Here is a 1,153,433-nt window from a genome sequence, read left to right on the forward strand (position 1 = left end):
TCTTTTTCATTGCTGAAGGCTGTGTAGTTCTCTATTTTTTTATTGCCCTTTTTCATTCCGAGTTATATCTATGAATTTGGAAGGTTTTATTAATCCTATTAAGAGACAGAGAATTTTATCTCATTTAGCTTCCTACAACCCAGATTTGGTTATTTTGCAAGAAACACACCATACAGAGATGGAGCTTTTAAACTTAAACGTAATTGGGTTGGTACAGTCTTCGAACTCGATTACAATGTCGTTCAGAAGGCCTCCGAATCAGATTTGGCTCTCCCAAATCCGATTTGTAGCCCTTGTTTCCGATCGAACCGTACACAGGTCCGAACTACCAAGTACGATGCGAAGATCACGTATGCGTTGACAGAATCGTTTCCGTGCCCGAACCTATCGGTACGACTCCTTCGTAGCCAAATCGTGCCGCACAATGGAGCCGAATTGTGACCGAGTGAGTACAATGCACGATTTGGACAGCCGCTTTGCCTCTGACTGAAACAGCACTCCGAAGTGTACTCTGGGGGGTCCGTAGCAGGCCGCCCTTCACCCAGGTCCCTCTGAATCTAGCACGGGGGTATGCCCATGAGACCCCCCGATCCAGGCATGCAGTGTGTGGCAGGCACCATGGGGTGACCACTACAGGGTGTACGCTTTTCCCCATCCACCCCTTTTCTGCTATGGGAGCCTGTGTACGTGTCTGTACACAGGCTCACATAGAGTTCAATGGGAGTCCAAGCAAATCGATTGCGTAAGCAAACAGCTGCATCGTACTCACGTTGGACTCCCAGAGCACGTTTCGCTCAGAAAGCCCTCCGGATCAGAGTCGTACAGAGGGCTTTCCCGGCAAGATCATAATCGGACCCTAAGTCTCTTCTATGTCCATCGAGAAAAATGGGGTAATTATCTTATGCCATAAAAAGTAGGTGGTTGTTGTTTAAATTACTTATTGATGACATTTTCTCTAACTGTTTTTAATGTTTATGGCCTGACTCAACCTGACTAATCATTCTGGCTTAATATTACAAAAAAATGCATTCAATATTAAGATTAATATTTTATTTTGGGTGGTGATTGCAATCAGATTGTTGATCTATTTCTAGATCGGAAATCCAGTGTTCGCTTTGTTTACTATAAGTCGGACAAACAATTTCATACCACAGTATCACAAACTCACCTTGTTGTTGCTTGGCGCCTATGTAACCCATTAACAACTGAATTTTCGTTTTCTTTCTCCTCCCCATGTATCCTTACCCGATTGGATGATATTTTTCTTTCTAAGTCTTTGTCTCATAACCTTATTTCATCTTCACTTGAACCTATTGATATTTCTGATCAAGCCCCAGTTGTCACAGATTTCTAAATTCTCCCTCCACACCCCAAGTCAAATAGGTGGCGTTTTAATAACTCTATTTTGCAGGACCCTCTTTTTTCTTCTTCATTTACTTCTTTTGGTAATGAATTCATTTATTATATCTAAAACCAGATACTACTTCCCAATTATTGTGGGATATCTTTAAATCTGCTACCCGTGGCTTTATTATTGACTATGTCTCTAAAAAAAAGAAACATTTTCTCCATCAACACAAATTTCTCTTATCTAACATCTAATGCTTGGAACACCAATTTTATACTACCTCTTCTGACACTACTTTGCAAGAGCTTGTTAGTGCCAAACTTGATTTTAATCTCTCCACCAGCCAATGGACCATAGTTCCTGACGCTACCAGACATTGTAGTGATCCTGAGCGGGCCAATTACAACTTCAATCTATGGATCCAAAGCTCCCTGGATTTAATACGTCCTAAAAAACCTATCCACAAAAAAACAGCCCGTGGTTTTCCCCTAAACTAAGGGAGCTAAACCTGCAGAAGATTAGAAAGGAGGTGGAGACAGAACTTTGCAGAAGAGAGGAAAACTGATCATAGAGAGGCAATTAGGCGTTATAAAACAGAAATTAAAATTGCCCAATCCATCTTTTATGAGGAAAGGATCAGTGCAGCTACTGACTCACCTAAAGAGATTTTTTGCATTGCCAAATCTCTCACCACTATGCCGCGAAAACCCCCTAACATGGAGGGAGCACCTAACCGCTGTAACAACTAGTCAGAATATTTCCATCAAAAAATTCAATTGATATATTTGCCTTTCCCTTCCTCACAGACTGAGTCTACAGCTCTCAGTACCAGAAGTTTGCACCCTAAACTACAGTACTCTCTAAGAGAGTTTCCTCTGTTAGAAGCCGACTCCCTGGATTCATATATCTCCAGGGTAACCTCGGGCTCCCCCTCTAATCCAGCTCCCCCTCAGCATCTCTTGCTAGTCATTAATGCCATTCGCCCAGTAATTTTGGACATTTTAAACTCCCCCATCACATCCGGCATGGTACCCCTGGCCTGGAAGTGTGCTCAGGTTAGAGCCCTTGTGAAAAAACCCAATTTAGTTCACTCCAATACGGCCAATTATCAACTATCTCTCTCCTTCCCTGGCTGAGCAAGCTGATTGAGAGACACAAATACCACGCTTGTGCAGTACTTGGAATCCATCAATCTGCTCCATGTCTCTCAAACAGGATTCCGCCCTCAGCTCGGGACAGAGACGGCCCTTCTAGAAGTAACAGAGGAGGGAAGGAGACTTCTGGACCAGGGCGGCTCAGCAGCAATTCGACACTATTGATCATAACATCCTCCTTGAGCGACTAAAAAATCTTAGAGTGACAGATATGGCACTTACCTGGTTCCAGTTCTTTCTAATTGACCGGTTCTATCAAGTCTCCGATCGAACTGCCACATCAAACCGGTGGCCTCTTAGCTCTGAGGTTCCTCAGGGTTCTTCTTTGATCCCCACGCTTTTTAACACCTATATGGCTCCCTTGCCAGAGATAGTCCACCCATTCGGCATAAAGATCATCACCTACGTAGATGACACTCAACTGGTTGTGGCAGTAAACTACCCAGAGGGGTCATCTTGCTCTCTAGGTTCCTGCCTAGAGGCGGTAGACGAATGGATGGAATTTTCTCACCTCAAGCTAAACGGGGACAAGACTGAATTGATGCTTTTGGGCAAACCTCCATCACCTTCTTCGGCTTTCATATGGCCGACCTGTCTCGGCCCTACTCCAGTTCCAAAGCAGCACATCAAGAGCTTGGGCATGTGGCTCGACAGATCCCTCTGTTTCAATCACCAAGCCACTAAGCTCTCTGCTGCTTGTTTTGGCCTGATGAGAAAGCTATGAAAGATCCTTCTTCTGCTCACTTTCCAGGCGAGAAAGATTACAGTGAAACCCCTCATACTGTCCCGCCTGGACTATGGGAATGCGCTGTAAGTGGGCGCCCCCCAGTCCACAATTCAAAAACTACAAGTGATCCAGAATTGTGTGGCTTATCAACTTCTTCAGATTCCTCGGAGACAATCAGCAAAACCGGCATTAAAGAATCTTCACTGGCTCCCAATCCGGGCGAGGATACAGTTCAAGGCCATGTGCCTGGCTCACAGAGCCATTTAGAAATCTGGTCCAGCCATCATTAAAGTCCCTGGTCTCCCCATACCAACCCCCTAGGAATCTTTGTTCTAGCTCTGCTTTTCTTGCCACTCCAAAGAAAGTACGAAGATCTAGATGGGGTGGACGCTCATCCCTGAACGCTTCAAACCTATGGAACTCTCTCCCTCCCCCACTCTTTGGGGGGAATTAAACTTACTGGCCTTCCGTAAGCTTCTCAAAACCCATCTTTTCAACACAACGCATTAACATGGCCTGTCTATCTGCTTGCCTGTCCATAAGCGCTAGGAGGCATCAGGGTAGCTATGCGCTATCGAAATTTTATTTCATTCATTAATTTCATTCATTCATAAGCCTTTTCCTGACAATGCATCTTCTATATTATTACGTAATAGTGCTCCCTATTATGGTGGTAGTATTAAGGCTAATTGACTAATTATTTTAAGTCTCGGAAGGAGCTTGTCCTCAGCAACTCTATCTAGTTGTCAGATGGGACCCTCCTTTTTGAAGATTGGGAGATTTCGGATAAATTTACGAAATGTTATCAACGGTTATATACCCCGGAATCTCCTGCCTCTCCTTCTCTTATCGATACCTACCTTAGGGATATTCCCTCTCCTTTTCAGGATACTCTTAATTTTGCATCTCTTGAATCTGATTTATTGCTTATGGAACTCTCTAAAGTTAAATATTTTCTTAAAAAAGGCAAAACTCCAGTACCGGATGGTTTTACGGTGTAATTTTTCTTACATTTTTCAAGTTTATTACTAACTAATCGTTTACAATTTTTTTTATGAGACGAGTAGGGCGAGGGGCACTTTTCAGGAGACCATAATATGTCTAATCCCTAAAGAAGGTTGTGATCCTGTTTATTGTAAGAATTATCACCCCATTCCTTTGGTGAATGTGGATTATAAAATCTTTGCTAAAGCGCCAGCTTTACGACTGGATCCTATATTATCTCATCTCATTGTTTTCACTGTGCCCTGAGGTCGGGTCCCGGCGCACAGTCATGCCTAGGAGCTCAGGCGTTTTTGATCTTCTTGCAATAGACCATCCTGACACATGCAGGCTCCCTTGGTCAAGATGGGCAACATGTTAGGAGCTCCGGCCGGGAGCTCCCTGGCTAGGGATTACCTTCCTGGCTCAAATCCCTGGAGTTCTACCCCTTCCTTGAACCTTTAGACTCACCTGAGGTTATATGGACGGCAGCACTTCAACTCTCCAATTACCTCTATTTTGGTTTGTTATCTTCTGATGGACTGTGAATTTTGCTGACCTCAGAGCCCAAACAATCATGGCCGCTGCCCGGTGGAGCTGTTTTATCAGCTATACAGGAGATTAGGCTCTGGCTCACGCCCTCGGCCATCACCTACCCAGCCAGACATTGGACATGGTTTCCCTTGTCACTCCGCTGTTTCTCCTTTCCTCCCCCGCCCTCCGACGAATCCATCCCCTGAATTACTTTCCCCCTTACTGGTCTGCCCGACCCGATCTGCATTCCCTACCCCTTTGTACCTTCCCCCCTTTCCCTTCTTTGAATCTCTGGACGTGGTCTTGGTTATGCTATGCGCTAGTAACTCATGTTATTATGTAACACTGTTTGTTTTCCCTATGTTATACTTGGCTCCTGTAACTGTTGTAATTTTGTAACTTGTAACTCGCTGATTCTCATGTAAAGCGATCTGATACCTCCAGGTCTAGCCAGCGCTATCAAAAAATCTGCAAATAAATAAATAAATTAAATTGGTAAAGAACAATGTGGATTTGTTGAAATTGACTAACTTCAGCTAACTCTCGGTTATTCTTTAATGTCTTAAATAAAGCTCCTTATTTTTCTTACTCTTTGGCTGCGTTCTTCATTGATGTGGAAAAGCATTTGACAGAGTTGACTGGTCCTTTTTGCTTAAAGCTCTTACCTGGCATGACTTTGAACACTCTTTTATCTCCCTTATTTCTTTACTCTATATAGCCCCTCATACTTGAGTTTCAGTTAATGGGCATACTTCCCAGTATTTCCCACTACAACAGTGGGTTCTTCAGGGCTGCTCTTCATCACCTCTCCTATTTATTCTAGCCCTTGAACCCTTTTTATCCCGTATCCGTAAAAAGTGATATACCCCAGAATCTCCTGCCTCTTCTTCTCTTATCGATACCTACCATAGGGATATTCCCTCTCCTTTTCATTTTAGTCTTAATTTTTCATCTCTTGAATCTGATTTATTGCTTATGGAACCCTCTAAAGCTTTACATTTTCTTAAAAAAGGCAAAACTCCAGGACCGGATGGTTTTACAGTGGAATTTTACTTACATTTTTCAAGTTTATTACTTCCTAAACTTTTACAACTTTTTCTTTTTTCATGAGACGGGTAGGACGGGGGGCACGTTTCAGGAAGCCATAATATGTCTAATCCTAAAGAAGGTTGTGATCCTGTTTATTGTATGAATTATCACCCCATTTCTTTGGTAAATGTGAATTCGCAAATCTTTGCTAAAGCACTAGCTTTACAACTGGATCCTTTTTTATCTCATCTCATTGGTAACGAACAATGTAGATTTGTTAAAGGTAGATTAACTTCAGATAATTCTCGGTTATTCTTTAATGTCTTAAATAAAGCTCCTTATTTTGCTTATTCTTTGGCTGCTGTCTCCGTTGAGGCAGGAAAAGCATTCGACAGAGTTGACTGGTCCTATTTGCTTAAAGATTTTAACTGGCATGACTTTGGGCACTCTTTTATCACCCTTATTTCTCTACTCTATACAGCCCTCATGCTTGAGTTTTCGTTAATGGGCATACTTTCAAGTACTTTCCACTAAAACAGGGTACTCTATATAGGCCCTCATGCTTGAGTTTCAGTTAATGGGCATACTTCTGAGTATTTCCCACTACAACAGGGGGTTCGTCAGGGCTACCCTTTATCACCTCCCTTATCTATTCTAGCCCATGAATCCTTTTTATCTGGTATCCATAATAATAAACTTATCTCTGGCTTTCAGTAAGGTGTTTGACATTTTTTTTTTCAAGCACATCATGATAATTTTTTTTGTGTCAAATTTCTTTATTGCAATTTTCTTGACATACTTTACAACTGAAAATAGTTACATCCCACGTACCACTCCATACAGTGAGCAAGACATTCCCCGGTCCGGGGTTAATGAATCAATGCTAGTGTCCACTGAAGCGTCCATCAAACCTTCATCATCAACGTTGGTAATGTGATAACTTGTAAACAAACTCCCACCCCATACTTAAACCTCCCCTCCCAACGGGTCCACCCATCCCAAGGCCTAGTGAACAAACATTCAGGTCGGGGTATCCTCCCGCCTTTCCCGTTGTCTGGGGTCTCTGTTCCATTCGGACTATCTCCCGTGGCCATCGTCTGTGTAGAGCTTGGGGTGACCCCGTCTATCTCCTGGACCATAACCCCCATGCCTGTAACATCTCTGGGAGTTTAGCGTCCCTCCTAGTACTACGTATGTGCCTCTCCTCCGCCAGTGCCCATTCCTTCAGATCCGCTTTCCAGCGTGCTGGTAGTGGCCCCTGCTGTGTCAACCAGTGGATTGCTATTCGTCGTCTGGCCGTCACCAGTCTTAATACTAGGAATGTTCTACTGGTTTTGCATTTAGGGCCTAGGGGGATCAGTCCCAGGATACAGGTGCGTACCTCCAGAGCCACCCTCCAACCTGTGATCCTGTGCAGATCCTCTAGGGTTGTTACCCAAAATCCCTAGATCGTCGGACATGACCATACCATATGTGTGAAATCTGCCGGGTCATAGTGGCATCAGGGACAACATGAGGCCCTCGAACTGTCAATGGTGCGTAAGCGTTTGGGAGATAGCATCGTCATGGGGATTATATTGTATTGGATCTGCTTAAATCTATTAGAGACTGCCACCTTTCGGACTCCCTCATGAATCTTCTCCCAGTACCATGGCGTTATCTCCTGTTGGCTCACTTCCTGCCATCTACCCTCCACCCTAAGAGGTGCACGTTTCCTGTCTTCCCTAAGAGCCCTATACAGATGCGTGACCAGCTTCCGCCCGCCCGCCATGGTAATGAACGTGACCAGGATATGTGTGTGCTCTGGGTCGTCCGGGAACATAGGCCATAGCTGCCGTGCCGTTGTAGGTGTTCGACATTTAAAGCTATCCACCTTTGCTGATGATATTCTACTCTTTATTTTCAACCCAGATGTGTCTATACCCCCTTTATTGCAGGAAATGTCTGACTTCTCGTTAGTATCAGGATACAAAACCATTTCAAGTAAAACTGAAATCCTTCCCATTATCAAATATTGTGTAAAGCAATCATTTGACTCCACTGGTTTTCCCTGAAACAGCTCTAGAATTAAATATTTAGGAATTTGGTTTACTAATTCTATTTCAAATACAATTACAGTCAATATGAGGAAAAGATTCCATAGAGTTGAAAAACTTATTTCTCTTGGAATCCTTTCTTTCTCTCATGTTGGGGACGTCATGACTATTATGTGATGTGATGTGATGTGATGTGAAAGGCGTTTATAAAGCGCAACATACACTATACAGTTTCTTGGCGCTGAGGTAAGAGGACAGAAGGCATCTACCTGGGCAGTGAGAGGGAGAAGAAGGCAGAGACAGGGGTGAAGACGAAAAGGAGTGAGAGGGACCGGGAGAGAGGAGGAAATGTTGATTCTAGTTGTACGCAGAGCGGAATAAGTGAGTTTTGAGGAGGGATCTGAAGTGGGTGTAGGGCGAGGTCGACCTTATGTCCAAGGGGAGGGCGTTCCAGAGAGATGGAGCTAGAAACAAGAATCTTAGGCCGCCCCATTTCTTACGCTTGACTCTGGGGACTTTGAGAAGAGATGATTATTCCCATTAGGTTATATATTTTGTCTATGATTCCGCTTCATATTCCATTCATTTACTCTAAAAACATAGACTCGCTTCTTTCCAAATTTCTCTGGAATAATAAAAAATCTCGACGCTCCCTACCGCATTTTAGGAAGTCTAAATCCAATGGCAGGGTGAACTTTCCTGACTTTCGACTTTACTACAAAGCTTTTTGTTTGCAACAGTATTTTAAATGGTTTCTTTCCGATTCTTACCCCCTTTTACCATTATGGTGTAATATTGAGCACTCCTTTTTTACGCCATTTTCTTAAAAGAAGTTCTTGCTTTTTTCTCAAAGACGGCGGTTATCTCTCTCCTGCTCTTTAAACATACCTGTTCTTTGCTGCAACCCCTCTCTCACCCAAAGGTTCTTTCATGAGATGATTTTCTCCAATCTCCCTTATGGTACAATCGTTTTATCAGTATCTAATAGACCTCTTTATTGTGAGGCGTTCAAAAGGCCTCCAAATCGGATTTCGCTTTCCCGGATCCGATATGTAGCCCTTGTTTCCGACCGGATTGTACACAGGTCCGAACGACCAAGTCAATGCGATGATCGGGTACACGTCGACTGAATCCTTTCCGGGAGCTGAACCTGTCCGTACGACTCATTTGTAACTGAATGGTGCAGCGCAATAGAGGCGAATTCCGACCAGGAGAGTATGATGCACATTTCCGACAACCGATTCGCCTCGATCTCAGCGAGACGAAATGGCAGTCGGAAGCGTACTCCGGGACCCTCCAAATCTATCACAGGCGTTTGCCCATGGGTCCCCCCGATCTAGCCATGCACAGTGTGGCGGACACCATGGTGTGCCCGCCACAGGGTGTACCCTTTGCCCCATTTCCCCCTTTTCTGCTATCGGAGCCTGTGAACGCATCTGTAGACATATCCCATAGAGTTCAATGGGAGTCCGATCAAACCGAGTCTGTAAGCATACGGTTGCATTGTGCTCGCTCAGTCGGACTGCCAGAGCACTTTTGCTCAGAAAGCCCTCTGGACCAGAGTTGTACAGAGGGCTGTCCTAGCGAGAACGTAATCAGGCCCTAAGGGGTATAATTTGGGTTCAAGATTTATTTGATGGTGTGACTGCTTGTTCTTTCCCTCAATTTCAGGTTACTTTTCTTTGCACTCGTTCCTTATTTTTTTTAAATATCTTTTTATTTATAAACAAAAACAATAACACAAGCATCAGGTGACAATATACTTTGATACATAAAGAATATATCCATTACCAACCGACACATTACTCATTTCTGATTTTCGAAGTATCTACGGAGATTCCCCATTGGGTGGGGCACAAATATCTCCTCTATAACTATTCCATGCACCCTAGATCTTCCCCCACTTTTTGGGACGACCCCTAGCCACATACACAGATCTTTCTCTAAACATGTTCCAGTCAAGATCCTCCATCCATTTCCCTATTTGAGGCGCCTGAATAGCACCCCATAATTGCGATATGTTACGCTTCGCGATCATGCATGCCAGAGTCACCCATAGTTTCCCATGTGTGGTGAGGTCAGAGGGCTCCCAGACATTAAGAAGACAACGTCTAGCCTCTATATGCACCTCCACTCCGAACACCTCCCGCAACTTCTCATGGATCTGGACCCAGTATTGCTGTATTTCCAGACAGTGCCACAATACGTGTAGAAATGTTCCTGTCCTCTCCGACATCTTTCATCTTCGGCCAGACCCATTTGCACCAATCTTGGACCTGTTACATAGGATCTGTGTAGGATTTTCAACTGCACCAGTCGCAACCTCATGGGAATAGCCACTATCTTGGGGGACGACACAGCCTCTCTCCAGTCTTCGTCATCAATGACCAGACCATCCGCGCACCACTGTTCTCTCAGCACCACCAACGGATCCTCCATATAATTAATTCATTTTCTGTAGATCAGTGATTTGGTTTTGGTAGGGAGGTGCCCATCTAATATTCGGTCCTCCAGCAGGGAGGCCTCAGGCGGCTCAGTACCCCGGGGGATGCTAGTCAATAAAGCATGTCTCACTTGGAGATATCTACATTTTTCGCTTTCACTTAGCTGGTAACTTTGCTGCATCGCCTCGAATGACAGGATCCTGTCTTCCCCCCACACATCTTTAACCCGCGAGATCCCAATGAGATTCCACCGGTCAAAGCCCTTCAATCTCCACAGGTTCCCCAGAGCCTCAGTGTCCCCCAGTCGCAGCATCCCTTGATTCCATCCCCCCTCTTACAGAAGAATCTTTCCTCTCTCTTCTGTCTTTGGTTAAGTCTGGTTCCCCTCTTGACCCTTGTCCAGCACACACACTATTCGACCTGTGTATTGCCCCCCCTCACCCTTCTTAATAGCTCACTTTCACAGGGCATCGCCATTCCACCTCTTAAATCGGCTATCATCCTGCCCATCCTAAAAAAACCTGGCGCTGACCCCTCAGTACTCATCAACTATCGCCCCATTTCCCTCCTGCCCTTTTTAGCAAAGGTACTGGAGCGCCATGTGACCAGATCGCTCAGCACCTTCGTGGAGGAGAATAGGGTATTAGCCCCCCGTCAGACCGGGTTCCGCCCCGGACACTCCACAGAGTCCGTTGTGCTATCGGTCCTTGACAACCTCAAAGAGGGTAAGGACACTAACCATCCCCAGGCCTTGGTCCTCCTCGATCTCTCCGCTGCCTTTGACACGGTTGATCATGCCATCTTACTTTCCCATGTCAGAGCGGCGGGAATCGGAGGATCGGCCTTGGTCTGGCTGTCCTCCTTCTTGAGAGACCGCACCCAGGCAGTGCACCTGGGTGATTTTTCGGCGGACTTCTGTGCGGTTCGATGCGGGGTTCCCCAGGGCTCCTCCCTTTCCCCTCTGCTATTTAATTTGTATATTGCCCCCCTTATTTTTGCCCTCCAACAGCTGGAGGTCTCCGTGTACAATTATGCGGATGACCTCCAGCTTATTTTTTCTTTATCCTCTTCCCCCGAGTCCATGTCCAATTTCCAGTCTGTTATGATTTTCATCTGGGACTGTATGAACTACAACCACCTGAAGTTAAACCCCGACAAAACGGAGTTGGTGCTGATATGTGGTTGCTCCAGTCCCTGGTCTTCTCTTTTCTGGCCCCCCTCCTTAGGTTCCCCCCGACTCCATCTTGTTCTGTAAAAACTCTTGTTTTCAAATTGGACGATCAACTTTCCCTCCATTCCCAAGTCAGCTCTGTGGTGTCTTCGTCTTTTCTCTCTCTCCGTACTATCCACAAAGTCTCCCAGTTTTTCTCTCTCTCTGCCCTCAAACTCATAGTCCTGGCAATGGTTATCTCCCGCCTGGATTACGGCAATGCCCTGTATTGCGGCTTGCCCGCTTACAGCGTACGTCGCCTCCAGCTGGTCCAGAACCAGGCGGCCCGCCTGGTATTCAACTTGCCTAAATCACACCACGTCACCCCCCTCCTCACGTCCCTACACTGGCTCCCCATCCGACAACGAGCTCAGTTTAAGCTGGGCTGCATCATCTTCAACGCCAGGTCCGGCTCAGCCCCGGCTTTTATCACGTCTGAAATTCAACCATATGTCCCTGCCAGGGAGCTACGCTCATCCGCCCAACAACTGCTCGTTGTTCCTCGTTTTAAACGAAAAAAATGGGGAGGTTCCAAAATTTCTACACTCGCCCCTGCATTTTGGAACTCCCTCCCAGCTCACCTTAGATCTTGCCCCCAGTACACACTTTTCCGTAAGTCACTAAAAACCTTTCTCTTCACACAAGCCTTCTCCCCATAAATTCCTTCTTCTGTTCCTGTCCTTCTGCCCCTCAGGGTCTTAGTACTGTACAGTGCCATGAAACCGCTTGGTGTACGTGCGCTTAAGAAATATTTTTAAACTCAAACTCAAACCCTCAGAGTTCCACAGGGGAGTGGCCAATGTAATCTTCCCAGTCCACTTGAGATGTCTATTAGCTGTGTGCCATATCCCGACCGCGTGTGCCGCCGGTCCAATAAGAGGATTCCTACCCGGGCTCTCATATAGTCTCGTCCGGGTATCTGGCCCCTGTCCATTGCATATCCGGGGTCAAGGGGTGAACCATACATCGCCTGGTTAATTGACGCAAGCTGGGAGGCCCAGTAATATTTACGGACATCAGGCAGACCAATTCCCCCGTCATACCAGGGCAATGTAAGTTTGGAAAATGCAATACATGGCCTTCCCTCCCAAAGAAGCCGCCGCTGAAGCAACTCTCTCCCTAAAGTATGAAGGAGGAACCGGGTCCATACTATTTTGAAGTGCATACAAAAATCTGGGAATTGCCATCATTTTGAACAATGTGGCACGTCCCAGCAGCGAAAGTGGGAACTCCTTCACTTGTCCACATCCCGGCGAAGCCGGGCTAGTGGGGGTCCCAAATTATGGTCGTATCTCAATAAAGGGTCCAAGGTGATATATATCCCCACATATCTGAAGCCCGCAGCCTCCATCTGCCCTCGTTCCTTTTGGTATAAGTACTCAATTCTTATGTAAGCTGTTCTGGATGTTTTTTATTCACTTCCGGCAGCTGTTACTACCCCCATCGATGATTCTCTTCTCAAGATACTTACTCTCTTCCCAAAAGCTACTTTGATTTATTAATGTCTGTCAGCCCCAAATCTGAACGTGTTAAAATTAAGTTGGTACTTGCTTGGGAAGCTGATTTGGGGGTGTTTGGAGAATTGTTTTCTGAGAAAAGATCTGGACTTGATCATTAAAGATCTCTAGGTCTGCATCCACTACTCAAACCTTGTTCTTTTTATACCACAGAATATGTTACACACTGGTTTCTATTGCCACTTTTTCTCACACAAATAACTTGTTGTGTTGGTGTTGCAGCCATCCTTTTGCAGATTTGTTACATGTTCTTTTTATTTGCCCACCTATTGCCTCTTTTTGGAAAATGGTTTGGTCCCATATTTCGCTCATTTTCAATTTACAATGTCCCTTGTCCAATGTATTACTTTTTTTCAGTAGTTTATCAGATACTTTGGGAATAACTCTTCATGCAAACAGAGATTTATTTTGGTTACCATTAACTTCTTTTTAGAATAAGGTTGGAAAACTGCAGCAATTTGCTCTGGAAATGTTAAACCCCATTGAACTGCAATTTCTCTGCTCTCTTTTCCATTAGTTCTTGCCATTATATTTATCTAGTAGGTATTTCAACAATTTAAGTTACTATATAGTATTGTGTAATGCTATTTGACCCTCAGTTGGATGATGTATAATTTATTTTATTTTCTCTTCCTTTCCTTCCCATAATTTTTGTTAAAAATTGTAAACAGCTTTCTCCTCTACTGCATTGTTATTATTCTCATCAATATGTATTTCATATGTAATGATTATCTTTTACGTTTGGCATTCTTTGTTGCTAATAAAGCTTATTAAATTCAAAAAATTTATTTAATATTAGTGCTTACAAATAAATAAATTCATTCATTTGTGCTGTGAGGCAGGATTTGAGGAGAGCAGAGATGCTGGTAAAACACACCTGACTATGGGAAACGGACTGTGACACATAGGAGTCTGTAAAAGAGTACTCAAGCAAAGTTGACCTTCTCTGCAGCCCTGCCAGGTGGCACGCAACGCGACTTTTCCCCTCCGCATCCCTTTTTACTAATCCGAAGCCTCCCACTACTGCTATGATGTCCAAAAAAAAGACAAATCTAAATTCTTCACTCTTCTAGCCCTCCATTTTCCTTTTCATTAAAAATAATAGACTAACATGTTCACTTGTCAAATTTCATATCTCACTATACTAATTCACCACTAATCCTTTGTAGTCCTTTATAGGTTCCGAGTAGTGTGCTTCAACACCTCATAAGGGGTAGCAAGCACTATATAAAGGCAACCCTTTTTCCCTCTTCTATCCATATGCTATCCCTCTCAATCGAAATAACTAACTAATATCCACCGCTCAAATTACTCTCATATTTCACCATACTAATTCACCACGAATCCTTTAAGGGTTCTGTAGTAGCGTGCTACTTGCAGAAAAAGCGCTTTGACGCCTCGTCAGGGGTTGTAAGCGCTATATAAATGCAATTACAATACAATACACCAAAAAATTCATGAGTCAGTTGTTAAAGCTCCTGGACCCCATACTGGACGCTAACGAGGCTGGATAACAAAAGCAGCCAGCACTTTAAGTTAGTTGCTGGCAGTGACTGACCATTGACCATGTGAGCTGGGCTTGGAGGGGCAATGAGAACTCTGAAGTTGTTCTTTTTTTAATAGTAACAGACAAAAGGCCAGCTTATAGTTACAGCCCCCAAGTTCAGGAGGACAGCACTGCACCCCAATGTGGTAGATACGGTGACACCTTGCCTTTTGTTGTTTTCGCGCACCCCCACCCTCAACCTTCCACTGTAGTAGTCGCTACCTCTTTGTAGTGGAGTATTTTGTTTTCCAGGGTGAGTCCCATCTCAAGTAGTTCACTAAATTCAACACTGTAACTGTACCAACTGAAGGCGAGAGATATGTGTTCTATTTTTTCACAGACACGGTACACACACACATGCTGTTACTCTCCAAGGTTCCACTGATACATTTGTACTGCTATTCCAAAGATGCACTGTTACTCTCTATGCTTCCAATGACACAACAAACACAGATGCACTGTTACTCTCCATGCTTCCACTGACGCAGTACACACACAGCACTGTTTCTCTCAATGCTTCTACTGACGCAGTACACACACAGCTGCACTGTTACTCTCCATGCTTTCACTGAAAGTACACACAGACACAGAGTAACTCTCCATGCTTCTACTGATGCAATACACACACAGTACTGTTACTCTCCATGCTTCTACTGACGCAGTACACACACAGCTGCACTGTTACTCTCCATGCTTTCACTGGAAGTACACACAGACACAGAGTTACTCTCCACGCTTCCACAGACGCAGTACACACATAGCACTGTTACTCTCCATGCTTCCACTGATGCAGTACACACACAGCTCTGTTACTCTCCATGGTTCCACTGACGCAGTACACACACAGCTGCACTGTTACTCTACATGCTTTCACTGACACAATACACAGACACAGAGTTACTCTGCATGCTTCCACTGGCGCAGTAAACACACAGCACTGTTACTCTCCATGCTTTCACTGACACAATACACAGATACAGAGTTACTCTCCACGCTTCCACTGACGCAGTACACACACAGCACTTTTACTCTACATGCTTTCACTGACACAATACACAGACACAGAGTTACTCTCCACGCTTCCACTGACGCAGTACACACACAGCTCTGTTACTCTCCATGCTTCCACTGACGCCGTACACACACAGCACTTTTACTCTACATGCTTTCACTGACACAATACACAGACACAGAGTTACTCTCCACGCTTCCACTGACGCAGTACACACACAGCACTGTTACTCTCCATGCTTCCACTGACGCAGTACACACACAGCACTTTTACCCTACATGCTTTCACTGACACAATACACAGACACAGAGTTACTCTCCACGCTTCCACTGACGCAGTACACACACAGCACTGTTACTCTCCATGCTTCCACTGACGCAGTACACACACAGCACGTTTACTCTACATGCTTTCACTGACACAATACACAGACGCAGAGTTACTCTCCACGCTTCCACTGACGCAGTACACACACAGCTCTGTTACTCTCCATGCTTCCACTGACGCCGTACACACACAGCACTTTTACTCTACATGCTTTCACTGACACAATACACAGACACAGAGTTACTCTCCACGCTTCCACTGACGCAGTACACACACAGCTCTGTTACTCTCCATGCTTCCACTGACGCAGTACACACACAGCACTGTTACTCTCCGTGCTTCCAATGACGCAGTACACACACAGCACTGTTGCTCGCCATGCTTCCACTGACACAGTACACACACAGCACTGTTACTCTCCAAGCTTCCACTGACACAATACACAGGTGTACTGTTATTCCCCAGACACACTGTTACTCTTCATGCTTCCACTGACACCGTATACACACAGCACTTTTACTCTACATGCTTTCGGTGGATCCCCACCGAGACCAGGAAGACGGTCACCCAGGCCCTCGTCACCAGCCGACTGGACTACGGCAACGCCCTCTACGCCGGAACCACCGCCAAGCTCCAGTAGAGACTCCAGCGGATCCAGAACGCCTCAGTCAGACTCATCCTCGACATCCCCCGACGCAGCCACATCTCCGGACATCTGAGAGACCTGCACTGGCTCCCCGTCAACAAGAGAATCACCTTCCGTCTCCTCACCCACGCACACAAAGCCCTACACGACCAAGGCCCGAGCTACCTCAACAACCGCCTCAACTTCTACGCTCCCAAACGCCACCTCCGATCGACCAACCACGCCCTCGCCGCCGTCCCCCGCATCCGAAGAGCGACAAAAGGAGGAAGGTCCTTCTCCTACCTGGCCGCCAACACCTGGAACACCCTCCCGACTGACCTTCGCCTGACCCAAGACCACCTCTCCTTCAGGAAGAAACTCAAGACCTGGCTGTTCGAACAGTAGCGGCACCCCACCCCCCCCCAAGCGCCTTGAGACCCTCCGGGTGAGTAGTGCGCTCTATAAATGCCTTGATTGATTGATTGATTGAGTATACACACATCACTGTTACTCTCCAAGCTTCCACTGACACAGTATACAGGTGTACTGTTATTCCCCAGACACACTGTTACTATTCATGCTTCCACTGACACAGTACACACACAGATGAATTGTTACTCTCCATGTTTCAACTGATGCAGTACGCAGGTGTACTCTTATTCCCCAGACGCACTGTTACTCTCTATGCTTCCACTGACACTGCACACACAGATACACTGTTACTCTATATGACTCCACTGATAGCACAAGTTTCCACTGACAAAGTACACACAGCTGCACTGTTACTCTCCATGTTTTCAATGACAGTACACACAGACACAGTTACTCTCTATGATTCCACTGACGAAGTACACACACAGCACTGTTACTCTCCAAGCTTCCACTGACACAGTACATAGGTGTACTGGTATTGCCCAGCTGCACTGCTACTCTCCATGCTTCCACTGATACAGTACACACACACATATATTGTTACTCTCTATGCTTCCACTGACGCAGTACACACACAGCTGCACTGTTACTCTCCATGCTTTCACTGGAAGTACACACAGACACAGAGTTACTCTCCATGCTTCCACAGACGCAGTACACACATAGCACTGTTACTCTCCATGCTTCCACTGATGCAGTACACACACAGCTCTGTTACTCTCCATGGTTCCACTGACGCAGTACACACACAGCTGCACTGTTACTCTACATGCTTTCACTGACACAATACACAGACAGAATTACTCTCCATGCTTCCACTGAAGCAGTACACACACAGCACTGTTGCTCTCCATGCTTCCACTGACAGAGTACTCACACACAGCACTGTTACTCTCCATGCTTCCACTGACGCAGTACACACACAGCACTGTTACTCTCCATGCTTCCACTGACGCAGTACACACAGCACTTTTACTCTACATGCTTTCACTGGCACAATACACAGACACAGAGTTATTCTCCATGCTTCCACTGACGCAGTACACACACAGCTCTGTTACTCTCCATGCTTCCACTGACGCCGTACACACACAGCACTTTTACTCTACATGCTTTCACTGACACAATACACAGACACAGAGTTACTCTCCACGCTTCCACTGACGCAGTACACACACAGCACTGTTACTCTCCATGCTTCCAATGACGCAGTACACACACAGCACTGTTGCTCGCCATGCTTCCACTGACACAGTACACACACAGCACTGTTACTCTCCAAGCTTCCACTGACACAATACACAGGTGTACTGTTATTCCCCAGACACACTGTTACTCTTCATGCTTCCACTGACACAGTATACACACATCACTGTTACTCTCCAAGCTTCCACTGACACAGTATACAGGTGTACTGTTATTCCCCAAACACACTGTTACTATTCATGCTTCCACTGACACAGTACACACACAGATGAATTGTTACTCCCCATGTTTCAACTGATGCAGTACGCAGGTGTACTCTTATTCCCCAGACGCACTGTTACTCTCTATGCTTCCACTGACACTGCACACACAGATACACTGTTACTCTCTATGACTCCACTGATAGCACACGTTTCCACTGACAAAGTGCACACAGCTGCACTGTTACTCTCCATGTTTTCAATGACAGTACACACAGACACAGTTACTCTCTATGATTCCACTGACGAAGTACACACACAGCACTGTTACTCTCCAAGCTTCCACTGACACAGTACATAGGTGTACTGGTATTGCCCAGCTGCACTGCTACTCTCCATGCTTCCACTGATACAGTACACACACACATATATTGTTACTCTCTATGCTTCCACTGATAGTACACACAGACATGATTTACTCCCTGTGCTCTCTTGCCCACCACCAGGGGCCGAATTGTGGGGCTTTCTTTTTTCCTGTTCCTGGGCTTCAGCTATTTCTTGTTCCTCTCTTGACTCCTTGTTTCCTGAGCTGTACCTAATTACCTGTTCCTGAACCAGCACTGCCAGCAGTGCTACGTTGACTCCTAAAGCCTTAGAAATTCCCTATTCCTGTACTAGCACTGCCTGCAGGGCTACCTAGACTCCTGAGCTTTAGCTCAATTCTAGTTCCTGAGCCTTAGCATTCCTTGTTCCTGAACTACAGCTGGTCCCCTTGTTCCTCAACTAGCACTGCCTGCAGTGCTATCTTGGCTTTTGAGCTTTTGCTAAATTCTTGTCTTGCTTCAGCACTGCCTTCTATCCTACTTTGTTTTCTTGTTTCCTGAACCTTCACTTTTCTAGTATACCCTATTAGCCTCCCCTTCTGTATATCCTTTTCCAGTCCCTGCCTTTCTTCCTATTTCCGTGGTTCCAGTTCCTAGTTTGCGGTCTTTCTATTCTGCTGTCTTGCTTCTTTTACCTTGTATGTTTGTTACCTGCTTTCTGCCAAGTGTGCCCTGTGATTTCCTTCCTTTCCTGTTAAGCACTTTTCTTTGCTAGCTCATTGTCTATTGTGCTTGTATTTAGTTCTACCCCCTCGCTGTTACTGCCTTGCGTGTTCCTGTTTGATCACCAGGATCCGTTGGCACAGCTGACCACCTAGGTGGTGTTTCTTGTTCACTGTGAATATTGTCTATGAGTTGCCTTTATAACATCACCATTGGTATAAGCTCCACAGACCCTGCCTTTGCATGAATATCCTATATGTGGGTATTTGCAGTCAGTATCTGTAACAGCAATTCTGGGAAAGAAACGTACGGAGCTTCACTCTTACTGTGTGGAGCTCCTGAGTGCTTTACCCCACACTCCTCTTTATTGTTAATGTTGTATTATATATATGTCTTGCACGTCCATCCTGGGTGTAGTTAGTCTGAATGGTAAATTGCTTTGTGAGTGCCCTAACTTACTGAGTCGTAGCCATCTTGCTCGCTTGTACTGGCTTCCCCTTTGGATCCCTTTCTCTCCTCTGACTTCCTTTGTGATCCTGGGCAGAGCTGTACTCCTCTCTGTGTACATTTTCTACCCCGTTTCCAGTCCTTGCCCAAGTCCCTGACTGCGTTCCTGACATAGTCCCGGACTGTCCCTGACAGAATGACCAACCCACATTTTCAGGGTGACTTGTGAGGTTTTCTTTGCATTCAGTTAGCTACCATTTTTCTGTTACGTTTGTGTGTGAAAATATTGATGGTGTTTTGAAGGGTTTAAGAAAAAACACACTAGTGCAACATTTAGGTTTATGCAGGGCAGTTCACCAGTGCCCAACAATGAGAGGCATTTAGTGTCCACTTTAGAATTTGAGGATGTTAACCCTAGTCCTGAAACTATGAATCCTCTTATGAGAAATGGACATTTACGTTCTGAATATTTTACTCATTGGCTCTCAAACACATATTTGCCAGATCCTGATCTAGTCTTCTGTTCTGATCCAGATTCAATGTCTGTGTCCAAATTGTGAACGGAAAATAATACCTTACTAAGTTTGCTGAACAAGACTTCTGTTTCTACCATGTCTGCTGTAAGTGGTTGTAAAATACAATGTTCAACCACACAACCAAAGAAAGAGCAGATGCATTTCATAACCTCTGTTTTCCATTCAGATAATGTTACCCAGTCTTGTGGTCCAGTAAGGATCACAGTCCCGGATACTAAAGGGACCTTGTTGGACACCACATTCAAAGTAGACAATCAGTTTAACAAAAGAGAGAAAAGACCTACTAGAACACAGGTGGCTAATAGCCAGTTTGAACAAAATCCAAGATTTAGTTCTGTTGCTTGTGGTTAAGTTTCAAAGTCTACCCCTGTCCTTGTAGAAAAAGATCTACAATCTTCACAGGATATGTTTGAATCGAAGAATTTGGAATTACAACAAGAGAATAAAATGTTTCAGGCTCTGTTAAAAAGCTATAGCCCAGAGATCAAGTGGGATTCTAAAACCCTGGTATGAGACTACATTTCAGCTTCTATGTTAGCCTCCTTAGAAATAGAGAATGAAACCCTGCACTCTCTTTTGCGTTCCCCTCAGAGCTGGTCTAGCAATTTTGTAAATACTACTGTGGCTGATCACTCAGATTAGCCATAGCACCATGTCTCATAGTGCGGTTAAGGAAAGTATTTGTTTGAATTCTAAATTTCCCAACTCCTCTGTTTTGTCTTCTAGTGCTAAATTACATCTAGGTACTACATCTGAGATGTATCCCTCCAGTTTTGAGGAACCCCAAATTCCAGGCAAGACACAAAACATCTCTTTGCTTTCTTTTCCAGTTAGTGAGGTCAGTTCTATCTCGGAGATAATCCATAGACATACAGACTAAACTCAAACCATTGACCCAAATATTCCCTGATGTGACAATGTCCTGTGACTCAGACCATGCTCTTGATTTAACTGCTGCAACTGAAGTCAATCTCCTTGCTGAGAAGAAACAAAATCCTGACCCCTTCTTTGCTGTTTTATCTTCAAGCACACCACATATTCAAAAGTCAGGAAATTATAGTACTGTATGCTTTGATGCACTTGTACCACCTTCTAATGCAGAAGAAAATGAAAAAACTTCCAAAGACCAAGTGGTATCTTACCCGTGTCCTCTGAATAAGACATGAGAGCTACCAAATGGTAAAGGGAGTCTGGTCATCGGAGACTCTAAGATAAGCAGTACTCTTAGCCATCCCAAGGAAAGTGCTTCAGTGTGTTTCAATGAGCCAAGGAACTGTGAAGATTTCACTACTGACAACAGGGAATCTATTGTTCATGGGCTATCGCCATTCCAAGAATTTAAAGTCTGTCATCCTTGTGCCTCTCAGCCATCATCTTGCCTGCTGCTTTCAGAGTTTCCAGAGTCCTCATCTGGCCTGCTGCTTTTAGAGTGTCCAAAGTCATCATCTGGCCTGCTGCTTTCAGAGTCCTCTGCCGGCCTGCTGCCTCCTGAGCCCAAGCGTGCAGCCTTTCTGCCATCTGAGCCCGAGCCTGCAGCCTGTCTGCCGTCTGAGCACGAGCCTGCAGCCTGCCTGCCATTAGTACCGGAGCCTCCAGACTGCCTGCATTCAGAGCACAAGCCCTCAGCTCACCTGCTTACTAAATCAGAGTCTCCAGCCTGCCTGCCTTCCAATCCAGAGCTTCCAGCCTGCCTGCCTTCCAATCCAGAACTTCCAGGCTGCCTGCCTTCCGATCTAGAGCTTCCAGGGGGCCTGCCTTCCGATCCAGAGCTTCCAGGCTGCCTGCCTTCCGAACCAGAGCTTCCAGGCTGCCTGCCTTCCGAACCGGAGCTTCCAGGCTGCCTGCCTTCTGAACCGGGGATACCAGGCTGCCTGCCTTCAGCACCGGAGCTTCCAGGATCTCTGCCTTCTGGCCTTGAGCCTTTATCTTGCCTACTTTTTGACCCTGTGCTTCCAGTTTGCCAGCCATCAGAGGTCTCAGTACGTACACATTCAGAGACTGAATCTCCAGCATCAGAGCCAAAAGCCTCAATATATAGACCTCCAGGGCCTAGGTCTCCTGCACACCTGCTTCCAAAGTCTCCTGCATGTGAGTCTTCTGTATGTTTACCTCCAATGCCGAAATTCAGGTCTGCTTCCTGTCACCTCCTTTGCCTTCAGCCAGTTTGCTCTTGACCTCTGTGCCTCCTGCCAATCAGTTATCTGCTTTTGACCCTAGAGTCAATCATTTTCAGAGTGGTACTTTAGCCTGCCATTATCTATACTTCAAAAACCTTTGATTCAAGTTTCTAAGCTCCCTTTACTGGATTTGAACTCTTCAGGTCCTGCCTCCAACACTACTGTTGATTTACAGCGTATTATTCTACCCTCCAGAACATCACGTTTTTCCTGCAGTCCTCTGGTATCTTGCACTACATCTCTGATGGAAATTGACTTATTTCATAGCAGCAAAGGCTTTAAATCGAGTCCCAGATTCCGGGAGCCGGTCGTTTGAGGGGATGTACTGTCACAATTTACTCCCTGTGCTCTCTTGCCCACCACCAGGGGGGCGAATTGTTGGACTTTCCAGTATTCTAATATTCTTCCAGACACTCCCCTGTATGCATATCCTGACTTCCAGGCATTTGGACATCATTTTGGAACTGACATCCATTCCCAATCAATGCCGGGTTTTGTGGAAGCCAGTCTGCTCATGCTGGAAACTCCATTACCTATAATCCCCTGCTCACTGCTTTGTCTCCACCCAGGCAGGCAAAGGATGGGTGGAGGAATTCAGCTCACCTGTTGCTGGCTGCTGCTAGCCTGCTCACACCTGATGCGCATGAGTACTGAGAGCTCTTTTAAGCCCCAGCTCCCTTCAGCCCAGTGTTGGTCATTGTAGCTGTTTACCGGTGAGACTGATTCTTGTTTCCAGTGCTCCTTGAGCTTTTGCTATTCTTGTTTCCAGTCTTCCTTGAGCTTTAGTCATGCCTTGTTCCTGACCTACTGCTGTTTTCCTTGTTCCTGAATTAGCACTGCCTGCAGTGCTACCTTGACCCCTGAGCCTCAGTATTCCTTGTTTCTGAGCTGCAGCAGTTTCCCTTCTCCTGAATTAGCACTGTTTGCAGTGCTACATTGTTTCCTGAGTTCCTGAGCTATAGTTATTCCTTGTACCTGAATTAGCCCTGCCTGCAGTGCTCGTTTCCTGAGTTCCTGAGCTATAGTTATTTTTTGTTCCTGTTCCTGGGCTTCAGCTATTTCTTGTTCCTGAATTGCATTGCTTGCAGGGCTCTCTTGACTCCTCGTTTCCTGAGCTGTAGCTAAGCCTACCTTCAATGCTACTTTGTTTTCTTGGTTCCTGAACCTTCACTATTCTAGTATACCCTTGTGGCCTCCCCTTCTGTATATCCTTTTCCAGTCCCTACCTTTCTTCCTATTTCCTTGGTTCCAGCTCCTAGTTTGCTGTCTTTCTATTCTGCTGTCTTGCTTCTGTTGCCTTGTATGTTTGCTACCTGCTTTCTGCCAAGTGTGCCCTGTGATTTCATTCCTTTCCTGTTAAGCACTTTTCTTTGCTAGCTCCTTGACAATTGTACTTGTATTTAGTTCTACCCCCTCGCTGTTACTGCCTTGCGTGTTCCTGTTTGATCGCCATGATCCGTGGGCACAGCTGACTACCTAGGTGGTGTTTCTTGTTCACTGTGAGTATTGTCTTTGAGTTGAATTTATAACCACCATAGGTATAAGCTCCACAGACCCTGCCTTTGCATGCATATCCTATGTGTGGGTATTTGCAGTCAGTATCTGTAACAGCAATTGTGGGTGAGAAACGTACTGAGCTTCAGTCTTACCGTGTAGAGTGCTTTACCCCACACTCCCCTTTATTGTTAATGTTGTATTATATATATATGTCCTGCACGTCTGTCATGAGTGTAGTTAGCTTGAATGCTATATTGCATTGTGAGTGCCCTTCCTTTCTGAGTCTTAGCAATCTTTTTCACTTGTACAGGCTTCCCCTTTGGATCCATTTTCATCCTCTGACTTCCTGTGTGATCCTGAGCAGCCCTGTACTCCTCTCTGTGTACGTTTTCTACCCTGTTCCTAGTCCTTGCCCAAGTCCCTGACGGTGATCCTGACATAGTCCCGGAAAGTCCCTGACATTGTCGAAGGTGATACCAAGAAATTTTACTGAGTTGGAAAGAGAGAGCGGACAGTTGAGGGCATTAAGGTCAGAGATCCATGTTTGGATGGGAAAGAGGGTTGTTTTTTGGAGAGAAGAGAATGGTTTCAGTGTTTTTAGGGTTGAGTTTGAGATGATTGGAGTGGAACCAAGACTGGATTTTTGCCAGGATGTTGTTAAGGTGCAGAACATCAGAGTGGGATCGAATCTTATAGTAAAGTTGTGTGTCGTCAGCATAGAGGTGGTAGTTGATTCCAGCTTGTTTTAGAATGAGGTTAAGGGGTGCCATAAAAAGGTTAAAGAGAGAGGGAGAGAGAATAGAACCCTGGGGGACACCAAGGAAGACAGTTGTGGGGTTTGAGAGGCAGTTGTAGATTTTGAATTTGTTGTGTTCTGTGTTGGAGGTAGAGGAGAACCATTTGAGGACAGGACCATTGAGGCAAAAGTGAACTTTGAGCGTGTTAAGTAAGGAAGTGTGGTTAACAGTATCAAATGCTGCAGAGAGATTGAGGAGAATACGTAGGCAGGGTTCACCATTATCTAGGGAGTGGTGGATGTCGTCAACAATATTTAGCATGGCGGTTTCTGTACTGCAGCCTTTTCGAAGGCCGGATTTTATGGAGTCCAGTAGGTTAAAGGTGTCAATGTGTTTGTCCAGTTGAAGCAGTGGCCAAAACAAAAACTTTACGAAGGGGTCCTAAGGGGAGCAATGATTAAAGACCGAACAGTACCCTACCCCCTAAGTCTAGCTAGCAAAAAACACACAAGGGGTACTAAGGGTCTAGGAGGCTGGCAAAGAAAGGGTCTACTTGTTAGACAGCATAATTGCTACCACTATGATGTGTATAGACAAAAGTGTGAGGAGAGAGAAAATGAAACTAGAAAAGCCCCATCAGCCCACCCGTTGGCGGAGCTTCATCATTTGGGATTGAATTGCTCACTGGTATCAACCAGAATCCTCACTGGGCAATTATGAGGAAGAGCTGGCATCCAAATTTACCAGTGTGTGCCGCCACAGGAAGAAGGTCAAGAGCTGTGGGAAAAGAAAAAGTTGCAGTGCAAAACGAATGTGGTGCAAGAATTGTGAGGTATAAAATAGCCTATGAGGATGCCAAAAGAACGGTTTTTATTGATGAGGCCACCCAAATGGCAAGATTAAAACGCAGAGTGAGGGTAGTATTTAACAAATACTACTACCAAGTGGTCTAATCGCTGGTCAACATGTTTCAGCCAACAAATGGCTTTCTTCAGTACCTATGGATGGAACACTACTGCAACGGTGAAAAAAACTGTGCTCAAAAGAACCAGAAAAAACACACAAATAGATACAACCATGTGTACCAGGAAGACCTACCCAATGGTTAGCATCTGATTGGTAGAAGGTGTGGTCTTGTTTGGATATTGCAGTTGAAGCAGTGCACATTTTTCAAGGGCTTTGGAAAGCAGGGGGAGGTTGGAGATCGGACGGAGATTATTAAGGTCATTGGGGTAAGCGTTGGGATTTTTAATAATGGGAGTGATTTGTCCGAGTTGGAGGGAGGCAGGGACACATCCCGTGGTAAAGGAGGAGTTGATGATAGTGGTCAAATAAGGTGCAATGATGTGCTTAAGCTACTGGACAAGGTTAGAAGGGAGAGAGTCTTTGGTGTGTGAGAACGGTTTGAGTTTAGAGCTGATGTTAGAGACTTCAAGCTCTGTTGCAGGTTGGAAATTGTGCCAGGTGTTATTTTTAAGCTGTGAGTTTGAAAGGCTGTTATCCGGAGGGGTAGTGGCAAGAATGTGGGAGGAGGAATGAGGGGGGAGAGTTAGTAGAGAAGGAGGTTTAGAAGTAGAGTCGGCGGAAAATAGGGGATAAGGAGGGATCTGAGATACAAAGAAGGATTGGACTATTTCGGCTATTTTCTCTGAGAAGAAGTTAGCAATTTCTTCGCATCTATCAGTAGAGGCCGTCACTTTTGGATGTTTGGTTTCGAACTATGTTGAACAGCTCTCTGGGTCTATTTTTGGCACGATTGAGTTGTGTGCGGAAGAAGGAGGCCTTTTCAGTGAAAATTTCTTTCTTGTAAGTAGCTCTAGCGGAATTGATGAGGGCAAGGTGGGCGGGAGAAGGGTGTTGTCTCCATGTTCTTTTAGTGAGTCTAAGTGCACGTCTTTTGTTGTTGAGATTAGAATTGAACCATGATTTGGATGGAATGTTTCTTAGAGTTTTTAGTTTGGACGGGGTAATTTGGTATAAGATGTCAATGACAGTTTTGTTAAAATTCTCAGTGAGTTTGTTAGCATTTTGGGAGAGAGAGGTGAGAATAAGTTGTGCTTGGAGTTTAGACTCCAGTTCACCAGAGGGGATAAAATTAAGATTTCTGGTCCATTTTGTGGATTTGATGTTGTTGGTGGGGGTGGAGCTGTAGTGGCAATTGAGAACAGAATGAGATGATGGTCAGACCAGTCGGTGTTGATGTTGGAAAGGGAAGCCAAGTCATTGTTGGCAATGATGGCGTCAAGAGTGCCCCCTTTGATGGGAGTTGGAGAATGGCAGAGTTGTTTGAGGTAACTGATCTCTAGGAGATTAGTGAGGAGGTTGACTGTGGGCTCATCGATCTCATTCCAGTGGAGATTGAAAACTCCTTGGAAGAGATTTTTTGAGTTAGAGAGTGAGGGTTGAGTATGAAGTTCAGATAATTCCTAAACGAAGGTCAGAGGATCACCAGGAGGGTGGTAGATATTGTGTAGTCGAATCCGGGGAGAACCTTGAAACTTAAGTTTGGCTTCAAGGTATTCAAAGTTAGGGGGGGCGCTAGCGCGTAATGGCCGCTCTGGTGTAGAGCTCCTGCCCGACCGGGGACAACCTCCAACATAACCCCCGTCCTGACTACACAAAACCGGCTCAGAATACCCTCGCTCCCTTCCAGGGGTCCTTCTCCGCACTCGGTGAAAATCCCGGAGCTGTACCACTAACGGCGAGCCGGAAATGCGGGCTTGAAGCTGCCGCGAGACTGGGCTAAGGAGGGGACTGCGCCACTCAGCGGCTGCTGAGCACTACTGGAGGCCGGTGCTGCGGGGCCTACCGGGCCGCTCCAGGTAACGGGCCCGGCTCCCTCGTGCACCGCCTCGTTCCTACCATGCCACCTCACCGCTGTGTCTGCTGCCGCTTCCCCAGGGCCCTGGTGACCAGTGGACAGTGCCGAGGTGCCGCCGGGGGCCCCCCTACTCCCCTTCCTGCCGCCATTAGCTGCAATAATTCTAACTGGTGACCCGGGGCTATGCGATGACCTGAGGGGCCCCCCGCCTTCCAGATATCACCGCGTTGGCAACTCCTGAGTGGGGCGTAGGAAGTGGTGATGACAGAGTGCAGATAGACGCCCGTAACGCTAAAGGCGCGCACGCTGTGAACTTGGGACCTGCGTCCACCATTTTGGAGAACTCTGAGGATCTAGGCCTGGGGGCTCCTGGAAACCTGACCGGAAGCTGCATTATCCTTGTGTCTGCTGGGCCGCGCTCCACCACATCTACTAAGTTGCACATTTGAACCGACCTGACTGCACTGCCCCGGTGGGAAGCAACCTGCTGGTCCCTACTTCTCCTCCGCCTTCCACATGCCAACCGCCATTTTGCGGCACCTAGCGGAGCGAACACTGCACGCCTGGCCCTACTGCTGATCTAGCAGCCTTCCCGAAGTGCGTCAATCCACGCTTACATCTGAGGACCCCATTCGCCTACCCGGGGCCTGACAGAAGGAGGTAAGAAGAACTGCTGCCCACATTGCCTCTGCTCCCTGTGGCTTTTGTGGCCAAAGGCCCTTCCACGCGCACCGCCATTTCATATCCTCCGGTCCTGCGGATGGTGAGTCCGCTCGCCCGTTTGGGCCGCTCATGCACGGACCATCAGTGACTCTGGAGACAGTCCCTCGAGGTGCTTATGCCAAGTGGCACTGTTAACCCGGACGACACGCTTGCCATTACCTCGCCCAGGGCACACTAGCGCTGGATTTGCGTAGCCGAGTGGGAGACCGTGAGCTGACCTTTAGGAACCCTGACCTACAACGTCCTGGCTCGGCCCGAGCTGCCAGGATGGGGAAGACTGAACCCAGGCAATCGAAGCTGCCTTTCGAGGGCCGCAGGACACCGGGTGCCAGCTCCAAGACTCCGGTCGAAGCAGACCCCCCAGAGACACAGGACGACAGCTGGAAAACCCTTCTGGTCACCATGCAACAAAGCCTGACCTCAATAGACACCAAAATTGACTCCATGAATCTCAGGCTGGACAATGTGGTGGCCAAGTTAGATGGGCACGAAGAACGCCTCAAAGAAGCCGAACATAGAATTTCAGGCCTCGAGGATGGCGCAACCACTACTCGGCAGCAAGTGACAGAGATGGAAAACTCTTGAAGGTAATTGCGGACAAAAATGAGGAGTTGGAAGCGCGCTCCAGGCGGAACAACGTGCGCCTACTTGGCCTAGCAGAATCCACAAACACTGGCCGCCTAGAAGATTACATGGAACGTATGCTGAGTGACATTTTTGGCCGTGAATCTTATTCGGCGCACTTAGTTATTGAACGTGCACATCGGTCACTAGCGCCGAAACCTCCTCCAGGAGCGACACCACGTCCGATTATCATGAAATTTCTTAACTACCGAGACCGGGATACTTTGCTACGCCTCGCACGAGAGAAGGGGGAAGTTCGCTTTGAGAACACCACGCTATCCTTCTACCCGGATTTCACGCAAGCGGTGCAGGAGGCTCGGCGCAAATTCCTGGCAGTGAAGAAGCAGCTCCAGTCCCGCAGTATCCAATATGCAATGCTTTACCCATCGCGGCCGCCAGCACATCTTCCAAACGCCTCATCAAGCTGAGGAATACCTGAAACATGACAGGAGATCGGTGTCGCGTGAGGCGCCTGCCAGACACAGGTCCCGCTCTCATTCGCCCATGTCGGAACCCTCTTGAGGAGTCACCTTCAAGATGAACTTATCCAGCGCCGTGATTCCCTCTCCTGGAGCCACGACGAAATCCTGCTGATTGGTGATGTATTACAATACCGTAGATCAAAGAATTTCTATTGTCCCCGGACTGCTCCTCTCCACCCCGTTGTTTCCACCCCTGTGACCCAGGTGGTGGTAGATGGGTGAAATAGGGAGATGGAGTGTTATGGGCGGGAGCCTCTAGCGGCCCCCCTTCTAAGGGCATTCCCCGTTGAGACTCAATGACTTTCTTTTGTTGGGACTGTTACTGCTGGGAGCAGCTTCCCAGTGGATGGTTTGAGGGGGGAGGGATGGTTTTTTTCTGGCGAGTTGGGGTAGCCAGTGTGGGAGAGGAGGGAGGGGGAGGGCACATTTGTCCTAAGTCTGGAGTACCACTATTCCATCAATTGCACATGCTGTGTATTGCTAATACTGCAGTTGTTCCACTTATGTACACTTTCCCGTTGCCTGCGCCGCCAATTCATACTATACCCTTTTCCCGGCCACCATGACCCGCACTGATCAAGCACAGAGTATTAGGTTAATATCCTGGAATATAAGAGGCCTGAACGATCCCAGAAAGCGTAGACAGATACTAGGATACCTTGATAGACAGGGCGTTAATGTTGCCCTTTTGCAAGAAACGCACCTTTCCCCCGGCCAAGCCCCTACCTTCGCAACTAGGTGGGCCTCCAGTCGCACCTTCTCGAGGTATTCTAACTACGCTAGGGGAGTCACGATTTTGGTTAAAAAAGGAGTGGCCTTTATACCCGCAGGATGCGACACTGATAATGAGGGCAGATTCTGTCTAGTATGGGGACATCTATGCTCGCACGATGTACTGTTAGCTAACTTCTATGGCCCCAACGTAGACCAACCATCCACCCTGATGGCGTTATGGAGTAAGATACACACATTAGGCATCACACGTCATTCTGGGCGGGGATTTTAACACTGCTATGCAGCCCTCTGCCGATCGGTCCCGCCCGCTCCCCGCACACTATACTAACATGCAGCGCGCCTTGTGTGAGGTCGCGGCGGATAACAACCTAATAGATGCGTGGCGACACCTCCACCCTACATTACGAGAAGGCACACATTACTCTTCCCTAAACTCTACCTGGGCAAGGCTAGACTATGTGCTTATTTCTACTGGGTTAGCTCCCTGGCTGGCCTGAGCGGTGCATCTTGCTTGCACCTTCTCGGACCACTCTCCGGTCCTTGTAGAGCTCCAAATACCCCTGGATGTTTCCCCCTACCTGTCGTGGCGTCTCAATCCTGCCCACCTTCGAGATGCGGCCTTTAAGGCCGAACTCGAACAAGATATTCGCGACTTTTTCGAGCGCAACATCTCCTCTGTCGATAGCGTGACCACTGTCTGGGAAGCCTTTAAGGTTACCGTCAGGGGATGGTGCATCGCGAGGGGAGGCGGAGTGTTGAAATCTCTGTGCACTGAACTGCATAAACTGAAAGTTGAGCTTAAGGAGCTTGAGAGGTCCAGAGCTCGTAGCCCGGTTGACCCTGACTCTCTCCTACGTTTGCATAGCAATATTTCTGAATACTCACAGGTGGCGAATAGGGAGGGAAAGTCCTTAGGGCGTCCACACATGGCTCGTATATACGGAGAGGGAGACAGACCTGGGAGGGCTCTGGCGAATGCTGTTAAACCCCCCCGATTTACGAATTACGTCACAGAAATACAAGAAGAGAGTGTCATGCACGCTCCGTCTTTGTCTCGGACGTGTCCTGGAGTCACTATGCTATGCACCCAGCCTCCCCCCTGTCACCCTCCGGGAGCCAGGAAGAAACACTGACACCCAAAAAGTAACTAGGGGGAAAACAGGGGAACAAAACAAGGGTAGGAAGGGGAAGAATAAAATCTCCACACTTGTCTGTCAATCACAGGATGGTATATCTTCTGGGACTGGTGCTGTAGAAAAATACAATAACATAGAGTGAACACAATCCCCTCCCTGTATTGTTCCAAATGTAAGAATTGTAATGTATTGTCCCTTTACCTTCTAGACAGTGGAGAGTGATGATAAGGTAAATTAAAGCAGAAAACTCTGGGACTTTATTCTCAGTCTTGATATGGTTATCCAAATGTACCATCAATCTGAACACAAGAGAACGCTATTAGTAAAGCTCACAAACACTGAAACAAAGGAATCTCTTTTGTCTAAAACACTCACCACTGGTTCTATTTCAGAATACCGTACAGAAATTCCAAGTAAGCTCACCACGACAGGCCGAGCAAATCAAAAATGAACACCACTCAGTGTCCAGCAATGCAAAATATGGCATCAACACCAGACAAGCTATATACTTCTACAGCTTGCAAAACCGCTAAACAAACAAAGCGGATCACCGCCAAATAATACTAAATTAAGTTATCGCACCAACTAAGAAGCAAGCCGCTTCTTAGTACTTACGGTACCACAAACGAGAGTCAATAACAAGGGAAGACCAAATCTCCTTCCGCAATGAAACGCTAGCTCCTCGGACGCCAACACCAACCCGGAACGAAACAGGATACAGCTGGCTAAACGCGAAGCAGTTCCGGAATGTTTAGGGCGGGTTTAAATTACGCATCGTATTGCGTTTGCTCATGCGTGAACACTGCGCATGCTCCGAATCCATGTAGACACAATTGCCAACCATTGCCAACCACGGCCTTCCAACAGACGGCAAACATACGAATTTGGATTTAAAGGCTGTAAAGTATTTTACGTTCTTCCGCGTATGCGACAGGCATGACAGAGAGTGGTGACATACACAGGAACCTCCCAGATATCATCCGCATTTTCCGAGATCACTACCATACACTGTACACATCACGCAGGGGGGAACCTATTGACCTCCCCACATATTTTGAAGACGTCGCGCTGGCGTGGCTAGGTGAGGGACAGCAGAAGTTTTTAGATGCTCCATTGGAGCTCGAGGAGATAACAGACGCCATCATGAGTATGCGCTCTGGCAAAGCCCCGGGCTCCGATGGCCTTCCCATCGATTTTTATAAACTCTACGCCCCCATCTTGGCCCCCATCCTGAAACAGGTATACTACGCCGCCCTGGAGGAGGGCAGCCTGCCCCGCACCATGAGGGAGGCGCTTATTACTTCTCTACTTAAACCCGGCAAGTCCCCTTCACACTGCGACTCCTACCGACCCCTTTCCCTCATAAACAATTATACTAAAATACTAGCCAAATTATTAGCCACAAGACTTAATCTCCTCATGGAACGCCTAGTTCTTCCTGACCAAGCTGGGTTTGTGCCCAATCGGGCTACTTCCCACAATCTCCACACACTTCACGCCGTGATCCAAGATCTCAACCCCAAATGTGATGCTTTGGCGGTCTTTCTTGATGCCACCAAGGCATTTGATTCCCTAGAATGGGACTACTTGCTAGGCACACTACAATATATGGGGCTGCCGTTCAGTTTCCTAGACTGGGTGAAACTATTCTATCATCAGCCCACAGCTACGGTACTCCTCAATAGGTCCAGGTCCGTTCCGTTTCATGTCCAACGTGGGATCCGACAAGGCTGCCCACTATCCCCCATCCTCTTTACCTTGGCAATTGAGCCCTTGGCTGCAATACTTAGGCAAAAACACAACCACCGCTCCCTCATTTATAGCTCCCGGCCTCTTCTGGTGTCACTCTATGCTGACGACATCACGTTGTACATTGAAAAACCCTGCGAGAATTTAAACCCGATACTTCGCGAAATTACTAAATTTGGAGGGGTTACTGGAATCCAGATTAATTGGGCCAAATCTGCTATCTTCCCACTCACAGATAATACGCAAACTTTCCAACTCGACTACCCATTGATGTGGGAACAGGAGGAGGTGAAATACCTGGGGTTCATATACATAGGGACAAGGAAGCAATGATGCGTGCCAACTATGGCACCACAATGGACAAGATTACAGACAACATCTCGAAATGGCTACATCTTCCTCTTTCCATGGCGGGCCGCATTGCGCTAATCAAAATGAACATACTACCCAAGCTGCTATACCTATTTGTAAACATCCCGTACAACCCTGGCGCCGTTTTTTTCCGCACCCTCAATTCCCAGCTTTCGTGTCTTATTTGGGGAGGGAAACAAGCCAGACTCAGCCTTGCCACTCTTATGCTCCCCTTCCACCTAGGTGGATTTGAAGTACCAAATTTTGAAAGGTATTACGACTGCGCGCAAGCTCACTTCGCAGTTTATTGGTATCATCCTCCACCATATATGGCTCACCTGGCCGTAGAGGAAGGATATTTGAGCCCTATTGTCCCCCACTGGATATATTCATACCCATGTCAGTCAGAGGAGTCGTGTCCCTTCCACTGTGGACTGCACGGTACAGGCCTGGGACCGCCTTCTCACTGTACTCGGCAATCCACTTGCCTACTCGCCCAACCTTACCTTGCTTAATGACCCAAGGCTACAAGTCACATGTGAAGTGATCTGTCACGTCATGCTCCGTAAATTTAAAATAAGCTGCTGGGGGGACCTTTATGTACAGAGCACATTCCGCACGGCGGAACAGTTTTTCGGGGAGGTGGCCCCTTCAGCTATGGATACCTTTCTATTCACTAGACTGAGGCAAAATGTACGAGCTTTAACTTCCTCTTTCCCCGCTGAACCTGATATGCTTGCTCCACTTCATGCTTTGGTACAACCTGAAGCCCCTCGACACGTCATATCCATGCTTTACAAACACGTGTTGAATGCGCCCAGAGTTGCCCCTGCTAGAGCTAGATTGGAATGGGATGGAGACCTAGACTCACCCCTCACGGACGAACAATGGGAAACCAGCTGCACTCAAACGCAGGCGATTACCAGCAACAATAGACTACGACTACTTCATTATAAATTTCTTTACAGGCTCTATCACACACCTGCCAAATTACACAGGTTTCATTTAAGAGATAATGACTGTTGTCTTCGATGCGGCGCCGCTGGAGCCGATTTCATGCATTAAGCGTGGTTTTGCCCCCAAATTGCTAGGTACTGGGATCAGGTATTTGTGGGACTCACGAGCATGCTAGGTGTGACAGTCACCCCCTGCCCACTTATGGCACTGTTGGGACTAACGCAATCTGTAGTCACCGTACACAAAAAAAATTCTAGCCATGGGCCTGCTGCTTGCTATGCGCTTAATTGCGTGCCGCTGGGGCAGAGGCCGCGCCCCCAAATTTAAATGTTGGATTCACTCCCTGTCCACATGGCAAGAGAGGTTACAAGACTATGCTGAGCTCCTCCCCCTCACCTCACAGCCGAAAGACATATGGGCGCCACTCACGGCATATCTTCTCAGGTTGAGTGCAGAAGATGAAGAAAGTCAAGCTGGGGAGGCTCTACCCACTGCAACGCTACACACTACAACATCTGAGTGAACCCTCATCCGCACACACTCCACGACCGCTCACCTGCTATTAGTGTTATATATGTATTTGTTGTTTACCATGTCTGCATACGGGACTGGGCCTACTTAAGATTTCTGTGCCAAGGTCAGGGCCTAACTGTTATGTCTCCTTACTAGCAACTGGGAGGGTGGGTTACAGGAAATGGACGACATCCTCATATCGATCTGTGTACATTTGCTATGCATATAGACTGCTTCCGGACTATTATGGACATTTGCTTCCTACGAATTAATCCATGTTATGTGAAGGGGGGGAGGCAGGGGTTAGGGTAACTGTTGATTATCCCTTCAATTTTAGTTTAATGTCTAACACGACACAGCATGGGAAGATGGTTTCAATTTGCTTTCTAATGCTCAATGTCATTATTCGAAGTTCTTGCATTGATGTACCATGCTTTATGAATCAATAAAGGTTTTTGAAACTTCAAAAAAAAAAAAAAAGGTATTCAAAGTTAGAGCGGTCAGAGATATTGACAAGGGAGAGTTGAAGTACGTTTTTAAAGATTATCGCTAATCCACCCCCTATTCCTTCAGTTCTATCTTTCTGATGCTAGAGTAACCGGGGGGAGAAAGTAAGCCAAGGCTGGACGTTGAGAGGTCATTAAGCCAGGTTTCCGTGAGGAAGGAGATGTCAATGGCTTTGCTAAGGATAGTTTCAGATATTTCAATCGCATGTCGTACGGCCAAACAGTTCACAAGCATGCAGGAGAGGGGTTTAGGGTTGTCTTTGGAGGAAGGGCATGAGTGGATTGTGGTAAGTTGGGGAGGGGAACTGGGGGAGATGGGAGAGGAGGGGATTCTGCTAGTCCCAAAAATAACGTGAATGTTGGAGTGAGGGGGGAGGAACATTAATCGAGGAATTTGGAAGGTAGGAATTGCAGAAGTCAAGGAGGTTGGATGAGGAGAGATGTCTCAAAGCACGAAGGGGCCTATGGGTATGGCAGCTGAGGGGTGTAGTGCTCTACGGTTTAGCGTTAGAGATGCGTTGTGAGCCAGAACCGAGGGAGTTAGAACGATTGAAAAGGGACCTGGAATAGAGGGAGTTGAAATCTTCTCTCAGTCGTGTGAGTTTAGTTGTCAGGGTTGAGAGATTGAGCTCTCTGTTCAACACTGTCTGGGTTAAAAGAATAGGGGGGAGTGAGGTACAGAAGGAGGTGGGGTATAGGATGTGTTCAGTGTTGATCGGGGGAGAAAATCTGGGGTGGAGAGAGGCCGGGAGGGGGGATAAGAGGAGTGCTTAAGCTGTTGGACGAAGGGAGGGCCGATGAGAAGGATGAGACATTCCTGGAGTCAGGAGATGTGGTTTGAGATGATAAGAGGGCGTGAGGGGAGTGGGGATAGACAACGGCGGGTTTAAGGGGTGGAATGCAGTTCTGAGAGGGTGAAATTGGACCGGGCCAGGTGGGGACCATTAGGGGGTTCCAGGAGGGGAGGCATGGCAGTAGGAGTGTGGACCTTAGATAATACACTCTCCTATTCAGCCCATGTCAACACTACTGTGTCATCTTCTTTCTTTAAACTGAAAGCTATAAAAAAGATTCTTCCTTTTCTTCCCCCCAACTCTGGTAAAACACTGATCACCTCATTTGTTATGTCCTCAGTGGACTATTGTAACTTTTAATGAATGCCCAAAAGAAGGTCATTAAAAGGTTACAATCTATACAAAACGCCGCGGCCAGACTACTTTCCGGCACCTCCAAATTTAAATCCATTGCCAACACTATAAAAAACTATCACTGGCTTACAGTCAACAACAGGATAAAATTCAAAGCACTCTGTATAGCCTACAAAGCCGCGCACAAACAAGGCCCGCGCTTTCTCATTGATCCATTCACGTTTCATGTCCCCAAACGTTCACTTCGCTCCATGAACAACTTCACCATGACAGTCCCTCGCACCAGAACAGTTGCATGGGGAGATCGCAGTTTCCACATTGCAACCGCTAAACTTTGGAATTCTCTTGATCTAGAGACCAGGTCAGCTCCTACTCTCATCATTTTCAGAAGAAAAATTAAAACATGGCTCTTTGATCAATAAATCAATCCCTTTCCTTTCTTTCTGCCTCATCCACAGCGCCGAGACGCCCTTGGGCAATTGTTCACGCTCAACAAATTCCATAAATAAATAAATAAATAGCGTTAGGGGTTGGAGGGAGTCGGTCATTGTAGAGCGAGTGAGTTTGGGATAAGGAGTGTGTAGTTGTGAATCTGGGAGTGGTCACAGGAGAGAGTAAGTAATTGGATGACGAGATTTGAGAGACAGCATTAGCAGTAGACAGGTCTAGGGTCGGGAGGGTCTGAGTCGGGGAGAGTGTGAGAGCAAAAGGGGGTCGGGAGGTTGGGTAGGTGGGGGGTTAGGAGAAGGTTTGGATAGAAGGAAGGACAGAGTATTGAAATGGTGCTCAAAGATGGAGAGGTGGTATTCAGAGGATTGTATGAGGATATTACCAGTTTTAAATATTGGGATGTCAATTTCGCCAAGAAAAGCTGGGGAAGGGGTTGTAGAGTTTAAATCCATGAGGAATTTTGCTAGATTTAGATACTGGGAGGTGGCGAAGGAAGATGATTTTCCATTTGAAGTAGAAGATGTAGTTTGTTTTTATAGGGTAGGATAGGCTAATGTAGTTATCGACAATTAGTGTTTCAGGATGCCGAATCAGTAATTTATGTTTAAAATTTTTCTTGCCGTTTTTGGAGAGATTAAGAGAGTAAATGTACAGAAATTTATATAGCCCAAATCCCCAAGCGGTTTCTAAGCATCCCGCCGCGAGGGGCTGTTGTGGAGATTAAGCAAGCTATTGCCCAGAGTCGCAGAGTGTGAACCCGTGAATCGAGTAGGCACCAGAGCGAGAATTGTCAAGTCCATGGACATTTTAGGACTCAAGACCCCGCCGAGCCGGGAATTGAACCCTGGTCCCGGGCTGACCTCTGCTTCCAGGTCTGCCTCCTCTAACCAGTGAGCCACACTTCTCCACAAAGGGTAAAGAATTGTCCATGAGTTGGGGTCATGTCTTGGGGAGTGAGGGTGTGGTTGAGGAGGGACATAATAGGTCACTGAATTGAGGAGAGGGATGGAGAGCGAGAGAGAGAGAGGGGGAGGGATGAAAAGAGAGAAGTAAAGCGAGTGGAGAATCAGGGGGAGAGACTGTGAGAGAGGGAGGTCGGTGATAGGGGGGGTGCTATAAAGAGCTAACGCAAAGGATCGAGAAGCAATTGGAGAAAAAAAGTGAGAGAGGGAGGTTAGTAAAACACTGAAGGAAAATGGCAAATTAGAGCATACACAGGAGGATAGGTTACAATGAGAAAAAGTTACAGAAATAGTAAAACCAAGACATGCTTAAACACTGGTAGTTGCGGGGTGATAAACAGTTGATGGATCATGAGGATCCAAGTAAAAAGATGAACGTGATCAAGTAGAAGATAAAGAGGAGAATAAGAGAAAAATCAGAAATTCCAATACAGGTGAGGTTCGAAAGTGAGCTAGAGCAATATGGAAATGGATAAAAAGAACAGCATAAGAGCATAGAGAGCTAAAGCGAAGGGGAGGGAAGCACTTGCAGGGAAAAAGGTGAGAGAGGAATGTTAATAATAGACCAAAAGAAAGATTGCCAATTAGAGCAGACATAAGAGGATAGGATATGATGAGAGCCAATTAAACAAGTTGTAGAATTGTAAGACCCAGACAAGTTTACATTGAGCAATGTGCTAGAACACTTAAGTATCCGTGGAGGTAGAACATTAGTGTGAACATGGGTCATTACACAAACTTAATGTCTGATTCTAGAGGAAACACATTCAAAGTATGAGACAGAGGGTACCATCTAAACACCAAAACATTCAGATTATTGCGAGGAGATCACGAAGGGGCAGAAATTAAAGGCAGGTAAAAAATATAAGTTCAACTGAGGACACTCTAGAGAATCAGGTGCTGAGGCTTAAGAGTAGGCACCATGAGGATGCGGTCAGTGGGGCAGCAGGTGACTTTGGCAGTCGATTCAGTTCAGAATGTCTGTGGCTGCTCAGGAGGAGAGACAAGAGGGGTCAAGAAAGGCTAAGAGAGGTCTCACAGCACTGGAGCAGCAACGTTCAGCAGGGGCCCAAAATGTTAGACATAAGCGTTCAGTGGCGGCCTTACTGGGGGCCCAGGAATGGACGCAAATAAAAGAGTGTAAAAAATCAAAGCACTAGTGGGTTCCCTGGGTAGGCAGGTCGGGAGGGCGTGTGGACAAGTGCATCAGTGAAGACACTGAACAGCTATGTCTCGTCTTGAGTCAGTATGGCATGTATGAAAAAAAAATTACGTTTTTAATTTTGTAAATTGTACCGGAGATGCGACTCACACAGGGATGAACAAAATCCTCCACAGCGAAGACGTAGCGGCTAGTATGGTGGGAGGCAGGGCTTTAGGTGGGATGAAAAAAAAAGCATTGGAAATGTAAGATGTCTCGCATTTGGTTGAGTTCGAGCTATTGGTGTTGTGAATTTCAATGCCTTTTACCTGTGCGTTATGGAGCGTATATATCTGGTGTGTAGTGGAATTATGGGGGTTGGATTGGAATTGTTAGTTGTGACACTGTGTGGCGTGGAATTGTGTTGTGTGGAGTGAATTTGTGTAGGGGAACTATGTGGCATGGTGTGCAGTGGAAATATGTGAATAATAGTTATGTGGTATTGCGTGTTCTGGAATTAGGTGCAGTGGGTTTTTTATGTTGTGGAGTGGTATGTAGTGGAGTTTAATTATGTGGTGTGCTGTTTAATTTTGTGGCATGATGTGGAATTTTGTGGTGTGTACTGGATTTATGTGGTGTGTTGTGAAATTGTGTTGTTGAGTTGAATGATATGGTTTTGTGTGGAATTATGTGGTCTGGATTGGAAATGTGTGTAGTTGACTTGTGTGGCGTGGAACTGTGTGGATAGCTTGGCCTTTTTGGTGACAAAACAAAAAACAAATAGGTATGAGCTAAGCACCAGATCTGTGTTTTTATTTATTTTTTAAAAAGACAAGGGCATCAAATATTTAACTCCTTCCCCACCAATGATATAATCGGGTCGCATCGGTATAGTAGTTCTTTTAGTACTCCTCGCTCTAGCCAACTCCTGCATTTTCCAAGTGCCCACTGTCACCATATGATAATAGCAGAGTTGCTTTTAATAAAATGGGGGTATTTTTATTTCTATAGACCAACTCAAATAGATGGACGCACTCCAGAATAGGTAAAAAATGGTGAGTAAATGTTCGATTAAAAAAGGTAAGTGGGTAAATCCTCCTGAGTATGATGATAACGTAGAAAAAGCGCAGACCTCTTAGAATGAGGGGCGTGCCTTGCAGGCTGAACACAAAAGACACACGTTAGATAGTGCTATCCAGAAGTTAAAACTGCGTGGTCGTGTGGACCAGAGCATCAGCTTACCCATACTGAGTAGGTGCAAGCGTGGACGGCCGTTCTCCACAGACGCAAGTGTAGACCGGTGGTTACGTGTGTGTTGTTTAAAAGCTCGAGAAAGCGGAAATGAAAGTACTTGCGGTCTACTGTAGTAAAAGGAGTAGAACACAGACTGCTAGTATTTTCAAGTGCTGATGTGAACCAAATAAATATAGTTTAAGAAAGTATATAAAAATATACGAATAGCGCGAGCTTTGAAAACAATTGATAACTGGTGGAGAGACTAAATTACAATCTATAACTTTACTGCATGGAAATTATGTAAACATGGCACGTGACTACATGTTTAAAAACATTAAACAAATAGAAAAAATCAACATGACATATGGGAGGATAAGTACCACTCAATCCATGGATAATAATAGAGAACTTAGGCAAAAAACTCTGTCGTTTTCAAAAAATCCCATGAGGAAATCAATTACTCAAAACATAAGTTCAAAACTCAATCACTGTAAGAAGTTAAAGGAAGCAATTAAAATCCATGCGTTCATAAGTTCATAAATGAACCAAGTACTCAAGACAGAAATTTAAAACTCAATCAGTCCAAAAAGTTAAAGGAAGCAACTGAAATTCTACGTTCATTTAACCCTTTGGGGTAAACAGAATCCAAGAAGTTGATCTAATAAGTTTCCCTTTGCAGAAGAAATTGAGTATCATCACGTCCCTTTTGTATAGGGACTTGTTCTAAAATCAGACATTGAAATTCACTGATATTGTGGTGCATAGTGTGAAAATGTGCAGCGACCGTAGAGTTCAAATTTCTTGTGCGCATGTTACTTTTATATTCATTTAAACGGGGGGCGCTAGAGGGCGCACAGCAAGATGGCCACACCCTAGTGAGGCTCTGCCCGGCCGAGCAACCAATCGTTAATTATTCGCCTCATATTTGCTACATCTAGGTCCCTTTTGTTCCTGTTGGAAGTCGTGCACTCCTTGTGCATGGTTTCACGAAGGTGTGCGCCATCAAGACTTGCTGGGTGAGCGACTTGCGGCCTGACTTAATCGGACGACCTGCGGGAGAAAATGGCGGCTGCAGCGCGGCTCCGCATGTAAGTATTGCCAGCCGAGAACTAAAGTACAGCAAGGGAATCCCAGCCCACCTCGCCACTGAAACAGTGATTCAGGACTTTGCTCCTGCCTAGCAGCTGATCGGCGGCCGAATGGAGCACGTTCGGCGATGTGTCTGCTGTGCCTCGTCTGCCGCTGCTGAGCCTTGACGGTCTGTCAGCGGCACATCAGGCTGAACCTGATCTACCTGTGGCCCCGGCTTGGACATCGTCTGCACTTGCGGCGCCCGTCAGCGCCGGCCGCGGTGAGTGGGTGGTAGCTCGGCTCAGGCTGCAGCTGCGGAGGCGGGTGTTGGCCTGGGAGGGGGTTGCGGCCTGCGAGCTGTGGCGGGCTGCTGGTTGGTGCGCGGTGGGTAAATTGTGAGGGCGGATCAGCGGGGGAGGCCTGAGGAGATCCGACGAGCTGCAGTGGGATTTTGCATTGGAGAGGGGATTCCTACACCACTGGGTGCAATTTGATAGTGGCTCTACTATCATCTGCTGAGATAGGGCCTAAATTGGACGTGCCTTCATGGAACTGTACACTGGCAATTGCGTTGTATAAAGTGCCTATGGGGATTCCATTATTGTGAGCTGTATTGGAAGCAAGGACCGCCTTTGGTGTGCTGCGGCCGGGGACAACCTGGCATTGCTGCTGTGGGGCCTGTCAGAGGCCCTGGAATCTGTATAAGGGTGCCTGAGGGTCTGACCTGAGTTGCTGTTAGCTGCAGGCCCCTTAGGACTTTATTGTACCCCCCCAACAGTATACACGCACTGTGATCACCCGTGGGCGACAACGCAGGTGGTGGGACCTGGTTATAATCATGGGAAGCACGGATAAGACACAGCTGCGTCTTACATTTGAGGCGCGCAAGTCTTCAAAAGGCGCGCAGAAGGCGCGTCGGATTCAGAGGCTGATGCCCCACATGATCAACATCCCACTCTGGAATTCACACTACTGGCAATGCAGAGGAGTCTTCAGTCAATCGAAGGCACAATGGAAGCGGTAACTCATCGTCTTGACCACATGTCATCTCAGCTGGAGAAACAAAATGCTTGTATGGGGAAAGTGGAGTGAAGGGTTTCCACAACGGAGGATGGCCTAAATGATGCCATTTAATATGGAAAAGGTGCTCTACCTCATCCAAGCTAAAAATGAGCATTTAGAAGCGCGGTCAAGGCGCAATAATGTTCGCCCTACCGGATTGCCAGAATCCACAAATGTGGGCAGGACGGAGACCTTCATAGAAAATCTCATTAAAGATATTTTTGGGACGGAACAACTCTCCGATATGTTAATTGTAGAGCGTGCCCACAGGTCGCTTGCAGCCAAACCTGTCCCGGGAGCCCCACCTCGCCCTATTATAGCGCGCCTCCTGAACTATAGGGATCAAGACGCTATTCTGAGGATGGCAAGAGTTAAAGGCAACATAGTGAATCAGGGCAACTCGCTGGCTTTTTTTCCTGATTATACGGTGGCGGTACAAGCTGCCCGGCGAGAATTTGGGGCTGTGAAAACATTTCTACAGTCGGAAGGAGTTCCATGTGCAATGCTGTATCCTGCCAGACGGAGACTTGGTCCTGATGGAGACTGTAAGATCTTCTCAAATCCAAAAGCTGCTCTTGAACATGCTAAACGATTAAAATGGAGGAGACGAGAAAACAGCGTTGCACCAGATGACGAGGAACAGTGAAGTGCTAAGGATATTTGTGGACGTCGGAACTCCAGCGCGATAGTTTGTTTTACTTCTGTTTGCCTCAAGGGGATTATTCATGGGTCTGATTGCCTCGTGTGTTCTACCTGACATGCTGACCTTCACATTGACTCATCGCCCTGGAATAGTGACTGTATTGTAAAATATGTGACCAGTTGTGTTGTGTCTGCTGTGGTTAACCCTGTTAGGCCAGCTGGCTGAAATAGGTTGCTTTATATTATGGTCCTACCTGTATTCTAAAGTGGCGAGGTGTGGCGGGGTTGTTTGAGGCCCTAGGGGGTACTGACGGACGGTATGATATGAGATATGTGCTACCTAGTGTTATCCTGGCATAGTTTATTCACTTGCTCAGCCACCTCCTATCTCAAGGGAGGCTAGTAGCACTCTGCGCCCCCGGCTTGGGTGTACTCCGACTGACTGTGGTTTTTTTTCCAATCTTGTTGGAGGGTGAAGGATGTTTCTTCGGCTGGCTTTGGCGAGTTGGGGAAGCTGAAGTGGGTGGGGGGATGTGGGGATTGCTTTGTGTGTGCTGGGTAATGGTATGGCTTTGGCATGGTTGGGGTGCTGAAGTGGGTGGGGGGATGGGGAAATGCAAGTTGGGGTTTGTGAAATGTTTTTGGTTCTCTTCCAGCCATGAACTCAGACCGTATGGATTTCGTCACTGCATGTTAACTGATGATATGAGACCTACTGCCATGTTTCTGCTTTTATCTTTACTTAGCCATGTGTAATGCTCTAAAGTTTGTTACCTGGAATATACGTGGTCTTAACACTCCTCAAAAAATTAGGTTGTTGTTTGCGAGCCTGGAGCGAATGGGGGTGTATGTGGCCATGCTGCAGGAGACCCATTTGACGATAGAATCGGCCAAAAATATAGGTGTGCGCTGGGCGAGCGTGAGGGTATCTTCATCATATTCGTCCTACGCTAGAGGAGTGCTGATTTTGGTGAAAAAGGGGGTCCCCTTCACGGTGCTACGTACAGAGACGGATGATTGTGGAAGAATAGCGATCGTACATGGTCGATTGGGAGGTGAGAGTGTGCTACTTGTGAATGTCTATGGGCCTGATATTGATGACCCTTCATTTTTTTCAGAAGTGTGGCGCAGAATATCGTCGTTTCCATCTGAGGCAATTGTGTGGTGTGGGGATTTTAATCTGTGGTTGGATGCCAATATGGATAGACACGGAGCTGCAGAGGTTAGGCCCAAACGGGCAACTGACACGCTATTAGGACTTTTAGACGCAGGTCATTTGCATGATATATGGCGTCTTCGCCATCCTGCGGCTCGGGAAAGCACGTTTGCATTGGCGGCGCCCGGTTCTTGGTCCCGAATTGACCTTTGGCTGGTATCGGAGGTGGTTTGTAATTGGACAATGGGGGTGTCGCATGCTTCCCGCTCCTTGTCGGATCATTCTCAAGTGCTACTGGAGATGCGGATTCCAAAGTGCCGTTTGCCAGCTTTTGCCTGGAGGCTGCAGCCTTCGGAGCTTAAGGATCCTGTCTTTAAGCAGACCATAGCGACAGCGATCAGGAATTATTTTCTGGAGAACGAGGGTATTGTAGAGAGCTCTGGAGTCCTTCGGGAGGCCTTTAAGGTCACCATCCGCGGGGCCTGCATTGGCGCTCAATCGGAGGTCTTAAAAGGACATTCGGCGTAGAATTAGGAGGCTTGCTGCGGACATCTCGCAATTGGAACGTGCTTTCCACTTGGACCCCTCAGTGTCTGCGCTGGCGGAAATGCGTGATCTGGTCTCCGAACACAATGAAGCGGTTTATCAGGAGCTGATACATTGCTCGAGGCGCAAAGTAGCTCGATACTACGGCAAGGGTGGGAGACCCAGCCGATCTCTTGCCCAAAAAATTGCGGAACCGCGCCGTCAGGAGGCTATCACTGAACTGCTAGATAATAGTGGTGAGCCCCGGCACTCAGCTGAGGATCTTTGTGATATTGTGCTAAAGTTTTATACTGATCTCTATGCAGCTAGGGAGTCTCCTCCCGATAAGGAGAAGCATGACTACCTTGACAATGTGGCGCTGGGTTGGTTGTCCAATGGGCATCAGGAGTATTTGGTGCAGTCTTTTGCTGAAGAAGATGTGAGAGATGCCATCATGTCTCTACCTACCTTCAAAGCGGCTAGGCCGGATGGCCTACCGAGTGAGTTTTATAAAGCGTATGCGGCAGCGTTGGCCCCACGACTATTGGCAGTTTACGCTGAGGCGTATGAGACCAGAGTACTGCCGCCCTCTCTCCGGGAGGCCCTTCTCGTCACCTTACTTAAACCTGATAAACCCCCTAATCAATGCGGGTCGTACCGACCACTATCAATAATTAATTAGGAATATGCTACTTACCAGTATGCATCTGTTCTTGGCATAGAGGGCTGCAGAGTGGTACATGATGAATAGATCGCCATCTGGTGTTGGGATCGGATGATTGCACTTGTTTTTCTCTTGGAGAGTCTTTTGTAGGTTGGTGACTCCTCCTTTGGTTGCTAGTGCGCATGGGCATCGGCTCCATCCTTAGATTGTTTTGCCATAGTAGGGTTAGATGGAGTAGTATGATAGAATACAGATAGAAATGCCCATGTAAGTGTATCTAAATAAGATATTGTTGAAACAGACACAGGTTTCCGGGGAGGCTGGGAGGGCATGTACCACTCTGCAGCCCTCTATGCCAAGAACAGATGCATACTGGTAAGTAGCATATTCCGTTCGAGGCATATGGGCTGCAGATGGTACATTATGAATAGACTATACAGCAGTTCTCTCCCTAGCGGTGGTCGCCCGTGTCTGTTACAGCAGTCTGAAATAACGTTTTTAATACAGCTTGTCCCACTCTAGCTTGTTGTGTTGTGTGCACATCTACACAATAGTGCTTTGTGAAGGTATGCGGTGTAACCCAGGTAGCTGCTTTGCATAGGTCATCTAGTGGAATGTTTCCCAAGAATGCCATAGATGCTCCTAGTTTACGTGTAGAGTGAGCTCTAGGAGGAACAGTTAATGTCCTCTTTGCTTTTAAGTAGCATATTTGTATACATTTTACAATCCATCTGGCAATGCCTGCTTTAGAGATGGGAGTGCCCTTATGTGTAGGAGAAAACACAACAAATAGCTGTTTTGTCTTTCTGAAAGTTTGTGTTCTTTCTATATAGTACAATATTGCCCTTCTGACATCCAATGTATGTAGGGCTCTTTCTGCTACCGTCTGTGGTTTTGGAAAGAAGACCGGTAGTTCCACTGACTGATTGATGTGGAATGCTGAAAATACTTTAGGCAAGAATTTTGGGTTTGTTCTAAGAACCACTTTGTTTTGGTGTACCGGCATGAATGGTTCTTGAATTGTAAACGCTTGCAATTCACTTACTCTTCTGAGTGAAGTGATGGCTATGAGGAAGGCCACCTTCCATGTGATGAATTGTATTTCACACCTATGCATAGGTTCAAAGGGTGGTCCCATTAGTCTGGTAAGTACTATGTTGAGATTCCAGACTGGGGAAGGTGGCAGTCTTGGTGGAATGACTCTTCTGAGTCCTTCCATGAAAGCTTTAATTGCTGGTACTTTAAACAGGGAAAGATGTTGTCTGTTTTGTAGATACGCCGCTATAGCTGCGAGATAAACTCTTATAGAGGTATATGCTAAGTTACATTGCTGCAAGTGTAGTAAATAGCAAATAATCTGTTTAGTGGATGCGTCCAGAGGGTTGATGTGATTACTGTTACAGTATACAGCAAACCTTTTCCATTTTGCTGCATAGCATGCTCTGGTGGTAGGACGTCTTGCTTGTTTCATAATTTCCATGCATTCTGGAGGTAAATCTAAATATCCAAACTCTATGACCTCAGGAGCCAGATCGCTAGGTTCAATTGTTTGGGATCTGGGTGCATTATTTCTACATGGTTCTGTGTAAGGTGCATGGGTAGTAATCTTAGCTTTTGATGTGGCACCTGTGATAGTTGCAGTAGCGTGGTGAACCACGGCTGTCTTGCCCACGTGGGTGCTACTAGTATCATTGTCATTGAGTGCTGTTGCAGTTTCCGAACCACTAATGGAATTAGTGGGAGAGGGGGAAAAGCGTAAGCAAATTTGTTGGACCAATTTATCCATAGAGCATTGCCCTGGGACCGGTGGTGTGGGTACCTGGATGCGAAGCTTTGGCATTTTGCGTTCTGATGATTGGCAAACAGATCTATCTCTGGTTGCCCCCATCTTTGGAAGAATGGGTGCAGTATCTGGTCGTGCAGTTCCCATTCGTGTACTTGTTCTGACTCTCTGCTTAGGATGTCTGCTATCTGATTTTGAACTCCTGGTAGGTGTTCCGCTAACAGATAGATCTTTTGAGGAATGGCCCATCTCCAAATGTCCTGTGCTAGTTTGGATAGTTGGAGAGAGTGTGTCCCCCCTGTTTTTGAATATAATACATTGCAGTCATGTTGTCTGTTCTGATCAGGACTGCCTTGTTGGTTATGTGCATTTGGAAAGCTTTTAATGCTAGAAATACTGCGAGTAGTTCCAAGTAGTTGATGTGCAGTTTCTTTTGCTGCACACTCCATTTCCCCTGCACTGTGTATTTGTCCATATGCGCTCCCCATCCGGAGAGCGATGCGTCTGCTGTCAGTATCAGTTGTGGAATCGGTTCTAGGAACGACCATCCCTTGGAAATGTTTGTTGTGTTCCACCACTTCAGAGAGCGATGCGTACGGTCGTCTACCAACACCAGATCTGTAATCTGACCTTGAGCCTGATTCCACTGTGTCGCTAGACACTCCTGTAGTGGACGCATCTGTAGTCTGGCATGTGGTATTAGTAGTATGCAGGAGGACATCATGCCTAACAGTTGCATAAACACTCGTGCTGGTAGTGAGTGTTGTGGTTGAAATCTTTGTATCAACGTGACCATTGTTTGTATCCTGATTGGATTGGGGTATGCTTTGGCTCTTTCTGTGTCTATAGTAGCCCCCAAGTATTGTTGAATCTTGTTTGGTTGTAGGTGGGATTTTTTGTAGTTCACTGTAAACCCTAGGTGGTGCAGTAATTGAATGGTCTTCTGTGTGTTTTGAAGGCATTCTTCTTGTGACTTGGCCTTTATTTACCAATCGTCCAAGTAAGGGAAGACATGTATTTGTTGTCTTCTTAGGTGTGCTGCAACCACTGCTAGGCATTTTGTGAACACCCTTGGTGCCGTTGTGACCCCAAACGGAAGGACCTTGAACTGATAATGTTGTCCTTCCACTACAAACCTTAGGTATTTCCTGTGGGCTTTGTGAATTGGGATGTGAAAGTAAGCGTCTTTTAAATCCAGTGTAGAAAGAAAGTCCCCTTTCTTCAGTAAAGGAAGTACTTGTTGGAGCGTGATCATGTGGAAATGTTCCGAATTTATGTATGCATTGAGAGGTCTGAGGTCTAAGATTGGTCTTAGAGACCCGTCTTTTTTGGGGATTAGGAAGTATAGAGACTATACTCCTGTCCTTAGTTGATGTTTTGGAACCTTCTCTATGGCATGCTTTTGTAGCAGTGATAGTACTTCTTCCTTTAACAATGTCAGATGGTCTTGACTCATTGGACGCTGTTTGGGGGGATGTTTGGTGGGGTGTCTGTGAGTTCTAGGCAATAACCATGTTGGATAATTTGTCTCACCCACTTGTCTGATGTGATGTTTTCCCAGACAGGTAGGAACTGTGCTAGACGTCCCCCGACCGGTGTTATGTGGTCTGGGGGGAGTTGTATTAAGTCACTGTTTTGGGGTTGGGGAGTTGCGGTTGTTATTATTTCCGCGATCTCTACCCTTGTTGTTGTTACCTCTGTAACTGCCTCTTGAATTACCTCTGGGTGATGTTGGTGTAAAAGAGGTGGATTGTTGACTTGTTCCTGTACTTTTTGAGCCCCCTCTATAGGTGGATCTACGAAAGGAACCACTTTGTGTTGGCTGTTGTAATGCTCCCATTGACTTAGCCGTTTCTGTGTCCTTTTTCATCTTTTCTAAAGTCTCATCTGTGCCTGAGCCGAAAAGTGTCTTCTGATCAAAAGGTTGGTTCAATAAAGATGTTTGTACTTCCTGTTTGAACCCTGAGACTCTAAGCCATGCATGCCTTCTTATCATGATACTGGTGTTGATGGATCTTGCTGCAGTGTCTGCTGCGTCCAGGGCGCATTTAATGGAAGTGTTAGTTATTATCTTTCCTTCCTGTATAAGCTGATCTGCCCTTTTCTGATGTTCTTTAGGGAGATGTGTGATGAGTTTTTCTAACTCATCATAATGCGCCCTATCATAGCGTGCAAGTAGCGCTTGAGTATTGGCTATGCGCCAGCTGTTTGCCGCTTGTGATGCTACCCTTTTTCCTGATGCATCTATTAATTTTGACTCTTTATCAGGTGGAGGGGCTTCTCCCGTAGATAATGAGTTTGCCCTTTTGCGAGCGTTGGAAACCACAATCGAGTCCAGAGGTACCTGTCCCTTGATAAATATTGGGTCCTTTGGAGCTGCCTTATATTTTTTATCAATTCTTGGGTTTAACACCCTAGCCCTCACTGGGTCTTTAAATATGTCTGTTGTGTGACTGAGAAGACCCTTCAGCATAGGTAGAGTACCTGATGTTCTTTGTGCAGTAGGTAGTGTCTCTAATAGGAAGTCCTCTACTTGAGGTTCTGTATGTAGGTCTACTTTATGATATTTTGCTGCTCTATTAATGAGCTGTACAAAACCTGTGTTATCATCAGGTGGTGAAGGTTTTGAGGGATATAATTGTGGGTCGTTGTCCTCATCTGACCCTGCATCATAATTCTCCCATGGGTCTTCCTCAACTGGGATAGATTCATCATCCCCATGAGGTTCCCCCTCCTCTGTGTCACTGTCTACATCTGTGTGAGGTGTAGATGGTCTTGGTGTAGGAGGTAGAGGAATAGTTGGCATAGTGTGAGGAATAGGAGAAGAGGGTGTGACTCTAGGTCTAGGAGAAGTAGGAGGAGTTGTATTTGTCCCCATTGTTCTCTTCTTAGAAGGAAGAGGTTTGTCCTCTAGCTGTTCATTCTTCCTCTTCTTCGTCACCACTTTGCTAGTTTGTGGATCGATAAACAAAATCTTTTGTTTCGGATCTGTTTGTTGCTCCTGTGTCGGTACCGAAGTTTTTGGTTCCGAAAGGTGCTTTTGCTTCCGATCGTAAATGTTCGGTGTCTTAGGCACCGAGGATTTGCTCGAGTCCGATTTTTTCAGTGCCGAGTGAGTCTTCGACGTCGAAGAATGTTTCGGTTTCGACATGGAATGTTTCGATCCCGAGCTTTCCTTTGCATGAAGCTTCGGTGTCGAAGTCGATGTCGACCGTTTCTCGGATCCGACATCGTGGGAGACCGAGGGTTTCGGTTTCAGTTTCGTTGCCGGGCCCGAAGGCGGGGCGTCGGAAACTTTTTTCTGCGGTTTGACCGGGCTCGAAGGCGGGGTTGTTACCGCACGGGGTCGGTTTTTTGGTAAGGGGACGTCGTCACTCATGGTTTGTTGAACGTCGAATTCTTCGACCTCCGACTCGTCCCCTTCCGACCCCGACTGTTCTTCATGATCCTCTTCTTCTTCGAGGTTCTGGTCTTCGAACAGCTCCGGGATCGCCTCCGACTGCATTCTGGAAACCTCGTGTCTTCGAGCTCGACGGTTTCTAATCGTCGACTTAGAAGAGAATGCTGCGCAGGCTTCGCAGTCCCTGGATTCGTGTTCAGGCGACAGGCAGAGGTTGCACACCTCGTGTAGGTCCTTGTGTGGGAACTTAGCACCACACGTTGGACATTTCTTAAATGGAGTCCTTTCCATGGACTCCGGGCTTGACCACGTCGAGAAAGGCCTCCTGTTCGTCGACGTAGACCAAAGTTTTTCTTTGATGTTAGAATCGAAACGCGTCGGAATGGAAATGAAATCGCGTTCGATAACAATACCGTCGAATTGGAAAGGGAATACGCGCCGAAAGTCCACTTCTTTCCGAAGTCGATCTGGAGCGCTTCAATCCTCATCCGAACCCGATGGCGGAAAAAAACAATCTAAGGATGGAGCCGATGCCCATGCGCACTAGCAACCAAAGGAGGAGTCACCAACCTACAAAAGACTCTCCAAGAGAAAAACAAGTGTAATTATCCGAGCCCAACACCAGATGGCGATCTATTCATAATGTACCATCTGCAGCCCATATGCCTCGAACATATAGATACACGACTCCAGCATTTGATTACCCTGTTGGTCCTCCCGGACCAGTCAGGCTTTGAGACGGAACGTTCCATGATGCACAATTTACGAACATTGTTTTCCACACTGCACTACTTCGAGCCTGACTTCCAAGCGGTAGCTGTGCTGCTAGACGCAACAAAAGCTTTAGATTCTGTCCATTGGTCCTACATGTTTACTGTACTGAGTAGGATGGGATTCCCCCCCTTTTTTACACAGTGGCTACAGGTATTATACAATGGCCCGGTTGCTAGGGTGCGTGTGAATGGCATGGTGTCGTCTCTATTCCCAATTGGGCGTGGCACCCGGCAAGGTTGCCCCCTGTACCCCATTATTTTTTCAGCAGGGTTGGAGCCGCTGGCATGTAAAATGCGCCAGAAGCATTCTGCTGCCGCGTTGAGATTTCAGCAGCGCCCTCTGATCGTCTCCTTATATGCGGACAATATGCTGCTTTTCGTCCGCGAGCCATCAGTGTTTCTGTCTCCACTGCTCAGGGAATATGTCCAGTTTGAGAGATTCTCGGGACTCGATATTAACTGGTCCAAATCGATGGTTTTTCCACTCACGAAATACACTAAGGAGGTTGATCTTGACTTCCCGCTGTCCTGGACTTCTGATCCCGTGAAGTACTTGGGAGTGTGGGTGCATCGGGATCCCGCAGTGGTACTTAGTGAGAACTAAGGGCGTATAGCTACCCGCATAACTGAGCAGTCTGAGTGGTGGTCTCACATTACCCTCTCTTTGGCAGATAGAATAGCGATCATAAAAATGGTCTTTTTGCCTAAGCTGTTATACTATTTTGTCAGCATACCCATTCGCCTGAACATGGTTTTGTTTTGCACCTTACAATCAGCTTTTCTGACATTTGTGTGGGGAGGGAAACAGTCTTGATGCCGCTGGGACCTCATGGTGCAGTCGTTTGATAGAAGGGGATTTGAAGCTCCAGATTTAAGATTATATTATTTATGTGCGCAGGCTCATTTCGCGCATTACTGGCACTACCCGAAGCGCTTTCAGCCACATGTGGCTATAGAGGCAGATGCAGTGCTGCCTGTCCGGCTGCAGGCGATGGTCCTGTTGGGCGGTTCGGGTGGACCGCGACTTGAGATAAACCCTCCATTATGCATGTCTTGGGCCTGGCGTGCGCTGGCGGCCAGTGCTCATCTGCTCTACTTGTATGCTCCATCACTGCCTCTGGCGTCTCACCCCGAGATAACAGCGGCCCGGGAACCTACTGCCTTAAAGCTGCTGGCAACTGCAGGCATTACTAGGGTGGGCGATTTATATAAAGAAGGCAGCTTTAAGACGCTGCGCGAGGCGCAGGGTGGTGTGGAGCGTGGGTTCATGTTTAATTTCATGTATGTCCGAGTACGCCAGGCTGTTCGGGCAGTGTATCCTGACTATCCGGCGGAGCCGACTGTGCTTCATGCACTACAGGCCTTATTATCAGGCGAAGACCACAAGGGATTAATAACAAAGTTATATAATTCATCGCTGCAGGAACGTGATCAGGAAGAATGCTCCTCATGTCTGCGCTGGCAGGCCGCGATAGGCCATCCCATTACTCCGGAGATCTGGACGGTGTGCTGCCAAATTACAGGCCGGCTCACGGCCAACTGTAACCTTAGAATTATTCACTTCAAGTACCTGCATCAGGTCTATTATTCTCACATGCAGCTTTATAAATATGGTCTGCAAGAATCGGCGAAATGCGTGAGGTGTGGGGCTGCAGATGCAGATTTTTACCATGTTGCCTGGGTGTGCAATGGTGTGTTTGCGTATTGGACTTCGGTGACTCACATCCTGTCAGATATGGTGTTGGAACCGGTGAGTTGTACGCCTGAATTGTGCCTGCTGGGATATGTAAAACAGCTGAAACCATTGTGGCGATTACCACTTTATTTGCAAAACGAGCAGTGGCGCAGCACTGGGGATGTAGGTCAGTGCCCACTATCAAACGGTGGCTCCGGGACCTAGTTTACTGTAAGGATCAGTTGAAGGTGTACAAGGATGAGCTGCCTGAGTCCTCCCGCCCTAAGGATTTTTGGGCACCTGTTACGTCCTATTTGCTGTGCAACCCTGATGTACTTTGAATGTCACAAGTCAAGATATGGGTTCTTTTCTCTATCATCCTTGGATTGCCCCTGTATAGGGCAGTGTTCTGTAACTGGTTTCCACCTGGCAGGCGGACATTAAGACACTTTCATTTGGGGCCTGCCTTTCTTTTATTGTTCAGTTCCTTGGCATACAGACCATGTGCAGTTATGTTTTCGAGCAGAAGTGGCTCTCTTACGGATAATGGCTGGGAGAGGGTTGGGGGGGTGGGACGGCTTGTTGGGTTTCTTTGAGATTGTGCGTACAAATTATGCAATGTATTGTCTGGATGTCTACCGTACATGTCCTGTTTAAAAACAATAGATTTAAAAATAAATATTCATTTAAACGTATTCTGATTTTTCGCTCCTTCTTGCCAACGTAAGCTAAGCCACACAGGCATTTAAGCATGTAGATAATGTTCTGGCTGTTACAAGTAGCAGTTCCTCTGCTGGGATGCCTCATGGTGTTACCTTTGATTATAGAGTCACAGCTTCCCGCAATTTAAACAAGGTACAGTTCCTTTAAAGTTTTGTTCTTCCGAACACTAAGGTCTGTTTAATATCTGTTTCAGATTACTTGTTCATAGGTAGGCAAATCTAGGCGGCTAGTCAAATATTTCTTTGAAGTCTTTCTGTACTTAGCCAGTATTTTAGTTTTTTTTTTTATTTGATAACTACAAGTGGAAAATTTGGATACAAATACACTTCTGTTGTCATCCTTTTTCTGATAAGTGCTTTTCAATAACAAGCATTGGCATAGCCAATAGGTCTCACCTTTTGGACCTTATAAGTGTTTCGCCATGCAACAGTTGCTGTTGTTGCACCAAGGATATTGTGCTGGATAACTAAACACTTATAAGGACCCAAAGGCAAGACCTATTGGCTATGCCAATGCTTGTTCAACTTGTCCCTCTCTGTGATTTCCACTATTGCCGCTCAGCCGTTCATGCTACCCAATTTTAAAAGCAGCTACTAAATGTCTCAGCCAGACTAGCGCATGCGCTGGATCAGGCTGAGACCTAAAAATGTTCTGTGTCTTATTCTCTGCTTTGGTAATGGCTGTTTGTAATATAGAATCTGGCTAACTTCGATCCTTGAATATTTTGTTGCACACCTTCATGCTCTCCTTGTATGAATCCTTATTGGATGATATTCTTTTTAATCAAAGTAACTGAGAATAAGGAAGATTTTTCTAAGGAAGGCTGCTGACAACTATGAAAATGTAAAAGATTATTCCAGGCAGTCGCTTTGGTGTAAACCCTGGTCATTAATTGTCCATTGCAGTTGGTGATGCAAGTATCTAAAAAAGTGATTTGTTCTGTGCTGATTATTGGCGTAAATTCTACACGTCCATCAAACTAATTAAGAGTCTCAATAGCTCCTACCAGGTCAGCTTGTGGTCCTCTCTATAATGCAAATATATCATCAATATATCTCTTGTATATGATGAGATGTTTTAGCCACACTTCTTGGTTCAAAATGTGATCGAGTTTGAATCTGTGCATGAACAAGTTGCCGTACGTTGGCGCAGCACAATTGCCCATAGATGTTCCAGAACATTGAATGTAAAAGTCATTTTGCCATCTGAACTATGGAATAACTTAAAATGTAATAATTCCATTTGGAACATTTTCAGTTGTTTATTTTTCTCACAGTTGACAAGAAATTATTCGACTGCATGGATACCTAGGTTATGTGGAATAGAGGTACACAAAGAATTAAATCAATTGTACATAGAATGGTATCCATTGTAACTTGTAACTAAGACGAATTGAAAAATGCCCGAAAAGCATTGGGCACAAGCGAACATCAACTACATTATTGAATGTGAATTATCGTTATGAATTAATAACGAATGACAACTTTGAAGAATACATAATCTCAATAAAGTTCATTGAGAAAAGTAAGACGCCCCTCATGCTTAGAGGTCAGCACTTTTTGGGGTATTTTTATTTCTGCATAGCTGCGTGAAAGCGTAGGAAGATGATTGAGTGAAAGGATGGATGGATGGATGGATGAGGGAGAGGTGAGGTGCAGCAGCCAGAGCGACTGACTCTGGGGCACGGGGCTCACAGTTCAGTGGCCGGCGGCAGTTCAGCTCAACACCCTGTGGCTCTGGGCAATAACTCACCTAATCTCCCCAACAGCCTCTAGCGCCTTGAGACCCCTGGGGGGTGATTAGGTCAAACTTTACAAATACCGGATACGGATACAGTGAAATGCTGGATGGGTGGGTGAATGAAGGGTGCTATGTCACTTAATTCATTGTTATAATTATATGTTCTTAACTGAGACACAGAGAAATGTTGAAGTGTTTTTATTTTAAAGTCTTTATCATATGCTTCATGACATTTGTTGCTTTTTTTACATGGCTCGGTTAGTGCTTTGGCTCCTAATGCCAAGCCGGAACCCTGGCTTGGCACTCCCCCAGGTTGTACGCTTTCCATCCTCCCACCAGAAATGTCATATCTCCCACGGCCTTGAATGTATAAGAAACTTACCCTTCACTGCTTTATTATTGGTGAGAGCTATGGATACGGGATATGGTTAAAGGAAGTGTTAGGGTTAAGATTGGCTGTGTAATAAGCAGATTCAGTGATAGGCCCTCCCGAGCGAAAGGTCTAAAGTTTGCTTGGATGCGTGACAAGGAACTGTGCATACTGATAGCAGCTTACCACATCTCATGTTCGGACTATGTGAGGTGCAAATGGCCTCTATTTGGATGAACAGATGCTAGCATGAGCATCATAAAATCTCTGTGTCCCCAGCACCATGTACTGTACAGCTGCCAGGTGAACAAGGTATCTTCCAGTCATAATCCCTTCATGGAAACTGGATTTAGAATAGTCATTTTTACCCTTACACTTTCCAACACTTACCCTACTATTGCACTCACTGGAGTTAGAATAGTAATTATTACCCCTATACTATCCAACACTTACCTTAAATGCAATGTAATGGTATGCATTGTAATGGTATGCGTTGTAAAGGTATAATGCGATGTAATGGAATGCGTTGTAAAGGTAGTTTCTGAAAATGCGATGTAATGGCATGCTATGTAAAAGACTGCGTTGTAAAGGATGTTGCGATGTAAAAACTGTGTTGTAAAGGCATGCATTGTAAATGTATGCGTTGTAACGTCATACATTCGAACAGACACAGAAAGGAGGGACCGACACGGAAAAACACCAATAACAAGCCTGCATTTCTGAATGCCACAAATAAAAACCAATGGCTATCGGTGGGTGTGCCAAATGCCCCTGGAAGACATGCAACAGGTCTGACACACAGCACAAGTGCAGTTGAGACTCGACCTAACTAGGGGATCTCTCAGAGGAGTGTGGCCGATGTAATTAAGGGCGTGGCTTAAAATCATGCAAGCTAAACGTTTCTGCTTAGCTTAGTGTGCCGCCCGACTGGAATTCTGCTGTTTCTGTCATTGAATGCAGGTATATAATACAACAAGTTACATTACACCTACAACAATCACGGCTCCTGGATTTGCCAATGGCTGTTAGTTGTGTAAGATAAATAAGCAACAACTATGGCTTCATTGTATAGATTATTAAAAATGCTTCAGCTGTGAAATGATGGGGCTGTGAAAGAACTATACAAGTGTCTTTGAAGTTACCCAAACGGCTGTGAAGGGTGGTACTGCTGCAGAGTTAAGATTATTTTTTCAACCGGAGGGGAAAAATGGAGAGCCCGGTAGGGACCCATCTCAGCACTTGCTTTTTAGAACTGTTGGTGCTGAGCACCGACACGACCCAGCCCACTTAAAGCCCTGGTGGCGGGTAGGAGGTAGGGGTGCGTGAAAACAACAAAAGGCAAGGTGCCACCAGATTTACCACATGGGGCTCCAGTGTCGTCCTCCTGAACCTGAGGGCTGTAACTATTAGCCCAGCTTCTTGTCTGTTACTATTCATTTAAGACAAACAACACTAGAGATCTCACAACCCCTCCGCGGTCCAGTTCACAGTGGCAATGTGACAATTCATTTAGTCTGGGCAGCCTGTAGCAGAATGGCTGTCACAGCCAGCAACCACTTTAAAGAGCGGGCTGCTTTTGTTATGCTGCCTCTTTATCACCAGGTATGGGGTCCAGAAGCTGTAATGAGTGACTAATGCATGTAGTGTAATGATGCAGCCACCAGCACTGAAATGAGTTAGTCTAACACCTGTTGCCTGATACTTGGCAAGACTGGGTGGGGAAGCCAACTTTCCCCCCTCATCCTAAATGACAACTTCATTTCGCTGGTTACCCTAGCTTACTTGCCATCCCACACTAATGCTTCCGCTTTACTATATTTCAAAGTTTTATTCCATGGGATTAAGGGTTTGAAGTACCTGAAATAGATATAGAAGTCTCGGTAAGACATTCATCTTTACAGCCAGGATAGTTGCAGAGATTTCCAGTTGGTTAAGGTTTGATTGGATTCCTTTTTCCAGAGAGAGACACTTGGCAAAAATGATTCGGACAACAAAGCAGTGGAATTGGTACTCGTATAGTGTACACCCTTCCCTGCACATCTGAAGGCAACATATATATATTTTGTTTTTTTTAGATGGTTTGTAGTTTATTTTAAAAGAGTGAATGGGGTGATCGGACGTGAGCAGCACATAGCTTTAACTCTGCAATACCACAGTCTTTCGTCGCATCGATAGTCGTAGGTTCAGGACTGCTACCACAGGTGCAGTGCTGGAGATGGCCCTTGATTCAGACTATCGGACACTTCACTCGACCTCAGGAGCAATGCATGGCGGCGAACGATGGAACCGCAAGTTGTTCCTCCTTTCTGCACCATACGCGTGACTCGTCTTGCATGGTCCTGTGTAGAGTGTTGCCCTCCACAGACGGTCGTCCCATGCTGCAGAGAAGGCATTGTTAAGATCAAGAGGTTAAAAAAAGTCTTTTCCTGTGGTCACTTTCAGAGAATCTGTTCTGAGCTGGAAGCTGAAATGTCCAAAAACCTCCAAGCAGCATAAGGATTGAGTTCATCTTGATCTCTGCACAATGCCCAAACATACAGCATACGCAGCACCTTATCCGGATCCCCTTCCACCACTTCCCCTTTCTGATTCCTAATCACCATCACGACCTGGGCCTGGAAGGTGATGATCAGCACAGGGCCCTGCTCCATCATCTTCCCCATCGCCAAATCAATGTTGTCGATATCAAGAATCTTGGAATGGAACTGCAAGGCCATTGCTTTGGCTTGTTGGATTGGATGAGCAAGTTGACTATATGTTGCTTCGTAACACCAGCCTTTGAGGATCTCTGTCTCACCTCGGATCATTGCCTCCAGAATTTTTGGAATGATATCCCTCTCACATTGCTTTAGAAAAGTGTCCTTGTAAAAATTTGGATCCACTTTCAGAATTTCAGTCAAAACCTCTGACATTTCTGTCTTGGAAAATAAACCACCTATCAAGTCAGAGACTTTATCTGTAACAGTCCTCGATGCCCGGACAAGTGCATTATCACTTTCATCGTACTTCATTTTAATTTCAAAGAATCTGTTAAAAACCACGTTGTTGTCCTTGAAATCTTTCCACTGCTGGTACCACTTGGAGTCTTTGTGAAGCACAACTCCCATTGCATCCTCATTTGCTTCAAATATTTTGTCTTCTCTTCCTCCATCCCCGGAGTAGTCAGTTCTTTTCCTCAGTCTTGTAGGGGGACAATACGCTCCTGCCTGTCCAAGGACGCTTTCATCAATCTCCTTTTTTACAGTTTCTACACCCTGGGAGATGACCTTAAAGGCAGCTGTTTTTCCTAGTTTTTCGCCTCCTTTGGTCACAGTCTCTGCTGAATGCTTAGCTGTTTTGGCCGCTTCTTCAACCCCTTCTTTAAATTTCCTCCCGATGTCGCTCTTACTTACTTCATCCAAACTCTCTTTCACTGTATCTGTTATTTTTTTTTTTTTAAAAGACCTTTATTGTAAGCATCGCCAACCGTCAGCATAAAGAGACATTGCAGTTCAACTGTACAGTGCACAAAACTTTGTGGAAGCCCAGTGGGCAGGTCTGCAGAACATTATACACAGCCTGTGTGCCGGCATCCCGGAGGCCCGGCGGCGCAAGGTGATGGAACAAATCAATATACGACAGTCTTATCGTGCACTGTAAGGCCTCAGCTGAGCATCGAAACAGTCGGCCTTCACACATTGCAAATTGTGTAGAGCGGTCTTGCAACAACCAGGAAAGGGCAGGAAAAGGTGGGAAAGAGAAAACAAAAAAAAAGGAAACTACCCCTGAACAACCCCAGTGCCCTCCCCGTTTGCTATTGAGTACTGTGATGGAGTCTCTGTAACGCTTCCTATGTAAGTGAGTCACGTATGCACTAAGAGTGTGCTGCACCCACCCCCCGCCTGAACCGTCTAGTAATTCGTGTCGCACCCGACCCACCCTCCCCGTGAACCGTCTACACCCTCCCTGGTTCCACGTCCCCTGAGAAAAGCTTTAAAGCCCCTCCTACGGTAAGTGCCCCAGTTCCATAGCATTCTCTAACTCCACAGCCTGCAGTTCTTCTACCTCCGACGTGTCAGTGTCGTCCCCCTCCCCCTTTAGTAGGTGATCCTTGTATAGGTCCCAGAAGGACTTCGGCCTGCTCTTGGGCGGCAGCAGCTCGCTGTACAATTCCGTCTGAGTGCAGCAGTATTGGAGATCCCTGAGCCATCTCGCCTTAGTGGGGAGTGGTCCGCGCATCCAGCACGTTGCCACCACCCTTCTAGCCAACAGAAGCGCTACATCCACTAACCTACGCAACGAAGGGGCCAGCGGCTTGGAGAAGCCCAGCAGTGCGAGCGAAGGGGATCTCAGCAGTGGCTCCCCCAAAATCCTTTCCAGCTCCGCAAAGACCTCCTCCCAAAAGGAGCTCACCCCCGGGCACAACCACGCCAAATGAAAGAAATCAGCAATTCGGGCCCGACAGCGCTCACACTCCGAGGAGCCACGTAGGCCATAGCGGTGGAGACGCTCAGGGGTGTAATATACTCTCTGCAGAAATTTAAAGTGCACCAAGCGATGCCTGCCGTTGAGAGAAACTTTACGGGTGTTGGCGCAACAGTAGCGCCACATGGCGTCATCGATGGGAGCTTGGAGATCCGATTCCCACGCCACTCTAGGGGCAGAAGTGGGTAACGTCTGATACGATGGTCCGAGCTTGTTGACCATAGAGACCAATTTTGCAGGAGTTTTAGTTTTGATTATGTATGTCAATTCAGGGACCTCCTCAGGTTCCTGTAGCGTGGGGCCCAGTATTTCTCTGCAGGCTGACCGGATCCTGTGGTACTGGAACCTCTGTAGCAGCGAGGGAGCTGGGGTGATAGGGGGGAGTTGTTCCCAGGTTTTCAGTGTACCGTCCAAGAACAAGTCCTCCATAGTTTGTACGCCGAGGGCTTTTAGGGCCTCTATCACCCCCTTCTCAGTGAGCGGGTCTAGCCACAGGGCCCAGGCCACCGGCATCTGTGGGGAGTACAGCAAGTCACATCCCCGTTCTCTCAGCAGTGCGTGCCATGCATGGTTGGTTGCCTTGAGCGAGTCCATCTGTCCGATCGCCCGGTCCGACGGAAGACAGACCGTGGCCGGCAGGGGAAGTGGGTCAGCGAACAGCCGCTCTAGGAGGAGATGTGGAGTACAGGCATCTCCATGGATCCATGAATGTAAGTGTATCGCCTGTGCCACTCGGTAGTAGCGCTCTAAGTCCGGCGCTCCCAGTCCCCCCAGTTCGCATGGGAGTATCAAGGTCGCCCATTTGACACGAGGTTGCTTTCCGCCCCAGGCGAGCCTGACTAGGACCTGAGTTAATCGCTTAAAGAATATTCTAGACAGAACCACCGGAATGTTAACGAAAAGGAAGAGGAACCGAGGAAGCACTATCATTTTCATGAGGGCAATTCTGCCCAACAAGGAGAGGGGGAGTCTGATCCAGGCATCCACGTCGTCCACCAATTTGTTAAATGCGACCCCGTAGTTGTCTCGGATCAGGATCTCAGGATCCGTGTGCAGACCGATGCCCAGGTATCGCACCGAGTCGTCCGTCCACTGTAGGGGATACTCCATCTCAAACGGCCTCGTGACTGGGGTCAGGGGGAAAGCAATGGACTTGTCCCAGTTCACCCTGAGTCCAGACAGTGCTCCAAATCGTACCACTTCCCTGAGTATCGCCGACAAATTGGTTTCTGGGTCCCGAACATACAGTAAGGTGTCGTCTGCATATGTTGAGATGCCAATCTTATAGGTGGGGAAACTGACACCTTCCAGGCTGTGGTATTCTCGCATGGCACATGCTAGCGGTTCCGCGACCAGCGCATACAGCAGGGGGGACAAGGGGCATCCCTGTCGGGTACCTCTACCAATGTGTATCGGGTCCGAGACCCTGTCACCCAGGCGCAGACGGGCCGAAGGGTGGTAGTAAAGTGCCCCTACTCTCTGCAAAAACGGCTCTCCCAATCCTAATTTTCGCAATACCCTGATCATAAACGGCCATTCGACGGAGTCGAACGCCTTTTCCATATCCAGGAAAATCGCCAACGCGGGGTTCTCCTGCTTAACATGCTGTATCGTTCCCAGTACTGTGCGGATGTTATAAGTCAGGTTCCGGCTCGGCACGAAGCCCGATTGCTCCGGTGCCACCAGGTCCGGGACTAGTAGAGCTAGCCTGTTGGCCAGCACCTTTGCATATAGCTTCGCGTCCACGTTCAGCAAGCTGAGTGGTCGGTACGATCCGCAGAGATCCGGAGGCTTCCCCGGTTTCGGGACCGTAACCAGCAAGGCTTCCCGCATAGAGGGCGGCATTTCTCCATCCTCGCAAATGGTATCAAAGAGGGCGATCAGATGTGGGAGCAATAGATCTTTAAATGCCTTGTAAAAGCCCACCGTAAGACCGTCAGAGCCTGGGGCGCTCCCCGACCGCATGCCTCCCAGTGCATCCAGAATCTCGTCTTCGTGGAAGGGGGCCATTAGAAATTCCCTATCTGAGTTCTTAAGGAACGGCATTGAGATATAGTCTAAGTATTCGTCAATTTCGGCTTCCGCACCCCCCGCCTTGGAATGGTAGAGTTCCGTGTAATAGCGTCGGAACGTCTCCAGTATCCGGTCTTCCTCAACCACCCTGTCGCCCTCTGGGGTCTGCAGTTCTTCTATCACCAAGGGTCTCCGGGAGCCCTTGACCATACGGGCCAGCAGAGCCCCCGGCCTCTCCCCCTCCCCATAAGCTCGGGCTGTGGCGTACTTTCCCATGTAGAGGACTTCTCTGTCCGCGAGCGCGTTGTAATCCGCCAGCAAGGGCGTGAGCGCTTGTCCCGCATCGCCTCCAGAGTCCGCTAGCCGTTCCCTCTCCAGGGCCGCCATCTTGTTTTCCAGGTCGGAGAGGTCCCTCCTAATGGAGCGCAGGACGCTGGAGTGTTTGGACATGGCCATACCTCTGATGAACACTTTGAAGGCCTCCCAAACAGTGAAGAAGCTATCTACCGAGTTAATATTGGTGGCGAAGTAGCTTTCTATATCTTCCGCCAACTCCCCTCGGAAGGCGTCGTCTAGGAGCGCGTAGGGCGGGAAACGCCAAGTGTAAGGCGGGATCCCCTTCCTATCGGTGGAGAGACTGATCAGGACCGGGGAATGATCCGATAGCGTGCGCGGGAGAACTGTACACGAGCTGATGCCGCCAAGCACTGAGGAGGAAGCAAGCCAGTAGTCTATCCTAGTGTGTATGTTGTGATATGCTGAGTAATGCGTGAATCCGCCCTGCATGGGGTGTTTTTCCCGCCAGACATCCACTAGGTCCAGTTTTGTCATTTCCGCTCTCATATAGACAGCCGACGCCACAGGCCTTCGTGCGGGGCCCGCGGAACGATCCCTGTCAGGGTCAAATACAAAGTTGAAGTCCCCCCCCCCATAGCATTTTGGTGTGTGTGTGTGTCCTACAAGTGGCCGACAGGGCTGCATAAAACTCCGGACTATCATGGTTAGGGCCATAAACGTTTACCAATAGCAGGTCCAACCCCCTCCCCGCACACCTAGCCACTACATATCTACCCTCAGTGTCCACATATATCGGGGTCAGTTTCAATCTCGAGGAGGGGTTGACCCAAGTAATCACGCCACGGGCGTGAGTGGTAAAACCAGCCGCCACTATATTTCCTGCCAACCCTCTAGCCTGCAACATCTTACTATGGACAGGCAGGTGTGTTTCTTGCAGCAGGGCCACATCCACATGGTGTCTGTGGAGATAGCTCATAACCTTCCTCAGTTTTCGATGGTCGTTCAGCCCTCGCACATTCCAGGTCAGCAGGGTTAGCGTGCGTCTGGCCCGCGGGTGCTCAGACATTACAGCAGCAGACATCGCAAATCACAGTGCGCCCTAGTGACGCCATCGGCAGGTGGCATGCCCTTAAACAGGGCTTCAGTGTCCAAGGCTAACAGACAGGCAGCCCACTCACGTGCACTCACTCCAAGCCAGATTCTCATAGCAAACCACGGACCCCCCAACTTCCAAACAGTAACAAACCCCCCAACCCGAGTACCTCCACCCTCCCCCCTGTCCCCTCCCCACCCACAGCTGACCACCCCCAACCCGGCCAGTCTGAGCCCCCCACAAATCCCCGTCAACTCAAGAATCCCAAAGTAGCGGGCAATACAAGTCCCAACTCCCTGGGGAGTGTCTCAACCAAAAGCACAGGGGCAAAGCGAGCCAAGACTGCATAGAACCGCTAACGGTTTCAAAGTTTGTCTCCAGTTCCGCACCTTCGCCTAGCCCCAAAGTGTTTCAATGCCTTACACTTAGTTCACCCAAGTCCCCCCTGCCCCCCAACCCGTCTCTGATTACAGTACGTTGAACGCCTCACCGGCATCTGTAGTCTGTCCCAGCAACAACCAGGCAGCACGAACCACTGCGTGGATACTCCTCCCGTCTCCTAGCAAGTATCTCAAAATGAGTTCAATTCTCAACACACAGTATGGAGACTCACAGTTTACTCATGGCAGCATGTCCGGTGATGTCGCTCGCAGAGAGTTTCAATAAGTACTGGGTGCACCGCTTCACTCCTGTTCCTCCAAGGTCGACGCTTCCCCCGAATCTTCTCCGTGCTGCTGTCGGTGTTCTTTGCGTTCTTTGGCCCACATTTTCAGCGACTTCTGTAGTTCCTTAGGGTCCGTGAAGAAGTACGATTTCCCGCCAGTGTTAATCCTCAGTTTGGCCGGGTATAGCATCGCATAGTCAAGTCCCAGCTCGCGGAGCTGCTTCTTATGCGGAATGAACTGACGGCGCTCCTCCTGCACTTTGGCCGTGAAGTCCGGGTACAGCGATATGTTCATGCCTTCCATCTGGAGCTGTCCTTTTTCCCTAGCCAGCCGCAGGGCCGTGTCCTTGTCCCTGTAGTTCAGGAGCTTTGCTATGATGGGTCGGGGAGGCAAGCCAGGTTGAGGTTGAGGGCCCAAAGTGCGATGCGCTCTCTCCACAATGAACATTGGGGAGAAGGCCTCCTCCCCAAGCAGCACTTTCAGCAAGTCTTCTACGTAAAGCTCCATCTTGCCAGTCCGGGTCGATTCCGCCACTCCCGTTATGCGAATGTTCGATCTGCGGGAGCGTGCTTCTAAGTCCTCAGCCTTGTCACGGATCACTTGGAGCAGTCTGCCGAATTGCCGACGGTCTTTGTCCCACTCGGTCTGTGCCTCCTCTGCCTCCGTGAGGCGCCGTTCCGCCATGTCTAGGGGCTCCGCGTGCTTGTCCACTCGTTCCGCCATGCGGTCCATGCGGTACGACAAAGCGTCTATCTTGGAGCCCACTGCCTCAATGCTGTTCTGGATGCCCTTCTCCATCGCCGCTAGCAGGTCCCGAAGGTCTGCAGGTGCCGTTGACGCCGCTGCGCCTTTCGGGGAAGCCTCCGGCGCCGGAGGCTCCGACCCCTTCGGCTTCCGACGGTCAAACGAAAGTTTGGCCTGCGTTGTATCGTGTTTCCCCATGATGTTCCCCCAGTACAGGGGGGGGGTTCTGACTCTGAGAGACCTCCTCGTCGGTGTCTAGGCAGGGCCGCAAGGGTAGTGCTAGGTAGGCCAAAAATGGCGGCTATGGCGCGGGTGCAGCCTCCGGTGTACTTCTTGCGCCGGCCCCGCCGTCCGCAAAGGTCTGTGCTAGCCCCTACGGGCGTGCCAACGGCAGTGTCCTTGCAGCGGTAATGCCGCAGTGTGTGGGCTCCCAGGTGAGCCGGGGTGAACACACGGTCGGCGCGGCTTCCAAGCCCTCGTGTTTCGTCCGCTACTGAGCTCGTCTCGCTCCGTCGAGGCGCTGCTGAGAGGGTGTGGCGGTACGTTAGCTCTGGGGTGGTGCAGAATGTCTGTGAGGGCCTCTCGCGTGTCCGATTGTCGGCGCTTCGAGCCCAGCACCGCTCTCCCCGTCTCCACCGGTGCCCAAGGCCGCACGTCAGATGACGTCGTGCGGCCCGCTCCGCAGGGCAGGTCGCGGCTTCAGGCCTGGTCCGCACTCTCTCCTTCGCTGATCTTGTTCGGATCGTTTCCCGCAGCTATCAGTCGCTCTGGTCCACTCAATCGGGTCGGGGGGAACCAGGGATCACCAGGTACCGAACACAGCTATATCGGCATGCTTTAGGATAGTGTATCAGGATATTTTAGGGGCTTAGGCGAGGAGCCGAGAGCTCACACGTCCGCCATCGACGCCGGCTAGCTCCGCCCCCCACTGTATCTGTTATTTCGCCAAACTTCTTCCTAAATACTTCGGATGTCTTCACTGTTTCAGACTCAATATTTTTATATTTTTGCCTTGCTTGCTGCAGTGCATCGGATTCTTCCAACTTTTTGGCTTCTTCTCTGAATTTCTTTATACTTTCTTTCATGTCTTTATTTTTTGCTAGCTCCTGTTGGATGTTTTCAAGGAGTCCTGATAAGAAACCTTTCCTGCCATCAGAAGCATAGTACCTAACCTGGTGTAATTCTACTGGCGGCCTACATATTCGATAAACACGGTTGATGCTAACATTGGATACAGCATATCTGGCAGCAAAAAGGCGGATATTATTCGCCAGGCATTTCCGGTAGCACTGGCACACGGCCGCCGCCATCTTGGTAATCTTATACTCCCCCCTCTTCTATGGGGGAGTATAAGATTTAAGAGCTTGAATTTTTCTTTAGCAATTTCGAACTTGAAATCCACAGACCAAATCTTTTGATGCTTGTTGCTGCATCCTCTTCATTTGTATATTTCGTCTTCAGTTCTACATCAATAGTCCATTCTGCATCACCAGGCGGACACAAGGAGGTAGGGAGTGAGGGGGGGGTTCAAATTTCTAGCAATATCTCTTTTGGCTACAGGTAGCCAATGCCTTCTAGTAATATTAGGTGTCTGGTGGGGGCCCAACCCTCCATGAGTCCCAAGAGGGCCACCCTTGGGTCCAGTACCACAGGGGTCTATATGAAGCATGCAGTTGTGTATGGAGTTCCAATGGGTGGTTATGATGGGGCATGCCCAAATAGCATGAAAGAAGGACTCATCTGGTCCCTGCATCGCAGTCAGTTCATTGATGCTAAGTGCCCCATCTTCCACAACTTATCTGGACTGGAGTATACACAGTAGAAATAGTTAAACTGTATGAGCCTGAGGTCAGAGGGGATAGTTCACATTCTTGAGACCATTTTGGCTTCATGCCAGTCATCATCATCAAACTCCCCTACTTTTTCCTCCCAATTCACGCACTGTTTTTGAAGGGGGTCAGGAAACTGAGCAGGAGGGATCTCTAAACGTGGGAAACACACTTTTGTCCAAACCGCCCCATTGTTAGCTTGGCCTCTAGCCGGTTGTAATCCGTAACTCCCCCAAGGGTCTTCCCGTGGCTTCAAAAGAATGACGTACTTGCAAATATTTGAAAAACTGGGACTTGTGGAGCCCATACTCCACCCAGAGTTATCGAAGGACATGATGTGATCACCATCCCATAGGTCACCCAATGTCGATATCCTAATCAGATCACACCCACGAAAGCCTGTCAATTGGGAAACCTGATTTTGCCACATCCCTGTCCACAAGGGGGAATGAGCCGTAGGTTTCCCCAAACATTTAATATGGGATGAAGCTGCCCTCCAGGACAGCAGTGAGAGTCCTGGAGGTCTACAGGAGAGAGGCTGGAGGGTGACTACTGTAGAGCAAAGTATGTATGCCCAAGTGTTCTAGTATGACACCTCCAGGGGCCAGGAGAAGTCTTGGTGTTTGTCAAAGAGCCAGTATCCCAGCAGCACCATCAGTGCCACCCAGTAATATATGCAAATACCCAGCACACCAAGGCCACCTTCATACACTGGTGCATATTTGCCCACCCAAAAGAATCTTGTAGACTTAGTCTGGAGCTCTGGGAAGAATGAGGGATTAAGTATATATGGATGGTTTCATAAAATATAGAGAAAGGGGGAGAACCAGCATCTTCTAGAGGCAACCAAGTCAAGAAGGTTAGGAGGGAGAGGGGTCAAAGCGTCTAGATCACGACTTACTTGCTTCATAAGGCTGCGGGTGATACTGATGCCCAGATTTGGAACAGACCCTGTGGGCCCTGTAGTCTATTGTCTGGTATGGTTGATGGGAGCACACCAGTTAGATGTATATAGTGAGATTTCTCTCAGTTGTCCTGCACACTTGATTTGTCTCTGTACATGTCAAACGTGTGGATTAAGCTGGCCAAGGTCATCTGGGAGATTGGAAGTAAAGGTAGCATATCATCCATCTACAGTACCACTCTATCCTCCTGATTGGCCTCCCAGTGAAAACCCTGTAACTGAGCGTCCATTCTGATCCACGCTGCCAATGCCTCTATTACTACGGTGCAGAGGAAAGGCAGAAGGGGCATCCCTGACGCGTCCTATGTAGAATGGGAAAAAGGGACGAAAATGTCGCCTACCCTCGCACATGGCGAGGGTTAGGGATTTGGGACCGAGATTCATTCAGCAAAGTATTTGGGAGAAAAAGATCCAATGGACTATGTCAAATGCCTTTCTATTGTTGACTAAAAGAAAAGCAGGCGGACCCTGTGATCCAGCTGATAAAGTGCATCCTGAAGTCGGCATAAAACCACTTTGGTTTTCATGTACCAGTGATATGATAAACCTGGCGAGTCTAGAGGCCAATATTTTGGCCATGAGCTTAGAGTCTATGTTAAAGAGTGAAAAGGCTTATAGGAGGTGCAGAGTTTAGGGGATTTACCTAGCCTATGTATAGTAGTGACTGTAGCAATCCTGAGATTGGGTGGCAGGAAGCCAGTGTTGTTCACCTCTTCAAAGTGGCTCAGCAGGTCTGGTGCAAGGAGGGAAGTGAACCGTTTACAAAAGTCAATGGGGAAACAATGTGGTCCTGTGGTTTTGTCTGGGGGGAAGCAGTGAGACCCGCCTCAAGTTCCTCTAGGGCCATAGCAGCGTTTAATTCGGTGTGCTGTGCATCTAAGAGCAGGTGTACGAGTAAGTCCTCTGCTATTGGGTGGGATAAGTCCAGCGGAGGAGGGGATTTGCACCTATAGATGGTGCAATAACAATCTGCAAAAGTCTCTGCAACCTCAGAGGCTTTTATAAGTCAGCCATCCCTCTGGTGTCTGGATCCCCAGGATTATTTGTGTCCACTCTTGTCTCTCAGATAGCCAATAAATCAATTTCCCTTCTTTGTTACTTTGCTCATACAGGTGAATAAGGAGTTACAGATTCCAGCAAAGTGATCTCTCTCCCTTTCTTGCCCATGTACAACTGCAAACGGTCTACCATCAACCACTGTTTTAAAGGCTTTCCATCGGCTCACCACGGATTCCACTGAATGCTGATTTAAGCCAATGTAGTCTCCTATGGCTGCACAGAGGAAGTTGACTAATGATTCCTCCCTGATCCACCAGGCATTGAGTTGCCGGAGACCATTCGTCCTGACGTGGCAGCTCCCAGCTGCACCTCTACTGGTGCATGGTATGAGAGGCCATGTGGTAGGAAACAGGTAGCCGAAACCATGGGCAGGGAGTCTGCTGGCATAAAGAAGTAGTCGAGTCTGGAGTGGCCTTTGTGCAATGGGGAGCACTCAGTGAATATTGTCTCATGAATGTGCCCTCCTATCCATACATTCTCGAGCCCCAGGGAAGCCGCCCATCAGCTGAGAGCCAAGGATTTTGTGGGTGAGCACATACCAGTCTTGCAAATCTAGTTGGGCATTTGGAATGTCAGTACAGCCACCCTCAGGCCCTTCTGGTGAAGCTGGAATGGGAGACGTGTTTGCTGAGGAAGGGACAGTTCATACTCACTAAGAAGAATGGTGGGCGCTAGCTGTTTTATATACCCAAGCACTGCCCCCTCTCTTAATCCTGTCTGACATTCTAGATCAACATTTTGAGTTGCAGACACATATTGGAGGGTGGTGGAAAGAATTTGGTTGCTGGTGTTGGGGAAAAAGTAGTAGTGTGTGCCTTGGGGATGAGATAGCTGAATCCTACCCACACATGAAGGCAGCACTTGTGAAACTCTTTGGGTTGCCCCCTGAAGAGTATAGGCAGAAGCATAGGACAGGACAGAAGGGGACAGCACAGATATGGGTTGACTTTGTTGAGACTGCAGTTAAGGTACTAGATTAAAGGCAGAAAAGTAAAGACATTTGAAGGGCTCTATAACTGAATTGTTAAGAGGCACATTTTAAAACTAGCATCTGATGGACTCTAAGCTGTCTACTGAAAGTGGTACAAAAGGGGGTGGTGATGGACGGAGCATCTGAATCAATCAAGACACTCACACCCAGTCAAAAGATCTGGGTTTAATCCATCACCGTTCCTCAGCCCACTCTGCCACCCCAGTTCAGACATGGCCATATGCAAATCAGTCTGACCCTGTGCCTCATGGGAACAGTCCAGCCCTCAGAAGCTTGTTTCCGGTCCAAGACATGGCTTGGCAGTTCGGGCTGGACTGTTCCCATGAGGCACAGGGTCAGACTGATTTGCATATAGCCATGTCTGAACTGGGGTGGCAGAGTGGGCTAAAGAACGGTGATGGATTAAACCCAGATCTTTTGACTGGGTGTGAGTGTTTGATTGATTCAGATGCTCCGTCCCTCACCACCCCCTTTTGTACCGCTTTTGGCCGCCATAAGTGTGGCAGGGTATGCTCAGACGTGAGTCCCTTGCTCACTTTGCCACTGGATTCAAGCAAGCCAGGCTGAAGACGGCTGGAATGCCAGAAACCGGTCCTCGGAAGCTTGTTTCCGGTCCAGGGAAGACATGGCTTGGCAGTTCGGGCTGGACTGTTCCCATGAGGCACAGGGTCAGACTGATTTGCATATAGCCATGTCTGAACTGGGGTGGCAGAGTGGGCTAAAGAACGGTGATGGATTAAACCCAGATCTTTTGACTGGGTGTGAGTGTTTGATTGATTCAGATGCTCCATAACCACCCCCTTTTGTACCGCTTTTGGCCGCCTTAAGTGTGGCAGGGTATGCTCAGACGTAAGTCCCTTGCTCACTTTGCCACTGGATTTAGGCAAGCCGGGCTGAAGACGGCTGGAATGCCAGAAACCGGTCCTCGGAAGCTTCTTCCGGTCCAGGGAAGACATGGCTTGGCAGTTCGGGCTGGACTGTTCCCATGAGGCACAGGGTCAGACTGATTTGCATATAGCCATGTCTGAACTGGGGTGGCAGAGTGGGCTAAAGAACGGTGATGGATTAAACCCAGATCTTTTGACTGGGTGTGAGTGTTTGATTGATTCAGATGCTCCATAACCACCCCCTTTTGTACCGCTTTTGGCCGCCTTAAGTGTGGCAGGGTATGCTCAGACGTAAGTCCCTTGCTCACTTTGCCACTGGATTTAGGCAAGCCGGGCTGAAGACGGCTGGAATGCCAGAAACCGGTCCTCGGAAGCTTCTTCCGGTCCAGGGAAGACATGGCTTGGCAGTTCGGGCTGGACTGTTCCCATGAGGCACAGGGTCAGACTGATTTGCATATAGCCATGTCTGAACTGGGGTGGCAGAGTGGGCTAAAGAACGGTGATGGATTAAACCCAGATCTTTTGACTGGGTGTGAGTGTTTGATTGATTCAGATGCTCCGTCCCTCACCACCCCCTTTTGTACCGCTTTTGGCCGCCATAAGTGTGGCAGGGTATGCTCAGACGTGAGTCCCTTGCTCACTTTGCCACTGGATTCAAGCAAGCCAGGCTGAAGACGGCTGGAATGCCAGAAACCGGTCCTCGGAAGCTTGTTTCCGGTCCAGGGAAGACATGGCTTGGCAGTTCGGGCTGGACTGTTCCCATGAGGCACAGGGTCAGACTGATTTGCATATAGCCATGTCTGAACTGGGGTGGCAGAGTGGGCTAAAGAACGGTGATGGATTAAACCCAGATCTTTTGACTGGGTGTGAGTGTTTGATTGATTCAGATGCTCCATAACCACCCCCTTTTGTACCGCTTTTGGCCGCCTTAAGTGTGGCAGGGTATGCTCAGACGTAAGTCCCTTGCTCACTTTGCCACTGGATTTAGGCAAGCCGGGCTGAAGACGGCTGGAATGCCAGAAACCGGTCCTCGGAAGCTTCTTCCGGTCCAGGGAAGACATGGCTTGGCAGTTCGGGCTGGACTGTTCCCATGAGGCACAGGGTCAGACTGATTTGCATATAGCCATGTCTGAACTGGGGTGGCAGAGTGGGCTAAAGAACGGTGATGGATTAAACCCAGATCTTTTGACTGGGTGTGAGTGTTTGATTGATTCAGATGCTCCGTCCCTCACCACCCCCTTTTGTACCGCTTTTGGCCGCCATAAGTGTGGCAGGGTATGCTCAGATGTGAGTCCCTTGCTCACTTTGCCACTGGATTCAAGCAAGCCGGGCTGAAGACGGCTGGAATGCCAGAAACCGGTCCTCGGAAGCTTGTTTCCGGTCCAGGGAAGACATGGCTTGGCAGTTCGGGCTGGACTGTTCCCATGAGGCACAGGGTCAGACTGATTTGCATATAGCCATGTCTGAACTGGGGTGGCAGAGTGGGCTAAAGAACGGTGATGGATTAAACCCAGATCTTTTGACTGGGTGTGAGCGTTTGATTGATTCAGATGCTCCGTCCATCACCACCCCCTTTTGTACCGCTTTTGGCCGCCATAAGTGTGGCAGGGTATGCTCAGATGTGAGTCCCTTGCTCACTTTGCCACTGGATTCAAGCAAGCCGGGCTGAAGACGGCTGGAATGCCAGAAACCGGTCCTCGGAAGCTTGTTTCCGGTCCAGGGAAGACATGGCTTGGCAGTTCGGGCTGGACTGTTCCCATGAGACACAGGGTCAGACTGATTTGCATATAGCCATGTCTGAACTGGGGTGGCAGAGTGGGCTAAAGAACCGTGATGGATTAAACCCAGATTTTTTGACTGGGTGTGAGTGTTTGATTGATTCAGATGCTCCGTCCCTCACCACCCCCTTTTGTACCACTTTTGGCCGCCATAAGTGTGGCAGGGTATGCTCAGACGTGAGTCCCTTGCTCACTTTGCCACTGGATTCAAGCAAGCCGGGCTTAAGACGGCTGGAATGCCAGAAACCGGTCCTCGGAAGCTTGTTTCCGGTCCAGGGAAGACATGGCTTGGCAGTTCGGGCTGGACTGTTCCCATGAGGCACAGGGTCAGACTGATTTGCATATAGCCATGTCTGAACTGGGGTGGCAGAGTGGGCTAAAGAACGGTGATGGATTAAACCCAGATCTTTTGACTGGGTGTGAGTGTTTGATTGATTCAGATGCTCCATCACCACCCGCTTTTGGCCGCCATAAGTGTGGCAGGGTATGCTCAGACGTGAGTCTCTTGCTCACTTTGCCACTGGATTCAAGCAAGCCGGGCTGAAGACGGCTGGAATGCCAGAAACCGGTCCTCGGAAGCTTGTTTCCGGTCCAGGGAAGACATGGCTTGGCAGTTCGGGCTGGACTGTTCCCATGAGGCACAGGGTCAGACTGATTTGCATATAGTCATGTCTGAACTGGGGTGGCAGAGTGGGCTAAAGAACAGTGATGGATTAAACCCAGATCTTTTGACTGGGTGTGAGTATTTGATTGATTCAGATGCTCCGTCCATCACCACCCCCTTTTGTACCGTCTACTGAAAGTGGGCAACAACTGGACAAGTAGTTGATGAGCGGGTCTGGTTGGTACGTACCAGGTTCCCTAAAAAGACCCCTGGGTATGACCAGAAAAAAAAGTGGGCAGGACCCTCTTAAGTGGAAAGAGGGCGGGGGGGACTAAAGTTAAAAGAGTACCCAAAAGATGCCAAAGGGGGAGCCCAGATCCACATCCCATTCCAACGGGAGGGGTTACCTGGAAAAGAAGTTAGAACCCTCCAAGGCTGGGGTGTGTTTTGACGGCAATTTGCCAGGACACAAGAGGGGAGTTGCAGTGTGCACTGGTGACCAGTCCAGAGCGTTGGCTAGAGTAGGAATTGGATGGAAAGTTAGCCCTAGAGATCCCAGCGGGTACACCGAGACTGCCTTAGTGTCCATGGGTGTGGGGAGAACATTGAACCTTTAGCCCCTGGCCTCCCAGTATGGAGAAATACCAACAGTAGCCTAAAATCAATGGAGTGGAGGTGAAGGCTATAAGGAATACAGGTGCCAGTGTTACAATGGTCATGGTCAAACTGGTTTCCCTAGACCAGATCCTTCCAGAAGAGGTGCACGAGATTGTCAACGCAGATAATGTGACAAAGTTCCATCCCATGGCATATACCCGGATTGGTCGGGTGATGCCCCAGATGGGGTGAGTCGGATGCTGCCTTTATCCATATGGTCTGGTCCTGCTCAAAGTTGCAGCCTTACTGAACTGATGTCTTGGCTAAGCTACAGGAGGCGACTGGGTGGGTGATATTGCGGGTGATCGGTATGGTGTTGCTCGGTTTGTTGCCCGACCTAAAAACAAGAATCTCAGCAGGAAATGTGTTCTTCAGGGGCAGGTGTTGGCTAAAAGCCAGATAGCTATCTTGTGGCTGAACCACAGACCGCCTCGAGTGGCGCAATGGGTGCGAGACGTGAATGAGTGGGTGACGGCTGAGGTGATTCGAATGCAGCATACCAGGCAAGATGAAAAGCTAGAGGATGATTTATAGGCATGGAGAGCAATTCTAAAGGATATGCAGAGTGAGGGGACGCATACTGTGTCCCAGACTGAGGACACCAAGACTGAACAGGCAGGGAGTAGAACAAATGGCGATTGTGAGAAGCAGGAGGATACTCGCGCTAGAAGTACTAAACAGCATACTGGTGCGGACAAGAGGAAGGGAGAATGTTTTAAAATAAAAGGATACACAACCAGACATGGAAGGGGGTATGTTTAGTTAAGAGAGGGGAGGAGGCGAGTTTGGTTTATTCATTACAGGATTGCCTTTGTGCATTTTAGAGACATATACCAAAGAACGGTGTCTCATGAGAGCAGGAATTGGAAGGGGGCAATTAAAATCGGGGTTTATAATTCCCGATGACTAGCATAATGTATCTGTGCAGCCTGTACTTGCCCTACTCTTCTGCGTGTTCATGGATATCTGATGTTCCTAAATGTAAAATTATGTTAATGTTAAACTTGTTATTTTTGTCTCAAATGGCAATAAAAGATATATTTTAAAAAAAAGTCCCATCCCATGGCTGTGGAAGACTTTGAGTGGGGAGGGGTTAATGGCCCAAAGATTGTAGCTGTGTCCCCTGTCCCAGTTGAATGTCTGCTGGGCAATGATCTGAAAACTTCTGCTTGGGCAGAAGTGGAAAGGAGAACCCATGCAGCAATGATGGGGCTACCTGACTGGGTGTGTGTTACTAAGGCCTTAAGGGAGAGCCAAGGGATCCTGACGCCTCAAACAATAGACCAGGTCCCTAAAGCCAAGAGGAGGAGCAGGAAGGCTGCCCCCTCAGCTTCCAAAGATCCAATGGTCCAGAAGGAGCCCAACCCTCAGGAGGTGCCTGAAGAAGGAACTGTTCCTGTTATCTTGCCAAACCTGGCATAACTCTAAGGAGCAGGGGATCCTGCCAAAGAGGACCTGAGAAATAGACATAGAACCTGACCTACCCTAAAAGACCTGTGACTGTTAAGTGTCACACAGGAACAAGGGAATGCCAGCGGTACCCTTAAAATGTACGGAGAGGGGGGACTCCTTTTCAGCGAGACAAGGGACTCCAAATGAGGGGCATCCAGAAGATTGGTGGTCCCCCAGCAGTACAGATAGTTCCTAATTAACCTGGCCCACCATCTCCTCCTAGCTGGACACCCGGAGCAGAGGAAGACCTAGGAGAGGCTGGTTAACTATTTCAACTGAAACCAGATATCTAAGAAGGTCAAGGAGTTCTGTTGCCTTTATGTCTTACCTGCCAAGCCAGTAGCAAGGCGGGGCAACCAGAGACTCCCCTGATACCCCTACCTGTGGTGGGCATTCCCCTTTAGAGGGTGGGGATTGACATTGTTGATCCTCTAGATCCCCCCAACAGCTACAGGAAATAGGTTGATCTTGTGGGTAGAACCATGCCACTAGGTATCCTGAGGGCTTAAGACAACCACTGCTCCAGCAGCGCTTTATTTGTTTGAGAGTGGGGGCATTGACCCTCCACCCCTGTTGCCCCCACAGTCATTGCAAAAGTAAAAGGGACAAATAAAAATGCCAAATTACTATTTACTGTGGCCACTGCATGCTTTAAATGTCTGTTTGCCCATGTCTGGGTATGGCAGGGCGTGTACAATCCTGCTGATTGGCAGTCAGCAGCTAAAGCCTAGTGCACATGTCTGGTTGGACAGATCTGTTATGTGGCCAACTAGACATGCATACTTTAGGCTTCTGAACTGCACTTTTGAGGAGCCAGGGGGAAATGCAGCACAGCTGTCCCATGAGGCAGTATGGTGGTGAAGAGAGCGGTATGTGTCTTCTCCACTGCCCAGAGTGTGCTTTGAGGCCCTGGCGACCTGTGGGGAGTAGCTGTTTTTTGCATTATTTTTTACATTATTTAATTACCTTTATTTTTAACTCTCTGCCCCACCACTTTTTCAAAGCTCCAGAGGCTACAGCACTGCTCCTGCAGCAGCCAGACACCGCCCTGATATCTTTACAAGGGTTGGGTTCCCTAAGGAGTGTGGTTTGACATATAAGTTCACCACCCCCTACCATCACCAAGGAAATGGTTTAGTTGTGAGATTCAACAAAACCATAAATGAAATGATCATAGATTAGCCTGAAAAACTCGGGAAAATATGGGCTGTCCTTCTCCCATACCTGTTGTTCACCTACAGAGAGGTTCCCCAAATAGGAGTAGACTTTGGTCTCTTTGAGCTACTCTTTGGACACCCCGTAAGGAGCCACTTAGCTTGGTGAGAGAGGGTTGGGAGAGACCCCTTAAAGAGACCAAGCAGGATATAGTGGGATACGTGCTTGACCTTCGTTCCAGGATGACTGAGTACACGAAGAAGGTGAACGTAAATTTGGTAGCCAGCCAGGAGCGTGTGAACCACTGCTATGACCAAAAAGTCCATTTTGGGTGAATACCAGCCAGGACAGTTTGTGTGGGTCTTGGAGGCTGTGGGACCCAGACCACTACAGCACAAGTGGACTGGATCATACCCAATTCTGGAAAAGAAGGGGGAGGTCGCCTACTTGGCAGAGTTGGGTACCCCAGGAACCTTCATAGGGTCATCCATGTGAACAGGCTCAAGTTGCACTATTACAGGATAGACATCACCATGCTGATGGTGACAGATGGGGAGAGGAAAAGGAGAGTGAACCTCAGCCACACCTTGTGTCCTAGAAGGTGGTGTGAAAGGAGTAGTCCTCTCCTCTACACTGACAGATCAGCAGTGAAGGGACTGCTATCAACTGTTAAAGCAGTTTGCTGGGCTATTTTCTCTGAACCAAGGTCTGACAACATGGTCTAGCCATGATGTGGACACCGGTGACGCTTTCCTGTCGATAGCAAAACCTACAGGTTGTCTGACTAGTTCAAGACCATCAGTAATCCATGGGCCTGCTCAGTGTTACTGGTGCCCAAGCCCAATCACAAAGGAGAGAAGCCTGAGATGAAGTTCTGTGTGGACTACTGGGGAAACAAAGACAGATGTTGTGACAGGGGGAGCAGGACAGACCTAAAACGTATCGGTCTATGACCCCAGGACCTATGTACAGTACCATCTCCTCTCTTTCCATGCAGCAAATCGAGAACTGGAGGCATTCAGATCCAGCAGTGATTTTGTCCGACCAGGAAGGAGAAGGGGAACACTGCTTCTTTAACTGGGCCGAGCTTGAGCAAAGCCCCGCCCCGCCCCCAGATGTGACGCGGGCGACGGGGTAAATCCCGGAAGGGATGATACACCGATGTGTTGTACACCCGGAGGAAGTGAAGGCGTGAGCGGAGGTGAAGGAGCAGAGGACAGCGTGGAGAGGAAGATGTTCGGAGAAGAGTCGACAGCGGAGGAGACCTGCCGAGCAGAGAAGCCAGGAGGCCAACGTCAAGGCGCATCGCCCAGGTACATTCTCGTATCGTAGACTGGGCAGGTAGAAAGGGTTTTAAACCACCCTAAGACCTCACTCGATTGACCCCAACATTCCCTTTTCCCTCGCACCATCGGCACTACGTGAAAGCAATTATTTTGGCTAAAGTTTGTGCACTTGTGTGAGACCTCACCCCCTTTTCCCTGACACTGTATAATATAGAGCACCAGACTGAAGCAAGTATATTTTTCTTTTTATGGTGGTAAAGACGTCCGGACCGGCACCTACATCCCCCAGAAGCACCCTGGAGAGAAGAAAAAGTGGACTGGAACTTTGGAAGGAGTGACTTTACCCCACAAAGAAAGAGTGTGAAACCCCTTTCCCATATTACCGAAGTGTAGTGCGCCGAAGGCGTTTGCTCAAACCAATAAAACCTGCATTACCTTCCCTTAGTGTTCCCGTGAGTCATTACAACCCGCCACAGATGTCCACCCCTTACCAAAGCTGATGAGCTCATTGATAGGTTAGGGCTGCTAAAAGTTGGGTAACTTTGACCTAACTTCAGGTTATTGGCAGACCGTCCTCACCCCAGGAGTCCAGGAGAGGCCGTTTTTTTCTGCACCTGAAGGCAACCTTCAATTCAAAATTATGGCTTTTGGGCTTAAAAGTGCACCTAACACTTTAGTGAGGTTGGTTAACTGAGTAATTTCAGGTCTGGAAAGTTTCAGTGCAGCCTTTCTTGAGGATATAGCCATATTTAGTTCTACCTGGGTTTATCACCTGGGCCACCTCAATACAGTGCTTCAGGCCCTGCAGCAAGCAGGCTTGACCATCAAGGTAAGCAAGTTCCAGCTAGGGCAGGGTTCTGTTGTGTACTTGGCCCACCAAGTTGGTAGAGACCAAGTGCAACCTTTACAACCCAAGGTCCAGACAATTCTGGCCTGAGAAGCTCCTTTGACACAGACCCAAATCAGAGCCTTTCTTGGTCTGACTGAACACTACAGGAGATGTGTGAAGGGTTATAGTACCATAATTGCACCACTAACGGAAATTACCTCCAAGAAACAACCCAGAAAGGTAATCTGGGCTGAGCAGTGCCAAAAGGCCTGTGATACCCCCAAGGATGCTCTGTGTTCAGCACCTGTCCTGAAGGCACCTGACATCAGTAAGAAATTCATTGTTCAGACAGATGCCTTGAACATGGGGTGGGGCAGTGTTGTCACAAGTTAATGATTTGGGCCAGAATCTGCCATTGCCTTTATTAGCTTTTGACTCCTCCCTAGAGAACAGCGTAGGAGTGCCATTTAGAGGGAATCTTTTGCTGTGGTTTGGTCCCTGAAGAAGCTGAGACCCTCCCTGCTTGGGACTCACTTCAGAGTACAAGCTGACCACAGGCCTATCAGAGGGCTTATGTAGATGAGAGGAGAGAACATTGAGTAGTTGTGGTGGTCCATTTCTCTATAGGGTAATGACTTTACAGTGGAATGCAGATCTGGGACTGCCCATCCATGCATAATGCAGATGGCCTTTCCGGGCTCTTCCAATTAGATGATGAGAACTACCAGGATAAAGGTTAGTTGCTTGTCACCTTTCACCTGGAGGAGGACCATGTAAAAAAGTTTTGGACTGATGCTGCTGGTGTTTCGAACCTCAGAGTGCACCGAGACCTGCTAAACAGACCTCAGTGCCAGTTCCCTGACCCTAATACATGCATGTCGAATTGGCTTATACCCAATTGGCCTAAGCTGCCTTACCTATAGGTCCCTGGTATATGGTAACCAGCGTGCCCAGGGCATGTACGTTAACGGGTCACCCAGGAATTGCAGCATTGGCTATGCCACCCTAGGTGTGACACAGGTAAAACGAATCTCCCCGTCTGCCATTGCAGACAGGAAGACCATAGCCCAACTATGCCATTTAAAACAACATCAAAGCCATGTCCCCGCTACAATATGGGTAAGTCACCCCATGGCAGGCCTACCAAGCCCTAAGACAGAGTACAACATATTTCACAGACAGAACATGTATTTCACATGTTCTGACAGTATTTGACTGTGAAAAGTCTTGATCACTCAAATAGCAAGACATCTGGATTGGGCTAGGGAACTCTGGATGCCGAGAGAGGGGTTCTGTCATTTAGGAAGTGGGCCGGATGGTGCATCTTGGGGGGAAGTGGTCATCAGAAGGCAGGGGACTTCATTGCCCATCGTCTACCACCCGCATCCTACTCTGAGAGCATTTTCTAATCATAAATAGGGCACCCCTGGAACCTAGAAATCAGACCTTGACTGGACTGGAAGAAGGACCGAAGAAGGACTGCCCTGCTGCCTTATGTTCCTGGCAATGAGCGGCTGCACCGACGCTGACTGTACCTGCTGGCTAGCAAAATAACTGTGCCTGCTGTACACTGCACATGGAAACGTCATTTTCAGAGCCCAGCTGAAGCAAAAGACTCAAAGGGTCTGTTGGCTGACCTCTTGTTTGTAGCACAGGGCCACAACAGCTGAAAACGTCTGCTAAAGGCGATTTCTAGCCCTGATCACCGGATCACCACTCCTCGTCACCGTGCAGCACCTGGGACCAGCATCCGACACTCAGAAGCCGCACCAGAGTCTGCTAGAGAGTCATCAGAGTGCAGCTTGGTCACCAATAAGGCAAGCTACAGCCCACCGTGACACTAGCCGACTGGTAGCCCAGTGGCGACTGGACTTCTGTCAAGTTCAAGAGGACCTCCAGGGATGTCAAACCCTGTAGCTTCACCAGGCCTGTGGACTGAGGAATAGCTGCTGGAAGATCCCCGTCCACCATGCCACATCCACAGCATCTTCAGCATCGTGCATGCCTTGCATCAGGACCACTTCCATAGGAATCCACTGCCAAAGGGATAAAGTGCCTGGAACTGTCTGGAGACTGCTTCTTCATTGGAGGTAACCATTTCTGAGGGCCTTGCCGGTCCCTCTGATTGGCTACCTGCCGGAGTTGGTCACCCAAAGTAACTCTAACTGAGCCCAATACCACTAGCCCAAACATTTTAGTGAAAAAGTAAAGTGCCCAATTCATTGAATTTACCAATGCTTGTTAACGGCTGAGAGAAATGCTGTGATTTGCAATACCATGTAAATTCTATACCTCCGGAACCCTCTGGTGGATATTTTTCATTTTGGTGTTAAAAAATCTATAAAAATTTGCTTTATTTTGATAAATTGGTGTACGATTTCTTGAGTGTCTCAGTTGCTTCTTCAATTGTTTTGTTGCTGTTTAAATGCTTTACCTTTGTTCTTTTGTGTTCACCTTGCTGCTCGGAGCCACAGCTATCCAGGGTTGAGAAAAGGGTTTAACAAATCAAACCTACTGGTCCTAAAGGGATTGGTAAGTGTATTACAGTGTAAGGTCGCACAACCGCACCATATAATGCACTCCATTTCCTCACATGGTTCTAGAAGTGGGTAAAGCTGTTATGAGCACGAAGCTGACCAGGAGACAAGGGGAAGGAACTGGGATGCTGCAGGAGTGAGACTCTACAGAGATTAGAACAAAGACAACACCTCACAATGCTAGACAATACTGGAACAAGCAGTGGAAGTGGGGGAAATGGAAGGTACACAAGAGGGAAGGAAAACAACAAATGTGAGGAAGACAAAAATAGGTGAGTGAAAAGCTGATGCAGCACACATTTCCAGACAAAGCCTGATAGTCTAAATGGGTCTAAGTAGTGCTGTATCTAGCTTCACCTGAAAGTGACTAAGCAGGAACCGAGTAAATATTGTTATACTTATGTCTGCGGTCTAGAGTGTCCCCCTGCTTAATTTCTAGCACCTCCAGCCTCTTGCACCTGCCATTTCTGATGAATTCTGACACCTTCCTTAGTGATTCCCCCTATTATTGTATACCTTTGGTAAAAGCTTCTGAAACAGTCTATTTACCTCCTTCGTTTTTTATCAGGTTTCCCTGGGGGCAGTATATTTTGAGATGTCTGAGCTATTTTCCCTAGTATTCAATTATAAGGCATAAACCTCTTTTGTTGCTATTGACATAGGGCTTGATTTAATTGTTGACGGGCGGCTCGTTGATCTGCCGCGCAGACAGGGAATCACTCCATCCCCCTGGTGGAGGGACCAGCAGCCAGATTTATAAATGACTGCCAAGGTGGTGGTAATTTCCAAAGCATTGCCAGGCACCGCTGTCACAGTGGTTCGTGTGAATGCATATTGCTATTTGGAGCAGGGCTCCATCAGCACGACGGAACCCTGCACCAAACAGGTTTCTTTTTTGTTCCCCCCCCCAAAAAAAACAAGATTTTCTTTTTGAAAATAAAAAATAAAATCTCCTATGGGGAGGGGCCATTATTTATTTTTTACTGTCCGTTACCACCAGGGTTTGCCTGGTGGTAACAAACAGTTAAAAATCAGCTTAATGTTCGCCTATCCTGTTTGGGCGATCATCCACCCACCCTTACTCCGTCAGGCCATCAGAAAAGTTTAGGTATGGTCTGCCTGCATCAAAATCATGGGGCGGACCACTATGTTGGTGGTGAGGAAACTTTGTCGCTGTTGCGATGAAGTTCACTTCCGGCCAACATATAACATATAAATTAGGCCCTTATTACTTTTGTTGCAGACTCAGTAATGTTTTTTTGCTTTGCCAAATCAGTGTCAGCAGCCTCTTTAATCTATACATGTTCCTCCCCTCTGCAGCTTGGACCTTAGGCCTTTAAGAATTTTGGCTCTAATTTCTTTCCTTGCTGGTCCTGGCATTTAGTGCTATCAGTATGCCCATAATGATTGCCTTTTGTGCATCTTATTTCGTACCTTGTGCAGTCGGATCTGATATGTGAATGTGTGGAAAGTACTGTATTTGTGTGTGTTAAGTTCTTAAACATTTTTGGTGTCTCTACTCAAATATCATTTAACCTCCACCTAGCCCTTCTATTCCCTGAACCTCAGACCAACCATTCTACCAATATACGAGAGTGATCCAAAACAAACAAGTCCCCTATCCTGCCTATCACTCCCCAGCATATCTTTGTCCTTGATGATATTGTCTATTTTTGTACAGGCTCTGTGTGCGGCTGAAAACTATTAATATTCTCCCTCACTCCATGAATGTGCATCCATACTCTCTGAAGCCCAGGATTCCCATTAAACTCTTACATCATTTTGCTGGCCGCCTTGTAAATTTGGCCATCTGGGTTGGAGCAATCCAAATCCCCATTACATGTTAAATTAAGATCGACACTATTACTACTCCTTTTAGTAAAAGCCTTAGCATTTGTATGACCTGCATGATGAAAACATCTTGACCCACTTTGGGTGCGTAAATATTGACAAGTGTTATAGTTGTTCCCTGCTGATCTAGTGGGATTGATGCATATTTTCCTGCCTTGTTCTTTTTTTGGGTGAGTGAGCTGCACAGGCACCTGAGTACAATTGCTACCCAAGCCATTTATTAACAGCTGATGTGTGGACTTGGGTCAGGCAAAATCTTGATTTCAGTCTCTTCTGGTCTTTCTCTATCACGAACATATCCTGCAGGAAGACCCAACCTGGTTTTATGTCCCTCAGGTGATTCCACAATTTCTAACTTTTGTTTGGGGAGTTGACGCCACTCGCGTTCATGGATAAAAACTTAAGCTTTTTCTATGCTGTGTGTGTGTGTGTGAAGTCATTTAGTTTAGATCTCTAATGTCCATTCAATGTCATTTCGTTTTGCAAAGATGTCAACCCAAAATATAACACCTTAGGGTATAGTGTGATTCAAATGGGTCCCCATGAAAAACGAAATTCCGGTTCTTGGTACCCACAGAAGTAGACAATTCCATGGACATAAAGTGTTAGTTTTCTCCTATGAAGTTATTATCTTAACATACTGGGCTCCTATGTGCAGTAGTCATTTACCTATTCGTCTTCCTTTTAAGATCTTGCCTATCTTACTTTCTGATCCATTGCCCAGAAGACCAAAACCTCTGTGTTGCCTTGATTGGGCCACTGTCATTTTAATTGTTCTGTATTTTGTAGTAATTGAACAATCAGTCAGGAGATATGATCTCCAGTGCATTGTGGCATTGTTAACCTTCTTCTGAGAGTGTTTCCTTTGCTTTGAGTTGTAATCATCTTCTTTCCTATGGTCACTCATGTTTTTATTGTGCTCAGTTTCTGAGGTGTTATGCTTTGTTCCGGTATGTTGAGAGTCATTTTGCTTCTTAAACAATTTCACAATTGTTTCTTTATCCTTCTGTGTGAGATCCATTTCCACAGGAAACATCCTTCTATATCAGCAACACTCCCACACTTCCTTAGGGTACTCTACATTTGACTGTTTCTTTGGCTTTCAGCCATACATTTGCTCACCTGTATTTTCCCCTTCATCAGTTCCTCCTGTTAAAGCATAACCAAAAGATCTCGATAGAATTCAGGAATCTGCTTGTACACATACGCTCTGATAAGGCCACATATAAACCATTTGCAGTCCGAAGACGAAGTTCTAGTCCAGGGCTCAAGGTGGCAGATAAAAGTGTGGCTGTCGACAGACTATCAGTCAACTCCATTGTCACAACCAAGGTTTTCCCCCAAGTTTGTGGGCCAATTTCACAGCACTAGACCTAAAACTACTACGTGCCTGGAGAATACATTCTTTGTTCCATGTCTTCAGGATCAAAAAGGATGTCTCTTTTACTCCAGTTACAATTCCACCTACTCTACAAATCTTGGATCCCCAGCTTCAATATTTGGTATCCTGAGAAGGATAATATGGATCTGATCATTCATTAGAGCATGCATTGTATGTCCAAGCCTCAAGACTAGTAAGAAGATTCCATAAGAAGTTCCCGGGTAAGCCCAAACCTAAGAGAAGGACGGCTTTGAAGGGGAGGGTACTGTGAGATCTCAGAGGGAAACACTTCAGAAATGCCCCAGAAAGCTTCACATGCGAAGTAGATGGAAAATTGGTCAATAGAAACTACAGCCATGCAGGATAGAGGCTTCCAGGTTGTTACAGAGGCAGTTCCAGAATAGATAGAGTCTTAAAATGACTATTTGAACTGAGAGCGGGTGTCTGGCATCAGCACCTGTTATGACTCTTTTGTTTTCTCATACGTTCGCACCAGTTTTTGAATAACATTTGTTGTTTTTCCTTCTTGGTTTCTTTGGTTCCTTTATGTTTCTTTTGCTCATTGACCATCCTCTGGTGTTTCCTCCCATGTTATCTAAAGATTTTTTTGCACCTTTGTTTATGTGCCTGTGGTCTTGTTTGGGAAATGCTCATCCTGTCTGGCCCTGTGGAGTTCGTTTATCTTCGGTTCTTCACCAAGTTTGCCAGTTTGCCTGGGCAAGTCACAGTGAGACTCAGCAGGTCATCAAGTAAGATTGTATATCTCGCATCTGTGATGTTATATCTATTTCTTTGTAATCCTATATGGCTTTTCACTCTGGGCCATATGTACGAAGCAATATACAGGTTGTAAACGGCCCATTAGGCCCTTTGCAACTGGTAAAATGCCTCTTGCCATGTACCAACCCTATTTTGTGACCCCGTAACCAACACACAAAATCGGGTTTGAGATTCGGTGTTAAGAAGGGGCATGTTTAGGGCGTACCTTCCTAATACCGAATTACACTGGTATGTATGAATGTTTTGCGCCCGGGAATGTGGTCAGAAAACATTCACAGTTACCACCAACTTCCTAGTCGGTGGTAACCCATTCATAAATGGGAACGGGTCCCCAAGCGACCCCTTCCCCTTTGTGAATGTGGGCGCCAACATTCTTTAAGAGCTGACAGTGGTCCAACGGACCACTGCCTACTCTTCAAAAATAAAAAGGGCAGCTTTTAATTTTTATTTTTGAAATGTATCCTTTATGGAAAACGGGCTGCATTACAAAAAGATATTGCTTAAAAAAAAGCAATCACAGACATGGTGGTCTACTGACCCCACCAGTCCACTATCCCTGTGATTGTAGCCATTCCCACTGGGTCGCAAATTGGGACCTGCCTCATGATTATTGATGAGGCAGGTGCATTTATGACCCACTGCGAATCGCTAGCATTGTCAAACACACAGTTGTACATCACAGTTTGCGATTTCCTAATAGCGAATCGCAAACATTCGCTATTAGGAAATTGAAAACATGCAATTTCGTACATCTGGCCCTCTGTGTTTTAATGGATGATTGGATCTTGTTTATGTGTGTCAGTACTGCCTTTAGTCCTAAGAGTTAAGTCCAGGTCTTTTACCGTCCAACGTGCTGTTGAGAGGATTCTCTATCTTTTGCTCATCCCCACACATAATTCCGTGGTCTTCATTGTCCTTACTGGAGCAGCTATACAGAAGTTGGGTCAACCTATGAGTGGGAAAGGTGGGATTGGCCTCACTGTCAGTATCCGAGTCTACAAAGGTCGTGACAAGTAGCACAAGAAGGCAATGGGCCGCCTGATCCCTGATGTGAAGAGTGTCTGATGTTCCAGTGCTATATTAGGTTTGTAATCTGGATCAGAAGGACTTCAGCAATGTATTTTCTAATATATGGGAGAGTGCTTGCAGTGACCCTATGACTTAAAGGTTGGAAACTGGGTAGTGGTGGTGAAGTATTGAGGAAGTTGGTTTATTTCTTCAGTAGGGGTGTCATCTGACATCATTTTAGAGAGGAAACTTCTCAAAGTGACTAAATGACCATCCTGTGGAACAGGGAGGTATTGTATGAATGGTTTGTACTCAAGCTTTTAAGAGGGTGTGCAGTTAGGGTCTTCACCATAGAATGATTGTGTGGTGGAGATTGCGATTTGTAGATGGGACTCAGTTAAGTTTTTTAAATGAAGAAAAATATGGGTGTTTGTTTATCTAGTGATCGGACATGATAAGTGTGGTTTCTGTTTGAGTTCTTTGTGATTGTTTAGTGTCTTTTTTATTGATGATAGCAATGGTTGTAGAAATAATTGTCAATTTTGGAAATGTTGGTTCTCTTCGGGGGTTGGCAGAAATTGTATTGGATCTTTTGCAGATTTGTTAATATGACTTTTGAAAGACAGATTCGGCGAACAGGACAAGATGTCTTCGGATTTTTCTGTGGTGTTGTAAAGCGTGCAGTCTTGGGTTGGCATGTTTTCTTCAGTTTTTGTTTTATTCTTTTGCTGATGTTGATATCTCTGGTATATCACAGGATGCATTGACTCTCTTTAATGGATGCATGTCATAGAGGAGACATTCAGAGTGGTCTTCTAAAGGTGCTCCATTAGGTCTTCTGCAGGTTGAGGAATACTACAAGTTGGTATTAACCCCTTCCCTGCTGCTGTCGGCCGTTGGCCGTCGCGAGCACTACCTCGCTGGTGCTGCGAACGTCCAACGGCCGACACGGCCCCGCCCATTCCGCGGAACCGCCGCACTGCCGCGAAATCGCGGCCGTGGCTAAGGGGTTACAAATGTCTAGTGGATAGAAATAATGGATGATGCGTACAAGTGTTTTCAGTCTTCAACAAGTTCAGTTTGGGGGTGTAGTATGGCCTAAGGCCTGCTTTGCACTCATGTTATGTTAGCATGGCTTATTAGAAGTTTAAACTACATTTCACCTTTTGGCGCTTTTGCACACAACACTGCAAATAGCTGTTTTTGTAAGTTAGCCTTTGTGAAGGTATACACATGAGAAAAAGTTTGTTTTCGACATCTCTAGACTTACATCGTGTCCCTAGTCTGCACAGTGAGTGCTGAAGCCGTCAAGGTTATCAAAACATGGGGCATGGCCAAGCAGCATGGCCGACAGGACGAGAGCTCCTTCGGCTCCCTGCCGGCCGCCGCTTAAATCCTGATTTGTGATCCTTCCAGCCCACCTCAGAGTGCTGAATTGAGCTCCCGCGATCCCCGACGGTGCTGTACTCCTCCGGTCCCGCCTTCGAAGCTGTGGGCGACCGGATTACCAGCGAGCTCGACCCGACCGGACTGACGCTGGGCCTGCTTGAAATCGAGGCCGGGGACTGCGGCCTGCCCCAACCATCGGCTGTTCCGGACACGGGGGGACCCATTGCCATCGGCCCCCCCCGCAGTTACCAAGGCGCCGGAGTGGCGTTGTGACTATCGAGGAACGGGGCGCTCTGGTGGGGCGAACTTACTGTCCGGCCGCGGGCCCGCAGTGGAGGCGGCGGCCGCGGCAAATTGAGGCCGGGGATTGGGCCTAGTCACGGCGGTGACGCAGGCTGGCCGGAGGACCCCATTGCCATCGGGGAACTTTACGGCGGCGGAGGCAATAGAAAGAGCCTGGATTGCCGCACCGGCCGGTTCGAGAGGCACGGTGAAGAACTGCCGGTGCCGGTGGCTGTGACAGGCTGTGTCCTATCAGGGAGCCTGGAGCGGAAGAGTCCGCCGCCTCCGGAGCTGTCTGCCGTGGCCGGAGTGTCGTCCTGTATGGTGCCTCCTGCTGTCTGGGACCCGGCCCTTGTATTCGAATTGTGCCCCGGCCCTGAGGTGAGGGGGCGGCCTGTCCACTTCGGGACAGGGCCGCGCGAGCTTGGAGCTGGGGACTGGGCCTGCCCATTGAGCCTGACGGAAGAAAGGTTTTCAGGGCACTTGCCGCCATCAGGAGTTCCCCCCCTTACATGGGAGAAGTACAGGTGGACAGTGGATCGTAGGAGGCCTGATTCCCGACTGCCCGGAGGAGGGGCTACCTGTGACCGGACTGGGAGCGGCATACTGGGCCCCTGAAACAAGTCTCTCCTGGTGCTGGGGGACCCACGTCTATGGGAGTTATCCGCTAAAACTGGGGCATAAGTTTTGAGGTACAGCGTCGAGACGCCCGGTGTCCCGGAGGACGCACCCTTGGGGAGAATGCCCTACAGCTGATGGAGGTGGGTGTCTACTGTTTTGCCCATGCATAGCACCACTGGAAACTGGAACCGGCGCTTGGGCCTAACCTCTCCCTATGGTACATCGGATCCTGAGACGCACCCCCACAGTCCCCTCCTGACCCGGTCTGCATGAGTGAGGGACAGCTCGGAAAGGTGGGCGTGGCCCCGCGGGCCGGCTTCTACAGGACGATTTCTCTGGGGATAAGCAAGCCAGAGCTACACATGTGACGTCCCTGGTCAGTGGGGGGCCCAGAAGTGGATATAGTGGGCCTGGTGCCCGGACCGTATGAGACATCTGACTGTACTGCTGTGCCGACGGGCTAGCGGATAGGGGACGTTTGGGAGGCCCTCCGCCGCAATTCATGATGCGCAAGGATAGAACACCTCGGTCGGTGCACCCCAACACCATTACACAGTATACTACGCAGAGGCTCCCTTCTCAGAGACTCACTCGCCAGTCAGGAAAGGAGGAGGGGGGTCCGGCGCCCGAGGAGCCATCGCCCAACTTTTGGCCACGACGAAGGCCCGGAGCGGAGGACGGAAGACGCAGAAGGGAGAGCTCGCCGCAGTAACATCCGTGTGCTGGGTATCCCGGAACGAGCGGAGGCGGGCCACAGGGACCGCTTCCTTGAGCACTGGATTCCTACGATATTGTTCCCTGAGGGTCTGTCGGATGTATTTGTGATAGAGAGAGCACACAGAGCATTGGTCCCACCCCCGAGGTCCGGCGTCCCTCCTCGGACCCTCATCGCCAAAATCCTGAACTACCGTGACAGGGACTGCATCCTACGAGCGGCGAGGGAATCCAAGGACCTTTCTGGCAGTCAAACAAAAGCTCAGGGAGATGCACCTGCAGTATATGCTACTCTATCCAGCGAAGCTCAAGGTTATCTCCCAAGGGAAGGCCCACTTCTTCGAAGCTCCTGCGGATGTGTGGGAGTGGCTCGAGATTCGGGGAGATGATCTCCCTCCTGGAGAACGGGCTGCGGCTCGGAGCACATGGGGGACCAGACCACGGCTGCGGCGCAGCCAGAGACGGCGTCGAGGATCCCGTGAGGATGAGAGTGTAGCGAGCAACCGCGTTACGGTGGGAGAAGATGGCTCCCTACACATGGATTTACCGGCAGCGTCTCAACCTACTTCTCCTGGGGCGATACTGGTACCGACACATTGCTGCCCTCTGCGGAGGAGGTTTCCCCGACCAGTGCAACGTCCCGGAGACGGCTGGAGCGCAGGGGTGGGAGCCAGATAGACTATCGCGAGGAGGGGCCATGGCATTCGATAATTTGCTCAACTCTGGACAAATTGCTAGACACTGTCTAGAAAGTAAGAGGGTTGTGATGGGTGGGGGGGCTCTGCCTAATGCTGGGGTTCGGGGGTAGGGGACGGGGGGATGTGCTAATGAGCATCTCCTTTATTGTTAATACTGAGGTGGAGGTTGTTTTTGGGTCCTGGAGGGCGGCCTGGGGGGGGGGGGGTCGGGTTGGGGGGGGTAGTTGTCTTCCAAGGTTTCTTTTGCATTTCTGAGTTAGTTTTGTGAGGAAGGTTATGGGGAAGCTGTGTACGTCCTGGCTAGTATATTGCTCGTGGGAGGGGGTGGGGTTGCAGGGGGAATGTTATTGGGGAAAGTTGTAGGCATCGCATGTATGACACGTTGGGCACAGGATTGGAGGGATGCTGAGACTGCTGTGTGGGGAGGTGGCGGCACTCATGGTGGACAATGGGATACAAGTTAGTCAGCTGGAATGTGAGGGGGCTTGGTACCTGCACGAAAAGAAACAGAGTACTGTCTTGGCTTCGTAGACACAGGGTTTCGATTGCATGCCTGCAAGAGACTAATCTCACTGAGGAGGGGGCGCAGAAACTAGCTAAGAAATGGCGGGGCCAGGTGTTCCATTCCTCTTATTCCTCATATGCCAGAGGGGTCCTGATCTGGGTGGCGCCTGGTGTCCCTTGCAGAGGAACAGCATACCTTCCAGAAATTCCCCAATTTGATTTTGGTATGATGTCTGTAAGGCGTCCGTAATTAGGGTACCCTAAATTACAGATGCCTTACAGACATCATACTAAAATAACGGATGGTCCGTGAAATTTACGGACGGTTGGTCACCCTACCCGCAGGGAGTGGCATCTGAACAGTGCAACACTACAGTTCCAAGACACGTGCAGTGAAACACTGGTCACGCGGCACTTGCTTCCCGCAGCCATCATTCCCATTAAGAGTAAGCATTTGAACACAATATGCATCATCTAGTCAGGAAATATACATATGCCAAGATAAAAACACAGACAACAACACTTTAACCAACAGTGCAAACAGTAGGTTCCAGATGGGCTGTCATACAAGGTGCGGGCAGGGGTCGGCGACCAAAGGGAGGGCCCTCCTTCCAAACTGTGACTATATTTCTCTGAGTTGGTGCTTCATTTTAAGATAGTACAGCTCGGAAATAGTTTGTAAGTTTTGTTTCTTTCTGTTTCTGAGCTCTGCTATTTGAAGTTAAAGTACTAACTCAGAGAAATATTGGGGGGCCTTATTTACTCACTATATGGCGTATAAAACAGGCACTTGGCTCCAGCAAAGTCCATCACAATATGGCCCTAGAAGGTCTTCAGCATAGAGTTATTTCTTTCTTCTTCAGTTGGAATATGCTGCGGATGGTCCAGATGCAAGTGACCTGGACTATTGCTTGTGCTTGTGCTGGTGTTAGAGTTTATAAACTAGAGTTACTCTTGAGAACAAAAATTCAATTTTCTTGCAATTTCTTCTGAAGAACTACAGGACGGCTCGTGTGGCCTTGGTGACCACCTTGTACAAACCAAAGCACTAAAAGTCTATTTTGTCATAACTACGTGTATCAGTCTACAAGCAACCATGAGCACAATCTATATGCATCTCCTAACCACAATGTCCTCTCAGGTTATTTGATCATAGATGCACGGCAGAAACAGAGGGATTACCTAAAATCCACAAGAATCAGTCATTAGCTGATTTTACAAGCACTGCCTGAAATACAGTTTTTTTGTGGCAACTTGCCCAGTGGATGCATTCTGTAAAATTCAACAATGAACCTTTAGTTGCAGAACTCACTGTTGTGTATCGATCTTGGCCATAGGAGAGGACAGCATTCACACTTACCCTGACATTTTCGAAGCGGGACACAGATTTGTGGTTCTTGAGATGTTTGTAGAACAGAGGGACCAGCAGCTGTGATATCTCTGGGCGCATCCGGTGCTACCAAGAAAAAGAGTGATGTTTTATTATAATTTGGGAGTTTGCTCCCTATTCTAAAGAAAGAATAGGATCTTTTACTATTACTTCCTTCATCGCGTTCCCATACGTCCTTTGCAAACAGAGTGAACAAATATCTGATCAAGAAAATCATCATAACAAATCAGGTAAGTAGCACAAATATACACTGGGGTCTCCAGGGGAGAGCAAACCATATACCAAATACATGGAATGCTAATTGCAAAGGAGAATGGGACTTCAACCAAAGGACTTAGAAGTTCAAGTTCGGGCATTTATATCGCGCACTACAAACCCAGAGGGTCTCAAGGCGCTTGGGAAGGGGTTCATTATTTGTCGAATAGCCAGGTTTTAAGTTCTTTTCTGAAGGAGGGGTGGTTTTGAGTAAGGCGGAGGCGTGTGGGGAGTGAGTTCCAGGTCTTGGCTGCCAGGAAGGAGAAGGATCTTTCTCCCATGGTGGATTTTCGGATGCGCGGGACTGCGGCAAGGGCTTGATTGGACGATCTTAGTTGGCGGGTGGGTTTGTAGAAGGACAGTCGAGTGTTGAGGCATTCGGGTTCCAGATTGTAGAGGGCCTTGTGTGCGTGGGTGAGAAGACGGAATGTAATTCTTTTGTTGATGGGAAGTCAGTGGAGGTCTTTTAGGTGTCCGGTGATGTGATCTTGGCGAGGGATGTCCAATATGAGTCGCGCTGATGCGTTTTGGATGCGTTGGAGTTTTTTCTGTAATTTTGCTGTGATTCCGGCGTATAGTGTGTTACCATAATCCAGTCGACTTGTGACCAGTGCGTGGGTGACAGTCTTTCTTGTCTCGAGGGGGATCCAGCGGAAGATCTTTTTGAGAATGCGAAGTAGGTTGAAGCAGGAGGATGAGACTGCGTTGACTTGTCTGGACATCGAGAAAGAGGAGTCTAGGATGAAGCCAAGGTTACGTGCATGGTCTGTGGGTATGGGTGCTGTGCCCAGAGCAGAAGACCACCAAGAGTCGTCCCAGGCAGAGGGAGAAGATCCTAGGATGAGCACCTCCGTTTTGTCTGAGTTGAGTTTTAAGCGGCTATGTTTCATCCATTCGGCTACTTCTTTCATGCCTTTGTGCAGATTGGTTTTGGCGATGTTGGGGTCTTTGGTGAGGGAAAGGATTAATTGGGTGTCGTCGGCGTAGGAGATGAGGTTGAGGTTGTGTTGGCACGCGATGGATGCGAGTGGGCTCATGTAAATGTTGAAGAGGGTGGGACTGAGTGATGATCCTTGTGGAACTCCACAGATGACGTCGGTGGCCTCTGATTTGAATGGGGGAAGTCGGACTCTCTGAGTTCTCCCAGCTTGGAACGAGATGATCCAGTCCTAGGCTTTTCCTTGTATGCCGATGTTGCTGAGGCGTTGTATGAGGGTGCTGTGGCAGACTGTGTCGAAAGCGGCTGAGAGGTCGAGTAGAATGAGGGCCACTGTTTCTCCGTTGTCCAGAAGTGTTCGGATGTCATCTGTTGCTGCAATGAGGGCGGTTTCGGTGCTGTGTTTGGCTCGAAATCCGGACTGAGAGGGGTCGAGGGAGTTGTTGGATTCAAGGAAGGCGGCGAGTTGGCTATTGACGGCTTTCTCAATGACTTTGGCTGGGAATGGGAGGAGGGATATGGGTCGGTAGTTTTTGAGTCCAGAGGGGTCTGCTGTGGGTTTCTTCAAAAGGGCGCTGAGTTCGGCATGTTTCCAGCTTTCTGGGAAGGTGGCAGAGTTGAACGAGCAGTTGATGACATCACGGAGATGGGGTGCGATGATGGAGTCGGTTTTGTTGAAGATGTGGTGGGGGCAGGGGTCGGTTGGCGAGCCAGAGTGGATTGAGTTCATTAGGCGGATGGTATCTTCAGTGGTGACTGGGTTCCAGGCGCTAAGGATGATAGTTGGCGGAGTAGGATCTGAGGGGGGTGGGGAGGGTTGATCGTTGGGAGTATTCTCGAAGCTGTTGTGGATGTCGGCGATTTTGTTGTAGAAGAAGGAGGATAACGCATCGCAGAGGTCTTGGGAGGGAGTGATGTTGTTAGATGCTGCGGTGGGGTTGGTGAATTCTTATACGATGTTGAAGAGTTCCTTGCTGTTGTGGTTGTTGTTGTCGAGGCGATCCTTGAATGCTGATTTCTTGGTGGCTCGAATCAGTTGGTGGTGTTTGCGGGTGGCTGCCTTGAGGGTGGCCATGTTGTCAGTGTTTGGGTTTTTTCTCCATGTTTTCTCCAGGGTGCGGCATAGCTTCTTGGATTGTTTTAGGTCATCATTGAACCAGGGAGCCTTTTTGCTGGTTGATTTGATCTGGTGCTTTTTCAGGGGTGCTAATTCGTCAGCACTGTGGGTGATCCATTGCTTGAGATTGGTGGCCGCTTGGTTTGGGTCCAGTGAGAGGGTGGGAGGGTTTTGGTTGAGTGAAGTGAGGAGTTGGTCTGAGGTGATTTTGTTCCAGTTTCTCCGAGAAATAGGTTGTGGGCGGTTGTGGGTCAGGGTGGTTTTGTAGCTGAAGTGAACACAGCTGTGGTCTGTCCAGTGGAGAGCTGTGGTGCGGTCGAAGGAGATGTGCTTGCTGGAGGTGAAGATAGGGTCGAGCGTGTGTCCGTCTATATGGGTGGGGGTATCAACAAGTTGTTGAGTCCGAGGTTGGCCAGGTTGTCCAGAAGTGTGGAGGTGTTGCTGTCGTGTTTGTTTTCAAGGTGGTAGTTGAGGTCTCCCAGTAGGATGTAGTTCTCGGAGGCGAGGCCATGTGGACTGATGAAGTCAGTGATGTCTTCGCTGAATTGTGTACGGGTTCCTGGAGGGGTTCAAGGAGGCTGTGTGCAGAATGGAAACACAGCCGGGTGTTCAATAGAAGTCAATAGAGAAGTTGTGGTTGCAGTTTTAAAGGAAAAGGACCCTTCCCAGCGGGCCCCAAAGAAACTCTTTGGAGGACGGAAGGTTGGAGAGCTACTCCACTCATGGATGCCCCAGGAACCAGGCCACCTGCAACAGGGAAAACAGGTGCATAAGGGGTGAAGTGATGTTGGAACCACCAGTAGACGACAATGGGAGACTCTGGAAGAAATGCCTCTGGAGAAGTCTGTGAGGAAGTCCTGTGGAATCCAAGGGTGATTCCTGAAGAGGTGAACTTGCATGTAGAGGGGACAATCTAAATCACTCGGAGTGGACCAGGAGGCAATGAAGCACAATGTCCACCTTTGTCAGGAGGTTTAGAAGAGTTCATGAGGACATTGTTGCTGCAGCTGTGGGAAACCAGGGTTGCTGTGGAAGACCAGAAGCTGTACACGAGCTGTCCCACGTCGGATGTCAGTGTCAAGGTGGTCGGTGTCATGGAGGGAGCACCAACAAGCCTGGGTAGCCCCAAGTGGTGTGGGAAAAGAAAAGATGGAATGGTTGGAATCCAAGGGACTCACCACATGTAGGAGAGTCAAAGCAGGTCCTAAGTAAGCAGAGGAGCCCACCAACGTAGAATACCCTAGAGAGGACCCACAGGCTGAAGGCACAGGAGTGGCAAGAGGAGTGGCAAGAGGACCTCAGGTAGCTTACCAAAGATGGAGGTCCATGATGTAGGGAATGCAGGAAGGACACTGTTCTTCAAGGGATGAGATTTTGGAGGCTGGAGCTTTTTGTAGCCCGAAGATCTCTGGAGTGCAAAGCCAACAAGCCTTTGCAAGGACAGGTCAACATGCTGCATAGGAGTTTGGCCCCTGCGGCTCCGACCCGCGATACAGTACGCCAAATTGCAGGGAAGACATGCCAGGCCTCTTGGAAGCCACAGACCCACCACCTATGTTGCTGAGCCTAAAGAGGTCCGTAGGACGACAGGAGCAGCAGACCGGTCAACTTGGAAGCGGTGCCTGCAGATGCAGGGGAGTGACTCTTTCACTCCAAGGGAGGTTACTTCAGATGTCCTTGATGCCCACAGGTACCTAAAGATCCTGAGTGAAGCACAGACAAAGAAGAAGCAGAATACTTGCAGAACAGCAGGAGCCGCAGGAGTCTTTCTTGATGCAGTCTTGGTTCCAGAGGAAGTCCAGCGAAGTCAAAGTGTCCAGACGGTCGAAGAGTGTCTTAGTTTCAGAGATGAGTCTTGTACGACAATGAATCTGAAGACCCACCCACAGGAAACCCTTAAACACCCAAGGAAAGTGTTGGAACAACTCAGTGATGAGGAGGGGCTGGACAGAGGGGAGGATACTCCCCTGTCCAGTTTTGCACCAGAGCGGGAACCAAAGGTACCTGAACTGGCTCAAACCGGTATATGCAAGGAGGGCACCAAATGTGGCCTTCAATGCAGTCTGGTGGCACTGGAAAGTGCCCACACCCCAGCCCAAAACACTAAGTGCTGTCTGGAAAGGGGGTCACATCCTTGCTGTGACAGGCAACCTGTTGTTCTATAATCCCCTGCTCGAGGGCAGCTCAGCAGCAGGAGGGCAGAACAGTGTCTGTGGATGGCAGCAGCGCTAGCTTGCTGTCAGACACTGAAAGGCTGTCACCAGGAGTACAGGGGGCTCCTCTAAGAAGCCCCCCTGTACATCGGATCATGCCTCCAACACTGGAATTGGTGTTGGGGTATGATTCCAACATGTTAGATACTAAACACGCTCAGGTTCGATGCAGCCATTATACATCTCGTAATGAGTGATGTCCACTATATGTCTTAAAACGGCTGACCGCACTTACAAAATCCTGAGAATCAACTCTGTGGTTTTAAAAAATATGTATATCTTTTTATTAACAACCAACAATGCAAAACATCAGGTGACATTAACCATTTTCATAATTACCATGATTACAATTCCATATCATTCAAGATAGTAAGCACAATATATAGATAGTGGATCAAGGGGATTCATGCACCTCCACTCCTTACACACGCAAAGGGGGCGTACAGGTGTCTCCACGGTATTGATTCCAGTCCCCCCAGACATTACCCCACTTCTCAGGACAACCCCGTGTCACGTACACCGACCTCTCCCGAAACATTCACCAGTCCAAATCTTCCACCCATTTCCGGATCCGGGGCGGTTGGCTGGCTCCAGACAGTTAAGCAATATTACGCTTTGTTAACATACACGCCAACGTAACCCATTGTCCCCTGTGCGTTTTAAAATCTGTGGGCTCCCAAACGTTTAAAAGACATCTGCGGGCTTCCGGTCGCAACTCCACCCCCAGGACTTCCCGCAGCGCATCATGGATTCTCATCCAGTACTCCTGCACCACCGTGAAATGCCACATTATATGCATGAAAGTTCCGATCTCCCCACACCCTCTCTGATATTCATCGCTCTCCGCTCGACCCATATGAACCAAGTGAGGCCCAGTGACATACGTCCTGTGAAGAATCTTTAATTGCACTAATCTAAGCCTCATCTGTACCGCCACCACCCACGGCAAGGTAACCACCTCGCGCCAGACTTCATCATCCATCTCAACCCCATCTGCAGTCCAGTGGGCCCTGACGAGTACTAGAGGGTCCTGCATGCAATTTATAAGCTTTTTGATATATTAATGAGATAGTCTTCTCCGAAAGATGGCCGTCCAGCACTCGGACTTCAAGTGGGGAGGCCTCAGGAGGCGTTGTGTCTCTAGGAATATGCGTGAGTAGTGCATGCCTAACCTGTAGGTAGCAATATTGCTCATTGTCATGAAGATGATACTGTTCCTTAAGAGAACTAAAAGCGTGTACTGTGCCTTTCCCCCAAATATCTTTGATCTGTGTGATCCCAATGATATCCTATTTGTCAAATCCCCTGGACTTCCACAAACTCCCCAGGTTCTTTGAGTTCCACAATCGGGTGGTTAGAGTAAGCTTCCCCTCCCACTTGAGATGCCTATTTGTCGCATGCCACACTTGCACAGCGTGCACCGTTGGTCCCACAAGGGGGAACCGGCGGGGTCTGACGTAGAGTGCCCTAGTGAAATCACCAACCGGCACCTGCCAACGGTTCATGGCATAACCGGGATCCCCGGGGGGCCCATATATAGTATGGTTCACCGCTGCTAATTGGGAAGCCCGGTAGTATGTCCGCAGGTCCTGCAATCCTATCCCCCCGTCATACCAGGGGTGAGTGAGTTTAGAAAATGCCATACGGGGTGCACCGTCCCAGAGAAGCTGCCTCTGAAGTCCTTCTATTTCCCTGCGTCCATTGCGTTCTGGAGTGTATTTAGGAATCGGGGAAGGGCCATCATCTTAAACAGTACTGCTCTTCCCAGGAGCGAAAGTGGAAGCGCCTTCCAACTCACCACATCTCCTCTAAACCGAGCCAGGGGAGGGCCCAGGTTATTAGCATATCTTAATTTCGGGTCTAGTGTGACATAATTACCGATATACCAAAATCCTGTTGGCTCGATTTATATCAGGCAAGTCTCCGGCATGACCGGTGGGTCACCTCTGGGAACGAAAAGCACTGATATTGACCAGTTTTTGGCAAAACTGGAGTACCTCCCGAATATGGCAAGCACATCAAGAAAACTCATCAGGGATCCACTTGGGTTGGTGAGGTAAAGCAGGATGTCGTCAGCGTACAGTGCAATTTTGTCCTCCCATTCCAACGTCCATCGTAGACCTCGAATAGATCTATCCCACCTAACCCACGCCGCCTAGGACTCCAGGGGACAAGGGACAACCCTGTCTTGTGCCTCTAACAAGGTGAAAATCGTCCGACTTCTGATTATTTACCACCATCCTAGACAGGGGATTTGCGTTTAGAAAGTGTACCCAATCAATAAACTCCGGTCCAAAACTAATTTTCCCCAGAACTGCGAACAGGTAGGGCCCCTCAACCCTATCGAAAGCCATGGTGGCGTCCAATGACACCAGTACTGCTGGCTCCTGGATCCTTGGCGTCTTACCCAGTATCCTGTGGAACCTGCGTAAATTAAGGGCTGTATTCCGCCGCGGCATGAAGCTAGACTGATCCTGGTGTATCAACGTGGTGACGACTTTAACTAACCTCGTCGCTAGCAGCTTCGCCAACACCTTAGTCTCAGCGTTCAACAACAAAATAGGTCTGTAGGATGAACAGAGCATCTTGGGCTTCCCCGCTTTGTGGATGACAACTATGTTGGGCGCACGCTGGTCATAAGGGAGCTGACCCTTCTCCCTACTCTCCTCAAACATGGATCGAACAAACGGAGCCAGTTTATTGGCACTCAGTTTGTATAGCTCGATGGGAATTCCGTTCGAGCCCGTGGCTTTCCCGGAATGCACACCTCTCATAGCCAGCGCCACCTTGTCATTTGTAAACGGAGAGTCCAAGTATTCCCGATAGTCGTCCGACAGCGTGGGCATCATAATGTCTTTAATCATTTCACTGTTTTCTGCCTCAGAGTATACCCCAGCCGAGGTATACACCCCACAATTTTATTTCGAGAATTCGTCCACTACAGCTTGTGGGTCTGTGACAGTACTGGGGGTTTCTCCCTGCAATTCTGGCAACAGCCTCGAGGCCCATTCCCCCTTTTCAAGCCACGCTATCAATTTACCGGCTTTATCCCCGTGCTCGTACACCCTGCTTTGAGTCTCCTCGTTCCGCGCCCTAGCCTTATCTCTAGCTAGGCCTCTATATTCATCCTGCCTCAATTTTAGCCGATGTACTCCCTCAGGGTTGCTGCCCTGGACACCTCCTCCTCCAACCTCTTCACTTCTACCTCAGCCCTCTCTATGTCTGCCTGTCTTTGCCTTTTTTTACCCGCTACCATGGATAAAACCTCCCCCCCCCGAGTCCACCGTAGCTACGTTTTCTTGGAAGTATCTCTCCGTGATTTTAACTATCTCCTTCTTGGTGGCGGAGTCCTTCAAGTGCCATGCGCTGATAGGGGCTACTCTGCCTACGTCCATTCGTCCCACCTCCAGCTGAAGCCAAATTGGGGAGTGATTGCAGATTCCTCTCCCCAGGTGTCGCACTTCCCGAACCATAGCGGCCTGTGCCGCTGGTACCAGCACATAATCTATTCTGGAGAGGCTGTGGTGAGCTGCAGATATGTGTGTGTATTGTACCCCATATAGATTAAGCATCTTCCACCCATTCACCAACCCCGTTGTTTCTAAAAATTTGGGAAGCCACCTCTGCGCCGACCGCAGGGCTCGGGCCGGTTGTCTGTCCACCTCTCCGTCCACCACTGCGTTAACGTCTCCCCCTATTACTAGGAGGCCCAGCGGCAACGTCAGGAAGAATGCGCCCAGATCCCTGAAGGTGTCGGATTGGAGGCCGGGCGGGAAATACACAGAGATGCAAGTAACCGTTTCCCTTCCCACTGCCCCAACACCCCCGCTGGTCAGCCCAAGTAGCTTGAATATGCAGGGGGAAATCATTTTTCACCAATACACCAACCCCCCTAGACCCCGTAGTGAATCCAGCGTGTGCAGCCAATTTATAACCCCCTTTATGTAGGGCCATGCAACGGTTGCCAACAAGATGAGTCTCTTGTAGCAGCACCACTTCTGGGGAATTTAATCAATTGGCTAACCATTCCTCTCTTAATTTAATCACCGAGGATGTTCACATTCCAGCTAATCACATTTATCCCCGATCCTCGTCTAACATTCAACATCATACTGGTTTGGAATCCACATTGTCATAACATTGTCTCCTGGTGTGAAAAAAGGAAATAAAAAGGAACCACATTGTGCTAACAATTCTGCAAAGAATAAACCCTCAATACAAGGAAACCCTGTCTAATCCGACTCCCACCCCCCTGCACCCCTGCATTTGACTGACGCCCATCCCCAACTAGCAGTGTGCCTATCGCCCTGTAACTAATCTACAAACTATCTAAAGGTAGTAACGGGGAGGAGAACCAAATCTCCCCCCTCCAACCCCAAAACCACAATCCCGGAACTCGGGGCAGTCCACAGCTATCTTACAGTCAAAACAGGATACAGGTAATAAACTAGCTGCGGATCAGCCTCACCAACTAACAATTCCAACGGCCCCCATCACCCCTGCTCCTGCTGTTCCTCTCCTCCACCTCGGTCCTGCCCTTCCTGCTCATTCGAGTGTCTGCTGTCAACCCAGTCCAATGCCTCCTCAGGGTTATCGAAAAACCAGGCCTTCCCTTCAATTTCCACACGTAGACGAGCTGGGTACATCATGGAGTTTTCAAGTCCCTTGTCCCTAAGTTTCTTCTTCACCAGAAGAAAACGTTGCCGTTATTTCTGCACCATCTGGGTGAAGTCTGGGAAAAATGAAAGCGTGGCGTTTTTATATCGCAGTGGGGCCCCCCCTCGAGCCGCCTGCAGGATCACATCCCTGTCGCGAAAATTCGGTACTCTCGCAATCATCGGGCGAGGGGGAGCCCCAGGCCTGGGCCTCCCCCGGCACTCGTGAAAAGGTTGCTAAGCCCTTTAGGCTTGAGATAGTTGAGGATAATATCTTCCACGAACACGTCTGGTGCCGGAACCTCTGCTCTGAGGGGCACCCCAAAGATGCGTATATTGTTGCGGTCTGTCAGATCTCTGGAAGCCTTAAGATCAAGCACCTCCTGTTGCAACAAAGCCACAGCGTCGATTAAGCTAGCATTCTTGATATCAAGCGATTTAACTTTTTCGCTTGCTTTTGTAAGATCTGCTTGTATCAGGTTGACCTTGATCGTGACGGTGTCAAGTTTATTGTCCAACGCTTCCATTTTGGAACCCAAGGATGATTGGACACCGTTTATAGCAGCCATGACGTCAGTGAGTGTGGGTTCCGCAGGAGAGCCCAAAGTAGTTCTTCCGGCCGATGGGGTCCGACGCGAGTCTGTAGGAGAGACTTTCGGCATCGTGCAACGATCCAGTTTGTTAGACTGAACACTTCTCGGCCCCCTAGAGGATCGGGGCAAGGCCTTTTCTGCATCTGGTTTAGTCGCCATCGGGGCGCAAATCACCCTCTGTGAGAAGTTAGCCTGGCATACGATGTCCACTAGTTCTAGTGGGCACCTTGCACCAGTCTAATCGACCCTTATTGATGGTGGTTGTACAGTCACCCTTATAGAAAGCTATCCTAGTGGTAGCGTGAACCAGCAGTCATCAGGCTAAGACTTCAGTAGGTGAGTTAAGCAAGTTGTTTTACCATTTATAATCCCTTGAGTACCAAATGAAAGGACACCACATAAGGTATATATCAAATATATATGTATTTAATCTAAACACAACCCCTCTGCACTCTTTATGAGGTCAGAGGTAAAAATACAATACAAGCCACTGAGTTAATATACTATAAGTTGCACAGTATACGTTATGCCCTAGGGGCCTCACAAACCATATTCTAAAATAGTGGTATAAGAATCACGAGAGAATTAGAAAGCAGGCCTGGGGCCTGTGGAATCGCTGGGACTACTCTAAACAACCAAAGGTTAGGAAGTAGGAGGCCCACGGGAGACGCGTGAAGTGTCTAAACACAGACGCGGGTTACCATTGACTTTCTATGGGAAACGTAAAAGTTACAAATATAAAGTTTAAGGACACTTCCGGATGGACTACGATGGAACCCTTTTAAACTAGGACACTTCGAGAGTCAAGACCCACGGGAGCACCGGAGTACTCGTATTACCTCACCCAGGGAAGCCAGGTGCATAGGTGTCTTTTCGTGTCAGGTTTCGTCATCGTTTTCAATGGATAGCTGCAAAGAAGTGCTGCAGGCGACCAGAGGAAAAGTGTCCGGGTGGATCCAAGGGTGGATCGAAGATCTGAAGAACCTGAAAGCAGAAGGGACAGAGTCTGGGTCACCAGCCAGTGACCAGAATGGAACCAGGAAGGAACCAGGCGATGTCGGGTGATTTCAGGTCAAGAAGTGAAGTTTGTCTCTTAAGCCACGAGGACCAGGAGGCATCAACGATGACCAGGAGCTGGATTCGAGTTGTCCCACGACGGATCTAGTTGACTGCAGTGTCGGTATCCGGATTGGACCCAACAAGCCTTGGTACCCGCAACCCACTCAGGATGTCGAGATTGGCTCTTTATAGATCTTTTTGGATTTCTACCAAGCAAGTTAGACAGTGATTTTTTCACACTGTCATTTCACTATTTTTTAATCTGACGTCCAGGCAAACACTAATTAAGGTCTTTGTTTGCTTTGATAGCCATTTTAATACACTTCACTTTATTTAATTTTTTGCACTGCACATATCAGCCTCACCTTCTGTACTAACAACTGCGGTGACTGTACCTTGGTCCAGTGATGCGTCGCTAAAATACAACTGGGCGATCGCACACAGACCTAGGTTCGGAAGTCCTACATGATGAGGCTCCGCCATCAGGTGGGCTGATAGGACTTAATCAGCAACAGTTGATAGTCTTTTTTTGATTCACTTTTTGTGCAACTACACCAGTGTTAATTGATGTATCTCAGCACCACTTGACCTACAGGCTTTGTTGTTATTCGAGATTGGCTCTGTTGCAGACCAGCAAAGTCTGTGGCACTTCTCCTTTGCAGGAAAGCTGGAGCAAGCCTGGAGCAACCAGGAAAGCAAGTTAGATTCAAAATGGCGTCTTCAGGGGGCTCACCAGCCAACGGGCAAGGAACCAGGAAGAAGCGTTGAGCTGAAATGCAAGTGCGGGCCCCACGGGACACTCGTGGAGTGTGGAGGCTTGAGCTTCGGTGCAAATGGTGCTCTGGTCTGGGGCTTCAAGCACCCCAATGCACAACTTTAAGATACCTCGAAAAAAGGAGTGCAGCTTGCAAAATGCAGGATGTCCAGGAGTTCCGGTCCCACGTCTCTCGTGTCCGCCACGGGTCTCAGCTTTGCTGTGGTTGTGGGTCGGGGTCAGAGATGTCTTTAAGTCCTTATCCTGTGTCGCAGATTCCCCAGGATCCGGCGGGAGCCTCGAAAATGAATACCGGCAAAGTTGCTATTGGTGCCTGTTTGAACAGGGTGGTCACTCCTTGACCACAAGGGAGATGTCTTCCGTCTTCCAGTCGAAATGGAATGTCGAAGGTCCAGGATATGTCTTGAAAAGATTCGTCCAGGGTTATCTGAAGTCCTAGGAACTGGGTTGCTATACTGATACTACGTTTAGGGGTTGGACTATCTTTAAGGTCCCTCCTATGGGTGGACCTGAGAAGGGGGTGGTTACACCCGTTTCCCTTTGTCCAGTTATGCGCCAGGGCTGGGGCAGAGTGCCCCAGCAACTGGTTTGAACCAGGCTATGCATGGAGCACCTTGTGTGGCCCAGGCAGTGCCTGGAAAGCATTCACTGAATGCAGTCCTCCCTGCCCCTACACAAAAGCCTGCCTGGGGAGGTGCTGGCACCTCCTTGGACAGGAAACCTATTGTCCAGGCCTCCCCTGACGGAGTTTCGTCCAGCAACAGGAGGTCAGACTCGTGTCTGTGGCAGCATCATCCATTTTGTGATGCTGAGGCTCTGTTTAACTTTAACCGGGTAAACCAGTAACTACATGTCTTCTCCCTCTAGAAGGGTGGAATGCTACCCCCGCCGCCAGGACTGAAGGGGGGGGGGGGTAGTATTCAAAAGTGTTTGACACCTTACACGACATGTTTTGATAAAGCCAAACCAAAGCTAGCATTAACCGCGAGGATTATAATGCACTTAAGAGTATATGGTATGGCTATATCATAGAACAGCTATAAGGAGATGGTTCCAAAAGCTGCAGGGGGGCTTAGCTCATGCTAGGGCACCCTCTCACATAGAACCACGCACTCTGCATCCAGGATTGTTAAGGCCTGCCATAGGAGTGGCTTATAGGTGTATGTGTGTCTATATGTATATATAGATATAGGTATACTATATCTAAGTAAGGGGTGATTACACCACCTTACCCAGGCTGTGTGAACAGACCTGTGGTGTGAATTTGGAAGGCAAACCAGGGGTGGCATAATACATGCTGCAGCCCCTGGTGGCCCTAAGGTGCACCCATGCCCTGGGTACCTATGGCACACTAGTCAGTGGCTCACAAGGGTGACCCAGTAACCAATATGGCCTTAGAACAAGATGAGAGGGAACGAGCTGTTACCTGACAGTGGTTGAAAATACAGTGGCACGTTAACGTTTCTGGGAAAGTGGACCTATTTCATTGGGGTTTGGCACAAGCTGGTGGGTACTATTCGTGGAGGGTTATCAAAGGCACAAGGAAAGTGAATAGGGCAGATAGTAAATAATTTGAATGAAGCTTGTTTAGTTACCAGGTTGCGTATAATCACGTAATTAGAGGGATAACGGTGCTTATGTGGTAAAGTCATAATCAGCAAAAGGGGTTAGGAGTAAAAAAGTTGCTTGTAAATATCACGTTTTGGATACACAATCTAAATGTTAAATGTTGTTTTTATTTTTAGTGAAACCCCTGACGAAGGGCAAAAAAATATGCCCGAAATGCATTGGGAAGAACTTTTTTCACTTAGGATGATTTGCATATTAATTCTTGCTTCAGAAAAAGGCCTGGATTGGCATATCTGACGTATTAGATGTTAAAAATATGCTTTGTCCCTCATGTGACATGATGAACTGACACGAGTAAAATTGAAAAAGAAGTTGAAACATAAGGAATAAACCAATATGAAACAAAGATAAAATGTGTGGAATCTTCTGTAAGAAGTCATTGATTCAGCTGTGCGTCCGGCATTGGAGTGAAACTTCACTCCAAAGTTGTTTGAATATCTATTGAAGTAGCTAATTTTTATACAAAATAGATACTGCATTTGAAGATGCAGATACAGCGTGAAGATAAATGATCAAATCAGTTGTGACAGTAGATGGGATACCATTCGGGAAGGAGTCTAAAATTGAATTGCTTAAAGATTGATATTTAACAAAATCAGCATTAGGTAACTTGAATTTTGATTGTAAAATGTCAAAGGGAATAAAGGCATTATCACAAAATAAATCTTTAAGATAAAATATGCCTGCTTTAGGTTTAAGTATTTTATTGAAGAAGTACAGAGACATAGCAGTGTAAAGCAAGAAAAAGGTCGGGCAATAATAGACAGTTCCAAGAGAGCAAATTAACTGCTGATACAGTCTTCAGAACTCACCGCCACCTTCGTGGTCCAATAGTCTAAATCAAGCGAGAGCCGCTACAGGTGGCATCTTCAAGCATTGCAGTCGAACGTCGACCAGGAAGCAAATACCAAGCTCTCTGTACTTCACTAAGAACGTAACAAACTTCCCCAACAACCCCCCCGACCTGCCCCGTCCCCCCTCCCCCCAACTCTCAGTCCGGTGCCGCGCAAGAAGGGTTCACAGACACTCACAAGCCTTCTCTCTTCGTGTACCCAACCCACTGGCCTATCCCTCTACCTCCCTCCTGTCTATTCAGGTAATCGGTGGTGTAAGCCTAAGGAGTCTCAGATACCTGGGGCACGTAAGCTCCCTGAATTCAGTAGCTAATAAAGTATGGAATGGTTGCCACAGCTCAGTGAATTGGTCGACCTCCCCAGCTAGTGTAAGTGAGATTTTCTCCATACCCAGTACATGCCACAGCCTGTGCAACCAGCCCGTGATCGAGGGAACAGTGGAGGTGCGCCAGTGCACTAGAATGTTCTGCACGGCAGAGCCCAAGGCAATGGCTATGTGTCTCCCTCTCCGGGATTTCAACGGAAACATTAAGGCATTAGGTAGGCCCAGTAAGGTATAGGCCGGGAAACGAGGTAATTCTATGCCAAAACATTTATCAATTTCATCGAGCACCTCCTTCCAATAGTCCTGTAGCAGTGGGCAGTCCCATAAGATATGTGTTAAAGTCCCAATGTGCCCACAAGCGCGCCAGCATGTAGTGTCTATGAGCCTGTTCATTTCGTGCAAGCGTTCAGGAGTGCGGTACCAGTATGTCGAAACCTTTGTGAAGGTTTCCGTGAGCCCCACATGATATGCAGAATGTCGCGCTCTGTATGAGATCTGCTCCCATTCTTTGTGGCTTAGTGTTCTCCCAAGTTCCCTGTTCCATCTCTCCCTACCAGGGTTATAGATGTGTGTGGACGGAGGCTGTAGCATTTTGTATAGATCCGATATGAGTTTCGCGTCCGAAGTGCGCGTCGCCACCCAACGCTCAAAGGGGAGCAGGTTCCTATCTGCCGCATCCCGTACCTGAGGGTGCAGTGCCCAGTGTCTAACCTGCCAATATCGCATCCTATCCGCCTCGACCAGCTGGTAACTCTCCTTAAGGGCCTCAAAGGGGAGGACCCCACCCTCCCCGTACATATGAAAAAGCGCCCTGCAGCCTTTCTCTCGCCAATGCGCAAAAGCACCCGGTTCCATCCCTGGCGTGAAGTCTGGATTGTCCACAACAGGGGTGAACGGGGAGGGGAACGAGGTTAGCTCGAACCGTTCGCAGGTAGCGTCCCACACCCTCAGCGGGACCCTAGTAACATATGAGGCGTAAAGGTTCGGGGGTCTGTGTTGTCTACGCAGGAATGGTATCTCCTGCAGTGGACGGCCCGCCACCGCCTGATCTTGGAAGAGCCAGTGCTTGTCCGACTCCCATCTGCTCCACTCCACCAGGTACCTCAGCTGTGACGCTTGGAAGTACTTGTGAAGGTCAGGGACACCCAGTCCACCCGCCTCCGGCGCCAGGGTCGTCAGTGTTCTCTTCATCCGAGGCACCCGGCCCTGCCAGACAAATTGGGATAGAGCTGTCTGCATCATCCGCGTCCAACCTTTAGGGGGCTGTAGCGGAAGTGCTCGGAAGAGATATAGGATCTGTGGTAGCACAGTCATCTTCAGCGCTGCTATCCTGCCTAGCCACGATATCGTCCCCTTGTTCCATCTCCCCAGTTCCTCTTTCACTTTCTTGCCTAACGCCTCATAATTAGCCGCCACCGTCGCCGACAGTGTGGGGGCCAGTAGGATACCCAGATAAGGCACATGGTCCCGTGACCACCTCAGTGGGTAACGCCTCTGCAAATCAAGTCTCGTCCCGGGTGTCAGGGAGATATCCAATGCCGTGGATTTCCCCATATTCATCCTGAACCCGGCTGTTGTCGCAAAAGCCCTGAGCTCCTCCATACACGCGGGCAAAGCCCTCCGTGGATCCTCTAGCGCAAAAATGACATCGTCTGCGTACAAGCTTACTGTGTGGGTATAACCCCCCATCCGCACTCCTGTAGCATCTGCATTTTGTCGCACTCTCTGGGCAAAGGGCTCCATGTAGAGGGCAAAAAGTAAAGGGGACAGCGGGCACCCCTGTCTCGTGCCGCGTTCGATATTGAAACGCCTCGAGCCACAGCCGTTGACTCGCACTGCCGCCGACGGGAACTTATAACAATTAAAGACCATGCACCTAAATTTCTCCCCTATGCCCATTCGAGCCATCACCCGTTCTAGATACGGCCAATGCACCCGGTCAAACGCTTTCTCGGCGTCGACCGAAAGGAGCATCCTTTCCCCCGGGATCCGGGAGGCCTTTTCCAGTACGTGCACCAACCGTTTGGTATTGTCTACCGTTTGCCTGCCGGGTATAAAGCCGGACTGGTCCGCTTCAACCAGTCCGGGGAGATATTGCGCCAATCTCGCAGCCAAGATCCCTGTGTAGATCTTCAGGTCCACGTTTAAGAGGGAGATCGGTCTGTACGAGCCACACTGAGCCCTGTCCTTCCCCGGTTTGGGTATGACCGATACCGTGGCATGCAGAAGATCCGACGGGATAGCGCCGGGACAGCTAAAGGAGTTAAACAGTTTGGTCAATATCGGAGCTAGGGCGGCGCAAAACGTCTTATAGAAGAGGGTGGTGTAACCATCCGGTCCCGGAGCCTTCCCGAGTTTCAGCCTAGCGATCGCCGAGATAACCTCCTCTATCCTAATCTCTCGGTCCAGGTAGTCAGTCTGAATTTGAGCTAGGGACGGAAGAGTCACCGAGTCTAGGTAGTCATCCGGGTCCCCAGTCGCCGCCCCGTCCTCCGTGTAGAGCTTGGAGTAGAACTGCCGGAAAGCCTCAGCTATATCGGCGTCTTCTGTGACTGTGCGTCCATCAGGCACCGCAAGTTCTTTGACTCGACGGCATTGGTGTGCAACTCTAAGCTTAGCTGCCAATAACCGGCCACAGCGATCCCCCCCTGTGTAAAAAGCATGTTTCAGGCGGAGAGCCGCGTACTCAGCCCTGTCCAGATCCAGAGACGACAGGAGCTTCCTCGCCGCTTTCAGCTGTTTCCAAATTCTGGGAGCCCCCGTGCGCCGATGCACCTGTTCCAGTTCCCTGACCTTGTGTGTGAGTTCTTCCCGTTTAATTTTCCTTTCCTTATTTTCGGCTGCCGATATTGATATAAATTCCCCCCGTAGGACCGACTTAAGAGCCCCCCATTGGGTCGCCAGGGTGGTGTCGGAGTTAGCGTTATGCAACTGAAACTCAGTCACAGCCTCAGTGACACGCTGCACCACAGGTTTTTTGTGTAAAAGGGCGTCCCGCAGGCGCCAGACTCCGCGTTGAACAGGGATCGATGGGGGCAGAAAGGTACCCGAGACCGGAGCGTGGTCCGATAGGGAGAGGACCCCGACCTCCGAGGCAGTGGCCATGTCCCGAACCGGGCCTGAGACCAGCAAGTAATCTAGCCGTGCATACGTTTTGTGCGCGTGTGAGAAGTATGAGTAGTCCCTATCTGTGGGGTGAAGCCCTCTCCAAAGGTCGTGCAGGTCGAGTTCAGCCAAATGTGTTTTCATAGTGTTCGAGAGTTCCCCAGTCTGTGGAAAGCGCTGTGCTGATCTGTCTAGTGAGGAATCTAATACCATATTGAGGTCCCCCCCCAGAATGAGATGTCGATCGGGGGATGCTGTGACATCTATCAGCGCGGTGTGGAGGAAGTGTTCCTGACGCTCGTTTGGGCAGTAAACCGACCCCACCGTGAAATGCAGGAGCCCCAGCTTGAACCTGTACACCAGCAGTCTCCCCTTTTGCTCAGCTAATTTGTGCAGCGCCTCACCCCTAAAGGATTTAGATACCAATATAGCAACTCCCGCCGTTTTAGTGGAGTGGGAAGAAAAGAACTGAGTGGGGAAGGCACGGGACCGCATTCTATGGCAATCACCCACCAACAGGTGCGTTTCCTGTAACAGACAGATGTCCGCCTGCGAGGCTTCTAACAGGGAGAGAACTGCCCTTCTCTTCGTGGGGTTGTTTAGGCCTTTCACATTCAAAGTCACCACTTTCAAGCCTGCCATACCAGATCAATGTAACCGTCCCGCACTAGGCAGGCGAAGGCGGCCAGTGCCAATCCCGTCTGTGAATCGGCCCGTAAGGTCCGGTTCAGCTGAACATACATAACCAAGACACCGGACTGAGTCGCCCCGAACTCCCCCCTCCCGGATCCCAAGGCCCCCGAACACCAACTCCCCGACCCCCGCATCCCCTTCCCCCTTACCCCAACTTGGACCTTCCAACCCATCCCTCACAACCGTCTGTAGTCCTCCCCCCCTCCCCAGACAATCCAAAAACTTTTGAAAAAATTGTCCCAGACAGGCCCAAACGGACCAGTCCGTGGAATGTTACCTTAGTGGACGTCCAGCCACACGTGGTCAAACCTTCGCTCCCTCCCTTCCCCTCAAGCCAGCAGTTGAAACATTGCTATGATGAATTCCCCCCGGAGCACAGTTAGGCGGTTAGTGCAACCTCCCCTGGACCTTCAAGTGCCGTAGATGCCGTCCGAACAGCGGCTTCTTGACCCGTTCTGATTGTTGGAGACCCCGGCCTCCGCGACGCCTCCGCCGTCCCTCTTCGTCGCCTAGCTCGTTGCCAGCCGCCGTCTATTGTGCGTTGCCGTCTCGGCGTTTGGGAGTCCTCTTCCTCCGCGGTAATGCCCAGTATTTCGCAGGTGTCCTGCAGGTTTCGCAAGTGGTGTGTCTCACCCTGCCACTTGAAGATAATACGAAAGGGATGTCCCCAGGAGTAGGGTGTTTCGTGTAGTTTGAGGAAGTCCGTCACAATCTTAAACGATTTGCGCCTCTGAAGCGTGAGCGTGGACAGGTCCTGGTACAGCGCCACTGGGTGATCTCGGAAAGTGAGAGAGCGTGCCTTACGGGCCTCCGCCATAATCCTCTCCTTCAGTGGGTAGTCTGGGAGGAACGCTAAGATGTCCGGAGGGGGGCCATTATTCCTTCTGGCTGGTCCCACTCTGTGCGCTCTGTCGATCCGAATGAGGAAATCATCCCCTTCTCCCAAGACCATGCGGAAGAGTTCCTGCAGGTACCTAACTATGTCCGGATTTTCCTCTGATGATGGTACACCCCGGACCCTGATGTTGTTCCTTCGTGATCTATTCTCTAAATCCTCGTTGTGCAGTTGGAGGTCCAAGTGCTGTTCCCGGAGAGTTAGCACTTCCTGCTGCAGGTGAGTGATCTCTTCATCTTGTCTGTGCGTGGCGCTCTCCACAGTGTCCACTCTCTCGCCTAAGCCTTCCACTTCCCTACGGACTTCCCGAACTTCTCCTGCCACTTCCTGCTTCAGGGCCTGAAAGTCTTCCCTCAACGTGCCAAAGAGAGATTCCAAGAAGGATCTGGTGACCGGAGGCTCCGCTGCCACACCAGACTGCGAAGACCCAGCCGCTCCAGGTGAAGAAGAGTTCTTGTCCCCTTTGTTCTGCTGCCTGTTGAGCATCTCTGGAAGCGTGCGATCATTGCGTTTCCCCCCTCTTTGGGCAGCCATGATGCAGGCCCCCCACCAGTCCGTGCGGTGGTCTGTGCCTTTCCTCACGCCAACTCCCGAGCTCCCAGCAGTCTTCCTTCAGTCCAGAGCGAGCGAGCGTAGAACTGCGTCCACCCCAGAGACCACGGCGGGCCGGGTCAGTAGCTGCACCGTAGGTTAGCGCGGGGGAGGCTACGCTCACTGTCCCCAGGGAGCACCGGGAGTAGCGTCGCCGGAGTATACACTGGCGCCGGGGCCCCAATGCCTGCAGGAGCGTCCAGGTAGTACCCGGGGCCAGGCGACCCCTCGTGCTCCGAGCTGTCTCTTTTACAGCACCCTGGTAGCGACTACAAGTCCGCCTTGGTCAGACACTGATCGTGGCTTCCATCAACATGGGGCGCCCCCCAGTTCCTCGACGTCTCTCCCCAGGCAGATGTCCCCCCGATGGTATCGTACCGCAAGACGTGCAGCCTGAACGCTGTGGGCCTCGCAGGCGCCCTACGTGCACTTAGGCCGGGGCTGGAGAGTCAAGAGCGTCACAGGCCTGGAGGGCGTCCTCGTCCCGTCGGCTCTAATCAGCACCAGGCGAGGTGGCAGTCTTGCTGGAGGTCGCGCCCGGCCTCCCACGCAGCCCGGGAAGGCCTGAAAGCCGGGCACTTGCGTAGCACTCCCCCAAGTCAAGCCCGTACCTCGGGGTGAGGGGACTCCCGGATCCCAGCCTGCGGGCCCTTCGATGCAGGCACCGCACTTGTGTCGCAGTTGGGGGTTCCCGTCTGACAGCGGGGAGCGATCTCTGCAGGCAGCGTACTCACTGCGCGGTCTTTTGGTCTTCCGCGGGTCCGGGTGGAGATTCTCCGTCTCGGGCCGCCGCCATCTTGGAGCCCAGAGGGGGGCGGACTCGCCCCGGACACTGCACTGTCCTGCACCGCTCCGCTCTGCGTAGCAGCTCACTGTTGGTGGGGGGGGGGGGCCCCCCGCGTCCTCCAGGCGGCCGGTCCCTTGCCACCCCGTCGACCCGAGGTTCGCCGCCTCATCAGGGTTGGAGCGCTGTGTCCGCCTCGGCTTGCGCCGCTCCACGATTCAGCCCCCGGAACTCGGTGAGTCCCCGCTTTGCTGGGTGCTGGCAGCGGTGGTCAAGCGGGCGCCGTCTCCCTCACCAGCCCAGCTGTGCAGTGTGGCTCCGGGGGGGAGATTCAGCCTAAATCAGGGCTTGGGACCTCGAACGGGGTCGGGAGCTCCGGCAGACCCGTCCTTCTACCCCGCCATCTTGGCCACGCCCCCAATATGCCTGCTTTAATCCACAACATTCCAGAAATTCACATTTCTATTCAATATAATAACAGAACCATGCCATAGAGATAAATCCGTTGTAGAACTTAAGGGAGAAGCCAAATTTAAATCTAAATCCTTAAATATTAATCTTGAGGATTTGATTATAGATGAATGGTGCATAATTGTAGATTTATGAGACATTGTAAGCAAGGTGGGTAATGGAAAAGGATAAACAAGTGATTTTTCTATATAAAACCAAATAGGAGGTTTAACTACAATAAGGAACGTTGTTTCAATATGAATGCTTTATGATAAAGAAAAAAGTCAGGAAGGCCAAATCCTGCATGGCATTTAGGTATTTTTAATTTTTTGTAACAAATTCGAGGTGACTTATTGTTCCAGAGAAATTTGGATAGCATTTTATCAACATCTTTATAGAATTTTAGTGGAAATTGAGTGGGGATCATAGCAAGTGAGTAAACATTTTTAGGAGCAATATTCATTTTAATAGATTCCATTCTCCCCCACCAAGTGAGATGAAGGGAAGACCATCTAGAGGTTTTATTTTTAACATAATCAAAAATAAAAGTACTATTTAATGTTAATGTTGATGGTAAGGAGGACGAAAATAAAATACCGAGATATTTCAATTTATTTTTTTGCCAAATATCTGCCACAGGTAGCATATTAGGGGTACAAAAAATATTTAAAGGGAAAAATTCTGTTTTATTAACATTAAGTTTGTATCCCGAGACTGCGAAATATTTGGTAATAATGTCTAATAAGGACAGGATAGAGGAAATTAGATTACTGATAAATAAAAACACGTCATCCGCATAAGCTAAAGATTTAATAGTAACATCTTTAATCGTAATAGCTTGAATATCCTCACAATTCCGTATATAATTAAGAAAAGGTTCAATTCCCAACAGAAATAAAAGTGGTGAGAGGGGACAGCCTTGCCGTGTTCCTCTAAAAAGGGAAAATTGAGTAGATATTTGGCCATTGATAAATAAACGAGCAGTTTATAAGGCAGAAATCATTTGAATAAAAGAGGGACCAAAATTAAATGATATTAAAGTTCGAAATAAAAATTGCCAATGAATTTTATCAAAGGCTTTTTCAGCGTCTAAAGCCATAACTTCAGCGGGAACAAGAAGTGTAGGACTCTGCTCAATAACATGTAATAAGGTTCTTGTATTGTTAGCAGAATATCTATTTTTCATAAATCCTGATTGATCTGGGTGGACAATAGAGTGAAGCACAGGGGCTAATCTAGAGGCAAGAATTTTAGTATATAATTTACAGTCTTGATTTATTACAGATATAGGACGATAATTTGAAACTAGGGTAGGATCTTTATCAGGCTTGGGAAGTACAATAATTAAAGCATCAGCAAAAGAGCCTGAAATGGTCCCACAAGAGCCAAAATATGAAAAAAGTTTAAATAAATAAGGCAAAAGATGAGGTTGGAATTCTTTATAAAATTCAGCTGGAATACTATCAGGGCCTGGAGACTTATTTTTTTGAAGAGATTTTATGGCTTTCAGAATTTCATCAGTAGTAATGGGCAAATCTAATACAAGTCTATCTGATTGAGAAATTTGGGGTAAATCACAAGTATTTAAAAAAGCGTCAATTAATGAATTGTCATGAAGATCTGGTTTGTTATATAAGTTTGAATAAAAATCCAGAAATTCTTTAACACTATCATTATGGGACAGCACAATCTTGCCTTGAGGACCATGAATAGAGGTAATCTGTGTTTTATCTCTTTTAATGCGCAAATAATTCGCTAGGAGTTTGCCAGACCTGTTGGCATTGAAACGAAATCTAGCATTTGATTTAGCGAGTTGGACACCAGCTCTTTTACTGTGGATAGAATCAAATTCATAACGAAATTTTTGCAGTTTAACTTTGTATTGAGGACTATTGGATGTAATAAATAACCGTTCGAATTTTGCTATTTGTTTCTCTAGGTGTTTGATATTAGCGTTGAATTACTTATTCTCATGAGCCATAATAGAGATTGTAGCACCTCTAATGTAAGTTTAAATGCGTCCCATCTATTGATCACAGAAGTAGAATTTTCCGGATTAAACAAAAAATAATCTTGAATGGCTTGTAATAATTTAGGCTTATTACGCTCATTAAGAGCAATACCAGTATTCATACGCCATCTGGTTTGCTTTGTAAAAGTGGACAAAATATTTAAAACAAAAGAAATTAAAGCATGGTCAGATATATCAATATTACCAATGACTGGAGTAGTTGCAGATTGAATAAGAGACGGGGAAAGTAAAAAATAATCAATTCTAGAATGGGAATTATGGGGATTGGAAAAGAAGGTACAACATTTATCGGTAGAAAAGTGTAAATGCCAAATGTCAGCCAATTTGGTGGTTTGAATGAAGGATTTAAAAGCATGAAACACCTTGGGAGGACGAAATTTAGTACTAGACAACCTATCTAATAATTGGTCTGCAAAAATATTAAAATCACCCCCAACAATCATCGGAACTTTACCCAACTTTAAAACTTCAGTAGTGATATTAGACCAAAAAGTAGGACCATTAGCCGTAGGACCATAAACATTAAGCAAAAATAAAGTAGAGTCATGAATTTTAATTTTAGCTATTATATATCTACCCTCCGAATCTGAAATTTTATTTAAAACTTGACAATGTAATTTTTTCGCAAAGAAAATAGCAACCCTATTTTTCTTTCCATTAGCAGAAGACACAATAGGGTCAACCTACTTTTTTTTCATATAATGTAATATTTTATCATCAATATGAGTCTCCTGAACAAAACAAATGTCTGCATTACATCTCCCTAAATAATCCAAAATTTTTGTACGCTTAACTGGATGTCGCAAACCTTTCACATTAAGAGAAATAACTTTAATATTGTGAACAGTAGCCATTATGAGGAAGAAAGCAAAGAAGAAAGGCACTAGAACAAGAAGAGGCGAAAAAAAGCATAGTTGAGAAATAGATGACAAATAGTAACTCTATGTTTGAGAAAAGGATAGGAAGAAAAGAAAACAGGGAGAAAAGGACAAACAAGATACATAAATAGGAATATAGAAACGAACACACGTTCTACAAACATGGCCATAACCGTTGAAGCCCAGAAACATAGAAATTATTCATAGATGTGTCAGAAAATTTCTGACTGGAAAGAGTCAGGTATTAGGGTCATGAGTATCCATTGAAAGTGGAACTTGTTGGTCAAGAAAGTGTCGCTGTTCTTCCGGGCGTTGAAAGGATTTGGAAAAGTTATCTTTCCATATGCGCATTGTAGATGGATCAAAAAGTCCATATTTGAAACCAAGGCTTCTTAACTGTGGATGACGGGTAGCAAAATCCTTGTGTATAGCAACAGTTTCCTTGGCAAAGTCTTTGTGAATAAAAATGTTGTTGCCATTAACCATTAGTGAGGGAATGTCTCTTGTAGCTTTTCTTATCAATAAAAGATGGTGATCATGCAGTACTTTAAATATCATTTGCCTAGGTTTAGTATGGCGAGGGTTACGATGAGAAGGGATTCTATGGGCTTCATCCACTTCAAATTTTTCTGAGAACTTGATATTCAAAAGACCAGGAAGTAAATATTCCAAATATTAATCGACAATTAGAACCCTCAACTTCTTCAGACAAATTAAAAATGCGAAGGTTGTACTGTCTATTTTGATTTTCCATATCCAAAAGTTGCGCATGCATAGGAAGTATTTTTGCCACTAATGATGTAAAAGCTTCCACTTTGTTTTTATTATCCTGTATTTTGATGGAATTATCAGAAATTTTCATAGACAGAGAAGCCATATCTTTACGCACACTTTTAACTTCTGAGGCAATAGTGTCAGTATTAACACGTAATGCTTGAATTTCTTCTAAAATTAATGAAAGAGAAGGTTCAGAGGACTCCACCACCTTAGATTTAACTGGAGGAGGAGAAACTTGATGTCTCCTTTTATTGTTGCCTGGATTTTTATTTTCCATTTTGAGGTGAAAAAATCCACAAATAGGTGTAAATAACACACAAATGTGTAAAAAGAAAGTTATTAAGTGAAGAGAGCAAAGAAAACTCTTCAAAATCACTGGTACAGCACCTATGTAGGACTGTGAGCGTGGCTAGGCCCAAGCCAGGCCCTTTCCTTAGAAGCACTCCTCCCCCTGAGCACACAGAGCAGGCAGTACCTTCGTGAGAGGCTGGGAGCAGGAACCAGGAGGTAAGAAACAAGGCTTCTGTCGCGCAGAACAGATGAAAATAGTAGAATAGGAAGAAATCCTCTTCAATAGCTAAGCGACCTCATTTGCGTGTAGATGCTGACTGGAAAATCGTTGATTTAATAAAAAAACGGTCCAACGATGTCACGGAGCTCAAGCGGCGGCGGCCATGTTGTTTGACGCGCTCGCGCGTCTCCCTAAAATGGCCTTTCTAGTGGCATAACATGTGCCCGAAGAATCAGTGAGCTCCAGGCTTTGTCATCTAAGCAAATGTACTTCAACATCTCACCTGACAAGCTGGTCCTTCCGAAGGTGGTCACTCCCTTTCATTTAGGCCTTTCTCGTCACCCTGCTTACCTTTTTTTCTCCAGCGCATCGTTCCAAGAAATAGAAATGACTTCATCGACTGGACCCAAAAAGAGTGTTACCATTCAACCTTGACGGCACAATGATGGACGACCAACTCTCCGTGGGGTATGTTGGAGCCAAGAAGGAGAAGGCCGTGCGAAAGTGGACCATCTCCTGATTGATCCTGCTCTGCATTAAAATATGCTACGCATTGGCCAAGAAGCAACCCTCAAAGGGTTTTCCAACAGAGCAAAGGCCGCGACCAATGTGTTAGCACACAAAGTCCCGGTCCTGGACATCTGCTAGGCAGCAACGTGGGCCTATCTGCACCCGTTCAAAAAACACTACTGCCTGGACATTCAAGTCCGTCGGGATAGACAACCTTGCCCTTTAGGTCATACAGGACTTTATGGTGTGAAATTATTTTGCAGACCAACCTCAGAGGAGGTATTGCTTGGGTATTGATTTTAAGGTAAGGAATCTGCAGCTAGAAGTCTCTATCAGATGAACAAGTTACTTACCTTCGGTAATGCCTTATCTGGTAGGGACTGTCTAGCTGCGCATTCCTTTCTGGCATACCCATCCTTCCTGCTCTGCAAATGGATTTCTTGGTACAGGATTGTTTGCTTTTCAGGGTCCTTCATTTTCACAACAGTGGTCAGTGTTCTTTGTGGCTTTTCGCTCCTGGCATGGAAAGTCACAAAAAGTAACTGACATTGCGTTGGAGTGACACCTATATAAGCACCGAACATGTAATTTCTGGTGCGGATGATGCCGCTGAAGCCACATGGAGCTGAACGATGCCCCCTACCAGGCCGATGGGTACTGCTCACGAAAGATTTCCAGATCCAGTCTGACACCTGGAGATATTCATAAGATAAGGAATCTGTAGCTAGATGGAGTCTCTACCAAATAAGGCATTACTGAAGTTAAGTAACTTGTTTATTAAGCACTGCTAGGATCTATGCTCTAATACCAGACCCTACTCAGTTTCAGCAATGTTTCACAAAGTAAATAACCCTTCCCTGCATGATACATATTAAAAAACCTTCAACATTCACACTGTTTTGAACTCTGGCGCCTCTGTGCTACGAAATAAACACTAGTTGGCTTGTATTTGGAAGCACTCTCAATCCACATCTCCCAAGAAAGCCTCATGCTTTTATCAAAATCCCATAACTTTTTTTTATATCCTATTCACCACTACTATGATCTAGGACCACGGCCTGCTGGTGCACATGTTTTGCACATATTACAAACAGACTCCCAGCAGGCCTGACTGCGCAGGACGTTGTACAATAGCACAATTCCTTATTCCTGCTCTATTTTCGCTACCTACCCTTTGGATCGCTAAAAAGCTTCAATAAATCAATGCCACAGCTACAGACTCAGATGCTAACATCCCCTGCTATCCAATTAGGATATATCTGGAAAGTAACTTGTGTGGAAACAAACCATACATTTCCATATCGCTTGCCTAAGCTGTTCTGTGTATCTAAGCTGAAGTCTATTCATGCTACGCAAAGCTTGGGTACATGTCAATCCTTGACTAGGTCTGTAGCAACAATACTGAAACACCTTCCCTACACCATCTCTATAGCTCTGCTCTGACACGCCCTTATAGTTCACGGTATAGCTGCCCTATGGAACAGTAAGTGAGACGTTCACATCCAGAGCACACATGCACAGACAGGCCATTGTGTGTTTCATATGTTTAGCATTTACTACTGTTGCCATTGTTCTAGGTCCCAGAAGACCCAAAAGAAAAATGTGGTTTGTACTGAGGTTCTAAAGGTGGGGGCTTTGCCATTTCTAAAACCGAGATCACAGCCCAAACCCTTGGCAGACCTTCAAGTTTAAATTTGCCTTGACAATCAATTTACTTTGAGGAAGCATATACACAAATGCTGAGGTGTTTCACACTCTTTGCATTGCTATAGTTTTAAGTCAGCAAGGCTCCACTTGACAAAGACCTTCCAGCTTGCATCACGCCTCTGCAGACAGCGGTCTCACCAGTACAAAAAATAAAACCTGTAACCCGTTCCACAGGTGATGACTGAGCTTCTAACTTGTGTTGACAAGTACCTCATTGTCTCTAAAGAAGAAGCAACTAACAATACATTTTCACATCCCAGTTTAAGGCTCTGGCTCCTGCAGCACCACTCCTTCATAATAGGTTTACCAGAGCTTTGCTAAGACATATCCTCAAAGGAACTGTTATGCAGACATAATTGGTCATATAAATGTAAATCAACATCTTAAGGAAATGCATAATAATCTGATCATAACTTAAGTAAGATATTCTTTTTGAACTCCCATGTACAATGGATATGTTTATATGGAGGACCAGAAACAATCATAATCTAGTATGTATCTGCAATGGAATAAAACTTGTGATGAATATGAATTTCCTTGTTATCCTGCACCATATACAGCAAGGAACATGGGCTTTGGACAGTGGTGTCCAACATAATTGTTTATTGTTTATTTCTCGCTTCAGTTGCCTGCTTGGACACTTCTTACCATTGTACCTGAGACTGAGATCCAAAATATTTTGTCTGATGACCTCCTGAATATTGACGTGTTGATTATATTAAATATGGTTTAGTCTAAGATGGCCTGGGGGGATTTGCTAAGTGTTACACTCTGCTCCTATTAAAAGTTTGTTATATTCATATTTTGTATTTTGTATTTTGTAAAACGTGCTCCAAGATCCTGGGCATGGGAGGGGCAATTCATTGCTTATAGTTATCAATGGAGACTGCTTAAAGTCATAAAATATGTCAAACCCAGACAGTGAACATTGATTTGGATACTAAGAACCTGGTTTACTAAACTACTTCCGCTTGTATGTTTGACTTACATGTAAAAATCCTTCCTAATATGAGAATTCCATGTCAGTCTCACGACCAGAGTAACAATACTGAGCAAATTTGTTGTACCTCTACCACGCACCACCAGGCCTTAATACTCAGATTTAGAATTTAAAGATTCAGTCTTGTCCTTTAGGATCTTGCAAAAGATGATAAATCCGCAACAAGATAGAGTATCCATCTACAGGTTGTTCTTGTGTAAATTTGCTTTAGGAGCAGATTTCCATATTGCAAATCATTTTCCCTCTTTGGAGCTTTCCATCCACCCACCAAGCTCCACTGAGCCAGTCTTACACTTTTGAATCTTTCTACTTGAATGGATCAATTTGAATTATGTATTGATGTCCCATATCTCCTCAGAGATGCCTTATGCTTGCCCATGCAATGTATTATGGGATGTCTGTAACCCAGTCTGTAAAGTAAATTTGTCAGAGGGCCTATGATTAGGGTATTGAATGTCCTGCCATGACATCAGAGGTTCCCTGAATCTCTGAATCCTCTGAAACTTTAATGGGGTCCTTAAGCCACAATCAGGAAACCCAGCCTGGTGTTCCTACTGTTTTTGTATTCTCTATATATGTATTTGCTAATAGTTTACTTGTGGTATAAACACATTTTTACATTTAAAATGGGCAGCTACTACCGGGTGTAACCTGGTGGTAAACGCCAGTGCTTAAACAGGAGCCAGTGCTACTAGTTCTGGACTTCTAATAGGAGCAAGTGAACACAATATATAGCTAAATCTATGTCAGTTTAACATAAGGGTCTAAATGATCCTGTTACAAGCTATGTATACCCGTTTTGGGGTTCTGGAGCTGTCATAACTGGGATGAAGTTGACTCTATTACGAAAATGTCTGCCGCAATGAAGAACCTCTTCAGTTTTCTAAGAGAATCTCTACAATTAATAATGGTCACGGACTAGTACTCTGGAAGATCATTTGTGATTTTTAAACACATCAAGGAACATAAAAGAAGTTCTCACAGGATTGGAGAGATGATGATCAGGGGTCACAACAATTACAAGGTAAAGAGATCCATGGTAGGTACCTGGTAGACCAGCTGCACGTACGGCATGTCGTTGTTAATCATTCGCTCGAACAAGGAGATACCAAGGTTGTACTTCTTGTCCAAAGTGTAGTCCGCAGGTTTTGGTCTCAGCTAAAAAATAAAAATCACAATATTCAATTTTAAACAGCTATATGTCCTAAGTCAGTATTGAAGCAGGAACATTCTATCCAGTGTACCAGGAGTATACTGGTTCTATTCAGATGCAATTTATTTTACCTTTTTAGTAACAACTGCTGAGTTCAGTGGTAGACAAAGTACCCAGGAGTGATGTGTATCATTAACCCTACAAAATATATGGAGTATATTGCCTGTTTCAACTAAAGAAAGCTATTTTTATTCACAATGTAAGTGAGCTGATATCTTAACTGCAGCCTATGGTAAACTCCAGCAGGGCCGAACTGGTCATTCCGGGCATGGGCAATCTCCCGGTAGGGTGGATGGGGTGGGGGCCGGTTTCGTGACAGGGGGCCGGTTCTGTTGTTGGGGGCCGACTTGTACAGTCACGGTCGGTCCAAATCGGCCCCAACAGCAGAATACAGTGCTTACAGCAGCACATTAAGCACAATCAAGCTGCCTGGCTGTCTGAGAGGCCTGGTGTGAGCTGCGTTGCCGCGCCGATTTCAAATAAATTATTTCATGTTGCTCAGGCGGCAGCCAGGCCGCCGCCACCCGGCCCAGTGGCCAGGGTCGGATTGGGAAGGCGGGCAGTGGCCGATGGGCTGGCGCCTAAGTGTCACCTGTGGGCCGTTTTTATTAAGCCGTGTGTCACCTGACCCACAGAGCCTTGCAATCTTTGGCAGCCCCCCAGCCAGGACGCTGTATTGTAATGCAGGCTGACTATCAGGGCAGGGACTTGTGTCACTAGACCTCTGTTTAGCCCCTGGGGGCTGCACACACCCAAAAGCAGTGCTCCTTCTCCCCTGCTGGGCTGTCAAACAGAGGTGGGGAAGGAAGAGTAAAACAGCCTTGCAGGGGGTTCATTGTCAGGTGATAACGGCCGATGGCCCATCTTCACTTCACCCCCCATTACCCCCCCCCCCCCCCCAACCCCTCCCACCACCTCCAAGCTTTGTTCTGTGTTTCTTTCCACCTCTGCCAGGCCATCGCCTTGAGCCTATAGTGGGCTGGGGAGGATGTGAGTGTGAAGCAGCCTGAGGCCTGCCTCCCTGGGGTCAGTTGTTCTTCTGGCTGTTTTTTCAACTCACCCCCTTGGGTTCCACCCAGCCCAAAATCACTGTCTTTCCCCTGGCCCCTCCCCCACTGGGCCATCACATAACATTGAAGCCTTGGTGGATGCTGAGGGAGAGAGTATTCAGGGGCTTTGCTGTGGGCCAGGTGTTGTCATCTCAGCCCCAGTGTCTTTCTGTGCTTAGTGTTAGGTGGTGTGTGTGTGTGTGTGTGTGTGTGGAGGGGATGAGGGGGTTGAGAAGGTGTTTGCATGATAATCAAAGACAAACCTTTATGTAGAATAAAAACCTTCTTTTTTTTAACATGGCTTTTCTGCTTTTGTTAAATTGACGATCCGTCACAGATCATGAAGGCAGCATTCTTAGAAATCAATATAAAGTGCATTTGCCTTGCGTTACATGTTTAAAATACATACTGATTAGGGTGAAAAATACCGGATTTGGGGGATTTTTTGTCATTTTTGTACAGGCCAGGATTTTAAAACTCAATTCAGAGCAGGTGTTGTGGCTCTCGGACCATTATATTTCACCTTGCCCACCTGGCCAAAACTCAGTGCTCCTAGTTTTTACCCATTCTACTGGCTCTTTACGCTATACAATGTTAAAATGACCAAACATTTCCATAAACATATGCCCAATGAGACTAATAAATTGGTGTTTAATGAAAAGGCACGTTACGGGAATGTGGGCCACTTTTTGGGGAGTTCCCGGGCCGAATTGTGATCCCAATCCGACCCTGCCAGTGGCCCTACTCATTAATGTATTACACTTACACACTACGTCACCACCTGACCTCACCCCCTGTCACCTGCCCATGATGATGTTTTGTTGTTGAAGACGCGCGCTGCTCTCATACGTCACCTCCTCCGGGGCGCCGCGGTATTTTTTTAGGGTGGGGGTCTGCAGTGATGCTCATGCGCATTGAGAAGTGCGCGTGAGTCTGCCTCCCGCAGTGCAGGTGAGTGTATTTGTTTGTTTGCAGTAGTCAGCGGCAAGATCTGATTTATGGGTGGTGGGCTGCACAGCACTACTATGCTAAATAGACATTTGTGGGCTGCACAGCACTACTATGCTAAAAAGACATTTGTAGCAGTTGGGTGTGAAAGACGAAACTAGGAAAAACACAGCAATCAGCGGAAATTGAAATGAAATCATCAGGATGGATTTTTTGACATGTTTATTGACATCGCCTCTCTGTTCAAAATGTAAGCATGTGTTCCTCTTCTTTTTCACTACGTGTCACACAGGATACATACACCAATTGTGCCCATATTAGACTTCAAGGTGCGCTCATCTGTTTCTCCCCATGGATGAAAGAAAGAATTCATTGTAGATGTATAAAGCACAAAGAGACGGGCGTCCTCGAGCTAGGGAGCATAGGACAGAAGGAGAAAGTACAACCCATTTAGCAGCTAAAAGACATGTTCTGAGGACTTTGTGAAATTAAGTGTGGTTTGTCCGAGTTCTCAATAATAATGGAAGCATGTTCAGTGACAGCGTGCACCTTTACTTTCCTGAATATAAAAGTGCCAGTGTGCAAACGCCTATTTCCCTCTGTAATACGTGTCAGTTTGCCCCTATACATAGAACAAGCATTGGAAATGCAATAGGTCTCGCACCATTAGAGTTAGTGCTTTTAGAATTGTTTATGGGTTTTTTTGGTAAATGTTTAGCATTTTTGTTTCCTGTAGCCAATGCTAAAGAATTACAAATAAAAAAAGCCATAAACATTTCTAAAAGCTCTAACTGAAATGGTCTGAGACCTATTGCACTGTGTGAGGGTGAGGTGTTGAGGGTGAGTGAGGGTGAGCGTGAGGGTGGGTGAGGGTGAGTGAGGGTGAGGTGTTGAGGGTGAGTGAGGGTGAGTGAGGGTGAGGTGTTGAGGGTGAGTGAGAGTGAGGGTGAGTGAGAGTGAGGGTGAGTGAGAGTGAGGGTGAGTGAGAGTGAGGGTGAGTGAGGGTGAGGGTGAGTGAGGGTGAGGGTGAGTGAGGGTGAGGGTGAGGCGTTGAGGGTGAGGTGTTGAGGGTGAGTGAGGGTGAGGGCGAGTGAGGTGTTGAGGGTGAGTGAGGGTGAGGGTGAGTTAGGGTGAGGTGTTGAGGGTGAGTGAGGGTGAGGGGGAGTAGTTGAGGCTGAGTGAGGGTGAGTGAGAGTGAGGGTGAGTGAGGTGTTGAGGGTGAAAGTTTGAGGGTGAGGATGTTTTTTTTTAAATTGCGAAACTAATTGCTTTGTTATTTACAATGCCAATAGTTTTATGTTTCGTAAATCTGACACATATTGTAACCCAAAATGTGTTGTAGCACTGAGTGGTGTGAGGGTGAGTGGTGTGAGGGTGAAGGGTGTGAGGGTGAGGGGTGTGAGGGTGAGGGGTGTGAGGGTGAGGGGTGTGAGTGTGAGGGGGGAGAGGGGGGTGAGGGGTGTCAGGGTGAGGGTGAGGTTGAGGGTGAGGGTGAGGGGGGTGAGGGTGAGGGGGAGGGGTGTGAGGGTGAGGGGGGTGAGGGGTGTGAGGGTGAGGGGTGTGAGGGTGAGGGGGGTGCGGGTGAGGGGGGGGGAGGGTGAGGGTGAGGGGGGTTAGTATGAGGGAGTTGAGGGTGAGGGGGGTGAGGGTGAGGGGAGGGAGGGTGAGGGAGGGTGAGGGGGTGAGGGAGTGTAAGGGAGAGTGAGGGTGAGGCTGAGCGGGTGTGAGAGGGTCAGTGAGGGTGTGTGTGAGAGGGTGAGTGAGGGGGTGTGTGAGGTGGTGTGTGAGAGCGTGAGTGAGGGGGTGTGTGAGGGGTGTTGTTGTTACTGTCTTAGCAAGTATGCTAAAACTTTGTGGGAATTAGCCATTTATTTCAATGAGCCAATTGGACAAAACCCGTGAAAACAATTATTTGCAAAATAGGACGCTGGCCGGCGTTTAAAATATTATGTCTATGATAACTCAGAATCAATTGGGAACCTTACCCACGTACAATCTAGTACCCAATCCGGCTTTCTGTAGTCTGTCAATTTGTCTCTGACAGCAAACAGCGCCTCCATTTTTTTTGTCACATGAGGGTCATAAAACAATAGTTCCCTTCATCTTTAACTATACGTCCGGAGATGCTTAGAGAATACATAGCTACAGCGTTTTTTGACTTTTCTGTTATATAGAGATCTCGCGAGAACAACGATGCAGACTCTGCATGTTCTTTCACTTCGAAAAGTGATATAACGGAGTCCAGCTGGCATACGCTCCTGGTGATTGGCCAATAGGACTCCTATGCAAAATGAACACTTCACTACAAAGATGCAAATGAGCGCCAACACCCACGGCGCCCCGCCCACTGTGAAAAGTGTCACATTTACATTGTGCATCCTGCTCAGCAGTGAGTCGAACATAGTGTTACAGTCTATGGTAGCACCATGTCCTCCAGGTAAGCCGCTTATTATTTAGCAGTCTTCAAAAGTTGTATGGATAGTTGTATGAGAGATTTCGTTTTATCGAGCTTGAACATTGTTGCCCGCACAGTTAATGCGTGCACCCGCGGCTACTGTGTAAACAGATGCTACGCTGAGGGGCACGCGCTTTGTGAGCGCTGTCGTGCGTGGGTAGATTCAGTGCAGCAGGCGAGGTTTCCCCTGATTAAACCTTATGGGGTGGTCGGGGGGTTCTTGCAGGGCGGAGTATTAGGTCAGCCCTCTTCTCTCGCTCCTAACTTCTAGTAGAGGTGCCCCAGCGTAAATTAGCAGCTCCCCTCGCCAAGCGTAACATGGGCATAATTTTCATCTATGCCCAATATGCAATGATGCCAAAAAAAGTCTCAGTAATTATCAGCGCAATGACAAAAAAAACGAAACGGAGGGAAGAGAGGGGAGGGGGGAGGAGAAATGCGACACGGCGGGTAGGGGAGGGGGCGGAGCGGGTTAAATTAAACAAAGAAGACGGACGGAGGAGAGTGGAGGGGGGATGAGAAATGCGAACGAGACGGAGGGAAGAGAGGGGAGGGGGGAGGAGAAATGCGACACGGCGGGAAGGGGAGGGGGCGGAGCGGGTTAAATTAAACAAAGAAGACGGACGGAGGAGAGGGGAGGGGGGATGAGAAATGCGACACGGCGGGAAGGGGAGGGGGCGGAGCGGGTAAAACAAGACGGACGTGCACGCGCTTTTAAGCTCAATGCGCATGCGCATTGAGCTTAAAAGTCACGGGCACTGCAAGGAATCGCCACGATTCCTTGCAGTGGATAAAGAGTGGATAAGCCCCCATAGTCTCGCTTGCTCGATGCGCATGCGCATCGACAGGCGAGACCTAAAAAACGTGCACTTTCCTTTCTCACTTGACGGGCTGCGTGCGAGGTTGAAATCCTGGGGTTCTCTCTTTAGTATAAGACAGCTTGCACTGTCTCGTTTCTCCCTGTAGCACATGACCGGTTGCAAACTCAAGTTTTGCCCTATAACACTTCATAGCCTGCACTTTGCAACTGTTGTCTAGTATAGGCGCAAGCTTTCATTGCTCTGCTGTTAACTACAACGGGTGATGCTGGTCTTTACTCGCTGTCACTGACTTGCGCCACCGCCTTGTTGTAATGCATGTCAGCTCGCACTCTCACTGTTGCTCCCTACACGAGGTACTTGCTTGCAGTCTTTATTTTGCTTTCTATAGTATTCCGTGTTGCTCCTATGAGTGCCGGCTTGCACTCTCCTTGCTGCTGGAAGAATTTTCCGAGTATGGCTGCTGCTGACCATTAACTGCACCAAACAAAGGTTCACAGAGGTCGGAAAAAACAAATACTACTGAAAATTCAAGTGTAACACATATGTCAAACCTGTTAAGAGGGAGAGGGAAAGCAGACAAATATCCTCAATGTGCCATAGATGATCCAGATGTTATGCACGCGTTTGCCCTATGTCAGGACTTGGTGGAGTTCTGAGAAGCAGTTTTAAAAAATGTCAAGAACACTCTAGAGTCAGCGGATGATACCATCCTGTTGTTAGATTTGTTTGGGGTCAGAGGAGTCAATGGCAAGGGAACATAAAGTTATGGTGTTTGCAGGTGTGGTGATTGCAAGACTGGGCATGGTTAAACACAGTTTGGATATGGATGGACCCCTTAACTAATAGGCAATAGTGATACGGTCCTTGGACAACTTCAAAGTGGAAGCTGCTATATCGAATGGATCAGATAATAGGCATAACTTGACTAGTAAATGGCAACCTTTAAAGAATGAGTGCTCTATATTAAGGGGTACATAAGCAATCAGACGATGCCCAGTCTCCTTGGTGGTGGGGTCTCCAGACAATGATTGCCTTAATCTTGGTAGTTGGAGTTGCTACCTAAGTCTTGGCCTTGAGAGTCTGTATCTTTCCACCATCTACTTGGTAACAAGGATGCACCGCAGAGGTCTGTCGAATCTGACAGTCATTTGCTTTCACAGAGAGATTTACTTTGTTTGGTGCAGGCAACAAGGTGTACCACGTGCTCTAACCAAGTGTAACTGCACACAGGCCAATGTCTATATACGTGACATACTCGCTGATGTCGAAGCCATGCTAAACAAAGACCAACACCTTGCTTTGATTGGTGCTCCGAGTATGAGCAGTCTCTAACTCATGAATGTGCTTGTGAGCTCTGAGGAAAGGTCCACATCCGTTTTCATGAACATATTGAGTCTTCTGTGAACCACTCAGAAGCCAAGGTCTCTAGACTCCTGCTTTGACACAGCTCCACCGGGCTTTGCCAGAGGCTCTGCAAGCGTGATTCACACCTAAATTCAGCATCTGATGACTTGAATCTTGATACACTTCCAGCATCTTGTCTAGCATCCTACATGTCTTCGACTAGACCAACTAGGTGTACATTGTGTCTATGGCATGCTGGACCACTGTGTAAGACCACGTGTCAAAGATAATGTCTTGGAGAGGCACCCTAATTAGGAATTGCACTCTGTCAGATGCTTTGTTGTCAGTTTGGAGAAAATAAGAACCTCTTTTAGCGCGCCCTTTTACTACGCCTCTTGCAACCTGTCAAGGAAATGTTAATTCTCTTCTTTTTTCTCATCCGAGTTGATAAGGAGAGCTGCTTCCACTTGTGGTATGGTTTGAGCATGTTGACATAGAAGTATAGAATTCAATCCTAAGTGACACCTTAATCAATAAAAATAATTCACTTTAAGGAGCTTTTTCAGAGAATCTAGGGACATATCCACATGCATTGCTTGATTAACTCCACTATAAACATTTCCTGAACATCTGTACCTAGTGGTTTTCTGTTCATACCATTATTTTATTAGCCTCTGGCTGGCCCAGAGATTGTTCTGAGCTTTGTGCATGAGTGTGGTATTCTTTTTGTGAACCCCTTCACAATCAACCCCATCACCTGTGGAAGATACACGAATGCTCTCCCAACCCTCCTTGAAAAAGATTTGGGGGCCACCTGAGAAGGCAGCCAAAAAGTAACTCACAAGAGGCTGAAGCCATTACTATTCTGTGGCACTGGTAGGGTGTGAAAAGCAGCTGCGCAAGAGTCTCTTATACCTCCTCTTTAATAGACCTTCAAAAGCACACATCAGACTCTTGTGCATTTTGATGAACCACTCAACCAATCCTTTGGTGTGGTACACTTTTTACGCTGAACCTTTGCACAATTGTTTAAAGTAAAGTGTGTTTTTAAATGTCTTTATGCTATTTTCTATGAAGAATAAATTGGTTATATTTAAATGTATGTTCCATGCTCGACATTTCATTTGTTAGTGTTATCTGTAGGAATGTCTATGATTTATGACTGGGTATCCTGGTGCTCTATAAGGTAATAATTTACTATGCTTTAAAAGTTAATACAATCTAATATGTAATGAAAAATGTGTTGAAAATGCTTTGTTTTGGCCTTTCTGTCTCCCAAATTTTCTTTGGGGGGGAGAAGTTTAACTCCCCCAAACTCTCCTTAGTAGTGGTTGCTCACTGCGCTTGCTCGCTCACACCATGTGGGGACTGGTCTCACTTTTACTTTGTTCTTTCTGATTCACTACTTGTGTCTATTTTTGATGCTCTCTGAAAGAATGTCTATAGGTACATATGACTGGGTGGGTAACCTGATGTTCTTTAAGGTCATCATCTACTATTTACTGTGCTTTGAAAGTTGATACAATTTGAATATGTAATGAAAAATGTGCTGTAAAATTCCCCATTTTGGTCTGTTATTTACCAACATTTTCTGGGGGGGGGAGAACCCCCTAGTAGCGGTCGGACTCGCTCGCTGTCCTCGCTTGCTAAGCGCCGGACCGTGGCTGGTCTGGCAAAATTTGCCAGGGCTGCTTTCAGTTCCCAGTCTGGCCCTGAACTCCAGTGCTCTTGGGCCACATCTGGGTAGATCTCCTAATCTACAAGGGGAAATATAATTAAAACTCCTTTTGGAGAAAAGGGAGAGGACAGGTGTCTTTTACTCCCTTTTACTACAAGTTATGCTTGTCAGGGGGAGCATTGATATAGATATGGATCCCCAGCCTAGGGCCTAACAACAGGAGACATACACAGTTTTTGGTATTTTACATTAAAAGGTTATGTATCATGCACTATTCATACATAAATGTTATGCATTAGAATTATTCTAATAAATACAGTAATCTCAGCAGGGTTAATATAAAATAAGGTGAATATTAGAAATCCGTACTTTGTCTATTAGATTAGTCTACTCCCTACCTAGTATGTACATATATGTACATATATGTTATCAGTCTCAAAGCTATTGTATTGGCTGAATGATGCTTAGAATTTTCTATCTTTTTATATGCCAAGCCATGTAGTATACTCATATACCTCAGAATGCCACTGGGCTTGCAGTTGTTGCACTTTACGTGACAACTTATGAATCAGTTCTCATGTCTGTCCCACCCAAAACCTCTGTACACTTAATGCCTCCCCCTCCTCCAATGTTTTCCTATGGCTAAGAGAGGGGAAAGTCCTGTAGAGCTTTTCTTATCATCGCTCAAGAACACTAGCAAGGTCTCTATCAAGCATATGAAAGTCAGGCAAATGTTGCATTTCTATGTCCTTCCAACCCAGATTAGTGTGAGGCTGGTTGGCCTTGCAGTTCTAATTATTCAACATAGTCATGCAGCTAGGCCTGGGCGGAGTTCTAAGTGACATAAAACTCTGCAAAGTTTCTGCAATCGGTGGAGTGCAACATGAACTGCCATTCGCGCTGATCATCCTGACGATTGGGTACAAATTCTACAGGATGAGTCTGGTGGAGGCGTTCTGGACTGTCTGTAGTTTTGTTTTGAGTTTCTGGGTGGAGCCAGCATAGAGTGTGTTGCCGTAGTTATGTTATGTAGTTATGCCGTAGTTATGTCTGCTGCTGACGAGAGCAAAGGTGACTGTTTTCCTGGACTTGGCAGGAATCCACTTGAAGATCTTACAAAGAAAGCAGAGTATGTGGAAGCAGGAAGATAAAACTGTGATGATTTGGTGATTTATTTAGAGTGAAGTGTCCGGGATGATGCAGAGGTTTTGTGCATAGTTCGTGAGTGTGAGGGGAATTCTAAGCACTGCGGGTCACCAAGAGTCGTCCCAGGCGGAGGGGGAGGAGCCCAGGATGAGGACTTCAGTCTTGTCAGAGTTACGCTTGAGGCAGCTGCCCTTCATGCAGGTGGCAACTGCCTTCATCCTGTTGTGGAAGTTGCTCTTGGGGGCTGTGGATCGTCTGTGAGGGAGAGAATCAGCTGGATGTCGTCGGTAAAGGGAACGGCTTCTTACGATGGCTGCAAGGGGGCCATTTAGATATTGAAGAGTGTGGGGCTCAGAGAGGATCCCTGAGGCACTCCGCAGCTGATCTCTGTGGGTTCTGAGTTGAATGGTGGAAGTCTGACCCTGCGTTCTGCTGCCAAAGAAGGAGCACATCGCTATAGGAGCGGGTTCTTTCGCTGTCCGCTGCTGGACCAAGGATTGACTGCAGTGCTGTGTCCTCCACAAGATAGACAATGTGGTGGCAGTCCGATATATAAATTACCTCGGAGGGACTCACTCCAAGAACCGTGCGGATAGGGAGGGCAAAGTTTGGGATTACTGCCTGCAGAATCAAGTCTCCGTAACGGCAGAACATCTCCTGGGGGTTGCCAGCCAGGTAGCCATTTGGCCCTCACATGACCTCAGAGACGTGAGCCTCTGGTGTCTACATCTGTCGAATTTTCCAAGCCCCATACGAACGGTGATACTTCAGTTGGCGTTCATATCTGGAGGCAGCGGCCACGGACACGTTTCTCCAAAATTGGCAACAAGAACAGGGATACGCCTTCCCTGCATTTGTGATGATCATGAGCCTCTCAGCCCAAGTCCAGCATCAAGTGGCGGACATCATCTTAGTGACTCAGACATGGAGATCTCAAGTCTGGTATCCAGTTCGTCTGGAACCTTCTTGGGATTCTCCAATCTCTCTACCCCTGTTCTCCTCAGAAATCCAGAGGAGAAACCCCGCCCTCTGGTGCTAGAGGGGTCTCTATCTCTTATGGCATGGAGGTTTTCAGATAATGCTGGAAAGTCCAAGGCCCTTGGAGACAGGCTGCATCCTTCCTCTCCAAGGCATGGACAGACAGCACGGTCAAGCGTTATCGATTGGCATGGACTAGATAGATGAACTGGTGTCATACACTATGTCTGGATCCCGTGGGGGTGGAGATTTCTACATCCTGAACTTCTTTACTTCCTTGGCTTCGGAGAGCCAAGCCTATAGAATGATCAATACTTTTAGATCAGCGATCTCAGCCAGCCATTCACAGGTGGGTGATCACCCAGTCGGTGAGCACCCGTTGATGTGCAAGCTCTTGAGAGGCAGTTGCCTTTCTCTTCCTCCAGAACCCATATACTCTGTTCTGTGGGATATTAACAAAGTTCTCAACTTATTTATGTCTTGGTCATCAAAAAGATGCATATCAGAAAAAAATGTGGACTAAATTAGCCATTCTCCTCTGCCTAATCTCTTGCCGACCTGTCTCAGAGTATTTAACCGGAAGGGGTCACCTTCCATATTTAAAACCGGAGCAATGTAAGGTAAATGCTACTTACCAGTATGAATCTGTTTTTGGCATGTAGAGCTGCAGAGTCTCTCACTGAGCATTAGATCGCCACCTGGTGTTGGGCTCGGATGATTGCATGTTGTTGTCGTCTTGGAAGAAGTCTTTGTAGTCACGAGATAGGTGACTCCTCCCTTGGACGATAGTGTGCATGGGCATCGACTCCATCCTTACTTAGATTGTTTTTCGCCATGATGGAGTTAATAGAAATAGAAAAAAAGGGATGTCCATGTGTGTATATCTAATTAAGATAGAACTGGAACAGATACAGGTCCCGGGGAGCCGGGTGGGCGTGTGAGACTCTGCAGCTCTACATGCCAAGAAAAGATGCATACTGGTAAGTAGCATTTACCGTTCGAGGCATGAGCTGCAGATCTCACACTGAGCATTGATTATACAGCAGTGTTTCCCCTAGCGGTGGTCACCTGTATCTGTTGCAATACTTTGAAAGAGACTTTTGAGGACAGCTTGGCCTACTGCAGCTTGCTGCTTTGCTTGCACATCAACACAATAGTGTTTAATGAAGGTGTGTATTGTAGACCATGTTACTGCTTTGCATATGTCTTCTAGAGGAATGTTCCCTAAGAAGGCCATAGAGGCTCCTAGTTTGCTTATGGAGTGCGCTCCAGGAGGAATTGTTAATGTACGTTTTGCTTTTTTATAGCATATTTGTATGCATTTTACAATCCACCTAGCAATTCCAGCTTTCGAGATGGGGTTGCCTTTATGTGGTGGTGAGAAAGCTACAAACAATTGTTTTGTTTTTCGAAAGGTTTTAGTCCTATCAATGTAATAGAGAAGGGCTCTTTTTACGTCTAGGGTGTGTAGAACTCTTTCTGCTACAGAGTCTGGGTTTGGAAAAAACACTGTCAACTCTACTGATTAGTTTAGATGAATTGGAGTAATGACTTTAGGAAGGAATTTTGGATTTGTTCCTAGGACCACTTTGTTACAGTGTAGTTGTAAAAATGGTTCTTGTATAGTGAAAACCTGAATTTCACTTACTCTCCCGAGAGAGGTAATAGAAATAAGGAAAGCTGTTTTCCATGTGAGGAATTGCAGTTCACATTTGTGTAAAGGTTCAAAAAGGTGTCCCATGAGCCTGGTAAGAACAATGTTTAGGTTCCACACTGGAGAGGGTGGTAACCTAGGAGGAATGATTCTTTTCAATCCCTCCATAAATGCTTTAATTGCAAGTACTCTAAATAATGACAGATGTTGTCTATTTTGTAGGTACGCAGCAATGGCTGCAAGATGAAGCCTTATAAATGAATATGCTAGATTACATCTTTGTAAGTGCAGAAGGTAGCAGGTAATAATCTGGATAGAAGCATCCAGTGGATCAATTTGATTATTGTTGCAGTAAATAGCAAATCTCTTCCATTTTGCTGCATAGCAAGCTCTAGTAATAGGTCTTCTGGCTTCCTTAATGATATTCATTGATTCTGGTGGTAGGTAAAGGTAACCAAACTCTAAGACTTCAGGAGCCAGATCGCTAGATTCAGTTGATTTGGATCTGGATGTCTGATGTCTCTATGGTTCTGCGTTAGCATGGATGGTGTCAGACACAGTTTTTGATGTGGAACTATTGAGAGTTCTAGCAGCGTTGTGAACCACGGTTGTTATGCCCACGTGGGAGCTACTAGGATCATCTTGAGAGACTGTTGTCTTAACTTGCGTATTACTAGTGGTATTAGTGGGAGTGGCGGAAAAGCATAAACAAATTTGCCTGACCAGTTCATCCATATCACATTGCCTTTGAACAACGGGTGTGGAAACCTGGCGGCGAAGTTTGGGCATTTTGCGTTTTCGTGTGTGGCGAACAGATAGATGTCTGGATGACCCCACTTGTGAAAGAATGGAAGAAGAACTTGCTGATGTAGTTCCCATTTTTGAATCTGTTGTTTCTGCCGACTTAACAGATCTGCTATCTGATTGTGAAGGTGTTCTGCTAGCAGATATATTTTTTTGTGGAATGGCCTATCTTCAAATGTTCTGTGCAAGCTGGGCCAGTTGCAGAGAGTGTGTCCCCCCCTGTTTCTGAATGTATTACATGGCTGTCATGTTGTCCGTCCGAATCAGGACAGTTTTGTTCTGTACATGTACTTGGAAGGACTTGAGTGCTAGGAATATTGCTAGCAGCTCTAGGTGATTGATGTGGAGCCGTTTTTGTTGAGTGGTCCATTTCCCTTGAGTTGTATGATGTAGGAGATGGGCTCCCCATCCTGTTAGGGATGCATCTGTTGTAAGTATTATTTGTGGAACAGGCTCGAGGAACTGTCGCCCTCTGGACACGTTTTTGGTGTTCCACCACTGCAGAGAGCGATGTGTGCGGCTGTCTACCAACACCAGGTCTGTAAGTTGTCCTTGAGCCTGGTTCCACTGATGTGCTAGACATTCTTGCAATGGGCGCATTTACAGTCTTGCATATGGAACAATAAAAATGCATGATGCCATCATGCCTATTAGTTGCATGATCACTCTGGCTGGGAGAGAGTGTTGTGTTTGAAACTTTGTGACTAAGGCTTGAATGCTCTGTATCCTGGCTGGACTGGGATACGCTGCAGCTGTAGCTGTGTTTTTTGTAGCTCCTAGGTATTGATGTACATGAGAGGGCTGAAGATGTGACTTGGTGTAGTCGATTGTGAACCCCAAGTTGTGCAATGTTTGAATCGTTTGTAATGTGTGTTGGGCACACTGATTGAACGACTTGGCTTTTAAAAGCCAATCGTCTAGGTATGGGAAGACATGGATGTGTTGTCTTCTGAGATGTGCTGCCACTACTGCTAGGTACTTTGTAAACACTCTTGGTGCAGTTGTGACTCCGAATGGAAGGACTTTGAACTGAGAGTCTTGTCCTTCTAGTACAATCCTTTAATCTTCCTGTGAGAAGGATGTATGGGAATGTAGAAATAGGCGTCCTTGAGATCTAGTGTAGTAAAGAAATCGTCTTGTTGCAAGCAATGGGAGCACTTGTTGTAAAGTGATCATATGAAAATGATCTGAGTGTATATATATAGATTAAGGGGCCTGAGGTTGAGAATTGGTCTTAGTGTCCCGTCCTTCTTGGGTATTAGGAAATACAGCGAGTAAACCCCTGTTCCTTGATGTTGTAAGGGAACGATTTCTATTGCGTTTTTTAGAACCAATGATAGAACCTCTTCTTTGAGCAGCGTTAGATGTTCTGTGGACATTGGATGCTGTCTGGGTGGTATATGTGGATGGGTAGCTGTAAGTTCTAGGCAGTAGCCATACTGGATAATCTTACCCACTTGTCTGTTGTGATGGAATTCCAGACAGGTAAGAACTGTGTTAGTCTGCCCCCTACAGGAGAGGAATGCTGTTGGGGAAGCAGATGGAAGCCACTGTTTTGTGTTGGGTGAGGTTTGATTATTGTTATTTCCTCAACCTCTTCCCTTGTTGTTGTTGTCTCTATAGCCTCCTCTAAAATATCCTCTATTGGAGGATGTTTGTGTATTGGTTTTAAAGGAAGCTGAATTGTCTGCTCCAGCTTGTTTGGAGCCTCCTCTGTAAAAGGAGCGACGAAAGGAGCCTCGTGCTTGGATGGACTGCAGAGCTCCCATAGATTTGGCTGTATAAGTTTCTTTCTTCATTTTTTCAAGTGCTGTGTCTACCTCTGGACCAAACAATTGTTGTTGGTTGAATGGCTGATTTAAGATGGTTGTTTGCACTTCCTGCTTAAATCCTGAAATGCGTAGCCATGCATGTCGTCTAAGTAGGACACTAGTGTTTATTGCTCTAGATGCTACATCTAGTGCGCACTTGATTGAGGTATTTGAGATTAGCTTACCCTCTTGTATAAGGTCATTTGCCTTTGCTTTATATTAGTCAGGTAGATGTTGTAAAAGTGTTTCCAACTGATCATAATGAGCCCTGTCATATCTTGCAAGGAAGGCTTGTGTGTTAGCTATGCGCCATGTATTGTTAGCTTGGGCAGCTATTCTCTTGCCTGAAGCATCTATTATTTTTGATTCCTTATCAGGAGGTGGTGCTTCACCTGATGTTTGGGAGTTTGCCCGTTTTCTGGCGTTTGAAACGACTAGGGAATCTAAGGGTAGCTGTCCCTTAATGTAGGCAGGATCCCCAGGAGCAGGTCTGTACTTTTTGTCTATTCTCGGATTTATGATCCTAGCTCGTACAGGATCTTTAAACACTTCTGTGACATGCTTAATGACCCCTTTAATCATAGGTAGTATTTGAACTGACTTTTGGGAGTGTTCAAAAGTATCTAGCAAAAAATCTTCTTCTGCCTCATGTGAGTGCATTGTGACATTATGATAGATGGCAGCCCTATTGAGTAAGTGTCCAAAACCAATATTATCTTCTGGAGGAGATGGTTTGGATGGATATGTGGGTAAGGAATATCTGGTACATCCTGTGGGTTTGGGTACTCCCAGTCTGGTGTATCACTTGGGTAGGGAAAAGGCTCATCTGGGTCTCCCCTTCCCCATGGTTATACTCATCATCATTCTGAGGTGGTATATGTGGAGGTGAAGAATGAGGAGGAGAATTTTGAGGTGAAAGGTTTGAAGGAAGAGGAGGTAAAGGAGAAGGTGCAGGAGAAGAAGGGTGCATAGGAGATGTGGCAGAATCCTACTTCTTGACAGGCACTGGAGGTGTAGGTGCTGTATCTAACTTCCTCTTTCTGTGTGGCATAGTAGAAATATGTCCTGATTGGGGATCAATGAAGATCCTTTTTTGCAAAGGATCAGGTTCAAAAAGCTCCTCTTCTTGAGGAACCGCTTTCGGCGTCGATTTTTTTCGGTTCCTGGCATGGTTGTAGCTTGTCTTTAGTCTTAGGAGCTGGTATAGAGTCCTTTGGCGTAGGTTTCGGCACCGAAGATATTGTCTTTGGAGTCGAGGCCTGTTTCGTGGGCTTGGAAGCATCGGAAGCAGGCTTTGTAGGTTTCGGCAACGAAGATTTCAGGCTGGAAGCTGTTCGGTTGGCTTGGAAGCGTCGGAAACAGGCTTCATTGTTTTTGGAGACGTCTTGTCTTTAGGAGTCAACGGTTTCTGAGTGTGTTTCCGAACCAGGACTTCTTTCGGTTTCGGTGCCGAGGGAGCTGGTGGTATCGGCACGTGCGGTTTGCTCGGTATGGAGCTACCGGAAGGCTTTAATATTTTCTTCGGAGCCGGGCTCGATGGCGGGGCTTTCGAAGCAGTGTTTCGTTGCGACTTGGCCCCGAAGGCGGAGTTTTGACCTTTGCCTTCAATTTAGGTGTTGGGGCTGGGGTAGGGGCAGTAGTACTCACGCGTTGACCTGAAGGTATGGAGTCCTTGGAGTTGTCTGCCTCAGATACGATTTGGAGATCATCGGAATCTTCCTCTGGGACGCATGTACCTTCGTCGATGATATCCACCAGTTAAGGAGCCGATCTATGCATATCGTGTCGACGGGCCCTCCGATCTCGAATGGCCTTTTTGGATCGAAAGGATGCACAAGCTGTACAGCTCGACTCGTCGTGTTCTGGCGATAAGCACAGGTTACACACCTCGTGATGGTCACTGTGTGAAAATGTTGCTCCACACTCGGGGCATCTCTTGAACGGCGTCCTTTTCATGAGTTGTAGGCCTCACGGCGTGGATAGGCCCAACGGCCCGCGTCAACGACCGGAATCGATCTGATGAAGTCGATTCGATAGTTATTGATGTCGAAAGTTGTTTGGTAAAGTAGCGGAAAAAAACAATCTAAGGATGGGGTCGATGCCATCGACCATCGTCCAAGGGAGGAGTCACCTATCTCGTGACTACAAAGACTTCTTCCAAGACGACAACAACATGCAATCATCCGAGCCCAACACCAGGTGGCGATCTAATGCTCAGTGTGAGATCTGCAGCTCATATGCCTCGAAACCTCTCGTTTGGATAACTATCCTTCTTTTTTAGATTGCCCAAACATATGGAGAATGGAATCTGCTCATAGCAGTACGCAAACTATTCTGAGCGGTCTCTTCTCCTACAATTGCAGATGAATTTGGTGGGCCATACAGGAAGCTGTCAGTGACATCAAAATGTTTGGGGCACACTTTTCCACAAGAGTGATGGCTTCCAAGGTGTTCTCCCCCGGGGATCACCTGGAGGATTTTCTCAATTCCGCGGAATGGGCATCTGACTCCACCTTTAAAAGGATTGACTTTAAATCAGTCCCCACCATTGCTTCGCTGGTTGTGGATAAGCTTTAAGCCAGTGAAATCCTCAACTCCGGTCCTGCCATAGAATAAAAAATGTCCTAGCTATCATAACAGAAAGTTTAAATTCTATTAAGAGACAATGATTAACCCACCCGCATGGCTTCCCCCCTTGAGTGGGATATGCTTTTGCTAGGGTGTTTATGGAATTTCTTTTCACTCGCATGCTTATTTGGTTGTTACTAATTGAGAATATCTTGTGCACGCACCTTGATTTGTGTTATATATGTTTTCCTATTTCAAGCGTCATACACAATTTTTCAATTTGATCCTAGGATTCGAAGGGTCAAAAAAGGATTAAGGCTGTGCTGGTCTCACACAAAGCTGTCTCCCCCCGCCCTGTAGTGTGTCTGTAGCCCAGTCAGGAAAAGCCACGAACCTGTGCACTACAAAGACTTTTCTTTGAAGTTTACCTACTTCAAAGGTAGACACTGATATAAATACTGGACACCATGATTTCAGAACACTTCTGGACTAAGAGGACATTCTTCCAGGAAGAAGAGCTGGATGATGTAGGAGAAGAATGACACTCTGGCTATTGTTTTGTGTGCTGGCCTGCTGCTGTTGTCCTGGGAGTAAAAGGACTGGACTTTGCTTTGTACATCCTGCTTTCCAAGGTTCTCCAAGGGCTTGTGTATGCTTGTCTCCTGTTAAGAAGTCTCAGGGCCAACAAAGACTCCATTTGCAGGCCCTGAACTCCTCTGCTAGGAGTTCTGACCGACCAAGTGGTGCCAATTCCAGTTCTGGGCCCGTGGAGGTAGTTTTGCTACTAAGAACTAAGAAAATCCATGCATCGACTCTCGGCAACTGTTTTTCAGATGCAGTACCGCCATGGGGTTGAAAAATGAATGCATCGCCGCTGTGCGGCTGAAGAATCGACCTAGTGCCTGCCATGCGGCTGAAAGATCACAGCACCCAGAGTACCGGTAACCCCATCAACGACGTCTGTGTCACACGCTCGGACTCGGGCGCAGGCCCTGCTGTGCGGCTTAAGATATTGATGCATCACATGCTGCATGACTGGAAAATCAACCCAGCACGTCGGAATTTTTGGACGCATTGTCCCTGTGCACCAGGCTTTTCATCAATGTGCCCCAGCAGTAAGGAACCGAGGCTGTGTGTCTGGGTATCGACACATCACCTCCCCTGACAGTGAGGAACCAACGCAACACCTCCCCTGGCAGTAAAAAACTGACACATCACATCCCTTGGCTATAAGGAATTGACACATTATCTCCCTGGGGAGTAAAGGAAGGATGCATCACTTTGTCTTTCTGTCGCCTCACTTCCCCTGCACCAGTTTTCATTTTTGATTTTGATGCATCCAAGGCATTTGTTTTAAAAGTGATGCATCCATAGTTTCATATGGACTGAACTATTTTGAAGTGATATCTTTACTTGTGTATGCTGCATTTATTTCGTTTTAGTCTTGTTTTTTTCAAATAAATATTGGTTATTTTTCTAAACAGGTGTTGTGTCCATTTGTATTGCTTTCACTGTGTTACTGTGTGTGTATGTACAAATGCTTTACACATTGCCTCTGAGAAAAGCCTGACTGCTTGCACCAAGCTACCAAGGGGGTGAGAAGGGGTTATCTTATCTGTTTAATCCCCTTACCCTGACTAGAGTGAGGGTCCCTACTTGGACAGGGTGCATACCACTGCCAACTAGAGACCCCATTTTTGACAGTAGTCCTCACCTCTGTGTCCTTAATAGAATTAAAGCTTTCTGTTATAGGAAATTTGTCATTCCTGTTATAAGCTGCACTGTAATTAAAAGATTTGTGGTAACTCTGTGGATCAGGAGGTTGCCCTCGGACACTTCGGCTTCTGAATAATGTATTAGGTGTGACTATAATGGCACTGGTGCATGGTGATGAATAGTCTTCACCTTGTACGTACCTGCTTGTGGTCTCCGATCATGATAAGGTGCTCGCAGGATGTGTTCAGGGTGGTCAGGACATGAGCCTCCAGCACTTCTGCTGCCTCCTCGACCACCACAATCTTTGGCTTGATCTTCTGGAGAAGACTCCTGTACTTGGCCGCGCCTGCAAGGACATAAGGCATGATTGTTATCGTTAAAGCGCTATTGCTGAGTGTGGAGCTTCTAGTCCAAATGAGGCTTGCACAGATGAGGCCCTCCAGTAAAACGGGACCCCAGCCACTTGATCCCATGTAATTCCGCCTGAATAATATGTCAGTTTGCATAGCCAAACTGGCTTAAGTGTAGCCATCACTGCTGCCTCATGATGGTCCTGTCCCCTGGCCCTCATTTACCATGAGGTGTGTGCATCTCGCCGAGAAGCACCTCGCTTCCCACCGAGCTCAAAGTGGCATGTGTTCACATTAGTAGACTCTACCCTAGGTTGGGAGATCCATCCAAAACACAGCTCCTGTTCTGTATCTGTTTTGTATTTTCTTTACCAAGCCTGGGTAGGAAATAGACGTTCACAAACAATTTGGTGGTATAATTGTCCCTGTGCCAGTTTGGCTGCAGGTGTAGCAGACCTGTTTCCTTCTATATCAATGTTTGTAGGAGGGCTGTACACCTGCACCCCTGTGTCTACTGCTATAGTGTTGTCCATGTGAGGTCCATACGCCTGCCTGTCTAGATATCTTTACACCAGGTCTGCTGATATGCCCTTGTCTGTATGAGGCCTTTGTGCAAGCAAATCAGCATTGCAATCCGTCCTGTCCACTGTTGTGCCACGTCAGTGTGATTCTGTATAGAGGGAATGAGAATGCTTGTGTGGACAGCAGTGTGTGTACTTCTTCCCTAAGCAGTGAAGCACCGGATCCACCAGCTGTGACTACTGTTTTGTTTTATGCACCCCCCTAGTTGACTAGAGGTTGTGCACCCACTGCCTGACCTCAGCAGTGCTGCACTTGCGGCCCGAGGTAGTGCGCCCTCTGCCTGACCTAAACAGTGCAGAGCTTGATACCCGAGTGAGTGCGCCTGCTGCCTGACCTCAGCAGTGCCAAGCTTGCTGCCCGCTGCCTGATCTAAGCAGACCTGAATGGCTGCCTGAGTGAGTGCATCCTCTGCCTGATCTAGCAGTGCCTAGCTTGAAGCCTGCTTGAAGCCATATAAGCCTGAGAAATGACACAGATTATTGGAATTTACCCATTGAGAACAATGAAAATCAGAAAAGGGATCCTGCTGCATTCTCATGATAATTGCACCTGTGTCCCATGGTACATGTTTCCTTCCCCCAGCATAACACAGAATTAGTACAGGCTACTAGATACACTTTAAGAAGTATTGTTAATTCTAATCTCAGATCACACTCTATCACCCTGGCAGTTTCTTATCTATGTCAAGTCACGTCTGGCGAACATACTAACCTCGAATTATCCGTCATTAGTTGTCTTAATTGAGGTCTCTGTCATATATGAAATTCTCTGGCCCGGGATTATCAATGTTTTTACTATCCTTGTCTGGTGGACCAGAAGATAGTGTTATTGGGGTCTTGGTTCTTCTCTGAACTGCTGAATAGATGACTGAATATGGTTTAGTATAACCAGTGAAACTACCTGGAGCTGAATCTAGAGCCTTGTATTCTTTCTCCAAATGCGGTATCACCCCTGGAACTGTAGCAAGTGTTTTCATTAATTTTTAACCTTCAGACATAATCTAAAATTGGTATGGATTTAACAGACTTTCGAGGATACTCTTTAAAGTCATGAAGAAAACGAAATGCGTTACTTACCTGTAACAGCAGTTATCCAGTATTGGTGTCTTTCATAGATTCACATGCCTGAATCATTCCCCGTCGTCGAGACGGGAGCCTCCGGTAAATAAAAAAGTAATGTCCATAGACATACATAGAGAGAAAGGGTCCAAGGGTCTCCCCTTAGTAGCCTTTCCTTGTCTTTATGTAAAAAGGACCAAACTCTCACAGTCAGCCAATCAGCTCCGACCTCCCTCTAGAACCTTCCTGGGAGGAGCCTCAGTCCCTCAGATTTTCGTACGCACCCAGCTAGGTTGGCGTAATATAGTCCGAGAGGGAAGTGAGTCCTTCCAGGGGAGGCGGAAGGGTTGCATGTGAATCTATGAAAGACACCAATACTGGATAACTGCTGTTACAGGTAAGTAACGCATTTCTTATCCAGTATTAGGGGTGTCTTTCATAGATTCACATGCCTGAATCAGAATAGCTAGCAATCATAGTAGCACATTTGTAAAACAGAGTTGCTCTGCCGTCATGGTAGATAATGCATATAATATCATACAATAAAGAGACAGCATAGACAGAATATCATCAGAGCAATAATGTGCATACCTGGAAGGCGGGATGTAGGAAGGCTCACCTTACTGAAAGAGATGGCGAAGCACCGCCTGGCCCACTGCCGCATCCTTCTGGAGTTCGATATCCAGGCAGTAGTGTCTGGAGAAAGTATGCGGTGACTTCCAAGTCGCCGCTCTGCAGATGTCCAGGATCGGCACTCCAGCGAACAGTGCTGCTGACGTGGACATCGCTCTGGTTGAGTGAGCCAGAACACGGTCATTCAAAGGCCGGCCGGCCTTGTCGTGGCAGAATGAAATCGCCGAGGAGATCCATCTGGAGATGCTTTGCTTCGTGAGGGGCAGGCCCATTCGTGGTCTGCTGTATGCCACGAACAGCTGTGAGGATTTCCTGAGAGCCTTAGTCTTGTCCAGGTAGAACTTTATGCACCTCATAAGGTCCAAAGAATGCAGTGACCTTTCCGCTGCTGTGGAAGGGTTGGCAAAGAAGGACCTAAGGACTATTGGTTCGTTGAGGTGAAAGTCCGAAGGTACTTTTGGAATGAACTTAGGGTTTGGTCGCAGTATCACCCTGTCATGTCTGAATTGCATATATGGTTCCTGAATGGACAAGGCTTGCAGCTCGCTAACCCTTCTGGCCGAAGTTAGAGCGAGCAAGAGCGCTGTTTTCCATGAGATGTGTTTAAGAGATGCCCGGTGAATGGGCTCAAACGGGTGACGCATGAGCTGGTTGAGTACCAGGTTAAGCTGCCATGTGGGAGGTACTTTCCGAGGCCTCGGAAAGGATCTGTATAGCCCTTTGAGGAATTGCTTGACTAGCCGACTAGACCACAGAGAAGGTCCTGTGACAGTTCTGGTGAACCTCGAGATTGCTGCCAGGTGAACCTTGATGGACGCATGCGCCAGCCCCGACTGGGCCAAATGCAGGAGGTATGGTAATATCTGTTCAGGTGTGATGGCGAGGGGCCGTAGGCCCTGGTCTGAACACCAAATGCAGAACCTCTTCCATTTGAGACAGTAGGTCTTGTTCGTACTGTCAGCCCGTGCCTTGGCTAGTACATCCCTGCAGTCTTGTGGGATATTCAGGCCACCGAACTCTCTGTGCTCAGGAGCCAGGCTGATAATTTGAGCGATTGGAGGTTCGGGTGCTGCACTTGCCCGCTGGACATCGTCAGAAGGGCCGGGTGTTGGTTCAGGCGAATTGGTGATCTGATGGAGAGTCGAAGCAGATCCGAGAACCAGTGTTGCCTCGGCCAGAACGGGGCAATCAGGATCAGGGTACATGGTTCCACCTTCATTTTCCTGAGGAGCCTTGGGATCATCGGGAATGGAGGAAAAGCGTATGCAAAGGCGCTGTACCATCCGATGGAAAATGCATTTCCTAGTGATCCTTGTTGGGGATGCCAACTTGCGTAGCTTGGGCATTTGGCGTTCCTCTTGGTGGCAAAGAGGTCGATGTTTGGGACTCCCCAAAGAGAAAAGATGTGAGTGAGGGCGCTGTCTGATAGTTCCCACTCGTGGGAGAGGGACTTTTGCCTGCTCAAGGCGTCCGCGATGGTATTGTCCTTTCCCGGGACATATTCCGCTTTGAGTTGGATTTCGTGCAGCACTAGCCAGTTCCAGATCCTTTGCGATTCGCGTGAGAGAGAGAGCGAACGCGTTCCCCCTTGTTTGTTTAGATAGTGCATCGTCGTGGTGTTGTCTGTCCTGACGAGCACAGGGGATTTCTGGATGCGGGGCAAGAAGGCTTGGAGAGCCAGATACACGGCTCTTAGCTCCAAGAGGTTTATATGGAGCGATTGTTCTTGAGAGTCCCATTTGCCGCTGATCTGTAGGTCCTGGAGCACCGCGCCCCATCCCTCTAGGGAGGCGTCTGTTGTTATCACCAGCGGTGATGCTGGAAGGAGAAACGGTAAGCCCACAGTTAGATTCCGGCGACGTGTCCACCATTGCAGAGCTTTGGAAATTTTCGGTGTGATCCGAATGATGTCTTCGAAGGAGCCGGTGCTTTGAGTCCATTGGCTCGCGAGTGCCTCCTGCAAGGGCCGCATTCTGAGCCTGCAGTGCGGGATGAGGAGTATGCAGGAAGACATCATCCCCAGGAGGGAGGTGTAAGTCCGAACTTTCAGGTGCGTTGTCGTTGCCACAGCCGTGGCTAGAGATAAGATCTTGTCCGTCCTCTCTTTCGAGGGGAAGGCTCTTGTGCACTCTGTGTCCAACGTGGCCCCTAGGAAGGTAATCTTCGTTGCGGGGACCATGCAGGATTTTTTGAGATTGAGCGTCAATCCCAGATTTTGAAAGAGATTGGTGCAGGCGTTGGAGGATGTGATTGCGTCTCCAGGTGAGGGTGCTTTCACCAGCCAGTCGTCTAGGTAGGGGAAGACCTGGTGGCCCAGTTGACGCAGGAAGGCTGCCACTGGCGCAAGGCATTTCGTGAAAATGCGCGGCGCGGACTTGAGGCCGAACGGCAGGACTTTGAACTGAAATTGACGGCCCGCCACCTCGAATCTTAGGAATTTCCGGTGATTTCTGAGGATGGGGATGTGGTAGTATGCATCCTGGAGATCCAGTGATACCATGAAATCTCCTTTCTCTAGAATGCCTAGGATTTCTTGAATCGTCACCATCCTGAACGATTGGCTCCGCAGGAAGGTGTTGAGTGCCCGGAGATCCAGGATGGGCCTCCACTTGTTTTCTTTTTGTTGTACAAGAAAGAAGTGGGAGTAAAATCCTTTCCCCTTTGAGGATGCCGGAACCTTTTCGATTGCTCCTTTTTGTAGCATTGTCGAAAGCTCCTTCAGAAGCAGGCGTGGGTGTTTGTGTGTCCGTCTGCGTGGAGGGGTATTGGGAGGGATGGAGGTGAATTCGAGAGAGTGGCCGAATCGAATAATTTGAAGAACCCACCGGTCCGTGGTGATGTACTGCCAATTGTTGAGGAAATGGGTCAGCTTTCCTCCAATTTGAAAGGATGGAGAGGGTGTTTGGACTGGCTGGAGTAGTCGTCACTGGCGGCCGCCAGCGCCCCTCTTGGTATTTTTACCTCTGTAGGTTGATCTTCCAAATGATGACTGTCGGCCTTGCTGTTGTTTGTTTTGGTACTGGCCTTTGTGATTGTATGAGAACGAGGACCTGTTCTGATATGAGCCTCGATGGGAGGATTGACCTCTGGGCCTGCTGCCCCGAAAGGACTGGTTTCTAGACTGCAGAGTGCCCAGTGCCCTTGCCGTGTCTGTGTCCTTCTTAATGGCCTGCAGAGCCTCGTCGATTTTTTCTCCAAACAGGTGCTGGCCGTCGAAGGGCATGTCCAGAACCTTTGCTTGGACTTCCTGTCGGAATGAAGTCGCTCTTAGCCATCCTTGGCGTCTCAGTACAGCAGCTCCCGCGAGTTGACGGAAGCCTGTCATGGCTGCGTCTGAGGAAATATAATTTTTGATCGAGTAGTGTTCCCCAGCGAGTACCCCACCGTCTCCATGTACTAGCTTGCAGTGCATGTGATTTCCCTCCTGTGCCAGTTATGAAGACGCAAATACATTTGCGTCCATCTTTAACATGTCCTCTTTCAGATCCGCCATGAACGGATTGTATATTCAGTTCCTATATATGCTGTGCCACCGTCTTTTTGTGGTACACTTTACACGTTTTTCAGCTCTGGCGAAAGTAGGCCCTGATTCTGCCATCGAGCCTTTTTCCTGCTTCCCGACTCTGAGGGCCTCAACCCAGGCTGCCCCTGTACCAGTGACCCCTGTCTCACTCCCTGCGCGGCTCCAGCCCAGCCTTCTGCCTGCCAAGACTGTATTCAACCTTCGAATTATCTGCTCCACTCCTCGAAAATACATTCCTGTCTCGTAGCTCAAGTAAACATCCTCCCAGCTGCAGGAGCATTGGGCCCGGTCTTTCTGTCTCCGTGCAAGTAATTCATAGACTCTGTTGCCATGGTAGGCCCATGCCCCCTCACCCCGCATGCCAACACGTAGACGCATATACACGCAGACAGTATAGAGTAGTCTCCGCTCGAGAGACCTTTTCCCTTCCAGATACTACAGTTCCTTAAACATATGATATCAGATACGATTTGGGATTAGGTTGATCTGACATCCCAGACTTATGTCTACACTTGTAGTGCTAAGTGTCAAGTCCCCTTCGCCCTCCAGTTACACGTCAGATTCACGTCAAGCTGCTGCGCGCGCATCTCTGCTATGAATTTCTGCTGACATTGCAAGATTCTCCTATGTACCCACCCATTTGTGACCTCATGATAAATGACGTCTCTAGTACACGCCTTCATGCACGCCTATTGTAACGCCTTTTTATGACGTATTCATGTTTTATCTCCTTTTTTCCAGCTGTTACGCCTACTGCCTATTCGTTTAATATAATGCATTGACTATATATATGTACTTCTGTAAATAATATGTTGTCTGTCTGCCCCTTCCCGAACCTGTGTGGTGACGGAATGGTATGCCACCTTGGCTCGAGCCAATAACCCTATTCCTTTAACAGGAATAAAACCCTTTTGAGTTAACCTCAATATCCCGGATTTTGCCTCTTATTTTTCTGAGTTATTCTTATTGATTATTGATTATAAATTATGCATAGGTAATTGATTTTACCACAGTTCTGGCGCCCGAATAGGGACCCCTCCCCCACCCCACGCGCCGGAGGTGCGTTGCAGGCCTGGCCCCCTGCCACAGCCGGACGGACAACTACGCGTACCCGCAGGATTTCCTGTATCTCCCTCAGGCCAACGGAGGTGACTGAGGCTGCGATCGACACCCAGACGAGGCGGTGAGGAGTGCGGAGGATCCCGACCTGAGCCTAGCTGAGAGAGCAAGATCCGAGGTATACCGAGGCCCACCAGTTTCCGAAGTTCCGAAGTATCTACGTCGCGAGTCGAGTCCGAATCCAGTCCGAGCCCAGTCCAGTCCAGGGTTTCCGAGGCCTTCTGTTTCCGTGCTTCCTGGTGAGTACCGTTGCTAGGGACGCATCCTGACGTGCGCATTAGTTTGTGCCGGTCAAGACAGGTTCGGGTACACGAGCCTGGTCTGCACTGTCTAGCAGTGTATCTATACTGTTTAGCAGTATATCTAGTCTGCATCTGTAAAAGGTGTATCTGTGCCGTTTAGCGGTACACCCTGATTCACGTGGTTGGTAGGTTTTTAATTGTAATTAATTAATGTGGTTCGTTCTTGAAGTGTTTTAATGTGTCATTCAAATGTCGTGGTGTGAGTGAATGTTCGACCTTCATTATTGTGCTTATATGTGTTTTTTTGTGTAGTGTGTTCATGTTCATATCTGAGTAGGAACCAAGTAGCCAGATTTTAGAATGCCGTTGTTCTCTAAACTAAGACAAATAAAAACCCGTAAAGGAGTTCTAGAAGAAGCTGTTCCCATACCACCTAGGGATACTCCAGGGTACTTTATGTACCATAAGCACGGCCTAGATGCCGTTTTGTTTCTCGACTTATGGGTGGATTACACTAAAGAACTGTCAGAGAATCAGAGATGGCCCGCTGCTGGGACATGGGATGCAGATTGCATCATGAGAGTAGAAGAAGCATTATGGAAAAAGAAAGCTAGACAGTCACAGAAGGATGCCATCGAGTTATGGCGTAAAGAATCACATAGGCGTACAGAAAAAGCACACAGACTAGAAGAAAAGAGTAAGGAGGAGTCTGACAAGACCCGAGAAAACGCATTAGTTGAGGAAGGTGTCAGGGTAAAATTAGAACAGGTAGACAGACAGCGAAACACACTTATGAATGGCATGTTCCCCATCTTGTCAAAAGGCCTGCCTAAGGCCTCTCCAGAAGTACCGAAGGACCTACCACCCCCATTGCTCCCGACTAAAACACACCAGAAAACAGCAAAGGACGTTTTCCTTTCTTCCTACTTAGACGACGTAGCTCCCACATATGTTAATACCGTATTGCCACCAGTGCCTGCGCCTAACGGTCAGAATCCTTTTGCTCTTCCTCCCCGACAAGCTACTCCTCCCCGGATTCCTCCTCCTGATCTTCCAGCTTTCCCTCCACCTCCTACTTCCCTTGATACGAACCCGATTAACCCTTTCGGAGCCGGTGCCTCAGGAGACGCGTCCGGAGGAGCGACAGGTTTCCAGACTCCGCCACAACCCCATCGTCTGAGCTTTAGAGAAATAGCGCAACAGCGTACACCTAGAACAGATATTACAATTCTTGGAGATCGCCTTGCAGACTGCAGATATGATCCTGTACCTGGCAAAAAGAATGACGAGAGAATGTTGCTCGCATCAGTACGTTTACGGCGAGTCACGAACTTCCTAATGACACTACCTGGAATGACAGATCACTTAGATCGAATATATAAGTTTGTTCAGACAGGAGTAGGGCCTGAAAGTATTAAGGAGGCCATGGCCTATCAGAAAGTGGATACTAAAGGCAAGTTATTGCGGTTTCTTATAAACTGCTTAATTAGAGAAGTGGACAGGCCGGGTATAAACCCGGAAGATGTGAAAGCACTCCACAAATGGGGTCAGCATATAGCAGATGGACAGCATGATAGAGACGCCTGTATAGAAAATATGTACCGAAGAATCAGAACTTCGATAACCAAGATGCATGAGAAAAGACAGCCCGCACCGGCAGTAGATTCCGACAAACATGAATCCACGGAGGAGGAGGAGCCAGAGGAGGAAGCCGAGACTCCAGAACACACACAGTTGCCAGCTAGAGAAATGATAGCTTATGTAGGTAAAGGAAGACCATTTAATAATTCGATGCGCCCAGTGCGCCCAGAAAGTAAAAGGTTATATCAGGAAGCCATGTGTAATCCTAGAACACCCGAACACTTATTCCAAGCCACTGACAGAATACTTCAAGAGCGAATGGGGTACCATGTACTCGATTCTATGGATGAACAAGAATTAGCCAGGTCAGCCGTGCAATGGGCTGACAGCTCTGAGAAATATGGTGATGATGCGTTAGCACATACGTTTCTGAACCTGACACCGAGTGAACAGCGTTTAGCTGGTATGTACATGATACAACATCTGCTCTTATTGTATAAAAGCCAACGTTCTGATCCAGGTCCTCTGCCTGACATACTAATAGAACTGGTCACGAACAGATGGAAAGGTCTAAGTACTGATCTAATTAAAGTAATTCTAGAACACCGCCACAAGTATAGTACATTCTTATGTCCGCAGATCAATTCAGCACCCGTTATGGAACGAAAAACCATGTATTATATGGATAGACAGAATCCGTTGCGAGAAGTGCACCCCGTACAGAACGCAGACAGCACGCTTAGACGTGTATTCGTGTATACACCGGTGACTAAGATTGAATTGTTGGAAATGAAGAAACTAGTACCCAGTCATGATAAAGATCCCGCAGGGTTTCATCGCGAAATAAAGGATATGTTATTAATGGGCGATTACACTTATCCCGACCTTATGAAAATACTGAAAGTACTACTACCTCCAGGTATATACGAGAAACTCAAGGAGAAAGAGTGGGAGGTGGGAGACGCAAAGATTGATTGGGCTGCATTACAACAAGAAGAAGATACCCGAGTGCCAGGCCTAGGGCTTGGAGACAAAGTTAAAGTGTTACCAGGTTTATTAGTACAAGTGTTGCCACGTCTATTGAGTACGAAAAAGGAAGATTGGGGTGCTATTTCAGCATGCAAACAGAAACCTGATGAAGACACTAGTGATTTTTATACACGATTTGAGAAATGTTTTGGTATAAATAGCGGTCTGAAAGCAAGTAGCGAGTCATATCCACATCTTTTTGTAACGAAATTAGTCGAGAATTCCTTGCCCCAGGTTAAGAATAGAGTACTGAAAGTAGAAAGTACTTGGCAAGCTAATACTCCTTCGCAAATGTTACAAATGTTACAGTACCACCAGAATAGACTTAGAGAAGAACAAGAACATGAACAAAGACGTATGAAAGACACAAAAATGAAAATGTTAGTTGCTCAGTCGGTTCCTGCCGACGGTCAGAAAAAAGGTGCGACCCATCCCAGTAATTCAACAGTTCCTGTAAAGGGTGTATGTAATTATTGCAAACAGCCAGGTCATTATATAAACGATTGTGCAGTTCTGAAACACAATATCGCCACGGGTAAGACTAAAGAGAGACCGCGTCCTCCTAGACAAGATCAGACTTCACAACAAGTACCCCAGAATATACAACATATTACACCCATGCCAGCATCTACACAGACCGTAGCGATACCCCAACAACAGCCCATTACCGCAACACAAAACACTACTCAACAGATGTATCAGTATGCGCAGAACGATTACCCTGATTACCAGCGATACACATGAAACAGCCTGGAGAGGGAATTCCGCTTGCCTCTTATTGAAGTTCCTGTAGATCAAAATGGTCCCTATGTACATAGTCAAGTATTAGGGAAAGACAGAAAGTTTCTCATTGATACAGGGGCAAGCAGAACGACGATAAGCCACGACGAAGTACTAGGGGCACCCCTCTCAGGCTCACAGAACGTGTCCCTTGGATTTTCAGGAAAACCCATTATTAATGAAGTATCACAGCCCCTCCCTCTGGCAGTAGGTCCTCTGACACGGACTACAGATTTATTGCTCACGAAATCATGTCCAGAAAACCTGTTAGGAATAAAAACATTGAAGGCTCTAGGAGCTATTATATGCTGTTCTCCGGAGGGAGTACGATTGTTTCTGCGAGATTTCAAAGGCCATTATGTATTGAGAGATATGGATCCCCGGCTACAGAATGTCCCTGCACACTTGTGGGCGCAGGGCCCCACTGATGTAGGTTGCATGCACATTACCCCATATCGAGTCACACTCAAGGCAGGAGTGGTATTACCACGAATTCGACAATACAAGTTACCCCCAGATGCTGTAGTGGCTTTACTGAGAATCATTGACGAGCTCATTGCACAAGGAGTGGTTGTGGAAACTGACTCTAATGTGTGTAATTCTCCTATCATTCCTGTTCTTAAACGTACTGACCCAAATGCTCCACCTGTTTATCGATTGGTTATTGATCTGCGCGAATTGAATAAATGTATTGTACCACAGTACCCTGTGGTCCCGGATATCTCTTCATTATTGACAGCTATTGATTCCGAAGCAGCGTTCTTCACTGTAATTGACCTCAAGAACGCTTTCTTCAGTGTCCCTATTGACCCGGAAAGCCAATATTTGTTCGGATTCAGTTTAAATGGACGATCTTTCAAATTTGCCCGTGCACCTCAAGGATTCACAGAAAGCTCCAGCATCTATAGTCAAGCATTGAAAAAACAACTCGACAGTATCCACATGCCAGTTCACACTGCCCTGCTTCAGTATGTCGATGATCTGCTGATCACCGCGCGAAGCGAACCTGAATGTGAAAATGCATCACTGATTGTTTTGAACTTCCTGGCCGACAAGGGACACAAAGTGTCTCCTTCGAAGCTACAATTCTGTGTTCAGCAAGTTGTGTACCTGGGTCACTTGCTGTCCAAAGTGGGGAGGCAGCTCACACCTGATCGCATTCAGTTAATTGTAAACATGTCACCACCCAGAACACAAAAGGAAGTGCGGGCATTCATAGGCCTAACTTCATACTGCAGACAATGGATTCCCCAATATGCATTTCTAGCGAAACCACTCATTCAGTTAACGACACAGGAAGCAGCGACTTCGACTGTCCTCCCTTGGACTCAGGAACATACACAAGCTTTTGAAGACTTGAAGAAAGCCTTATGTCAAGCACCTGTTTTAGCAACACCATGTTACAGTAAGCCTTTTACACTTTTTGTCACAGAACGTGAGGGTACTGCTTTGTCAGTCCTCACTCAGGAACAAGCAGGTTCACACAAGCCTTGTGCTTATTTTTCTAGCACATTAGACCCAGTAGCCCAGGCCCTTCCGGCGTGTTTGAAATCAGTTGCAGCAACAGCTTTAGCAATCAGACAGAGTGATTCTATTGTGTTAGGACATCCATTGACAGTACAGGTTCCACATGCTGTAGAAGTCCTTTTAAATCGAACTCAAACCCAACACCTGACCATAGCAAGATTGACAGGCTACGAACTGACATTGTTTCAACCACACATCGAAATCAGACGCTGCAGCACATTAAATCCTGCCACGTTATTGCCAGTAAATGGAGTAGACCCATTGGCACATGATTGCATTGAAGTTATTACTGTCACAACAAAACCCAGACAAGACTTGACAGATGTTCCGTTACCAGATCCAGACCTGACACTTTATGTGGATGGTTCATGTATGAGAATAAGGACAGGTGAATTAGTGGCAGCCTATGCGGTCACGACAGACACAGAAGTCATCGAAACCAATTGTATTGACACTTTGTCAGCCCAAGCAGCAGAGCTTATTGCTCTGACACAAGCATGTATTCAAGCCAGAAATAAGAGAGTCAATATATATACTGATTCACGTTATGCATTCGGAGTCGTACACGACTTTGGAGTCCTTTGGCGAGAGAGAGGTTACTTAACTTCTCACGGGGCCAACATCCAACACGGTCCCCTCATTCAAGCCCTGTTAGATGCAATACATCTACCCACTGCAATATCTATCATGAAATGTAAGGCACATACAAAGGTTACTGATATCATCTCCCAGGGTAACGACCTGGCAGACCGAACAGCAAAGCAAACTGCTCAGAACCGGACTCATGTAACTGATCAGATACAATTAGTAGTACCATCGCACTGCATGACAGTCAGGGATCCCGCACATGATGTGATCGACATACAGTCACATGCAACGCCAGATGAAATTAAGGAATGGACTACACTAGGAGGGATCCAAACAGATCAGGGATGGATGACGAAGGGAAAATCTACATGGTTTCTCCCCGACTCTATGGTACAAGTCATCATTAACACGATACATAGTCCCGCACACCTAGGAGAGAAGGCAATGCTAGACAGTATTCAACACATATGGTCCAATAGAAACTTACGGGCAGCAGCCAAACAGAAAGTGCGTACTTGCATGATCTGTGGTCAGTTCAATCCAGGTAAAAGTATCCCCGTAGAGCAAGGTGGATTTCAGCCTCCCGATCACCCTTTTGAAGTACTCCAGATGGATTATATCCAGATGGAACGCTGTCGAGGTTTCAAGTATGTCCTCGTAGTCGTATGTGCTCTTTCCCGATGGATAGAGGCATACCCAGTTCCCGATTACACTGCTCCGACCACTGCCAAGCAGCTGGTTCGTGAATACTTCCCACGGTATGGTTTGCCCCGCATCGTGTACTCAGATAATGGCCAGCCATTCTCATCCAAGCTCATGGAACACATTACACTCCTGTTAGGCTATCAGTGGAAGTTCCATTGTGTTCGGCATCCCGAGGCAGCAGGCCTCGTGGAGCGTCATAATCAGACTTTAAAAATCCGACTTTCCAAGATCTGTAGAGAGAAAGGTGTGGATTGGATAGTTGCCTTGCCGGTCGCCCTCTTCTATATGAGGATGGTGGTCCATTCCCGTTCTGGGCTATCCCCGTACGAAGTGGTCTTTGGTAGGCCACCGAATATGTGGGGGACGCCTATACCACGAAAAATAACTGATGTTGATTGTCTTATGCTGACAGATTACCTTGCCTCCTTGATGTCTGCACTACAATCTTGTCGTTCACAGGTAGCTGCAGCGTTTCCCGACAACACCGAGGTGAAGCCCCATGAGGTGGTTCCTGGTGATTACGTTTTCGTCCGCAACTTTGATCGGAAGAGCCCACTGGAGCCCCGCTGGCAGACCCCGAAGTTGGTTCTGCTCACGACGAGGACAGCTGTTAAAATAGAGGGCAGGAAGGGATGGCTGCATTCCAGCCACGTTAAAAAGTTTTACGGACTTCCTTCGGACTTGGTCTCTAAGCCCTGCCCTCCTCCACAAACTGACTCAAAACTCCCTTTGGTTGAGAAATCCGCTTCTGAGGAATACAGAACTAAATTACGATCTAGCAAGTCAGACAGTTTAATTGTTTAAGTCCTCCCCTAGGTGAATCGGTTAAATTAGTTTCTGACATGTATCCCCTAGATCGAGATAGAGAGAGAGATAGACAAAGACAACATAAAAAGAATGCATATTGTAAATCACTTCGTAGTCGCTGTATAGTGACACTACTTATTATGTTTTTTTTAAGTTTGCTGGTTATTACTGCTAGTGTTCTGTTACACATATATTATCCTATATTCAAGCGTGCACAATCTGCTTATAATGTTACTGCTGAACATTCTTTTAGTGAATTACCTCCTCACGAGCTATCTTACAGACTTGCGCTGCGCAATAACACTTTCATTAGTATGTTACATCACTCCCATCAGACTACCAATGCTACAAACTGTTGGATATGTGGTCGACTCCCTCCTTACCAAGAAAACAAGGGTGTTTTACCCCTTTTTCCGTACCCGTTTACTCACAATGGCACATGTGGAGCGTGGTTTAAAATGCTCAATTCCCTAGTTTCTGATGCTGCTATTTTCGAAGGTAACTGGGTTTGGGGAAACCTGAACTTAGTTTTGCTTAATGTATGCTACCCTGACAAGGAGGGACTCCCCGTAGATACTGGAACTGATCTAGAAAATGAAGTATATGGATTAGGTAATTACACAGTTACATTCATGATTTTATCTGTCGAATCTGAAGCTGCTCCTGTTCTGCCTGCTATGGCAGTATTGCCAGTTACTGGTGAACTATGTGTTCGCAAGAATGGTTCTGTACACGTAGGTCATAGTAAATGTACTACTGTAGTCGATTTCAGTGATCATGGTAGATCCACGTTTAGGGCTTTACGTCATTCCTATTTTGTTTGTGGCCATACTGCATATGTCCGTTTGCCTCTAGATTGGGATGGTACCTGTTACATTGCATTCCTTCTGCCGCCTGTTTTTCTAGCCCCTCCTGACTACCATAGAAACACCAATCTGATTAAGCATAGATATCAAAGAGATCTCCCACTTGTCGATTATACTGAAACCACATGGGAACAATATACAGATTTTAACAAAGGTTTTTTCCCCTACCTAGGTACTGTTTCCAATAGTAAACTAATTCGTAGATTAACCAGAACCCTCGAAGCAGTGGTGCTTGAGACCACTTCAGCCCTAGGTAACTTAACGGAGGAGCAGTCCGCTATGCGGGTTGTTGTTCTTCAAAATCGTCTCGTTATTGACGTCATCTTGGCAGATAGGGGTGGAGCTTGTAAGGTCATCGGGTCAAGCTGCTGTGTTTTCATCCCAAATAACGCGCCAACCGTGTACAAAGCTATTACACGTCTCCATAAAATTGCAAGTTTAATACATCAGACTCCAGGCACCTGGACTTGGTCCGGTTGGTTCTGGACAACGTTATCAGCCTGGGGGTGGAAGATCCTATCCCTCCTAGGTATTGGCCTTCTCATAGTACTCAGTTGTTGCCTGTGTCTCCAATGTGGACCGGCGATTTGCGGCCTGTGTGCTACTTCATGCGTTCCACATCCAAGTTCCCATTCAAAACGCAAAAAGAAAGAAGAGCAAATGATGTTAAGTGAACAAGTTGATCAATTGATGAGAATTTATGTATCATGAAGGGTCCGTGGGGAACAAGGAGGGAATGAGGAAATATAATTTTTGATCGAGTAGTGTTCCCCAGCGAGTACCCCACCGTCTCCATGTACTAGCTTGCAGTGCATGTGATTTCCCTCCTGTGCCAGTTATGAAGACGCAAATACATTTGCGTCCATCTTTAACATGTCCTCTTTCAGATCCGCCATGAACGGATTGTATATTCAGTTCCTATATATGCTGTGCCACCGTCTTTTTGTGGTACACTTTACACGTTTTTCAGCTCTGGCGAAAGTAGGCCCTGATTCTGCCATCGAGCCTTTTTCCTGCTTCCCGACTCTGAGGGCCTCAACCCAGGCTGCCCCTGTACCAGTGACCCCTGTCTCACTCCCTGCGCGGCTCCAGCCCAGCCTTCTGCCTGCCAAGACTGTATTCAACCTTCGAATTATCTGCTCCACTCCTCGAAAATACATTCCTGTCTCGTAGCTCAAGTAAACATCCTCCCAGCTGCAGGAGCATTGGGCCCGGTCTTTCTGTCTCCGTGCAAGTAATTCATAGACTCTGTTGCCATGGTAGGCCCATGCCCCCTCACCCCGCATGCCAACACGTAGACGCATATACACGCAGACAGTATAGAGTAGTCTCCGCTCGAGAGACCTTTTCCCTTCCAGATACTACAGTTCCTTAAACATATGATATCAGATACGATTTGGGATTAGGTTGATCTGACATCCCAGACTTATGTCTACACTTGTAGTGCTAAGTGTCAAGTCCCCTTCGCCCTCCAGTTACACGTCAGATTCACGTCAAGCTGCTGCGCGCGCATCTCTGCTATGAATTTCTGCTGACATTGCAAGATTCTCCTATGTACCCACCCATTTGTGACCTCATGATAAATGACGTCTCTAGTACACGCCTTCATGCACGCCTATTGTAACGCCTTTTTATGACGTATTCATGTTTTATCTCCTTTTTTCCAGCTGTTACGCCTACTGCCTATTCGTTTAATATAATGCATTGACTATATATATGTACTTCTGTAAATAATATGTTGTCTGTCTGCCCCTTCCCGAACCTGTGTGGTGACGGAATGGTATGCCACCTTGGCTCGAGCCAATAACCCTATTCCTTTAACAGGAATAAAACCCTTTTGAGTTAACCTCAATATCCCGGATTTTGCCTCTTATTTTTCTGAGTTATTCTTATTGATTATTGATTATAAATTATGCATAGGTAATTGATTTTACCACACGTCGATAGCACAGTCTATGAGTTCCGCTGCAGAAGATTGACCTTCCACGAGGAGCGCTTTCACCTCACCCTGGACTTCGTCAGGTAGTTCCTTCACGTAAGGGGCAATGTCCTCCCACAGCTGGCGATTGTAACGCCCCAACAAGGCAATGGAGTTGGCCACCTTGATGGACATGGCCGATGTGGATGTGAAACGTTTTCCAATCGTGTCAAGTTTCCTGCCCTCCTTGTCCGGGGGAGCGGACAGTGGTGAGGAAGGGTTGCGGGAGTGTTTCTGGGCCGCCTGCGTCACTACCGAGTCCGGTTTGGGGTGACCATTGAGGCAAGCCGCCGCAGTGAGTGGCGCTCTGTATTTCTTATCTAGGCGTGGGACCACCACCGGCACAGAAGCAGGAGTTAGCATTAACTTCTTTCCTTGTTCCCACAAAAATTCTATGATTGGAACAGCTTTTGCGGATTTTTGAGTCTGTTCCTTAAAGTCGTGCAGGAAACTGTTCCACCACCATGTGGAATCTCTTCGCTGCTCTCTCCACAAGCTTGTGGAAGCCGGCAATGTCCACCGGGGGGGAGTCCGCTTGACGTGGTTGTGGTGAAGCTGGGGATGATGCTATATATTCATCCTCTTCATCCTGGTCGGAGTGGTCCGAGTGTACCTCCTGGACCTCCCCTTCCTCCAGTTCTTCCTCCTCCTCCTCATCGTCCGAAGAGACCACCACCTGAGGCTGGATGTCATGGTGGGTTTGATGGTGAAGCTGAGTTTGTTTTGGTGCGGACACCTGTACTTGGACTGAAGGTGTCTGATTCCCCTTGTCCTCTGGCGCGGGACTCTTAGGCGCTTGACCGCCTCTGTCCGCCTCCGGAAAGCGCTGCTTGTAGTCTTGCACAAGGAATCGTAAGTCATCAACCAGGGCCGCCGGTAAGCATATCATGGGGGTGACTTCTGTGCGGACACTGGTATGGACGGAGTGTTCCTGATAGGTGAAGTCTTCCTGTTCCTCATCAGTGCTTTGGCATTTTATGTGAAGGTCTGAGACCGAAGTTGCGGGATCCAGATGGTCATCCTCTTCGGATTCTTCGCTTTGGAAAATTTCTTGAGGTGGTTGCTTTTCCACCTTGCTTGGAGATGTCGTTTCCGGGGTAATTTGTGGTTTGTATGGTTTGCCAGACTGCATGGCAGAGCCTGTCGTCGTCGAGGGGACCGTTGACGGTGGCAGCATCAGGGTTGGTGCCTCTACCAGTTTCGATTTTTTTCATGGCTCCTGCAGTGTTCCCTTCGACGACGAGTCGTCCGTCGACGGTGTCGTCGTCGAGTCCGTCGTCGACGGAGTCTTCGGTGTCGTCGTCGAGCCCTTCGTCGACGGGGTCTTCGTCGACGGGGTCGTCGACGACGGGCCTTTCGTCGACGGAGTCGTCGATGAGGTCTTCGTCGACGGTGGAGTTGACGATGGGATCTTGGTCGTCGACGACTGCGAAGTCGTCGTCGACGACTTCGCCGACGGTGCCTTCGTAGACGATGTCCTCGTCGACGAGTCTCTCGTCGACACTCTCGTCGTTGACGGTTTCGACGACGATGGGCTCGTCGCTGACGACGGTGTCGTCGACGGTGTAGTCTTCGTTGTCGACATGGTTTTTGTCGTCGACGACGATTTTAGGAGAATAATCGAAGAAACAGGTCTACCTGAAGATGAGGAGGACGTAGTCATCGTCGTTGACGCTGAGGGCGTTGACGCTGATGTGGTAGACACTGTGGTTGTGACTGAGGTAGTCCTCTGGGCTTGTCTAGAGGACGGAGCAGGCTTTTTAAAGGTTTTATCCTCCTTAGCAGACACTGAAGATGACGCAGATCTCGCCTCTGAAGACTTTTTGTGGGTCTTCGTAGGAGGAGTGTCTGAGGGGCCCGGGGAAGCATCCCTAGGCCTCTTTTTTGAGACAGCAGAGGTCCTGGAAACACTGCTCACAGAGGAGTCCAGATTGTCTCTGTCCTTAAGCCTGTCCAACCAAATCAGAAGGCGACCTTCCCTGTCTCTCACGGTCTTTTTTGGAAAAGACCTACAGATTTTGCATTTGTCCGAATTATGGTCCGGGTAAAGGCAATACAAGCACAGGTCGTGCTGATCATCCACATGTATTCTTTTCTTGCTACAGGAAGAGCAGGCCCTGAACAGGGCTTTCTTCTTCGAGTCAGACATGGAAGAAGCAGTAGAAAAACACACTTACTGTCAGGACAGTGTGGTGAAGAAGTCCTTGAAGAGTTTTGAGGGTTCAGATAACACTTTCAAAGAAAGTTTGATGAATTTAGGGTAATCCTGAGGCGAGCTCAGGCTGGAGACTCCCTAGCACAACGTGTGGTAGAAAATCTGAGGGACTGAGGCTCCTCCCAGGAAGGTTCTAGAGGGAGGTCGGAGCTGATTGGCTGACTGTGAGAGTTTGGTCCGTTTTACATAAGGACAAGGAAAGGCTACTAAGGGGAGACCCTTGGACCCTTTCTCTCTATGTATGTCTATGGACATTACTTTTTTATTTACCGGAGGCTCCCGCCTCGACGACGGGGAATGATTCAGGCATGTGAATCTATGAAAGACACCCCTAATACTGGATAACTGGTTGGTCTACAGACTTCATTGGTAGTTTGAATTTCTTGACATCTATTTCTATTAACAAATTACATTTAGAGATATTACCTGCAGAGTCCTGTAAATTCGGCTCACCATCAAGTCCACATGGGACAGTGAATTCCCATCCATTATCATCTTGATCGCCATCGTATTGTGGAAGATCACCCTCCTCCATATCCCAATATACAGAATTATTGGTGTCAACATCATCCAGGTCCTCACTAGGGGCAGGTCTGGAATATGGTTCCTTTGGCAGTGGCGGAAGAGTAAGTGCTGACGGTTGCTGAGAAGGCATAACAGGTTTAGGGGTATGTGGAGGAGGTGGCAGAATGGGTGCAGCAGGTAACACCATCTGAGGATTACTAGCCCGATGCCGAGGTAAAAACGTATTAAAGTATCCATCATCTGATGCAACATAGGTAAAAACTGGACATCAGGTTCCCTATAATACCATGGTGATTTCTACCCCATACCAGTTTGAAAGGCTTAGGACTTATAATCTTGTTGATAATCATATTTGTTGCAGGATTCATTATCCTTCATTTCTTCTCCAAAATCTGGAACATATCTTATATTTAATTGTGTTATGCTGTAAGCTGCCAGCAAGGCATAATTACTAGCTTCCTTTTATTTTGGTTCAACTGGAATATTTGGGCTGGAGGTAAACTTGACACCTTCAATGGTGAAAAAACATCTCTTTTCAAGTTTGCTGTTGTTGCGGTCTACGCTGATTTTGCTGTAGATGGTGTTGGCAATGGTATGAGGAGTGAGGGAATGAGGCAGAAACGCGGCTCCTTTTAGACTAAGTCTGAACAGAACATATCCAGTTCTTGGGAGGAATTGAGATAACCTATGCCCGTTCAAGGATAGTTTTAATACCCTAAGAGAGATGCAACAAAACATTATGAAGTAGTTCGATAGGACGAAAGAAAGACACCCCAAGAGCAGGAGCTCCTATGATAGGGGAGAGGAAAGTTTGCAGAGACAAAGTGCTACGCAACGCAGATCCCATGCAGGATCGTCTTCCACAGCAAGTGGGGATAAGGTGTAACTAATCGCTTCTTGAAACCCCAACAAGAGAAGTCCTGAAGAAGGTGCCACAGTATCAATTGTACCGTACCGAAACGCGTTGAAGCATGTTTTCTGATAAAAAGAATCCAATCAGGGCCTGGTAAACTTTAGATGGATATCCAACAACACCACTAATGTTTACATAAGTTAAAGTGTTTTAGGCCTGCGGATCTAGTAACATCAAGTGGCAGAGACATTCGGGAGCCACAACGATAGGAGGGGTTTTTTGTTATGATATATTGCTTTGTCTTATGTCTATTAACTGCTGAAATGTTATATACATGTCTTTATTAGTTGTGTGTAATTTTTAATTGTGTCTGAACAATATTGGTTTCAATTGCTTATGCTCGTTTTCAAGGAATATTCCTTGGATTTTAAATTGTTTTGTATTAATTTGTTGTGTAATTTATTGCTTAGATATTGGTTTTAATAAAATTAGACTGTGAACGATTTTATTTCTTTGTGGAAATCCTTATATTTTCCCCAATAGATAGTGGACTATAGATCCTTCTCCCTAATAAGACAGGGGGAGGTGAATAAATTGACTCCAGGGATTCCCCTTTTGACTTAATGGTATGAATATCGTCAACAGCGTAGTCGACAGTATGAATGTCATCAACAGTGTAGTCGACAGTATGCATGTCGTTGACGGAGCTGTCAATGGTGTGTGCATCGATGGCACGGTCAGTTTTGTTGGTTTTGTCATTGACACTCTCAACGTCGATGATGTTCTCTTTGAATATCGTTTTTTTTAAAGGTTTCTTCTTTTCTACTGGCTGATCCTCTTTATAGTGCTTTGAGGTATGCTTATCTTGCATGTTACTTGAGGAGGTGTCTGTAAGCAATGCACCAAATAAATAATTCTTAGGAAACTGTAAAAGTCTCCTCTTGTACGCTACATCCGGAAGTGCTAGGAGGGGCACTCTTAACGCAATCTTCCCCTGAAGAGAGTGCATCTCCTTTAGAAGGAGGGAAATTCTCTTTATCCATAAGGAATGACGTCAACCTCCTTTGTCTGTCTTTAAGAGTCTTAGTTGTAAAAGTCTTGCAAATATCACATTTGGGTGCTTTATGATTTGGGTAAAGGCAATCAATACATTGAGAATTTGGGTCATTAGTGTAAATCTTCTTGTTTCCACAAGATGAACAAAGTTTGAAAAGCGATACCTTATCTCTGTTAGCCACAGTGACCGTTGGTGACAGTTGGCTGTGAGATTTAAGATCTCACTGGCCCAGAAAATATAGAAGCATCCTAAAAAATAACTCACAGTACATCAGTGCTGAAGATAGGGTTAGTCCAAATCCAGGGCAGAACAAAGTAGTAACAATTTCAGATTCACTGAAGGCTTAGAGCAGAGCTCTGCCAAAGGACTGCCCCACACGTGCTGTAGAAGGTTTCTTCTTGGGGGAGTAAGAGAGCGTAAGCTTCTACCTCGTTGGCTGGAGTTTGGGTTCCTTCAAATGAGGTGGATATGCTACTAAATAGTTAATGTTGTTTTAGGCCTATAGCCGTTTTTATTATTACTGAGTTTATATAAAGCCTGTAGCTACCCCTGATCACTTCCCAGGCCTATGGCCATTTTTAATACTGTATACTGCTGTTTTAATGTACCAGGGATTCGCAACCTGATGACAGGGAATGATTAATATAAGCAGTCGTAGGCTTACAGCAGGGCCGGCCTTAGGTATGTGCAAGCTGTGCACCTGCACAGGCCCACCAAACTCCAGGGGCCACCACGCCAATAAATATCCTTAATATAATAATCCTTTGAGGATGGATACATATTTGCGTGGTGGCCCCTGGCAGGGATTTGGCGGCCTCCGGCTCTGTTCCACTTCCAAACACCCTTACCCCCCCCCCCCCCCCCCCCCCTCTTCACTGGACTCCTCGCTCCGCCCTGCTCGGACCCCCTCTTCCGGGGCCCCCTACCTACGCTCCCTGCCCAGGGCCGCCATGAGCCTTGAGCCGCCCCTGCTTACAGACCAACATCGTAATAGGCCAATAAATGTATATTAGCATTTGGCAACAACAACAAAAAAGCAAACTACACATTACTTTTTTACTGTGCTACACAACTGGCGTTCATGATGTTTTATGTTTGTATTTATGTTTGACTATTTAAATGTGTTTCTTTTATCCTTTCCATGCTGACAGTAGCTTCCATACAATACATAACTGCAAAAGATTGAGGGATGAAACAGATGAAGCCCAGCTTTAAAAGTTGGACGTTACCAGGGGGCAATCATTTTGGGTCATGCTAATATTGCAAAAAAGACCTGCATTTAAGTGCACTCTCTACAAACTTCAGTTTGTTTCTGCCAGTGCCAGTGATCCACCAAAGAAAACAGACGTGGTAGTAGAATGTGAGTAAGTTAAACTCCGTTGTGGAGGTATGATGAATGCATACCACTCCCTGGACCCTTCCTATTATAAGCATATTTTGACATGGATGGTGTAAGCATCATTAAAACTCACTGAAACTGGCAGGTATGGTTAGTACCGTTATTAACATAACACAAACAAGGTTAAAAAAGAATGGAAAGAAGTATGGACTTGGTGGGCTTTTAAGACCATAACGAGCAAATTTCTACGCGTTTAAAAAAAACTTTATTTATGTCTCAACTCTTATGAAATAAAAACCTGCATAAAAGCGGTCTCCAATTTTCTCACTCCACTCCGCTTGTGAATCACTTGTCTGCAGTAAGAAAATGGCATGTATACTTAAATATTATTATTCGTTCGGGTGCACCCCCCTTTAGTTATTGATGGCTAATGACAGATGTTTCAAGACAGAGCTGAACATTCACTATCCACACCTGTGTCCTCAAGCTAGCCATCCTCAATGTTGCTTAATGACTCCTTGATTTTAATATAATAACATTTGGGAAAAATAGGTGGACGAAGGCTGTAAGACAGGAAATATTTTGAAATTTATAATGCACAAATATTTTTGTATGCACATGGGCAATTATAACCTCCAAAGAGTTGCCACTTGGACAATTCATTTTTTTCAGCCTCTCCCATTCCCTTTTTAGGTTTTGTCTGTGCTTGAGAAATCTATTGTTTTTAGGTTTGGCTTGCGATGTGCTTGAGAAACCTATTGTATTCAAATAATCTTAAAAGGCGCAACATCCTGCCCACTTGCTTTTCATTGGTTCCTTTGCTTGTTCCTTACTTTTCCTCCATTTCTATTGGCTGTGACAATGTTTCCTGAATTTACCAGTGCTTGTTCCTTGACTGCTTCTGTTATCGGTTTCCCGTCACAAAAGTACTGTTTCCTTCCGCTGTTGGGGCACTCTTTTGAATGCACACTTTTCCTTAAAGCCCTTTTACTTTTCCTAGCCGCATTCATTTGTCTCGTATTTTATCGAAACGTTTTTGGCACGCATTTCAATTGTGCTTGTAAACCCAGGCCGAGACTCGAATACGGCTCCACAGCTCCAAGGTCGGCAGTTCAGGCTGTTACACCACCTCCTCTGTCTTGGGGCTTTACTCTATTTTGTTTCTTTTAATCGGTAGCACAGCAAACAAGAGCATGTTTTTGTAGACCATTCTCCCCTCATTGCGACCACCAACACGCTAGCCTGTTCTCTAACCGCCATCCCCTGCCCTGGTCATTACTTTCACCTGCCAACCCTTCCCGGTCATTGCTTTTTCATCAGGCAAGTTTGCTGCTACCGGGGCCGCGCTCGAATACTAATGTAACAGTGTGAAGAATTGCACTGGCTTTGATCATCAGGCATTGATGCGAGGGAAAAAACTGAATAAATCTTTGCCATTGTTTGCTACAAATTACAACCAAAAAAAAGTATTAAGAATCACATAGGCGAAACCTAATGCATTTACCAATGCTTGTTCCTCTCTTGCTCTCTGTAATTGTCTGATGCAGGAAAATAATTGCTGATCCCAAAAATGAGTGCCAGTGCCCCCACCTCCAACCACCAGCTCAAATTAAGCACTGGGAAAGAGGCTATGGTAAATGACAGGCCCTTTGAAATGACATTTTCTGAACTCAGTGTAGAATGTGTGCCTTTTTGGACATTCCTGCTCACTCACCTGTTGTGGTCATGCCAATGACCAGTGCGTTTTCCAGGATGAGTTTGTTTTCTTGCACGGCCAGACGCATCATGTTCGCTGTACCTTTGGTATACGCCTCAATCTTAAGACTCAGCTGCTCCTTCAGCTTGCTCTTGTACTCTCCAAGCCACTTCCTGCAGAGGGAGAAACCATGAAGCCACTGCGTAAAATCATTGACTTTTTACATTCAGCTTTAATTTCAGTTTATCTATTGATTCTTAGTAAATAAAAACTCAAAACACTTAGGGCCTCATTCAAAATCTACATTTAGCAGTACATTAGGTAGTACTATAGTACTATAGTAGTATTACTCACGTACTACAAAATGCAGTTTACTGAATGACATGCAGTGCAGGAGCGGCCCGTGCAGGTAAGAGCGGTGGGACTGGGTTGGGGTGGAGTATACAGATGATGACGAGGTAAAACAAGCATTTACAATGCAATGGTTTCGCCTTTGGAAAAGTTAGAGCTATTGGCATTGTAAATGACAAAATTTGTATTTATGTGTTGGTTTTGAAAACAGATAAATAAATGGCATTGTCATTTACATTGCCATTAGCTTAATCTCTTGCAAATCCGAAACCTATTGTACCCTACGGACAACAGCAGACAGCAATTACTACCACACACACACACCCAGAGCCACACACACACACACCCAGAGCCAGCCACACACACCCAGAGCCAGCCACACACACACACACCCACACACCCAGAGCCACACACACACACACACAGAGCCACACACACACCCAGAGCCACACCCAGAGCCACACATACCCAGAGCCACACACACACCCAGAGCCATACACACACACACCAGAGCCACACACACCCACCCAGAGCCACACACACACACAGAGCCATACACACACACCCAGAGCCACACACACACACACCCAGAGCCACACACACCCACCCAGAGCCACACACACACCCACCCAGAGCCACACACACACTCAGGAGAGCAAGCACAGCGAGGGGGCAGAGAAGCAAGCACAGCGAGGGGGCAGGGAACTAAAAGTAAAATACTAAAAATACACTTTTGAGAGTCTCTGCGGTCTGCGAATCCCTTTGAGGCTCGATGACTTTTCCACGCACAGCAGCTGAAGCAGCCAAGATTTCCTGGGTAGTAAATGCAATGGCAGAAGCTGGATGGAGAAACTTGCTGACTATTGTCATCCCATCTAGAGGGAGTGCATTGAGTCGTTTGACCGCAACAAGGTGTCCAGTATTCCACATGCACTCTTCAGTATTCCAGACTGGCAGGAGTTCGTACTCAAGGCCTACAGTGAAACAGCACACATCCCCTGTTTGCCTAATGCACAGGAATGAAGACATCGAGCCCTTAGCTGCAGGGGCTGGTGTACTTTCCATTTCCCACACCAACATAGTTGGACAAAACCTGATATGGGAGATGTTAAGCAGCATTTTCTTGGATTTGTTGGAGGTCATCGTGATACAGGGAAAGAATCATATGCACCCAGAGGCTTGCCTTTGCTTTCAAAACACTAGGTCCTGGCCATCCACAAGAACATGCATGCAATCCAATCCGGGGGGAGGAGGGGTACCCCGACAGCCACTAGGGAGGTACCTAAGCACCACAACAAACTAAAATACGACTGTTTCCCTAGACGGTATACAAAAGCACTCTTGTTGCCAGTAAACAAGGTCGCACCATCACCTGGGCACATGGGTCAGCCCTACACGCCACACACAACACAAGCAGTAAAATTATCAACGCATTTTCAGAAGACAGTCTGTAGCATTAACAATTCAAGAACGAAACAATTGGGCGTACTGACTGATGCGGGCAGAACACCGCATGTAGCAGGTTAACCTACGTGTGATGGAAAAAAAAAACGAGAAGTCAACGAGGGGCGCACTGCGCAGACAGGGGCAATGAGGCCGGGGCAGAAAGGTGGACAAGGAGTATGAGTGTGGTGGTTCAGTTGGTATTCAAGTGGGCACGCAGGACGGGGAGTGGGCGGGTTTGCGGGAAAGGTGTGGCGAGCTACGCATTTGTCTGCGGGGTGCGAGTGTTGGGGGCGCTGTTTGGAGGGAGGGAGGGCTCGGGAGGGGACAAGGGTGATTGGGTGCAGGACATGCATCTATGCAAAATGGACGGAATTACGAAGAGATATTACAGGCAGATCACAGCATGTCGTGTGGATGGCACTAGAGGGTGAATAAGGACTAAAGGCATAATGCGGGAATTAAGCATGGATTGTGGATTACTGAACTTGTTGGCCATGAAGGGCGCCCAGCAGAGTGCAAGAGATAAGATAAGGTTCACGTTGCTGAGACTAGAACAATAATGAGCTTGGATGCAAGAACGTGAGCAGGCGCTGTCTCGAAGAAATTCTACTTGGGTTTGGGCTCTGGGGGATGGCAGGGTGCAAAAGCTGAAAAGGGGTGGGAGACAGAAAGGGCGCCAAAGGGAGGGGGAGTTGGGTCACCAACGCAGGCAGTCAAGTAAGACACGGCATAGGGGGTAGTGACAAGGAAGAAGGGGAGTGGGAAGGTACTGGGGGCGATGGGGCACCAACACGAGCAGCAAGGAAATAACAGCGGGGGGATGAGGGGTGCTAGGATAAGGAAAAGGGGGCCGTCTTAGTAAAGGAAGGGGGTAAGATAAGGAGGCAGGTAGGGCCGCCTAGGGGGCGGGCTGGCGAATTGGGTCAGTATGGTGTGGGTGGGGGCTGCTTCACCAGGTATGCCAGGGAGTTGTGGAAGCCTCCTCCCCCCTCCCTCCGCCCTGTAAGTGAAATATGGAGGCAAGGGTCAACACAGCAGGGCCAAAGCTCCACGCATCTACGGAGTCAACAATATATACAGGGAGAAGGATGGGACTGTGGGAAGGGAGGGGGGGGGCTGATGTCCAAAGGGGGATGGGGGGCAGGCAGAGCTAGGAGAGGATGCCTATTCAGGTCTCAAAATGGGACGTTGGGCGGGATGGGTCAAGGCTGCCAGGGTACTACTTAGAACGTAACGAAGGGCAGTGAGCGAGGGGGGAGGGGTGTTTAAGCGGGGAGCGGCAAACGCGGTTCGGAGGCTACTGTGTACAAGAGCAGTGGTTGAATGAAGGGACGGGGCGTGATGGGGGGGGGTGTCATGCATGTGCCTTTCATCCTTCTGGGGCCGATGGAACGGGAGTTACTGCCCCGGGCGCTGGGGGGGGACATCGCGGGGGTCGGGTGCTGTGGAGGCACAGACAAGGGTCCTCGGGGAGGCACGGGTGGGATCGTGGCCGGGCGATCCTAATTATTTACTTAGTGATTTAGGTGTTTATCTAGCGAGGACCTTACCCGAAGGCATCAGAGTGCTTGGCAGTGGGAACAATAATGAGGCATGAGGAGAAAATGACAAGTGAACACATTGCAAAAGGAGGCGTGGAGTTACGGGAGGCAATAGTGGATATAGTGAGTGAGCGGAATACAGGAGGTAGCAAAGGGTGCAATATAGGAAGAAGAGTGACAGGGATACAAGAGAATAGGAAGTGCAAGGAGAGGTAGGATACGGCAACAGAAGGCAGACACTGAAGAACAGGAAGAAACGTACATAGTCAATGTGGCACTTGTGCAGGTATTACAAACTAACACGAGGTGCGAGGTAGCGAAGAGCAAGACAAAAAGTGACTCGTGCCGGTTGCAAAGGACAACGGGAGGGGTGGGGGGGCGGGAAAGGAACGGACAACGGGAGGGGTGGGGGGGCGGGAAAGGAACGGACAACGGGAGGGGTGGGGGGGCAGGCGGGAAAGGAATGGACAACGGGAGGGGTGGGGGGCGGGAAAGGAACGGACAACGGGAGGGGGGGGCGGGCGGGAAAGGAACGGACAACGGGAGGGGTGGGGGGGCGGGAAAGGAACGGACAACGGGAGGGGTGGGGGGGCGGGAAGGGAACCACTCACCTGGACTTCCTAACTATTTAGAACAAGCCTGGCCAACGACAAATCCTCCTGTTGTCGTTTTTTCCCCTCTCGGAACGCAGATGAGCTCCAGACGGCAACAAGTCAGGTCCCGGGCCGGCAGCCAATCACAGCGCGGCCCGGGACAAAGGGGCGGGCCTTAAAAAAACACCGCGAAACGCCCCCGAATCGCGTTTTCTGGAGAAAGCGCGATTGACAGCCTCTGTCTCCCAATGGCTAGCCTCCATTTATGGAGCTAGCCAATGAGAGACAGAGGCGGGTCATCAAGCCGATATTGAACTCAAGAGGTTTTTTAGCGCTTGCGCACTACGTGCGCAAACCGCAGGCAAAACCTAAAAAAGAGAAGCACCTACATTGCGCTCGCCACATCGAGCGCAAGGTAAGTGTTATTTTTCCCCTTGTCGTTGTCTGTGGACTTCCCCTCTACTCCGCCTCACTGCCTCACCGTTCTTACCTGCACGCGCCGCTTCTGATGCAGACTTCTGCTAACAACACTCCTAATGGTTCCACGTAGGTATACATTGCGGTGGTAGACGTGAGAAGGACCAATGGGAGTGGCTGGAAAATGCAGACTACTTACTCCTAATTGGACGGGCTGAGGAAGCGTAACCAGGGGTTTAGGGAGGGACACAAAAGTACGACCCCAGTTGCCATTCATAAACTACACAAAAAAGTAGTAAATGTACTCCGGCTCAACCACTGGAGTACGTCTAGCGCCAAACATGTCCACTCACTGGTACGGCGACTCACTCCCATAGACACTATTGCTGTCAGGGACTTAATATAGCACCCCATAGGGAACTTTGTTTTTAGAAATAAATAATTAACCTATTTTTTAATAATTAAATTACTTTAAAAAAATTATCTTCAATTAATACAAAATATAACTCAATTAAATTAAAAAAATATTAATTACATAACAAACTTTTTGTGTGTTTTAGTTTATATAAGTATATTTATGCACTGAATCAATATATTTTAAATATGTTATCATTTAACAGGAGGCACGTGGTGATGTGCATCACCAGAGCAAATGATGGTGTGCAGCTGGGGACATAGGGTGATGTGCATCAGCAGAGCACGGAATGATGAGCACCAAGGCGCACATGGTAATGTGCATCGTGGGACCCCAGAGTCCTCTGCAGCAGTAAAACACAAGGGTGTGTGGACCAGGGAACTATTAGTGCTGCACCTCAGTTGAGTAGTGAGTGGTGAGATCCAGAGAAGTACTTAGTGAGTAACGTCATGGGTGATGTGCCTCACAATAGCCTCACAAGAGCACTTCTTGTGCATGATTTGAGCCTTGGGTCGTGCACACCAGGGGAACACTGGGTTCCATGCATGAAGTGAGGACGGAGGGCTGTACAGTTCAAAGGTACCAGATGTTGTGCATTAGGGGTATAGAGAGATGTGCATACACATTGCAGGCACATGATAATATGCAACAGCAGACACACATAACTGTGCAGTAGGGTGGCACACACCGTTTGATGTCAAAAAGGATTCAAGTTGTCAGAAGTTGAGCAGTTTATGTAGTACTGATTTCTTTTTAGAGTTTAGTGGTTTGAATAATTTCTTCCATAATAAATGCTGGACCAAAGGTCGCATAATGTAAAGAAAATTAATAATATGGATAGATAAACAACACAAGGCAGATATTTTGGAAGGCAACAAAGTTCTTCACATGCATTTGAGTGATTCTTTAGTGGTCGGAAAGCTATTAGTCAGTAGATATTATATTTGAAGCTGCCTGTTGTGAGACACAGATAGAAACTTGCAGATCACATATGTGTAGAAATCGCAGCGGCATGTGTGACACCCTAAGCCGGTCATGTTTTTTGGGCCAGTTATGTTTTGCAGATTTGTAGAGGGCACTATCGCCCGGGAGGTTATCATGGTGAGAATCAGGTGTTAGCCTAGCCAAACCTAAGGCCTAGTGGGACTATTTGAAAAGCCAGCTTCTTGAGAAACTCAAGCAGTAAGGAGGAGGCTCTAATGAAATGTGGTAGGTCATTCTACGGTTTAGGATCCATGAAGAAGGCTCAGCTGCCGGATCAGGTTTTCTGTATACGTGGGATTTATGCGGGTAAACATCTAGCCAAGCAGAGGAGTCTGGCATATCTGATTGTTGATGTATGCCAGGCCTGTGTTATGTAGTGCCTTGAAAGTGCGGGTGAAGAGTTTGAATTGTGCTCATTTGTGTATGGGGAGCCACTGGAGCTGCTTCAAGTGTGGTGTGATGTGAATGTGGCAGAGGAGGTTGAGAGTGATTATGGGAGCTGATTTCTGTATTATATGCAGCCGTCTGGTGGTTTTTTTGATCCTGGCATACAGGGTGCTCCGGTAGTCTAGCTTGCTTGTGATGAGGGCATGCATGACAGTTTTACAGGTGTTGATTCTGAGCCATTTGACAATTTTCCTCAGCATCTCCAGGGTATAGAAGCATGAATCGGTGACGGTATTGACTTGGGTGGTCATGCTGAGTTTGCTGTCAATGACGATACCAAGTTTCTCGCATGGGTGGTGGTAGGGGGTGCCAGTCCTAGCTCATGTTAGCCACCTGGTGGAGTCCTACAGTGAAGTCCTCTTCCCGAAGATCACAATTTGAGTCTTGTCGTTGTTCATCTTTAGGCAGTTGGTCTTCATCCAGTGGGCGATTTCAGTCATGCAGGCACTGAACTTAATCCGGGTTCTGGGTGTCTTTTCTGTGAGGGAGAGAATGAGTTGTGTGTCGACTGCGTCGGAGAGGACGTTGATATCGTGAGAGTGGATGATGTTGACTAGAGGGAACATGTATGCCTTGAAGAGCGTCAGGCTAAGGAAGGATGCTTGAGGAACTCCGCAGATGAGATCGTGGGCATCCAGGTGTACAGTGCCAGACTCACTTGCTGGATCCTTTGGGTCAGGAAAGAGAAGATCCAATGAAGTGTGGGACCATGGATTCCAATATTGTGCAGGCGTTTGATGATGATGGGGTTAGAGAGTGTGTCAATTTCTCCAGAGAGGTCCAAGAGGAGGTCCAAGAAGAGAAGGATAAGGGTTGCCATGTCTCCTCTGTCCAGAGTCACGAGGACGTCATCAGTGGCAGTGATGAAGACAGTTTCTGTACTGTGATTGGGTCTGAAGCCAGACAGACTGGTGTCAAGGATTTGGTGGTTGTTGCAGTACTCGGGGAGGTGTCAGTTGATGATTCCCTCTAAGACCCGGAAATGGTAGCAGGGAGATTGAGCTGCAGTTGGCGAGCATTGAAATGTTCGTGGAGGGTTCCTTTAGCAATGACAGCACAGTAGTGTGTTTCTAAGGGTCTCAGGAGGTCACAAAAGAGGTGCCGGCATTCAGGATGGATGTGTGAGAATGGTGCTGATGGATTACAGTCTTCTGGAGAAAGTGTGATGGGCCCAGGAGCATTTGGCATGCTGGGATTTCTTAAGCCTATAAGAGTGATGACATCTGCCAAAGATAGTGATGATTCCCATGAGGTCCACCACTTTGTTAACATTGTAAGTGTTTCCTGGACCTACCCCAACTCACCGACAGGCAAAGCAAAGACCTAAAGCGCAACATCTCACTAGCGGAAATTAGGCAGGCAATACGAACCCTCCCTAGGAACAAGGTCCCCGGAACTTACGGCCTCCCGGCCGAATTCTATACCACGTTCATTGATCTACTAGCCCCACGTTTACACGCCGTCTATTTGGAAGCTTTCCGGTCAGCCTCCCTGCCACAATCATCCATGCAAGCGTTGATCACATCACTCTTAAAACCAGGCAAAGACGGGCTGCAGCTGGTCGACTACAGGCCCCTGTCCCTCCTTAATACTGATTCAAAGATCCTGAGCAAAGTGCTGGCGACGAGACTAGTGCAATACATACCACAGTTGATCCACCCAGACCAATGTGGTTTTGTACCGGGCCGGAACACGGCCATGAATCTTAGACGCTTAGCCCAGCTGATGCTAGGAAACCTGGTGGGCGCGGGCTCAGAGGGCTGCATATCACTAGACCTGAAGCAGGCGTTTGACTCCCTTAGATGGGACTACATGTTTGCCACACTTTTGAAATTCGGGGTGCCGCCCGAATTCGTTGCCTGGGTCAGACTACTGTACACTCTCCCTACAGCGAGAGTACGCACTTCCAGGCAACGTTTCAGGACCCATAGCTATAGCGAGGGGCACCCGGCAGGGCTGCCCACTCTCCCCTCTCCTATTTATCCTCGCCCTCGAACCATTGCTCTGTAGACTTAGGACAGTGGCCCTCCGCTGTGGTATTCAGAGGCATGGGACGGCGCATATTGTGTCCGCTTATGCTGATGACATCATACTATATCTTCGGGATCTGAGGGGCGATCTGGGCCCTATACCCCAAATATTTGAGGACTTCAGGGCGATCTCAGGCCTTACCATAAGCGAACCCAAGTCTTATGGATTCACCTTCAGGAACACAGGCTCATCCACTCCCCTACCCTTCGCCCCACACGAATTCCAGATAGCGGGAACCGCCTTCCGATATCTTGGGATGCACATCTACAGGGAAGCTGACATGATGATTGACGGCAACCTTGGGAGGACCATGAGAGCACCGAAATCACAAATTCAATTCTGGGGACGCTGCCCCTCTCTGTTGCTGGCAGAGTGGCCATTTCTAAGATGGTAATGCTCCCTCGCCTCGTTTACCACTTCACCAACCTCCCATTCCTGATCCCAGCAGCGACATTTAAACATCTCGACACACTACTCACAGAACTTGTATGGGGACACGGGCGCAGACGAATAGGCCTCGCTAAACTACAGCTCCCCTCAGGCTCTGGTGGTATGGGCCTACCGGACTTTAGGGCATACAACTATGCGTGCCAGCTACAATGGCTGGCCTACTGGGTGGCAGGCCGCAACCTACACGAGATCGACATGTCAGAGAGGGAGCATGAAAGAGGGGACATACACACGTTGCTTCTACCCCGATCGGATCTGCCAAGGGATGCCCAACCGCTCCTCCGGCTGGCGGTGGCATATTGGCGGAAGGCATTGAAATACACTTCCCCCACGACATCTTATGCCCCCACGATCCCGCTATTGGGTATCCCGTTGGGTTTGGGAACACTCACGACGAACAAGCTAATGTCGTGGCGGGACGCAGGTGTGTCGCATGTGGGCACCTGTTCGCAGAGGGGCGCTTACTGTCCTTTGAAGACTTTAAGGCTGCGCATGGCGTTCCTAGGGGCTCATTCCTTTTGCATACAGGCCTTCGTCACTATGTGGCACACATGTGGGCACCTGAAGGACAAGAGCCAGCTATAAACCCCCTGATAACGATGCACTACCTCATGGGCACGGGTGGCCATCTGACCAAATTGCTCACCGCTAGTATAAAAACGGGGAGGGCGATCCCTCTATCACCACTCAGGACAACATGGGAAGGAGAGGTTGGTAGGCCACTGAGGGACAAAGAATGGGAACGCATTCTCCAGTTTCCCAAGAAGGTAGCTAGAAACCCCAAATTTAAGTTTATTCAGCTGATGCTACTACACAGAGCCTACCTGACCCCACGTCGCATACACATGATGTTCCCCGACGCGAGTGGTAACTGCCCCCGATGCGACACTAACGACGCATCGCTAATACATATGCTATGGCAATGTCCCAAGTTGGGTTATTACTGGACCACCATCGCTGACTCGCTTGAGAGAGCTGGCACCCTGTCCCAATCACTCACCCTAGAATATACACTATTGGGACTGGGACCGTCAACACGCACGAGAACCGTAGCAACACGTTTCACAGACTTGGCCCTATTACTAGCGAAGCGGGCAATCACGATGAGGTGGAAGTCCCCCAAACCACCTGACCCGGATTTATGGAAAGCAGAGGTAATACGGTGGGGCAAGGCAGAAGGAGAAGCGCTGCAGCGAGAGGAACGCAGAGGTCTCAGGAAAACTCTGATTTCCCTGGACTGGTTCACCGTAATGGGAACCTTCGAGGCTGGGGATGAAGGAGATGATGGGGATGATGGGGGTACAGATGACTCATTACATGCAGGATGAATGTGTCCAGCCCTTCTAGACATTCCAAGTATCATCAAGGTATAAGGTGCACTGTGCTGAGGTACGGAGAATCCCGTACCATTGACAATTTTACCCCAGCCTGCCTGTGTGTATGGGCAAAACTGCACTCTACGGAGTAACGAGTGACCCAGATGTAAATATCACATTTATACGCATATTGGAAGAGTGTCGGGAGGGGGTCTAGAGGGCGGGGGAGGGTGCAGAAATGTTAGGGGATTGTTAAGTTACCATGGTTCCGGACGAAAACAAAAAATGAATGATACTAAGTACATATAGATACTGAGCAAGCATATACATGTGACATTCTGATTACTACTGCGCCCGAATATGTATGTAACTGCTCCAATTGCTATGCTAATAAACAGATTTTCAAAAAAAAAACATTGTTAGTGTTTGTTTCTTGTGCAGTGATGAACAACTCAACATTACTAACAATCACCCAGCTAGGGCAGAGAGATACAAAAATGTTACTTGGAGGTCATTTTGTTCTTCACAGATGTGACATCAGGTACAAGAGCTTTCCTAAATAACGTCACTTCTGTGGAATATAGTGTTACTGTCTCCCCACCAGTGCCTCAAATTTAAATATAAAGCTGCAGGTACTCACTGTCGGAGAGGACCTGAGTAGTACTCTGCTGTAAAAAAGTACTGCACTCTTACTGATGTGCAGGTATGCACCCTTTCAAATACAAGAAATGCAAGTACTGAGTCCCTGAATGTGCCTGCCCATTTAAAGCCCTGCTTCCCATACACAGGAAAATCAAATGAAAAAATATCTCAAGGAGAGGATTTCAAGGAAGCACCAGAGGGCCACTGGTCCAAACACAAGAGAGACGCAGGAGACGGTGTAAATTACCTGTACAGTCTCCATCGATCGTTCAGTGGTAATGACCAGAGGTTACGAATTAGGGGAACCTCATCCTGGCTCATTATGTCCTCTTCCTGCAGTCTGGAACGAATGCTGGCATTGTATTCACTAAAATGGAGAGGAAAGGCAGTATAGATGACAAATATATCACAATTTAGCAGGATTATGTTTATTGTAGCCTGTCATTCACACCAAAAATCACAAATATTTCAACCAGGTCAGCTGTGTCGAGTGCTCTACTCCACTCATTGTGTGAAGGGGAGCCCTCATCACATCAGATACATCATGTAATATCACATGCTTATGCAGGTTCTTTTATTAGGTTAAGTTCACTGAAGAAACATGTTACTTGCAGGGCTTAATTTGTAAAAGAAATAAGTGCAAGGGCTCAAAGTTCTGATCAGAAGCCTGCGTCGGCGCTACTATATGTGGGAGTGCTTAATATCGGGTTGTGTATATATATATATATATATATATATATATATATATATATATGAAACAACAGAATTCCAGTAAGTTCAATAGAATCCAGACGAGCCCGTAATCCTTTTTAGATGTTTATTTCACTGAAAAAAACATAGGTTTCAGGCCTTATATAGTTAGGAATTAGCTTTTAAAAAACCTTTGAAATTCACTCAAAAAACTATAAGTTTTAGGGGTGTTCTAGTTAGCTGGACATTTCACTCATACAAAACCATTGAAATTGCTCCTATATAGTTAGTTGTATATTTCGCGCACCCGCAATCCACTGCTGATGATGTCACATATTACATCATTCATGACATGGTCAGTGACATCACTGATGACATCTCAAATGACATCAATGATGACATCACTGATGACATCATCCAGTGAATGTGGTTTGCTTTGTTATTTAAATATGCATTATATATATAGCAATTTGCATTGAAGTATGAGTGGATATATAAAAATAAATATTTGGATGGAGGACTTTAACAATGTATAGTGTCTCACTAAATATAGTGGATAGTGACTAAACTGTATGAATATCTGTATCACTTTGTCAGTTGTTGTGTAAACTGGTTCTCCAGTTGGTTACTAGCTTCGTGAAAGTCTATATTAGTTATTGATTATTTAATTGAGTATTTGTATGGGAGAGTGAATGTGTGTGTGGTTCGGTGGAGGGTGTGTGACTGCCCAAAGATGTGTGAATAGTTGATTCAGTAGATATATGAAGTTAAAACAACAAGTTCTATTAGTTGTTTGGGTGAGTGAATATTTTTATGGGTATGGTGATGAGCAAATATATTTCTCAATGTTACATGTCCAACAAATTAGAAAAATAAAAGGCAGTGTATGTTTCAGATGTTGTATATAAATAAGTATACATAAGACTCAATGATTGTGTGAGTGACTGTATGGATAACTGTATACTTGTAATAATGATTTTATAATATACTAAATATGACTTACTATCTAAATGAATAGATGAAGTGGTGTTTGTAGAAGTGTGTAGCTAAGTAAGTATGTGAGTTTGATCCATGGTTTGCATAAGTGAGTAGGATAACTTCATATGTGAATAGGTAGTGTGCTGGTGTGTAATGTCGATATAGGTGTATAAGTATTTTTGATAGTGTTCTATTGTTCATTGATAGCATGTATGAGTGAATCTACAGGTAAGTGATTAGATGTGTGTATACATCTAGGAATCAATGAGTGGGTTTTTAAATACTTGTATTGCTGTGTCAATGGATTCAAATATGATACTCTGTATTCTACAAAGAGTGATGAAAGATTTTACTAGTGTATGAAAAGGTGTATGTGATTGTCACATGGATGATGTTATCAGTGATGTCATCATTGATGTCATTTGAGATGTCATCGGTGATGTCACTGACCATGTCATGAATGATGTAATATGTGACATCATCAGCAGTGGATTGCGGGTGCGCGAAATATAGTTAGTACAACTAACTATATAGGAGCAATTTCATTGGTTTTGTATGAGTGAAATGTCCAGCTAACTATAACACCCCTAAAACTTATAGTTTTTTTAGTGAATTTCAAAGGTTTTTTAAAAGCTAATTCCTAACTATATAAGGCCTGAAACCTATGGTTTTTTTCAGTGAATTTGCAAGGTTTTTTAAATGCTAATTCCTAACTGTATAAGGCCTGAAACCTATGGTTTTTTCAGTGAATTTGCAAGGTTTTTTAAATGCTAATTCCTAACTATATAGGGCCTGAAACCTATGGTTTTTTAATTGAATTTACAAGGTTTTTTAAATGCTAATTCCTAACTATATAAGGCCTGAAACCTATGGTTTTTTCATTGAATTTCACGGTTTTTTAAATGACAATTTTTAAATGTATTAATATGTTTTTTATACTGATTATACTGATTTACTAAATTTTTGCAGGCAGGTGTTCTTAGGGCACGCCCCCTTTTTACAACACTCTGCAGCGCAACCCCTGGTGTGTTTGCAGAGGAGAAACTAATTCCCCTTGCATACTGGGAGTCCTGGGGGGCAACTAGCCCACCAGGAGCCTCCATTATAAGCCAGGGGGCTGCATTGCAGAGAGGTGTAATGAGGCCACACCCTTTTTTACACCTCTCTGCAGCGCAACCCCTGGCGTGTTTGCAGAGTAGAAACTAATTCCCCTTGCATACTGGGGGTCCCTGGGGGCCAACTAGCCTACCAGGAGCCTCCAGTATGCGCCAAGGGGGTGCGTTGCTTTACCCCTGGGGCGGCGGTCCCCGGGGAAGTGTGTGGGGGGGATTGTGGACCCCCACACTTCTTTTTCACTATGCCTCTGCGATTTGGTCCCCCCGGGGGGTAATTTTTTTTTAAAACAGACCAGGTTTTTTAAATAAAAAATGTGGTCCTTTTTTGTCCTTGTGGGACCACCTGGGCAGGCCTAGGGGGTCAGGGTGTATCTACCCTGCCCCCTTTTTGTGTTCTTCACGTTTGTTTTTCTGCTTTCTTGTGCCTCGGTCTATCGAGCACAAGATGGATGCCAACACTTCCTGGTTAGAAGTGTTGACAGCCAATGAGCATGCAGCTTTCTCGCGAAGGCATGCTGATTGGCTGCCACTGTCTGTCAACACTAGCACAAGATGGATGCCAACACTTCCTGGTTAGAAGTGTTTACAGCCAATGAGCATGCAGCTTTCTCTGGAAGGCATGCTGATTGGCTGCCACTGTCTGTCAACACTCCATACCAGGAAGTGTTGGCAGCCATCTTGTGCCTCTGTAGAATCAAGGCACAAGAAAGCAGTGAAACAAAGGTGCAAAACACGCAAAGGGAGCAGGGTAGAAGCACCCTGACCCACTAGGCCTGCTCAGGGGGTCCCACAAGGACCCCCCAGGCCCCAAAATATATATATTTTTAAATCGCGGGGTACGCGTACCGTACGCGTACGTACGCGCACGGTGCGCGTACCCCGCAATTTAAAAAAAAATTGTGGGACCCCCTGAGCAGGCCTAGGGGGTCAGGGTGCTTCTACCCTGCCCCCTTTTTGAGTTCTACACGTTTGTTTTTCTGCTTTCCTGTGCCTCAGTCTACCGAGGCACAAGATGGCTGCCAACACTTTTTGGTTTGGAGTGTTGACAGACAGTTGACAGCCAATTAGCATTCAGCTCGTGCTCGGAAAGGTACAGAGTACAGTAAGCTTACAGTAATCTTACAGTAAGCTGCTATAGATATATAAATTTTTTCTCTTTTGATTTTCTCAGGAACTACTGGAGGGATTTAAACCATTTAAACAAAAGGCCCTACTGCGTACCAGTCCCTAACATTTTGCCAAGTTTGGTGTAATTCCATTCAGCAGTTTGGGCTGTAGCCGTGACTAAACGTCCTATGGAAATTAACATGGGGAAAACACGTTTTGGGACCCCCCTTTTTTCTCAGCCCCCACTTGACGAATCCCCCCGCACTTTCAGGGAAGCAGCTGAGCGGAGCGGGCCATCTTCTTTGAGAAATTCGCGGAGATTCATCAACTGGCGCCAAAGTTATTCCCAATATAATGTTGCGGATTTCCTATGGAAACTAGGTTCTAACTATATATACCTACTGGCGACTGCCAGTAGGTAATATATATAAATATATAATTGATATCTACAATATTGATTCCCTGAATATTACATAAATATGTGCAATATAATGCCAAATAAGAACATAGAGCCCATGTGTAATAATATAATTACCATGGTTTTCTAATACAAATATTTAATTACTAGTCATAAGTATATTGAATCTCGGGATAAATCCCCTTGTATAGCTGCCATCTTAGTGACATGTACCCAAACGTGCTCATGAAAATAAGTGCATTAGTGCAAAGTGTTTTTTAAGAAAAAATTAGACTAAAATAATTCTGGACTGGTTCCTCTGGATCAGAATGAGCCCAGACTTGATCCCAGAGGGACTGACCTCACTGCTGGTTCTCCTGTTAACAGTAAACTACACATTAATTTCATGAAGGCAAGATATATTGGATTAAAAATGGAAGAAGTTGGAAAAATAGAGCAAGTACTTATTGGAACTCCCTGAATAATAGCAAAAGAGCAAAATATACAGTACAGTACTATCATGTGCAAAATGGTAAGCCAAGTTCACAAGTATTGATGCATATAAAACAATAAATAACTATCAAAAGTTAAAAACCGCTTAAAATTTGTATAGTACAACAATACAACATAACAGAGCAGCAAAGTTCTAAATTTGAAGGCCTGAATGTAAACATGTATACATATCCTCTGTCAGATTTAAACCATTAGGTTGCTTGGTATCAAGCTGAAGAATGTATTTAGTTTCAAGCTTCCTCAGCTGGGCCTCTCTATTGCCACCCCTTCTGCTGGCACAGATAGAATCAATAACATAGTACTGTAACTGATTAATATTGCTCTGGTGGAATTCCTTAAAGTGTCTGGCTACGGGATACGTATTGTCCTTGTTTGTGATAGCCCTAAGATTCTGTAATATTCATTTATGTTTAGTACTCCTGATATAACGTAGGGCACATGGGCATTCCAGGATGTAGATGGCAAATTCTGTTTTGCAAGTAAGGACCTTGCTAATTATATGGTCCTTGTTGCCAAATCCATCCCTGAAAGTCTTTTTATTGATGCCATGCGCACAGGCCTTACAAGTTTTGCACTTGAAGAACCCTTTGTTGGTCTGCCACCAGGATGTTTTATCAAGCACTTCAGGACTCGTATCCACCAATTAATCTTTCATTGAGGACGCACGACTGTAGGTGATGGATGCCCTATTTGGAAGTAAACTTCCAATTGTGGCATCCTTTAGTACTGTTGGACAATTTCTGTTTATGATTTTACGCAGATCCCTGTGTTGATTACAAAAGCCTAAGATAATTCTAAAGGGCTCTATTGGTACAGTAGTGGTGATTCTTGTTTCTGATTCTGGGTCAATTACCTCCTCTACGGTACAGTATTTGCTTAGCAACTGTGAACGTGTGGTCAGCATTGATTTCTGTATAGCCATCCTTATAGTTTTCTTGGAATAGCCCCTTTCTAAAAATCTGACCATACTGGATTCTTGTGCCCAATGTAACTCCTGATCATTGCTACATAGTCGTCTTAACCGGATCATTTCCCCATAGGGTATGCTTGTAATTAAATGAGCCGGATGTGCACTGCCCGCATGTAGCGTGGTATTACCCGCAGTGCTTTTTCTATAAAGTCGTGTTTCAAGGCTATTTACATTCACAAATACTTCTGTGTCTAAAAAAGCTATTTTTTGCTGACTCAAAGTTGCTGTAAAATTCAGATTACACGAATTTACATTGATTTTTGCCACAAATTCTAGTGCATCCACCTTACTGCCACTCCAGACCACAAACAGGTCATCAATATACCTGTACCATGTTGTCACATTCCTATCCATGATGTCTTTATGCTCGACCAGGAGGACCAGTTCCTCCCAAGCTCCCATGTGTAAACATGCGTAGCTTGGGGAGAAACTGGCCCCCATGGCTACTCCCTGGAGTTGTCTATACAATAAGTTGTTATACATAAATATGTTGTGATGTAGACAATACTCCAGCATAGCTATCAACATCTCATTATGTTTGTCGAAAAGATTTTCTCTGCGTGATAAATAGTATTTGACTGCAGCAACACCATCTGGATGTTTGATGCTAGTATATAGCGATGAAACATCAAGCGCCATTAACTAATCGCCCTCCTGCCATACTACCTTACGCAGTTTTGATAAGAAGTCCCCCGTGTCTTGGATGTAAGAATCAAGTGTTTTTACAAAGCCTTGTAAAAAATAGTCAATATAAACTGAGGTATTTTCCATCAGGCCACCCCTGGCTGAAATGATGGGTCTGCCAGGGGGGTTATCACAATCTTTATGTATTTTGGGAATGTGATACAACTTCGGAATCACTGGAAAATCATTCCGTAAAAATTTAAATTCCGCCTCAGATAGCAGTTTCTTGTTTCTCCATCCCAGTAATCTCTGATGGTATTCTATTTGCATGGCTTTGGTGGTAGTTGCATTAATCCGCTCATAGTGCTCCCGGTTATTTAGTTGGGCATACGCTTCCTTGTCATATGCAGATTTGGTTTGGAACACAATGTTACCCCCCTTGTCACTTGGGCGCACAATGATATTTTTGTTGCTGCTTAGTTTGTTAATCAGCGCTTCATATTCCATAGTTCTTTTATCGTACTTGAATTTTTTCATACAAATTTTATTGTGTAGGATCTTAATTTCATTAGTTACATTCTCATGGAAAATATCCATATTATCCCGTGGCATAATGGGGATGAATGTGGAGGATGGTCTGAAGGAAGTAATTGGACTTGTCAAGTTGGTAGTTCTAGTTTCACCACTACTTGTTGGAGTCCTCATATCCATTCCCTCATTGTTCCACAAATCCTCAATTTCTTGTGTCAGAGATTCAACCCTTATGTCAGTATTGCTTGTCAAGGGTGTATCGATGGAAACATTATTAGTGGCTTTCAGTAGATGGAACTTTTTTAATTTTAATTTTCGTACAGCTTTATAGATATCAGTTCTGGTTGCTGCATAGTTCATATTTGTATTTGGTGCATACCAAAGACCAAGTTTCAATATATTCTCTTCATCTTGTGTCAGAGGTACGGTGATTAAATTGACAATGGTGAGTTGGGTGTTACTGCCAGCATTCATTTCTTGGTCCACTGACCTCTGCCCCTTCTCACATTTTGTCCTCCGTTGCCTTGCCCTGTACCTCTTCCTCCCAGTGTAGTTCCTGTGTTTTCTTTGTAATTCCGCTGTACACGCGGTCTTAAAGACGACATGCGGTCCTGGCACATAAAACTGATTTCTTCCCCCGGGGACGGAATTCTTTGAACATTGGTTGCTGCTGCTCCTCGCATTTCCGATTCAGATTCGCTTCCAGGTCCGGAACTTACATCAGATATCGTTGAGTCAGCCTGATTAGCATTTTTCTTTTTATTTCTCCATCCACTTGTTGCTTTTGATTGCCTTCCCCCAGCGGCTCCCCGCCAGGTATCATATTTTTGGGAGAACTTGAAAATCTGTCCAAGTTCGTAATCTTGCCTATCATGTTGAAACTTGTATGTTTTACGGTCAATGATTTTTTCTTCCTCTTTTTTCAGTCTTGCCTTCATTTCATTAGTAAGTTTAAGCTTTTCCTCAACAGAGCCCATGGTTTCTAGTTCCTCATATATAGTTGCAATGTCAGTTAACAACTGTGCACGGTCTATGTCAGCATATTTTATGAGGATTAAAACAAGTCGCCTGGAAGCCTCTAGGTTCCTTTCCGCCTACTCCCTCATCAATTCAGGGTTAGGGCTCTCGTAACTCGGCGCTGTAAGGATCCTTAGACCACGAGGAATTCTGTTGACGTCAATATATTTTTGAAGTGACGTCGACTCCCACCATTTGCTCTGTTCCGCTCGTGATTTCTTTTCCAAGATCTTAAATTTCTCTTGCAGTGTACTGCTTTTAGGACCACCAGCAGTGTCCAATCTGTCACGGATGTTGTTAGGTACCGGGAGGCTGTCGGAAAACATTGTGCTCGCCCGCGCCTCCCTTTCTTTCACGTTGTCGGCAGACATATTTAAATTAAGCACTAAGTAAATTGTTGCAAGAGTCCCGTATTCGATTGTAGCCAATTGTGTTGGCAGAGATACTTTTGCGCATCAATTGTACTCCCTTCCCTTGATTTACCTGGTGTGTCACGGGGTCCCGAAATTCGTCCCCTGTTTCTCGGCGTTTTCACTCCGGTACAGCCGTCACGGAGTTAGTTTGCCTTCGCTCGTCCAAACACTGCCAGGTCAAGAGGGTCAAACGCTGCTCTTCCTTCCGGAAGCACTGAAATCCAAGCACACCTGGAGGCGGTTTCACCAATAGCGCTGACCTTGTTGTAGTTCTTCTTTTTCGAGAGGGTCCCGTGTACAGCCGAGCGAAACCAATCGGCTGAAAATATGAAGAACTCCGTTCCCCACACGCTGATACTTCCCCAGACGTGGGGCAAGAACAGACACGGACCCCCAAGTTATAAGATGCAGATTTATTCAGGTGCTGTCGCCATAACGTTTCTGCTCATTCGAGCCTTGATCACATGACACGTGATAATAGTGCAAGTTTACTTTTAAAGTGCTAGTGCCACATACAAGTTACGTCACATGGGATGGATATAGAAAACAGACTAGCCAATAATTGATACATCATCGTATTAAAAACATTGTAGAGAACGACGATTAAATAATGGCTTGTTGAGGGGATAAAAATATATGTTAAAGTCCATTAAAACATACATTGATATCTACAATATTGATTCCCTGAATATTACATAAATATGTGCAATATAATGCCAAATAAGAACATAGAGCCCATGTGTAATAATATAATTATCATCATTTTCCAATACAAATATTTAATTACTAGTCATAAGTATAGTGAATATAATGTGTGTGTGTATATATATATATATATATATATATATATATATGTATATATATATATATATATATATATATATATATATATATATATATATATATATATATATATATATATATATATATATATATATATATATATATATGTATATATATTACCTACTGGCGGTTGCCAGTAGGTAGCTATAGTTAGGACCTTGTTTCTATTCAAAATGCGTTTTTTGTTTTCCCAATAACTTTGACGCCGTTTGACGAATCTTCATAACATTTGCAAAACTAGTAGCCCGCTCCGGTCAGCTCCTGTCTTGAAAGTTTTGGGGTGATTCGTCAAGAGGGGGCAGAGAAAAAAGGGGGTCCCAAAATGCATTTTCCCCATGTTAATTTCCACAGGAACTTTTAGACAAAGCTATAGCCTGAACTGCTGAACGGAATTAGACCAAATTTGGCAAAAAGGTAGGTTTTGGTTCAGAAAGAGCCCTTTTTTAAATGGTGTAAATCCGTTCAGTAGTTCCAGAGAAATTTAAAAAAGAAACATTTTCGATATCTGAGCACCGAGGAGAAGTCGCAAACCCTCCAGAGCACGAGCTTCATTCTAATTGGCTGCCAATACTCCAAACCAGGAAGTGTTAGCAGCCATCTTGTGACTCTGTAAAACCGAGTCGTAAGAAAGAAGCGAAAAAGAGGTTGAAAAACGAGACAAGGGAGCAGGGTAGAAAGACCCTGACCCCCTAGGCCTGCTCAGGGGGTCCTACAAAAACCCCCAGGACCAAAAAAGAATAAAAAAAATTAAAACAAATTGGTCGAATTCTCCCTGGGGTCGCAAATCTGGCTGAGAAAATTGTAAAAAACGAAGCACGGGCTTCCGCGCTTCGTAATTCTTAAGCCCCCGGATAGGCCAGGTCACGGGGGCCTTGTCAAATTGTATAGCGAGGTCCCCCGGAGCCCCGGGGACCGCCTCCTCCCTGGGGCTTTTTTCATTCTTTGCGGGGGCATGCAGCCCCCCACACGTCCTGGGTGTAGTGTAGTTCCTATATTCCCATTAGGCTCTGGGCATTGAAATAATATACACTATAGATTCGACATAGGACTGAGGTCAGTATGTCTCTTTCGAGTATACTAAACTTAATTGTGTGTGCTAGCTAACTCAGAGGCCACTAGAAACTTTCTCGAGTAAACAAGAAGGAATTAGTTTCTGACAACCTCATAAACATGACAACTTTGTTTCCCTTAGAGTCGAAACATATCTTCAGCTTCGTGGAAACAATAGATAACTATTTCACTCAATTGTGCATGCTTCGTTTTTACAGAGTTTGCACAGAAATAGAGAGACAGGTGTCTCAATTAAAGGGTTTATTGAACAGTCTTCTTTCTCACGCAAGAGAGGAGAACTTCTACAATCGTTAGACAGAATGCAAAGTATAATGCGTACATCGTAAACAGTAATATAAAATAATACTGTAATAGCATTGTCTGTTACTATGACATGTAAAAATACATACATAAATAACACAACCTAAAATACTCAATTGGTGCTTCTAAAATATGCCTCCCCCAGTGTACCTAACCTGGGTCTAGTACGAGGGAAGAAGTAGGTGCTGTCTTTGGCAATTCTTGACAAAAACTAAACCTATGCTAAAGGTTTCTCTAGGTTCTAAATAGCTCCATACCTGAGGATTGAGAGAGGTTGGTATCTCTTTCACGGACTCGATTTCCCAACAACCCGCAAGGGGAGTCAGAAACACTGGAGCTGGATTCTCGGCAGGAGGATGACAGCTTCTGGTCAGTGCGTCAGCTGGAGAGTTGGCTTCCTTCGGTACTTGCTATAGCGAGCTGCGTCGTGCAAGTAGGTAGTCAAACTGCACCGAACCACACTGTGCTTTGCCATAGCAAGTGAAGGTATATTTATACCTTGAAGGTGTTTAGGAATGCTAGCTTTGATGTAAAGAGCGCCATATGAACGTCGTGAATGAACCCCTAAGGAATAGGTGTTCATGCATAATAAATGAGTTCTTGGAGAAATCAATATCCAAGCAAGGGGATATCACTAACGGCTTAAAAGTCTGGGTTTCCTAGAAATCGTTGTGACGTAGATGAACGGATGGAAGCAGCCATGCCTGTATTTGGGCAGCATCGACTATGCCTAAATAAGGACTGGATTTCTATGCCTATATATGGGCAATGTGAATTGTACCTATATAAGGGCATGAATCAGGAAATGTATTCAGAATCTAAAATTGAACAAAACAACACTCCACTTTCTTATGTACGCCGATACTAAATTCTAAACATGTTGAAACATATCTAAAACATATCTACACATGAAGTGTTAAATCCCACCCAAACATATAAAAAATGCATTGGTACCGGTTGTACACAAAAATAAGCATAGGTGCTGTACGCATTTAAAGCAATGTTTCATTCGAAGCATAGTCGTTGACATTTGAATGCTAACTGAATGAATCACCAACATATACATTTATGAAATGGCTTGTAAATACAGAAGAAAAAGGTGCCGAAACCAATTCATGTCAGATTATAAAACAGTTTGTATGTGGACAAGGTCAAATATTGTCACTGGAAGTACTCAAAGAAATCTTGTTCTCTATGAATAGGTCTACTATAATCAGATTACTTGTGCCAAAAAAATGAAAAAATACAAATTTGGAGAAAAAAAATTAATTATAGGAAAAAGAGTTCCAGAGATAGTACCTTGTTTGAAAAATGAAGGTCAAATTCAAAGTCTCTCGGAACACTGTACAAAAATCAAGTCTATTTTAGGGCTTGGAGAAAACATGAAATCTTCTAAGTCTGTTGAGAAAAAATCGTCTACCATCGTAGGTGAAAGTTCGATTACCTTGTTTAGAGGATTAACCGCACATAGATGTGAAGCATCGCCGTCAGCAGTGGTCGCATTAGCAATGTTCGTAATGGGTGGTACCTGCACGCCTGTTTCCTCTCGTACCTTAGCAGTTGCATTTTGCGTCTGTGAGATCTCAATGAATTTCATCATCAGAATTGGTAGATGCTGGAGACAAAACAGAGCATGGGCAGTTACCGTTTCAAGCAAAGTATCAACATTGGCATCACTGATGGGAGTGGGAGCCATGTGTCCAACAAGCATTCTTCTCCGCATAGCAGGCAGCGTAAAACAGGTAAGGTGCAATCTTGCCAAATTGGTCTGAATGACAGAAACCATGTGGTATTTAATTCTCGTAGACAAGGTAGTCCCAAAATGTGGACGATGCGCTCACGACCCTTCATCGCCAGTAGAGTTGTCTCTATGGAGAACTGGGTGTCGCTGGTGAATTGGCTTGCCATATCGCAGTAGTAGGAGCAAAAATAGTATACCTGCAACGATTCCCAAAAGCAGGGACTGTCCGCCAACCACAGAGTGCATGAAGTTTGGAAATATTCCTAGGACTGCTTCAAAAGGTGCTAACTGTCCAGAAAATATGGTCTTAAATACATGTATAATACCGCTCGTATCAGACATGTTTAAGTTTCGACTTAACATTTCTGAGAAATGTATAGGGTAGACTGTAGTTAATAGGGCATGTATCTGGGCAGAAGTCCTTGCGACTTGTAGATCATAGGCTACTTTGGCCGAGGTCAGTGGCACAGTTGTTTTTAAAACAAATGGCTTTCATTCTGCTTAAAGTATCAATTAGTATAGTAGAGATGTTCAGTGAAGGCCATGAAGGCGACTCCCTGTCTGTCTTAGTTTTAGGAAACAATACTTGCATAGAGCAAGTGACCCTGGCTGACACAGTTAATAGATATGGTATGCCTGGCAACATGCCACAGCAGCCGTGATCCTTCAACATGAGGTAACTCCCATTCAAGAGCTGTCCAAAAATTGGATCAATTACTACAGCTGGTGAACCTTGCAAGTGGCAGGATAAATTGTTCGAGGAACCATCACAGGCCCTGTGTAAGTTTATACCCTGACAAAGGAGAGAACCGTTTAGTGCGTTTTCAGTTTTTTCCGCTAATAAACACTTCACGTCGCCCACTCCAACATCTATGTGTGTACAGTAATTCCCAGGATGTCTTGATGTATTCTTTGCCCAACCTTTCATATGTGCCTGCTGGTATATGTTTTAGGCAATACTGAAAATGGAAAATAGTAACAGGCAGAGTGATTGTTCCATGTATTATCCATTCAATAGCTGGTTTTTCTGCTACTGTAAGTGGCAATCTTTCCAGTTTTTTAATCCTCAGCACAGTATTGTCTGCTCCCCTTTGTGCAAATTTCATCTGTTTATCAGTGAGATTGAATTCTGAAAAGAGTGACGTGGTATTGATTAAACGCCAAGTCACATAGCCTGAACGAAGGGTTTGCAACGTCCAGCCTAATAGCATGATAGAACGTAGTTGCGACTGACCATGTTGCAGCATAACCAAATCCTGTTCCATGATGTCTATGGCAGAAGACACTAAGCTGTCCAATGAATATATCTTGGATGACAGAGTCTTTAACCCATTGTCAACCACAGAGAGAATTTTCTCTAAATTAATACGATCAATTTCTCGCATTCTTTCTGCAGTCTCTGCTTGTGTAATCTTCCATGCTTCTTTATAAGCAGCATAGATACCGGCATATATAAAACATTTATGGGGCGGTTTTCTTGGTCCTAGCAAGAATTCCCTAAGATCAGTGCCATCTTTAAATAAAGATAAGTGTTGTTTTACATCCTTAAGTGTAGATCTGTGTAGCCAATCAAGGCACAGCTTCCCTACACTGTATGTTCTTACTATTCCAGGATGCTGTCTTTGAACATGTCCTGGGTCTGGCCTATTGAATGTGAAACCCTGTGTTTTGTTCAGGAATCTATCTTGACAGTTGTTTGTGTTTGTGGGCCAGATCAACCATTTATTCCAATCTGTATCTGTTCTGTTGTGAAGCAAAATAGTATCTACGTCGACCTCCCCCTTTGAAGTGGTATTACTTTCAGGTGTAGGTCTGGACGGATTGTTCAGGTCTTTTATCTTGGCTAACCCAAGACAAGACGTCTGTTGGACAGTGTCATTCAAAAACATAATTAGCTCAAGGGTGCCTGCAGACCTTTTCATTATGTATCCTAACTTCTGGGCAAAAATCCTAACAAACGTATTTAATGCCGCAGCACGGGTGGGTTTTCCCTTATCCTGGGGTTCTTCCATTATCGTGCCCATTTTTAAAAAGGGGAGCCGTGGGGACCCCGCCTGCTACAGGCCAATCTCCCTGTTAGATTCTTCCGTCAAGATCATGGGAAGAGTTATTCTTCAGAAACTGGGAGATTGGCTGAAGGGCGGTGGGGGGTACTCTCGAACCTCCAGTACGGCTTCAGGGAGCATAGGGGCACCATGGACCAATGCCTCAATCTATACTTCCTGATCAACAAGTACACGGTGGCAAAAGAAGGCTTCCTATATCTTGGGTTCATGGATTTATCATCAGCCTTCGATATGGTGAATCGTTCCAAATTATGGTGCAGCTGTCAGGGTTACACAGGGCGGCAGGTGCACGGGCCAATTTAGTTCGAGACGGGGAGTCAGACAAGGCTGCATCCTGGCTCCCCTTCTTTTTACGATCTACATAAATGGCCTGGAGAAATCTCTGGCAGGGGTCGGTGCGGACATTCCAAGTGCAGGAGGAACGGGTATCCCGGTCCTCCTGTACGCGGATGACGCCGTACTTATTGCCAGGACAGGTCTGGGTTTACAGAGGCTGCTGGACAGCTTTGGAACATTTATGGATTCCCTTGACCTTAAAGTTAACAGCAAAAAATCTCATGTTATGATTGCAGGGGCTCGTAGGAAGATCAGGAACGGTAAAACTTTTAACTGCCTGGGTCCGGAAGTTTCTAGGGTCCCAGTTTTTACCTACTTGGGGGTCCTATTCGATGAGAAAGGCAATTGGGGTCCCCAGCAGAAGCATAAAAGCAACATAGTGGCTAGATCCACAACAGCGCTTCTTAATTTTGCCAAAAGGTTGGGAGCCAAACCTTTGGAATCCATGCTCAAAATTTATAAGGCTAAGTGTTGTGCGATTGCCTCCTATGGGGCGTCGATATGGGGATATGGTCACGTGGGCAAAATCCAATTGGTTGAAAACAAGTTTCTTAGATCTCTGCTGGCGGTACCTCAGTCGTCGTCGACCATGGCGGTACACTGTGAACTAGGTGTGGGTTACATCTCAGACAACCTTAAAGCAGCCCCGTTGATTTGCTGGGCAAAGACATGGCTTAATGAGGACATCACTCTTAATCATCTCATCCTTAAAGATTGTCTGGCCCTCGACAAGGCATACAGCATCCCATGGCTGGCATACGTTAGAGCGGCGTGTGTCAGGCTGGGACGCCCTGAATTGTTTACCGCCCCAGAGGGAATTAAGAAAGAGGATCTGGGATGGATCAAACATAATTTCCGGATCATGGCAGAGGCAGACAGGGAGGAGGCGGAACTCAAAAAACTAGGAGTAAGAAGCATTTATGCTCTCCAGACCTCGCCTTACATAGAACCCTACCTTAAGGTTGTCACAAAGCCGTACCATCGCTTCTTGCTGATAAGGTTCAGATTTAACCTAATTCACCTTGTTTTGGGTGATTACCAACAATGGGGCAAACCATCTGACTCTCCACCATGTTCTTGCGATAACTTCTCGACACAAGACACTCTTCACTTAATTATGTTTTGTGATAAATTTTCGGAGGCACAAAACAAATTCTTGTTGCCCATATTACGAGAAGCGGGTTTCCTACAGGTGAGGCCTGCATTACTATATTTGCAATTATTGAACAGTGGGCGGGTCATCTTCAGCGTAACAAGTTTTCTGGTGGCTGCAGCAAGAGTAAAGAATAAAAGAACACTACTTATGAACTGAATCCCTTCCCCAGAATCTTGGAACTGATATTATTATAAATTTTAACTGTATTTTAATAGTAGTTTTAAGCACATTTGGAGATATCTTGTATTAATTGTTTTCCCATGAATCATGTATTATACATTGTGTATATAATTGAATGTTTGTACATATATGCTTGTCTTTCTAATTGTATATATATTTTTATTCTGTATGTATGTATTGTTGCTTCTTTTATGATTTTAATTATTCGAAATAAAGAGTTTTGACTGACTGACTGAGCTCAGGGATGATACAAACTCTAAACATAGCTTCTATCCTCTGCACCTGCCAATCTTTTGTGCCCCAGACAGTTTTCGTCTCAATGTTGTCTTTCCAAAAGTCGAAACCTAGTTTAGACAGTTGGGCATAAAAGGCTGCAGAATAAATCTGTTTGGTATTTGTCAACATACTTTTCATACCCGTTTTGTTTACATTTTTAAAGTAAAACGATTCTGGATTGGATACATTGAACCCTGAAAAGTATGGAAATTTCATTGCAAACGTTTTTGAGCTACCCTTTGGTGGCGTAGGACAATGTCCCCATTGGTTATAGATGAAACAAAGTCACTTAATGAAATCTTGAATAAGTGTGGAATCTTCAACACCTCTGACGGGCCAAAAATGTCATAATCCGTTTTGTCCCAAGCTATACCACCAGGTATACGAACTGCTGTGATATTCACTGATGACAAGTCTCTTTGTTCACAATGGGATGATTTGTGTGGCTTGAGTAGTACGTTGATGTTCTTACTTGCTGTGTCCATTTTGACATATCTTCCATTCATCAGCAATCCCAGAGTTATTACCAGAGTCAACCAAAGTAGAAGAAAAAGTACACCCAACACAATCCAAAGTTCAATCCATGGTGAAACCAGATAAGTCTTTTCCAGGTGATGAAAAAGGTCTAGTGCTTGTTCTTTCAAAGTTCTTTTCGCTGGCGTTGTTTAAGGTTCACTGGGATCCTCAAAAAACGTATCAAATTTAATGAAATAGCCAGAGGCAGTTCTGTCAATTGTAGGGATTGCATCAGGATTCGTCGAAATCGCTGGAACCACTCGATCACTTGTTACTTCATTGAAGACAGGTGCTACTTTGTTGTAGACAGGTGTTTATTGACAAACTGTTATTTGGGTCTCAAGAGGTACGAGCTCCATAGCTTTGTTGCTTAGTCCTTCATTTCACTTCAGATTCTTCAAAGGTGATGAGTCTCTCAGTTTGAACCTCTTGAATAGTAGCTAGAACAGGGCGTCTTCTACATTGGCAGAGTCCACTTGGCCTACCATTATTATGGGCCAAATAATGTGGTTTGACCAGGTCGATAGACACGAACCTGATCTCCTTTTTACCAGCAAGGGGCGGCAGTAATACTGTTCTTGATCCGTGGATTTCTAGGACAGGTACTGGTTGTCTGTAAGAAGGCCTAAATTCCTTCTTGTCCGCGATCTTTTCTCTGACTAGATCACCAAGCTTTGGGATCCAGGCAGGCCTTGCTGGGACGGTCGGTTTTTCCTCAGTGGTGGTTGGTTTCAGGATAACGTTGCTTTGTTTCGTTCTTATTTCTTTTAAGTGTGGTAAAACAGCCAAACGATCTTTGATATCAAAATCTTTTTGGTTCACCACTGATGTCTGACAATCGAGGTCCGCAACCAGCATTCTTGTCCCAAAAAGGACCTCATATGGAGTGATACCCCCAAGAGAACTTCTTGGCAAGTTGTTAAAACCGCGTTGGACAATTATTAGATGTTTGACCCACCCATCACCCGAACCTAACACTCTAGCTGTTATAGATTGCTTTATGTCCTGTTTTTTTCTCTCCACTACCGAATTTCCCTCAGGATGGAATGGACTAGAGTACCGCAATGCAACACCCAAATTGGCCATGGCCTCCTTGTAAGCTAGAGAGCTAAACGCAGGACCCTGGTCAAAATGTAGCGTGCTGACTGCGTATGTGCCGATAAAGACTCGCAAATCTTTATAACAGTTCGAGTGACAGCCGAGCGCTGAGGCCACATCCAAATGAACCTTGAACACAAATCCACTGCAACCATGATATATTTATAGTTACCATCCCTTTGTAAGGGACCGCAGTGGTCCAGGTAAACGCAAGCTAATGGTTTATCTGAAATGAACAGGGGCGTCTGCGCATGACGTTTCACAGTAGAGACTTTCATCTGTTGGCATATTTCACATTCCAAAACATAGTTTCTGGTTTGTTTCCGCATGCGTGGCCACCAGTATCTCTGTTTTAGTAATGATACTGTGGCGGAAACACCTGCATGAGCAGAGGCAAGCCCTTCATGTACTGCCAAGATTAGTCCTGATCTTGTTCCATGTTTGGAATTACTCTCTCCCCCACTCCAGGGATTCGAGCAAATGGAACATTGTTTGCATCAGTTATATAGAAGTATTTGAGTCGAAACGCGTTAGGTAATGTTTTACCACTGTCTTTGCTAAAAGCATTGACGGCCATCATTATTTCACTGTCTATTTTTATTTTTGAACGAGAAATTGCAGCTACGGAAGCCGTTTTCACAGCTGCCTTGGCTGCTTCATTAGCCAACCAATTCCAACGCCATCACGTTGATGACTCAGCGTGTGTATCACATGAGTGTTTTGTAGTCCTTGTCGTAACTGAACTACTTGTTCCCAATGCGTTTTATGCTTGATTGTGCCACCTTTTGCATCTTTGTAACCGTTTGGAAGCTAGTTTTGCAAATATTCATTGTAAGATTGAACACAATAATACGAATCGCACACTATGAGTGGGGAATTCGCGGTCCGTATTCTCAAGTGCCATCTTGAATTCTTGTAGTTCAGCTCGCTGAGCTGTACAATCTCCTAGAGATTGCGTTTTAGTGACCATTGGTCGGAATTTACCGTCGCACCATCAACCTTTAGCGATCGCGCACGCCGCACTATAGGCTTGTTTACGCCTCGTAGCGGGTTGTGCTGATCCGTCAGTATAAATTATACATTTATACTGTTCTAAAGGCAGAATTTCAGTAGGGAGAGGACAATCTTGTTCGTATTGTAGAAATGCTTGTCGTTTCAAATAAGGGTCAAACACATATTCAACATCAGTTGCAGCCAGAGAATTAACCCATTGCATCCATCTTGGATGTAAAGCTTTAGCATTTGGAATGCTCGCTTTCGTCACTGCATCTATGGCAGGTACAAATGTTACGACCATAAAGCGCTTTCCCTGTGCGAGAGCTCTTTCTTTTGCTACAGATTTTTTAAATTTTAATTTGTACCCTTCAGAGGCAAAGCTAAGTATGATGGTGTTCACCCTGTTCAAGTGCCTATCCAAGTCATCGTCTGTCAGATAGATGTCGTCTACATATGATAATGCTTCATCATCATAGGTTTGTAGTAACTCTGTTACCCTTGCTGAGAATAACCCAGGACTATTCTTGAATCTCTGAGGGAGACAACAGAAGAGACGCTGTGTCCCCATTATTGAGAAAGCAGTCAAATACTTACTTTCTGGTACAATGTTTTGACAAAAGAACCCATTCGAAATATCTAATGTGGTTTTATATTTTTTAAGCACAATGTTATTCATTAATGCTGAACTGTGTGCATTTTGCACTGCAAATGTTTTGCAACAAGAGTTTAGATGTCTGTAATCCAATACAAGACAATAAGTATTGTCTGGTTTGGAGACAGGAAACAAAGGCTTGTTCATTGATGAGGTGCATGTTTCAATCACCCCCTGGTATTCAAATTGATCTAGGATCTCCCTGACCTGTTTTTTAGCTTTTTTCTTAACTGGGTACTGCCTTTGTGCAGTTGGTTGATTTTTCAATAGGATTTTATGGTGAGGTGAGTCCTCATCCCATCCTACATGGTTTCTATATAATGCAGGAGCTTGGGCAACTTCCCATTTCCTGGCATAAGTATATTTTAAATGAATTGGAATATGGTTAGAGAAGGCTGGCATAATGATGTCTTCGCCATGTGGGCACTCCCTGACAAATTCTGGGAGCCAGTCTTTTTCAGCTAGAAAAATGTCATAACCCTTAGAGAGTCCCTCCCGAAAGAGTGCTCTTATTTTTCTTGGTATGTCTCCCTCCAACCGGAGTGTTATTTCATATCACCTATGTGGAGAACTAACCCTGGTATTTGCAGTTTCAACTTGAATGAATTCATTCAAGTCCACTGTCTCCAGAAGATCCTTCAGGTTCTGGCGAGCTATTGTGACTTCTGCTGTGCTGTCCAACAGTGTTTGAGCCCATTCTCCTTTGTTGAGTTGTGTCCTCAAGATCCTCGGCATGTCTGATTTTCAGACCTGCTACCTTCTTTTTTTTTTAAATTGGTTTTCTTGATAAAGTGCATGACAGACAGATAGACAGCAATTACATACAGTATTCGCAAGCAACATTTTACACAGCATCTGGAACAGAGGTTGGAAAAGCATATATATTAAACAGTTACTTCTCTGTCTCTACTTCTCTGCATTTCCAATTCCACCATAGGTGATACACATACCTCCCCCCTATAGAAATTCCACCTCAACCATTTCCTGTCCCACTTCTTCGGGCAGCCCCTAGCTATAAAAACATCTTTCTCCGCACCCATACATCTATCGAATTCTTTCAGCCATACCGCCTCTGCAGGCGGTGCCACTCCACCCTACCCCCTCACTATCTCCCTCTTGACTAGCGTGTAGCCTAGCGTCGCCATTTGTTGTTCAGTTTCAGTTAGGTCTGTATCTTCCCATACATTAAGCAAACCCAAGCGGGCGTCAGGCTTAGTGTCTTCCCCAATGCAGATTGCACATGAGCTGTGGCCCTGTCCCATAGATCCCGCACGAGCGGCCATTCCCACACCATATGATAAAAGGTAGCCGGCTACCGACAACCCTTCAGACACAGGTCATCCTGCCTAGACCCGATTTTTGCTAGTGTTATTCCCGACAAATAGGAGTGGTGTAGGATACGAAGCTGTATTAATCTGAATCTGAGCGTAATAGCCGCCTCTCTGGGTGACATAAGCGCCTGTCGCCAATCCTCCTCATCAATCGGTCCAAGGTCTCCCTCCCAGGGCTCCTTAAGCTTTCCGAAGGTATTAGGCAAATTATTACTAAGTTTTTTATAGGTCAAGGAGATCGTCTTGGCCTGCAACAGCCCATCCAACAAGCAATCCTCAAGGGGTGACGATTCCGGTATGTCCTCGCAGCTAAGGAAAGCCGCCTGCAAAGCATGCCTAATTTGCAGATACCTAAAAACATCTTCCGGGGCCAAGTGGTAGGCCTTTTGCAGCTCCTCAAATTTGAGAATAGCTCTTCTTTTAACCAGGTCCTTGACTGTCGAGATACCAAATACATCCCACCTATCGAACCCCGGGTGATAGCAAAGCATGCAGAGTTTCTGTGAATACCACAGTGGCATTGCCTTGGTGAGCACCCCCAACCCAGACGTGAGTTGGCTAACCGCCAGATCTGCACCGTATTTAAAGTGGGGCCAATATACTGTTGCTTCTTAGTGCGGGAATACAGGGCCCCCAGATATCCCGAGGGATCCATCTGATACCTATCCAGGGCACATGCCGGGTCATCCGGCGGGGCGTACCTCCATCTATTTACAGCCACCAATTGAGAAGCCCAATAATACAACCTTCCGTCGGGCAATCAATGCCCCCATCATACCATCCTTTCATCAGTTTCTGAAGCGCAATCCCTAGGTCTTTATCATCCCAGAGCAGTGTACATATCTCCCCTTCCACTGCTACAAAATATGTATCAGGAATTCGGTGCGGGCAGTTTTGGAAATTGTACAGAAATCGTGGGAGAGCCAACATTTTAAAAAGAGCAGCGGAGCCCACCAACGACAAATGCAGCGACCTCCATTGTTTGACATCTGTGCACAGTCTGGCCAACAGGGGGGCCAAATTGCGGCTATAAAAGAGAGCCTGATCTGGTGTGATAAAGACTCCCAGGTACTTAAATCCATCCGTTGAGACCACTAGCATACAGTCTTTAGAGGGACGGGGGTCTGCCCATGCAGCACATACAGCACGGACTTACTCCAATTAATTGCGTACCCCGAGTACTTCCCGAAGTTCGTGAAGATATTAAGAACTGTGTGGTTTGATTTATATGGAGAGGCAAGATATAGCAATATGTCATTGGCATAAAGAGATATTCTATCTTCACACTACGGCGACCATCTAAAACCCCGCACCATCACGTCACGACGAATCCAGGCCGCCAGGAGCTCCAGCATGAGGGAAAACAGCAGTGGGAACAGCGGGCCCCCCTGTCTGGTGCCTCTCCTTAGCGTGAACTTTTGGGACTTGTAGTTGTTGACTCTGACCTGCCCCTGGATATCAGTATACAGCAGCCTCACCCACCGTATAAATTTAGGGCCCAACCCAGCTCTCACAAGGACTTCAAAAAGATACAGCCATTCGATCGAATTGAATGCCATGGATGCATCGATTGACAATATAACTGCACCCTCCTCCAGAAAATCCTGACGTGCCATCACATTATGGAGCCGGCGGATGTTAAGGGCTGTGTTTCTCCCAGGCATGAAGTCAGACTGGTCCGGGTGCACCAAAGAGGAAATCACCGTTCCCAGCCGCGTGGCAAGGACTTTTGCCAAGATCTTTGCCTCAACGTTTATCAATGAAATCGGCCTGTAGGAGCGACATTCGTCCACCGGCTGTCCGGCCTTATGGATAACAACCATACTGGCTAGACATTTGTCGGGCGGCAGAACTCCCTTCTCCCAGCTTTCCTGATACATTGTCCGCAAGTGTGGGACCACCTGAGAGGCCACAGCCTTAAGGAACTCCACAGAGCTACCGTTCGGTCCCATCGCCTTCCCAGACTTTATTTGGCCAATAGCCTTTTGGATTTCCTCATTCGATTGATCTGCATCTTATATATTCCTGTCCATCTCCGAAAGAGTCGGTACATCCCTATCCGCCAGCAGCTGCCACGAGTCTTCTGCTGTATATTTCGTGGAGGGAGAATACACCTTCTCGAAGTGATCTGCAAACGCCTCTGCTATATCGCCTGGACAATGCAGGACCTCCCCACTGGGTAATGTTATTCGGGGCACCCACCGTGCTCCCTGTTCCCTCCTCTCCAGCCACGCTAGTGTCTTTCCTGCCCTGTCTCCAAGCTCATATAGCCTGTGTTGGGTAGCTGCTTGTTTGGCCAACATGTCTTCACTTGCTTTGTGCTTGTACTCCTCCTGCTTTAATTTCAGACTATGCAGTGAATCCTCTAAGGGATTTAACGCATGAGCCACCTCGAGCCCTCGGAGGGCTTCCTCCAGCTGTACCAAGATCTCATCCCTTTTAGCAATATATTTCACTTTCAACGACAAGGCATGCCCTTTCAGGACCACTTTATAAGCTTCCCACAGCGTTTGCGCCGATCCCACCGACCCTAGATTTTCTGTCAGGAAATACCCAGTTTGCACACAGAGCTCCTCCTTGATATCTGGAATTCTCAACAGATGACAATAGTACAATGCTGCTGCCTTTTCCTATGAGTGAACTCCACTCCCACTGGGGAATGATCCGAAATACCGTGGGGGTACGTCCGGGGATGCCTGAAATTACCCACTGAGGCTGTGTATGTTAAAAAGTAGTCTATTCGTGAGAGACTGCCATGCACGCTGGAAAAATATGTACATTTGGAGTCCACTGTCTGGAGCTCCCGTCGCACATCCGAGAGGCCCAGTGCCGCGGTAAATTCCGCCATGAGCTCATTTGGCCTGGCCCCTTGCCTCTGCGGGTATCTATCAACCGTGTCGTCCATTGTCATATTATAATCCCCGCCCAGTATAATAATAATAATAATAATAATAATAATAATGGAATTTTATAAAGCGCCTGTTTACGCTCAGGTGGCGTGTCCCCGCGCTAAGACAGACAAAGAAACTCCTACAAGCAGGCCGCAAACTCAGCTCAGTTTACCGTGTATACAGGTGTGTTTTTAGTTTCTTCCTGAACCCAGATTCAGATGGTTCTAGGTGAAGGTCCAGGGGTAGGGAGTTCCAGCATTTCACCACCAAGTAGCGAAAAGATCGACCTCCCATGCGAGCCTTTCTTGTCCTGGGGACCTTTAAAAGGCCACCATGCGAAGACCGCAGAGCGCGCATAGGCTCGTACCTAGTTACCAAACTTTGAAGTGGTGTTGGTGCCTTCCCATTCAGGATTCGGTGGCAGGTACATAGGGCCTTAAACTCGACCCTGCTCTTCACTGGAAGCCAGTGAAGAGTCTGAAGGGCTACTTTAGAGGCCGATATTTTAGGAAACTTCAGAATGAGGCGAGCAGCCGCATTCTGCAATACCTGGAGTCGATTTATTGCCTTACTGGTTGCTCCCAGGTACAATACGTTGCCGTAGTCCAGGCGCGATGTGACGAGCGCATGCACCAGCGTCATACGGGCAGATGTAGGAAGGAGATCTAGAACCTTACGCAAACTTTTTAGGACGCTGAAGCAAACACCCACCACCCAGCCTATCTGAGGACCAAAGGACAGATCAGCATCAAACCAGACTCCGAGGTTCCTAGCCTCCTGACAGGGAGTAGGAGCCTCGCCTAAGCACGAGGGCCACCACGCCGATGACCACACAGACGGGTTCCCCCCCACCACGAGCACCTCGGTCTTATTGCCATTTAATTTGAGGCAATTGGTGGACATCCAGGTTGCTAACTCCTGTATCAATGTACCGTCAGGAAGTTTGGTCAACACCCGGCCCAGATCTATTTAGGCATCTCTACCCAGCGCTGGTGGCAGGTAAACAGAAACTACATTCAGGGCCCTACCCTCCCACTGGGCCTCAGCTACCTCAAACTGCCCTCCCCCGGATCCACCCACGTGTTACATACAATTAATGGTGTGCTTTTTCTAACCATGATATACGTGCCCGTAGATCCGGTGTTATAGTTAGCATGCACCAGGAGCCGGTATCCCCATCTATTAAGGGCCTTACTTTTATTGCCTACTAAGTGGGTTTCCTGCAATAGGACAAGATCTGGGGACTGTCTCTTCAGTACTGCTGGACGACACCTCTCTTTATTTTATCACCTAAGCCATTAACATTCCAGGAAAGGACAGGAAGCACTGATTCCCATTCAGCCCCCATCCCCCAGTACGGTGATACTCATAACCCAATAGGTCAGTAATACATCGATCACTTCTTTACGCAACCCGCAAATAGGAGCAGCACTGTCACACCTGAGTCTGTCGCATTAAAAAAGAAAACAAAACATAGCAAAACAATACAGTTATTCTGGAACTCGTCTCCGAAGCACATACTTAACAGTCTATTCAATTCGTAGCATAGGAGTTCACCACAACTTTGAAAGCAGCAAGAAACTGCAGAACACCCACCCACCACTGGCCCCCATTTCCACCCCCCTCCCTGCCTCCCTGCCTGTGGATCTAGAACTACCCACCCCCAAACTTGGCAGAGTGCCTCTTACCTCCCCTGAAATGCTGAAAATGCAGAGGGAACCGACCCCCCCTCCCGCAGATAAACATTACAGTTATCTTATTTCATAGCCATCCTTTATTAACAGCAACTAAGCCCATGTCATATCACGTCAATATACCCAACAAATAATACCATATCATAAATCACCAAATATAGAAACTGTCTTGTATCAGTGAGTCCTTGACCACCCCCCCCGCCCGTGCCCCTCTACTTGCATATTCCTCTAATTCCAGGCTCTTCAGTCCCACCCCCAGGGCTATCAGTCCTTCTCCTCTAGCCGACTATTCCCCGTAGCAGAACCAATGCTCGCCGCCTCCATCCGGACTCCTCTCTGCAGGCCAGATCTACTAGGGGCGGTCCCTCCTTTGGCCTCCCACCGTGCTCCAGCCCTCCATCCATTCCCAGACTGCACCTGGTGAGTCAAAGAACCATGACTTTCCATCCGACTCCACTCAGTCGTGCCAGGAAGAACATCTCTTCTTTCACCTCCTGATTTCTCAGTTCCTTCTTCACCGCGTGGAAGCTTCTTTGTTGCGCCTGAATCTTGGCCGTGAAATCCAAGAAGAACGCCACCTCATAGTTATCTATCTTCAAGGGAGCGCTGGACCGTGCAGTCTGTAGTATTATGTCCCTATCTCGGTAGTTAAACACCCTGACAATCAGGGGTCTTGGAGGTGCGCCCGGTTTTGGTCTACCACCTGGTACCCTGTGAACTTTTTCTATAGAAAAGAAGCTGGACAAAGTCTTGAGATTTAGGTGTTTCGTGATTAGCTCCTCCACATACAGGTCCACGGCCGGCCCCTCCGTTCTTTCTGGAACCCCTAAAATTAGAATGTTATTACGGCGGGCTCGACCTTCATAGTCCTCTAGCTGTTGCGACATTCTTGCCTGCTTCTGTTGCATGTCGAGCATTTGTCTCTGGAGTTCTGATGTGTCTGTCTGCAGGGCACTCGTCACTATCTTAAGTTCCTTAACTTTCTCATCCATTTTCTTAAAGTCTGCTCTGAGTAATGAGACCTCAACAGTGACCGAGTCCACTGAAGTACGCACCCCACCTATCGCAGTCATAACATCATGAAGAGTTGGCCCTGCACCGGTGGTCCTGGTGCAGGGACCACCGCCGCCCCATCTCTCTCTGATCGCAGTGATTCGCCTTTTTCATCCATATTAGACCATGCGAACTTCGCCAATTGTTTCTGGGCGTTAGCCTTGGGACCCTTCCCTCCTGTCGCCATGACTATGGAGCCCAGAATCTTCGGTCAAAAGCAGGGGGCAGCCTAGTGGATACAATTGCAATACTGGAGGTACCTGGTGGGCTAGTTGGCCTCCAGGGACCCTCAGGATTCAAGGGAACTTAATCCCCCAACTTAAAATGCGCCATGGGGCGCATTTGCACACTTGTCAAATCAGGCCCTCAGGATTCAAGGGAACTTAATCCACCAATTTAAAATGCGCCATTGGGCGCATTTGCACACTTGTCACATCAGGCCCGCCCCTGCCACCCCCTCCTTCATCACTGTGCAAACACGTATCATGGTGCGTTTTAAGTTGGGGGATTAAGTCCCCTTGAAATCCTGAGGGTCCCTAGGAACCAACAAGCCCACCAGATACCTCCAGTAAGCACCACAGAGTTGTGCTGCAGAGAAGTGTAAAAAGGGGTGTGGCCTCAGACCACCTCTCTGCAATGCAGCTCTGTGGCACTTACTGGAGGTACCTGGTGGGTTAGTTGACCCCCAAAGACCTTCAGGATTCAAGGGGACTTAATTCCCCAACTTAAAATGCACCACGGGGCGCGTTTGCACAAGGGGACTTAATAGGGATGCTATAGTTAGAAATTAGCATTTAAATACCCTTAGAAATTCACTGAAAAAAACCATAGGTTTTAGGGACGTTTTAGTTAGAAATTAGAATGTAAAAAACCTTTGAAATTTATAGAAAAAAACATAGGTTTCAGGGACGTTATATTTAGAAATTAGCATTTAATAAACCTTTGAAATTCACTGAAAAAACCATAGGTTTCAGGCACATTATAGTTAGAAATTAGCCTTTAAAAAACCTTAGAAATTCACAGAAAAAACCATAGGTTTCTGGGACGTTATAGTTAGTTGGACATTTTATTAGTACAAAACCAGAGAATAACTCGCACCCCCGCAATGCACTGCTGATGACATCACATATTACATCATTCATGACATAGTCAGTGACATCACTGATGACATCACTGATGACATCTCAAATGACATCACTGATGCCATCACTGATGACATCACCCAATGACTGTGTGTTTCTGTAAAGTTTAAATATGTTGAATATATATACACCAAGGTGTATTGCAGAATGAGTGGGTGTATGAGTGTATGGAATGTGGATTTAGTAGATGTGTGACTGACCGTGTAAGTGAGTGATTAAATGTATCTTACTGAATGCATGGGTTAGTGACTAAACTGTGTGAATATCTGTATCAGTCTGTCTGTTGGTGTGTAAGCAGCTGCATGGGTTGGTCAGTAGCTACATGAGTGTCTACATGGGTTATTGGTTGGTCGCCTGGGCATTTGTATGGGTGCCTGAGTGTGTGTGTGAGTGGGTGGAAGGTGTGTGACTCTGTGCATAGAGTTGTGAGTGGTTGATTCACTGGGTGTATAGGTTCAAAACAGCTGTATTGGTGGGTGAGTGTGAGTATGGGTGTATTGGTGAGTGAATGGTTGTCTCAGTGGTACATGTCCAAGTAACTACATATGTAAAAGGAAGTCTGTGTGAGAGTTGGAGTATATAAATGACTGTACGTGGGAGTCAGTGATTGTGAGTGTGGCTGTATGGATGAGTGTGTACTTGTATCTGTGATTGTAGAAGAGAGTAAGTATGCATTAGTATCTGTATGAATAAGTGATGTGGTGTTTGTATAACTGTATAGGTGAGTAAATGGAAGTGTGATTGATTCTTTGCATGACTGACTAGGTGTGTGAGTAGCTCCATGGATGAGTGGCGGTGTGTGAGTATCTGTATAGGTGTATTAGTGCATATGATAGTGTTGTATTGATGGGTGACTGCAAGTATGAGTGATTGTATGGGTGAATGAGTGGATGTCTGTGTAGACCTAGGAATCAGTGAGTACGTATGTAGTAACTGGTATTGGTGTGTCTATGGTTTCAAAAATGGTAGTCTGTATTTTAGAGTGGGTGTATCAAAGGTTATATTAGGGTGTGAGGAGGTGCATCAGATTTTCACATGGAGGATGCCATTGGTGATGTCATCTGAGATGTCATCAGTGATGTCACTAATCATGTCATGAATGATGTAATATGTGACGTCATCAGCACTTATACACCCACTCAATCTTCAATATGCCTTTCCCTGTACATATTAAACATATTTAAGCTTTACAGGAACACACAGTCAGTGGATGATGGCATCAGTGATGTCATCAGTGATGTCATTTGAGATGTCATCAGTGATGTCACTGACCACGTCATGAGAGATGTAATATGTGACATCATCAGCAGTGCATTGCGGGGGTGCGAGTTATAGTTAGCTGAACTAACTATAACGGCAGTTTCTCTGATTTTGTACGAGTGAAATGTCCAACTAACTATAACCTTCCTAAAACCTATGGTTTTTTCAGTGAAAATATATCTATACTACTATTATGAAGAGAGAACAGAAAGCTTTTGGCAAGGTAAACTCGGGAACCACAGCGCCAATCCACACACCCAATACATTGTTGGAATCCTCAGGGTGTGTAGATGGACATAGGCGACATAAAATAAAAATAACACGTAAATTAAAAAATTAAAATTTAAAAACAAAGTAGTCCCCTAAAACTAGCGCCGGCCGCGACGAAGCGCTGACCGCGACCTAGACGTGTGTGATGACGACAGGCGGGGAGGAGCGGTGACAAGCGGCGAGGAGTGGCTGTGAAGTCCGGAGCGCAGGGAGCAGCGGCGGCTCAGGTAAGGCAAAGGCGAGGGGGTCTGGGCAATGTCAGTGCGGGCGGGGCCCCGTCGGGGGCCCGGGCGGGAGTGCACAGAAGCTTAAAAGCGGGAGGCAGGAGGCGGTCTGAGCATTGTCGGGGTGGGCGGGGGTCCGGCGGGAGTGTACAGAAGGGCGGGGCGGGCTGCTAGTGTGTATATATATATATATATATATATATATGTATATATATATATATATATATATATATATATATATATATGTATGTATGTATATATATATATATATATATATATATATATATATATATATATTTCCAAACAAAGCATCCTGCATTCGAAAACGCACTCCAGAATCCATTCTGGAGTGCGTTTTCGAATGCAGGATGCTTTGTTTGGAAAGATTTATTGCGGCTGTCCAGCCGTGAAAACGCAACACCCGGTACTTCAAAGGGGCCACGCAGACACAGAACTGCTCGAAGTCTGCGCGTGGAAGAATGGATTGGCATAAATTGACTGACATTATCCTTCGCAAGCCCACTGGAGGGCAGATAAAAATGAATAATATTGAACTGCAAACTGTGCTAAAACCAGCTGAAATACAACCAAGGAGGCACTGCGTACTACACACCCCACAATGCACGATAATTGTGAATTACCAGCCGAGCCACCTGAGAGTAATGAAAATAAAGTTTACCTTTAAAAAAAAAAAGGGGCGCGTCCTCACTTGTATTGCTGCGCAGTTACAGAAAAGCCTGTGAACAAGAAGATGTAACTTTGAAACGCGTAAGGCTGTTTAACTTAATGGAGAAGGAATGCTAGCTGCCCTTTCACTATCCATTCTGGAGTGCGTTTTCGAATGCAGGATGCTTTGTTTGAAATATATATGTATGCATGTGTATATATATATATATATTATATATATATATAAATATATATTTATGTTCACTGAAAAAAACATAAGTTTCAGGGACGTTATAGTTAGTTGGACATTTCACTCGTACAAAACTATAGAAATTCGCCCATTATAGTTAGTTCAGCTAACTATATCCCGAGCCCCAGCAATGCACTGCTGATGACATCACATATTACAACACTCATGACATGGTCAGTGACATCACTGATGACATCATCCAGTGACTGTATGTTTCTGTAAAGCTTAAATATGTTTAATATATATAGGGAAAGGCGTATTGAAGAATGAGTGGGTGTATAAGTGTCTGAATGGATGATTTAGTAGGTCTGTGACTGACTCTATAAGTGAGTGATTAAATGTATCTTACTGAATGCATGGGTTAGTGATTAAACTGTATGAATGTCTGTATCCGTCTGTCTGTTGGTGTGTAAACGGCTGCATGGGTTTGCAAATAGCTACATGAGTGTCTATATGGGTTATTGTTTGGGTGTCTGAGTAACTGTATGGGTGCCTGAGTGTTTGTGGGTGGGGTGTGTGTGACTCTGCATAGATGTGTGAGTGGGTGATTCACTGGCTGCATGGTTTCAAGAGTGCATATGTGATGGACTGTATGGGTGGGTGAGATAGTGAGTGAATGTATATTTCAGTGGTACATGTGTGAGTAACAATATATGTGAAAGACAGTATTTATGTGTGTTAAAGTATATAAATGGCTATAAGTGAGAGTGTGTCTGTATGGATGAGTGTGTGCTTGTATCAGTGATTGTATAAAAGTGTAAGAATGTGCTAGTATTTTTATGAGTAATGGAGCTGGTGTGTGTATAACTGTATAGGTGAGTAAGTGGCAATGTGATTAATTATTTGCATGACTCACTAGGTGTGTGAGTACCTCTATGGATGAGTGGCGGTGTGTGAGTGTCTATATAGGTGTATGAGTGCATATGATAGTCCTGTACTGAGTGACCATAAGTATGAGTAACTGTACGGGTGAGTGAGTGGATGAGTGTGTAAACCTAAGAATCAGTGAGGTGGTATGTAATTATTGGTGTTGGAGTGTCTATGGTTTTGAGAATGGCAGTTTGTAATTTAGAGTGGGTGTATCAAAGGTTATATTAGGGTGTGAGAAGATGCATCAAATTATCACATGTATGATGTCATCAGTGATGTCATTTGAGATGTCATGAGTGATGTAATATGAGACGTCATCAGCAGTGCATTGCGGGGGCGCGAGATATAGTTATCTGAACTTACTAATATGGGGGATTTTCTATGGTTTTGTACGAGCGAAATGTCCAACTAACTAGAACGTCCCTGAAACCTATGGTTTTTTCAGTGAATTTCGAAGGTTGTGTAATTGCCAATTTCTAACTATAACGTTCCTGAAACCTATGGTTTTTTCAGTGAATTTCTAAACTTTTTTAAATGGTAGTTTCTAACTATGCCTACAGAGGCAGGACATGTGAAGAAAAAAGAAAAAATGCACAGAAAGAAGCAAAATAAATGCAGGGAGAAGAAACAGAAGTCCACAAAGACGAAGAAAAGTGCAGGAAGAAGCAAGAAATGTGCAGAAAGAACCAACAGAGGAGCAGAAAGAGGTCTTGTTGCAAAGTCATCCTGTGCCCACAACTTTTTCAGACGGGTACAGGTGGTAACTAACTCTGACTATCCAGACCTAGAGACAGGCAATGCTAAACCACACTTGGAATACAGTAAAAACACCTACATACACTAGGGAACTCTATGCGTTGGGGTACCCCTGTGATTAGCATGACCTCCTCTGTATGGCCCCAGTACATAATAGGGCAGGGAGATTAAAACTACCTCTAACTCAGAGGTGCAGAAATATGCTCCTTTATCTAGTAGTCGCGTTTGCAGAGAAAGGGTGCTGGGCGTCCAACCAACGTTCAGGAATTCCTCTGCGTAGGACTTACAGGAGGTACCAGGAGGGATTCTTGGCCCCCAAACTCCCTCCGGACTAAATTGGACTTCATCCCGTAGTCTGCCACGAGGCACGTTTGTAGAGTTGTAGAGAAAGGGGGCCATGGGCTCCGAAGACGTCTTAGCAATCCCACTGTGTGGGACTTACTGGAGGTAACAAGAGGGGTAGTTGGCCCCCAAGGACATCCTTGAGGGCCAACTTCCCAAACTATTACCTCCAGTCAGTCCCACAAAGCTGCACTTGTAATTACTCGTACCAGGCCACACCCACTTTGCCCATCACTCTACACACGCGCTCCCTGGCACGCTCTTGGATGGGGATGGAAGTCCCCTTCACTGCTGGGGGTCCTTTAGGGGCCAACTAGCCTACCTTTTACCTCCAGTAAGCCCCAGGCAGTGGGATTGGTGTGAGGCAGACAAAGGCCAAGCCACCTTTCTCCACCACTCTGCAAACGCAGAGCACACGTCACCTCAGGCTCTGCCCCCTCCGTTCACCACTGTGCAAACACGCCCTGTGGCGCGTTTTAAGTTGGGGGATTAAGTCCCCTTGAATCTTGATGGTCCATGGGGTCCAACTAGCCCACCAGGTACCTCCAGTAAGCTACATTGCAGAGAGGTGTAAAAAGGGATGTGGCCTGAGCCACCTCTCTGCAACGCAGCGCAGTGGCGCTTACTGGAGGTACCTGGTGGGCTTGTGACCCAAGGGACCATCAGGATTGAAGAGGAATTAATTCCCCAATTTACAACGCGCCACAGGGCGTGTTTGCGCACGTCACCTTCCTTCACCACTGTTCAAACGCATCCCGTGGCGCGTTTTAAGCTGAGATATTAAGTACCCTTTTACACCTCTCTGCAACGCAGCTCTGTGGGGCTTACTGGTGGTACCTGGTGGGCTAATTTGACCCCAGGGACCCTCAGGGTTCAAGGTCACTTAATCCCCCCAACTGAAAATGTGCCACAGGGTGTGTTTGCAAACATGATACCTCAGGCCCGCCCCCTCCCTTCACCACTGTGCAAACGTGTCCTGTGGCGCATTTTAAATTGGGGGATTATGTACCCTTGAATCCTGAGGGTCCCTGGGTCCAACTAGCCCACCAGGTACCTCAAGTATGGGCCAGGGAGCTCCGTTGCAGAGAAGTGTTCAGAGGCCACGCCTCTTGTTACACCTCTCTGCAACGCAGCTCTGAGGCGCTTACTGGAGGTACCGTGTGGGCTAGTTGGACCCCAGTAAACCTCAGGATTCAAGGGGACTTAATCCCCCAACTTAAAACACGCCACAGGGCGTGTTTGCACATATGTCACCTCAGGCCCGCCCCCTCCCTTCACCACTGTGTAAACGCGTCCCGTGGCGCGTTTTAAGCTGAGAGATTAAGTACCCTTGAATCCTGAGGGTCCCTGGGTCCAACTAGCCCACCAGATACCTCCAGTATACGCCAGGGAGCTGCGTTGCAGAGAGGCGTTCATAGGTTACGTCCCTTTTTACACCTCTCTGCAACGCAGCTCTGTGGGGCTTACTGGTGGTACCTGGTGAGCTAATTGGACCCCAGGGACCCACAGGGTTCAAGGTGACTTAATCCCCCCAACTTAAAATGTGCCACAGGGTGTGTTTGCACACATGATACCTCAGGCCCGCCCCCCTTCCTTCACCACTGTGCAAACGTGTCCTGTGGCGCATTTTAAATTGGGGGATTATGTACCCTTGAATCCTGAGGGTCCCTGGGTCCAACTAGCCCACCAGGCGCCTCCAGTATGCGCCAGGGAGCTGCGTTGCAGAGAGGTGTTCAGAGGCCACGCACCTTGTTACACCTCTCTGCAACGCAGCTCTGTGGCGCTTACTGGAGGTACCGGGTGGGCTAGTGGACCCCAGTAAACCTCAGGATTCAAGGGGACTTAATCCCCCAACTTAAAACACGCCACAGGGCGTGTTTGCACATATGTCACCTCAGGCCCCGCACCCTCCCTTCACCACTGTGCAAACACGCCCGTGGCACGTTTTAAGCTGGGGGATTAAGTCCCCTTGAATCCTGAGGGTTCCTGGGGTCTAACTAGCCCACCAGGTACCTCCAGTAAGCGCCACAGAGCTGCGTTGGAGAGAGGTGCATCAAGGGGTGTGGTCTCTGAACAACTCTCTGCAAGGCAGCTCCCTGACGCATACTGGGGGTACCTGGTGGGCTAGTTGGCCCCCAGGGACCCTCAGTATCCATGGGAAATTAATTCCCCAACTTACAACGCGCCAGGGGGCACGTTTGCTGAGTGCTGCAGGGAGGGGGCGGGCATAGCCAAGATTTGGCTAATTTTATTTTATTTGTAGGTCTCGTAGAGAGACCTATTGCAGTCAAACCAGAAAGCTGAGAATTTGTAGAAGTGCACGTGCTCGTGAACGCGCTTCTATCGCCCTACCTTGCTCTTCAAAGGCTCCCCTTACCATTTGCTCCTGCTTCCCCGCCCACTGCTTCACACTTCACAGCCGCCAGGCCGTGACTCGCATTTTTTTTCTCTGTGCCCTCACCTCTCCAGCCCCTCCCTGCTCGCCGTGCTCCTTGCTTCCAGCCCAGGCCAAACTCATGCCTTCAAAACGTGACAGCATTGTACAGCCCGGCCGCCTTTTGGTCTCCTGGTTAACCTTCTCACTCCCTCTTTCTCCCACGCCACCTCCCTCTCTGTGTCTGCCTCCCACTCTCCACTGCCGTTGTCTGTCCTCGTCCCTTCTTCTCCCTCCATCTTTATCTTTTCTTTCTCTGTCCCTCTGCTCTGCTTTTGAAGTCTGCTTTCTTCGTTTCACATTCTGAATCGTTTCACATTCTGAATCGTTTCACATTCTGAATCTCCCCCTTTCATCTTCGTTTCGCCCCTCGTTTATTTACATTTAAACATCAGCTGTTGTGTGTTTGAACTTGCTGGTGTGGCCCCTTTATCTCCCCTTTTCGGCTCTTGCCGATCCTCTGGGGCATATCTTTTAGCCATCTGTTGCTTCCCCAGCGTGGTGCCGCCAGCAGCTTCACTTCAGGCATCCACTCCCCCCGCCCCCTACTTCACACTTCTCACGGCCGCCAGGCCATGTTTCGCATTTCTCCTCCCCCCTCCCCACTATCATTCTGCTATGCAGATCGTTTCTGTTGCGTACCTCCTGCAGCTTCTTTATTACGAATACTTTTAGAGGGCCTGTGTGCTTGCTTTTGTAGGCAGGGGGACTGTGTCACCATGAAGAATAGAAAAGTAAGGTCCCCGACCTGGACATATCAAACAGGCCCGGGCTGGAAAGGTGAGTTTTCTGTTAAAGCAGCAGCTGGAACCCTCTTCACACAGGCTGCCAGTGATGCTTATCACAAACGTAGATTGTTTTCATTGCACTCTCCCTGCCCTCCTCCGGTGCCCACGTGCTGGTTTTTCCACCCCATCCCCCTCCCACTTGTTGGTGCGCCCTCATACAACCCTTTGTCTGTTGTTGCTTCCTCGTGCTCAACAGCCGTTCCTTCCCCCTCCCCCGCTGTCCGTTCTGTTCCCTCCCTCCCTCCTCCATGACCCTGGATGGCACCTAATACAGTTTCATCGAGCTTAGGGAGAAATGTGTTATTCTTTTCAGCCGCTCTCCACAGAGATTAGTTGTGCGAGTTTCTCTTTCAATTAAGTTCAGAAGTGTGTTACAATTTCTGGAGAATATTTGAAATAAACGACTGATATGAAATAGTTTGAGTGCCCCACCCCGGCCATTTCATACGCACCCATTTTTTACACAAGCTTATGCTGCAGAAGACTGGTTCGAGCAGAAAATGCTTTGCGCAAACTATGACAGTCACAGCTTTAAATAGGCAGGTAAGGACCCTGTGCAGTTCTGAAATCCTTGCTTTTAAGTGGTGATTTGTCCTGGCGTTTGTTGTTCTGCCCCCCTTCCATGGACACTGGGCCTATTACATGTCATATTACTATTCTGGCACTATTTCTTTTCGTTTGCATCAGCTCGCGCACAGCTGATGGCTTAAGTGTAAAAACACACCCAGCATTTCTTTGTTTCCGTCTTGGGCTTTTATCTCAACACATTTTTGGAGCAGTTAAAGACTGAGATTAGATGTCAGACGTGTTCCGAGGTCACCAATTCCATGCACCAAATCCCTCCCACTTGTTTAACTTATGGGCTGGTTCTGCATTGTACGTAATCTCCCCGTGCGGTCCACGAGACCCCCCCCCCCACCCCCTCCTGTGCATCTCTGCTTGTTATTTTCAGTGCTGCCATTGTTCTAGAATCGTTCCACCTCCCACACAGACAGAATTATTTCTACTTCTAATTATATTTGAAAATGCATTTTGCCCAAGGCAGTATATAGTTGCCCTTTTTTTTATTTAATTAGTTTTATAAAGAGCTTGGTGTTTACTTGTAGCACGTTTCGTTAAAGCTTTTGCTTGTTTCCCCTGCAGTAACATATGCAACCCCCTTAACTGCTCAAGGGTCAACAACAGCATGCTCCCTGCAGTTAGCCTCTCATTGTCTCACTTTTCCGTCTCCATGCTGTATTCTTTCAGTCTCTCTGGCAAACTTCCTCTCTTCTCCCATGACCTGCTTACTGGTAGTGCTTTTTCTTCCATTAGCCTATCCTTCTCAGGGAATTTATCCACCCAAGCATTTTTTCGTTGCGTTCTGATACTCGTTTTATTGCTGTTCGTTCCCATTATTAATGGCGGAGACTACCATTACCAGAATGCACAGGAAGAGCCTTGCTGTATGTGCCACTCGCCCAGGCAAAGGGAAGCTTGTAAACATTTGGGACAGATAGTCTTGGTGTGCTCGGAAAAACTGATTTTTGTTGGTTAGTTTACGGTATCTTGATGTCTACCTGCTTCTTGACGAAACAGCTACTTTAACTTGTTTTTTTTTGTAGGCATGGGGAGGGCTGACATCAAGTGTCAAACTGGGTTCCCTAGTTCCAAAGTCAGCTGCTCAGGGTCTTACGCCACACCCTCTCTCCAAATATTGCAGGGCATAGATATCAGTGTGTTCTGCTGGTAGATGAGTAATAATTTTTTTTTCTCGTTTGTTTTCCTGTAGTCACCTCGAGAGGGGGTAGTGCCTGGGGCTGTAGAAGTTTATGAACTGAGTAGCTCACGCTGACACCATGTGTGACCTTGGGCTAAGTTGCAAGCCAGTTTACCCATCACACATTTTTGGAAGAATATCACCAGGTGTCTCTAGTTGGGAGACTGCATCACCCCAAAGGTGGTTTCATGCCATTGAAAGACTGCTGGAAAAATAAAGCCATGTCTGGAGAATACCACTACACATCAGTATCTTACCAACGCAGTCACCACGCAATCTCTTCTCTCTTATGATGTCTGCCCTGCCACCATGTACTTCGGACCCTCACCCTCACAACTCCTCACCCTCACACCCTCTCACCTTCACACACCCTGACACACCCTCACTCACGCTCACACCCTCATCCACCCTCCCACCCCCTCACTCACCCTCACCCCCTCACCCCCTCACCCTCACAACCATCTCACCCTCACTCACCCTCACACCCTCACACCCCCTCACCCTCACACACACCCTCACACCCTCTCACCCTCACACACCCTCACACCCTCACCCACCGTCACCCACCCTCAATCACCCTCACACCCTCATCCTCACAACCCTCTCACTCATCCTCTCACCCTCACTCACTCTCACCCCCTTTCACCCCCACACACCCTCACCCTCACACCCCTTCACCCTCACCCTCACAACCCTCTCACCCTCATCCTCACACACCTCTCACACCCCCTCACTCACCCTCACCCCCTCATCCTCATACCCTCACCCCCCTCACCCTCAACACCCTCTCACCATCACTCACCCTCTCACCCTCACTCACCCTCACCCCCTCACACCCCCACTCACCCTCACCCTCCCTCACCCTCACCCCCTCACCCACCTCCTCACCCTCACACCCCCTCACTCTCAATCCCCCTCATCCTCACCCTCACACCCCCTCACCCTCACACCCCCTCACATACCCTCACCCTCACTCTCACTCACCCTCACACCCCGCACCCTCTCACCCTCACACCCCCTCACTCACCCTCACACCCCTCACTCTCACACACCCTAACCCTCAGCCCCTCCCCCTCACACACCCTCACTCCCACTCACCCCCTCATCCTCACACATCCTCTCACCCCCTCACCCTCACCCACCCTCACCCACCCTCACTCACACACCCTCACTCACACACCCTCACCCTCACACACCCTCATCCTCACACACCCTCACCCTCACACACCCTCATCCTTACACCCCCTCACCCTCATACCCCCTCACCCTCACACCCTCACCCACCGTCACCCACCCTCACTCACCCTCACACCCTCACCCCCTCACCCTCACAACCCTCTCACCCTCACTCATCCTCTCACCCTCACTCACCCTCACCCCCTTACACCCCCACACACCCTCACCCCCTTCACCCTCACACCCTCTTCCTCACACACCTCCTCACCCTCACACCCCCTCACTCACCCTCACACCCTCATCCTCATACCCTCACCCCCTCACCCTCAACACCCTCTCACCATCACTCACCCTCTCACCCTCACTCACCCTCACCCCCTCACACCCCCACACACCCTCACCCACCCTCACCCCCCTCACCCTCACAACCATCTCACCCTCACTCACCCTCACCCCCTCACATCCCCACACACCCTCACACCCCCACACCCCCTCACCCTCACCCACCTCACCCTCACACACCTCCTCACCCTCACACCCCCTCACTCTCACTCACCCTCAGACCCCCTCATCCTCACCCTCACACCCCCTCACCCTAACACCCCCTCACACCCCCTCACCCTCACTCTCACACACCCTCACTCACCCTCACACCCCGCACCCTCTCACCCTCACTCACCCCCACACCACCTCACCCTCACACACCCTCACCCCCTGACCCTCACACACATCCTCACACACCCTCATCATCACACCCCCTCACACCCCCTCACCCTCACCGACCCTCACCCTCACCCTCACACACCCTCACACACCCTCACCCTCACACACCCTCACCCTTACACCCCGTCACCCTCACACACCCTCACTCACCCTCACACACACTCACACACCCTCACGAGCATATCATAACAAAACATAGCATAGCATAACAAAACACAGCATAGCATAGCATAACAAAAGAAAAGAAAAGCATAGGATAGCAAAACATAGCATAGCATAACAAAACAAAGCATAGGCTAGCAAAACAAAACATAGCATAACAAAACAAAACCTAGCATAGCAAAACACAACAAAGCATAGCATAGCATAACAAAAAACAACAAAACATAGCATAACAAAACAAAGCATAGCATAACATAACAAAGCATAGCAAAACAAAATATAGCATAGTATAACAAAACATAGCATAGCATAACAAAACACAACAAAACATAGCAGAACAAAACATAGCATAGCATAACAAAACATAGCATAAAAAAAAGCAAAACACAACAAAACATAGCATAGCATAACAAAACACAACAAAACAGCATAGCATAACAAAACAAAGCATAGGATAGCAAAACTAAGCATAGCATAACAAAACAAAGCATAGGATAACAAAACAAAACATAGCATAGCATAACAAAACATAGCATTACATAACAAAACATAGCATAACAAAACACAACAACACATAGCATAACAAAACATAGCAAAGCACAACAAAGCATAGCATAGCTTAACAAAAAACAACAAAACATATAATAGCATAGCAAAACATAGCATACCAAACACAACAAAACATAGCATAGGAAAACAAAGCATAGCATAGAAAAAGACAACAAAACATAGCATAGCATAACAAAACATAGCATAGCATAACAAAGCATAGCATAGCAAAACATAGCATAGCATAACAAAACATAGCATAGCATAACAAAACACAGCATAGCATAGCATAACAATTCAAAGCATGGGATTGCAAAACATAGCATAGCATAACAAAACATAGCATAGCATAACAAAACACAGCATAGCATAGCATAACAATTCAAAGCATAGGATAGCAAAACATAGCATAGGATAACAAAACAAAACATAGGATAGCAAAACAAAACATAGCATAGCATACAGCATCACTCCGCACCACCACAGCATCACTCAGGGGCATCACAACATCACTATGCGCTACCACAGCATCACTGAACGCCACAGCATCACTCGTTCGCCATCACAACATCACTCAGTGCCACCACAGCATCAATCTGTGCAACCATTTAACAACACCTGGTTCAAATGTGTTTTCTCAATGTTTCAAGCTTTATTACAAATTTAACAAAAAGATGTTAATATTTCACTTCTGTTCTTGGATTTTCGTCACAATTAAATACACTGAACATAATCTTCACAAAAGTTATTTACAAAACTTTAAGCTATTGCCAATATGAATTACAATAAATTTTATTTAAGTATTAATTATTGGAAAAAAAATTAAAAGCCATTGTCATTTGTAATATCAATACATGTAAGCCATGTAAATACAACACATATTGCATTAAAAATGCTATAGGTGTCACATTTGCGAAAGTTATAACTATTGGCATTGTAAATGACACAGCAATTAATTTTACTATTTTCAAAAACAAAACATAAATACAAAATGTGTAATTTACAATACCAATAGATCAAACTTTCCTAATGCGAGACCTATTGCATTGCAAATGCTTGTTTTTAAGAAGGGGGCTGTGTGGCAGAACTCCTCTTTCCTTATTTTGGGCCCTGGGGACCCCATCCCCCAGTGCCTGACCCCTATTTTTTTTATTTTTTTTTAAAATGGAAGGGGGACGCGTGGACCCCCTCCAGAGGCCATATTCGGCCCCGGAGACCCGATCCCCGGGGCATTGCCAGTTTTTTTTAATTTAAAATGTATTTGGAGGGGGGCAGCGTGGCCCCCTCCTCAGGCCATTTATGACAAAAAGGAACCCATCCCCAGGGCCGGCCTTTGCGTGTTTATTTATTTATTTATTTTTATTATGGGGGAGGGGGGCCACCAGGTACCTCCAGTAAGGGCCACAGAGCTGCATCGCAGAGAGTTGTAAAAAGGAGTGTGGCCTGTGCCACCTCTCTGCAACGCAGCGCAGGTGCGCTTACTGGAGGTACCTGGTGGGCTAGTTGACCCCCAGGGACCCTCAGGATTGAAGAGGAATTAATTCCCCAACTTAAAACGCACCACAGGGCGTGTTTGCACATAGGTCACCTCAGGCCCCGCCCCCTCACTTTACCACTGTGCAAACGCATCCTGTGGCGCGATTTAAGTTGGGGGATGAAGTCCCCTTGAATCCTGAGGGTCCCTGGGGTCCAACTAGCTCACCAGGTACCTCCAGTATGCACCAGGGAGCTGGGTTGCAGTGATGTGTTCATAGGCCAAGCCCCTTTTTACACCTCTCTGCAACGCAGCTCCCTGGCGCATACTGGAGGTACCTGGTGGGCTAGTTGGGCCCAGGGACCCTCAGGATTCAAGGGGACATAATCCCCCAATTTAAAACGCGCCACAGGACACGTTTGCACAGTGGTGGATGGAGGGGGCGGGCCTGAGGTGTCATGTGTGCAAACACGCCCTGTGGCGCATTTTGAGTTGGGGGGATTAAGTCCCCTTGAATATTGATGGTCCCTGGGGTCCAACTAGCTCACCAGGTACCTCCAGTAAGAGCCACAGAGCTACATTGCAGAGAGGTGTAAAAAGGGGTGTGGCCTGTGCCACCTCTCTGCAACGCAGCGGCGCATACTGGACGTACCTGATGGACTAGTTGACCCCCAGGGATCCTCTGGATTCAAGGGGACTTAATCCCCCAACTTAAAACGCACCACAGGGCGTGTTTGCACACATGTCAGCTCAGGCCCCGCCCACTCCCTTCACCACTGTGCAAACGCGCCCCGTGGCGCGTTTTAAATTGGAGGATTAAGTCCCCTTGAATCCTGAGGGTCCCTGGGGTCCAACTAGCCCACCAGGTACCTCCAGTCAGTGCCACAGAGCTGCGTTGCAGAGAGGTGTAAAAAGGGGCAAGGCTGTGAACACCTCTCTGCAACGCAGCTCCCTGGCGCATACTGGAGGTACCTGGTGGGCTAGTTGGCCCCCAGGGACCCTCAGTATTCAAGGGAAATTAATTCTCCAACTTACAACGGGCCAGGGGGCGCATTTGCTGAGTGCTGCAGGGAGGGGGGCGGGGCCTAGTCGAGATACAGCTATTTTTGTAAAAGAAAATTAAGAAGGGGGGCTGTGTGGTCCCCCTCCTCTTTCCCTTTTTTGGGCCCTGGGGACCACATCCCCCAGTGCCTGACCCCTATTTTTTTATTTTAAAAAATAAATGAAAGGGGGCCGCGTTGACCACCTACAGAGGCCATATTCGGCCCCGGGTACCCCATCCCGGGACATTGCCAGTAGTTTATTTTATTTAAAATGTATTTGGAGAGGAGCTGCGTGGCCCCCCTCCTCAGGACATTTATGGCCCCAAGGACCCCCATCCCCCGGGGCCGGCCTTTGTGTGTTTTTAAAAAAAATCTATTTATTTTTATTATGGGCGTGGGGGGCCATGTGGCCCCCCCTCCCTGGCCACTTCTGGCCCCGGGGACCCCATCCCCTGGGGCCTGGTCTCTTTGTTGGGGACTGTGGGGGGGAGCCCCAATTTCCCCACAGTCCCTGCCGGCTCCCAGCGTCCTGCGGGAGCCGGAATTGCTTTTCCACATGGGGAGCTGCTAACATGCAGCTCCCTGTGTGGAAAAGCAATTTGGTTTGGACTTTGGAAGAGAGAGCAGGTTTCCTGCTCTCGCTTCCAAAATCCAAACCAAGTTTGCTATGACAGGGCGGGAGCCGCAAGGCTCCTGCCCTGTCATAGCAAACAGCAGTGTCCTGGGGTGGGCACCTCGGGACTCTGCAGGAGCCGGCCCCGGGGGGTGGTTGTCCCCAGGGCCATGAAGTGCTCTTGGAGGGGGGCCGCGCTGCCTCCCTCCCACCCATTGCACAGCCCCTGGGAGGTCGTGGTCCCAGGGGCTCGGGGGTCCGTGACCCCCAAATTTGAATTTTAGTGCCCCGGGTATGTGGCGGTCTATCTCTCTCTCTATATATATGAAAGTCCTTGCTTTCTTCAAACTCTCCTCCAGGACAAACAAGAGTGGACACAGGTTGAGTGCTTGATTTTTCAATTTTATGTACGCACAAACGATTCCGCTGAAAAGCGTTTCGGCAGTTGCCTGCCATGATTACATGACAACGTTGTAAGCTTTGGTCGCCCTATTTAAAGTGACAGTGCACAATAACCAATTCATAGATATAGAAAAAATACTAAATGTGCAATATACAATGCTTGCTCAAATGCACAATATAAATAGTTTAAATACATTTATAAAAGGTCCCTTGAAGGCATATAAAATGTTTCATGAAATTGCAAAGTTTAACCATTGATACAGATCAATACTTTCTCCACGGAATGTGTTGCATTAATGCATTGAAAACTGTCAACATTTCAATCCATATTTTATCGGCTAACTTTAACCCACTAAAGTGCAATAACATACTATGTGCTTCCTACCTCCTAGAAGTGCTAGATATCTAAAACGCTAGTGCTTAAAGTTATTTTTTAATACATATCCATTATCAGTAGCATCCAATAACGATATAATATCTCATTTTTAATATGGGATACCCTGATATTACAAGTAATGTGCAAAGAAGTATGTGCAAAAATAGGGCATATATATATGGATATATTTCGTTTTTCCGCTCCTTCATTCTTTGATCATCCGTAAAAGGCAGACGATGACCACAAATTTCGTGCAAATAATGTAACTTTATTCAGCAGCCATTACGCGTTTCGGCCCGTCTGGACCTTGATCACGTGTCATACGCTGCCTGACATTCTTTTCTATTTAAAAAGGTGCTTGGTAATCAGTGATAAATCATAAAAAGTAAAAACATACTCCTGCACTTTTCATATTGGTGGGTGAATAACTCGCTTATCATTAGTTGCTCTAAATAAATCATCACCATCCTGACAATCATGATTTGAATAATAATGTTGACTTGTCTGTAAAGTTGAATAATGCCATATTCATTTTTATCATAAATATATGCAAAGCAGAAACAACTTTAAATAATTCTGAAAGCAGTTTCTAAAAAAGTTCGATAATTTCATTAATAGATGTATCGTGCACAAAAAGATAAATATCAAATATCAGACTTAATGTATACTGGCACACCTATAAACATTTTGTATACCATTAGCCTATTTCAAATGGCTCGTAATTGTTGATACCCCCTCCTTAGCAGGAGATCGAATAAAGTGCAAGTGCATAGTGCAAAGAAAATGTGCCTCCCTTCTGTTTACCTAATAAATTGCGTGCTTGCAAATTTTCTTTAAAAAACACTATTCCTATGGATCAGGTTGGACTGACAGCCAGAAGCTGTATAGTGCTTGGACTTGTGTTGTTACATCCTCGTATAAATACGTTGAGGTGTTCTAAGCAATCCTCATTCCCTCTCTCGCAAGCAAAATCTGTAGCAGTGGTGTTATGTTACTCATTGATGTATCCTGAGTGTTCTAAACATCGGTCTATGAATCAACTAAACAGGGGTAAAGGTAAAATGAATGTTGGGGGGTGGCAGTTGGAAGACCTAGTACAGGCTGGTAAAGAGATTCTCAGTTGTATTGAGGCCTCCTGGAGACATACAATCCAGATTCAAAAGAGATCGGGTCTCTAATTTTCAAAGAGTGCCTTCTCTATCACCTCCTCTTCTGATAGCTACCACTGTGTCTATCAGGTAATATCTCAGATGTTCCTAATTGCTCTGATGTGTCTCCTTAAAAAATGACATGCTACTGGTACGTTGTGTCCTGATTTATGATGGTTCGTATATGTTGCAAAATTCTCTTATTTGCCTGCAATTTGGTGCTTCCTCCATATTTAAGATTGCAGGAGCACTATACTACGTATATGGCAAAGTCTGTTTTGCAATGCAAAGATTTCTTGATTTTGTATTCTTTATTGCCAAACTGTGTAGTGTATGATCTTTTATTAACTCCGTATTGGCATGCTTTGCAACTCTTGTACTTCACGTATCCCTTGGGTTGTGGCAACCATAAGTGAGATTCTGTTGTCTCAGGGGTGCTTCTCACCAAACAGTTGCTCATAGATGGAGCTCGTTCATATGTTATAGAGAGGGTATGTGGCAGATGATCCACAGATTACGGAGGTCACTTAGTACAATTGGGCAGTTATGCCTCATAATGTTTTTTAATACTTTGTCCTGTTTGCTAAATGCCAAAATGCATCTGACATCACTCCCTGTGTCATTATGCCGTTTTGATTTAATTTCTTAAAGGGTAGACCTGCATAGACTCATAGTCTTCCTGATAGCTGCGTCAATTGTTTCTTTAGAGTAGCCCCATTCCAAGAATCTCTTCTTGCTAGCCGGTAGTGCTAAGTGTAGATCAGTTGACATAGTACAAACTCTTTTTAATAGCATAATAGCAGCATTTCCCCGTAGAGAATGCTTTCTATCAGGTGCCGTGGGTGATGGCTAGATGAATGCAAAACTGAATTTCGTGCAGTCTCTTTACGATACATTTTTGTTTCTAATTTATCTTGGAGTATGTATACTTCCACATCTAATAAATGTATCACTTTGTCGCTGATTGTTGCTGTAAATTTGAGTTTTAGTTCATTGATGTTAATGGCTGAGACAAATTCTTCTGCTTCAGTATAAGTCCGATCCCAAATAATAAACAAATCATCTATAAATCTCAGCCACAATTTTACATTGTTTTCCATGTGTATTTTGTGACTGACGCCCAGTACCAGATCCTCCCACCAGCCCATGTGGAGATTCAGGGGCGATGGAGGTGGCGGTTCTGTGGAAGATGTGGTGCGGGCAGGAGTCCGAGTGTGCTGCAGAAGGAATGCTCTTCATGGTCTAGAGAGTGTTGTCATTGGTGAGCAGGATCCAGTTCAGCAGGATCTGTTGGGGAGTTTTCACATATGGTGGTGGCAGGGGTGATGGGCAGGTCTTAGGTGCCAAAGCTGTCATAGATCTGCTTCATCTTGAGGTGGAAGTAGGTGCTGAGTTTGTTGCAGAGGTTTTGGGAGGGTGTGACTTCTGTGGTCTCACTTTTGGGTCTAGTGAACTTCTTGACGATGGAGAAGAGTTCTTTGCTGTTGTGTGCGTTGGCGTTGATTCTGTCTTGGAAGGCTGTTTTGAGGAAGGGGTGGTGTGCAGTGACTACGGCTTTGAAATCTGCATCAGCTTCCAGGGTTTTGTTGTTCCTCCATCTCTTCTTGAGCCGTCGACCGGTGTGTCTGGACTTGTGGAGGACGGCAGTGAACCAACTGGCTTTCTTGGAGTGTTGCCTGCCCAGCGCATTCTTGAGAGACTCCATCTCGTCGGAGCAGTTGGAGATCCAGCAGTGGAGGTTGCGTGTTGCGATATTGGCTTCTATGGATGTTAGCGGTGTGGTTGTGCTGAGGGTGACACTGAGATGTTCCTCTATGACCTTGTTCCAGTTACAGCTGGGGAGGTAGGTTTGGTGGTCGGTCCAGGGGAGTTCGGAAGTGCAGCTTAAGTGATGTTTTTGCTGGTGGAGAAGATGAGGTCAAGTGTGTGTCCCGCTGCGTGGGTCGGAGAGGTGACTATCTGCTTGAGTCCGATATTGGCGATGTTCTGCAGAAGGGTTGCTCCGCTTGGAGGTGTATGTGGTGGTCTTTCCTTGAATTCCAAAGTATGGCAGTTGGTGATTAAATCTAAAACCCACCTGTCCGTTGATATTGATTTCCATTGTAGCAAATAGTTCGTGATTTTACCCCCAATTGGTTGCTCAGGGTGGTAACTGGCACCATTACCTCATCACAGTTTTCGACCAATGTCCTGTCCTTGGGAAGTCTACGTCCTTCTTGGTGTTTGTTTGTTATAAGATACGGTTGGTGGCTGTTACTGATACCGATATGGTTGGTATCCTTCTTTGTTAGACAATAGCACTTTTTCTCTTTCTGCTCACAAAGCATTCTCCTCATTTGCAAAGCACCTAATGATCTTGCTACATCTGTGTCGCTCTTTATTGCCTGAAGGGCATCATACACATGTTTAACGAATAATGCTTCTTCAGCATATGGCACAGCCAAGATCTTAATTTGAACTTCTGGCCTGAACAGAGTGACCTTCAGCCATCCCAGTCTGTGGGGAACAGCCACTCCCGCAAGCGGATGAAAACATGTAGATTCGATGCACATCGCTCAGCCTATCATCTCTGAGGAAGTTCTTTCACCCTCTTGCAGAATCCATATGGCCTCCAATTTTATATCCCCAGGTAAGCGATCTATGTATGTGGTATTTGTCTGTCATTACAGGCAAAAATAGCCAATGGATTGGCAACTTTAACTGTAGGGATCTGATATGGGTGTAGACAGATTCTTGGAATGGCGTTCAGCTGCTTGCATTATTACTGAGTCTGTTTTTGAGTGCCCAATTAAACATTTTGAACTTTCTGACGCTTTATATTTCTTATGCAATGTGAGTAAGACAGCACAGACCATAGCTGGGTTTTTCATGATTTTTATACCTACCTCCTAAATAACATTCACAGTGCCCTGACTGATTTTCTAGCAGGCTCTTTAAAGTCAGACAAAAGGCAATATGATTGCTTTATAGGCATTGGTATTTCAATCTTTCTGCAGCCTTTTCCATCAGATTGTGAATTTCTCCAATGTTGTCAAGAGAATAATGCAATTGTTGCGAGGCTGGTGGCGGTGGTGCTGGAATCAGGTAGTCATCCCATTTGTTGGGTGTGGCTTGATCATCCAGTACTTCACCTTCCACTCTATATTCATTGGAGGATATTCTGTCATCCTGCGTGGTTTGATGCAGGTGCTCTCTTGAGTGTATGAGTCACTGGAAAGTTAAGCAGTGTGTGTGGAGTAAGAAGTTGTACATGAGGAGATTGCGGAGACTGCATTGGTTCTGTTGGAGATGTAGTATGTGTAGGTACTGGGAACATGCTCTGTAAGTCATTCATGAAAATCCTTTGCACCTGCACCTTTTCAAAGATCATCTTTTCAATGGCATTTCAATGGTCTCGTAACATTAGGAAGATCATTACCAAGAATTAGAAAAAGGAATACGTTGACAATAAACCTGCAGGAAGTTACAGATGTTTCATTTATATACACTATAAAAATGTTATGACTGGTAGCAATGTTGTCTATGCATGCCAAGTGTACAATAAATCCATAACAAAATATGCAACATGTGACAGTAAAAACTGCATTTAGGCACTCAGGACTGCTATATGTAGGAAAGACAGAACAACAATGAAAACCAGGATTTTAGAACACAACAGTATTATTAGGAAACACAGTAAATAATAAAGTGTATCTGTGCATTTTAATGAAAATAAACACAACATAATTCAGTTACAATTCCAAATACCTGAGATTATTGAATCAAAAGTGGGCATTGCCATGCGCAAGAGACTACAACAGAGAGAAATTGGATTGATAAAATGGCTCAACAACCTTTAACTGAAAGGAAGGAATGATTGCATTGAAATAACTTGCTTTTTGTGACTACAGATCTTTGTATGGCAATTGTATTGTTCAACTAATGTTATACTTTGTCATCATTGGTTTTTTGTGATGGATGAATAGTATGACCTCAAATGCAAAATATACTGCTAACACTAGTTTAGAATATACTACAATTTGGTGAATATATGACGTATCTATGAATGCCACAGAAGGTACCTTTTTGAATAAATGGATTGTGTTGCATCACTATTGGGAATTAAGACGTTTTATTCTCATTTGGCATCAACACACAATGACAGATACACAAACATTTTTAACTCCTTTGATTAATTCGAGGATCTTTGAGAACTCATAGTTTACATCCCCTTTACATCATGCACTATGATGGCAACTATAGAGGCGATTGAAATTCCTGTGGATTCACTGTGCATCATGATGCTAAGTGTCTTAGAAATGGAATATGTGATGTTACAATGCGGTCGTGAGACTGCGTTCCGTTACGTTGTAGTTATTACAACGCAAGTCGTTACAACAACTTGCGCAGTAGGGTGCTGGACTTAGGAATAGTATGATTTACTATTCCAACTCCAGCCTACGTAACAGTAGGGAAGATGTTGGAATAGTAAATCATACTATTTCTTAGTGTTTAGCGCCATCCAGCCCAAGTCGTTACGACTTGCGTTGTAATGACCGAGATGTAAACATACCGCGGTGTAACGACCGCTCTGTAAAGGTCGTTCACCTATAAATACCTTATATTGGCGCCAAAACACACACACCAGCGGTTTGCGCATCCCCTGGGAGCGGTGTTGCAGCTCTCTGGAGATTAATCAAACATAGGTTGAACAAGTGCACACAATGATGCAATAGATAATATTCTTCAAGCACCATTTTAGAGATCGAGTATGTTGATGATGCATGTGACACAAGTAGATGAATAACTCATGCACTTGATGAGCTCCCTTTATATGGTAAATGTGTATAGTAAATGTTATAACCATCACTTCACTTTCATACTTAACTTACATCATTTCAATAATTCATCAGATTAGGGACATTTTTCCCCCAATCGCACAGTCAGTATCATAATTGACATCAGGGGCCTGATTCACAAAGAGCATCCCCACTCTTGGCAGAGACCCCGCAGTCGTGGGGGAGTCTCCACACTTGGGTGGAATCTCCGTAATGAGGATTCTCATTGCAGAGATCCAGCCAGAGTGCGGAGACTCCCCTGTAAATGTGGGCCTCGGCCACGAGTGCAGAGACTCCCCTACGACTGCAGGGCCTCCGCCACGAGTGCGGAGACTCCCATGTAACAGTGGGCTCCGGCCACGAGTGTGAAGACTCTCTTATAACTGTGGGCCTCGGCCACGAATGCGGAGACTCCCCTATGACTGCAGGGTCTCGGCCACGAGTGCATAGGCCCTTTCTGGATCAGGACCTATGCTTGAACAGGTGGTAAATGTACTTATCCCACAACAAGAGGGTTTGAAGATTACGATAGTGATGACTGATTAACGATCTGATGGCTAACCCACATATGATTTGTTGAATAATCTAGTGTTTTTTTAAACCATAACATGAACCTAAAAAATGACTGGTCAGTGAGACAATTATTTGAATGGAATAAAGAAAAAATGTTTACATTTATAAAGTGTACATGGAGGAAATCATTTGAGCTTCAGTGAAGCAAAAAGTAGATTGTGGACCCTGGGACTATTCTCAAATGAAGGACAGCTTATTTTTTCTTTATCAAAGTGACATGGAACAGGGAGCATTAAAGGAACTCCCATACTAATATTCCTTCTGATGGTTTACAAAATTGAGCAAATTCAGGGCAACAAGCATAAAAAGTGGGTACAAATGACAAAAGAATTTGTTTTGCAAACTTACCTGTCTTCTGCAGGAATAATATAGGCAAACTTTGATTCCACCCATTGCACTTGTGACTCTTCGTGGTCTTCGAAGTCATACTCATCCAGATAGCGCTCATCGGCCTCCTGCTCATTTCCACCGCTGCCTTGACCTACAGAATAGACATTTGCAGTTGAGGAGCAAGATAGTCTTACGGTCTGTAGAGCATCTCAGTAATTAACCTGCTAGCAATATTGATCTTGTCTTCAATTCCCAGGAACGTTTAGCATGAACCAGCCATGTCTTTCAAAGAGAGATTATGTGGGTTATTTAAAGTAGGCTGGTATCAGGATATCAGTTATCTATATATGGCCTCATGTTGAGTTGGAAAATTGTTTCTTTTTGGTCAGTGGCGCCTCAGGAGCCAAAGCTGATGGTACTGTCTAAGTAGAGAAGTAGCCGCTGCAAGAGCTACAGCTTGATAGTATCAGAAGAGCCGACATTAATTAAGGATAGCACAAACGGTCTGGGTAGGACAATAAGAATACTGTCCTAGAATTGCTGGTAGAAAACGCTTAGCACCTCAGTGGCAGGCATTGAAATTTACGTTTTTCACAAATAAACCCCCGCATTAGTAGTTTGTCCTTAAAAAACAACAAAACATGTTTCTTCACATGCTGAGATGAGCAGGTGGACCCATCAGCCACTCAGCCATGAACAATGTCACTGAACAACCTCCCAGCTTGTCGAAGGAAGAACTTTCTATACAGAAAGTTCTAGATTTGGCAAGTGGACCGCGTCAGCAGTGTCTCAGACATCTTAGTGGTCTGCCAACCCTAAACAACCACTCAAGGCTGGATTTGGACTTGACTGGTAAAGGGAAATGTTCCAATTCTGGAGGAAGTTTCAAGGAAATTTGAGATGCTGGATTTTCTTCACCAAACTGCTTGTGTATATATGGATTTTCCACCACAATGACCATTTCCTCCAAATATCCTGTGTATTCCCCGGACCACACAACTACAAATCAGGTCCACATGTTGGACATTTTTGTTAGGGCGGACATTTGATCTGCACAGATTCATTCTTGAAATTGTAAACTGTCATTATCATCACATACTTTTCATTAAGAACAAGAAACGTGTTGCATCTTAAGATTTATATGCATGATCAATCAGATAACACCACGAAACTTGAATACAAACAGGAATCATAGCCATTGACAAACTGTGGTATCTTCCGTTCTTTTAGAAGGCTACCGCATTTGTCACCCCTGCCCCCACCGTCACCTTGGAACGGTGTGGTGACATCATTCGAATGTCACCACGGACAGCGTTCTAAGGCGAGCGCCGGCGGTTGAGTGAGCGGAATTGATGTATGCCGTTTAGCTGTGGCTGGGGTCTATTACTGTTTACTTCGTGACAATAAATCTCATTTATATAACCAACACCTTCGAGCTTCTTCATTGTTGGCAGATTCTACACTGGCGACGAGGACAAAAGTGAAAAGCTGACAACGTATGACCCCAACACGCATCGAGTTCATGGACAGACGGGAACACCGCAGGGTAAGGAAGAGTAAAGAGAAGCAAGAACATTAACCTCGCCGAAAGCGGAGTACAGCGGAGATATCCTGACAGGAAAAGGAGAAGGAAAGAGTTTAGCGCTTCAAATGGAATGCTGACTGGTGAAAAACGCAGCGAGGAAACTGTTTATAACGTGCAAAGAACTGCACATGAGGTATGCCAAGGTCGTAGTTCATGGTGAGTGAGGCGGAACAATTAACTTGGTGTGACTGGCATGTGGTGAGCTTAAAGGTTACCTGGCAGCCGCAGCGTGATGTCCTTGTTGGGACGAAGATTGTGGCGGAAGTGTTCTAGTGGATCAAGTGAACCGCTGTGTGGCACGGATGCGAGGAGAAAGGAAGCGGAGGTGCGCTGATGAAAGGAAAGAGCACCCGAAAGTGTCAAAGCAAGATTTGAAGAGAGACTGCTGTGGTCTCGAAAATTGTTGGGAGGTCCTAATGTGACTGTGTGCTTGTCAGGAAAATACAAGAAGATGCAGCGGTCGCTGAGGACATCTGCCAAAGATTACAACGTGTGAGAGGGATTAAAGAACTCATCGGAGGCAATAACCCGTGGGGGTTGAAAGACTGTGTGCATCGAAAGCAAGTATTTATGTCATCCGACAGGAAAAGGAACTGTAGGCAGCTCAATGAGACTATTTTCTTGATCATAAAGATTGTACCAGGTGAACCTTAGGGAGAAACAGCGCCATCTAGTGGACTCTTTATTCTTTAAAGCGCTATTAACGATGTCACACATGGAACGCTTGCTAGTTTAGGAAAGTGGAGAGTATCCCCGCACTCAGGCGCTATCTGTATTGATACCTCACAGGAGGGTATTATTACGTTGGGGGTTTGAGCGGCGAGCTGTGGTGTTGAAAGCACACAAAGGGTAAGAATGGCTGCATGCAAAATTTAACGCCCCCACCGTTTTTTTAGCCAGCCCTGGGGAACCAACTATTAAGTGGAACAAATGGAAGAAGGTCTTTCTGCACTATGCTACTATATGCGGGCCCAACTTGGGTCTAGAAAGGAAAGTTGCATTGTTGTCATACTACACGGGGCGGAGGGAGAAGAAGTGTTGGAACATCTACCTGAGCTGGGAGCACAGGAAGCGAGGGGTTTGAACGAATTTGAGGCCAGCCTGAAAAAACTAGATCTACATTACCTTCCTAAAACTAGCACCATTATGGAACGGTACCATTTTGGGAAAAGGGGGCAGAAGGAAGGGGAATCTATTGAAGACTTTGTCTCAGATCTTCGTAAATTTGCTGCCACATGCAAGTTTGGTGGTGCATGTGAGGAAAGGATTAGAGACCAGTTTGTGTTGACATGTAGAACCGAGCGTGTGCATGAGGAATTATGGTTAAAGGATGATCCACCATTAAGGGAGGTGCTGATTGTAGCCAAACAGGTGGAACACATGATGATGTGTGTAAGCAAGATAAAGCAGGACAGTGAAAGCAAAGTCTGTGAGAATAAGATTAAAGTGAATGAAGTTGAGACTGAAGGAGAAGGTGTTCTAGCAGTCAAAGAGAAAAAGCATGTGCAGAAAGGACAGGTGGAGAGTAAGGGGGGATGGAGTTTCAAGGGCAATTGCTATAGATGTGGTAAGCAAGGACACATGGCGAGTGACAGAAATTGCCCCGCATTGAAATACACATGTAGCAAGTGTGGCAGGAAGGGCCATTTTAAACAATACTGTAGGAGTGGCCAGGGATGCCAGAAACAAGGGAAGGAGAACACTACACGTGTGTGTGATGAGATCGTCTTGCATGTGCAGAGCGGACAGGTTAGCAATCCCAAGGACAGCATCAAAATTGATGAGACCGAGTTAGAGGCTATGTTTGACTCATATTCAAAGATCACTATCATAAATGCTAAAGAGTTTGAAAGGGTGGCCAAAGGTAAACATACATTGAACAAAATGATTGTCAGGCCAGGAGGTTATGGTGGTCGACCTATCAATATGAAAGGCTACTTCTGGGGCACTGTGAGCTACAGAGACAGGTTGACAGTCGCTAAGGTCTACGTATCACTAGAGGGGGACAACATACTAGGATGGCAAGCACAAAAGGAACTGGGTGTGTACCTTAACCCCAACAAAACCCCGCAGATTTTAGTGCAAAAGGTAGGAGAGGCGAGTAGTAGCATGGAAGAAGAGTTCAAGGAGGTGTTCAGTGGGGAACTAGGGTGCCTCAAAAATTACTCCCACAAGATAAGGTTGAAGGAGCACGCAGTCCCAGTGGTAGCCAAGGTGAGGAATCTACATATATCCATACAGGAAGCGGTCAGAATTGAACTGGAGAAATTGTGCAATCTAGGAGTGATTGAACCGGTGGAAGCTACGGAGTGGTTAGCGCCGATTGTTGCAGCAAGGAAAAAGGATAATTCTGTCCGTCTATGCATAGACCTCAGGGCACTCAATAAAGAGATCGTAATCGACAAATTCCCGCTACCCAACATTACTCAAATGATGAGTAGGTTAGAAGGAGCGAAAGTGTTTTCGACATTGGATTTAACCTCCGCCTATTTCCAAATTATGCTCCATGAAGATTCCCAAGAACTCACGGCATTTGTAACACCCATGGGAGCATTCAAATGTAATAGAATGCCATTCGGCCTAGTCTTGGCAGCATCGGTATTCCAAAGACTGATGGGTAACATTCTTAGTGGCATCCCTGGAGTGTTGTGCTATCAAGACGATGTGCTTATCTTTGGTGAGGACAACATACAACACAATGGTAGTTTGAGACAAGTGCTGGCGAGGTTCAGGGAACAAGGCTTGACAGTGAAGAGAGAAAAATGCAGGATTGGCTGTAAAGAGCTTGATTTTTTGGAACACAAGATAACACCAGCCGGAATTCAGCCCAAAGTGGAACTATAGAACACCATTATCGGATCATTCCCACCTAAAAACAAGGAAGAAATTAAGTCTTTTATGGGTATGCTGGAATTCTACAGCAAGTTTGTGCAGAATTTCGCAAGCAGGACATTCGCCATACGTCAGTTGATCAAGAAGGAAGTGGTGTTCAATTGGAATGAAGAGTGTCAGAGAGAGTTCGAAGAGGTGAAAAAGGCACTAGCAGAGGCCCCTAGCCTCAAAGCGTTCATACCCAATAGGAAGACTATTGTAACAACAGATGCGAGTTCAAAGGGACTCGGGGCGGTCCTCACTCAGATGGGAGTGCATGGAGAGGAGACCATAGCCTTCACGTCAAGATCTCTTAAGAAATCCGAGGTGAACTACTCGCTAATTGAGAAGGAGGCCTTAGCAGTACACTGGGCCATGAACAAATTCCGGGACTTCCTCTGGGGAGAGAAATTCAACCTGAGGACGATTACAAACCCCTGGTTGAGGTCTTCAACAAAAAAGGGCTGGACGCAATCTCAAGTAGAATTAGACGTTGGGTGGTAAACCTTCAGGAGTACACATTCGATGTAGAATACGTACCTGGGACAAGGAACTTTGCAGCAGACTGCCTCTCGCGCCTGGTGGGAGAAATGAAAGAAGATGAAGCAGGAGAAGATAACGCCGAAGACAAGGACGAAGCTCTGGCGGAAAGAGTTTGCGCAATTACCCAAGGGGCCGTTGGAGAGGAAAGCTGGAAAGAAGCCCTCAGAGCTGATAACCTGTTGATGAAAGTGTACGAGAGAGTAAATGGAAATTGGGATCACCAAGACAAACAGGACGATGCACTACGGCCGTTCTGGATGATCAGAGAGGAACTATCCGTCGCAGATGAATGTTTGTTTCGCGGAACTAGGCTGGTCCCTCCCAGTGCATTAAGGGATGATCTAGTAGATCTCGCCCACGAAGGACACATGGGAATCACCAAAACGAAGCAGAGGATGCGAGAGGATTAATGGTGGAAAAGCATGGACATTGCGATAGAGAGAAAGGTCAGGGACTATATACCATGCTCTGCAAGCGATAAGGTCCTGTAGCAGCACACACCTCCCATGATATGCAGACCACCACAAGCAGGGCCTTGGGAAGAAGTGGCATTAGACATAACTGGGCCACTGGCAGGCGAGATTCGTACTCCCTATATTTTAGTGCTAGTTGACTTGTACTCTAGGTGGCCAGAGGTGAAGATTGTGTCAGAAATCACCAATAAAGCGGTCATTGAGTTCCTGCATGAAATATTCCTCAGGGAAGGTCTGCCTAGTAGTCTCCTGACGGACAATGGGGTACAGCTGTGCTCGAAAGAAATGGGAGATTTCCTTGAGAACAATGGGATTGAGCACAAACGCTGCGCATTATACCACCCCGAGACCAATGGAATGGTCGAACGTTTCAATAAAACTCTCAAGGAGAGCATCCAACTTGCAAGAACCAATGGTTTGAATTGGAAAGAGGAGATGGTAAAACGTCTTCAAGCTTTCCGCCTGACCCCTCTCCAGACAACTGGAGTCGCCCCTTTTGAACTACTCAGAGCCAGAAAGCCCAACACAAGACTCTCACTCACCGGGTTGGATGGGGTGGCAGAAAGGGGGGACGGGGCACGCTAGGGAGTTACAGGAGTTGGACAGGCAGCATAAAGCCACACTAGAGAGAAAGGACAGGTTTGACAAACTACACTCTGTAAAAGAGGCAGGGTTCTAAGAAGGAGATATGATAAAAATCAGAGCACCCACAGGCAGGGCATGTTGGTCTGAGTTGTCCAAACCTACTAGGATTGTAAAGTTGTTCAGAAATGCTGTAAAAACCAAGGAGGATAAGATATGGAACCTGGGAAGGGTTGTGAGGTACCATTGCCCCCCCAGGAACAGAGGTGAGGAGACCAGGGGTGAAGAACCGTCACAGAGAAGTGGCAGCCTGCCCGTTAGGGTGCGCTGTGGAGAATCCTGTATTCCACGCAGAAGTAGCCAAAGGGTGGTTTGTCGCCCTAAAACCTTGAGAAGTATGTCACCATGTAATTTCAATTATTCTGGTCTCCTCTGTTCTCTATTATGTGTTCTTGAAGTTTGTAGAGAAGGGGGATGTGTGGTATCTTCCGTTCTTTTAGAAGGCTACCGCATTTGTCACCCCTGCCCCCGCCGTCACCTTGGAACGCGCTGTGGTGACATCATTCGAATGTCACCACGGTCAGCGTTCCAAGGCGAGCGCCGGCGGTTGAGTGAACGGAATTGATGTATGCCGTTCAGCTGTGGCTGGGGTCTATTACTGTTTACTTCGTGACAATAAATCTCATTTATATAACCAACACCTTCAAGCTTCTTCATTGTTGGCAGATTCTACAAAAAGCAATCAGGAAAGCCAGCGAAGTATCAACGTGCGAAAGGGGTGAAACTAGAAATGTGTTTGTGCTTGTTTGTATGCATACATTCTTTTATGAACAAAGCAACGTACACTTGAAGTTAAAAGTGGAGCACATTGTTGATAAGTTAATGAAGGTGTATGAAAAGTTGTGTGTATCAAAAATTCTGAATACATAGATGTAATTTTTTATATATGAAGTCGTTTTTTATTAAAGTGTTAACATATTAAAACAATTTACTGTGTTAGCATGTTGATAGATGCTAACATATCTAATAGCTTCTTACACAGCAAACAAATCTTCTCACTCATTCCCTCTCACACCATTTTTCCTTCCCTACAACTCAACCTGAGAGAGAACCATATGTAACATATCACCATGTTTGTCTTACATTATAACTTACCGGGATGAGGGTTCATTTGCGTGTAGAGAACGACATTAAAGGAAGACCTTTAGAGAAGTAATCTATTACTGGGCTTCATATAATTTAAAGCCCTTATATTTTACTGCTCCTATGCAGTTCCAAGGTATTAAGCGGTCAGAATATGTTTCATGTTTAAGTTCAGGTATGCAAAAAATCATAAGGGAAGGATCACTTGTCCTGCATAACCAGGGTATGCAGGTAGGTGCGTTGTGTCTCACAAATTAAAAGACCCTCATGCACGTGTATTCGGAGTGTTCGTAGCGGTATATGTTGTCTCCCCGCTTTTTTACACGTGTGTGCATAATCCTTGGGTCAGTATTTATGCAACCTCCACCTGGAGGATTTACCCTTGGTTAAAACAGTAGTGATCGTGGATAGTGGGGTGATAGGGGAGTGAGTTAAAATACCCGGACAGCCAGATACATGACTTTATTAGGTCTGGATTCGGGTAGTTCAAGAATGCGGTTAAATGTGCCGCTCTGGAATAATTAGGAATTCAAGCGTACTGTAGAGTGAGTATTAAAACGGTCGACATGTTTCAGCCTTGTTGCCTATGTAGGTCGTGGGCTTTCTTCAGGACCAGTGCAAAAAAGGGGAAGGTAAAGTGAAAGTAAATGAAAAATATGACCTGTTTTCAGTCAGTCCGCGGTAGCATTGTACCTGGTGAAATGCGTTTGTGCACTTCTTCGGGTCAGGGGCAGGGAGTGCCTTTCTGTGGCGTGACTCCTCCTGCGTAGCTTGTGCCCTCGCTGCCTCTTCTCACCCGGAAAATGACTGAACGGATCAGTACTCTACCTCCCCCCTTTTGATTTTTTGTGTAAGTTCAGGTATGCTCAAGCCTAAAAGGATGAATGCAGGGGTGGCTGGAATGAGATATCCTAATGTTAATTTAATTTCAGCTAGAATCTCCTTCCAGTAAGGTTTGATGTCGGGGTCATCCCACTAGCTTCCTGCAAACCCCCCCCCCCCAATATAACACACCTTTTGGTTGGCTAAAAGTTTGCAAATATGGAAGGGTAAAAGTGGGAGACGTTTTGTGTGCTGTGCCATAAGTGGACCTACGCTATTGTCAATCCTAGCCTATTATTCCAATGAGATTCATAACAGAGGCGGTGGGTGCCACCGCTCATCTAAATATTTTTATCAAATATCTTGACAGCGAAACAACATTAAGTGAACATCTGTGTTTTTTATTCATTTCTGCTGGCCAAAGCGCATGGGTAAGTTATGGAGCCAGTGTGCAAAGGCTTGTGAAAGAAAGCAAGGAACTAACTGCCCAGACAAACAATGGCTTGAGGAAAAGAAAGGAGTGCTGTGAGGGGCAGAGAATATCACTGAACATGTCTTCCCCTCATTACTAATGTGTGCATAGTCCTGTGTACCATGCACATCCCAACAGCAGCCTTGGTTTTAGTCGAACAAAGTACTCAGATTCAACGCTTGAGTGTTCAGTTTACATGCGGACATCGATGACCGGGAGACATTGGGAGGGAGACGAGTTATCTGCAAAGTCAAAGTTGAAACATGGACCTACTATGACTGGAAAAGGGTAGCATCCTCCTTAGGTCACTTAGGGGTTTCAAACTTTACAGGGTTGTAGCTCAAGAAAGAGGCACTCACATGAGCTGGGGCATCTGATGTACTCACTGGTTCCCACTTACAAGTGGGGAACTTGGATTCACGGTTGGGATCCAACCTCACCTTGTAATGGTACAGTCTCTGAACAGCAAGTCCTGTAGAGCAAGCGGACCAGTCATTTGCAGGCATTTGCTCTCATTTCTCTCGTCCCTGATATGGGGTTTAGGGAGACCCGAGGCATAACAGAAAATGATGGGTGCCCCCGCAAAATGTGATGAGGGGCCCGAGTATCACATATCTCACACATATACATTAGACTTGAGATGAATGCGCTACCTGATGATTTGGGAGCCCCTTAAAGTGTTGGCTCCCCTCTGCAGCACAGCTGCATTGGGCAATGCGGTGGTTGACCGCGATGACTAGCCCATAGTGTGTGGAAGGGCTGGCTAAGCTAGGTGGACAGAATAGAGAATGGTAAAGTGTAGGAACCTGGGTTTTCATTGCAGTAGTCCCCCTGCCCTTTTTGCCTGGTATTTGATGCAACCTTGGTTGAAGTGCACTGGATTCCTGCTAACCATGTCCCCAGTGCCAGTATTCTTTCCCCTAAACAAGTTAATTGGTCAACTGATCCCCAATTGACTAGGCCTGTAGCACCTCTTTAAGTCCCTAGTAAGAGGCACCTCTGGTACCTAGGGCATAGGTACTAAAGACGGTCCCTAAGAGCTGCAGCAAATCTTGTGCCACTCTTAGGGAGCCAACACCAAGCCCATGATGACTGCCATTGCAGGCTGCATGACAAGGTGCTCTAAAATGATAAAACACGACATGGCACATTCCCTTTGTGCCCTGTCCCCTAACACTGCATGGAATATTTGTAAGTCACCACTACAGCAGGTCTTACAGCCCTAAGGCAGGGTGAATTATTTATACATGATGACTTATCTGCATGAGATATGAGTCTGTTCTGGCCACTTCAATTACTGACAGAACAAGTGAACAGGGAAGTCATCTTAAGGTATGTACTGGTCATTTTTCCAAATATGTTTCCCAGCTACATAATGGCTTCGCTGAAACCTATGGTATCAAGCACCTCATATTAATAATCCCACAATGATTCTAGTGATGGTTTTGGTAATGCATGCACCCAGTGGCTACCTTAGAGGCAACCCCTGAACCCTACTAGTTCTAATCTAGCATCTCTATCACAGATGAGTTTTTGACCCCTTAGGCGGTGAGAGCCTGCTCTCAGAGGTCAGAAACAGGGCCTGTTCTTCACAGAGGTGTTTTACACCTCTTCTAAGAAGGCTAGTAAATCAGTATATCAAGGCAAGAGGCTGCTTAGGCCTCTGCCGCCTTTGATATGCAACCCACGGTTTCCCCAGATAGAGGAGATGCCACTCCCTGCCTGGGCCCATTTAGAACCAGAGCAGGGGGAAATTAGATATGCAGGAGGCATGTTGGACTGCCAGACTGAAGAAAGCTCTAGGGAGCCCAGTCTGAAGTGAACACGAAGTTAGGAATTCTGCCATCTTCTGTGTGATGGAATTAGGAATACTGTGACAGGGTGATTCCCAAACAAAATTGGTCTTCTAGGGGGTGTCGTGACCCCAGGGGTAAGTAGCCCATTGACTCCTATCCCTCAATCCCCTTAACTACCCTAAATTAAGTACTTAGGAGACCCCCTGATACCAGGACCCCAGATTTGATTGACCAAAAGAAGAAGTAGAACAAGAAGTTTGCTAACCCAAGAACTGAGCAGAATGACTGAATTGGTGCCAACCCTGCTAGCCAGCCTGCTGCACCCGACCCTTGTGGAGAAATCAACACGTCCCACTGCTGGGAAGACTGCAAGAAACCCGGTGGGCTGCCAGTCCTTTATGAATTGCCAGAGAACTCTCTTGGAGTAGAGGAGCTACTCCCCTGAAGCCGCAGGCACCAAAAGAGTCAAGGTCCAGTTCACCGTCCTGCCCCTCACTGGGACTACCGACGGCACAGCAGCCTAGGAATAAATAGCCTTGCTCCCTTAGGTAAGATCCATCCTTCCTTCCTTTTTTTATTTGTATTTTTTTATTTTACAGTGTTTTATACAGCATGAACTAGACCCGAATCAGGTATCTGAGCGCTTTACAGAGCACCAGTTGCACTACATGAGGACACATTCATTTTTTAAAATATTTATTTTTGTTAGGCACAGGGAGATTGAGTGATTTGCCCAGATTCCTAGGATGTTCAGCATCATTGCAGAGACTCGAACCCAGTTCCCCAGATTCGAGGTCGACCGCCCTAGCCATTAGGCCAACTCCTCTCCCCAAGTGTGAGGACACCAGGACCGACTGGAGCCTTACAGTACCAAACACCTGTGGTAGCAGACCCCTTCCCGCAGCTAAGGCTTGTTGTGTTCAGTCCGGACACCAACACCAAGGAAAACTGACCTGCATGTAGATGTTCTTTAGGGACAGTGAGATCCACGTTGTAAGTGGCCCAGCTATCCTGTTTCCCCTCTTCAGCAGAAACAAAGACCAAGAGTGAGCCTTTGGCCGCTGCTATCCGACACCTCAAAGCACCTTTGCATCGGCGCCCCCAGCTCGAGTCCGAGGAAAGTGACAGTGCCAACGGGTTCCCGAGACCCTGTAAGACTGAATCCACCCTTGGGTTTGCCAAGACTGGACTTCCAGTCATCGCCTGCAGCCTATTTCTGAAAGCCCCCTCCAAACGTGAGTGACTCCAGCACGGTCCCAAAGCTAAAAGGCACCACTGCACCCAAGCCCCACAGCTTGAGGAGAAGTGGACCAATGGTGTCTCTACGTGCCTGAGCATCTTCAAGGAAACCTAGGAAACCTGTACATTTTTTAAAGGTGGACACCCAGGGGAATACAGGATAGGGTGAAGTGTGTGGCTCTCACTAGGTTCTGTTACCCAGAATTCCTTGCAAACCTCAAACCTTGAAAAAAAATACTACATTTCCTCATATTTACGTTATGGAAAGTTCTGCAATCTGCATTGCTCCACAAACTTCCACCCACCCTGCATTCCCCAAAGTCTTCTGATAAGAATGGCACCTCACTTGTATGGGTAGGCCTAGTGCCCACGACACAAAACAGCCCAAAACGCAACATGTACACATTACATTTTTCCAGTGAAGACTGACCTTTTTATTTCAATGCGCCTAGCTGTGGATTTTGAACCCTCTCTCTGCCTGCACCTAGCAAACCTATACATTTTTTAAAACAAGATACCCAGGAGAATCCAGAATGGGATGACTAGTGTGGCTTTTACTAGGTTCTGTTACCCAGAATCCCTTACAAACCTCAAACTTTGTCAAAAAAATGTAAAGTTCTAGAATCTGTGGAAAGTCATACTATTCCAGCCACCCAACAATCCCCAAAGTCTCCCGATAATAATGATACCTCACTTGTGTGGGTAGGCCTAGTGCCCGCAACAGGAAAAAACCGAAAGCGGACTTGTGGTACTGCAAGAATGGTGGCAGACCAAACAGGGGAGGAACTGTCAGAGGCCACCTGGCTAAGGTCTTTGAGTTCTGTAAAACTGATCTGCCAGACTGAGATACACTCAATTCAATTACATATTAGCCCCAAGCGCATACAAATATGTACTCGGGAGTGACTGCTGCAGATGCGGAGAAACTTAGGCAGACTTCTAGTATATGGTGTGGCAGTGCCCTGTAATGTACCGGTTCTGGGAACAAGTGTTAAGGAGGGAATCAGATGTAACTGATGTGACCAAAAGACAAAGCATGTAGATAGGTTTGTGAGTTTGGCAAGGGTACTGGCGAAGCAGCGCATAGCCATGACGTGGTAATTTACTGCTGCCCCACTATTATTCAACTGGCACACTGATCTGATAAAACGGGGAGAGGATGTGGCGCTACAGCCAGAGTTGCCAACTTTGAAACTGGGAAACCAGGTTCGAATCTCATCAACTGTTCAACACTCTGTGATTGTGGACACTTAATCTCCCCCAATCTCTTTTTTTTAACATGCATTGGCAAAGCCAATAGGTTTTGCCTATGCGAAATCCATTGGCTTTGTCAATGTTTTTTTTTACATGTTGCAGAGGAGCATGAACTGCTGTGCCACATGGCTTAGAGAAAGAAAAGCACTATGAAGTCGCCAGGATTGACTGTGTCATAGCATGCTTTTTGTCCCTTATTAGGTACAAGGTTTAGTAGGTCAATATAGAATTTGAAACACTTGGGCATATCCAATGAGTGCAGTGCTCTTTCTGCAGGTATACAACGTTTACAACAAAGTTTTTACCACGCACTACCACTACAACGCAGGCATTACCACGCATACCATTACAACGCATTGCGCTGGGGGGCGCTCTAGGATAGGGAATAAGTTTAATTTTCTATCCAACACCTTCCCTAGTGTCCACGGGGACTGGAGTTGGAATAGAAAATTATACTTACCACTATCCAGCACCTCTAAGCGCTATGCGTTGTAACGGTATTCGTTGTAAATACCACGTTGTAATGGTATGCGTGGTAAAAGTAGCCGGTGTAACGTCATACATCCCTTTCTGCATTTTTATTGAGGATTTGAAAGAATGATTTAAGAGTCACAGGCTCAATCAGATGAAAGTCCAAGGGCACTTTCAGAATGAATTTTAAATTTGTGAGATTTCTTTGCAGAAGTGTAAAAAAGGTGTTTTGATGGTGCCTATCTGGATTTCACATACTCTCCTAGGAGATGTAAGCATTGACAACATGGCGGTCTTCCATGAGACAAGTTCGATGTCTGCTTTCTGTAGAAGTTCAAAAGGTAGCAGTTCTTGATTCCCATAAATGAGCCAGAAGACTCGCTGATAGGAAGGCCCTGAACAGATCTCTGAGAAGTTCCTTTATGGTCCTTGCTCAAAGGAGAGACAAGGTTGTGGATGAGTGCCTCAACGTTGGTACTGCCACTACAGGAGATCCACATACTGACACAGGTGAGCTCATTGTGAGAAAGTGCCCTCTTTCTTGCATGGTATTCCTCCACCTTTTGCTGAATTGCTAATGTGCTTTGACTGAGTGTGCCCTCGGTTCCTGCCAATCAGGAACCCAGGGCATGTGATCCTCCTGGATCTTAGCGCCGCTTTCGATACGGTGGACCACCGTGTCCTATTACATCGCCTGGCCAAGGCAGGAATTGTGGGTACGGCGCGCGCATGGATCGAATCCTTTCTATCCCATCGATCCTTCCAGGTGTGGGACGGCAATTCCCGATCAGATCCTCTGCCACTGAAGAACGGAGTGCCCCAGGGGTCGTCGCTCAGCCCAACTCTTTTTAATGTTTACATGGCGCCCCTGGAAGACGTAGTAGCCCCCTACGGTATAAAAATAATTAACTACGCCGACGACACCCAACTTGTCGTATCCCTGTCCCACCTGGATAACCATCCGGACAGTCTGCTCCACTGTCTCCAGGACATTCATACCTGGATGTGTGACTCGGCCTTGAAGCTAAACGGGGCAAAGACCGAGATTATGCTCCTAGGCAATAAACGGATTACCTTGCCGCCCACGTCCTGGCCCGACACCTTCGGTGAAATCCCAGCCCCTAAAAATGAAATTAAGACCCTTGGAGTTTGGTTAGAACCGGATCTCACCATGAAAACGCAGGCAACCAAGACAGCAGGCACCTGTTTCGGTCTACTACGGTCCGTTCGTAAAATCCTGCCCCTTCTCCCCCTCCCATCCAGGAAACTTCTTGTCCAGGGCCTTGTTTTGGCACGGCTCGATTATAGCAATGCTATTTATCTAGGGGCCCCTGAGTACTCCTTGTCCAAACTCCAACGTACTCAGAATGCGGCGGCCAGGCTCATCATGAACCTTTCCCCTAGAGTGTCGGCTAAGCCCGCCCTCAAAGCCCTACACTGGCTCCCTGTTCGCCAGAGAGTAGAGTTCAAGGCCCTATGTACCACCCACAAGCTTATGAATGGAGCTGGCCCTGACGCACTCAGACATATGGTTACCCCATATAAGGCCTCAAGGTCCCTTCGCTCCGACGCCGAACATCTTGCCACGGTGCCCAAATTCAGGAAGGCTCGTTCTGGCGGACGCCGCTTCTCGGTAAAAGCCTCCACAGCCTGGAACCTACTCCCCCTCAGCTTACGTTTGGAACCCTCCCACATAGTGTTCCGTAGGAAACTTAAAACATTCTTGTTTCCCAATTAATCCTTTCCTCCCCCCTCTCTGGACAGCGACAGGTTTAATAGCGCGGGGATGCCTACGGGTCACCAGGCGCTCTAGAAATCGCGAAATAAATAAATAATATAAAATGTGTTCCTTCCCTAAAACTGCACTGAAGCCTAAACCCAAGTGGCATCTCTGGCTACAGGTCAGCCCCTGGTAAATGGTACCACAGGTACCCAGGGCACTGTAACAAGAGAAGGCCCCTAAGAGCTGCAGCACTAATTGTTCCCACCTTAGATGCCCTGAACCCTGACACTCAAACACTGCCTTTGCAGGCTGCGTGTCTTGGTGCAGAACAAAGTGAAGAGTTGACATGGCACACATCCCTGTGTGCCATGCCCACAAACGACTGCCCTGGCATACATCAGTCACCCCTCTAGCTGGGTGCCCTATGCCAGTGGTGAGGGTACAGGGGCATGAGCCCTGTACCTCTACAGTACCCAGGTCCATTCCTGGGCCCTGTAAGGGTAGTACTACCATTAAGAGTATATGGTGCTGGGAGTTTGTCATCACAAACTCCACAGCACCATAATTGCTACATTGAAGACTGGGAAGTTTGGTATCAAACTTCTCAGCACATTAAACCCACACTGATGCCAGTTTGGGATTTAATGAAAAATGCACCACAGAGGGCATCTTAGAGATGCCCCATTAAACTCGACTAACATCCAGTGACCTGACTGAGTGGCTGCCCAGGCTGCCACCATCAGACATGTTTCTGGACCCCTGGGTCGAGAGCTTGCCGCTTTCGGGGGCCTGAAACAATGCACATCCTGGGACGAGGTGCCACACCTCCTCCCCCCAGGATGGGCAGGGTTCACGACGGAGAAGCTTCAAAGGCATACCACCTTTGTGAGCCTCTCCAGATCACTTGCTGCTCTCAGCAACTGGTCCCCACTGGTTCTACCCCCCACTTTGGGCGGAAGAACCAGCAGAAAAAACAAGTGAGGAAGAGAGGTGCCCACCTCTGCCAACTCCACCCCTAAGGTGGGGGAGGCGAGGTGAAGCACAACCTCGAGTCCCTGCCATCTTGAGAATGGGGGGACCCAGCCAACCAGGGACAGGCTCCTGCCCCCCTCCCACTGGAGAGTGGCAGAATAGGGGGTGTAACCACCCCAGGGAAGGGACCCATTGGTCCGTGCCCTTACCTACCTGTAACACCCCTACATTTAGTATTTAGGGGGCACCCTAAACCTTCCTTCCTGAGATCCAGCAACCATAAGAAAAGAAGAGAAGAAGAAGGACGAGAAGCCGTGCAGAGCTAACAAGAGGACGATGCCCACTGACTTGGCCCCAGCCCTACAGGCCTGTCTCCCTCTCGAACCTGCTTCTTAAAAACCCTGGCGTGTCCAGCGGCCAGCAACCTCAAAAACCCAGGAGGACCTGTCTGCCGTCACTTTAAGGACTGTTACTCCCGTGAACACCGGACGTGTTTGAACTGCAGTATCTGGTGCCAGCCAGAAACCGCAAATCCAGCCCACTCTTCACCCGCTGAGCCCGGCCCGAGTTTGAGTGGAAAAACACCACGAGGAGGTCCCCCCGGTGATCTTGACCTGAGATCCGGCGACCCCTGACCTGCCTCAAGCCTCCAGATGACGCCTGCAACCTCAATCCAGAGGACCCCCCTACTGCGACCAGAGCGGGTAAGAAAATCCGACGTTCCAAGGCAACCCTGCCCCCGACGCCCCACGGCCTTGTGTGCCCAACCCAGTGGTGCCTAACCAACCCTCTACATTCCTACTTACCCCTCGAAGTGGTGGTCGCTCCTGGAAGATCCTCATCCCCGAGCCTGCAGTGTTTCTTTGCCCCAGAGAATCTCCGTTGAAATCAACAGGGCAGCCGACCTCAAAAAAGCACCCTGCACACGGCCGCCCTAGCGCCGCTGAGAGGGCCCTTTTTGTGCTAACTTGGTCCCCAACTTGCCCTGAGCTTAACCCTGGGAGCTTTGCTCCCACAACTCCGTGGCCTGCTTGCCACCAGCCATCAACCGAAGTCCCCCTATCCTCCTCTAGGTTAACATTGGGCCTCAACACTCTGCCGCGAATGCCGCTGAGGGTGCAACAACAGTGCATCACTGACCCTGGGAGACCGCCGAGTCTAACCCCAGGATCTTAACTCCAAAGACCGATTATCTACCTGGAAACCGATAACCTCTTTTTCCTCATAGAATAACATTGACACTTTTTCACCCAAAGAGTTTCTAAGTGTTGACTTTTGATTACTAAGAATATTCCTTAAAAATCAGCCGAATAACCAAAACACATTTTCTCAACTGTTTTCACGAAATGTACCAGTGCTGAATCTAGGTATCCAGCACTGAGTAAGAAAAGTATCGTTAAAGTAACTTACCTGCTAAGTGAATTTCCTCCCATAGGATAACATTGGTGATTCTATGTGAAAACGTTTCTACGTGTCAACTTTTGAAATACAATAATATTCTTTAAAAATCGTACATCCAAGTAAAACGCATTTACTCACCTGTTTTCAGGAAATGTCCCAGTGATGAACCTAGGATCCAGCACTGTGTTAGTAAAAGTAATCTAAAAAGTAATTCATTGCATTTTACTTGAAAAGACCATTCATTCAAATGTACTATAGCTGCAATGTGTTGGAAACTGCTTACTTAAACTGTAACCAAAATCAGTACAAGTTATACTGCAATTTTGAACTGTGTTCACACAAGTAATTTACTACTGTAAAGTATTTTTATGCTTACCTGTGCCAGGCTTGCTTGGTTCTAGAAATAAACAACAGTATATTCTTTTATACAAAAACAATTGGCCTAGAGTTCAGTTCTTGAGTGTGTGAATTCATTTGCTGACTGAGTGTGTACATCAAATGCTTAACACTGTCCTCTGATACTGCCTTGCTGCTCGACCAAGCTACCACTTTATAGAGTAAGGTTCTATCTAACTTTAACCTCTGCCAAACCTCTGGAGACCCTTGAACTCTATACACACTGTACCTAACGTTGGTGCAGTATATATAGAGCCAGTTTCTTACATTCATACTTTGGCGATTGATATCCACCTGCAGGGTTCTTTCTTGGCTTTTCTGAGCAGTCTCTAGACAAGGAGAAGACGTGGAAATGCATCAGCAAAGGCCTGGAATCAGAAGAGTGAGAATGCATCTCCCCTCACCCCTGGATGCCACTGCCTGCTGGCAAAATGCTGGCACTTCCTGTTCAGTGGTGTTGTGATGAGGTCTAATGATGGATGACTACAACGTCCCAAGATCTAGATTATTACTTCAAATTATTCCCACTCATTGGATACTCTTTTGAACCTTCTGAAAGCATCCGCCCATTTTTTAAATTTTTTATTATACAGTTTTATTGCCATTTGAATAATACAATTTTATCACGTTAATATATAGTTTGTGAAAAACAACCCCTCCATCCATCTCCATTGTGCTCTACCACAGCACTCTGATAGGACAATGGGCCAGCTGTACGACCCTAATTTGCATGCGCAAACGGGTTTGCGACCCGTTTGCGCAAGCAAAATAGCCCAGGGCCATGTATAATTCATATGTTGCGAGTCGCAATTTATTTGTGACTCCCTATTTAGGAATTATGAGTCGCTATTACGAAGGTGCGTTCCCTTCATAATTGCGTCCGCAAAGCAATGTATGAATGTTTTGTGACCACAATTGCGGTCGCAAAACACAGTCACAATTTAGAAGGGGTCCCCAGCGGACCCCTTCCACTTCGTGACTGTCTCTAAAAGGAAAATGCTACTTACCAGTATGCATCTGTTCTTGGCATGTAGAGCTGCAGAATCCTACATTTAGCAATAGATCGCCACCTGGTGTTGGGCTCGGATGATTGCAGGTTGTTGTCTTCCTGGAAGAAGTCTTTTGTAGTCACGAGATAGGTGACTCCTCCCTTTGACAATACTGCGCATGGTCATCGACTCCATGTTTTTCGCCATGATGGGAAATGATGGAGTTAGTAGAAGGAAAGAGAAAAGGATGTCCACGCGTGGGCATCTAAGTAAGATGAGTACTGGAACGGATACAAGTCCCGGGGAGGCGGGATGGCATGTAGGATTCTGCAGCTCTACATGCCAAGAACAGATGCATACTGGTAAGTAGCATTTTCCGTTCGAGGCATATGAGCTGCAGATCCTACATTTAGCAACGATTGTGCAGCAGTGTCTCTCCTAGCGGTGGTCGCTTGTATCCGTTGCAGCATACTGAAAGAGTGTTTTAAGGACAGCTTGGCCTACTGTAGCTTGCTGCTTGGCTTGCACATCAACACAATAGTGTTTAGTGAAGGTGTGTATTGTAGACCATGTTGCTTCCTTGCATATATCCTCTAATGGTATGTTTCCTAAGAAAGCCATAGAGGCTCCTAGTTTGCGAGTGGAGTGTGCTCTAGGAGGAACTGTTAGTGTACGTTTAGCCTTGTGATAGCATATTTGAATACACTTAACAATCCATCTAGCAATACCTCCTTTAGAGATAGGATTGCCTTTGTGTGGGGGGGAGAAAGATACAAAAAGTTCTTTTGTTTTCTGAAGGATTTAGTCCTGTCTGTGTAATATAGTAGAGCCCTTCTAACATCTACGGTGTGCAAAGCTCTTTCTGCAACAGAGTCCGGTTTTTGAAAAAACACTAGTAACTCTACTGATTGGTTTAGATGAAAAGGAGTAATTACTTTTGGTAGGAATTTTGGATTGGGCCTAAGAACCACTTTGTTAGGATGTATTTGAAAAAATGGTTCTTCTGTTGTGAATGCTTGGATTTCACTAACTCTTCTGAGAGAGGTAATGGCAACAAGGAAAGCAGTTTTCCATGTTAGAAATTGTAGTTCACATTTATGTAACGGTTCAAAAGGGGGTCCCATGAGTCTTGTAAGGACCACATTTAGGTTCCATACTGGAGCAGGTGGTAACCTGGGTGGGATTATTCTTTTTAATCCTTCCATAAATGCTTTTATTGCAGGTACTCTAAATAGAGATAGATGTTGTCTATTTTGTAAATACGCTGCAATAGCTGCTAGATGCAGGCGTATGGAAGAGTAAGCCAAATTGGACCTTTGTAAATGTAGAAGGTCGCAAATGATATTTTGGATGGAAACGTCCAAAGGATCGATGTGATTGTTGTTACAGTATATTGCAAATCGTTTCCACTTAGCAGCATAGCATGCTCTGGTAGTGGGTCTTCTAGCTTCTTTAATTATATTCATACAGTCTAGTGGTAGGTTTAAGTAACTAAACTCTAGGACTTCAGGAGCCAGATCGCCAAATTCAGTTGGCTTGGTTCTGGGTGTCTTATTTCACCATGGTTCTGTGTTAACAGGGATGGTGTGAGCCTTAATTTCTGATGTGGAACCATTGAGAGATCTAGTAGCGTGGTGAACCACGGTTGACGTGCCCATGTAGGGGCCACTAGTATCAGTTTGAGGGACTGTTGTCTGAGCTTGCGCACTACTAGTGGAATGAGTGGGAGAGGCGGAAAAGAGTACGCAAATCTGCCTGACCAATTCATCCATATTGCATTCCCCTCCGACCGTGGGTGTGGAAACCTGGCGGCGAAGGTTGGGCATTTTGAGTTCTGGTGGGTGGCAAACAGGTCTATTTGTGGATGCCCCCACATTTCAAAGAATGGTTGAAGTACTTGTGGGTGCAACTCCCATTCGTGAATCTGTTGTGATTGATGACTTAACAGATCTGCTATCTGGTTGTGGATCCCTGGAAGGTGTTCTACTGTCAGATGTATGTTTTGAGGGAGGGCCCATCTCCAAATGTTCTGTGCAAGTTGGGACAGTTGCAGAGAGTGTGTCCCTCCCTGTTTTTGCATGTAGTACATGGCTGTCATATTGTCCGTTCGGACTAGGACAGCTTTGTTTTGGATTTGGATTTGAAAAGTTTTGAGTGCTAGGAAAATTGCTAGCAGCTCTAAGTGGTTGATGTGGAACTGTTTCTGTTGATTGTTCCACTGACCTTGTGTGGTATAATGCAGGAGATGGGCTCCCCATCCTGTGGGGGATGCGTCTGTCGTAAGCACTACCTGTGGAACAGGTTCTAGGAACGGCCGTCCCTTTGTCAAATTTTTGGTGTTCCACCATTGCAGAGAGCGATATGTACGGCTGTCCACCAACACCAGGTCTGTGAGCTGACCTTGAGCCTGATTCCACTGTTGTGCTAGACATTCTTGTAGTGGACGCATTTGCAGTCTTGTGTGGGGAACTATGAAGATGCAAGATGCCATCATCCCTATTAGTTTCATGAACACTCTGGCTTGTAGAGAGTGCTGGCATTGAAAAAGGGAGACTAAGTTCTGAATACTTTGAATCCTGGCTTGACTGGGATACGCTTGAGCTACTGATGTGTTTATAGTAGCTCCTAGATATTGATGAACGTGCGAAGGCACTAGGTGCAACTTGGTGTAGTTTATCGTAAACCCTAAGTTGTGCAGTGTTTGAATTGTTTGCTTTGTGTGTTGTGCACACTGGTTGTAGGATATTGCTTTTATGAGTCAGTCGTCTAGGTAGGGGAAGACATGTATTTGTTGTCTTCTGAGATGTGCTGCCACTACTGCTAATAAAACAAAAACAAGTGCCAATGCTGAGAATGACTTGTACCTCTAATTATTACTCACTTTCATGAACCTAAACAAGAAAATGTGCTTTAAAGATTGCAACTGAGTTCAACATGTACTTTATACCTTAATTTATTTTTTCAAAATAACCAATGATTTGTTGTGCATTATAAGTAAAACAGGAACATACAAAATACAATATACCAATAACATATATAATACTTCAGATATTAACAGTTAAGAATCACAACATTTATACCATCCATTTGGCCATCACAGACATTTCACATTCACCCAAACATCCATCCTACACAAAATGGTCCAAGTATCACCACTGAAATTCAACAAAAATGAATAAACACAGTTGTTTTGTATCACTTCACCCTACTCTGAAGTTGCTAATTTCCTAATTTCAGCTATTAAATTCTAAATGACCAGGGACCAGGTCGGTCGACGCGTTTCGAACCCCCACTGTTATAGAGTTCTCCTCAGGACCAACAATTTTCTTCAGTCATCCAGATACTGATCAACGTCTGTATGAGCCCATACACATTTCCTACTTCAGATCCAGAAGTAACCGCTGGAAGATAACTACTGCTAAGCACTTTGTAAGCACTTGTGGTGCTGTTGTAAACCCGAATGGAAGGACTTTGAACTGATAGTGTTGTCCTTGTATGACAAACCTTAAATACTTCCTGTGCGCAGGATGTATTGTATGTGAAAATTGGCGTCCTTTAGGTCTAGTGTGGACAGAAAATCTCCCTGTTGTGGTAATGGGAGTACCTGTTGTAAAGTAATCATGTGAAAATGATCTGACTGAATGTAGTGATTGAGTGGCCTGAGGTCGAGAATTGGTCTTAAGGTCCCGTCCTTCTTTGGAATTAGGAAGTACAGGGAGTAGACTCCTGTTCCTTGTTCTTCTAATGGAACTAGTTGAATAGCATCTTTTTGTAGGAGTGCTAGAACTTCCTGTTGAAGCAGAGTTATGTGTTCTGCAGACATTGGACGCTGCCTGGGTGGTATGTTTGGGGGGGTTGCTGTGAGTTCTAGGCAGTAGCCATGTTGGATAATTTGCCTTACCCACCTGTCTGTTGTGATGGAGTTCCAGACAGGTAGGAACTGTGAAAGTCTGCCCCCCACAGGAGTGGAGTGCTGTAGGGGAGGCAGAGGGAAGTCACTGTTTAGGAGTGGAAGAGGAGCGGTTGTTGTTACTACCTCTACCTCTTCCCTTGTTGTTATTGCCTCTGTATCCTCCTCTAAAAAATCCTCTATTAGAGGAGGTCTGCGTGTGTGTTTTAAAAGATGATGTTGTGTCTGTGCCGGTTTGCTTGGAGCCCCGTCTATAAGAGGAGCGGCGAAAAGAACCTCTAGTTTGGGTGGATTGTAATGCCCCCATGGACTTAGCGGTATCTGTGTCCTTCTTCATCTTTTCTAATGTATTATCTACCTCCGGCCCGAACAACTGGTTCTGATTAAAGGGCTGGTTTAGGATGGTAGTTTGTACCTCTGGTTTAAAACCCGAGATGCGTAACCATGTGTGACGCCTGAGAATAACACTAGTGTTCACTGCTCTGGATGCTGTGTCAGCTACATCTAGTGCACATTTAATTGAGGCATTTGAAATTAATTTGCCTTCTTGTAAGAGTTCTGCTGCCAGATCTTTGTGTTGATCTGGTAGGTGTTCCATTAACTTTTCTAGTTGATCGTAATGAGCCCTGTTGTAGCGTGAAAGTAAAGCCTGTGTGTTTGCTATGCGCCATATATTTGTTGCTTGTGCAGCAATTCGTTTCCCTGACGCATCAATAATCTTGGACTCTTTGTCAGGCGGGGGTGTATCCCCAGAAGTTTGAGAATTGGCCCTTTTGCGTGCATTAGACACTACCAAGGAGTCTAGTGGCAGATGACCCTTAATGTATACTGGATCAGCTAGTGCTGGCCTATACTTTTTCTCTATTCTAGGATTTAACAACCTACACCTTACTGGGTCTTTAAAAATCTCTGGAGCATGTTTTATGACTACCCTAATCATTGATAATATCTGGGTAGACCTTTGTGACTGTTCGAAAGTGTCTAACAAGAAGTCTTCCTCAATGGCATCAGAGTGCATGGGAACCCCATGGTAAAGTGCAGCTCTGTTTAACAAATGATTAAAACCAATACTGTCCTCTGTAGGGGAAGGTTTTGTTGGGTAGTAGTGAGGATCAGGGATGTCTGGTGCATTATTTGGTGAAAGATTATAAGCATCATCATCATCCTTAGGGTATTCTGCGTTAACATCCTCATCTAAAGGGTATGTATGTGGCTCTGGAACATCATCCCCTCCACCCAAATCATACTCCTCATCAGTGTGTTGTGATGATGCAGGAGAGTTAATAGGAGAAGTTATTGGTTCTACATATGGAGTAACAGGAGAGGAAGAAGGTGAAGGAGAGGAAGGGTGCATTGGAGAAGTTGCACAGTCCTTTTTGGCAGGGACCACAGGTGTCAGTGGTGTGTCTGCTGGTCTCTTCTTATAAGGGATTGCTTTCACATGTCCAGTTTTTGGATTAATATGGACTTTTTTCTGTCTAGGATCTGGTCTAAACAGTTCTTCCTCTTCTATAATCTTCTTCGGCGTCTATTTTTTCGGAGCCGATAGAGGTTGTTTAGTACTTTTTGCCTTATGAGGAGTAATTGAGTTTTTTGGCAATGTTTTCTATGGCGAATGTTGTTTAGCCTTATCTGGGGTCTTCGGTACCGGTATTAGAGGTTTCGGCGTGGAGACAGGTTTTGCTGGGCCTGTGGCACCGGTAACTGGCTTCCCCTCTTTGTTTTTTGAACCGGAAGGTTTCGGAGTGGAAGCTTTCGGGTTTGGTACAGTCTTTGTCTTTGGCGCCGATGGTACTGGTGCCGAAGTGTCTTTGACTTTGGGCGCCGAAGGTTTTTTTACGTTCGGTGCCGACGAATCCTTCGGTGTCGAAGGATGTTTCGGTGCCAATGGAGGAGGTGTAACTGGCACATGGTGTTTCCTCAGTGCCGAGGCACCGGAAGGCGTATTCTCTTTCCTCGGAGCCGGGCCCGAAGGCGGGGCGTTACAGGGTAAATGTCGGTCTCGACTGGGCCCCATGGGCGGCGTGCCTTCTGTTTGGGTAATGTCTGTCGTGCAGGGGCAGATGTACTCACGGGTTGTCGAGACGGTATTGAATCGTCCGAATCCTCTGCCCCCGATATTATCTGGAGATCAGGTGAGTCCTCCTCTGCGCCGAGTGGAGCCTCGTCCTCGGAGATATCTTCGATTGGATATTCGTCCTCGGAGACGTCTTCTTCGACGATCTCCTCTTCAAAGATGGCCTCCGGTGCTGGTGCTGATCTTCTCATTTCGTGTCGACGGGCCCTCCGATCTCGAATTGTTTTCTCCGATCGGAAGGAGGCACAGGCTGTGCAAGTCGACTTGTCGTGTTCTGGCGAGAGACAGAGGTTGCAAACCTCGTGATGGTCGCTATGAGGGAATTTTGCTCGACATACCGGGCATCTCTTGAATGGAGTTCTTTCCATGAGGCGTAGGCCGCACGGTGCCGATGGGCCCAACGGCCCGCGTCGACGCACCGGAATGTAGCTGGTGATGTCGAAAGTCTATTCGATGTCGAAAGAAGTTTGTTTGAAGTTTCTCGCTTCGAAAGAGCAGAAAAAGTCTTTTTCTAGCTGGAGCGGAAAACTTTCATCCGAACCCAGTGGCGGAAAAAAACAATCTGAGGATGGAGTTGATGACCATGCGCAGTATTGTCCAAGGGAGGAGTCACCTATCTCGTGACTACAAAAGACTTCTTCCAAGAAGACAACAACCTGCAATCATCCGAGCCCAACACCAGGTGGCGATCTATTGCCAAATGTAGGATCTGCAGCTCATATCCCTCGAACATAATTTTTAGGGGCAGGCAGTGGTCCCAGGGACCACTACCTGCCCTTAAAAAACTATACAAAAACGTTTCATTCAAGAAAATAAACTCCTTTATTTAAAAGCAGTCCCAGACGTGGTGGTCTGCTGAGCCCTGCAGGCCACGATTCCTGGGAGGGCCTGTAATTCCCAATGGGCCCGCAAATTCAGAGAGGCTCATTAATATTGATGAGCCTCACAATTTGCGACACCATTGGGAATCGCAAACAGTGTTAAACACACTGTTGGACATGCCGAATAGCGCCTCACAAATGAGTCGCAATTTGCGAGTCGCTATTTTGCAGGTCGTACATCTGGCACAATATGCTTTAACAAATGAAATGGCCTTTTGCGAGAGTCGGTTCGTTCAAATGGCCCCCCACTTTCTCAAACAAATACAGCGCCTACCACGCGCACACCCCCATCCAGCATCCTGTCTACCTACCCTCTTGTCTACCTTACTTCTCACAGAGGGCACGGCGTATGGGGGCTACAGAACTTTGGCAAACATCGCCGCCCAAAGCTGAAGATCTTCTGCAAGCCTGTTTTCCCTGTGTGGTTTTTGCATATGGCTCTCCTTTGCCGGGGCACGACGCTGGCCTGGTATACGGGCACCTTTAAGTACCTCGGCATCCACATATACAGGTCTCTGACGGATGTACTGGTGGGCAACCTGGTCAGGGCTATTTCCTCCCTGCGAGCCCAGATAACTTTCTGGAACAGGCTCCCGCTGAATGATCCCGGCCAGAATCACCCTGACGAAAATGATAGTTTTACCTAGACTCCTTTATTACTACTCGAACATACCGGTGTATGTCCCTGCCAGGATATTTAAAGACCTTGAGACCCTGATACGTACACTAGTGTGGAACGCGGGGAGACCCAGGGTAGTCCTGAAGAAGCTATATGCCCCGACGTCCTCGGGAGGACTTGCGGTCCTCAATCAAGAGCTCTATTATCTAGCGGCGCAACTTCAATGGGTGGTGGCCTGGCTTGCGGGAAGAAACCTAAACGACACGGCCTCAGTGACCCCGGCCTTGACCCACGCGGGGGCTCTCGCAATGTTCCACCCCCTCAACGGCGCAGCTCGCGGGGTGCAACTGCACCTTGCGGTGGCACTTAGATGCTACAAACAAGCATTAAAGCTAACGAAGGGGATTGCACCCTACGCCCCAGCACTCCCGCTGGAAGGCATGCCCAGGCCTGGGGGAGTGGTAACCGCAACGCAATTGGATGGCTGGGTGCAAGTGGGGATTGACTCAATGGCGGATCTGTACAACGACGGCACCCTAGTCCAGTTCGAAAGACTGGTGGAAGACCCCGGTCTGCCGGCAGGGCAGTTCTTGCTCCATGCCTCCATGGTCCGGGTGCTCACGAAACACTGGGGCGATATATCGGAGGAACCTCAGACACACCTATTGATACAATATCTACACATCATGGGGGCCGGGTCGCACGTGATACACTGGCTGACACAGGCGCTGAAATCCCATACTACATGCTCACTACAGCCATTGAGAGACAGGTGGATGACTGACAGAGGGAGGGACTGGTCGGATAGGGAATGGGAGAGAATCCTGGAAAGCCCACGGCACATACCCCGCAACTCGAGATTCAAAATAATACAATTTTACATCATGCATAGGGCGTATCTATCCCCGGACAAGATCAATCGCTACTTCGCGCTGGACACCTCTAGCTGCCCACGATGCGCGGAACTGAACGCAGACCGCCTACATATGCTGTGGGCGTGTCCCAGACTACAGACGTACTGGCAAGATGTCACCACGCTGTTGACAAAAGGGACGGACATAGAACTACGACACGACTGGGATGCCTGTGTACTAGGCCTATTCAAAAGAACGAAGCACAACAAGGCTCACACCAGGTTCTGGGATCTGGGATTGATAACCGCCAAACGGCTCATAACACGACACTGGAAGGACACGAATCCACCACTAACGAAAAGCTGGTGCGCCTCACTCACCTACTGGGCAACAGCGGAGGGCACAGTATTACGCAGGGAGGAAACCGCGGGATGGAGAGCCATCCCAATAGCCCAGATCTGGGAGGACATCCTACGGGCATTTAACAGGGCCTGCCACGACCGTGGGATAACGTAGACTGGGCGTAAACCCTCCCTATCCCCCCCCCGTAAGGTGAAGTGGTACATCTGGGAAGAGTAAAGCACAGCAACAATATGGAGCCGAAGCCACACACTTGCAGACAGGAGCCATCACTCATACAGATTCTCCCCCCCCCCCTTGCTCGTTGGACCCTGTCCCCCTATTCCCCCCCCATGCTCCCCCTCCCTCCCCCCCCCCCTTATTGGGAGTGACAGACCACGAGACTGGCCCATCCGGAGCACCTCCACCCCAACACCCGAAGCCTCCGCACACCCCCCACAGCCATTGACCCGCATATACATGACACCACCACCCTGCATAGACACGCCACCTGGTCACAGACCCTGGATAGCAGAAACCACATTACAGCACCCCCTTCCCTTCCTCACGTTAAGGTTCATTGCATCCCCAATTTCTTTTCTATTCCCTCCCTTGGTTCGGAGGTTGTTATGGCACACTGTTGCCCCCCAGCTGACTATGCTCTACTTTCACGCCTGACAAGCAAGCACATGATCATGAACCACACGGCGACCCACGCCGCAACCCTCTACCGCACCACGACAATAATCAGAGTGTACTCAACACCCACGGCGCTCACGCACAACGCCTAGTGACGGACCCGGTTGGGAACACCCACCCATGGGAAACAACGCATTGCATCACCGGGCGGAGGGTTGCGGGCAATACGGGGTGAGTCGGCCAGAAGCACACCCGGTTTGATGGGGTGAGCCGGATACTCTGGTGGGAAGTATAACGCAATATATGCTGCTGTGCGAAGTAAGAGTGTCATTTAATTTAGACGCCGAGACTGTTCCCATTGCAGTTGCTTGTGTAACTTGCTGATGATTGTACTTATTGGGTCTTCGGCTGTCATCAGCGTTCTCACAGACATTGTGCGAGTTGACTGACTCTCTGTTTCCCTCTCATATATTGCTCACAGAAATGTAATTGTATGTCAAGTGTTTCAATAAAACATATTTAAAAAAAAAATGGCTCTCCTTTGCCACAGCTCATTCAGCCATACCTCGCAGCCAATAAGCCACTCTCTGGGTGGCAGGGGACAGCCATCTAATGGCCACCCTACCCTTTGCGAGCATCAATTCCAAACAAAGACCTTTCCTACAAAGCTTTAATTTCTTTCGAGCCGGGACCATCCCCAACAGGCACTGTCCAGCATCCCTGGGGATGGATCATCCCGTAACTGCGTTCAAGGCCTCCATCATTATCTGCCAGTATGTGTTTGGCTCAGGATACCCAGAGGACATACGTATAAAATCTGCCCTATTCCTGTAACAGGGTGGGCAGGTTAACAAACGCCCTGGATAAATAGCATGCAGTGTGGTGGGGGTGAGGTACACCTGGTGGACTACGTTAAGCTGAAGCAGTTTGAATCTCACATTAGTGGAGGTCCTTTTCACCCCCTCCCAATCCTCATCTGGGAGGGGATCACCCAGTATTTGGCACCACCTATTATGCACTGGCGGAACGTGCAATGGAAGGTCCTCCCGCAGCACCCTGTACATATGCAAGATCAGTCTCCGACCCCCAGCCATACTCAGCAGTGTCCCCAACGTCTGCTAGTCCTGTGGAGCATCAGGAAAGGAGGGCCATATCCCACGGCCGTCGCCCCCATTTTGGCAAAGTGTAAAAACGGTCCTGTCCCCAAGTTATACGATCCCATTGCATCAGCCAGAATAATAAAACGATAATTTGGATATAAGTACCGCAATGTGTCACACTCCCTGACATGCAACTTATCCACCATCATTGTCCACGCTATGAGCGCATACGGGGGCAGTGTCCATATACACATGTATCTGGCCATTTGTTATTGTTTCAGAGATTCCATGAAATCCTGTTCAATACCACAGAAGTTGAACTTATGATAGTGGCCAAGACCTGCCACCCTGATCTTAACATAAACTATAGTCGTCATACTGTTTATTCTTCCTACCAGTATTACATTTTTAGTATTGGAAGAAAAGACTGAAATGCTTTTTTGGACTGCCCGGAGTACTAGAATGTTAATGTGAAAGGTCTTTTCCTGAGTAGACCAATGAAATTTTGCCTCCTGTTCTTGAAAGTGGGCACCTCAACCTTCTAGAGAGTCATAACAAAATGGACACTTTGTGGTTTTAAATTCATGTTTGCACCAGGTTGGATCTTGTCCTCCACTCTAAAGCCTCCCTAATGAGATTTGTAACCTGAATGTGGTCATTGAAGGACCCAGACATTTGAGGGCTCTGGATGTCCAGGATGCATATTCCACTTGCAATACAGTATTAACGTATGAATGTGAACATTATACCCAACAGACTTTTTAAATGAGTAAGATGGAAATTACCTTTGTTTTCTGCACTTTTGAGTGGGAATTTTCTCTGCTGGTGGAAAGGCCTTTTCTGGTTTTGTACAAGAAGGAATTGAAAGGAAATGGTTGACTGCAGATGAAATTTGGCTGACTTGAGGGAGAGGCCTAGCATGTTGCACAGTTGAGTACTAGCTCTTACTGCACTTTCTGTTTTGGACAGAGTCTTTCCCTTGAACAGCCAATCGTCAAATAGAGCAATGCAGTTGCTGACACATGTAACTTGCCACTTGTGCTATGCATTTTGTAAATATCCTTCGTGCCAATTTCATTCCAAATGACAGAATCTTTAATTAGTAAGGGCGCCCGGCTACCTAGAATCTTAGATAATTGTGGCATTTGGGGTGGATAGGTATGTGAAAATAGGAATCGTTTAGGTCTAGAGAAGTCATGAACTCTACTTCTTCAAGTAACTACATTACCTACCAGTAACTACATTACTTTCCTGAATGACTGTTCCATAGATATTTGTCGCGCTGACTAAAGTCCAGACACGGTCGCCATTCTCCTAATGTTTTCTTGATCAGGAAGCACCGGGAGTAGAACCCTCTGTGTCGCTAGGACTTGGGTCCAGATTTGCTGCATGGACCTTATTTCTGCTTGCATGGCAGGTATTGTAGATGCTCCTTACTGCTTTTCCACAACAGAACTGCTGAAGTTCTTTGGATACACTTAAGTGTGTGCCCGAATTTTACAAGGTCCAAACTTTCTTTTTTGGGTTGGGTGTAATGACCTGCCATTGAGAGACAAAAGCAGATATCATGCCTTACACAGGGTCAGGATGGAAAATTGCTGATTGAGGGACAGGATTTTGAAGCGAGGAAACCAAGACCAGCAAAGGGTCTCTGCCGACATGACAAATCTTGCAGAGTGGTGGACGTCTGAGGCTGTTCAGATTTGGAAGAATATGGAGGTGAGTTTGCTGGACGTGAGTTGTAGAGCTGTCGACTGTATGATGTCTGTGGAGTGTGTTGTTGCAGCAGAATGTTATTCGGCTGGTAGGTGCCTGTAAAGAATAATAGTCCTCTGCCATTTGCACCATGAACCGACATTTGCCAATGATACTGCCAAGTTCCTAAGGAGAGGGCTGGTACAGTGTCTGATTTTATCATCTGTGGGGCTCGTCAATGTGTTGCCAAAAATTGGTTCACTGTCAAATGTAATATCTAGCACAGGATGCTGCACTTCCAGCCTGAACATTTTTCATTGAAACCACCTTTGATGTCTAATGACAATCACCCCCACCCCCTCTCTAGATAAAGAATGTGTTACTTCCACTGCTCCCGCTACCATTGTTTCTGAAACTCTTTCTCCTTCATGCAGTATCGCTAAAGCATTTGCCTTCTTTCCTTCCAGAAGAAGGTTCGGGTATAGAGCCAGGTCCGCCCACATTTGAGGCTTCTGGCAACCGGATATAGCTCATAAATAAACCATGTTTAGAGATGACAATGCAAAGGCGGATACTTATTTTCCAAAACTACCCACCTTCTTGCCTCCTTTGTCTTGAAGAAGAATTTCGTGAATCTCATGTGAAACTTATGTTACCACTGAATCAGGTGTGGGCTGCCCTATTAAGCTTCATCCACATCCCTGTGTTTCTTGTCAAGCCTGGGAATTATCGCTGACATAGAACCTAGTGTCTGTATGATCTTCACCCCAGTCCAGATATGGTCCTTGATGGGAATTAATCTTAATGATTTCCATGGAGCTTCTTTAAAGTCAAATAAGTTATTTAACAGCCAGCCTGTATGTATGAAACTGGCAGGACTAATTATTTTTAGGGTCTCTCCAGCAGAGAGTGGAACCTGGTGATATTATCAGGGGCAAATAGGTTGGTGAATGGTTCTTGCACCTTGGGTGATAGAAGCCACATAATCATCCCATCCATCAGATCTCAGATGTCTGTGAAGTTTTCCATTGTATGTGCACCATTTTGTCTTAATCTACATACATTTTTATGAAATAATGCATTTTTAAAAATTAAATATCACTTACCATTTTCGGCAAACACACTCAATTTTACAAAAGAAAAACTTTCAAAATATCACAAAAAACATCACATCCGTTTTCAACTTTAGGTAATACAATTGAGTACCCATGTGTAGAAATACCTCACATGGGCAGATTCTGCTGCAAATGCGGTGGTGTTACAATCATAGGCCATGGGTGCTCACCATAATGCCAAGTATGACTGTAATGTGCCTGTAATGCCCAGTATCACCCCTGGGCGACTATTGTACCAAGCTAGGTTCACAATGATCAGGATGGCCAACATATACCAGTCATGGCTTTTACTATTACCTGAGGGTGGCCACCATAATGTAGTGGGATGGCTAAACACAGGCCAGTCATGCTCCTAACATGTTAATAAGGACAGCCAGTGTGCCACAACTGTACCAAGAATGCCTACATTTTGTTAGGGATGAACATTATTATGATATTACCAATGGTATGCTATGAATGGCCACAATTGTTCTAGAGATGAACCCGCTATGATTGGATCCCTTCTGGTGAGCCTGGTCACCTGGCATAGCTTCCAAGGAGCAGCGCTGTTTAATAGGGAGGGACACAATGTCACACACGCACAGGCACACAGATAAATGTACATACATCAAACATGCACACAGATATGTGCACATGCAGCTCTTAGTTTTCTCAGCTCTTGGGCAGAGCAGTGCAGCCTTCTTTAATGTACCCAGACCCTCTAAATGAGATACCAGTCTCACCTTCACCACTGAGAGCTACTTTGAGGGTACTGGTCGACTACCAATTGCTCATGAGCTACTGGTAGCTCATCAGATGGAGAACCCTGGGCTAGGAGAAATAGACACAATTAGTATGAGTGATATCCACAAACCATTTTTTCCACATGAGCTACATTTATTAGGTTATTTGGGCATTTTCTCTGGGGAAAAAGATCCTGTAGCATTAATAGAAGTATGCTTTAAGCAGAGGTAATCAAAACAAATCTGATCAGAGCTCTGAGAGGGGCTCCCTTCTACATGACGTGTGGTAGAAAACTTGAGATCTGGAAGTCATATTTGTGCGAGGGAGTTTGGGCTCTTCTATTTGGTCTGTGCTGTGGAATGGTGGAAAACCTTTGCTAATATGCCTTACTGACAAGGAGATCAAGGGCACAATTTCATCAACTGTTGTTATATCTTAATAAGAAATTTCTGGAAAAGAGTTAAAAATGAAATATAGTGTGTTGGCTTCAGCTGTATAATTGCCAGATTTTTCATGACGTCGAAGCACCAGTGGAATAAAAGTATTTCCATATTCATCCTTAAATAAATGTCAATAAATAAAAACATATTGCATTTCTATCTGCCTGTTGGGAGTGGATTTGGGATGTCGCAAAGTCTTAGTCAAGAGTTGTTATAATGCCACAGCATGCAACTCTCTTGGTTTTAGCATTTTTATAGCAGCAATAACTGTTCTTCATTAGCATAGCCACTGTCATAGGTCCAACGCTGCCGGGAACTGGAGTGATATAACCAGCTTTTTTCTTCTCACCAAGAGAGTCTTACCAACTATCCGACTCCTTTCAGAGTGCCACGGGGCAGACACGGATTGCTGGGCCCAACCGTGAGGTTTGTGGCCAATTACTCCTGCTGTTCCTGGGCCGGACCTACTAGGGATCCTGAGCAGCTGGGCCAAGTGCTAGCCCCTCTTCTACACTTGACTCTTAGTGGTAGCGTGGGGTGAGCAGTCCAGGCCCTTTCGAAGGGAGGTGTAAAGCATACACACATAAGACTCAAAGTACGAACAGTAACACCAATGAATGGATTGTCCTGTCAAATGTTCATTTTTGTGATAAAAGTAGTATTTGATATAAAACAAAAAGTATACACAGCACACTAAAAACCATCAACAGACTCTCAAGGTCGGTGTGCTAGCATCCCCCTGGGCATGGTCCCTGAGCCTCCCCTTCCCTTCAAATGGAGTTGGTTATTCCCCAATCAATAATGGAGTCAACTTTCAGGTGTGCCTCATGCTAGTCAACACGCACCAAAGAGTCATTCTGGCCATAAGACTAAATTAAGCAGAACCAAGAACTAAGTTTGTGTAAACCCCAGGGAGGCCTAGCGACCTAGAAACAGTCTTACTCAACAAAGTGCAGCCAGCAAGCTCTGGATGGGCTGGGGTGTGTCTTCTTGTGCTCCAGCCTCTTGATGCGGAAGGGCCGTGGAGACTTGCGATCTTTTCCAGATGACTTGTCTATCCGCCCCAGTCACACGACAGCCTGTAGCCGTGTCAGACATTTGCTGCACAGCTTCCTTGGCTTTTGGTAAGTGTTACCATGAGCAGTAGTTTGTAGGGCAGGTCCTTCCTTGAAGGTCTTTCAACAGGCACCCTCTTGGCATGACGTTTCAAGATGATGGCCCTAATCTTCGTGGTGGCTCCCACTTGGCATACAGGGGTTGTCGGGTTTCAATACAGCAAGGGTGACAGTCCTAATGTTCAGAGTGGCCTCCAACTGGCTTACTGGCATCACCGACTTGATGATGAGAGGGGCAGATGGTCTGCAATCGCACAACGGTGCTAACCGGGATCCACTCGATTGGATGCTCGCTGGGACTTGCACCCTCCATATGCTCTCCTCACAGTGTATACCGGTCTTGGCAGGCAGGCAGAAGGCTGGTGCTCCAAGCTCAGGGCAAGTGGTCTTAACTTCCTTGGTGATGGCTCCTCGCCCAGAAAGAAGACTAGCCAACCTTGGTTACCAGTTGTGGTTGCAGCACATCAAAGTCTTGGTGATCTTTCCATGCTGATGAACAGCTGGTTGGTCTCATAATCCCACCTTTATAGTCCACATCCAGTCACAGATGTGATTTAAAGCTTTGAAATGTGTGTTGTGGGAGTTGGCGCCTTTGAAGTGCCCTTTCCTCTTTCCCGTCCTTTGTCAGTGGGACAGTCAGCCACAGCAGGAGCGTCTGTAATTCTGACAGAGCCACAACACACACCAAGGCTGTAACCATTGATCACATCTGGCTGTCAGCCTCTAAAAATATGCCTCCAAAGGTTCAAAGACCTCTCCTGACAGATACAGCGGTCCTACAAACTCTCCATATCTCTTGACAATGAGCCCAGGTCCACTGGCCAATCATTCTTTCTGAAGCAAAGAGACCTTAGATGTGCACAGACGATGCTCTGCTCCACTCTTCCAATGTGTGTGTTCCCAACACAGCCTTCAGGAATTTCAGCCATCCATATTGTTATGATGTGCAGTGTAATTTCCTGCCCGACATATGGCAAGCACTTCTTCCAGACAGATCTATCTGTCATTTAGGTCATCCCACTAACTCTTGACCTCACGGACCTTTTACATAGGATTACCTATAAGTCCCCAACATCCACCGCACTTAGGTCAGCTCAGCGGCCTTCACTGTAAACTTACCAGTGTTCCAGGACCTACCTTTCATTTGGGGTCTGTTTTTGATGTGCTGCTGCTGTTGCTGCTTGTGCTGTGGACGGATCTTTAGCCACTTCAGCATCTCAGATTGTTCCATGCCCTGCGGGAAAATTCAAATGAGAACTGTTGAGCAGAGGGCACAACAAATTACTAGCATCTTCTACTGAAAAACGATCCACATAGGATCATGTCATTTTAAGTCCATTGACAAATATTCATGCAAAGGAGGAGGCGCTGCTCCAATCACTGAAAAACACACACAGGTATGTAAAAGTAATTTCTATGAAGGTTGTCATCCTAGCAAAGAGTCTACGGGCGATAGTCATGTGCTGACACAACAAGACATGATTTGATAAGATGGAAAAGGAGACATGTTTAAGATGCTGTTTTGGGTCCTGCTTTGTTTGTGGTCTAGTTGTTCATGCTGTGTCCTGCTGAGCCCGGGTTCTGATGCTCCTGGCGCAAAGTTGGGATTTCACTGCAAGTCAGAATCGGCGGTGAAGGGAATATGTAAAACCACTTTTCCAATTCACAAAAGATGATTTCATGCTTGTAAAAAAACTTACATAAAATATTTTCATTTGAGAAAATATACTCTTGCAAAACTTCCAACTGTCACAGGTTTCCAAGCATACACTTGGAAATGTTTGCGGAAGCCAAAAATGCTGAGGTCTGCATCCATGGAAGGTCATGAACTTGTGGGTGCAGATTTCCAAATCATTTCTAGAATCGAGGGTACCATGTTTTCAAAGTGTACCTTGGAGCCCCTGGATGCAGTGAATGACGACATATGTCCGGAAGGCAACAAGCTGGAAGACCATTGTGGGGACAAAACATGGAGAAGGTATGGCAGAGACCTGGAGGCTGAGGCCTATTACAAAGACCAGCATAAAAGCAAGGCCCTGTGTACAGCAAACATCTAAAACCTCACTCATATCTGAGTTCAGTTTCAGCCCTGACCCACCACAGAGTTGCAAAATTAGCTGCGGCCATTACCAGATCCTCATTGTGAATCAAGAATTCAAGAAAAACACATTTTATCACAATTTGCAACAACACATCCTGTCAAGCCAACAGCTTGTTAAGATGTTAAGACATTCTCTAGGATTTACATATGGATTTCCCAAAAGGTTCCCCAACAGAACCCACACACCCTGTCACAGTGCAAAACATAAAACAATAATTTCCTATATTACTAACAGAACAAAAATAAAAGGGTGATCAACACTATGTACCTGTGACATGGAAAATGAAGAATGTAGAGCAAGGTCTAACTGTTGACATTAACAATACACAAAATCTTGAGATCTTTCAGACACATATCAGGTATATCCACAGAACAATTCCTGTTTCGCAATCATAAGCACAAACCTCTTGAACACTCCTGTTCATTTCCCTTTCAAGCTACACCTGACTCTTTCTTAGCGCTGCACTGTATAGCTTGCCTTTATTTCATGTGTCTCTACTTCAGCAGCAGGCCAGGACATCACATTCGAAATTTTCTTTGATTCAGAAAATTCAGGCCATCTTTTTTTGTCACTGTTCCTGCTCTTTCCAAATAATATGCCGATTTGTAAAGCGTTTCGTTACACTAGGCTAGTGTGTCCCCGCTCTGCGGTACAACGCCTGCATCATCCTTGTTGTCAAAGAAGACACCTGTCCGGTACAGGTAAGACCCCCGCAAATCTACTCTGAGGGAAAGGGGTGGGTTTTCAGCTCCTTACGGAAGGTCATCTCTGACGCCCCTCCGTCCGTAGCCCCCACGGGAGTTTGTTCCATTGTTGTGCTGCTACAAAACGAAAGGAGCAGCCTCCCATCCTTGACCTACTGATAATATGTAGCCCCTTCCCGCTAGATCTCAACTGACGTGTAGGGGCGTAAGGAGTTAGAAGGTTGTGATGGTAGGAGGGCCCCTTCTTCTGTAAAATCCAATGGCTCACACAGAGCACTTTGAAAAGAATTTGTTCCTTAATTGGAAGCCAATGCAGGGTGTCCAGAGCCTTCTTAGAAGGGGCTCTCTTGGGCAGCATCAGAACCAGGCGCGCTGCCGCATTCTGAATGCGTTGTAGCCTCCACTCAAATGGTTCAAAGTTAAATCCTTCAGACTTAGGACCTGATTTAGATCTTGATACACACATCATTCAATCTACACCCGCAACCACCACAAACACCTACTTTCAGATGCGGCGAAAAAGGGGTGGTGGTCCATCGCGGACAAGGTGCAGGACAGGGAGGACCTGGATAATGGTATAGAGACTAGAATCACTGCTGGAACCCTGAGAAAAGGTGAGTTTCCCTCCCATTCCACCCACTAGAAGTAGGAGGGATTCTCGCAGGATTTCCTTTCAAAAAAACCCACTTCCAACTCTGGTTGGTGGGAATGCTGGCTGGACTCACGCCGTCGTCTGCTGCAGCCTCTGCTGCCCTCTGGGTGGTTTCCAAAATCCTGGCGGAGTTGGCAGCGTTTTTTGCCTGCCAACATCTAAATCAGGCGGCTGGACTACCTAGTAGGCGGGCAGGAGAGCTGCCAAAAAGCAAGTTAGACCCCCCCCCCCCCCCCCCCCCCCCCCCATTTTCATGAGAGCGATGACAGAGCTGGTCTCCACCTGACAAAGTGGTCGGTGCAGCAGCTGGGACCTTCTGGCCAGCAGGAGAACGATGAATGTATGTGCAATCGATTTGCAATAGAGGATGTGAATTAAAACATCACTCAACAAAAGAATTGTAAGGATTATTAATTTTTTTCCCTGGAATCCTTTTTCTGTGTATAAGGATTTGTTTCAACTGGGACCACCTTATATGTAACTCCAATAGAGGCAGAAGGCCTGCGCGAGCTTGGGGTGAGGACAGGGCCCGGGAGCATCAGAGGAGAGCCCGGACACTGGTGCAGCCACTAAGCGGGCAAAAACAACAAGAAAATAAATATAAAAGACTATTTAAAACCAAAAACAAAAAGAGGCATGATCCAGGGAGTGCGAGACTAGTAGGAGTGACAGAGGTGGGCCCCGGAGCCGGAAACAAACTGCTTGTGCGGCAGTAGGCAGTGAAGGAAGTAACAGGCAAAGAACAAATGGTGGGCCCTACACTTAAGCCTCCATAGAGTTATAGCCCAGAGCAAACTAGAATAACTCTGAGAGAGTTGAGGGGGCGAGGAGCAGAGAAGAGAGGTAGAAGCAACCCCCACGTCTCTTGGGCGAATAGGAGCCCTTGGGGCTGCTGTGCCTGGCTGGGAAAACCCTCTCGGGACAATGAAAATTGAGGCACCCGGGGCACGGACCACACCTAGGTTCAGGCCTCTGGGCGGGGTGAGAAGTTCGCAAAGAGACAGGAAGCCCTACTAGACAGGCCCAGACACAAGGTGGGGAGCCAGCATGGGGAAGGTGTCTAAAAGACGGGACCTGGAGCAGCAGGAACAGGCGGGAGACGACCCTGGGGACCTCGACCCGAAGACAACTGGACACAACGCCGAGAGAAATGCTCTGGAGGATCCCTCCATCTACTACATACTCCAGGTTATCGAGGCTTCAAGAACAGCGGTGGAAACAAAAATTGACACCCTCAGAGAGGTAAAAATAAAAGAAAATAGAGACCCCTTAAGCCAAACCAGGGGAATAGGGTACTACTGAGAGGTAGAAGGAATTATCCCTTAGCGGAGAATTATATCAGATCACTCAGTGCAATGTTTGGGCACACACAAAATAATTTTTTTTATGGCAGCCCTGCATTACACCATCTCACCACAACTAATGTAGCCCATATGGTAGAACCTAACAATTACATAAACAACATTAATATGCCAAAAATAAAATATTTCATTTTGTTTAAAACATCACATGAATCACAATATCATAAAAACCCCATAAACATCACAATAGTACAGGTATACAATTCATATACATATAACATTCATTGCACCAACACAAATTCATATATTAGAGAGAAACACAAAGACAATACACTTTGTCATAAAAAGCATATCCGATTGGAACACTTCTCTAGCTACTCCTGGATACACTGTATTATCTTTTGTCTGCAGGATAAGCTGGTTCCACAGATTATGCAACAACAGCGTCAACGCGTTTTGATGGTTCTTATTATTTTTCCGTCTTTTTCAAGACAACATTTAGCTCTCTTTTATTGGCACTGTATGGTTACCATAAGTCAACTCCTTATTTCATTAGAATTTTTTGTGCGCCTGTTCTATCAGTCTGCATAGCATAGTATCAGCTCACAGTCCCCCCACATCTGCTAGAATCTGGAGATTCGCTGCTCACTCTGAGATTCCTCTTTTAGATGTGTTTCCTTTTCGAAATCTTATATAATGATCTTTTTCATTTTTTATGCCGTTTAATATCTGTATGTTACTTTTCTATTGCCGACCTGGATTCCATCTGTACTTGTTAAAATCTTGAGGGCTAATAAACTATAGAACTCCCTTTTCCTTATGGACACTTACGGCGTCACTTTTCACGAATCTACAGAAAATTCCTCACGTCTACGGAACTCGGGGAAAGTCCTCACATCTACGATATGCCTCAGAGAGGACCTGGGACTGCTGAGAGCGGATCATAGGAAGCTGGCAGAAAGAGTCACAGCAACCGAAGGAGAAGTCCGGGATATGAAACCCCAGGTGACCACAACCACACATAGACTCACAAACATGGAGAAGTGGGTAAATGCACTGGAACTCAGGGCGGAAGACGCCAAAAACAGAGCAATGTGCAACATCTTAGGAATGGTGGGGCTGCCAGAAAAGATTGAGGGAGGCAACATGGTAGCCTACTTAGAAAACTGGATCCGAACCAACGTAGCGGAAGAAGAGCTGTCTCCATACTTTGCTCTGGAGCGAGCACACAGAGTCCCGGCAACAAGAGCACCCCTACCTGGACAACCCCTGCAGCCGGTGGTGGCACGCCTACTATTCTATGACGATACAGAGATCATGTGCTGGGCCAGTCCAGACTAAAGGAGCAACTAAAAGTTGACAATAGTACTGTCAGAATATTGCCAGACCTTTCCCGGGAGGTTCAACAACAGAGAGCATCATATATTACTGCCAAACGGTAACTGCGCCAGATGGGCATACAATACTCCATGGTGTTCCCTGCTAAACTGAGAACGGTAACATCTGAAGGGATAAAGTTCTCCAACTTGCCACAGGAAGTGTGGGAATGGATTGATAAGCATGCACCACAGCGGTGGCACGACTCAAGGCAAGAGTGGCAAGAACAAGGCCTGGCGCAACAAAGGGAGAGGAGGGAAAACTGCAAGTGTTACCACAGTAGCGAAGAGGCAACGAGAAAGGGATAGAGCAGTAGTGGCGATAGTATACCTCAGTGCAATTAGAAGACAGGACACCAAATTGATGTCCGGGGATGATCCTAGAGACCCAGAACAAAGCTCCAGTACGGTGGGGGAGGCCATACCAAAAGGGGGATGAGAGGGCCTCGGACCAAGACTTGATATACGAATAATGTATGTGCTGGGTGGGGTGGAGCTTGGGAGGGGCAGGAGAGCACTGCTCCTCTCTGAAACTGAGCGTTTGACCCGTCACTACCCGAATTTTGGACATTATCAATAGATGCATGTAAGTGTGCAGTTTGGACGGGGGAGAGATTCTCAATTGTCCTGGGGTGAGGGAGTTGGGGTGTTTATGAAGTTTTAAATTGGGGACACTGCAGGGAGCCTGGGATTTTGTGATAGTAAGCGAAGAGCACGCCCATCTATCTCCCTTTTCGGGGAACCCTGGTAACGAGAAAAGATGAGGGAAAGGGCAATAAGATACAATGAATAAAAGAATGACATATAACCTATTATCCTGGAATGTCTGGGGCGTGCACTCCATGCAAAAACAACATAAATCTTCTCACACCTGAGTTAACGCGGGGCTCATATTGCCATGTTGCAGGAGACTCACAACCTGGCCTCCGAGGTCATTGCACTGCTCCATTCACTAGAGGGATGCTGATCTGGATATGGGCGGGGGTTACTTTTCAGCACACGGGGCACAAGACTGACCCAGACTGATACCTGATAGTGTCACGACCGGGTAGCCCCATAAGACATAACCAAGAAGGAGCACTAGAGCAGGTACCCGTAGAAGCAAATACTTAGGATAACAGGAAAGATATAAAGATACAAGATGGACAGGATGTGACAATCAATATATATAGGTCGAACATAGAGCAGGCCGCCCTTCTGGAGAAGATGTCTGGCATCCTAGCACCCTACATGACTGGTTCCGTCATCATGGGGGGACTTTAACTCCATCGCGGACCCGGACTTAGACCAAACCCGCCGACCACTCCGAGATTCCCAGGTCCATAGGATGGCTTAGGCCTTTAGAGAATGGCAGACCCACTAGAAATTGGTGGACACCTGGAGGTGTACGCATCAACTAGATAAGGAATACTCGTACCTCTCACCAACTCATGAACTACACGTAAGATTGGGCACCTTCCTATGCTCGCCTGACGTGCACGCTTTGATGCATGGGGTGGAGTGCCTGACACGTATGGTATCGGACCATAATCCAATACTGATGAGGCTACAATGGGGAAAGCAAAACACCAACCCTTCCCTACTTGGTGCCTTAAACCAGAGGCACTGGAGGACCAGGCCTTCCTCCAGGAGATCAGAGGGCATATAACATCCTACTTCACTGACCACGCCCACTCCACTAATTCCAGACTGACAGAATGGGAAGCCTTTAAGCCTGTGATCAGGGGAAGGTGTATGGCGGGCTCTAATTGCGGACGTGGAAAGGGCGAACCGAGATTCAGGAGATATAAAGACACAACGCCCTGAACGCCAAGAGCTCAGGCAGGAACTCCTGGATGTGTAGGAGGAAGTGGCAGCCAGGAAGAACGATTGCGATGCTTCAACTATAAAACATACATGGACCGAACACACACAGAAAGGGATAAGGCGGGTACGTTATTGGCTTGGTTAGCGAATCCGACACGTAGAGAGAATAATATAATGGAAGGGGCTGACCAAGCAGGACACCACGAATATAGGTAGGCTGAAGTATACGATAGGTGCCTTGAATATAACAAACACCTGTATAGGAGCTCAAAGTCGCAAGGAGAAGGAGCGACACAGGTTTTTCTGGCTCGGCTTCCTCTCCATGCACCGTCTGATAAGGAGGCGGATCAACTGGGTGCTGAAGTCTTGGAACATGAGATTAGGGCAGCTATTAAAGGATTGGCCAGAGGCAAAACTCCGGGAACAGATGGACTCCCTATGGAGTTCTATGCTACCTATGGGGAGGAGCTGGCTCCAAGCTGGTAGAGATATATGCAGCGGCCTGGGAGAAGGGAATCCTGCTGAAGATAATGTGAGAGCCAATAGTGATTCGACTGCTTAAACTGGATAAGTCCCCTCTTTAAAGCACGGCCTACCGGCCATTGTCAATGTTTAACCTAGACTTCAAAATTCTAAGTAAATTACTGGTAACAAGACACCTTCCATTCATGACCGGACCAAGCGGGGTCATCCCGCGTACAAACACGACTCTAAATATAAGACAACTTCTCTCCATTTTAGAGGTGGGCAGAGGCGAGGAACAGGAGGGAGCGATCTTTACCATAGATATCGAAAAGCCTTTGACAGCCTGGAATGGGACTTTCTCTATGCCGCCTTAGCAAGGATGGGAGTAGGACGGGGATTTATACGTTGGGTGAAACTGCTGTACTCAAACCCATTGGTCAGGGTGCACACAGGCTGAACGATCTCGGAACAGTATCAGGTGGAGAGGGGAACATGCCAGGGGTGCCCCCTCTCCCCCCTGGTGTTTGCCCTGGCCATGGAGCCACTGGCCTGCTAGGCACGGACGGGCGGTAGATATCGAGGCCTATGGCTGAGAGGACAGGCACACCACATAGCGTTGTACACCAACGGCCTCCTCTTATTCCTGAAGGACCTGCAGGGGGCTATAACCATGATGGAATAGTTCGGGACCCTCGCGGCGCTAAGAGTTAATTGCCAGAAGTCTTGACTCTTCCCGATAGTAGAGGACAGGCAACCACCTGAGGGGCTAGGGGACCTGCAGTGGGAGCCTCAATGCTTTAAATACCCGGGGGTAAAAGTCTTCCACTCGCTGCTGGATACCCAGGAAGGGAACATAGGAGGAGCGTTAAGGTCCGTAAAGGACAACATGGCCTTCCAGGGGAAACTCTCTATGTCCGTAGCAGGAAGCATCTCCCTATTAAAAATGGTGGCCCTCCCCAGGCTATTGTACTTTTTTACCATGTTGCCTGTGTAGACACCCAGAGCATGGTTCAGAGAGCTAGACTCATGACTCTGGGCCTTAATATGGGGGACTGGGAAATGGGGGGTGGCCCTGACAACACTAGAACGACCGTGGGTAGAGGGGGGCTGGCGGACCTGGATTTCGAGACATACTACCTGACGGGGCAGCTACAGAGACTCATGCAATGGATAGCAGGGAGAATAACGCAAGATACGGAGGTAGGCCCTTTCGCCCCCGAGAGAGATGTACTAATCCACACCCTTTTGAAAACTTCAAAGCATAGCACACACGCACAAATGAACACGAGGTGATACAGTGGTGCTGGAATAGATGCCTCCAGAAGACTCTGACTAGACAGCCCCCCCTCACCGGAGTTGTCGCAGACAGTGCTTCGGGCACTGCCACATGGGGGGCAATGGGGAGGACTGGAAGAATGGGAGCATGCTGGGGCCACGAAAGTGGGGGACTTATACAGGGAATGGGGGAATTGATACAGTTTGAGCTATTTAGCACAGACTGGGACATCCCTCAGGGCCTGTTTCTGCTCTACAGGGCGAACACAAGAGCTATACAAAGGCAGTTGGAAATGGGTACCCTTGAACCAGTGTGTCAAGCCACGTGTGAGTACATAGGAACAGCTGCGGGTACCATGAAGACAGTCACCTGCCTGCATGGGGCAATAGGAAACGACTCCGCCACTGGACAAGCTGAGGAACTACTGGGCACTGTAATGCTAGAAACCGGTCCTATGAAGCTTGTTTCCGGTCCAGGGAAGGCATGACTTGGCAGTTCGGGCTGGACTTTTCCCATGAGGCACAGGGTCAGACTGATTTGCATATGGCCATGTCTGAACTGGGGTGGCAGAGTGGGCTAAAGAAGCGTGATGGATTAAACCCAGATCTGTTGACTGGGTGTGAGTGTTTGATTGGTTCAGATGCTCCGTCCTTCACCACCCCCTTTTGTACCGCTACAACTTCAACAGGGCTAGTTGGTCCGCACTAGTCGCAAGGGCAGGTGCAGCCCTGCCTTCTCTGTCTTGTTTCAAGTCTGGTCTCAGAGTGTTGCCAGGAGGGGACAAGCACTGGGGCCTGTTGCTGGCACAATTTGTGCCGCCATCTCACTGCAAACTGCTATAGGCAGGCGTGCCTGGACATCATTTGTGCTGTTCGCTCCATGCCCGGGATTTGGCCGGCTCAGGGCTTTTCTGGACCTCGGCTTGCTCGGATCTATGACAGAATTTCGACTTCAAAAATATCGACCTACAAGAATATCGAGTCAACAATATCGAGGGCAAAAATATCGACATCCTATCTACAACATGGTAAGTACAAAAATATCGAAAAAATAATATCGTTGTAAAAAATATCGATGTTAAAAATATCGATTTTTTTTTAATATATATAAATGTAAAAGTAAGTATATAACACTAATAAATAAAATATACATATTTAAAAGTATCTAATAATGTTTAAAATTAATAAATAAAACATATATATTAATAATACATTAATTAAATATATACAGTAAAGATATAATATATATGTACTGAACAATAAGTATTAATAATTAATTTACTAATTTCTAAATTAATGAAATATATTCTAATTTACTAATACATGTACAAACATAAAACAATAACATACATAAAATGTAAGTAATATAAAAAATAAAATAAACATGTGATATTTTAACAATTAATTATATAAAACGTTGGATAGCGTAAGGGTAAACATTACTATTCCTACTCCAGAGAGTGGAACAGTCGAGAAAACTGACCCTGAACCCAAAAACCACCCCTTTACCGACGAACTGAAAACTGACCCTGAACCCTAAAAATACCCCTTTACCCAAAAACTGAAAACTGACCCTGAACCCTAAAAATACCCCTTTACCCATGAACTGAAAACTGACCCTGAACCCTAAAAATACCCCTTTACCCATGAACTGAAAACTGACCCTGAACCCTAAAAATACCCCTTTACCCATGAACTGAAAACTGACCCTGAACCCTAAAAATACCCCTTTACCCATGAACTGAAAACTGACCCTGAACCCTAAAAATACCCCTTTACCCAAAAACTGAAAACTGACCCTGAACCCTAAAAATACCCCTTTACCCATGAACTGAAAACTGACCCTGAACCCTAAAAATACCCCTTTACCCAAAAACTGAAAACTGACCCTGAACCCTAAAAATACCCCTTTACCCATGAACTGAAAACTGACCCTGAACACTAAAAATACCCCTTTACCCATGAACTGAAAACTGACCCTGAACCCTAAAAATACCCCTTTACCCAAAAACTGAAAACTGACCCTGAACCCTAAAAATACCCCTTTACCCAAAAACTGAAAACTGCCCCTAAACACTCAAAATACCCCTTTACCCAAAACCCCAAAAATGACCCTGAACCCTAAAAATACTCCTTAACCCAAAGTTAAATAATATTATTTAATTAGCAATTAATAATTAATTAACAATAACAATAAAGTAAATATATTAGCACATAAGCTGTAATTAATATAATTTAATAATTATTATCATTTTTCCCCAATTAATTAATTAACAGTAACTAAAAATTATATATATAAATAAATTACTCTAATAATGTAATTAACTAACTAATATTATTTAATTACCAATTAATTACTAATTTAAAATATGTACAAAATGATATTAATTAATTAACTAATTAATATTAATTATTTGCCAATTAATTAGTTATAAATATTTTAAAACATATATTAATTAATTAATTATTATTAAATTACTCCCCACCCTATTCCCCTATAAACCCACATCCCGCTACAGAAAATATATATCAATTAATCAATTAATTATTTCCCAATTAATCAATATTAATTAGCAAATAATTATAATTAATTAATTAATCCTACTAATTATTAATCAACTTACCATAATTAAATTACTTCCCACCCTATTCCCCTATAAACCCACAACCCGCTCCGGTACTAAAACATCAAATTTCCTTATAAATTTCTATATTATTATAGAAAATGTATACACATATAATAGTAATTATTTTAAATACTTAAATTAAACATATAACACATACATAATAAAAAACTATAAAATAATACAAATATCGATATTAGTGTCATCGAAATTATTAACATCGATATATATGCTATCGATATTACTAACTTCGATATTACTTACATCGATATTAAGTATTTCGATATTACTTACCTTGGGTCGATATTCTGTCCTACGATATTCTTGCCTTCGATATTATGCTCCTTCGATATTTCAGACTCGATATTATGGTAGGTCGATATTTCCAACTCGATATTTTGACTGTCTACCGGCTTGCTCAGGGGTCTCCTCGAGCACTGTGCCCCGGCAAGTGAGGTCCAATGGGAGGCTGCTTGCGATTCTGGGCATGTGCTCCCGGTTTAAGCGTCCAGTCCCGTCTTGGGTTTGGCCACATCCCCATATCATTGTTTAAACTCCAAGGTTAACAGTAGCATTAGGACACCCTTCTAGGTAGCAGTGCTCTTTATAAGTGTCAAATAGTATACATTACAATGCAACATAAAAAGCCGCACATTTTCACCTTCATTCCTTTAAAAAATGATATATTCCACAAGACCTTCTCAAAACAGTAATAAACGCTTATCTTTAGACTATACTTTACTAAGTCCATTCTGGCAAAAAATACTCCTGTCACAGCAGTTCCCCATATCAGCACTGAAACCGCGCTCTTAGAGGTAGCCGAGTCAGTGAGGTGGTCGTTGGATGCAGGAAGCTCAGCTATGCTGGTACTCCTGGATCTATCGGCCGCCTTCGACACGGTGGACCATGCCAGATTACTCAGTCGACTGGCAGAGACAGGCATTCAAGACCACGCGCTGAGCTGGATTAATTCCTATCTATCCCAGAGAACGCAGAAGGTGGCACTCGGGACAATTTCTTCCACACCAAAAATCCTCAATTGTGGAGTCCCGCAGGGCTCGGCCCTCAGCCCTCTCTTATTTAATATCTACCTGGCCCCCCTCTTCACGCTCATTGCCAACTGGGGTGTTAAGGCAATTTCATATGCCGACGACACCCAGTTGGTATTCCCCTACACGGAAATGACTCAGGAATCTTTAGCAAATTTTAAAGGCTGTCTCCAGGACATTGCACACTGGATGAATACCAACAAATTAAAATTAAACGCCAACAAAACCGAGGTCATCTTCTTTGGTAAAGGTCCTGTCCCCACCCCAGAGCTATGGTGGCCGGTGGAAATGGGTCCCTCACCCTTGCCCAGTCACTCGGCCAAAAATCTTGGAGTGAGATGGGATGATAAGATGTCTTTCTCTGCCCATATCCAGCAAGTGGCCGGCTGCTGCCTAAGTAAATTGAGAAACCTTCGCAAGTTTCTCAAACTCCTTCCCGAGAGTTGCAGAAAGATGGTAGTCCATGCAACTGTCACTTCACGGCTGGACTACGCCAATGGTCTCTACCTGGGCCTCCCTAAATTCTTAATCCATAAACTGCAGGTGGTTCAAAATGCGGCTGCGAGGCTGTTACTGCAAATTCCATTCAAACAGTCGGTCTCTCCGCATCTTCGAACCCTGCATTGGCTCCCTGTCGCCAACCGGATAAAATTCAAAGCCCTGACACTCGCGTTCAGATCTTTGCATGGTTCCTGCCCTCCTTACCTAAGAAAACGCCTCCCTAGGTATACACAACATCGTGTACTACGGTCGAATGACCGTATCCTGCTGGCTGTACCACGAGCAAAAAAGGCACGCCTTGGTGGTCGCACCTTTTCAGCAAATGTTTCTGCGCTATGGAACTCCCTACCGCAAGCAATCCAGCAGGCCCCTGCTGAACCCTGCTTTAAGAAGCTGCTAAAAACGTGGCTCTTTTCCCAGCCTCGATAGGTCTCCCCCTCCTGCCCCTGGACCTCTGTGCTACGTTCCTACAGCGCCGGGACACCTCCTTGTGAGGTAGCTGTTCGCGCTCTATAAATCACATTATTATTATTATTATTATTATTACCCTCCACCATTGACACATTGCAGCCAGAATCCAATTCAAAACTCAGTAGCTGCAGATGAGTCTAATGCCAGCTCCCTCTCTCACCTGCCATGATGGGTGGAATGTGCCCCTGTCCCCGCCTAAAAGTCACCCCATGCATTGACCCTGCAGACTGAGCAGCCCCTGACGGCAATCCCGGATGCTGCGGGTGAGTGCCGTACAGGCGTGGTTCCCTCTGGGGGATGCCTGCGAATGTTATTTTCTACTTATTCATGACCCCATAGAGAACCCCCTTCCTGGCACTTATCTAGGGCTCGTCGAGAACGCACCTCTACTTGGGCTTGTTTGCTGCGCCATGGGCCTCTCGGTCCGGGCGCTAAGTTAGTGCTCTAAAAGAGCACTAACTCAGCAAGGCCTCTATTGTGGGGTCTGTCTTCTCCCCTGCTGGAGAGTCAACTGCAACCCTACCTCTTGATCTTTGGTCTCCGTGGTTCACTGCGCACGGACTGTAATGGTCGACCTGGAGGACGACGCCAGCGACCCAAGAGCTATGGCTAATTTAGAAAAGTAAGTACTAGCTGTCACCATAGAGATGGAAGACTTGGAGGTACACTCGAGGTGCAATAACGTGCAAATTATGGGCATTGCGGAATCTACCAACACTGGCCGGAAGACAACATACGTGGAATCCTTGCTCAAATCCTTTTTCAACTGCCACCATTTTTCCAAGGTATATCTGGTGGAGCAGGCTCACAGATCACTCAACCCATGTCCTCCTCTGTGCATGCCTCCTCAGCCAATTATAGCCAGACTCCTCAATTTTCATGGTGAGGATGTACTTCAGGCTCATGAGAGGGGACCCCTGAAACACCAAGGTTCTGCAATATCGATTTTTCCAGACTTCACTGCTACTGTCCAGGTTTCCCATCGCAATTTCATAGATTTTGTGGGGCATGTTGTGCAGCCTCAACTAGCACCGACAACAATAAGTACTCAATGCTATTACCAGCAGGTCTGAAGGTTGACCTAGAAGAAAGGATTCACATTTTTCTGAACGCTGCAGAAGCTGTCAAATTTTGTAAGACACTGACTGCGGCGAGATCGTCTCCTACATCCCCAGGAGCTCCTCAGTCTCTGATCCACCAGATGTCCAGAATCAATCGTCTTCTGGAGAAGACTGATGCAGCTTATCAACTCTGCCCTTCTCTCTTTTTCTCTGCAGCACAGGTGGAATTACATACCTGAGGGTTACTGTAGGAAGCTGGCTCTCTGTATAGTACACTAAAATGAGTCCCTTATTGGTATACAGAAGCAAAAGTAGATATTACCAACGCTCTATTTGTAGTAGTGTGAGCGAGCAGTTAGGCTTATCAGAGGGCAGTGCTAAGCATTTGTTGTACTCACAGAGGCAATAAATGAGACACATACTCAAAGAATAAATCAGAGACCAAAGTAGAACAATTACACTTCTTTATATATATTTAGTAAAACCAAGAACTTTGTTCAAAGGTAAGTACTGTTTAAAATAGCAGGTTTGGAGTAAACATTCATTTGATACTTTCATTCATGATTAAAGCACTTGGGAGCGATGTTAAGCTATGGATAGATAGATAGATAGATAGATAGATAGATAGATAGATAGATAGATATATAGATAGATAGATAGATAGATAGATAGATAGATAGATAGATAGATAGATAGATAGATAGATAGATAGATAGATAGATAGATAGATAGATAGATAGATGGATAGATACAGATAGATGTTTTTTATTGTTTCTCGTTATTTAAACCATCACAATATAAAAACAGTAAAAAGGTAATACATATCATGATCATTCAATAAAAAGAGCAAAAATCACAAAGTGCAACACATGTAGCAACCAGCCCCCCTAAAGTGCAAGGTGAAATAATAATCAAATGTAAAAAAGATTTAACCAGAATAAAAACAATTCTAAAAAGCTTTGGACTGTCCTAAGAATCATTATAATTTCTACTGAATCTGTTACTGTTTCTAGGTGGGACAAGCCAGGCTGCAAGCAACTGCTATGTGGTTGTTTCTGAACCCAGCGGTATATCCCCTAAAAATTGAAAAGGCAATGTATTGCTGGAAGTATTGCATTTTGACTACGGTCCGGTAAACATTTTCAGCAAATGCAACAACACTGTTCCCCAGGCTCCTTTAACCATGTTAACGGGCCCCAGCAATGGGGTCTCAGTGATAATGCTACATATATGATCAAAGTTCTGTAACACCTAATATACAAAAATGTTGGCTGTAAATGTTATTCTGTAGTAGGGGATCTCTGTGTATAGTCATAATCTAGTGAATAGTCCTGGCCATGTGCGTGGACCCCGGAGCAATCAAAAATAATCTCTTAAAGTGTCGAAAAAATGCAGAACTGCACAGACACTTAAGAGAGAATAAAGACAGATAATGCACCCTATAAAACCAGGCTACACTGTCCAGTACTTCAACTAGAAATTCCACCAAAAATCCACAAACAGCAAAGCCTGTCCAGATTTCCCTTGCCTCAACAGCAAGAACCCCTCTGGAATGATAGAGAGGAAGACCTGGACAGACAAGCCCCATAGGCTGCCATTATGCGGCTCAGAACAGGATACTGTGCCTTTAAGAGAACTTTCCAGAACTTCACAGTATCCCAGAATGCACTGCAGGTCCATTTTACTTTCAGTTCTTTTTTCCGGCTCCTGCAAGCAGGACCCTGGAGCATTGAGCTCTCCCTTTTCAAGGGTTTATTGGTGATTTTTCACTTTTGTTTCAAGTTGAGTGCTTTCTAAAGTACTTTGGTGCCTTTCTTCTTGTTTATTGCACCCTTTTGTTGTCAAATATGCCTGCATTATTTGACAAATGTCCGAGTGCTCCAGGAAGAAGGCCAAATCAGATCCCCATGAGGTGTGTATCCTCTGCCTTCCCTCTTCCCATGTCCCAGAGGAGTGTGTGATTTGTCAGGGCTTCTCTGGCAGGACCCTGAAGGACAGAAAGAAGATCAGGCTTCAGGGCCTTGAGGAAAGAAGGCTGAAGGCAGGTCTGGAGGGGCTTCCTCTGCCCGTGCTGAGGCCTCTGGGGGGCTCCCCAGGGGCAGGAAGACCAGCAAGCGTCCCCATTCTGCGTCTGGGTCGATTGCACCGACTACGGCGTCGAGAGGGATGACTACAGTCTGTTCTACGTCTTCTGGGGCGAAGCGACGTCAACGCTCGACGTCGAAGGAACTGAACAGACCGCCGTCAAAGTCTCCTGTGACGATTTCGTCGTCGTCGGAGTTGGAGTCGAGTGATCGACGTCGAAAGGCCCGGCGTCGGCGCTCGCCGTCGAGGCGACACCGCCGTTCGTTCGCCGTTGGCTATAAGGAGAAGATTGTCGACGAGGGGATCCTCATCGTCGAAGAGAAGATCGCCGTCGAGGCGCAGGTCGGCATCGAGGCGAAGGAGGTCAGCATCGAGGCGCAGGAGGTCGCCGTCGAGGCGAAGGAGGTCGCCGTTGATGCGGAAGAGGTCGGCGTCGAGGCGAAGGCACTCGCCGTCGAGGGACCGACGCTTGCCGTCCGGTCGCCGTTCTTCGACGCCGAAGAGACGTGGAAGGAGGTCTGGCACCATGGGAGGTTCGCCAACGTCCCAGACCACTCCATCTACAACAGTGAGGACGGTGTCTTCTCTACTGGGATCGATGGCCTCTTGTATCTTCCTAACGCCACACGTACAACTGCACATGAGACCGCTGCAGGAGTGCTTGGAGGATCAGTGGGATCAGAGGAAAGGGTCTTGAGACGACAAGATACGACTGTCTCTGCATGCTCTTCAGTCTCTGAAGTGGTGGTGTTCAGCGGAGAATCTCCTCAGAGGGGTTCCCTTCCACAAGGACATTCCCACTCAGACTATCGTGACGGATGCTTCTCTCCAGGGCTGGGGAGCGCACTCCGGAGACTTACAGATTCAAGGAACGTGGTCACCGACGGAGTCCACGTATCACATCAACTTCCTGGAACTCAGAGCTGTTCACTTGGCACTGAAGGCCTTTCATCCGTCCTTCCAGACCAACTCTCTGCTTGTACAGACGGACAATACGACCACGATGTATTACCTCAACAAGCAGGGGGGCTCGAGATCACGCACTCTGTCGCAGGAGGTGCAGGCGATCTGGCGATGGCTTCTGGCAAGAGGACTGACGATAACGGCTACCCATCTACCAGGTGTGCAGAATGATCAGGCGGACGCACTGAGCAGACTGATTCAGGAAAACCACGAATGGGTCATAAACGACGAAGTACTAGGAGAAGTCTTCGCAAGGTGGGAAACTCCAGACATAGATCTGTTCGCCACCGCCGAAATCAGCAAATGCAGAGACTTCGCCTCCAGGTACTACCAGCAGGGGACGCTGGGGAATGCGCTATGGATCAACTGGTCGAACAGCTTTCTGTACGCTTTTCCACCCATTCCCCTGATTCCGGCGGTGCTCATCAAGCTGTCCCAGTCCAGGGCGCAGATGATCCTGATTGCCCCGGAATGGCCCAGGCAGTGGTGGTTCACGGACCTGCTTCACCGGTCTCTCCTTCCTCACATACAGCTGCCGTGCAGGCCGGACCTTCTCACGAAGTTCGGGGGGCAGATGTTGCACCCCAACCTCTCGTCCTTGAGTTTGGCGGCATGGCTCCTGAGATAGTGCAATATGGCCATTTGAACCTACCTGAAGATTGCATGGACATACTGAAGGAGGCTGAGCGACCTTCCACTCGGACTTCCTATGCTTACAAGTGGAAGAGGTTTTGCATCTGGTGCAAGTCCAAGAATTATGACCCGACGACGTGTAAGGAAGATGTCATCCTTCCATATCTTCTGCATCTGGCGCAGTCTGGCCTTAATATCCATTCCATTACGGTCCATCTTGCTGCGCTGACTGCCTACAGGAAATGCCCTTCACAGACTTCCTTCTTTCGGATCCCTGTGATCAAAGATTTTTTGGAAGTCTTGAAGAAAGTGTTCCCTCCTGTCCGGCTTCCTTCGCCTTCATGGGAATTGAATGTGGTGCAGTCCAGATTGATGAAGGAGCCTTTTGAACCTATTCATAAGGCTTCGTTGCAGCACCTGTCCTGGAAGGCGGCGTTCCTCGTGGCCATTACATCGGCCCGCAGGGTGAGTGAAATTCAGGCATTGTGTTGCCAGGAACCTTATACTGTATTTCATGCTGCTAAGGTTTTTATGCGAACTCACCCTAAATTTCTTCCAAAGGTTATATCTGATTTTCATGTTAACCAGACCATAACTTTACCTACGTTTTTTCAGAATCCTTCCTCTCCAGCGGGAAGGTCGCTACATTCCCTGGATGTTAGGAGGGTGTTGAAGTTTTATCTGGATAAGACCAAGGATATTCGTAGGTCAGATCAATTGTTTATCAATTATGGATCAGTCAGGACCGGTCTTGCTACCTCTAAACAGTCCATCTCTAGGTAGATTGTGTCCTGCATACAACTGTGTTACCAAAAGGCTAATAAGACCTTAGGGGGTAAACCTAAGGCTCATTCCACCAGGGGCAAAGTTGCCACGACGGCTTTGCTCCGTAATGTTCCTATTGCAGAAATCTGCAAGGCGGCCAAATGGAAGTCGGTCCATACCTTTGCTAAGCATAACTGCCTGGACACTGATGCCAGGGCAGACGCTCAGGTTAGGCAGGCTTCGCTGCGAAATCTGTTCGGACAATAGTGGTGTTATTTCTCGTTTCTCCACCGCCGCTTTGGTGTGGGGATGGGCTTGCCATTCTATTCACTAGATTATGACTCTACACAGAGATCCCCTACTACAGAAGGAGTAGTTTCTGTCCTGTAACTACAGTTCTTTAGTAGGGGTATCTCTGTTATAGTCATAAGCGCCCGCCCTCCTCCCCGGTGGAGAGAGATATTCGTGTAAGGAATGCTACAGTTCTGGCGTGTTACGCCTTCAAAAAGAACTGAAAGTAAAAGGGACCTGCAGTGCATTCTGGGATACTGTCAAGTTCTGGAAAGTTCTCTTAAAGGCACAGTATCTTGTTCTGAGCCACATAATGGCAGCCTATGGGGCTTGTCTGTCCAGGTCTTCCTCTCTATCATTCCAGAGAGTTTCTTGCTGTTGAGGCAAGGGAAATCTGGACTGGTTTTGCAGTTTGTGGATTTTTGGTGGAATTTCTAGTTGAAGTACTGGACAGTGTAGCCTGGTTTTATAGGCTGCGTTATCTATCTTTAATTCTCTCTTAAGTGTCTGTGCAGTTCTGCATTTTTTTGACACTTTAAGAGATTATTTTTGATTGCTCCGGGGTCCACGCACATGGGCGGGACTATTCACTAGATTATGACTATAACAGAGATACCCCTACTACAGAACTGGAGTTACAGGACAGAAACTACTCCGTCTTAATCAAAGAATGGAACCAGTATGAAACCTAGATAAATAGGTGTAGGAAAGTTTTAAAAAACTCAGAGCACCCCAGCTGATAAAAATCTTGATAGCAATAATGATTAGGCATTTGCTGGCACCATATCCACATTTTTTTAATTAAGGAATTTCACACAACAGGCTGATAACTGCAGGCTCATACCACTCAGACATGCAAAGATGGCTGTGTTTCATTGCCTTATACCAAGATTACGAAACAATGGTTTCAGCCAGAAACAGCTTAGATTTTTTAAAATTGGGCAAACATATATCGTGTGAGCGAGGCTTTCCAATTTCAAAATTACATAGATGGCACCGCTGCTCAGAAGACTCTGTTGATCTTCCGAATTTGTAGGCTTTTAAAGAGATTAAACCACATCTCAGTCTCAACAGCTCTTTCTTGACTGACAATTTCATGTGGGAAGTTAAGTTCATGGCTCTCCTTGGCTCTTGATATAGTTAGTCACATAGATTGGAGTGAGCTTTCCAGGAGAGTTCTTGAATGTCTGTGACCCTTGAATGTATGGTCGCGGTTTTTAACAGCAATTTTGCTGAAAGATTTGGGGTTAAACTAGGGAGTATAATGATAGTCGCCTCCAGGGCTTCCATTGCATCCCTCAAGTAGCGTTCCCATGGAAGTGGTTTGTCATGAAAACGTCAGCATATCATATCCTTGAGTGACCCTGGAACCGCCATGCTGAGCTTTCCATGATGTCCCAAAAATCGAGCCTTTAATATTAATTATTGTTTAAAAAGACCGAATTCCACCCGAGTGTCTCCGTTGTCAGCGGGAGGAGGGTACGCTGCTACATACAATCTGGAGCTGCCTTTCACTGCATAGATTCTGGAGGGGGATATACTCCTGCCTCTCTGAGGTATTAGGTTGGGAGCTCCCCCGCAGGCCGTGCTTGGCCCCACTGCATGTTATGGAGGGAGTGGGGGGGCAATCTTTATAAACGGCAACTCTTGCTATTGGGCTTCACGCTAGCAAAAAGGGATATTGCCAGGGCCTGGAAGGCGCCCGGCCTCCGTCATTGGCCGCATGGAAAAATGGGCTAGATTTTTGTATGAGGCTCGAACAGCCTGTTTTCCTTGCCAGGGGGAGCGCACGTAAACACTACAAGATATGGAAGAGGTGGGCGGACTACCGGGGTCTAGAACTGGACCAGCCACAGGAGGTGAAGGCACGCTTGCCGGACTGATTTATATGCTGTTTTCATGTTTAAATGGCGGTGGGGACGGGACGACCCGGAGAGGTTGTGATTTTCGGGTGTGCACTTACAAGCTGGATGGACTTCTGTGACATGGGTGCAATCAGGGGGAGGGGGGTTATGGGGGGGTTTGTTATAATGCGGTTTGCTATTCTTCATTGAAAAAATTCAAAGTCATTATTATTGTGTATTTGATGTGTGCAGAAGCCTCTGGACTGCAGAGCCCTGCAACTTATGTGAAACTAGACGAATAAAATTTGTTTTAAAAACAATAAAAGACCGAATTCCAGCCGAAGCTGTGAGGATGGGGCGGCATCGGGGAGATTAAAAAGTCACCTGTAACACATCAATTAGTCTTTATCCAACCAGCCCGAGATATGATCTTTTAACCACTCCCATGCAGCGCACATTTCCCCGCTGTGCAGGCGAATTCTACTTCTGCGAAAATCGGACAGGCCCCGGCCGTCCAACGCATTGAAGAGGTTAAAATCAATGTGCCATCCTTGAGAGTAGACATAAATTTGGGATTGATTGTATTGCAGATAACCGTAAGTTCAGGCCCATTCATTGTAGAAGTTAGTTTTTTTAAACTCATTGTCATTGACAAAGGTGAAAATTTAAGGTGCTATAAATGTGAAACATGCAAACCACAGTTATCAAAATAAATACCCAAATATTTTAAACTAGTAACTTGTTCCAAAACCACATGGAAAAATTGAATTTGGGCAGACGTTTGTTTCTGAGTCCACAGGCCATGTTTTTGTTTTGCTGTAATTTTTTTCAAGTCTGTTTTCTGCACAGTAACATGCTAGGGCTGCCAATGATTGCTGCAGCCCCACTGCAGTATGATCAAACAATAAAGTGTCGTCCGCATACTGGAGGCATTGTAAGTTAAGGCATGCAAACGTCAGAGATACTGCAAGTGTGACTCCCAATGCTTTATTAATTTCGGCCAAAACAGATTGAAAAACAATGGAGCAAGAATGCTACCTTGTTTTACTCCAGTGGTGGTCTTAATTCTATGGGTGGTGAGTCTGTTAGATAAAACTTTCACTTTTACCCATGTGTCGGTGTATAGGCTTCTGAGGGTGGTTAAAAGGCCTTCCACGAGGCCCCAGCTAAACGGCTTCTGCCACAATATCCCTCTGTCCACTCTATCAAATGCAGTTTTGAAGTCTATCAAGGCAACATATAAGGGTGGGGACTTTTTGGTATTCTCGGTTTTAATCAGCGAGGAAAGTATTATCAGGTTGTCTTTGGTTTAGTGCCCACGCCTAAAGACTCACTGAGTGACGGGAATAATTACCTCGGAGCCTCTGGAGATGGCCGCGGTTCTCAGGAGCTCCGCCGAGACGTGAGGGACCGGCCGGCGCAAGGAAGCACTTCTTTGTTTTGGACCCGGAATTTGCCTGCAACGCACGTCGGAACTGACGCTGCTTCTAATGCAAGGTGAGATCGGTGCCTTTATTTTAGTTATTTTGCTGCTGCGTCACAACGCATCGTCGCTGCCGCCATTTTTCTTTCAGGACTCCCGATATTTACCGCCTGAATGCGGTGAGATGATATTTCCTCACAGAAATCGCTTTTCTTTTGCTATGGCGCCGTTTTTCCCCTGTTTTTGAGCAGTATTTCTCTTCTTGGTCTGCCAACTTTTATTTATTTATGCTGCTGTCTCCTGGTGTCTCCTGGTTTCATATAACCTATTTTTTTTTATCATTCATTATCCAATTTAAGGTTACACGTCCTACTGGTTCTCCTCTTGCTGCTCTTCATGACAATGCCTCGCAATAATCGCAATGGGTCTCTTCAATCCAAAGAGGCGGGTTTAGAGGATTTTAACCCGTTCAACGTCCCTAAAGATCCCATAGAGGAACATATTAACGACTGCTTGTTCTAAGGGGTCTGTTTCTTCTGTTTCCCGTCCAGGTGCAAAAGAAAATACTAAAATACCCTCTGCGTCGGCATCTACAACTGGCAAACGAGTGAAAGTAAATCAACCATCTCCTACTAACTCGTCATCCTTAATCTCTATGGAACTCATACTTCATGAAATTCGTGCTCTTAAACCGCATATGGAGGAAACTAATACCGACTACATAATCTGGAGACCAACTGGTCGCAGAGAGTAGGAGAATTGGAAAGCCGTGTTGATCTTGTACAAGGACTTACAAACCAAGTTCCCCTTATGTCCAAAGAGATAGGTCATCTTAGGCAGCAGATTGAAAATTTAGAAAACCGCAACAGGCGTAATAATTTGCGCATTAATTGCTTGGCTGAAGGTCTTGATGGTCCAAATCCGATCTCCTTTTTTCAAACTTTCTCACCAATGCTTCTGGGTCTTCCTGACAGCCCACCTTTGAATATTCAACGTGCGCATCGACTTGTTCCAAGCTCTCGTTCTTCATCATCTTCTACAAAACCTAGAGGAGTTAAACTATATTTGCTAGAATATACTGTTTTGCTCAATGTTCTTCATGCTGCTAAACAACATGGAAAATCATTTGGAATGGTTCTACTCTCTTTTTTGCTCAGGACTATGCCAAGATAACAGCAGATCGTCAGAAAAAGTTCTTGGAAATGAGACCTGCGTTACGTAGCATAAATGCTAGATATGGCCTGTTCCATCCTTGCCTTTTCAAAGTGACTTACAATAAGAAGACAACTAATTATGAAGATCCTGCGCTTCTAAAACAATTCCTGAACAGTTGCAGAGTGGAATCCATGGAAATTCCTCAACCATAAAAGACTTTACTTTACAATTTGATATTGTTTGTTATTTGTTTTGTTCCCATTAATATTTTATCTCTCTCCTTTTGTATTATGTGACATTTTATGTATCAATATGTTTACCTCGGCCTGGATAAGCTCACATCCTATAACATGTTATTTTTCATTGTTTGTTCCGTTCTTATTACCATTCTCCCTCCTTTTATATCTTGTATTAGATGTCATTTTGTACATTGGTATGTTCTTTGTATGTACTTGATAATTAACCCCTCTTTCTTTTCCATTCTTCAGGTTGCAGGCTTTGTGGTCCCTCACTACTTTTCTCTTCATCTGTCCTGGAAGTTGTCTCCCTCCTTGCTGTCTCGTTGTGGAGTCTTCTGCTCAGCGTTTCATCTCCCTTATGTGGCTCTACCATCCCCATTTGTCTTTTTTCCCTGTGGTATGGCTTTTGTTACAGTATTTTTTCATTGATAGTTTTTTCTGTCTTGTTCGTTCATTCTATGATATGTTTTTCCCTTTTCTCTATTTACTTTTGTCTCTTACCCTTTTTCTTAGCTCTTTCTTATTCGTTCTATATGCTTTCCTCATATCTTACTTCACTGTATTTATCTTCCTATTTTTCTATACTTTATTTTTCTTTGCTTTCTCTTCTCATTCTTCCTATATTTCGATATACTTACTCGTATTGTTCCATTTGCACCTTTGTTGGTGACTCATTTATAAATTTCATTTTTTACAATTGTTAGATATATTTTAGAGTTTAGATGTCAGTAAGCATAATATCTTGGAATGTTAAAGGTTTGGGTTCTCCCATTAAGCGACAACGTGTTCTGTCTCATCTAGCTCACCTAAAAGGGGACATAGTCTTATTACAGGAAATTCATATCAAAGAGGCTGAAATGTCTAAATTACGTCGTAATTGGGTAGGTCATGTTTTTGCATCCCCTGGCTCAGGGAAACGTAATGGTATTGCAATTCTCTGTCATAAACGTTTAAATATACAGCTTGTAAATCAAGATAGTGAATCTGATGGCAGATGGGTTGCTGTGTCTTAGATGGTTAATAAAATCCCTTTAACTATTTTTAATTTGTATGCTCCCACTATTCAAGACAAATTGTTTTGGCCTCAAATTCTATCTTCACTGATGCATTTTAATGATGGCTATTTTATTTTAGGTGGTATTGTAATATGATTATGAATCCTTTTTTAGACAGAATATCTAGTGCTCGTTTTTCACCCTCACCCATTCACACTCAGTTCACCTCCACTATATCTCAAAGATCTCTTGTTGATTCTTGGAGGCTTTGCCATCCCACCCTACAAGAATACACACATTTGTCTCCTGTGCATTCTTCCCAATCCCGGATAGATTATCTTTTTATTTCCAAAGCCTTGACCCAACACATTATTCATTCTGACATAGGTTCTATTTTAATTTCTGATCATGCCCCAGTCTCCTTACTTCTAGATTTACTCCCTCCAATTAAGGGTACTAGGAGATGGAGGTTTAATAACTCTCTCCTTTTAGACACAAAATTCACGTCAGCTTTCCTTGACTTTGCATCCCTGTTTTTTGCAGATAACAAATCCCCTCAAGTTTCACCTCAACTGTTAGGGGACACTTTTAAAGCTGCCTCTAGACATTTCATTATTTCCTTTGTTACTAAAAAAACGGCGCTTAGCTGCCCAATCTATATCAACACTTACTACACAAATTAAACAATTAGAACATTCTTATTATTTAACCAAGAGTCAATCTGATTTGACTGAACAATAAACTCTCTACTGACTCTGCAAATTTATTTCTACTTAAATCTAGTGCCAAGTATTACTTTGCATATAATAAAGCTGGCAATCTTCCTGCAAATTACCTCAAAGTTAATAGGGAAAGGACGAAAATTGAAAATATTGTGACCTCTACTAACACTATAACCCTTAAAGACGAGGATATTCTGTCTGAATTCACTAATTTTTATCAACAATTGTATACTCTGGAATCCCCTCCTCTATCAGCTGACATTGATCAATATGTATCCTCCATTCCCTCACCCTCGTTACCTGATGTGGATTTTTCCTCTTTGGATAAGGATATTCTTCCTAAAGACATTCTAGATGCTATTCACGATCCGAAAAAAGGCAAGGCCCCTGGCCCTGACGGTTTTACAATAGAATTTTACTCCCATTTTTCCAAATTACTGGTTCCCAAGCTTCATCAGTTATTTTAATTTTTTATATCTTCTAAGAAATCTGAAGGATCCTTCCAAGATGCTTTGATTTGCCTCCTGCCCAAAGAAAATAAGGATCATACTTTATGTAAAATTTTTTGACCTATTTCCTTGATCAATCTTCATTATAACATTTTTGCGATAATTCTTGCTCTTCGTCTGGATAACATTTTACCTCAATTGATTGGTAAGGTACAATGTGGTTTCATCAAGGGCCGTCATCTTTCTGACAATACACGTCTCTTCTTTAATGTTCTTAGTAAATCCCATTCCTTAAATCATTCATTAGCCGCTGTGGCACTAGATGCTGAAAAAGCATTTGACAGAGTTCATTGGAAGTTTATATTTTCAACTCTCCTTTGGTTTGGTTTTGACCCAAAATTTCTTTCTTATATCTCGTTATTGTATTCCTTTCCAGATCCTTTATTTTTGCCATTGGTCTTGTTTCTTCTTCGTTTCCTCTTTTTCGAGGTGTCCGCCAAGAATGTCCTCTCTCCCCTCTCCTTTTTATTCTAGCCTTAGAGCCTTTTTTAACGAAAATTCAAATGAATAAAGACATTACTGGTTTTCCTTATGGTGATAAACATTTAAAACTTTCTGCTTACGCAGATGACATCCTTGTATTTATTTCCAATCCTCTATCCCCTATCCCAGCCTTCCTATCAGAAGTTTCGAATTTTGCAGCGGTATCAGGTTATAAACTCAATGTTGATAAATGTGAAATTCTTCCTCTTAATAAGTTCTGTTTTCATGCGGATTTTTCGTCCTCCTCTTTTCATTGGAGTCCTACTAAAATCAAATATTTAGGTTTATGGTTCACACCCTCAATTAAAGATACAGTGGCCCACCTGGGAGTTCGCGAAGGCTGCTGCTTGTCCCTACGACCTCGGGACTGACTGCTGTGCTGGGTTGTGCTGCCGCTGCCTCTCGCCGCACCCGCTTCGCGGGTGCCGCTTCGCGGGTGCCGCTTCGCGGCTTGAAAAGGTGGGAGAGCTGAGGCTAAAGCGCCGGGCACTGGGAGGCGCTTGAAAAGATCATCAAGTCGGCGCTAAGCAGGGACTCGGAAGTCCAGGAGTCCCTGCTTCCCCAGGTGCGCAAGCGGACGCGCCCACCAACAGACACGCCCCCGCCTGCAACGTGCCTATTTTACGTTCTGCTCGACGCTCGGCGGGACGCGAGCGGGACGCCGAGCGAAGCCCGAGCAAAGGGCGGGCAGTCTGTGGCAGTCAGGGGCTGTCAGAGGCTGGGCTGGGCCACGTCCCTTTCCTCTAGCAGTGAGTGCAGGTGGGCCGTGTGAGGCTACTTAGGGTCACCCTTCAACCATGTCAATCCGTTCTGGAAAATTGCTCAGGAGTGAGGGTGAAAGGGGAGTTGTTGGCGGGAGCCCTGTGATTGGAACTATGGACCGCTTTATCACCAGGGTGGCGGCGGTAATTGAAAAGGAGATTGCTATGTCAGAGCGCTGCCTATCCGAGGTCTACCTCCCTTCCAGACGCTCATCCTTGGGGGCCGCTGCACAGGCCCTGACACCCACTTGTGAGCGGGTCCAATCTGTCCCCCCTGCTGATGACCCGGACTGCTCTATAGACCCCCCACAGCTGCTAGAAATAGGGCAAAATATAGACAGGTTGGAACATCTGGCCGCGCTTCTTCCTAGTAGCATTGAGGAAGAGGGTGGCCCCAGTATACCATCTCCACCTGTATCACCTATGCCCCTAAATAAAGCCATAACCCAGCCATTATTGCCAATACCGCCCACCCCCACTATAGTAATTCCAGATGGGGTGCCTTCTGTAACTGAAACTGACGCAAGTAGGCAGAATAAGAGGGCCAAAAGCAAAAAGGCAGGTTACCTTAAAAAGGGTAGGTTGGTGAGACAGGCCGCGCTCTACCAAAGGCCAAGAAAGCCCTTTGGCCTAGGTGGGAAATGCGCAAAGGGCCTGCTCCTAGAGGACAAAGCCGAGGTAGAGGGGGTTGTTGTGGTCTCTCCCAAGGGATCGCCTACTAGTGATAGTTCTGATAATGTCCCTAAGCTTATCGATCCCGTGACTATTGAAGTTATTTTGGAGAGGGTAAATAGTCTCTTGATGCCCCTACTAACTCAGGTTAAGGGCCTGGGGGCTAAAATAGATAAACTAGAGCAATCGACCCTCAACGGGTTCTACTCACTTAAAACTACATTTAAACAGCTAAATAGAGTGAGCGATAACCAGGACATAGGTTCAAAGGGGAGTGCGCCCCCAGTAGTTTCCTTACCATCACAGGTAGACCCCAATCCCTTAAAAAGGTCGAATAAGGTTGAAACTAACAGAGTACAAGCTCCAGCACCCAAAATTCCTTCTCCACCCAAAGCAGGGCCCCAACCCAAGGGAACGCCAACACTCATAGAGGCTGCCAAAACAACGCCTAAGCCACTTCCACAAGTACAGCCCCAGACAAGTAGAGGTAAGGCAAAAGCTATCCAAACATCTGGCTTACAAGATAATCCTCAGGGAATAGCGATAGGGAAGGTCACTAAATCTGCTCCCCAACCTATAGCCCCAGCTACTACTACAGTGGTCCCTCGAAATTTCACACGCCGGATCCCCCCCGTAAATCTCCCGCCAGACTGCCAACCATTTGTTGCTGTTCTGGTAAATGTTCCCCCCCTAAAGGAAGGCCAGTTGGAAAACCACCAATCTCTTAAGAATAAGTGCATCCACTGGCTAAAGTCAAATAAGCCAATTCCGACTGGTGTGGATGGGATTATTCTAAGTGTCCGCAGAGTAGGGTGGGTAGGGCAGGGGAAAAAAACTCAGGAGGGGGACTGCATAATAATAAACTTTCAAGATCCCAGAGTAGTGAGCTCCATCTGTACTCCTATAAGAAACATGGATGTACCAGGGGTTAAAGTAGTGGACCTATCGTATTTCTACCCTAGGCAAATTGCTATCTCGCCATGGGAGAGTCCAAGCTCCCCTGGTTTTTTCCAAAATTGGGACGCACGCTGGGCTGGGGGCCTTGGGGGTAGTGGGCTGAACCCTCCGTGGGTGCCAGGGTGCTGCTGACTTGCGGAGGGCGACCCCAGGGAATATACAGATGTAGATGGAGTTAAAGAAATTGTGAATAGAACAGACCTAATGGTAGCATCACCCACCCGAATAACCTCTCCCTCAACTGTAAGTGCTAGTGGGATGGTAGCCCCTATGGACATTCCTCTAGATTATTCTCATTTGCAAGTCCCCACTGTGAAACCTACAGGCAGTAGTGTTCTCACGACCAGTGACACACCAGCTGTGACGGACCTAGCTTTTAAGGTTTTCAGCTGGAATGTCGCAGGGATCGCAAGAAAGTTGGCTCTCCCTGACTAGAATGCCTGGGTTGATGAGCACTCCTTATGCATCTTCCAAGAGACCTGGAGCTTGGAGCCGGTACATAGGGTGGGATTCTCCTCCTACTCTGTACCTGCGCTAACCTCGGAAACAGGGAGGGGACGCCCATCGGGCGGCCTACTCATATGGGTAGCAGCCTCCTTAGACTGCAGAATCGAAATTTGCCTAGCTTACGTAACGGTAAGTTTCAATTCTATTAAGGACACGGAGGCGAGGATTATGCTATATCTTCCTTCGCTTTATTAACATAAAGAAACCACAGCAGCTCAGGAAAAGATATAATAAGAACAAAAAATGCTTTAAACATAAAGCATTGACGTAATGTTCAACAAAAAATCAACAACAACTCCCAAGAGTCTCTTTGCTTATAATAATAGTCCATAGTCCTTTGTCTCTTTCCATCATCACTATATAACCGGACTTCTCATCATCTTCCTCCTCTTTCTTCGCGCAGATCACGCTTAAGCCTCATTGGTCCTGTTTAGCACCGTCGTTGCCTGCCAAAAAAGGAACAGCATCAGCGAGGTGGCCCAGGAAATGCGACAACAAGGCGAGGAGCATTCAGTGAACAACACAGTACTGACAACGTAAAGGAAAACGCTTTACTTACTGCCATACGGGTGGGTAGAGACACCGCTGTAGTCCGGGTGGGATAATCCTCGCCTCCGTGTCCTTAATAGAATTGAAACTTACCGTTACGTAAGCTAGGCAAATTTCGATTCTATGTCAGGACCGGAGGCTTCAGATTATGCTAGTTTAAAGCTTACTTACCACCAACTGAGCCAAATCCACCACCGGCTTAAAATAAAACCTCTTGAAGGTGGAATCCGAGGACCAGTCCGCTGCTCGCATAAGGTCCTCCAGACGAGCACCCACCGAGAATGCCTTAGAGGCCATGGCCCCCCTGGCGGAGTGTGCTCCAAAGAGAGAAGTATTGATGCCCGCTTCCTGCATGACCCAACGCACCCACCGAGCAATAGTGGGGGAGGAGACAGCTTTGTGTGGCTTCCGCAGGGCAATCAACAACTGACGCTCGCCCGGAGGGCGCAGATCCAAGGTCAGGTCCTCATATGCTTTGAGGCATTGCACGACACACAACTTAGGAGTGTCAGTAAAGGCTGGATAAGAAATGGAACGCGACGACGTCTTAGTGCGTCGGCCCACCGTAAAAGTAACCCCATCCGGGGAAAAAATGCGTGCAGAAACATCCAGCGCGCGCACGTCCGAGACGCGCCTACAAGAGACCAGACATAACAACATGGCTAATTTTGCCGAGAGCTCCTTAAGAGACAGATAAGAATTCGCTGGCCACGACAGGAACAGATTCAGAACCAAATTGACGTCCCAAAGGACGGAGTACCTGGGTTCTGGCGGCAGTGCGAGGCGAACCGCTCGCAGAAGCCGGCACACAAAAGGGTGTTCCCCTACCGGATGGCCATCGATGTTATCATGGCCCGCAGATATCGCCGACCGGATAGCATTGATCGTCCTATACGCTAAACCCTTGTCGGCCAAATGAGCCAGGAAATTCAGCACGGGAACAAGGCCGGCGACCATGGGATCCAAATCCCTTCGTAAACACCAACGCATCCACTTAAGCCAAGCGGATCTGTAACGCTTCGTCGTACTATCGGCCCATGCTTTGGAGTGCAAGAGCGCAGCTGACCCCGAAAGGCCCGGGAGCGTCCAGCGTCTCCTGAGAGCCTCCACGCCACGAGGCGGAGAGTGTTCTGCATGACGAGAGGGTGAGGTTCCTGATCCGGGCTCGTCAGGAGCAGAGGAAACAGGGGGAGTAGGATTGGAAAATCCCAAGAAAGTTCCAGAAGAACCGGAAACCATACTTGAGACCTCCACAGCGGTGTAACCAACACCAGTTCCGCACCCTGGCGGCGTATTTGAGCCGCCGTTCGCATGATCATGGAGAACGGGGGAAACGCAAACGGCTGTTCCCGACTCCAATCCTGCAAGAACGCGTCCGTGGCCTCCGCCAGAGGGTCCGGCCTCCAGCTGTAGAACCGCGGCAGCTGGTGGTCGAGACGGGACGCGAAGAGGTCCACCGAGAAGGGGCCCCAAAGGGAGTGTAGCCACCGGAAGACTCCCGGATCCAGTTTTCACTGGCTGGCATCCCTGAGATGTCGAGAGTGCCAATCCGCTACCTGATTGCACTGGCCTGGCAGATACTCCGCCGTCACCGCAATGTGACGAGACAGGCAATAATCCCAGAAGTCCTTCGCTAAGTCCGCCAAGGCGCGGGACCGAGGACCTCCTAGGTGGTTCACATACCGGACCGCCGAAATATTGTCCATCCGTAGCAGGACACAGGCCTTGACCGAATCTTTGGTCCAACAGCGAACAGCGAAGGAGCCCGCTAGGAGCTCCAAACAATTGATATGCAATTGTTGTTCTTCTGACGACCAGGCGCCGCCGGTGGAAAAATCCCCGCACCGGGCGCCCCAGCCCGACCTGCTGGCGTCGGACTCTATGATCAAGTCCGGAGCCGACCCGAAGATCGCTCGCCCATTCCATGCCTCCATGTGAGACAGCCACCATGACATCTCCTCCTTCACTTAGTCCGTGAGGGGGACCCACTGATCGTAACACATCCCACGGCGCAAATGCTGCGCCTTCAGGCGCTGAAGAGCCCTGTAGTGCAGCGGGCCTGGGAAAATCGCCTGGATGGAGGACGATAGAAGACCCACCACCTTGGCGACATGGCGCAGTGACGTACGGTCCCTCGCGATCGTCTGCCGAAGCAGGTGTCGTATCTTTGCGACCTTCCGACCCGGTAGGCTCAAGACCGCCTGTACCGAGTCCACCACGAAACCTAAAAAGGTGATCTGCTGAGTGGGAACCAAACCCGACTTGGAGCCGTTGATGACGAACCCCAGCCTCTGAAGCAGGCCGACAGCTTGACGCAGCTGTCCTGTCAGCACCTCTGGGCACTGCCCCATGAGGAGGATGTCGTCTAAGTATACGAGCATACGGACCCCCTGACTTCTGAGAAACTCCACTACCGGGTGGAGGACCTTCGTGAAGCACCACGGGGCCGAAGAAAGACCGAACGGCAGGGCGGTGAATTCGAACACCTTGCCGTCCCACAGGAATTGTAGGAAACGACGATGAGGGGGGTGGATGGGAACGACCAAGTAGGCATCCTTGAGATCCAGTCGCACCATCCAATCCCGAGGGAGGAGCACGTCCCGAAGGAGGTGGATCCCCTCCATCTTGAAGTGACGGTAGACCAACCACCCATTGAACTCCTTGAGATTGATCACAGGCCTCTTGCCCCCATCTGTCTTGTCCACCAAGAAGACGTTGCTGAGGAACCCATGTGGGTGGCGCGTTGATAGACGGATGGCTCCCTTGCGCAGCAAGTCCGAGACCTCCTCGTCTATCAATCGCGCGTCGGAGTCTGAAAAAACCATCGGGTGCGGGGGCCTCGCCTGAGTTGGTTGGTCGTAAAACTCTATATGGAAACCTCTCACAGTTTGCAAAACCCAAGCATCGGCAGTGAGCAATTCCCACTCCCCGTAAAAGCTTGCCAGCCGCCCCCCAATCGGAACCTGATCCAAGCAAAGTACACTTACCGGGGGCATTTCCTTGTCCGGAGTTCTTCTTGAACCCTCTGCCACCATAGCGCTGTCCCCTCGTGGGGTAGAAGTTGGTGTAGTTGGCCGAGGTCTGGTACTGACCTCTTCCGGAGCCTTGTCCACGGTTGTTGGTCTGCTGACCACGGCCGATCGCGCGGCCCCTGCCGCGACCGGCCCCTCCAGAAAAACGCTGGTGGAATACCCTCTTGATGCTGGACTGGGCCTTGTCCAGCGACGTGAACGTATTCACGAACTTTCCCAGCTCGCGGATGAAAGGCTCACCAAAGAGGCCACCCTGGGCCACGGCACCTGCCTCCGACGAGGCCAGGTCCCCCAGCTTCGGATCTAGCTTGATAAGGAGCAAACGCCGCCTCTCCGTGGATAGGGCACAGTTGGCGTTGCCCAAAAATACGATCACCCTCTGGGCCCAGTTGGAGAGCACCTCCGGTGAAATGGCGGTGCCATTCGCGCGAGCCTCCTCCGCCATATCAAGGATCTTCGTGGCGGGCCCGACCGCATCCAACAGCTTGTCCTGGCAGGCCCGCCAGGACCGGTCGATCCCCTTCCTGGGGTCCTTCATGAATTTCGCCAGGAAGGTGGCCATCTTGGGGTCCAATTCTGGTGTCATGGCCACTTTCCCTTCCAGAGTAGGCCGAGGGCATTCCCCGCGCAGGCAACCCCTCGCCTCCTTCTCCAGGGGCTTGCGCAGCCTGCCTGCGACAAACTTCGCCACCGTCTCCCCCGGGGCCCAGGCCGCGGATCGGGGGTGGACGATCTCGTCCGGGTCCAGCATGCCCGACTCGTCTCGGGGCATCTCTTTCGCTGAAGGTGTCGGGAGCCAGGAGCGGGTCGACTCCCCGTCGTCATCCGTGTCCGGAGAGTCGTAGATCGGGGAGGCGGGCGCCGTAGACACGTCGCCCGAAGTGCCAGGGTCCACCAAGGGCGCCGGAGGCACCGCCGTCGCCTTGGCCAGGAAGGCGTCACGAAGTCGCTCGAAAGCGCCCTTGTCCACGCCTTGGGCCTCCGATGAAGGTCCCTCACCACGGGGTCTCTTCGGAGCGGGTGGCAACCCGCCGGACGTCCCCGGGAGTTCGGGGGACGGAGGCACCTGCGCCGCTGCCAGCTTCGCACACTCCTCCACGATGCGGGCAGAAAGGCGGTCCTCCATGGGCCCTACCACCTCCGTCACGCAACGATAGATGGAGTTGTCCACCGCCTGATAAAACTCATCATCCTGCAGATAGGGGCAGGCCTCCTCATCGTACTCCCCTTCCATCTCGGAACCAAGGGGCAAATGCGGGGCACCCAAGAGGGCGGCAACCGAGAAAGTTCTCGAATGTGGGCAGGCCCAGCGGCTGCGATCACGTTTTGGGCCAGCTGACGTGGCAGGTGGGCTGCACCAACCCCCAAGCGCGCAGACCCTCCTCGCCGGGACCGGGTCTACGTACCCCTCAAGCGCGCTAGGCCACACACGGGAAAGAGGTGCACAGATCTCGCCCGAGGGCGATTCACGCGGTCAGAACCGCTATACAGACCCCAGAGGGCGTCAAAATCGGTAAAGTACAGACCCGGATCACCAGGTGTCAGGGGGGTACGCGAGGGTCGGCCCCTGCGCAGGCAGACCCCACGGCGTGGCTCCTCGCACTGCGGAGGCGCGCCGGAGGGTCGGCGAGACGACAGGCCGCCCCCTTGCGGTCTATGTACACACCGCACACAAGTGGGAATAAAGTCGCGTAGGAACGATAGAACGTTCCCGCAACCGGGGACTCTGAAAGGGAATAAACCATGCAAGGAGTCCCCAAAGACCGCACACAAGACAATCAATCACAATAAAAGAAGTCGAAATAGAAAAGCACTTATCTGGCTGCGGGAGCAGCGAAGAAAGAGGAGGAAGATGATGAGAAGTCCGGTTATATAGTGATGATGGAAAGAGACAAAGGACTATGGACTATTATTATAAGCAAAGAGACTCTTGGGAGTTGTTGTTGATTTTTTGTTGAACATTACGTCAATGCTTTATGTTTAAAGCATTTTTTGTTCTTATTATATCTTTTCCTGAGCTGCTGTGGTTTCTTTATGCTAATAAAGCGAAGGAAGATATAGCATAATCTGAAGCCTCCGGTCCTGACATAGAATAGAGGAGTTACAGACAGGTTGTCCGGATATTCAAAATATTATTTTAAGAGACCAAAGGGGAAGAATAGTTCTAAATGTTTATAATGTTTACTCCAGAGGGACTAAGGGCGGGAGGAAGTCGCCTATAGTATCTCTCCTGGAGACCCTCCTGAATAAAACTCCAAACAAGTCATGTACCCTGGTCGCGGGTGATATGAATTGTACGTTCGAGCCCTTGGGCTCGGATGTTGCCCTTGACCAGGACGAGGAGGACACTAGGATAGGGATCCCTGTATTAGAGATTCCACCTATCAGGAGATGGTGAGAAGTGGCGTTACAGCTATACTCCCTGAGCCTTGAACTAAACCTAAGGGCACTGAATGGAAGGACAATTTCGGACGGGGGGGTGGGGCACACTTACAATAGACCAGGACACACCTCTAGAATAGACTACATCCTATTAGATGTATGTCTCTGGAACCATGTGAGGGATATGGCTGTGGTCCCGACGATCGAAAGTGACCACAATCCACTTTCCTTAACCATGGTCCAGTGGTGGTGGCTGTAAAAAAGGGTCTTAGTAACCCCGTATTAGTTCCCCCGATGAGTCTGTAGTTTCGCTCTGTGGATGGGCTAAATTGGTCCTCTCCGAGGAAAGGGTTGGAGAAATCTCAACCCTCTTAAACCAAGCTATGACAACTCTGGGGTCTCCTTTGGAAGGGGTGGGTAGGGTGAGTGGACTCTTTGTCTCTCTAGTAGAGGCTTTGACAAATGTGTTTACCATCCCTTCTAGTAAGTTAGGAAACAATCAAAGTAAAAAGCAAGGTGAGGGTTGGTATACTCAAACATGTAGGGTACATAAAACAAGGCTTGTTGAGGCAGTGAAGCATAAATCCCATAGCGGTATACTGGAAGCAAGGAAGGCCTATAATAGATCCCTTAAAATTGCCAGGATGGAGTGGGAAGAGAAATTTTGGGACAACCTACTCCATGCTAGCAAAAGTAGGGATTCAAGGGCATTTTGGAATCTTGTAGGTTCCCGGAATAGGCCAGAGGCAGCTATGAGACCCTGTAATATCCCCCCACAAAGCTGGGTAAAACACTTTGGGGCTTTATACCTCCCGGCAGACGGGGAACTAAATGTTAGAGTGATCCCCCCACTAGCATTCGAACCCCATACCTATTATCTCTTTACACCTTTAGAGATCGAAAAGGTAATTGGATGGGTAGCCCCCCGCAAGGCAGCTGGTCCAGACGGCCTACCGGGGGATCTTATGCGGGCATACCCAGTGGAGTGGGGAAGGGTTATTGCAGCTCTCCTTAACGACATCATGATGGGAGGGCCTGTGCCCGACTCCTGGAAGGGGGCGGTTGTGGTCCCGATTTATAAAAAAGGATGTAGAGAAACCCCGGGGAACTACCGCCCAATAAGCCTGATAGACTCCACCCAAAAGATAGCAGGTAAAGCTATACTTGGTAGGATTCTCCACTGGGTGGAGGAAAATAAAATATTATCAGACTTCCAGGCAGGTTTTCGGGCAGGAATGGGGACAATAGAGCAGGTGTTCAGGTTGGCACTTCTGGGGTGGAAGGTGGTAGAGCTAGGCAAGGGCAGTCTATATCTGGCCTTTATAGACCTGAGGGCTGCCTTTGACCTAGTCCCTCGGGAGGAGTTATGGAGGGTGCTTTACAACCTGGGATTGCCTCCTTACATCTTATCTCTCCTCATTAGCATCCACGCCCATACCTTTGCTCAGGTCCGCTGGGGGAGAAATGGAGAGCTAACAGAGAAAATACCAGTGTCTAGGGGTGCGAGGCAGGGATGCGTTCTGGCGCCCACCCTTTTCTCACTATATGTGAATGGGGTGGTGGAATATCTCCAGCAAGAACCAGCCGACGCCCCCTGTCTCGGAGGAGTGCGGATCCCCACCCTGCTCTTCGCGGATGACACGCTCTTGATCTCCAAGACTCCGCAAGGCCTCCAGAAACTGCTAACTCGTTTCCAGGATTTCTGTGTTGCAAAGGGACTAGTAATCAACGTGGATAAAACTAAGTTCCTAGTCCTAAATCCTCCAATGAAACTGGGCCGCCCTCCTATTCTTAACTCTGTTGCCTTGGAGAAAGTATCAGAATTTGACTACCTTGGTATTCGGATTACGGACAGCATGAACTGGGCACCTCACATTGCTAAGATGGTCCTCAACCACAAGAGAGTAGGAGGAGCCCTCCTGAGGGAATTCCGGGCATCACCTAGGAGGTCGCTTACCCCAGTAATTGACATCTACAAGGCTAAGGTAGTAACATCAGCCTTGTATGGGGCCGAACTGTGGGGGCATTGCTGTCTGGACGCCTTGGCAACAGCAGAGAGTAAGCTCCTAAAATCCATAATCGCCATCCCTCCGAGCACCCCAACAGTACCGGTGCTGCTGGATACAGGCTGTAAAAACATTAAAGACCAAGCCCGGCTTCGCCCTCTCCTTCTATGGACACGAATTTGGAGGGGTGAAGAGTTAAAATCGTATGCTGATGGGTTGGCGGAGATAATGAGCATGGGCGGTTGGGCAAAAATAAGATGGTTGAGAGACACTAAAAAACTTCTGGAGAAAATCGGACTGGGGGACTGTTGGCTATTAAGATCAGCTCCACCAAAAGAGGTGTTGAAGAGACTGTACTGGAACTGGGTTGCGGAACAGCTAGTTAGAAACCCGGAACATTGCAAGTCCACTGCTGCCTTTTTAACAGTAAAAGATGTTGTAGTTTTTGAGCCTTATCTGGACCTAATTACTCTTCCACTTGACCGAGCTCTGTATTTTAAATTTAGAGTGGGCTCGCTTCCACTTGGGGCCCTGGTATCAAAGTGGAAATCAGGTGCTCACATGTCCCCTTATTGTGCATGTTGTCCTAATAGGATAGAGTCTATTGCGCATATCCTATTCGAATGTCCGGATTATGCAATGCCCAGGAGCTTTTGGCTTAAACCCCTCTGCCGGAATATGGGCACACGTAGTTATTTAGTAGCCCTGCGCATCCTAATTACGGATACTTCTCCCCCTATTGTATGTGGTATAGCCAAATTTTTAAAACAGTTTTGGTTGATTCGATGCAAGAGACTGTCAGTAGCGGTTTAATTAATTTTTAGCTAATTTATTCTTGGCACTACATGTCCTTTTACTTTTTTAATGTGCATCTAATATTGCCTTTTTAAATGATGTTTTTTGTAGTTTTGTAAATGGCTGTATTGTGTGTACGCTTACAAGATATCTTTCATATCGAATAAAAGCTTATCAATCGATACGGTGGCGCATAACTTAAACAATGTACATACCACTTTAAACGATTCTACTACACGATGGCATCCTTTGTTCTTATCTTGGTGGGGTCTGTTGGGTTCTATTAGGATGATGTTAGTCCCAATAATTTTATTTTTCCTACCCAACCTTCCAGTTAATATCCCGAAATCTTGTTATAAAAATATCTACTCCACTTTATCTCGATTTTTATGGCAAAACAAGAAGGCTAGGATGTCTTTTTCCAAACTCAAATGTTCTAAACATCTGGGTGGAGTCAACTTTCCAGACCTTTACTCTTATCACACTTCCTTTTTTCTTGCTCACTCGGTTTCTTTGTTATCGGAACGCTTGTCTGATTCTCCGTCTCTTCTGTTGTGGGTAGAGGTTGAATCCTCCTTTTTTCATCCTTTTACTTTTGAAGAATTTGTTTCTTTACCACATATTCCACAGAAAATGTCTCCCCCCATTCTTAAGAAATCCAGGAAAATCTTCCTTCCCTTGTTCCTAGATGGTTTGGATGATCGCTCACGATTTTTACAATCCCCTATCTGGTATTATAGTGTAGTTCCTATTTTCCCTATAGGCCCTGCGCATTAGAATAACATAAACAGCAGTGTAGACGTAGGACTGAGGTCTTCTAGGTCTCTACTGACTATGTTAGACTTAATTTAGGTTTGCGCCAGCTAGCTCAGAGGGCACTGGAAACTTTCTTGACTGAATAGGAAGTGATCAGCTTCCCTGGCTCAGACAAGAAGGGATTCAGCTTCCGACAACCGCATAAACATGACAACTTTGCTCCCCAGAATAAGAGTCAATCTCTAGAGTTGTGTGAAACAATAGACAATTATTTCACTCAATCAGACGTGCGTTCTTAGTTTCACCAGAGTGCAGAGAAGAGAGAGACGGGCGTTTTCAATAAAAGGTATGGTTTATTGAACAGTCTTCCTTCTCATGCAAGAGAAATGGATTGCCACAATTGCAATACTTTATATAAAGTAAATTACGTACAGTAAAAGGAGTATTATGAAATAATACTGTAAAAGCATTGATATGGTTTCTTAGCCATAAGACACTTTAAAATGGATAAAAGATATATACATATATACATAGGCTAACGTGCTCAACTGGTGCTTCTTACTACGCCTACCCCGGTGTACCTGACCTAAGCCTAATACGTGGGAGGGAGTAAGTAAGTAGCAGTTTAAGTTAAGTAGGTTTTTGCCAAGAGTCTGATTCAAGAATTCTCTCTAAGGGTTTAGTCAGCACCGTACCTCTGGAATAGAATGTAGGAGGTCTGGTATCTCCCTCTCAGGACCGGATATCTCAGTCACCCGCAAAGGTAGGCTGGAAACGCCGGAGCTGGATTTTCTCGGCAGGAGAAAAGACAGCGTCTTTCTCAGCGCGTCAAAGAAGGAGGGGCAGCGTCCGTGGGCTTCTCGCGTCTGCTGGGCTTTCTACAAGAGGACAGCTGCTCTGCTCCAGAATTCACCACCACTGTGTGTTTGCTTGAGGCAACGTGGATATATTTATACCTGAAAGGTGCCGAGTTTGACGTAAGTTTTGGACATAAGACGTCAATAAAGATGTCACTAAGAACTGGTCGTTCTTACTGTGCTCGCAGGAGTTCTATGACAAATCAAAACAAAGCAAGCGGGGCTTTCCCAGGTTGCTGGGGGTTTTGGTGTGTCGAAAGAACTCGGTGTGCGCTCTAGGAATCTAAGGAAGTAGCTTCTGCTGTGTCTTGAACTGCAGAGGCGAGTTACTGAAATATGGCTCTGATTATTATGCCATTATAGGGGTATTCATTGATTATAGCCACATAGGGGCATAAGGTCACAATATTGATCGGGTTCCTAGATAAAACACAACACCCACTCCACGGTTTTATGTCCATCAATTACTAAAAACTTAAGCAATAAACAGATGTATGTGTATTCCAACCCACCCCAAAATACATTTTGCATTTGAAATGGTGTATACGAAGTACATGAAAATGATAATAGGTACAGTACGTTTTAAGCAGTGTAATCATTCATAAAGGTTTTGCATATATATTCAGTTGAATGATTTGCGAAAAATTACACATGAAATGTCTCTCAATACAGAAAAGAAGGGCGAGACTATTTCATCACATATAAATACAGTTGCTGTAAAATGTGCTAGAGGCTGATGTAATATTTTGTCTCTAGATCTACTAAAAATAGAAGCTCTGTTCTTTATGAATAGTTCTACTTTAAGCAAAGTACAAGTGCCAGAAAAAAGGTAAATATTTTGGAATTTGGAAAAAATAATTTCTTCTTCAGGGGAAAAAATAGTTCCAAATGTTTTTTAGTAGCTTTTGTTTATCAAACCCGAAGGCCGAATTCAGAGTTCAAGGGAACGCTGTGTGCCGGATTGTTTTTCAAAATGTCATTCTTTCTGTTATGGGGAGAACATCATTTCAGACAGACTCGCAAAAAATTGGTCTATATATTCAGGTGACAGTTCTACCAAGTTTGATAACGCTGTAACTTGGCAGTCGTGAGAATGATTGCTATCATTGATGTCGGGATCAGCAATGCTCACAGAAGGTCGTACCTGGGTGATGTTGCTTTCATTTCTTGCTTCACTGACACCACCTAATCGTAGCGCAGGAGTCTCAACGAATGCCGTCATCAGGATTGGTAACCTCTGGGGACAACACGATGCATGAGCCGTTACTGGACCTAGCAAAGTATCGATATCCATTGGTACTACTGATTGTAGTGCAAGACAGGTGTCTAACACGCAGTCTTCTCCGCATAGCATACATCGAAGCACAGGTAAGATGCAGTTCTGCCATATAGGTCTGAATGAAAGAAACCAGATCATATTCAGATCTCTCAGCCGGGCTAGTCCAAGGACTTTAGTTATGCGGTCCCGGTAGCGTATTGCTAGGATTGTTTCTTCCATTGTCGCTGGAGCCATGTCTGTGTTTTGGCTTGCCATATCGGAGCAGGAGGGTCAAAAATAATATACCCGTTACGAGTCCCAAAAGTAGTGGTAGGCCGCCAAAGACCGAATGGACAAAATTGGGAAAGATGCCCAGGACTGCTTCGAAGGGTGTTAACAGTCCCGAAAAAATGGTCTTAAATACATTCGAGATACCACTGGCATTCAACATATTTAGGATTTGGCTTAACATTTCTACGAAATGTACGGGGCAATTTGTTGATAAAAGTGTATGTATCTCTGCTGTTGTCCTTGCAACTTGGAGATCATACGTCTCTTTTGATGACGTGATGGGCACTGTTGTCTGTAAAAGCACAGACTTCATTCTGCTTAAAGTATCAATTCGTATAAAGAGATATTTAACGGAGGCCAAATCGGAGCCACTGAGTCTCCAGGGCCGTTTGGATACAATGCTTGCATACAGCAAGTGACCATGGAACTGACGCTTAAGAGATATGCTTTCCCTGGCACCAAGCCACAACAGCTGTGATCCGTTATTAGAACGTAACTCCTGTTAGAAAGTTGTCAAAAGAATGCCTCTATCTGTGTTGCAGGTGTACCATACTGGTGGCATGAAAGGTTATTTGAAGTCCCCTCACAGGCCCCATGCAAGTTAATACCTTGGCACAAAAGTTTACCGCTTAGTGATTGTTTACACTCATTACCACTAAGAAATACATTTTTGTTATTGTCACGATAACATGTGTGTGTATAAGGTAATTTCCATGATGACTTAATGTATCCTTTACCCAACCTTTCATACTGGCCTGCTGGTATACACTTTGGGCAATTTTTAAATTGGAAAGTTTTTATCAGGATTGTGATTATTCCGTGTATCATCCATTCGATGACAGGTCTTTCTGACATTGTCAATGGTAATCTCTCAAGTTTTTCAATGCTCAGGATTGTATAGTCTGCTCCTTTTTGTGCCAAACTGATTTGTTTATCAGTAAGGTTAAAGATAGAAAACGATGACGTTGTGTTGATTAAACGCCATGGCACATAGCCTGAACGCAGGTTTTGCAACGTCCAGCCTAGCTGTACAATAGAACGTAAGTGGGACTAGCCATGTTGTAACATTAGCAAGTCCTGGTCTATTATATCGATTGCAGATGATACAATACTGTCCAGTGAATATGTTCTGGAGGACAGAGTCATTAACCCATTGTCCACAACAGAAAGTGATTTTTCCAAATTAATACGATCAATTTCTCATATTTTTTCTGCTGTCTCAATTTGAGTCACTTTCCATGCCTCGTTGTAAGCATAAGCATAAGCATATACTGGCCGCTATGAAACGTTTTTTTTAAAAAAAAAAACCTTTATTGAGAAAGGCAAGTTATTACATGCGCAGGCCCACAACCACAGGGGCCGGCCGCAAATGAAGCAAGAAACCAAAGTCGAACAACAATGAAATAAAGGAGAAGCTGTGCGACTACCACATGTGGTCATGGGCACCCCAAGGCAAGAGGATACATCAGGTTTTCATTTTTCAATTTAGATGAAGAAGTAGCGGCAGCTATCTCAAAGGCATCACACCATCCAGTTTAAGAACAGGAGATGAGGGGGGACGAACCCCGCAAAGCAATCGTTATCAGGTGAACACTCACACAATTATGCAAACAATATGGTCACCGAGGCAGCACCAGAGCTACAGGCAATACAGCAGCAATTGATTTAACAGAGCACCATCCCATACACCCACCCTCTAATAACAGAAAGGCATAGGCAAGTGGAAACGCCTGATAGAAAAAGGAGAAGAAGTAAAAGAGAGCGCCAACCCTACTGGAGAGACAGAGTGCCCTCCCAAGAACAGACAGAAAAAGAAGAGAAAGGGACCATAGAACAAAATAAACTAAAACAACAAACCCCCCCCCACACCCACCACCCTGCACACCTGTAATGGCTACGGCCAACCCCACTAACAGCGTGCCTGTCACCCAGGAACTGCCCCACAGAAGGGAAAATATAAAGCGGAGGAGGAGAGCGACAAACACACTCCCGGACTCCCTTACCCCCCACCATTGGCAACCTCCCCAAAGCAAATCAACCAACCTTTAAAAGCAAAGAGCAAGCGTCCAGTTGGGGAGGATATCAACCAAGTCTAACCACCTCCCGGAAAGAGCCCAGGCAAGATCAAACCCGCATTAAAACACATGTCGCCCAAGAGACAACAATTTCAAGAGAAAAATACAGCAGCCCAGTCAAAGCAATGGAGATGTGTCAAAGCCGGATATCAGATGAAGTCAGCCTTGGCCAGTGCGACTCTGTGTAGGGCCCCACGGCTTCCGAAGCACAATAGGCAGGAGACAGTCAAAATGTCCGCGGTGGTGCAGGGCAAAGCAATCCAAACAAGGACAAGTCACAAAATGGCGGAGACCACAGGACCAGCAGGGCAAGATGGAGAGGAAGGACTGACTCCTCCAATAGTTCCGGAAGGGCTTTCTACTGCGAGCAGGATCATTAGCAGCGAGGGTCCGCCGGGCGAAAAGCACATAGGAAGGATCATTGACAGCGACGGGTGCAGAGTAGATCGGGCCAAAAGAATCCAAATGAGCCAGGGCAGGGCGCCGGTCGGGAACCTCAGAACGTTGGGTCAAAACTTCTACCGGTATCAAGGGATGTTGGTCGCTTGTCACAGGGTCGTCGTCCGGTCCTAGGCGAATATTGTCCAGCTTTTCCGCGAGCCGGTCATACGTGACGGTAAACTGGGTATGGAGCGCCCCTTTGGCAGCCATGATTGACCTCAACAAAGGAGCGTCACCCGTCCGCTCCATCCCCCGGGCCACAGGGACGAAGCAGGACACGAACCCCGGGATCACTACCAAGGCTCTAGGCACACACAAAGCAGACGGAAACTGCAGGCGCTCTCACCACCGGCAAACACTTCGCCTTCTCCAGCCGCGGGGGACAGCCCCCAGACCTCGTCCCCCAGCAAGGTCCCCGGGCACGTCCCCGGCCGCGGCTCAGGATGATCGTCGTCCGTCACGATGATATAGCGTCGTCGCCTAGGAAGACTGGATTGCGATGCAGAGTCTGAAAATCCAAAGTCGCAGGACCGGACAGACCCCGGACTCACAGCCGCTGTTGATCGATAGCAATCCGGGTAGACTGGAAATCGAGGTCCCGGCGGCAGCCCTGAAATAGGCCCAGAAGAAAACACGATAGAACTCCGTCACCCAAGCAGTTAGAAAGACCGGGTTTGCACCAATGGGGTCAGGCAGGCTTCACACAACCAGGCGCCCGGTGGTGGCATAGGATGAATAGCAGGATAAATCGGCCGCCGGTGGAGGTCGGCGGAGCCGGGAGCTTACGCGGCCATCTTGAATAGTTGCGTAGCTCCTCCCTATGAAACGTTTTTGACGCTGTTTGCGTGGTCCCATTATGAAATCGCGCAAGTCAGCACCATCTTTAAGTAAAGACAAGTGTTGCTTAATTTGCGCCAGTGTGGATGTTTGTAACCATTCAAGGCATAGTTTCCTTACGCTGTATGTTGTTACAATCCCTGGATGTTGTCCCTGGGAGTATCTAGGGTCTGGTCTGGTCATTTTTAACCCCCGTATTTTGTTCAGGAATCTGTCTTGACAGTTATTTGTGTCTATAGACCAGATTAACCACTTTTTCCAATCAGGATGTGTTCTGTTTTCATTTAAAATGTTGGATACGTCTATTTCAACATCCGCAGTGGTGTTACTATCAGGTATTGGCTTTGGAATAGACGGTTTGTTCAGTTCTTTTATCTTAGCTAGGCCAAGACAAGTGGTCTGTTGAATTGTGTCATTCAAGAAGATTATTTGTTCTGGGATCATGCAGGCTCGAAATAATGCTTCTAGGCCTTGTACCTGCCAATCTTTTGTACCCCAGATGGTTTTTGTTTCAATGTTGTTCTTCCAGAAATCAAAACCAAATGTAATCATTTTTTTCATAAAATGTTTCTGAATATATCAATTTAGTATTTGTCAGCATTGCTTTTGTCCCTGTTTTATCTAACAATTTATAATAAAATGTTTCTGCATCACTTGTGTTAAACCCTGAGAAGTATTGGAATTTCTCATAGAATGTTTTTGAACTGCTTTTAGGTGGAATAGCACAATGTTCCCATTGGTTATATTTAAAAACATTTCTAGGTTGAGCAGATTTATGCAAATAGTGGTCTGCATCATGAGTAAAACAGTACATTTGTTCATAATTCGATGAACCTTGCAAATAATCACGTTCTGTAAATTTTACAGACAAAACTAAATCTGACATCGTATTATTTATACTTTCAAAGTCCCAATCATCAGAGAAAGTACTTGGTTTCACAAAGTCACTTAAAGAAACCTTAAATTGGTGAGGATATTTCAAGATTTCCACCGGGCCATAGATTTCGTAATCTGTTTTGTCCCAAACTACCCCGCCGGGTATTGGAATGGCTGTGACATTCACTGATGATAGTTCTCTTTTCTCGATGTGAGATGATTTGTGTGGCTTCAGAACTAAGTTGATGTTCTGACTTGCTGTGTCCATTGTACTGTAATAATTTTTCCTAAAATGAAAACTAAAATTAGGCATAGTAGGAGTATAAGTACCCCAGATACAATCCAATGTTCAATAAGTGGTGCATTTAGATATGCTTCTTTGAGTTGATTAAAGAGTTCTGTTGCTTTTTCTTTAAAAGTCTTTGTTGCTGGCGTCACTTCAGTGTCGTTTTGATCTTCAGAAAAGTTATCGAAATTGATGAAGTAGCCAGATGCAGTTCTGTCAATAGTTGGAATTGTTTTCTCAATTTGCCTTTCATTAGCACATTCTGATGCTACATCATCGTAGACTGGTGTTTCTTGACGAATTGTTTCAATATGGGTTTCAAGAGGTACAAGTTCCATGGGATTGTTGCATAGTCCTTTTTTATTTACTGCAGGTTTATCAAATGTGATTAGTCTTTCAGTCTGAACCTCTTGGATACTAGCAAATTTGGGTATTCTGCTATTTCTTGGGAGTCCACTGGGCCTACTACTTATGATTGGCCACATGATTGCGGTTTTACCAGGTCGATTGATACAACTTGGTTCTCCTTTTTACCAGCAAGGGGCGGTAGTACAACTGATCTTGTTCCGTTGATTGCTAAGACAGGTACTGCTTTTCTGTAAGAAGGCCCAAATTCTTTCTTCACCGCTATTTTCTCTCTGACCAGATCCCCAATCTTCGGAATCCAGACAGGTCTTGCTGGGACAGGTGGTGTGTCTTCAGTGGTTTTTGGCTGTTGTTTTAACTTTATGTTGTTCAGGGCTTTTCTTGTTTCATTTAAGTCCTGTAAAACAGCCAAACGATCTTTGATGTCAAAGCAATTTTCCTTATTTTCTACCACTGAAAACTGACTAAGTCCTGAACATACATTCTAGTTCCGAACAATAGTTCGTAAGGGCTGAAACCTTTTAGAGAATTTCTTGGCAAGTTATTAAGACTACGTTGGACACTTGTTAAATGCTGGACCCACCCATCACCCGAACCTAATACCTTTGCCGTTATAGATTGCTTTATGTCTCGGTTTTTTCTTTCCACTACCCCGTTTCCCTCAGGATGGAAGGGACAAGAGAACCGCAACCCAATGCCCATGCTGGTCATGGCCTCCTTATAAGCTCGAAATCTAAAAGCGGGACCCTGGATAGAATGAAGCATGGCTATTGCGTATGTGCCGATAAAGACTCGAAAATCTTTTATAACAGTTCTGGCGTCAGCCGAGCGCTGGGGTCTACATTTTTTAGTGTATTCAGTCTTAAAAATGTTTTTAATAGGACGCTGGATTTCACTTATAGATAGCTTCATGCTAACTATAAGACTGGCCATGGCATTACTCCGCTAGATTTACTGCTGCGATCTCTGCTGCAATCTTTCCAGCTCTTTACAAATTTGTAATGTTGTATGCTCATTTCCGGCCACCAGTACTCTGATTGTAATTCTTTCAGAGAATTTTTCATCTGGTTGTGCCTTCCACCCAATCCCATGTGTGCGTCCGCTATTAAAAAGATTCTCCGATTCGTGTTTGGAATTTCCCGATCCCCCACTCCAGGGATTCGAGGAAAAGGAACGGAGTTTGCATCAATTACGTATGTATAATGGAGTGGATAGTTCACGGGTAGTGCTGCACAGTTGACCTTTGAAGACATTTTTACCGCCAGCATGGTTTCCCCGTCTATGTATTTTTCTGAACGCTTTTTTTGTGGCTACGGAAGCCGGTTTAGTTGCTTCCACTGTGGCTGTATTAGCCAATGAATTCCCTGCAACGTGAATGCCATCACGTTGATGACTCAGAGTGTGTATCACGTGAGTCTTTTGTAGTTCCTTATGTAAAATAACTACTTGTTTCCAAAGCACTTTATGCTTGATTGTGGCACCTGTGTCATCTTTGTAATCGTTTTGAACCCAGCTCTGCAAGTCATTATTGTAAGATTTCACGCAGAAAAGTGAATCACACACTATTAGTGTCGGGAATTCACGATCAGCATTTTCAAGCGCCATCTTTAAAGATCTGATTTCAGCTCGCTGAGCCGAACATTTTCTCAATGATTCAGTTTTTGTTATTTTCGGTCTGAATTTACCGCAGAGCCAGCGACCTTTAACAATCGCGCAGGCTGCATTGTAGCATTTTTTTATCCACATCGTAGTGTTGTACAAATCTGTCTGTGTAGATTATACAAGAGTACTGTTGGAGAGGCAGAATTTCGATTGGCAGATGATATTCTTTTTCATATTTTAAATCATTCAGTTTTTTCATGTTCGGGACATAATAGTATTTCACTTTTTCTGTATCAAGAGAATTTTCCCTGTGTATCCATTTTGGATCCAGTGCCACTATTTTTAGATTAACTGGGCTACATAATGCCTCAAAGGCTGATTCTCCTGTGAAAACCGTTATACCTTTGCCTTGAGCTTGTGATCTTCCTCTTGCTACAGCCGTCTGAACTGCCTTTACAGTATTTTCTGTAAGACTGAATGTTCTTTCTGCTTGTGTGTACAAATGTGATTTGTAAGCTATTGGTACCGTTTCTCCCTCGTTAGAGGTCAGGTATGTGAATCCGCATCTTCCTGGGATGACCCGGATTACAAGGTTGCGTGTATTGTCACGTGTTTCTAATTTCGTTTTAGCTAACATGTCTGTTTGCAGTGATCTCAAAATTTCTGTGTGTTTTTGAGTCCAGTTGATTGGTTTAAAATCAGGTTTTATTAGTTCGTAGAGAGGTTTAATCCTCTCTGCATAGTTTAGGATGTAAGTTCTTCCGAAATTCAGAAAGCCTAGAATCGATTGTAAGTTCTTCAGCGTTTTTGGTGCTTGGAGTACAGCAAGCTTCTCTAAGAAGTTGTCCGCTAGGCTTTTTCCTTCCCTTGATAATTCATATCCTAAAAATAAGACAGTTAGATGGGCAATTCGGGACTTTTTAAAGTTGAATTTGTAACCCTCTGCTGCGAACCCAAGTATTATGGTGTTCACTCTTTTCAAGTGAGTATCCAAGTCGTCGTCTGTGAGATAGATGTCATCGACATAAGATAATGCCTCATCATCATACATTTGTAGTAACTCTGTTACTCTGGCTGAGAATAATCCTGGACTGTTCTTGAATCCCTGTGGGAGCCTACAGAAATTTTTCTGTGACCCCATTTTTGAGAAAGCAGTCAAGTATCTGCTTTCTGGTGCAATATTTTGACAAAAGAACCCATTAGATATGTCTAATGTTGTTTTGTACTTTTTGCGAACTATGTTATTCATTAGTGCCGCACTGTGCGAATTTTGTACCGCAAATGCTTTGCAACATGAGTTAAGGTGTCTGTAGTCCAAGACTAGACGATATGAATCGTCTGGTTTGGAGACAGGAAACAAAGGATTGTTAATTTGAGAGGTGCATGTTTCAATCACCCCCTGGTATTCAAGTTGATCTAAAATCTCCCTGACCTGTTTTTTAGCTTCTTGCTTAATCGGGTACTGCCTTTGTGCAGTAGGTTGACAGTTTAACTGGATTTTGTGAGGAGGAGAGTCCTCATCCCATCCTACATGATTCTTATATAGTGCAGGTGCTTGAGCTACTGCCCATTTCCTTGCATATATGTATTTAGTATGAATTGGAATATGATATGAGAAGTCAAGCATAATCATTTCTTCGCCATGAGGGCACTCCCTGACAAACTCTGGGGGCCAATCTTTCTCTGCTAACAGGATATCATAGCCTTTTGAGAGGTTATCCCAAAATAGACCCCTTATTTTCTTAGTCTTATCTCCCTCTATACGCAGTGTTATTTCGTATATCTTATGAGGTTCGCTAACTCTGGTATCTGCAGTTTCCACTTGAATGTATTCATTCGTGTCCACTGTCTCCAGATGACTCATCAGGATCTTCCGAGCGATGCTGATTTCCGCTGCGCTGTCTAGCAATGTCTGTGCCCACTCTCCGTTTTTCAGTTGTGTCCTCAGTATTCTCGGCATGTTCGAATACTCTAATACTGCCTACCTTCTTTCTTGGAAATTGTAATTTTTTACTTTGAGCAGGTTCCTTGTCTTTGGACTTGGTGTGCTCTTCCCTTGGTTCTGACCGTCCTCTTCTTTCCGATTTCTGCGAAAAAGATAGAGAGGGACGTGTATCAACACTTTGATATCTATCAGGTTTTTTCAAGTTATCCCTATTTCTAAGGTTATATCTTTTCTCAGAGGGCTCCCTCTGGGGAGACTGGTGTTCTCGATTCGGACTCCTTTCCCTCCGCCGAGGAGACCTTCCTCTGGACTGGAATTCTTTTTCTTTGGGAGTGGACTGTTTATTTCCATCCCAGCTCTTTTTAGGAGTGTTTATATTATTTTTAATAAATATTTTTTCAGGATTTTCAAGTAGTTGGGGTTTTACTGGTTTCCCACCCAAACTATCTCTACCTAATTCTTCATAGCATTTTTCTATGATTCTGGCAAGTTCAATTGGTTAATCTGTTATATCTGTTTCTTTCAATTTCTGGCAGATCGCCACAGATGCTGCTTCTCCTTTTATGTTGGCTAATAATATAGCCCTGCTTGAAGTCTTTCAGTAATTTCATACCAAGAGTTAAAGCAGGTTCTGGACCGTATTCATTCTGAATTTGTTTTAGCACATCTGGTATTACCGCCATAGACGGAACACCGTGTGTTTTTGTGTAAATGGAAGCAAAGACTGTACCCCAAGTGTCACAGTCCTCCACATGTGGTGCGACCCCCATTGGAAGGCAGATAGTCAGAATTCTGTGTTTCTCAATAGGGGTAGTATTCGGGAATACTGCCTCTATTTGAGTTCTTTTCTGTGCTAACCAGAAAGGAATTTGTTCCCGTTTTGCAGGTGTTTTTCCAAGACATGATTGTATGTTCTGTGGTGTGATTTTATTTGTGTTCCCCTGATGAGGGGTTAGCTGTGGAATATTAACAGCTGTTTGGACTGTTGCAGTCCGCATTACATATTGGACTAACTGTCTGTGAATTTTAATTAGTAATTTTAGCTGTGCTAAAAGTTCTTCGCGAGACATTTTATCAATGTCTGGATGTGGTGTGTAGCTGGCTAGAACCGGCCACGTTGCTCCTGGTCTACCTAGTGGACCGAGCCTGGTGATGTGATCATTATGTTTTAGGGCGCCTTTAAACCAGAGCAGGTGCTCTTGGTATTTTAATGGGATTTCAATCTTCTCGAAAGGAGTATATTCTCCCGGGGGTTCCTCTACCTTGTAATAGTGGAACTCATGTGTTGTAGCGTTTGCCGCTGGAAAGTTTATCCATGAATAGAATACCTCTGTCTGCCGATATTCGTGTGCCTCTATCACGAAAATGACTGTACCGCCTCGTGCTGTCAGTCCGTTTTCTATAAGTTTTAAAGGAATAGTTTTTCTTATATTGACAGGGATGATAATTGCACCCGGTTCATTTTCATCAAACCCTGTAACATCGAAACTCCGTTGATTCGCATCTACTGCAGCCTCATTGGTTTCGTTGCTGTCGCCGTTAGTTGACATTGTTTTAATAAAAAGTTTGCCGAGCAGGTCTCCAAGGAGACAAAAGATTAGGTGCACAATATTTTGGAACACTGTCTCCTTCAACGTTGACTAAAACAGAAACTCTACATAGGAATCTCTTCCTACTAAGTTCCGGCGGATTTTAACCTTTCACCCCCTCCAGACGTCTATTGGAGTATTTACCGGAGAAAGGGTCTGAGTGAAAAAGCACGACTGAGTTACTCTAACGTCTTGCGTTAGTTTTATCGCCTTACCAAACGTTGGGCGCCATGTAGTGTAGTTCCTATTTTCCCTATAGGCCCTGCTCATTGGAATAACATAAACAGCAGTGTAGACGTAGGACTGAGGTCTTCTAGGTCTCTACTGACTATGTTAGACTTAATTTAGGTTTGCGCCAGCTAGCTCAGAGGTCACTGGAAACTTTCGTGACTGAATAGGAAGTGATCAGCTTCCCTGGCTCAGACAAGAAGGGATTCAGCTTCCGACAACCGCATAAACATGACAACTTTGCTCCCCAGAATAAGAGTCAATCTCTAGAGTCGTGTGAAACAATAGACAATTATTTCACTCAGTCAGACGTGCGTTCTTAGTTTCACCAGAGTGCAGAGAAGAGAGAGACGGGGGTTTTCAATAAAAGGTCTGGTTTATTGAACAGTCTTCCTTCTCATGCAAGAGAAATGGATTGCCACAATTGCAATACTTAATATAAAGTAAATTACGTACAGTAAAAGGAGTATTATGAAATAATACTGTAAAAGCATTGATATGGTTTCTTAGCCATAAGACACTTTAAAATGGATAAAAGATATATACATATATACATAGGCTAACGTGCTCAACTGGTGCTTCTAACTACGCCTACCCCGGTATACCTGACCTAAGCCTAATACGTGGGAGGGAGTAAGTAAGTAGCAGTTTAAGTTAAGTAGGTTTTTGCCAAGAGTCTGATTCAAGAATTCTCTCTAAGGGTTTAGTCAGCACCGTACCTCTGGAATAGAATGTAGGAGGTCTGGTATCTCCCTCTCAGGGTCCGATATCCCAATCACCCGCAAGGGTAGGCTGGAAATGCCGGAGCTGGATTTTCTCGGCAGGAGAAAAGACAGCGTCTTTCTCAGCGCGTCAAAAGAGGAGGGGCAGCGTCCGTGGGCTTCTCGCGTCTGCTGGGCTTTCTGCAAGAGGACAGCTGTTCTGCTCCAGAATTCACCACCACCGTGTGTTTGCTTAAGGCAACGTGGTTATATTTATACCTGAAAGGTGCCGAGTTTGACGTACGTTTTGGACATAAGACGTCAATAACGATGTCACTAAGAACTGGTCGTTCTTACAGTGCTCGCAGGAGTTCTATGACAAATCAAAACAAAGCAAGCAGGGCTTTCCCAGGTTGCTGGGGGTTTGGTGTGTCGAAAGAACTTGGTGTGCTCTCTAGGAATCTAAGGAAGTAGCTTCTGCTGTGTCATGAACTGCAGAGGCGAGTTACTGAAATATGACTCTGATTATTATGCCATTATAGGGGTATTCATTGATTATAGCCGTATAGGGGCATAAGGTCACAATATTGATCGGGTTCCTAGATAAAACACATCAGTATAACCCACTTATTAAAGTCAGAAATAGAACTCCTTTCTGGAAAGAGTGGAAAGATCTTGGTTTTACTTGGACTCATCAACTTTTTCAGGATGGTGTTTGTATTCCCTTCTTCTCTCTCCAGTCTCGCTTTTCCTTTCCAGCATCCTTTTACACCAAGTATAAATTATTGAGTGCAGCAGCTCAATATAGTTATGATTCCCTCACACCTTCCACTTCTCAAAGCAAATCTTCTCCTCTCAACCTTCCTTTTTTATTATCCTCTTCCTCCGCATCCCAAATTTACAAGAAAATGCGGGATATTTCTGCCACTAGGGATAAGTCTAAGACAGAGCAGATTGGGAAATGGACTTAGAGGAATCATTTTCCTTGCCAGGAGGAGCGCAGGTAAACACTACAGGATATGGAAGAGGTGGGCGGACTACCGGGGTCTAGAACTAGACCCGCCACAGGAGGTGGAGGCACGCTTGGCGGACTGATTTATATGCTGTTTTCATGTTTAAATGACGGTGGGGACGGGACCACCTGGAGAGGCTGTGCTTTTCGGGTGTGCAGTTACAAGCTGGATGGACTTCTGTGACATGGGTGCAATCAGGGGGAGGGGGGATTTGGGGGGGTTTGTTATAATGCGGCTTGCTATTCTTCATAAAAGTCAAAGTCATTATTATTGTGTATTTGATGTGTACAGAAGCCTCTGGACTGCAGAGCCCTGCAACTTATGTGAAACTAGACGAATAAAATTTGTTTAAAAAAAAATAAAAGACCGAATTCCAGCCGTAGCTGTGAGGATGGGGCGGCATCGGGGAGATTAAAAAGTCATCTGTAACACCTCAATTAGTCTTTATCCAACCAGCCCAAGATATGACCTTTTTTTTTTTTTTTAATTTTTATTTTGCAGTATATCAGTTGAAAATAGAAGGGGGGTGGGAGACAGTAAGGGGAAACAGAAAGGGAAGGAAAAGATAGGCGACATACCGCCACGAAACCCCACACAGGGGGCGCAAAAAAAAGGGAGGGGCTCATCCAAAGAGGAAGGGCGATAGGGCTCCATAGTCGGCAGGCAATAGAGATTCTAGTCCAGTATAGGCACCCTCAGATCGAGAGAACCGCCCAAACTCCGCTAATGGCCCAGTAGTCCTCCCTAGGCATAGCTAGTCGCAGCGAGAGAGAAAGAAGGAAGAAGAACACAAGACAATCACCCCAACTATCCCCCACCCTCGTCCCTCCCCAACATCACCCTCCCCCCAGTGGCGGCGACCAGCAAACATAGCAACCAATACAGACATTCTTGAGATCAAATTTGGAAGAGATGGAGAGATCGCAGCGTTGACGGGCATACAGCCGAAGGCAAACCTCGGGACAGAAATCTCACAAGCGAGCCCCAATTGTACATAAAGTTCTTAAAGTTCCCCAGGAAGATGTCAGAGAGGCGTTCCATGCTCAACAGACGCCACAGTCGGGCATGCCACAAGGAAATAGCCGGGGTAGATGGGGACTTCCACGCTGCCGCTAGAGTCATCTTGGCCGCACCCAAACACAACCACATAACACGCTTATCCGCCCTAGTCTGGTGTTCAAGCAGCGGGTCCCTAAGTCCTAATAGGACAAAGTCCATGGAGTTCGGAATCGGGTAACCCAAGATGTCTCTAATGTGGGACAGAATCTCAGCCCAAAATGGCTGGATGGTGGGGCAGTCCCACCATATATGCTTAAAGTCTCCCAACATCCCACAGCCCCGCCAACACCTATCCGAAGTAGCCGGGAATATGCGGTGTAATTTGGAGGGGTATAAGTACCAATCAAAGATGAGTTTCATATGTGCTTCTCTGAGGTCAGTAGAGTGATTGTGCGTTGTCACATCTCTCCATAGGGCCCGCCATTCGGTAGCAGAAATGTCCCTCCCCAGTGTGGATTCCCAATGGTCTTGATATCGTGGTCGTGGTGACACAGCAGAGTCTAATAACAGTTTGTACAGGAAAGAAATCGTACCCTTCATGGTAGAAGTGTGAAGAAGGAAGGACTCAAATTTTGACAAGGGTCTGGTAGCCGCGTCTACTACGGCAGGCGACGTCGCCCAATGCAGGAGTTGGAGATGTCTAAAGCGTTCTGTCGGGAGGACACCATTGCCCCTCATACAGTTGTGGAAGGTGAGGGGTTCGATGCCATGGAACAAGTGGGTGAGGGCTCTACAGCCACCCTCCCTCCAAGCGTCAAAGGGACCCTCCGCCAGGGCCGGGGGAAAAGCCGGATTGAAGTGAATTGGGGTGAATGGGGACGGGAACGTGGTCCAACGGTCGTCACCGCTCACCGTGTCCCATACCTTCAGCACCGTGCTCGTGGGGGTGCTAACGTAAGCATTCTTGGGGCGGTCTGCCTTAGGCTTCCAGGCCAGATCCCAGATGGAGCGGCCCGCAACGCTACGATCCATGTGGAGCCAGTGCTTTTCCGACTTCTGTTGGGACCACTCCACGATGACCCTCAGTTGGGCAGCTTTGTAGTACAAATGCATGTCCGGAAAGCCAACCCCCCCCTCTAAGCGTGGGCGCCTCAGGATGTAGAATGGAAGCCGTGCTCGGCCGCCCTGCCAGACATATCTTAGCATCATGGTCTTCAATCGGCGGAAGTAGTCTAGCCCTATCGAAATAGGCAAAGCCTGAAATAAATACAACAGTTTGGGAAGGAGCACCATTTTAAGGGCGTGTATCCTGCCCAGCCACGAGATGAATTTAGGCTTCCAACGTTCCAGCTCAGTTCTTACGGAGGATAACATCGGAGGGAAGTTAGCGTGGAACAGGGCATTCACGGTGGAAGTCAACCGCACGCCCAGGTAGAGCAAGGACTCCGACGCCCAAGCAAGCGGAGTGAGCAACCTGGTCATTTGCACCTCCCCCGCCGAGAGGGTCAGGTTTAGGATATAGGATTTATCGAAATTAACCTTGAAACCCGCCACTTCCTCGTAGGCAGAGAGCACTGAGTGGACATGCGGCAGCAACAGCGCCGGCTCCCTGATAGACAGCAGGACATCGTCCGCAAAGAGCGAGATCTTGTGCTGCTCGCCCGTAAAGGGAAGTCCTAGAATCCTCTCATTATCTCGCACCGCTAACGCTAATGGCTCAATACTAAGAGCAAAGAGAAGGGGTGAGAGGGGACACCCCTGGCGCGTCCCTCGGGAATGGCGAAAACTCGTGGATCTATGGCCATTGACCAGCACACGGGATGTGGGCCCACTGTAGTTAGCCTCAATCATCTTCACGAAAGCAGGCGAGAAACCGAAAGCCATTAGAGTCTGGTGCAAAAACCCCCAGTCGACGCGGTCGAAAGCCTTCTCTGCGTCGAGCCCTACTAGCACCGCGGGTATGCGGATTCGCTCCGCCTTTTCGATGAGGTGTATGACGCGGCGCAGGTTATCGTGGGTCTGTCTGCCTTTAATAAATCCTGATTGATCAGGATGGATCAGGGCAGGCATCAGGTCCTGCAGCCTGCCCGCCAAGATAGAGGAATACAGTTTGGCGTCCAGATTGAGAAGCGCTATCGGGCGGTAGGATGTACAAAGGGTAGGATCCTTCCCCAGTTTGGGAATAATACTGATCAATGCCTCAGCCATAGAATCCGTGGTCCTGCCATCAACCGCCATTGCGTTGAAGAGGGAGACCAGGTAGTCGCATACTTCAGAAGCAAACGTTTTGTAGAAGAGGGCCGTGTAGCCGTCAGGCCCGGGGGCCTTGTGCAGCTTCAGGCCTTTAATGGCATCCAAGACTTCCTCTCGAGTGATGGGGGAGGATAGTGACTCGTTCCATTCCCTAGAAACCTTCGGGAGAGACAGGCCCTCCAGGAATTTGGATTGTGCGCCGGGATCGAGAGCGTCACTCGAGTAGAGTGCCGCATAAAAGCGCCCGAATATGGCCGCCTTGTCCGCGTCTCTATGCTGAACAGAGCCCGCTTGATCGCGAATACCCCCGATATAGTCCTTCTCGCGTTTGTCCCGGAGTTGCCGGGCAAGATGGCGCCCGATCTTGTTGCCCTGGGAGTAGGAGGTACGTCTAAGTCACAAAAGAGTAAATTCCGCCCTGTTATTATAATGGGCCCTCAGTTTCCCTCGGACCGCCGTCAGGGGGCGTAGGGTCACCCTGGAGGGGTTCGCCTTGTGGGCCTGTTCCAAAGTAGCCAGTTCCAATTCCAGAGCCTCCCTCTCCTCGCGCCTTAGCTTATTCAGGTTTGCGTTGAGGGCGAGGCACGTGCCCCGTAAGGAGGCCTTGCACGCGTCCCACGTGGTATACACCGACGTGTCTGAGGGCGGGTTAAGGAGGAAAAAATCACCAATCGCCTTGCGTAGGGCCTTACACGATTCCTCATCTCGCACCAGAGCTGCCGGGAAATACCACTTGCGCCAACCATCCCCCCCGGTGGCCCAGTGCAGTCCCAGAACCACAAGGCTATGATCCGATAGCGAGAGTGGAAAAATACTAGCTAATTGTATGTCCCCTCGAAGGGCCTGACTAAGCAAGATATAATCAATGCGGGAGTACGAGTGGTGTACGTTGGAAAAAAAGGTGTAATCTCTGGTCTGTGTGTGGAGAAAGCGCCAACTGTCAATCAGCCCCAGGTCTCCCAACTGCCGTTTAGTTTCGTCCGAGAAGACGCCTGTGTCTGCCCTGCGGCCCCCAGAGCTATCCAGACCCCTGTCCCACACCATATTGAAATCGCCTAGTAAAAGTAAATGACCCTCCACAAAGTCCCCCATCCTGTCCAGTAGATCCTGCAGAAAGCCATTCTGTCCCGCATTAGGGGCATACAATACAGCAAAAGTACACAGGCGGCCCCGCAACAGTCCCTTCACCAGTAGCCAACGGCCGTCCATATCCACACTCACACCCATGGGCTGAAAATGCAGGGAAGCCAGAAAGAGTAGGGCCACCCCTCTATGCTCCGTGGCTGCAGAGGCCCTGTAGATAAGGGGGAACTGCCGATGCCGAAGCCTCAACTCATCCTTCCTAGCCAGGTGGGTCTCCTGGAGGGCCACTACATCCAAATGGTGATCTATGATGTACTTCCAGAGTTTCTGCCTCTTTTGCGGGGAGTTAAGGCCCTTTACATTCCAAGTTCCTATGCTGACAGGCATAAGGGATTACACAGATTCCACGCCATGCTCACAGCCAAACAGCCACGGTGCCCGCACCGGTCCCGCACACGCTCCACAAACCAAGCCCAGGGAGGATAAACAAACAAGGGGACTCTAGGGAAGAAGCCCAGCCACAACCAACCCAGGAGGCCCGCCCGGTCACTCCGCAAGTCCCGTGAGGCATCCACAGTCCTAAGGTACGCAAGGGTCAACGAAGGCAGATCCCAAAACCATATACAAAACACAGAAGAAAATATCGACAAAGGCCCTTTCAACACACACTCGTCACACAATGCCGCCGCCACCTCCCGAACTCCCATCCCCAACCCAAATTATCCCGCCATGACACCCATATTCAGAGCGCCAACAATCCCACCCCCTACCCCCCCAAGAACAAAGAACAACAAAATGCAACTCAAGGCACTGAACCTGAACCTCGCAGTCTTCAGTTCCAGCAGGTCATGGTTCAAAAGTCCCCCGCTGGACTGGGGTTGGGGCAGGGGTGTCCACCTGGGGACCCCCAGGTCCAAAATCCGGGGTGTCTTCTCCAAAAGTACCTTAGTACCCCGAGGACCTCAGACCAAGAGCCCCTCCGACGCCACTCTATAAGACCGGGGTCACGCTGCACCAGAGCTCATCTGGGAATCCGTCATGGTGGCGGAGGCCACCGAAGCCACCGCGGCCCCTCTGTCCTGCTCACTAGTAGCCGAATCCGGCCGCCGCCGCTCCGGGGACGGGCCCACCCTGTGCCATGAGGAAGAGCGACGCCGTCTCCGGAACGGAGAACCCCGTGCCTCCTGCGACGGCTCCGTGTCCTCAATACCCAGAAGATCCTTTGCCTCCCGCAGGGAATTGATCTGTCGTAGCCGATTCTCCCATCGAAAGATGATCCGGAAAGGATGGCCCCAGGAGTAGGATATTCCGCGCCCCCGGAGAAAGGCGGTCACTGGTTGGAAGTCCCTTCGTTTCTGCAAGGTCGTCGCCGCCAGGTCCTGGTAAAGCTGGGGGCGATGGCCCCTGAATTGCAGCGAAGCAGTGGTTCTCGCTTTTCTCAATATCTTTTCCTTTATCTGGAAGTCATGTACGCAAACGAGGATATCTGGAGGCGGTCCCCCGCCCCTCCTGGGCAGCCCCACTCTGTGCACCCTATCCATCTGGACGTCACGCACCTCTTCATCCTCTAAGATCTGGAGAAACAAGGCCAGGATGTAGCCACGCAGGTCCCCCGCTTCCCCGTCCCATGGCACTGCTTTGATACGAATGTTATTTCTTCTGGAGCGGTTCTCCAAATCCTCTGCGTGGGTTTGCAAATCCAGATTCTGCTCCGTGAGGCGTATGATATCCTGTTGGAGTTGATGCACATCATTCGCCATGCTAAGGTCATGGTCCTCCAACGTTGCCACTCTCTCTCCAATCCCGTCTACGTCCCTCCGTACCTCCCTGAGGTCCGAGGCCAGCTGCGTACGGAGCTCGGAAATGTCTTCCTTGATAGTTGCGAAGAGTTCCTTCATGAAAGCTTTAGTTGCCGGCGCCTCATCATCCGATTGCCTGGAGGAGCTGCTGGCACCCGGCGACGCCGGTTGCTGCGATGATTTGGGGACTACCTCCTTCCCCGTCTTCCCCCCTCTGCGTTGCGAGTTGGACATGGCTGCGGTCTGCTCCCACGCACTACCACTCGGGCTCTGGATAGCTGCCGCTGGGAGGACGAGGCTCGGGCCGGTGATTCACCGCGTTGGGACGGTCCGCTGAAGGTGCTATTCGCCCACTTCGGAGGTCATTCAGGTACACCGTCAAAAGTGCGGTCCCTCTTCCACCAGGCCACCACTATTCATTGACGTCGCTAGCATTCAAGGGTCCTTCCGGCCCCAGGGGCAGAAAGCGGGCGGGAAGGCCTACACCCCAAAGCTGGCGACCAGGCGCGGGGCCTGTGGGGTCCCAATACAGCATGCGTCCTCGCCAGTGTTCAAGACCCGGGAGGAGCTGGCCCGGTCCGCCACTGTCAGAGCCCCTCCAAGGTGGCGTCAGGCGCTCAGTCACCCGTAGGACCCACCACCTAGGCGGGCGGCAGTCCATGCGCTCCGCTCTCCAAGATCTGCGCCAGCAAGCCGCAAGTCCTCCGCTCTCCCTGTCGCCAACACACAGCCGAAGGCCGCAGCTGCGCCGGCGGAGCTTCCTTCGGGAGGGTGCACCACAAGCGCAATGGCAGGTCACTCCACAATGTCCACCAGCAGGGCCAACTGGATATCCAAAGTCCCTTCACTACTTTGGGCCGGCCGCCCGCGTTGTATGGCTCTCCTTGCGTTATGCCGGCGTGTGCAGGACCACGCGCTGGCCCTCCAGCCACTCGCATTCACCAGGCCCAAGTTCGGAAGGCCCCAACGCGGCGTGCGTTCCTGGGTGGGTATTGGGCCTCGCTACCATGCAGCTCCTCCTTCCTTCCCCCGCCGGTATACACACCAGTCCGCCGCTTTCCGAGGGGGGGGATCCACTCGCTCTACCCCCGCCGGGCCTGTGTCACAACGCTCGGATCAGGTGTTCTAGGGGCTGCTCTCCGACTCGTCGCCGGCTCCTCTGCCAGCCCCCGGCGGCGTCCAGCCCCTGGCGCGGCCCGCCAAGTGCTCCTCTCAGCGCCTTTCAGCAAGCGCTCCTCGGCCGGTGAGGTCAATACCCCGCCTCACCCGCTCAGCGCGATACAGCCCGCGCCAATGCTGCGCCAGGGCTTAGGACCGCTCCGCCTCCTCCGGCCTCCAGGTCACGCGAGGCCGCCGCTCCACAGGCCGCAGCTCGGCTCCCTCCAAACGGCTCCTGCTGATCACCCCTCGCCGAGACGACGACACCGGGACACGCCGCTGGGAATCGGCAGCCTCCGCCGATCGAGCAGCTCAGGCAGGACGCCTCAGGACCCGGCAGTAAGTCGCTGTGCAGGATCGGCGTCGGAGAGGCTCGAGAAAGCCAAGATATGACCTTTTAACCACTCCCATGCAGCGCATATTTCCCCGCTGTGCAGGCGAATTCTACTTCTGCGAAAATCGGACAGGCCCCGGCCGTCCGACGCATTGAAGAGGTTAAAATCAGTGTGGCGGTAGTGTTCGGGAGTGTATACGCTCCTCCCCCGCTGCAGTGGTCCCTGGCTGAGAGGCTGTTTGAGGTGTGGTCGGACATCCCGGAATCCCTGGCTGTGCTGGGCGGTGACTGGAACGATGTTATGGATGTGTGCATGGACCGCAAGAGGCTGCAAGGTACGATGGTGGCGGCTGCCCCTACCAGACTGAGTGCAGCGGTTGAAGGATTGGGCTGGGTGGATGTCTGGAGACATATGCACGCCACGGTGAGAGAATATACGTGTGTATCTGCTGTACACTGCTCCTTCTCCCGACTGGATTATATTTTCATGCCGGGAGCATTCCTTGACAGAGTAAGAGAGGCCAAAATTCTGCCTAGGGGACTATCCGACCACTCTCCTGTCGCGGTGCAGATAGAGTTACATAGGAAACGTCAGCCGTTCCGATGGAGGATGTCCTCGTGGCACCTTCAACAGGCAGACTATTTTCAACACATGTGTGGTGCGATTGCCCATTACTGGCAGGAAAATCTGGTCGAGGACGTCGACGCAGTGGCGGTCTGGGAGGCCATGAAGCCTACACTGAGAGGCGTAGACATAGCGTGGTGAGCGGCCGCCCGTCGTCGTCGCAGGGAGGCTATTGTCGCGGCGGCGGCGCAGGTTGAACACCTGGAACAGCGGTGTCAGGGAGGGGGGACGGAGTGGCGGTCCGGCTGCTCCTGCAGGCACAACAGTCCTACGCATCTATCTTGATGGACGAAGCTCGACAAGGTTGGCTGGCCACGCGGAGTAGGGTGTATCAGTGGGGAGATAAGTCCTGTACTATGCTCCATAGGCTATGTCAACACATTATGCAACCAGTCACATTGCCGGGTCTCACGGACGGGGAGGGAGTTTCTATTACCGACCCAGCTGCTCTGGCGGTGAGCTTTGCCCACTATTACGCGGACCAATATACTCAACGGGACTGCCTCCCGGCTGATGCGATCGACAAGTTTATTGCGGATCTGCCCCCCGGGCTGTTTCCGATGACACAAGGAAATCCCTGGACCTTCCCCTCACGGCGGAGGAGCTGGGTGAGGCTTTGGGGCAACTCAACACGGGAAAGGCGCCCGGACCGAGTGGCTTTCCCTGTGAATTTTATAAAAAGTTTCATCTTCAACTGGTGTCCTATTACAGGGAAGCGTTGGAGACGGCGAGGGAACGGGGTTGCTTGCCACCAGACTGGCGCCATGCCGAAGTTGTGGTCTTTCAGAAGCCGGGTAGGCCCCCGGACCGACACGAATCGTATCGCCCCATATCCTTACTCAACTTTGAGGCCAAATTGCTGGCAAAAGCACTGGCGAATCGCCTCCTCCCATACGTGGCTGATCTAGTACATCCAGATCAAGCGGGTTTCATGCCGCATAGGGCGACACGGCATAACATCAGGCGAGCGCAGACGGCCATCGACGCCTTAAGGGCCTCTGGGGAGCGGGCGGCCCTACTGCTAGCGGACATTGATAGGGCGTTTGACTTGGTCAGCTGGACCTACCTATTTGCCCTCCTACCACGTCTTAACCTGGGCCCGGTGTTTATATCATATGTCAAACTATTGTACACTGATTTAACTGCTTCCGTGCGGGTGTCCTGGGCGATCTCGGAGAGATTCTCGGTTGGCCGGGGGACCCGGCAGGGGTGCCCATTATCCCCTTACCTTTTTGCATTGGCCATGGAGCCTCTGGCTTCTTGGGTGCGTATTGATGCACAGCTTCGCGGCTTTGTGTGGGCTGGGGGACTTTCCGATAGAATCGCACTCTATGCGGATGATGTCCTCTTCTTTCTCACAGACCTCAACCGGTCCGGCCCCCGTATCCTAGAGATCATGCGCATATTCGGCGAGGTGTCGGGGCTCTTCCTCAATCCGCGTAAGTCCACTCTTTGGGTGCTGGGCGAAGGAACTGATGTATACCCCTGGGCGTCGGCATTGCGGGTAGCGGCTGGTGGACTGAAATATCTAGGAGTCCGCTGACATAGCGTGGGAGCGCAATGTGTTGCCGGTGTGGGAGAAGGTTCAAGCAGACATCAAGACGTGGTCCCGGATGCCTCTTACAATTTTTGGTAGGTCTGCGATTTTCAAAATGGTCGCACTCCCGCGCATGTTGTACCAATTGCAGAACCACCCACATAGGATTGACCCACAGTGGTTTCGTCGGGTCAACTCGGTGTTGGGCCGTTTCCTGTGGGCCGGGGGCGCCGCCAGGGTGGCGCTGCGGACATGCTTCCTGTCCACATACTGTGGAGGGCTGGCCACGTCGGATCTCTTATCTTATTATCAGGCCTCCCACCTGTTAGTTCTCAACGAATGGTGGTATGGAGATAGAGGGGACCCTGCATATGCCCTCGAGCGCTCGTTGATGGGCGACACCACTCTCCACACACTGCTGTATTCGGCCAGGCTGCGGAGGAAACTGCCTCGGGCCACGCAAGTGGTCTTCATGATTTGGCACCAGGCGCTACGCCGCATGGGATGGTGGGGTAAATTGACAGCGGAGACCCCATTGTGGAAGAATGGACTACTTCCCGCTTTGTCCTCGTTGTCAGGATTTGGAGGCTGGGATTCCATTGGAATCTCTTCCCTTGGACATGTTCTGACTGGAACTACACTCAAATCCTTCCAGGACCTTAGCTCGGAATTTCATATGCCCAGATCCCAATTCTTCGAATACTTACAATTTCGCCACGCGCTTGAACCCAGCTTGGTTGGCTTGGAGCAACTGCCGGAATTCAGTCCAGTAGAAGCCAAGATCTTTATGGGAGACCTGGGAGACAAGAAGGTGTCCCAAATTTATCAAATCCTAGTCACTCATTGTTCCGCTTCTTTGCTCCCGCTTAAGGACTCTTGGGAAAAAGATGTTGGCCCCTTGGACGAGGATGATTGGAGGGAGGCCCTGGAGTCCCCACGTGGGACTGCAATCGCAGTTTGTCTCCGATTGATCCAGTTTAAATATCTGCATAGGGCATATTATACTCGGGAGAGATTGTGGAGAGCGGGCCTGATTGCATCCCCAGAGTGCCTGCCTTGTGGGACTGAGAGAGGGACACCGTTGCATACGGTGTGGTCTTGTGTTGGTCTGACCCGGTTCTGGAACGAGGTCTGGAACTGTCTGTCAGAGGTGCTGGGGTGGGATCTCCCCCGCTCCCCCCGGCCGTGTCTTCTACATGTTTTGGAAAATGTGGGCGGGAATATCTACAAACGTCACCTTCTGCTGTTGGGTCTGGTGGTGGCCAAGCGGGACCTGGCGAGGGCTTGGAAGGGTGACCGGGCTCCTCCATTGGGGGCCTGGAAGGCGGGTCTTGATTACTGTATGGGATTGGAGCGACCCGTGTTTGAGGCCAGAGGATGCCCACGGAAACACTTTAAAATCTGGAAACGGTGGGCGGATTACAGGGGTTTGACTCTGGAGCCCCCGGTTGCCCTGGATGATGGCTTGCCTACAGTAGAGGACCTCCAGGCCTAGAGTGGCACTCGATGACTGTTGTGATATGATCAACTGATGGAGCTGTTGCGATCACATGCATTGGGTTAGGGTGGGATAAGGGGTGGGCAGTTGAGGAACTGGGTAGTTAGGGTGGCTGCAGGGGGTGGGGTGGGGGTCTTTTCCTTCAATTGATTGGGTCGTATGAATATTGAAATGCGCCTTATTACTTGACAGTACCTTCCTGATTGTGGAACACTGTACTTATCCCTTGCCTAATCAATAAATAAAACCTGTTGTGAAAAAAAAAAAAAATCAATGTGCCATCCGTGAGCGTAGACATAAATTTGGCATTGATTGTATTGCAGATAACCGTAAGTTCAGGCCCATTCATTGTAGAAGTTAATTTTTTTAAACTCATTGTCATTGACAAAGGCGAAAATTTAAGGTGCTATAAATGTGTAACATGCAAACTACCGTTATCAAAATAAATACCCAAATATTTTAAGCTAGTAACTTACACATGGAAAAATTGAATTTTGGCAGACGTTTGTTTCTGAGTCCACAGGCCATGTTTTTGTTTTGCTGTAATTTTTTTCAAGTTTGTTTTCTGCACAGTAACATGCTAGGGCTGCCAATGATCGCTGCAGCCCCACTGCAGAATAATCAAATAATAAAGTGTTGTCCGCATACTGGAGGCATTGTAAGGGAAGGCATGCAAACGTCAGATACTGCAAGTGTGACTCCCAATGCTTTATTCATGTCGGCCAAAAAAGATTGAACAACAATGGAGCAAGAATGCAACCTTGTTTTACTCCAGTGGTGGTCTTAATTCTATGGGTGGTGAGTTTGTTAGATGATACTTTCACTTTTACCCATGTGTCGGTGTATAGGCTTCTGAGGGGGCTTAAAAGGCCTTCCACAATGCCCCAGCTAGACGGCTTCTGCCACAATATCCCTCTGTCCACTCTATCAAATGCAGTTTTGAAGTCTATCAAGGCAACATATAAGGGTGGGGACTTTTTGGTATTCTCGGTTTTAATCAGCGAGGAAAGTATTATCAGGTTGTCTTTGGTTTAGTGCCCACGCCTAAAGACTTACTGAGTGACGGGAATAATTACCTCAGTGCTGGACCACTCTTCAAGCTCCTTGTTTAAGATTTTAGCAAAGCGGAGCGTGGCTTCGGAGCCTCTGGAGGTGGCCGCGGTTCTCGGGAGCTCCGCCGAGACGTGAGGGACTGGGCCGGCTCCAGGAAGCACTTCTTTGTTTTGGACCCGGAATTTGCCTGCAACGCACGTCGGAACTGACGCTGCATCTAATGCAGCGCGGGGGAAAGCGCAAGGTGAGGCCAGTGCCTTTATTTTAGTTATTTTGCTGCCACGTCACAACGCATCGTCGCGGCCGCCATTTTTTTTTCGGGACTCCCGATATTTACCACCTGAATGCTGTGAGAGGATATTTCCTCACAGAAATCACTCTTCTTTTGCTATGGCGCCGTTTTTCCCCTGTTTTTGAGCAGTATTTCTCTTCTTGGTCTGCCAAACTTTTATTTATTTATGCTGCTGTCTCCTGGTTTCATATAACCTATTTTTCTTTTTTTTAATCATTCATTATCCAATTTAAGGTTACACGTCCTACTTTTTTCTTCATATTATACAAGGTGGTTCTCCTCTAGCTGCTCTTCATGACAATGCCTCGCAATAATCGCAATGGGTCTCTTCCATTCAAAGAGGTGGGTTTAGAGGATTTTAACCTGTTCAACGTCCCTAAAGATCCCATGGAGGAACATATTAACGACTCTTCTGGTTCTAAGGGGTCTGTTTCTTCTGTTTCCCGTCCAGGTGCAAAACAAAATACTAAAATACCCTCTGCGCCAGCGTCTACAACTGGCAAACGAGTGAAAGTAAATCCACCTTCTTCTACTAACTCATCATCCTTAATCTCTATGGAACTCATACTTGATGAAATTCGTCCTCTTAAACCGCATATGGAGGAAACTAATACCCGACTACATAATCTGGAGACCAACTGGTCGCTCACTGAGCAGAGAGTCGGAGAATTGGAAAGCCGTGTTGATCTTGTACAAGGACTTAAAAACCAAGTTCCCCTTATGTCCAAAGAGATAGGTCATCTCAGACAGCAGATTGAAAATTTGAAAAACCGCAACAGGCGTTAATAATTTGCGCATTTATTGCTTGGCTGAAGGTCTTGAAGGTCCAAATCCGATCTCCTTTTTTCAAACTTTCTTACCAACGCTTCTGGGTCTTCCTGATAGCCCACCTTTGAATATTCAACGTGCGCATCGACTTGGTCCAAGCTCTCGTTCCTCATCATCTTCTACAAAACCTAGAGGAGTTATCCTATATTTTCTAGAATATACTGTTTTGCTCAATGTTCTTCAAGCTGCTAAACAACGTGGAAAAATCATTTGGAATGGTTCTACTCTCTTTTTTGCTCAAGACTATGCCAAGATAACAGCAGATCGTCTGAAAAAGTTCTTGGAAATGAGACCTGCGTTACGTAGCATAAATGCTAGATATGGCCTGTTCCATCCTTGCCTTTTCAAAGTGACTTACAATAAGAAGACAACTAATTATGAAGATCCTGCGCTTCTACAACAATTCCTGAACAGTTGCAGAGTGGAATCCATGGAAATTCCTCGACCATAAAAGACTTTACTTTACAATTTGATATTGTTTGTTATTTGTTTTGTTCCCATTAATATTTTATCTCTCTCCTTTTGTATTATGTGACATTTTATGTATCAATATGTTTACCTCGGCCTGGATAAGCTCACATCTTATAACATGTTATTTTTCATTGTTTGTTCCGTTCTTATTACCATTCTCCCTTCTTTTATATCTTGTATTAGATGTCATTTTGTACATTGGTATGTTCTTTGTAAGTACTTGATAATTAACCCCTCTTTCTTTTCCATTCTTCAGGTTGCAGGTTTTGTGGTCCCTCACTGCTTTTCTCTACAGCTGTCCTGGAAGTTGTCTCCCTTCTTGCTGTCTCGTTGTGGAGTCTTCTGCTCAGCGTTTCATCTCCCTTATGTGGCTCCAACATCCCCATTTGTAATTTTTCCCTGTGGTATGCCTTTTGTTACAGTATTTTTTCATTGATAGTTTTTTCTGTCTTGTTCATTTATTCTATGATATGTTTTTCCCTTTTCTCTATTTACTTTTGTCTCTTACCCTTTTTCTTAGCTCTTTCTTATTCATTCTATATGCTTTCCTCATATCTTACTTCACTGTATTTATCTTCCTATTTTTCTATACTTTATTTTTCTTTGCTTCCTCTTCTTATTCTTCCAATATTTCGATATACTTACTCGTATTGTTCCATTTGCACCTTTGTTGGCGACTCATTTATAAATTTCGTTTTTTACAATTGTTAGATATATTTTAGAGTTTAGATGTCAGTAAGCATAATATCTTGGAATGTTAAAGGTTTGGGTTCTCCCATTAAGCGACAACGTGTTCTGTCTCATCTAGCTCACCTAAAAGGGGACATAGTCTTATTACAGGAAATTCATATCAAAGAGGCTGAAATTTCTAAATTACATCGTAATTGGGTAGGCCATGTTTTTGCATCCCCTGGCTCAGGAAACGTAACGGTGTTGCAATTCTCTGTCATAAACGTTTAAATATCCAGCTTGCAAATCAAGATAGTGACTCTGATGGCAGATGGGTTGCTGTGTCTTTGATGGTTAACAAAATCCCTTTAACTATTTTTTAATTGTATGCTCCCACTATTCAAGACAAATTGTTTTGGCCTCAAATTCTATCTTCACTGATGCATTTTAATGATGACTATTTTATTTTAGGTGGTGATTGTAGTTTGATTAAGGATCCTTTTTTAGACAGAAAATCTAGTGCTCGTATTTCACCCTCACCCATTCACACTCAGTTCACCTCCACTATATCTCAAAGATCTCTTGTTGATTCTTGGAGGCTTTGCCATCCCACCCAAGAATACACGTATTGTTCTCCTGTGCATTCTTCCCAATCCCAGATAGATTATCTTTTTATTTCCAAAGCCTTGACCCAACACATTATTCATTCTGACATAGGTTCTATTTTAATTTCTGATCATGCCCCAGTCTCCTTACTTCTAGATTTACTCCCTCCCATTAAGGGTACTAGGAGATGGAGGTTTAATAACTCTCTCCTTTTAGACACAAAATTCACGTCAGCTTTCCATGACTTTGCATCCCTGTTTTTTGCAGATAACGAATCCCCTCAAGTTTCACCTCAACTGTTATGAGACACTTTTAAAGCTGCCTCTAGAGATTTCATTATTTCTTTGTTACTAAAAAACGGCGCTTAGCTCAATCAATCAATCAATCAAGGCATTTATATAGCGCACTACTTACCCGGAGGGTCTCAAGGCGCTTGGGGGTGGGGGGGGGGGTGCCGCTACTGCTCGAACAGCCAGGTCTTGAGCTTCTTCCTGAAGGAGAGGTGGTCTCGGGTCTGGCGAAGGTCGGTCGGGAGGGTGTTCCAGGTTTTGGCGGCCAGGCCCTTCCTCCTGTTGTCGCTCTTCGGATGCGGTGGACGGCGGCGAGGGCGTGGTTGGTCGATCGGAGGTGGTGTTTGGGAGCGTAGAATTTGAGGCGGTTGTTGAGGTAGCCCGGGCTTGGTCGTGTAGGGCTTTGTGTGCGTGGGTGAGGAGACGGAAGGTGATTCTTTTGTTGACGGGAGCCAGTGCAGGTCTCTCAGATGTCCGGAGATGTGGCTGCGACGGGGGATGTCGAGGATGAGTCTGGCTGATGCATTCTGGATACGCTGGAGTCTCTTCTGGAACTTGGCGGTGGTTCCGGCGTAGAGGGCGTTGCCGTAGTCCAGTCGGCTGGTGACGAGGGCCTGGGTGACCGTCTTCCTGGTCTCGGTGGGGATCCATCGGAAGATCTTCCGTAGCATGCGCAGGATGTTGAAGCAGGACGCGGAGACGGCGTTGACTTGTCTGGTCATGGAGAGGGAGGAGTCCAGGATGAAGCCCAGGTTGCGAGCGTGGTCTGTCGGTTTGGGTGCGGTGCCCAGGGCGGGGGGCCACCAGGAGTCGTCCCAGGCGGAGGGCGAGGAGCCCAGGATGAGGACTTCCGTCTTGTCTGAGTTCAGTTTCAGGCGGCTGGTCGTCATCCACTCGGCTACGTCTTTCATTCCTTCGTGGAGGTTGGTTCTGGCGGCGGCGGGGTCATTGGTCAGGGAGAGGATCAGCTGGGTGTCGTCGGCTGGGTGTCGTCGGCGTAGGAGATGATGTTGAGGTTGTGTTGGCGTGCGATGGCCGCAAGGGGGCTCATTTTGACGTTGAAGAGGGTGGGGCTGAGCGAGGAGCCCTGAGGAACGCCGCAGATGACTTCCGTGGCTGCAGATCTGAACGGTGGTAGGCGGACTCTCTGTGTCCTTCCAGCGAGGAAGGAGATGATCCACTCCAGTGCCTTCTCTTGGATGCCGATGTTGCTGAGGCGCTGCACTAGGGTGCGGTGGCAGACTGTGTCGAACGCCGCAGAGAGGTCTAGGAGGTCTAGGAGGATGAGGGCCGCTGTTTCACCGTTGTCCAGCAGGGCTCAGATGTCATCAGTGGCGGCGATGAGGGCGGCCTCGGTGCTGTGGTTGGCTCGGAAGCCAGACTGTGAGGGGTCGAGGGATCCATTCGTCTCGAGGAAGGCGGCCAGCTGCTTGTTGACGGTCTTCTCGATGACTTTGGCTGGGAACGGGAGGAGCGAGATGGGGCGGTAATTCTTGAGTTCGGTGGGGGTCCGCTGTTGGTTTCTTAAGTAGGGCGCTGAGTTCGGCGTGCTTCCAGCTCTCAGGGAAGGTGGCGGTATCGAAGGAGGTGTTGATGATGTCCCGCAGGTGGGGTGCGATGACAGCGTCGGCCTTGTTGAAGACGTGGTGAGGGCAGGGGTCGGTCGGAGATCCGGAGTGGATCGAGTTCATCGTGCGGATGGTGTCTTCTGTGTTGATCCGGATCCAGGCGTTGAGGGTGGTGGTGGGGGGCGTTGGTGCGGTCGTGGGGAGCATTGTTTGTGGGCCGAAGCTGTTGTGTATGTCAGCGATCTTGTTGTGGAAGTAGGAGGCGAGGGAGTTGCAGAGGTCTTGCGATGGGGTGATGTCGTTGTTTCCGGCGTTGGGGTTGGAGAGCTCTTTCACGATGTTGAAGAGTTCCTTGCAGTTGTGTGCGTTGTTGTCCAGCCGGTCCTTGAATACTGTTTTCTTGGTGGCGCGGATCAGTTGATGGTGCTTCCGGGTGGCGAGCTTGAGGGTGGCCATGTTGTCCGGTGTTGGCTCCCTTCTCCAGGCTTTCTCGAGGGCTCGGCAGTTCTTCTTGGAGCTCTTGAGTTCGTCGGTGAACCATGGGGCCGTCTTGCTGCCGGGTCTGCTAGGCGGGGTCCTCAGTGGGGCGAGGTCGTCTGCGCAGTTGCTGATCCACTTCGTGAGGTTGTCGGCGGCCTGGCTGGGGTTCGCTGAGTTGGCGGGAGGGTGCTGGCTCAGGGAAGCGGCGAGCTGGTCTGCTGTGGTCTTGTTCCAGTTTCTTCGAGCCACCTGTTGCTGGTGGTGGTGGATCGTGGATCTTCTGAAGGTGAAGTGGACGCAGCTGTGGTCCATCTAGTGGAGTCCGGTGGCGTGGCTGAAGACAATGTCCTTGCTGGATGAGAAGACAGCGTCGAGTGTGTGTCCGGTGAGGTGGGTGGGGGAGGTTACCAGCTGCTTGAGTCCGAGGTTGGCGAGGTTGTCAAGCAGGGTGGTGGTGTTGCGGTCGCTGTTGTTCTCCAGGTGGAAGTTGATGTCCCCCAGGAGGATGTAGTCAGCGGAGGGGAGGGCGTGCGGGCTGATGAAGTCGGCGAAGTCTTCGCTGAATTGTGTGCGTGGTCCCGGGGGTCTGTAGACGAGGGTGCCTCTGAGGGTGGTTTTGGGGTCCGTGTGGATCTGGAAGTGCAGGTGTTCGGCGGTTGTCAGGGTATCGTCGGTGTTGGTCGTGATGCGGATGGTGTCCCTGTAGATGATGGCGAATCTATATCGACACTTACTACACAAATTAAACAATTAGAACATTCTTATTATTTAACCAAGAGTCAATCTGATTTGACTGAACTCATTAAAGCAAAACTTTCTTTCAATAAACTCTCTACTGACTCTGCAAATTTATTTCTACTTAAATCTAGTGGCAAGTATTACTCTGCGCAGAATAAAGCTGGCAATCTTCTTGCAAATTACCTCAAAGTTAATAGGGAAAGGACGAAAATGTAATCTATTGTGACCTCTACTAACACTATAACCCTTAAAGACGAGGATATTCTGTCTGAATTCACTAATTTTTATCAACAATTGTATACTCCGGAATCCCCTCCTCTATCAGCTGACATTGATCAATATTTATCCTCCATTCCCTCACCCTCGTTACCTGATGTTGATTTTTCCTCTTTGGATAAGGATATTCTTCCTAAAGACATTCTAGATGCTATTCACATTCTAAAAAAAGGCAAAGCCCCTGGCCCTGACGGTTTTACAATAAGCTTCATCCGTTATTTAAATTTTTTATATCTTCTAAGAAATCTGAAGGATGCTTCCAAGATGCTTTGATTTGCCTCCTGCCCAAAGAAAATAAGGATCATACTTTATGTAAAAATTATAGACCTATTTCCTTGATCAATCTTCATTATAACATTTTTGCGATAATTCTTGCTCTTCGTCTGGATAAAATTTTACCTCAATTGATTGGTAAGGAACAATGTGGTTTCATCAAGGGCCGTCATCTTTCTGACAATACACGTCTCTTCTTTAATGTTTTTAGTAAATCCCATTCCTTTAATCATTCATTAGCTGCTGTGGCACTAGATGCTGAAAAAGCATTTGACAGAGTTCATTGGAAGTTTATATTTTCAACTCTCCTTTGGTTTGGTTTTGGCCCAAAATTTCTTTCTTATATGTCGTTATTGTATTCCTTCCCCAGATCCATTATTTTTGCCAATGGTCTTGTTTCTTCTTCGTTTCCTCTTTTTTGAGGTGTCACTGTCCGCCAAGGATGTCCTCTCTCCCCTCTCCTTTTTATTCTAGCATTAGAGCCTTTTTTAACGAAAATTCAAATGAATAAAGACATTACTGGTTTTCCTTATGGTGATAAACAATTAAAACGTTCTGCTTACGCAGATGACATCCTTTTATTTATTTCCAATCCTCAGTCATCTATCCCAGCCTTCCTATCAGAAGTTTCGAATTTTGCAGCGGTATCAGGTTATAAACTCAATGTTGATAAATGTGAAATTCTTCCTCTTAATAAGTTCTGTTTTCATGCAGATTTTTCGTCCTCCTCTTTTAATTGGAGTCCTACTAAAATCAAATATTTAGGTTTATTGTTCACACCCTCAATTAAAGATACGGTGGCGCATAACTTAAACAATGTACATACCACTTTAAACGATTCTACTACACAATGGCAGCCTTTGTTCTTATCTTGGTGGGGTCTGATGGATTCTATTAGGATGATGTTAGTCCCATAAATTTTATTTTTCCTATCCAACCTTCCAGTTAATATCCCGAAATCTTGTTATAAAAATATCTACTCCACTTTATCTCGATTTTTATGGCAAAACAAGAAGGCTAGGATGTCTTTTTCCAAACTCAAATGTCCTAAACATCTGGGTGGAGTCAACTTTCCAGACTTTTACTCTTATCACACTTCATTTTTTCTTGCTCACTCTGTTTCTTTGTTATCGGAACGCTTGTCTGATTCTCCGTCTCTTCCGTTGTGGGTAGAGGTTGAATCCTCCTTTTTTCATCCTTTTACTTTTGAAGAATTTGTTTATTTACCACATATTCCACAGAAAATGTCTCCCCCATTCTTAAGAAATCCAGGAAAATCTTCCTTCCCTTGTTCCTAGATGGTTTGGATGATCGCTCACGATTTTTACAATCCCCTATCTGGTGTAACCCACTTATTAAAGTCAGAAATAGAACTCTTTTCTGGAAAGAGTGGAAAGATCTTGGTTTTACTTGGACTCATCAACTTTTTCAGGATGGTGTTTGTATTCCCTTCTTCTCTCTCCAATCTCGCTTTTCCTTTCCAGTATCATTTACCCCAAGTATAAATGATTGAGTGCAGCAGCTCAGAATAGTTATGATTCCCTCACACCTTCCACTAATCAAAGCAAATCTTCTCCTCTCAACCTTCCTTTTTTATTATCCTCTTCCTCCGCATTCTAAATTTACAAGAAAATGCGGGATATTTCTGCCACTAGGGATAAGTCTAAGACAGAGCAAGATTGGGAAATGGACTTAGAGGAATCATTTTCTATCCTAACTTGGCATAGGATATGGTCCAAAATAAGGAAATCTTCTAGGGCAGCTAATACCACTCAAACTTTATTTTTTATTTATAATAGGCTTTTGATCACCCCTGCCAAATTACATACAATAGATCCTTCTATTCCCTCTACCTGTTGGTCCTGCTCCGCTACAGTAGCAGATCTTAAACATATGATTTTCACTTGTCCATTGATTTATTCGTTTTGGTCCAAGGTATGGCAACAAATTAACAACATTTTTTCTACTCAGTTCCCCTTTTCTCTAACTCACATTTTTCTAGGTAGTCTCTCTGAAATATGGGGAGACCTGGGAAATGGGGTGTGCCTGCAGAGGGCAATTCATTTCTGTATTGTAATAGAGCACGTAAACTACTCATCACTTCCTTCACTCCAGTATTCGTCTTATAGGCTCCGTTCTGTATATCTCGTAAAGTCGCTGGAGCCACACCTCCATACCCCTGCTCCCATAGCGGTATCAATACATTTGACATGTGCCACAAAGCGTGCTGTTGCATCAAAGGCTCAAAATCTTTCATAGTGGACCAAATATCCTCAAACGAATAAATATTATTCCTGGCCCACTGACATGCCTGATTAGCCACCATACTCTTCTCATCTAAACCAACCGTAGAACGCGTAAGCAACTTCCGTACCTGCGAGAGTAATCCGCTACCTGCGCCTCGACTCGGCGTTAGCATCTCCTGACTGGGGGTGGTACTAGCTGAAACAGTAGGGAGTGCTAAAGAAAATTGGGAGGGTGCAGGTGAAGTGGTCTGGAGTAAAGAAACAAGGGGTGTCGAGGGCGAGGATTGTTGGGGGGCACTTGGACCCGGAACTCCACTACTGGGGGCCGGAACTGGCAAGGAGGGGTACAAGGGCTGTGGGGCATAAGGGGGAGGGGGTCGGGTATTCAAAATGTCTTCCATCTCATCTGGGTCGTCCTCTCGCACTATATAACTTTTATTTTCTTTCAACCTACAAAGTCTATCTGAGCGCTCCATGCGTAACGCATTCTCATTTCCAACCTGTTCTCTCGCCTTCTGCGCCATAGTCTGAGTGGACTTTTTATAAGCCTCTTTCTCGTCTCTCAACTTGCGTTTTCTGGCCTCTTTCTGCCACACTCGCAAAGAATCAAACATACTCTGACGGCTACGCCTAGCAAACAATTTGTCCTGCAAATAATCCAATTTAGCTTCATCGAAAGAACCCGTTAAAGGCCATTGTAAATCCACATTATCCGCAGTGTACCGGTGCCACAAAGTACCAAACAAAAGCGGGACCAATCCATGCTTGACGTACATATCAAAGCTCGGAGTGCCTTCAGGGGGTGCAGGTTGGCTCTCGGCCAGTCTAGTATCTGAGGGTCGACAACAACATCCAAAGCATCGTAACTTACTAAAACACGGCATCTCTACTTCGGTGTGAAAGAAACACTTCTCCACAGACTACGTTACCTTGAATCGCTAGCTCGAGCTCGTTCATACACACATATAGACATACATTAGGAAACCACACACACACGTATACAATACCTCCAAACACGTGTTACCAAATGGGACAAGGCCCGTCGACCAAGTCCTGGGGAACCTGGACACAACCGCAGACCGAACAGTACACTAACTGCTCTGAGGATGGGAAACGAATCCGCTCCCCGTGCGGCACTACGGATTACTGCGCACTTTACCACGGGAGACCCAGGACTCACCTCCACTGAACCGCCACTCTAGGAGTTCAGGGCAAGCACCGGAGTCCACCCGCGATGAGCCACGCCTTCACCACAGTACCACCCGGTCGGATCGCTACAAACAATACATCTAGATATTTCCCCTACCTCGTCAAGTCTGTCAGAGCACTTACTCGTACTCTGAGTTCCCCGGAGCACACTAGCCCCAGGAGCACACCGGCTCCTCAAACCACTGGAGACACCCTAGTCTCCCGGAACACTCCGGTTCCTGAAACAATCACAGGTGGACCACTCACCTTCCGTAGGCGGCACCGACCTCTACCGTTCTCCACCTCCGGCTGCCAGGACCAACACGGTCAGCTTCGAGTTCCGCCTTCTGGACCCCGGCGTAAGATCCGAACCGGGACCTCTCCCGATCAGCAGGGTGGGGCAGCGCTGCAAGAACCAAGCTCGGCATCAGATGGGTACCCGGGCCCACCGTGCCGACCAGCGGGTCCCCGGTCTTCTGCTACCCACTTACGGGTGAGAAAGATCCTTATCGCGGGGTCCCTATTCGGGCGCCATCTGATAAGCGTGGCTCAAATCCACCCGAGTGACTTACCGCACTCACCTATAGTCACTATATAGGAAGTCAGCCGGACAGTGGAGAAGAATAAACAAAAGTCTTTATTAGGCCAAACAACACTCATATGAGAGGGCCCTGTCCGACCTCACTCCTAGGAGTGCGAACGAGAGGACTGACTCTCTGCATCACAGCAATACATTATAATGCAATACAGTTAGTAAGGGTACGCCCCTTGTGGAAAATTACCGACACCCAGGTCCAGTGAACAATGCCATCATACAGCAGGCATCTGCACCTGCAAGGGATACATCGCTATCTCTACTCAAGGCCATGGAGCTAGGCTTCGGCGTCTCTGGGCATGAGAACATTACTGATAAAGAGACTTGTTAGTTTCGGCCACAGCAAGCCGAGAAACGAAAACTGCTGTCTTAGTGAATTTCTGTATTCCTGCGGGAGGGGCATATGAGCGAGCAGGGCCCGCAGGTACAGAGGGATACACAAAATGGTGGCACACAGGCTAAGCTAAGGAACTAATATGGTCACACGTACATTTGAATATGAGTAAAGGAGCAAGTAAAATAATTCATCATAGGTGCATATACAAACTTCATCAGTTAGCCATATGATGCTAACTCACACATCATCAATGGGTAATTGGGGTATCGAAAAGTGAATTCTATCATCCTCCAGTATTAACATTTCCATTGTTGACTTACTTATAGCAGTGGCATTTCAGCAAATCGCAAAATCTTGGAAGAACACCTCAAATGTCTCCTTTTAAGCCTGGTGGTATGGTGTTTGCTATAATCATAGATTAGACAGAGCATATGTTTATCCTATTACTCTCGCTATCAAACGGGATTTGTTATGGTTACCCATTACAGACTTCTTAGATATATCTGCTCAGTCCCTACCTTTACACACTCAATATAATGAAGAAGTATTCAAACCTCCTTGATGCAAATACTAAGTGTTTTGTTTTCCAATGTTTTTATCTCTAGGTTATCTTATAAGGTGTTGTTGGACGTTTTGACACTTTTCTACTTGTTACAATTTGAATGCAAAGCTTTATTATTATAATATTTGACCCCCCTTTTCCCCTTCCCTTCCTTTGTCTATCTCTCCCCTCAGTTTCATTTTAACATTTTCATTTCTTGCAATATGATATTTGCTGATTCTATAGTTTATTGTTTATATATTGCACTTTCGTGTTCAATAAAAATCTTTAAACTTAAAAGATTTTAGCAAAGCATTTACCTTCCACGTCCAATGAAGCAAAAAGTCAGAAGTTTCACAGCGTTATTACACACTCCCTTTTTATGTTTGGAGAAAGTATAGCACCTGAACAACTATCTGGCAATGAGTTTTCATTTGGACAGTTTTTAAAAAGAGGATTAAGAAGGGCAGCCCATTCTTCAGTAGCATTTTAAATATCCTTGTAGGGATGCCGTTCAGGCCGAGAGTTCCCGAAGCTAAAATATACTTATTTAAAGTCTTGGAGAATATAGAATCAGCCCAAGATAAAATACTTTGGATTGGACTGGCACAATCTGCAATTTTTTCAAGTAGAGCCTCCTGATCACTTTCCATTTTTCTTGGATTGTACAAATTAAGGATATATTGCATGCACTGAGGGGCTGTGATTGTCAGAAACTCTTTTGGGTATTTTCATTCAAATTTTTTTTGACAATGTTCCAAAATTTCGTAGGATCTTTTGTGTGTGTAATTCTACTCAACACTGCTCCTAATTAGCACAGGCAATTTCCCAGGCTTTTAAGCTATACACTTTGGCAGTGGCAGTACCTTTGTGCACCGACCTCCAAAGTTTTAGTTCGCGTTTCAGGGTCCTCATCAGTGAATTATTGGGTTCCTTCCAAGGGTGGGCACTATCCATTATATGGGGCTTGCTTGCTAACTTCTCTAGTAATTTGTACAGTAATATTTGCCAGTTTGAAGTGGAGAGTGATCTATTAAATGTCTCACTTTTCAGCACTTTTCTCAGCTAGGCCAGGGCCCCCGGGGCCAGTGTTGCAGACCGTTTTATTCTTTGAAGCCCACAGGTTCCGTCTTCTGGGCCAACTACTTGTAGTTGTATTAATTTTGGGGTCTCTCTGTGGGTGGAGCATGACAACAGAGCATGATCACTTATTGGGAAGTAAAGTACTTGAAAACTGCTTACCCAGGTAAAATGCTGGGTAGAAATCCAGATGTAGTCAATCAATGAGGTGGAGGAGCTAGTTGTATGAGTATAGCTGGGCGGTTGATCCTTAATTCCTCTTCCATTTAGGGTTCTTAAGTCCAAAGCATTTAAGGCGGCGGCAAGCTTCTGGCCTGCTCTGTCTCCCTTTGTCGACCGCAATCTCCGGGATACTCCAGACGTTGCCCTCTTCTTGCTGCAAGTGAAATACATAGGATGTCTCAAGCAAAACGTAGGTCCTTAAATAATTTTAAAATGTCAAACGTGATTGTTTTCTTTTTTGGCTGCTTAGGAGTCATATAAATGTTTTCTATAATAAGCGGAGGGGTCCTTTTTCGATCGCCTGATGAAGTTGCTACTAGCCTCAGAAAAATACAAGCCCCGGTAATATGTGCCAGGATTGTCTCCAATGCTTTCTGGATCAAGATTGAGACGCTTCATGAGGCGTGTCCCCCTACAATAGAGGGAATGGCCAGTGTGCAATACTTGTTATGGTCTGGCCAAGTCATGTGCCATAATTGGCATGTTTCTTGCAGGCAAATTTTGTCTTTGCAGCTTATTTCTTTTAGTGTTGAGCTGTCATTTAGAAGGGATGTCAGCCCTCGTATGTTCCATGAGCACATATGTAATAAGTCATTCGGTGTTTGGTTCTTGGATGCCGGAGGTCTTATATTATCCCTGGAGTGTCTCTTGCAACAGTTGAACATCAACGGCTGTTCCTCCGCAGCCAGCAGACTCGTTAGTTCACTGCTTGGTCCATTGAGATTGTAATGCATTCTACTGCTGATCGCAAGAAGGCTGTCCTCTTCGAAGCACAAAGTACGGAGTTAGGGTGCTGCAGAGGCTTACTTTTTGCAAGGAGCCAGGGATATACTGGTTTTTCTGGCTTGCATATATTTATTCCCCACTCTGCCAAAATCTTTCAATGAGTTTCTACCCGCCTGGTGATTTTTCTGTTTCTGAATTGTACTTTTGTGGTGTACTGTAAGGAAAATGCTACTTACCAGTATGCATCTTGGCATGTGGAGCTGCAGAGTTGCACACTGTGCATAGATGGCCACCCAATGTTGGGCCCGGATGTTTGTAGTTTGTTTTTGTTGTAGAAAAGTCTTTGGAAGTCACAGGACAGGTGACTCCTCCTTTGGATCATACTGCACATGGGCATCGGCTCCATCCCCAGATTGTTTTTCACCATTAGGGAAGTGATGGAGCTGTACAAGAAGTAGTGATGTCCATGTGATTTGTATCTAATTAAGATACTACTGGAACAGATAAAGGCAGCCGGGGAGGCGGGTGGGCGTGTGTAACTCTGCAGCTCTACATGCCAAGAACAGATGCATACTGGTAAGTAGTATTTTCCGTTCGAGGCATATGAGCTGCAGATTACACACTGTGCATAGATTGTATAGCAGTACCTACCTTTAGCAGCGACTACCCGTATCTGTTGCAGTTGTTTGAAACAGAGTTTTTAGTACAGCCTGGCCCACAGTGGCTTGTTGTTTAGTTTGCACATCTATACAATAGTGTTTTGTGAATGTGTGCGGTGTAGACCATGTAGTTGCTTTGCATATATCATCTAGGGAATGTTCCCTAAGAATGCCATTGAAGCCCCTATTTTCCTTGTAGAATGGGCTTATGGAGGAATTATTAACATACGTTTGGCATTCTGGTAACATATTTGTATGCATTTAACATTCCACCTAGCTATCCCCGATTTTGATATGGGGTTGCCTTTATGTGGTGGTGACAAAGACACAAAAAGTTGTTTAGTTTTATGAAAAGTTTGTGTCCTTTCGATGTAGTACAGTAATGATCTTTTGACATCTAATGTGTGTAGAGCTCTTTCTGCGGCTGTTTGTGGATGCGAGAAAAATACAGCAGCTCAACAGATTGATTTAGATGGAATGGTGAAATGACTTTTGGAAGGAATTTAGGATTAGTACGTAGAAATACTTTGTTATGATGCATTTGCAGAAAGGGTTCTTGAATGGTAAATGCTTGTAGTTCACTAACTCCTCTGAGAGAAGTAATAGCTACTAGGAAAGCTACTTTCCAAGATAGGAATTGCAATTCACATTTATGTAATGGTTCAAAGGGAGGTCCCATTAACCGTGTGAAAACAATGTTTAAGTTCCACACTGGCGCAGGTGGCGTTCTGGGAGGGATTATTCTTTTGAGTCCTTCCATGAAAGCCTTTAAAGCTGGTACTCTAAAAAAAGATAGATGCTGTCTATTCTGTAAGTATGCTGCAATGGCAGCAAGGTGTAGTCCGATAGACGTGTAGGCTAAATTACACTTTTGAAGGTGTAATAGGTATCCTATGATGTGTTGAATAGACACATCTAAAGGATTTATGTGGTTGTTTTGACAGTATATCACAAACGTTTCCACTTAGCAGCATAACATGCTCTAGTAGTGGGACGTCTAGCTTCTTTGATAACGTTCATACATTCTGGAGGAAGGTTGAGGTAACAAACTCTATGACTTCAGGAGCCAGATCTCTAGGTTGAGCTGAGCTGGGTCTGGGTATCTGATCTCTCCATGGTTCTATGTTAATATGCGTGGAGATAGGCTTAGTTTCTGGTGTGGTACCACAGATAGTTGCAGCAGCGTGGTGTACCACGTTTGTCTGGCCCAAGTTAGAGCAACTAGAATGAGTGTTAGGGAATGTTGCGGAAGTGGTGGGAGAGGAGGAAAAGCATACGCAAATTGTCCTGACCAGTTCATCCATATCGCATTGCCTTTGGACAGCGGGTGTGGATATCTGGCGGCGAAGTTTGGGCATTTTGCATTTTCGTGGGTGGCGAAGAGGTCTATTTGAGGTTGTCCCCCCTCTTGAAAGAACAGTTGAAGAACCTGCGGATTAAGTTCCCACTCATGAATCTGCTGTGTTTGTCGACTTAGCAGATCTGCCATTGTGTTTTGTACTCCTGGAACGTGTTGGGCTAAGAGGAACATCTTTAGTGGTATAGCCCATCTCCATATCTGCTGTGCTAACTGAGAGAGATGCAGAGAGGGTGTTCCCCCTTGTTTGTTTATGTAGTACATGGCTGTCATATTGTCTGTGCGGACTAAGACAGCTTTGCCTGATACTTGTTTTTGGAATGCTTTTAGTGTTAGAAAAACAGCTAGTAACTCCAAGTGGTTGATGTGGAGTAACTTTTGTTGCGGTGTCCACCTGCCTTGCATGGTGTGATGCAGTAGGTGAGCTCCCCAGCCGGAGAGCGGCGCGTCAGCTGTCATGATTATTTGAGGAACTGGCTTTAGAAACTGTCGGCCCTTTGAAAGGTTTTTGGTGCTCCACCATTGTAGAGTGCAATGAGTCTGACTGTCTACCAACACTAGGTCTGTTAATTGACCACAAGCCTGGTTCCATTGGCATGCTAGGCATTCTTGAAGTGGACGCATTTGCAGTCTTGCGTGAGGTACTATAAATATGCAAGATGCCATCATTCCTATGAGCTGCATGAACACTCGAGCTGGAAGCGAGTGTTGTAGTTTGAATCTTGTTAGGAGAGTTTGTACACTTGTTATCCTGGCTGGAGAGGGATAGGCTAGTGTTAGTTGGGTGTTTATTGTAGCGCCGAGATATTGTTGTATGTGTGAAGGTTGCAGATGTGACTTGGTGTGATTTACTGTGAATCCCAAGTTGTGGAGCAGTTGAATGAATGAAACTTATATAGCGCACGACTTACCCTGGGGCATCTCAGCGCTTGCTTAGGGAACCCGTCCTGGTATTCCCCTGTGAGATAACCCTGGCAGGGTATCCACAAGGTGAAAGCCAGGCATTCCACCGCGAGGGGCTGTTGTGGAGATTAAGCAAGCTATTGCCCAGAGTCGCAGAGTGTGAACCCGTGAGTCGAGAAGGCACCGGAGCGAGAATTAACGAGTCCGTGGAATTTTTGAGTCCAAGACCCGCCGAGGCGGGGAATTGAACCCTGGTCCAGGGCCGAACTCAAGCTCCAGGTCTGCCGCCTCTAACCCCTGAGCCACACTTCTCCACTCTTGAATTGTAGCGTGAGTGTGTTGTACACACTGGCTGTATGAGCTGGCTTTTATGAGCCAGTTGTCTAGGTATGGGAAGACGTGAATATGCTGTCTTCTTAGGTGTGCTGCTACTACTGCTAGGCATTTGGTAAACACCCTTGGTGCTGTTGTGACTCCGAATGGGAGCACTTTGAACTGGTAGTGCTGCCCGTCCAGCACAAATCTGAGATATTTTCTGTGCGCTGTGTGGATAGGAATGTGAAAGTAGGCGTCCTTGAGATCTAGAGTGACAAGGAAGTTGTTTTGTACCAGGAGCGGAAGGACTTGTTGGAGTGTGACCATATGAAAATGATCCGACTGTATGTAAATATTTAGAGGTCTGAGGTCTAGGATAGGTCTTAGAGATCCGTCCCTCTTTGGGATTAAGAAATATAGGGAGTATACTCCTTTGTTTTGCTGATGCGTTGGGACTATTTCTATTGCATTTTTGTGCAGGAGGGATATCACTTCCTGCCTGAGCAGTGACAAATGTTCCTGTGACATTGGACGCTGCCTGGGTGGTATGTTTGGGGGAGTAGATGTTAGTTCTAGACAGTAACCTGACTGAATTATTTGAAGCACCCACCTGTCTGATGTGATGTTTTCCCAGGCTGGTAAGTGTTGTTGTAGTCTTCCCCCGACAGGAGTGGAATCGGGCGGGGGAAGGAGAGGGCAGTCATTGGGCAGGGGTAGAGGCAGAGGGGGAGATGTTGTTTTTACCTCTGCCCTTATTGTTGTTACCTCTGTAACCACACCTTTGGTAGGCCCTACTATAGGTGGATTGTGTGGAGGCTTTAGTACGAGGTAGAAGGTGTGTCTGAAGAGTATCCCCTGGTGGCGCCTCTGTAAGATGAGCAGCGACTGTAGGGCTCCCATAGATTTAGCCGTATCTGTATCCTTTTTCATCTTTTCAAGGGATACATCTACATTGGGTCCGAATAAGAGTTGCTCATCGAAGGGTTGGTTAAGTATAGCACTTTGGAGTTCAGGTTTGAACCCTGATATGCGTAGCCAGGCATGCCTACGCAACAAAACACTGGTGTTAACTGCTCTGGAGGCAGTGTCTGTTGCATCAAGTGCACAACGAATGGAGGTGTTTGTAATATTTTTCCCTTCTTGGATAAGCTAATTTGCTATATCTTTGTACTTATCTGGGAGGTGTCGCATTAGTGATTCTAATTCGTCATAATGTACCCTTTCATATCTTGCCAATAATGCTTGTGTATTGGCAATACGCCACTTATTTGCTGCTTGAGACGCAGTTCTTTTCCCCAATGCGTCAAGGAGCTTAGACTCTTTATCTGGTGGGGGAGCTTCACCTGATGTTTGTGAATTTGCTCTTTTGCGTGCATTGGAAACCACAAGCGAGTCTAGTGGTACTGGGCCTTTAATATATGCTGGGTCTGAAGGGGCAGCTTTATACTTCTTCTCTATTCGTGGGTTCATGACCCGAGTTCTAACTGGGTCTTTGAAGACTTCAGGAGCATGCTTAATCACTCCTTTAAGCATGGGTAAAATGGATGAGGATCTTTGTGCATTATCAAAGATATCCATTAGGAAGTCTCCATCTACAGGGTCTGTATGCATGTCCATCCTATGATACTGCGCAGCTCTGTGTACTAATTGATTGATGCCCATAGTGTCTTCTGGTGGGGAAGGCCTAGAGGGGTATATGTCGTCCTGAGGGACATTTAGGATGTCTGGGGTGTTATAATCATCCAACGGGTCAGGTGAGCCTAGAGGAATAGATGGATCATCTGCATTACCCCCTATATGATCAGAGCTATCATCCCTGTTGTCATCATCTGGTATGATAGAGGATGTAGGGGAATGTTGTGCTAGGGGCACAGGTGGTGATGGCATAGGTGGAGGAGAAGGGGAAGGAACTGTTAGAGGAGAGTTAGCCATGTCCTTCTTTTTTGGATGAGGAGCCGGTGCAGGTGTATCCAGTGGTCGTTTTTTTTTAACTTAGAATTAATTGACCAGTGATTGGATCTTTAAGTCCTCTGCAGGAGGCCGATCTTTTGGTGCGGAGGGAGGTTCCGGCACCGAAGTAGCTTCTTTTGTTTTTTTGGCAATGCCTTTAACACGAGAGGCAGGAGTCTTTTTCGGCTCCGATGTTTTTTTCGGCTCCGATGATTTTCTCGGTTCCGGTGCATTTTTCGGATCCAATGGTTTTTTCGGTTCCGATGGTCTTTTTGAATCCGAAGCGTGTTTGCTTGGTTCCGACCTGGGTTTTGGTGCCGAGGGACTAGCGGTATGCTTCGGCGCTGATTGTTTCGATGTCGGCGTGGTAGGTGATGTTGGCTTTTTCGGTGCCGGTAGGTGTGCGCCACACCGTGGGGAGGCCAAATCGAGCCCGAGTCGCGGGAAGGCTTAGCTAGCTTCTTAGCCGGGCCCGAATGTGGGGCAGTAGAAGCAGTATCTCGGTGTGCACCCGAGCCTGAGGGCATGGGTGTGACCGGAGCCTTCTTTGGATGTGTCGAGAAAGGGTCGGGGTTAACGCTCTTACTTACGACCCGGTGTGCTGGAGTGATGTCCTCGACTTCAGAATCTTCTGCCTCGGAGTTGCTGTCAACGCCATGTTGTTCTCCGAGCTCTTCGGTCCTGGATCGTCTTCTTGGAGCGGAAGGAGGCACAAGCGGAACAGTCTCTGGCCTCGTGCTCCGGGCAGAGGTAAAGGTTACACACCTCATGAAGGTCGGTGTGGGGAAACTTCGACCCACATTGAGGACACTTTCTAAATGGTGTCCTTTCCATGAGCTGGAGACGAGGCCTAGTTAGGCCAGAAGGCCGTCGTCGACGACCGGAATCGAAATCTTCGATGTTGAAGAATAGCGTCGACTGGAAACGCGTTAGAAACTAAATTCTGGAAGCTGGTGAGGATTGCGCGTCGAAGGAAATTGGTTCCAACACAGAGCGCTGGAAACACATCCGAGCCCGGTGGCGGAAAAAAACAATCTGGGGATGGAGCTGATGCCCATGCGCAGTATGATCCAAAGGAGGAGTCACCTGTCCCGTGACTTCCAAAGACTTTCCTACAACAAAAACAAACTGCAAACATCCGGGCCCAACTCTAGGTGGCCATCTGCAGCTAAAATGCCTCGAACATTCTCTTTAAGCCCAGGCACAAACATAATGTAGATCAAATCTTTCAAGTCGAGTGTCCCCAACTCAGGTAAAGATGACAATAGCTTGAGTAAGTTGCTCCTATTCAGAATATCTTCCTGCTCATGCAAGACATATTCTGGTTGGAATATTAGGATTTCTTCCACATTGGCCGTTTCTTGTTGGCTCTGATTTTTAGGGGAATCTGATAGATAACATTTGTGATAAGAATTTACTATTAAATGGTTTATATGTGGAGCATATGTAAATGGAAGTGCTGGAACAAGACTAAAAGCCTGGGGGATCCAGTCAGAGATTTCTGAACTGTGAAGCCCTCCTGGGACTAGGGAGACTGCCATCCCTTTGGACATATTGGGCAATTCTGTGTTTGGGTGAGTGGAAAAACCCTGGCTTTGACATTTGATTGCCCCGTTATCTATTTGAAGGTGTTGGATACAGTTAGAAGGGGATGACTATGGGGCATCATCTTTTCCCACTTCACGACATAGGATGGCCTCCAGTTGTGCCCCAGTGGTCTTTGTTACTTTGCTGATATATGAAGAAGGCATCGATGTCCCCACAGTTTTATTACCCTCCAATTGCGGGCCTTGCGGGCCTTGGTGGGACAGTGGCAAGGAGGTGGTCGCTGGTTCAAGTCTTGCTGCCTGTTCACAACAAGACTTGAATCCCTCAGAATGGATCTTGCATCTCTTGCTGTCTTGTTTGACTGGGGGAAACAGGAGGCTCAGCTAATGCCAATGTCAGCAATCAGTTACTAGGTTAAGTGTTTTTCTTCTCCTGAACAAGATCTCCTGAGGGAATGGGTGTCTTCCCTCTGAAGTTTCTAAAAATAGGATACTATTCTAGTTATAATTTTTGTTTTTGTTTGTTGTTTAATTTCTTCAGGCGTTTTCTATTTTTTTAGAGAGTTTATTTGAATGACTGTAAGCTTGTGATGGGTAGCCCACGTTAGGATCAACATTAGGCACCACAATGTCTATTGGATCTGCGTTCAGTTCCAGGGAGCAATTGGGGATATTCTGGGGTTCACTTATTTTGGATCCTTGTGGTCCATTCCAGGATTTGATCAACCTTTTGCTGTGGAGGAGCCAATGCTTCATCACTATAGTGGAGGATTCCTAAAGTGGGTCTTACATTGTTGTTGCCTAATATTTTGCATAATTCATATTCAACAAGAAGATCCGGCATAATTTACAGACGAGCCTAAAACATTTGGAGGAGGAAGGAACAATAACACCGCTCCAATGGCTTGTCAAGCTGTTGCTGGCCATTAATCATCAGTGAACTTAAATTATCCAATTGCGATTCAATCTTCTTCACATTGTTTGCCAAGGACTGTAATATTGAAATCTGAGAGGCCAATTTATCAGCATACAGTATTGCCTCCTGGTTGTTAGTGTGCTGTCAATGATCGCCTGTCAATCTGTATCTGTGAGTCCATGGCTGATATGTAATTGTTGGGCTTTTCGTTGTTGGGCGGTAAGTCTGAGTTATCAACACTGTCTTTCTGGAGCAGTGGGGACTTGTTGCTTATCAGTAATTCTGAATGAGACGAGGAGCTAGGTTCTTTCTGAAACCCTCTAATAACTGAGCCATGAATTTCCGCTGTTACTGGAAGGGACATCAAATGGATCCGTTGCCTTTAGCAGTTCTTCATCCCAGAGGCAGCCTCGCAGGCTACACTGGCAACCCTGGAGTTACACTAGTGCGTTTGTTTTTAGGACAGGAAAGGTCCTTGGCTAGGTGCCCTGTCTTGCTGCAAGTAAGGCACTAAGTCTACTTGGTGTCCCACATTTATTTTGGGAGGTGTCTCGGGTCCTACCCTCCTAAACAGGTTTTTGGGGGCCTACAGAGGACTCCCTACTTTTATCTTTTTCTCCAGAGTGATCCACTTTCTCTTCTTGGGGGGCTATTTGGTCTCTTCCTTTTGGTCTCCCCCACCATGTCTTGTTTTGTACACTGGTTCCCACCCAATAATCAGCCTTCCTCCCCAACTCTTGGGTAGAGGCTGGCCCCAGGTCCACCAGTTATTGATGCAACGTTTCCTGCACACAATTAGTTAACAGATGTTTCTTCATAATTAAATTATAAAGCTAATCATAAGCATGCATATTGTGACTTCAAACAACTGACGTTTCTCTGAAAAGTATACAAAATCAAGCGAGGACTGACTGTTTTTTTGGTCTCCCTGAATTTGAATCTATATTCCCCAGTTGTGAGTCCTAACCCCTCAATAAGGGTACCCTTCATGAGGTCATAGGACCAAGCATCTTCCATATTCAATATCAGAAGTCTATCCCTGCATTTACCTGAGAAAAGTCCCCATAAGAGAGAGCCCCCAATCATTTTGTTTACCCTTCTACTAAGGAAAGCTCTCTCTAAAGCAGTAAAGTACTTGTTGATGTCATCCCCATCTATATATTTGGGGACAATCCCTTTAGGGATTTTAGGGTCAAAAGATTTCTCTCTCTCCATAGTTATGATATTACTGGCCCATCTCTTTTCTCTGTTTCTCTATGTCCAGGAGTTGAGCCTCTGAAGCCAACCTCCTGATCAATCGTCTCAGGACAAGCTCCTCCTCTGAGGGAGGTTCTTCTTCTGAGGTGGGGGCCACCTCCTCAGAATCCTCATCTCCTGTTTGATGATCCTCTCAGGAATCATCTTCATCCACTGGATGATCTTGCTCATATTTTGCAAAAGCTTTCTAGGCTTATCTTTGGTAGCATTAGAGTATGGGAGTATGATAACCGCATGCAAGGGGTCAGGTGGAGCTTCTGACCCTGGGTTTCTGTGTCAGTCATTGTTCCTACTAAAATTGGGATCTTTTTGGAGAGGTAAAAAAAATTAAACAAAATACTCTTTGTCCTAACTAAAGTAAAGCCTTTTAAATTCTAGCCACTAATTTCAGGGACTTAACCAAGACCCCAGCAGTTAATATAAAAAGTTTGAAAAATAGCCCAATTGAAAAATACAATTAGCTATAGTCAATTTTTGGATTTTCTTGAGTGGTCACTTACAGACAGAGTGGTATCAGCAAACGCAAAATCGTAGACCCGACCACTGATCCACCAATGTAGGAAGCTGGCTCTCTATATACAGCGCTAAAATAAAGTACACTATGGAGAGTCCAGGGAGTCCCTTATTGGTACACAGAGGCAAAAGTAGATAATACTAACGCTCTATTTGTGGTAGCGAGGGAGAGCAGTTAGGCTTATCAGAGGGTAGTGCGAAGCATTTTTTGTACTCAGAAATGCAATACATGAGACACACACTCAAAGAATAAATCAGAGACCAAATTAGAAAAATAACACTTCTTTATATATGATTTGTAAAACCAAGAACTTTGTTCACAGGTAAGTACTGTTTAAACTAGCAGGTTTGAAATAAACAGCTAAATATACAGGTTCTTTATACAGGTACTTAGCAGTGACTTATGGGACCAATCTTCTGGACTTGAGGTTAAGTATGGGGCAAGGTCCAAGGCAGCGCCAAAAGTTCACTTTGGGAGGCTCTGGGGCATCAAGGTGCAGAGGTGCATTACAGTGTCAGGTGCCCCCTTCACAGCAAGGGGGCTCGACGTTTGCGCTGTCCAGAGACGTGGGGGCACCTTTGTTTCTCTTTGGCGCAGTTCTTAATGAGCCATGCAGACAGACCAGCGGGGCTGGGGCCAAGTCAGCTGCTTCTTCTCTTTTTCTCTGCATTCGCGGCTCTCCGGTCATGCGATGTGTGAGAAGATATTCATTAATTTGCAAAGAATTATTGTGTTGGTTCCACGCAACATCCGTAAAAGTATCTCTTAGAACAACGCAAGACGTCAAATATGGGGTGGTGGGTGTCACAGAGATTATTTGAAGTATTATCAGTGAGCTGCTGCTGTGTTACAATGTTGAAAACACAAGTCACTATCCCTGGGTTGATGCTTAACGGCATCCTAGTCTCTTGCATATGGCCCGCCTGGTGTTCCACAACTCCCCACCGCAGAGACATCTAAGGGTCTGACCATGGTTCTTTGCATGGTCAGTTATTGCGTTCTTTTCATAAAGACACCCATTGCTAGGCCCCATGCTCCTAATTGCACCAGTCCTTGGGCAGAACGAACCATATTGAAATTACTAGTGCATGCTGCCCATGCCATTCTTTCAGCCCTTGGGGCCTGGAATAGTCTGTTTTGTCACAATTGGACTATTATAAGGGTAGGAGTTGTGAGGTTACCAGGAGTGGCAGCACAGCAGGAGCAATGTGTAGGGCGACCTGAAGGGGCCGCCTGACTGTAGTCCTGGCAGATAGTTGCACAGTGCCAGGGTCCGTAGTTGTGGTTAATATGTTGGGGCAGCATGACAGGAGCTATGTGTGGTGCAACTGAAGTGGCTGCCGGACGCAGTCCTGGCACATGGTTTTATACAGGTTAAGCACTGCACGTCTGGAATCCGTGAGGTCTTTGGGGCACAACGGGCCGATGTTTGTTTAGGGATTGGAGCGGGTCGCGTGCCTTCCTGCCCAGGTCTCGAATTACGTGGGCCGTTCCAGGGGCAGAGCTCCTTGTATCCATATCATGAATCTAATGTTAGTTTTAGGAAGGCCCCGCATAGTACAAGACCTGCAATATCTATACATCCCCCTGTTACCTTCAATACACCTGCCGCCCATTTCTCACTCTTTCATTACTCCCCTAGGTGCTGCACCACCAGATGAGCATTACCCTTCCATAGGGTTGGGGTCCCCTTTGTAAGGCGGGCTCGACTTGGTGCGGGGATAAGGGGGAAAACTTGGGTTACGAAACAAAAAATTAGCTGGCAGGTTAGTTTTTCCTAGGCCATTTGGAGAGTGCACTTATTTTCTGTGTTTTACTGATCTTGCATGAGATCGGCATGCAAATTTTGGGAGTTTAACCGTGCTACGATAGTGGAATCTTGGGCAAGGGCAGATGCCCAGGCAACCCAGTTGGAGTATGGGCGGCAGAGGCACCAAGTGTGGGGACAGCGTTAGGAGGAAGACAGAGGTGCTAGCATACAGGGGCGAAAGGCTGCAGGGGCTCGCTTTCTTTTGGGTGGTATTAGTAGGGCATCCGGATTTTATGCTAGCAGGAAGGAATTTAGCAAGCCACGCACTCAAGGAGACAGGTTTTGCACGCATGACCATTAAACATATGGCATAGTGTAAGTACGTAGAGGCAACCTTTTTCTAAGGCCATCCCATCAGAAAGGGTGCCGCCACCTCAGACTTTTTCCCTCCTGAGGACGATAAAAGGAGTCCCTTCGAGTTGGGTAGCAATGGTAACCTGTTAATCATGGACAGGAGTTCCCCCGGGCTGAAGGTGCACAAACACGCCCTGGGTAGGTGTGGAATAGGTGTGTAAAGGTTGTGCCAACTCAGCAAAGTAGTGGCTCATTTGCCCCATGGCCAGGTGACAGGTGCTTCAGTTAAGCGTCCCCTGCCCGGTTAGCCAGTTGAGCTAGGCAGGTGGGTTAAGTTGCCAGCCACTAGGAGCTGCTGCCTCAGAGTTGGGGAAACAAGGTATTAAAGCACTAAAAGGTTACAATGGTTTAAGTAAAGTTGGCACGTCCTTCCAACTAGGAGGGAAACTACCCAGGTTTTATTCGGGGAAGGGTTAGCAATGCCGGGGATAATGAAGCAAACTAGGTAGCCTGGTGGGGGTGTAAGTTGTCACCACATATAGGGCACAGTGCAGTGAATTCACACTGGCAGAAGTTATGTAAGTGCATGTCTTGCGATAGGAGTGGACATCAGCCCGGAATACCAGCTCTTATAAGCGCAGGCAGAAGGTGTGGGGCTAGGGTGCAATCGCCATGTTAGGAAGTGGCCAGTTAAAGGGGATGCCCCTCAACATAAGCAGTGGGTACCACAGGACGCTTCACTTATGGTTATGAGACTGCCTGCCCTATAGCTGGCCCAGCTAGATGGGTAGGAGTGGTTGCCCTTAGAGGGGGCAAGGTCATCAGTGTGTGGGGTACACTGTTTAGAGGACTCTAAATGATAAAGTGTATTAGAGCTCCTACATCTCCTCTCCTGCATCCCAGCAACATCCCAATCTGGGGGCTGGGTAATCCACACCAGGATGGGTACACCGTGACGGCTACACAACATACGTAAAAGTCCGCAGTCAGACTGGGAGGGGATTTGTTTCTAACTGTCCTCCCATTCTCACTATCCACTTGTCTGCTTCCTGGTCTACATTAACAGAAGTTCAGCACGGGGCCACTCACACCAGGGTGGGGACAGCAGAATGGTGACTCAGCATCTGTAGATCGCTTGCAGACGGTGATGGACTGGCAGGCAATAGGAAAAGAAAGGGCAGGCAAGTTCTACGTATGATTTACTACAGGGCTCCACTAGCCAAGAGCGCTGGCCCCGTGTAGACACTTGACTCTTGTTGGGGAGAGGGATCTGTTGCAAGAGATGAAGCCCTCCATGTGTAAGTTAGGCAACAATTGGGGGCATGGGAGTTATGCTTTTGCGTGCCTAGTACACAGGGTGCTTTGAAGATGGGGTTTCACCTGCTGGAGAGGTCCTCGAACCTGCAGAATGCAGGTAAAGATGCTTAAGTGCAAAGAGAAGTGTATTGAAAAGTGTGCAGTGCTCAATATAGGGTGTGAAGCAACTCAGCATTTCTTTATTTTGCAAGGATCAATGGTTTGGGTATATGGCCTATCATGCGTTTTGAGGGTGGTACGAGGGGCAGAATGCAGGAAACAGAAGCATGGGTTGTTTCCACCACTGAGTTAATTCGGTTGGGGGGCCTAGGCTTGGGATAGAACAGCATGCTGAAGATAGCTACAGCACAGACCTGGGGTGCGGGGGAGGGGGTGTTTCCCTTCCTAACAGAAGTCCTCCATGCGTAAGATAAGCAACTAATTGGGGGGGGGGTGAGTTATAGGGATCAGGCATAACCCCTCGCTTAATGGGGCAAGGAGCCCGGTCAGGTGTGGCCAGGAATCCTTGTGCAGTAGAGTTAACGGCCTCACGGCCACAGACATTATCTGGCTAGGATACCCAGGCATGCGCTGGACCTGCTTGCTGAAGAAGCTGCAGCAGAAACTGGGGTGGGGGTGGGGGGGGTACCTCCTCCTAATGTGATGGTCATACACCAGGGAGGGAATGACCTGGCAGCTCTGGGGAGAAGGACACTGCTTCAGGAAATGGCGGTCACCATGTGTAAATTGAGCAACCAGCTGGGGACCTGTGAAATATGGTGGTTTGAGATAACGCCCTGGCAGGTGTGGCAGGGCGCACGATCTAAGGAAGCCATGGAGGTCTCTCGCAGGAAGGTTATCAGCGCCATGAGGAAATTCACTGAGCAAAAGGGTTTTGGCTTCATCCATAATTGGTTACTGCACACTAAGGCCACAGGGTGTTTGGATGAAGATGGGGTACACCTGTCCAGAGTGGGTATGGACCTATTCTTACTTGATCTGGGGAGGCCTTGGAGACAGCAGGGTGTAAGTAATGGAGGCTACCTTGTTGGGGGGCTCTGGGGTGACGGTGGCCACACCCAGAGCTGTGGCGGAGTTACAGGGCGATCCAGAGGCTGTATGGTACGTACGGGTACCCTCTGCAGGCGCACAACAAGGGTGCAAAGGCCAAATATCCACAGGGAGATCCTCGCGTTGGACCCTGGAGGAGCGACAGCGCCCCATTAGTCCTACGGGCGGTTGTGGATCTGAGCAACCGGGGGTTGCCTGGCAGGCTCCGCCCCCATATGGGGCGTGAGCAAGGGGGTGGGCTGTTGGTCCACCGGTGGGAGGGGTCTTCCCTACACCAAAATATGGCAAAGACCGTTGGATAGGGCCACAGTGTAACTTGGCTCATCAGGTGGCAGGTGGCGAGGGGCTGCCTGCCTTGGGATCGCCCGTAAGATAACCCACCATATTGGCATATTTGTAATGCTAATAAACGAGATTGTTGTATGGGGGGATGGCGAGTGTTGCCAATATTGGCACTAAGTAGAGGGGTGAAGCACTCCATAATCCCAGTGTCCAGTCCCTTTCCCTCAACGTCTTTTGAACCCGAAGTACCATTCTTTGTCTGCCTGGTATTGAACATCATTTTAAACATTATTTTTACAGGCCTGGACAATCCAGTCATCAGCAGTTAGGCGAACGCAGACCCAGAGCTTCTAATAGTGGTGAGAGTCATCATGTTGGGTGCTTTTCATCGCGTTTTGCATGAGTCTGTGGTGAGGTACGGGAGCTCGGCAGAAGGCGCTGAGAGAATCGGAAGGCATAGAGTCCACTGTGAAAGGCGAGTGCCCACTCCTGTGGAAGCGGCCCAGCTAGGGCTGCGTGCGGCTTGCAGAGGCGATGCACTTGCCCCCCTGCTACCCTCTTACGACCCACTGTTTAGTGTGAGAGACAGTGGATGCCACGCATGCCTAGCCTGACCCATGGTACAACAGTAGAGCAACTCAATTCAACTCACCTCTCTCTAACTCCTTCAACCTCTACAACTGCCAATCTAGAGTGTGCCGGTGTCTGCTCACTATTTACCACCATATGAATTCCAGGTGCCAAAAGACTATATCAATTAGTTTAGATCCCTCGAACTTTCATTGTAGTGGGCGAAGGCGGCGAGCTGTTATACCCTGAGGAGGGAAAGACATCCCTGTCTACTATGATAGTTAGAAAATTAAGAAGTCGCACCCTCTTATGAAGCGGCTAGGGGTGGTACAAATAGTTAAGAGAAGAAAAGAAAAAGTTAGCGCACTCTGGCGCATTAGAAGGGTTATCATCGATGCCAGAATTCTTTCCTACGACAATCCTTACGTCCCCTTCAAATGCGGAAACATTAAACAGAGGTAAGAGATGTTTTCTTACGCATCTAAGCGACAACATATCATTCAACACAGCAGATCAAACACCTAAAGCTGCAATGAATACAAAAATAGGTAGCACTGTTCCCACTACTGAACCAAGTAGTCAGCTGATAACCCAGGAAGCCGAACCCTTTCAGCCCCCCAAGGGACTTTACATTGCCTGACATTGATTCGAGTTAACTCCCACAGCCAGCAGGGAGCAACCGGATGAAAGAGATGTTAGCATTGTTTAATAGAACTCCTAGTAATGTTTCAGAGATTGAAGTGAATTTATTTATCCCGTCGTCTAGGTTTTCGTCTATTAACATCTTCTCAGCCCGCAAATGAGCACGGAGTCATTACACTTATTACAGAGCATACTAAAATCAATGCTATCATCGCTGAAAAAAACAACCAATTCGGATCATACTCTGGAAATCCAAACTGCTATATTAAAAAACTCTAAAAAGTCAAAATCTCTCTCTCTCTCTGCTGAAAGGGTAGAGACTGGAGTACGGGTTCAAAACAAGGAAGTCGGTGTTGGTTTGAAAGTGCTTCTCATAGGGAATATTAATAAAAATTCAAGTGCAACGCAAACAGGGAGAAAAATGAGAGAAGGGAGGAAAAAGAATGGGGAAGGAACAGAAATAGTCTACTCCATACCTAGGGGTATTGAAGAATCAATTCCAGATCAGGAGGCAAGTGAGGGGACAGCTGTTCGTCCCTGCTATCCACTATTTAAATGCTCTAATAGTGCAGGCTCCTTGAAACATCCCTTGGTGATTGCTTTATCTCCTGCAAGACAGGAACCTGATTCAAAGAAAGTTAACAGAAGCAAGGCCAAAGTAGTAAAGCCTAATGGGAAAGAGAAGAGTAATTCGTAGAATCTCCAAGAGGAAGACAACTCGAAGAATAAAGTTTGATTTAACTGTTGCCCACGCTAACGCCGAGGTAAGCAGCATCGCAAACATGGTACATTTACAGGCTGAAATCTCACAGGAGCCACTGTTCCTATGAAAATGGAATAAAGAGAAAAATGGGAAAAACTATAGTCGTTCTAATACTATGTTTGCTGGGGACAGTGTGTCATGATCTTTGTGCCTTCACACACCCGAAGGATGTCATGCTTCATCATTGAGCAGGGCTCCTCGTCGGGATGGCACTGCAAAGCCCTACAGGTCCCCGAAGTGTCACATTATTAGAGATCTTTTCAAGATAAAGCCGTATGGGTGCATGGGGGTGAGTGGCTGTGATGTCCTAACGTGAAGCCCTAAAGATGACTGGAGGGGTGGCTAAACAATTTTTTAGAGAAAATGGCCCTCTGCCAACAGTAAAAAAAAGAGAAGGCTGTAGAGATTAGAAGAAGATAATGGCCCTCAGTAGCTGGAAAAATGTAGCATGCCCCTAATGCACATGTTTAATGGTCATTTACAGGATGCTCAGTAATCGAACATGCCTCTTGTTCTTCCTGTAAAAGATGCTCAAGTGCTATTAAACCAACTGGCTCCTACTGTAGTAAACACACTGTACCAACTGGATAGTAGCAGCCCGCCCCTACACTCAGTTGTGGCAGAAAGCTCCAACCATAGATTGCCCTATGCAGAGCCAATATTAGATCAGTTTCGAGCTCTTGAGATATCAGACCGTTTCACACATGGGACGATCCCCTAAACAGACATAGAATATTAAGGTTATTGCACAACGTCGCGCAACTCCAGTCCCACTCTTCCTTCGAAATAAAGCTGGTATCCTTTCCCAATAATCGTGACCTCTCCATAGCTCACGTATAATTTTCGTCTAACGTGATCCCTTCGATAGTGCTCCAGGAAAGTGAATGGCTACACAAAAATGGCTTTGAGATGAAGGGAATAGGCTATGGGTCTCCTATCTGGCTGTCTTCACCGCAGCCAACGCAAGCATCCAACAGGGAAGGGAAACATTTGATCTCACCATCTAACCAAAATGGCCACCGGCATGATTGCGGATTCGCTTCAGTGCACATTGATAAAGGAGGCAGACAGATGTGGAACCACACTCAGCATAAAGTGATCAACACAAAAGCCGATGTCGCGTGGCCTTGGCTCTCGAGGAGTTTAAATGAAAATAAATTAAACAGTAACCCCAAACTTCCCTTTTAGTAGCCACATGGCGATCATCTCTTGGAACATATTTCTTTTAATTAGCTTTTCAAAGTGTACATAACAGTTGCAACTTGCATTCCATCACATTATCCAATCATTGCATTATTCACTTTCAATACACTACATTCCCATATTTCACATCTTATTGTGCATGTACAAGTAAAGGTACTTACACCAACTTAGTTTTCAGCTAATAAGGTCAATAGATAAGTAGTGAATGGGCCCCATATAGCTTTGGGCCTCGAGGCCTGTGGGAGCACCTGCCCATAATAGCCCAACTGGTCTCTACAGTATGCCAGGTCTTTCATCCATATATACATTTTGGGGGACAGTGCATAGCCACCCTCCTTTTTGTTAACAGCAACACTACCGCTAATAGTTTCCGATTGGCCGGCTGGAGATACTTAACATGGCCGAGTTGACACACTTGGGGGGCACAGGGCACTGGTTCCATCACCATAGCTGGGAGGGCCTGTAACACCTGCGCCCAGTAGTGATAAACGTGGTTGCAGGACCAGGTCTAGGAAGGAAGTCTGCTTCCACTTTACAGCAGCGAATGGATTGAGCATTCGTTCGTAACTCATATCTTTTCTCCTGGAGGGAGGGTAGTATATTTGCTGCAAATTGTTAATATGAATGATCCTTAGATTATAATTCAATGTTAATCTACACATTAATGCACAACAAAATTCCCAGTCTTCTAGCGTTAGTGCATCATCTACGCAAGATTTCAATTTATCTAGCGTAGCAGACATATCTACAGTCCTGTCCCGCTGGGATACATTGTACAGGCTGGTGATGCTTGGCGAGCATTACAGGTTAGTAGAATCTGCAGCGCCTCCAGTGTTTGGCCGACGCCGCGAGTAAACAGTGATATTTGAAAGTCAAACGTGGGGTCTGCCTCTGTGTTTAAATGAAGCTCCCACCCGGGTAGGCATCTCCCATCACCCCCATTCCTGCCTTCTCTAGTATGGACAATGCTCTGGACTCCTGTGGACCTGAAATCCCGGATGGTGTAAAAATGTCAGTGGCAGGTCATACTATGGGGATTTGCTCGCTCCAGTGCTGAGTGCGTTCCAAGCCTTTGTAGTGCTTTGTATGAGGGTTTATTTCTGCTGATGACTGACATAACTACATGTGAGAGGATAAGCATTGTTGCTTTCTATCACTATTTTTTTTTTTTTTTTTTGTCCTCATCTTGCGATCACTGTATGCTTATGGAGTGTCAGGTGTCTGCCTCTTTGTTCTTTTCCGACACTGCCCCTTGTTCTCTCTGGGCTGGGGAGTTTTGACTTTTAGATAGTATGAGGAGTTTCCTTTACTCGTTGCATATCATAGCTTCTGGCTTGAATCGGGGGAGGGAGCTAGCCAACTTGGCTACTCGGCAAGTACCATACTTGTCCACCAGAAGATGTATCGCTTTAATCATTGGACTTAAGTTTGGATCTTATCTGGTGTTAACAAAAGTTTCAAAACTATCCCAAAACTTAAACCTTTTGCTCACATTTCCTAGCTTATCAAGTTTGTTGATTCTTATTGCCGAGTTCAGCCATTCTGTATGAGTGGGGCTAGAGACTCCTATCCATTTTATACATATTTCTCTCCTTGCGAGTACTATTAATACAAAGAGAAGATTTTCCTGTTCCTTCGTAAGCCCCCCTTCATAACTTGGGTCTAATATCCCGAAAAGAATAAGTGTAATACTCACATTTAGTTGATTGGACAGGATAATACTCAGGGTCTTACCGACTTGGTCCCAGTACTCCTTCAGTTGAGGGCAATTTTTGAACATGTGAATGTCGTCAGATTTTTCCTCGCCGCATTTTGGGCATTTCTTTATTCCAGCGTTTTTAAATTTGGAAAGTTTTTTTGGCGTCCAATAAGCCCTATGAATAGTTTATAGATGATTCCTCTTCAGAGCAGCAGATTTCAAGTTAGACCAGCATTTGTCTACTGATTTTTCCCAAATTAAATCCAGTTCTGTGGTTACAATATCTTTCCCCCATATTTGAGTTTCCATGTTGTTATTTGTGTCGTTGGCCATTATCAAAGCCCAATACCACTTTGCTACTTCCTTAGGTCGTCGCGCTGTATTGATCATGTCGTCTTCCAGTTTTTCGTTACCATTAATACTAGGCAGAGTTCTAAACCAGCTTTGCATTTGGTAATATTTAAATTTAGATAAAGTATTATTTGATATTTCTTGTAGTTCTATCCATGTTTTTAAGTTTGCACCATTTAGGATTTGTCCCCAATATACGATGTCAGCTTTTTTTAATGCTAATGCAAGAATGTCTTTTAAGCATTCTGGGGTTCCCGGAGAGTCCCAAATAGGAGCCCACTTACTGTAATATGATATGTTCAGGATACTTCTAATTTGTGTCCACAACTTTGCTGCATCCCTTAATATCTTTAGCTTTATTTTTTTAAAGTATTTGGGGTGTTCAAACTTAAACAGCGCATTATCTTCTGATTTTGAGATTGCCTTAAAGTAAGCGGGGTAATATTCGTGGTTTTTTAATAATATTTTGATATTTTTGAATTGGAAAGCTCTGCAGTATTCCACCAAGTCGGGGCTAGCCAACCCACCATCTTTCTTGCTCCTCCTGATCTTTTTCCATGCTATTCTCGATCCTTTAGCTGCCCATATGAAGCTTGTTAAGTCTCTCTGTGCTCGAGCTAAATTTGGTTTTCCAAATTCCATTGGTATCGCGTTAAATAGGAATGTAAACTTTGGCAGGATAGTCATCTTGATTATATTTGATCTCCCAATCAGACTCAACGGTAGAGAGGTCCATGTCTCCAGAAGTTTTCTTACTTCTCCGGCAACTTTGGTTAGATTTCTGTTTGCAGTCTTCATTATATCATGATTAATTAGGATTCCTAAATACCTTATTTCGTTTTTTATATAGTTGCTTTGAAAAGTCGTATTCCATGTCATGACCTCTGTCTTCGTTTCGTTCACCAAGTAGCCTGAAATTATCCCGAAATTCTTCAAAGATTTCTCTATTTTAGTTTTGGCTTTTGGATAATTGTCAGTAAAGATCATTAAATCATCTGCATACAAGGCGATTTTTTTCTCCCATGTGTCGTATTTGAATGGAGTGATTTTGTTATTGTTTCTTAATTCGTTTGCCAATGGTTCAATATATAAATTGAATAATAAGGGAGAAAGCGGGCATCCCTGTCTCGTTCCTCTAGTTATCTTTATATTTTCTGTTAACCTGCCATTGATTAGGACCTTTGATCTTGGATGTTTATAGATTTGATTTACCATACCGATAAAGTGAGGTCCAAAATTATTATTGACCATAACTTTCTCTAGAAAGGCCCAATTGACTCTATCAAAAGCCTTTGCGGCATCAATAGTGAGTACGGTGAGTGGGATTTTCTCAGTTGTGGCGATATCTATTGCGATTAGAAGTTCTTGTGTTACTTCGTGTAGGTGTCTTTCTTTAACGAAGCCTTTTTGATCTTGATGTAATAATTTTGCGATTATTTTCCCTAATCTAGCTGCCATTATTTTGGTAAATATTTTATAGTCCGCATTTAATAATGATATTGGGCGGTATGACTCGCATTTATGAGGGTTTTTACCGGGTTTCAAAATTACTGTAATTATGGCATCATTCCAGGAGTCTGGTATTGTTTTGTGTTGTGTTAAGATTAGATTAATTAGTTTGGTTATATGGGGGAGTACAGTGGTTTTCAGTTTTATGTATAATTCATTTGGTAGGGCATCCGGTCCTGCTGCTTTTCCCTTTTTTAACCTTTTGATAGCTTCTGCCACTTCTTCTTCTTGAACCTCTCTTTCTAGCTCTTCTTTTTCGTTCTCTGCAAGTTTAAGAAGTGCTGCATCTTTAAGATATGAGTTAATCATTTGATCCGAGGGAGTTTTATCTTCCGTGTATAAATCTTTGAAGAATTTCCAGAATTCCTGTCTAATAGCATTTTCATCAGTGGTAGGAGTTGTTTGATCATCGGGAATAACACTTTCAACTTTATTTTTCGCTAAATCCGTTTTGAGCTTCCATGCCAGCCATTTTCCGCAACCCTCCCCAAACTCATGGTTTGCTAATTTGCTGGAATCCCATTCTTTCTTTAACCTGTCTTCCAAAATTTGACCTATTTTATCTTTTTGGGCTTGTCTTTTATTAAGAAGATCTAGTTTTTTTCCTTCCTCTTGTTCTCTGGATATGATAATGTCTAGGGAGCTGATCTCTGATTCCAAGTCTGAGATCTCCTGTTTTAGCTGTTTATTTTTATATGCCCCTAAACTCAAGAGTTTACCCCTTATGACAGCTTTATAAGTGTCCCACGTTATTTGTTCTGAGGTACCAGATGCGTTTAACTCAAAGAAGATATGTGTTTCTGTTTCTAGTTCCTTTATAATTTCTTCGTCTTCCAACAAAGTTCTTTCGACTGTGAATCTCCTTTCAGTTATGTTTTCTGTAAATTGTAAAACTAACTGCACTGCTGAATGATCTGACAGATGAGCTGGTAAGTGGGATACTTTTTTCACTTCTTTTGATAAGTTGTTGCTAACCAAGAAGAAGTCTATCCTGGATTTATGACCCAGTTTTTTGTTATGTAGCGTAAACGGATGTGATTTTTCCCCTTTGATTTTCCAAATGTCTACCAGATTAAGATCTCTTTTGTAGGACACGATCCATTGTCTCATTTTCTTTAAGTTTGTGTGTCTACTTGGTGGTGATCTGTCTAGTTTTAAGTCCATTACCAGATTAAAATCACCTCCCAATATTATTGGGGAGTTGACTAGTAACAGTTGTGCGTATAGTTTTTTTAACGGATCCGCATCATCCAAATTCGGACCATAGTACCCTGCAATAGTAATGGGGGAATTTCCTATTCTGATATTAGCTATAGCCCATCTTCCTTTATTATCCACTTCTGAACTGATTATATTAGCTTTTAGGGATTTTTTTAAAATTATCGCAATTCCTTTAATGTTACATTGTTGTGTTGTACATATTAATGTATCTACCCACCATAAGTTCTTAATAATTTGATCCCATTCATCTTTTAATAGGTGAGTTTCTTGTAATATTATTATCTCACTTTTCTCGGTTCTAATATACTCCAGAATTTTATTCCTTCTGCTTTTTGTCCTCAACCCGTTTACATTCCATGATAAGATTTTTACATCCCTACATGCACTCCCCATTTTATCTGTTTAGCTGTTATGAATTTATGGTTCACTCCAAGTTGTTTTAATTTCTTAAGTATTAGCAGATGAGTTTTTTTTTGTTTTTTTTTCCCTATTTTGCTCCCCACCCTTTTTTGTATATTTTTATGTTTTCTAAGTTGTGCTTTACGTTTGCCCTCCCCGGGGAAGCCTCCCTCTTCTTCTCTTCCGGTTATCTTCATAACCCTTTTGGCTTCCCGACCACACCTCCGTGATTTCTATCTATGTACAAAAAAGAATTTTGTTGGTTGGTTTATATCTTCTTTATTTTTATTCTATTCTTCGTCCTGTCCTTAGTTGTATTTAGATCTGTTTCTTTATGTTTCTCGATATATATTTTCTGTCTGTTCTCTTTTTTTTTTTTTTTTTTTCCCGTGTCAGTGTTTATACAAGATTTACAGATTTATATGATTACATGGTCCTTGTGATTTTATGTGAAATTTTTAGCTCAAAGGTTCTTCAGAACGTTTTTGATCTCTGATTAGTTCTATCAAATTTTTCACTTCATCAGGCTCTCTTAAATTTCGCATTTTGTTTCTCCACATAATCCGTAGTGAGGGTGGGAATTTCATTTGCACTGTGGCACCTAGCTGTTGCAGCTCAGACATTAAGTTTCCCAGTTCCCATTGTCTAGTCTGAGAAGCTTTCGACATATCTGATCTTATTTTAAAGTTCCAACTGTCTTTATTGTATGTCCCTTTTTTCAAGGCCTCTCCCAGGATCTTATCCTTCAGCGTATATGTTTTAAAGTTAACTAGAATCTTTCTGGGATTTTTCCTTTCTTTACTCTTTCCATAAGGATCTCTGTGTACTCGCTGTATATCCTTTTCAAGGTTATCTTTGTCTGCCCATGGGAAATATTCCATCAAAAGTGCAATTACAAATGATTTAATGTCTTTGTCCTCTTGATTCTCTGGCACATTTAAAATCCTTATGTTATTTTTCCTCGCTTGATTTTCCAAGGATTCCAATTTTTCATTGATGGTTTTATTTTCCAATCTCAAGGAATTTATTTCCTTTCTGTTTTTCTCCACCCTTCTATCCAAACTAGTAACTTCATTTTCTACTGCTGTCACTCTCTCGCCTAGTGCATTTAGTTTGCAGTCCAACTTCTCGCAAACCTCCTGTATTTTATTCTGTTTGGATTCGGATATGGAAAATTTCTCTTTCATTTCCATCCATATTTTTTCGAGTAGTTCATCTGTGTGAGTTTTTGTTGTATCTTTGTTGATTTCCACAGTTCTTAAGTCATCATCCTCAACTTCTCTAGTTATGTTCAATGCTGCTGCTACGGAAGAAACAGCCTCTTCCGTTATCTCTTCCGTTGTGTTTGCTGCTGTAGCAGCCAGGTCTGCGCCTCCCTCCGCCATATGACTTACCACTCTCTCTTCCGTGCTGTTTTGTTTGATCTTCCAAATCTCTTCTAGACTTATATTTTCTGCTGCTTTGCTTTTCTTTTCTTGATTCGAGGTTTTCTTCCTTTCTTTCCACTACCTGAAATCGATTTTACGTTTAGACTAGGAGCAGCTCGCTGTTCCTCTTTTCTTAAGAACAGACTATCCAGTGGTTTAGTTATCAATTTAGTTGTTGTGACCTCTTTGGTTGTTATGACCTCTTTCTCACTTTCCAAAATTTCTGAAACTCCTTGAGATTCTAAGGAGGTAAAAGTAGAGAGTTCTGAGTCCAACTCTTGCTGCTGGATTTTAAAGTAGGACCTGAGAGAGGGAGTGACTTTTGTTTTGATTTTGGATTTTTGAGTAAACTCCCAATTATTTCCTTCTTCCTTTTCTTTTTCTTGATTACTCTTTAGGTGACCTTTAAGTGACGTTTTTTGTTTTTTTTTGCTCACTCTCGGAGTGATACCTTTCGGGAACTGCTCTTGACTCAGGAACTTTCTATTCCGTAAACTATAGAAAGATTTCACTATATTTGGCTGGGTCTCTGGCTTCTGTGGTTCTGCTTTGGTTTTGGATTTAATTTGATTATCTGAGAGGGTTATTGACTCTTGAGATATTTTCTCCTCTATGTCCTCCTGAGTTACTCCTATGATTTCACTCATATGCTGATTTTTTTTTACTATGTGTATATTTATGGCTTGGCAGGGTTGTAAGTGCATATAGGTTTGACTCTGCAGGAGATATTGGTATGGTTGACTATCAACACTGTTGGCATTAATGAAGTTATAATCTGTATTATAGCGTAGTTTTGCCTGAGTCTTACAGATGTAACACGAGGTTTCTTTTAGTTTTCCCAAAATCCAGACATCTTCTACATTTAAGAGGTTGTTTGTTCCTCTTTCCTCATTATTATATTTTAATTTTCTCAAGTTCGCCTTTTTTGCACAGTCTTTTGGTTGCTCTGACAGGGCCGAACTTCCCTCGCTTCCCCCCTCTGCCCGCTGCTGCTGCCTCAGCTCGCTGTCTCTGTCGCTGCCGCTCGTGCCCCGGAACTGAAACCTCAGTCTACCGGAGGCACGTCGGCAGCGCGACTTTGCTTCTCTAGCAGCGCTCCACTTCTCCGGCGAGAGGCACACACCGGGACCCTCCAACACCTTGCCCGCTCCCGCTCCCGCTTCCGCTCCGCCGGTTACCTTGAGACTTTGCTCCACTTTATCTTGGATCCGGAGCCTTCCGCCACTCCACTCTGCTCCGACGATCTTCCGAAGGACCCACTCCAGCCAGAAAGGCGCGCTGCACACCTCCGTGACAATGGCGGAGCACCAGGCTTCGTTCTTCCCTCCGAAGCTCCCGGGAAATGGCGATAGTCCAATGAGGAGCACCATGCCGTGACAATCCACAGGTAAAACCCTAGATCAACGCCAGACAGCACTTTTCCGATTGTCGTAGTTTCTTTACTTTTTCTTTTTTTTCTAAGAGGTTGAACTTCTATGAGCCACTGTATATCAGTATATACCGCTATATGCTGCAATCCATTTCATATATATGCAATTTTTCTCGCTTTTCATTTCTCTACGTTTCTCCGCATGTTGTGTTTTCTCGTCTTCCAACCTTACTGCAATTTTCACGGATGTGTCGGGAGCTCTCCGACCGAGCTTCCTACTCGGCCGCCATCTTCCCCTTCCATTGTACAGGCTGGTGATGCTTGGCGAGCATTACAGGTTAGTAGAATCTGCAGCGCCTCCAGTGTTTGGCCGACGCCGCGAGTAAACAGTGATATTTGAAAGTCAAACGTGGGGTCTGCCTCTGTGTTTAAATGAAGCTCCCACCCGGGTAGGCATCTCCCATCACCCCCATTCCTGCCTTCTCTAGTATGGACAATGCTCTGGACTCCTGTGGACCTGAAATCCCGGATGGTGTAAAAATGTCAGTGGCAGGTCATACTATGGGGATTTGCTCGCTCCAGTGCTGAGTGCGTTCCAAGCCTTTGTAGTGCTTTGTATGAGGGTTTATTTCTGCTGATGACTGACATAACTACATGTGAGAGGATAAGCATTGTTGCTTTCTATCACTATGTGTGGCGTGTATTTTGGGGGTAATACCATAGTGTGCAAAGTGCTTGCGGGCACAGATAGTATAAATGTAAATGTGAGACTGTTCCAGCTAATTCTGGGTTGTTTCCCCTCCAAGGCGAGGTTCCTCATGTAGGATCTGAGGATTTTGAAGAAAGCCTGTGTCAGAACAATGGGGATGTTTATGAACATAAACCGGAACTTGGGGAGCACAACCATCTTCATAATCGCTTTCTATCAGCGAGTGATGAGGGGACACTTGGTCTTAAAATTTCGAGACAGTTAAATATCTCAGAGTCTCTGTACACCCACACGCCTATTTGGGTCTGTACACCATTCCAGTTGGAAGTTCAGTGCATGTGGTTCGGTGCTCGGGGTCAAGGAAAAGATAGTTGACTTAGTCCAATTAATGCTCAGCCTAGAGTACCACTCATATTTTATGTATTCACAGACATCCAGCGCTAAATTTGCAGCCGGGTTCCTGACATATAGCACCATATTGTCCGCATACGGGGATACGGCTAAGGATACTGGCGAAACCACAAGACAGCAGCAGCATGGCACTTTCATATCATACAGGCCATGGGTTCCAGAGCCAAGGCAAATGTAATTGGTGACTGAAGGCACCCCTGCTGTGTCTCTGTATATCTTTCGTACCTCTGGTGTGTTGCCATTGACGCAAACTTGCGATACCGGGTCCATGTACAGCATGCAAATCCATTGCAGGAACGCGGCATACCACACCACACCACAGATGAGACTTGTTCTTTGACTTCACCACTTCAGTAAGGAACAGAAAAGCCAACTCTGTAAGAAGCATTCCTCCACTAACATGAAAACTCACAACTCCTTCCCTACAACTGGCCAAACAATGAAATGCATTTCCCAGTCCCTTCCTTCCGCACTCACTGTTGAGTAGTCTTAAATCATTCCTGATACATACATCACTGTTTAGCTTCAAAGCTAGGTTTTAACTACATAAGTTCCATGACAAGTACATACTTACTGAATGCATTTAAAGTCTGAACTATGGACACCATCAACCTGCTTGATCATATCTACTTTTGGAAATGTGTGGACAGCTGTTTATTTCAGCCCTGTTAGTCATCAAGTCTTTCACAACTTTTTTGGTTATTCTCATTCTTCATAGATACATGATGCACTTTCCTTGATCAGTTTTTTCCCATGATCCACATAATTCCTCTTTGACTTCTCAACGGTTGGGTACATTTGCTCTCCAGAACCCTCCTTGATGCTCAAGAGTAAAGCCGCATGGCCAAGAAGCAGACAATGTGTCACTGTTGACATACATCCCCTCCCCTGCCCACTTTGACTCACCTTGTAAAACTTCTGTTTATCTGCATTGATTTCTGGTTCAAGCTCTGCCTCTGTCAGGATTCCTTGGTGAAGGGTCTCCAGGACTGCTGAGTAGTCAGGGATTTCCTTCTTGATGACACGCAGAGGTTCCATGATCTGTTTTGAGAAGACAAAGTACAAAATACATCCTATTATTATCAGTGTGTTAAGTTTTAGATGGCAATTGTATGGCTTCAAAATCAATTAAGCAAGGGAAAAGGGTACATTTATACCAATTTTAGCATGTCTATTAGTACCCTTATTGCTCAGCCTTATATTCATCCAACAATCACTAGACATCAATTCTTCTGACAACCCTGGCTTCTCTACATTGTTTTCCACTGGCGGAGAGGATCAAGTTCAATTCACTTTGTATTGCCCACAGCGTACTCCTCGATAAAGGGCCCAAGTTCTCCCGTACTTTTGCAGCACCCTGCCTTCCCAGTAGGATTTTGTGCTCCTCCTTGGCCCACTTAGCCATAGTTCCTAGGATCAGATTGATAACATTTGGAGGGCGCTCTTTTGCTTACAACGGCGCTAAGCTTTGGAATTGCCTTCCATATTCTCTCAGATCAACTACAATGGAACTTCCCTTCTGAAAATCTCTAAATAGAGGTTGGTTCATAGTGGTAATTTAGGCTTTATTTTGAATTTTTCCACAGTCCTTTAAAGAAAAACCTACAGACACAAGGTAGAGGTAAGACTGAAAAAAGTCTTTTTCATAAAGTGAAAGAAGATAAAGGGGTTTCGAGTAGCTGACCTAAAAACCTTATCCCTCCCTCCCCCGCCCCCTCTTTTTCAGCTACGCGTGGTCCTGATGAGAACTCCCCCTAAATGAGGGAGTTTGAAACGCGTAGACCGGCTCTTCAAACAGCCTTAGGAATCTTCCCAATACATTTAAACTAATAACTGAAGAAGGTTATCCCAAGGCTGTTGTTAATTGTAAAAAAATTGTTGTACAATTCATGTAAAAATGTATATTGTTTGCAGATCGATGTGAAAGAAAAGTGTGGTTAAGTCAAGTGTGTTTGAGTGAATGCTTGTGAGGACTGATAGAGAGAATGAGAGAATATATTGTGGTTTTGTAGGTTATGATATAGTGCAAACGTTAATGGAATGTATTCAAATGTACAAATGATATAAAAAAGAAAAACGTTTTTTTTTAAAAATAAGAATCTAAAAAAACACAGATTGAATTCAGACAGAAAAAGAAGTCTTGGTGATGCAGTGATCTAATTCATTATGTTCATTTAATTGTTTCTAATAGAATTGCGGTACTGGTATTCGTTTTGTCATATAGGGATGCCTAAGGGAGCCATGTGCTATATAAGTGCAGTATAGAATAGACTAGAACAGAACAGGACGCCTCAGTGGGACCAAGAATAGTAAATTGTGACTTATCACTAATTCCACAAGAATACGATCACAAACAAAGTGCTCTTTCCCTTGGTCCAAACCTTGCCACCAAAAAGTCTCCTTAATTTTTACTTTCATTGTTCTAACACCGATATACCCTCCGTGAGCACAAGTCAAATGTCTGGTCCTGGTGCCCTTAAGAACAACTAACACATTGCAACGAAAAAGAAGATCATTGATTAGATATAACTCTAATCTCGCTGGGCACAGGCTTTGGCAGGAGTCATTCGCTGGGTAATATGTCTGATCAAGGGAAAGCCAGCAACATTAAGATCCTTAATTAAAAAAGAGTTGATGGGCCCACTAAAAGAGTACTCATTGCTTATAAAGAACTATAGGAAGGCCCTCACACTCTTGGATCTGGAGGAAGTCTCCCTCCTAGCCCTTTCTACACAACAACTAAAGCTCACATTAAAACATGCCACCTGGAAGTTGAGCTATGAAAGGGATCGTAACCTGATCTTACAAAAAAAGGGGACAAACCAAGCTGTTGATTCTTTTTTGGTAAGACAAATACAACCTTATGTCACTTGGAACATGCCCCATGGCTTGCACCGCTTTTGGCTACTTCTCAGGCATGATCTACTCCCATTGAATAAGCTGCTGGCCAAATGGTATGGCATATCCAATATATGTAACTTTTGTAACAGTTCAGTCCAAGACTCCATACATGTCTTGTTAGTTTGTCCAGCACTAATGGCACATCGTCGGCGGTGGGTAAAGCCCGTATGTATCCAGTTTGGTATTTTATCTGCTAGATCTTTGATTGATGCAATTTTTTGTCCTCCGAATGAAATCTTCTGTAATAGAATTTTTAATTTTTTTAAATGTTTCTTAGAATTGTACTAGTTGAATGGCATGAAATTTTGTATATTACTGTCGAATAGGTTGATAACATGTGGCCTTATTTTAATATGTTTAACCTGTATTATTGTAATATGTGGATCTCCACGGAGTTCCAAAATCATATTTATAAATAAATGAAAATATAACTCTTCGGACGCAGGATTATACTTGTTGATAACCTCATTCTACAATTTACAATCCAGCCAACCTTAAACTATGTACCCCTCGACTTTAGGTAATTCCAAATCTTGACCCAATGGTGTCAAACAATTCATGTTTAGACACAACACCCTCAGAGTGACTCTGAACTGAGCCCATTCATACAAAAATCTTCTAAAACATAGCTCTAATCCCCACACTGGTTCATAGGAAGCTGAGATAATCAGCTGAGATACTATTTGCACATGGGCTGGCTTGCATTTTATAATCATACTGATGCCATCTGGCTATTCTGGGAGGGGCTCTACCTGAGATCAATCATTCAGGGGTTTGTGTTCAACCCAGACCTTGGAAGAAGTGACACATAACTATGCCTTCAAATGAGAAATTCCACACCAACAAGCTAAAGCTTCCCTTTCCACAACTGAAGATGGTGTTCAGTCTTTTTAAGACTCCTGGAATCAAAGGCAACTATTCTTCATTAGTATACCGCTTCTGCAGAAGTGCAGCCCCCAACTTCTCACACTGGTGTCTCTCATGATAATACTTTCCTCATGAGTATCAAATGGCTTCAAAGGGCTGGCTTGAACCATTTATTTTTTCATCATGTCAAATTACTTGACACAGATATTACACCATACACATTTTACCTTCTTTTTTAGAATTATGCACATATTTGAAGTATTTTTTGGCACACCTCAGAATAGCAGAAAATTCTAACATCCCCATGCATCACCTGAATTCATCCTTGTTTTTAGGGTAGCAACATTTTCAATAGCCCTGACCAAACTACTCCTCGGATTCACTCCACTAGCAGGCAATCTTATCCTACGTAACCCATTTTTAAAACACCAAATTTGTACTTTTTAGCACTCAAAGTGACACCCTTATCTTTCAAATTTGACAGCGCACAATGACCTCTTTCATCCTGCTCATGTTGATTAGCTTCAACAATTAGGATATCGTCCTTAAAAGTAATAAATTCCTTGATGACTTTAAATACATCATCCATCTCCCTTTAAATTACTGATTAGGCTGAAACATGACCCAAAAGGCATTCATTTAAAAATATAACTCCCCTCAAGAGTAATGGAAGATGTTAGATGTCTATACTCATAATGGTTAAGAAACAGAGGGAGAAGGAGGATAAACAAAGCTAGGTCGGCCTCCAGTTACATGTATCAAAAGATCAGGAACCCAGGGTGATGGATTCAGAGACCTAGTTTGTGTGTTATGGTTACTGCATAAGTTATGTCAGTGCTTACCAAAAAGAAGAAAGAAAAATTTCTTTCTAGAGTCCCTTCACTCACCGGGGTTTCCCCACGGTGACATGCTTCATCATTGGGGCCATCCCAGTTCTCTACGAAAAGGGGCGTGCTGCGACTAGCGAACTACGCAGGAGCACTTTATTTGTGAAAAACTATGTGTGGTGTAAAGTGATGTGGTGGTGGAGTGGGTGTGTGAATTAAAAATACCGTGCTAGGGGGAGGAGCCAAGATGGCGATCGGGGCAGACGTGTAAGCCCTCGGCTCCGCCAGCCCTTGAGCCCCGCGTCAATATCCTGTCCATTATCCTTGTGCTTTTTGACGGTGGCGTGTCCTGAAGGTTGAGCTGACTTTCTCCGCGTTTTCCCGGGATCTCTACCTGCCCGGTGACTGGAGTTACCTACGAGGTCGTCCCACGGCTCTGGCCCCAGCTTGAGCCACTGTGCATCGCCGGACCGGGAGGGACGGAGGGCGGCCGTGCTGAGTGGTTGGTGCCGGCGACTGGGAAGTGCCGTCTCCTGCCTGGGTACGGACCGGACCAAGTCGCCCTGCTGTGATTTTCGAACACTGTGCCTACTGCACGACCGCGAGGAAGGGGAATGCGGTGTGCTTGACTCCTTTGTGCGGTGCCGGAGGCGTGCTGCCTAGCCTCCATTGCTGTCTTTGCCCGCCACCGGCGAGTGGATCCTGTCGTGCCCCGACCTCATAGCTGAGCCACGCATGCTTCCACCAGAAGACGGCCGACTGCAGCTCGCTTTGCACGATCAGTGGCTCGGACTGCAGCTACTTAATGCCGCACCCGCCCCAGCTTCATTGTTTACTTGCTAACAAGATGGAGGTGCTCCGCGTCTCCCAAAGTGGGGAAGATCGTTTACCCCCGTCCCGCGACCGCCGGAATCGGACTGAGCTGGGGCACGGATCCCGGGAACCCTCTCACGAATCCGAGACGGAGGTTCCGCAATTTACTCCTACCTACGGAACCGTCCTCGCTGCCCTTTGGGACCTACGATCTGATATGGAACTCGTCTCCCGCGCACTGGGTGAGAAACTCGACGACATTTTACTTGAACTGGGGCGGGAACGGAGGGTCGGTTCCCGGCGACGCGTGGACTTGCCTTCTCTGCCGGCTCCTGGGGCTGCAATGTCTGCACATGTTTCTAACGATGAGGGGGCAGCTACTGACAATACTGGTGCACGCAGTCTGCCATCCGCCGGCACTACTCCTGGTACTTTGTTTCCCCTTCCTCCAAGGTCTGCAACTTTGTTTCGTTTACCACTGCATTGTACTTGGGTGAAATCTGAGTGGCCTCCATCCCTCCTGTTTAACGCTTCTCGGAGGCCTCCGCTCTCTAGATTGTGCAAAGTGTGCCATCGGACTATCCTGGAGTCACTCCTCATTGGGGATGACGGACTTCGTGAGGACTGGAGACGTCCATTTTGTGGTCACGAGCCCTCCTTCTTCTACCTGGAGCCATTTTGTTTTATCGTTCTAGAGGGAGTCGGCTTTCCTCAGAGGTTACGTTTTGGGGGCCATCCCAAATCGGGCCAGGGCTAGGTGCCTATCCTTGCGGTTATGATTCACTGGCAGATGGAGACTGGGATTAGACTGTTTTGTAACCGATTCAGGCGCACCATATGGGATGTCTCTCCCCACTTGGAGCTGTGGATATGCCTACTGGTATTCTGACGTTCGGGACGGGGCTGATGATTCTTCCCTCACTGATACTGACTGTCTGCCTGGTTGTGACCCCGGACTGAAACACCTGTGGATGCATTGATTACGTATTGTATGTGGTTATCACCCATTTCGGATTGTATTCCTGTTCTGCGCGCTGGCCTCTTCTCCATTCCGAGCTGCAATAATTGTGCTTTATCATTTTCGTTTCTTCTCTCTGGGGCGACTGTTTTTTTGCGGGCTGATGGTCTAGGGACAGATGATGTGGTTGATGACTGCGGACCTTGTATTGTTTAGCCAGGTGGGATCCGGATCGGCACACTAAACGGCGTAGGGGTTGCGAATGGCTGGGGGTTCAGTAGATCTGTTATTATGTGGGCTCCTCCCCGCCTCCTTCTTTTTGGGAGTGGTAGATCAGCTTGTTCTTTTCTTCCTCCCTATATTCAAGTGTTGAATTTCTTCGTTTATTATCATCTTCTTTCTTTCTTCTATATTTTCTTGCTTCTCTCGCCTTTTTCTTTATTCTTCTCTTTCTTGCTGTATTTCGGGTTTATGGGGCGACAGACACTCTGCTAGGGGGGGTAGGCCATAGCCTCTGCATGTGTGTAGGGTGGGGGGTTATATTTCATTTTTGTTAGTTTCTATGGGACCTATTTTTGCTTCTTTTATAATTTTTCCTTTTTCTTGGCCCGTGTTCAGGCATACTGGGTGTGGGGTGGCGGCGGCGATGCGAATGGGATGTTGCAATTACTACCTTGTAGTTGAATATTGTGTGGCCATCCTGCCTGGTCGGGACTTGCATATCGAGATGTGGATTGACCGGAAACTGTAATTAATGTCATGTCCCACCTGCACGGTCCTTGCTCTTATTTTATTATTTTATGAGTATGGAACAACACGACCTGAACTTAATAGTTGCACAAGAAACTTAAAAAACTTAACCTTCATTACTCCTATGTCATGGTCTTGCGGCGTCCTCCAGTTTGATTTATGCTCAATAACCGAAGTGCTGCTGTATTACTATGTCACCGTATTGCATGCACTAGTGCTCTATGAGAGTTCGTGGCCGGCCGGATGGTTGTGGGCCCGTATTTGTTCTTTATTTCGTGCACAATAAAGGTTTTCAAAAATTTAAAAAAAAAAAAATACCGTGCTAGTGGGCCTCAACAATTTTATTCTGCTCCTAGTTTGGTATATTAAAATGGGGTGACACTGCTATTTAACCTTGAGCAGGGTCAAATCAGTTTTCTTTGGTTAACATGTTTCAAGCTCCCCAAGCTTTTCATCAGGACCATACAGGGTCCAGCCCTGTATATACCACTCCTATATTCTAATAAATAGGATTATTTCGATATATCTATGCGCTGTTAATTTTAAAACATGCGTGTTATACATACGATTTGTACCTTAATGATGTTTCTGTAAAAAAGAATGACACATGGTTAGTGGCAAACATCCCCTCCTTAAGAGCAAAGGGGTCACACATATGATTCACATTTTTTGTAGGGCGGTGGTGTCCCTTATGCACCTTATTGGTGCGTGCAGGCTCTCAAGGCCAGTGCAAATAAAAACGAACGATGTGAAAATTGTGGTTTTGTGAATTCACACATATAAACAACACAGGACTTAATGTGACTATAGACAAGACACACAACACGTATATCAAATTTCATCATGGTAAAGGCATATTTACATGTATTGGTGCTTAATTGCACTTCATGGTCTCAGGCGGGGGCGGGATCACCTCATGGAAGCATTGCTGTTGGGTTTTAAATGCAATTGTTAAAGTAGCGTTTCCACTGGGAAATCGCGTTTTCGTGGAGAGTATGGGACCCTCGTTACGATCGATAAGTGATCATGCCCGCTTGCCCTTTGCATGTCAGTACTTACTTCCGTATCGGCGAAACCGCTCGGTATTACCTATTCGTTCCCCTCCCGACCGCATATTGACGGCGGTAGTGCGGACGGTGTATTTGAAGTCACTGCGCTTCCGGGTTGGTGAGGTTGTGAGAACTAGACAGTTCAGTGCTTGGCGGCCATATTGGGAGGACGTTTGCTTAGCGGAACAGGTCAAGGGTTAGAGAAATGTGTTTGGAAAATACCCTGTAGCACCGTTATTCGAGTTTTCTTTGCAAAAAAAATATTTTTACATTGGTGTTCTAGTGTTATGCTTTCATTATATCCTATTTAGAAATTTTTAATAAAAAAGAAAACGTTGATCGTTTCTTGTATGTTGGGGTCATTGCAAAAGCCGGTCTATAGTGCTGTGGTGGCTAGTGCACTTAGTTCCTTCTCAGGTCCATGGGAAATGGTCTGTCATCTGATATTACACTGTTTCTAAAATTAGCAACCATTTTCACATTGTTCGTTTTTATTTGCACTGGACTTGAGAGCCTGCACGCACCAATAAGGTGCATAAGGGACACCACCGCCCTACGAATTAATCCTATTTATTAGAATATAGGAGTGGTATATACAGGGCTAGACCCTGTATGGTCCTGATGAAAAGCTTGGGGAGCTTGAAACATGTTGACCAAAGAACACTGATTTGACCCTACTCAAGGTTAAATAGCAGTGTCACCCCCATTTTAATATACCAAACTAGGAGCAGAATAAAATTGTTGAAGCCCACTAGCACGGTATTTTTAATTCACACACCCACTCCACCACCACATCACTTTACACCACACATAGTTTTTCACAAATAAAGTGCTCCTGCGTAGTTCGCTAGTCACAGCACGCCCCTTTTCGTAGAGAACTGGGATGGCCCCAATGATGAAGCATGTGACTGTGGGGAAACCCCGGTGAGTGAGGGGACTCTAGAAAGAAATTTTTCTTTCTTCTTTTTGGTAAGCACTGACATAACTTATGCAGTAACCATAACACACAAACTAGGTCTATACTCATAATGCAAATGTATTTGATGGTATACTGATGTCATGTCAAACTAAGTAAAAACGTTCCCTCCTTTTAACCTGGTAAACATTTCAGTTATGTTTGGGAGGGGATGTCTGCCAAAACAATATTTTTTGTTTAAATCATGTAAATCGACATAGATTTGCAATAGGCAATTTCCTTTGCAAGCTGAATTGACTTGGGCCAACCCCTCAGAGCTTTCTATGATTTGAATTACTTCTGTCCACAAAGTGTTTCCAGTTCTTTTTTTAAGTTCATCTCTCAATGATAAAGGTATTCCAAGAAGTATTTGAGCTACAGGTTGCACAATACTCTTGCGATGGATTTTGTATACAAAACTTTTAAAAAGCCAGAACTTATCTTGGAGCCCCTCTGGAAATGAATTTTCCCCAGAAAAATTGTTCGCTCAACAAACATTTCAATATTGCTTTCTTGCATGGGTCCAACTATATTCTTAGGTGCCTCTGATCCAGCCAACCTAGCAAACAACAATCATCCTTGGATACATATATTACTTTTTTAGATATTCTATCCTTATACTGACATCAAATTCTCCACTGACACATACTGGCTTGCCACCATACTCCGCAGGATGAATAAAGGATTTTCTTGGTGACTCGTTCTAAACTTTCTCACTAATCTAGGTGAATGAGACTCAGAACCAGCCATCACTCTGATTTAAATGTTGTGATAAACTGGGTTGTTGGTTGACTGGGGTGTGAGCCCTGGTCAAGCAGCAACGACAATCCTTGTCAGGGTGAGGCACAAGCCAACCCTAAATTAACCTCGCTCAATCCTCCATTAGCTTAGCACATCGCAGTCAGGCATAACCTAGAGGCAATGCGTTAGGTATTTGTGCAAAACTTCAAGCTGTTATAAATGATGAACACTACACACAAAAAAATCACAAACCAAATGAGGAAAATAGAACTTTTCTTAATAAATAAAACAATACCAAAATGACAAAAACCCAATTAGTAGAACCGGAGAGATTCAGCCTTAAAGAGTTAGGTCAAAATAGTGGCAAAAGGCACAAAGCACCAAATGTGTATTTCCTGGTCACACCAGACCGGTTCAAATGCACAAGTTCAAGCAGAGCGTGATAGAGAGCAGGCTGGCTAAGGGGAACAAGTTAGGCCCGTTAAATAAAAGTACCTTGAATCCTGATTTGCGGAGCCCTGTGTGGAGCTACATTAAAATATATGTCATGAAGCCGGAGGGATGCTTTGGTTCAGATATGCGGGGAGACTTCACCGTTGTCTAGGATCCCACCGGGGGGCTGGCTATGTTATGTTATGTTATGTTATGTTATGTTATGTTATGTTATGAAGCTTTTATATAGCGCACGGCTACTCAAAAGGAGTGTCCCGGCGCTTTCCACCTGCAACTCAGAGTAAAAATAACGCAACACACCGAAAAAGAAAAGGGGGACAGAAAAAGAAACAATAAAAACCAGCCTAAAGATTAAAAAGCCATGTCTTCAGGCTCTTCCTAAATTGGAGTAGATTGGCAGTGCTACGGAGCGAGAGGGGAAGCGAATTCCACAGCTGGGGAGCTTTACAGCTGAAAGAACGCCCTCCCGCGCGGGCCTTCCTCACCCGCGGGACCACCGCTTTATAAAGGGATTCCGAACGCAGGGAGCGGACTGGTCAATAGAAAGCCAGTCTCCGCCGCAGATATCCAGCCCCTGATCCAAACAGGGCTTTGTGCATCAAAGTCATGGATTTGAACTGAATCAGCTTCCGGATGGGCAGCCAGTGTAAAGCCTGTAACAGCCCGGAGGCTCGGGCTCGCCTACGCAGGCCAAAAATCGCCCGGGCGGCGGAGTTCTGCACCACCTGTAGACGCTGAACCAGGTAATCAGGGAGGCCAAGAAAAAGGGCATTGGCATAGTCTAACCTTGAGCCAACAAGAGCCTGCACAGTAATCTGCCTGTGCTCCTCAGACAGCAGGGGCAGGAATTTACGGAGCATTTTCAAGATTCCATAGCAGGTGCCAGCCAGACCAAGAATGTGTGTTCTCAGCGACAGTCTGTGAAGTCTGGTGTCAGGGATGCGGCACACAGTGGTGGCAATGTATCAGTTCCGAAGAGCTACGGGGTTATGACACGGAATCCGTCGTCGAGGCTGCCTTCAACTAAGGATGCAAGGGCTTGCACCGAGGATGCGTCACACAGTGGCACTTCCAAAGGTGACGTGGGCTATGGAGGAGATGCAAGTCTTTGAGATGGGTCTAATCCATGCAGCAGCAGAGATGTGTCAGTTCTGCTCAGTGTTGTGCTGTACTGCAGAGAATATTTGTTGGTTCTGCTGGATCCACAGAAGCTGGCCGATTACCTAAAACCCACTTCCAAAGGGTCCAGGTCTGGCAACACTTAGCTGGGTAGACTTCCAGATAGCAGAGTCCAGGTGCAAGGTTGCTGGAAGACTGTTATGTCACTGAGGCTTCAAATCAAGAGGCCAGCCAACTAGCCGTAGGAGTGAATCTGGGTTCTAAGTTGATAAGAAACAGGTCCAGTCCTTCATATCCTGGAAAGAGGGCATCAGGTCAGAACCGCAGGGGAGCAGTTGCTTCAGAGTATCAGTCCAGCAGAGTACCAGTCCTTGTAGCAGACAAGCAGTATTTCTTGCAGGCAGAGATTTCACAGGTCTAGAAGTGCACTGAAGAGTTGGAATCTGAGGGACAGTTCGTAATCACCATTGTGCCTTTGAAGTGGGGAGAAGCTTCTACAGACATGTCTTTCAAGTGCACACATGCCCTGCCTTCCTGGCCCTAGATCCAGACTAACTAAAGTGAGTATGCAGCCCTTTGAATGGAGACAGGAGACAGTGCATTTAAGAATAAGGGTGGCTGGGCCCAACCCTTGCATCCCATCATGCCAGTAATAGAACATCCAGTCAAAACTAAGCTCCCCATTGAGTGGTTGTCTAAGAGGAATACAGAACGCCCAACTGCCAACTACATACATTCATATGACCCAGAGACAGGCTGCAGGCATCAAATGGCATTTTCAGAACTGCAATTTAAAATCATGTAACCATAAGTTAGAATTTTAAATTGTGATTCCGGGGACGCCAAACATTAAGTGGTTACTTGTTTCCAATATAACACTTTTAAAATGTAATAAGGTAATTCCAATGTTATCCTGAGGAAGAGGTAGGCCTTGAGCAGAGAAAAATGTATTTAAGAATTTTTTCCTACCAGTACATGAAAAAGTAAATGACCGACTTTTTTTTATCCAACTTGTTTGTGTTTTAGAATCATACAGCCATCAGCATACATTATATTTGCACATAAACACATCATGCACAAATTATATCAAATCAAAGTACAGCTTGTGGAGTTAAGTACCCTGCCGGATCTATAATGCCCCTGTGACAATCCAGGATTCAGACAACAAATGACATCATGAGATACATTTGAAAATGCTGGGAGTGCTCTATATCCCTGATGAACAGTTGTCAATAATGCACGAAACATGTAACCAAAAAAAAAAAAAAAAAGAAAGAAATAACTTAGGCAGCGATTGGTAGAGGTAACATATCACAGATATCCCTAAAATACAGAAACAGGCTCAATACGTATCAGAGTCCATCCCACTACTCCATCCTGATGGTTCCACAGTGCAGTGAACAACATGTTGACAAGGCCACGCCATGAGACATCTGATCCAATCTGTGGCTATCCAGTGACACAGATTTGGGGGGGTTTTTAACCACAATAGAAATGTGTTCACATAAAACCATCGCCCCACTGTGAGGTGGGGGGGTGGGGTCCTCCAATGACCAAGCCCACTCCACCACAATCTTAAAAGGTCAACCATTAATTTTCAACACACACAAAAGACCGTTTCCCCCAGCTGGCGATAGTTATTCGGACATGGCATCGGACATGGCATCCGGTATTGTGGCATCTGTGTCATGAAGCTCCCGTCTGGAAGGGGTCTCTGCGTCCCCACCCATTTGCCCAGCCGACTGTAGCTTTTCCAGCATGACCCCCCATGTCTCCAAATCCCAGCCAGCATTCTTGTCAGTGCGAACTAAGCACAGATGATGCTCTTCTGCTAAACCCTATTTGCGCATGTTTGTTCTCCATGTAGACAGCCTAGTGGGTTCAGGGTGTGTCCAATGGATAGCAATTTGGTGTTTGGCCAATACAAGCCCCAGTAGTGTGTTGCATTCAATTCCTAGATATGGGGACCTGTAGAACCCCAAGAAGACAGTGCTTGACTGTCATCACGACCTGAATTCCCTTGGCTTGCCCCAGTGCCATAAGTACTTTTGACCAGTAGACCTGAAGACGGATACAATCCCATGTCATATGCGCAAACTTCCCGGACTCAATGCCACAACATGGCATGTTGGTAAATATTCGGCTGTAAAACATGCCAACTGGTGGGGGGTCAGACATGTGCAGTACTAGTAGTGGAGGTGCGTGAATTCAAAGCGAGCATTGCTAGCCACCTCTGGAACATGTTCAAATGCTCTTCCCCATTCCTCCTCAGTAAGAGGAAACGGCAGGTCCGTTGACCACCTTTCCCGAACCGGGGACGGAGCCTGGGTCGAGGATTAACCTTGACCTATGGACTGTGCAGGGCAAACCCTAGAGGTGACCTATATGTATTAAAAAGGATGGTTTGTGCCTGGGAAAGGTTTATTTTGCCAGGTTGGCATGGCAGTTTAAACCTGCACACACTGTAATGGCAGGCCTGAGATATGTTTAAAAGATTGATACAGTGGGTGGCACAATCAGTGCAGCTGTGCTGCGTTTAATTTACAGGCCTTGGGCACATCTAGTACCACCTTACTCTGAACTTACAAGTAAATTAAATATGCCATTTGGGTATAAGCCAGTTCTAACATGTTTTCAGCACTTTAACACTGGTTAGCAGTGGTAAAGTGCACATAGTTCTACGGCCGTCAAAAACAAATGCAGCAAAAATAGTAGGAGGAGGAAGGCAAAACGTTTGGGGATAACCCTATAGAAAGGGCCAAGAACCAACAAATGCCACCAAGTTCCACTTTGCAAAACGATGAGGGGAGAGATACACATAACAATATCATCCCTATCTGTAGTGGTAGACATTGTGCATGAGAGACTTAATGTTTCTAGTTAAAAACAACTTTATCTTTACTTAAAGTAGTTTAATCACCACTGTCAAAGGAAAATGCTACTAACCAGTATGCATCTGTTCTTGGCATGTAGAGCTTTCACACTGTGCATAGATCGCCACCTAGTGTTGGGCCTGGATGTTTGCAGTTTATTTTTGTCCTGAAAAGTTCTTTGGAAGTCACAAGATAGGTGACTCCTCCTCTGGACCATACTGCGCATGGACATCGGCTCCATCCTCAGATTGTTTTTCGCCATTAGGGAAATGATGGAGCTTTGTAAGAAAAGGAAGGATGTCCATGTAAGCTGTATCTAATTAAGATAATACTGGAACAGACAAGGGAGGCGAGTGAGTGTGTGTAACTCTGCGGCTCTACATGCCAAGAACAGATGCATACTGGTAAGTAGCATTTTCCGTTCGAGGCATATGAGCTACAGATTACACACTGTGCATAGACTGTATAGCAGTACCCACTCTTAGCGGCGACCACCCCTATCTGTTGCAGTAGTTTGAAATAATGTTTTGAGAACAGCCTGGCCCACATTAGCTTGTTGCTTGGTTTGCACATCTACACAATAGTGTTTTGTGAATGTGTGCGATGTAGACCATGTGGCTGCTCTGCAGATGTCATCTAGGGGAATGTCCCCTAAAAATGCAATTGAACCCCTATTTTTCTTGTAGACTGGGCTTTAGGAGGAACAGATAATATACGTTTAGCTTTGTGGTAGCAAATCTGTATGCATTTGACAATCCATCTAGCTATCCCAGATTTTGATATGGGATTACCCTTGTGTGGTGGTGAGAAAGACACAAAACGTTGTTTGGCCATACGAAAGGGTTGTGTTCTCTCAATGTAGTAGAACAACGCTCTTTTGACATCTAGGGTATGAAGAGCTCTTTCTGCTACTGTTTGTGGCTGCGAGAAGAAAACTGGCAGTTCCACAGATTGATTGAGGTGGAAGGGAGAAATTACCTCGGGTAGGAACTTTGGATTAGTACGGAGAACAACCTTATTATGACCTTATGATGCATTTGCAAGAAAGGTTCTTGAATGGTTAGTGCTTGTAGTTCACTAACTCTCCGTAGAGAAGTAATAGCTACTAGGAACGCAACCTTCCATGCTAAAAAATGTAATTCACATTTATGTAAAGGTTCGAAGGGAGGTCCCATTAGCCGTGTGAGAACAATGTTCAAATTCCACACTGGTGAAGGTGGTACTCTGGGAGGAATTATTCTCTTAAGGCCTTCCATACAAGCTATAATAGCAGGTGCTCTGAGCAGAGATAGATGCTGTCTATTTTGAAGATATGCTGCTACGGCTGCAAGATGTAGTCTAATAGACGTGTAGGCTAAGTTACATCTTTGGAGGTGCAGCAAGTATCCTATGATGTGTTGAATAGACACGTCTAGGGGATTAATATTGTTGTTGTGACAATATATTACAACGCTTTTCCACTTAGCTGCATAGCATGCTCTAGTGGTTGGACGTCTAGCTTCTTTTATAACATTCATGTAATCTGTAGGAAGGTTAAGATATCCACATTCTAGGATTTCAGGAGCCATATCGCAAGGTTGTGCTGAGCTGGAGTGAGTGACGGCGGAGTTACAAAGGATTGATGCATGTTGTGAGAGAGTTAGAGTGCAAAACACACAAAAGAATACAAAGTTAAGAAATAAAAACAACAAAAATCCTATGTTACTAAAAGAACACTATGGGCCAGATGTACAGCCGTTGTTTGCAGCCGCAAACAAAAAAGAGGCCTGCTTGCAGCTGCAAAGTAGGTCTGGCATATGTAAAAACCCTATTTTGCGAGTCGGTAACCTATTACATTCACCCTCAGTACAGAGATCTGGGCCTAAATTCATCATTTTGTTTGCTCCCTATGCCATTCCAGTTTGAACCCAGCCATATGCAATTCGAATCAGCTTTATTTAAAAAGCAGTCACAGACATCGTGGTCTGCTGACCCCAGCAGGCTACCATCCCTGGGAGTGTTTGCCATTCCTAATGGGATTGCAAATTGCACCTGCCTCATGAATATTAATGAGGCAGGGTATTTGCGACCCCCTTAGGAATTCCAAACAGTGTCTGAGACACTGTTGTACATTTCTATTTGTGAGTCGGAAAACGACACAATTTACTACTTGCAAATTGGTAGGGTCATACATCTGGCCCTATATCCTTTAGCCTGCTCGAACAAGGGCTGTGTTGCCTCTCAACTTCACAGCATATTTGGAAATCCTACTTGAAAAGATATGGAATGTGCATCTCTGATGCACAACAGTTTAAATGCCCAAAAGCAAATAGTCAGTCGAAGTGCAGCTGCAGAAGTATATAAACTATGCAATACTAGAATGGTGTGTGTTTCGCCAAGGCTCTAGTCGAGGGTAGATGCGGGTAATAATAATAATAATAATCCACATTTGTAAAGCGCACAATCACCCGTTAGGGTCTCTAGGCGCTGGGGGCCGTCGGAAAGATTAAGCAAGCTATTGCCCAGAGTCACATGGTGCTGGGCTAATCTTCCACCGGGGATCGAACCGTGATCCCCAGATTCCGGAGTCAGTATCCCTAGCCGCGACGCCTTCCTGCTTCCCTAGTGGGTAGACGCCGTCTACCCACTATTTTCAAAGGGGATATGCCCTCTACTCTGCTGAAAAATCTGGTACCTTTTAGCTGAATGCTGTGTTCTTTTCCTACTTCTGGAATTCACAGATTAATGCTGAACTCGTCGCAGTGTTATTTTCTGACACGGGACACTTTCAGCAGCACCTGCGCGTTCTCTGCTTTTGTTCCGAGCAGCAAAGTGCAGACAGGGAAGAAGCTTATCAAATTCCAACTTCGCCTAAAACAAAAGCAAGGTTAAGGGGCCATTTGTTCTCTTCTTGTTGAAGTATCCTGGCTGGGAGCTATCAGGAGCCTCACACCTAGATGCAAAGGAAGGGAAACAAAGACTCAAATCTTATCACTTCACAGGTACTTATAGGAGAAATTCTTTTGACATTGTTCAGTCCCTGTACATAAGAGATATGCATACACTTTAAGAATGTGCTGGTCACCCCAGTATTTACACACATTACAATTTAAATACCACTTTTTTGTTTTATTTCTTTTATAGCGCTTTAGCACTACAGTAGTGCTAAAGTACTATAAAAGAAATAAAGTTGTGATAACCTGAATTAAAGCCAATCAAGCAATAGCATCCTCTATACACTCCAAACTGAGACTGAGTCCTCCTCGAACTATGAGGAAAGCCTCTATGGGGAGAAGTGGGGGTCGCATGTGAATCTATGAAAGATACCAATACTGGAGAATTGCAGTTACAGGTAAGTAACACATTTTCTTCTCAAGTATTGAATCGATCATAGATTCACATGCTGGAATCTGAATAGCAAGCAGTATTCTAGTTAAGTATATATCTATACCAGGAAAAATACCTTTGAGGATGGTGGGTAACAGTTTAGCATATAACCATGAACATAGAATGTATGCATAACTTAAAGAAAATCATGTATATTGGAAGAGACAATAATGCAGTATTTAACGTTGTGATATACATTAGCAAAGACATAAACACATCACTTATGTAAACAGAGGCTGACGTCATTGGGAAAGATGACCCAAAACCACTTGCACTATGGCTTCATCGCTTCTATGCATGGATTCTAAGCAGTAGTGCTGCATGAACATCTGGGTGCTCTTCCACGTTGCAGCAAGGCATATCTTTTCCAGCTGGACACCTTCAACGAGAGCAGCTGCAGTAGATCATCTCTTAGCCCGACGTTATTCAACGTTTACATGTCTCCGTTGGAGGAATTGGTCACCCCGTTCGGTGTGACGATTATCAATTACGCCGACGACACCCAGCTGGTGATGACCCTTTCACACCCCCACCAAGATCCCTCCGATCTCCACAGCTGTCTCACTGAAATCCACAGCTGGATGAACACCTCAGCACTGAAACTTAACGGGTCCAAGACCGAAATCCTGCTGCTTGGACAAAAAGGGCCCTCCTTGCCGCCGAACATCTGGCCCGCCTGCTTAGGTGACCCCCCTGCCCCCAAGGAGGAGGTTAAGAGCCTAGGCGTATGGCTCGAGAGGGATCTGAGCTTCAGAACTCAGGCTAAAAAGACGGCGGGAATATGCTTTGGACTTCTCAGGGCATGCAGGAAGGTTCTCCCCCTGCTCCCCTCCACCTCCCGGAAACTACTGATCCAGGGCCTCATCTTGGCGAGGCTAGATTACAGCAATGCAATCTACTTGGGAGCCCCAGATGCCACATTCAACACCCTGCAGAGAATTCAAAACGCCGCGGCCCGACTACTCACTCACACCCCGGCCAGATCATCGGCAAAGCCAGCATTGAAGCTTCTCCACTGGCTCCCAGTCAGAGAGAGGGTTGTCTTCAAGGCCCTCTGTCTGGCACATAAACTTCTTCACAACAAAAGTCCACCCATTCTCAACAATTTCATCATTCCCTACAAAGCTACCAGGGCACTCCGGTCAAACCACGAGAACTTCATCACTGTTCACAGAGTAAAAAAAGCCCGGTCTGGAGGCCGCCGCTTTTCGGTACATACCGCTAAACGCTGGAATAGTCTCCCCCGGAGACTAAGGACCGAACCAAACCTCCTCCAGTTTAGGAAAGCACTGAAAACTCTTCTCTTCCCCTGATCTCCCCGTCCCTTCCGTTGCTGTTCCCTCCTGACTTCAGGTTCCAGCGCTGGGATGCTCAAGGGTTACTACGCGCTCTACAAAAACCTTAAATAAATAAATAAATAAAATAGATACTGCCCTTGTGGATTGCACCTTCGCTGTAGTTGAGAGTAGATTACCAGCTTTGCTGTGACATATTTGTATGGCAGCAGAGATCCATCTGTGGATGGTAGCTTTCATGACTGCAGTACTTTTATGAGAGAGTTCGTAAGAGACCAACAGCTGATCAGATTTTCTGAATGTCTTTGTAAAATGGAAATTACATTTTAGACAGTGCTTAATGTCCAGGATGTGGGGAGACCTTTCTGCTGGCAATCGCGGATTTGGAAAGAAAGTGCTCATTATAATGGGTTCATTGAGATGGAATTGCGATGGAACCTTGGAGAAGCACATAGTTGTCAGTGAAGCACAATTAAGGTTCCTGAATTGTAAAGGCTTGAATTTCACTGACTCTTCTAGTAGACGTGATAGCCAACAATAGAGCCACCATCCAGGTGAGAAATTTCGAGGGCTGCACTGTGAATGGGCTTGAATGGCATCTACATAAGCTGCCAGAAAACCACATTGAGATGCTATTCTGGGGGAGGAGCCCTTACTGGAGGAAAGCGCTGAACAGTTCCTTTATGAATTGCTTGACAAACTTAGTCGAACAGAGAGAAGGAGAATAAGAGGACCGTCTGAACCTTGGTGAACTCTTACAGATGCATGCACCAATCCCGATCTACTGGAGAGAGTAGGTATGGCAGAATTTTTGCAGGTGGTGCTTCCATGGGCTGGAGATTAAATTGCTGACACCATAAGCAAAACCTTTTCTATTTCAATCAGTATGTCTTGTTTGCTGATTGGACCCTCACTTTGGCCAAAATCACTCTACAGTCTTGGGAGAGATTTACATCCCAGAATTCAATGGATTCAGGAGCCATGCATGTAACTGGAGAGAGACTGGTTCGGGGTGTAGGATCTCTCTGTTGTTCCTCGTCAGGAGGTTGTGGATCCTTGTTAGGCGGATGGCATTGGTCTCTGAGAGCAGCAGGAGCTCCATAAACCAATGCAGACTGGGCCAACTGGGAGCTATTAGAATGAGGCGACAGATCTCCATCTTCATCTTGGTGAGGCTCCTCATATGGGAGGGAAGGGGGGAAAAGTGTATGCATAAATCCTGGACCACGTCGTTGGCTGCCAGCCAATTCCAAAGGTCTTGAACTTCTTGAGAGCGTGATAGGGAGCTTGTCCCCCCCTTGCTTGTTGATGTAATACAGGCTGGTCATATTGTTTATCTGGACCAGCACTGAGGCTCTTGCTATACGTGGCAGGAAGGCTTGAATAGTGAGAACAATTGCCTCAAGTTCTAGACGATTGATGTGCATCTACTTATGGAGTGATGCCTATTTTCCTTGAATTTGCAAGTCCTGAAAATGGCTGTACCAGTCTTCCGTGGAGCCATCTGTGAGGCCTTGTGAGAGATGAGATTGCTGTGACCACCACAATAGTGTCTCTGGCATCTTTGAGGTAATGCTGATCAAATATTTGAAGGAGCCTCTCGATTGGACCCATTGCCACTAGAGCTCCTCTTGCTATGGCCTTATTTTTAGCCGTTCCAGCAGGATCAGGTTTATTGCAGAGATCAGGCTGAGGAGCGAAATTAACATCTGCACTAAAAGTGATCTTTTTAAGATCTTTAGGGCCAGGTTTTATAATCTTTGTTGTCTGTCTTGTGATAGACAAGCTTTGCTTCTGGAGGTATCGAGATTAAAATCCAAAAATAACCCTTTCTATGGCACCCTTTGCCAGCATTATGACAGCTTACTTTCAGAGCTTCTTTCAAGGCCTGGGCGGAGCTCTGAAATTTCACTCCACGGAGTTGCCAATGAACTCTGCCAAATTCCGTGGAGTTCCATAAGTGGGCAGAGTATTGCTCGGCCACCTCTGATGAAGTCCCCTTGGCTGCTGTGGAATGTTGGGTGGGGGGGGGGGTAAGAACCCCTATTGTTGCCACAAGTAAGTCCCCCACTGTGTGATTGCTGAGATGTAGTTGAAGGCCCCGCCCCCTTACTCAATCACTTTTCAAGGGCCATCCCTCCACGAAGACGGTTTATGTCTTTAGACAATTTATGGTCTAAAGATGTCCGCTGTGCTAGAGCTCTGCGAAGTAGCTCCGGGGCTAGGGATCACGTTTTTGACATATCCCCGTCTATGCCTTCACGTCACCCCTATGCTCAACATCGCCGCAGAGAGTTCTGTTGCCGCTTTGCCTCACATCCCCACTAGGAAGTTTTGGATGTGGTTGCAGCCGTTTTGTTCCTGGCAAGCTACCTGGTAGCCGACTGCGACGGAGACGCTGCCCTGGAACTGCTTCGGACCTGGGCGTCGATTTCCACATCGCCGAAAGGAAGCTCAGGATGTATTTGGAACAGATCTCCCTGCAACTGACCCGGATACTCAACTGGTACGCCATTGCTCCCCTGGGTGTACGGCTGTCCAGTGAGTGGATTGAAGATGGCTGAGTGTGGTGGGTTGCAGGGCTATTGCTGCTCTGAGCACGAGGCACACAGGCTCCTTCGGGCATGCAGGCGTCGCCTACTCTTCCCTGCCTCACACATGGGTTGTCACTCAAGCCCGGTCAGTTCGGTTAGTTCCGGAGGGGTTGTCTACACTGAAGGGCGCCCATTTTGTTTGTTTTTGCCTGGGGCTATTGGGGGGCACCCATTTTGTCACCGAGCACACCTTAGGGAAACTGAGGAGGGGAGTTCCCTGGTCTCTCGGCTCGCCTAGCAATGGAAATAGAAATAGGTGGGCTACATCCTCAACACTTGGCAGCCATCTTGGAATGGTCAAGTCACTATGACCTCTATCCCACACATTTGGGCTCTGCGTTCTCCTTGTAATCTCATGCATGGTATATCTTGCAGGACCTCCCTTCAATAAATAGGAGATACACACCTGCATACAGACACCATCCTGGTGGGGTCTTTTTACATATATACTTCACTCTAGGCCCCCAAATTGCCCTTACAGGGTCGGCCTAGATATGCCATGCGTTCACTCCCTAGATCCAGCTTTATGAATTACTCCACAAAACGCCTTGCCTGAGAGGTCATGATTCCTCACCTCCACACATTCTGAAATATTGCCTTCCTTCTAATGGCCTGCGTGTAACACCTCGCGGGAACCTATTACCCTCTAGTGGTCTTGGCCCTCCCTCCTGTCACCTTAGCCCAATATAGTCAGGCTCACATTGATCTGGGTTTACACAAAAAGAAACCTGATGGTTCGCTGTTTGATATTGAGGGAAGACCGAGCACTCCACCTCTACTCCCTGAAACCCTCCATATTCCGGGCTTACTTGCACCTCACAGTTCTGGAGCTGAGTAGAACGCTGATTGGGCTATTCATATGGATCCTAAATCCGTGAACTCCCTCTCTCCCACACTCAAGTAGGCGGGCCATAATGTTTTCCGAATCATATATACCCCTAACCTATCAAAAAAGGCAGCAAAAAACTTCAAACACCGACTATTGAAAACCCATCCAGAAACCCCTATCTCAGATGCCTACTTCTCCATCAAAAAAAGGGTCACCATAAATGATCTCATCTTCTACACTAAATGTCACGCTCAATGGCAGAAGGCTCCAGATCTCCACTTTTCTGAAGACTCCTTATGGTCTTAGATTGTTGGTCACGTCCTCCTCTGCCTACAGAGCAGAAGCTCTACAAAAACTGAAGCATCCTTATACAAGCCTCAGATCACAACCTAATGGTCTTTGACAAATTCTTCCCCACCATCTTGGATACAGTAGCTAACATTAAATACTCCCCCTCCGGTGGTGTCCTCCTAGCCTCTGTATTACGCTCTCGTTCATCCCCCATAATGCTATTTTGCACACTCTTGCCGTCTGGTTTTTATATTTTTAAAACAAGTGTTGGTTTTACTGCTTTGCTCATACTGTTTTTGAATTTGATGCTGTTGGGAGGGCACTTACTTCCTGGTTCCCTTGCATGCCACTGAGAGCCGCCATCTTGGGGCAGGGCTCGCTCTAGCTTACGTGGCTGCCGGGACCATAAGGATGCGTGCAGCACGGTCGCAGGCGCCTTGAGGGGTTACTCTGTATTACGCTCTTGTTTTTCCCTCATATCGCTATTTTGCACACTCTTGCCGTCTAGTTTTTATATTTTTAAAATAAGTGTTGGTTTTACTGCTTTGCTCATACTGTTTTTGAATTTGATGCTGTTGGGAGGGCACTTACTTCCTGTTTCCCTCACATACCACTGAGAGCCTCCATCTTGGGGCAGGGTGCGCTCTAGCTTACGTGGCTGCCGGGACCATAAAGATGCCCGCTGCGTGGTCGCAGGCACCTTGAGGGGTACTCTGTATTACGCTCTCGTTCTTCCCCCATAACGCTATTTTGAACACTTTTGCCATTTGGTTTTTATATTTTTAAAACAAGTGTTGGTTTTACTGCATTGCTCAAACTGTTCTTGAATTTGATGCTGTTGGGAGGCACTTACTTCCAGGTTCCCTCGCATGCCACTGAGAGCCGCCATCTTGGGCAGGGGGCGCTCTAGGTTACGTGGCTGCCAGGACCATAAAGATGCACACTGCGCCGTCACGCAGCGGACGTGTCTAAAGCAAGCCCATCTGCACCCATCAGCGTCCCAGAAGTGGCCAGCGCTAGATATGCTGCTCGCCGGGTTTCTGGGATGGGAGGGTAGATTGCGATACACCAGTGTTTTTTTGCGGGTTCTCCGTCCACTCTGCTGTGTTCATCAAGGTAATTGGGACCTGTTTATGGGTAAAGATCACACCTGTGGGAGATGTGGTTTTAAGCTGGATGCAGGGCCGCTCAACTCTGGCCATTTCAGCATCTCACCTAAGAGGCCTATGAGGGCTTCCCCCATTTCGGCTGCTTTGATTAATGCCTGCTTTCTCAGGAAGCACCACTTAGATGTTTTGATCTGCTTTTTGACAGACTTGTTGACCTTCTGTTCATTAGGGAGACGTGGCTAGATACCACGCAGGATCCCATTGTCACTCTGGCCACTCCCGAGGGTTATAAGATCTCTAGAGCGGACCGCCCTAATGGTAGAGGGGGCGGGGTGGCTATTATCTATGAAAACAACTGGGAACTTCTTAGGGGCAATGTCACTTCATGGGGGGATTGTGAAGCACTTGATTTCAGTATACGCTTCTCAACCCATTTTACTTTGGGTGGTCCTCTGATTTACAGGCCTCCTTGGCCCTCTGGGACCTTTCTTCGATCATTTGGTGATGCTGTGGTTCATCAGGCTCTCCCACTATATTGTACTAGGAGGCCAAAATATTCACCTTGATCAGGCAGAGGCCAGGGACTCGACTGACTTTCTGGATATTTTAAATCTAGCCCAACTCTCCCAGTGGATTAGCTGTCCCACTCACCAAGCGGGCCAAATTCTGGACCCAATATGCACCAATTTCCCCAACTTGGTAGAAGACCCCTGTCCGGTCCCTTGGTCGGGCCACTTTTTAACCTATTTTTCGTGGGCTGTCTCCAACGCCGACCCCCCCTGCTCGTAGCTGTCATAACCCAGCATTTGGCAAAATTGATTCGCTTGCGTTCAATCATGCCCTTGATGCCTCCAGTCCTGCCCTCCTTGGGGATCTTGAGGGCAGGCTTGCTGGATTCATAGACTGGGTCTCTAATGCTGTGGCTACGCTAGCCCCTTCCTCTCCTCCTAGGTTTTCTAGGGAGTCACCTTTCAAACAACGGTTCACCCTGGAACCTAAAGCACTCAAACATGAATGTAAAGTACTTGAGCGGATGTGGTTCAGCAGTGACTTTTGTCCAGCGGCTAAGCTAAAACTTAGGCGAAAACAAAGAATCTACTACAAGGCCATATCTCTAGCCAAAAGGCATTTCTATTCAGCTCGCATTGATTCGACTAATAATAATGCCACGGAAATCTTTGCTATTGTCCAGAGTTTTACATCCCCCACCGCCCAATCGAGTACGACTCCATCTACTGATGCCTGGTGCAAAATCTTGCTTGGTTCTTCAGGGATAAGATCTGTAAAATCTAGGCAACTTTTTCTTCTTGCCGCAGTGACACAGGGGTCTCGTCAGTGTCTTCATCGGCCAATCCTACTCACTCTTTGCAGGCATTCAGGCTTGTGGACCTGCCTGACTCTTTCAAAATCCTTAAGGACCTAAAGTTGGGCTCACCTTCGGACCCCTGCTCAGCCAGACTGTTGGCAGCTGCTGCAGAGACTATCAAAGCCGAAGTCAACGGCATTATTAATCTGTCCCTGCAGACGGCTTGCGTTCCAGAGGTTTGGAAGCAGGCCAGGATTCTTCCCCTCTTAAAGAAGCCTTCTTTGGACCCCCTTAGCCCTGGGAATTACCGCCCCATCTCCCTCTTACCTAGTCTAGCTAAGGTCTGTGAGAAGGTGGTGACTAATCAACTCACCGAGTTTATTGAAAGTGCGGGCCTCTTGCACCCGGCCCAGTTAGGGTTTAGGGCCTCCCATAGTATGGAGTCAGCTCTGGTGGAGGTCTCGGGAGCCATCCTGGAGTGTTTGGACACCGGCAGAAGGGTGGCATTGATTTTACTTGACCTGTCGGCGGCGTTTGACACGGTCCTGCACTCACGGCTTCTCACGCGAGGGGTCTCTGGCACTGTTTGGGGCTGGCTTAGGTCCTTCTTGGAAGGACGGGTCCAGCAGGTCTGGCTTCTGCTGTCCTCTTCCGCTGCCCAGACAGCAACAGGTGTCCCCCAGGGGTCTTCTCAGCCCCCTTCTCTTCAACATTTACGTTACTCCCTTGCTCTATCTGGCAGAAGAATTAGGGGCGAAGATTATCGCCTCCGCTGATGATACTCAGGTCCTTTTTACATGAGAGAAAAATATGGAGTCAGGGGCAGATTTACAAGCCCCTTGCGTCCCTTTTGCGCCATCGTTGCGTCAGTTTCGTGACGCGGCGGCGCCATAAATGTTGCAGCACATTTACAACGTTACGCATCTAGGGAGATGCGTCACGTTGTAAAGCCCTGCGTGACATTATACCGGCCTCAGGTATTATGTATACAGGGTAGGCATTCCCACGCAGGAAATCCTCATAAAAGTGATGCAGTGAAATCTACAAGATTTCACTGCGTGACTTTTATGTGCCACTGCGTCAAAACCTTACGCCTGCTTGAAGCAGGCGTAAGGAGTGACGCAGTGTAATGGGAATAGGCCGCAACACGCACTGCTGGAGTTGCGTCGTGCTTGTGATACAACTCCAGCAATGTGTGACTTTTCTGTCAACAGATGCGTCAGAATTTCTGACGCATCTGTCAATCCTTGCGCCATGGTGCACCGTATTGTAAATACGGGGCATCCATGGTGATGCAAGGGTTTTGCATGGTGGCGCAGGGAAAGTGACAATCTCTACAGATGCGTCACTTTCTTGTAAATCTGCCACTTTGTCTCTTCTGCGAACCACTGTCTGTCTTCTGTTTTTAAATGGCTTGCTTCTGCGCAGCTTAAATGTAACAAAGAGAAGTTCGAGAATCTCCTCTTCGGGCAATTTCCACCTAAGTTTAGGGATACTCTCTGGCCACCCGAGTTCCCCTTGCCAACCTCACTTGGGAATCCCGCCAAGAACTTGGTGGTGTGGTTTGAAGAGAACCTTTCCTTCCTTACCCAGGTTAAGAAGCTAGCCAGCAACTCTTTTGGTCTTTTTAAAACCATAAGGAAGATTCTCCCTCTCCTGCCTAGGGATGCGAAGGAGACAGTAATTCGCACCCTTATTTTATCTCGGTTGGACTACGCCAATGCTCTCTATTGGGCATCCCTGGTTATCTGTTGAAGAAGCTTCAGGTGGTCCAAAATGAGGCCAGACTTCTCCTTGGCATTCCCTCCAGACGGTGTGTGAGACAACACCATCGTTCATTGCACTGGTTGCCTGTGGCAGTAAGGGTTAAGTTTAAATCATTGGTCATTGCCCATCGCGCTCTCCACAGCCATAGCCCTACCTACCTGCAAAAACGCTTCTCCCTCTGTGCCCATCTGAGACAACTGCGCGCTTCGTCTCAACTTCTTGCCCAGGTTCCCCGCTTTAAATGCCAGAGGTTGGGTGGCAGCTCTCTCGTCCGGAAAGCTGCTGTGGCATGGAACGCCCTTTCCTTTGCTCTTCGGAACATCAAGGATCCATTGTTTTTTTTAAAGAACCTGAAAACGTATCTATTTGTTTAGCTCAGTCTCCCACCCCTCTTGGTTCCACGCCAGGACACTCCTGAGTATATGTGGCGTTATGTAATAAAATAACATAACGTAACATATGGTCCCCCAGTCTCCTCAAAATCTATCCCATACCCCTTTAACACCCTCTGCTGTCCCTACCTGAGCTCTGAAGGGCCCTCTTTAACTACCTCTATCGATAAATATAATTCTCCTTCAATGCGCGATGAGATTGAGCTGCGACAGTATAGTCATAATACTACTAGGCTTGCTACCCCCTCCTCTAGGATAGCCTGCTCTATCTCCCCTAGCTCCACAGCTCACAGCATTGACCCGATTCTCTCCATTACCCCTTCTCCCAGCACAGTCCGTAATCCCAGCCTGCTCCCCCTGCTGTCTGGGGGTCATTATCCATCACACCCTGCGTCCCTTATCTTACCCAACCCTCCGAACACCCAGCTCCAATTCCTGGAATCCCTCCCCTTCGAGCACATACATTCGCCACCAGCCCTACTGTCCCCCCCTTTTACTAGCCCTCTACCAGCGCAGAGTTCACAGATCCTAGCCTCCCAATCCCATTCCCACACCTTAGTGGAAGATAGACTTAATGAGATCTCACTCTGCCTCTTAGAACTTAAGTCACAGGTACGTAACCTATAGCATATCTCTGCAGAACTGGCTGCCAACTCCAGGCTTTGCTGCGTTACTATGACCAAACACCATCTCTGCTCGCTCTCATCTAAAGTGTGTACCTTGCGCTCTTCCTCCCCCACAAATCGTCGGGCACTGGCCTACATCACCCACTCACCTCAGAGTTGGGCTCCACTCCTCTTCCTAACGACCTTTCTCGGCCATTCAGATGTCGACTCTCACTGCCAGATAGGGATATCCATTCTCTCCTACTTTCCTATGATCCTGCACATTCCTCCAACATATCCAACTTGCAACAAATGTAATTAATCACCACTGATCCCCTCAGGAAGCCTCGGCTAAACACTAGAGCGTTAAATGAGAATAACCTTACGAAGGTCACCACTACATTATCAGCACCAATTGACGACAGCACAAGGCTCAAATGTGTGATCCTAAACTGTAGATCGGCAGTGAAACCTGCTGCAGACATTGCCAACCTCATCCTTGCACAGAACATGGACCTTGTAATGCTGACTGAAACATGGTTAAATGACTCAGCTGCTACCATCATGGACATTTTAGTGCCTCCCAACTATGATATCATTCAGTTGGAGGGTGCAAGTAGTCAGGGTGCAGGCATTGCCTGCTTACATCGTAGCAACCTATTTGTGAAAGCACTACATTTGGACCTCCTGCCGTCCTGTGAATACCTATGCATTGAAGTGGCTGGTAGCAACAATCATCCATGCAAACTGCACACGTTCTACCACCCAACTCGAGACAACCTTCCCTTCACTGAACAGATCATGGCCATTATCGCTGACTTTCCATGGCACTCAGATTTTCCTGGGAGATTACAACCTGCATTGGAACGATGTGAATGATGAGGTGGTCAATAGCCTTAAACCCTTCCTACTGGACTTCAATCTAATCCAAATCTGTGACCGCCATACTCATATTAAAGGAGCTACCTTAGATCTTGTCATTGGTAAGCCCAACTCCATCCGTTTGGATTCAATCCTCCCATGTGATTGGACCGACTACTACCGCATCACCTTCCTCGGCTAGAGCTAGCAGAGCCCAGCTAAAGAACCCCAAACAACTGAAAAGATGCCTACGGAAGATCAACTTGCACAATCTGAATGCGCTCTGTGATGACATCCTGCCCCCTCCCATGAACATGTTGGATGTACATGACCTTACGACCCATTATAACTGCTCAATGACCAATGTTTCAGACTAGGTAGCGCCTCTACAGCTTAAAAGACTGTCCTCCAAACTCTCCAAACCCTGGTTTAATGACGGTCTCAATTCCGAGAGAAGGAATCTAATATTTGCGGAAAGACTGATGCGAGCATTTCCCTCCCTTGAACATCTCTAACATCTGAGATCCTTATGAAGCATCTACCACAAACGCATCAGATGCTCAAAGTCCACCCTCTTCCGAAATCAACTAGAGCAAGCAAAAAAAAATCCCAGAAAACTGTTCGAACTCACCAAGTCCCAAGCGAACAGTCAGCCTAATCCATCATCACAGGTTTGAGTGCCCCTACCGAACTGCGATGAATTTGCTGACTTCTTCACTGATAAGAAATCTAAGATCGAAGCTAAACTACCCTCTGCACTCGAACAACTGTCATTCAGGCTGCTGAACACCCTCCCACCCACTGGGTTGCTTGTCACGGTCCAAGTGCAGCCCTACCTCCCCCCAAAACAACGCATCCTGGAGCCTGTTCCAATCCTTGGATGAAAGCACCATACGCAAAACGCTGGCTACTCTGACACGGTCTAATCACTACAACGACCCCCTGCAATTGAACCTCTTCTCCGAAGTTAGAACCTTCCTACTCCCTCTTTGGACTAAGATCGTCAATGCATCACTGCGTTAAAGTGCTATTCCGGATTGCCTAAAAGCGGGTCAAGTTACCCCGATCCTAAAGAAACCATCTGCAGATCTCACGGACCTTCACAACTATTGCCCAATCTCTAACATCCCCATGCAGGCAAAGCTCCTGGAGAGATTTGTTCTGGCCCAACTCTGCAACCACATTGATTACTCCCAACTCCTGGACCAGTGTCAATCTGGTTTTCATCCGGGTCATAATACAGATCAGCGTTACCTCACATTGTCGATGATGCGCTAAGAATGTTGGATCAAAATGAATCTTGCCTTCTGATCCTTCTCGAACTTTTGTCAGCATTTGACACCATCAAACACGATAACCTAATTGACCTTCTGGAACATAGAATGGGGCTGTCTGGACCTGTACTAAACTGGTTCTCCTAGTTCCTTCATGACAGATCCCAAAGCTTCAAGGTGAACCAGTCCCTCTCGCATCCTTTGCAGGTCAGGCTGGGGGTCCCCCAGGGTTCTGCGCTTTCACCCACGCTTTTTAACCTAGTTCATAGAGCCTTTGACAGAAATTCTGAAATCACCCAGCATTCACTATCACATGTATGCGGATGACACTCAACTATACTTGAAGATTCCCTCCTTTGAGGACATCTGGTCCCTCAATTCAGTCCTAATGGAAACTCAAAGCTGGCTGACGCACAACCACTTGAAGTTAAACTCTAAAAACATAATTCCTACTTATCGCACTACACAAGCAATCTCTGGTCATTGAACAATGGTTGAATCATCTCACTGCTCTTACCTGTAGGCCGCACCTTGTTGATTCTGCAACCTCTCTGGGAATTATGTTAGACAAAAGTCTGAACATGAAAAGGCACATCAGCTCCATCTCCAAAGGAGCGAACTTCCAACTCAGCATTCTAAGGAAACTCCTCCATGCTCATGACCTAAAGGTGGCAGTGCAAGCCTTAGTGTTGTAAAAGCTGGTCTATTGTAGCCAGCCCTTTGCAGCCTACCTAGAGTGAAGACTGCTCCTCTTAGGGCTAAACTCAACTCAGCTGCTAGGTTGTAAAAGGCACCAGAAAATACAACCATATCACCCCTGGCCTTTTGTCCTTGAACTGGCTGCCTTATGAAGCTCGGATACAATTAAAAATTGCCTACACAGCAAACAAATCCATTCACTCCAATACCCCTTTGTACCGGGCTCAGAAACTGGAGCTTGAGAAAGCCATCAACAACCATCTCGACACATTCATTGAAGAGCACAACATCCTCGACTCCTCCCAATCCGGCTTCAGAAAAAAACACAGTACGGAAACCGCCCTCCTCGCCGCAACAGATGACATCCGTACTTTACTGGACAAAGGAGAAACAGCAGCCCTCATCCTCCTCGACCTCTCAGCAGCGTTCGACACAGTCTCTCACCGCCCTCGACTGAACCCGCCCCTTCCTCTCTGGCAGAACGCAGCAGGTCAGACTCCCCCTTTCCTCTCGGACCCTACACCTACCACCTGCGGAGTCCCCAAGTGGTCCTCCCTCAGCCCTACGCTCTTCTACATCTATATGGCTCCGCTCGCCACCATCATCAGAACCTATGGACTCAACATTGTGTCACACCCAACTCCTCCTCTCCCTATCCAACGAACCCAACACCGCCAGACACAACTTTCGAGAAGGCATAGAAGCTGTCACCAAATGGATGAAAAACAGCTGCCTACAACTAAACTAGGGGTGGGCGGAATTTGTGGAGGGGCCTTCTGCAAACTTCTGCTAAACGGCATGAAATCTCCATGAACTCGCCGAATTTTGCGTGCTCGCGGAGATTTTTCTGCACCCATTCTTGTAATCTATGCAGGCTAATTTACTGCCTAATCAGTAAGTGCTACCTCGTTGGGTATAGTGCTTTTTCCTACACTACAGCTGCGTAAAGGGACGGAAGAGTTGTCTCCCTCCAGTGACCATATGTGTCTGTAACTTTGTCACCACCCCGAAAGTCGGCGCAGTCCCTTGAGTGAGCTGTCCATCATAGTGGGGAAATGGCGGGAAATTTCCACCAGTGACTGGCTATTCAGGTGGATTCTGAGGTCACAGTGGCAGTTTTGTGGCCCAGCTGCTATGGTCATGAGCTTCCCTTTGATCTGTATGACTTTGTATCTTCTGCCTTGTGGGTTCTGTTTTGATTGCATGTATCCTCTTCATGTAAAAATTGTAAAGCGCTCTGATGCCCCCAGTGGTCATGTTTGCGCCATAGAATACTTTCAAAATAAAATAAATAAATAAATGCTACTGGGTGGAGGATAAAGAACCCATGGCTGCTGTGGGTCATTGGGGGCCAAGAACCAATATTTTTTGCCACAAGTAATTCCCCACAGCCGGATTACTGAGACCTCCTCTGAGGCCCACCCCCTTTCTCAATCACTCTACAAAGGGGTGTCCTGGCACACTACTGTTTGGGGGATGAAGTCCCCTTGGATGTTGATGGTCGTGGGGGTCAAGAACCCAATTGTTGCCATATGTAAGTCCCATACAGGGGGATTGCTGAGACGTCATTGAAGGCTCCACCCCTTTCTCAATCAGTTTTCAAAGGGCCTCCTGGCACACTACTGGGTGTAGGTTAAAGCCCCCATGGCTGCTGTGGGTCATTGGAGGCCAAGAACCAATATTTTTTGCCACAAGTAAGTCCCCCTTAGCAGGATTGCTGCGACCTCGTCTGAGGCCCCATCCCCTTTCTCAACCACTCTGAAAAGGGGCATCCTGGCATACTACTGGTTGGGGGATGAAGTTCCCTTGGATGTTGATGGTTGTTGGGGCCAAGAACCACTATTGTTGCCATATGTAAGTCCCACACAGCGGGATTGCTGAGATGTTGTTGGTGGCTTCGCCCCTTTCTCAAACACTCTGCAAAGGGGCCTCCTGCTGCACTACTGATTAGGGGATTAGGGGATGATGTCCCCTTGGCTCCTGAGGGTCGTTGAGGGCCAAGAACCCCCTATTGTTGCCACATGTAAGTGCCCCACCGTGGGAATGTTTAGACGTTGTCAGAGGCCCCACCCCCTTTCTCAACCACTTTGCAGAGGGACCTGCTGGCACACTACTGGTTGGGGGATCAAGTCTCCTTGGCTGCTGAGGGTCGTTGAAGGCCAAGAACACTTATTGTTGCCAATGTAAGTCCTCCACAGCTAGCTAATAGTTTTATATGTACTCTGCATTTTGTATTGTTTTAGTTTGTGTTTTGCAATGTTTATTTTTCTTTATTTTTGTTTAAGAAGGAGGAAGGATATGTAGTACTGGGTGTAGAATGTAGTCAAGGCTGTTTCTTGGCACCATTCTCTCACAGAGATTCTAGTATTTATATGGGATGATGTCAAGTTGTAGAATGTATTGTTTGAAGTACGGGCTGATTCAGACAACGGCTGGTGTTGGCTGAGGAGGTGCCCGTCTACTGTTGTTGCGTGTTTATCTAGGTTCCTGATCGATACTGTGACCTTATGCCCCTATTCGGCTATAAATCCATTTATTCCCTATATTGGCATAACCGTTCAAGTGCGATATTCAGAAAGTCATCTCTGGCCTCACACGAACAGAGCCACATTCCAGCATAGTTCTCTGCCACTTCCTTTGCAACCAATTAGTGCAATGACAGAGCAGAAGTCACTATCTGATATTCCTAGATTAACACTCCGAGTTCTTCAACAAGATAAAAACTCAGCAAACCTGGAAATCCCCGCTTGCTGTGTTTTGATTAGTAATGGAACTCTAATGAGCAACTGATAGCTATCACTTCCTAGTGACATCTTTAATTGACATCTTATGTCCAGCAAACTTGCGTCAAACCCAGCACCTGTCAGGTATAAATACTACCAACGTTGCCTTAAGCAATTGCTGTCGTGCACCCTGTTGTGCATCCCATTGCTGTTGTATGCTGTATGCAGTACGCTGCTGCTGCTGTCCCCTTGGTGGTGAAGCTACTGATACCATTATCGCTGCTAAAGCGCGAACGATGGTGCGGTGAGCTTAGGAGCTGAACAGCCGTCCCTCTGCGAAGAGCCCAGCAGATTTCAGCTGCCACTGACGCTGTCCCCCGCCTCCTCCTCCCGACGCGCTGAGAAGAGAGCCACTGCCTTTCTCCTGCAGAGAAATCCAGCTCCAGCGTTTCCAGTCTGCCCTCGCGGGTGACTGGGATATTGAGTGCCCCCTGAAGGAAATTCCAGACTTCCATCATTCTATTCAGAGGTATGGTGTTGACTAAACCCTTAGACGAGAATTCTTGAAGCAAACCTTGGCAAAACCAACTTAACTTAAAGCTACTTACTTACTCCCCTTCCACGTGTTAGGCTTAGGTCAGGCACACTGGGGTAGGCTTAGTTAGAAGCACCAGTTGAGTATTTTAGCCTAATGTATATATGACTGTATATATGTTTTATTACTTTTAAACCATTGTATGGCTAAGAAACCATATCAATGCTTTTACAGTATTATCTTGCAATACTTATCTTACTGTACGTACTTTTTATAATAACAAGTCTTGCAATTGTGGCAATACATTTCTCTTGTACGAGAAGAAAGACTGTTCAATAAATGTTAACCCTTTATTGACAAACGCCCGTCTCTCTATTCTCTACATATCGTGAAAGTAAACTGCACTAATCTGACTGAGTAAAATAACTGTCTATTGTTACACACGACCCTAGAGATTGACTCTTGATCTGAGGAGCAAAGTTGTCATGTTGCACGGTTGTTGGAAAGCTGAATCCCTTCTTGTCTGTGCCAGGGAAGCTGATCACTTCCCATGCAGAGAAGAAAGTTTCCAGTGACCTCTGAGCTAGTTGGTAACAAACCCAATTAAGTTTAGCATAGTCAGTGGAGGCCTGGAATATCCGCAGTTCCACGTCGATACTACTGTTTATGTTATTCCAATGCGCAGGGCCTAGTGGGAAACTAGGAACTACACTACACTGTGTAGCCATCAATAAACGACTTCTACTTACCTGATTTTCTGCATGTCTTTATTACTACATACTGCTTGGGAGATTAAGTCCCCTTGGATGCTGAGGGTTGTTGGGGGCCAAGCGGGATTGCTGAGATCAGAGGCCCGCTCTTTTTCTTAACCCTTCTGCAAAGCGGACTCCTAGTGCACTACTGGTTGGGGGATGAAGTCCCTTTGGCTGCTGGGAGTCGTTGGAGACCAAGAACCCCTGTTGTTTCCACAAGTACGTCCCCCACAGCAGAGTTGCTAAGCTGTCGTCGGAGACTCCACCCCCTTTCTCAACCTCTCTGCAAAGGGGCCTCCTGGCACACTAATGGTTGGGTACGAAGTCCCCTTGGCAGTTAGGGGCAATAACTCCTATTGTAGCCACATTCAAGTCTGGAGCACTACTGGTTGGTGGATGAAGTCCGCTTGGCTGCTGAGGGTTGCTCAATGGTGCCACAAGTAAGTCTCCCACAGCAGGATGGCTGAGACATCGTCAGAGGCCCCATCCCCTTTCTCAACCTCTGCAAAGGGGCCTCCTGGCACACTAATGGTTGGGTATGAAATCCCCTTGGCTGCTGATGGCAGTTAGGGGCAATAACTCTTATTGTTGCCACATGCAAGTCCCCCACAGCGGAATTGCTGAGATGGCGTCAAAGGCCCCAACCCCTTTCTAATCCACTCTGCAAATGGGCCTCCTGGCGCACTACTGGTTGGGGTATGAAGTCCCCTTTGCTGCTGCGGTATGTTGGGGGCCAATAACCCCTATTGTTGCCACAAGTAAGTCTCCTACTGGGGGATTGCTGAGATGTCGGAGGAGGACCCGCCCCCTTTCTCAATCATGCTGCAAAGGGGCCTCCTGGCTCACTACTGGTTGGGGGCTTAAGTCCCCTTGGCTGCTGAGGGTCGTTGGGGACCAATAACCCCTATTGTTGTCACAAGTGAGTCCCCACAGCGGGGTCTGAGATGTTTGATATCCTGCCCCATTTCTCAACCACTCTGCAAATGGGTATCCTGGCACACTACTGGTTAGGGGATAAGTCCCCTTGGCTGCTGGGGGTCGTTGGAGGCCAAGAACCACTATTGTTACCACAAGTAAGTCCCCCGCAGCAGGATTGCTGAGATGTCATCGGAGCCCGCCCGTTTCTTAACCACTCTGCAAAGGAGCCTCCTGGCACACTACTAGTTGTGGTATGAAGTCCCTATGGCTGCTGGGGGTCATTGGAGACCAAGAACCCCTATTGTTTCCACAAGTAAATCCCCCACAGCTGGATTGCTGAGCCTTCCTCAGCAGCCCCACCCCTGTCTCAACCACTTGGCAAAGGGGCTTTACGGTGCACCAGTGGTTGGGGGATGAAGTCCCCTTGGCTGCTGAGGGTCGTTGGGGGGCCAAGAACCCCTATTGTTGCCACAAGTAAATCCCCTATTGCGGGATTGCTGAGACGTCATTGAAGGATCCATCCCCTTTCTTAGCCACTCTGCAAAGGGGCCTCCTGGCACACTATTGGCTGGTGGATGAAGTCCCCTTGGCTGTTAAGGGTCGTAGGGGGCCAAGAGCCCCTATTGTTGACACATGTAAGTCCCCCACAGCGGAATTGCGGAGACTAAGTTGGCGGAGTTTTGCAGAAATGTGCTTTCCAAGTGGAGCACAGAGTGGCAAAACTCTGCAAACTACACCCACAGAGCAGAGTTTACCACCCACCCCAACATTCTCAAATCAGTAGGTGAAGACGTGGTGGATGCGCTCCTTTCGGAGATCTGTTTGGTGGTCTGTGTACAAGCTCTAGGGTGTGTCCGTAGGTTACTAGGTCCCACACCCATTAGTCCAATGTTATTTCCTTCCATTGGGGGAGGTAGTTGGAGATATTCCCAACCACACAGGTGAAAGGAGCAGGTGTACACTGTCACTGTTTGCAGCCTGTGTCCCGACTCTTGGGGGGGTGGGCTGGAGGGGGGTTCCTTTCGGCATGCTTGTGGTAGGCTGCTGAGGGTGGAAGGCTGTAGGGCTGATGGTAGGTAGGTCTAAACTGGGACTGAGGCTGATAATTTTGGGGTCACTGGTAGCTGCCCCTGAAGGTGGAGAAAACTCTTCCTCAAGCTCCTCAAAAGGACAAACTTCTTGAACTGGAGAGTGCCAAGAGATCTGGTGTTGTCCATGTCTGTTTTGATGGCTAATGAGGCGTCATCGATATGCTTCCCAAACAAAATCTCATCATTATAGGCCATATCTAGTATCTTTGATTGTACCACCGGTCTAAAAGAGGTAACTTGAAGCCATCCTTGTCACCTTAAGACCACTGCTTATGACGAAATCCTGTGGAGGTGATTTCAAGAGCACAGTCGATTATTTCTGAGAAAGTGTGTTACCCTTCCTGTAATATTTTCTTTGCCTCCGTCTTTCTATGTTCAGGGATCAAAGCAAGTTGACTGCTGACATCTGACCACATCTGGCGGTCAAAGGACCCCAAAATGGCTAGTGAGTTGGCTGCTAGGACCGTGATCGCAGACATGAGGGAGAATCTCCTCCCTAATTTGTTCAAGTGCCTGCCATCCTAGTCTTGCGGCAGAGAGATGGGTGCAGAGGGATTTTTGGAACACCTTTATACCGCTTGAAAGTTGATAGAGTGAGGCTTGGGATGACTGATGAGGCAAGCATGGGAATCATCAGTGGCATTGTATTTCTTGGCGAGGCGAGGTGGTAGTGGTGCTTCCGTAGTGAAATGTTTCAATATTTTATTCCCTCATCCCAGATATAATGTATAACGGAGATGGATCTTATAGACTTTCTGGCTTGCTCTTTAAAATCGTGTACAAAACAGTCTGACTGCTTGACAGAAGTTGGCAGATGAAATCGTTTTGCAGCTCAGTCCATGAATTATGAAAACCCCCTCTGCCATATTCGACTTTGGTTTTGCCGACTAGACTGTGGTGATGGTGGTCATCCTCATTGATTCCAGCATCAACTTTGTCATCGGCAGCGGCGTGCTGACAGGATTTTTAATCCTCGATGTCAATGGTTCTGAGGAGGGAAAATGCTTTTGCTCCAATTTCTTTGCAGACGGAGTAGAAGGTTGGGTGGAGGCCACGCCTGTGGAGATAAGCTTTATATTCTCCTTTCTTAGGGGTTCTATACAGTGTGTCTTCAAGGTATTCCTACTCTCCTTAGAAGCCCTATGGTCAAAGGATCTTTTGTCGGGACTGTTGGGAATTTTGGGATTTGAACTTCTGTAGCCACAGACGTAGCCTTCCCTCTCTACTCGCTATGGGGGAGATTTACCAAATCTCCACACAGCGCAGCACAGCCTCCTGCGAGGCTGCACTGAGTTGCAAGACAGGGAAGGAGCATGAGAGCACCATATTTTTAAAGATATGACTCTCTCTTCCCCTTTCCCTTGCGCCAACACTGATTACAGCTGCCGTGTGCCATGCACACACCTTAGCACCAGAGCTCTAGGGTGTGTGTGAGTCTAGCATAGGTTTTGTACAGGATGGGTAGCCTTCCTGTACAAAATACTATGCCTAGACAATAGGGAAAGCACAGTACAGCACGCATGCAAAGTCAGAAAAGGAAGGAGAAATTAATGCATTACTCCTTCCTTGCGTCTAGTTTAAAAGGGCACAGTTTTCTCACGTTAAAACCCTATCTACTGTGTTTAGTAAATTGGGTTTAGCATAAGAAACCATGGGTGGTTGCATGGGAACGCCCAGGCACCACCCTTGGGAACACCCGCACAGTGCAAAGTAATGCGAGCAGCGCTGTGCACGGGTTTTGCATTACTTTTACGTTATTTCCAGCATGAAACAAGTTTGAGGAAAAAAGATTTCGCGCATTTTTGGCGTCACTTATGTGATGCAAACACGGTGCAAAATCTTAGTAAATCTCCCCCTTGATGTCTTAGAAGGAAAAGTGGAGGTAATAGAGACAGTATTTGTGTTGGTCATCAACATGCAGCCTCCTCTTCCCACAGTACTTGAAGGATCTGAAGAGGCCTTTCTTAGAAGACTTTGACATTGTAGAAACAGAAAAGTTGAAATATATCAGCAAAAACTGAGTAGAGCTCAGGGAGACTCTCTTCACAAGACATACGGTAGAAAATTGGAAGGACTCAGCCTCTTTTTGAAGTGTTTTAGGGGGTGCTATCACCTGATTAGTAACAGCTTTTTAGTTAGTCCTTTTTTAAAAGGACATATATAGGCTAATAAAGTGACTTTGGATTGCCATTATAGCCTACGGTACTATTACATACTGCTTTACTATGGTAGGGTGGGCCACCCACTTTGACAACTGGGAATGATTCAAGCATGTGAATGTATAAAAGATCCAATACTGGAGAACCATCAGTGTCCAAGTATATCTGTCTTGGTCGGTATGGTATGCAGCATGTATGTCTCTTGTCTCATTTAAAATGGTCAAGGTATGGTGATTAAATCTGCAGCACACATAGAAGTAACAAATCGCCATTAGTGATTGTTTAAGAAAAGGAAGAGGCACCTACTGGCACATAAAAAATCATTACCTGCAATGCAGGCACCCTTGCACTCTGGTGCAAGGATACCTGAATTGGCTCCACGCAGCTAAATTTAGCACCATTGCTAGGAAAAACACAGGGTTGCACCGTATTCCTGTGAATATGGCGCATCCCTGCTTTTTGAAAATGTTGGCGCTCTCAAATTTGGCACAGCTCTGCTCTCCAACATTTTCTCATAAATATGCCCCTAAGTGTTTAAATTATGCCTAGAAGCGCTATTAATAATATGGAAAGATATCTTCTTCAATGCACAGGATAATCCTTCTTTTATGTCTATAGAAGCATAGCCCAAAGGAAGGGATATAGGTAGTTTGTAGTTATAGAAAATAGTCCTTCTATAATGTCTCAAGCACAATACTCATAACAAAATGACTATTGTCTGATTAGCAGAAGTTGAGTTTTCTTTTTTATCACAATGTACACAAAATGCAAATACATAGCATTTCCACGACTTCTACAGTCTAGTACTAATTATACAGACTAACACTAATACATGCAAATAATGTGGAATAGTATCTGCCCGGAGCAGAGAAGGATATACTGTGAGCTGAGCCCACACAGAAAAGTGTACACACTGTAATGGTGCCAGAAGCCTGCACTCTACAATAGAGCCAGAGTAGAAAAACATATAATCTGCGATTGTGCCAGATAAGAGACGTGTACGCTTCATTTGCGGATGAGCAGGGTAGCATAAACTATTTATTCACTAAAGCTGCATGGGGTTCATACCTGAGAGAAGCGCCTTCTCTGGAAGGGAAGTAAGACTTGATGCAGTCGCTGAGCCCGAATCTTCTTCAAGGAATACTGCTCCATGAGTGGATTTTTGCTCCTTCCACCAATTCGAACAACCCCAGAACTTTGGAACTGAAGAATACCTGAGAAGAGAATTTAACATATTTATAAAATATTGTTAGTAGTTTCAAATTCTGCATAAGTTCATAGAGGTGGATGCGACATCAGACACTTTCCTGGAGATCTGAAATCATGCACATAATTAGCACTGGCTTCACAGTCCTGCTGTATACAGACCTATCTACAGACATACCCACATGGGGGCTACAGCCGCTATGGTTGGAACATCCATTGGTTAGAGATGAACTGAAGTAGGTGATTCAATGAAGGTATAGCTTCCTCCTTGATCATAGAATGGGAAGCATTTAAAGTAATTGTATCAGGAGTATATATTCAAACCACTGAAGGGGCAGAAGCAGCGCTGAAGGTGAGTCCTAACCAGGTTGAACGATCCCTCAAGCACCTGGATGAAGCGGCGAATATGGACATAGCATTAACAGGGAAACTTAACAGCCAAAGGGAACATGTAATGACTAATTGGATGAATCGGATTAGCGACACAGAGACAGATTATGAATTAAATTAAATATTTCATCATTTTGGTCCCCGATTTCTAGTAATTACTTAGTAGGTGTTCCTGGATTCCACTATTGATTCAGCGAGGTTCACTTAGATTAGTAATGATTAAGCGGGTGTCCACAGGAGTTGAAAGGGTGAGAACAACTTGCATAGAGTGCACCTCACCCCTCTGCAAGATTAGTTTTATATGCCCGGGGGCGTCTTCTATTTGCCCTGGGTATGGAAACGACGCAGATAATTTACAGCTTATGATGTGGAACTTTCTAGCTATACAAAATTATTGGGCTACAGTGATAGGGGTAACCACTAGCCGAGGGACTGTGAAGGGCTACCTTCAGGGGTTATAACTGGGACCCAGAAAGAATAAAACAGTCACAAAGTTTGTGAATATTGCACTACCAAAAGGACTTTAACTATAAAGTGGAAAGAGGCTTTGCCTTTTGCTCTTGAGAAATCGAGGCAAGAATTGGTTTTTCGGACAGAAGCGGAGGGCATGGCTCTATGTAGGGAGGAAGGAATTGTTTCTTACCTGTGATCTTAGTTCTCTCTCAGGAGAATCTCCATTGAAATCATGAACCAGCCATGCACGGTCATCATCCCAAATCGCTTCTTTGAAATATAAATTCTTAAGTATAGATCTTTGCCTTACTTCAGGTAGGCAGAGTTTCAACATATCATCTTCTTTAAACTTTTTGCAGCGTACAAAATAGACTGTAATGGGCAATTGCTTTCACTCACTTTAAAAAAGGTGAAATTAATAATAAAAACTAGGAAAAATAACCAGATGCGAGATAACTCTCCCCCTTTAACTCATACACAAATCTGCTTTAAAGGAAATGGAGAAGAAGGAATAGGGCAATGTAGACGCATAGACTGCAGGTATGTATATATGACAACTGATACTGCACCTTTAAAGGCTCACAGCCCAGTAGTATCCCGACATTCCCAGCAGATGTCAATAACCTTAGTTCTTTTTTACAGAGTGATAGAGAGGAGGACTAATGAAAAGTAGGACGTCTGTTAATTACCTTTGTGCCTTCCACTGGGGAAGAGGTTGGGTTTTTTGTGATTTCAATGGAGATTCCACTGATAGAGAACTAGGATTAATGGTAACAAGCCATTCCTTCACTCTCAGGGGATATCCATTGATACTCTAAATCAAACAATGGGGAGGAGGAATTTAATGTGTCCATTCATTTTCCTCATTCGAATACTACAAAAATTCAATAAAAGGGGGGGGGGGTGGACAACGTGTAACTGCGTTAGCACGGTTTCATATTTAGAACCCTCATATACGCATTAGTTGGAACGGTGGCGGTATATCTTGATTCTCCGCCATTAAAATATGCGTTATTGCATTATCATTGGGTTCAGTTGTTGTATGCAAGCCTCAAGATTTTTCTACATGTCATGCCGATGTATTTCTTTCTGCATGGGCACAGAACCATATATATGACATGTGTCGAATTACAATTTGTGTGCTGTCTTTGTGTCCAAACCAGAGTTTCTGTTAGCTGAAGTGGTTTGGAGACTGTTGTTAGTTTACATACTACACAGGTGCCGCATGGATAATGTCCTGTGATGGGTGCCATGTCTATGCTCCTTGTTATATTGACCTTGTGTAGTTCTCGTGGTCGGGTGTGTATTAGCATGTCTTTGATGTTTCTTGTTCTTCTATTTGCAAATCTGGGTTTGGGCCAATTCAGTTGTCCAGATGTTAGAGTTAGAGTCTGCAGTCTTCTAACAGAGAAGACTGCAGGGAACAACTGACTTGGCCCCAGCCCTACCGGCCCGTCTGCAGTTTCCAGAGATCCTGCACCACAAATCATCTTGTCCATGCAGCCAACGACCACCAGAACCCCAGGGAGGATTGATTGCCTTCAACGAAGACCGGATTCCCTGCGAACAGCAGCTCTGTTCAAAAGAAACACCAAAAAAAGACTCAGAGCCTGCTGAGGAAAAAGAAACCCGACGCCTGGAACCACTACTGCACCCGTCGCCTACAGCCCGAGTTCAAGTGGCACATTGATCCCTGCGATGTCCCCCAGCACTCCAGAGTCCTAGTCCACTGTGGGTTGACACCTCTAGGACTCCCTGACGTCGCCTGCAGCCTCTGCACTGAGACCCCCCCAACCGCGAGTGGCCCGGTAAGGTGAAATCCGACCCTAAAAGACACCACTGCATCTAGCCGCGCTGCGACCTGGAGAAGAGAACCTGAGGTGCACCTACGTCACAGAGCCCTCCAACTTATCCCAGCTGTTGGTTCCTCCTGGATGTCTCCCTGGACCAAGCCTGCAGCTGAAATCCAAAACCGAAAATCCCCCTTGAAAACAACAGGGCACCCGACGCCAAACCAGCACCCTGCACCCATCTACCACTGTGCCACTGTGGGTGCACTTTTTGTGCTAAACAGTATCCCCCTTTGCCCTGAGCCTAACACCAGGAGCTTGACTTCCACAACCTTGTCGCCTGCTCACCAGCACCCACCAACTGGAAGCCCCCTATCCCTCATTGGATAACATTAGGCCTCAGCAATCTGCACCCAGCTGCCCTAGTGCCTCTGAGGGTGTAACTAGAGTGCATCCTTGACTCTGGGGGACCCCTGAGTCAACTCCCAGAACCTCAACTCCCACTACCAAATACTTACCTCAAAAACAAAAACACTATTTTCCTCCATAGGATTGACTGTTTTTCTTGGAATGTTTCTTAGTGAGGAGTTTGAATACCTAAAGAAATTATTTTAAATTGTACTATTTAACCAAAACGATTTTACTTACCTGTTTATAGGGAATGTCCCAGAGTAGTATCCAGGTACACTACTCTGAGTAAGAAAAGTAATCTAAAAAGTAACTTACCTTGTATTTTACTGAAAAGCCCATTCAAATCTTATGTACTGTATTTACAAAGTATGGCATTTCTCTGCAACCATCCTGTAAGTCAAAACAACGTGCATATACAATTACAATTCAAACTGTTTACAAACTGCATTACTACTGTAAAGTATTTGTTACTTACCTGTGCCAGGCTTGCTTGGTTCTATAAAATAAAATAACTAAAAGAATATTTTTATACAAACACAATTTGTCTGAAGTTCAGTCTTTGAGTGCGTGAATTCATTTGCTGACTGAGTGAGTACAACAAATGCTTAACACTGTCCTCTGATACTGCCTTACTGCTCGCCCACACTACCACAAATAGAGAGTGAGGTGCTATCTAACATTATCTCTGCCTACCTCTGGGGTTCCACTGGACTCTGTCCCTTCTATACCTCACTTTGGTATAGTTTATACCGAGCCAGCTTCCTACAACTTTTCACTGATACCCCTGATTCCAGTAGATATCATCAAGCTGTTTTACTCAGGAACCAGAATGATCTTGAGAGCTCCAAAGTGACCCAACAGTGGTGGCTCACAGATCTGCTGTACATGTCGGAACAACCACACATGAGGCTGCCAAGCAGACACAACCTTCTCATGAAGTTCGGAGGTCAGATAGTCCATCTCAACCTTTCATCTTTGAGTTTCACAGCCTCATTCCTGAACTCGTCTAATAGGGACACGAGTCTTCCACAAGACTGTATGGACATTCTAAACGAGGCTGAATGTCCATCCACGAGCCTCAAACTCAAATGGAAGGGATTGTGCATCTGGTGTTCTGACAAGAATGTCGACTCAACCTCCTGCCAAGGGGAGGCTTTCCTTCTACACTTGCTTCATTTCGCTAAATCTGGTTTATGATTTTCCTCCAATAATGACCATTTTAAAGCTAGTACTGGTTAAGTACTTCTTTGAAGGTATTAAAAGTGTTATTTCCCCGATATGTCACCCATATCGCTCCTGGGAGTTTAAAATTGTGCTTTTATGTATAATGGTTTCTCCATTTTAACCTATCCATAAAGCCTTATTACACCTTTCTTGGAAAACTGTCTTTCTTATAGTATCACATCAGCATGTAGTGTTAGAGAGATTCAAGCTTTATGCCCTCATGAACCAAATGCTATATAATAGTCATGAGAACTCATCTGAAATTCTTACCCAAAGTAGTTCCAGATTTTTATATTAATCAAACTATTAATCTGCTGACATTCTTTCAGAACCCTTCTTCTCCAGCAGAAAGATATCTCCACACTTTAGATGTGAGAAGAGTCTTAGAAGTTTAAATGGACAAAGCTAAACGTATACGCAAGTCAAGACAAATGTTCATGAATTATGGCCCATACTAGGTCAGCCACTTCTAAACAACCTATATCCAGATGGATAATTTCTTGAATTCTGTTATGTTATCAAAATGCGAACAAACCCCCGGCCATAAACCAACAGCCTATTCCACTAGAGGTAAAGCTGTGACAGCTTCTGTAATGATGAATATTCCTTTTGTAGAAATATGCAAAGAATCCACATGGCGGTCTGTTCACACCTTTACAAGACATTGTTGTTGCAGATACTAAAACACAGGCTCAATTAGGGCAAGGCTCCTTGAGGAATCTCTCTGCTTAGCTACTGCTGTTGGTCCTCTTTTTTCCCTTCCCCTGCCCTTTTTAGGGATGGGCTGTTATTCTATTCAATGCTTATGATTATCAATGGATATCACAAAAAATCAATAAAAGGGGGGAGGAATGGACAACTTGTAACTGCGTTATCACAGTTTCACATTTAGAACCCTCATATATGCATTAGTTGGAACGGTGGCGGTATATCTTGATTCTCTGCCATTAAAATATGCATTATTGCATTATCATTGGGTTCAGTTGTGTTGTATGCAAGCCTCAAGCCTGAGGCAACCACTTGAGAGCGCAGTAGTGTCCAGTGATTGATGGTGAGTCTCACTTACGCATGAAGTGGTCAAAATGATAAATTAAAAAACGTTCTCACATCCATAAAAAGAATTTTATTAAGGTGAGGATGTGAGAGGTTATTAAAAATTTCTGTTGGGTACATAGTCGGAGCGTGTAACTGGATCCACTGTACCCTATGTTTGGTTAGTTCGACATGTTTCTGCCCCACTGTGCCCAGCCGGGTCTATGGGGCATTCATCAGGACAAGAAAAGTTGTACTCACACGCTTTGTGCAGCTACAAAAAGTGGACTGCCTTGTTGCCACTATATTTTCAAATGATTTTACGTTGCACCTGCAGTTTCGAAAACATAAATACAATGTGTACATACTCATAGAACACACATGGAGATTGTGAGCTTTAATTAAGCATTGTAACTATAGGCTATCTTGCACCTGTCATTTAACTGGGACGTGAAGAATGTGAAGATGATTACAGTTAGCTATACGGTATGTGACTTCAACCACATAGTCAATGTCTACTTAATTATACTGGTGAGAAATGATTAATCTAGAAAGATAACACAGAGCAAAGTAACGGTCAAGTTCAAAATTGTACGACATTCTGGTCAACCGTTAGGCGCAATATGCTAGTGAGGTCTAAGCTAGATTCTACCGGTAGGGATCGAAAAATTGAGAATTACCTCTTTGACTTTAAAAGTATACTTCATCGGGGATTAACCGGAAATTATTCCAGAACTGTGATGAATGAGAGCAAACTATTATTAGACGAAATCTGACGTTGAATTATGGGACTCCTAAGTCCCGACGCGTGTATCTTACCCGCTATTGGTGTTGTGCCTCCTTGTGCTGGCTCCGCCCCCGGAAGTCGAGATTACTTCCTGCTTGTGTTTTTACCTACAATTTGGGTCATAGAGATAGTAAACAGACTCGTGCACGTTAGGTGTTAGCGGTCATAGACATAGACATAGGTCCAAGAATTGTTTATCAGGCTGTTAGTGATTATATATCATGTCCCCGGAACAAAGTTTATTGGAAGCAGAGATCTCTATCAATCAGCCTTATTTCTACACAATTATTATTCATTTGTTGATATCATGTATGTTGTTAGTAATTCAGTCCTATGTACCAATTCTAAGTAACTCTTTCTCTTTTTATGGACCTTTATTTGTACTCGCACTGGTTGGTCTAGAAAATGTGTTAGATCTCTAAGTCTTAAAGGGACTGTTGTGCATCTTCTTTCGTCCTTTTTCTTCTTAGGTTGTGGGAATCTGCTTTCTTGGTTCAGGGCTGCCAATGGGCTACTGACCTTAGGGTGAGTACACCCTTGGTGTGCTCCCCCCACGTGGGGGAGTGGGCACAATCCCTAATCCTGAGTGGGGAGTGCCTGCCATCTGCAATATGGCGGGTACCTCGCCTCCCCCACCTGAGGGATGGAGTTTACAGAGGTGGGCACACCTTCTTGGCTGGCTAGTTTTTCCTGCCTGTCTTCCCGCCGAAAAGAAGGGGAGAGATGAAGGGGGCCTGCTCCTGCTAGCAGGAGAGACTGGGGGTCACATTACAAAGGCTGCCAGGTCTTTGAAGCTCTCCTGCCACAGACGGCTCTTCCTGGCCTGGGGGAGGTGTGAGCACCTCCACCCAGGAAAGGCTATGTTTTTGGGCTCAGGGAGCAAAGGATCCTACCCTAGTGGTCGGGAAACATATTTCGTAGTGGCAGGCTGGTGTGTACCAGTCAGGAAACTCACCAGAGGCTGGTTGTTTTTCAGGGGGCATCTTGCCCTGTGTGTGCATTTTGTATTAAATCCTACACTGGGTTTAATGTGCTGAGAAGTTTGATACCAAACTTCTCAGTTTTCACTGTAGCCATTATGGTGCTCTGGAGTTCGTAATGACAAGCTCCCAGCACTGCACTTACAATACCTAAGAATGGAATTGGACACTTTAGGGTTAGAGGGCTCATGTACCCGTACCCTCATCACTGGTATAGGGCGCCCAGCTAGAGGGGTGACTGATCTATCCCAGGGCAGTGGGTTACAGGCAAGGCACACAGGGATGTGTGCCAAGTCGACTCTTCACTTTGTTCTGCACCAAACCATGCAGCCTGCAAAGGCAGTGTGTGTGTGTAAAGGTACAGGGCCTCTAAGGGTGGCACAATAAGTGCTGCAGCCCTTAGAGGTCTTTCCTGTTCACAGTGCCCTGGGTACATGTGGTGCCATTTAGCAGGGGCTGACCTGTGGCTAGAGATGCCAATTGGGTTAGTTTTGGGGAAAGAATACCCTTTTCCATGCTCATGACGAGCTGAGCTCGTCATGAGGCACAGTGCTCCGGTGCTCATGACGAGCTCAGCTCGTCATGAGCACCGGAGCACTGTGCCTCATGACGAGCTCAGCTCGTCATGGGCCGTGGAACTCTCAGGTGCGGGGAGAATTCCCCTGCTGTGCTGAGCGTTCCACAGGAGCCAATGCACCTGTGACGAGCTGAGCTCGTCATGAGCACAGGAGCACTGTAGCTCATGACGAGCTCAGCTCGTCATGAGCATGCGGGCGCTGTGCGCGCCCCCCTTGCCCCCCAGCACAGCGGGGGAATCACCCTCGCAGCGAAGGGGCTACAGGCCCCCGGAACCTGACTGGCAAGGACCTAGTCAAGTCAAAAGTGTATCAGTAGTCTGGAAAAAATGTGGGGGGTTACTGCAACAGAACCCCACTTTCCTACACAAGCCCTTCCCTCCCCCCAGCCCAAAGGCCAGTAGACTGGGAGAGTCTTCCTAGTCTTTCTGGCGAGTAAGAGTAGAGAAAGTGGTTGGAAAGTTGCAGGGCCTACTCTGCCTTACATCGTTCTGTCCAGGTCAGTCCCTTTGGGGAGCTGGTCTACCTCAATAGTTTCAGGACCTAATTCAGAATGCTCTTTTCCTAGCTCTTTACCCCATCTTTTTAGGTTGGATTCAGAGATGCCTTCCTCTGCAAATTCTAACTTAGCTAGGGCAAAGTCCAGCTTACCCACAGAGGTCACCCACGGCTTAAGCAACCTCACCATGACCAATAGGGTCAGGGGGCCTAACTTGCTATTTGACAGGGGGATAGGCCACCATGCCAAGGACAGTGCTGCCATGAAGGCTAAAACCCAGCAGAGGTTTCGAAAACGCTGTACCAGGACTAAGTGACAGGGAGGCCGCTGGTTTTTAACAAGATAAAAACGGAAATTCGGACAACAGAGGGAAGCACGTATCAAGACGCTTCCAGCTAACAAGAGGGGAACAGATATATGTCTCCTCCAGACTCCATGATGGGGCAATAATCAACTTGCTTTAAAGCAAATGTGTATGAGAGTATATTACCCATACGGTGGTCACCCCTGGTACAGCGAACCTATCCAGTTCATTTAAACATCTGGAATCAGGTGAAAAAGTTTTAATAAAACCCACTTGTCAGAGAATATGCAACCAAAGGAATAAGAAGTTGTGTCGTAAAAGTAGCTCTTAGCAACCAGATTCGCTCAAAGCTTGAGTGATTTTAAAAACCGTCCTGAAGAAGGTGTACCTATTCATACAAGACACCGAAACGCCGAGTCGACTTTTGGTTTTATTGCAATTTTGTTGTATAATTATGTAATATTGAAATTATGTATTGTAAAGAATTTTTTTTTAAAATAAACTACTGTTTTTATCACTTATGTATATTAGTTTGTTTATAATGCTTCAGGACTTATTGTAATACTGAGTACCCAACAAAACTGACGTTTAGCTATTGTTTAGCTGAGTATTATTGTTGCAACTTGACCATAAGGCTGCTCTTTGGGTCGGGCTGTGTCTCACCTTATTATTTCAGGCCAGGGACACGACGACATAAGGGATATCCTTAAGCTCAGGGACTTTTTTCTTTTAAATATCAATTTACTGACTACCACCTTTCTCCAACTAAGGGACCCAATTAGTTCTGGGGGCACTACAGCCATAGGCCTAACAGTGACATCTCCTGAGACAGCCCTTACTCTTGCTGTTTCACCTGGGACATACTGGTTTGAGAGAACAAACCTGTCATGCACCACAGTGTGACTGGCACAGGTAGCCCTCATGGCAGTGGCTAGGATTCCATTCACAGTAGGTGGTGGAAGTGTCTACTCCCCTCTGGAATCTCCAACTCCCCTTTTGGGCCTATTTTCCAGTTGAAGGCTATGAGGGCTTCCTCATCTGAGGAATCACCCCCAAAGCTACACTGGCAAACCCAGGAGCTACACTGGGGGCTGTCATTTTTTAGGACTGCTAGGGTCCTTGGTGTGGTTACCTGCCTTTGGGCAGTTGTGACACCATGCCCTGTTGGGATCCCAATTCTTACCTTGGTACCCAATTTTAGTTTGTGAGGTGTCTTTGGGCCCTCCCTTCTGCTCAGGTTTGGGGGAGCTACCTGGGACTACTCACTTTTATCTTTTACGTGGCTCACTGTACTTCCTCTGGGGAGGTTTTGTAACCCCTTTCTTTTGGTCACCCCCAGTGGACGTCCAAGTTACCTTTGCCCTGACCCAATGGCCGCCTTCTATCCCAATTCTTGGGGAGGAATTGGACCTAGGTCTTCCAGATACTGATGCAACTTTTTATCAATGCAATTACTTAGTAATTGTTCTTTCATAAACAAATTATAAAGGCCATCATAATCTTGCACTTTGCTTCCAGTCAACCAGCAATCTAGTGTCTTAACTGAGTAGTCTACAAATTCCACCCAGGGCTGACTCTGGAATTTCTGAGCCCCCCTGAATCTAATTCTATACTCCACAGTTGTGAGTCAAAATCCCTCAATCAGAGTTTTCTTCATGAGGCCATAAGACGCAGCATTTGCCCCACTAACGGTCAGAAGTCTGTCTCTGGACTTACCAGACAACAGTTCCCAAAGGAGTTGCCGCCCAGTGAGTTTGCTTCACCCTTCTGGCTTCACAAGCCCTCTCAAAGGCTGTGAACCACTTAGTGATATCATCACCCTCCTCAAATTTAGGGACAATCCCTTGGGGATTTGGGGATCATAGGATCCTTCCTTTTCTATATTCTTTAGATTGCTGCCACCTTTGAACAAGGATGGAGTACATTTTGACTGAGGGTTGAAAAATGTTCAGGGCCAAGTGAACAGCTCTCATTATTAGTAGGTTGATATGTTATGTCATTTCTTTCTTGGACCATGTTTCCTGTATCTGGAGGTGATCCTTGTGTGCAACACAGATTAAAAGGGAAACATTCATCTCTGTTGTCTGTGATGAAACCTCCTGGTGAAACAATGTTCAGAGGAGACACATTTTTCGACTGATACCACAATATGAGAGATTGTTTCGCTTGGAGGGAAAGAATACATTTGTCTTCCCAATTGCCTGAATAATGGCTCCACTGGTCTTCTAGATACACTTATAGTGGTCTAATGTGGTGTCAGAAAGATGCAGGATGTCATTTATCCCATTATAGATGACACTTGTCTCACCATTGGATGGGAAGTTTTCATTAGACATTGACATTTCAGACCTTTTGTCTGAAGAATACACTTTTGCTTTAATGGTATCACTAGTTGTTCTTAGATAATGAAGACATTGCACAAGAGATTTGGTGAATTTTTCATGTGGACCTAACAAAATTTTGAGTAGAGGCCATTATTTGATTGTACTGACGAGTTGGTGCATGGAAGCTTTGATGAACCATTTGTCTAGATACATATAGATGAAGATTTTGAGTTTTCTGAGATGTGCCGTGACCACAGCCATACATTTTTTTTAAAGTGTCTCTCAGCTGATTTCAGGTCAAATGAGAGTACTTTGTATTGGTTGTTTGCAACCATGAATCTCAGGAATTTTCAGTGCTTTCTGGCTTTTGTAATATGAAAGTATGCATCCTGAAGATCTATGGAACATACCCAGTCCCCTTGATGGATTTGAGGACAAATTTGGTGTGATGCTAGCATTCGGAATGTATTCCTCCACATCCATTTCTTTGAAACTTTCAGATCCTGGAAGGGTCTGAATTTGTTCTTATGAGGTTTGATTTTCTCCAAAATGCAACAGGAATAAATTCTCTTTCCTCTTTGGGGAAGAGGTACAGGCTCCACTGCTTGCAGTTTATTCATTTTGGTTTCAGAAAAATCTTTCCTTCTGTTTGCAAAATCTCCAGATCTTGAGTGGATGTTTTTGCTGGAATAGCTGATGACTGATGAATCTGAGACAATAACTACTCTGTACAATATTCAGTAGCCATGCCTCTTTTATTATGGAACTCCACTCTTCCAGGTATTCTGATATACTTCCCCCTGTTGGAGTGATAAGGAAAAAGTGAAAGCAAGAGATTTTCCTGCTTCAGCCATTTGGTGACCACTCCTTTCTTTTGATTGTCACCTTTGTTGTTGATGCAAGGGCTTTTGTTGCTGTTGTGGACCTTGAGACCACTGAGGGGGTTGAACTCTTAGATGATAATAGCAATGTTCATTAGACTTGTAAGGATGTTATTTATGCTTCTTACATTTTTCCAGTACGACCGCTTTTAGGGTCTTCTTTTCAGTTTTAATATAAGCCATCTCATCATCAATGTGACTCCCAAATACAGTCATACCAACGAAGGGAAGATTCTCTGTTGAATGTTTGTTGAAGAGCTGTTAATCAAAGCCAAAAATATAGCCCTAAGGCCAATCTGTTGCAATAACCTGTGCATCTAATAAAGAAGAATCGTTGGGAGCACTGATTACTTGATTAGACACCAGCATGCCCTCATTCATAATTTTAATAAAATCTTCTCTGCAGTGTCATGGAAGATCATCCAAAAATTGCTGCAGGGAGTCTCATGAAAACAGCCGTAACTGCCAACAAGGCTAGTCGCACTGGCAGATTTCATGTTTGTAGCTCCTGTACCACATACCTTACACTCCAAAGAGCCAAGCTTTATTCTCTCCTTGTCTAGTAGAATTGTGGACGAAGGATTAGTAGAATGGGCTTTCTTTGCAGCCAAGACCACCACATAATCAAGCTGAGGATATGCATGCAGAAATAACTAGTCCTGCTCTGGAGAAATTTGGAAAAATTATTGAGTTGAAAATATCGAGAGACAGAAATATCTGAAATTAAATATAGTGATACACAAATATTGTGAACAAGAATGTGGTTTTTACAGGTAAGTAGTATAGTATTGAATAAGATCATTTTCACTAATATGATGGTGAAAAATATAGTTACTTAATTATCATAATGTGTTTTAGTTGAAATAATAATTTTATATGTTACTATTCTTCATATAAATGTTAATTGTTTTTAAAATATAGCTTGTATTTTAAGCAATTTTGAATTTTCTATTTCATTTTTTAAATTAATGTATAGTGTTGTTGTGGGTTGTTGGGTATGTAGGTGGTTAGGATGGGAAGTTAATTAGGAAATACTGAATTGAGAATTATTTAGTACATTTTATTTACTTATATGATTGATATTTATTAAGTACCTTATGTAATACTGCTTTATTTTTGCTATGTGTTATTTTCGGCCTGTTATGTTTCTAAGGGTTCAGGGTGGGTAGTTAATTAAGTAATAATTAATTAACAATTGATTGTTAATTTTTAATCAATTATTTAATTGATTTTTCATCATGCAATTTATGAAATATTTTTTTACTTATCTTTTAGTTGTGGGCTGCTAGGTTTGCAGGGGTGTAGGGTGGGAAGGTAAATAAGTAAAAATTAAGTAACTATTTATTATTGTAGGAGGCTGCCTTAGTATATCGTGTCATCTATGGTGATGCACTGTGCACTGAGTCAAGGCAACCCTTAATGATAGTGTTTAGGTCCCTGATAACCAAACCTCTCAAGAGGTAGCTGTGGAGAGCAGCTAAGGCTTATCCCGAAGGATGTAAAGCAGGTGCTTTTATCACACTAGTCAGTCAGCAAGCCTTCACACAAGGAAGATCTACACCAGTGTTTATAAAACATACTGTAATATTTATTAACACAACACTAAGAACTAACTTGGTACATCTCCTACCCAAAGATATCAAATATACATAAGAAATACTTCAAAAACAGGTAAATAGTTTAGAAAAACACATGGGTCCCTATGGGAGGACCAAACCATCTACTAAGAAAGTGGTATGTGAGGTAAGTACCAAAACGAGACTGATACCCAAGGATGGAGAAGGCCAGAATGGTTACACCAGGTCAAACGTCCCTAGGATAACACAGGGTCAGTCACAGTTGGCATTTTCTTGTTTCAGGACCCTTCCTAAAGGACCCCAAGGACACAAATTGGATCAGGGCAGGTTGGAGAACCACCCTGCCCATGGATACCCAGAGAACCAGGATACCTACACCAGGGTGCCCAGCTGCATAGGTGCGAAATGGTGGCGACAGCGACTCGTAGACCAGGACAGTGGAACCCAAACATGGATTCTGAGCGAGAAGTACATGAAGGCAGGGCAGACAGAGTCCAAAACATCCTGAGGTGTCCAGGAGGCCCAGGAGCACAATGCCACCCCTTGTGAGAGGTACTTGCTATAGCACAATGATCTTGATGAAGCAGTTGTGGACCCCAGGCGATGATGCAGGAGTACAGGAACCATCCACAAGCAGTCCCACAATGGATGAAGAATGCAGGAAGATCAGTGGCCAGCAGGACCATCAACAAGCCTTGACAATTGCAACAGTTGGGTCAAAGGAAAAATGCATGGTTGCAGACCAGCAAGGTCCCTTAAACTAGCCCAGCAAGGGTAAGTCAGGGCTAGCCCTCAGCAGGCAGGGACCCAGCAGGAATTGTTGGAGCCCCCTCAATGACCCTCTGGCAGAAGGCACAGGGAGTCACAGTGAAGCCTCAGCAACACACAGAAGATGGAGGCCCACAGTGCAGAGGATGCAGGCATGAAATCATTCTTGGAGCTGTGCAATGCTGGGGCTTTTCAGAGCTCAAAGATCTTCAGTGAGGAGAGTCAACAAGTCCTGGCAATGGTGAGCAGATGCTGTGCACAGGGATGAGGTTCAAGTCGGCTGGAGAGGGAGTGCAGCCTTCCAAGTTGCTGAGAAGACTGGGAAGAGCCAACAAACCACCACCTGTGTTGCAGAGCCGGGAGGTGTCAGTCGAACAGCAGGACCAGCAAACCAGTCATTAATGTTGAAGTACCTGCGGATGCAGGGAAGTGACTCCTTCACTCCAAGGAAAATTCCTTCTTGCTTGGTTGCATGCAGAGTCCTTGCTGACTCAGAGGATGCACAGCCATGGAGTTGCAGAAACTTGGGAGAGCATGGAGACAAAGTTGCACCAGCAATCTTCCTACTAAGAACTGTCTTCTCTTTGGTCATGGCTCGGTCTAGCAGCAGAGTTCCATTGTCGAACAGCAGAAGTGTCTTCAGACAAGTCTTGACGTATCATGATGAAGTCTAGGATAAATCTAAGGACCCACTCTTAGTGATTCAAGATTGCAGAATCCAGTGGCCACCTGGAGGAGCTCTGGGCACCACTTTAGGTAGGAGCTATTTGGAGGGTGGACACTCCTCTGTCCAATGTGTAGTATCACGCCAGAGGCAAGGGAACATCATGAAGGGCACCAAATGTGCCCTTCAATGTAGTCTGGTAGCGCTCAGAAGGGCCATCCACCCTACCTAATTCTAAAGGAGAGGAGGCCACACCTCTCTTTTGCAGGAAATTCCTTGTTCAGCTTCCCCTGCCCGAGTTAAGCTCATCAGCAGAAGGGAAGAACAGTGTCTGGGTTCAGAAGCATCACGAGCCTGCAGACAGACCCTGTAAGGCTGCACAGGTAGGTATTGGGCGGGTGCTCTAGGGAGCCTCCCAGTGCATGATATCATGCAACTAACACTGGAATCGGTGTAGTTGCATGATTACAAAATATTTGATACCAAACATCACCAGGTTTGTTGCAGCCATTATGTAGTTGGACATCTCGACTTGCCAGTGTACATGTTACATACATTAAAATGGCTGCCCCGCACTTACAAAGCCCAAAGAATGGAGTCCGGGATTTGTAGGGGTACCTCTAATCGTGCAGGATTACTCACACTCTTTGAGCCATGCACCCTGCCCTTGGACTGAAGGGCCTACCTTAGGTTTCAAGTGCAGTGACCTGAATAGAGGAAAACCTTATATTTAAAGTGATAGGTGTGAGCACCATTTCAGGCAGACTGCAATGGCGGTTTTGCAGACATAGTTTGCATGGACTCCCATGGGGGGCACAATGCATTCTGCATCCCATGGGAGACCCCTGGTGTACAAATGCTCTGGGTACCTGAGTATCATATACTATTGACTTACAGTAGTACCCCAGTATGGCATTTGTGGGGTGTACAAAGTACTACTAGCAAATTTAGAGGAGAGAGCACTGCCACTGGAGTCCTGGTTAGCAGGATCCCAGTGAACCACACTGAAAACACACTAAAACCAGGCAGAAAGTGGGGGTATCTATGCCAGAAAGATCCAACTTTCCTTCAACTATTAATTGTTAATTATGTTTTTAATATATGTTTAATTATGTACTATATGGAATAATGTATTTTACTTATATTTAGTTATGGGATACTACGTTTGTTGGGGACATGGGTGGGATATAAATTATGTAATAATTGATTACCAATTAATTATTAATTGTTGATTAACTATTTACTTTAAATTATAGAGTAGTTATTTTTTTAGTTATATTTTAGGTGCAGGCTGCTGGGTTTGTAGAGTTAAAGGGTGATTTTCTAAAAATTAACTTTAATAACTGAATAACAATTATGTATTCATCATTTTTTATTGAATTGTAATTATGTACATTGATTTTGTTTGCTTTTTATCATAGATATGTATATATTTTTATGTTTAAATTATACTTTATTGTTGAAAGTTTATTATTTTTTCTACATTTATGGAGTTACTATTATATGTAATGTGTTTGAACTGATGTACTTTCCCTACTCTAGCTTATATTGCAGTAGGAATAGTAAAATTAACTTCTTCGTGGTAAAACGCTTTTCCTACTGATGCCCTGTTTGGAGTGGGGATTGTAAGTTTCACCGCTCCGAAATCCAACCCTTTACCCACTGTTGCACAGACTGAAATAGGAACAGTACATTTTACCTCTACAAAGTCAAACACTTTCTCTATTGTCAAACTGCTTAGAGAGGGAGGGGGAATAGTACATTTTACCTCTCCGAAATCCAATGCTTTCCTTACTTTTGCCCTGTTTGGAGTAAGAATATTAAATTTCACTCCACTGAAATCAAAATGCTTTCCAGCCACGGCCCGTGGAGGGAGTTCCGTTGGGGCGGAGAGGCGGGGAGGGGGAGGGGCAGGGTTAGGGGTGCTAAAAACTGGAGTATGGATAATTGAAGGTAAGTAAACAATTTAATTAATAAAACGAATTTCGTAGCCCGCCCTGCATCGCAAAATGCGATGCAGGGTGCGCTACTGAAATTCTGGCTACATCTGGCTTCACAATGTAGACTGCTTTTCTGCTCCAATTAATATTTTCATTGCCAACGCGTTTCAAGGTCAAAGCCTCTTCTTCCTGGGCTGCAACAAACTGGACATTTGAGGCTCGCATTTCATTTCCGGCTTTATTTGTCCGGAGGCAACTGAATTATTTTGAGTTTCTAATGTCTTTGTTTTTTTCCATTTTAAGACATATTTGTGTGTCATCTATGTAGTTATAGCAGCTGAACTGAAATTCATTGATCATGGCTGGCAATGACTTTATGTGGATGTTGAAAAGCATGGGTAAGATGATAGAGCCTTGAGGGTCTCCTGTTTTTATTTTGTAGGGTTTGAATGAGAAAAGAGAAGTATGGATGACATTTGTTGCATTTTGAAGTTAAATGTGATCCAATTAAGAGCAGTCCCCTCTATGCCGGCTCAATGGAGTCTTTGTATTAGAATGTCATGATCAACTGTGTCGAAGGCAGCTGAAATGTCCAAGAGGAGTAGTGTAGTGACCCCTTTGTGGTCTACTGTGCTTTTAAGGTCATCCTAGATAGCAATTTGGTCGGATCTCGTGCATATTCCTGGACAGAATCCTGTATGGAAGTCAGAAACTATGGTGTTATCTTCAATGAATTGGGACAACTGGGTGAAGGCTGCTCTTGCAACAGTTTGTCCAGGAATGATCCATTTGCAATGGGTCTGTAGTTGCTGGTTTTTTAAGGGTCCAGGTTTATTTTCTTAAATAATGGGCATATACATGCCTTTTTAAAATCTTCAGGAAAAAACCCTGTTGCTAAGAGGTTATTGATGAGCGTTCTGACTGGGGTTGCAGCAGAGGCTATTAAAAGGTTGTTCTTTGTGGTGAACAAGGGTCAAAGGGGCATCCGACAGGCCTTCTTGTTTTGAGAAGAACCATAAATGTACTTTCTGATAGGTGTTTGAAGGAATACAGAGGTTATATTAGCCTACCCTTGGAGGGGATTGTTTGAAATGGGTTGTGCTGGGGATTTTCTTTTAGTTTGAATGGGAATCCAACATGTCTACTTTGGTTGCACCCACCCACAAAAGAGTAAGCACATACTGTCTTCAACCTGCCCTTTTATAGTTATTAACTGCTAAAAAAACGACTGTTAAAAATAAAACTTATTATTTTATGGAAAATACGTAATAACCTTTTTTAATCTAACAGTGAATTTATTACACATTTTCATTAAAATTATGTTTAATTAATTGTTGGGATTATTTTTAAACATGTTAATACATAATACAAAAATATAATTCTTTCACTTTATGGAGCCATTCTCAAGGAGACGTTCTCAAGGATCTTGTGACGATGGAACCACACTGAACAGGGAGGATGGGAGGGTCAGTAAGGAACCTGCAGCTAGACACAGTGCATCTGATAGAGACTTCTAGCCACAGATTCCTTACCTTAGAATAGATACTAAAGCAATCTCTCCTCAGAGGTGGGTCTGCTAACTGGTTACACTAGAAAATCATGAAAGACCGAATGGGTGAAATGCCCATCTCGCCATGCATGACTGTCGAGGCAGTAGTGCTGGGCAAACATGTGCAGTGATCCTCACGTGGCAGCCTGACAGATGTCCAGGACTGGGACTTGCAAGACTGGTAAAAAAAAAATCTCTACCCTAAAGTGTCCAGTCGCTTGGATTTCCCGCTCTGGTGGTGTTGTAGGCTACTAGCCAGGGTTTATTTTGGAAGCTGAGACCAGGACCACCAGGCGTTCAGGGTTGGGGTGCTGAGTATAGAAGGCTAGGCCCCTGGGCATGGGGCATTTGCAATGAGCAGTGGTTCAGTGCACTGTAGTGCCTGTGCAGGGTTTGGCACAGGCCACAAGCAGGACACCAGTGAAGGTTTGATTAAAGGGCATAAAGGGTTCTGAGGACCCATCCCGGGTTGAAGCACCTCTGTCAAGGCATTGGTCTTGATGCCCACCATGGGCAGTGACAGGTCCAGGACCTCAGTTGCCCTCCACACCATCATCGCAAAAGAGGCCCTTTCTTCGATAATCACAGTTGGATCAAAGAGGAGACCAGTGTCTGGCGTGGTAACCATAGTACTGGCATCAGCCAAGTCCTCGTACCAACCAGCCTTGGCCATGGACTCTGCTAGGCGGCCAAGATAACCATAGGGATCATCAGATCCACTACATTTGTGTTCCTCAGAGGGCCCTTCAGGGAACTAGGGCTCCATCTTCAATTCAGGCAGTGTGGGCCAGGAAGGAGTTGGAAACAGTGGTGTGTGACGTCAGTCCACCTCTGTATCGGAGTTCAGAATCACAATGGGTTTGTCGCCGTTGATAAGCCTCTGTAACGCCAGGAACAGGGCCATGGGACCAAACCCTGTAGGAAGTTGCAAATGTGCAACTGGGGTCATTCGGATTCCACCAGCGGATCCAGAGTGGCCGACTGGCATGAAGGCTGAACCCGCCGGTGGGAACCCAGTCGGTGTCCCTTTCAGGCACCGGGGGCTCAAAGGCACAGAAGATGGGTCTGGCTGCTCAAAAATGAGGTACATTGCGTCAAAAAACCAACGAAGTTGATGGGGACACTTTGAGTAAGAGTTGGCTTTATTGTAGATGCTCTGGTGACATTTTGTGTTAACATGGAGGAATGTTTAGGGGATTGTTGGTAAGCTCCAGGCAATAACCAGATTGGATAATTTCTAGGACCCATCTTTCTGAAGTCATTGTATGCCAGACGGGGAGGAATTGAGACAGACATACCCCAACAGGTGTGGAATGATCGGGGGAAGAGGAGGGAAGTCACAGTTTGTTGGTTGCGTGATAAGTGTGGGGTGTGGATCCTCTACCTCTCCCTTTGCCATTATTGCCTCGAAACCCACCTCAAAAGTAACCTCTTGAAGAGGGTAACTGACTGTTACCTCTGTATGAGGTTGTAGTGCTGGCTGTGGATGTGTTTTTGGAGCCCCCCGTAGAAGGAGCGACAAAAAGAGCCCCGATTGGATAGGGACTGCAGAGCTCCCATGGATTTAGCATCATTGGTGTCCTTTTTCATCTTCCTCAAGGCAGTGTCTACCACAGGACCAAATAAATGTCTTTATCAAAGGGTAGTTTTAAAATAGAAGCCTGGACTTTGGGTTTAAACCCTGAAATTCTGAGCCAGGCTTGTCTCCTTAGCAAGACATTGGTGTTAACTGCCCAAGCTGCAGTGTCAGCTGTGTCTAAAGCTCGTGTAATGGAGGTGTTAGATATTAGTTTCCCTTCCTGAACTAGGTCGAGTGCCTTGGCCTTATGTTCATCTGGTAAAAATTGGAGCAATTGCTCCAATTTGTCATAATGCACTCTATAATATCTAGCTAAAAGAGCCTGAGTATTGGCAATACGCCAATGATTGGCAGCTTGTGCAGCTACTCTTTTGCCAGAGGCATCTATCAACTCAGATTCCTTGTCAGGAGGATGGGCGTCTCCTGACGTCTGTGAGTTTGCCTTTTTACGGGCGTTGGAAACTACTAAGGAGTCTAGTGGTAATTAACCCTTGATGTAAACTGGATCTGTAGGTGTTGGTTTATATTTCTTTTTGGTTTTTTATTAAACTTTTTATTGATAGTAACAAAACACAGGAATGCAGTTCATGCGAAAAAATCACAATCAGATACAAAGCGTACATTTGTTATTGGGCGTACATCGTCCCCCATTGATACATCAATCTGGTGTTTTTCCAATAGCATTAAAAAAAATCATGCCATCCAGATTCACCAAGGCGTGATTCCACCGTGGGATATACAAATGTCTCCCCGGTAAGTGTAACACGCTGCCCATTTACGGTCCCACTTCTGGGGGCATCCTCTGTGTTTAAAACATCTATCTCCATGATCATGGCTCTGTCCATATAAGTGGCCCAGTTTCTAGCACACAGCACCTCCCCCACACCCCATCTCTGTGCGATGTTTCGTTTTGCAATGGCCCATCCCAACGAAACCCAGGATTTCTCGTTCTGGGTGAGGTCAGTGGCATCCCAAATATTCAATAGACAGAACTTCAGGGATGTTGTTAGATTTTTATCCTCAGCATTATTTAAGTGTGTGGTGACAGCTTTCTAGTATATTTGGGCGGCTAGACATTCCCAAATCGTATGAAAGAAGGTCCCCTCTTGTTGACAGTGTCTGAGAGAAGAAGGATCAGTCCTCCTTCCCATCCTGGCCAACACCCTCGCGGCAAGATAGAGTCGGTGCAGAATTTTTAGTTGGACCAACTGCAGTCCCATAGGAATGGCCACCTCTCTAGGTGAAGCTAGGGCGTCTTGCCAATCATCCTTATCCAATTTCATCAGATCGGCCTCCCAATGCTGTTGAAGCACATTAAGGGGTCAGGGTGGTTGTTAATCAACTTTTTTTTTGTTGGCAAAGTTGTTTTAATTAATAATTTGGAAAACGGAAAAACAATAAAGAAATATGCGACAGTCCCGCACAACTTCCCACAAAATCAGGAGTCAGAGATGGCATGAGACGAGGATAAGCACTTACATCTGAATCGAGGGAGACCCCAGGGTATATGATAACACAGGGATTGTAGACCCAGTTATGGACAAGGAGACAGAACACGGGTGGGTCTACAAGCTGGAGTGGGTGTTCCCGCAGAAGTCAATAGCGATGAAGTAGGTCTGTCCACTCTGCGTAACATCCATCTCTCCGCCAAAGCCGTGTAGCGGGTGACATTGGAACATAAACCTTAAACTCCCTTACTCTCTCCACACCCACCCCCCACCCCAGTGGTGGTAGCCTAACTATACACGCACATTCAATCGGGTGGACTCATTCAAACCTGGAATAGATGAAGGGCTCGTATCGTGGGCGGGAAGACCGCAGATGGTAAGCCGTTAGAGAGAAAGCGGACCAGAGGGCCCCAGCGGAATGTAAAATTTTTAAAATCGCCCAGGAAGATATCAGCCATACGCTCCATACTTAACAGCCTCCACAGTCTCGCATGCCATAAGGAAAGCGCCGGGGCTTCTTTTTTCTTCCATGCCGCTGCCAAGGTCAGCTTGGCCGCCCCTACACACAGCCAAAGTATTTTCTTGTCAGCCCTGGTTTGGTGCTCTGGATCCGGGTCCCGGAGGTCCAGCAGTATATGGGCCAACGAGCCCCCGATCGGGTAGCCCAGAATTTCCTTAATATGGGACAGGATCTCTTCCCAATAGGGACGGATGATCGGGCAATCCCACCAGATGTGGCGAAAGTCTCCCAGCAGGCCGCAGCCCCTCCAACATCTGTCCGAAGAGTTCAGAAATATCCTCCGTAACTTAGCCGGGTATAAATACCAGTCCATCATTGTTTTAAGATGGGCTCTCTGAGCTCTATCGAATGATTGAGTTTCGCCATGTCATGCAACAGATGGGACCATTCCTCGTCCGTGATGGCGCGGCCGAGGAGCTCCTCCCAAAGGGCCATATAACGTGGTCTAGGAGAAACAGCAGTGGAGAGAAGGAGTTTATACAGAAAGGAGATGACTCCCCGCGAGGTAGAGGTCCGAGAGAGGAAGGCCTCAAAGGGGGTGGGGTCTGGTGGCAGGCTTTATGACCGAGGGCGATAGCGCCCAATGGAGTAACTGGGTATGGTGGAACTGCTCCACTGGTTGGATCGCATAGTCTTGCATGCAGTTTTCAAATGTGAGTGGGGCAAAGCCATGAAACAAATGTGTAAGAGCGAGGCAGCCTCCGGTTCTCCGGGCGTCAAAGGGACCTTCTCGTGCAGCAGGAGGAAAGGCTGGATTAAAGTGTATAGGCGTAAGGGGGGATGGGAAAGTCGTCCAGTGTTCATCGCCAGAGACCGAGTCCCAGACCTTCAAAGTGGTACTGGTGGGAGTACTTATGTATGCATTTTTGGGCCTATCACCCTTGGGCTTCCACACCAAGTGCCAAATCGTTCTTCCCGCCACCGCTCTATCCATATGTAGCCAATGTTTTTCAGAAAGGGGTTGGGTCCATTCTACTAGGACCCGCAACTGCGCTGCCTTATAGTACAGGTGCATGTCCAGGAGACCCACCCCTCCCTCCTTTCTTGGGCGCAGGAGAGTGGCGAAGGAGAATCATGCACAGCCTCCCTGCCAGATGAAGCGGAGCATCAACGATTTAAGGCGGCGGAAGAAGTCTCCCTCAAGGACAATAGGCAATGCTTGGAAGAGGTACAAAAGTTTAGGAAGCAGGGACATCTTGAGGGCGTGGATGCGCCCCAGCCAGGATATCAACATGGGCTTCCATCGGGCCAGATCGCCCTGAATCCTCGCCAGTAGGGAGGGAAAGTTGGCGGAGAATAATTTCCCAATGGTGGGGGTCAACTGGACCCCCAGATATAATATGGAAGAGAGGGACCACGGTAGAGGCGATAGCGGACGGAGGCGGTCCACCTCGGCCAACGGGAGCGTGAGGTTGAGAATGTAGGATTTCCCGCAGTTGATCTTAAAGCCTGCCACCCTCTCAAAGCGCAACAGGGCATCTTGGACATTGGGGAGAGAATGAACAGGGTCCGAAAGGGAAAGCAGGACATCGTCCGCGAAGAGGGAGATTTTATGTTGCTCCCCAGTGAAGGGCAGACCTCGAATGTCCGGGTTCTCCCTCCCGGCCAGAGCTAGAGGTTCAATGCTCAAGGCGAAAAGTAGGGGGGAAAGGGGGCAACCCTGCCTAGTGCCTCAGGAGTGTGGAAAGAAGGCTGAGTAGTGACCATTAACCGTGACTCTAGAACGGGGGCTGCTGTAGTTCGCTTTCAGCATCGACAGGAATTTAGCTGAAAAGCCAAATGCTGTCAAGGTTTGGAACAAAAAGCTCCAATCCACCCGGAGCCCGAAGTCGTGCCCATCTCTCCCATGCTATTAAACAGTCACACCAAGAAATCACTCACCTCAGAGGCGAAGGTTTGATAAAAGAGGGTCGGTCAACCCATCCAGCCCAGGCGCCTTATAGGGCTTCAGCGCCTTAATGGCGGCCCGAACCTCCTCCCCGGTGAAGGAGGCCGTGAGCAGCTCATTCCACTCTGAGGCGACCTGGGGGAGCGGGTGTGTCCGCAGGTACTCTCCTTGTTCCTCGGGGTCAAGAGTCTCTGCCGAGTATAGAGCGGCGTAGAAGTCCCAGAAGAGGCCAGCCTTAGCCTCGTCCTGGTGCGTCAAGGCGCCCGATAGGTCCTGAATACCGCCTATATATTCCCTCTCCCTTTTGTCCCTGAGTTTTCGGGGCAGATGTTTCCCTACCTTGTTCCCTTGTGAGTAGAAGAGGCGCCTCAGTTTCAGTAAGGTGAATTCCGCTCTGTTATTATAGTGAGCTCTAAGTTTGCCCCTAACAGCCGTCAGTGGTCGTAACGTTATCCTAGAAGGATTTTGTTTATGCGGCAGCTCAAGCAGGGAAAGTTACCTCTCCAGGTCTTCTCTCTCCGCCCGCCTTAGCTTATTAAGGACGGAGTTGGGGGCTATACAGTTGCCCCATATGGATGCCTTAAAGGCGTCCCACAGTGTAAAAATAGAGGTGTCCTCCTCGCGGTTGAATTAAAAAAAGTCGCGTATGGCTTTCCGTAGTTCCTTACAGGACGCTTCGTCCCGGATCAGTGATGACGGGAAGTACCACTTGCGGTGGACGGGCGCGCCCGGCTCCCACCTCAAACCAATCGCAAGGAGACTGTGATCCGAGACAGATAGAGGGAATATTTTGCCCTCCCGGAGATCTCCCCTCAGAGACTGACTTAAAAAGATGTGGTCCAGGCGAGAGTAAGAGTGATGGACATGGGAAAAGAAGGTATAATCCTTAGCCTGAGGGTGGAGGACGCGCCACCCGTCTAGAAGTCCTAGGCCCTCGATCATGTCTCGCGTGTCAGCAGAAAAGAGACCGGTGTCGGATCTCTGGTGATGAGAGCTGTCCAAATCTTTATTCCACACCAAATTGAAATCCCCCATAACAACGAGGGCTCCCTCCACGAAGTCCTCCACTTCCCGCAGCAGGTCCTGAAGAAAACTGTTTTGACCCACATTGGGGGCGTAGAGACCCAAAAAGGTGCACGCCCTGCCAAGAAGCACACCCTTGACCATGAGCCAACGTCCCTCCCTATCGCTACGGACTCCCATAGCTTGGAAGTGTAGAGCCGAGCGAAATAAAAGGGCTACTTCTCAATGTTTCGTGGAACCTGAGGACCTATAAATAAGGGGGAATTGCTTGTGCTTAAGGCGTGTTTCGTCTTTCCTAGCAAGGTGGGTTTTCTGAAGGCCCACCACATCTAAGTGATGGTCAAGTATGTATCTCCAGACCTTCTGGCGTTTCTGTGGGGAGTTCAAACCCTTCACATTCCATGTGCCTTTGTGAATTAGGGACCCCACCCAGCTCCTCCATCTGGACCACACTGATCGGCCCATCTCCCTTCAATCCAAATCGACCACTCACAAGTCTCATCAGAATAGAACTGCAAGCATCGCAGGTCGGGACAGTACCAAGGATACCACACGTCATCCAGTGAGCAGCCCCCACTCCCCACCCCTCCCCCACTCTCCCCATCACCCCTCACCGGACACCATACCTCCGCGGGTACCTCATCCCCCCCACTCCCCCACCAGCATCAAGCCACCAGAACAGCGGATCCCCTAGGACAATAGCCTTCCCAAAGCGGCTACTCGGCTCTCCATAACATTCTCCCTGCAGACCAGTTCGCAAACACACATTAGATTGGCTACCGGAAGAGTCACATACACTCATACCCTGGCTACCACCACTGCCCCCCAATCCCCACCCCCCTCCAATCTCCCAACAGCCCACTCCAGCCCCCCCACCCCAGTACCAAGGAAACCCAACAGTGAACTAGTAAAACAGAATAGGATAACAGAGAGACCCACGATAAGGGCCTCTGTAGGAGCTCTCAAGAAGCAGGGGCAATGATAGAAGTCAGTGTCCCGTCGGTTCTCCGTACCGGGGCGTTTTCCCAGAAAGTACATAAGTTACCCTCGGTACCTGGTATAGGCGTGTCCCTCCGACGCCAACAGACCTGCCTCCCTGGACTCAGGCTGCAGAAGAGCTGTCCTGCGAAGATGCCTCCGTCACTATCGCCACGGAGGATACCGCAGCTCCTCTCTCGTGAAGGCTGGCAGTAGGATCCGGCCTCCCCGGAGCAGCAGGGCGCCCCACCCTTTGCCATGACGGGGAGCGCCTACGCCGTCTCAAGGGGGAGCTCCCTCCGCCAGTGGACCCAGCAGTGTCGACCAGGCCAAGGATTTCTCTGGCTGCCTGGAGGGATCTGACCTGGATCAGCCTGTTCTGCCATCTGAAGATAAGGCAGAAGGGGTGGCCCCAGGAGTAGGCCACATTCTGATCACGCAAAAAGGCCGTTACTGGCCGAAACTCGCGTCGCTTTTGCAGTGTCCAGGCTGCTAAGTCCTGGAAGAGCTGGGGGCAGTGGTCGCGGAATTGCAATGGGGTGATCCCTCTCGCCTTCCGGAGAATGCGCTCCTTCAGTTGGAAGTTGTGGACGCAAACCAGGATATCAGGGGGTGGGGCCCCCGCCCCCCTCGGCAGGCCGACTCGGTGGACCCTGTCCATGCGGATCTCCCGGAGATCGTCCTCGCCCAGAATCTGCAAGAAGAGGGGCTCCACGTAGCCCCTCAGGTCCCCCACCTCTCCTTCCCAGGGCACCGCACGGATCCGGATGTTATTCCGTCGGGACCTGTTCTCTAAGTCCTCGGCATGGGCTTCGAGGTCCAAATTCTGCTCTGTAAGTCGGAGCACGTCTTGTTGGAGTTGGTGCACTTCTCCTGCTAGCCCCAGGTCATGCTCCTCCAGGGTCGCCACCCGTTCTCCAATGTCGTCCACGTCTCTTCTCACCTCGCGGAGGTCTGACGCGAGCTGGGAGCGAAGCTCCGAGATGTCTTCTTTGATAGCTGAGAAGATTCCACCATGAAAGCCAGGTGGCAGGCGCCTCATCATCTCCCTGACGTGGTGATTTGCTAGTCCCTGGAGATGTTGTCGGCAGGGCCCCTTTCGTCTGGGCCTCCTTGCCAGGCTTCTCCTTACGGGCCTTGGTAGCCATCTCCCCGGCCAGATGGTCCGTCACTGGCAGATGGGCTGGCTCGGATCCCTCTGTTCTCCCAAGCTCGCCAGCCAAGATGCCACCAGCTGGCCCTCTTGCCGCGCCTTTGCTACTCCAAGCACAACTCACTAAGTGGATCCTTAGGACCGCAGTATCCGGTATCCAGCAGGGCCCCCCTCTCGACGACCCTAGCTCACTCAGCTACAGCTCCCACACTGGAAAGGTCCCCTGCTGCGTTCCTCAAGTGTCCACTGCCGCTCAGCGAGGGCCCCCGAAAGAGCAGGCCAGATCACCCAGGCAGGGGTATGTCCCCAGGATGAGGAATCCGCAATACGACGCCAACTGCCCATCCAATAGGTGCTGTGGGGAGGTCCAGCAAGGGGGGGCACCAACTGTCACAGTGCCTGGGGGATCACTCCTAAAGCGGCCCGGGGGGCAGCGCGATCTCAACAAAGTATGCCCGCAGGTAATACCCAGGGTGCGGCAAGCGCATTTCTCGTCACATAAGGCCCAGGAGAGAAGAGATCCACCGCATTGGGCCGCACGCTCCATGTCCAGGCAGCAGGGGTCGAAGACCGCAAGGAAGGTGGGGGGCCGCTGCGGTCTTCTGCTCGGAGGTCCCGGGTGGCGGTGCTGCGGCCTACCCCGGAGACGTAGCTGGCCCAGTGCTCGTTCTCAGCTGGTCAGGGGGTGGGTCGGATGCTTTGAGCCGATGATGACTGCCCCGGTAGGAGTGGGGGGATAGTGCTGACCCAGGCACCCCGACTGCTTCACCTTCAAGCTGTCGGCACCACCGGGCTGTGATAATAAAGGTCCGTGCAGGCCGGAGAACCCCGGCTCAATTTGTGTGGGAGCCCAGGCCCGTGGTAGGGTCCGGGCGCAGTCAGGGAACCGTTGCAGCCCCCCGCAGGAGAAAATGTCCGGTACTAGGCAGGACGCGCTTTCCCCGCAGCGCTTCCACCCACAGCGCCTGTCCACTCACATCGGTCCCCAGCAGCAGGCCCGTAACTCCCTACCAACTAGGTGGCACCTCGCTCTGCGGGCGTCCTCAGCGGCTTTAGAGTATCCGATGCTCTCTCGCAGGGCTCCCCACGAGACAGGGCTGCACAGAGACCGGTGGCCCCCATGTTGGACGAGCCCCCCCGCATCAAGGCGTCTCCGCCTCCAAAGGAATCCACAGTGCGAGGGAGAAGCAGGGAGGGAGGGGGGGAGTGTGGCAGCACCTCCGTCCGGCACCGGTAGGCCGCCGATCCTCGGCCTCACCCGCTATCCTCCGCCGCGGCTCTCGGTGCGTCCCAGGTCCCCTTACACCTCACCCGGGGCCGGGAGATGTCCGTGCCAGCAATCGCCGAGAGGGGGCAACGCGGGAAGGCAGTCTCTCTGCCGGAGGGTCCAGAGGCCCCCCCGCCGCAGGTCACTCCGCAGGTCGCCTCACTGCGCTCAGCAGCGCTCGTCTCGCGGCCACTCCACTCAACGCAGGTCCCGGCTCATCAGGCCGTGCCACGAGTCAGGCCTCGCGGCCAGCCACTGCAGCCACAGCGCTCCGGTGGGCCAAACCATGCCGCCGGACACAGCTCCCCCGTTTCAGGGCACACAGCGGCAAGGTAGGCCGGCGGATTACGAGCTTTCCAGGGGCTAGAACAAGGCTAAGATAGTGGTGGCGCCGGAGGGACTCAGCAACACGTCCTACTCCGTCGCCATCTTGGCCACGCCCCCGTTAATCAACTTTTTATAGGTGAGGGAGATGGCCTTCCTGACCATGGGGTCGAGTATTAACCTGTCTTCCAGTGGGGAACCCTCAGGAGGTGGGTCGCCTCCTGGTATTGCTGCTGTGAGCGCATGACTGATCTGTAAATATCTAAATGTTTCAGTTTGTGCAAGGTCGTATTCTTTCTGCAGGATGGCAAAAGTGATCAGTCTCTTAGAGTTCCACACGTCTCTCACCCGTGAGATTCCTATAAGATCCTACTTGTCGAACCCGGGGCAGGTACCTAAGTGTCCCAACGTTCAGGTTCCCAGAAAGGCGTTGTGCGCGTGATTTTATTGTGCCAACCTAACTTTTTGTTAACCTTATGCCAGATTTCGACTGTGCATGCTGTCAGTCCAGTAAGGCACAGTTTAGTGGGATTCGTGCAGAGTGCTCTATTAAATCTGCCCTGTCCCATGAGCCACCAATCCGTGCAGAAACTCGGGTCACCCCTGTCCCCATGAGCCCAGCGATTAATCGCCACCAGTTGAGACGCCTGATAATATAACAGAAGGTGGGGTAACGCAATACCCGTCATACCACCACGCAGACAGCTTGTGCATCGCTATTCGTGGGGCTCGTCCATCCCACAACAGGGTGCGTATAGGACTGTCTATACCGGAGAAATAGGAGTCAGGGATCCTATTGGGGTATTTTGCAACACATAGCGGAATCGGGGCAATGCCAACATTTTAATAGGGGCAGCGATTCCCAGTAGAGTAAGAGGAAGAGAACACCAGTGTTTGACATCAGCACAGAAGCATGTCAGGGGGCCCATTAAATTTATGTCATCGAAACGAGGAGTCAGTCATAATATAAATACCCAAATAGCGAAAGCCCTCCAGTGCTACATGTCAAGTCAAGTCAAGTCAAAGAATTTATATAGCGCGCTACATACCCAGAGGGTCTCAAGGCGCTTGAGGAGGGGTGGGGAATTACTTGTCAAATATCCACGTTTTAAGTTGCTTTCTGAATGCTAGGTGGTTCTGAGTAAGGCGAAGGTGAGTGGGAAGTGAGTTCCAGGTTTTAGCTGCCAGGTAGGAGAAGGATCTACCTCCCATGGTGGTTTTGTTGATGCGGGGTACAGTGGCAAGGGCCTGGTTGGCTGATCGTAGCTGGCGGGAGGGGGTGTAGAAGGACAGTCGTGTGTTGAGGCATTCTGGTCCGATTTCGTAGAGTGCTTTGTGTGCGTGGGTTAGGAGCCGGAAAGTGATCCTCTTATTGACGGGAAGCCAGTGAAGGTTTTTCAGGTGATCAGAGATATGTTCTTTACGCAGGATGTCTAATATGAGCCTGGCTGAGGCGTTTTGGATTCGTTGCAGTTTTTTCTGGAGTTTAGCTGTGGTACCGGCGTAGAGGGTGTTTCCATAGTCCAGTCGGCTCGTGACCAGAGCGTGGGTGATCGTTTTCCTAGTTTCGGTGGGGATCCAACGAAATGTTTTTTTGAGCATGCGAAGAATGTTGAAGCAAGATGACGAGACGGCGTTGACTTGTCTGTTCATCGAAGTCCCTCGGTATGCGTGGCGACGGGCCAAACAGTGGGTATAATTGCAATTTGGACCAATTTATGATGTAACCAGAGTGATTGACAACTATGCAGACGATATAGAGGATACGATGTAGGGTGGATGTCGGAGAGGCGATGTATAGCAGTATATCATCTGCATACAATGATATTCTATCCTCATGACCATTGGTCCATTTGCGTCCACGAATCAAAGGGTCACCCCTCACCCAGACCGCCAAGGGCTCAAGTACCAAAATGAATATTATGGGCTATAGGGGGCATCCCCGACTGGTTACCCTTTACAGTTGAAACTTTCTAGAGGTGTGTTGGTTCACCATCACTTGAACGGTTGGGCTAGCATTCAGCAGCTTGAGCCACTTTATGAAATTGGGCCCAAATCCCATTCGCTCTAGGACCGCAAACAGATAATTCCATTCAATAATGTCAAAGGCCATTTGGGCATCCAAGGAAAGCAAGGCCACATCTTCTCTGATCGTCTGCTGTCTGCCCAACACTCCGTGCAGGCTACGTATGTTCAGAGCAGTATTTCGGCCTGCCATGAAACCTGAATGACACGGATGGATCAGACCGGCGAGAAGGGGGACAAGTCTATTTGCAAGTAATTTGGCAAGTATCTTAGCTTTCGCAGTGAGTAGAGAAATAGGCCTACATGCCTTGCAATCAGTAGGCAGTTTGCCTGGTTAGTGGATGACCACTATCGTGACTAACCGGATCTCTTCAGGCAGGGCTCCCTTCTCATAGCTCTCCATATACCTTTGGCAGAGATGGGGAGATAGTTTTGAAGCCGCTGATTTAAAAAACTCGATTGGGAGTCCATTGGGTCCCTAAGCCTTGCCCGAGCGGATGTCTCGAATGGCCAATTGGATTTCTGGTTTATATTTCTTGTCTAATCTTGGTGTAAGGATTCTTGCACGCACAGGATCTTTAAAAATATCATCTACATGTTTAAGAATACCCTTAAGCACGGGCAGTGTATGATTGGATTTTTGTGAAGAGCTTAAAGTTTCAAACAGAAAATCTTCCTCAAGAGACTCTTTGTGTAGCTGAACTCCATGATATTGAGCAGCTCTAATTTATAATTCTATGTACCCTGCATTATCATCTGGTGGAGAGGGTTTTAAAGGGTATAATTCTAGGTCATTGTCTGTGTTTGGATCCGTGTTGTAATCCTTCCAATGATCAGGACTATTGTCTTGTGGTCCATCCCCATCATCCTGGTTGTCAGGTGATTGTGGTTGTGGTGAATCTGTGGGTGATATAAGCAACTTTGTGTCAGGTGGGGAGGAAGGTGATAGAGGAGGAGGAGAAGGTTTAGTGCCAACACTCTTCCTCTTAAGAGGAATGTGGTAAGTGTCCTCGGACTCTAGCTTAAGTTTACCTGGCAATTTTTCATGTATATGTCCAGTTTTAGGATTAATGACCAATTGTTTTTGTTTCGGGCCCGGGTTGGAAGGAGTTGGAGTTGCCTTCTCTTTCTGTGCCACAATTTTTGAAGCCCTTGTTTTCGGTGCCGAAGTTTTTGGATCCAAAGCTGTTTTCGGTTTTGGCATTGAAGGGATTGACACAAGAACGAGTTTCATGCTTGCCATGGGCTATGCTACGCCACTCCATCATGCAGGAAACTTCAAATGCACCGGAGTCCCAGGCTACCCGCTCCCCCATAGCACAGGCGCTCCCCGTGGCAACTCAAGGTAGTCCCCAGATGCAATAGACACTCAATGGGCCAAGGCTAAAGGCTGAGAATTGGCAATATGCGTATTACCCTTCACGCGGCAATCCAGGGTCCCCCCGCCCCACCCTGCGCATGCACAACCTGAGACCTAGCCAAAATGTAGTAATTAGGCGGCCCCCACCAAGTGGTGTAATATGAGACACAGTGTATCCCAGTTAGATCCTGACCCGGAAAGCTTTGGTATCTGTTTCGGGGGAAAGAGCCCCTAGGCGGGGCGATGGAAACCTGTTCCTGGTGCCGACTTTGGCCCAAAAGCAGAGGAGGGACCGGAACCTTTTTCTTGGGCAGGTTTTGGAGCAGTGGAGCATCAGTATTCACCTACGTTGACCCTGCGGAATGTCATCTTCCATGTAGGAGTCGGCTTCTGACAGGGAAATGTGTTTGTCTTCTTCTGCGCACATTGCGGGTCAAAGACCTCATGGTCTGAATCTTCTCCGGAAAGATCTGGAGCAGAGCCGTGTTGTTGTTGATGCATTTTGTGATGTCGAGCCTGACGGTCACGGAGAGTTTTCTTGGAGCGGAAGGATCGGCACGTATAGCAATTTTGTTCTTTGTGTTCCGGACACAAACACAAGTTGCAGACTTCGTGGGAGTGCGTGCGTGGGTACTTGGCTCGGCACCCGGGTCAGAATTTAAATGAAGTCTGTTCCATCGACTGCGAGCTGATCCGACGCAGCACAAAGTTTCCGATCGTAAGAAATCTTCTGAGTCAATACGATACGCGAAGAATGGGAACCGTGATCAAATACAATACCTTAGAGGGTAAGTGGATTGTGCACTGAGGGGAACCCGAGAAACAGTGTCGAACCGGAGCGCAGCAATTCACGTCCGAGCCCAAACGCGGGAAAAAACTATCTAACAACGGAGTCAATGCCCATGCACACTATCACCGAAAGGAGGAGTCACCAACCTTGTGACCTGAAAGACTCCTTTGAAGAAAAAAAAGTGCAAACATCCAGACCAACATATGCAGCGACACCTATTACTGCGTAGTAGAAGACCCTTCACAAAGCTGGACCGGTCACTTTTCTATTGCTTATTGCTAAATTTGTGTGTTAAATTGGTACTAATGATGTACAATCAATGCCCAGACAGTGTTACCAAGCCTAAAACAGTCAAAATAATGACGCAATACTTTTGCGAAATGTGCCGCATTATACTGCATAATAATAATAATAATACTGCCATTTATTAAGCGCGACAGCTACCCCCAAACACAGGGGTGTCCCGGCGCTAAAAAAGCATCAGATGATAGTGCGACAATTCGCTTATTGATCCTTCATAGCTGCAGCCCTGAAGAGCCACGTCTTCAGGGTCTTTTTAAAACAGGATTCTGACTTGACATTCCGTAAGAAGGCTGGTAGGGCATTCCACAGAGCGGCTGTTCTGACCCTGAATTCTCTCCCACCTAGCCGGGATTTCTTAAAACGTGGGATCTGTAGCAGGTTGAGAGAGTTTGAGCGCAGCACCCGGTTCTGCTTGTAGGGGCATAATCTTTCCTTCAAATACCTCGGGCAGTTACCATTCAGAGCCCGATAGGCCATTGTCATAGCCTTAAATATGATTCTTTTCTCCACAGGGAGCCAGTGGAGTTTGCGTAAATGTGGAAGGACATGGTGTTGGAAAGGTATACGGCAAACCAGTCTCGCAGCCGCATTTTGAATCATCTGGAGGCATTGGATTTCATATTTAGGTAGGCCAAGATACAGGGCATTGGCATAATCTAGCCTAGATGTTACAACAGCATGTACTACTGTTTTACGGCAGTCTTCTGGTAGAAAATGCAAGACTTTCCGGACATTTTTTAATTTACTGAAACAGGTCACATAGACCTTTTGTATTTGAGCTGAGAAGGCGAGATTCATTTCCCATTTCACTCCTAAGTTGCGAATAGAGGTGGCTGGGGATGGAGGAGCACCCATTTCTGATGGCTACCATAGTGCAGACTCTGGCACAGATCCCTGCCCAAAAAAATAGAACCTCTGTTTTATCTGTGTTTAACTTCAATTTACTTGAGTTCATCCAAATTGCTATATCGCGTAGGCTCCCCTTGAATTTCTTAAAGCCATCCACCGTCTGCTCTTTGAACGAGAAAACCAACTGGGTGTCGTCGGCATACGAGATTGCTTTCACTCCCCAGTTGGCAATCAACGAGAACAAAGGAGCTAGGTAGAGGTTAAAGAATAGCGGACTCAAAGCTGAGCCCTGGCGCACCCCACACCGTAGCTGTTTCGGTTGAGATTCATACGGCCTGAGGGCGACTTTCTGAGTGCGTCCCTTTAGATAAGAAATCAGCCATGTGAGTACTTTACCCTCAAAGCCCACTTCTTTTAGACGCTCGACCAGAATAGTGTGGTCAACGGTATTGAATGCCGCAGAGAGATCCAGGAACACCAGCAATGCCAGTGCTCCTGAATCCAGCAACCACCTTATTGACTCTGCCACCTCCAGAAGAGCAGTCTCCGTACTAAATCCTGCTCGAAAGCCTGATTGGGTATCATGCAGGGCCCCATTCTGCTCAATAAATCTGGTCAATTGACGTTGGACTAATTTTTCCAAAATTATTCCAGGAGCGGGTAATAGAGAGATTGGTCGCAGATTTTTTAGATCACCTGGGTCTCCATTTTGTTTCTTTTTCAGCGGGAGCAGTGTCGCATGCTTCCATTTGTCTGGGAAAATGCCTGTATTCAGAGTGGAATTCCAGATGTGTACATAGTTTGCCTTTTATTGCTGCATAATTTACTTGACCCTGCTGCATAATTTGGCCCTTTCCTGCCGCATAATTCCAGTGGCCCTGATTATAACTATGGGTCATATATCTCAAGGTGGATGAGAGACTAGCATGAGGATCCTTTAACACTGAAACTCCTAGGCACAGAATGCTAACTAGTTCTTGGCTTGTTTCTACAGGGGAGTAGAAGGCTGCACTAAAGTCAATAGATCTCTCTACTGCCTGGGAGAGTGGAGCATGATTTCAGTGCTTTAGTAGTTATTTCCAATAGTACATACAGTTCTGATCCAAAAGGCTCAACTTTTCAAGCATATCTGGCAATTGGAATTTGGCTGCAGGAAATAAAGCTCTGAAGATGATGGCTCCTCGGATATGAAAACATCGAAGACATCTACTTGCCTTTAAAAGATATACATCAAGAAAGATGCTGAGCACAGGCATTCAGAAAGAGCTGCAGTGTTAAAAAAAGTGGAATACAAGCATGAATGTCCTGTGATGGAACTTGGACTGGGTGCACATCCACTCACACGTTTTCTACTCACATATATTTTGGGTGAAGTAAATAAAAATATGCTACCAGGAATGCACATTTTTTACATTAATTTGTTTGCTGCTCTAGAGCTGGGAATCGAATATAAATGTAGTAGTATACCTTGAAGATTCATATGAAATGCTTCCCAGACCAATGGCACACAGCTGTGTATTCAAAAGCAGCTTAGAACGGCTGATCACTTCATAGTGATGAAACCAGCCTGATCCCTGCTGATCAATCAATGGACAAGTTCTAGGAATTCAGGATGGTCGGGCTTGGGCGAAGACATCTTCGCACAAAGGCAAGGCATCAAATTGTACAGGTATGGTTCCTGATGTTATTGGCAAGTACAGCAGCGGGGGCGTATTCTCCAATGATTACGGTAAAAGAGAGGCGATATTAAGCCCCGGGATGACAGTGACATTTGTCTTAGTCGATGGACGGCAGGCCAGATAAAGCTGCATAATCCCCCTAGTAAAAGGCACAATAGGTACAGCCATTTCCTTTATCCTCAGCTGGTCTGTACTAGGCTTTCTCTATGATGAAGTTGGTAAAGTATAAGAGAAGGTAGAATGTGTGTATGTACAGAATGTGGAGTGTTGGTGGGACTTAGAGAATGTAGATTGCTGGATGAGGAGTCGGAGGAGGTCGGTAGAAAGAGCTAGTTGGGCTTTTGGGGTCTGTGCTAGATCCGCTGTATTTGTACCAAGAGTCTGCACTAAAGAACTTCTACTCTACACCGACTACGAGTCATCTTTAAAGATTTGGGACAACTGGGGCAACTCTTGGTACATGGAACCAATGTACTCTAACTACTGATAACGAAGACCGTTTCAAATATTACATGGTTCAGGCCTTTACTGGCTCAAAGCTCACTACACGACGGACCAAGCATTTCAAGTGACTGCAGGACTGGCATGGGGAGAAGCCTCAATTCAATCTACTTTTATAGTATTTATCCTTAAATCAAATTTAAGCTGTACCGTTGATTTGGCGTTGCTAGGCATGCGAGTACAGTGGCGCGTGGATGTCTCCAATCTGCAAAGCGTGAAGTCCGTGTGATAGGCGCGTGGATGTCCTTGTTCTGCAGAGCGCAATGTCCGGATGAGAGAGAGTGCACGATGAGGACATCAAAAAGGAGGCCACCAGCTGTAGAAACAACGCACAGCGGTTTCCGAGGCAACTGCGTCAGCACACAAGGAGGCCATCACAGTACAGCCACGGGCATGCTAACAGTTTAAGCCTGTTGGGCGCAGTTTTACACAGAGACAGGCATGCTTTTGTTTATGGTTGCCAATTATCAAAGAATCACTACAGCGATAGGCACGCTTTAGGGGGTATATTCATGTGGAGAGCTAACCTGCCTGTTTCTACAGTTATGGCACTCTTTTTTCGACATTTTTTAATTTTTTTGTCTGTTGCCTATCATCTGTGAAATATATACAGCGATAGGCGCACTTCTGATAACATTTCTGGTACTTCAACTGCAGCAGGGTAACTACCTGTGGCTAACACATTGTCACGTGGCCCGTGGGGGCTTTACCAACATCACTAAGGTAGAATGGGCCCTTCAGCCATGATTCAGCTTTGCACACGGTACTAGATGCTTTTATTTTGCCACTACTCTATCCGTGCCTTTCACTTGGGAACTGTTCGCTGTGTTTGTTCTCTGCCTCTTCCTGGAGTTTAGTTTGTACATTGTGAGCAAGGTCGATAAACAATGCCCCTTGTTGTTCTGTTCTGGTCAGGCCCTAGCACTTAGACACAACATACCAATGCAGCTGGTGGGAGACTAGCATTTTGATATTACGGGGAGGCACACATGGAAAACACACACTTGGAGAGGGACCTTTTCAGGGAGAAGAGCAATGTGGTTCCTATGATGTAGATATACCATAAAGGCACGAAGGTATGGGGTCGGCTGACAGAACCCAGAGATCTTCTGTTATATAATAATAAGAACAATTGTTACATACCTGTAAACAGGTGGTTCTCCAGTATTGGTGTCTTTCATAGATTCACATGCTTGAATATTCCCCGTCGTCGGAGTGGGAGTCCCACGGTAAATAAAATAGCAATAAATACTAAATATATATATAATATATAATAAATATATAAAGTACATAATAAGGATAAACCCAAAATATGCATAGAAGAAGCATAGGGTACCTAACCAAAAAAATTCTACATAGGAATGCATGGGAATATAAAAGTTCCAATGCAGCCTATCCTTGTCATTATGTTAGTCCAAACTGCAGCCAATCAGGCGCCAGCAGCCCTCTAGAACCTTCTCCTCAGAGCTCAAGCCCTCAGATTTTCGTAGCACAAGAGTGACCACAGAGGCTATGAGGAGAAGAGAGCCTCTGAGGGGAGGATGGGACGGTCGCATGTGAATCTATGAAAGACACCAATACTGGAGAACCACCTGTTTACAGGTAAGTAACAATTGTTCTTCTCCAGTATTGGGGTGTCTTTCATAGATTCACATGCTTGAATATAGAATAGTTAGCAGTCCGTATCCCAACACAAAGTTTCCAGAATGCAATGTATAAGCAAAAGGTTGGAATCAACAGGTGTAATAACCCATGCCATAGAAGTTATACAAATATATGTATACATAAAGAAGACATGAATAAACTGGAAACTACTAGGAGGAGGGTAGAATAGAGGCTCACCTTATTGAAAAAGATTACGGAGCACAGCTTGTCCAACTGCGGTATCTCCTTCAGCCATGGCACCCAGATTGTAGTGCTTTGTGAACGTGTGCCTGCTTGACCATGTGGCTGCTCTGCAAATCTGATGCAATGGGACTCCGGCAAAGAGTGCAGTCGAAGAGGCCATAGACCTGGTAGAGTGGGCCCGTACTGCAGTCTGTAAAGGCTTTCCCGCCTTCTGATGGCAGAAAGCAATCGCCGAAGCCACCCAGCGGGCTACTGTAGGTTTGGTGACTGGTCGCCCTTTTTGAAAGCGGCCATAGGCTACAAAGAGCTGATCCGATCTTCGGAACTGGGCTGTTCTGCTGATGTAGAACTTTAAACCTCGTCTAATGTCCAAAGAGTGCAAGCGTTGTTCCGCAGGAGATTGCGGGTTAGCAAAGAAAGACTTCAGTATAACAGGCTCATTAATATGAAAGTCTGAAGGCACTTTTGGAAGAAAAGTAGGGTTAGTGCGTAAAAGCACAGAATCCGGTTTAAACTGTAGAAATGGTGGTTGGATCGTGAATGCATGCATATCACTCACTCGACGTGAAGACGTCAAAGCAAGAAGAAGCGCGACCTTCCAGGTGACATACTTGAGGTCTGCTTTATGGATTGGTTCAAAAGGTGCAGTCATTAATTGTGATAGGACAGTATTGAGGCGCCACTCGGGAGGGGGACGCCGAACTGGAGGAAAAGTTCGAAGAAGTCCCTTGAAAAATTGACGTATTAACCTGGATGAACATAGGGAGGCGGAGCCATCATGGCGGAAGCGTGATATTGCCGCCAGAAAAACTCTTAAAGTAGCATGAGACAAACCCGACTGAGCCAGTTGGAAAAAGAAAGGGAGGAGCTCAGCGGGCGTGGCACGCAAAGGATGCACTCCGACGTCAGCACACCAGTGGCAAAAGCGTTTCCATTTCAACTTATAGGTCTTTATAGTTGATGGAGCCCAGGCCTGAGCAAGGATGTCACAACACTCCTGAGGGATGGTTAGATGTGCAAATTCACAGTGTTCAGGTTCCAGGCTGATAAGCTCAGAGAAGAGGGGTCTGGATGGTAGATTTGACCTCTGTCCATGGAGAGAAGATCCATTCGAGGATGAAGAAGAATGGGTTTGCATTGAGACAGGAGGAGCAGCTCCGAGAACCACGCCTGTCGTGGCCACCTGGGAGAAATTAGAAGGATGTGGCAGGGTTCTCTCCGAATCTTCCAAAGTACTCGTGGCACCAGAGGGATCGGAGGAAAGGCGTAGGCGAAGAGATTCGACCAATTCATCAAAAGGGCATTGCCTTGGGATCCTTTGTGGGGATGCCAACTTGCGTAAGCGGGGCATTTGCGGTTCTCTGGAGCTGCGAAGAGGTCGATTTCCGGGAATCCCCAACGACGAAAGACCATATCGAGTGTTGGCTGGTGAAGTTCCCACTCGTGGTTGGATGATCGGGATCTGCTTAGGGAATCCGCCAGAAGGTTGGACAACCCCGGAAGATGAACTGCGGTGATTGTGATTTGATGATTGATGGACCAGTCCCAAATCGCCTCTGCTAGGCGGGATAACACCGGAGACTTCGTTCCGCCCTGCTTGTTTATGTAATGCATGCAGGTTGTGTTGTCTGTCTGTATGAGAACCGACTCCCCTTGCAGCACTGGTTGAAATGATTTCAGGGCCAAAAAGATAGCCATGAGCTCCAATTTGTTGATGTGCCAGGTCTTCTGGTGCAGAGTCCATTTCCCCTTGACGGAAAGGTCCTGGAGGTGAGCTCCCCAACCCTCCAGAGATGCGTCCGTCGTTAATGTCAGATCCGGGGTGTTGGACAGAAAGGACGTGCCTGCCGCAAGCTGATGTGGTTGTGCCCACCATCCGAGCGCTTTCTTCATGGGAATGGTGATGGTAACCTGATCGTTGAAGGAACCGGTGACTTGATGCCACTGTTCGTCCAGTGCCTGTTGAATAGGTCGTGCTCGTAGTCTGCAATGAGGGACAAGAGCGATGCACGACGAAGCCATCCCTAGAAAGGACTTCAACAAACGGACTGAAGTGCACCTCTTTGCCAGAAGTAGTGAAACTAACCGGAGAATCCTTTGCTGACGTTCCCGGGAGACAAACGCCTTTGCTAGTTTGGTGTCCAGCGTTGCTCCTAGGAAATCCTTGCAAGTTGTTGGCTGCAATTGAGATTTCTCCAGGTTGATGGACAGACCCAAGGAACAAAATACTGTCTGACAAATGGAAGTATGGTGCTGGAGTTGTGAACGGGATTGCGATTTCAGGAGGCAGTCGTCGAGATATGGGAATATCTGGATGCCTTGGAGACGAAGAAAAGCCATGACCGGAGCCAACATTTTTGTAAAGACTCAGGGGGCCGACCGGAGGCCAAATGGAAGTACCTTGAATTGGAAATGAAGGTGCCCCACCTTGAAGCGCAGGAACTTTCGATGACCTGCGAGTATTGGGACATGGAAGTAGGCGTCTCGGAGATCGATGGTCGTCATGAAATCTCCGACAGAGAGTAGGCGCAAGATTTCTGTAAGCGTTAGCATACGGAAGGTCTGATCCTTGAGATAGTGATTGAGTGCTCTCAAGTCCAATATGGGTCTCCATTCTCCGTTTTTCTTGACGATAAGGAAAAAACGGGAATAAAACCCCTTCCCTCTCTGAGACTTTGGTACTACTTCCACCGCACCTTTCTGAATGAGAAGGTCAACTTGATGAAATAGTTCCTTGATGTGCGGAGGTGGTGGTCCGGAAGGTGGCAATGGAGGAGGTACCTCGACAAATTCCAATGCATGGCCTTTTGCCACACTGTCGAGTACCCAACGGTCCGTTGTAATGGAGGACCATTGAGAACCAAACAGAGAGATTTGCCCTCCAATTCTCAGTTCGACAGACAAGTCATTGACGTTTGTTGGAAGTTCCCCTGAAAGTGGGCTTTCCTCGATAGTTTCTGGCAGGTTGCTGACGGGAAGACTGTTGACGGTTTCCGGTGAAACGTTGGTTACCTTGGTTATAGGACCGATACTGACTGCTTCCTCCACGAAAAGTGGATGTAGTGCCACGTCCTCGAGCACCCCGAGAGTGCTGCTTCTTAAATTGAAGGGTACCCAAGGCACGTGCAGTGTCCGTGTCCTTTTTTATGGATTGCAGCGCTTCGTCAATATGCGCTCCAAATAGTGACTCGCCGTCATATGGCATATCCAGAATCTTTGTCTGAACTTCCTGTCGAAACGAAGTTGAGCATAGCCAACCTTGTCGACGTAGGACGGCCGCTCCAGCGAGTTGGCGAAAACCAGTGCAGGCCACATCCACTGCACAATCAATGAGTTCCTCTGAAGTTCTTTCTCCTTCTTGCAGAATCTGTTGCGCTTCTGCCTTGGAAGCATCCGGAAGTAACGCCACATAGGCGGACATATCTGCCCAAGCCTGACGGTCATAACGACCTAAGATAGCCATAGCGTTAGCTACTCGAACCGTTGTAGAGGACATGGAGGAAAACTTCCGCCCAATTGCATCTAGGCGACGGCCCTCTCGGTCTGGAGGAGCGGTGATAGTAGACGCTGGATTCTTCGAACCTCTCTGAGCTGCCTGCGTAATGACAGAATCGGGCTTAGGTTGACCTGTAAGGCATGTCGGAGATCCCACCGGCGCCTTATATTTCTTTTCCAACCTTGGTAGTTGTGCTGGTAAAGAGTTAGGCGTCTTCATTAATTTGACCCCTTCAGCCCAGATGAAATCTATAATCGGGACTGTGTGTATCTGTTTAAATGGTTGGTTCTTGAAATCATAAAGGAAGCAATCTTCCTCTCTCTGGACTCGTGGTAATTTGAACCATTGCGCCGCCCTGTCCATTAATTGGTGGAAGCCTGCGATATTCATTGGAGGAGAATCCCCTGGCGGCACCTGAGAAGGGGATGGTGTCTGAGCACGATAGTCATCCCACTCCGCTAAATGTTCACCACCATCACCATCCACATCCGAAACTTCTCCATCCTCACGCTCTGGAGGATTCTCGTCCTCATCATCATCTGGATAAATTGTTGTATGAACTCGAACTGATGTACTTCTATGAATAGTAACAGGCGGCGCTGGGTGTGAAGGAGCCAGTGTCGGCTCTGTAACTGGGTTCAACACCGATGGGACAGCAGCAACCTGTGGAGATGGTGGGAATCGCCAATTGTAATCCTCCAACATACTTTGGAGGTTCGATATCATTGATATAGGCAACATCGCAGCTGGTACTTGAGAGTGAGTTGCTTGATGTTGGCCATACTGTTCCTCTTCATCGTTACTGAAGTCTTGGCACTTTATGTTCAAGTCCGAAAGACTTTGAGCTTGGTCATCAGACTCCTGATCTGAATCAGTAGCAAACAAAGGAGAGGGAGGATTAACCATTTCTCCTTCTGTGGAAGTCCCGAACTGGTCTGATTTGCTGGACTGTAGAAGCAACAAAGGCATTGAAGCAAATGAAGAGGCTGGCGTGGAAACTGTGTCCTGCGCACGCGTCGACGGCATGATATCAGTCGTCTTCTTTGAGGGAACTGATTTTGATGTCGTCGTCGACGAGGAGATCGTCGACGGAGTAATCTTCATGGACATCGCCGTCGCCGTCGTCGACGGAACCTTCAATTTTAAGGTCTTCGTCGACGGAGCCGCCGTCGACGGAGCGGTCGTCGACGGAGTGGTCGTCGACGGAGCGGTCGTCGACGCGGTCGTCGACGGGACAGATGAAGCAGACTCTCTCGTCGACGGGAAAGCCGTCGACGGTACACTCGTCGTTGAGGGCATAGACGAACCCACAGTCTTCGATCCTTTCGTCGACGACGAACGGGCTGTCGACGAGTGAACTCTCTTCGTCGACGAAGATGAAATCGGAATTATAGAAGAAACAGTCTTTGAACTGAGAACAACTCTCATCGACGACGAAGACGTCGACGCCGAAGCTGACGACGATCCAGAGGCCAGCGTCGTTGTGACTGTCGTCGTCGACTTTGATCCAGAGACAGCCATTCTCGTCGACGGAGTTGAAACTACCGTCGTCGACGGAAAATCAGTTTTCTTCACAGAAAAACTGGAAATCGAAGCAGAAGGAGCCTGAGAGCTATGTCTCGTGGGCCCGGACGTGGTAGGTAAAGGTGAAGACACCGCAGGGGTTAAAGCGAGGGATATTTTCCTCTTTTTTAGAAATGGGGAAGGCACCTCCTGCACACTACCACGCTTAGAAGCTGCTTTAGAGTGGCCTGAAAAGAGACTTTCAGCATCAGAAAGCATATTGTCTTTATCCTTCAGCCTTTGAAGCCAAACTAGTAAGCGGCCCTCTCTATCCTTAAGAGTTTTTTCTGAGAATTTTCTACAGAGCTTACAGCTTCCCACTTCATGGTCAGGGTACATGCAGTAAATACACTTACTGTGAGGGTCCTCATGAAATAATGTTAGCTTTCCACAGGATGAACAAGCTCTGAAGAGAGACTTCTTACTTGAAGACATTGTAGAGAACTGGAAAACACTTGAAGAGAAGAAAAACTGAGCAGAGCTCAGGGAGACTCCCTTACACACGACGTGCGGTAGAAAATCTGAGGGCTTGAGCTCTGAGGAGAAGGTTCTAGAGGGCTGCTGGCGCCTGATTGGCTGCAGTTTGGACTAACATAATGACAAGGATAGGCTGCATTGGAACTTTTATATTCCCATGCATTCCTATGTAGAATTTTTTTGGTTAGGTACCCTATGCTTCTTCTATGCATATTTTGGGTTTATCCTTATTATGTACTTTATATATTTATTATATATTATATATATATTTAGTAATTATTGCTATTTTATTTACCGTGGGACTCCCACTCCGACGACGGGGAATATTCAAGCATGTGAATCTATGAAAGACACCCCAATACTGGAGAATAGCAATTCCTAGCAAGGGGAGGGAGGTTAGGCTGAACTGTCATCTCTCTTTTCATTATGACATCTCCCTGCATGATCTATGCCCTTGTTGCTATGCTGACAATATTTGTATTATGCATGTTTCTGCTTGTTGAGGCACTTATAATGCATTATAGAGCAAAATAGTTCAAATAAATATTCTAAACTATTTTGTGTCTCTGTCAGACTTATTGTGGACAAAAACAAGAGTGTGAGCGAAAGGGTTTTGCCTTGTTACCACCATTCCTGAGAGAGTGTGGAGTGTTGTGTTCTGGGATGTCTAATCATTAGCTTCTCTGTGAGTGCGTAGGAGAGCGAGTGAGACACTATGGCTAGTCGGTCCTGTGCTCATGGGCATTAAGGTGGTGGAAAGGCTTAGCCCCTATACATCGACGTCCCGTAATCCTGCACATAGTTCTGTGTATGTGCAGAATTCCTGCAACAACATTACCAAAGTTTTCATTCTGTTTTATCTCATTATCATTATTATTTTGTTTTATTCTTTATTTCGGGGAAAATAGATAATTCATAGTAGGTATTGTTTATAATGAGGTATAGTCTTGACTAATTGCATAACTTTATTTTGTGTACCACCATGGCTTCTGGAAATATTTGGAATCTTTCACCACCTCATAGCAGTCAAAGGAGAACCAATCTTAAAGTAGAATGAGTGGAAGGAACATTTCCAAAATTACATCTCAACGTTCGAAGACAATGAGGAACTGAACACCTGAAAGGATGAAGAGAATGTTACCACATTGCTTAGGTGCTGGGGGTTTAAATATATACAATCATATCCAGAAGAAAAGTAGACCACAGGATCAAAGTGATGTATACAAGCATGCGATTGAGGCTTTGAATGCCTATTTTAATCCCACAGTATGTGTGTCACTACAAGTTCTTCCACAGTAAACATGAGAAAGAAGAGTCAGTATGAAGCTGCTCTGAAGAATTTAGCTTTGACTTGTATGTTCACTATTCTACACTACGAGCTTTACATGATCAAATCGCAATGTGCTGCTCAAATTCTAATATAGAGGATAAAAATCTGGACTATGGGAGAGTCATCTCTTCAAGAGGTAATTGAAGTTGTAAAGAAGGCAGAAATAATGGGAAGGTATGCCAAGGATGGTATCCCACAATGAGCAGACAGAATAGGGGAAGGGAGCGTAGTAGCTAAAGTGCAAACAAATAATATGTCAAAGAAGGTAGTAAAGTGGGAACCCAACACTGTGGTGAATGACAGTAAAAGCAGAGAACATTACGACTATCCTGCCTTCAAAAGTAGATGTTTCAGATATGGGAAGTTGGGGCATTTGCCAATGAAAAAAAATGCCCCACAAAAAATCAAAAGTGTGCAGGATGTAGTATTATTGGTCATTTCCAGAAGGTGTGCCGGAGGCAGAAAGGTGGAGTGAAGGAGGTCCTCCTACTCACTCAGGGCTCCACTACTGACTCAGAGGAGTCCGGCGATGACAATGTTAAAACATGTGTACTAAATGTTAAGGAGGCTGTACTTAATGAAGGAGGTCACCAAAGGAAGAAACCTAAGTGCAATGTTAATGTTTGCATCACAGTCACGGCTGTGAGAAGGTGGCCTGATATGCAGTGCTCACTATTCTAGTGAACACTATGTATCAGTCCAGCAACCCTTATTGATGATTGGTTGTAAGTCAACCTTATAGACCAGCTATCCTAGTAGCGTGGATACGAGCAGTCTAAGGCTAAAGACTCGAGAGGGCGTGTTAAGCCAGCTGTTATACCACATATACCCCTTGAACACCAAGTGAAAGGACACCACACAAGTGTTATGAAAATAAACAGTTATTTATTAAAGATCACAACAGCCCTGTACTCTTTATGAGGACAGGGTACTAAGCACAAACCAAAACTCTTACAAAAATACTTAAGTTAGCACAGTATATACAAATGCCCGAGGGGCACGGAAAACCATATACTTGAAAAGTGGAATGCGAAATTACTAGCAGGTAAGTACAGTACTAATAGACTTTGGAATCGCTAGGATTTGACTATAGAATCGTTAGATTACTTCTAGGAGACCCCGGGGACTCGGGTGCAGTGTGTGCACTCTCACGCGAGATGCGGGACAAAGTCTACGGTAGCTAGAAATTGCAAAGTTAGTGTTCTCGGGCGAACCCGACCTGGTAGGGAGAAAACGAAAGTAGATTCTGACCCTTGGATAGTGAGGCTATGCTGGGGCACCGAAATGCCGAAGTTACCTAGCCCAGGGGCTGCAGCTGCATAGGACTCAAAAGACGTCGGGAATCCTCGTTGACGGACCAGGAGCCTGGAAGAAAGAAGTTGCTGGCAGGCGACCAGTGAAGAAAGTTCGGTGGATCCAAGCCTGGATCGATGGAAGATGACACCTGAAAGCAGAGGGGACCAAGTTCGAGACTACTAGCCAGTAGTCAGTGGGCACCAGGAGGGCACCGGATGGTAGCCACCTCGACAAGGCGTGTGGGTGACGCTGGGCTCGGAGATCTCACGGACCAGGAGGCGTTGTCGGCGACCAGGAAGGAGGATCGAGCTGTCCCACGAAGATAGAAGCTGTCGGCGTCGCTGGACCCAGGATTGGGCAACAAAGCCTTGGCAAATTCAAGCCCACGCGGTGGACCTAAAATGGCGTCTGGAGTGGACCAGGAGGGTCCGGGGTGCCTCTCTTCAAGAAGGAAGCAAGGGCCAGTCTGGAGCAACCAGACCAGCAGCAGTGATGTCGTCGGGCGTCGTTCGGAAGGCCACAAGCCAGCCGGCTAGTAGCCAAACAACGCGGTGCACAGCAAACAGCAGAAGGGCCCCACGCAGATCGTGGAGATGCAGGGAGGCTGACCTTGGGTGCTGGAGCTGCGCAGGGTCGGGGCTTCTCGGACCCCAAAGCACTCACCCGTGGAGGACACGGTGGGCTTGCAGTAAAGATGTCGTGCAGTCTTGGCGATCGTCGGTCCCTCGAGGTCTCGTCGCACTCACGGTTCTCAGCTTTGCTGTAGAGGTGAGTAGAGGTCAGAGGTGCCAGGGAAGCCGGGTCTCGTCGAACTGGGTCGTCGGATTCGTGATGAAGGACTTGCAGCAGACCGCAGTGTTCTTTAGGATGGTGCCTGCGGATGCAGGGTGACTACTCCTTAGCCACAAGGGAGAATCTTGAAGAAGAAATCGTGAAGTCCTTTCGAAGAAAGTCGTGTCTTGATTCCAAAGATGATCTAATTTGAACAGGGGGCCCGCTCCCATCTTTATACTAAAAAAGGGGGCTGACCCGGTGACTAGGTCCTGCCTATGGGTGGGACTAGGAGGGGGGTGGTTACACCCCTCTGCCATGCCGGACTTCCCCAGGCCAGGGGCTGGTGTGCCCCTGGAACTGGTTCAGACCGGCCTATGCGTAGTGAGCACCGGGGTGCCACTCAGCAGTCACCTTCCTGTAAAGCCCTGCCTACCCAGGATACACAAAACCATGTCTGGGACGGTGCTAGCACCGCCCCTGACAGGAAACCCTTTGTCCAGGCTCCCCTCGCTGGAAGGACTCCCAGCTGCAGGGGGTCAGACTCGTGTCTGTGGTGGCAGCGTCCATTTTGTGGAGCTGAGGCTTCAGTTAACTTTAACCGGGGTTCACAGTTACGGACATGTCGTGTCCCTCTAGAAGGGTGGAATGCTAACCCCGTCGCCAGAATTGGCGAGGGGTTAGAATTCCAATTCGTATGACACCTTACTCGACATGTTTTGATAAAGCAATACCAAAGTTAGCATTTAACCGCGAGGATTATAATGCACTTAAGAGTATATGGTATGCGATATCATGGAACAGCTATTAGGACTTGGTTCCGCAAGCTGCAGATGGGCTCAGCTCATGCCAGAGCACCATCTCACACGATTCCAAGCACTCTGCCTTCAGGATTGTCAAGGCCTGCCATAGGAGTGACTGATAGGAATCTGTGTGTCCATTTTAGGGTTAGGTATAGGTATACTACACCTACAGCAAAGCGTGGTGACACCACTTTGCCCCAGCTGTCATGCAGCCAGTTGTGTCAAATTTAAGAGGCCAGCCAGGGGTGGCATAATACATGCTGCAGCCCCTGGCAGCCCTGGGTACACCTATGCCCTGAGTTACAGGGTCTGATAAGGTGGCCCGGCACCAATTGGTAAATGCACCTAGGGTACATGTCGTAATTTAGAAAGAGAACAGCCAGGCTGTGGGTCTGATTGGCAGGCCCACAGCCAGAGAAAGTCGTAAACCAGTGAAACAAAAGCAAAAAATCTGGGTGATCATAGGATTGCAGACCCTACTCTCCTACATGACCCCCCCCCCCCCAAACTTTGGGACAATAAGCTAACCTTGACCAGGTGAGTCTTCTTGTTCTAAGTGGAAATATCTGGAGAGCCCATCGGCATTGCCATGATCAGTACCAGGTCTATGTTCCACTGTAAAGTCCATCCCCTGTAGGGAAATGGACCACCTAAGCAGTTTGGGGTTTTCACCCTTCATCTGATTTAGCCACAAGAGGGGCTTATGGTCGGTCTGAATCTTGAAGTGAGTGCCAAACAAGTATGGCCTCAGCTTCTTCAGGGCCCAAACCACAGCAAAGGCCTCCCTCTCAATAGCTGACCAATTCTTCTCTCTGGGGGTCAGCCTTCTGCTTATAAAAGCAATGGGCTGGTCTTGACCATCAAAATTCAGTTGAGAAAGAACAGCTCCCACACCCAACTCAGAAGCATCTGTTTGGACGATGAATGGTTTGGAGTAGTCTGGACTCTTAAGGATAGGTGCTGTGCACATGGCCTGCTTTAGGTCATCGAATGCTTTTTGACAGCCTGCTGTCCACTGAACCTTTTTTGGCATTTTCTTACTTGTCAGTTCATTTAATGGTGTCACAATTGAACCATAGTTCCTGACAAACTTCCTATAGTAACCAGTCAGGCCCAAGAAAGCTCGAACCTGAGTCTGGGTGGTTGGAGGAGCCCAGTCCCTGATTGACTGTATTTTGCTCTCCAGTGGCTGAACCTGGCCTCCACCTACAAGGTGGCCCAGGTATACAACCTGTGTCTGCCCTATCTGGCACTTAGTGGCCTTGATAGTGAGGCCTGCTGCTTGCAGAGCCTCTAACACTTTCCTCAGGTGGACCAGGTGATCCTCCCAGGTGGAGCTAAAGACAGCAATATCATCTAGATATGCTGCACAGAAGTCATCCAGCCCAGTAAGGACTTGATTCACCAACCTTTGGAAGGTGGCAGGTGCATTTTTCAGACCAAAGGGCATTACCACAAATTGATAATGCCCACCAGGGGTTGAAAATGCTGTCTTGGGCTTGGCATCCTCAGCTAACCTGATTTGCCAATACCCAGCTGTTAAGTCAAATGTGCTTAAGTAGTTGGCAGAAGCCAATCTATCTATCAGCTCATCTGCCCTTGGTATTGGGTGGGCATCAGTCTTAGTGACTGCATTGAGACCCCTGTAGTCTACGCAAAACCTCATCTCTCTCTTACCACCCTGGGTGTGAGGCTTTGGCACTAGAACTACTGGACTAGCCCAAGGGCTATCTGAGGGTCTGAGGGTTCAATGACTCCCAACTCCAACATTTTCTGCACTTCAGTTTTTATGCAGTCTCTAACATGATCAGGCTGCCTGTAGATTTTACTCTTAACTGGCAGACTGTCACCAGTGTCAACCTCATGGGTACACCAATTGGTCTGACTGGGTGTCAGAGAAAACATATGTCTGAAAGACTGAAGAACCTGTTTACAGTCTTTCTGTTGATGCTCAGAGAGGCTGCCACAAAAGACAACACCATCTACTGACCCATCATCAGGATTCTGAGTGAGCAGGTCTGGGAGAGGGTCACTCTCTTCCTCCTGTCCCTCATCTATGGCCATGAGCAAACTCATGTCCTTCCTGTCGACATATGCTTTGAGCCTGTTGACAAGGAGCACCCTGTGGGGGCTCCTGGGAGTTCCAAGGTCCACCAGGTAGGTGACCTCTCCCTTTTGCTCAAGAATTGTGTGGGGCCCAGACCATTTGTCTTTGAGTGCTGCTGGGGCCACTGGCTCCAACACCCTCACCTTCTGTCCAGGCTGATAAACAGTCAGGACAGCCTTTTGGTCATGCCAAGCTTTTTGAAGTTCTTGACTGGCCTCAAGGTTTTCTGATGCCTTCTCCATATACTCAGCCATCCTGGAGCGGAGACCAAGTACATAGTCCACTATGCTGGTTGCAGGCTTTTTGAGAGGTCTCTCCCATCCTTCCTTCACCAAACACAGGGGGCCTCTCACAGGATGCCCATACAAAAGTTCAAAAGGGCTGTAGCCAACCCCCTTTTGTGGGACCTCTCTGTAAGCAAACAGAAGGCAGGGAATCAGGACATCCCATCTACGCCTGAGCTTTTCAGGTAGTCCATGAATCATCCCTTTTAGGGTCCTGTTGAACCTTTCAACAAGCCCATTGCATTGTGGATGATAGGGTGTAGTGAATTTGTAATTGACACCACATTCCTTCCACATAGCAGTTAAGTAGCTTGACATGAAGTTTGCACCTCTGTCAGAGACAACCTCCTTAGGGAAGCCCACTCTGGAGAACACTCCAACTAGGGCCCTTGCCACCACAGGTGCTGTGGTGGTCCTAAGTGGAATAGCTTCAGGATACCTGGTGGCATGATCCACTACCACCAGTATAAACTTGTGCCCTGATGCTGTCTGGGGTTCCATTGGACCAACAATGTCAATCCCCACCCTTTCAAAGGGCACCCCCACCACAGGCATTGGTATAAGGGGGGCCTTTGTTGTGCCACCTGACTTACCACTGGCTTGGCAAGTGACACAGGAGCGACAAAATTCCTTGGTATCCTCATTCATGTGAGGCCAGTGAAAGTGTGAGACAAGCCTGTCCCAAGTCTTTGTCTGGCCTAAGTGACCTGCTAAGGGAATCTCATGGGCCAAGGTAAGTAGGAAACCTCTCTGAGACAAAGGTACAACCAGCCTCCTGGTCATGCCAGGCTTGGGGTCTCTTGACTCAGTGTACAGGAGTCCATCTTCCCAGTATACCTTGTGGGTACCTGTGGCGTTCCCAGCAGCCTCAGCAGCAGCCTGCTGTCTGAGGGGTTCAAGAGAAGGGCAGCTTAACTGGTCCTTCCCCAGGTCTTCCCTTGAGGGTCCCCCTGAACCCAAGAATTCAACTTGATCAAGTTCAAACTCTCTGGGCTCAGTTTCCCTCAATTCCTGTAGGTCAGCCTCCTCTGAGACTTGATCCTCAACCTGGGGCAAGGGGGAAGGCACAGCCTTAACCCTGCTGCTCTTTTTCTTGGAAGGTGTCTGGTCCATTGTTCCAGGATCCAGCACCTGTTCAGTGGGGCATTTCCTGACCTGTGACCTGGTCACAGCAAACACATGTGCTGGCAAACCTAACATTTCCATGTGAGTCCTCTGCTCCACTTCTGACCATTGTGATGACTCCAAATCATTGCCCAACAAACAATCCACTGGGAGGTCTGAACTAACTACAACCTTCTTTTGGCCAGTTACCCCTCCCCAGGAGAAAGCTACAATTGCCATACTGTGATTGGTAGTGACATTGCTTGCATTGGTCACCAGGAATTCTGTACCTGGCATGATCTGTCCAGGGTCCACAAAGTTAGGTGTCACCATTGTGACACTGGCACAAGTGTCCCTATAGGCCTGAGCCATCTTTCCATTAATGAAAGGTGTCTGTCTGTATTTTCCCAAAGTATTGGGACTTATGTCAGGGGACATATCCATATCCCCTGTACTGACAAGGACAGCCTGAGTGAGTGTACCAACTAAGTTGTCACACCCCTCAGAACCCAGGGTTAACCCTACTAAACCCTTGGGAGGTGCACTACCACTGCTGGCTGTACTAGGGGGCACAGGTGCCTTAGGGGCTGCAGTGGCAGGAGTCTGGCCTCCTCCTTTCTTGGTGCACTCACTAAACCAGTGAGTTTTACTTTTGCAGTATTGGCACCACCTTTTAGATTGGCCTTCTTTCTTCTTTTGGGGAGCCTGACCCCCACCCTCTTTGGGTTGTTGGGGACCTGTCGAAGACTTCTGGTCATTTTGTTCCCCCTTAGAATCTTTACCCTTCTGGTCTGCTTTCTTCTGACCACCTTGATTCTGGCCCTGGTTCTGTTTAACTCTTGTTCTAACCCATCTGTCTGCCTTCTTTCCCAATTCTTGGGGAGAGGTCAGATCTGAGTCAACAAGATGCTGATGCAACAACTGGTTCTGACAATTGTTTAAAATGTGTTCTCTCATCATCAAATTATACAATCCTTTATAATCAGTAACCTTACTGCCCAGCAACCAGCCCTCAAAAGCCTTAGTGGCACAATCTACAAAGTCAGACCAATCTTGAGACTGAGTTTTCTGGGTATCCCTGAACAGCACCCTGTACTGCTCAGTGGTTAGGTCAAACCCTTCAACCAGTGTATTCTTCAAGACTTGGTAAGTGTTAGCATCCTCTACCCTTGTGGTGAGGAGCTTGTCTCTTCCTTTACCTTCAAAGGAGAGCCACAAGATAGCTGCCCACTGACTCTGGGGAACACCTTGCACAGTGCAGGCCCTCTCCAAAGCAGTAATCCATTTGTGGATGTCACCCCCTTGTTTAAAGGGGGGCACTATCTTCCCAAGGTGTTTTGTATCAAAACTCTTTTCCCTATTGCTAGGTACAATGCTGCCACCAGTGGGGACTACCCCACTTAACTGTTGCTCTCTAGCAAAGGCAAGCCTTTCTTTGGCCAGGGCAAGTTCTTCCCTTTCAATCCTCAGATTGGCTGCCCTTTCTTTAGCTTCATACACTCTCCTCTGAGGGGATGCCATCCCTCTTTGAGAAGAGTTGTGAGAGCCATTGGTTTGAAGGGATCTGCCAGAGCCTCTTGGCAGAGATCTGGCTCGTCCATTCCCAATGTTAAGCTGACCTGATAGTGGCCCCAGGGGTCCCCCAGTACCACTGTCATGTTTGCTTAAGTTGGACCTGCTTAGTCTACCGACTTCTACCTGTCCCTTATCTGCCTCATCCCCAGAGGGATCCTCATCCTCATCATCCTCTACATCTTCATTCTCAGTTGAGAGGTGGATGAGGTCAGGGTCACCTCTGGTTCCCTCAAGGGGAGGCATGCCTCCTTCTGGATTAGAAGAGATGAGAAGTTTCTCAGCTTTTCTGGCATCATAAGTCTCCAAGAGACCAATCAGAAAGGAGGTGGTGGGGTTAGCCCCTTGCTTAATCTTCCTAGAGGTACATACTTGTTGTAACTCATGGAAGTTAAGCGCAGTATATCTTTAAGGGATGACCTGTGGAGGGTCAACTGACACAAGGGGAGACTCAGAGTTTCCTCCTTTGTCCGACATAGACCAGCTATCCTAGTAGCGTGGATACGAGCAGTCTAAGGCTAAAGACTCGAGAGGGCGTGTTAAGCCAGCTGTTATACCACATATACCCCTTGAACACCAAGTGAAAGGACACCACACAAGTGTTATGAAAATAAACAGTTATTTATTAAAGATCACAACAGCCCTGTACTCTTTATGAGGACAGGGTACTAAGCACAAACCAAAACTCTTACAAAAATACTTAAGTTAGCACAGTATATACAAATGCCCGAGGGGCACGGAAAACCATATACTTGAAAAGTGGAATGCGAAATTACTAGCAGGTAAGTACAGTACTAATAGGCTTTGGAATCGCTAGGATTTGACTATAGAATCGTTAGATTACTTCTAGGAGACCCAGGGGACTCGGGTGCAGTGTGTGCACTCTCACGCGAGATGCGGGACAAAGTCTACGGTAGCTAGAAATTGCAAAGTTAGTGTTCTCGGGCGAACCCGACCTGGTAGGGAGAAAACAAAAGTAGATTCTGACCCTTGGATAGTGAGGCTATGCTGGGGCACCGAAATGCCGAAGTTACCTAGCCCAGGGGCTGCAGCTGCATAGGACTCAAAAGACGTCGGGAATCCTCGTTGACGGACCAGGAGCCTGGAAGAAAGAAGTTGCTGGCAGGCGACCAGTGAAGAAAGTTCGGTGGATCCAAGCCTGGATCGATGGAAGATGACACCTGAAAGCAGAGGGGACCAAGTTCGAGACTACTAGCCAGTGTTAGTGGGCACCAGGAGGGCACCGGATGGAAGCCACCTCGACAAGGCGTGTGGGTGACGCTGGGCTCGGAGATTTCACGGACCAGGAGGCGTTGTCGGCGACCAGGAAGGAGGATCGAGCTGTCCCACGAAGATAGAAGCTGTCGGCGTGTTTGAAAAGTTTCAGCGCCTCATCCATCATCTCTATGTGTTTGCTTTGTTCACCCTAAGTTGTCAGGGTATGTATGCCCAGACGTGGGCCCCTTGCTCACTTTGCCACTGGATTCAAGCTAGCCTGGCTGATGAGGGGTGTTACCCAGAAACAAGTCCCAGGATGCTTGTTTCCAGTCCAGGGATGACCTGGCTTTGCAGTTCGGGCTGGACTGTTCCCATGAGGCACAGGGTCAAAACTGATTTGCAAATTGCTGGGTCTGAACTGAGGTGGCGAAGTGAGCTAAAGAATGATGATGGATTCAACCCAGATCTGTGACTAGGGGTGAATGTTTGAAAAGTTTTAGCGCTCCGTCCATCATCTCTTTGAGTTTGCAAAAATTAGGATTAGACATTGCAGGTACAATTTAGGAGGGACCTGTTAAAAGATATAATATTTTAACAGTGGTCTATTTAGAAAAGGCCAGAGGTAGAAATGGTTGATCATGTTGATGCAGAGACAGTGATCAAGTTTTTAGACAAAAGAAATTAAAGAGACGGGTTGCCCAAGTCTATTACAACTGACAATTGTGTACCAATTTATGGCTGCAATGTTTCAGAAGTTTTTAAAACGCAATGGAATAAAACATTGTACAAACCTCCCTTTATCACCCAGCGGGAAATGGAGCTGTGGAAGTTTTCAATAGAGTAATTAAAGGGGCAGTAGAGCTGGCTAAAAATGAAGGTTTGGAATGGACAACAGAATTACTTAAAACAATATTGGCATTCAGGTTTGCGCCTTGTGTTTCCACTGGACATAGTCCTTTCGAATTGATGAGGGATAGGGATGTATGAATAAACAACTACTACCTAAACCACGACTTCATGAACCACGAAAGCTAAACAACGAGCAATGAGACATCTCTTAACAGTAGCACGTAGAATGAAAGAAACCCCATGAATGCCAAACTACCCCGACCATTAATTAAATGAATATCATATTTTAACATGCGGCAACTGGACAAGTGCCAGGCAGGCGATTTTTCAACTTCCCATGATTTCAGGACACAGTATCAATGTTGTTTTCAGTTTTCAGTCCAAGTCGTGGTTCAGGAATTCGTTGAAATTAATAGTCGTGGTTAAGGACTTTGTTGTTCGGAATTCCTCGTTGTTCTGACATCGTTGTTAGGGTAAGCCGTGATTTAGAATTCGTTGTTTAGGATGTTTCCCCGAGGGATAGAACTGTGTTCACCAAGGACAATATTGGATGGATGCCATGTGCCAGAAGAGTGTATTGGGAATCTGAGAGAGTGAAGACACGTATCGAAAAAGCAAAGTAGGCATACAAACAGTATTTGATTCTAAACACAGTTGTAAGCCAGTAAAGTTGCAAATAGGGGATGTAGTAAGAGTCAAAAGCATAGGTGTGTTAAAGAAGGATCAGAGCAGATTTTCAAGACCACATGAAGTGACCAAAATATTTTGCAATGCGGTGTTGTTAAGTAACAGGAATGTACGCCATTTCAGTCCATTGTTCTTATGTAGCAAAGTGGCAAGGAAAGAGGGAGACGTGTTGGTGATTGGTGGATGGATGACGAATGCTTGCCAAGGGAAACAAGTAATTGAGCTGATGAGGGTTCAAGTAGCAGTGTGGGTGCGAGGAAAACCATCACAGGAGGACTGAAACCATCAGAGGAAAGTGCAGTAGGAAAGGGCCTTAGGAGGGGTAGGTTTGACAGGGTTATAAAGAAACCAATCTGGTTGAGTGATTTTGTGGATCACTAAACTTTAGTTCTATCGGGTATTATCATTATTATTGTTAAGCATTAATGTTCGTCTTCCATTTTGTTTTTTGCAATGAAAAAGGGGAAGATTTGTGGTGAAGTTGGTAAAGTGTCTAAGAAGGTAGAATGTGGGTATGGAAGGAATGTGGAGTGTTGGTGGGACGGGGAGAATGTAGCATATTTGATGAGGGGTCGGCCGAGGTCGGTAGAAGGAGCCGGTTGACATTGTGGGGTCTGTGCTCGATCCACTGTATTTGTACCAGGAGTCTGCATTAAAGAACTTCTATTCTACACCAACTACGAGTCATCTTTACATTCTTGCGTGCTAAACATTACATCCAAAATCTGCAAGGCTCCTTGAGAAATCTTATCTGCTTGGCGAGCAATACACGTCAAGTATTCAGATAGAACAAGAAATCATACAAAAGGACAGCATACCTTCCAAAAACTGGTCCAGGGCATGGTTTGTGTAGCACACCACAAGAATACAGCTTTTGCTTGTATTCCAGTACCTTTTGTTTCGTAACAAGGCCTCCACAATCTTCAGTCCAATGAAAGTTTTACCTACAACGATTCAGAGAAATGTACTATTGGTATACTGTTTATGCAGGATCGATTCAGATGTCAGAGAAACAGGCAAATACAGGAAGCCAATACAGACCAACTAGGCATGTAGGAAACCAGAGGAAGGCAGGCAGGTGAGCAAGTAGGCAGGGAGACAAACAAGCAGATTGGTGGACAGTCAAACAGCCAGACAGGCATAAATAGTTAGATAGACATGCAAGCAGGTAGGTAGGCAGGCAAGGAGAGATGCAGGTAGTGAGTCACACAGGCAAGTAAATGGCCAGTCAGGAAAGCAAACAATAGCCAGACAGAAAGGCAGCCTGACAGGAAGCCTGGCAGATAAGGAAATGGGAAAAAGAAAAGGACAGAGGCAATATTGCAGACTGACAGGTATTCAGACAACCAGGCAGGCAGTGAGGTGACAGGGAAACAAGTAAACAAACATTCTGATAGGTCACTGTAGAGAACTATGTCAGAGTTATGGTAATCATGACTCTTCAATCCATTATTTCTGATTTAGGAGAAAGAGACTTCTATAAATTAATATAGGGGCAGATGTATCATCTTTTTTGTGTCGCAAACGCTGCGATTCGCAAAAAAGCAGCGTTTGGGACAAAAAAATCGGCAAATGCGATGTATGAAAAAATCGCATCGCAAAATTAGGAATCGCAAATTTTGCGATTCCTTAATTTTGCGCAAGCATTTAAGAAACAATAATGTTTTGCGATTTCATACCAAGAAATCGCAAATTACCACCAACTTGTAGTTGGTGGTAATTTGCGAATTCTTTTACAAATGCACTTTTTGGCATTTGTAAAGGTGCCATGTGGCGCTCATACATGCCCTTAGGGCATGTATGTGCGCCATATGCGCACACATGTAAATTTCAGGGGTGCAGCAGGGTGTCCTTAAGACACCCTTGCACCCTTGAAATTATTCTCAATTTGCGATTAGCAATTGTAGATTTTCCACAGCTTTGGTGGGCTGAAAATCTGGATTTTATTAAGGACACGGAGGCAAATATTATGCAATAAATCCTTTATTGCCACCACTCAGCAGCAAGAGGAAACACAACATGTTCTTAGAACAAAGAATATACAACTCCTAAGAATAACTTCCCAATCCTTCCTATGGGCCTCCTGGCCCATAGAAATGAATGGGAAATTATTCCTTTATTGCGATTAGCAATCTGCTAATCGCAATTAAGAAATTTTAAGACATCGCTAAAAAATAGCGATTTTCTACATACATCCAAAATTGCAATTCTCAAATAGCGATTTCTAAAAAAATCGCTATTTGAGAATCGCAAATGATGGTGATGATACATCTGCCCCATAGTTCTTAGGTTTAAAGTATTTTATTAAGTACAGTGGTACAGCAGTGAAAAATAAGAAAGAAACCGGGCAATAATAGACAGGCAATGGCTTAATAAATCGATGCTTTCTCCAGGGCTCGCCGCCACCTGCAAAGTTCAACAGTCCCAGCCAGGTGAGAACCGCCCTGGGTGGCTGTCTTGAGCATTGAACCTGAATGACGATCTGTAAGCAAGTAACAACCCCTCTGTACCCCTCTTTTAGTGTAACAAACTTCCCCAACAACCACCCGTGTCCACCCCCCCTCCGCCCCCCTCTGTCCGGTGTTGCGCAAGGAAGATCTCAGACACTCACAACTCCCATCCTGCTCTCCTCCCATCATACGTACGGGGTTCCCCCTCTCTCCACTGGTCGTTCAAGTTATCGGCGGTGTAAGCCTCAGGAGCCTCAGGTATCTAGGGCACGTAAGCTCCCTGAATTCGGTGGCTAGTAATGTATGGAAGGGTAGCCACAGCTCCTTGAATTGGTCAGCCTCCCCAGCCAGTGTGAGCGAAATTTTTTCCATTCCTAGCACGTGCCACAGCCTGTGAAGCCAACCCGTGATTGAGGGAATGGTGGACGTGCGCCAGTGTATTAGAATGTTCTGCACTGCTGAGCCCAACGCGATGGCAATGTGTCTCCCTCTCCGGGATTTCAACGGGTACATAAAGGCATTGGGAAGGCCCAGCAGAGTATAGGCCGGGAAGCGGGGTAATTCTATATCAAAACATTTATCTATCTCATTGATCACCTCTTTCCAGTAGTCCTGTATCAGTGGGCAGTCCCATAAAATATGCGTCAGTGTCCCAGTGTGCCCGCAGTTGCGCCAACATGCAGTGTCTATGAGCCTATTCATTTCGTGCAAGCGCTAAGGAGTATGGTACCAGTACGTTGACACCTTGGTGAAGGTTTCAGTGAGCCCCACATGATATGCAGAATGTCGTGCTCGGTATGAGATTTGCTCCCATTCCTTGTGGCTAAGCGTTCTCCCCAGTTCCCTGTTCCATCTCTCCCTGCCGGGGTTATAGATATGTGTGGGTGGTGGCTGTAGCATTTTATACAGATCAGATATGAGTTTTGCGTCCGATGTACGCGTCGCCAGCCATCTCTCATAAGGGAGCAGGTTCCTGTCCGCAGCCTCCCGCACCTGTGGTTGCAGTGCCCAATGTCTGATCTGCCAGTATCTCATCCTATCTACCTCGGCCAACTGGTAACTCTCTTTAAGGTCCTCAAAGGGGAGGATCCCGTCCTCGCCGTATACATGAAAAAGTGCCCTGCATCCTTTCACTCGCCAGTGTGTAAAGGCTCCCGGTTCCGTCCCCGGTGTGAAGTCTGGGTTGTCCACAATAGGTGTGAACGGAGAGGGGAACGAAGTGAGATCGAAGAGTTCATTAGTGGCATCCCATACCCTCAGCGGCACCCTCGTAATATAGGATGCGTAGAGATTCGGGGGTCTGTGTGGTCTGCGCAGGAATGGTATTTCCTGCAGGGGCCGGCCCGCCACCGCCTGGTCCTGGAAGAGCCAATGCTTGTCTGACTCCCATCTGCTCCATTCCACCAGGTACCTCAACTGTGACGCCTGGAAATATTTGTGAAGGTCGGGGACTCCCAGTCCCCCCGCCTCCGGTGCTAGAGTCGTCAATGCTCTCTTCATTCGGGGTTTGCGGCCCTGCCAGACGAATTGGGATAGTGCAGTCTGCATCATCCGTATCCAGCTCTTAGGGGGCTGTAGCGGAAGTGCACGGAAGAGATACAGGATCTGCGGTAGTACCGTCATCTTAAGTGCCGCTATCCTGCCTAGCCACGATATCGTCCCCTTGTTCCACCTCCCCAGTTCCTCTTTCACTTTCTTGCTTAGCGTCTCGTAATTAACCGCTACCATCGCCGGTAGCGTGGGAGCCACCAGGATACCTAAGTAAGGCACGTGGTCTCGCGACCACCTTAGCGGGAAACGCCTCTGCAAGTCTCTTCTCGTCCTAGGTGTCAGGGAGATATCCAACGCCGTGGATTTCCCCATGTTCATCTTAAACCCAGCCGCTCCCGCGAAAGCCTCGAGCTCTTCCATACACGCGGGCAAAGCCCGCTGCGGGTCCTCTAGTGTAAAAATGACATTGTCCGCATAGAGGCTAACCGTGTGGGTAAAACCTCCCATCCGCACCCCAGTCGCATCTGGGTTTTGTCTCACTCTCTGGGCAAAGGGCTCCATGTAGAGAGCGAAGAGGAGAGGGGACATTGGGCATCCCTGTCTTGTGCCGCGTTCAATATAGAAGCGCTCCGAACCACAGCCATTGACACGCACCGTTGCCGACGGGAACTTGTAACAATTAAATACCATGCATCTAAATTTCTCCCCTATACCCATTCGTGTCATCACCCGTTCTAGATACGGCCAGTGCACCCGGTCAAACGCTTTTTCGGCGTCGACTGAAAGGAGCATCCTCTCTCCTGGGATCCGCGAAGCTTTTTCCAGTATATGCACTAACCTCTTATCCACCGTTTGCCTGCCGGGTACAAAGCCGGACTGGTCCGGTTCAATCAGCCCGGGAAGATACTGCGCCAATCTCGCGGCTAGGATTCCCGTGTAGATTTTAAGGTCAACATTTAGGAGGGAAATCGGTCTGTACGAGCCGCACTGAGCCCTGTCCTTCCCTGGTTTGGGTATTACTGACACTGTGGCGTGCAGGAGATCCGGCGGGATAGCACCGGGGCAGTCGAAGGAGTTAAACAGCTTGGTCAGTATGGGAGCTAAAGTCGTGCAAAATGTTCTATAGAAAAGGGTGGTGTAACCATCAGGGCCCGGGGCTTTCCCGAGTTTCAGCCTAGCGATCGCTGCAATAACCTCCTCTATCCTAATCTCACGGTCCAGGTAGTCAGTTTGTATCTGAGCCAGGGATGGGAGAGTCACCGAATCCAGATACTCATCAGGTTCACCTGTCGTCATGCCGTCCTCCGCGTAGAGCTCAGAGTAGAACCGCCGAAAAGCCTCGGCTATTTCGACGTCTTCTGTAACCGAGCGCCCTCCTGCCACCGCAAGTTCTTTAACCCAACGGCATTGGTGTGCGATTCTGAGCTTATCCGCCAGTAACCGGCCACAACGATCCCCTCCCGTATAATATGCGTGTTTCAGACGGAGAGCCGCATATTCAGCTCTATCTAAGTCCAGAGACAACAGGAGTTTCCTCGCCGCCTTCAGTTGTTTCCAAATCCTAGGAGCCCCTGTTCGCTGATGCACCTGCTCCAGTTCCCTGACCTTTTGTGTGAGTTCCTCCCGTTTAACTTTCCTCTCTTTATTTTCGGCTGAAGATATCGCTATGAATTCTCCCCGCAGAACCGCCTTTAGTGCTCCCCATTGAGTCGCTAATGTGGTGTCGGGGTTAGAGTTATGTAGTTGAAATTCTGTCACTGCCTCGGTTATACGCTGTACCACCACCTTTTGGTGTAAAAGAGTGTCTCGAAGCCGCCAGACTCCACGCTGAACTAGGGTCGACGGGGGAAGGAAGGTCCCCGAGACCGGTGCGTGATCTGAAAGGGAGATGACCCCTACCTCGGAGGTAGTGGCCATGTCCCGAACCGGGCCAGAGACCAGCAGATAGTCCAGCCGAGCGTATGCTTTGTGTGCGTGTGAGTAATAAGAGTAGTCCCTATCTGTGGGGTAGAATCCTCGCCAAAGATCGTGCATATCTAAATCAGCTAATTGTGTTTTCAGAGTGTTCGACAGTTCCCCGGTCTGTGGATAACGCTGCGCTGATCTGTCCAGTGAGGAATCAAACACCAGGTTCAGGTCCCCCCCAGAATGATATGTCTATCTGGAGACGCTGTGACATCTACCAGTGCAGCGTGGAGGAAACGGTCCTGGCGCTCGTTTGGGCTGTAAACCAACCCTATTGTGAACTGCAGAGGCCCCAACTTAAATCTGTATGCCAGCAGTCTCCCCTTCTGCTCTATGAATTTGTGTAGTACTTTACCTTTAAAGGATTTAGATACTAAGATAGCTACTCCTGCTGTTTTAGAGGTATTGGAGGAAAAGAACTGTGTGGGGAAGGAGTGGGACCGCAACCTATGGCAGTCACCAGCCAGCAAGTGCGTTTCCTGGAGCAGACAGATGTCTGCAAACGAGCCCTCTAACAAGGAGAGAATTGCTCTACGTTTTTTGGGATTGTTTAGCCCTTTCACATTCAAGGTCACTACTTTTAGTCCTGCCATACCAAATTAATGTTACCTCGCAGCATCAGTCGGCCAGGAGCAACAAGCATTAAACCTACGACCGGATCGGTCTGTGAGTTCTGGCAAAGCTGAGTGAACATAGCAGAAGCACCGGACAGAGCTTCCCCTCTCTCCCCCCTCCCGGATCCCAAGGCCCCCAACCCCCAACTCCCCGACCCCCTCTCTCCCCCTTCCCCAACTAGAACCCCAAACGGTCCCTTCCAACCCATCTCTCTCAACCCCTCCTTGGTCTTTAGTCTTGATAGTCCCAGTCCTGCCCTTACCGGACAGGTCTGTGGTGAAGTACCTTCGTGGGCGATCTGCCACGAGTACTCCTCCCTCGCCCCCCCGCGCCCGCCCCTCCCCAAAGCCAGCTACATCAGTAATGCATTGTCAATCTCCCCCCGGAGCCATGTTATGCGGTTAGCGCCACTTCTTCCTCAACCGCTGAGGTCTCGGTCACGGACCGAATTGCATTTGCCATCCCAGCTCTGATCGTGGGCAAACTCGGTCTCTGTGAAGCACTCGATGTCCTGCGTCTCGAGACCCTCCGCCAGCCTCCATTTGTTGAATCTCTCCTCCTCGGCGTGGACGATTCCTCCTCTTCCGCAGTGATTCCCAGTACTTCACAGACGTCCTGAAGAGACCGTAACTGGTGCGACTCTCCATTCCATCTGAATATGAGGCGAAAAGGGCGCCCCCATGAGTAGGGCGTGTCGTGTTGCCTCAGGAAGTCCGTTGCAATCTTAAACGCTTTGCGCTTCTGGAGTGTGGTCGCGGCCAGGTCTTGATACAGCGCTACTGGGTGGCCTCTAAATGTTATCGTCTGCTTCTTCCTCGCTTCGTTCATAATCCGCTCCTTCAGCGGAAAGTCAGGGAGGAAAGCCAGAACATCCGGGGGAGGCCCTGTTGCACGCCGTTGTGGACCCACCCTATGAGCTCTATCTATCCTAATGGGGAAATCCGCAGGTTCGCCAAGGATGGTACGGAACAGTTCCTGCAGGTAGCCCACTATGCTTGAATTCTCTTCTGCGGGTGGCACTCCCCGGACCCTTACGTTGTTCCGTCTTGATCTGTTTTCCAAATCTTCATTATGCAATTGAAGATCTATGTGTTGGTCTCTGAGGCGGAGTACCTCCTGCTGCAAGTGCGTGATCTCCTCGTCCTGTCTTTGCGTGGAGCTCTCGACCGTGGCCACCCTCTCCCCGAGGCCATCCACCTCTCTGCGTATTTCCCGCACTTCACCGGCCACTTCCTGCTTCAACGCTTGAAAGTCTTCCCTCAGCGTCCCAAAAAGTGACTCCAAAAAGGATCTGGTGACCGGGGGCTCTCCACTGCTCCCCCCGTGAGAGCCGCTTGCGCCTCCCGGTGGCGTCGAGTTCTTGTCTCCTTTACCCTGTGGTTTATTGAGCATGTCCGTGAGTGTGCGGGTACTTCCCTTGCCGCCTTTCTGCCCGGCCATCCTCCCTGCGGCCCCGCAGCTCGTGCGCTATCTACAGCAGGTCCCAGCCAATTAGTCACCGGGCCAGGCCGGTATCTCTAGCATATGTCCTCGGGAGCCTTCGCTACGTCGCCCTGCCTCAGGTGGTTGCAGTGGCACAAGTCCGAGCCCTCGAAAGACCCAAACGGGCAGCGGGTCAGATGTGATTCGGTCCTTGCAGCATCCGCTCTGATCGCTCCAGATGCGTGTGGTAGCAAGGCCCGGGTCTACAAGTCGCCCAGCCGGACCGCTATGTAGGAGTACCACCGTGCCAGCAGCCGCCGCTGCTTCACCCCGCTTCGCGAGCGCTCCCACTCCCCAGGTTAGGCGGTTCACCACTGCAGCAGGCGCCGCGAGGTCGCAGCTGCTCAGGACCAGCTCGCTATAGTCCTAATGTTCGCTACGCAATTCGGAGGATCCCACCTCGCCTCCAAAGTCTGCCCACTCAAGGGGAGCCCTGCTCCACTCAGTCCTAGCTCCCAGAGCCACTACTCTTTCCTGGCTGTGCACCAGGTGCCAGGCGCCGCTGCGTCTTCAAATCTACCCTGGTGCGATGCGTTGCAAACTTTCGCTCTCCACAGGGTAATCTGCAACACCTCTGGGTGCTCCGCACCGTCATACGCTCTCCCAACCCGCACCTCACCTCTTCTGCCAAAGTCGGGGGGGGGGGGGGGGAAGCCGTGTCCAGGGCCCAGCTCCAAGCAGCCCGTCTCCGACGCTCCGGGCAGCACCACTCCGGCCCCCAGGTGCTATCTGCAGGGCGCCAGGGATCCTCCACTCTGGGACTCGCTGCGTCTCTGGTGCTGCCTCTCCGGCGGTCCTTGGCCTCAGGTCGCCTCAAGGTAGGCCGCAGCCGCGGTCTCAGGTAGTCTCAGGGGCGGGGCCGGGACCAAGACTCCCCTCGCCTTCGGAGGACGGGTCAGCGCTCCCCAGGTCCAGGCTCACCGGTTCGCTGGGTCCCCGACGTGCCACCGCTCCCCTCAGGACCTCTCGCCGGGATCCGCTACTCCGCTAGTTCTGCTCGCCGATGCTCTGGGCCTCCGCTCTCACCCGTCTAGGCCGCGGCCTCGGGTATTCCCGGGGGGCGGGTCCGGGGCTCACCGCTCCGTCAAGTGTCTGGTCAGCCCACCTCGATCTCAGGCAGTCGGCTTCACCAAATCGCCGACGTGCAGCTACACCTTGCCGGCCCCACCACTGCTTCCGGGGGCTGCGCCATCTCCAATCGAGCCACCTCAAGTTAGGCCGCAGCCGCGGTCTCAGGCAGTCTCTGGGGCGGGACCGGGATCGGGACACCCCCCGCCTCCGGAGGACTGGTCAGCGCTTCCCGGGTCCAGGCTCACCGTTCCACTGGGTCGCCGACGTGCCACCGCTCACCTCCGGACCTCTCGCCGGGATCAGCCACTCCGCTAGCTCTGCCCGCCAGTGCTCTGGGCTTTCGCTTTCTCCCGTCTAGGCCGCATCCTCGGCCTCGGGTATTCTCCAGGGCGGGTCCGGGGCTCACCGCACCCCCAGGCGTCTGGCCAGCTCACCTTGATCCCGGACAGTCGACTACGCCAAGCCGCCGATGTACTGCTACACCTTTTAGGACCTCTTTCTCTGCTTGGGGCTGTGCTACCTCCAATCGGGCTCCCGTTTCGGTCCCCTCCACCACTGCTGCCCCGGGCTCCAGCGGCCGGGTTCACCGCTCTGGGTGCTGTGACCAGCGGGGGAACCTGCGCTCAACGCAGCCGCGTTCAGAGGCTCTCCCGATTGTGCCCGATCTTCCGGGCTAGCAAGGGGGGAGAAAAGCAATGTTTCAGGGCTTGGGGCCTAGACGGGAGCGGGTGCTCGGGAGGAACACGTCCGTTCACTCCGCCATCTTGGCCATGCCCCCCTGCCCCATAATTCTTAAACAAACTTCTCAAGGTATTTGTAATGCTTCTTAAGACCTTTGTAAAACTTATGAAGGTCTTCATAATACTTCGCAAAGCCCTTGTAGGACTTCTAAAGCTTTCTGCAATCGATCTCAAGTCCTTTGCAAAGTCTTCGTAATACTTGTCTTAAGTGAAGACAGACCTTCTCCATGTTTGAACAGTATCCAGGTCATTATGAGACCTGCGCCAATCCTCCTGTACTCCAGAGAGAAGTTGAAGAATCCCTATCCTGAGAGCACTACACCTTTACCTTTGGGAATCACCACCCTCAGTACATCTGCCTCATTCTAACGGTCCTCAATCGCATCTCAGGAACGGTGTCCATTTCAAGGGCTCTTTTTGATATTTAGCACGACGTACTGGACACAAATACTCATATATTCATGCAACCACAAATTAGCAATCAATCTAGGTGAAAGATGAAAACCTAGAAGAAAAGATATCTACTGTAGACTCAAAGATTTTAAACCTACATCATGTAGAGAGGGGAAACCCTATGGAGGACATTGCAATGTTGAGGAACTATGCATTGTAACTTTCATTACCAGGACAATTCCATATATAATATTACTGTAAGTTAAACATGTCATAGATGGTTTCTTTTGCCTTTACTCCTCCACCCTGAGACATCTGTGCATTTTCCTTTAAAGCTGCAGTACAGCTTGTTTCATTCTCTCTATGTATCAAAGACACAGTGCTCCACATTGTGCCCAAACTCGGCGACAGAGATATCATAACATCTTACAATAAGGAAAATTAAATGGATGTCAAAATCCTAGTGCTAAGTAAAATTATGTTTAGGAAAAAGGTATAATATTTACTCGGAGGGACATAGACTTGAACAAGATACAATGATTTACCTGTCTGGATATCAACATCTCTGAAGGCATTGTGGCAGAAGAAGGATTGTACTTCTGAACCAAGGCAATACAAATCACAGTTACATTACAGAATGATCGGTTGAGGAGGCACTTATATAGAGCAGTGTAGGCCATAGTGTATCTAGGTAGCAATCATATTAGTGGTAGTATATATGAGAAAATTACTCTTTTTGAATGGCTATCTCTTTTGTTGAATGGTGATGCTGGTTTTTGGACTCTGAACTGGGATACCACTGTCCAGTATCCAGGGCATGTGCTTTGAACCCTAAAACATGGTAAAATTTGCAAATCCCCTATGGGCAGATTTAACTTTCCAGTAGGGCCTTAGTATATGGTGTAAAAAAATACATCAATGGCATAGAAAGTTAAATGTCACCTGTGGGCTGCTGCACATAATGTGCAATTCGCTAGTCTGACAATGAGAACGGAGCTTCAGGCATACATGTGTAGCCTAACTTCTGCAACTTTTAAAATTAAAGGCAAACCTGTCAAAATAAATACTTTGGAAGGAGGGATAACCCTACTTTTAAATAAAAAAAAAATCAAGATTGCGCTGTCGGTATTATACAGGATCCGGACCCATGCCCACAAGGTTGGGTGCATGGTATTTAAAAGTGGAACATGTGAGAATGTAATCTTTGCTTGTTCCTACAGAAAGTAGTGACCAAGATATATTTTCACTGTTAGGGCTGTAGATGGTTCTATGAGGAAAAACTAAAGCACAGTTAATGTTTAATTATGGATGTGCAAAATTCTCCTAATTTGATTCACATAATTACGTGAAATTTTGCCACAATTATGAGGAATACCAAGTAATTACATGAAATAAAACCCTGTCATTCACCTGTATATTTAGCGCAAAATGTGTCCTTGTGGCAATTTTTAAAACAAAGATGCATTTTGTGCTAAAAAAAGTGTAAAAGAAACAAAAAAGCGCAGACAATAGCCACTCACATACTGTTGTTCCTGCATGTTTATGGCAATTTATTTTTTAAAGCGAATAATTACACAACGTGGTGTACGTTAGGTAATTTCATGGAAACAAGTATAAAGCAAAAATTTTGAAATTATGTGAATTACGCCAGCCTAAATTTACTTACCAGGCCTAGTATTAATTCTCTATAAAAATAATGGAAAAAGCTACAGATACAGTTAAAAAACTATCTTTAATATTTATTAAACATTCAATTGAATGGATTTTAGACATCTAGGGTATACTTTACTGCCTAAAGTCCCTGCAGGCTAATAAGCACTGGCCTGCCTGATCCTGGTCTATCACTGCTGTGTTGATGAGTAGTGAAATAATGCTCTCAAGCCATAGAAAACGGCTTTGGTCTGTCAGGGTCGTTTGGGAGAGCAATGTGACACAGATGAACTAAAGCAGGGCGGTTTAAGAAGGTCCAGGGAAATCACTATCTAAAAAGGGACCAGGGGAGACCTTGTATAGTTTAGTGAAAAAGGAAGCCAGGAAGAGAGGGGTGATTTGGTCCCAAACCCCACTCTAGCCACCTGGCTTCAGTCTGAGTGGCAGAGGGGGACTGCCCCACAAACAGTGTGGAGCGGTTACGTGGAAGGGGACTGCTCACTACCTTAAGCAGACCATGGGTGTTCTACAATATGAGCCCAGGGGTGGAAAGATTTTGTCATCCTAGGTTTTACTGAGAATGATACACTGTGGGATATTATGCTGTGAATCCAGCAAGATGTGCTGCAAAAGTGGGAATATTTGCCATTGGGAACTTTCTACCTATTGGTAATGGAGATTCCAGTAATCACCCCACCCACTGGTTGGTGAATTGAACTAAGGTAGCACTTCACACAATGCTCCTCAGTGTACTTTCTGGAACTTTGGCAGTACAGAAGACTGGACCTACTGTTTGTAACCTGTGTAGATGTAAGAAGGGCTGGACCTGCCCCCACTTGAACCCAGGACAAAAAGGGGGACTCCAAGGTTCAGTTGGCAGTACTCCTGTGCGGCAGCAGCTTGCAAGAGTTCTTCTTCCTGGAGTGACCAGTGGGTCAGTTACAATTGGAAATGGACTGGACTTTGCTGATGGCATCTGTTGTAGTGTGTCCTGGTCTGGTGGGCTGGGCAGAGGTCCTGGGAGCCTCAGAACTGGTAAGAAGGTCTGAAAAGTTGGGCTGTAAACATTTCTGGGAAATTCCCACACATATGGAGCTCGGGCTGCACCTCGTGCACTTCTGACCAATTTCAGACTGACTTTATCGGATGCAGCTTCAGTCTTGCCCCACTGGAAAAAAAAACAGGCCTGATTTGAAGTTCGGCGGACGGTTTACTCTGTTACAAACATGATGGATATCTTGCCTTTGGATATAATAAACTTTTAATACGATGGATGGGATATCCGTCACTTTTGTGACGGAGAAACCTGTCCGTCAAACTCAAATCAGGCCCTAGGTCCGAAGGGAACAATTTTGACTGAGCAAAGGCGTAATAATTATCCACCAGAGGAGAGGGCTTTGGTAGCTGCCAAAGTTGAATGTTCTAACTCAGGGCTTTCCTTCTGAACGTAATAGCTTTAGTGAGACCTTGTCTAGTGGGTATAGGGATTTGAAGGGACTTTGTTGACTACAGCCTACTACCTTGCCCCACTGGAGGATTTGAAATCCAATAAAAAAGTAAATGTAGGTGATTTAGAGTTAGGTGGACAGGGTACTTGGTCGCAAACTCCATGGAATACTCCAGCTGCCAATCCATTGGTCTGTCTGCTTCATTTACAGATGGAGAGACATTTAAGGCCTGATTATGAGTTTGGTGGCGCGGCGCTGGGTCTGCCCCGCCGCCAAACCAGTGGACAGGCCGCCCGCCAGATTACGAGTGTTTCTCATGTCTGGTGGGCTTATTTTAACGTTCCCATGGAGATGCATCATAAAACGAGCACCGCAATGGGAACCCCAAAAACTGTTTCTGCACAGAACTGGTGTGCATTTACACAGCGGGCACATTGCCCCTGTAGGGCACCCTTTGTTTCCTCCCTGCCACGGTTTTCATGGAGGAGGAACCGCCATGAAAACCGTGGTAGAGAGGAAATTTGTAATATGCTTGGCAGGACTACAGTGTCCAGCCAAGCATATTACTGCCTCTACACTGCCGCACCAGCACCAGGAAATGGCAGTTCTCTGGAGCTGCGGCGGGGCAATGGCCGTCCGACAGCCCCACTTGTGATAGGGTGGTCGGGAGACCGCTGCGGCACCTCTGGTAGTCTGTGGACTGCCAGACTCGTAATCAAGCCTATGTATTTCGTGAAGGGAGCCCCTATTAGCTCTGTCAACAGAACACTTGCTCTGATGGTCCGCTGGAGTAGTTTAACCCATCCAAGACAGAATTCCTGTTATTTGCCACGAATAATGAATAAGGCACAGTACAAACTTTGCTCTGAACCTTTTTTTCCAAACTCTTTTTATTGTTTTTTCCAACATCAACACAACTGATGGTGGAAAACTACCAACAAATGACAGCATATCTGACAGCTTCAGATACACCATATTGCCACATTTACAGGGTAGGGCCAGCAGCCACATATTGCTGTTCTGTATAATCTCTCTTCTGGGGTCCCTCCCAACCGTGTTGTCTGCATTAGTCTATAACTCTGTGATGCTGTCCTTATCTTCAAGTGTCCCTCCCCCTGTCTTTCCCCTTCATCCTATTCCCAAAACGTCGTCTTCTCTCCATTTGAACCATATCTTATCCAAATTCCGGGGACGCCCTCTCTCCTTGTATACTGTGACTTTCATCTGCATGCACCAGTTCATGTTATTGATCCTGTTGGCAGGGCTCAATGCCGCTTGAGCTCCCCATAGCTGTACACAGTCAGGGCCATTTTGCAAAACAGAAGATCGTACTTGGATAGTATAATATCTCTGCATAATCCCAGATGTGTCTTAGGATTTGTGAGTGCTATCTTGTCCTCTGTCACCTCTGAAATGTAGTGTTCCATCCGCTCACAAAATATCCGTATTCCTGGGCAGCTCCACAAGTCCTTGGCTTACTGCCACACCTGAGGCATTGGTCATCACTGGCTCTATCTATATGGAATAGCCTTGTTCTACTGTATTGGGTTCTGTGTGAAATCTTGAGTTTTACCAGACAAAAACCCGCAATGCGATCTCCCTCGGGTAGCATCACGCATCAACCAGCCCATGTCCTCCAGAGTTCCGAGATTTAGTTCCCACTTTGTTTTCAATTTGTCAAGGGGTCATTGATATATTGTCACTAGTGTTCAATAGATGTGTCAAATCGCATGTTTGAATAAAGACGCTGCCAGGATCTGAAACTCCAATGGATTCTTATCTGCTACATTCGACAGTAAGTCTCTGTAGTCTTTTAGTGTCTGTTTTACTTGTAGGCATCTCAGAAATTGTCAGTCGGCTATGTCAAATCTCGACTGAAGTTCAGTAAATGGTACCATCACGCCGTCTTCCCATATGTCCCCTACCTTGGTCATGCATATCAAGTCCTACCGGTGGCACCCTTCCAAGTCCTGCATCTTAGTTAGCATGTCGGCCTCCCATAGTGGAGTTACTAGCATTAACCTTGACCTCCATCCCATCACTCTTGTGGCTCCCCTCCACACCCTGAGGATCTTGGCAGTTGAAGTCAGGAGATCTTGGGTACCTTCCCCCTGTACATTAGGTTGAGGTAAGTCACATTGCCTATCACGTCTCTATCTCCCATCAACACCGGTATGGTCTGAGAAGCAAAGGCCCATTTGCTTGCCACCAGCAGTTGGGTCACCCAGTAGTAGTATTTAAGATTTGAGAGAGCAATCTCCCCACCCCTATGGCCTTTGGGTCATGGTGTGATATTCTATCTGCAGTGCCTTGCCATCCCATAACAGTGTATAAGTAGTGGATTACACCGTTGTGAGGAAGGTATACAGCACTTCATGGCGAATATTATGGAGTATGTAGAATGTAATCATATTTTATAGTGCTGCTCTACCTAGTAGAGATTTAGGCAGTTTATCAGGAGGCTACATCTTTCTTGACTTTCTTGTGTACCCTCCTCAAATTGGGGCAATGGCTTTCCTGTGGATCGGTGGTTACATATATGCCTAAATATCGGTACTCCTCATAGGGTCGTACCATCAGGATCCCACACCCTACTGCATCCTCCAGGTGGTGATCAGATATATCACTGACGTTCACCAGTTAATATGAATACTCATGTGTTTCCGAAATATGGTGAGGACCTCTAGAACCCTGGGGATGTAACTGTCCAGATCCTTCTGGAATATCAGGGTGTCCTTCGATGTGGGGGGTCCAGTTGATTCCTCAATGAATCTATCCTTACCTACTCCACCAGCAGCTTATGGTCAACCGCCAAGGAGCTGTCTAGTTCGACGCCCCAGTAGAAAGCCTGCTGAGCGTGGGCCATTAACCTTCACCTGGGCCATTGGATCAGTATAGAGAAGCCACACCCAATGCAGAAACTCCCGGCTTAACCCCAATTTGCACAGAATGGACTGCCTCTATGGCCATTCCAGGGAGTCAAATGCCTTTTTTACATCGAGTAGGAGCAGGATAGTGGGTTCCTGGACTGTCTGACGTCTCTCCAGGCATCGAAACAGTCATCTTAAGTTATGTCTTGTGGCCCCTCTGAGGCATGAACCCATACTGGTCCAGGTGCACCAGTTTGTAGATGACTGTGTTTAGGTGATTTGCCAGTATCTTGGCCAATGCCTTAACCGCTGTATTGAGCAGGGAGATCAGCCTATAAGACACTTATGCGTCCTTTGGTTTTCCACTTCTGTGGATGACCACTATCACTGTTTTCCTGAGATCATCCGGGGGACACCTCATTTGCTTGGCATCTTTACACATCGCTACCATGGACTTTGTTATTATCCCGTTCAGGAATTTAAAGAATTTAAGTAGAAATCCATTCAGCTTTGGGGTCTTCTTACTTCTCATTTGCACTAGTGCCTCTCCCAACTTCCTTTCCTCTATCTCTCTCTAGTTGTGCCCTTCCCTCCTAATCAAGGCGTGGGTAAGGACATCCCTGTTGAACCCCTGTATGTCATCTGGATCGATCTGCAGCTTGGAGCAGTAGAGATTGCAAAGTGTTTCCCAAACTCCTCCACTAACTCCTCTGCTGTATGTACAACTTCCCCCATGGCCCAGCAAATGTTGTGCACCCATCTTTGGCCCTCTTCTCACACCAGAGTTGTCCCAGTCTTGTTGCCGAATTCATAAATTCAGTGTTACTAAGCCCGATAATATTTTCGTGCCTTATCCTTTACCAATTGCCTATATTGTCAGCTCTATTTATACCACCAGGGGTCTATATATTCTGCCTCTAAGTCTTCAATTTTTTTCAATGGCACAAACCTCGAGAGCTTTGAACTTTCACTGAATGTCAAGTCATTTGGATTCACCATGGACACCAACCACATCGACAAGAAACACATGCAGAAAAAAAGATGGCCTGGTAACAGCTCTCTTTTGTAAAGAAAGTCAAGCCATTTCTTCCAGAAAGCAACTTCAGAACTGTCATGCAAGACCACATACTCTTTCATCTGGATGGTGTTAATACCCTACTCTATGGCCTCCCAAACTGGCACCTTTAAGGGCATTCTACACAATGCAGCACTTTCAGGTCCTGAAGAAATATGATCACATCACCCCCATCCTGATGGAACTCCATTCGCTACCCTTGGTGGCCCCCACCATCTTCAAAACAAGTGGCATCATTTACAAAGCTATACCGACCAGCACCCTTGCTTATCTTGCTGAATATTTTCCCATCTCTGGTAGCTCTCTGCACGCCTGCAGTCAGGTGTTTAGACTATAAAGTGTTAAAAAGAAAAAATAATACAGCCGGTGTTTTAGATCTATGCACCCGGGATCTGGAGAAATATAACTGTATGCATCATGACCACTCAATGTTGCTTCAATTTAAGAGGCAGTTGAAGACTCACACTTAGTCTCAGCAAACAAACTCAGACTGAAAACTATATTACAATTCATTACCTTTCCATAACCCAGCTTCCATACTCATGGACTTTATGCTTGTCTTTAACCATGTACTGCGCTCCACTGCCTCTAAGCTAGGTTTGCTCTATAACAAGACATACATAAATACAGTAAGGACCTGCCCTACTTCAGGTAGATGGCGTAAAATCTTTTTATTCCTGTTCATCACCACCAGACAGCAGGGCATGAGGGCAGGTCAAACATAGGTCCCCCACGCTCTCAGAGAAAACTCCCGGGATGTGGGTGCCATTACTTTGTGTTCATCAGAACAACCCCTCACTTTGGGAGGTTTCTTTTTAAAAACAAAAATTCTAAAATGTGTGGTGTATCAGAACTGCTTGTGGTGGTACACCAAACTTTTAACACATTGAAAGGAACAGCTGTGATGGCAGTTGGTTTCAATGTACAGTCATGCCTGCTGGGCTGGAGGACATCACTAAATCTGGTGGGCAGAGCACCCTCCATCCCGGCACACACTATTGCATCTACCAAACTCAAAACCAACCACTAGGTCATGAGATAAATCTAACACATTTTCAAATGACCTTAAAGCAGTATCGCAGTTCCTGGAGCTTGCCTTCATCCTTGCTAAACTTTCCATTATCATGAAGTGGAAACATTCCCCGACCCCGCCTGCGGAGGCCTAGACTAGAGCCCTCATCAAGTGGGTGACTGCCGAGGCCATGGCCCTACATCATGAGGAGGTCAGGAGCCTGAAATGATGCTCCATAGCGCACACTTGGGATGAGCTACTATCTGGGCTGAACCACCCACCAGACCAGGCTGACTTCAATGCCGGGGCTACTGGCCCAGCCTAACATATCTCCATATAGGAAGGAGCCTCTTATTCTCCTAGAGGTCAGATATGTCCGGCACCACCCAGGCTTCATTGCCCAGCTACAGGGCTAGCCATCATCCCCTTGCTAACTACCTTCAGTCCCCACACAGGTCCCACAGCTATACTCCTAGGATGGTCCGGCCTCCCCACCTTAGTCCCTGTGCCTTTACCCAGACACAAGTTACTGCTAGGTCTTTCATTCTCCTGAACAGTTTGATAGATAGATGGGTAACATTTGCTAACTATTTACTTAATTTTGTTATGATTTCTACCACTGCATACAGAACCGAGATATGTTTCAGCACCTCTCTGTAATCCCATTGTATGACTGTAAGCCTCTATCTACACCTTTTACAACTAAGAAACACATGTAAACATAAATGATGACCTGTAAGTACGATGCTCCTCTTTCTTTACAAATATTTTGCAAGACTAATTGACATGGGTTTGGGTCCTGGGTCTGTCCTGTGACCTGGAAGGGCACACCAAGCTTCCCCCCAGTTTCTCATGTTTTCTTGTTCATCTCTATAAAGCATAGTACGTGTAGTTTCAGCTTGTGTCTTTCATAATACTTACTATAGCAAATGGTTGCATCATGCGCACCCCATCCCCAAAAACCCTGCTAAATTATCTTTTATTTCTTTCAAAAACGTCTGTATCTCATTGTAGGACCAAACGGAGAGCAGGAATATTGCCCCTTCAGCATTATATTTGGGGAAATACCTAGACTGGGCCAAGCCAGTCCCAGTTCCGGTATACTCCTGTCGTACTATGTCCTCTAAAGGATGTTTGGCTGTATCAATATACCATGAACCAGATCACCCTCCTAGGAGTGTCTTAATGCATCTTGCCAATCAGCGTCCTCCTCTAAGTCGCAATAGATGGTCTGGAATGTTTTACTAAGTGTTTTGAATATCATGTTTTACACCACTTTTCTTAATTCCATGTGAGGACCCTATTCTCTGTTAAAACTGCCTCTGGCCCCTCAAGTATGTTTGTACCATGGGTACCCAAGGTATGCTTATGTTGCAGGTTGGAAAGTGCTGCAAAAAAATTGTATCCCAAATTCACCCTTTAGCAGCAAGTAGTCTTTTAATATTTTGGCTCCTGAGACGTCTCCCAGTTTAATTTTTCCAAGAAGGCCCCATTCCCTTAAGCCCTTTAGACGTGTAAGGTCCCCCATTAGTTAATTTGCTGACAATGGGGTGTTTCTCAGTATTCTGTTTCTCCAGCTTTGTGTCGCTGTGGCTAGTCTACCTATTTTGATTCCTATCTTGATCCCTGCTTTTGTGCCTCATGGATGAGGTTCCAGCATATCCCGCTTATCAATTAATGCAATTATGCTTTCTCTCCTAGCCACTCCGTACAACTTGACTGCTGGTGCATCATTTGATGGAAAGGACCAGTTAGCGATAGCAACATGTTGTGCGGTCTAGTAGTAGTCTCTAACATGGTACAGTCTTGACAGCTGTACAGATTGTGATCCTCAATACCACAGCAAACTTAGCAATTCTCCCTCTAGAAGGCTTCAGGGATATAATATTTAGAGTTCTGGATTATGTATAGGCTGTATGGTTTTAGGTTTAAAGCTATAATAACTGATAAAACCCCGCTGGAAGGGCCATCGCCCTCAACAGTGTAAACATATAAACACTGGGGAAAAAAAACAGCACAACCACAAACTAAATGCCATTCAAAGAAAGGAAAAAGAGAGTGAAAGCATCATTTTATTCCTTCCTGAAGGGGGCAATATAATGTAACTTAGTTATATAAGGTAGCAGTAAGAAAGACTAGGCCAACACTATTCTGCTTGAGTTTTGTTGTTTAGGGATGTCACTAAAATATTGTTTCTTCTTCCTTTTTTTCAGTTTTGTGGTCTTTGGTCTAAAGATACAGGGGTTAGAAGCATATTTGAGGTGTTTATTTATTTTATAAACTATAGAGAATCAGGGAATATCAAAATCATATTTGATTATTTTGGCTACGTTTGAGTCTTTCACTGACAGGAAAAATGTAGATTTCATAAGAATCTTTCCCAATATGTAACATCACATTTATCCAAAGAGAATGGGTAAAATGCCTTGATATATCATCAGCCCCCTTTTCTAGTTTTGCAATTCACCTACTATCAATACTGACTAACACCCCAGTCTTTAAACATTCAATGCAAGGTAACAGTGACAGGTATATGTGGAAACGGTGCAGTCACAAAGCATATGGGATACTGGTGAAAACATGACACCAGACTTTTGGAAAACATGTAACGCAGTGTCACTTGGAATGCTGCTGCAAAACGTCTTACCAAGTTCAAGAAAGATTGAAGTGATTTTGTTTGTGTTTGCAGTGATTCAGCTACGTATATCAAAAAATTTGGTTTGACACTAAAAATCGTTACCTGAGCAGAAGTGCTTCCCTGTAAGAGATCCTTGCCACTTGTTAGATGGTATGCTGAAAGCATCTTTACAATCTTCAGAGTTAATGAAGAATGCTGTTGACTTTTTAGTCCATTCTGGTGCACTGTTTTGTTAAGCGTAGAAACTAAAATGCAAAGTTTGCGCTTTGTGTGGCATCAAGGAAAGAGTCATCCCAATTGTGTCACTTAGCTGGTGGTTCTCAGTCCTAGCGGCCATGAATGCAATATTATCCAAGTGGCAACCCTTTACAGAACTTTTGCTGAGTGATGCTGCCAAAGGCAAAACATGTGAGGATTTTTGGACACATATTGATAGCGATTTGAAAAAAAATACACTCTACTGCAGTCTTAGACTTTTACAGGAAAGCATGACTGCTGTCGTAGACATGATTAGAAAAAACTAGAGCCTGAAAACATCCTTGTCTACCAAGGGTTCGGCATAATTGGTGCCAATGTGAAACATCTCCTTGAGAGTAGGCTGGGCGACACTTTTAGTGACTTTAGCACAGCAGCATAATCCATGTTAAAGTGCTTGCCACTTGGTAAGCAAAGAAATGTTGAGAGCAAATAAGGAACTTTTATTTAGCAATGTATGAGAAACAGCCCTTCACCAATCATGGCATTGGAAGTCAATGAAGCCTCACTGTGGTACTCTTCACAAGTTATAGATCCCTTGCGTAAAGGGAAATTTTCTCCGGAGTTTCAAAGGTGCCGCCTCATTTTTGACCGTTTCAATAACTCTGAGGGCATATGCGCCCAGTTCAAAGCATATGTTGCAGAACCTGTCGCAGAGAATAATAATCTTCAGGTGCACCAGTATTGACATGGATAGCAATGACAATGGTCAGAGTTAGCAAATTGTATACAGGCTATTTTGGCCTTGCCTGTCTCAAGTACCAATGTTGAGAGGGCCTTTTCACAGATAAAAGTTTACATGGGAAGGAAAGAGCGTGCATGCATGACCAAAGAGTCACTGAAGAAGTATTGTATGGTGTACTATGATAAGTTTGATTTTGTAAAAATGTATTTGGACCTCATTTACACGGTATGTACATTGTCTATATACGATGCACTATCAGTGCAGAAAGCAAGCAATAATAAAAGCAAAATGCTCCATAAAGACCGGAAAAACCCTGTTTCTGTTGTTTTAATTGCGCGAAAATGAGTAACCACTGATAACCACTGTTTTTATGAAGTTATTGAACACTGAAATAAAACACCAGAATTTATCAAAAATAGAAACTGAAAACAGGAAATCGTAATTATGTACAAAAAGAGGGCAAAAAATCTTTTTGAACCGGGTAACCTGCCCCATCATTAAAAAGGCAGGGTGCACCTGAATTTCATGTCCTCCCTGCATCTGCAAAGGACGGGGTTCAGGTTTCGCTTGAAGAAGACTCTCTGTGCTGTGTCATATAGATATCAACTACAAGCACAAAGAGAAAAGGTGAGAAGAGGCACCTCTGCCCTGTTCCCCTCCCTAATAGGAAGGTCCTTGATGTCACTGTGTCAACTGTCACCTCTCCTGTAGGCTCAATGGGTAGAAGCTGCACCCTTGCCCCACACACTGGATCAAGCCAACATTTTCTAGAATACCAAACAGATAATCCCAGCCGTCAGAGTCAAAAGCCTTTTCAGCATATAGGAATAGAATAGCAAGGGGCTCCTTCAAGTCAGTCATTTTTTGGATTCCAATTTTGCAAATAGCACAGGTTTATGCTTGATTATCTTTTATATCTTCTCAAAGGACTTTTATTGTTTTTGCACTTTTCTAATCTATTCAGCCAAATGTGGGCCGATTCAAGTAGCACTCTCCCCTGCTCATGTGCTACTTTGAAAAATGAATCCCCATCCCTGTGGTTGAGCATTTTGACTATTCTTGGTCCAGGGGCCGGTGTGGGCCAAAGCCTGTAATGCTCTTTCAGCAACAAAGCAATGGGAAATGACTTCCTTAGCTACCAACGTCTTCAGACACTTTTCAAGGAAAAGCTCTGGATATGGTCCCTTTGCCTCCACTGAGATGCTGAATCTTCGTAGATTGATTCTCCGAGATCTCCCATCTCCATCTTCCACTCTTGCAGTACCTTGGTGGTTGCCAGAAGTTGAGTTACATTTGTTTTTAGGCCCACCTGTGTCTTTAAGGCCAGCCACTTTTCTTCCATCTCTGCATTCCACTGAATGGCATTCTGGAAATCCTGTCTCACTAGCGCCACTTCAGACCCACCATCCCAATTTCGGACTCTAGAGCAGCTCAGATTCCCATTATCACCAGCAACATCATTTATGTCTTTCTGTTTGCATTCGTCTTGCCATCAGCCTCCTAAAAATTTCGGTCCCATTGCACTGGTGGGGATCTGTGTCTACTGTGCTCGACTTGGCGTACTTGTCTAATTTGTCCACGTCTCACCTCAAGGGGAAACATCCCACCTCTGCCAGGGCGAATGCTTACCTTTCTTGTGTATATTTTGCCAACTGAAAAAGAGAAGGGCACGCTTCCCACCACCACCACCACCCTCCACACTACCCAAGCCCATGGAACCGGATCTCATTTTTTTAAAAACAAATTTTATTCGTTTTTTGTCACAAAGCATACATCAATTGTAACAGTTCCCACATCCCCCCAATCGTACGTAACTGGGTCCGTCCAATGGAGTTCTAGGTAGTGGCCCCCAGAATGAGCATGGCCAACTGGACACAAGCCTGTAAAGGGCGATCCTAACTAATTGTTCGTAATGCTCAAAAGAAATACAAAAGTGAAACTTAACTCCCCCACCCCCTCCCGGTCCCCACCATCGGTGCATTGTAACAAGACAGTCATTGTGGGTCTGAAGCACAGGCGTTGCTAGTTAAGAAGTCATGCAGTGTACCTGTCGTGTTATAGGGGTACAGTCCGGTTATAGTGTTAGTCTTCCTGGCCACGTCGTGTATCGTAGTCGCGTACGCCTGCGCAGTCTCTAAAGCCTTGTCGATCTGTTGTCGCCGTGCCAATTGAAACCTCAATGTGCTCTCCCCACCCGCCCATTTAAGGAATTCATTGCGCCATTTAGCATCCGCTGGACCCGTCTGTGCCTTCCAGTGTTGTGTGATTTCGCGCTTCGCCAGGATAAGTCCCATATCTATGAATTTGCTCATAATCTTGTTTTTAAGGGTATGCGGAAACCAATGGAGGACCCCAACAGCCATGTCAAACTGCAAATCGCGCTCTGTCACCACGTTAAGAGTATCACCTACTTTTTTCCAATAAAGGACTAAACCAGGGCAGGTCCATAGCATGTGGTCAAGCTCCACTCCAACCGCCCTACATCTGGGGCAAGCCGCGGAATCTACTGCAAAGTATTTTTTGATCTTTCCCGGGGTCAAGTACGCCCGGTGAAGGATATAAAAGTGAACTAGTTGAAATCGCGCATTGCGCGTGCTCTTCCAGGCCCGGCATAGCAGCTGCGCCCAAACTGTCTCGGGAATTTCCTTCCCTATATCAGCTCCCCATGTAATTCTAAGCGTCTCTAGTGGAGGTAATCCCTCATTAAGCATTCTGGTGTATAGGCACGTAACTGCCTTAACCGTGCCAGCCGTCATCATGGTATATTGGCAGGCCATTGTCGTTTTTGGTTCATCAAGCCCCCCCTTCCAGTGTGTCTGTATTGCACTCGTGAGTGCCGAATGCAGCAGGAAGTCACCTCTAGGTAGGTCATAGCGGTCCAAGAGCGCCGGAAACGACAGTAGCTCTCCGTCTTCATACAGATCACCCAAGACTTGGATGCCCGCCTCCTCACAGCTCTGCAACTGCGACCAATCTCCGCCATGTGGCAATGCTGTTAACATCCCCAGCGGAATTTCCAGGGCGTATGGGTGTCTCACTCCCGCTCTACGTTGTGTTCGGTTCCAGCATAGTCTAAGTGTGCATTCTTCTTGCGTGAGATCACTAAGGGCTAGTCTCTGTTGCATAGCTATATAGGAGAGTACATGTCTAGGTATTCCCAGGCCCCGTCTATTTTCTGGTCCTCGGAACTCGCGTGCTATTTCCTGGGTATATACCTGTAATTGAGCCGCTAAATAATACACTTCAAAGTCGGGAACAGCCAGCCCCCCTTCTGATTTAGATCTCATTAGTGTTGCAAGAGCCACTCTACGTCGGCCCGGTCCCCAGAGAAAAGACACTACCAATGACTTCAAGAGCCGGAAGACAGCAGGAGGGATCCAAATGGGGAGCGTCCTAAAATAATACAACAGTCGTGGGAGTGACACCATTTTCAGCAGCGCTATCCGACCCGCTACCGATAATGGGAGGGTGGCCCAGAAGGACATACTATCCTTCAGCGCTCTGATACTACGAGAGATGTTGCCCTCCAAGATATCGGTTGGGGTGTGGTATATATAGACCCCCAGATATTTCAGACAGCTGGGTTCCCATCTAATTGCCCTTGTCGTGGTGGGCTGGGTTTCCCCCTTAAGCATGTCTTGGACCAGTTTACTCTGAGGCCAGAAATTTCACCGAAGGTGGTCAATAGGTTGTCGGCTCCCGCCAGAGCTCCGTCGGCATCCTCAAGAAAGAGCAAAAGGTCGTCAGCGTACAGGGAAATGAACTGTTGCCCCGTCAAGCTCCGCAAACCCCTGTAATGAGCTCCCGCGCGGATCGACATTGCGAGGGGCTCCACCGCCAGTGCAAAGAGTAACGGGGATAACGAACATCCCTGTCTCGTACCTCTTTCCACCGAGTATTGTGGGGATATCAGCACGCCCGACTTTACTCTAGCCTTTGCCGAAGCATACAGCACAGAAGTCCACTGCAGGTACTCTTCACCCACCCCGTAGCGCCTGAGCACCTTACAGAGGTATTCCCATTCGAGGCTGTTGAATGCCTTTTCCAGGTCGACCGACAATATCATGGGGTGGGGGGTTTCTACATGGTCCTCTTCCAGTAGACGTATCAGGCGGGGTATGTTCATAGTGGTATTGCGTTTAGGTATGAAGCTCGCTTGGTCCTCATGAACCAGTGTGGTCATGTGCTGTAACAGTCGGGATGCTAAAATGCTACTCAAGATTTTGTAATCTGTTGTGAGCATCGACAGCTGTCTATAGGACGCCGTATCATTGCTCTCTTTATCGGGTTTAAGTAGAGGGATTACTAACGCTTCGCGCATAGTATGTGGTAGACAACCCAGTTCTTTCGCCTCTCTGTAGACTATCAATAGACGTGGGGCCAATAGATTAGCGTACTTGGCGTAAAATTCAATGGGCAAACCGTCCAACCCCGGAGTTTTATTGCGTGCCATCTGTTTTATGGCGCAACAGATTTCTCCTAGTTCAATATCTTTGCCCAGGTTTTTCGCCTGCTCAGGGTCTAACACCGGAAAGGGGAGTTCCTTCAAAAAGTCATCTATGGCCGAAGAGCCAGCCATTAGTTTACTCTGATATAGAGTCTCATAATAGCTTGAGAAACTGCGCAGGATTTCAAGTTGGGTATATACCTCAACGCCCTCAGCAGTGCGCATGGATACGATAGGGGAGCCGCGTCGCATGGGGTTGGCAAGCCACGCCAACAAGGCTCCTGACTTGTCTCCCTCTGCATGGGATCTGGTTATGTATGTCTTGTGGTCGAAGCTACGCAGCCTTTCTACCTCAACTGCTACTGCTTCTTTCGCTGCTACGCTTTGTTGTTGAAGCTCAGGGTGCCCAGGCCATAAGAGCTCCATTTCCCGGAGTTTCTTGTCTGCCTTATCGAGGTCGTCCAAAAGCACTTTACGCATTCCCACCTTCTTAGCTATACAAAAACCTCTTACAACTACCTTGAAGGCATCCCATTCCGTCGCTCTCTCCCTAGTCGTGCTATCATTCTCCTCAAAGTATTGGGTCATCCTTTCCTCCAAATCTTTTTGGAAAAGTGGATCCTCTAGCATCTCTGGGCGCAACCTCCAGGTAGGAACACAGGAGGTACCCGGAAACCACCGCACATCAATCAGTAAAGGGTTGTGATCAGAGATCGTCCTAGTCAGATATTCGTTTTTTGCAATTGCTGGTATCAGCGTCGAGGAGCACAACGGTGCATCTAGGCTCACATGTAGCTCGCGCATTCCCGAGAAAAAGGAGTAATCTCGGGTATGTGGATGCTGGGCGCGCCAAATGTCAGTTAGACCTCACCTTGATTGCCACTCCAACCTACCTCTAGCTATGCGATGCGCTGGGGAGTCTGCCAGTGGGGGGTGCGATCTATCGAGGGCAACATCCAGCACCGAGTTGAAGTCACCTCCTAACAGCAGGGGTCCTACCAAGAAGTGGGCCAGGGAGCCTGACAGTGTCGCAAGAAAGGCTAACTGGTCCACGTTGGGTGCGTAAATGCTGCAAATAGTAATGTCTCTGCCTTCCAGTTTTCCCGCTATAGCCACAAACCGCCCCTCAGGGTCCACCACGTGTTTGGCAACTTGAAAAGGGACTCCAGCCCTGATCCAAATCAGCGCGCCCCTAGCATAAGCTGAGTATGTAGTGTTGTATATTTGGCCTCTCCATCTGCGCTGCAATGCTATTCCCTCTGCCTTTGTTAAATGTGTTTCCTGCAATAACGCTATCTGGACCCCTCTACGTATCAAATAGGCATGTATTTTGTGTCGTCTCGTCATAGTATGTAGTCCGCGTACATTCCAGGTAATGCATTTCAAGTTAGACAATTCACCCATTGTCCCACAATGGTCCTTGCCCGCTTCTCCACCCAATTTCCACGTGGTTCAAGTGTAAAAAATCCCCAGCACTGATGGCGTGCCCACCCCCCAACAATACAACATTTCCCAATTCCTCCTCCCCCCCCAGAACAGGACCCAAAGATCTCAATCTAGTTCCCATCCAAACACTCCCAAAAGAAACAATCAGATAAACCCAATGGTAGTCACCGTAGGTGTGCCTTAGGGGCAATATGGGGGGCCGGGTACCAATGGGAAGCCTCCCTCTACTCGAGCTTCCTGTGAGCGATCGAGCCCTAAAGAAGTTCGTACAACTCAAAGCTTCACCCTTCACCCTTCTATAAACCAGCTATCAACTCCCCCTATCAGTGCATAGCAATCAGTTCACCATAGCTCGTTCCCCAACCACAACAGCTCACCAGGAGTTCTCATTGTTCTTCCAGTATTCCTTCAGCCGTCTCCAGGGTGACCGTGGGCAGCGGCACACTGTCAGTTTCCGAGTACTCAGTGTCTGAGCGGTCATCACCCTTGCCGGACTCTGTGCCCTCCGTCATGGGAGCATCTTGTGACCCCGATATACTGGACACCACTTCCAGAACACCCCACCGCTCGGCCGCCGTCTCCAGCAGCGAAGGTCGCCCAAGTCCTCTACGCCTATTGCGTATCCGCCTGGACTTCCGTCGCGGCTGTTCCTCAGGTACCGCTGCAAGGTGTAAGCCAAGACCGTCTTTGCCAGCTCTGTACATTTCTAGCCAGCTACATGCTTCATCTGGTGTATCAAAGAATTTGGTAGTGTCATCAACTATTATTCGGAGTCTGGCCGGGAATAATAAGGAGTATTGAATGCTCTCGCTTCTCAGCTCTCGTTTGATCGCCAGGAAAGAGGTCCGTTTACGCTGTGTGTCATAAGTGTAATCCGGGAAGATGTTGATCTTACTGTTTTCCAACTGGAAGTGGCCGTTCAGCCGGGCATTGTGAAGCAGCTTGTCTCTGTCCCTGTAGTGCGCAACCCTTCCGGCGCCACCACTGTTCGGAGCCAATCTTCAAGAAAACGAACCATATCTCCCCCTTCTATTTTTTCTGGTAGTCCTACGATTTGGATATTGTTCCGGCGATTGCGCCCTTCAGCGTCCTCAGCCCTCTTCTCCAGTGCGTCTATCCGGTCCAGCACATCAGTCATCGTGGCTGAGAGGGCCTTTTGCGCCGGCTCCAGGGTGTGAACTGTGCTTTCCATCTCTTTGACCCTATCAGAGAGCTTGCCATGTTCTGCTCTGAGCAATCCGAGCCCCGTTGCCACTTGTGCTATGTCCTGTTGGAGGGCCGCACGTGTATCCGTTATCGCCGTCAAGATCTTGTCCAATTGGTGTTGTAGGTGCGGATCCCGTGCCGTCTCCAGATCAGGTTGATCTCCCTTGTCCGGCATCTCTGCATCCGACGTGGATTGCAAGGTGCCCTTGGCTCCTTTCGGTTTCCCCATGGCAGTAACGGTGTCCAACGTTGTCTGCAACGAGCGGAGGGTGAGCCGACCAGCGACAGACGAAACTCGCCGAGGCCCACCTCAGCCAAAGAGCCTCCGGCTGCCGGGAGGAATTTCACCTGGGTGTGCGCCGCTCAAGCTCCCAAGAGCAGTCAGGGAGAGCCGATCAACAGTTTGTCAACAGGGTATAACAGGCACAGCAGTCCAGGGCAGCACCAGCCAGGGTCCCGCCGATCTCCGGCGTTAGAAGGCCTCAGCGGGTGGCGAGTTGAATCAACGGGGATCTCCACGGAGCACAGCGGTCCGCTCAGCGGCAGCGCCAGGAGCAGGTTCAGCAGTGGTCCTCCAGCCTCATCGACCCTCGGCCAGACCGTCTCCCCACCAGCCGATCCTGCAAGCGACCCAAAAGAGGGTCAGTCTCAACCGCCTAAAGGCCAGTCACAGGGGGGGGCCCACCCGGCTCACCCGGCGAAACCAGATGTGGCCAGTCAGTAGTAGTTCTCCTGTTCCGCCGCTACCACGCCACTTCACAGGGGGCTCCCAGCCTGCGCCGTCCCGAACCATCCATCGCTGTCCGTCTTTAACATGCACCCCAGATCAGAATAATGGACGTCTTATCTGCAGTGCCAGCCAGTACGAGGCCCACGGTCAGGGTGGTAGGACTCAATAAACGCCCTCCGTGGGTACAATCATGGCGTCCGGCTCGCCAAGGCCTCAGGTATCTAGGGGGCAGGTGGGCCTGCAGGCAGGCCGCCCACGCGGGGCCCGAGTACCCGCGGCGCCACCCCTGCGCCCCGTCGCAATGAGCGCCTCTCTCTCCAGTTCGATGGCCCCAACAGGAACCCCCACAGGCCACAGCAGTCAAGGAAATGGCGGGGCAGAGAGGACACCGCGCCCCCCGGTGCAAGCAGGTAATCCTCTAGCCTTAGGCCGCCAGATGGAACTCTGTGATAGCGACCACCACCCCTCCGGGCCCCGCCAGAGCAACGGACGCCTGCCGCCCGCTTTCTGCACCCCGATCGGGCAGATCGGGCCGCAGGAGCGGTATCGCCCCGCTTGCACTCCTCTCCTCCGGCGCAACCCCCTCGGGCCGCGCGCACTCTGCTGGGTCCCACTGCAGGTCGGGGCCGGTCGCCAGTAGTCTACAGGCCGGAAGCACCGCTCTCCGTCCTCTGCTCTACAGGCGTCAGTCCAGTCCCATGGTCACCATGTTAGTCGCCTCCCAAGGGCCCATAAGCTGGGTAACTGGGTGTCCGCATCCCCCTGCAGCTCAGGAGGCAGGTCTGTTCCGTCCGATCTCGATTCAGGGGGCGTTGCACTCACCAGGGGCCCGCCGGGCCGTGGGCCAGTTCCACAAGCTCTCACCGGACAACGATCTCCCCCTTCGCAAGGCCCCGGTCGGGTGCGCAGCCACTGATGCAAGCCGCGCGGCAGGCGTGTGTGGGAGCCGCCGCGCGGGAGTCGTCGAGTGCCGCCAGCGGTCCGGGCAGCCGCCGCACCCCTCACCAGCGGGCAGGAGGGTCCAGTTTGGGTCTCAGGCTCCGTGGGCTCGCCGGCTGCTCGGGAGGGTTTAGTTCTGCCTGGCTGCCATTTTGATCGCGGCTCCGTCCGGGACAGTCGAGCCGCGTTCAGCCCGCCCCATCATCAGCAGGCTCCGCAGGGACGGTCCTCCACTGGCCCACCAGTCGAGAGACCCTTCCCACACGGTCTCACGTGGGTTAGGGTTCGGCAGTTGCTAGTAGGTCAGGATTAATGGCGGCTCGATCGTGGAGCCGAGCGCTCAGGCGACCTCCACCATTGGCGCTCAAGCCACGCCCCCCTGGAACCGGATCTCATGCACACAATTCCAGGAACAATGTATTGCCCCAGCAGTCAAAGTGGTACAGCTGTGGCTGTCTAAAACACTCAAAGATCTTCTGAGGATGGGAATTTTCTGTGCCTGCAATTCACAAGAACATTCTAATTTGCTCATAAATCTAGCTAAAATGCAGACTCTGCTGAGTGCCTTGTCATCAGGAACAAGCAACAACACACTTTCCACTTAGAAGGCATTCTAAAGATTGTTCCTTGATTACCTTCCCGCACAAGTTCCGAGCCCAGCATCTCACTCCATTCCCTGCCAAATGGCGTCTGTGGGAGAGAATGACTGGAGGAAACTCATGATAGGCATTGAAGAGCTTCCATGATAAAGATGAAGGTGTCTATGATTGGGCAGGACTATTTCATGTTGCCCTCACACATCCCAAGGGTTGTCATGCTTCATCATCAGGCAGTTGCTCCTGATCGGGCTGGACCTGCAATGCAGAGATCTTTTGTTTTATGCTGTTTGATGAGTGTGAGGGAGGTCTAGGTGGGGTGGTGTGAAGTGATAGGAGATGAAACATGACACAGCCCTGTTGACTGTACCTCACAGCCTGCCCAATCCTAGACACCTTCTTCTTCTTTCATCTACAGGAACAGAGACCTCCATATTTGTAATAAAAAAACAACTCATCTATCTTCAAACTATATATTTGCAAGCAACTCATACCTGTTTGAGGCATTTTTTAGGTTGCTAATTCGGCCGGAGGATGTCTGAATTTTTCAACAGTCTTAACTCTATTTCAGGAGATTCAAATATATTTTGATGCCTATTTAGAGAGAAGGAATATGTTTTGCTGTGCACAGACATCTCCTTCCACCTGTACACTGACCCAACTCTCTTTTAAAACAACACTATATGCAGGTCAATGTTTGTGCCATTAAGGGATCGATGTCCAGACATTTAAATTAAATCCTTCCGAGATAGTTTAAACGTCACCTTGACATATTTAGTGTTTGTTAATACTAAGTAAATGCATTATTACTCATTGCAATATTTTCAATATTCATGTACTGTTTTGTGATCTTTCTTTACTTTCTTTATTACATTAACACAGGTCTCTGAAAGTGATTATATTTATTTTCCTTATTCCTTCCATTTCCTGGGTATATTATATGGTGTGGTTGTGTGACCTCACTTTGTATTACATGGTGTGGTTATACGACCTCACTTTGTAATATAATTACCAATTCCTTTAGGACCTGTAGGTTTTGTTTGTGAAACCTCCAGCTCAACCCTGAGTAGCTGTGATTCTGAGCAGCAAGGCTTACGCAAAGGAAAAGGTGTAAAGCATTTTAACAATAACAAAACAATTGAAGAAGAAAAAAATAACAGAGACACTCAAGAAATCCAAAACTAATTTATATAGGCTGTATTTTTATGTATTTTTAGAGACCACAATGAAAAAGATCCACTGGAGGGTTTCAAAGATATGGAATTTACAATGAATAGTAAATCAAAGCATTTAACCCAACCGCGAACAAGTATTAGCTAATTCAACGAATTTGACACTTAGGAACGTTTTCACCAAAACGTTCTGGCTAGTTGTAATGTGGTCTCTTAGAGTCAATTAAGGCCACCAACTCCAGGCGGGAGCTAGTCAGGGAGACCAGCAAGGTCTTCAGAAACAGTTACCTCAGCAGATAAGGCAGTCTTCAGTCAGTTCCAGGCATTTTTATGCTTTATCCTTTGCATACCTTTCCTATGGAAATGCAAGGGATGAAGGATGCTGAAGATGCTCAAAGATGCTGTGGATCCAATGCAGTCAATTGAGGTCTTGCAACTACGCCTCAGTTCACGAAGAGGGTGAGGTAGTCTTGGTCACAGAGTCGACGTCCCTCAAAGTCCTCTGGCAGAAGTCCAGTCGCCACTAGACTACCAGTCGCCCAGTATCCCCATCACAGGCCAATTCTTCGTGGGTCGATAACTCCCCCTCTGGGGGTTCCAGCTGCACTCTGATAGCAATTGCCGCTCAGCAAACTCTAGTGCAAATTTGTGTGTCATGTCCTTGTATCTGGTGCTGCATGGCGGTGGTTGGCAGCAGGCTTCTTCAGCTGTTGTGTCCTTGTGCTACGAACAGGAGGCCAGTTAGCTGACCTTTAGAGTCTCTTGGCTTTGACTGGGCTCTGAAGACAAGACAAACTTCTCCTTGAGCAGGACACAGCAGGCACAGTCCCTCTTTTCGCTAGCTACTAAGTGCAGCAGGAAGAGTCCAGCCTCTTTTTGGCGGGTCCATAGTGCAACAGGGCAATCCTGCTTCGGCCCTTCTTACAGTCCAGTCGAGATATGAGTTCTGGGTGCGAGGGATGCCCTACCTATGCTCAGAAAATGCTCACAAGGGAAGATACGGTTGGTAGCCAATCAGCTTCCAGTTTTCCTTACACCTGAGGACCACTTCTTGCGAAGCGTGCCATCTGGGCATCCTTGTATGCACCAGTCTGCCCACTTCCAGTATGGCAGCACCCCTCTCTTGGTATGTAGAGCTCCCCAACCTAGAGGTGTGGCTACCAAGGGTGCCACACACCCCTGGAAAACTAGTTTGTCAACTGGTTTTCCCTTTCCCGTCCCTAGTGGCAGCATGCCTGCCTAAATAATGAAGCAGTCCCTCTCCCAATTGTTACCTGTATGCCCTTCAAAGGCAGCTTCTTATTTGAAGCTCCCCTTTTGGGCCAACAGATGTGTGGCTTCCTGCAGTAGGAAAGTAACACCTCCTTCTAGGGCAGGCCTCTATTATATCCTTTCCTGGGAGTCAGACAGCACGTCTCCCCAGGAGGGCAGAAAGCTGTCTCGGTGACATGATCCTTTGTGCAATCGGTATGGGCACAGGGGAAAAATGGCAGCAAAGTGACAATTTTGTTCAAGTTACATTAGCAGGCCTCAGTGCACTCTCAAAGTAGAAAAACCCTGCAGCATCAGTCCAAAAACCTACAGGTAGCCAAACAAAAAGAGGCATTTCCTTACATCTTGCTATTGTGGTGAATCCGAGTCTATCATTATTACAGGTTAATGGTGGGAGTCTTGGTGTCAAAAATCCTGTTTGCCTTCCCAGTGCATTCTTTGTTTCTGCCAGCTCTCAATGCGCAAAGATGAGCGCCTGGTATAGGAGCACAGTACAAATGAGGGCATACACATAGCTCACCCTGAACCTGTACTGTACTGCCTTAAACTCTGTCTTCATGCAGAAGGTGGAAGGTTGACCAACCACCGGCTCTGCACCTCTTTCATCTACCCATCGGCCCGCTTCCAAATAATTGCTGCCATGCTGCAGTGTGCACCATCTAACGAACCACCATGATGCAATGGCAAAGCACACACCCGAAGGTCCGGTATGGCTCACAGAGCTAATAAAAGTGGATGTAGGGCACGTGTACCCCATTCTGGGTCCTACTGCTGAGTGGTGGTTATTTTTGTGCTGCAGCGTCTCTCCAAGACCCACTAACGGTAGGCCTCCTAATAGTGGCACACCATATTGGCGACAAGGTGGGCACAGTCCTGCATTCAATCTTCATGCCAACAACAGTCACATGCAAAGGGGGCATGGCCTGGATGGCAGCAGAGCGAGATGCATGTCTTTCAGCTCCGCGGGCGTGATCCCAATTAACTGATGTCCTGCATACATAGCTGAGAGGAATCTTCACTATGTTGAAGGAGAACTGATCCTCAGATAAGGAATCCCGATGGCGAGTAGTTTCATGACCCGGTCACCTGGCTCGACGGCGAACAGCAGAGCCGACTGGGCTTGGTCAGAGAAATGCCATGACGGCAGATGGGTCAAATGATGCTGCATATTGATGATAAAGTGGAGGAGAGGGAGTTGACGCCTGACCACCCACAAGGCCCTGCACCGGACGCAGAAGAAACGACCAGTACGGGTGGGGGACGGCTGTAACGAGCGTAAGAGGAGGAATTCTCCTGACTGCACCCCCTTGGAGGTATCCCACAGGCCTGGAGAAGCTGATCAGCAGCAGAACCGCAAGCATGAATGGCCTGTAGAACACATCGGTTAGGAGACACAGCACTAGTGAGGGAGAAGCTGTGACGCACTCCCCGCCGAACGGTGCAGCTGACAAGTGCCAACAAGGTGGGTACTGGCTAAAACAGCCATGACTGTAAGCAGTCAGGGGACACGGGACGGCAGAGGGCCCCTGACCGCAGCCTGCAAGGAGAGTCACCCATCCAGCCCGGAAGACAGACACTGAAGTAACCATCATTCCCCTCCTCTTCACCCCCTACATAATCTAACAGCTAAAAGCTTAATGTACTGAAATAGCAGATGGCCCATGGGAGGGATGAGAAGGCAAGGAGCAATCCTGTGGGCTCAAGAAACCAGGAGGAGAATTGAGGGGGCAACCTGAGGCTCAAAATGCCTGAGGGCCAGACGCAGACCAACTGGCACAAGGGCAGAGAAATGTAAGCATTCTGTGCGCTCTATGGGGGCATTGCGGGCCATGAAGGAAGCAGCCTGGGGATCTACCACCGGTGGCGCTTTAGAGAAGTAAGAGACAATGGAACAGGGGAGACCCCACTGGAGAAACACACACAGCCAAACTACTGATGGCTCTCAAGAACACCAAAACTGTGCTCAAAATGCATATTGGTGCAGTGGCTTTAGAGGTTAGATTCCTCCATGAGAAAAAAACTGGCAAACTAAGTGTTGGAAATTGAACCTCTTGTGGAATATGTGTGCGATCCAAAGTGAAGAAACTACAATCTAAGTGCAAAACTTTAACTAAAGACCTGCATGTTGTAACAGATAGACTAGAGGATGCTGAAGGACGATCCAATCGAAATAATGTATGTATAGTTGGGGTACCAGCGAGAGTGGAGAGGCAAAAGCATAGAACTAATTGTAGACAACTGACTGTCACAAACCGTCTTTAAGGGCAACCTCTCAAATTTCTTCTCTGTCGAACAAGCACACAGTGTGCCGGGGTGCCAGAGGTACTGGGGGGTCTCAACTAGGTCCATAGTGGCGTTATTATTACACTTTAGGACAGAGACAAAATATTTTAAATTTCCTGAGGAAATGGGCCTTGGGGATTGAGGGAAGTAATGTAAACATTTATCCTGACTACACAAATGCAGCCCAGAGATGAGAGACGTTTCTCTGTGCCAACTCAACCTGAACTATGCATTCTTCCACCCAGCTAAGTTGTGAGTTGTAGATGTGAAGAAAACACACTTCTTCCTAATGGAAGAGGAGGCATGAAGCTGGCTAGAATGGAAACATCTTTGAGTGACCCAGTCTGAAGCAAAAAAGACTAAAACAGTTGAGGCAATTACACAAGCCAGTATCCTGCAGGACAGCAACAAATGGAGGGCACTTGCAATGGACAATGAAGGAAGCAACTCCAAGGTCATAGAATCAAAAAAAGAAGAGACTGGGTCTGCACTTGTGGTGACCCCAAAGACAGCAGATGATCTTATTTAGTACAGGGAAATGCAGATACAACTGGGAACCAGAACCACATATGGTTACCTAGAAATGATGGACACTATGCTAAAGGTACAGATGTGACCTCATTAGCACCACCAAAAGGGGCTGCCTCGCGGGGATCACCACAGAGACAGCAAGCTTACACAGTTGGAGTGATTGTTTGCCAGTTAAGTAGTTACTTGTTCACTTGGGATGGGATGGGTATGCTCAGACGTGAGTCCCATGCTCTCCACACCACTGGAGTCAAGCTATCCTGGCTGAAGACGGCTGATAGCCAGAAACCGGTCCTAGGATGCTTGATTCCGGTCCAGGAAAGACATGGCTGGACTGTTCCCATGAGGCACAGGGTCAAGGCTGATTTGCATATGACCATGTCTGAACTGGGGTGGTGTCAAGTGCAAAAAAACGATGGATTTAGGCCCAGATCTCTGTACTGGGGTGAATGTATGACATTGTTCTGCATTCTGTCCATCAATTGTTGTTTTTGCATTTGTCACCTCGAGTGGGATGGGTATGCTCACACGTGAGTCCCATGCTCTCCCATGCTCTCCACACCACTGGAGTCAAGCTATCCTGGCTGAAGACGGCTGATAGCCAGAAACCGGTCCTAGGATGCTTGATTCCGGTCCAGGAAAGACATGGCTTGGCAGTTCGGGCTGGACTGTTCCCATGAGGCACAGGGTCAAGGCTGATTTCCATATGGCCATGTCTGAACTGGGGTGGTGTGGAGTGCAAAAAAACAATGGATTTAGGCCCAGATCTCTGTACAGGGGTGAATGTATGACATTGTTCTGTATTCTGTCCATCAATTGTTGTTTTTGCATTTGTCACCCCTAGTGGGATGGGTATGCTCAGACGTGAGTCCCATGCTCTCCACACCACTGGAGACAAGCTATCCTGGCTGAAGACGGCTGATAGCCAGAAACCGGTCCTAGGATGCTTGATTCCGGTCTAGGAAAGACATGGCTTGGCAGTTCGGGCTGAACTGTTCCCATGAGGCACAGGGTCAAGGCTGATTTGCATATGGCCATGTCTGAACTGGGGTGGTGTTGAGTGCAGAAAACGAGGGAATTAGGCCCAGATCTCTGTACTGGGGTGAATGTATGACATTGTTCTGCATTCTGTCCATCAATTGTTGTTTTTGCATTTGTCACCTCGAGTGGGATGGGTATGCTCAGACGTGAGTCCCATGCTCTCCACACCACTGGAGTCAAGCTATCCTGGCTGAAGACGGCTGATAGCCAGAAACCGGTCCTAGGATGCTTGATTCCGGTCCAGGAAAGACATGGCTTGGCAGTTCGGGCTGGACTGTTCCCACGAGGCACAGGGTCAAGGCTGATTTCCATATGGCCATGTCTGAACTGGGGTGGTGTGGAGTGCAAAAAAACGATGGATTTAGGCCCAGATCTCTGTACAGGGGTGAATGCATGACATTGTTCTGTATTCTGTCCATCAATTGTTGTTTTTGCATTTGTCACCCCGAGTGGGATGGGTATGCTCAGACGTGAGTCCCATGCTCTCCACACCACTGGAGTCAAGCTATCCTGGCTGAAGACGGCTGATAGCCAGCAACCGGTCCTAGGATGCTTGATTCCGTCCAGGAAAGACATGGCTTGGCAGTTCGGGCTGAACTGTTCCCATGAGGCACAGGGTCTTGGCTGATTTGCATATGGCCATGTCTGAACTGGGGCGGTGTGAAGTGCAAAAAAACGATGGATTTAGGCCCAGATCTCTGTACTGGGGTGAACGTATGACATTGTTCTGCATCCTGTCCATCAATTGTTGCTTTTGCATTTGTCACCCCGAGTGGGATGGGTATGCTCAGACGTTAGTCCCATGCTCTCCACACCACTGGAGTCAAGCTATCCTGGCTGAAGACGGCTGATAGCCAGAAACCGGTCCTAGGATGCTTGATTCCGGTCCAGGAAAGACATGGCTTGGCAGTTCGGGCTGGACTGTTCCCATGAGGCACAGGGTCAAGGCTGATTTGCATATGGCCATGTCTGAACTGGGGTGGTGTGGAGTGCAAAGAACGATGGAATTAGGCCCAGATCTCTGTACTGGGGTGAATGTATGGCATTGTTCTGCATTCTGTCCATCAATTGTTGTTTTTGCAGACCTCATTAGCACCACCAAAAGGGGCTGCCTCACGGGGAGACACCATAATACAAGCACACCACAGAGACAGCAAGCTTACACAGTTGGAGTGATTTTTATGCCAGTTAAGTAGTTACTTGTTCACTCTGAAATGCTGCTTGACATAACCTCCAATTGGACTTGGAGAACAGGCCTGTGGGGAGTAAGAAAGCAGGTTAAACTATGAAAGATGTTAAGGGTGAGGCGACGGGCATGCTGTGCAATGGGGAGCTGGCCAGATCAAAGACTGCAGCATGGTATGGTAGGGAGGGGGGAGTTGGGACACAGTTTTGTAGCTGGCAGCGGTACTGGGACACATGGGGTACACATATGGGCTACAAAGCTCTGAAATGATGGAGGTACATTTGGGGCAGGTACCAAAACTACAAACATGATGAGTGTAAGGAAATGACTTTTTTGTATGGTCACCCCCAAGTTTTTGGACTGATGTTGCTGGTTTTTCGAATATGACTGTGCACTGAGGCCTGCTAACCTGACCTCAGTGCCAGTGCCCTTACTCAAACATGTATGTCGAATGGGCTTATACCCAATTGGCTAACCTAACTTATCTGTAAGTCCCTAGTAAATGGTACCCAGTGTGAACTGGGAAAATGCACAGCAGTATAAGGGAGATTAGAAGTAGAAACGTTAATTTTGGTGAATGTATATGTCCCAACGGGACTGCAAACCAACACCATACAAAACCTAGTGCTAGTAAGTGGTGCCCAGGGTACTCAGGGCATATACATCAGAGGGTCAGCTCAGGAACTGCAGTACTGGTTGCGTCACTCTAGTCTTGAGTAAAACGAGAATCCCAGTCGCCATTTACAGACTTGAGGAGCAGTTTAAACTGGTAGCCTGACTTTGCCGTTAAAAGCAATGACAAAGCCAGACTTCCCCTAACATATGTGTAAGTCACCCTATTGCAGGCCTGTCATATCCTAAGATAGGGTGCAACATATCTCATGGGCAGACCTGCCTTTTACATGTTCTGAGAGTAAAAACACAAAACTGTAGTTTTTACTATGGAAAGGCTTGGTCGCCCAATTGGTGAGTATTGAGTTACATGCTGACCCTTCAGCTGCGCTCTTTCGAAAGATCGAAGGGTTTTGAGATCATTGCTCTAGTTGAATCGTCCGCGAAGTATCGCATTGTCCATGATCCGTCTATCAAGGAGCATAGCTCTACAGAATGTTCGGAAATATTATGAATCGTCCGCAAAGTATTGCATTGTCCATGCTCCATGATCCGTCTATCAAGGGCCATAGCTCTACAGAATGTTCGCAAATATTATGAAGTGGCCCAGTAACGTAAACGACCCAGTAACACGAACAAATGGGAGTATGCACCACTAGATGCCCCGGCCTATAGGATGGACTGACTCAAACTGGGAAAGAAAGGCTACCTCCACGTACTATATGATGGGCATCCGTAACCGCCATCCCACTAGCCACTGCAATGTTGGCAGGGCAAAGGCAAATAGGCAAATGAAGTAGGAAAGAGATTAACACCAAAGACGCCCTCAAGGCTGGGTACTAGACTTCGTCTTGGTGGCAAGACTACCAGGATGCAAAAAATGGGATTACATGGATACTAATCTTACTTGGAAGATGTCTGGGATACAAAAGATAGAGTGCTTTTACAGTCAGATTAGGAAATGTTGACTTCACAAATATTTAAATACTTACAACTCAGACACCCACTACAAGCAAGGATCCCACTGGGAGAGGAGACCGAAGAAGACTCTCCCTTACAGAGGAGATTACTAGATGGGCGAATTACAACAAAAGCTATCTGCCTAATGCGCAACTCGTTGGTCACAAATACACAGGGCAACTAAAACAAATCAAGAGACACCAAAAGGAAAGCCTTAGACAACTTGCAAGATGACGATTGGTGAGAGGCGATACACTTCCCAAGAGTGGTGGCCATAAAGGCAAGCTTTCGACTCATTCAATTCAAAGTCCTACACGGAGGACAATATTGCTGAGTTCTCCTATGTAAAATAGGCAAAAAAGAGGACGACAAATGTTTACGAAATTGTGACCAGCAGGGCTCTTTCATGTACACTGTGGGAATGCCCCAAGCTTCAAGTGTACTGGGCATCGATGGTACAGAGGCTGGAGGATGTCACTGGTGCACCTTTAGAACTACAGGCGCAGCGAGTACTACTGGAGATCTGGAGGAACTCAGGCACAACACCTTATAACGGAGTATTGATCAATTCGAGGCTCATTATAGCAAAAAGGATTTATGAGGGAAGTGGCTGCCCCAAAAAATGTGAAAAGATATGGCGAGGATGGACCGAGACTGGAGACTAAAGATGAGGATGCAGTGAAGGGCTGAAAACAAAAGAATTGGCTTGGGAGGGGAAAGCAGCGGCCGCAGAAGACAAAAAGGATGAGGATGGAACCCTCTAGAATGGTAAAGAGATGTGAAGACCATTCTGCATTAGTGGAACAGGTGTGTACCATGTAACTAGAGGTTGTGGGGGAGTGGGGAAAGATAAGATGTCTGTACCACTAAAGTTGCAGTTGGTTTGATGACTTATAGTGGTTTTGATGGCCTATTGTTAAATAAAACGCAATACAATCTTAATTAAAAAAAAGAGTCACATACAGCAGTGGCGGAGGTGTAGTTACCAAAGGAGTGGAAGACAACCCTAAAAACGTTCTGAGCTGACACGTGGAGTGCGAGGCTGAAAAGATAAGAGGCATCGGCGTCAAAAGGGAAAGTAAAAGGCCTCACATTTGTCGGCTGTGAGGCCCGTTGCTGCTTCACCCAGCACCAGCACGCACAAACAGTGAACCCACGTGATCGACGCAAGCTGAGCTGACCCAGCGTGAGACGGCACGTAATACGTCAACTTCCCGCCTTGACCACGTTCATGCTCCTATGCGACTCAGGTGCTGACTCAAACAGAGCCCGGAAAGGAAAGAACAGGAAGAGGCACACTAACTTCATGAAAAAACGGTTTCAGCAACTTCAGAAGTCACTCTCCACCAAGGGAAAAAAGAAGAACAATTTGAGAGACTTTTTGAGAGACTTGGAAGAGAAAGCAGCATAGTGAATGGAAAGAGCAGTGAGAAAGCCCGTCCTCACACTGACACCATCCTGGCAATGACAAGGTACAATGTTTAACAGGAGCAAGTCCCTGGACCTTACTGCATAAAAACACAGTACAGAACCAACTTCAATCTAGAAACAAGCATTGGTAATGCATCAGTTTCGCATATGTAACAAATAAAGAGCTGTTTTCTTCAATCATCGTCCGGAAGAAGGAAAGAGCTCTGTGACAGATAACACAGAGTGGAGAGGATGTGGCACAGTGGCCAGATCTGCTGACTCGAGAGCTGAGGAATCCTGGTTCGAGTCTCTGCTGCGCCACAAACCATCCTGTGATTCTATGCAGATCATTAGGGCCTCATTTACAAGGAACAGACGCATCTCCCTAGATGCGTCCCCTTGTAAATGGGTTGCAATGTAGAGTGTTGTTTACGCTGCATCACAAAAAGTGACACAACGGTGGCGCAAATGTGTTGCGGTGGCCTGTAAATCTGCCCCTCTATCTCTCTGGTGATAAATTGTTATATAAATATGCTGCTAGAGTAAAAGGCAAACCTTTATGGAAATATAGTTCTCCCAAAGTGGATGTTAACAGTATTTCTGCAGCAGGAAACTGATAAGAGAAGCAGACGAGAAACAAGCATTGGTAAATGCTGGAAAATATGCTACAGCCTATGAAAATGAAGGAAAGGTAAGTGGCACATACAGGAACTAATGAGAAGCCAGGAAAGAGAGGAGGCGGGATGTAAGACCCTTTTAAGTTTATATTAAAAACATTAGATTTCTTAAGCACAGCACAAGAGCTGTACAAGTGAGACCTAAAAAGAGGAGTCATTATGGAGGACAATAACTAAGCAAACGGTCATAATCCTGGTGAGGGTCCTGTTCCGAGTGACAGGAAGGAAGCAGAACTCACCCCAAGAGCACACCTGAGTGTCAGAGGAAATGTAGCTGGAAGCCCAATCCATCAAGTAGAAGGAGCAGAAACTAATCCTGGTAGCCATACAATGAATTAGCAGATCTGTTAAAAGCAGCAGTTTGCAGGTATGACTGGCATTGATGAACAACAACTTCAAAGCAACATAAGGTGTGAAGAGATCACTGATGTAACACTATGCTGGGGGGAGTAAACATTCACGTTGCTTGAAAATCTAGCCAACATCGACGGAGAGAAAAACTAAGAAGACCACGATAGGCGCAGTGGCAGACATGAGAAACCATTTCTACCTCCTGCTGAACCTTGACTTTAAACGTTTCAAGCTGAGACCAGGCAAGCAACAACAAAATGAAGCCATACACAGTCTCTATGCCTGCTTCCGGGACCTGGTCAGCACATCCAATCCAATCCAATCAAAATATTCAGGAAACAACTAATTCACTGTAAGTAACTGGAGTGCAAATGGATAACATGTCGAGACACTGCAGATACGGACATCTGCCAATCAGCCGTAAGACACTACTACCAGCAGCTAGGGAAAAACAAGCGCACAACTCTTGCAGATTGCATCAACACCAGTACTAACACCAGCTAGGAAATCCTCACCATCATCAAAGATTTGATTGTGCCTCCTCCAGCAACATCATTGCCACACGAGACCTTTGCAACCATCTCTCTGAATTCTTCTGTAACAAAACGACCTAGCAGCTTCGACCTTCAACCAGGCCCCGTCACCATCGCAACTCAACTTTCCGTCGCAGCTGATGACCGAACCCTGACCTCGTGGCCTTTCATCACCACTGTCCAAATCCCTGCTTCTTTGGAGATCATTCACTCGGAGCCGCCATCTTACTCTTGTCCACACCACGCCTTCACCAAAGGTCTCCTACCGATCAGCGAATCACTATCACCAATCCTCAACGCCTCCATCTGCTTCACCTGGAAACATGCCACCATCATGCTGCGGCCTAAGAAACCATCTGATGACCCAGCTATTCTTTCCAACTATAGACCTACATCCCTCCTACAATACCTGGGAAAGGTCTTAAAGACACTATTCACCTTGGCAGTCCCCAACTGCTCAAAACCATGCAGTTCAGATTCTGGCCCAACCACAGTGCAGAAACGGCACTCATCGCCACCACAGATAACACCGAATTATCCAGGTCCCGAAAAATCTTAAAAATGTTACTAGACGGGAGCGTGGCCTGTAGCCAAAGAAGATGGCAGCACACTAGGGGAGCAGCGCGGCAGATCCTGCTTTAACACCCCACATCCGACATCATTCGTAAGAATTTGCGGCACCTACCATCTGGTGTAGCTGGAGGGAAGCGGCGGACAGCCTCCGGTCCCAGCATCGATCCGCTCCAAGCATCCTTTGGCTGCTGTGCAGGAACGCGACTCTGAGAGCCCTACGGCGATAAAATGGCGCCCGCCGCAGCTGAGCTCTGGGCCTAAAGCATCGTGCAGCAGGGGAGACTCCTGAAGGCGGCCGCCGGACGAGGGGGTCACCGGGCTGTACTTGTTCGCCAACACCAGCATTAAGTAGGTAGCGGCCCAGCTAGAAACAAGATCCGGGCTTGGAGGCAGCGTTTGTGCTGGGCACTGCGGCCACCCCTCGGCCAGAGCTGAATAACACAGCGGGAGCCACGCGGGGCCGTGGAGGGCCGGGCGCATGGTAAACTGGTGCGCCGCGGCTGGTCCGGCAAATTTCTCAGTAACAGTTGAGAAAGTGGCAGAAGATCAGGCCGCATGTGAGACAACGGAATCACAGTGCACCACAATGCTGGTGATTTCCTGAGAGCCCCAGACGGACGGATGGTGCCCGACGGGGCCTGAGGCGCTGGGGCATTGCCAGTCAGTGGAGCTACGGGCCAGGTGAGAGCTTGAACCGGGAGCGAGGCCCACACAGCGGCGGTACACAGGGGGGGGGTGTGCCCACAGTGCAAGCAGCAGACAAGATGGTGGCCTGGAGTGGCAGGCTGCATTGAGCTGGTGGAGGACAGGCTATACTGGGCATTTGTGACACCGGTGGGCACGAGGCGCAGCTGCGCATTGGGATTTACTCTGGTGAGCCGACTGCGGCAGGGGGCACAGGAGCGGCCGCTGGGCGCTTTGGAGAGCTGGGACCCAGAACTTGGAATAGAGGCGCGGTGGCCAGAGGGCGCTTGTGAGCCGGACCCTGGGCTCCTCTGAGGTCCTTGTTCAGAACTGTTGGAGTCCCCCTGGGGGCATAGCTGGCTTCACTCAGTTTGAGGGCTCCCGTGAGTAGTGTGGGCCTGAAGAGCGACACCAGCCATTGTCGTGGAGCAGGCTACTAGAGGCCTTGTTGTGGGGGCCTCGGACAGGCTGGGGAGTGGAGCCCAGCGGACGGCGGCGAGTGTCGAGACGGACATCAGGGCCATGAGCCGCAATAGGCCACATACCCAGAGCCAAACAAATCACATTGACAAGTACACAGTAAACATGGGCAGGGAGGATGACCAGTAACGTGGACACGAGCAATATGAGGCGGCCGAAGACGGGCCGGATCTTTCGCTCAAGGACATAATGCTGGCTGTACAAGAGATGCGCAGGGCCCTAAAAGACATGCGGGGTACTATGGAACCCAAGCTGGACTCTGTTACCGAGGAGGTTAATTTACTACGCACAGACTTTAGCAAAATGTCAGACAAGGTCACAGAGGCTGAAAGCGGCATCGGCAGTCTACAATCCAAAACGAAGAGGCTGGAGGAGCAAGTTGACATCACAGCCTGCCTCGAGGATCAGGAGGGCCGGGCGAGGCGCAACAATATCTCTATCGTGAGGGTCCCAGAGGGAATGGAGGGCCTGTCCACGGACTGGTCCGTGGAGGATCTCATACTTAAGCATCTCAAGCTGAAACATCTCTCCAACTTCTTCTCAGTGGAACAGGCCCACCGCGCATTAGGGGGAAGGCCCAAGCCAGGGCCCCCCCCCCACGCACAATAATTGCTCGGATTCTGAACTATCGGGACCACAATGCCATCCTGCAGGCGTCACGGGTGTATGGAGACCTACAGTTAGACAACGCCACAATTCGGTTTTTCCCTGATTTCACGCTAAACGTAAAGCGTCAGAGCGCAGGTCGTATGAAGGTGTCAAGAGAGCCCTCAGAGACTAAGGAGTAAAGTACATGATGTTGTACCCGGCACGCCCAAAGGTCCTAGATGGGGAAACAGCGTATTTTTTCGACTCACCGGAGGAGGCCAGCGACTGGATGGAGGGATGGCGGACCGTGGGCCGCCAGAGTGGATCGCGATGACCGATTTACAACCACAAGGGCCAGGGGACCCAGAACAGCATCATTCCATCTCAAAAATCCCCACAGATCAAGCAGACGTCGCTTAAGTGACTGTTTGGCCTGTGCTGGCACAGCGCTATCTGGACAAGGGAGGCAAGGGGAAGGCCTGCCCTCAGGGTTCTGGCCTCTCAGAATACGAAGGGCATGGGGCAGAGGGACTGTGGACTACTCCAAACCTGTGAGTCCTGGGCTAGCATTGTGCCCTGGGGTGTACATTTAGAGACTCCGGCACCAGTTTGGTGTAATGGGGGCGCGGGGGTGAGTTGGGGGAGGGGGGATGGGGTCCGTTACTCAGGATCCATTCAGGGGGTGTGCACTCCATTCTCTCAGTATGACTTCTTCTGCGGCTGCAGTCTTATGTTCCCTCGTTTTGTTGTTTCTGGAATTAATGGGGCGACAGGCACTCTGCGTGTTACAATGGTGGGTGGTTGGGGGCCCACTTGGCAGGGAGGGGGGTGCGGGGTGAGGGGGGCAGGGAGTTCTGAGGAAGTTTACGAATTGTTTAATATTTGGGAATTCGCTTATTCTTTGAGGTTTTTGGATAGTTGTGAATATTATTTGATATTTGAGCAGCACAGGTCGGGTTACCGGCATATAGTCTTTCTTTTATGCCCTTGATGACTCACCGATCACATGATCGGGTAATAAACCAATGACAGCCATCGGGCTAAAATAACACGGAAGCGCTATTGGCGTCCCGTTTCTGGAAACCTTGCAACTGAATTGAGACTACGTTTTTCAAACAAGAAGTTTGTTTGAAATGCAGGTTGGTCAGATTAACTCGGAACACTTGGTTGCCGAACTGTGTAATATTTGGGAATTCGCTTATTTACCTTTTTTTTTTGTCCTGTTCATTTCAGAATGGTGTTTATTTGAAGACACTAATGGATTTCATGTAAGTGCTTAGGCTGTGTGTGTAAATTCATCCAGCATGATTTCACTGCTCTCGTTATTACACTGTGCCGATGCCATGTTTTTTTACACTCAGTACACATGTGACCAACACTTGGGTATTATGTTATGATTGAAATGTGTATAGCTACTTTTAGTTCGCAACACACTTCATTTTTTGGTTTTCTAGTGCAACTCCCTGAGGAAGGGCCTCATTATGCCCGAAATGCATAGGAGTTAATATAGCAATGTCGTCAGATTATAAAAAGTGATACTAAGAATAATGAACTATTGAATGAAATTGGAATGAATTAAAGAACGAGTAATCAAAGACGAAATTGAGTGGAATCCTCATTTTTCTTAATAGAGGAGACATGCTTGGTGCCTATGGGGATGCGACTAATGGATCATTAAAAGCACACCTTCATGTTAATATAGACGTCCCTGGTCGGAGGACCCCACCCGTGGAGCACCTAAAAATAATTGGTTTAACTTATTTGGAACTTTTTGAAACTTTAATTTGAAACATGACTGTGCACCTGAAGTAAACTTTTACAGTATATCAGATTTCCGCCTACACATAAAGGTGGCACGCAATCATGAAATTAAAATGAGCAACACTACATATGATGAAATTGCTAAGAGCACAGTGGCGAGAGCTGATACATTTGCATTTAAGGAGGATGAAGCCAACAGGATTTATGCACTAATTGGAGATGAAATATCCCAGGAATCCACAAATCATACCAAGGAGCAAATTACTAGACAACTTATAAATTTATCAAAGAGGCAAGTCAATCAAAAACTACACGCAAGCACTTTAATAAAATATCACCGTTTGCAGCGAATACCCAGGGGCCTACGGATACCTCTAAAACCTTCACTTTGCAAAAATTCTAAACGTTTCCAGGAGAAATGGTATGCAATTTTAAATAAGTGTTCTCTGTACCTAATCTTCTTAATCATAGAAGAACTCTCAGATATTTTGGAAGAACTCTCAAAAGAGATTGCGGAAGTATCCACGGAACTAACCAGTATGATGTCTGAAGAAGATTTGGCGAAAACATTAGAGGACATCAATGACCAGATTGCTAAGCATTCTCGGGGAATTAATGAAAGAAAAATAAGAAAATTCAAGAGGGATACCCTTGATTATATATTAGGGGAGGTATACACCTGGACGGAGGTTTATGCCCAAAAAAGGAGTAACCGCCCATACACCCAAAACACGGATACCTCATCATCTGGTAGTGATACTTCACATAGATTACAAGTAACAAGAGTCCAGATAACACCAAGAACCCAAGACATGGCACAAAGTGAGAATTCAGTAAGCATTACAGCCACAACAAGTGCTTTTTTAGAGCAAGGCCAATCTCAAAAAGGAGACCCAGGAGGGGAAAAAACAAAAGAAAAGGAGAAGGAACATCCCAATACGAGGAGTACAACAGTTCCGAAAAAAGACAAAGAGAAGAAGAAGACGCAAACCTAGACCAATTAGTCATAAACATCTCTGATTACAAACTCACTGCTAAGGAAGTCAAGCTTTTACAAAAGGTTACATCATTTGTGCCTACCACCAACACAGATCCTCTAGAGTTGGAAGTGAGTTTTTTTAAACTCATGAGAAAATTACGGCTGAGGCATTTTTTTGACAATGTTTTACCTAAACAGGATTCCCGAGAACCGGATCAACTTATGGGGTTAAGACCCAACAGTACTTTCCAGGCTCCAGTGAGCCACAAAACATTAGATCTTTACGAGAAATTGGTCAAACGGGATCTGGCTAAATTGAATTTTGGACGTTTCAATAAGAAAAACATAACACAAAAGGATCTTGATACCTTAAGAAAACTGGCAGATAATGATGAAATCGTATGTACCAAGACGGATAAGGGTGGAACATTGGTTATTATGAATTCTGTGATGTATGAAAACAAGGTGATGGAGCACATATCAGATTCCAATACTTGTATGAAATTGGAGGAGAACCCTACAGCAAGATATATGGATACTTTGCGAAACATCATTAATAAAGCTTATGAAGTAGGAACAATTAATGAGAGGACAAAGAACTTTTTGATAAAACAACATCCGAAAAGTCTGGTGTTTTATATGATACCGAAAATTCATAAAAATCTTACAGACCCTCCCTTACGACCGATTGTATCCACATGTGGTAGTCTGCATGAAATCGTTAGCGCACAAACAAAGGTAAATGCGTCCCTGTTGTTGGGCACACCGTGTTGGTTCATCTAATGAAGACAGACTCCTCGGATTATTCGAAAGATAATCATACAAGTTCAATTGATTCTTTAGTAGCAAGTTTTATTTTGAGGGTATTTCATTTCATATCCTTAAATTGATACATTTCCAAAGTTCATTAGTAATGAGAAGCACATACGCTTCAATGCATTTCGGGCATGGCCCTTTATGGCTTGTTCAAACTGAGGTATACTGCTGTCTTACACAATTAAATTTGCAAACAAAAACGATAATGCCAATTCATATACGTGTGTGACCTGATGTACCATAATCAATTACAAAATAGAAATGGCGGATAAAATGTGGTTCGGGTCAGTATCGGATGTGTTTTTTTGGGGGGAAATGGCAGCATGTCATCATTCTGTTCATTGACAAAAAAGTAAATAAATAAAACGTACCCGATTTTCTATATGACGGTGAAGTGCAGGGTGATTAGCTGTATAGGGAGAGAAACGACGGGTTAGATCGGAGGTTTAACGCGATAATAAATTCGTGAGGGGGAAGGTTCGCCAGAAGGCGGGGTAAACTTACTTAGCGAGAAACTCGCGGCACCGCCTCGCGTTAAACCTCCGATCTAACCCGTCGTTTCTCTCCCCATACAGCTAATCACCCTGCACTTCACCGTCATATAGAAAATCGGGTACGTTTTATTTATTTACTTTTTTGTCAATGAACAGAATGATGACATGCTGCCATTTCCCCCCAAAAAACCACATCCGATACTGACCCGAACCACATTTTATCCGCCATTTCTATTTTGTAATTGATTATGGTACATCAGGTCACACACGTATATGAATTGGCATTATCGTTTTTGTTTGCAAATTTAATTGTGTAAGACAGCATTATACCTCAGTTTGAACAAGCTTATTTGAATCATGTTATTCTTTCACCCACAGGGCTTCTTGATAAAGGGCCATGCCCAAAATGCATTGAAGCGTATGTGCTTCTCATTACTAATGAACTTTGGAAATGTTTCAATTTAAGGATATGAAATGAAATACCCTCAAAATAAAACTTGGTACTAAAGAATCAATTGAACTTGTATGATTATCTTTCGAATAATCCGAGGAGTCTGTCTTCATTAGACAAACCAACACGGTGTGCCCAACAACAGGGACGCACTTACCTTTGTTTGTGCGCTAACGATTTCTATTTTACTCAGCGTATTCGGACGGTTACGCCACCTCTTGGAGCACCCAATCGTATAAACTACATCAATCTCATCTCAACTTAATAATCTTTCAACATACATATAAACAACGCTGTGCACCTGGCCACCCTTCATTAGGGTAGTCTGCATGAACCCATAGGACAACTATTGGATAAGTACTTGCAGCCAACTGTAAAGAGTATGGAAACATATGTTAAGGATACATCCGAATTCTTGTTGAAATTGAATTCTGTTTCTATTGAACAAGGAGAGAATTTAATCCTATGTACAGCCGACGTGAAGTCATTATATAAGTCGATCCCCCACTCACTTGGAATAGAGGCAGTGGAACAAGCAATAGTTAACATGGATCTACAACTTCCCATGCAAACGTTCCTCATGGAACTAATGACATTCACTTTGTATCAGAGTTATTTCAAATATAGGAATGACTGGTACCAACAATTGGTGGGAACCTCCATGGGTAATTCGGCTGCACCGGTATATGCTAATATATTTATGAAACAGTATGAGGAGGTAAATATTTTTTCGAAGGAGGAGTGGCGTGACAATTTGAAATTGATTATCAGATATATTGATGATATTTTCATAATTTGGAAGAACTCAAAAGAAAGATTGGAGGCAGCCTTAATTGAACTCAATCACATTGATGAACGCATACAATTAACATGGGAGATCTCCAAAGAGAAAGTCACATTTTTGGACGTGGACGGAAAGTGGGATAGAGAATGACATACACAGAAAATTGACTGACAGAAATAATTTGTTGCATTTTTCAAGCTTTCATCAAACTAGTCTAAAACAACGTCTCCCTTTCTCCCAAATGACCAGAGTTAAAAGAATAATATCTAATGACACCAAAGTGGCTCTAAGGATTAATGAAATGGGAACAAGATTTTTGACTAGAGGATATCCACAAAAAATGGTTGAAGAATCCAAAAAACGTGTGGAGAGCATTAGTCGAGCAGATCTATTGAAAGAAAGAAAGAAATCTGATGACACCAGAATAGTGGCAGTATCCAAATATTCAACACTCAGTGGAAAATTCAAAAGAATCATCACACGACATTGGTCAATTTTAAATCTTGAACCAGATTTTAATACCATTTTTTCTAAACCAACGCTTTTTGCTCACACTAGGGGAAAGAATTTGGGAGAGATATTGAAGCAGAAGACTATGACAAAAGAAGCATACAAAGGAACCAGACCATGTTTAAATTGTGGAAACTGCAATAATATCATAAAAGGCAATACCAATAATCACCCAGTGAAGGGGCATGTAATCAAACTAAAAGTCACTGCAACCTGTGACACATCAAATGTGGTATATTTACTCAAATGCCCCCTGCGGAAAAGTTTATGTCGGCAAGACAGAAAGGAAAATAAAAATCAGAGTGACTGAACACAAGTCGAACATTCGCACACACAATATGAAATCATCGATTGCTGCTCATTTTTATGAAGAACATCACAATATATCTCAATTAAAATTTTTGATATTGGAATGCGTGGAAAAAAAAGAAGGAAGAGATAACAATAAATATCTATTGCAACGAGAAAATGTTTGGATCCAAAGACTGTGTTCCAGTAAACCTAAAGGTCTTAATGATCGTATTGAACTGGCATGCTATCTTTAATGAGCTATAATGAATTTTTGCACCCTTGGACAGATTTGTGAATCCTGTTATTTGTTTATTTATATTGTTTATTTTACATTGTTGATCCACTTTGTATATGCCAATTTTTGCAATACATATTTCCTTTTTGGTCACAGCACACACATGACACTTTTTTGCAACCGTTTATTCACATTCACTTTTCGGGAGGATTTTTTCTAATTGCCAGTGTAATTAGTTTTTCGTGGTTTTCAATATGTTATTTATGTTATTTATTTTATTCTTAGAGTTATTTGGATAGTTGTGAATATTATTTGATATTTGAGCAGCACAGGTCGGGTTACCGGCATATAGTCGTTCTTTTATGCCCTTGATGAATCACCGATCACATGATCGGGTAATAAACCAATGACAGCCATCGGGCTAAAATAACACGGAAGCGCGATCGGCGTCCCGTTTTTGGAAACCTTGCAACTGAATTGAGACTACGTTTTATGAACGAGAAGTTTGTTTGAAATGCAGGTTGGTCAGATTAACTCGGAACACTTGGTTGCCGAATTGTGTAATATTTGGGAATTTGCTTATTTACCTTTTTTTGTTTTCCTGTTCATTTCAGAATGGTGTTTATTTGAAGACACTAATGGATTTCATGTAAGTGCTCAGGCTGTGTGTGTAGATTCATCCAGCATGATTTCACTGCACTCGGTATTACACTGCGCCAATGCCATGTTTTTTTACACTCTGTACACGTGTGACCAACACTTGGGCATTATATTATGATTGAATTGTGTATAGCTACTTTTAGTTCGCAACACACTTCATTTTTTGGTTTTCTAGTGCTAATCCCTGAGGAAGGGCCTCATTATGCCCGAAATGCATAGAAGTTAATATAGCAATGTCGTCAGATTATAAAAAGTGATACTAAGAATAATGAACTATTGAATGAAAGAAATTCATAAATTTGGAATGAATTAAAGAATGAGTAATCAAAGATGAAATTGAGTGGAATCGTCATTTTTCTTAATAGAGAAGACATGCTTGTGTGCCTATGGGGATGCGACTAATGGATCATTAGAAGCACACCTTCACGAAGTTTACGTTTAGCTCACGTAGTCTCAAATGCAAAAGCTCAAGTGTTACACAGTGAATTTAAGCAGTGGCAAGGACGAGATTCGACTCAACTCTGGCTCCTGTACTTGAATGGGTGACCAGACGCGCATAAAGATATGGGCGTGGAACGTCAATGGATTGGGTAACAAAATTAAGCGAACATTGGTCCTGCAATACTTGAAACGCCATTCCCCAGACATAGTGCTCCTACAGGAGACTCACCTACGAGATAATAGGTGCAGGGCTTTGGACCGGTTCGGGTTTAGGATGGTGGCCCACTCTGGGTTTACGTCAGGCTCTAGGGGGGTGGGTATACTGGTCCGTAGCTCCCTGCCTATCATAGTTACGAGAACGTGGACGGAAGACTCCGGGTGCAAGGCAGCGGTGGCGGCCAGATGGGAGGGGTGCACGATAGTCCTTAGCTCATGCTACATTCCGCCCGGTCTGCATGCTCAGACATACGAGAAACTGGGGACCCATCTAACAGATCTTCCTCGGGGCACCCAGGTGCTGGGGGAGACACAAACGCAGTCATGGATGCCGATGTGGATCGCTCCGGGGAGAGGCTGGGCAATAGAGGGGAACTGGGTTTGCAGGGTTTGCAACGGCGATGGGTCTCAGGGACATATGGTGCACACACAACCCCTCCCACAGACAATACATCTTCTACTCTGCTAGGCATGGGTCTTTTTCCAGAATAGATCACCTCTTTGTGCCGGGGATCAACTGGGCGAATTCATTGACTCCTGTATTATGGCTAGGGGTATCTCAGACCATTCACCGGTGGGTGTCACTCCAGGGGACCGATGACAGATAGGGCAGCCTTTCCTAGGATTGACCCCTGGCGTCTCAGAGACGACTCCATCCCTGACAAATTGAGGGAGAGCTCACAATTATACTTCGCAGAGAATCAGGGCTCGTCGATTCTCAATTGATCCTGTGGGAAGCCTATGAAACTGTATTGCAGTGCCAGGCTCAGGCACTGATTGGCGCCCAAAAAAAAGAGAAGCGGTACAAAAGGGGATGATGATGGACGGAGCATCTGAACCAATCAAACACTCACACCCACGCAACAGATCTGGGTTTAATCCATCACCGTTCTTTAGCCCACTCTGCCACCCCAGTTCAGAAATGGCCATATGCAAATCAGTCTGACCCTGTGCCTCATGGGAACAGTCCAGCCCGAACTGTCAAGCCATGCCTTCCCTGGACGGGATTCAAGCTTCCTAGGACTGGTTTCTGGCATTACAGCCGTCTTCAGCCAGGCTTGCTTGAATCCAGTGGCAATGTGAGCAAGAGACTCACGTCTGAGCATACCCCGCCAACTTATGGCGAACAAAGCGGTACAAAAGGGGGTGGTGATGGAAGGAGCATCGGAGCCAATCAAACACTCACACCCAGTCAACAGATCTGGGTTTAATCCATCACCGTTCTTTAGCCCACTCTGCCACCCCAGTTTAGACATGGCCATATGCAAATCAGTCTGACCCTGTACCTCATGGGAACAGTCCAGCCCGAACTGTCAAGCCATGCCTTTCCTCGACCGGATTCAAGCTTCCTAGGACCGCTTTCTGGCAATACAGCCGTCTTCAGCCAGACTTGCTTGAATCCAATGGCAAAGTGAGCAAGGGACTCAGGTCTGAGCATACCATGCCAACTTTTGGCGAACAAAGCGGTACAAAAGGGGGTGGTGATGGACGGAGCATCTGAGCCAATCAAACACTCAGACCCAGTCAACAGATCTGGGTTTAATCCATCACCGTTCTTTATCCCACTCTGCCACCCCAGTTCAGACATGGCCAGATGCAAATCAGTTTGACCCTGTGCCTCATGGGAACAGTCCAGCCCGAAAAAGAGAAAGCGCTTCAAATAAGCAGCTGGAGAGCAAAATTGAATCCATGGAGAAAGACATCAGCGGGTCTCCCTCTGTGGAGCGTTGCCATGAGCTAGCCCTTAAGCAGAAGGAACTCCGCTCTCTGGCGTAGGGCGAGGCGCGAGCCTACTCCCTTGCCACGCAACATAGGATATACGACGTAGGAGACAAGTGTATGAAGCTGCTGACGGGGCTGGAACGCCATAACCGGGAGCGGTCCTGGGTGGCAGAAGTACGAGATAAGTCTGGTGCCTGGGGAACCACTAGCGCGGCCATTGCAGAGGCCTTTGCATCATATTATATGGGGAGTTTCTGCTGGACTATGCCTTACCCACCCTGTCCAGTGAACAAGCTGACAGTCTGGAGGCTGACCTTACGGGGTTGGAGCTGGGCAAAGCCCTTAATTCCCTTCAAGCCGGGAAAGAGCAGGGGCCCAATGGGCTACCGGTTGAAATTTACAAGAGGCAAGCCAACATTGTAATATGCGACAGATGTTCCTTGAAGCGCGGAGGGTGGGTAGGATCCCGCCTGATCAGCCGGAAGCCACCATTGTGGTCATCCACAAAGCTGGGAAGCCGCCTGACCAATGCTCGTCATACCGGCCTATTTCGCTCCTCAACGTGGAGGCCAAGGTTTTGGCCAAAGCCTTGGCAACGAGATTACTCGCGGTGCTGCCTGACTTGGTGCGTGTTGACCAGTCAGGGGTCTTGCACAAGAGCACTAAACTGAACATGCGCCGGCTCTATGGGGTTCTGTACATGACAGAGGGGGAGGACGATGCTCTGAAAGCATTGATAAACAAACAAAACAATTTGCCAGTACTGTGCAATTTTTTGATTTTTTAGTTGAAGAGCTACTAATTGCTCCTCGACAAAGACCAATCTTTCAGTCCAAACAGTTTATGAAAACATCAGTTTTTATTTTATTATTTTATCTGAACTGTCTTTCAGTTGTAGTTCATATGTTTCGCAATATTTTGTTCTGCGATATTTTCAGAATATGTATATACTATCTGTCAATATACATAACACAGGGGAGGAACAGGGAAGTGCACGCAGGAACAGATAAATCAATAGGTTATTGGACAATTAGACAATTGACACGAGACGTAGACACTGAACAACATAAAACATTCATGGCTATCTACAAGAGATTGGGGCGGTAGGAGTAGGTGGCGTTTCTCTCAAGCTGTTTGTCATAGAAACACAGATTGTGACCTAATTGTATGTGCAATTCACCTTATTTACACTTAAATCATATTTAGATCCAACTGGATAGATGCTTGCATTAACTACTAAACAAAACAATCCATTTCAGGCCACCTAACAAATAGCGCCTCAATTGGTCGACGCGTTTCGAATCCTAAACCTTTGATTAGGATTCTCTTCAGGACCATACAGAATCAATCTGTGAAAAAAATAAAAAGCAAACTGTCAGTGGAAAATAGAGGGACTCTCAACTTTCACTCAGCATCCTAACCACATTCAAACAGTTACCTGTCAATGGAATGACTTGGGCACGATGATTAGCTGAATCAAAGGACATTCCCCGTTCTGGTATGATGTGAGAAGGGCACAGTGAAAGGCTGACTCAATTGAGTAAGGAGCCCTAAAACAGCGCATTGAAAGCGGCTTCTCTCTCTTTTTAGAACTGGTATTGAGGGGCGATCCCGAATTGTGAGAAGGGCACAGTAAAAAAGTAAGGAGCTCTAAACAGCGCATTGAAAGCTACTTCTCTCCTCTCTCTTTTTAGAAATTGGCTTTGAGGTGCGATCCCGAATTGAGTAAGAAAAATAAAGGCAATGGACCTGCCGCCAGCGAGGAGGCTCCCATGAGGTTTCTTCTACCACTATAATCTAGTGAGTTCACAAGTTTTCCGAGTGTAGATAACCAATGTTTTCAAAATAGGTTCTGAATAAGAATGTCCTTTGATTTTTCAGCTAATCATCGTGCCCAAGTCATTCCATTGACAGGTAACTGTTTGAATGTGGTTAGGATGCTGAGTGAAAGTTGAGAGTCCCTCTATTTTCCACTGACAGTTTGCTTTTTATTTTTTTCACAGATTGATTCTGTATGGTCCTGAAGAGAATCCTAATCAAAGGTTTAGGATTCGAAACGCGTCGACCAATTGAGGCGCTATTTGTTAGGTGGCCTGAAATGGATTGTTTTGTTTAGTAGTTAATGCAAGCATCTATCCAGTTGGATCTAAATATGATTTAAGTGTAAATAAGGTGAATTGCACATACAATTAGGTCACAATCTGTGTTTCTATGACAAACAGCTTGAGAGAAACGCCACCTACTCCTACCGCCCCAATCTCTTGTAGATAGCCATGAATGTTTTATGTTGTTCAGTGTCTACGTCTCGTGTCAATTGTCTAATTGTCCAATAACCTATTGATTTATCTGTTCCTGCGTGCACTTCCCTGTTCCTCCCCTGTGTTATGTATATTGACAGATAGTATATACATATTCTGAAAATATCGCAGAACAAAATATTGCGAAACATATGAACTACAACTGAAAGACAGTTCAGATAAAATAATAAAATAAAAACTGATGTTTTCATAAACTGTTTGGACTGAAAGATTGGTCTTTGTCGAGGAGCAATTAGTAGCTCTTCAACTAAAAAATCAAAAAATTGCACAGTACTGGCAAATTGTTTTGTTTGTTTCTTGAACTGGCGCAGCCTTACTGTGCCACACGCCAGACCCGGTTTGTTACATTACTGAAAGCATTGATGGCGCAGGATGCCTCAATGGCCTTTGAGAGCATTGAATGGCCTTACTTATTCAAGGTCCTACAGCATCTGGGTGTCGTGCCTGTACACGTGGTTGGCAAACCGATGGTTGGCGGAAACACTAAGGTGCCCACAGGGCGCATGCGCGAGAATCAGCGTCTCTGCATTGAAGCACGAAGAGCATTCATACCCGCCCCACGCTCCCGGATACGCTTCGCGTTTAGCTAGAGTTCCGTGTTGTCGTTCCGGGTCACGGGGTTTCAGGCGTCCGAGGAGTCAGTGGCGTGGCGTCGTGTTTGTCGGCGCACTCCGCGTTTTATGTGAGTACTTGCCTTGTCGGCCTTGTCGGCATTTAAACATTACTTTCCTCGCTATTGATTTTTCAACGAGTTGTTAGACTCGCGTTTCAAAGTGTGCACACAGAGACTGGGTTCTCGCATGATTACGAGACACTACCGTCCCCTCGTCTTAAATGTGGTCATACCTCGTCTTGTGCGCTGAAATCTCTTATCGTGGGCGTATTGGATGCTGAATTCAAGCATTGCGATTTACGCCATATATATATATTGTCCTGATCTGTAAATTGGAACAGATTGGGTTGTTCCTAGGTTATTATACAGCCTTATTTATGGAGCCGGGTAACTAACCTATTGTTGTTTAATGCCGGTCGGGTATTATATTCTTTACTACTTTTGCAGTTCTTGTTAAGGTGAGCCAGTTCACATAGACACATAATAATCACCTTCCAAATCAGAATTATTGCTAATCCTTTGTCCCTTAGTTTTAGGTCTAGGATCCTGTCTTGTTTTATACACCGTGTATGCTCTATGCCTATGAAGAAATAGAATAGAACAAATACCCTGCTCTCTAAGGTATACTGAGAATCACTATTAAGAACCATAGATCTACTAGGGGCAGAAGAATAGGGAGGGCCTGTATTAATGTTCTGCTTTCTTTTTATGTAGTTCCACACACACTGAAGATTGTCAGGAAGCTTGGCCTTTACGAAGACTGCAGATTGCTGTTTCTTTTTCCCTCCTACCCTTGTTTTGTTTCCCTCTTTCCCCATGGTCACCATCTGAGTGTTAGTGTTATCTCCTGACACTGGTTGGTGATAGGGTGAAGTTGGGTACTTATCTTCGAGTCTCCACGACACTCCCGAGACAACAAGGCGTGAGCAGGACACTGGGCTCCGGACGGTATTTTGTAGTTGGGTGCGCCTCTTATACGAACAGCCAGTGGCGAGAGTGAGGGTAAACGGAGCAATGTCCCGTGCATTCCCCCTGCGCAGGGGCACTAGGCAGGGGTGTCCACTGTCCCCTCTTCTTTTTGCTCTGGCCCTGGAGCCGTTGGCCCACTGGATTCGCAGAGAAAGGTCTTTCTGGGGTCTGTCGCTCTCCGATGATTGGGAGGAGCGTATATCACTGTAAGCAGATGATATTGTTCTCTACATGGCTAGGCCATACCACTCGTTGGCACAGGCGCTCCATCTTTTTGAGTTATTTGGCAGCTACTCCGGGCACATGATTAACTGGACCAAATCGTTGGTTTACCCTCTCTCTGGCCCCCTCCCGAGGATCCCATCGCGGTGCCCGACCTCGATAGTTACCGAGGGGTTTAAGTACCTGGCGGTGTGTGTCACCAGGGACAGAGCGGAGTTCTTCAATCGGAATCTTGAGTCTCATCTGGCGCGATTAGCATTGGACGATACCCATTGGAGTACCTTGCCTCTATCTCTGATGGGGCGGGCCGCGCTCTTTAAGATGCTGACACTACGACGCCTTCTATATATCTTGCAAAACGCGCCCTATCTGATCCCCGCAGGGGTGTTTAAACGCATATCCCTATCGCTACGGATGCTGCTCTGGGATGGGGGGAATCCAAGAATAGCGATGCGAAGTCTCACAAGGGGGTGTACAACAGGGGCTGGCCATCCCGGACGTCCAACTGTACTATTGGGCCTCACAATTGCAGGTGGTTAATGACTGGGTCTACACAACGAGGTCGGAGCCTGCCTACAGGGTAGATAGACATGTTATGCCGGGGGGCAACTGTGAGACTCTCTTGTACTCGCGTAAGCGATGCAGAGATTCCCCGTCGCATACGGGTGTGGTGCTGCAGTGTTGGAGGGAAGCTAACAAATTCTTGGGAGTTGCGGGCACCCAAACGAGCAGGACGACGCTCTGGTAGTAACTGGATTCGAAGGTTGGAGGCTCATCGGGATTGACTACCTGGGTGATGTGTGGAAGGGGAACGCTCCCAGATCCTTTACCTACCTTAAAAACGAATACCAACTGCATGACTCCCAGCATTACCACTACCTGCGCCTTGTACATGCCCTGCGAACACACATACACACAGACTCCTCGCTCCCAGAATACTCTCCCCTAGATGACAGACTCCTTCTTGATCCAATCCCGGAAAAACCCACATCTACCATCTACTGCAAGCTCATAAACAACATGCCTGACCCCCTGACGAACCTGCGGGAAAAATGGGAGGGTGACATTTCTGGCCTGGAGGACGAAGATTGGCAGGATGTCATGCAAAGTCCCCGTGAAATTTCATTTAGAATTAGATTTCGCCTAGTGCAAGTGAAAATCTTGCATCAGGTCTACTACCTGCGCACCCACTTGTTCTCTTGGGGAGGAGCCTGTCTCCTTTGTGTGCGAGGGGCTGTCAGGTGGAGGGGACCTTTTTCCACATACTGTGGAATTGTCCGTACATAGTGCCCTTTTGGACCAGAGTAGCACAAACAATGGCAACAGTAGTGGGATTGCCGGTCCCGGTGGATCCGAGATGGTCACTACTAATTATTAAAGGAGCCACTGACTGGTCCAGATATAACGAGAATTGGTTAGCAACAGCTGCGGGGGTGGCGAAACGAAATATAGCCAGTAACTCGGGGGCGCAGGCAATGGACTAGGGACCTGGATTAGTGCCAGAGGGCTGAGGAGACGATCTATAAGTCCAGAGGATGTGTGAAGAAATGGAAGAAGGTGTGGGGCCCCTGGCGCAGATATCGGGCTGAGCGGGCGGGGGTGGGATAGTGTGGATTGTAGTAATTGCCCATTCCACTACCAGTGTGTCCTCAAAAGTATAATGTATTGCTGCTTTTCTGCATGTCTTTTGATCACTGCTGTGTGCTGTATGAGACATTTAGCACAGTTAATAAAAAGATTTTGAAACAAAAAAAAAGTTACTAGACATGCAGGTCTAGTAACTTGAATATTATACTCAACCTACATGCACTGCTCTTGACCTGGCAAACTAGTCTCCCTCTTTTTTTTTAAACATTAGCAGTGACCCTAGTTCAACATAGCACAAATTTAGGGAAGAGGAGAGCCTCCACAGACTACCGAAATGTATTGCCTTCATTCCTGTGGGTGGAAAGTGTAGAGGTTGGAGACAGGACTATCTTTAGAAATACCAGGAATTTTATTAGCAAAGGGCTGCTGATTCATTTTTTCGGAGCTCGGTGTGGATGCAGTTTCTGTTGTTGAAGGTGAGAAAGTTCCTTGGCCAGGCCTGTTCTTTCCTTTGTCCCTCATTGGTGTTTCAGACTTCATTGTACTAATGCTATGGTTGCTCCTGATTGGAGCCAGCTTCCATGCTCTCTGCTGTGATAAGCATAGGTTTAAAGACAGACTGTATCTGCATACAGCATAAGAAGGACACATGAATGAGAACAGCTCTAAGCTGGTTCTGCAGCAGGAGGGAGTGTATGCCAGATTGAATAGCAGTGGGTGAGCCACTGAAAGCGCGAGGCAGATGCCGGCCTCTGGGTCAGCTCGAGGTCAATTTTGAACCTCGGGACCAAAGAGCGCTGAGCTTTCATGCGGCTTCTGCCTGCCACCCTCGCTCCACCCTCATGCACAATGAGTTCAAAACAAAGCATTAAAACGTGAGTTAAGAAGGCTAGACAGACAGACATCCATTTAGTGACTGTTTCGTTCAAAGTGAAACCAGAAAACCTGGGATTAATCCCAGCTTCGCAGTTTAAGCAAACTGCGATCTAAGGCAAATATTTTATTTCACCCATACCCACTTTTCTTCATTATCCCATATGAACACCTTCAAATATGTGCATTCAGAATACGAGCTGTACAAATGTTTTCTGTTTTGATTTAATAGACTGTCTTCAAGTGAGCACTGCCTCCTTCTCTCTCCCTCTAACACACGTCCACTAACTGAACACACGCACAATTACAATAACAATCACAGCAAATCACAGACACACTGACAAGCACAGACATGATACAGAGTGCTGCACACATGCATACAGCACACCCATAAACGGTGTGTACATTCTCGCAGTCATGTACATGTAGACTCTGTCTACTCGCACGAAACACGCAAACATGCAAAGCTCGGAGCTCCTGGACGACCGGTCCAACACAGCAACACAAATAGGTCCAGCAGAGAAACACACATTTTATTTCATGCAGCACCAAATCCACACACTTTTGGTAAAGGAGGGCGTCATTGACAGGCATCCATCTGCAACATTCTGGGCCTCCTTAATGTGCCGCGAGTTACCCCTTCACTGGGACCAAACCTGATGCGTTCACCCTTGATTAGGGGGCCGAGGGGGGGGGGGGGGGGGGGGGGGGGGGGGGTTGGAAGGAGGAGGGCGAGGCATGATTCGGTTAGAAGCATTCGGTGCATTCACTATGGACTCCTTTGTAACCCGGCTGTCTGTTTTCACATTCCAAACTTAACACTATAGTATTTTCACCACAATTTTAACACGATCAGGCTAACTTCTGGAACACAGGTGCATATTTACTAGGACGGCGATAAATAAACGCAAAGCGCGCTTAGTGCTTGTTTATTTAACGCCATCCATCGCAGGAATTTATCGCCCTGGTAACACGTTATTAACAACGCATTACTCCAGGGCGATAATATTCCAGAGAAATGGGCCAACATCGGTGGAAAACCAGCGATGTTGCACCCAAAACGGAGATAGCCTTGGTGATACGACCCTGTGGTCGTATCACCATAATCCACCTCCCATGTTAGCTATGCCTTAGTCATGAATTTAACAGAAGTTAAATTCCTGCGTTAAGGCATAGTTAACAGGATTTAAAATATTGCTACCCCTCGTTGATGATATCACGGAGCTGGGGTGGAGATGTTTTCCCATGGTGTTTTGTTAGGCATGCCTCCTTTACATCTCATTAGAGATGCTAAGCAAGGTGTGAACAAAACGGGAGGTGAAGTAAGGAAGCCCGTGCTAGCGTGTCCTTGCAAACAATGCGATATAATTATCGCCACTTTTGCCCGAAAACGGACGCAAAAGCGGCAATAATTATATCTTCAGGCCCTTGATGATATGCCCCATAGTGTCTTGCACTTTAAGTTACGCAGTTGCTACACTACCAATACAAGCGCAATATCAGCCATTCAATTTACAAAGTTTTAAGCAGCACCATCTTCCAGCCACCAAAAGTGCTGATGTAAGATCATCATACAGGAGGTCTTGCAATACATGCCTCAATAGCAAGCATTAATGCTGTCAAAGAGCAGATCTCCGATTCGTCCTCGACAAATGCAATACAGGCAGTTAGAGTGTCACTCAACAGCGATAACCATGGGCTGCATACACACATTTGTGATAATAAATGTGTATCTACATCCATGAGATAAGGCCAAGGGAGCTACCTTGCTGGTAGGGGAGGTTACAATACTGCTATCAGAGGAGCAAACATCTATCCTTATACTAACTAGTGATTTTAATTTGCATATGCTGAGAACAACAAAGGAAGATAACTTTTTTAGCAAATCAGTCTCATATATGGCACATCCTACCATAGGTAGGAAATTAATTAATTAAATTTAAATTTTAAATAAAATTAATTAAACTAAGCTAGCCAAGAAACTACTGGGGGATCTTAAACATCTCAGCTTTCGTGTATTAAAAAGCCGGTTCCCAGAAGACAGTCCTCCAGCAGCCACCTTTCACAACAATAACAAGTACAATATTAAATGGTCTAATTGTGAGTTTATTAAATATAATTTAAAGTAAATGGTCTAATTGTGAGTTTATTAAATATAATTTAAAGATACTGTTTGACAGAGATCATAATCCAACATTTAATAGAACTGATAGTCCATCGATTATTGATTACACAATATTGTCAGATAAACTTTGTAATCTAGTTCAAAACTATGAGGTGATCCCAAGGATCGAGAGTGACCACAATCCCCAAATTATTACTTTTAGTTTTGCCTTTAAGAATCTGCCAGAAGCGAGAATATTAAGAGCTGCCCCCGTCGCTTATAACCTCAAAAGGCTAATATGGAGTGATAAAACCGAGAAGGATATTATTGAGTTTCTTTCTCTTTTAATTCCAGAAGCCTTGGTTTCAGCTCATAAAGGAAACTCGATTGTTGCCCTTTGGCTCTCCCTGTGTGATTCCCTCGTGGATAAATTTTCTAGGCGGGAAGGCACAGGGGGCGTTATGTTGAATCCAAAGGACCCGGGCTGGTTTTCTCATCGTTTATTGTATTTGGAAAAATCCCTTAATAAAACAATAAGATCTTTGTATAGAAAAGCAAAAGGGACCACCTACTTCTTATTGTCACTTAAAATCAGAGACCTAAAGAGGGGGTATAAGAAGGAAATCTGGAGAGCTAAACAATCATATTATGAAGAAACTTGGGCTAAACTTCATTTTGCTTGCAAATCTAGGGATTTACGACTGTTCTGGGGTATTATTAACAATTTAGAAAATGGACATTCCAGAAGTAATAGTGCCAATATAGATGAATCAAGTTGGATACGTTTTTTTAAGAAATCAAAAACTGGACTAGTATTTGTGGACGAAGCACGTGCCGACAATGATGGCCCTTTGGGGCCAGTAGGTGGGTGTGACCCCCCAAGTGTCAGTGACCCTTTAACTTTCAATGATTTAGAGCCTTGGTCAGTGGGCACAGTTAAAAAAGTCTTACTTAAGATTAGGTCTAATGGAGCTCCTGGCCCCAATGGCCTGCCGAATTGTATTTTTAAAGCTAAACTTATAAATTGGCCAGAGTTATTAACGTTCCTTTTTAACGAGGTTCTTAAAACCAGTCATATCCCGGACTCATGGCGGGGAAGCATTATACAGCCGATTTATACAAATGGCCCTCAGCACAACCCGGCAAATTATCGATTAATAACCCTCACAGATGTTGGGGCGAAAATTTATGCACGTTGTCTGTTAGATGAGTTGGAATCCTGGGCGCTAAGAGAAGAATTGATTCCCATTTTTCAAACAGGTTTTAGGAAGGGTGAATCGACTCTGACAAATTTAATTTTATTAAAATTGCTAGGCGAAAGAGCAAAATGTAGGAAACAAAAATTGTGCATATGTTTTATCGACCTAAAAGCCGCCTTTGATTCCATTCCCAGGAATATTCTCTGGAAGAAGCTTCTTAATTGGGGTATATCAAAAACTCTTCTAAAAATGATTAATTTATTGTACTCCAATACTTGGGTCCAGATTAAAATTGGCGACGGCAGACACACCACCCGTCGACTTGATACAAATGTCAGCTTGAAACAGGGGTGTGGGCTCGCCCCTTGCCTTTTTAACTTATTTATGGCCGATCTCCCAGCCCATTTTAATAATGTAATTTCACACTCGCCCACTGTGATGGGTTAAGAAATTAAATATTTACAGTATGCAGATGATACTATTTTACTCAGTCATACCATAATAGGCTTGAAAAGACTAATAAATTCATTTAACATATATGTTACCCAAAATGGCTTAACAATTAACGAAAAAAATAAAAAATAATGTTAATAGGAAAGGGTAAATTAGGGGTAAAGGATTTAAATATTAATGGTCTAACAATAGACTGTGTAAAATCCTACAAGTATTTGGGAATTACATTTGACGATGGACTGTCATTTAGACAGCATTTTAATAATTTGGAGGCTAAAGGAACTTCTCTTGCCTTTGCCTTTCGAAAACTGCGAGATAAGTTATTATGTCCTAATTATGATCATTTACTTAAAGTTATGAGAGCAAAGCACATTCCCTCCCTGGACTATGGATCAATAATTTTTAAGGGTAAGGACGCAAAAATGTTAGAGGACATATTTATAAGGACCTACAAATCAGTTTTTAGGATACCCAGACATATCCAGCGTGCTAATTTAAGACTGGAATATGGCTTAAGGAACCTGATTTTGGTCCGCCAAGCCGCATTTTTAAAAACCTTACTGATATTATCTCGAGCGGAGGAGGGCACGTTAGCGAGTCTGTGCTGGTGCGAGTTCTCGAAAGGCCAATGTTCGAGAAGCTGTCAGGATTACCTATGTGAGTGCCTTTTACGTTTTGAATGCCCAAATCTGGTCGATGAAGTGAGGAGCATCATGGCATATAAAAAGATGTTGAATACAACTGTTGCTCTTCTGTCAGAAATTATGGATAAAGATGAGCTAAGAAAAAGAACCCACTTCTGGTCTATAGCAAATTCTTTTGAGAAATTGTATGCTCAACCATATTTACTTTTCCATTTAAAACCCTTGCTTGAAAAGAAATGTATGCTCTTAAGGTTCGGAATTTATCCAACCAAAGACAGAACCCCTAAGTGGGAGTACAAATGGTCATCAAACGTCTGTAGGCTGTGCGGGCTGTTTGAGGAAACGTTGCTGCACATTGTTACACTATGCTCAAAAATGTGTCAGGAAAGGAAGCTAATTTTAAAACCTATTTTTAAAGAATTAGGAGTTAGAACTTGTAGATCTGCATTAATATCCTGCTTAAGTGGCGTTAATGTCTATAATACACAGCAATTTGTACAATTTATCTTTAAAGCTGAAAAGAAATTATGTAAGGCTGATTCCTAAAGTAATTGATAAATTTGCTGGGTGCGAAGTAATGATTTTATAGTTTTTAGGGAGTATGTGGGCAATTTTAAGGCACATTTAAATCATTATAAAACCTTGCGATATTTTAATGTTGTTTGGTAACTTTTGTAGCTATGATCGATTCAATGATTTTAAATATTTGAGTATGGTGCTATAATGTACAGATCAGTTTTAAAATGTATTAGTAACTATGTTATTGTCAGCACGCAGCACTTTAGTTTTGTCAGTGGAAAATGTATTGTATTCTTTAGTTGCTGCTGAAAGCAGAGGCCACCTTACTATTGATGTCGGGATACTATTGTATCGCTGTTGCTAATAGTTATAGTCATTTTAGAAATCTAGTCATATTGGTTGCTTGTTTTTAGCATTTTAATCTTAATTTTTATCATGTGAGCTCATTGCACTTTACCTGGAAATTATATGCTGCTATCATATGTACTTATGCACTTTACCTCCAAAACTGGAAAACGGTTAATCTGATGTCGGGCAAGTTATATTTTAACTGGAAATTATAAGCTGCTATCATATGTACTTATGCACTTTACCTACAAAAGTGGAAAACGGTTAATCTGAAGTCGGGCAATTTATATTTTAACTGGAAATTATAAGCTGCTATCACATGTACTTATGCACTTTACCTCCAAAACTGGAAAACGGTTAATCCGATGTCGGGCATGTTATATCTTGGCATTGTATTCATATTAGTCCAATCAGACTTTGTCCTTGTTATGTTTTTGTTTTTGAAATGATTTTAATTAATCAACAAATAAAGTATTTCATTCATTCAAGTACAATAATAGACAACACCTCATTAGCACTTCCTCTGTTTTTCAAAATCGTTGCTTATCATCTGGGAGTAAAGGACAATAGTGATAATCTCCCAGAGGAAATCACATTAACTGCCAATTCAATAAGTAGAAGTGCCTAATTCCATATATGCCGTAAACAATAGAACAATTACATTTAAAAGTCAGCTACCATAAAAACTGTTAGCTTCGACAAAAAGCCTTCTGCAAAAACAGCATATATCCTAATAAATTTGTTAGCTGCCTGGGAAAGACCAACAGAAGGTTTACGTCATGGGAGGTGTTAGAAACGGGACCCTGGCCAGCCAAGACTCGCGTCGAGGTCAGTCAGGGATCACCATTTCTAAAGTCAGGGCAGGGGAGTCACACACCAAGGCAACCCCCACTCGCCCTCTAGGTAGCGTGGCGCGAGCAGTCTAGGCTAAACTTGGAGGCGGTATGAGTTAAGTATTTGCGCACGCACCCCAGCAACAACACCCAAGGCCCACCACAAAGAAAGACTCTACACAAGGATATATATCAAAAATAGCCTTTGTATTTATAATAAACACAACACATTAGATAACACACGCAAACTGTACAATGTGCCAGAGGCACGGGCAGAATTTACAAGGGGAATTATGTACAGGACAGGGCCACATGGACCACTGTCAGGGGTAGGCACTTGTTAGATACTAATACTGGTAGAAATACACTTATGTCGTAAACATAGAATGAGTAGCACCAAAATTATAAATGCAACACACATCCAGTAATCACTGGTACAGTAAGGACCTCCTACGCAACCCTAACTCACTGTAGATAAATCACGCAGGTAACTAGGACCTAAGGAAGGAATACCAACACCTAAGCAATTCACTCTTAGCAAAGGTAAGGAAACCTAAACATAAAATGCAACATCACTAATCCTCTATGCAGGTCACATTTAGCAAAAGGGGATAACCATAAGAATACCTAATCAGGTTACTTTTAGAAAAGGTACAGGTTAGAACACATGCGCAAGAATTACATAACAAGAAATTAACATGCGCGGGGTGCACAAAGCACAGCACTCAAAAGTGTCCCTCAGGCCAACTGGCCTCGAAAGGGGCGGAATGCCCTGAGTCTCAGTGTCAGGGGGTCTGTGCAGGCAGCACAGAACACAAAGCCTAAACGTGGCAACTGTCCACTAAGTGCTGGACAGTTGTAAAATACAGATGCACAACGTTGGAGCCAGGAGGGCCAAGAACAAGGTGGGGAGACACAGTATGGGAGCCTCGGGGCTACAACCAACTGACTGCCTGTGTCCCCCTAGAGCCTCTCAGGGCTCGCTGAACAAATGTGCAATGTAGAGCTCAGCGCTCTAAATCAATAAAATGCCCCCTCGAGCCTCGGGGCTCGTAAATACAGGTAGGGCAAGGAGCCTCGCCGGGCTCGGCAACAACTGTGGCCTCTGGAGCCTCTCGGGGCTTAAAAAGGACCAATGGGGGCGTTGGAGTCCCTCACGGGGGACTCTACCTCCACGAAAAATGCCCCCTGAAGCCCTCAGGCTTCCTAAAGCAATGTGCGCAAGATCGCGCTACGGGGGAGGGGCGGACACCGACAATGTGTCCCGCGGCCCCTCTCCCTCCTCTGCACTCACCGGCTGTCTCAGGGCGGGCGGGGCTCCTCTCTCCTCACGGGGAGCCTCCCAGCAGCAGCGCGGGGCTCCTCTCCACACGGGGAGCCTCGCGGACACGGGAGCAGGCTTCCTCGGTCTCCCGCCTGGCCTCGTCACGCCGTCCTTCTGCATGACTTCCGCCGGGGCCGCCAATGGCAGCGCGGCCCTGGGGGTCAGAAGGCGGGACTTCCGGGTCGCTCTAGGCAGCGGCCCGGCAACAGCTTTCAGGGCTCCCGGGCTGCGGCGGTGAACACGGGGCAATGCCGGGTGGGCACCGGCTTGAAATAAAATCAGCACAACGGGGCAATGCCGGGTGGCACCGGCCTTCAAATTAAAAATAAAGCGAGGTGGGCACTCGCTCGCTCCAAAAATCGGCAAATCGGCGCCAATGCCGGGTAGGCACCGGCAATGCAAATACAGCGCTCCCAAGCGCTTAGGGACTACAGAAGAAGCGTGCTCAGCGCTAAAAAGATAAGCAAAGCGCTATTGAGCGCTGGGGCACCAGGAAAGCGCTCCTAGCGCTATAAATCAAATTCAGGGCGCCTCCAGGCACAGGAAAGCTCCAGCAGGGTCTGGAAGCAGGCAGAGGGGCAAGGCAGGGCCAGAGCCAGCACACTGGGTCTCCAGGCAGGGAGACAAGCCAAGTGGCGGTCCTCTTGGCCCCAGCAGCAGCAGCAGCCCCCTCTGGCAAGGTCCAAAGCAAAACAGAGAACAGGACCAATTGTATGAGGACACAGCCCCTTCTTATACAGAAAAACCCCTTTGTCTCAGGGTGCAGGGTGGGGGGAAAACCAGTCGCAGCTGGTTTTGAAGTACTCTGTTTACCTCAGCCACCCTCTCTATTCACTGGCAGGGCTAGGGCCATCAGTCGCACTACAGGGGGTGGAGCCAGCATTGTCTGGGGAAAGTCCAGGCCCATCAGGGACCAAGTGCACTCCTCCCAAGCCATCAAGCATGCTGCTCTCACACTCACCACCGGGCAGACCCATCCAGCCTTCCTGGAGCCAGGCTCACCAGCCAGCTCCAGCCAATCACACTGCAGACATATTTTACAGTAATATGCCAAGTCCCAGAAATGGCATTTCTACACATGACACACACATGCCACATACACCATTGCAAAGCATTCATTCCCACGAACACGCACATACCAAATTCGAGCATGCACTCCCCACACATCAGGAATTACTAGGGACACAGACATTCCCCATGCATCCCTATGGGAGAGCAGGCCAGCCTAACTACATGCACGCACTTTACTCTGGGACACAGAGAAAAAGTGCGCACAGACCAGAAAATCATCCACGCATATCACAGATAAAAAGCAAAAAGATTAGGGGTGAACCTGCCTTAAGGGCCAAGTCCAACAGGAGGCCTCCAAGCGAACCTGCAGACAACTAGAAAAAAACTGGACCCGCGAAAGAACACCGGAAAGCTACACAGCCTACAGGAACGACACCCGCCAACACCACAAACTCATTAGATCCGCCAAAAGGACTGCCTTCAGAGACCGCATAGACAACAACGCACACAACAGCAAAGAACTCGTCAGCATCGTAAAGGAACTCTCCAACCCCAGCTCCAACACCAACGACATCCCACTGTCACAAGACCTGTGCGACTCACTGGCCACCTTCTTCCATCGCAAGATAGGAGACATCCACGACAGCTTCAATGACGCCACCACCCCGGCAACCGCCGACACCCCCACTCCAACGACCACCGCCCGCACCAACCGCCTGCTCACCTGGACCAACATCAACGACGACGACACCATCAAGATCATGAACACCGTCCACTCCGGATCCCCGGAAGACCCCTGCCCACACCACATTTTCAACAAAGCCAGCAGCACCATCGCACCCACCTCCCGAAAACCATCAACATCTCCTTTGAGACACCGACCTTCCCGGAGTACTGGGAGCACGTAGATATCAACGCCCTACTAAAGAAGCCCAAGATGAACCCCAAGGACCTCAAGAACTCCCGACCCATCTCCCTGCTCCTGTTCCCGGCGAAGGTCATTGAAAAGGCCGTCAACAAACGACTGACCAGCTTCCTCGAACATCCTGGATCCGTCCCAGTCTGGGTTGCGCAGCAACCACAGCACCAAAACTGCCCTAATCGCCGCCACCGACGACATCAGGATCCTGTTCGACAATGGAGAAACCGCGGCCCTTATCCTCCTGGACCTGTCAGCCACTTTTGACACAGTCTGCCACGGCACACTAAGAGAACGCCTCCACGACGCCGGAATCCAAGAGAAGGCCCTGGACTGGACCACCTCCTTCCTCACCGGGAGAACCCAGAGCGTCCGCCTCCCCCCCTTCCGCTCCAAAGCCACCGAGATCATCTGCGGCGTACCCCAAGGCTCATCCCTCAGGCCAACGTTGTTCAACGTCTACATGGCACCCCTCGCCCACGTCGCCCGACAGCACGACCTAAACATCATCTCCTACGCCAGCGAAACCCAGCTGACCTTCTCGCTCACCAAGGACCCCCATACCGCCAAAACCAACCTCCACGAAGGACTGAAGTCCGTCGCCGATTGGATGAGGAACAGCCGACTGAACTCTGACAAGACGGAGGTCCTCATCCTCGGTTCCTCCCCCTCGGCCTGGGATGACTCCTGGTGGCAGACGGCACTAGGAGCACCCCCCACACCCACCAACCACGCACGAAACCTAGGGGTCATCCTCGACTCCACACTCTCCAAGACAAAGCAGGTCAACGCCGTCTACTCCTCCTGCTGCAACACCCTTCGCATGCTTCGCAGAATCTTCATGTAGATCCCCACCGAAACTAGAAGGACGGTCACCCAGGCCCTCATCAGCAGTAGACTGGACTACGGCAACGCACTCTACGCAGGAGACCCGGCCAAACTCCTGAAACGACTCCAACGCATCCAGAACTCCTCTGCACACCTGATCCTCGACATCCCCTGCCACAGCCACATCACACCCCACCTGAGGGACCTGCACTGGCTCCCCATTAACAAGAGGAAAACCTTCAAGCTCCTCACCCATGCACACAAGGCACTTCACGACACCGGACCAGCGTACCTCAACAGCCGACTCAGCCGCTACACCCCCGACCACCAGCTCCGCAGACCGTGCCCTCGGCACCGTCCCCCGCATCCGAAGAGTGACCGCCGGTGGCATATCATTCTCCCACCTCGCCGCCAAGATGTGGAACACTCTCCCCATCCGCCTACGGCAGACCAAAGACCTCCTGACCTTAAGGAGACTCCTCAAGACCTGGCTCTTCGAACAGTAGCATCGTTCACCTCCCCGGGTATGCAGTGCACTTTACAAATGCCGATTGATTGATTGAGGTGTACTGGCTCTCAGAACGCGCAAAGCAGGTTGCTGAGGAAAGAAAGAAATAAAGCTGTACAGAGGATTATTCTTAATGGACTAGACCTGCAAAGGGAACTAAGGCAACTTAAAGCGGAACAGAAAAAGTTACCTTGGCAAATAGAAAAAGAGGCTGAACAGATGCTTTGGGCCAAGCTTCTATATAATGTGAAGAATAACAACAGTGTGTGATTTTGGGGCATGATTAACTTGCTCCAGAATCCCACAGCCGACGGATTAAGCTCTCATTGAGCGAAAATGGCGTGGGCAAGTTTTCTCTGGGAACACTTTAAAAGCAAGCCAAAAGGAGAAACTGATGCAGTGCCTTTAGCAGAAGAGATAACTCACGTACTAAGCACAAATTTTGTAAAATCCACAATTACATTCACAGTGCAGCAAATTAATAAACGGACATCCAAAGGTAGACTAGAGGGAGACCTGACCCAAATGGCCTACCTCCGGTCTTATTCAAACTAGACCCAGACTATTGGGCAGAATCTCTAAAGCCTGTTTTTGAAGAAGTCCTACGAACAGAGGCATTCCCGGCGTCGTGGAGGGGCTCGATCATCTCCCCAATCTAGAAACATGGCGAAAAGAACAAGGCCCCTTCTGAATCAGCTAATTTTGCTGCTTACAGACATCTGTGTTCAAGTAAAGCTGGGGACTGGAAATCTACTGTCTAGAAGGATTCCAACTACCAAAGGGCTGAAACAGGGCTGTGTCTTAGCCCTGACCCTGTTTAATCTCGTTATGTCAGATTTAACAACAAGGCTAGACAACTGTAACTCTCACCCTCCTGATCTGATACTCATAAGCCGCACTCCTGTAAAACGTTAGAATCGATTGGATACCACGCAAATCTTCTCGGATGAAAACTGCATAAGTATCAATTTAGATAAGACTATGGTTATGCAAATGAATCAAACAAAGGCAAAAGGGACACATCTCTGGTACTTGGCCAAACAACTGCTGGAGATGGTGAAAGAGTACAAATACCTAGGCGTCACAATAGGCAGCAAAGGCACATTAATCGCTCAAAAAGGAGTGCTGGAAAGGACCGGGAATGCTGTGGCAGTGGCCTCAAAAAACCTAAGGAACAAAGTAGCCAGGCCTCACCCCACTAGTTCAGGTAATCCAGGCAAAACTCATTCAAAAAATCACTTACGGAAGTGAGTCAATAAGGGGGAGACTTGCAACCAGTCTGGACAGGATTGTCACAGGTGCACTTAAAATGAGCTTCAGCTTACCCAAAAATATGTCCCCAGCCCAAATAAGGTTAGAGTTTAGCATGCAAAATCAGAGGTTGGCACTTAAGGGAGCATACATTAATTGCTGGTACAAGATCAAGGGAGCGCAGCCGGGAACCCTGAACGTTTAATTGTGGGCCGAATATCGAAGAAGGAAAACAGCCCAGCAAGGGCCTTTCTACAAGAATCATTTGAGCAACTAGGCCACAGGGCCTATGAGAAGTGTCAAGTTCACACAAGAGCTTTAAATGATTAGCTAACAAAACCGTTAAACGAGTCTTCCTGATAGAGGATAAAGCATCACTGTCTGGCAGAGTGCATAGTTAGTCTACCCTGCACAGTCACACCAAGGCTGCACCTCAGCATTACTTAGGTAATGGGTTCAAGGAGATGCTGTCACATATTGTGGGGAGGAGAGAGAAGACATCATTCATCTGTTGTGTATATGCAAAGTCCTCATGAGCGATCGCAGAGCCCTGTTGCGTCCTCTCTTTCATCATAAGGGAATTCCCAGCTGCAGGTAGGCGCTCAGGGTGTGCTTCACCGGAGATGATGTTCAGCTAAACTGGGACCTACTTAGAGTCGTGGCTGCAGTCGAAAGGAGACTATACCGCTTAGTTACACCTTGAGGCCAGATGAAGCAAACAGTAGAGCCTGGGGGCAGACTCCTTGCCCTAATCGTTCTTCTGTCCGTTGGGAGTAATTTGCACATAAAAACTTAATGCACTTTATGGATTTTAATAACCTTATCGCCCACATTTCAGGAAAATATTTTAGTAACCTAGTTGATGAACACTACTTGGTTTACAAACTTGTCTAGATACATTAAAGCAGCTTGCTCAATATTTATCTTACATTGGTTTTATATATTGTTGAATAATTTCTTACCTTTTTTAACCATGCACATTTTTGTTCAAGGGACGACCCAATTTTACATTTGTACACAAAGAGATGGAAGCCAGGCTTTTAAACACAGTTGGCAACATAACATAAACGCCTGATCTTTTTATAAAAATTTGAATATTGTTGCAATGATTTTAATTAATCATGCAAATAAAGAATGACTTACTTACAATACTATAACAAGTTGGTATACTGGCTGTTAACCCGCAGAACCAGCAAGCCAGAGTTCTAATCCAGTTTGCCCTGGGCACTCTGTGATCCTGTGCAAATCACTATCCGGGAGAATTCACGACAACCCAGCGATTACTGGGGTGTCGTTCGGAAGCGACCGACACTCCATTGGTTTATATGCTGATGATGTGCTTGCGACCCTGGAGAGGCCGGCTGATTCCTTGCCAGCCTTCTTGGGGGAGCTAGAATCTTTCGGGGCTGCCTCGGACTATCAGATAAACATAGAAAAATCACAGGCACTTAATCTTTCCGTTCCTCCTAGCCATTAGAACAACTGGCGAAACAGTACCCCGTACAATGGGCCACTGAGTCAATACCATACTTTTTTTTTAAATGTATTTTTATTAAACAAGTGTCAGCAGAAAATCACAGTACAGAGGTAATGTCATACAACCAGTATCTCATCAGGGGGTAATAGAAGATTACATAAGCACATGATTAGGGACAGATGATGGGGAAGAGGGTACATTGAGTTCAACAGTTCTGGGAGGTACGCAAATCTCTCCTCTGTAACGATTCCAGGGTCCCCATACCACTGCCCATTTTTTGGGGCGCCCCCTCGCAAGATAAACAGTTTTTTCCCTAAACATACACCAGTCTACGTTGTTTTCCCATGTGAGTCAATACCATACTTGAGGATCAACCTTGCTTCCACTACCCAGGCAACAGCAGACAACAATTATATGGCGCTGCTTCTGCAAATTCGGTCCGACTTCAGTAGGTGGAAACGCCTTCAGATTTCCTGGTTGGGAAGGATAGCGGCCACTAAGATGTTGATCCTCCCCAAAATCCTTTATCTCTTCCAGACTCGTCCCCTCTCGCCGCCAGTTATGATCGCTAAAATTCAGACCAAACTAACTCAATTCATTTGGCAAGGCACGAACCGCAAATGAAAAAGACCTTAAGCCACCTCCCTCTGAATGCCGGGGGTCTGGGTATTCCTAACCTCCATCTTTACTATCAGGCGACGCAATTGCACTTCCTAGTGGAATGGGGAAGTCCTGAGTCTGAAAAGCACCACTGGCTGTTTCAGGGCAATCGCTGGCACATCCTTTCCTGCTAAAAGTTCATAGAACCCCCAATCTATATCTCTCATCAGTTACATGGGCGAATATGGCAGCTTGGGACCAGACCAGCATCAACGTTGGCCTAACCAAATTTCTATCCCCTGAGACTCCTTTACTGGAAAACCCAGACTTCTCTCCAGGGGCAGGGGCGGTGGGATTTACGGAATGGCGATAACTTCTTTGACTCTCTTTCCCTCAGATTTGTGAGGATTATGGACTTCCTGAGTCGGAGAGACTCCACTATCTCCAAATCAGACATTGAATCACACATCCCCAAAATAGACCTAATGCACAGCGTCACCTCACACAATACAATAAATGGCTCCTCGCCAAAACATCGTATAAAAGCCTCATCTCCAAATTATATGCTCTCCTATTTCAAACTACCAAGCACATACATTATGCAGGACGGGCAAGGTGGGAGGGGGAGCTTGGTCGGCCCTTGAGTAATAAGGAATTGGAGGAAAATCGCATACAGGGCTTGCCACACAGCCAGCAGTATTGCCCGTACCGAAACTCTCACTAACATTACAACACATTGGTATCACATCCCGGTAAGGCTCCATAGGATTAAGCCCAAATTAAGCGCACAATGTTGGCGTGGCTGCGGGGGAACGGGATCCCTGACACACATACTACGGGATTGCCCACAGCTTCAACAATATTGGACTCAAGTCATAGATGACATAGATAGACATCTGGATACCCAACTCCCGCGCTTCCCTGCCTCCCAACACCAATCACATCCCCTCTGAGATAGAAACGCGGCCGCCAGATAGGCATATCACTAAGGGCTGCTACTCAAAATATATCCTTAGCCTTTGGGGTACTTCCAAAATCACCACGCACATGACATGGCTACACTGGCTCTGGCACATTCTTGGTATGGAGAAGATAACTATGTCCTTGGTTGGGAAGGGAGCTGAATATGGGGATTTGTGGATATATGTCACTGCTCTCACTGGAATATCGGGAATTAACATGCCCAAGACACCACCGCTTGTTACGCTTATCAGAGGGGACTTCGCCCCCAGTAGCCTTAGATCATCGAATACAACCAAGACTGCGCAATCTAAATGTTCCTAAGTGTGGGTGAGGGGGGAGGGAGGAGACACTGTTGGGGAGGTGGGTAGGGTTCTGCCAGCACATAATCAGCAACTTCTGCATGTCTACACCAGGGAATGTTCTCTCTTGTGGAAAGTGAATCTGCTGCTGGTATGGTTCGTTTTATCTTTAAAATACTAATAAAAAAGATTTGAACCATAATTATTTGCCGCATTTAGGTGGTGTTTTGCTTTTGGACATGAAAATGCTAAAAGTGTAAACGGGGTTTCCTAATAAAAATTATGTTAATAGGGCCTGCATTTTTCAAAACTAAAAGAACAGTTTACAATATTTGAAATTCGGTGTGTGTGTGTGTTAGTGTTCTCCTGTATATGGTAAAGTGGCAAGCCATGACTCATAATATGGCTGTCAAGTCATCCTGTCTTTGGATGACTGAAAAATTCTTGTTTTACACAGAACATTTTCCTTTCTGGTCTGTTTTAAAGCTGTAGTGTAGTTCCTATTTTCCCAATAGGCCATGCGCATTGGAATAACATAAACAGTAGTATCGACGTAGAAGTGCGGATCTTCCAGGTCTCTACTGACTATGCTAAACTTAATTGGGTTTGTTACCAACTAGCTCAGAGGTCACTGGAAACTTTCTTGACTGAATAGGAAGTGATCAGCTTCCCTGGCACAGACAAGAAGGGATTCAGTTTTCCAACAACCGCATAAACATGACAACTTTGCTCCTTAGAATAAGAGTCAATCTCTAGAGTCGTGTGAAACAATAGACAGTTATTTTACTCAGTCAGTTTTGTGCAGATTACTTTCACCAATATGTAGAGAATAGAGAGACGGGCGTTTTCAATAAAAGGTATTATTTATTGAACAGTCTTTCTTCTCATACAAGAGAAATGAATTGCCACAATTGCAAGACTAGTTATTATAAAAAGTGCGTACAGTAAAATGAGGATTACGAAATATTACTGTAAAAGCATTGATATGGTTTCTTAGCCATACAATGGTTTAAAATGAATAAAACATATATACATTCATATATACATTAGGCTAACATACTCAACTGGTGCTTCTAACTACGCCTACCCCAGTGTACCTGACCTAAGCCTAACACGTGGATGGGAGTAAGTAGCAGTTTAAGTTAAGTTGGTTTTGCCAAGGTTTGCTTCAAGAATTCTCTCTAAGGGTTTAGTCAACACCATACCTCTGGAATAGAATGTTGGAGGTCTTGTATCTCCTTCCAGGACTCGTGTAACGGGGTGTCCCCGACCTGGATCCCCGTTATGGGAAATGGACCTGCTCAGGTACCAGCGACTGCGAAACGTACTTCACTTACTCCCTCTTGTATCCCTCAGCAGATGGACTATCGAGGGGCTGGAGACGAGACTGCAGCAGCCCCTGACAGAGACAGAGACTGGCCCTTTAATTATCAAGGAGAGGACGAGAGGGCGGAGTTACAGGACGACGGAACACCGTCAAAAGCGGAAGCACAGGACGACGAGGTGTGCTTGTACACCTGGAGAGGAGACGAGGAGAGAGGTCGGCGAAAGACAGACGCAAGTTGGACGGAGGAGTTGTATACCGAAGGAGGAGCCCAGACCGAGGAGGAGACGCCTGGAGGCCACCGATCCCACGAGCCGCCCAGCCACTCACCCGGGGGAGGTGTGTGGCTTGCTCAGGTGCGTAATCGGCTCAAGGGCTGGGTGGGACTGAAGGGCGGTCCGGTTGTAAAGTAGCGGAGTCCCTGGTTCCCGGTTTTTCCTACCCTGAGCACACCTGCGTCCCACTCACTTGTAAATACGTTTGGAGCACGTGTGGGTTTACTTCCTCACTCCCTTTCCCGTCAGTTTCAGGCCGAGTAGGACAACCAGCTCACTAGCTGCCTTTTCTTTTGTTTCCTAACGGTCCTGGGGAAGAGGCGTCGTCAAGACGGACCAAGACGATACTACAGCCCGACGAAGCCAGGCTGGCTATCGGAGGACTCAGTACATAGAGCACTGAAGAAGAAGGAGGTCCCGAAGTCGATCTCCCCGTCGAACCCCCCTGCTCAGAAGGACTTGTTCTGATCACTTATTGAGTTCATTAAAGCCCGTTATAACCAAAACACGCCTGTTGCCCTTCTCTGCTATACCCGCGAGTCCCGAAAAGGTTACAACTCGATATCCCAGTCACTCGCAAGAGTAGGCTGGAAACGCCGGAGCTGGATTTTCTCGGCAGGAGAAAAGACAGCATCTCTCTCTCAGCGCGTCGAGGAGGAGGAGGAGGGGCAGCGTCCGTGGGCAGCTTGCATTTGCTGGGCTCTGCAAGGGACAGCTGTTCTGCTCCTATGTTCACCACACCATCTTTCGCCGATGTCGTTGAGACAGCGTTAGCATCAGCGAGGCAGCGAGGTAGCGAGGTAGCATTTGCTTAAGGCAACGTTGGTAATATTTATACCTGAAAGGTGCCTTGTTTGACGTAAGTTTTTGGACATAAGACGTCAATAAAGATGTCAATAGGAAGTGATCGTCTCTCAGTGCTCATTAGAGTTCTATTACTAATCAAAACATAGCAAGCGGGGATTTCCCAGGTTGCTGAGTTTTATCTTGTTGAAGAACTCGGAGTGTTAATCTAGGAATCTTAGATAGTGGCTTCTTCTGTGTCATTTGTACTAATGAGCTGCAGAGGAAGCTGCAGAGGAATGTGGCTCTGATCGTGTGAGGCCAGAGACGAGTTTCTGAAATATCACACTTGAACGTTTATGCCATTTTAGGGAAATAAATGGATTATAGCCGTATAGGGGCATAAGGTCATAGGGTTGATCGGGGTCCTAGATTAGAATACGACAAAGCATATTTAATGCTCTAAATAAGAGTTTCCCATATTTATCTTATTTCATGGCTATAAAAGCTGTATACAAATCACAATAAAGTGTCACTCAAAAGGTCACACACATGGCCATAAATGTCACACATAAGCAAACCGAATAACTGGGAATGTCACACATAAGCAACCTGAAAGTGTGGCAGGTATGCAAAACACTGTTTCCAGAATTGTGTTAGGGCACAAGATTAGGATGTTTATGAGGCATCTAGAGCTTCCCTTCAGTGTGTCTGGGCGACCATCTTGGGTAGCTCTGCTAACCAGGGGTGGAGTTTACAGAATCTTTGACTGAGGAGCGCTTACTTCATGTAACGTTCACTCCAAGGTAAACTCAGGCTAACGGATATGTCGAGCAGTTTATGTGAGCTCTAAAGAAGACATTGCTGTGTAGTTCCCACTAATCCGTAGGACCTGTGCGTTTGTTGGACAACATAAACTTTGGGTGAGGTGCCTAGACGGATTCCGGGCACCCTCACAGGATATGTTGATCTAGAGACCAGCTAGCTCACAGTTTCAGCACAAGCTCCCTAGCCCAGACAAGGAGCAAATGGTTTCTGGAAACCACTAAACATGACAACCCAGACCCCTCAGGGAACTTGAAAACAGAACAAAATCTTTCGCTCAGTCACTCATGCTTACTTGCTCTCAGATAATTATACAGAGAATATAACTGGGACATTTCCAATATATTTATTGAACCAACGTTATTCTTGTATAGAATACATGTGCTGCAATAATCAGTAAACAGAAGCAGATAAAAGTGATTACAAGCAACAAAAGTGTAAATAGTAGATGCAATTTCACCAGGGTGCTAAGACAGTGTATATATGCAGGCATTAACAACAAGGCAGTAATCAGGACTACTCCTACTATGCAAGCCCTACTCTAAGTGTACCTTGAGTGATGTAGGTGTAGAGTCACAAATCCCCCCAAGGGACGATCCAATCCCCTTACCTGGTGTGATATAACGTAGGACCCCGTCCTGGTCACAAGCTGTACGACCCTCACTGACATGTCAGATCGCTGCGTGGTGCTGTTTCAGCATACATGGACCCTCGGTGTCAGCTGAAGTACCTCTTCTGCCAATTTTCTAGGATGTCCAATATTATTAGGAAACATCCTTGCAGTGTACAACAGTGATTTCATGGATAGGTAGATAACCTTTTTGCCTCCTGGATAAAGATAGGATGACATTTGTACACTGTGCGTAGAAGGCTGTGCACTTAATGTTTAAGGCCTCATCAAAATGCTTTGCGAAGCAAACCGTGTAAGCAAATTAGTTTCAGAGAAACTAATCCAACATTGCCATGCACGTAAATGTGTGCAAAAGGTCACAGCAACACCTTATTATGCTGCAAGAGAAGACAATGTACGGAAATGTGCAGCGCTGCTACATGGGCCTAACCCAGGCACATAACAACATTATGCAGAGAACCTGAACAAAACACCAGCCCTGAAAGTAACATACAAAACTTCTTCAGGTCATGCAGGCTCACCACCCATGGCACCATATTGTTTGCCTCCATAAACATGCTTTTGGGAGGCCAAGCTCAGACGTCATCCAAACAGATTCCAAGTCGAGCCTCAAGCACAATATTTGCAGATACTTTTAAAAAACATCAGCCTGAACAAACTAATAGCAGACCCGCTTATTGCGGATGGGTGACCTGGTACTGATGCGTGACACACACCTAGGGAGCATGGTATTATTTGTGCTCCCCCGAGTATTGATTGCGATAAGAAGCACAGTGGTCAGGCTCAGAAGGGAAATAAAAAAGGAAACTGGGAATGTGTCAAAGTTTAAGCAGATTTCACTTTCAGGCAGACCAGGGGAGGGAGTAAGTGACAAAGAACAATGGTCTTGGGCCAAGGATATGGAAGACTCCGCAGGCATCCCAGTCCCCAGCAGCCAGGCATCATGAGTAGCAAAGGGTAGCTAGAATGAAGTGTTGAGGTCAACAACACATCTTCCACTTCCCAGATGCCTCGGCATCTCAGTGGTGAGGTGGAGGAGGTCAGTACAAGCTGTGATGAAATCCTCAACCACCACAGAGACAATTTCTTTCAACTGCATTAGAAATGGCAGGACTTTTCAGTAGTGCCTTAGTTTGATCTGATGAGGGATGGAGTGGCCTACCCAGCATGCTGCCATGATGCAGCTGCGGAGCACAAACCCAAAGGCTAGGTATGGCTAACTGAAGTAATAAAAGAGTCCATAGGGCACTTGTGCCCCAGTCTGTTTCCTACTGCTGTGTGATGGCTTCTTGTGTGCTCCAGCGTATCTCTAGGGCTCAGTCAAGGCTAGGCCTCATGAACATGCCGTGATTTGGGGGAGTTTGGAAGCAATTTCAGGAATCAGAGAAGAATCGGAATTGTTTGTAGAAGTGAAATAGACACATGCAAAGTATAATACAAATTGCATGGTCCACATTAGGACTCCGTTGTCTAGGGTGGTGTTAAATATGTGTTTCTCAAAGACATGCAATTTATACATTAAAATTTTCCGCCAAAACTATTTGGTAACAAAAAAAGGAGAACAGGCCTTCTAATATTAGAACACCGCATGCACCATGAACAGCCATGGAGATCGTCCTTCAACTCCGCGTATAGTAGGGTGATGATCTATGCCCTGCCTGGCCCTCCAATATTCCTCTTGGCAAAAGATGGCACAATAAAGGGCAGACTTCAAAGACGGAGTGTGCTAGATGAGTTCTGAAGGCCTGAGGGGCTGGTCCCTTAAGACAAGGTGTATTTGATGAACCCCGTGGTGGCCTAGGAGCAGAGAAGATATCTCACATGGCCACTCAAAAGCAAGAAGCTCCATACTGAGGGCGGCCACAGGTTACTCGAGACCCAGACATGGGGTCGCACCTAGTGTAGTGCACTGTAGCATTAACTTCACCTCCTAACACGTAGAGACATACAATCTGGTTTGTTTGTTGGATGCACACTTTCCTTGTTTGGTTTATATTACATGTCCTGGTGTGATTTGAATTTGGATGTGTTCTTGGAAGCTGTTGTCATCCCATTCAGCTGTCACCTCTTAATTCGCTCGAGGAAGTCCATCTCTCTGTGAGCATCCTCTGTGACAGTGAAGCACACTCACTTCATACATCCAACAGGATGCGCAAAGTCCTCAGGATCGCACAGTTTTCCCTGTTCCTTTCTCCACAACCCAGGACACCAATCCCTCATGGAGTCACACAAGATCATTGTGTCAGAGGTCCAGAAACAAGCACTCTCCAGCTACACAGGTTGGAGATCTGCTCCCATGGAGGCCCTGACACTTTAGGTTGTTGTTGTCATTTGGAATTCTACACATTCAATCGACCAAAATGTTTTTTTTTGTAATCTGATCCACTTGCCATGTATGCATTTCAATGCATGGGTTTGTCAATCGATATGGACCTTGTATTTCTGTGTTATATACCTAATGCACAAGTTACTACTTGTGTAACGATATATCTGTAAGAGACATTAGTTAGTGATAGATTCCTTACCTTAGAATATCCCCAGGCGTCAGACTGGATCCGGAAACTTTTGCGTAGCAATACCCCTGCGCGCCGGTAGGCGTCGTCTGCGGCTCCGCGTCCGTCGTCGGCGTCGTGAGCGCCGGGATGACGTCGTCGGAGTACTTAGACGGCGCCCATGCGCGCTGACGTCAGTTCTGACACACAGCTTTTCCGCGCCAGATACGCAGAGCCATGATAGAACCAACACTGGTGCCATGAAACTAGGGCCCTGAAAGGGGATGACCTTAACCCTAGATATCGGTTCGCAGAACGGGGAGGATGGGTGGGTCGGTAAGGAATCTATCACTAACTAATGTCTCTTACAGATATATCGTTACACAAGTAGTAACTTGTGCATCTGAAAGAGACACGTTAGTGATAGATTCCTTACCTTAGAATAGATACCCCAGCAATACCAACCCCGGTGGTGGGTCTGCGAACCAATATCACACCAGAAAGTCCTGGAGGACGGAACGGCCAAAGAAGCCATCCCTCCGGACTTGACTGTCCAGGCAGTAGTGTCTTGCGAACGTGTGCAGCGAGGCCCACGTAGCTGCCTGGCAAATGTCCTGCAGGGGGACACCGCGGCCCAGGGCAGTTGTCGTTGCCGTGGCCCGAGTGGAGTGAGCCCGCAATCCAGCCGGGGGCTCCTTCCTTGCCATGGAGTAACATGCTTGGATACACAAGATGATCCACCAAGAGATGGTCCTCTTGTGCACAGCCTTACCCTTCTTTGCGCCCACGTAACCAACAAAGAGTTGGTCATCCACCCGGAATTGGCGTGTGCGATCTAGGTAGTAGGAGAGCGCACGTTTTGGATCCAGACGGTGGAGCCTCTCTTCCTCCTTCGAGGGATGCGGAGGCGGAAAGAAAGTGGGCAAGGTAATGGACTGCCCGATGTGGAAGGCCGTAACAACCTTGGGCAGAAAGGAAGGTTGTGTACGTAACACCACCTTGTCAGGATGAATAGACAGGAAAGGTGGAGAAGAAGAAAGAGCCTGGAGCTCACTCACTCTCCTGGCAGAGGTGATGGCAACCAGGAAGGCAGTCTTTAGAGTAAGGAGACGAAGAGGACAGTTATGCAGTGGCTCAAAGGGAACACACATCAGATAAGTGAGAACAAGATTCAAGTCCCACTGGGGCATCACGAAGGGAACAGGAGGGAACATGTGCGTGATGCCCTTCAGAAATCTACTTACAATAGGGGACTTGAATAAAGAAGGCTGATCTGGTAGCCTCAAGAAGGCTGATAGAGCAGAAAGGTACCCTTTAAGAGTGCCCAGAGCAGAGCCCTGCTGGGCAAGGGAAAGAAGAAAGAGCAGCACTTCCGAAAGGGGTGCCGAGAGAGGATCCACAGCCTTTGCTGTGCACCATGCCACAAATCTGTTCCACCGGCAGGCGTATACCGACTTTGTGGAGGGACGCCTGGCTGCCAGAATGATATCACAGACTTCAGGAGGCAAGTCAAATGGCCTCAACTGCCGCCGCTCAATCTCCAAGCTTGTAGGTGGAGACTGGACAGGTTCGGGTGCAGGACCGTCCCCTGCTGCTGCAACAGAAGGTCCTCCCGAAGAGGCAGACGAATCGGGGGATCGACTGACATGCTGAGTAGCTCGGGATACCAGTATCTTCGTGCCCAGTCCGGAGCCACAAGGATGACCTGGGCCCGATCGCGCCTGATCTTCTTCAGCACTCTGGGCAGAAGTGGTATAGGCGGAAAGGCGTACAACAGACCGCAGCTCCACTCGCGACGAAAAGCGTCTCCGAGCGAGTGCCGCCTTGGAAATTCCAACGCGCAGAACTGATGACATTGCGCGTTCTCTTCTGTGGCGAATAGATCTAACCAAGGCTCTCCCCACTGCCGAAAGAGACCTTGCGCCACGTCCGAGTTCAGACGCCATTCGTGATCCATCATGCACCGGCGGCTGAGTTCGTCCGCCCTGGCATTCAGAGAGCCTGCCAGGTGTTGAACCACCAGGGTCACGTCCTGATGTTCCAGCCACTGCCAGAGGCGCAGAGCCTCCTGGCAGAGGGTCCACGACCCCACCCCGCCTTGCTTGTTGCAGTACCACATGGCGGTGGTGTTGTCGGTGAACACTTGCACTACGCTCCCCAGGACAGAGGGGAGGAATGCCTTCAGTGCTAGACGAATCGCCCGCAGCTCCAGAAGGTTGATATGGAGCCGGGACTCCGCCGGAGACCAGAGGCCTCTGATCTCCGCCTCTCCCATGTGGCCTCCCCAGCCCTGGAGGGACGCGTCCGTCACAACTACGTGCTCCGGTTGGGGTAGGGAGAGGGGTCTGCCACTGACCCAGTCGCGGTCCGTGAGCCACCACTGCAGTTGTCTCGCAGTGCCCTCCGAGATCAGGACATGATCGGACAGGTTGCCCTGATGCTGGGCCCACTGAAACTTCAGGTCCCACTGCAGAGCCCGCATCCGCCACCTGGCGTGACGCACCAGAAGGATGCAGGAGGCCATCAGTCCCAGAAGCCGCAGCGTCAACCTGACCGAGACCCGGGATAACGGCTGGAAGATGGGAACCAGAGCCTGAATATCCCGAACCCGCTGCTCGGGTGGGTAAACCCGAAACTGCGCCGAGTCGAGAACCACTCCGATGAAGAGGAGCTTCTGAGAGGGACACAGGTGTGACTTCGGCACATTGATGGAGAACCCCAGCAAGTGCAGGAGGTCGGCCGTAGTCTGGAGGTGGCTGACGACTGTCTGGGGCGAGCCCGCCTTCAACAACCAGTCGTCGAGGTAGGGGAAGACTGATACCCCCTGCCTGCACAGATGGGCTGCGACCACCGCCATCACCTTCGTGAACACCCGTGGGGCGCTGGTAAGGCCGAAGGGGAGCACGGTAAACTGAAAGTGCTCTTGGCCTACCGTGAACCGCAGGTAACGCCGGTGGGCCGGCAGGACGGGGATGTGGAAATAGGCGTCCTGCAAGTCCAACGCTACCATCCAGTCTCCTGGGTCCAGGGCAGCCAGGACCTGAGCCAAAGTGAGCATCTTGAACTTCTCCGTCCGGAGTTAGCCGTTGACGTTCCGCAGATCCAAGATAGGGCGTAGGCCCCCTTTGCCCTTCTTGGGTACCAGAAAGTAGTGGGAGTAACAACCACGTCCTACTTCTGGCCCAGGAACGCGCTCGATGGCCCCCTTGGCCAAGAGGGCCGAAACCTCCTCTCGCAGAAGTTGCAAGTGATCCCCCGACACACGGTGGTATTGAGGTGGCATGGATGGAGGGGATGACTCGAAGGGGAGGGAGAAGCCCCTTCGGACAATTTGCAGCACCCACCTGTCCGAAGTGACTGTATGCCAGTGGGAGAGGTGATGGCGAACCCTGCCTCCCACAGGCGTCACATGGGCCTGAAAACTCGGACTAGGAAGGTTTTGAGGCAGGGGCTGCTGAGGGAGGTGTGGACTGGGCTCGCCGCTGTCCCCGACCACCGCCACGGCGGTTCCCACGTCCGCCACCGCGTTGCTGTACATTCTGCGGCGCGTGGCTGACGGTACGTGGTGGGGCGCCCCTTCCGTGGCCACGAAAGGAGCGAAAGGCACCCGATTGCTGGCGTGGGGCCGTAAGGCCCAAGGACTTGGCCGTGGCCCTGGAGTCCTTGAAACGTTCCAGCGCATGGTCTGCCTTGTCGCCGAAGAGGCGACGGCCATCAAACGGCATGTCCAGGAGGGTGGCCTGGACATCGGCCGAGAAATTGGCGGACCTCAACCAGGCGTGGCGTCGAACCGCCACCGTCGTTGCCATCGCCCTGCCCAGTGAGTCCGTAGTATCCAGTCCACACCGGATAGAAAAGCGTGCTGCATCTCGGCCGTCCGCCAGGGCTTGGCTGAGTTTAGCCTGGACCTCCTCCGGGCATCTAGGCAGCACCTCCGCAACCGTGTCCCACAGGGTGTGGGTGTAGCGGCCCAAGAGACAGGCGGTGTTCACAGACCGCAGCCCTAAGCTCACAGACGAGAAAACCTTCTTCCCGAACTGTTCATATCTCTTGGATTCCCTGTCGGGCGGGGCCGACGGGAATGCGGTTTGGGAGTTTGAGGCCTGGATGACCAGACTCTCGGGGGTGGGATGGGTGGACAAAAAGCATGGGTCGCCCGGTGCCGGGCGGTAGCGTCTGGCCACGTTCCTGTCCACAGGCGGGCCTGTGGCGGGCTTGGACCAAGTGCCCAGAAGAACGTCACACAAGGCCTCATTGAACGGCAGAAGGGGCTCCGCGGAGCCGGACTGCGGTTTGAGGACCTCAGTGAGGAGATTAGTCCTCACGGCCGCGACGGGGAGCTGAAGGTTTAGGGCCTTAGCTGCCTTCGTCAACACTACGCTGTAAGCAGAACCCGCCTCCGAAGCCACAGTCGGGGGCGACGTAAATCCAGTGTCTGGCGAGGTGTCAATACCACTGGCCTCCCCAAGCTCATATGTCCAGTCCTGCTGTGACTGGCAATCACGTGCCAGAGGGTCCTCGGACCCCTCCCACTGCTCCTCGTCACCTGGCTCCTGGAGACCAGGATCAACAGCCAGGGCCTCCTCGTGGAGATAGAATTCTCCAAAGGCCGTCGGAATCGGCGCCCAGCGGCGCCCTTCCGACTCCTGAGTAGGACCGTAGGAAACATTGGGGGCGGCAACCACATCGGCTGCCGGGGACGACACCTGAAGGGACGGCGCCGGCGAGGTCGTAAGGTCGACCGGCGAGGTCCCGGATCTGGAGCCGGATCCAGCGAGGTCGCGCGGCGCCGGGGCCGAAGCACCCGACGTTGTCGGGGCCGAAGCGCCCGACCCGGAAGGACCTCCAGACGGAGCCGATCGGCCCGAAGGCGCCACGGGAACCGACTGAGGAGGGAGGGCCCTCATGGCCATGAGGTACCTCTCGACCTCCTCCTGCGACGCGCCGTGCTCAGGGACCCGAAGGTGTGGGGCAGGCGGCGACGCTTGCGACTCCCGCGGAGCCGCGTGGGCGGTGTCGCCCGAGTCCCCGGCCGCATCGTGCGAGCGTCGGGGCGGGTCGGAGGATCGATGGTGTCGCTCCGACCTCTCATGCCTCTTACCTGAGGACTTGGAACCAGACGATCGGTTTCCACTCCCGGAACGTCGATGACTCCGACCTCGCGACCTGTCCCTCGACCTCCCGTGGGACCGGGACCGGGACCTGGAGCGGCGCGGGGCCGACTGCCTCAGCTCGAGACGCTTGCGGGACCGCTCCCGCCTAGCCTTCGACGTCAGGGCCCGGCAGTCGGAGCAGGTTCGATCGTCGTGGTCGAGGCCTAAGCACTTCAGGCACCGGCGATGGGGGTCCGTGACCGACATGAGTCGGCCGCACTTCGAACAAGGCTTGAACCCGGGCATCCCTGGCACCGATAGTCGAGACAGTCGACTAAAGAGAAGATCAAAAAGGATCAAAATTTTTCAGTCAAAAAGTGACTGGGGGTAGAGCTTCTTCCGGATCTGCGCTAGCTGGCGCGGAAAAAAGAAGAACTGACGTCAGCGCGCATGGGCGCCGTCTAAGTACTCCGACGACGTCATCCCGGCGCTCACGACGCCGACGACGGACGCGGAGCCGCAGACGACGCCTACCGGCGCGCAGGGGTATTGCTACGCAAAAGTTTCCGTATCCAGTCTGACGCCTGGGGATATTCTAAGGTAAGGAATCTATCACTAACGTGTCTCTTTCAGATAACCAGATTAAAAAAATATATGTTTTTCTTATATCCCATGCCCTGACTATGATACCTTAATGTGAAACCCCATTCACCTTGTTTAATTTTTCCTTTTTTTAGGTCTTGCCTAGGCAGCACTTGCGCTGACTCTTCGAGAAATGCAGTATTCAGGTCTGGACTTGAAGTTCTGCCTATTTTCTGCTCATCTTTTCATTTGGCTGCTGTTACTGTCCTTTGTAAATAGTGGCTTATGAATCGTGAATAGGCTTAATAGTTCCTCCTTAGTACCTTCTTTTTTCCTTTTGTAACATCCAATGAGGACTGCCCCTGTAACATGTTTTGTAACTCAGTATGTTTTATTTACAGTCTCTGAACACTGTTTTCCTAAATGACTTTATCCAATTGCACGCACAGCATGCTCTCCTGCAACCCCTTGTTTTTGAAGCAGCGTGGCACACCCCGCTTTATTTCATCTTATGTTTTTGCTTCAACAATGGCTGCCGCACCATTAATGCTGCTAACGCCATGAGCCGAGCATTATTTTATGTTTTTTCGAAGCCGCACTTTATGGTTTTTTTCAACATTGCAGCGCACTTCAGGTTCAAGAATGGCGGCGGCACATTTCTTTTGTTATGCATGGCTCGCCCAAATCAATTAAAATACTGCACACAGCATGGCAAGCTGCTTTTCAGCTTCAACAATGGCGGCTGCTTGGCCTGATCTTATTCCTCCTCTCTCAGATCAAAGACCCACTCCTGCCTCCAACCCCCAGGTGGCACGCTTTAGGTTTCAGAACATCGCCCGCTTTCATATTAACAACACGGGTGCCGCCTTTTGCATGGTAAATGCTTGTTACATTTGCTAACGCTCACTCCCCCTCCTTGGCTACAGCGGGTGCCTCCTCCTCCCTCCTGACCTAGAGAATGGAGGCTTTTGCACTGCATCTAATACCAAGGACACACAGAACCAGTGGTGGCTGGTGACATTTGAAAGTGGTGAGGCGTAATTACTGTATTGTGGCGAGCGAGCGTAGCGAGCGAGCCCGAACCACCTACTAGGGGTTCCCCGATAACATTTTGAAAAAAGAATGGGCAAATGGTGCATTCTCAAGCAAATTTGAGAAAGAGGTGGCTTGGCAAACACATCTCTTTGAGTAACCAGACAAGTCTCTGTGCACTTGCACAGCTACATCACTCTCCCTGCATTCACATAGGCACACTACTCACCCTGCACTCTTAGACCCATTGCTCACCCTTCCCTGACACATCACTAAGCATGCATTCACCCATCTACATCACTCACCCTGGAGTCACACAGGCACACTGCTCAACCTGCACTCACACAGACATTACTCACCCTTCTCTGCACTGCACTCAATAGGTTTAATTTATTATAGCCTGTCTAGGCCTGACATTGGCTGGTAACAGACTACAGTAGAACCACCCTGCTTAAGCAATCCCCAGGAAAGCTCATGGAACATAACACCCTACAACACGACTTAAAATCATAACAAGTCCCCACTGCACTAGGAAAATGGGAAAGGCTGAATGGACCTAAATATACGGAACGAGTATTCTATCATGTCAAATATAAAATGAATTAAAACGTTTGAAAATATTCATTTATCTGTCCAGTTTAACATCTTAGACACGGTGCAAACAAAATGGGGCAATTCCAACACTGTAAATACCATTAACATAAAATCCATCCATATCGGCACAGGTGCAGTAACCTGTACAAATGATGGTGAAATAACACAGTGGATAGAGATGTATTTTAACTTTGAAGTGCATCAGTGACAGGAGAATTGCATGTGTGATTAGCCACACATCCGAGACAATGTGGGCAGTGTTGGCCAAAGGCAATAGAAAGCAAGTAATGGGCACCAATAAACTCCCACTCTTGGGCAAACCTGACAACCTTGTATCCATTTTCACCATATTAACCACTGACACAAGGACAAGGGCCTTGGACCGGGTGGTTCCGAAGGGGTTCCTTGACTTTAGAGCACTTTAGAGCTGCAGCACTGTCCGAGCAGGTGAGCAATAACACCTACACCCCGCAACACAAACAAAGGTATCTGGGCCGACTTCCATTCCTTGATTAGGTTGCAAAGACCATGGTGGTTTAGGACAATACGGGAGCTTCATGTACAAGTTGGATTTGTGCTCAGTGTACAGATTTCCATCTCACCTGCATATTTGCAACATGATGACGTCTCTTCTCCGGTACCCATGTGAAAAATGCCGAAACCATGTGATGTCAGGTCTGTTTACAACTGTCTAATAAGTGAGAAAATACCCTGATTTCCAAAATAGACCTATCAACCTCAATCACTCTGCAAAGCCCTGGCTTCACGAGCAAGCTTCTCTTAACACCTAATTAATCTAAAATGGAAACCAAAGAAGGTGGCGCACATGCAGGGTGTCAAACTGAAAAATAAACATGAATGAGTCCTAACAGTGCCTCAATATTTCATGTTTAAAGCATCAATAATTAGGTAATAAATAATTTCCACATCAGCCACCAATATTTTACTTGTACAGATATGACACAGAAATAATGTAAACAGGAAGGGACTTGGCGGATTCAAGTGGAAATACGTAATTTCCTTCAAGCTGCTAAGATACAGCCAGCCACCACTGCGATTTATGAGGTCAATGGATTGGGTTACGATGCAAAAAGCATTTTAAGTAGATCCATTTTTTCTGGGTATTAGGTCTATAAACAAAAAGGCCAAGTGGAGTTTAAGTAAGACGGATTTGGCTAGGGAACCGGAGCCGCGAATCCATGAATTACACATGTTAGTGGGGATAAATTTCTCCGGCTGTTTCCTGCAGGAGCTTAATTTATGGGGCACATATGGGAATAGTGAGGTAGCAGGTACTGAGCGGGAGAATTGTGCACAAGTGCTCGATTGGCACCACTGCTCGCAGGCGTCATTGATAATCATGTTAGTGGGCAGTCGCGGCTCGCGGGGGGATGTCGCGCGGGTGGGATGTCGCGCGGGTGGGGGAGAATTATATAAAACAAAACTTACCTCACCAGCTGCCGGTCCGGGTCCGCGCCACCTGTTCTGCTCCCCTTCTTGGCGCCTTCACTTCACAAATGGCACTGGACTGGCAGCCCCTCTCAGTCAATACTGGCGCTGGTTCAGCGCCAGGATTGGCTTGGGGCACAGGTTACTTTTCGCCCGCAGCACGCCCATTAGGAGACCGAAGGCCTCCTAATGGGCATGCGCAAAAAAACACAAACACAAGTGCGCATGAGCGGGCACAGGTAAAACAATTCACCCTCCGTCCTCACTCATGCGCACTTGTGTTGCTGCCTGCTGGCCCTGGTGACAATCATGTCAATCAACATGACGCCAGACCGCCCACCCCTTCAGAGTCTGAAGGGGTGGGCGGTCCGACGTCATGCTGACTGACATGATTGTCAGTTCTCCCTCGGCGTCTTTGAACTTAAGTAAACTGATTCAGTTTACTTAAGTTCAGAAAAGCCGAGGGAGCTGGGGCGGCTGCGGGCGGGGGGGCTACGCCCCCACGCCCCAATGGACGCACCGCACCTGCAGAGAACTCAGTGTTGTCAGCCTGCTTGCCCTTGCTCCACGGCTGTTCTAAACAGCGCCGTCTTTTTAGAAGGTTGCATTCTCTAAAACGGTCTGTAATTCTCCATGTTATTTTATCTGGATGCTTATTTTACCCGCATTTTTAAAAGACAATAAACATGGGGTATTCTCAAAACGGCACAGAACATTCTTTAAAAAAATCACCAATATATTTGTATATGTAGATTTAATTGCAAAGGAATCAATCCACGTCACCATTCCTTTTTATATATACATTTTATCACAAAGGAATCGTGCTGCGTACTGTTATCAGTATTATTTGGCATGTTTTGATTTAATCAATTATATACATTTTACCATGTTACAGATATGCTCTACTGACTCCCCTCTCGCTTTTTAGGTCTCGGACTAGGCAGTGCATGCGCTGTCTCGTCAGAGAGATGCTGTATACAGTATAGTGGGGGAAGCTCCGCCCACTTTCCGGCTATCTTTTTAATTGGCCAAAATTGTAAATACTACATTCTCATTGATGTTCGGCAAGTTAGTCCCGCCTCCTCACGGCCATGACATAATTTTTATCCCTCCCTGGCTATCAGCCCCTTTACTTTCAAAACACTTCTGTTCCCCTGACTCCGCCCATTCCCTCCGCAATGTTACTCGCTTCTATGCTCACCACAGCCCCCACCATCCACTCCTGTTCCTGTCTTCTTGCACAACTGCAGTTTTATTTGCAATGCAATAGGACTCGTGTTAATGCGAGTTTAATTGCATTTTCAAATGCTTATCTTCTCCTCTCATTGGCTGACTGGATTTGGACTCTTTTTTGCCTGACATGTCCAGTCCCTTGTTCACACTCCTGCTCCGGTACCGGAAGCGGAAGCATTGCGGCTGTAATACAAATGCGCATCCTGCTTTAACGACAGCAGGCAGGAGCTTACAGCGCTTGCCATTACCAGAACCTCAATGGCGGCTGCACTTTGGAGCGCTCTCTGCCACCTAGACTGTGCAGGGTCCAGGGCCCACAACTGTACCGGGAGTTTGTACTCAAGTGAAGCAAACACACACCGGAGCAGGGCAGGATTTGAGGTCCGAGAGGCACCTTACATGTGTGGGTGTCCTGAGAGGTGCACACAATGGTACCTGCAGGCAGCACGGTTACAGTTCTGTAGAGAAATGTGACCGGTAACCGCGGTTCCAGGAAAGCTGCACCCTCTGACACAGAAGGAGGAAGCGGGACGGGCTGCTCTCCCCACTTGCGACCAATGCCCTCGCTGCTAAGGGAGGAAGACGCAGTGTGAGTGAAAAACGGTAGACTAACCAGTGGATGCGGAAAGCAACAGGGCATACTGCCAACAGGGAGACATAAATACAGGCATCCCCTATTGAGACAGAGAGGGGAAAGGCAGGCTGCTCCCGCCGCCACCTCTCCGGGCCAGAGGAGCAGTCTCACCGCAAGGAGCAGGCGCAGGTGTGCAGCAGGTTACTAGAATGCAAACCCGGTGCTCGCCGTCACATCAGTTAAGTGTTCCGGCATGGCTCTCTGAGCAGAGCGGGCTTAGCGTGTTTAACATATAGCAGGTGTGTGCACATATGCACTTTCTTCCACAGGGTCTAAATTAGAGGGGCTGGGTGAGACAGGAGAGGCGTAACCCCAATTCCACCTTATTGTTTTGCTCATCAGGCTTTTCGATGGGATTGAGGGCGTGGGCGCCGGGCACACTAAGTGTTTCAAGGTGCAGACGTATTTTAAAGATCTCATCATAACAAACCGGTTTCAAGGTATGAACATCAACTATGACTATCTGGATGTACATATCTGGAGCTGTTATTGTAGTGGTTGTGCCTCTCATACGTCTTACCGTCGTCCATGTAACTCGACTGGTACAAAATGCTCCTAAACTTTGTCTCACGATCCCTTGCAACTGTCACGTTTTTCGTCAGCACTACTTGAGAACTGTGTCTTTGTCTAGGCCCCCGACTCTACCCTCTTGCCTGCCCCATCTATAAGGTTTAACATGATGCTGGCATTTCTAGTGGGGGTTATTTTGGTTCTACACGTCTCGTCGGTGTCATTGTAAGGGCCCTCACGTCTGCTTGGGATGTTCTGTAGTCCAGTACTGCTAGTTAAGGCTACATATACTGTTTTGGGGAACCACATTATTGCTTCCATTTCAATGTGGATACTGTGGAAGACACACATATATTATCTACTAGCAGCCCGCCCCAGCGTTGCCCGGGGCAGAAGTGGGCTGGGGGCAGCATTTCAGGCTTGAGTGCACTCCCGCCCCGGCCCCTGTCCGCCACGATATTGTCTGTGTCCCGGACAATGTTGTGGCTGGCGGGGGCCGGCGCAGGAGTGCACGCAAGCCCGAAATGCTGGCCCCAGAGCCTGAGCCTTACCTCAGCCGCATTTGGTCAGGGCCAACCTCCTGCACCGGCTCCCTCCCACCCCGACATTTCCTGTGTCCTAGAGCCTTACCTGAGCTGCCGCTCCTCCCCGCGCTCCTCACTTTACCGCCACTCCTTCTCGTCATCACGTGCGTTGTGGCCAGCGCTACGTCGCGGCCAGCGCAGCGTCGCGGCCGGCGCTGCTTTCAGGGCACTACTTTTTTTTTAAGTTATATTTTTAAATTTGTTTTTTCTTTAACTTTTCTATAGCCTATGTCCATCTGCACACCCTGAGGATTACAACAATGTATTTGGTGTGTGGATTGGCACTGTGGTTCCCGAGTTTACCTTGCCAAAAGGTTTGTGTTCTCTCTTTATAATAGTAGTATAGATTGAGTTCACTTATCTTTTGGGCAGATGTGGGTCCGTGGAAAAATCCGAACCATTTTGCTTTATCTATGTGCACTGCATACAACCATCACCACTGATTCTGTGTGAGGTGGAAGAAACACTGTCACATGTGCTAAACTGAGATTAAGCAGGGCTTTCATTACTGTGGTGGTAGAACACTGCTCCCATTAGGTGCTCATGTCTTAGTTTTTACGAAATATGTTATAAATGCTCAAAGGGCTTCCTTTACAGACTTCCCTGGCTCAGGTGGTTGCTGGTAGCCTGGTACTGCCACTTGTTGACAGATGGTGTTTATGTGCACAGGGGAAGAGTGCGACAGATCTGTTTATGTGCACAGGGGAAAAGCGCGACCTGCACTGCACAGTGCCTGGCGAGCCTGGAACAGGAAGGGATGAGGATTAATGGCCGCATCAGGGAGGGGTGAGGGGGAATTGCTCAGCAGAGGAAGGGGTGAGTAAAGAGGCTACTGTGCTGCCAATGAGGTGAGAGGAAGTCTGTATGCTGGGGTGGGGCTAGTATTCAGTTCGTACATCACTCTAGAACCCCACGGCGCTCAGTACACAGTTTTCCTTGTGACCAACGTACTTTTTTTTAAATGTCTTTATTAACTTTTTAATACAGCGCAAACCTATCTTCAAGGAGCAGCTTAGGTCCATACAGAGAATGTTTCTGTTGCACCCTTTCCTCATGTTCTGTGTTTGGTAAAGTGTAAAATACATCACAAACTACTTGTTGAGCAGCGTTGGAAGTGCGTTATTGATCGAGTTGAACCGCTGCAGATGTGCCTGCTGCTTGGTTTGGAGTTTATCACTTCTATCCTCCTAGCTCGGCAGTCACTGCTGTGATTACTCTGTTGCTTCTCATACTACTAACACTAATGTTATGTTACTGCTCTTACTACTTTTTTACAAATTATACTGTTACTACTAATGTACTAATGCTGCTGTCACAAAGCTACTCACGCCCATAATTTGTATGCCAGTTCTCTATCATATAAGCCCATGGTTGTCAATTCATGTTGCATCAATGATGTAGTCCTGAAACATCAACATCTACTCTACATTGCCGACCTACCTGTTCCAGGAGGGCCTTGAATCAACACAAATTCCCGCGTTAAAGCTGTCTCAATAGCTTTAATCTGAGACTCATCCAGGAGAGGAAATCTCTTCGGCATCCACACTTGAGTGTTGAAGGGATCCGCTGAGGCCATATTTATTCTGCTCTTCATGCAATGAGATTGGATGGACAGACATGGTGCCGCTTCACTGGAAGACGAGCTTTCGCCTTCCTCCATTTTGGTGTTTTCCCGATCCTGTAACACGTGTCCAGGTGAATCAAGCGAGTGATCCACGTCTCTGGCCTCTCCCTGTGAATCCAAGTAAGGACAGGGTGAATCAGAGTGTCATGCTCCACAGACCTACAAGATGGATTTGCAGGCACCACTAAAGTTAGTCTGAGATGCAACCTGAACTTGAATGTGTAAACTTACTACAACCACTGGATATCTTTCATTGGTGGAACCTATAAAGTGGATGTACCTGAAGGTGGGGATATGGTCTGCGCTTAGCATGCCAGATAGCTGGAAGAGGATGTAGGGAGCACCATTCCTAATGAATCCTGTCATAACATTGCCTTCAAAGGGAAATCTTTGGCTGGTGTTTCTGCAGGGAAGTCTTTCTTACCATGAAGCAGCAGGCACAGAGTTATACAGGGCTGAGTTATCCCTTCTACTGCTGAATCAAGAAGGATATGTAGATCCAATTAGTAGGGCAATGAGCTGTGAGTTCCGCCCTTGCCGATGGGGGCACGCCACCCTACAGCCTGCGCTTCTCTAAAGCTTTCCTGTATCCTCACATATCCCTGGATGCTCTGTAACGAGGCGTGACACCAGAAAGCATGAAGGGCGAGCCCAGTAGTGGATTACTTCCTACAGCCAGTGTAACTTGATTCAGAAGTAAACTTGTGTAAATACACTTTATTAACTCCATCCCAAGCATGCCCAAACTCAGCCTGGCTAACCTGCTCCTCCAGAGGTCTTACAAACCACCTGTCGACAGAAGCTGAGATTTCACCAAAGTTATGGGAGTCCACATCCTCGTTAGCTGTTATTGAATTAATAGAGCCTCTCAGCCCAATGATGGACCATTGAACTTTTCTGGAAAAACATTTATTTCAAAAAGGCATATGTGTGGTACTATCACTGAGGTACAATCAACCCATGCTAGTCATTGTTTAAGACATAGAAATAAATACCTGACTGACATTATTATAAAGATTATAAAGTAGTCCAACAGTGGTAGCGCTAGGCAACATAGGCTGTTGCTAATGATTTCATTGTCAGTAGGACCTTTACCTTTTCAGCATCTGAGGTCCCTGCCTGGGGGGCAGAAGCACTATCCATCAGGGGCGGGTCACTTACAGCCTTGTCCTAGAGAGCAAACAAATGCCATAACCAGGTGAAATAGAGGTTGTCATTTAATAGCTCTATTTAATATTGTAGATGGAAATCAAATCAAGTTATATATTTGTTTCTGCAAAAATGTGTAAAACGATGGATTAGGATTAAGGTTATAGCCCTAACCCTTAATCTTACATTAACATGTAAAAGATGTGTGCACACAAATTACAGACAACAAGCCATTCCTAAATGTAATTACATATTTCCAAACGAGATAAAGACAATGGATGCACAAACCTCAACTCTAGTCCTTACTCCAACACCACTCTTAACCCTCTCCCTTCCCTAAGTATAAGTCTAGCTTCCATAACCCAAAAGCCTTACCCCCAACCAACCCTCCCAAAGTTGCCGATGTTTGTAGGAAATGCCAACTTGATCTTACCTTTTTAGTATCTGTGAGGGGAGAATGTGGTGCAGCAGCAGTACTCATCAGCTGTGGACCACTAACTGACTTCATCTGTGTGTAAAGAAGTTATACTTTTAAAGTTAGTTTCGGGTGAAAATAGAGTCTATTTAACAGCTTGATGTTGTTGGCAAAAATCAGGTTAGGCATTTGTACTAAAACTGTGAATATGGAAAATAGATACTGGTAAAGGAATACACTATGTGAATACCAATCAAAGACAAGCAAATATATTTATTTAAACACCATGAACAGTACATACGCACCTCAGCCCCACCTAATTATATCTGTAAAGTCATAATATTAGCATTACCTTAAATGTAAGCATAACCATAACAGTCCTCATCCTAAACCTAAATGTTTCCCTAATTATAACCCTGAATCTAACACTAACCCTACCCCACATCCTAACTGTACCTCTAACCCCAACTCAAACTTCATTCCTACTGCAACTCTAATATCAACATATTATCTAACCCTAGCCTTAAACCTGACCTTAATCATAACACTGCTACCTTGTCCCCTACCCTTATCTTAACCCAATCCCCTTGTCCTAACCCTATCAGTAGCTTGTTGTAAATAAAGTATCTTCAGTGGCCAGGTGATGTGTAGATATATATTGTAGATTTATTGATAAGTTAACAGCATCAGAAAGTTACTGGAAGATGTTAAGTCCAGGTGATGCCCCACCAGGAGCAGCCTCTCTCATGCTCAGCCTGCACACTTCAACTGACACTCCCAACCTCACCAGGCACCCATGCATTCCACAACATCATCAATCATCCAACATTCCAGACATCTCCAAGCACACCAACACTCATTCTGGCTGGGCAGTAAGGAAGAGATACATAGGCAAGGGGAAAGGCAACAGTAGACCATAACACATCCCCCTTCCTAAGGAAACCAAAATAAATTAAAAGCAATTGAAAGTACACAAGGCAATCAAATTAGAAAATCCATTAGATTATAAAAGATGCATGAAAAGACACTGAGCAAATGAATCAAGGAACATATCAAATAAATGAAATGCATGACAATTCATTAAGCCAACAAATTCACACACCCAGAATCAAAATCAAAGAGTTTCAAAAAAAGAATCAGGCTTAGACAATACTAAAATTCAAGTCAAACATTTCAAAAGTAAAACAAGAGAAGCTTCGTAAGAAGGTGTCTTCTCATAGTCCAGTCTCATCAGAGAAAATCTTTAAGAGAAGCTTTGCAAGAAGGTGTCTTCTTCTAACACAGATCAAACAGGGAAAACCTTTCACCCATACAGGTGACAAACGTATATAAGGTACACACAGAGAAGCTTCATAAGAAGGTGTCTTCTCCTAACGTAGCCCAAACAGGGAACAACCTTTCACCCACAAAATCCAAACACTGCGGGAAACCGACACAATCATGTCAACAAATAACCACAAATAAGTGGTTGATAAACCAAAAGCAACAGGAAAACTAGGGGTAAAGTAGTGAGAGAGACCTTACACTCACACAGAGTATATTGACAACCACGCACACTAAAGTAACCAGGAACACTACACACTCACCTGCCCTTTTCCATGCAATAACAGAAGCAAAGACATTAGGCACATCCCTACAACCCCGTACAATGTTACCAGAAGGTCAACTTGGAAAGGAACACACTACCTCACCCGTCCCCCCCACCAAAACAGTGTAAAATAGTAAAGCACAAAATCAAAGTCTTTCACTCCGGTGAGCGATCTGTCACCCGAGGTCTTTTTCGAAAGCTTGATAGTACACATCCAATGCAGTGTAGAACAGTGTCTTCCTCATGGTCAATGTCCCACAGGTCATGTGAAACGTTTTGGTCATAGGGAGAGCTGAAATCCTTGCTCAAAAAGCACGCCACAGAGAATGTATATTTCCGATAACATATCTCTATTAACACCAGATGGAAAAGAGCTATTAGAGTCTCCCACTCTTCCCATGTAAACATGGTGCATCTCCAGTTAAAGCAGAAATACAGGCAGTGGCGGCACGTCTGAGTGCACTTCGTCGGGTGAGTCACAGTAAAATGTAGGCTACCACAACATCACAGGACTGCACAGCGAAGAGGAACAGCTCGCACCTCCCTGATGACAAGGAAAGAGACACTTACCACTGTAAAATGGTGGATAAACTGATAACCATTGTGTAGAACTTCAAAAACCGTGTACCGTAGCACCACCAACCTCAGCCTCTTCCTCTTATCCAAATAAAATATACAGTGCCAAATTCAGGAAATAATGTGTGGTTGCAGAAACGGGTAGGTCTGAAATGCCAATCCCAACATGGCGGCACGCAGCTCACGCTCCACCGGGTAGCTCTTGGCATTCCGGTATAGAAGCAGCAAAACCTGCAACAACATCAGAATGGACTCCTCGCGGTTGACACTGTAGGTGAGTTCCATGCACATTGCCCAGCTCGTGCAGAGTTCAAATAATAAGCGCAACTGTTTAACTGTGAACCGAATACCAAATTCAATTAACTGTATATAGTTACTCACTTGAAACATGGATACTGTTTCTTGCTTCGCCCAACGCACTTCCCCTGTAAACACTCTCTGGTAACATACCACGCATGTGTTATCTGCCATACAGCACTAACCTTGTTACTTAAAAGGCAGTGAAACACATTACTTGCACCATATAAGCGTTACCAGGGTGTGAAGTCACAGTTAGTCACTAGTTGAAACGCCCAAGTAAACCAGGTATAATTCCTTCCTTCACACGTCGATGCAGATAAATCCCAAGAGCCAGTTGCTACTGCCAGAAGCTGCTTGTTTGGGACAACAGCAAGGCAGCAGGATGGCAGAAATGTTCACAGTTGTTCAAAAACCAGCAATAAAAGATACAATGAAAATCAAACGCCCTGCTCTGCAGTAGTAGAAGGTCAAACGCTTGTCTGCTTTCCACTGTTTATTTTAAATGTAATACTTCCCATAAGTGCCGGTTTCATTGAACTCACGTCGTTGGTGCCAATCCCAAACACCATTCACTACTGATAAAACATCTTAACAGTTGTTCCACGAGTGTTAGGCAAGGGCAACCCCTCCAAGGATTGTAGTAATCTCCACAGTAACTGCACTCGAATCCGCAGTAGAAAGTCAAATGAAAGTCAAACGCCCTGGTCAGCAGGCTGTCCTGTTGACAAAGGACACTGGTGGGGCTGACCAAAGCGTATTTATATTAATCCTTAATTCTACTTTAAATTCCTTACTTAGTTAAATCCTTAGTTCCAGTAGCAGGGTAATCCTTCAGCAACACGCAGGTTCTTTTAAATCGTCACCAGTGTTGTAAATGAAGTATCTTCAGTAGCCAGGTAATGTGTAGATATATATTGTAGATTTATTGATAAGTTAACAGCATCAGAAAGTTACTGGAAGATGTTAAGTCCATGTGATGCCCCACCAGGAGCAGCCTCTCTCATGCGCAGCTTGCACACTCCAACTGACACTCCCAACCTCACCAGGCACCCATGCATTCCACAACATCATCAATCATTCAACATTCCAGACATCTCCAAGCACACCAACACTCATTCTGGCTGAGCAGTAAGGAAAAGATACATAGGCAAGGGGAAAGGCAACAGTAGATCATAACATAGCCCCTACCTCTGCCACAACCCTTAGCATACCCCAAACCTTACTCTAGCCATGCTCTTAACCTTCACCAACCTCTAATAACCCTGACCCTTAATCTTACTCTTAGTTCAAACCTACCTCATATTTAGCCAAATAGAATGTTGTAAATGCCTTTATTACTTTGGAAACATAAGGATCTTCATTATCAATATTATTTGAAGTCTACAGTATTTGTTCCAGGGAATACCCAATATGTATCCCAGAAGATACTTCAAAAATACTACCAACTCCGAAGAAAAAATTGAGGCAGGGCCAACCAAGATGGTTGACCTGGCATCTTCAATTAGGGCTTCCTGCAGTCCCTGTGCAATCTTATGCGATACAGTTGTCCCCCCTGAAGTCAAGCCACTGAATACGGCCCCCTGTGTGATGGGCACACTTGCTAAGTTTGTGTGTGTGTGTATACAAAACGAGGGAGGGTGATCAAATTTGATCAGGAGGGCAGAAGTACCACTCAAGGGGAGTGGAAGGTCCATCCGCAGTCCGTGCCCTAAGAGAGTATGTATCAAGAAAGATGGACTAGGCTGTTCCTGGTAAGGGTTAGTGTTAGTGTGCTGGTCACAAGGATGTGGGGACGTGGTGGTTGACGTATGCAAGCCTACCACTGGGTATCCATTGTGTTGGATATAATGGCCTCACACACCTTTGCAGGTGTCATGCTTAATCATAGGCAGTGCTCCTCGTCGGGTAGGCGGTGCAATCCCCGACGGGCAACACCTCAAAGAGGGGCTCTTTGGCGGAGATCTTTTTATCCAACTGCCTGTGGGTGAAGTGCGGGTGTGGGGCCAAGGGGTTGTAGACAGAACAGTGAATTAAAATGAAGCAAAGGGTACCAGAAACAACTTTATTCAGGCGGTCCCTTGCTTCAATTAAAAACGGAAGCTAGTCTGGGTTTACTGGAAATTAATGTTTCCTGGCTCTAGACTAGACTATATGTGGGGCGTGCGATTTTTCCCAAATGAGGGGAGCCTACCGATTCCCCTCATTTCTCAACGTGGACGCCGATCGCTCACACCGTCACGAGAAATCCATACATTTGGGAAAAATCGTACGCCCCACATATGGTCAAGAGTCCAACCACAACACGGTAGCACAACCAACAATACCTATTTTAAGAAATGCTTTGACGTCATTTTGGACATACGTCTTCTACCTGGTCTCGAGCGGGGCCGGGTTGGAATTATCACCGGCCAAGCGACCTGCGGTCCGCCACCCTTAATTTTCAGCCCTGAGGAGTCACGGAATTACTGTATTCCCATGCGACGAAACACGTGTCGGCTGGCCAACAAGATACAATAAAAGAAGAACTATACAAACATTGGTGTTTTCTCTGACAGCGGCGACCTGAACTTTGAAGTATCCATTGAGATACAAAACCACTGTACTTTTTCATTGAGGTTGTGCAACAGGCATTTGCTTGCTTTCATGTAGAGTGTGGTCTTCACCACACACTTTAAGAGGGGTTATAGGGCTCTTCCCCTTACCTGTTTGCACCTTCACTCTTAATACATCAACACATAACACTTTGCGCTTTAATAAGGGCTGTGCGCCCAGCATTTCCCCTACTCTAAAAACCCTGTTCTAAACTGAATCCCCAAGCATTTGCAATGCAATAGGTCTCGCATTAGGAAAGTTTGAGCTATTGGTATTGTAAATGTCAATTTATTTATTTATGTTTTGTTTTTGAAAATAGCGAAATTAATAGCTTTGTCATTTACAATGCCAATAGTTATAACTTTCGCAAATGTGACACCTGTAGCATTTGTAATGCAGTATGTGTTGTATTTACGTGAATTACATGTATTGATATTACAAATAACAATGGCTTTTAATTTTTATTCAATAATTAATACTTAAATAAAAGTTATTGTAATTTATAATGGCAATAGCTTAAAGTTTTGTAAATAAATTTTGTGAAGATTATGTTCAGTGTATTTTATTGTGACGAAAATCCAAGAACAGAAGTGAAATATTAACATATTTTTGTGACATTTGTAATAAAGCTTGAAACATTGAAAGAACATATTTGAACCAGGTGTTGTTGAATGGTTGCACAGATTGATGCTGTGGTGGCGCTGAGTGATGTTGTGATGGCGAACGAGTGATGCTGTGGTGTTCAGTGATGCTGTGGTAGCGCATAGTGATGTTGTGGTGCCCCTGAGTGATACTGTGGTGGTGCGGAGTGATGCTGTATGCTATGCTATATTTTGTTTTGCTATCCTATGTTTTGTTTTGTTATGCTATGCTATGTTTTGCTATGCTATGCTTTTATTTGTTATGCTATGCTATGCTGTGTTTTGTTATGCTATGCTATGTTTTGTTATGCTATGCTATGTTTTGCTATGCTATGCTTTGTTATGCTATGTTATGCTATGCTATGTTTTGTTGTGTTTTATTATGCTATGCTATGTTTTGCTATGCTATGCTGTTTTGTTGCGTTTGGTATGCTATGTTTTGCTATGCTATGTTTTGTTGTGTTTTGTTTTGTTAAGCTATGCTATGTTTTGTTGTGTTTTGCTATGTTTTGTTATGCTATGTTTTGTTCTGTTATGCTATGTTTTGTTATGCTATGCTATATTTTGTTTTGCTATCCTATGCTATGTTTTGTTATGCTATGCTATGTTTAGTCTTGCTATCCTATGCTTTGTTTTGGTATGCTATGCTATGTTTTGTTGTATTTTGTTAAGCTATGCTATGTTTTGTTGTGTTTTGCTAAGCTATGCTTTGTTATGCTATGCTATGTTTTGTTATGCTATGCTATGTTTTGTTGTGGTTTATTATGCTATGCTTTGTTTTGCTATGCTATGTTTTGCTATGCTATGTTTTGTTATGCTATGTTTTGCTATGCTATGTTTTGTTATGCTATGTTGTGTTTTGTTATGCTATGCTATGTTTTGTTATGCTATGCTATGATTTGCTATGCTGGTGAGGTGTGTGTGTGAGGGTGAGTGAGAGTAAAGGGGTGTGAGGGTGTGTGAGGGTGTGTGAGGGTGAGGGTGTGTGAGGGTGTGTGATGGTGAGAGGGTGTGAGGGTGAGGGTGTGTGAGAGGGTGTGTGAGGGTGAGGCGGTGTGAGGGTGAGGGGGTGTGAGGGTGAGGGGGTGTGAGGGTGTGTGAGGGTGAGGGGGTGGTGGTGAGGGTGTGAGGAGGTGAGGGGATGTGAGGGTGGGTGAGGGGTGAGGGTGTGTGAGGGTGAGGTTGTGTGAGGGTGTGGGTGTTTGAGGGTGAGTGAGGGTCTGTGAGGATGAGAGGGTGAGGGTGCGTGAGGGTGTGTGAGGGTGTGTGAGGGTGAGGCGTGTGAGGGTGTGTGAGGGTGAGGGTGTATGAGGGTGAGGGAGGTCATTAATATCAGTTTAACACCTTAATACAGTAATCAGCAACTGAAAGGTAACCTTCCCTCGCGTGATAAATGGTCTATCACAGCTCGGCAACACAAGTGGTAGCGTTTTTAGTCACTTTTAAACTGACCGAGCTACAAACTATTTTTTGTTAAAATCTACAAACTATGCAGATGATGGCAAGAGTGGCAAATCCATAGTTACGCAGAAAAGGTTGCAGAATTGCTTAATTTCAGGGGCTTCTGGTTACACTTTATTACCTTGACCCCCAAGGGAGGTTATAGCATGACTCCTGAGAGCCCCAAGATATAAACTATGTGCCAAAAACATAAACTTTGCATTCCACGGAGGAAACTATAAAAAGTGCATATTTACAAGTGAAACTGTATATGTTTTTATGGTAAGTGACAACAAATAAATACACTTTTTGTGATACTAGGAAGGACAATGAATGTTAAAAAGTACACGTTTTGACAGAGAAAATGTTTTCCCCGCGGAGAAAATAAATATAAATATATTTGTTTAGCACATTCGGCTGCCTACCCCAAGTGTCGAATTGTATGCTAAGTCCAGGCCTCTGTTCGACAGATTTTGTGAATGGCAAAAAAAGTGTAAAAGAATGTTCAGGCGGACCTGTACGGCTGTAAGTATTTTTACACTGTCTGACATTTGCTGGGCCAGGAGTGGGACTTCTGGGTGGGGTTCATTGGTCCAGAAGCACACCACACGCCAAACACTGAACCCCAATTAGTGTGCCCAAGTTCACGAACATCTAGCAACAGGCTTGTACAGCTATAAAACTTTGTCACGTTCAAGTGTTATTTCAAGAAAAGTGCTCGTTAATTTTCATTGACAAGTTTTGAAAAAATGTTGATCCACGTCAGGTGTCAATCAAAAATGCACTTTATAATTAGAATTTCAATAGGTTACAATGTCTTCTCAATTGAATAGTTTAATTTCGATTGTTTCCCATCCTCAGTGCACTTTTGGCTCTATGGCCATTTCTCAGTTGGCATTAATCAGCAGAACTTCGGGGCACATGTTGAAAAGACATTGCTTTTCTTTTGCATCTTTAAAAGTATAAAATGTATTGTGTGTAGGCCCATCAATGATTTAAAAAAAATAAAAACTCGGAAAACCTTTCAAGAGGAATAACTTCAGATGTGACGACTCCTTTTGGTTCCTCCCACGTTTCAGCATCTCGGTGCTAGAAAGCGTATACCTATGCTGCTGGGGGCGGTTGTCAACTATACTTATCTATGTTGTGATAATGTGGTGTTGTGTAACGCTCTGACTCAAATGCTCTATGTTGACTCGTTATCTTTGATGTGAACTTTTGCTGTTGGGGAAGAGTAATCGGGTAGGGAAACAAGCTCTCGGCATTGCTGTGGCGGGGGGTAATAGGGCTGACTCCCAACTCAAAAAGTTAAATTAAAAAAAATGAGAAGAGAGGCATAGGTTTCCGGGGCACAGGGGTGGTGGCAGAGGGAAGAGAAGGGTTAGAGTAAGAGTGGAAGGCGAGGAGGGAGCGAGAAAGATCGACTGGAAAGGGAGAGACTATGAACGCAGTCAGGGAAGAGACAGAGGAAAGTGGAGAAGGGAGAGGGCATAGATTAGAGGGGGAGGGTAATAAGCAGAACTTCGGTGCACGTGTTGAAAAGACGTGTTGCCAAGTTTCAGTCATTGCTTTTCGTCTATGGTGGTGTGAACGGATGCAATAGTTTCTCCACTTGGCACCAGTTGAAGCTGAGCAGAGGAAAGGCAGCGCTGGGAGGGGGGCTGGGCAACCATGCCAGCATTCCGATTCACGCGCAGATGGTCCAGTTTATGACCTGCGGAGCGCATGAAGTGGCTGCTGGCAAATGGCTTTGATGTTCTTGTCTTGCTTTGTGGTAGGGGTGGGGGAGCGAATTCCTATGCACGTGCCTGGCTCTCACATGAACTGTATGTGATCCGCAGTGGGTAGAGTTTTGAAATCAGCTTACTATAATCTCGCCGAAAACTATGTTTACGCATTGCTTCAGCGAGACTTAAAAAGGAGGGGGAAGGGGTAGGAGGGGGAAGGAAAGAATATATAAAATGATACAACAGGGGTCCTGCATCGCTCATTTTGCATCACCGGCAGCAGAGCTGTCTGTTATTCCTTGAAGGGCACACCGCAAAGGGACATCGGCGGTTACCTGCTGTGGGGGCTAATTGAGAACGTTGCACGGGACTCCAGTTCCCAGGAGTCCGTGCCTAGGAGTCCACACCTGTGCTGAGGCCCGCCCACCAGACCAATTTAACAACTCGCGGAACCGGCTGGCGCGGGTCCCGCATCGCTCATTTTGCATCACCGGCAGCGGAGCTGTCTGTTACTCCTTGAAGGGCACACCGCAAAGGGACATCGGTGGTTACCTGCTGTGGGGGCTAATTGAGAACGTTGCACGGGACTCCAATTCCCAGGAGTCCGTGCCTAGGAGTCCACACCTGTGCTGAGGCCCGCCCACACGCCTACCGGACCTATAAAACATCAACCGTCTCCCGCGGCGCAGGACGCACGCGGGACGAGCTGGGCGAAGCCCGGGAAAAGGGCGGGGCAGTCTGTGGCAGTCCGGGGCAGGACGAGGCTGGGCTGGGCCATTCCCCTTGCCGGTTGCTAAATCGATTTGCTAGTAAGCAAAGTGAGATTTTTATTCCTTATTATTGGATTTTACTTTAATGTTGGTATTTTTACGCTCCTGGCCTCCCTGTGCTGATCAAGTCATTACCTTATTGTGACCAGCAGCTTGTACTTCTCATATTTAGAGCTACTGGGACTAACTATCAGCATTCATAATGTCAAAACAGTCATATACCCTGGATAATTATCTTGTAAAAGTAGTAAATAAAATTAATAGCGAACGGAGAAAATCGTTGGGTCGGGGGAGTTCACCCGCCTTACTCCTTACATCACCTATTGCTAATATCGCACTGCCTCCGTACACTAATTGCGACCCTGAAGTCCTATTGATGGAAGTACCAGTAACGTCAGCACTCGTTCATGACCCACCGGATGTACCTTATGATACTCCAGCACGGCGTACCCCGGTTAAGAGAGCAGTGAGGGCATGTAGGAAAGTGCAACTTAAGCGCGGGGGAACCATAATAAGAAAAGAGCGGAAATTACGCCAAAAATTACGCCAAAGAGTGCAGTTCGTAACACGGAGACCCTGACCGAGAACTGTGCTGTTAATTTGAACACTGAGCAATTTGATTTATTAGTCAGTATCATTGAGGATAAGTTTGAAACTATTGTTAAACCCTTAGTGGATAAACTAGACCGAATCTTAGCTGACGTGTCTAGGCTAGGTAGCCTGTTGGATGCTCATATTGGTAAGGTTGAAAGCTCCAGGTCCAAAAAGAGGGGTGTATCAGTCAGCAACGTTGCACCGAAACCGCATGATGGAAGGTTGGGACCAAAGATTGCAGGTATACCTGACCCCCGCGACTGGTTAGTCAGAAAGAACAGATAACAGCGGTGCACGAAAATACGAAGGGAGTGATAGTACTAAAGAAAAGCCGTTTTATTAACTTCCCACCTGATTGTGCACCCTATGTAGTTGTTCTTTCTAATGTACCACCTTTGGATCCAAACTGGACCCTACCACATCAAGAATCACACGATTCACTTAAAAATAAAACTGTCTCATGGCTGCACAGGCAATGCGGGTTCCTAACCAACTACTCCGATCAGATATTAACAACTAGAAGAGTAAATTGGATCGGTAACTCAAGACAGACCTGCAGGGGCGATTGTGTTATTGTTAATTTTAAACACCCCCAACATGTCGCAACTGTTTTGCTTAGAGCAGCCTCTTTAACCCCAGATGAGAATAGTGTACGTGTATACCATTTGGGCTATTTTTATAATCACCTTATTAAGGCTCCCCAGGTTATCAATAGAGGTAGACCCTTTATTTCCAACCATCGTCCAACTTTTGAGGTTTCAACACAGAATAGGTATCAAGCCCTGAGTTCTTTGGACTCGAATGATTGACATCTAAAGGTCTGTAGGCCGCACCTGAGTATAATTCTGAATACCCAAGCTAATCAATTAAATGGGACTAGCATAGACCCGGAGCAAGCCATGAATGGTGTTCCCATAGTGATCATTGATAATAGGCTTGAACCTGTTTCTGTTGTTGAGAGGGTGGTAAGAGATCAGAAATCTACATGTATTGAGAATATAAATGTTGGTTTAGTTGAGATTGAACTGTGTGTGGATGTGGTTACTTTTACTACTGTACAAGATCAACCTAAAGGATGCACCATAGGGGGAACATCTATTGTTAGCTGGATCATAGCTGCTTTGGCATCCAAAGGGAAAAATTTGGGGTGGGAGGACCTGATTAGGTCATATGATATTTTATGTTTCCAGGAAACATAGTGCCCCACAAAACCTAGCCTTGATGGTTTTGTCTGTTACAGTTTAGAAGCCTCAGAGTCTAGGCACGGTAGAGCAAAGGGTGGTTTGCTTTTCTTGTTATCTGTGGATTTATTGCTGACTGTTGTTAAACATGTAACAGTAGGAACGCATTCACAAATTCTATGGATACAACAGTAGGAAGGCCCAGAGGTCCTTTTAATACATTTTTATAACAATATTTTCGATAATACACGGCACAAAGTTATAGAGGAATTAGAAAGTGCCCTTTTGAAGCTTGTAGCAGAAGCAAAATGTACTTTTAATTATATTTGGTTAGGAGATTTTAACTCTTCTATTTGTCCATTGTCGTTTTCTAGGGCATGTGTGGTGCAAAACAATAGCGGTGTTAACACACCACACTTCCCCCACAATGCCTATGGTGAGGCAATAAATAATATTATGTCAACGTACGACTTAAAGCTATTGCAGCCTGCAAAAGATGTCAGTGGCCAAAATATACCCACCTATATTGGAAGGAAGACTAACTCCCACATTGACCACGTTATGGTTTCGTCTAGCATTGTGCCAAATTGCCTGACATCGGTAATTGAGGAACCCACTTTAAGTGAACACAATCGCATGGTAATGAAAACAGAGATCTGGAAACGTATTAGTCAGCGGGATTCTTGGACCCTATGTAACGTTGAGCCTCACAGGCCAAATGGGACTAGGTTAAGGTGGAAAGGGGAATAATCTGCAACAGTAATGACCTCTATTATATCAAAATCCTTGGTTGATATTAATGGCATCCTGGCATCAAGTAGTGCATCTGTTTCCATTTTGAATAATTTTATTAATATTAATAAAACAATCAATGCCATATTTACTGGAAGCAGGCCAGGGAAGCCGCCCGTGAGAAGGGTTGGTTTGACCATGCCTGTACAGCTCTTCTTTCCCAATTGAAACAGGTTCTAGCATTTAGACCTAGGGATAAGAATCAAGTTACAGTTGTGAGACATGATTATAAAATGGCACTTTCCAGAAGGAAGAGGGAGTTGGAGCAAGAAGCATGGGACAATCTAACGCAGGCGGCAGAGACTTCTGATAGCTACCTGTTTTGGTCCACGGTTAACTCACCCTTACTGAAGGATGACAAAGTCCCACACCTTGCATCCAACGTCAGTAGCGAGGCCTGGGTCTCCCATTTTTCAGCTATATTCCAAGCCGCTGGTCCCTATGATGTAGAACAAAGATACTGGCCTATAGTCCCTTTAGATATCTCCTTGGGAGAGGTTGAAAGTAGTATTAAGGCCAGTAAGGGGGGTAAGGCCCAGGGACCTGACGGAGTACCCATCGATGTTTACAAGACAGTCCCGCTGCTGTGCGGACCTATACTTACTTTGGTATTAAATGCAGCAGTATCAACCCTGATTCCGCCTACATGGGGAGATTCCATCATTGTCCCTATCTATAAGAAGGGGGACAAGTCAACAGCATGTAATTATCGCCCAATTAGTTTGCTCGATTCATCAGTGAAAATCATGAGTAGAGTGCTGCTGTTTAGGTTGGAAGAGTGGGCTGACGAGAACTGGATTCTTGCGACTTCCCAATATGGTTTCAGAAAGGGCCGAGGGACACTAGATCAATGCCTGAATTTAGAACTATTAATTGGCAAGTATATCAAGTCTAAGCATGGAATTTTATATCTTTGCTTTGCTGATTTAAGCAGTGCATTTGATCTAGTCGACCACTCCATTTTATGGCCAGTCCTGTTGGAACTTGGTGCACCAGAGGCTATTATTTTCTTTTTAGCTAGACTTTATGATAAGATGCAAGCCTGTGTGCGCTACGGGGCAAGTGGGGAGTGTACCCCAAATTTCAGCATAAAGCGCGGAATAAGACAGGGCTGTGTCCTCGCCCCTTTGCTGTTTACCCTTTTTATTAATGCTGTAGATTCTGTTTTAAAAACAGTTAAAGCTGATGTACCCCAGGTTGATGGGTCAGGTGTGCCAGTTCTGCTTTATGCAGATGACGCTGTGCTCCTGTCATGGACCCCCGTAGGCATTCAGCGCCTGATGGATCGGTTTTCTGATTTTATTAAAGAAAGGAGGCTGGTAATCAATAAGAGTAAAGCCCATACGATGATTTGTGGTGCTAGAACCAATAAAAATCATGCCTTTTTTATAGATGGGGTGAAAGTGCAGCAAGTGGAAAAGTTTTGTTATTTGGGTGTTATTTCTCCGGGTGATGGTAGTTGGTCTCAGGATCTTGCAAATGTTAGGTCTAAGATGGTAAAAAGTGCCTATGGTATATTTAAATTCGCCTCCAAGATCGGCGATAGATGTATCAGGGATATGATGCAAATCTATAAGGTAAGGAGCGTTTCTATTGCATTATATGGGGCGGGCTGTGGGGCTACACCAATGTAGGCTCCTTGCAAAGGGAAGAAAACACCTTCCTTAAAAAACTTCTTTGCCTACCTACTTCAGCCCCAACTGATTTGATCCATAGGGAAGTGGGGATTGCCCACTTAAGTGATCTCATTCTATTAAGGCCTTTAATGATCTGGCGTGCGATTTGGCACAAGGAAGAGACAGCTTTTAACCAGCATGTCATTAGGGATTGTCTCCACCTGGATAATTATACCAAGATACCTTGGCTTAACTATATTGTAGACAGTTTTCAGGTCATTTATGGACTCAACATATTGGTAGACCCGTGTTCTGCTGGAAATTTTTCCAAGCAGGATATGAAAAATATTTTTATGACGTACAGAGCCCAAAAACATCTAGTAGTTAATGGTCGCCTCACTACAGTTAACCTGTACAATACATATATTGAAAGTGTAGGCTTCCAGTTGTATTTGAGCCGGGTAACCAGACCAGCCCATAGGTTTGTTCTAACTAGACTTAGATTTGGAATGGCTCACGTTTTGGTGGCCTTCCCTCAACTAAAGAAGCACCCAGTTGGACCTTGCCCATGTGATGGCCATTCGAAACAAAGCACACTGCACTTTATGTTAATTTGTACTCTCTTTCTGAATGTTAGGGTTGCTTACCTGAAACCATTGTTTGTAAAGTATGATATTTATAATGTGGACGATGCCATGAAGTTGATTTATACTATGAATTCCCCGGACAAATGTTTTTATATTGCTACTTTTCTTTGTAAATCAATTCAGCTTAGAAAAAGTATGATATTTTAAATATTTCCCTGTTTTAACTTGTATCCGTTACTGTATAATATTTTGCTTGTACGCTTTTATGGTCATTGTATAATATGTACCGAATAAAGCTTCATGAAATGAAATGAAATGAATGATACAACAGAACTTTGCATTTAAAATGTAACAGTTGGTATATATTAAATCCTTAGCTTATAAAATAACCAAGAGCTAAAACACAATAGATAATAAACAATCATTATTAACTTCAAGGAGGTTTGGGTACTTCTTCGTTGCAAGGGGTATGTAAAGGTAAGGACTGGGTAACCTTACTAAATCTCGTTTAATAGCAAGCGTAATGAGATAAACGTAAACCCTGTCTAATCTGTGATTATAACAAACTCCGTACCACCAGGCTTGGAAAGAGACATTCGCGGCATTCTTCCATGACTTAGTGATTTGTTGGAACCACTACAGCTATAAGTAAGTCAACAATGGATGTGTTCATAGTGGAGGAGGACCATATCTCTGAAAGACTACGTGGAAAAATATGTGAAAAAATAAAGGGGAACTGTGTAGATTTTTTAAATTAATTTGTTGCCACACTCAGGCCCAAAAATCATAGATCGTTGGACCAGTAAATAGCATATGTTTAAGATCTGCTACCGCGGCCGAACAGGACCAGCAAGTAGAGGGAATAGAGGGATCAATTTCATGTAATTTTTGAGTGATCAAAAGTGTATTGTATATAAAAAATAATGTTTGAGTCGTGTAGACGATTCCTCTAAGTCCGATTCCTAGTCACTTTTTACTTTAGATTTATCTTGGGTATTAGAGGTATCTCGTAATTTTTTATAAATTTGGGATGCGGAGAATGAAGAAAGTAAAAAAGGGAGAGTGAGAGGAGAAGATTTGACATGTGTGATGGAAAGTGTAATGGCATCAGCTGTTTGAGCAGCTGAACTCAATAACGTAAATTTGGGGTAAAAGGACAGTGGTAGAGAAAAGTGGGATTGAAGTACAGATTGAAGTACAGGGAAGGGGATACAGGTACCCTGCTGAAAAAGTTGGTGAGTCCAATTAAGACCGAGATCCTTCCACCCTTTCCAAAAAAGAGTCTTATTTCTGATTTTAATAAGTGGGTTATACCAAATAGGGGATTGTAAGAATCCTGAGCGATCATCTAGACCATCCAGGAAAAGAGGAAGAAAGGCTTTGCGGGAATTTTTAGGAGTGGGGAGAGAAAATGTCTTTGGAATATGAGATAATGGTACAAATTATTCAAAGGTGAAAGGATGAAAGAAGGAGGATTCAATCTCTACCCACAATGGTTGAGAAGTGAGTTCAGACATACGCTCAGAGAACAAAGAGACAGAATGGGTAAGAAAAAGTGTGATATGAGGAGAAATCTGGAAAATTGACTCCACCCAAATGTTTAGGACATTTAAGTTTGGAAAAGGACATCCTAGCTTTTTTGTTTTGCAAAAAACATTTTGATAGAATATACTAGATATTTTTATAGCAGGATTTAGGGATATTAACTGGGAGGTTAGAGAGGAAAAATAAAATGTTTGGGACTAACATCATTTTACTAGAGTCCAATCTACCCCACAAAGATAAGAACAAGGGATGCAAACGAGTTGTAGAATTATTTAGAGTTGTTTGTAGATTTTTTATATTTAGTGTTACAGTATCTTTAATTGACGGTGTGAACCATACTTCTAAGTATTTGATATTAGTCGGAGTCCAATGAAAAGAGGAAGCTAAGAAGTCAGCATGAAAACAAAACTTATTTAGAGGGAGAATTTCACATTTATCAACATTAAGTTTATAACCTGATACCAACGCAAAATCTGAAACTTCTGATAGAAAGGTTGGAATAGACGTTTGAGGATTAGAAATGAATAAAAGAATATCGTCTGCATAAGCAGAAAGTTTCAGATGTTTATCTCCATAAGAAAAATCACTAATATCTTTATTCATTCGAATTTTTGTTAGAAAGGGTTCTAATGCTAAAATAAAGAGAAGAGGAGAGAGAGGACATCCTTGTCTGACACCTCTGAAGAGAGGAAATGAAGAAGAAACAAGGTCATTGGCTAAGATAAAGGATCTAGGAAAGGAATGCAATAATGAGATATAAGAAAGACATTTTGGGCCAAAACCAAACCAAACAAGAGTTGAGAATGAATATGCTACTTACCAGTATGCACCTGTTCTTGGCATGTAGGGCTGCTGACATTCATATCTATAGCATAGATCGCCGCCTAGTGTTGGGTCTGGATGATTGCACATTGTTGTCCTGGAAGAGTCTTCGAAGTATCACGAGATAGGTGGCTCCTCCCCTGGACTACAGTGCGCATGGGCATCGACTCCATCCTTAGATTGTTTTTAGCCATTGTGGCAAAAATGGAGTGTAATACAGTAAGTGATGACCATGCTAAGAGTAATTCTGAGTGCTGCAGCCGCTACAGGCGCCGGGGAGGAGGGCGGGCGATATGAATGTCAGCAGCCCTACATGCCAAGAACAGATGCATACTGGTAAGTAGCATATTCAGTTCGAGGCATGTGGGCTGCTGAATTCATATCTATAGCATAGAATACATAGCAGTCCCTCCATTAACGGCGGCCGCCTGTGCCAGCTGCAGAAGTCTGAAAAAGTGTTTTAAGAACAGCCTGTCCTACAGCTGCCTGCTGTTTGGAGTGCACATCTACACAGTAATGTTTAGTAAACGTATGTGGTGTAGTCCATGTGGCTGCTCTACAAATATCTTCCAAAGGAATATTACCTAGGAACGCCATGGAGGCCCCCAACTTGCGTGTGGAGTGGGCCTTGGGGGGGACCGTTAAAGTGCGCTTAGCCTTGTGATAGCAAATCTGAATACACTTAACGATCCACCTGGCAATTCCTGCTTTGGAAATGGGGTTGCCTTTGTGCTGGGCTGAGAAGGCAACAAAGAGCTGTTGTGTCTTTCTAAAGTGTTTGGTCCTGTCAATGTAGTACATTAACGCTCTTTTGACATCTAGCGTGTGGAGCATTCTTTCTGCTACTGTTTCAGGGTTCTGAGAGAATCTGGGCAGTTCGATGGTTTGATTGATATGAAACTGCGACACCACCTTAGGAAGAAACTTAGGGTTAGTGCGCAGCACCACCCTGTTAGAATGAATTTGAATAAATGGCTCTTGTACCGTGAGCGCCTGTAGCTCACTAACACGTCGTAGAGATGTGATGGCAATGAGAAAGGCTACTTTCCATGTTAAGAACTGAATCTCACAGGAGTGTAGAGGCTCAAACGGTGGGCCCATCAATCTGGTGAGGACCACATTGAGGTTCCACACAGGAGCTGGTGGGGTCCTGGGGGGGATGACCCGTTTCAGCCCTTCTAGGAATGCTTTAATGGCAGGCACCCTGAAAACAAAGAGGTGCTGCCTGTTTTGGAGATAAGCCGCTATGGCGGATAAGTGTATCCGAATGGAAGCATATGCTAGATTGCATTTGTAAAGATGTAACAAATAGCAGATGATACTAGGAATGGATGCATCTAGCGGGTTGATATGATGTTCTGTACAGTAAATGACAAACCGCTTCCATTTCGCTGCATAGCAAGCTCTGGTAGTGGGCCTCCTCGCCTCCCGGATGATGTCCATGCATTCAGGAGGCAAGTCAAGGTAGCCAAATTCTAAGACCTGAGGAGCCAGATCGCCAGGTTGAGCTGTTGCGGATCCGGGTGCTGAATGTCGCCATGGTTCTGCGTCAAAAGCCTGGGTGTGAGGCGCAGCCTTTGATGCGGTACCACGGAGAGTTCTGGAAACGTGGTGTACCATGGTTGGCGTGCCCACGTTGGAGCAACCAGGATGAGTGTCATCGAGTGTTGCATTAGCTTCCGTGCCACCAGCGGTATGAGAGGTGCTGGGGGAAAAGCGTACGCAAATCTGCCTGACCAGTTCATCCATATCGCATTGCCTTGCGACTGTGGGTGTGGGAACCTGGCGGCGAAGCTTGGGCATTTTGCGTTTTCCCTTGTGGCAAACAGGTCTATCTCTGGATGACCCCACTGCTGGAAGTACGGGTGGAGTACTGATGGATCTAACTCCCACTCGTGCATCTGGTGGCTGTACCTGCTGAGCAGATCCGCCATCTGATTGTCCTTGCCCGGGAGGTGTTCCGCCATGAGGAAGATGTTCCTCTGTATCGCCCATTTCCACATGCCCTGAGCCAGGTGGGACAACTGTGGCGAGTGTGTACCTCCCTGCTTTTGTATATAGTACATTGCCGTCATGTTGTCCTTCCGGATCAACACGACCTTGTTGCACAGATGTACTTTGAAGGACTTCAATGCCATGAAGATTGCCATCAGTTCTAAGTTGTTGATGTGCATCTTCTTTTGCTGCGTTGACCATAGTCCCTGCACCGTGTAGTGGAGTACATGCGCTCCCCATCCCTGGAGAGATGCGTCCGTCGTCAGGATAATCTGTGGCACAGGCTCTTGGAACGGTCGGCCCTTGCAAAGGTTGTGTGGAGTCCACCAATGCAGAGAGTTGTATGCCCGACCGGTCACCAACACTAGGTCTTTCAACTGTCCTTGAGCCTGAGTCCACTGATGTGCCAAGCATTCCTGGAGTGGACGCATATGCAACCTCGCATGCGGGACTATGAAGATGCAGGAGGCCATCATGCCTATCAACTGCATGAACACTCTTGCTGGTAGCGAGCGTTGCGGTCTGAACTTCTGGATCAGCGTCTGAATGCTGTCGATTCTCACTGAACTTGGCTGAGCCGGTGCCGCCAGAGTATCTATCGTCGCGCCCAGATACTGTCGCACATGGGCTGGCTGAAGGTGCGACTTCGGATAGTTCAGTGAGAAGCCCAGACTGTGAAGAAGGTGAATGTGTGGGACATGTCGGCGGCGCACTGCCGGGCCGACTTTGCTTGAACTAGCCAGTCGTCCAGATAAGGGTAGACATGGACGCTCTGTCTCCTGAGGTGCGCCGCCACCGTCGCCAGACATTTCGTGAACACTCTGGGGGCCGTGGTCACTCCGAAAGGAAGGACCTTGAACTGAAAATGCCGATTCAGAATGGTGAATCTGAGGTATTTCCTGTGGGATGGGTGGAGTGGAATGTGAAAGTAAGCATCCTTGAGGTCTAAGGTTGCTAGGAAGTCTCCTTGATGTAGCAACGGAAGAACCTGCTGCAGTGTCAACATGTGGAAGTGTTCTGAGAGAATGTACTGGTTTAGAGGCCTGAGGTCCAGAATGGGCCTGAGGGACCCGTCCTTCTTTGGGATTAAGAAGTACAGGGAATACACCTCTGTGCCTTCCTCCTCCACTGGCACGAGCTCGATTGCGCCTTTTTGCAGCATGACTAGAACCTCCTGCTGCAATAAGTGCAAATGCTCTGTGGACATAGGACGGTGTCTTGGTGGTATGTTGGGTGGAGTGGATGTCAGCTCCAAACAATAACCGAACTGGATAGGTTTCCTGACCCACCTGTCTGTGGTGATGGATTTCCAGACTGGCAGGAACTGCTGGAGTCTCTCCCCGACAGGTGTTGGATGGTCGGGGGGCAGTGACAGGGAGTCACTGTTTGTTGGTGGCAGATGAACGGGAGTTGTTGTTGCCTCTGCCTCTGCCCTTGGTGCTGTTGCCCCGGTATCCTCCTCTACTATGCTTGGTGTACGAGGATTGCGCCCCACCTTTACTGAACTGTGTCTGCTGTGACATCTGGCCTCTGTTAACACCTCGAGTGCCTGAGCGACAAAAAGTGTTCCCTCGAAACTGTTGAGACTGGAGAGCTCCCATGGACTTGGCAGTCTCAGTATCTTTCTTTATTTTTTCCAGGGTGGTATCCACCTCTGGACCGAATAACTTGTCAGGGTTTACCGGCTGGTTAAGGATGGTAGTTAGGATTTCCGGTTTAAAAACAGAGATTCTGAGCCATGCTTGCCGTCTGAGCATTACACTGGTATTAATTGCTCTTGCCGCAGTGTCCGCAACGTCTAGTGCGCACTTAATGGAAGCGTTAGAGATGAGCTTCCCTTCCTGGATAAGCATCTCCCCAGCCTCTTTATATATGTCTGGTAGATGTTGCAATAGGGTCTCTAGTGTGTCGTAGTGTGCCCTGTCGTAACGTGCCAAGAGTGCCTGCGTGTTAGATATACGCCAGAAATTGGCCGCTTGAGCTGCTACTTTTTTAGGTTTCGCCTGGGGCACAGAGCGTTAGCTCCGCCCCCAGAGAAATCTTATGTCTCTTACAGTGTACTCTTAGTCCCGCCCTCTGTTCCATTGGCTAGCTCCATAAATGGAGGCTAGCCATTGGAACAGAGATCTGTCCGTCAAGGCCGGACCAGATTCGGGGGCGTTCCCGAGATTTTTTCGATCTCCACCCTTTTTGCCTCGTCATCGGGCGGTGGGCGGGGTTTCTTTTTTTTTCGTCAGTGTTTGCTTTTGTCATTCCGAGGCCGACCGCCGCCGGAAGAAGTCTTCCTCTGGTAAGTGCTTGCTGCGTCTCATGTCGTCTGTGCCGTTCCGCCCCCCGCTCCTCCCCCCCGCCGTAGCTGGCTTCGGGAACGAATATGAACCAGTTTATTACTAGTGAACTGGGATTTCCCCGAGCGTTTTGCTCCCACAGTGTCACCACACAACCGCTTCTTGCGGTAATCTGCAGCAATTTAGCTAAAGAGATCCACCGACGCGCGTGGCGCTATAGAGGGTGGAGGGGCAGATACCTGCGCTCTGCCCGCCCCGGTCACGGGAGAGGCAGGAATGCGTCTATTGTGCCTGCCTGCGAGACGCGCCCGCCCTCTCTCCCTCCCAATCCCCGGTGAGGCGCACTCCGCTCCGCCCCCGCTGCCTGCAGTGCCGTCGCTGGGTGCTAGAGGTCGCTGTTGCAAAGTGCAGAGGATCAGCTGACGACGCCTGTGGGAGAGCTGTGCCTGCCTCGCTCAGCCCGGCCGCCGCTGCCCCCGCCGCCCTCAGCCTCAGTGTGTCTGGTCTCCGAGCTCTGCTCAGCCGCAGCCCTGGGAGGACCGCCGTTGAACCGATGCTGGGGGTCCGGATGCCCGGAGCTGTGTGTGCCGCGATACTGCCGCTGCTGTTGCTGCTCGCCTGAGCCGCCAGGGCCCGGGCTCTGGAGGTAAGACGCCGCCGTCGTGTGCTGTCTGTGTCTTCCGTGGGAGGATTGCCCCGTCCCTGCTGGTGCTTGGGACGAGCGGCCCCCGATTTGGACGAGGCTGCAGCCTGGACTCGCACTGTGCACAGGCTGGTGCCCCCCAGGCCCAGGGTGCTGTGCTCGGTGGCTCTGTGTTCGCATCTGTGTGTGCTCCCACTGTGCGCCGGTGCCTCCACCACGTGTGTTGACCTAGGTTGCCCGGCCGCGTATTATTCCGTGTACAAGAGAGCTTTACTGTGATGTATACAACGAGCATGTTACAGTGGCGGATAGCTGTGTGTGCGCCATGCCCAGGGGCGGATTGGCAAGGCGGGCATTCGGGAATGGGCCGAAGGGCCGGTGCCTCAGTGCCGTCTGTGGGCCGTTTTTTTTCTCCCCTGTCCCAGTCCACAGAGAGTGGACTAGGAAAGGGGAGAAAAAACAAGCATTTGCAATGCAACAGGTCTCGCATTTACGCGAGTTTGAGCTACTGGCATTGTAAATGACAATGCCTTATATTTATGTTTTGGTTTTTGAACCTTAAATAAAACGCATTGCCATTTACAATGCCAATAGTTTGAACTCACGTAAATGCGAGACCAATTGCATTCAAATACTTGTTCAAAGTAGGAAACCAGTAATTAAGTACACTTCCTGTGCCTTTTACACGTGTCCATAATTCGAAACGGGAAGAAAGCATGGCAGCGGAAAGAATGATGTTTTGTAACCAAGAGTTGGTCTAGAAATGTGTTAATTCAATTAAAAAGCGCCTAAGTTTCCTAGTTGCATTAGAAACCTGGTATGAAAATGCAAGTGGAGCAAGCAGGGTTGGCTCTAAGAACATGTAAACGACGCCCAAATGAAAATCTACTTTTGAGTAACTTATAAAACACAGCAAGCTTACACACGGTGTAAACAAAGTTAACAAAAGCAACACAATCTGGTCTTTTAATACCCAGCACCCCCATCATGTGTTCCTCACAACACACTTTGCTGCTTGCAGGCTTGCTGTGTGAAGCTGAAGGCATGTTGAAGGAGCAGGAACAAAAGAAGAATGGAGGAGTGTGAGCGAGTAAGGAGGCAACAAATGGGACAAACCTAGTGAGTTGTAGAAAAAAATCACATTGTATCAGCCCAGTGCCTACCATCTTAATTATAAAGCGGGCGCCCGGTATACTGTTGACAAAGCTAATAGCTGCAAGTCTGCAGCCCAGCCTTGCAGTTATTGGCTTTGTCAACAGAATACCGGCGCTGTGCTGAAAGTGCAGCGTCTGTTTTGTGAAGATGAAAGGGGGCGCCATGCTGAATCAAAGCACGGTGCCCGTGCACATGGAGCAAATGCCATAGTAATATTAAACTAGCCTAGAATACTTCACAAGTAGTGCAACAAAGGAGTGGATAATCAACAAACCTTATTTTAAAAGAGGATCTCCATTACAAATGTTGCATTTTGAAGCTGCGGTCTTTGTAGCTGTGCCAGCATGAAGGGGCGGTATACTTTTACCCGTGAATATACCAAACCAGTGTCAACTCGCCGACCGCGCACGGGGGTGATTGCAGTGATATGGTTTTCTTTGTAATTAGCTGTTATCTCCACCAGGAGCCTCTCCTCGGATCCTAGAACAGCAGAGCACCTCCGCGGAGTACACCACACGCCGAAAAACAAGCATTATACGAGAGAAGGAAGGGCGGACAGTGCACCAGAGCCCCATCGCGAAACCGCTTGCAGTTTGCGGGCTGCGAGGGGCCGCGCGCTCTCCGGCAGGGCTGCCCTGCTGCTGCGGTTGTCCTCGTGGTAGGCTCCCACGTGGGACATGCTTGTGGTGCCTTGGCGGGGCTTGCTGGGCTTGCTTGTGTACTTCCCAGAGAGACAGGAGATTGGGAACGCGCGCGCGGCCGGCTCCGATCGCTTTCCTGAGCGTGCGCGTGACAGTCTCCTGTCTCCTGGGAAGCAGACCCGGCAACTATAGTATCCCGCCTGCGCGATGGCATATGGCTTCGCCATATGCATCGCAGGCGCGAGACCTAAAAACGGCCCACAGAGTACACGGAGACAGATACAGAAAATGAAAGCAGCCTTGCTGTGCGGCCAGACAGCGATTGTCAGCTGTGGGCTCTCCTTCACCCCTACCCTGCCAAGCAATCAAGCTGAGGCTGGGCTGGGGAGGGGTGATTGTTTGCAATAATCGGCCTCCCTGGGGGCCAGGTGTTTCTCAGGCCTTTGAGCCATTTGCACCTCGGCCCCCTGGCGCCCATGCAGCCCAGAAACGGTGTTAGTCTTAACACCTCGCCCACAGCCCTTCACATTCAGGGCATAGTGGGCGAGGAAGAATGGGTCTTGCTGTGGGGGCCTGGTGATGTTTGGAATTTTTTTGTTTTATTTATTTATTTATGCGATTTTATATAGCGCAGACTTTACCCGAAGGAGTCAGAGCGCTTCACACTAGGAACAGCAATAATACATAAGGTGAAAATTATAAGTGGACAAATTACAAAAGCAAACGTTAAGTTACATGAATCAAAAGTGACAATAGTGAGCAACCAAATTACAAGAGGAGCAAACAATACATTACAGGAGGAAAAAGAGATATGTGTGCAGGTTATAAAAGCGTACAAAATACAAGTAGAGGAATAATACTGCAATTAATGGCAGGCACTCCAGCACAAGAACAAACGTTACGTAGGCAATGGTGGCACTTGTGCAAGCATTTAAAGCAAACAAAAAGTGAGAGGTGGCAAACAGTGTGTTACAAGAGAAAAGTGACTTGTGCAAGTTACAAAAGGGTACCATACACAGGTACAAGGGTAATACTACAGTAAATGGTAAATACTCAAACTGCCAGAACACACTGGGAAGGCACTTCCCATGCACCAGCTTCACCTCAGCCTCCCCCCTGGCTAACTGGCTACCTTGGATGACCCAGAAAGCTGTGTTTTTTGCTCCCCTGCCAGGACATTTTCCCAAGGCCTGGAGGGTTGATTAATTTACTAATTGCAGGGGCCTTACCTCTGTTCATGTGCTCCTGAGCTGAAGGTCTGGGGAGGGCTGAGTAGGTTAGTAATAGCAGGGGCTTTGCTGCTTTTCAGGTGCTCCTGTGCTGGAGAGCTGGAATAATTTTGTGACAAAAAGGGGCCTTGCTATTTTTTTTAGTTGCTCAGCATGTAGGCCATTGTCACCTTGGCCCTGTGTCGTGTGCAAGAACAGTATCCTCCCACTTTCATTCCTTGTCTGTGCAAATGGTGTTTCATGAAAGGGCATGCCCCTTGAATGTGGGCCACGCCCCTTAAATATGGGCCACGCCTCTTGAATGTGGGCCACTTTTTTCGTCAGTGCCCGGGCCGAATTGTGATCCCAATCCGACCCTGGCCATGCCGGCCGGATGTGGGTTTGTGCACATGTACCCGTGAGTCTCCCGTCCTTGTGTTATGTACCCCTCCTGCCCCAGGATACGTTATCTCCATGGTGTGTATTCAGGTGTGGTTTAGTCAGCTTGCCATATGCCCCCCTATGGCATGCTCCCTAGGTGCATTACACTACCACCGCCATCCTCGGGTACAGTGGAGGTGGCCAACCCAGAAAATAAGAGATGGATGTAGCGTTCTTCTTTTGTTGATGGCTGCCCCCATCCCTATCGACTTCTGATATACAAATTCTCCATTCCATCCACCCTGCCAGAGTGTAGTTAGTGGTACAGGGTACTGTCGTCCGCCTCCGAGCTCATAGCGACAGCAGGTGTGTGTGTGTTTCTGTGATTGGCTTTCTTGGTTATGAACCTGCACTTGATAGAATGATTGGCCCTTCAGTGGTCATGGGATTTAGTCACCTATGACGGCAGCTAATTTTATATATTGTATGTATTTATTGCATTTGCACGTTTAGGGTCATGCGATCAAACTAAAGTACTTTAATGATGAGAATTTGGATGTGATGCAGGGGGTGTGAGATTCAGGGGTCAGCATACCTATAGGAGAGCCTTTGTGTCGCTGCACGATTGCCAGTATATGAGGTGACCCCCGCACTTCTGGGTGAGATGAATAGGTCCTCTTTCTTCTAAGCCTGTCGGCTCCCCCGCACACCTGCAAGCCTCCTTGTGTGAGGTGCAGAGGGGTGGACTCCCTCCGGGAAAACAGATCCGGCATAGGGCCTTTTACATCACTCCTAGCGATGTGCGACTTGCCACTACTCGTGAGGGCCTTCTGTTCACATCTGGAATGCTGGGGCCTGGCTTTGGAGTAACTATTCCCGCCCTGGATTTGCACTGCGATAGTATAAACTCCCCCGATAGTGTGCTCTGCAAACCTACAGAACCTTCTGACGTGCCTCCTGCACTGCTGAGGTCCACTTACCCCCCTTCCCTCCCACACCTGTGAGCATGGGGTGTGGGAGGCGCAGAGGGGCCGCCTCCGTGTGTGAAGCACCCCAACACACCTGCCAACAACTTGTGAGATGACTTCCCTATGGGATTCCGTCTCGTATTTGCCAACCTGTTTTTTTATTTATTTTTGTGCATTTTTTATAAAGCGCGGACATTACCCGAAGGTGTCGGAGCGCTGTACAATTTAGCCAGTTACGTTACAAGAGAACAGTGAAAGCACAATAAAACATTCCAAACTAAAAATGAAGGTTACATAGACCCAAAATCCAACAAAGCACGCAGGAGAGAGGAATGTACAGGGAAAAAAATACTAATTTACAATGAGTGAACAATTTACAATGTGTGAAGAGCAGCCGAGCTGTCGCCACCTCCCCCATCAGTCGTCTTAGTGATTCGTGGTGTATGTAGGGTGGTTTGTGGGGCACAGATGCGTTTGGTACACGTTAAGCAGTGTGTGCTCGGGTGTAAGTGCAGTAACAAGCCGGTGTTCATTCCCCGGGGCGGCAGCTGGCCTTGGTGCCGGGCTCCCCACGACGGGCCTGGTCAAACACGCTTGTGAATGAAAAAATGACTTTATTGTATATAGATGTTTTTTTTAAAAAAATACTAACAAAATACTGACTCAATTAAAAATCGAAAAACAAAATAATCACTCAAAGTAGCAGCAGCGCTAAGCAATAGCTTAATAGGACATTGAATCATATATGGCAAAAAGACGTTTATACTAATTGATACAGCGAAACAAATAATCACTTAAAAGATATTAACAAAAAGACGAAGTTAGAAGGGATCAAACTAATCACATTAACGCGTTATAGTTGACTGTGCGGCTGAAATAATTGTGCTAGTGGCTGGCCTTCACTAATCTGTTCTCCACCAGCATCAAAAGCTTCTTAAACGCAGTATTTAAGCGCAAATGGTTGGGGTCCAGTCACGCAATGATTGCCTGCCTACAGGAATTAATACACCGCTAGACTAGTAGGCAAGAACAAATACAAACAATGTGAATAATAGCCTTAGTTGCTGAATGACATATCTGCAGACATTGCTATACTTTGATTTAATCCATGGTGGAGCCAGATCGTTCATTGCCAGGCCTCTTCTTCTAAAGTGCATATATTTATGCTAAGTTTTTAAAAAAGATTGAGTAGCACGCTGCCAAGTATGGCAGCCTATGTTGAACTGTATAATTATTAAATACATGGGCACATTGAGGTAAAAGAACCTCGTTCTGTGATCTTGACAGCCGTTGAATAGGTTTATTTACTAATTTTCTAAATTCTTGAAATGAAACGGGCAAAGCCCACAAGTCTTTTAATTGTAATAAATCTAAAGCTGCGTCCAAATATTTCCCAAAATAAGTTGTACAATTCTCTCTGGTTTCCATCCAGATTGCATAGTCAAAGGAATTTAGCTTGGCAGGCTTTAACTTAAAACATGTTTTAGACACATCCCTAAATTTTCGAATATCTGGACATTTACACCAAATGCCAAGCAATTTTGGGTGGATAAAGCATTTCTTGGAAGGCAAAAGACTTAACTATAAATCTTTGCAATAATTGTGTCCTTGAAATGTGCCCTTTGCCACAAAAAGCTTCGCAGCCATAAGCTAGGGTGGCAACAGCTTGACTTTTATTATTTTGCCAGTGCCATTCCTCTCAGACACATGTTGATAGTAAAAAATGCCTGTCCGGCATTAGGTTTTGATTTAATGGCCTACTTATGGGCTTGCAGGTTTCCTCTATTATGAATAATAACACCCAGGAATGTATAATCCAAAGTTCTTTCAACTTGGGGCCATTAATTGAACACTTTGTTTTTTTTCTTCACCTTCCTACCTTGATTGATTTCCATTTTATTGTCATAGAAAACTCATCCAATTTAACCAGAAGTGTTTCAACCCAACCCTAGTCTTGCTGAGTAATAACATTTAATCGTCATATAGTAGACATGAAAGCGGGACTCCTTCCAACCTTGGTGGATGGCCATGCGCCTTATCCAGTCCAGTTGGTAGATCTGCAGTCTATAAGTTAAACACGAGTGGCGCCAAGACACAACCCTACTTCAAGCCAGACTCAGTATTTTTTTCAAGAGGTTAGACCCATGACCAATTTTTATGCGCACCCAAGTGTTGGTGTATAGTTAGAGGATCCATTTCAGCAAAGCTGGAGGAGTCCCCCAACGAAAAAGTTTTACCCGTAAGTTATTCCTGGATACTCAATCTAATGTGGCCCTTGAAGTCAACAAAACAGGGATCGCTTTGGAAACGTTTGATTCATTTTTAGGTCGTGCCTGGGCAGGGCATGCGCTGCGAGGCATGCTGTATTAAGGTATAGACTTGAAGCTCCAGCCACACTCCGCCCATCTTTTCAGTTGACTGCTTTTATTGTCCTTCTTAAATATTGACCTTTGATTTGTTAATAGGCTTATTAGTACCTCCTTAGTACCTCCCTGTCTTCTTTTGTAACCTCCCATCAGGACTCATCCGGCCCCTTTTGTCACGTCAGTGCAGCGGTGGGCGGTTCCTATTTTTTTGGGGGGGTAAGGTTTGTTTTGGTCATTGCAGGCCGACCGCCGCCGGAAGAAGTCCAGGTGAGTGCTTTTTCTTGCCTTTCCCGCCCCCCCTCCCGCTGTCCGTGCCTTTCCCGCCCCCCCCCCCCTCGCTGTCCGTGCCTTTCCTTGTTCGTTCCCCTATTTCCTCTAATTTTTCTCGAATTCTACGTTAATTCTCCATTACGGAAACTTGGGCTTGTGCTACAAAATGTGCCAATGTCCTGCCACAGGCAGCGTGCGCGTGACTGATGCTGGAAGCAGGGCACTGCGTTCTGGGCGCATATTGACCCATTTAAAATGTGACCCACTATTGATGGAAAAAAAGAAACTAATTTCATAAAACGACTGAAGAAATAACCATGCTAAGCAGCGCAAGTGTGGGCGAGCGAACGTCTGGGAAATATATTTTATAATCATTGTAAACGGGTTACTTTTATGGCAATTTATTGAGAATTACCCTGATGTTTGTTGTCTAAGGGGACGGATTCACAGATTTTTGTGTGTGAGCAGGTGTTTACTTCTGGATTTTTAAGTTTGTTACAACCACTCACGTAAAAACGCTCTGTGAACGGGGCTTTCTGATTTTCCTGCTGCTGACGGCAATGAGCTCAAACCACCTTCAACAATCACTTACAAGACATCGAATCCCAGATTTTAGTCATGCAGCTTTTACACAAGCGAGGGTGGGCGGGCGTTCAGTGATCGGACTGAAAGGAGCAGACCTGTTTGAGGCGGAACCTAGCTGGTGGCCCCACACTGCACAGCCCTGGGAAGGATGCATCACCAACTCCCTCTCGCCACCCATTCTCCTGTTCGGGTAAAGGTTGCCCACCCACAAGGAACTAGTGCAGAGAGCTGGCCCAGCCCTCTCTGTAATCCCGTTGTCCGTGTGCCTGCCTGCCCCCCTCCCGCTGTCCGTGTGCCTGCCCGCCCCCCTCCCGCTGTCCGTGTGCCTGCCCGCCCCCCTCCCGCCGTCCGTGTGCCTGCCCGCCACCCTCTCGCTGCCTGTGTGCCTGCCCGCCACCCTCCCGCTGTCCGTGTGCCTGACCGCCCCCCTCCCGCTGTCCGTGTGCTTATCATCTCTTATTCTTGCTGTTTGTTGTATTTCGTGTATGCGTCTCTATGGACTTCCTCTGCTATGGGACCATGTTTATTCTTTACATTCTGTACAGCTGTTTAGCACACAAAAAAGTAACCATTCAGTCTTCATTAACTGTTGATGAAGGATGATTTGGGAAAAAGCCAAATGATTTATTGCTAAACTACTGCCTTTCTGGCGAATTCGGGGTTGTGGGGGGAACGGGAAGGGGGAGGGGTGGGGTTGGCTGGGCTGTGGTAGTGAATTCTTTGCTGTAGTTATTCAAGTATGCACATTTTATTACTCAGGGGTCACAGATCACTCAGGGAGCGAGAGCAAAGACCGTAATATGTGCGGCTTAAACATGAAGTTGCATTTTCCGTAGAAAAAATATGGCGGGTGCTGTGCAATCCAAGGCATCACTGCCTTCTTTGTGAATAAGCAGCAGCCGAGCTATGCTGCTTCAAAGGCAACTTTGTGCTTCTTATTGACACCGGGCAAACGTGTGCACGAGCCCAGGCTTCTAAGTAAGGCACACAGTCATGTCAAGTCAATACTAACAGTAACATGTTACTTCCTGCATGCTAGGATGGCTGGGGCCACGCAGGAATCCCGCAGGGTCAGTATCAGACGGACACATTCATTTTCGGCACAGATTAAGTGTTTTGCCCAGAATCAGTGTTGAGCAGACGCCGATACGCCAGAGTCGGCAGCTCTGATAGTTACGCCATATCGACTTGGCAGCGCTGGTGGAACAAGTGCAGTGGCTAACACAGAGGCATGTGCGCCCCGGATGTCACTTCGCAGGGGAACTCTTAGATGCATGGGAGGAGGCACATAAGCCCTCACACTGGGTCAGCACTATGTGTGTGGCTCTGGGTGGGTGTTTGTGGCTCTGGGTGGGTGTGGCTCTGGGTGGGTGTGTGTGGCTCTGGGTGTGTGTGGGGGGCTCTGGGTGTGGCTCTCTCTGTGTGTGGCTCTCTGTGTGTGTGTGTGGCTCTGTGTGTGTGGCTCTGTGTGTGTGGCTCTGTGTGTGTGTGTGTGTGTGGGTCTGTGTGTTTTTGTGTGGCATTTGCCAGAGATTAAACTATTGGCATTGTAAATGACAATGCCATTTATTTATCTGTTTTCAAAACCAACACATAAATACAAATTTTGTCATTTACAATGCCAATAGCTCAAACTTTTCAAAAGGCGAAACCATTGCATTGTAAATGCTTGTTTCCTGATGCCTCCAGCACTTTTGATTCTTTGTCTGGGGGAGGAGCTTCACCAGTGGTCTGCGAGTTCGCCCTTTTGCGGGCATTAGAAACTACCAGAGAGTCCAACGGCAACTGGCCCTTGATGTAGGTAGGGTCGCCAGGCGCCGGTCTGTATTTTTTTTCCAATTCTAGGGTTGACTACCCTTGACCGTGTGGGTTCTTTAAAAATGTCTGCAGCATGTTTAATGACCCCCTTCAGCATAGGTAGAGTTTTTATAGATTTTTCAGCAGTTGAAAAAGTGTCAAAAAGGAAGTCCACCTCCACAGGGTCTGCATGCATTTCCACTCCGTGGTTTTTTGCTGCCCTTTCAATCAGTGCATTAAATGCCACAGAATCCTCAGTGGGAGAGGTTTTGACGTTGTACACCTGAGGTTAATGGGCAGTGTGCTGATCTCCTTGGTCACCTGCCTCTACCCATGAGTCCTGTTGTTCGTCAGGCTCTGTGTTGTCAGGAAAATTGTATTCCTCATCTCCATCCCCAGCATCTCCTCCATCAGAATAAGTGGGTGATGGTGTTGCAATTCTCGGAGTCAAACTTCCAGCTCGGTCACTTTGCTTCGACCCTGTAGGGTCCTTGGGCACCGATTGCGGTGCGAAGGCCTTCGGTGCCACCTTCGGCGGCAGAGTGAAGCGGATCGGCGTCGAAGACGTTGGCTTCGGGACGGGTGGCTTCGGAGAGGCAGGCGATTCTGGTTCCGCCGCTGAAGCTTTTTCTCTGATCCGTCTGAGGGAGTCCGAGACCTGCTTCGTAAAGGAAGCGGACGGTTTCGTCGACCCGACAGCCGACCTCGGTTCACCAACATGGGAAGACTCGAGCGTCGACGACCTGTTAGCCTCCGTTGACGCCGATGGTTTCGGATCGGTGGGTCGGGCTACTTGTTTCGGGGTCCCAGCCGGGGGCTCGACGCCCTTACTTCTTTTCGGCTCGACGCCCTTACTTGTTTTCGGCTCGACGACCTTCGTGGACTTCGGGTCGGCGCTCTTGCGCGATTCCGACTCCACGCCCTTCGTGGTCTTTGGTTGAACGCCCATGACCACTTTCGGCTCGACGCCTTTGACCACCTTCGGCTCAACGCCTTTGCCCGACTTGACCGGGTCGATGGTCTTCTTCGGCTTCGGTGGCCCCGACCCCTCTGAAGACGATGGCGTCGAAGGGGGTGCAGACGTCTTCGGTTTCGATGGCGCCTCAGCCGATCTTGTTTTCGTCGACACCAATGGTTTCACTTTCGGTTTCGGTTTCGACAATGGCGGCTCCGTCGAAGTGTCCGTAGCCGGGCCAGAAGGTGGGGCCGTGGATGCAGGTATAGGTAGGCTTTCCTGCTTTCAGTTTCTATTTTTGGTAAATTCTGGTGGTGTTTTCTCAGTGTTTTCCAGTGATTTCAATACCTCGAAAAAACAGTGCTTTTCAGTGGTTACTCATTTTCGCGCCATAAAAAACAACTGAAATGGTGTTTTACCGGTGTTTATGGTACGCTTTGCTTTTATTATTGCTTGCTTTCTTAATTGGTGCATGGTATATAGCCAGTCTATGTACAGTGTATATGAGGTCCAAATAAACTTTTACAAGTCAAATTTATTGTAGTACACCATACAATATTTCTTCAGTGAATCTTTGGTCATTTGCGCTCTCTCTTTCCTTCCCATGTACACTTTCATTTGTGAAAAGGCCCTCAAGACATTGGCACTTGAGACTGGCAACGCCAAAACAGACAGTACACAATTTGCCAACTCTGGCCACCAAGACTCTTGCAGAAAGTGCATACATGACATCCTCGACGTTCTCACGCCCATTAACAAATTGCACTGAAACCAGGTCACCCTAGGGACGGATGGTAAATTGTTAGTTACATGCAAGGCAGGAGCCTGATATCCGACTGACTCAGTCTCACACCAATAGGTCTTTAATTCAATCTTAACGTTTCCCTAAACGATATACTTTTGATTTATGTATGGACTTTGCATTAAGCACTCGCTGTATATGAACAAGGTCAAGACACTTTGCAGTCGTAAATAACCTTACTTAACTGCAGAAACTAGGCACTCTCTGCAAACAACATGGGAAAGATGTTCTGGATCAGCAGAATCAGTCATCAAGAGCTCATATCTTTTAGAAAGTAGGCCTCAGAGGCAGGTAAAAGCCAGATGTAACAACAAAAATTGCATGTTTAAAAGTGGCAAGCTTGGCACAGATGAATTCCCAATGTGCAATACACTAAATTCAAATTGTAATTTGCAAAACGAACGATGGAACAATTTCAGACATCTTTCACTGTATGAGGGCCAGCTGATTAAGACGGGGTGAGGGCGTGACACACAAATTCCATGGATGGCTGGCGACTTCTAGCTTGCAATGTTGGTGCAAGTCAAAAACTAATGGAGAAGTTTATTGCCCAGCCTCCATCCCTTCAATCACTTGCACTGGGTCAAATCCTGTCTCAGGAATATGAATGACCCGGACCATCTGTAACTCCATTGTGTATGGATCTAATGCACTGTGAACCAGTTGTTTCCGATAGCTGACCCCAATAATTTGCCTCAAGAATGTACCTTGTACAACTCCACCCAAAGGAAGAGGGGGAACCAGAGGTGGAGCGAAAGGAGGTCCCTTGCTCTGTAGATCATAGGAACACACTTAGAGTGGCACAAGATCGAGCACACTTGCAATAAACTAAAACACCCCATCGAAAGACCAGACCAAGTACAGGGTGAGACGGAGGAAGGGGAAAAAGAGACGTTTTGGGTCCAAATTTGATCTAAGATGCGGCCCTTGATATGTGTGGGTGAAAGAATTTGTTGAGACAGGTTCAAACTGGTGAGGGCCTCGAAGACCTCCAAGGCGTGGGTCCCGGCATTGATGTCGTTGAACCAATAATTGAGGTCGCCGAAGAGGGCGAATCTGGGATGGGAAGTGAGGAGGTTGATCAACTGGTCAGACAGAGTGGCCGCGAAGGTTGGCATCGGTTGAGGGGGACGGTAGAGAAGGAGAAAGTTTAAGGCCCCGCTTTCCGTGTTTAAGCTGAAGATGAGATTGTCAACACCCGGGAGGGAGATAGATGGGATAGAGGTGGAATTCAAGTGTTTGGAGATTATGGCCGCTACCCCACCCCCAGGGCGATTTCCTGGCCGATCAGCCTAAACATGCATTCTAAATTTCTGTGATTCCACAAAGAGTTCAATTTGACCAGTACTTGGTTTCCTCTGTGGGCTTTCCGTGATTAAAAACAGAAATATAACACAACAACTGACATAAAAACAGCCTGGAGTATTGATTTTGTCAATGGTTGTTAGCTGTTTCGGATAAATAAGTAACAACAACAAATTATTTTACTTGTACCTTGTCACTTTTTGACCAATGAATGAGTGCCTCCTTCACACACATTTGTACAGAATCACACCTGCAATTTGAATACTGTATTGTTGCTCTGTGTTCTCTGCAGAGAGGCCATGTATTGAATGATCATGCATTCTGAACACTTTCTTGATCCCCAGGTAGGCACAATGAAAAAGTTATACTGCATTCGGCCTCAAATACAAAGCTCTCAATTGTAGCCTGTTATAAACACCTGGATGCAACTCAATACAAAGTGTGCACCATACAAGAGTAATATGCTGTGAAACGAATTAAACTAATTTGTTGCCATGTATTACCCTAACACACATTGTCAGACTGAGACAGGAAATAGGCCCCAGCATCGAAATAAAAGTGGCCCCCATTAGTGAATTAGGCAGCTAGAAAAATTTCTGCATTTGCAAATTATATCAGTTTTTAATTTGTAAAGAGATGCTATATACGATTTTGTAAGGTATGGAAGACTGCATATATTTGAGTTTGCTGGAAGCAATGTTTGTTTTAAAATATCATGAAAATCAACAGTAAATGACCATAAAGCGGGCCTGTAAACATCCAAAAAAACAGTCTACGTACTGACCTGACAGATTAGACCGTTGGGCACAGCCTGATTTGATTGCCCTATAGGTCAGTCCGACCCTGCAAAAGTGTCATACCTCACTGTGCAGACACTAGACCAGTTTCTTTGCAGGTCAAGTTAGTACATGAATATAGGAAAAGATATGGAGCCCGTTTCAATGTCCAATCTAATTTATTGCTGGGTCTAAGACATGTAGAGCCTTGCTCCAACCACTTGTTAATGCTGTGCCTGCTCCTCTGCCTACACCCCTTGTCTCACTGTCATACTCACACCTATCTGCCCCTCCCCCTTTGTTCTCACCTCTATGCTTCCTTTCCCAGTTTTCCCTCATGGTAGGTGAGCAGTTTTCAAGTGACAGGACGTCATTCTATCCTTTGTTGTGCGCCCTGCAGGATATCCTGCTTTTCATTCATACAGGGGCAGGGCGCACTTCACACATAAGGGCAGTTTAAGTACCTATCAAATCGCTGCCATCATCATGCAACTACAGCGATAAGGCCCTGCGAGAGGGGCCAGCAGGGGAAATGGGTAATAAAAGAAAACCTTTAAACTCTCGGGGGCCCCGGGCCCGGGCCTCGAAACACAGAAGTCTTTAAAGGTGCGAGGCCCCCTACATGCTGCCCATGCCTAGCGCCGGCCCTGGTGCTAGCTACAGACTAGTGCCGAGTTATTGTGAGGACTGTTTTCTTTTCAGAGTCAAGGACATGCTTCTCTCTTTTCGTCACAGAAGAGTCTGGAGCGCCCTGTAACAGTAGGTGACGGTGCTTGTTGTAGCGGAAATGCGCGCCTGTGTTAAATAGCTTTAGCCTCATGAATGTCTTTGTTGGATGACAAAGTTAAATTGCAATTTCATGGTTTGGTTTCAAAGGGCCGTGTTTATAAAATTCATGAGCTGTTAAAATGTGTCGGAAAATCTGCACCCGGTGAGCATCGGAGATGTGTATTTATTTATTTATGCGTTTTTATATAGCGCGGACTTTACCCGAAGGCGTCGGAGCTAAAGGCATTAAGATTAAATAAATTAACTACGCTCAACTTTGCATAACATGGATTACTGTGAAATATTGTAAAACACATGTTACATGGCTGATAATTAGCATTAACAGATGACTAGATGATATCCAGGGCACAAGCCCTAAAAAAAGAAGTGGGGGGACTCTCCAAGGTAGGCGTGGTCACAGGAAGTGACATCGCGACAGGAAGTGATATCACAACAGGAAGTGACATCATGGCAGGAAGTGACATCACGGCAGGAAGTGACATCACAACATGAAGTGACATCACTACATCCTGAGTGTCCTATAATAGCACGTGTTAAGTCTGGTTAGTCCACGTCCCGAAGAAAGGGTGGTACGGGTAAATGGAAGGAAGAGCCTCTGGGTTCTGCAAGTGTGACCATTGTCCACTGGGGTACAGTTATAGGCAGAGGTCATTCCACTGAAATAAAGCTCCAGTCAGTACCTCTGAAGGTCTGCCTACTTGGGGCGGATTTGCTGAGGCAGACCACTCTCAGTGTCTGCCATGCCTGGCAGGAAAAATGAACACTGCCCACCACTTGTAGGGGAAAATCTCCCTGTGGGTAGGAGACATTTTTATTTTTCAGAAACAAACCCTTGAATTGTGGGCTTGTTTCTGAAAAACAAAGACGTTTGCGAAGTGGGCTGTAACAATATGACAGCCCACTCTACATTCAGTCTTGCCAAAAGCACATCTACTTCACCAATGGATACACTTGTGTTAAAGAGTTCCCCATCGACACAGTAAAGAGTTATACGTTGGGTGGGTTGTCCTCCATAGGGAGCGGTAGTAAAGGTTACAGAATATTCTATGTTCTATCATATGACCTGCATTTTTGGGCAGCATGTTTATCCCTCAGTTAAAGATATTGCCAAGATGCCATTTTGCTAATTATCCAAATACAGCCCACATTGCCATATTATCAGACTGAATAAACTATGCACTTAAAGTAGCTTAAACATGGATGTATTTAGATGGTAAATGGTACTAATAAGATGAAACATTTGCCCAGTTCCGGTGATTCCCAGGATCAAGAAGGCCAGAAGTGGCGGTAGACTCTTCTCACTCAATGCCTCCAGACTATGGAATGCCCTCCCACTGCATCTACGGAGCGAACCAAACCATTTGAACTTCCGAAAACAGTTGAAGACCTGGCTGTTCATATAAAAGCTCAGACCCCCTCCCCTTAGCCCCGTGCAGCGCTGGGATGCCTCCGGGTAGCCATGCGCTATACAAGTAACAATACAATACAATACAGCTACTGTAAGCATGTGCAAAATTTCAAAATAATAAAGTAACTATCATAAAATATGCAGCATTATACTACATAATTTGCCTTTGCTTGTCTCATAATTCCACCCTGCTGCATAATTTGGTCTTCTCCTGACGCATAATTCCAGTGACCCGGACTATGGCAAAAGGCAAAGGTGGGCGAGACACCAAATTACCAGGGACAGCGGAGCCAAGGGTCTGCTCTGGCTCTTAAGAACCCATACACAAGCCAAGCCTTGAAAAAATGTGGTGTGTCAATCATGCAGCACAGATTATGTTAGACTATAGTAAACTATCGAAAGCACCTCATGTTAGTACTTCAGATTATGTGCAAAGTATTTATCAAACAAGACCTGAGAATCGTTCCAGTCCCCCACAACCTCCCCCCAAAAGACAGTGCTATTAGTGAACTAAAAGGCAAGTCAGGGGTTTTGTACAGTGCAAAGCCTGAAGTCATGTATTTGAAGGTGTATTCTTTGTGATGATAAATAAAAAGGAGGATTGGTTTAAAACTTTTTGCCTATACTTTAAGATGAATGTTTAATGTAGTTTTTACAGTTTTTTGATCAACATCGACTGGAAAGTATTGGAGCTCTTCATTTGAGTATCACTACTGGAACCTCTTTCCAGGGCCGGCTTTAGCACTGGTGGTGCCCAGGTAGCGCCCCCCCAATGACCACTACCGGCACAGATTCCCTTACAACCACCCTTTAACAGGATTCAAAATGTAACACCATACTTTAGAGTTCTCTGTAATAATAACAATTGTTTTCTACCCAAACAAATCTTTTTTGCAACAATAAAAAAATGGAAGACTGGGGAAAAAAGTATAACACTCTAATATATAACTTGCAGTTTGCATGCAGCGCTTTGATTACAGTTGATAGCTCGCTGTTCCATTTTAGGATTTTAACTTAGAAACTGCAAGTAACTAAAGAATACCTCTAACAAAAGCAGTAACCCACTGAGCTACCTTCATAAATACAGGTCTGTGATGTATGGTACACGTCCTTTGCATCAGGCATATTAACCCATATTAACAATGAGTCAAAACTTTCACTAGACAAAACTCCGATCTCACTCCAAGTAGAACATTAATCACCGAAGCTATGTAACATTTTTATTGTGGCTAGGAACGAGGCAGAAGGTGCTTTTTAAACTTTAATATACTTACCCTAGTGCCGGACTCGCAATCCTCCCCCAGTTCCAATTTCAGCAACACTGGGCGTAATGACACGTCCACACCCTCTCATTGCAGTGTGAAACACATTCACATAGGATTAGTTTCACACTGCCTGCTAAGGGCCTCTTGGAAAACTGTAAGCAGCCCCGTTGTAATTTAATTGCTGTACTGGGCTTCCTGGTGCGCCTCCCGCTTTGAAAAGGGACGTTTTGACGATACCCTTTTGTTATGTATTCTGCTTCTCGAGGGGAGAGCGCACTCCCACAGAGCGTCTGGGCGCTGTAGGAAGCAAGTCTGCATTCGGGCACACACGCGCAGCCTAGAGGCAAACATAATTCATCAGTAATGGTGGACGCGGTTTTGATTGAGCAGGGTCGACGGCGTCCACCCTGAAAAACCCTCGAAAATAAGTGGGGGGATGCCGTCCACCCGCGTGGTACCCCGACTCGTGCCCTGATGATATCAAGAGATACAATTACCTCACTTCACGAGCGAGTGGCAATTCTGCACGGCCAGGCCTTCTCGTGCCCCACTGACACCCGGGGCAAACCATGCCGCCCGGGCATGATTAATGTCAGGTTCAGGCGTTCAGCAGCAAAGCTGCACACTGGTGTGCCCTGGGCTGCGAGGCCGCTGTGATCCTTGGGGTTGGCTCGGGGGTCCGGTCACAGGAACACATTTTTAAAAAGAATTCCGCGGTGTAAAGCGCGCTCATTGCTGCTAAAACTTCCTCCTCGCATTATGCATCAGCAGCAGGAAGTCACGTGACGCGCTGCTCGCACTTCAGACGGCCGCCGCCTTCAGAATAGTGCCGCCTGGGGCGGACCGCCCCCACCGCACCCCCCTAGCTACGCGAGTGGGTGTGGGCTTCTCTCTGCTGTCCCGCGACCCTGCTGGCTTAAATCAGCAGCAGTGGGAGGACATTCCTCAAGGATAGGTCTTTTTTGTGCTCCTTTGGCTCCCTCAAGTGGCCTAGCGGAGCAACAAATATGTAAAAAAAAAATCAGTGACACTCGAAATATGTAGAAAAACAGTGACACTCGGTTTAAACCAGGTCACCTTATTTTCAATCAGTAGGGTATTATCGTTTACATTCGGTTTAAACCGAATTCCGAAAAGCCTAGGTATAGGGTATTGGGTAAGGCCGTGTGGCGATCCCTTGACCTGAGCCTTTGAAATTGTTGGAACGGGGCATAGCTCTTCCTCCGAGCTATCTTCCATGGCCCCATAGGCCTCATTGTCGTCCCCTACCTCGTCGATGACTTCTTCTACGTCTAGGCCTTCGACATCCTCTTCGTATTCGTACTCAATGTCGATCGTTGGAGGTGAAATCTGCATCTGAACCTCTTGTTCATCCTCGTCTTCATCGTCGAAGATGTCCACCGGTGCTCGGGCTGTCCGCCGGGCCTCGAAGCGCGCCACGTGCCGAAGCCGAATCGTCTTCTTCGATCGAAACCTGGAACATGCCATACAGTTGGCTTCGTCGTGGTCCGGCGACAGGCATTTGTTGCAAACTGGGTGGACGTCAATGTGTGGGTACTTGGATCCACACACGGGACAGTGCTTGAACGGACTCCGTTCCATGCCGTCGAAAGTCTTGCTGCGTCGACTGGGCCTCGATCACCGAAGAGTCACACGACCCCCCGGATATCCGGCTCGAAGAGTTGGAATAGAGTCGGGCACCGAACGCAAACAATACCGACGGTTCGAAGAAGGCCTTTTGGCCTCGAAAAAGTTATATATCGATTCCGAACAGGAGAGAACGAAATCACATCCGAACCCAATGGCGGAAAAAAACAATCTAAGGATGGAGTCGATGCCCATGCGCACTGTAGTCCAGGGGAGGAGCCACCTATCTTGTGATACTTCGAAGACTCTTCCAGGACAACAATGTGCAATCATCCGGACCCAACACTAGGCGGCGATCTATGCTATAGATATGAATTCAGCAGCCCACATGCCTCGAAATATAAATTGCCAATTAACCCTGTCAAATGCTTTTTCAGCATCTAATGTAACAGCAGCTAATGAATGTTTATAAGAGTGGGACTTACTAAGAACATTAAAAAAGAGACGGGTATTGTCAGAAAGGTGACGGCCCTTGATGAAACCGCATTGTTCTTTACCAAATAATTTTGGTAACATTTCATCCAAACGGAGCGCAAGAATTTTCGCAAATATCTTATAATCCAGGTTGATTAAAGAAATAGGTCTATAATTTTTACTTAAAGTGTGATCTTTATTTTCTTTGGGAAGAAGACAATCAAAGCTTCCTGAAAGGAGTCTTCAGATTTCTTGGATGTTATAAAAAATGAATATAATTGGTGAAGTTTGGGAACGAGGAGATTGGAAAAATGTGAGTAGAATTCTATTGTGCAGCCATCTGGCCCATGGGCTTTTCCTTTTTTAAGTACCTGAATGGATTCCAGAATATATTTTTAGGGTGTATATCAGTATCTAAGGAGGAGAAATCTACTTCTGGCAAGGAAGGTGAGGGGATGGAGGACAAATAATGATTAATGTCAGATAATAGAGGGGGGATTCCGGAGTATAACTTTTTTGTTAAAAGTCATTGAATTCTGTCAGAATATTCTCATCTTTATGGATTGTAATGTTAGATAAGGTTACAATAGATTACATTTTTGTGCGTTCTTCTTTAACTTTGAGATAATTGCCAAGAAGGTTGCCAGCTTTATTTTGCGTGCTGTAATATTTAGCACTAGATTTAAGTAGATATAAGTTCGCAGATTCCGTGGAAAGTTTATTGAAAGAGAATTTGACCTTAAGAAGTTTATCCAAGTCAGATTGATTCTTAGTTAAGTAATAAGAATGCTCCAGTTGTTTAATTTGTGTATTAAGTAATTGTATGGATTGAGAGGCTGTGCGTCTTTTTTGGGCAACAAATGAAATAATGAAATCTCTAGAGCCAGCTTTAAAAGTATCCAATAACAGTTGAGGGGATATCCGAGGAGACTCATTGTCTGTAAAAAACAGGGATGCAAAATCAAGGAAAGCTAATGTGAATTTGGAATCCAATAGGAGAGAGTTATTAAACCTCCACCTCCTAGTACCCTTTATGGGGGGAAGTAAGTCTAGACTTAAGGAAACTGGGGCATGATCGCAGATTAAAATAGAGCCTAGAGTGGATAATGTGCAGACATTCTTAGCATGACAAACACCTGTGACAAAATGCTGGCCCTGGCACACTGGAAGAACTTCTTGGCATAAGTGCACCAATTGTAAAATACTGACACTTGCTTGATAGAGATAATTCATGACATATAGGGCACCAGTTGAAAAATACTTATATACTTGAAGACGTTATTGCCATGGGGAATGCTGGTACTAGCACAGATAATTCTTTTTTTTATATATATATTTTTTATTTGCATTTTATTAGGTAACAACAATACAATCATGTCATCATCGGTCAGCACAACCCGCTCCCCCAACCCCCACCCACCAAGCCTCACCATTATACAGAGCAAACCCTTTCGTCAATACACCATCTGTACCAAATCTGTAGCGCCTCATCAGGCTACCATCCAGTGTGCACATGTCCATGGAAGTACCTTTCTCTAATGTCCACTTTCATAGCCCCCCATCAAGTCCATGATATTTCCGCCATTTGTCCCAGACTCTACCATACTTCCTAGGGCATCCCCGTGCCTTATACGTAACCCTTTCAGCTGCCATATAAAGATCTAGACCCCTCCGCCACTCCTCCAGCTGTGGTGTATCAGCTGCTCCCCACTTCTTTGCCACATCCCTCTTGGCTACCACCAGGGCCAGGGCTAGGAAGATCAATAGCGGGCGTGCGAGATCTACATTGTTGGTCATACCCAACAGGACCATTTTAGGATCCAGCTGTAAGGAAGTCTCTAGCACCTCCCCCAACTCTTTCAGAATCTCCGACCAGTAGACCTGAATCATCGGACAGGACCAAATTATGTGGTAAAAATCTCCCCCATCTCGACCACATCTCAGGCAGTTCGCATCTTCAGCTCCTCCCATCCTGTGTAAGCACACCCTGTCAAAATAAGTCCTATGGAGAACATTGCATTGAATAAGCCTCAACCGGGATTTAATAGCTACCTCCCTTGGATGCATGAGAACTGTATCCCAGTCTACCGTGTCCATTTCTCCCACCTCGCTCTCCCATCTACGTCTGAGGGTGCCCAGGTCATCGGTCATGTTATTCATCAGGGTCTTGTAAGTGAGCGATACCGCCCTCTCCAATACTTGTTCTTGTAGGAGGCGGCCCTCTAGAGGTGCATATTCAGGAAGTGTGCTCACTGGGATTCCCTCTGCTCGCCAAGCATGTCTTAATTGCGCATATTTGAAGTATTGTGTGCGAAGCAGGCCGAAGTCTGCCTTCAGTGCTTGGAACGACTTCAGTTCCCCCTTTGCAGTCACATCACCTATCGTCGAGATCCCTATGTCGTCCCACCTCTTAAACCCTTTCAGTTTATTCAATTCCTGCAACCAGGTACAGTGCCACAACGGCGTTTGTCTAGTGGGCCTCTTTTCCCACCCTGTGATCTTAGTCGCTCGGTTCCATACCGGCAACATAAGTCTAGTGGCCAGTAGCAGTCTTCCCGTTCCTTTGCCCCCATATATATAATAGTCGTATGGGCGGGTGCCCATCGTGTGGCGCTCAGGTGCATAAGTGGGGTGCAGAGCCGGGGCGTGAAACCAATCATTGACGGGCAAGCACAGATAATTCTTGGCATAAATATGGACAACCTGGTTAATGGTAAGGTAGCAAAATGCAAGCCCTGTCATACTGAGGTAATTTTTTAAATAAGGGTTACCTATAGCGTAAGGTTCTAAAATTCTGGCAGGAGCATATTTTATGTCATTTTTGATCTAAGGGGGCACCCATGGAATATGGAGACACCTATGACAAAATGCTGTCCCTGGCACAATGTAGGGTAATTTTTGGTTTATGGACCACCCATATTACATTTTGAAAAAAATGGGGTCAACTCCTGAGGAACGCCAGGTTCCATTGGCATGACACACCATGAAAGGAATTACATATTTATGATTGCCCTTTCAGCCCATTTGGTATTTTAGCAAACTTATGTGAAAATTGTGCTTTAAAATACACAATTTTGCCCCATTTTTTTGGAATTTTTCTTGGGGGCAGGTGAAACAATCTAAAATGTTGTCTGTCTCACTCACTTTGCTAGCTCACTACAATTTAGGGGAAGTATAATGCTCTAGAACGTTTAAAGGTCAAGTCAGCACCAAAATATAGGTGGTATCTAAAATAGTCATTTGTTTGTTTTACCCTGTTATAGTAATCATGCTGTTATTATGGAGCCTCTGCTATGTACAATTTAGAGATATTATGGTCATGGGGCATGGCTTCCTGGAAAGAAACTGGGGCAAGGGTCATGTGCTGTCACTTCTTATGGTTTCATTAAGGTCAAAGTGTATGTGATGTTACTTCCCCTAACCCAGGCATTTTGGTGAATCAATGTCCTGGAACCCATGTCAGTTCAACTCCTTCCAACATAAATAATGTTCACTACTTACTTTCTCAGTATGCTGTCTGGTCCAAACAATGTATCTGTGCCCAACAAACCAAACCCTAACTGGTTGCATGACAGAAGCATGCATGGTTAAACCACGAGGGCCTCTACCACGCAGCCCAAACCACGAATGCGTCTTAACCATGCCTTCCTTTACCATGCATGCCTTCACCACAAAATTTCGTGGTATAGGCATGACTGGCTATGTGTGGCTAAGGTCGCAACTACCACCCCCACCACTACCTCCTGCGCTGTCCCTTAAACTACCTCAACCCCTTCCACTGCCGTAAAACATACCCCGACCCCCCAGCCCTAAAAACGACCCCATCTGCCCATTCCCCTCGCACTACTCTAAGGCCTAAACGCCTACCCATTTAAGTCCCCTACCCCTACCCTGCCCCCATGCTGTCCCGTAAACTACCCCAACCCCTTTCACTGCCCTAAAACCTACCCCCATTTTGCCCTAAAAACTATCCCATCTACCCATCCCGCTCCCACTGCCATAAGGCCTTAAACCCTGCCCCTTTACATACACTACCCCAACACGCTCCCTATGCTGTTCCTTAAACTATCCCAACCCCTCACACCACCCTAAAACCTACCCCGACCCCCACATCTGTCCTAAAAACGAACCCCACTACCCATTCCCCTACCACTGCCCTAAGGTCTAAAACCCTGCCCCTATACGTACACTACCCTGCCCCCACCCCCACGCTGTCCCTTAAACTACTCCAACCCCTTACACTGCCCTAAAACAAACCTGACCTCCCCATCGGCCCTAAAAACTAACCTAACTACCCATTCCCCTCTCACTGCCCTAAGGCCTAAAACCCTGCCTCATAGGTTACACTACCCTGCCCCCCCCTGCGCTGTCCCTTAAACAACCCCAACCCCTTCCACGGCCCTAAAACCTACCCTGACCCCCTACAAGCCCTAAAAACTACCCCAACCCCCTACCAGCCCTAAAAACTACCCCAGCCCTAAAAACTACCCCTAGCCCCACTTACCTCACTGTGGCTTCTTCCTGCTTCCATCTTTCAGTAGCTAGACCGCGCACTGCCTTAACCACACATATGTGTTGGTACGGCATATGCGTGGTTAAGGCAAGCATGGTAGGGCTTGTGTAGTGGGAACACGTGTGGTTCAGACTGCGGTTTTCTGACTGTTTCCCAACCCTAACCATCTTGCACATACACTGGCATACAAGAACAAGGAACACAGAGGTAGACAAACATATATATATATATATATATATATATATATATATATATATATATATATATATATATATATATATATATATATATATATATATATATATATATATGTAAAGAGTTCGATGATTGGGCATTTGGAAACTACATCATACCAACAACTCAATTTTGTGAGGGGAATAATTCTAGGTTTGAATACAATCTGGGCTATTAATGTAGCACAACACTACCAAAAACTAAAATGAGGTAAGAAAAAAGGTTTGTCTGCAGTAATGAAGTTTAAAATGTATTAGAAAGGCCTGTGAATTACACATTTCTGGTCACATGCAAATTAATAGAAAACTAGATAAGAAGTATTATGTGATTGGTTACTAACAAAACGCAGGCTATAAACACAGCTCAATACCACTAAACATCACCAACAACAATAGTGATTCTGTTAACTGTTGGAAAGCAAAGGAGTTCTATTTCCTCTTCAATGAAACAACAGAATATTTGAAAATGATACTTCATTTCACACTAAGGAATTACCTGAACTTCCTCGATGGGCGTCATGATGGAAGAAAAAACGTTTGTCTGCAGTAATGAAGTTTAAAATTTATCAGAAAGGACTGTGAAACACAAATTTCTGGTCACATGCAAATTAATAGAAAACTAGATAAGAAGTAAAATTAAGAAGTAAAGCATTATGTGATTGGTTACTAACAAAAAGCAGGTTATAAATACAGCTCAATAGCACTAAACATCAGCAACAACAATAGTGATTCTGTTGACTGTTGGAAAGCAAAGGAGTTTTATTTCCTCTTCAAAGAAACAACAGAGTATTTGAAAATGAAACTTTATTTCACACTAAGGACTTACCTGAGCTTCGATGGCCCTCACAAAATGCCCATCCTGTAGTAGAAACAAAAGAAGGACTTTTGTTATTTCAGTAAACAGAAGAGGAAAGATTAAGAGAAAGAGAAGAAGGACAGGAAAGACTACAAAACGGGACAACAAAAGAGAAGGAGGATTGTGAAGGAACTGGATGTGAGGAAGAGGATCGGTCACGAGACAAGGAAAGAGCACTCAGAGGGACCCAGTAGGAGAAATGATTCCTCTTCTCCTGGACAAGTGAAGGACACAGCAACCCGCCTTCCCACTAGGGTGACCAACCATCCGTAAATTTCACGGAAAGTCCGTAATTTGTCCCTCACGTCCGTTATCCTTGAGGAACGTTTTTACGGATGCCTTTTGTCCATAATTTTGGACCTTGCACGGAGCAGAGCTGTTCCCCTGTGAGAGGCCTCAGCTCCCTGATGGGGCCGCCTTGTACTCATCCTTGAGCACAAGAGCAGTCCCACCCGCCCTTTGTCATTCTGTAAGCGGCTGATTGTCACACACAGAATGACAATGGGCCAGTTTGAGCTGTTACAGCATTTGGTGGCCTCCTCCTGCCTCGGTCTAGGGGAGGGCCTTCTGTTAGGGTTAGATGGAAGAAATGTACAAAACAAATGTTCAAAAACGCACATGCTGCTATGTGCCAGTTCATGATAAGAAGCTGGCGAAAGAAGTTAAAAAGAAGAGGTTATAGTTCTTACACAATCTCATCGTTTCATAGCTGAAGCATTTTTTAATATTGTATACAACAAAGCCATTAGTTGCTGCTTTTTTATTTATTTTATGCAACTAACACCCATTGACAAAGCCAATACTCATGGCTTGTTGTAGGTCAAATGCTACTGGATGCAATGATAGAAACAGCAAAATACCAGTCGGGCAGCACCTTATACTCAGCACATATTTTTAGCTTAAGTGTTTTAATCCATGCCGTTAATTATATTAGACATGCTCCTTGGAAAGACCCCCAGTTTTTTTATCCCACTTAAAGCCAAGGAAACAACACCATGTCGCAGTCACCTCACGTCCTGGCACTGTTCATCATGCAAGACTCATGACTTCCAAGTCTTCAGATTGCCTATTTGTAGGGGAATAGTGAACCCTCCCTCACCCCACCCCACCCCTTGCTTAAAGAATTACAGCGAGGGTGAAGTTCTTTATGGGTCTCTTCTGTCTGCAACTCAGCTCATCATTAATGTGAGGGGGCGTGGCTTGGGCGCCGATGGCGATGGTCGCCTGAGAGCTCGGCTCCGGGACTAAGCCCGAGATTATCCTGAACATCGGAGGCTGAGGGGCGCCCCAGACCCCTCATTCGGCTGAGCGAGGCGACGACACCCTGCCGGGGGCCTTGGTGGAGTTTGGACGGGGGTGGCTACGAAGAAACGCCGAAGTTTGCGGAGTTGCGGAGTGCGACCCAACTTGGCGCCCGGACTCCCTTGTCCCCTTGATCGAAACTACGAACTTGAAGAGGTCTTGCGGGTGTCGACTGGCACCCGGCTTCACCATCCTCGCTTGTTTTAGACATTGGACATTGGCAGGCTCGGACCTTCTGCAACGGGTTCATACTCGATCGGACGACCGGGCGGGTGCCCACGCACTAGAGGGCACCGGGTGCGGGTGCCCTCTGATCCAGGCGGGGGTCTGCATCGCGACTCCGCAACTAGCTACGATTTCCTGGCCAGTCCAACTACATAGGAGGCGCGACACTCTGGCGCCACAGATCAACCGAGGGAGTTGGTGGCCCTCACCCCGGAGCTATAGTGGGTGAACGGGCCTGCCCGACCCGGCGACGGTTGTCTCCGCCCCCTCATCGGTGCCCTCGGACGCCGTGGCGGTGGCGTGAGCCGAAGCGGCGGAGTCTCCACAGGCTCTGGAGAAGGAGATCGCCCATACCCGACGTGAGAACGAACTCCCGAGAAGGTCGTGCTGGACGCCTGTACGCGAGGACGCCTACTCCGGGACCCTTACGGAGAGCCCCTGGCAGCATGGGGAAACCTAAAGGAGCCAAGGGTTCCAACCAGACCACCTCAGACTCTGAAGCCCAGGACAAGGAAGAGCATGGAGACCCAAAAAGACCTGGTGGCGCACCACTGCAGCAACAATTTGACCGTGTACTGGAGGCGATAGAGGCAACTCGGTCGGCCCTCCAACAGGACATTGCTCAGGTGGCGACGGGCCTGGGCCTCCTTAGGGCAGACCATGGTAAACTCTCAGACCGGGTCAAGGAGGTGGAGGGCACAGTGAAAACATTAGAACCGGCGCAGAGAACCCTGGCTGCGACGATAAAGGATGCCTTATCCCGAATTGAGACCCTCGAACGGAGGGCGGAGGATGCGGAAGGCCGCAACAGGAGGAATAACATTCGAGTGGTGGGCCTGCCGGAAAAAATCGAGGATGGCGATATGGTGCGATACTTGGAGACCTGGCTCCGAGACACGGTGGTCCCGGAGGGTCTGTCCTCCTTTTACACTTTAGAACGGGCCCACAGAGTCCCAGCACGGCCCCCACAGCAGGGACGTACCCCAAGGCCGGTGGTGGCGCGGTTGCTACATTTTCGGGACAGAGACCTGATCCTAAATGCCGCCAGGCACAATGGCCCGTTCCAGGTTGCGAACAGTCAGGTGAACATCTTCCCTGACTACACCTACGAGACGCAGCGCAAGCGGTTCTCCTTCCTGGCGGTTAAGCGTGAACTCAGGAGTGAGGGCATCCAATATTCACTCCTATATCCCGCAAGGCTCCGCGTCATTGTCGACGACAAAACCCAGTTCTTCGACACCCCAGAGGAGGTCTGTGACTGGCTCGAACTGTATCGGACAGGGAAAGATGGTTTTGGCGCCTCGACCCATCAGGCGGATGAGCCGGAACAAAGGAGGCGATCCAAGAGGGTCAGGAATCGCCGCGGCCGCACGGGAGGGCCCTCGACTGCGGAGACATCATCGGAGCGGAGGGGAGTGTTGGAAGTTCTGTCGGAACTGTCGGGAGCAAGAGGCGAAGTCATCGAGGAGGAGGAAGAAAACCCGGGTGCTCAGGGGGCACCATCGGACTCGGAGGATTCAGTGGCAGACAGTACCCATACACCGGTGATCACACCGAAATCGGTGGAGGACCTTCTGGACGGACAAGGGTAACGGGGTATGCTGCCTTGTTTTGGGTGGGGGCCCGGCAGGGGGGAGGCGGTTGCCGTTCTTTCTTGCTGACAACGAAGGAGAGAGGGTTGGGGGGCTCCTGCTCTTGCCCCGGAAGGTTTTGACACCGGGGGGGGCTTGCTATAGTCCTGGTAGCCTGGGCGACGAGGGCCCACTGCCTCCGCCCAGCCCGCACCTGGCCCATAAGGCCTTCCTACGGTGGCGACCGTAGGACTAGTGGGGGTTTTGGGGTTGATATACGTCGAGGTTTGGATGGGATCTAGATGGTGCAGTTTGGGTCCTGTTCTGGGGTGGTTGGGGGGGGGTCTTGTTGATTTTTGGGTGGTTTGGTTCTGGTTGGGGAAAATGGCCGCCATCAGCGCTGGGAGGATTGATGCTTTTTCTGTGTGGGGACCCGAACGAGGAGACTGTGCAAGAACACTCTGGGACAATGGCTGATGTTGCTAACTTGAAATGTGTTACTTGGAACGTGAGGGGGCTTCACACTATGTCCAGGCGTCACAAGGTCCATGCTTATTTAGTGCGTAGGGGAGTGCAAATGGCGCTGCTGCAGGAAACGCATCTGAACAAGGCGGAAGGGGCGGCGCTTCAGCGTAGGTGGCGAGGGCAGGTCTTTTCCACGGCGTACTCTGCTTATGCCAGGGGGGCGCTAATATGGATTAGGGCGGGAGTCCCCTTCCAGGTCACGAGGACAGTGTTGGACCCAGAGGGGCGTTTCGTGGCCATCTCAGGCACTCTAGGAGGGAGGGACCTGAACGTTTGCTGTGTGTATGCTCCTAATGTAGACCAGACTGCCTTCCTTTCCAGGTTATCGGGCTCGCTGGCCCACTTTTTCGCCGGGCCCCTCCTGCTGGGGGGAGACTTTAACTCCGTAGTGGATGTGGACATAGACCGCTCGCATCCCCCGCTCCCCGATTCCCCGGTCCGGCGGACGGCTAAGGGTCGTCAAGATTGGCAGACCCGCTGGGGTTTGACGGACATCTGGAGGGCGCATCACCCCGCGTCTAGAGATTATTCATACTTCTCGAGCCTTCATGAGCTGCATGTCAGGCTAGATGGCTTTCTTGGTTCGTCCGAACTAGTTTCGGCAGCGGTCCGATCAGAGTACTTATCGCGGACCATCTCGGACCATAACCCCCTCCTGCTGGACATTCGCTGGTTCCCCGGGACGCCGGCAGTACCCACCTGGAAGATGCGCCCTGAGATCCTCGAGGACAGTGTCTTCAAGGCGGACCTAGGGGAGAGAATCACGGATTATTTTGCGTCCAACGGCGGCTCCGCGAGTACTAGGGCGTTCGAATGGGACGCTTTTAAGGTGGTGGTGAGGGGCTACTGTATCTCTAAGAAGGTGGGCATGCGGCGTGTTATCCTGGCTGATTTAGACGCAGCGGACCGGGCACTCCGCGAGCTCGAAGTTAGCCGCCCCGGACACCCGGAATTGCAAACACAAACGGTAGAGGCGAGGGAGAAGGTAGCGGTGGAGGTCGAACGGCTCCGCTGTTTCGATTATAAGGCCTATACGGTCCGGTCTATTGCGGAGGGAGACAGGTCGAGTGCGTTGCTGGCGTGGTTGGCCAACCCTACGCGCCAGTCCCAAACGACGACAAATATGCGTAGGGCAGATGGGACCGAGGTGTGCACCCAACCGGAGATTCTTAGTTGCTTCCGGCATTACTACGAAAGTTTATACCGCAGTCGCTCCGCACGTGACCCAGACCGGCTTGATAACTATCTTAGCCCACTGGAACTCCGCACAGTAGGACAGGAAGTGGCGGAAACCCTGGGTTCTGATATCGACTTGGGGGAGATCCGCGGGGCCATCAAACGGATGGCGAGGAACAAGACCCCGGGCCTAGATGGCCTTCCGGTGGAGTTCTATGCAGCTTACGCTGACCTCTTGGCCCCTCGATTACTGGTGGTCTACAGGGAGGCGAAGAGGTTGGGTCGTCTACCTGGCTCGATGTGTGAGGCGTTGGTGGTTCCTCTCCTCAAACCAGGCCGAGACTCATCTGACCCGGGGTCCTACCGTCCCCTTTCAATGTTGACGGTGGACTACAAAATATTGAGCAGCATCTTGGCCTCGAGGCTGCTGGGACATATGAGTTCCCTAGTGCATGAGGACCAAGCCGGTTTCATCCCACGGCGGAATACGACTATGAACATCCGAAGGTTGTTCCGCTTGCTTGGGGAACCATTCGTGGATGCCCCGTCCCCGGTAGTCTTGTCGGTGGACCTGGAGAAGGCTTTTGATAGCCTAGAGTGGGACTACCTATGCACGGTATTACGGAAATTCGGCCTCGGGGAGGGATTTGTCAAATGGACTGCAGTCCTCTACGCTTCCGCTTCGGCCAGGGTTAGATCGGGCCCCTTGATTTCATCGCGCTATCCGGTGGAGCGTGGCACGCGGCAGGGGTGCTCCTTATCCCCGCTTCTTTTTGCACTAGCGGTGGAGCCGCTGGCGATTCATCTTCGCTCGGGAGCCCACTATACGGGCTTATGGACGGCGGCGGGCCCACATTATGTCTCGCTTTATGCGGACGACCTGTTGCTCTTCCTGGAGGATCCGGTCGACGCTTTGCGGGGAGCGGAATTAGCGCTAACGGAGTTCGGAGCGGTTTCAGGCCTCCGAGTGAATTGGTCTAAGACCTGCCTCTTCCCGATGCGTAGGGGTACCCCCACTCCTGCGCTAAGTAAGGAGATCAGATGGGAGCCCGACTGCTTTAAATACCTTGGGGTATTTGTGTACCACGAACAACCCGACCTCCTGGATGGGAACATTGCCCGTTGCGTACGAGCACTCCGAGGTTGCATGGACTTTTGGGCCACGCTGCCGCTCTCAGTGGCGGGACGCATCGCCCTACTCAAAATGGTGGCGCTCCCCCGACTATTGTATTACTTCCGAACTTTGCCGATCTGGGTCCCACCGGCCACGTTTCGTCGCCTACGTTCTATGGTGGTCGGGTTCCTCTGGGGAACGGGCCGGCGGCGGGTGGCCCTCAATACCCTGATGAGGCCGAAGGACGAGGGGGGGCTCGCTGTGCCGGACTTCGAGAAGTACTATCTGGCGGCGCAGCTCCAGACCTACACCCAGGAGATAGCCAGGGAATTCAGAGGCCCGGAAGACGGTAGAGGGACGGGTATGGCCAGGCACGTCCTCTCCTTTATCGCGCTGCGACAACGCTTGGTCCTACGGGACTTGTCGATGGAGGAGCGGACTATCCGACTATGTTGGAATCGGGCTCACAACAGAGGCCACCTGCGGACGCCATATGCGCCTGAAATACCGTTGGGGATGCTGACGGCCCTCCCCCACGGAGGGGATTGGTCACGATTGGCGGACTGGGAGGATTCCGGTTTACAGCTCGTCGGGGACCTGTACGAGGACGGAGCGCTCCTGTCCTTTCAGGGTCTCATTGACCGCTTTGGGATTCCCCGGGGCGACTTTCTGCTGCACTCGGCCATTGTGCGAGCGATCCAGGCGCACTGGCAGAACGGGCTAGAGGAACCTCAATTGTCTCAGGTGTGCCAGTACGTAATGATGTCGGCGGGCACGGTGAAGGCGGTCACTTGCCTCTATGGCAGGCTGATTACCGAGGGGTTGGTTCCTCTCACCACACTGAAGTCCCGCTGGGAAGAAGACATTGGTAGGGAGATCCCGGAGACGACCTGGTCCCAGTTGGTGAGGCGCGCCTGGAAGGGTACACGTAGCGCCCGTTTCCAACTGGTCCATTATTATGTCCTCCATAGAGCGTACCTGACCCCGGTAAGGATCAGGCGTTATTTTGCCACGGCTTCAGCGGAATGCCCTAGGTGCCCGGCTCAGGAGGCGGACCTCCTACACATGCTATGGGCCTGTCCAGGACTGACGTCCTACTGGCAGGAGGTGGCGACGACTTTGGAGGAGGTGACAGGGAGGCACTTATCATTCGATGTGGCGGTAGGGCTCTTGCACTGGTTCCCCCATACCCCCCGGAATAAAATCTCCAGTAAATTTATTGACCTCGGGCTCCTACTTGCTAAGCGAGAGGTGACCAGGAACTGGAAGGCACGAGCTGGTCCTACAGGCAGCAGATGGCACAGTGAGCTTTTGAAATGGGCGGCGGGTGAGAGCGCGCTAAGATATCAGCTGGCTTGGAGGCAGGGTAATGAGAAGGCGCAGGAGGCCGCGTTAGAGTGGGAAACGCTGGTGCAGGCCCTCAGGGATTATTGTACCCCTAGCGACTCCGAAAGTGAAGAAGTAACTCGCCCCGAGTCCCGTTAAACATTAGCATTGACAGCACTATTACCTTCCCCGTGGGTCAAGCAGTGGATCCTATGTTGATGAGCTCCCTGGCGCTGATGGTGGGGGGGGGGGAGGGGGGGTTTCACAGTTACTGGGAATTTCGAGGGGGGGGTTTATTTTAGGGGTTTTGGGTTTGTTTAGAAAAGCAGATGACGGACAGTGTGTTATCCGGACCAGCTCCAGCATCCTACTGGCCCCAACTGTATTTGCCGCCCAACCCCAGGGATATGGGCTGATTGGCTGTATACAAACGTTATGGAAGGGGGTCGGTGGGCTTTATTTTGTATATGTTGTTCATAATACAATGCTGGTCGCTACTGTATTGTTTTACTGATTCCTGCAATAAAAATATATTTAAAAAAAAAAAAAAAAATCATTAATGTGAAAAGGTGGGTCAGTGAATAAGGAATGGGTAAATGGCTGGCTGGATTAGTGAAATAATGAATGGATGAGTGAAAGGGTTAATGGATGGATAATGAGAAAAAGGATGGATGGATGCGTGAGTGGAAGGATGGATGAGGGTACATAGATGTATGTATGGGTGGAAGGGTAGATGGACAGGTAAAAGGGTGGATGGATCAGTGAAAGGATGGATGGATGAGTGAAAGGGTGAGTGAATGGGTGGGTGGATGGATAAGAGAAAAGATGAATGGATTGATGAATTGAAAAGTGAAAGGGTGAATGGATGGATGGATGCATGAAAGGATGGATGTAAAGATGGACGAGTGAGTGAAAGGGAGGCTAGATGGACAAAAGGACGATAGATGAGTGAAAGGGTGGATGGATGAGAGAGAGGATGGATGAGTGATAGGGTCAATGGATGGATTTATGAGTGGATGAGTAAATGGATGAGTGGGTTGATAGGTGAAGGGTGGATAGAAGGATGGGTGGCTAGGTGAAAGGGGAATAGAGAGAGAAAGGGAGGATGGATGGATGAGTGAAAGCATGGATGAATGATTGGCAGAATGGATGGGCAAATGGGTGCATGGATGAGTGAAAAGAAGATTGTAAAGGTGGATGACTGAAAGAATGCATAAATGCGTGAAAGGGAGGGTGGAGGGCTGAAAGAAAGGAAAGATGGATGAGTGAAAGGTTGAATGGGTGGAAGAATGAGTGACTGGGTGGATGGATGAGTATGTCAGGATCTGCCAAGGCGCCTACCTAACGTTAAAAAACTACAACTCCCAGAATGCCTACACAGGGGGCGTGGTCCTATATAAGCTGGGTGGACCCATTGCTTCCTGTTCGTGATTTTGTGACCTACAGTACGTTTGTTTCATAGTAGAACTTTGTTTCTTGTCTTCTCTTGGGATCTTGATCAGAGAAGTTTTGTCCGTTTTGTTTTTGGCTCCAGCGCGAGGGAATTTGGAACGCGCTAGTATTGCAGAGTGTTTTTGACGTCTGCCTATCGCAGCGGGAACAGTGTTTCCTGTCCTTTTGTTTGTCTCCTGATATTCATGCCGGCAATTCATCATCGTGACAGAAAGGAGAGGGACGAGCCAAGGAGGAAGAGCGGACAGTAAGGAAGCGTCTCAAGTGCTGTGAGTTTGCACGCAACGCGTGAGGTTTAACGCGTTGCTGGGAAAAAATTAACTGTGATGCATAGATAATGACTGCTTAGAATTGTAGTGGAATCCTTGTGGTGTTCCCACCGGAGAGCGGAGTGTAGTGGGGCCAGCCTTCTGCGCCCTGCCGCTACGAAGTAAGGCACTAGTGTCTCCAGAGATAATTGCCAAAGCGGATGATAGTGGGAAACCCTACATCTTGCCGTGTTTGGAGCATTGTCATTTGGGAGACATTTGGAGATTGTTGAAAGGGAGCGGAAGACAGTAGTAGGAGGCTACGTCTTGCCGTATTCCTGAAGGAATATATTGTACTTTCTGGCATCGCAGACATACTCTTTGGAAGAGCATAACATTTTGATTTGAAAGCACTTAGTTGGTGGAATTACTCATGTTTTATTTAAAGCACACTCTTTTCAAGGAGGGGTAGGTATAGCCATGTTACAAATAATTGTACTTTTCTTCTAGGGGAGAACTAGAAATAATTGTTGTTTATATTCCTTAGGAATTATTGGTGCAGCTATATACACACCCATTGTACAGGGAGGAGGAGGAGAGCGTTGATTCAAGAAAGGTGAACCCTTTAACATAAGTAGAAAAAGAGGAAGAGACACAGGGGTTTCGAAGTGACCAGTTATAACCAGTGCACTGTTTTTCTTGTCTTTCAGCCATCCCTTCCCAGCTGCCCCCTTCCTTTCCCTTCCTTGGTCTCCTATTTTTTCCCTCGCCCTATCGCTCGAACCCACTGTGTTTTTTACCAGTGTGTTGGTGAGATCGGGAGGTGGAGTTTTATGTACATCATCCGGATCCTGCAGCGTGGAGTCTGACAGAGTAAGTGAAAGGATGGCTGGATGGGTGAAAGGGTAAGTGATTGGATGGATGAGTGAATGGATGGATGGGTGGAAGAGTGGATGGATGAGTGAAAGGATGGCTTGGGTGAAATGGTAAATGGTTGGATGGATGAGTAAATGGATAGATGAGTGGAAGAGTGGATGGATGAGTGAAAGGGTGGATTGGGTGAAAGGGTAGATGGATGATGGATAGATGAGTGGGACGTATTCAACAAAGCAGATGCAGCCATTGCACCCCAACTAAGGAAGGTCATCAACATCTCCTTCGAAACAGCGACATTCCCGGAAAGCTGGAAGCACGCCGAAATCAACGCCCTCCTCAAGAAGCCCAAGGCGGACCCCAAGGACCTCAAGAACTTCCGGCCCACCTCCCTGCTCCCGTTCCCGGCAAAGGTCATCGAGAAAATCATCAAAAGGCTATTAGCCGCCACCTGGAAGACAACTACATCTTGGACCCGGAAGCAGTCCGGATTCAGATGAAACCACATCACCGAGACAGCCCTCATTGCCGCCACAGATGACATCCGGCGCCAAATAGACAATGGCAAAACATCAGCCCTCATCCTCCTGGACCTGTCGGCCACCTTCGACACGGTCTGCCATCGCGCTCTAAAGACACGACTCCTAGAAGCCGGAATCCAAGAGAAGGCCCTTGACTGGACCATGTCCTTCCTCTCCGGCAGAACTCAGAGCTTCCCCCTCCCACCCTTCTGATCCGAAGCCACCGACATCAACTGCGGCGTCCCCCAGGGCTCATCCCTCAGCCCGACGCTGTTCAACATCTACATGGCCCCCCTTGCACAAGTGGCCCCCCATCACGACCTCAACATCATCTCGTACACCGACGACACCCATCTCATCCTCTCCCTCACCAAAGTCCCACACACCGCCAAAACCAACCTCCAAGGAGGGAATGAAGGCCGTCGCCAACTGGATGAGGAGCAACCGTCTGAAGCTGAACTCGGACAAGACGGAGGTACTCATCCTCGGACCCACCCCCTCAGCCTGGGACGACACCTGGTGGCCGACCACACTCGGAACAGCACCAACACCCACCGACCATGCACGCAACCTAGGATTCATCCTCGACTCCTCCCTCTCCATGGCTAAGCAGGTCAACGCCGTCTCCTCCTCCTGCTACAACACCCTCTGCATGCTCCGCAGGATCTACAAGTGGATCCCGACCGAAACAAGAAGAATGGTGACACAGGCCCTCGTCAGCAGCATACTGGACTACGGCAACGCACTCTACGCAGGAATCCTAGCCAAACACCTACGACGACTACAACGCATCCAAAACGCCTCCGCCAAACTGATTGTCAATGTCCCCCGCACGCAGCCACATCACACCCCACCTGAGAGACCTACCCTGGCTCCACGTCGACAAGAGGATCACCTTGAAGCTCCTCACCCACGCACACAAAGCACTCCACAACGCCGGACCAGCCTACCTAACAGCAGACTCAGCTTCCACAACCCCACCCGCCAGCTCCGCTCCACCAGCCTCACCCTCGCCGCTGTGCCCTGCATCCAACGAACAACCTCTGGTGGCAGATCCTTCTCCTACCTCGCTGCCAAGACCTGGAACACCCACCGTACCACATACAGCAGACCCAAGACCTACTCGCCTTCTGAAGACTCCTCAATACCTGGCTCTTCGAGCAGTAGCGGCACCCCCTCCCCTCAGCGCCTTGAGACCCTCACAGGTAAGAAGCGCACTCTACAAGTACTCTGATTGATTGATTGATTGATTGATTGATTGATTGATTGATTGATTGATTGATGAGTGAAATAGCGGATGGAGGGATGGATGAGTGAAATGATGGATGGAAGGATAGATGATGGATAGGTTTGAAAATTGTTGAAAAGATTTGGATGTGGATGGGCACACAGATGGAAGGATATAATGAATGGTGAAAGACTGAATAATGGACAAAAGAATTACTAGATAACAGAATGTACATTTGAAATGGTGGATATCAGGGGTTTGATGGTAGGATGAATGGCTAGATCCTTGGACAAGAGAGCTCTTTTGGGGAGGGTTGTGATGACTTACTTTGCTTTCTTGGTGCCCTCAGAGGTTTAGTTCAAAGTGGGAGGTATTTACATTTTCTGGCTACTTCCTTGCTTATGTGTGACTATTCTGTATTTGCTGTGTGCTTATGTGTGGAATCTATACATCATGCATATGACATTTTTTGTGACACCTCACTGCTACTTGAATGTTACAGTAGTAATTGTAAATGTTTGCATGTTTTGCTTTAGGTGTAAGGTTTTAGTGAGATTCTCATAGTGCCATGAGCTGTGCTTGAGATGTATATTGTGTATGTAGCAATAGGCAAGGCATCAAAAATAAACTATGTGATAGTCTATCAACAGTGCATTCTTTAAGAAAGCTGCAGGGAAAAGCACATGTGTGACTTCCGTCAGCTAGTGCAACTCTCTGCGAAGCCCCCATAAGCACAGTCAGATTCCATATTTTAAGTTCCACTTGCTGAAAACCCATAATGCGTTCCCTGTAGTAGGTTCATCACAGCAATCCTCCCTTTAGTTCACCTATGCGTGCCGCTTTACATCTCACAATGGCAGGCAGATATGAGATGCTAGAAACAAAGTCCATCCGAGCAGATCTTCCTGACCACTTCTCTCACCAAACATGCCTGCTCAGGACCATGAGTTGTAAACTAAATATCAGACTGGACAACCCAGTGCAGTAACCATATAAATAGATTATTAGCAAATGAAATACCACAAAAAGACCTGCACAATTGCTCAAAGCTGCGCGCATACCGAAAAACGATGAAGTGCACTATTGTCTCACCCGAATATAAACTTATTTTGACTTGTACTTAAGTGGTTGTCTATTTACTTACTTTTCTACTATCGCACAACTTCCTCTGATGTGTCCGTAAAACTTACCTTTTGTCTCGAAGTTTTGTCCTGAATTTTGATCTTCTGTGCTGAATTTCTTTCCTGAATTTTGCCCCTTTGTCCTGAATTTTTACAGTGACCATCCTAAATTTGCACCCATGCCAGTTGGTCACCCTACTTTCCACTCTCGAGGTACAGTGGAGAGAGGCATAGCATACCGGATGACCCATTCGAGTGAGTCGAGGACGGCTGCACCATTCCAGCAGGACTGGGAACATCGTGTGGCGCTTCTTCCCGCCATGCTGGTCCGGTGCGCAAGGGTACATGGTTGGAAAGGGAGGTCGAGGAAGTCACAGGCACCCTGACATAACCACCGCAAAAAGAAGAGTAAAATAAAAGCTGACAACGCTTTTTAAGTTGTGAGTATTGAGTTTATTTCTCTCCCAGAAACCGGGTACACAGTGTATATTGTTTCCCAGAGAGAGTTCACCAAGGGACCATAGTGAACCTGATGTAAGTTAGTGTACAAATTGAGAGATAGAGCGCATATGCTATATTCTCTCTCTTTTCTTTCTCTGGTTTAATTTTCTTAATTATGGCGATAGCGGCTCAAGACAGGGTATTAGAAGAAGACGTACTAAAGGTACTAGGAAGATTATACAGACGAAGTCTGAAGGGAGAGGCATTATAAGAAGGCAGAAGAGAATACAAGGGCAAAAGCAGAGACAGTGGAAAGATTAACCACTTACCATCACTTTTCCTTTCCTTAGAGGATACCGGCGGGGGGGCACAAGTAGGCACTCCTACAAAAGAGAAGAAGTAGAGGTCATTACTCCCTGGCCCAGACGGTTGTGGTGACCACTGAAGACAGGACAGCTTCCAAAGATTTGCAACCTATTGTCATTACAAACTACCCCGTAATCCCAATAAATGGCACAAGAACAATACCCTTAATAGTGTTGGGACCATCTTTTTTCTATGGTTCACAGTAATTGCTCAGTTTCATATTCGGCAAAGCTGACACCTTGTCACCTCCATCTATATATTTCTACATAAAACAGGCACATTTCAATATGGATCTGTATGGCTGCTCTAGGAATAATTGATATAAGCTTTCAGTACCATGAATGCTTAAATTGTTTACATTCAAGCACCACTGTTACAAAATCTTAAAAAGATTTGTGTATCTACCAATACATGATTGCAAATCTATTCCATTTCACAATTTAATATCTAAACCAATGGAAAAGCACCAATCCAGGTAACTCCTTCTGTAGTTTTCTCGGCGGTAATGAATGCCTCATACATCGTGACACAATAATTTAATTTCTGCTCTTGCATCCATTAAAACCCACTTTTAGTTCATCCACATCATGTTTTCTTTGTCCAGATAGGCCACCACTCTCCAGATTGTGTGCACCATGCCCCTCTTTGCAGGCGCATGTCGGTGCCATTTGATGAATGGACAACCCCAAATTTGAATAGTTCGCGCCCAAATGGGTCTACGAGAAAATCCAGTGGCTGCGGTTCCGGCCATTTAGCCATTGAATCCCTTTCCACATTCCTCACTTGAGTCACTGCCGAACTCCAAAACGGGTGCCTCCTTAATTTGAGAGGGTAGGAATCGTGTGTTACCTGGATTGGAGCTTTTCCATTGGCCACCGATTCACCAATAACAATGAAGGTGACAATTTGTAGACCATCCAGAGACTGTGTTGTATTTTTTAACTTAATGAAAGCACTGAGGAAGAATCCTGGAACGTTTCAGGGTGATACATCAAATGGGGGCTAAAAAGGGGGGGGTCCCAAAACATAAAATCCCTATGGATTTTTCATGGACTTCTTTAGACAAATGCCCGAAGCAAAAACTGCAGAACAGATTGACACCTAACTCGGTAGGAAGCTAGATCGTGGTCTGCAGATTGTGCTTATTGTGATTTGGTGTTAATCCATTCAGTAGTTTTTGAGATATTAAGGATAACACAAAAATTATATATTTTATTAGTTGGGCTCTGGAAAGTGCTGCAGCATCCCGAGAGAGCACAAAATGTAAAAGGGACCCTGTGATTGGTCGAAAGGCCAATTATTCCTCATGAGCCTTCACAGTCTCATGGGTGAGAGAGGCTCGCGAGAGATCTGATTGGCTGGCTGTTGGAATGTAAGAAATTAAATGGCCGCCATACCTACACGTGGATGTGCAGCTCAGCACTAAAGCTAAACGGCTCCAAGACGGAACTGATGCTGCTGGGGAACTCTGTTCCATCCTTGCCCCACAGCAGCTGGCTCGACTGTTTGGGACCGGTACCCACCCCCAAGCAGGAGATCAAGAGCCTGGGGGTGTGGCTGGAGCAGGACCTTTCGTTCAAAACTCATGCTAAAAAGACTGCTGGCGTGTGTTTTGGCCTGCTCCGCTCAGCCCGGAAGATTCTACCTTTGCTCCCAGCGGCCACTAGGAGGCTTCTCATCCAGGGACTTATCATCTCGCGGCTGGACTTCAGCAACGCGTTATTCTTGGGCGCACCCGAATCCACCCTGAATAAACTGCAGCAAGTGCAGAACGCGGCCGCCAGGCTCTTGACAGGTCTCCCCAGGCGTCAATCTGCTCGCCCGGCGTTGAGGGCATTGCACTGGCTCCCTGTTAGAGACAGGGTGAAATTCAAGTCTCTCTGTATTGCCCATAAAGTTCTGCACGGGGTAGGTCCACCTATTCTGGGGGAGATGGTCCAGCCCTACAAGGCCACTCGCTCCCTTCGCTCTGACCATCAACATCTTCTTCAGGTCGGGAGGGTGAAGAAGGCCAGAACGGGTGGCAGAAGGTTTTCGGCAAACGTGGCTACCTTGTGGAACTCACTGCCCTTACAACTGCGCTCGGAAGCCAGCCTTCTTCGGTTCCGTAAACTTTTAAAAACTTTTCTGTTTTCTGCTTAATCCCTGCATTCTTTTGGTAGTGTTATTTTTCTGGTGAGCGCTGGGATGCCTACGGGTAACCAGGCGCTATACAAAACTCAGAATAATAACCTGTTTATTGTGTAAAATTGGAGGTGTTGTGGAAATGAAGTAAAAAGCTATATAAGGGGGCAGCAGAAAGGCATGCTGTCCCTCTAGATTTAGAGCGGAGGTGTCTGTGGGATAACTACTGTGAAGATAATAAATGTTTGTTGTTTTTAACAAATTTTTAGGATCTCGCAGGAATCTCACGGCATCGTGAATAGTCAAAAGGAGTAGTTGAGTTCTCAACACACTCTATTAGTAGCAATGCATATTGTGATCCTTGTTTTTGATAGGAAGTGTGTAAGAGATGAGTACTCTGATGATTAGAAGGTTATATGTTTTTTAAAATGCTACAATCTCTGGATACTCTCACGGGATCATGAAAGTAGGAAGGAGTAGGTGATGTTTGAATACACTATGCTATGCACACTTGTTACTGTATGAAGGAGTCTTATTGGATATGGTGTTTATGAGACTCAACTATTTATGCTCATTGGTTTGAAAAGAGTTGTGCTTTGAGTTAAGGCTCATCCACACTCCCTGATATGCACACCCATCATCTGAGAGAGAGGTCTGAAAGGAGAGACCAGTCTCTCCCCACACCTTACTACCCACACCCATCCTTACAGAGAGAGGTCTCAGCAGAGAAGCCAGTTCCTCTACACACACTCCTATGCACACTTGTCATCTGAAAGGAGAGCCCAGACCCTCCCCACTCTCTACTACGCACAACTATCATTACAGAGAGATGTCTTAGCAGAGAGGCCAGTCCCTCCACAGACCCTACTACGCAATCCCGTCATCCGAGAGAGACGTCTGAAAGGAGAAGGTAGTCCTTCCCCACATCTTACCATGCACATCCATCATCTGAGAGAGAGGTCTGAAAGGAGAGCGCAGTCCCTCCCTATACCCTACTACATACATCTATCATTACAGAGAGGGGTCGCAGGAGAGAAACCAGTACCACCACACATCCTACTATGCATATCTGTGATCTGACAGAGAGGTCTCATTGGAGAGGTTAGTCCCTCCCCACACCCTACTACGCACACCCGTCATCTGAGAGAGAGGTCTGAAAGGAGAGCCCAGTTCCTCCACACACTCTACTACGTACACCTATCATTACAGAGAGAGGTCTCAGCAGAGAGGCCAAGCCCTCCACAGACCCTTTTATGCCCACCCATCATCTGAGAGAGAGGTCTGGAAGGAAAGGGTAGTCCCTCCCCACACTTTACCACCCACATCCGTCATCTGAGAGAGAGGTCTGAAATGAGAGCTCAGTCAATTCCCACACCCTACTATAATGCATCTATAATTACAAAGAGAGATCTCAGCAGAGAAGCCAGTCCCACCACACGCCCTACTATGCATATCTGTGATCCGACAGAGAGGTCTCATTGGAGTGGGCAGTCCCTTCATATACCCTACTATGCATACTTGTCATTTGAGTGAGAGGTTTGAAAAGAGAGGTCCCTTCTCACACCCTTGTATGGAGACCCTTTATTCAAGAAAGGGGGCACACTATTTCCCTACAAGTATGTTGCAATTGCCCAAGACTCTCGAGAGAGTAGAGTGCAAGCTTCAGGGGGTGAGGCTTGCCACATGAGGCTGATGCAATCCTGCGAGACACTTGTGATACCCGCACTGAAAAATGACTGTGCCTGCCATAAGGTGTTTTACGATCCAACGAGAGTCTCGCAAGATCGTATGGGGAGAAGCAAAAAAAAAGGCCAAAGATCAACCAATAGTCACCATTGTTATTACATGTGTGAAGAAATGCTGGGGTGTGATTGAGTGCAGAACCAGAGATAGCTCAGTTTGTTCTGGGTGCTTTGGAGGAGAAAAAAGCCTGTTTAAGTTGTGCTCAGCAGAATCGAATTTATGCAGAGCTGAAAGAGTGGTGTCTTTATCTACAGTTAAGAAAGAACTTCAAGTTCAGGTATTTATTAATAATAATATATTTTATAAACGTTGTTGTGAAGAGTAAGGAAATATAATAATGCTGGTAAACGTATTCTACACCATGTTTACTGAGTGAAAAGATGTCTGGGGAAGCGTAGATCTCTCAATATAGTTCTTGAGAGAAAGGTATGTCTACTCTCACCAAACCCAAAAGTGAAATAAAGCAAAAGGGTGGAATCTTCTTCTTTTAAAAAAAAAAATGGCATTGATATGAACCAATTGCAATCCTTCCTTATGGTGTGGTTTCTTTCCCAGACATCTCATCAGATACCCACAAGTGTCTCACGAGATTTTAAAAGTATTATTGCTTTATATACCTGATGGAATAATTTGTAATCACTTGTTCCAAGATAATCAACATCTGTAATGTCTGAATTTGTTTAGAGTTACAAGAAACCACTGTTATTACACTAATACCAAATGCACAATCTAGTGGGTAGATCACGAGAACCCAACAGAGAGTACACCTCTGAGGCCACGTAGGGGATTGTGCGTTCGACTCTCACTATCTTCTTGTGAGATCGTAAAAATATTATTGCCTTAAATATTCAACGGAACGAATCCTAACCAATTCTATTAACATAGTCTTTTGGCGCTCCCTCTGATGCCCTGCAGCTGGATCATGCTGCTGAGGCCTGGTCTGGCCACAGGGCTGAGCACCGGATGAGACGAGGTTTGTGGTGGGCCCGTCCGCCGTCATGATATGGACCTGCCAGTTGGCCGAGCTGATCACTGAATCTAAGCACTGGATCCAGTTGGGACTGGGGCTCTGGCCCCCTGCACCGACCAGTGGCTCCCCAAGTGGCAAGACGCTCAGAGGCCGTGTTGGGGAAGACAAGAGACTGCTGCGTGGCCACTGATATTAGTCCGGCTGAGGCCTTCTGAGAATTGCTCTACAACTGGAGAATGGGGCACATGCTGTTAGTGGTAAGCTGCTGTGACTAGCCTGCAGCGGGGGCACATCATCGCAGGCACCGAAACCCAGCCTGGGATTGCATCCGGTGGCGAGTGGCCCCATTGCGCTTCCTGTTTGCAAAGCGGCAGCAGTGTTCGGCATCGCCAGAGTCGCCGCTTCCAATACAGGACCCGCAGAGGGGGACGTTGGCCCTGCATCACTTTTCCCCCCTCCTCCATTATCTCCTGCAGCCATGTGCACCCTGTGTGCTGAGGAAGGGGCCTGGCTTGAGAATACAGCTGACGGCAAGCCTATGCAGAAGGTACTGGTGAGGGCCATTTAAGGAACTGCTGCTTGGCGAAGGAGTGCTTCCCATTTCCCTTTCTTCTGTGACTGACAATGCTGGGTCCCACCCAGGGTTCTGGGGTGAGCTGTGCTCCTGTGGCCTGCATTTATACTTGCCTTGTATAGCCACTGATTTCCCCTGGTTTGGTACATAGATCAATACATTAACTATAAATGCCCACCCACTGCCTGTGCCAGGACCTGCACATCATCCCAGCCCTTCCACAGGGACAGGGCAACACAACAAGCACCTTGTGTATGTCGCCTGGATCCCAGTCAGGTATCCATGCCCGCCCTAATGGCCACAGGCCAGTAAATAATTCACCTCAAGAAATATACCAGCACAGGCACCCCTCGCAGCATCACAACAGGTCTGATTCAGTCCGCAGCAAGCACCCACACCCATCTCTCAATCAACCCCAGCAGCCGTCCATCTAGGGACGTCAAGAACACACTGCCACACTAACCATCCATCTCCCAAACACATACTCCCCACAGAAAAGAGGCAGCCAACAGCAGCCAACTCAACTCCTTATCACCCATGCTACCAATGTGTGAGGCAGAACGTCCAATGCAAGGTCCATACCCCCAGTTTCTGTTCTTGGCATAGGTGGAGAAGTCCCTACACCCAGGTATGTCCCCGGAGCCTCCCCGCTATCGATCTGCATGATGCCATCTTCCTGATTGGTCCCAGCTGTCCCCTCTGAAGCGGTTGCACCTGGGACCCGACCGAGGCCGAGACCCTGAGGTCTCTGTTGGCCCTCAACAGGGCAGAAAACCTCAGTCTTATTCCAATGCGCCAGCCACTCCCAGACGTCTTTAGCATTATCAAAGAAACGTGCCTTCCCCTGTAAGATGATGGTAGAAATGGGGTCTCTGGTTGGCTAAGGCTTGCGCCAAAGCCAGGCAGAGATCACCACTCTAGTCAGGGCAAGGGAGTTACACGCCAAAGATAACCCCTGCTCACCCCCTTGGTAGCTTGGCACGAGCATTCAGGCTTATCCCAGAGGCAATGTGTAAAACGTTTGCGCAACACGCACACAGCAAAAACATACTGGGCACACCACAAAAGGAACTAGGTTAAATAAAATAAAAACGTTGTATTATCATAAAAAACATTAGAATAGTAATCACATAATATACACTCTGCCAACTGGCACTGGGCAATATTTACAGGGGATTATATACACATGAGGGCCACTTGGATCACTGTCAGAACCATCACAAAGTGAACATAGTAGATGTAGAACATATAATAAACGTAGAACACAACCAGTATTTACTGGCAAACACTGTACTCAGCATCATCCTGTAACACAAACCATATTATGCACATTATCACATTAGGCGAGAAATACATTCTGCGCCAACCTCACCAGCATAAAAACATTATGCAATCATCTCTTAAGTCTAAACGCATTAGACAATAACATCACCAGCATGAATAAATTAAGCATAACTCACAGTAGAGTATAATCTCACTAGCTTAAATACATTATGCATAACTCACTGTAGAGAATAATCTCACTAGCATAAACCACTGTATGCAAATAACCACAGTTAGAGGCATAAAACAGGGTGCGTAAATCATAGTACATGAATCATATTTCCTAGCACCACATAAATCCCATTAGGGCCTGGCGCCCTACAAACCCAACAGTACCCCTGGCCAACTGGTCTTCTCAAAGGGGCTCAAATGCCCTACGTCCAAAATGCCAGGGCTGCTGCCAAGGCAGCGGAATCCAAAGAGCTCCATTGCACTGCAGCAGAGGAGTGCATCGCACTCCTATCTCCTTCAAAATACCCCCAAAGAAATTGTGGCCTAAACGTTCCAGCTGACACTACTTGCCGTGCAGCTGTGAAGAATAAGGCCTGGCACCACTGTGCCCTCTCTTGTCCCACTCAGGGACTTCTGCTTCCATTATGTCCAACGCTGGAGCGGCCCACATTCTGCGGTACCGCCCAGGCACCGACAATGTGCCTCGAAATACCCCCAAGTCACTGATGAATACTGAACAATGTCTAATAATAGTATGAAGGTTACCGAGGATGTAGGAAGGAAAAACAAAACTCATAACACCGATTGAAATACCATCAGTTGTTATTTTTGCAAAATTTCAAAGAGTATACAGTTAACTACATATTATAATTTACATATATCAATGTGAAGACTTTCGAAAAAGGAGTCCCAAGTGTCAAGTGTGAACCGAAAGAGTGGTTAAAGCACACAAAAAGGTGACAGCAAGTGACAGTTATGTACACGGTTTCAACAGGGATATATTTACAAGGGAATGGGAAAACGACCATATAAACAATATTCAATAATATATATACAATGACTATTAAATTCATAGACATTGATTAAAAGGTTCATTCCGAATGAGCGTCGACGGCGTTTCGACCCTTTACAGGATGGAGGGTCTCGTCAGGACAGGGATGGTGTGGGACATCTTTAAGGATTCAATCAAGGGCTCGTGGTGGAGTAGGTGCCAACCATGCGTGAAAGGGAAAGGATAAACGTACTCACAGTGGACCCAGCCGGGTACTCACTGTCAATAGTAGGAAGCAGACCGCACTTACTCTCAGGCATTTTCCTGGCCAGCACCGGCTCCGTGCTCATTGCAGCACTTAAGTGGCACGATCCTGAAAAATAATTGGATAAACTGCGTGTTGTTGCCACAAAAGATATATTCTACTTCGTACTATCCTACTATTGACAGTGAGTCAATATAGCTTTATTCGATATTCAATTAAGAAATCATAAAAGCTTACAATAAAAACACATGATTTAAAAGTTATATAGATTAAAAACAGCAACGCTAAAAAAAAAGAAGATATAAGTTATTGTACAATTCATGTAGGGGCGTATTCTGTTATATCCTTCGCCCCACGCAGTGCAATTTCTCTATCTTTTGACAATAGTTAGAAAGATATGTACAAATTTATATATAAGCATATCAAGTGATTACAATTTTTTTATTCAATTTATAAAAATGTTATGTCAATTACCACTGTGATTTTTTTAAGACATGTGTACATTACATGGTGTTTCAGTATCTGATAATTGATTTTAAATAGGAAGATACTATCTTAACAACCAGTTCGTTCTCAAGCTGTTTTAATTTGAGGAGTGCTACTCTGCAACTCCGCAGCCCCCAGGCTTTCAGTAATGGTTTTAAGAATGTGTTCCTTGGGGTTTGATAAAACTTACAGAACAATATACAGTGGATGTTAGATTGATATGAAGTATCGTCGCATGGGCAAGCCACAATTTTTAGACAGCCAGTACAGGATTTTGTTTTTAAGTATTTCGTGCGTTTCTGGTTGGTATGTTTACAAGGACCGCCACATAGGCACCGCATTCAGGTGGTAGTTTGATAAATGCCGGAACCTTGTTTGTGGTTAAGGGTAGGGAATCTGGGCGGAATGTCTTAGGCGCCTCTGTGGGGGCTGTCTTTTCTTTTATGTTCTTGTCTGGGATGGGGACAAGGGTTGATGTTTTTCTGCTAGGGATGGGGTTGGCTTTAGATGTATCCCTAATTTCTGCGGTTTCTTTTTGTCAACTCTCTATAGTTGGCGTACTCACTTTTGAGGCAGTTTGGAGACTTCCAGTTTCCCTAGTGTTGTCCGCCCTCTTTTTGCCACTATTTTCTTGCCTTCTTAGTTTGTCTCTCTGTGCTTCTATGGTTATTTTTTCCATATTGCCACTTAATTTGTGTACCTCCCTGGCTAAGTTAGCGACCTTTTCATGGAGGGGTCTAATCAATTCAGTGAGCTTGTCGTATATGGCTTCCAGATCTGATGTAGTATGGTCAGGTGGGGTTTTTTTTTTAGATCTCGTTATGACCGTGTTACCCGTTACAGCTATTTTGTTGTCCTTTTTTGCTAACTGGTTTCCATGCCCTTGTGTTTTCTTTTTTGCGCCCTTGGTTCTATTCGGGGGAGTCGTGGGATGTATGGGGAGATATCTACTGCTGATAACCTGGGAGTAGTGGAGACTCGAGAATCAATAGTATCAATGGTAATGGAGTCCTCCATTAATCCTATGTCAAGGGTGTCTTCATTGGTGGGGCTAAGGTCTATACTCAGATTAATCTGATCGCCTGACTTAGTACTTGACTCCATAGAAATGCGCCTTTCAGTGCGATCGATTTCTTCAGCGATGGCGCTTACTGCTTTCACCAAATAGGTATCTATGGTGTTACAAGCATTTTCTGTCAGTAGTTTAACTCGTCTCCTTGCCATGTTGTATTCCTTTAGTTGCGGCATTCAAATAACACGAATAGCAAGGAATTGGAGGGCAATAGTGAAGTAGTGTGGCTCACTGGTTAGAGGCGGCAAACCCGAGAGCAGAGGACGGCCCGGGACCAGGGTTCGATTCCCGGCGCGGCAGGTTTCTGGACCAGGGTCAGCGGACTCGATAATTCTCTCGCCTCGGTGCCCACTCTGATCAGCGATCACACTCGGCAACTCTGGGCATTAGCTTGCCTCATCTTCACTAACGGCCCCACCAGACCGCCGGGGATGCCTGGTCTCACCCTGGAGATACCCATTAAGGGACCATCTCTCAGGGAAGCCAGGAAGGGTTTCGCAGCGGTCGAAGCGCCTTGGGACCCTACGGGTAAGTAGTGCGCTATATAAATGCCAATACATTTACATTACATTTACATTTACAAGATGGCCGCTGAGGGATGCAGTGAGTGAGTCGCATTTCCACCTCCCCCCACTGCCGGGTTTTTGATGGCTCAATGGTGGAGCCTTGCCTGAAGTGGGTTGCCTCTGGACACTTTGTGCCTCCTGGGATCCATACCGCTGATACCTTATCCCCTGTGGAGCAACGCGGTAACATTATAGTACGAACAGTTTGGCGCATTAAGAGGAGACTAACCGAAGCTACCAGGCTGATTTTAAGAACCTGGTTCAGGATGCCTCCACGCGCACAACGCGGTAACGATGCAAAAGATGGCAAGGGAGGAAAAGCTACATATTCAGACGCTTCGAGAGGCCCGGTTTCAAAAGAGAAAAATAAAGCGGACCTGAAAGTTTCTGCCTTAACCATCGCGCAGAAAAGTGCTTCCAGCCTCAAACAGACAACGATAAAGAGAACCGGCCCGGACAACGTGGTTTCCCTGAAAGAGCCAGGGAACGTTAACAAAACTAAAGTTAAAGAAAACGCGCTGCGCCAGCCTATGGTAACGGAGAGCTTTGCTAATGTACCGGCATCGGTAGGCGGCGGGACTGCGGGAAGCAAACCTGGTGATCTCAGCATTTTCACCCCGGACGCCAGAGCGGGAGCAGGAGCTGGAGTCGGCGTCGGCATCGGTGTTGATGCTGGAGCGGGAGCCGGAGCTGGGGTTGCTAGGCAACCTGAAAGACCTACAGAAGGGAAGCCGCCTGAGACACTGCCTGCTGCTGCTGCGGCTGGGAGAGGAGTTCGAGCTGCAGACGCCGGCTTGGAGGAGCCCCAGTCTGAGTTTGCTGAAAGGTACAAGCCTGAGAGCCACGATTCCAAACGCACTGAAAAGACAAAAGTGAGTAATGAGTTTGGGAATTCAATAGACAGTCGGGCCATGTGTGCTCAGTTGCCAGATGATAACGGGAGCTTTGCCATGCCGGTTCTAGGGCTGGGGGTAGAGTCAGAGCCTCAACCATATGTACAAATGACTAGTAGTGAAGGTGTTGAAGGTGCTGAACCTAATATTTTAACCTGGGCAGAAGTCATGGACTTAGATATGGAAAGTGGAGTGATTAAATCAGGAGGTGAATCCTCTGCCTCTACCTCTGCTGAAGTGGGTATCACTAACGGAACTGCCTCCACAGAGAAATTCTATTCTGTTGACGAAGACTCTCATTCTCAATCGCAGTCCTTGCCTTCAGACGAAATTAGCACAGATGAGTCCACTGGCATAGATACTGCCAGCAGTTCCCCAGCTCGGAAAATTACGCAGAAGAAACGCCTTTCTAAAAGAAAACCCTCCACAGCAAGCAGTACCACCGATCCTTCTAAAAAGCTAGCTTGGGACTACTCTACTACTACTTTTTCCTTTTTGGAACAAGACAGTCCGGCTCCGTTGATTGGTGATCAAGGTTCTACACAGCCTCCTCAACCCCCGGTTACGCTTGATCTATTATTCAATACTTTGAAACTAATGCAATCTGAGGCTAGGGGGGAAAGTAGGAGGGCAAGGCAAGAGTCAAGGAAGATTCAGAACAAACTCAGAAATATAAGCAAAAGGCAGGACGAGATGGTTGAGAGAGTTACCCACGTGGAGGAAAGAACTGGCAAAGTAGAGGACGACATGAGAGATTTAAAAATGTACAAAGAAGAGCATCAAAAGGTGGCCGAAGACGTCAATTGGAAATTGGAGGACTTTGAGAATAGACAGCGCCGCAACAATATTAGGCTCCTAGGCGTGGAAGAAGGTCTTGAAGGGGAGGATCCCAGAATGTTTGTTGTAAACCTGCTAAAGGGGGCTTTCCCAGGACTAACTACGTGGCAATGGGAAAATGAAATCCAAAGAGCCCACCGTTTTCCATTTTTTCTCAAAAGGGGACAAGTTGGAGCTCAGGGGGGGCGCCCGAGGGCTCTGTTAATTTTTGTAGGGAATTTTCTCCTGCGACAGTTGATATTGGATAAGGGTAAGCCTGAGTCTAGGCGTACATTTAACAATGTCACTTACTTTGCAAGACCGGACTTCTGCCATGCCACAGTTGAGCGCAGATGGAGGTTGAGGCAGTTGATACCGCATATTCAGGCCTTGGGTTCAGAGGCCTATTTGCTATACCCCGCTAAATTGAAAATAGTGACCAAAGGCCAGTTTAAATTTTTCTTTTCTGAGATTAAGGCGAAGGCTTATATGATGGAAGTTTTGGGTTATAAGGAGAAATAAATAAAAGGGTTCTTTTGGAATTTTGAATGGCGGTGGGGAGGAGTGGCGACTGCTGCTTCCCTGGCGTCCACACATAGGTCATGTTTGACCTATTTGCCTGTAGGGGGGGGGGTGGGGGTGGGGTAGTGTGGGGGGGTCAGGGGAGGGGGAGGGGGGAAGAAGGGAGGAAGAAAATGGCACCCATCATATGCAATGAGATACACTTTGAGGCAGTTACAGGCTTTACACAAATGGTGGAAGAAGGAAGTAATGGGTGAGATTGAGAGTTGGAATAGGGAGTTGGTACCAATTTTTGATGTTTTTTAATGGCTTGCCGTATTATGTCAATGAATGTTTGCGGTCTTAATGATCTTCAGAAAAGATTACGAGTTTCAGCGTTTTGTAAGTCACTGTATCCAGATCTGATCTGTCTACAGGAAACTCATGTGGAGGGAGGTAAGGGTTATTTGTTAGAACAGTTGGGTTTTAAAGTATTAGCACTTACTAAACAAGCTTCAAAAACACGCAGGGTAGCGATTTTGGGGAGAGGGACGGATTGTATAGTTTTTAGGAGTAAAGAAGACATATGGGGGAGGTGGGTTATTGTAGAAGTAGGCTTTAGAGGAACTAGGTTTACATTGGTTTCTGTCTAGGGCTCAACGAGTGATGAGCCGGATATATTTCAATTTCTGGATCAAGAACTATCAACCTGGATGGAACCTATTGTTTGTTGTGGGGATTTTAACATCAATCGTCCTGCTAGTGTTGAGCTGCAATTGGGACATCGATATATTGGGCGTAAGAAGAGGGTGCATAGGGCCATAGTAGACATGGCCGCACATAACGCTTTATCGGATGTCTGGGCTAATCTACACCCACAGACAGATGGAGATACCTTTTTCTCTGCCCCACATAGAATAACGGTAAGGTTGGATTATTTTCTAATCTCCAACTCCCTGCTCTCCAATACAATGATTAGGAAATTACCCCGCCTGGTCTCAGACCACAATCCTCTGTTATTGTCAGTTAGTTTAAATGGTATAGCAAGAAAGGTATACAAATGGACATTCGAGAGAGCTTTGTTAAAAGATGAGGGATATTGTAAACACATGGAAAGGTGGATTAGAGAGTTCTGGCTTAATAATAAGGGGAGCGCTAGTAGCGGCAGCACTTGGGATGCTTTCAAAGCAGGAATAAGGGGAGAGACGATTAGCTTTTCAACATTTAGACAGAAAATAGAAAGAGAAAGGATAGAACAACAAGTTAACTCTCTCCTGACTGCAGAGGCAGAGCTGAGTAGGTTAATCGCGAGTGGACGCCCTTTGGATCAACAAATGTTGGAAATTATGGTACTAAAGGCTGAAATAGCTGAAAGGATTACTAATAAAATAGCAGTAAATTATCTAGCAAAGAAAGAACAAGCTTGCGAGTTTAGCGAGAGGGTGGGGCATATTCTTGCCGTTAGGACCAGACAAAAAGTTACTGCAGGTGATATTAAAAATATGATAGATGGTTCAGGTAACTTGATCTCGGATTCTGCAGACATAAGAAATGAATTTTGGAAATATTATTCAGAATTGTATGATACGGAAGCTGAGGTGGGTAGGGATAAAATCAAAGATTATTTAGGAAATATCCAACTTAACGAGTTAGAATTAGAGGAAAAAGTAAAACTAGACTCTACTATAACGATAGAAGAACTGACGTTAGCCTTATCAGATCTTCCGTCTTCTAAGGCTGCAGGACCAGATTTTATTCCGATTGAATTCTATAAAACATTTTTTTCAGCTCTCAGATTGGAGTTATTGGATACACTCATTCAAGCTCAGAGTGAAGTTTCAATTCCAAATTCATGGGGTGGCACTGAAATCATAGTCATCTTGAAAAAAGGTAAACCTCCTACAGCCCCTGGGTCATATAGACCTATTGCTTTAATGAATGCGGATGTGAAGCTGTATTCGAAAATGTTGGCATCAAGGCTGACCACCGTTATAGAGAAATTAGTCTCCCCAGTCCAACATGGTTTTATCCCAGGGAAGGGTACTACAGAACATGTTAGGACAGTGATTACCTGTTTCGACGCTATGGAGGTTGCCTGCGGCCCTGTCGCAGCTTTATTTCTAGATGCCGAGAAGGCTTTTGACAGGGTCGCATGGGAGTATTTGTGGGAGTTAATGAGACTGTATGGTTTTGGTGATAGCTATATTAGAGCAATTCAGGTTCTATATAAGGCACCAACGGCTAGAATTAAAATTAATCGGGAATTAACTGCGGCGGTACAGATAAAAAGAGGAACAAGGCAAGGCTGTCCCAGTTCCCCTCTCCTCTTTGCACTCTATATGGATCCGTATTTACGTTACCTTAATCTTAATTCTAGTATTCCCCCCCTTTGCTCAAATGGTGAAGTAGTGTGGCTCAAGTGAAGTAGTGTGGCTCACTGGTTAGAGGCGGCAGACCCGAGAGCAGAGGACGGCCCGGGACCAGGGTTCGATTCCCGGCGCGGCAGGTTTCTGGACCAGGGTCAGCGGACTCGATAATTCCCTCGCCTCGGTGCCCACTCTGATCAGCGATCACACTCGGCAACTCTGGGCATTAGCTTGCCTCATCTTCACTAACGGCCCCACCAGACCGCCGGGGATGCCTGGTCTCACCCTGGAGATACCCATTAAGGGACCATCTCTCAGGGAAGCCAGGAAGGGTTTCGCAGCGGTCGAAGCGCCTTGGGACCCTACGGGTAAGTAGTGCGCTATATAAATGCCTATACATTACATTTACACAATGGGCTAGAAGTCAATGTGCTGGCGTACGCAGATGACGTCGCTATAATCACCCCGGATCCATCTATGGCAATTGGAGAAATCGAGCATGAGGCCCTTAAATTTGGCATAATCGCTGGATATAGGCTTAATAGTGCAAAAACGCAGATTATTAAAAATGCATTGGTACGATGCAATGACTCACGCGTGGTTTCTGCAGCAGTTTATTTAGGTGTTGAAATTTCGCCTAATTTAGAGACAGTGGTAGAACGAAACATCTCCCCCCTATTGAGGAAAGTAAGCTCAGATTTGGCCAGAATAAACAATCTTAGACTCACGCTGGTGGGCCGTACTAATGTCATCAAAATGCTTATACTCCCCAAATTTCTTTATTTCTTCCGAACGATACCTCATATGTTTGAGTCGATCTGGTTTAATAAGCTGGAGTCGATTCTGAATAAATTTATCTGGTCATATGGGAAGACCAGGCGGGCTTACAAATTTATGACTTTATCAAGGGCTAGGGGAGGATGGGGGGTTCCAGACTTTAGATTATATTATTGGGCTTCTGTTCTTCAATATACTCAGGGTCTGATTGGAGCAAGCGAAATGGATTTGAATGTCAATGCTTTCTCGACTATGATATATTCTATTGTACTGGGCTCAGATGCTGCGAATGCTTTTTTAAACTGCGCTGACTTTTCTTATTACAAACGCACATGCTTTAAGACAGTTTTTGCTGCACATAACATTTGGTCAGCTGTAGCAAAAAAATGTGGATTAGGAAGATACAACAGATACACCAGATTATATAGGAACAAGACTCTTCCACCTTTAATTTTTGACGATGCTACTATGGCAGCATGGGGTAGGAAAGGAATTACAAAAATAGGAGATCTGCTGGGCTTAGATGAAAAGATACTGCAATTCTCAGATTTGACGGCAAAATTTAACATAGCAAGACAAAGCTTCTTTAAGTATCTGCAGATCAGGAGCTTTCTCAATAGGAAAAAAGGAGGTGAGGGTGTATTTGGTAAAAATAATATTATGGAAGCCATAGAGCAAGGAGGGGTATGCTCCATTCGCCACTTTTATGCTAATTTGGCAGAATTGAAGCAGGACGATACTGAAAAATTTGGTAATAAATGGGCGGGGAAATTAGGGATACAGAGCCAGTTTTTCTTGGACTCGTTGGAGTTAAGATGCTCTGTTTTTTGCTCTGCCTCGCTCCAATCCCAACATTACAAAACTTTATACCAACTCTACCATACACCGGATCGTATTGCACAGTGCACAGTACCACAGGGATTACTTGTTCTCGCTGCAGTACACCGGCAGCGGATAGTATTCACATTTTTGCGTTATGCCCTCAATTAAGAATGTTACTGAAGGGTATTGAAGAATTTATGGATCGCACACTTGGTTTAAATGTGATTTTAACACCAACTGTAATTATGTTAGGGGTTAGGGGATATGATGGTGATCATTGCGAATTTTTATTTGTAGCAATGGCGGTGTATAGATTGTTGATTGCTAGAGCCTGGCTGGATCCCTCACCTCCAGTAACACAACAATGGATTGCTTCGTTACTGGGGACGTTCAATCTCGAAAAGGGCATATATGCCAGGAAAGGCAAAAGGGCAAGAAGGTTGGGTAGGAAAATATGGGAACCAGTTCATCGTTGGAAAGAAAGGCTAAATGAAAGCCATGTTTGATTTAATAATCTTTTTTTTTTATTCTCCTTTGTATGCTTTGATGACTATATGGAAGAAAAAGATCTGTTTAACGTTATATAGATTTTCTTGATAATAGCTTTTTATTTGTATTAATATTTTGTATTCTGTGCTATATGTGTGCCCAAAAATGTTTTCAATAAAAATATTTTTTTTAAAAACAAATAACACGAATAGCACAAAAACAGGGCCTAATCGTAGTCTCTCTATGCAAAATGCAAACGAAAAAAGTAAAAAATGGGCGGAAATAGCAGAGAAGAAGTTTGATCGGAGAAGAGGGCTCTAAAGTGCTGTGTGCAGTGCAATGGCCCAACTAAGAGCCAGAAACTGTGATCCAATGTAACGTACAGTGTGCAAAGTAATACAGGTTAGAAGGAATAAATACTAATAAGATTGTCCCCAGCTGGCATTTGTCCACAAGATATGTCTAACCACTACTAATTAGTGTGTTTTGCGTTAGTATAGTAGTAGTATGGATATCCCTGTCAGAAAGCCCAAATGCTCTCTGTGCAAAGTGCAAATGTCGAGTTACTTTTTTTTTTTTTTTAAACAACAGCAGAAAAATTAAATGGTTTGGACGAAGGAGGGGACTGTAAGGTGCGACATACAGTGCAAAATCCAAACTGTAAACCAAAGTCTGTGGGCCAGTTCTACGGGCCGGTGTCCCCTAGTAGCAGTGGTCCACATAATGTTTCTAGCAGCTACTGGTAGGTAATTTAACGTCAATATGAAAAACAGTACCTGTAAGGGAGGCCCAGAAGCACTGAATAAAATAAAAAGGGAGGGCCCTGCCCTGTCTCTTCCTGTCAATGACAGGCAAAGACGGGACCGCCCTTGGCCCGGGCTTCGCCCGCGCGCGTCCCGCGTTGCGTGGGGCGGGAGCGCTAATGAGGGAAATCCCGGGCAGACGCTGGCGTCACCTCTCGGCGCTGCCCGGGGGTGCTGGGAAATGTAGTCCTTGCCTTCTTGATGGCCGTTCCCCTCACGGCGGCGATGCTAGAAAGTCACGGGCCGCTTCCCTCACGGCGGTATCCGGGGCTGCGGAGAGCTCACGCCGTTTCCCTCACGGCCGATAAGTGATGGTGCCCCCAGTCAAGCTGTAGTTTTTGCACACGCATATCTGCAGTAGGCATATTAACCCACTGAGCTATCTTACTGGAACTAGCATGGCAGAGAGAACGGAAGTCTAGGAGGCTTAGCAGACATTAATAGCCGGAGGTTCTTCAGTGTTTGGGTTTCATCTGTTTCCCAGAAAGGGGGCAATTAGTATGAGATTTCAGTCTAGAGCCAGGTTTAGCCTTATAATAATAATAATCCACATTTGTAAAGCGCACAATCACCCGTAAGGGTCTCTAGGCGCTGGGGGCCGTCGGGAAGATTAAGCAAGCTATTCCCCAGAGTCACATGGTGCTAGGCTAACCTGCCGCCGGTGCTGGGGATCGAACCATGATCCCCAGATTCCAGAGTCAGTCGCACTAACCGTGGCACCACACCTTATGTCCGTAAGAGGTCGGGAAAATGGAGTACCAAATTGGGTAATATAAAACACATATTTGCAGCCCACAGAAACAGAAGCTCAACATTAAAAGCTATATAAAAATATTTATTTTGATTACTGCGGTAGAATACATCAAGAAGAGTAGAAATCAAATGAACAAAAGTGGGCAACTTATGGTTTGAAATGAGTCCAAGACTTTTCCCTCCCTCTAGCCCAAAATATTCGAGTAGCCTTCCACAAGACCTCAGTCCAGTCTGCAGAAACCAGCAAACAGTTTAACATAATAGCCTGCCATTACATAATCCACACCAAAAATGTGTATTTGTCCCCCCATATTTCAGAAATTTACCTAAGACTCACACTTAACATCTAGCCTCTCTCAGCAGACGGGGCCAAAGTGAAAGCGACGGTAATATTAAATAAATAAAGCGCTTTGCCATGCTGTGTTGGAAGGCAGGAGGAGTCTGAATGTATAGTTGATGTTAAAAAAAATAAGGGCGCTTCGCCAGGCTGTGTTGGGAGGCGGGAGGGGTCTGAAAGCACTAGTGCTTCACCATGGTGTGTTGGGAGGAGTCTGAAAGCACTGGTGATATTAAATAAATCAACGCGCTTCGCCATGGTGTGTGGCGGGAGGGATCTGAAAGCACCAGCGAAGTAAATAAAAGCACTTCACCATGCTGTGTTGGAAGGAGGGAGGAGTCTTAAAGCACAGTCGATGTTAAAAAAAAACAAGCGCGGCTGCGAAAGTGAATGCAACCGCGCTGTGTTTAATTAGTAACATGAGCCACGATGAGGGAGGAATGCAGCTGCCACCCTGCGCGCCGCTGCTCGCTCCCGAGACCCAAAGGCCGTGGGAGTGAACATTTAGGGAAGAGGTGGGACATGCACTCACCTTTGGCCATTTGCGTGCTTTCATTATTGAAAGCCACACGCAAAGGCCAATTGAATGTGTTGGAGTTGTCAGACCCACACGGAGAAGTTTTGGGGAAGTTTAGAGTGTTCACAAGAAGCCTCCCATAGAGCATCACATGCGCACTGCGCTGGCTTCGACCTAAAAAGCACCCATTCTGGCTTTTTTTCCTCACAGAATTATATCTGAGGATCTAAAACTCCGGCCAGGTGAATAAGGTTTCCACAAATTGCGCAGATAATGGGAACCTCTATTGTTAAAAAGGTTTTAACAGTGGCACATAGCCTTAAAGGTGATGTGTTTTTCTAGTGGGAGCAGTGAAGTTCAGACAAGGCAGGGTACATGTGTGCTCATCTAGGGAGCCTCAAAAGAAGTCGGGCAGCTGCATTCTGTACTTTGGAACTTCTTGATTCTGCCCTGGGAGGCTCCGATGTAAAGGCTGTTACCGTAATCCAGTCTTGAGCTCTTGAGATCACAAGGGCCTGTAGTACTGACTTCTTTTTTTTTTTTTTAAACCTTTATTCATAAAGAAGGAGGTACATGCGCAGGCCCACAACCATCATGGCCGGCCGCAAAAACAGTCAATGAAACAGGAGAAATTAGAGCAAATCAGTGAACAGGAAATATCGAAGTATATAAGGAGTGGTTGTGGGACTTGCAAACAGGATATGAGGTTTTCATTTTAAAAGTTTAGAAGAGAAGTAGGGGCTGCAACAACAAGGACATCACACCTCAAAGGATAGAAGCACCAAGGAGACGAAAGGGATTTTACCCCAAATACTATCGGAGATAGGCAATGACAAAAGCAGCTATGCAATCCGGGCAGTCACGGCGACAATATTGGACAATAGACCATAGTACAATAATCCACATTTCTAAATCACCCCAGAGAGCCTACCCCCCAAGAATAGAAAAACAGAGGCTCATCAAAAAGCCGGAAAAAGAGAAAGAAAGGCGCGAGACCAAGAGACAGCCAACCCTACTAAAGAGGAAAGAACCCTCCCAAAGACGGAAAAGAGCGATAGGGACCATAGAACAAAACAAACTAAAATAACAAACCCCCCCCACACCCGCCACCCTGCACCCCTGTAATGGCTACGCCCTAACCCACTAACAGCGTGCCTGTCGCCCCGAAACTGCCCCACAGAAGGGAAAATATAAGAAGAAGCGGAGGAGGAGAAAAAACAAACAAGCCCCCGGACACCTGGCACCCCCCACCAGCGTCGACCCCCCCATAGCACAGTCATCATCAAGCAATACTAAACAGTCAGCAATATTACGGGGAGGATAGTCACCATGAAACCGCCCCCCACCCTGAGCCCGGTGAAAGATTAGGTGCAGTCCCGGCAAAACTAAACGGAGCAACCCCAGGGAAACAGAAGTCAACCCGCAAGTCTCACAAGGGGATCCATTACCAAAGGCATATCGGTTGCAAACAAAGGGAGCGCCTCAGATGGTCCGAAGCAGTGGCAAGGGGCGAATAAACCTCAAAGTCAAATTCAGCCCTGACCAGTGCGAATCCGTTCCGGAGCACATCCCGACCAAGCCACATCCGACCAGAGGCAGCCAAAGCGTCCGTGGCAGATCAGGGCATCGAAGATGGAACAAAGTCCAATCACAAAATGGTGGCATCCCTCATGCAGACGGGCCGAGACAAAGGAAAATGGCGAGCCCCGTAGACGGGACCCTGAGACTCGACAAGGAAGTGCAGGACAGCCAGCGACGATACACCATCGGATAGGAGATGTAGAGGGAAGACCGTGTACTGTAGAGGATGAGGGAAAAGTGAGGCCGACTCTCAGGGAAACAAAGTCGGGCTGCCGCACGGGCTCCTCGAGATGGCGGGTCAATTCACTCGACTGGACCGCAGATTTCTGTGCAGGCGCTGTAGCGTCTGTGGCCGGTCTCGAGCAAAGATCATCCAGTTTCGCCGCCAGGGAGACACATGTGTCGGTAAATTGCGAACGGAGCGCCCCAATCGCCGCCATTACGGATCTCAGTGAATGTGCGCCATCCACCCCCTCCATCCCGGGGTCCAGAAGACGGAGGGGGACACAATCTCCAGCCCACATCGCCGGGCTCCTGGTACACATTTGGCGATAGTAACAACACGGGCGCCCCAGACCAGCAAACTCAGCACACACACCGGCCGTGGGTGCAGCCCGTCAGCCCCCGGGGCGGGAAACGAGGGTCAGGCACACAACCCACAGTCACGGTGCAGGAGGATCACAGCACAGCACAGTGTCTCTTCTCCGGCATCACCCATCAACGAGGACGAGGGACTCAATGGTGGAAAAAAATTTTTAGACCTGGAAGACCGGCCACAATCGCGGTCCCACAGCCGGTGTTGATCAGGTCCCTTTCGGGTATTTCAAAAATCGAGGTCCCGGCGGCAGCCCGGGAATAGGCCAAAAATGGAACACGACATAACTTCGTCGCTGAAGTGGACAGAAAATCCGGGAAAGCACCGTTGGCATCAGGCAATCTTCATACATCCAGGCCCAGGGCGTGGGTAGAGGATAGACAACAGGATTGACGGGCCGCCGGTGGAGGTCGGCGGAGCCGGGAGCCTATGCGGCCATCTTGGTTCACGGCGTAGCTCCTCCCTCTAGTACTGACTTCTTAGCTGAGCAAAGGAAATACATCAGAAATCTTGGCTAACATTTTAAGCAAGGCACAGCAATTTCCAGCTAAGCAAGCTATTTGCTCATCAAAGGAGAGCTGTACATCAAACCATATTCCTAGGTTTTTCACCTTAGGCTTTGGGCAAGGAATAGGGCCTAGCGTCCTCGGCCACCACACTGAAGACCACACAGAAGGTTGCTTTCCAACTATGAGCACCACTGTTTTGTTGCCATTAAGTTTTAGGGAGCTAGAGTTCATCCACTGAGCCAGTTCTACCAGACAGGACCTGAAATGCTTTGCAGATCCTCCTTCATCCTGAGCCAGTGTGACAATCAATAGTGTATCATCGGCATTGGACACCATGGTGACATTAAACAGAGGATATCCTGAGGTCACCACTTACGCTGGTACCTGATCATTTTTGGCAGTGCACTTACCTGACCCCCAAGGCTCTTTGCTCGCACAGACAGCTGCCCTTGTTGTGGTGTTTAGGGAGCTGATTTTCTTCACTTGGCCTGGGGCTGTCGAGTAGTGCAAGACTTCTGGAACTGGGTTATGGATGCACTCCTGGGTATCACTTCCTTGCGAGTGATGGCGACCCCTCAGAGTTGTTTATTGGGGGGCCTGAAGAGGCCAAAAGTCCACATTGGAGTACAATTTTTTGCAGTTGCGGCTGGTCCTTGCTGTGTGTAAGTTTGCCATTACTTGAATGAAGTAGTGCACCCCAGAGATTGTACAATGGTGCAGGTATGTAGCTAAATGGTCTTTAGCCGAGGAGGTACATATGAAGCTTAGTATATGGGGCAAAAAGGCTGGGTCCGATATCCTTGCGTGGTGAGATCTGAATGACTGGTTTTTGGCCCATGACTCTACATCGACCTGCTATGATAGTTATAGCTCTGAGCAGTAGTCTTCCTGTACTCGGTTTTTGTGCTCATTGAAATTACAGCTGCAATGTTTGTTTTTAATTGTACAACTAAAAAATAAATGATTACGTAAAAAAGCACTCTGAATAGAAGATTAAAACAAAATATAGAACTCTAGTGAGTAATCACACACTTAAATAGATTTATACAATGAAACTTAATACTTAACGTTGTATTAAAAAAACTGATTCTGAATTTTAATTACAACTTTAATGCAAAAGCAGCTACGAAGACTATAAAAATATGCTATTACAATATTAATAAACGTGCTTGGAAAATATCTCAATATGAGAGTCAGAAGAACTGTGGAAACAGACTGCTACAAATATTGTTGTATTTTCTGTTTTATACTCAAACATCATTTTTCAGAAACATTTGGAAAGCGTGCACCCTTTCCTGTTAAGTTACAATACGAAAGCTATTCCCTACAGAGGATATCATATTCAGTTATTCTACCATACATACAGTTAAAAAAAGGAAATGTACTTTAAAACCAAGTCATTTCCTGAAAAAAACAGAGGTTAAAGTAACATTATAGTTAGGTGAATTTGTCAGTGTCAACATTAATGTTTTAAACAAAAAAACACAGAAATCCACCAATTATAGTTAGCAGTGCTAACTATAACTTGAGTCGCCGCCATGCACTGCTTTGACCTCAAATATGACATCACTCATAGTCGTGGGGTTGAGCCTTGCATTTACACTGTGTTAAGTTGACATGAGCTTATTAGAAGTTTAAACAACATTTTTCCTTTCTGCTGCCTTTTGCACACGGCACACTATAATTAATGTTTAGAGTCTAGCAGAGTGTTTTGCTTTACACAAGAATAATATGTTTTTCTATATTAGCAGCCTTACTAAGCTTTGTCTGAACAGTGAGGGCCGAGGCCTTCAAGGTTATTTCAAAACAGTGGTTGTTGTTTGGACTGATCAGCGCACGTTCTAGATATAACATATATGCAACTGTGGCCACCTCTGATTTTGGCGAGTTTAATAATGCACTGCGTAGGCATGATCACAAACACTTGGAGAACATTCAGATGCTGAGAGCTGTTGCACAATCTAATGTGATCCATTTCCGCTAGTACCAGAGGTATGGGGCCGCGCTTGTAATCTCAAGAGACCTTCTGTAGATATAAAATAACCTACTAGCAAGGGAGGGTGAAATATAGGTATATTTTAAACCTGTTTCCATTTAGCATTATAACATGCTTTCTCCTTTTGTATTTTATGGAATAGTAACTATGCTGATAATCTTGTTGCGTATAATATGTCTGCTTGTATTAGCTAAGATACTGCGCATGAGAACACGGCATTAGAAATAAATATTTCAAACTTGCACGTGCCTTCATTTGCTCCCTGTTCTGGCTGGTATGAGAGTATAACGAAAGAGTGTTCATGTGTTCCACATTGCCTGAGGTAATCTAAGTTCCATGTTCTGGGTTGTCTAATCATTGGTGTTATGGAAGAGCCAATGAGATACTGATGCTAGTCTGGTAGGGGATATTGGGTACTAAGGTGAGTTTTGGTACACCCTAATTTACTGAGGTTCCAAGTCTCTATGCACTGTTCTGTGTAGGAGCAGAATCCATGCTATATCATGATATGTACTATTAGATAATTTATAACATCACTCATAACAACTAAAATGACATCATTGATGACAATCACTGATGACATCAGGCAAGCATATTGCAGTATAGCTTGCTATGGCTATACACGTAGCATAGTTCACATTAACAATCAGCCACAGATATATGGGAAACTCTCATTGAGTACGGTATTCAATCTGTATACAACTGTTCATAGAAAGCAAAAATAGTGAATGCCAATTCCAAAATGAATTCCATATTGCTAGACCTGTCTGCCAAAGAGTGGTATTCCCCAGACTTTTTGCCTGCTTGCCTCCTCTTTTTCCTGATTTTGTTGGACTTAGGACAACTGACCAGCGCTAATGTCCATGTGCTTCTCCCCTAAAGATAGTAACATTGGTGTATCCATAATTGGTATATTTAATGTACTTGTAAGTCCCTTGTTAAATGGTATACCATATATCCAGGGCCTGTAAATTGTGTTAATAGAGGGCTTGCAGCAAGGATTGTGACCCCCACGCAAGACGCCTTTCAAACTGGCCTCAGGCCTGCTACTCCAGGGCCTGCATATGCAGTTTACTGCCACTTCGACTTGGCATTTAAAACCCCATTCTCAAGCCTTAAACCCCCCTTTTATTACATATAAGTCACCCCTAAGGTAGAACCTAGGAAGCCCATAGGGCAGAGTGCTGTGTAGCTAAAAGGTAAGATATGTACTTTGAAGTTTAGCATGCCCTGGTATTTACAAACACCCACATTCATTTCCACTACAGCTTACAGGTTACCATTAGTAATTACTTATTATACTTTTAAGTTGTAATCCCTGATTGGGATGGAGTAGCCATCTCATGTTTTACATCTGTGGAATGGTAATGAAAAATCCTCTTTATTGGTGAAGTTGAATTTAACCTTACTATTTCAGAAATGCCACTTTTAGAAAGTTGTGATTCAGAAAAGGGGGTGGTGATGGACAGAGTATCTGAATTAAGCAGAACACTCCTACCCAGTCAACAGATCAGGGCTTGATCCATCACAGTTTTTTAGCTCACTGCACCATCCCAGCTCAGAACCTGGCTACATGCAAATTAGTCTGGCCCTGGCCCAGTGCATCATGGGAACAGGGCAGACCAAACTACCAAGACAATTCTTTTACTGGAAAGGAAACAAGCTTCCGGGGACCGGTTTCTGGCATTACAGCCGTCTTCGGCCCGGCTTGCTTGAATCCTGATGGTGCAGTGAGCAAGGGACTCACATCTGAGCATACCCTTCCACGCTTATGGTGGACAAAACGATTCAGAAAAGGGGGTGGTGATGGACAGAGTATCTGAATTAAGCAGAACACTCCTACCCAGTCAACAGATCAGGGCTTGATCCATCACCGTTTTTTAGCTCACTGCACCATCCCAGCTCAGAACCTGCCTACATGCAAATTAGTCTGTCCCTGGCCCCGTGCATCATGGGAACAGGGCAGACCAAACTACCAAGCCAATTCTTTTACTGGAAAGGAAACAAACTTTCGGGGACCGGTTTCTGGCATTACAGCCGTCTTCGGCCCGGCTTGCTTGAATCCTGATGGTGCAGTGAGCAAGGGACTCACATCTGAGCATACCCTTCCATGCTTATGGTGGACAAAACGATTCAGAAAAGGGGGTGGTGATGGACAGAGTATCTGAATTAAGCAGAACACTCCTACCCAGTCAACAGATCAGGGCTTGATCCATCACCGTTTTTTTAGCTCACTGCACCATCCCAGCTCAGAACCTGGCTACATGCAAATTAGTCTGTCCCTGGCCCAGTGCATCATGGGAACAGGGCAGACCAAACTATCAAGCCAATTCTTTTACTGGAAAGGAAACAAGCTTCCGGGGACCGGTTTCTGGCATTACAGCCGTCTTTGGCCCGGCTTGCTTGAATCCTGATGGTGCAGTGAGCAAGGGACTCACATCTGAGCATACCCTTCCACGCTTATGGTGGACAAAACGATTCAGAAAAGGGGGTCAAATCGTTTTTGGCCACTATAGGTGTGGCAGGGTATACTCAGACATGAGTCCCTTGCTCACTGCTCCATCAGGATTCATGCAAGCCGGGCCGACGACGGCTGAAATGCCAGAAACCGGTCCCCGGAAGCTTGTCTCCTTTCTGGTGAAGAATTGGCTTGGTAGTTTGGTCTGCCCTGTTCCCATGATGCACTGGGCCAGGGACAGACTAATTTGCATATAGCCAGGTTCTGAGCTGGGATGGGGCAGTGAGCTAAATAACGGTGATGGATCAAGCCCTGATCTTTGGACTGGGTAAGAGTGGTCTGCTTAATTCAGACACTCTGTTCATCACCACCCCCTTTTCTGAATCGTTTTTGGCCACTATAGGTGTGGCAGGGTATACTCAGACATGAGTCCCTTGCTCACTGCTCCATCAGGATTCAAGCAAGCCGGGCCGACGACGGCTGAAATGCCAGAAACCGGTCCCCGGAAGCTTGTCTCCTTTCTGGTGAAGAATTGGCTTGGTAGTTTGGTCTGCCCTGTACCCATGATGCACTGGGCCAGGGACAGACTAATTTGCATATAGCCAGGTTCTGAGCTGGGATGGGGCAGTGAGCTAAATAACGGTGATGGATCAAGCCCTGATCTTTGGACTGGGTAAGAGTGGTCTGCTTAATTCAGACACTCTGTTCATCACTACCCCCTTTTCTGAATTGTTTTTGGCCACTATAGGTGTGGCAGGGTATACTCAGACATGAGTCCCTTGCTCACTGCTCCATCAGGATTCAAGCAAGCCGGGCCGACGATGGCTGAAATGCTAGAAACCGGTCCCCGGAAGCTTGTCTCCTTTCTGGTGAAGAATTGGCTTGGTAGTTTGGTCTGCCCTGTTCCCATGATGCACTGGGCCAGGGACAGACTAATTTGCATATAGCCAGGTTCTGAGCTGGTATGGGGCAGTGAGCTAAATAACGGTGATAGATCAAGCCCTGATCTTTGGACTGGGTAAGAGTGGTCTGCTTAATTCAGACACTCTGTACATCACCACCCCCTTTTCTGAATCACTTTTAGAAAGTTGGCATTTCTCTGCTCCTAAAGCTCTGTATGCCTGCAGCCTGTTTCCAATACACGCCTGGGGTGGGTGACAGCTTGACGTTGTGAATTCCCTCTAGACCGCCTCACACAAAGGGACCGTAGGTGTGTCTGACTGCTCATCTGCATTCTGATGGTTCCTCCTGGACAGGATGGGAGGAAAAAACGGACACTTACATCTGAATAGGCAGTGTCCGGTACCCACATAAAGGGATGATTACCCCCCTGCAGAAAGTATGAAGCCAGGGCTGGGAAGAAAGGACATGTGTGCACTTCAAGACCCATCTTTGGAATTTAGGTACTTCAAGTGAGCCCCCGATGACCTAAGGCGACGCTTCGGATCATGGAGGACAAGAAGATCATGAAGATGGCTGAGTCCTTCTCCCTGCAGCCTTCTGTGGCAAAAGCACAGGGCTTTAAAAAGAATTATTTTATTGACAGCCAGCCAATGCAAAGAGTCAAGAGCTTTCACAGAGGAGGTTCTCCTAGGTAAGTTGAGAACTAGGCGTGCTGGCGCTTTCTGAATGCATTGTAGCCTATGGAGACATTTTTTTGTTGCTCCAAGATAGAGGACGTTTCCATAGTCCAACTGGGAACCAGGGTTTTCCTGGCTGAGATAGGGAGAATGTCAATAGTTTTCCTCAACATTTTGAGGGTTCCAAAACATTTCCCTGTATTCTTATTTTGAAATAAAAGAACTGCATTATATAAATGTCCATAAGTGAACAATGTTTCTTTTGGCTCCCCTCCAACGGCAACTCTCTTTTGAGGTGTTACAGTGGAAATATATGGTGTGAGGATATGTTGGAGTGGACCTCAGTGAGGAACTCTGATTAAAGTTGATCTGAACGGACAACACAGCAGAGGATGACCTGATGGAGTGGAACTGGCTAATAGATAACCTTGTAATCTACAATGATGGAAAGTGATCAGTGTGACAGGATGTGCATGAATGTAGGTTGGGGGGACGCCAACTCCTGAAACCTTGGAGGAATTGAAAAGGGCTTGGCCACTGAAGAGTAGGTAGAAGAGGTGTGGCGCAGCTCGCATGGTGCCTGACTTCCGACCACAGGGTTCACGGTTCGATCCCGGGCTCTCGCAGCAGGTTAGCCCAGCACCATGTGACTTAGGGCAATAGCTTGCTTAATCTTCCCCATGGCCTCTAGCACCGGGACACCTCTGTCGGAGGTAGCTGTGCGCTTTACAAATACTGGCATTTACTGAGGCGTGAACCACCCTCCAAAAATCCAGTCAGGAATGCAGACATGCGGGGCTGCTCTAATGGTGGGTAACCCAGGACGGAACTCTATGAATGTCTGTGTACCTTAACTATGCAAATTGAACCGGTCTATGTGCATGAGCTGTAATTTCTTTTGATCTTTATAATGACTGCTGTGTTGGACAGTTTCATTTGAAAACGTTTTTTAAAAATTGATTTAAAAAAATTGGACAACAAAATCCAGCGGCGGTCTTTAGATCAACCAGGATCTAAAAAAAAGACAGCCTATGGTTAAGGTTGGCGCAGAACAAAATTGTGAGGATTACAAGGTTTATTGCATGCAGGTCTCCTACTTTGAGCCATATAACCAATATCAATGGCAGATAAAGACCACTAAAAACATTGTGTATGTGTTATTAATAGAGATATGTAATATTTTATATTTCTATAAACCACAAGGTGCTGTTTGTCACAGCCACTACTATTTTCATATTGGATGTAACATAACACCTTGTCTGTCTTTGATAAATATTCTAGTCTGCAATGGCTCAAATATATGGCACACAGGCTAAAACCGATCCTGGCAGCAAATTAATTACAAACTCAACTATTTAACAACATTTTCAGCGCTTCAGTAATGTGCTTGTTGTTACTAGTATGCTGTGTCTTCTCTCTCAATCTAATTTTTTTGTTGGGTCTGTACCAATGCTTGAGTAAGTTGGGGTTCATACACTCACGGTTTCTGGAAGGGTATAAAGAAAAGGTTGCAGGTTATTTTCTAAATGCACACTGGAAAGTTTGATTTAATCTAATACAATTATTTCCAGGTACTATAGAATTTACAATTACTTAAGATACTTTTGTAAAGGTCATTTTGCTTTTGCCTAGTAGAACTTTTCCTATCAGCATCTTTCTAACATAAACCTGTCTTTAGGCTTACTTTACAGTCTCATACTGTCTCATACCACCCATAATCTGCTGAAAACCATCTTAGAAGAATTAATTCCACTGTTCTGCCATTTTCTGTTGAGGGTATAAGTAGGAAGTCGGTTCTCTACATGATATAGCAAAGCGAGATATATCTTGCAAAGAGCCTGGGGATTCCATAGACGTGGACCTGAGCTTGCTCTAGCAATCCCAAGCAGCAGTGTGGTCGAGAAGCCTTAGGCTTATCAGAGGGGAGTGTAAGACATCAGTTATACACACACAAGTGATGCACACGACTCAACAATAAGGAGATCCACACCAATGTAGGAATATAACATGTATTATCATATATGTTTGGTCACCAAAAATCAATATTATCAGGCAAGTGTGTTTCAGAAATGCAGTAGAAACTGTTTCAAACGTATATGCGGAATCACCATCCAATATTTACCAAGGTGGGCAATGTACAATACACAGCAGTAACCTGAGACACAGTTAAACAATTTAGGGCCTCATTTATGAGGCCGTGCGTCACTTTTACGCCACTGTTGCGTCACTTTTTGTGACGCACCAGCAGCGTAAAAAATGTGCCTTGTTGCAGCATATTTACAAAGTGACGTATCTAGGTAGATGCGTCACTTTGTAAACCCCGGCGCCACATTATACCTGCTCCAGGTATAAGGTATGCAGGTGGGCGTTCCGGCGGAAGAAAGGGTCGTAGAAGTGACGCCGTGAAATCTATAAGATTTCACTGCGCCACTTCTAGGACACAAATGCGTCAATATCTTATGCCTGCCTCACAGCAGGCGTAAGACTGATGCAGGCCCTTTCTGTGACACACTCCAGCAATGCGTCACTTTTGCGCCATACAGATACGTCAGAAATACTGACGTATCTGTGACTCCTTGCCACATGATGCGTCATACAATAAATATGACGCATCAATCGTGTCTTAAGGAGGGCGGACCGAGAAGTGACTCATCGCTGCTTTCATGCAGCGATGTGTCACTTCTCATAAATGAGGCCCTTAGTATTGCAAGCAATGGGGGGAAATCGGGTGACGGGCAGAACCGTCTATCAAGGAACCTCGCGGTCGGTGGTGAAAGCACACAGGCTTTCGTAAGTTCTGTGCCAAGGGCACTAGGAGTTAGATTATTTTTCTACTCTTTTGGAGCAGAGGCCTTTGGGGTCCCAGGACCCGAGTGGAACGGGTAGTTATAATTACCTTGCCCTGGGACTCTGGACGACGGGTACGCCAAAGATTCACCTTGGTTGTTCCATCTGCAGAACAGCAGTCATGCCAAGTGAGTTTCTGCCACACAGTGGATGCCACCACAGGACATGCAAGAACACAGGATAGGTGTCGTTTTGGACTAGGTTACAGGTGCTCTGGAGTGCCTTCTTGTTGGAGTGAAAACTGAAGGGATTGGTGGCTGGATTGCCTACCAAAAATCCTTGGTTGCAGCAAATGCAGATCAAAGGACCACCCAAGCTGGAGGTCATTGGGAGTGAATGAGGGACTCTGAACTTTGGTGAGAGCCTGCTACCACCCTTGAGGGGGCTCTAGTTGCTTTTCTGGGGGGCACCACTTTGACAGGCCGAGAGGCAAGCACTTCAGTTGTTGCATCGGATATTGGTTGACCTGCCTCGTGCAGGGGACTAGTTCCACCAAACCAAGGGAGTGTCTGGTTCTTTGTAAAAGGCAGCCAGGCCTCCCCTGGTTCTTGGAAAACATCTGCAGGACAAGACGACTTTGGTGCAGGAATCATAGTCAGCAGGCAGGCCGGCAGGGTTGGCACCAGGTCCTTCACACCTCATCTTCTCCTTTGTTCCTATTTGGTGTCCTTCATCTCCTTAGGGCAGCAGGAGCTGAGTTTCTGGTGTCCTGGGTGCCACCTAAATACTGAATTTAGGGGCATCTAGGGGAGTGATAGGTAGTTGCCAATGAGCTATCTACTTAAGGGCGACTGCACCCTTTTTATGTCCACTCCCCGTGGGGAGTGGGCATAACCCTAACTCAGAGATCCTAATTATGCCCAAAACAAGATGGCAGAATCTGAAAAGTGGTGTTTACATCAGGCAGGCTGCCTAGGAGTGCTACTATACCAGTGTGGGACACTACTCCCTATTCTTTCTAGTTTTCCTGCCTCTCTTGCTGCCAAAATGTGGGCTAAGAGGGGGGCGGCATTTCCTCGAGTCTGGAGAGCCACTGTTGCATATCAAAGCTGGTTGAAGCTTAGAAGCTTCCCACCCTAATAGTGATGGCACTTAGTCATCCTGCTCTGAGGGTTGTGTTTACATCTCCGCCCAGAACAGTCTTTGTTTCATACCTCCAAGGGCAGAGGCCCTCAAGGGTGGAGTCAGAAGATTGTCTGTAATGACAGGCTGGCTAGGACCAGTCAGCAGGGCCACCTTTAGGGCTGGTGGTGCCTGGAGCGACAATCTTTTTTGGCGGCCCTTATATGACCTCCTCCTTGGATTCCCTCACATCCACTCGGCAAAAAGTGCCTCTCATCTCTCTATAGCCGCTCTCTCTCCAATACATTTTATTTCTTTTAAAGCATTGGTAAAGGCTGGTGTTACTAATCCACTCAGCTATACACATAAGACACAGATCTGTTTTTTGCAGGAGGCAAGATATTAACCCTCTACGCTACTTTATGAAGAGTCTAAACTGTCCCTAGACTCCTACCGGAGTAGCCGTTGCGCTATAGAAGAACCCAAATAACATAACATAACATAACATAACATAACAAAACTCCGATCCGACTCTCTAGCTGGAACAGGAATCACAAGAGTTAGCATGACATTTCTTATTGCTGCCTTAAAGCTGGACACACAAGGAACTGTGCAGCAATGTTGGGGGTCTTACCTATACTGCATGCAGTGTCTCAAGGCATAGCACACAGGGCTGTCTGCCATGTCATGACTTCAGTTTTCTATGCACCAATAAAACGCAGCTGGCAGTGCCAGTATGTGTTTAGATGCTGCGGGATCTCTCAGAGATGCACAATTCATTCTGCAGCCCTCAGAGATCTTCTTTAGTCCTCCATGCCCTAGGTACTGGGGGTAACACTTGCTAGGAACTTACTGGGGGTTCCAAAGGTATTGGTAATTGGGGACCAATTGCACATTTATAGGAAAGAGATCTGTCACTGGGGACCAGGTTATCAGGAACCTAATGCACCTCCACTCAAGATTGGATCGAAATGAGAGGCAAAAAGTGGGGTGAGCATGTCAAAAAGGGGCACTTTCGTACAGCAGATGTCAAAGTCACGAATGAGAGTTCTATTTCCCTGGGGGCGTCGCTTAGGAGCCGATGGGCCAGGCTGCGTGAGCACTGAGTTCCGCACCCGATCCCCCGAAGTTCTCCTGACTTTGACGACTCTGGGTCCCCCAAACAGAGCCACTTGAGCGGGAGACGGCCTAGAGCGGGGGGGTTGGGGGGCACTGTGATGTGCCCGAAAACTGCAGCGGACGGGACGCTCTGGCTGCCGGATCAAGCGGGGGTGCCGACCGGGACAAACCCAAGATGGCGCTGATCCCCGGTGTTGCCTCCGGCCGGAGCTGGCACTGCGCAGCTTGAGAGGGGGCGAGGCGCGGTGGCCGAATGAGCTGAGTGGCGAGGTGCTGGGGCTCCGAAGACGATTGCTGCAGCTGGGGCGGCACTGTGAGGCGGTGCGGCGCCCTGGGCGTAGGAGAGAAGGCGCTCCGAGCCCCGTGACGGGAGGGACGCTCGGAGCTGGAGGCTTTTTGGGAGCGCGGTGGGCCCTGGGGGACGCCGGAACTGGGTGACCGGGAGCCTGCCCTGCGCTTCCCGCACCCGCACTGAACTGCCCCATGTAGTGGGGCCTCTTGGAGAACCAGCGGGCCAAGTGGAGCCCACCCACATGAGCCGCGACTGGGCCCCCACTGAGCTGTGACCATCGAGAGGCCTGCCCGAGGGACAGCGGCGGCCCGCTGACCGACAGTGTGGCCGTGCGCCGGACAGCGGATCGAACTGCAGGTAACACGGAGCCCACCCGCAGACCTTTTAGCAGATTGCCCCAACGGTGTGCTCCGGTGGTTGGGGCCGGCTACCGTGCACCTGGCGTGTGCAGGGCCGGCGGAGCTCACCCGCGGCCTGCGCCCAGAGGCCCTTGCCTCCGCTGCGCAGCGTGTGCCTAAGGCTGCTGCGGCGGTGGGGAGAGTGACTCTCGCAGGACAGTATTGGATGCCCGATTGATCAGTGGCCACAGCGGGAGCCCACCCCACATCTGCTGGACAAAGGGAGAGCGTCGCAGCGTGGCTGGTAGGGGCCCGCGGGGTTGGCGATTCGGCATCATACCGCGTGGCGCGGGAGCTGTGTGCAGCCGCCGCTTGAGAGAGGGGGAGTGAATGTCTGCCCCGGAGGGCACTGGGGGCTGGCGGAAGAGCGGAGTGGGGCGGCTCAGAGTGGCCCTGAGCCACTTGGGCTAAAGGAGGCCCCCACCCCACCCACACGGAGTGACAGGAGCAAAGACGCTGGCGGCGGCCTGGCAGCCTGCGATGGGCAGCACCGTGCCCGGAGGTGGGACCTCGAGGAGACTGCTGCGGGGGGCTACGACAGCGCGGCGCCGGGAGGCGACCCCGGATTTGTGGGGATGGTGCCCCCCCCTTCCTGGCTGTAGGATTTCAGCGATTAGGTTCCGCCCCAGCCTGGGGTGCTGAGAGAGGTGCCTTGTGCGGGAGATGGCGAGCTGGGAAGCCTAGCGCTCTGGGTGGCGAGCTCTATCTGACCACGTATGACCTGAATTGCGCAGATCGCTGGGGCTGGACTGCCTCCTGAGCGTTGTGATTCCGGAGAGGGGCAGCCCTTGGGGACGGTGAGCAGTGTCAGCGGAGTGGCCACACGGAACTGATCGGAAGGAGTGGGAGCATCGCAGGATTGGAGTACATCACTGGCCGCGATCAAGGGGAAGCCTCGGGGACGGAAGGAAGGAGACCCACTGCCATCGGATGCCGAATCTCCGCCACAGGAGAATAGGGGTGCGCAAGAATTACCACAGAACTCAGGGATTCAACAGCAACTAGATACAATACTGCAGGCCATAACTGACACTCGAACTGCCCTCCAGCAGGACATTGCGCAGGTCACAACAGGGCTGGGAATGCTGCGAGTGGACCACTCGAAGCTTACAGACAGAGTGAAGCAGACTGAAGTTACTCTTCAAGAGATTGGCCCCGCGCAGACTGCGCTAACGGCTTCAATGGCGGGCGTCCTGGATCGCCTTTCAGTTCTGGAGCTTAGAGCTGAGGATGCGGAAGGCAGGAACAGACACAATAATATCCGCGTGGTGGGTCTGCCGGAGAAAATTGAGGGATCGGATATGGTGGCCTACTTAGAGACTTGGCTTCGGACTGTTGTGGCCCTGTGGGACTGTCGACCTTCTATACCCTGGAGTGGGTGCATTAAGTCCCGGCTAGACCACCGTTACAGGGGCGCCCTCCTCGGCCGGTGGTGGCGCGGTTGCTACACTTTCGAGACCGCGACTTGCTTCTACGGAAGGCTCATATCGACGGCCCCTTCCAGGTGGACAATAGTAACGTCACTCTCTTTACAGATTATTTGCTCGATGCGCAGCGGCGTCGCAGGTCTTTCCAGACTGTGAAGAAGGAATTGCGCGCTGAGGGGATCCAATATTCCCTATTTTTCCCAGCCAAGTTGCGCATAGTCCTAGACGGAAAGACACAGTTTTGTGACACACCAGAGGAGGCCTGGGAGTGGCTGGAATCGTACAGAGCGGTAAAGGATGGTCAGGAAGCGGAGGCACAGGAGTCTGGCGGCTCTCAGCCTCGCCGGTCACAACGCTTGCGACCCCGCAGGCGGGGCCTGAAGAAGCCATCGACCTCGCAGGGAGCCCTGGAGGCGGTGTTGGCGATCTCCGGAGAGCTGCTGAAGACCACACCAGAGGCATCTGAACTTGGCTGTGAGAAGGGCCATTTGTGGGGGGGAGTCCCCGATGTCGGACGATCAGAGACTGCCACCAGTCACCACTGGAACGGCAGATGGACTACTGGATGAGTAGATGCTGGGCTGTCTGTGGGGATGGGGGTTCTGCCCTGGAGTGCAGTGCTGAAACGATGGGGTTTTGTTTTGATTGGGGGTTGTAGTGGCGCATTGGACACGAGGGGTTCCAGGAGCCTGAACTGAGAGCGCCTGGGGTTGGGGTGGCGGCGGGAATTCTGGGGGGCTCCGGGGGGACCTGGGGAGCATTGCATATTGGTGGATCTGGGGGGGGCGGCTATTGATTGTGTTGTGGGAACTACTGCAGATCGTTCCCTAGGCTCTATCCAACCCCCACCGGATGGTATTATTTAGTTTTCCTTAATTTTGCAAGCGGCGTGCAGTTGAGGTAGTTTGGATGGGTTTCACTATATTGGTGCCTGTTCTTGGGGGGGTGGGAGGTGTACTGGGTGGGATGGGAAAGTTAGGGGTTGGATCTGGTTTGTTGGGGGGAAATTGCCTGCTGATGAGCTTAATTGAAGAACTGGTGCTATTGAGTGTTTTGTGTTTGCGTCATGGTGACATTGCTTGGCGGCTGGAAGGGGAGGGCTGCCTTGGGCGGCTAATTGCATTACTGTCACGGGCCCGTCTCCTGATGTGAAATGTATCTCCTGGAATGTTCGGGGATTGCACTCCATGCAGCGTAGATATAAGGTACACTCCTATTTGGTCCGTAGGGGCACGCAGGTGGCTTTCTTACAGTAGACGCATTTGACTAAACCTGAGGGGCGTGCATTACAGCGTAGGTGGCACGGGCAGCTTTACTACACCACTTATTCGGCCTTTGCACGGGGGGCACTGATCTGGATTAGGGTGGGGGTCCCGTTTCAAATGTTAGATCAACTGATAGATCCTGATGGACGGTATGTTGCGGTTAGGGGCCACCTTCATGGCCATGAGGTGACCCTCTGCAGTGTCTATGCTTGTAATGTGGAACAGGCGTCCTATCTGGGGACTTTGTCTTCTGCCCTCGCTGAGTATTTCACGATACCGGTACTGATGGGGGGAGACTTTAACTCAGTTGTTGATGTAACCATGGACAGATCCCATCCCCCACTGCCCACAGCCCCGATTAATAAGCTGGCTGGGGTTCGGGCTCGTTGGCAGGAATATTGGGGACTTCTTGATGTTTGGCGGGCGCAGCACCCGACCGATAGGGATTACTCCTACTATTCGGCCTTGCACGACCTCCATGTCCGATTGGACGCCATTTTATGTAGCTCCAGCCTGGCATCGCTGGCGGCCAATAGTGAGTATTTGACACGCACCATATCGGACCACGATCTACTATTGGTGAACTTCTGTTGGGTGGCGGAGCACCCCAGGATCCCTCACTGGAAGTTGCGCGCTGAGATGCTGGAGAATCAGGTCTTTCGTGCGGAGTTGAGTGAAGGGGTGGCACTCTACTTTGCGGAGAATGCGGGCACTGCCACAACGGTGGCCCTAGAGTGGGACGCCTTCAAGGTGGTGGTCCACGGGATCTGTATCGCCAAATGGGTGGGAGTTAGGAAGCTGCTTCTGCAGGAAATCGGGACGGCTGAGCGGGCTCTGCGCGACGCTGAGAGGGCTCATTCAGAAGGCTCTGGGAGGCGTGACAAGGTCCTGTCCCGGAAAGAGGCGGTAGCGGCGGGGGTGGAGCAGCTACGATGCTTTGACTACAAGGCTTTTACGGCTCGCGCGCACGCGGAGCGGGACAAGGTGGGCACGTTATTGGCCTGGTTGGCGGACCCTGCCCCTAGGTGCGTGCTCATTTTGGCGTTGGCCTCCCCCTCGGGACGGCTGGAATATGGTCAACATGGTATCAATGACCAATTTTGCTCCTTCTATGCGACTCTCTACACCAGCCAGCTGCAGACAGGCGAGGCAGACACTCATTCATTTCTGGAGGGCTTGGAGTTACCCGTACTCGAGGAGGAGGAGGCAGAGGCGCTGGGACAAGATATTACATTGGCTGAGATTCGCTGCGCCATTAAGCAATTAGCGCGCAACAAAACGCCTTGCAGCGATGGATTGCCTATTGAATTCTATCTGACGTATATTGATCTCCTGGCTCCTAGACTATTGGTGATGTACCAGGAGGCTAAGGAGACGGGGATACTACCGGCCTCTACGAGGGAGGCCATCATCATACCGCTCCTCAAGCCAGGGAAGCCGCCGACTGACCCGGCTGCGTATAGGCCTCTCTCTATGCTCACCACTGACTACAAAATATCGAGCCGGGTGCTTGCCACTAGGCTCCTCCCCTTAATGGTACGGCTGGTGCATTCAGACCAGGCTGGCTTCATCCCGATGCGCAATACTGCCAGCAGCATACGTAGATTATTAGGATCTTAGACGGAGGTTGTGGACTGGGGAGGCAGGCAATGGTGCTTTTGGTCGACATTGCTTAGGCATTTGACAGCCTGGAATGGCCCTATCTGTTTTCAGTTATGGCGGCATTTGGGCTCGGCGCCGGATATGTCAGTTGGACTGAAATCTTGTATTCATCGGCGACGGCTAGAGTCCACATGGGGAGGGCTGTCTCCTCTTCTTACCCGGTGGGACGGGGCACTAGGCAGGGCTGCCCGCTTTCCCCGCTGATGTTTGCTCTTGCGATAGAGCCATTGGCAGCGCGCGCTAGACTGGGAGGGGCGTACCGGGGCCTCCGGCTCCGCAGCTGCGAGCACTATATATCGCTCTACGCAGACAACCTCCTAATGTTTCTGGCGGATGCGGGGGATGCCCTGGAGGGGGCGCACAGTCTCCTCGACCGCTTCGGGGATATCTCGGGTCTGCGGGTTAATTTGTCAAAGACTTGTGTTTTCCCAGTATCTAGTGCATGCGACCCACCGGTGTTGCCACCCGACCTGGCGTGGGAGCCGAGATGCCTTCCTTATTTAGGAACGCTGGTGTATCACTCGCAGGAGGATCTTCTTGAGGGCAACCTTGGAAGGGCGATGAGGGGCTTGAGTAGTAGTATGAGGTTCTGGGGGACCTTGCCATTATCAGTGGCGGGTCGCATCGCTCTCCTGAAGATGGTGGCGCTTCCTAGTCTTTTATATTTCTTCCAGACCTTACCGATACGGATACCGGCTGCTTTCTATTGACAAATCCGCTCGGCAGTGAGTAGCTTCATTTGGGGTGCGGGTCGGTGCAGAGTAGCGCTAGACACGCGGATGCGGCCGCGTGCCGAGGGAGGCCTTGCTGCTCCAGATTTCGAGTTATATTATCTGGCAGCGCACTTCCAGGTTCTCACTCAGGCGGTGGCGTTGGGAGTTTAGAGGGCCAGAGGAGGGGACTGTACCGGAAGTACCGAGGCACGTTCTGTCCTTTGTGATATTGCAGCAGAGACTGCGGACTGCCGAGTTAGCGATGGTGGAGGGCACCCTGCGACATTGTTGGAAACGGTTCCACAGCAGAATTGGGGTGCAGCGCCCTTATGCACCCGAGATACCGTTAGGCATGTGTACGGCGCTACCACATGGTGGCGACTTGTCCGGCCTGGCGGAGTAGGAGGAATTGGGCCTGCAGATGGTGGGAGACCTGTATCCGGACAGCGTGCTGTTGCCCTATAATGTGTTACAGGAGACCTATGGTCTTCCGAGCGGTCACTTCCTGCTGTATGCGGCCTTGATTGCAGCCCTACAAAAACATTGGGGTGCTGGCCTCTCAGAACCACCGACAAGCGGTGCGTGTCAATACGTGGTGATGGCAACGGGTACGTATAAGGCGATTACCTGTCTGTACAAAAGAATGTTAGGGGATAGGCTTAACCCGTTACAGAAGTTGTGGGAGCAGTGGGAGATGTACTTAAACAAGGCTATCCCAGATGCGGCTTGGTCACAAATACTCGAGAGAGCGCGGAAGAGCACCAGGAACGCCAGATTTCAGTTGATTCAATTCTTTGTGCTGCATAGGGCGTATCTCACGCCAGCTAAAATTAATCAGTATTTTCGGATTGATACTGCGGGATGCCCCCGATCCTGGGTTCAAGGAGCGGACCTGAGCCACATGTTGTGGGAGTGCCCCCAGTTAGGAACGTACTGGGAGGAGGTCACCGGATCTCTCAGTAGGGTAACGGCGCGGCAAGTTGATACGGATAACGGGGTGTGCCTCTTACACTGGTTCCCGCACACTAGTAAAAGCAAGATAACTAGCAAGTTTATCGACTTAGGTCTCCTTCTGGATAAAAGAGAAATTACGTCACATTGGAAGGCAGCAACTGGCCGTAGCTATGTTAGGTGGAAGGCAGCGCTACTTATGTGGGCGGGCAGCGAGAGCTCGGTTAGAATGCGACAAGCCCAGAGATCCCATAGTGATAAGGCGCTGGAAGCGGCGAGGGCCTGGGAGGCCTTGTTGGTGGAGCTCCAGATGCTGGATGTGGATACTGACTCGGACACTGGGTCATCGGGTGGGGAGGAACAGGCACAGGCGGATTCCTCTGGACTAGGAGTGATTAGTGCAGTGGGAGGTCCCCGATTTACGGGTGGTAACGATGTCCCTTAGTGTAATAGATGAGATGGTCTGTGGGCGTATCAAACATGAAGATAGTACCTTGACATATTTCTTCTCTAGATAGAAGCGCCAGCGGCAGGGGTGGGGGGAGTGGGAGTTGATAGACATTAAGGGGGGCCACACATAGGGCTTGCTTAAGGACTTGGAGCCTGGAGCTCAGACATGACGCTATGTTGATTGAAGGGGCTTGACAGCGCAGTGCTGGAGCTGGAATAGGGCTTATATACTTTGCTATTTGCTGAATGCTTATCAGGCCGGATCTCAACACGAAATGTGGGGTACTTTGTATTTGTAATGGTCCCTTCTTATGTCTTGCTTATGTTTTAAAACAATAAAAAGATATTTTTTTTAAAAATTAGAGTTCTATTTCCCTTATGTACTAATGCATATAATTTTCAACTATACGTACTCTGTAAAAGCTGCTTTTTATTTGTAAGCAAAGAACGTAAACATTTACTGCCTGAACAAGTATGTCTGAGAGGTTGTACCACAAAAAATGCCAATACCGGAGAGCCACCCCTAAATTCATTCACATTGAATGTATTTCCATAATCTACATAAACACATCAGTACTTGTATTTCACTTTTCAAGATGAGGCCTTTACTCTTTGCCTTCTCCAATTCCATTTATGTCTGTAACATTGATAAATCTTCATGGAGGTAATCTGCTTTACTAATTCAGTCATTTGGAGGGGAAAATTGCAAACAGGCGTAGCAACATACTCTAAGGCAGAGGTCTTCAAACTTTTTGATGCCGAGACCCCCTTGTAAAACCTTTTTAGGCGTAAGGACCCCCTTCCGACAAAAGATTCTAGAAACTGGTACTCCTCACCATAAACAACTATCGACAACCATAAATGCGCCTGTTAGACCTCATCACATCCATCCATCCATCATTCATCGACCCACACTTCCACACATCCATCCATCCATCCTTCATCCATCCACCCTTTCATCCTTCCATCCATACATCCATCCTTTACCTATCCACCCGTTCATCCACACACCCACCTTTTCACACATCCATCCATCCATCATTCATCCATGCAACCTTTTATCCATCCATACATCCATCATCCATCATCCATCCACCCTTTCATCCTTCCATCCATACATCCATCCTTTACCTATCCACCCGTCCATCCATCCATCATTCTTCCACCCACCTTTTCACACATCCATCCATCATTCATCCATGCAACCTTTTATCCATCCACCCATACATCCATCCTTCATCCATCCACCCTTTCATCCTTCCATCCATACATCCATCCTTCATCCATCCTCCCTTTCATTATTCCATCCATATATCCATCCACCCTTTCACCCATACATCCATCCTTCATCCATCCACCCTTTCATCCTTCCATCCATACATCCATCCTTCATCCACCCACCCTTTCATCCATCCATCCATCCACCCACCCATCATTCATCCCCCACCTTTTCACACATCCATCCATCCATCATTCATCCATGCAACCTTTTATCCATCCATACACCCATCATCCATCTACCCTTTCATCCACCCTTTCATCCATCCATCCTCCATACACCCACCTTTTCACACATCCATCCATCCTTCATCCATCCATCCACCCTTTCATCTTTACATCCATCCACTCATCATTCATCCACCCACCTTTTCACACATCCGTCCACCCTTTCATCCTTCCATCTGTCCATCCATACAGCCATCCATTCTTTCATCCATCCATCCATACATCCTTCATCCGTCCACCCTTTCATCCATCCATCCACCCACCATTCATTCACCCACCTTGTCTGTGCCTCTTTCATGGGGGGTCAGTATTTCTCTGCTTCGTCTTCCTCTCTCATGGGAGGGCATCTCTGTGCCTCCCTGCTGGGGGGGGGGGGTGGCAGCCGGCTGTGAAAACATCTCAACATGAAGAACAGACTCTCAGCCACATTTCTCCTGCACAGGCGCCAGGTATGAGGGCTCGTGGGACTTGAACCAATTATATGATTGTAATGTCCTTCAGCTGTTTACTGTGTATTTGTAAAGCGCTCTGATACCTACGGGTTAAACTAGCGCTATATAAAACGTTAAAAGTAAAAATAAACCCACAGCTAAGTCCATTAAACTCAAAGGGCTACAGCCTCCCCCCTCCCCCCCCCCCAGCTCCTGTATGTCAGCCTGGCTGAAACAGCACACAAAGGCACACCAGAGTACTATCACAGGTCTTTAAAAGACCTTTACTTGTTAACGAGGCTTTGATGTTTTTCACACCTCGGTGTGAATTAGGCGGCCTCCGCCTTGAGCACCCTCGATCAGCCCCCGACGCCAGGAACTGCACTCTGGCAGAATCTGCGACCCCCTTCCCAGGACTCCACGACCCCCCTGGGGGTCGCGCCCCACAGATTGAAGACCTCTGCTCTAAGGGGAGGCTACGGCAATACATGTCAGTAGGAAATGTAAAATCATTTTACCTTTTCAGCATTTGTGTGAAGAGCCTGGGGTGCAGAAGCACTATCGATCAATTGTGGGTCACTTGCAGCCTTTTTCTTAAATGAAAACAAGAGTAACAACCAGGTGAAAAAAGAGATGTAATTTAATGGCTCTAATTAATATTGTCGATGAAAAAAAGCAGATTATACATTTGAGTTCAGCAATACGAGTAAAACAACGGTTCCATGAATGACAATGATCTATAAAACATATGTGCACAAAATCACATGTAAGCACCCAACAATACATTTTAATATACAGCCGCGGTCCGTGCAGGTAACATCGGTGAGGCGGTGGGGCCAGGTAAGGGGGGATTTCGCAAAACAATGCAGAGGAAACATTCTTTATTTTTTGTATTTCCCCTCAGCATCATCCCTCGAAATACCCCCTTACACGGTCCCACCACCCCATCAATGTTACCTGCATGGACCGCGGCTGTCCATATATAGTTTAATGTACTATTCACAAACAGGGTGAACATGAAGGATGCAAGCAAACCGAATGTCAACCCTAATCCAAACTCTAAATTCAACTTTAACCATCACCCTAACCCAAAATCCATGTGTAACTCAAATCTAAACCCTACCTGTTATCAAACTGAACCTTAATATGTTCCTAATCTGGATCTCAAACATTACCCTAATATAACCCTGATTCTATCTTTAACTAAAACTTTAACATAATTTGTAACCCCTACCTTAATTCTAACACTACCCATAACTCTAACCCTAACCTAAACTCACTTATCTTTAATGTAAGTATAAACATAACCCTAACTCTACACTCTAATGCTAACCAGTTGCCAAAAGTCTGATCCTAACTCTATCTGCTTATACCCCAGGGTCCAATCTTACCCTTACCTTTAACCTTATTTTAACCTTTAACATATTCCCAAATCGAATAACTTTAAACCTAACATCAACCCTAACATGTAGCCTTCTCTATCCAACTCCAGCATAATCTCAACTCTAATACTTATCCTTATTCTAACTATTTGATATCTTGACGCTGCCCTTAGCCATCAACTTGCTTTTAGCTCTAAATCATGCCCTATGCTTAGGCCACATCTAACTATGTCACTTCCCTAGCTGTACTTCCCTTCTTCATTTTAACCTCATTTTAACGTCCGTCAGCCCTAATCTTTATTATAACACTACCCTTAATCCCATCCCGCCCCCTTATCTAACTCTAGCTCTCTCTCCCTTGCTTAACCCAAAAGCCTTCCCTGTCCTAATCTCAAAATGGTGGGGATATTTGTGGTAAATGCAAACTTGATCTTACTTTTTCAGCATCTGCTTGGGGACACTGTGGATTGGCGCTGATGCTCGGGAGCTGTGGATCATTAAGAGCCTTCATCTGGGGAAAACAAGTTACACTTTTTACTTGGAGTGGAGAAGTGTGGCTCAAGTGGTTGGAGCGGCAGACCCTGAAGCAGAGGTCTGGTCCGGACCAGGGTTCAATTCCCCGCCTCGGCGGGTCTTGGGCTCAAAATTTCCCCGGACCTGACAATTCTCGCCTCGGTGCCTATTCCAATCATGGAGTCCCACTCTGTAACTCTGGGCAATAGCTTGCTTAATCTCCACAACGGCCCCTCGCAGCGTGATGCCTGGCTTTCACCTTGGGGATGCCTAGTAATGGGTTATCTCGCAGGGGAATACCAGGACGGGTTCCCTAAGCAAGCGCTGGGACGCTTTCGGGCAGCCATGCGCTCTATAAATCAAATTTCATTTCATTCATTTCATTCACTTGAGCTTCTTTCAAACAACTGAGTACAAAGGATACCATTTAAGCCTAAAGCATCTCTCAATTTAGTCATAATAGTTACAATAACCTTAACTGTGAGCATAAGTATAGCAACCCTAAAACTAACAAAGGCGTCAATCCTAAACCGTACCATAATAATAATAATAGGAATCTAAATCTAACCCCGATACTAACCTTAAATTTAAACCCCACCCTAATTCTAACCCTAAAATCATGCCTGACTTCAAACGTTGCACTTACCCTGATTCTAAACTTAGCCCTAAACCTGACCTTAGCCCTAACGGATTTACCTTATCACATATCATACATGTAGTGGCTCCGGTCTCTCTTTTCACCTGCGTGCGGGTAGGTGTTCCGATGCCGTCCGACCTGCAGACAGGTACCTTACTTTAGGGTGTCAGCACACATGAGAAGACCGTTGACGCCCTTTCAGGTCTTAGTAGGGTCCCACTAAGACACAGCAGGACCATCCGGCCTGCGCTCATTATCCTAGTGGAAGGTAGTATCCGCCCATTCCCTTGTTGTGTAGCACTCACTTTTTGTTTTTCTAGGTCCTGACGAATTGCACCTCTAGCATGAAACATGTCGATCTCTAGGTAGAATACACACTGCTGGATCATTACACTCGCGTGTCTAATCTCCTCACTGTCTTTATTAAAGTAGTGAACCACATCATTAAAAATTTGCTGTGGATTTGTTAACTTTTTTTAACTCCCACTTTTACCCACGTCTACACTCACCCTGAAACCCTCATACCCACATGCACCAACTGGCAGGAACAGAAGATCTCCGGTAAAGAGCCCCTTTATAGGTGCCCGTCAGACTTTGCAGCGCCAGTCTTACGAGGAGCAAAACCCAAATGATGAAGTATGACACCTAGCTTGCTGGGTGTGTGAGGATTTCAGTTCCGAAAGGGGGATTCCCCACTCCCTACTTCCCCCTCTCTTCATTGGCTTGGTTACACCCCTTGTACCCTCCCCCGGGGAACAGCGTATTTCTTATGTTGTTGTACCCCTAAAATCATGCCTGACTGCAAACCTTGCACTTACCCTGATTCTAAACTTAGCCCTAAACCTGACCTTAGCCCTAACAGATTGACCTTATCAAGTATCATACAGGTAGTCCTAACCCTAACTGAAACCCTAAACCTAACCTTGACCACAATCCTTACCATACCCAGCATCTTACACAAGCAGTACCCTAAACCCTCACTCATCTCTAAACATAACCTAACTTTTGCCTGTACAACCGGCTGAACCCGAAGTAGGATTTGGCAGAATTAAAGGATATATATAGATCTATCTTTATTTCTTTGTAAAAATACAAATTTTGAACATGCATAAAGGATATTGTCAGCCTTCTAGGCACTCGCAATGTGCATTCCAAAAGATGCTTTATCAATGCTATCAACTCAGATGACAAAATCCATTGGTGACCTTCGGTTCATTCAAGATCTAAAAACAGAGACAGGTTATGGTTAAAGGTGGCAGAGGCCATGAAGGAGTATAAGGTTTATTGATTTCGGGTTTCCCACACTGAGTCATTTACAATGAAAATCACTTGGGGAATTTCAAAAACCTAGAGTATTATTGGTGGTCTTTGGATCATCCAGGATCTAAAAGTAAGAAAAGTGCTGTGGTTAGGGGTGGCACAGGCCATGCTGAACAAAATCATGAGTATTCAAGGTTTTAAGTTCAATAAACCACAAATCACAAGATGCCCCACCTATTTTCCCAGGGGCATAGCTTGGTCTGTAAGATTGGTGGGTGGGGGGAGAGCTTCAGATTTCCAACAATCACGCTGGCACGCAGTGGTCTATTTACCAAATTCTCATGCAGTGCAGCATGCAAAAATGATGCACTGCGTGAAAAGGAGTGCACAATCAGGTAGCCATGCCCTACGCACACACTTTTGCACCATAGTGCAAGAGTGGCTGCGTAAGTCTACCATAGGTTTTGAACTGGATGGGTACCTTTCCAGTACATATTACAGGGGCATATTTATCGATCGTTCATGCAATAAAATGCAGCACGTCAGCTTGCTGCGCTGGGCTGCACTGCGTGAAAGGGAACGGGCAGGAATGCGCCATATTTAACATTCTACGTCATATTCCGGACCTTTCTTAGTGCTGGCGCACTTTTGGCTGCCTAGCGCCAACGCAGGCACCTTAGCGTCATGTTGCAAGGGTGCCTGAATTATAGGCATGATTGTTTTTGTGCAGGAAGGTAAATCTTCCATCACAAAAACAATCCGAGAGGCCTTTTCCTCGTTCTATGTGCGCTGAAGAATGCAGCACGCGTAGAAAGAGAAAATTACGCCTCCCCTTAGGAGGGGTAGCACTTTGATGCATTCCTAGGTCTACCACTGATGGTAAATCTGAGAATGCACCAAAATCCATGGGTGGATGCGTGGGACCACCCACGCTCCTCCCATGGAACGCCTTCCTGGGGCTGAGTAATGCAAGACAGCGATTTACGAGGCCTGGCTTTACTCCAGATGTATCAAACCATGCAGGGCCAGCAAAGGAACCTTGCATGGCTTGATAAGTCTCATGTAGGTTTTGGTTTGTCCTTTGCCTCCTTGCGTGGTGCAAGGGTGAGGCAAATGTTGATAAATCTGGTCCACAATGCTTAGACTAACTTAAATACTTTTCCCACTTTGTAAGTGTGTTGTACAGTGCAGCACATATGCAAAGTAGGAAAAGAGAGGAGAATTAAAAACATTTCTCTTTGACAGTGTCTATTTTAAATAGGCGTTATTGTTTTTTTTATTTCAAATCATTATTATTGAATTTTAAGGAATGAATAAATAACTATAGAAATGCAATAATGAAAACACAAGAGCGAAAATGAGACGTACTGACAATTCATAATAATGCCTAGCCATGGTATTCGCAGTGAGCCCGCAGTGAGGTACATGTGGGCGAACAAGCACAATTCCCTCAAGAGTTCAAAATATATATATATACAACACAATATATAGTGCAGTTGTGACAAGCAGGTACATTTTCACAGTTGTGGAAGCAGGAAATGCAATGCAGTACAGGAGTATTGCCGTAAATATAGAATACAATGCGCATTATAGTCTGGTCAATTTTCACGGGGGATCATATGAGAAAGATGAGGCATCAAGGGTCTTTCATAGTTTCCTGTGTGATTTATGCCAGGGAGAGGTATGACGTGTGCAGCATTCTCTTTGACAGAGCCTATTTTAAATAGGCGTTATTGTTTGACGCATGTTAGACCTGGCATCATTGGAGTGAGTCTCCCTTCCATTTAATCAGATTGCCTCCTCTGATTGTGATATGTTTTTGCTGGTTATTTGCTTTTGGGCACTGTGCCACTGCTAATCAGTGCCACAGTGCAAGTGCTCCCTATGTTAAATTGATGTATTAATTGGTGATTCCATGATTGGGTTATTTGATTTGCTTATCAGACCCTAGTAGTGCACCATGTGTGCCCAGGGCTTGTAAATCAAATGCTGCTGGTGGGCTTGCAGCACTGGTTGTGCCACCCACAGAAGCAGCTTGTAAAGTGTGTCTCAGGCCTGCCATTGCAAGGTCTGTGTACAGTCTGTGACTGCCATGTCGACTTGGCCAGTGCACCCACTTGCCAGTCCCTAAACCTTCCTTTTGCTTCATATCAGACAACCCTATGGTAGGCCCAAGGGCAGGGTGCATTGTAAGTATAAGGTAGGACATGCCCTGGTGTGTGTAGCATGTCCTAATAGTGAATTACAGCCATTTTCGTTTTTCACTATTGCAAGGCTAGAATGGGCAGTTAGATTATTACATTTTATAATCCGACTCCGGGAACCTGGTAGAAATTCGAATTTAGTATGCCTGAACTCAGAATGATATAATACATCTTTTAGTAAAGTTGGTTTTAACATTCTGTGTTTGAAAATACCACTTTTAGAAAGTAGGTATTTTCTTGTCTAACTATCCAAAGCCTGCCTCTGCTAGGTTGTGTATTCCTTGTCTGGAGTTTGAGTGACAGGTATGGGGATTCCAGGAGACAGAATGAGTCAGCCCACTGGTGAATAGGGAGATCTGCATCTAGATGGGAGGGAGGAGTTGCACCTGGGACCTGAATAGGGCTGGGCCTTCCCTCCACAATGCTGGCTCCACCCCATGGGGTGCGATTGATGTCTCTGCCCTGCACTGTGAAAGAAGAGAAGGGATTATGTCAACAAAGTGCTACAGAGCTGTGATTTCCCTCCACAATGCAGGATCCACCTCATGTGGGGCGTCTCATGTTTCTGCCCTACACTGTGGAAGGAAAGAAGGAGTCCTGTAAACAAAGTGTTTAAGAACTGGTTTGGACTAGACAGAGGCCTCTCTGCCTTCAGAGAACAAGGAGAAAGTAGTATAAATATTGGGACCCAGACCCAAGGACTTTAGATCACTTCTGGGAATAACACGAACCTTTTGCCAAGGATAAGAAACAAGAAAGCTGCAGGAGTTTTGGACTGCCCCTCTGCCAGTGTGCTGTTTGCTGGGCTCTTGTTATTTTCTAACCTGGATCATAATTTAGCCGTATAATGTGCAAGTAGGAAATCAACATTATGTGTTTTTTGAGAATATCTTGAAAAATGTGTATATAATTAAGTCTTGTTGCCAGGTTTGTGAGTACGGTGAAGTGCTCAACCGTTTTTCTATATAACATGATTGTAAATAATTTTATGTCATTACTGTCCTGAATCTTTCTTATTCCCTATCACGCCACACTGCTTTAATTCACTTTCCGTTTTCTCTTTGCACGCCCTCTCGGGGCAACCGACCCCTTTTCAAATTTCTTTTTTTATACAAATTTGTGATTCATCGCATTCAACCTAGAGACAATAAATTAAAATTGTTTAGTTTTTTGTATTGGTGCTGTTGCAATCCTTTCTTTTGACTTGTGCATTTATTAGCCAGAGCTGATCTGTTGGACATGCTCATAAAGTTTTTCTGAATAACGACTATGTACTGATTGATTTCTGTATTGGTGAAAGAATAGGTCAAGGACCACTGTTTTCAATATCGTTTGCTGGGTTGGCCTGCAGTAGTTTCTTCATTGCCAAGGAAAGGAGAAGGAACTTTTTAAGGACTTTAATCATCTTGCAGAATATTACTCCAAGGGCTTGAACTTGTGCTTGCCTCCTGCTGAAGCCTCAGGGACAAAAGACTTCATCTCCAGCTCCCCTCTGAATTTCCTTGCTGGGAATTTAGCTGCGTGTCGCTGGGAGCTGGAAGCGCGACGCAACAAGAAGAAGCATGTTGCTGCCGCAGCTGTAAACGTCGCATCGCCGGAGAAGCGTGCTGTCGCCGCATCTCCCATGTCTTCGTCGAAGCTGTCTGCTGTCGCATCACCGGAGAAGCGTGATGCCATCAAGAGGGTCGCCATCGCATCGCCGGAGAAGCGTGTCGCAGGGCCTGTCGCGGCTTCAACGTACAGAGTCGTCGCAAGGCTGCCAGGGCGTCTACACATCGTCACCGCTTCGTCGCATCAAGGGCGCCATCTTCTCGCATCGCACCAGGATTGTCGCATCGAATCGAGGAGCCATCTTGCACATCGCAAGACCCCCAGATCTAACAACGCAAAACTCTGTCTACTTTTTTTTTTTTGTAAATAGGGTTTTGCGTCAAAAAGCTTGGCTCTAATGAATGCAGATTGTTAGTGGTACAAAGTGAGAGAAAACACATTATTTTGTAAAATATTCGACATTTTTTTATTCTCTGTCTAGAGAAAGGGAGAGTGTGTGTGTTTTTAGGTGTGTGTAAGCATTTCTGGTGAAATCCGACAGACACCTAACAATACCTGACTGAAAGCAGCTGTACCCAACAATTTATAACAAAACATATTTATTAGGGGGGTGTAACACCCCAAACACCTCCCACTCACCTCCCGAAGCTACACCCCTGTATGTCTGTCTGGAGGCAACCTAGCACCTTCTTCGCCTTTGATGAACTTGCTAATCTGCTTTGCATACAATATATGACCCAACTCAACTAATTAACAGATGTATTTGCCATTCAGCAACACTCATTGTTACTAGCATTGTGTTGTCCCTCTTAATCTGACTGTTTACAGTGATTAACACCATCAGTGCTGCAGCAATTCCCCCTCTGTGCTACTCGTGATTTATTCCCATTGTTCATGACGAGCTCAGCTCGTCATGAGCACACGACCAGTGTACTGCATGACGAGCTGAGCTCGTCATGAGCATCGAAGGGGTTAAAGAGACTTTTGAATTTGTTAATTTGCTTTTCACCTTTTCTATCAGCCTCCTCTCCCAACTTAAACCATTCTTCACAACGATGTCACTGTCCATACCAATCAAAGCAGCTGAAATACTATTTATGTAACCAATTTAAAGGCTGAATTCCTCTGCTTTGCCATTTTTCTGGCAGGATGTTTATGGCCCAATTCACAAAGAAAACGTTAGACGAAAAGTCTAAATTAGACCAAAAGTCTTGCTAGAACTAGTAGTAAAGTTACTACAACTAACTTAACTTTGTGAATACTGAAAAGTCATAAGGTTTGAAGTATCGTATAAGTTAACCTTTTGATCTAACTTTATCTTTGTGATTCAAGCCTTTAGACTTTAGGTGTAAAGTTAGAATTCGGGTGAAAAGTTTGGGCCTTATTCACAAAGGTGAATTTAGACCAAAAGTCTGAGTTTAGGACATTCGGTATTCACAAAGGTAAATCATGAGTAGTATCTTTACGTCCGCACTCCAGTGGAGAGTCTGCACTCGGTGGAATCTCCGCCCTGAGTGCGGAGTATCCATTCCACGCGTGCAGTGGACCTGTGCACCCGGAGTGGATACTCCCCACTCAGGATGGAATTCCGCCCTGAGTGCAGAAACTCCGTGGAGTGCGGACGTAAAGACACTACTCATTGCTTACCTTTGTGATTACTGAAAGTCCGAAACTTAGACTTTTGGTCTAAGTTTGCCTTTGTGAATCAGGCCCCTAGACTTTAGGTCCAAACTTAGACTTCAGCTCTAAAGTTAGACTTTATGTCTACCTTTACCTTTGTGAATTAGGCCATTAGTGTATCAACACGTATGTCTGAGAGATCATAGTACAAAATAAGCCATTTGAAGTGTGTCTGCTCTGCATACGAACACATAAGTACTTGTATCCCACTCTTCAAAATGGAGGCTGTGCTCCTTCCCTTCTCCAATATATTTTTTACAGCGATGATCTTTATTGAGATAAAGAAGTGTGTCTGCTGCTCAGTGTCAGATCCTTGGCACCAGTAAGAGTGAATTGGCTGGCGCTTTTTAAAGAACCAAAAGCTATCGGCAGACAAGGTTAGGAAGAAGCTCTTTTTTTAGTAAGAAAAGGAAAATAGAGGTGGCAATGGTTGTAACGAAAAGCCCCATAGAAATGACTTCCAAACCCACGTTGGCTGCTGACAAAGTGTTAGGTGTTGGGAGTGATCTAAAAGCTAGGGAAAATGTATAATATGATTGCACAAAGAGTATTTATTGTTCAAAGCTACTACAGAGCTGCTAACGAATTAGGGTATTTAATCAGAAATTGGGAAAACATCTTGAATGATTTTTAGGCCCAACTAAGCCCAAGCCGGATTTGGAATTATTTCACCATGGCACACCCAGCACATTGCCAGGGTGGGACTCATTATATGCAGAACATGAGTAGTACTTGTACGCAATCTGAGTATCAGTTCTCTTTATGAAATTTTCTGGCTGCCCCAAAGACAATCTGCTGGTTTGGAAGAGTCAGTTTAGTATCTAATTGGGTTTACCCAGTATCCCTATGAACCTGGGCAGTTAATTAGTATTATCAACAATTGGTTCATTCGGGTGCAAAAATATTTCTTTTACTGTTTCATAAACATATGTAGCGTTCAAACATCTCTTTACTCAAAGGTAATTTCCAGCAAGAATTATTTTAAAACAAAGAAAAACAAGAATCCCAAACCATCTATGTATTTATGTATCGTTTTATAAATTGTAGTCATTCATAAATACTTCCAATGTATAGTATTTGCAAAAAGGCTGTAAAGGAGTGAACAAAAAGTGCAATTTGTGACTTTTAGTGCGCTGTGCTTTCGGCGCAAGTGTAACATACAAACTAAACACACATTATTTACAAGGGGGACACAAGAAAGGTTTAACGTGGCCTATGCTATTTCAAATATCCAACTGTACACTGCAATTGTCACTATTAAATACAGGATTTTGATGCAAATAGGTCCATTATCTTATTCGTCGACGTTTCGACCCTCTGAAGCGCACATGGGGCGTCTAGGCGGGTCTTCTTCAGGACTGTGTGGGATAGGGGACAGCCTTCTCACAAACCCAGCCGGGTCTAAGGTGGAGATCGAACTGTGTAAATCTGTTCTGTCGGTACAGCAGTTACTTTTGCCCCCGACGGTTGTCCTACTTAATGGCTCGCAATTATTAAAAGCCAATACTCTCTCCTAGCTTTATGAAGGTATGGTGAATCTATCAAACGGTACTCCACAGTAATTATTCAGGACCGATGCTGTTCACAGGTTCTCAGATTCGAAATAGAGTCGGTACTGTTTCCCACTTTTCAAACTAATGGGTGCTCAACAACAGATACCGCCCGCGGAAGGAGAAATATCTTCCTGGTCGGCGTGGCTCCTAATTAGTTTTAGGTCCAAACTTAGACTTCAGCTCTAAAGTTACACTTTATGTCTACCTTTACCTTTGTGAATTAGACCATTAGTGTATCAACACATATGTCTGAGAGATCATAGTACAAAATAAGCCATTTGAAGTGTGCCTGCTCTGCATACGAACACATAAGTACTTGTATCCCACTTTTCAAAATGGAGACTGTGCTCCTTCCCTTCTCCAATATATTTTTTACAGCGATGATCTTTATTGAGATAAAGAAGTGTGTCTGCTGCTCAGTGTCAGATCATTGGCACCAGTAAGAGTGAATTGGCTGGCGCTTTTTATAGAACCAAAAGCTATCGGCAGACAAGGTCAGGAAGAAGCTCTTTTTTAGCAAGAAAAGGAAAATAGAGGTGACGATGGTTGTAACGAAAAGCCCCATAGAAATGACTTCCAAACCCACGTTGCTGCTGACAAAGTGTTAGGTGTTGGGAGTGATCTAAAAGCTAGGGAAAATGTATAATATGATTGCAAAAAGAGTATTTATTGTTCAAAGCTACTACAGAGCTGCTAACGAATTAGGGTATTTAATCAGAAATTGGGAAAACATCTTGAATGATTTTTAGGCCCAACTAAGCCCAAGCTGGATTTGGAATTATTTCACCTTGGCACACCCAGCACATTGCCAGGGTGGGACTCATTATATGCTGAACATGAGTAGTACTTGTACGCAATCTGAGTATCAGTTCTCTTTATGAAATTTTCTGGCTGCCCCAAAGACAATCTGCTGGTTTGAAAGAGCCAGCGAGGAGGAGTTGGAGACATTTATAAATATACCAGGCACCTGTGGACATTCATACGTGCCTCTGCTTTGAGTAAGCCCTGGAAACCTGAAGACTATCTACAAATATGTGCAGGAAGCTTGTTATCAAATTGTTATGCATGTATGTGAAATGTATGACGTTACAACGCATACATTTACAATGCATGCCTTTACAACACAGTTTTTACATCGTAACATCCTTTACAACGCACTTGCATGACACTACATCGCATTTTTAGAAACTACCTTTATAACGCATACCATCACAACGCATACCATTACAATGCATTTCAGGTAAGTATTGGATAGTATAGGGGTAAAAATGACTATTCTAACTCCAGGGGGTGCAACAGTAGGGTAAGTGTTGCATAGTGTAGGGGTAAAATTACTATTCCCACTCCAGGGAGTGCAACAGTAGGGTAAGTGTTGGATAGTGTAGGAGTAAAAAATACTATTCTAACTCCAGCGGGTGCAACAGTAGGGTAGGTTTTGGATAGTGTAGGGGTACTACGCCTTGTAATGGTATGCATTGTAAAGGTATGCGTTGTAATGCCTGCGTTGTAGTGACATGTGATGTAGTGTCATGCAATGTAGTGTCATGCATTGTAATGCCTGCATTGTAGTGACATGCATTGTAAAGGATGTTGCGATGTAATGACTGCGTTGTAAGTGTGGTGCGATGTAATGGTTGCGTTGTAAAGGATGTTTCTCATGTATGTGTTATAGTTCTCAGCTTTTGTAATTCACCCACGGTCAGATGCTGAATTTAGGCAGTGACTCTCTCCTCCTGCAGATTGGCTGTTGTGAAGAGGACCGAGAGCCTGTTATTGTTGTGGGTCTCCATCTTTGGAAGTAAGGACAGGAAATATGAGATAAGACAGAGTAAATGCAATGCTCAGTGTCTGCTGCCTCATATAGTAGTAAGTAGGGCACTGTTGTAGCGCACTGCACAGCAGGCAATCCCAAGCGCTATGCAGTGACAGACTAAAATGTAGGATCCTGTTACAAAGTCAACAGCAATAGCCAAGGAGGGATCCACCCAAGGTATGATGAAAGAAATCTGTTTTATTAGTACAACAGGAGCTTGAGCCCATGTCCAGGGTGACCGACCTGATTCCAACTACCAGCTGAGTTCAATCATCAAGCCTGGAACCAAGAATCTGGTCACCACAGTCCAATATGAAATCCACATAGTGTTCCAATGAAGTAAGTTGAATCTGCATCACACTGAAAAGAGTAACAATATACCAAACTCTGACTAACTACAATTTAATACAAGCATAGGCCATTCCAATAGATCAGGCTTATGAATGAAAGCGCCTTTTGTGGCACTGTTGAGTTGAGACACTCAAAAAGTCATGAAACATGCACTCTGTCACTCATCATTGCACTCATGCATCCATTCACCCATCCACTGATTCATTCTTGCATTCACACTTTCACAAAACCGCTATAAAAGACACACATTTTTAAAAAAAAAGCAAAATAAATTAAAAGAATGCAAGTAGAAAAAAGAAAACATACTGCTGTTTAGACATGGTGCGTATTTAACTAAACAGAAAAGCGGATATCCGCCTTGCAGAGACGTTGTAAATAGTCTATTGTATTAATTGTCCAGCGTGGCTGCTACATTTAGAATCATCATGATGGCCACCTCGAAATGTTAGAACATTGATATACTATGGGACATGATCAAGATAGATTTGCATACAGCTGGGTCCAAACTGAGATGGCATGGTGTGCAAAAAAATGATGGACTGGAATGCAGCTCGAATAATTACCAGTTGATGATATTAATTCAAGCATTCCATCCATCTTCGTTAATTAGGTCGAAGCCTGCGTTGCAGCGCATGCGTTGCTGCAGGCAAAGACCTATTGTGAACAGGGGGATTTCAGTACTGCGTGAAGCCACACCCCCTTTTTCCATTGGCAGGCCTCGCGAAATGGAGGCCTGCCATTGGAACTTCTGTGTGTTTTGTTGATTTGTCCACTTTCGATCCCGCCTCACGAGGACTGGGTGACCTGCTTTACGGCACCCTGACAACATTTCCTTGTATATTGTCATGGCAACCGTCAAGCAGGCCACCGTGTCCGGAGGAGCCCCGCTAGAATTGGCCAAGTGCCGCCTACGTCACCGGAGGCAAGGGGAAGTCGCCAGGCAAAGAGGAAGCTTTTTTTCTGGAAGCCAGCAGCCAGCGAACCACTGTAGCCGGCGGAGGCCGGCGCCTGGGAAGCCACCATGGGCAGCAGCACTGGAGGGGGCGAGGGGGGAGACAGGGCCCGGCTCCCGAGCTGTCCGCGCCGAACCTCCTCCTGCAGGCGGGGTCCCGAGCCTGAAGAGGAGCACAGAGTATGCGGGAGGGAGGTGCCTCCTGTGCTCCACAGCAGGCGCTGAGGCTCCGCTTCACTCCCCTGGACCCTTTTGTGAGCAGCGCTCGCTTCCTGCCGGGAGGCGTCTGTGCGTGGAGGTGAGGTAAGGCGCTCTCTCGGAAGGTGGGTGAGAGTGCGCCGAGTCACGGCTGCGCGCTTGGGGGTAGGACAGACACGTAGATTGTCCCCGGGCAGAGCCTGTGCCCTCACCACTTGTTCTATGTGCAGCAGACCTTTGCCTGAATGCAGCAGACTTCCCCCCCCCACGCGGTCGGTCCAGAATTATTCAACCCCCCCACCCCCCCTCCCCGGGTGTCCTTAGCGCTGCATGCATCGGGAAACAAGCTTAAACTAACAGCAGGCCTACTCTATTAGGCCCCTAGGCAACTGTTTGCACGTTTTGGGAGCAACCTTGTGCGTGGGATTGTGGAAAGTGTTGCAGCAGACCTGTGGGATCTGCAAACATGGCCGTCAGGAAGCAAGGTAAGCAGAAGACAAGTTTACCATCTGGTATTGTGCATACTCCATGGGTATCTCTGATTGCAGCATGTATCCGTGATTGCAGCGGCTCCATAACTTCTGGTGTAGTTTGTTGTTTTGAGCTCACAACCATCCCTTTCTTGTCCCCTTGACAGCTGCTTAGAGGCTTTGCAGTCCTACATAAGCATTTGCCATCTCTCCCCCCAAGTAAGAAAGTTGAAAGCCAAAGTGTACTCGTGGCTGCTTAAGGAGGGGCAGACTCTTAGTATGCGGGATACTACGACAATGTGCGCCCGTGCATTCCTGTGGGCTGTGGAACCCACTTCTGGATTGAGAGCGCCTAGTTGGAATTCCTGAGCATTAATCGGCACGATGCCTCCTGCAAGCTTAATCCCCGTGTTTAATGCTTCCAAAATGTCTAATTTCAAGCCCATTCCTGTTGTTTTGCTCTCCACTCTGGTACTCTTAGTTTCTTTTTTCCACGATACAGGCGGGGCTACAAGTACCACAAAAAAAAGCTTGAATAACATTAAAATAGGAGTTCCCAATTCTACTTAGTCCACATGCGTAGGTTTTCCAGCCCATGTTTTACTTTTGCCTTCTGGGTCTTGTAGCCCCATTATAAAACAGGACGACCAAATCAATTTTTTTTAGTTGATTTCTTGTAGCGTTCAGGGGAACGGGTCTGGCAAACTTAAAAGTTCTGCAAGATCAAACAAGCTTCACACACTCCACAACATGAGGGTTTTATGTAGCGGGGTTTGAGCTGCATAAATGTTGTGTGTTTAAGGCGGTAACCTCACTCAATGTCGCCTCTGGCAGTTTCATGTTTTGGAATTTCCACCCACAGGCCATTGATATCAGGTTCGTTTACCCTAATTATTAAATAGAAACAAAGGTTACATCACCCAGGATTTTATTTATTTATTTATTTAATGTTTTGTATAGCGCGATCATGACCCGTGGGTATCCGAGCGCTTTACATTCAGAGGTGGGTAAACATCAACACACTAGTAACAGTTTGAGAGTAAGAAGATATGAGGTAGGTGCTAAGCGACTATAAGGAGGTGACATCAATATATCTATATACCTTAACGTGAACGCTATATACTGGAAGGTAGGTCAGCGCTTTACATTCAGAGGTAGGTAAACATCAACAAAGGATGCCTTTGGTTGTCAGGTGAAAGTCCAAGACTGAAGAGAAACTGTTCTTGATGACATGGAGTCAGACGGAGAATAGATACAGATGAGGAAAAGGGAGTAAAATTTCAGGACAGACAAAGAATTGAACAAGAAAATCAGGGGGTATACTGACATAGATGGGTAATCATAAGGTGGTGCTTCAATAAACGTTCATAAAGCAGCAGGTGTGGAGCCAGCCATAATTGTTTGTAGAGCGTTCCATATCGGAGGCATTTTCAGAGAAGGTTCTGGTGTACTTGGGTGTGCGTGTGTGTTTTCATTTAACCGGGGGACATTTACTGTGGAGTTCCCTCTTCTTGTAGGGTTCATGAGACTGCCAGCTTTGTTTAGTTTTGGCACGTCGTGGGGTCACTTTAAATTTAATACATGATTGTACCAGGGATTGGTTTAACATTTGTAAGCTCATCTTTGGTAATGGAAGACCTGAATTGTCTCAGGAGTTAGTGGAAGGCATGTCTGGAAACAATTTTGAAATAAGACTCACGTTTGAGGGTTCTTGTCTAATACAAAATAAGATGGCCTAAACTCATGTAAGCTAAACATCTGTGCTTAGCATAGTGGGACCCCCAACTGGTATTTTGCTGCTCTGTTATTACATCCAGATGTATACTACAACAAATAACATTACAAGCCAGAACTATTGGCTTTGCCAGCAGTTTCCTCTTTGCAACTTAAAAAAACAGCAAGGGTATCTGTTTGAAGTTTGTATTGCCATTGTAAATACTAATGCCGTTTATTCATGTTTCCAAAAAAAGAAAAAAATATATTGTCATGTACAGTGTCAATAACTCAAACTAATGTCAATGCGAGACCTAGTGCATTCCCAATGCTTGGTGATTCTTTGCAAATGTGTTTGAAGGAGGCACACAGCTGTTAAAATAGTGACAATGAGAAAGTAAAAGAAAATACATTGCTTACAGGTGACTAAGTTTGTTGTGTGTTTAGGGGGTGGTGATGTAAAGGAGATGCGAGGAAGTGCATTCAGAAGAGAGTGAAAAGAGGGGGCTGAAGAAGAAAGAGGTGTAAGATATGCAGATGGACGAGATGTGGAGAGAAAAAGGGTGTACAAGTCTAACGCGGAATTAACATAGTAGGAGTGATTGAGACACTTTGAATTTATATTACTGAGGCCTATGGAAGGAGTAGTGGTCTTCAGTCACACAATTTCGGAATGGAGACATTGTTTATATTATTACCACCAAAATAATTGTTGTTACTCATTTCAATATCTAACACTTATTGACAAAGCCAATAGTCCTGGCTGGTTTTTGCTGAATGTCCGTTGTTCTGTTATATATCTGGATGGAATAACAGAATCTTCAGAGGAATCAAAATACTAGTCAAGTGGCACACTATAGGACGCATCAAAACATAGTTTGCGTTTTTAAGCCATGCCCTTATTTGCATAGACCATGCCTCGTTAAGAAATCTTTCACACATATTTGTTTTTTTGCCCTAAGCATCAGGGGGAGGAATAAGACCAAAGGGGGTCCTATAAGAGTTTGTCTGGCAGGGTTGTTCCTCCTTTTTGATCGGAGTTCCCCACTTACACGCAAGAAAGAAGAACATTTATTGCAAATGTTTCTTTCATCATCGAAAGGCAGAGATACAGGGCGACTCTAACGCTTTAAACAAGGACTTCCAGATATCTCCAGTGGATCTTGAAGCCAAAGTAGAGTTCCTCAGGTCACTGGGAGTCACTATAACAGTGCCTGGGATGACTTGACGGCACTCTTTGATCCCACAAAGGACAGTTGAAATCCTAAGCGACTGTGGATACTAGCCGGGGGCTCGCTCCGGCTTGTCAGGAGAGTGAGGCAAAAAGTAAAGAGTAGGGTGGTACCTACTTTAGGAGAATGAGCTGTAAAGAATCTAAGTGCATTGGTGTTGAGACAACTTGCAGGACAGCTCTAGATGTCTTAGGATGGGTGTCGGCTGTTCGATTAACTCACCGCCGACACCTGGATAGCTCATATGCTAACCCAACCTGTATAAGCAATAAACTTGCAGCATATTTTATTCACAAAGAGTGTCAGAGTTGTATAGTGTGTTGCAGGCAAGGCTTTGTTATTATACTTTTTCAAGGATCCGAACATTGGCTAAGCGCTAGAGGTAGCAATGCTAAGATAAGTGAGGGGAGATGGTGTGGCCTCGAAGCTGGGGAACGGGGTTCGAGACTCGGAAGGGATTCTCAACATCCTGTGATTCTGGACAGATCACTTAATTTCCTCGTGCCTAACAAAAACAAGCATTGAAAATGCAATAGGTCTCATCTTTGATTAAGTTAAAGCCATTTGCTTTGCTAATGGTTTTGTAGAGCAAAGCAAATGGGTTTAACTTAATGAAAGGCGAGACCTATTGCATTTTTAATGCTTGTTATACTTTAGTTTGTCAGCCTAAGTAGGACAGGTATGCCCAGACGTGGGTCCCGTGCACACTGTGTCGCTGGAACCAAGCTGCTGTATACGGCTGATGAGCGCATAACTAGGGCGAGAGTGGTCCTGGGTTGCTTGTGTTTCAGTTCAGGGAGGTCCTGGCTTGCAGTTTGGGCTGGAATGTTCCCATTGGAGCAGGGGGAAGGCTGATTTGCCTTTAGCTAGGTCTAAACTGAGGTGGCGTGGTGTGCAGAATAAGGATAGACTGGGATGCAGCCCAAGTAATTGTCATTGTCTGAGGTTAACTAAAGCATTCCATCCATCACTGTTTTGTATCATATACTATGGAGAACAGCAGTCCATAATGTGTCTCCTAGTTTAGAGGCAGTGACCACAAATTGTCCAGTAAAGGAAAATAGCTCACACAAGAGTTCTTGCAGCAATGTTGGACTAAGCAGCTCCCAAATCCACTCAAAAAGCTGCTTGCATAAGTAGGATTTCAGAGCGGAGGGTAAACATATCTCCCACATTACTCAAAGGAAGTAAAACCATTGTATCATTTGTTCACTTCTTCATTGACAGAGAAGGAGTGAATGGAAGAGTACATTCAACTCCTTAGAGACTTGCAGAACAGGATTGTATCTGCACTTCTACAAACACTGCCGGGAATGATTCGGCTGGATTAATATATGAAGGCCAGGCTATACCAATAGGATACTAATCATAGTTTGCTCCACAGCAGAGTATTGCTTCATTCTGACTTCAGAGTAACCGCCCATCATCAGAGAGGCCCACTGCCCCCGCCATGGCGCAAGTGGTTGTTGGACCTGAGTGAGTGGTCGGTTGCAGAGGAATGTAGGCCGCAGCGATGTTTACGGATGAGAGGGCAGAGTGGGATTTGGAGCTCTGAGGTGAGATGGTTGATCGTTTGAGTAATGCGACTGAAATTATCGACAGTTCCCCTATGAATAGGCAATTCCACGCAGCCTGTCGCTACCAGCATAGCAACTGAAAGAGTGCCCGGGGATTCTGAATTTAAAAAAAGAAAAAGTTACATATCTGTAGCCCTGGTTCTGCACTGCAGTAACTTTGTTGAAGTTATAACTGCTTGAATAATTCCTGGTTGCCTGCGTGGGCCACGGAACACCTTTACCTGTAATTCACTTTCATGGAAATTGCATCATATATATATATATATATATATATATATATATATATATATATATATATATATATATATATATATATATATATAAATGCAGGCCTAAACAAGGCCTCATTTTTCATGACTGTTCAACAAAGGTCTTCAAATTATGCTTCAAAGAACTGCATTGCAGCATTTCTATGAAGAAGAAAATACAATAATCCTTTTAGCAGAGATTGTGAATCTAAAATAATGCAGTTTGTGACATTTCAAAGAGACACAAAAAAAGCTATCTTTAAGAACCTGGGAGACACCTCTTCCCAGAATGCATTGTACCGGCAGTTGCCTCTCTGACCCAGTTCTTTTTTAAAGTAGAGCGTAGAGAAGGACCATTTATAATTGGATATTTACGAGCATTACAGTTAGTCTATGCAAACTAAAACAATGTTTGTAAATATAGTAAACTATCAATATATAAACTTCCAGGCAAAGGAGTGATAAATACAAGAGGATGCAATATATGTATAACAATAGGATTGGCAGACTTACAGCCCATAAAATATACAATAAAATCAATCAGTGTAAGTTGGGTCTGCATATCAACAGTGTTTAAATACTTTCAAGATAATAGCATCGTCATAGAACTACTATAACTCGTGCCCTAAAGTGAGTATGTGTCGCGGGCTCTGCCGTGCACAGATTTTACGTAATAATTTATTTGCAAATGTTGGAGCGATATTATCAATGATGTCACACAAGATGCGATTAATGATGTATTATGTGTGGTAATTAGCAGCGCATTGCGAGGGTGCAAGCTATAGTTACCTCAGGGCACAAAGTATAGTTACCAGAGCTAAGTATAACTGGTGAATTTCTGCGTTCTCACCTAACTATAACTTAACATTAACCCTTTTTTTCTCAGTGAACTTTTAAGGTTTAAATTAAATGTAAAGCAAAATATAAAAATAATTCCTACCTATAGTGACATTTTAACCTTGGTTTTTTTCTGCAAATTTTTAGGGAGGGGTTTTTAACTTAAAGTAATATTCTCTTACCATACGTAAAGCCAACCCCGCACATGGCATTCGGCATCGCAGCCACGCCCTGCGCCACCTCCCCCAAAGGTAGCCAACTTCTCACTTGACACAGCCTTGAGCTATGGGCAGCAGGGAGTTGGCCAGCGGCCATGGTCCTGTGCACAACCCACCCGGAGGCAGCCAAACCACACTGCTCACGGCCTTTGGCCATGCACGGTGTGGGGTTGGCTGCAGCAGCCAACCCCCACGCCATGCATGGCCTTCAGCTGTGCACGGCAAGGGTTGGCCATGAGCCTGCGTCCACCCCCCCTGTGCCCCCAGACAGCCAACGCCACGCCATGCATGGCCTTTGGCATGCACAGCATAGGGTTGACTATGGACCGCGGGGACCTCTTCCCCCAGGGCATTGTTTTTAAAGGGGAGGGGGGCTTGTGGTCCCCCTCCTTCAGCCACTTTGGGCCCCAGGAACCCCATCCTGAGGTCTAACTATATTTGTAAAGAGTAGGGGGCACGTGGCCCTCCTCCCAGGCCAGAATGGGCCCCAGGGACCCATCCTCACGCGTAACTACAAAGCCATCCACAACCTAGGACCTGCTTACCTCAACCATTGACTGAACTTGCACCAACCGCTAGACACCTGCGCACCTCTTCACTTGCTCCCGCACACACTCCCTGCATCTACTGCAGCCACAGCAGTGGCCAATCTTTTTCCTACATCGCTGCCAAGACCTGGGACAACCTTCCCCTCCAGCCCCATACAGCCCCTCGCTGGCAGACTTCAGAAAGCGACTAAAGACCTGGATTTTCAATGGAGACACTTCGCCCAGATGCCCCTAGGGGTGACAGTGCTGCACTCTACAAATGCTGATTGACTGATTGATCCTCTGGGTTCAAAACATAAATGCTAAGGGAAGGGGGCATTTAGCCCCCTTCCCTGGTCTTAAAAGGCCCAAGGGACCCGATCCTCTGGGGCTGAATGTGAATAAAAAGGGAAGAGCGGCTATGTGGCCCCCCCCTCTCTAGGTATTAATAGGCCTCGAGGACTTCATTCCCCAGGGGTCAAATACCAAAAAAAACATAGAGGGTTCGAATGTTCCAACTCGCTGAGTCTCAATAGGCCCGGGAGAACCTCCATACCTCGACTGAATTCCCCCAAAAATGGGGGTGCTGCATGGCACTGCTTCCTGAACCTTAATATCCCTAGGGACACTTAAATCTACATGATATTATAAAGGGGATCCCTCCTCAAGGCTATTGTGGCCTCGGGAGCCCCATCCCCTGAGGCATTTCTATATTATAGATGGGTGCCCTACTGCCCACCTAGGGCACCCACCAACCACCAGGTTTTGGCTTTGGGGAGAACCCCAGGACCCGCTGCCCAAGCCGGCTCCCTGCAGGGTGCAGAGGACGGCTTTGCTTCCGCCCTAGGGAGCAGTCGGTTTCTGCTTGCTCCCTCCGGGGCAAGAGAAATATTAGAGTTTCTGCCCACAGGAAACAAAAGTCTTCTCCCACACCAGCAGAAGCATGTTTAAAGCTCCCACCAGGTAGGATCAGATATTACTACCCTGCCTGCGCTGCTGCAGGCTGGGAAAATAAAACTATTAAAAAACAGGGGGGTGTTAATTTGTCACTGCCGCTCTAGGGCTAATGTACTAACCATATAAAAATAGAGAGCACAGGAACAAATGTATAGCACAAGGTTATATAGAGTCCAAATAATAATTATTTGTTTGTCAAGCACCACATTTAATTGTATAAAACTAAATCAAATGAACTCACAAGCATCATATATCTTTGCATTCAACCCTCAGTGCATTTATTTTTCTTATAATGCATTTGAGGGTGTTTCAAAAGTAGAAAATTGTAAAAATACAGATACACATTCAGAAACGAACATAATAGATGTTTACAAACAAATTCACATCTAATTACAGAAAACATCGACACAATCTGGGATCATTCCTTGTCTATACCGACCACACCTTTAAAGAAAAAAAAATGGTGTTTATGAATGTCCTTTCAAAAGTCCGTAAACCACCTGGAGTTAGCCAGGGAAATAAAAAAGTAGCTTCTTCTTGTGCCATGTTACTCATATAACTGGACACCGATGGGGTATCCCCCCAACCTCCTTTCCAAAATACACAATTCGAGGATCCTAGGTTCCAGACTCCCCATTTTCAAACTGCTCAATTTCAGAACTTCCAGGGGCCTTTTTAGGGAGGGGCCGGAACAAGGGCAGGGGCAAACAGAGAGGTCAACAAAGAGAACTTGGGACAATCAAGATTAGGAAATCACCCAGCGGGTCTCCAGGAGCATGGCATCGAGCATGCTACCGGGGACCAGCCATTGACATCTCTAGAGGTAAACCTGTCATTGTTCATTTTATCCCCGATACAAGAACAACTCCTCAACAAAGGGTTGGGTTTTGTCCCTACTAAACATTTAGATTTATTTTAATTACGCCAGGATTCGGCGGTCTTCTTTCGTAATGTGAGGCTGAGGATTTTCTTCCAGGACAAGGAGTTTGTTGAACCATCGAAAGGAGACACTACTTTTCATCCAAAATCTACTTTTACCCCTCAACTTACTATGTTACCACCGGAGGTGGCGACATTTGAACAGGCGGTTGTGCATGATTTGGAGAACTTGAATCAACCACAATTCCGCTCTTTTTCCAAGCTGTCCAATTTGGAGAAATCGGCCTTGAGGGAACTGAGTGAGAATGGGGACATTATTTTGAAACCATCAGATAAGGGCGGGCCACAGTGATTCTGGACAGGATTACATACAATGACGTATGTGCCCGCCTATTATCTGATGAGAGGAATTATCAGAAACTTGTGAGGGATCCCACAGATGAGATCACTGTGGAGATTGCCACGGTGGTGGACGAAGCACGATATATTGATTGGATCTCTGGACATGAGGCGGAATTGTTTGAATAAACCACCGAAAATCCCTTTTTTCTACATTATTCCGAAAATTCATAAAGCCGCGAGACCCCCTCCCGGGAGACCGATTGTCTCAGGGATGGGGTCTCTGCTGGAACCTTTGTCACAATTTTGTGACTTCTATCTGAACCCCTTGTCCAGAAATTACCAGCTTACTTGAGAGACACTTTAGATATCCTCCACCATCTGAAGGATATGCCTTTTGACCCCAACACGGAGTATCTTATAGGCCTCCATATCGAGGCCTTATACACTAACATTCTGAAAAGAGAAACCCTCAGGGTCCTGGAAGAAATTCTATTCTCTGAGGACTGGCCTTACCAAACCCCCAGGGCATTGATTTTACATCTGTCAGAAATTGATGTAACTAAAAACTTTTTTGAATTCAATGGTACCCTGTATTTGCAGACCCATAGTACCTCCATGGGGAGCGTCTTTGCGCCAAGTCTGGCGGGGTTGTATGTGGGGGCTTTCGAACGTTCTTTGATTAATGACATCTCTTGCCCATCGAGACCTAATATAAAACTTTGGCGTCGCTACATTGATGACGTCCTGGTGGTATGGAAGGGGGATGAATCATCGGTCGGACTTTTTTTAGAATGGCTCAACCAGAGGAATCCCCTATCCACTTTACATCCGCAATTACCAAAACTAGCCTCCCTTTTTTAGGTCTCGGCCTAGCGTACACTGCGCAGCAGTGTCGCGTAGCCGAGATTTTATGTTTTACAGTATGGGGGCTTAAACCCACCCCTCTTCTCCATTGACAGGCCTCGTAAATGCTGGCCAGCCATTGGAGGAGAGGGGCGTCACTCCATTTAAGCCCCGTCTTTTTGGGACTCGGGTGTGTTTTTTAGGTTCTTTCTCTCTGTGACGTCTCCATTCACTCAAACATAAAAATCACGCCCCCAGTCTGAAAAGGACGGGGCTTACATCATCGGTTTGCAGCGCTGTGGTTTGTTTCTGCCCCTAGGGATTGCGGCAGCGTCATCGGCCTCCCACGCTGGGATTGGCTCCCGCCTGCAGGGACTCCCACCACGTCAACGTGGTGCCTCGCTGGGATTGTTTGATGCTGTTAACCTCCAGGTTGAGCTGAATGGATTAAATATGTGGAACCTTTTAAAATATATCAATGTCGAATTGTTATTTATACCTGAATATAACTACTTAATTGAAGTTCAGTTTACATTTAATTTGATTTGTAATTTAATAAAATGTTTCATTTGGGCCTGTTGTCGATCATTGACTTGTCAAAAATGGCGCCTTCGCAGGGGAGAGCAGTGGCTGCAGACAAGGCTCTAGTCCGCTCTCTATGTCTACATCGCGGGCTCTACTCGAAGTGTTGTCGGTTGTGGGTGTGCTCGAGCGCTGGGCCCGGTCGGTGGTGGTTGTGAATTGGGCAAGGGGTCGGGGACTAACGGGAGAGGGCAGGAGTGGACGCCTGGGGGAGTGGGCCACTCCGCACTTACAAGCGGCGTCTGTTTCAAGGGGGCCAGAGCCAGCAGCCTTCAGGCGGACATGAACGTACCCCTCGGCATGTGCGGGACAAGAAGTGACCGAGAGAACGGGGCGGACAGCAGCTTTTGAGTGCAGCCCCCTGCCGGTGACTGAGCCACCAGCATAGCCATAGCCATGTCGGCTATCTCTGCCGCAGAGAAGGTGGACAGATTCACACGCAAATCTGTGCACAAGGTGCAGCGCCAGAAGCGCTCCCAAGGCTTGTCGCAGTTCTGCAGTCAGGGCAGTGTGGTGGAGCTCTCACCTTTGCCGCACCTCCGAGGTGAGGGGGCCTTGTGTGTGTACTGTGCAGTGTGAGAGGAGGCTTGTAAGGCGCTTCCACTCAGTATCTATACTACTATAATAAAGAGAGAATTGGGAACCTTTGAGGCGGGTAAACTCAGGAACCACAGCGCCAATCAAAACACCCAATACAGCATTGGAAAGGGCAGGGTAAGCAGATGGACATAGGCTATATAGCAGCAAAAAATATACGTTAGAAGGGCAAAGTACGTTCTTTGCCAAAGTAGTCCCTTGGAAGTAGCGCTATCTCGGAGGTGGGAGTGTGTGTTACCGACGTTCAATGTAGTAGGCGTGCTGACATCACGGGTAGGCCATTTTGGTAAAGTAAAGAGGTCCGGCCAGCCAGGAGCGTGGAACCGACACCCTGCGGAGTCCGACATGCCCAACAAACGGCCAGGAGCACGGAACCGACTCCCTGCCAAGTCACACATGCCCAACAAACGCCAGACGCACAACCTTAGGCGGCAAAGAGTGCCCGTGTCCGGGGTGCGCGATGATGGTAAGTAAAGTTGGCAGCGCGTGTCCTCGGCCCCGCTCGCTCCCCCCGGCTCTCAGCCGCGCTACCTCCTCCGCCCCTTCAGTTCGCTCCTTCCCCGGCTCTGCTGCTCCCGGACTGGCCGCTCTGCTGCGCGTCTCTGCACACAGTTCTGTCCCGGACAACGTCGGGTGGGCTGCTAGTAATACTATAATTGTACATCCCCTCTAGCACTCTTCAACATGTAAATTCAGTATGTGGTGTGTGAGTAGTTTATCCAGCCTCTGTTCCCTGCTTGTGATCCGGTTTTTCTGTGCCTCTGTTCCCTGCTTCAATTCACTCCCTTCCGTAGACGCACCTATGCCCGTTTTCTGTGCCTCTGTTCCCTCCTGCTTGTGATCCGTTTTTTCGTGCCTCTGTTCCCTCCTGCTTGTGATCCGTTTTCTGTGCCTCTGTTCCCTCCTGCTTGTGATCCGGTTTTTCATGCCTCTGTTCCCTCCTGCTTGTGATCCGGTTTTTCATGCCTCTGTTCCCTGCTTCAATTCACTCCCATCCGTAGACGCACCTATGCCCGTTTTCTGTGCCTCTGTTTCCTCCTGCTTGTGATCCGGTTTTTCGTGCCTCTGTTCTATCCTGCTTGTGATCTGGTTTTTTGTGCCTCTGTTCCCTCCTGCTTGTGATCCCGTTTTTAGTGCCTCTGTTCCCTCCTGCTTGTGATCCGTTTTTTTCGTGCCTCTGTTCCCTTCTGCTTGTGATCCGGTTTTGTGTGGCTCTGTCTGTGTGGCTGTGTGTGGCTCTGTCTGTGTGGCTCTGTGTGTGTGTGTGTGGCTCTGTCTGTGTGGCTCTGTGTGTCTGTGTGCCTCTGTGTGTCTGTGTGTGTGGCTCTGTCTGTCTGTGTGGCTCTGTCTGTGTGTGTGTGTGGCTCTGTGTGTGTATGTGTGTGTGGCTCTTTCTGTGTGTATGTAGCTCTGTCTGTTTGTGTGTGGCTCTGTCAGTGTGTGTGTGGCTCTGTCTGTGTGGGTGTGTGTGGCTCTGTGTGCGTGTGTGTGTGGCTCTGGGTGTGTGTTGCTCTGTCTGTGTGTGGCTCTGTGTATGTGTGTGTGTGTGGCTGTGTGTGTGTGTGTGTGTGGCTCTGTGTGTGTGGCTCTGTGTGTGTGTGGCTGTGTGTGTGTGTGTGTGTGTGTGGCTCTGTGTGTGTGTGTGGCACTGTGTGTGTGTGTGTGTGTGTGTGTGGCTCTGTGTGTGTGTGGCTCTGTGTGGATAGCTTTTTTTGTAGGTGGCTCTATGTGTGGGTGGCTCTGTCTGTGTGAGGGTGGCTCTGTGTGTGTGAGGGTGGCTCTGTGTAGGTGGCTCTGTGTGTGGCTCTATGTGAATGACTCTGTGTGGGTGGCTCTGTATGTGTGTGTGGGTGGCTTTTTGTGGGTGGCTTTGTGTGGGTGTAAATGCAATAGGTCATGCATTTGCGAGCGATTAAGCTATTTGCATTGTAAATGACAATGCCATTTATTTATGTTTTAAAAACCAAAACATAAATAAACATAATTTCATGAGCAATGCCAATAGCTCTAACAATGCCGAGACCATTGCAATATAAATGCTTGTTGGATTTGGTGATCGAACTCAGAGGAGGAGTGTTACACACCAAAGTCTTCCACAAACCTACTGATAAGAATGCGCTACTGGCATTTAACGGTTTCCATCCGAAGTCCCTGTGGGTTAATTTACCGGTGGGACAGTTTTTCAGAATACGTCGGAACTGTTCGGAACGGGTGGACTTCATTGAAGAGGCGGGTCTTCTGTCTAAAAAACTCCAACAGAGGGGATATCCCGACAGGCTGATCAAACGACCTAGGAAGAGATCCTACAATGCCGATCGAGAATCATTATTGTCTAAAACCATCAGACCAGTAATGAATAAACCAGTGTTTGTATCAACGTTCAACACTGCCTCACAACAGATCAGACGGACTGTCCTGAGGAACTGGAAGATTTTGAACTCCGGTGGATGAACCGCTATTTTCATTTAAACGGGGTCAAAATCTGAAAGATTTACTGGTTCACACCAGACCACGGGCTCCACCTATGATCAGGGGAGCTATTACAACGAGTGGCCTGCCCCGAGTCACGGGCCATACTCGATGTGGCTCGTGTAGTGTGTGTCATTTAACCCACAACACGAAATGCATTGATATAGGCCTGTCTTCCCCATGGGAATAGAGATCCCATACCAATTGTAACTCGCAGGGAGTCATCTATTTGACCTTGTGCCCATGTCATAAACAGTATGTAGGCATAACTAGCAGGAAGGTTAAGACCCGAATTACGGAACATCGTAGTACTTTTAGATGTGGCAGGTCTAATACGAAGTTGACTACACACTTTCTAGAGGCAGGGCACACCATTGAGGACTTTGAGTGGACTGTCATTGAGAAACTACCAATGGGGGCGCATGGGATGGATGACAACAGAGCGTTCCTCTTGAGAGAACAGAAATGGGTCTACCGGCTGAGGATTCACATTGTAGGGCTGAATGATGACATCCTGCGGTATGCCCTGAGTAGGTAATTCCTTACATGTTTTCCATACCAGGAGGTGCCAGGGGTTCAGGTTATATATGACAATTATTGGGCTTTTACAGAGTGTAGAATTTACTCGCTGGATGTGTTAAGTGGTGAGACTCTGGCTGATTTGCTATGGACTTACAGTATAGTTGGGTGTCCACTATGGCTATGGGTAATGATTGATCAGATGCGATGAGCGGGTGATAAGTGTCTGTAATCACTTAAAGGAGATCGACATAGCCTAAGGGAAGCCGCCGCTCCGAAGCTTGGTTACCTCCTTCCCCGAGGTGGCGAGACATACATTGATGGGATGGCTTTATTGTTTCAATATCCCACTCTACAGTGGACCAGGCTCCAGCATCCGTAGACACATCTCACTGTCTTAGAAGTAATTCTACGTAGACGGTTGAGGACAATAACAGTGAGTAATGATCATCTGGACAGGTGCCCTGAAACGTGATAGAATGTCCGGTAATCCTAAAACTTGGGCTAAAACTCTGCCTTCTGGGTCATTGACTAAGGCACACACTTATAACAACCAGGACCAACAATACGGCAGTTTCCGCAGTACTAATAGTTTGGCACCACATCTCCCTACAGCACGGCGGTCTCCACAGTACCAACAGTGTGGTACTATATTTCCCGACTGCCCTGCAGTTGGGAAATGTAGGCGTGTTGGCGCATGTGCACACCTGTCGTTGGGGGCGTGGGCGAATGCGGAAGAGGCTCATTTAATGGCTGTGCCGGCATTCTCTCACCACCCTACGCGGCGCCGCAGGAGCAGGCACGATTGGTGCGGACTTCAATCGGAACAGTAAGGAGGCTGGGTGGGGTACTTCTTTTAACTTTACCTTCCTGAGTTAGCCACATGTGTATGGAGGCAACTCGGGGTTGGATTGGTATCATGAGACTCCGGCGTGCTAGTGCATCTCTAATGGCTATGCTCATTTACTTTTACGAACACAGGTTGTGTTCTCTGGAGTTCTCCCTGCCCGGCGCTTTTTTGAGTTTGACTTGCAGATAAACTCGGTGAGTTGCTAAAACATTGGGGATGTGATTGTTTGTACTCCCCTGCACAATCTTCGAACTAATGAGTTGTTTTATATTACTAAAAAGAGGATGTAAAGGTTTTATTCAGCAGCAATACTTTTTAACAATAAAACAGCTATATAAATTGTACGAGGGTGGTTATTAGACTATATGCCTGAGTGAGGGGTGCTAAATTAATTGATAGCAACAAAGTAGGAGGAAGAGATTCCCTAAGAAGCATACCAATTAGACTGGATGCTCTATATAGCATGTGCGATAGTTATATCATATGTTTATAATTTTTATGTTTCTCTACAGTACATATATCCACACGTTTCTGATCGATAGTGATTTTTTCACCCCACTTACTAACCAGATTGAGGTAAGGTGGGAGAGTGGACTGGGACTGGTAGAAGTCCTGATGAAGACCGACGTGACCTGCACAGTGGGGGCACAGTAAGACGGTCGAAACATGTTGGCATGAGCAGTTTAAGGAGGGGTGTTTTGGGAACTTGACTTTCTCTAGAAACACTTCCCATCCTTTACCATTTTAATCCTGACCGTGGAACCCATGAATAATGGTCTGAAGAAAATACATGAGCCAGTTTTAAACACTGTCTACCGCTGCACTTTTTTCTATCACTGTATGTTATGTTATGTTATGTTATGTTAAATTTAACTTATAAAGCGCACGTACGCCCGTAGGCTTCATGGCGCTGTAGGAAGTTTTCAGAAGCACAACACAACAACAGGAGGACAACTTAGAACATCTAAGGATAGGCTTCCCTAAAAAGCCAGGTCTTAAAGGCAAGTCTAAAGGCTAGAATATCCTCGTGTGACCTTAAAGAAGCTGGCAAGGAGTTCCAGAGGGAGGCAGCAAGAAAATGAAAGGAGCTGCCGCCCTGACGTTGTTTCCTAACAACCGGCACCGTGAGCAAGCTTTTGTGACCAGAACGGAGGTTGCGAGAGGGGACGTATCTGGCAAGCAAGTTGATGATAAATTTGGGGCCCTTGCCTTGTAATGCCCTAAAGATAATGCAGCCGGTTTTAAAAGCCGCCCTCTGGGCTACCGGCAGCCAATGCAGATCTGCCAGGCCTGGCCTGATGGACTGCCATTTAGGAAGCCCACAGATCAGCCTGGCCGCCTGATTTTGAACCAGCTGCAGCCTCTTGAGCTGCCCGGCTGGAAGGCCCAAATATAAACTATTTGAGTAGTCCAGCCTAGACAGCACAAGGGCGATGGTCACCTGTATCAGGGCAGAATGGGTTAGGAAATGGGCAATCTTTCTAATCTTGCGCAGCTGAAAGAAGCATGCGGAAACAACTGACCCTACCTGACTTTTCAAGGAGAGGTCTTCACTAAGGGTGACTCCAAGGCTCTTGACCGTGCGGGATTTGGAGGGGGGATTTCCCATCTCCGGAGGCCAGAATTGAGGTCCCCAGCTGAGTTCGCTCTTCCCAGGCAAGATCAGTTCAGTCTTGCCTGGGTTAAGTTTTAGGTGGTTAAGGCCCATCCATCTCTGGATATGAGCCATGACCTCCCTAAACTCAGTGACAGCGTCCGGCGAGCCTAGGGGGAAAATCAATTGCAGATCATCTGCGTAGTTAAAGATCCACACTTTGAATTTCCTCAAGGAGTACAAGAGGGGACGCAAGTATAAATTAAATAAAAGGGGAGACAGGGAAGAGCCCTGAGGGACACCACAGTCGTTCTTAATTCTAGGGGCTGTGAAGGTGCCGAGTCTCACTGCTTGAGTTCGGTCAGACAAAAATGATTCCACCCAGCTCAAGGCAGTACCTCTGAGGCCTGCCTGCCCGACACGGCCGACCAAAATAGTGTGGTCGACCGTGTCGAATGCAGCAGACAGGTCAAGGAGCACCAGTGCCTGGTGGACGTCCCTGTCTGCGTTACACCGAAGTGTATTCTGGACTGCCAGGGTTACCGTCTCGGTCGAATGGCCTGGACGGAAGCCAGCTTGATTTGGCTCCAGAAACCCAGTGGTTTCCACAAAGTTGGAAAGGCAATTGGAGACGTGAGCCTCCAATATCTTGGATAAGAACGGCAACAGGGATATGGGACGATAATGTGATGAGTCCCGGGGGTCCAGACCTGGTTTTTTTATTAGAGGGATTAGCAGGGCGTGTTTAAAGCCAGTAGGTACCCTGCCCTGGGTCAGTGATTTGTTTAGTAGGGGTAGGATACCCTGAGGGATAGTCTGACCGATTTCCGAGAAGATGTGGGGGGGGGCAGATGTCATTAGGGGATCCGGACTTTACCCTCGTCAAAAGTGAAGAAAAAGATTTACCATCGATGGCCGGGAAGGCATCTAGTACAGAGGGATTATAAAAGACGTCATCCAAAGGAAGTGACGTTGGGGAACTGGCAATGCTCGATTTAATAGTGACAATTTTTTCTCTGAAAAAGTTATTCAGGGAATCACATAGCTTCTGCACCCAGTCACAGGGTAACACTTACTTTGTTCTCACTGTTTTGTCACATTTATGTTGTTTTGTGTTTCCCCCTCCCTATGCTCTGTCCTGTGCGTGGCTACGCCAGGGCGTTTGTTAGCAGACCCGATGATGAAGCATGTAACCCACATTGGGGAACATCCATTACGACGTGGTGTTTACACCGCACTACCATTACAACGCTGGTTTTACAACGCAAGTCGTTACCACGACTTGCGCTGGAGGGCGCTCTAGGCTAAGGAATAGTAGATTTACTATTCCAACACCTTCCCTACTGTACGTAGGCTGGTGTTGGAATAGTAAATCTTACTATTCCTAAGTCCAGCACCCTACAGCGCAAGTCGTGGTAACGACTTGCGTTGTAAAACCAGCGTTGTAATGGTAGTGCGGTGTAAACACCGCGTTGTATTGACATACAACCCACACATTTGTGTGTGAGTGAGGACAGTTTTCAAAACACGATTTGTGTCACTGCATGTCTGTTAATGTATTTGTGTTGGGTGTTTCCTCTCTACCCCTCTCTGTGTTAACATGTTATATTAGGGGGTTCGGGGTAGCGGAGATATATTGACCCTCTCCCCTTTTTCGTGAGTGATAATGTTACACACTTTCACAGCATGGAAAATTAAGGAAATTCCTCTTTAGTTGGCTCCTCCAAGAGAATAGTTGGTCAACGCGTTTCGGCCTTCATAAAATTGCAGGTCTCATCAGGACCGGCGGTTGACAGATGACCAAGTACTCTTGGCACAGTGCTACAGACTTCTTGCCAATATTATACATCTTCATGTGCTGTTTATATTTTTAAAGAACGCTAGAAATGCCTTATGATTCTTTTCTCTGTAGTGCTAGCCCCGTAACCAGAGTAGATACATGTTAGGGCATCAGGTCTAAAAAGGCTGGAACGCGTCAACCAACTATTCTTCTGGAGCAGCTAACCAAAAGATGAATTTTCATCATTCTCAAAATAATTGTTCTTTGGTATATATAAACTTACGCGGCACATTTGTTCCTGTGCTCCCTGTTTTCTATGGTTGGTGCAGGCAGGGCAGTCATGTTTGCTCCCGGAGGTTTAAACATTTTAATTTAAAAATGCTGCCAGCAGGTGGGAGCAAACATAAGTTTCTTTTCCCGCACTGTTGCTGGCAGGGGAACTACTCTGTCTCAGGGGTGGGCTCCCTGGAACAGAGAAATAGAGCTAGTCCCAGGGCAAGCCTTTTAAGGTTCCTGTAGAGGGGCCGCGCTACCCCACTTCCTCCATTTTGTGCTTCAGTCCTGGGGGTGTGGTACCTGGGACCTATTCGTGGCTCTGGAGTAGGGCCATGCACCCCTCTCCTAAAATAAACATTTCTTTATAGCCCACTCCAGGGGTGTTTGTATTATTTTTCTGCTGATTCACTGCAAATGTGTGGCAAAATTAAAACAACAGAAACCATTTTTGACCCCAGGCAGGGTCCTCTGGGACACCACCACCACGCCTAGGAGGTCAGGGTAGCCATATGCTGCCTCCATGTCCATTTTGTTTGCTTTTATGATTCGGAACTGAATCCCAAGTCCTAAGATGACTGACACCACATCCTCGTTGATGTGGTGGCAGCCAATCATAATCATTCCTTGATTTCGGCTTTGTGCAAACCATACAAGGCATAATACATACAGAAAATGCAGATATTACAATATAACAAGAAATATAAAAAAGCATTTGCAATTCAATAGGTCTCGCATTAACAAGAGTTTAAGCTATTGGCAATGCAATAGCTTAAACTCTCCCAAATGCAATGCCTATTACAGGGCAAATATTTGTTTTTAGGTCTCGCCTAGCGTTGCAACGCATGCGCTGCTCACTTGGCGTGACCTATAGTGAGAGAGGCGATTTCAGATGGGGACTTGAAGCCCCGCCCATCATTTTCATTGGGTCACATCCACGTTTATGCTAAACGCTGGCTTCCCATTGAAAATGATGACTTTTGGCCACTGCCCTTTCTCCCTTTCATCCGGCCCATCCGGACTGGCTCGTCTGCTTCACGGCTATAGTGAAGCAATTTCTTTTCTTTAGGGGGGGCCATCTGTTTCTAATTAGCATGGCCTTAGCGTGGCCATGCTAATTAGAAACAGATGGCTCCCGTAAAGATAAGAAAGTCTGAAGGCACTACCCTGCACACTGAGGTCTCCTCGCTTCAGTGTCTCTCCCCCCTCGGAGCACAAGTCCGCTCAGGGAGCCTCTCCTTGCTTTCGGCCCCCACTCACCCCGCCTTGGAGCACACGTAACTTGTTTTTGGAAGCCTCCGTTGATTTGCACTGCCCCTGCATCCATCTGAGCTCAAGAGACACCGCTTCATGCAGATTCTACCTTGGGAAACAGTGCCTGCTGCACTTTGCTGTTGGGAAATATTGCGCGCGCTCCCCCACCCCACACTACCCAGCTGAGAGTACCCTCCCCCACGCTCCTGGGAAAACACTGTCCCCTTCACACACAACTCTGCTGTCGGTTTTGCTCCATCCTCACACGCACCGCTGCTTGGAGAACACTCAGCACACACTGCTGGTGAGATGCATGCCGAAGCTCTCTCTCTACACGTTTCTCGAAAAGCACACTGTCATATTCGTGAGAATCCTGGTGCAGAAACAATGTAATTTGTTGCTCAACATTCGCTGTGTCTAGTGGAATGCTGCCCATCGCGTTGAGATATAGAGCAAGATATGGGGTGAACACTGCTCCCCCTGCCCATAAACACATTTTAGAAGGACATTACCACCCCCTCCAACAAATGATGAAGCATAGTGTCAAACAACCAGTGGTGGACACCCAGGATTGTCATTCTTTGAACCGAAGGGACCAAGTCATAATAACAATGGGAGAAGGAAAAATCTGCATATGCAATGAACATCAATGTCACTTCATCATAAGAAGCACTTACACAACCTTCTTGTGCCCTCTTTACAGTCACAGTTGAGGTAAAAACGTAGTAATGTGTATTTGATACGCAGGCAAATATATATCAAATACATAATTGTATTGTATTGTATTGTATGGCGTTTTTGTAAAGCGCGTGGTTACCAGGAGGCATCCCAGCGCTGGGATAGAGTCATACTCTGTGGGGGCGAGGGGAGAGGGGCTCATTTAGGAAAGAGGAAGGTTTTCAGTGTTTTCCGGAAGCGAAGATGGTCAGATTCCGCGCGTAATTGCAATGGGAGAGAATTCCAGTCTGAGGCCGCCTTCACCGAGAAGCGGCGGCCTCCGGTGCGAGCTTTCTTGATTCTAGGCACCGTGGCCAGAAACCCATTGTCTGAACGCAAGGGTCTATTGAGTTTGTAGGGGATGACTAGGCTTCTCATAATCGGGGGTCATTTACCTTGTAGGATTTTGTGGGTGATGCATAGGGATTTGAAGATAATCCTTTCTCGCACAGGGAGCCAATGAAGCGCTTTGAGAGCAGGTTTGGCTGATGACCTGAGGGGGATACCCATTAAGAGCGGCATTTTGGGTTTGTTGAAGCTTGTTGATTGTGGCTTCAGGGGCTCCCAAGAAGATTGCGTTACTGAAGTCTAGTCTGGAAAGAACTAGACCTTGTATCAGTAACCTCCTAGAGTGATGCGGGAGGAGGGGAAGGACTTTGCGGGCAGAACGGAGTAGACCGAAGTAGGTACCTGCTGTTTTTTTCGCTTGTGTCTTAAGCGAAAGGTCCTGCTCAAGCCAGACCCCCAGGCTTTTGATTTCTTTTTTTGGAGAGGGTGGGTCCCCTAGACAAGCCGGCCAGATGGAAGAGGGCATAGAGGCCGACTTGTAGCCTAACATCATAATTTCTGTTTTTGATCCATTTAGCTTGAGTGAGGAGTCACACATCCAGGCATGGATCTTTGTCAGGCACCGATGGAAATTGTCAGGGCATTGGTCGAGTTGAGAGAGTGAGACGACCAGTTGGGTGTCATCGGCGTAGCTTACTATTTTGATCCCAAAAGGGGCAACCACATCCTCCAGGGGGGCCATGTACACGTTAAACAATGTGGGGCTCAGGGATGAGCCCTGCGGCACCCCACACTGGAGGGGTATTAAGGCAGATTGTGAGTTGCCTTCCCAGACTTGAAAGGTGCGGTTGGAAAGATAGGATGTTAGCCAGGTCAGAGCAGACCCTCGTATTCCTGCTTCGGCCAGGCGCTGGATCAGGATACGGTGGTTCACCGTATCAAAGGCCGCACTCAGGTCCAGGAGGATCACTGCCACTGATCCTCCTGAATCCAGAATGCGCCTAGCCTCCTCGATGACGGAGAGGAGGTCAGTATCAGTGCCCTGGCCTGGGCGGAATCCGGTTTGGGAATTACGCAACCGATCGTTGGACTCCAGGAAGTGGGAGAGTTGGTAGTTCACTACTTTTTCTGTGATCTTACTGAGTCCAGGGAGAAGGGAGATAGGTCTAAAGTTAGCAAGCTCTAGAGGGTCGAGATGGGGTTTCTTAAGAAGGGCCTTGACAATGGCCCCTTTCCAACTGGGAGGCACAATGCCCTGGGAGAGAGAAAGGTTGATGAGCTCAGTTGCCGGGGTGGCAATGGAGGCAGCTATCTGTTTCAGGAAATGCATCGGGACTGGGTCGCTGGGGGAGCCGCTTTTGATGCTGGATAGGATTTTGATGAAATCCTCCTCGGAGATTAGATTAAAGGCGTTCAGCTGAGGGTCCGTATCCAGGGGCAAATTCTCAATACATGAGGAACTCTCCGTTTGGGGTAGGGGGATATAATATTTTTTATTTTCTGATCAAAGTAAGTGGCTAGTTTGTTGCACTTGGACCATGAAGGGTCTTGGGGTAACGGGAGATCAGGGATCTTCAGAAGTTCTTTCACGATCTTGTAGGTTTCTCTCGTAGAGTTAGAGGCATTTTTGATTCTGTGATCATAGAAAGTTGTTTTGGCATTTCTGAGTGCGACTTTGTACGCTCTGATCGAGTCGCGATAGGTGTCTTTGTTAGCAGTATCCCAGTTTCTTCTCCAGATACGCTCAAGCTTCTTACAGCTTTGCCTTAGGATTCTGAGCTCAGGAGTGAACCAAGGGGCAGAGCCAGCTCTGATCTGCTTTTTTTCCAGGTTTTTTTTGGTAGTGAGTTAGAGAGCCAGTTTTTAAAGTTGGTGTAAGCTACAACGGGGTCCAGAGCGGGGGGAGGGGGGTAGCGTTCTAGGGTGCCAATCCACTTCTCCACTGAGAGTTTCGACCACATTCTATCATGAGTGGAGGTACTGAGCATTTGTACAGTTTTAAACTCGACCTGCCAAGTGAAAGTCAGGAGAAAATGGTCTGTCCAGGGGAGGGGAGACGGGGAGCTGGTTTGAAGTGACCTGATATTGGAAAGTATCGGGTCTAGGAGGTGTTCTTTATAGTGTGTGGCTCCTGTGTTCATGAGATGGAGCTCATAGGATGAGAGGTCAAGGAGCAAGTCGGTGGCTACTTTGTCTGAGGGTTTGTTGAAATGGAGATTCAGATCACCTAAAATGGCGAAATTGGGCGCGGAAGAAGCTAGGACGGTAACCGTTTCTAGGAGAGAGCTGGTAAAGTGACCAGAGTTCCCTGGAGGACGTGTTTTTTATAAAGAATGGCCAAACCGCCTCCTTTACCCGAGGGTCTGATCTGCGAGTGGATAAGATATCCTGGGGGGAGAGCGCGGACAATGTCGGCCTCAAAGTTGGAGGATAGCCACGTTTCTGTTAGAAACAGGATGTCCAAGTTATGATCCTGTAGCAGAAAATTAAGCTCAAGAGAGTGTTTCGGGAGGGACCTACAGTTCAGTAAAGCCATACGTAGGTCAGTGATGGCTGGGTAGTAATGCTGCGATCCTAAAGGATCTGTGCTGCAAAGATCGCAGCGCGTGTACGTGTGTTCATGTTTAAGCACATAATGACAGTGTCTATTCCTACGTGGTCTCAATAAAAGGAGCTCACTTCAGCAATAGAAGATGGGGCTATCAGTATAAACGGGCATAGATTCTCGCCCTGAGCACGGCAGTGCCCGGACGGGCTCAGACGGGCTTGCCTCTGGCGCGCCTCCGCCGCGCCATCGGCGCACCCGCTGCGCGGATGGGAAGTGAGATCCATTTTATAGTGCTCTGGCCCCCAATCGGCCTTAGCAATAGCGCGCTGTCCTAGCCCTCACCCAAGATGGCGGCTGCTGTCTGCGCCTGGGGAGGAGGGGAGTATGATCCTGCTGGGCCCGTGAATCGGCCCAAGGAGGACGGCAGGAGTCCCAAGAGGGGATCGGTCCTGAGGTGAGTGCAGTCTAGAGTTTGTTTCAAGTGCCCAGGGAAGAATAGAGTGAAGGGATTAAAATACGGCGATATTCAATTGATTGCAAAGTTAATACAGATAAAAAGTCTATCTCCCGGCTTCCGCCTCAGGAGTATTACCTATCAAGTGTCAGGCTGCCTTTCGCGCTTAATTTATAGTGCTTTGGCCCCCAATCGGCCTTAGCACTAGCACGCTGTCCTAGCCCTCACCCAAGATGGCGGCCGCTGTCTGCGCCTGGGGAGGAGGGGAGTATGATCCTGCTGGGCCCGTGAATCGGCCCAAGGAGGACGGCAGGAGTCCCAAGAGGGGATTGGTCCTGAGGTGAGTGCAGTCAAGAGTTCGTTTCAAGTGCCCAGGGAAGAATAGAGTGAAGGGATTAAAATACGGCGATTTTCAATTGATTGCAAAGTTAATACAGATAAAAAGTCTATCTCCCGGCTTCCGCCTCAGAAGTATTACCTATCAAGTGTCAGGCTGCCTTTCGCGCTTAATTTATAGTGCTCTGGCCCCCAATCGGCCTTAGCACTAGCGCGCTGTCCTAGCCCTCACCCAAGATGGCGGCCGCTGTCTGCGCCTGGGGAGGAGGGGAGTATGATCCTGCTGGGCCCGTGAATCGGACCAAGGAGGACGGCAGGAGTCCCAAGAGTGGATCGGTCCTGAGGTGAGTGCAGTCAAGAGTTCGTTTCAAGTGCCCAGGGAAGAATAGAGTGAAGGGATTAAAATACGGCGATTTTCAATTGATTGCAAAGTTAATACAGATAAAAAGTCTATCTCCCGGCTTCCGCCTCAAAAGTATTACCTATCAAGTGTCAGGCTGCCTTTCGCGCTTAATTTATAGTGCTCTGGCCCCCAATCGGCCTTAGCACTAGCGCGCTGTCCTAGCCCTCACCCAAGATGGCGGCAGCTGTCTGCGCCTGGGGAGGAGGGGAGTATGATCCTGCTGGGCCCGTGAATCGGCCCTAGGAGGACGGCAGGAGTCCCAAGAGGGGATCGGTCCTGAGGTGAGTGCAGTCAAGAGTTCGTTTCAAGTGCCCAGGGAAGAATAGAGTGAAGGGATTAAAATACGGCGATTTTCAATTGATTGCAAAGTTAATACAGATAAAAAGTCTAATTCCCGGCTTCCGCCTCAGGAGTATTACCTATCAAGTGTCAGGCTGCCTTTCGCGCTTAATTTATAGTGCTCTGGCCCCCAATCAGCCTTAGCACTAGCGCGCTGCCCTAGCCCTCACCCAAGATGGCGGCCGCTGTCTGCGCCTGGGGAGGAGGGGAGTATGATCCTGCTGGGCCCGTGAATCGGCCCAAGGAGGACGGCAGGAATCCCAAGAGGGGATCGGTCCTGAGGTGAGTGCAGTCAAGAGTTCGTTTCAAGTGCCCAGGGAAGAATAGAGTGAAGGGATTAAAATACGGCGATTTTCAATTGATTGCAAAGTTAATACAGATAAAAAGTCTATCTCCCAGCTTCCGCCTCAGGAGTATTACCTATACCTAATTCTCAGCGCATATTTTCATATATAAACAACTTGCTGGGGTCTAAGAGGCTTGCGATCATTTTTTTTTTACTGGTGTCCTGAGCAGGGCTCCTGATTAATTGAGCACTATAAAAAATAGATATTATTTCAAATGAAATTGTGAAATAACATTCAAGTTATTTTACTAACGTAATTCACATGAATGTTAGTTCCATTATCGGCGCAGGATGATCTCCACCCGCACCAAAGTAAGAAAAGCTTGCATAAATAAATGCACCACACAACTTTTTTGTTTGGAGAAAATTATGGCTGCAGGTTTATTACATACAACAGTATGCAAATTATGGTGGGTTATCTTATGGGTGATCCAAGGGCAGGTAGCCGTACTAACCTATGCTACCCTGCCCGCCTGATGAGCCAAGCACTGTGGAAATCCAATCAGCGCTACCCTTGTAGGGTGATCCCCTTACTGGATCATGTGATCCCTTATTACTCGCGTCCCTTTCAGGGCAAACCCCCGGTTGTTCAGGCTCACAACACATTTAGGAGCTGACCTTATGAATAAGTCAAAATGGCATTTTAAAACAAGAGTTACACTTGTTTGGTGTATTCAAAAGGGGCCGTTTTTAAACAAGGAAATTAATTGTTTTGAATGTTATAATGCGTGGGAACTTGAAGTTTGAAAAGTGAGAGATGGCTTCGAATTGCAGTCTTATATGCCTCTGACACCCACCATGGCCCCTTCAGAAATGCTGACTACTCTTTCACTCCTTGTCTTGCTGAAAGAATGTGCCTGGCCATACATGAGCCTCACGCTTGGACAGCCTGCAAACAATATGAATTGTCATAGCTCAATCCTTGGCTACTTTTCATAAATCATAGGTGGGGAAGAAGCGCCACAAGCAATTTTAACCTAGTGCCTAAGGCTGCATACAGTACAAATTATTGCTTTGTCACAGAACAAACATGGCAGCAGAGGAACACAGGGAGTGGTATTAGACTCGTCCGATCCCCATAAGCAACTTTCTGTAAACCTTAATGGGAAACTGACAATGGAAATGAGGTGTCTACAATGGAGGGTAAATACCAGATTCCTCTCGGTTTAGCTAGCTATTTTGAGTATTAGTTTGGCATTCCTGAGTGATGATGATTCCCATTCTACACAAGAAGATGGTAAACAAGCCAATAGGTGTGGTGCTGCTGCCCGCCTTGGCTTAGTCAGTGGTTATCTTGTTTTGACATCGTTTTTGCAAACCTTTATTGTTCGGGAGGCTGGTAGCCCTCCTCAATCTAAAAAAACAATGGCTAAAAGTATAAATACTTTTGGGTCTCAGAAAGCACACATTGCCATGGTAGCCCAGGCCACTGGAGAGAACTACTTCGTGTGTGGGCAGGCTCCTTTTGAAAGGGTAGAATGCTGCAACTCTCAGGGAAGTTAGCAAGGGGTGAAGTGGCCCGACCATTTGCCCCATGTTGTGTGCTGTAGTGGGCGAAGAAAAATGTGAATGACACAATATCAAGCCAATGGATGATGAGGAATAGCTTTATTGTACATATCATTTTAGGAAAATCAATCGAGCAAATGTATCTTGTCTACTTTAAAACTATTCAGTCAAACTCAAACCAAGAATAAATCAAAGAGAAGCTTGAACGTCCTACCTTAACAAGCAGTAAGGCCCTGCTTGCCATTCACTAGGCTCTGCCACCACCTGACCCGCTACCCACCAGCAGTCGCCTCACCCACATTCAGCACTAGAAGGCCCAATTGAGGCCCTCCCTTGGTGGCGCCATGCTGACATGAGGCTGCGCTGTTCATTTCCAACTCACAGCCATATGCAATGCTAAACACATCCTACTGCACACTTACGGGTTACTCCCTTTTCCGCAACCAAGAATACGCGACCTGCTAAATTTGCGAAAATAGTAATGCCAGCCACTGTAATCGTGTTTGTCAACAGAAAGATGGAAATTCTAGAACCTGCCGACTACGGCTATGTGGGGTTAAATATGCAAATATAAAAACTGCAGTATTATATGTTAATATGTAGATACGGTACATATTTCATATTGGAAAAGAGACGGCATCTCAGTTTGCTGGGTGAATGCCCTGTGACTTAAATCAGCCCTGTTAATATTGATTAGGGCTCCCAGTTTTATGGTACTTATTTTTTGGCATTTCCGTCTGTATTTATCCATATTTATTTCGGGATTTGTGGAAAAATGGAGCTGAAATTAGTATATTTCCACATTATTTAACCCATAAGTATCACTCATGCTTGAATGTCTGCCAGGTTTCAGTGCCATGAACACCCGCAGAAGATAAATCTGTGCACTTAAAGAAAAATATGAACATTTCAGTATCAACCTTGTGCATATCTACTGCTGTTAAAGCCTCTGTAATGTTGTATTCTTGTCCCCACACAGTGCTCAGAGACCATGTATGTTGTACAGGTTTCTATATTCTTAAACAGGTACAATAGAAGTATGCATAGAGCGCCGAGCGTCTAACCAGCTACAGCTCCGGTCGCTAACTGCCATTCTGTGCATTCGCGCCTTTCTTATCTCTCATCTGCGCCTGCGCGCGTGCCTCGCCCCGTCTACCGCGTGACGCGTCATCGCGTTCACGCTCGTAGACTAGAGCGCAACACCACATATCTCCCCCCTTTGAACCACATCAAATTTAAACAATTCTGGAGTCTATCTCTAATGTCCACTTATGTCATAGTCTTTATATTTGGAAGGCAGGGTGACCGTCCTGCCCACCTGGGTACGCCTTACCAGGTTACTCTCCTCACCGTCGCTTCCGCAGGGAAGACTCTCAGTGTCTCTCTGATCCTCACTCTCTCCTTCAGTAGCCGGAATGGATTGGCTTCCAGCTGCCTCTGCCGTCTGTACTTCTCCGTCTCTTTCCTCTAAGGCTTCTCTCTTGATTTCCCTGTTTATGGGTGTCTCTTCCTCTCCTCCGATACGTATCTCCTCTTCCTCATGCTTGGGCCACCTTACAATCCTATTGACTCTTGCCATGCGGTCTTGGGACCACACCTTGCCATCACTGAGTAGGGCCGCTCTGCCTCGCACCTCCTTGACTTGTAAGGGTTGGCTATACTTGCTCTCTCCTTTCTTTTGCATGGTGGGAAGTTTGACTCTGACCCATTCTCCCTCTTCCAGCGTGATCCCTTTGGTGTTGTGCCGCCTGTCGTAATGAGCTGCATACACCTTTTGTGCCTTTTCCAAGTTGTGCTGCACCACTGCAGGGGACCATTTGCTGGTTATTGTCTTTTCTCTCCACACCACATTGTCCCGGGTGAACGGGAATCGACCCCTCAGGATTTGGAATGGGCTATATCCTGTCACAGTTGGGGTGATCCTGTACGCCCACAACATGCTCTGCACTTCTGCTTCCCAGTCCTTCCCTTGCGTAATGGCTGCTTGTATCGAGCCCATTAGCACACGGTTAAACCGCTCAACCTGGCCGTTACACGCTGGGTGGTATATTGCAGTGTGTTTCGATTTGATTCCGTTCCTCTCCATGAATCTAGTCCATTTGTCTGAGACGAACTGGGGTCCGTTGTCACTAAGTATGGTCTTCGGTATTCCTTCCCTCAAGCAAAGGGAAGTCAAGAACTTCAAAATAGTTTCAGTGTCCATAGATTCCTGTACGTCTACCTCCGGCAACTTTGAGTACTTGTCAATGACCACACACAAGTATTTGTTTATTCCTCTGCTGTCCAGCACCGGTCCCAGGATGTCAATTGCTATGTCTTCCCACGGGTTCTGGGGGCTCTCGAATTTTCCCAGCGCCGGTCTGAGAGGTCGGAGTATTTTGTCAGCTCCTTGGCACTGCTCACATTCTCTCACTTGTCGCTCTATTTGGTCATCCATGCCTGGCCACCAATACATCTGTTTCACTCGGGCTTTGGTCTTTACGATGGCTAGATGCCCTTCATGCAGTTGTTTCAACAATGCCGGTATAAGGGATTCCGGTGGTACGACTTCCTCGCCTCTGTACAGGAAGACTCCGGAGTCACTCAGCGATAGTTCTTCACGAATTTCATAGAACTTTCTCATCTCCGCCTTGAGTCTCCGTTTGTCCGGCCACCCTGACGTGAGGTGTTGCTTGACTTCAGCCTTCTCTAGATCTTGTTCGTACGCTGCCGTCCACTCCTGCCTGCTTATCGTCATCTCATTGTCGGCCATGTCCGCCACCATCTCGTCCATGTCCGGAGAGGTCGCTGGAGCGTCTTCCATGGCGGAAGCTCTACTGAGGCAGTCTGCCACTCTGTTCTGTGTTCCCGGCAGGTATTCAACATCGTAAGTATAGTCTAGCAATTTGAGCGTCATTTTTGCAATGCGTGGGGTAGCGGTTTCATGGCCCGAAGACGTCAGGACCTTGACCAATGGTTTACGGTCCGTTTGGAGTTTGAATCTTGTGGTAAATAATTTACCGTATCATTTTTTAGTGACAAGTACAAGAATAGCTCAATCAAATGAGAGGCAGAGTCCGTGGTATCTGAGTCATACGGGCTTTAATTCGATGGCTCGAGCCACGGGACAAGTCAACAGGGTGTCAGGAAAATGGCAAGACAATGTCAGGACAAGTCAACGTTATATTAACAGTGCACAATATATATAGTAAAACGGTACATTAGCATTGCATATAGGAGGCGTAACAAGTGAAAAGGAGAAGATAAGAACACATGTGCGTAGCAGGGGGCGTGAAAGAAGGCGTGTAATAGGCGTACACGGAGGCGTATAATGTGGACGTAATGTGGACGTCACAGAAAGTGTCATAAGTGGGTGTATGCACAGAGGTAATCTGCAGAGTCAGCAGGAAGTGCGGATGCGCGCGCAGCTAGCATGACGTGACATAGTCGTGTAACTGGGGAGAACTTTAACACTAGTAGAGGAGACAGAAGTCTAGGATGTCAGAACGACCTGGACCTATAACATATCTGGTATCTTGTGTTTGGAGGATGTATTATCTGGAGTAAAAGGTCTCTCGGGCAGAGGCTATTCTATACTGAATGCTAGTGTGTGCATATGTGTCTACATGTCTACGTGCGGGGCCATGGGCCTACTATGGCAACGGGAACTGTAAATTACTTGCATGGAAACAGGAAGGCTTGCTCTTTGCTCTGCAGCCGGGGATATGTTTACCTAAATCACTAGACAGGAATGTATTTTCGAGGAGGCCGAACAGATAACTTGAAGGCAAAATACTGTCTTGGCAGGCAGGCCAGGTTGAGCCAGGCACCGCTTCACTTGGCAGGAAGTAAGGCAGAGGTCAGGGATACGTGTCCATGCTGCAGCTTTCAGAGGCAGAAAGCAGAAAGGGTTCGGAGACAGAAATCGGGGCCTAGCTCGGCAGAGCCAGAAAAAACGTAAAAGTGTACCATGTAAAGACGTTGGCATGGCATGGTTAGGAACTGAATTATCGATCCATTCACGGTGGATCTGAAAGAGGACATGTTAACGTTGGACGCAAATGTATTTGCGTCTTCATATTCGGTCATGGAGGGAAATTACATGTACTTTAAGCACGTACATGGAGACGTTGGGGTACACGTTAGGGGACATACTTGACCATAAGAAATTTCAATTACCTCATTCCCTCCTTGTCCCCTACGTTCCCTTCAGGATATATCAATCTTCATGAGTCCATCTATCTGTTCATATAACATCATTTGCTCATCTTTTTTCATTTGAGCACGAGAACGTGGACTTGGATGGGGAATACAAGATGTGGCACACAAGCCGCAAATCGCTGGCCCACATTGTAGACATAGACAACAACTGAATACTATGAGTAGGATTATTCCAAGGAATGATAGGACTTTCCATCCCCAGGCTGATATCACGCTCCAGAGCCAACCGGACCAGGTCCAGGCGCCTGGATTCTGGTGTATCTGACTTACAATCTTGTGGAGCCGAGTTATGGCTCTATATACTGACGGTGCGTTATTAGGAATGAAAAATGAAACTATGCTTCAATCTACCAGAAATAGCTAGGTTTAAGTACTATCAGATCAGAGATTACCTGGTGAAAAAAATAGAACTTACTACTATCTCAGAATCTGAGATATGGGATTGCATTTATAGGGATGATGATAAATCTATCATAAGTCTGGGCTATAAGCTCTTTTCTGATCTCAAGACCAGTGATGTTACCATTTTAACAGAGAAATGGAATAGGAAACTGGCCATAAGTATTCCTACAGATTTGATTGTTACATCATTCAAAAGCCTAAATACAACAGTTCAATCTTCCAGCTTAAAATTGCAGATGTTTAAAACAATATGTCAATTATATTACACGCCTGACAGGATACTTAAATGGGCAACGAATAATATTTATTCAGATAAAACGAAATGTCCTAAATGTGATTTGAGGGGGGCTGACATTGTTCACATGTTTTTTACTTGCCCTCACCTCAAGGAATACTGGGAAGGAATAACTAAGGTTATTACTGAGAGGCTGGAGCAACCTTTTTTACTCTCAAATATTGATGTATGCGTAGGCATCAGTGGGGGGGAAAGGTTTAAAGATCTGCTGAATGTTCTAATTACTTGTGGAAGGTTAATTGTTGCCAGAGCTTGGATTGAAAAGAACCCACCAACAGTTTTAGAATGGTGGAGTTTAGTAAAGGAGATTCAGAGCATGGAAGCTGCTATTGCAGATTCAAGAGGAGTGCAGGCCAGACGGAAAATTGACAGAATATGGGGCCTATTCATGTCTTAGTAGCTGTGTCTCAAAACACAAGTTTTTCGATCTTTAATTTTATGCTTTGCACTGTTTAAGTAAGGCTATTTATATATTTATCTAAATGTAATTATGGAATATTGTCATCTTTTCATTTCTGTTCCTGTTTTCTTACGTGAAAAAATGAATTGTTTATTGCCTATGTGATCCTTTGATGCAAATAAAAAACATTTAAAAAAAAAAAAAAGGAATGAAAACGCAACAACTGGATCCGATGACTCTACAAGCCCCGCCCCTATCTGCCAGGATGACGTCAAGGACGAGACGATTTTGAAGAACGACAAGTCTCATAGCAGACTGCTCTTCTGTTAAGTTACCTAGGGCAAAAGTAGTTTCATTCACTACTGCTTCAAGGGTTCTGGTCAATTTACGTATCAGTTTACTATTTGAGACAGTTCCTAAATAAGGAAAGAATCCTTTATTGAAATCTGTGTATTGTTCCCATGTCGTTTCAGTCTGGTCGACAATCGGGAGATCTCTTGGGTCTAACATGAATGAGATGAGAATTTCTATGGTAGTCAGGTGGGGCTAGAAAAACAGGTGGCAGTAGGAATGCAATGTAACAAGTACCATCCCAGTCTAGAGGTAAACGTATATAAGCTGTATGGCCACAAATGAAATAGGAATGTCGGGAAGCTTTGAATGTAGACTTGCCTTTATCACTGAATTCAATAACTGTATTACAATCGCTGTGTCCTAGATGTACTGAACCATTCTTTCTAACGCATAGGTCACCCTTCACTGGTAAAACTGAAATTGAGGGTGAGTTCAAACTAGTTTCTGACTGGACATTCAAAATCATGAGGCTAAGTGTAAAATTACCTGATCCATATACTTCGTTTTCCAGATCGGTACCTGTCATTTGGGGAAGACCCTCCTTGTCTGGGAAGCATGCCTTATTCATAACTGTGTTCAGGTCTCCCCATATCCAATTACCTTGGGAAACTTTGGACTTACTATCTAACGAGGACATTAATGTAAACCATGCACCACATGAACCATTATGTGTAAACGGGTAAGGAAAAAGAGGCAAGGCTCCCGTCATTTTCTGGTAGGGAGGGAGTCGGCCACATACCCAGCAATTAGTGGCATTGCTGGTCTGGTGGGAATGATGTAACATACGGGTGAAAGAATTGTTACGCAGTGCAAGTCGATAGGATAATTCATGCGGGGGTAGATCACTAAAGGTGTGGTCTGCAGTGTCATTGAAAGAAGAATGTGCTTGTATAGGAAAATATACGTGTAACATATAGCTTAGGCATATAATCGTAAGACTCAGAAAAAACATGACAAGTAAAGTTACAATACAACGGCTTCGGAGATTCTTGCAATATTTCTGTTTCTTGATCTCCTGTCTATCTCTCTCACTATGTGGGTCTATCTTGTACATGTCAGGAACCTGTCTAACTGCTTCACCCGAGGGGGACTTAAACAATTAAACTGTCTGACTTACTAGACCTCAACTTTAATCTGTACTCCTGGGACGGAGTTTTCTCTACCAGGGGGAGTTTAGTATCAGTAGGTGGAATGCGGCAGTCCTGGGAAACAGTTTTTGGCGGAAGTCCATAACACTTCTTGACGTGGCTCGAGTGGAGCCAGCCTTTCCTGCCTTCAAGTTTGACTGCAGTCCTTGTGGTCATCAAAACGATCTTAGGTTCCTTCCAGCGGGGTTCCAGAGGGCTCGACCGGTCAAAGTTGCGGACGTAGACGAAGTCACCAGGGACGATCTTGTGTGGCTTCACCTCGGTGTTGTCTGGAAAGGCTGCAGCGACCTGTGAACGACATGATTGTAGTGCAGACATCAAGGAAGCAAGGTAATCTGTCAGCATAGTACTGTCAACATCGGTTAATTTACGGGGCAGAGGCGTCCCCCACATATTCGGTGGCCGGCCAAAAACCACCTCATACGGGGATAGCCCTGTCCTAGAATGGGCTACCATTCGCATATAGAAGAGAGCAACTGGAAGGGCTACTATCCAGTCTACACCTTTTTCTGCACAGACCTTGGCAAGACGAGTTTTCAGAGTCTGATTGTGTCTCTCTACTAATCCAGCTGCTTCGGGATGCCGAACACAGTGGAACTTCCATTGGTAACCTAACAAAAGGGAAACCTGCTTCATAAGCTCGGACGAGAATGGCTGTCCGTTATCTGAATACAGGACACGAGGCAAACCAAACCTCGGGAAAAATTCGCGAACCAACTGCTTGGCAGTGGTCACGGCAGTGTAATCTGGGACTGGATATGCTTCTGTCCATCGGGAAAGTGCACATACAACTACGAGGACATACTTGAATCCTCGACAACGTTCCATCTGGATATAATCCATCAGGAGGATGAAATCCACCTTGCTCTACGGGAATGCCTTTACCTGGGTTGAACTGACAACAGATCATGCAAGTACGCACTTTCTGTTTTGCTGCTGCTCGTAAATGCTTATTGAACCAAAGGTTTTGAATACTGTCTAACATGGCTTTTTCTCCTAAATGTGCAGGACTATGTGCTGTGTTAATGATAACTTGAACCATAGAGTCGGGGAGAAACCATATGGCTTTTCCCTTCGTCATCCATCCCTGTTCTGTCTGGATCCCTCCTAGTTCTGTCCATTTCTTGATTTCGTCTGGAGTAGCATGTGTCTGTATGTCAATTACATCTAGTGCAGGATCCCTAACTGTCATGCAATGTGTCGGTGTCGGGATTACTGTCTTTGTCATATCAGTCGTATGAGTATGAGTCTGAGCTGTATGCTTGGCTGTTCGATCTGCCAGGTCGTTACCCTGGGAAATGGTATCTGTGACTTTCGTATGTGCTTTACACTTCATAATGGCTATGGCTGTAGGCAAATGTATTGCTTCTAACAGAGCTTGAATGAGGGGACCGTGCTGTATCTTGGCACCGTGGGAAGTTAAGAAACCTCTTTCTTGCCAGAGGACTCCGAAGTCGTGTACAACTCCGAATGCATAACGGGAATCTGTGTATATGTTAACTTTCAGGTTCTTGGCTCGAATACAGGCTTGAGTCAGAGCAATGAGTTCTGCTGCTTGGGCAGACAGGGTGTCAATACGATGTGTTTCTATGACTTCAGTTTCAGTGGTCACTGCATATGCGGCCACTAACTCTCCTATACTTGTTCGCATACATGAACCATCCACATAAAGTGTCAGGTCTGGATCTGGTAATGCGATGTCTGTCAAGTCTTGTCTGGGTTTCGTCATAGTGGTAATGACTTCCACACAGTCATGTGACATAGGGTCTGTCGTACTTAACGGTAAAAGTGTAGCAGGATTCAATGTATTGCAGCGTCTGATTTCTATGTGTGGCTGGAATAACGTCAATTCATAACCTGTCAGTCGTGCTATAGTCAAGTGCTGAGTCTGTGTTCGGTTTAAAAGAACTTCCACGGAATGTGGAACTTGTACTGTCAATTGGTGTCCTAATACTATGGAATCACTTTGTCTGATTGCTAGAGCTGTTGCTGCTACTGACTTCAAGCACGCAGGCAAAGCCTGGGCTACTGGATCTAATGTACTGGAAAAATAAGCACATGGTTTGTGTGAACCTGCTTGATCTTGGGTGAGTACTGACAATGCAGTACCTTCCCGTTCTGTGACAAAAAGTGTAAAAGGCTTGCTGTAACATGGTGTCGCTAAAACAGGTGCTTGACATAGGGCTTTCTTCAAGTCGTCAAAAGCTTGTGTATGTTCCTGAGTCCAAGGGAGGACAGTCGATGACGCTGCCTCCTGGGTTGTCAACTGTATAAGGGGCTTGGCTAGATATGCGTACTGAGGAATCCATTGTCTACAGTAAGAGGTGAGGCCTATAAAGGCCCGTACTTCCTTTTGTGTCTTGGGCTGTGGCATATGTACAATTAACTGGATGCGGTCAGGTGTTAGCTGTCTCCCCCTCTTGGACAGCAAGTGACCAAGGTAAACAACTTGCTGAACACAGAATTGCAGCTTCGAAGGAGACACTTTGTGTCCCTTGTCGGCCAGAAAATATAGGACAGTCAGAGATGCATGTTCACATTCTTGTTCACTTCGGGCGGTGATCAATAGATCATCGACGTACTGAAGTAGGGCAGTGTTAGCAGGCATGTGGATACTGTCAAGTTGTCTTTTCAATGCTTGGCTATAGATACTCGGACTTTCCGTGAACCCTTGAGGTGCACGTGCAAATTTAAAGCTTCGGCCATTTAATCTGAATCCGAAAAGGTACTGGCTTTCCGGATCAATGGGAACACTAAAGAAGGCATTCTTGAGATCGATTACAGTAAAGAACACCGCTTCGGAATCAATGGCAGTCAATAGGGATGAAATATCTGGGACCACTGGATACTGAGGTATGATACATTTGTTAAGCTCTCTAAGGTCAATCACTAGTCGATAAACTGGAGGTGCATTTGGATCAGTACGTTTAAGAATTGGAATGATTGGAGAATTACAAATATTGGAGTCAGTTTCTACAACTACTCCTTGAGCAATAAGCTCGTCAATGATTTTCAATAAGGTTGCTACAGCCTCAGGTGGCAATTTGTATTGTCGGATTCTGGGCAGAACAACACCTTCTCCAAGAGTAACACAATATGGTGTAATATGCATACAACCTACATCAGTCGGACCTTGTGCCCATAAATGCTGTGGTACATTCTGTAATCGGGGATCAAAATCTCTCAACACATAGTGACCCTTGAAGTCACGTAAAAACAATCTCACTCCTTCCAGAGAACAACAGATTACAGCTCCTAGAGCTTTCAGCGTTTTAATACCAAGCAGGTTTTCTGGACATGATTTCGTAAGCAATAAATCTGTAGTACGGGACAATGGACCAACTGCAAGGGGAACTGGTTTCGATACTTCATTAACAATAGGTTTTCCTGAAAATCCAAGGGAAACATTCTGTGAGCCTGAGAGGGGTGCCCCTGGAACCTCGTCATGACTAATGGTAGTTCTGCTTGCCCCTGTGTCAATCAAAAATTTTCTGTCTTTTCCTAATACCTGGCTATGTACATAAGGACCCTCTTGATCTACAGGAATCTCGATGAGAGGCAAACCAACTTCCCTCTCTAGGCTGTTTCATGAATACTGTTGGTAATCTGGATACTCTGACTGCGCATACTGGTACATCTGCTGTGTAACATGCTGTGTTGCGGCAATGGGCTGGGGCTGTGGTACCGCTACGGTCTGTTGTGGAATATGCATAGGCTGTACATTCTGCGGAGTATGTTGCTGGACCTGTTCTTGTCTAGGCGGACGTGGTCTTTCTTTCGTTTTACCTGTAGCTATATTGTGTTTCAGAACAGCACATTCATTTATATAATGGCCTGGCTGTTTACAATAGTTACAGTTCCCTTTAACAGGTGCTGTCGAATGACTGGACTGGGTCGGACCCTTTTTCTGACCATCTGCTGGAACTGACTGAGCTACTAAAACCTTCATTTTCGTATCTTTTATACGTCTCTGTTCATGATCATGTTCCTCTCTAATTCTGTTCTGGTGGTACTGTAACATTTGTAACATTTGGGAAGGCGTATTTGCTTGCCATGTACTTTCAACTTTCAATACACGGTTCTTAACCTGGGGTAAGGAATTCTCGACCAATTTGGTCACAAAAAGATGTGGATATGACTCGCTACTTGTTTTCAGGCCACTATTAATAATAAAACATTTCTCGAATCTAGAATAAAAATCACTAGTGTCCTCGTCTTGTTTCTGCTTACAGGCTGAGATTGCATCCCAATCCTCTTTCTTAACTGTCAGTAATCTAGGCAAAACTTGTACTAATAATCCTGGTAATGCTTTAGTTTTGTCCCCAAGACCTAAACCTGGGGTACGTCTCTTGTCTTCGTCTTCTAATTCAGTCCATACAATCTTTTTATCTCCCACCTCCCATTCTTTCTCTTTCAGTTTCTCGTAAATCCCTGCTGGCAACAATACTTTCAACATTTTAAGGATGTCTGAATACGTGTAATCACCCATCAGTAACATGTCTTTTAATTCACGGTGGAACCCTGCAGGGTCTTTATCGTGACTAGGTACTAGTTTCTTCATTTCCAATAATTCCATTTTAGTCAAAGGAGTGTATACGAATACGCGTTGAAACGTGTTATCTGGCTTCTGAATTGGATGTACTTCTCGTAAGGGATTCTGTCTGTCTAGGTGATATGGCTGTCTTACTGGGGGTGGAACTGGAACAAAATGTGGAGTTAGGAAAGTTCTGAATTTGTGACGTTGTTCTAGAATCGTATTAATCAAATCGGTACCTAGGCCTCTCCATCTTTTCAGAAGTAAGTCGTCTAATAAATCATATAAGGGACCTGGATCAGAATGCTGATTTTCATACAGTGTAATGAGATGTTGGATCATATACATGCCAACTAGTCGCTGTTCGTCTGGGGAAAGACTTAAAAATGTTTGCGCTACTGCGTCATCATTATATACGTGGCTATCACCAGCCCACTGTACTGCGGACCGTGCCAGTTTCTGTTCATGCATTGTATGAAGTTCGTAGTAACCTAATCTTTCTTTCAGTATATTATCGGTCTGTTGGAATACATGTTCAAGAGAACATGGTTCTGGAATGGGGGAAAGGAAACGTTTCTTGTTTTCTAGACGAATGGGTCTGTCAAAAGGACTACTTAAAGGATACTGTTTAGGAGGTTTCGCTCTACCTACATACGCTATCATATCTTGCTGCACTTCCGGACTCTCTAGTTCTTCCTCCTCTGAGGACTCGTTTTTATCTGACTCGGCTGCCCTTTCGGCATTCTGTCGGGTATGTATGGCTACTATTTCTTTACAGATTTTTCTAGACATGGCATCTATACAATTCTGTTTGTCATGCTTACAATCTGCAATATTCTGACTCCATTTAGTCAATACATCCATCTCTTCTTGAACAAAACCTGGTCGATCTCGTTCTCTTATCAAACAATTAATCAAGAATCGTAATATTAACCCTTGTGTCTCAGCTTTCTGATATGCCATGGCTTCACGAATACATTCAGGACCTTCTCCAGTTTGAATAAAATTATATATCCTGTCTAGTTGTTCTGGCATTCCTGGTAGTGTAATCAAATAATCTGCAACACGTCGTAAACGTAACGAGGCTAACATCATGTCCCCAGCCTTGCCTGGTACGGGATCATATCTACAATCTGTAATATATTGTTTAAGCTTTTCAGAAGGGGTCGCTTTCGGGGTACGCTGTGTAGCTAATTCTCTCATTGTCAGTCGATGTACTTGTGGCGGGGTTCAGTGGTGGCCTCCTACGGCACCTCCCGAAGCGGAAGCATGAGCATAGCCTGACTGTGGTGTAGCTGTTGTGGTCATAGCAGGTAGAAGAGGTACATGCAACGGAGTTGGACTCTGGGTTGCAGTTGTCCCAAACGGATTATGCGGACCAATAACGGGGGGAACAGTGGCAGGCGGACCTGTGGCAGGGGAAGTGACAACATGCACGGGAAGTTGGTGACGTGGAGGGGTCGTGACCTGGACTTGAACATGCTGTTGTGCAGGCTGTTGTGCATTGTTAACGGGTGGTACGGTTACATGGGTATATGCTGGAGCTACACCATCTAAATAGGAAGAAAGGAAAATATCTGCTGCGGTCTGATGGGGTTTAGTCGGAACCAATGGTGGCGGTAAATTACTTGGCATTTCCGGGTTGGCCTTAGATAGGCCCTCGGTTAGAAGAGGATACATGCCATTAATAAGTGCATTTCGTTGTCGATCTAATTGTTCTGCTTTAACTCGTTCAGCTTCTTCTATTGATTCTTTTTCTCGGTCTTTTTCTGAATCCTCCCTATGTTTCTCTGCTTTTCTGAATTCTTTCTCTGTCCTTCTATGCGATTCTTTACACCACAATTCTATGGCATCCTTCTGGGACTGTCTGGCTTTCTTTTTCCATAATGCTTCTTCTACTCTCATGATGCATTCAGCATCCCATGTTCCTGAAACAGGCCATCTATATTTCTCGTCTAGGTGCTTGGTGTAATCGACCCACAAGTCTAAGTACAGTATGGCATCTAAGCCGTGCTTGTGGTACATAAAGTGCCCTGGAGTGTCCCTAGGCGGAACAGGCACTGCTTCTTCGAGTATCCCTTTCCTAGTTCCTATCTGACGTAACTTCGGAAACAGTGGCATTATTACTTTGACTCGAACACAATAAACACAGTAATGAAAAGCAAACAGTCATACCACGACATAAAACATATTAAAACATTTCGAATAGATACTGTCTAGTACATAAAACACAATGCTTGGAATCACGTGAGATAATGCTAGAAGACTCGAATACTGAATCACTGAATTACTGAATCACTAGATGCACTGCTAAACAGTACAGACCGGTCCCATAAAGAGACACGTCATACCGCGCTCACCTAAGTGAACACGTACGGACCAGGACTGTGTACTCAGACCTGTCTTGACCGGACAAAAACTAATGCACCCGTCTAGATGCGTCCCTAGCAACGGTACTCACCGGGAGCAATACTTGAACTTGAACTTGAAGGCCTCAGACTGGACTGGACTTCTACTGCTACGCATGTGCCTCGACACTTCGGAACAGGTGGGCCTCTGGATACCTCGGACACTGCTACTCTCGGCTGGGCTCTGGTCGGGATCCTCCGCACTCCTCACCGCCTCGTCTGGATGTCGACCGCAGTCTCTGTCACCTCCGTAGGCCTGAGGGAGATACAGGAAAACCTGCAGATGCGCATAGGTGTCCGTCACGGCTGTGGCAGGGGGCAAGGCCTGCGACGCATCGCCGGCGCGTGGGGTGGGGGAGGGGTCCCTGTTCGGGCACCAAATTATGTGGTAAATAATTTACCGTATCATTTTTTTGTGACAAGTACAAGAATAGCTCAATCAAATGAGAGGCAGAGTCCGTGGTATCTGAGTCATACGGGCTTTAATTCGATGGCTCGAGCCACGGGACAAGTCAACAGGGTGTCAGGAAAATGGCAAGACAATGTCAGGACAAGTCAACGTTATATTAACAGTGCACAATATATATAGTAAAACGGTACATTAGCATTGCATATAGGAGGCGTAACAAGTGAAAAGGAGAAGATAAGAACACATGTGCGTAGCAGGGGGCGTGAAAGAAGGCGTGTAATAGGCGTACACGGAGGCGTATAATGTGGACGTAATGTGGACGTCACAGAAAGTGTCATAAGTGGGTGTATGCACAGAGGTAATCTGCAGAGTCAGCAGGAAGTGCGGATGCGCGCGCAGCTAGCATGACGTGACATAGTCGTGTAACTGGGGAGAACTTTAACACTAGTAGAGGAGACAGAAGTCTGGGATGTCAGAACGACCTGGACCTATAACATATCTGGTATCTTGTGTTTGGAGGATGTATTATCTGGAGTAAAAGGTCTCTCGGGCAGAGGCTATTCTATACTGAATGCTAGTGCGTGCATATGTGTCTAAATGTCTACGTGCGGGGCCATGGGCCTACTATGGCAACGGGAACTGTAAATTACTTGCATGGAAACAGGAAGGCTTGCTCTTTGCTCTGCAGCCGGGGATATGTTTACCTAAATCACTAGACAGGAATGTATTTTCGAGGAGGCCGAACAGATAACTTGAAGACAAAATACTGTCTTGGCAGGCAGGCCAGGTTTAGCCAGGCACCGCTTCGCTTGGCAGGAAGTAAGGCAGAGGTCAGGGATACGTGTCCATGCTGCAGCTTTCAGAGGCAGAAAGCAGAAAGGGTTCGGAGACAGAAATCAGGGCCTAGCTCGGCAGATCCAGAAAAAACGTAAAAGTGTACCATGTAAAGACGTTGGCATGGCATGGTTAGGAACTGAATTATCGATCCATTCACGGTGGATCTGAAAGAGGACATGTTAACGTTGGACGCAAATGTATTTGCGTCTTCATATTCGGTCATGGAGGGAAATTACATGTACTTTAAGCACGTACATGGAGACGTTGGGGTACACGTTAGGGGACATACTTGACCATAAGAAATTTCAATTACCTCATTCTGGTGCCCCAGATGAATTGTCTGAATTTGCACATTGCCCACGTGACCGCCAGCATCTCTTTTTCAATGACGCTATATCTTTGTTCTGTGGGAGACAAGGCTCGTGAAGCAAAACTGACCGTCTCTACTGAGCTATCCGCCCTTTCTTGTGCTAACACAGCTCCTAGGCCTTTGTCATACTGGACTCCTGGTATGTCCTTGAGTAGGCGATGCATCAACTTTTGGAAGACTGCGGCCGCCGATGCCAGGCCAAATGGCATGCGGCGGAACCTATAGCACCCAAAGGGTGTGATGAATGAGGTGTTCTTTCTGCTTGTGGGATGCAGGTCTATTTGGTGGTATGCCGACGTGAGATCAATAGTGGAAAAACAAGTGACTCCTTTTGTTCTTGCTAACATTTCCTCAATTCTAGGCAGAGGGAACTTTTCCACGATGATACATTTATTGAGTTCACGGAGATCCACGCATAGCCGGACCTTGCCATTGGGTTTCTTTGCCACGACTAAGGGGGCTAGCCACTCCGAACTGTCTATGGGCTCAATAATGTTCTGTCCTTCCAGCCTCTGGAGCTCTTGTTGCACAGCCTCCCTTGTGGATATGGGGATGTTCCTGACCTTGTGGGCCACTGGCTTCGCCCCTTCTTTGAGCAATATTTTGTGGACGAACTTGTCCAATTTCCCTACTGTTCCGTCAAAGACTCTGGGGTAGGTTCGTTTCCATTCCTCACCGTCCGTTGTTTGAAGTTCTTCTGTGAGGAGGATTTGTTCTTGCCGCCAGGATCCAATTTGATTCCTAAATCTCCCGCATCTCTCCAGCCGAGTACAGAGGGGCCTCTTTCTGCTACATATAACTTGCAGGTTGCCGATCTGCCTCTAAATTCAAACTTCAAGGGACGGAAGCCTAGTATAGGAATGGTGTTTTCGGTGTAGGAGATGGGACGAATGTCTGGGGGACGTAGACCTGGTCCTACTACGGGTACAAAGTCTCCTTCCCATATAGACCGCTGCACTATTGTCCACGGAGAACCGGAGTCAACGGCAACGTGCACCTTCACTCCGCCTATGAACATGTCCGTGCGTGGCTTGTCCGTGCGTTTACCCGTTACCTCCAGTACCTGACCGTCTGCACATAGGACCATGTAGCCGTCTTCTACACACAGGACCATGTCGCCGTCTTCAAGATCATCCTCTGTTCCGCCTTCTGACGGCGCCGACTCGACACACTTCACTGTGGACCTCTTCCCCTTCTTCCGGCACACTTTCTCAAAATGGCCGACAAGGCCGCAGAACGCGCATCTGGCGCGAAACGCCGGGCAACGTTTGTCCTGTGCCGAGTGGGCTGTGCTTCCGCACCTGTAGCATGAAAACTTACTGTCCGTGGAAGGCCTTCCTGTCTGCTTCCCTGTCCATCTTGGTTCCTGCTTCTGGTCTCCATACGATCATTTTTGCTTGTGTGTGGTTGAAGCTTCATCGATCTTGTTGACCATCTGTTTCTGTGTGTTCTCGCGTTTGGCTGCGTCCGCGCAGCGCTTTGACATCTCGGCCTTCTTTACCATGGCTATGACATCTTTGAGCGATGTCTCGCTATGTGCCCATAGTTTTTCCTGGACCGACTTATTGGTGGTGTGCATCACTATCTGGTCTTTTATATATTCATCTTGCAATGTTCCATATTTGCATGTGATGGCCAGACGCCGTAATGCTGCCACATAGTCGTCTATCGACTCCCCTGATTCCTGTTTCCTTTGCTGGAAATTGTACCGGTCTATGGATACGCACACAGCTGGTCGAAAATGGTTATCTAGGTCCTCCAGTGCGTTCTTGAAGACGTCGTCTTCAGCCGCGTCGCGTTCCTTGGGCACTATGTTGGCAAACACTCTCACTCCTTCCGGACCCAGGTTATGGAGCACCAGTCTCTTTTTTCGAGCTGGGGCGTATGGCTCTCCATTCTCGTCCTCTAACACTTCTATGTAATTTCTGAAGTACTCCCTCCAATCTTCCCACTTCATCTGGGGTTCCCCTGGTCTGGGTAGGAAGGGGATGGGAGCCATCAATGCGGAGGACTGGTTGGCCATTTTGTGCTCGATCTTGGGTGCTTCCGCTTGGGCCCTGGGGCTGTTGGGTGCACTGGGGGCTTCCGCTCTACCTGCGGCGTCTCCTTGGCTTCTGGGGCTGCCTGGGGTGTTATCCGCTGTTCCCCGAGGGATGTCGGGGGACTGCTCACCCTCCTCTGGATTCTGGACTGTTCCTTTAGTTGCCAGTGTACTGGCTGAGAGAGCCCCCGCCTCCAGGACTGCACTGACCTGTGAAGTGGTCTGCGGTTAGTTCCTCTGCCGAGTTTTGGGGGACACTGGTAGTCCTCCGGCTCCGGCGCTGGCGGTGCGCTGCTGCCACGCTCTATGCTGTGATGTTGGCACCGTTGCACGTGCACTGTTCTCTTGGCCTGGGATGGTCTTCTGTTATTCAGGATGTCGACTCCCAGTTTGGCTGTGTGTGGACAGTGGGGTGATCCCAGTCCTCGTCGCCACTGTAATGTTGTAATCTTGTCCCCACACAGTGCTCAGAGACCATGTATGTTGTACAGGTTTCTTTATTCTTAAACAGGTACAATAGAAGTATGCATAGAGCGCCAAGCGTCTAACCAGCTACAGCTCCGGTCGCTAACTGCCGTTCTGTGCATTCGCGCCTTTCTTATCTCTCATCTGCGCTTGCGCGCGTGCCTCGCCCCGTCTACCGCGTGACGCGTCATCGCGTTCACGCTCGTAGACTAGAGCACAACACCACAGCCTCTTTACTAAAATTCCTTTTTAACCCCCTTATCTATCACTCCACACATCCATTGGCCTGGCAGTCAATGCAGAGAGTATTTAGAATAACTCAAAAAGCAATCACATTTCCGTTTTTATCAACATTTAAAAATAAATACAGACATGAAAATGAATGTTTTCTGTCTGTATTTATCTGTAGAAATCAGTAAAAACAGAAAACAGGGAGCTTTAATATCTGGGACCAAAGGGGCCCTCTGCAAGTGCTGAGGACATGTATTAATGTAGTCATTCATTTAACATGATGTTCACAGGTCTTGATTCCAAGCTTCTGCCCTGTTACAGGAATACTTGAATTTCACAACCACGTTCCAATGAGCATTTATTCGCCATCTTTGAATCCCAAACTGCTTGATGTGTTAGCGCATGTTATATAGTATTTCATGATGTATAGTCACATGCTGAATATTAGGCGGAGTGTGTTTTTTTATGCGAGGCACAATCTATTTTGAAGAATACACTGAGGCATACAAAGGTTTATGGCTTGTCAGTACGTTGCATCTCGGTCGTATTACGTGTATGCAGCGCATGGACTTCTTATCCGCATGCGCAAGTTGTGCTCAGTTATATGGCCAATGATGAGTTGTGTCAGAAGTGAACTCAACACACAACAAAAAAAACATCTTACTTTTATTGCAGCGGGATTGCAAATAGAAATCCCAGTGGCGCACAACTCTGACACCAACACTTTCCACACAATTCCTCAGAGTCCACCCCTTCTACCCCCACAACCCCACACGTCGAGCTCACCTCGCGTGCCCATGATGCAGCCCACCGTTTCTCATCTGGCATACCTGTCCCCCAGACAGCTATTGTTACGCGCTCCCAAATGAAAAAAATTGTTGCAATGCTATAGGTCTCACATTTAAATGCAAGACCTATAGCATTGGGAACAAACGGCTCCCATTGTCCCGGCTGCTGCGAAAGTGATAGGCTGAATGTAAGCAAAGCACGTCGTCTTGCTTGAGGTAGGAGAAACTTAATAAAGGAAATAGAACAGGTACCGTGTAACAACCAAGAAAGGGGCCAGTAGCCATGAGAGGTTACAAATGACGAAATGGCTGTACTGAGGAGGGACTAACAAGCCTATTTGCATATGGCCATGTTTGAACTGGGGTGGCAGAGTGGGCTAAAGAACTGTAATGGATTAAACCCAGATCTGTTGACTGGGTGTGAGTGTTTGATTGGTTCAGATGCTCCGTCCATCACCACCCCCTTTTGTACTGCTTTGTTCGCCATAAGTTGGCAGGGTATGCTCAGACGTGAGTCCCTTGCTCACTTTGCCACTGGATTCAAGCAAGCCTGGCTGAAGACGGCTGTAATGCCAGAAACCGGTCCTAGGAAGCTTGTTTCCAGTACAGGGATGGCATGGCGTGGCAGTTCAGGCTGGACTGTTCCCATGAGGCACAGGGTCAGACTGATTTGCATAGGACCATGTCTGAACTGGGGTGGCAGAGTGGGCTAAAGAACGGTAATGGATTAAACCCAGATCTGTTGACAGGGTGTGAGTGTTTGATTGGTTCAGATGCTCCGTCCATCACCACCTCCTTTTGTACCGCTTTGTTCGCCATAAGTTGGCAGGGTATGCTCAGACGTGAGTCCCTTGCTCACTTTGCCACTGGATTCAAGCAAGCCTGGCTGAAGACGGCTGTAATGCCAGAAACCGGTCCTGGGAAGCTTGTTTCCGGTCCAGGGAAGGCATGGCGTGGCAGTTCAGTCTTGGCTGTTCCCATGAGGCACAGGGTCAGACTGATTTGCATATGGCCATGTCTGAACTGGGGTGGCGGAGTGGGCTAAAGAACAGTGATGGATTAAACCCAGATCTCTTGACTGGGTGTGAGTGTTTGATTGGTTCAGATGCTCCGTCCATCACCACCCCCTTTTGTACCGCTTTGTTCGCCATAGGTTGGCAGGGTATGCTCAGACATGAGTCCCTTGCTCACTTGCCACTGGATTCAAGCAAGCCTGGCTGAAGACGGCTGTAATGCCAGAAACCGGTCCTAGGAAGCTTGTTTCCGGTCCAGGGAAGGCATGGCGTGGCAGTTCAGGCTGGACTGTTCCCATGAGGCACAGGGTCAGACTGATTTGCATATGGCCATGTCTGAACTGGGGTGGCAGAGTGGGCTAAAGAACGGTGATGGATTAAACCCAGATCTGTTGACTGGGTGTGAGTGATTGATTGGTTCAGATGCTCCGTCCATCACCACCCCCTTTTGTACTGATTTGTTCGCCATAAGTTGGCAGGGTATGCTCAGACGTGAGTCCCTTGCTCACTTTGCCACTGGATTCAAGCAAGCCTGGCTGAAGACGGCTGTAATGCCAGAAACCAGTCCTAGGAAGCTTGTTTCCGGTCCAGGGAAGGCATGGCGTGGCAGTTCAGGCTGGACTGTTCCCATGAGGCACAGGGTCAGACTGATTTGCATATGGCCATGTCTGAACTGGGGTGGCAGAGTGAGCTAAAGAACGGTGATGGATTAAACCCAGATCTGTTGACTGGTTGTGAGTGTTTGATTGGTTCAGATGCTCCGTCCATCACCTCCCCCTTTTGTACCTATTAAGGAATCACAAGCCAATGAAAAATAAGGGCGGGGGAGTGGGTGGGGCTTCTCTCCCATACTGAACTACAACAGATCTTCACCAGAGCAGCACTTGCGCTCTGGCTTGACCTAAAAAGATACAAATATTATGATATAACAAGTATAAAACGGACAAGTCCGATTTAAAAGGACAAAACCCAACCAATAAAGGTAATTAAATAAAAAAAGTTATATAAAGGGGGCGTGGCTTAGCAGCGCATGGAGTGAGACATGCTCTGTGGAGTCTCTGGGCCCCTGCACCTTTCTAAAGCCAATCGTGAAGCATCAGGACCCTGCCACCCAGTGGGCCACCTGCACATCTGACAGGGCAGAGAGTGATCCGGGGGCAGGTTAGTGGCTCTCTGGCTCCCTGTGGACCTCTACGATCTCGGGAGATACAGCTCCCTGTCGGGCTGCATCCGCCATCTTTGGGCCTGCAACAGAGTTGCAGTGCTGGGCGCAACTCCGGCGACTCCTTACTCTGGCCCTAATGGACTTCGAACCCACTCCATTTCTGCCGAGTGGAGGGGGCAGGCCAAGTGTTACTACATCTCAGCCCGAGGGGCTTCGGAAGTGGGATTTTACCGCCGAGACAAGATGGGGAGCCTCCCTACCCACAAAATCAGATTCACTGTGGAGGAGCCGCACGAAAAGGCGCACCTGGTCACGCAGAGCAGTCCGGAGGAGGACAGTGTGCGGCTCTAAAAGGTACAACAGGTTCTGATGCATGGCTGCATACCTAGGGAGCTTGGCCTGGGCCTGGCTTGTAGTGAAGCCATCCTTGTCACTGTTGCCTCGTGACTGGTCTCTGGCCTCTGGCCTTTGCTGTTCCGACCTAGGGGCTCTCACTTTTCTGCCGTCCCGGGTTCAATGCTGGCCTCTGCGCTGGGCACCCACTGAATTTGGGGCCCTACCCAGGCCCTCGATGTTGCTTCTTGCTTCCTTGTTTGGCCTACTGAGGGCGTGGACATGCTTCCTGACGATCAGGCTGACTTGATCCCTTCTGCCCAGGGACCGCATCGGGCTGACCCTGGAGGATGGAATTCGCCGCTGGGCCTCTGGCAGCACCCGGGGAGGTGCTTGACCGGACCCCCTTAATGATCTTACCTCTAAAAGAAAGAAAATACCCAAAAAGGTGAATCGGACAGTTAGCTTTCAAGAGGCCTTTGATGCCCTGAAAAAGGCCATGTGCTCAGCTCCAATTCTGAAGAGTCCTGATTACTCTAAACCATTCATTGTTCAGACAGATGCCTCTGAGATAGGAAGAGGAGCAGTACTCTCCCAACTTAATGAAGAAGGCCAGGATCAACTAGTAACTTTTAACAGCAGAAGGGTGAAAACCAGAGAGAAACATTGGTCAGCCATAGAGAGGGAGGCCTTTGCTGAGGTCTGGGCCTTGAAGCAGCAGAGGCCCTACCTGTTTGGCACTCACTTCATTGTTCAGAGCAACCAGAAGCCCCTCTCATGGCTTAAACAAATGAAAGGTGAAAACCCCAAACTTTTGAGGTGGTCCATTTTCCTACAGGGGAAGGACTTATCAGTGAATCATAGACCTGGGAGCAACCATGGCAACGCAGATGGACTCTCCAGATATTGCCCCTTAGAAAATGAAGACTCAACTGGGCACGGTTAGTCATATCTTCTTTTAGTTTTTTCTGGGGGAGGGGGTATGTTGAAAAGTAGGATCTTTCTGACGGTTGCCCCCACCTTTTCGATGGTGTCAGTGTGTTTAGATTGTAGTACACTGCGATCCTGCTAACTAGGACACCAGTGTTGGTGCTCATTTCTCTAAATTTACTGGTTAGAACTTTGTACAGCCCACAATTGGCATACTGGTGTACTGCTGCAAGTCCCTAGTTTATGGTGCTAAGGTCCCCAGGGCATTGGTACACCAGGGGTCTCACATGGGCTGCAGCATGTATTATGCCACCCATGGTATCTGTGTCTGCAGGTCTGCCACTGCAGCCTGTATGAAATGGTGCATGCACCTTTTACTTTAGATATAAGGTTTACCATATAGCCCAGTCACTGCTCTTAAAACCTATAAGTCACCCCTAAGACAGGCCCTACTCTCTAGGGGCAGGTTGCATGGTTCTAAGCTTTAAGGATGTCCCTGCATGAGCAGAGGCACCCCTACGAATCCCGGAATCCAAGTTTTGGTAAGTCATTTTAAGGTATGTAGTAGACACTGGCAAACTCGAGATGTCCAACTACATAATGGCTTCACCAAACCTGGTCATATTTGGTTTCAACATGTTGGAATCATGCAACTACACTGATTCCATTGTTAGTTGCATCATACTGTGTACTGGTGGTGGTTCTTTAGGGGATCCCCCTTGTCTACCAGTGTAGCCTTGCAGGGTCTGCATGCAAACCAGCACTGTTGCTGACCCCAGACACTGTTCTGCCCTACTGCTGGTGAGTCTAACTCAAGCAGGGGAAGGTAGAACAAATAATTTCCTGTAAGCAGAGGTGTAGCCACCTCTGCTTTAGAATTAGGTGTCTGGGCTAGGGTGGGGGTGCTTCCAAGCGCCAGACTGCTATGAAGGGCACATTTTGTGCCCTCCTTGCATAAACCAGTTTGCCCCAGTCCAGGAGCCCTTGGATCCCACTCTGGTGTGAAATCACACAAAGGACAGTGGAGTGACCACCCCCTGTCTACCTCCTCCCCTAGGGGGGCCCAGAGCTCTGCCAGATGGTCGCTTGATTCTGTTATCTTGCTTTCAAGATAGGAAGAGGCCCTGGGAGCACCTGACTGGTCAGGCCATCAGAGTACCGTCCCTGACCACACCTGATAGGTGGGTCAACGCAGAAGCTGGCCAACCCCTTTCCTGGGTTTCTTAAGGGATACCCTGAGGATGGGACTCTAGATTAGTCTAGAACAAGAATTCCTCTGCAAGAGTCGTCTGCAGGATCCTCCACAAGACTCTTTTGCTGCTGGACACTTGACTCTGCTGTTGGGCTATGCCAGACTCCAGACAAGACTGCTCCTGGTAGGAAGGCTCCCATTGCAAATTCATCTCCGTGCTTTGCACCCATCCTGAAACATTCACATCAGTGCATCCTCCAGAGCCTCAAGGACTCTGTGTGGTTAAAGAACAGCTGGAAGGAAGTGTCTTTGGAGTGAAGGAGTCACTCCCCTGCAGCCGGAGGTACATCAATGTCGACGACCGGTCTGTAGATCCTGCTCTCTCACAGACGCGTCAAGGTTCGACAACACAGGTGGTGGTTTGGTAGTTCTCTCTAGGCCTGACCTGTCTTCCATGCATTTTAGAAGGCTGCAATCCCTCTGTGTGCTGCTGGAATCAGGCCCCTGTGCACAGAATCTGTCTGTCAGTGCCAAGTCTTGTTGACTCTTCAGTTCCAAGATCTTCAAGCTCCAAGAAGCCCCAGTCTCAAGCATCACCCTGCTACAAAATGACATGTCCACTGCATCTCCTTTGATGTGGACATCCTTCTTTGTTGAGCTGCTGTGGCCTCACTGCAACTCACTGTGCCTGCAGCCAGAGAGTCTCTCCAGGGTCTTACATTGATTCCTGCTGGCTCTCCTACTTGCTGAGGGCTGGCCCTAACTTACCTGTCCCGGGTGAGTTCCCAGAACCTTGCTGGTCCTTTTTTCTGCAACTCTTTCTGTAATGCATCTTCAGCATTTGCCAAGCCTTGTTGGTGGCCCTGCTGGCCACTGATCCTCCATTAAGTCGTCAACCATCGTTGGCAGCTTGTGGGTGGCTCCTGTGCTTCTACATTCTCGCCTGGTCTCCACAGCTGCAATTCAAAGACTTCCATCCAACCAAGAATTATCCCAGATGGGGGGGGGAGGGGAGAGGGGAGCATTGTGCTCCTGCGCCTCCTGGTCGACTCTGTTTGGGTCGGACTCTACGCTCTCCTCAGATGCTCCTCACCCAGAATCCATGCCTGGGTTTCAACAACCTGGTCCACGGGTCATAGTAGCAGATGGACATCTGAAGAGCCCGACTGACTTCAACAGGTGGTTCCGACATCACTTCACACCTATGCACCCGGGCTCCCTGATGTTGGTATCCAGTTCCTCTGGGTATCCATGGGTGGGCTGCTCCCCAACCTCTCTGGTTCCACAGGGTTTCCTCAGGATCCTTTGGGAAAGTTCCTGAATCCTGAAAATCCTAACCCCGACTTATCCTTGTTGTTCTATGGACACTAACCCAGGGTATTACCTCTGCACCCGGATGCCAAGGAACTCCTAGTTTTTCACCTTTCGCAGTTCTGTGCGTCCCTGGCCTACAGATCCTTGGGTGTTAGTCTTGGTTAGGTACTCCTTTCGTATTCCACCTACTTAGTATATGGTTTGGCCCTTGTGTTGTTATGTGTTTATTTACCTTTTTTACTGATATTGTTATGTGTATGCATAACTTCGGGTATGAGATACTCCAAAGTAGTTTAGTGTTGGTGTGTGATAAATACTACCGTATTTTTTTAACACTGGTTTGGTTCTTTTCTGTTTAATTATCACTGCCTGACTTGCGTGGTAAATGCACCCTCTTTACACCCTCCTAGATAAGCCTTTACTGCTCTCCACAGCTACCCCTTGAGAGATTTGGTTATCAGCGACTTCTTACACTATCACTAATGGTTGCCTGGACTCAGTGCAGGGTGTATCACCAAATGGTGTACACCATATACTGAGACAGCCTCCTACAGGTGACACCCTGCCAAAGCTGCTAGTGGGTCTGCCTTAAAAATAATGATACGCCCTTATATTATAATGTTGCATCTGGTATAGGTGGGAGGTATTGTAGGTAAAGGTTCAGAATTCACTACGTGTGTATCATGACATGTGGATATCACCAAAGGTACTTCCATTTACCTGTATGTATATTTTTCTAATTTTATGCATAGCATTTAGTGAGAGTTATGTCATAAAAGTATTTTTCTTTTTAAAAAGAAAAAGCACTGACTGTCAATAAGTTATTGAATGTTATTGTTGCATACAACTGAATAGTGGTTACTAGCCTACTCCTCCTTCCCTGAGTAGGCCTTGTACTGCTGCACTTCCCTGAGAGAGACAAGACAACTGTGGACTTACTGCCTGTAAAGGACTCACATGCTTCGCAACTATTAGCCCAATTGAGTAGATATAGCATAAAGAACTTGCTTGCAGATTTACAATCCTAAGCTTATATTTAGGTTCCAGACTCTCATTCCGTTATGAATAATTACAGACACTTGTACTGTTATAATCAATAGGCTGATAAGCTTTTACATATTTCTAATGCCACAAGCGTGGTGTTTCTGCATTATCAGTGAGAACATAGTGCTCTACTAATGTGGGATAGTGAACCTGATTTTAGCGGAATTCCCCCTATTTCAAACCTTCATCGTAAAAGCAGTTTGACTCTAACAATTACTGCTGTAACCAGAATTGCACAAACCTGCCTCTTGTCTCTTTCTAGACAAAAAATGATATAATAACCCATACTTTTGAGTAAGTACACTAAATGTTGGAAGAAGAAAAGAATTCTTTTACAGGTAATGTAAGGAAAAGTGGACTAAAAATGTATGGAACAGACACTATTTCTTGCATGCTCTAACCCTAAAGATTTGATATTTCTGAATGATGCCATCCAGCAGAAAAAAATGTTGTTGTTTTTTTAAAATAAGGTATTGATAGTTCCTAGAGAGAATTACTCTCTCTTTCTAAATTGGAAGTGAAAAGAACATTAATAGGAATAAAATTAATGATCTAGGGCCCGATATAGGTAGGCCGTTACCGATCGGTAACGGCCGAAAATACCGATTTTGGGCCCTTACCGATCGGTATACTGCCATCGAGATGTAGGGCAAAGAAAAAAGTCAAAATCGGACCGAAAACCGATTCGGAATGATTACCGAATGGAAAATAATCCGATACGTACATACAGAAAATCGGATATGTAACGATTCGGTAACACACCGAATCGGATGAAAATACCGATTCGGTCCATGTACCGATTCGGTAGTGACACCGAATCGGAAAATATCCGATTCGGTCCATGTACCGATTCGGTAGTGACACCGAATCGGAAAATAGCCGATTCGGTCCATGTACCGATTCGGTAGTGACACCGAATCGGAAAATATCCGATTCGGTCCATGTACCGAATCGGTAGAGACACCGAATCGGACATAAGCCGAATCGGAGAACCTACCGATTCGGTAGAATCACCGATCGGGAAAGTCCCCGATTCGGACAGATGGGGAGATGTAGGGAAGCACAGAAACACTGATTTCGGCTCAAAATCGGTAGTATTCACTCGGTATTTACCATGGATTACAATCAGGTGGTAACCAACTCCAACCCATAAAAACAGCCCCAAAATGCATTGCAACTTGCAGGATGGCAGCTTTTTATGTCATTGCGAGGCGGCTACGGCTACAGCAGGAAGGACAGAGGGAATGGCAAAGAGATGAACAGGTCTACAGACAGAGGATAACCCTGTTCATGCTCACAGAGGCAGAGATCCTACAGAGATACAGGCTGGACTCCGACACCATTCTTGAGCTCATCAGGGACCTCAAACCATTGTTGGACCACCCCACCCCAAGGGCACACGCCATCCCAGCACACGTCCAGGTGCTATGCAGCCTACACCTGCTTGCGTCTGGCAGCTATCAAAGTGGAGTTGCAGCGGTAGGAGGGGTGACCCAGAGCAGCCTGTCAAGGTTCTTCCACACATTCCTTGACACCATGATACACAGGATGGACCAATACATCTCTTTCCCTGCAACCCACGCAGAACTGCTACAAACTAAAGCTGACTTCTACCAGATGGCACAATTTCCCCAAATCATTGGCTGCATAGATGGCACGCACATTCCGATTTGCCCCCCAGCTGACACAGAATACATATACCGCAATCTGAAGTCTACGCACACCATCAACGTGCAGGTGATCTGCAATGCGAAGTGCACCATCACAGACCTGGTAGCAAAATTCCCAGGGAGTACCCACGACTCCTACATTTTTCAACAGAGCGGCATCTATGCACGGCTGATGGCTGGCGAATTTGGTGAAGGATACCTCCTAGGTGAGACACATCATCAGACCCCCATAACACAAAGTAGCTAGGTGTAATACATGCATGCATGTGTGTAATGTTACCCCTTTTCCTTCCAGGCGACAGTGCATATGCCCTCCGCTCTTTCATACTCACCCCCTACCTCAACCCCTCCACACCCAGCCAAAGGAGGTATAACCGGGCCCACAAAAGCACAAGGAATGTAGTCGAACGGACCTTTGGCATCTGGAAAAGTAGATTCAGATGCCTGCACAAGAGTGGAGGTGCAAGGCAGTATACCCCCATCACCTGCTGCAAGATCATAGCTGTCTGTGCAATGTTACACAACCTTGCGGTGAAGAAGGGCACTGAGGTGGAGTTGTCTGACTACGAGGACCATGACGACGACGATGCTGTGCCACTAACACAGCCAGCTGGGGTGTCTACGCCAAGTGATGGCAGATACAGACGTGAGGAGATTACAGAAAACTATTTCTGAGTGAGTACAGATGCACAGACAGGTAAATGGTTGTGGGAAAAAGCAAATTTTAATACTGTTGCAACACCGTTACTGCACTGATGTGCAACAAAATAAAATGTAAAAGCTAAGAAAACAAAAGTCTAAGGTCCGGGTTGCCTCACCCGCCCTGGCAAGCCTACTTCTTGGAGCGCTTGGCAGCCCCACTGGGGTGTCCCTCACCCCCTTCAGAATGTCCTGCGGCTTCTGCGGAGCGCCTGGTGCTCCTGCGCGGCTCTGAAGCAGCGCTGGCCGGGCTGCTGCAGCTGCTGCTGTCCCCAGCATCCCCCAGGTCCAGGGCTGGATTGGCAGCAGTGTTTGAGATTATCATAGCCTCCATTGCTGTAGTGATGCGGGCCATTCCCCTGGTTATCTCGGCGGTGTTTTGGGTTAAACTTGCCTCCATATTGGCACCGCGCTGACACAGTTGCGCCATTGCAGCAGCAAGGCGGCTAATGGAGCGGTTTTGCACGCGGGCATCCTGCCTGCGCGAGAGCTCATGCTCCTCAAGTCTGCTGCATAACTGTGTTATGGCTGTGGTCAGCCTGCCAAGACCTGCAGCTACCTCCTTGTTAGTGTCTACAAACGCCTTGAAACCTTTCACCATCTCGCCCATCTGCAGGTTGTGCTGGCGGAGCTGGCGCTGGCAGGCCATGATGGGCTTCGCCTGCTGCCGTTGGATTTTCACCATGCTCCCTTCAAGGCCCTGGAAGACACTGCCCTCCGGTGCCGGGAATGGCACGCCTCCGGGTACTGCTGCTGCCGCCCTGCTGTGTGGGCTGGGGTGCCACTGGTGTGAGTGTGGTGGTGGCCGGGGCCTGACCCCCTGCTCCCAGGATAGGGTTTACTGGAGCCACAGCCATAATCGTGGCAGGAGGTGGTGTAGGTGCAGGGTGGGCCCTTGTCGGAGAGTTCTCTGGGGAGAACAGCAAGGGGGGTGTGCCTGACATTTGTGGGGAGTGAAGTAAGTCATAGTCAATTGACAGGTCTCCATCAATACCCAGCCCAATGGTGTTGTCCTCCTCCTCCTCGGCAGCCTGACTCGTGCTAGGCCCTGCGACTGCACTGGTAGTTGGTGCTGGTGCCTCTGTTGCCTGTGGTCCTCCGCCTGATGGTGCCCCTAGGTATAAAGAAGCATTTGTAAATTGAGTGCCGATGTATTACAGTCAGCACAATTAAAGCATTGCACATGTCCTTGCATCTCCTTTGAATGTGTTCCACTGTTTCCTATCTTGTGATTCTGCACTGCCATATTTTGCTACCTTCTGCTGACTACATATACCATGATGCTTTTCTCTTGTATGTTGGTTACAGTACTGGGCTGGGGTTTGGCTGTGCATTGTGTCTAAAGGGGAGGTGTCTGGTAGGGTGTGTCATGATGTGCATGCTTCTTACCTGTAGCTGTAGCTCTGGCTGAGCTGTCTAGGGTCCCGATTCCTGTCACGCACTCCCTCTCGATGGTGCTGGACACCAGTTCCTCCAGCTCAGTGAGGGGTGGCGCCGGGTTCCTGCCTCCACCTGTCCCTCCAGCTTGCCTCTGGATCTCAGCCATCTTTCGTTTGGTCAGGCTGCGGATATCGTAGAAGCGTTTTTTAAGGTCATCAAGGGACCTGGGGGTGACACCTACAGCGTTGACCTTTTCTGCTATCTCACTCCAGAGCCTCCTCTTAGTGCTGTCCGGCACAGTGAGGGACAGCCTCCCGAATAGCTGCCTGTGCACCCTCACCACCTCCTCCACCAACACCTGCAGCTCCATGCTACTGAACTTTGGCTTTCTCTTCTGGCCAGCCTTCTGGCTCTCACTGGTGTTTGCCATCTTGCTCTCAACAGTTCTCTGCCTCCTGCTCCCACTGCTGCTCACTGTGAGTGTTCAGCTCAGGCAGGCTCTCCAGAAAGTTCTTAATTAGCTGCACCTGCCAGGGTTGCCACTCCCTGCTTGGGTGGGGGAGGGGGGATCCACCTCATTGGCTGTATCGGATTTTACCGAATCGGATTTTACCGAATCGGATTTTACCGATTCGGATTTTACCGATTCGGATTTTACCGAATCGGTTTGTTCAATGCATTCCTATGGGCTTTTTGGCCATGGGTGTGTTTTCAGACCTCCGAATCGGTAATTGCCGATTCGGATTTTACCGAATCGGCTATTTCCGATTGGGTGGTAGCCGATTCGGTACTTTCCGATTCGGTCCGTGCCGAATCGGTACGTAGCGATTCACAATACCGATGCCTACCGATTCGGTATTATTTCGCTGTTTTTTTCCTACATGTCGTTTTCCGATTTCAGAATACCGATTCGGCCCGCCTCGGTATTTTGAAATCGGAAAATCCCTTTTACCTACATCGGGCCCCTAGTTGCTACTGGTACTTTCAGAAAAGTGACAGATAAAAGCAACATGCATTTGTAACTTGCAAGGATTATGTAGAACCTGCAAGCAGCATATCCACCAGTGTTCAGACCTTAGAAATGATTCTGCATGCTTCAAAATGATAGGACTAGTCTCATACATAAAACCTACTGGTAAGGCAATGTTACGATGCATTAAAACACGGTTTAGGATCAGCTTCAAAATACTTTGGATACTCTGGGACAGATGTATCAATCTTTCACGCAGGGCAATGCAGAAAGCCAACTTACTGTGCTGCACTGCGTGAAAGGGAAAGGGCAGAAATCTGCTGTATTTAACATTATACAGCGCTTTCCTGTCCTTTCCTAGCACTGACGCTGGCGCACTTTTGGCTGCCTAGCGCCAACCCAGGCATCCTTCTGACATGGTGCAAGGGTGCCTGCATTGTACGCAGGATTTTGTTTGTGCAAGAAGAGACCCCTGTCTGCACAAAAACAATTCTGAGAGGCATTTTCCTCATTCTATGTGTCCGTCAGAATGCAGCACACATAGAAAGAGGAACAAACTAGAAGAAATAAGGCTTATGTTACTTACCCAGTAAGCATCTGTTCTAGCATGTAGAGCTGTAGATTCACATGCTTTGCATACTCCTGCCATCTAGTGTTGGGTCCGGATGTTTGCAAGTTGTTTTTCTTTGAAGAAGTCTTTCCTAGTAATAAGGTGAGGTGACTCCTGCTTTTGGTGATAGTGTGCATGAGCATCGACTCCATTGTTAGATTGTTTTCCCGCAAGAGGGTGAGAATGGAGTAAGTGAGTGTAGTACAGAGATGTCCGTGCGTATGTAATATAAATAATGAAAACTGCAACAAGTACAGGTGTTTAGGGAGATGGTGAGGAAATAGAAATTTTTAGGTAGCCAATGTGTCCCCCACTCGCACCCCATCCATGCACTCATGTTCCATGTATGTCATGTAATTCCTTTTCCGTGCCTGCCAGGAAGACGCATATGCATTTGCGTCCAACGTTAAGATGTCAGTTATTCAGTTCTCCAAGAAAACCACGTTAATTAGGATTCTAGGGCTATGGTGCCAACGTCTTTACATGGTGCACTTTTAAATAAAGCACACGTATTCTCCATGTTTTCTGGCTCAGTCGAGCCAGGCCCTTAATTGAGGCTCCGAGTCTCTTCTGCCTCTGAAAGCTGTAGTTTAGGTATGCATCCCTGACCTCTGCCTTACATCCTGCCCAGACGAGCGGTGCCCGGCTCGGCCTGGCCTGCCTGCCAAGACGGTATTTTGCCTACAGTTATCTGCTCAGCCTCTACGAAAACACATTCCAGTCTAGTGAAATAGGTAAACATATTCCCGGCTACAGAGCAAAAGGCCCTGCCTTCCTGTCTCCATGCAAGTAATTTACTGCACCCGTTCCCATGGTAGGCCCATGGCCCCCATACATTTCATGAAGAACCATATGCACGCACTAGCATTCAGTATTGAACGGCCTCTGCCCGAGAGACCTTTTACTTTAGATAATACATCCTCTAAACACAAGATACCAGATATGCTATAGGTACAGGTCGTTCTGACATCCCAGACACCAGTCTCCTCTACTAGTGCTAAAGTCAAGCCCCCAGTTCTCCTCAGCTACACGTCTACACCATGTCATGCTCAGTTGCGCGCGCATACGTGCCAAAGGTTTCTGCTGACCCTGCAAACTTTCTCTAAGCATCCACCCACTTGTGACGTTTCTCTGACTCGCCCAGTGCACGCCTACGTGTACGCCTTCTTTACACGCCTCGTGTTACGCACATGTGTTCTTATCTCTCTCTTTTCACCTGTTACGCCTACTGTATTCATTTCAATTATATGGTTTTACTATATATAATGTGTGATGTTAATAAAATGTTGAATATCCCTTCCTGAACCTTAGTGGTGATGGAACCCGATGTCCAGTGACTCGAGCCACTTAATTAAAGCCCGTATGACTCAGATACCACGGACTCTGCCTCTCATTTGATTGAGCTATCCTTATTGGCAGTTAATGTATAGAGAAATAGTCCGGTAATTTTATTTACCACAATGGGATGGTGCATGTGAATCTACAGCTCTACATGCCAAGAACAGATGCTTACTAGGTAACATAATCCTTTCCAGTCATATGTGCTGTACATACACATGCTTTGCATTGACTATATAACAGTAATTTCCCAAAGCTTTAGCTAACCAGTAAATGTTGCGGTTGTCTGAAAAAGTGTCTTTAGCACTGCTTGCCCCACATTGGCTTGTTGGCATGCTAACACAGCCACACAATAGTGTTCGGTAAATGTGTGTGGTGTAGACCATGTTGCTGCCTTATAGATGTCAGCTATAGAAATGTTACCTAAAAAGCCCATAGATGCCCTTATTTGGCAAGTGGAATGCACTCTTCGGGGTATAGATAAAGTTATTTTAGCTTTTGCATAGCAAGTTTGAATGCATTCAACAATCCATCTTGAAATGCCAGATTTAGAGATAGTGCGGTTACCTTTGTGTGGTGGAGCAAATGCAAAACAGTTGCTTTGTTTTACGAAAATATAATACAATAACGCACTTCTGACTTCAAGTGTGTGAAGAATTCATTCTGCAACAGAGTCAGGTTGAGGGAAGAACACAGGTAACTCAACTGATAGCTTCAGATGAAAAACAGAAACTACTTTAGGGAGTAATTTTGGGTTGGTGCGAAGAACTATCCTATCTTTATGAAGATGAGAGAAGGGTTCTTCCAAGGTTAATGCCTGTAGCTCACCAACTCTTCTTAATGAAGTGATTGCAATGAAGAAGGCAACATTCCAAGAAAGGAGCTATAAAGGACAATTTTGTAATGCTTCAAAGGGTGGACCCATGAGTCTTGTAAGTACAATGTTGAGATTCCATACCGGTGCCGTAGATATTCTGGGTGGTATTACTCTTTATAAGCCCTCCATAATGGCTTTAATCACAGGAACTTGGAACAGAGATAAATGCTGTCTGTTAGGCAAATATGCAGCTACTGGTGCAAGGTGCAAGCTAGACTATTTTGCTGTAGGTGCAGAAGGTAAAAAATAATGTTTTGAACAGAAGCATCTAGAGGATGAATATTGTTGTTATTACAATAGATAACAAATCATTTCCATTTTGCTGAATAACAAGGTCTGCTAGTGGGCTTTCTTGCTTCTTTTAGAATAGTCATACAATCTGGTGGCAAATTTAAGTATCTAAACTCTCTGTCTTCAGGAGCCAAGTCGCTAAGTTGAGCTCGTTTGGGTTTGGATGTCTGACTTCTCCACCGTTCCGAGTGAGAAGTGTGGAATTGTAATGCAGCTTTTGATGTGGAACTACAGAGACTTTCAAGGGTGTGGTGTACCCATTGGAGGGCTAGAGCTGCGTGAGTGTTGAGAGTTGCTCCCAGATAAGACTGTATGTGAAACTTTTGCGTGTTGACCGTGAAGCTGAATCAGTGGAGTAGGTCAAGCTTGGTCTGAGTGTATTGTAGACACTTCGGGTGTGTGCTGGCTTTGATGAGCCAGTCGTCTAAGTATGGGAAGGCATGAATTTGTTGTCTTCTGAGATGAGCTGCCACTACTGCAAGACTTTTGGAAAACACACTGGAAGCAGTGGTAAATCCGAATGGGAGTACTTTGAACTGATAGTGTTTGCCTGCTATCAGAAATCTGAGATAGTTGCGATGAGCTGGATGGATCGCAATGTGAAAGTATGCGTCTTTTAAGTCTATGTGGACATAAAATCGCCTTGCTGTAGAAGTAGAAGCACTTGTTACCATATGGAAATATTCTGACAGTATGTACTGGTTTAACATTCTGAGATCCAAAAGTGGTCTTAAGGAGCCATCCTTTTTTGGAATCAGAAAGTACAGAGAGTAAACCCCTGAACCTTGGTACTTTAATGGAACTAGTTCTATGGCTCCCTTTTCCAAGATAGATTGCACCTCCTGTTTGAGTAACTGTAAGTGGTTTTACGATAGTTTGTGAGTGCAAGGTGGAATATTTGGAGGATTGGTGTTGAGCTCTAGGCAATAACTATGTCGGATAAGATAAATCTATATCAAAAAATGGACTATATAAAAAATCTTTTTTAACTAATTGTTGCACTTATGTACTGTATATTCCTTTTTTATTAAGATAATTGTTTTATCAACAATGAATGTTACATGTTGATTGCGCATCATGTTTTTACTTTCTATATTTTTAAACATTAAATAAAACAGATCATTTTGTACTGCCCTTACTTGCTTGACATTTAGTGTATATAATTTTTGAAAAACACATTCTCCATTTACCTATAGTGATTCTTCATGTCTAGGATGATACCCACATTGTGGATAAGATAAATCATCCATTTGTCGGATGTTATGGATTGTCAAATGGGGAGAAACTGTTGAAACCTTCTCCCGACAGATGTTAAATAATCAGCGGGAATTGTGCTTAAGTCACTGTTTGTTGGGAGAAGGGAAGTTAAACGTTGTGGCACCTCTACCCCTACCTTTGAAAAAGTTTCCTCAATATCCTCCTCTAGAGGAGGGGATTGGGTGTTGCCTTTATAAGAGGAAGCATTTGGGTCTGAGGATGTGATTTTGGATCCTCCTCTGTGAAAGGAACAGCAAAAGGAGCCTCTATTTGATGGAGCTAGACGGACTTTGCCACTTCAGCATCTTTCTTCATTTTTTCCAAAGCCTGATCAACTTCAGGACCAAACAGGTGTTGCTTGTCAAAAGGGGTGTTTAACATAGATTGCTGGACCTCAGGTTTAAACTCTGAAATCCTAAACCATGCATACCTTCTAAGGAGAATGCTGGTATTAATCTCCCTAGCTGCGGTGTCAGCAGCATCTAGAGCACATCTGATGGAAGAGTTAGAAATGAGTTTGCCTTCCTGAACTAACTCTTCTGCTTTGGGTTCGTCTGGGATATTAAAGCAGTTGGTCCATCTCATCTCAGTGTGCCCTGTCATACCTAGCTAGTAGGCCCAATGTGTTTGCGATGGGCCAGTGGTTAGCGGCTTGAGCAGATAATGGTTTCCCCAAACCATCTACCAGTTTAGACTCCTTGTCTTGGGGAGGTGCATCATTAGAGGTTTGTCAATTTGCTCTCTCACGAGCATTGGATACCACTAGCAAGTCGAGAGGCAATTGTCCTTTAATAAAAACAGGATCAGATGGTGATGGTGTGAACTTTTTATCAACTCTGGGAGTTAAAATGCATGCTTGCACGGGGTCTTTAAATATGTCATCTGCATGTCTCATAGTACCCTTTAACATAGGGAGAATTTGGCATGACCTATGTGCGGATCCTAATGTTTCAAACAAAAAACCATCCACTAAAGATTCTTTATGGAGAGCAACCCCATGATACTCTGCTGCTCTAGCAATAAGCCACATTATCTTCTGGTGATGATGGCTTTGCAAGGTATAGATCTGGATCATTATCTAATCTAGGGTCAATGGTGTAATCATTCCATGGATCTACAGGTAAATGTGTGTGTTTGTCATCAATATCATCCCCTTCAGGTTGTGTATGGAGATATCCTTAAAGTGTTATGTGTAAAGAATCTAGAATTGGCAATTGTGGAGAAGGTGGAGGGGATTGTGGGGTAGGATAAGCAGGGCTCGTAGCAATGTCTTTTTTCTTCTTTAGAGGAATCTTATAGGTATGGTCCTCTGAAGGAAGTGTCCATTTGGCTGGTGCCTTAGCCAAAATGTGTCCTGTATCAGGATTGATATAAATTTTCTTTTATTTAGGATCCAATTTGTCTTTAAAAAGGTCTAAAATTGGTTCTGGAATCTCGGAGAGGTTGTCCTTCGATTTTGGTATCAAAGGCTTTGAGATAGTCTTTGCTTTGGGAGTGGTAGGTTTCAGCTCCGAAGCATGCTTCTCTTTCGAAGTGGAGGGTTTCGGCTCCGAATCAGATGGGTTTCAACTGACAATTTGTTTCGGTGCAGAGCTAAAGGGCGGGGCGTCGGAAACAATGTCTCGGTACCGACCTTGCCAGAAGGCAGAGGTGATGCCATAGCCTTATATTTTTTGGAGGAGATTTTGGGGGGCAAAGAGTCTTTCGTACTCATGGCACCCTGTCCTGGAAGTTAATCTTGAGTTCAGAATCTGACTCTGAAACTGAGAAGGCCTCTTCTTCTTCTTCTGCCAATGCTTTGACCTCTTCATGTTCGCATTCTTCACTGAAGATATTCGGACTGTGTTGGATGCTTTGGTGTTGCATTTCTCGTCATTGAGCACGACGATCACGTAGAGTATGCTTCGACCAAAATGATTTACAGGTGTCGCAGTCTTCCTCCTTGTGCTCCGGTGAGAGGCACAAGTTACAAACTTGATGTAGGTCATGCTAGGATACTAGGCGTGGCACCGAGGACAGAATCGAAAACGAGTCCATTCCAGCACCAGAAGGCTGGACTGACGCAGCAAAGTCCATGGGCCACCCACTAAGTTTTCGACCGAAGATGGAAAGTTTGTTGACCGGTTCAATATGCAGAGAACAGAGAAACGTGTATTAAAACAATACCGTTGAGGGTACAGTGGATTACGCACGAGGGGAACATGAAGAACGGTTTCGCACCAGATCACAGCAATGCGCATCTAAAACCGATAGTCCCATGCACACTATCACCGAAAGGAACAGTCACCTTACCTCATGACTGGAAAGACTTCTTCAAAGAAAAACAACTTGCAAATATCCGGACCCAACACTAGATGGCAGGAGTATGCAAAGCATGTGTATTTACAGCACACATGCCTCCAACAAATATTTCTCCTCATTACATCTCACCTGGGGAGGCGTAGCATTTCCACACATTCCCAGGTCTACCACTAATGGTAAATCTGGGGATGTGCCAAAATACATAGGTGGATGGCTGGGAACTCCCACGCTCCACTCATAGAACATCTCCCTCCCACAGATTAATGCAATTTGTGCCTACTTCTGTTACTCTAGATTTCTCAAACCACACATAGTCACGCATGGTGGCCTTGCATGGCTTGATTAATCTCACTTAGGTTTTGCGTCGCCCCTGCGCCCTCTTGCATGGGACAAAGGAGCCGCAAAACCTTGATAAATATGGGCCTTCTCATTTAGTCTCCTTTCTAAATGAGCTGTATTAATGCTAGTGGGAGGAGCAATATTAATTGCAATAGTGATAATGAACACATAAATGTACTAAGTAGAACAAAGAAGGCGTTCGAAGTGTAAATCAGAAGATGAACATGTTGGGTTAAGAAACAACTTGTGAAAAATGCATGGACTGAATAAGAGTAGCACTGCAATGTGTAAATAATGCATCTGAGCATTTCTGGTCTGTGAACTGCAGCTCTACAAAAGTCCACAGAGAATGCAATTTGACACTCGACTGATTCACTGGCGAATAACACCATGAAGAAATGGTCTGAAGCACTGAGTAACATAGAAGAGAAATCTCATTGACCAGTTTTTTTCTCAAGAGCCAAATCCTTCTGTATGACATGTAGACAATTGACATTACAAATAAATTGTTTTAAGACATTAATATTAATTGTTATGGTACTAATATGGATATAAGCTGGGGCACCAATTTGTGAACCATGACAATCCATGCACAAGATGGGGGGGGTTTTGTATCAATGTATTTTTTATTGTTCTACAGAATACAGGAATTGTTCAATGCTAGCATTGCCACTGTGTGTGCATTTAAAATGTTTAAGTGGGTGGTGTAAGCACAGGGCATTGACATGCAGCAGGTCCAGCTGGTGGCAGCTCTAACAAAGGAAACAGCAAATTCTGACACCAAAGTGGAACATTCAATAGAAGGGAGTAGATCATACTCAAGGGTGTTGAAAACATATAAATGTCAGGTCTTCTTGAAGATAGAGCTGAACTAATCTTGACAAGAGGTTACAAAAATCTTCACAAATGCTCTAGACAAAAAATCATCATGTTTCTCATTAATACTTGGTATAGGCCTCTCATTGGTCATTTGTACCATGGCTTCCAGATCAGTGTCATTGAATGTATCCCCATATGCACATTTAGCATTCAGGTGAAAGTCATTCATACCTAGTCTGAGTCTGCTGGCTATTGTGGGGTCCAGAACAAGGGTAGAAGAAGGCTAAAGAAGGCTCCAGCACTAAACAGAAAAGTCTACTCTATTTCCACATCATCCTCGCTCTACCATCCCCAATCACTGCCACTACCTCTAAAACTGTATACTGGTGTAATGAATGTGCCATTTATATGGTTGAATGGCCCGATTATGACCGTTGCCCACTACCATCTCAGTATATTTTGCTCTAATATAGTGCTGTGTAGGCCTATATATTATGAATTAGCTATAAAGTAGGGCTTGATGATATTCTCTCTGTTTCCGACGGTATCTTGCTTAATGGCAGGGCTTGCCCATTGGCTTTGGCATGATCTTATGCCATCTTGCATACTAATTTTGCTCTTTTGCGGGAATAGTGGCCTATGCTTAAGTGACTCCATTTTCTAAGCTGTCGCCATCTTCTGAGCCTCTCTAGGTGAGAAGTCGTGTTTTGCTTTTCACTTGTTTTCTGCACTTCGTATGCTGGTAGGAACCGGTTCTTGTCAGAGGAATGTGCTCGCTCTTCTCCGGAGTCATAACAGATGCCTAGCTAGCCGATGCTGTGGCCTTGGCGCAGAGTGGTACGGAATCTGATGGGAAAAGGGGGCGAGGCTCGCTAGAAGCTTCGACCAACGTTTCCACTTGGTGTTCGGGTCTTGACCACTGGTAGTTCATCACAGTACAGACGTGTAACTGTGACGGTGGAGCAGAGAATCCGGATTTGGCTGGAGAAACGGACTCCCCTCTGGTGAAGTGGAAGCGGGATGTGCAGATACTTGGTGAGGTGTTCCACTAACTCTTATATTCTAGATGTTCTTGCCTAACTATCTTCTTCTGTTTTCAGGTTCTATACATTTATATACATATACGTTCTATATATGTTTTACTGATTGCATTTAATGGGCTAAATGTACTGGTTTGAGTGAAAACTGGAATGCATGTTTGTTAGAAGCTGAACCGGCTCAGGTGGTTTCATGTTTGCAAAAAGTGCCGGTAATAAAAGGAGAAGAGTTTCCTATATTAGGAAGAGGAGGATGGGTTTTATTAAATGCTTACAGAATAATACATGAGAAATATGTGAAGTTGCAGCGTGAGTGTAAAGGATTTGAAGAACAGTATGTTGAAGCAAAGAATGCCACTACGTTGTTAACATGTCAGAATAAATTATTGCTGGACAAGATAGGGAGGCAGGACTTGACTGTGATCCCGAGAAGTGGGATGGAAATATTTGGGATTCTTTGGCGTTTTCAGGCTCAGGTGAGGAAGATTACAAGGAAGCAGAGCCTATTAAGACTGAGAGAGAGAATAAATCAGAAGAGCGTAGAGAGGTGCACGCGCATACGATACATCGGAGAAAGTTGCAGGGTGGTCTACAATACCCCCAGAGGGTAGCTCTAGATAGCTTAAAGGATTTTACGCAACAAGAGATTAACGACATCTTGGACAGGTTTCGGCAGAGACCTGGTGAATATTTACTTACATGGATGGTTCGCATCTATGACTTGGGTGCTGCAGGCGTGATGTTAGACCAAGGAGATGCAGTGAAATTTTGTACGTTAAGCACAGACCCGACAGTGCAAGAAAATTTTAGAAATTACATACTTAATGATCAGATTAGTTTACTACAATTAGCTGTAGCTGGATGTAGTCACAAATACCCGACTGAATCAGACTGGCCGATGAATGAGAAACCTTGGTATACCTTGAGAGATGCAACACAGAGATTAAAGGAAGAGGTGATGAAAACCTCTATTTTCCTAGATCAAGCACACACATTAATGGATGGATTGCTTAACACTTCTGTATGGAATAAGATCATTCGTACTGCTCCTCCTGCTTATAAGCAGGTGATGATGACATTGTTAATAAATCAGATGGGAAACACTTTAGCACAAGGGATTGAGGCAATTCGTGAGTTGAGCGAACTGGGAGAGTGGATGAAATTTGAAAGACCTTCTAGAACTGAAACTCGCACAGATAATAACAAACTGACTAGACGAGATCTGTTTACAGCTCTAATGAAAGATGGGGTAAGAAAAGATTAACTAGATGGGAAACCTACAACAAAGTTATAGAGCATGCTTCGAAACAGAGGTTTAGACAGGAAAGAAGGGAGCAGAAGGGTTAATAAACACGATCATGAGAGAAGACACTCAGATGGAAGCGGTGACGACTCATATCGAAGGAGAAGGGAAGAGTCTCCAAAATATAGAACAAGTCATGAGAGGGAAGAATCTGTAGATCGCAGAGTCAGAAGTGAAAGTGGTAGATCCCCAGAACTGAGAATGAGAAACGAACGAGGGAGATCCCCTGATCGGAAATCGCAGAGTGACAGAAACATGAGAAATTCATATTATGAAGAGAGAGTGTACGAGGAAAATGTGCTTCCTAAACGATATGAAAGTCTTTACCCTGATTTGTCTTGGGTGCAAGACCGGAACAAAAATGACTAGGAAGTAGGTCAAGCTCCGGTACAGAATTGGGCTCACAAAGATAATAGACCCTATGTAGATATAGAGATTTTGTGGAAACATCACAATGTACAACGGGCCGGAGCCCTAGTAGATACGGGAGCGGAGGCCACTTTCATATATGGAAATCCCAAGAAATTCAGAGGACAGTATTTTACAATTACAGGTTTAGGTGGTAAAGAGACCCCAGCAGTGCAAACTAATCTCTAATTAAGAATCAGAAGAATACCAAAAAGAGAATATTGTGTACTAGTTGTGCCCCTTTCTGAATATATTATGGAATTGACATTTTAAAAGGAATTACTTTGTGTTTAGATGATGGGTACTATCAGTTTGGAACAACGTTACAGTTCAGCTAACGTAGTGAGAGTAGGTTGCTTGAAAATTCCTCCTGTGAAGGTGCCTCAGGCGACTAAGGTGTGCATGGAACAATCCCGTATGGCCGGTGGGCAAAAGTGACAATTCATGTCGCATGACGGTGGATTACCGCGAACTGAATAAACACACACCACCTTTGACTGTTGCCGTCCCTGACACTGTTACTTTAATAGAGAGAATTCAGAAACATACAGGGACTTGGTATGCAACTATTGATATTGCCAATGCTTTCTTTTTAATCCCTATAGCTCCCGAATGTCAGGAACAATTCAGTTTTTCATGGGGTGGCAGACAAATGACATTTCGAATTTTGCCCCAAGGCTATTTGCATAGTCCGACGATATGTCACCGGCTGGTGGCAGAGCATTTAGATGAGGTACCGATAATTTCTGGAGTGCAGATTTGTCATTACATTGACAATATTATGATTCAAGGCGAAACACAAGAGCAAGTCCAAACTCAGTTAGACCAAATTGTAACCTATTTGCAAAGCAAAGGATGGGAGATTAATCCTGATAAATGACAGGATCCAGCACAAAGTGTAACATTCTTAGGTATTCAGTGGCATCAAGGCAATCGGGAGGTGGTCCCATAAGTGAGACAGAAAATTAAAGAATTTGCAGTACCTCGAAATAGAAAAGAAGCTCAAAGATTCATTGGTTTGTTTGGATTTTGGGGACAGCACATTCCCCATCTAAGTCAGATTTTGGCCCCTTTGTACAAGGTCACTCGAAAGAAAAATGCATTTGAGTAGGGTGAGCCGCAACAGACTGCGTTTGAACTGGCGAAAGAGGCTATTCAGCATGCTTTGGATTTGTGGCCGGTGCGAGATGGTGATGTTGATTTGAATGTGACTGTACAAGGTCCATATGGGAATTGGAGTTTATGGCAAAAACAAGGTAAGACAAAAGTACCCCTAGGATTTTGGACGAAAAAGTTGCCCGACGCTGGCGAGCGTTATACACCCTTTGAGAAACAGTTACTTGCATGTTATTGGGCTTTGGTAGATACGGAACAATTGACTTTGGGACATGATGTAATTTTGAGACCTGAGATTCCAATCATGCAATGGGTTATGAGCTCTCCTAAAACTCACAGAATCGGACATGCACAGGAAGCTAGTGTAATCAAATGGAAGTGGTACATACAGGACAGGGCTCGAGTGGGTCTTAAGGGTACAGCGATGTTACATGAGCAGGTGGTGCAGGCGCCGATAGAAGAGACAGACGTGGAGTACAACATACCTATAGTACAGGAATCTCCTGTTAAGTGGGGTAAGCCATTTAGTGATCTCTCCGTGGAGGACAGAAAGCATGTATGGTTTACGGATGGTTCAACTAGGTGTGTTGGAGCAAAGAGGAAATAGAAAGCAGTATCCTACAACCCTGTTACCCAAAAACTGTTAAGCACAACTGGTGAAGGAAAGAGAAGTCAGTTCGCAGAACTTTATGCTGTTTATCAAGCTTTGAAACAGGAATTACCAGGAGTTTGCCATATTTATACCGACTCCTGGTCGACTGCTAATGGATTGGCTACATGGCTTCCCACATGGTACGCGCATAAGTGGTTGATTAACTCTAAGGAGGTATGGGGAAAAGAACTGTGGAAAGAGGTGTGGGATATGCTTCCCCAAAGCGTTGTGACTGCGTATCATGTCGATGCTCACTGTTCAATTGATTCACTTGATAGGTGGTTTAACCTCATTGCAGACGAAAATGCTAAACTCTCTGAGGCAGAGGTGGAGACGCAGAATTCTGACCTGGTTGGATTGGCGAGGTGGGCACATCAGAAGTGTGGACATTTTGGAGAAAAGATCACTAGCAGGTGGGCAGCGGATAGAGGGATATATCTCCCCCATGATGTGATTAGGACCGTAATTTTGCAGTGTCCCATTTGCCAGTATTCCCGACAACGAGTGATACCGCAGATAGTGAGAGGTCAGTTACATCGAGGTAAGTCACCAGCGCAGATTTGGCAGACAGATTACATAGGTCCCTTACCATGTGCAGAGGTTGCCAATATGTATGTACTATTGGAGACACTTATTAAGGATATCTGATTGCATCCCCTTACAAACGTGCTACCCAGATGAATACGCTTAAGACTCTAGATTTACTGATTCTATATTATGGAAATCCTGTACAAATTCAATCAGATAACGGCTCACATTTTAAAGGGAGAATGGTACAAGAGTATTGTGTAAGACATAACATTGAGTGGATTTTTCATATTCCTTATTACCCACAAGCTGCAGGTTTAATTGAATGTATGAATGGTCTTTTGAAAGATCAATTGAAAAAACTTTCTAATGGGTCATTACGTAACTGGAGGGACAATCTGTTTGATGCCTTACAAATTCTGAACAATCGTCCTTTGAATAATTCTGAAACACCCATTATGCGAAGGTTGACTCCTTCTGTGAATGTTCAGCCCCATACGGTAGTGGCTACCATTGTCTATTGGGAAATGACTCCTGGAGCCTTGGCTCTACATAGAGCGACTCCTGAAGCTGCTGGTTTAGATCTGCAACCTTGAATCAACATGTTTTGAAACCAAGAGATATTGTTCTCGTTGAAACTGGAATCGGTGTCCAAATACCAGCAGGACACTTTGGCTTGATCGCTCCATGCTCTGGACTAGCCCTGAAAGGCATCCAGGTGTTGGGTGGCGTCATTGATTCTGACTACCAAGGTGAATTCAAAATTATTCTGTTCCACAGTGGTTATCTGGATTTAACAGTCCAGCCCGGAGACCGAGTTGCCCAGTTAGTTATAATGCCAGTCTTGGGAGGTGTGGTAAGAAAGGGGACTACCCCAACTCTCCTAACTGTACGTGGAGAAGGATGTTTTGGCTCAACTGATAAAAATCCAGTAGCCAGAGTGTGGATTCAGTCACCCAATCAACCCCCCGAACCGGCTGAATAATCGCCATGGGCAGTGATAATACTATACTGGTCGTGAAACCTGGACAGGAAAAGTGGGACTGCGTCCCAGTAGATAAATGTTATCTTCGAGAATGAGTAATACCTGTTTTTGACTCCTTTATTTAGGTAATTGTATGGACTGTCGCTGCGGAATGTGTCGTCGCTGGACTCGTCTCGGCATGGTGCGCATGGGGCCAAGGTGGGCCAGGGAGATTCCGAAGTGAGACGGTCGACCGCGAGCGCAGGATGAATTCGATTTTGACCAACAAACTGAACGCTTGGAGAATCTTGCACACGAAGTGCTACATCGTTCCTATTTCTGCATGACAAACATGAAAATTGTTCTTGACATTATGTCAACTTGCTTAGTGACTGTTCCAACTCCTGCTGCTGTTTTGATAAATGTCTTCCACATTACCAATATTGACAGAAATGCTGGCATTGATGATATAAGACATCATCTTTCAGTCGATGACTTTTGTCTTGCCCGGAAACGACTGATCTTACTGAGTTACAGACCTTTGTGATAAACACCTACAACATCACTGAGGGTGACGTTTGTAATAACTTCACCTGTGATCCACAGCTAATTGGCAAATGTGCACAAACTAAATTGGAAAATGCTTCTACACTTTCTCAACATGAACAGACTTTGTGCCACAATTGTGAACTCAGCATGTGTTCTTTGGTTCATAATTCTATGTTTTGTGAAAATATAGTCCTTACTATTAGCCATTATAGAAATGTTTTACTGCCAACCGGATGGCTCTTTTCATGTGGATATACTTCATGGTCCTTTATTCCTGCGAACATTTCTGATGGAACGTGTGCTTTAACAAGACTGAGTTTGATGATGTTTTCTTTAACTCCTTCTATTCATAGTCGAACCGTATGTGAGGCTCCTCACTTAGATGAACACTGTGAATCTAACTTGCATTTGCTTTCTAAATCTGAATATATTAGTTTAGCTGCCTCAATTGTAGGCATTCCCGGACTGTCGATTTACAATTCTAGAGCTATTAGTAGACCGGCTTGTCTTATGGTTAAGTCGATAAATCACACTTCAACTGCTTTGTCTGGATTTTCACTTGATGCACAAGGTGAGCGACTAGCTATTTTGCAAAATAGAGCTGCTATTGATTATCTTTTGCTGAACCATGATCATGGATGCTCTGAATTTGCAGGTTTATGTTGTTTTAATCTTTCTGACCAGTCTAAATCTATCCATTCTCATATTAATGCTTTACATGAATTATCCTCAGAAGTTCAACAAAATTTGGATCAAGGTTGGTGAGATTGGCTCTTTGGGTGGTTACCTGATCTTGGTTTACTTCGTTCTATTTTGGGTGGTGCACTATTTATCATTTGTTTTCTGATTGCGATGTGTTGTTTCATTCAATGTGTGCCCAATCTTTTGAACATGTTTCGTCCTGGTACTCTGACTAGATCTGTCAGTTATGTTTCCTATTATTCTAGCAATGATTTGTGTACTGTTTAATGTTTCTGTTTCTTCAACGGTGTTGGACAATGGTCATGGGTGGAATGTAATGAATGTGCCATTTATATGGTTGAATGGCCCGATTATGACCGTTGCCCACTACCATCTCAGTATATTTTGCTCTAATATAGTGCTGTGTAGGCCTATATAATATGAATTAGCTATAAAGTAGGGCTTGAAGAGGTTCTCTCTATTTCCGACTGTATCTTGCTTAATGGCAGGGCTTGCCTATTGGCTTTGGCATGATCTTATGCCATCTTGCATACTAAGTTTGCTCTTTTGCAGGAATAGTGGCCTATGCTTAAGCGACTCCATTTTCTAAGCTGTCGCCATCTTCTGAGCCTCTCTAGGTGAGAAGTTGTGTTTTGCTTTTCACTTGTTTTCAGCACTTCGTATGCTGGTAGGAACCGGTTCTTGTCGGAGGAATGTGCTCGCTCTTGTCCGGAGTCATACCAGACGCCTAGCTAGCCGATGCTGTGGCCTTGGCGCAGAGTGGTATGGAATCTGATGGGAAAAGGGGGCGAGGCTCGCTAGAAGTTCGACCAATGTTTCCACTTGCACTAAAAGGGTGTTCGGGTCTCGACCAATGGTAGTTCATCACAGTTCAGACGTGTAGGTGTGACGGAGCAGAGAATCCTGATTCGGCTGGAGAAACAAACTCCCCTCTGGCAAAGTGAAGCAGGATGTGCATATACTTGGTGAGGTGTTCCACTAACACTTATATTCTAGCTGTTCTTGCCTAACTATCTTCTTCTGTTTTCAGGTTCTATACATTGATATACATATAAGTTCTATATATGTTTTACTGATTTCATTTAGCAATTGCTCAGGTGTTAAGGGGAAGAAGGCCTATCGTGACATATTAGTGATTCTTTCTTTTGTCATTCTATCATTGTGTAATAAAGAAACCCCAGAGCATATCATTATTTGTCTGTGTTCCTTGGGATGGGAGGTCAGGACCTTTCTGATCCAAGTGCTGTCGCACTAGGATGGTAAGTTTCACCTCCTGCAGGTAATTGTAGAAGGAGAGTTGTTCCGCTCTCATCCAGGGAAGTATAAATTCTAATTAATCCACCCCCAGCCTTGTCAGAAGAGGTGTGCGTTGATGTTGCTTGCGAAGCCTCTCGGAAGGAGAGGTATGCGTAGCCCTACCTGGGTAGGTTTGTGATTTTGCGAAGCCTCTTGGCAGAAGAGGGGTCGTTGATATTTTGCGAAGCCTCTCGGCAGGAGAGGTGTGCATTGATATTTTGTGGTTGCTGTTGTTTTGCGAAGCCTCTAGGCAAAGGCTTATTTTTAGTATTATTGTTCCTTTCTTTGGTAAGTATTGTAGAGTGTGGTGTCCTTTTGGGTCGCAAGAGGGGATAAGCTCGTATGTCCTGATTATTGGCAGAATTTTCAAGTCATTACAACTGGTGACCGGACTGACTCGACTGCACGAGCTAGACCTTAATGACCTTGGCGCTGCACTCACCCTCACAGCCGGGAATTTTCCTGCTACTCCAAAGCCCACAAAACATATGCTACATTAGATTACCTGCTGGCTTCCACACCTCTGCAGGCATTGGTTACGACTGTGGAGAAGGGGGTGGCCTCTCTATCAGACCATGCACCAATTATTGCCACCTTCACATTCCCCTCGACACAGCGCTCCCCAAGGATTTGGCGCCTCTGCGACACTCTATTACACCGAGCCACAGTGGTTTACCAAATTCAGCGCTCCATAAAAGACTACCTTTCCCACAACATGAACACCGACGCCTCACTTTCCACGCAATGGACGGCACTGAAGGCGGTCATTCGTGGGGAATTAGCGGCCCTCTCATGTGCAGAGAACACAGAACGCAGACTCAAAAGAGAAGATCTCTCTCAGAAGACTAAAGAATTGGACCAAATACACGGAAGCGCCTCGCGTCTGGCGCCAGCTCAAAGCTATGCGACAACAGCTAGCTGCTCTAGATCAGGACACAGCAGAGTACGCAGCCCTCCGGTTGCGGCAAGCCTATTATGTGGGTGGAGACAGGTGCGGCCTCCTACTCACCCAGAAATAAGAGAGACCCGCCAGAAATGGGGTAAGGAAGATCCAGCGCGACGACGGAAGGTGAGCCTCCACAGACTTTGAAATTGCAGAGGCGTTTCGAGATTTTTATGCCTCTATACTAGCTCCCCCCTCGCCCTCGCGGATGGTGCCGCCTATCTAGCATCAGATGGCTTGTCCATCCTGACAAAGGCTCAGGCAGATCATCTTGACTGCGACAATCGGCTTGAGGAGATCATAACCGCCATTTCGCGACTTAAACTTGCCCAGGCTCCGGGACCTGATGGTTTTTCCGCCATCTTCTATAAAAGTTTTGTTCTCAGCTGGCCCCAGTGCTTACTAAGCTATTTAACTCATTTGCCGAACCGGGTGCGATTCCATCGGAGATGCTCGAGGCCTCCATAGTAGTTATCCCGAAGCCTGGAAAGGCTGTGGGCCTGTGGGGTGTATCGCCCCATTTCCCTCCTCAACATTGATCTCAAGTTATACACTGGGATACCAGCAGCTCGTCTTTCGCCTTATATGTCCGAGCTTATTGACCCAGACCAAGCTGGGTTTATCCCCCAACGGCAGACGAGCGACAACACAAAATGGGTCCTACACCTTATTGAGAAGGCCGCTCGAACTTGAGGGGAATATATGCTGCTCACCATAGATGCCGAAAAGGCATTCGATTGAGTCCACTGGCCTTATCTAGAACAGGTTCTTGCTCGCACGGGACTGGGGGAGAGGTTTCGGACGCTTATCCTTAACTGCTATCAATTCTCCATGGCCACGGTGCAGGTTAACGGCCATACATCATCCTGGTTCCCAATAGAGAGAGGCACGCGCCAAGGATGTCCCCTGTCGCCACTCCTTTTTTATTTCTGTATGGAGCCACTGGCCCATCGTCTTCGCACTCACCCTGAGATCACAGGGATCCAGTTTGGGAGATACACCCATACGGTCAGCTTGTATGCCGATGACGTCCTAATCGCCTTATCGAACCCCCTCATCGGGTTACCAGCATGCTTCGCAGAGGTAGACACATTCACACTGGCATCGGGCTTCAAGGTCAACATAGACAAATCGGTTGCTCTTGACCTCTCCTTCTTGGCTCCCACTCGGGCCTACCTTCAGAGCCATCACCCCATTCAATGGGCGACTGATGCGATCCCATATCTGGGGATCCAGCTGGCTCCCTCCCTAGCAGAAATAGTGCACATCAAGTACGCAAGACTGTGGCAGAAGATACGTACAGAATTGGGCCAATAGAGGCATTACCGGCTCTTCTGGCTTGGTAAAATAGCAGCGATCAAGATGACCATCCTGCCTCAGATTTTATACCTCTTCTACACCCTTCCTCTCCAGCCCCCAGCAGATTGGATCAGACAGACCCAATCTGAGCTGGCACGCTTTGTGTGGAACGGCCGCGAACCTCGGATGAAGCAAGCCTTGACGCTGTTCCCTCCGGAGAAAGGGGGACTGGGCGTCCCGACCTTCTTCTTTATTTTCAGGCGGCTCAGTTACGCCATCTAGTTAAGTGGGGTCGCTTGGAGTCAGAAAAACACTGGCTCTTCCAAGACCAGGCGTTAGCTGCTAAACTGTTGCAGGGTATTCCCTTCATATGTCGGAAACATAGACTACCTAATCTTTATGAGTCCCATATCACACAGGCTAGAAATGTGGGATCACACTTGCCTTAAACACAATCTCACCACTTTACCCTCGCTGTACCCCATTGTTAGAGAATCCTGATTTCCAACCGGGTATGAACGCCGCTGCACGTTGGCGGACCTTTGGCTGCGGCTCGACGGGCCACCTATTCGACTTGGGAGGAATTATACTGTTTCACCAGCTCAAATTGGACTACGGACTCCCTGAGTATGAGAGACTTTGGTACTGTCAGAACCGTCACTGAGTCTTGCACTCCCAGATGAAGCCCTTTGCCAGCAGGCTTCTTACCATATACGAATAGTGGCTTGTCACACGTACCTCGGACAAAAAGCTTACCTCAGACCTTTATAAAATGCTTCTGGCCCGGAACACACATATGTATAACGCTAGCTGTGTGAGGTGGGAAAGAGACTTGGGCAGAACACTCACACATAAAGAATGGGAAGGGGTTTACTACAGAACACGTCACTCGGCCTACCGCATGGGATTGACGGAAACCCTTACTAAACTTGTCACTATACTATACCCCTGAAAGGCTCCATGCCATAGACCCCTCTCAGGATGCGACCTGTTGGAGCGGGTGTGGGGAGGTTGGTACGCAGGTACATTTGCTCCGGGACTGTGTACACATCCAGACATATTGGACTCAAATTCTGGACGAAATAGACAGACACATAGGGCCCGATGTAGGTAGGGCATTACCGATCGGTATCGGCCGAAAATACCGATTTTTGGCCCTTACCGATCGGTAAACAGCCATCGCGATGTAGGGAACCAAAAACAGAACGAATCGGACAGAAAACCGATTCGGAATGAGTACCGAATGGGAAAGAATCCGATACGTACATACCGAAAATCGGATATGTAACGAATCGGAAAAACACCGATTCGGTTACAAAGACCGAATCGGTCCATGTACCGATTCGTTAGTGACACCGAATCGGAAAATCACCGATTCGGTCCTACTACCGATTCGTTAGTGACACCGAATCGGAAAATTACCGATTCGGTCCTACTACCGATTCGTTAGTGACACCGAATCGGAAAATCACCGATTCGGTCCTACTACCGATTCGTTAGTGACACCGAATCGGAAAATCACCGATTCGGTCCATGTACCGATTCGGAAAAAATACCGAATCGGACATGAGCCGAATCGGAAATCATGCCGATTCGTATGATTCTCCGATCGGGAAATTCCCCGATTCCGACAGTTGGGGAGATGTAGGGAGGCACAGAAACACCGAAATCGGCTCAAAATCGGTAGAATTCACTCGGTATTTACCATGGATTGCAATCAGGTGGTAACCAACTCCAACCCATATAAACAGTCCCAAAATGCATTGCAACTTGCAGGATGGCAGCTTTCTATGTCATTGCGAGGCGGCTACGGCTACAGCAGGAAGGACAGAGGGAATGGCTAAGAAATGAACAGGTCTACAGACAGAGGATAACCCTGTTCATGCTCACTGAGGCTGAGATCCTACAGAGATACAGGCTGGACTCTGACACCATACTTGAGCTCATCAGGGACCTTAAGCCATACTTGGACCACCACACCCCAAGGGCACACGCCATCCCTGCGCACGTCCAGGTGCTATGCAGCCTACACCTGGTAGCGTCTGGTAGCTATCAAAGTGGAGCAGCAGCAGCAGGAGGGGTGAGCCAGAGCAGCCTGTCAAGGTTCTTCCACATATTCCTTGACGCCATGATAGACAGGATGGAGCAATACATCTCATTCCCTGCAACCCACGCAGAACTGCTACAAACCAAAGCAGACTTCTACCAGATGGCGCAGTTTCCCCAAATCATCGGTTGCATAGATGGCACGCATATTCCGATTTGCCCACCAGCGGACACCGAATACATATACCGCAATCGGAAATCGACACACACCATCAACGTGCAGGTGATCTGCAATGCCAAGTGCACCATCACAGACCTGGTAGCAAAATTTCCAGGGAGTACCCATGACTCCTATATATTCCAACAGAGCGGCATATATGCACGGCTGATGGCTGGCGATTTTGGAGAAGGATACCTCCTAGGTGAGCCACATCATCAGACCCCCATAACACATAGTAGGTAGGTGTAATACATGTATGCATGTGTCTAATGTGACCCCTTTCTCTTCCAGGCGACAGTGCATATGCCCTCCGCTCATTCATACTCACCCCCTACCTCAACCCCTCCACACCCAGCCAAAGGAGGTATAACCGGGCCCACATACGCACCAGGAATGTTGTTGAACGGACCTTTGGCATCTGGAAAAGTAGATTCAGATGCCTGCACAAGAGTGGAGGTGCAAGGCAGTATACCCCCATCACCTGCTGCAAGATCATAGCTGTATGTGCAATGTTACACAACCTTGCGGTCAAGAAGGGCACTGAGGTGGAGTTGTCTGACTACGAGGACTATGACGACGACGAAGCTGTGCCACTGACACAGCCAGCTGGGGTGTGTACGCCATGTGATGGCAGATACAGACGTGAGGAGATCACTGAGAACTATTTCTGACTGAGTACAGATGCAAAGACAGCTAAATGTTGCTTGGAAAATAAAATTTTTAATAGTGATGCACCACAGTTACATCACTGAAGTGCATCAACAAAATGGAGTCTGTAAAAACAAATAAAGTCCAGGGTTCTGGTTTGCTCATCCCCCCTTGCCAGCCTATTTTTTGGCCCGCTTTCCAGACCCACTGGGGTGTCCCTCGGCCCCCTCCGAATGGCCTGCAGCATCAGCGGATCGCCTGGTGCTCCTCCTTGGCTCTGATGCAGCGCTGGCCGGGCTGCTGCGGCTGCTGCTGTCTCCAGCATCACCCAGGTCCAGGGCAGGATTGGAGGCGGCGTTTGATATTAACATGGCCTCCATGGCCGTGGTGATCCTGGCCATCCCCCTGGTCAGCTCAGCCGTATGCTGACTGAGCACCGACTCCTGATTTGAGCTTCGATGGCACAGCTGTGCGGTCGCCGCTGCAAGGCGGGCCATGGCCCGGTTGAGCACCCGGGCATCCCTCCTGCGCGCAACCTCATGCTCCTCCTGCCTGGCAGAGGAGTGGGTGATGGCAGTGGTCAGCCTGCCCAACCCTGCTGCCACCTCCTTGTTGCTGTCCACAACAGCCTGGAAACCCTTCACCAACTCCCCCATCTGCAGGTTGTGCTGCAGGAGCTGGCGTTGGCAGGCCATGGTGGATCTGGCCTGTTGGCGCTGGATTTTGACCATCTGGCCCTCCAGGCCCAGGAACACACTGCCCTCCCGTGCTGGTGCAGCAGTGGTGGTGGTGGTGGTGGTGGTGGCACGGCGTCTGGCACTGCTGCCTCCGGCCTGCTGAGTGGGCAGGGGTGCCACTGGTGGGGGTGTGGTGCTGGCCGGTCCCGGAGCCCCTGCTCCCAGGACAGGTAGGACGGGTGGCAAGGCCACGGTTGTGGCAGGTGCTGTTGTCGGCGGAATGGTCTGCCTTGTAGGGGAGTTTTCAGGTGAAAATTGCAAGGGGGGTGTGCTGGCCAGTACTGGGGAGTGCACTGCTTGGTAATCAATCACCAGGACTCCCTCCATTCCAAGCCCTGGGGTGTCTCCTTCCTCATCCTCATCCTCCTCCTCCTGGCCAGGCTGGCTGGTGCTCGGCCCTGCCACTGCAGTATTTGATGTTGAAGCTCCCTCTGCTGCCACAGTGTTGCCGCCTGATGGTGCCCCTAGGTACAAAGAAGCATTTGTAAACTGAGTGCCGATGTATTACAGTCAGTACAATTATGGCATTCCACATGTCCTTGCATCTCCTTACACCGTGTCACACTGTTTCCTGTCTTGTGATTCTGCACTGACATATTTGGCTAACTTCTGCTGACTACATGTACCATGATGCTTGTCTCTTGTATGTTGGTGACAGTACAGTGCTGGTGTTTGCCTATGCATTGTGTCTAATGGGGAGGTGTCTGGTAGGGTGTGTCATGATGCGCATGCTTCTTACCTGTAGCTGTGGCCATCGCAGTGCTGTCCAGGGTCCCGATCCCTACGATGCTCTCCCTCTCGATGGTGCTGGAGACAATTTCCTCCAGCTCGGTGAGGGGTGGCGCCGGGTTCTTGCCTCCTCCGGTGAGTCCAGCCTGCCTTTGGAGGTCGGCCAGCTTCCTCTTCGTGAGGCTGCGGAGGTCGTAAAACCTTTTCTTAAGTTCCTCAATGGACCTGGGGGTGACTCCAGCAGCATTGACCTTCTGGGCAATGTCGGCCCACAATCTCCTCTTGGTGCTGTCTGGCACGTTGAGGGACAGCTTGCCAAAGAGCTGGCGGTGCACCCTCACCACCTCCTCAACCAGCACCTGAAGTTCTGTGGTGGTGAATTTGGGCTTCCTCTTTTGGGAGGACTTCTGGCTTCCTGCCTGATCTGCCATTTTCTCCTGCTCCTGCTCAGTCTGCAACCTCCTTCTCCCACTGCTGCTAACTGTGTGTTGGGCTCAGGCAGGCTTTCCAGAAACTTCTAGAAACTTCTTAATTGGCTGCACCTGCCAGGGTTGCCACTCCCTGTTTGGGTGGGGGAGGGGGAGCCACCTCATTGGCTGAATCGCCTATTGCCGAGTCGGCTTTTACCGATTCGGTAAAATCCGAATCGGTAAAATCCGATTCGGTATTATCCGATTCGGTAAAAGCCGAATCGGTTCATGCAATGCATTCCTATGGGCTTTTTCGCCATGGGTCTATGATTGCCGATTCGGTTTTTACCGAATCGGCTTTTACCGAATCGTTATTCGCCGAATCGGAAATATCCGATTCGGTGGTAGCCGATTCGGTGTTTTCCGATTCGTTGTTGGCCGATTCGGTAATTTCCGATTCGGACCGAGCTGAATCGGAACGTACCGAATCTCATTACCGATGCCGACCGAATCGGTTTTCATTCGGTATTTTTTTCCTACATCTCGTTTTCCGATTTCAGAATACCGATTCGGCCCGCCTCGGTATTTTGAAATCGGAAAATCCCGTTTACCTACATCGGGCCCTTAGACACGCAGATACCACGCTTCCCGGCTTATGTCCTTTTGGGCCTACCAAATCCTGTGACCTACCCACTCAAATCTCACAGGGGACAGCTCATGGCAATTGCATTGGGTTCGGCGGTGCAAAACGTTGGCGCACCCCCCAGAACCCCACTTTCATGGGCTAGCTGCATAGACTCTGGTATGTCTTGGGGATGGAGAAGCTGACGGTGGCGTGGAGGGGCTTCTCATTTGCCGAGCTGTGGCAAAGTTTTCTGTCCCTACTGGAGTCCGAATTTAGGGAAGTCACCTGCCCAAGGTATCTTTGCCTCCTGCGGTTATCTGACCCAGAGGTGACAAGGGGTGAGGCCTGAATTTAAAAACGAGATCTCAACACAGTACACTTTTAACCTTTTTGTTTTGGTGGACAAGGAGGGGGTGGGGGAGGGGTGGGAGGGTGGGGTACGTTACTCATTTACTGGGAGCTTTGTTCTGTTTTCTCTCCACACGTCCTTTAACTATGCCGCCCTACTGTCTTTGCTTGTAGTTCATCTTCCAATGGTTGTGTCGTAGCATATCAGTGTGGAATGTATTGTTTGTTGATAAAACCCAATAAAAGATTGAAACCATAAAACTGTACTATTCGCCACCACCCTTCCATGCACCACCATCTGACACCTATTGTAAGGAACTGTCAGTTTAAGCATGTTGTTCTGATACGTCAATAAAATAATATACAAAAAAAAGAAAATTCTGAGGCCGGGGTCCCCAGCTTTGAGTAATTGGGGGTCCAAGGATTGCAATAGTAATTCAGTGGGGGTCCCGGGTTCCATTAAGGACTAATTGGGGACAGAGGAGGGGGGGGGGGCTCAGAAATTAAAAGGTAAGGAACCACGTTTGTACCCCATTTCCTGACAGTTGTGGTCACCCTGAACTATTTAGAACATGAGAATCATTGCTAATTTTGCCTACCCAGGTGTGCCATGCAAGACACATAAGTGGAGGGAAGGGAAATCGCCCAGTGGCCCACCAACGTGACTTGTAGATTGGAATAAATATTCTCTATCCAGCTCCCTCCAACTGAAACAATGCGCTCCCTACACCCACCCCCAATCATTAGCTTAGCTGACAATGCTTACACACATCGCCTACTGCTCAGAATGGTAAGAATGGTTCACACCCTCCACAGAGCGTGTTAACTGCTGTTAATTACCCATCTGCAATTATTAACATGAACTGAGGGCGAAGGGGGCGGGGCTTAGCCAGCAATGGAGCTGGACGCGTTTCTGTAGAACTCCGCCATCGGCACACGGCTCTGGCCGAGATACTCCGTCGATAACCGACTTCAGGGGGCCGCTGCCAGACGAGACTGCTCCTAAGACTGCCATCATGGCGAAAGCAAGTAGATGGCTACCGCGCAGCACTGGGTTACACCCACCGGCCTATAGCCTCACTGAGCGCACCTCGACGCGCTGAATGCAGCCGGGCATACGAGGCCGGGGAGCGGCTTCGCCTCCTAGGCCCTGCAGGATGTAGCAGATTTGACTGGTCCTGCACACTGCCCTGACTCCGAATTGGCACGGACAATATCCAGCTGAGGGGGCTGGTGGCTAACTTCATTGCCCGTAGAGCTGCAGTAGGATAGACGGAGGTGCCGGCGGCGGACCTCCACGCAAGCCCAGGGATCGGCCCTGCCTACTCTGCCTGCCTGCAAGGAGCTAGTGAACTACGAGGGCTGTGATCGGAACCTGAATCCCCGAGCCCGTCTGAAGGATTAGGCGATGACGACGTGGGGAGCCTGTGGTTGGCCGCCGACCCGATCCTCCTCTGTGAGGTGAGGAGTGACGCTGTGACCATGGTCGGATTGGGATCACAATTCGGTCCGGGCACTCACCAAACAAGCATTTACAATGCAATGGTTTTGCCTTTGTTAAAGTTAGAGCTATTGGCATTGCTCTTGACATTATTTTTATTTATGTTTTTTTTTAACATAAATAAATGGCATTGTCATTTACAATGCCACTAGCTTTATCTCTCGCAAATGACACACACAAACACACACAGAGCCCCCCCACACACACACACCCACACAGAGCCCCCCAGACACACAGCCACACAGAGCCCCCCACACACACAGCCACACAAAGCCCCCACACACACAGCCACACAAAGCTTCCTACACACACAGCCACACAGAGCCCTCCACACACACCCACACAGCACAAGCAGGCAACAGGGGCACACGGAGGCACAAGCAGGCAACAGGGGCACACGGAGGCACAAGCAGGCAACAGGGGCACACGGAGGCACAAGCAGGCAACGGGGGCACACGGAGGCACAAGCAGGCAATAGAGGCACACGGAGGCACAAGCAGGCAACAGGGGCACACGGAGGCACAAGCAGGCAACAGGGGCACACGGAGGCACAAGCAGGCAACAGGGGCACACGAAGGCACAAGCAGGCAACAGGGGCACGAAAACGGAGGCACAAGCAGGCAACAGGGGCACACAGAGGCACAAGCAGGCAACAGGGGCACACGGAGGCACAAGCAGGCAACAGGGGCACACAGAGGCACAAGCAGGCAACAGGGGCACAAAAACTGAGGCACAAGCAGGCAACAGGGGCACGAAAACTGAGGCACAAGCAGGCGACAGGGGCACACGGAGGCACAAGCAGGCAACAGGGGCACACGGAGGCACAAGCAGGCAACAGGGGCACACGGAGGCACAAGCATGCAACAGGGTCATGAAAACAAGCACAAGCAGGCATAAGGGTCACAAGCATGAATTGTAATTTAGACGGGGCTGAAGTGGAGAACGGTCAGTTCGGGAAGTAGTGCGGCTGGTGCAGTGGTACCAGGCCGAAAGGTGAGAGGGGCTGTCTGCACCCCAGTTTGGACAGTTTCCACTACCTAACAGGGATTGGTGGGAGGGGTCGTACTTCTTGCTTGCTTTAGGGCTGTTACTTCGGGGACGCAGTGCACGCTGCTGCCTGCTGCCGCCGGGACACGACAACAGGCAGGGAGAGGACAGGCTAGGAGAGAGCAGGGAGGGGACAGGCTGGGAGAGGGCAGGCTGGGAGAGGGCAGGGAGGGGACAGTCTGGGAGACGGCAGGTTGGGAGAGGGCAGGTTGGGAGAGGGCAGGCTGGAAGTGGACAGGCTGGAAGTTTAAAGGCTGGGAAAGGACAGGCTGGGAAAGGACAGGCTGGAAGTGGACAGGCTGGGAGAGGACAGGCTGGGAAAGGGCAGGGACCATAAAATACATAGATATAAAATCATTTAAGATCCCCCGTCTTGTAACCATGTAACAGACAGACATAGAAAGTAAAAAAATATAAAACAATTATTAATCTTCGTAGTCCCGCTCCTCTCAGAATTCATTATCTACAATAGAATAAAATACACTCCTTCGAGTAATACAGTAATTTATATGAAAATGAGCACACCACTAGGGTCCATAACAAGGAAAATAACAACAAAAATGAGAATACAGCCTGCATGCCTCATCTTCCAACACACTGCTAGGCGCTGCATTCCATAACACGTTTTTTGAGGGGGCCGTTTTATATAGCACGAACTCCACCTGAGGGTATTCGAGGCTTTACACGAGCACCAGTTATGTTACACAAGGACACATTCATTTTTGTTAGGCACGGGGAGAATAAGTGATTTGCCCAGAATCACAGGATGTTGAGCCAGCGCTGAGACTCGAACCTGGTTCCCTGGCTCCAAAGTCAGCAGCTCTGGCAGTTACGCCACCCACATCCTCTCCCACTTTAACTGCAGCTCGGTGGTCTCCATACACAACATGGACATTGGAAACACTAACCACAGCGGATCACAACTGTTGTAAAGCAGCCTCTGAAATTTTAAATAAAGTAAATCAATCTTCATTATTTCAAGTCGAAGCACCTCAGGAACGCATTGGGCCGAACCATGGGACGGACAAAAAGGGGAGGGGGGGGGGGGGGTCAATGAAGGAAGGAAGGAAAAGAGAAAATAAACAGGGTTAAAGGGGGCAAAGTTATGAGTTGGACAAAATCCTCCCAACCACACAACCTGCACCGTGTAGCATGCGACCCATGAGGGAAGCGTTTCAGCGCCCCATATAAGCGCTATATAAATGCTGCAATACAATATGAGTCAACCACCTGACCTGAGTGTGAAACACAGCAGCCACTGCCCACGTGTGAACGGACACTAGTGACAACGCCGAGATAAGGAAAGCAGAGTCAACCACACGAACAAGACCGGCAGAACCCCGCAGTGAGCAGAGTGCAGTGACTGAACTTAACAGTGAGTGTCAGCGGAAAACACACGCAGCTTTGGGTGTGAACGAACAGCAGTGACAACCCTGAGTGTGAGGGGACCGTAGAGGCAGCCGGTGACAGCCCTGGGGTGGAAAGGAAGTAAAAAGAGGTCATGGGTGCAAGTAGAAAGAAGGCAATTTCCATTGTGTGGGCAGAACAGTGACTGTGGTGAGAGCAGAGTCAGAGTAGACACCCTTGAAAGAACTGAGACGGCACCAAGCAGTGATGGCACCTGTGGGCAGACAAACAGCAGTGACGGACCACGGGTGAGCACGTCAAGTACCAAGATTCAGCATAGAGAAAACACACAAGCTCTAGTGACAGCAGAGACTGGTGCCAGCTCAAGCAGTGACATCCCTGATTGACAGAGTTGTGACGACCCCTGTGATATGACCGTCAGGGAGACCACCTCACTCTACGTCATCACGGACACGGTTTCCAGTCATGAACTTTTCACCCTCAAATACCAGGCATCAGTTCTGAACAACTCATTTCTTCAATTGAAGCAAATCCGGACTGTAACTCCCAGAATACATTACGATGTCATGACAGCAGATGAATGTAAACAGTGACTGCCATGACATGGAATGAGGCGGACACCCTATGACAGTAGCGCCTACAGTGACTGAGCAGAGGAGCGACAGCCCCGGGGCTGGATAGACAGAGGCGTAGATATTGATGGTGCAGCAGGTGCAGTGACACCAGGGCCAGAGTCGCGAGGGGCCACTGAACCCTGATTATTTATATTTTACTACCCAAACAGCAGGGTCTCCTGTTCTTTCCGGTGGGCATCCGGGCAGCAGAGACGATATTAAGTGAGCAGGGGGTCGCCAAACTGGCGTTGCTATCACTGAGAGCAGCAGGTGCAGTGACACCGAGGCCCATGGGCGTGACTGCCCCACTTAATCCCAATTAAAGTGGTTTTTTTAACTACCGAACCAGAGGACGGGACCCCATCCCCCCTTACTTGCTTTAGGGCCCCTGGCACCCTAGGTGCGCCCCTGAATGAGTGCCCCCCCCCCGGAGTGAGAGCACACAGTAGACAAACTCACGCTGTTGTTGGGCCAGGCACACGCAGAGGGCCAGCTGGAAGGCCAGGGCGCGCCCCAGGATGCACTTCATGGTGAGAGGTGCAAGTGCCGACACTTCTCTCTTTTCTTCCCTCTTCTCGCAGCTGTGTCACGGCCGCTTCTCTTCCTCTGACGTCCGTGCTGTCAGGGATAGAAGAGGGAAAGGTTTGCATTTTATAACCCCATTACCCAGACCAATCCACGGCGGGTCGAAGCAGGGGACAATCGTCACTGGTCCATCGGGCTGCAGGCTGTGGGTCTCCGGGGTCCGAATATCCGAGTGTCTGGGGTGGACCGTGGAAGAGGCGGCGTGTGCTAGTCTGTCTGTCACCACACAGCTGCCCCCAGTTCCATGCAAGGGGTTATCCCGGCTCCCAGAGCCATGTCCTGGGCGCCCTGGCTGCTCCCGGGAGTCGGCATTGGCGCAGCAGAGTCCGGCGCCCCGGAGCTGGGTGGGTGTGCGCCACGAACGGGAGCTGAGCAGACCCCTAGCTCTCCGGTGGCAGACAGGAGGAAGCCGATGGGTGCCGGGGGGAGGCTGATGCAGTGGGGCTGCAGTCCTCGGCGAGCGCAGGGTGTGCAGCAGCGCCGCCCGTGCAGTCCCAGGCGCTGCTGGGGAGGAAGGGGCAAATATTATTAACCAGATGAAACTGGTGCTTGTGTTATCGACCTCGGAGGGATGAGAGGCCCAATATAAGTGCAATCTTTCCCTGCCGGTCTTGGATCGCATCAAGATGGCCTTTCGAGCGCATTCAAATTGTCGACTTTCACGCTATGTGTACCAGGGGCGCCTTCATTCCAAAGTTCACTCAGCCGGTCACACTTTGTAACCCTGTCTCGCTTTCACCTGCGCTCATAAACGCCCAGTCACGCCGACCGACGGTATTGTACGAGTTTGCAATTTTTTTATGAAACGGTGTCCTCCGGCCTTTCACAAGTGTAGTTAGTATGTTTGCCCCATAGACATCACCGGTGTATGCAGCCGCTATAATGGCGGCGTTTGTGATATTTCGCGCTCTACGCTGGCCGCCACTGCTTTTTGGGGAGGAGCCTTCTTTTCCCGCGTGGCCTGAACGGGGCCAGAGACACGGAGAGCGAGGCAGCGGGAGGGGGGCGGGAACGGGGCCGGGGAGACAGGGAGAGCGAGGCAGCGGTAGGGGGGCGGAAACGGGGTCCGGAGACACGGAGAGCGGGAGAGGGGGTGGCAACGGGCAAAAAAAAAAGCAAGCACTCACCTGGACTTCTTCCGGGTGCCTTCAATGCCGGACCAGATTCGGGGGCGTTCCCGAGAACAGGCTTTCGGCTGACTTAGCCAAAAGCCAAAAATTCTCGGGAACGCCCCCGAATCTGGTCCGAGATTGACGGACAGAGCCTTCTCCCAATGGCTAGCCTCCATTTGTGGAGCTAGCCATTGGGAGGAGGGGGTGTAGACCCGACCCCACACACAAATCATAAGGTTTTTGGCGCAGACGCACTACGTGCGCATCGCCAGTCAAAACCTAAAAAGTGGCCCACATTCCCGGATCCTCCCTTTCATCGGTCACCATCTGGTTAGTCTCAATAGACTGAGAAATGTTTGCTAAATTAAATATTTTAAAACTTCTAGAGGCACACTGGTTCAGGAACCCCTTTCTATGCTGCATAACATCTTCCCTGTCTGACAGCATAGGAGCCCCTGATAATTAGATCTACAAAGTTTGCCTTTTTGCTCACGTTTTACAGGTGACGTTCAGTTCATGATATAATACTCTACTTAATTCATCTTTACTTAGTTACCCGCAATCAGGGGCCCATCTGGTGTTGCCGCATGAGTGCACTTAGATTAGGACTCGCTGACATCTTCATGTATAGTACTGTTCATTTATTTTAAGTTTTGTTGTAAATGCTTGTTTACAGCACTGACATTGGTCCACTCAGTGCTTTCTGTACTTTTGTAGGCACACGTTTTGTGTAGAGCTTCAGGAATGACCTTAATGCCATATCCAGTTATTTACACCAAGCACTCCCAACAAGGCCTAAAAGACAATGGGGATGTGGTGACAACACCGGACCACTTCTCCTACCACCTCCCAGCTCACCATAGCCTGAGGGGAGAATGGCCCTACGGCCACAAAATCACCTCCTCCCTCGGCCCCACATGGATGCCCCTGCATATTCACACCCTAACCATAACCTGAAGACCAGGGCCCAGCAGGGAATGACACTGCTTCTGGACAGGCAGGCCCCACGAGGCAGGGGGCCGCGGCGAGAATGCCCTGAAGGCCAGAGCAACACCAGTCTCCAATTACAGCAGGTCAGGAGAGAGCCTGTGATGCTAGTGCCACATTAGAGGCCTGACGGGGACTTGGGAAGACAATAAGTCTCTCGATCTGGTTTTTAAAAAAAACGGCCCACAAGTGTCCCTGAAGCACCAGCCCACCGGCCAATGCCCGACTGCCCGCCTTCCCAATCCGACCCTGGCTGTGACCGTTGACTCGCCCGAAGCGCTTTGATGGTGGAAGCAGGTGAGCGGCTGCCCCGGGCTGTAGCGGCGATTCCCCTTGCCTCCAACCTTTCTGGACACTGCATTTGAGGACCGGCCCAGTTGACACCGAGAGGCAGGGTCCGATGAAATACCCCTCCACACACGAGGCTGCCGGGTGTGAGATGGCGACGCCTGATGGGAGATTGCAAGCTGGGTTGAGGAAGAGGCCCTTACATTGAGCCTGCCTGGAAGGTGCGAGACCGGAGGAGTGTGGAAACTGCAACCCACGGTTGAGGCCTCAGGGTCACCGGTGGCTCCCTGTGGTGCAGCGAGGTGCATCTGCATCCGGGAGCTGGCCTGCCCCCTGCTACTGAATGAGGTACGACGCTGGGCCTGGTGATTCACCCAGAACTGGTGACTGGCTCCCCCTCTGTACTTGAGAGACCGAGACCATCCGCCCGGGTCATGCTATCCGAAATAAGGCTGTGGTGAGGCATTTCTGCACATGTAGGAGGGGACTGCACACGGCTCGTTAACGCTGATGAACGTAGTCTGGGGCACTACGAGACACACAACTGCCCGAACATTACTTGTACAACAGGGGCTGACTCTGCTGGGGGGGTTCATTTGATACAGTCTGTAGGAAATAGCAGGGGATGAGAGACACCACACAGCTATATGAGTCCTGCCACACTGCCGCATCCTGCTGATGCACTTCTTATCTTGGCGTGAATAGCCGCAACTCGTGTTCACCCCCGCACTGCCTTAATCGGTCACGGTGCTGCGGAATTAAGACTGGCTGTCCATGAGGGTCTGTTAAGCACTGCACCCCCTCGCTTTGTTGAGGCTACGACACCGACTTCAGAGCCGGAAGGACCCATTTGGCACATCTTAAGTGTAGACTGTTGTTGTACAGTGGAGGGTGGCACTGGTGGACCCTTGCTACCCGGCCCAGTTAATTCATTCACTCGATCGCCACGGATGGTGAGTGCACCCTCCATAGCTTCCCTCAGAGGCGACTAATGCTCATTAACCGCCACTCCATGTCAACAGGGGGACGAACGAAGATTGGCCCTCACCCACAGACTCGGGCGCATGCAGACAAGATCGCAGGAGTGGAGACACAGGACCCAATGGCGCACAAGTTCGATGTGGTGTTGGGAGCTGTTGAGAAGCTGGGAGAGACAATGAATCAAATTCGCACCTCCTTAGAAGGCAAGATAGACAAGGTGGCACTAGATCCCACGCTATTACATGCAGACCATTGCAAACTCGAGACCGCACAGCCGCCACGGAAGGAGAAGTTGCAGAAGTTTCGCCACGTGTAGCCATGGCAGAGAAGAACAACCGTGACTTATTGAATCGGGTGGAATTCTTGGAAGACAGAGCTGAGGATGCCGAAGGTAGGGCCCACGGCAATAACGTACGTGTCGTAGGTTTGCCGGAAGGAGTGGAGGGGAGAAATGCAGTAATGTATGCAGAGGACTGGAACTAATCGCTGGTTCCGGCGAAGGCCCTGTCTCCACAATTTGTTGACGAAAGAGCACACAGGGTGCCTGCCAAACCTCCACCTCCAGGTTCGAACCCTAGGCCGTTTCTAATACGTTTGTTGAACTACAGAGATCGGGATACCATTCTCCAAGTGACTCGGAAACTGCAGAACCTTCATAGACAATCATAAAGTCATGATCTTCCCGGACTACACGTTTCAATTCCAGAAGCAGAGACACTCATATCTGGTGGTGAAAAAGCACTTATGACAATGGGATCTCAAATACTCTCTGTTGTTTCCAGCGAAGTTGAGAGTCTTTGCGAATGGTAAAAGACCGACTTCTTCAATGCACCGGACAGCGCTACTGAGTGGTTAGTAATTCTATACTTCAGCGCCAATGGGATTAAGAGAAACGCTTCCGGAGACTGCACCGCAGAGACGAAGGAGAAGTAAATCGCAATTGTCACCGTCTCAAACCTCTGGCCCCACACCAGAGCTGAAGTTGAGCAGTCAACTTGAAGCGGTTGGGGGATGGGCTACATGCCGTTTCCCTGTATCTTCGGGATGTTAAAGCGATCCCGGCATCCATTGCAGATATACTTCAGACATTTGATGAGAAATCAGGTCTCTGGGTCAATTGGGCCAAATCAGGGATATCTTCATTCAATGCTGGCATAGGAGAGGAGGATATAATTCTGAACGGATCGCTTCTCACGTGATATCCCGCCACTTTCAGATACAGATTTTTATATATCGATCACCTGACGATTTATTGGCGGATAATCTGTTGCGGGCTATCTCAGCCATACGAGCCCAGGTGCAAATTTGGAAAACACTTCCACTGAATGTAGCGAGCCGCATTGCCCTATTGAAAATTATTGTACTTCCCAAATTGCTCTATTATTTTTCAAATCTCCCCCTTTATTTCCAGCCTAGAATCTTTCGGGACCTGGAACGGTTGTTTCGAAATTTAATATGGAATAAGGGCAGACCACGAGTTGCTTTATGAAAGATGTACGCTCCTATCGGTCAAGGCGGATTAGCCATCTCTAATATGGAGTTGTATTATTTGGCTGCCCAACTCCAAGGGGTGACGAAATGGTTGGAAGGTAGATATTTGGAGGCTACCGCAACTGTGCAGCAGCCCTGGACATACTCTCAAATTTACCATTTGTTACACCCCATTGCTAAATCCCTACGGCCAGCACAATTGTATCTAGGAAAACAAATAATAACCTGATTATTCCTACCTGTATTTAGTTATCTTCTATCCAATCTGTGTATCTTTATGTTTACCATGTGAAATCATCCTGAAGTGGATCAGAGTTTACATATTTGAACTTGTACAAAAAAATAAGAATAAGCTGACCTCAGATTGCTGGAACAGTATGGACTTCTCTGGGCCGATTGCTCACTCTGCCGTAAGGTAGGGGGGTTCTGCAGTATAGTGACAGAGAGCAGGTCCACAATGATGTGCAAGACACTGAACTGCTCCTTCAGCTGAACCCTGTGGGCACAGGTGATCAATGCCTGTGGGCTGGATACCAAAGAATAGGAGGGGCTTGGGCGAGTTCCAGCACTTCTAATCAAAACATAAGCAAATGCTTGATTTATGATATGTGTACAGATAAGAGCCTGTGTGGAAACCAGCATATTCACCCCAATATCGACGGCTTAACCGCCCATTACGCCACCCCTAAATCAAGCAAAGTTATATCCAAACAATTTGAGAGCAAACTCGTCGTAAACAACACAGGTGGAAGAAAATCTTTTAAACATATGGCAGAGTTAATCTTAAAAAAAAAATCAGACTGTAACTAACATGAAATAAAAGTAGGTGCAGGAATCTTAATGAAAGTCACAAAGGTACACCCTCAGGAATGCGTCTTTGCATCTGTGCAGACTTATGACTCCTAGGATTTCATAAAAAGTTAACAGAAGTTGACCTGGAAACCATACTCCTCCCAAACTTATGTGAATTCAATTTTCGAATGTTATATATGCATACACAAACAATCTGATGAACAATTGCAAATTCCCTTTCCCCCCATTCCTCACTGTGGAAAAAGGTTTACTCTTGCCCTCATCAACAGTAAATTGTCAGGCCTTTTCCAGTGTGGAATAACATTGGAGAGGAATTGTTGAATGTCCTTACAAACATGCAAGTTTCTGGTTATGCAGAGGCTCGCAGTGCTTTCCAAACCTGAAACCACGACTTCCTACTGAATTATAACAATTAATGAGTTTGATTATTAGAGCTCTGACATAATGAGATGGCTGCCATAATTTGTTACCACGGTGCTTGCCACCAAAAGGGGGGCCCTCGCCTCACTGAACAAGTATATATTTTATAAGAGTCCACCCACTGATAAATGTAATTTAATGTATGTAAGTATACCTCACGATTGTAATTTCAGCCAAGAAGATAAGATGTGCTCTTGTGTACAAAGAGTTAGTGAGTCAAAACTCCAAACTGGTGGGAACAGAGCTGAAATATATAGGGACAAAGACTGGGGAAAGTACCAGACATGTAATCATCGGCAGCTCCCTGGTGTAATAAGTTCACAGACCCCCTTGGGTGACTTTATTAACCAGGGGAGCCCAGGTGTAACATGCATTTTAATCCATGGGGGGGTGGGGGGTGCATGAGTGACAGCAGCGTGTCACTAGACACTGAGGCAGACACAAGGCACTGCTTTGCAGACGGCATTCACGAGTGGTACGGCGACGCGTCCAAAGGTGGCAGTGTGCAGTCACAGTGCCTCAAGCAGCGAATGGGACCTCCCAGTTGGAATCGGAACAGCGTCAGCCTTTGCTTCATCGTCGAATCCGGAATTGCAATTAATAGTACTGTTTGTGATGCACAAATCACTGAAACGTACGCCCAATGGGACCTGTCAAATGGCATTCAAATCTACACCGCTTCAGTCACCCGGTACAGGGTATCTGCAGATGAGGACACATGCAGTCCCTAGAGCAGACAGGCAGTGTGACGCCCGGCACAGCCTGCATGCAGTACCGGGGTGCGCAGTAACGAGGGAGTCACAGGAGCAGACAGGCAGTACTGGGGTTCGCAGCAACAAGAGAGTCGCAAGAGTAGACAGGCAGTGTGACACCCGTGCCGGGTAGGGACAGGGGGTGCAGACACTGTCCCTCGCAGAAGCAGACAGACACTGGGTGCAGGGACCAACCAGGTTCCCACCCAGACAACGCATCTGAAGACCCAGGACGTAGAGAAGGAGGCAAGGGCTGTAGGAAGCGAGGCGCTTCACGTGCTTTGGGTGGGTCAAGGCGCTCTAAGTGGCCAGGTACTTTCATCTAAAGTATCAAAACTTCTAAATGGGGTGCGCTACTTTTGACAGGAGGGTACCTGCACTTTTCAATAACAACGGGTCCACTGGGATAGCGGGCGCCTGCACCTTTTGATTTATGAGAGGCCAGACCCACAATCACCCCTCTAACCACTGCTTTATATGAGTCGCAAACTATATGAGATGGGGCACTTCCATTATTTATCTCGAAAAAATAGTTAGTTTCTTGCCTAAGTTTAGTGATAATATCGGGATTTAGGAGAACCGAGCGATCCAATGTCCATCTTGGGGGTTTCATTACTTCTTTCAATGATAGTGTCAGTTGGACCGCTGAGTGATCTGAAAGATGTGCTGGTAGATGGGCCACTTGTTGAGTCTTTTCTAACAGCTCTTGGTCTATTAGAAAGAAATCTATTCTGGATTGTATTCCTAATTTTTTGTTCTTGAACGTAAAGTTCTCAACTTTATCCCCTTTTTCTTTCCATATGTCAGTTAGATTCAGGTCCCTTTTATAAATTTTCAACCATTCTCTCATTTTTGGCAGGTTTGGCAGGTTTGCTTGTTTTCCCCTTGGGAACCGGTCAGTTCGCGGGTCCGGGATGATTTTAAAATCCCCTCCTATAATAAGCAAGCCTGGTACCGAGATTAAATGATTAAATAAAGTCTGCAGAGGAGAAGGGTCGTCTAGGTTCGGGCCATAATATCCCACCACCGTTAGAGACTGATTGAGCACTCTAATGTTGGCTATCGCCCATCTTCCCTTAGGGTCCATTTCTGTAGATTCTAATCTAGCTTTTAAAGAAGTTTTAAATAGAATAGCGATTCCCTTTGTGACACAGTCCTGATTGGTGCATACATATGAGTCCACCCACCTCAAATCTTTCATTATCTCCTCCCACTCTTTCTTCAGAAGGTGTGTCTCCTGTAGGATTATTATCTCACTATCTATTGATTTTAAATATTCCAAGATCTTTCTCCGTCTACTCTTCATGCGTAGCCCATTTACATTCCAGGAGGTTATCTTTATTTCTTTTACTTTCTGAATCATTTCTTTTTTCTATGTCGCCATTTCCCAGATTTCTCCTTCTTTGCTTTTCCAAAGTTTTTACGAGGACATTTTTTTATTTTTATTTTTACCCTATCTTGCTCCCCACCCACGTGTATTTCCACCTCTTTTTGTCCCCCCCTCTCTTTCTTTTTTTTAAAAGTGTGGCTATTGGAGTTTAGGTGAAAGTGAAAAAGAAGAAACAACAAAAGTGGGGAGACACACCCACCCTCCCTGGGGAAGCCTCCCTTTCCTCCTTTGGGCTCTAATTTTGGCCCCTTTGAGCTCCTTACCTAAATTCTTATGTTTTGAGGTGCGCTACTACAATTGAATTTACAGAGGTAGCTATATACTTGCATTTAGATTAGTGTTATAGATTGAATCTTGATCTGATCACGCATAAGCTCTATAAGTGCTTCTACTTCTTTCGGGTCTTTGATATTATACATTTTGTTCCTCCACATTATTCTAAGAGAGGCAGGAAATTTCATCTGTACTGTTGCGCCTAGGGATTTTAATTCTGGCATCATTTGACCTAGTTCCCACTGTCTATCCTGTGTAGCTTTTGCGATGTCAGATCGGATTTTAAAAGACCAATTATCTTTACTGATGTCTCCTCCTTTCAGTGCTTCACTCAGGAACCTTTCTTTTATAGTATATGTCTTAAAATTCACTAGGATTTTCCTCGGGTTCTTTTTCTCTTTTGTTTTCCCAAAGGGGTCTCGGTGAACCCGTTGGATGTCATCATCTAGTCCAAGTGTCTTACTCCATGGAAAATGTTCTTCCAATAATGCAACCACAAAGTTTTTTATATTTGAGCCCTCCTTGCCTTCCGGAACGTTAAGAAGTCTGAGGTTGCATCTTCGAGATTGATTTTCCAAAGCCTCCAACTTCTCCTCAATATTTCTGTCCTTAGCTTTCAGGGATCTAATTTCCTTCTCAGTTGTTTCCATCTTTTTGTTCATTCCTTCCAACACTCTTTCCGTTGTAGATACTCTCTCCCCTAGGTCGTTAAGCTTAGCGTCCATCTTCTCAAACTTATCATGCATCTTGTTTTGGTTGCTTTCCGAGATCTCAAATCTTGCTCTCATCTCTTCCATCATCTTCTCTAAAAGAATCTCTGTGTTGTTACTAGGAATAGCTTATGCAGGTTCCGAATCCGTAACCTGATTCCAAGAGGCTGACTTAGGCAGATTTACACATATATTGTTACCAGGACTTTGTGTTGGGCTTTGAAGTGGGCTTTGAAGTGGGCTCGAGGTTGGGCTAGGGACCGAAATATCTTTGGGATTAGTACCTTTATTAAACTCAAGACTGGAGAAGTGAGCTTGGACTGGTTCCTGGGAGGGGCACCTGTCCTGTTCAATTGTCACCCCTCCTGAGCTTGCTAGGTCGGATACTAATTCGGTATCATGGCTGTTTTCCATTTCCAAATCCAATTCCATTCCTACTTCACCTTCAGATGCAACTGGTGTATGATTGCCTTTTTCGCCGCTTTTTTCGCCGCTACTATTTTGGATCTTAAAATAAGATCTCAGTGAAGGAGTAAATTTAACCTTAGGAGCTTTACTCTCTATACATGCCTCTTTATTGTCCCTTACCTGACCTTTTCTATTGTTGGATTTATTTATTTGGGGCTTTGAGGCTTTACGAGTTACTCTCCTGGCAATTTTAGGAATCACCGGTTGTTTAGCAACTGGTAGGTGACTAGTTTTAAGAAACTGTCTATTTCTAAGACAATAAGCATACCTACCCTTATCGTCGGAATTACCTGGAGCTGGGGCCGAGCTTAAGTCTTTTTTGTTTATATCTTTTCTATTCGTCTCCTTAGTTTTTTTCTCAACATCCCCCGGGGGGGTCAGACCGGACCTTACCCCCTTCTTCTGGGTTGAGGCCGCCCCTGTTGATGCCACAGTACAAACACTAGCTACAGGGGCAGGGGAGACCGTTTCATTAAAACTCACGTTTTTCCCCTCCACTTTTGCTGAGGTTACACTCACTTCACTCACTTCAATCACTTTACTCTGATTTGGGCTTATAAGTAATGGAAACTGGGTAGATGATAGGTCTTTTATATTTTTACCTAGAGAGGGACAATTCAAACCTTTAACTATTTCATCCTTCAAGCCCCTCTGTAAAGTGCTTGGCAGTATTATTAGTTCTGATGGTTCCCCTATTTTCAGATTATTACCATCTCCGCTCAGAGCCGATCTCACAACAGGGAATCCTCCTACAGCCCTCCCAGCCTTTCCTCGCAGGAAAACAGCAACGCGGCTCGCAGCCTTTCTACAGCGCCGTTGAGCCTCTGAAGCCGCTTCCCACCAAATCTCAGCTGTGTGAGGCGAGGGCGGGGGACTGGCTCCGCAGGGTCCCAGCTCCGTCAAATTTGCTCCCTCTCTCCCTCGAAGACAAACCGCCTCCTCCACCAGTATACCGATCATATCCAAAAATAATTTTAAAAAAAATGCGATGCTGACACTCCGTTACCAGGTCCGGGGCAGAACACGCCACACCGGACCCCCAGCTGACTCTCCGACCCCCGTCTCGCCTCCCATCTCTCCCGTCTCACCTCCCGTCCAGTACACAGACCCGAAACTCTCTCCAAGGCTATCCACCAGGTGTGTAAAGCTTACCTTGCGGGGGCCGCTGCAGCAAACCGATCCAGTCTCCCGTGCGCATACGTGCTTGCAGGTATGTCCTGATCACGGGTTTTTTTCCTTTTCACGGAAAGAGAATTCCGAACTCAGCTCCGTAACGGTGGATGCCGCGGGGCGCAGCAAGGGCCCAGCTGGGAGTTTTTTTTTTTTTTCCGAATCAGACTCGACCACTCCTGTGTTTAACTTTGGCTTACACACTACCAAGTTTGACAAAATTATTCATAGCGCTTCCATTCTGCAGCAATTTCTCGCCTCATTAGGCAAGGAGCTCCCGACCGGCTTAACGTCCGGCCGCCATCTTCCCCCTGACACCTGTCAAATGGCATTCAAATCTACACCGCTTCAGTCACCCGGTACAGGGTATCTGCAGATGAGGACACATGCAGTCACTAGAGCAGACAGGCAGTGTGACGCCCGGCACAGCCTGCATGCAGTACCGGGGTGCGCAGTAACGAGTGAGTCACAGGAGCAGACAGGCAGTACTGGGGTTCGCAGCAACAAGAGAGTCGCAAGAGTAGACAGGCAGTGTGACACCCGTGCCGGGCAGGGACAGGGGGTGCAGACACTGTCCCTCGCAGAAGCAGACAGACACTGGGTGCAGGGACCAACCAGGTTCCCACCCAGACAACGCATCAGAAGACCCAGGACGTAGAGAAGGAGGCAAGGGCTGTAGGAAGCGAGGCGCTTCACGTGCTTTGGGTGGGTCAAGGCGCTCTAAGTGGCCAGGTACTTTCATCTAAAGTATCAAAACTTCTAAATGGGGTGCGCTACTTTTGACAGGAGGGTACCTGCACTTTTCAATAACAACGGGTCCACTGGGATAGCGGGCGCCTGCACCTTTCAGCTCCATTCAAGGCCTACTCGGTCCAGAGGCAGATCACACACGCGGAAGAGGAGGGCTCAAGCGATGAAGACACCACTCGTGTGAACGGAGCATCACTGTGTGGGGTGGCATGTCCGAGAGGCACAGAGGCGAGGAAAACGAAGGAACGTGTGCCCGACATTTCATTTTGGAAGATGTATGACATAAGGTGACAAGGAGGCACTCAAAATATGCAATTTGAAGAAGAAACTAAGGAAGATGGTTCAAGAAAGGCATTGAGGGGTCACAGAAATGGTAAAGGAGAGTTCCATGACGAGAAGTGCATATGGTCCAGAGGGTATACACTCAAAATATCGAGTTTTTAATATCGATTTGCATTAATATCGAATTAAAAATATAGAATGGACACAATATCAAATGGACAGACTATAGACTACAAAAATATCGAATAGAATAGCAGTAATATCGAATTCAAAATATAGAATGGACAAAATATCGAATGGACTGAATATAGACAACAAAAATATAGAATGGACAGAATATAGACAACCAAAATATCGAATTTGAGGTATGTAACTTAATATACATTTTTTGATAATATCCAATTTTTTAAAGTGATTTTTTATGTTAGTTAGTATATGTGTGAAAAGTGTATATTTATTTTATAATTTAATTTAATTAATTAATTTTATGGTATTTAATTTTTGCGTAATATAATTCTGTAGCGGGTTGTGGGTTTATAGGGGAATAGGGTGGGAAGTAATTTAATTATACTTAATTAAATATGTTAATTTATTTATTGGTATTTATTTTGAATTAATTGATAATTAATTGTTAATTGGTAATTAATTAAAATATAATTGGTAATACATTTTTATTAATTGATTAATTGACAATTAAGTTAATGTTATTAATTTATTTTCTGTAGCGGGTTGTGGGTTTATAGGGGAATAGGGTGGGAAGTAATTTAATTATAATTAATTGATTTTTTAAATTTATTTATTGGTATTTATTTTGAATTAATTGGTAATTAATTGTTAATTGGTAATTAATTAAAATATAATTGGTAATACATTTTTATTAATTGATTAATTGACAATTAAGTTAATGTTATTAATTTATTTTCTGTAGCGGGTTGTGGGTTTATAGGGGAATAGAGTGGGAAGTAATTTAATTATAAATAATTACATTTTAAATGTATTTATTGGTATTTATTTTGAATTGTTATTTACATTTTTAATTGGTAATTAATTAAAATATAATTGGTAATTAATTTGAATTAATTGATTAATTGATAATTATGTTAATTGTATTAATTTATTATCTGTTGCGGGTTGTGTGTTTATAGGGGAATAGGGTGGGAAGTAATTTAATTAATTAATTAAATATTTTCATTTATTTATTGGTTTTTTGTTGTAATTTTTAATTATTTTTTAATTGCTAATTAATTAATTGGTAATTGGTAAATAATGTGTATTAATAGGTAATCATTTTTATTAATTAATTATTTGTATTTTTAATTGATTATATTATATAAAATTGTTAATTACTTTTAATTAATTTGTAATTGGTATTAATATTTAATTTATTTTTATTCATATATGAAGTATTTACTTTCCCTACTGTTGTACTCTCTGGAGTGGGAATAGTAATTTTTACCCCTACGCTATCCAACACTTTCCCAACTGTTGCACTCTCTGGAATGGGAATAGTAATTTTTACTCCTATCAGACCCTCCAGGATATCGCGATTTCGCGGTTTGCCGCGAAAACTGCACTTTTTTAAAAATGCAGCGATTTTTACCAAAGTGCCCGCGAAATCGCCACTTTAGTAGAAATCGCGACATTTTTACAAAAGCCGGCAGCCGCTATATCCTGGGGGGTCTGCTTTTTGCATGTTACACGGTCCTGGCATCTGTCCAGTTTGTAGACATTTTACTGCATGTCTAACACCGACTCACTCTCGACGCAGGTGTTTGCCCTGCAGTGATTGTGTCTTTCTTTTTATCATTTAAAGGACGGGTGCCCCTTCCCCCCACTCCGACCCCACCTCCCGCTGCGTTTCAAACCGGCTGAATGGCATGTCCCCGCCTACACCAGGAGCAACTCATTTACATGTAATGGTCTTTTAAAGACCTGTTAAGTACGGCTGTAATTTGATGCTCACCAGTCTGCAAAGCTCTGTCAGCCAGGGCTGACAAACACGACGGAGGGAGGGAGGGAGGGAGGTGGGGGGGACCTGCAGCTTCCTTCCTTTGTGCCTCTGCTGTTTGTATTTTTGGGGGTTCCAGCAGCAGTTTCCAGTCACCCGTGCGTGACTTGTATCTTGAAATGGGTTCGAAAATGAAATCCCCAGAACCTCTGCCTTGAGCACTTAGCTCATCACCGGAAAAAAATAGAGATGAAACTATAGAGAGCACTTCCCTTCTGAGGCTGGAAAGTCGGAGTTAATAGTTTGTTAGAAAAAGAAACTAAAAAGCGGCATGTAATTGAAAAAAAGAGGCCATTAGTTCGATATTGAAAACTCTTCATTCTCCGTGAGGTCCGAATGCGCTGCGCTTCTCAAATGAATTATTATTGCTTTAATGCAGGCGGGAATATGTTGGGTGTATCCCTGTAATGTTAACAATTGAAGGCTTGGTTTACAGAGCGCCAGATACAGGAATACAACAGTATGTATAATTCAATTGAGGAAGGAGACTGCTGTGAGCGCAAAGACCATCCTTTGCAGTGCCACTCTCCTCACCCTCGGGGTGCGCTGGCATTTTCGTGGTCAGCTGCAGACTATATAGCTGGACTAGCAGCCTCATGACCCCATTCTAGCCCAAGACCTATGCCAGTGCCCAACCTTTATGCGTCAACAAGCTTTTTCTCTGCCTAAATGCAGATTACCTTACAGCAGAGCACAAGTGTGGGGGGTAATGGTATGGCCGGTGCAATGATATAATTACAGGAGGCAGTGATGCTGGTAACTGTGTCTCGCCGGCATAGCCCAACTGGCAGATGAAGAACTGCAATTCCAATGAATAACAGCCCTCACCTGTGGGCTGCTTCCTCTGTTCCATATCCCAGGTTGCCTATTCAAAGTGGAATACTCTACTAATACAGTTTCCATGGATTTAAGGCTGAAAATGAATGATTATGAGTAAAAGAAAGTGCCGCTAAAATGCCGCTAAATTTCCATATTTGTGCCGCTAAATTTCCATATTTGTGCCGCTAAATTTGCGAATCCATGCCGCTATATCCTGGGGGGTCTGTATGCTATCCAACGTTTCCCTACTGTTGCACTCTCTGGAGTGGGAAATATTAATTTTACCCTCACGCTATCCAACGCTTTCCCTACTGTTGCACTCACTGGAGTGGGAATAGTAATTTTTACTCCTATGCTATCCAACGCTTTCCCTACTGTTGCACTCACTGGAGTGGGAATAGTAATTTTTACTCCTATGCTATCCAACACTTTCCCTACTGTTGCACTCTGTGGAGTGGGAATAGTAATTTTTACTACTACGCTATCCAACGCTTTCCCTACTGTTGTACTCTCTGGAGTGGGAATAGTAATTTTTACCCTCCCGCTATCTAACGCTTTCCCTACTGTTGCACTCATTGGAGTGGGAATAGTAATTTTTACTGCTACGCTATCCAATGTTTTCTATACTGCTGCACTCACTGGAGTGGTAATAGTAAATTTAACCCTTCCGCTATCCTACTGTAAAAATATTGTATATTTTTTATTAATATTATGTTTAGATATATATATGTATTAAAAAATTAAATTGTTTTTTTTTCAAGTTACATTAATTATTTATTAATTTTAAGATTATTTTAAGTATGTTTAAGTTCATTATATTTATTATTTCATTAATTTTCAATTACTTTTAAGACATTTAAAAAAATCGATATTTTGACTAACTATATTTTTAACAACATTATTTTAGATTCAATATTTTTGTACTTACCTGTTTGGAGATAGGGATTCGATATTTTTGCATTCTATATTTTTTACTCGATATTTTGGTAAGTCTATTTTTGTGTCATCGATATTCTTTCAGGGATCCGGTCTAGAGAGCTAAACTGGAAGAGGAACTATGAACAAGCAAATGTGACGCGGCCACCCGTGAAAGTGAAACTGTTCCCGATCATGAACAAAGGGGGGCAGGAAGAAGGGAAAAGGAAAATGAAACTGACGAGTAAGGAGTGGGAGAAGGGAGGGTGTAGGGGAGGGGATTCACGCGCTGGAAGGATGTAATGCTTAATGAGCCTTGACAGAAGCCCACATGGCGGCTGCCCGCGTGAACACAAGTTTGAGGCCAGAAAAAGCCTCTGGTAGCACTTTCAAAAGCCACTCACTAAATTTCTCGCAGAGCAGCGCATGCACTGGCTCAGCAAGACCTAAAAATAATACAGTATCTGGTTCATTGGGATCCGCAGTGTTTGTGCAAAGGAAAAAAAAACACCTCTGAGACCATGAGCAAGGAAAACAGTCACACTGGTCTGTACTCTACTTCGTTATCCCACAACGTGACAAAAAAAACGAGATCCATAATCAATAACCTGGATAAAACAGAGCACAGATATCAACCTCGAAGTATTTATTGGAGACCCCTACACTTACCACCTGAGGCTACACCCTATACTATTATTCTCAAAGATGTGCCATAACTAAAGGATGAAGTCAATGAGGATTGGGCGGACCTGAAAAACAAGGTTTTTTTTTGGTAACTTTTTATTAATAATAAAAAACAAAACATAAACAAACAAGGCAATAGTAGGCAGTACAGCTGGATACGTGTGCATTACAATTTAATATAAATCATCAGTGCAAAAAAAGGGGGGGAGCAGGGGGGAAACAGCGTCACAACACTTTAGGACTAAACAACACTAGGAATGTCGGATCAGGGGGAAAGAGTTACATCTGGAATATCGGTGAGGGGCGGTGTGCAAACATCACCCCGGTACGAGTTCCACTGGCCCCAAATTTTACCCCACTTCCTCGGTCTGCCGCGTGCCACATACACCGTTTTATCCCGAAACATACACCAGTCCATATTCTCCTTCCATGCCGAGATAGTGGGCGGCCTCAGGGACCCCCACAACTGTGCTATATCTCTCTTGGCGATCATATTCCCAAGGGTCGCCCACCGAGTCTGCGCCACGTCATAATCAGTCGGTTCCCAAACGTTCAGCAAACAACGCCTGGCTTCGGGCAGCAGTGGAACACCTGTGACTTCTTCCATCACTGCATGCACTCGATTCCAAAACAATACCACTTCCGGGCACTCCCAAATTATGTGGAGGAAAGTACCAGTTGTACCGCATCCACGCTTACACAACCCATCCACAGAGTATCCCACACGAATCAGGCGAGGGCCGGTCACGTAAATCCGATGCAGGATCTTAAGTTGCACAAGTTGGAGATGGCCTGGAATCGCGACCTCCTTGGGAGAGGATATCGCAGATTGCCAGTCCTCATCATCCAGCTCTAAACCGTCACTGGTCCAAACCTCTCTGAGGTGTACCAACAGGTCTGTACAATCGTTAATCAATTTCTTATATATCAGAGAGATAGTGCTGTCTGGAACGTATCCGTCAAGCACCCGATCTTCGAGTGGGGATGATTCTGGGATAGCTACACCGGCGGAAAAAACCGAACCCAACGCGTGGCGGATCTGTACATAGCGGAAGAACTCCTTGTCACTAAGTTCATATTCTACCTTCAACTCCTCAAAGGTCTTAATCCTGTCTTTGGTCCAGAGATCCCTAACCTTACAAATACCGATCATATCCCACTTCTCAAAGCCTTTCGTCCTCCACAATCTGCCCAGTCTTTCAGACACATAGAGCGGAGTCGCCCGGGTCAATCGGTCCGTCCACCCCATTGCCGCATTCGCACACTGCCACACTCGCACTGCTATCTTAGTGGGTCCCGAGAGTTTTCCTCCCACAGATTTGGAGTAAAGCACCCTATTATAATCTCCACCCGGTAGTTGCCATTTATCCATCTCAAACGCAGGGTTTAACGCGGGGCCGTACATTGCATGATTAATCGCTCCCAGCTGGGAGGCCCAATAGTATCGCTTGATATCCGGAAGTGCGATACCGCCGTCATACCAGGGAAGCGTCAATTTGGCGAGGGCGATACGTAGACGTCCACCCCATATCAACCGCCTCTGCAGACTCTCCACCTCCCGGAAGTAACTCGCCGGAATAACATCAAACGTGTTCTGAAGCGCGTACAAAAACCATGGTAAAGACATAATTTTGAAAAGAGCTGCACGCCCGAGGGGGGACAATGGCAGACCACACCAGGCCGCAACGTCAGATTTTAACCGGAGGAAGCAAATTACGCTTGTAGCGGACAACAGGGTCTAACGAAATAAAGGCCCCAAATATTTAAATCCCATCTGCGTCACCTGTATGGGGCAGACGCGTGGCAAAGGGGGATTATCCCCCGAGAGTACATAAACACAGGACTTTGTCCAATTAATCACAAGGCCGGAGTTCCTCCCGAAAGAGTTCAGCACATCAAACAATACTATCAACGACTTCCGAGGCGACGTGAGATACAGCAGGATGTCATCTGCATAGAGTGATATTCGATCCTCAAAATCAGGGGTCCATTGAAAACCCTTAAGCGATGGTTCCCATCGCAGCCAGGCCGCCTGGGGTTCCAAGGCGAGGGCGAAAAGAAGTGGGGACAACGGGCACTCCTGTCGCATGCCCCTCCCCAGAACAAAGGACTTAGAAACCCGACCATTCACCACAATCTGAGCCAGAGGTTCCTCTCACAGTAGTTTTACCCAGCCGATGAAACCAGGACCGAAACCGAACTTTGCAAGAACAGCCCAGAGATATGGCCATTCCATTGTATCAAAGGCCATTGTAGCATCCAAGGAAACCAAAATGGCTGGTTCACGCAGCGACGCCGCTTTCGCCAGGACGCCATGTAGGCGCTGCAAGTTCAATGCTGTATTACGATGTGGAATGAAACCAGATTGATCCGGATGGATCAGATCACCGATCATCTTTATCAATCGGTTTGCCAACAATTTTGCGAGGATCTTGGGCTCTGCATTCAGGAGCGATACAGGCCTATAGGATGTGCAGCGATCCCGCGGTTTCCCCTCCTTGTAAATCACCACGATGGTCGCAAGTCGCTGATCACGGGGAAGGGAGCCGATGTCTCGCAATTCCAAGAACATATCACGAAGATACGGCGCCATTTTGTCAGGACGCAACTTGTAAAGCTCGATGGGGAGACCATTAGGGCCCATAGCTTTTCCGGAGCGGACGGAACGAATAGCAATTGCCACATCATCGTCAGAAAATGCTACGTCATCAGATCCCTATCTGGGTCCGATAGGCGAGGCAACACAATGTCCCTTAACAGCAGATGTGAGTCTTCCTCTGGTCTGTCAGAGACTGGGGAATATACATTTCGAAAATGTTCAGCGAAACACTCCACAATCTCAACCGGGTCAATCACACGCACTCCATCAGCTCTCTCAACCACAGGAACCACACGACTCGCCCTTTCCTTTCTGTCAAACTAAGCGATCAGCTTTCCAGCCTTATCTCCCACATCATACAGCTGTCCCTGCTGCTCTCTACTCATAGCTCTAGCAGCGTCCGTTACCAGGGCCTTATAATCTAGTTGTTTGAGACTGAGGACATGCACTTTATCATGAGTGACACCCAACTCCAAATCCCCTTCCAACTCAGCTATTTCGGTCTCAAGGCGGACCACCGCCTCATTTTTACTTTTCTTGGCGCCAGCGATTAATGATAGCGCCTGACCACGGATAACCGTCTTGAAAGCCTCCCACAGCAAAACAGAAGAGGACACAGACACCACATTTTCAGCAAAATAGTTATCCAAAGACTTAACCAACTCTGTCCGGGTTTTGGGGTTACGGAGATGCCAGGGATTGATCGGCAAATACAACAGGTGATGGACCGAATGTGGATCAATGTCACACACTCATCCCAGTCCAAAGATCTGGGCCCAAATCCATCGTTTTTTTGCACTCCACACCACCCTGGGTTAGACAATGGCAATATGCAAATCAGCTCTGACCCTGTGCCCCATGGGAACAGTCCAGTCCGAACTACAAAAGCTATGTCCTTCCCAGAACGGAATTAAGCATCCGAGGACCGGACCGGTTTCGAGGTAACACCTCTCATCAGCCCGGCTAGCTTGACTCCAGTGGTGTGGAGTGCCTGGGACCCACGTCTGGGCATCCCCAGCGCACTTAGGGCGGAATATGCAAATACAACAGGTGATGGACCGAATGTGGATCAATGTCACACACTCATCCCAGTCCAAAGATCTGGGCCCAAATCCATCGTTTTTTTGCACTCCACACCACCCTGGGTTAGACAATGGCGATATGCAAATCAGCTCTGACCCTGTGCCCCATGGGAACAGTCCAGTCCGAACTACAAAAGCCATGTCCTTCCCAGAGAAGGACAAGGCTTTTGTAGTTCGGACTGTTACCATGGGGCACAGGGTCAGAGCTGATTTGCATATCGCCATTCGGTCCATCACCTGTTGTGTTTGCATATTCAGGGATTGATCGGAGCCACTCGACCCTCAGAACCCATCTTCGTGTCCATCAAAAGCCATAGTGGGGAGTGGTTCGAAATACCCCTGGCCAGATGCCTAACTTCCCTAACCGAAGAGGCCTGTTCTGCTGGCATCAAGACATAGTCAAGTCTAGAGAGACTACCGTGAGCACCAGAGTGAAAGGTGTATTGCGCCTGTCCCGGGTGCAGCAGCCTCCAACAATTTACCAGTCCCAACGTCTCCAGAAAGCCATTCAACCAAGACTGTGATCTCGTATGGTCCCTGGGTGGGCTGCGGTCCTCCCTATCGGAACGACAGAATTTAAATCTCCACCCATCACCAGAATGCCCTCAGGGAGCCCCAACACTACTCTCCCCAGATCAGCAATGGTCGTAGTCTGCAGACCAGGTAGAACATACACAGAAAGCAGTGAAATAGTTTTCCCCTCCCACCTGCCAGTGAGCGCAGGATAGCGCCCCTATCGTCAAGAATTATGTCGTCCAACTCCAGGGGGAGGGAACTCCTGACTAGGATACCCACCCCGCTAGATCCAGTAGTAAATCCAGAATGCGCAATTAGACGATATCCTCGCCGATTCATAGCATGGCATGCGTTTCCGATCAAATGTGTCTCTTGCAATAACACTACGTCAGGGGAGAGGCGTCTCAATAGCTGCAACACTACTCCACATTTTATCCTATCCCCCCAACCCGTTAACATTCCAACACTATAACTTCAACCCCCTACCCCCATCCCGAAGTAAGAGCAGAATCCACCCCACAGCAAACACAGCACCCAGATCAGAATGCAAGATAATGAGTTGCCTTGAAACAAAATGAAACACACCCAAACCCCCCCACCCTCCAACAAATACCCAAAACACACCACTCCACCCTGCACCCCTGCGTTAGACTCAAAAGCCACCCCAACTTGCAGTGTGCCTGTCGCCCTAACATTAAACTAGTCTACAAAAAGAAACCCGGAGGAGGGAGAGTCCCACCCCCCTCGCCACCTCTGGGTATAACACCATAAGTATCGCAAATACAAAAGTCATCAAACCACAGCTGCCAGTTCTGTACACTGTCCGGAAACCAGAAACTACTTCTCATTCTTGTTCCAACGGGCCACCTTCAGCACCTCCAGAATGTTCTGAGCGATCACGCTGTGTAGACAAATTATCCAGCCTGTCACTCACTTTCTCGGGGTGGTCAAAGAAGAACGTCCGATCATTGTGTTCAACGCGTAGCTGAGCTGGAAAAAGCATTGCATATTTCATACCCATGTCTCTCAGTCGCCGCTTCACCCCCTGTTATGTTAAATGTTATGTTAAATTAATTTATTGAGCGCGCTAACACCATTAGGTTTCTTGGCGCTATGTCAAGTCAAGTCAAGTCAAAACATTTATATAGCGCACTACATACCCAGAGGGTTTCAAGGCGCTTAGGAAGGGGAGGTGGATTATTTGTCAAAAATCCACGTTTTAAGCTGCTTTCTGAACGCTAGGTGGTTCTGGGTGAGGCGAAGGTAAGCGGGGAGTGAGTTCCATGTTTTGGCAGCCAGGTATGAGAAGGATCTGCCTCCCATGGTGGTCTTGTTGATGCGAGGAACAGTGGCGAAGGCTTGGCTGGAAGAGCGAAGTTGGCGGGAGGGGGTGTAGAAGGACAGTCGAGAGTTGAGGCAATCTGGTCCGATGTCGTAGAGTGATTTGTGTGCCTGGGTAAGCAGTCGGAAAGTGATCCTCTTATTGACGGGTAGCCAGTGGAGGTCTTTAAGGTGACCAGAGATGTGTTCGTTGCGTGGGATGTCTAATATGAGCCTGGCTGAGGCGTTTTGGATTCGTTGTAGTTTCTTCTGGAGTTTGGCGGTGGTACCTGCGTAGAGGGTGTTTCCGTAGTCCAGTCGGCTTGTGACTAGAGCGTGGGTGACTGTTTTCCTTGTTTCGGAGGGGATCCAGCGAAATGTTTTTCTGAGCATGCGAAGAATGTTAAAGCAGGAAGAGGATACGGCGCTGACTTGTCTGTTCATTGAGAGTGAAGAATCAAGGATGACGCCAAGGTTCCGTGCGTGGTCTGTCGGGATGGGTGCATTTCCGAGGGCTTCCGGCCACCAGGAGTCGTCCCATGCAGAGGGGGATTTGCCTAAGATGAGGACTTCTGTTTTGTCTGAGTTCAGTTTCAGACGGCTTTGTTTCATCCATTCGGCGACTTCTTTCATTCCTTCGTGTAGGTTAGTTTTAGCGGTGCTGGGGTCCTTGGTGAGAGATAGGATCAGTTGAGTGTCATCCGCGTAAGAGATGATGTTGAGGTTGTGTTGGCGGGCGATGTCCGCGAGGGGGCTCATGTATACGTTGAAGAGGGTGGGACTGAGTGAGGATCCTTGTGGTACGCCGCAGATGATTTCAGAGGCCTCGGACTTGAATGGTGGGAGGCGGACTCTCTGGGTTCTTCCGGTGAGGAACGAGGTGATCCATTCCAGTGCCTTTCCTTGGATTCCGATGTTTCTGAGGCGTTGTAAAAGGGTGCTGTGGCAGACTGTGTCGAAGGCTGCAGAGAGGTCGAGGAGGATGAGGGCGACTGTGTCTCCATTGTCCAGTAGAGTTCGAATGTCGTCTGTTGCTGCGATGAGGGCGGTCTCAGTGCTGTGTTTGGCTCGGAAGCCAGATTGTGAGGGGTCGAGTGATTTGTTGGCTTCGAGGAAGGCGGCGAGCTGGTTGTTGACAGCTTTCTCGATGACTTTGGCCGGGAATGGAAGAAGCGAGATGGGGCGGTAGTTTTTGAGTTCGGTGGGGTCTGCTGTTGGTTTTTTCAGAAGGGCGGTGAGTTCAGCGTGTTTCCAATCTTCTGGGAAGATAGCGGAGTTGAAGGAGCAGTTGATGACGTCTCGGAGGTGAGGTGCTATGACGGAGTCTGCTTTGTTGAAGATGTGGTGAGGGCATGGGTCTGTGGGGGATCCAGAGTGGATGGAATTCATCAGGCGGATGGTGTCCTCAGTGGAGATTGGGTTCCAGGCGTTAAGGGTGTTGACGGGGGGAAGATGGTCAGCAGCTGGTAGGGTGGGTTGGTTTTCGGGTTGGTTGTCAAAGCTGTTGTGGATGTCTGCAATCTTGTTGTGGAAAAAAGAGGCTAGGGAGTCACAGAGGGTTTGAGAGGGGGTGATGTTGTTGGAGTTGGCCGAGGGGTTGGAAAATTCCTTGACGATGTTGAAAAGTTCCTTGCTGTTGTGGGCGTTGTTGTCAAGTCGATCCTTGAATGCTGTTTTCTTGGCTTTTCGGATCAGTTGGTGGTGATTGCGGGTTGCGCTTTTGAAGGCGTCCTTGGTGCTGGTGGTTGGGTCTTTTTTCCAGGCTTTTTCAAGGGAGCGGCAGAGTTTCTTGGATTTCTTAAGATCATCGTTGAACCATGAGGCCTTCTTGCTGCCTGGTTTGCTTTGCCGTTTTTTCAGTGGTGCTAAGGTGTCGGCGGTGTTGGATAACCATAGGGTGAGGTTGGCGGCGGCTTCGTTGGCGTTAGAGGAGAGGGCTGGGGAGGTTTGAAGGAGTGATGTGGAGATCTGGTCTGTGGTGATTTTGTTCCAGTTTCTTTGTAGAGTTGGTTGGAGGTGGATGATGGGTTTCGGCTTGTTGTAGGTGAAGTGAACGCAGCTGTGGTCAGTCCAGAGGAGATCTGAAGTGTGGCTGAAGGAGACATGGTTGCTGGAGGTGAAGATGGGGTCGAGAGTGTGACCTGCGATGTGGGTGGGGGAAGTGACCAGTTGTTTAAGTCCGAGGTTGGCGAGGTTGTCTAAGAGGGTGGCGGTGTTGCGGTCGTAGATCTTTTCAAGGTGGAAGTTGAGGTCTCCCAGAAGGATGTAGTCTTTGGAGGGGAGCGCGTGTGGGGTGATGAAGTCCGTGATGTCTTCACTGAATTTTGCGCGTGGTCCTGGTGGTCTGTAGAGGAGGGTGCCTCTGAGTGTGGTTTTGGGGTCGATGTGGATCTGGAAGTGAAGGTGTTCGGAGTTGGCGAGGTTGGCATCAGAGCTGGTTGAGATGCGGATTGTTTTCTTATGGACGATAGCGATTCCACCTCCTGTATGGTCAGTGCGGTCCTTGCGTGTGATCTTATAGTCATCAGGGATAGCGATGGCGATGTCAGGGGCGGAGGAAGCGTTCATCCATGTTTCCGTTAGGAAGGCGACGTCAGGAGAGATGGTGTCTAGTAGGTTCCAAAGGTCAATGGCGTGCCTGTGGACCGAGCGGGTGTTGAGAAGGATGCATTCTAGGTTGTTGGGGTCGGGAATCTGTGGTGTGGTCGTAGCGGAGATGTTGTCGGTGCCGATGAATTTGCAGGAGAAGCAGGAGAACGGTCCATGGGTGCGTCCAGGAGCGGCTTGGACGCAGTTGGGGGCGCGACCGGGGTTAAGGGCTAGGAGGGTGGCGGCATCGTAGGTGACGCGGGGGGGCTGGGCAGCGCGAGGGGCAGTGGGACTGGCGCTGGGCGCGGTCCAGGCGCGGACGGGCGTAGACGGGCTTACCTTTGGCGCACCTTCGGCGTGTCCGAAGCGCGTGGACGCTGCGCGTGGGGGCATTGGCCATAAATGGATGGTGGAAGGGGGCGGAGCGTGGGAGGGGCAGCAGCTGGGAGGCGGTAGCAGGGAGGAGGGGCGGGCTAGGGAGCGAGTAAACAAGATGGAGGGTCAAAGGGAGACTAAGGCAGGGGCAGCAGAAGCACCACGGCACCAGGGGCACAGATCAGTTTCCAGCGTTAGGTACAATTAATTAAATAAATCCCAGCGCGACTGTAAATAAATAATAAATCCCAGCGCGACTCGAAATAATTAATTAATACTCAGCGCGAGTCGAAATAATTAATAAATGCACAGCGCGAGTCAAGCTTAAATAAGTATACAATAGCGCGAGGTTATTCAAATCAATTGATTCACTTCCAAATCTGCAGTCTCGGTCTCACCAGTAAGCCAGAGCGTGAGCAGGAGCTGGGGTCAGGGAGCGTGGTGGGAGCGACCGTGCTGGATCAGGTCCAGGTAGTCACAGCGCGTCAGAGGAGGTAGGGAGCCCTCTGTTCGTGGGTGGGAGGGGCAGCAGCTGGGAGGCGGTAGCAGGGAGGAGGGGCGGGCTAGGGAGCGAGTAAACAAGATGGAGGGTCAAAGGGAGACTAAGGCAGGGGCAGCAGAAGCACCACGGCACCAGGGGCACAGATCAGTTTCCAGCGTTAGGTACAATTAATTAAATAAATCCCAGCGCGACTGTAAATAAATAATAAATCCCAGCGCGACTCGAAATAATTAATTAATACTCAGCGCGAGAGAGAGCAGGGAGGAGAGACAGAAAATAACATAACTAAGGATGACAACTAGTGGTAGGCTACAGTAAACAGGTGCGTTTTGAGAAAAGATCTGAACATGGAGTAGGGGGAGGACAACCTAAGAGAGAGAGGTAGGGAGTTCCAAAAGGACGGAGCTAAGAAAGAAAACCTAAGGCCACCGTGTTTCTTCCGCTTGAATCTGGGGACAGAAAGTAAAGCCAATTGGGATGACCGAAGGGTGCGAGAAGGGACATAAGGATGGAGCAAGGAAGAAATGAAGGATGGGCCATGACCAGTGAGGGATTTGAAAATGATGCAACCAAGCTTAAATTTACAGCGGGCAGAGACCGGAAGCCAGTGGAGACTTTTTAGGAGAGGTTGAACGTGCTGATCTCTGGGTTGATGGTAAATCAAGCGAGCAGCTTGATTTTGGATCAGCTGGAGTCTCCTGAGTTGGTATGCAGGAATGCCTACGTATAGTGCATTTGCGTAGTCAAGCCTAGACATGACTAACGCAAGCAAGGCCAAGGTAAGGGCATCGGTGGTAAGTAGGCGGGAGATTTTGCGTATTTTCCTGAGCTGGAAATGGCTGGAGGAAACTACAGCGCTGATCTGGGGTGTCATAGATAGGTCGTTGCTTATGACAACTCCCAGACTTTTTGCTGAGTTGACGGGACAAGGGAGGTTGCCAAGACTGGCAGGCCAAAAGGAAGAGTGCCAGGGATTGGAAGGACTCCCGACAAGGACCAGCTCAGTCTTGTCGGGGTTGAGTTTCAGATGGTTTGTGCCCATCCAATCACTGATGAAGCAGAGGGTGTTTTGAAAAGTAGAGATAGATTGGTCACTGGAGTCGATGGTGAAAACCAGTTGGATGTCGTCCGCGTAGTTGTACGCGGAGACATTGAATCGACGGAGGGAACGGATTAACGGGGCCAGGTATAAATTAAAAAGGAGAGGGGATAAGGAGGAACCTTGCGGGACACCACAGGTCAGCTCGACTTGAGAGGCAGAAAACTGGGACAGCCTGACAGCTTGATGGCGATGGGTCAGGAAAGAACGCACCCAGTCCAGAGCTGTACCCTGGATGCCAGCCTCTCTGACACGGTCGACCAAAATATCATGGTCGACCGTGTCAAAGGCGGCCGACAAATCCAGAAGAACCAGGGCCTGACAGGTGTTGGAGTCGGCGCCCCTGCGTAGTTCGTCCATCACAGAGAGGATGACAGCTTCTGTGGAATGCGCAGGTCTGAACCCAGCCTGCTGGGGGTCCAAAACATAAGAGTCCTCTATAAAAGAAGTAAGGGTTTGAGTGACGTGGGACTCCAGGACTTTGCTGAGGAAGGGGAGGAGGGAAATAGGGCGGTAGTTGCTCATGGTGGACGGATCAGCCGTAGGTTTTTTCAAGATGGCGACCACCTCTGCCCGTTTGAAGGAGGCCGGAACCACCCCCAAGGTTAAAGAGTTGTTTAAAAGGGCCAAAGGGGGGTCCGGACAGGAAGTGAAAGCTTCTCGCAGGGCAGAGGGGGGGCAACAATCGCTGGGGGAGCCAGAAGAGACTTTGAGCAGCAGGGGGAGAAAATTCTCTTTTGGGATGAGGGGAAACTGGGAGAGGGTGTGGGTGATGTGGTGAGAGGAGGTGCTGGCGGGGGGAGAGACAGGTGAGACATGAGCGGAGATGCTGGTTTTGATTTTAACAATTTTGTCCACAAAGAACTGATTCAAAGAATCACACAGAGGCTGGGAGGGGAGCGGGGCGATAGTAACTCTAGCCGGATTGGACAGTTCCTCAACAATTGAGAAAATGTCCTTGGACTTATTGGTGGAGTTCAGAATCTTGTTGGAGAAATAGCTAGATTTAGCCCGGGCTATAGCAGATTTGTATTCCCTCAGCTGAGAAGAGAAGACAGCCTTTGTCTCAGGGGTATATCCTCGACGCCAGCGTCTTTCGGCCTGACGGAGACTAAGTTTCAGTGCCTTGAGTTCCTCGGTGAACCACCTATGGGCGTCGTGGCTGCGCCGCGTTTTAACAGGTTTTAGAGGTGCCACCGAGTCAGCGGCAGAGACAAGCCATTGGGTAAGGTGATCAGACTGAGAGTCAATGGAAGTGATGGGTCCCGTGATGGAGGGGGCTGATGAGCTCAAGAAGGAGGTGAATTTATTAAGGTCGGCCTTGTTCCAATTACGTGCCAGAAAGTTAGATTCTCGGGTGATATTGGCCGGGGCGGGCTTAGCAAGGGAAAAGGTGATAAGTAGATGATCTGACCAGGGGCAGGGAAGGACAAGGGGGGTGGAGATAACTAAAGAGGAAGTCCATACCTGGTCCAAAATATGACCTTTTATGTGCGTGGGTGTGTGTATGTGTTGGGTACAATTGAGACCCAACATAAGGTCGGAAAAGGCGAGGGAATCAGGGGTTTCGTGAGGGTCTGATGGCCAGTAATTGAAGTCACCGAGAACTAAGACATTGGTGTTATTGATAGTTAGCTGGGAGATGAGCTCCCCAACCTGGACTGAGAAGTTAGGCATGGGTTGGGGGGGACGGTAAACTAGGACACATACAAGAGAGGACCCAGGTTGTTCTAGCCTGAGAGCAAGACAGTCAGTCATAGGGATGCTGGGGGTAGACACAGGGGAAAACCTGATTGAGTGACTAATGATGGCTGCAACCCGCCGCCCGCTCTGCCAGAGGGGCGATTGGCTTGCAGTATGTAATATCCTAGGGGGATGGCCGCCAGGATATCAGGGGAAGAGTCATCTGTGAGCCAGGTCTCGGACAGGAACAAGATGTCAGGCTGTTCCGATCCTAAGAGATAGAAGATGTCAGTTTTATGGCTGACCAGAGACCGAGTGATCAGGTACATCACAGATAAGGGGGAATTGGGGGCAAGTCCCGAGGTGGTAGGGCGAGATTTGCCTACCAGGGCCGGGGGGCTGTGAGTGAGGGGTGGAAAAATGATCTCAGGGAAGAAATTCCTGGGAGCAGGCAAGCCGCATACGGCATGCTTGACTAAGGCCTCAGGGGGAGGGAGGAGAGGTTTATGAAGAGAAATAATAGCAGAACGGGAATATGTGAGGAGGGGAGCAGAGTGACGTGCCCCGTGCCCCGGCCTGCCGCGGACGGGCGCAGACGGGCTTAACTCAGGCGCAACTCCGGCGCGCCTCCGTCGCGCCCGCTGCGCTCGTCCGCTGCGCTGACACATAATGGCCGTTTAAATAGGGGCAGGACGAGGGTGGAGTCTCAGGGAAGCTTCATGCCGATTGAAGCCCAATCAAAGATGGCGCCCGCTGTCACTGGGAGCCCGAGGTAACAAACAGCCCCCAGCCAGCCACTCGCCTCTGAAAAGCGGAAAATACAGTTAGAGCCCTGCACAACAAAAGGTGAGATTAAAAATACAATTTAAAGGACAGTGCGCAGCGTGAAAACGCCACCGCTCGCATTCAGCGGGGCGAAAGGCTAAAAACACAGAGAGATGCTCTCTCTCTCTCTCGACTCACTCAGTGTCAGCAAACAAGCCCACTGCCACCGGGCTGTCTGCAAAACACCGACAGAGGAGTAAAACGCGCTACTAAATAGGGGCAGGACGAGGGTGGAGTCTCAGGGAAGCTTCATGCCGATTGAAGCCCAATCAAAGATGGCGCCCGCTGTCACTGGGAGCCCGAGGTAACAAACAGCCCCCAGCCAGCCACTCGCCTCTGAAAAGAGGAAAATATAGTTAGAGCCCTGCACAACAAAAGGTGAGGTTAAAAATACAATTTAAAGGACAGTGCGCAGCGTGAAAACGCCACCGCTCGCATTCAGCGGGGCGAAAGGCTAAAAACACAGAGAGATGCTCTCTCTCTCTCTCGACTCACTCAGTGTCAGCAAACAAGCCCACTGCCACCGGGCTGTCTGCAAAACACCGACAGAGGAGTAAAACGCGCTACTAAATAGGGGCAGGACGAGGGTGGAGTCTCAGGGAAGCTTCATGCCGATTGAAGCCCAATCAAAGATGGCGCCCGCTGTCACTGGGAGCCCGAGGTAACAAACAGCCCCCAGCCAGCCACTCGCCTCTGAAAAGCGGAAAATATAGTTAGAGCCCTGCACAACAAAAGGTGAGGTTAAACATACAATTTAAAGGACAGTGCGCAGCGTGAAAACGCCACCGCTCGCATTCAGCGGGGCGAAAGGCTAAAAACACAGAGAGATGCTCTCTCTCTCTCTCGACTCACTCAGTGTCAGCAAACAAGCCCACTGCCACCGGGCTGTCTGCAAAACACCGACAGAGGAGTAAAACGCGCTACTAAATAGGGGCAGGACGAGGGTGGAGTCTCAGGGAAGCTTCATGCCGATTGAAGCCCAATCAAAGATGGCGCCCGCTGTCACTGGGAGCCCGAGGTAACAAACAGCCCCCAGCCAGCCACCCGCCTCTGAAAAGCGGAAAATATAGTTAGAGCCCTGCACAACAAAAGGTGAGGTTAAAAATACAATTTAAAGGACAGTGCGCAGCGTGAAAACGCCACCGCTCGCATTCAGCGGGGCGAAAGGCTAAAAACACAGAGAGATGCTCTCTCTCTCTCTCGACTCACTCAGTGTCAGCAAACAAGCCCACTGCCACCGGGCTGTCTAAAAAACACCCCTGGAACCCCATCCTTTGTTTCTGAACAAACTGGGTGAAATCAGGGTAGAAGCTCACCGTTGTGTTTTCAAACTTCGTGGGACCACCCACCTGAGATGCCTGCAGGATAGCGTCTCTGTCTCTGAAATTGAAAATTCTGGCGATTATAGGCCGTGGGCGGGCACCCGGCTTCGGCTTCCCACCCGGTACTCTGTGTGCACGTTCCACAGCGAAAAAAGTTGCTCAGGCCTTTGGGGGCAAGATGGCTTAAGATGAGGTCTTTCACAAGGAGATACGGGGTTGACTCTTCTGATTTTTCAGATTTTTTATTGCGTCTTGCCCGACTTTCAAAATCCTCCAGCCGGCGAGCAAAGAGATCATTGGATGATCGCTAGTTGTGAACCTCCGTCTGTAAATCGGACACATCAGTCGTAAGGCTGGTGCCTCATATTGTTGGCCAATGGAGGTCTTCATGCTAGCAATGGCGCCCATAACATCACGCAGGGTCAAATCATCCACTGCGGCTGAGCCGTCAACCGCATCTCCCGGAGACCTACTCGCACCACCGGGGGACCCTTTATGATGGGTATAGCGATCCATAATGTTCGATTGAGTAGAACCCCCTCGGTGAATGGTCTTGGTCTTCCGTTTCTCGCTATCGGGGTTGCCCGCCATATTAGATGTTGCGCCCCGAAGGGGCCTTTGAGACCTGGTAAAAATGACTCCTCACAATTCACCCACGGGGATCTCCAAGTGTGAGTGTGAGTCTCAGCAGGATATCACGACCAGGAACACTCGGCAGCTGGCATACAGTGAAGTTGAGGGGTCCGGCTCCCGGTCTGCCAGAGCGGTGTTGAGATAGGAAGAGGCAGAAGAACCAAAAACGAACTCGAAAGTTAACTCCAAGGACTTGGGCAGGACCCCTCAGGCCGTTGTTGTTCAACTACCACCTGGGCACCACAGTGACTCGAGCCCCGGGCAGTTCCATGGAGCAGGCCACAAAAGTTCAAAGTATCGTAGTTTCGGTTCCCAGGGTCCAAATCGATTTCTGAAAGCAGCTATTATATCAGCTGGGTTGTGATTTCAATAACCCTTCGTCATAGTCAGGATAAAATTCAGGATAGATGCGGGAGGCGGCGAGGGTCTCGGGAGCCCTGTGCCCACGCGACCATCTTGGTTGCGCACGAAGCTCCTCCAAAAACAAGGTTTTGTATTAGTTTACTAAACACTGCCACTATAACCCAAATACCTTGGCTCAAAATATCCTTATGACAAGAAGAGTGCCCTGGGTTGGGAAATCACCCAAATCTTGTGAAGGGAACGGTCTTGTTGTCTCTTTTCGACACCCAGAAATGGTAATAATTTTGCTTGAAGAGATACGTAACAGAGGAGGAATGTCATCTAAGTATCAGAAAAATTTCATTACTGTGGTATACTTAGGATACTTTTACAAACAAGTAATAGAGGATTTTAGTGGACCCAGAAATGGCTTATTGATAGCAGATAGGGCATAGACCTCTTGCCTTGTTTAACAGATTTTCACCCCTCAGAATGTGCAGTGATGTGGATTTCCTACACGAGGACGTTGAACAATATAATCGCCTTATTGGTAATGAATTACTCCCAACTCCAATTTCAAAGTCTAAGAACTTGATCCTAGTAGCATGGAACATTGCGGGTATTAATATGAAATTAAAAGACAATGTATGGCCTGTATTTTTAGATAACTGCCAAATTTTCTGTATGCAAGAGTGTGGTGAAGTATCATATAATAAAAGTCAGCAGACAGGAATACTTCAGGTCGTATGTTTATTAGCCATATCCCATCCTCGTCGCCAAATTGTGGTGAAGTATCATATAATAAAAGTCAGCAGACAGGAATACTTCACGTGATGTGTTTATTAGCCACAGCCTCAGCAGTCCCAAAGTAACTGACAAACAAGGAATCTCTAGACTGTAAACCAACATTGGACATTCTACATTTCAGTGATGTAATGCTGTAATGTAGTGAACATGAGATTACCACAAAGAGACCTGGCATACGGAACCTTTCCACGTAGATGGCTTCTCAATAGTTGACACACAAGTGACGCCCACACGAAATGGAAGGGCAAAGGGAGGTTTAGCAGTTTTACTTTCAGTTATATGCCCTCTGACTCTAAAGAAAGTTTACTCAAGCTACCAAAACAAAGGATTCATCTCTATTTTGGAAGAGGATAAATCACTCCGATTTTAAAGATAGTTGCGCTGCTAAAATTGAAAGTTTAGAGTGGCCCCAAGAGTGGATAAGTTATTTCGGACAGGTTTTTAATTCAGTTGATGAAATTCCCGTTTTAATAGAAAATAACAACCCCAACAGTACCTTGTAATTAGTAGAAAATAAAAAATGTATAACTATTGACCCTCCAAATTTGGACCCTATTACCCTGAATGAAGTCATATTGGCCCTAGAAAAAAGTGCAAATGGAAAGGCTCCTGGTGCCGATGGGGTTTCAATAGACATTTTTAAACTTGATATGGGTCTTTGGGTCCCATTATTACAAAATGTGTTTAATACCATTGCAGGGGGCTTGGAACCAAGAACCTGGACTGAAAGTATTATTGTCCCGATTTTTAAATAGGGTAATAGGAGTGATACCAAATGCTATCGCCCTATTACCCTCCTAGACACAACCTCAAAATTGATGGGTAGGATATTATTGGAGAGGTTGGAATTGTGGGCAGGTGAAAATACAATTTTCACTGAATCACTGTACAGCTTCAGAAGGGAGATAGGGACAATGGAACAATGTATAAACTTGCACCTATTGATTAGTAAGTATCCAATTGCAAAAAGTGTCCATCTACATCTTTGTTTTGTCACCTTACTAGTGCTTTTGACCTAGTAAACAATGCAAAGTTATGGCAAACTTTGATTCATATGGGCGCACCAAATGATATCATCATATGCCTCTCACAAATATATAGCCGTTTGAGTACAAGAGTTCGCTAGAGGGAGAATGCACCACCAGCTTCAGGGTAACACGGGGAATCAGGCAGGGATGTGTGCTTGCCCCACTTCTTTTTTCCCTGTAGATAAATAGAGTTGATGAGGGTTTGCAAAAGTTAAATATTGATGTTCCTAGAGTAGGAAAACGTGCTATCACAACTTTACTCTATGCAGACAACGCAGTTCTTTTATCGAAAACTGCGAATGGGCATCAGACTCTCATTGAACATTTTGCAGAATTCATGCACGATAAGGATCTAGTACTCAATTTGAAAAAGACATTTACGATGGTGTGTGGGCAAGGAAAAGTAAAAACTAGGACTCGCCATGTAAATAGCGTCCCTATTGAAGCAACACATTCTTTTGTATACTTGGGATTAGTATTTACTACAAAGGGACACTGGGGAGCCCGCATTGAACACTGTAAATTAAAAATTGTCAAGATAATTGAGGCAATCTTTAGATTCTCAAAAAATGGGAAATAAGCCAATTATGGAAATCATGGCACTATATAAGAGCAAGTGTCTTACTGGAACCTGCTATGGTGCAGCACTTTGGGGAGCGGCTAACTGTGCAATTCTTCAAACTCAAGAAAATATATTGTTAGCTGTACCCAATTCCACTCCCATATATAGTGTGCATAAAGAACTGGAAGCTACATATATTAACAATTGTATAAGCATAATAGGTTTCAATACCTGGTATGGGATATGGAGTAAGGAATGCACAAAGTTCACACAAGATGTCATCAAGTATTGTATTGCACTTGACCATCGGAAAAAAAATCCGTTGGCTGATATACATTCAAAATCTCTTAAATGAATGTGCCACAAACATTGATTTTAATAATCCCTCACAAATATTTGAGTACGATAAAAAAGATCTGAAGACTAGTCTGATGGAATCACAGAATTGATCAAGGGAAGTTGATGCTAACATGAAACCATTGACCAAGGCATACTGCGATAACTCCTTTGGGATAGGGATAAAAAATTATTTACTACAGGTCACAAATATAAAACATAGATTTTACCTTACAAGATTACGAATGGGGCTAGCCCACTTTTTAATTGCTTTTGCTAAAATAAGCAAGTGGAACCATATTCTTCCGAAGTGCCCTTGTGAAGGGAAATCATATCAGACTAGACAACGTTGCACTTTTTTTTACTTTGTGGTTTTTATAGAGATATCAGGAAGAGTCTCTTACGGCCGCTGTTTTTAAAGGAGAGACTGTTCACATATAAAACCGCTTTTGCGTATATTTGTGGCCTAGTAAATCTTACAGTTTGTAATGCAGTGGCAGTTTATATTCAAAAGGCAATCAAAATAAGATACAATAATTCTCATCTTGAGGCCCTTGTTTACGAAGAAACTGGGTCACATATGATTAATTGCATCCGTGTTTGTATTTTGTGTTCTTTTAAACTATATATTCTTGTATATGGCACTTTATGTACTATGGCTTTCTAGATATATTGATGAAGTTCTTAACCTACCACACTTTATTTAATATATTTTATGTATATTTTGAGAAGAATAGTGATGCTACTGGAGTTATAGCCCTGCATTGAATTGGTTATTTTGCACGCAGAACTTTATGTATATGGGCAAGTGAGACCATAATCTTCCGAAGTGCCCTTGTGATGGGAAATCATATCAGACAACGTTGCACTTTATTTTACTTTGCAGTTTTTATAGATGTATCAGGAAGAGTCTCTTACGGCCGTTGTTTTTAAAGGAGAGACTATTCACATATAAAACCGCTTTTGCGTATATTTGTGGCCTAGTGCATTTTACAGTTTGTAATGCAGTGGCAGTTTATATTTAAAAGGCAATCAAAATAAGATACAATAATTCTCATCTTGAGGCCCTTGTTTACGAAGAAACTGGGTCACATATGATAAATGGCATCCGTGTTTGTATTTTGTGTTCTGTTAAACTATATATTCTTGTATATGGCACTTTATGTACTATGCCTTTCTAGATATACTGATGAAATTCTTATCCTAACGCACTTTATTTCATATATTTTATATATATTTTGAGAAGAATAGTTATGTTACTGGAGTTATAGCCCTGCATTGAATTGGTTATTTTGTACGCTGAACTTTATGTATATGGTTTTTCTGGGGTCTGCCGTTGAAATTCTAATTTTACTGTTATTTTTAAATGCATTTTATTGCATATTTGTTGATGGAATTATGTTTTTTAACGTTATAGCCCTGCACTGAATCGGACATTTTTGCATGTAGCACTATATATGTATATGGTTTCCTGGGGCATGCTGTTGGAATCTTCATTTTATCGTTATTTTAAATGTATTTTATTGTAGATTTTGTGATGTGAAGATGTTTATGACTTTTAGGATGCTTTTATGGTTTGCGATTATTAAAATGAAAAAAGCTTGTTAAATTTGCTTTGATTTGACAACATTTACTTATCCATTTGCTTACCTCTGCTGCACTGCAGCTGGCAGTGGAAGTAGACTGCAGGCTAGTGAGGGTTTCACTCCCACTAGACGGCATGGAAACAGGACTTGTAGGGAAGTGGCTTGGACTCGTCGGGGTGTAGGATGGGCTTGTAGGGCAGTAGCTTGGACTCATTGGGCTGTGGGATGGGCTTGTAGGGCAGTAGCTTGGACTCGTTAGTCTGTAGGATGGGCTTGTAGGGCAGTAGCCTGAACTCGCAGAGATGGAGTTTGGTTTGGTAGCGGTGAACAAAGGACTCATAGAGCAGGAGGTAGACATAGCAGTCGAAGTGCCTGGACGAGTGATATTGTAGCTTGGAGCGGTAGCGGTATCCTTTGACTTTCTCGCCGTCTCAGATGGAAGCTGCGGTTCATCAACAGGATCAATGTGACATGGATTCAGGGTTGTGAGGTCATATTCTATTGAACTGCCATCTAAGTAGTGCGGAGAGAAGACTGAAGTGTTGCACTCCACAATGTATCTTCTGAACGGCAGGCGCCTGTGATCCATTTCTTGAAGGCCTTCCAGAACATGGCGGTATCCCTCAAAAAATGCAGGTGACTCCACCATGGTGAAGCGTGTTTTGCAAATGTGTTTATAAAGATCCTGAGGATCTATTTTCAGGTCAATCCATACACATCCTTCAGCAAGCTCTTGCCTATTATAACTCACCACTGTGCCAAACAGAATCTCATCACAGTCATTCGAAATCAAGCATACTAGGGACCCGCCCATGAGCCTCTTGGACGAAATGAAAGAGCTGAAGGGAGAGTCAAACCCCGCCATGTAGATCACTCCGGTTGGCATCGTGCCCACTTTTAAAATGCACACATTCCTGTAGAGCCTGAGACCCTTCTTGTTTCTCCCCGTATGAGAGAAGAGAGTCTTGGGACTAAAACAAGAGGCAATCCCATCCCTCAAGGGCTTGATGAAATCCTCACGCAGGAGGCGGAAGTGAAGGTCCAGGTAGCATTGTTCGCTTTGATGCGGGCCACGTTTGGGATTGCGCCGTAAAGTAGAACCTGGTGAGTTCAATATATCTTCTGGCACAGGGAAAACTGAGATGCGGCGGATCTTCTCCGCATTGGCAGGTGACATGAATTTCCCTACAATGTTGTCCTCTGGAAAGGCTGCATCCACCATCAATTTCAGATCCTGAAGCTGCTTCTGAGTAATCCAGGGGATCTGCAGGCCACGGGTCTGTTGTCGCTTCAGCTTCCAGTACAGGAGATCCACTGGAAGGTGAAGGAGGGGCTGAGTTCTCTCATGTGTCGCTGTGACCAGGTGGTGTAACAGAACTACTGTGTTTCCTATCACCTTGCTGCTGACATGTCCTTGGTCCTGAAAGGTGTCAATTTGTGCAATGAAAAGCAGCAAATCTCTGGTTATGAATGTTGAACCGAGCACCGCTGCGAGTATCGGCTGCACGTCCTCGGCTGTTGCCGCATCCTCAAGGGCCACAATGAGTCCCCTAATCAAGGTATAGACTTCTCTGGGACTCAAGTCAGGGTATTGCACCGCTAGCCTGAGCTGAAAGCAGTTTCTCTGCAGAAACAAGAGAACTTCTCTAGGGGAACTGATGCACAAATCATTCAGGTCAACAATGAATCTTGAAACTCCGCTGGGACTTGGTTCATTGAAAGAACGGTGGGGCCTTTTGCTCCAACCATGATCGTCTTCTGATTTAAAGTCCGGCCACTGCCTTTTTCTTCCTTCTGGTGCCTTGCTGGAGGATCGATTCATCCTGGTTGGAGGAAGAAAAATCAAATATGTATTAATGACCATCTGAATTTTCCAACAGGACATATACATAACTTCTTACGTATACACCTTGCACAGCAATTATACGGCTCTACATTCTCCCTAGCTTACTGAAACCAAACTCTTCATCCTTGAGAAATGGGTCATTTTCTGACACTTAATAGGCATTAAACATTTGGCCTTCAGTGAGGTAGGCAAGCCGTGGATTTAGAGTATTAATCCAGCATTGTTCACCTCCTCAGGAGGGTCAGGAGATGGGCTCTCCTAGTTCTTGTTCTACAAACCCCCCAACCGTGTAAGCTTCTTATTGTTCCTCTCACTCTGGACTAAAGCAGAGTGTTTTGTCTAATATGCCTTAATAACCTAACTGCCCACCGTGATATACGTGTGCATTTTATGACTCGAGGAGTCTACTTATGATATTCATTTATTTATTTTAAAATACATCTTTATTGATTTTATGCCTGGTTACCAGGCTTCTCGGGTCACACCATCATGCCAGCAACAATCCCCCTCCCACCACTCTGTCCCACACAACACCACATCTACAACCTAGAGAATACAAAACAGAATTTGGTCTATTGTAGACTTCCTATTGAGAGGTACTGTGATTGAAAGTATGGCCACCACTACCATTACATAGGCACCTCCCATCGGGATTAGCCACCTGGTCACATCGGTGATGTCTCTTGCCCGGTATCCACCTACCCCTCAGGTTCTTTTAGTTTGTTAACCATGTCCACTCACAACTCCCCTCCCCCTTTCGTCTGAGCGTTCATCCCTCATCCTACTTTCTTCCGTTAGCACCCATTCCTTCAGGTCATTCTGCCAGGATATGTATGCTCCTAACCTGGGAGTCAACCAGTGTATTGCCAACCGGTGCTTGCCCAGCACCAATGCCAGAGAGGCACATCTGTATCTGATGTGTCCCTGTTTTGGGTGTGGTATTAGCCCCAACAGGTAATGAATGATTGTGCTTTCTATGGAGATGTTAGATGTCCTGGTCAGATTTGTCACCACCTCCCTCCAGAATTCCTGAACAGGGGCACATGCCCAAGTCATGTGTAGGAATGTGGTTCTAGGGACACCTCATCTGGCTGATTACCGATGACCTCTGCGGGCATATTGTGTGTAACATTCCGGTGTTGGGTATGTGCAATGTATAAAATTAAACTGAACCAACTTTAAACAAGCATTGCTCGCTATATGCTGCACCAAGGTGCAGCTCCGTTTCCAGACACTGTTCTGAAGTGACTCCTCCAGGTCCTTCTCCAGGTCTTCCTCCAGGTCCTTCTCAAGGATCTCCCCCAGGTCCTCCTCCAGGCCCTTCTCTAGGTCCTCCTCCAGGTCCTTCTCAAGGTCCTCCTCCAGGTCCTACTCCAGGTTCTTCTTCAGGACCTCCTCCAGGTCCTTCTCATGGTCCTCTTCAAGGTCCTTCTCCTGCTCCTCCTCCATGTCCTTCTCCAGGTCCTCCTCCAGGTCCTTCTCAAGGTCCTCCTCCAGGTCCTTCTCTAGGTCCTCCTCCAGGTCCTTCTCAAGGATCTCCCCAGGTCCTCCTCCAGGTCCTTCTCCAGGTCCTCCTCCAGGTCCTTCTCATGGTCCTCTTCAAGGTCCTTCTCCAGCTCATCCTTCTCCAGGTCCTCCTCCAGGTCCTTCTCAAGGTCCTCCTCCAGGTCCTTCTCCAGGTCCTCCTCCAGGTCCTTCTCAAGGATCTCCCCCAGGTCCTCCTCCAGGTCCTCCTCCAGGTCCTTCTCAAGGTTCTCCTCCAGGTCCTCCTCCAGGTTCTTCTCCAGGACCTCCTCCAGCTCCTTCTCCAGGTCCTCCTCCAGGTCCTCCTTCAGGTCCTTCTCCAGGTCCTCCTCCAGGTCCTTCTCCCCGTCCTCCTCTAGGTCCTTTTCCAGGTTCTCCACCACGTCCTTCTCCAGGAGGTCCTTCTCCAGGCCCTCCTCCAGGTCCTTCTCCAGGTCCTCCTCCAAGTCCTTCTCCAGGTCCTGCTGTATTTCAATGAGGTCCTTCTCCAGGTCCTCCACCAGGTCTTTTCCCAGGTCCTTCTACAGGTCCTCCACCAGGTCCTTCTCTAGGTCCTTGTCAAGGTCCTTTTCAAGGTCCTCCACCAAGTCCTTTTCCAGGAGGCCTTCTCCACCAGTTCCTCCTCCAGGTCCTTCTCCATGTTCTTGTCCAGGTCCTTTTCCAGGTCCTCCACCAGGCCCTTGTCTAGGTACTTTTCCAGGTCCTCCTCCAGATCTTCCTCCAGGTCATACTCCCAGTGTCATTGCTGTCATTGGGAATTTTGGTCTATCTGTTTTATAGACCTTATAAAGGTGTGATATCAAATGTTTTGTGTGAGTAGTACCCTCTAAAGTCTCCAGACTACAGCTGGCCTGGGGCCCATCTGGGTAGCACGGCCACACCTCCTTAGCCATCCCGGCCAGCTTAAAATATTGCAGAAATTGGCCACCTCCTAAAATGTCACTCTAGCCTCTTTTAAAAAGGATGAACTTTTACTCCGGGCACAAGTCATCAAGCATAACCTCTTTAGTCCCACCTCCACAATGATATACTCTGGTTTATCCGTCTGAAGGGTTGCAAACATTTTAAAAGCAAACCTCCAGAGTATGGGGCCCGCTTCAAGACTTGCTTAACCGCAGTTTGTGGCGAGTTCACTACTCTCCTCACTATGTACGGAGTCCCTCTAGATTGTATCGCTCCCTTCATTAGACACACCAGCAGTGATCTCTGGTCCATCTGTCCTCCCAGTAGTCTCATCTCCCAGGTTTCTGAGTCTCCACACCACATTGCTGCATACTGGGGTTGGGTGGTTAAAAATTAAAGCTCCATGTAGGTAAGCCCAGACCTCCTTCTTCGCTATCCCTTTCAATACTGCAATCTGAACTCTGCTTCTTTTACCAGCGTACATCAGGGAGGTCAATAAACTACCCAGTTCCCTAAAGGTATCCCCTAGGATCAGGCCTAGAGAGTTCTGAAAAGTATAGTAGCTTTGAGGGAGGAACCACCTTTTCTATCACCAATAATGGTAGAGTATTCCAGAAATAAACTAGGATGAGCAGTCCTTGCACAACCCTTCCCATGTTATATTTGTGTTGCTTCTGTTCCATGTGTGCCACTCTAATCCCCAGATGTCAATAGCTGTCTGTTCTATATCTTAGCTACAGTGCAGGTTGCTCTTCTAGAGCGTGATGCGCCAGCGAGGACAGGGGGAACACTAGGGATTTCTCTTGATTGATCTGCAGGCCAAATACTCTATCAAACTGCTGTATTTCAGTTAGCAAGTGTGGAACCAATGTCGCAGGGTGCATCAGGTACACTAAGGTGTCACCCGCATACATTGACACCACATGGTTTACTGTCCCTAGCTGGATTCCCCAGGGCTCCAACATGTCCTGCAGCTGGGCTGCCAGGGCAAACAACAATGGAGACAACAGACACCCCTGCCTCGAGCCCCTTTCCAATGCCTAGCTGCAGGAGATTACACCCCCAGATCCGACCCTGGCCGTCGGGTCCATGTATAGCAGACCCACTCAGCTACAGAACCGTGGGTCAACGCCAATCTTCTTCAGCACTGCCATCATAAATGCCCACTCTAAGGTGTCAAATACCTTTTCAATATCTAAAGCAACCAACACTCCCTGTATATCCCTGAATACAGTTTCATGTAGTAGATGACACAGCTGTCTCAGGTTCATGTGAGTGCTGTGTCCCGAGATAAACCCGTAGTGCTCCTCATGCACCAATGACTCCTCCTCTTGACCCAAGTCTATTGGTTAGTGCCTTGGCAAGAATTTTGGAGTCTACATTTATCATGAAAAAGGATCTAGAACACCCAGGACCTCTGGGTCTTGATACGGTTTGGGGATCATTATTATTTCGGATTCCCTCATGGAAGCACGCAGTCATCTGGTCTCGTTGTAGACCTCTAGCAGTCGGCCAACTATTTTCTTTAAAAATCCTTCTTTCAAAAAACCTTTTTACCTTTTATATCAGCACAAAAAATTTGACACTTCCAAGTAGGTACTAAAACCTTCTGGTATCTTGGAATGGGAGATTGGGAGTCATGTCATGTGGCTTAAAGGTGCAATTTAAAACCAAGATATAGATTGAAGGACCATAATATGACATGGAGATGATATCATTAAATATAATTGGCAGTTATTTTGTGCTGAAAGATCATCTTAGTACGGAACTCATCTATGATTAAAGACACATCTACACAATCTATCACGCTTTGATTATGAAAACTACTGGGAAGGGTCATATTTTTTCAACTCACTAATTATTTTTCTTTTTACTTTCCTTACATAAGCTCTGAAGAAGCAGTTGTTGAGCCGCGAAACATGTATTGGCTCTGACTGTATAAGAGAATAAAGAACTCTTCATGGGACTTGTACTTTGTTTTAAATGTGATTAAATGTTATCCCTGTAAATAAATGTTCAATGAAATGTACTGGTATAACAAGTAAAACGTTTTTTTGTAAGAGAATTTAAAAAGAAAATTGCTTTTCAATAAAAGAAAATGCGAAAAGAGTAAAGGTGTATAAGGGAATTAATATGTAGCTAGTTGATAAAGGCTCCCGGATGATGTGTGCATATATGCTTCCTTTCAACATATCTGTTTACTGGGTTACTGATATAGTGGGTAGTAGCCTAGTGCAGGGACGTTCACATCAGTAGCCCATAATATGATCAAACAGCCGCTCAACTAGTCTTCCCCTGAACATAGAACAAAATGTTACCGGGATCCCATCAGCTACCGGCGTCTTTCCTCAAGACCGACCTTTTGATGCCTCCAATAACTCCACCGGGTAAAGCTCCCGGTCTAATTGATGTGCCTGAGCAGGGGGAGAGCCTCGGTATCGTGATGTCCCCCAAGTATGCCTGTATTTCCCTGTGTTGCTTTACACCTTTTGTATAACCCGCTAAAATACTACTCCAGAGCCTCATTAATAGTCTGTTAATTTAATAGTTGTGTTCCATTTGTGTGTACTACGGTAAGGATAGTGGACAAGAGCCTATCCCTTTTCAACAGCCATGCAAGCATTTGGCCAGATTTGTCATTCTGCACGTGTAGGTTCTGTCTGTAGTCTGTACATCAGAATCTGTTGCGTTCATCCCATGTCTCGCCAACTTTGTGTTCAGCTTTCAGGAGGTCCGCGGAAGTGTCCGCCCTCTGTACATCTACCAGGCGCACCACTGTTCTTTTCAGGTTGTTTTGTAGTTGCCTATGAATTCCATAGACAGTTCCTAAGCACCCCCTCTTAAGACCACCTTCAGGGCCTCCCATTCCATACCTCTGCCCTGTTGATTCCCAATTATTTTCTAGCTCAAGTAGTGCTCTATTATATGCAAGAAAGTGGGGCGAGTGATCTTAGAGGAATCTGCCCAATTATTGTGCCTCCCGGACATATGTGGTCAGTGCCTCGGAGATTAGAAACCAGTCCAGGTGGCTCAAAGTGTTATGCACCACACATCCCTGCAGCTTGTATCCTCCATGATCTAAGTTCGTCTGACATGCCTGGCTTCGTACGGTCCTTCGGGGTGTGTTTATCCATTGTCCCATCCAGCATGCAGTTAAAGTACCCCTCCCACCATACAGAGATATTGAGGTAAATCTTTATTTGATCATAGACTCTGGGGAAATTGCCCTGTCATCTGAACTGGGTGCATATTTGTTTACCATTGAACGCTGGTTGGGCAATAACTGGTCTTCCTAATAAGGGCATACAAGCATTAATTTCTTTCAGCTCCAACAAAATGTCCTTTAAAACTCTGGCCTCCATTCGCAAAGTCTCATTTGTAGCTAATGACGCTGCAAATAGCCCAGGTAGTGTTTTATGCATCAGCAGAAGGACGTCCAACATCGGGGATGGTCCTGACAATTGAGAGTCTACATTTTCTCCAGAGATCCCCACAGTCCCTTGGTTTCCACCATAGGAACCACTTTCAGTTGTCTTGGAACCTTCTAGAAGAGCCCTCCTTGAGTGTACTTCTGATGTTAATCCTTCTATGGTTCCCTTCACTCCTGCCTCTGACTCCTCTCCAAAGCACGCAAAACTCAGCTCTGAGTGCCAAAACAAGCACGGCGAGGAGTAGAGCCTCGGATGGATCACTCCTAAAGACACAATCAGGTCCTGAGACTCTTCCTCACCAGTAGCTAATGCCTCCATAGGACTCTCCTCCAATGCACCCGCTTGTCCCGTATTTATATCCTCTACTACAGCAGACTTAAAGTATTTCCCCACAAAGTCTTTAATTGAAACTGCTAATGAATTTGGCAGATGGATGAGCTTTGTCTGTCCACGTCCCTGGAGTTCCCAAGGACCCTACTGGGGGCAGATCTAGAGAAGGGGAAGGCACACGTTCTCCTTTACTAAAGTTTACCTCCCTCTTCTTTCCTTCCTTCTTTGCTTTTTCTGCATTTTTTTCTACAAAGGAGGCATCCTTTTTGCTAAGATGGGGCCTTAAGATGTTGCTTAAAAGATGCCCCCCCTCTTTTTTTTTTTGTACTTACACGCGCCCTCCTTGCGTCCTCCTTACTGTTATTTCTGATCTTAATGCAGTAGACCTTGCCCCATTCCCTTGCAGGCACTTTGCTGTCTTGATATCACTGAATACTTTATTCTAGATTGAGATTCCAATCTCCTCCTGGTTCAAGGAGCCCGTTCACTGAAACAACATTAATGTAAAAAGTATTGATGTAAAAAATATCGAATGAAAAATATAAATAACAAAAATATCGACCCCAATACTTAAACACATAAGTAAAAAAATATTAACAAAAATATTGATGTAAAAATATAAATATATAAAATATTGACTTTTATATCAATATAAAATAAAATAATATATATTAAATATAATATTAACAAAATAAAATACAAACTTAATTAAAAAATAAACACTAACATAATCATTTAGTGATATATATACTTTAAAACAATTAATAAACAATTAATAAACAATATTTTTAATTTATGTTAAACCTTTAAAATAATATACACATAAAAATATATATTAACGATTTAAAATATAAAGAAGGAAAAATCTATAATAAATTAAAATATTAAACTATTAGAAAAATATTTATACTAACATTTCACAATACTATCAGTGCATCAGTTGGGAAAATGTTGGATAGCAAAGTGGTAAAAATAACTTGTCCCACTCAAGTATGTGGAAAAGTAGGGTAAGTGTCGGATAGCGGAGGGATTAATTTTACTATTCCAACTCCAGTGAGTGCACCAGTAGGGAAAGTGTTGGATAGCAGAGGGGTAAAAGTTACTATTCCCACTCCAGAGAGTGCAACAGTAGGGAAAGTGTTGAATAGCAGAGGGGTAAAAATTACTATTCCCAATCCACTGAATGGTACAGTAGGATAAGTGTGGATAGCAGAGGGGTAAAAAAATGCATTCCCCCTCCGATGAGTGCAACAGTAAGGAAAGTGTTGGATAGCGGAGGGGTAAACATTACTATTCCCACTCAAGTGAGTGCAACAGTAGGGAAAGCATTGGATAGCGGTGGGATAAAATGTATTATTCCCACCCCAGCGAATGCAACAGTAGGGAAAGTGTTGGACAGCAGAGGGGCAAAAATTACTATTTCTACTCACTGAATGCAACAGTAGGATAAGTGATGGATAGCGGAGGGGTAAAAATGTTATTCCCACTTCAGTGAGTGCAACAGTAGGGAAAGTGTTGGATAGCAGAGAGGTAAGAATTACTATTCCCACTCCAGTGAGTGAAACAGTAGTGTAAGTGCTGGATAGCGGAGAGGTACAATTACTATTCCCACTCCAGTGAGTGCAACATTAGGGAAAGTGCTGGATAGCTGAGAAACAAAAAATACAATTCACACTCAAACAGTTAAAAAGAAAATCTAATTAACAAAATTTTAAATCATAAAAATGAACAATATTTAAAAATTTAAATAAAATATATTATATATATATATATATATATATATATATATATATATATATATATATATATAAATTCGATTGCGAGTTGCCCAATTCGTGCAGAGGCCACAGCAAGACTGTTCAGTTTCACTTCTATGGGAGTGGCTGCAGGCACGCGTAGGACATCACAGGCATCCCCTCTCCTTAAAATCATCCGCCTGACGCGTTTCAGGAATGTGCTTCCTTTCCTCAGAGGCGTTGTAATGGAGTTGACGGCATCTTTTCTTGCACGTGGTATTTTCAGCAAACACCCTCCCCAGTGGGCGTGGTCACTCTCGTGGCCTTCTGGGTGTCGTAGTCCACTTTAGCATCTAACCCCTGTGGGTCTGGCCATCATGTCCATTTAAAAATTGTTCTATCCCAAGTGGGTGGTGGTGGGATAACTGCAGTCTTCTGCTTCGCTTTGTTGCAGCCACAATGTGAAGGCGAGCATCCTCTCGCGGTGGATGCTAGCCGCTTGCTTCTCCGGTATCAGACCCCCTTCGGTGTTCTGCGGAGATCCGCTGTTGCAATGGGCCCCCGCACTCGACCGAGGCCAGCCGACATTAATAAATTCGATTGCGAGTTGCCCAATTCGTGCAGAGGCCACAGCAAGACTGTTCAGTTTCACTTCTATGGGAGTGGCTGCAGGCACGCGTAGGACATCACAGGCATCCCCTCTCCTTAAAATCATCCGCCTGACGCGTTTCAGGAATGTGCTTCCTTTCCTCAGAGGCGTTGTAATGGAGTTGACGGCATCTTTTCTTGCACGTGGTATTTTCAGCAAACACCCTCCCCAGTGGGCGTGGTCACTCTCGTGGCCTTCTGGGTGTCGTAGTCCACTTTAGCATCTAACCCCTGTGGGTCTGGCCATCATGTCCATTTAAAAATTGTTCTATCCCAAGTGGGTGGTGGTGGGATAACTGCAGTCTTCTGCTTCGCTTTGTTGCAGCCACAATGTGAAGGCGAGCATCCTCTCGCGGTGGATGCTAGCCGCTTGCTTCTCCGGTATCAGACCCCCTTCGGTGTTCTGCGGAGATCCGCTGTTGCAATGGGCCCCCGCACTCGACCGAGGCCAGCCGACATTAATAAATTCGATTGCGAGTTGCCCAATTCGTGCAGAGGCCACAGCAAGACTGTTCAGTTTCACTTCTATGGGAGTGGCTGCAGGCACGCGTAGGACATCACAGGCATCCCCTCTCCTTAAAATCATCCGCCTGACGCGTTTCAGGAATGTGCTTCCTTTCCTCAGAGGCGTTGTAATGGAGTTGACGGCATCTTTTCTTGCACGTGGTATTTTCAGCAAACACCCTCCCCTGTGGGCGTGGTCACTCTCGTGGCCTTCTGGGTGTCGTAGTCCACTTTAGCATCTAACCCCTGTGGGTCTGGCCATCATGTCCATTTAAAAATTGTTCTATCCCAAGTGGGTGGTGGTGGGATAACTGCAGTCTTCTGCTTCGCTTTGTTGCAGCCACAATGTGAAGGCGAGCATCCTCTCGCGGTGGATGCTAGCCGCTTGCTTCTCCGGTATCAGACCCCCTTCGGTGTTCTGCGGAGATCCGCTGTTGCAATGGGCCCCCGCACTCGACCGAGGCCAGCCGACATTAATAAATTCGATTGCGAGTTGCCCAATTCGTGCAGAGGCCACAGCAAGACTGTTCACTTTCACTTCTATGGGAGTGGCTGCAGGCACGCGTAGGACATCACAGGCATCCCCTCTCCTTAAAATCATCCGCCTGACGCGTTTCAGGAATGTGCTTCCTTTCCTCAGAGGCGTTGTAATGGAGTTGACGGCATCTTTTCTTGCACGTGGTATTTTCAGCAAACACCCTCCCCAGTGGGCGTGGTCACTCTCGTGGCCTTCTGGGTGTCGTAGTCCACTTTAGCATCTAACCCCTGTGGGTCTGGCCATCATGTCCATTTAAAAATTGTTCTATCCCAAGTGGGTGGTGGTGGGATAACTGCAGTCTTCTGCTTCGCTTTGTTGCAGCCACAATGTGAAGGCGAGCATCCTCTCGCGGTGGATGCTAGCCGCTTGCTTCTCCGGTATCAGACCCCCTTCGGTGTTCTGCGGAGATCCGCTGTTGCAATGGGCCCCCGCACTCGACCGAGGCCAGCCGACATTAATAAATTCGATTGCGAGTTGCCCAATTCGTGCAGAGGCCACAGCAAGACTGTTCAGTTTCACTTCTATGGGAGTGGCTGCAGGCACGCGTAGGACATCACAGGCATCCCCTCTCCTTAAAATCATCCGCCTGACGCGTTTCAGGAATGTGCTTCCTTTCCTCAGAGGCGTTGTAATGGAGTTGACGGCATCTTTTCTTGCACGTGGTATTTTCAGCAAACACCCTCCCCAGTGGGCGTGGTCACTCTCGTGGCCTTCTGGGTGTCGTAGTCCACTTTAGCATCTAACCCCTGTGGGTCTGGCCATCATGTCCATTTAAAAATTGTTCTATCCCAAGTGGGTGGTGGTGGGATAACTGCAGTCTTCTGCTTCGCTTTGTTGCAGCCACAATGTGAAGGCGAGCATCCTCTCGCGGTGGATGCTAGCCGCTTGCTTCTCCGGTATCAGACCCCCTTCGGTGTTCTGCGGAGATCCGCTGTTGCAATGGGCCCCCGCACTCGACCGAGGCCAGCCGACATTAATAAATTCGATTGCGAGTTGCCCAATTCGTGCAGAGGCCACAGCAAGACTGTTCAGTTTCACTTCTATGGGAGTGGCTGCAGGCACGCGTAGGACATCACAGGCATCCCCTCTCCTTAAAATCATCCGCCTGACGCGTTTCAGGAATGTGCTTCCTTTCCTCAGAGGCGTTGTAATGGAGTTGACGGCATCTTTTCTTGCACGTGGTATTTTCAGCAAACACCCTCCCCAGTGGGCGTGGTCACTCTCGTGGCCTTCTGGGTGTCGTAGTCCACTTTAGCATCTAACCCCTGTGGGTCTGGCCATCATGTCCATTTAAAAATTGTTCTATCCCAAGTGGGTGGTGGTGGGATAACTGCAGTCTTCTGCTTCGCTTTGTTGCAGCCACAATGTGAAGGCGAGCATCCTCTCGCGGTGGATGCTAGCCGCTTGCTTCTCCGGTATCAGACCCCCTTCGGTGTTCTGCGGAGATCCGCTGTTGCAATGGGCCCCCGCACTCGACCGAGGCCAGCCGACATTAATAAATTCGATTGCGAGTTGCCCAATTCGTGCAGAGGCCACAGCAAGACTGTTCAGTTTCACTTCTATGGGAGTGGCTGCAGGCACGCGTAGGACATCACAGGCATCCCCTCTCCTTAAAATCATCCGCCTGACGAGTTTCAGGAATGTGCTTCCTTTCCTCAGAGGCGTTGTAATGGAGTTGACGGCATCTTTTCTTGCACGTGGTATTTTCAGCAAACACCCTCCCCAGTGGGCGTGGTCACTCTCGTGGCCTTCTGGGTGTCGTAGTCCACTTTAGCATCTAACCCCTGTGGGTCTGGCCATCATGTCCATTTAAAAATTGTTCTATCCCAAGTGGGTGGTGGTGGGATAACTGCAGTCTTCTGCTTCGCTTTGTTGCAGCCACAATGTGAAGGCGAGCATCCTCTCGCGGTGGATGCTAGCCGCTTGCTTCTCCGGTATCAGACCCCCTTCGGTGTTCTGCGGAGATCCGCTGTTGCAATGGGCCCCCGCACTCGACCGAGGCCAGCCGACATTAATAAATTCGATTGCGAGTTGCCCAATTCGTGCAGAGGCCACAGCAAGACTGTTCAGTTTCACTTCTATGGGAGTGGCTGCAGGCACGCGTAGGACATCACAGGCATCCCCTCTCCTTAAAATCATCCGCCTGACGCGTTTCAGGAATGTGCTTCCTTTCCTCAGAGGCGTTGTAATGGAGTTGACGGCATCTTTTCTTGCACGTGGTATTTTCAGCAAACACCCTCCCCAGTGGGCGTGGTCACTCTCGTGGCCTTCTGGGTGTCGTAGTCCACTTTAGCATCTAACCCCTGTGGGTCTGGCCATCATGTCCATTTAAAAATTGTTCTATCCCAAGTGGGTGGTGGTGGGATAACTGCAGTCTTCTGCTTCGCTTTGTTGCAGCCACAATGTGAAGGCGAGCATCCTCTCGCGGTGGATGCTAGCCGCTTGCTTCTCCGGTATCAGACCCCCTTCGGTGTTCTGCGGAGATCCGCTGTTGCAATGGGCCCCCGCACTCGACCGAGGCCAGCCGACATTAATAAATTCGATTGCGAGTTGCCCAATTCGTGCAGAGGCCACCGCAAGACTGTTCAGTTTCACTTCTATGGGAGTGGCTGCAGGCACGCGTAGGACATCACAGGCATCCCCTCTCCTTAAAATCATCCGCCTGACGCGTTTCAGGAATGTGCTTCCTTTCCTCAGAGGCGTTGTAATGGAGTTGACGGCATCTTTTCTTGCACGTGGTATTTTCAGCAAACACCCTCCCCAGTGGGCGTGGTCACTCTCGTGGCCTTCTGGGTGTCGTAGTCCACTTTAGCATCTAACCCCTGTGGGTCTGGCCATCATGTCCATTTAAAAATTGTTCTATCCCAAGTGGGTGGTGGTGGGATAACTGCAGTCTTCTGCTTCGCTTTGTTGCAGCCACAATGTGAAGGCGAGCATCCTCTCGCGGTGGATGCTAGCCGCTTGCTTCTCCGGTATCAGACCCCCTTCGGTGTTCTGCGGAGATCCGCTGTTGCAATGGGCCCCCGCACTCGACCGAGGCCAGCCGACATTAATAAATTCGATTGCGAGTTGCCCAATTCGTGCAGAGGCCACAGCAAGACTGTTCAGTTTCACTTCTATGGGAGTGGCTGCAGGCACGCGTAGGACATCACAGGCATCCCCTCTCCTTAAAATCATCCGCCTGACGCGTTTCAGGAATGTGCTTCCTTTCCTCAGAGGCGTTGTAATGGAGTTGACGGCATCTTTTCTTGCACGTGGTATTTTCAGCAAACACCCTCCCCAGTGGGCGTGGTCACTCTCGTGGCCTTCTGGGTGTCGTAGTCCACTTTAGCATCTAACCCCTGTGGGTCTGGCCATCATGTCCATTTAAAAATTGTTCTATCCCAAGTGGGTGGTGGTGGGATAACTGCAGTCTTCTGCTTCGCTTTGTTGCAGCCACAATGTGAAGGCGAGCATCCTCTCGCGGTGGATGCTAGCCGCTTGCTTCTCCGGTATCAGACCCCCTTCGGTGTTCTGCGGAGATCCGCTGTTGCAATGGGCCCCCGCACTCGACCGAGGCCAGCCGACATTAATAAATTCGATTGCGAGTTGCCCAATTCGTGCAGAGGCCACAGCAAGACTGTTCAGTTTCACTTCTATGGGAGTGGCTGCAGGCACGCGTAGGACATCACAGGCATCCCCTCTCCTTAAAATCATCCGCCTGACGCGTTTCAGGAATGTGCTTCCTTTCCTCAGAGGCGTTGTAATGGAGTTGACGGCATCTTTTCTTGCACGTGGTATTTTCAGCAAACACCCTCCCCAGTGGGCGTGGTCACTCTCGTGGCCTTCTGGGTGTCGTAGTCCACTTTAGCATCTAACCCCTGTGGGTCTGGCCATCATGTCCATTTAAAAATTGTTCTATCCCAAGTGGGTGGTGGTGGGATAACTGCAGTCTTCTGCTTCGCTTTGTTGCAGCCACAATGTGAAGGCGAGCATCCTCTCGCGGTGGATGCTAGCCGCTTGCTTCTCCGGTATCAGACCCCCTTCGGTGTTCTGCGGAGATCCGCTGTTGCAATGGGCCCCCGCACTCGACCGAGGCCAGCCGACATTAATAAATTCGATTGCGAGTTGCCCAATTCGTGCAGAGGCCACAGCAAGACTGTTCACTTTCACTTCTATGGGAGTGGCTGCAGGCACGCGTAGGACATCACAGGCATCCCCTCTCCTTAAAATCATCCGCCTGACGCGTTTCAGGAATGTGCTTCCTTTCCTCAGAGGCGTTGTAATGGAGTTGACGGCATCTTTTCTTGCACGTGGTATTTTCAGCAAACACCCTCCCCAGTGGGCGTGGTCACTCTCGTGGCCTTCTGGGTGTCGTAGTCCACTTTAGCATCTAACCCCTGTGGGTCTGGCCATCATGTCCATTTAAAAATTGTTCTATCCCAAGTGGGTGGTGGTGGGATAACTGCAGTCTTCTGCTTCGCTTTGTTGCAGCCACAATGTGAAGGCGAGCATCCTCTCGCGGTGGATGCTAGCCGCTTGCTTCTCCGGTATCAGACCCCCTTCGGTGTTCTGCGGAGATCCGCTGTTGCAATGGGCCCCCGCACTCGACCGAGGCCAGCCGACATTAATAAATTCGATTGCGAGTTGCCCAATTCGTGCAGAGGCCACAGCAAGACTGTTCAGTTTCACTTCTATGGGAGTGGCTGCAGGCACGCGTAGGACATCACAGGCATCCCCTCTCCTTAAAATCATCCGCCTGACGCGTTTCAGGAATGTGCTTCCTTTCCTCAGAGGCGTTGTAATGGAGTTGACGGCATCTTTTCTTGCACGTGGTATTTTCAGCAAACACCCTCCCCAGTGGGCGTGGTCACTCTCGTGGCCTTCTGGGTGTCGTAGTCCACTTTAGCATCTAACCCCTGTGGGTCTGGCCATCATGTCCATTTAAAAATTGTTCTATCCCAAGTGGGTGGTGGTGGGATAACTGCAGTCTTCTGCTTCGCTTTGTTGCAGCCACAATGTGAAGGCGAGCATCCTCTCGCGGTGGATGCTAGCCGCTTGCTTCTCCGGTATCAGACCCCCTTCGGTGTTCTGCGGAGATCCGCTGTTGCAATGGGCCCCCGCACTCGACCGAGGCCAGGCGACATTAATAAATTCGATTGCGAGATGCCCAATTCGTGCAGAGGCCACAGCAAGACTGTTCAGTTTCACTTCTATGGGAGTGGCTGCAGGCACGCGTAGGACATCACAGGCATCCCCTCTCCTTAAAATCATCCGCCTGACGAGTTTCAGGAATGTGCTTCCTTTCCTCAGAGGCGTTGTAATGGAGTTGACGGCATCTTTTCTTGCACGTGGTATTTTCAGCAAACACCCTCCCCAGTGGGCGTGGTCACTCTCGTGGCCTTCTGGGTGTCGTAGTCCACTTTAGCATCTAACCCCTGTGGGTCTGGCCATCATGTCCATTTAAAAATTGTTCTATCCCAAGTGGGTGGTGGTGGGATAACTGCAGTCTTCTGCTTCGCTTTGTTGCAGCCACAATGTGAAGGCGAGCATCCTCTCGCGGTGGATGCTAGCCGCTTGCTTCTCCGGTATCAGACCCCCTTCGGTGTTCTGCGGAGATCCGCTGTTGCAATGGGCCCCCGCACTCGACCGAGGCCAGCCGACATTAATAAATTCGATTGCGAGTTGCCCAATTCGTGCAGAGGCCACAGCAAGACTGTTCAGTTTCACTTCTATGGGAGTGGCTGCAGGCACGCGTAGGACATCACAGGCATCCCCTCTCCTTAAAATCATCCGCCTGACGCGTTTCAGGAATGTGCTTCCTTTCCTCAGAGGCGTTGTAATGGAGTTGACGGCATCTTTTCTTGCACGTGGTATTTTCAGCAAACACCCTCCCCAGTGGGCGTGGTCACTCTCGTGGCCTTCTGGGTGTCGTAGTCCACTTTAGCATCTAACCCCTGTGGGTCTGGCCATCATGTCCATTTAAAAATTGTTCTATCCCAAGTGGGTGGTGGTGGGATAACTGCAGTCTTCTGCTTCGCTTTGTTGCAGCCACAATGTGAAGGCGAGCATCCTCTCGCGGTGGATGCTAGCCGCTTGCTTCTCCGGTATCAGACCCCCTTCGGTGTTCTGCGGAGATCCGCTGTTGCAATGGGCCCCCGCACTCGACCGAGGCCAGCCGACATTAATAAATTCGATTGCGAGTTGCCCAATTCGTGCAGAGGCCACAGCAAGACTGTTCAGTTTCACTTCTATGGGAGTGGCTGCAGGCACGCGTAGGACATCACAGGCATCCCCTCTCCTTAAAATCATCCGCCTGACGCGTTTCAGGAATGTGCTTCCTTTCCTCAGAGGCGTTGTAATGGAGTTGACGGCATCTTTTCTTGCACGTGGTATTTTCAGCAAACACCCTCCCCAGTGGGCGTGGTCACTCTCGTGGCCTTCTGGGTGTCGTAGTCCACTTTGGCATCTAACCCCTGTGGGTCTGGCCATCATGTCCATTTAAAAATTGTTCTATCCCAAGTGGGTGGTGGTGGGATAACTGCAGTCTTCTGCTTCGCTTTGTTGCAGCCACAATGTGAAGGCGAGCATCCTCTCGCGGTGGATGCTAGCCGCTTGCTTCTCCGGTATCAGACCCCCTTCGGTGTTCTGCGGAGATCCGCTGTTGCAATGGGCCCCCGCACTCGACCGAGGCCAGCCGACATTAATAAATTCGATTGCGAGTTGCCCAATTCGTGCAGAGGCCACAGCAAGACTGTTCAGTTTCACTTCTATGGGAGTGGCTGCAGGCACGCGTAGGACATCACAGGCATCCCCTCTCCTTAAAATCATCCGCCTGACGCGTTTCAGGAATGTGCTTCCTTTCCTCAGAGGCGTTGTAATGGAGTTGACGGCATCTTTTCTTGCACGTGGTATTTTCAGCAAACACCCTCCCCAGTGGGCGTGGTCACTCTCGTGGCCTTCTGGGTGTCGTAGTCCACTTTAGCATCTAACCCCTGTGGGTCTGGCCATCATGTCCATTTAAAAATTGTTCTATCCCAAGTGGGTGGTGGTGGGATAACTGCAGTCTTCTGCTTCGCTTTGTTGCAGCCACAATGTGAAGGCGAGCATCCTCTCGCGGTGGATGCTAGCCGCTTGCTTCTCCGGTATCAGACCCCCTTCGGTGTTCTGCGGAGATCCGCTGTTGCAATGGGCCCCCGCACTCGACCGAGGCCAGCCGACATTAATAAATTCGATTGCGAGTTGCCCAATTCGTGCAGAGGCCACAGCAAGACTGTTCAGTTTCACTTCTATGGGAGTGGCTGCAGGCACGCGAAGGACATCACAGGCATCCCCTCTCCTTAAAATCATCCGCCTGACGCGTTTCAGGAATGTGCTTCCTTTCCTCAGAGGCGTTGTAATGGAGTTGACGGCATCTTTTCTTGCACGTGGTATTTTCAGCAAACACCCTCCCCAGTGGGCGTGGTCACTCTCGTGGCCTTCTGGGTGTCGTAGTCCACTTTAGCATCTAACCCCTGTGGGTCTGGCCATCATGTCCATTTAAAAATTGTTCTATCCCAAGTGGGTGGTGGTGGGATAACTGCAGTCTTCTGCTTCGCTTTGTTGCAGCCACAATGTGAAGGCGAGCATCCTCTCGCGGTGGATGCTAGCCGCTTGCTTCTCCGGTATCAGACCCCCTTCGGTGTTCTGCGGCGATCCGCTGTTGCAATGGGCCCCCGCACTCGACCGAGGCCAGCCGACATTAATAAATTCGATTGCGAGTTGCCCAATTCGTGCAGAGGCCACTGCAAGACTGTTCAGTTTCACTTCTATGGGAGTGGCTGCAGGCACGCGTAGGACATCACAGGCATCCCCTCTCCTTAAAATCATCCGCCTGACGCGTTTCAGGAATGTGCTTCCTTTCCTCAGAGGCGTTGTAATGGAGTTGACGGCATCTTTTCTTGCACGTGGTATTTTCAGCAAACACCCTCCCCAGTGGGCGTGGTCACTCTTGTGGCCTTCTGGGTGTCGTAGTCCACTTTAGCATCTAACCCCTGTGGTGCCGTCAACTCCATTACAACGCCTCTGAGGAAAGGAAGCACATTCCTGAAACGCGTCAGGCGGATGATTTTAAGGAGAGGGGATGCCTGTGATGTCCTACGCGTGCCTGCAGCCACTCCCATAGAAGTGAAACTGAACAGTCTTGCTGTGGCCTCTGCACGAATTGGGCAACTCGCAATCGAATTTATTAATGTCGGCTGGCCTCGGTCGAGTGCGGGGGCCCATTGCAACAGCGGATCTCCGCAGAACACCGAAGGGGGTCTGATACCGGAGAAGCAAGCGGCTAGCATCCACCGCGAGAGGATGCTCGCCTTCACATTGTGGCTGCAACAAAGCGAAGCAGAAGACTGCAGTTATCCCACCACCACCCACTTGGGATAGAACAATTTTTAAATGGACATGATGGCCAGACCCACAGGGGTTAGATGCTAAAGTGGACTACGACACCCAGAAGGCCACGAGAGTGACCACGCCCACTGGGGAGGGTGTTTGCTGAAAATACCACGTGCAAGAAAAGATGCCGTCAACTCCATTACAACGCCTCTGAGGAAAGGAAGCACATTCCTGAAACGCGTCAGGCGGATGATTTTAAGGAGAGGGGATGCCTGTGATGTCCTACGCGTGCCTGCAGCCACTCCCATAGAAGTGAAACTGAACAGTCTTGCTGTGGCCTCTGCACGAATTGGGCAACTCGCAATCGAATTTATTAATGTCGGCTGGCCTCGGTCGAGTGCGGGGGCCCATTGCAACAGCGGATCTCCGCAGAACACCGAAGGGGGTCTGATACCGGAGAAGCAAGCGGCTAGCATCCACCGCGAGAGGATGCTCGCCTTCACATTGTGGCTGCAACAAAGCGAAGCAGAAGACTGCAGTTATCCCACCACCACCCACTTGGGATAGAACAATTTTTAAATGGACATGATGGCCAGACCCACAGGGGTTAGATGCTAAAGTGGACTACGACACCCAGAAGGCCACGAGAGTGACCACGCCCACTGGGGAGGGTGTTTGCTGAAAATACCACGTGCAAGAAAAGATGCCGTCAACTCCATTACAACGCCTCTGAGGAAAGGAAGCACATTCCTGAAACGCGTCAGGCGGATGATTTTAAGGAGAGGGGATGCCTGTGATGTCCTACGCGTGCCTGCAGCCACTCCCATAGAAGTGAAACTGAACAGTCTTGCTGTGGCCTCTGCACGAATTGGGCAACTCGCAATCGAATTTATTAATGTCGGCTGGCCTCGGTCGAGTGCGGGGGCCCATTGCAACAGCGGATCTCCGCAGAACACCGAAGGGGGTCTGATACCGGAGAAGCAAGCGGCTAGCATCCACCGCGAGAGGATGCTCGCCTTCACATTGTGGCTGCAACAAAGCGAAGCAGAAGACTGCAGTTATCCCACCACCACCCACTTGGGATAGAACAATTTTTAAATGGACATGATGGCCAGACCCACAGGGGTTAGATGCTAAAGTGGACTACGACACCCAGAAGGCCACGAGAGTGACCACGCCCACTGGGGAGGGTGTTTGCTGAAAATACCACGTGCAAGAAAAGATGCCGTCAACTCCATTACAACGCCTCTGAGGAAAGGAAGCACATTCCTGAAACGCGTCAGGCGGATGATTTTAAGGAGAGGGGATGCCTGTGATGTCCTACGCGTGCCTGCAGCCACTCCCATAGAAGTGAAACTGAACAGTCTTGCTGTGGCCTCTGCACGAATTGGGCAACTCGCAATCGAATTTATTAATGTCGGCTGGCCTCGGTCGAGTGCGGGGGCCCATTGCAACAGCGGATCTCCGCAGAACACCGAAGGGGGTCTGATACCGGAGAAGCAAGCGGCTAGCATCCACCGCGAGAGGATGCTCGCCTTCCCATTGTGGCTGCAACAAAGCGAAGCAGAAGACTGCAGTTATCCCACCACCACCCACTTGGGATAGAACAATTTTTAAATGGACATGATGGCCAGACCCACAGGGGTTAGATGCTAAAGTGGACTACGACACCCAGAAGGCCACGAGAGTGACCACGCCCACTGGGGAGGGTGTTTGCTGAAAATACCACGTGCAAGAAAAGATGCCGTCAACTCCATTACAACGCCTCTGAGGAAAGGAAGCACATTCCTGAAACGCGTCAGGCGGATGATTTTAAGGAGAGGGGATGCCTGTGATGTCCTACGCGTGCCTGCAGCCACTCCCATAGAAGTGAAACTGAACAGTCTTGCTGTGGCCTCTGCACGAATTGGGCAACTCGCAATCGAATTTATTAATGTCGGCTGGCCTCGGTCGAGTGCGGGGGCCCATTGCAACAGCGGATCTCCGCAGAACACCGAAGGGGGTCTGATACCGGAGAAGCAAGCGGCTAGCATCCACCGCGAGAGGATGCTCGCCTTCACATTGTGGCTGCAACAAAGCGAAGCAGAAGACTGCAGTTATCCCACCACCACCCACTTGGGATAGAACAATTTTTAAATGGACATGATGGCCAGACCCACAGGGGTTAGATGCTAAAGTGGACTACGACACCCAGAAGGCCACGAGAGTGACCACGCCCACTGGGGAGGGTGTTTGCTGAAAATACCACGTGCAAGAAAAGATGCCGTCAACTCCATTACAACGCCTCTGAGGAAAGGAAGCACATTCCTGAAACGCGTCAGGCGGATGATTTTAAGGAGAGGGGATGCCTGTGATGTCCTACGCGTGCCTGCAGCCACTCCCATAGAAGTGAAACTGAACAGTCTTGCTGTGGCCTCTGCACGAATTGGGCAACTCGCAATCGAATTTATATATATATATATATATATAAAAAGAACACATATTAAAATGTTAATAACATATATATATGGGGAGAGGAGTTGGCCTAACTGCTAAGGAGGTCGACCTCAAATCTGGGGAACCAGGTTCGAATCTCAGCAATGATGCTGAACATCCTGTGATTCTGGGCAAATCACTTCATCTCCCCGTGCCTAACAAAAAGGAATGCCCTCATGTAACGCAACTGGTTCTATGTAAAGGGGTCTGATACCCGATACCTTCAGGTCAAGTTCGCGCTATACAAAACTGTAAAATTAAATTAAAATTAAAAAAAACATATAACAAAAACCTACAAATATTATTTAAAATAATAAACATTTTAATAAAAAATAATTATTTTTAATTAGAAAATATTTACAAACAAAAAAAAATTATTAATTTTTTTTTTCCTACCCTATAACACCACATCAATAACAAAACACTTCTAAATTGTTAATAACATTTATTTCCACAATTAACATAATTAATAATCAATAAAAAAATAATAGTTCATCAAAAAAACGACTAAACATGAATTGACTACACACACTTTAACACTATATTATCCACAACACACACCTAAATTAAACTATAAAATAATAAAACACAATTAAAATGTATTTTTAAATGTAAAACTATTACTATGAATAACTAATGATTAAATAATTAAAATATATTTAATACCCACCCTTTATCCCTTTAAAAGTAAAAATAAACTATTACACAAAATACATTTCAAATAATTGACATTAATTAACAACTATATGTTAATTAATTGAACACAAATTACTTTCTACCCTTTACTCCTATAAACACCACAACACACCTAAATAAATTACATATTTACCATAATTAATTACCAATTAATGAATTACAATTAATTAACAAACAATTATGAATTCATCAATTAAAAATAAATTACTTTCCATCCTTCCCACCCTTTACACCTATAAACACCGCAACACACACCTTAAAATTAATCACACAATTACCATAATTAGTTACCAATAAATGAATTAAAATTAATTAACAAACAATTATGAATTCATAAATTAAAAATAAATTACTTATCCCCTTTACACCTACAAACACCACAACACACACCAAAAATTAATTACACAATTACCATAATTAATTACCAATCAATTAATTACACTTTATTAACAAATTAATAATTCATCAATTAAAAATAGATTACTTCCCACCCTTTACACCTATAAACACCACAACACACACCTAAAATTAATTACACAATTACCATATTTAATTACAAATGTATTATTTAAAATTAATTAACAACCAAGTATTATTCAATTAACAATAAATTCGTTTACACATTTAACACTATACCATCTCAATTAAACAAATATTAATAAATAAAAAATTATCAACACATTTAATATAATTAAATTACTTGCTACCCTATTCCCCTATTAACCCAAAATCCGCTAGTGAATTAAAAACTCAAAATTCTAATTTTTTTTTTAATAACTACTAAAAATGTAAAACATATATTAAAAATACAAACAATTCTTATACAAAAAAACGTACATCACAGACATATAGAATATGTACTAAAATACATAACATGAATTAAAAAAACAATATTTTTAGCAACGATAATTTTGCAAACAATATTAAACACTTCGATATTTTTAAAATTGATAGTACTAACCTTAAGTTGATATTCTTGCTGTCGATATTTCTGAACCATGATATTAATGACTTGATATTTGTGCAAATCAATATATTTTACTCAATATTCTGTCTCTGCACCCAAGGAGCCGCTGCCTGGCCACCTCTGGGCGGGAACTGAAGTTTTGAGTCTCACTGCGTGGAACTAGAGTCACTCACCTGAAATTATCAACCACACCATCTTGAACACTTGCGGGCCCGTGTGAAGTTTTCCTCCTGTTAGGGACTATTAAGGCGAAGATACCAGGGGGAAGGGCAGCCAGTGTTTTAAATCCAATGCCGCCCTCCTTCTATCGCTTTGGGGTTCTTTGGACCACATCCTTCCTCTCCGGCAGAACCCAAAGCGTCCGCCTCCCCCTTTCTGCTCCGAAGCCACCTAGATCATCTGCGGCGTACCCCAGGGATCATCCCTCAGCCCGACATCGTTCAACTTCTACATGGCACTGCTCGCCCACGTCGCCCGACTGCAAGACCTCAACATCATCTCCCACGCCGACGACACCCAGCTGATCCTATCCCTCACCAAGGACCCCCTCACTGCCAAAACCAACCTCCCCGAATGAATGAAAGCCGTCGCCGAGTGGATGAAGACCAGCCGCCTGAAGCTAAATTTGGACAAGACAGAAGTCCTAATCCTCGGCTCCATCCCCTGGGCCTGGGATGACTCCTGGTGGCGGACCGCACTGGGAACAGCACCAACACCCACCGACCACGCACGCAACCTGGGGTTCATCCTCGACTCTACTCTATCCATGACTAAGCAGGTCAACGCCATCTCGTCCTCCTGCTTCAACACCCTCCGCATGATCCGCAAGATCTACAGGTAGATCCCCACCGAAACAAGAAGAACCGTCGCCCAGGCCATCGTAAGCAGCAGATTGGACTACGGAAACGCCCTTTACGCAGGAGCCTCGGCCAAACTCCTGAAACAACTACAACGCATTCAGAATGCCTCTGCAGCCTAGTTCTCGACATCCCTTGCCGCAGCCACATCACACCCATCCTGAAAGACCTGCACTGGCTTCCCGTCAACAAGAGGATCACCTTCAAGCTCCTCACCCACGCTCACAAGGCACTCCACGACACCAGACCAGCATACCTCAACAAACGTCTCACCTTCTACACCCCCAACAACCAGCTCCGCTCAGCCTACCTCTCCCTCGCCACTGTCTCCCGCATTCGAAGAGCGACCTCCGGCGGCAGATCATTTTCCCACCTCGCCGCCAAGACCTGGAACACATTAGCCCCCCTCCTACGTCAGACCCAGGACATGCTAACCTTTAGAAGACTACTCAAGACCTGGCTATTCGAGCAGTAGCAGCATCTCCCCCCAGCGCCTTGAGACCCGCACGGGTGAGTAGTGCGCTTTACAAATGTTCTGATTGATTGATTGATTGATTTGGGGTCTTGCTGCCCTGCTGCTCCTGCCTTGTATTAAATTAGAGGGTGCAAGTTAGCTGATTTCTACTCTCTACTGGGCTGTGGTAAGCCCCTTGGGCTCCCCCCCCCCCCCACCCCTGTTGGCCGAAACCTCACCTGCCGGTCGGTCAGCAGATTTGGTTTGATTTGATTTGATAAAAATTTATAATGCGCAAAACAATAACCCGCAGGTATCAAGGCGCCTAACAATAACATCTAAAAAAAAATAAAATGGAAATATGCATCCTTACACATAGGCTTGCAGGAAGAGGCGAGTTTTGAGGGCACTTCGGAATTTCTGTAGGGAGGGTAGGGACCTGAGATCCAGAGGGAGATCATTCCACCATTTAGGGGCCAGGGTGGAGAAGGCCCTGCCACCCCACTTGGCTCTTCGTGTGCGGGGGACTGTCAGGAGCAGTTTCCTGGAGGAGCGCAAGTCCCTTCCAGGAGTGTAATGGGAGATGATGGAACCAACTCCCGTGTGGCTGTTCTTTGCAATGGCTCTATAGGTCATGCATAGGACTTTAAACCGTACTCGGTGCTCTACCGGTAGCCAATGCAGCGCTTTCCTGGCCAACGTGGCCGAGGAACGTCTGGGAACATCCAGAACAAATCTGGCTGCGGCATTCTGGACTACCTGCAAGCGCTGCAGCAGGCTCCTGTTTAGCCCCGAATACAGCGCATTACAGTAGTCCAGTCGTGAGCCGATAAGTGCGACAGCTATTTGCTTTCTGGATTGCTGAGAGAGATATTTCCTGATTCTTCGCAGGGTGTGAATTAAGCCCCAACAGGTGGAGATGGTTCTACTAACCTGTCTGCCCATATCCAGGGCAGGGTCTATCATCACCCCAAGATTCTTAGCAGATGTCGTGGGGGAAGGGCACACTCCTAGCGAGTCAGGCCACCAGCTGGCTGACCAGATGTTCTCTTTCCCTCCAAACACCATCACCTCAGTCTTCTCCCCATTCAGTTTGAGTGAATTCTGGATCATCCACTGACCAACCGCCTCCATGCAAGATCTAAAGTTGGAGGCAGTTGGTACATCTGAATGGGAAAGAGAGACGAGGATTTGGGTGTCATCTGCATAAGAAACTACCTCCATCCCGAAAGTTCTAATTAGTCTGGCTAGTGGGGTCACGTAGATGTTAAATAGGGTCGGACTAAGGGCCGACCCTTGCGGGACCCCACACAGCACCGGTCGGGATGGAGATAGAAACTCCCCCAGCTTGACTCTTTGTTACCTTCCGTCAAGGAAGGAGGTCAGTAGATCTAGAGCTGCGTCCTTCACCCCCACTTCCCTCAGACGAGATGTAAGTACTGAGGGGGAGAGGGTATCAAAGGCTGCAGTTAGATCTAACAGGACCAGGAGGGTGGTCTGGCCCCCATCTACTTTTGTGTGGATCTTATCAAGCACAATAGTGAGGGCTGACTCAGTGCTGTGTTCCTTCCTGAATCCATGCTGGGAAACGTCCAGACAGCCCGAGTCTTCCACAAAGGCAGCGAGATGCTTGTTTAGATGTGCCTCAAGCATCTTCGCAAGGGCTGGGAGCAGTGAGATCGGACGGAAGTTTTTTAGGACCTCCGGATCAAGGGAGGCCTTCTTTAGCAGGGGTTTCACTACTGCACTCTTCCACTCCGAGGGGAAGACACCGTCTCTCATAGCTAAATTCATGATTTCTAGCAGAGGCGGTAGGAAGGTTTCCTACACTGCTTAATGATTTTCAGTGGGCAGATATCTAGGGGGAGCCATATTTGGTCTTATTAAGCAAGATCTCCAGATCTTGTAAGACCAGCGGGGGGAAAGGAGTCCAGGGTGCTCAGTAGGGAGATATCTGTGGTGGTCATGTTCATCTCAACCCGAGCAGGGGGGCCACTGATATATGCTCTTTGTTCCTCAAGAGCCAGGTAGATATCCTGTATTTTGGTGTGAAAGAAGGAAGCAATTTTATCACATAGATCTTGCGAGGGTACAACAGGGTCAGGTGTTTGTAGGTTGACTAAGGAGTCAACGATTCTGAAAAGCTCCTTCGGCGAGGAGAGCGAGGTTGTCATGGCCACAAAGTGATCTTGTTTGGCCTGCACAATCTCAGCCTTGTATTTCCTGACCAGGAGTTTTTGAGCTTCCTTGTTCTTGAGGTCCCAGCCTGAGTGCCAGAGCCTCTCTATCCTCCTCACTTCTTGCCTGAGGAGTCTGAGGGATTCAGAAAACCATGGGGCAGATGGCCTTTTTCTGGCTCGGCGGCGGGTCTGTACAGGGGCCAGTTCATTCAGGGCCTCAGTGATAACCTGTTCAAAATGACCAACCGCGGTCAGAATACTGTCCATGCCAGTAGTAGAAAGGCTGACAGCCCATGGCGCAAAGGAGTCATTGCTGATATTCCTAAAATTTCTGGCAGTTTCCACTGAGTGTTTCCCTATTTTACTTCCATCCATCCTATGGCATTCCAAAAGGAAAGGGACCGCAAGGTGATCGGACCAAGACAGATACAACGGATCCTTGATGGTCAAACGATGGTCGTTAGAGAAAATACCATCTAGTGTGTGGCCCGCACGGTGGGTAACCCCGCTAACTCGCTGCGTGAGTCCACAGGACGCCAAGGCCTCAGTAAGACATGAAGTATCAGATAAATCATGCCGTTCTAAATGGTAATTAAAATCACCTAGAATGGAAAAGTTTTCTCGACCAAAGTAGGGTTCCAAGGACTGGAGGAAGTTGTGCGTAAAGTCGGTCCTCGGGCCAGGAGGTCGGTACAGCAGAATTCCGTTGAAAAAAGTGCATTGCACTTCCTTTATGGTGAAATAGAAAGCTTGAAAGCTATCCGGAAAGTCGGGTATAGGTACTGTGTGGCATTGCAGGTGGTCTTTATAGAGGATCGCTATACCCCCTCCCACTCGTCCCTGTCTGTCCAGTCTAGCCAGGCAGTACCCTTCCGGGACCGCTTCGATCAGATCAGGATCAGATGAGTCTTTAACCCAAGTTTCAGTGATAAACACTAGGGCAGGCTTTCTGTCTAGGACCATCTCCCTAAACATTATCTTGTTTTTGACAAGGGAGCGGGCATTGATCAAAATGCCTTCTACTCCCACTGTCCTGGGTCTACTGACGACGGGGTGGTCAGAGGAAAGGTGACGGGGAACAGGACTAACAGGCCTACGCGTGTGGTAGCAGCCACATCGTAAAGGGAAAAGAAGTTCGTCAGGTTCATAGGAGTGCGAGCACCACAAACTTCGGGGTTTCAGGCGTAGCATCTCCTGGTGAGAATATCTACATGAGGAGGCAAAAGCTTCGTCTAAGTCCAGAGTCCAGCCGCCCAGCGCGTCCTCAGCGCGGACGGGCGCAGACGGGCTGGACTCTGGCGTGACTCCGGCGTGACTTTGGCGTCCACGATGCGCGTCATGTCCAGCTAATTAAGTAGGGCTCTAGTGAGTCCACGTGTCGGCTCCAGCGAATGGCTGAAGAGTGCTTCTTAGACCCACCCAAGATGGCGCCCCAGGTAAACAGAGCGCGGGAACCGGGCCGCCCAAATGGCGGTGAATGCAGCAGAATTTTAAAGCGCAGGAGATGCGGTCCAGGTCTAAGGACACAGGTAGGGGTGACTATGAAATCTAGGCAAATCTAAACTAATTATTAAAACCGGGGTATAAGTGAATAAAATTATACAAACAGAAGCGACAAAACGGGGCTTTTTAAAATTACAACAGGCTTCTAGCGAGTAGCACTATGTGCGAGGCGATATCCAAAAGCAGCAACAACACCTACAGCTACAGACTCAATCACCACTGGACCCAGAGCCTCTGCCGGACGAGCTGCTACCTGAGCTGCAAAAGTCGCGGTGGACCTTCGGGAAGGGGGGTTTAGAGGGCAGCCAAGCACAGTGAGGTGTGCCCCACGGGCAGTTTGGGAGGGGGAGGGGCAGCCTCTCCGGTCATTTTGTGGAATTGGGCTGCTTGGGGTATAGTCCAAAAGCAGCCCAATGGGTTGTGTAGCCCAAAGGCTATTTAGGGCCCCAGTTCCTTTCCCCAGCCACCATTTTAGGTTCTGGTGACCTGGTGGCTGGGCGTACAGTGAGAAAAAGTTTTTGTAAGGCAGGAAAAGTTTTTGTGCTAGATAGCGTTTGTGATTAGTGAGAGGTAAGGAAATTTTGTTCCTTAATAGTGCAAGATGGCGAGTGAAGACTACAGGGTTCTGGAAGCAGTCCGGCTCCTTAGTGAGGCAGGCCGCCTGGACCTGCTGAAGCCAGAGGCCTTGGGTGGAGTGCGCCAGGCGAGGCGCGCGGCAGCGGGGGTCGCAGCCGTGGTGGCGGCATGCTCCACACCGAAGAAAGGCAAGGGAAAGGTAAGCAACACGGGCCGCAAGTGCAATGCAAGTGCAGCCCCAGAAAGAGCTGGCAAGCCGCTGCCTAGCGGAAGTGCAGAGGCCTTAGCAGGTGGGGAGGGTAGCGGGGCCCACCGCAGAAGCGCGTCTCGCGCTTCGCCTAGCGGGTCCCCGGGAGAGCGGGCCGCTCCTATGCCAGGAGAGTGGCCCGAGGGTTGTGAGGACGGCGGAGCCTCCGAGTAAAGCGGAGGCTCGACGATGAAAACAGGAGGGTGGGGCCCGGGGAAAGAGGGGGCCTCAGGGCTCTCCGGCCGGGCCCTGCGGGAGGCAGCACAAAGCCAGTTAGTGGGACGCAGGTAGCCCAGAGGGACAGGAGAGGGTGGAGGCCATGCACATGCAGTGTAGGGGATGGCATGGGAAAGGGGGGCTGGTGGGGCAGCAGAGGATGGGGGTTTGGAAGGTGCAAGGGACGAGAGTGGGGAGGGGCACTCGGGGGGAGAGGGAGAGTGAGGGGGGAAAAGTATCCCCGAAGATGGGGGGGCCAGGGACCGGGTGGGGTTAGATATCTTCACGTCTTGGAACGGAGAGGTACGGGGCCTTGACAGGGTAGGGCAAATTGATGCCTGCATGGCACAGGGAGGGTCTTTGGGTTTAGGGGCCAGACGGAAGCAGGTGGAGGGGACTCGGAGGGAAGAGGCAGGTGGGTTTGCGGGGTCCTCGGGGGAGGGGATGGGGACCCTTGGGGCCGGGGGTATTGAGGGCTTAGAGTGGAGTGAGGGTGAGGGTGAGGGAGACGAAGGGGTGGGGAGGGGAAGGGGGAGACGGAGGGAAGCTGAACAAAGGAAAATATGTTTTGGATGTTGAGGTTGGCACCAACGAAGCAGGTAAAGGGGACAGGGACGACACGAAGGCCAAAGAGTTGGGCGACACAGCAAGTGGGACGGGAGATACAGTGGTTAAGCCAGAAAGCAAGGAATTGAAGATTAAGAAGCTGCCGTACATGGGGGTAACAAAACCTTTAGGGGCGCATCTGATGTTGACCACTAAAGAGAGCATATGGAAAGGCGAATATGTAGAGCTGCTTAAATTACTACACAGGGAGGTGAGCACAAAAGAAGGTTCAAAAGAGGAAGAGTACGAGCTGGCCAAGCGGCCGAGAGTGCCCCTTACTATTGAGAACTGGACGGCTGCTTTTCTAACATATGCCAGTGTGTACTGTGAGAAATACCCGGAGAGGTGTGTAGCTCTCTTTAAGTACATGGACGTCATTCGGAAGGCGCAGATCACAGGAGGGCTGTGCCTGGACGCAATACGATGAGGAGTTTAGGGTCCGTATGGAATGGGACACGGAAGCGAAGTGGGGGGAGTTAGACACAGACCTCTGGCAGCACACAATGGGATCAGCCTGAGCAGGGAAGACGATTTTTACGGCCAGCGGGCTCCCGCTCGGTTATCGCCCTTTCAGAGGCGACCCACCTGGGGAAGGGTGGGGGCACAGGGAGGGGACAGTCGGGATCTGGGGGGCCTGTTGGGATTTCAATAAAGGAATGTGCACACAGGAATATTGCAGATTTCTGCATGACTGCTCGAAATGCGGAGGCAGACACGCCTTGGTCAACTGCTTCGGGGGGGTGGGTCAGCAGTTGGTTCACCAGTGGTACCAGGGGGGGGGGTCACTCTGGGGGGCAACAGCAGCAACCTAGCAGGGGGTCAGGGGGGCTAGGGCGGCTGGGTCAAAAGGCTTGTACACCAGTTAGGGTGGACATGCTGGGGGCAGCCTTATGGGGTTATGACCAGACGGCTGCGGGACTGTTTTACTAACAGTTTTAGGTTAGGGTACACGGGCCCCAGGATTAGACGCTGGGTGGACAATTTGCAGTCAGCTAGAGAGCACCCAGAGGTGGTGCAAAAAGAACTGGACAAGGAAGTTTGTGAAGGCCGCATGGCGAGCCCATTTGATGATTGGCCATTGGTGAATTTGATTGTCTCCCCGGTGGGAGTGGTCCCCAAGAAGGAACGGGGGCAATTTTGGTTAATCCAGCATTTATTTTGGCACGAAGGTAATTCGGTGAATGATTTTATTGATGACACTGAGGCTACTGTGTCTTATTCATCGGTTGACGTGGCCATGTCACTGGTAGTGACCGCAGGCGCAACAGCGGAAATGGCAAAATGCGCCATAAAGTCAGCATTCCGGCTGCTTCCAGTCCACCCAGAGGATTGGGACCTCTTGGGCATACATTTCAATGGTAAATGGTATGTGGACAAAGCACTACCGATGGGCTGCTCTATGTCTTGTGCATTATTTGAATGTTTCAGTACGTTTTTACAGTGGTTGTTTTCCAGGCATACGTGGCACCAATTGGTGATGCACTACCTGGATGACTTCTTCTTTGTGGGCACCTCAGACTGCACGGAGTGCCAGACAGCACTGGACAGCTTCAAAGAGATCATGAGGGAACTGGGGGTGCCTCTGGTGCCGGAGAAAACATTGGGGCCCAGTACGGCTCTGTAATTTTTGGGGATTGAGCTGGATTCACGAGCAATGGAGGCTCGATTGCCGAGGGACAAAAAGCAGCAGATGCTGGGGCTGCTAGAGGCCATGCTGGCAAAGGACAAAGTTACAGTGCGTGACATCCAGGTTTTGCTGGGGCATCTTGACTTTGCTTGTAGGGTAGTGAGAGTAGAAAGGACTTTTTGTAGATGACTGGGTAGGGCTTTGTCTGGACAGAGACCGCCACACCACCGTGTACGACTGTCAGCGGGAGTGCGGAGAATTTGCGAATGTGGAAGTTTTTCTTGCAGGATTTCAATGGGGTGTCATTAGCACGAGAAGAGAATATGGTATGGGATCTCCAGATTTTTCCGGATGCAGCAGGCAGCCAGGGCTTTGGACTTTACTGGCTTGGGAAGTGGTGCGCTGAAAAATGGCCTTGTGAGTGGAGAGAAGGGGGCAGTAGCATAGCTTTCCTGGAATTGTTCCCCCTGGTAGTAGTAGTGACACTCTGAGGGGAACAGCTGGCTCACAAGAGAGTGACATTCAGGGTTGACAATATGGCAGTAGTGGAAATTGTCAATCAGCAGTCCGAAAGGGATGAAAAGGTACTGAATCTGCTAAGGGTTTTTGTGTTGGGCTGCTTGCGCTATGACATAGCGTTTCGGGCGGTACACGTGCCAGGTGTGGACAATGACATTGCTGATGCTTTGTCCCATTCACAGTGGGGGAGATTCCGTGGGTTAGCTAAGGATGCAGACAGGACCCTGACGCCAATGCCACGGCAGTTGTGGCATGTTGGCAACACCAGATGCTTCAACTAGTGGTAGTTTTCCTGGCACCCTCCACGAGGTCGGCATATAACCTAACCTGGCAGGAATTTTTGGCTTCAGAGGCACAATGGAGGGCTTCACTGATGCACAGGAGAGGAGACGTGATACAGTTTATTTTACAGCTGATTGATAAAGGGCTATCTAGAGTGATTATTGTGGATAAACTAGCAGGGATTGCCTTTGTGGGAAAGCTTCTTAGGGGATATGCTCCATCGGCGGGGGAATTGGGGTCGCGCATGTTAGAGGGTTGGGCCAGGGACAGGGCGCAACGGTGCGGGTCTAATAGCCCTTGTCATGGGACTTACTAAAGAAAGTATTGGGAGCCTTGCCCGCGATATGCGAGGACGATTTTGAGGTGTGTCTTTTTTCCACATTGATGGTGTGAATGTTTTTTGGAGCTTTCCTGATTTCGGAAATGCTGGGTCAGGAACACGTGGGTGAGATCACCTGGGCAGATGTTGTGTCGCGGCGGGACTGGTGTGCATTTGGCTGCGGAAATCCAAGACTGATCAACGGGGGGTGGGGAAGTGGGTGTCTTTGCAGGCGGCAGACCCCCCCTTAAATTGTCCTTGCAGGTGGGAAGCTCAATGGAGGGCCCTCTCCAGGGGTCATGCTGGAGGGGTTTTTAGACACAAAAATGAGAGCGGGGTGACAGCCTTTCAAGTTTTGGCAGTTTTGCGCAAGGCACTTTCGGTGCTAGGGCTTCCCAGCAGGGGTTTGGTACACATTTCTTCAGGATGTGGCGGCATCTGAAGCCCGTAACAGGGGTTGGGGGAGGGAAGATATCATGAGACTGGGGAGATGGTCTTCTGACTGCTATAGGAGATATGTGTGCAGCAGCGCTGGGGGGTTAGAGTGCGGTTACATGCTTTTCCTTTGTTCACGCAGTTTTTCTGTTTCAGGTTCGGTTGCGTTCCCCCTCTCCAGGGAGATGACGATATGGATAGTGGGGCATTCGTTTGTAAAGTGGGCCCATATCCACGCAAGGAGCAGCTATTTCGGGGAATGTTTGGGGTTTAATAAAGATTTTTTCAAAGTGTTTTGGAAAGAGCGGGGGGCATGCTGTGGAGAGAATTGTTGAACACATGGAATGGTATGTTGGTGGCCAGTAGGTGCCCTGAGATGTTGTTACTCCATGTGGGGGAAAATGATATGGTCCGAGAGAAGGGTTTGGTCTTCATGAAAAGTATGAAAAGGGATTTAGCCATGCTGAAGAGGCAATGGTCTGGTTGTTCTGTAGTCTGGACGGAATCTTTGCCTCGTAGGGTTTGGAGTGGCGCAGTAAACCCAGGAGCGGTGGGGAATAGGGCCAAGAGGAAATTGAACACATAAATGCCTCATGTTTTGCAGAGAATTGGGGTTTCTCAGGATTTCCCACAGGGAGATTAAGTATGACACTGTGGAGTATTTTAGGGGTGATGGGGTCCATTTATTCTGTCTGGGGATGGACCTCTATTTGCTAGAGATCCTGGAAGTCCTAGATAGGATGTTAAAGGTCTAAGCTCTCCTACCAGGGCAGGGGGGGGCAGAAAAAAGGGGTGGCGGCGTCCCCACCTACGCTCCCGCTTTTTCCTGGGTGGTGGGGTTGTTAAGAAGTTGGCTACATTGGCAGTTTTATTTAAATGTTGAAAGTTTGTGGGTAGGGCTAAGGGAAGTTTAGGTAAGTAGGTAAGTTTAGATTAGAGGTTAGCTAGCTACAGTTGCTGAAAGGTTGGTAGGGGTTTAGGTTTTTAGTAGAAGGCAGGAGTTGGGAACTGCAATACTGTATATTGGGATTGTTGTGGAATGTTATGTTATTGGCAGGGTGGGGGATTTATGAAAGGGATCGTAGGGGTGGGGAGGGAATGGAGTTCAGGTAATTTATGTATAGTGAGGTTTTAGTCTGTAAGGCAATGGTCTAGGTTGAACATTGTGATATGCACCTGTTTTCAATGAAGCGGCCTTTTTCACACACAAAAATGGGTGTCTGTGTTGGCTTGCACCCCTCCCTCCCAAGGGGGGTTTTGGGGGCAGCCGAGCCCAGCGAGGTCTGCCCCACGGGCAGTTTGGAAGGGGAGGGGCAGCCTCACCTGCCATTTTGTGGAATAGGGCTGCTTGGGGTATAGCCCAAAAGCAGCCCAATGGGTTGTGTAGCCCAAAGGCTAGTTAGTGCCCCAGCTCCTTTCCCCAGCCACCATTTTAGATTCTGATGACCTGGTGGCTGGGTGTACAGTGAGGGGAAGTTTTTGTCCCACCCACCCTCCCTATGGATGGAAGGTACAGGGTAGGTATTTTTGGGGTTCTAGTTGGGGGTTTTCTTTTAGGATCAAGGCTGGAGTTGAGGACAGGTGCATAGGGATTGAAAGCATATTGTATATGTTGTCGCTGGAAACAGGTGCTGCTGGGTTGTTAAGAAGCTGGCTACATTGGCAGAAGTTTTATTTAAATGTTGGAAGTTTGTGGGCAGGGTTAAGGGAAGTTTAGGCAGGTAGGTAAGTTTAGATTAGAGGTTAGCTAGCTACAGTTGCAGAAAGGTAGGTAGGGATTTAGGTTTTCAGTAGAAGGCAGGAGTTGGGAACTGCAATACTGTGTATTGGGATTGTTATGGAATGTTATGTAATGTTATGTTATGTTATCAGCAGGGTGGGGGATTTATGTGGGGATCGTAGTGGTGGGGGCGGAAATGGAGTTCAGTAATTTATGTATAGTGAGGTTTTAGTCTGTGAGGCAATGGCCTAGGTTGGACATTGTGATATGCACCTGTTTTCAATAAAGCAGCCTTTTTCACACACAAAAATGGGTGTCTGTGTTGGCTTATCTTCCTCCCTCCATGTAGTGTAGTTCCTATTTTCCCAATAGGCCCTGCGCATTGGAATAACATAAACAGTAGTATCGACGTAGAAGTGCGGATCTTCCAGGCCTCTACTGACTATGCTAAACTTAATTGGGTTTGTTACCAACTAGCTCAGGGGTCACTGGAAACTTTCTTCTCTGAATAGGAAGTGATCAGCTTCCCTGGTACAGACAAGAAAGTATTCAGTTTTCCAACAACCGTGCAACATGACAACTTTGCTCCTCAGATAAGAGTCAATCTCTAGGGTCGTGTGAAACAATAGACAGTTATTTTACTCAGTCAGTGGTTGTGCAGTTTACTTTCACAATATGTAGAGAATAGAGAGACGGGCTTTTTCAATAAAGGGTAACATTTATTGAACATTCTTTCTTATCGTACAAGAGAAATGAATTGCCACAATTGCAAGACTTGTTATTATAAAAAGTACGTACAGTAAGATGAGTATTGCGAAATAATACTGTAAAAGCATTGATATGGTTTCTTAGCCATACAATGGTTTAAAATGAATAAAACATATATACATTCATATATACATTAGGCTAAAAAACTCAACTGGTGCTTCTAACTACGCCTACCCCAGTATACCTGACCTAAGCCTAATACTTGGGAGGGGAGTAAGTAAGTAGCTTTAAGTTAAGTTGGTTTTGCCAAGGTTTGCTTCAAGAATTCTCTCTAAGGGTTTAGTCAACACCATACCTCTGGAATAGAATGATTGAGGTCTGGTATCTCCTTCAGGGAACTCGATATCCCAGTCACTCGGAAGAGTGGCTTGGAAACGCCGGAGCTGGATTTCTCTGCAGGAGAAAAGACAGCGTCTCTCTCTCAGCGCGTCGAGGAGGAGGAGGAGGGGCAGCGTCCGTGGGCAGCTTGCATCTGCTGGGCTCTTGCAGGGGACGGCTGTTCAGCTCCTAAGTTCACCACACCATCGTTCGCTAGTTAGCAGCGATAGCAGTAGCAATAGCAGCTATGGTATCACCAGCTTCAGCTTCAGCGGGACAGCAGCATCAGCGAGACAGCATACAGCAGCGAGACAGCGTTTGCTTAAGGCAATGTTGGTAATATTTATACCTGAAAGGTGCCTTGTTTGACGTCATTTTTTGGACATAAGACGTCAATAAAGATGTCACTAGGAAGTGATCGTCTATCAGTGCTCATTAGAGTTCTATTACTAATCAAAACATAGCAAGCGGGGATTTCCCTGGTTGCTGAGTTTTTATCTTGTTGAAGAACTCGGAGTATTAATCTAGGAATCTTAGATAGTAACTTCTGCTATGTCATTGCACTAATTGGTTGCAAAGGAAGTGGCAGAGGAAGCGATTCTGAAATGTGGCACTGTTCGTGTGAGGCCAGAGACGAGTTTCTGAATGTTGCACTTGAACGGTTATGCCAATATAGGGAATAAATGGATTTATAGCCGAATAGGGGCATAAGGTCACAGTATCGATCAGGGTCCTAGATTAGAACGCTACACCCACTCCACGAATTCATGTCCATCAAATTACTAAAACTAGAGCAATAAGATGCATGTGTAACATCGCCCACCCCAAAATACATATATGCATTTGAAATAGGCGTATTTGTAATACGTGAAAATTTTGGTACTGTACATTTTTTGAAGCATAGAAATCATTCATAAATTATAGCATATGAAATCAATGAATGATTATGCAAAAAGAATTACACATGAAATATCTCTGAATACAGAAGAAGGGCGAGATAATTTCATCACATATAAATGCATTGCAGTAAAATGTGCTAGAGGCTGGTGTAAAGTTATTATGTCTCTAGATGTATATAGAAATAAAAGTCGAAGCTTCTGTTCTCTATGAATAGTTTCTACTTTAAGCAAAGAATTTTTCGTGCCAAAAAAAAAGGTGAATATTAAAAAGTGTTCAATTCAAAAGAATTCTTGATGAACGGGGAAAATAGAGTTCCAACGCTTTTAGCAGTTTTTGTTGTTCAAAACTGAAGGCCGAATTCAGAGTTCATGGGAACGCTGTGTGTCGGAATGCTTCTCTAAAGTTATTGTTTCTGTTCGGGTGAGAACATCATATCAGACAGGCTCTCAAAGAATTGGTCTACAAAATCAGGTGACAGTTCGACCAAATTCGATAGTGCTGTAACTTGGCAGGTGTGAGAATGATTGCTGTCATCAAAGGCTGGATCAGCAATGCTCACAGTAGGTCGTACCTGGATGATGTTGCTTTTGTCACTCGCTCCACTGTTACCACCTAGTCGTAGCACAGGAGTCTCAACGAATGCCGTCATCAGGATTGGTAGCCGCTGGGGACAACACAATGCGTGAGCCGTTATCGGACTGAGCAAAGTATCGATATCCATTGGTACTGCTGATGGAAGTGAAAGACAGATGTCCAACACGCACTCATCTCCGCATAGCATACATCGAAGTACAGGTAAGAAGCAGGATTGCCATATAGGTCTGAATGAAAGGAACCAGGTCATGTTTAGATCTCTCAGCCTGGCCAATCCAAGGACTCTAGTTATTCTGTCCCGGTAGCGCATTGCTAGGATTGTCTCTTCCATTCCCATAGGAGTCATGTCTGAGCTGTGGCTTGCCATAACGAAGCAGGAGGGTCAAAAATAAAATCCCTGCTACAAGTCCCAAAAATAGGGGTATGCCGCCAAAAACAGAGTGGAAAAAATTTGGAACGATTCCCAGAATTGTTTGAAATGGTGTTAGCAGTCCTGTAAAAATCGTCTTAAATATGCCTGGGATGCCTGTGGCACTAGACATGTTAAGGAGTTGGCTCAACATTTCTACGAAATGCACGGGGCAATTTGTTGATAAAAGGTCATGAACCTCCGTAGCTGTCCTTGCAACTAGGAGATCATACATCTCTTTTGATGACGTGATGGGCACTGTTGTCTGTAAAAGCACAGATTTCATTTTGCTTAAAGTATCAATTCGTATAGAAGAGAAATGCAGACGAGGCCAGATGGGAGTCTCTATGTCTCCAGGCCCGCTCGGGAACAATGCTTGCATACAGCATTTGACCATGGAAGTTACGCTTACAAGATAACTTTTCCCTGGCAAAAGGCCACAACATCTGTGATCCGTTCTTAGAATGTAACTCCCATTTGCGAGTTGCATAAAGAAAGGCTCTATCTGCGTTGCAGGTGTGACAAGCTGGTGGCATGAAAGGTTGTTAGTATTACCTTCACAGGCTCCATGTAAATTAATACCCTTGCACAAAAGTATACCGCTTAGTGAAGGTTTACAGTTTTCACCACTAAGAAATACATTTTTGTCGCTGTCACTATAGCATGAATGTGTGTATGGTAATTTCCATGCTAACTTAACATAACCTTTACCCAATCGTTCATACTGGCCAGCAGGTATGTATTCAAGGCACTTTTTAAATCGGAAAGTTGTTATTGGAATAGTGATAATTCCATGTATTATCCATTCAATGACAGGACTTTCTGACATTGTCAATGGTAATCTCTCAAGTTTTTCGATGCTCAGGATTGTATAGTCTGCTCCTTTCTGTGCCAAGCTGATTTGTTTATCAGTAAGGTTAAAGATGGAAAACAATGACGTTGTGTTGATTAAACGCCAAGGCACATAGCCTGAACGAAGATTTTGCAGTGTCCAGCCTAATTGTACAGTAGAACGTAATTGCGACTGGCCATGCTGTAACATTAGCAAGTCTCTGTCTATTATATCAAAGGCAGAGGATACAATATTGTCCAACGAATATATTCTGGAGGACAGAGTCATTAACCCATTGTCCACTACAGAAAGTGATTTTTCCAAATTAATACGATCAATTTCTCGTATTTTTTCAGCTGTTTCAATTTGTGTGACTTTCCAAGCCTTGTTGTATGCAGCATAGATACTGGTCGCTATGAAACGCTTTTGACGCTGTTTGCGTGGTCCCATAAGAAAATCGCGCAAATCAGCACCCTCTTTAAGTAAAGACAAGTGTTGCTTAATTTCAGCCAGTGTGGATGATCCTAGCCATTCAAGGCAGAGTTTCCCTACACTGTATGTTGTTACTATCCCTGGATGTTGTCTCTGGGAGTATCTAGGGTCTTGTCTGGTCATTTTTAACCCCTGTGTTTTATTCAGGAATCTATCTTGACAGTTGTTTGTGTCAGTAGGCCAGATTAACCACTTTTTCCAATCAGGATGTGTTCTGTTAAAATGTAAAATTTTAGTTACGTCTATCTCAATATCTGTTGTTGCATTTTCAGGTATTGGCTTTGGAATAGACGGTTTGTTTAGGTCTTTGATCTTAGCTAGGCCAAGACAGGATGTTTGGTGAATTGTGTCATTTAAAAACATCATTTGTTCTGGTATCATGCAGGTTCTGAATAGTGCTTCTAGGCCTTGTACCTGCCACTCTTTTGTACCCCAGATGGTTATTGTTTCTATGTTATTTTTCCAATAATCAAAACCAAATGTCATCATTTTTTCATAAAATGCTTCTGAATATATTAATTTAGTGTTTGTCAGCATTGTTTTCATTCCTGTTTTATCCAACAGTTTGTAATAAAACGTTTCTGCATCACTGGTGTTAAACCCTGAGAAGTACTTGAATTTCTCATAGAATGTTTTAGAACTGCTTTTCGGTGGTGTAGCACAATGTTCCCACTGATTATACTTAAAAACATTTCTAGGCTGTGCAGATTTATGCAAGTAATGATCGCCATAATGTGTAAAACAGAACATCTGTTCATAACTAGACGAACCTTGTAAATAATCATGTTCTGTGAATCTAGCTGACATTACTAAATCAGACATCATATCATTAATACTGTCAAAGTCCCAATCATCAGAGAATGTACTAGGTTTTACAAAGTCACTTAAGGAAACCTTCAGTTGATGAGGATACTTCAGGATCTCGACCGGACCATAGATCTCATAGTCAGATTTCTCCCATACTACCCCACCGGGTATTGGAATGGCTGTGACATTTACTGTTGACAGTTCTCTTTTCTTCACGTGGGATGATCTGTGTGGTTTGAGGACTAAGTTGATGTTCTGACTTGCTGTGTCCATTGTACTGTATTTTCCCTCAATGAATTTTCCCAAACAAAGTATCATGATGAGCCAAAGCAGGAGGAAAAACACACCTAGACCGAACCAGAACTCTAACCAAGGGGAAATAAGGTAATTTCCTTCAGTTGATGAAAGAGTTCAGTTGCTTTTTCTTTAAAAGTCTTTTTTGTTTCTGGCATCACTTCGGGGTTACTTTGATCCTCGGAAAAGTTGTCGAAGTTGATGAAATAACCAGAGGCAGTTCTGTCAAATTGTTGGGATTGTTCTTTCAATCTGTCTTGCGGTAGCACTTTCTGATGCCACATCATTGTAGACTGGTGTTTCTTGACGAACTGTTTCAATCTGTGTCTCAAGAGGCACGAGTTCCATGGCCTTATTGCATAGTCCTTCTCTGTGCACTGCAGGCTGATCGAATGTGATTAGTCTTTCAGTTTGAACCTCTTGGATTGTTGCAAGTTTGGGTATTCTGTTGTTTCTCGGGAGTCCACTGGGCCTACTGTTGATTATAGGCCACATGCTTGTGGTTTTACCAGGTCGATTGATACAACTCTGTTCTCCTTTTTACCAGCAAGGGGCGATAGTACTACTGATCTTGTTCCGGTGACTGCCAAGACAGGTACTGCTTTTCTGTAAGAAGGCCCAAATTCCTTCTTCACCGCTATTTTTTCTCTGACTAGATCCCCAATCTTTGGAATCCAGACAGGCCTTGCTGGGGCTGTTGTGGTGCCTCGTCAGTGGTATCTGGCTGTTGCTTTAACTTTATGTTGCTTAAGGATTTTCTTGTTTCATTCAAGTCTTGTAAAACAGCCAAACGATCTTTTATATCAAAGTCTGTTGTTTTTTCTTGTACCACTGATATCTGACTATCGAGGTCCTGAACTCTCATTCTAATTCCGAACAATAGTTTGTATGGGCTGAAACCTTTTAGAGAATTTCTTGGCAAGTTATTAAGACTGATCTGGACACTTATTAAATGTTTGACCCACCCAGCACCCGAACCTAATACCTTCGCTGTTATAGATCGCTTTATGTCTCGGTTTTTTCTTTCTACCACACTATTCCCTTCGGGGTGTGACGGACAAGAATACCGCAACCCAATTCCCATGCTGGCCATGGCCTCCCTATAAGCTCGAGAGCTAAAAGCAGGACCCTGGTCAGAATGGAACATGGCAATTGCGTATGTGCCGATAAAGACTCGCAGATCCTTTATAACCGTTCTGGCGTCAGCCGAGCGCTGGAGGCCACATTTTTTAAGTGAATATTAGTCTTAAATGATTAATAGGACGCTGGATGGCTTGTAGACAGCATTACCCTGTCTACAAATGGTAACTGGGCAACAGGCAGGACCGGTTTATTACTGCGATCCCTGTCACAGTCGGGACAGTTCTTTACATATATTTGATGTTGCACGCTCATCCCCGGCCACCAGTATACTGATTGTAATTCTTCCAGAGATTCTTTCATCTGTATGTGCCTTGGACCTTCACCCATGTGTGCGTCTGCTATTAATAACTTTCTCCGGTTCATGTTTGGAATCACCCTATCCCCCACTCCAGGGATTCGAGCAAAAGGAACTGAGTTTGCATCGATTACGTATGCATAATTGAGTGGATAGTTCACGGGTAGTGCTGCACAGTCGCCTTTTACGGTCGTTTTAACTGCCAGCATGGTGTCCTATGTATTTTTCTGAACGCCTTTTTGTGGCTACGGAAGCCGGTTTAGTTGCTTCCGCTGTGGCTGTATTAGCCAATGAATTCCCTGCAACGTGAACGCCATCACATTGAAGACTCTGTGCGTGTATCACGTGAGTCTTTTGTAGTTCTTTCTGTAAAAGAGCTACCTGGTTCCAGAGCAATGTATGCTTTATTGTGGCACCTGTGTCATCTTTGCAATCGTTTTCAATCCAGCTCTGCAACTTATTATTGTAAGAGTTGACGCAAAAATGAGAATCACACACAATAAGTGTCGGGAATTCACGTTCTGCATTTTCGAGCGCCATCTTTAAACATCTGATTTCAGCTCTCTGAGCCGAACAGTACTTTACTGATTCAGTTTTTGTTACTTTCGGTCTGAATTTACCGCACAGCCAACAACCTTTAACAATCGCATAGGCTGCATCGTAGGATTTGCTCTCTACGTTAAAATGCTGTACAAATCTATCTGTATAGATTATACAGGCGTATTGTGGGAGAGGCAGAAGTTCGATTGGCAGAGGATATTCTTCTTCATATTCTAAATCATTCAGTTCTTCAAATTGCGGGGCGAAATAGTATTTCACATCTTCCGCTCCAAGAGAATCTATACACTGTATCCATTTCGGATCCAGTGACATCGTAGGCAGGTTTACTGGGCTGAATAGCACCTCGAAGGCGGATTCCGCTGTGAGGATATTAATCCTTTTACCATGTGCTAATTCTCGTTCATTTGCTAATGCAATTTGCACTGCTTTCACAGTTCTTTCTGTGTGACTGAATGTTTTTTCTGCTTGTGTGTACAAGTGAGATTTAATTGAAATTGGTACCTTTTCTCCCTCATTAGAGGTCAAGTACGTGAATCCGCATCTTCGTGGGATGACTCGGATTACAAGATTGCGTGTGTTGTCACGTGTATCTAATTTAGTTTTTGCTAACATGTCTGTTTGCAGGGATCTCAAAATTTCTGTGTGTTTTTGAGTCCAGGTGATTTGTTTAAAATCAGGTTTAATTAGTTCGTAGAGAGGTTTAACCCTCTCCGCGTAATTTAGAATGTATGTTTTTCCGAAATTCAGAAAGCCTAGAATCGATTGTAAATTCTTCAGCGTTTTTGGAGCTTGGAGTACAGCGCACTTCTCTAAGAAGTTGTCCGCTAGGCTTTTTCCTTCACTTGATAATTCGTATCCTAAAAAAAATACTGTCAGATGGGCAATTCGAGACTTTTTAAAGTTGAATTTGTGACCCTCTGCTGCGAACCCAAGTATAATGGTGTTCACTCTTTTCAAGTGAGTATCCAAGTCGTCATCTGTTAGATAGATGTCATCGACATAAGATAATGCCTCATCATCATACATTTGTAGTAACTCTGTTACTCTAGCTGAGAATAGTCCTGGGCTGTTCTTGAACCCCTGTGGGAGCCTACAGAAATTTTTCTGAGACCCCATTACGGAGAAAGCGGTCAAATACCTGCTTTCTGGTGCAATGTTATGACAAAAGAAACCATTAGATATGTCTAATGTCGTTTTATATTTTTTCCTAACTATGTTATTCATTAGGGCTGCACTATGCAAATTTTGTACTGCAAATGTTTTGCAACATGCATTAAGGTGTCTGTAGTCCAAAACTAGACGATATGAATTGTCTGGCTTGGAGACAGGAAACAAAGGATTGTTCATTTGGGAGGTGCATGTTTCAATCACCCCCTGATATTCAAGTTGATCTAAGATCTCCCTGATTTGTTTTTTAGCTTCTTGCTTAATGGGATACTGCCGTTGGGCAGTTGGTTCACTTTTTAATTGGATTTTGTGAGTAGGTGAGTCCTCATCCCATCCTACATGATTTTTATATAATGCCGGTGCCTGGGCTACTGCCCATTTCCTTGCATAAGTATATTTTTTATGAATCGGAATGTGATTCGAGAAGGCAGGCATAATCATTTCTTCGCCACGAGGGCACTTCCTGACAAACTCTGGGGGCCAATCTTTTTCAGCTAACAGAATATCATAGCCTTTTGAGAGTTTATCCCAAAATAGACCCCTTATTTTCCTAGTCTTATCACCCTCTATACGCAATGTTATTTCGTATATTTTATGGGGCTCGCTAAGTCTGGTGTCGGCAGTTTCAACCTGAATGTATTCATTCGTGTCCACTGTCTCCAGATGACTCATCAAGATCTTGCGGGCTATACTGATTTCTGCTGCACTGTCTAACATTGTCTGTGCCCACTCCCCGTTTTTCAACTGTGTCCTCAGTATTTTCGGCATGGTTGATTACTCTAATACTGGCTACCTTCTTTTTCGGAAATTGAGATTTTTTACTCTGAGCAGGTTCCTTGTCTTTGGACTTGGTGTGCTCTCCTGGGTCTGACCGTCCTCTTCTTTCCGATTTCTGCGAAAAAGATCGAGAGGGACGTGTATCAATACTTTGATATCTATCAGGTTTTTTCAAATTATCCCTATTTCTCAGGTTATATCTTTTCTCAGAGGGCTCCCTCTGGGGAGACTGGTGTTCTCGAGTCGGAGTTCTTTCCCTCCGTCGAGGAGACCTTCCTTTGGACTGGAAAACTTTTTCCTTGGGAGTGGATTATTTATTTCCATCCCAGCTCTTTTTCAGAGTGTTTGAATTATTTTTAATAAATAATTTTTCAGGATTTTCGAGCAGTTGGGGTTTTACTGGTTTCCCACCCAAGCTGTCTCTACCTAATTCTTTATAGCATTTTTCTATGATTCTGGCAAGCTCAATTGGTTGATCTGTTATATCTGTTTCCCTCAACTTCTGGCGGATCGCCACAGATGCTGCTTCTCCCTTTATGTTGGCTAATAATATAGCCGAGACCTGCTTGAAGTCTTTCAGTAATTTCATACCAAGAGTTAAAGCGGGCTCTGGACCGTATTCATTCTGAATCTGTTTTAGCACATCTGGTATTACCGCCATGGACGGAACACCATGTGTTTTTGTGTATATGGAAGCAAAGACTGTACCCCAAGTGTCACAGTCCTCCATGTGTGGTGCGATTCCCATAGGAAGGCAGATGGTCAAGATTCTGTGTTTCTCGATAGGGGTAGTATCCGGAAATACTGCCTCTATTTGAGTGATTTTTTGTGCTAACCAGAAAGGAATTTGTTCCCGTTTTACGGGTGTTTTACCAAGACATGACTGTATGTTCTGTGGTGTAATTTTATTAGTGTTCCCCTGATGAGGGGTCAGCTGTGGTACATTAACAGCTGGTTGGACTGTTGCAGTCCGCATTACATATTGGACTAATTGCCTATGTATTTTAATTAATGTTTTTAGCTGTACTAACAGCTCTTCTTTTGACATTTTTGCAATGTCCGGATGTGGTGTGTAGCTGGCTAGAACCGGCCATGTTGCTCCTGGTCTACCTAGTGGACCGAGCCTGGTAATATGATCATTATGTTTTAGGGCGCCATTAAACTAGAGCAGGTGCTCTTGGAATTTTAATGGGATTTCGATCTCCTGGAAAGGAGCGTACTCTCCCGGTGGATCCTCTACTGTATAGTAGTGGAACTCGTGTGTTGCGGCGTTTGCCGCAGGAAATTTTATCCATGAATAGAATACCTCTGTCTGCCGATATTCGTGTGCCTCTATCACGAAGACGACTGGGCCACCTTGTGTGGTCAGTCCATTTTCTATAAGTTTTAACGTTATAGATTTTCTTAAATGTGCCGGGATGATTCTTGCACCCGGTACAGTAGTATTATCGGGACCCTGCTGAGTCGCATTTACTGCACCCCCAGTGGTTCCGTTGTTTTCTTCTGACATTCTATAAATGCAGGTTTTGCAGAGCAGGTCTCCAAGGAGACAAACATTAGGTGCACAATATTTTGGAACACTGTATCCTTCAACGTTGAATAAACCAGAGCTTTACATAGGAATCTCTTCCTACTGAGTTCGGGCGGATTTTAACCTTTCACCCACTCCAGACGTCTATTGGAGTATTTACGGGAGAAAGGGGTCTGTGTGAAAAATGCACGACTGAGTTACTCTAACGTCTTGCGTTAGTTTATCGCCTTACCAAACGTTTGGGCGCCATGTAGTGTAGTTCCTATTTTACCTATAGGCCCTGCGCATTGGAATAACATAAACAGAAGTATCGACGTAGAAGTGCGGATCTTCCAGGCCTCTACTGACTATGCTAAACTTAATTGGGTTTGTTATCAACTAGCTCGGAGGTCACTGGAAACTTTCTTCTCTGAATAGGAAGTGATCAGCTTCCCTGGTACAGACAAGAAGGGATTCAGTTTTCCAACAACCGTGCAACATGACAACTTTGCTCCTCAGATAAGAGTCAATCTCTAGGGTCGTGTGAAACAATAGACAGTTATTTTACTCAGTCAGTGGTTGTGCAGTTTACTTTCACAATATGTAGAGAATAGAGAGACGGGCGTTTTCAATAAAGGGTAACATTTATTGAACAGTCTTTCTGAATTGCCACAATTGCAAGACTTGTTATTATAAAAAGTACGTACAGTAAGATGAGTATTGCGAAATAATACTGTAAAAGCATTGATATGGTTTCTTAGCCATACAATGGTTTAAAATGAATAAAACATATATACATTCATATATACATTAGGCTAAAATACTCAACTGGTGCTTCTAACTACGCCTACCCCAGTGTACCTGACCTAAGCCTAATACTTGGGAGGGGAGTAAGTAAGTAGCTTTAAGTTAAGGTGGTTTTGCCAAGGTTTGCTTCAAGAATTCTCTCTAAGGGTTTAGTCAACACCATACCTCTGGAATAGAATGATGGAGGTCTGGTATCTCCTTCAGGGAACTCGATATCCCAGTCACTCGCAAGAGTGGCTTGGAAACGCCGGAGCTGGATTTCTCTGCAGGAGAAAAGACAGCGTCTCTCTCTCTCAGCGCGTCGAGGAGGAGGAGGAGGGGCAGCGTCCGCGGGCACCTTGCATCTGCTGGGCTCTTGCAGGGGACGGCTGTTCAGCTCCTAATTTCACCACACCATTGTTCGCTAGTTAGCAGCGATAGCAGTAGCGATATCGATAGCAGCTATGGTATCATCAGCTTCAGCGAGACAGCAGCATCAGCAAGACAGCATACAGCAGCGAGACAGCGTTTGCTTAAGGCAACGTTGGTAATATTTATACCTGAAAGGTGCCTTGTTTGACGTAAGTTTTTGGACATAAGACGTCAATAAAGATGTCACTAGGAAGTGATCGTCTATCAGTGCTCATTAGAGTTCTATTACTAATCAAAACATAGCAAGCGGGGATTCCCTGGTTGCTGAGTTTTATCTTGTTGAAGAACTCGGAGTGTTAATCTAGGAATCTTAAATAGTAACTTCTGCTATGTCATTGCACTAATTGGTTGCAAAGGTAGTGGCAGAGGAAGCGAGTTTCTGAATGTTGCACTTGAACGGTTATGCCAATATAGGGAATAAATGGATTTATAGCCGAATAGGGGCATAAGGTCACAGTATCGGTCAGGGTCCTAGATTAGAACGCTACATCCCAAGTCATAGCTTGCTGAATACTGGAAGCCGAACAAAGAAAGCTGAATGTTCGGCTGAAATTGTTGCAGTAAATCGAGCAGGGGGACCGGATCGAGCGCCAACCTCGAATCTCCGACCTCGGCGTAGAGTCAACGTAGAATCAACTCAAGGCATACTGGGTGAGGAGGTAGCAGCCAGCAGAGGAGTGCTGCAGCCCCGGTGTGTCTAACTTCCTGCCGGGGTTTCCCCGCGCCTGCAACCCCGGTGTGTCTAACTTCCTGCTGGGGTTTCTTCACGCACGTACTTCAGTGCCATCTAAGAAGTTGCATAGTAATCTGTACTGCCCCTCCATGTTGGCTAAAAGGCCTCTTACTGGTAAGGAACCCCCAGGGTTATCCATCTCGATACTCCCCTTGCGTATGCAGAGTATGTCAACAAGAACAAGTGACCCCTCTATTTCTGTCACACATTATTCTCTTTGTCCATAGTCAGATGTGTTTCCTGCAAAAATGCTATCTGAACAGCATACCTCGTACGTTATGAGGGCACTGTGTCTTTTAACATATTCACCCATACCCCGGAAATTCCCATGAATAATTTCAGCATTATTTGTTTGTTTGTGCCATACTCCTAACTACCTCTGTCTGCAACCACTTAAGCCCCTCCTTCCATTTTTCGCCATACTTTAGACCTAGAGCAGAATGAGCTACTTTTCTTGCCCCAGTGAGTTTCGTGTGTCACAATCAAACTCTCCCCACCCTCCACATGTAAACACTCTGCAAGGCCTCCAATTCGTGTTTCACCATGGAGCCACCTGAACTATCTGGTGGCTTTAAGAACTCCCTGAGAAACAACTTAAACTTAACCGTAAAACATGTAACAATTCTAATAAACACTTCTATCAGTGTTCCCCAGCAGTCTTCAGACCCAGTAGGCTATCAGCTGGTGGGCAGTCTCTCAACTGTTCTGTACCACCTAGGATAGATGGGTCAGCAGGCGATGCGCCTGTCTCACTTCTCTGTGGCAACCACATGTCACTGTTATTACTGTCCCTTATACTTAGAGAAGAAGTAGAGCTTGTTAGTTCCAACCCAAGAATATTGTCTTTGTGCACGCTCAGTCTGTGTTCAGTTTTCGCAAGGCAGGCACTTTGCTGCTACATCTAACCGCCCGTCTCCAGTCCCCCTCCTCATCCTGTTTGGCACTCTTTATGAGGCATCTCACCCTCGTCCGAGGGGGAATATCGCTGTAGATCATCATCAGGTCAGGGTTAGATCCCCTTCGATCTTAACATCCTCTTGCAGTTTAATGTCCACAAGTACCTGTTCCCCCAGTGTGTCATCCTGTTGCACCACCACCCAAACTGTGGCGTATGGCATGGTGTGTAGCCTTCCGTGGCCCACCTCTCTACTGAATGTGTGCTTACGAGTGTCTTGTCTGCCTGTGCAACCTTCTCAAGTCAGAGCAAGTATAGGTCTGTCCTCGCCCTCCAGGCAAGCCCACACCTCGTTTGGCATGATGAAAAAGTGGGCCCTTCCTTGGTGCAGCACTTTAGGTTTTGCCAGATGGAAGCGCATGTGTTTCATATTCATAGCTCTGAGTTTCCCTTTAACTGCGAGAAACGATTTACGCAGCTGCTGCACTTTTTGGGTGTAGTCCGGAAGCACCCAGATGATGTGATCTCAAATTTAATTTCCTCTGTTTTCCTGAGCCACTGTAGTAGTGTGTATCTATACTTATAATTAAGGATTCTGGCAATGACAAATATTGGTGGTGCTCCTGGCAGTAGCATCCTCCCAGTGCTCAGTGTTCTCTCTCAATAAAAACATGTGGAACAAGCACTCCGGTTTAACCAAATGTTGAATCCAGTTTTCCAGAAACAATCCAGGTAATGTGCCTTCAAGTAACTCAGGGGATCCCACAAATCGATGGTTGTTCCTACATGATCTGCCTTCAGCATCCTAAATATTAGATTCCAAAATGCAGGTTGCAGCTGTTAGCGAGCAGACCATGTTCCTCAATGCCTTGTCTTCCCCTTGTAAAGTCTCAGCAGTCTGATGAGTTTCCTGCACCCTCTTTCTAACCTTGCTGAGGTCCGTTCAGACCTTTCAGACCTCTATCGATACTGCATCCATTTTTTGCTCCAGTGGCTTTCTGGAGTCTTCTACTGCTGCCAAGATTTGTGCGCCATTTAACTCCCCTGGTTCAATAAGCCATTCAGAGGTATTTCCAACTGTGTCTTCTTGTGCTTGCTTAGTCTCCCCTCTTTTAGTGATTTATACAGGTCTGCTGGGAAGGTCTGGTGGCTTTTTTCTTTCCCATATTGGTGAAGCAGGCTGTCTCTGTGTGAACCCACTTCTTTTGCCACTGTCAAAGTTTTCAGCTTCTTAATCCTCGCCAGTGGGGTATAGCATGACTCTCTGTACTACTACTGAAGAATCTTCAAATGGCTGCCCATCAGCACAAGAAAAAGCATCACTCAAACCCTAGTCACCAGCCGGCTGGACTACGGAAATGCACTGTACGGATGAACCACCTCCCAACTCATGAAGAGACTCCAGACGAAACAGAACTCAGCAGCCAGCCTTATCCAAATCGTGCCCAAACAAACCCAAACCACCCCACCTCAAGAACCTCCACTGGCTCCCTATTCAGAAGAGATAACAATTCAAGATGCTGACATATAGGCCTACAAGGCCCTCCATGACCAAGGACCAGCATACACCAACCACCACCTGAACCTCACCCTCCAGAGACCTTTGCTCGGCCTCCCTTCCCCTTGCTCAGACACCACGCATCCGGCAAAGTTTCAGTGGAGGCCGCTCCTTCTACCTTGTAGTCGGAGCCTAACACCCCACGGCCAGCCCAGCACTTTTCTTCTGGGCAGGGGGGGCTACAGCATCAGCCAGTGCTGTGGGACTATGAAGTTGCTCGATAGATGCCCTGTGTCAGCGTGCCCCTCTACTCTACTTGCACCTATCCCGGGGCGGTGGCCCTTCAGGTCGCAGTCCCCTGCCCCCCGCTTCCAAGCTGCCACTAGCCAACGGCTCCCAGAATTTCCTGGTGCAGGTGGTCATTCTCCTGTTGCAGTCGACTCACAATCACCGCGCCTGCCTCCCTTAGAGCTCCACCGGTCCCCAGGCCCATGGGACCTCAAAGCTTCCTCTGTGCGGCAGTCCTCCACAGATGCTCTCTGTCTCGCGCTCACCAGGCCCAAGCCTCTCCCCCAACCCCCCCCCCCCCCCATACAGGGCGCGAGCGCCCTCCGGTCGCTCGTCTCCGGGAGTAGGTCACTCCCAACAGAGGCTACCACACCGAGCACAGCCACTCCGCCCCTCTGCCAGCCCTCAGGGCCCAGGAATTGGCAGTCTGTCCAGCCACACTGAAACCGGCCCTCAAGTCCACAATGCCACCCCAGGCGTGTTGTGGTGCCCTGCTTCCCGGGAGTGAAAAACAGCATTCTCAGTAGCGTGGAATAAAGCCCCAATCCCATGCCTATATATTTCTGAGTGAATAGCTGGGATATCTTTCCCGTCTCTTGGGACCCAGGAGGGTGATGGATATTTCATATTTGAGGAGCACAGAACTAATGCATCCTGCGGCCATCTTGCCAGGCCACGCCTTCCTGGCTATTCATTTGAAATTGCTGATTAGTTTATATGCATTTATATTTATTATTGTCTAACAATGCTTAGTATGCGTTGTGCAATGTGCTTATAGTTTACATTTAGAGTAGTGTGTGATATTCAGTGAAAGTTGTGATAGCTTCAATGGGAAAGTGAAAATGTAAGTCCTCTGCTTTTATTTCCACCCTTCATCGTTTGTTCCTGGGTATTCTTCTCATAATAACGCGGGAAACTTCATTAAACGAGCAGTCCCGGCCTCCTCTGGAGAGAGGGGCTTGGGAGCCCAGTGGTCAGTTAGATTGGGGGGTTGTGAGCTTGGGATTTTCCAACAATCACTCTGGCATATAATATACGAGAAGCAGTGCCCATGAGAGGGGCCCAAGGGGCACTGGAAAGGAAGAGGGGTGCAGATTGGTGGGTGCACTAAGTGAGGGAAACATAATATGTACACTAACTAACCAGCATTTTTTAAGACTTTCAAAACAGAGAGAGTGTGTGTGTGCATGTGTCACGTGCGTGTGTGTTTTTGTCTGTGTCCTGTCAAAATTCCTGGTGAAATCGGACAGACACATCGCCATACCCAACTGAAAGCACCTATTTCCAACTATTTTCCCATAAAATAGATTTATTGGGGGACTGTAACATCTCAAACAGCCCTCCCTGGAGCTACGCCCCTGGGAGCAAGCAGCGCCCTGCTGATGATGGAACAGCCCCAAAGGCCTCCTCTGATAGGCAAAGGTGGCCGCAAAGGGGAGACAACCTTTACAACGCAACTTTTACTACGCAGTGCCATTACGACGCAACTTTTACAACGCAAACCATTACAACGCATTGCGCTGGGGGGCGCTCTAGGATAGGGAATAGGTTTAATTTACTATCCAACACCTTCCCTACTATCCACAGGGACTGGAGTTGGAATAGTAAATTAAACAATTCACTATCCAGCGCCTCAAATCACTATGCGTTGTAAAGGCATGCGTTGTGAAAACCGCGTTGTAAAGGCATGCGTTGTGAAAGCATGCGTTGTGAAGTCATACATCCCCGCAAAGGATCCATCTGTCCTTGTCCTGGAGGCAGCTCTGGATGTCCAAGCATGTGACTGGCATCAAAGTTATATTAGCAAGGGCTAAGACGCGAGGGGGATAGCCAAAGTCTCATCCCTTTCTACACATAAAATCTTTACATTCTGCTCATTCATGTCCTCTACTACTATAATTTTTTATATCTTCTATATACATTTATTTATGATGTGCATCAAAGTGGGCTTTGAAAGGGCTTTACAATTGAGGGCGTGGGCTTTGGTGTTTGCTCGTTTTGGGGAAAGGTTACCCGTAACCCACAGTAATGAATCCTACACCTGTGATCTTGGGCAGGTTTGGTACTTGTGTGGGTCACAAGTTGCCTGTTCTCCTTGCTCAAGCGGTTAACTTCATATAGCTGTGCTTGACTGAGGGCCAAGAGAGATCTATCCAGATTGGGCTCAGGAAAGATATTTATTATGTAATATCCGTATGAAAAAGTGTGATAATAAACATACTTTTAAAATAAACCACTTGTAACAATGGCTCATTTATAATTTCAATGCTCAGACCATGACTGATTGACATCAACCTTATCAATTTCATTTACGTTTACCAGTTTATCCTACATGCAGGCTGCGAGATATTGAAGACACATACCTATTTGTAAAAAAAGGTTTCATGCTTTGAATGATTTTACGTTTTTATCTATTTATGCCTGAAGAGGATGAAACCAATCTCTCCAACCCCATCTGCATTGCTGGTTGGAGACAGCAGTCACAGGGTCCCCGCTCCCCTGGGGACACAAATCGAGGGCTATCCTGACGCTGCTGTCATGAATGAGATTAGCAGCAGAATTTGCTGCATGGTATGCTGGGGGTGTGTGCTGCTGAGGAGGAGAAGGAGAACAGCGGTGGGGTAGCAGTACGGGCAAGTAAATTATTTTTTTGAAAATGTATTTGTTTTGTTGCAGTCGTTAGTCTGACTCCTGATCCCCTTTGCCCCGCCACTCAGCGCGGACACCAGCCGCTACAGACATCTCTTACTTTGATCCAAACCTGAACACAGAACTGACCGATGGCGTAGGTCTTTTTGACGGAAGTCCATATTCCGTGGCGCAATGTTGGTGTGGACTCCCCAGATCAAATTATGGCTTTTGCGAGCAGCGGGTCATCAGAAGCCGAAGCGACACACACATAGCCTAAAGATAAAAAGTTTAAAGTTTTATTTACATAAAGGCATCATTCTTATCAATAGAACAAAATTATGAACATAGTGTACATTTTACAAAACACTAAAAAAAAATAATGATTATAAATTTTGTTCAATTTAGAAAATGAATCTATTGTATAATGAAATCATGAATTCTTTCTTAAAGCTTTCTGTCAATTGCAATTTCTTAACTTGTCTGCCTTAGAACTGGGGGTCTCTAGTTGGCAGAGGTAGGTACCACTGTCCAAATAGGGACCCTTGCTTCTAGTCAGGGTAAGAAGGATACACTCTTTAGATAACCCCTGCTCACCCCCTTGGTAGTTTGGCACGAGCAGTCAGGCTTATCAAAGGCAATGTGTAAAGTATTTGTACCAACACTCACAGTAACACAGTGAAAACACCACAAACTGAATCCACAACAGTTTAGAAAAATAAAGGTATTTTAATCTAAACTACACAAGACCAAAACTACAAAAATACAACATACACAGTTCAAGAATATGGTTTCAAAAGAGTTCTTAAGGTTGCATTAAAATAATCCACAGTTGCGTCACGTTTTAGCCAACAGTACCTTTAGATGCAACAAAAGTTCCAGGAGAAAGTTGTAGCGTTGAAAAGCAAGCGATGCGTCACTCCCGAGACCCTGGGGAGGCGATGCGACAACCCCGCTGGATGCAGCAGGCGTGTTGCGGTGACTCTGGTCTGTATGGGGAGGGATGCGATACCTTGCGTGGATTCCGGTGCACAGGTTTCGGTGGAAGCGGCTCGCAAAAGGTACGATGCGAAGATCTCCGGGGCAGCGACGATGCGTGGTTCAGCAGCGATCTTCTCCTCTCGCACCCCCTCGATGCAATGGCTCTGCGACGATTCTCGCAGCGACGTGATGCGATCCGCAAGCAAGCGGTGCGACGATCTCACCCAGTGACGACAGGCTCTGCAACGATACTCGCAGCAATGGAAATCTTTCTGCACTGGACTGGTGCGTCCCGCAAATGAAGGATGCGACGACTCTGGCAGCGGCAACAGGCACTGTGACGATCTCGCCCTCCGTAGCGGCTGGAAGTTCCTCGCACTGACGGAGATGCGCTCAGCAAGCGAGCGATGCGATGAAACTTGCAGAAAGTCTTTAAAATCTTGGTTTCCAGCTTCGTAACACAGGTACAACTTCCAGAGGCACCACAACCGGCCCAAGCACTGGAGGAAGAACAAAACTCTCTCAGCAGAGTTCAGGGAAGCTGGGGGTGAAGTCCTTTTGTTCCTGGAACTTCTTAACAGGGAGCCAGCTCTACTCAGGCCCTTGGAGATTCCTTCAAGCAAGGGGACACAGCACAAAGCAAAAGTCCTTCCCCTCTCCTTGGCAGCAAAGCAACTGCAGGTCAGTCCAGCAAAGCAACAGCAGGACAGTCTTCCTTCTTCAGTCTTCCAGCTTTCTCCTTGGCAGAGGTTCCTTCTTGATTCCAGGATAATCTAATTTTCTGTAGTCAGGGGTACTTATACCCCTAAAAGTCTTTGTTCCCTTTGTGCAGGAGGGCTCTGAGCCCGGTCTGAACCAGTTCTGGATGTTCCTTGAGAACTTTGTTTTCCTGGCCTATCCTTTCCTTTCAGAGAGAGGGGCAGGGCCGTCAGCCACCCAGCAGGAGGTGGAGCCAGAATTGTGGATGGCAGGCACAGCCCAATTCAGGCCCAGGTGCTACCCCCTCCCACCACTCTAGATACAGATGGAGCTATTCAGCCCAGGGATAGCCCACTCAGCCTCTAGGAGCCACCCAGCCCCTGTCACTCACAAACTAGACAGTCAATTCACAAACAGGCCAAGGCACACAGAAAAATCAGACAAGAGAACAGCTACTTTCTAAAAGTGCTGTTCTCAAACACAGGATTTAAAAACCACCTTTCCTAAAAGATGTGTTCAGGGATACCAGAGTTTTATGTCCTACCTTGCTCCTATGGGAAGATATGCTGGTAGCCACTGTAGCCAGCATTCCCCTTGATAGCCTATGGGCAAGGTAGCCTTACAATAGTGAAAAACGAAAATGGCTGTCATTCATTACCAGAGCAGGTCACCTGCACTAGTACATGCTCTACCTTTCACATACACTGCACCCTGCCCAAGGGGGTACCTTGGGCCTTCCATAGGGGTGACCATTGTATACAGAAAGGGAAGGGTTAGGCCTAGTCAGTGGGGACACTGACCAGGAGGACATGGCAGTTCACAGACTGCACTCGGGCACTGCAGTGGCAGACCCGAGACGCCATTTTAAGGCTACTCATGTGGGTGGCACAATCAGTGCTGAAGGCCCACTAGTAGCATTTGTATCACCAGCCCTGTCACACTCAGTGTACTTTACTAGGGGCTTCTTGGTGATACAAATATGCCAATCATGGATAACCAATTACAATAATAATATACACAGGGAGCACTTGCACTTTGACACTGATCAGCAGTGGCAAAGTGCCCAAAGCATCTAAACCAGCAAAAACGAAATCCAGCACAGCGTCAAAAATACAGGAGACAGAGGCAAAAAGACAGGGGAAACCACGCCAAAGAAGCCAGGTCTAACAGTCTCATTCTGCCTAAAAACGTTACCAGCGCTAAACAGAGTTTAAGTGATATTAACGAGCTCTGGCAGGTTCTGCTGTTTTTCGGCTAGGTTTGCGCTGCCTACGTACCAAATACACACCTATGTACATTAGATCCATTCGATAACTTTGCAAAATATATATTTATTTATTAATAAACATTTTATGGATTTTCAAACCAACAAAGAAAAACAGAATACAAACAAAGTTTGAGGTAATTTGCCATGGCAGCTCCCACGAAAATAAACAGTATAAAATGCAGAAGCTTTGAATAGCAGTAGACACTGTAATGTCGTCTAAATATTAGGCAGGCACAGCAGGAGTTTTATGGGTCGTTTCCCTGCACTGCTTGGTCTCTGCTCCTCATCTCCTCACAGTGCCAGGCCAGGCCCTCCCTGGACTGGAAACAATCATCTTTGGACCGGTTTCCGGCTTTCAAGCCTCATTAGCCATTATAGCTCGACTCCAGTGGCATGGAGAGCACGGGACCCACGTCTGGGCATACCCTTCCCATTCGGGGTGACAAATGCAAAAAGATCAATTGATGGACAGAATGCAGAACAATGTCATGCATTCATCCCAGTACAGAGATCTGGGCCTAAATCCATAATTTTTGTGCTCACCATGCCATTCCAGTTTGGACCCAGCCATTTGCAAATCAGTCATGACCCTGCAACCAATGGGAACAGTACAGCCCAAACTGCCAGGCGAGGTTCTTCCTTGGACTGGAAACAAGCCTCCTAGGACCAGTTTCGGGCTTTCAGCCCTCATCAGCCAGGATCGCTTGACTCCAGTGGCGAAGTGGGCAAAAGAACAATGGATCTAACCCAGATCTCTTGACTGGGGGAGAATGTTTAAATTATTCAGCATTCCGTCCATCATTTCTTACAGTTACACTTTTCACCCTAAGTGGGATGGGTATGCTCAGACGTAGGGTCCCTTGCTCACTGTGCCACTGGATTCAAGCTAGCCTGGCTGATGAAGGGTGACATACCCTGAAACCGGTCCCAGGATGTTTGTTTCCGGTCTAGGGAGGACCTGGCTTTGCAGTTCGATCTGGACTGTTCCCATGAGGTACAGGGTCAAGACTGATTTGTATATAGCTGGGTCTAAACTGGGGTGGAGTAGTGGGCAAAAGAACAGTGGATTTAACTCAGATCTCTTGACTGAGGGAGAATGTTTGAATCCTTTAGCATTCCGTCCATCATTTGTTGCAGTTACACTTTCCTTCAAAACCAAGCATTCTCAATGTACTTCCACAGCAATGTCATTCTATTCTAGCCTGACAGTGCATTATTAAAAATTAGAAAGAGAAAAGAGAGAAAGAAATAAAGAAAGAAATAAAGAAAGAAATAAAGAAAGAAAGAAAGAAAGAAAGAAAGAAAGAAAGAAAGAAAGAAAGAAAGAAAGAAAGAAAGAAAGAAAGAAAGAAAAACCACATATTGTTGTACAACGCATTAACAATGTTCAATTAATCAATTTGGCTCCTTTGAAGCTCTCATAGAATATCATTTTGCATGCGTTCCTGTTCATGAGCTCTCACTTCATACCTCTTGAAGAATGTTGTGTTCCTCATTACTAACCTCCTATCATCTTGAGCTGCTCCATGTACTTTTGTCACTTTCAATGAAAGGGTGAAACCTCCTTTGTGAATTCCTTATCTGTCATTGTTATACGAACATTAAATCTCCTACTTAATATTCTAGCTCCTGGATGTTTTTTTTGTAATCTACATAATACTTCATCTTTTCTTTAACTTCTTGGTCTGTTTTCCCGATTGCAGTATGGTCCTTTGGCGAACTTTAGATGTGGGAAACAAGTTTTCCGTGATTGACCAAAAATTAGTTCAGAGGGACATTTCCCGCAGCCAGTAGTGTAGATTACATGTAAGATAGTACAGACCCCACCGGGAGCTCAGCCCCACTCATTTCAACTGACCACTCATCCAAACCATGCACCCATGAACATTCTATTACATCACACTCACAAAGGCTGAGCAGCAAGGAACTTGGAGACACAGTTTGAGAGGTGGTCACCTCCCTGTGACAGGAAACCTAGATTTCTACCTTCCCCTGCTCAAGCTCAGCTCAGCAGCAGGAGGGCAGAATTGTGTCTGAGGTCGGCAGCAACACTGGCTTGCTGGCAGACCCAGAAAGGCTGTTACCGGGAGTACAGGGGAGTCCCCAAGAGAGGCCCCAGTAGATGGGATCATACTTCCAGCACTGGAAGTGGCGTTGGGTAGGATTCTAACATGTTTGATACCAAACATGACAAGGTTTGGTGCAGTCATTAAATAGTTAGACATCTCCCAATGACTGATGTCCACTATATACCTTAAAATGGCTGACCGCACTTACAAAGCCTGGAAAACCGAATCCAGGGTTTGTAGGGATGCCCTTCTCATGCATCAGTACCCTCACACATATAACCAAGCACCCTGCCTGCAGGACTGAAGGGCCTACCATAGGAGTGACTTTGGTTTTAAGTGCAATGACATCAGATACAAGTGCTTATATCTGTTGTGAGATGTGCAAGCATCACCTCACACAGGCTGCATTGCCAGGCCTGTAGTCAGAGTTTAAAATGACTCCCATGGGTGGCACAATACATGCTGCAGCCCATGAGAGATCCCTGGTGTACCTATGCCCTGGGTACCTTAGTACCATATACTAGGGAATTACAAGGGTACACCAGTAGCCAATTGTTGAGGTACAAAAGTACCGACTACAACTATTTTAGGAGAGAGAGCACCGTTTCTAGGGTCCTGATTAGTAGGATCACAGCAGGCAAGGTCAAAAACACACTGACACCATGTAAAATGTGGGGATAAACATTAAAACAGATCCTTCTTTCCTACACAACCCCCCCAAATGTAAAGACATGAGATGAACCTAGCCCAGGTGAGTCTTCATTTTCTAAGTAGAAATATCTAGAAAGTGCATCTGCGTTGGCTTGGTACTCCCAGGTCTATTCTCCACTTCATCTGTTTAAGCCATAAGAGGGGCTCATCTCCTGTCTAAACGATGAAGTGAGTGCCAAACAGGTATGGACTCAATGTCTTCAAGGCCCAGACCACAGCAAAGGTCTCCCTCTCAATAGCTGACAAACGCTTGTCCCTGGGGGACAACCTTCTGGTGATAAAAGCTACTGGTTGATCTTGGCCCTCTGCATTACTTTGTGACAACACTGCACTCACAATTCAAAACAAAAGTTATGATGTTCCTCAATGATGGGGTGTCAGAGTCACAGAGGTTGTGACCAACTTAACCCAAAGGGGTTTAGAGTTGGGGATCCATGTATTGGATTCTAATGCCCTCACACACCCTTTCAGGTGTCATGCTTCATCCTCTGGGCTGCTCCTCGTCGGGTCGGCAGTGCAATACCCAACGGGCTCCCTGTAGTAGGGGCATTGTAAGTAAAAACAGTATATTCTACCTGCGATTCTTCAGGACCAGACCCGGTAGGAGTGGGTAGGTTGGGGCTGACGCAGAATACACACAATCCCTTACATATGAGCATTGCCTTATTCGTGAAACTACCGGGTACTGCTGAAGCCTGGTTAGTCTAAGGAATTGGGTAGTTCCAGTTCTAAACAGATACACTAATAGGTAGATACTTGGGTGATGTGAGTATGATTCCATGTCACCAAATTTTAAAGTGTAGATAGTCTTACCTTTCTGGTCCCGAAGAATCTCAGGTAGAATATACTCTAAGCGAGAAACATGTTGACCTTCACTTATCAATAGAGACGCTCTAACCCAAGACATTAAGCTTGAGAGAGCACCTCTTTACTCGTTTTTACTTAGGAGACTCCTAGAATAAAGTTTGGCTTTCCTGGCACTCCCAACCCTATTTTAAAATCACTTCTCAAAACGTATACATCTACACAGTTCTGGCCCCTCACCCCCACTTCACCATACGGCGATTGCAAAAAAATCTCTGCCAAAGTGCCCCTACTACAGCGAGCCCGTTGGGTATTGCACCGCCGACCCAACGAGGAGCAACCCAGTTGATGAAGCATGACATCTGAAAGGGTGTGTGAGGGCATTACAATCCAATACATGGATCACCAACTCTATACCCCTTTGGGTAAATTGGTCACGACCTCCCTGACTCTGACACCCTATCATTGAGGAACAGCATACCTTTTGTTTTGAATTTTGGCTCTGGGGTACTTATGCTGGACCTCCCACTCTGGTAAAAGAGGAAAAAGCCCCCCTGTCCTCCTCTTGTAGACAAACACTGCACTAACCCCTATCACTGAAGCATCTATCTGGACAATGAATGGTAGTCATGACTTTACAGAATTGGAGCAGAACACATGGCTTGTTTCAGATCATCAAATGCCTTGTGACAGCTAACTGTCCTCTGAACCTTCTTAGGCATTCTTTTAGAGGGCAGATCACTCAAGGGGGTCACTATAGATCCATATCCCTTGACAACCCTCCTGTAATACCCAGTCACACCCAAGAAAGCTCTGACCTGAGACTGGGTAGCGGGAGCAACCCGGTCCATGATGGTCTGAATATTGATTTCCAGTGGTTAAATGTGTCCTCCACGTACCAGGTGGCCCAAGTACACAACCTTACTCTGCCCTATCTGGCACTTTGCTGCCTTGAAAGTGAGGCCTTCCTTCTGCAAGGCCTCAAGTACATTTCTGAGGTGGACTAGGTGATCCTTGCAGGTGAAGCTAAGGACAGCGATATCATCTAGCTATGCTGCACTACAGTCTTTCAGACATGTTAGGACTTTATTCACCAGCCTCTGAAATGTGGCAGGTGAATTGTTCAAACAAAAGGCATCACAATAAATTGATGATGCCCACTGGGGGTTAAAAATTCTGTTTTTGGTTTGGCATTCTCAGAGAGTCTGATTTGCCAACATCTATCAGTTAGGTCAAATGTACAGAGAAAACACAAGGAGATGATGGACGGAGCTCTGAAGCCTTTCAGACACTCATCCCCAGTCACAGATCTGGGTTGAATCCATCATTGTTCTTTAGCTCACTCCGCCCCCCTCGTTCAGACCCAGCCGTATGAAAATCAGTCTTGTCCTTGTTCCTCATCGGAGCTGTCCAGCCCAAACTGCCAAGCCAGGTTTTCCCAGGACTGGAAATAAGCATCTTAGTACCGGTTTCGGGGTAACACCCCGCATCAGCCAGGCTAGCTTAAATCCAGTGGCAAAGTGGGCAAGGGACCCACGTCTGGCCATACCCTGCCAACTTAGGGTGAATAAAGCAAACTCAAGGAGATGATTGACGAAGCGTTGAAACTTTTCAGACACTCAACCCCAGTCACAGATCTGGGTTGAATCCATCATCGCTCTTTACCTAACTTCACCACCCCAGTATTTACATATGCTGCAATATAGGCTTTAAGACATATTAGGACTTTATTCACCAACCTCTGAAATGTGGCAGGTGCATTTTTCAAACCAAAAGAAATCACAATAAATTGATAATGCCCACAGGGGGTTGAAAATGCTGTTTTTGGTTTGGAATTCTCAGAGAGTCTGATTTGCCAATATCTAGCAATCATGTAAAATGTACTGAGATGAGCGGAGGCCAAAGTATCAATCAGCTCTTCTGCCCTTGGAATTAGATGGGCATCGATCCTAGTGACTGCATCAAGGCCTCTATAGTCAACACAAAACCTCTCTCTTACCATTCTGGATGTGAAGTTTTGGGATAAGGACTAAAGGACTAGCCCAAGGGCTATCTGAAGACTCAAAGACCCAACTCCAGAATCTTTTACACCTCAGACTTTATGCAAACTCTGACACAGTCAAGCAATCTGTACATTTTGCCCTACAAAGGCAGGCCGTCACCTGTGTCCATTTTATGGGTGCACCAGGTGGTTTTGACTGGGTGTCAGAGTAAAGAGACCAGGAAACTTTTTGAGAACCTGTCTGAAATCAGCTTGCTGTTGACCAGTGAGGCTGTCTGCCAAGACTACTCCTTCCACTGACCCATCAACAGGGTTCTGAGAGGAGATCAGGGTGAGGGTCACTCTCTTCCTCCTGTCCCTCATCAGATGCCATGAGCTAGCTCATGTCCGCTCTATCAACAAAAGGTTTCAGGCGGTTCACATGAAGTACCCTGTGGGGACTTCTTGGAGTGCCTAGGTCAACTAAGTAGATTATCTCACATTTCTTTTTAAATATAGTGTGGGGTCCACTCCACTTGTCTTGGAGAGCTGCTGGGGCCACAGTCTCCAACACCCACACTTTCTGTCCTGGCTTATAAAACAGTCAGTATAGAATTTTGGTCATGCTAAGCTTTTTGAAGTTCTCAGCTTGTCTCAAGGTTTCTGCTGGCCTTCTTCACGTACTCAGCCATGTGAAAACGCAAGCCCAGTCTACTATGTCCTGTTCCGGTGGCTTGAGAGGTTGTGCCCATCCTTCTTTAACTAGACATAATGGGCCCCTAGGATGTCTAAACAGTAGTTCAAATGAGCTGTAGCCCACCAGTTTCAGAGGAACCTCTCTGTATGCCAAGAGAAGGCAAGGTAGTAAGACATTCCATTTTCGCATCAGCTTTACTGGGAGTCCCATTATCATACCTTTAAGGGTCTTTTAGAATTTTTCAACAAGCACATTGCCCTGTGGATGATATGGCGAGGTAAACGTATAGTTAACACCACATTACTTCCACATAGCAATGATATAGCTAGACATGAAGTTAGCATCTCTGTCTGACAAGACCTCCTTAGGAAACCCAACTGTAGAAAAGATTTCCAGAGGGTCCTAGCCACCACTGGAGCTGTAGTGGTCCTAAGGGGAATAGTCTCTGGAAATCTAGTAGCATGGTCCACCACCACTAGGATAAAATGATACCCAGAGGCTGTTGGAGGGTTTAAGGGACTTACAATGTCTATTTCTACCCTCTCACAGCAACCCCAGCTACAGGTAGTGGGATTAAGTCGGTCTTTGTAGTGCCATCTGACTTACCACTGACTTGGCGGGTGACACGGGAGCGACAAAACTCTTTAGTGTCTTCAGATATGTGGGGCCAGTGAAAGTGAGGGACAAGCTTGTCCGAAGTCTTGCTTTGCCCAGGATGTCCTGCAAGGGGAATGTTGTGTGCCAGGGTCAATAGGAATCTCCAGACCTTCTGAGGTATGACCAACCACCTGGTGGCGCCAGTTGTGGTGTCTCTTCTTAGAACACAGAAGCCCATCTTCCCAATTAGTCCTATGGGTCCCACCGACATTCCCTGCTTCCACAGCAGCCTGCTGTCTGAGTTGTTCAGGAGCTTCGGCTCTAGGCTACAGTCTTTACTGGAAGGTACGCTTTGGAGGGTCCAATTATGCTGTTCTGCAACACGTTCGGAGGTATGTGTACTCATACTTGTACCTGGGCCCCCCTTCCAGCCCTCCCCCATCTTCTCTATGAGAATTGGTTTTATTGCACATCTTAAGGCTCATACGTCTTTTAAAGTAAATAACTGTGCATTCTATTTGGGGACATTTAGGTGAACTTTGAGATAACCCTTTTTTTGGGGGGCCAAAATCTTTTTATTGCAGTTTTAAACATTAACAACTTGCGAGACTCCATAGAACATTAGAATAAGCGAAGAGTTATATGTAGCTAGAGATAAAACACATACTCTCCACAAGTACTCGGCTAAGTTTATCCCATATGCAGGTGTACCAGTCAGGTTATATTCAGCAAACCAACAAAATATTTTTCAATGCACCTGTGCTACATATATCTGAGCCCACAACTTAGACAGAAAAATACCAAATAACTAAACAAAACAATCCTGTGGTTTGTATCACAGTCAGACGGAAGGTCAGATGGCTTCGTAAGGCAGACATGCAGAAGTGAATTCAGGAGGGGAGTGACAGGGCGGTTGTTCCACCACCTCCATGCCCAGACACGCGGAGCCGAATAGAATAGGAGACTCGAATACCCCAAAGTCCCCAGGGGTATCGTCGCGGAGCCCGGAGTACTATGTTTGAAAGAGATGCAGAGCCCACAGTCTGGGGCCACATGAAAAGAGCGGCAACTCCTCCGTTAGATATCCCACCAGCAGGCTTCAAGTACATTCGAATCCTGTATGGGCATCCGCCATGAAATCCGCCATGCGTTCAAGGGCCAGAGCCTGCCATAACCGGGCATGCCACTGAGAGGGGGGGGGGGCTCTGGTCACTGCCATTTTGACAGCCTCCAGGCGTAGCCACATGATACAACAATCCCCCTCAGTTTGGTGCTTCAGACTAGGATCGCACACCCCCAAGAGGACATGTTCTAGGGAATCTGGTATTGGGTAGCCTAGGAACATTCGGATCTGGGCGAGAATTCCTTTCCAAAACGGTTGAATGGAGGGGCAGTCCCACCATATGTGGCAAAAATTACCCAGCATTCCACAGCCCCGCCAGCACCTGTCTGAAGTGGTTGGAAAAAGAGTGCGGAGCTTTTGAGGGTTTAGGTACCTGTCGTACATAAGTTTATAGTGGGCTTCTCTGAGAAACATATATCTATTAAATTTAGCAATATCTTTATATTGAGAGCACCATTGTTTATCCGTTAGAGGGGTCTCCAGGACGGTGCCCCAAAAGGCTGTATGCCACAGGGGCTGTAAGGGGCCAGTCGTGAGCAAAAGAGAGTAGAGAAATGAGATACCGCCCCTCGTTGTACTCCCGTATTGCACAAATCTCTCTATGGGAAGCAGGTCTCTAGATGCAGCGAGTCACATTTGGGGTTGTAACAGCCAGTGTTTCAGCTGAAGGTACTGGTATTCTTCTGTTGTTGGGAGTTTAAAGGTTGCTGCGCAGTTCCCAGACGAGCGTAGTTCCCCTTCCACAAACATATCTGACACCATCAGACAGCCTCCCTCCCTCCATCTGTCAAAGGGACCATTTCATTGGGCGGGGGAAAAACAGCTGAAATGAATAGGGGTGTAGGGGGACGGTCACAGGAATGTTGTTAAAGGGTAAAGTCTTGGTGCCTATGTCCCATGCTTTAAGAGTAGTAGCTGTTGGAGTGCTCAGGTATGCATTTTTTGGCCTGTCCTACGTTGGCCTCCAAAGGAGGCCCCATATAGTTCTACCCACCACTAACCTGTACATATGGAGCCAATGTCTGTCTAGGCCCTAAGGGACCACTCAGCTATAACTCGGAGTTGGGCATCCATATAATGGGGGATGAGGATAACCCGTTTTTAATATTCCTTGACTCGCTGGTTTTCCCTTTTGCCTAATAATGGAAGTAATATTGGTATTAGACATACCCTGATGTAAATTATGTAGAGAATACAAACTTTGCTGAATCCTTTTTATAATACAGGAACTAGGCGGCAGTACTAATTGTGGATTTTGATTTTTTGTTCAACAGAATCTATACACTAAAATCATGTATGGACTAAGACTATTTGATGTACAAATGTTCCTTTAGAAATCAAGGGCAAATATACCATTATTTTTGGGGAAGTGAAATTAAATGGTTAACTTGTACGGTAATACCACTAGAGTTGGGGGTTGGGACGCTTCATCAAGCAGTTTTGAGCAATATCGTTTACTTCTGAACACCTCTATTTCTCCCCCGATGTTTGTGCTCGTTTTAGGTCGTTCTGTTGTTTTCTTTTCTGTAATATTAAGACATGAGGATATTACGGCCGCACAATGTGTGTACCCCCCTATTCTGAATCATTTGATCCCTCCCACATGATGGATTGGTGGGTACAGGTTGTTTTTTGTTGTTTCTGAACTTTTGAATGATATGGTATATGTTTATCTGAGTTATGGGTAAAGAACAATATGAAGCACTCGTTCAAGCATACTTGTTAACAGTCCATTCCAATAACACAATGTGGAGAATCTTTGATGTTGGTCTTTTACCGGTGAGGGCGGTAAAAAATGTCAATATAAATATGCAATAATGTATGATGACTTGAGTCTTTAATTTAGCCTGTAAACAATGAATAAATAATGTTTTATATAAAAGATGGTCTAATGCTAGGAAGTCAAGAAATATATATGAATGTTATTGTACTGTGAAGAATTGGTGAAACTATAAGCTCAGTAACTATGTGTTTGCAATGATTCGCGTATTTTTAATATTTGGTGATATTGTATTTATGTGTGTAGGGATTAAATGTAAGCCAAACTGTTTGTATGAGAGAGTAATGTAAACTATGTCTGTATATGTTTGCAGTCCTGAAGGAGCCCATACCTGGGTGAAACGCATTGGCTGCGCATAACTGTTTTCTTCAGTGAGAAGATCATGAAGGAAGAATTGCAAAAATTAAGAAGATTACCTCTCAATTCATCTATCTGCGTTGATCTTATAGCACATTGCTTTTACTCAAGTTTGTGCCCGAAGTTGCCTCTATTGTGTTTTACGAAATTCTGAAGTATTAATGGCTCAAATTGGTGGCTAGCCATCTGAGGTGGCCCCTGGCTGCCAATCCTTGTTCAGATATTTTGATCTAGTTAGACTCCTTGGAAACGTACAGCTCTCATGTTAAGATAGTTGTTCAACAATTGAGAGATCATTATCGTTTTGCTAAGACGGATAGGTTTGATTTTCATACTACCACTGTAAAATATTCTGGATACATAGTAACACATGTGCATGTGGTCATTGCTGGAGGTGGTGAAAGGCGGAAGAGTGCCTTGCTCCCAATAGCTCACCAGCACTAGGTTACTGCTTTCAGACAAATACTTCACACTCCCAAGTGATGCTGACTGCCTATCAAAGAACGTCACCAGATACTCGTAGATTTCCACAATTCAGAGTGCCAAAACCTGGAGGCCCCACTGTGAGAAAGTGGCTCTGTATATACTGGACCAGAACAAGGTACAGTATGTATAGAGTCCACAAACCCCAGAGGTATAACAGAGGTTAAAGCCAGGTGTGACCTTACTCTCTAAAATGGTAGCTTGGTCGAGCAGTAAGGCAGTACCAGAGGACAGTGTAAAGCATTTGTTGTGCACACTCAGTCAGCAAAAGGTTTCACACACTCAAAGACTGAACTCCAAGCCAATTATTTTTATATCAAAGATATAGTTGTTTTATTTTTAGAACCAACAGGTATCAAAATATACTGTTCTCAATATGAGAAGTCTCAGATGAGTACTTTGCAGAAAGGCAATAAACTTTGTAAACACAATAGGTACAGGGGTTGCAGTAGGCAACACAATTCTACACACAATTTAGCATTGAGCTCAATGGGTTTTCCTATATAAACACAGTTGTTTGCTTTGTAGATTACTTTGGTAGTTCCAGGACTGGATCCCAGATTCAGTCCTGGAATCTAAGCTGAAAACAATTTAGTAAAAACGTTCTAGTTATTGCAGTGATTTTTCAGGAATATAAAGCGATTTTAAAAGTTCACACTTAAAAACTTTTCAACATAAATCTGGCAATGTTATCCAATGGGAGAAAATTCAGGTTGCAGGTAAAGTACAATCTCGTTACTTTTGTAATCCAGTTCTGGGCTCCTAGGTCCAGCACCAGAGTCTCAACTTAAAACAGGTAAGTAATATGGTTTCAGTATTTCGTATGATTGTTTAAAAATATTTCAAGTTTTCAAAAGTAGACACTTAGAAGAAATTTCATAGAAAATCAGACAATGGATTCCAAAGGAGAAATTACAGGTTACTAGTAAACCCGGTAAGGATTACTTTTGCGGTTCAGTACTGGACTACAAGTTACAGTACTGGCTTCTCTCCTGATCACAGGTGAGTGTTTCGGAATTCGGAATTTGGTTGATTTTATATGAATATTTTAAGTTTCCAAAAGTAGACAGAAGATTTTTCAAGTCAAACCAGTCAATGTTATCCAATGGCAGGGAAGTGATTCCCCGTTTTCCAGGTGAGTACTCGACTGGTAAAGTTAAGGTTCTGGGCATAGACTCAGGGGTCCCCAAGGGTCAGGTAGGTACAGTTGGTTCACCCTCAGCGGCGCAGGGGCGGCCGGGTGTAGAGGTAGTTAGGCCAAATGTTATCCCATGAGGGGCAGGGGGCCTTCGGTTGGTGGCTGCTGGCTAGCAGGCCACGCGGCTGTGGGAGCTGGGCTCTGGATCACTTGCTTAGGGCAAAGGGGGAAGTAGGATAGGGCAAGGTTTGCACGGCCAGATGCACTCAGGCGGCAGGGTGCAGGGTGCTTTTGAGCCGTCAGGCGCTCAATGTTATTCAATGGGAAAGGTAACAAACGAACGAAGGCTGCAGGCTCGGGGACGGAGACTCTTCAGGGGCGACCACCACTACGAGAGGTAAGTTGGGATCTTGGAGCACAGGTAGGTACCCTAAAAGAAGGCACAGGGGGCTGTAGGGCGTCGGGTGCAGGGGTGTCTTTAGGTGTCGGGAAAGCTTACCCTCGGCTGTTCGTGGTTGGAGGGGCCCCTGGTTCTAAGTCTGCAGGCGTCGTCTGGTTCGTCGAGGAGGGTCTTTGGGCACTGAACTTCGGGTACCAGTCGCCCGGGAGACGTCCTCGTGGTCTTGGATCAATTGGGCACGGGCCGGGCTCAGCGGGTGCAGAGTGGACGGGTCCGGAGCTTCCTGACTGGCACCAGGGGTGTTGTTGCAGCAGAGCATCTGCTGATGGGAGTCCCAGTCTTTAAGAGGGTCAAGTCACGCAGGTCCTCTGGGTGTCCCAAGGTTGCTGTCCGCTGGAGTCGCCGGGGTTTAGGCAGGAGCAGGTTCCAGGATCAACAGGCCGGTAGGGCTGGTGCCAAGTCAGATGTGGTCATCCTGTTGTTAGCAGCTGCACGGCGGGTCTTCTTCCTCTTGATCTTCTTTCTTCTACTCGTATCAGGATCTAAGGAAGGAAGGTTCAGGGAAGGTTCAGGGAGGCCCTAAATACTGAATTTAGGGGCGTTATAGGTAGGGCAAAGGCAGGGACCAATAGGTCCCTGTCCTGAAGTGGGTACACCCCCAAGCCTGCTCCTCTCCTGTGGGAGGAGGGCAGGAGCCTAGCTGTGATTGGGCAGGGCTCCCCATCTTTAAGATGGCCGGAGCACGGGGTCGTGCTTCGCCTCGTCTCCCCCACGTGAGGGGTGGGGTTGGCACAGGCTGGCACACCCTCCTTCCTGACGTAGTTTTGCCCGGCAGTCTTCCCACCAGAGTGGGGGTCAGGACTGGTGGGGGCAAGTTGCTGGGTACAGCAAATGGTCTGGAGAAGCTCACAGAGGCGGCAGGCCTTTGAAGCTTCCCCCTGCCCATCCTGGGGTAGGAGACCTAGCACCTCGCCCATGATGTGCATTGTTGCAGGCCCAGGAGAGCGGGGGCTCTCCGCCCAGGGGTCCAACAACATGTCTGCTGTGTGGCAGCCTAGGCAGCCTCTCAGTCCAGGCGTGGATTGTGGTTAGGTTTCAGGGGGCATCTCTAAGATGCCCTCCGGTGCATTTTTCATTAAATCCCACACTGGCATCAGTGTGGATTTCATGTGCAGAGAAGTTTGATACCAAACTTGTCAGTCTTCAGTGTAGCCATTATGGTTCTGTGGAGTTCGTAATGTCGACCTCCCAGCACCATATACTCTTAATGGCATCACTGCACTTACAATGCCCAGGAATGGCCCTTGGTACTGTAGGGGCACAGGGCTCATGCCCCTGTGCCCACACCACTGGCATAGGGCACCCAGCTAGAGGGGTGACTGATGTATGTCAGGGCAGTGGGTTTGTGGGCAGGGCACACAGGGATGTGTGCCATGTCGACTCTTTGTTTAGTTCTGTACTTAGGCACTCAGCCTGCAAAGGCAGTGTGTGGGTGCCAAGGTACAGGGCCCTTAAGGGTGGCACAATAAGTGCTGCAGCCCTTAGGGGTCTTCTCTGGTCACCATGCCCTGGGTACCTATGGTACCATTTAGTTTTTTTTTAGTTTTTTAACGTCTTTATTTCAAAGTTTTTCTTCATATAAGACAAGCATAATAAAATACATACACAAAGCACACAACAAATATGAACAATTTTATACAAACAATATTATCATAAATCTTGTTTTTAAAAAAATCAATTAAATAGCATAGAAAGACGTTAATATCAAGATTATACAGGTATAAAAAGACATTGCAGGGTTACCACCCAGAAAAAATAGGTTAAGTCCAGCATATTAGACATTCAGCTATTGGCTCTTCGTATACACCTTGCTCTGATTAGCCAGGCCCATCCAAGAAATTTTGCCAACCCTATAGACAGCCATTCGGCTGTATTGTATCTCAAGATTGACATTGCTTCACTGCTCACCCGAGTGTTTAGTCTTTTACATATTGGTTTTAGCCATTTATGGCGCGGTTCACAGTAAGCTGGGCATGCAAACAGAAAGTGCCCTAGGGATTCCTTTTTCTCATGACACCAAGGGCAGGACAAGGACTGTTGGTTATGCCATTTATTAGTGAATTCTCTTAGTGGCAAAGTTCCTACACGGAACTGATGATATAGTTTCCTATCGGAACTTTTAAGAATGGTGTCCCAATAGGTCTCTGTATGTGGGACTACTTTATGGATCAAAAACATGCTTGTCAGGTTTGATTTCTCAGAAAGCGTAACATGTTCTTCTTTAACTAAGGACCAGAAAAGAAGTTCAAAGTCTTTTTTTGACGGGAAGATGTGATTACCCGGCTCAGTCCAGAGCGAATGGAGGCCCATTCTAAATAGGGTATTCTTAATAGATTTAAACCAGGGTATATCCCCTGCCCCATGTTGCGCTCTTACATCCTGTATCTCTTTGGCAAACATGATTAACTCCGGGGTAGACCAGATACGTCTCCATAACGCAACCATCCTATATTGGGCATGATGTTTAATAGTATAAAAGCCCATATCTAGCATAAGTGGTAGAGATGGGGTCGAAGGTGGGAGACTCACTAGACTGCGAAAAAAATTGTTCTGGATTTTATCCAAAGCAGCCAGATCCACATTCCCCCAAAGATCTGCCCCATAAAGTATGGCGATACTAATTTTGGCGCTATGGATTTTAAGCGCCGGTGGAACTCTTTTAGTCAGGGAGCAACGTTGTTCTTTTACAAGGCACCCCGATAATCGTGCAAATTTTAGACTAAGTGCCTCAATTTGTTCTTTCCAGCGTAACCTATAATCAATAATAACTCCTAAATATGTCATAACCTCTACTTGTTCTAAGCTAGTCCCTTTCATCGTTACATGGCCTCTCAGGGGTTTATTCTTTGTCAGGACCATAAACTTAGTCTTAGAAACATTAATTTAGAGGTCGTTTTGGCTGCATAAGTCCACAAACTTGTTTATAGCCAACAGAAGACCCATCTGTGTTTTTTGTTAAAATTAGGGTGTCATCAGCATAAATTAAAAGGGGAAGTTTGGTCCCACCCAGTGTTGGTGCATCTGTCAGAGTTTCTAAGAGGAACTGAACCACGTGGTTGATAAAAAGTATGAATAGGGTGGGGGCCAGGACACAGCCCTGCCTCACTCCACGGGTCACAGGAAAAGAATCGGTCACCTGTCCCTGGCGACCCCACCTTACTCTGGCGAAATTTTCCTCATGCAACCTGATTGTGAACTCAAGAAGGGCAGATGGTACACCCATTCTCCTTAATGCTGCCCACAACTTAACTCTGGGGACCAAATCAAACGCAGATTTGAGATCCACAAATGCTGCGTATATTGTGCCTCCTCTTAGAAACACAGTCTTCCAATAAATCATAACAAATCTGAGTACTTGTTATCTTCTGTCATCCAAGACTGGATTCTATCCAACAGCATTCTGGCAATTACCTTCTGCAGGGCATCGATAAGACTGATGGGGCGGTAATTTCCCGCATCAGTCTTATCCCCTTTTTTATTCACAGGTAGGATCTCCGCCCCTTTCCAAGAGTCAGGGATTCTGATTCCTCTAGCTATGGCATTAGCTAAATTAATTATGTAAGGGACCCTATTATCTTGATCAAACTTAAAAAGGTCCGCTGGAACACAGTCCATTCCGGGAGCTTTCCCATTCTGAACTAGTTTTAAAGCTTTTACAGCCTCCAGTTCCGTGAAGACTATCTGGTCATGTGAAGGGACTGCAGTCGGAGCACTGATAGTCTCTCCTAGATTACTGGCGATCAGATCTGTATTACTGAACTGCGCCGAGAAGTGCTTAACCCATGTCTCGGCTGGGACATAATTAGCTGGAGTTTGCTGGTCCCCTGTCCCTCCCCATTTCACTACTTCCCAGAATTTTTGCTGGTTGGTGGAAATACTGGCCTTATACAGATCTAGCCAACGTTGCTCGTCCCAGTTTATCTTCGCCTGCTTAAGCACCTTCTTATAGTTTGCTCTTTCTTGCTTAATGTCTGCAGCTGACCTAATTTTAATAGCAGCTATCAAGGAGCTATGGGCAAGACGACAAGTCTTATCATACCATGTGGCTCCTTTTTGAACCAAGCCGGTTTTCCTTCTTTTAGCTGGTTTAATAAAAAATGTTTTGACTTTGTTAAAAAGGGACTCGTGAATCACCCCAATTTGTTCCAGTGTACTAGCATCGTCTAGTAAAGGCACCATCAATTTGGTTGCTATCGATACCTCTTTTGAAACCTTGTCTATAATAGTTGGATCTTCCAGAAACCTGGCCCAACGTACCCTTCTACAATCGTTTGTAAGAACAGCCTCAGCAGTAATTAAGTTAGTGGCACTGGTTCTCTGTAAGTCACCGTTTATTGATAAGTTTATTACCAGGGGATTATGATCACTTTCAGATCTTGTAACTATTTCCATATCCTCTAGTAAACTCCAGAACTCCAACTTGATTAAGAAATAATCTATACGGCTCGAGTTATGGGAGTTGTCGAAAGTAGCATTTCCCATCAGGTCAGATTTTGTCCCTCCCATTCGCTGCTCGTAGATTCCATTCTAGGCAAAGACCTAGCCATTGCATAACGGCCTCTGTTACTTTTTTTACAGGTGGAATGGTTAGGTGGGGAATGTTCCAAATCTGATCAACTTCACCATAGCACCCATTATCCAGATTGGGGACAGGTTCAAATGTACAATTAAAGTCCCCAGCCACTAACACACATTCGTCCCTATCAATGGTATTCAGTAGGGAATCTAAATCATCAGCCGTTTTTGAAGATTTCCCACCCGGTCGCCCCCAGATGGCCAGAGATGCCAATTGGGTTTTAGTTTCAACACAGCTTTAGGGAACAAACACAGGCCCTGGGCACCTGTTTGACAGGAGCCCAGGGCACACTCAGTCAAAGTACATCAGCAGTTCAAAAAAAGTGGGGGCATACCAATGCAAGAATGATGGCACTTTCTCACACCCACAATCACAGGCCTTCTGTGACAACAGTTCCATGGAGCAGATCTCAAAAGCTGGAACAGATGGAAAACTACAATGAGGCTAATACTGCTCCCATACATGACAGAACCATTGCAAACATGGACACCACCAATCTTCAGTCCTCACTACCTTCAATGAAAAATAATTATATGACATTTTCAATGCAAGCAGAACAGCATGATCACTTGCAGCCAAGACCCTCAAACAGTAATAAAAGCTAGCCTTTGCACAAACTGTGTAGACAAAGTATCTGGAAACATACTTTGAATTAGGATGTTTCCCAAACCAATTGAAAACCACTTGTATTGGAACTTCAGACTTCTCAATGGTGCAATCATTGCTGTTGCGTTTGAGTCCATCCACATTGCTGCTGGTCGGCCTCTTTCTCTTTTCCCTTCACCTTTGTCAAGCATTACATTCTAGCCCCTGTGGTCCAATCCCATGGGCTATACCACCTGTTAAAGCCCTTTGAACCTGAGTTGTAGGCCCGAGCTGCCGGAAATAAGTACTGCATCATTTGCATATGAAAGCAAAGGTAGATGACTAGGCCTTAGGGTGTTGGCCCAAGTGCCAAGAAACCCAGCTTCCAGCCTCTTTATAAACAGAACAAATAAAGATTGCGCAAGCACAATCCTGCCAGGCTCCGTTGTTGAGCTGATGGAGAAGCTGCATTCACCATTCCTTGCAAACCTGGCTGAAGCTTGTAGGCTACTGTGCAGCGGAGACGCCCCCTTTAACCTCAAAATACACTAGAGCTTGGACCTCTCCTTCTGCATGCCTGTCTTCTCTCTTTGTGTCTCTTTCTCCATTTGTGTGTTTCATCCTCCCTTCAAGCGTTTCATTCCCCATTCATGCGTCTCAATTTTTCCTCAAGTGCCTGTTCTCTTCATGTGTGTCTCATTCTCCTTTCGTTTGTCTTACTCCTCTTTCATGTGTCTCATTCCCCTTCATGTGTGCCTGTCCTCTCCCTTCATGTGTGTCTCATTCCCCTTTATGTGTGTCTGTCCTCTCCCTTCATGTGTGTCTTGTTCCTCTTCATTTGTGCCTGTCCTCTCAGTTCATGGGTGACTTATTACCCATTCATGTGTGTCTCATTCCCTTCATGTGTGTCTGTCCTCTCCCTTCATGTGTGTTTTATTCCCCTTCATGTGTGCCTGTCCTCTCCCTTCATGTGCGACTTATTACCCCTTCATGTGTGTCTGTCCTCTCCCTTCATGTGTGTCTCATTCCCTTCATGTGTGTCTGTCCTCTCCCTTCATGTGTGTCTCATTCCCCTTCAGGTGTGCCTGTCCTTGCCCTTTATGTGTGCCTGTCCTCCCCCTTCATGGGTGACTTATTATCCCTTCATGTGTGTCTCATTCCCTTCATGTGTGTCTGTCCTCTCCCTTCATGTGTGTCTCATTCCCCTTCACGTGTGCCTGTCCTCTCCCTTCATGTGTGTCTCATTCCCCTTCATGTGTGCCTGTCCTCTCCCTTCATGTGTGTCTCATTCCCCTTCATGTGTGCCTGTCCTCTCCCTTCATGTGTGACTTATTACCCCTTCATGTGTGTCTGTCCTCTCCCTTCATGTGTGTCTCATTCCCCTTCAGGTGTGCCTGTCCTCGCCCTTTATGTGTGCCTGTCCTCCCCCTTCATGGGTGACTTATTACCCCTTCATGTGTGTCTCATTCCCTTCATGTGTGTCTGTCCTCTCCCTTCATGTGTGTCTCATTCCCCTTCACGTGTGCCTGTCCTCTCCCTTCATGTGTGTCTCATTCCCCTTCATGTGTGCCTGTCCTCTCCCTTCATGTGTCTCATTCCCTTCATGTGTGCCTGTCCTCTACCTTCATGTGTGTCTCATTCCCTTCATGTGTGTCTGTCCTCTTCCTTCATGTGTGTCTCATTCCCTTCATGTGTGTCTGTCCTCTCCCTTCATGTGTGTCTCGTTCCTCTTCATTTGTGCCTGTCCTCTCCCTTCATTTGTGCCTGTCCTCTCCCTTCATGTGTGCCTGTCCTCTCCCTTCATTTGTGCCTGTCCTCTCCCTTCATGTGTGCCTGTCCTCTCCCTTCATGGGTGACTTATTGCCCTTTCATGTGTGTCTGTCCTCTCCTTTCCTGTGTGTCTCGTTCCTCTTCATTTGTGCCTGTCCTCTCCCTTCATTTGTGCCTGTCCTCTCCCTTCATGTGTGCTTGTCCTCTCCCTTCAAGGGTGACTTATTACGCCTTCATGTGTGCCTGTCCTCTCCCTTCATGTGTGTCTCATTCCCTTCATGTGTGTCTGTCCTCTCCCTTCATGTGTGTCTCATTCCCCTTCATGTGTGCCTGTCCTCACCCTTCATGTGTGCCTGTCCTTTCCCTTCATGGGTGACTTATTACCCATTCATGTGTGTCTCATTCCCTTCATGTGTGTCTGTCCTCTCCCTTCATGTGCGTCTCATTCCCCTTCATGTGTGACTTATTACCCCTTCATGTGTGTCTGTCCTCTCCCTTCATGTGTGTTTCATTCCCTTCATGTGTGTCTGTCCTCTCCCTTCATGTGTGTCTCATTCCCCTTCATGTGTGCCTGTCCTCGCCCTTTATTTGTGCCTGTCCTCTCCCTTCATGTGTGACTTATTACCCCTTCATGTGTGTCTCATTCCCTTCATGTGTGTCTGTCCTCTCCCTTCATGTGCGTCTCATTCCCCTTCATGTGTGCCTGTCCTCTCCCTTCATGTGTGTCTCATTCCCCTTAATGTGTGCCTGTCCATTCCCTTCATGTGTGACTTATTACCCCTTCATGTGTGTCTGTCCTCTCCCTTCATGTGTGTCTCATTCCCCTTCATGTGTGCCTGTCCTCTCCCTTCATGTGTGACTTATTACCCCTTCATGTGTGTCTGTCCTCTCCCTTCATGTGTGTCTCATTACCCTTCATGCGTACCTGTCCTCTCCCTTCATGTGTTTCTCATTCCCTTCATGTGTGTCTGTCCTCTCCCTTCATGTGTGTCTCATTCCCTTCATGTGTGTCTGTCCTCTCCCTTCATGTGTGTCTCATTCCCCTTCATGTGTGCCTGTCCTCTCCCTTCATGTGTGTCTCATTCCCCTTCATGTGTGCCTGTCCTCTCCCTTCATGTGTGACTTATTACCCCTTCATGTGTGTCTGTCCTCTCCCTTCATGTGTGTCTCATTCCCCTTCATGTGTGCCTGTCCTCGCTCTTTATGTGTGCCTGTCCTCTCCCTTCATGGGTGACTTATTACCCCTTCATGTGTGTCTCATTCCCTTCATGTGTGCCTGTCCTCTCCCGTCATGTGTGTCTCATTACCCTTCATGTGTACCTGTCCTCTCCCTTCATGGGTGTCTCATTCACCTTAATGTGTGTGTGTCCGCTCCCTTCATGTGTGTCTCATTCCCTTCATGTGTGTCTGTCCTCTCCCTTCATGTGTGTCTCATTCCCCTTCATGTGTGCCTGTCTTCTCCTTTCATGGGTGACTTATTACCCCTTCATGTGTGCCTGTCCTCTCCCTTCATGGGTGTTTCATTCGCCTTTATCTGTACTTATCCTCTCTCTTCATGCATGTCTCATTCCTCCCTTCATGTGTGTCTCATTTCCCATCATGTGTGCCTGTCCTATCCCTTCATGGGTTGCTTAATACCCCTTCATGTCTGTCTATCCTCTCCCTTCATGTGTGTTTCATTCCCTTCATGTGTGCCTATACTCTCCCTTCACGTGTGTCTCATTCCCCTTCATGTGTGTCTGTCCTTTCCCTTCATGTGTGCCTGTCCTCACCCTTCATGGGTGTCTCATTCCTCCCTTTCTGTGGGTCTCATCCCCCTTCATGTGTGCCTGTCCTTTCCCTTCATGGGTCACTTATTAGCCCTTCATTTGTACCTGTCTTCTCCCTTCATGTGTGTTTCCTTCTCCCTTCTGTGTGTCTTATTCTCCCCTCATGTGGGCCTGTTCTCTCCCTTCTTGGGTGTCTCATTCTCCCTTCTTGGGTGTCTGTCCTCTCCCTTCATGTGTGTCTCATTCCCCTTCATGTGTGCCTGTCCTCTCCCTTCATGGGTGTCTCATTCTCCCATCTTGCGTGTCTCCGTCTCCCTTCTTATGTGTCTCATTCTCCCTTCTTGGGTGTCTCATTATCCCCTCATGTGGGTCTGTCCTTTCCTTTCATGGGTGTCTCATTCTCCCTTCTTGCATGTCTCATTCTCCCTTCTTGGGTGTTTTATTCTCCCTTCTTGGGTTTCGCATTATCTCCCCTTTAGCTTGTCTCATTCTCCCTTCTTGGGTGTCTCATTCTCCCTTCTTGGATGTCTCATTGACCCCTCTTGGGTATCTCATTCTTCCTTCTTGGTTGTCTCATTCTCCATTCATTGGTGTCTCGTTCTCCCCTCATGTGTTCCTCTCAATTCATGGGTGTCTCATTCTCCTTTCTTGGGTGTCTCATTCTTCTTTTATGGGGGTTACATTCTTCCCTCATTAGCACCTGTCCTCCTCCTTCATGGGTGTCTCATTCTCCCTTCTTGGGTATCTCATTCTTCCCTCATTTGCTCCTGTCCTTTCTCTTCATGGGTGTCTCATTCTCCATTTTTGGGGGTCTCATTCTCCCTTCTTGGGTGTCTCATTCTCCCTTCTTGGTTGTCTCATTCTCCCCTCGTGTGTGTCTGTCCTAGCCCTTCTTGGGTGTCTCATTCTCCCTTCTTGGGTGTCTCCTTCTCCCTTCTTGGGTGTTTCATTCTACCCTCATGTGGGCCTGTCCTCTCCCTTCATGGGTGTCCGATTCTCCATTCTTGGGTGTCTTCTTCTCCCTTCTTGGGTGTCACATTCTCCCCTCATGTGGGCCTGTCCTAGCCCTTCTTGGGTGTCTCATTCTCCTTCATGGGTGTCTGATTCCCCATTCTTGGGGGTCTCATTCTCCCTTCTTGGGTGTCTCATTCTCCCTTCTTGGGTGTTTCGTTCTCCCCTCATGTGGGCCTGTCCTAGCCCTTCTTGGGTGTCTCATTCTCCCCTCATGTGTGTCTGTCCTAGCCTTTCTTGGGTGTCTTATTCTCCCCTCATGTGGGCCTGTCCTCTCCCTTCATGGGTGTCTGATTCTCCCTTCTTGGGGGTCTCATTTTCCCCTCGTGTGGGCCTGTCCTCTCCCATCATGGGTGTCTGATTCTCCCTTCTTGGGTGTCTGATTCTCCCCTCATGTGTGTCTGTCCTAGCCTTTCTTGGGTGTCTTAGTATCCCCTCATGTGGGCCTGTCCTCTCCCTTCATAGGTGTCTCATTCTCCCTTCTTGGGGGTCTCATTTTCCCCTCGTGTGGGCCTGTCCTCTCCCATCATGGGTGTCTGATTCTCCCTTCTTGGGTGTCTCATTCTACCCTCATGTGTGTCTGTCCTAGCCCTTCTTGGGTGTCTAATTCTCCCTTTATGGGTGTCTCATTCTTCCCACATGAGCACCTGTCCTCTCCCTTCATGGGCGTCTCATCTCCCATCTCCCCCAGTAAAGGGTTTAAGTTGGCGCCACTTGGTTCTTCCAAACACCCCAAAATGTGATAAACACAAGTCAATGTATGAACTGTGTTTGCATCTTGCCCTGGCTGCCCAACATACCTCCCTACATGGACTCTACAGCTGTGCTGAGAGTGTCCAAATGTCAGGATCACCATTGCGTCCCTCCGCTCAAGAGATATGTCTGTGTCCTTCTCAAAACCCACAGTGACCCCCCCTCTCCCCCCACCATTCCACCCAGGCCCCGCTTGAGGTGCCCAGAATCACTGCATAGATCGCATGTGTACAGTACACTCTCTTTGCCTTGATGCATGTGTACACTCTCTGCCCCTCACGCATGTGTACACTCTCTGCCCCCTCACGCATGTGTACACGCTGTGAGAAAATGGCTCTATATATACTGGACCAAAGTAAGGTACAGTATGTATAGAGACCACCAACCCCAGAGGTATAACAGAGGTTAAAGTCAGGGCTGACCTTACTCTCAAAAGTGGCAGCTTGGTCGAGCAGTAAGGCAGTACCAGAGGACAGTGTTAAGCATTTGATGTACACACTCAGTCAGCAAAAGGTTTCACATACTCAAGGACTGAACTCCAGGCCAATTGTTTTTATATCAAATGATATAGCTGTTTTATTTTTAGAACCAACAGGTATCAAAATATACTTTTCTCAATTATGAGTGATCTCAGGTCATTACTTTGCAGAAAGGAAATAACATTGTAAACACAACAGGTGCAGGGGTTGCAGTAGGCAACACAATTCTAAACACAATGTAACATTGAGCTCAATGGGTTTTTCTGCAAAAAAATCCAGTTGATTACTTTGTAAATTACTTGTGCAATTCCAGGACTAGATCCTAGATTCAGTCCTGTGGTCTAAGCTGAAAACAGTTTAGTAAAAACGTTTTGGTTATTGCAATGATTTGTAAGGAATATAAAGGTATTTCAAAAGTTCACACTTAAAAACTTTTCACTGAAAATCTAGCAATGTTATCCAATGGGAGAAAATTCAGGTTACAGGTTAAGTACGTTCTCTTTACTTTTGTAATCCAGTACTGGGTTCCTAGGTGGAGCACTGGGATCTCTACTTGAGCCAGATAAGTAATTACGTTTCAGTAGTTGGTACGATTTTTAAGGAATATTTAAAGTTTTCAAAACTAGACACTTGGAAGAAATTTCACAGAAAAGCAGACAATGGATTCCTATGGAGAAAATACAGGTTAATAGTAAACCCGGTTAGGATTACTTTTGCGATTCAGTACTGGGCTACAAGGTACAGTACTGACTTCTCTCCTGATCACAGGTGAGTTCTTCAGAATTCGGTATTCGGCTGATTTTATAGGAATATTTTAGAGTTTCAAAACTTCACACTTAAAAGATTTTTCGAGTCAAACCAGTCAATATTATCCTATGGCAGGAAAGTGAGTTATTGGTTTCCAGGTGAGTACTCGACCAGTGAAGTTAAGGTTCTGGGCATAGACTCAGGGGTCCCCCAGGGTCAAGTAGGTAAAGTTGGTACACCCTCAGCGGCACAGGGGCAGCCGGGTGCAGAGGCAGTTAGGCCCAAAGTTATCCAACGAGGGGCAGGGGGCCTTCGGTTGGTGGCTGCTGGCTAGCAGGCCACGCGGCTGTGGGAGTTGGGCTCCTGGTCATTTGCTCAGGGCAAATGGGGAAGTAGGATAGAACACAGGGTGCACAGCCAGAGGCACTCAGGTGGTGGGTACAGGATGCTTTTGAGCCATCGGGCGCCCAATGTTATTCAATGGGAAAGGTAAAAAGGGAACAAAGGCTGCAGACTCAGGGACAGTGATTCTTCAGGTGCGACCACCACTTCGAGGGGTAAGTTTGGATCTTGAAGAAGAGGTTGGTACCCCAATGGAAGGCACAGGGAGCCCCATGGTGCCGGGTGCAGGGGTGTCTTTGGGCGTCGGGAAATCTTACCCTCGGCTGGTCGCGGTTGGAGGGGTCCCTGATTCTGAGGCTGCAGGCGTAGTCTGGTTCATTGAGGAGGGTCTTTGGGCACTAGACCTCAGGTCCCATTTGCCTGGGGGACATCATCGTGGTCTTAATTCACTTGGGCACTGGCCGGGCTCGGCGGGTGCAGAGTGGGTTGGTCTTGTGCTTCCTGGCTGGCACAAGGGGTATGGTAGTTGAAGCAGAGCCTCTGCTTATGCCTCTGCTTATGGCAGGCATGTCCTCCGGGGGTCCCATGATTGCTGTCCGCAGGAGTCGCCGGGTTTAAGCAGGAGCAGGTTCCATGATCGACAGGCCGGTAGGGCTGGGGCCAAGTCAGTTGGTGTCGTCCTGTTGTTAGCAGCTGCATGGCGGGTCTTCTCCTTCTTGATCTTCTTTCTTCTTTTCTTATTGGGATCTCCGGAAGGAAGATTCAGGGAGCCGCTAAATACTGAATTTAGGGGCGTTACAGGCAGGGCAAGTGAAGGGACCAAAAGGTCCCTGTCCTGGGGTGGGTACACCCACTAGTCTGCTCCTCTCCTGTGGGGGGGGGGGGGGGGGGGGGGGCAGGAACCTAGCTGTGATTTGGCAGGGCTCCCAATCTTCAAGAAGGCTGGAGCCCGGGGTTGTGCTTCACCTCGCCTCTCCCACCTGAGGGGTGGGGTTGGCACAGGCTGGCACACCCCCCCTCCCTTCCTGATGTAGGGTTTCCCGCCAGTGTTCCTGCCAGAGTGGAGGTCAGAACTGGTGGGGGCCAGTTGCTGGGTACAGCAAATGGTCTGGAGAAGCTCACAGAGACGGCAGGCCTTTAAAGCTTCCCCCTGCCCATCCTGGGGGAGGAGACATAGCACCTCGCCCAGGATGTGAATTGTTGCAGGCCCAGGAGAGCGAAAGGCTCTCCACCCAGGGGTCCAGCAACATGTCTGCTGTGTGGCAGCCTAGCCAGCCTCTCAGTCCAGACGTGGATTGTAGGTTAGGTTTCAGGAGGCATCTGTAAGATGCCTATCAATCAATCAATCAATCACAGGCATTTATATAGCGCACTACTTACCCGGAGGGTCTCAAGGCGCTAGGGGGGGGGGGGAGTGCTGCTACTGCTCGAATAGCCAGGTCTTGAGCTTCTTCCTGAAGGAGAGGTGGTCTTGGGTCAGGCGCAGGTCGGTCGGTAGGGAGTTCCAGGTCTTGGTGGCCAGGTAGGAGAAGGACCTTCCTCCTGTTGTCGTTCTTCGGATGCGGGGGACGGCGGCGAGGGCGTGGCTGGCTGATCGGAGATGTCGTTTGGGAGCGTAGAAGTTGATGCGGTTGTTGAGGTAGCTAGGGCCTTGATCGTGTAGGGCTTTGTGTGCGTGGGTGAGGAGGCGGAAGGTAATTCTTTTGTTGACGGGGAGCCAATGCAGGTCTCTCAGATGTCCGGAGATGTGGCTGTGTCGTGGGATGTCGAGGATGAGTCTGGCTGAGGCGTTCTGGATCCGCTGGAGTCTCTTCTGGAGCTTGGCGGTGGTTCCGGCGTAGAGGGCGTTGCCGTAGTCCAGTCGGCTGGTGACGAGGGCCTGGGTGACCGTCTTCCTGGTCTCGGTGGGGATCCACCGGAAGATCTTCCGTAGCATGCGCAGGATGTTGAAGCATGACGAGGAGACGGCGTTGACTTGTCTGGTCATGGTGAGGGAGGAGTCCAAGATGAAGCCCAGGTTGCGTGCGTGTTCTGTCGGTTTGGGTGCGCTGCCCAGGGCGGGGGGCCACCAGGAGTCGTCCCAGGCGGAGGGCGAGGAGCCCAGGATGAGGACTTCCGTCTTGTCTGAGTTCAGTTTCAGGCGGCTGGTCGTCATCCACTCGGCTACGTCTTTCATCCCTTCGTGAAGGTTGGCTCTGGTGGCGGCGGGGTCGTTGGTCAGGGAGAGGATCAGCTGGGTGTCGTCAGCGTAGGAGATGATGTTGAGGTTGTGTTGGCGTGCGATGGCCGCGAGGGGGCTCATGTAGACGTTGAAGAGGGTGGGGCTCAGCGAGGATCCTTGAGGGACGCCGCAGATGACTTCGGTGGCCTCTGACTTGTACGGTGGTAGACGGACTCTCTGTGTTCTTCCGTCGAGGAAGGAGATGATCCATTCCAGTGCCTTCGCCTGGATTCCGACGTTGCTGAGGCGCTGCACTAGGGTGCGGTGGCAGACAGTGTCGAATGCCGCGGAGAGGTCTAGGAGGATGAGGGCCGCTGTTTCTCCGTTGTCCATCAGGGCTCGGATGTCATCGGTGGCAGCGATGAGGGCGGTCTCGGTGCTGTGGTTGGCTCGGAAGCCAGACTGTGAGGGGTCGAGGGATCCATTCGTCTCGAGGAAGGCGGCCAGCTGCTTGTTGACGGTCTTCTCGGTGACTTTGGCTGGGAACGGGAGGAGCGAGATGGGGCGGTAATTCTTGAGTTCGGTGGGGTCCGCTGTAGGTTTCTTGAGTAGGGCGCTGAGTTCGGCGTGCTTCCAGCTCTCCGGGAAGGTGGCGGTGTCGAAGGAGGTGTTGATGATGTCCCGCAGGTGGGATTCGATGACCGCGTCGGCCTTGTTGAAGACGTGGTGAGGGCAGGGGTCAGTCGGAGATCCGGAATGGATGGAGTTCATCAAGCGGATGGTGTCTTCGGTGCTGATCGGAGTCCAGGCGCGGAGGGTGGTGGTGGGGGGCGGTGGTTCGGTTGTGGCGTGCGTCGGTTGAGTGCTGAAGCTGTTGTGTATGTCCGCGATCTTGTTGTGGAAGTAGGAGGCGAGGGAATTGCAGAGGTCTTGCGATGGGGTGATGTCGTTGTTTCCGGCGTTGGGGTTGGAGAGCTCTTTGACGATGTTGAAGAGTTCCTTGCAATTGTGTGCGTTGTTGTCCAGCCGATCCTTGAATGCAGTTTTCTTAGTGGCGCGGATCAGTTGGTGGTGCTTCCGGGTGGCAAGCTTGAGGGCGGTCATGTTGTCCGGTGTTGGTTCCCTTCTCCAGGCTTTCTCGAGGGCTCGGCAGTTCTTCTTGGAGCTCTTGAGTTCGTCGGTGAACCATGTGGCCTTCTTGCTGCCGGGTCTGCTAGGCGGGGTCCTCAGTGGGGCGAGTTCGTCCGCGTAGTTGTTGATCCACTTCGTGAGGTTGTCGGCGGCCTGGCTGGGGTTCGCTGAGCTGGCGGGGGGGTGCTGGCTCAGGGAAGCGGCGAGCTGGTCGGCTGTGATCTTGTTCCAGCTTCTTCGAGCAACCGGTTGCTGGTGGTGGTGGATTGTCGTTCTTCTGAAGGTGAAGTGGACGCAGCTGTGGTCCGTCCAGTGGAGTCCAGTGGCGTGGCTGAAGGCGATGTCTTTGCTGGATGAGAAGCTGGCGTCGAGTGTGTGTCCGGCGAGGTGGGTGGGGTGGATACCAGCTGCTTGAGTCCGAGGTTGGCGAGGTTGTCGAGCAGGGTGGTGGTGTTGCGGTCGTTGTTGTTCTCCAGGTGGAAGTTGAGGTCCCCCAGGAGGATGTAGTCAGCGGAGGGGAGGGCATGCGGGCTGACGAAGTCGGCGATGTCCTCGCTGAATTGTGTGCGTGGTCCCGGGGGTCGGTAGATCAGGGTGCCTCTGAGGGTGGTCTTCGGGTCGGTGCGGATCTGGAAGTGTAGGTGTTCGGCGGTTTTCAGGGTGTCGTCGGTGTTGGTCGTGATGTGGATGATGGCGATGCCTCCTCCAGTCTCTTCGGGTGATCTTGTAGCCCTCTGGGATGGCGATGGCGATGTCGGGCGCTGAGGAGTCGTTCATCCAGGTTTCCGTGAGGAAGGCGACGTCAGGAGCTGTGGTGTCGAGGAGGTTCCAGAGTTCGATGGCGTGCCTGTGGACAGAGCGGGTGTTGAGCAGGATGCACTTGAGGTGGTTGCTGCTGGTGTTCGGCTTGGCGGGTGCTGGTGTGGGGCAGGTCCGGATGCAGGTGAACTTGCAGGCGTGGCAGCTGAAGGGTCCGTGGGTGCGCCTCGGGGTGGCTCGGTAGCATCCAGGGATCCCGCCGGTGTTGAGTGCGTTGAGTTCGGTGGCGTTGTAGGACAGTCGGGTCGTTTTCCGTCGGTGGGGGCCAGGGGTCCTGGCGCTGGGCGCGGTCCAGACGCGGACGGGCGCAGACGGGCTTACCTTTGGCGCGCCTTCGGCGCACAATCGGCGCGCCCGCTGCGCGTTCGCACGGTCGCCATATATGGCGAAGTGCGAGGGAGGGCGGAGCAGCTAAGAGGCGGGAGCGGGGAGGGCACACAAAGAAAGGGGGCGTGGTTAGCGGCAGAGGCGGGAAGCGGGGAGCGGGGAGGGAGGAGACCGGGGGGAGCGACAAACAGGGGGACAGGCGAAGAAATTACACTAAGCAATACAATACAATACAAAATAACAAAATTAGAGTCAACAGGCAGAGGGGCACTCAGGCAAGACAACGGGGTGCAGGAGCCTGCAGACCAGGTGAGCACAGCACAGCGCTAGACCGCAGGAGACCACGCCGCTCTGTGGCAGGGGGCATGGTCACACGGCGGCGGCAGGGGCAGCACGTCAGGCGGGAGGCACACGCAGCAGCTGGTCGCCGTGCGGCGCAGGGGGTGTCCTAAACTGGTACATTTTACATTAACATACCACAAAACACCTCGGGTCTAGAAAGAAAGGTAGGAGAATGGGAAAAGGGCAAGGGTAAATGTATGTCAAAGGTTAAGACAACAGCCTCCTCTATTAGAGAAGAGAACCTCTTTTGCCAGAACCCATCATTCACAAATTGTGGCGTTTCATCATTTGGGTCTGGCCTCCTCTCACCAGGGACCTCAGTCTCCAGAATTGACTAGGGTACCCTTAGCTGATAGAAGGACTAGAGGCAGGCTGATGACTTTACAGAGTACAACATAAAACCCAAAGGCATACCTTCATGCTATGTGAAGAGGGTTTTAAACTAAAGAAGAAGAAAAAGTGCAGCGTTGAATGATACAAAAAAGTGTATTAAAAATGGCTAAAGGAGCTCTATATCAAATTTATTCCTAGAGTGCCATTGTCATGATTAAAAAGCAGTATGTTAACACTTCAGATTATCAACTGTTAAGCAGTGAAATTAGGTCGACATGTTTCTGCCCTCGCCAGGATCTAATAATATCTGGGCATTCTTCAGGACCAGACAAACAAAATATATAAAGCTGCTGCTAATTGTGAAAAACTATACAGTGATGAATGTAAAAACATATCATATACTACACCGGTAATGTCCAACTGGGCAAGTGTGGAAGTAATTACCGGGTACCTGTAAAAACAATGTACAATTATTCAAAAAAATCAGTTACCCCACCTGACACATTCTCCAAAACACTGGCCTCTCTCTTATAAGAGGGTTTAAATAAAACCCGAAAGTGGTTTCAACAAAGTCTAAGTAGTACAGGCACTTACCCATATCAATTGGGTGTCACCCTCACCTCTACCTGGTCACTACTCAGGGAAGGGGGCCCCGCTCTGTAACAAAAAGCGATGTCCATGACGCGATTTAATCATGGCATAACTGCCCGTCACCTAATTCTTACTCATTAAACACCCACACACATGCAGTGCACCTTTAATAATATAATCTCCTTCGCTCGTGATTAAAAAAGCAACTCTGGTAAAGCGCAGATTTAAAAAGTCATGTGATATAATCCAATGTATACCACGTTTTCACTCAATGGTTGTGTGCAGAAAAAGACATAAACTACATACATATCACTCATTTATTCATATGGCTTGCGTGAAATTCCATTGAAAAGACAGTATGTGTAGCTTAGACAAATAGCTCGAGAATCTTAAAATAAGCCTTCGTCTTAAAATGTAGTTCTATCCTTGTTATTTGTCACCGGGCAGACAAATTATCTGGACTTGAAATACGAACGCCTACACGCCTAATGGCTCTTGTGAAATTCCATAAGTAGGACAGTATGTGTAGGTTAGACAAATAGCTCAGGAATCTTAAATAAGCCATCGTCTCAAAATATAGTTCTATCCTTGTTATTTACGCTGCGTCTCACGGGGCAGATAAATTATTTGGACTTACAATGCGAAAGCCTACACGCCTAAGGGTCGCGAACTATATCGAAATAGGCCTTACCTTTCCGTCGGTACCCCGGGACGGTCATTGAGCAATGACCAGAGGTACCGGCGGCGGCCATGTCACGATCTTTTAACCTGCGCATGGGGAGGCGTCTGGGGTCCTGATTAGTCTCTAATCTGCTGCCTGTAAGAAAACCCGCAGAATGGTCGTACTGCGCATGACAGCTAGGGAAGACACATCAACGTTGCGCATAATCACAGCGATTCAATGGCAAGTTGTAGTACATGGCGATACGCAGGCACTGTTTCTTAGTATTCTAAATAAAGTTAGATGAAAAAATGACAAACATTGCGCAATGAAAAATCCACGCAATGGTTAACGATGTGCTACTGCCCAATGCATATTACTTCACGGTAGTCCCTATTCATATATAATTGTCAAGTGTTTGTGTGGTTTCAATACCAGATGAAAGGGGTGTGGCACAATACAAACATTGTGTGCAATGGTTATCTAACAATACTGCCTGTAGTTGGTGGTGATGCGCAGGCACTGTATTTCTTTGTCATTTTAAATAAAGTTTAATGAGAAATTACAAACAATGCGCTATGAGGAATCCGCGCAGAGGTTAAGGGTGTTCTGGTGCCCAATACATATTACTACACTGTAGTCCCTATTTATAATTAGTTCAATCTCAAGTGTTTATATGGTTGCAATAACCAATGAAGGGGGCGTTGCACCATACAAAAATTGTGTGCAATGGTTATCTAACACTACTGTCTTTATCTTAAAGTACGGATAAAAACGTAGGAGGATTCTATAAATAATGTTTCATAATCAGAGTGACAGCCATGATTCTGTATATAATGTTTTGAATCAGAGTGACAGCCATGGTATTTCATCGTTGAGCCCAACGAGATCACTTTTCAATCTGAATACCGATCTCTGCTCTCTGCGCAGAAGGAAATGCTGAATATCTGTGACATGAGCTGGGATGTATGGTTTCTCTAAAACAACCCAGTGGAGATCGGTGTCTGTATGCCCTGCAGTTATAAAGTGGTTGGTGAGCTTTGTCGCGCTTTTTTTGCACCGAATGGTGCTCCTATGCTCCGAAATTCTTACTTTGACTTTCCGTGAAGTCATGCCCACATATCTCTTGTGACATGGGCATGTTATCAAGTAGATAACCCGGTCAGAGTTGCAATTCGTATGTTTATTAAGCACCCACGGGGTAGATCTGCCTATGTCAACCTCTGTCTGATGACTCGTCAGAGGGCATAGTGAACAATTTCCGCAAGAGAAGTGTCCCTTCACTGGCGGAAGGTCCCATAAACTCAACTCTGCAGAAACAGACTTTTTATCTCTAGGGCGAGTGTGCACCAACTAGTCCCTCATGTTGTTACTCCGTTTGAAAGCGAACAGTGGTGGAGGTAGTGTCTTGCCATCGATTTTTAATACCTTCGAGTTCTTCAAAATGTTTTTCTTTAAGGCATTCGAGTAGCTGCAAAAAGTGTTGACACAGGTAATTCTCTGGGTTGAAGGATCATCTGTAGGGCATCCCTATGATTGTTATAGGCCCTTTTCATCGAGGCTTTCACTGTCCTCTTCGGGTATTGTCTATCCAGGAGTTGGCTGGATAACAAATTGGCATGTTCTCTGTATCTCGAGACATCAGAGCAGTTTCTGTGTATTCTCAAAAACTGTCCGAAGGGCAGATTTTATCGTAGTGCTTGAGGATGGTAACTTTGAAAATGTAGCAGTGAATTTCTTGCCATTGGTTTTTTGTAAAGTTCAGTGTGCAGTAGGCCTTCATGTGGATATTTTCTCAGATCCAAAAATGGCAAACTGTTTTCAGAATATTCACAAGTGAAATTGAGAAATTCATTGCGCTGATTGAGCCACAGATGGAACTCGTCAATAGATGTAGATGACCCCCTCCAGACCACGAAGATGTTGTCTATATAGCGTCTCCAAGTCACAATGTGACCTAAATATGGATTGGTCTCAAGCAGTACCTCAGTTTGCTCGAAATGATGGACATAGAGATTAGCTAACGATGGAGCAAAAACACTGCCCATAGAAGTTTCGGACACTTGAAGAAACAAGTTATTCTCAAACCTAAAAAAGTTTATGGGTAAGTGCATGTACTACTTAGACTTTGTTGAAACCACTTTCGGGTTTTATTTAAACCCTCTTATAAGAGAGAGGCCAGTGTTTTGGAGAATGTGTCAGGTGGGGTAACTGATTTTTTGAATAATTGTACATTGTTTTTACAGGTACCCGGTAATTACTTCCACACTTGCCCAGTTGGACATTACCGGTGTAGTATATGATATGTTTTTACATTCATCACTGTATAGTTTTTCACAATTAGCAGCAGCTTTATATATTTTGTTTGTCTGGTCCTGAAGAAAGCCCCGATATTATTAGATCCTGGCGAGGGCAGAAACATGTCGACCTAATTTCACTGCTTAACAGTTGATAATCTCAAGTGTTAACATACTGCTTTTTAATCATGACAATGGCACTCTTGGAATAAAATTGATATAGAGCTCCTTTAGCCATTTTTAATACAATTTTTTGTATCATTATGCGCTGCACTTTTTCTTCTTCTTTAGTTTAAAACCCTCTTCACATAGCATGAAGGTATGCCTTAGGGTTCTATGTTGTACTCTGTAGAGTCATCAGCCTGCCTCTAGTCCTTCTATCAGCTAAGGGTACCCTAGTCATTTCTGGAGACTGAGTTCCCTGGTGAGAGGAGGCCAGACCCAAATCACAATTTGTGAATGATGGGTTCTGGCAAAAGAGGTTCTCTTCTCTAATAGAGGAGGATGTTGTCTTAACCTTTGACATACATTTACCCTTGCCTTTTTCCCACTCTCCTACCTTTCTTTCTAGACCCGAGGTGTTTTGTGGTTTGTATACGTTCTATAGGGGAAATACACCTTGCAGGTCTTTAAAATTTCCCTGAGACCTCCCTTAATGTTTTTTTTTTCATTTTACATTAAACCTCACACTGGTATCAGTGCGGGTTTAAGTTGCTGAGCAGTTTGATAACAAACTTCTCAGTCTTCAGTGTAGCCATCATGGTGCTGTGGAGTTCGTAATGACTGTAGGAGGGTGGATACCTGACTATGGTAGCCCCCAACTTTTTGCCTGGTGTTTTGCTGGTTTTCCGGCTTAGTTGACCTGGGACCCTGCTATTCAGGGCCCCAGGCTTACTGCTCTCTCTGTAAAATGGATTCCATGTACCTTAGGTACATATCTAATTGGATACTGAGTCACCTTATCAGTCCCTGTACAGTGTACCTTAGGTACCCAGGGCATAGGTGTACCCCGGGCCTACCAGGGGCTGCAGCATGTATTATGCCACCCCTGGCTGGCCATCTAAATCTGACACAACTGGCTGCACGACAGCTGGGGCAAGGTGGTGTAATCACCCTTTGCTGTAGATATAGTATACCTATATCTAACCCTAAAATGGACACACATATTCCTATCAGTCACTCCTATGGCAGGCCTTGACAATCCTGTAGGCAGAGTGCCTGGAATTATGTGAGATGGTGCTCTGGCATGAGCTGAGCCCATCTGCAGCTTGCGGAACCAAGTCCTAATAGCTGTTCCATGATAACGCGTACCATATACTCTTAAGTGCATTATAATCCTTGCGGTTATTTGCCAACTTTGGTATCGCTTTATCAAAACATGTCGAGTAAGGTGTCATACGAATTGGAATACTAACCCCTCGCCAATTCTGGCGACGGGGTTAGCATTCCACCTTTCTAGAGGGACACGACATGTATGTAACTGTGTACCCCGGTTAAAGTTAACTCAAGCCTCAGTATCACAAAATGGATGCTGCCACCACAGACACAAGTCTGACCTCCTGCTGCTGGGAGTCCTTCCAGCGAGGAGAGCTTGGTCAAAGTGTTTCCTGTCAGGGGCGGTGCTAGCACCATCCCAGACAGGGTTTTGTGTATCCTAGGTAGGCAGGGCTGAATAGGAAGGTGACTGCAAGTGGCACCCCGGTACTCACTGTGCATATACAAAATAATTATGTGGTGGTAGTGTTTCTCTAACAGAGAAAACGTCCGCACATGCAAGCAATACAGTTCTCAAAGCATGTATACGTGTAATGTAAATTTATACAGTTAGTTGTATGAGGTGCACTATTATCCTGTTACACACCCACCACCAGGGGTGTTAAACTAGCAAAAATTGCTAATATTGAGAACCGAAGAAGTTAACAGGTATGTCAAGCACTCTCAAAATTACTTAATGTTCCCAATGATTATTATTATCACAAGTATTCTAATTAAAGTTCATTGATAGGAAATGGATATCCAAATTACACTTCAAGACCAGATGTTAGACTTCAAATCTTTATTTTAGATACATTAAGGGTGTTTCCAGCTTGTCCTGCCGACACATGTTTCGTCTCGTTCGAGACTTTCTCAAGGCAAAAGGAAATTGCGCATAGATGTTAAGGGACACGGTTCTTGATTCTCAATATTCGTGTAAGTGAGTTCTAAAAACACATAGGCAGTATGAATCCTAGAAGAAGTTTTTCAAAAGGACGCAATCCCTATAGTCTTTGTCGCTAGATCCTAGTAGTGTAGTTCATGGGGCAACGTCCAAAATGATTGTTCAATGTATAATATAGTCGACTTGATAAGTTAAACTGTCTCACTGAGTGGAGGTAAACTCGTATTTCTTAGGTTTGTGAGAAGACCATGATAAGTCACTCTTATCAGCGCATAGTAACCGGGAACCTCCACTGCTGTCAGTTACGACAAAACGACAAAGACTATAGGGATTGCGTCCTTCTGAAAAACTTCTTCCAGGATTCATACTGCCTATGTGTTTTTAGAACTCACTTACACGAATATTGAGAATCAAGAACCGTGTCCCTTAACATCTATGCGCAATTTCCTTTTGCCTTGAGAAAGTCTCGAACGAGACGAAACACGTGTTGGCAGGACAAGCTGGAAACACCCTTAATGTATCTAAAATAAAGATTTGAAGTCTAACATCTGGTCTTGAAGTGTATTTCGGATATCCATTTCCTATCAATGAACTTTAATTAGAATACTTGTGATAATAATAATCATTGGGAACATTACGTAATTTTGAGAGTGCTTGACATACCTGTTAACTTCTTCGGTACTCACTGTGCATATGCCGGCTTGAACCAGTTCCAGGGGCACACCAGCCCCGGAGCTGGGGAAAGTCCGGGCAGGGGAGAAGGGTGTAACCACCCCCCTTCCTGGTCCCACCCATGGGCAGGACCTAGTCGCGTACCAGCCCCTTTCTTTAGAATAAAGGTAGGAGCGGGGACCCTTCCAAATTAGATCATCTTTGAATCCTGAAACTACTTTCTGCGAAAGGAACTCAAGACTTCTTCTCAAGATTTCTCCCTTGTGACTAAGGAGTAGTCACCCTGCAGCAGCAGGCACCAACTAAGTATCTTGCGGTTTGCTGAAACGTCCTTCCTCCGGAACCAGACTGCTCAGCTCGAAGAGACCCGGACTTCCTGCCCTCTCTGACCTCAACCTGCCTCTACAGCACAGCTGAGAATCGTAGGTGCGACGAGACCAGAGGACCCGGCGATCATCAGAACCAGCACGACACTGAACCAGCACGACCACCGAGGGACCCTCGAGTGGGTGCACTGGGGTAAGAGAAGCCCCAACCCCAAGCAGCACGAGCACCGAAGTCCAGCCCCCCAGCATCCACCAGATCTGCGTGGGGCCCTTTTGCTCCTGGGTTGCTGCTACGTTGTCCGGTCACTTGCCCGTTGGCTAGTGACCCTCCAGACAACGTCCTACGTTTGTTTCACCGCTGGTCTAGCTCCTCTAGACTGGCCCTAGTCTCCTCCTGAAGGGTACCCTCCTCGGACCCTCCTGGTCCACTCAAGACGCCATTTTGTGTAGCCACGTGGGCTTGCCCTAGCCAAGGCTTGTTGCCTCCTTCACCGGATCCAGCATCGCCAGCAGCAGACATCCAACGTGGGACAGCTCGCAGACCTCCAGCCTGGTCGACATCAGCGCCCTGGTCCGTGCAGCAGCAGAATCCAGTGTCACCTCTTCGCCTGGCTGAGTGACCTCGTCCGGTGCCATCCTGGTGCCCACCTAATCACTGGCTAGTGATTCAGAACTTGGTCCCCTCTGCTTACAGGTATCCTTCTTCAGTGATCCAGTCCTTGGATCAGCCCGGAACATCTTCACTGGTCGCCTGCCAGCAACTTCCACTTCAGGCTCCTGGTTCGTCAACGAGGATTTCCGACGACACTTGAACCCTATGCAGCCGAAGCCCCTGGGCTAGGTAAACCGAGTACCACGGTGCTCCAGCGTAGATCCACTTTTTAAGGGTCTAGATCCACTTTCGTTTTTGACCTACCTAGTCGGGTTCGCCCGAGAACACTAACTTTTGCATGTACTAGTATCCATAGACTTTGTCCCGCATTGCGCGTGAGAGTTTCCACTCTGCACACGACGTCCCTAGGCCTCCTGCTTCTAATCTAAGGGTTCGGCATTGTAGGCCCAGCGGTTCTAAAGCCTCTGAGAGTAGTACTTACCTGCTAGTAATTTCGCATTCCACTTTTGTAGTATATGGTTTTTCGTGCCCCTCGGGCATTTGTGTAAATTGTGCGACTTTTAGTATTTCTTTAAAAGCTTTGTATTGTGCTTAGCACCCTGTCCTCATAAAGAGTCCAGGGTTGTTGTGTTCTAAATAAATATCCTTTTATTTTCATAACAACTTGTGTGGTGTCCTTTCACTTGGTGTTCAAGGGGTAATATGTGATGGTATAACAGCTGGCTTAACACGCCCTCTAGAATTTAGCCTAAAGACTGCTCTTGTCCATGCTACTAGGATAGCTGGTCTATAAGGTTGACTTACAACCAATCATCAATAAGGGTCGTTTGGACTGATACATAGTGATCACTAGAATAGTGAGCACTGCATATCAGGCCAACTTCTCACAATGACGACATCCCAGCACCATATACCGTTAATGGCAGCACTGCACTTACAGTGCCCAGGAATGGCCCTGGGTACTGTAGGGGCACAGGGCTCATGCACCTGCGCCCACAATACTGGCATAGGGCACCCAGCTAGAGGGGTGACTGATGTATGCTAGGGCAGTGGGGTTGTGGGCCTGGCACAAAAGGATGTGTGACATGTCGACTCTCTGTTTAGTTCTGTACTTAGGCACTCAGCCTCCAAAGGCAGTGTGTGGGTGGCAGGGTACAGGACCCCTAAGGGTGGCACAATAAGTGCTGCAGCCCTTAGGGGTCTTCTCTGGTCACCATGCCCTGGGTACTTAGGGCACCATTTACTAGGGGCTGACAGGCGGCCGGAGATGCCAATTGGGTTTTGTTTCAACACAGCTTTGGGGAAGGAACACAGGCCCTGGGCACCTAGATGGCAGGGGCTCAGGGCACACTCAGTCAAAGCACATCAGCAGTTCAGCAAAAAGTGGGGGCATACCAATGCAAGAAAGATGGCACTTTCTCACACACGCTCTTTGCCCTGACGCATGTGTACACCCTCTGCCCCCTCGCACATGTGTACACTCTCTGCCCCCTTGAGCATGTGTACATTCTCTGCCCCCTCACGCATGAGTACACTCTCTTTGCCTTGACGCATGTGTACACTCTCAGCCCCCTCACGCAAGTGTACACTCTCTGCCCCCTCGCGCAAGTGTACACTCTCTGCCCCCTCGCGCATGTGTACACTCTCTGCCCCCTCGCGCATGTGTACACTCTCTGCCCCCTCGCGCAAGTGTACACTCTCTGCCCCCTCGCGCAAGTGTACACTCTCTGCCCCCTCGCGCAAGTGTACACTCTCTGCCCCCTCGCGCATGTGTACACTCTCTACCCCCTCGCGCATGTGTACACTCTCTGCCCCCTCACGCATGTGTTCACTCTCTGCCCCCCTCGCGCATGTGTACACTCTCTGCCCCCTCGCGCATGTGTACACTCTCTGCCCCCTCGCGCATGTGTACACTCTCTGCCCCCTCACGCATGTGTTCACTCTCTGCCCCCCCTCGCGCATGTGTACACTCTCTGCCCCCCCTCGCGCATGTGTACACTCTCTGCCCCCCTCGCGCATGTGTACACTCTCTGCCCCCCTCGCGCATGTGTACACTCTCTGCCCCCTCGTGCATGTGGACACTCTCTGCCCCCTCGCGCATGTGGACACTCTCTGCCCCCTCGCGCATGTGGACACTCTCTGCCCCCTCGCGCATGTGGACACTCTCTGCCCCCTCGCGCATGTGGACACTCTCTGCCCCCTCGCGCATGTGGACACTCTCTGCCCCCTCGCGCATGTGGACACTCTCTGCCCCCTCGCGCATGTGGACACTCTCTGCCCCCTTGTGCATGTGGACACTCTCTGCCCCCTCGCGCATGTGTACACTCTCTGCCCCCCTCGCGCATGTGTTCACTCTCTGCCCCCCTCGCGCATGTGTTCACACTCTGCCCCCCTCGCGCATGTGTTCACTCTCTGCCCCCCTCGCGCATGTGTTCACTCTCTGCCCCCTCGCGCATGTGTACACTCTCTGCCCCCTCGCGCATGTGTACACTCTCTGCCCCCTCACGCATGTGTTCACTCTCTGCCCCCCCTCGCGCATGTGTACACTCTCTGCCCCCCCTCGCGCATGTGTACACTCTCTGCCCCCCTCGCGCATGTGTACACTCTCTGCCCCCCTCGCGCATGTGTACACTCTCTGCCCCCTCGTGCATGTGGACACTCTCTGCCCCCTCGCGCATGTGGACACTCTCTGCCCCCTCGCGCATGTGGACACTCTCTGCCCCCTCGCGCATGTGGACACTCTCTGCCCCCTCGCGCATGTGGACACTCTCTGCCCCCTCGCGCATGTGGACACTCTCTGCCCCCTTGTGCATGTGGACACTCTCTGCCCCCTCGCGCATGTGTACCCCCTCGCGCATGTGTACACTCTCTGCCCCCTCGCGCATGTGTACACTCTCTGCCCCCCTCGCGCATGTGTTCACTCTCTGCCCCCCTCGCGCATGTGTTCACACTCTGCCCCCCTCGCGCATGTGTTCACTCTCTGCCCCCCTCGCGCATGTGTTCACTCTCTGCCCCCGCGCATGTGTACACTCTCTGCCCCCTCACGCATGTGTACACTCTCTGCCCCTCGTGCATGTGAACACTCTCTGCCCCTCGCGCATGTGTACACTCTCTGCCCCATCATGCTTGTGAATAATCTCTGCCCCCTCACGCATGTGCGCACTATCTTCCTTTCATGCATGTGTACAGTACACTCTCTGTCCCCTGACGCATGTATACTTTTTGCTGCGTCATGCATTTATAGACTCTCTGCTCCCAAACGCATGTGTACATCACACTCTCTGCCCCTTCACGCATGCATACACTCTCTGTGCCCTCATGCATGTTAAATGTAAATATTTTTGTACTTGTATAGCGCACAGCTACCCGCAGTGGGTTTCCCGGCGCTTGTACGAATACCGCAAGGGAACCCTTCCTGGCTTTCCCTGTGAAGTGTCCACTCCTGGGCACCCCCATGGTGCAGACCAGGCATCCCTCGCGTTGTGGGGGCCGTTGTGGAGACTAAGCAAGCTATTGCCCAGAGTTGCAGCGTGGGACCCATGATCAGAATAGGCACTGAGGCGAGAATATCCGGTCAGGGGAATTAATGAGCCTGAGACCCGCCGAGGCAGGAATTGAACCCTGGTCCCTGGCCTGAGCTCTGCATCGAGGTCTGCCTGCTCTAACCATTGAGCCACACTTCTCCACAGTGTGCTCTCTCCCCATTCACTCATGCGTGCACTTTCTGCCCCCTCATTCATGTATACACTCTGCGCCCTTCATGCATGTGTACACTCTCTGACCTTTCACGCATGTGTGCACTCCCTGCCCCCTCACATGTGTACAGCACACTCTCTGCCCCCTCACGCATGCGTGCACTCTCTGCCCCCTCACATGTGTACAGCATTTTCTACCCCCTCACGCATGCATGCACTCTCTGTCCCCCCACGCATATGTGCGCTTTCTGCCCTTTAATGCATGTGTGCACTCTGCCCCCTCACATAAGTACAGTACACTTTTGTCCCTTCACATATGTGTGCACTATCTGTCCCCACATGCATGTGCGCACTATCTGCCATTTCACACATGTGTGTGCTCTCTCTCTCTCATCACACATGTGTACAGTACACTTCCTTTGCCCTGACACGCATGCACTCTCTGCCCCCTCACACATGTGTACACTCTGCCCTTTCATGCATGTGTGCACTGTCTGCCCCCGCACGTATGTAAAGTGCACTCTTTGCCCCTTCACACATGTGTGCACTATCTGTCCCCTCATACATGTGCGCACTATCTGCCATTTCACGCATGTGAGCGCTCTCTCTCTCATCACACATGTGTACAGTACACTCTCTTTGCCCTGACACGTATACACTCTCTGCCCCCTCACACACGTGTACACTCTGCCCTTTCATGCATGTGTGCACTCCCTGCCCCTCACGTATGTAAAGTGCACTCTTTGACCCTTCACACTTGCGTGCACTATCTGCCCCATCATGCATGTGTACACTTTCTGCTCGTGCACAATGCATTATCTGCTCCTTCATGCATGTGTGCACTGTCTGCCCCCCACTCATGTGTAAATTATTTGTCCTTTCATGCATGTGTGCACTCTCTGCCCCCTCACGTATGTACAGTGCACTCTTTGCCCCGTCACACATGTGTGCACTATCTGCCCCACACGCATGTGTACACTCATTGCCCCGTCACACATGTGTACAGGACACTCTCTGCCCCCTCACGCATGCGTGCATGCTCTGCCCCTCGAGCATGTGTACACTTTGCGCCCTCACGCATCTGTACACTCTCTGACCCCTCACCCATGTCTTCTGTACACTCTGCCCCCTCAAGCATGAATGCATTTTCTGCTCTCACGCATGTGTGCACTTCTTGTCCTTCATGCATGTATACACTCCCTGCCCTTTCATGCATGTGCACACTCCCTGCCCCCTCATGCATGGGTACACTCTCTGCTCCCTCATGCATGTGTACTCTCTGCCCTTTTACGCTTGTGTGCACTCTCAGCCCCCTCACATATGTATACTCTCTGCCCCTTCACGCATGTGTGCACTCTATGCCCCCTCACATATGTGTACACTCTCTGCCCCCTCACGCATGTTTACACTCTCTGCCCTTTTATGCATGTGTGCACTCTCAGCCCCCTCACACGTTTACACTCTCTGCCCTTTCACATGTGTGCACTCTCTGCCCCATCACACGTGTACACTCTCTGCCCTTTTACGAATGTGTGCACTCTCAGCCCCCTCATGCATGTTTACACTATCTGCCCTTTCACACATGTGTGCACTCTCTGCCCCATGCATATGTGCGCTCTCTGCCCTTTCATGCATGTGCGCACTCTCTGCCCCCTCACGTATGTACAGTACACTCTTTGTCCTTTCACACAAGCGTGCACTATCTGTTCCCTAATGCATGTGCATACTATCTGCCATTTCACGCATGTTTGTGCTCTCTCTCCCATCACATGTGTACAGTACACTCTTTTCCCTGACACGTATACACTCTCTGCCCCTCACACGTGTACACTCTGCCCTTTCATGCATGTGTGCACTCTCTGCCCCCTCACGTATGTAAAGTGCACTCTTTGCCCCTTCACACATGCGTGCACTATCTGCCCCATCATGCATGTGTACACTTTCTGCCTCCTCATGCATGTGTGCACTATCTGCCATTTCACACTTATGTGCACTCTCTGTCCCCTCACGTATGTGCAGAGCACTCTTTGCCCCTTCACATATGCGTGCACTATGCACTATCTGCCCCCTCATGCATGTGTGCACTGTCTGCCCCCCATGCATAAGTACACTCTTGGTCCTTTCATGCATGTGTGCACTCTCTACCCCTCACGTATGTACAGTGCACTCTTTTCCCCATCACACATGTGTGCACTATCCCCCCCCTCATGCATGTGTGCACTGTCTGCGCCACACGCATGTGCACACTCTCTGCCCCATCACACATGTGTACAGGACACTCTCTGTCCCCTCATGCATGCGTGCACTCTCTGCCCCCTCACCTATGTAAAGTGCACTCTTTGCCACTTCACACATGCGTGCACTATCTGCCCCCTCATGCATGTGTACACTTTCTGCCTCCTCGTGCATGTGCGCACTATCTGCCATTTCACACTTATGTGCACGCTCTGCCCCCTCACGTATGTACAGTGCACTCTTTGCCGCTTCACACATGTGTGCACTATGCGCTATCTGCCCCCTCATGCATGTGTGCACTGTCTGCCCCACCACACATGTGTACACTCTGTCCTTTCATGCATGTGTGCACTCTGCCCCCTCACGTACGTACAGTGCACTCTTTGCTCCTTCACACATGTGTGTACTATATGCCCCCTCATGCATGTGTGCACTGTCTGCCCCACACACGTTTACACTCTCTGCCCCGTCACACATGTGTATAGGACACTCTCTGCCCCCTCATGCATGCGTGCACGCTCTGCCCCTCAAGCAGGAGTGCACTCTGCCTCCCACGCATGTGTACAATCTCTGCCCTTTTATGAATGTGTGCACTCTGAGCCCCCTCACACACGTTTACACTCTTTGCCCTTTCACACATGTGTGCACTCTCTGCCCCATCACGCATGAGTACACTCTCAGCCCTTTTACGAATGTGTGCACTCTCAGCCCCCTCACGCATGTTTACACTCTCTGCCCTTTCACATGTGTGCAATCTCTTTCCCCTCATGCATGTGTACACTCTCTGCCCATTCACACATGTATACATTCTCGGCCCCCTCAAGCATGTATGCACTTTCTGCTCAAACGCATGTATGCACTTTCTGCTCTAACGCATGTCTGCATTCTCTGCCCCCTCACACGTGTGCACTCTCTACTCCGTCAGCATGTGTACCCTTTCTGCCCCATCACGCCTGTGCACATTTTCGCCCCCTCATGCATGTGCACACTTTCTGCCCCCTCGTGCACCTCAGGCAGACCATCCTTGCCCCTTCACCCACACTCTGTCCATGTATCCACTCTGCGCCCATAACCCATCTGTGCCCCCTTGTCTTCTCTTTGTCCATATATCCACTGTTGCTTCTCATACATGCTCTGATCCCCAACCTCTCAACGCCCCCTCATTCAATGTGTCCATGTTTCCACTCCTTGCCCCTCACTCGCACTGCCTGCCACTCACTTTGTGCCCTCCTCACACACTCTGGGCCTTTTCACCCGCCCAGTGCCCCCATGCACTTGCTGCCTTATTATCTTGGTGCCACCTCACGCACTTCATGCTTCTCTTGGCCAATTGGTACTACCTCAACCACTATGTGGCCTTCTCAACCCCTCCATGCCACTTACCCAATATGTGCCTTTCTTGTCCCAACATATCACTTCTTCCTGCATTCACCCTCACCCACACCATACCCCACTCATTACCCCAACTCTGTGCCCCTTTCTCACTGATTCTTTCTTACACAGTGCCTGCACGCCCTCGTTGTGCCTCCGTTGTCCACTCAGTACCCACTCAGTGACACACCCACCCCATGCCACCTTCCCCACTCTGTGCCTCCCCTGTCGAATCAGGGCACCTCCTTCATTCTCCCTTCACTTACTCCGTAGCCTGGCTCACCTACTCCGTGCCCTCTCTTTCTCTTTGCCTCTCTTGCTGACGCAGTGCTCCCTCACCCACACTGCACCTCCCTTCTGCGTTCTATGCCCACTCATCAACTCCATGCCCCCTTACCCACCCCATAGCAACTCACCAGCTCCATGAGCATCACTAACCCCATGCCCTGTGCCACTGCGCCTCTTTTTATCACTCAGAACCCCCACTCTGTGCCAACCCTGTGCATTCAAGTCTACTCTCCGTGCCAACCTCACCCATCCAGTGCACTCACTCACCTCTCACGTCAAACCCACGCCTGACTAACCTCCTTTGTGCCCACCTCCATCAGTCTGTAGCTTCTCGCCGCCTCACGAATCTACCCACTTGCCTCCTATCCGCCACATACCGGAATTCTCTCCATACCTCAATGACCCGCTCTGTGCCCCCTCCACAATTGAGCGTCCTTTCACTCAAATGCGTCCCACTCACTGGCGGCTCTGTGCCCCCTCACCTGATCCAGCCCCCACCCTCACAGGGTTGTATGACGGAACCCTGCAGGCATTTACCACAAGTGAATACCCTGCATGCAACGTTACCACCTGTCACTTTAGCATGCAAGTCATTACAATTACTTACTGTAGGGGGCGCTGGACTTTGGAATAGTATAAATTACTATTCCAACTCCAGTCTAGGCAACAGTAGGGAAGGTGTTGGACTTAAAAATCCATCACCAGCCCAACAACACCGCCCTCTACAGCAAGTCGATGTAACGACTTGCGTGCTAAAGTAACACATGGTAATGTTGTATGCAAGCACCAACCTCGTTCTAACAACTTGTGTGTCAAGGTAACCTCTAGTAAGGTCGCATGCGGGGTGCCAACCTTGTTGTAAACAAAAGACACACAATTGATAGACGGAATGCAGAACAAATCAAAAAATACCCCCCCCCCCCCCTACACAGACCCCCACCCCCCAGTCGAGAGATCTGGGTTAAATCCATCATTCTTTTGCTCACCATGCCACCCTACTTTAGACCTGGCCATCCGTCGTCAGCCAGGATAGCTTGAGGGGGCAGAGAGTGTGTGCTGTGCACGTGTGTGAAGGGACAGAGAGTGTGAATGCCCATCAATAGTTCTTTTTGCATATGTAATTTTTGTAAAGGCTGGTCCTTTTAAAGACTGCGTGGTAAATGATGTCTCCCCCTCAGTGCCTCTGCCTACGCACCCACTGGGTGCAATCTCACTCGGTGCCTTAAGAAGGCTAAAATGGGGGAGGGTGTCTGTGAACGGCCGAGGCCACAAAAGTGTAACTAGAAATTCTTCCCAAGAGGCCGGATCTGTGCATTTCATGCCATGGCTTACATACAACATAGGACTTGAAATCTCGAGCCTAGTCGCCCAGCTCCAAATAAGCCGAATTTCTTTGTAGCAACAGGGGGACGACAGCTGTACGGCTGTCGTCTCCCTGATGCTACGTGAGACTTTTTGACTTATTATGGTCTTGACTTGGTACTGCTGAAGGCGCGAGGACAGCTATTCCAACAGCAGGAGAAGAGGGTGTTTATTAATTTTGACACCGTGTTAATTCGCGGTGATAGACCCAGAATCATGTTGTGTTTATGAAAATTGGAAAAAGGATTAGCAGGAAGAAATTCGGCTTATTTGATACCAAATCTCTTTTTTGTCTTAGGTGTTGTCAACCGTTACATGCTCGACGGACTATGCCTTGTTAGGTCCTGTGAGGCAGCCTGTGTGACTACCATATCACAGATAGCCTGTCACCTGGGGTGGACCACCACGTCCCCTTTTGCGCATTCTCGTGTCAATGGATAGGTTGACCAACCTCGTACAACTAGTAAATAGAAGGAGTCCAACACAATATATGCCTTGAAAAAGTCTCAGGATTGAGACGAAACACGTGTCGGCGTTGTGAGCTGAGAAGTTTTTATGTACTATGAATTTTATCTGCCTTGGATCTCTATATTTACATAAAGTGCAACTGTTGACATGGACATTGTGATAGCTGGCCTTTTCCTCCTTATTTAATGGGTGAAACCTTGAGTCTCCCTATGGAGACCTAGTACTGTCTGGAACTAGTATATTTGATATCGCTATTGGTGTGCTGACCGAGCCCTTTTTCTTCAATTAATTTGTTGCACACTCAGTGTGCTAGGCAACGCCTTGGGGTGGTGGGTGTTAATAGGGCTACTAGAGCACCCATGTTTTGCGGTTAACACAATTCACAACAGTCGTAATTTTCTTGTTTAAAATACCCTAGAGAAATTCAACGAAAGTGCGGACATTTCTCCGTCTGGGGAACACTCCCGCCCAAAATGTTGCAATTATAGAATGTTTAGGACAATAATAAAGTCACTATTTAATACCTGCTGGGTCTGAGCTCTGGCAGGATCCGGCCCAACTTAAAGCCCCGCTCTCACTCACTGGATTCTGCTTTCTTAATTTACGCATCCTTCAGTCCCACTTTGCTGCCCTGCCCCGCCTTGATATCACACACTGTGCCTTTCACACCTACCGTGCCTCTGGGCGCTTTCCCACCAGTGAAGAACAGCAGCAGCTGCAGACGGTCAAGGGCTGTGCCCTCTAAGTGCGCAGAGCCGGGAGGCGCAGAACGGAGTCTGGGGTCCGGGAGGCCGGCTGCGGGGACGTGAGCCGAGCACCGTGGGTGGCACTTACCGGTCTCACCGGTCTGTCACCCGAGGAAGCTCCGCAGCGACCGTGACGGGAGCGGCAGCGTCAACAAGGAAATACGGAGCACAGGCGAGCCTGACAATGAGAGGGGGCCGGGCCAGCCGCAGCCCCGGGGCCCTACCCCACCCACCGCGCTTCAATGGGGCAGCTAGAGATCAGGTGCTGGACTCACTGAGGAGCAGGGCAGGACCAGCACAAGATCCAGGGTCTTAGCACCACAGCACTGTGCTTCGGGGGAAGACAGCTAGAGCTCAGGTGCTGGACTCACTGAGGAGCAAGCAGTGCAGGGCCAGCCACAGCCCTGGGGCCCTACAGCCACAGCTGAGTTGGAATTGTGCGTGTCTGTTTGTCCGCAGCAAGGTAGCCAGCCAAACTGACATGCACAATTTAGAAGGGGCCCCTCATCACTGCTGCCGATCAGCAGCATGCAGGCACTGGCCCAACCCTGCCCTCCCGGTCGACAGAAAGCTGGAAAAATATGCTAATAAAATCCTTTTATTCCCATTTTATTTTCCCAGCTCCCCCCCCCCTTCTATAGAGGAACCGCCGCTGGCTATATGTGTTCTGCCAGGGTCAAAGTTTAACATCCCAAACAACAAATGTTGTAAATTATCACCAAGAAGCCAGTTTTGGTGATTGTTTTATAAATAGATTCTTGATGGATTAACTTTCGTATTTTGTCATTTATCCTCTCTGCCACTGGGCACCGCTGAATGGTAAACACCCTAAGCCTCAAAAGTCAGGGCAGGCGGCAGGTGCCATTCACGGTGGTCACGTGGCAGCCACCTGGATTGTGAACATACTCGTCAAACTGGTTATTTTGTGTGTTTTTTCTGACCCATGTATTCAGCGGACGGGACAGCACAATCCTCGTGTTACCTATCTGCTCAGGCACACCCCGTTCAAACTCATTCGGAGGGCGTCATCCTGCGAATTAAAACAAGCATTGGAAATGCAATAGGTCTCGCATTAGGAAAGTTGGAGCTATTGGTATTCTAAATGACACTTTTTATTTATGTGTTGGTTTTGAAAGTAGCAAAATTAATAGCTTTGTCAGTTACAATGTCAATAGTTTTAACTTTTGCAAATGTGACACATATAGCATTTGTAATGCAATGTGTGTTGTATTTACGTGACTTAGATGTATTGACATTATAAATAACAATGGCTTTAAATTTTGTAAATAATTAATACTTAAATAAAAGTTATTGTAATTTATAATGGCAATAGCTTAAACGTTTGTAAATAACTTTTGTGAAGATTATGTTCAGTGTATTTTATTGTGACGAAAATCCAAGAACATTGCATTTGCACCTAAACACACACAGAGCCACACACATATAGATGTGGTGGTGGTGGATGTGGGGGATATGGTGGTGGTGGATGTGGTAGTGGATGTGGTGGTGGTGGTGATGGTGGATGTGGGGGTGGATGTGGGGGTGGATGTGGTGGTGGATGTGGTGGTGGATGTGGTGGATGTGATGGTGGTGGATGTGGCGGTGGATGTCATGGTGGATGTGGAGGTGATGGTGGATGTGGAGGTGATAGTGGATGTGGTGGTGGATGTGGTGGTGGTGGTGGATGTGATGGTGGATGTGGTGGTGATGGTGGATGTGGTGGTGATGGTGGATGTGGTGGTGGATGCAGTGGATGTGGTGGTGGATGCGGTGGTGGATGCGATGGCGGTGGTAGTCGTGGATGGGGTGGTGGTTGTAGTGGATGTGGTGGTGGTTGTAGTGGATGTGGTGGTGGATGTAGTGGTGGTGGGTGTGGTGGTGGTGGTGGATGCGGTGGTGGTGGATGTGGAGGTGATGGTGGATGTGGTGGCGGTGGATGTGGTGGTGGTGGATGTGATGGTGGATGTGGTGGTGATGGTGGATGTGGTGGTGGATGCGGTGGTGGTGGATGCGGTGGATGTGGTGATGGTGGATGCGGTGGTGGTGGTGGATGCGGTGGTGGTGGATGGGGTGGTGGTTGAGGTGGATGTGGTGGTGGATGTAGTGGTGGTGGGTGTGGTGGTGGTGGTGGTGGATGCGGTGGTGGTGGATGGGGTGGTGGTTGAGGTGGATGTGGTGGTGGATGTAGTGGTGGTGGGTGTGGTGGTGGTGGTGGATGCGGTGGTGGTGGATGCGGATGTGGTGGATGTGGTGGTGGTGGATGCCATGGTGGATGTGGAGGTGATGGTGGATGTGGTGGTGGTTGTGGAGGTGATGGTGGATTTGGTGGTGGTGGTGGATGTGGTGGTGATGGTGGATGTGGTGGTGGATGCGGTGGTGGTGGATGCGGTGGATGTGGTGGTGGATGCAGTGGTGGTGGATGCGGTGGTGGTGGTGGATGGGTTGTTGTTTGTGGTGGATGTGGTGGTGGATGTAGTGGTGGATGGGGTGGTGGTTGTGGTGGATGTGGTGATGGTGGATGTGATGGTGGATGCGGTGGTGGTGGATGCGGTGGATGTGGTGATGGTGGATGCGGTGGTGGTGGTGGATGCGGTGGTGGTGGATGCGGTGGTGGTGGATGCGGTGGTGGTGGTGGATGGGGTGGTGGTTGTGGTGGATGGGGTGGTGGATGTAGTGGATGTGGTGGTGGATGTAGTGGTGGTGGGTGTGGTGGTGGTGGTGGATGCTGTGGTGGTGGATGCGGATGTGGTGGATGTGGTGGTGGTGGATGTCATGGTGGATGTGGAGGTGATGGTGGATGTGGAGGTGATGGTGGATGTGGTGGTGGTGGTTGTGGAGGGGATGGTGGATGTGGTGGTGGATGTGATGGTGGATGTGATGGTGGATGTGGTGGTGGATGCGGTGGTGGTGGATGTGGTGGATGTGGTGGTGGATGCGGTGGTGGTGGTGGATGCGGTGGTGGTGGTGGATGGGGTGGTGGTTGTGGTGGATGGGGTGGTGGATGTAGTGGATGTGGTGGTGGATGTAGTGGTGGTGGGTGTGGTGGTGGTGGTGGATGCGGTGGTGGCGGATGCGGATGTGGTGGATGTGGTGGTGGTGGATGTCATGGTGGATGTGGAGGTGATGGTGGATGTGGAGGTGATGGTGGATGTGGTGGTGGTGGATGTCATGGTGGATGTGGAGGTGATGGTGGATGTGGTGGTGGTGGTGGTGGTTGTGGAGGTGATGGTGGATGTGGTGGTGGTGGTGGATGTGATGGTGGATGTGATGGTGGATGTGGTGGTGGATGCGGTGGTGGTGGATGCAGTGGATGTGGTGGTGGATGCGGTGGTGGTGGTGGATGTGGTGGTGGTGGTGGATGGGGTGGGGGTTGTGGTGGATGTGGTGGTGGATGTAGTGGTGGATGGGGTGGTGGATGTAGTGGTGGATGGGGTGGTGGTTGTGGTGGTGGTGGAAGTAGTGGTGGTGGGGGTAGTGGTGGTGGGGGTGGTGGATGCGGTGGTGGTGGATGCGGTGGTGGATGTGGCGGTGGTGGTGGATGTGGCGGTGGTGGATGTGATGGTGGTGGATGTGGTGGATGTGGTGGATGTGGTGGATGTGGTGGTGGATGTGGCGGTGGATGTGGCGGTGGATGTGGAGGTGATGGTGGATGTGGTGGTGGTGGTGGTGGATGGGGTGGTGGTGGTGGATGGGGTGGTGGTTGTGGTGGATGTGGTGGTGGATGTGGTGGTGGTGGTGGGTGTGGTGGTGGATGCGGTGGTGGTGGATGTGGCGGTGGATGTCTTGGGGATGTGGAGGTGATGGTGGATGTGGTGGTGGTGGATGTGGTGGTGATGGTGGATGTGGTGGTGGTGGTGGATGTGATGGTGGATGTGATGGTGGATGTGATGGTGGATGCGGTGGTGGTGGATGTGGTGGATGTGGTGGTGGATGCGGTGGTGGTGGTGGATGCGGTGGTGGTGGTGGATGGGGTGGTGGTTGTGGTGGATGGGGTGGTGGATGTAGTGGATGTGGTGGTGGATGTAGTGGTGGTGGGTGTGGTGGTGGTGGTGGATGCGGTGGTGGCGGATGCGGATGTGGTGGATGTGGTGGTGGTGGATGTCATGGTGGATGTGGAGGTGATGGTGGATGTGGAGGTGATGGTGGATGTGGTGGTGGTGGATGTCATGGTGGATGTGGAGGTGATGGTGGATGTGGTGGTGGTGGATGCGGTGGTGGTGGTGGTGGATGCGGTGGTGGTGGTGGATGGGGTGGTGGTTGTGGTGGATGGGGTGGTGGATGCAGTGGATGTGGTGGTGGATGCGGTGGTGGTGGATGTGGTGGATGTGGTGGTGGTGGTGATGGTGGATGTGGGGGTGGATGTGGTGGTGGATGTGGTGGTGGATGTGGTGGTGGATGTGATGGTGGTGGATGTGGCGGTGGATGTCATGGTGGATGTGGAGGTGATGGTGGATGTGGAGGTGATAGTGGATGTGGTGGTGGATGTGGTGGTGGTGGTGGATGTGATGGTGGATGTGGTGGTGATGGTGGATGTGGTGGTGATGGTGGATGTGGTGGTGGATGCGGTGGATGTGGTGGTGGATGCGGTGGTGGATGCGATGGCGGTGGTAGTGGTGGATGGGGTGGTGGTTGTAGTGGATGTGGTGGTGGTTGTAGTGGATGTGGTGGTGGATTTGGTGGTGGTGGGTGTGGTGGTGGTGGTGGATGCGGTGGTGGTGGATGTGGAGGTGATGGTGGATGCGGTGGCGGTGGATGTGATGGTGGATGTGGTGGTGGTGGATGTGATGGTGGATGTGGTGGTGATGGTGGATGTGGTGGTGGATGCGGTGGTGGTGGATGCGGTGGATGTGGTGATGGTGGATGCAGTAGTGGTGGTGGATGCGGTGGTGGTGGATGGGTTGGTGGTTGAGGTGGATGTGGTGGTGGATGTAGTGGTGATGGGTGTGGTGGTGGTGGTGGATGCGGTGGTGGTAGATGCGGATGTGGTGGTGGTGGATGCCATGGTGGATGTGGAGGTGATGGTGGATGTGGTGGTGGTTGTGGAGGTGATGGTGGATTTGGTGGTGGTGGTGGATGTGATGGTGGATGTGGTGGTGATGGTGGATGTGGTGGTGGATGCGGTGGTGGTGGATGCGGTGGATGTGGTGGTGGATGCGGTGGTGGTGGATGCGGTGGTGGTGGTGGATGGTTTGTTGGTTGTGGTGGATGTGGTGGTGGATGTAGTGGTGGATGGGGTGGTGGTTGTGGTGGATGTGGTGGTGGTGGATATGATGGTGGATGTGGTGGTGATGGTGGATGTGATGGTGGATGCGGTGGTGGTGGATGCGGTGGATGTGGTGATGGTGGATGCGGTGGTGGTGGTGGATGCGGTGGTGGTGGATGCGGTGGTGGTGGTGGTGGATGCGGTGGTGGTGGTGGATGGGGTGGTGGTTGTGGTGGATGGGGTGGTGGATGTAGTGGATGTGGTGGTGGATGTGGTGGTGGTGGTGGATGCTGTGGTGGTGGATGCGGATGTGGTGGATGTGGTGGTGGTGGATGTCATGGAGGATGTGGAGGTGATGGTGGATGTGGAGGTGATGGTGGATGTGGTGGTGGTGGTTGTGGAGGTGATGGTGGATGTGGTGGTGGTGGTGGATGTGATGGTGGATGTGATGGTGGATGTGATGGTGGATGTGGTGGTGGATGCGGTGGTGGTGGATGTGGTGGATGTGGTGGTGGATGCGGTGGTGGTGGTGGATGTGGTGGTGGTGGTGGATGGGGTGGTGGTGGTGGATGGGGTGGTGGTTGTGGTGGAGGATGTAGTGCATGTGGTGGTGGATGTAGTGGTGGTGGGTGTGGTGGTGGTGGTGGATGCGGTGGTGGTGGATGCGGATGTGGTGGATGTGGTGGTGGTGGATGTCATGGTGGATGTGGAGGTGATGGTGGATGTGGAGGTGATGGTGGATGTGGTGGTGGTGGATGTCATGGTGGATGTGGAGGTGATGGTGGATGTGGTGGTGGTGGTGGTGGTTGTGGAGGTGATGGTGGATGTGGTGGTGGTGGTGGATGTGATGGTGGATGTGATGGTGGATGTGGTGGTGGATGCGGTGGTGGTGGATGCAGTGGATGTGGTGGTGGATGCGGTGGTGGTGGTGGATGCGGTGGTGGTGGTGGATGGGGTGGGGTTTGTGGTGGATGTGGTGGTGGATGTAGTGGTGGATGGGGTGGTGGATGTAGTGGTGGATGGGGTGGTGGTTGTGGTGGTGGTGAAAGTAGTGGTGGTGGGGGTAGTGGTGGTGGGGGTGGTGGATGCGGTGGTGGTGGATGCGGTGGTGGTGGTGGATGTGGCGGTGGTGGTGGATGTGGCGGTGGTGGATGTGGTGGATGTGGTGGTGGATGTGGCGGTGGATGTGGCGGTGGATGTGGCGGTGATGGTGGATGTGGTGGTGGTGGTGGATGGGGTGGTGGTGGTGGATGGGGTGGTGGTTGTGGTGGAAGTGGTGGTGGATGTAGTGGTGGTGGTGGTGGGTGTGGTGGTGGATGCGGTGGTGGTGGATGTGGCGGTGGATGTCTTGGGGATGTGGAGGTGATGGTGGATGTGGTGGTGGTGGATGTGGTGGTGATGGTGGATGTGGTGGTGGTGGTGGATGTGATGGTGGGTGGGATGGTGGATGTGGTGGTGGATGCGGTGGTGGTGGATGCAGTGGATGTGGTGGTGGATGCGGTGGTGGTGGATGTGGTGGATGTGGTGGTGGATGTAGTGGTGGATGGGGTGGTGGATGTAGTGGTGGATGGGGTGGTGGTTGTGGTGGTGGTGGAAGTAGTGGTGGTGGGGGTGGTGGATGCGGTGGTGGTGGATGCGGTGGGGGTGGTGGTGGATGTGGCGGTGGTGGTGGATGTGGCGGTGGTGGATGTGATGGTGGTGGATGTGGTGGATGTGGTGGTGGATGTGGCGGTGGATGTGGCGGTGGATGTGGCGGTGAATGTGGCGGTGGATGTGGAGGTGATGGTGGATGTGGTGGTGGATGTGGTGGTGGTGGTGGATGGGGTGGTGGTGGTGGATGGGGTGGTGGTTGTGGTGGATGTGGTGGTGGATGTAGTGGTGGTGGGTGTGGTGGTGGTGGTGGGTGTGGTGGTGGATGCGGTGGTGGTGGATGTGGCGGTGGATGTCATGGGGATGTGGAGGTGATGGTGGATGTGGTGGTGGTGGATGTGGTGGTGGATGCGGTGGTGGTGGATGCGGTGGTGGTGGTGGATGGGGTGGTGGTGGATGTGGTGGTGGATGTAGTGGTGGTGGTGGATGTAGTGGTGGTGGATGTGGTGGTGGTGGATGCAGTGGTGGTGGTGGTGGTGGTGGAAGTGGTGGTGGTGGATGCGGTGGTGGTGGAAGCGGTGGTGGATGTGGTGGTGGATGTGGCGGTGGTGGATGTGATGGTGGTGGATGTGGTGGTGTATGTGGCGGTGGATGTCATGGTGGATGTGGAGGTGATGGTGGATGTGGATGTGGTGGTGGTGGATGTGGTGGTGGTTGATGTGGTGGTGATGGTGGATGTGGTGGTGTATGCGGTGGATGTGGTGGTGGATGCGGTGGATGTGGTGGATGCGGTGGTGGATGCGGTGGGGGTGGTAGTGGTGGATGGTGTGGTGGTGGTAGTGGATGTGGTGGTGGATGTACTGGTGGTGGGTGTGGTGGTGGTGGTGGATGCGGTGGTGGATGTGGTGGTGGTGGATGTCATGGTGGATGTGGAGGTGATGGTGGATGTGGTGGTGGATGTGATGGTGGAGGATGCGGTGGATGTGGTGATGGTGGATGCAGTGGTGGATGGGGTGGTTGTGTATATTGTCTAGAAGCCTTGTACCAGCAGAGCTGGGCATTAGAATCACTCACTCGTGGGTACAGAAGAGAAGGAGGGCACAGTCAATCTTAACGCAGGCAGACACAATGCAGCAGCGGTCAGTGGTCACACAGGGGGCTGCGTGGCGGTGAGGGGAGCGACCGGCCTGGTAAACAGGATAAGGGTAAAGGATAAGTGTAGGCTAAGGTCTAGGGCTAGACTTGGAGTTCCCCATTTGTAAATCAATGGAAAGACATGTAACAGTACATATTAGAGGTTAGATTTTACAATTTAACGGGAAAACGATAGGGATGCTTACAGGATTAACAAATTGCCAACAAATGTTTTATCACTCATCATAATTCTCATTTAAAGTAGAGAATGAAAGCGGAATAATTAAAATAGAATTCGGGAAGCAAATTAACCCATTTTCTTGGCCCCCTCTAGTTCACGACGAGCTGAAGAGAGAGAGAGAAACAAGACGGAGGGCATTGCTGTGGGGAGGGGGGAGGAGAAATGCGACACAGCAGCACTTCACACGGCCGGGTGGCCGTGAAAGTGAAAGCACGGCTGGCCGGCCGTGAAAGCCTTTGATGCTGCAGGGGGTGGAGCGGCACCAAGCTGGGCAACAGATGGCTGACAATTTGATGCTGTGCACGCGCATTTTAGGTCAATGCGCTTGCGCATTGACCTAAAAGCGCACGGGCACAGGACCAAATCGCCAGTCAGTTAAAGTCTGTTTAAAGCCCTATAGTCTCGTGACCTCAATGCTTGCGCATTGATAGGTCACGAGACCTAATAAACGGCAATCTATACAGTAATAATTTTATAAAGAATGAGGGTGCTTGTATCTGGGGCTCTGCTCAGAAGTCCACTGCCGGTGCCAGTGTGCCAAATACCAAGTCTGCGTAGCCTTAAACCTAGTGCTTAATTTGACCAGGTGGTTCCCGGTGCTTAGTACCGCCACTTAATCATCAACACTGGCGCATTCATAAGCACAAATTAGGGATACATTCATTTGCGGGAGAGTAAGTGATTTGAGCAAAATAAACAGAATGTTGAGCCGACGCCAGACTCGAACCTGGGTCTCCACCTCTGAAGTCGGCAGCTCTGGCATTTAAGCCACGTCCTCTCCCCACTTTCATGGCCAATAGTAGCTGGCTCTGTTTTAGAGGGCGCCAACAGGAGAAATGGGCAGTTGCAAGCTGCCTGCTGAGGAGAGCCACGGTACTTACTTATATTTTTTTTTACGAATTAACCACTGCTCTGTAAAAACACCCATACCCACTACTAGCAACTCCCTGCCCCTTTCTATCACTCCTGGAGGTTTATGCTTCGGCTTCCTCCCTTCATGACGGCCTTTCCATCTCCCTTCTATTCTGTCCTTCCGCTTTGAATGATTTTCGCTCTCTTGCTCTTACTGTCTGACGGAAAAATCAGTGCCAGTCCTCAAAATGCATCGCCAGCTCACACGGAGCACCGAGTCAGGCGCCGGGACTGTGGATTCCGGCCTCAGAGAGGGCGGTGCAGCCTCAGCGGATCCCCGGCCCCTCCCCGCTGCCTCTGAGCACAGCGCAGGTTTCTCTTTCCCGAGAAACGAAACTCAAGGCGCCGTAGTTTCGTTTTCAGAGCCGGGCCCCCTCCGGGGGAGGGGCCTCGTGGTTGGTTGCGGTCACTGTGCAGCTGACTGTGTGAGCAGCGCTGGTACAGAGAGCTTATGCAAATCACACCCTTCTGTCACACCCTCACGTGCTTATCAATACATGACCTTTGATCTCCGGTGACGTCAGGAAGCAATGCTGCTAAAATAGGTAAGCATTGCAAAACAAACGTAAAATAGCATATATACCCGATCAAAGAAAGGTTCGTATTTTTACTCTCCTATGACGTGGATACAGATTTAAATAAAAAAAAACAGCCAAATATAACATTGTCCAAAGACACAGGGCAAATGTATCCACCCCGCAAATATATGCGAAATTCCTCTCACTTGTTGCAGAATGTAACTTCCAAAGATAGCATGGGGGGGGGGGGGGGGGGGTTGTGGAGAGTGGACTTTAACAAAAGTCATACAAAATGTCATTAACTAAATAGGAGAAGGAAAAAAGTTGTGCTGTATGTAAAAACAAAGCGGTACAAAAGGGGGTGGTGATGGACGGAGCATCTGAACCAATCAAACACTCACACCCAGTCAACAGATCTGGGTTGAATCCATCACCGTTCTTAAGCCCACTCTGCCACCCCAGTTCAGACATGGCCATATGCATAGTTACATCATGGCAACAGGATCCCCCCGCCCCACAACATACCAACAAACCCGCAAATAACACACAAGACACAAGTGTTATGTTGGGAAAAACTTGCTGCAGGTTTATTACATACAACATTATGTAATCATGATGGGTTATCTAACGGGCGATCCAAGGGCAGGCCGCATTCTCGCCACCTGCCCGCCTGATGAGCCAAGCAGCACCATGGTGAACCACCTGAGTGCTGCCCCTAATGGTAATTATTGTACTCGCGCCCCTAGTGGGAGGGAGCGCAGTTAGGCAAGCCCCCGGTTGCACAGGCCCACAACCGCCCGAAGGACTACTGGGGCGCCGATACGGGTTCCTGGACCTCCCCTGAGGTCCAGGTCTTAGGCTCTGGCACCCCTTTGTGCCTGCTGAGGTACAGTGCTGCACCTTTCTGCTTCCGGATCGCCCGGTAACTCCGCCACAGCCCGGCCGGCGGCAACCGACGCCGCCCGGGCCCCCACCACCTAACTTTCTATACTATTTGCAGCCTTTGCCCTGCAGTGCTTCCTGTAAGTCCAATAGAAACAGGTCCAAACCGACTGGAGAAAGGGGGACACCGTCAGGTTCAAAGTAACCTTTTATCTTGTCCTGAATAATTTCATGCCTGATGAAACCAATGCCTCTCTGCAAGGTGAATTTACGCATGTCGCTGTTTATTCTCCTCCTCGACTTCTCTATTGCTTCGCCTGACTTAGCGCCCTGCCATACCCTGCGTGGTACCAATTCGGACCACCATAGTTCACAACTTCCCATTAATCTGCAAACTTCTCCCAGGTCCACTTTCATTTTTTGCAAAAGCGCTGACCTTCCAAGGTTGGTGATGTCATTGCCCCCCAGGTAGATGACCAGATGATGGGGAGGTGCCCTCCTTGAAGCTAGGGAGTCTTTGAGCCTAGGCAAATGGCCGTTCCAGCGCATGCCAGGGAAACCCATCCACACGTACTTCGTGTTGGAGAAACCACGCATCCAGTTCCTTATGGCCGCCCATCGGCCTAACCTTGCAACGGTTAATTGCCCCAAAACCCAAACTCTTGAACCTGTTAAAACAAAGGACACAATTTCACTTTTTGTTCTTTTATTAACACAAATGGTACAACACAGCAAACACTGCACACGAAAATATCACTTAGACCATCACTGCAAACTTAAAATCGACCCATATCTCAGGGGCGGATGTAACGCTTATAACAAAGGGATTCCCAGCGCCTAACTTTTTGTATGCTTGCCGCTGGCATGCCAGAGCAGGAAGCCGCAGGGGCCGCCCCTATTTGAAAAGAATGGCTGGAGAACTTTTTTCCCTTATTCGCAAAACCTGCTCTGGAGAGACATGCCATCATAATTTTGTCCATCTGGTACCTGGTGAGCGGGCTTAGATCCTCATGCATGAGGAGATAACCTGCTACTGTTGGTCGCAGGGCGAGGTAGGCACGGACCGCTGAGACTGGACAACCTATCTGGTCCTCTAATGGAGCCAGCACAATGACAACCCCTTTCCTAGCCTGATCCGTCTTTGACTTCCTGAGCGTGATAGTCAGGTTCGTGTCTACACTGACGTCATCCCTGCCCAGAACATCCCCTGAAATGTCACTCTTGGAGCGTGCAACCAGCTCACTACTACGAAAAGCTCAGAAGAAAGCTAGGCAGAAAGCTGCTGCAAACAAAGAGGATTCGAAATGAGAGTGTGCCACGGCTTGCAACACCACCAGCATAGACTGCAGAGTGCGAAAATCAATGGGCGCTCTATTGTCCGGTATCCTAGGTTCGTCCCTTGCCCACCCCGAAGGAATGGGCTGGATCCCTCAACCCTTTAGCTTGGCATCATTGCTAACAGCGGCTAAGTGGCTACAAATCCAGGAGTGAGATTTGCCCTGCTTCTTTGCCCAGACAGTGAAAGCCTGTACTCTGTCTTCAAGGGGTACTCCCGCCAATCCTATGCCTATGACTGCCTCGTTGAAAATCGCCAGGTGCCCCCCATAACGCTTCCTGGTACCTGGCACCAATGCTCTCTCCCCCCATTGCTCTCAGTTCTTGCTCCACTCCAAGATGCGCCAGAGTGCCTGTGGGAAGGGGGTCATCTCCTTTCTCGCTTGAGGGCAGGCCGCACGGAACCGGTCCCACTGGAAACGAGAAAGAGCATCAGCTGCAACGTTAATCACCCCAGGAATGTGTCGCGCCCTGAACTCCATGTTGCAGCGCAGGCTCCTTCTCGCTAACTCCCTCAGCAGGGAGAGGACCAACGGGCAACTGGACGTCTGCCCATCGATAGCTCTGACGACCGCCATGTTGTCCGACCAAAAGAAGACCTTTCTGTCGGACAAACGGCCGGGCCAGAGTTGCAGAGCAATGACAATAGGGAAGAGCTCCAACAATGTGATGTTGGCAGTGATGCCTCGCTTGCGCCAGGCGTTGGGCCATTCTTGCGCAAACCATTGTTCGCCCAGAATTGCACCAAAGCCCTCTCTGCCTGAAGCATCCGTGAACATGCTGAGTTCAGGACTGTCAGCCCAAGGTGCCCTCCAGATGACCGTGCCGTTTAAGTCATCCAGGAACTCCTCCCACATTTTCAAGTCCTGCTTCAAGCCCGCTGACAATTTCACAAAGTGGTGGCGTTTGACTACTTTTGCAGTTGCCCTAGCTAATCGCCTAGCAAAAACCCGGCCCGCAGGGATGACACGTGCCGCGAAGTTGAGTTTGCCAAGGAGGCTCAGGATGACGCCCAGCGGTGCCTTGTCCCTCCCCAGCAGATCGCGGATGTCCCGTTGCAGGTCCTGCACCTTCCCGGCAGGGAGTCTTGACACCCCATTAACTGTGTCTAGCTCGATGCCCAGAAACGTGAGAACCTGTGCCGAGCCCTCGGTCTTGCCTGGAGCCAAAGGCACCCCAAGGTGTCTTGCCAGATCCATGAAGCATGAAAGCCCATCGCTGCATTCATCAGTACCTTCCCTCCCAATGAATAAGAAATCGTCCAGGTAGTGAGTCACCGCCCTGACCTCATATCTCACCGAGAGTGCCCACTGCAAGAAAGAGCTGAATGCCTCGAAGAATGCGCAAGATACAGAACAGCCCATGGCCTCCCCACTTGAACCCCAGCAGGTGTTGGCTCTCAGGGTGAACCGGCAAGAGTCTAAATGCTGCCTCAATGTCGGCCTTCGCCAACCAAGCCCCCCTCCCTGCTCTCCTGATGGTGTCTATGGCCATGTCTAGTGAACAGTAAAATACAGAACATGCCCCCTCCACCAACCAAGAGTTAACAGAGTCCTTCTCCGGGAAGGATAGGTGATGGATGAGCCTGAACGCACCCTGTTCCTTCTTAGGGACCACTCCTAAGGGGGATAGCAGAAAATCCGGAAGGGGGGGGGGGGGGCGGAGGTCAAACGGGCCTGCAACACTTCCCAAAGCCAGTTCTTTTCGGATCTTCTCAGACACTACCTCGGGGAGGTCCCTAACTGATTTCAGATTTTCAGCGTCCCTGCTGACCCTCGGCCCCAAGTAAGGGACTTTGAAACCTTCTAAAAACCCTTCAGGCAATGTAGCCCTGTCTTTCGAATTGGGATATATCCTCAGAAGGGGCAGGAGGTTGGGAATAACAATTGGGGAAGGGCCTTTCGAATGAAGGGAACAAACAGTTGTGGTAGTCTAAACAGATGTGATGGCTGCCATGTTGAGTTGTAACAAAGGGTCATGTGGAGGTGCAGGAGATGGGTCGGTCGGCAATGGAGAATGGGCTGAAAAGGATTTGTCGGGGCTGTTACTTTTCTTGTTTCTGCTGGCCCCCAGCTGAATCCCGCTTGTCACATGACGAGGCAGGATGGGCGCCGCTACACTTGCTGCATGTGTGAGAGAATCTACAAGCCTTGCCCCACGTACAGTTCCCCGCATTAAACAACCTGCAAGTTCCAAAGAAGGATCTTTTGCCACCCCTGTTGTAACCACCTCCTCCTCGCTCCCCCCCCCCCCCCCCCCCCCCGAAAGGACTGTTTGAAATGACCTTTTTTGTCTTGGCTCTGGCCTTTCCCTGCCTCCACTTTCTTATCAACGGAGCTGGCTTTAGCAGTGACTTCCGCCTTACCCATGCCCATGTACTGCATCCATAGCCTAACCTCCATTTGATCCCAATCCAGTTCGGGACACACCGCCATCTTTTTCCTGAATTCGCAGTCTTACCTGTACCAACCCATGCCCCCGCTCGATTCCGCCTCATCAGTGATGACGCTTGCGTATTGAAACAGGCCCTGCGCATGCTCTGGGAAACGCTCTGTGATGACTGCGACTAAGATAGAGAATGCCTGCCTCCAATTCTTGATAGATTTCTCAGGCCAGGCCTGATAGCGTACCTTCTTCTCCTCATCCTTAGCCCCCATCTTCCTGATGTCCACCCCATCGGCCCCGATCATGAAGAGGGAGAAAATATCAATAAATTCCCTACGCCAGATGCCTTCCATTGCCGCCTGGGGCACCTGCCTAGCTAAAGAGCTAAAGAGCTCAAGAGCACTTCCCTGAAAGCATGGGTGCTGCTGGCACGCTGGGTGATGATGTGCTTGCCACATGGGTGGATGCTGCAGGTGGCGCGGGAGGCGCTTGTACGGCGGACGCAGGAGGAGATAATGCTGAAGTGAGGGGCGCTAGCGCTACGCTTTGCTGCTCGGTAGGGGGCGGGGGGCCCGGTAGGACTGCCAGCTGGGGAACCGCGACGCTGCTTCTGCCGGTTCCTACTTGTGAAATTTCGCTTCCCCACACTTGTGTAAAATTTGCCTCTGCTACTGGCACAAGAGCAGGTGCTGGTGCCCCTATCCCGCCCCCCGCAACCATATTTTCGCTGCCTGCTGGCTGGCCAGCTGTCTTTAGTCCTGCTCTAATCTCAGCCATAAAGTCTGTGAGGGTGCTAGTGAGCTTACCCAACTCGTCATGTGTAGCAAAGTTCATGGGTGGGGCCACCGCTGCCCTGGGGGGGGGAAGCCCTGACCACGGTGGGAGGGGATGCCGCTGCATGGACTATCACATTCCTGGCTGGCTCTGTAGTGCGGCTTTTGGCAGGAGCCGGTTCCGCAGGAAAGTCTTTGCATGTGGGCCTCTTCAATCTCTTGGACCTCATGGTCCCAATGTCCTCTGCTATCTCGGGTTCCGCCGCTGGTGGCGACAAGACAACCCCGGAATCCCCGGGACCGTTAGCACTCAACCGCTCACTGGCCCAAGCCACCCCTTTGGCCTTTATCATGTCCATGAGTGCCTTCATTTGTGCATCCTGAGAAGGTCCTGCTTGAGACTCGTCAACTTGGGACATCTGGGAGAAGAGCGGGAGGGATCCCTGGCTATCCATTTCATCTCTTCAAGCTCGGATCCTGAAAAAGAAAGGCTCCATGAGCTAGATGCAGGGATAACGGTGTGCGGCCTTGAACAAGGACAACCCTCGCTGGTGAGAAAAGCCACCGTCCTACCCCCCCATTCAATAAGCATCACCCCAGCCCCGTCCTGTTCCTGCCGCCTTGAGCTAACACCGTGAGCAATGATACATACCTCTAGAAATGTCTCACGAGAATGCAGTGCGGATGCGTATGCGAATGTTTCGGTACGAAAGGTGTCTGAAAGGAAAAGGAATCCATGAATATGACGTTGAGACCCTGTGTGCCAATGTGTAAACAGCCATGGCTTGCTGGATGAACACTATACCACACATCTCACACGGTCGGTAACTGGGTGCAACCTGAGGGTCCCATTGCACCTACACCCTAGGCCCAACTTCTCCAGCATTACCTGTACTTTTGTTAATCACTGTGTGTCCCTGCACGCCCAGCACGTCACCTCCTTCTACACCTGAAACAGAAGAGACCATGAGCACACGCAACGAAAATTCTATGCTGAAATTACAATGCATGTACTGAACAGACTGTCCCTTTCCGCCCTGTACGTTGGCGTGCCGCCCATTCCTTGACTTTGCCAGCAACTACCGATAGTTTCTATACCATGTTGATAACCATAACGTGTGGAAAAGGCATTTTGTCAACATAACTCTGAGCTTCCCCTGATCCCAGTTGGCCCCGTGCCCCCTATAAAAGCAGTGTATCAAGCACCGCCATGAATACAGTTGTGACAGAGATGGGAGAGGAGGGGGGGGGGTTGTATGGGGGGCACCCATCCAACCCCAAGGTGCTCGCATGTCGCCGCAGACAAAGACCACACCATCATGCACCGCGAGCCGGTATATGAGGCCACCACTCCCTCATGCGAGATGTGGCGCCGGGGCCCTGTAATTTAAACCTGCGGCCCGCCACAGAGGAGCGATGTAATGGCGCAGCATTATCTACTGCGCACACGGCATCCGTGCCGGATATGCCCGCCCACCCGGTGATCGCCCAAAAAGGGTCGAGGGGGAGGGGTGGGGCCAGCAGCGCAGCCGCCCGGGCGCCCCCAGACCATAACCGGACCCGTGACTGTAGCGATTTGGTTGGGGGGGGGATACAACTAAACCCCCACCAAGCGCATGTGGGCGGCAGCACGACAGGAACAGGATGGGGCGGCCGGGGAGGTGCACAGACGACAAAGCCCAGACCGAGGCACGTGGCCCGCCACAGCCCCCAAGCGCTAATGAGTTATAAAAGCGTTCCACACAGGTTGCCAGGCCCGGGGCCTATGCGGGGTGCACAAACGACAAAGCCCAGACCGAGGCACGAGGCCCGCCACAGCCCCCCAGCACTAATGAGCTATGAAAGCGTTCCTCGCAGGTTGCCAGGCCCGGGGCCGATGCGGGGGGCACAGACGTCAAAGCCCAGACCGAGGCACGAGGCCCGCCACAGCCCCCCAGCGCTAATTGTAGGAGAGTAGGGTCTGCAATCCTATGATCACCCCAGATTTTTGCTTTTTGCTTCACTGGTTTACGACTTCCCTGGCTGTGGGCCTGCTAATCAGACCCACAGCCTAGCTGTTCTCTCACTAAATTGACACGTGTACCTTAGGTGCATTTACCAATTGGTACTGGGCCACCTTATCAGACCCTGTAACTCAGGGCATAGGCGTACCCAGGGCCTACCAAGGGCTGCAGCATGTATTATGCCACCCCTGGCTGGCCATCTAAATCTGACACAACTGGCTGCACGACAGCTGGGGCAAAGTGGTGTAATCACCCTTTGCTGTAGATATAGTATACCTATATCTAACCCTAAAATGGACACATGTATTCCTATCAGTCACTCCTATGACAGGCCTTAACAATCCTGAAGGCAGAGTGCTTGGAATTATGTGAGATGGTGCTCTGGCATGGGCTGAGCCCCTCTGCAGCTTGCGGAACCAAGTCCTAATAGCTGTTCTATGTTAACGCGTACCATATACTCTTAAGTGCATTATAATCCTCGCGGTTATTTGCTATCTTTGGTATCGCTTTATCAAAACATGTCCAGTAAGGTGTCATACGAATTGGAATACTAACCCCTCGCCAATTCTGGCGACGGGGTTAGCATTCCACCCTTCTAGAGGGACACGACATGTATGTAACTGTGAACCCCGGTTAAAGTTAACTCGAGCCTCAGCATCACAAAATGGATGCTGCCACCACAGACACAAGTCTGACCCCCTGCAGCTGAGAGTCCTTCCAGCGAGGGGAGCTTGGACAAAGGGTTTCCTGTCAGGGGCGGTGCTAGCACCATCCCAGACAGGGTTTTGTGTATCCTAGGTAGGCAGGGCTGAATAGGAAGGTGACTGCAAGTGGCACCCCGGTGCTCACTGTGCATCTGCCAGTTTGAACCAGTTCCAGGGGCACACCAGCCCCTGAGCTGGGGAAAGTCCGGCATGGGAGAGGGGTGTAACCACCCCCCTTCCTGGTCCCACCCATGGGCAGGACCTAGTGCCGTACCAGCCCCTTTCTTTAGAATAAAGGTGGGAGCGGGGACCCTTCCAAATTAGATCATCTTTGAATCCTGAAACTACTTTCTACGAAAGGAAATCAAGACTTCTTCTCAAGATTTCTCCCTTGTGACTAAGGAGTAGTCACCCTGCAGCAGCAGGCACCAACTAAGTATCTGCGGTTTGCTGAAACGTCCTTCCTCCGGAACCAGACCGACCAGCACGACGAGACCCGGACTCCCTGCCCTCTCTGACCTCTACCTGCCTCTACAGCACAGCTGAGAACTGTGGGTGCGACGAGACCAGAGGACCCGGCGACCATCAGAAGCAGCACGACACTGATCCAGCACGACCACCGAGGGACCCTCGAGTGGGTGCACTGGGGTAAGAGAAGCCCCAACCCCAAGCAGCACGAGCACCGAAGACCAGCCCCCCAGCATCCACCAGATCTGCGTGGGGCTCTTTTGCTTCTGTGTCGCTTGCCACGTTGTCCGGTCACTTGCCCGTTGGCTAGTGACCCTCCAGACGACGTCCTACGTTTGTTTCACCGCTGGTCTAGCTCCTCTAGACTGGCCCTAGTCTCCTCCTGAAGGGGACCTTCCTCGGACCCTCCTGGTCCACTCCAGACGCCATTTTGTGTCACCACGTGGGCTTGCCGTAGCCAAGGCTTGTTGCCTCCTTCACCGGATTCAGCATCGCCAGCAGCAGACATCCGACGTGGGACAGCTCGCAGACCTCCAGCCTGGTCGACATCAGCGCCCCTGGTCCGTGCAGCAGCAGAATCCAGTGTCACCTCTTCACCTGGCTGAGTGACCTCGTCCGGTGCCATCCTGGTGCCCACCTAATCACTGGCTAGTGATTCTGAACTTGGTCCCCTCTGCTTACAGGTATTCTTCTTCAGCTGATCCAGTACTTGGAACAGCCCGGAACATCTTCACTGGTCGCCTGCCAGCAACTTCCACTTCAGGCTCCTGGTTCGTCAACGAGGATTCCCGACGACACTTGAACCCTATGCAGCCGCAGCCCCTGGGCTAGGTAAACCGAGTACCACGGCACTCCAGCGTAGACCAACTCTCTAAGTGTCTAGATCCACTTTTGTTTTTGACCTACCTAGTCGGGTTCGCCCGAGAACACTAACTTTTGCATTTACTGGTATCCATAGACTTTGTCCCGCATTACGCGTGAGAGTTCCCACTCTGCACACGGCGTTCCTAGACCTCCTGCTTCTAATCCAAGGGTTCAGCATTGTAGGCCTAGCGATTCCAAAGTCTCTGAGAGTAGTACTTACCTGCTAGTAATTTTGCATTCCACTTTTGTAGTATATGGTTTTTCGTGCCCCTCGGGCATTTGCGTAACTTGTGCGACTTTCAGTATTTCTTTAAGAGCTTTGTATTGTGCTTAGCGCCCTGTCCTCATAAAGAGTCCAGGGCTGTTGTGTTATAAATAAATATCCTTTTATTTTCATAACAACTTGTGTGGTGTCCTTTCACTTGGTGTTCAAGGGGTATATGTGATGGTATAACAGCTGGCTTAACACGCCCTCTAGAGTTTAGCCTAAAGACTGCTCTTGTCCATGGTACTAGGATAGCTGGTCTATAAGGTTGACTTACAACCAATCATCAATAAGGGTCGTTTGGACTGATACATAGTGATCACTAGAATAGTGAGCACTGCATATCAGGCCAACTTCTCACATTGGTGAGCAGCGGTTGGGATTTGAGCTTGCTGTTGTTTTACCACACGTATCCTAAGAATATCATTTGAAAGATCACATAAGTACCAAGGTACATAAAACTTAGCTTAGAATACTCTGAGTTCTACTGAACCAGCTGTTGTAGTTCAACAGGGCCTAGCACACCCTGACTACATCTCTTAGCAAGGGATCAGTAGGCAAACAAATAGTGTAGGTAAGTGCACCACTTACACCTCACTAGAAAAGCATGTCAGACAAAGAAGGGAACTCAGAGGCCCCCCTTGTGTCAGTTGACCCTCCACAGGTCGTCTCAAGATATGCAGCTCTTAGCTTCCAGGAGATGAGACACGTGTGTACCTCCAGGAAGCTAAAACAGGGTTCTAACCCTACAATCCCATTCCTGATTGGTCTCTTAGAGACTTAAGATGCCAGGAGGGCTTCTAACACAGGCCCTCCTAATCCAGATGGGAGCATGCCCCCCTTAGAGGGAACCCTTGGGCACCCTGACCTCCAACTCAATGGAACAGTTAGTGAAGGAGAGGAGGAGGAACAGGAGTTGTCAGGGGATGAGGCAGACAAGGGTCAGGTAGAAGTCAGTAGACTCACCAGGACCAACTTAAGCAGGCATGAGAATGGATTTGGGAGACCCCCAGGCCCACTCTCAGGCAAGCTTAACATTGGGAATGGACGAGTTAGGTCTCTATCCAGAGGTTATAACAGATCCATTCGAACCAATGGCTCTCAGACCTCTTCTCACAGAGGGATGTCATCCCCTCAGAGAAGAGAGCATGAAGCTAAGATGAGGGAAGTCAATCTGAGGATTGAAAGGGAAGAACTTGCCCTGGCCAAAGAGAGACTTGCCTTTGCTAGAGAGCAGAAATTGAGTGGGGCAGACCCCACTGGTAGCAGCATTTTACCTAGAGAAAAGGACAGGAGTTTAGACACTAGACACCTGAGTAAGATAGTGCCCCCTTTAAACAAGGGGATGATATCCACATATGGATAACTGCTTTGGAGAGGGCCTGCACTGTCCAGTGTGTCCCCCAGAGTCAGTGGGCAGCTGTCTTGTGGCTCTCCTTTGAAAGCAAAGGTAGAGATAAGCTCCTCACTACTAGAGCTGAGGATGCTAACAATTACCAAGTCCTGAAAAATACACTGATAGATGGGTTTGGCCTAACCACTGAACAGTACAGGTTGCTGTTCAGGGATACCCAGAAAACTCAGTCTCAGGATCGGTCTGACTTTGTGGATTGTGCCACTAAGGCTTAAGAGGGCTGGTTGCTGGGCAGTAAGGTTACTGATTACACAGGATTGTACAATCTGATCATGAGAGAACAGATTTTAAATAATTGTCAGAATCAGTTGTTGCATCAGCACCTTGTTGACTCAGATCTGACCTCTCCCCAAGAATTGGGAAAGAAGGCAGACAGATGGGTCAGAACAAGGGTTAAGCAGAACCAGACTCAGAACCAGGGTGGTCAGAAGAAAGCAGAGCAAAAGGGTAACAATAAGAATGAGCAAAATGACCAGAAGTCTTCGACAGGCCCCCAACAAACCAAAGAGGGTGGGGGTCAGGCTTCACAGCAGAAAAAGAAGACTCAAGAAGGCCAGTCTAAAAGGTGGTGCCAATACTGTAAAAGTAAAACTCACTGGTTTAGTGAGTGCACCAAGAAAGGAGGGCAAACTCCTACCACTGCAGCCCCTAAGGCACCTGCACCCCCTAGTACAGTCAGCAGTGGTAGTGCACCTCCCAAGGGATTAGTTGGGTTAACCTTGGGATCTGAGGGGTATGACAACTTAGTTGGCACACTCACTCAGGCTGTCCTTGTCTGTACAGGGGATGTGGATATATCCCCTGATGCAAGTCCCAATACTTTGGGCAAATACACGCAGACACCTTTTATAAATGGAAAGATGGCTCAGGCCTATAGGGACACTTGTGCCAGTGTCACAATGGTGACACCTAACTTTGTGGACCCTGGACAGATCATACTAGGTACAGACTACCTAGTGACCAATGCCAGCAATGTCACTACCCACCATAGTATGGCAATTGTTGATTTCTCCTGGGGATGGGTAAGTGTCCAAAATAAAGTTGTGGTTAGTTCAGACCTCCCAGTTGAATGTTTGTTGGGCAATGATTTGGAGTCATCACTATGGTCAGAAGTGGAGCAGAGGACTCACATGGAAATGTTAGGCTTGCCAGCACATGTGCTTGCTGTGACTAGGTCACAGGCCAGAAGATGCCCCACTGAACAGGTGCTGGATCCTGGAACAATGGACCAGACACCTTCCAAGAAGAAGAGCAGTAGGGTGAAGGCATTGCCTTCCCCCTTGCCCCAGGTTGGGGATCAAGTCTCAGAGGAGGCTAACCTTAAAGAGCTGAGGGAAACTGAGCCTAAAGAACTTGAACCTGATCAGGTTGAGTTTCTGGGTTCAGGGGGACCTTCCAGAGAAGACCTGGGGAAGGCACAGTTAGACTGCCCTTCTCTTGAACCCCTCAGGCAGCAGGCTGCTGCTGAGGCTGCAGGGAACGCCACAGGTACCCACAAGGTATACTGGGATGATGGACTCCTGTACTCTGAAGCAAGAGACCCCAAACCTGGTGCAACCAGGAGGTTGGTCATCCCCTTGTCACAGAGAGGTTTCCTTCTTACCTTGGCCCATGAGATTCCCCTTGAAGGACACTTAGGCCAGAATAAGACTTGGGACAGACTTGTCTCACACTTTCACTGGCCTCACATGAATGAAGATACCAGTGAGTTTTGTCGCTCCTGTGTCACTTGCCAAGCCAGTGGTAAGTCAGGTGGCACAACAAAGGCCCCCCTTATACCACTACCTGTGGTGGGGGTACCCTTTGAAAGAGTGGGGATTGACATTGTTGGTCCAATGGAACCCCAGACAGCATCAGGGCACACGTTTATACTGGTGGTGGTGGACCATGCCACCAGGTATCCTGAAGCTATTCCCCTTAGGACCACTACAACACCTGTTGTGGCAAGAGCCCAAGTTGGAGTGTTCTCCAGAGTGGGCTTCCCTAAGGAGGTTGTCTCTGACAGAGGTGCAAACTTCATGTCAGGATATCTGACTGCTATGTGGAAGGAATGTGGTATCAACTACAAGTTCACCACACCCTATCATCCACAATGCAATGGGCTTGTTGAAAGGTTCAACAGGACCCTAAAAGGGATGATTCATGAACTACCTGAAAAGCTCAGGCGTAGATGGGATGTCCTGATACCCTGCCTTTTGTTTGCTTATAAAGAAGTCCCACAGAAGGGGGTTGGCTACAGCCCTTTTGAACTTTTGTATGGACATCCTGTAAGAGGACCCCTGTGTTTGGTGAAGGAAGGATGGGAGAGACCACTCAAAAAGCCTGCAACCAACATAGTGGACTATGTACTTGGTCTCCGCTCCAGGATGGCTGAGTATATAGAAAAGGCTTTTAAAAACCTTGAGGCAAGCCAAGAACTCCAAAAAGCTTGGCATGACCAAAAGGCTGTCCTGACTGTGTACAAGCCTGGACATAAGGTGTGGGTGTTGGAGCCAGTGGCCCCAGCAGCACTCAAAGACAAATGGTCTGGGCCCCACACAATCATTGAGCAAAAGGGAGAGGTCACCTACCTGATGGACCTTGGAACTCCCAGGAGCCCCCTCAGGGTGCTCCATGTGAATAGGCTCAAGGCATATGTCGATAGGAAGGACATGAGCTTGCTCATGGCCACAGATGAGGGACAGGAGGAGGAGAGTGACCCTCTCCCAGACCTGCTCACTCAGAACCCTGATGATGGGTCAGTAGATGGTGTTGTCTTTTGTGGCAGCCTCTCTGAGCATCAGCAAAAGGATTGCAAACAAGTTCTTCAATCCTTTAGACATATGTTCTCTCTGACACCCAGTCAGACCAATTGGTGTACCCATGAGGTTGACACTGGGGACAGTCTGCCAGTTAAGAGTAAAATCTACAGGCAGCCTGATCATGTCAGAGACTGCATCAAATCAGAAGTGCAGAAAATGTTGGAGCTGGGAGTCATTGAGCCCTCAGATAGCCCTTGGGCTAGTCCAGTAGTTCTAGTGCCAAAGCCTCACACCCAGGGTGGTAAGAAAGAGATGAGGTTTTGCGTAGACTACAGAGGCCTCAATGCAGTCACTAAGACTGATGCCCACCCAATACCAAGGGCAGATGAACTTATAGATAGATTGGCTTCTGCCAACTACTTAAGCACATTTGACCTGACAGCTGGGTATTGGCAAATCAGGTTAGCTGAGGAAGCCAAGCCCAAGACAGCATTTTCTACCCCTGGTGGGCATTATCAGTTTGTGGTAATGCCCTTTGGTTTGAAAAATGCACCTGCCACCTTCCAAAGGCTGGTGAATCAAGTTCTCACTGGGCTGGATGACTTCTGTGCAGCATATCTTGATGATATAGCTGTCTTTAGTTCCACCTGGGAGGATCACCTGGTCCACCTGAGGAAAGTGTTAGAGGCACTGCAAGCAGCAGGTCTCACTATCCAGGCCACAAAGTGCCAGATAGGGCAGACACAGGTTGTATACCTGGGCCACCTTGTAGGTGGAGGTCAGGTTCAGCCACTGGAGAGCAAGATACAGTCCATCAAGGACTGGGCTCCCCCAACCACTCAGACTCAGGTTCGAGCTTTCTTGGGCCTGACTGGTTATTACAGGAAATTTGTCAGAAATTATGGATCAATTGTGACTCCACTTAATGGCCTGACAAGTAAAAAGATGCCAAAGAAAGTTCAGTGGACAGCAGGCTGTCAAAAAGCATTCGATGACCTAAAGCAGGCCATGTGCACAGCACCTATCCTAAAGAGTCCAGACTACTCCAAACCATTCATTGTCCAAACAGATGCTTCTGAGTTGGGTGTGGGAGCTGTTCTATCTCAGCTGAATTTTGATGGTCATGACCAGCCCATTGCTTTTATTAGCAGAAGGCTGACCCCCAGAGAGAAAAATTGGTTAGCTATTGAGAGGGAGGCCTTTGCTGTGGTTTGGGCCCTGAAGAAACTGAGGCCACACTTGTTTGGCACTCATTTCAAGATTCAGACCGACCATAAGCCCCTCTTGTGGCTAAATCAGATGAAGGGTGAAAACCCCAAACTGCTTAGGTGGTCCATTTCCCTACAGGGGATGGATTTTACAGTGGAGCATAGACCTGGCACTGATCATGGCAATGCAGATGGGCTCTCCAGGTATTTCCACTTAGAGCAAGAAGACTCACCTGGTCAAGGTTAGTTTATTGTCCCAAAGTTTGGGGGGGGGGGGTCATGTAGGAGAGTAGGGTCTGCAATCCTATGATCCCCCCAGATTTTTGCTTTTTGCTTCACTGGTTTACGACTTCCCTGGCTGTGGGCCTGCTAATCAGACCCACAGCCTAGCTGTTCTCTCACTAATTTGACACGTCTACCTTAGGTGCATTTACCAATTGGTACTGGGCTACCTTATCAGACCCTATAACTCAGAGCATAAGCGTACCCAGGGCCTACCAGGGGCTGCAGCATGTATTATGCCACCCCTGGCTGGCCATCTAAATCTGACACAACTGGCTGCACGACAGCTGGGGCAAAGTGGTGTAATCACCCTTTGCTGTATATATAGTATACCTATATCTAACCCTAAAATGGACACATGTATTCCTATCAGTCACTCCTATGACAGGCCTTAACAATCCTGAAGGCAGAGTGCTTGGAATTATGTGAGATGGTGCTCTGGCATGAGCTGAGCCCGTCGACACAAGGAGCAGTGGCGATACAGGTAGCAGTGGCGACATGGTCACTAATGTCGGCCGCCATGATAGCAGCCGCCATTTTTAATTTACAGCGCTGCTGGCCATGAGGGGTATTGGGGCGAACAAGACATCCCTAATAGCTGCGCACGCCCTCGCACAAAGGCATGGATAAAAAGGGGGGGGGTGAGTCAGCTGCTTGTAACATCCCCATGCCCGGCTAACACGCTGCCGAGAACCGTGCCCCGCACTCTAGAGTCCCTAGCTGCCGCTAACCAAAGCAAAATCAAACGGCTCTGGGGGTGTATAGGGCCGGCAGTGATCAGGGTTTTGAACGGCCTATCCCTCCCGCCGCCACAGAATCAAGGACCCTGGAAAACTAAGCGTGCTCGGTCAGGGCGAAGCATAGATAGCTAGATGTACTTGCCCTCTCGTACCTAGCTGCTGAGGATAGGCATTCACAAGCCTTCGGCTCATGCACACACCCAGGATAAAGCGCGACGGCCATACTGCCTGAAAGCGAATTGGCGTGTGTGCCTGGATGGGATAGGGGTGCCATGGACCAACCACCCGACCCCCAGCCATGTGCAAACCCCCACAGGAGCGCAGGCCACACTTGGGGGTAACTATCCGCTTAAGCCATGCCCACCCCGATGAACTCTCCCGCTGCCGACTAGCGAGGCGCACAAAGGGGGGGGGGGTTAGCGCCCGTCCTACCCTGTCCGCCGCAACGGCCTCCAGGGACCCCTCAGCGAACACGGTGAGGTTTGGCACCCCCACCTCCACAGCGGCCCGCTAACTAAGCAGGCCACCTAGCCCCGCTCAACCTCCACAAAGAGGGAGTAGGCAGAGGGGGGGTACCGGCCAGCTAGGCCTTCACTCACTGGGGATCACTTGTCAAAAGGGTGTCCTAGTAGCATCTGGAGGCGTCTGGGGCGGCAAAGAGGCATCTAAAATGGCGAAGGGAACTTAAATACCCCTTGCCCTGCCTACCGCCCCGGGCGCACGTCACTGGTCCAGCCCTCTCCCTGCCGGGACTCCTCCTACACCCAGAGGAGTGAGTGGCCAAGCAAGACAGAGGGCAGGGGGGTGGGAGGCCCACTGTAACTACGGTGCCGCCCTCCTGATGGCCCCCGGGTGGCCTTGGGCAGCCGCAAATCAGTCTGACCCTGTGCCTCATGGGAACAGTCCAGCCCGAACTGCCAAGCCATGCCTTCCCTGACCGGAAACAAGCTTCCTAGGACCGGTTTCTGGCATTCTAGCCGTCTTCAGCCAGGCTTGCTTGAATCCAGTGGCAAAGTGAGCAAGGGACTCACTTCTGAGCATACCCTGCCAACTTATGGCGAACAAAGCGGTACAAAAGGGGGTGGTGGTGATGGACGGAACAACTGAACCAATCAAACACTCACACCCAGTCAACAGATCAGGGTTTAATCCATCACTGTTCTTTAGCCCACTCTGCCACCCCAGTTAAGACAAATGTAAAAACAAAGCAAACACAAGGAGATGATGGACGGAGTCCTGAAACGTGGAGAAGTGAGCTAAAGAATGATGATGGATTCAACCCAGATCAGTTGACTGGGGGTGAGTGCTTGCAATGTTCAACACTCCGTCCATCATCCCCTTTGGTTTTACTTTGTTCGCCCTAAGTTGGCAGGGTATGCCCAGACGTGGGTCCCTTGCTCACTTTGCCACTTGATTCAAGCTAGCCTGGCTGACGCCACACTTCGTTGGAGGAGGAGCCGCAGCCGTAGCCGCCCGTTGTAGCTGGCCATCGCCGAATTTCACCCACGGCCCGCAAGCTATCTCAAGCTATCATGGGCCTCCTGCTTCCATGGAACTGCAGATGTTTTCTGGGAATAGCTGAGGGCCGTCATTACCGTCGCCGCCTTTGCCGCTGTTGCTTTCGGCAGCTGGCAGCCGGAAACACAGACCCCTGTAGCTGCCGGTTTGCAGAGTAAGCCAAGTATGGTAATTGCGGCTGGTGGTCTGCGGCAGGATGTGGCGTGTGGTGGGCAAGGAGCACACATAATTCAAACGTCACCAGATTATGTAATCAACCCATCTTTTATCACCTTTAAGCACTTAATGTGACTTAAGTGAACTGATAATTTGACGGCTTAAAAACTGCAGTGCTGATAGCAGAGTCAAGTCAAGTCGAAGCTGGACTGAAAAGATTAGACTTGCCCTGGGTTTTGCCTTTGTTTCTGTCCTGCTGTTTTTTTACATTAGACCAGTAGGAGCATGGCTCTGCGCCGATAGACTTGGTGAATGCGTATCAGGTCCAGGTTTTTTGTGGCGGCTTTGCAGTTTGTAAGCTCAACAAAGCTGGCAGAAGAGCGCCGGAAAGTTGCCTGTGGGCCGGGAAAAGCAAAGCAGAGCACGCCTTTTTTCAACTGGGAAGACGGAGGAGAGAAGAGCAATCTTCATAGTACTTTCCACCTAACCCCTACCTACCCCCAGCATACCACCAATTGCATAACCCAATCAATTACAGGACCAACTCCTGCACCTCCACAAAACTGAATTAATTCAGTTGAACTTGCTGGTCTGCATAGCCCATATCTCCAGCGTTGTCGGCACCTGCCCCAAAGTGCTACCCCTAGCTATCTAGCGATCTCATCAACTCCACCAGCCACAGTGACTGTGTATATTGACAGTATTAGCTCTGTGTCGATTCCATGTTTCTGGCAAACCTGCGAGTTGGATAGTGAAATCCTTCGTCCGGTCTTTGTTGTTGCATGAGCTGCGCATCTGTGATCTGGCGCATTGGACTTATTCCTCTCTAACTGGTCGGCTTGCCTAAAGGTCTTCTATTTTTAAGTTCTAAGTATTGACTGCAAAAAAATTGCGCTCTGGTAGATTGGTGTATTCTAGGGCATGTACAAAAACCAGAGTTAATCCTTTAAGTAACAATTCATTGCCAATAAATATTCTGAAGAGTTTTAATACCATTCCATCCTTTAAAAAAAAAAGAAATGAGTCTTAAATCAGCAGAGATGCAGGGATCTCTTCAACAAGATATTGTAGATCACGTAGAAGCTAATCAATCCATTGGAAAACCACCGCCAGAAGTAACCTCTAATTTAATGGCCGAAAACAGGGGCCCACAACCTATAGATCTTCCGCCCTTAAAATTTGGGGAGGTTGATTCCTTGCTGGCTAATTTAACTATTCATTCTCTATCAAAAGGAATTGTTGAATCTGAAGGGGCTTTTCGCCCAGTTTCAGATGTGGGTGAACATATTTTAGAAGGCTTTACGCTACCTGATATCAGGTTAGATCAGTCCCCTAAGATGTCCCAAGTTTCTTTTCTTTTTTTTTTTAAATGTTTTTATTCAGTTCTTGACAATCCATTCATAACATACATTACAGAAAATCCATAAAACAGAATGATAAGCTGAAGAATAAATAATATAATATAACATCATCTCGAAAAAGAATAAAGCCTGAAGGGGGAAATTTCACATCGAAAACATACATAGAAAATACGACCCCCATATTTTTTCAAATTTGCGCAGTCCACCAATCTTTTGTGCATATATAAATTCACTTTTCCTTACTCTCTTCATTTTCTCATACCATTCGTCTATAGATGGAACTACATCTGACTTCCAATACTTAAGAATCAGAGATGTAGCCACCGCTACTATAATATACACCAGTTTTGCCAGTGACTCAACCAGATTAAGCTCTGGATCAACACCAAATATAATCAGTCTTTCATTGTTAATAATCGTACAATGCATATGAAGTGAAAGCAAAGAAAAAATGACCTTCCAAAAGGCCCCAATTTGGGGGCAGAAGGCTACTATGTGGGACCAATTAGCCAGATCTGGTTGAGAGCATCTAAAACAGGTGGACGACGTATTACTGAACATTCTAGCAATGACGGCAGGTGTATAATATAGCAGCCATTTACTAAAAAACAACATTCGCCTCCAGTTAGCGCCTCTCAATACCGAAAAATTAAACTTATTTAATGTTTTCCACATATTGACTGTAAGGTTGAGACTTTCATTTTTCTGCCATTTTTTAGTTGCTTTAGTGCTCAAGTCCTCCTCTCTACTCTGCGCTAGACTTCTTCTCCATTTTCCTGGTTTCATAAATAGTGAAGACCAAAAGAGATCATTGGATAAATCTGAGGCATGGCTAATCTGTGCTAAGTCAGTTTGAGCAAAAACTTTATATAGTAAATTATATGAACCCATAAGAAGAAAATTTCCCCCAGTTAGAGAAAGCATCTCGTTAGGAGTTAACCAAGCTTCATTTTCTACGAAATCCAGTAGTGATGTAAACCCCAATCTGACCCAATTTTGTATAATTTCTGGCCCCATTATTATACCAAAGCCTAAAATAGCATCACTAAATGGAGTTTTTAAACTAAAGAGAGAAAGAGAGTATCTCTTCAGCATGGCGTCTTGTTTTAAAAAAAACAATTTAAAACCTTATATCTGATGAGTTTAGGAGATTTGGGTATGGACAATGGAGAAGAGATTTTGACTTCTTTACATATTATTTCAAGGAAAACATTTATAAACAGTACCTTACTCGACATTAGATGTTTAAAACTCGAGAGATACTGTGCAAAATAAGCAAAATAGTAATCTCTAAGGTTTGGGAGACAGAGACCTCCTTGTTCTTTTTCTTCGTATAGAGTATTAATGGCGATTCGAGGTGTCTTTTTAGCCCAGACAAAGGCTGAGAACATAGATTCAATTTTTTTAAAGAAAGATCCCGGTAATGAACATGGGATAGTGGAAAACAGAAAATTAAATAGGGGAAGTACCGACATTTTAATTAATGCCACCCGGCCAAGAATGGACATGGGTAGGGTATTCCATCGTGAAAACATATAACAAACTTTTTTTATTAAGGGTTCGAAATTCAAAAAATACAATTCGCTTACAGATGGCGTAAAATAGACGCCCAGATATTTTGGGTCTATTATTAATACAGTTTTGAAAATCCGGGTGTAGTTCGGGAGTTATACTACCACAGATTAAAATCTCGGTTTTCCTCTTATTAATTCGATACCCTCCAAGTGCTTCAAATTCTGCGAAAACAGAAAGAGCCCGTACTTGCGAATGCATCTCAGGTTTAAGAAGAAGCATTATATCATCTGCATATAATTTGATTTTATCCATAGAGGCCATAGGTGGTAGAATATCTATGGAATTCCGGATTGCCACCGCCAGAGGCTCTATGAAGAAGGCAAAGAGAACAGGGGTCAATGGACATCCCTGCCTTGTCCCTTTTTGCAATGAAATTGAACCCACCATAGATTTGTTAATAAGCACACAGGCTTTTGCACCTTGATACAGATTTTTAACTAAAGTTATAATTTCTAGGGAGATTCCCAAAAATTGTAAAATAAAGAAAAGTGTGTCCCAGACCACCAAATCTAAAGCCTTTTCTGCATCTAAAAGAAAAACTAAAGCCGGCACCTTACATGTTTCAAAATAATCTAAGGCCTCAACCAAATAGTGAGTGTTAGTGATGAGTTGCTGAGGTGCAATAAAGTCATTTTGATCTGAATGAATCAGTTGCGAAGAAATATAATTAAAACGTAATGAAAGTAATTTAGTGATGATTTTATAGTCCGTGTTTAACAAAGTAATGGGTCTATAAGAGTTAGGGTCATTTGCTTCCTTCCCTTTTTTCAGGAAACTAACCACAGTCCAGTCATAAAATGATAATGGAATTGAGCCACCTTCCAACATAGAATTGGATAATAAAAGTAATAGTTTAGATAGGGGGGTGAAGAATATGACAAAAAATTCTGCAGGAAAACCTTCTGGTCCACATGCCTTAGCATGGGGCAGACTTTTAACTACAGCTTTTAGTTCATCTTCCGAAAACGAAGATGCCATTGCTACATGATCCATATGAGGAAGAGTGGGTAAATTATGCTTGTCTAAAAAATTGTTTAATCTATTTTGATCCATAATATGGTGCAAAGTATACATTTTCTTGTAATGAGACAACATAATCTGTCCTATTTCTGCTGCATCTGAGGTATCAGTATCATTGATTGGAGATTTAAGAGATCGAATTAAATTAGCTGCCGCTTGTTCTTTGACCTGCCATGCCAGAAATTTACCTGTAAAATTGCTGTGTTTGTATGTTTTTTGGGCTTGTCTGCAGAAGATTTCTTCACTTTTCTCAAAATAGTGTAAGCTCAGTTCGCGTTTTGCAGCATTTAATTAATTGTGTAGCGTAACAGATGGATTGTGATACATTTGTTCAACCAAATCCTGGATATTCTGCTGTAGTACATTCTTTTTATCCCTAAAAGCAGCTGACTCCCGCGCATCCCTTCCGATAGCAATCCCCCGGATGAACGCCTTAAGTGAGTCCCATACCACATGAATAGGGGCAGTCCCCATATTTCGCTCAATAAAGTAATTTATCTCATTTTTCAATAGGGTCACCCAAGTTGCATCAGTCAGGTATGATTTATTAAACACCCAGCGTTTTACAACGTTAATACTCTCCTAGAACATTAATTCTAGTATTAACATTGCATGTTCTGAGAAGCCGTTATGATTTGATTTGATTTGATTTGTCCATTTCTAAAGCGCACGAATGCCCGGAGGTGTCTTGGCGCTATGAATTGTCCAGTTTCCGTTGCAGGTCTGGAGTTAGTGAAGTTTATGCGGTGAATAGCCAAGTTTTGATTTTCTTTCTAAATATCTCCAGAGTTGGGCTGTTTTTTACATCAAGTGGTAGTAAGTTCCATGTCCGTGCTGCGTGAACGAGGAGACTTCTTCCTCCCCAGTTTGATCGTTTAAACTTAGGTATCGCTATCAGTTTTTTTTTACCAGATCTGAGAAGCCTTGAAGGTTCGTAATGTTTCAGGTGTGTTTTCAGGAAGTGAGGACCTTTGCCCTGCAGTGCTTTGTAGGTCAAGCATAGTGATTTGAACTTGACTCTTTTGGCCACAGGTAGCCAATGGAGTGTCTCTAATTTATGACTAATAGGCTGAAACTTTGGAATTTCCAGTATTAGTCGTGCCGCTGCATTCTGGAGTCGCTGCATTTTTTCCATGATTTTTACTCTGGCTCCCGCATATAATGCGTTACCGTAGTCCAATCGAGACAGTGCAAGGGCTGTCACTACCGTTTTGCGTGTGTCTTGAGGCAGATATGGGAATATTTTTCTTATCATTTTTAATATCAGCCAGAAAGACGAGGCTAGTTTGTTTACTTGGGCTTCGTATGTTAATTTGGTGTCTATCATGAATCCCAAGTTTTTAGCCTTCTCTGAGGGTTCTGGTCTTGTTCCCAGTTCAGGAGACCACCACTCTGGGGACCAGATATCAGCATTACCTCCCAGAATCATTACCTCACTCTTTTCTCCGTTGAGTTTGAGGCAATTTTGTTGCATCCATTGACTAACTTTTAGCATACATAGTTGGAATTTCTTGGCTGTTACTTTATTGTCTTTGCCTATGGAAATGACGATTTGTGTATCGTCGGCGTAGGATATTGGTGTAAAGCCATTTTCTCTTATTACTTCAGCAAGGGGGGCCACATATAAATTAAAAAGTGTTGGGCTTAATGAAGAGCCCTGTGGGACACCGCATGGTACTGTAAAGGAGTCTGATTTTGCTTCTCCTAATTCAACTGTGAATTTTCTGTCCTTAAGGTAGGATGCGATGAGATTGCACGCGTGGTCGCTTGCTCCGGCTTCCCTAATGCGTTTTATTAGTATCTCGTGACTGACCGTGTCGAAGGCCGCCGAGAGATCTAATAGCACCAAGGCGGCCTTTTCCCCCTTGTCTAGTATACTTCTAAGTTCTTCGGTGGCCGTGAGGAGGGCTGTTTCTGTTCCGTGCCCTTCCCGGAATCCGAATTGAGAGTGGTCAAGCCAATTGTTGTCCAGTAGGTACCGTGAGAACTGTTTGTTCAGCAGTTGTTGTGTAGAAATCTTTGATAGCTATTCTTAAATTTTGAGGAAATCAGCAAAAAATGATGCGAGAAAATGACCTATGTCTTCCCGACCAGCAAGAAGGATTAGTTACTTACCTGTAATCCTAGTTCTCTTCCAGGGGTATCCTCATCAAAGTCATAAGCATTAGAATATTCCCGCCCATGCGCGGGACCCCGGAAACAATATATTATATGTGCCCCACATATATATAGACATATATATATAAATATATATATATATAAAAATAAGCAATTGCAGCCAAATAAAACAGTAGAGCTGGAATATGCTGTGAAGAATTTCCACCATACATGTGTATTTGCATTAGAAACATGAGAAACAACACCAATGCTTGTTTAGAAACTGTTTTAATGCTTAGAAAGCAGTAGAAATTCTTATAACACACTGTAAGCATATACAGCTCCCAGGCTGCATTGCAAATACCCAGTCTAAAAAGACTGAAAAGCTAACTTGTAGCTGTATGTACTAAAACTGACGCCGTGCCTTTAAAGCACCTCTGCCCCTAGCTTCCCAACATGCCTCAGGGGTTACAGTTAGGTCAGTTGTTCTTTTTGGAGACTGAAAACCAAACCATGGTAATAACAGGTTAAAACATCTCCTACTTAATAAACAAAGTCCTTTGCCCGGGGAGGCGGGAGGGTTGCTTATGACTTTGATGAGGATACCCTTGGAAGAGAACTAGGATTACAGGTAAGTAACTAATCCTTCTCTTCCAGGGGATCCTCATCAATAGTCATAAGCATTAGAATAGAGTAGCGAGCCTCACCTCATCCCTGCGGGCAAAGGAATCAACAGATAACATTCATATTCGTAGGCCCAAAAAGTAAGCCTTATTCTACCCAAATAGGTTTCTCAAGGAGGCTTGCCCTACTTGAGACTCCGCTCTGGAATCAGACTCTAGGCAATAATGCCTTGTAAAGGTATGGACTGATTTCCATGTTGCAGCCTTGCATATTTCTGACATAGGAATGTCATGTAAAAACGCTGTTGTGGCTGCTTTCCCTCTAGTGGAATGAGCTTTGGGTGATTGTAACAAAGGTTTGCCAGCCAGCTGGTATGCCAGCCTGATACAGGAGACAATCCATCTGGAGATGGATCTTTTGGCTGCTGCAAACCCCGTCCTCATTGAACCATAATTGACAAAGAGTTGGTCTGTCTTTCTGGTGTCCTTCGTCTTTTCTAGGTAAAACTTTAGTACCCGTTTAAGATCCAACGAGTGCAACGACCTCTCAGCTGGGGTCGATGGGCTACGAAAGAACGAAGGAAGGGTAATCGTTTGATTTATATGAAAATCCGAGACCACCTTTGGAAGGAAAGATGGATGAGCCCTCATTACCACTCTGTTGTGGTGAAACACAGTGTAAGGTTCCTTGGTGCAGAGTGCTTGTATCTCGCTAACCCTGCGCGCAGAGGTTATTGCCACCAAGAAGGCCGCCTTCCAAGTGAGATGCTGCAAGGAGGCCTTGTGTATAGGCTCAAACGGTGTAGACATCAGCCTGGAGAGAACCAGGTTCAACTCCCAGGGAGGAGAAGGATTTCTCACAGGGGGATAGACCTTCTTTAACCCCTGAAGGAAATCCTTAACAACTGGGACTTGAAAAAACGATGTTTGTGTAGGTGATTTCCTGTACGCTACTATGGCGGATAGATGAACCCTAATAGAAGCGTATTTCAACCCTGATGTAGCCAAGTAAAGGAGGTATGGAAGGACTACCTCTTCTTGTCCTTTGGTGGGATCAAAGCCATGGTCCTTACACCAAATGAAAAATCTTTTCCACTTGAACGCATAAGACGCCCTTGTGGAAGGTCTTTTTGCCTCTCTTAAAATATGCATACATTCCGGAGGCAGATTTAAGTGTCCATATTGCAAGACCTCAGGAGCCATGCAGTCAGGTTCAGCGACGGGAGGTTGGGATGCAGGATCCTCCCGTTCATTTTGCTCAACAGGTCTGGCCTGCACGGCAGGCGTCTGTGTGGACACAGCGACAGATGTAACAGGTCTGGATACCACCATTGTCGCGGCCAATCCGGAGCAATCAGGATCATGTCCATGCTCGATCTGATGAGCTTGGCCACCACCTTCGGAATCAGTGCCAGAGGAGGAAATGCATAGGCGAACATTCCTGTCCACTCCAACAGGAGAGCGTTCCCTTGCGTCCCTGGCCGGTGGAACCTGGACTCGAAGGCGTGGCATTTGGCGTTTTCGTCGTCCGCAAATAAGTCTATGTCTGGACGACCCCAGCAACGGAAGAGTTCTTCGACTACTTCGTCGTTTAGCGCCCAGTCTGGCTGATCTTTGAAGTGCCTGCTGAGCGCGTCTGCTTTTGTGTTTAGCTCGCCTGGGAGGTGCACTGAAGTAACTTTTTGCATTTCTGCCCCATGGAAGATAGTCTCTCCTGCGAAGGAAACGCTCTTCCTAAATTTGTGTCTAGAACTGCTCCCAGATAGTGGATAGTTTGCGTGGGATGCAGGACCGACTTTTCTGTGTTCACGTAGAGGCCGAGCCTGTGCAGTTGTTGGAGACACAGGTGACAGTCTTTGGTGGCTTGACGAGGGGACGGACTCTTCAAGAGCCAGTCGTCTAGATATGGGTACACAAAGAGACCTCTTTTGTGAAGACACGCCGCTACCACTGCCATGCATTTGGTGAATACCCTTGGTGCGGATTTGAGACCGAAGGGAAGCACTTTGTACTGGTAATGCTTGTTCCCCCTCTTGGTCTCTTTTGGGGACTAGAAAATATCTTGAATACACTCCTCTCCCCTTTGGTATGGGGATACCTCTTCGATTGCGTTTTTCTTTAAGAGGACGTTCACCTCCCTTTTGAGGAGTTTTAGATGGTACGAGCGAGTCTTTTTTGGAGGAATCGGTTGTGGTCTCTTCCGGAAACGTAGCGCATATGCATTGCGCAGTATATTCAGCACCCACCGATCTTTTGTGATGCTGACCCACTCTGCCAGGTGTTGCGAAGCACTTCCTCCCACTGGAGTGGGTAACGGCGCCAGAGGAAGCCACTGCTCAGGCCTTGCCTCCTCTAGGCGTGGTAGAGGACTGATGATGTCCGCCTCTGCCTCTGCCCAATTTTCCTCCTCTGTATTGCGGCTTTCCTTGTGGCTTGTTTTGAGACCATTGAGGGGTTTGAACCCTCTGTTGGCCTCCCCGGTTCTTGTTGGTCTTGAAGCGTCGTTTGAACGGTTCTTTCTTTTTCTGCAGACCAACCGCCTTCACTGTGTCTAACTCTGTCTTCATACGGGTCATTTCCTGATCGGCATGCTCCCCGAAGAGTGAAGATCCGGAAAAAGGTAGATTGAGGATGCGCTGCTGGGCATCTGGTTTGAGACCAGTTAAACGCAGCCAAGATGATCTCCTCGCACATACCCCATGTGAGTAGGCATGTCCTGTAAGAAGGGCGTTATCTGCTGATGAACTAATCATTTGGTTCGCCACCAAACAGCCCTCCGTCACTGTCTCCTCAAAGTCCTTCTGGTCCTCCTTGGGCAATTTCTCCTTGAATCGTTCCATGGAGTCCCATAGGGCTCTATCGTACCTTCCCAGAAGGGCTGATGCACTAGAGACTTTCAGGGATGAAGCTGCTGTGCTGCCTACCCTGCGTCCCCAAGAATCTTGCGTCTTGCTGTCTTTGTCAGGAGGGACCGAAGAAGAAGGAGCGACAGTGTGATTCTTTTTAGCTGAGGCTACAATGACTGAGTCCGCCGCAGGCTCTCCCTTAACAAAGATAGGATCTGACTCGGCCGGCCTATATTTCTTCTGGATACGTGCCGGTACCGCCTTGACCGTTGCTGGCGTGAGGAAAACGTCTTTGATTGGGTCCATTATCCCTGGAACCAATGGGAGTAAAGGCCGTGCATATGATTTGTAACGAAGGGTCTCAAAAATCACAGTAGCGGACACCTCTGGAACAGCCATCTCTATATTTAGTTTCTGAGCCCCCCTTTGTAAGACGTCCAGATACGTGTTGACGTCGTCAATCGGGGAAGCTCTGGAGCGAGGGCTGTCTGCCAGCGTCGGAGAGTAATCCCCTTTAGAAGATCTAGATGAAGATGAAGAAGAGGATGATGGAGTTCTCCTTCTCCTGTGGTGAGATTTCTCCTTCCTCACTGGTGACCTTCTCGGTCGTTCTTCCCCTCGAGGAGAACGTGATTTTCTCTGATGCTCCCTTCGGGGAGATCTCGATCTCTCCGCCCATTCCTCCCTTCTCGGTGTTCGAGATCTGGGTTGCTCCCTCCGTGGTGATCGGGAGACCCTGGGGGTATGCGACTTTTCCGATCTCCTCTCCCGAGAGCGTGATCGGTGCCTGGTAGGACTCTGTCTGTCCGCCTCTTCTATCAGCCTCTGAAGAGGTGACCTGTGGTGTGGGCTTACATATCTTCGTAGCCTCTCCGTCGCTCCAGAATCCTTCCATTTACTCAACGGACCATACCATCTTGGCGAGAGTCTTGCCTGTGTGATATACCGTCGCTGGGGTGTCTGTTGCACCGGACTCCTACTCCTAGAAGAGGACCTCGATGAGCCAGAGGTACTTAAGGAGGAGTGGTGAGAAGCAGATTGCGTCACTAGAACGGTCGAAGGCACTGAAGGAGATCTTCGTCTCACCGGTGTTGGAGGACGTCTCAAAAGTCTTTCCCTCGACGTCGAACGCCTCTGCGGCGTTGACGGAGGGATAACCTTCGACGTCGAACGCCTCGACAATGACCTGTGGTCCCTCGACGTCGACCGGCGATGTTGAGCCGACGACGGAGTCTTCTCCCTCGACGTCGAACGGCGTTGCCCTGCCTTCGACGGAGGTCTCGACGTCGAACGGCATTGCCCTGCCGTCGACGGAGGTCTTGACGTCGACCGACGTTGGTCTGCCGGCGACGGAGATGTCGATCGACGTTGTCCTGTCGTCGACGATGCCCTTGACGTCTACCGGACACGTGGCGACGGCGGAGGATCAGACATCCTCGACGTCGAGCGCCGACGCGCCGTCGACGATGATCTCTTCCTCGACGGCGAGCGTCCGAGGGGGCTCTTGCTCCTCGATGCCGAGCGCCTCCATGGAGACGTCGGCGGAGGTGTCACACTCTTAGAAGCCTGTCGACGTTGAGACGACGGCGAGTGTGATCTGTCTCTCGACGCCGATCGTCGCCCGATGACCTGGTGTTATAGGAATGTGGAAGTACGCGTCTTGTAAATCCACCGAACACATCCAATCTCCAATTTGTAGATGAGGACATATTTGGTGAAGTGCCAACATGACCACATTGTTGAGGATTCGAAGATCCAAAATCGGTCTGAACTTGTAGAACTGTCCATCAGATGTTGTTTTTTCAGCGCCGAGCCCGGCGCTGAGGTCGATGGACGCTCTGACTTGCCTTTGGAGGGAGTTCTGGGTCTCTTTGAACTCTTCCTCTCTGTAGATCTTCCTCTGATGGATCTCTGTGCCAGACCATAGAGCCTGTTCCTTTCTCTGTCTTTAAGAGTCCTGTCAGACAGATTTCTACAATGTGAACAGTCTTTAGGATCATGATCCTCTGGCAAGCATAAAATACAGACCTCATGAGAGTCTGTTTTTGCCTTCTTGTGGCCACAAGAAGGGCATTTATGAAATAGTGTGGGCATCTTGACAGGAAAACCTCACAAAAAACGACTGCTAAGCAGTTATTTACTTGACACTGTTGTTAAAAATCAAAGTAAATCAAAAAATTGTTCTTTAGAAGATTTTCTGACTGAAAAAGGCAGAAAAGTGTGGAGCTGTGTATCCAGGGTCCTTCCTGAAGGAGCCGGAAAGAACAACTGACCTAACTGTAACCCCTGAGGCATGATGGGAAGCTAGGGGCAGAGGTGCCTTAAAGGCACGGCGTCAGTTTTAGTACATACAGCTACAAGTTAGCTTTTCAGTCTTTTTAGACTGGGTATTTGCAATGCAGCCTGGGAGCTGTATATGCTTACAGTGTGTTATAAGAATTTCTACTGCTTTCTAAGCATTAAAACAGTTTCTAAACAAGCATTGGTGTTTTTCTCATGTTTCTAATGCAAATACACATGTATGGTGGAAATTCTTCACAGCATATTCCAGCTCTACTGTTTTATTTGGCTGCAATTGCTTATTTTTATATATATATATATATATATATATATATATATATATATATATATATATATATATATATATATATATATATATATATATATGTCTATATATATGTGGGGCACATATAATATATTGTTCCTGGGGTCCCGCGCATGGGCGGGAATATTCTAATGCTTATGACTATTGATGAGGATCCCCTGGAAGAGAATACTCTTTTTTATGGGGATTTATAGATCGCCACGGTGTCCCAAGTTTCTAACGTGGAATCATCTAGGATAAATATTCCTGATACTTCTCTTTCTGTCAAGCATTGCCCAATGAAAATGCGTCTGTTCAGCAGTACACCTAGTGAATCGGGCTCAATAGTTTCACTGGGCTCCCTAACTCATGTTTTGTCCCTGAACTGTTTTCCCTCAATTGTCAATCCAGAGTCAAAAATACCTATGTCGGAATCTATATTTTGTCTGGAAAGAGTGCTGTCTTCTATTCTAGCTTTTTCGGAGAGATCAGTAGGTCTTATTTTGGACTCTGTTTTGTCCTTGACAAAGTTTATAGCCTCCGAACAAAAATCTTTTGCCAAACAAAGCTGGCAAATCTCCCTCCATTATCCCAAACACAGGGAAGAGATCATCTATTCCTCTACTTATAGAGGATAACTTAGTCAAGTCAAACTCAATTTTATCTGCCTGTATTTCAAATGGTAAAAGCCGAGACTTTGGCACCCAGTCTGGGAAGCCATTCTTTAGGGGGAAAAATAAAACCAAAGGGAAAAAAATACTCGGATCCAGTAGATAATTTACACCTATCCTTCTTGCAGCAGTATTTTGATCCTGAGCCTTTAGTTACAATGGCTGCACCCTTGTCTTGTCCTCAAGTTAAGTTGGAAAAAATAAATACAAGTATATCCCGAAAGATGTTCCCCATTTTTCTCTAAACAATCAAAAAGTCTTTTAAGCAACAGACAGAGGCAGATTCGCAAGTTGGATGCTCTTCTGACCAAGAAAAGGCCACTATGAATATAAGTAATATTGACTGTAAAAAAAAGAAAAAGAAAAAAAGAGAAAAATGCCGAAGGATTAGCAAAAAAAGGTCAAAAAGGCTACGCTTTGATCCCAACTCTACTCAAAAAATGCCTATAAAACTGGATTCTAATGTTTTGAAGGAGGAGGATGGCCATTCAGAAAGTAGCCAATTGGGCCACTGTTCCTCTGTTTTAAATTTAAGGGTACCAAATGAACCACTACAAGGAGCAGTGTTGACAGACTTAAATGTTTCTCCTACTGTCCAGAATACTCTGAATCCCAAAGCTTCTCTATTTGTTTCCTCCTTAGGTAATGATGTCATTTATAACCCGCACGAAAATATTTCCGAGGTGACCAGTTTTGTTGATACCACGCAACATCTTACCCCCAACATTCTGTTTTTTTCATTTATTTTTTACCTTGAACCATGTATAAATAGGTCCTTTTTGTTGGGGTGCTTTGCTGTAATTCCAGGCCTTCAATTGATTGAGAGCAATGACATCGCCTTGGTTGAGATCCAAAAATATAATAATAATCTCAGGGGTGCAAGAGTAACATTCAAATCCTAAGCTATTTCATATTTGATTCTGGCACATAGTGATAAATTACGATCTAGTCGCATTGATGTTTTAATCCCAGACGTGGAGCTAGCTTCAAAAAAAGTGGCCCAACGTAAGCTGCTTAACTTTGATTTAGAATCCTCCAATAGGGTTAAACCTTTGGTAGGGAGAGAAAGTACATTACAGGTCATTCTCGGTAAAGAAGGTAGGAGGTATTCCCTACACATAGAGAAAAATACTGAGCACGTGCCCCCCGTAGAGTAGGAAAATAAGAAATGAAGCTAGCTAGCAGGTGCACTTAATGCAAATAGATCCCTAAGCCTAAAAGGTAGGAATTCTTCCCAGCATGGATATTAGTGTGTTATCCTGGAACACTGCCGGCTTAGGCACCAGTAAAAACAAACTTGTGTTTTTAAAAGAGCAGCACACCGATATTATTTGTCTCCAAGAGACATGGATCACAAAGAATTGGTTCACTGAAGATTATATAGTACTAAGCCGGCCTGCGTCGCCAGTGAATAGATGTCACGCTAAAGGAGGTATTGCCATTTTGTTAAGCACAAGCCTCAATTGGTCATATAAAGAAATTCACCATGCCTCTAACTTAATTCAAGCAATTAAGCTAAACCACAAGTATGACCAAGGCAATCTGAATTCTTTGCTGATCGTAAATGCATATCTGCTTCCTGATAGATCTTATTCCTTCCTACTGAATGATTTATTTGCTTTTATTTCCTCTACTTTGGAGAGGGAAAACTGTAGGTCCCTAATATAAGTGGGCAATTTGAATGCCAAAGTCTCATCTTACAGTATGAAGATATTTGCTAATTCTGAAAAAAATGAGGTCCTAAATATCCCCAAGGCTCAATTCCCGAACCAATGCAGGACTGACAAGATAGGAACCTAATTACTTGAAGGTTTGAGAAGCCTAGATCTTATAATTGTTAATGGGAGGCTAGAAAAGGATATTCCAGCAAACTATACCCACAAGTCCCCATCTGAGAGATCTGTCATAGACTATTTAATTACTTCAGCAGATTTTTGCTGTAAACTTAAAAATATGGATGTCATGGGAAATGTTCTTAGTGATCATATGTTGATTTGCTTTAAATTTGAATTTAGTTGTGCTAAGGTAGATCCCTGGAACTTCAAAGGTAGTAGAGTAGGGTTCAATCTGTCTAATGGTAGAATCCACTTGAATACTCAATAATCAAAAGCAGGCTTAATGGTTCTAATAAGGGACCAACAGCAGTTATTGATGGGTGAGAGCGATCCTTTTCAATTGGATTTATTTGAAGTCTACTCCCACAATGTAGGTTCCATGGCCAAATCTTGCAAATTACCACAAGCTTCAACTAAACGAAGAATACATTTCAATCCATTATTAATATTTAATAGGGAAATAAATAAACTCGTGAGAGCCCAGTTTTTGAATTTTTCTCATGAGCAAAGTAATTTATTAAATTTACTCAAGAGGAAGAGACAAAGAAAAAACGCTCTTTAAGACGAATAAAAGAAGATGGAGTATGGGTGCAATTAAAAGAGGCTGCATCTAAAAATCATGCCAAAAGATATTGAGAAACAATCGCCGATTGCTGTAAGACAAGTGTGGATTTGTTTCCTATCCCCATTGAAGAAGAGGATTGGAAAGTTCATTTATTAGAACTGTACTCCGCTAATCTTAATTCTACTAATTCAACTCTTGTGAAATCTAGTCAGTTTATAACTCCTGAATCTAACTATGTATACGCAATCAATGATGTAGTCATAGCAATAAAAAAAATGAGATCCTCTGGAGCAATGGGTCCCGATGAAATCCCAATGACCGTAATTAAAAAAGAACCACTTCTGTGGGCTACTTATCTAACTCCCCTGTTTAATCAGTGTACTCCCAGGGAAAGACTCCTCCATCTTGGGCCGGAAGTATTCTAGTCCCCTTATATAACAAGCATTAGAAATGCAATAGGTCTCGCAGCATTAGAGTTAGTGCTTTTAGAATTGTTTATGGGTTTTTTTTGTAAATCTTTAGCATGAGGTTGAGGGTGAGTGAGGGTGAGTGAGGGTGAGGGGTTGAGGGTGAGTGAGGGTGAGGCTGAGGTGGTGAGGGTGAGTGAGGGTGAGTGAGGGGTTGAGGGTGAGGGGTTGAGGGTGAGTGAGGGTGAGTGAGGGTGAGTGAGGGTGAGTGAGGGTGAGTGAGGGTGAGTGAGGGTGAGTGAGGGGTTGAGGGTGAGTGAGGGTGAGTGAGGGTGAGTGAGGGTGAGTGAGGGTGAGTGAGGGTGAGTGAGGGTGAGTGAGGGTGAGTGAGGGTGAGTGAGGGTGAGTGAGGGTGAGGGGGTGAGTGAGGGTGAGTGAGGGTGAGTGAGGGTGAGGTTTGAGGGGGAGTGTTCGAGGTTGAGGGTGAGGGGGGAGGAGAGTAGGGGAGGCACGGCCTAGCGGCCGTGCAATCAAGTAGTGAGGGGGCGGAGCTGGGGGAGGCTGTGGAAGAGAGTAGGCAAGGCGACACGGCGGGAGGGGGCGGAGCGGGTAAACAAAGACGGACATGCACCTAATTATCTTGCACAAGTACACAACCCTTCGCTTTCTTCACCTGTGCCGCGGCTGCAGTGGCAAAACTAAACCTGGGGAGGGGGGGCATTCTCCTTGCTTCCATTTGAGCCTGTGGCACCCTTGTTACTTCACTGCTTCCCGAGCCCCACAAAGGCCATGTGTGCTACCTTCCTACAACTTTGCCATGGTACAGCGCCAGTGCATGCGTTTTCTGCTTCTTTGGCGTGAAATGGCGTGCCCCTACAACCCCTACCCCTGATGGTGATGGGGAAGCATGGAGTAAAGGTTCTCCGAGACTGTAGAGCTCCTCACCAGAGGTTGGGTGTTATCTAAGAGCCCTTCTTTGGCATTATGGTACTGTCAATTTATTAAAATCCAGCATGGCTTTCCAACTTCTTTGCCACATGAACCTTGAGATATATGCTCAGCGTGTCATTGTATCTGAGGAATCCAAAGAGTGTTGGCACTGTCCAGTAAACAATTTCAATGAGATTGGGGGCATACAATTGTGTTTTTCTATACTTTCTACTTTTAGATTGTTAACGTATTGCAGTCATTTTTAAAAGCATGTGGCTTTATCCAATCAATTCTCATAGATAGCTCCGTTAAGGTCAAGGACGTCACTTCCGCAACCTGGGATTTTAGTGAATCAAAGTCGGGGGGGGGAGGGGGTAAGTAGGCCAGAATAGGCCTCTGAGTTTGCATTTTTCTAAAGAACAGTTTAGACTTAACATATCGCAAACGCGTTTTAAATTATTTTGAAAAAGGACAGTCGGGATCTGCAGAGGCCTTCCGCCTGCTCGCACAATCACGAGCCCTTGAGCAAGGAAGGCAATGGGCCGTGTGGCTGCTATTTGAACTGTGAAATACGGCAATTATCACGGTCTAGTGGCCCCCGCAGGCCTCTGGGCCTTGGTACCACTGCACCTGCTGCTCCAATGGACGCTACGCCCCTGGAACTACAGGCGAGTAAACAAAAATGTATTTTTAAAAAAAGCAAATTTGCAATTATTTCACGTATTCTCTGGCCGCCGCAGAGACGATGATCTTGAAAAAACAGGTTACAGGCCCCTGCCAGCATGCTGGATGTTCTTGAACTGCGCAGGGTGCCTGGTCACACTGAATGAACTTTGCTGTCTGAGCACCATATAAGGGACACATCCATGCAGTGTGTGTGTGCGTGCCGTCGGGGCAATTCCAAATATGCTCAAACACGGTACGTGCTGCGTTTAGGAAAATCCTGAGGGGTAGAAATATCTTCGCAGATACAAATCATGGAGCCAAGGCAGAAGCCCTAAAAACACATTGTTTTTTTACCTTTCGAAACAACGACTGATATCTTCCGTGACTGCGAAGGAGTTTGAAGTTAGTCAACTTAAAATTAAAGGACTGTTAGCCGCAAAGCTTTTTTCCGGACTGGGCATCTCAGCGCAGTCTGCTAAAATAGGTATCTACAGCAGTAAACTCAGCAAAGAATGCACCCTACCCCCTGAGAATGCCAAGGATGTGTGAACACAAGGGCAGTAGCTCCCTTTGGCTTTTTGAAAGTACGGGTATAGTTTTCAGATCAAGAGTGAACAGGATGAAGAAGTCAGGCAGAGTGTGCAGGGCTGCTTTAAACCTTGCTATGCAAAATCTGGAGCAAGTTTATGGCTATAGTTTTCTTTAAAAAGCAAGCGTATGCCAGGACCGAATACATACAGGGATCAATCGAGTGGTGTGCTTAATGGATAATAAAAACAATCAGACCTCGTTTGAGGACCGAAATGGATGCGCAAGAAAAACAAGCCGGAGGGAAGAGAGGGGAGGGGGGAGGAGAAATGCGACACGGCGGGAAGGGGAGGGGGCGGAACGGGGGCGGAGATGGGAGAGGGGCGAGTAAAATAAACAAAAAAAAAGAAGCCGGAGGGAAGAGAGGGGAGGGGGGAGGAGAAATGCGACACGGCGGGAAGGGGAGGGGGCGGAGATGTTTTTTTACCTTTCGAAACAACGACTGATATCTTCCGTGACTGCGAAGGAGTTTGAAGTTAGTCAACTTAAAATTAAAGGACTGTTAGCCGCAAAGCTTTTTTCCGGACTGGGCATCTCAGCGCAGTCTGCTAAAATAGGTATCTACAGCAGTAAACTCAGCAAAGAATGCACCCTACCCCCTGAGAATGCCAAGGATGTGTGAACACAAGGGCAGTAGCTCCCTTTGGCTTTTTGAAAGTACGGGTATAGTTTTCAGATCAAGAGTGAACAGGATGAAGAAGTCAGGCAGAATGTGCAGGGCTGCTTTAAACCTTGCTATGCAAAATCTGGAGCAAGTTTATGGCTATAGTTTTCTTTAAAAAGCAAGCGTATGCCAGGACCGAATACATACAGGGATCAATCGAGTGGTGTGCTTAATGGATAATAAAAACAATCAGACCTCGTTTGAGGACCGAAATGGATGCGCAAGAAAAACAAGCCGGAGGGAAGAGAGGGGAGGGGGGAGGAGAAATGCGACACGGCGGGAAGGGGAGGGGGCGGAACGGGGGCGGAGATGGGAGAGGGGCGAGTAAAATAAACAAAAAAAAAGAAGCCGGAGGGAAGAGAGGGGAGGGGGGAGGAGAAATGCGACACGGCGGGAAGGGGAGGGGGCGGAGAGGGGAGAGAGAGTAGGCAAGGCGACACGGCGGGAGGGGGCGGAGCGGGTAAACAGACGGACATGCACGCGCCCGTGACTTTTAAGGTCAATGCGCATGCGCATAAGCTTAATGCGCATGCGCATTGACCTTAAAAGTCACGGGCACTGCAAGGAATCGCCACGATTCCTTGCAGTGCAGATAAAGAGTGGATAACTCGCAATAGTCTCGCTTGCTCGATGCGCATGCGCATCGACAGGCGAGACCTAAAAAGGGTTCTAGAAAACATCCTGGTAACTACCGGCAAATAGCCCTATTGGATGCTGCAGGAAAGATTTTTGCCCGTAGAATCCTTGATCATCTTACGGAATGGGTGGAAGAGAAGAAGGTTCTTCCTTTAGTGCAAGCAGATTTCAGGAAAAATCATTCCACCTTAGATAACATCTTCATGCTGAAATTAATAGAGGAGAAATATACAATTATCCGCAATTCAAATGTATATATGGCGTTTATAGATTTCTCAACAGCATTTGATAAGGTAGATCGCCCTTTATTATGAAGAAAATTGCAAAAAAATGGGCCTGCCCTTTCCACTGTTATCTTTAATTATTGCACTATGTTAGAACTGGGATTTATGGTCGGCTAAGGCTTACGCCAAAGCCAGGCAGAAACCACCATTCTAGTCAGGGCAAGGGAGTCACACGCCAAGATAACCCCTGCTCACTCCCTTGGTAGCATGGCACGACCAGACAGGCTTATCCCGGAGGCAATGTGTAAAGCATTTGCGCACGCACACAACAGCAACAACATCCTAGGCACACCACAAAAGGAACTCCACACAAGGTTATATAAAAATAACTTTTGTATTGTCAAAACACATCAGATAGTAATCACACAATATACATTATGCCAACTGGCACGGGCAATATTCACAAGAGATTATTTACACCAGGACAGGGCCACGTCGGCCACTGTCAGAATCAGCACTTAGTAGAACTAGCACTTTGAATAACTGTAACACCAAATAACAATTATAGACCACAACCAGTGAGCACTGGTAACATGTAGGTACACACTACGCAATACTAATAACCATAGGCATAGATCACGCATGGACACATAACCTCTCTAGTACAAACTATACTAGGCAAAACAACCTCCTCAACATGAAAACACAGTTAGAGGTATCACAGGCATAATGGCATTGCACATTACCCATAAATCACATTTAGGCATAACCAGTAAAAATACAGTAGGCAATCTCCTCACTAGTCTAAACACATTAGACCAGCCCCCTAAGAATAAATCACATTTAGGGGCGTAACTCACAGTGAAGTAAACTCTCACTACCACCAACCTCCATAGGTAAAACCCTCTCTAGAGGTATCAACACAGGGTGCGTAAAACATACTAAATGCATTACATTTCCTAGCACCGCATCACTCTAGCCCATAAAACACATTAGGCAATTACCATCATAAACATAGTAAAATCACATTGCGCAAAAATCACATAGGCATAAACTCATAAACGGTCCCCAGGCCAAATGGCCTCTCGGGGGCTGAAACGCCCTGTGTCCCAAATGTCTGGGGGGCCTAAACGGAGCATCTGCCCACTAAGTGCTGGGCAGCTGTAGCAACAATGGGGCTCAAGACAACATGGGAGCCTGGAGCCTCTCGTGGGCTCTGCAACAAATATGGCCTTTAGAGCCTTGTGGGCTCGAAATAAATGTGCCAACACTGGGGGGAGCGGCCCGCTGCCAGCTGGGGCCACTCTACCACCCTTAATGCCTCTCAAAATGTTGGAGTCCCTCTCGGGGGACTCGAGAAGTAACTATGCCCTCTGAGCCTCGCAGGCTCTCAATGAACAAAAGTGCCCCGGAGCCCTCGTGGGCTTGATCGAAGAGGGCACCTTCGTTGGAGCCTCCCGTGGCTCGGAACAAAGAATGCCCCCGGAGCCTCTCGGGCTCTGAACTGACAAGGAACCCAAGCACTGGAGTCCCGCCTCTGGGGACTCAGGATACTAAAATGCCCCCTGGGCCCTCGGGGGACTGCACGAAATGCTCCTGTCGTCGGAGTCCCGCTCAGGGCTCGCCAGCACAACACCGGACCCGGCTGCTAAAATCAAATACTCTGCTGAGGATGAATTCTGCATTTTATTTTGTATTTTAACTTGTTGACAGTTATTGCCTCTCGCACATTTTTTTTTCACTTTTCAGGATACATCTTGCCATTTTATTCTGTTTACTGTTTGTGGAATGAGAGTCGCTATATTTAAATTTTCTTGTATTAATTAATTAATTAATTAATGTGTATGTATTTTATGTGGACCTCATATGAGTTCCAAATCTTAGTAAATATTTGAATTGAATTGAATTGCCTGGCTGATGACGGTTGATTAGCCTGAAACCGGTCCCAGGATGCTTGTTTCTGGTTCTGAGAAGACCTGGCTTAGAAGTTTGTGCTCACTGTTCCCATGAGGCACAGGGTCAAGACTGATTTGCATATGGCTGGGTCTGAACTGGGGTGGTGAAATGAGCTAAAGAATGATGATGGATTCAACCCAGATATGTGACTTGGGGTGAGTGTCTGAAAAGTTCCAGCGCTCGCTCGTCCATCATCTCCTTGTGTTTGTCTAAGAAAACAAGCATTTGCAATGCAATCAGTCTCGCATTCGAGACCTTATATGTATTTAGTTAGTTAGTTAATGACATTTATTAAGCGCATGGTTGCACAGAGAACAGTGCGTCCCCGCGCTGACAGCCCTATCTGCATCTCATCAGCTGGAACACAGAAGAAGTGTCAGGCCTCCTATACTGAAGTTAGCTATTAGTTATACTGAAGTGTCAGGCCTCCTATACTGAAGTTTAGCTCTGCAGCACATTAGCCTGGGTGCTGAAACAAGAACATGGAGGGAGAGTAAGCACCAAAATGCGTGACACGCCAGGTATGGGTTATGTATTCGGAACAATGGTCTTTATATTAAACAGTATACTCAAGAAATAAATATAGACTAAAATTAGCACTATATTTTAAGTGTCCAGCTGGGCACAAAATTTAATAATTCATTGAAATGTTGATGAGACAAAAATACAAAACACAACATTAATAGGGAACACAGTCCTGTATCCTACACAAAACACAATACATATACATATAAAACAAAAACTTTTCAGGCGAGACACAATAGCTTGTAGAATGTTAAATATTATTATAACAAGCTTCAAAGACAGTGGTTGCACTTCTTTGATCAATATGATTAATGTACACGGCTGTTAGCTGTAGTCAAAGACGTTTCGATCCATTAAAGTGATAGCTGGATCATCATTAGGACTTATGAAATTGCAAGCCTGAGTAAGGATAGGCAATAGCCTTCTGAGGCACAAAAGTTGTGAGCTGTTTTAAGCTCAAGGGAACAGGTATCAGGTGGTGGCAACGTTCTGACACAAAAACCGTGAAGCCGAGAGTTCTGAAGAACAGAATAGTCGTGTGCTGCCTATAGTTGCTAAGGCAACACAGGATAACGGGAGACGCAGCAATGGCGGGTTCCGGTGGATAAACTTGTGACAATGCACAATTAGATTTCGGCGGCTCAATAGCAAAAGTACGACGCTCAATCGCGTAAATACAGCTGGGGGCCAGGTATGGGAACACATGGAGAGAAATATTGCCTTTCAGCGGGAAATTGTATAGTCCAAAGCTCTGTTTTTAATATAAAATCAGTGCCTGTGGTGGTCATATAACTGAAAATACAAGATTTGAAAAAAAAATTATTGTCTACGGGTGTTTGTGGAAGACAATTTCTGTGTATTGGAATCTAGAGAATGCAAAAATTAATCTGGTATTTTACTGACCTCTGCAGGTCGTTTCTATCAAGACAGTTAAATAGAGGTAGTTGAACAGAAAAAAAGTCCCTAAGCGGAAGCAGACAAGTCCTAGGGCAGATCTCCAGAACCCACAAAGTACATACACATATAAGTATGTACTAAAGTATATACAAGAGGTCTCGAATGCTCAACCTAAAAAAATGCTGTGCCTTACAGGGAAACTTTGGGTGTACTGCGAGCAAGAGTAAGAGGACATACCCGTGCTAAAGTAGAGAGGAGCGTTTATGGTGATGGGGGAGACTAGCAGTGTGTTTTTAGGGTTCAGGGAAGGGTAGCATTATGGGATATAAGTGGTAGTAGGGTTCAGGGATTGGTTGCATTAAAGGGGCAATTAGGGGCTTTTAGAATGCAGGGAAGGGAAGCATTAAGGGGTAGTATAGGGTTTTTAAGATTTAGGGATGGGTAGTGTTATGGGTTGAGAAGGGGTTTTGAGGGTTCAGAGAATCTTGCAGTAAGGGGTAGTTTGGAATTGTTAGGATTCAGGGAAGGGTAGAGTTAAGCTGTAGTAAGGAGTTTTTAGGGTTATGGGAAAGGGAGCATTAATGAACAGTAAGGACTTTTTACGGTTCAGTGAAAGGTTCAGTGAGGCGTAGTATGGGGATTTTAGGTTAAAGTGATTGGTAGCGTTAATGGGTAGTAAGGGTTTTCTCATTTTCAGGGAACAGTAGCATTGAGGGATAGTAAGGAGTTTTAAGCTTAAGGAATGTGTAGCATTAATGAGTAGTAAAGGATTTTTAGAGTTCAGGGAAGGGTACCATCAAGGAGTAGTAAGGGTTTTTGTAGTTGGGTTAAGGGGAAGTAAGGAGTTTTTAGGGTACAGGGAAAGATAGTGTTACCGGGTAGTATAGGGTTCTTAGGATTCAAGAAAGATACCGTTAAGGGGCAATACGTGGTTTCTAGGGTTCAGAGAAGAGTAGTGTTGAGGCTTTTTTAGGGGTAGGTAAGGGTAGCATTAAGGAGTAAAAAGAGATTTTTAGGATTCAAGGAAAGATAGCATAAAGGGTACGTAGGGTTTTTTAGTGTTCAGGAAAAGGTGGCTGTACGGGGTAGTAAGAAGTGTCAGCCCCATTGGGGAGGCCAAGAGACAGCAAGGAGGTGCCAGGCCAAAAATGTTGGGATTGAGGCCTTTTATCACTGCCGCTCTGAGGCCTACCACACTATGACTCTGCAAAGTGGGCCAAGTACAACCCTTTCCAAACTTGACTGTCAGTAGGAGTGAGGGTGAGCAGTCGCAGGCTTCTCACAGAGGTTAGAGAGGGGTTACCCAGGCTCACTAATGAATACCACCCCCCAGCGGCACAATATGATTAGTGTTCAGACCAGTGCTTCTCTTTGTAGAAATCAGAATTACTTTGTTATACAGAAAACATAGTATTCTACTACACAATGAATAATGCATGCATACCCAGATCACAGGTGTGAGTTTTAGTGGAAACGACCTTGACAACGCGGATGTTAAACGCAATACATTTACATCATGGTCATTACAACGTAAGTCATTACAACAACTTGTGCTGGATGGCGCTCTACACTAAGGAATAGTATGATTTACTATTCCAACACCTTCCCTACTGTTACCCACACTGGAGTTGGAATAGTAAATCATACTATTCCTAAGTCCAGCACCTATAGCGCACTTCGTTGTGAGGACTTACGTTGTAATAACCGCAATGTAACGTCCCGCGATGTAAATGATCGCGTTGTAACGTCACATATTCGAGTTTTAGTGTCCTAGGGTCTTCTGCCGTCTAGGTCTCCACCTGTATCTAGTGCCTCTCTCCCCCATACTAGGTTCCCCTTTCCAGGTTCAGAGTTTGAGTAAGATATATGGCTGTGGCTTATGCTCTCCCTCTTACCTGGGTTTGTATCAGTCTCTCAGGCCAAGGCCCATTCAGTCATCAAGTAGCAGTTGCGCTAGGTGGCATTCGGCCCTCCCACGACAGCTGCATCTGACCGCGAGAAGAAAGCCTCCAGGTGGCGCTCAGCAGTCTTCTCTGTGGCTACACAGCAGCCAGAAGGCAGCGCATCACTTGATGGATTGTGGCAGGAACGGATGCTTCTGCTGTGGGACCTCCTTTGGGCAGCCGGCTGTAGATTGCTGCTCATTCTAGCAACCCTGTGGGTACTTAACTCACAGTGCAGCTCACTCCAATACTCTGGTGAGTACTTGGTGCTTCACACAAAGGTAAATTATGATTTTTCAGTGCTGCGGAAGCTTTGTGCTATTTTTGGTAAACAGTGCTTGAGCCAATGACCTCAAATGTCAAGGAGATGCACCCAGGAGCTATATCAATGCATGTACGCAGGATTAGTGCCTGATAGGATCAAAAATAAAAAAACAGGATCACTGGTATGCAGTTTGGGCACGGCATACTAAGCAATGGACATAGGGTTCAGGGAAAGATAGCACAAAGCAGTAGTACAGGGTTTTTTTGGTTCGGGGGGGATAGCATTAAGGGGTAGTAGAACAAGTTACTTAGCTTTGGGGACGCCCCATGTGGTAGAGACTATCTAGCCGCAGATTTATTATCATAGAATATATCACAAGCATCAGACTGGATCTGGAAATTTTCCGAGCAGTGTCTCAGCATGCCAGTAGATAGCGTTGATTGGCATCGCGTCAGCAGTGTCATCCATACCAGAAGTGATGTGCGTGGTGCCTCTATATGTGCCACCCCAGCATGCTGACATCAGTTACTTTTCGTGACATTTCTGTGCCAGAAGCACAGAGCCACGAAAGTTGCTTATGTACCAGTGTGCTGGCACTAAGGACCTCGCGATGGTCACCCCGGATGGAGAAATCCGTTTGCAGAGTAATGGGGATCAGTACGGAATCTGTGGCTGGATATCGTCTCTACCAGTTAAGGTGTTACCAAAGGTAAGTAACTTGTTCATCTGATAAAGGCTTCTAGCCGCAGATTCCTTACCTTAGAATAGTTAGCCAAGCCATACCTCTTAGATTTAGACCAGGAAGTCCAGGAGGACCAAACGGGCAAAATGCCTGTCACACCAGACCTGACTGCCTAAGCAGTAGAGGTTTGTTAACCTGTGCAAAAACGCCCACCGTGATCTAATACAGTGGTTGCAGGTTTGGCTGTGGTGGAATGCGCTTACAAGCCCTCGGGGGTTTGTTTTTGGCCAATGCATAGCAGATTTTAATGCAGAGTACAATCCATTTGGTGATGGTCCCTTTTCTGCTTGGCTTTTCATTTCTTTTCTCTGATGAACCCAATGAAGAATTGATTGTCATCCGGGATTCCTTTGTGTGATCAATGTAGAATGATAACGCTCCTTTTGGGGCCAGGCGGCATCTCTCCTCTTCTGAGTGAGGCAGAGCAGAGAAGGTCAGCAGAGTCATTGTCTGGCCGACATGGAAGAGTGTCACAAGTTTGAGCAGGATATAGGCACATGTTATCAGAACCATTTTGTCTGGGAGGAGTGTAGTGAATAGAGGGTGCACATATAGCTCGCGCAGTTTGCTAACGCTTCTGGCTGGTATAATGGACACTAGAAAGGCCTTTCTGATGGTCAGAAGTATAGAGGGCAATTATACCGAGGCTCGAGGGGCGAGCACATCAACAATGTTACGACTAAGTTCAAGTTAGATTTGGCATAATGAAAGATTTTGGAGGGGCTATAAGTTGCAGACTGTAGGAAAGTTGGATCTACTTTCATGGTCACCACCAATTTTTGCTGGTGCCAGTATGTTTTCCTGACTAGTCTGACTGGGATCCTGCTAATCAGGACCCCAGTCTCTGTGCTTCTTCCCTAAATTGTTTTAAACAACAGTGGTCCCAGAGAAAAGAGATAGGAAACCAAATAATGAATATAGACTCAATCGTTGCTATATTAAGTGGACTTGTCCAGCCAGACAGAGGTCTAATATTTACTTGTAAGCAATGAAGACAGTAGTACACAACAATACATAAAGTGGGACACACGCCGGTGCCCTACTTAGCCAATAGAGTACACAACAGGGGAGAAAACAAACAGGCAAAGCTTTTTGGTTTGTTACACATATGAAATACACAGTGTCATGAGAACAAATCGCAAAGGACACCTTTACAGCGAAATAAACTAACGTTTTTGGCGTATAAGGTGTTTTACAGTGCCAACGGCGTTTCGATCGTTTGAGGGAATGAGGGGATCGTCATCAGGACATTGATTTCATGCCTGTTAGATAGAGCCTCATAAGTTGACAGTGACGGATAAGGAGTGCTTGGGTGAAGAACGGGGGCTGCTGCACAGGCGGATCCAGATTTGTAAGAATCAAAGTTCAAATCGGGTCAAGGGGGAGTCGCATTGCGTACAACACTGGCTCAGTCGCCGGTTTTTAGGATGACAGAGACTGGATAGCGGGATTCTGCCGTGTATTATACACGGCGGAATCCAGCTATCCAGTCTGCGACTCCTCCTTCACCCGATGTGAACTCCGATTCTTACAAATTTGGATCCGCCATTGCAAAAGCCCCCTGTTCTTCACCCAAGCACTCCTTATCCGTAATTGTTGGTTTATGAGGCTCTATCTAACAGGCATGAAATCAATGTCCTGATGATATTCCACTCATTCTCTCAATGGATCGAAATGCCATTGACACTGTAAAACAACTTATACTACAAAAGCTTTTGTTTATTTCGCTGTAAAGGTGTCCTTCGCGATTTGTTCGCATGACACTGTGTATTTCATATGTGTAACAAACCAAAAAGCTTTGCCTGTTCCTTTTCTCCCCTCTTGTGTACTCTGTTGGCTAAGTAGGGCACAGACTTGTGTCCCACTTTATGTATTGTTCTGTACTATTGTCTTCATTGCTTACAAGTAAATATTAGACCTCTGTCCGACTGGACAGCTCCACTTAATATAGCAACAATTGAGTCTATATTCATTATTTGGTTTCCTATCTCTTTTCTCTGGGGACCACTGTTGTTTAAAATAATTGATTCCCAAGGTTCCTGGTCGACTTTTTTGGGTTCCCTTGTTGTTTCAGAATATCTTCCCTAAATTGGACATGGTGAGTACCTAGATACACTCCAGATTGGCTACTGGTGCACCCTAATAAGTCCCTAGTACATAGTACTAAGGTGCCCAGGGCATAGGAACACCAGGGGTCTCCCATTGTCTGAAGGATGCATTATGCCACCTATGGGAGACCACTCAAATTGTGACTACAGGCCTGCCATTGCAGCCTGTGTAAGCTGGTGCTAGCACCACTTACAACAGAGATGTTTCCTTATATCTAGTGTCACTGCACTTAAAACCTATAAGTCACCCCTAAGGCAGGCCATTCAGTTCAGTTCAGTTCTTTATTTATTTCGGTGGTTAAAAACCATCATAAAAATGCATATCATTATATAACCACATATAATCATACTGAACATAACAATTAAAAAGCAAGTTAAAAAATTATTATTGTTATATACAGACTTTAACCATAAAAGGGAGCAGTAAATTCATTTCATCCTCCATCAACCCCTTGTGTTTCTTAATTTGACCACAATTTTTTAAAAACTCATAATAGCACACAAGGTACGCATCTCAGTTGCTCTTTGCAAGAATAGTAAAGCAGGTTTGGCATGGTTAATTTTTGATTCCTTTAAAATATTCACCAGAAATCTTTGACGCGGGATTTTATAAAAAGGACAAAGTAATACAAAATGAAGGGTGTCCTGCAGAGACCTGTTGTCGCAGCCGCAGGCACCCTTCTGCTCAATTGTTAGCGTAAAACCGGACAGATAGGCTAAAATATTATGCAAGAAATTGAGCCTAAAACGGGTCATTAAAAATCTCTCATGTTGACTGTACATTAAAAAGAGATACGGTTCCATGCCCATTTCATTGCATACAAGCGAGTGGGCTGCTACCGAGGATTTATTAGCGTTAAGTTCCATCCTCCTGCAATCACATTTTTCCATTAGCTGCTTTTGTACATAATGTCTGCAGGAGGTGTCCACATTTGAGGGGTCAGAAAATAACATTTCCTGGTCGATGGACCCTAGGGTTTCTTTGATGTATTTTAACCAGGGGATTTGGAGCCATCTATCTCTCCGAAGACAGTCCTTAATGATCTGTCTGGTTAATTCAGCGTTAGGGTTTAGCCAAATTTTAAACCAGGTCAAGATTGGTCTCATTCTGATCAGGTCAGATATATATGGGGTACCAAGCTCTTTGTGTGTAATTGCTGCTGAGATGCTCTGGGGAAGCTTTAATAGTTTTTTTTAGAAATTTGCCTTCCTCTCCTTGTATCTGGTGTGCATCCCTAAAACCCCACACCTCTGCTCCATAAGTGGCCTTAGAGGTGCTGACCGCTCTGTACAGTGTCATCACCTGCTCGGGAGATCAACGACCCATCCTTCACGCAAAATTTAATATGGCCCCGTTTGCTGAAACAAGTTTCCTGGACCTTTCCTCAATCAGTGGGGCAAATTTAATCTTTTCATCAAATAGGAGACCCAGATAAGGGAAAGTGGTCACAGTGTCCAAAACATGTTCCCCTATTTTGAACACAAATCTCTTGTGTGGTTTTTTCCCTGCCACCATGATGAAAGACTTTGTCAGATTAACAGAAAGGTCCAGATTCTTCATGAATTCAGCAAAACCTCTGATTAGGAGCTGGAGACTGACTGCTGTTCGAGCGAGGAGGACCGCGTCATCTGCATACAAAAGTACCGGAATATGGCACGATCCCACCCTTGGGCAGTCAGTCCCCAGTGCTAGCAGGGCACTCTCTTGATCATTTATGTTGAGGGAAAATAAAAACGGAGCCAGGATACACCCCTGCCTCACCCTGCCAGAGCACGGGAAGGGATCAGTGCTCACCCCCCCGCGCTGTAGCGGACCTTGGCAGTGGTGTTCCAATGCAACTCCTTCAGTACATTGATCAGGTCTGGATCAATTCCCAATCTCAACATAAGTGACCAGAGTTTAGCTCTATTAACATTATCAAATGTCGCTGCTAGGTCCATAAATCCCATATACATGGTCCCATCATCCGTCTTGATGTATTTAGCCGCAAGAAGGTATAAATTGAGACATTGGTCACTAGTTGACTTGCCTGTTCGAAACCCATACTGGGTGTCCATCAAGATGTTATGGGTGTCAGTCCACTCTATTAAGCGGTTAAGAATTGCCCTCCCAAGTACTTTGGCTGAGACATCAATCAGCGAGATTGGTCTGTAACACTGTGGATTGTCCCTGCAGCCTTTCTTGTATATGGGGACAATCACTGCAGTTGACCAAGATCGCGGGAGACCAGATTTAATTGCTGCATTAAGTACTCTAGTCATGATTGGTGCCCATAGATCAGTATTACTTAAAAATAGGTCTGGGGGGGTACCATCCGGGCCTGGAGCCTTATTTCGTGTCAGCCCTAGCATTGCTTTTAAGACTTCCTCCAGAGAGAATTCTAGTTCATCTGCCCTGGGTCCCTCCCAGGTCCCATCTCCAATATCTACCTCCTGTTGATTATACAATGATTTAAAATGGTTAATCCATTGATCTGGTAGTATATTGGTACTGATTACTGGGGAGCTTGAGTCTTGGTAACAGGGTCTGTTTATAATTCTCCAAAACTGGTCATAGTCCCTTTTTTCTCCTGCCTCTCTGAGGTCTGCCCAAACTTCTTTTTGGAGAGCACTCTTTCTTCTCTTAACCTGCATTTTATAGTTCTGTCTACAGCGGGCAATTTCAATCTTGTCTCTCGGGCCCTCTTTAGACTCTGCTTTAAATCTCTTAGTGCCCTTGAGCAGTTCGTGTCGAACCATCTTGGGGAAGGTAGTTCCTTGACAGGCCTCTTAGTGTTCAATAACCCTTCCACTATTTTGGTTAGAGATTCAAACTCCACAACCACTCCTCTGTCCTCTATTGTGAGGTCTAGACAAGTCTCTATGTGCCCTTTCCCTTCACCCACTAGTTTGGTGTAAAAATCTTGCGGGTTGATCATTGTCCACCTTATGCACGTCCCTTGGTCCGTTGGATGAATTTCGGTAACACCCCCTATGTTATTCCCCGGTAGATCATTATATTTAATTTCCAGGGAAAGGGGATTATGATCGCTGAAGGGGCTCCACTCCGTTCTTGTTCTTATAATCTGATCTTTAGCATAAGCAGAGATCATTATAAAGTCTATTATAGACCTGCAGCCTCTCCCTTTAAATGTGGGTATGGGAGTCTCCCCTGCTTTCAATGCAACCAAATCCATTATATGGGTGAGCGCAAAGTTGTCTAGAAGCTTCATCAACATTGTGCCCTCTTTATTGTGTTCAAAGTGGGGACCCTTTTCTATAGGACAAGTAGACCAATCAGGAGAGATGGGGAATAACTTGGGGCATAGGTGACAATTGAAGTACCCCATCAACAGGACAGTTGGTTCAGGCCCTCTCTTCCTTAGATCTATGTCCTCATTTATCCTGCTCTCGAGCTCTAGTAGTATAGGAAAGTTCCCGTCAATTGGGCCCGAGTTATAAAAGTTTAGAAATAGTAGTCTCTGCCCCTGCCCCTGAAGTGAGACTGCTTGTAATGTATCTGATGCCCAGTCAGAATGTGACCAGGTGCCCTTTAGATCTAAATCTACATATAACGCTAGGCCTCCTTTTGCTCTCCCAGAAAACATTTATAACCCTCCAATTGGCAAGAGTCAGAATCTCGCGCCCATGTTTCTTGGAGAGCTATGATGTGAAAGCCCCTTATAAATTCTTTCCACTCCTTATTCTTAAGTTTAGCTTCCAGGCCTGCTATATTCCAGGATAACATGGTCAATCCAGCCCTGTTCTCTTTCCTACTCTCTGTGCTGGGTTCCTTTGTTCTACCCTCACCCGCTTCTATTGGGTCTGTGGCATTTTCAATCATCTCCCGGTGTTTAGGGGATTCTTCTAGCCTCAAGTTTTGCTCGTTCACGGCACTCAGACGACTACCCTCTATTACAAGACATGGGCATTCACTGGTTGCTAAGGATGTTACAGGGTTATTTTCCGTCAGGGTGAGTCAGTCATTATCCTCAAGCGACTGCAAAGGGGCAAATCTGTTTCTCCACTGAGAGTAATCTCGTGGAGGTAGAAACTGGTCAGGGTAGCATATGGGTCTTGCTCTTTGTGTGCATTGAGGTCTCCACCCACCATCATCAACACAATTGGTATTCCAACTCCTTGGGTAAAAAATACCTAAGTGGGAGTGCACAAATTGTGCTAGTTTGATTCCTGTTGGAGTTCTTAAGGATATAATCAACCAGTCTAGTGTCTCTGAAATTTGAAACTATGCAGTCCCCTCTTATGTCCTTTTTCCTCCCGCCAAGCCATTTAATCCTGAAGGCAGGGTGCTTGGTTCTAAGTGTGATGGTGCCCTTGCATTAGCAGGGCACCCCAACTACCTTCAGAGTCGATTCTCCCGATTTGTAAGTTCAACAGCCATTAAGCTACATAGAGTGGCCTCTTGTCATTACGCGATGGCTATCTCTAAACTGGCTGTAACATACCCTGTCATGTTTAGTATCAAACATGGGTATAATTCAATGACCTGTAAAGCTCCTCTGGAAGGTCCTCAGTGCTCCTGTTACCAGTCTTCCAGAACCGGACAGCAAACTATGGCTGACCAGATCTGTGACTGGGGGCAAGTGTCTGAAAAGTTTCAGCACTCCGTTCATCAGCTCCTTGTGTTTGCTTTGTTCACCCTAAGTTGACAGGTTATGCCCAGACGTGGGCCCCTTGCTCAATTTGCCACTGGATTTAAGCTAGCCTGGCTGATGAGGGTTGTTAGGCCGAAACCGGTCCCAGGAGGCTTGTTTCTGGTCCAGGGAAGATATGGCTTGGCAGTTCGGGCTGGACTGTTCCCATGAGGCACAGGCTCAGAAGTGATTTGCATATAGCTGTGTCTAAACTGTGGGGGGGAAGTGAGCTGAAGAACGATCATGGATTCAAACCAGATCGGTGACTGGGGGTGTGTCTGAAAAGTTTCAGCGTTCCGTCCATCATCTCCTTGTGATTGCTTTATTCACCCTAAGTTGGCAGGATATGCCCAGACGTGGGTCCCTTGCTCACTTTGCCACTGGATTCAAGCTAGTCTGGCTGATGAGGGCTCTTAGCATGAAACCGGTCCGTGGATGCTTGTTTCAGGTCCAGGGAAGACATTTCTTGGCAGTTCGGCTTGGACTGTTCCCATGAGGCACAGGGTCAAGACTGATTTGCATATAGCTGTGTCTGAACTGGGGTGGTGAAGTGAGCTGAAGAACGATGATGTAATCAACCCAGATCTGTGACTGGGGGTGAGTGTCTGAAAGGTTTCAGTGCTACGTTCATCATCTCCTTGTGTTTGCTTTGTTTGCCCTAATTTGGCAGGGAATGCCCAGACGTTGGGCCCTTGCTCACTTTGCCACTGGCTTCAAGCTAGTCTGGCTGATGAGAGCTGTTAGGCCGAAACTGGTCCCAGGATGCTCGTTTCCAGTCCAGGGAAGAGGTGGTATGGCAGTTCGGGCTGGACTGTTCCCATGAGGCACAGGGTCAAGACTGATTTGCATATAGCTGTGTCTGAACTAGGGTGGGGAAGTGAGCTAAAGAACGATGATGGATTCAACCCAGATCTGTGATTGCGGGTGAGTGTCTGAAAAGTTTCAGCGCTCCGTCCATCATTTCCTTGTGTTTGCTGCCGACCAGAGACACAATTCTTCCCTCCTGCTGCTGAGCGAAGCTTGAAAAGGGAAAGGCAGGAGGAGGAGCTTAGTGCGCATCTAAGATGGTCGCGTGAGCACAGGGCTCCCCGGACCCTCGCCACTCCTCGCAATTTATCCTGAGGATATCCTGATTTCTTGGACGGATCTTCGAAGATGAACCTCGACTGAGTCCATAACTCTTTTCAGAATTGAAATCGGACTTGGGTAACCGAAATTACGGCACTTTGAACTTTCGAGGCCCACCTGGAGGCTGTGCCGGGGACTTGGCGACTTGCGGATCCGGGACGGAGTTGAACAACAACGGCAGTGGGGCCTCCTTGGTGGCCGTATCTCCACTTTCGGTTTCGTTTCCAGATCCTTGCAAAGTCTGATTGAGAGACCCTTTCGCCCGGCTGGGGACCAATCTAGCCTCCACTTAGTGTCAGCACTGCCTCCTCATTTTATCTCTTTTGGGTCAAACTGTGACTTTTTCTTGGCCATACGAGCCAGCCCTTGTGGTTTGTTAGCGCCCGGACTGCCGGCGGCCATTTTCACCAGGTCGCGTGGGCCCCTCCGGGGAGCATTTTCCAGTATGGCGGGCAGGGGTGACGCCGAGAAGCGGAAGACCAAGACGTCTCTTCGTGGGGGACCGGTCCAGACAAATGTTATGGACCGGTACACTCAAGCCAAAGGATCCCCCGGGCTTTCCAGCCGTACTCCGGAAGACGTCAGAGACGACCCTTCTGTTCCTGTTGACATGTCCCTGCAGGACATTATGGGCCCCATCACCGGCATGAGGGAAACCATCGGCCAGCAATATGAGGCTCTGGCTAGTAAAATCGACAGGGTCGCCATTGATGTCACTCTGATCAGGGCCGACCTGTCTAAAACAAACGAAAAAGTCAAGTCCTTGGATTTGAAGACTTCCAGCCTCACGGCCCATGTGTCGGAACTCCAAACCGAACTTGGGAATTTGAAATCGGCTAATGGCCTAATGTCCCATCGGCTGGAGGATTTCGAGAACAGGGCAAGACGCAACAACATTCGCGTCATAGGTGTTCCAGAAAACCCCGAGACTCACTCGGTGGACCTCCTGGTCGAAGATCTAATCCTCACCCATCTTGCCCCTTCTGAACTGAGTAAATTCTTCGCTGTGGAGCGTGCACATCGTGTCCCGGGCGGTAAGCCCAAGCCGGGCGCCGCTCCGAGGCCTATCATTGCAAAACGTTTTCATTTCAGAGACTGTGATGCGATCTTGCAGGCATCGAGAGTGCATGGCCCAGTGAAATTTGAAAACTCCTCGGTTAATTTTTTCCCAGACTTCACTCAACTTGTTCAAAGACAAAGGATGGGTTTTCAGGGGGTTAAGCGACGTCTCCGGGACCTGGGCTTGAAGTACGCTGTGCTTTTCCCTAGCAGGCTTCGAGTGTAATATGAGGAACGGACCTTCTTTTTCGATCGACCGGACAGTGTGAGTGACTGGTTGGATTCCCTGCCGGGCCGAGGCGATCGGACGGAGCACCCTGGCGGTGCCGAGGGTGGTGAGCCTGCACAAAAGTGACTTTTCGGTCCCTGATCGCCGAACATTGGACACTGCTCAGCTGGGTGCTATTTCTTTTGTATATGTTGCCCTATGGTAGTCCACTTTTGGGTGGCGGGTGGGGACGGGCCTCTTTCCTCCTCCGGTGTCTTTTTGTAGAATGGGATTGTTAGGGCGACAGGCACACTGCATTTTGGGGTGGCTCTTTGGTCTACTGCAGGGAGGGGGGAGTTATAACTGGTTTTGGTTGGGGGGTGGGAGGGGATGTTTGTGTTTGTGTTTTCCTTTCTCAAGGCGGCATATTGGTTCTTTCTCTGCTTCTGGTGTCCTGCTCTTTGTGGGGAGCCTCATGCAACATGTTTGGGAATGGGGGGTAGTGGGTTGAAGCTCATATCTTGGAACGTCAATGGTTTGGGAGATCGTATAAAACGGGGTGTTGTACTGCAATATTTACATCGTTTGTCCCCTGATGTGGTACTCCTGCAGGAGACGCATTTAGTCGGCAATGTGTGTCACGCTATGAATAGGTGGGGTTACCGATTGGTGGCACACTCCGGGTTCACCACTGGTTCTAGAAGGGTTGGTATTCTGGTCCGGTCTTCCCTCCCTCTTGAGATTGATAATGTCACTCTTGATGCCAGAGGGCGTTACGCCGCCCTCACCGGTAGGTGGGAGGGCAAGACTCTTTGGTCACAGTGTATGTTCCCCCAGGCCTCCAGACCTCTACTTTCTCGGATGTTGGTCGGATGATGCTGGGGCTCCCTGATGGTCTTCTCCTTATGGGTGGGGACTTCAATTCTGTACTTTCCGGCGATTTGGACCGTTACCCCCCAGGGACCTTCCCGCTTCCCAATCATGGCTTGGTGGGTTCCTGGACACCATTGGTCTGGTGGATTGCTGGAGGTTAATGCATCCGACGCTACGTAACTACACCTAGCACTCCGGTGCTCATGGGAGTCTCTCCAGGCTAGACTACTTCCTTATGCCCGCTGTTCAGTCCTCCTACGTAGGGGAAGTTAGCCACTTGGCCCGGGGTATTTCAGATCATTCTCCTGTGTGGCTTCTTTTTGATACGGGTCTGCACGCTGTGGGGCGGGTCGCCCCTATCAATCCCTGGCATTTGCGTAACCCCAAGACCCGCACCAGCCTCATGAAGTCACTTGACCACTACTTCCCGGAGAATGAGGGTTCTGTCTCGTCCTCAGTGTCCCTGTGGGAAGCCTTCAAGGCTGTTATTCGAGGACACGCCCTATCTTTAATAGCTGAGACTAAGAAAGCTAGGAATGGGGAGGTCGAGAGTCTGGAGGCTGAAATACTGGATTTGGAGGCTGACCTAGACTCAGGTGTCACCCGGGACAAACTCCACGCCCTTTAGCTTGAAACAGTTTGATTATAAATCCCTTGTGACAGATGCTGCCAAAATGATGTACAGGGAACAGCAAGGTAGATTGTATGATGTTGAGGATAAGGTGGGTAAACTGATTGCCTGGCTCGATAAGAAGGAGAGAGCGAATCGTGTGGTCCCTGTGATTCAAAATTCTGACGGTGTGGATGTGACTGACCCTGGCCAGATTGTGGAATGTTTTGCTGACTATTTTCATGTGGTCTACTTCCCGGTGTTCGACAGAGATGAGAATGACTCTCGCTTGTTGTTGAGAGACATCGCGCTGCCCTGCCTGTCTGAAGAGGATCGGGAGTATATGGAGGCATCGTTGTCGGTCGACCAGATTGCGACTGCCATCTGTTCCCTCCGTTCTGGCAAAGCCATGGGGCCGAATGGCCTGCCCATTGAATTATACAAATTACGCCCGGACAAGGTCGCACCATATCTTCGTGATATGTTTACGGAGTCGCGTGATCTTGGCTCCCTCCCTAGTGACCAGCGTCTGGCTACTATAGTGGTAATTCCCAAGGAGGGCAAACCTCGTGACCGTTGTGCCTCATACAGGCTTATCTCCCTATTGAATGCTGAGCCGAAGATTCTCGCTAAGGTCCTTGCTAACCGCCTCCTCACTGTTATTTGTGACCTGATCCATCCGGATCAGTCTGGTTTCATTCCACACCGGAACACTTCTCTTAATTTGCAGCGCCTTCATGGCGTTCCCGCTAGGGCGGAGCTTCTGTCCGAACTGGCCATCTTGGCTTCATTGGACGCCACAATGGCCTTTGACACGATAGAGTGGCCATGCCTCTGGGCCACTCTCGAGAAGTTCGGTTTCGGTGCGGGATTTATCAGTTGGGCTAGGCTTTTATATACGGATCCGCTGGCTCAGGTTGTTGTCAATGGTAGGGTCTCCCAATCCTTCGCTCTTGGGAGGGGTACTAAGCAGGGGTGTCCGCTGTCCCCCCTGCTCTTTGCTCTTGCCCTAGAACCGCTTGTGGCCTGGCTCCAATGGGAACTGTCGATAAAGGGCATTCAGTGGACCCCCGATTTTGAAGACCGGGTTTCGTTTTATGCCGACGATATTCTCTTGTATCTCACTTACCCTCGCAAATCCCTCAACGTCCTCTTTGACGTCCTCACTTCTTTTGGCAAAAACTCCGGTTTACTAATAAAAAGATTTAATACTAAAAACTCCGGTTTGATTATTAATTGGTCTAAATCGTGTGTCTATGTCATTTCTGGTGGCCTTCCTCCCTTGCCGACTAGGTTCCCCATTCAAATTTCACACTCTGGCTTCAAGTACTTGGGGGTCTACGTATCGTTGGACTCGGCTATCCGCTACAAGCATAATCTCCTTCCTCCTCTCCGTCGCTTGAAGCTTGACGTGGCTCGTTGGCGTAGATTGCCGTTGTCACCACTTGGTTGAGCGGCACTGTTTAAAATGATGTCCCTGCCCCGATTCCTCTACGCACTTCAGAACTCCTTTGATATTATTCCGGCGGCCTACTTTCGGGAGGTGGAAGGTCTACAAAGGAGACTTGTTTGGGACGGTTGTGCACGCATCGCTCTCTCAAAACTAACTCTCCCCTGGTATGACGGGGGGGGAGGTCGCGCTCCCGGACATCAGGAGGTATTATTGGGCCTCCCAGTTGTCCGCCATCAACCATGCTACGTATGCACTCGGCCCGAATCCGGCGTTTGCGATGGAGAAATACCTGTTGCCTGGTGGCGACTTCAACAGAGCACTCTACTCTCGGACGGCGGGGAGGAACCTAACGGGACCCACTAAGATTGCAGTGCGTGTGTGGAAGGATGCCAATGTGGCTTTGGGGTGGAATGATTGACTGACGCGAGCGACCCCTTTGTTTGCTTCGGAACGATTGGGATGCCACTGGACGATGAAAGGTTTCGAGAACTGGGACACGATTGGCATTAGTAGAGTGGGTGATCTTTGGGTGAAAGGTGCGGTCAAATCCTTTGCGGTGCTTCAGAGTGAGTATGAGTTAAGTGAGCGGGAGTTCTTCAGATATGCACAGGTGCGCCACGCTTTGCTGTCGGTCTTCACGGCCGGTACCACGGTCCCTAAATCTTCCCCGCTTGAGGAATGTATACTCGATGGTCATCTGCCCGATAGTACGATCACCTTGATTTATAAGAAATTAATCAACAATCGGGCGGATCTCCTTGTACGTCTTAGGGAGGCCTGGACTGGAGACGGGTTGGAATTGGACGACGAGGACTGGCAGTCCGCACTATCCTCCCCGAAAGAGGTCGCCATTCCGGCCCGTCTCCGTCTCGTCCAGCTCAAAATTCTTCACCACCTGTATGTGACGGGTCCTCGTTTAGTTGCTATGGGTTTTTCTGCGGATGGGTTGTGTAAGCGCGGTTATGGAATGAGTGCCACCTTCCTTCATATCCTTTGGGAGTGCCGTGATGTCGCGGCGTATAGGCACCGCGTGCATGCTGTAATGGAGTGTGTCACTGGGGTCGCTCTGTTGCCTGAGGCTCAAAGATGTTTGTTGAATGTGTGGGAGCCGAATGACTACAACGTTGCCCAGGCCTGGTGGGTGGCACTTGGGAACATGATTGCCAAAAGGGATATTGCGCAGCTTTGGGGTTCCCAACGGCCTCCCACCGTGTCAGTATGGAAGGAGAACATGGATTGGTGCATGCTTAGAGAGAAGACGGTATATTTGGCTAGGGGCAAGCCTAGGGCGTGGAGTAAAATTTGGCGCCAGTGGAACGCATACCGAGGTAACATCTGTACGCCCCCCTTCGAAGACATCCCGGACATTTTCCTGTCCCTCTGATCTCCGAGGTTCCTTGGCTACTGTGTTCTTTTGCTGATTGTCCTGACTTCCCCACTGCCTCCCCCCACCGGTCATCTCTATTGTCCTCCTGACTCTCTATCCGGTATGGTAGGTCTCCCCCACCGGAGCTCGACATCTTCTACAATGTTTCTCGCCTTGAGTTTTGTTTTTTTGTTTTTCTCTTTGTTCCTTTCTAAAAATTTAAAAATATTTGTATCCTGTATACCTCCTGAGTTGCCGAACATGAATCCTGTACTTCTGCTGGACCTCTAGGGATCAGTCGCTGCTTTTTGATGCTACGTTATTGATCTACATTCACTAGCGGCCGGCCCCTGTGGTAATGACGTTGTTTTGCACAATAAAGTTTTTTTTTTTTAAAGAAAAGGGAAAGGCAGGACAAAAGGTTTCCTGTCACAGGGAGGTGTGACCACCTCCTAGATAGGACTTAGTGTAATGGGACAGGGTGGGGAGGCTTGCAAGCACCACTAGATGGCTTTGAAGGGCACATTTGGTGCCCTCCTTGCATACACCAGTTGAAACCAATGCTCTGGCGTAACTGGACAAAGGACATGGGAGTATCCTCCCCACTGTCCAGCCCCTCCTCTAGGAGGGACCCCTGAATCTTCCCAACCCTTTCCTTAGGGTACTTAAGAGCTTACACGTGGTTGGTCCCTCGATTCATTGTGGGACAAGATTCAAATCCGAAATCACTTCCACTTAACTGTCTGAGCACTTTGGACTTCACTAAACTTCGCATTTGGAACCAAGTCTGCAGCTGGGACAAATCCTGATGCTCCTGGTCTCGTCGTCTTTCAAGTCTGCCGCAGCGTCTCTGCTTGTGCTCCATACAGGTTCTTCACAGGGCCCGGGACAGCCAAGACACCCGAAGGAATCTCCCTTGGAGTGAAAGAGTCACTCCCCTGCATCTGCAGGCACCGCAACACAGCTGACTGATCTGCTGATTCTGGGCTCCCATGGACCCCGAAAGGTTCTGCAACTCCCTCAAGGCCTGCACTGACTTCTTACCGAGTTTGAGGCCAGTATCCATTGTCGGAGCCACTGGAACAGAACCCCTATGCATTGCGTCGACTTGCCATTGCCAAGGCTTGTTGACTCTCTCCCCCACATATCTTCGGGCTCCAAGAAGTTCCAGCCTCAAGCCTCTCCTACAGCCCAGATCTTCATCCTGTACCGCATGCTTTGCATCGTGGGTCTTCATCCATTATTGAGCTGCTCGAGGTCCTCATGTGACTCCTGTGCCTTTGCCCGGTGGGTCCTCTTGAGGGTCTACTTTGGCTCCAGTGGACTCTTCTGCTTGCTCGGGCCTACTCTGACTTACCTGCTTGTGGTGAGTCATTTGGACCTTGCTCGTTTCGACACTGCACCTTTTTTTTCAAATATGTTGGTTTTCGTTGCCAAGGCTCGTTGGTGCCCCTGCCGGACACTAACCCCCTGCTCTTGACATCCAATGTTGGGCAGCTCGTGAATGGCTCCTGATCTTCTACAGAATTGCCTGGTCTGCACAGCTGCAACTTCAAGGGCACTGTCAACTCTCATGCATCTCCGACATTGGTGGGCATTCATATACAGTGTCTCCTGGTCTCTCCTGAGTGGGATAGACTCTGTCCCCTCTGCTTGCAAATATCTCTAATCTTGAATCCACCTTTGGGTTTCACTGGAGTTCTTTGCCTTCTTGGCCAGCGCCTTCTTAACTGAAGTCCTCCATTGTGGTCTACAGCGGTTTCGGACGTCACTTTGCACCTATGCACCCTGCTTCGCTGGTGTAGGTATCCTGGTTCATGGGGTATCCACAGGTGGGGTGATTCTTCAGCCTTCCATCTTCCATGGGGTTTCTTCAGGGTCCATCAGTCATGGTTTTTGAAAAATACCCATCAGTAGCTCTTCCTGGACGCCCTTATCATCATGTGGGTTCCTTCTAACCATGAAGGATAGGAAAAGAGTTCGGTCAAAGAAATGACAACATAGGAACCTGTGATGATATACCTGGGTCGCACGGGGCTACTGAAAAGCAGTGCGAGGGAATGTGAAAAAGTGCAAAAAGTGCAAGGTAGTGATATATAAAATTAGATAGCTCTGAGGAAAATAATTATTTATTGGAGACCTCCAGAGTCTCTAAGGCTTAAAAAAAGCGAAATTGGTAGTTTCAACTAATAGCTACCAACAGGTTGGTCGACATGTTTCAGCAGGAATTACGGATCACACTGGTATCCACTGCATTCTTCAGGACCTGTGTCGCTACTGCTAGTGTTGTGTAAGAAATATAAAAAGAAAAGGTATCACCTGGGTATTAGTGAAGGATCATTCTCCCAGCTGTAAAGTCCGGTGGAGAGCAAACATAGTCGAAAACAAGAGAAAAACACACAATTAGTATACCTATGGTATCCAAAACACTTTCATGGTATACCTTATCTAAGAAGAGAATTCATGAAGCAATCCTCTTGGTAGTACTTTAATTCCTACATATACCTACAATACCTACATATGATATGTGGTAGGACTCTCACTTACCATATTACACAGGAGAGTCCTGCCTCACCTCACCTGGCAAGCAGCTCAGGTAATTGAAGCACCGCTCTAGTGGAGAAAGAGAGACATACAGAGACACGTCAGGGAGCAGCTGACTTCACACTTAATCACAACTTGTACTGGTGTTTCTAATCGGTCAAAATGCCAAAAAGCACTGGCTTAGGCTATGGCAGCAGTTAAACATATGGCAAGGGCCAGACCCTCGGTGGCCTGAAAATGTATTCAATGTCAATTATGCCTGTATAAATAACACACATATCTGTACACGAAAACTGAAGCAAGAGGTTCGCCTGCGCCTCAATTTGTAATTGCTCATGCGTGTTTCACTAAGTAATTGAAGGACTGCCACTGGGAGACGCCATAAAAGCATCCCCGCTTGTGAGGCTGTGTTGCAAACAATGGGTATACTAGCATTTACACTCCAGCGCTTACACTAGAGCGCGTCTAATTTTCAGCTCTGCAGTCCGAGCAGTGTAAAACTAATCTGTAGATAAAGCGCGGGTGAAAACCACCGCGATGCCGCTTTGTCAACAATGCTCGCGTAAGGGCTCGCAACCTCTTAATCAGCGGCCCACAGCGAGAGACTTAATAATCAATGCAGAAATCTGTTGCGCCGTGGTCATGGCAGTAAACCAAATATCTCTTACCGCGTTGCAAGATTAATCTACAGAAGGGCAGCAGCGCTTGATAGGAACACCAACAGAACTCTCTGTACAGTGCGCATAATGGTGGCGAGTGCGCACAATGGCAGCCTGCTACTAAGATTGCTGACAGACAGGCAAGAAGAGCGTGTCTCTCACCTGTCCGTCGGTACTTCCAGCGTCCCTCTGGCTGTAAGGGGAGGTAACGCGTGGAGTCTGACAGTGCAATTTCACTTCCTCAACTGGGCGTTTCAATTCACATCACATGACCCCGAGGATTGTGGGATATGTAGTCCTGGGGAGAGAATGGACGCTCCCAGACAAAATAACAATTATAAATGCTCACATATTTAATAGTAATATCATGCCAGAAACAAGGGCATGTATATTGGAGTGGCATCTGATGTAATTGGTCTTTAAAAGTGCTGTCAGTTACAAAAGTCAACAGGGGAGTACCCACAGGCAGATCTGGATATTGGTATGGCATCCAGTGCTAATGGGCTCTGGGTGACCTATTGTTTTCAGGAGGGCCAACAGTACAGCGCCAAAATTGTGGAACTGCAAAAATAAAGATGTGCTGAAATATTTGAGCAGGTGAGCACTTGTTGGTTAGGTTAGACAGAGGGGCTCCAGTATCTTTAGATATATATTGACGTCAGCGGAAGGGTGATTATGCCCATCAGCGGCGTCAAAGTAGCGTATGAGGCTCCACAGTAAAATTGAAGATTATAGTGAATATAGGTATAGACCTCACATGATATAGGGAAGTATGGAGAAAGGCAAACGTAGCCTATTGACTGGTCAGAATTAATGCCAGGCCCCATGTAAATGTTTAGATGACTAAAGAGCACACCAATGTATTAAATGAATGCATGCATCTCACAGAGACATCCACGGGATGTCATCGTTCAACCCGTCCTTATCTGAGTTGAGAGTGTACACCCATTTTTGTTCTTTCTTGAACAGAAACTTACTGATGTCTGTCACATGGTTGGGTATCAACGGTTGTTCTAGAATAGTCCATCGGAAATCATCAGGGCCATGTCCCACCTCCAAGAAATGGTTAGTCATTTTGGTGGACTGTTTCCGACAGCGGATGGTACTCCTATGTTCGGAAATGCGCATCTTAGCTTTCCTGGTCGTCATACCCACGTATTTGTATTCACAAGGGCAGACTATCAAGTAAATGACATTAAGACTGTTACAATTGGTGAAGCGCCTTTGTTCCCACTGTCGCCCGCCTCCAATGTCAATGGTTGTAGATTTGGCAGTCTGAGGACAAGCAGCGCAATTCCCACATGGATGGTGACCTGTCACGGCTGGCATATCCCAGAGTGTACCTACTGCTCTCGGAGTCGCTGCTCTAGGTCTAGTGTGAACCAGTTGGTCTTTAAGGTTTCTACCCCTTTTGAAGGCAAATAGAGGGGGGGGCAAATTATCATTACCCGTGTTCAAGATACCCCAGTGCTTCTTGATGATCTTCTGGATCTGATTGGAACGAGTGCCAAACGTGTTGACACAGGTGATCCGAGATTCTTTAGCTTTTGGGGATGTAGGCTCCAGAAGGCTTTCACGGTTGTTGTTAAACGCCCTAAAGAATCTCGGATCACCTGTGTCAACACGTTTGGCACTCGTTCCAATCAGATCCAGAAGATCATCAAGAAGCACTGGGGTATCTTGAACACGGGTAATGATAATTTGCCCCCCCCTCTATTTGCCTTCAAAAGGGGTAGAAACCTTAAAGACCAACTGGTTCACACTAGACCTAGAGCAGCGACTCCGAGAGCAGTAGGTACACTCTGGGATATGCCAGCCGTGACAGGTCACCATCCATGTGGGAATTGCGCTGCTTGTCCTCAGACTGCCAAATCTACAACCATTGACATTGGAGGCGGGCGACAGTGGGAACAAAGGCGTTTCACCAATTGTAACAGTCTTAATGTCATTTACTTGATAGTCTGCCCTTGTGAATACAAATACGTGGGTATGACGACCAGGAAAGCTAAGATGCGCATTTCCGAACATAGGAGTACCATCCGCTGTCGGAAACAGTCCACCAAAATGACTAACCATTTCTTGGAGGTGGGACATGGCCCTGATGATTTCCGATGGACTATTCTAGAACAACCGTTGATACCCAACCATGTGACAGACATCAGTAAGTTTCTGTTCAAGAAAGAACAAAAATGGGTGTACACTCTCAACTCCGATAAGGACGGGTTGAACGATGACATCCCGTGGATGTCTCTGTGAGATGCATGCATTCATTTAATACATTGGTGTGCTCTTTAGTCATCTAAACATTTACATGGGGCCTGGCATTAATTCTGACCAGTCAATAGGCTACGTTTGCCTTTCTCCATACTTCCCTATATCATGTGAGGTCTATACCTAGATTCACTATAATCTTCCATTTTACTGTGGAGCCTCATACGCTACTTTGACGCCGCTGATGGGCATAATCACCCTTCCGCTGACGTCAATATATATCTAAAGATACTGGAGCCCCTCTGTCTAACCTAACCAACAAGTGCTCACCTGCTCAAATATTTCAGCACATCTTTATTTTTGCAGTTCCACAATTTTGGCGCTGTACTGTTGGCCCTCCTGAAAACAATAGGTCACCCAGAGCCCATTAGCACTGGATGCCATACCAATATCCAGATCTGCCTGTGGGTACTCCCCTGTTGACTTTTGTAACTGACAGCACTTTTAAAGACCAATTACATCAGATGCAACTCCAATATACATGCCCTTGTTTCTGGCATGATATTACTATTAAATATGTGAGCATTTATAATTGTTATTTTGTCTGGGAGCGTCCATTCTCTCCCCAGGACTACATATCCCACAATCCTCGGGGTCATGTGATGTGAATTGAAACGCCCAGTTGAGGAAGTGAAATTGCAGTCAGACTCCGCGCGTTACCTCCCCTTACAGCCAGAGGGACGCTGGAAGTACCGACGGACAGGTGAGAGACACGCTCTTCTTGCCTGTCTGTCAGCAATCTTAGTAGCAGGCTGCCATTGTGCGCGCTCGCCACCATTATGCGCACTGTACAGAGAGTTCTGTTGGTGTTCCTATCAAGCGCTGCTGCCCTTCTGTAGATTAATCTTGCAACGCGGTAAGAGATATTTGGTTTACTGCCATGACCACGGCGCAACAGATTTCTGCATTGATTATTAAGTCTCTCGCTGTGGGCCGCTGATTAAGAGGTTGCGAGCCCTTACGCGAGCGTTGTTGACAAAGCGGCATCGCAGTGGTTTTCACCCGCGCTTTATCTACAGATTAGTTTTACACTGCTCGGACTGCAGAGCTGAAAATTAGACGCGCTCTAGTGTAAGCGCTGGAGTGTAAATGCTAGTATACCCATTGTTTGCAACACAGCCTCACAAGCGGGGATGCTTTTATGGCGTCTCCCAGTGGCAGTCCTTCAATTACTTAGTGAAACACGCATGAGCAATTACAAATTGAGGCGCAGGCGAACCTCTTGCTTCAGTTTTTGTGTACAGATATGTGTGTTATTTATACAGGCATAATTGACATTGAATACATTTTCAGGCCACCGAGGGTCTGGCCCTTGCCATATGTTTAACTGCTGCCATAGCCTAAGCCAGTGCTTTTTGGCATTTTGACCGATTAGAACCACCAGTACAAGTTGTGATTAAGTGTGAAGTCAGCTGCTCGCTGACGTGTCTCTGTATGTCTCTCTTTCTCCACTAGAGCGGTGCTTCAATTACCTGAGCTGCTTGCCAGGTGAGGTGAGGCAGGACTCTCCTGTGTAATATGGTAAGTGAGAGTCCTACCACATATCATATGTAGGTATTGTAGGTATATGTAGGAATTAAAGTACTACCAAGAGGATTGCTTCATGAATTCTCTTCTTAGATAAGGTATACCATGAAAGTGTTTTGGATACCATAGGTATACTAATTGTGTGTTTTTCTCTTGTTTTCGACTATGTTTGCTCTCCACCGGACTTTACAGCTGGGAGAATGATCCTTCACTAATACCCAGGTGATACCTTTTCTTTTTATATTTCTTACACAACACTAGCAGTAGCGACACAGGTCCTGAAGAATGCAATGGATACCAGTGTGATCCGTAATTCCTGCTGAAACATGTCGACCAACCTGTTGGTAGCTATTAGTTGAAACTACCAATTTCGCTCTTTTTAAGCCTTAGAGACTCTGATGACCCACTTGTGGGACACCCCCGCGCCGCACGGCCACCAGCTGCTGCGTGTGTTCCCCTCTGCCTGCCTTCTGCCTCGCCGCCGGCCTCGCTGACGCCGTGGTCGCTCCCCTCTAGTTTCCCAGTTGTTTTGCCCTAAATTTGTGCTTGTCTGTTTCTGCCGTCTGCTCGCGTATTTTGCTGTTTTTCCTTGTTTTGCCCGTAATTTGTGCTTGTCTGTTTCTGCCGTCTGCTCGCGTATTTTGCTGTTTTTCCTCGTTTTGCCCTAAATTTGTGCTTGTCTGTTTCTGCCGTCTGCTCGCGTATTTGCTGTTTTTATTTGTTTTGCCCTAAATTTGTGCTTGTCTGTTTCTGCCGTCTGCTCGCGTATTTTGCCGTTTTTATTTGTTTTGCCCTAAATTTGTGCCTGTTAATTTCTTTGTATCCCCTGTGCCGTGTCCAGTTTCCTTCCTGATTGGCCGCCTACCTCGCCGCCCTCCGCTCTCGCTTCCCGCCACCGACATTGGCCCCGCCCCTTTTTCTCTTCTGTTCCCTCCCCGCTCCCGCCTCCCAGCTGCTCCGCCCACCCGCGCACTTGGCCTTAAATGGCGACCGTGCAGCGCAGGTGAGTGTGACCCACTTGTGGGACACCCCCGCGCCGCACGGCCACCAGCTGCTGCGTGTGTTCCCCTCTGCCTGCCTTCTGCCTCGCCGCCGGCCTCGCTGACGCCGTGGTCGCTCCCCTCTGGTTTCCCAGTTGTTTTGCCCTAAATTTGTGCTTGTCTGTTTCTGCCGTCTGCTCGCGTATTTTGCTGTTTTTCCTTGTTTTGCCCGTAATTTGTGCTTGTCTGTTTCTGCCGTCTGCTCGCGTATTTTGCTGTTTTTCCTCGTTTTGCCCTAAATTTGTGCTTGTCTGTTTCTGCCGTCTGCTCGCGTATTTGCTGTTTTTATTTGTTTTGCCCTAAATTTGTGCTTGTCTGTTTCTGCCGTCTGCTCGCGTATTTTGCCGTTTTTATTTGTTTTGCCCTAAATTTGTGCCTGTTAATTTCTTTGTATCCCCTGTGCCGTGTCCAGTTTCCTTCCTGATTGGCCGCCTACCTCGCCGCCCTCCGCTCTCGCTTCCCGCCACCGACATTGGCCCCGCCCCTTTTTCTCTTCTGTTCCCTCCCCGCTCCCGCCTCCCAGCTGCTCCGCCCACCCGCGCACTTCGCCTTAAATGGCGACCGTGCGGACGCGCAGCGGTCACGTGCAGCGGGCGCGCCGATTGTGCGCCGAAGGCGCGCCAAAGGTAAGCCCGTCTGCGCCCGTCCGCGACCGGAACGCGACCAGCGCCAGGACCCCTGGCCCACGAAGACCCCGACCGACCCGCCTGTCGTACTCCGCCGCCACCCTCACCGCTCTCAACACCGGCCGACTCCCAGAATGCCATCAAGCCTCTCCACGACGTACCCACGGACCCTTCAGCTGCCACGCCTGCAAGTTCACCTGCATCCGGACCTGCCTCGCACCAGCACCCACCAAGCCGAACACCAGCAGTACCCACCTCAAGTGCATCCTGCTCAACACCCGCTCCATCCACAGACATGCCATCGAACTCTGGAACCTCCTCGACACCACAGCTCCAGACGTTGCCTTCCTCACGGAGACCTGGATGAACGCCTCTTCAGCTCCCGACATCGCCATCGCCATCCCAGAGGGCTACAAGATCGTCCGGAGGGACCGAAACGCCAACCAGATGGGAGGAGGCATCGCCATCATCCACAGGAGCACCATCCGTCTCACGACCAGCACCGACAACTCCCTGACCACCGCCGAACACCTGCATTTCCAGATCCACACCAACCCGAACACCACCCTCAGAGGCACCCTGATCTACCGACCCCCTGGACCACGCACACAATTCAGCGAGGACATCGCCGACTTCGTCAGCCCGCATGCCCTCCCCTCCGCCGACTACATCCTCCTGGGAGACCTCAACTTCCATCTGGAGAACAACAACGACCGCAACACCAGCACCCTGCTCGACAACCTCACCAACCTGGGACTCAAGCAACTGGTGTCCACCCCCACCCACCTCGCCGGACACACACTCGACGCTGTCTTCTCATCCAGCAAGGACATCAACTTCAGCCACACCACAGAGCTTCAATGGACGGACCACAGCTGCGTCCACTTCACCTTCAAGAAAACAACGACCCACCACCACCAGCAACAGACCGCCCGCAGAAGCTGGAACAAGATCACAGCAGACCAGCTCGCCACCTCCCTGAGCCAGCACCCTCCTGCCAGCTCAGCGAACCCCAGCCAGGCCGCCGACAACCTCACGAAGTGGATCAGCAACTGCGCGGACGAACTCGCCCCACTGAGGACCCCGCCCAGCAGACCCGGCAGCAAGAAAGCCCCATGGTTCACCGACGAACTCAAGAGCTCCAAGAAGAACTGCCGAGCCCTCGAGAAAGTCTGGAGAAGGGAACCGACACCGGACAACAGGACCTCCTTCAAACTTGCCACCTGGAAACACCACCAGCTGATCCGCGCCGCCAAGAAAACAGCATTCAAGGACCGGTTGGACAACAACGCACACAACTGCAAGGAACTCTTCAACATCGTCAAAGAGCTTTCCAACCCCAGCGCAGGAAACAACGACATCACCCCATCGCAAGACCTCTGCAACTCCCTGGCTTCATACTTCCACAACAAGATCGCGGACATACACAACAGCTTCAACAACCAACCAACGCACACCATGACCGAACAACCACCCCCCACCACCACCCTCCACGCCTGGACCCCGATCAGCACCGAAGACACCATCCGCACGATGAACTCCATCCACTCCGGATCACCGACCGACCCCTGCCCTCACCACGTCTTCAACAAAGCCGACGCTGTCATCGCACCCCACCTGCGAGACATCATCAACACATCCCTCGACACCACCATCTTCCCCGAGAGCTGGAAACACGCCGAACTCAGCGCCCTACTCAAGAAACCAACAGCGGACCCCACCGACCTCAAGAACTACCGCCCCATCTCGCTCCTCCCGTTTCCAGCCAAAGTCATCGAGAAGACCGTCAACAAGCAGATGGCCGCTTTCCTCGAGACGAACGGATCCCTCGACCCCTCACAGTCCGGCTTCCGAGCCAACCACAGCACCGAGACCGCCCTCATCGCCGCCACCGACGACATCCGAGCCCTGATGGACAATGGAGAAACAGCGGCCCTCATCCTCCTAGACCTCTCCGCGGCATTCGACACGGTCTGCCACCGCACCCTAGTGCAGCGCCTCAGCAACGTCGGAATCCAGGACAAGGCGCTGGAGTGGATCACCTCCTTCCTCGACGGGAGAACACAGAGAGTCCGCCTACCACCGTACAAGTCAGAGGCCACCGAAGTCATCTGCGGCGTCCCCCAAGGATCATCTCTGAGCCCCACCCTCTTCAACGTCTACATGAGCCCCCTCGCGGCCATCGTACGCAAACACAACCTCAGCATAATCTCCTACGCCGACGACACCCAGCTGATCCTCTCCCTGACCAACGACCCCGCCGCCGCCAGAGCCAACCTGCACGAAGGGATGAAAGAGGTAGCCGAGTGGATGACGACCAGCCGCCTGAAACTGAACTCGGACAAGACGGAGGTCCTCATCCTGGGCCCCTCTCCCTCCGCCTGGGACGACTCCTGGTGGCCTCCCGCCCTGGGCACCGCACCCAAACCGACAGACCATGCACGCAACCTGGGCTTCATCCTGGACTCCTCCCTCTCCATGACCAGGCAAGTCAACAACGTCTCCTCGGCATGCTTCAACATCCTACGCATGCTACGGAAGATCTTCTGGTGGATCCCCACCGAGACCAGGAAGACCGTCACCCAGGCCCTCGTCACCAGCCGACTGGACTACGGCAACGCCCTCTACGCCGGGACCACCGCCAAGCTCCAGAAGAGACTCCAGCGGATCCAGAACGCCTCAGCCAGACTCATCCTCGACATCCCACGAACCAGCCACATCTCCGGACATCTGCGAGACCTTCACTGGCTCCCCGTCAACAAAAGAATCACCTTCCGCCTCCTCACCCACGCACACAAAGCCCTACACGACCAAGGCCCGAGCTACCTCAACAGCCGAGTCAACTTCTACGCTCCCAAACGCCACCTCCGATCAGCCAACCACGCCCTCGCCGCCGTCCCCCGCATCCGAAGAGCGACTACAGGAGGAAGGTCCTTCTCCCACCTGGCCGCCAAGACCTGGAACTCCCTCCCGACCGACCTGCGCCTGACCCAAGACCACCTCTCCTTCAGGAAGAAGCTGAAGACCTGGCTGTTCGAGCAGTAGCGGCTCCCCCCCCCCCCCCCAACGCCTTGAGACCCCACGGGTATGTAGCGCGCTTTATAAGTGTCACTGATTGATTGATTGATTGAGGTCTCCAATAAATAATTATTTTCCTCAGAGCTATCTAATTTTATATATCACTACCTTGCACTTTTTGCACTTTTTCACATTCCCTCGCACTGCTTTTCAGTAGCCCCGTGCGACCCAGGTATATCATCACAGGTTCCTATGTTGTCATTTCTTTGACCGAACTCTTTTCCTATCCTTCATGGTTAGAAGGAACCCACATGATGATAAGGGCGTCCAGGAAGAGCTACTGATGGGTATTTTTCAAAAACCATGACTGATGTACCCTGTCTAGTGGACTATTGCTACTAGTTCCATCACATAGTCGTCTCTTGTGAATTCCATATCTTCCGACCCTCCACTATTATTTGTATTTTTTCCAGTTACCTCCGGGGAGTGTAGTGCTGAGTGGTCATTAAAAATAATCCCTGAGACCCAAATTTACTCTTATTTGTTTGATGTTTCTTCAGGGTCCACTGGGAAGGGTCCTCTTTCTTTACAACTGCAACCGCAACTTACCCATTCACTTCTATTAGGCACACAGTCGTGTTCCCACTCTGCACATGACCTCCGTGGGGTTCCTAAATAGTCCCCTTGGGTGGTCCTTTGGGTCCCCGGCTCTTCGTTTGGGTCCAATCTTGACTTAGGTCGTGGTTCGCATTCCACTTTTTTATTATATGGTTTGGCCTCCCCCTGGAGACCACTGTGTATTTGTTCTACGTATGTATTCTATCGAAAAAGTATTCTGGGTATTGTGGGTATATCTACGGGTAGAAGATAATACATTGTGTTAGTGAGTGTTAATAATAAATACATATTTTTTTATAACTAAACTGTGTGGTTCTTTTTCACTTTAACTCATACCATAACATTAAGTTTGGGTAAAACAAGGTGCTTTACACTCCTTTTGGACTAAGCTCGAAGGCTGCTCTCCACAGCTACCACTTACAAAGCTTTCTAAGGTTGTCTAAGACCACTATAATCAGCATAAGGGTTCTCTGGATAAATGCGGGTGCTACACTTGCATAAGTGTGCACCATAATCTAAGCCAGCCTTTTATACAAAGCTTTTAGGAATGAGTCACAACAGGTGTATTAAACGGGGAGTGCTAATCCAGCAACCTCAAGAATGCTAATATGGCCGAAAGATACTCTTTAACTGTGCCCAAAGCAAAGTCTAATGAAAGAACAAATAACAAGACCTCTGACAGAGCTGAAGAAAGGATATCAACATTTTGGAGGTGCACCAAGCCACCAATTTGTCCCAACAGCAGGTGTATACAATTTTGGTTGAGGGACACCAGACTGCCAGAATGACATAGCAGACTTTCGCCAGGAGGTCGAAAACTGTCAATTGCCGCCGCTCAATCTCCATGCATAAAAGCAGAGCATGTGCATGTTCGGGTGAAGGACCTGCCCTGTTCCTGTGACAGGAGATCCTCCCAAGTGGGCAGCCTGATCTTAGTACCAATGCTCATGCTCAGAAATTCAGAATACCACACTCCCGAGCCCCATCCAAAGCCATAAGAACGACTTGAGTCCAGCCGTTCCTAATCTTCTTGAGAACTCTGGGCAGAAGTAGTATCAGTGAAAAGGTATACGGAAGACAAAATGTGTGTCAGAGCGAGAGTCGCCTTGGAAACTCCTGGGTGCAGAAGAGCTGGCATTGCATTCTCAGCTGTGGCAAATAAATCTAACCAAGGTTCTCCCCAATCTCTGAGACCTTGCGTTACCTCAGAATGTAGATGCCACTCGTGATCTCCTAAGCACCGACAGCTGAGTTTGTGCACTCTGGCGTTCAGAGAACTCACCAGATATTGAACCACCAGGAAAATGACTTGACTTTCCAGCTACGTCCTGAGACGCAGGGCCTCTTGGCACAGGGTCCACAACACCACCCTGCTGTTTCTAGCAGTACCATATGGCGAGAGTGTTGTTCATGAATACCTACACTAGCCTTTCCTTGATCGAAGGAAGAAAAGTTTTCAATGTCAGTCGGATCACTCTCAGCTCCAGCAGGTTAATGGGGAGCCAAGACTCTGCCGGAGATCAGAGTGCTTTGATCTACTGGAGTTCTGGACTTTTTGGTTCTGTCCAGAGGTGTCAGGGACAACACCCGAAGACCCCGGAGTTCTACCTGTCTCGGTGCACAAATGAACAGAAACACGGGCTTCTCGATGGTGGCGTCAAAGACCAAAGGTTTATTACTGCAGGGACACAGAAGTCACAGAAACTACACACGGGCAGATTCTAGGAGCCTGTTCGATTTGTACAAAGTGGGTTGCTCCTTAAATACTAAATTTTCAGCTTGGGGCAAATTCTTTACATGCTAGTACATTTCTAAACCTTCATGTCCTAAACAATAAATATTTGGTGTTACACAAGAATCGTCAACAATATCTGATGTCAAAACATTACGAACGAGGGGTTCCCACTGTTCCATCATAATCCCATGTCAACTTTTCATTCAAGAGCCGGACCGCCTCATCGTAAATTTCGTTACCTCCCCCTAATAAAGGCCCAGAAGGAAAGGAGCAGAGCCAGGTGCAGAAGATAGAAAAGCGGGATAAGAGATGTTTGTGGGTCGTAAATGGGCAAGGCTACCAGCTTCGGCCGCCTAATCATGATCAGGCCAACGAACACGAGAACCAGTATAGCAGGACTGGCCTCAGGCTGGGGAGGCAGCTTCTGCCGAGTCATGCAGCCATGGCGTTTTCTGTCCTAAGGTGCACGTGTCACTAGCGAGGTGAATCGCCGGCTAAAGCTTACGTGTCCTTAAGTGAAAGAGGTCACTGCGTGTCCATTGACTATGTGAGGTCAAGAATACAAAATGGCTGCCGTGATCTAAGATGGATGCCATGGGTAAATCAGAAATGTGTTTATAACAGGAGTGCTCTTGCTCGTAGCATAGCGAAAACACCAGGATATGCTAAATGGATCATTTGCGGTTCACTGATACCAAAATTATGAGTCTACGACAATGTTGAAAACACGGGTTCAAATCGTCACGGAACCTCAGACCCTCCTTTTGCCCTCACATAGGCAATTACTCAGTCTATGTCAGAGTCTATCTCGATGTTCATTAGGTCAGTGACATGTTGTTGCATCATCATCCTTTCTCGTACCTTGTCTCCAAATACAGGTGGTTTTCTAAGACAGGTTGCAGCACAGAGGCTACACAAAACGGGACCACATTGGATAATAAGGCAGCACGAGAGCAGGAATACTAGGATGATACCAACGACCATCAGAACCTTCCATCCCCACGCTGATAGTAGAGTCCAAAGCCATTCCATTAAGGACCAGTTTCCCTTGTCTACGTGAATAGAGTCGGAAATCTTGTGTAGCTTAGAGATCGCTTCGTATACAGTCGGAGCATTATTGGGAATAAAAACACAGCAGCTCGATTGGATCATTCTGCATACCCCACCTCGATCTGCAAGTATTACGTCTAGAACCATACGGTTCTGCAACGTCATGAGATGATCCGCCTGGAGCTCAGCTGTTAAGTTACTAAGGGCACCAGCAGTTTCTGTAATAGTAGATTCAACTACCCGTGTTAGCTGACGTAGATTTCTACTATTGGCCATAGGCCCCCAGAACGGAAGGAAACCTTTGAAGAAGTCTCCGGCTTCCTGACCAGCGGTATCTTCCTTGCTGAAAACACCTCTTGCTACTCTGGTCTTGTGATAATCTGGGGAAGCAGTGTATGTTGGAGGTAACAGTCGAGCAATATAGCATGAACCTGAAAAGTCGGCAGGCAGCCATGTATATGCTCTATCTTGACAGATGAAGTAGGTACCCCTAGCAGTTAGGAAGGCAGGGGAGGAGTTCGACGGATACACGTAAGTCTCAACACAGTCACTCCTCCCTAGCCGAGCTCTTGGATTTCTCCCATTACCTTGCAAGCAGAATTGACCTCGGTGAGGTACGACCCAGACTAGAGTTGAGCTTTTACGCTTGCTTTCACTCAAACTAATACTATACTCCGTAGAATTCCAACTCAGATAAACCCGTAGTTCATCTCTAGGGACAGATGGGGAGTTATTGACGTCTTTAATCATGTCAGTTATTCCCTTTATCAAGGCTTTATTAACGGATGTATACTTAGCGGAACGTGGAGGACGCGGGGGATAGGTTTCGAGAGCATAGACAAATACAGTTTGGAAGGCCTGACATGATCCATTATAGCTAAAAGGCAAGACCAGATAGGGAATGCCTTTATCCATAGTGTGGGGTATCAAACCACATACCCAGCAGTTTGTTGTGTTAACTACCAGTTGGTGTTGATGCAAGAGCTGTACGAAAGTGTTATTAATGAATTCTGAGCGTCGAGCTTGTTCATGTTCAGGGAACGAGTGAAAAGAATGATAAGAAGCAACAGTAGAAGAAACAGGATCAAGGGGAGGCACTGTGGTTGTTACCGGTGTAAAAATTAAATGCACACCAAAGACGATTCCACCCACCAACGTTATTAAAACAATCAAAAACGTGATTGCACATTGCATCAGAAAACATTTGTTATAAAGAATCTTGTAAAGTCTATTTCTGCGAACATAAATTACATTCTCTCGGTGCAGTCCAGGAAGCTCCATCTTCTACAACCGCTCGCGACCACTGATGATGTGTACGTAGTTGAAAATGCCTCTATCAGCCCTGGGAGTTCCCAGAACTAACAGAAAGGCCGACCTTGTGTCTGGCCCCCGCAGATTCAACTAGGCACACAGCCACAACCCTACGGCTACCCAGACGGCAAGGCAATTAAAACAACATAGCATACATGGAAAAATACAAAATATTAGCAAACTTCCTGGCTGGAGGCAATGTATCAAAATTCAAATATGTAAAATAGGCAGTTTCCTGCTTTATTTGTCCTTTGTGTGAGAACGTAAGTTGTATCTCAATTTTCCTGGAGCTGTTTGATCCGGAAACAGTCTATTTTCAGCAGGGGTGGCAATGTTCAAGTTCGCAGATGGCAAATGTTCGTTTGATGCAGAGGACAAATGTTCGGAGTTCAAAGAAGCAGTTTCAGAAGGGGAGTCAGAGTTCGGTGAATCAGTAATCAGTTCTGCATCGCTGAAAGGAATGTATCTAGGAACTGGCTCGGTTTCAGAAGCACCAATTCCTTTTTTTTTTTTTTTTACCCAGTTGTCGTAAGGAAGTGGAAGGGGTACACGTTTTGCGTGCGTCGCATGGATCCAGTTCTTTCTGCCAGCCACTCGTATGGCAGTCCTCGTCGCCAACAGGACCTGGAATGGTCCAACGAATTTGGGTTGGAGATTTCTCGTCCGTCCAAAGTTTCTGATGACCACTTGGTCACCGGGTTTCAGCTGATGACCTGGACTCTCCGGTGGCTTTGGCAATGCATCGAAAACCTGTTGGTGAATAAGACTCAATTTAGCAGTCAAGTCGAAAAGGTAATCAATTAACATTGGATATTCCAGCTGCTTAAATTCTTTCGGTCTAGGTACCCCCCAAACATTCGCAGGTCGACCGAATACAATCTCATAAGGGCTAAGCCCTACTCGAGAATGTACAGTCGCTCTTGTGGATAACAGAGCCAAAGGTAGTGCATCTGGCCAGGACAAACCCGTGGAGGCTTGTATCTTGGCCAGTTTCAGTTTGAGGGTGCCATTGTACCCTTCAACTAAACCAGCAGACTGGGGGTGATTCGCACTGTGAAACTTTTGCTTTATCCCTAAGCCTGCACACACACTCTGCATAACTTTCCCTACGAATTCACTTCCATTATCTGACCATACAATCCGCGGCATGCCGAACCTGGGGAAGTATTCCTTGAGAAGGATTTTGGCAGTGGACAAGGCAGTATTGTCCTTCAGTGGATATGCTTCGATCCATCTGGAAAAAGCACAGACTACCACTAGGACGTACTTAAGATTATTGCAACGATCCATGTGAATGAAATCTAACTGGATCACTTTGAAGGGGCAAGAAGGAGGAGCGAAGTGACCAGCGGGTGTGGGGATTCCCTTGCCAGGATTATGCATCAGGCATATCATGCAATTTCTCACCACTCTTTCTGCACACTTACTAATTCCATCATTCTTCCAGACTGGAGCCAACATCTTACAAATCCCTTTAGAACTGATGTGCGCTGCTCCATGCGCCATCGTTACTACTGCAAGCACATACGCATCAGGCAACATCCAACGCTGCTGCTCTGACAAATCAATCCAACATCCATTCGAGTCCAATTTACCCGTATTCTCTTTCCATGCAAGCTTTTCCTCCTCAGTCGCTTCATTATGAATTGCTTTCACACTTTCCACTGTATCCTCACACATTCCTGATTCAGTAATCCATCTTGCAGACGTTGCAACATACATTCTACTCATCATATTCCTAGCTGTCTGTTTAGCGGTCTCATCAGCAAAAGCATTTCCACGACCAACATCATCCGTGATTGCTCGATGAGCACTGCACTTCACAATCGCAACTTCAGTCGGCAAGGTTAGAGATTCCAACAAGTCATTAACTAGCTGACCATGCTGAATCTTAGTCCCATGGGACGTAATGAAACCTCTCTCTTTCCACAAACGGCCAAAACTATGGGCCACGCCGAACGCGTACTGACTATCTGTGAACACATTCACTCTCTTTCCCTTAGCTAAAACACACGCTCTCGTCAACGCGATTAATTCTGCAGCTTGGGCAGAATTCTGACTCACTCTTGCAGTCTCCACAATCGTACTCAAAGTCGTTACCGCGTAAGCAGCTGTCACATCACAATTCTTCAATTTAAAACAAGACCCATCAACATACAACGTGCCATCTGGATCTGGTAACGGAGTGTCTTTAAGATCAATCCGTCCTTTTGTCTCTTCCTCCGTTCTGAAACAACAGTCATGTGGTTCTGAATCACTCGACTCCTGACTAGTCGGCAACAATGTTGCTGGATTCAATACATTGCATCTTTTGATCTGAATATGACTCGCTAGCAGTGTCAGCTCATAGCCTGATAATCTAGCACTGGTAAGGTGTTGCGTCTTGGTTCGGTTCATGAGTGTATCCACAGCATGAGGAACCATGACCACTAGCATGTTGTTCATGACCAAACCAGCAGATTGTCGGATGGACGCTGCAGCTGCTGCTGTAGCTCTCAAGCAACTAGGCAACGCTCTGGCTACCGGATCTAATGTTGATGAAAAATACGCACAAGGGCGTTGTTTCTCACCAAATCGTTGCGTCAGAACACTCAACGCGCAACCTTCTCTCTCGTGAACATAGAGCGTAAATGGTTTACTGTAGTCGGGTGTACCCAACACAGGAGCTGAACACAATGCATTTCGTAACTCAGAAAAACTTTGCTGACATTCGGCAGACCATGGCACCGGACTCGGAACACCTTTCCCAGTCAAAGCCACCAATGGTTTTGCCAAAAGAGAAAAATTTGGGATCCATTGCCTACAGTATGAGGTAATACCTAAAAAGGCACGCACTTCTCTCTGTGTGGTAGGAACATTCATCTGCGTAATTGCTTTTATTCTCTCTAGGGTCAACCTTCTTCCCTCCTTTGACAAGAGATGACCTAGGTAGGTCACTTCTTGACAACAGTATTGCATTTTGGAAGGTGACACCTTGTGATTTAAACTAGACAAATGATGCAATAAGGAAATTGTAGCTGCTTTGCAAGTTTCCTTGTCATCGGCAGCCACTAGAAGATCATCGACATACTGTACTAAAGCAGAACCAGGAGGAAGTACAAAGGAATCTAACTGACTTTTTAATGCCTGACTGTAGATGGATGGGCTCTCACAATAGCCTTGTGGAGCACGTTTAAACCTGAAGCTTCGACCTCCTAGAGAGAAGCCGAAAATATCTCTGCTTTCCTCGGCTATCGGAATGCTGAAAAAGGCATTCTTCAAGTCGATAACTGAAAACCATGTGGCTGTAGCAGGAATCAACGTTAATAATGCAGTAATGTCTGGAACCACAGGAAACTGTGGGATCACAATTTTGTTAACCTCTCTAAGATCAATGACAAATCTATAGACTGGAGGCTTTGAAGGATCGGTGCGTTTCAGAATAGGCAATACAGGACTGTTACAGACATTTCCTCTAGTTTCTTCTACTACATCTTTCTTGATCAAATCTTGCACGATCAATAAAAGCGCACGTTCACCTTCACTAGAGATCTTATACTGTGGGATTCGTGGAAATTTTACATTTGCTTTCAAAGTGACTACATATGGTGGAATTTCTAAAAGACCTACGTCGTTAGGACCAGTCGCCCAAATAGTATCAGGGGGAGAACGCAGCTCTGGTGGGAGCGCATCCATTGACAAGTACATCGGAGAGATGATTCTCTTACCCAATGTAAGCTGTACTCCTGCCGGAGAACAATACAATGTCGCGTACAGGCGTTTTAACAAGTCTAAACCAAGCAGATTTTCATTACAGCCAGTCGTCAAAATCAAGGGTGCTTTCAATTGATGGGGTCCAACAGAAATAGACAAAGGACCAGATACGGGGTTGTGAACAGGGGCGCCTGAAAAACCTACAGAAACATTTGTTAAGCCAGACAAAGGTGCGCCAGGGAGTTTCGCATGTATGATAGAACTTTTTGCTGCACCAGTATCCAACAGAAACGGTTCGACTACACCTGATGTTGCTACTGCGACATAAGGCCCACTCTGATCTACTGGAACTGATACTACTCCCTCTCTTTGTCCATGGCTGTCCTAGTACTCATTTTGCTGAAATTCCTCACTAACTTCACAGTAGTCTTCAACGTGATACTGTTGAGATCTATTTGGTTGGGCAGACGGTCCATTTCGCTGATCAAAATTATTAGAAGGGCGATCATTCGTTTGTGGAGGCATAGCACCTCGTCCTCGACCTCTAGAATTTTGCATAGAACCACCACGACCTCTCTGAGCTGCTGCAGCATTATTTTGTGCTAATACTGGACATTCATTTTTATAATGACCTTCCTTCTTGCAGTAAGCACACTGATTCCATTGATATTGCGGTCTCTGAGAACCATAATCTGTCCTCTGATATGGCCCTTGCTGTGTGTTAGTCTGATTCGTGCGAGGCGGATATGCTTGCTGCAAAAGAACTTTAGTTTTTAAATCTTTAGTTTTCTTATCTGACTTTTCCTTCTCTTCTTTATCCCTATTTTCATAATACTGGGCAGTTGCAAGTATTTGCGCAGTAGTAGAGACAGCCCACGCACTTTCAGAATCTTTCAATTTATTACTGAGCTCTGGTAACAGATTGTGCACAAATTTATCAACAAATAGTCTCTGTCCTCCTTCCGTGCTCATATCCTGACCACTGTGATCTACGAAAGTTTCTTCAAACCTTGTGAAAAAGTCGGAGACACTTTCGTCCTTCTTCTGCCTGCATGCGGACAACTTGTCCCAGTTAACGCGCAATGCTGGCATCAGAGTCTTCATTAAATCGATTATTCTTCCGGGCAAATCAGCAATTAGAGGTTCGGGTTTAGAACCACCTATTGGTTGACCATCTGCCGCTATTATAGCTGCCCAATCACCACCTAGGGCAACTGGATGATTTTCTTTACGAATTTTAGCCCAAATTGGTTGAGGTACTACATTGCCAAATAACATGTCAATGTCCGCTAAATTCATTACACAAGCTTCAACTGTTTGCGCTAACTCTTTGTAGTATCCGGCTGGATTCTTACGCGGATCTGGCAAGGCCTGTTTCACTGCTAACACTTCGGCTCGTTTCCACAGAATGTGTATCCACACTCTCTGGAATTGGGCCGGAGCGGCTGCAATACCACGGACCGCATCAGCTTGTACAGCTTCGCGCCAAATTGGAGGTACCTCCCTCATAAGATATTGACGACCTTGTTTCGTACTACGTTTCTCTAACTCTCTAGGTGAACGAAGGGAAGGATCGAATCTAAAATCTAAAATTAATTCCATTGCTTCTTTTATCTCCTGACCAACTATCATACCTGCAGCAAATTTCTGTTGAACTTGGATTATTTCATCCGGTACCTGTTCAGATTCGCTCTCTTCCCATTCTTCACGTAGAAGGGAACACATGACATCAAACACATAGCGCTGTGTCGGTTCCTTCCACTGCATGAATGTATCTAATACATCTCGCACACTATATCTTCCAACTTTCGAAATCCATCTAAGGGCAGTGGAGTCTAATATTCCACGTTCTTCACTACTAGGAAGTTGACTACGTCTCTGAACGGAGTCAGAGACAGGACTCCTAATTAAAGTTTTGTAAAAGGAAGACAGAATGTTAGTGACAGAATCAGTGATTTTCCGACGAACAGAAAGCGGAGTCATATAGCTTGCAGAGGTTTGAAGAAGAGTAGTAGTCGGGACAGAAGAAACAGCAACAGTAGGGGTAGCAGGCAAAGTAGCTTGTGAAACAACAGGTATGAGCGGTACAGGCACAGGCAGAGGAGCTGGCAACCCTGGAAGAGGGGGTGCCGGAGGAACATTAACATTGACCACAGGAAGTACAAGAGCTTGATTCAGGGGAGCAGGAGCAGGAATACCAGGCTGTCCAGCAACCGGTAATTGAACATTCGGCAAGGGCGGAGCTGTAGCACCCTGTGCATATGGTGGGGGTGACCGTAACAAGTAAGACAACAGGGGATCCTTTTCGGGGTCCTCTATTATCTTAGCTGTACTCGATGGCAAGGCAGGATAGCACTTGTCTATCGCTAGATTACGCTCTCTATTGGCCACCTCCATCGCTTTCTCAGACTCGTTGAGTTGCAGCTGCTTGGCAGACTGTTCTAAAGTCAACTCTTGCTCTTTCTGTTCTTTCTTTAACTTTTTAATTTCTCTCTGTTTGGATTCTTTTCGCCAATAACGGAAAGAATCAAACATTGCCGGCCGGGCTTTCTTCTTAAATAATTTCATTTCCAAATTATCAAGAATTTCGGGTTCAAAACTACCATGCAGTGGCCAACTAAGGACACCGTCTTTCTCTGTATATCGGATCCATACCTCGTTATAAGATATAGGACCCACACCATGCTTGCAATACAGATCATAAAGAGGAGTTCCAATCGGAGGAACCAGACATGAGTCCTCCAACCGGGAATCCCTGTTGCAACCAAAACACGACAACATACAATTTTTCCGACTTACCATTTTATAATCCGGAACACAGAACAGACACAAACACAAACAAAAGGTGCGCACTCGAACCAAGAACTTAGGCCTACCAAAGCGAACAAATGTATCGATACCCAAACTAAACCAAATGATTATCGTTACTAGAACAACCAGTGATAATCTTACGAAACCAAACCAAACCAAGAACTAAAAGGATGATTCAAACAGGAGCAAACCCTTACGGAGTAACCAAACAACTAGCAACCACTTAATACTTAACTGAGGCACTGAAGACGTCACCAAGGAGAAACCCGTCTTGTCTCGCCGTACTAAGGTCTGCACCTCGGGTCCAAGACAGGGCGACAGTCAAGGCAGCGGACCACTGCAGCCGTCCGAACGGGAACCCTCGTGGAAGAGAACGTCGGGCCACTTTTGCGATATGCCGGGATCGATGAAGTGGGGCGCCTCCCTCTGGAATCTTCACACAAAGCTTCTCGAACTCTTCAGGCTTTTGGACCGGTACCGAATGACGTCGCCCCACGCCAATTTGAGTTCTGGACTTTTTGGTTCCGTCCAGAGGTGTCAGGGACAACACCCGAAGACCCCGGAGTTCTACCTGTCTCGGTGCACAAATGAACAGAAACCAAAGACCAAAGGTTTATTACTGCAGGGACACAGAAGTCACAGAAACTACACACGGGCAGATTCTAGGAGCCTGTTCGATTTGTACAAAGTGGGTTGCTCCTTAAATACTAAATTTTCAGCTTGGGGCAAATTCTTTACATGCTAGTACATTTCTAAACCTTCATGTCCTAAACAATAAATATTTGGTGTTACACAAGAATCGTCAACAATATCTGATGTCAAAACATTACGAACGAGGGGTTCCCACTGTTCCATCATAATCCCATGTCAACTTTTCATTCAAGAGCCGGACCGCCTCATCGTAAATTTCGTTACCTCCCCCTAATAAAGGCCCAGAAGGAAAGGAGCAGAGCCAGGTGCAGAAGATAGAAAAGCGGGATAAGAGATGTTTGTGGGTCGTAAATGGGCAAGGCTACCAGCTTCAGCCGCCTAATCATGATCAGGCCAACGAACACGAGAACCAGTATAGCAGGACTGGCCTCAGGCTGGGGAGGCAGCTTCTGCCGAGTCATGCAGCCATGGCGTTTTCTGTCCTAAGGTGCACGTGACACTAGCGAGGTGAATCGCCGGCTAAAGCTTACGTGTCCTTAAGTGAAAGAGGTCACTGCGTGTCCATTGACTATGTGAGGGCAAGAATACAAAATGGCTGCCGTGATCTAAGATGGATGCCATGGGTAAATCAGAAATGTGTTTTTAACAGGAGTGCTCTTGCTCGTAGCATAGCGAAAACACCAGGATATGCTAAATGGATCATTTGCGGTTCACTGATACCAAAATTATGAGTCTACGACAATGTTGAAAACACGGGTTCAAATCGTCACGGAACCTCACTACACCCCTCCAAGATGGCTGCCCCAACCCAGGAGTGATGCATTAGTCACGCCTGTGAGTTTCAGGTGGGGAATGGAGAGAGGTCTGCCACTGACACAATCATGGTACAATTGTACAGTTTCCTCCGATATCTGGACCAGGTCAGAGAGATTACCATGATGCTGTTCCCACTGGAACTTCCAGCACCACTGCAGAGCCAGCTAATGCCACCGGGAATGTGTTGTCAGAAGTATGAAAGAGGCCATGAAGCCCAGCAGCCTCATAGTCAGCAGGGCCGGACTGGGAACCAAAACGGCCCTGACAAAGTGCTCAGCCGGTCCCCCTCCCCCCCACCCGGGGGTTGGGGGGGCGGCCGAGCTCTTTGCCAGGGCCGGTTTTCAGCCCATTTTGTTACAGGGCCGATTTTTCATGCTATGCAGCACAAACGGCCCTGTAACAAAAACGGCCCCAGGTGCCCAAAACAGGCCCCCATCCGTGTGGCGCACCGGGGGATTGTCCGGTACCTGCTATAGCCAGTCCGGCCCTGATAGTCAGTCTCACCGAGATTTACGACAAAGGCTGAAACATTGGAATCATAGTCCGAATATCTTGGACTCGCCGTTCAGAAGGATAGGCCTGAAACTCTACTTTTTCTGAACAGCTCTGATGGATAGACGAGTCTGACAAGGAGTCAGGTGTGACTATAGCATGGTGATAGTTAACCCCAGCAAATTCAGGAGGTCTGCCGTAGTCTGGAGGTGGGAGATGACTGCCTGGGGTTGCCTTCAGAAGCCAGTTGTCGAGATAGGAGAAGACTAGAACCCTCTGTCCTCCGTAGGTTACCTGCAACCACCACCATCACCTTGATGAACATCTGAGGGGCGATAGTGAGGCCAAAAGGGAGCACAGTGAACTGAAAATGCGTGTGGGCCACTGTAAACATCAGGTGACATCTGTTGGCTGTTTGGATGGGGATATGGAGATAGGTGTCCTGCAAGCTTAGCACTACCCTCCAGTCTAACGCTACCCTCCAGTCTCCGAGATCCAGGGCAGACAGAACCTGAGCCATTGTGAGCATCTTGAATTTCTCCTTCTTCAGGAAGAACTTGAGAAGGCACAGGTCTAAAATAGGATGAAGGCCTCTGTCCTTCTTGGGTACTAGAAAATAGCAGGAGTAGCAACAACTATCTTCTTCTAATGCCAACACTCTCTTGAAAGCAGCTTTGGCGAAAGGAGCCTGAACTTCATGGCGAAGCATGGAAAGGTTGGCCCTCCATCAGCTAGTCTATGGAAGGTGGCATGGGCAGTGGGGTTTCTAGGAATGGAATGGAATAACCTAGCTGCACAGTTGGAGTACCCACATATCCGATGTTATGGACTGCCACCGGGGCAGGTGGTGTTGGATCTTGCAACCCACTGGGTGCCCGTGGTGGTAAGAGGGCAAACTAAAGTGTTTTTAACACTGCAGCTGCTGGGGGGATTTGCAGACCGGGTAGACTTCTGACTAGTTGTTCCACAAGGCCTGTGGGAGCTGTGTCCGTTGCCATGAAAGGATTGGGTAGCCTGTTGACCTTGGTGGTTGGGCAGGAATGGATGCCGCTGGTAGCACCTGACATGGAAAGGGCGAAAGGCAGAGCGGGGTTGACATGGACCATGGAAAGACACAGGGAGAGGGCAGTGGCCTGACTGTCCTCAAAGTGCTCCAGTAGGGAATCTGACATCGCTGAAGTGGCAGGTACCATTGAACGGCATCTCCAAAAGGGATTCTTGGCCATCCCCCGAGAAACCAGCAGATCTCGTCTAGACATGGCGTCTGAGTACCACTGAAGATGCAATCACTTTGTCTAGCGAGTCAGTCCTATCGAGTCCACAGCGATTGGTGAACTTTGCTGCGTCTCTGCCATCTGTCATGGCCTGGTTCCAGATGGCTCGGGCCTCCTCCATGGGCAGCACTTGAGCAACCAAATCCTAAACTGTGTTAGTATATATCAGCCCAACAGTCATGTGGTGTTCCCCAACCTCAGTACAAGGCTGGTAAAGGAGAACATCCTCTTTCCAAAGATCTCCAGCCTCTTGGATTCCCTATCCAGTGGTGTGGTAGGGAATGGGCCAGGGTTGACTTTGGAGGTGGAGGGGTTGGCCCATTGCCCAAGCAGGACATCAGTGAGGGCTTCATCGAATGGGAGTAGGGATTCCAAGGACGTTACCCCGGGTTGAAGCACCTCTGCCACCAAGGGCAGATGAAGCTTCAGGACCATAGCCATGTTTTTCACCACCATTGTAAAGGAAACCCCTTCTTCTGTAGCAAAACTCAAGGAGAGATAAGTCCAGTATCTGGCGAGGTGGCCAGACCACTGGCATCCACCAGTTCCTCATACCTGGTATCTTTGGCCTCCTCAAGGGTGCTATAGTCATAAGGATCCTTAGATTCTCCCCAATCATACTCCTCTCCAGGCAATGGGAAAAAGGAGGCCCGGGCGGAGACACAGAATGTCGAGATTTGGCCAGCGCCACAGTCATGGTTGGGCAACGTTGAACCGGGATTTGTATCGGAGTCAGGTATGATGATGAAGTTGCTGGTGCCAGGAACTTGGCTAGAATAGGTTCCAGTGAAGGTCACAGTCTTGCGATTTGAGTTGTTCTGGATCCAACACTGGATTCAGGAAGCCCTTCTGGCTCTGAGGGAGGTCACAGCAGCGGAAATAGAGTGGGGGCACCCGCCAAACACATGGATGGAGCCCAAAGGTGCTCAATAGTGTCCAACCTCCCCAAAAATGAGGTGCACGATGGATTGGGTAGGGGTTGCTCTGAGAGGTGCGGAGCAGACCCAGAAACAGGTTCCATGTGGGAAGGGCTGGAGTAACTACATTCCTGCACCTCGTCCGAAGATATGGACTGTGGCGTGAAGTCAAAGAACACTTCAACTTCTTTGACTTCTTGTGGAACTTACCTGATGACTCTAAACATGATGACGAGTGCCTGGAACAACTCAGAAAATAAGCCTGGAATCTTCCTCAGGATCAGGAGCGTTGTGAAAGCGACCAGCATCATGTGACTAGGAGCTTCAAGAAATGCTCCCTTGGGGTTCATGGCATGGCAGTCCTCAAAGGCATTGGAGTCGTGGTGCGGCTCCAAGCACCAAAGAGAAACCAGATGCATGTCTGTGACAGCCATCTGTTTGTGACAGCAACCAAAGGGTTTAAGCCACACCGGTTTCTTGTGGAACATCCTTTCACACACTGGGGGACAGAGTCTTGAAAAGAGACTTCACAAATAGCCAAATATAGTCAGTCAAAATTGACTGGAAGTACTCTTTACGGTTCTGTGCTGACTGGCATGGAAATATTAGAACTGATTTCTACAAATTGGGGTGGTTTCTAAATAGGCACTGCGCATGTCACTTCCAGCAAGGACAACGTGGAGCCAAACAGCACCACCTACTGGCACACGGAGGTACTGCTTGAAAATGTTCAAGATCCAGTCGCATGCCTGGGGAATATTTTACGGTAATAAATCTGTGGCCAGAGTTCTCCATCAGATTGGTTGGTTTTCTGCACTCACGTTTGTAAACAGAACCTCAGTGAAGCACTGAGATCCCCCTTAAGGTGATAGTGACAGTGTGTAAGTGTATTCACTCAGTCGCGTATCCTAGATGTCAGGTCCATCCTCGTTATGTGTGCCACCTTCAGCCAGTACTGGCTATTTATTCTTGGATAAGAATGTTTGGCTTTCAAGTTGTTACCAGAGACCCAAAACTCCCAGCATGCATAATGACAGGCCTTATTTCTGTGGTTGTCATGAAGTCTGAATTTTGTGCAAAGCATTGCAGTTTAAAACTTGAACTTGACTTGTATAGACCTAACACCACATGTCAAGTCAAGTGACACATCGTTTTCAGATCTGGGCTTTATTTTTCCCTTGCATGGTTTGGGAAAGTTGGGCTATGTAGCCCTGTGAAGTTATTTCAGGACTACCCTGTCATTTGTAGCCTTTGGATTCAACTATTTTGGTAGCCCCTTTGAGGTGATTGACGGTGATGACGGTGACGGCAGTGTGATGATAGTCCAGAGGAACAAGCCGCACCCATCTCAAGATGATGGTACTTGCTCTCCACAGGGACTGGTCTCTTCATTCTGCATGGCTGGGGGCTTTAGCCTTTCCCATGTATGAGACGTTGGTGAAGGATGTATGTACCAGTGCGAGATACATTAATGACCTGGAGAATGGCGCTGCACAAAGGGATGTCTGTGTTGAAACTGCCAGCCTGCATCTGTGCCTTTCAATACATTCCATAAACCTGTGTCTCCTGAGACTGAAGCCAGCTCTGTTAATTTGTCCAGGGAAGGCTGCCTTTGTGAAAATCACCCTTCCATGGTTTTTGCATTGTTGCAATGGTAATGGGAACAGATGCAGGGTTCACTCGTAGCCAATCCATAGCACATGAGACAAGTCCAAACTGGTCTCAGTGGCGATCTTGGCTCAGTTGCCAGTGAACTTTGCCTAGCATGAACACGCTGTTCTGATACAGGAGCAGAGAAGGACCCCCCCACTTCCTACTTTACTGTACATGTCTTATCATGACCTGTTCCCTCTATCCACCTATTAATGTGAGTCCTTTTCTTCTTCAAACAAGAATCCTCTTCTAGACAATAATGGTCCTGAGTGTTATTTACTGTGCCGAAGTAGGAGCCTCCTCCACCTCCTGGAGTATGACTCGAAGGCACTTGCTTGCTACCCAGAGAGATTCAGGTGCTCAAGTATCTACTCAGCTGGAGCAAATGAGTATTGATGCACCCAGAACACCAGTGGCAAACACCAGTACCCACCCAGGGTGCTGCCCAGAAGACAGGACAGGGCCCTGATGGCATGCTGTGCTATTGACTGTGTCATACGTTGTTATGCTAAATATTTTCATAGCCTGCGCTATCACCACCGTTAACTTAGGTGCAGATGACTGAGGCGCCAAAGATGTGTAAATACTGATGTCCTTGTCCTGAGTCACAGGGGATGGGGGTAAACCTGGCAGGTGGTGTTAATTTATCTGTAAAAAAACTGTAAAGGTTATTGCTGAGCTGCTGAGAACAATCACGACAAGAGGAAAGATAGTCTGGAGACTTGTAAGCAAATGCCCCATTTGGTATGGTCACCCCCAAGGGTTTGGCCTGATGCTGCTGGTTTTTCAACTCTGAGGGTGCACGATGCCTGTTAACTAGACCCCGGTGCCCTGATCCTAAAACCTGTATGTTTGATTGGCTTATAGCAACTGGTATGAGCTAACTTACTTGTATGTCCCTAATAAAGTGTTGTAATCTGTTTCTTTAAATGTTGTTCCATTCAAAAAATGCTAACCATGTCAGCATCGGAACGCATTGACTTCATTAGATGGAAGTCAGTTGTAGCGTCCGGCTGCTGACATGGACTTTCTAGTGGGTGCACAAATAAACATATCTTGAAGTTCCCTTTGGATGTTATGTTATGTTAGTATGAATTTGTAGAGCGCACGTATGTTAGTATGAATTTGTAGAGCGCACGTTCACCCCAGGGTTTCTTGGCGCTGTGTACCGCTGGGGCACCCGTCCTGGCTTTCCCTGTGAGATGGTCCCTATTGGGCATCCCCAAGGTGAAGCCAGTTATCCCCAGCAGCAAGGGGGCCGTTGTGGAGATTAAGCAAGCTATTGCCCAGAGTTGCAGCGTGGGACCCATGGTTAGAGAGGCACCGAGGCGAGATTTATCGAGCCCGCTGACATTGGTTCCGTACCCTGCCGCGTCGGGAATTGAATCCTGGTCCCGGGTCGACCTCTGCTTCTGGGTCTGCCGCCTCTAACCGGTGAGCCACACTTCTCCACCGTGTTTCATTTCAGGTGACAAGGATGATGGCACTGAGAAAGTTATTGGCTTTGCTTCGCGTTCGCTTAAGGGAGCGGAGGAGCGTTACTTCGTAATTGAGCGCGAGGCGTTGTCTTGTTCTTGGGCTATCGACCATTTCAGGTTTTACCTGTGGGGGTTACCGTTTTTGGTCCGAATTGACCATAAGCTATTGGTACAAATGTTTGCTTGTAGGAATGGTGAAAGCACTACCCTCAGAATAAAAAGGTGGATTGAGGGCCTCTGGGAGTACAATTTTACGATCAAATATTTGCCTGGGCTTAGGAATGTCCCTGCAGGTTTTCTGTCTGGATGCCTCTTGAAAAAGATACACCATTTTCCACTGATCAAGCTGTATAATGGGTTAAAGAATGTGCTCTCAACAAACAGGAATAGGAGGTCAGTGCTGTCTGTGATGATTCTAGGGAAGCACTTATGGAGTTTGTTGTTAAGGGTTGGCCTTCTCTCTCTGATGTTCCCAGTACTGTCAAACCATTTTGGAATGTTCGTTAGGAACTTAATATAATTGATGGTGAGCTCCTCAGAGGAGATAGGTTACTTCCTCCCTGCTCCCTCAGGGAAAAAATCATTAATCTAGTGCACGAAGGTCATCCGGGGCGCAGTTTGACCAAGAATAGGGTCAGAGAATCCTACTGGCAGCCTGAAGTTGATAAGCAAGTTGAGGAAGCTGCCAGGGATGGTCCCATTTGTGCAGCAAATGATAATTCCAGGAAGGTCCACACTTCCCCACCTTCTCCAGTGGCCATTCCAGAACGTCCCTGGTCTAAATTAGCCATTGATATTGTTGGACCCTTGGAAGTGGAATGGAATGGAATGGAATGGAAATAGATTTATTGAGCGCGATTGCTGCCCAGGGGCGTCCAAGCGCTGAGGTGAGAATCGGAGGGACAAGCGGCGTGACACATTAGAGCTCGGAGGCTTGGGTAAATAGTAAAGTCTTCAGCTTTTTACGGAATGACAGCAGGTCCGGGTTGGAACGGAGTGAGAGGGGGAGGGTGTTCCAAAGTTTAGCGGTATTCAATGAGAACAGCCTACCCCCGGATCTGGCTCTCTTCACTCTAGGAACCACTGCCAGGAAAGCCTCAGAGGAGCGGAGATTCCTATTTGGGTAGTAGGGAATGACAAGGTTGCTGTTAATTGCGGGTCCTGTTTTCCAAAATGCCCGGTGTGCAATGCACAACGCCTTGAATGACACTCTGTGTTTTACTGGCAGCCAGTGAAGACTTTTCAATGCAGGTCTGGCTGACTGGGCTCGTGGAATCTGTAACAGGGTGCGTGCTGCGCAGTTTTGCACTACCTGGAGTTTCCGGAGAGTAATCTCGGGGGCCCCCACATATAGAGCATTGTTTGAGTCAAGGCGGGACTGGATGAGGCCTTGGACTGCCACTTTCTTGGCTTCTAGAGGCAGAAGTGGAAGGACCTTCCTTAGAGTTTTGAGGATGCCAAAGCAGGTGGCGGACAGCTTGATAGCCTGGGTGGAAAAGGACAGCTTGCTGTCCAGCCACACTCCTAGGCTCTTGACACTTTCCTTGGGGGTGGGGGGAGTGCCCAGAGCTTGGGGCCACAAGGAGATAAAAGGTATTGGCGAGGCTGGGCCTAGAAGCATGAGCTCTGTTTTGTCTCCGTTTAGTTTGAGGGAGGAGCTGGTCATCCACTCCTTAACGTCCTCTAGGCAGCTCAGCAGGCCTCCTTGGGGGTGACTGATGTTCTCTTGAGCCAATGATACCACTAACTGAGTGTCGTCGGCGTACGACACAATTTTGATGCCGTACGGTTCGACGATTCCAGCCAGTGGTTTCATGTAGACATTGAATAACACAGGGCTCAAAGAGGAGCCCTGTGGTACTCCACAGCTGGGAGGCTTGCTGGTTGATATTGTGTCGCCATCGAAGATCTGAAAAGATCTATCGGACAGGAAGGAGCCGAACCACCTTAGAGCGTCGCCAGAAACTCCGATGTCCCGGAGACGGTTCAGCAAGGTGGCATAGCTGACCGTATCGAAGGCGGCGCTTAGATCAAGGAGGATCACTGCCACTGATCCTCCCTGATCCAGAACCCTTCGAGATTCCTCGGCGACCGCTAATAAGGCAGTTTCGGTGCCATGTTTCGGCCTGAAACCTGTCTGGGAGGTATCCAGTAGGGAGTGATTTTCAATAAACTGGACCAGTTGGACGTTTATATATTTTTCCAACACCTTGCCAGCCCAAGGGAGGAGAGAGATGGGACGATAGTTGGAGTGATCGTCGGGGTTCAGGTTAGGTTTTTTTAGCAGCGCCCGCACCATGGCTTGTTTCCATGCTGTAGGAACAACACATGAGGCTATAGATGTGTTTAGGAGTTCCAAGATAACAGGCAGGGTGGCTTCGTGTGCTTGCATCAGGACTTCTGGTGGGGCTGGGTCGCGTGGGGAACCCGATTTGACTTGCCATGCCATTTTACTGAGGGTGTCAAGGTCCAAGGGAGGGAAGTGCTCGAGGGTTGACTGGACAAGGGGAGGGAGGATTCTAGGAGAGGGTGGGTTGGCTATCTCTGGAACTGTGGCTCCTGTTTGAAAGGTGGAGTATATTTTCAGGACTTTGTTGTGGAAAAAGTCCGCAAGCTCGTTGCATTGATCTTGGGTTTTATTCGGAGGGGGGGCGGTGGTGACATTTGAGCAGTGTTTTATTATCTGAAAAATTTCCCTGGGCTTCGATTTGGCCTCTAGGATTTTATCAGAGTAGAATGTTGCTTTCGCCGTCCTGATCCCGTCTCTGTAGGTTTTTATCGCCTCTTTATAGGCAACCTTTTTTTCCGGGAGAAAGTCCATACGCCAGGCTCTCTCTCGTTGCCTGCAGCGACGTTTTAGTGCTTGCTTCTTCAGAAAGATTTGTTGTAGTTCTTGTTGACTATACTTCTTTTTTTTTTTTTTTTTTTTAAACCTTTATTGTGTATTAATAGCAAACAAATACAGGCCCACAACCATCCGGCCGGCCTCGAAGTCATTAAAAGCACAATAGCAAAGTAGACAGGTCTCAGCAGTATCGCAATACAAGGCAACAATCGGTGCATGTGACACCTAATACAAATAAACTGCCGAGAACAGGAGGTATGAAGGTTCAGTTTTTAAAATTTTGAAGTGTATTACGAAGAAAGAACCAAGAGGATCAGGGACCAAACAGCTCATTAAGAGCCAGGGAGGGCAACATCTACGAGCGGAGATCCATCAAACAAAAACATAATCGAGTAGCGGCACAGAATAACTTAGAAGGATAAATCAGAACAAAGTGTGCTGTGTGCCGAATGATACCCCCCCACTACCTAACCATCCCCACCGATCCAAGAGAGAAATAAGAAGAGAACAGAAGTCAAAAGAAGAAACATAAGGCCCATAGAACTGAAACCAAAATGAAGCCCCTCCCCCTCCCCCCACCCTACACGCATGCAGAGGCTACGGCCTACCCCCCCCCCTTGCAGTGTGCCTGTCGCCCACAAAGAATACCCGAAATACAGATAAGAAAGAAAAGGAAGAAAAAAGAAAAGAAGATCACATAGGAACCAAGAGGAGGGCCAAATATACGCGCTCCCGGTCTCCCCAACCACGTACACATCCTCCACCCCATAAATCAGAAACAGCACTGGCAAATGGCAGTTACGAGTACAAATGGGGGAGAGTCATCACACCTTGCGCAGCCAAAGTAGGTACATATGCGTTAAGCCCGATTCTCCGCCGGTCAGACAGCCACAGACGCAAAGGGAGCCCCCTAGCCCTGGCCAGATCGTGGATGCCTCCAAAGACGTGGCCCCCGGAGAAAGTTAGTCGCAGTCAGAACAAAGAGACAAAATGGCGACGAACAGGAAAGGAGAGTCATGGAAACACAAAAAGGTAGCCGCCAGTCAACGAAAGTTCCGTCTTGTTCAAGGAACAGAACCCCCAGGTTCGCCTGATGACAAAGGTCCCCCAGTAGGGAGATCGGAGTACACAAAAAGAAGGCAGGCGAAGGGGCCAGTAGCTGAAGAAACGGTGTCTGAGTCAATAGTGGCAGTGAAATGAACAAAGACTCCTGTCTCGAAGGAGGAAGAAACATTGTAGCACAGTTAGAGCTGGCCGACGGTCGTCCGCGGGCGGCAATACAGTCGGAAACAATCCGTTCCCCCTTAAAAACATTTGGAAACACTGTATCCCCTTCAATCACTGGCAAAGGCAAATCTGTACAGTACTGAGAGCCGGCCAGCCGTGTTCGTCTCAATGCGAGCGCGATGTCATCCAACTTCTTACCCAGGACAAGGGAACCATCGTCCAACGCAGACCGTAGATCAAAAAGTACAGCGAGGAATCACCACAGGATAATAGAGACTGCATCACAGTATCATGAGAGGTCTCACGCAATCCGTACCACCGCTCAACACCAGACAAGTTGTTGCAATCCCGGGACAGGAGTAAGCGATCCTTCCCACTCGGGGGACCATCGGGCATGACCAGCCCGTCGGAGAAGTAGTATGAGGTCGGGGGGGAAAGCGGCACAGGCAAGCTGCAGCTCAAGTCCCTGGCGGTAGCACAGCCCATCATTCTGAAGCGACTCCCACAGAGAGCCGTCTCATCTCTGGCGCGGGGCTGGGGCCAATGCAGGAGTGATTCACAGGCACCGGACAAAGGCAGTAATGGAGTCCGCAAGGCATACCTCCGGCGCCCAGCACAGAAGACGAATCCACAGTGAGCCCCCTCCTCACAAGCGTGCCTCGGTCGCGCTGAGCGTAGTCCGGTGCCAGGGCAGCGAAGTCCGGCTCGTTACCCCTGCAAGAGGCGACTCCGCCCAAAAGCGAGCACCGCCAGGGACAGGCTGGCTGCAGGCGATCAATGAAAGTCCGGCGGCGCGCTGTAGCACAGGTCCCGGCTCCAGGGCTGCGGAGGCCGCCCAACGATTCAGCAAATATCTCCGGACATAAGACAGGCAGAGACCTCGGGAGAACGCTAGTGGTATCAGCGCATCTTCACCGACATCCCGCTGCTGCACAACATCAGGATAGAAAGCAGGATTTCGATGCGGGAATCAAGGGCTGGCGGAGCCGGGAGCCTACCCTTCCGCTCCGGTCGCCAACTTGGCTCCTCCTCGTTGACTATACTTCTAAATGGAACTCTGCATGTTGTTTGGGTTCTGTTGTTGGCAAGAAGCTTATTGAATTTTTGAAGGATAGTTTCACCTCTGAAGGAGTATCAGAAGCTTTGGTTTCTGACAATGGTGTACAGTTTATCTCCCAGGAGATGACTGATTTTCTAAAGCTTCTCTCCATTACTCACCATCGCACGGCCCTTTCCTATCCACAGGCAAACGGCCTAGTGGAAAGTATGAACAGGTTGGTGAGGGCGTGTGCTCAGTCTGCTGTTGACACTGGTTGTCGCCTCAAAGATGTTCTTAGAGAAAAATTATGGGCACACAGAAACACTCCTAACAGTATCACGGGTTGTTCCCCTTAAAAAAACTTAGGGGCAGGGCAGCTGGTTTCAAACTCAATCCCTTATGGTTGAGTGTTACTGACAGACGTAGAGTAGCAGTGGTGATGTTTATGTGGGCGGCTTACCTCAAGTCAGGACAGACACTCACAGGGTGATAATGGTGGGTTTCATGCTGATCAGCCATCTATGGACAGACACACACATAGTGGTGATGGTGACTTTCGTTCTGACTTTTCTGGACGTCCTGTTAGGTCCAGAAGGCCACCTTCTCATTTTCAAGATTTTATTCTTAAGTAGAAATGTTACCTTACATTTTCATTGTTATTTATTTTGATGTTTAATTCCTTCTAGTGTTCATTGCTCTTATTGATCCTTTTATTGAACCTTTTATCTTCCATGTTCTTCCTAACTCTTTGTTCTTTTTCTTTTCATGCTTTAATAAAGGAGGATGTGTTATAATATGTTTCTTTAAATGTTGTTCCTTTCAAAGAATGCTAACCATGTCAGCATCGGAATGCATTGACTTCATTAGATGGAAGTCAGTTGTAGGGCCCGGCTGCTGACATTGACTCTCTGGTGGGTGCACAAATAAACATATCTTGAAGTTCCCTTTGGATGTCACCTCGTTTCATTATATAGGTTGCCCAGGGTACCCAGGTCCTGTAAGCTAGAGGGTTGTCCCAGGGATTGCAGCACCAGTTGTCTAGGAGACTGGATAAGCAGCAGACTTACTAAAAACCCTATAGAATGCAGTGTCTAATTGATTAACACTGCACCCCCAGAAGTAAGCCTTGAATGAGTGCCCTCACAACCCTGAGATACTGATGTTCTCAAGTATATATCCAGCTGCATTCACAACAGAGTATCAGAGGGTCAGTAAAAAGACAGGCTAGTGAATAAAGACAGAACAGGTGTAACGCTCACAATATCCACATGATTCAGGGGCAAATGCTCAAGAATATATATATATATATACATATATATACATATCTCTCTATGCCAGATCAAAATAAGTATCTGGTCTCTGGCTCCCATCAGTCACCACTCGGAACCGCCCTTCATCATTTGGGGCCCCGAGGACCAACACTGTACCAGATCTCGGTATAGATCTTCCTGTAAGTCTGTAAGTGTTGGTATTATGGTTGAAACCATATGTGTAGGTAAAGCAACTGATGGGGTTGGAGAGAAATCTACAGTGCAGTGCAAGAAAAAACCAGAAAAAGAGTAAAGGTGAATAAAATTGGTTTAAGGAGCAGAAAATAATTTAATAGGGTATATCTCCTAGCACCAATGTTAAAAAATAGCTCAGACAGGGTGAATTTATAACCTGCCTAGTGGTGTGACGTGGTCGACATGTTTCAGCAAACCTGGCTGTTAGCCTTGCTTTCTTCAGGACCTATTAATTACAGCTACTGCAAACAGAAAACCCAACGTGACAAATAAGTAAGAAAGGTAAAATGTAGTGTAGGAACGACACAGAAAAGTCACCTGAACCTCCAGGTTGTGTCTGTCCCAGACCTCTTCATACAATCAGCGGCGGGCTGAAAATAAAAACATGGTGTGAGCTTAACCCCCCATACCTGTCTTAAACATGCCTATCTGTTATACCTTGTGCAATGCATCCACATAGGTGTAGTCCGAAACCTGGACTCTGAACAGGCACACTGATCAGAGTCCAGGTTTCGGACTACACCTATGTGGATGCATTGCACAAGGTATAACAGATAGGCATGTTTAAGACAGGTATGGGGGGTTAAGCTCACACCATGTTTTTATTTTCAGCCCGCCGCTGATTGTATGAAGAGGTCTGGGACAGACACAACCTGGAGGTTCAGGTGACTTTTCTGTGTCGTTCCTACACTACATTTTACCTTTCTTACTTATTTGTCACGTTGGGTTTTCTGTTTGCAGTAGCTGTAATTAATAGGTCCTGAAGAAAGCAAGGCTAACAGCCAGGTTTGCTGAAACATGTCGACCACGTCACACCACTAGGCAGGTTATAAATTCACCCTGTCTGAGCTATTTTTTAACATTGGTGCTAGGAGATATACCCTATTAAATTATTTTCTGCTCCTTAAACCAATTTTATTCACCTTTACTCTTTTTCTGGTTTTTTCTTGCACTGCACTGTAGATTTCTCTCCAACCCCATCAGTTGCTTTACCTACACATATGGTTTCAACCATAATACCAACACTTACAGACTTACAGGAAGATCTATACCGAGATCTGGTACAGTGTTGGTCCTCGGGGCCCCAAATGATGAAGGGCGGTTCCGAGTGGTGACTGATGGGAGCCAGAGACCAGATACTTATTTTGATCTGGCATAGAGAGATATGTATATATATGTATATATATATATATATTCTTGAGCATTTGCCCCTGAATCATGTGGATATTGTGAGCGTTACACCTGTTCTGTCTTTATTCACTAGCCTGTCTTTTTACTGACCCTCTGATACTCTGTTGTGAATACTGTTAGTTGGGCTTGTATTCGGAGCTGGTCATTAAACTGCCCACGGGTCCCCCTTACTGTATGTGTTTTAGATATATCCAGCTGCAACACATCAGTTTTGGGACACCAGTGGCAAGCACAAGTACCCATACATGATGCTGCCCAGAAAACAGGACTACCCCAGAACACCAAGAAAAAGCCTCAGATAGTGTCATTCTTACAACGCGAGATATTGCAAGTCTAATCCAGACTACAAACTAGACGAGAAGGTAGCCTGCTCGCACCTCTGAAGGGTTCACATCTACAGCCTCCGCCCAGGGGTCGCCCACAGACAAGTGGGCAGATGTTCTGTGGCACATCAGCTAAGGACAAGCCATTCCTGCAAGGGTCTCTAGATGTTACTTGTCGAGGTAGAGTAGTTTATTTTGTGATAGTTTTTTGCTTGCATTGCTAATTAGTTTTCTGTTAGACTAGAAGTATCAAAGTGCAAGTGTAGGGTGTGTGCCTAATATGAATTCCCCCTAGAGTACCATGCAGTACTTCCCTTCTTAGGGTGGAGTCTCTGCCCCGCCCACCGCTAGCTTATCGACTCCACCCACCTCTCCCACAGCTCTCATGGTTTTCTTTGGCAGCACCTCTAAAGGCCTGGACATCTGCTTGTGCCTGGGGAAAACTTGGCATTCACAAGACTGCGGTGGGTCTGCTGCTGATGTAGGTTATCTTTGCGCTTTAAAGACGGCGTCTGTTATGTTGTCTTTAGAAGTTGGCACAAGTGCTGCTGCGCTCGCGTCTACTTTAAACGCTACCGCGTGGCAATGTGTTGTTTTGAATAATGTTGCTGGCATATAGACAAGGCGGGTAGCGGTTGGATTTATTCTTAACTGTACCTGTCAATTGACGAGATGAATTAAAAGATGCTCTGCAGCATTTGGAGTTTCTATTTTCCTGTCTTTGGATTATACTGCGGCAGCAACTTTTTCCACACTGACGACGATCCGGAACGTTTTCCACGCTCAACGTAAGGACATTTACAATTTCCTCCGGTTTTCTTGCTAATCTCATTTGCTTCACTCGCTGACTCACACCGCTGCCATTGGCCGATGGCAATTGAGGCCGAGCCCATTTAAACCTAAATTGGAAGAATTTTGCCTCTGTTTATTGCTTTCTACACGCACCTTAATTTTCGTTTTCCGGTGCAAACAGGCGGGTTTACAGTCACCTCTATCATATCTCTTCTCTGCTACTCACTATCAGAAGATTTTATTACCTACTGTGCGATTGCAAGAAGAGTACTGCATCAGGTGTTTTTTTTCCTTCTTCTGTGACACGCACACATATCAACAAGCATGTCTAACAGTAATTGGCATATTTAATTTGCTTTTCTGTGACACGCTCACATTTTCCTTTGCTTTAGCAGCCACATTAACAGTTTAGTCCTCAAAATTTTGCGCACCCAAAATTATTTTTGTGTATTTTTATGCAGCAATGTCTGTTATTAAACCTACTTCCTCATTTCTTTCAGTACCTGGTGAACCCCAGATTGAATGGGACATATGAGAAGCAATGTTTATAGCCTATGTTGATGTTCTGGAGGGGGAGGAATGTGAAGCTGATAGGAAACTGGCTTTACTAAAACATTGTCTTGGAGGGATAGGTCTCAAGGAATATTAAAACCTACCTCCTTTGTCCAACACGACTGATTTAAATGTGTACCAAATTGCTTCAAAACAACTCTCTATTCGCTATGGTAAAAAAATCTATGTGGTTATGGAGAGATTTAAATTCTATTCAAGGAAGCAAAAACCAGATGAGTCCATTGCAACTTATGTATCAGCCTTGAGATTTTTAGCAGTTACATGTGACTTTGAGCATATTAACATGAACAAGTTTTGAGAGATCAAATTCTCATGCGTAAGAACAACAACAAAAATACAAGAAAGGTTGTGGACTAGCTCAGACATTTCTCTTAATGCTGCAATTGAAATAGCAAAGGCCATCGAGCATTCAGAAAAGTTTGTTGATGAAATCAGAACCAGTTATAAGGGCGATGTACATGTTATCAACAAGGAAAATGACTAACAGAAAACATTTCCAAACCAAAGGAATGAACATTTTCATAAACCTGAAACTAGAAGCAGATGGCAAAAAACAGATACCAGGTGGAACAATGTTTACTACTTTAGATGTGGTAGTAGTTATCACCTAGGTAATTCAAAGTCATGTTCTGCCTTAGATAAAGTGTGTGCCAGGTGTAACAAAAAGGGAAATTTTCCCAGAGTATGTAGATCAGCTCCCAGGAGAGTCGATGTTATACAAGAACATGAGGAGTCATGTGAAAATGATTACGATGTAAATACTATACTTTGTGTAACTAAAGAGATAAGCACTACAAAATTTCCTTCATGTGAAGTCACTATTAATGGAATTTCTACCCAAGTACTAGTAGATTCATGCTCCTGGTATACTATCCTGCCTCATGCTCTTGTCTGTTCTAATTGGCCTGACATAGACCTTACACATCCTGATATTTCTCCAAGTGGTTATACTGGTCACAAATTACAACTCCTAGGGTATTTCATTGCTGGTTTAGTCTTTCATGAACGCAGCACGTGTGGTAAAGCTTTTAGGCTGGCCACATCAAGAAAACTAGGGGCTCCATTAGGATATCAGGCGGATTGCCTCCGCCAGGGTGGCGGTGGCCAACGCCACCCAGGCGGAGGCAATCCGCCCGACAACCACTCTCGTTTTCCCCTCCGCCTGATTAGGATGGCGGAGGGGACAATGGCGGACGGAAAGACCGTCCGCCGCTTTACCGCCGCGGTCGGGCGACCACGGCGGTAATAGATTAATATGGTGGCGGTGTCCAATGGACACCGCCAGCCATATTACAATGGCTTAAGTCAAGTCAAGTCAATGTTTTTTTTTTTTGTAAAATTTTTATTTTGCATATAACAAAAAGGAGAAAACATAAGAGAGCTGCACCGAGGTGCCGCACATGTTCCCACACAGTGAGAAAAGAAGCAAATTAAAACGGTGGCGACGCTACATCGCAAGGATAAAGATCAGTCAATCAATCCAGGTACCTGCAGAAAAAAAGCCATAAGAAAAAGCCACATAGGAGCTGAGTCTTGCGAAAGCAAAATGTCCCATCAAGCAGGTCTTCGGGCTATACAAACCATGGAAATGTACCATCCGGTGAAAATAGGCACCTCGGTTGTAGCACAGGGAAAGAAAAAGAAAATACAACTCCCCAGCCCTCCACCCCCCCTCAAGTCAATTTTTATTGTATAACATTATTAAAAATGATTACAAAATGCATTTAGATCATCATAGGACATAAAACACGTGTTAAAATATTGGCAAATAGAACTGTTTGTAAAATGACAAAGTAAAAGTCATATATTTCAATTTGGTGGTGTGATTCCAAGTTCAGCTTGCTGCAAGAGAGATTGGGCTTTCATCATATATTTGACCCCCCTGCAGGCCAACATAGGACATGATCCATCTAGCCATCGAATTACGGCTTGCCTACAACTCCGAATGTTCAATTTGTTAAAAAGGTTCTTTAAAAGCCGTCTCCTCAAATCCTTAAGCGCCGGGCACACACATAGTAAGTGCGTTAGTGTTTCATTTTGGTATCCACATAAAAGACAATGGGGGTCGGTGTGACAATTTTTCCAGGATGGTAACAAATCCTTTGAGAACTGTAGTCCTAGTCGATGTTTTATGTATCTTTGTTTTAGAGAACTATTAAAGTGGCTTTCTAGGTAGGTCTGTGGTTTTATCCCGGAATATGAATTTATCACGGTCCACCCGTGTCGTCTTTTTGCGGTATTTATTTTGTCTTCCAGGTAGGATTCACATTTGACCGCGTTGTTTGCAATTTTGTCAAAAGTGTGTCTATCTGGCCTCGTGTCCCAAGTTTCTTCAATTCCTATACAGGTCAGGGATTGAGACAGATAGCCTCCCCAACTGTTTGGAACGTGCTGTTTCTGCTGGGTGTCGATTTCTTTCCAGCACAGGTTGTCCAATGAATTGTCTTCCGACATGCGTATTTTATGGCAGAGTTTCACAAAGGTTCCCATACTGCGAAACTTCTGATTTAGAAGGCCAAATTCTAGACGAACCTGCGCCGGTGCCGACGATTTTGGGAGGTTTAAAACTGCCTTGTATACTTTTGTTTGTAGGCTGTTTAACAGCCCTGCTTCTTTGCCATACCAGGTGGCCAGTGCGTATGACAAGGATGGTAGGGTTTGTGCTTTTATCACTTTCAGCAGGTGTGTATAATTTGGACAACTTAGTTTTTTTTGTAATTGCCGGTATGCGTAGATCAAAGACTGTGCTTTAGCTTTTAGCTCGATTTTATGTTCTTTATTCATCGGCCCTCGCCCCAATTTCAAACCGAAGTACTTGTATGATGTTTCCTCCTTTATTGGGGAACTATTTGCATACCATTTGAATATTGGCTTTTTTGGATCCACAATGCGGACAACTTTAGTTTTGTCTTTAATAAGTTCCAAACATTCGTGTTCCAAATAAGTTGTCAAATTGTTGATCGATCTTTGCAGGCCTATTGGTGTTTGACTCAGAACAACAATGTCATCTGCATACTGCAGGAAAGGGATAGGGATTTTTGACATGTGGGGTGGGTGGCATTCCCCGACCTCCATGTGGTTAACAATATCTGCCATGTACAGGTTGAATAAACTTGGGGCCAGTACACAGCCTTGTTTTAAGCCCTGTTGTGTTCTTATTTCGGCTGTTACGCTGCTACCGTCTCCCAGTATTACTCGAGCCCAGGTGTTGCAGTACAAGACTATAATAGCCTCCAAAAGCTTCTTCGGGATACCCCATGATCTTAGTTGTTCCCATAGACGGGTTCTGTTCACTTTGTCAAATGCTGCTCGCAGGTCTATAAAGCAAGCATAAAGTCTCGTCTTCCTTTTTTCAGCTTTTTCTTTCAAGAGCGCCAGGGTTATCAAGTTTGTTAGTGTACCCGTCCTTGGCCGGAAACCAGTTTGGAACATTAGTATTATGTTCGTATCTTCCATCCAGTCCTGAAGAAGTGATAAAAGGCATGATCCGTATAATTTTGCCTCAACATCCATTAGCGATATCAGCCTGTAGTTCCCCGGCTCATTGTGATCACCTTGTTTGAAAATGGGGCGAATTATGCTCCCATTCCAGGATCTTGGTGGTTTGTTCTGATTGTAGATTGAATTAAAGAGTGGTGTAAAGTATTCTGCCCAGAATTCAGGTGAATATTTAAAGATAGAGTTTGGAAGCCCATTTGGACCCACTGCACCCTCTTTTTTCAGGCGATTTATTATGGCTTTAAGCTGGTCTGTTGTTACTAGGGTGTTGGTCACGGCGTTCACTAATTTTTCTGATTTGCTAGACTGTGAGTTTTCAGGTTTGTTCTCGTTTCCACTACCCAACGATTGCTTAAGCTTTTCTTCTGGTGGATTAGCTCCTTTTCCTAGGATAGTTTCTGCATGTTCGGAGTTTCTAGTGCATACTTTGCACTCCGGTTTACAGTGCCTTTTTTCACCTTCCGTCCTGTCGATGAACATGTTTTCAACATGCTGGGTCCATGTACTTTCTCCGATACCTGCCTCCTGTCTTAGGGTGTTCCCCCTTGTCAGTTTGTTGATAATACCCCAAAATGTTCTGGCGTTTTTGTGTTTACCAGCGATTAGTAAGTTTGTCCACATTTCCTCTTGGTACAATGTTTTTGCGCTACTTAGCATGATCTTATATTTTTTTCGCATGACTTTCAATTTCGATTTATTTGGTTTTATTCCACTTTTTATCAATAATGCCTGTTTGCGGACTTCTCGTGCGATTTTTCTTTTTTCTTCCCTCAGGGTGATTGTATGCCAAGGCTTTTTCCCAGTATTGAATCTTCTTGAATTTTGATTTGTAATTGGGGGATTTCTTGTTACTGCTTCACATAGATGTTCCCATGTTTTTACCGGATTTTCGTTTTCTTCCGATGTTAGACTAAGCAGTTCATTTTTGAATTCATCCATTGTTGGTTTTATATCCGTTCCTCTCCATTTCAGTTTGCGTCGATTGAATTTTTCGGTATGCTGGATGACGGTGGAGAAGTGTGGCTCAGGGGTTAGAGGCGGCAGACCCGGATGCTGAGATCGGTCCTGGACCAGGGTTCAATTCCCCGCCTCGGCGGGTCTTGGGCTCAAAAATTCCACGGACTCGATAATTCTCGTTCCGGTGCCTACTCGACTCATGGGTTCACACTCTGCGACTCTGGGCAATAGCTTGCTTAATCTCCACTATGGCCCCTCGCGGCGGGATGCCTGGCTTTCACCTTGTGGATACCCTGCTGGGGTTATCTCACAGGGGAATACCAGGACGGGTTCCCAAGGCAAGCGCCTTGATGCCTTCGGGTGATACGTGCGCTATATAAATCGCAATACATTTACATTTACGGTGTTTTGTTTTTCCGTCTTTGTGACCAACATTTTCATTTTAGTAATTAGAGGAAAATGGTCACTTTCCACGCGTTGCACCACTGAAAATGCACTCACCGTCGATATCAGGCTGTTGCTCAGTATTGTGAAGTCTATTGTTGACTTTCGGTTACCGCTTACAAAAGTTATAGGTATACCACTATCCCCACTATTTTTCTTATTTAGGATAAAAAGGCCCAGTTCTTCAAGAGCTTGAGTTATTTTGTCATCTTTTGTTAGATTGCTATTAAAATCACCTGATATAATCATGGAGTACGACTCGTGAGTGATTTGCAAGGCCCTGATCAAGGTTAGTAGAGTAATCAGTTTTTCATTTTTCTCCTTCTTTTCCGGGTGAACATAAACGTTGAGCAATAGTAGATTGCAAGAACCTGAACCGGGGACCAACTTTTCCGTAAGTTTTATTACTTGTATCCAGTTTACCACAGTGTCTACTTCTTCCGTATGCCATCTGTATTGTTGGGCGATATACGTTGATAAGCCTCCTCTAGGGTGACCAAAGTTAGAGAGTTTTTCGGCGAGGATGTGAAATTCGATATAGCCCGGGATGGAGATTTGGCACAGGTTCCAGGTTTCTTGTAGCAGTATTAAGTCATGTTGATCCAAGAAGTTTGCAGTTTCGTGGTCATGACATATACTATTGAAACCGTGAACGTTCCAGTAACAGAGGCTGATCGTGTGTGGGTTTGCAGCAATGGATTCCTCTTGATTATCAGCTATTATCCGTGGATGTAATATTGTATCTTTTTTTAAATGACTCGACATGTTAGGAGCATTTATTGCTCAAAGCCGATGCCACCCAGGTCCAATCAGTTATCTGTTCCTGAGCGCCTCCTTGCGCCACTGCATTTTCGTGTCTACTTTGTGTTATGTTTTTTTGCAGAGATACTGCACACGCTCCTTTTAAACATGATTTTTGGGTGTTCCCCTCTGCCTTTTTCTTTTTACATATGGTTAAGGTTTTTAAAAGTGGAAATGGATATTTTTTCCGTTCGTCTCGCCTCAGTGCTATGCCCCAGGCTTCAAAAGACAAACTCATTTCAAGTATTCTATTAACTATGTCTTTGGATGACCAGGTGGTTAAGGACTCTTCTACCTCTGACATATTTTTTGTGCACTTAAATTCTACTGACAAAAGATCTTGGGATTCTATGTCGTTCAGTTCTGGGATTTCTCTTAATAGCCGCATTATATTACCTCTATTCAGAAAATCTTGGGGCCCTGATGTCTGGTATTCCGGTATAAATGCCAGTTTATTGTTTATTTCTGCTTGTGATTGTGAGCTCGTTTTAGCTTGTGTATATTCTTCTAAGTTTGTATTTTGTGTTATTTCCCCATTTATGGTTATTCTTCTCCCTTGACTCAGTGTTTTTATTATTAGATCTTCATATGAACCATCTGTTCTTTTAAGGTAGGTGATTGGTTCATTAATACTGTCCGTATTTTTGTCGATGTTCGAGTTTTGTGGTATGTGAGTACACCTTGTTTGTTTGTTTGCTTGATAAATACTGCAAGTTCACCCATCTTCGTTTGAATTAATTTTTATTGGTGTTCTTTTAATTACCTTTTCATCTGCTCTTATTATGGATTGACTTTAGTTATATTTATCTATTATATTTTGTTTGGTATCCACGAAGATTAGACCATTTTGGTACATTCATTCATTCATTCATTTTTTCTTTTATTCGATTGTCAATTGTATAATCATAAAAAGTACATAGAGAATAAACTTTTCAACACATGAGTAGGTTTAAAATGAGTCAAGATAAAAAGAAACGTACTAGAGATAAGTTTGCAATTTTGAATATTTCTGGTTAATTTAGAACATTTTGACGTAATTTGATGACTGCTTTAAGAAAAGTCGCTATAAGTTTAGCTTCATGGGGTGTGTTCAGAGACTGCAAAAAGAGAAACGCAGAATAGCATTGTCTGTGACCACTGGATCGAAGAAGGGGGATAATCCATGTTTTACGTGGAAAACTGTAATATTTACAAAATAAAATAACATGAATCGTTGACTGTGGAGAGATGCCATCACACGGGCAATTCATCAGGTTGCGGGACCAGTTTTGAGTTTCCGGAAATGAAACTAAACGAAAGAAGATGTCAAAGCGAAGTCTTGTTAATAAAAATTTCTCATAGTTTGATAAAAAGTACGTCAAATATGGTTGTATGCCTTTACAGGATTGTTGAGCACAAATTTTTTCGTTAGAGGGTTTTATGATTTCAGCTTGGTTTTGCAGCTCTCTCAGGTGACCCAGGCACATTGATTTTAGTTGTTTCCTGGAGATGTCCTCGATCGTAGGAGGATCTTCAAAATAGGAGTTGCGGCCCAGATCTTTGAAAAAATTCCAAATGTAGGTCAGCCATGGAATTTTACGCCAGTTTGTCAGGGCTAGGCAGTCTGTGATAAGGGAACGAGTTAGATGGCATTCGGGGTTAGTCCATATTCGGTGCCACAATAAAATTGGTTGGGAGCGAATAGTGTCTACAATATGTTCCATGCCGAGCTCACAATGCGAAGCAAGTATCGGGGAACTTTGAGGGAGGGCTAGAACATATTTAATGAAGCCATTCTCCGTAACTTGTAGTTGATCTATGCGCCCATAACCCCATACGCCAGCTCCATAGGTAGCCACGCTATGGCACTTGGCGTAATATATGGTCAGAAGTTCGGGTGGCGCTGGTTTCCCCAATTTCCTCGAAAAAGAAATCAAGGCCGTTGTTGCCCGTCGAAAGTGGAGGTTTCTGGCGTCAATTGCCTGGCGCCAGTTTACCGCATCGTCTACTAGGATTCCCAGGTAGGGGTAAACTGAGGCTTTTTCCAGCTTCGTTTTATCCACCATTATCGATTTAGGGTTTTTTACCCTAGGACCAATGTGCATTGTAAAGGTTTTCTTAATGTTTATTTTGAGGCCGAGTGAGTCCATAAATGTGGCATATTTGTTAATTTGTATCTGAAGTTGATTCAAAGTCCGTGCTAAAATAACTGAATCATTAGCATAAAGCAGTGTAGGTATCGAACGGTGATTTATCTGGGGTAAGTCCTGGCTCCCTTCCAGCATAACCTGCTCTAACCCATTTGTATAAAGGTTGAACAGGAAGGGAGCCAGTACACATCCCTGTCTTACCCCCTTTGTTATTTGAAATGAGCGGGACAGCTCACCGTTGGTACCAAATCTTACTCGACCTGAAGCATTAGAGTAGAGTTCACGTAAGAAGGCTATTAATGAGGGGTCTACTCCAAGGTCACTGAGTATTTGCCAGAGTTTTGCATGTTGGACGCAGTCAAATGCCGCACTTAGGTCGACATAGACGAGGAAGATGTTACCTCCTTTGGCGCCAACATATTTCCCGGCCAAAAGGACAAGGTTAAGAGCCTGTTCCACTGTCCCAAGCCCCTTCTGGAAACCATATTGTAGGTCGGTTATGATGTTATTCTCCTGGGCCCAAGATTGTAAGCGGTCCAGGAGCAATCGACCCGCGATTTTACCCATTGAAACCAGAAGGGAGATTGGTCTGTAGCAGGCTGGGTCGTTGCGGTCGCCTTTTTTAAAGATAGGTAAAAGGATTGATGTCGACCATGACTGGAAGAGCCCGATCGAGGTTACAGCTGACATAACCCGGGTGATTATCTGTGACCAAAAGTCTACGTTGTGGAGGAAGATGTCCATTGGAACACCATCGGGGCCAGGTGCCTTGCCTGTTTTTGATGCTCCGATTGCTTTGATAACTTCACTGAGTTGAAAATGGATATTTATCGGGTAGATGTTATTTTCTGATAGATGGACCTCATTTGTTCCTAACCCATTTTCTGCTGCAGGGTCGGAAGGTAGACCAAAAATTTTTGAAAAATGGGTGACCCAATCTTCTTCAGTTACTGCCACATCTAAGTGCTGGGTTTCTGTACTATTAGCCAAGAATGGAGATCTTATAACTTGCCAGAATAAGGCGCTGTCCTTTCTTTGGGCGCTGTCATGCAGTTGTGACCAAAGTTCTTGTTTAATTTGTTTTTTACGTTCCCTTCTGGCAAGATTATATGCTTTTCTTAAGTTAGAAATTTCCAGGGGATCTCTCGTGGGTCTATGCAAAGCTTCTTTGAGGATTGAAAGTGCCTTCCGACAAGTGGTGTCAAACCATCTCGTGATGGGGGGCTTGTTGTTCTTTTTTAGCTTGACAAATAGTTCATTCCTTATTTTTTCCTGGATATTTTGAAAGCTACTGACGATTGTTTGAGGTGATGCCTCCGGGGACATGCATTCAGATATCCAACGCTTGGATTCTTCAAGGACCCTCTGTGTCGTTTCTTCCGGGTCGATTTTGGTACATTGTTTCCTGGTTTGCTGGTTTGACCTGGAGTGATTGCGTTTCGTCTATCTGGTGGATCGTTACTATCTGATTTATACTGGCTTCTTTAGTTAAGACCCTTTCGTCAGTCTCATCTTGAATCTTATCTTTATCCTGAGTTCCCGGGGTTTTTTTTTTGTTTCTTTATTTGACTTTTTGGTTGTATATTCCCTTGTATCTGTTTTGGTTTTGAGGAGGTTTGGAGGGGTGGGGATTCTATAATCAGGCTTGTCCCCTTCACAACATTTGACTGGGTTGATTGGACCGGGGACGTGTCGATATGTTTTGAAACAGTTACTTCAGAAGCTGGTTTCTCTTTCCTAGTAGCGGTATGATGAAAGATAGGATAGGTATGAATATCTGTTGAAGGTTGGAATTTAAGTTGAACCCTCCCTTTCCTTGCGCGCTTTCTTTGTCTTTTTGTTAACTTGACTTTAGTCTGGGTTATTGCGTGTTGTGCTTCCTCTATTTGACCTGGTTCATTGTCAGATTTTTCTTTACATAGCTTGCTTATTTCTTCCTCTACATAGCTGTTTTGGGTAGAATCTCTTCCTATGTGTTGGCTTCCAATTTCAACATCAGATTTTATTGCCTCAGTATTGCTCATAGTTTTGGTGTTATGTTTTGTATCCATTGATGATTGAACCACCCTTAGTATGTCATTTAATATTACTGGTAAATTTGACATATTATCCACTAGTTTGCCACAAACACAGCTTGGCAGGATAATCTCTGTACGAAATCCCTTATCAACCCTCCCTAGAAGCAGGGTTGCCATGTGGTCCAACCTGGTGTTTATGCCTGAAATATGGCCCGCTATGAGATTTATTAAGTCGATTTGAACGTCCATTTTATCCGACTGGAAGTTCAGTGCTTTGATTGCCTGGTCTAAGGTGTTTAATAATGTTTTGCTCCATGGGGACTTATCTTCTTCTTTGGTCGGTGTTTCCTGGACATCTAATTGTTCGTCTGTCCTGCTCATTGAAGATATCGTAATTGGAGATTCCTGGTTTAAGATGATGTTTGTCCATCCTTTATTTTTGTTTTGGCCTTTGTCCCGTTCGTGGGAGTTGACACTTGGGTGCAATGGTGTAGATTCCAGTCTTCCGTTACACCCTGGTCCATTTTTCTCATGTTCTTGTGATCTATAATTGGCATGCGGACCTTGGCTGGTCTTTAGATGTGCTTGTAACTGAGATTGGGTGATTTTTTTCCATTCCTGTTTGTATGCCCAAGCTTATGCCCAAGCTTATGTCGTCAGGTAGGGAGAAGGAGGTTGGATATGAGTCATCCTGTGCGGCAATTTGACCCGCCACCGATTTATTCCTTGGTGTTGCTTCTTCCACCTTGCCCTTGTCTATGGACTTTATTTCCTTATCTCTTTCATGAGCTTGGGAGTCGTTCTTATTTATTTGGGCTATTGCCACAATGGAATTGCCGCAGACAATGTTACTTTTTTGCTTGACAGAAGACTGAGAGATTTGTTTCTGGTCAGATGGATTATTAATTGGACTACTCTCACTATGAGTGTCCTGTGAATCCTTATTCTTCTCCTTTATACTATTTGATTGTAGCTGCACATTCTCTTTTACACATGGTGCCGGTGTGATTGGGCTTGATTGGAGGGCTTGTTCCTGCATTTGGCCGTAAGTTGACGTCATGGGGTCCTTTGGAGAAAATAATTTTTGGATCCCTATATTACGTTGTTTTGAACTAGGGGTTGTTAGCTCAGGTGCCAACACTAGTCTCTCTCTTTGTTGTGCCATCCTCTTCCTTTTTCTACTTGACTTATTTGAGCCCTGGTTCCTGTCTTCTTCGTCTTTTCTCGACCTTGCACTTATATTGAGACGCACTTTTCCAGATCTCATTCTTTAGGTCTATTTAATAGGATTGAACCTGGCAGCCTGGTGCCCTGGTGTCTTGGTATCCTGGTGCCCGTTGCGCCACCTCTACCACTACACCTCCAAATCCCACTCGACCTACACTCCCCCTCCTCCTAAGCCTCTAATAGGAATAGCTGCCGTCAGGGAGGATAGCGAGATGCGGTTGCGGTTTTGCGGAGTCTAGCGAGGTGTAGTGTGAGAGGTGTGGTAACTGCTGGCTTTGAAAGTCACTTTTGGGGGAGCGTGGCTAGCAGCCGATCATGGCGGCAGCATAAGGGACGAGCTCCGCAGCTGAAGCGGCCTCTTCGTCAATCCGACATATAATCCGTCACATTTTTTAAGCCCTACAGGAGGGTACCAGAGCCCAGGACCGGGTGGAGTAAGCAGCGACAAGCGGCGACAAGATCCGACGTCTGATGACCGAGATACGTCGGAGCCACGAATCGGCCTACCCCGACCTCCTAAGCCGGGACCTCCCCTGGTTGAGCGGCCCAGCAGGAAGTACAGGCGGACCTGGGGACCTGGACCGGAAGTGCCCGTAGGGCGCAGGAGACGACAGACCGAGTGCACACCGGACGGTCGGACGCAACGAAACGCACGGACCTTGGGGGTGTGGTGGACAACAGCACTGTCGCTGGCGTTCCGACCGTCCCTGCGGTTGACACGAGCGGAACCGAAAGTCAAGGAACCGGTGACGAAGGGGGCGTCCGCCATTTTCTAAATCGAAGAAGACGCTACGCACCTGGCAATAATCGATGCTTCTCGCCCTCCGGTTCACCCTACTAAGACCTGATCTTTGTCGAATTGGTCTGTCAACACCACTCCACACATCCTGGAGCGTAGGGGCACGAGGAGCACGACAATCAGCGGCATGGCGGGGAAAGGTCCCAAGGGCGGCGCCACACAGACCCGCATCGAACGGTATACCTCCGACAAGTCAACCGTCTCCCCAGCGGGGAAAGACCTGGGAGGGAAGACGACTGAAACCCCAGGAGGGAAGAAGGCATTAGACGGTGTCATGCACAAACGACCGTGGGCGCAATCTCCACGGATGTCACTCTACTCAGAGCGGACCTCCACAAAATGTCGGAGAAAGTCAAGAACATGGAGGTGATCACAAAATCTCTAGTGGAGGACGTCTCCGAACTTCAACGGGAAATGGGGAAGATGGCCCAGGACAATAGAATGCTCTGGGAGAAACTGGATGAACAGGAAGGACGTTCGAGGCGGAACAACATCCGCATTATTGGGGTGCCGGAATCAGAAGGTGTAAAGGCCATGGACCTTTTTGTGGAGAGCCTGATCACGAATGAACTGAAGCCAAAAGGGCTGTCTAACTTTTTTTCAGTGGAAAGGGCCCATAGGGTGCCGGGAGGTCAACCAAAACCAGGGGCAGCTCCGCGGCCCATAGTGGCCCGTTTGTTTAACTTCCGTGACCGGGACGCCATCTTGCAGGCGGCCAGAACCTCTCCTCCTCTTAAGATCCAGAACGCTACTGTCGCCATCTTCCCCGACTACAAGGCGGAGGTCGCCCGTCGGCGACGAACGTTCTATGAGGTGAAAAAGGAACTGAGGTCCAGAGAGCTACCGTATTCCATGGTCTTTCCTGCGAGACTGAGGGTGGCAGCGGAGAACAAAACGTGGTTCTTCGACAACCCTGAAAACGTGCAAGAATGGTTGGAAGGCTGGAGACCGGGACAGAACCAAAAATGGACGAATCGACCCAAGAAGGACCGAACTGGAGGCCACCGCCAGGACTCCCAGGCTTCGGGAGGGGGACCAGATAACTGTGATTCTTTGGGAGCAGAAGGCGGCCAGGAAGAGTTCGAGGAACAATGACCATCTGACATTCTTTTATTATTGACACTTTAATGCTGCGTAAGCGCTTTCCGCCATTGGACACTGGGTGAAGGGCCTCCGAGGGTGTGAATGAGAGACTGCCGGCAGTGGAGAGTCCCTCACCCCAACGCGCAAGTACACTGTTTGGGGGATGGGGTATGCACTCTGCTCAGTTGGGGGGGCGGGCAGTTTTGAGTCCGTGCAGCAGGGGGGCAGGGAGGGGGGGGAGTGGGAGTTGGGTAAGTTTGCACTACGGGACCCCTTGGTCCTGCAAGTTCTTGTTCTAAGCACACGTATGTATATTGGCATGTTTCACGCAACTGAGAGCATCTGGTCTATTTGGGGCGATGAGAGAATGGAATGTTGGATAGAGTCACACTTGCCCTACATCTGCCTCCGCATGCCACCTCGCCTACGGCAAAGAGGCTTCATAATGGTTCACCGTTTTTCTTATGGCTGGAACGATTAGTCGCACCACACCGAGCCCTCTGCTCGTAATGTCATGGAACGTCAGAGGTCTAGGGGATAAGATCAAGAGGGGGCTGGTGCTACAGGGCTACAGGCCTGCTCTCATCCTCCTACAGGAAACACACTTGACGGGGGCGGCCACAAAGGCCCTAGACAGGAGAGGCTATCACATGATAGTGCATGTGGAATTCACTTCAGGGTCCCGTGGTACGGGTATCTTGCAGAAGAGATTTATTGTAAAGTCAACAGCGGTCGATGCCCATGGTCGCTTCGCGGCAGTTCATGGCCAGTGGGAGGGGAAATGTTAAACGTAGTCTCCGTATACATACCACCAGCACTACATTCTGAGGCCTTGCCGGACCTCGGCAGATTCTTGTTGGACCTCCCTGATGGGGACCTACTCTTAGGTGGGGACTTCAACATGGCACTCACGGACACCCTCGACCGGTTTCCCCCCCGCACACACATAGAAGGGCCCAGCAGGCTCCAGACCTTTCTAGATGCACAGGGATTGGTGGACATATGGCGCACATTACACCCTAGCCAGCAGCAATACTCATATTATTCGGCCACACATAACTGTCTCTCTAGGATAGACTACTTCTTCACATTGGGCAACGGGCATCTTACGGTAGCCGAGACATGTATACAGCCGAGGGGCATCTCGGATCACTCTCCGCTCACCCTGACGATTTCTACCACAGACACTAAACGACAGAGGCTGTTCCCGGTCTTCACTGGTTATCTTAAAGTCCCCCAGGTCGGCAAGGACCTGAAGAAGGCAACACGGCTTTACTTTGAGGAGAATCGGTCCTCGGTAGACTCCCCCTCTACGTTATGGGAAGCATACAAGACCGTGTTTAGGGGCCAGGCCATTGCCATTGTTGCGAACCATAAAAAGGCTCACAGGAGGGAGGCGTTGGACCTGGAATTGGGCCTCGAGAGGGCCAACACCGCCCATATGGCAAGTCCTTCGGACGACACGCTCCACGATCTACAGGTCCATCAGCGTCGCCTCACCGACCACTTACGGAGGATCACGGTATCGGACATTGCGGCGACGCAACACAGGGTCTACGACATCGGGGACAAAGCTAGTAAACTTTTGGCGTGGTTAGACAAGAGGCAGGGGGGAGGGAGGAACATCCTACAGCTCACTGACTCGTGCGGCATCGTTCACACCCGCCCTGGCGAGATAGTGGAGGTCCTTGCTGATTATTTTACTGAAGTGTACACCCCAACGACGGTGGTGGGGGAGGATGAGGTCCGTGTTGCCCTTGAGCATGTTCCCCTGCCGAAATGGACGGAAGAGGCGTCAAGGGACATCGACGCGCCCTTGACGGTGGAAGAGATTCAACTAGCCATTGGCGCCCTTCATCCGGGTAAGGCCATGGGCCCCAATGGAATTCCCATCGAGTGGTTTAAAATTATGACAGAGTCCTTGAGTACACCCCTACTCCACATGTATGAAGAATGTAGGTTGAAGGGAATACTGCCGCCGGATCAACGGATGGCAACCATTGTAGCCATACCGAAACCTGGTAAATCCCCCAGTGAATGCTCGTCGTATAGACCTATTTCCCTTCTGAACCCAGAGGCCAAAATTATCGCTAAGGTGTTGGCGAATAGGCTCCTGCCGTGTTTAACTCAATTGATTCACCCAGACCAATCCGGCTTCATGCCACACCGGAGTACCGCCTTAAACCTCCGCAGGGTGCATGGGGTAGTGGCGCGACTCCCGCTACTAAGGGAACCGGCCGAGATTCTTTCATTAGACGCCAAAATGGCATTCGACATGGTGGAGTGGAGCTATCTTTTTGCAGTGCTCGCACGTATGGGTTTCGGCCCGGTGTTTATCTCCTGGATACGCATGCTTTACAGAGACCCCGTAGCCAGAGTGGTGGCTAACGGCCACATTTCCAGAACCATACATCTAGGCCGTGGCACGCGACAGGGGTGTCCGCTTTCACCCCTCCTTTTCGCCCTGGTTTTGGAACCGTTGGCGGTTACTATTCGCACCACGCAGCTTCTGAAAGGGATCCAATGGACCCCGCAGTGGGAGGATAGAGTGTTCCTATATGCGGATGACATGCTGATATACCTCACTGACCTGGAGGACAGCCTTCCTAACCTCCTGGCTCTCTGTACTGCACATGGGCGAGTCTCGGGCTACACCATTAACTGGGCGAAGTCAATAATTTTTGAGCTACGGGGACCACTCCCGCCACTCCCGGATTCCTGTCCACTAGAGCTAGCGCACACTTCTTTTAAGTATCTGGGGATCCATATTACCCGGGACGAGGCAGAGTTCACACGACTTAATTTGCAGCCTCCCTTGCTCCGCCTCCGTAGTGATGTGCAACATTGGAAAGAACTCCCCTTAACACTACTGGGAAGGGCAGCGCTCTTTAAAATGATGGCTCTGCCGCGCTTCTTGTACGTTCTTGAAAATACTCCACATTTGGTACCGGATAGCTTCCTCCAAAAAATAACGGCACAGATCACGGGCCTGCTCTGGGGGAACCAGCCAGCCCGGATCTCGCACATAAAATTGAATAAGGGGTGGTACGACGGAGGCATTGCGCTGCCCAACATACAGCTGTACTATTGGGCGGCCCAGCTTAAAATCCTTAATCAGTGGATACACGCCCCGCAAGAGGACCCAGCGTTTAAAGCAGACAGGGCACAACTGGGTATGAACAGTTTGTTGGCCCCACTGTACCACCGCGGTATTGCGGCAAAACTCACTGGGCCCACGAAACATACTGTTCGTCTATGGTACAAGGCACAAGCGAAATTGAAATGGGATGGGACCATCACAAAACTTACGCCTCTGTGGGACACGAAAGCATTGGGCCACCTGCGGCGCTCCAAGGGCTTCACGCAGTGGGACAACATCGGGATCTCAACTGTGGGGGACCTGTGGACGAGGGAGGGAGTGGTTCCTTTTGAGACTCTGCAGGAGCAATATGAGTTGGGGGATACTGAGCTTTACAGGTACATACAGGTTAGACACGCCCTACAAGCGGCGATTCCACCAGACACATCCCCACCAGAATCCTCCCCTCTAGAAGACCGTCTACTCACTGACTACCTACAGGAAGGGGCGACATCGATGACATACCGCAAATTGATTAATAATATGCCTGACCCACTGGGGAAGCTGAAAGACAAATGGATGCTGGAGGTAGGAGATCTAGACGAGACCGAGTGGAACGCAGCCATGGCGTCCCCACGTGAAGCAGGCATATCTTCCAAATTCCGCCTGGTACAGTTAAAGATTTTGCATAGGATTTACTACACTCGCACGACACTACATAAACTACACAGGGCAGATCATCCTTATTGTCTCAGGGGTTGCGGGGCAGAAGGCTCATTTATACACACGATCTGGGAATGTCCACTGGTTGTTAACTATTGGCAACGAGTTTTGCGCACCATAGCCCAAACACTAAACACCTCGCTTACTCTAGACCCGCGGTTGTGCCTGCTGAATGTCTGGGGGCCGACTGACCTCACCTTTTATGCGAGAACGTGGACTACAGTGGGGCTGGTGACGGCAAAACGGGATATAGCGCAGAAGTGGGGGTCGGCTGATCTCCCCACGCTGGCTCAATGGATCCGAAACATGGACATGCTCATGCTGACTGAAAGGGCGGTGTATAAACTGAGGGATAATCCGCGTAAATGGAATGGGGTCTGGCAGCCTTGGAACTCCTATAGGGGGGACATATGTGAACCACTGGATGAGGATGATCTTGAGGGATCTGAGAGTGAAGAAGACCACTGATTGGGTGTGAGGGTGCTTGCTGGGCGACATACACGGGAGCGGGATGGATTTGCGCTAGGAGTTTGGTAGGGGGGGATGGAGTGGGGCGAGGGGCATAGAAATGTTTGATTGGTCCCTATATAGGAAGACTGTGATGCTAGATACTGTCGAAACTACCTCACGGACATGCCGATTTATGTGTGCACTTTTTCTGGTTTAAGTTCGCTATTGTTCAAAGCACAAGCAAAAACATAAAACGCAAACTGTAATTTTTTACGATACATGTATGTTCCTGTTCATCAAGTCACTCAGCTCACCGGGTTCACAACGTAACTGCGGGGTAATGTCACAATGCCTGCCTACCGTTTCCCATTTGCTTTGTGTCCTGAAGAGACCCTACAAATGTATATGTTTATGTGACTGATGATGATACTGATACTATTTATGTTTTGCAACAAAAATAAAAATTAAAAAAAAAAGAAAGTCACTTTTGGAAGTCAGTTTTACCAGGTATTTGGTAAAGTCAGGTGGAGCCCTGTGTCTGGTGTTAGTTCGCCAATAGTCTGCCAAGAGTCTGCCGTGAATGATAAGTAATGTCACGCGGGCTTGCTGCAGCTGTGTCAATAAACAATTGCCAAATCTTTCGTTTTTTGCTGATAACTTTTTGCTCTGCTGTTGACTCTATTATTGTTTCACTGAGTTTTTTGGCTCCCTGCTGCACTCTGCTGGCCATAGGCAGCAATGCTCATTGAGTCGAAAGATAAGAGGATCAAAAAGTTGATGGAGAACCAGCTCGCACCCCAGTCAGCTTGCGTAGGATCCGTGATACAACAGGCTCTCCCCCGCCCCACTTCCTCATTTGTCACAGGCAGGCAGGGGGAGTATGTCCATATATGACCAAAAACAGCCGTGTACAGAGGCCGAGGCCGATCTGGGGGCAGAGATGGCAAAGATGGGGGGTTCCCGAAAACGCTGGTGTTGGTGCTGTGAGCCTCACCTCGTCTCGCCGCTTCACCACCGCCGCTTTGCTTCGCCGTCTCCCACAGTCTGTCCGATGATCACTGCAGCCCCTGCAGTCCCTCGGTTAGCGCCGCTCGCATCCGAGGTACCGTTCCTTTACCGGTGAACAGCTTGGGACCAACGGCACTGCAGTGAGTGGTGACGGAATGGCGACGGTGCTCCGTGTGCTCCGTGTGCTCTGAACGAGATCACAGCTCTGGCACTACTCCGCTCTCTCTATGCTCACACTCACACACTGCTCGCTAGCGCCCTCTCAGTCGGCAATGAGGTTCACCAGCAGGCAATGAGGTTCACCAGCAGCCAAGTCAGAGACGATGGCTTAATTTAGGGGCCTTTCCGCGGCGGCAATGCCGCCACGGAAAGTCAGGCGTGATTGCTGCGAGGGCCCCCGGAGTGACGGGGGTGGCACACGGGGGGTACCTGTGGTACCCCCCTGCATTTGCAGGTCCTAATGCTGATCCTCCTGTTTATTCTATTGATACTAACACCACAAAATGTGATTCTATCAAGAAACCTAATGATTCAGTACTAGTTGCTAAAAGAAAAAAATATTTCCCTACATTATTTAGGGACAAACTAGGCAAATACAAAGGTTTTAAACATTGCATAAAGGTACATGCTAATGCCATTCCTGTACATCATAAGGCAAGGAATGTTCCTTTGTCCTATTGGAACAAATTGAAAGAAATGCTCCATGATATGTGTATAAAGAAAATAATTGAACCGATAGAGTCATCTCCATGGGTTTCTAATCACTCGACCCCTCACAATCTGGCTTCCGAGCCAAACACAGCACTGAGACCGCCCTCATCGCAGCAACAGACGACATTCGAACTCTACTGGACAATGGAGACACAGTCGCCCTCATCCTCCTCGACCTCTCTGCAGCCTTCGACACAGTCTGCCACAACACCCTTTTACAACGCCTCAGAAACATCGGAATCCAAGAAAAGGCACTGGAATGGATCACCTCGTTCCCCACCGGAAGAACCCAGAGAGTCCGCCTCCCACCATTCAAGTCCGAGGCCTCTGAAATCATCTGCGGCGTACCACAAGGATCCTCACTCAGTCCCACCCTCTTTAACGTATACATGAGCCCCCTCGCGGCCATCGCCCGCCAACACAACCTCAACATCATCTCTTACGCGGATGACACTCAACTGATCCTATCTCTCACCAAGGACCCCAGCACCGCAAAAACTAACCTACACGAAGGAATGAAAGAAGTCGCCGAATGGATGAAACAAAGCCGTCTGAAACTGAATTCAGACAAAACAGAAGTCCTCATCTTAGGTAAATACCCCTCTGCATGGGACGACTCCTGGTGGCCGGAAGCCCTCGGAAATGCACCCACCCCGACAGACCACGCACGGAACCTTGGCGTCATCCTGGACTCTTCACTCTCAATGAACAGACAAGTCAGCGCCGTATCCTCCTCCTGCTTTAACATTCTTCGCATGCTCAGAAAAACATTTCGCTGGATCCCCTCCGAAACAAGGAAAACAGTCACCCACGCTCTAGTCACGAGCCGACTGGACTACGGAAACACCCTCTACGCAGGTACCACCGCTAAACTCCAGAAGAAACTACAACGAATCCAAAACGCCTCAGCCAGGCTCATATTAGACATCCCACGCAACGAACACATCTCTGGTCACCTTAAAGACCTCCACTGGCTACCCGTCAATAAGAGAATCACTTTCCGACTGCTTACCCACGCACACAAATCACTCTACGACATCGGACCAGATTGCCTCAACTCTCGACTGTCCTTCTACACCCCCTCCCGCCAACTTCGCTCTTCCAGCCAAGCCTACGCCACTGTACCTCGCATCAACAAGACCACCATGGGAGGCAGATCCTTCTCATACCTGGCTGCCAAAACATGGAACTCTCTCCCCGCTTACCTTCGCCTCACCCAGAATCACCTAGCGTTCAGAAAGCAGCTTAAAACGTGGATATTTGACAAATAATCCTCCTCCCCTCCCTAAGCGCCTTGAAACCCTCTGGGTATGTAGTGCGCTATATAAATGTTATGACTTGACTTGACTTGACTTGTGGATGCTCATCCTCTTCCCAACCTACATTAAATGGTTTCCACGTTAGCTGATACACGTATATTTTCTTGTCTTGATCTAGCTAGCGCTTACCAACAAGTCCTTCTCCATGAAGAATCTAAAGATTTGAATGCCTTTATAACACCTGAGGGTCTTTACAGATTTTGTAGGATGCCTTTTGGCTTAGCCAGTGCAGCTTCTGACTTCCAAAGACTGATGAAAGAAACTCTGGATAGTCTCACTGGGGCCATAGCATTTCAAGATGATATCTTAGTCAAAATGAGGAGGAACATGACATTAATTTAACCAAAGTACTGGATGCATCGGCAAACAAGGAATTAACGCTCCGTGCAGACAAGTGCAGATTCAAAAGACAAGAAGTAGAATACTTAGGTCACAGTATCAGCGGAGATGGGATTAAACCTAAAATGTCACATTTGGAAAACATCAATAAGGCTCCCATTCCTGAAAACAAAGAACAGTTAGTTTCCTTTTTGGGACTAGTGGAGTTCTATGCTAAATTCAATCCCAATTATGCAACCGTGATTGAACCATTGAGGATTCTGTTGAAGAAAAATGTGAAGTTTACTTGGACTGATGTTATGACTGCAACGTTTACTACTGTTAGGAAGAAGATGATTGTTGAGGCTCCATGTCTCCTGTGTTGTAATTGTTGATGCAAGCAATTGTGGATTAGGTGCAGTATTGATTCAAGAGGAATGGGGTAAAGAATGGATTGTAGCATATGCTTCAAGAACTTTACGAGAAGCTGAACGACATTACTCTGTAATAGAAAGAGAACTACTAGCATGTATGTTGGGGGCAGAACATTTTAGACTATTCCTATGGGGGACAAAATTCACCATTAAGTCTGACCATAAGCCACTGGTTCATATATTATCACCTGGTGGTGGGCGTACATTGTCATCAAGGTTGGCCAGATTTTCCTCTAGACTACAACACTTCCAATATTCCCTAGAGTATGTTCCTGGTAAAGCTAATGTTCATGCTGACTGCATGTCAAGATTGCCTCTTCCATGTATGGATTCTGATTGTGTTGATACTGATGAATGTGAGGTTGCACAAGTGCGTGACGTTAATCTGTTGTCTAATGACAATCCCATTATTTAAGAGCAATTGTGGAATGAAGAAATGGGGAAAGATCAAGAACTTAAAGAAGTGAAAACATTTATACTAGAAGGTTGGCCAGAATAAAGAGAACTTATTGGGAGTTTGGTTAGTTATTTCAAGGTTCGTGATGAATTGGCTATAGAGAATGATATAATTCTATGGGGGGATACTTTTATTCCACCTTGTGGTCTCAGGAAAATGTTTGTTTACATTGCTCATGAAGGGCATTTTGGTATATCTATCACCAAGAGACGATTGAAGGATAACGTTTGGTGGCCAGGCATTGATTCATATGTTGAGCATCATGTGAGATTTTGTGATTTGTGTGCTAACAGTGATAAGTCAGCTAAAGTTTTAACTGCCATCCCACAACCTGTGGATTTACCTGCTTCACCCTGGTGCAAATTGGGCATTGACATTATTGATCCTTTTAGTATTTTACCGCATTAACATTCTTTTGGGATTGTGCTAATGGATTGCTTCTCAAAATGGCCTAAGATTAAGATGGTCAGAGAAGTTACCTCAGAAACTATTATACAATTTTTAGATTATATTTTCTGTAGGGAAGTGTTATGGGCGGGATACCCGTCACCCCCTCCCAACACAATCCCCAATGATGGGAAGACGGACACAGTTCTTGACTTTTGGAAGGCGGGAGGGAGTTACCCTCCCGGCCGTATTTCTTAAAATATGAAACAAAATTAAAACATTAAAATAACAGTTTCATATCATGTACAATTTCATTTTCATATTACGATGTTTATTGGCTAACCTTAACACAGCTCTAATACAAAGGTTCTCCTAGCCGATTCTAAACATCCTGCAAATGCATATACTCAAAATTAAATTGTACATCCTAACATTACGGGCCAACGGCAAGGTCGTAACCGGTGTCAGATCCCTAATACCAGAACTCCCCCCTCACTTGTGAGGGGCGGCCGCACAGAGGACTGTACCTCTGTGCCAACTTCCAATTTCCCTTGTCTTAACGGGGGCCCCATATTTACTCGACGCCATCTTAGTGGTCGTCCGAGGACTCGTGTGAGGTGTCTAGAAGGTAGCGTAGACCCCCCTCCCACCCCACACTGCTTACCACATCCGCCGTCGCGGATGTCCTGGCCCCGGGAAATTCCCAGGAGGGGCCCATAGCCTTCCCTTTCGGCGGCCCCATCCTTAGAGGGGTACCGCCTCCCCGTGTGAGGGGCCAATGGCCGCCTCCCCCCGGGCGCTCCCATCCATAATGGGTGACGCCCCACCTCTAGGGATCTTCCAATTACTGCTCACCGATCATGACCTTACCGCCACAGGCCGGATAGTTGACCGGCTATCCGGACCCCCCACAAACTCCTACTAAAGGTCATGGCTACACAAACTCTTTAACCAAGCTAAGAAGTCTCCTATGAGTAAGACATTCCCCTCCCGGGACAAATGGACCCCATCCTCAAGATACATATGGTCCCCCCGAATACATTCATGTGGAATACAGTGCAACTGGCCTGAACGAAACAACCTACTAAGTTTGTTATTAACTTTCTTTACCGACTGATTCAAAGCTGACACAGAGAGGGCCCCCGCCACACCCTTCTAGGAATCATGTGTGACCATGCAATCGTGCACCCCGGAACCCTTCTCGCCAACCAACTCACTGTGGATAAAATGGACTCGAGAAGTACTCATCGACCAATGGTTACCAAATCATTGCCCCCAAGATGTACTATGATTACAGACGGCGGTGACCTCGTCCGCCCTAGCAGTCCCTCCATAAAATTTTGAAACTGGTCAATACAGAGTCCGCCCCTTCCGTGGAAGGTCACCCTGCACCCGTATTCCCCAGCCACGTGAATCATGTCACCTGCTTTGAATACGTCCGCGGCTCGCCTCACGTATGAGTGGCCGACGACCCACACCACTCTTCCCTCAGCCGGCGATCTTTGACCGCTGGTCCCCAGGTGTCGGGTCAACTGCACAGTCCGCCCCGCAAAGCCTGCTCGCGAAACTGTAAACCAAACAGAAAACAAGAAGCGTGAGTGCATGACATTAGCTTCACCACATGTGCAACCGCACATACCTCTTATAACAATTCGAGGACCAATGCCCCAACTGTTTCACTTTTTCAACACTCAGACCCCTGGCTGTAGCCTCTGTAGCAGCCCCTATCCGGAAGGAATGGGTCCCGAAATCGTTCGGGTTCATGCCCGCTGCCGCGATTGCCATTGTTAACACCCGCTGGAACTGAAACCTCGTCAGTGGGGTGGCGTCGGTGTGCCTCAGCAAGCTTCCCCCCCCATGATGCCGCCCTCTGCGCTAAATACTCCTCCACACATTTACCGGGCACATGGGAGACCCTGGAATCCGCTGGACTACCACACAGTCCCCGATCGCTCCCTGATCGGTCTTGGACCTGGCTATTGAGACTACCATCGTCTCCCCCTTAATTTGAATGTGTTCTCGACACAGACCTCCCCCCGTATCCTGCTTGTTCCTTGCTACCAGTTCGCTCACCCGCATAGCCCCATGGAATGCTAATGCAAAAGCGGCCCGGAACAGCACTGTCTCTGATTGAGATGAACATGTCGCAGGGAGTACGGACATTAACAGAGACAACCTCTCTAGACCTATCGGGTGCCTCTCATCCACTCTACGACCCTCAAGGCGTTGCCACCCACGCAGAGCCTTCCTTACGAGAAAGGACGAAGTGGGGTCCTGGATGCCATGCGCCTGCACCATGAAGGCAATGGCGGCCTTGTGCCTATTGGCTGTTGCCAGTGATCGGCCTGCCTGATGTAGTGATACCAGAAATTTCAGGACATACTCCTCCTGCCCCCAATGCTCCCTCCTAGCTGAACCCAAAAATTCCCAATAGGAACGGAACGCCCCTTCATATGCCTTCCTTGTCCTGGGTGCTAGACTCTTTCCCACGAGGTTTTGTAATCCGGGGCACCGAGAGACCAGATAGCTTCGGGAAATGGTGCCGCCACCAAGTCCGCTGAGGGCAGAAAACCCCGGAAGGCCTGCATGTGGGAACGAGAGAGTGCATCAGCCGCCTGGTTCAGTACCCCAGGCACGTGTCTTGCCCTAAAGTGGACGTTTAGTCTCATACATAGCAGGACAATTTCTTTCAGCAATCTCAAAATCCATTTGCAGCGTGCTGCCTGATTATTGATACATTCCACAACGGTCATATTATCAGACCAGAATACCACAGTGCGATCACGAAACCCATCTGGCCATGTTTTCAAGGCCACCAGAATGGGGAACAGCTCAAGAAACCCAATGTTACCTGTGAGCCCACTATCGTGCCACCACGCCGGCCATGTTCGTGCCGACCATTGATTACCAAAGATGGCGCCAAAGCCCACACTCCCTGCCGAGTCGGTCCACAACCCCAGCTCCTCGGAGGAAGCTGGCGGTTTGCTCCACACGACGCGACCGTTGAAATCCGCCAGAAATGCCAGCCATATGCACATATCCTGGCGAACCTCTGCTGACAGTCGTGTGCGGTGGTGCCCTTCCTTGAGGCCCACCATGGCTTGTGCGATAGAGCGGGAAAAGGGGCGAGCCATCGGTATCACTCTAAGGGCAAAGTTAAGCTGACCCACAGCTTGCTGCAACTGATGGAGAGTTACTTTTTTCTCGTCGAGGCACAGTTCAAGTGAGGCTACAAATTTCATTACCTTCTCCTTGGGCAAACGGAAGCACCCTTCTACAGAATCGAGCTCAATTCCTAGAAACTCGAGTGAAGTAGACAGCCCTACCGTTTTGCCTGGTGCCAGTGGCACGCCAAAACGTTTCATGAGATTACAGAATTCCCTCAAAGCCTGTGCACATTCCGTGTCCCCAGCTGCCCCCAGGAACAGAAAATCATCAAGGTAATGCATAACCTGCGTAAAGCCCGTGGCTCTGGTGAACGCCCATTGCAAAAAAGTACTGAACTTCTCAAAATACGCACAAGAGATGGAGCAACCCATCGGCATACATTTATCCATGTAGTAGCGTCCTTGAAACACAAAACCTAGGAGACGCTGATCGTGTGGGTGTACCGGGAGTAAGCATGAGCGAATTTTGCGGATCTCGCGTTCGCGAATTTTGCGGATTTGCGGATTCGCAATCCGCAAAATCCGCGAATTCCCGCGAATTTTTTTTTTTTTGTGTTCGCCCGTGTTTCTGCCAGTTCGCGAGGGTTTTGTACACTTTCGCAAATTGCGAACTTACCTGTCGGGTCGCAAGTTTCGCGAACTTGTTGTTTCTACGTGTCCAGCCTGTTTGGGACACTCTTCTTCATCACTGCCACTCTCTGTCACCACTGCCACTCTCTGACTACTCATGCCACCCTCTGGCCCACCCATGCCACCCTCTGTTTCATCACCACACCCTCTGGTTGTCCAGTGTACATTATTTTCGGCAAAGCAAAGCACACCTTCCCTGCCTCAAGTGACCTGAATTAATTTGGGGCTGATTAATGTGTCACAGAATATTTTTTTAGCTGGCACCTGCTTCCTTAGTGCGCCCTGATTAGTGATCTTTTGCACTTGCTAAGTGCTTTCATTGTTGCAAAATTAGTTACAACACCTGCCCTGCCCCAACTGACAATAATGAATTAGGGGCTGATTAATGGATTTTAACTTCCAGCCTGGCTCCTGCTTGTCTCCCTTAGCTGTAATTCAGGACCTTTGTGGCATATGTGTAACTATTCTGAGGTTCAGAGCAGGGTCACATAATAGTTTCAACTGGCAACTGAACTCTGGAGGGGCCCCTCAGGAAGCACTACAGGAAATGGCTACTAATGATGAGCCTGAACTTTTGAACCTGGTAAGTAGTTACTTTCAGTTTTGCTAAAATCGTATTTCTGCAATTTTGCACTTATTGGCGGGGCGCGAACTCACGCGAACTCACGCGAACAGTGCGAGCAGTGCGAGCAAAATCCGCTGCTCGCGGATTTGCGGATTTTTGCGGGAGATTCGCAAATCTCGCGGATTGCGGATTTCCCGAAAATCCGCAAAATCCGCGAGCGGAACGGATTTTCCGCCCATGCCTAACCGGGAGCAACCGGAACGCTGACTCGATATCTGATTTAGCCATCAGCGCTCCGGGCCCCAGGCGATTCAACATGGCGATGGCCTCATCAAAGGATGCATACCGCACCGAACAAACTCCTGGGTCAATCGCATCGTTCACCGAAAGACCCCTAGGAGCGGACAAATTATGGATTAACCTGAACTCACCCGGGTCCTTCTTGGGGACTACTCCCAACGGTGAGCAAACAAAGTTAACAACCGGCGGGTTTTCATATGGACCCGTAACCCGACCACGGGCCACCTCCTTTGCAATCTTTACCTGTACCATCGCCGTATTTAGTTGAACGGATAGTTGGTTCTTACACTGTGCTTCCCCCCTGAAATCCCCCGCCGGGATGCGGAAACCATATGAGAAACCGTCTCGCAACACCCCGGCAGAGACATGATCAGGGTATTCGTTCAGCCAAGGGATCATTGCCAAGATATCGACGGGAGTAGGTAACGGTGCCCCTCGGTCGATGTCAGACCTGTTTGGCCCCCCTCTACCTCCTGTATCACCATTCTTGGCTCTGCACGAACTCTCGGGGTGTGAAGACTGTCCGCACCCTGCACACTCATGCCTGAACTTGCATGTCCCTTGTGACCTAGTGCACCTGCCCCTGTTAAAGCTCCAACAGACCCCTTTTCTACCCGAGTTCCCGTTACTCTTTGTGTGCTGATCACCGTTGGAGCCCGCCCGAAAGGGCGCCGCCACATAATGGCGGGAAGGCTCCGCCCCAATCCCGCCGAAAGAAGACGACTTCGTTGTGTTCGGCATAACCTGCTTCTGCCAAGAAATGGAGTCGAAACAATCCCACGTCAGAGATGAGTCGTGCTTCTTGGCCTTACAAAATTTGTTATCATAACCCATCCACTGATTGCCTTCATACGTTTCATAACATTCCATTATACGTGTCTGGTAACAAGCTAATCCCGCCAATACTTCAGGCCTACGTTCCCCCATGATTGCAGTAAACATTCCAAATGCTCTGGCCCAATTAGCGATCGTTTCGTCTACCCTGAAACCCGCCATCTTGGCACGCCATACACTCGGATGCAACAACTCCTTCTGATTTCTAACATGTTCTATCTCATAGTGATCAGTCAACAGCGAAAACATGTTTACATATTTATCTGCCCAAATCCTTTCTTTCACGTCCATCGGGATATGTTGGACCACTTTTTCCCTCCTTGAGGGTAACGCTCCCTCCCCCGCCATTGGCAACGGCTGCTTACCCGAACCAGTAGCAGGATCTGTTGTTGCTGCTTTTCCAACGCTCGACGCCGGTTGCTCCGAGGGATTCTGAGGGGAAACAAGAGGACAGGGCGCCTTTGCAGCATCTCTCGATTGCCGCAACTGCTTCATTATTAACCTGGCTTCCTCGGCCGTGTCTCCCGGTGCCACAGCACCCTCGCTGCTCTTGCCTAACCATGCTGCCAACTGGGCGGCCAGCTCGGGAGGCATATCCCCCTCGTTAACGGGTGTAACTACCACAGGGATCGGCTGTCCCGCGTTCGGGATCGGAACTGGGGCCTCAACTGGACTACCCGGGCTCGCCGGAGGTGACTCGGGAACCGGGGCCTCCCCCCCTGCCGCTCTATTCTTGGCCCTTTTACCTCTCCCGGCAGGGACTACTCCCGGCAATGCTGGCCCGATGACTTTCTTCGGTCTACCCGCACCATTCATTGCCGCCATCTGCTTCTTCATGTTCTCCATGTCTTTCAGCATGCGAAGCATTTGTTCGGTCCCAACCTTCTTTCCGACCTTCTTTCTGAAAGAAGAAACACAAAATTACAAGTTCTCAAAATTGGCTCCTTGTTCCGTCTCGGGCTCACGTGCAACGATGAGGTGCAGCTTCCAAGCACAGGAACAAGAGGATGCTTCCTTAGATTGTTGCTCTTTTATTCTTCCTCGGGAGGGCGTGTACCCTCCTCCGATCCGCCTACGGGGCGTGGCCAACGGTGTAGGTGTCTAGGACAACCCCTCTTGGGCGGGAAAAGGCGCGCCCCGGCTACGCCGCTTCGGGCATACCAGCCGGGACAGGCCCCCCGCCCAAAATGGTTTCCCGGGGGGGTCAGGGCACCCTACCATACGTTTGGGGGGACCGAGTGGTCGCCCCTTTCCAATTCCTCAGGAGCTTGTTACTGACAATGGGCCACAGTTTGTTAGTAAACAGGTGGAAAATTATTTGACTAGATGTGGTATTACTCACAAAAAGATTGCAGTTTTCCATCCTGAAGCTAATGGTCAAATTGAGAGCTTTAATAGGATTGTCAAGGAGGCAATTCAGTAAGCAGTCAAAGGTGGACTGTGCTGGAACAAAGCTTTACAATCCATGTTGTTGTCTTACAGACCATCACCAAATGCTGTGACATCCTTTTGAATTATTGAGGGGTCGCAAACCTAAGACAAAACTTGTTCCTTGGTGGTTAAAAAACAAGAACAAAGCACAAGCAGAGGTCGCTGAAATAGATTTCAAGGAAATTCGTCAAAAATTGGAAGTTTACAAAAGCAAAATGAAAGATAACATGTTGAAAACTAGAACTGTCAGGAACGCTTTTGTCCAAGTTGGAGATTTAGTACGGTTGAAGAAAGGTGGTTCTGTACGTAAGGGATTGTCTAACTGGTCGGATCCTGTGCAAGTAATGAAAGTGTTCAGGAATGCTACACGAGTGGAGGATGGTAGTGTTTGGAATTTTAATAGAGTTTCAATTTATAAAAGTAAAAATGATCTTTGTGACAACATCTCTTCCAATGTATTTTTGGATGTGAATGAAAATCTGGTGAGCAACTTGTGTACAGATTTACCTGTTGAGGAACAATGTGTATCTGTTCCAGCATTTTCTACTAGGAATCCTAGACTTCGCAGATTACCTACTAAATTCAAAGATTTTGTTCTTTCATAATTTTCTTTCTGATTCATTTTTTTATTGTTGAATAAAAGGGGGGAGGTGTGTTATGCTGTTGTCATTTGAAGTTGGCATGAGTGCTGCTGCGCTTGTGTCTACTTCAAATGCTACCGCGTGGCAATGTGTTGTTTTGAATAATGTTGCTGGCATAGAGACAAGGCGGGTAGCGGTTGGATTTATTCTTAACTGTACCTGTCACTTGACGAGTTGAATTAAAAGACGCTCTGCAACATTTAGAGTTTCTTTTTTCCTTTCTTTGGATGATACTGCGGCAGCAACTTTCTCCACAGCGTCCTGGTGTCCTGGTGCTAGAACAGATTTACAAAAGATCAGAAGTGGTTATTAAAAGGTTAATTACATTTTAGGGAACAGTCATTTTTTTACAAGTTTACAAAAAAAGAAAGATACTGTGTCTCTGCTCTCAGGTGAAGAGGAGCAAGTTCCATAGTTTGAGTCTGAGGGGTTTAATTTAAAGATGATTGACTGAACCGGCGATCACTCTTTTGCAGTGTCTGTATTCCTTCAAAATATGCTTATTCTGTGGTGCTCAAAGGGAGGAGGTCATCACCCTTAGACCCCCACAAAGGACTTGTTAAAGAATATAGCCCTGAACACACACTCTCCATCTCAACTACCATCATTGGGTTGTCAAAATATAAGTACAATCTCTTTTTGTTGCTGAGCATCTTTATTTTCTTTCTTCCTTAAGTCTTTTGCCTTAGCCAACATGTGTTTTGTCGTGTCAGGATTACCCCACGACTTCTTTAGGGCTACAAGACACAATGAATAACACCATCCTGGTTGCAGTGTGCTTCCACAGTTCAGCCCGCTGTACCTGTGACATAGTGCCATTGAATGTTAACATCAATGAAAATGTGCAAGTGGAAACCCATGCTCCATATCCTGATCTAACTCTACCTCCTTCAATTGCACCTTGGTTCTTGTACAAATCTATGTACATGTTAATTATTATCAACTTTAAACACAATGTGCATTTTATAATTCCGTGATGGGACGTGTCAATGATTCTTATCCCCATAAGGGAGTCTATAATGTGAATATATTGTGAACACCCTTAGTAAGCAAGCGTGAGGGAACAGTTAGTTCACCTACCTTTCTTAAATTCTCAATGGGACAATATCAATAATCCGTAATACACATAATAAAAAGTTTTGTCACAATTGCGCCAAATTGAGGGACAGTCAGTTACTCTAGTTAAACCAGTCAATTGTTGCTGCAAAACGCCTACCTTGCTGCCGGTTCTAATTCTGTCCCAGTAGTATTATATTCTCATCCTTGTTTCTAGATCTTATTCCATAGTGTCACTGCAAATCATTGAAATTTAATTCAAATCTCCATCATATCCGTCTTTCTATTTGAAAGAAAATATCAAAATACTGTCTTACCTGCTTTTGTTATGTCGCTCCTATTCTCTGCGACTGTCAGTTTGCTTATTTATTCTGTATCGTATATTTTTCACCGTAATTCATATGTGTGATCTATGATTTGCAAAAGATCCGATCAGTCACTACTCAGTGCTTCCCCTCCGTAATGCCTACTTGTTTTATTTTGCTTTGTGATAGAATTCAATACCTGTACGCGAGTTCCAGAGTTTGGCTGAAGTTAATGAGCAAGCACAGCCACCCAGAACCTGGGGATAATCAAGAGTTGTGGACGATCTGAGAGCCTGAGAAGAGGTGTAAAACCTAAACTTGCAGAGATGGACTGGGCTCCCAGAATGGATGGCATTAAACACCATACAGAGTGATCTCACACTGGGCGTTAGAAGCCAATGCAGGATGTTTAAGGCCTTGGTGGCAGAAAAGTGCGATGGAAGGTCTAGAGTGACATTCTACATGCCATATATGCTGCAGGTGCAGATGAATGAAGTCCAAGACACTGAAATATAAAGAGTTGCTGTAAAGAAGCCTGCTAGAAAGAGTTGCTATAACAAACGCTGTACATGAAGAAGGGGGAATGTAGGAAAGACTTGTCCACGATAGTCTGAGAAAAAAGAAATCTTTGGAGGCCACTTTGCCAACTTGTGAGGTTAAAGAAAGATCATGATCATTTAAAAAAAAACTGCGCACCGAGAGAGCAAGAGGCAGAGGGGGTTCTAGATGGAGGGCCCAATGATAAGTGATCAGGGGTTGGTGAGTGGGAATGAACATTATCTCTGTCTTTTCAGTATTTAGTTTATGGAGTTGTTTGACACCCATTGGACAAACTGAGCCATGTAATCTATGGATTTAGGAGCTCCTGCTTGACACTTCCATCCAGAGATAACAGTATCCAGGTGTGTTCTGCATCGCTCAGCGGTTGCAGAAAAAAGATCAAATGAGTTGTGCCAATGCTTGAACCTAAAACATCAAAGATGGTAAGGCCAAGAGAAGAGCCCTTGGGCCCTTCATGTGATGAAAGTTGGAAGTCAGATTGGAAAAGAAAGAGCACAACAACTTGAGAGCAGTCTTGGAAGATGGACCTTGTACACCAATTTGAAAAAGCAGAGAAGGAACATTGTAGTGTAAGACCATATCAAATCTGATGACAGATTTAAAAGCACCAGAGCTGAGGATTTGCACTGGTCTGCTAGCACTCGAAGATCATCTAAGACCAAGACTAGCGATGCTCCTGTGCTAAGGGCAAGACAGACGTCAGACTGGATTTCTTCCAGAAGTTTACATTGCTCAAGAAAATAGGAGATTTGGCTGTTGGTAGATTTTTCTAGAATCTTTATGGGGTACCAGAGCAGAGAAATGGGATGAAAATAATTCAGTAGAGGTGGATTTGCATTCAGCTTCTTCAATATAGTGATCACTAAGGTCAAATTCCAGATTTGTGGGATGACTGCGAAGTCCATAAATGCATTGCAAAGATTAAGTAAAGCTTCCATGAGAGTTGCAGGGGCTGAATGAAACACATTGGGTGGACAGGGATCTAAGGGAAATGCAGAGTTTATAGAAGACAGAAGACTGGGAAATTCTTCAGGAAAAACTGGGTTAAACTTAGTTCACTTAGGTGCAGATGACTGAGGTGCCAAAGATGTGTAACTTCTGATATCACTGGTCTGAGGCAATGAGGCTTGGGGGAAACGTGGCAGGGGATGATAATGTATCTGTGAAAAAACTGTAAAGGTTATTGCAGAGCTGTTGAGAAAGTTCACAGTAGGAGGAAAGATAGTCCGGAGACTTGTAAGGAAACGCTTCTTTTGGTATGCCCCCCAACCCCCAAGTTGTTGACCTGACACTGCTGGTTTTTTGACTCTGAGAGTGCACTGAGGACTGCTAACCAGACCTCAGTGCCCTGATCCTAAAACGTGCATGTTTGATTGGCTTATAGCCAACTGGTATAAGCTAACTTACTTGTACGTCTCTAATATAGAGTGCCCAGGTCCGGTCATCCCAGGGATTGCTGCACCGGCTGTCCCACCCTGGGTGGGTCAAAAGTAAAACATGTCTCCCAGTCTGCCACTGCAGTTTGTCACTGCTAGCCCAACTTTGCCATTTAAAAGTATAAGAAAGCCCCAGCCTTCCTTTTTAATATGTGTAAGTCACTCTATTACAGGCCACCGGGCCCTAAGGCAGGGTGAAATATATTTTAAAAGCAGAATCTGGATTTTTTCTGTTCTGACAGTAAAAACGCAAAACTGTTGCTTTTACTGTGGAAGTCCTGGGGTGCCCCATTGGCGAGTACAGGGTTAGACACCGAGCCCTCAGCTGTGATATTTCCTGAATGGTATGACCAAAGTTGATATTCCAAGGTACCAAACAACTCATTACATGAAACCCGACTTGATACTTAAGTCAAAATTTATGTAACTTGTTGCATTGTGCAACTTTTACAATCTCCTGTGTCCTTAATGGTTGAACACAGGGTTTGTCACTGGGACAACTTTCTGCCCTCCTGGGGAGATGTGTAAATGACTCACAGGAAAGGCACAAAAGAATCTTGTATGGGAGAGACACAGGAAGCTGCACGGGTGTTAGTCCAAAAGACAAATTTCAAAGGAGAAGCTGCCTTTGAAGGGCAAATGGCATCACTTGGTAGAGGGGCCACTCTATTGTTTAGGTAGACAGGCTGGCACTAGGGACAGGGAAGGGGAAGTTAGATGACTAACCGGTTTTCCAGGAGCATGTAGCTCTCTTGGTAGCCATGTCTCTTGGTTAGGCTAGGGAGATCTGTGTGCCAAGAGAGAGGCTCTGCTGTGTTGAAAGTGGGGAGAATGGAGAATTCTGGGATAGCCAGATCCTTGTAGCCCATTAGCTACTGACCATGTCCTATCCTGAGGGCATTTTCTGGGCAAAGAAAGGGCACTCCTTGATCCCAGAGCTCAGATCTTGACAGACTGGAAAAGAGGACAGACGGAGGACTGCCTTGCTCTTCTTGGGGAAGAGAGGCTGCACCGACGGGGACGGCACTTATTGCACCTGGTGGCTAGCAAAGGAGAGTGTGAGATATTGGGTTACTGGTTGAGGGGGTGAACATCTAGTAAATCAGCAACCACAATCCTTGTCAGGGTGAGGCACAGCCAACCCCAAATTAACCTGTGCTCAACCCTCTGGTAGCTTGGCACAAAGCAGGCAGGCTTAACTTAGAGGAAATATGTAAAGTATTTATACAGCACTTAAAAAGTAATCAAGTGAAAACATAACACAACAAAAACCCAAACCGATTAAGAAATATAGAGAAAATGTAATAAATAAATCAAGACCAAAACAACAAAAACCAGTAGAACCGGAGATATGCACTATGAAAGGTTTTTTTTTAAAAAATTATTTTTTTATCGCCATTTTATAATATTGCATGTCATCCCACTGATTCACAAGACACGGTCCAGAATGAAATTTTCCTCTTACAGCCAGTACATTTACATTTATCAGTATGTTTGCATACAATAGTTTAATCTACATATACAGTAAATGTCCATATCTGAGTCTCATAGAGCTAGTGCTTACTTTTAACAGGGCAATGTTCACAGGGTTTTGGTTCTTGCTATAGATAGCTTCATAAAGTTTACTGGGATGTTAACTGTGCGTATAATATCCTCATTAATATCCAAATTTTAACAAAATGTATAAATTAAAAGAAATTAAACTGTAACAATAACCGGTTGGGCTGTTGTATAAGGGATTGTAGTCTAATGTCACATATGCACTGTGTGTCTTGAGACGGGTACCGTACTTCTATATGGTTAGGGCAAGGTCCTCTAACTGGGATTTGATAGTTATGTGATCTCTCCATCGACTTTAGCGTTGTTCAGAATCATTTAAGTGTCTGCTATGAGGTGATTTGTGTTTTTTGTTAACGGGGTACCATATAACCTAACTTTTTGCAGTCAGGTATCTGTGAGGGGGGTCCTTGGTCAGTAACCCAGAGTTCCTCATTAGTTTGGCATCCCCTCTTCTGTCCACCCTCTAACGGTGGTTGCTTGTTCATTATCCGACCCACTGCTACTGTCTGTGGAGTCCTCTACTCCACCTATTTCAGGGTGGATCCACATTATCTGAACTTCTGTCCATAGGTCTGCAATGGGTCTGAGCCGAACCCCTCTAGACTTCTCCCTGGCCAACGCACCCTCCAAAACTGTATTCCTGGGCCTGTCGCTTTTCAGGCCATAGCTATCCACCTGTTTGCTAGCGCCAGTGCAAGATCTATGAACATTGTACCAACTTTGCGAGAGGTCGGTCTCGGGAACAACCCCAAAATACACCCCTCCAATGTGCAAGGTGAGGGTGTTAGCATAGAAATTATTTTGTTCATACAGTGCTCTATGAAAGTTAGCATTTGCAGCACCATTTTGTATTTGGGTGCCATTTTGAATCATGATCGAAACTAATCCTTTGCCATTTCTGAGAAACGGCCTCTTCTAGGTTATGTTTCTTCAAAGCTGGGTTTTGCTTCACTAATGAATAGACTTTTGTTTAAGCATGGGCGGAAAATCCGTTTCGCTCGCGGATTTTGCGGATTTTCGGTAAATTCGCAATCCGCGAGATTCGCGAATCTCCCGCAAAATCCGCAAATCCGCGAGCAGCGGATTTTATGGCTTGCTCGCACTGTTCGCGTGAGTTCGCGGCTTCCCAGTACAACTTCGCACCCCGCGAATAAGCGCAAAATTGCAGAAATACGATCTGAGCAAAACTGAAACTACTTACCAGGTTCAAAAGTTCAGGCTCATCATTAGTAGCCATTTCCTGTAGTGCTTCCTGAGGGGCCCCTCCAGAGTTCAGTTGCCAGTTGCAACTATTATGTGACCCTGCTCTGAACCTCAGAATAGTTACACATATGCCACAAAGGTCCTGAATTACAGCTAAGGGAGACAAGCAGGAGCCAGGCTGGAAGTTCAAATCCATTAATCAGCCCCTAATTCATTATTGTCAGTTGGGGCAGGGCAGGTGTTGTAACTAATTTTGCAACAATGAAAGCACTTAGCAAGTGCAAAAGATCACTAATCAGGAAGCACTAAGGAAGCAAGTGCCAGCTAAAAAAATATTCTGTGACACATTAATCAGCCCCAAATTAATTCAGGTCACTTGAGGCAGGGAAGGTGTGCTTGCTTTGCCACAATAATGTACACTGACTGGACAACCAGAGGGTGCTGTGATGAAACAGAGGGTGGCATGGGTGGGCCAGAGGGTGGCATGAGTAGTCAGAGAGTGGCAGTGGTGACAGAGAGTGGCAGTGATGAAGAAGAGTGTCCCAAACAGGCTGGACATGTAGAAACAACAAGTTCGCGAAACTTGCGACCCGACAGGTAAGTTTGCGTTTGCGAAATTGTACAAAACCCTCGCGAACTGGCAGAAACCCGCGCGAACACACAAAAAAAAAAATTCGCCAGAATTCGCGGATTTTGCGAATTGCGAGTTCGCAAATCCGCAATATTCGCGAACGCGAGATTCGCAAAATTCGCCCATGCTTACTTTTGTTATTAGCGCATACCTTTCCCTTCAGATAGAAGCCTTCTCCCACTTGTCTACTGGTGGGCACAGGCAGAATTACCTTGACTGCTAGATAGTACGTTCCTGGCTGCAGAATCAAAACGTATTTTTGGTATCTCAATGTTTTGCTGCATCTGCTTCGAAAATTCCAATGGGGGAGTGCCTTCATTGGCTCTGAAATGTACATAATGTATCTCTATTCTTACTGATGTCAGCCCCTCTGCAGCACTCCTAACAGACTGGGCAGACTGGGCTCCACTCTGAGTGTACCTGAATAAATCGATATTGGTTTGTATTCTCTACTGTCTGACTGACTCTTCATTTGGTATGGAAGGCTGAGAGGTGGTCATGAGTGACCCGGGTGACTCTAATCTGGCCACTTCCTTCAAGGGGTTGGCCTAAGGCCGTCTTCAAGGCTTCAACTATTCCTTCCCAGTACGGTCTCAGGATAGGGCAGTGCCATACCATGTGATTCAATCAATCAATCATTCGTAAAGCGCGCTACCTACCCGTGAGGGTCTCAAGGCGCTGAGGGGGGGGGTGTTGCTACTGGTCGAAGAGCCAGGTCTTGAGGAGCCTTCTGAAGGTGAGCAGGTCTTGGGTCTGCCGCAGATGGGTGGGGAGGGTGTTCCAGGTCTTGGCGGTGAGGAAGGAGAAGGATCTGCCGCCGGAGGTTGTTCGTTGGATACGCGGGATGGCAGCAAGGGTGAGGCTGGTGGAGCGGAGCTGGCGGGCAGGGGTGTGGAAGTTGAGTCTGTCGTTCAGGTAGGCTGGTCCGGTGTTGTGGAGTGCTTTGTGAGCGTGGGAGAGGAACTTGAAGGTGATTCTCTTGTTGACGGGGAGCCAGTGCAGGTCTCTTAGGTGGGAGGCTGCGGCGGGGGGCGTTGAGAATCAGTCGGGCGGAGGCGTTTTGGATGCATTGTAGTCGTCGCAGGTGTTTGGTCGGGATACCAGCGTAGAGTGCATTGCCGTAGTACAGCCTGTTGCTGACGAGGGCTTGGGTCACTGTTCTTATTGTTTCGGTCTGGATCCATTTGTAGATCCTGCGGAGCATGTGGAGGGTGTTGTAGCAGGAGGAGGAGATGGCGTTGACCTGCTTTGACATGGCGAGGGAGGAGTCGAGGATGAATCCTGGTTGCGTGCGTGGTCTGTGGGAGTTGGAGCTGCTCCCAGTGTGGTTGGCCATCAGGAGTTGTCCAATGCGGAGGGGGTGGGGCCTGGGATGAGGACCTCCGTCTTGTCCGAGTTCAGTTTCAGACGGCTGTTCCTCATCCAGTCGGCAACGGCCTTCATTCCCTCGTGGAGGTTGGTTTTGGCGGTGTGCGGGTCCTTGCTGAGGGAGAGGATGAGCTGGGTGTCGTCGGCGTAGGAGATGATGTTCAGGTCGTGCTGGCGGGCCACTTGTGCGAGGGGGGCCATGTAGATGTTGAACAGAGTCGGGCTGAGGGATAAGCCCTGGGGTACGCCGCAGATAATGTCGGTGGGTTCAGATCGGAACGGCGGGAGACAGACTCTCTGGGTTCTGCCGGAAAATAAGGATGTGGTTCAGTCCAGGGTCTTCTTCTGGATTCCAGCTCCTTGGAGGCGTGTTCTTAGTGTGCGGAGGCAGACCGTGTCGAAAGCGGCTGACAGGTCCAGGAGGATGAGGGCTGAAGTTTCGCTGTTGTCTAGCTGGCGCCTGATGTCGTCTGTGGCGGCGATGAGGACAGTCTTAGTGCTGTGGTTGTGTCTGAATCCGGACTGGGATGGGTTTAGGATGTTGCTGTCCTCGAGGTGGCGGGTCAGTTGCATGTTGGCGATTTTCTCGATGACCTTCGCCGGGAACGGGAGCAGGGATATGAACCGGAAGTTCTTGAGGTCTTTGGGGTCCGCCTTGGGCTTCTTGAGGAGGGCGTTGATTTCGGCGTGCTTCCAGCTTTCTGGGAATGTCGCTGTGTCAAAGGAGATGTTGATGATTTTTTGCAGTTGGGGTGCGATGACTGTGTCAGCTTTGTTGACGACGTGGTGTGGGCAGGGGTCTGACGGAGATCCTGAGTGAATGGAGTTCATGACCTTACATGTCTCTTCGTTGTTGACGTGAGACCAGGAGGTCAGCTGGTTGGTGCAGGTGGTGTTCAAGGTGAGGTCTGTTGCGGTCGGGGTGGATGCGGAGTTGAAGCTGTTGTGGATGTCGGCGATCTTGCGGTGGAAGAAGGTGGCTAGTGAGTCGCACAGATCTTGCAAGGGCGTGATGTCGTTGGTGTAGGCGCTGGGGTTGGAGAGTTCCTTCACTATGTTGAAAAGTTCTTTGCTGTCGTGTCGTCGTTGTTGTCCAGTCGGGTTTTGAAGGACGATCTCTTGGCTGTTCTGATGAGGTGGGGATGTTTGCGGGTGGCATCCTTGTGGGCTGCGCGGCTGTCTGGTGCGCGGTCATGGAACCATTTCTTCTCCAGCTTCCGGCATGTTCGTTTGGAGATCTGGAGTTCTTCGGTTAACCAGGCGGCTTTCTTGCTGAGGTGGTTTATAGAGGGTGTCTTGATCGGGCGAGGGTGTTGGCGCAGTCGTCGATTCACTGTCTGAAGTTTCTGGCAGCGGCGTCTATGTCGGAGGGGTCGGTTGGTGGGTTCTGGGCGAGGGTGGAGGTCAGCTGGTCTTTGGTGACTTTGCTCCAGCAGCGGCGAGGCAGCTGTTGGGTGCTGTGGTGCGTTGTTGGTTTCTTGAAGGTGAAGTGGATGCATCAGTGGTCAGTCCAGTGGAGTTCGGTTGTGTGGTTGAAGGCGACGTTGGTGCTTGTGGAGAAGACTGGGTCGAGCATGTGTCCGGCGGTGGGTGGGTTCGGTGACGAGTTGTCTGAGGCCGAGGTTGGCGAGGTTGTTGATCAGGGTGGTGGAGTTGGCGTCTTTGTTGTTCTCGAGGTGGAAGTTCAGGTCCCCGAGGAGGATGTAGTCCGTGGAGGCGAGTGCGTTGGTGCTGGCGAGGTCGGCGACGGAGTCGCTGAAGAGGGCCTGGGGTCCAGGCGCGGCCCAGGCGCGGACGGGGCAGACAGGCTTGCCTCTGGCTCGCGGCCGCTATTTAAGGCGAGGAGGGAGGGAGGAGCAGCTGGGAGGCGGGAGCGGGGCGGGGAATGGCGCGGGATGCAGAAGAAAAGGGGGCGGGCCATGGGGAGCGGGGGGACGCAAGGGGTACAGAAGGCAATAAGGGGGGGGACGGGAACAGTGAATTTTACAGTACAGGTGAAGATTTCAGTACAACCACAAGATGAGCAATGAAAGTGGCAGACAACACGAGTCAGCAGGGCAGCAGCAGCGGTGGACTTGCGAGGCAGGAGGCAGGAGGCAGCAGGTAAAGGCACAGGCACAACTGGCGGAGCTGTGCGGCGTGGGGAGCGACTTGGCCTGCAAGCAGGGTCAGGGGTCGCTCTCACCACCACGCAGTGGCCGTCATTTAAGCCGAGGAGGGAGGGAGGAGCAGTTGGGAGGCGGAAGCGGGGAATGGAGCGGAATACAGAAGAAAAGGGGGTGGGCCGTTGGGAGCAGTGGCGGGAGGGGGTAGATGCGAGGGGTAAAGAATGCAATAAGGGGGGGAAACAGTGAATATTACAGTACAGGTGAAGATTATAGTACAAACCACAAGATGAGCAATGAAAGCGGCAGACAACACGAGTCAGCAGGGCAGCAGCAGTGGTGGACTTGCGAGGCAGGAGGCAGCAGGTGAAGGCACGGTCACAACTGGATGAGCTGTGAGGCGTGGGGAGCGACCTGGCCTGAAGTCTGCATCTAGTTGGTCCAATCTAGTGCACAGGCGCGGCTCTCCACCGCACACCACTTGTAGATAATTGAATTGAATATATTTTAAAATGGTGTTTCGAGATATATTTCATGTATGAGTCAGAATTCTCTTCCATTCGAAGCCAGTTAATTCATGTTCCAGTATCTTATCCCATTCGTCTCTTAGGGCCTGTAGGGGAGGGTGTACCATTGTCGACATGGATTTATATATCCATGTTACTGGGTTTCTTGTCCGTCCTAATGGAATCAATAGTTGCAGGACCTCATGTGTGGTAGGTTCCTCCCTAGTCCTCGCCCACAGTTTTCTGAGCGTTTGTAGCAATACCTTATATATAAGGGATTGCCCTGGTGGGAGCCCATATTGTTCCATTAAGTCTTCTATTGGCAGTAGAGCTCCCTGTTGATAGCAGTCGTATACCATATTAATCCCTGTGTTTGTCCATGCCCTCAACTGCCTCATCATAAAAAAGTGTGATGGGTTGTCCATAGGAGAGGCCTACCAGAGTTAACGCAGGCGCATTTAGTCTAGTTCCCATTGTCTTGAAGATGCATCTTCGCCAGCATTTCAATGCTATGGAGAGTAGCAACCCTGGGTTTTGGGGGGCAATCTGTGGAACAAGTAAATTATCTATCAAATTCTCGGTTCTGATCTTATATCCACCCACCTGCAATATAACGCCATAAAACCCAAAGCGCCACTCGCAGCAAGCTGGTCATGTGAGACAGGGAAAACGTCACAAGTTCAAGCCAACTGCGATGAAGTGCAGGTCGGACACAGGAATCAGGTTAGTCCAGCTGAAAAGTTACCGTCTCAGTCCTGCGCAAAGAGTCCTGTTCATGGTGGAGGGGGCCACAAGGAGAATTGCTGTGGATGGTCATCGATGTAGTGCAAAGAGCAGGCCGGGCGTCGCGGACGTACGTATTTATAGCGTGACTATCCTTTTGTCGTCACTAATGGTATGGCCGGAGCTTTGTGGTGGCACTACCTGCGAGCGGTGGATGCTGTAGAGCAAAGGCGCAGGTTGACAGAAGTTCACTCGGCGCAGCAGTGTGAGTGACGAGGTTTTGACTAAGTCTGGGCAGTGAACTCCACTCGTGGAGTTTATTGCACTCTGCGTTACGCGGAGCTGGCGTAATTCTGAGGTTTTTCCCTCGCTCATGTTCATCAACGTCAAGTTGGAGAGCACGAGCGAGGAAAATCCACCTCCGCGTGAGATTTTCCCTCGTTCACAATCATCAATATCAAGTTGGCGAGCGCAAGCATGGAATATCAACCTCCCGACAAGATTTCTCAACTCGCCCGATCGGATTTTTCATTGTGAGTGGTCGCGTATGCTCATGACCGCTCGTGTTGAGAAACCACCTTTTCGCGTTGAGAAAGCTGCCTCTCGAGTAAACATCTACTTGAGCAGCAGAAAGGAAGCAGCACCTGCTTGCACTGTGCATGATGCCGTTCGCAATGATTGCACCTGCCACTGAAAATCACAGCGAACTTCAATTATCTAAAGAAACTTCTCTGCGTATTGCGGTGGAGATTTTTTGCACTTCGAGGAGTTCCGCAAACACAGGCCAGGCTTAGTTTTGACACCATTGGCCCATTTGTAGTCGCAAAGAGCCCAACAATTTCAATTCAGCTCCACTGAGGCCTCACCAAGGGTCCAGGACTTGAGGGGCAGCACTTAGGGTTTAGAGGCTTACTCCAGCTGGACCTGGGTGCTGGTTAAGGTGGTTGGGAACCTGTTATGTCCCTGTGGCTCTGAACAGAAGGCCAACAGATTAGCCCATGAAGTCACTCTGGTAGCTATGGGTTCAGGTGCAGGCCCAACCACTCTGGCAGGAGGGCAGCAGTCCAGCAGAGTAGCTGTTCTTTCAGCTGCACAACAGTCCTTCTTCCTGGCAGGTCCAGAACTGTACTGAAGAGTTGGTGTCTGAGGTCCAAAATTTATACCAGGAGCCTCCTTTGAAGTGGGAGAAGCTTCCAGTGATTTCTCTTTGAAGGGCACTGGTTTCCTGACTCCCCTGCACCTGGCTCCATCCTAACTATGCGTGGTATGCAGCCCTTTGTGTGGAGACAGGACGCAGCCTATTCAAGTGTAAGTAGGGCTGTGTCCAGCTCCGGCCTCCAATTCTGCCAGTGATGACCCATCCATGCACACCTAAGCTCTCTATTGTGTGTGGCTGTCTTGGAGGAACACACACATACCAACCACACGCAACTGAACTCTGGGACCTACTCGACACTGCTTCACCGGACATCATCAACACCCGACATCGCCATAGCCATCCCGGACACTTACAAGATCACCCGAAAAGACCGCACCAATCAAACGGGAGGAGGCATCGCCATCGTCCACAAGAACAACATCAAAATCACGACCAGCTTCGACGATAACCTTACAACCGCCGAACACCTCCACTTCCAGATCCACACCGACACTAGGACCACACTTAGAGGTACCCTCATCTACAGGCCCCCAGGAACCCGTAAACAATTCAGCGAAGACATCACTGACTTCATCAGCCCACATGCCCTCGCCTCCGAGAACTACATTATACTAGGAGATCTCAACTTTCACCTGGAAAAGAAAAACGACAACAACACCAGCACCCTTCTTGACAACCTGGCCAATCTCGGACTCAAACAACTTGTTGACACCCCCACCCATGTAGCCGGACACACACTCGACCCAATCTTCATCTCCAGCAAGTACATTTCCTTCAATCGCACCACAGCTCTCCATTGGACGGACCACAGCTGTGTTCACTTTAGTTACAAAACCACCTCGACCCACAACCCCCTAGAACCTATTCCTCGAAGAAACTGGAACAAAATCACCACCAACCAACTCCTCATCGCTCAACCAGAACCCACCCGCCCTCTCATCGGACCCACACCAAGCTGCCACCAAACTCAAACAATGGATCACTCACAGCGCTGATGAATTGGCACCCTTGAAAAACCATCACAACAAACAGGACAGCAAAAAGGCCCCCTGGTGCAACGATGACCTTAAGAAATCCAAGAAGCTATGCCGTACTCTCGAGAAAAAATGGAGAAAAAACCCAACCACCGACAATATGACCACCTTCAAGGCAGCCTCCCGCAAACACCACCAACTGATTCGAACCACCAAGAAATCAGCATTCAAGGATCGTCTCGACAACAACGCCCATAACAGCAAGGAACTATTCAACATCGTCAAAGAATTTACCAACCCCACCGCAGCTTCAAACGACATCACCCCTTCCCAAGACCTCTGCGATTCGTTATCCTCCTTCTTTTACAACAAAATTGCCGACATACATAACAGCTTCGAGAACATCTCCAACGAACAACCCTCTCCACCCCCCTCCGAACCTAAACCGGCCTCTAACAACCTCAGCGCCTGGAACCCAATCACCATTGATGACACCATCCGCCTAATGAACTCCATCCACTCTGGCTCGCCAACCGACCCCTGTCCCCACCACATCTTCAACAAAGCAGACTCCATCATCACACCCCATCTCCGTGAAGTCATCAACTGCTCCTTCAACTCTGCTACCTTCCCTGAAAGCTGGAAACACGCCGAAGTCAGCGCCCTCCTGAAAAAACCCACAGCAGACCCTTCTGAACTTAAAAACTACCGCCCCATATCCCTCCTCCCATTCCCTGCCAAAGTCATTGAGAAGGCCGTCAATAGCCAGCTCGCCGCCTTCCTTGAATCCAACAACTCCCTCGATCCCTCACAGTCCGGCTTTCGAGCCAAACACAGCACCAAGACAGCCCTCATCGCAGCTACAGACGATATCCGAACACTACTGGACAAGGGAGAAACAGTGGCCCTCATCCTACTCGACCTATCCGCCGCCTTCGACACAATCTGTCATAGCACCCTCATACAACGCCTTAGCAACATCGGCATACAAGGGAAAGCCCTGGACTGGATCATCTCGTTCCTAACTGGGAGAACTCAGAGAGTCCGACTTCCCCCATTCAAATCAGAGGCCACCGAAGTCATCTGCGGCGTACCACAAGGATCATCACTCAGTCCGACCCTCTTCAACGTTTACATGAGTCCACTCGCATCCATCGCGCGTCAACACAACCTTAACATCATCTCCTACGCTGACGACACCCAGCTGATCCTTTCCCTCACCAAAGACCCTAACACCGCCAAAACCAATCTTCACGAAGGCATGAAAGAAGTAGCCGAATGGATGAAAAACAGCCGCCTTTAACTTAACTCAGACAAAACGGAGGTGCCCATCTTAGGATCATCCCCCTCTCCATGGGACAACTCATGGTGGCCTTCGGCTCTGGGCACAGCACCCATACCCACAGACCACGCACGTAACCTTGGCTTCATCCTTGACTCCTCACTCTCGATGACCAGACAAGTCAACGCCGTCTCATCCTCCTGCTTCAACGTACTTCGTATGCTCCAAAAAATATTCCGCTGGATCCCCTCCGAGACAAGAAAGACTGTCACCCACGCACTGGTCACGAGTCGACTAGACTACGGAAACACCCTCTACGCCGGAATCACAGCCAAATTACAGAAAAAACTCCAACGCATCAGCGAGACTCATCTTGGACATCCCTCGCCAAGACCACATTACCGACCACTTGAAAGACCTCCACTGGCTCCCCGTCAACAAGAGAATAACGTTCCTTCTCCTCACCCATGCACATAAGGCCCTCTACAAACTAGGACCCGAATGCCTCAACACTCGACTGTCCTTCTACACACTCTCCCGCAAACTTAGATCCTCCAATAAAGCCCTAGCCGCAGTACCGCGTATCCAAAGATCCACCATGGGAGGTAGATCTTTCTCCTACTTGGCGGCCAAGACCTGGAACTCACTCCCCACTCACCCCCGCCTTACACAGAACCATATCTCCTTCAGAAAAGAACTTAAAACCTGGCTATTCGATAAATAATGAACCCCCTCCCCAAGCGCCTTGAGACCCTCTGGGTGAGTAGTGCGCTATACAAATTCTTGAACTTGAACTTGAACTTAAGGTAGAAAAATACCACATGCCAACTTTCTAAAAGTGGCATTTTCAAAATTGTAATTTAAAATCCGACCTTACCATAAGAGAGGATGTTTCATTCCAATTCCAAAGGCACCAAACATGAACAGGTCACCTGTTCCCATTTGGAAGTTACAGCTTATTAAACGTAATAAGGTAATGCCAATGCCTTGCAGCAGTGAAAAATGACTGTAAGAATGTTTTCACTACCAGGACATGTAAAACTTAAAAGTACAGGCTACACTTTTTAAATACATTGCACACTGCTCTCTGGGGTGTTCAGGGACTCTAAGGGTGGCTTATATGAATTAAAAAGGAAGGTTTAAGTCTGGCAAAAGGTTTATTTTGCCAGGTCAAAATGACATTTTAAAACTGCACATACAGGCTGTAATGGTAGGCCTGAGACATGCTTAAAGGGCTACTTAAGTGTTTGGCACAATCAGTGCTGGAGGCCCACTAGTAGCATTTAATTTACAGGCCCAGAGCCCATGTAGTGCACTTAATTAAACACGTACAAGTAAACTAAAGATGCTAAACGGGGATAGCTCAATTGTACCATGTTTAAGGAGAGAGCACAAGCACTTTTGCACTGCTTAACAGTGATAAAGGGTGCATAGTCCTAACCTAAAGCCACCAAAAACTAATTCAGCAAAACAGGGGGGTTGAAGGCAAAACATTAGGGGGAAACCCACACCAAGGATGCCAGGTCTATCAAGAAGGGACTGTGCCTGCTGTGCCCTGCTCGTAGAGAGGTAATTTGCCAGAGCCCAGTCAAAGCAAGAGAATCCAAGGGTCCATTGGCTGGCCTCCTGTTCGCATCACAGCGCCATAACAGCTGAAGAAGCCTGCTGGGGCGAGTTGTTATCCCAGATCTTCGTATTGGTGCTACTCGTCACCATGCAGCACCAAGGATCAGTACCCGAAGTTCAAATGTTGCCTCTGGGTCTGTTGGACCTGGGAGAGTTGTCAGTGTGCAGCTAGATTGCCCAGAAAGCAAGTTACTGCTCCAAGAAGTATTCCCCAGTGCCAGCGATACCGGACAACTGATAGTCCAGTGGCGACTGGACTTCTACCAGGCTCAAGAGAACTTTCAGGGACGCCGACCCTTTGGCCAGGGCAACCTCGCCAAGAGCGAGTAGTAACTGCAGGAAGACCGATTCGACTGAATCGTATCCACAGCATATCTGTGCATCTGCAGTATCCTGTGTCCTTTGCATCAGGACTACTTCCATAAGAGTTTATTGCAAAGAGATACAGGTGCCTGGAATGGACTGAAGACTGATTCTTCCTCAGAGTTAACTGTTTTTGTGGACATTGCTGGGACCACTGGCTGGCTCCCTGCCGATGTCGGTTGCCCAAAGAAACTAAGTAAGAGCACTACAATTACCCGAAGGTTTTTCATCAAACATTTTCAAAATACGTTGCAGAGAACTGAACAAGATCACAGCCACAAGCTGGGAGACCGCCTTGGCTCCGGCATCTGATGGGAGATACACCGCTTATCCTCCCACGGTAGAGGGCTTTCGCAATTGGATCACCGAGGCCTTAGACATAGTCGCCCCATCTAAACACTTAGTTATTAAAATAGCACAACCTTCTGCTCCATGGTTCTCGGAAGAGCTCATGGCTCTCAGGCGTCAATGCCGTAAACAAGAACGGAAATTTGGTGCTGACCCTTGCCCTAGGGATAAAGCCAAGCAGAAATATTTTTTGCAGAAATATAAACATGCCATTTTCCAGACTAAATCCCTCTTCCTCACTGAAAAGATCGTGTCAGCAGACAACGCCTCCAGCATGCTATTCAAAGTCATAAGGGAGATTGCTGAGCCACCAGGGACACAGCTGTTGAACCCCTCCCAATACTTCTGTGACAGATTAGCAATCTACTTTCAGAACAAAGTCCTTCAGATCTTTCACAAGTTCACCCCTACTGAAGGTGATGAACCAGTCTCTGGGGTAGCCAAAGGGGAAAGCTATGATCCGTCTATGAGGTAACTTACCCAGGTTCCCGGGAAGTGTTGCCTGTCCTCTTTTCCACAAATTGCAGTTCTGCAATTCAAGGAACTCTTACTAGGCCTAAAATACAGCGCTCCCTTAGAACCTTGTATGCCCTCCATACTTAGACTTGCTCCTGACCTAATAGCTAACTTCCTGTGCAAGATCTTCAACGATATACTCATGTCCGGCAAATAACCAGCCCCCTCGAAGGAAGCCATTGTTTCACCTCTTCTGAAAAAAACCTAACGCCGACCCTTCAGATTTGAAAAACTTTCAACCAATCTCCCTTCTCCCCACTCCTATTAAAATCTTGGAAAAATTCATCAATATTGAATTGATGAAACACATTGAACCCCAGGAAATCCTTGACCGCTCTCAGAACGGGTTTCGTGCCAGTCACAGCACCGAAACCACCCTTGTAGATGCCACTGACTGTGGCTGAGAAAAGGCTCCCCCCCACCTGCTACTCACAGTGGGTCCCTCTGGCATAATAATTGAATCACTGTATGGAGCTGGGTTCGGACCGATGGGCGATGCCTGGCACTACGATGGCCGCCACCAAGGACACTGAGAGGCTGCTCCTGCTCAAGCTGGGGCGCGGCCCACGCTCCCCTAAGTACCCTTATCTACCTGGACAATTGAGTCACAAAGACCTGGAATCCCCCAGAGGTTAAGCTTGGTTGAGGATGCCTGGTTCCACAATGGCCGCCGCTTGGGACCTGAATGATCACTGGAGGCCACTTGAAGCTGTTCTTGCCCCGTTCGACCCTTTGATTAATCCATAGTTGAAAGCTCCCCCGCCCCAGGTGATTCAGAAAAGGGGGTGGTGATGAACAGAGTGTCTGAATTAAGCAGACCACTCTTACCCAGTCCAAAGATCAGGGCTTGATCCATCACCGTTTTTTAGCTCACTGCACCATCCCAGCTCAGAACCTGGCTATATGCAAATTAGTCTGTCCCTGGCCCAGTGCATCATGGGAACAGGGCAGACCAAACTACCAAGCCAATTCTTATACTGGGAAGGAAACAAGCTACCGGGGACCGGTTTCTGGCATTTCAGCCGTCTTCGGCCCGGCTTGCTTGAATCCTGATGGTGCAATGAGCAAGGGACTCACATCTGAGTATACCCTTCCACGCTTATGGTGACTGTGAGAAGTTGGCCCGATATGCAACGTTCGCTATTCTAGCGACCGTTATGTATCGTTCCAACGACCCTTACGGTGTTTGGTTGTAAGTCAACCTATAGACCAGCTATCCTAGTAGCGTGGATACAAGCAGTCTAAGGCTAAAGACTCGAGAGGGCGCGTTAAGCCAGCTGTTTACCACACATGTACCCCTTGAACACCCAGTGAAAGGACACCACACAAGTGTTATGAAAATAAACAGTATATTTATTAAGAATCACAACAGCCCTGTACTCTTTATGAGGACAGGGTACTAAGCACAAATCAAATCTCTTAGGAAAATACTTCAAGTGCACAATTAAAACAAGTGTCCGAGGACACGGAAAGTTTAAGGTCTCGGGCGGACCCGATAAGGCAAGTCGGAAGCGAGGGACTCGGGACCCTAGAGTAAAGAGGCTATGCAGGCACCGAAATGCCGAGTTACCTAGCCACGAGGGCTGCGGCTGCACAAGTCTTACAGGCGTCGGGGTCTTCGCTGACGAGCCAGGAGCTGGAAGAAAAGGAGTTGCTGGCCGGCGACCAGTGATGAATAGTTCATAGAGATCCAAGCCTGGATCAGAGATTGATGATACCTGAAAGCAGAGGGGACCAAGTTCGTACTACTAGCCAGTAGTCAGAGGGTACCAGGGAAGGCACCGGTTGGCCGTCACCTCGACTAGGTGAGTGGGCGACGCTAGGCTCTGCAGTCTCACGGACCAGGAGGCGTTGTCGGCGACCACGGTGGAGGTGCGAGCTGTCCCACGAAGGATGATGCTGTCGGCGTCGCTGGGCCCAGGAGGGCCCGGGGTGCTTCTCGCAAAGATGGAAGCAAGGGCCAGTCTGGAGCAACCAGACCAGCAGTGTTGATTGTCGGATGTCGTCACAGAAGGGCACAAGCCAGCGGCTAGTGACCAGACAACGTGCTGAGCAGCGAGCAGAAGGGCCCCACGCAGATCGTGGAGATGCTGGGAGACTGCACTTCGGTGCTGGAGCGGCTCAGGGTCGGGGCTTCTCGGACCCCAGAGCACTCACCAGAGAATTGCTTCGATGGTCGTGCTGGTTAAGAGCGTGCAGGTTCTGATGATGGCCGGTCCCTCGAGGTCTCGTCGCACCCACAGATCACAGCTGAGCTGATGACGTGGGTAGAGGTCAGAGGTGCCAGGGAAGCCGGTTCTCGTCGAGCTGGGCCGTCGGATTCCTTGAGGAAGGACTTACAGCAAACCGCAGAGTTCTTAGATGGTGCCCGCTGATGCAGGGTGACTACTCCTTAGTCACAAGGGAGAAATCTTGAGAAGAGTCTTGAGTGTCCTTTCGTAGAAAGTAGTTCTTGATTCAAAGATGATCTAATTTTGAAGGGTCCCCGCTCCGGCCTTTATTCTAAAGAAAGGGGTGGGTACATGACTAGGTCCTGCCCTAAGGGTGGGACCAGGAAGGGGGGTAGTTACACCCCTCTCCCCTGTCGGACTTTCCCCAGGCCAGGGCTGGCGCCCCTGGAACTGGTTCTGACCGGCAGATGCGTAGTGAGCACCGGGGTGCCACTCCGCAGTCACCTTCTCGCAAAAGCCCTACCTACCCAGAATACACAAACCCTGTCTGGGACGGTGCGAACACCGCCCTCGCCAGGAAACCCTTTGTCCAAGCTCTCCTCGCTGGAAGGACTCCCAGCAGCAGGAGGTCAGACTCGTGTCTGTGGTGGCAGCATCCATTTTGTGGAGCTGAGGCTTTAGTTAACTTTAACCGGGGTTCACAGTTACGTACATGTCGTGTCCCTCTAGAAGGGCGGAATGCTAACCTCGTCGCCAGAATTGGTGAGGGGGCAGCATCCCGATTCGTATGACACCTTACTCGACATGCCTTGATAACGCGACACCGAAGTTACCGATGTGGTACGCGTTATCATGGAACAGCCATTGGGTCTTGATTCCGCAAGCTGCAACCGGGCTCGGCTCGGGCCAGAACCTAGTTCACACGAGTCCACGCACTCTGCCTTCAGGATTGTCAAGGCCTGCCATAGGAGTGACTGATAGGAACTCGGGTGTCCATTGTATGGTTAGATATACAGCTACTATACCTAAAGCAAAGGGTGATTACACGACTTTGCCCCAGCTGTCATGCAGCCAGTTGTGTCAAATTTAGGAGGCCAGCCAGGGGTGGCATAATACATGCTGCAGCCCCTGGCGGCCCTGGGTACACCTATGCCCTGCGTTACGGGGTCTGATAAGGTGGCCCAGTACCAATTGGTAAATGCACCTAGGGTACATATCGTAATTTAGAAAGAGAACAGCCAGGCTGTGGGTCTGATTGGCAGGCCCACAGCCAGAGAAAGTCGTAAACCAGTGAAACAAAAGCAAAAAATCTGGGTGATCATAGGATTGCAGACCCTACTCTCCTACATGACCCCCCCCAAACGTCGGAACACTAAGCTAACCTTGACCAGGTGAGTCTTCTTGTTCTAAGTGGAAATATCTGGAGAGCCCATCGGCATTGCCATGATCAGTACCAGGTCTATGTTCCACTGTAAAGTCGATCCCCTGTAGGGAAAGGGACCACCTTAGCAGTTTGGGGTTTTCACCCTTCATCTGATTTAGCCACAAGAGGGGCTTATGGTCGGTCTGAATCTTGAAGTGAGTGCCAAACAAGTATGGCCTCAGCTTCTTCAGGGCCCAAACCACAGCAAAGGCCTCCCTCTCAATAGCTGACCAATTCTTCTCTCTAGGGGTCAGCCTTCTGCTTATAAAAGCAATGGGCTGGTCTTGACCATCAAAATTCAGTTGAGAAAGAACAGCTCCCACACCCAACTCAGAAGCATCTGTTTGGACAATGAATGGTTTGGAGTAGTCCGGACTCTTGAGGATAGGCGCCGTGCACATGGCCTGCTTTAGGTCATCGAATGCTTTTTGACAGCTCGCTGTCCACTGAACCTTTTTTGGCATTTTCTTGCTTGTCAGTTCGTTTAATGGTGTCACGATGGAACCATAGTTCCTGACAAACTTCCGGTAGTATCCAGTCAGGCCCAAGAAAGCTCGAACCTGAGTCTGGGTGGTTGGAGGAGCCCAGTCCCTGATTGACTGTATCTTGCTCTCCAGTGGCTGAACCTGGCCTCCACCTACAAGGTGGCCCAGGTATACAACCTGTGTCTGCCCTATCTGGCACTTGGTGGCCTTGATAGTGAGGCCTGCTGCTTGCAGAGCCTCTAACGCTTTCCGCAGGTGGACCAGGTGATCCTCCCAGGTGGAGCTAAAGACAGCAATATCGTCAAGATACGCCGCACAGAAGTCATCCAGCCCAGTAAGGACTTGATTCACCAACCTTTGGAAGGTGGCAGGTGCATTTTTCAGACCAAAGGGCATCACCACGAACTGATAATGCCCACCAGGGGTTGAAAATGCGGTTTTAGGCTTGGCGTCCTCAGCTAACCTGATTTGCCAATACCCAGCTGTCAGGTCAAACGTACTTAAGTAGTTGGCCGAAGCCAATCTATCGATAAGCTCGTCTGCCCTTGGTATTGGGTGGGCGTCAGTCTTAGTGACTGCATTGAGACCCCTGTAGTCTACGCAGAACCTCATCTCTTTCTTACCGCCCTGGGTGTGAGGTTTCGGCACTAGAACTACGGGACTAGCCCAAGGGCTATCCGAGGGTTCAATGACTCCCAGCTCCAACATTTTCTGCACTTCACTCTTGATGCAGTCTCTAACGTGATCAGGCTGCCGGTAGATCTTACTCTTGACGGGCAAGCTGTCACCAGTGTCAACCTCATGGGTGCACCAATCGGTCTGACTGGGTGTTAGAGAAAACATATGTCTGAACGACTGAAGAACCTGTTTACAGTCGCTCTGTTGATGTTCGGAGAGGCTGCCACAAAAGACAACACCATCTACCGATCCATCGTCAGGATTCTGAGTGAGCAGGTCGGGGAGAGGGTCACTCTCTTCTTCCTGTCCCTCATCTAGGGCCATGAGCAAACTCATGTCCTTCCTGTCGACATATGCCTTGAGTCTGTTGACATGAAGCACCCTGTGGGGGCTCCGGGGAGTTCCCAGGTCGACCAGGTAGGTGACCTCTCCCTTTTTCTCCAGGATGGTGTGGGGCCCGGACCATTTGTCCTTGAGTGCTGCTGGGGCCACTGGCTCCAACACCCACACCTTCTGTCCGGGCTGGTAAACAGTCAAGACAGCCTTTTGGTCATGCCAAGCTTTTTGGAGTTCTTGGCTGGCCTTAAGGTTTTCAGATGCCTTCTCCATGTATTCAGCCATCCGCGAGCGGAGGCCAAGCACATAGTCCACTATGTTGGCTGCAGGCTTTTTGAGAGGTCTCTCCCATCCTTCCTTCACCAAACATAGGGGTCCTCTCACAGGATGCCCGTACAAAAGTTCAAAAGGGCTGTAGCCAACCCCCTTCTGTGGGACTTCTCTGTAAGCGAATAAAAGGCAGGGGATCAGGACGTCCCATCTACGCCGAAGCTTTTCTGGTAGTCCATGAATCATCCCTTTCAGGGTCCTGTTGAATCTCTCAACAAGCCCATTGCATTGTGGATGATAGGGTGTAGTGAACTTGTAGTTGACACCACATTCCTTCCACATAGCAGTTAAGTAGCTCGACATAAAGTTTGCACCTCTGTCGGAGACGACCTCCTTAGGGAAGCCCACTCTGGAGAATACTCCAACTAGGGCTCTTGCCACAACAGGTGCTGTAGTGGTCCTAAGGGGAATACCTTCAGGATACCTGGTGGCATGATCCACTACCACCAGTATAAACTTGTGCCCTGATGCTGTTGGTGGTTCCATGGGACCGACGATGTCGATCCCCACCCGTTCAAAGGGCACCCCCACCACAGGCATTGGTATAAGGGGGGCCTTTGTCGTGCCACCTGACTTACCACTGGCTTGGCAAGTGACACAGGAGCGGCAAAACTCCTTGGTATCTTCGTTCATATGAGGCCAGTGAAAGTGGGAGACAAGCCTGTCCCACGTTTTCGTCTGGCCTAAGTGACCTGCTAAGGGAATCTCGTGGGCCAAGGTAAGTAGGAAACCACGCTGAGACAAGGGTACAACCAGCCTCCTGGTCATGCCAGGCTTGGGGTCTCTTGACTCAGTGTACAGGAGTCCATCTTCCCAGTATACCTTGTGGGTACCTGTGGCGTTCCCAGCAGCCTCAGCAGCAGCCTGCTGTCTGAGGGGTTCAAGAGAAGGGCAGTCTAACTGGTCCTTCCCCAGGTCTTCCCTTGAGGGTCCCCCTGAACCCAAGAATTCAACTTGATCAAGTTCGAACTCCCTAGGCTCAGTTTCCCTCAATTCCTGTAGGTCAGCCTCCTCTGAGACTTGATCCACGACCTGGGGCAAGGGGGAAGGAGCAGCCTTAACCCTACCGCTCTTTTTCTTGGGAGGTGTCTGGTCCGTTGTTCCAGGATCCAGCACCTGTTCAGTGGGGCATTTCCTGACCTGTGACCTGGTCACAGCGAACACATGTGCTGGCAAGCCTAACATTTCCATGTGAGTCCGGTGCTCCACTTCTGACCATTGTGATGACTCCAAATCATTGCCCAACAAACAATCCACTGGGAGGTCTGGACTAACTACAACCTTCTTTTGGCCAGTTACCCCTCCCCAGGAGAAAGCTACAATTGCCATACTGTGATTGGTAGTGACATTGCTTGCATTGGTCACCAGGAATTCCGTACCTGGCATGATCTGTCCAGGGTCCACAAAGTTAGGCGTCACCATGGTGACGCTGGCACAAGTGTCCCTATAGGCCTGAGCCATCTTTCCATTTATGAAAGGTGTCTGTCGGTATTTGCCCAAAGTATTGGGGCTTACGTCAGGGGACACGTCCACGTCCCCTGTACTGACAAGGACAGCCTGAGTGAGTGTGCCAACTAAGTTGTCACGCCCCTCAGAACCCAGGGTTAACCCTACTAAACCCTTGGGAGGTGCACTACCACTGCTGGCTGTACTAGGGGGCACAGGTGCCTTAGGGGCTGCAGTGGCAGGAGCCTGCCCTCCTCCTTTCTTGGTGCACTCACTAAACCAGTGAGATTTACTTTTGCAGTACTGGCACCATCTTTTGGATTGGCCTTCTTTCTTCTTTTGGGGAGCCTGACCCCCACCCTCTTTGGGTTGTTGGGGACCTGTCGAAGACTTCTGGTCATTTTGTTCCCCCTTAGAATCTTTACCCTTCTGGTCTGCTTTCTTCTGACCACCTTGATTCTGGCCCTGGTTCTGTTTAACTCTTGTACGGACCCATCTGTCTGCCTTCTTTCCCAATTCTTGGGGAGAGGTCAGATCCGAGTCGACAAGATGCTGATGCAACAACTGGTTCTGACAATTGTTTAAAATTTGTTCTCTCATCATCAAATTATACAATCCTTTGTAATCAGTAACCTTACTGCCCAGCAACCAGCCCTCAAAAGCCTTAGTGGCACAATCGACAAAGTCAGACCAATCTTGAGACTGCGTTTTCTGGGTATCCCTGAACAGCACCCTGTACTGCTCAGTGGTTAGGCCGAACCCTTCAACGAGTGTATTTTTCAAGACTTGGTAATCGTTAGCGTCCTCCACCCTTGTGGTGAGGAGCCTGTCTCTTCCTTTTCCTTCAAAGGAGAGCCACAAGATAGCTGCCCACTGACTCTGGGGAACACCCTGCACCGTGCAGGCCCTCTCCAAAGCAGTTATCCATTTGTGGATGTCGTCCCCTTGTTTAAAGGGGGGCACTATCTTACCAAGGTGTTTCGTATCGAAACTCTTTTCCCTATTGCTAGGTACATTGCTGCCACCAGTGGGGACTGCCCCACTTAACTGTTGCTCTCTAGCAAAGGCAAGCCTTTCTTTGGCCAGGGCAAGTTCTTCCCTTTCAATCCTCAGATTAGCTGCACTTTCCTTAGCTTCGTACACTCTCCTCTGAGGGGACGTCATCCCTCTTTGAGAAGAGTTGTGAGAGCCATTGGTTTGAAGGGATCTGCCAGAGTCTCTCGACAGAGATCGGGCTCGTCCATTCCCAATGTTAAGCGGACCTGACAGTAGCGCCGGGGGTCCCCCAGTACCACTATCATGTTTGCTTAAGTTGGACCTGCTTAGTCTAACGACTTCTACCTGTCCCTTATCTGCCTCATCCACAGAGGGATCCTCATCCTCATCATCCTCCACATCTTCGTTCTCAGTTGCGAGGTGGATGAGGTCAGGATCGTCTCTGGTTCCCTCGAGGGGAGGCATGTCTCCTTCTGGATTAGAAGAGCTAAGACGGGCCTCAGCTTTTCTGGCATCATAAGTCTCCAAGAGACCAATCAGAAAGGACGTAGTGGGGTTAGACCCCTGCTTGATCTTCCGGGAGTGACACACCTGTCTTAACTCCTTGAAGCTCAGCACAGTATATCTTGAAGGGATGACCTGTGGAGGGTCAACTGACACAAGGGGAGACTCAGAGTTTCCTCCTTTGTCCGACATACTGTTTCTAGTGTGGTGTAAGTGATGCACCTACCTACACTATGTGTTTACCTACTGTTCCCTTGCTAAGAGTTGCAGCCAAGGTGTGCTAAGCCTTGAGGAGCTGCAACAGCTGGTTCAGTAGAACTCAGAGTATTCTAAGCTTCAGTTATATGTACTAACAGTACTTGTGTGATCTTTCAACAAGATATTCTTAGGATACGTGTGGTAAAACAACAGCAAGCTCAAATCCCAACCGCTGCTCACCAATGTGAGAAGTTGGCCCGATATGCAACGTTCGCTATTCTAGCGACCGCTATGTATCGTTCCAACGACCCTTACGGTGTTTGGTTGTAAGTCAACCTATAGACCAGCTATCCTAGTAGCGTGGATACGAGCAGTCTAAGGCTAAAGACTCGAGAGGGCGCGTTAAGCCAGCTGTTTACCACACATGTACCCCTTGAACACCCAGTGAAAGGACACCACACAAGTGTTATGAAAATAAACAGTATATTTATTAAGAATCACAACAGCCCTGTACTCTTTATGAGGACAGGGTACTAAGCACAAACCAAATCTCTTAGGAAAATACTTCAAGTGCACAATTAAAACAAGTGTCCGAGGACACGGAAAGTTTAAGGTCTCGGGCGGACCCGATAAGGCAAGTCGGAAGCGAGGGACTCGGGACCCTAGAGTAAAGAGGCTATGCAGGCACCGAAATGCCGAGTTACCTAGCCACGAGGGCTGCGGCTGCACAAGTCTTACAGGCGTCGGGGTCTTCGCTGACGAGCCAGGAGCCGGAAGAAAAGGAGTTGCTGGCCGGCGACCAGTGATGAATAGTTCATAGAGATCCAAGCCTGGATCAGAGATTGATGATACCTGAAAGCAGAGGGGACCAAGTTCGTACTACTAGCCAGTAGTCAGAGGGTACCAGGGAAGGCACCGGTTGGCCGTCACCTCGACTAGGTGAGTGGGCGACGCTAGGCTCTGCAGTCTCACGGACCAGGAGGCGTTGTCGGCGACCACGGTGGAGGTGCGAGCTGTCCCACGAAGGATGATGCTGTCGGCGTCGCTGGGCCCAGGATGGGGCAACAAGCCTTGGCAGATCTCAGGGCCACGTGGTGGGCCTAAGATGGCGTCTTGAGTGGACCAGGAGGGCCCGGGGTGCTTCTCGCAAAGATGGAAGCAAGGGCCAGTCTGGAGCAACCAGACCAGCAGTGTTGATTGTCGGATGTCGTCACAGAAGGGCACAAGCCAGCGGCTAGTGACCAGACAACGTGCTGAGCAGCGAGCAGAAGGGCCCCACGCAGATCGTGGAGATGCTGGGAGACTGCACTTCGGTGCTGGAGCGGCTCAGGGTCGGGGCTTCTCAGACCCCAGAGCACTCACCAGAGAATTGCTTCGATGGTCGTGCTGGTTAAGAGCGTGCAGGTTCTGATGATGGCCGGTCCCTCGAGGTCTCGTCGCACCCACAGATCACAGCTGAGCTGATGACGTGGGTAGAGGTCAGAGGTGCCAGGGAAGCCGGTTCTCGTCGAGCTGGGCCGTCGGATTCCTTGAGGAAGGACTTACAGCAAACCGCAGAGTTCTTAGATGGTGCCCGCTGATGCAGGGTGACTACTCCTTAGTCACAAGGGAGAAATCTTGAGAAGAGTCTTGAGTGTCCTTTCGTAGAAAGTAGTTCTTGATTCAAAGATGATCTAATTTTGAAGGGTCCCCGCTCCGGCCTTTATTCTAAAGAAAGGGGTGGGTACATGACTAGGTCCTGCCCTAAGGGTGGGACCAGGAAGGGGGGTAGTTACACCCCTCTCCCCTGTCGGACTTTCCCCAGGCCAGGGCTGGCGCCCCTGGAACTGGTTCTGACCGGCAGATGCGTAGTGAGCACCGGGGTGCCACTCCGCAGTCACCTTCTCGCAAAAGCCCTACCTACCCAGAATACACAAACCCTGTCTGGGACGGTGCGAACACCGCCCTCGCCAGGAAACCCTTTGTCCAAGCTCTCCTCGCTGGAAGGACTCCCAGCAGCAGGAGGTCAGACTCGTGTCTGTGGTGGCAGCATCCATTTTGTGGAGCTGAGGCTTTAGTTAACTTTAACCGGGGTTCACAGTTACGTACATGTCGTGTCCCTCTAGAAGGGCGGAATGCTAACCTCGTCGCCAGAATTGGTGAGGGGGCAGCATCCCGATTCGTATGACACCTTACTCGACATGCCTTGATAACGCGACACCGAAGTTACCGATGTGGTACGCGTTATCATGGAACAGCCATTGGGTCTTGATTCCGCAAGCTGCAACCGGGCTCGGCTCGGGCCAGAACCTAGTTCACACGAGTCCACGCACTCTGCCTTCAGGATTGTCAAGGCCTGCCATAGGAGTGACTGATAGGAACTCGGGTGTCCATTGTATGGTTAGATATAGAGCTACTATACCGAAAGCAAAGGGTGATTACACGACTTTGCCCCAGCTGTCATGCAGCCAGTTGTGTCAAATTTAGGAGGCCAGCCAGGGGTGGCATAATACATGCTGAAGCCCCTGGCGGCCCTGGGTACACCTATGCCCTGCGTTACGGGGTCTGATAAGGTGGCCCAGTACCAATTGGTAAATGCACCTAGGGTACATATCATAATTTAGAAAGAGAACAGCCAGGCTGTGGGTCTGATTGGCAGGCCCACAGCCAGAGAAAGTCGTAAACCAGTGAAACAAAAGCAAAAAAATCTGGGTGATCATAGGATTGCAGACCCTACTCTCCTACAGTGACCTACCCATTAGAAAGCTCAAGAATGATGGCAACCGGAGGAGGAGCTACGCGAGCATCCGAGATAGCCGCGTGAGCACAGAGCTCCCCGGACCCTCGCCACTCTTCGCAACTTATCCTGACAACATCCTGAATTCTTGAACGGATTATTCAAGAGGAACCTTGGCTCACTTCATAACTCTTTTTATAATTTTAATTCGGACTCGGGGAACCGAAATTACATCTATTCGAACTTTTTCTGTCCAGCCACTGTTCAGTGTGATTGAGACTTTATCATCTACGCAAGTCGTGTCTCTGCCTTGGCCGCACGAGCCAGTTTTTGTGGACTGTTAGTGCCTTGCCCGCAGGCGGCCATTTTCTCTAGGTCTCGCGGGCTCCTCCGAGGCGCATTTTCCGGCATGGCAGCCAGGGGCGAAGCCGAGAAACGGAAGACTAAGACTCCCCTTCGTGGGGGACCGGTCCAATCCAACGTTATGGACCGGTACACTCAATCCAAAGGATCCCCTGGGGTCTCCAGCCATACCCCGGAGGACACCAAGGAGGACTCAACCGCTCCTACTGACCCGTCCCTGCAGGACATCATGGGCGCCATTACCAACATGAAGGAGACCATCAGCCAACAGTATGAGGCTCTCGCTCATAAAATTGACACGGTTGCCGTCGATGTCACCCTGATCAGAGCCGACCTGTCTAAGACCAACGAGAAGGTGAAGTCGTTGGATCTGAAGACTTCTAGCCTCACGGCCGATGTGTCGGAACTTCAGACCGAACTTGGCAATTTGAAATCAGCTAATGATCTTATGTCTCATCGGCTGGAGGATTTTGAGAACAGGGCAAGACGCAATAACATCTGCGTCATAGGTGTTCCGGAAAACCCGGGGACTCACTCGATTGACCTCCTGGTTGAGGATCTTGTCCTGAACCACCTTGCCCCTTCTGGACTCAGCAAGTTTTTTGCAGTGGAGCGCGCCCATCGCGTCCCGGGTGGAAAGCCTCAACCGGGCACAACTCCGAGGCCTATCATCGCCAAACTTTTTCATTTCAGGGATCGTGATGCTATCCTGCAGGCGTCGAGGGTGAGCGGCCCGGTGAAATTCGAGAATTCCACAGTTAACTTTTACCCGGACTTTACTCAGCTCGTCTAGAGGCAAAGGATGGGCTTTCAGGGTGTTAAGCGACGTCTTCGGGACTTAGGATTGAAGTACGCGATGCTTTTCCCTACCATGCTTCGTGTGGAGTACGAGGAACGGACATTCTTTTTCAACCAGCCGGAGAATGTGAGTGACTGGCTGGATTCCCTGCCTGGCCGGGACGACAGGACTGAGCATCCTGGTGGTGCCGAGGGTGGTGAGCCTGTACAGAAGTGATGCTTCGGCCCCTGATCTCCGAATACTAGACATTGCTCAACTGGGTTCTATGTCTTTTGTCTGCTATGTTTCACTTATGTTCCCTTCTGGGTGGAGGGAAGGACGGGCCTCTTTCCTCCTCCAGGGTCTTTTTGTAGAGTGGGAATGTTAGGGCGACAGGCACACTGCATGTTGGGGTGGCTTTTTAGTTTACTGCAGGGGTGCAGGGAGGGGGGAGGTGTAACGGGTGTGGGTTGGGGGTAGGATGGAGTGTTTGTGAGTGTGTTTTTCTTTCTCAAGGTGATGTATTGGGTTCTTCTATACTTCGAGTGTTCTGCTCTTTGTGGGGTGACTCCTGCATCACTTGTTGGGATGGGGGGTAGTGGGTTGAGGTTAATATCTTGGAATGTCAATGGATTGGGTGATCGCATAAAACGGGGTGTGGTACTGCAGTATCTGCGTCGCTTGTCTCCTGATGTGGTACTTTTGCAGGAGACTCATCTGGTGGGAAATATGTGTCATGCTATGAATAGGTGGGGTTATCGCCTGGTTGCACACTCCGGGTTCACTACTGGTTCTAGAGGGGTGGGTATTCTGGTTCGGTCTTCTCTCCGTCTGGAGATTGATGATGCAATCCTCGACGACAGAGGGCGTTACGCCGCCCTCCCTGGTCGGTGGGAGGGTAAGACTCTTTCTCTGCTCACTGTCTACGTTCCCCCGGGTCTCCAGACCTCCACCTTCTCAGATATCGGCCGTGTGATGCTGGAGCTCCCTGATTGCACTCTCCTTATGGGTGGGGATTTTAATTCTGCGCTTTCTGGTACTATGGATCGTCACCCCCCAGGGATCTTCCTAAGTCCCAGTCATGGCTTGGTGGGTTCTTGGATACCTTTGGTCTGGTAGATTGCTGGAGGTTGATGCATCCGACACAGAGTCAGTACACCTTTCACTCTGGGGCTCATGGGAGTCTCTCCAGACTTAATTACATCCTTATGCCCACTGCCCAGTCTTCCTCTGTTATAGAGATCAGGCACCTGGCCCGGGGCATTTCGGATCATTCTCCATTGTGGCTCTGCATGGACACTGGGGTGAACGCTGCGGGGCGGGTTGCCCCTATTAATCCCTGGTATTTGCGTAATCCCAAGACCCGTAATAGTTTGATAAAGTCCCTAGACCACTATTTTCTGGAGAACGAGGGGTCTGTTTCCTCCTCTGTGTCCCTGTGGGAAGTTTTTAAGACTGTTATTCGTGGACAGGCCCTATCCTTAATTGCTGAAACTAAGAAAGCTAGGAATCAGGAGGTTGTGAGTCTTGAGGCGGGAATATTGAAACTAGAGGCTGACCTAGAATCAGCAACTAGACTATAAATCCCTTGTCACGGATGCTGCCAAGACGATGTACAGGGAGCAGCAGGGTAGACTGTACAATGTTGGGGATAGGGCGGGTAAATTGATTGCGTGGCTTGACAAGAAGGAAAGAGCGAATCGTGTGGTCCCTGTGATTCAGACTTTAGATGGTGAGAGTGTGACTGACCCAAGTGAGATTGTGGAGTGTTTTGCGGATTATTTTTGTGCTGTGTACTCCCCGGTGTCTGATAGAGATGAGGACGACTCCCATTCATTGCTGCGTGACATTGCGCTGCCCTCCCTTTCCGAGGAGGACCAAGAGTGCATGGAGGCTCCGTTGTCTGTAGACGAGATTGCGACCGCCATCTGTTCTCTCCGTTCGGGCAAGGCTATGGGCCCGAACAGCTTGCCTATTGAGCTGTACAAACTGTGCCCTGATAAAGTCGCACCGTATCTTCGCAATATGTTCATGGAGTCACGTGACCTTGGCACCCTCCCTTGTGATCAGCGTTTGGCAACGATCGTGGTAATTCCCAAGGAAGGCAAGCCTCGGGATCGCTGCGCATCGTACAGGCCCATCTCCCTGTTGAACGCTGAGCCTAAGGTTCTTGCCAAGGTTCTCGCCAATCGTCTGCTTACAGTGATTTGTGACCTGATCCATCCGGATTAATCCGGTTTTATTCCACATCGGAACACCGCTCTCAATTTGCGGCGCCTCCATGGTGTTTTGGTGAGGGCGGGGTCTCTTCCGGAGCCGGCCATCTTGGCTTCCTTGGATGCCACGATGGCCTTTGACACGATAGAATGGCCTTATCTCTGGGCCGCCCTCGCGAAATTTGGTTTTGGTTCGGAATTTGTCGGGTGGGTGAAACTTTTATATAGGGAACCGCTGGCTCAGGTGGTGGTCAACGGTCGAGTGTCCAAGTCCTTCACTTTTGGGAGGGGCACGAGACAGGGGTGCCCGCTGTCCCCCCCCTGCTTTTTGCTCTTGCTTTAGAGCCTCTTGCAGCCTGCCTCCGATGGGAGCTGTTGATAAAGGGCATTCAGTGGGCCCCCGATTTTGAGGACCGAGTCTCGCTCTATGCCGACGATATTCTTTTGTACCTTACCTCCCCTCGTAAATCCCTTATCGTCTTGTTTGACGTTCTCACCTCGTTCGGCAAGAATTCTGGCTTGGTCATAAATTGGTCTAAATCTTGTGTATATGTCATCTCAGGCGGCCTTCCTCCATTACCAAGTAGATTTCCCATTCAGATCTCTCAATCTGGCTTCAAATATTTGGGGATTTTTATATCGCTGGATCCAGCTGCCCGCTATGAGCACAATCTCCTTCCCCCTCTCCGTAGGTTGAAACTAGACGTGGTTCGGTGGCGTAGATTGCCGTTGTCGCCGCTCGGCCGCGCCGCGCTCTTTAAAATGATGTCTCTGCCTCGGTTTTTATACGCACTCCAGAATTCGTTCGACATCATTCCGGCAAGTTACTTTCGGGAGGTGGAAGGCTTACAGAGGCGGCTCGTTTGGGACGGCCGCGCACGAATTGCTCTTGCTAAGCTAACTCTCCCCTGGTATGACGGGGGCATGGCGCTCCCGGATATCAGGCGGTACTATTGGGCCTCCCAGTTGTCCGCAATCAATCACGCAATGTATGCACCCAGCCCAAATCCGGCTTTCGAGATGGACAAGCATCAGTTGCCGGGCGGTAACTACAATAGGGTCAGCGGGGAGGAATCTAACGGGACCCACTAAGATTGCTGTGCGTGTGTGGAAGGATGCAAATGCGGCCATGGGATGGAACGATCGATTGACACGAGCGATCCCTTTGTATGCGTCGGAAAGATTGGGATGCCTATGGACAACGAAAGGTTTTGAGAAGTGGGATATGATTGGTATAAGCAGAGTGGGTGACCTTTGGGTGAAGGGTGCGGTTAAGACCTTTGAGGTACTTCAGAATGAATATGAGTTGAGTGACAGAGAGTTTTTCAGGTACGCACAGGTCCGCCATGCCTTGACGTCGGTCTTCGCTGCCGACACTAATGTTCCCGAGTCCTTCCCACTTGAGGACCGTATACTCGATGGTCATCTGCCCGATAGTACGATTTCATTAATATATAAGAAGTTAATCAACAATCGGGCAGATCTCCTCGTGCGTCTCAGGGAGGCCTGGACTGGAGACGGATTGGAGCTGGATGACGAAGACTGGAAGCCAGCACTGTCTTCCCCGAAAGAGGTAGCCATTCCCGCCCGTCTCCATCTCGTCCAACTTAAAATTCTTCATCGGGTGTATGTTACTGGTCCTCGTTTGGTTGCCATGGGCTTCTCCTCGGATGGGTTATGCAAGCGTGGATGTGGTTTAAGTGCTACTTTCCTCCATATCATTTGGGAATGCCGGGAGGTGGCTGCGTATTGGACTCGAGTGCATGCTGTAATGGAGTATGTCACCGGGGTTGCTCTGCTGCATGAGGCTCGGAGATGTCTGTTGAATGTGTGGGAGCCGAATGATTACAACGTCGCTCAGGCCCGGTGGGCGGCCCTTGGGAACATATTCGCAAAGAGAGATATTGCGCAGCTGTGGGGTTCCCAACGGTCCACCACCGTGTCAGTATGGAAGGAGAATATGGACTGGTGTATGTTTAGAGAGAAGACTGTGTATTTGGGTAGGGGCAGGCCTAGGGCATAGAATAGAATCTGGGGCCAATGGAACGCTTATCGAGGGACCATCGGTGCACCCCCGTTTGAGGAATTTCCGGACATTTCTCTTCCCCCCTGTTCCGACATTCCTGGAATAATCTACTTTTTTTCCTGATTTTCTGACTTCCCCACTGACTCCCCCCCTGACCATCTCCATTGCTTATCTGGTTGTTCATCTTGTATCGAGGGTTGGAGCACGACTTCCCCCATAATGCTTCCGCCTTGAGATTTGTTTGTTTGGTTTTTCTTTTTTGTTTGTTCTTTTTAAAAAACAAAAATAACTATATCCTGATTCCATTCTGTGTTGCTGAGAATTGTATCCTGTATTTTTGACAGACTTCTAGGGGATCGTCGCTGCTTTGTGATATCCAATGACTACTTTTCTGTGCTCTAGCGTCCGGCCCCTGTGGTTGTAGGCCCATACTTGTAACTATATTTGAATTTCACAATAAAGTTTTTCAAAAACAAAAAAATTAAAAAATAAAAAGAATGATGGCAACCAATAAGGTTCTCCGCCTGCTCCAACGACGCTAGAGTCTCTGGGTCCACTCTAAGGTACCAGCCTTGTTCCATGTCACCTTCACCCCCCTGCAATAACCACTCCCATACCTCAGCCTACTCCCTGTCCCCTCACTACCTACTTCATGGCGCTGTCTTCCACCTGCAACAAACACTTAGTCTACTCTGTGCCCCCGGCTCCCATAGAAGGGTAGACCCCCAAGTCCCCACCTAACATTCATCGTGAGTAGTTCTCCCATAGCCGACACTACCTAACCAAAGGAGTCCCGCCCCCTATCAACAGCTCTTCCCGTCCCTCCTCCACAACTCGCAATAATGTCACCAGGCACGCCATCTTCCGTCGAACCTCCCACTTTGATCCACATGAAAACACACGCGCGAATGCCTTTGCGATTAGCTTCCCCCTAACCTCTCTCCGAAAGCGAGAAGAAACCACAAACACAATCTAATCAGACAACACCAGAAACGCTATTTGTAGACACATACCACTGTTTCTCTAAAGGACAGATTAAGATGGATCTCATCTTCCACACAGATAGACCTGAAAACTGGAACACCGTATTGAGAATGCAATTTCACATATCGAAAACGACGACCACCTCACACAGCTGTAAACTGACGACCTCCCTCACCAACCAAGCAACTAGAAAAGGGAACACATCAGTGACCATTTACTCAAATGGTACAGTTTTGATACAGGCCAATAACGAGAACCTAGAGGCCTTCGACTCCCTCTTCCCTACTCTTTGCTTCGCACCCCAGCCCACTCCCCCGATCAACCTGCCCCAGCAGGAGATGCAAATATCTACTTCCTCTCCCCCAATGAGATCCCCAGCCTCCCCCTCAGAATCTCCTCTCATTCCTCTGTCCCCACAAACCGTGACCTTCAGTCCTCTAAAGACGATCAGTCCCCTCAGCCCCTCTATCCTATCCTCTTCAACATCACTCCAGCATCCCACTAGCTCAGCCCACTGACCCCCATCAATATGTCGGAGAGCATCAAGCCCCATCGCCCCATCAATCTTACCCACTTCAACAACATAACCCCTTCCCTAGGGCTCGGTCGATTGACCCCCCTCATCACTCCAGCAGAATCACGGATTAAGAGCCCAAGACTAAACCCCTACCGAGGGCTGCTAAGTGACAGCCATGCTGACCTTACCCGGACTAAACCATGAAATGTGACCCAGCCCCCCATCTCACGAGATGTCCCTGTCCAAAACTGCACGTCACCAGACCTGGAAAATATGGCGCACTGGTTGGCCTTACTAGAAAGTCAGTTAGAAATTGTATTCAGTGGCCTGGATGAAATCCTTTCCAACCTAGACAAGGCTCGTAAGCCCCAATATGTCCAATTCAGGGCTTCCAGTCCGATTGACTCCTTTCCTCTTAAACCCCGATTCGGGAACTCACCCGCCCTCGAGAACCGTCCGCCAAGGCCCCTTAGAACCGACGCGGGGATCCCACTTCAATCTCCCACAAGAATCAAAGCCCCCGCATCTGAAGCACAGACACACACCAGTAAAGATATGGAGATCCGATCAAACAGACCTCTCAAATCTCCAGCAGCAATGTCTGATGAAGAAGCTATGGACCTAGCCTCCACCTATGTCTCCCCTCTCACAACTGCCACCAACGCCAAGATTCAAATGATCACGGGCTTCGGAAGAGACTTCCCACCCGTTAAGCTCATAGACCCCCGCCTTCCCTCACCTCCATACCGAGGGCCCCCTTAGGAAAGCATACAAATAAAAATAATATATCAGCCAACTGCATGCTCATTAACTGTAGATCTGCCCCCAAGCATGCAACGGAACTTGCTAAAGCCATCCTCTCTCAGGACTTAGACATTGCGTTTATCACGGAGACATGGCTACATGAGATCTCCCCACCCTGCTTAGAAATGTTGGTGCCCCCAGGTTTCAACATCATCAATAAAGATAGAATAGACCAACGTGGAGGAGATGGAGCCATCATCCATAAAGATGACATTGACATCACTGTAATGGACCCATGCGAATATAGCTCCTTTGAGTGCTTATCTGTCACCCTTAAGTTTAAGCACCTTCTATACCACCCACCCGGCAACACCTCTACTTTTGGTGAACATCTATCTGACCTGATTGCCCACTGCGCACTCAAAGACACTAACCACATACTTCTGAGTGATCTCAGCCTACGTTGTAACGAGTCCAACAAGACACTTATTTAATCAATCAATCACAGCATTTGTAGAGCGCGCTACTCACCCGGAAGGGTCTCAAGGCGCTTGGGGAAAGGGGTCCGCTACTGCTCGAACAGCCAGGTCTTGAGTTGTCTCCTGAAGCCGAGGTGGTCCTGGGTCAGCCGGAGGTGGATGGGGAGGGAGTTCCATGTCTTGGCCGCCAGGTAGGAGAAGGATCTGCCTCCGGCGGTGGCTCTTCGGATGCGTGGTACGGTTGCGAGGGCGAGGCTGGTAGACCGTAGCTGGCGGGTGGGCGTGTAGAAGGTCAGGCGGTTGTTGAGGTACTTGGGGCCCAGGTCGTGGAGAGACTTGTGTGCGTGGGTGAGGAGCCTGAACGTGATCCTCTTGTCAACGGGGAGCCAGTGCAGGTCCCTCAGGTGGCCAAGGATGTGGCTGCGTCGGGGGATGTCCAGAATGAGTTGGGCGGAGGCGTTCTGGATGCCTTGGAGTCTTTTCTGTAGCTTGGCTGTGGTTTCGGAGTAGAGGGTGTTTCCGTAGTCCAGTCGGCTGGTGACGAGGGCCTGGGTAACCGTCTTCCTGGTTTCGGTCGGGATCCATCGGAAGATCTTGCGAAGCATGCGAAGGGTGTGAAAGCATGATGAGGATACGGCGTTGACTTGTCTGGTCATCGAGAGGGACGAGTCCAGGATGAAGCCCAGGTTGCATGCGTGGTCTGTTGGCTTGGGGGCGGTGCCCAGGGCTGGGGGCCACCAGGAGTCGTTCAAGGCAGAGGGTGATGGTCCCAGGATGAGGACTTTTGTCTTGTCTGAGTTCAGTTTCAGGCGACTGTTCTTCATCCACTCGGCGATGCCTTTCATCTCTTCGTGTAGGTTGGTTCTGGCGGTGTCGGGGTCTCTGGTGAGGGAGAGGATCAGCTGGGTGTCATCGGCATAGGAGATGATGTTGAGGTTGTGTTGGCGTGCGATGGCGGCTAGAGGTCTCATGTAGATGTTGAAGAGGGTGGGGCCGAGTGATGATCCTTGCGGGACTCCACAGATGACTTTGGTGGCCTCGGATCGAAACGGGGGGAGGCGGACTCTCTGTGTTCTTCCGGCAAGGAATGAGATGATCCACTTCAGTGCCTTCTCTTGGATGCCGGTGTTGTCGAGGCGTTGGACTAGGGTGCGGTGGCAGACAGTGTCGAATGCTGCGGGGAGGTCCAGGAGGATGAGTGGAGCTGTTTCCCCATTGTCGAGCAGGGCTCGGATGTCGTCGGTGGCTGCGATGAGGGCCGTCTCGGTGCTGTGGTTGGCTCTGAAACCGGACTGCGAGGGGTTGAGGGATCCGTTCGTCTCGAGGAAGGCGGCAAGCTGTTTGTTGACGATCTTCTTGATGACTTTGGCGGGAAAAGGGAGAAGCGAGATGGGTCGGAAGTTTTTGAGGTCGGTGGGGTCCGCTGTTGGTTTCTTCAAAAGGGCGCTGAGCTCGGCATGCTTCCAGCTCTCCGGGAAGGTGGCGGTGTTGAAGGAGGTGTTGATGATGCCCCGGAGTTGGGGTGCGATGGTGGAGTCGGCCTTGTTGAAGACATGGTGGGGGCAGGGGTCGGTTGGAGAGCCGGAGTGGATGGTGTTTATCGTGCGGGCTGTGTCTTCGGTGGTCACCGTGGTCCAGGTGCGGAGGGTGGCGGTGGGGTTCGTTGGTTCGGTGGTTGGGTGCGTGGATGGTGCGCCGAAACTGTTGTGGATGTCGGCAATCTTGCGGTGGAAGAATGAGGTGAGGGAGTCGCAGAGATCTTGTGAAGGGGTAATGTCGTTGTTGCCGGTGCTGGGGTTGCAGAACTCCTTGACGATGCTGAAGAGTTCCTTGCTGTCGTGGGCGTTGTTGTCCAGTCGCTCCTTCAATGATTTCTTCTTGGTGGTGCGGATGAGCTGGTGGTGCTTGCAGGTGGCGTGTTTGAGGGCGGTCATGTTGTCAGTGGTCCGGTCGTGGAGCCAGGCTTTCTCGAGGGTGCGGCAGGTCTTCTTGGAGTCTTTGAGTTCGTCGGTGAACCAGGGGGCTTTCTTGCTTCTGGGTCTGCTGGGAGGGTTCTTCAGTGGTGCGAGGTCATTGGCGAAGGCGGTCAGCCACTGAGTGAAGTTGCGGGCTGCTTCGTTGGTGTTTGATGTACTGGCGGGTGGGTTCTGGCTGAGGGAGGTGGTGAGCTGGTCGGCGGTGATCTTGCTCCAGCTCCTGTGAGGAACCTGTTGTGGGCGGTGGTGGGTTGTGGTTTTTCTGAATCTGAAGTGGACGCAGCTGTGGTCGGTCCAGTGGAGTTCGGTGGAGTGGCTGAAGCTGATGTGCTTGCTGGATGAGAAGACTGGAACAAGCGTGTGGCCGGCGTAGTGGGTGGGGGTGTTGACTAGTTGCTTGAGGCCGAGGTTGGTGAGGTTGTCCAGCAGAGTGGCGGTGTTGCAGTCCTTGTTGTTCTCCAGGTGGAAGTTGAGGTCCCCTAGGAGGATGTAGTTGGCGGAGGGGAGGGCTTGTGGGCTGATGAAGTCCGTGATGTCTTCGCTGAATTGCGTGCGTGGTCCCGGGGGTCGGTAGATGAGGGTGCCTCTGAGGGTCGTCTTTGGGTCGGTGTGAATCTGGAAGTGGAGGTGTTCTTGTGGACGATGGCGATGCCTCCTCCAGTCTGGTTGATGCGGTCCCTCCTGATGATCTTGTAACCATCCGGGATGGCGATGGCGATGTCGTCTGAGGAGGCGTTCATCCATGTTTCAGTGAGGAAGGGATGTCTGGTGATGTTGTGTCGAGGAGGTTCCAGAGTTCTACGGCGTGTCTGTGGACGGAGCGTGTGTTGAGCAGGATGCACTTGAGGTCGCTGCTGGAGTTTGGCTTGGCGGGCGTGGTGCAGGTTCGGAGGCAGGAGAACTTGCATGTTGCGCAGGTGAAGGGTCTGTGAGTGCGTCTTGGGGCGGTATGGCAGCAGGTGGGGTTTTGGCCGACATTGAGTGCGTTGAGGGCCGCGGCGTCGTAGGTCTGTCGGGTCGACTTGCATCGCTGGGGACCAGGGGTCCTGGCACTAGGCGTGGTCCAGGCGCGGACGGGCGCAGACAGGCTTGCCTTTGGCTCGCCTTCGGCGCACAATTGGCGCACCCGCTGCGCCTACGCGCGGTCGCCATTTATGGCGAAGGGGGAGGGAGGGAGGAGCAGCTGGGAGGCGGGAGCGGGGAGGGCACAAAACAAAAAGGGGCGTGGGCGCTTGGACGGCGGCGGGAAGCGGGGAGCGGGGAGCAGGGCTGGCACAGGCGGACTGAATACAAGCGACAAAGCCAACACAACAACGTGCAGGGGACAGCAGTGATAAAAAGGCAAAAACAATTAGGGAACGAAAAAAGGTTAAACACAATCAAAAAGGCAAAAGGAAAAAGGCAGACAAAGGCAAAAACAATTAGGGAAGGAAAACACACACGCGCAAAATACGGCGGGGGCGGGGAAGAGAGAGGCAGGTACAACGAGGCTGCGGGAAGCAGCGAGGCGAGGGGCACACACACAGCTGGTGGCCGTGCGGTGCGGGGGTGTCCTGAGAACAGGTCAATACTCTCAATACTCTCCTCTGTGACAATAACCTTTCCCAACATTGCTCTGAAGAAACTCACAACAAAGGCACAACCTTGGATGCCATCATTGCCCACCAAGACACAATTACAATCGACAACATCCTCCCAGTAGACTGGTCGGATCATCACATGATCTTATTCCACCTAATCAAAGAGTCTTATCCCTATGTGCAAGACCCCCCCAAATGGTCCAGAAATCTCTCCCAGATTCCCCTGGACGTCATGGAAGACAGGTTAAAGCTGCTCCTACCCAGTGACAAAGCTCTGTCCACAACCGACCTCACCTCACTCTATAACACGAATATGGTAAACCTTCTTGACCAACTAGCACCGTTGAAACAAAGAAAAAACCGAGCCATTCGGTCCTGATCTTGGTTCGACTCTGACACTAATGAAGAAAGGAGACAACTAAGAGCTCCAGAAAGACGATGGAGAAGCGTGCTTACTATATTCCATCGAGACAAACTCAGAACTATCCGGAAGAAGTACAACAATCATATCAAGAACAAAAAAATCCATGTATTTCCGCTCTGCTCTGGACAGCACAAAAAACAGACCCAAGGAGCTCTTCAGTATCATTAGACAGCAAACTTCCAACTGGATTCCTCCCTGGGGCAGGCCTCCAAAAAGAATGTTGCGACAACTTCGCCAACTTCTTCAATAATAAGGTCTCCAAGATCAAGCACTCTCTGGTTATCAGCTGCTCTCCCCAGCCCTATTGCAAAATGGGGGGGTGCTTGGTAGAGCTCCCCCACCAATTACTAAACCCTGGTCACTCTTCCAGCCCATTCTAGACAAGGAAATAGTCAAACTTATCTCCACCTCTAAACCTTCATCTCACACACTAGACCCCCTTCCTGCTCTACTTACCAAAAAACTTAAATCCTCCCTAGCCCCACTGTGGTGCAGGATTATTAACAGCTCCTTAAAAACTGGAATCGTCCCAGATTGCCTGAAAGTGGGACAAGTCACCCCATTGCTAAAAAAAACCAGGCCTGGACATAAATGACTTCAACAACTTCAGACCCGTCTCTAACCTTCCTCTCCTTTCCAAAATCCTAGAAAGATGTGTACTCCAACAACTAACACAGCACTTGGACAATACCAACCTCCTTGACTCACATCAGTCAGGATTCAGGAAAGGGTGCAGCACGGAAACCGCAATCCTCAACATAATTGATGACATACACAAATCACTGGACTCAGACCAATGCTGCCTCCTCATTCTCCTCGACCTATCGGCGGCATTCGACACAGTTGATCATATTCTTCTCCTCAAAGCCCTCGAAGAAAGGGCTGGTTTAGATGATATGGTCCTCAACTGGTTCTCCTCATTCCTGCACAACCGTTCCCAAAGAATCAAAATCAGATGCTTTGAGTCCGACCTTCATCCAGTCAAGTGGGGAGTTCCCCAAGGATCCGTGCTCTCCCCTCAACTCTTCAACATTTACATGGAACCCCTCTCTACCCTACTCAGGAAAGCTAACATCCCCTTCCACCTCTACGTGGATGATACCCAAATCTATCTGGAAATCTCCTCCTCTAAAGACATTCACAGACTCAATGAAACACTAAAGGAAGTGCAACGCTGGCTATCAAGCAACCACCTAAAGTTGAATCCGGACAAAACTGAATTACTCCTCATCTCGAACAAAGAAGAGAACCCACAAGTGATCGAGTGGCTAAAAGATATTGACGCGCGCAATGGGAACCTCACCCTAGCGGACTGCGTCAAATCATTAGGCATCACGTTTGACTCCAAACTAGACTTGACCAAACACATCAAGATCTCTGCAAAGAGCACCTTCCTTAACCTGAAGCTACTAAGCAAAATAAAACTTTTCATTCCATCCAATGATCTCAAACAAGCCACCCAAGCATTGGTGCTGTCAAGACTTGACTATGGAAATGCAATCCTCTCTGGAATCCGGCACTAAAAGAACTCAAATTGTTACCAATAGAAATGCGGGCGAACTTTAGAACAGCCTGCCTCACCCACAAATCCCTTCACACAGGCAAACCCGAATATCTGGCGTCCAAACTTAAAAAAGCAGGTCAGAACAGGAACCTCAGAAGCTCTAACACCCTACTTCTGATCCCACTAAAAACTCGAAAAACAAAAAAACGTGGACTGTTCCTTTGCCGGAAATGCATCCAAAATATGGAACTCTTCCCCCCCCCACACATCAGAACTATTCCTTCCTTCCCTCAACTCAAAAGTCAGCTCAAAATCCTGTTCCTTGACCGCCTCTTAGCTCTCAGATATGAGCAGCTTCGAGTGTCTAAAGAGACTCTGCTCCCCTCCCGGATGGGGAATGCCAAAATCCTACTATGGATCTTTTCTTCTTTCTCCTTACTATGATCCGTATCCTGAATGTCTCGCTGTATTGTATTGTGTTTTTCTTTGTTTTGCTCTCTTTTGCACCGCTCTGTAATTATGTGAACTGCTCCGATACCTGCCGGTTAGGTAAGCGCTATATAAAACTTCCTAAATAAAAAAATATTCGAACTCCATCGGTACACTATCATCGCACTTGTCACCTCCTGGCTGGACTACTGCAACTCTTTGTACCTTAACATCAATACAGTATCCCTGAACAAACTCCACATGGTACAGATTGCATTGGCAAGGCTGATTCTTAACATTCTGAAGTATCAGTCAGCCAAGGAAGGGATTCAAGCCTTGCATTGGCTCCCCATCAGGAAGCGCATTTCCTTCAAGGTCCTGAATATGGTATATAAGGCTATGCATAGCATAGGCTCACCACATTTGAAAACCATGTTTCAATGGTACACTCTAGGGAGGACCATGAGATCCTCCTCACAGAAAAAACTGTTTTCTCCTAGATTTCACTGGTCCAGATGGGGTGGCAGCTCCTTCCCTGTGCCAGCCACCAACCTTTGGAACTCCTTGCCCCCTTTCATCTCCAATGTGGACTCTCTTCTGATTTTCAGAAAACTTATGAAAACATGGCTATTTGCTTTTTTGAGCTGGGTGTTGGCACTTCTTCCTCCTCACCCGTCCACTCAGCGCCTTGACACCGTCGGGTATAAGTATGTTTTATAAATATCCTATCCTAAATGTCATTTTTTTTAAATCTGCCAATTTATATCTCCGGAATCCTTCAGTGGATCTTTTCAGGCCGATCTCCCTGCTCTCCTTTCCGCCAAAGCCCTCAAAAAGGCCATCAACCGCCAACTCACTGGATACCTGGAGAACAATGATCTTCTGGACCCTTCCCAATCTGGATCACATCCCTCAGCCCTAATCTGTTCAATGCCTACATGAACCCAAGCCAGCATCGTCAGAACATATGGACTGAATATCATCTCCTATGCAGATGACACCCAGAGCATCCTCTTCCTATCTGAAGACCCATCTACCACGAAGGTCAAGTTCAGCTCATGCATGACCAGCTTCACCGACTGGATGCAAAACAAATGCCTCAAATTCAACACAGACAAAACAGAAGTACTGATATTCTGGAACAACACCTCCCCGTGGAAGGACTCCTGGTGGCCCACGGAACTGGGACCCTCACCATCTCCCACAGACCACACCCGGAACCTCAGCATCATCTTGGACAGCAACCTCACCATGAACAACCATATAAAGACAGTCCCCCACCTGCTTCCACGCTCTTTGCATGCTCCGAAAGATCCTCACATGGTTTCCAGCCACCACCAGATGCACCGTCACTTAAGCCCGCGTCACCAATCGCTTGGACTACGCAAAATGCACTCTATTTAGGAATCCCCACTGACCTCTTGATGAGACTACAGACCATATAGAACTCAGCAGTCAGACTCATCCTCAACCTCCCCAAATAGACCCACATAACCCCTCACCTAAAGAAACTCCACTGACTCCCTGTCCACAAGAGATGACAAATCAGGATGCTAACCCACGCCTACAAAGCCCTACACAATCAAGGACCAGCATACATCAACCACCCCCTGAACTTCCACCAACCCTCAAGAAACCTGTGCTCTGCCTCCCTCTCCCTCGTTCACACCCCTGCATCTGCTGAAGCCACAGTGGAGGGCGGTCCTTTCCCTACCTTGCCACAAAGTCCTGGAACAGCCTCTACCTCCGGACCTCACCTTTGTAGTGTCTTGTATATATTTGTATAGCGGGACACTTCTGGTCCCCGGAGGACTCTGTAGGAATGACGTAACCCCTGGGTGTATCTAGGTGTGGTTAAATAAAGTTGGTGACGTATTGTGAGTCAGTTAATGGTTGCACTCTGAAGAACAAAGATGTGCACTACAGAGCTCCTTGTATAGCATAGTCCTTTGCATGCTACCAGGGTGGGGAGGACGCTACAAGTGGTGACAAATCAGGGGATCTAACAGTGCTCTCTCAGAGAGTTTGCCAAAATCCAGCAAACTGCTTGTGCATGCCATGTGTGATCAAGTCAAAGAGAATATTGACGGTTGGCATATGTAGAGTTAAAGCGCCACGCCAAACAGTGCAGGATTTTCGAAGAAAACTAAGGCCCTATGAAAAATTCAGTCAGAGTCAATCCAGGACCTGCTGGTAAGGCCAAAAGAAGAGGTACTGCGCCATCACACAACATCAAACTTTAAAGCGTCCATAAAGAGAAGCACAGAACGCGGTGAGAGCCAGGTGCGAAAGCGTGCCAAAAGTAGAAGCACAAAGGTACCAAGAAATGGTAAGGCAGCGACAATCAGGTATGGAGAACACAAGTGCACTCACTAGTGCAAGATTAAAGACGGCCATCATTCGTACAGAGAAATACTAAAGGCAGTTAAAACAAGGTTGAGAGCAGCGATGAACATATGCAAGATATAACCCCGACTCTTACCGACAAAGATGTTAAAAGGGCCATAAGAAATGATGGCGGTCCCGATGGCACTGGTGAATGCATGCGGCTGGGGCCTAGAGATGATATGAATGGAGCATGTCCAAGCGGGCAGCAGACGGCACTGGAGCAAGCCCTGCTCTCGACATTAGGAAGTTCTACCGGTCATTATGATGCCACCGCCTTCCTGAAACCGCCGTTTCTATTCATTGCTGCCAAAAAGTTTAATATTGACGCCAGATGGACTGCCTGGATTGAGAAGTTTGATGATTTTGTCGGCGCAGTAGAAGAAACAGATGACAAGAAGATCATCAAATACTTAAAGAACCTTGCAGGTAATGGAGTGAAAGAAGCGATAAACAAAAAATACCACGGGCTGATGAAATATCTTACTGTCTGATAAAAGTGGCGTTAGAGAAAGAGTTGCAGTCCAATGCCAAACGTCGACCAAGATAGACAGCAAGCTGGGGAAACAATGGATGAATTTGCTGAAAAAACTTGGGACTCTCATCAAGTATTGCAAGTTCAATTAATTCAACAATGAAGAAACCATACATCTCCGAGTAATCAGTGGGTGCCTGTCTGGAGAGAGTGCTCATGGCTGCGACAGCAGAAGAACATGCGGTTCAACAGGCAGTGGATATGGAAGCCGGATTAGCCCAGAATGAATCAGCATTGAACTGAAAAAGTAAGCTGAGACACAAGGGCAAGTGCCATAAAGTAATGTCTCAAAGGAAAATGAAATTGTGTTTCCGATGCAGAATCTCCTTTCTTCATGGATGTAAATGTCCCGCGATTGGACAAATATGCAGGGGTTGTAGAAAAGAAAATCATTTCATAATGGTTTGCAGAGTGAAAGAGAAACCAACTGCATCACGTGAAGATGGAAAAATGGATGGAAGAAAGTTCAAGAAGCACTCTAGCCATGCCCACAAAGCCAAACTTCAACAATAAATGAGACAAGTGGAAACTGAATGAAGGCAAACGGCATCTAAGTCATTGTTCACAGACTCTTCAACATCAGTGTTGAGCAACGGTGAAGGAAATGGCTGTGCACGATGTTGGTGTCTACTAGTAAATGACGTGCACATGTAGGTTTGGTCTCATGCAGAGAAGAGCCCAATTCCAAGCGAGGTTGCCACATGGAATATCCAAACTTTTTTGGACAGTGCTCTAAGATCACGCTCAAAGTGAAGGTTACATCGATGAACAATATGCCGGCTGAAAAATATAATGAACTGACTCTGGTGCCCTGTCTTATGCTTTCAAAGACCAAAGTATACACACCACGCCATTACAGAGTCAAAAATTGTTTGTAGCAAACATGGGGCACAAGAAGACAAAGGTACTAGGACCAATGCATGTTCTTCAAGGCACTTTGTGGAGCACAGCCTTACTCAGTTGCAACACTGCTGCTGACATAAGAATGATTTCTATCAACTACAACGTACATGCACATGCAGACATAGTAAGTTAGTTCCCTTCCTTGTTTCATGGACTTGGAAAGCTTAAAACCATAAAGGTGCAGCTTCACATTAATGAGGACATTCATCCTATTGCTCAACAACATCATCAATGTGCTTTTCACTTGCACAAAGCTGTTGAAAAAGACCTGGAAATGCAGTTAAAGCATGAAATAATTGAACGCTCTTCTTGTCCAACGCCGTGGGTCTCATTCATAGTGGTTAAGTAAAAAGAAACAGTGGAGGTGCCGTGTGCATCTGTGTTGATATTTGCCAGGCCATCAAGGTAATCGAGTGAGAATGACATCCAGGTTCACATTGCAGATATGATTACACATCTGAATGGTGCTTAATGATTTTCCCACCTGGAACAGAACAAAGGACATCACCAACTCGAACTTAAGAAAATTGCAGGTACCTTATGACCATTTAGACCTATGTTGGTTTGTTCGGATATAAACGATTAAGCTTTGGGTATCGTCAGCTGCCGAACATTTTCAGAATGTTATTTGTCACAAAAAACAGCCTGTCACACAAGCCTTTATTGCTGTTGATGATATACTGGTGTTTGGAGCCATGTGAAAAGAACATAAGGCCCTGTCACAAGTCTGCTGTTTACTTGCAATGCAGAGTTTCACAAAACAAAGCTCAAATACTTCAGACATATTTTCCCTGCAGGGGAAATGACACCCGACTTGTCTACAGTACGAGTTGTATCATCCACTAATACCCCCCACAGGATGTAACAATGCTGCTGCCCTTCCTTGGTATGAGGGAAACAAGGGAAGGCTTGGGTCCTGTCACTGACCGACCTGGACCGCTACTATGGAGTGAACAAAAACAAATGGCCGGGCAGGTTGAATTATCAGAACAATGCACCACCTAGTCAAATCAGTTACTCGGTTGGACAACCATTTGTGTTGAGTCAATTCTTATTTTATAAAAATTTTTGAAAGAAATTTTTATGACATCAAAACACCACAAACTATTTACACAAATACATAAATACATTCAATACACTGATATAAACATGTCAAACAAAGTAATTTAACAAAAGAATTGTCACATAGAAAGTCACATGGACAACTGTACAATGCCTCAGTTGGATACATTTTTGAGGCACCAGTCCTGAATGATAATGAACAAGTGGACTAACAGATTGTTATATTCGCCTACTTGTCAACACCGACACAAGATACATAGTGAAGTTCGTGATAGGGTGCTATGACTAGGAATGACACATAAAAGGCTAGATGATTGCAAGTGTATTAGTTAATTCCTATCAAGCCCCATCTATTTTGTATCTTGGAGGGAAGGTCAACACGTTTCGAACCCAATTTGATTCTGCGGGTTCTCCTCAGGACACGGACTGGGGGGTCGCTGTCACTTATTACTTAACTTTTGTTAAATTACTTTGTTTGACATGTTTATATCAGTGTATTGAATGTATTTATGAATTTGTGTAAATAGTTTGTGGTGTTTTGATGTCATAAAAATTTCTTTCAAAATTTTTTATAAAATAAGAATTGACTCAACACAAATGGTTGTCCAACCTAGTAACTGATTTGACTAGGTGGTGCATTGTTCTGATAATTCATTCTGCCCGGCCATTTGTTTTTGTTCACTTCCTTGGTATGGCCAGTTACTGCTCCAGGTACATTTGTGACTTTGACAAGGTCAGTGCACCATTGAGAGATTTGATTTGACAAAACGGAATACTGTGTGTAGGTAACTGCATGAATGGGATCAAAGCTTCAAAAAAATCAAACATACAATTGAGAACGCTACTGAAATGGCCTATTTTGATCTAAAATTGCTTATTGAGATTGTGGTTGATGCAAGCCTAGTGGGGTTGGGTGCAATCCTGGTGCAGCACATTGTAAAAATGCACAGAGACATTTTGTGGCCTATGCAAACAGGAGTATGCCACAATCTGAACATACTAATTCCCAACCTGAAAAAAGAAAGCCTAGCTGTGGTGTGGGCTTGTGAACACTTCCATGTGTGTCTATATGGAAAAGATTTCAACCTTGTCACTGACCACCAGGCATTGCTCGCCATTTTTAGGAATCCAAAAGCCAAGATGCCCTCCCAAAGGTTTTGCCTGAGGCCAGGGGTCGCAAAGGAAGTGCCAGGAGTAGCAGGGCAAGCTAGAGGTCACAGCTTTGACTCTTGATTACTTCCAAATGACGGCCACTCCTGAGAGCCTGAGACAAAAAGTTACTGAATTGGTCATCGTGGCATTTTTGCAGCTAAGAGAGTTCTCCAAAACCGAGTGTGGGTTACTCGCCTTGATGAAAGAATCAATGGAGAATTTAAGGCTTGAGTAGGAAAGTGCCCCTTTCTGTCATGCTCACCCCCACTGTTCACCACTGGTACTGATATTTTTCAACTGATTGGCACTGGGTCCCTGCTAACCAGGCCCCAGTGCCAGTGCTATTTCCCTAAAAACAAGGTAAAATGGTCTAATTGTGTTACAACTGGCACACAGTTTAGCACCCCTGTAAGTCCCTATTAAATGGTATCCCTGGTACCTAGGGCTTGGGTACTAAAGAGGGTTACTAAGGGCTGCAGCATGTAATAATAATAATGATCTTTATTTAGATATAAAACATATCTTTAAAAGAATTTACAGATTCACAGCCTGACCGAATATTAGAATAAAAACTTCTAGGAATAACAACACAAGTTTAGATATAAAGGCACGATCCATTAACAAACATTGTAAAAACAGGGATATTATCTCATAGTATATTTTAAAATCACAAAAATTGAAACAAGGCGCCAGCTTGCATTAGTTATAAACAAATTTTGTCTAACATTGCTAAGAATAATGCCAGTTAATGCTGTTTTCGGTGAAAAGAAAAAGATTGGGCACTTTAGCATGGTCTCCTTAGGTTAAAGATGTGATATGCTCGCAGGATAAATTTTATAAATTTTATGTTTAGCGCTGTGTTTTCCGGGTTCAGAGCTGCCATGATGGCTTGCCTGCAGGTCCGAACACCCAGCCTATTCCATTCTGATTTTAAACCAGACCTGCATTCTGTGTTAAGGGCTGGGCAAAGGCAGCTTACATGCAACATGGTTTCCGCTGTTTCCCCACACCCTCTACAAGAGAGATCTTCCGATGTGCGTCGCCATGGTGGTAAATCTTGCAAGAAACGCCAGTCACCCAGTCTGATGGCAATAAAGCTGCGTTTCAGGTGTAATGGATATGTGCTGGCCAGATAGCAAGCTGGGACCGGGTGTCTGTAGGAATTTATTGTGACCCAGGCGTGACTACGTTTCAGAAAAAGTACTTTATCAGTGAGACGAGAAGTCATTCTCACACATTTTTTATAGCTTTTTTAAATGCTATCTGGCCTGGGTTTAGGTCCCACAACTCGCTTGCTGACATTTGGTTAATGGCGTCTGTAAAAAGACGTCCGTACAGCATGTAATATGCCACTCTAAGTGATCCCCCCACATAAATTGCATGCAGATTGCCATTGCTGGCTGTGCAACATAGTGCAGATCATGTGTGAAAACACTGTGTGCCATGCGAAAGTCACTGCGTATAATGTATGTAAGTCACCCCTACAGCAGGTCTCACATCCCTAAGGCAGGGTGCATTATATTACATGTGAGGACATATCTGCATTAGCAGAGATACCCCTGTGCTGTCTAGTTCAACTACTAGATAGTACAAGTGAACAGGGAAGCTATCTTAAGTATATGGGATCACTGACATAATATCGATATAGAATTACACAAATATTTTAAATATCGAATACAAAAATATCAAAGTCCTATCTACAAACAGGTAAGTACAAAAATATTGAATCAAAAATATTGTTAAAAAAAATATAGTCAAAATATTGATTTTTTTAAAATATCTTTAAAATAATTTAAAATTAATAAAATATTAAAAACAATTAACTAAAATATACTTAAAAATACTTAAATAACCTTAACATTATTAAATAATTAATTTAAGTTATAAAAAAATACAATTTATATATATATATTTAGGATTATTTTCAATGCAAAATCTCAACATTCTACTGTGAATAACTCTGGCGCCGGTTGAGGAATCTGCCTGAAAATTTCCTCAAATTTGCCTCGCGGCGCTCTGGTCCTTCCTTGAAAGTTTGGGGGGGATTCGTGAAGCGGGGGTCCGAGATAAAAGGGGGGTCCCAAAACATGTTTTCCCCATGTTTATTTGCATAGGCGGGCGACCTCACTTTTAGCCCGAACGGCTGAATGGATTTCCACCAAACTTGGCAAAATTGTAGGGACTGGTACCCCGATGTGCCTTTGCTATGTCTCAAGATATATGCTCCAGTGGTTTTTACGAAAATTAACTTTGAAAAAATATATATTGGGCTACACTGGGCTATATATATGTTAGAGCCCAAATGTAGCCCAATGTAGCCCAATGTAGCCCAAAGATGGCCACCAGAGACAAAAAAACAAATGTAGCCCAAATATCGGCCAGATGTAGCCCAACTATAGCCCAATGACAGAATGTCCCAGAGTGTTCTAAAGAACAACTAGAGCGCTAACAGTCTTACTTATGACAAAAGTATGGCACACCTGAAGTCATCTTGATTGGAATAAAGTGTTAACACTTAAAATATTTAATTTGCAAAGGAACAAAATGAGGGGGTTCATTTTGCCATAGAAATTATGATTAGTGCTGAAGAAAGAAAAATTAGGGCACATTTTGAGTGACTTCTCAAATCCTCTTATATTTCATTAAAAAAAATCTAATATGCAGTCTCCCAAGATGGCCACCAGAGACAAAAGAGCCCAAATGTAGCCCAAATATCAGCCAGATGTAGCCCAACTATAGCCCAATGACAGAATGTCCCAGAGTGTTCTAAAGAACAACTAGAAGGCTAACAGTCTTACTTATGACAAAAGTATGGCACACCTGAAGTCATCTTGATTGGAATAAAGTGGTAACACTTAATACATTTAATTTGAAAAGGAACAAAATGAGGGGTTTCATTTTGCCATAGAAATTTTATATATATATATATATATTCACTGAAAAAACCATAGGTTTCACACCAGTTATAGTTACCTGGAAATTTCACTGACATAAAACCATTGAAATTCCCACGTTATAGTTAGTTGGACTCACTATAACTTGCGCGTGTAATGCACTGCTGATGACATCACATATTACATCACTCATGACATGGTCAATGACATCACTCATGACATCACTCATGACACCATCCAGTGAATGTGTGTCTTTCTGAAAAATAAACATGTTTTATATATGTATATGTAAAGGTCGATGGAAGAATAAGTGTTTCAATAAGTGTCTTAAAGGATGTTTTTTTAAAAAAAAATTGATTGGTTAACTGGCTTATTAAGTGTATCATAGCGAATACATATATTAGCGAGTATTGTTTAAATATTTAAATGTTGTATCAGTGTTTCACTTTGTGTATAAGTGGCTGCATGGGTTGGTGAGTAGCTACATGTGTGTGTATATTAGATGTTTTTTTAGTATCAGTATAAGTGTCTGTATGATTTGGTGGGGGTGTTACTTAGCACATAGATGCATCAATGACTGACTCACTGTTTGTATGTGTTTTGAAGACAGCATATGCGCCGGACTGTATGGGTGAATGAGTGTGTATATGTATGTGTTAGTAAGTGAATGACTGTCTTACTAGTGTCTTTATCAGTAACTACATATGTTTTAATCTAGTATATGTGAGTATTGATGTATATAAGTGAGTATATGTGAGAGTGAGAGATTGAAAGAGTTCTTGTTTAAATAAGTATGTGTTTCTATAAGTGATTGTTTAAGAGAGTAACTATGTGTAAGTTTCCTTAGAAGTAAGGTGGCAGTGTGTGTATAGCTGTATATGCAAAGAAATGGATGTTCAATAGTTTATTTGCATGTGTGAGTATGTGTGTGAGCAACTGTTGGTGTGTTAACAAATGTATAGGTGTATCACTACATATGATGAGTGAGTATATGTATGAATGACTATATAGAACTGTTGGTGAATGAGTGGATGTGTATATAAATGGTGGAATTACTGAATTGGTTGTTGTAACTGGTATAGCATTTTTTGAAAATGTTAGTTTCTATTTTTGAATATGTGTTTCAAGGGTTACTTTACAGTGAAAGGAGGTCTGTCACTCTGTCACAAGGATGGTGTCATCAGTGATGTCATGAGTGATGTCACTGACCATGTCATGAGTGATGTAATATGTGATGTCATCAGCAGTGCATTACACGCGCAAGTTATAGTGAGTCCAACTAACTATAACGTGGGAATTTCAATGGTTTTATGTCAGTAAAATTTCCAGGTAACTATAATTGGTGTGAAACCTATGGTTTTTTCAGTGAATTTAATAGGTTTTTTAAATGCTAATTCCTAACTATAACTGGTGTGAAACCTATGTTTTTTTCAGTGAATTTCATAGGTTTTTTAAATGCTAATTCCTAACTATAACTGGTGTGAAACCGATGGTTTTTTCTGTGAATTTCATAGGTTTTTTAACTGCTAATTCCTAACTTTATATAGGGCCTCATACCTATGTGTTTTTTAGTGAATTTCTAAGGTTATTTATTAGCAAATGTCTATAGCTTAGAAAGGTATTTTTTTCTAAAAATGAATCCTATATTGTATATTAATATAATATATTTTTTTAAAGTATATTCATTTTTTTTTTATGTTTCACCCTGGAGCGCTCCCGGTGCGCGTACCGGTGTGCGCCCCAGTCCGCGTACCGGGGGGCGTCCCGTCAGCGCACCAAAAAAAATTAATTAAAAAAAATAATGAAGGAGTGAGCATGAGGAATGGGGACAAAGAGAGTGGTGTAAAGAGAAAGAGAGCTAGAGGGAGAAACACAGAGGGACTGTGTAATAGATACGTAGTAAAACAGAGAAAAGGTATAAGAGGAAGTAACTGAGAAAAGGAAAATGAATAAGGGAGCAAAAGAAGAAAAGAAAGATGAAGAAGACTAAAGCAGAGGTTCTAGGAGAATGTGAATGGGTGATGAAAGTAAAAGGAAGGAGAGTAAAGGATGGGGAATGACGGGTAGTGACGGAACCAGAGAAAAGGAACAGCGGTAACTTAGGGAAAGAAAAGAGCAGTGAGTGTAAGTAAAGAGAAGTGAAAGAGAGTGGATAAAAGTGAATAAGGGAAATAAACATGGAGGATAAGAATAAGTGAGGGAAGCAGATTAAGGAAACGGGTGAGAGAAAAGTAGTGAGGTTAAAGCAAAGGGTGATGACAAACTACATTTTGTAGTCACACTTACCATATAATTAATGAAAACTTACTTGAATTTTTAAACTACACTTTGTATCTGTGAAAGACAAAAGAAAAAACAAGTTATAATTAGTAAAATATATATTTTAAAATAGAAGAAACAGGTCAAGAGGTAAAAAATCCAAAAAGTGTACTAAGAAATAAAGCAAGAGTGAAGGATACAAAAACAGAAATAAAGTAATGTAGAAAGACAAAAAAGAGGGAAAAAGAAATAGAAGGAGAACAAATTACTGAAGATAAGTAAGATACTAAAAGAATGTGAGATACCAAAACGAAATCAGGAAAGAGAAAAAGTAAAAGGAAAATGAGTGAAAGGGAAAGGAGTCTAAATGAGGATCCATTAATAAGAAAGAGGAATGGAAGATGACTGAGAGTGAGTGAGGGGGAGTCACAGAGTGAAAGGATGAAAGGAATGAGGTTAATATAGAACAATAGAGGAAAAAGGAGTGAGAAAGTAAGTACACAGAAAGACAAAGGGAAGGACTGAGTGAACTGCAGTACAATGAGTGAAGAAAGGAAAAAGAGTAAAGGAGCAAAAGAAGGAAAGAGAGGGGAAGAGAACTAAAGCAGTGGTACTGAGAATGTGAGAAAGCTGAAAAGTGGTGCAAGGGAGAGAGGAAATGCAGACAGTTGCAATTGGATTGAGGAGTTGTGAAAGAAGTGGAGTAAAGGAACAGCGATGAAACAAAGTGAAAGAAAGGCAGTGTAAGTGAGTAAAGAGAGCTGAATAAGGGTGGAAAAAGGAAAATGAGTGTGAGACAATGGGAATACAATATAAATTACACAATGCAAACTATAGAATGACTTATACAATATGTTACATTGTTTATTTTTGCTGTTCTCAGAATATATTGAATTTCACTCAAAACAGTGAGTTCAAACTCTTCATCATATAACCATATAAACTTACAAATCATATATGTACACTAATCTTTGATTCACTTACTTTTCCTTGAGGTCAAATAGTGGATAGTGAAGATCCTTTTGGTGGAAAAAAAGTCTGCTGTTCTCTAAAACTTCCATTTCATCGACTTCCTATGAAAAAAGATCTAAGAACATCATACCTTACACTTTCCTTATGGCCAAATAGTGTCAGATATATGAGTATATTTTTAAATTTCTCTAATTAAACTCTGAAATTACCGTTTACCCGAAGTTTTCAAAGAAAAGCTCATATAACATTTTCACAATCTTTAAATATTCATATTCCCTTTTTTGATCACTCATGTTCAACATTTCCTATAAAACTGATATCACTTACTATGAGATCCACTTACAGTACCTATATGAGATAAATAATTTTAAACATTAGACTAACTAACTAACTAACTTTTATTAACTACTCCCGACTTCAAAGGCCAATTACCTTTACTAAAACTTTGGTTTTAAAAACACTAGGTAAGAATTTTTAAAGTCATAAGGCAAACGTTGTTTATAAGTCAAATGAGAATCATTGCAGTAACTCCAACCTTTTTGATATTTTAAGTAGCATGTATAATGTCCTGATGTTGTCGAAGGACCGTCATGATAAATAATAGCTACAGTTGTAAAGGTTCTTCCTGAAATTGATAACTGAGAAGCCACAAAATTTTTGATACAAGTTGTCAATTTAGTTCCATCAGGTCTACATCGTTGGAAAACTAAAATGATATACTGACCATAACTTTGTATAAATAATGTGGACAGCATTGGACACTTACATTGGGTACACACCATATTATGATCTGTTGCTTTAACTAGATTATTAAATGACACTGATTTACAGTCTGGTAAAGTCAAATATATAAATCTTTCAGTGTCTATTCTAGTAGTACTTGATGAACTACAGTTGTGGCAGTCATGCTGCCATTGATAAGAAAGGCTAAAAAGATTATCTACATCTACACCTTCATCTTCCAAAACACCAAACATATACATTAAAAATTCCTGACAATCCTGCTGAATGGCTTGTGAAAATGTATCTTGACCAGAACACATATCTAAAATATTTCGAATTTCTGTTACACTTTCTATTTTTGCTCTATCACTGCTACATTTCTCAAACACAGAATTCAATAAACCACTCAATCTTTGATCCCGATTTTCAACAATCTGTTCTTGTAAAGTTTGAAGGAAAAAAACAACATTAACCACTACATTAGCATAGCAGTTGACACCAGAACTGTTTTCAAACTGAAATCCAACAACAGTTTCATCAGAATCCTTTCTCTTTCTTTTTTGAATTACATTTTCATCTACTTTTTGTCTTTTTGCTACTACCTCACTGCAATTATTCTCATTTCTTCTTTTTCGGCCTACCACACGTTTTTCAAACAGAGGATATTGAGGCAAATGTGGAGCATACTCACTTCTTAACCTATTGTATTCTTTAACACAATCTAGATCTGCACAAATCTTTGTCTCATCACACTCAATCAAGTACAATCCTGATAAAGTTCTGACTCGTGATAATGCCACATATGCCATACCCTCTTTAAACACAGATCTTCCAATGTTCACCAAAGCACTATCTACACTTAAACCTTGAGATTTATGAATTGTCACCGCATATGCCAAACAAACAGGAAACTGTTTTCGGCGAACATATAAGTCTTTTACAAGCAAAAATCTAGCAGAACAACGACTGATTTGTTGTACTAGCTCAATGCCATCAAATTTTATTTTAAAAAATTCAATTCCATCTCTATTTCTATAATTCACAAAATCAACAACATAACCCATTGCTCCATTTACCAGACCTCTTTCAACATTTAAATTCCTTCTCAAAATAATACGACAATTTAAACACACATTCAGAGTCTTTTCAAAACCAGCAGTTTTAGAAATACTTTTCTCTAATGAATCCAATTTTGTATCCAAATTTTATGACAAAACAATTGTTGCACCCATATGCTCTATTTTATCTATTGCTTCCAGTTTCACAATTTCTTCATTTTCTAACTTTTTCATTTTGTTGTTGAAGATGGAACATTCTTGCAGAGTTGGCATCAAACATATCCCAGATTTCTGGGGGCGTGGCTACGCAAGCAGAGATGGCGGTCGCAGCTTGCTAGAGCTCCCGCCGGCCCGCCGATTATCCGACGAATTATCCTGTCCCCAAACCCACAAACCCACTACCGGACCGCGACGGAGGTTCCTACAGGCGCCGGGTGTCATCCGGTGGGCTCGGGGGTGATCTCGTGCCCCCGGACAGACCCGAGCAGAGAGGGGCGAGGTGCGGCCTGGTGGTCGCGGAGCAGCCGGGGCCTCGATTTTGGCGAAGCGGCAGGGTGCGCTGCCTGGCCCGGGAGCGGCCGCGGTGTTGGCTGTCCCTGAGGCCGCGACACTACTGGCGATCCTTCACCTGGGGGCCTGGCTGGGCCGGAGAGAGGCACAGGCGCCACGAGTGGACTGTGGCAGCGGAGGCGGCCTGGTGACCTGGCGCAGCCGGGACCTCGATTTTCGCGGCCTCGTGTCGGGCCGGGGCCGGCGGCCTGGAGGAGTGACTGGCATCCCCTGGAGATCCTGGTAGGAGGCAGACAGACGTAGGGCGCCCGGCCCGGCGAGCAGCAACTGTAAGTAGTGGCCCTCCCCGGGCCCCCCCCCCCACCCCCCGGGCCCACTACTCGGTGACATTATTGGCATAGCAGTACAGGAAGCTGGGAGTCCTTGCACCTCCTGAAAGGCAACGTGGGCCACGGGGGGGGCCCTGGTCAGCGGCGGCTGGGGGGGCTGTTCCTGGGGGAAGTGGCTGAAGCCTGCCCCCCCCCCCCTAATTCTCAACTGCCACTAGACCTTACCGAAGAGGCTTCTTTCGGGTCTCCCTGACTGTGGACCGGCGACCCTAGTGGCCCTCATCCACCCGGACGAACATGACCAGGGGAGGTGGTGGATCCACCAAGCAGGTGACCATTGACAAATTCACTGGCCCCGGTGGGGGCCCTGGATCATCGGGGGGTGGTCCATCAGGAGGAGGGCCGGACAATGCAGCCCTTATGGCGGCTATAACCCAGTCGCGAGACATGCTGGACGCAAAGATAGGGGCAGTCGGCGCAGACGTAACCCTGTTGCGCCAGGATCTTAGGAACGCAGTGGCACGGATCACGGAAGCCGAGTCCAGGGTGTCAGTGGTGGAAGAGGATGTAGGTGCCCTGAAGAAAAGAATGGCGGCGATGGAGGACGCGCAGCGGACCACAGCGCTCCGGGTGGAGGATGCTGAAGGGCGGGCACGACGTAACAACCTCCGTTTTCTTGGATTTCCAGAGAGCTGTGCCAAAGGCAATATGGAGCAGTTTCTCACACAGTGGCTGGAGTCATGGATGCCCCCGGGGTCGCTATCTGCCTGTTTTGTTATCGAAAGAGCACACCGCGCCCTGACACAAAGGCCACCTGAGGGCGAGCGGCCTAGGGCAGTGATCGCTAGGCTGTTAAATTACCACGACAGGGACGCCATACTGAGGGAAGCCAGATCCAAGGAAACCCTCCTGTTTGAAAATCAAAAGATCATGATTTTCCCTGATTACACTAGACTTGTGCAGCAACAGCGCCATTCTTTTGTGGCGGCTAAGGCTAAGCTGAGAGGTCTTAAGCTACAATACTCCCTGCTGTACCCGGCGCGCCTGAGGGTGATATTCCAGTCACGGACATTGTTTTTTGATACCCCAGAGGACCTTTTCAAGTGGACGGATGAAACAGTACGGGTCAGACCGAATCCTCAGCCAGGACTTCATCCAGGCACCCCTGAGGGTTCACCGCGGGCGCAGAGGGACCAAACGGCAAAGAACGGGCGGTCCAAACGCTCTAAATCACGCAGGCGTGCGGCCTCGGTGGATGGCTCACTGGACGCTGGCAGACCAGAAGACTCGGAGCAGTCGGGAACAGATCACTGAAGTCTCCGGAGCCTCGGCTCCAATTTATTGCTAGTAATGCTGTGACTCCGGGCTGGGTGCGCTGAATCGCTTGTGACCTGTGAACTACTGATCACTGTGCAGCTCTGAGATAGTACTGTTTTGCTCTCCTGATTGGGGGGAGAGTTCTTGGTGGGGTTGGGACTTGGGGACTACGATATAAGGGCTACCACTCCCCTAGTTGTGAGTGGGATGTCAAGGGGAGGGGGGTGTGTTTATGGTTTTTCTGCTTGGGATGTTGGGATCCATTGGTATGGGTGGGCCCGGGCCCTCGGTTTTGGGCTCGAGACTACCCATGCCGCGACAGGTACTTCATGGTTCATTGAGGTATAGGGTGGGGGGAGGCGGGATACGGGCGGTCGGGGATGCGACTGCTGAGTTGGGGGAGGGAACTGTTGCAGATCATGGGACGAAGGGGTTGATAGTTTTTCTTGGGGTAGTTAGCGTAATGCATGTGTGTACCGAAATGATGCTTTGTGTGGTGTGTGGCGGGTGGTGCGGGCCTGGGGGGCTTTTATGGTGGGCTCCGATTGACTATGGCTGAATCGATCGACCGACTCCCTGTAGACTTTATGCGGGTGGTTACGTGGAATGTCAGGGGATTGTTAGACAAGATTAAACGGGGGGCGGTGTTGCGATGGGGGAAAAGGGAAGCGGCAGATGTATTACTACTTCAAGAAACTCACATGATGGGCACTAAGGCACTGGGCCTACAGAGATTTGGATATCAGCAGGTCTTCCACGCGGGGTTCTCCAGAGGATCCAGGGGGGTGGCTATACTGATACACCGCAGGGTGGCATATGTGCACGAGAAGCAGTGGGTGGATCCTCAGGGTCGCTACCTGTTTGTTAAGGGCATGGTGGGCACGGAGCCGGTGGTGTTTGGAAGTGTATACGCCCCCCCTCCCCTGCAGTGGGCCCTGGCAGAGCGGCTGTTTGCGGTGTGGGAGGATGTCTCTGGATCACTGGCAGTGATTGGGGGTGATTGGAATGACGTGATGGACGTGAGTGTGGATCGCCGGAGACGTCAGGAGGTGACTGGCACCACCCCCCCCTCCCTTCCGCCCACCAGATTGCATGCCATGAGTGAGGGGCTAGGCTGGGTGGATGCTTGGCGACATATGCACCCTGTAACCCGAGACTATACGTATGTCTCGGCAGTACATGGCTCGTTCTCGCGGTTGGACTATATGTTTCTACCTGGAGAATATTTGTGTAGGGTGAAGGGCGCTGACATCTTGCCAAGGGGCCTGTCCGACCACTCCCCGGTTTCGGTTAAAATAGATCTCCTTCAGAAACGGCAGCCGTTTAGATGGAGGATGTCCTCGTGGCATCTCCTGAAACCGGCGTACGCTAAGCACTTACGAGAGACTATTGACCATTATTGGCGGGAGAACCTAGTGGAGGGGGCCGATGTAGGTGTGGTGTGGGAGGCTATGAAACCTACTATACGGGGAGTCGATATTGCATGGTGCTCGGCGGCCCGTCGACAGCGACAAGAACAAACTGCGGAGGCAGCTGCCCGAGTAGCGACCCTCGAACAAGAACACAGTACCGGTGGTGATGGGGTGGATCTGCGGCTGCTCCTGCAGGCACAGCAATCATATGCGTCCCTATTGCTAGACGAAGCCAAACAGGCGTGGCTCGCCACCAGAAGTAGGGTGTATCAATGGGGGGACAAGTCGTGTTCCATGCTCCATAGATTGTGCCAACACAATTTCCAGCCCCTCGTACTACCGGGTCTCACGAACGACAACGGAGACGTTCTAACCGACCCGAACGAATTGGCGGCAAGCTTCGCCACGTACTTTACAGACCAGTATGCCCCACGTGACCAATTGCCTGAGGGCGACTTAGCCCGCTTCTTCGAGGAGTTCCCACCGGTGCCGGTGTCTGACGAGACCAGGGAGGCCCTGGATGCACCCCTCACGGCGGAGGAACTGGGAGACGCGTTGGGGCAACTCAACGCCGGTAAGGCCCCTGGACCAAACGGCTACCCATGTGAGTTTTTTAAAAACTTCCATGTGCAGCTGGGATCGCACTACCGCCGAGCGCTGGAAGCGGCCCGTACCCGGGGTCTGCTGCCACCAGACTGGCGCCATGCAGAAATAGTGGTCTTTCAGAAGCCGGGCAGGCCCCCAGATAGCCATGATTCCTACAGGCCCATCTCCTTAATTAATACTGAGGCTAAGATACTGGCCAAGGCCCTAGCGAACCGTTTGGCTCCACACATTACTGCCTTAGTCCATTTGGACCAGGCAGGCTTTATGCCCCGAAGGGCGACGCGACACAATATCAGGCGTGCGCAGGCAGCGATCGACGCTGTTGGAGCCCTGGGGGACCAGGCGGCGTTGTTGCTGGCCGATATCAACAAGGCCTTCGACTCGGTTGGCTGGTCATACCTATTTACCTTGTTATCTTGGCTCAACTTAGGCCCGGTCTTCCTATCCTATATAAAGCTCCTCTACACTGATGTTACAGCCTCGGTGCGGGTCGCCGGGGCGGTGTCAGAGTCATTCCGCATAGGCAGAGGGACCAGACAGGGCTGCCCGCTCTCCCCCTATCTTTTTGCACTGGCCATGGAGCCCTTGGCGGCGAGAGTGCGCCAGGATGCGCGGATACGGGGCTTTGTATGGAATACTACTCTGTCGGACAAGATCGCGCTATATGCGGATGATGTCCTCTTTTTCCTTACTGATTTGCAACGCTCGGGCCCACGTGTCTTGGAGATCATGCACCAGTTTGGAGAGGCCTCGGGCTTGTATCTCAACCTCCACAAGTCCACCCTGTGGGTGCTATCAGGAGACCCGGTGACAGACCCTTGGGCCTCAGGACTGCGGATGGCCACGACTGGGCTGAAATACCTCGGAGTATTTCTCTCGGACTCGGCTGACACTGCCTGGGACCGTAACCTGCAGCCCGTCTGGGAACGAGTTCAGTCGGACGTCAAAACTTGGTCTCGAATGCCCCTGACGGTCTTTGGCCGATCTGCCATTTTCAAGATGGTTGCGCTCCCGCGCCTACTCTACCAGTTGCAAAACCATCCGTATCCTATTCCACCTCGGTGGTTTAAACAGGTTAACTCAGTGCTGGGCCGCTTTCTCTGGGCGGGAGGCCCTGCCCGGGTGGCATTGCGCACATGCTTTCTGTCCACCTACTGTGGAGGCCTGGCCACCTCGGATCTGCAGTCGTACTACCAGGCCGCTCACCTCCTTATTCTGAACGAATGGTGGTACTGTGACGGTGGGGACCCGGCCTATGCCCTAGAGCGTGCTTTGATGGGCGATAACTCGCTCCATACCATCCTATACTCACCCCGACTGCGTAACTCACTGCCGAGGGTTACCAGACTCGTGTTTGCTATATGGCGACAGGCCTTGCGCCGCGTGGGCTGGTGGGGCCGACTAACCGCTGAAACACCTTTATGGCGGAACGGCATGCTACCTGAACTCTCTAAATTGCCAGGCTTCGATGGCTGGGATGCGATAGGTATCTCGCAGTTAGGTCAAGTGATGTCTGGTACGTCGCTCAAATCCTTTCAGACCCTCAGTGCCGAATTTGATATGCCCCAATCTCAATTTTTCCGGTACCTACAGTTCCGACATGCACTGACGCCCAGCATTGCCAACCTTGACTCACTCCCTGACTTTAGCCCGATCGAGGCGAAGGTCTTCATGGGAGATCTTGGGGACAAAAAAGTATCGCGCATTTATCAAACCATGGTCACCCACTGCTCCCCTACTCTTCTCTCGCTGAAGGCGACTTGGGAAGTTGATCTCGGCCCCTTGGACGAGGACGACTGGCGAGAGGCCTTGGACTCCCCGAGGGGGGCGGCTATCGCAATGCGATTCCGACTCATCCAATTCAAGATTCTCCATAGGGCATACTATACCCGAGAGCGTCTGTGGAAGGCGGGCCTGATTGGGTCCCCGGAATGTCTGCGGTGTGGGGCTGAGGTGGGTACGCTACTTCATACAATGTGGTCGTGCTCTAGGCTGGTTGGCTTCTGGAGGGGTGTTTGGGGCTGTCTGTCTGAGGTGTTGGGCTGGACCCTCCCCCGTACTCACCGTCTGGGTCTGTTGCACATCCTGGAAGGGGTTGGTGGCAATATTTATAAGCGGCACCTGCTCCTACTGGGGCTGGTGGTGGCTAAAAGGGACCTGGCCCGAGCGTGGAAGAATGTGAGGCCCCCCCCCCTGACTGCATGGAAGGCTGGTATGGACTTCTGTATGGGCCTGGAGAGACCTGTATTTGAGGCGCGAGGATGCCCCCGCAAACACTTTAGGATTTGGAAGAGGTGGGCAGACTATAGAGGTCTGACACTGGACCCTCCAGTGGAGCAGGAAGAGGACCTTTAGCCCCGTACTGGCTGGCAAAGCCCATGTCCACACACATTACCCACGTCATAATCTTACATTGTTACGGTTAGTACACACATGCATGGGGTTCGGGTGGGTTCCAGGGTGGGATCGGGGAGTTGGGTAGGTAGGTAGCGGTATAAGGTGAAGGTGGGGTAACTGTTTTCTGATATCCTTAATTGCATCATCTTCTTGCTTGGACACTTGGTTAACTGCTGTGATTGTATCATAATGTTTGGTGGTGTAGTCCTGATTGTGGGCTGCCACTGTATTTCGTATGCTCATCTTCACCAATAAACTGGTTGTGAAAAAAAAAACATATCCCAGATTTCTTCTTAGTCATTTTTAAAAAAGTATTCTCTGGAAGAATGTTTTCATTTGGATACAAATTTGAAATTAATCGAGCATGTAAAGCTTCTTTCCCAAGCTCACTTACTTTTCCGATTCTTACATCTTGTAGAATATTTTTATAATCTTCATCCTTTGCCTGTCGCATATTTTGAAGCAGTACAGCATATTTAAAATGTAACCATATATTTACGTTTCCAATGCTTCCAAGGGACTTCTTGGTATCTTCATGCGTAAACATTTTAAACACTGGTTGCCCTTTTACTGGAGTCAACTGCAGTAGATCTCCAAAAACAATAATGTGTTTTCCTCCAAATAACACATCATACTCTGTTCTAAGAATTTCTTGCATTCTCAAATGCACAAAAGCAAGCATTAGATTTGAGACCATGCTTACTTCATCAATGATAAGAAGTTTCATTTTCTTCAAGACTCTGGAAACTTCAGAACACGCATCTCCAGATAGCTTGTTGTAATGCAATTTATTATCATGCTCAACTGGCAGCATCAGTAAACGATGTAGAGTAATCCCTTTAATGGTATGTGCTGCCAGTCCAGTTGGAGCGGTTACAACACAAGACAGCGGTGATTCAGTCCTTTTCCGCAAATAAGTTGCAATGGCTTTAATCAGAAAACTTTTTCCTGTACCCGCTTCTCCACTTACGTACAGTCGAACAGGCTTAACTGATGTACTTGAGCACACTTTTTTCTCATGTCTGAATCCATGTTCAATCTGTTCTGTGACTTCGTCATATATCTTTTTCTGCTCAACGTTTAGTTGCTTTACCAAATCTTTTAAGTTAACTACATCCTCTTGAGCTTGTTCCATAGCTCTTTCCACCTCATCCATGGCAGTTGAAGCTTCATTTTCGATAATTGGTCCTCCTAGTGGATCCTGACTCAATGAAGTAGAACTCTGACTGTCTTGAGAACTGTCTCTAGCAATCTCTTCAGTAATTGTGGTTTCTTGCTCTATTTCTTCGTTCAACATTTGCAGATAATTTGGAAAAACAGGACATTCTATGGTATCCTTAGTTGCATTAAAAGAGTCTTCATAACAGAGAAAATCTCCAAGTAGTTCCTCTTCTGTACGCCATGGCTTAAAGAGTTGCAAAAGAGCTAAATAGTAAAATTCTCTTTTGTCTGGAGCTTCGCAACTCAATTTTCGATGATTAATCAAATGGCCTTTTCTCTGCTTCACTAGACATACTTCATACCCAATGACAGCATATTTTCCATTATTGATATCTTCTGTGATGTTCCTCTTAGAACTGTAGTTTTGCAGAACTTCATACAAACAAGTGTTCTCAAGATGAGTACTTCTATTTGGATAGTATGTATCCAACATGTTTGTCTTCAAAATATCTGTACTGTTTGGTTCTTTCTCCGCCAAATATTCAATTTCTTGTACAGATTTCAAAACTCAGTTTCGTGTTGCAGCAAGACCTAGACTCACCCAAATGATTGTTCTTGATTTGGCATAGAGACTTGCTGATGATAACCGATCAGAACATTCATATGCTCCAATTTCTCAATGCGACAACATCTTCAGACTGAAACTGTATAATTTCTTGCTTAGACTCTTTTCATGTACAGTTCTGTCTTTTCTTTTTTTGTGATGTAAGATGTCACATATCGAGCCACAGTAATAGAGTTGTCAGCAACGAACTGAATATCCATGTTAGCATTCCACATGGACAAAATCACTGGGTTGTAGTCGTTGTTGTACTTGGACTCTTCGTTTCTTTTTAAATTGTATGTATTTTTGGGTGATTTCCTCGTCACAGTATGTCGTAGAGATGACATCAAATTATTTACTCTTCCCTTAGAAATCACTGGTCGTGGAAACGCAAAACGACATTTCGTGTAGTACTTTTCCTTGTTTTTGAATTTTCGACGACAGTACTTTCCACAACGATGAGATTGAAAACGTAAAACTTGTTGCCTTAAACAGTTTTCTTCTGTAGTTTTCGGAACAGCACATGTTGAATATTCTTCAATGAAACTCATCACTGTTTCATCCGAATCTGATCCAAATTTGGGTGCATCTTTAATCCACAATAACATATGTATATGAGGAGCACCTCTCGCTTGATACTCCTTCCTCCAAAAGAAATCCAAAACCTCTCCAAGGGGAGGATTTTTTTTGTTGGTAATAAAAGACATCATAGCTTCAAATCTATGATTAAAATATCTGCAAACATTCACTGGATCCAAAGAACACAGTTCTCCAGGTGTTTTCAATTCTATATTTTGTATGTTTCCATTTGCCTCTCGTAGAAATTGAAGTAAGTCGTCCCATGCATACTCAGCACAGCTAAGAGTGAGGAACCATGTAGGAGTTCCTAAGTTTCTTAGCATACATTTCAATTCCCCATGACGATGGAACCAATACTCGTTTGTTCCACGCTGACATGCCATGAGATTGATTAGCTGAGATTCCAAAATACTGTCTTGCAGACTGACTTTCTCCATAAAGTCCCTCGCCGAAACATTTTGCAGATGAGCTCCACTTTTCAGTATATGATTGAACTGCATAAGAAAGCCCAGACAAATCACTTTCATACAGTAGATGAAACAAATACGGAATGCATTGACGAAACCTTGGATCTTCAGCATATAATCTTAAAGTCCGGTATTCAGCTGCAGGAATTTGAACTGGTCGATCGTCATATCGTCCACCTCGACCTGTTGGAAATAACTGTGGAAAACAACGAGCTTCCAAACTTTCTTCCCATACACTAATAGGACTTCCTTTTGCTGCTTTCATTTGAAACAAGTCAATTGCATTCCCCATTACTTCTTTGGAATGCAAAGGATGAACAGTATAATGTTCATATATTTCTTCACTTCTAGACACATCAACTTTTTCAATTTGGCCAACTGAACAATTACTGTCTTCTTCTGTAGCTGTTTCCTCTGCTCCAACACTTACATCTTTATAGTACTCATTGTTTTTGACCAAATACAACGTTGCTTTTTTGACTTTCCTAACATCCACTAAATCTTGCCAGATTTTCTTACTCTTTGTCGGAACCCCATTAACTAGAATAACCAAAGTGATCCTCTTCTACTCTTTCTACACCAATTATATCAATATTTTTCTTGACATCTAGAGGCAAATAAACAACTCTTTCCTTTAATCCTCTTTGTAAATCTGTAGGAGGTAATTTCCCTATCTTAGGCTCCATGCGAACAATAGCCTGAAAAGGATGGACACATTGAATCAAAATTGATTCATAAGTATTTAAATCCATCAATTCAGAAGGAATATCTATCAACGGAAGATTATTATGAACAGCTCTAGCAGGCATTCTATTTTCATTTAATTTTTTCATTTAATTTTTTCAAACAATAATTACAAATACGCTGATCAAAACTCAAATCAAAAGAATTCTCCACCAACAAATAACTTACAAAATTCTTCCATTCACTATTATTTTCCAATTCACTTTTTGCATATACATCAACTAACCTAGTCTGAATCTTTTAATGAGTCCGTCGACAACACACACAAGTTAAATTAGGCCTTTCACTTGATTTCACCTTAAACTTGGTAATTTCCTCGTCAAACATTTCTATACTTGAAATCTGTACATTGTCTTCAACATTACCATCCATTACTATATCCATTTCTACACTGTCCTCTTTGTTCTCAGAATAACAAAACACAATTTCTTCACAAATAGTCTTCACATCTACTTCAGATCCATGCAAAAGAGCACTGTTTAACTGTTTAAGCTTAAGTGCTGGACTTTTTGCATAATACAACCTTCTCACTGATTTCCTCACCTTAATATGATGCACTGCTAACATCCTAAAATGATGAAAAACACTCTGACATACTTTTCTAGAAAGACAAGCCAGTGAATGCCCATGCAAACCTGTGTTTTCTCTCACTCTGCAGTGATCTAACTCTTGCAAGATCTTCACTTTCTGTTTTACACTTTTCTTACTATATGTGTGTAAGAAATTTCAAAGCAAATCAATTGAATCCTGTCGCACACTACAAATACTACTGCACTTCCATGTGTACACTGGACCCTTAGTACGTCTCCCTAAAACTTCATCAGCTAACATCCCTTCTGCATCTCTAGACACAAGTTTCTCTTTTTCCATCACACAACCATCCTTCACCTCATATGCTCGACCACTGGGGTCAACTGCATGCACCAAATCTTTTTCCTGAAAGTAACTCTCCTCATCAAAAAATGGCTCAGAACTTGAACTATGCATCCTTTCTCCAGAAAATATTTCACAAAAATGAGTCTGATTCTTTTCCATCTACTGTTCAATTTGAAAACATCAATTGCTTATTAAGTATCCTAATTCTATTGATTACTAAAAGAAATAATTTTTTCTTAACTTCAAAAGCCTGATCAACAATCTTCTCTACACTTTTCTTTTTCTTGTAAAAAGCACCTCTCTGTTTACCTTTCTTTTGATTTTTTAGGAAATTAAAAACTACCCTATTGCGAAACATTTGTCTATGAATGTCCCTAAATTGATTTAACCTTCTATTGCTATCCATATTCTCCTCTCCTGCTCCAATAGAGACATTTTTTGAGGGCCTCTCCTTCCTTTTCAAATTTGCTCTCTCCTTCTGGATCTTCACATTACCGTTAACATTTGTTTTTGTTTTACATATGTTGCGAAAAAAAGACTTAGTTGTCTTACCAGGACCTTTTTGGGTGTTTTTTGAAGTACTTGTTGTAGAGGATTCCTTTACTTCTGTTGCTAATTTTATTATTTTCCGTATGGTATTTTTTCTTCTCCTTTGCCTTGACGGGATTTTTGCTTACTTTTTAAATGTTGATTTCAATCTGTGGTAAAGAAAAAAATAACACATTATAGACCACTATTAGCAAACAACAAAGCAATTACAATAATCAAACGATATAAACACTAATTTGCAACATATCTAAGTTTATACCACAGCAACTATATAACTAGGAGTAAGACAAAGAAAAACAGCTAGAGGGAGTAACACAAAAACACAGAGAGACTCAGACAAAGAAACAGGTAGAGGGAGTAAAACATACAAAAGGACTAAGACAAAGAGAGTGTATAGTATGTTGAAAGACAGAAAAATGATGTAATAGGGAAAGGGAGTCAGTCAAAAAAAGGGAGTAAATCAGAAAAAGGATGTAACAGAGTATAAAACAGAGAGGGTGTAACAGGAACTAACACAGAGAGAGGGTGTTAGAAGAGAAAAGGTTGTAAAAGAGACTAAAACAGAGAGAGCCTGTAAAGGAAGAGACAGAGAGTAAGTTTCAGAGAGGGTGTAAGAGGAAGTAAATCAGAGACAGGATGTTACAAGAAATAGGACAGACAGAGGGTGTAACAGGAAGGGAGAAAAAAAGTCAGAAAGAGAAAGAGAGACGGTATAAAACAGACAAAAGGTGTAATAGAGAGTAACTCAAGGCTAGAATATTACAAGGAAAAAGGTTGATTAGATAGTATCTGCATGATTCAAGAAATATATTAACACATTTCACAATCATGTCATCTATGTTTCCTCAGATTACTCATATTTTTGGATAATGCTTGGTTAAAACATTTTGCTGCATAGAGAAATTATCTTTTTAGAAACACAGCACAGGACCTATGTACAAGCATTCAATTTCACTACTGAAACCTCACTGTTTCACAAAATACAAATCCCCTATCTTGCAAATGTTCATAGCAAGCATTATCAAAAAGCAAGATACAAACCAACAGCAAAGAAACTCAGGGCCTTATTTATGAAGGCCTTGCGCCACCGGTGTGTCACTTCTTTCCCATGTTAAAAGTGACGCACCGGCGCCACAAGGCAATCATAAATAAGGTCCAAATGTAAATACCATTGATTTGCCACCAAAATTGTTTTTGGAATAACATTTAAAAAACACAGGACCTATGTACAAGCATTCAATTTCACCACTGAAACCTCACTGTTTCACAAAATACAAATCCCCTATCTTGCAAATGTTCATAGCAAGCATTATCAAAAAGCAAGACACAAACCAACAGCAAAGAAACTCAGGGCCTTATTTAAAGGCCTTGCGCCACCAGTACGTCACTTTTGTCCCATGTTAAAAGTGACGCACTGGCGCCACAAGGCAATCATAAAATAGACCCAAATGTAAATACCATTGATTTGCCCCCAAAATCGTTTTTTGCATAACATTTTAGAAACACAGCGCAGGACCTATGTACAAGCATTCAATTTCGCTACTGAAACCTCACTGTTTCACAAAATACAAATCCCCTATCTTGCAAATGTTCATAGCAAGCATTATCAAAAAGCAAGACAGAAACCAACATCAAAGAAACTCTGGACCTTATTTATGAAGGCCTTCCACCACCGGTGCGTCACTTTTTTCCCATGTTAAAAGTGACGCACCAGCGCCACAAGGCAATCATAAATAAGGCCTAAATGTAAATACCATGGATTTGCCACCAAAATCGTTTTTGGAATAACATTTAAAAAACACAGCGCAGGACCTATATACAAACATTCAATTTCACTACTGAAACCTCACTGTTTCACAAAATACAAATCCCCTATCTTGCAAATGTTCATAGCAAGCATTATCAAAAAGCAAGACACAAACCAACAGCAAAGAAACTCAGGGCCTTATTTATGAAGGCCTTGCGCCACCGGTGCGTCACTTTTGTCCCATGTTAAAAGTGACGCACCGGCGCCACACCGCAATCATAAATAACACCCAAATGTAAATACCATTGATTTGCCCCCAAAATCGTTTTTTGAATAACATTTTAGAAACACAGCGCAGGACCTATGTACAAGCATTCAATTTCACTACTGAAACCTCACTGTTTCACAAAATACAAATCCCCTATCTTGAAAATGTTCATAACAAGCATTATCAAAAAGCAAGACAGAAACCAACAGCAAAGAAACTCAGGGCCATATTTAGGAAGGCCTTGCGCCACCGGTGCGTCACTTCTTTCCCATGTTAGAAGTGACGCACCGGCGCCACAAGGCAATCATAAATAAGGCCCACATGTAAATACCATTGATTTGCCCCCAAAATGGTTTTTTGAATAACATTTTAGAAACACAGCGCAGGACCTATGTACAAGCATTCAATTTCACTACTGAAACCTCACTGTTTCACAAAATACATTATTAAAAAGCAAGACAGAAATCAACAGCAAAGAAACTCAGGAACTTATTTATGAAGGCCTTGCGCCACCGGTGCGTCACTTTTTTCCCAAGTTAAAAGTGACGCAGCGGCGCCACAAGGCAATCATAAATAACACCCAAATGTAAATACCATTGATTTGCCCCCAAAATCGTTTTTGGAATAACATTTAAGAAACACAACACAGCACCTATGTACAAGCATTCAATTTCACTACTGAAACCTCACTGTTTCACAAAATACAAATCCCCTATCTTGCAAATGTTCATAGCAAGCATTTCCAAAAAAACATGCCACAAACCAATAAGAAAGAATCTCAATCTGCTTCCAAATCTGAGGTAATGCAAGTGACATCATTCTAAAAGGTTCAAATATATTTATTTAATGAGGCAAACACTATTGATTTCTTCTCAAAAATATAAGCCATCCATTTACCCCCAAATCGTTTTTTAAATAACTTTTTACAAACACAGCACAAGTCCAATGTACAAGCATTCAATTTTACTACTGAAACTTCACTATCTGCTTCCAAATCTTCTCCATAGAGCAAACAAGTCTCTATCTAAATTAAATGAATCATTACTTACCTTTACAAATGCTTTGGGAGATTGAGAACAGTGTCAGACACACACACCAATTTTTCTTTAGCAGAGCAAAAGGTGTGCACTCAATACACTGAAACCAAGACTGGCAGAGAAAACCTCTAATTCTACACAGATATGCCTCATTTCAACCAATCAAAACTCTTCCCTCACTTTTTTCAAACCAACACCCTTCCCCCTCTCAGACCTTTCTATCTGTTACCATAGCAACTCCCTCCTAACTGAACTCTCAGGTTCAAAACTTTATTCTACAATGTTGCAAATTAAGTCAACAAGGATGTTTGACCTCTCAATACACCAGCTTATCCAGGGATCCAGGGCATTATTGCTTTTAGTGACTTTTTCTTAACCATTCAAATTGCTTCTTTCACACAACAAAACCATGCACCCTAACTTTCAGTTTTCAGCTATCTGAATCCACCAATCATTGCTTGTGATTCAAGAGCAGAGAAACTCGACAATTATTTTTCTGTAAACTCCTACTGTTCCAACTGCCATTTCATTCCCACACTTCATCTGACTGCACCAGAACCTTCTCTCATCATCTATTCTGTATGGATTATTGGACATAGCTACATCCACTGGGCTCAAAGGTATGCAGCTAGCAGAAATTTTCACAACCTTGATTTATCAAATGTGGAAATCAAGTGGATTGGCCAGAGAGGATTGAGATGTCACCAATTGATACCATTGGTGAAAACCTTTTTGCATCTGCCAAACCCTGACCTCTTAATAGTGCACTGTGGTGGAAATGACTTGGGCACCATGACTGGGGTTGGTCTAGAAATGCTTTTAAAGGACACCTTTGATCAATTGATGACACTTTTTCCACAAACTGCCTTGGTATATTCCAATATATGCCAAAGACAGAAATGGAACTGCTCCAACCAATTTTGCCCACAATTTGAGAAAGCACTGAAACATGTGAATAAATCTGTTTCTGCTTACATGAGAGACTATGGAATGGGTTCAATATACAACAATAACTTGCGTTACAACATGCAAGACATCTACAGAGGAGATGGTGTGCACTTCTCAGAGGAGGGGAATAGAATATTCCTCCTGAATTTAAGACTGTGCATTGGAACCTACTTGTAGGTACTTAAATCAGCCACAGAACACAAAAGCTCTTTTCAGGGCTACCCTACCTCTGATCACTCATAATGATTTTCTTTTTCTAACTTTTTTCACTATTTTTCACCAAAGTACGCTCCCCGGTACGCTCCCCGGTACTCTTCCCGGTGCGCGTACCGGGCGCTCCCCCCCGTGAAAAATTTAAAAATGTTTTTTTGGGAGGGGACATAAATGGGCCTCCTAAACCCCCCCCCTCAGAAAACCTAGAGGGTCAAGAAGTGTCTACCGTGCCCCCTTCTACCCATTCCCAACGTTGTTTGTCCTCCATCTTGTGTCTCAATTGTACCGAAACACATAATGGAGGACTCCCGTAACGCTGCCGGTGCGCGTACCGGGGCGCGCACCGGTAAGCGCTCCCTAAAAAAAGGTGGGAAAGTAATTTACAGAAAAAACACTGGAGACACTTTCACCAAATATAGAATAGGCCCCACTACATAACAGTCCCTACCATTTACCCAAATTTGGTGGAATTCCATTGAGACATTTAGGCTGTAGGCCTGTCTAAATATCCTGACGTAAATTACATGACAAAAACACATATGAAGTGTTAGAATTTACAACCAATTAAAAAGTGACTTTCATTTTCTACTATTATTTCCTGACATTTGATTGGTTATGTACATGAATATATATAAAAAAAGAGAAGGAAGCACAGCCATTTTGACTACTACTTCCTGAAGTACATTTGAAAAGGAATTACACTGAGATCTTTACTTGCTTTCTCAAAGGTAAGTTGTTATTTTGGAAAGTGAAGTATGTTGTGCACTTTAGGTTAATTTGAGAAAAAAATATTCTGATAGTTATATACTATCCCTCTGTAATAGTTATAGATTGAGATAGGCTTCTCTGTTATAGTTATGGATTGAGTTAGGCTTCTCTTGTATAATTATAAATTTACTTAGGCTTTATCACATACACTTTTTTATATTTCTAATTCCAGCCTGATACCATACACTACCCAAAGATAACTTCACTGTTAAAAAATCAAAACTACCTGTCTGAACTTAAACCCAACAGTGCCCTATCTCTACTGATATATTTATTTTTTATGCAATTTACCGCAACAAAATGGAAGGAGAACAGAATATTTCTTTCGAAATTGTTTTGGACAACAACCCTGAAGAAAAAATTGCTGAGAATGATAACTTTGATTTTATGGATGAGTCTCTGGACTATCAATTAGTTCAGTGTGTGGAGTCAATAGAATCACAGAATGAAAATGAGGACATTTCAGACAATATATTGTTAGAAGTTTTATTAAATTTTGAAAAAGAATCAGAAAAATAAATGTATATTTAATAATCAAAAATTGTACGAGACATTATTCATTTTTATATGTAATTCATCAAGTAGTTCCAAATGTTTATAATATTAAGTGAGACTTATAGTATACTGTGCAACTTTTTTGTGTTACATAGTAAGTTTGCTCATAGTTACTTCCTTACTCCCACTATATTATCTCCAATGTGTATTTAACATCTCGTTATCTTCTCCTGCCTCCATGTTGTTTCTGCTTTCCTGACAGACTATGGTATGAATTTCATATACCACCAGCAAAGCGGATCCAAGATGGCGGAGTGAAGGTCTGCGGTAGCGGCTCGTCCAAGAGGCTCTGAGCCTCTCCTTCCCTTCCCTTTCTTTACACGGGGCGGATGCTTGCGTAAGGCAATACTCTATGCTTTGAGACGCGGTGAAACTGTTACATTTCCAGAGATACAAAGAAGCGCCGCTGAAAAGCGATTGGGAAGCCCGCTACTTTGGCTCACCGACAGCGGCGGATAGTTTCAAAAGCTTCAAAAGCCGGAAAAAGCAAAGCTGGAAAAGCAAAGTTGGAAACAAAGTCTCTATAACCCCGTCATCTGCTTACCTCGAGGCACTTCCACCGAGCAGACGAGGTTTAGACTCGAGACGTACTGCAAGTACAGCACGACCGGACACCGATGTTCAGCTTCTTCGATCCGGCAAGACTTCTCCGACGGGTGTTCCGTGTCTGGATCAGCGGCTCGGGGCTCAATTGGATTGGCCTGAGCCTCAGGGCTGCTACCACCAGCGGCTGGCGGTGGCGGAGCAGGATGTCTCCCAAGGGTGCGAATCCTCCTCGTGCCACCAGGAGTAATAAACAAGCTACCTCGACGACTCCGGCAGCAGTTCCTGTTGCAGTGCCTGCTGCAAGTATACCAGCACAGATTACTGAGGAATCAGTTGCAGTAACCCACAATGCTGAGGAGACGGGAGCTACCCATGACTGCAATGGTGGAGAGAATGAAGGAGCAAGAGACACGGAGATACTACCGGCACAGCCAACACCCACAGCTGCTGGAAAACAAAACCGGACTGGAGACCAGGCACAAAGTAAAGGCAAACAGGTACAGAAACCGCCTATAGTGGGTAAAGACACTAAAAACCTACAGACTAAATCTATTAAGGTCGGGGCTAAACTAATAGCTAAAACGGGCTTCTTAGCTGAAGGAAATGGGGGTGGTCCGGGCTCAAATGTCATTTATTCGATGAAAGAGTGCACCCCATCTATTTCCCCTCTAAATCTTGCTCAAGAAGGGTGCCCCCTTACATCTAAGGTCTTCGATATCCCGACACCACAAGGGGGAGCGCGGCAAGGGCTGTCAACCTCAGGTAGGGGGAATGATTCGGACATTAATCTACCATCAGCACAAGATGTAGATAGTAGCACTGTCCCCCTACCCCTGAATGAATCGGAAGAGGGCATATCAGCCTGAACCAAGGAGAATATCCCCCCAGTTAAACAATCAACGACCTTCACGCATCTGGAGGAAATAGATGGAATAGATGATATCGACATGGATACGGATATCGATTTGGACTCCTACGAAGATTATGAGGCAGAATCTGATGAAGCTGGAATCCTAAAGCCAACAGCTCCAACCTTCGGGTGGGGGGGGGGGGATTTGTAAGGCCAAAAACAAGCAGAAAGCCAAAAAAGGGGGCAAGATCTGTAAAACTCCAACAAGACTTAAAAGCAACAATAAGCAAATGCAAACGCAAAAAAAACCCCTACAAGTCAAGAGCCCGCTGAGAAAATGGACCTAGTTAAAACCATGGCGCTAAGACTCTCAGGGGGGAGCCCCTCGGACCCTATGGCCTTAGATCCCTCCTCAACTGAAACAACCCCCACAAGTATCTTATCTAGCAATATTAGCTCACAGTCAGTGGAGCAGATTTCGGAACTGACTCCAAAGGGATCTGGGGATCCTACCACCTCTAACACATCTGTGATGACACCAGCAGTAGTAGGAGGCATGGTTAATAATGACACATCGCCCTCTATTAGTGGGCACCAGATACCAGCCACTGAGTCAAGAAATGTACCGTCTTCTAAGATGGCTTTTGAAGGCACTGATTCTGAAGCATCACCAGGTCCAACCTCGGGGATTGCAATGACTAATCAATCACCGCTAGATGAAATAGTACAAATACTAAGTAACCAACAAGCGGAGGCACAAGAAAACTACCTTCAATTGAGGGAAGACAACAATAAGATGCAGTCTTCTCTCTCTGAACTTACGGTTAAACTTGGTGGTATATCACAAGAAACAATAGAGCTTCAGCAACGGGTCACGGAGGTGGAAGAGACCACTACTAAAATGGTTGCTTCATCCGAGAAACATGATGATCAGATCTCTGGGCTTCTAAAGAAAGTTGAGGATTTGGAGAACAGACAAAGACGCTCTAACTTGAGACTATTTGGGATCCCAGAAAAATTGGAGGGGTCAGACCCAAGGGCCTATATTGTCGGTATACTCCAGAAGGCCCTACCTGACTTGGCCGACTGGGACTGGGACTCACAGATACAACGGGCCCATCGTTTGCCACTATTTCAGAGAAACAAAGACTCACAGTTTCCCCGTCCATTTATAATTTATTTTGGGAACTTTCTTTTACGTCAGGCTGTTTGGCAGAGAGCACGTCCTAACTCACCAATCTTGGTTGGGGAGATGTCGCTTTTCACACGTTCAGATTTAAGTAAGGAAACTATGGACAGGCGGTGGCATCTCCGAAAATTGATTGACCCCATTAAAGCTTGTGGCGCCCAGATATTTCTACAAGAGCCAGCACGTCTTAAAGTTATCAAGAATGGGCGCACACATTATCTTAACGATCTCAAGGAGGCCGAAGCTTTTCTAGCCAACATAAACTCTGACAAAAGTTAAATTAGATTTATAGAAGAGTTATCTAGGGAATCTTTCCAGTCTTTCTAGACCTTTTTGATGAAGCAATCAGAATCTGCGTAGGTTTATCATGGCTTACTATAGGGAAGGGGGGGCGGGGAGCCCGTAGGGACGATCCTCTACACGAGCTGCCTCACCAACGGCAGGTGAAGCTGAAGGGCGGTCCCACCCCGGCTGGGGTAGGTACCAGGGGGGGTAAGGGGGTGGGGACCTTCTCCGCAGGTCATGTTGGGCAGGGGGTGGACGAGGGGAGAACAGTAAAAATCAGTTTACAGGCTGACAAGGACTTGTTTGAAGATGGACTAGACATGGATGTTATGGTACTGAATGAGAAGTACACCAGATGCTGTATTATTTGCTTGTGGAATCAAGAATTTATAATGTTTGAGAAGTACACCAGATGCTGTATTATTTGCTTGTGGAATCAAGAATTTATAATGTTTTTGCCACCTTTTCTGCTTTTTAACATACACAACTACAAACAACTAATTGGTATTTGGGAGCTGGGATCGATGTATCTGTTAATTTTCAAATGCATGAAATAAAATGCTTAGCCTGGAATATAGCGGGTTTGAATAGTAAAGGCAAAAGATCTTTGGTCTCCGAAGAGCTGAAACTATATTAGCCACATTTTTGTCTACTGTCAGAAACACATCTTATTTGGAAAGATAGGAAATTACTTAATCAACTAGGATATGAAATCATGGTTTGCTCTTCTGCCGGTACGTCAGTAAGAGGGGTGGCTATACTTAAAGACCGGCGAGTTAGGTCAGAAGTGATGCGGACTGCTCATGATAAAGATGGTAGATGGGCAATAGTCCAGCTTAAGCATGAAAATAATACATTTGTACTATGTGTGGTATATGGATCAAACATAGACGAACCGAGGGTCTTCGATCAATTGAACATTAAACTGTTGGACTGGGCAGGGGAACTTATAATTATGGGCGATTTTAATTGCATTATGGATTATAAATTGGATACAACCAGACCAAATAGCCATCAACGAATGCATAAGACGAGGGCAGCCATATTAGATATCTGCCGCTTACATAACATCAAAGACGCCTGGCGACAACTTTACTCAAAACGACCTGGGTATTCCTATTATTCGGCACCCCACAAACTATGCTCCAGATGGGACATGGCCCTAGTCAGCGATAATATATTAAAGACTTGCTCTATGACCCTCTGCCCTCGTATCTCATCTGATCACAATGTCATAATCATATAATTCTCCATACCACATAGCGCAACTCCTTCTAGAATGTTTTCCTTCCCCAGATATCTTTTTTCAGATCAATCCTATATTTCGCAGCTGAAAGCCCATCTTGCCGAATTTATTAGCATCAACAAGAACTCGGCCTCATGTCATATAGTATGGGATGCCTGCAAGGCAAGTATCAGGGGCTTTACACAGGCCTATGTGCTTAGGCAAAATGCCGAACTTAAACAAAGTCAAGCGCTGGTAACATTGCAAATAATTAACCAAGAAGAGCAATTAGCTCTAGCACTACGACATAATCTACCAACTTGTATGGATATTAATCTTAAACTTAGTAAATTAAAAAATGATGCAAAGAAAGATCTCTACCGGAAATACAGTGCCAACATTCACAAATATAAAATAGCACAATACGAGGGAGGGGACAAAATTGGCCGTATTCTGGCTTATAAAGTGGCGGAAGCTAGAGCAGGTTCTTTAATTTCCAACATCCGGGGGTCAGATAATAATATATATAATAATCCACAGGAAGTGTTGGAGCAATTTGCTAGCTTCTATAAAACTCTATATACCCCAGAAAATCAACCGGATTTTGATCTTATACGGGACTATATTGATAAATATACACCGAGGTCTGCTGATAGGCCAGATCTGAGCTTTTTGTGTGATGATTTAACAATGATAGAGCTACACCAGGCTATCAACTCCTTGCCCGGGGCAAAGCAGCAGGGGAAGATACCATCCCGTTAGAGTTATACAAGGCCTGTTTGCCTGAACTAGACTTACTAATATTAGAAGTTATGCAGTCAGTAGGAACGAACGGAAATGTACCTAAATCATGGAATAAGGCGAAAATAATATTTTTTTAAAAAAAGGATAAACCAAAGGAAGAGAGGGGGTCATACCGACCAATCTCATTGATTAATACTGACGCTAAACTTTTTGCTAAAATTCTTGCACTTAGACTGGCACCTATTATGCCCCAACTAGTCAACACACAACAACACAGCTTTATTTTTGGGAGAGACACCACCTCACATGTAAACACGACTATTACGGCTTTTGACGTCGCAGAGATAGAATCCACCCCATTAGGCATGATCCTATTAGATGCAGAAAAAGCATTTGATCGAGTGGGGTGGAACTATCTCTGGAGTGCGCTGTCCAAAATAGGGTTTAGGGGAAGGTTTCTGAGGGGTATACAGGCCTTGTATAATAACCCCATTGCCTGTACTAGCTATAACGGTTTAATTTCCTCAGATTTCCCTATTCTACGTGGCACACGCCAGGGCTGCCCTCTCTCACCTCTTTTATTTGCTCTTGAACCTTTTTTAATGGCTCTCAATTCTCAAAACCTGATTGTCCCTTTCAGCTCCGGTTCAAAAGAGCTTAAACTGACCGCTTACGCTGATGATATTGCCGTTTATACACACGATATAAATCAGGCTCTAAGAGGAATTAAATTAGAAGCTTCTAAATTTGGGAAAGTGTCTGGATACAGGCTTAATATACAAAAGACGCAAGTTATTGCCAATTACTCACCATCTACGGCCACTCCAGAGATCTGCAAGGTAGCTACTTACCTTGGTGTTAAGATTACGGCTAAAATACAAGAAATAAATCATATTAATTACGAGTTAATTAAATCCACAGCTTTAATTTTAAAGAAATGGCATAGGTTACCTTTGAATATTATCGGCAGAATCAATCTTATTAAGATGAAGGTATTACCTAAATTCCTATACCTATTCCGATCGATCCCGTTAGCACTGAATAACATTTTTTTTTCAACAATTAGATGGCATCTTTAATAGCTTTATCTGGGGCTACAAAAAAGCCTGAAGATCATTGAAATACTTGAAAAACACCACGAACGAGGGAGGGCTTAATTTTCCAGATTTTAAGTTGTACTTTTGGTCTTCATTTTTCTTACGATTACGTTCTTTACTTCATAAAGGGGGAAGTACATTTTTTCATCAATTTATGTTGAAACAAGAGTCAAACATGTTTTTGTTTAGAGTAAATGACCCCAACTATTTTAAGAGGGTAAGGTTCAAGACGGCCAGGGATATAGTAAAGATATGGAAAAACATACTGACTTATAGTAGGACTTCATTTTTCCATCTAAAGCTACCGTTATGGGGCAATCCAGGTCTTCCTAGTGTATTTTCCGACAATACTAATAACATATGGGCCGAGAAGGGAATTAATACTCTGGCCGATTTATATGGCCCACAGGGGTTTGCTGACTTCAGTATGCTTAAAATAACATACGATTTACCAGAACATGCCAGATATAAGTATCTACAGATTCATGATTTTTTAATTAATAAAAAAAAGATTCAAAATATTACAGAATGTGATATATGGACCGGTTTATATTCTAAAAAAAACAAATCAGTTATTAGTGGGGCATATAAGCTACTTGTAAAATACAAAACAAATGACCTGTCTAAACTAATGGAAAAATGGGGGGCCCAACTCGGCCTAAATGTCACCATGAAGCAAATAGAGAACTCGCTGTCTAATATTAATAAACTAGTTAGATCTTCCAGCCTCAGGCTACAGCAGTTTAAAACAACTTGTATGCTCTATTACACTCCAGCAAGAATCTCTAGGTGGTCCCCTAATCCTGATTTCACAGATCGTACAAAATGCCCTAAATGTTCAGAAGAAGCTGCTAATCTAGTACACATGCTATTCTCTTGCCCCAAGCTTAAGACTTTTTGGGATAAGGTCCAAGATACATGTAGACTTAAGAAAAGTGGGCTGCCCATGCTTTATGCTTCTTTAATTCTGTTAGATTGTAATACTTCCCCAACCCCTCAATCTCTCTTGGCAACTATACTAATCTCTTGTGCTAAACTAACTATCGCAAGAGCCTGGATTGTACGGACCCACCTTCTGTTTGGGATTGGTGGGCTCTAGTAATGGAAATATATTCCATGGAACTTGCCTTAGCAAATACAAGGGGTGGACGCTCTTTGGTCAAATTTGAAAGAAAATGGGGAACTTGTTGTTTGACTTGATATGACTTTGTCAAGCTTTATCTTTATTTTACTCATTATGAAATATACTAGCTACTTTTTTTCCTGCTGTTCTATGAATTTGTATGTATATGATCTTTTGGTGTTTTATTAACGATACCTTTAGTACTTCCTATTTCTCATGTATCTGATTTGTATATTTAATAATTTTCTCTTAATATTCTCCATGTCATGGATAGATATATGTATTTTTCTTTTCTTTTTCTGTCAGCCTGTTTACAATAAAAAAAAAAAATAAATAAATAAATTCATATACCACAATAACTTCTGTAACAACATGCAAGATATCTACAAAGGAGACGTGTATATTAAATTTTAGACTCTGCATTGGTACCTACATGTTGGTACTCAATAAAAAAAAACAACAAAAAGAACAATTAATAAACATACAATTTTTGAAAAGTCTGTCATTCTTTTTTCCCCATGGTACGCTCCCCAGTACGCTCCCCAGTCCGCTCCCCGGTGCGCGTACCGGGCGCTCCACCTGCGCAAAACGAAGAAAAAAAAAAAATGTTGCCCCGCGGGGCCCTTTTATAGCCCCCACATCAAACCTAGGGAGTCATGGGGGGTCTACCCTGCCCCCTTATGATCATTTCCCCCTTTGTTTTGGCCACCTCTTGTGTCTCGATCCTACCGAGATACAAGATGGCGGCCGCTCCGGATCTGCCAATCAGCTTTCTGTGCGCAAGTCGCGTGGCGCGCCCGGTGCGCGTACCGGGGCGCTGCCATAGATACATATATTTTTTTTAACCTAAATTACTCAAAATCCACTGGAGCACATATCTTGAGACATAGCAAAGGCACATCGGGCTACCAGTCCCTACAATTTTGCCAAGTTTGGTGGTAATCCATTCAGCCGTTCGGGCTAAAAGTGAGTTCGACCACCCTATGAAAATTAACATGGGAAAACACGTTTTGGGACCCCCCTGTTATCTCGACCCCGCTTGACGAATCCCCCCCAAACTTTAAGGGAAGGACCGGAGCTCGACGAGGCAAATTTGAGGAAATTTTCAGGCAGATTCGTCAACCGGCGCCAAAGTTATTCCAAATAGAATTTTGAGATTTTGCATTGAAAAAAATCCTAACTATAACTACCTACTGGCGACCGCCAGTAGGTAATATATATATATATATATATATATATATATATATATATATATATATATATATACATATACATATTACCTACTGGCGGTCGCCAGTAGGTATATATAGTTAGGATTTTTTTGAATAGGGATTTCTGAAAATTCTATGTTGAATAACTTTGGCGTTGATTGACGGAATTGGCTGAAATTTTCAGGAAAATTGCATATTTTGTTTCTGAGCGTCCCCTGAAAGTTTGGGGGGGGGGTTTCGTGAAGTGGGGGCCGAGAAAAAAGCGGGGTCCCAAAACGTGTTTTTAACATTGAGTTTTCCATAGGGTGGTTGGACTCACTTTTAGCTCAAACGGCTGAATGGATTTCTATGAAACTTGGCAAATTTGTAGGGACTAGTAGTCCGATGTGCCTTTGCTAGGTCTCAAGATATGTGCTCCAGTGGATTTTGAGTATTTTAGGTTAAAAAAAATATATATATCTGTGACAGCGTCCCGGTTAGCGCCCCGGTTCGCGTACCAGACGCGTAACGGAACTTCGCGAGGAGAAGCGGATTGGCTCTCCGGTGATTGTCAACATTCTAAACAGTTCGGAGCGGCCGCCATCTTGTCTCTCGGTAGGATCGAGAGACAAGAGGTGGAAATAAACGAAGGGGGAAATGAATAAAAGGGGGCAAGGTAGACTTCCTGACTCCCTACGATTGATGTGTGGGTTATTAATCGATTTTTCACGGTGGAAGCGCTACCCGGTTCGCGAACCGGGTAGCTCACCGGTAGCGTAACGGGAGTCCGCCATCATATGTTTCGGACGAATTTAGTCATAAGATGGAGGATAAACAATGTTGGGAATGGGTATAAGGGGGCACAGGAGACATATCCTGACCCACTAGGTTTTCTGAGGGTGGCTGAGGAGGCCCATATATGTTAAAAAAAAACTTTTTAAGAGAAAATTTCGCACGGTTAGCGCCCAGTCCGTGGACCGGGTAGCGTTCCGGAAAGCGTAACAAGGGAAATAGTAAAATAATATTTTAGGTTTAAAGCATTTCATTAAGACAAAAACATAGGGAGAGGGAATAGGAGGTTAGGGTTACATACATTGAGCGAAAAAAAAAAAAAAGATGAGCATGACACTATGAGTGCGACGGTGGACCAGTCCGCTGTGAAAGAAGAAGCAACAGCAAATGAAAACAGCTAAATGTAGGCAATACCTCCAATCTGAGCATGGTCAACACCATCAGTCTGAGTAGAGAGTAGTAAGCAATAACACAAAGAGGCCCCACCCACGATTCTCTAGAACCCCCCCCCCCCGAACACCCCAACTCCCCCCAACTACCCCCACCTCCCCCGTCCAATGTACCGCTAATAACATTCCCTGCCTCCCCACCGCACCCCCCCCTCCATAAACCCAGCCTCGCCACCCCACCTAGTCTGCTGGAATCTCCGGTGGCGTCAACCTTAGGAGCCTGGGGTACCTCGGACAGGTGAGTTCCCTAAATTCCGTAGTTAAAAGCGCACGAAAGGATTGCCACAGCTCATCAAATTGGTCTATCTCCCCCGCTACCGTGAGTGACAATTTTTCCATGCCCAGCACATGCCAGAGCCTGTGCAACCAGCCAGTGATGATGGCTGAGTGTCCTACCCAATTCCCTGTGCCATCGTTCCCTGCCCGGGTTATAGTAGTGAAACGGAGGGGGCTGTAAGAACTTGTAGAGATCAGTGATCAGTTTAGCATCGGAGGAGCGGGTCACCAACCACCGCTCATACGGTGTTATCTGACGATCAGCAGTATCCCGCACCTGGGGTTGAAGCGCCCAGTGCCGGACCTGCATATATCGCAGTCTATCCGACTCCGGCAAGTGGAACTCCTGTTGAAGGTGCTGAAAGGGGACCACACCCTCCGTCCCATAAATCTGAAAGAGCGCTCGGCAGCCCGCCGCCCTCCAATGGGAGAAAGTACCCGGCTCCATCCCTGGGGAGAAATCCGGATTACCCACTATGGGCGTAAACGGCGAGGGGAACGTGGTGAGTTCCCGAACCTCGCAAACTGTGTCCCACACCCTCAGGGGAACCCGCGTGACATAGGAAGCATAGAGGTTAGGGGGGCGCTGAACTCAGCGCAAGAAAGGAATTTCCTGGAGGGTACGCCCTGCCACCGCTTGGTCCTGAAAAAGCCAGTGCTTATCGGATTCCCACCTGCTCCACTCCACAAGGTAACGCAGCTGCGCCGCTTGAAAATATTTCCGAAGGTCCGGAATACCAAGGCCCCCCGCCTCCGGGGCCAGCGTGGAGAGAACCCTCTTCATCCGCGGCTTGCGGCCTTGCCAGACGAAGCGTGCGATGTCAGCTTGCGTCTGCCTGATCCAACCCACTGGAGGCTGGAGCGGCAAGGCTCGGAAAAGGTACAGGATCTGGGGCAGAACCGTCATCTTGACCGCAGCAATCCTGCCAAGCCAAGACAGCAGGCCCTTGCTCCAGCGGCCAAGCTCCTCCTTGATCTTCTTACTAAGAGAGGTGTAATTAGCCGTTACCATCTCTGGTAACGTCGGCGCCAGCAGAATCCCCAGGTACGGGACCAGGGATGATGACCACTGCATGGGAAAGAGCCGCTGGAGGTCCCGTCTAGTATCCGCAGCCAGAGACACATCTAGAGCTACCGATTTGCCCATATTCATTTTGAAACTGGCCACTCGTGAAAAAGCGTCCAACTCACGGACGCAGGCGGGAAGGGACCTCCTGGGATCGTCCAGGGTCAGCAGGACATCATCCGCATAAAGACTGACCGTGTGAACATACTGCCCCATCTTGATCCCGATTGCATCCGGGTTCTGGCGGATCCTCTGGGCAAATGGTTCCATGTAAAGAGCAAAGAGGAGTGGGGAAAGCGGGCACCCCTGCCTAGTGCCCCGCTCGATTGCAAAACTGCGGGAGCTGCACCCATTGACCCTCACCGTCGCTGAAGGGTACCTATAACAGTTGAAAACCATCGAGCAGAATTTATCACCGATGCCCAGTTTCTTAAGCACCTGCTCGAGGTAAGGCCAATGAACCCTATCGAAGGCTTTCTCGGCATCCACCGCCAGCAGCATCCACTCGCCTGGGATCCGCGAAGCCTTCTCCAGAATGTGCGTCACTCGCTTAGTATTGTCGACAGTTTGTCTGCCAGGCACAAAGCCAGCCTGGTCGGCCTCAACCTGACCTGGGAGGTGCAGGGCCAGCCTGGATGCCAATATCCCCGTGTACAACTTGAGGTCGACATTCAGGAGCGAGATGGGTCTATATGAGCCACATAAGGCCCGATCCTTCCCAGGCTTCGGAATCACTGAGACCGTCGCCCTCAGGAGATCCGGTGGGATAGCTCCCGATTCGGAGAAAGAGTTAAACAGCCGGGCGAGGATGCGGGCCACAACCGGGCAAAAGGTTTTGTAAAACAGGGACGTGTAGCCGTCCGGGCCTTTCCCGTGCTTAAGTCTAGCTATCGCAGAAATCAGCTCCTCAACGTGGATATCGCGCTCAAGATATTCCGCCTGAGCGGGGTCCAGTGCCAGAAGGGTCACAGACTCCAGATATTCCACGGCTTCCCGCGACGAGGGGGGCTCCCCGGTGTACAGCGCCTCATAGAAACTACAAAAGGCTCCCGCCACCGCCGCATCACCGGAAACAGCCACCCCGTCCGTACCCAAGAGTTCCTTCACCACATTAGGCTGTTGCGTGACATGGAGCCTGTGTGCTAAGAGTTTGCCACACCTATCCCCCCATGTGTAGAATGCATGTTTCAGACGTAACGCCGCGTATTCCGCCCTGTCCATGTCCAGCGCCGACAGGAGCTTCCTGGCAGCCTTCAACTGCCTCCAGACCCTTGGAGCACCCGTACGGCGGTGGACCTGTTCTAGTTCCCGGACTTGGGAAGTCAGCTCCTCCCTCTTCCGCTGCCGCTGCCGCTCCCTGTTCTCTGCCGAGGAGATGGAGATGAATTCCCCCCTGAGGACCGCCTTCAGCGCCGCCCACTGTGTCGCCAATGAGGTGTCTGAGTTACTGTTGTGTGCCTGGTATTCCCGTATTGCCTCCTCAATATGTTTTACAACTGTTTTTTTGTGCAAAAGGGTGTCCCTAAGGCGCCACACCCCCCGAGAGGGGGAGGTCGCCGGCCACGTGAACGTGCCCACGACCGGCGCATGATCAGACAGTGTCAGGACCCCAATGTCCGCCGCCGTAGCAGCGGCACACATCGGTCCACTAACCAAAAAGTAGTCCAACCGTGCGTAGGTCCGGTGCGCATGCGAGTAATAGGAATAATCCCTATCTGTAGGGTGGAGGGTGCGCCAAAGGTCATGTAGGTCCATGTCGGTGATTCGGGCCTTCCCGGCTTGGGAAAGTTCCCCAGTCTGCGAGAATCGCTGCGCTGACCTATCTAATGCAGAATCGAAGACTATGTTTAAGTCACCCCCCAGGATAACATGACGATCGGGGGAAGCAGTTACATCCACTAGTACCAAATCTAAAAAGCGTTCTTGATGGTCATTCGGGCTATATAAGGAGCCAATAGTAAATGACGTGCCCCCCAAGCGGAGGCGGTATGCCAAAAGACTCCCCTTCTGTTCAGCAAATTTATATAACACTTCCCCCTTGAAGGAGTTCGCCAGCAGAATAGCTACCCCCGCAGTCTTGGACGCGGCAGAGGAGAAAAACTGGGTGGGAAACCTGGCGGAGCGCATTCTGGTCACGGGACAACAAGTGGGTTTCTTGCAGGAGGCATATATCAGCTTGTGTCCCCTCCAGCAGAGACAAAATCGCCCTACGCTTTACAGGATTATTCAGACCCTTAACATTAAGGGTCACCACCTTCAGGGACGCTATGTCTCGGGCGGGCAGCCGGAGGGGGAGGGGGAGGGGCGCGGGGCAGCAGCGCAGGACAGGCAAAATAGGACCAAGCGCTAACACAGAAAACATCAGACGGTTCTTCCCCAACCCCTAAACAACTCTCGACCCCACCCCAAACAAACCAATGGCAACTAGCCAAAGTCCAACTCAAACACAAACAACCCATTGTCCCAGTCAAGTCCCAAAACGGACAAGTCTGTAGAAAGTACCAAAAGTGGACGTCCAGCCACTCGCTTCCCCCGCTCCCCCCCGGCCCTCCCCCCGACCCCCAAACCTGGTATCGAAGAAGCTATGTCCATCTCCCCCCGGAGTGAGTCTAGGCCGTCAAGGCCACGCCGTTCAAGGCGGCAGAGTCCCTGGCCGCTTCTCTCAGGGCACTGGCCATGTCTGCTCTGATGGTGGGCGAGTCAGGCCGCCCGGCACTCGCCGCCGATCTCCTTCTCGCCGACCGCCGTCGTCCCCCTCTATCCGAGCGCCTCCAGGTCGGTGTTGCTCCATCCTCCTCAGTAGCCGTGAGCCCCAAGACGCCGCAAACATCCTGCAAGGAGCGCAGCTGGTGCAATACCCCGTTCCAACAAAATATCAAATTGTAAATAGATGTTCGGCGGAGGTGCCGCCGACTGTCGCTGTCGGCCGACTCTATGGGCCCTGTCGATGCGGATCGGGAAGTCCGCGGCCTCTCCCAAAATCTCCCGGAACAAGTCCTGCAAGTAGCCCACCAGGTCTGTCCCCTCGTCTGCAGACGGTACACCTCGTACCCGTATGTTATTCCTCCTCGACCTGTTCTCCAGGTCTTCGTTATGGGCTTGGAGTTCAACATGTTGCTCCCTGAGACGGAGAACGTCCTGTTGCAAATGGACAATTTCGTCGTCCCGACGTTGGGCCGCCGCCTCCACCGTCTCTATCCGCTCACCAAGGCCTTCCACTTCCCTACGGACCTCGCGTACTTCACTGGCCACCTCCTGCTTCAGCGTCTGGAAGTCCACTTTAAGCGAGCTGAACAGTTCCTCCATGAAGGACCTCGTGATGGGGGGCTCACCTCCGGTCGGGTCCGCAGTGGCTCGGGAAGAGCCCGGAGACGGTTGCGCCCTGGCTCGCTGTTGCTGGGCCCTGCTAAGCATGTCCGGCAGGGTGCGGTCCCCCTTCCTCGATCCTCCTTTACCGGACATTCGTGTCCCGTACGCTGTCGCACTCAGCCAAAGCAGGAACACAGGTTTCGTCTACCTACAGTGGGCTCGGCCCTCGATGAGTATCCAACGATCGGTAGAGTCCCCCAGGAAGGAACTCCCGGCCAGATAAGGGACCTGCGCCACAGATGACAAAATGGCGGGCCAGTCTAGTCACAGAGAGCCGATCAGCGCCCAGCCAAGATTTCAACAGGGACCTCCGCTGGTGGACCCCCGGCTGGCGCGTCCCGCAGGAAGGGAGAACCGTGCAAAAGCAGAGGTGTAGGAGACAACCTCAAGCGACACCAATGGAGAGCTGCGCCACCGTCGCCGTGAAGACAAGATGGCGGTTGGGCGGGGCCGGGTAGATCGTCCAGGCCCGGCAATGCCACCAGGGCCACTCTAGGAGCCAGGTATACAGAGGAAAGTACTATCCAGGGCCGTCCAACTAGAGAGGATAGGCAGTAGACCTGGCTCCGATTCGGAGCATTGTCGCCAGCTGGCCACGGGGCCGGGGTCCGCGCCACATGAGAGGCCACCACCGCAAGTCCAAGCACCACCACGATCACACGGCAGAGTCCTTGCGCAGCGGAGTCACACAGCCGTTGTCCCTCTGACAATCCCCATCGAGCACCAGGGCGAGCTTCACTCCAGATCGTTAGATATCAGCACCAGGCCCCAGCCGAAGCATCCGGACAGCGCCCCGCTCCGCTCTGCCTCCTAGGCGCACCTCCGTCCTGCAATCGGTCTTTTAAAATAATATTTTAGAGTGCTTTGAGGTAGGGTAGCTCTGAATAGAGCTGTTGTGTTGTGTGGGTGATGTAAGTACCAACATGTAGGTACCAATGAAGAGTCTAAAATTCAATGTACACCGTCTCCTCTGTAGATATGTTGTATGTTCTAATATGGGTTATTTAAATGTAAATGTGTGGAAAAGCACTTCATGCTTTAATGTAATTGTATTTTTGAACTAATTGTTCTTTCCTCTTAGTCCTCCTCTTTGTTTTTTTCCCCACACTCTTCTTCTGCATGATAGTTGATAAATTCGTTCCCTCACCTCCCTTCCCTCTCCCTCTCTCCCTTTTCTCCCTCACTTTGCTTACTGTCCTTACAGTGCTTCCCTTAGTCTTTCCCTGTGTCGTTACTTTTTTTCTTTCACCCTCACTCTCCTCCCCTCGATCTCTCTCACCGCTCTCTTCTTATTCTGATACCTCACTCTCCCTTAGCAATTCTTGTCTGTCCCTCACTCCCTTTCTCTCACTTGCCTTCCTTCACTCCTTCACTCCTTCACTCACTCACTTTCCTTCATTCTCCTACTGATGAATTACAAATTTATTCTGTAGAATTTTCTATATTTTGAAGAACTTGTAACAAGTCTTTATCAGGGATTTCCTCTTGAATTATTTCCTCAGGAATGTCTTTATTTGAAAGTCTAACTAACAGGTCAACTGCATCCAAACATTTGAGGTATTCCTCATCAAGAGATTGATCCCAAAAATCCTTGTCTTCTTCTGCATTTAAAATGTCATCAATATTTTGGCTCTCATTTTTAGGGTGAATTATAATTTCCTTATAGGTTGATGATATCTCCAAAGTATTTGCAACAGCCTCCTTCGATTGTTCCATTTTATTTGGGGTTTTTCTTTGCTGTAAATTGCAGAAAATAAATAACTTTAATTTATCGTTTTTAGTAGTACCTAATATGAAACTACCTTTATCAAGCATTTAGTTGTTTGCAATTAATATGGACAAATTTGATCATATAGTTTTTTAAAGCTATATCAGTAGAGATAATGCGCTGTAGGGGTGAAGTTGATATAGGTTTTTCTGAGTTTTTATCAGTGAAGTTATCTTTGGGCAGTGTATAGTATCAGGCAGGAACTGAACAAAAGAAGAACTGCATGTAATGAAGCCTAACTCAATCCATAACTATAACTGAGGGACAGTACATAACTAACAGAAAACGTTTTTTAAAAATAACTTTAGCTGCACAACATATTTCCCCTTAGAAACTATCAACTTACCTGTGGCAAAGTATTTCAGGTTTCCCTGCAAATGGTTCTTAAATGTACCTCAGGGAGTACCAGTCAAAATGGCTGTCTTTCCCTCTTATTTTTCATATATATTCATGTAGCAAACCAATCAAATGTCAGCACATAAAAATACTACTTGAAAGTAATGTTATCATTGGTTGAAAATGTCAACTCTTTCTAATGTGTTTTTGCCATGTAATTTACCTCAGGATATTTAGACAGGGCTACAACTTGAATGGCTCGATGGAATTCCATCAAATTTGGGAAAATGGTAGGGACTGGTATGCAGTAGGGACTATTCAAAATTTGGGGAAAGTGTCTCCAGTGCTTTTTTGGTACATTAACTTCCCACATTTTTTTTTTGCTGCGTGTGCCGTTGCGCGCCCCGGTTCGCGCACCGGGTAGCTTACTGGCAGCGTAACGGGAGTCCGCCATATTGCGTTAAGGTCTAATTTGGACACAAGATGGAGGATAAACAATGCTGAGATTGTGTAAAAGGGGGCAAGGGAGACATATCCTGACCCCCTAGGTTTTGTGAGGGTGGATGAGTAGGCCCATATATGCCCAAAAAAAAAAAATTCGCGCGATAGCGTTCCGGAAAGCACAAATCGTGAAAATTAGTGAAAAAAAGTTACATTTTAAATTTATTTAGAGTGATTATAGTTAGGGTCCCTTACTGCTGGAAGTGCTGTTCCTGTTTTCCGTTGTCCTCCGGCCACTTTGCCACGCCTCGCGGCCCCCGCTTCGCGGTAGCCGCTCGCAGGCCAAGACTTTTGCTGTGGATTCAGCCTCTTGTTTCCTCCACGTGCATTTGAGCACCAACGCGCTTCCTGTCATCCAACACCTGGACACCAAGGTTAGAGGCGGGACTGCGAGGACCAGCGTGCCCAGCGGCGCGGATCGGCCGCAGCTGGTCCTCTTCCCGCCCCCTCCACCCGTTAAAACCTGCGCGGAGTGAGAGTGCTTTGGGTCCCTTACTGCTGGGAGTGCTGTTCCTGTTTTCCGTTGTCCTCCGGCCACTTCGCCACGCCTCGCGTCCCCCGCTACGCGGGAGCCGCTCGCAGGCCAAGACTTTTGCTGTGGATTCAGCCTCTTGTTTCCTCCACGTGCATTTGAGCACCAACACGCTTCCTGTCATCCAACACCTGGACACCAAGGTTAGAGGCGGGACTGCGAGGACCAGCGTGCCCAGCGGCGCGGATCGGCCGCAACTGGTCCTCTTCCCGCCCCCTCCACCCGTTAAAACCTGCGCGGAGTGAGAGTGCCTTGGGTCCCTTACTGCTGGGAGTGCTGTTCCTGTTTTCCGTTGTCCTCCGGCCACTTCGCCACGCCTCGCGGCCCCCACTTCGCAGGTGCCGCTCGCAGGCCAAGACTTTTGCTGTGGATTCAGCCTCTTGTTTCCTCCACGTGCATTTGAGCACCAACGCGCTTCCTGTCATCCAACACCTGGACACCAAGGTTAGAGGCGGGACTGCGAGGACCAGCGTGCCCAGCGGCGCGGATCGGCCGCAGCTGGTCCTCTTCCTGCCCCCTTCTCTTGACCTCTTCCTTGATAACTCGTGTGGGTAACGCGCATGCGGGACACGCGCGGGGCAAAGGACGGGGCGAAGACCGGGTAAAGAGCGGGCCGTTTGAGGCCGTTCGAGTACGGGAGAGTCCGGTCCGGCCCCCCCCCCCCCCCTTGCCTGCCTCACCAAGGCCACTGACACTCTTGTGAAATGTGTACTAGGGAAACTAGAAGTAAAACATCCTCCCTCGCCGCGGCCGGAGCGGTTAAAGGTCCCATTGACACCTACTTCGACAAAGCTGGTTCACTCCTGATTGAGGAAATTCAGGTCTTGGAGCGAAGAATATCACAAGAAATAGACTGGGTCAGGAGATCTTCCATGGGCCCTATGGCACAAGCTAGAACCCCAGAAAATAGTACGGGTAGGCCAATCATACATAACACTGAACAGGTACCATGCCCTCCCCCAGATACTACAATAACCAGTCCAGAACTCACCATTGATGTTCCGAGTGATCTAGAGGACATGAGCCTCATTGTCCTTCCTACTACTCAAACCAATCAGCCTACATCATTGCAGAACACAGAGATAGCTCCAACAGTAGAACCAAATATTGATTGCAACAAGGGATCTAGAGAGGGGGCCATTCCAAAAAAGAAGTATGGGCCACAAAACTTAGAAGAATCTAGGTCCAAAACTCCCAAATCTAAACAAGTTAGAGGTAAGGGGAGGAAAGCAGCCGCTCTTGGCCCCGTGGCGGAGAGATCGGGAACGCTAACCACCTGTAGACCACCCAATTTAACCCCATTTTCACAATCTACTGACAACGCGCAAGCAGACATCTCCTCAGATGATATCACACTAGGGGATATAGGCACGCAGATTAGGTCCCTACTAAGTCCCCTGGAGGCAAGACTGATTAAGATAGAAGCAAGATTAGTCAGTATTGAAAAAGCAACTGTGCAACTCGCCGATGCTAGGAAAACTGACACTAGCGGGACCAAAACAGCAAAGGAGGGTCTAGCCTCCAAACCTACTAAAGGTAATAGTCTTCAGGCAGTAACTAACAATAAAACCTCAGACTCAAAACCTAAACCCACACAACCTCCAAAAATCAATGCAGTTGCAAACAAGGCCCCGACACCCATACAGCAACTAAATACTGCTACCCCTAAATCAGTTCCCCCATCTAAATCAAATCCCACGCCATTGACAAAAGCCAAGCATGATCCCCCACTTGATGGAGAGAAACCATACACTAAACGCAAATTACAGTTTGTAAACCTCCCACCAGAAGCCGCTCCTTACACCGTAGTTCTGGCTGGGGTTCCTGAACTCGACCCCCCCACATTTGAATCATATACCTCACTCAAGAATAAAGTGATAAATTGGCTCTCGGTTAATAGACCACTCCCGAGAGGAACAGCGAGTGATTTTTCTACGACTAAGAGAGTAGCATGGGTGGGGCACACTAGGAAATCCATAAGAGGAGATTGCATCCTGGTCTCCTTTAGAGACCCCAACACAGCCGCATATATTTGCTCTAGTGCTTCAGACGAGGATTTTGGTAATACCATCCAAACACTTCCCCTTTCCTTTTTTTTACCCCTCCAATTTATATAACTCAGAGGATTATAGATGGGGCCACCATCAAGAGCTATTGGAGGGTTGGGAAACTTGCCCCAGGGAGACCAATAATTACCCGTCACACAGGGGAAGAACAATCGACTACTTCCCCGGTTATGGGGATGAGGCAGGCTGGGAAACCTTCACTAGGAGGAGGAGGGGGGGCGGTGGCTACAAGAGGGGAATTCCCGGTCCATATAGAACTCACTATCCTGCTTATCTATCCACACAGAATCGATATAGTAGCCTAGAAACGGTAGATTGACAGGTGGCTGAAATGGGGAATGATGCTCGTGCAACTTCCCCAATTGACACCGACATATTTACACCTGATATTAATACATCTAGACCGTCCGATTCATGTTCTTCGGCAGTTAGCCCAGTCGAACCGAGCCAGGCTCTAAGCATGTCATACCCCCCTTCACCCCTTGCTATCAGTCCATTGGGTACAATCCACCCCGCCCCAAATCAAAGGGCCCACCCCGAGTCTATCGATACCAATGTGAGTCTACCTCACAATCGATTATTAGACATTACAGTAATCTCTTGGAATGTGGCAGGCCTCTCTAGTAAAATAGATTGTTTAGAGTGGGGCGTCTATGTTAGATCTAAAAATGTAATACTTTTACAAGAAACCTGGGCGCGAGAAGAAATAGAATTACCTGGCTTTGCGTCTTTCACCAAACCAGCCAAATCGGGGGGAAGGTGGAGGCCATCGGGGGGATTAATGATGGGGGTAGCAACGGATTTAGGTTGCCAAGCCACCCACTTGGAGACCGCTTCCGACGATTTGCTGGCTGTCTTACTTGAATGGCCAGACTCTTCAAAGCTACTAGTCATTAGCATCTACTCTAGGCCGACCCAAATGCACAGAGTCGACCACTGTAGATGAGTTAGCTAGGTTCTTAGAGGGCACCCCTTGTGAACTCGCCTGTCTGGTTGGGGGCGATTTTAACTCTCACTACGTACCCCTGCCTGGATTACGTGATGGTCCTTCCCTAGACGAAGATTCTTGCTGGTTTATACCTGAGACGGCGGCACCACCCCCAAGGGCCTGGACTCCTCTAGCTCTGCAGATAAATGCTCTCACTCTTAATCTGGGCCTCAGGGCATGCAACGGCCGTTGTAAATCGGACATACCTAGCCATCCCACTTACAACAAACCTGGCAGTGAATCCAGACTTGATTACATTATGGTTAAAACCTTTATGTGGCCAGCAATAGTCGACTTTAAAGTTTGCCCAAGAACAGATAGCGATCATAATTCCCTGGAATTGACTTACTCCCTCCCTGGGAGTGAAGATACACCGCAGGGACATGGCAAAGATAAGACGAGCCTCCTACTTGAAAACAATCATAGGAAAGTCAAGTGGGAGAAGTTGGCTAATAACAAGGACAGAATACCCCGCCTATATGAAAGGTTAATTCCATTATTGGAGAATGCCTTTCATCTAGGCACTAAAGACCAAGATGAGGATATTAGAGGAGAGTTAGCACAAATCCATAAAAACATCATTGGCTCTTTGGAACAAGATTTGTTCACTACTGCAGGGAAAAAGAGTGGCTACAAGCCGAAGACATCTTGGTATAATGCCACGTGTAGGGAGGCTAAGCCTCATTTGTTAGCTGCCATTAAGGGACACCTCAGCAAGGATGAAATCCGTGCTAGGAGAAAAACGTATAAATCCCTCTTAGTGAACGCTAGGGCGGAATGGGACCACGACTATTGGGAGAATCTCGTCAAAGCACTGTCAACTAGAGACTCACTCAAATTCTGGCGTGTAGTAGCGAATGGTACGGACGAGCTATCCTCCGCAATAGAGCCCAACATAGCCCCTCTAGTATGGCAGGCCCATTTTGAAGCGTTGTACGCGGAGGGAGGTGGGGATCCCAATAGTGAAGGACCTCCAAATACATCTAGCCTCCCTGGGGTCCCCTTCACTGAAAAGGAGGTGAGAGAGGCCATCAAAGGCCTAGCTGTGGGAAAAGCCCCGGGTTTGGATGGGGTCCCGGGGGACCTGTTCAAACAGGAACCTGGGATATGGGCACCGTACCTCACACTAATATTTAACGCCATTTTGGGGGGAATGACTGTGCCCGATACTTGGATGGGAGCAGAGGTAGTCCCAATTTATAAAAAGGGATCCCCCCTGCTCCCTTCCAACTATAGACCCATCAGTCTAATAGACATATCCCAAAAACTCTTTGGCAGACTGATCTTAAATCGTTTGCAAGCGTGGACTGAAGAAATGGATATCCTGTCCCAATTTCGGGAGGGTGTATCCACCACAGACCAAATATTCAGGCTACACCTGCTCTACTGGAGAACAGCAGTAATCGAGGGCGGCAGTCTATACACCATCTTTGTAGACCTACGTGCCGCCTTCGATTTGGTTCCTAGGGCAAGGTTGTGGAGAATCATGGAAGAGCTGAATGTCCCTGCAGATATTTTGGCAATCCTGATGAGGCTTCATTCCAACAACTATGCCCGCGTTAGGTGCGGCAAAGGTGGCAAACTAACCGAAAGGTTCCCCGTTCGCAGAGGTGTGAGACAGGGTTGTGTGCTCGCACCCACCCTGTTTTGCATCTTTGTGAACGGGGTTGTCGCCAACCTAAACAGGATTCCCAATTCCGATGCCCCAAAGTTGACTGGCAACAGGGTGCCAGCAATCATGTTTGCAGATGACACCCTGTTGCTGTCTAAATCCCCGATGGGGATCCAACGTATTTTGGATGGGTTCCTAGACTTCTGCTCTGACCGGGGACTGGAAGTCAATCCCCAAAAAACTAAATTCATGATTCTAAATCCCAACCCTCGAAATCGAGCCCCTCCCAAGCTTGGCACAGTCCAATTAGAACGGGTGCATAACATTGAATACTTGGGGATTACCATAAACGAATATCTAACTTGGACGTCGCACCAGGCCAAAGTGACCATCAAACTGGCTCAGTTGGCGGGTGGCACTTTGCGCCTGGCAAACAAAGCACGCTACCGACCACTTACCCCAATTATTCACATATACAAAACACAAGCCAGGGCAGGGGTTACATACGGGGGCGAGCTGTGGGGTCACACTCAGTATTCTAAGCTTCAGTCTACTGAAAATAAATTCCTGAGACAGGTAGCTGCCCTCCCCCAGAGTACTCCATTATTACCCCTCAGACTAGACCTGGGAATCAAACCAATAACAGAGGAGCTAGGTCTTAAACCTCTAACATTCTGGAGGCGTCTGTGGTCTAGCCCAGACCTCGTATCCTATAGAGAGGAACTACTGGAATTCTTGGAACTACGGAATATAAAGAGGATTCCTTGGCTGACTCACGTCAAGGGAAGGTTCGAGGAAATGGGCTTTCCGGAACTATGGACAGACCCGTCTAACTCATGTACCAAGATTTCAAAAAAGTCACTCGCGAGTGCATACTACGCTTTGATGCTCACCAGAGCCACCAATGACACTCGAGAGGGGTCCTTGACAAGCTTATTCCTGAAAGTGAAGGATACCTACTGCCTCGAAAAAACTTTAGACGAGATCTCCCCCCCACTAACGAGGAAATTGTTTCTACAATGGCGCTATGGATGTCTTCCTCTAGCTTCGTTTACAGCGTCCTGGACATCGTGCTCCACCGTACCATCTTGCCCAATGTGTTCACACCCGAAGGAGGATGACCTGCATGTGGTTTTCTTCTGCAAGGGCTACGAGCGGAGCAGGAAATACTGGCTAGTCCCGCTACTCAGGAACTTGGGATTTAGATCTCATCAAACCGCCTACAGAGTTTTAAAATCAGACCTCTCTCCCCCAGTAGTTTTTGCACTCTCAAAATTTCTAACTTCACTGTGGTTTATCCGCAGCCGAGTGATGAAAAGACTGGTATAACGGACCCTACCAAAGTGATTTCCCTTTATAGTTTTTCTTGATATTTAAACTTAAATATTTTTATATCGGATCACACCATGTTTAATAAGTTTTTAACTGTATATATTGTCTGTATCTTTTATGATCTGTGATCGAAATAAAGATCTTTGAATGAATAGTTAGGGTAGCTCTGAAAAGAGCTTTTGGGTCTGTGGAAGATTTAGGTACTTATAAGTAGGTACCAATACACAGTCTTAAATTCTGGATGAAAACTCTGTTCCCCTCATCTGAGAAGTGCACACCATCTCCTCTGTAGATATCTTGCATGTAGTAACGCAAGTTATTGTTGTAGATGGAGCCCATTCCATGGTCTTTCATGTAAGCTGAAACAGACTTATTTACATGCTTCCTCGCTTTCTCAATTTGTGGACAAAATTGATTGGACCACCTCCATTTCTGTCTTTGGCATATATTTGAATATACCAAGGCAGTTTGAGGAAAACGTGCCATCAATTGCTCAAAGGTGTCCTTTAAAAGCATTTCCATACCTACCCCAGTCAAAGTGCCCAAATAATTTCCTCCACAGTGCACTATTAAGAGGTCAGGGTTTGGCAAATGCAAAAAGGTTTTCACCAATGGTATCAATTGGTGACATCTCAATCCTCTCTGGCCAATCCAGTTGATTTCCACATTTTGTAAATTGAGGTTGTGTAAATTTTTGTTATCAGCATACCTGTGAGCCCAGTGGATGTAACTATGTCCAAGAATCCAGACAGAAAACATGGTGAGAGGAGGTTCTGCTGCAGTCAGATGAAGTGTGGGAATGAAATGGCAGTTGAAACAGTAGGAGTTTGTAATGAAAAAAACTGTGGAGTTTCAGTGCTAATGATTCAGTAGCAGTGATTGGTGGATTTTGATTGCTGAAAACATAAAGTTAGGGTGCATGGATGTGTTCTTTGAAAGATGTAATTCGAATGGTTAAGAAAAAATCATTTTAAGAAACATTGCACTGGATAAGCATGTGTACTGAGAGTTCAGAGTTCAGTTGAAACATTGTTGTGTTAACTTGTAAACATGAGAGGTCTGTCAGGAGGTAGTTGCTATGGAAAAAAGGCAGAAAGGGCAGAGGGGGGGGAAGGGTGTTGATTTGAAAAAAGTGAGGGAAGAGTTTTGATTGGGTGACATGAGAGATATGTGTGATGAATTACAGCATTTCTGTGCAATTGTTGGTTGCAGCCTCTGGAGTGCATACCCTTTGCTCTGCTAAAGAAAAATTGGTGTGTGTCTGAGACTGTTTTGAAACTCAAAAAGCATTTGCTAAGGTGAGAAAAGATTCATTTAATTTAGATTGAGACTAGTATGCTTTAGGGAGAAAATTAGGAAGCAAGTTGTGTATTTAAAATGTTGCTTTGTGTCAAGTGTTTTACAAAAAGATTTTGCTTCTTTGAGAAATTGTAATTGGAGATAATGTGAGGTATTAGTACTGACAGGGTGTGCTTGTACATAGGAGCTGTGCTGTGTTTTCAAATTATGACTTGAAAATCGTTTTTAAGGAAAGGGAATGCTTTTTACATTTATGAGAAGGAAAAAATGGTGTCTGCTTCTTTAAACAAATATTTCACTTCCCTCTTGAATCAGGGAGAATAATTTGCTTGCTTGATGTGTTTAAAAAACGTTTCTTGAAGTCACTTAGGTTTCACGATATGTACTGTTAGAGTTTCATAGCCAGCATGGGGCATATTTACAAGGCCTTTGAGCCACTTTCACGTCATTTTCCCCATGTTAAAAGTGACACAAAAGTGGTGGAAGGGCCTTGTAAATTCGCCCCCATGTGTGCTAGGTCATTTTAAGTCACTTCCCCCATGAATCTGGGAGAATAATTTTCTTACTTGATGTGTTTTAAAAATGTGTTTTTTGACTTAAAATGGCTCAAAGGCCTTGTAAATATGCCCCATGCTGGCTATAAAACTCCAGCAGTACATATTCTGAAATCTAAGTGACTTCAAGAAACGATTTTAAACACATCCAGTAAGCAAATTATTGTAGAAGCATTCCATTCTATTGTTACTATTTGTGGGTTTTATATTTGTCTATGCTGCTAAATTACCGTAGGTAGAATTGACAACTAGTGTGTTAATTGTTTGCCTACTGTTATTGGTTTACTGTTTGGTAATAGTGGTTAATAACATTTATTTTTTTTAAATTTACCACAGATTCAACTCAAGATCTTTTGAAAAATTCAAAAATGCCCTCAAGGCAAAGGAAAAGAAAAGAAGCAAAGCGACTTACACCCCACCTTGGTAAACCTTTGCAGCAGTCCTCTACAATAAAAACTTGTCAAGTCACCAAAAAAACTCTGGGTAAGACAACAAAATCTTTTTTAAGAAACATTTGCAGATGAAAAAGTATCACTACAGAACATGTTTTAGTCCAGAAGAAGAGAGCCAATTTAAACGGGAAGGAAAGGCCTCTCAAAAATGTTACTGCTAGAGCAGGAGATAACTCTGTGCATGGCAGTAGAAGGAAAAATCAGTTTAGGGACATTCGTAGACGAATGTTCCGCAACAGGATAATTGGCAATTTGTTAAAAAATATTAAGAAAGGTCAACAGAAAGTGGCTTTTTATAAGAAAAAGAAAAATGTAGAGAAAATTATTGATCAGGCTTTCGAAATCAAGCGAAAGTTATTTATTTTGATAATCAATAGAATTAGGAAACTAAACAAGGCAATTTATGATTTCAAATCAAATAGTAGATGGAAGAGAACAGTTAATCATACTAATTTTTGTGAAGTTTTTTCAGGAGAATGGATGCATAGTTCAAGTTGTGAGGCATTTTTTAATGAGGAGAGTTACTTCCAGGACAATGATTTGGTGCATGTAGTTGACACCAGTGGTCGAGCATATGAGGTGTAAGACGGTTGTCCAGTTGAAAAAGAAAAACTTGTGTCAACAGAGGCAGAAGAGGTGTTAGGTGGTGAAGTTTTAGGGAGACGTCCTAAGGGACCAGTGTACACCTGTAAGTGTAGTAGTATTTGCAGTGTGCGACAGGATTCCATCAATTTGCTTTGTGATTTTGTACGGACATTTAATAAGAAAAGTTTAAAACAGAAAATGAAGTTGTTGCAAGAATTAGATCCGTGCAGAGTGAGAGAAGTGACAGATTTGCATGGTCATTCACTGGCTTGTCTTTCCAGGAGAGTATGCCAGAGTGTTTTTCATCATTTCAGGATGCTAGCAGTGCATCATAATAAAGTGAGGAAATTAGTGAGAATGTTATATTATGCTAAGAGTCCAGCAATTATGCTTAAACAATTAAGCACTGCTCTTTTGCATGGTTCTGAAGTAGATGTGAAGAATATTTGTGAAGAAATTGAGTTTTGTTACTTTGCTAGTAAAGAGAACAATGTTGAAATTGACCCAGTAGAAGAAGGTAATGTGGAAGAGAGTGTACAGATTTCCAGTACAGATAAGTTTTACAAGGAAATTTCCACGTTTACGGTGAAATCAAGTGAGAGGCCTAATTTCACTTGTGTGTGTTGTCGATGGACTTATTATAAGAATCAGACTAAGTTAGTGGATTTATATGCAAAAAGTGAAATGGATAACAATAGTGAATGGAAGGATTTTGCAACATACTTGATGGTAGAAAATTGTTTTGATTTGGGATCGGATCAACGTATGTGTACTTATTGTTTTAACAAATTAAATCAAAACCGGATGCCTGCTAGAGCGGTTCATAATAATCTGGAATTGGTTGACATTCCTTCTGAACTGAAGGATTTAAATACTTATGAATCTATTTTGATTCAAAGTGTCCATCCTTTTCAGGCTATTGTTCGAATGGAGCCTAAGACAGGGAAATTGCCTCCTTCAGATTTACAGAGAGGATTAAAGGGAAGAGTTGTTTATTTGCCTCTAGATTTGAAGAAAAATATTGATACAATTGGTGTAGACAAAGTAGAAGAGGAACCTCTGGTTATCCTAGTTAATGGGGTTCCGACAAAGAGTAAGAAAATCTGGCAAGATTTAGTGGATGTTAGGAAAGTCAAAAAGGCAACGTTGTATTTGATGAAAAACAATGAGTACTACTAGAATGTATGTGTTGCAGAAGAGGAACTAAGTGAAGAAGAGGACAGCGATTTGTGTGCTGGACAAATAGAGAAAGTAGATGCCTCTAAAAATGAAGAAATATATGAACATTATAGTGTTCATCCTTTGCATTCTAAAGAAGTCATGGGGAATGCTATTGAGTTGTTTCAAATGAAAGAAGCCAAAGGGAGTCCCATTAGTGTTTGGGAGGAAAGTTTGGAAGCTCGGTGTTTCCCACAGTTATTTCCAACAGGTCGAGGAGGAAGATATGATGAGCGACCTGATCAAATTCCTGCTTCTGAATACCGGACTTTACGATTGTATGCAGAAGATCCTAGGTTTCGTCAATGCATTCCCTATTTGTTTCATCTACTGTATGAAAGTGATCTGTCTGGACTGTCTTATGCAGTGAACCACATCCTGAAAAGTGGTGTACAGCTGCAAAATATCTCGGCAAGGGAGTTTATGGGTAAAGTCAATGTGCAAGACAGTATTTTGGATTCTCAGCTGATTAATCTCATGGTATGTCAGCGTGGTACTAATGAGTATTGGTACCGTCGTCATGGTGACTTAAAATGTATGCTGAGGAACTTAGGAACTCCCAAATGGTTCCTCACTCTCAGCTGTGCCGAGTATGGCTGGGAAGACTTACTTGAATTTCTACGAGAGGCAAATGGAAACATTGAAAATATCGAATTCAAGACACCCGGAGAACTGTGCTCTTTGGATCCAGTCAATGTATGCAGGTACTTCAATCATAGATTTGAAGCTATGATGTCTTTCATTACGAACAAGAAAAATCCACCTCTTGGAGAGGTGTTGGATTTCTTCTGGAGAAAGGAGTATCAAGCAAGAGGTGCTCCTCATATACATATGCTGCTATGGATCAAAGATGCACCCAAATTTGGAGCAGATCCGGATGACTTAGTGATGAGTTTCATAGAACAGTATTCTACATGTGCTGTTCCAAAGACAAAGGAAGACAAAAGTTTAAGAGAACAAGTTTTACGCTTTCAAAACCATCGTTGTGGAAAGTACTGTTGTCGTAAATTTAGAAACAAGGACAAGTTCTATATAAAATGTCGTTTTGGGTTTCCACGATCAGTGATATCTAACGGAAGAGTGAACAATTTGATGTCTTCGCTGCGACATAATGTGACGAGGAAATCACCCAAAAATACATACAATTTAAAAAGAAACAAGAGTCCAAGTACATCAACGACTACAACCCAGTGATTTTGTCCATGTGGAATGCTAACATGGATATACAGTTTGTGGCTGACAACTGTATGGCTGTGGCTCGGTATGTGACGTCTTATATCACAAAAAAAGAAAAGACAGAACTGAAGGATATGTGGGATGACATTTCACATGAAAAGAGCCTCAGTAAGAAGTTGTACAGTTTCAGTCTAAAGATATTGTCGCATCAAGAAATCGGAGCATACGAATGTTCTGATCGGTTATCTTCAGCAAGTCTCTATGCCAAATCTAGGAGTTTAATTTAGGTGAGTCTTGGTCTTGCTGCAACACGTAATCGAGTTCTGAAACCTGTACGGGAAATTGAGTATTTGGCGGAGAAGGAGCCAAACAGTACAGATATTTTGAAGACCAACATGTTGGATACATATTATCCAAATAGAAGCAGTCACCTCGAGAATGTTTGTCTGTTTGAGGTTCTACAAAATTACATATTCAAGAGGAACATCAAAGAAGATATTGATAAAGGAGTGTATTCTGTAATTGGAAGTGAGGGATGTCTGGTCAAGCAAAGAAAATGTCAATTGGTAAACCATCGAAAATTGAGTTGCGAATCTCCTGAAAGAAAAGAGTTTTTCTATTTAGCTCTTTTGCAACTTTTCAAGCCTTGGCGTGCAGAAGAGGAACTGCTTGGAGATTTCCTCTGTTATGAAGATTCTTTCAATGCAGCCAAGGAGTCCATAGAATGTCCTGTTTTTCCAAAATATCTAGAAATGTTAAATGCAGAAATCGAGCAGGAAGCAACAATTGCAGCCGAGATTGCTAGAGACAGTTCTCAGGACAGTCAGAGTTCCACTTCATTGAGTCAGGATCCACTAGGAGGACCAGTTATCGAAAATAAAGCTGCCACTGCCATGATTGAAGTGGAAAGAGCCATGGCACATGCTCAGGAGGATGCGGTTAACTTAAAAGACATGACGAGAACCCCGGTCCCGTGGTCAGAGGACGATCGATTTGGGACCGGAGCCAGATTTACTATCTCTTCTAAATAGCCGGACGGCCCCGCTTGGAGGACTCTCCCATTTGCCTGGCTTCTGGGGTGGCCCCGGTGGCAATGCCAGGCTTGGACGATCTACTTGGCCCCACCTGACCGCCATTTTGTCTCCGCGGGGACAGAGTCGCAGACCTCCTTCAGAGTCGCTTGGAAGCCATTTCCTGCACCCTCTGCCTCTGTACAGCTCTCCCCTTCTGCGGGGTGCACTGGCCGGGGTTCCCCCAGTGAAGATCCCAGTTGCTATCTTGGTCGGGCGCCCACGGCTTGCTGTGACTAGACTGACCCGCCATTTTGTCATCTGTGGCGCAGGTCCCCTATCTCGCCGAGAGCTCCACATAGCGGGTCCCTGCTGGTTGTTGGATATTCCCCGAAGTGGTCGGGCCTGTGCCCATTATTCAGTTGAGAGCGACCAGGATGTCTGGAAGAGGAGGTTCGAGGAAGGGGGGACAGTACCCTGCCGGATATGCTTGGCAGGGCCCAGCAACAGCGGGACAGGGCGCAGCCGTCGCCGGGGTCTTCCCGAGCCACAGCGGACGCGACCGGGGGAGAACCCCCTGTCACGAGATCTTTCATGGAGGAACTGTTCAGCTCGCTTAAGGACGACTTCCAGACGCTGAAGCGGGAGGTGGCCAGTGAAGTACGCGAGGTCCGCAGAGAGGTAGAGGGCCTTGGTGAGCGGATAGAGACGGTGGAGACGGCGGCCCAACGCCGGGACGACGAGATTGTCCACTTACTACAGGATGTTCTTCGTCTCCGGGAGCAATGTGTTGAACTCCAGGCCCACACCGAGGACCTGGAGAACAGGTCGAGGCGGAATAACATACGGGTACGGGGTGTACCATCTGCGGACGAAGGGACGGACCTGGTGGGCTATTTGCAAGACTTGTTCCGGGAGATTCTGGGAGAAGCAGCGGACTTTCCTATCCGCATTGATAGAGCCCACAGAGTTGGCCGACAGCGCCAGTCGACGGCGCCCCCACCAGACATCTTGGCTTTCCTGCCTGACTTCCCACTGAAGGAGCGCATCATGTCCGAAGCCCGCAGGAAACAACCACTGACTTTCCGAGAGCGGCCCGTAGCGCTCTATCAGGACCTGTCCGCCATCACGTTGCAGAAGCGCAGGTCCTTCAAGTTTGCAACCGATTTCCTGCGTGAACATGAGACGCCGTACTCCTGGGGGCATCCCTTCCGCTTGATTTTTCGTTGGAACGGGGTGCTTCATCAGTTGCGCTCCTTGCAGGATATTTGCGGCGTCCTGGGGCTCACGGCTACGGAGGAGGATGGAGCAACGCCGACTTGGAGGCGCTCAGATAGAGGCGGCCGACGGAGGTCAGCGAGAAGACGATCGGCGGCGAGCGCTGGGCGTCCTGACTCGCCCACCATTAGAGCGGACATGGCCAGTGCCTTGAGAGAAGCGGCCAGGGACTCGGCCGCCTCCAACGGTGTGGCCTTGACGGCCTAGATTCACTCCAGGGGGAGATGGACACAGCTTCTTCGATGCCAGGTTCGGGGGCTAGAGGGGGGTCGGGGGGGGAGCGGGGGGAAGTGAGTGGCCGGACGTCCACTTTCATTACCTACTACAGACTTGTCCGTTTTGGGACTTGACTGAGACAATGGGTTGTTCGAGTTGGTATTTAGCTAGTTGCCATTGGTTTGTTTGGGGTGGGGTGGGGAGTTGTTCAGGGGTTGGGAAAGGACCGTCCGATGTTACCTGTGTTCGCGCTTGGCCTACTTTTACCTGTCCCGCGCTGCTGCCCTGCGCCCCCCCCCCCTCTGGCTCCCTGCCCGCAGCATAGCGTTCCCGGTCCCTGGGAGACATGTCGTCCCTGAAGGTGGTGACCCTTAATGTTAAGGGCCTGAATAATCCTGTTAAGCGCAGAGCGATTTTGTCTCTGCTTGAGGGGACGCAGGCTGACATCTGCCTCTTGCAAGAGACCCACTTATTGTCCCGTGACTGCCATAGATTGCGCTCCGCTAGGTTTCCCACCCAGTTTTTTTCCTCTGCGGCGACCAAAACCGTGGGAGTGGCCATTCTCATAGCGAGCTCCTTCAAAGGGGAGGTGTTGTATAAATATGCTGAACAGAAGGGGAGGCTTTTGGCATACCGCCTCCGCCTGGGGGGCATCTCGTTTACTGTTGGCTCCGTATATAGCCCGAATGACCATCAGGAACGCTTCTTGGACTCAGTACTAGTAGATGTCACTGCCTCCCCCGACCGTCATGTTATTCCAGGGGGTGACCTTAATATCGTCTTTGATTCAGCATTGGATAGGTCGGCGCAGCGGTTCCCGCAGACTGGGGAACTTTCCCAGGCTGCGAAGGCCCGAATCTCGGACATGGATCTGCACGACCTTTGGCGTTCATTACACCCTACGGACAGGGACTACTCCTATTATTTGCATACGCACCGAACCTACGCACGGTTGGACTATCTTTTGGTTAGCGGACCGATGCGCACCGCTGCCACGGCGGCGGACATTGGAGTCCTGACTTTGTCCGATCATGCGCCGGTTGTTGGTGCGTTTGCGTGGCCGGCGACCTCCCCCTCTCGGGGGTGTGGCACCTTAGGGACACCCTCCTGCACAAGAAAACAGTGGTGAAACACATTGAGGGGGCCATACGGGACTACCAGACGCATAATAGTAATTCAGACACTTCACTAGTGACACAGTGGGCTGCACTGAAGGCGGTTCTTAGGGGGGAATTCATCTCCATCTCCTCGGCAGAAAACAGGGAGTGACAACGGAAGAGGGAGGAGCTGACTACCCAGGTCCGGGAGCTCGAGCAGGTCCACCGCCGCACGGGCGCTCCAAGGGTTTGGAGGCAGTTGAAGGCTGCTAGGAAGCACCTGTCGGCGCTGGACATGGACAGGGCAGAATACGCAGTGTTACGTCTGAAGCATGCCTTTTATACAGGGGGAGACAGGTGTGGCAAGCTCCTGGCGCATAGACTCCGAGTCGCGCAACAGCGTAACGTGGTGAAGGAACTCTTCGGTGCGGATGGGGTGGCCGTTTCTGGGGATGCGGAGGTGGCGGAAACCTTCTACAGTTTCTACGAGGCGCTGTACGCCGGGGAGCCCTCCTTACCGCGGGAAGCCACGGAATATCTAGAGTCTGTGCCCCTTCCGGCGCTGGACCCTGCTCAGGCGGAATATCTTGAGCGTGATATCCACGTTGAGGAGGTGATCTCCGCTATAGCCAGACTTAAACACGGGAAAGCCCCTGGCCCGGACGGTTACACGTCCCTGTTTTATAAAACCTTATGCCCGGTCGTGGCCCCTATACTCGCTCGGCTGTTTAATTCCTTCTCCGACCCGGGAGACATCCCGCCGGATCTCCTAAGTGCGACGGTTTCGGTGATCCAGAAGCCCGGGAAGGATCGGGCCTTATGCGGCTCGTATAGACCCATCTCGCTCTTGAATGTTGACCTCAAGCTGTACACGGGAATTCTGGCGTCCAGGCTGGCCTTGCACCTCCCCGGCCTGGTTGAGGCTGACCAGGCTGGCTTTGTGCCCGGCAGGCAAACTGTCGACAATACTAAGCGAGTGACGCACATTTTGGAGAAGGCTTCGCGGATTCCGGGTGAGCGGATGCTGCTGGCGGTGGACGCTGAGAAGGCCTTCGACAGGGTTCATTGGCCGTACCTCGAGCTGGTGCTCAGGAAACTGGGTATCAGTGATAAATTCTGCTAGATGGTTTTCAACTGCTATAAGTACCCTTCAGCGACGGTGCGGGTCAATGGGTGCAGCTCCCGCAGTTTTGCAATCGAGCGCGGCACGAGGCAGGGGTGCCCCCTTTCCCCACTCCTCTTCGCTCTCTACATGGAGCCGTTCGCCCAAAGGATCCGCCACAACCCGGATGCCATTGGGATCAAGATGGGACAGTACGTTCACACGGTCAGCCTCTATGCGGACGATGTCCTGCTGACCCTGGATGACCCCAGGAGGTCCCTGCCCGCCTGCATCCACGAGTTGGATGCCTTCGCACGTGTGGCCGGCTTCAAAATGAATATGAGCAAATCTGTGGCTTTAGACGTGTCCTTGGCTACGGACACTAGGCGAGACCTTCAGCGGCTCTTCCCCATGCAGTGGTCGTCATCCCTAGTACCATACTTGGGGATTCTGCTGGCGCCAACGTTGCCAGCGATGGTGACGGCTAATTACGCTTCTCTCAGTAAAAAGATTAGGGAGGAGCTTGGCCGCTGGAGTAAGGGCCTGTTATCCTGGCTTGGCAGGATTGCAGCGGTCAAGATGACGGTGCTGCCCCAGATCCTATATCTTTTCCGAGTCTTACCTCTCCAGCCTCCAGTGGGTTGGATCAGACAAACGCAGGCTGACATCTCACGCTTTGTCTGGCAAGGTCGCAAGCCCCGGATGAAGAGGGTTCTCTCTACACTTGCCCCGGAAGCGGGGGGCCTGGGCATTCCGGACCTCCGCAAATACTTTCAGGCGGCACAGCTACGATACCTTGTGGAGTGGAGCAGGTGGGAATCCGATAAGCACTGGCTTTTTCAGGATCAAGCGGTTGCAGGGCGTACCCTCCAGGAAGTCCCATTCTTGCGCTGCGCACACCGCCCCCCCAACCTTTATGCTTCCTTCGTTACGAGGGTTCCCTTGGGGGTGTGGGACGCGGTTTGCGAGGTCCGGGACTTCACCACGTTCCCTTCACCATTCACGCCCATTGTAGATAATCCTGACTTCTCCCCGGGGATGGAGCCGGGCGCTTTCTCCCATTGGAGGACGGCGGGCTGTCGAGCGCTCTTTCAGATTTATGGGCCTCAGGGAGTGGTTCCCTTTCAACAGCTTCAGCAGGAGTTCGGCCTGACGGAGTTGGACAGACTACGTTACATGCAGATCCGGCACTGGGCGCTCCAACCCCAGGTGCGGGACATCGCTGACCGTCGGATAACACGGTACGAGCGGTGGCTGGTGACCCGAGCTTCTGATGCTAAATTGATCACTGATCTTTATAAGCTCTTACAGCCTCCCCCGTTTCACTATTATAACCCGGGTAGGGAACGATGGCACAGGGAATTGGGCAGGACACTTAGCCACAAAGAGTGGGACCAGATTGCACACCGGGCGAGACACTCTGCGTACCACACTGGCCTCACCGAAACATTCACCAAGGTGTCCACGTACTGGTACTACACCCCAGAGAGACTGCACGAGATGAATAGGCACATTGATAAGGGGTGTTGGAGAGGTTGTGGGCAGGTGGGGACCCTTTTACATATTCTTTGGGATTGTCCCTTGTTGGCCGCTTACTGGAAGGAAGTTCTTGATGAGGTGGACACGCATTTTGAAATTGAGTTACCGCGCTTTCCGGCGTATGTATTGCTGGGCCTTCCTAATGGCCTAATGTACCCATTGAAGTGCCGTAGGGGCAGGCAAATCGCGATCGCGCTGGGCTCAGCGGTTCAGAACATCCTTATCCACTGGCGCACTAGCACAATCCCCTCCATCACGGGTTGGCTACACAGGCTCTGGCACGTGCTGGGAATGGAAAAACTGTTGCTCATGGTGGCGGGGGAGATAGACCAGTTTGATGAGCTGTGGCAACCCTTTCGTGCGCTGGTAACTACCGAATTTAGGGAACTCACCTGTCCAAGATACCTCAGGCTTCTAAGGCTGACACCATCGGTTATTCCGGCAGACTAGGAGGGGCGGGGGGCTGGTTTTGGAGGGAGGGGGGATGCGGTAGGGGGGCAGGTAGTGTTGATGGTGGGACATTGGACTGGGGTGTTGGGGGAAGTTGAGGAGTTCTTTTCTTTTGGGGAGGGGGTTCTAGGGGGTGGTGGGCTAGGTTTCTTTGTATCATTTGATTACTTTCTTTGATCAGACTTGGGGTGCTGAATATGCTCAGAATGGAGATATAGCATGTATTTCGCTTTTCATTTGCTGCTGCTCCCTTTTTTCCCAGAGAACTATTCCACGATCGCACTCATAATGCCATGCTTATTTCCTTGCTTTACTGTATGTAACCCTAACCTCCTCTCCCCTCTCCCCGTGTTCTTTTGTCTTAATAAAATGCTTTAAACCTAAACTACTTACGCATGAAGATACCAGGAAGTGCCTAGGGAGCATTGGCAACGTTAATATATGGTTAAACTTCAATTATGCTGAACTGCGTGCAAATATGCGTCAGGCGAAGGATGAAGATTATAAGAATATTCTACAAGATGTTAGAATCGGAAAAATGACCGAGCATGGGAAGGAAGCTTTACATGCACAATTACTGTCAAATTTGTATCCAGATGAAGACGTTCTGCCAGAGAATATTTTTCAGAAAATTACTGAGAAGAAATCTGGGATATGTTTGATGCCAACTCTGCAAGAATGTTCCATCTTCAACAACAAAATGTTGAATTTAGAAAACCAAGACATAGTGAAACTGGAAGCTATTGACAGAATTGAGCATATGGGAGCAACAATTATTTTGTCTGAAAATTTGAAATCTAAATTGGATTCTTTAGAGAAGACTATATCTAAGACTGCTGGTTTTGAAAAGACTCTGAATGTGTGCTTAAATTGCCATATAATTTTGAGAAGGAATTTGAATGTTGAAAGAGGTCTGGTAAATGGATCAATGGGTAATGTTGTTGATTTTGAGAAATACAGAAATAGAGATGGAATTGAATTTATAAAAATTAAATTTGATGACATTGAGGATGTATAGCAAATTGGTCGTTGCTCTGCTAGGTTTTTGCTTGTTAAAGACTTATATGTTCGCCATAAGCAGTTTCCTGTTTGCTTGGCATATGTGGTGACAATCCATAAATCGCAAGGTTTAAGTGTAGACAGCGCTTTGGTGAATATTGGCAGTTCTGTGTTCAAGGAGGGTATGGCTTATGTGGCATTATCACGAGTCAGAACTTTATCTGGATTGTCCTTGATTGAGTGTGATGAGACAAACATTTGTGCAGATCTAGATTGTGTTAAAGAATACAATAGGTTAAGAAGAGAGTATGCGCCACATTTGCCTCAATATCCTTTGTTTGAAAAACGTGTGGTAGGCCGGAAACGAAGAAATGTGACCAATAGTAGGGAGGTTGTAGCAAAAACACGAAAAGTCGATGAAACCAAAATTGTAAGCAGAAAGAAAATGGATGCTGTTCAAGATGTTGTTGGTTTTCAATTTGAAAATAGTTCTGGTGTCAACTGCTATGCTAATGTAGTGGTCAATGTTGTCTTTTCTCTAGAAACTTTAAAAGAACAGATTGTGGTCAATTCGGATCAAAGATTTTGCTGTTTGTTGAATTCTGTGTTAGAGAAATGTAGCACTGATAGAAGAAAAATAGAAAGTGTGTCTGAAATTCGAAATCTCTTAGACAAATGTTCAGGTCAAACGCAATTCTCTCAAAATATTCAGCAGGATTGTCAGGAGTTTTTAATGTATATGCTTGATGTATTGCAAGATGAAGGTGTAGATGTAGATTATCTGTTTGGCCTTTCTTATCAATGGCAGCATGACTGCGAGAACTGTAGGCTATCAAGTATTACTACTGTAGACTCAGAAAGATTTATATATTTAACTTTGCCTGACAGTAAATCAGTATCCTTTAATAAGCTAGTAAAAGCAGCCAATCAAAACATGGAGTGTAGCCAATGTAAGTCTGCAATGATGTCCACATTATTTATACGTAGTTATGGCCACTATGTCATTTTAATGTTCCAACGATGTAGGCCTGATGGAACTAAATTGACAACTTTAATTAAAAATTTTGTGGCTTCGCAGTTGTCAATATCAGGAAGGACTTTTGTAACTGCAGCAATTATATATCATGACGGTCCTTCAACAACTTCAGGACATTACACAGCTTATTTAAAATCTGGAAAGGGCTGGTCATTCTGCAATGATTCTGTTTTAACTTTCAAAAAACGTTTACCTTTTGACTTAAAAATGTTTTACCTAGTGTTTTTACAACCAAAATTTTAGGGAAGGTAAGTGGCCTACGAAGATTGAAGCAGTTGATAAATTTTAGTCTGCTGTTTTAAATTGCTTTGTGAATAAGAGTGATCATGATAATTAAAAATGTAAAGTAGTCATAGAGGTACATAACTGGCCTATAATGATTCAAAGAGTTGATATGATTTACTCTGTTGTTTTAAATTGCTTTGTTAGTAACTGAGATCAAGAGAATGAAAAAATTGGAAAAGTCATAGAGGTAGTGTAAGTGTGCCTCATAGTAAGTGGTATCAAAGTTATAGGAAATGTGAAACATGAGTAAGCTAGAAGGGGAGATATTACTAGTACAAGATTGTGAAACTGATTTTGGACGTTTTCTTTCTGAAAGTCGAGGAAAAAGAAAATGACAGGATTTGCTTTGAGGAATTTGTCGAGTTTAAAATGGCTCTTACACGATTTGGCCTTGAGGAGAAGTGCGGTAGAGAGCGAAAAGTCATTTATTGTTTCTAACATATTACTCAAAAAGAAAGAGCTTTTCTTTCAGAAAGTGGCGGGCACGGATTTTTTAGAGCACAACAGAGTATAAGCTGTTTATAGCATATCATTCGACGTCATGGAAAGTAAGTGTACTTTTGATGAGTTATGATTTCTGATTTGTTATATTATATGGGTTTTTTAAACACAATCATTTTGATTGTGTTTTTTTTCCCCGCTGTTATATGATGAATACCTTCAACTCACTGTTTTTAGTGAAATTTGATATATTCTGAGAACAGCAAAAATAAACCATTTAACATGTATAATTAATTCTATACTTTGTATTGTGATTTTTAATTTGTACTCGTCTTGTCTCATGCTCACTTGTCTTTTACTACCTTCTATCAATCCTCTTTACATACTCACATTGCCTTTTGTTTTATTCTCTTTCACCCTTGTTCTCTAACTCCACTTATCTTTCAACCTTTGTTTCCTTATTCCAACTCTGCTTTTTTCTTTTCTCTCATGCACCATTTTCCAGCTTTTAGACCCTCCGCTTCGCTTCTCTTTTCCATCTTTCCTCCCTTTGTTTTCGAAATTAAATATTATTGGGTTCTCCTTTTTTGTTGCAATCAGTTAGTATAACTCACCTTCACTCATTTATCTTTCTTTGTTGCCTCACTCAGTCTGTATCTGACACTCTTTCCTTCACTTTCTCTGTCCCCTCTCTCCCTCACTCTCTTTTCCTTATTCACTCTTTCCTTATTTAGTTTACCTTACTCACATTCTTTTAGTATCTTACACATCTTCAGTTTATTTTTCTCTTCTATCCTTTTTTTTCTGTCACTGAATCTATCCTCCTTTTTATTCTCTTAGTAATTTACTCTATTTCTATTTCTTTTTGTCTCTGTCTGTCTTTCACCGTTACTTTATTTTCCTTTCTGAATGTTTATCTCTAACTTTATTTCTTTGGAAAATTGTATGATTTTCAACCTTTTGCCTTGTCTTTTCTATTTTTTAAATACATGTTTTAATAATTTTCAGATTTTTGTTCTTTCTTTCACAGATTGAAAGTAAAAAAATTATAAGTGATGAAGTTAATAACAACTATAAAGTAAGTATTTAGTACTCTTTCCCTTACATCTCTATCACATTCAACTTCTATTAGTTCCACTGCTTTATTTCCTTAACCCTCAGTTTCCTTCCTTTGCTTTTTCCCTCATTCCTTTTCAATTACTTACTTACTCCACTCCTTCCACTCCTTTTGTCAGTCCCTCTGTTCTCACAGTTCCTCACTCCTTTTCACTCAGTCCGTCTCTCTTACTCTCACTGTCTCTGTCTCTTCACTCTTTTACTAGTTGTTCATTATGCTTTCTCCCTGTAGTTCAAGCACACTATGTTATTTACATTTCTTTGCTGCTTCAATTATTTCTTTTCTGTCACTTCCTATTTTCTTCTTTCTGTTTTTTCTCTCTGTCATTCCACATGTTTTAACCTTATTCACTATCAAACACCTTGTTTTAATCCTATTTACTTTCGCTCACTGTTTTTTTAACACCTTCCCTCAGGGTTGTTGTTTTAGACCGGTTCTAGCCCTACCTCTCACTCCACATCCTTTACTCTCTTTCTTTTTAATTTGAACATTCACTCACATTCTCCAAGTAACTCTTGTTTATTATTCTTCTACTCTCTTTTTTTCTTTCACTTCCTTATCTATTTTCTTTTTCTCAATTTTACCCTCTTACATCTTTTCTTTGTATAATTATCTATTATACAGTATCTCTGTGTTACTCCCTCTAGCTGTCTTTCTTTTAACATTATTCTCTTAGTCTCCTTCCCTTATGCTCACTCTTTATTTTTTTTATTTTTTTTTGGTTCGCTTCCGGTTCGCGCACCGGCGCGCGAACCGGGAAGCAAATAAAAAAAAAGAGATTGCCAGAGTGCTAAACATTTTAGCAATTTTTTATAAATGGGAGGTAGTTCTGAAAATAACTTTTTTTATTGTTTTTGTTGTTTTATATTTTTTTAATTATTTTTCTGAACATTTTTTTTTGTATTTTTTGAACAATTTAAAAAAATGTTTTTTTTTTGGGGGGAACAACGAAAAACAGGCATTAGAAAGGGCTCAACAGGAGCAAAAAAAAAAATTACTTCTTGGGGCGTTTTGAGCACTTGTGGTTTTCAAATGCTCTATTCATTAAATTGACACTCCTCTCCCCATAACAAAGTAGTGCACCAAAATAAATGCACACTAGCTTTATGTGCGCAAAATTGTTCTGAATACTTGGGACCGTCTCCCTCGCCTCTGGTCCCGATAGAGTTTCCTGTGACGATGTACTGGCCACAGGAGTTGGTGGGTTATCTTGGAGGTGACGCACCTCAGCAACGCTGTAATTAATTGGATGCCACCTCTGCATGTGGCGGTGCATAGTATAGTTTCCGAAACTATACTTTTTGTCTGTGCCTCGGGACAGAACTGCTTTGCAAATGAGGCATGTCACCCGCCGGGCATTGACCTTTTTTTGAGATGTCATCAGTAATGTCATGAGTGATGTCACTGACCATGTCATGAGTGATGTAATATGTGACGTCATCAGCAGTGCATTGCACGCGCAAGTTATAGTGAGTCCAACTAACTATAACGTGGGAATTTCAATGGTTTTATGCGAGTAAAATTTCCACCTAACTATAACTGGTGTGAAACCTATGGTTTTTTCAGTGAATATATATATATATATATATATATATATATATATATATATATATATATTAACATAATATTAAGAAAAAATATATAATATCTTTACCGTAAGCTAGCGTAGGGGTAAAAATTACTATTCCCACTCCAGTGAGTGCAACAGTAGGGAAAGCGTTGGATAGTGTAGGGGTAAAAATTACTATTCACACTCCAGAGTGTGCAATAGTAGGGAAAGCGTTGTATATCGTAGGGGTAAAAATTAGTATTCCCACTCTAGTGAGTGCAACAGTAGGGAAAGCGTTGGATAGCGTAGGGGCAAAAATTACTATTCCCACTCCAGTGAGTGCAGCAGTAGGGAAAGCGTTGGATAGCGTAGGGGCAACATTACTATTCCCCCTCCAGAGAGTGCAACAGTAGGGAAAGCGTTGGATAGTGTAGGAGTAAAAATTACCATTCCCACTCCAGAGAGTGCAACAGTAGGGAAAGCGTTGGATATCGTAGGGGTAAAAATTACTATTCCCACTCCAGTGAGTGCAACAGTAGGGAAAGCGTTGGATAGCGTAGGGGTAAAAATTACTATTCCCACTCCAGTGAGTGCAACAGTAGGGAAAGTAAATACTTCATATATTAATAAAAATAAATGAAATATTATTACCAATTACAAATTAATTAAAAGTAATATAATATAATAATTAATCAAATAAAAATACAAATGAAAATTAATTATTAAAAATCGTCACCTATTAATACAAATTAATTACCAATTAACAATTAATTAATTAGCAATTGAAAAATAATTAAAAATTTAAATTCAAAATAAATACCAATAAATAAATTAAAAAATTTAATTAATTACAATTAAATTACTTCCCACCCTATTCCCCTATAAACCCACAACCCGCTACAGAAAATAAATTAATAAAATTAACATAATTATCAATTAATAAAAATTCATTACCAATTATAATTTAATTACCAATTAAAAATTCATTAACAATTAATTCAAGATAAATACCAATAAATAAATTAAAACATTTAATTAATTATAATTAAATTACTTCCCACCCTATTCCCCTAT

General features: G+C 47.1%; 1 protein-coding gene across 1 annotated transcript; it reads right to left on the bottom strand.

Annotated features, from left to right (window-relative positions):
• Positions 1-80,572: 80,572 nt before the first annotated feature.
• Positions 80,573-885,981, bottom strand: LOC147661249 (NFX1-type zinc finger-containing protein 1-like). The gene is made up of 23 exons (XM_086951201.1): positions 885,881-885,981; positions 885,193-885,255; positions 852,457-852,582; positions 798,753-800,511; positions 664,094-664,168; positions 662,794-662,868; positions 620,257-620,310; positions 606,775-606,807; positions 606,445-606,489; positions 560,792-560,866; positions 560,305-560,379; positions 559,026-559,317; positions 463,587-463,712; positions 407,391-407,536; positions 368,357-368,491; positions 262,085-262,199; positions 226,745-226,877; positions 176,272-176,391; positions 165,410-165,564; positions 140,539-140,684; positions 121,201-121,311; positions 91,779-91,874; positions 80,573-80,689 (listed from the first exon to the last, which is right to left on the bottom strand). Exons 3-23 carry the CDS (start codon positions 852,486-852,488, stop codon positions 80,573-80,575), a joined length of 3,915 nt encoding a protein of 1,304 aa, XP_086807327.1. The 5' UTR covers positions 852,489-852,582; positions 885,193-885,255; positions 885,881-885,981.
• Positions 885,982-1,153,433: the final 267,452 nt, after the last annotated feature.

Source organism: Lissotriton vulgaris, unplaced genomic scaffold (genome assembly GCF_964263255.1).
Source record: "Lissotriton vulgaris unplaced genomic scaffold, aLisVul1.2 SCAFFOLD_534, whole genome shotgun sequence".
NCBI lineage: Eukaryota > Metazoa > Chordata > Amphibia > Caudata > Salamandridae > Lissotriton > Lissotriton vulgaris.

Coding starts and splice junctions, on each gene's coding strand:
- LOC147661249 (XM_086951201.1), bottom strand. CDS start 852,488: ATGGACTTCCGTCAAAAAGACCTACGCCATCG. Junction 368,492..407,390: donor AGAGAAGGCGCTTCTCTCAG/GTATGAACCCCA, acceptor TTCTCAAAACAG/ATCATGGAACCTCTGCGTGT. Junction 165,565..176,271: donor GATCGATGGAGACTGTACAG/GTAATTTACACC, acceptor CTCCCTCTGCAG/GAAGTGGCTTGGAGAGTACA.